General features: G+C 37.1%; 3 protein-coding genes, 8 long non-coding RNA genes and 7 pseudogenes across 30 annotated transcripts, besides 34 other annotated features; 10 read left to right on the top strand and 8 right to left on the bottom strand.

The window, feature by feature from the left end:
• RNU6-475P (RNA, U6 small nuclear 475, pseudogene) lies at positions 93,585 to 93,688 on the top strand (annotated as a pseudogene).
• Positions 233,754 to 234,272: an enhancer, noted in NCBI's record as "H3K4me1 hESC enhancer chr6:115047453-115047971 (GRCh37/hg19 assembly coordinates)". NCBI's record gives its function as "activates a minimal SCP1, AML or CMV promoter by ChIP-STARR-seq in primed H9 embryonic stem cells {active_cell/tissue: H9 hESC(primed)}" and the evidence as "EXISTENCE:reporter gene assay evidence [ECO:0000049][PMID:30033119]".
• Positions 234,273 to 234,793: an enhancer, noted in NCBI's record as "H3K4me1 hESC enhancer chr6:115046932-115047452 (GRCh37/hg19 assembly coordinates)". NCBI's record gives its function as "activates a minimal SCP1, AML or CMV promoter by ChIP-STARR-seq in primed H9 embryonic stem cells {active_cell/tissue: H9 hESC(primed)}" and the evidence as "EXISTENCE:reporter gene assay evidence [ECO:0000049][PMID:30033119]".
• Positions 395,654 to 396,176: an enhancer, noted in NCBI's record as "NANOG hESC enhancer chr6:114885549-114886071 (GRCh37/hg19 assembly coordinates)". NCBI's record gives its function as "activates a minimal SCP1, AML or CMV promoter by ChIP-STARR-seq in naive H9 embryonic stem cells {active_cell/tissue: H9 hESC(naive)}" and the evidence as "EXISTENCE:reporter gene assay evidence [ECO:0000049][PMID:30033119]".
• On the top strand, positions 415,241 to 483,636 carry LNCPOIR (lncRNA periodontal mesenchymal stem cell osteogenesis related). 3 transcript variants are annotated; one of them, NR_183487.1, is made up of 4 exons: positions 415,241 to 415,317; positions 416,640 to 416,768; positions 471,812 to 471,973; positions 483,055 to 483,636. It is a non-coding gene; the product is annotated as a lncRNA periodontal mesenchymal stem cell osteogenesis related (long non-coding RNA). The 3 variants fall into 3 exon arrangements; NR_183488.1 differs by lacking the exons at positions 471,812 to 471,973; positions 483,055 to 483,636 and adding exons at positions 424,495 to 424,845; positions 436,869 to 437,114; NR_183489.1 differs by lacking the exons at positions 471,812 to 471,973; positions 483,055 to 483,636 and adding an exon at positions 436,869 to 437,114.
• Positions 483,637 to 486,361: 2,725 nt separating this feature from the next.
• LOC107986638 (uncharacterized) lies at positions 486,362 to 618,236 on the bottom strand. Of its 4 annotated transcripts, XR_002956366.2 has the most exons (8): positions 618,172 to 618,236; positions 588,869 to 588,969; positions 565,280 to 565,347; positions 553,893 to 553,918; positions 544,949 to 544,989; positions 511,530 to 511,594; positions 491,950 to 492,066; positions 486,362 to 491,415 (listed from the first exon to the last, which is right to left on the bottom strand). It is a non-coding gene; the product is annotated as an uncharacterized LOC107986638 (long non-coding RNA). The 4 variants fall into 4 exon arrangements; XR_002956367.1 differs by lacking the exons at positions 486,362 to 491,415; positions 491,950 to 492,066; positions 511,530 to 511,594 and adding an exon at positions 540,454 to 540,679; XR_001744315.2 differs by lacking the exons at positions 544,949 to 544,989; positions 553,893 to 553,918; positions 565,280 to 565,347; positions 588,869 to 588,969; positions 618,172 to 618,236 and adding an exon at positions 522,495 to 522,650 and having other exon boundaries at positions 491,229 to 491,415.
• Positions 532,147 to 532,816: an enhancer, noted in NCBI's record as "OCT4-NANOG-H3K27ac-H3K4me1 hESC enhancer chr6:114748909-114749578 (GRCh37/hg19 assembly coordinates)". NCBI's record gives its function as "activates a minimal SCP1, AML or CMV promoter by ChIP-STARR-seq in naive H9 embryonic stem cells {active_cell/tissue: H9 hESC(naive)}" and the evidence as "EXISTENCE:reporter gene assay evidence [ECO:0000049][PMID:30033119]".
• Positions 533,487 to 534,157: an enhancer, noted in NCBI's record as "NANOG-H3K27ac-H3K4me1 hESC enhancer chr6:114747568-114748238 (GRCh37/hg19 assembly coordinates)". NCBI's record gives its function as "activates a minimal SCP1, AML or CMV promoter by ChIP-STARR-seq in primed H9 embryonic stem cells {active_cell/tissue: H9 hESC(primed)}" and the evidence as "EXISTENCE:reporter gene assay evidence [ECO:0000049][PMID:30033119]".
• Positions 534,158 to 534,826: an enhancer, noted in NCBI's record as "NANOG-H3K27ac-H3K4me1 hESC enhancer chr6:114746899-114747567 (GRCh37/hg19 assembly coordinates)". NCBI's record gives its function as "activates a minimal SCP1, AML or CMV promoter by ChIP-STARR-seq in primed H9 embryonic stem cells {active_cell/tissue: H9 hESC(primed)}" and the evidence as "EXISTENCE:reporter gene assay evidence [ECO:0000049][PMID:30033119]".
• Positions 534,827 to 535,497: an enhancer, noted in NCBI's record as "NANOG-H3K27ac-H3K4me1 hESC enhancer chr6:114746228-114746898 (GRCh37/hg19 assembly coordinates)". NCBI's record gives its function as "activates a minimal SCP1, AML or CMV promoter by ChIP-STARR-seq in naive and primed H9 embryonic stem cells {active_cell/tissue: H9 hESC(naive and primed)}" and the evidence as "EXISTENCE:reporter gene assay evidence [ECO:0000049][PMID:30033119]".
• Positions 535,498 to 536,167: an enhancer, noted in NCBI's record as "NANOG-H3K27ac-H3K4me1 hESC enhancer chr6:114745558-114746227 (GRCh37/hg19 assembly coordinates)". NCBI's record gives its function as "activates a minimal SCP1, AML or CMV promoter by ChIP-STARR-seq in naive H9 embryonic stem cells {active_cell/tissue: H9 hESC(naive)}" and the evidence as "EXISTENCE:reporter gene assay evidence [ECO:0000049][PMID:30033119]".
• Positions 537,644 to 538,308: an enhancer, noted in NCBI's record as "OCT4-NANOG-H3K27ac hESC enhancer chr6:114743417-114744081 (GRCh37/hg19 assembly coordinates)". NCBI's record gives its function as "activates a minimal SCP1, AML or CMV promoter by ChIP-STARR-seq in naive and primed H9 embryonic stem cells {active_cell/tissue: H9 hESC(naive and primed)}" and the evidence as "EXISTENCE:reporter gene assay evidence [ECO:0000049][PMID:30033119]".
• Positions 538,974 to 539,639: an enhancer, noted in NCBI's record as "OCT4-NANOG-H3K27ac hESC enhancer chr6:114742086-114742751 (GRCh37/hg19 assembly coordinates)". NCBI's record gives its function as "activates a minimal SCP1, AML or CMV promoter by ChIP-STARR-seq in naive H9 embryonic stem cells {active_cell/tissue: H9 hESC(naive)}" and the evidence as "EXISTENCE:reporter gene assay evidence [ECO:0000049][PMID:30033119]".
• Positions 561,722 to 562,016: a silencer, noted in NCBI's record as "tiled region #3090; K562 Repressive non-DNase unmatched - State 24:Quies". NCBI's record gives its function as "represses a minimal TATA promoter and a strong SV40 promoter by Sharpr-MPRA in K562 cells {active_cell/tissue: K562}" and the evidence as "EXISTENCE:reporter gene assay evidence [ECO:0000049][PMID:27701403]".
• Positions 597,173 to 597,762: an enhancer, noted in NCBI's record as "OCT4-NANOG hESC enhancer chr6:114683963-114684552 (GRCh37/hg19 assembly coordinates)". NCBI's record gives its function as "activates a minimal SCP1, AML or CMV promoter by ChIP-STARR-seq in primed H9 embryonic stem cells {active_cell/tissue: H9 hESC(primed)}" and the evidence as "EXISTENCE:reporter gene assay evidence [ECO:0000049][PMID:30033119]".
• Positions 597,763 to 598,354: an enhancer, noted in NCBI's record as "NANOG-H3K27ac hESC enhancer chr6:114683371-114683962 (GRCh37/hg19 assembly coordinates)". NCBI's record gives its function as "activates a minimal SCP1, AML or CMV promoter by ChIP-STARR-seq in primed H9 embryonic stem cells {active_cell/tissue: H9 hESC(primed)}" and the evidence as "EXISTENCE:reporter gene assay evidence [ECO:0000049][PMID:30033119]".
• DNAJA1P4 (DnaJ heat shock protein family (Hsp40) member A1 pseudogene 4) lies at positions 609,904 to 611,075 on the top strand (annotated as a pseudogene).
• HS3ST5 (heparan sulfate-glucosamine 3-sulfotransferase 5) lies at positions 617,538 to 904,965 on the top strand. Of its 12 annotated transcripts, NM_001387044.1 has the most exons (7): positions 617,538 to 618,366; positions 731,783 to 731,976; positions 792,099 to 792,210; positions 862,186 to 862,224; positions 864,458 to 864,508; positions 897,684 to 897,822; positions 902,371 to 904,965. In NM_001387044.1, exons 6-7 carry the CDS (start codon positions 897,716 to 897,718, stop codon positions 903,302 to 903,304), a joined length of 1,041 nt encoding a protein of 346 aa, NP_001373973.1. In that variant the 5' UTR covers positions 617,538 to 618,366; positions 731,783 to 731,976; positions 792,099 to 792,210; positions 862,186 to 862,224; positions 864,458 to 864,508; positions 897,684 to 897,715; the 3' UTR covers positions 903,305 to 904,965. The 12 variants fall into 12 exon arrangements, with proteins under 12 accessions (NP_001373973.1, NP_001373974.1, NP_001373976.1 ...); NM_001387045.1 differs by lacking the exons at positions 862,186 to 862,224; positions 864,458 to 864,508 and adding an exon at positions 812,687 to 812,781; NM_001387047.1 differs by lacking the exons at positions 862,186 to 862,224; positions 864,458 to 864,508 and adding an exon at positions 812,687 to 812,781 and having other exon boundaries at positions 617,538 to 619,189.
• Positions 619,832 to 990,860, bottom strand: HDAC2-AS2 (HDAC2 and HS3ST5 antisense RNA 2). The gene is made up of 10 exons (NR_125845.1): positions 990,283 to 990,860; positions 968,543 to 968,668; positions 967,074 to 967,218; positions 964,501 to 964,961; positions 871,542 to 871,624; positions 844,381 to 844,443; positions 781,841 to 781,908; positions 781,404 to 781,536; positions 724,790 to 724,931; positions 619,832 to 620,039 (listed from the first exon to the last, which is right to left on the bottom strand). It is a non-coding gene; the product is annotated as an HDAC2 and HS3ST5 antisense RNA 2 (long non-coding RNA).
• Positions 640,248 to 640,987: an enhancer, noted in NCBI's record as "OCT4-NANOG hESC enhancer chr6:114640738-114641477 (GRCh37/hg19 assembly coordinates)". NCBI's record gives its function as "activates a minimal SCP1, AML or CMV promoter by ChIP-STARR-seq in naive H9 embryonic stem cells {active_cell/tissue: H9 hESC(naive)}" and the evidence as "EXISTENCE:reporter gene assay evidence [ECO:0000049][PMID:30033119]".
• Positions 677,920 to 678,421: an enhancer, noted in NCBI's record as "NANOG hESC enhancer chr6:114603304-114603805 (GRCh37/hg19 assembly coordinates)". NCBI's record gives its function as "activates a minimal SCP1, AML or CMV promoter by ChIP-STARR-seq in naive H9 embryonic stem cells {active_cell/tissue: H9 hESC(naive)}" and the evidence as "EXISTENCE:reporter gene assay evidence [ECO:0000049][PMID:30033119]".
• RNA5SP213 (RNA, 5S ribosomal pseudogene 213) lies at positions 739,775 to 739,880 on the top strand (annotated as a pseudogene).
• Positions 756,271 to 756,770: an enhancer, noted in NCBI's record as "H3K4me1 hESC enhancer chr6:114524955-114525454 (GRCh37/hg19 assembly coordinates)". NCBI's record gives its function as "activates a minimal SCP1, AML or CMV promoter by ChIP-STARR-seq in primed H9 embryonic stem cells {active_cell/tissue: H9 hESC(primed)}" and the evidence as "EXISTENCE:reporter gene assay evidence [ECO:0000049][PMID:30033119]".
• Positions 756,771 to 757,272: an enhancer, noted in NCBI's record as "H3K4me1 hESC enhancer chr6:114524453-114524954 (GRCh37/hg19 assembly coordinates)". NCBI's record gives its function as "activates a minimal SCP1, AML or CMV promoter by ChIP-STARR-seq in primed H9 embryonic stem cells {active_cell/tissue: H9 hESC(primed)}" and the evidence as "EXISTENCE:reporter gene assay evidence [ECO:0000049][PMID:30033119]".
• Positions 816,541 to 817,613, bottom strand: LOC124901383 (uncharacterized). Its single transcript, XR_007059718.1, has 2 exons — positions 817,540 to 817,613; positions 816,541 to 816,942 (listed from the first exon to the last, which is right to left on the bottom strand). It is a non-coding gene; the product is annotated as an uncharacterized LOC124901383 (long non-coding RNA).
• Positions 875,768 to 876,463, top strand: RPSAP43 (ribosomal protein SA pseudogene 43; annotated as a pseudogene).
• On the top strand, positions 939,921 to 940,512 carry NUDT19P3 (NUDT19 pseudogene 3; annotated as a pseudogene).
• Positions 963,054 to 964,253: an enhancer, noted in NCBI's record as "CDK7 strongly-dependent group 2 enhancer chr6:114317472-114318671 (GRCh37/hg19 assembly coordinates)". NCBI's record gives its function as "activates an origin of replication core promoter dependent on BRD2, BRD4, P300/CBP, MED14 and CDK7 cofactors, with strong dependence on CDK7, by STARR-seq in HCT116 cells {active_cell/tissue: HCT116}" and the evidence as "EXISTENCE:reporter gene assay evidence [ECO:0000049][PMID:35650434]".
• Positions 964,522 to 964,816: a silencer, noted in NCBI's record as "tiled region #9060; HepG2 Repressive non-DNase unmatched - State 4:PromP". NCBI's record gives its function as "represses a minimal TATA promoter and a strong SV40 promoter by Sharpr-MPRA in HepG2 cells {active_cell/tissue: HepG2}" and the evidence as "EXISTENCE:reporter gene assay evidence [ECO:0000049][PMID:27701403]".
• LOC124901384 (uncharacterized) lies at positions 969,379 to 973,139 on the top strand. Its single transcript, XR_007059719.1, has 2 exons — positions 969,379 to 971,238; positions 971,885 to 973,139. It is a non-coding gene; the product is annotated as an uncharacterized LOC124901384 (long non-coding RNA).
• Positions 988,903 to 989,082: a silencer, noted in NCBI's record as "silent region_17490". NCBI's record gives its function as "represses an Ori minimal core promoter by ATAC-STARR-seq in GM12878 lymphoblastoid cells {active_cell/tissue: GM12878}" and the evidence as "EXISTENCE:reporter gene assay evidence [ECO:0000049][PMID:35858748]".
• Positions 988,903 to 989,896: a biological region, named in NCBI's record as "NANOG-H3K27ac-H3K4me1 hESC enhancer GRCh37_chr6:114291829-114292807".
• Positions 988,918 to 989,896: an enhancer, noted in NCBI's record as "NANOG-H3K27ac-H3K4me1 hESC enhancer chr6:114291829-114292807 (GRCh37/hg19 assembly coordinates)". NCBI's record gives its function as "activates a minimal SCP1, AML or CMV promoter by ChIP-STARR-seq in naive H9 embryonic stem cells {active_cell/tissue: H9 hESC(naive)}" and the evidence as "EXISTENCE:reporter gene assay evidence [ECO:0000049][PMID:30033119]".
• Positions 989,058 to 989,501: a silencer, noted in NCBI's record as "fragment chr6:114292224-114292667 (GRCh37/hg19 assembly coordinates)". NCBI's record gives its function as "represses an EF-1alpha promoter that drives an FKBP-Casp9 reporter gene in an ReSE screen in phorbol 12-myristate 13-acetate-treated (for megakaryocytic differentiation) K562 erythroleukemia cells {active_cell/tissue: K562(+PMA)}" and the evidence as "EXISTENCE:reporter gene assay evidence [ECO:0000049][PMID:32094911]".
• HDAC2 (histone deacetylase 2) lies at positions 989,413 to 1,027,533 on the top strand. Of its 4 annotated transcripts, NR_033441.2 has the most exons (15): positions 989,413 to 989,704; positions 998,167 to 998,194; positions 1,000,543 to 1,000,655; positions 1,001,795 to 1,001,912; positions 1,003,868 to 1,003,942; positions 1,004,410 to 1,004,548; positions 1,007,143 to 1,007,284; positions 1,011,301 to 1,011,393; positions 1,011,474 to 1,011,582; positions 1,014,413 to 1,014,553; positions 1,015,091 to 1,015,199; positions 1,016,151 to 1,016,281; positions 1,017,055 to 1,017,210; positions 1,018,796 to 1,018,853; positions 1,019,473 to 1,027,533. NR_033441.2 is itself a non-coding variant. In NM_001527.4 (14 exons), the coding sequence occupies exons 1-14, from the start codon at positions 989,653 to 989,655 to the stop codon at positions 1,019,501 to 1,019,503; spliced, it is 1,467 nt and encodes a 488-aa protein (NP_001518.3). In that variant the 5' UTR covers positions 989,413 to 989,652; the 3' UTR covers positions 1,019,504 to 1,027,533. The 4 variants fall into 4 exon arrangements, 2 of the variants coding, with proteins under 2 accessions (NP_001518.3, XP_047274648.1); NM_001527.4 differs by lacking the exon at positions 998,167 to 998,194; NR_073443.2 differs by lacking the exons at positions 989,413 to 989,704; positions 998,167 to 998,194 and adding an exon at positions 989,832 to 990,081.
• Positions 989,443 to 989,742: a silencer, noted in NCBI's record as "silent region_17489". NCBI's record gives its function as "represses an Ori minimal core promoter by ATAC-STARR-seq in GM12878 lymphoblastoid cells {active_cell/tissue: GM12878}" and the evidence as "EXISTENCE:reporter gene assay evidence [ECO:0000049][PMID:35858748]".
• Positions 989,953 to 990,272: a silencer, noted in NCBI's record as "silent region_17488". NCBI's record gives its function as "represses an Ori minimal core promoter by ATAC-STARR-seq in GM12878 lymphoblastoid cells {active_cell/tissue: GM12878}" and the evidence as "EXISTENCE:reporter gene assay evidence [ECO:0000049][PMID:35858748]".
• Positions 1,027,534 to 1,038,918: 11,385 nt separating the features above from the next.
• Positions 1,038,919 to 1,056,174, bottom strand: LINC02880 (long intergenic non-protein coding RNA 2880). The gene is made up of 4 exons (NR_027060.1): positions 1,055,817 to 1,056,174; positions 1,043,509 to 1,043,618; positions 1,041,104 to 1,041,454; positions 1,038,919 to 1,040,105 (listed from the first exon to the last, which is right to left on the bottom strand). It is a non-coding gene; the product is annotated as a long intergenic non-protein coding RNA 2880 (long non-coding RNA).
• An 18,600-nt stretch (positions 1,056,175 to 1,074,774) lies between these two features.
• Positions 1,074,775 to 1,087,156, bottom strand: LOC124901382 (uncharacterized). Its single transcript, XR_007059716.1, has 3 exons — positions 1,086,738 to 1,087,156; positions 1,075,349 to 1,079,787; positions 1,074,775 to 1,075,238 (listed from the first exon to the last, which is right to left on the bottom strand). It is a non-coding gene; the product is annotated as an uncharacterized LOC124901382 (long non-coding RNA).
• Positions 1,087,157 to 1,087,213: 57 nt separating this feature from the next.
• MROCKI (MARCKS cis regulating lncRNA promoter of cytokines and inflammation) lies at positions 1,087,214 to 1,092,548 on the top strand. Its single transcript, NR_038863.2, is given in 3 exon segments — positions 1,087,214 to 1,087,567; positions 1,089,827 to 1,089,892; positions 1,090,218 to 1,092,548. It is a non-coding gene; the product is annotated as an MARCKS cis regulating lncRNA promoter of cytokines and inflammation (long non-coding RNA).
• Positions 1,092,549 to 1,097,085: 4,537 nt separating this feature from the next.
• MARCKS (myristoylated alanine rich protein kinase C substrate) lies at positions 1,097,086 to 1,103,216 on the bottom strand. The gene is made up of 2 exons (NM_002356.7): positions 1,102,714 to 1,103,216; positions 1,097,086 to 1,100,878 (listed from the first exon to the last, which is right to left on the bottom strand). The coding sequence occupies exons 1-2, from the start codon at positions 1,102,813 to 1,102,815 to the stop codon at positions 1,099,982 to 1,099,984; spliced, it is 999 nt and encodes a 332-aa protein (NP_002347.5). The 5' UTR covers positions 1,102,816 to 1,103,216; the 3' UTR covers positions 1,097,086 to 1,099,981.
• Positions 1,100,793 to 1,101,336: an enhancer, noted in NCBI's record as "H3K27ac-H3K4me1 hESC enhancer chr6:114180401-114180944 (GRCh37/hg19 assembly coordinates)". NCBI's record gives its function as "activates a minimal SCP1, AML or CMV promoter by ChIP-STARR-seq in naive H9 embryonic stem cells {active_cell/tissue: H9 hESC(naive)}" and the evidence as "EXISTENCE:reporter gene assay evidence [ECO:0000049][PMID:30033119]".
• Positions 1,101,340 to 1,101,669: a silencer, noted in NCBI's record as "silent region_17487". NCBI's record gives its function as "represses an Ori minimal core promoter by ATAC-STARR-seq in GM12878 lymphoblastoid cells {active_cell/tissue: GM12878}" and the evidence as "EXISTENCE:reporter gene assay evidence [ECO:0000049][PMID:35858748]".
• Positions 1,102,972 to 1,103,515: an enhancer, noted in NCBI's record as "OCT4-NANOG-H3K27ac-H3K4me1 hESC enhancer chr6:114178225-114178768 (GRCh37/hg19 assembly coordinates)". NCBI's record gives its function as "activates a minimal SCP1, AML or CMV promoter by ChIP-STARR-seq in primed H9 embryonic stem cells {active_cell/tissue: H9 hESC(primed)}" and the evidence as "EXISTENCE:reporter gene assay evidence [ECO:0000049][PMID:30033119]".
• Positions 1,103,135 to 1,103,184: an enhancer, noted in NCBI's record as "active region_24973". NCBI's record gives its function as "activates an Ori minimal core promoter by ATAC-STARR-seq in GM12878 lymphoblastoid cells {active_cell/tissue: GM12878}" and the evidence as "EXISTENCE:reporter gene assay evidence [ECO:0000049][PMID:35858748]".
• Positions 1,103,516 to 1,104,061: an enhancer, noted in NCBI's record as "OCT4-NANOG-H3K27ac hESC enhancer chr6:114177679-114178224 (GRCh37/hg19 assembly coordinates)". NCBI's record gives its function as "activates a minimal SCP1, AML or CMV promoter by ChIP-STARR-seq in primed H9 embryonic stem cells {active_cell/tissue: H9 hESC(primed)}" and the evidence as "EXISTENCE:reporter gene assay evidence [ECO:0000049][PMID:30033119]".
• Positions 1,104,332 to 1,104,381: an enhancer, noted in NCBI's record as "active region_24972". NCBI's record gives its function as "activates an Ori minimal core promoter by ATAC-STARR-seq in GM12878 lymphoblastoid cells {active_cell/tissue: GM12878}" and the evidence as "EXISTENCE:reporter gene assay evidence [ECO:0000049][PMID:35858748]".
• Positions 1,104,402 to 1,104,461: an enhancer, noted in NCBI's record as "active region_24971". NCBI's record gives its function as "activates an Ori minimal core promoter by ATAC-STARR-seq in GM12878 lymphoblastoid cells {active_cell/tissue: GM12878}" and the evidence as "EXISTENCE:reporter gene assay evidence [ECO:0000049][PMID:35858748]".
• Positions 1,105,252 to 1,105,461: a silencer, noted in NCBI's record as "silent region_17486". NCBI's record gives its function as "represses an Ori minimal core promoter by ATAC-STARR-seq in GM12878 lymphoblastoid cells {active_cell/tissue: GM12878}" and the evidence as "EXISTENCE:reporter gene assay evidence [ECO:0000049][PMID:35858748]".
• Positions 1,114,165 to 1,114,459: an enhancer, noted in NCBI's record as "tiled region #13716; HepG2 Activating non-DNase unmatched - State 24:Quies, and K562 Activating DNase matched - State 24:Quies". NCBI's record gives its function as "activates a minimal TATA promoter and a strong SV40 promoter by Sharpr-MPRA in HepG2 and K562 cells {active_cell/tissue: HepG2 | K562}" and the evidence as "EXISTENCE:reporter gene assay evidence [ECO:0000049][PMID:27701403]".
• On the bottom strand, positions 1,119,659 to 1,119,747 carry LOC124901547 (uncharacterized; annotated as a pseudogene).
• Positions 1,119,748 to 1,125,795: 6,048 nt separating this feature from the next.
• RPL30P8 (ribosomal protein L30 pseudogene 8) lies at positions 1,125,796 to 1,130,739 on the bottom strand (annotated as a pseudogene).

The following is a 1,153,433-nucleotide window of genomic DNA, read 5'->3' as shown; positions in this document are numbered from 1 at the left end:
TATAGTAGTAATTGATAACATTATCAATTCAAGTAATAGATCCTATTAGAAAGTAATTTATCAAAAAGCTCATGTATTTGTGTTGAAAATTTTGTAATCATATGTTTATGATTTTAATGTCAAAGAAATGTCAATAAAAAAAGCTATTATTCAGATACTGTACATTACTTGGTAATTATATCTGGCCATAATTTTTTTCTTTTTTTTAACTTTTAAGTTCAGGGGTACATGTGCAGGTTCATTAGACAGGTAAACTTGTGTCATAGGGCTTTGTTGTACAGATTATTTCATCATCCAGGTATTAAGCCTAGTACCCATTAGTTATTTTTCCTGATTCTTTCCCTCCTCCTACCCTACATTCTCTGAAAGGCCCCAGTGTATGTTGTTCCCCTCTATGTGTCCATGTGTTCTCATCATTTAGCTCCCATTTATAAATGAAGACATGTGGAATTGGTTTTCTGTTCTTGTGTTAGTTTGCTAAGGATAATGGTCTACAGCTCCATCCATGTCTCTGCAAAGGACATGATGTCATTCTTTCCTATGGCTGCATAGTATTCCATGGTATACATGTACCACATTTTCTTTATCCAGGTTATCATTGATGGGCATTTACAATGATTCCATGTCTTTTCTAGACAACTGAATTTTTTTTAATAAATGAAATAAAGGAGAAATCACCTGGATATCAGTAAAGAAAACAAAATGGGTAAATTCTGTAATTACATTGCTCTACTGCACAGTCTCATTTGCTCATGCACTATCAGACACACTGAGTACTGAATTCCATCATCCTGAATTTTAATCTTGATGCTGCTACCAGAATACTATGTGAGCTCAAATAAATCATTTAATTTTTATGTAAAATTGGGATAATTTTTAACTTGCAGGATTGTTGTGGGAATGAAATCAGATTGTGTTTCTAAAGTGCTTAGCAAGTTCCCAGAGCCATATAAAGAAAGCTATAATTAATAGTTATCATCTTTGACTAATTTTCTCTTCCCCGCATAAAAACATCTACTAATGCCCTACCTAGCTCCTCTCCCATAGGTTACTCTTACTAATTCGTAAAAACCCATATTCAACCCAATGAAAATTATCCTGTTTGAGACATACTGTATTAGTCTGTTTTCACACTGCTATAAAGATACTACCTGAGACTAGATAATTTACAAACAAAAGAGGTTTATTTGACTCACAGTTCTGCATGGCTGGAGAGGCCTCAGGAAACTTACAATAATGGCAGAAAGTGAAGAGGAAGCAAGACACGTTTTACATGGCAGAGAGAGAGAGACAGAGAGAAAGAGAGAGAGAGAGAGAGAGAGAAGGGGGAAGTGCCAAACACTTATTAAACAATCAGATCTTATGCTAACTCACTCACTATCATGAGAACAGCATGGAAGAAGCCACCCCCATGATGCAATCACCTCCCACTGAGTCCCTCCCTTGACATGCAGGGATTAAAATTTGAGATGAGGGCCAGGCGTGGTGGCTCATGTCTGTAATCCCAGCACTTTGGGAGGCTGAGGTAGGTGGACCACCTGAGGTCAGGAATACAAAACCAGCCTGGCCAACATAGCAAAACCCCATCTCTACTAAAAATACAAAAATTAGCCAGGCGTGGTGGCATGAGCCTGTAATCCCAGCTACTCAGGAGGCTGAGAGAGGATAATCGCTTGAACCTGCAGGCAGAGGTTGCAGCAAGCCAAGTTCGTGCCACTGCACTCCAGCCTGGGCGACAGAGCAGAACTCTTTCTCAAAAACATAAAAAAATAAATAAATAAATAAAAATAAAAAATAATAAAATAAAATTTGAGGTGAGATTTGGTTGGGAGCACAGAGCCAAATAATATCACCTATCTACCTTAATACTGACCTATATCACCTATATTGAGTCACAGTAATTAATAATCACATCACACACACACATACCTCTACATAAATCTAATGTATTCCTTTAAATGATATGTATAAATAATAGTTTATTCAAAAATTTCCATTTACCTGATAATTACTCACCAGCTATAATGTGACCATGGATTAAATTGGAAAAGTTTTTTGTTTGTTTTTTGTTTTTTTTTTTTTTTTTTTTTTTTTTTTTTGAGACGGAGTCTTGCTCTGTCACCCAGGCTGAAGTGCAGTGGCGCAATCTTGATGCAACCTCCACCTCCTCGGTTCAAGCTATTTTCCTACCTCAGCCTCCTGAGTAGTAGCTGGGACTACAGATGTGCACCACCATGCACGGCTAAATTTTGTATTTTTAGTAGAGACGGGGTTTCACCATGTTAGCCAGGCTGGTCTCAAACTCCTGACCTCAGGCAATCTGCCCACCTCAGCCTCCCAAAGTGCTGAGATTACAGGCGTGAGCCACTGTGCTTGGCCTAAATTGGACAAGTTTTTAAAGGTCTAATATTTTGAATATTTTTTCCATATGCTGGAGGCATAGTGATTTCACTTGTGAAGTAGCTTGTGGAATCATTAGCACTTTTCTGCATTGGTGAAAGCATGCTTGATTTCTTCCATGCAAAGAGAATTACAGTTGGAAAGTCACCTATTATGTACGAGTATGCCTTGACACTGCAGCCTTTTTTCCTTATTTTGCCCATGAGCCTATTGATCTGAACATTTTGATTGTAATCTGTGATTAAAATAGTGACATTATCAATAAGCATGAAACCAAACTTAAAAAAGCAAAGAAATTAATGGTAAAAGTCATCAAGGCAAATAAATGACTAAAGGATTATATCTTGTGCTAATATGAAAATTATAAAAAGTGACAAGCTTATTTTAATAGAAATAATATTTTCTTTTTGGAAATTGAATGAGAGGCTAACTACAGCACCAACAGTAGAAAAGAGTTGAGTACAGAAAAATGCTTGTATCCCCATGGCCTAATGTATGGTGATTATACAACTATATTGGCTTCCCCAATATAGTTCTTGTTTATTTTTTCAGCTCAATTACTAATACATAGAACTCATTTTAACTGTTAAAATGGTATCAATTTGAGTTAAATTCTTTGTTTGTATTACCAAAACAAAGGGCTCTTTAGTTCATTAAAAATATTGTCCTACCAGGTCATAGTTAATACACATGAATGAGAGTGAGAGAGAGAGAGAGAGAGAGAGAGAGAGAGAGAGAGATTTTATTCTAATAACATTATACTTGGCTTTCATATAGTGCACTTTTAAAAACTTATATTTCTTGCTAATTTTAATACATAAAAGATCAAACGCGTTCATTTATCAGCCTGGTCAACATGGCAAATCCCATCTCTACTAATAATACCAAAAAAAAAAAAAAAAATTAGCTGGGCGTAGTGGCATGCACCTGTACTCCTAGCTACTCAGGAGGCTGAGGCAAGAGAATTGCTTGAACCCAGGAAGCAGAGGTTGCAGTGAGCAGTAATCGCATCACTGCATTCTAGCCTGAGTGACAGAGTGAGACCCCGTCAAAAAAAATAAAAATAAATAAAAAATAAAAGAAGAAAGAAAGGAAGAAGAAAGGAAGGAAGGAAGGACGGAAGGGTAGTAGATATATTTAAAGAAATAATGGCTGAGAATATTCCAAAATTAATGGCGGAGATCAAACCACAGATTCAAGAATTTCTGAGAACACCAACCAGGATATGTATGATAAAAATCTATACCTAGAAAAATTAATTTAAAACTGTCAAAAACCAAAAGAAAAGAGAAGATCTTGAACCAAAAGAAAAAGTTGGGAGTGGAGGGAGAAACCTTACTTATAGAGAAACAAGGATAAAAACTATAACAAATTTCAGAAACCAAAATGTAATAAAAGTATTAAGTATTAAAATACCCACTTGCCTAGACTTCTATATCCAGTAAAATTATCCCTCAAAAGTGAAGAAATAAATTAAAATTTTTTTAGACAAAAGCTGGGGAAATTCATCATCAGAAAATCTTTCCTTTGAGAAATGCCAAAAACCGATTCTTTAGAGAGAAATGATATATGTCAGAAACTTGGAACTACATAAAGAAAGAAAGAGGGTTTGAGAAGGAATAAATGAAAACAAACTAAAATATTTTATTTTTTATTCTTAATTGAAAACTGTTCAAAATAATAATAGTAACAATGCATTGTATAATTATATGGATAACTAAAATAAATGATATCAATGTTATAATAGATGAGGTGGAAGAAATAGGAATACTGTATCATAAGATATTGTAGTATCTGGAAAGCAGTGTAATGTTTTCTGTAAGTGTAATTAGATTAGTTGTAGATGCATATTGTAAACTCTAGGATAATTTTTTTAAGGAAGCATAATTGATATGCTAATAGAGGAGATAAAATGAAATTATATAAAATTCTCTATTAAAACCAGAAAAGGCAGAAAAAGACAAAAAATGCATTAAATTAAAAACTGTTACATGCATGGTAGGTATTAATTGAACTATGTCAATAACCACTTTTAATGTAAATGGAAAAAATAAAATAATTAAAATACAGAGATTGTCAAAAAGATTTAAAAATTTTAAGACCAAATTATGGCACCTCCAAAAACCTATTTTAAATATAAAGATGTGTCTTTATATTATGATAATTAATGGTAAAAGTCACCAAGGCAAATAAATGACTAAAGGATTATATCTTGTGCTAATATGAAAATTATAAAAAGTGACAAGCTTATTTTAATAGAAATAATATTTTCTTTTTGGAAATTGAATGAGAGGCTAACTATAGCACCAACAGTAGAAAAGAGTTGAGTACAGAAAAATGCTTGTATCCCCATGGCCTAATGTATGGTGATTATACAGCTTGGCTTCCCCAATATAGTTCTTGTTTAAATATAAAGATATATCTTTATATTTAAAATAGGTTTTTGGAGGTACCATAATACCATAACACAGATAGATTAAAAAGAAAATGATGGTCATGGAAAAAGCTATAACATAATAACACAAGACCCAAATATAAGCTACCTATAAAAGCCTGACTTCACCTATAAAGGCATGCATAGACTGAAAGTGAAAGGATGAACAGAAACATTCCACACAAGTAGAAACCAAAAACATGCAGGAGGGCTACACTTATATTAAGCAAAACAGACTTCATGGCAAAAATCATAAAAAGAGACAACGAATGTCCTTATATAATGATAAAAGATAATCAAGAGAATATAATTGTAAATATATATGTACCCAACATGGGAGCATCCATATATGTAAAGCAAACATTATCAGAGTTATAGAGTGCATTAAACTCCAATACAATAATATCTGGTTACTTCAGGGCCACACTTTCAGCATTAGACATGTCATCTAGATGGAAAAAATCAACAAAGGAACATCACACTTAATCTGCACTATAGGCTGAATGGACTTAGACATTTACAGAACATTTCACACCACAGCTGTGAATACACAACCTTCTCATTAGCACACAAACATTCTGTAGCATAGACCAGACATCAGAACACAAAACAACGCTCAACAAACTCAAAAGAATTGAAATTACATCAAGTATTTTCTAAAATGGCAGTGGAAGAAAACTAGAAGACAATCACAACAGGAACTTTGGAAACTTTGTAAATATATGGAAATCAAACAACATGTTTTCTTTCAATGAAGAAATTAAGAAATAAATAAAAATATTTCTTGAAACAAATGAAAATAAAAACACAACATACCAAAACGTATGAGATATAGCAAAAGTAGTTCTAAGAGGGCAGGTTACAGCAATACATGACTTCATCAAAAAAATAGAGAGACTCAAATAAATAATCTCATCATGGACCTTAAGAAACTAGAAAAGTAGGAACAAACCAAACCCTGAACAAGCAGAAGAAAATAAGTAATAAAAATGAAAGCAGACCTAATGAAAATACAGACAAAAAAAACCCACAAAGGATCAGTGAAATGAAAAGTTTATTTTTTTGAAAAGATAAAGAATATTGACAAACTTCCAGCTAAATTAACCAAGAAAAAAAAGAGAGGGCCCAAATAAATAAAATTAGAAATGAAGAAGAAGACATTACAAATCTGTTTTACATTCTGTGGAAACACAGAAATACAAACGATCATTAGAGATTGTTATGAACTATACTCTAACAAATTGGGAAACCTAGAAGACATAAATAAATTTCTAGATACATATTATTCATTAAGATTGAGCCATGAAGAAATAGAAAACCTGAAAAGATCAAAAATGAGTAATACAATTGAATCAATAACAAAGAAAAGCCCAAGACTTGTTCCACTGCTGAATTCTACCAACCTTCTAAAGAAAAACGAACACCAATTCTTCTTAAACTATTCCCAAAAAATTAAAGAGAAGGGAATTTTTTTCAACTCATTCTAAGAGGCCAGTATTACCCTGATATTAAAACCAGACAAGGACACAAGAACAACAACAACAAAGAAAAAAAAAAAAACCTTATAGGCCAATATCCCTGAAGAACATAAATGCAAAAATCCTCAACAAAATATAAGCAAACAAAATCCAACAACAAATCAAAAAAACAACACACCATGAACAGGTTGGATTCATCTCAGGGATGCAACGATTGTTCAGCATATACAAATAAATAAATGTTATACATTACATGAACAGAATAAATAACAAAAACTTTATGATCATCTCAATAGATGCAGAAAAATATTTGATAAAGTTCAATAGCCCTTTCTAAAGAAAATTCAACAAATTAGGCATAGAAGGAACATATCTCAAAATAGCAAAAGCTATATATTGCAAACTCACAGATAACATTGTAATGAATGGGGGAAAAGCTTTTCCTCTAAGAACTGGAATAAGACAAGAATGCTCACTATCACCATTCATTTTCAGCACAGTATTAAACGTCCTAGCCAGAGAAATTTTGAAAGAGAAAGAAATAAAAGTCATCCAAATTGGAAAAGAGGAAGTAAAATTGTCCTTCTTTGCAGACAGCATGAACTTATATATAGATAAGACTACAGACTCCTCCACAAAAATACCTCTTAGAAGTGCTAAACAAATTCAGTAAAGTTGCAGGATACAACATAAACATACAAAAATCAGTAGCATTTTATGCACCAATAATAAACTAGTTGAAAAAGAAATAAAAAGAAAAAAGAGTAAAAGAAAAGCAATACCATTTACAATAGCTATGAAAAATACCAAGGAATAATTTTAACCAGAAAGTGAAAGAACTCTATAATAAAAACTACAAACACTAATGAAATAAGTTAAAGAGAACACGGACACATTTTCATGGACTACTGGAAGAATTAATTAAAGTAGTTAAAATGACCATACTACCCAAAGCAATCTACAGATTCAAGGCAATTCCTATCAAAATACCAATGACATTCTTCACATGAATCGAAAATAAATCCTAAAATTTGTACGGAACCACAGAATAATTTGAATAGCCAAAGCAATACTGAGCAAAAAGAACGAAGCTAGAGGAATCACACTATCTAACTTCAAATATACAAAAATCTATAGTAACCAAAACAGCATGACAGTGGTATAAAAACAGACACATAGTCCAAGGAATAGAATAGAAAACAGAAACAAATCCATGTATTACAACCAACTTATTTTTGACAAAGGTATGAAGAACATGCTCTTCAATAAATGAAGCTAGTGTAAGAATTAAAGAAAGAGGAAAGAAACATGAAAAGTGGCTTGGCAGTCAAGGACAGGTTTATTTTAGAGAAAACAAACCTAAAAGGGGCTTCTGGCTGAGTTAAGTCAGAGGTACACTCTCGTACAGAATAAGAGATTTTAAGGATTCAGGGTGGGAGAGTTTATCAGAGGCTTGGACTGCTTCTGTGTCTCTTTGTTGTGCTTAACTGGGAGGGAGAGTTGTGTGTCTGTTTCCATACAACTTTCTGCAGCTGCAGGCATACTCCCCAAGTCTGCATTTAGCCTCCCTACCTTAGTGCACCTGAAGGGAAAGGAATGTGCTTATTAAGGCCCACCGTATTACTAGGGCCCATTGTATGAAATTATGTATGAAACTAGGGCCCACCGTATTACTAGGGCCCATGAGGGTGAAATTTGGCAGTTACCCAAGACTTTTCCCCTACCTCCCTCTGTGCCCGAGCTGTCTTATCTGTGTTTTACTATGTGTGCTTTCTGGCTGCTTGTAGTTAGAAGTGATTTCCTTGAAATGCATGAGGCTAGAAAGGGAACTGGAACTTTGAGTGGTGGTGTTTGTCCAAGATGATGGTGTGCCTGCTCTGTCACCTAGTATATTCACATGCAGAAAAATAAAATGTAACTCCTATCTCTCACCATATACAAAAATAAACTCAAAATAGATTAAGGACTTAAACATAAGTCTTGAAACGTTAAAACTACTAGAAGAAAACATAGAAGTAATGTTCAAGACATTGGTTTAGGAAAAAATTTTATGACTTAAGACTTTAAAAACACGGGCAAAAAAAAAAAAACAGACAATGAGGGTATATTAAACTGAAAAGCTTCTGCACAGCACAATAAATAATCAGCAGTCTACAGCCATACCACCCTGAACCTGCCTGATCTCATCTGATCTCAGAAGAAATGATCAACAGAGTTAAGAGACAAAAAGTAGAAAGAGAAAATGTTTATCTGACAAAGGACCCATATCCAGAATATGAAAAGAATTCAACAGCATAAAAAGCAAATAATCCAATTAAAAAGTGGGTAAAGGAACTAAATAGACATTTCTCAAAAAGAAGACATACACATGGCCAAAAAACATTAAAAAAATGCTCAACATCACTAATCAGAGAAATAAAAATCGAAATGACAATGAGATATCACCTCATGTCAATTAGAGTGGCTATTGTCAAAAAGACAAAAAAAAAACAACAACAAATGCTGGCAAGGATGTAGAGAAAAGAAAATTCTTATACACTGCTGGTGGGAATGTAATTTAGTACAGCCATTATTAAAAACAGTATTAAGGTTTTTTGAAAAAGTAAAAACAGAACTATCATATCATCCAGTAATCCTGCTACTGGGTATTTATCCAAAGGAAAGGAAATCAGTATATCAAAGAGATAACTGCACCCTCATGTTTATTGCAACTCTATTCATAATAGCTAAGATATGGAATCAACCTAAATGTCCATAAACAGATGAATACATGAAGAAAATGTGTTACAGACACAATATAATACAATTCAGCCATAAAAAAGAAGAGGGTTATATACATCATTAATTAACTTAAAAATAGTCATTATGATTAGATTATAGTGGATGAGGAAGTCATGGTTAGAGGTGTGTGCAAGGTGATAAAGAAAGACCACATCATACAAAGCCTTCTAGGTTAAAATTAAGCATAATAAATTGTGTTAATATATTGAGCACTAATGAATCAGCCTTATTTTCTTGATATAAACCTTTCTTTGCTATGGTGAATTATTCAGTTAGTGCTCTCCTGGATTCTATTTACTAATGTTTATTTATATATTTTGATCCACATTAATGTGATATTGAGCTATAGGACAAAAAAATCTATTTTTCTGCTTCCCTTATCAGTTATTGATGTTAAAGTACTCAGCTTCTTAAAATGAATTAGTGATAATTCTATTATTTTTGTGGTTGCACAAGTTAAAAATGTTTTTTCCAAAGATAGCCCTCAACTAAAAATGTATTAGGATTTGCCAATAGACCTGTGCCTTTTTAAATATGTAGAATGATATTTACTTTTATAACCTTTTTCTTCTTAATTTGCCTGCTCAGTTATTTTATATTTTTTTCTAGCGTGATTAATTTTGTTTTGGAAATGATTCAATAAGCATAGACTTAAATTTTTTGAAAAAAATGTAGCATTGTACCTGATAATCTTTTATATCAGTTTTAATCTCTCCTATGACTATGAATACATTTACTTGTTAATTCTTAATAAACTGTCTCTCTCTTTTATTTTTTAGATTAAAAAATTATGGAAAGACTGAAAAACGTAATTCTAGGAATAAATTACAGGAAGACTGAGAGTAGTCCTTTGAAAGTGCAGGCATTGCATTTTAAATACTTTTTACTGTATTTTGTTTTTAATTAATTCATTTTAGGTTTGGGTTTAATTTATTCTTAATAAATTTTACTCTAAATTAATTTTCTAATTTATTAGTATGAGAAGTTATTTTTTTTCTTTCTTTTTAAATATAAGCACATTTAAATTATATAATTTGCTTTGAGTACAGTTTTAATTGCATCCCCAAATTTTTCTATGGAGTATTCTTTATTTCACTGCATTCATGATGATCTGTCATTTTGTTTTTAAAAGCCTCAGTTATACAGGGTGCTTTGCCAGTACCTTTCTTAACATCAAAAGAGCTTTTGTTTGATGTCATTTTATGCTTAAAGCATTTCATACTTGTAAATATTAAAATATTTAATTTTTGAACTTTATAAAGGAGTTCCTGCCTGTGCTGATTTCTCCTTGTGGGTGCTAGGGCCTCTACTAAATTGGACTTTTTGTATTTGTGATGCATTTAATAAAAACCCTATGATCATTTTTTAAATAAATAATAAAATTATAGTTTAGTATATGTTAGTTCAGGTAAGAATTTAGTATCTAATAAAACAATGTGCTCCTGAATGTAAATATGCAAACAAAAGGATGAAACTAGTATGACAATTAGGAATAGAATAAATAATCTAATAAATGTAGTAAAATGGAAACCATTTCTTAAATGTCTATCTGATTACCATAATGTCCTAATTTTCTTCTAGAAGTTTACAATTTTATGTTTTTAAGAACAATAGCTAATGTCTAAGGTCTATTGAAGTAGAAATGTATTTAGAGTAGGAACTGCAAGGAAATGATTAAATAGTTATCAATATTAAGTTCTACTTTAACTGTCATTTTTGGAAAATTGGCCAAAAAATCAGACATTTAATATCCATAATGAATAAAATTACTTAATTCTTTTATTGCAATTCTTACTTATTACCAAAGAACCCCAAACATAAAACCTTGCCTCAGTTGCTAAATAAAACATAAAACCAAACATACTTATTATGTTTGGTAAAATTATTACCAAAGAACCCCAAACATAAAACCTTGCCTCAGTTGCTAAATAGTAACACAAATTTTAGGAAAATCAAGCAATAATAAAGTGAGCTGGCCAGATAATTAATATATAAATAAGCAGAATAAATCTGCACAAATAATAACTATATTATCAGTATAGATAATAAATGCTTATTCACATATGCCAGATGATAGACATGCTAAATCATTTAATTCTAAAATAACCTTGCACGGTAATGATAAATACTTGTGTTTAGCAAGGAGAAAAATGAAGTGCAGAGAAATATTTTGCTGAGGTTAATTTTTTTTCACCAAGCCAGGCTGTTCCCAATGATGCCTCTTAAAATAAAAACAGCAATGCCAAGATAAAACTCCACAGAGAGGACAATTTATAACTTTTGTAATTGATGATAACTCAAGGAAGTAAAAGAGGCTTATTTTAATGATTGCAAGTTATTTCATGAAACCCAATGGCAAGAGTAATAATATCAGCTAACATTTATCAAGTATTTATTATGTGCCAGGGTCTGCTATAAATACATTAGCTTGTTTAATCTTCTTACCAACCTTATAGTATTATTATGAGGGCTTAATGTACTATAACTCTTATAATAACATACATTATTATGGCATTATATACTATTATTATCTCCTTTTTATAGAGGAGGAATTCAAGGTACAAAAAGGTAAGTTTTTTGCCTATGTTCACAGGGCAGGATGAGAAGGCCTACAGTCTGGTACCAGAATCTTACTGTGTTTTGAAGAGTGGAATTAAACAGTGGAACCGAAAAATCTACCAGAATGTTCTTTCTCAGCTCTTCTCTTTTGAGTGTTACTGAATGCTTCTAAGTTTAGGTGATATTGGCCTATTGTAAGCAGCCCCTCGCAACCACTTCCGAATCTTGCAGGTCTAATGATTTTCAATTGATGATCTATTTGAGTCAGCCGTCCAAGCTTGGTCTAAGACAGATGAGATCCCATATTACAAATTTGGTTACTGGGATCTTTCTACTGTAGATAAAGGGAAGAGAAAAATTCCTCCCAAAGAAAGTCACTCTGAATAGACAAAACAAAAACTAGCACTGTGGTAAAAGTAAGAATCAAGGTAAACAAAAAAGTACCATTAGCCATAACACAGTATGATCATTATTTGATCTGATACAAGTTTCTCTTTTGAACAGCCTATTCCTTCAAATTATGAACTGTGTCTTATTCAACTTTGTTTTTCCATGTTGTGGGCATTGTCTGATGTAACAGGCTGACTTCGAATGTTTTAGACGTGAACTGAATGACATACTAATTTACATTTTCCCCAAGATGTGTACAGTTCATTAAATATTCTCCCAAGGAGGTGTATTTATTAGAAAAAAATACTGCAGATTCTACATAAGTTTTAAAAATGCATTTCTATAAGTGAATTAGCTGTATATTATCTTAATCACATTAATAAGAAGTGGGAATAAAGAAATAATAGGAAGTAATATATTCACAAAAAAGTAAACATTAAGGGAGCCAGAAACTCTGAACTGATACGGTGCAAACCTCATCCTATGCACCCATGACCCCTGGAGCACAATGAAGAATTTCATAATTTCCCTTGGGTCAGCAGGAGCCCACAGTGCTATAAAGGGACCAATAGCAAGCCAATCTTTAATAGGACTCAGAAGGAAACAGAAATTGTTTGGCTTAATTTAGATAAATAGCAGAGGTTCACCCAAGAACTTTCATGTTGTAATTAAAAACATTTATTATGTTAAACTAAACACAGAAACATTATGGAATAGAAGCAAAAAAATACATAATTCTGAGGAAAAAAACAGGAATTTTTGAGGAAATTATGTCTAGAGAGGGCTGCATCCTTCATTTTTTCCAGGTGTGTTAGTTCACTTCTTCCTGCCAAAATGTGGTTCATCACCTTATTTTGTATCATATGCAGTTTCTTGGAATTAATAAAGGCTGTTTCTAAATTATTATATAATACATTAATATAAGAACAAAATCACATTTTTACATTCAATTTCAGAGGGTTCAGCCTCATCCATATATTCTCCAGAGGTCATGGTGCTCCAAAATAAGAGGGCTTGCTGGATTAGAGTATATCAATTTCTAGAAAACTCTGAGAAGTCCTGTTCAAAGGCATTGGCCAAGGGTAAGAAGGAAAATGTGGTTAAGCCATTATTAATAATTAGCATTTTGTTGCAGTTATCATAACTCTTCTCTATTTGATAGCTGGATAAATCATATACACAGAGTGGGAAGTTTGACTGGATACACAGATCTTAGAATTATCTGAGATTGGCAAAATACTAGAGAAATCAGAGGGAATTTAAGGATATAGTCAAGGACAAAGGCTTTGCCATGGTTAGCAATTTTTACCAATTTTTGTTCATCTTAATTCTGAATAGAATTATTTTAGATGTATAGCAGTAGTGCATTCTCTAAACAATAGAGAAAATTCCACTGAGATAATATTAAAAGTGATTAAAAAATAAAATTTAAAGCTTCTGTATGAGCATTTAAAATATGTATTAAATTTGTGTTTGTGTAGCATGTGTGTTTCTGTGTGCATGGGAGAGAGAGGATGATATGGTTTGGTTGTGTCCCCACTGAAAACTCATCTTGAATTCCCACATGTGGGTTGGACCCAGTAGGAGGGAATTGAATCATGGTGGTGGGTCTTTCCCATACTGCTCTTGTGATAGTAAATAAGTCTCATGAGATCTGATGAGTTTAAAAATGGGAATTTCCCTGAACAAACTCTCTCTCTTTGCCTGCTGCCATCCATGTAAGATGCGACTTGCTCCCTGCCATCCATGTAAGATGCGACTTGCTCCTCCTCACCATCTGCCATGCTTGCGAGGCCTCCCCTGCCACGTAGAACTGTAAGTCCAATAAACCTCTTTCTCTTGTAAATTTCCTAGTCTCAGGTGTGTCTTTATCAGCATTGTGAAAACAGACTAACACAGTAAATTGGTACCAGGAGTGGGGCACTGCTGAAAAGATACGTGAAAATGTGGAAGCAGCTTTGGAAATGGATAATAGTCAGAGGTTGGAACAGTTTGGAGGGCTCAGAAGAAGAAGGCAGAAAAATGTGAGAAAGTTTGGAACTCCCTAGAGACTTGTTGAATGGCTTTGACCAAAATGCTTATAAGGATACTGACAATGAAATCCAGGCTGAGGTGGTCTCAGACCGAGATGAGGAACTTGTTTGGAACTGGGAGAAAAGGTGACTTTTGTAATGTTTTAGCAAAGAGACTGGTGGCATTTTGCCCCTGCCCTACAGAATTGTGGAAATTTGAACTTGAGAGAGATGATTTAGGGTATCTGGAGGAAGGAATTTCTAAGCAGCAAAGCATTCAAGGGATGACTTGGGTGCCATTAAAGGCATTCAGTTTTACAAGGGAAGCAGAACATAAAAGTTTGGAAAATTTGCAGGTTGACAATGCAATAGAAAAGAGGATCCCATTTTCTGAGGAGAAATTCAAGCTGGCTGCAGCAATTCCCATAAGTAATGAGCAGCCAAATGTTAATCCCCAAGACAATTGGGAAAAATGTCTCTACAGCATGTCAGAGGTCTTCATGGCAGCCCTTTCCATCACAGGCTCAGAAGCCTAGGAGGAAACTATGGTTTTGTGGGCCAGGCCCAGGTTCCTCATGCTGTGTGCAGTTTAGGGTTCTGGTGCCCTGTATCCCAGCTGCTTCAGCCATGGCTGAAAGGGGCCAATGTAGAGCTCAGGCCGTGGCTTCAGAGGGTCCAAGTCCCAAGCCTTGGCAGCTTCCATGTGATGTTGAGCCTGTGAGTGCGCAGAAGTCAAGAATTTAGGTATGGGAACCTCCACCTAGATTTCAGAAGATGTATGGAAACCCCTGGATGCCCAGGTAGAAGTTTGCTGTAGGGGCGGGGCCTTCATGGAGAACCTCTGCTAGGGCTGTGTGCAAGGAAAATGTAGGGTTGGAACCCCCACACGGAGTCCCTACTGGGGCACCGCCTAGTGGAGCTGTGAGGAGAGGGCCACCGTCCTCCAGATCCCAGAATGGTATATCCACTGACAGCTTGTAATTTGTGCCTGGAAAAGCTGCAGGCACTCAATGTTGGCCTATGAAAGCAGCTGGGAGAGAGGCTATACCCTGTAAAGCCACAGCATCAGAGCTGCCCAAGGCCATGGGAACCCACCCATCAGCATGACCTGGATGTGAGACATGGAGTCAAAGGAGATCATTTTGGAGCTTTAAGATTTGATTTCCCCACTGGATTTTGGACTTTCATGGGGCCTCTAGCCCCTTTGTTTTGGCCAATTTATCCCATTTGGAATGGCTGTATTTACCCAATGCCTGTACCCACATTGCAGCTAGGAAGTAACTAACTTGCTTTTTATTTAACAGGTTCATAGGCATGAGGGACTTGCCTTGTCTCAGATGAAACTTTGGACTGTGGACTTTTGAGTTAATGCTGAAATGAGTTAAGACTTTGGGGGACTGTTGGGAGGGCATGATTGGTTCTGAAATGTGAGGACATGAGATTTTGGAGAGACCAGGCATGGAATGATATGGTTTGGCTGTGTCCCCACCCAAATCTCATCTTGAATTCCCACATGTGAGAAAGACCTGGGGGGAGGTAATTGAATCATGGGGGTGGGTCTTTCCTGTGCTGTTCTCATGATAGTGAATAAGTCTCATGAGATCTGATGGTTTTAAAAATGGGAATTTTCCCGAACAAACTCTCCCTCTTTGCCGGCCACCATCTATGTAATATGTGACTTGCTCCTCCTCATCTTCTGCCATAATTCTGGCCACCCCAGCTATGTGGAACTGTAAGTGCAATAAACCTCTTTCTTTTGTAAATTGTCCAGTCTCAGGTATGTCTTTATCAGCAGTGTGAAAACAGACTAATGCAGAGGGTGAGTGAAAGACAGACATGAGGAGACACAAAAGACAAACCAGTAGATAAAAGTCTAAATACAGATCTAAATATTCATGTGATATCACATTATAATAATTCTCATTAAATATATACATAAAATACATTTATTGAAAAGACTTAGAATCTTAGGTATTAAAAATTTTTTTTACAAACATTAAAATTTAGAAGAATTAATGATGGCTTTTGACAAAATTATCAATTTTTTCTGGATACATAATTTTGATTTAAAGGTGTCAATGAAATAATTATTTGCAGGTTAAACTGTTTCACCATTATCAATATCCAATGCCTCAAAAATGACCTCTTTTTCTTTGTGTCAGAATCTATAGAACTAATTTGTGGAAAACAGCTTACCAGTTTGTTCATGTTGAAGGCACGCAATTTTCTTGTAAATATATGATTCCTAAGTTGTAAGTTTTAATTTAAAAAGTTCATTAACTTTTCTGAAAATAATAGTACCACTCAGTTCATTACATAAGTATTATTAGGATAAAGGATGATTAATGAGCTCAAATAACTCAATCGAAACCATGTAAGTTTTTTAAAAATTATAGTTTTTTTAGTATAAATAATTTTGGTTAAGTACATTTCACTATAGGTTAATTAATCCTGAAATATTTATAGTTATCAGTTTTTTAAGCATTTAAATTATATACTTTTTGTTCTTCACATTTTTTATGGAAGCGCCTAATAATATTCTGATCATTCTGTTATAAGGCAAGTTATTTCATTGTTCTTGAAGTAATGACCTACTGATAAATATTTTCAAATAATTGAGATGTACTAATAAAAGGGATTTTTAATGTATTACACTACAATTTCTGAGAACTCCACCATGACAAGACTGTATCAATGCATATGCAATATATAAATTCTTAACATAGAGTCTGTTTCTTTCATAAAGCTGTATATCACTTTAGTAAAATGTTTTTATATACAACTTATTAAGACAGTATTAGATTGAAATGAATTAGCTTAATTGTAATTATATATAATCATTCTAGTAGTAAAATCCATGTTATTTTGTGAGATATATATACAAAGAGGGAATATTAACTAAGAAAGATTATTGCCTACATGCATGTCTTCCTGTTTCCAATCCATCCAATTTCTTACAGCAGAAATATTTTTTGAATCATTTTTAATTTATCTTACTTCGCTTTCAGCTAGTCATGGTGACTTGCAATTGTCTACTGCATCAGATTCAAATCGTTTATTTTGCTTTCATAAGTCTTCATATCTGATCTTTCTGCTCAATCTCAGTTATCAACTGCATTCAATAATCACCTTTGCCTTCAGTTCAGGCCAAGTCCATTATTCATGCAGCCACACATCATGATTGAATGAATTATCCAATCATTCATTTATATGTTCAACATTTTTTTCTTAAGAAAATATTTATTCAGTCAGCATTACTATGCCACATACCAAAAAAGAGCAAAAAAAATAACCTCAAAGAGGTTAAAATCTGCAAAGGAAGATCATGTTCATTCACATATTTAAATAAAAGGTATCATCCTCCTCAATATCACCATTAAAATAGTATCATTTATTGAGCACTAGCTATGTGGCAGACACTATTCTACATGCTTTCTATGTATCATCTCTTCTAATTTTCAACATCATCCTGTAACATAGCACTTATTAAAATCCACATTGTACTAATAAAGAAACTGAGGCCTGGAAATATTAAGTAGTTTCTCCAAGTCAGAACTTGGAGGTGGTAGAGCTGAAATCAGCAACCAGGCAGATGGATTCTTGGCACAAAAGAGATCTAATCTGATTTTCCCAATTGTTCTATGAAGTAGACCAAGTACATGTTATTTATTCATTTCATGGACCATGGAAAAAAATGGTGAGAAATAAAATGACTTGTTCAGCATTGGATGGCAAGCCAGAATTTAAATTCAGATCTTCCACTTTTTAGTCCCATATTTTTTTTTTCAGCTATGCCACATTCTAAAATTTAGTGTTAAACTATTTCAGAGAAGTACTTTGCTTTTGGTTGAGGCTTGCTGGATAGAACTTGTGCAGAAAATATTACTTAACACTATGTTTTGAATAGATGGTATTTTATATTTGATGAGAAATAAAGGACAAAAGGAAATATGTGGAAACTTCCTGGAGATGCTTTAGGTGACGGCAAGTCTTTCTGTTTGAGAGAAGCACAGAGTTTGTGTTAAGATGACTATTCCTTATCAATGAGCTGAAATCAGATTATGGAGTGTCTTAAAATGCTGTCTTCATTAGCTCACAAGGAGAAAGGCACTAAAATCCTGTTTAGAATAGAGTGAGAGATTTAGGATGACTCATCTTACAATGATTTGTGAAGTACAGTTCACTAATATTGTATAATCACCAGTATGTGTGCCGTTGCATCTGAGTTACCTAGAGAGCTTGTTTGAAACCCACTTGCTCTTGAGTGTAGGTAGGTCTAGGTAGATCTGGCAAAGTCCTTAGAACCTGCAGTATTTATATGAACAATGATGTTTGGGTTTAGATTGGAGGATAAATATATAGGAAAAGTGGACCCAATAAGGATATTGCGGTACTGAATATAAGAAAAAAAGAAAAGAAAACTTGAACTTGTGTATTTTCAGAAAGAAAGGGAGAGAAAAGGCAAATATGCCCTACAAAATATTCCATATATATTTGCAAGTAACAAAATCTGAATGAAGAAGAGATCTGAGGTATTTCTAAGGCATTAAGACTGTGAGGCTTTGAGACCATAATTTAAAGAATAAATAAGAGCATGAATCAAGACAGGAAGCAAGCAAGAAAGAAGGATTTGAAGATCATTAGGGAATTTACTTTGAACCTGGAGTAGAGATGATTGTGATTGTTTGACGGCTTGTAGTCTCCTGTGAAACCAGAGTCAAACCTCCCCTTTAACTCCTAATTGAGAGGTGGATCTAAGTAGCCTTGTTTATTCCAGATTAAACCATATCCTTGGTCACAGCTTTTAAGATCAGGGATGGCATCAGATTCAACCTACACTAGAGTCTTGCAGAAGTGCGTCTAGCTACTCTGCTTACAATGTTAGGGATTAGCCTCAGCTTTGAGGCTTCAATTTAGATTAATAGGAGATTTTTCCATATTCTGGTTATCTAGCTACTCCTGTAATTTCTTGTATAACTACCTATCACTAAATTCAGATGTCAGCTGTCACCTCATTCTCCTCTTCAAGCTCCTTCTAAAGAAAAAAAAAGTTACTCATATATTTATGTTTTTGAGCAACATTGTATTTATTAAATATTTCATAGAGGAAATGCAGGAGAGGGTACAGACTTCATGCCATACAGCAATCAGTTTAGTAAAATCTTCAGTACACACAGAGCAGCAGGGTGTAATTGGGCAGGAGTGCACTGCACAAAGGCTCCCTGCTGAGGTGGTAAATGAGATCAAAACATTGTTCCACTCACCAAGTCATGAGCCCTGGTGAGAGACTACATCAGTCTAGACAAGGAAAAGAGCTTCTTTGTACCCTCCTCTCTGGGAGAGCTGCCTTCCTGAAAATCATCCTCTTGAAGGAGTGACTTTATGTAATTCATGGAAGAGTGCCATATATGCTAAGAGGCACACAGGATTAGATATTACGGTTTAGCTCAAAGTCCATCTTTGGCCATACCACCACTTAGAGGTCCTTTTCCCTCCTCCATCTCTGTCATATCACATCCTCTCTGTATTCAGCATTTAATCTTGCTCCATTGTTCTTCCAGCACCAGTAATTGTAGGGGGATCTAGCCAACACCAGAAAATGCAGCCAAAAGTAGGGAAAGAGCAGGAAAACCAATAACTTTCTCTACCCTGGGATCTCCTGCCAGTGCTTTCTCTCAACTGTCACCAGTAAGAAACCAGAAAGCAAGATAACCCTGGTGAAGCAACTCATATATATCAGCCTTCTGCTTGATACAGAAAGGTAAAGGAGGGTAGAGAATGGATTGGAGTGGACAGAGCAGCAAAATAATTTTCATTCCAGCCTCTGCAGTCTAAATACATTAACAATCTCCTTTAAGGTTGTCATTTTCAGGTGCAAAATAGTGGCTTTCATACTTTTTTTTTTCGTAACTCTGAATCTCAAAAATATTAATTTGAAGCACATGCTTGATTTGTCTGTTCATCTTTTCCACATTTATGTAAATATCAGTTTTAAATCATGTGTTAAAAGGAAAAATTCTTAAACTTTTAAATTTAGCAGAGTGCATTTGAGTAAAATACATAAAACAATGAATGAATCCAGCAGTTCCCAGAACCAAAACAAATTCATAGGACTCTGGCCAACAACATATAAATAGGACTCTAGCCAACAACATATAAGGAAAGTGAAGTATAGAGACAACTTACTTGGTTACAATGTAATTGGTTAATTGGTTACAGAACCTCCTGCTGTTAACCGATCCTTGGCTACTGTGATCAGACTCTATACTGTATTGGTTTGGTCCACTGAGGCTAGGGCAGGAACTCAGCACAAATCAATGGCCTCTTACAATTTTATTTAACAATGAAAACATTAATTCCAAAATCTTTAAGAGTTTGAAAATTCAAAGACATATACTATATTTGACTTAAGAAACTAGAGAAGTAAACTTTATACTTGAAATACTTCTCAATGTATATAAAGCCCTTTCTTTCTATAAACATTTTTATTTTATTAACATAACATCCTACAGGATCCCCCAAAACATATTTTGTTGTTATCTAAAAGAGAAGTGTGTCAAATGTGACAGCAGATCATTTCCAGATTCAATTTGGTTACTCACTTTTGGCAGAAGAATCATGCATTAGATGGGACAAATTCCCTGGGATACCTGAGGCTACTAACTGTATTTAGCCTAGTCAGCTGTTTTGAGTAAATTGAAAAGGCTTGATCTCACATACGAAGACAAATGGTAGAGTGAATGTGAAAAAGCTTCAAGATCCAATTTCGGGCAGATAAGAGTTCTGCTTTTACTTGGCAATTGAAAATGCTTTTCAACTTCACCAGATGGGAATTTAAGTACTTTCTCTGTTGTCATTCTTAAACAAGAAATGAATTGTCAGAAAAGGGGAAAAGTAGAGTTTATTTTAAAGTGAAGACATACAGTGGAAGAGTTAGTAATAAGCAATTCTCAATCACAATTCTATACAAGAAGTTACCAGAACATGTTACAATAATAAACAAGGCACGAAGTAGAGTGATGTTGAGAAAACAAGGTTCAAAAAAGTGTATTTAAAAAAGATAAAAAAAATTCTGGGAAAAAAACTTCAAAAAAGGTGTCCTGTAATTTGTTTTGAATGTAGGTTCTCCTGTTACAAGAAAATGCCCCATCGTAGTCAAAATGAAATATTCAGTGAAGCTTAAGGTAGATCAATGACCCAGTTATGTGATGCATATGTCATTTTTGTATAAAGAAAAATTGTTGGCCAGGAATGGCGGTGCATACCTGTAATCCTAGCACTGGGTGGATGGCTTGAGTCCAAGAGTTTGAGACCAGCCTGGGCAACATGGAAAAACCCCATCTCTACTAAAAAATACAAAAACTAGGCAAGCATGGTTGCTCACTCCTGTAGTACCAGCTACTCCTGAGGCTGAGGTGGGATATTACTTAAGCCCAGGAGGTTGAGGCTGCAACAAACTATGGATGTGCCACTGAACTCCTGCCTGGGTGACAGAATGAGACCCTATCTCAAAAAAAAAATAATAATAATAAAGAAAAAAAGAGAAACATTGTTAACTAGAATAATATTAGAAGTCCCATCGTTAAGTTGAATGGAGAAGAAATGAAATTAACTGAAGTTAGAAGATCACTTTGAACCTCACATAGACATGGAGATAAACGGAATGGTGTCAACACATGCAACTGACTGTATGGTTCCAGATATAACTTTTATAGCTCTTTCTCTTTTAACTGTTACTTTTGCTGACTGTGATACATATTCTGCCTGAAAAAAAATTAGGATAACTTCACACTGGGATCCTAAACAGATGGGAAAGAGAATATAAGTCATTTTGACAAAGCTATACCAAGATTAGACTGAAAGTTGATTACACTGACAGAGAGAAAGCTCTAATACAGAGGCTGGGCAAGCACAGAAAGTAGAATGGATGAGAGGGTAGTCCTAAGATCTTAACCACAGGTAAGAGGAGGTGGTCAGCAACTCTCTGAACCATATTTCAAGGGGCAGAATAAGACTTGGGGCAAATGATTCCTTTTTACACTGGTAACTTAATCTTTCATTTGGCAGTCCCTCCAGGCCCCCCTTCTGTATTGTCTGAGACAAGGGGATTACAAGGATTTTGTGGCCTCTTTACACTGAGGCAAAGGGTACACATCCTTTACTCCTGAGTATGTCTTTCAAAGCAGCACTATGCATTCAAAACGAAAAGGCCACGTTCTCTTCCCTAGATTTCCAGTGCATGATTCCTCCCAAATGCTTCTCTACATAGAGCATCTGATTGTTGAAGTTCCAACCATATGTTTCTGCTTTATTCAAAGAAATCACAGTCAACATACCAGAGTCCTCTAAAACCTCTAAGTCAAGGCAATACTTAAGAAAATACATTTTATGTCCTGCTTAATATAGTCAGGAGAATATAATCCCCAAATACTTCCAAGAGTAGAAGAAATGCTATGGTTATCCCGAAAGATTTCTCCTTATTTTACTTAATAAAATGAGAACCAAAATAAGTGATCTGATCTTTATCTTCACCTCTAAACTTGATAAACACCTTAGCATCTTTGTCACATCATAGAAGTATTTTAATGTGCTAGAAAATAATCATTTGAGACTACATTTCATGCCTTTTGAATATTGGTTATGGGGCACGATTTGGCTCAACTCTTAGCATTTTGAAAACCAACTGGGTAGATAGAAATTGGAAAGAAAAATTACTTAATAGTCAATATTAGGAAAATTCATACAAATAATATGGTGCTTGCCAATTAGAAAAATATAACAGTGTTTAAATAAAACATTACACACCGAAGAAAATGGACTATAGCTACATACATTAATGTGAGAGATGCAAATCTCAGGAGGTTTATAAAAGAGTATGGCCCAAAAATAATCAAGCCTATCTAGAAAAAGAACAAAGTAGTGTGATTTGCTTTACTAGACATAAAAAATAACACTGTTAAATAATATAAGGTATTAGCAGTGTAAAGATATTGGAACCTAGAAATAGACCACTTTTAAGACTAATGTTTCATTATTTAGTTAGTATTGAAGATTGGTAGAAAAACAATAGGCTTTTTAATGGTGCTGAGACAATTTTTACATGGAAAAATGAATATGGAAACCTACCTGATACTAGATACAGAAATTCATTCCATATTTATTGAGTTCACAATTTGTTTAAGTTATAAATCATTTAGAAGAGAATACACAGAAATGTCTTAGGATATGGAAGGATTTCTTAAGCAAGAAACAAAATTTACAAAACATAAGGGACAAGAGCATCTTTGGATTGTTTACAACACCAATGATAAATGCTTGAGGGACTGGATACCCCATATTACATGATGTGATTATTACGCTTTGCATGCCTGTATCCAAACATTTCATGTACCCCATAAATATATACACATGCTATATACCCACAAAAATTAAAATAAAAACAATTTAAAGTATGTATTTTAAAGCCCAAAATAACATCTCACAAAGAATGAACATGGTAAATCACAATCAGGAAGAAATTGCATTACTATGAATATTCAACTTGTGAGAAGAATAACTCCCAATCAAAAAGAAAAAAAAAAACAAGTAAAATGAGAGCAAAAGAGCTTAAAAGGCACTTCATAGGATATTTAATACAAATTCAATAAACAAATATATAAATGCAAATTACAACTATAATTAAATGATATTTTATACTTTCCCACCCTCTAAACCACACAATTTCACTAGGCATCTTAATTTTCACATTCTGGTGGATGTAAAATGACTAATTGCCATTGGTCACTTGTTTTTCTACATAGAAAATTTGCCTAATTAATTATTTGTACCTTGTTAACACCATAAGTAATGGATTTATGTTAAGTGCTACATCTTGTTTGTGAATGTCACTCTCCCCTATGCTGGAACAAAAATCAAAAGGCCCACAGGTCTTCATGAAGAAACCTAAACTTTACTTGAACGTCCTAAGCTGAGGACCATAGCTCACTTGTTCTACAATGGGATGTAGAAGAGAGAAAAGTAGGACATTTCAAATGGAATATATCTGTGTGTTAACACACTTTTCTTTTTCTGACATCTATTCAATCGGAACAAACAGCAATGTAAACTGCTTCTTTGGGCAGCAAGCTGTGTTCTAACTGTATTAAAGTCTGTGGTCTCTAGAAGAACCAAGTAGTGTCCAGATGCACTGATTTTGCTCACTGCAGGAGTTCATGAGTCCAGCAGAGCTGCTTTAGAACTGCAAGCTGGGGCTTTTCAGTAGAACAGGACATGCCCATTGGAAAACAGATGAAGGAGACAAAAACTCAGAAACAATAGGAACAGGAACCTATGGATCACACAAGGACTAACAGTGGAGTGATTTAATTACTGAAAAGGAGGTATGGAGAAAAAAGACAATCATGTGAAGGAAGTACATAAATTAAGACAGAGAAGGAGATGAAAAAAATGAGCATAAGCAGGGTCTCACATACTCATACAATGGAGAAATATAAGTTTAAAGAAAAATGTGTTGTTCATTGAACCTCAGTAAGCTGTGTCTTTTTTCAACCACACTAGGATACCTATTTTTTTAGAATTTAAATATTTTAAAAAAAGATTGTTTATTTTTTTCCTGTTTCCCCTTGAATTGCATTTTGAATTTTTTTCCAAAAGCAGTATAAGCTGTGTATAATTCTCCAATATTGCTACTGAATTTCTATATTGATATTTCTAGTAGGCATCTTATCTAAATTTTGTCAGTCCCATGTTCTCTCTTCTCCAAAAAACTAATTTTAGTGTCATATTTAATTTTTTCTCTAATGTCATATCCCAAATAAAGATATCTTTTAACAGGATACACTTTAGATGATGAAGCAATGAACTGAATGCTTTGATCTTTTGGGATAGATATGTATTTATCAATAGAGAAATTTTTGGTAAGAGTTTTGTTTTCTCAAAAATGACGTGAGTTTTTGTTTATTTGTGTGTACGGGAGGCTTTTTGGGGGGTTTGTTGCTTTTAAAATGATCCCTTTTTCCTTCCTTTTTTGTGTTTGAAGGTTGTGATATGTCTTTAGTCAGTTTTCTTGATTATAAGCAACAGTAATCAACCAGATAACTGAAGCAGAGACCAATGGGTTGAAATGATATTTCAAGGCTCACAATCTTGACAAGAAGGCTAGAAAACCAAACTTACATAATGGGTGGAAACAAAAGAAGTTAATCAACAAAGAACTCATCCAATATCAAGCCAAGAATATTGTGTATGCATACCACAGCGTTGATGATAACCAACATCAGGCACTCAGTGCTGCCCTCCTTGGATTCCCACTGACACTATCGCCTCTACGGATAATGTATCAAATGGCCTTGGATATTTGGACTGTTCTCTCAAGATTCAAAGCCCAAATAGGGCATACAAGCTTGAATTATGTACCTGTGTCCTATCTCCCAAGAGCCATTGGGAAAAATACTCATTGTTGAGTTTCTAATAATGGGAAATTCTGCCTCTAATCATATCTCACACAATGATGGATGCCTTTAAATTCAGAATGATGTTTTGATGTGAAGCTTAAAAAGTAACAATTGTGCACATATATAACTATTAAAATCACTTTTAACATATCTCATTGAGTTTTCTATAGTCTATCCTACTTTTTGTACAGCTAAGGCCTCTTCTCCAATGTACAAACAATAAGTTTTTAAATTTACTGCATATATCAGAAACCACTTCAATCTTTGTAGTCAATAATTTCATCTGTCTTCTTCAAAACCTTTAAAAATATCAGGTCTTTCTGTTTCAATATTGTTTATGCCATATTGCAAGATGAAAATTCATCATGTTTTGACTCCTTTGGTGTGAGATTCAGCATCTACATTAAAAACAAATTATCAAGAGAGGACAAGATGATGGCCAACTAGATGCATCCAGTAAGCACCACTTCCACTGAGAAAGACCAAATTTTCACGGAAACCAACATAATTTGGACAGACCTTTAGAGAGAAATTAGCAAGAGCATATGGAGATGCAATGCAGATGCTGAGGCTGAGGAGGGAGGAGGCTGGGAATCCTGTGCAGGATAAACAAACACTGGGGCTAGTTCTTGGCCCAAAACAGCTCCTGTGGAACAAGTGAGTAAAGGGGCTGCGGGACTGCCCATGCTTGCTGCAGACCTCTGGGATCCTGGCTACAGGAGGCCCCATGTGCCCCATGAATGTTTGAGCTGACAGGGGAATCTGTCCAGAGACTAGACAGAGATCAAAGTTCAGCTGGCATAGAAACAGAGGCCATTGTGCCTAGTGCAGTTCTGGCAGAGTGTGGCCACCCATTCCCCAAGACCTCCCATCTCCCTCCAAGAAGCTCTAGCTCCAGCTGCCCACCAGCTAGAAGAAAGTGGGGCTGGCTTTCCCATGGGACTGGAGCACACCTGTTCTATAGGCCCTCTTTCCCACCAGCAAGGGCCCCTACCTGGCCACCCTGAGGAGTGTGTGCATAGTACAGCCTCTGCTGCCCAGCCTGGGTGCTTTGCTCCACATAAATATGCTTCTGGCACACTGGGAGCACCTTGGGTCCCCCAGCACACCTGAACCTAATTCAGAGGGTCCAGAGGATAGAGCTGCAAGCCAATCCCAGAGCCCCGGGGCTGCAGTGCACAGGTAAGGAATACTAAGCCAAGATCTGTGTCCAGCACTTGGTTGGGAGAGGAGCCCACACTCTCAGAGAACTGAGTGGGTGAGTCATGTGGGTTCGTGAACTGGTGTGGGAGTAGAACATGCTACTCTCCACAGGGCTGGCCCAGAAAATGTGTAGCTTATCTCTCTGCTCTGGTCTCTGCCCAAGGGAGCTCCATGGCATGAAACTCCTAACAAAAGAAATGCAGGTGCAGTGCCAGTTTGCGAAGGGGTCTCCCCCAAGGTCCAGGAGCAGACCTAGTGAGGTGGGGGCGGGGGCACCCTTCTTCTTTCCACATCACAGAACATGGCTGCAAATGTGAGGAAATATACAGGAGCCAGAGAGCTAAGAGCCTATCTACTGCCCATTACTTATAACCACCATCTACTGGATTGCAGACCAAACTACAACAATAAAAATGCTTTACTCATATACCCTGCTGTGAAACCAAAGGTAAGAATTCAGCCACAAAAAAATACCCTTTAATGAGCTTCGGCCCTCTGAAAACATCCCAAAATGGAGCCAGCTGACTATAGTCAACTAATACCACAGTTAAAGGAACATCAACCCTCCCAAATGAGAAAGAGTCAGTGCAAGAACTCTGGAAATTCAAAAACCCAACATATCCCCTTGCTTCCAAAACAGTCCACCAGTTCCCCAGCAATGCTTCTTAACCAGGCTGAAATGGCTGAAATGACAGACAGAATTCAGAATCTGGATGGCAAGGAAGCTCAGTGAGATTCAGGAGAAAGGCGAAACCCAATCAAAGGAATCCAAGGAATCCAATAAAATGATATGAGAGCTGAAAGATGAAATAGCTGTTTTAAGAAAGAATGAAACTGAACTTCTAGAGATATAAAATTCACTAAAGAAACTTCATAATACAATCAGAAGTATTAAGAGGAGAGTAGATCAAGCTCAGAAAAGAATCTCAGAGCTCAAAGACCAGTTCTTTGAGTCAACTCAGATTTTAAAAAAAGAAAAAAAAAAGAAATGCAAATCAAAACCACAAAGAGATAGCATCTCATGCCAGTCAGAATGGCAATTATTAAAAAGTCAACAAACAACAGATGCTGGTGAGGTTGTAGATAAAAAGGAATGCTTTTACACTGTTGGTGGGAGTACAAATTAGTTCCACCATTGCAGTGATTCCTCAAAGACATAGAAGCAGAAATACCATTTGAGCCAGCAATCTCATTACTGGGTATATACCCAAAGGAATATAAATCATTCTATTATAAAGATACATGCATGCATATGTTAATTGCAGCACTAATCACAATAGCAAAGACAGGGAATCAACACAAATGCCCAACAATGATAGACTGGATAAAGAAAATGTGGTACATTTACACCATGGAAAACTATGCAGCCATAAATAGGAAAGAGATCATGTCCATTGCAGGGACATGGATGGAGCTGGAAGCTGTTATCCTTAGCAAACTAACACAGAAACAGAAAACCAAACACTGCTTGTTCTCACTTATAAGTGGGAGCTAAATGATGAGAACACATGGACACATAGTGGGGAACAACACACACGGGGGTCTTTTGGGGGTGGGGGAGGGAGAGCCTCAGGAAGAATAGCTAATGGATGCTGGGTGTAATACCTGGGTGATGCGTTAATCTGTGCAGCAAACCACCGTGGCTCACATTTACCTATGTAACAAACCTGCACCTTCTTCACATGCACCCTGGAACTTAAAGTTGAAGAAAAAGAAAGAATTTTAAAAACGGAACATAACCTCCAAGAAATATGAGATTATGCAGACACCAAATCTAAGACTCATTGGTATTCCTGAGAGAGAACAAGAGAGAATAAGCAACTTGGAAAATATATTTGAGATGTAGTCCATAAAAATTTTCTTTATCTTGCTAGAGAGGTTGACATGCAAATTCAAGAAATACAGAGAACCTCAGATACATACCATACAAGACAACCTTCCCAAGACAAATAGACATCACATTCACTAAGGTCAATGTAAAAGAAAAAATTGCAAAGGCAGCCAGAGAAGAGTCAAGTCATGTACAGAGGGAATCCCGTTAGGCTAGTGGCAGATCTGTCAGCAAAAAACTTACAAGCCAGGAGAGATTAGAGGCCTATTTTCAGCATTCCTAAAGAAGAGGAATTCCAACCAAGAATTTCATGTCCTTTCAAACTAAGCTTCATAGTTAAAGAAGAATTAAATCCTTCTCAAACAAGTAAACACCAAGGGAATTTGTTTCAACTAGACCAGCGTTACAAGAGGTCCTTAAGAGAATGCTAAACATGGGATTTCAATAATGACAACTGCTACCACAAAAACACACTTAAGCACATAGTCCATGGCACTATAAAGCAACTACACAGTCAAGTCTACATAACAACCAGCTAACAACACCATGACAGTATCAAAATCTCACATGTAAATACTAACCCTAAATATAAATGTGCTCACATGTAAATACTAACCCTAAATATAAATGTGCTAAATTCCCCATTTTAAATATGCAGAATGCCAAGCAGGATAAAGAGACAAAAACAACGATCTGCTATCTTCAAGAGACCTATCTCACATATAATGACACCCATAGGCTCAAAGAAAAGGGATGGAGAAAGATCTACCACACAAAGAGAAAACAGAAAAAAAAGAGCTGGAGTTGCTATTCTTACATCACATAAAACAGATTTTGAACTGATAAAAATTAAGATGCATATAGAAGTGTATTACATAATGACAACAGGTACGATTTAAAAGAAGAATTAACTATTGTAAATACATATACATCCAACATTGGAGCACCCATTTATATAACAAGCTCTTCTTGGCCTACAAAAAGAATGAGACAACCACACAATAATAGTGGGAGACTTCAACAACTTACTGACAGTGTCAGATAGATCATCAAGGCAGAAAACTAACAAAGAAATTCTCGACTTAAACTTGACATTTGACAAATTGGAACTAATAGGCATCTAAAGAACACTCCACCCAATAACCACAAAATATAAATTATTATCTTCTGCACATGGAACATATCTAAGATTGACCAAATTCTCCATCATAAATCAAGTCTCAATAAATTCAAAAAAATTAAAATCATACCAAGGATATATTCATACCACAGTGCAATAAAAATAAAAATCAGTATAAAGAAGACCTCTCAAAACTACACAAATACATGGAAATTAAAGAACTTGCTCATGAATAACACGTGAGTGAACAGTGAAATTAAAGGCAGAATCAAAAAATTATTTGAAATTAGTAAAAATTGGGACACAATTTAACAAATATCTTGGATGCAGACAAACCTGTGTTAGGAGGAAAGTTTATAGTGCTACATGCCTTCATCAAGAAATTAGAAAGGTCTCAAATTAACAATCTTAAATTTGTACCTGATGGAACTGAGAAAAAATAATAAACCAACCCCAAAGCTAGCAGAAGAAAAGAAATAACTAATGCCAGATAACAACTGAGTGAAATTGAGATGCAAAAATCCATACAAAAGATCAGTGAAACTAAAAGTTGGTTCTTGGGAAAAATAAACAAGATCAGTAGACTGCTAGCTAGATTAACAAAGGAAAAAAGAGAGATAATTCAAATAAGTACAATCAGAAATGATAAAGATGAAATTACAACTGATTGCACAGAAATACAAAAGATCCTCAGAGAATAATATGAACCACTCTAGGCATAGAAATTAGAAAATCTAGAGGAAATGAATAAATTCCTGAAAACTCACATTCTCCCAAGATTTATTCAGAAGACATTGAAATCCTGAATAGACCGATATCCAGCTCTGAAATTGAATAAGTAAAACAAAACCTACCAACCAAAAAAAAAAAAAAAAGCCAAAGACCAGATAGATTCACAACTGAATTCTGCCAGATGTACAAAGATAAACTGGTACTAATTCTACAGAAACTATCCCAAATTATAAAAGAGGAGGAACTACTGATTAACACATTCTATGAATCCAGCATCTGCCTAATACCAAAATCTGGCAGAGGCATAATGAAAAAATGAAAACTTTAGGCCAATATCCCTGATGAGCATGGATGTAAAATTACTCAACAAAATATAACAAACCAAATTCAGTAACACATCAAAAAGTTAATACACCATGATGAAGTAGGCTTTATTCCTGAGATGCAAGGTTGTTTAAACATGTGCAAATCAATAAATGGGATTCACTACATAAACAGAATTAAAAGTAAAAATCTTATGACCATCTCAATAGATGCAGGAAAAACTTTTGATAAAATCCAACATCCTTTCATAATAACACCCTAAAACAGAATAGGCATCAAAGGAACATATCTCGAATTAGTAAAAGCCATCTATGACAAACCCAGAGCCAATATCATACTAAATGAGTAAAAGCTAGAACTATCTTTTCTTGAGAATTGGAAGAAGACAAGAATGCCTACTTTCACCTCTCCTATTCAATACAGTGTTGGAAGTCCTTGCCAGAGAATCTAAGCAAGAGAAAAAAATAAAAGGCATCCAAATAGGAAAAGAAGAATTCAGTGGGTTCCAAGATGGCCAAATAGTAGCAGCTCCAGTCTACAGCTCCCAGCGTGAGTGACGCAGAAGACAGGTGATTTCTGCATTTCCAACTGAGGTACTGGGTTCAACTCACTGGGGCTTGTTGGACAGTGGGTGCAGCCCATGGAGTGTGAGCTGAAGCAGGGCAGGGCATCGCCTCACCCAGGAAGTGCAAGTGGTCTGGGAATTCCCTTTCCTATCCAAGGGAAGCCGTGACAGATGGTACGTGGAAAGTCGGGACACTCCCACCCTAATACTGTGCTTTTCCAATGGTCTTAGCAAACAGCGCACCAGGAGATTATATCCCACGCATGGCTCAGTGGGTCCCATGCCCATGGAGCCTCACTCACTGCTAGTGCAGCAGTCTGTGATCGAACTGTAAGGCAGCAGTGAGGCTGAGGGAGGGGCGTCTGCCATTGTTCAGGCTTGAGTAGGTAAACAAAGTGGCCGGGAAGCTTGAACTGGGTGGAGCCCACTGCAGCTTAAGGAGGCCTGCCTGCCTCTGTAGACTCCACCTCTGGGGACAGGGCATAGCTGAACAAAAGGCAGCAGAAACTTCTGCAGACTTAAATGTCCCTGTCTGACAGCTTTGAAGAGAGTAGTGGTTCTCCCAGCACAGAGTTTGAGATCTGAGAATGGACAGACAGCATCCTCAATGGGTCCTTGACCCCCGAATAGCCTAACTGGGAGACACCTCCCAGTAGGGGCTGACTGACACCACATACAGCCAGGTGCCCCTCTGAGATGAAGATTCCAGAGGAAGGATCAGGCAGCAACATTTGCCGTTCTGCAATATTTGCTTTTCTGCAGCCTCTGCTGGTGATGACCAGGCAAACAGGGTCTGGAGTGGACCTCCAGCAAACTCCAACTGACCTGCAGCTGAGGGTCTTGACTGTTAGAAGGAAAATTGGCAAACAGAAAGAACCTTCACACCAAAACCCCATCTGTACATCACCATCATCAAAGACCAAAGGTAGATAAAACCACAAAGATGGGGAGAAATGAGAGCAGAAAAGCTGAAAATTCTAAAAATCAGAGAGCCTCTTCTCCTCCAAAGGAACACAGCTCCTCGCCAGCAACGGAACAAAGCTGGATGGAGAATGACTTTGATGAATTGACAGAAGTAGCCTTCAGATGATCGGTGATAAAAAACTTCTCTGAGCTAAAGGAAGAAGTTCGAATCCATCACAAAGAAACCAAAAACCTTGAAAAAAGATTAGACAAATGGCTAACTAGAATAAACAGTGTAGAGAAGAGCTTAAATGACCAGATGGAGCTGAAAACCATGACAGGAGAACTATTTGACACATGCACAAGCTTCAGTAGCTGATTCGATCAACTGGAAGAAAGGGTATCAGTGATTGAAGATCAAATGAATGAAATGAAGCAAGAAGAGAAGTTTAGAGAAAAAAGAGTAAAAAGAAACAAACAAATTCTCCAAGAAATATGGGACTATGTGAAAAGACCAAATCTATGTCTGATTGGTGTACCTGGAAGTGACAGGGAGAATGGAACCAAGTTGGAAAACACTCTGCAGGATATTATCCAGGAGAACTTCCCCAACCTAGCAAGGCAGGCCAACATTCAAATTCAGGAAATACAGAGAATGCCACAAAGATACTCCTCCAGAAGAGCAACTCCAAGACACATAATTGTCAGATTCACCAAAGTTGAAATGAAGGAAAAATTGTTAAGGGCAGCCAGAGAGAAAGGTGAGGTTACCCACAAAGGGAAGCCCATCAGACTGTCAGCGGATCTCTCGGCAGACACTCTACAAGCCAGAAAAGAGTGGGAGCCAATATTCAACATTCTTAAAGAAAGAATTCTCAACCCAGAATTTCATATCCAGCCAAACTAAGCTTTGTAAGTGAAGGAGAAATAAAATACTTTACAAACAAGCAAATGCTGAGAGATTTTGTCAACACCAGGCCTGCCTTACAAGAGCTCCTGAAGGAAGTACTAAACATGGAAAGGAACAACCAGTACCAGCCAATGCAAAAACATGCCAAATTGGAAAGACCATCGATGCTAGGAAGAAACTGCAGCTAACAAGCAAAATAACCAGCTAACATCATAATGACAGCATCAAATTCACACATAACAATATTAACCTTAAATGTAAATGGGCTAAATGCTCCAATTAAAAGACACAGACTGGCAAATTGGATAAAGAATCAAGACCCATCAGTGTGCTGTACTCAGGAGACATATCTCACATGCAGAGAGACATATAGGCTCAAAACAAAGGAATGGAGGAAGATCTACCAAGCAAATGGAAAACAAAACAAAACAAAAAAGCAGGGTTTGCAATCCTAGTCTCTGATGATAAAACAGACTTTAAACCAACAAAGATCAAAAGGGAAAAAGAAGGCCATTACATAATGGTAAAGTGATCAATTCAACAAGAAGAGCTAACTATGCTACATATATATGCACCCAATACAGGAGCACCCAGATTCATAAAGCAACTCCTTAGAGACCTACAAAGAGACTTAGACTCCCACACAATAATAATAGGAGACTTTAACACCCCATTGTCAACATTAGACAGATCAATGAAACAGAAAGTTAACAAGGATATCCAAAAATTGAACTCAGCTCTGCACCAAGCAGACCTAATAGGCATCTACAGAACTCTCCACCGCAAATCAACAGAATATGCATTCTTCTCAGCACCGCATCACACTTATTCCAAAACTAACCACATAGTTGGAAGTAAAGCACTCCTCAGCAAATGTAAAAGAACAGATATTATAACAAACTATCTCTCAGACAACAGTGCAATCAAACTAGAACTCAGGATTAAGGAACTCACTCAAAACCACTCAACTACATGGAAACTGAACAACCTGCTCCTGAATGACTACTGAGTACATAACAAAATGAAGGCAGAAATGAAGATGTTCTTTGAAACCAATGAGAACAATGACACAACATACCAGAATCTCTGGGAAACATTTAAAGCAGTGTGTAGAGGGAAATTTATAGCACTAAATGCCCACAAGAGAAAGCAGGAAAGATCTAACATTGACACCCTAACATCACAATTAAAAGAACTAGAGAAGCAAGAGCAAACACTTTCAAAAGCTAGCAGAAGGCAAGAAATAACTAAGATCAGAGAAGAACTGAAGGAGATAGAGACACAAAAAACCCTTCAAAAAATCAATGAATCCAGGAGACATTTTTTTGAAAAGATCAACAAAATTGATAGACCACTAGCAAGATTAATAAACAAGAAAAGACAGAAGAATCAAATAGACACAACAAAAGATGATAAAGGGGATATTACCACCAATTCCACAGAAATACAAACTACCATCAGAGAATACTATAAACACTTCTACCCAAATAAACTAGAAAATCTAGAAGAAATGAATAAATTCCTGCACAAATACACCCTCCCAAGACTAAACCAGGAAGAATTTGAATCCCTGAATAGACCAATAGCAGGCTCTGAAATTGAGGCAGTAATTAATAGCCTACCAACCAAAAAATTCCAGGACCAGATGGAATCACAGCCGAATTCTACCAGAGGTACAAAGAGGAGTGGGGACCGTTCCTTCTGAAACTATTACAATCAATAGAAAAAGAGGGAATTCTCCCTAACTCATTTTATGAGGCTGGCATCATCCTGATACCAAAGTCTGGCAGAGACACAACAAAAAAGAGAATTTTAGACCAATATCCCTGATGAACATTGATGCAAAAATCCTCAATAAAATACTGGCAAACCAAATCCAGCAGCACATCAAAAAGCTTATCCACCATGATCAAGTTGGCTTCATGTCTGGGATGCAAGGCTGGTTCGACATACACAAATCAATAAACTCAATACATCATATAAACAGAGTCAGAGACAAAAACCACATGATTATCTCAATAGATGCAGAAAAGGCCTTCAACAAAATCCAACAGCCCTTCATGCTAAAAACTCTCAATAAATTAGGTATTGATGGGATGTATCTCAAAATAATAAGAGCTATTTATGACAAACTCACAGCCAATATCATACTGAATGGACAAAAACTGGAATAATTCCCTTTGAAAACTGGCACAAGACAGGGATGCCCTCTCTCACCACTCCTATTCAACATAGTGTTGGAAGTTCTGGCCAGGGCAATCAGGCAGGAGAAAGAAATAAAGGGTATTCAGTTAGGTAAAGAGGAAGTCAAATTGTCCCTGTTTGCAGATGACATGATTGTATATTTAGAAATCCCCATCGTCTCAGCCCAAAATCTTCTTAAGCTGATAAACAACTTCAGCAAAGTCTCAGGATACAAAATCAATGTGCAAAAATCACAAGCATTCTTATACACCAATAACAGATAAACAGAGAGCCAAATCATGAATGAACTCCCATCAACAATTGCTTCAAAGAGAATAAAATACCTAGGAATCCAACTCACAAGGGGTGTGAAGGACTTCTTCAAGGAGAACTACAAACCACTACTCACCAAAATAAAAGAGGACACAAACAAATGGAAGAACATTCCATGCTCATGGGTAAGAGGAATCAATATCGTGAAAATGTCCATACTGCCCAAGGTAATTTATAGATTCAATGCCATCCCCATCTAGCTACCAATGACTTCCTTCACAGAATTGGAAAAAGCTACTTAAAGTTCATATGGAATCAAAAAAGAGCCCACATTGCCAAGAAAATCCTAAGCCAAAAGAGCAAAGCTGGAGGCATCACACAATCTGACTTCAAACTATACTACAAGGCTACAGTAACCAAAACAGCATAGCACTGGTACCAAAACAGAGATATAAACCAATGGAACAGAACAGAGCCCTCAGAAATAATACCACACATCTACAACCATCTGATCTTTGACAAACCTGACAAAAACAAGGAATGGGGAAAGGATTCCCTATTTAATTAATGGTGCTGGGAAAACTGGCTAGCCATATGTGGAAAGCTGAAACTGGATCCCTTCCTTACACCTTATATAAAAATGAATTCAAGATGGATTAAAGACTCCAATGTTAGACCTAAAACCATAAAAACCCTAGAAGAAAACATAGGCAATACCATTCAGGACATAGGCATGGGTAAGGACTTCATGTTTAAAACAACAAAAGCAATGGCAACAAAAGCCAAGATAGACAAATGAGATCTAATTATACTAAAGAGCTTCCGCACAGCAAAAGAAACTACCATCAAAGTGAACAGGCAACCTACAGAATGGGAGACAATTTGCACAATCTACTCATCTGACAAAGGGCTAATATCCATAATCTACAAAGAACTTAAACAAATTTACAAGAAAAAATCAAACAAACCCATCAAAATGTGGGCAAAGGATATGAACAGACACTTCTCAAAAGAAGATGTTTATGCAGCCAACAGACACATGAAAAAATTCTCATCATCACTGGCCATCAGAGAAATGCAAATCAAAACCACAATGGGATACCATCTCACATCAGTTAGAATGGTGATTGTTAAAAACTCAGGAAATAAGAGGTGCTGGAGAGGATGTGGAGAAATAGGAACACTTTTACACTGTTGGTGGGACTGTAAACTGAGTTGAATGGGTTGAACTCAACCATTGTGGAATATAGTGTGGTGATTCCTCAAGGATCTAGAACTAGAAATACCATTTGACCCAGCCATCCCATTATTGGGTATATAACCAAAGGATTATAAATCACGCTGCTTTAAAGACATATGCACACATATATTTATTGCACCACTATTCACAATAGCAAAGACTTGGAACCAACCCAAATATCCATCAGTGATAGACTGGAGTAAGAAAATGTGGCACATATACACCATGTAATACTATGCAGCCATAAAAAAGGATGAGTTAATGTCCTTTGTAGGGACATGAATGAAGCTGGAAATCATCATTCTGAGCAAACTACTGCAAGGACAGAAAATGAAACACCACATGTTCTTACTCATTGGTGGGAATAGAACAATGAGAACACTTGGACACAGCGTGGGGAAACATCACACACTGGGGCCTGTCATGGGGTGCGGGGATTGGGGAGGGATAGCGTTAGGAGACATACCTAATGTAAATGATGAGTTAATGTGTGCAGCACACCAACATGGCATATGTATACATATGTAACAAACCTGCATGTTGTGCACATGTACCCTAGAACTTAAAGTATAATAAAAAATAAAAAATAATAAAAAAAGAAGAATTCAAACTATGTCTCTTCATTGATGATATGTTTCTATACCTTGAAAACTCTACAGACTCCACCAAAAGGCACCTGGAACCAATAAACAACTTCAGTAAAATTTCAGGATACAAAATTAATTTATGAAAAACAGTAGCATTTCTATACACCAATAATATTCAAGCTGCGAGCTAAATCAAGAGTGTAATCCAATTTACAATAGCTGCAACAACAATGAAAATAACTAGCAATACATCTGCATCTACCAAGGAGGTGAAAATGTCATATAAGGAGAACCACAAAATAGTGCTGAAAGAAATCATAATTGACACACAATAAAATGAAATAACATTCAGCAATCATGAATTGGAAGAATCAATATCACAAAAATGGACAAACTATCCAGAGTAATCTACAGATTTAACACATTCCTATCAAGCTCCCAAGTTATTTTTCACGGAAGTAGAAAACACTATTGTAAAACTCCTATGGAATCAAAAAACAGCCCAAATAGCCAAAGCAATCCTAAGCAAAAAGAACAAAACAGGATGCATCATAGTATTCTACTTCAAACTATACTATAAAGCTACAGTGACCAAAACAGTATGGTACTGATACAAAACCACATAGAACAATGGAACAGAATATAGAAGCCAGAAATCCACATACCTACAGCCTTCTGACCTTTAACAAAGTCTACAAAAGCAAGCAATTGAGAAAGGAGTCCCTATTCAATAAATCATGCTGGGATAGCTGGCTAGCCACATGTGGAAGAATAAAACTATACCTTTGCCTTTTACTGTATACAAAAATTAACTCAAGGTGGATTCCAGATTTCAATGCAATACCTCAAACTAAAGAATCCTAAAACAAAACCTAGGAAATACTTTTCTCGACACTGGCCTTGGCTAAGACTTTTTGGCAAGTTAAACTAAAGAGCTTCTGCACAGCTCTTTAGAAAAAAACTATCAACAGAGTAAATAGACAACCTACAGAATGGAAGAAAATATTCATAAACTATACATCTGACAGATTTATTCAGAATTTATAAGGAATGTAAATTAAAAAGCAAGAAACAAGCCCATTAAAATTAACAAAAGACATGAACAGCACTTCTCAAAAGCTGACATACATGCAACTAACAAACATGAAAAAGTGCTCCATATCACTAATCATCAGAGAAATGCAAATCAAAATCACAAGGAGATACCATCTCACACCAGTCGGAACGGCTATTATTAAAAAGTCAACAAAATTTGCTGGTGAGGCTGCAGAGAAAAGGGAATGTTTACTCCCACCAGAACCAGCTATCCCATTACTGGGTATATACCCAAAGGAAAATAAATCTATCAAAAAGACACATGCACACATATGTTCATAGCTGTGCTAGTCACAATAGCAAAGAAAGGGAATCAACCTAGGTGCCCGTTAGTGGTGGATTAGATAAAGGAAATGTGGTTCATATATATAATAGCATACTATATAGCCATAAACAGAATGAAATTATAACCTTTGAAGCAACATAGATGAAGCCGGAGGCCATAATCCTAAGCAAATTAATGCAGGAACAGAAAACTAAATACCGTGTGTTCTCACTTATAAGTGTGAGCTAAACACTGAGCAAATATTGACATAAATATGAGAACAATCGACACTGTGCACTACTTGTGGGGAGGGAAGGATAGGGGCATGGGTTGAAAAACTGCCTGTGTGCAATATACCCATGTAACAAACCTGCATATATACCTCCTGTATCAAAAATAAAAGTCAAATTTAAAATAAATAAATAAATAAAATTTAAAAATAAAAAATTTTACAGTTCTGTCTTCTTAAGATAATAGAAAACAGAATACACTTTTTTTCAGAGCTGTGGATTGTTATAAAGAAAATATCTTTAAGAGAACAGGTGGAATTTTGCATACTATCTTCTATTTAGGAAACATATGTGAGGAAAATAAATAGGCCCTGTGTATCTAGGGATGAAAAATATAAGTGCGATTCCTGTGCTCATGAAGTTTGGGTTGTTGTGCAGCCTCCGTTGTAATTCCTTCTCTAGATTGTCAATTTATATAAGTAAGGAATAATGGATTTTATTCTTCTCTATTGCTACATCTATGATAAGAACACAATACTCACATGACTAAATATGATTTTAGAATTTCAATTAAATTTGACTATGTCATTATTATTTCATTGAGTTTTTATTTCCTTTTTATACCTAAAGTGTCTTTGAAAGTTAATAATAAACTTTTGCTTTGAAAATGGCACTAAAGCATGATCTTCTTGAACTAGAATTTTTGATGTTATTGTTAATTGGTTGACTTAAAGGAATACACACTCATGGTGACAACATAAAACATTGCAAAACTATATAGAATTAAGACTATTTTTCCCATTACAAATCTCAGCAAGTTATTTTGTGGATATTGACAAACTAACACACGAGTTTGTATGGAAGGCAAAAGATCCAGAGCTTCCAACACAATATTCAAATTGCGAGAGAAGGGGAAGATGCTCACCTATTAACTTTGGAAGTGAGTGGTGTCTATAACTCTAAAAGCAAAAAGAATTGTACATAAAATCTGACCTCTAGTTGATAAAATTGTTTGCCATGTGGATATGGGTTAGCAATATTGATACTGATATACATGTATATTGAAACTGATGGTAGGTTGTAGGAATAATATTTCTTATTGTTGTCCTAGGAAGTTAGAGTTAAGCAGGGGGAAGAAACTAGAATGATTCATATTGTAATGGATAAAATTTGAAGAGATCCATAAGATTTCACACTTAGCTTAATATGGGTACAGATGTGTAGATATAGAAACATTTATAGATATGAGAGACCCTAGAAGCAAAACTATCCCAGTAGTAAGGAGCACTTATTCACATATTGGTTTCTAACTGTATTCTCCAGCAAAAGGATTTAGTGATCTTTGGAAAAATAACTAATTCTAGGACTGGGGTAGAAAATACACAAGATAAGCTTGCAGCATTTTGTAGAGACAGAAAGTAAGGAAGTGCTAAACAAACAAACCATTTTGGAGTGAAATGGACTGAATGCTTGTGTCCCCATAAAATTTATATTTTGAAATCTTAATCCCCATTGTGATGATATTAGGTGGGGCCTTTGGGAAGTAGTTTGGTCATGACAATGAAACCCTCATGAATGAGGATTAGGACCCTTATAAAATGTATCTCAGAGAGCTGTCACCCTCTTTCTGCCATGTAAGGATACAGTGAGAAGGCAGAAGTCTGCAACCTGAAACAAGTTCCTCTTTTGAAGCTGATTATGTGAGCACCCTAATCTTGGACTTCCAGACTCTAGAACTGTGAGAAATGAATTACAGTTGTTTACAAGCCACCCAGTCTATAGTACATTGTTACAGGAGCCTGAACTAAGATATTGGGCATTTTAAAAGACCACGGAAGCCAACTAATAGAATTTCCAATGCCCAAAGCTGAAACAATTTGAGCAGCAAAGAAATAAGATAGTATTAAATTTTAACCCAAAGTGTAATTAAATATCAATAAGTCTATACTGACATAAATAGATGACTGAACAAATAACTGAATAAATAAGTAACAAATCTCTCATGCATAAGAATTCCAAATAATTTATGCATATACTTTACCCTAAAGAAAGTGGTGCATAATTTCCCATTCCTTAAGTATATGTCAAATATAGTAACTTACTTCCAAACAAATCAGTGTGAAAAGAGGGTGAGGTAGTGGGAGGGAGAGTAAAGGTACATTAGTGAAACATGACAAACGCTACCTCAGCAAAGTGATAAGGGTTAATGTCAATGGTGGCAGTCACATTGATAGCATATATCCTTGAAATGATGTGATGGCATTGGAAATATACATGTGTGGTCTTCCTCCCTAATACCCAATGTCCCAGCCTACTCATGAGAAAATGATCAGACAAGCTGAAATACAGTGGCATCCTATAATATACTCGACCAGTACTCCTGAAAACTCTGGAAGTCAAGGAGAGTCTGAAAAAGTGTCACAGCCTGCTGTGAATGTGTCCCAGAGATTCTGGTATGTTGTGTCTTTGTTCTTGTTGGTTTCAAAGAACATCTTTATTTATGCCTTCATTTCATTATTTACCCAGTAGTCATTCAGGAGCAGGTTGTTCAGTCTCCATGTAGTTGAGCGGTTTTGAGTGAGTTTCTTAATCCTGAGTTCTAGTTTGATTGCACTGTGGTTTGAGAGACAGTTTGTTATAATTTCTGTTCTTTTACATTTGCTGAGGAGTGCTTTACTTCCAACTATGTGGTCAATTTTGGAGTAGGTGTGGTGTGGTGCTGAAAAGAATGTATATTCTGTTGATCTGGGGTGGAGAGTTCTGTAGATGTCTATTAGGTCTGCTTGGTGCAGAGCTGAGTTCAATTCCTGGGTATCCTTGTTAACTTTCTGTCTTGTTGATCTGTCTAATGTTGACAGTGGGGTGTTAAAGTCTCCCATTATTATTGTGTGGGAGTCTAAGTCTCTTTGTAGGTCACTAAGGACTTGCTTTATGAATCTGGGTGCTCCTGTATTGGGTGCATATATATTTAGGATAGTTAGCTCTTCTTGTTGAATTGATCCCTTTACCATTATGTAATGGCCTTCGTTGTCTCTTTTGATCTTTGTTGGTTTAAAGTCTGTTTTATCAGAGACTAGGATTGCAACCACTGCCTTTTTTTGTTTTCCATTTGCTTGGTAGATCTTCCTCCATCCCTTTATTTTGAGCCTATGTGTGTCTCTGCACGTGAGATGGGTTTCCTGAATACAGCACACTGATGGGTCTTAACTCTTTATCCAATTTGCCAGTTTGTGTCTTTTAATTGGAGAATTTAGTCCATTTACATTTAAAGTTAATATTGTTATGTGTGAATTTGATCCTGTCATTATGATGTTAGCTGGTTATTTTGCTCGTTAGTTGATGCAGTTTCTTCCTAGCCTTGATGATCTTTACAATTTGGCATGTTTTTGCACTGACTAGTACCGGTTGTTCCTTTCCATGTTTAGTGCTTCCTTGAGGAGCTCTTTTAGGGCAGGCCTGGTGTTGACAAAATCTCTCAGTATTTGCTTAGCTGTAAAGTATTTTATTTCTCCTTCACTTATGAAGCTTAGTTTGGCCGGATATGAGATTCCGGGTTGAAAATTCTTTTCTTTAAGAATGTTGAATATTGGTACCCACTCTCTTCTGGCTTGTAGAGTTTCTGCCAAGACATCAGCTGTTGGTGTGATGGGCTTCCCTTTGTGGGTAACCCGACCTTTCTCTCTGGCTGCCCTTAACATTTTTTCCTTCATTTCAACTTTGGTGAATCTGACAATTATGTGTCTTGGAGTTGCTCTTCTTGAGCAGTATCTTTGTGGCGTTCTCTGTATTTCTGTGTGTAGAGGGAAATTTAGAGCACTAAATGTCCACAAGAGAAAGCAGGAAAGATCTAAAATTGACACCCTAACATCACAATTAAAAGAACTAGAGAAGCAAGAGCAAACACATTCAAAAGCTAGCAGAAGGCAAGAAATAACTAAGATCAGAGAAGAACTGAGGGAAATAGAGACACAAAAAACCCTTCAAAAAATCAATGAATCCAGTAGCTGGTTTTTTGAAAAGATAAACAAAATTGATAGAACACTAGCAAGACTAATAAAGAAGAAAAGAGAGAAGAATCAAATAGACACAATAAAAAATGATAAAGGGGATATCACCACTGATCCCAGAGAAATACAAACTACCATCAGAGAATACTATAAACACCTCTACACAAATAAACCGGAAAATCTAGAAGAAATGGATAAATTCCTTGACACATACATCCTCCCAAGACTAAACCAGGAAGAAGTTGAATCTGTGAATAGGCCAATAACAGGCTCTGAAATTGAGGCAATAATCAATAGCTTACCAATAAAAAAAAGTCCAGGACCAGAAGGAATCACAGCCGAATTCTACCAGAGGTACAAAGAGGAGCTGGTACCTTTCCTTCTGAAAGTATTCCAATCAATAGAAAAAGAAGGAATCTTCCCCAACTCTTTTTATGAGGCCAGCATCATCCTGATACCAAAGCCAGGCCGAGACACAACCAAAAAAGAGAATTTTAGACCAATAACCTTGATGAACATCGATGCAAAAATCCTCAATAAAATACTGGCAAACCGAATCCAGCAGCACATCAAAAAGCTTATCCACCATGATCAAGTGGGCTTCATCCCTGGGATGCAAGGCTGGTTCAACATACACAAATCAATAAATGTAATCCAACATATAAACAGAAACAAAGACAAAAACCACATGATTATCTCAGTAGATGCAAAAAAGGCCTTTGACAATATTCAACAACCCTTCATGCTAAAAATTCTCAATAAATTAGGTATTGATGGGACGTATTTCAAAATAATAAGAGCTATCTATGACAAACCCACAGCCAATATCATACTGAATGGGCAAAAACTGGAAGCATTCCCTTTGAAAACTGGCACAAGACATGGATGCCCTCTCTCACCGCTCCTATTCAACATAGTGTTGGAAGTTCTGGCCAGGGCAATCAGGCAGGAGAAGGAAATAAAGGGTATTCAATTAGGAAAAGAGGAGGTCAAATTTTCCCTGTTTGCAGATGACATGATTGTATATCTAGAAAACCCCATTGTCTCAGCCCAAAATCTCCTCAAGTGGATAAGCAACTTCAGCAAAGTCTCAGGATACAAAATCAATGTACAAAAATCACAAGCATTCTTATACACCAATAACAGACAAACAGAGAGCCAAATCATGAGTGAACTCCCATTCACAATTACTTCAAAGAGAATAAAATACCTAGGAATCCAACTTACAAGGGATGTGAAGGACTTCTTCAAGGAGAACTACAAACCACTACTCAATGAAATAAAAGAGGATACAAACAAATGGAAGAACATTCCATGCTCATGGGTAGGAAGAATCAATATCGTGAAAATGACCATACTGCCCAAGGTAATTTATAGATTCAATGCCATCCCCATCTAGCTACCAATGCCTTTCTTCACAGAATTGGAAAAAACTACTTTAAAGTTCATATGGAACCAAAAAAGAGCCCACATCGCCAAGTCAATCCTAAGCCAAAAGAACAAAGCTAGAAGCATCATGCTACCTGACTTCAAACTATACTACAAGGCTACAGTAACCAAAACAGCATGGTACTGGTACCAAAACAGAGATAAAGACCAATGGAACAGAACAGAGCCCTCAGAAATAATGCCACATATCTACAACTATCTGATCTTTGACAAACCTGACAAAAGCAAGCAATGGGGAAAGGATTCCCTATTTAATAAATGGTGCTGAGAAAACTGGCTAGCCATATGTAGAAAGCTGAAACTGGATCCCTTCCTTACACCTTATACAAAAATTAATTCAAGATGGATTAAAGACTTAAATGTTAGACCTGAAACCATAAAAACCCTAGAAGAAAACCTAGGCAATACCATTCAGGACATAGGCATGGGCAAGGACTTCATGTCTAAAACACCAAAAGCAATGGCAACAAAAGACAAAATTGACAAATGGGATCTAATTAAACTAAAGAGCTTCTGCAATGCAAAAGAAACTGCCATCAGAGTGAACAGGCAGCCTACAGAATGGGAGAAAATTTTTGCAACCTACTCATCTGACAAAGGGCTAATATTCAGAATCTACAATGAACTCAAACAAATTTACAAGAAAAAAACAAACAACCCCATCAAAAAGTGGGTGAAGGATATGAACAGACACTTCTCAAAAGAAGACATTTATGCAACCAGAAAACACATGAAAAAATGCTCATCATCACTGGCCATCAGAGAAATGCAGATCAAAACCACAGTGAGATACCATCTCACACCAGTTAGAATGGCGATCATTAAAAAGTCAGGAAACAACAGGTGCTGGAGAGGATGTGGAGAAATAGGAACACTTTTACACTGTTGGTGGGACTGTAAACTAGTTCAACCATTGTGGAAGTTAGTGTGGCGATTCCTCAGGGATCTAGAACTAGAAATACCATTTGACCCAGCCATCCCATTACTGGGTATATACCCAAAGGATTATAAATCATGCTGCTATAAAGACACATGCACACGTATGTTTATTGCGGCACTATTCACAATAGCAAAGATTTGGAACCAACCTAAATGTCCAACAACGATAGACTGGATTAAGAAAATGTGGCACATATACATCATGGAATACTATGCAGCCATAAAAAATGATACGTTCATATCCTTTGTAGGGACATGGATGAAACTGGAAACCATCATTCTCAGCAAACTATCGCAAGGACAAAAAACCAAACACCGCATGTTCTCACTCATAGGTGGAAATTGAACAATTAGAACACATGGACACAGGAAGGGGAATAACACACACAGGGGACTGTTGTGGTGTGGGGGGAGGGGGGAGAGATAGCATTAGGAGATATACCTAATGCTAAATGACAAGTTAATGGGTGCAGCACACCAACATGGCACTTGTATACATATGTAACAAACCTGCACGTTGTGCACATGCACCCTAAAACTTAAAGTGTAATAATAAGAAAACTAAAAAAAAAAGTGTCACAGCCAAGAGGAGCCCATAAATATACATACCTACTATGTATCCACCAAAATTTTTAAAAGACAGAACATTAGAGAAAACTGATGAAATCTGAATATAGACTTTAGTTAACCATAATGTATCAATAGTGGTACCATACTAATGCAAGATGCAAATAGTAGAGAAAATTGATTGTGGGTTATACAGGACTTATCTGTACTATCTTTGCAATTTTTCTGTGAATTTAAAATTTTTCAAGTAAAAAATGTATGAATCAGAGTAAAAGGTTTTCTTCTGTCTTACGCAAATTCTAATTCTGAACTCTTCTTCACAGAGGTAAGTACCAGACCCAGTTTGTCAATTTTCATAATCTACATATTTACGGCAATATGTATAATATATATATATGTGGTAATTTGTAGAGTATTAGATGTATAATTATGTACAGGGGTGTATATGTGCAGTAGATAGATACATGGTTAATTATATTTATGTTTGTAATACTACACATTTTATATATTTAAGAGCTTATATATTTGTAAACATACTCTTCACTTACATAAATTTTAGCATTTAATATATAGACATTCTATTCTGAAGATGTATTAATATTTCTTAGAACTTATTATATGTTGGTGCATATATGCTCACTTCATTCATGTTCCAACAACTAGCAGTGAAACATTGAATTAATTAACTGATTTAATGAATTTCTTGTTAATGGTAATGTATGTTGTTTTTGCATATAAACATGATGTATTTATTCTGCAAATGGCATTGCTGCATCAAAGTATATATGCATATGAATTGTTTGATAGATACTGCCAAAATACTCTCCAACAAGGTTGTACCATTTTGCCTTTCATCAACTATGTATGCAAGTTCCTGTTATCTCTCATAATCAGTAATATCATCCAGTACCACAATTTTTTATACAAAAGTATATGATGTTGTTGTTTTAATATATATTTGTATGATCAAGATTGCATATCAATTTACTATTTAAAAGTCCTTTGTACCTCAAATCAGTGGTGATAACTGTGAATGTATTCATCAACAGTGTTTGTTAGACAAATTGCTAGCCATTTAAAAGAGGATAACATTGGCTTCATATCTTCTACCAAACCACAGGATAAACCACAAGATTGTCAACACTTGAAATGTTTGAAAAAATGAAACCTGCAAATAGTTGAAGAAAATCGGGAATTTTTTATGGCTTTGGAACTGGAACATTCTTTTGATCTATGCCTCAGGAGCTACTTTAAAAATGTCCAGATACCATGAAAAAAAAAATTGAGTCTTTAACTTTATCAAAACTAAAATTATCTGCACGTTCAGGAAAGAATCAGAAGCAAAAACAAACAAAACAAACAAAAAATATATTCATATGTACACAAAGACATAAGAAAACAAAATGACACTGGAACATATGAAAAGACATTCAGTCTCATTCATATTAAGTGGAATTACACAAAGATATATGTGTGTTATCTATCCAGACTGTCAAAAAGCTAAATGTTAACACTATTTGCAGGGCTTTGAGAAAGGAAGCACTCTTACACATTGCTGGCAGGAGTGTAAAATACTTCAACCTCTAATGAAGGGAAATTTGACAATATCTTTCAAAATTGCAATTACATTTACTCTTTGACTCAGGAATTCCATTTTGGAAAATATATCTTACAGACATACCAAAAAACATAGAAAATGACCTATATATGTCATTTTTCATAGCTTTCTTGTTTATAAGAGCAAAATGTTGAACACAAGCCAAAGGCCCATCTATATGGGAGTTGTTAAAATAAACTATAATATATCCATATAGCGGAACATGTACAGCTTTTAAAGAATGAGAATGCCCTCTATGTACAAAAAGGAAAAACTCCACATTATGTTTTTACATCAAAAAACGTGTGGTTAGAAGAGTAGATAATATATGCTATGTTCTGTGTAAGGTAAGAGTAAATAAAACTATGTATTTTCATTTTTTTATGTCTGTATGAATAAATGCTAAATAGATACATTTAAAAAATAATAGAAATTGTTTCCCTCAGGGGATGGGGGTTTGGTGTGGACATGGCACAAGGATAGGAATGACATTTCAATGTTTATCATCTATTATTTTTATTTTGATCCATGTGAATATATTTACCTATTGAAAAAAACTAAAAAAAAAAAAAATTAAAGGCAGAAAACTGCTTTTTATATTCTTTATTTTTATATTGAGTTGTGTGTTTCTTTCTTACTGAGTATAAGCTTTCTTTTCAAAATACAGAGATTAATCCTTTGTAATATATTTTGTAAATATATTTTTCACATCTGATATTTCTCTTTTTGTTTTGTTTGTGGTATTTTTCCTATTGGAGAAATGCCTCTTTAGTCAATGATCAAATTCATTTTTATTTTATAACTTTTGTGTTTTGTAGGTTAGTTAAAATGAGTATTTGCCTATTATTAAAGAAAAATTTACCAATTAGTTTTGTCTAGTATTCTATGATTTCCTTTTATTCAACAATAATCTTTGATCTATATGTTATTTCTGTGTTTCAAAAAAAGTAGATAGCAATTTTTCTAACCTTGAACAATTCTAGCCAATTATTATATTTATTGAGTGATGCACTTTTCCTCCACTACTTTAAATAACACTTTAATTACATACTCAAATAAACTACCTTCTATCATCTTTCTTTATACACTTATTTTGATCATTTAACCTATTTTCTGCTGTTATAAATAGAACATTTACCCTTATTATATTCTGTTATTATTTTCTTGGCTTTGTTTATAGAAAATATATAAGCTTTTATTCCTTAGTCATTTAATCAACCACTTACTAAGTTTTCTTATAGCCTCATAGTTTATGGTTAATGTTTTGGGATTCACAAGTATAAAATCATATCAGTTCAAAAACTTAATTAATTCACTGCATAAATTTAGAGTAATAACGTGTGCTTTAATTAGTTTGAACTTGTCTAAATGAAATCACTTCTTGGTAAACCACACACAATAGTGACATATTAACGTTGCCTATGTTGTCTCTGGGTGCTTATTTTAATAATTTGTTTTGCTCCCGATAGCATAGCACTGGTGAAAATAAAAAAAAGAGAAAAGTATAAATGCCATATTTTTTCCTAGTTCCTCTGAAGTCAGTTTTGTATAGGTAAGAATAAGAATTGGAGTTTTTTTTTACAAACAGTTGCAAAGATTATTTTCAACTTTGTGATGGAGGAGGTTCAAGATTTAGAAGAGAATGCATTACCTGGAAAAGAAGAGTATAAATAATGATAGAAGTCAGATTACTTAGTAATGTATAGCTTTATTTTCATCTCAGACTATTACATCCATAATTCTCAGCTAGTATTTTTGCTCTAGAATAATCAATACTCAGTACAATGTAATAATGTTGGCTAACACTGCAAACCGTTTTCATAAATGCTCTGCAAAATTCTACAGGACAAATTATCCCTTTTACAATTTACATTCGTTTACTTCATCTTTTGTTAGTTATTCCTTGTTTCTTAGCAAAATTATTAGACATTTGAGCTCAGTTGCTGTATAATTTATGTAATTATCACTGTGTTCTGTCTTAATTTTTCTCTTCAGAATATGTTAAATCCTTTTCACTATCTTTTCAATTTTCAAAAACTGAAAACATGGCAAGCATCAGGTTCAGTTTTTTTATATGTCAACACTTAGAGATACATACTCAACATTTAAAAAATTATGTAATATCTTGACATATCTGTTACAATAAGAACTATTTCAATATAATATTTCTAAGATCTGTATTGAGAAAGCTTTAATTCACATCCCCATGTATTCAGTGTGTCCATGTGCTGGCTGCCTTCTTTTGGTGACCTATTCTATTCTAGGAGCGAAAGCGTATTTTCATGTGCATACATAATAGATAGAAACTATCAGTTCTTTCCTTCGTGTGTGGGTAAATTTAATTCAGAGGACAATACATTATCATAAATTTAAGTGAAGATAATTAGGGAGTGCAGTGATTCTGGGCAATTTTAAAAGTAACTCAGAAGTATGTAAATTAATTTGTCAATAATCAATTAATTATCTGAAACAGTACATCATCAGGATTAGTTTATAAATGTAGAAGTATGTGTTTCAATATATAAGTATTAATGGTGCTTATGATGTGAAACATTGGATATTTAGAAAATGTTGCCAGGTAATGGTCAGAAAATCATGGTTTTAAAGATTTTTATCATTTCAAAGGACATTTCTAAATTTGTGCATCTTTATTAGACTGAATTACAAAGTACTTCAGTCGTTCTAAGGAGATGCAAGGACAAAAGAAATTTTAAATAGTAAAATTTGAATGTAAACTTTCCGTTGCAATTAAAACTAAACTTGCAGAGTATAGTAGACTATGCAACTTCCTTTATTAGTTAGAACAACACCGTAAGAGACTCTAATTTCATTAACATTAATAGTAAAATATCACTACATTTGAGTTTTAGTTTTGAGGATAGATTTTGTATTTTGACATTTTTAAGAATGAGTAATGGAGATCCTTTTAAAAATTATATCACTTACAACATAACACAATTTATGCTTTTATCACTTATAATTAAATGTGAAGGTTTTTTTTTTCAGTTTCTATCTTTTGAAACATATTTGAAATACTATTTTACATGTCTGTGGTTTTTTTTCTGAATGCTAATTGGGACATACTCCCTCATACTAACTTCTAATAATTTAGTATTTCCTCCTTTAACATATTTTTTCTTTAGAAAAAATGTATAAAATATATGCAACATTTATCCATTTTTTTCTAAAAAATTGCATAAATCATTTGAAACTGTAGAATTCCAAAATAAGATTGGAAAATGCTTGAGTGATGTGTGTACTATTTGCATTGCAGTTGGGTGCCACATTGGAGAAAGCCTGTGCCTATAATCTTAATTCTCTTCCTAGTGAAATCAAAGCATGGTCCCTTGTGACTTTTACCTATTACTTTCAGTATTAATTTCTGGGAAAATAAAAATGTTTGGCATTTTTTCTACACTATTCCTTAAACTATTAGAAAAACTATTCTGTTTCTTACGGGATTCATGTCCATACCCAGTAAGTAATCCCATCCTCTTTATTTGCATGAATTTTAAATGGCATTCGTGATACTTTAATCTTAGAATTTTTAAAAGACTTGGTATTAAATAAATAACTGTTTTAATGATTTATGAAGAGCTAGGATTTTGGGCTAGGTAACTTTTTAAGATTATCTTACTTAGTACAAAAACTGTGTAATATAATAAATAACTCCCAAACCTCAGTGACTTGATACACTAAAAGTTTTTGCTTGCTACGTTACAGTTCATTGAGATCAGCAAAGATGGGAAGTAGATAATTTCATGTGGGGAACTTTTACGGGTAAGGTGAAGAGATTGTGCAACTTTCATTCAGGTTGCATTGGCCAGAGCTCAGCCACATGGCCCAAATCTAACTATGAAGGATTGGAAAACGTGGTTGTGTTGTGTACACAGGAAGAAAATGAGATTCAATTGCTAAATACCTAACATTATTGCTGCCTCAGTCCACTTTTATCAACAAACATTTGTCCCTCTTAGTTTTCCAAATGAAGACAATCCTCCCTGGGTCAATGGTCCAGTTAATACATCCAGCTCGAAGATAAGGTCCTCTGTTTTACGTACAACCCCCTGTCTGGTCTGAGTGTGGCTCTTGGGTTCAAACAGCCTACGAACTAAAATGGCAAAGCTGAGAAAACAATTATTCCTTTTAACAAAGGGGAAGAGTAAGAGTCCCATGACAGTCACTGGCCAATAGCAATTCTGAAACTCCTCTGGATAAACAACATAAAATCCTTCTGTTCTGAGGATTAAACAGTTCCTTGAAGAGGCCATGATTCTGCTCTCTGTGTGGTTTTCTTCATCCATTTTTCTCTAGCAATATTCTATGGAAATTTTCTTTCATCTGTTGATGGGGAAGGTGTTGTTTTGTAGCCTTCTCCGTGACCTAGGGTCGTTTTAATGTTCAACTAACAGTATCAGGCATTTTGAAATCAGGCTTTAATTTTCTCGAAACCAATACAAATCTCTCCCAGAATTAGTAAGCTTCTGATCCATTTGCTTCCAGCAGGCCCTGTATCAGTACTTGCCATTGAAATATTATTTTCCTAGACATGGTTCTGCAATCTTTGCTCTGTATTTTTTCTTCTTCCAACTTGTTGCTGCAACTTGGTGGCTAATAAGCTTGCGTGAAAATGACACATCTTTTATCCATTCATTGTCACAGAGTCATTATTTTCAAGGGAGAAGGCATATTGGGACTTTGTCACTGAGAGTCTATTAGAATCACATCTATTACTATTTATGTCTAGATGTTGTCTTTCCTAAATCTTCAAGAATCCAAGTTTCTGAACACTAGTTTTTTCCTTTCTATTTTCTATTTGGCCAATTTTTTTTGTATTCATTTTTTTCTTATAATTATTTGCTAAGTACTGTCAATGAAAACCAATGTAGATGATTACTAACCATTTTCCTCTAGAGCTATAAGCTCAGTAAGCATAATGGTTTCTTTGAATTTTCGCAGGTAATGGTTTTAGCAAAGGTGTTGCCATTATACTGCATTAACACACTTAATTTAGGTATTTTTTAAAAGGTTAATGTCATATTAATTTACATTTTAATAAAAATAAAATTTCAATTATAAAAATATTTACCATTTAATTTATGGTTACCAATTGGTCTAAGTGGAAGTGTAACCTTGAAACATTAGTAATGTATTTATGATAAATTCCTAACTTCAATATCAATTAACCTGTCTTTAAAGGTTACAAAAGCAGAGATTAGTGTTAAGTAATAAACTCAAGAATAAGGCAATGCAGATATTTGAATACTGGTGATTTAGTACATGAATAGTAAAATATTTAACCCTGACTCAAAGTGAAAAGACATTAATATTCACTGATTATACTTTATAGCTAACATGCATAGTAAGATTTGTATAAAAAACATTTGTATAGGCCTTCAACCTTGTTCAGAATTTTGTATGGGCCAGGCACAGTGGTTCACGCCTGTAATCTAGCACTTTGGGAGGTCAAAGCAGGCAGATTGCTTGAGGTCAGGAGTTTGAGACCAGCCTGGCCAACATGGTGAAACCCCATCTCTACTAATAGTGCAAAAAATATTAGCTGGGCGTGGTGGTGCACACCTGTACCACCCAGCCACTTGAGAGGCTGAGGCAGGAGAATTGCTTGAACCCAGGAAGCAGAGGTTGCAGTGAGCCAAGATGGTGCCACTGCACTACAGCCTGGGCAACAGAGTAAAACTGTGTCTCGAAAAAATATATAAAATAAAATAAAGAATTTTGTATAAACACATTAAGAGCATTTAACTCAGCAATGTCAGTTCAAAAGTAAAATTATTAAAAAATTACCACCTTTGGTCATGTCTTCTAGAATGTGCAATAGAAAAGAGATTTCTTTCCAGAAATACGAATCACGAAAGTCCAACAACTGATTTCCTTCCAGTCCAATACATTAGACAACTTTCAAAATAAACACACTTGCCACAAAAAAGGAGACTAAATTAAATGCTGTGATTTCAACCACTTTCCTCCAATGTTACATTTATGAAAACATTTACAATAACTTGCATTTTGATCACATAATATACGCCAGGTGCTGTAATATGTAATTTATACATTTTATCTCTACTAATTGCTATAATTTCATGGAGGAAGAAATTTTCAAAAGATGAAACTAGAACTTAAAGAGGTGAATAAATCTCCCAGTCAAAAAATGCGTAACTCAGGATCCAACAGTTCATGTCTGGGTCATTGCAAAGCTCATACCCTTAACAACTATGCTAAACTGCCTAAAATTAATTAATGAAAAGCCTTTAATATTTAAACATTACTCTTGCAGTCAAAGCTTTTTTCATACTTATTTTAAGGAACTCTTCTTTTCGTTAATAAGTAGTACATTCTTACTTACCTAGAACACGAATGTTATTATACTTTCTCATCTCCTTTAGCCTGAGACTGCATGAGATAACTAAGGCATGATATTCCTGAGACTGTAATGATGTCTATCTAATATGCTCTTGTCCTTTAGCAAAGATGTTAAGGGATAACTATGTTAATAGCTATACCTTATATTTAAATGGGTTTATGCTTCTCAAATTGTCTGTAAGCTTCCTTATTTTATATTTATTTTAGGCAAGCAAGGAAATAAGTATTATTCTATATTTTTGTAGAGAATTAAACACAGCATATATAAAAATCCTTCCGTTAAGGATAACCTAAAAAAAAAAGACAATTGTGAATAAAACATAGAGAGCCAGAATGTGTGGGCGGAGTGAAGATGAAGAGGTGGGTAGGGATCTGTGAGGGAAATGTGTGATGTTTCTGGAGCCACAGCACTTTTTATATTCCTTTTGGTGCTGGGAAAATTTCCTGTCTTAAGCATCCCACATACTCCTAACTCAAGCAGAAGCAAGAATTCCACTTTGCTAACCTCCATTTGTACCCAGGTTGCTGGCCTGTCATGTTGGCTCTGCCAATCAGACTCAACTACATAAGACTTTAATTCAGACATGGACAATGTGACATGTCTTCAGCAGACATATTAGATAGACATCATTATAGTCAATAGTCATTATAGTCTCTGAAAAATCACTCCTCAGATTTATCATGTAGTCGTCTAAAAAAGATGAAAGTCTAATAACATTCTTTTTCTAGGTAAGCAAGGGTGTACTACTTATGTATACCTTATGTATATTTAAAGGGAAAATATTTTCCAAATGATAGTGTGAGTATAGGATGCTAACATATTCTTTGGAGGTTAATAAAGAAAGAATAAACCAAGAGGAATTTATTTGAGAATGATGGTGTGATGAAGCTTCTAGGGCAGTGGGATGGAGATTCTGCCACTTATGTCAGCAACAACTAGTATGGCATTTGTGTCGTATCTACAGTGGCTAAAATAGACACAGTAAATGTGATTTGAATATTATCTTTGAATGTGTGGTCTTTGGCTTGACCATCTGACTTTCCTATTTGGAAAGCTCTTTAATATTCTTAAATATTTTTTTAAAAACTACTTCAAGAGGTTTTTATTACTCGCATCTAAGATCACTGACTGACAGAGGACATGGCTTCCTAAGTCTTTAGGTGTTAAAGTTTACCGTTTAGTATATATTTAGTAATGATCAGAATACTAATTTGAAGATTGTATTTTGTTAGGGAAAAGAAACTTGCCCATTTTGACTACTTAAATTTAGCTTTTTAGAAATAAGCACCTGACAAGTCCTAGCATCACTAAGAAGAAGTCATCATTTCACGTAGCAGTAATTACCTCAAGAGAATACATAAATTTCACAACTCTTAATTCACAACTATGTATTTAACAATATTATGTTGAATATTTGGACTACAGTAAGTTAGTGCACTCTCTATCCATGAAGAACCTATAATCCAGGGAGACCATGTTTTTAATACAATCAGTTTCAACAATTTCTCACAGGATTCTTAAATTAGATATTAATGTAAGTAGCATCAACCATCAATAGTTTACTTTAAAAATGTATAAATTTATGAGGTACAAGAGAAATTCTCTTACATGCATAGATTGCCTAGCAGTCAAATCAGAGCTTTTAGGATATCTATCACCCCAATAACATATGTTGTATCCTTTAAGCAGTTTCTTGTATTCCACCTCCCTCCTAACCCTTTAACTTCCCAAGTCTCTGTTGTCTATCATTCTACTCTCTATGTCCATGTGTACATATTTTTATTTCCTACTTATGAGTGAAAACCTGTGATATTTGACTTCCTGTGTCTGAGTGTTTCATTTAACATATTGACCTCCAGTTTCATCCATGTTAGTGCGAAAGATAGGATTTCATTCATTTTTATGGATACATAGTATTGTATTGTGTATATACTACATTTTCTTTATCTAATCATCCATTAATAGATGCTTAGGCTGATTTCTATCTTTGCTATTGTGAATAGTCCTGTGATAAACATATGAGTGCAGGTATCTTTCTGATATATTGATTTCTTTATTTTATTTTGAGTAGATATCCAGTAGTGGGATTGCTGGATGGAATAGCAATACTATTTTAAGTTCTTTGAGAAATCTTCATAATGTTTTCCAAAGAGGTTGCACTAATTTAAATTCCCACCAACAGTGTATAAGAGTTCTCTTTTACCTCACCCTCACTAACATCTGTTTTTTAGTAATAGCCATTCTGACTGGTATAAGATGATATCTCATTGTGGTTTTAATTTGCATTTCAGGTAATTAGTGATGTTGAGCATTTTTTTCATATATCTGTTGGCCATTTGCATATCTTCTTTTGAAAAATGTCCATTCATGTCATTTGACATCGTTTTAATGGAATTATTTGTTTTCCTGTTGTTGTTAAGTTCATTGTATATTGTCTGTCAGACGAATCATTTGCAAATATTTTCTCCTATACTGCAGGTTGTCTGTTCACTCTGTTGATTATTACTTTTGCTGTGCAGAAGCTTTTCAGTTTAACTAAGTCCATTTGTCTATTTTTCATTTTGTTGCATTGGCCTAAAGATTTTGTTGTTGTTGTTGTTGTTGTTGTATCTCTGCCAGCTTTTTGTATCAGGATGACGCTTGCCTCACAGAATCAGTTAGGGAGGAGTACCTCCTTTTCAATTTCAGTTTCAGTAGGAATGGTACCAGCTCTTCTTTGTACCTCTGGTAAAATTCAGCTGTAAACCTGTCTGGTCCTGGGCTTTTTTGGGTTGGTAGGCTATTTATTACTGACTCAATTTTAGAACTCATTATTGATCTGTTCGGAAATTCAATTTCTTCCTGATTCAGTCTTAAGAGGGTGTGTTTGTCCAGAAATTAATCTGTTTCTTCTAGATTTTCTTTTCTTTCTTTTTTCTGCCTTTTTTTTTTTTTTGGAGTCTCATTCTGTTGCTCAGGCTGGAGTGTAATGGCATGATCTCAGCTCACTGCAACCTCTGCCTCCTGGGTTCAAGCGATTCTTCTGCCTCAGCCTCCCAAGTAGCTGAGATTACAGGTGCCCACCATCATGCCTGGCCAATTTTTGTATTTTTAGTACAGACAGGGTTTTACCATGTTGGCCAGGTTGGTCTTGAACTCCTGACCTCAGGTGATTTGCCCACCTCGGCCTCCCAAAGTGCTGGGATTACAGGCATGAGCCACCCCGCCCGGATTTCTTCTAGATTTTCTAGTTTATGTGCATAGACATATTTATAATATTCTCTAATGGTTGTTTGTATTTCTGTGTGGTTATGGTAATATCCCCCTTATTATTTCTGATTGTGTTTATCTGATCTCTTTTCTTCTTTATTAGTCTAGCTAGCAGTCTATCTATTTATTTTGTTTTTTTCAAAAAACCAGCACCTGGATTCATTAATCGTTTGAATGATGGTTTGTATCTCTATCTCCTTGAATTCAGCTTTGATTTTGGCTATTTCTTGTCTTCTGCTAGCTTTGGGATTTGTTTGCTCTTGGTTTTCTAGTTCTTTTAGTTGTGATGTTAGGTTGTTAACTTGAGATCTTTATAACTTTTTATATGGGCATTTAGTGCTATAAATTCCCTCTTACCACTGCTTTAGCTGTGTCCCAGAGATTCTGGTATGTTGTATCTTTGTTCTCATTAGTTTTAAAGAACTCCTTGACTTCTGCCTTAATTTCATTATTTATTTAAAAGTCATTTGGGAACAGGTTATTCAATTTCCATATAATCATATGGTTTTAAGTGAATTTCTTCGTCTCGAGTTCTAATTTGATTTTCCTGGGTCTGAGACTCAGGAAAATCAATGTTTGTTATTATTTCAGTTATTTTGTATTTGCTGAGGAGTGCGTTCTTCACAGAACTGGAAAAAACTATTTTAAATGTATCTGGAGTAAAAGCTGGAGGCATCACCCTACCTGACTTCCAACTATACTACATGGCTGCAGTAACCAAAACATCATGGTACTGATCTAAAAATAGACACATAGACCAATGGAACAGAATAGAGGACCCAGATATAAGACCACACACCTACAACTATATGATCTTCAACAAACCTTACAAAAACAAGCAATGAGGAATGGATTCCCTCTTCAATAAATGGTGTTTACATAACTGGCTAGCCATATGCAGAAGATTGAAACTGGAACCCTTACTTACACCATATACAAAACTTAACTCAAGATGAATGAAACACTTAAATGTAAAAACCAAAATTATAAAAACCCTGGAAGACAACCTAGGCAATACCATTCAGGACAGGCATGGGCAAAAATGTCATGATGAAGATGCCAAAAGCAATTGCAACAAAAGCAATAGTTCACAAATGGGATCTAATTAAACCTAAGAGCTTCTGCACAGCAAAAGAAACTATCAGTGGAGTAAACAGACAACCTACAGAATGGGAGAAAATTTTTGCTAACTATGCATCCAACAAAGAAGCATCTATAAGGAACTCAAACACATTTACAAGAAAACAAAAACAACCCCATAAAAAAGTGGGCAAAGGACATGAACCAACACTTTTCAGAAGAAGACATACTTGCAGCCAAAAATTATATGAAAAAAGGCTCAACATCACTGATCATTAGACGAATCCACATCAAAACTACAATGAAATACCATCTCACATCAGTGAGAATGACTACTATAAAAAGTCAAAAAATAACATGCTGGCGAGATTGTAGAGAAAAAAGGGAATTCTTATAAACTGTTGGTGGGAATGTAAATTAGTTCAGCCATTGTGGAAGACAGTATGACGATTCCTCAAAGACCTAAAGATAGAAATACCATTCAACCCAGCAATCCCATGACTGGGTATTTACCTAAAGGAATATAAATTGTTCTATCATAAAAAGTTCATTGTAGCACTATTCATAATAGCAAAGACATGGAATCAACTTAAATGTCCATCAATGAGAGACTGGATAAAGAAAATGTGGTACATATACACCATGGAATACTCGGCAGTCATAAAAAATGAGATTATGTCCTTTGCAGGGACATGGACAGAGCTGGAGGCCATTATCCTTAGCAAACTAACACAGGAACAGAAAACCAAATACTGCGTATTCTCCCTTAAAAGTGGGAGCTAAATGATGAGAACACGTGGACACACAGAGGGGAACAATACACACTGGGGCCGTTCAAAGGTTGGAGAGTGGGAGGAGGGAGAGAATCAGGAAAAGTAACTAACGGGTACTAGGCTTAATACCTGGGTGATGAAATAATCTGTACAACAAACCAACACAAATTTACCTGTGTAACAAACCTGCACTTGTATCCCTGAACCTAAAAGTTTAAAAAAAAAAGAAATGCTGGAGTGGCTCTCATAATTCAAAAACTCTAGCCAGTGATCTACCTTTAGAAAGTCAACTTGCTTCTGTGTATAAGAGAAGATATATGTGCTCTGTGTCCATCTCCTCACAGAGCTGTTCAAATTGATGTGAGTTAAAGACATGTACTTCAATGTGGTTGATAATTTTAATCACATCCTGCAAAATGTTCTTAAGTTCAGATGACATTTTTCAGCTAGCAGCATTTCTCTATGGAGGACACAGTACATAGACTCACATTCAGAAGCAACCTCTTTGACCCAATTAGTGAAACCAGAAAGCTATCCACTCATGTAGCCACTCCGTCCATGCATATACTGACACAAAATTACCAATTCAGTTTTCCTGATATGTAATCATTCAAAGACTTGACTAGTTCGGCAGCTGTGATGCTGGTTGGCCACAAAAGTTCACATAACATATCTTCATGCACATCCTCCTGAATAATATATCGCACAAAAACAAGTATTGTTGCCTTATTGTCAACATTGGTAGACTTATCAACCTGAATTTCATACCATGGTGACTCATTAATCCTTTCTAACATTTGGGCCTCATATCCTCTGCTATTTCACAAATTCATCTAGTTATGATAACAGCCAAAAGAGGAACACATGCCACCTTTGGAACAAATGTCCTTAGCAATAGGGTGGATCAACTCTTCACCAATAGTAAAGGGCTCCTTGGCTTTAGCAAAGTGGTAAGCCACTAAAATGATGCTCTCAGTGCAAACACATTTGATGAAGTGATGGTCTTCAATAATTGCTTCTGTTCTTTGTGTTCACATTTTTTTTCTTATGAAAAATTCCAAAGGCTTCTCTTTTAATGCAGGGTGCTTGGTCTCCATGTGGCAAAGCAGTTTGAAGGTTTCATGGCTTTGTTGGGTAGCCAGTTGCCACATATTATACAAAGCAAGCTTGGAGAATATGAATCACCTGTTGCAATGAACTTGTAATTTAAGTAGGACTCTTGCTATTTTATTTTAAATGTAGCTTTTTTGTTGTTGGCAGCCTTAGTGTCTTCTGCTGTCTCATCATTGGGTTCTTCCCCATTTTCAAAGAAGCTCTCTAGTGAGGTTTGTTTTATATTTATTTTAGATGAGGTTAGCTTGTGGGCTTGCCAAAATTGTGACTGAGACAAGTGTGCAGTGAAGGAAAGAGGCGTGGATGAAAGTGGTAAATGAAACAATGGATGGGTCAAACGCAGACTAAAATAAGTGTAAGATTCTGACTTAAAGCCTGCCACCAAATGCAGCTGTACAGTTGTACGTCAACTCACTTGCCACTATAAAGCAAGCCACCAGATGCAGCTTAATTGTCACTGACAGTCACTGATAGGGTTATGAGTCTGTGAGCAACTGATTTATCATGGTCTCTGTACAGTCAAACCTCTCTGCTCATGTTAATCTGTATTTTCAGCCACTCCCCATTGCTAGCATCACGACCTCAGCTCCACCTCAGATCATCAGGCATTGGATTCTCATAAGGAGAACACAACCTAGATCCCTCACATGCACAGTTCACAATAACATTCGCAATCTTATGAGAATCTAATGCCACCACTGATGTGACAGGAGGCAGAGCTCAGGCAGTAATGCAAATAATGGGGAGTGGCTGTAAATATAGATGAAGTTTAGCTCCCTTACCAGTCACTCACCTCCAGCTGTGCAGCCCAGTTCCTAATTTCCTGGGGGCTTGGGACCCCTGCTCTATAGATCCCTGTCCTGTTGATGTATGTGTCTATTTTTATACCAGTGCATGCTGTTTTGGTTACTACAGCTTTGTGGTATAATTTGAAATCAGGTAATGTGTCACCTCCCACATTGTGCTTGTTGCTTAGGATTGCTTTGGCTATTCAGGTCTTTTTTTTTTTTTTTTTTTTTTTTTGGTTCCATATACATTTTAGGATTACTTTTTTTAATTCTGTAAAAAAAAAGATATTTGTATTTTGACAGGAATACCAGTGAATCTGTAGATAGCTTTGTGTATTATGGTCATTTTAGTGATATTAATTCTTCTGATAATGAGCATGGAATTTTTTTCAATTTGTTTGTGTCCTCTACAGTTTCTTCCATCAGTGTTTTGTAGTTTTCCATGTAGAGATCTTTCAACCCCTTGATTAAATTTATTCCTAGGGTTTTTTAAAGCTATTATACATACACTTGTCTCTTTTATTTCCTTCTTACTTACATCGTTATTGTTGTATAGAGATGCTACTCATTTTTGTGCTTTGATTTTGTATCCTGTAACTTTACTAAATTTATTTATCAAATCTAAGAATTTTTTGGTAGACTCTCTAGGTTTTACTAGATATAAGATCACATCACCAGCAGACAGGGACAGTTTGACTTACTCTTTTCCAATTTGGATGCCTTTTATTTCTTTTTCTTGCCTGATTGCTTTGGCTATGATTTCCAGTACTATGTTGAATAGACATGGTAAAAGTAGGCATCATTGTCTTATTCCAGTTCTTAGAGAAAATGCTCTCAACTTTTCCCCATTCAGTATGATGTTGACTGTGAGTTTGTTGCATATGCCCTTTATTATTTTGAGTATATTCTTTCTATGCCTAGCTTGCTGAGTTTTTATCATGAAGGGATGCTGAACTTTATCAAATGCTTTCTCTGCATCTATTGAGATGATCATGATTTTTTTCCTTAATTCTGTTTATGTGATGTATCACATTTGTTGATTTGCATATGTGGAACCATTCTTGCATGTCTGATATAAAGCCCACTTGATCATGGTGTATTTTTTTTTTTATGTGCTGCTGGATTCAGTTGGCTAGTATTTTGTTAAAGATTTTTGTGTCTGTGTTCATCAGGAATATTGGTTTTAAGCTTCTTTTTTAAAAATGTCATTGCTTGGTTTTGATATCAGAGTGATATTGGCCTTCTAGAATGAGTTGGGGAGGAGTCCCTCCCTTGAATTTGAAACAGTTTCAGAAGAATTGGTATTACTTTTTATTTGTATGTTTGGTAGAATTTGACTGTGAACCCATCTGATCCTGGGCTTTTCCTTGTGGGAGGTTATTTTTTATTACTGAGTCAATCTTGTTACTCCTTATTGGTATGTTTACATTTTGAAATGATGCAACTTTCTGATAAATAAAACAGAAGAAATTTTAAAATTTTCTGTACACAAATATAAATTTATTTAATTAATGGATCTGAATATTTAAAGGGAAAATGTTTTCCAGATGATATTTTAAATATAGGATGCTAACATACTCTTCGTAGGTTAATAAAAAAAAAATTAACTGTTCTTTATCTTATCCTGTTCATCTCTAAAATCTGAGAGTTAAAATAAGATCCAAAGGAAATATAGTCATACTAAAATAAACTTAGGTAAGCATAGCTAGTCTAATCTTACACATTACAGATTGTTGGTCAGTATTACAGGTTCTATTGTTTCTAGGTAATTTATATTTTCTATTTAGATTTTATTGCCCCTAAACTTAACTGTATAAATTTCCATGTATAGTGGTGTCAAGAAGAGAATTTGATGAGATGTTTTCCTTCATGATTTACAGAGTTATTTCTGGAGGGATGACTAATGGGCAAACAATTGTTCTAGCCCTGATTTCTGATACTTCCTGGTTTGGAATACTTTTGCCAATCATGCCTTCTAAATATTTATACTTCTTATATTGATGAATCATCAAGAAAAATGATGTCCAGATTTCTTAGTTACAGACAACCAAAAAACCACATGCAAATTAGCATAAGTGGTTGTATTTTGAATAGCATTAAATTATATTCATTTGCCTTCATGTATTTATGTTTAACAGAGATAAGACAGGTATAGTTATCCTTGCTTATTTATCTTGAAACCTGTAATTTATACAAAATTTACTCATGTAATTTAGCTTGTAAGATATCATGTAGACAGCATTTCAGAATCTCTAACTTCTGGGGCAATAGTCTCTCTATTATACAGTATTTCACCTTAAATTAGCCATGCAATTATAAGCAACATTAGTAATGTACAACTAATTGAAATTAAAAATTATATTCCACATTTTGTACCAAGTACTCTAGATATGTTGATTCATTTAATCCATACAACTACCTTAACTTCATTTCATACATGAAGAAACCATAGCTTAGGAATAATTGAAAGGCATAAAAAGAATTTAATCATTTTGGTTCCAAAAATATCATAGATATGGTATCACAAATACCAAGATATAATCTCCAAGAAGCTGATTCTTAAGGAGACAGAAAATACTAGCTTTGGGCATAGAAGCCATGGTTTCGTGTGTTCTTTTTGAGGCTTTCCAACTGTACGAAGGCCACAAATTATCTGAAACTTGGAGTCCAAGTGTTTTGTATTATTGGTGGTAGATGTTTGTTTTTTGTTTTGTTTTGAAACTCCAAATTTGAAAGAAAAATAACGACTCCTTGGCTAGTTGTTGGATATCAATGAGATGACATAGTTTGTGACGTTTTGTAATCTATAAAGAGCCACACCTGTGTGGTAAATACCATAATCGCTGTTTATATATGGCTAATTCTCTGATACTACTAGAAAAATTATTTTATAAAACAGGATGCGCTGAAAGAATATTGATATTGATTGCAAGCTAACTCCAGTTTCTAATAAAAATTAAATGAATATATTTCTATATTGATTATGTACAAAGAAGAAAGGGGCTTATAAGTTTTAAGCTAGTAGGCTAAACCAATTATAGTTCATGTTCCTCATTCCAAAATATAAAATTATTTTATATATATAATCAGAATGTATTTCAATATATTCTGTAAATGCGAGTTAATGGATCTAATAAATTTAGAATAGATTCTAAACTCCTCTTTAGTAAAAAAAAGTGTGCCATCTTAAATTTTAATTAATTCATTCACTTAAATTATCATCAAGACTCTTGTTTCAGAAATAGGCTTACATAAACAAAAGCTTGAATAAGGAACAATATAAATGTGATTGGTAAAAATATTCTTTATATTTTTAAAAGATATTTTGGCACATACCCCTGTGCCAAAGATGGTTAAAATAGAGTGTACTTATGGTGCCCTACAGATAGTGACACTTGTGACCATGTAATAAAATGCTTCATGGCTGGGTTCTGTTCTATAATTCCATTTTGCTCCAAAAGCACAGTGCCACAAGTTATTTTATCTCCTGCCATTAGAGTATGTATTGCCTTTCTAGTCCACATGCTAGGAATAAAACCAGACAACCCTGGTGCTCTAAGGGCAAGAACATTTTCACCCTACTTAGCCCCGACAGTTGGTTTTACTCTTGTTATTCAGTGTATAAGTGAGTATTAATGTATAGGAAATGTAGGGCAATATACCAGGATCTGGAGTTAGAGGATGAAGACTCAACATTTTGTATCATTGCTTATATTCTATTTGACAGTGGGAACATTGATAAAATTCTCTAATCTCTTCTTTTTATATCTGTTAAATAGGGTTAATAATAACCTCCACTTGGCCAGGCGCAGAGGCTCACGCCTGTAATCCCAGCACTTTGGGAGGCTGAGGCGGGCAGATCACAAGGTCAGGAAATCGAGACCATCTTGGCTAACACGGTGAAACCCCGTCTCTACTAAAATTACAAACAAATTAGCCAGGTGTGGTGGAGGGTGCCTGTAATCCTAGCTACTCGGGAGGCTGAGGCAGCAGAATGGCATGAACCTGGGAGGTGGAGCTTGCAGTTAGCCGAGATTGCGCCACTAAATTCCAGCCTGAGTGACAGAGACTTTGTCTCAAAAAAATAAAAATAAAAATAAAAAAATAATAATAACCTCCACTCAGTGTTATAGTGATGAAGGAGTTGTAGATGGCCAAACACTAAATGCAGGTAATCATTGTCTCTGGTTGAATTATAGATCTTACACAATGAAGCCGTGTGACCACAGCTGTCCTTGATGTGACATTAAGGCCAACTCTAATTGGAAGAGAAGAAGTGTTAATTGCTTCCATCATTCTTTGTATTATTTTTGGTACTGAATAAACCAAGTTCCATTTTTCAAACCACGTTTGTTTCTTTTTAAAGTTTTGGGACAGTATTTGTGTAGACTCCAGTATTTTTTTGCTCTTAAATTCTAGATTGAAAACAACAATCTAGCCATCCTTTGAGATATCCCTGTAAAAAAGTTTCACAGAACAAGGCAGCTGTCTTACTTTTCCTCCCAAACATGGTTTAAAACATATTTTTACTCATGATTGTATTTGGTTATATTTTGAGGAAAAAAAAAAACTGTATGCTTACCTATCTAGCACCAGTTTTTTTTTTTAACTGTTCCAAGCATCTGATGGGAGCCAGTGACCTAAAAATAATTAATTTGCTTCCAAGTCCTCTTCAATGCATAAAATTGCAGAAGAGAAAACCTGAATTTGAGAGCAAGGGATCTTAGATACTTTCCAATTCAGTCTCTTCTTTGTGGAGGTGAGAAACCTAAGGACCAGTGATTTCAAGTGATATTTGTTAATATCACTAGTGAATAAAGGACTCAAGGCTGGGTCAGAACTATTCCCATGGCTCCATGCAGTGTCTATATATATTCTTTAGTGTTCTCAATTGCTAATTTCTTCTATTCTGAAACAGTTGTTTCCTAACCATAAACCACAGCTTCTTGTGATGAATTCAGGACCATTTTTAAAAATACATCTCAAATTTTGGGGATTTTGCAGTGTCTCATGAATTTTCTGCTTTGAGATGATTTATAGTAGGGTGTTTCCATTAAGAAATAGCCTCAAGTACTGGCTGTAGCAGACATGTGCATAAAAGAAACAAAAAAGACCTCAAAATAGTGATGTCTCTGTATAGAGAAACAAACAGTCTGCCTCTGAGATAATATTGAAAGAGGAGTTTTTAAAACAAAAGAGAATGCTATTGACCAATTGCTTATGTCCTCCCAAAATTTGTATGTTGCAATTCTAACTCACAATTTGATGATATTAGGAGGTGGGGCCTTTGTGAGATCATGAGGGTAGAGCCCTTATGAATGGGATTGGTGCTCTTATAAAAAGATACAGGGAGCATGTTTTCTCTCATTCTGCTCTCTGCCATGTAAGGATAAAGGAAGAAGATGGCAAGCCAGGACATGGACCCTCACCAGGCACTGGATCTGTCAGCACCTTCATCGCACCATATTCTTGGACCTCCCAACTTCCACAACTCTGAGAAATAAATTTCTGTTGTTTAAGCCACCTCGTCCATGGTATTTTTGTTATAGTAGCCCAAATGATTAAGACAGAGAATTAAACAAAAAAGAAGAAACAAAACCCTGGATACTTCACAGGGCCAGAATAAATTCTATTTCTCCCCAACTACAGCAAAGCTTCCTAATTGAGTACAATGTGGTTCTAATTAAACTTTTGTAATTGTCAATATAAATATTGAAAATCCATCAAGAAGAAATAATACTGGTCTAACTTGATCACTGATGATTTCGTCTTTCTGCATTTGTTTCCAAACCTGTAAACTGAGAGGGGTTAAAACTAAATTTCTTCTAAATTACCTTCTGTTAAAACTTTTATAAATTTTAAGGCATTTAACCCATTATCCTCACCTTTCATCCTTCCTTTGTTGACTAACACCAGCATATAAAGTTTCATTACCTAGAAAGTTTATGTTAAAAATTGCAGCATCTCATCCATATTCTGTACTCATTGGTCAAAGTAGCACAATATTCTTTGAACCAGAACATCTTTGAATTGATCATAATATAATGCTGGATTAATGTGTTGCATTTCTAATTTAATTATTGCCAAGTCTGAGTAATGTATATAAAACATATTGAATGCTGTGTAATGTTTTCTTCCCTACAAGAGAAAGCAGTGTGGAAGAAAAATAAAGTGAGTTATATGTAAAAATAGACCTTAGTGATAGTTATACATGCTATTGTGAGGCAGCAATTGTATTGTATGACCAGAATCAAGGTCATACAAAACGATTGTGTTTCAGACTGCCTCAGCTTCCGATTACACCTCTGACCAGGGCTGTTGCTGAGAGTGGAATTGGTCCATTATAGAAATTAGTCCAATTCTTGGGTCTGGGTGAAGGTGTTCATGAGCCAGGCCACTAAGGAAAGAGCAGCAATGGAAGAGCTGCCTATATAACCCTCACTAGAGAGCACCTCTTCTCAAATGATATCAGAATATAAGTTACAATAATTCAAACCAGTTCTCATCTTAAAGATATCAGAAGCCTATTTCATCCCAATGTTAAGGCAGAAATATTTTGTGTGGGATCTGTTAATAACTTTTGTGTAATTTTTGGCTGAAAGCATGCATATTTAGTCAAATAGCTCCCTCCCAAATTGTTTATTATCGCCCCAAATTCTGTTTTTACATATTTCTCCTCTCTAGGGAACTATTTTTGGCAATAACATTATTATAAAAGCTCAAGATAAGATTTTTATTGCTTTGAATAATAAATTGTAGTGTTTATCCACAAAATTAATGGACCATCATCTCTCCACCACACACCCTCCCTCTCTCCCACCCCCACCAAATCAGTGGTTTTATTTCTGCCTAAGAAGTTCCCTGCAATCAGCTGCATTACAGTGACAATAACTAAAATGAGCACAGAGTCTGTACTGAAAGAATTGATGTGGCAAAATTCTGCTGACTTTCTTGTTAACACTTGAGATTTTTAGGAACAATACGACATAAATGTTTTATCTGAATGTCTCTTCTTTGGAAAGATTATATTGAGGCAACAGGAAAGGCAAAAGTTTTAGGCTCTCAAGCCAGTTAGAATTTTGATTAAAATGTAGGATCCATAACTTTCTAGTTGTGTGACTTTGGGTAAATTGTTTAACCTAAACTTCAGGCTGCTTATGTATAAAATGGATGGGTGAATTAAATCTAGTCTTAAAGAATTGTGAGGTTCAAATGACATAATATGTAAAAGTATATAGCACAGTGAATACTTGGCATATGGAAACACTTCATGGATGGATGGTGTGTTATGTTTAATGTTATTTATGTTTCTTTTATTTATTATATTATTCATTATTTGTGAGTTTATTTTGTCAGATGATTATTCTTTTTCATATTTAGTCACACTTAACTATGAAGGAAAGAAAGATAACTAAATGTAGTACACAAATACATGAAATGGCTTGGCACTTTAAAATATGATTTTAATTCTTTTGTCTCAGACTGCTGTGCTAGGAATCAGCGAGACTCTGTGGGCGTAGGACCCTCCGAGCCATGTGCGGGATATAATCTCCTGGTGCACCATTTTTTAAGCCCGTCAGAAACCAAACACCGCATGCTCTCGCTCATAGGTGGGAATTGAACAATGAGAACACATGGACACAGGAAGAGGAACATCACACTCTGGGGACTATTGTGGGGAGGGGGGAGGGATAGCATTAGGAGATATACCTAATGCTAAATGATGAGTTAATGGGTGCAGCACACCAGCATGGCACATGTATACATAAGTAATTAACCTGCACATTGTGCACATGTACCCTACAACTTAAAGTATAATAATAATAAAATTTAAAAAATACTTCTGTCAATTAATTTCTCTAGAAATTTATTTTTATGCTATTTCGCAAAAATATCAGTTGCTAATCGTTGGGTCAGGGTCTCATGGAGAAAGCAAACTGGTCATTCAGCAAGAATAATTAGAGAAGCCCTACCTAGAACAGAGCATCTTCAACTTTTAACGCTCACACAAATCACCTATACTAGGGTGAAAATGAGATTATACATTTTCAACAAACTCCAGGTGAGGCTGATGCTGCACAGAGGACGTAATTTAAGAGGTAAAATATTAGAGGATTCAGACTAACCTGCAGAACTTGTGACTCATTTATATTTAGTAGACAGCCATATTGGTTGCCACAAATAAACTGAATTGGTCACCTTAAATTAACTGAGTGCACTGATGAAGTATATATAATGCTCAATTAAGACAAGTCAAAATGTCATCTAAATTGGCATTATTATGTAATAATATTTTTCAAGCATTTATAGTATAAATATACTGAGATACCTTTATTCTTGATATGGAGAAGATCTTGGCCCCCTGTTGAATATAAAGGTCTTCCTCAAAAGGCAAGGGACAGAATTTTGGTATTCTAATCTATTCTGGGCCGGAGACTGACTACTGTGTCACAGTGGAGGTCACCAGGTATACTAGACTGCTTGTAAAGCTGCTTCCTGAATATGGGAGACTGGAAATTTCTGGGCTGTTTGCCTCCTGTACACTGAGGAGAGAGGAAGAGGAGAAATTTTTACTGAACTCTTAGATTTGGTAAAAAATGCCTGGAGTAAATTCCAAGTGAAGAGAGGAATGAATTGTTGGTGAGGAAAGTAAATACTGGAAGAGACTCCTTAGCCAACAATGTAATGAACAGAGAACCACTGCCGTCTGATTTTTCGGAGCTCCCATTTGCCTCTCATCAAATTAAGACTCTGCAGTAAAGAGATGGTAAGGATTTTTACCTGGGTGTAGCTGTCTCAAATACGCTCCCTCATAAATGTTCCTGCTCTCAGCATCTAGCTGAAGATCATTGCTTTTAAAATAAATAAATAAGTGATTCCTATTTATGCATACATATTTAAAATTTATCTTGGAGTCAGATATTAATATGTCCGTCTTTCACCTAGAATAGTCATCACTCAAAGATCATTTTTTCTTCTATCAAATCTCTGTTGAAAAATAAAACTTTTACATGAAGACTTTTTTTCACAGCACATTAGACTCTAATAAATTCTATGAAATTCCTTCTTCCTACTTCCTTGAATCCTCAAGATATTGTGGGTGTATCAGTAAAATTATGGTTCTTATGTAGTTGTCATATATCCATATTTTTTAACCAATTTGAGTAACAAGTAAGTCAAAACACCATCAGAATCTATGATCTTTCAATTTATTAAAATCGTTCATAACATTGAATTCACTGCATTAAATGAATATCGATCATCTGAGTTATATTTCTGTTCTAGAACTAACGGGGTTTTTATAGAATTTTGTTTTATTTTTCTTTTGAGTGAACATGCTAAAATTATAAGGCCAATTTTTAGAAAATGGGAAACATATAGAAAGCTAATTGTGCTCCTCAGTTTTTCATTATGATTAGTTATCACTATTCAGAAAAATTTATTTTATTTAAATCTTTGTGAAACATACCTATAATGTTTTCTGATTTCTATTAATTGAATGTAGCCTTAAATAATGAACTAATTAATTTATCAAAAAAGATAGCTATTTCTTATCATGAACTAGGTGTTGTATCAAAAGTTATACTGTGATGACTATAATTTGCAGAGAAAGATAAATGATAACTAACAAACTTACGTTATAATTGCTAGTAGAGTTACAAAATGTTTCCGTAGTGCAAATTAAAGTATTAGAGAAGGGTCCACAGAAGAGGAAATTACAGTTTTGTACCACTGGATAAGAGTGTGTGCTCTAGGGTCAAACAGACCTAAATTGAGTCCCTATTCTGTCATTTATTAGTCTAGGGAAGCAGGGCATAAACTGGTCAATAAAAAGTGAAATACAAAGAAAAATATGGATTTGAGGAATGCTTTGTAGACAGAAATATAAAAAAAATAATAATTATATATGGTGAGATCCAATGGGGCAGCATTCACATGGCAAATACTTTCAGTGTATATTTAAAATAAAAGATACCAAACTGTCATGAGAAGAGTATGGATAGAATATAAAGTTAAACATTATTGTAACATTTTTCAAAGAGAAAATAAAATTATTTGAGGACTCATAGTATATACTATGATCGAGCATATTTTTTCTTTTAATAGTACCTGAGTGTTATTGGATAAGAGTTTGCTTGATTCTTCAGTAAACCTGGGCTTTTTCTTGTCACAGTAATTTATTTTGTCTGTTAGATGTATCATCACCTTGAAAATAAAAATATATTTTTTAAAAAACTAATTGTATAAAGTCTGACAAATCTACATGGGAACTAATTAGCTGTGTCAAGTCAACTACCACTTGGAGATCTGTACTGTGCAGGAGTATCCAGGTGGGCTGACTTAAAGGTGGCCCAGGTTTGTTGAGCACCTACTGTGGCCAGATTTTGTGGTAACTGTAGGTTTACAGCGAGAAGCAAACCTTTATAGACCTTAAATACTAGATCATTTATGTATAAAAGAGATCTTTATTGTGTAACTTCTATGTGCCAGGGATTGTTCTGGATACTGTAGATAACAGCAATGAATACATTAGACAAAACCCCTGACTTCATGGAACAACAAGAAAAAATTATTCACTAAATTTAAGTGATATAATATTGCATGTACTTTGGACATATGCAAATTACATATAATTGAATTTGTTAATTTAAATATTTGATTAAACAACTTTAACCCCTTATATACGAATAGATGACTTCAAGCAATTATATAGTATATTCCTGGATCAATTATTTTGCTCATTGTTACAGATGAGGACTGAGAGTGACAATCACATTTTTAAATTAAATTTTAGAGTACTTCTCTCATAAGTGAATATCACAGATATTAACCTGTGGTTGGTTTGTTGGTTGTTTTGCCATTTTTTGATTCTTTTTCATAGATATATCAGCATATCCCTCAAGATGATTGTTAATGGATTTTAAAATTATGACCTAAGTGGAGCTACGAGAGAAAATAAACTATAATTTCCAAGCACCTCTAATGAATTCCTTCAGAAAATCCACTTGGAACCTCATATTTTTCTTAACTTCTTGGTGATTTGAAAAGAAATGCCTTAAATGCTTTCTACTGTGCTCCAATGCAGATATGAGAATATGACCAAATAAAATAAGTCCCCTGGATAGTAATGTACATTTCAGTAGCAATTCATAGAGTGCTTTATTACAGTACCCTCTAGAACTGCATAAAGCAAACATTAAACTGTAGAGCAATCAGCTAAAAGCCTGATTAAGCAAGTAAGGTTTAAGCAAACATTTCAAACAATCAAGATTGATCCCTGAAGTTTCTAAGCAAGGGAGCTGCCTTCTTTTTACCACAAACAATAAGCCCATGGAGACAGAATCAAATCTCAAATGCAAAAGCAGAGCTATCAATATGACCAAAAAGCAAGAGCAAGGCACAATTCCAGCAATCTAAACAATGAATGCATGATTTAGAAGTTTTGCCTCTAGCATAGAGGTAACCAGGGCCTATTAAATGCCGTATGTCCACTGCAGGGCTGTCCTGAGTGAGTGAGATATGAAAAGATGTCCAAGTATACCAAGGAAGTAGGAAGTGCACTCTCCTTTTATTGGATCACTAGCTTTGATAAACAATGTATCAGCTAAATAATTAGGTACCTCTGGTTTTAGAAGCTATATTTTGCATAAAAATAATAATACAGATATCTTATCTTACTACCAAAGTTAATACACTTTTCTTACTCTACTACATTCAGAATGGCACACACACACACACACACACACACACACACAGAAAGACTTATGTCTCATTTGTGTCCATTTATTGTTGTCTCTTAGAGGTATGATTTGAATTGCTTTAGTAATTTTCTTAAGCAGATAAATTACTTGAAATAGTTGCTATTCAAATTGTGAAGAAGGTGACAAAGTGACAGTATACTACCTCTACAAAAGCAAGACAGTAACTACCTCAAAGACTATATATTAATAAATGGATGCTACCAAGCCAGTGACTAACCAGCCTACAAATGGCTTGATAGCATTCTCATTATTTACCATCAGAATTGTTATCACAACTATAATGAGAGTTAACATTTAGTTTCCTACAATTGTGTTAAAGGCTTAAGGTGAAAGAACTTACTTAATTTTTATAACAGCCATTGAGCCAAGTATTTTACTTTTCCTCACTTTACAGATGAGGAAGTGTATGTTTTAGAGATATTGACCAAATTGTCCAATACCACACAGCTTGGAAAAGGAAGTATGTGAATGCAAATTTAGGCACTGCCTAGAGAACCTTTCATCAGTGTCCAATACTTGTGATTTTATTATTTTTAATCATAGAGTTTACATGTAGTACCAGGTTCTTTTTCTTCTTCTTTTTTATGCTCCTCTTCTAGCCAATTCAAAAAGAAAACCATTTATATATTTTTTTTTATTTTTGCTGACTAGTTACTTTTTCACATTCAAAATGAACTTTTCAGCTGGAGCATTACAGGAGTCCTTCAAAAACCAATTCTTCATTATTGTTAAAAATGTATATTTTTTGCCTCTAGAAGAATATTTTAGATAAAGGATCACATAGGGCTGTTTAAGTATCCATTCTATATCCCTTCTTCTTCTAGGAGGGGAATTTGTAATAAGGATATTTGCTTGATAGTGGAGGTAGTCATATAGCCTAAATGGAGACTTATTTTTAAATAGCAAGGGTTAAACTTCTGTACCAGCTGAAGTTTCCAGATGGTGTGTAAAACAGTAAGCCAAAGACAGGCTGGCTCCAGAATATGTCCTTGAAATAGCTGCATGGCAACAGAATTGTAGGAAAATGGTAGTGTCATCATTGATGATAAACAAAATATGTCTGGACCCATGGGGCCAATAACTTAAACAGGAAGGCTATGAATAATAGGTTCAACCATCTGATGAAGATGTCTCCAAAGCTCTTGACTCAAAATAATTTGCAAATGTTCAAAATTACATGTCAAGTTTAAGAGGCCTTAAATCCAAATAAATTAAACAACATAAATCAGTGTAACCTCTTCCAATAGCATTCACATGTAATGTTTCGCAGATGGTTAAAGACTGAAGTCACCACAGAGTTTATCTAATCCCACTCTCTCATTTTACAGATGAGCAAACTGATTCAACACACAACCTAAATTCAGCACATAGTAATATAAATCTGACTAACTTAATTACATTAAAAATTAGTAAATGAGCAACTGTAGCTGTCTTTTTCCTCTTTTTTAAATACCCTTATAACCTTGGTTAGAAAAATGTATCCATCAAGTGCCACAGGTTCCAAGTATAGCACTAGAAAAAATATACAGTAATACAAAATTTTAAAAATAGAATAAATACAATACATAATGATAAGAATAATTTTGTTTGATTTACCTACAACTGGATTTTTTTCAGAGATTATAAACTGATGAGAAATAAAAGAAATATTAGAAAGAGAAAGGTATGGCCAACTTGAGAATAACTTGCCCTTTCATCTATAGATGAGAACTTTTGTCACATGGATAAACCTCTAGCTCTTAAACATGTCACAAAATTGTAAAGACACAAAAAATGACAGGATCTAAGAAGGCTTTTGAAAACATTTTTTATTTCTAAATAATTTTAGATTTACAGAAGAGTTGCAAAGATGGTATAGAGAGTTTACGTAAAACCTTATCCAGGTTTCCTGCAATGTTAACACCTTATGTAACTATCATAAAATTATGAAAACCAAGAACTTAATATTGGTATCATCCTATTAACTATTACCAACTTTATTTGAATTTTATGAGACTTTTCACTAGTGTCTGTTTTCTGTTAAGGATCTAACCCAGAATGTCATTGCACTTAGTTGTCATGTTTCCTTTGTCTCCTTTAATCTGTGATGATTCCCTGAGTACTTCCTTGTCTTTCATGTTCTTGGCACTTTTGGAAGAATACAGGTCAGGTATTTTGCAGAATGTCCCCCAGTTTGGGTTTGTGTGAGGCTATCTCACGATGTGATTGAATTTATGGATTTTTGGCAAGCATGTCACAGAGGTCATGTACCCTTTGCACTGTATCTTACCAGGGGCACATGATGTTCATATGTCTTACTCCTGGGATGTTAACTTTGATCACTTGGTTAAGGTGATATCTACTTGATCACTCTACTGTAAGCTAACTTTTTTGTATTTAATAAATATTGGCAGAGGGGAAGATACTTTGAGATTATGAAAATATCCAGTTTCTCATTAAACTTTGTCCACTAATTTTATCATACATCTTTGAAACTTGCTTGAATCAGTTATTACAATAATGTTTTAATGGTGATTTTTCTATTTCCTTTATTCCCTCTACATTTATATTGTACAATGATATTAAAGAGTCGTATCTTCACCCCAGTCCATTTATTTAATCAATATTCATTTATCTCAACAGGGACTCATAGATGTTTATCTGGGTAATAATTTAAGAATTGGGTTATTTATTTAATTTTTCTAATTGTTTTAGCTTTGGCCAATGGGAGCTCTTTCATATCTACTCCTATATCCCTTTGACATGCCCTCATATTTTTGGTTTTGCAGCACTTTCTTACTAACTAGAATTATAAGATACTCCAGGAGCATCTGGTAATTTGTCTGCCACAGTCTTAAAATCAACTATTTCTCCAAGGGGCCCACTTTATAAAAAATTGGAAAATGGATTATAGAAACCAAGATCTAAATAGATTAATGCATTCATTGCTACTGAAATATTATTGCTTCTAGACCCTTTTAGTAAATAGAACTAGGAGATATATTTATACACATGTGTGTGCTTGTACTAACCATGTATATACGTCTATCTCTTCCTTTGTGCATACACAAACGTTGTATATATATGGTAATCACGCACGCACAAGCATATATTTTTTCTATATCTGTGTGTATTTCTATGCAAATATATGTGTATATAAGCATATGTATGAACATATATGCATATATAAAATAAGTTCACATAGTATTTCTTGTCTGTTTATTTTTCTTTATAATTTCAACCTTTATTTTAGATTTATGGGCTACATGTGCATGCTGGTTACATGGATATATTGCGTGATGCTGAGGTTGGAGTATGATTCATTCTGCTACCCAGATAGTAAGCAAAGTACCCAACAGTTCATTTTTCAACCCTTCCCCACCGCTCCTATCTAGTAGTCCCTAGTGTTTATTGTTGCCATCGTTATGTCTGTATTTACCCAATGTTTAGCTCACACTTATGAGAACATGCAGTATTTGGTTTTCTGTTTCTGCATTAAGTTTGCCTGGGATAATGGCCTCCAGCTCCATCCAAGTTCCTGCAAAGACATAGTTTCATTCTTTATAATGCTACATAGTATTTCATGGTGCATATGGACCACACTTTCTTTATCCAATCACCACTGATGGGCACCTAAGTGGATTCCATGTCTTTACTATTGTGAATAGTGCCGTGATGAATGTATGAGTGCATGTGTCATTTTAGTATAATGATTTATTTTCTTTTGGATAGGTACCCAGTAATGAAGTTGCTGGGTTGAATGACCATTCTGTTTTAGGTTTGAGAAATTTCCAAACTGTTTTCCACAGTGGGTGAAATGATTTACATTTCCACCAATAGTGTATAAGCATTCCCTGTTCTCTGCAGCCTGGCCCAGCATTAGTTTTTTTTTTTTTCAAATAATAGCTATTCTGACTGATGTGAGATGGTATTTCATTGCATGTCTCTGATGATAAGTGACATGGAACATTTTTTCATTTGTTTGTTGACTGCTTGTATATCTTCTTTTGGGAAGTATCTGCTTGTGTCATTTGTCCCTTTTTAATAGGGTTATTTGCTTTTTGCTGGTTGAATTGTTTAAATTCCTTATGGGTTCCAGATATTAGACCTTTGTCAGATGCATAGTTTGCAAGTATTTTCTTCCATTCTGTAGGGTTTCTGTTTACTCTGTTGATAGTTTATTTTGCTGTGCAGAAGCTTTTTAGTTTAATTAGGTCCAACTTGTCAATTTTTGTTTTTGTTGCAATTCGTTTTGGGGACTTAGCCAAAAATTATCTGCCAAGGCCAATATTGAGAAGGCAATTTCCTAGGTTTTCTCATAGGATTCTTATAGTTTGAAATCTTACATTTAAATCTTTAATTCATTTAGAGTTAATTTTTGTATACGGTGCTAGGTAGCAGTCCAGTTTCATTCTTTCGCATATGGCTAGCTAGCTCTCCCAGCACCACTTATTGAATAGAGAGTTCTTTCCTCACTGCTTATTTTTATCAACTTTGGGGAAGATCAGAAAGCTGTAGGTGTGAAGCTTTATTTCTGCATTCTGTATTCTGTTCCACTGGTCTATGTGTCTGTTTTTGGACCTCTACTAGGTTGTTTCAGTTACTGTAGCCTTTTAGTATAGTTTGAAGTCAGGTAATGTGATGCCTCCAGCTTTATTCCTTTAGCTTAGAATTTGCTTTGACTATTCAGGCTCTTTTTTGGTTTCATATGAATTTTAGAATAATTTTTTCTCTATTCAGGGTCTTTTTTGGTTCCATATGAATTTTAGAATAATTTTTTCTCTATTCAGGCTCTTTTTTGGTTTCATATGAATTTTAGAATAATTTTTTCTAAGTCTTTGAAAAATGACATATGTAGTTTAATAGGAATAGCATTGAATCTGTAAATTGCTTTAGGCAGTTTGACCATTATAATAATATTGACCCTTCCAATCCATAAGCATGGAATGATTAATTTTTTTGTGTCACCTATGATTTCCTTCAGCAGTGTTTTGTAGTTTTCCTTGTAGAATGTTCCACCTTCTTAGGTAGCTGTATTCCTAGGTATTCTATTTTTTGTTGCTATTGTAAATGGGATTATGTTCTTCATTTAACTCTCAGCTTTAATGCCTTTCCTGTGCAAAGGTCTCTCCTTATTTGTAACTTATTTTCCCAACAGTGGTACACCTGTTTCTCATTATAGGTGTCTACATTTGTTATGGTGTGGTAAAGTAGTTTCAGAACTTACCACCTAGACTTCAGTTTTTTTAGATTATTCTCTTCATCATTAGCCTTATAGTATTCAGTGAAAACAGTTTTCCAAAGTTTCTAGATCCACTCCTTTTCTTTCCCACCTTCTTCAATGTGTTATGTCATTTATTTATAATGCAGTTAGAATCATTGTTGCAATCTGCATTTCATCTTTGATTTTCCCCAAATCCTGGTTAACTTTCTAAAATTTGCAGACATTAAAATTTACTCTCCTTTATGTCCAGATTTATGAGGTTTTACACCACTTATGGTTCTATAATTACCCTCACAGTACCACATAGAACTATTTTATCACCTCAAATTTTTTTTGTGCTGCCCTTTTATAGTAAAGTCTTCTACCATTACAACCAGTGGCAACAACTAATATCTCCTGTTTTTACAATTTTGCCTTTTCCAAAATGACAAAAAATTGAATCATATAATGTAGCCTGTTAGGTCTGATTTATTTCACTTAGAAAAATACATTCAACATGCATCCATGTTATTGTGCAAATTGACAGTATATTTATTTTTACTGCTACAGTGTCTTTCAGTGTGTAGGTGTTTCATAGTTTATTATCCCTTCACCTGTTAAAGAATATATTGGCTGTTTGTAGCTTTTGGTGACAACAAATAATGCTGCTCTAAAAATTCATGTATGAATATTTTTGAGAATGCAGACTTTTTATTTAGGGTCAAGCTCCAGAAATAGAATTTTTGTGTTGTATAGTAAAGTTTTGTTTAACTTCATGATAAACTCCTCACCGTATTTTACAAAGTAGCTGTATCATTTTTTATTCTTGCCACAAATGAATAAGAGTTCTGGTTGTTTGGAATTCTTGCCAGAATTTGATAATGTCAGAGTTTTGTTTGCTTATTTAATTGATTGTTTTGTTTTGGTTTTGCCATTCCAATAGTTGTGTTGTGGTAGCTTATTGTGGGTTTGATTTCCATTTCCCTAAGGCAAATAAAATTGAGCATTTCCTGTATGCTTATTGTCCATCCACATACCTTCTTTGGTAATGTTTCTGCTCAGAACGCTATCCTATTTATTTTTAGCTGTGTTGTTTGTTTTCTATGTTTTCTAATTGTTGATTTTTAAGAGTTCTTTAGATATTTTGGTTATAATCCTTTCTCAGATATATCACTTGAAAATATTTTCTCCAGTCTGTGCCTAACCTTTTCATTCTCTGAACAGTGTCTTTCACCTGGCAGAATTTCTGTATTCAGATGAAGTCTCGGTTACCATTTTTGAAAATGAATCCTGCTTTGGATGTTATATTTTAAAACATCTGCCTTATGCAAACTTACACAGATTTTCACCCACCTTTGATCCTAGAAGTTTTATATTTTTATGATTTATATTTAGACATATAATCTATTTGAACTTTAATTTTGTACAGGTGTGACATGTTGAAGTTCAATTTTTGATAAATGGTTATCCAATATTTTCAGTACCATTTTTTAAATATACTACTTTTTCTTGTACTACTGTTGCACTTTTGTCCAAATCACAATTGGATTTATTTGTGCGGGTCTATTTATGAGCCCTCTATTCCATTTCATTGATGTATGTAACCATACTTTCACCAATGCTACAGTATCTTAAATAGAACAGCTTTATAGTAAGCCATCAGTATTGAATAATGTGAGTCCTTCAAATTCTTTTTCTTTGTCTAAGTTGTTCTGGCTATTTTAGTCACTTGTTTTCCTGTATAAATTTTAGGATAAGCTTGTTTATTTTTCAAAAAGAATAAATCTGCTCTAATTTTCATTGGAATTATATTGATTCCATAGAACACATTGAGGTAAATTGACACCTTGAATATACTGAGTCTTCTAATTCAGTAACATGATATAAATCTTGGTTTATTTTGGTCCTTTAATATTTATTTCTTCAATATTTTGCAGTATTCAGCATATAGATACCACATTGTTAAAGATTCCATTGTGCTAAATTCCCATTGTGCTAAATTCCCATTTATATAGAAATAAAATAGATTTGTGTTTATGAACTTTGTGTCCTTCAACTAGGAGTACTGACATCTTCAACAATAATTATAAATGTATCTATTTATCTGCTTAAATTATAAATTTATCTATTTATCTACTTAAGTCAGCTTTTACTTTACTTATTTTTAAACTCAGATGTTAGGTATGCACATAACATACGTCTTCTTAAATAATTATCCCTTGTTAATTATATAATCCTGTTGCACCTCTAATAAAGTCATTGTTCTGGAGTTTATTTTGATACTATATGGCAAATCCAACCTTCTTTTTGTTAGAGTTTAGACAGTGTGTTAAGGGTACACAAGACATCCCTCAGCCACAATGATTCATTAGAAAGACCCACAGGTCTCAGAAGTTCTTATAATCATAGTTACAGTTTATTACAATTAAAATATTCAGAGTAAAATCAGTGAAGTGAAAAGGCACACAAGTTGAAATTCAAAGGAAACCAGGTAAAACTTCTAATTGCCCTTTATCAGTAGATTCACACAGAACACATTTAATTCCTTCAGAAATGGTATCTGACAACAGGTTTAAAGAGATGTCAACCAGAAAAGCTAACCCAAACTTGGTAGTCCAGGTTTCATTGGAAAGTCTTTTTTTTTTTTTTTTTTTTTTTTTTTTTTTTGTGGGCATACAGCACCTGTGTAACTAGCCTCAGTTTCTCAAGATCCAGATCCTCAGAGGAAAAGCAGGTGTTCACCATATGTCACATTGTTTGCATAAACTATCTTGAAAACTGATACAGCATAGCCCAAGGTCTCAGTCTTGCAAAAATATCCATATTAGACATATCATTCCAAGAACTTGGTTTCTAGGAATTGACCAAGGGCCAGTCATAAATGCAAATTTCTTGGAAATATGTAGGGTTTGAATAACCCAGGCCTGCTGAGTTAAGCCATTTCCATACACATGGTATAACTTTTTCAACCTTTTTATTTTAATTAGTATGTGTTTAGATTTCTTAAAGTGGGTTTCTTGTAGATGACATTTAATTGGACCTTGCTTTTTATATGATATGGTAATCTCTGTCTTCTAACTGCTATGGTTATACCATTCACATTTAATATGGTTGTTGATATGTTTGGGTTAAAATTTGCCATCTTAAGCAAGACTTTTTAATAAGGGATATATGGACACTTGGTGATCCAGGAGGAAGCTTCAGGGGCCTCTGCATATCTGTGGAAATTGTATATAAAATATTGTGTGAGTGTTTGAATGAAATTATTTGCGGGGAAAAACCACAGGTTTTTTCAAACTCTCATAGGCATTTGTGACATGTTTCCCTTAGGAAAAGAAGAAAGGGTCATTGATATAATAAAAAATATCATTTTCTGAGCACATAACTGTGTAAGCCAGCACACTTGTAAGAGTATTGCATTTGTTAACTCCCTCCTAATATTCCTAAAGATCCTATGAGGAATTTACTATTATCATCTCTATTTAACAGACAAGGAAAGTGAGAGTTAAAACTACTTCTATGGACTCCACAGCTCATACATAGCCAAGAGGATGCAAATACAGGTGTGTGGCCCTAGAAAGTACACTCAGCAATACATTGTAATGTCAGTCATAAAGCTCTCATAAACATTGAGACTGTAAATCTGTCCATATCAACATCAACAATGAAACGATATTATTTGTAGATATAGATTTTCATTTGCAAAACTTCAGAAACAGTTTTTAACTTCTACTTTTTGGCAGCCAATTGTCCAATAATTGATTTTAAAAATAGAAAACTAACCCAAAGGATCTAGTGTATTCTTTTACAAGGTAGCAGAGAGAGATGCTTTAAATGTGAGAAACACAGGTCCAGTGAGTAATGCTAAATCAATACAGATTTCCCTTACAGTCGGTTTATTTTATAAATGACATATCTGGCCCTTTTAGCCTTTTCCAGCGTAATTACTTACAGCCTAATTACTAGTGTAATTTTAGGATCTGAATAATATCTAACCTAACATCCGTGTATATTATTTCTGCAAGACTATGAAAAATAAAGGAAATATCTGTTTCATTTTGTAAATAAAAAGACTGTATTTCTAAAAGCCACAGGTAAAATTTTATTTTAAATCTATTTGCTTTTAGAAGAAATCCCCTGCAAAAATTTGGAGAAAGAGCTTTCCATGTCAATATGTAAAAACAACAAAATAGCCCTGTAATAAGTATGTTTGGTAAGATCCCAAAATAGTAGAGTCCAATATAGCTGGGAGCGGAGTAAGTGAGTAGTTAAGCAGTTTAAGATAAAATGAGGTGACGGAGCTTGCAAATCTTTGTAAGGGCCTGGGTTTTGTTCTGAATGAAATGCATTCATTTCACAGCTTAATTTGTCCAGGGAAAAGGGTGGAAGCAGGGAGGCCAGTTAATGTTTTGCAACAATCCAGGCAGGAGAAGATGCTGGCCTTCATTATGATAGCATTGGAGGTGATGACAGTTGTTTAAAATCTGGAAATATTTTGAGAATAGCATTGCTTTGGGAAGGGATATATAATTATGAGAGAAGAAAGAAATCAAGAATGGCTCCAGGGTTTCTGATCTAAGCAACAGGAAAAATAGTTTGACATTAGCTCAGATGGGAAGATGTGAATGAATAAATTTCAGAGGAAACATTGAGTTCAGTTTGGGGCATGTTGAATTTGAGGTACCAATAACACACCAAGTAGTAAGTGTTGAGTGAATGAATGAATAGTACTCTTAGATGAGTCAAAGAAAGTGTAAAGTCTTTGTAAAAAATAAACTGGTATTTGTGTTATTAATTTTTAGAAGCATTTCTAACTTCATATACCCATTAGGTGCCAAACACTTTCATAAGTTCTGAGAATAAACTAGTTAGGAAAGCAGTCAAAAGTCATTGTCTTCATGAAGATTGAGTAAGAGAAGGAAGAGATAGAAATTTTAGAAATCAAATAAGTTAAATATATAATGTGATAAAGGGTAGAGAATATTGGGAGTATCAGCAAGGTGGGGATGGGTGCTATTATGAAAACAGTATGCCCCACAAATGAAGCTTGCCATACAATACTCAGATAAGCTGTCTTAGAAGTTGCAATATTTGTAAGGTGCCTATTTATCTGCCAAACTCTTTATGAGGTAGAGATCTGTGAACATCACCTGTAATCTTTAATTCAACCTAGAAAGACATTTCAAATGGAAGGACTCTACAAACATCTGTCAAACACCACAGCTAACAATGAAATACCCTGAAGTTTGCTCATGCTCCTTCAGTTCCATCATTCATATTTAAACAATTCAGCTCCCACTGGTGACCCGGTGACGTGAGGGAGTCATGTTTTTCAGCTACTATAGTCAAGATATTATCTGTTTCCAGCGGTGGAAGAGATGAAGACAGGATAATAAAGGGATAATAGCGTTGGGTAGGAAAGAGGCAAAAGGACAGAAAATCTGGCAAAGAGAGTCTTATATTCTAAAGCATTATTGAAGATCTATGCTGAAAATTGTGAGAATGGTAATAAGTAACATGACCATTTACTGCTTGACAGAGATTGTTCTAAATGCTGTACATTTATTATCTTATTCAATCTATATAAGAATTCTAAGAAATAGATACTATTTTTATCCCCATTCTACAGATGCAGAAACTGGGACTCATAAAGTTTCAATCACTTGTCAAATTCACACAACTAGTAACTGATAGAGCTTGTGGCAATCTGACACCTCACCTGGGGAATACAGCCCCTTACTAACTTTCAGATGAAAATTGCCTGCCCTATTTCCACATAAGATTTGTTGTAAATTCAATTTAGTCACCTATGTGCATTTACTAAAATAGATCACAGCACCAAAGAAAAGAAGCTCAAAGCAGAATGCCACATTACAGAAACTTTTATTTTGGAAACATCTCTTTTTCTATCTGAAATGATTATAGTTGAACACAGTTATAAACCAATATATACATATATATATATATATGTCAATATATATAGACAGATATACATGTAGGTATACACACACATATATACAATTTGCCAACAGCATTAAACTTGTAATCACTAATACACAAGCTTTCTCATTATATCATCTGGCTATTTACAAATTAATAAACAAATATCCAATTAATTCCCTTCCTCTCTGCTGATGCTCCACCTTTGCCTTAATCACTTATGAGTGATGATAATTGCTAGTATTAGAATATGTCCCCTCCAAAATTCAGGTGTTACTAATGTATTAAGAGGTGGTTAGGCCATGGCAGCTTCTCCAGCTTCTCTCTTGTGAAAGAGATTAAGGCCCTTACTAAAGGGGCTTCACATAGCTTTCAGAAAGATTGCTCTTTTGCTCTTTGACCACGTGAGGACACAATATTCCTCCCTTCCTGAGGCTGCAGCTCACACCAGACAACTGAACCTCCTAGCACCTTGATCTTGGAAATACCAGGCTCCAGAACTGTGAGAAAAAGTATATTTCTGTTCTTGTAAGTTACCCAATCTCAGGTACTCTGCTTTAGAAGCACAAATGGACTAACATAATAATAATAACAGTTTTAAAAAATTTTTCATGTAATAATCCCTTTGTTATTTCAAGCAAATCCAATGAAATAGGGATTATCTCTGCCTTAGAAGACATGAAAAGGTATTTCATAGACTCAGATATTTTTACTCAGCTAAATAACATCAGAGACTGGATCAAAGCCAGTTCACTCAGTATTGTGCTTCTCCACATTTTGTTCTGACACCATGAACAAATAGATTGCCTGCAAAAACTCATCTATGAAGGGAAGTGGTTTATTATGCCTAGAATTTTTATCTCTGCCACATAATCATGGGAAGTGAATTTGTGCCAACTTTGATAAACAATCTAATTGATCTAACTAGAGTAGAGGAGAAGAGAAAATAAGAAAGGAAAGCAGAAAAAGAAGAGGAGACTGGGAAAGAAACAGGGAATGAAATAGAGGCCTTCCTTTAAAGAATTGCAAATACTTTTGCTACAATATTAATAGGCAGAAAAGCAGTGATAAGCATTACCGTAACAGAGTTTAAAGGTAATGCTTGACCTTGAAATTAAGCACTATTACGTGAATGAAGCCAAATTCTCTCCATGTTCTGGTAAGACCAAGGTTTGAATTTTCTCAGTACTTTTTTAGTGATACACATTCATTTTTGAAAGGGAAACCTAAAGGCTGTTCTTTACTTAAGTAAGGTAGCATTCATCCTTTAACACCAAAGAAACCAGCAGCTGTCATGGCTGAGTCCTGATTTAATTATCCACATTTAAAAAAGCCAATATACTTAATAGAAATACCCTAAGGAATGCACCTTCACATTGTGAATCATGATGATCTGGAAAGCCCTCCAATGCTTAGTATTTGGGATATGGTTGCAAGCATGGAAAGGAGATGTCACCAAGAATGAAACTGTGAGCCTTTCGTATCATATTCTATGCATTCTCACAGCATTATTTTGATTTTTTTAAAGAAAAATATCTGGAGCTTGATTTTATATCTTACACCAGGGTTTTAGTTGACTATTATTTGCCTTATCTTAAATTCAATTATAAGGCCAAATAATAAACTTCAAACCAAAAGGCATTTAAAATATCATCAATTTCATGAATATGAAGCATTGTTAAAACTCAAATAAACACAATAAAGAGAATCCAAAGAGATGAGAATGAAGCAAGTTGGAAAGTGATGTCTTTAAAAATTTCATTAAATTCTTATTCATTTTAGAGTGTCTCATCTTTCCAGTGTTTGTCATCACTGATTGTTCCAAATAGAATCTAGTTTACTCTCCATTGAACATTAGATGTGATGGGTTTCATTAAAATGGCATAACTTGTGAAATACCCTGGGAAATCTTACAGACACCTGAATGAATAAGCAATCTATTAAATTATAGATATATAGCTTGGATGATAAGTTCACTTTCACAAACTCTAGCTTTTTTGGTCCCATGGTACAAAAACTCAGCTTAAGGCGCTTGAAGTTAACACAGTGGAAAAATAATGGAATTCATATAATGTAGCAATAGATTATAGTTGACTGTGGGGTGGCAGGAGAGGGGCTTCCATAGGGAAACAGAAGCATGCTTCATTTCACTGAGTAACAAAGAAAAGGAAAAGTGTCAGATATGTGAGAGGGTAATGTGGCAAGAAGGAAAATAAGTTAGGGGAAAAAAAGAGGCCAGCAAACAATGGCATAATCAGTCATGACACATTCAGAATTGTCAAGTGAAAGTGATCACATGAGACTTCTGAGCTACCGACACGTGCAGAACACTTAACAGAAAATAACGGAAAACTCTAAAATCATTACTGATGTGATTTTAGAACTTAGCCATGAATCAAGTAGAGAAAAGCAAGGTGACGTTTCTACAATGAGGAGCTGACAATGTTTATTTCCACTTTTCTGTGCAATTCCATAAACAAAGGGTAAATATGTACACTTCTTTCTCAACTCTGTACTCCATCATCTAGATTTGTGCATCATAAAAAGTGACAGTAAAATTGAAGGTAGATTTTTAGTTTTTACTTTATTAATTTCTATTTTTGTTCTATCTTTTAAGAATGACACTTTTGGATTTATTCTCAAAATAGTATGTTCTAAAAGAAGTCCAAACTATGACCCTATTTTCTCAGATCTAACACTAGCTTGGCAAATGATGTTAAGATTTGTACTAAATTACTAGAAAAAAGATATTAGGATGTAGAAGAAATAATTTATTCTAAGAAATTGAACGATAACCTTATATTTTAAAAAGGTAGTTTTTGAATAAATATTACCTTTTTAACATTCGACTTCATATAACTAAAGCAAGAACATAAATTATTTTCATAAAATAGTGCCCCATAGAATCCTGTTTGAAAATAAACATGTCATTATCCATAAAGCAACTTATAAAACTTTAATTAAAATACTATACCCAACAAATGAAAGAATTCATATACATTTCAGACTCAAAATTTAACAAAATGTTAGCTCAAGACACAAATCTAACAAATTTCAAAAACTGAAATATTTTGAGTATGTTCTCCAACCACATGGAATTAATTTGAATACCAACTGAAACTTAATTAATAAGTACAAACTGCTTAAACAGTAATATATTTTTAGAAAATCAATTGAACAATGAAGAAATCAAAATTGGAACTAAAAATATTTTAAATTTAATGATAATATAAGCAACATATCTAAATGCATGGGATGTAGCTAAAATAGGACTTAGAGGGTAATATATAGCTTTAAAGATATATTTAATCAGAAAAGTCAAAAATCAGTATCTAACCTTGCTGCACAAATAAACTACAGCAAATCTAACCCAAAAACATAAGTCGACTAAAATAATAAAGTTAAGCTCAGAAACAAATGAAATAGAAAACGAATGTACAATAAAGAGAATCTAAAAGTTCAAGACTGAGTAAGAAAATCTAAAGGCTCAAGACTGAATATGAAAGAGAAAAGAGAGAGATGCTGCCAATATCAGGTTTGAAAAGGATGACAACTCTACAGATATTAAAAGCATTAATTCAGCAACTTAAGTGAAATGAACAAATTCTTTAGAAACACAATATATCAAAACTGATACAAGGAGAAAAAATGTATATTCCTGTATATGTTAGAAATTATATATTTCATAAAAATTATTCCTACAAAAATGCTCTTCTATCAATTAAGAAAAAAACACTAATTCTATAAATTCTACACAATTTCCTTTAAAAAACAGAGAAAAAGGCTGTTTCATAACTTATTTCATGAGACCAGGATAATGTTGACACCAAAATCTGACAAAAACATTACAAGCAAGGAAAACCACAGTCCATTTTCTCTCAAAAACATGGATGTAACAAATTATAAATGTCAGCAAATTGATTCCAGTGATCTTAAAAATGATTATACATCATAGTGTTGATTACAATTTAAAGTGGTCTCAACTTTTGTAAATCAATGTAGATATAGTGTCACATTGACTGCAAAAGGTATAAAAATCAAATGATTATCTCAATAGATGCCGAAAAAGTAGTTGATAAAATTCTACAACCAGCCAGGTACGGTGGCTCGCACGTGTAGTCTCGGCACTTTGGGAGGCTGAGGTGGGAGGATCTCTTGAAGTCAGAAGTTTGAGGCCAGCATGGGCAAGATATTGAGATCCCATCTTTACAAAAAGAAAAAAAGAAGAAGGAGGAGGAGGAGAAGAGGAAGAGGAAGAACAGGAAGAAGAGGAAGAGGAAGAGGAAGAAGAAGAAGGAGGAAGAAGAAAGAAGAAAGAAGAAAGAAGAAAGAAAGGATTATAATTCTGAGCATGGTAGCACACGCCTACAGACCTAGCTACTTGGAAGACTGAGACAGGAGGATTGCTGGTGCCTGGGAGGCCCAGGCTGGTCCAGGCTGCAGTGAGCCAAGGTCATGCCACTGTGCCCCAGGCTGGGTGACACAGCAATACCTGGTTTCAAAATAAAATAATAACAATCTACAACCATCTGCCATTACAAACTTTTAGCAAACTCCAAATAAAAGAAAATCTCTTTAATCTTAAAAAGAATATCCAACAAAAAACACCAGAAACACCATACATATCATATTCATGGAATATGAACACTTTCCCCCAAGGCTAGGAATGAGACAATATTGCCTGAAATCTTTTTTTTATTTCAACATTGTATTTGTGGTCATAGCCTGTTAAGAAAAGATATAAGGACAGGAAAGAAAAATTAAAACTGTTATTATGCACAGATGACATGACTGTTAAAGTATAAAGCCTGAAAAAAATTACTTCAAATAATAATTAAGAAGCATTTAACATAGTTGCTGAATACAAAAATAATATGAAAATTATATTTCCATATGTCTTCAACAAACAGAAGAAAACATAACAAATAATAAATTGTAAAAGCACAAAAACTCAAATACCTAGAAACAAATCTAATTTTAAAATGGGAAGGATTTATATATTAAAAACTAAAATATTTTTAAGAACAGTTAAGGCATACCTAAGTAAATAGGGGTATATATCGTGTTAGTCATTTGAAACCTCAAAGTTGTAATTAAGCTAATCTCTCCAAATTTATCTACAGATTTAATCCAATCCAAGTCAAAATCTCCCATCTTTGGTAGAAATTGACAAGTTGATTCTAAAATGTATAAATAAGCCAATCTTGAAGAAGAAAACAAAGTTGGAGGATTTAAACCACAAAATGGGAAGACTGATTTTAACACAGTAGTAATGAGGGTAGTGTAATACTGGCACAAAGACAGAGATCAATGAAATTGTAGAGTCTAGAAATAAACCAACACTCTTATGCTCTCCTGATTTAAGACTATGTTGGGAGAAAATGGTCAATTGAATAACCACATGATAAAAAATTAAATTTTGGTTCTTACTCAATTTCATATAAAAATAAGACAATTTTAGATGGATTGTAAATCTAAAGATGAAAGATGAAATGATCTACTCATCAAAATCCCAAATGTCCAAATAAATTCAAAAATAAGTTAATGGCTAAATAAATCATTACCATTAAATTTATTTTTGAAAAATATTTAAAGGCTTACAAAATGTCAAAACTTAAAACATGGAAGAAAATAGTGTGCTAAATTGTATATAGAGCATGATTCCAACTCATGTATAATATGGATGTAAAACTGGGAATAAACCAAAATAACATTAAGGGCAGTTATCTTTGGGTGGTAGAAATATTGATAATGTTTGCCTTCTCAATCTTTTTTGTATGTGTTTTTAAACTTTATACAATGTGTATACATTTTTTTAACCTGGAAAAAAGTTGTTGTTTTTTTAAATTGCCCCAAATAGTTCATAACTCAACTGATGTTTTTCATCTCATGTACATCTACATAAAATCATTTATACCATCCAGTCATGGCAAAGTGTGCTTCCCAAATGATAAGCATGATAAGTATGACTTGCCTGACACAAGTTGGTTATTTTGCAGTATTTTAATAGATCTGTACATTATTTATTTGCTGGTTTTTACTTCTAATATTTGATTTTTCCAGACATGTTGAGAGTGGCTCAAAAATTCATAGATTTAAATTTCAAACCTCTGACTGTGCTCTTAAACTTAATGATTAAAAAAAGCAAACAACCCAACTGGGTCATGAGCAAAATATATAAAGAGACATTTATCTAAAAATGATGTACAGATGGAAAATAAGCATGTGAATAAAATGATCAACATAACTAGCCTTTAGGGAAATGCAAATAAGTACAATAACCTATCACCACCAACTTAGCAGAATGGCTAAAATAAAAAATAGTGACAATTACAAGTGCTGGTAAGGGTTTGGATAAATGGAATCATTCATACAATGCTGGTGAGAATAAAAAGTGATACAGACACCATGAAAAACTGGTTGGCTGCTGACTTAAAGTCCAAACATGCAACTACCATAAAACCCACTGACTGCATTCCTGGGCATTTATACCGGAGAAATGAAGACTTATATTCATACAAAGAAACCTGTACATAAATATTTATAACAGCTTTATCTGTAATAGGCCCAAACTGGAAACAACCCTGATGCCCTTTAATGGGTGAATAGTTAAACAAATTGTGATACATCCATACCATGGAATACTACTCAGCAATAAAAAAGGGAATACAGTATTAATACACACAACTTGGATGAAACTCCAGGAAATTATACTTAATGAAAAAAGGCAATCCCCAAAGGTTATATTTTTATATTATTTCACATATATAACATTATTGAAATGACAAATTTGTAGAACTGAAGAATAGATTAGTGGTTTTCTAGGGATTAAGAAGGAGGTGGGAGCCAGAGGAAAGTGGGTGTTGCTGTAAAAGAAAACATGAGGGATCCTTGTGGTGATAGAAATCTTGACTGTGGAGTTGTATAATAGTATTGCAAGATGTTACTATAGGGGCAGAAGGAACTGGGTAAAGGATACACAGATCTCCTCTTATTACTTCTTACAATTACATGTGAATCTATGATGATCTTAATATTAAAATTTAATTTAAAAACATAAGCTATAATTATAAACCTCCAAATATATTAGTTTTAAAAAAGTAAAAAAAAATGGATTAGGCGATCATTAGACAAAGAACAGAAAACATTCCATGAAATCAGGTAATCGGTTTTTTTCTGCCACTACATAGACATAGTTCAGTGTAACTTCATATACTCCAGAGATACTAATTTGGGAGACAACCATTGTCATCTGTTCATTTCTACTGTTGGTTTATTTACTTCTATATATGATGCATCAATGAGCCTTATGTACTGTCATCTTTAAATTAGTGTAGTAATAATACTAACTTCTTACAAGTAAAAAGAAAACCTGCAAAACTGGATTTCAACTTTTTAATGAATTCTACTGTAAGTCTACTGAGCCTGAGCAAGACCTCAGTAGGAAGAATATAATTATGTGCGTTGCAGCATTCTGTGCAAAAAAGATTAATATCTGGACAAGTCAAGTACCCTTAAGGGAAGCAGTTCTCTTCATAATTGAAAAGAGCTGGGTTACATACATCTTAGGAAAAAAAATCATTTATCTCTGAATAGAACATTGGTAATAATGAAAACAACCTACAATTGTATCTGGTGACCCAATGAAGTGCAACAAATACCTAAGTTAGGTAGTTGTTTAATGTTAACTCAGCACAGTAATAGGAAGACCAATTTATCTTTGAGTTTTATCATTTAGAACTTAGGTACTTGAGGCTTTGACAACCACTGTTGTCAGGAAACAACACACAAAAAGTAGTTGTCATGAGATTTACAAAACAAATCCAAGAAATGATGGTAAAACTGCAGAATTGTTTTAATCTATTTTAACAAACAGCTTCTGAAGGTGTTGACTTCCTTATAAACAATGCAAATCAGAAGTCTGAAGTTTCATTAAGTACATCATTGTCAGAGTACCTAGAAAATATTCCTAACAGCATGTATGTCTAATCTTTACTCTCTCTTTGTTCTGTTTTCACCAAATATTGCCATAGGCAGGATCCATATATATTTTTAATAGTGGAAGGTTTCTCATCCTCAGTACAGTGTTTTCCTTCATGTTCTAACCTTATAAAAATAGTTCTTTTAAAAAAGCCACTGCCCATTGTTTTAGTGGGTAAGGTTCTAAAAACCATGGCATATATTTGGGTTATCCTGGTCCTTATTTCTTCATAGTCAAGCATGAAATGAGGCAGGAACAATAAGGATCTGATGAACATAAATCTCATGATCCAATTATCGTCCACCTGGGACCATACTTCACAGCTGCAAATCTGCTCACTGTCCCTACATGGAGCTTGAAAATACTTGTCTTCAGTTCTTTCTTCCACAGGAGAGGTACTATATTGCTATTGCCCACTCTTGAAAAATATTTTCTAATTGCCTCTTCAAACCTAGTTGAAATTTGAATTAAATATGCATCTCCCTATCATTGCTTGACTCAAGGCGGCATCAAATACTTCCTGTTTTAGTTGTGTTGTGTTATCTTGGTCCTTTAAAATCACCTTCGGACACAGATCTTCAAATCTGACTCAGGACCAGGGTCATATCTAGTGAGGTATGTGGAGAAAGTCAGCTAAGATGAGCTAAAGAGTGAAGTGTGACTTTCTCCTCTTGAGGACGGTTCCCGGTTTCTGAGTTCTCTATGGTGGCTCCATCCCGTTTCTCAGCCAAGTGATAACATTACAAAACAGAGGAAGCAATTGAAGTCTTGCCCTAACCATTCAGCTGGCTTAAAGTTTTCAAGTAATTTGAAGAACTAATTAAAAGTTTGCCTGAGTTATTGTGCTTTAGATAATAAACCTGATCGTTGCATCCAGAGTCAAATTATTCACTGGAAGCATAGACTTTAATATAGAAGCTTGGAGTAAGTTTGGTCTAGTTAATGTTAACACAGAGACAATTTACATTTTGCGTAAAATTGTGAAAAGCTGGTGAAACGAGGGATAACTTTAACTCTGATATGGTAAGCTAACTTTCTCAACAAATGTCAAAGGAATGGAATAATTACTTTAGTCTGAATCTAGTTACTCTGTTTTTATGGGCAGCTGCATTTTAACAGATTAAAAGAATGTAACTGGCAACACTAATCAGGGAATTAGTTTGAATGACTGGAAAATATAGTGTTCATAAATCCAAGAAAATAAACATTTTCACATGGGACCTATTTATTGCATTTTTTCTAGCCATACATCTATATTCATAATACACAAATTTATTTTTTAGTTTTAGACAGGGTCTCGCTCTGTCGCCCAGGCTGGAGGGCAGTGGTGCAATCACAGCTCACTGCAGCCTCGACCTCCTGGGCTCAATCGATCCGCCCGTCTCAGCCTCCAAAAGTGCTGGGATTGCAGGGCATGAGCTGTCACACCAGGCCATAAATTTGTCTCTATATAAAACAACATTCTATACATACTGGGGAGAAAATAGTTTTGAGCAACCTTGATATGAGTTTTAGAAAACAAAGATATTAGCAATGGAAATAACTGTTAAAATGTTAATAATTTTTGCTTTTCAGTAAACTTATGAATCTGCACTACATATTAATCATCTGATAACAATTAAAATGTCACTTTCCAGAGAATCAGAGAATTTCAGATATAAAAGCCCATGTAATCCAGGCTCTAAGTCCAAGTTGCACAAATGTAATAACCAATGTTGGTCCTTCAAAGTAGGTCCATGGTAGTGCTTATGTATTATTACTAAAGAGATGGTAAGACACTTGTTCATCCAAAATGTTCCTAAAGTAGTGCTTGCTTTGGCACCACATATGCTAAAATTGGAATGATACAGAGAAGATTAGCATAACCCCTGTGCAAAATGTTCCTAAAATCTATAATACACCTGATTTTCCCAGTAAAAGTCACCACTTTAGATCAAGGTGCAAACACTCATATTTAAATGTGTTTTTTTGCCTTTAGTGATTTTATCAGATTGCCCTTAAATTCTTTAGCAAGGCTCATAAAAAGCAGCCATAGATATAAGATTTAGAAGGACTAAATAAAGCCTAAGACTATAGGCTCCTACCAAGCCTACAAGTAAGGATTTGGACCTGTATTAATATTCTGCTGCTGCTATAACAAGTTATCACAAATTAAGAGGCTTTAAAAAAACATTCATTATATTTCTGTAGGCCAAAAGTCTGAGTATAACTGGGTTCTCTGCTTAGGGTCTTACAATGCCAAAGTCCAGCTATCAAGCAGCCTGGCTTTTGTCTGGATGCTCTGGGGGACAACCTCTTTCCAGATTCAAACAAGTTGTTTTGTGAAAATCAGTTTTGAGCAGCTGTAGGACTGGGGTCCCTGTTTTCTTTCTGATTGTAAGCCAGGGGTTGTCCTCATGTTGTAGAGACCACCTATAATCCCCAGCTTTTGGACTACTGGAGTTTGAGTCTCCTCCATCTTAAAGGCAAAAGATGTATAGAATCTTCATCTGCTTCTCCTGCTTCTTCCTGCTTTGAATCAATTTTTCCTTCCTCTTCTGCCACTCTCTTCTGTTCTTAAAGGACTCAAGTGATTAAATTGGGCCTACCCAGATAATCCATAAAACCTCCCTCTTTTAAAGTCAATTGATCAGTAGTCTTGCTTATATCTTTGAAATCCCTTCTCAGAAGTAGCTAGGCTAATATTTGAATAACTATATATAAGAAACTTGAAGCATCATCTTTAGATTATTGCCTGCCACAGAACTTCAGAAGCATATCTATTTCACTGGGTGAAAACTGGGGACAGGAAAACCAGCTTTATCAGAATTATTTATGGAAGCAGCCTTAACCCCAAACTACTTTTTAAAAGAATTTTGGACTTTTTGAGTTTGGATGTTTTGTAGTTTTTTTTTCTTTTCAATCTGAGATTTGTTTTATAATTTAAACTTCATCATTATAGAAAATTTGAAAAATTGAGGCAGGCAGGCCTCCTTGAGCTGCGGTGGGCTCCACCCAGTTCGAGCTTCCCAGCCGCTCTGTTTACCTACTCAAGCCTCGACAATGGCGGGCGCCCCTCCACCAGCCTCGCTGCCGCCTTGCAGTTTGATCTCAGGCTGCTGTGCTAGCAATGAGCGAGGCTCCGTGGGTGTAGGACTCTCCCAGCCATGCGTGGGATATAATCTCCTGGTGTGCCATTTGCTAAGGCCATTGGAAAAGCGCAGTATTAGGGTGGGAGTGACCCGATTTTCCAGGTGCCGTCTGTCACCCCTTTCTTTGACTAGGAAAGGGAATTCCCTGACCCCTTGCGCTTCCCGGCTGAGACAATGCCTCACCCTGCTTCGGCTCACGCTCAGTGCATTGCACCCACTGTCCTGCACCCAATTTCCGATGCTCCCCAGTGAGATGAACCCGGTTCCTCAGTTGAAAATGCAGAAATCACCTGTCTTTTGCGTCGCTCACGCTGGGAGCTATAGACGAGCTGTTCCTATTTGGCCATCTTGGCTCCAAATGTCCAACAATGATCAACTGGATTAAGAAAATGTGGCACATATACACCATGGAATACTATGCAGCCATAAAAAATGATGAGTTCATGTCCTTTGTAGGGACATGGATGAAGCTGGAAACCATCATTCTCAGCAAACTATCGCAAGGACAAAAAACCAAACACTGCACATTCTCACTCATAGGTGGGAATTGAACAATGAGAACACATAAACACAGGAAGGGGAACATCACACACCGGGGCCTGTTGTGGGGTAGCGGGAGGGGGTGGGATAGCATTAGGAGATACACCTAATGTTAAATGACGAGTTAATGGGTGCAGCACACCAACATGGCACATGTATACATATGTAACTAACCTGCACGTTGTGCACATGTACCCTAAAACTTAAAAGTATAATAAAAAAATTAAAAAAAGAAAGAAAATTTGAAAAAATAGAATAAAAATATGAAAATGTCACCGATGGTCTCAACATTCAAAGATAATAATAGCCTTGACATTTAGTGTGCTTCTTTTCACACACTTAGAAAGTTTTGTGTGCCTGCTTCATAATATCGTATGCCTAAGCAAAATTGTAATCACATGTGTTTGTATTTCTAAATGGTGGAAAACTATCTCTGGGAGAGTTGTTCCCTGGAGAATTTTTGGGAATTCAAAATAGGATGTTTATACCTATCATTAGTGATAATAATTCACTGGCTTTCCTGTTGAAAATTGTATGCATGGGTAGAAGAGAAAGCAAGTCAATCTTCTTACAGGTTTAATCAAATGGCCAGTTCAAACAGATGTGGTGCAGTAAGATGGTGATTTCTTCAAATCTTGTGATGCAAGTCAGCGATATGTTTGTTATTATGAAAGATCAATTCAGCTCTTTAATCTCCAAATGTCCAAAGTCTTGAATTGTTAATTTGGAGTTTTCACTGTCAACTGGAATATGATTCCAAATAACTTTATGAAGTATGCAAAGGCATTTAATCTGAATCTTAATGTAAGTGAAAGTAGTTTATTATTGCCTTCACATTTAAAATACATCTTAGCTGGATATAAAACTTATTGAATTACAAACTTTTCTCTGTCAAAACTCTGAATCTTAGCCTATCCAATTTTGGCATTTGTTGTAAAGAAGACTGAATTCAGAATAATTTGTGTTCTTCTGGAGATGAGCAGAATTTTCTACCTGGATGCATATAAAAGTTTGCTTTAATATATCATTAAAATTGAAAATGGTTTGTTTTCTAGATGTAGGTATCTTTTTATGCTTTTTTTCTTGCAACAACAGTATTTTTATCTATATCTCGAGTTTTACAATAAATCACAAATCAGTTTTATATTACTGCTTCTGATTATTTTGGTATTATCTTCATTGACACTGACAGTGACAACTGATAGATTAAATCTTTACTTTTCAGCTCCATATGTGTTGCATTCCCTGTCACTGTTTTAATCTTTTTTCCCCTTGTACATTGTGGAAGAGTGACTCTGAAGGAGTGATTCAGGTATTCCACAACATTGATCCAATTTCTCAGTGTCAATTCAGCTGTTGCACTTTCACTTTCCCTGAAAACATTATTATCTCTCTTTTTTTTTTCTTTTTCAAAATTCTGTGGGGTTTGTTTCTGTTTCATAGACTCTATTTCTTATTAAAGATGTCAAACGGGGTTCTATAATTTCCTTCCAGTTCTTAGAGGAAATGATTTTCAGAATGTCTGAATCTTCAAGATGTTCTCTTACCATTGTTTCACAACATTAATTCATAACCCCAGCTTATCTATATGAATCTCCTAGGAAGGTGAGAGCTATATCCAGTCTGTATTTGCCAACAGGCAATGTGTAAGAATATCTTTGATCTTGCTATCTGTTCATTCCAGTGCCAGTCAACTCTTTTAAATGACAAACTGAAAACATAATTGAGGATCTAGATTTTAAAACAGATTTGCTTTGTTAAAAAATACTTTTCTATCAGGCAGCTCTTTCAGAAGAGCTTGCCTCCTACCTCTAGCTTAATATTTCTCTGATTAGGTAGAAAAACCTAATCTTGACTGCCCTAACTACAGTTAGCATGGTCTAATGAGAATTCAGAAAGACCTAGTTTTGAATCTCCACTCAATCACTTTCTAGTTTTATAGCTTTTAACAAATTTCCCAATCTCATTAAATTAGTTTTATAATCACCTACTTCTCAAGATGGTCATGTGAATTATATGAAGTGGCACATGTAAAGCTCATGACACTGCCTAGACCACATAGAAGAAAATAAGCTTAGTTATTATTACATTCCCAGGAGTGATGAGTCACCGCCAGTTAATCTTTCTTTTTGTCTAGGTTCTCCTCTTTGATGTGGCAGATTTCAGCTAAATATAAAAATCAAATTTATACTGATGGATGTAATGGGGAGGGGCTAAGGTCGGTATGTTGCCTCAGTAAGTGTCATATTCCCAGGAGAGAGACAGTCAATTGCCTTTCCTGTGGATATAGATCTTGAATTTAGGAACCAAAAGCAGAATATGTCTCCTAATGAATTGCAAACATAAGGCTGTTTAGTCTATGACTTTTATTTTTCAATCCCATTTCCTCAGGCTCTTTGGCCATAGTAAATCCCTCAAGTTTATCATAATACTTTGACAGTCATCTCTTATTGTTAGTGTGAATTTGTAGTACGTGTATACCCATTCCTTAATAAGTATATTTGTGGATACCTGTTCTACTTCACAGGGTGGCTGTTAGATACTATTTTGAAACAAAAAGCTATATTTTAATGAAATTTTCTTCTTTAAAAATTCTTGATGTCATATTGCCGCATTTCCAGTGGGTTTTTTTTCCATATGGTAGTTATGAGATAAATTAGTCAAATTTATTTGAGTAATACTGGATTGGAGCAAAAATGAATAATTTATTTATTCTGTTACTACATAAGACCTATAATATGCTATTGTGCATTATCAATCTCAGAAGAAGGTGTAGCATATAACACTTCTCATGTTAGTTGGACCACAAAAACTGTGAGAGGTGAGTGAGTAGCTGCAGTGAGCACTCTGAGTTCTGCTGAGAAACCTTCACATCCCCTTTTTGGACACTGTGCTCTGTCTCCCAGCTTCCGCTCATTTTTCTGCTAAAAGTTCTCACCTGAAAATGACTTCTGGGGATCTCTCTGAAGCATTAGAACTATCTTTTCAGTTGGAAGAGCTAGAAATGCATGGAAATTTACATCCCCATTCAATCCCACTTCTACCCACTTCCAACTGTTGACCCACAGCCAGTGACTGGTGTCAGGGTACAAAAGCCCAGCCCTTTTGCTGAGAAAACTCTCGTCCATAATCTAGAACTCCTAATGGATCAGGGCGAGTGCAGGACATCACTTGAAGTTATTAATACAATCTTCCCTGGAGATCGCCTTCCCTGCTCTGCTTCCCCACATTTGCACTTCTCAGCAGTTTCTTCTTAGTAAGTCACTTGTTCCTAAATCTTTGCCTCAGGATCTCTTTCTGGGAGAACACAGTCTAAAGCAGTGTAATATTTTGGACCTTTCACTTGAGAAAAATAATTGGAAATATTGCTATACAGCATGATAATTGCCTTCAGGACACCTGAAAGTGGGTTTTAGAATCTGCTTCAACAAGCAGCTGAAGTAATTTGATGCAATTTCAAGTTTAAGAATAAAGTAACAAGAAGTATATATTAATTAATATTAAACATGCATTTATAAAGAAAGCCTTTCATAGTTGCTCATTGGTTTCAGTCTCTATTATGCTTTCTTCAGACACATTTCTGTGCTTTCTTTTGAAGACTTTTACCCTTTTTTTCTCAATTATTTTAAGCAATCACTTCAGGAAAGTTTCACTACCAAGAGTAAAATTTGTATTAACCTATTTGAATTTCAAATAATAGTCTATTAGAGCTGGGTGAGACCTTAATGATCATATATTTTAACCCTGTCATTTCAAAGATGAGGAAACTTAAATTTAGATAAGAAAAGTTATGGCCCAAGGTCACACAGAGCCATCCCTTGTCTTTTGAATCTTAGTCAGATATTTAATCTTTACACAAGGGTGCCTTTCTAATTTTACAGATAATAAGTGAGCTGGAATGCATTACATTTCTGGACTCTTCATTTTAGCTATAATTCTATTCACAAAAATGTGATCATTGCTTTACATAGAGCTCTTATTTAACGTTCTAAGCTCCACAAACTGAAAATTGATTTTTCTGTTTATCTTCAGAGGAAGAAAGAAAATATTTAAAAATTCATATATGCAGCAAACTGCAGTGAAAATTACTAACACTTGCCATGATTCCATTTAAAAATTTTTAGCTATTGTAATAAATAATATTGGCCCCAAAACAGAAAGGAAACTCTTCTTTGTTCAAAAAACACAGTTTAAACATGGAGAAGGAATAATTAAAACTTCTCTATTGCTTGTGTAAATTTTTTGGTGCAAACAAGGATAGTTTTGAGAGGCAAAGAGGGTGCTATTCGTAAGTATGCTGAATCTGTGCCAGCAAATTGGGATGTGTGGTCCTTCTTTCCATAACCCCAGAAATTTTGCCTCCTCCAAGAAGAGTTCCTCACTGATCTTAGACAAGCTCTTTTTCTCACATGACCATTTGTCCTAGACATTTCTCTTTCCTTTCTGATAAGTTATTCCCCCTCTCCCACTCACCCCCTACCCTCCACACCCCCACCACACACACACACGCATTTTCAGTCCATTTTGTATCCTCCACACTGGCTAGACTAGGGCATTGCTCCTCATTGACGCCTTAGAAAATAATGTTTCCATTTGATTACTTAAGATTCATTCATATACAAACTACTAGACTTAACCTGAAAATAACACAACTGCATCCAGTTAAGCGAAACTCAGTCCTCTTTCTATATTTTGTTTCCAAACATAGAGATAATTAAGATGCTGCTAAGAAGTGGCAACACTCATTTGCTACACACATATGAAAGGGCTGCCAAAAAAAACTTTCTTAAAAAACAAAATATATGTGTGTTTGGCTTATTTCTTTCTTACATTTTGGATTTTGTGTTAAAGAATTCAGAAGCATTATAGGTGTTTAGTGACAAGTCAGATCATTCATTAGTCTCCTATTCCTTTTTTGTAACTAAAGCTAATTCTAATACCTAATGATTCTTCTAATTACAAGCTCTGTGAATATTGATCTCAATGCAAATAGTGTGGAAAATTAATGAATAGAAGCCAAAGAAAAAGGTAATGTAAAATCTCTTCTTTATGATACCCTTGCATGTAGTATAATTCTTTTTGATACTTACTGTAATCGGCATCTCTGCTCCCTTGTTCTACTATAATAAGACTGATTAAAACATTAGTCCATAGAAATAAAAGCAATATGCAATTATTGGCACTGAGGCATTAATATTACAATACCATTTTACACTCTTCCTCATGGAGTCTGAGTGAGTCGCAACTGTTACATCAGCCACTTTAGGAAACAATTTCTGTTCCACGGACTTCAAAAAATTCTCTAATTTAGTTTTTAAATTTATCTATATTTCCAAATACCAGCATCATAATTTGGATTCCATTGGCCTTGAAAGTACTTGTTCCATCTTCAAGAAAAGAGAAAATGGCTCTAGGGTGTTAAAAACTCAATAACCAGGATCAATTTTGCTAACTATCCTTGTCCATAATTAGCCTAATTTGATAATTTGTAAAGCCTACCACACATAAGTCTTCAGTAAGCAATTTTGCAAATATTTGCAATGAGAAAGGACATATAAGATATTTAATAAGTATTGAGCAGGTTTTTAAAGGCTTTTTCATGTATTATCTCATTTTATCTTCAAAATAACTCTAAAAACCAGGAATTATTGCTTGTTACTGAGATAAGAAAACCTGGCTGATAGAGGTTAAGGTACTTGTTCAATGTCTACAAGGCCACAAAATGGCAGACCTATGCTTTGAACACAGATTATTTTCTAACTACAATCCCATGCTTTCAAATATAACAAAGGCCTGTGAACTCTAGCCATAACTGAAGCACATTTTGAAATTACTCATATCTCATTTCCTTGTTTTTAACAATATCAATTTTATTATCAGTTAACTCTTGATGTGAAAACATGTGTTACAGTCATTGGGAGTAGCTAAAAAAATAACCTTGAAAATTCAAGCCTACGTGATTTGGGGTAAGTCACTTGATGTCACTATCTATTATCTTCATCTCTAAAATAGAATCCACGTATCTGTTTCTCAGAGTTTTGAAGACTACATGATAAAGTAGCTGGTATAGGATTTTCTTCCCTATAAAATAATGTTCACATGTAAGATATTCATTGTTGTTTTAAGACTAGATTGAAAATGTACTGCAAATTCTCAGCTAGGAAATTTTGTTTTCACAAAGTAGCAATGAAGCGAGTGTTTACAAATCAGCCAATATTTTATATTGTTATGTTCTGCATGTCAAATTTCATAACTCCAAATCTGCACATGAAATCCTAGATTCCTAAGAGAAGTAAAGGTATCAGAAATTTTTTTTAAAGTCTCAAAAATTATTTTTGTCTAAATACTTTCTATATGCTGATTATGTTTCTTTACAATAGGGCAGACTTATCAGCATGAGTGGCTCACTGAAGGTCATATATGTTAGGTTACAATATAAATGTACAGCTTCTATCAACTTGAACATGTGTAGGACTAGGTGGTTATTACTCAACAATTTTGTGAGAAATGGGACATTATTAATTGAAAAATATACATTTGTGAACATTGATTTTAAACTTGGCAGAGACCAAACCATTTATTTCCCACCCCCTTCTTCCTCTGTAGAACTTAAGAATTTGCATCTGACAAAGCATCTAACATGGATGAGCCAGAAATATTAAGCACTTTGAATAGAGGGCAAGACTCAGAGAGGCAGAGGGGATATTATTTTTGCACATTGCCGTGCAAATAGGCTCCATCCTAACAATGACAACTTCAAGTGTAGGGAGAAAAGATGGTGGCCAGTTGCCATGAAAGTGTATTCAGTATATTTCTGCTCTTCTGGGACAACAGGCACAGGAAAATGCCATTTTTATACTACTGGTAAAATAATTTTTGTCTACATGTATAGCACTTTTCCTATTATATGATGTGCAAGACCAAAGGCAAATCATGTTCCATGCTCATCCCCATTCTGAAATATTTTGCACACCCCCATCAGTACTTCTGTATATGTTTTCAAAAACATTCTGTAGCCATGATTGTATTTAAAATATTAGTGTGGTTACTTTGCAACTTAACTATAAATTGCTTAAAGTCATGAAATTGCTTTCCATTCACAGTAACTAAAACCATTTTCAATACGCTAGGAAAAAAGTGAGTATTTAGTTGGTGTTTTGTAGATACTTCTTTCCTTGCACACTGGTTTATCCTATGACCCTTTACCCATTTCTATTTCTTGTGATCTCTGAGCCACAGGAAACTGATTTATATGAGCTGCATCACCCAGGCCCTTTTGCCATATAGCTTCCCACAGGGTTCAGCCAATGCTAGGTGCCAGAGAAGAGCAGAAGGCAGAGAAATGGAGAGATCAAAATATTTCTTCACACTAACCCCACCCCCAGATTTCCCTGTGGCACCTCCCTGGCTGAAAACCTGGTAGACTCTGTGTTCCTTTATAGGCACAGCTCCTATTGAGCAGTCCCTCCTCCGAGGCTTCAGCCATTGCCCCTTCTGCCTTAGAGTAGCAATGGTTTTCCTGTTGTTCTGAGTATGTATATATATATAAAACAGTTTCTTTATCCACTCGTTGACTGATGGGCACTTGGGTTGATTCTATGATTTTGCAATTGTGAACTGTACTGCTATAAACATGTGTGTGCAAGTATCTTTTTCGAATAATGACTTATTTTCTTCTGGGTAGATACCCAGTAGTGGGACTGCTGGATCAAATGGTAGTTCTAGTTCTTTAAGGAGTCTCCACACTCTTTTCCATAGTGGCTGTATTAGTTAACATTCCTATCAGCAGTTAGAAGTGCTCCCTGATCACCGCATCCATGCCAACATCTTCTGTTTTTTGATTTTTCGATTATGGCCATTCTTGTAGGAGTAAGGTGGTATCGCATTGTGGTTTTGATTTGGACTTCCCTGATCATTAGTGATGTTGAGCATGTTTTCATGTTTGTTGGTCATTTGTATATCATCTTTTGAGAACTGTCTATTCATGTCCTTACCTGACTTTTTGATGCGATTGTTTTTTTTTCTTCCTGATTTGTTTGAGTTCATTGTAGATTCTGGATATTAGTCTTTTGTCAGATGTATAGATTGTGAAGATTTTGTCCTACTCTGTGGGTTGTCTGTTTACTCTGCTGACTGTTCTTTTTTCCATGCAGAAGCTCTTTAGTTTAATTAAGTCCCAACTGTTTATCTTTGTTTTTATTGGATTTGCTGTTGGGTTTATGGTCATGAAATTCTTGCTACGCCAATGTCTAGAAGGGTTTTTCCAATCTTATTTTCTAGAATTTTTATAGTTTCAGGTCTTAGATTTAAGTCCTTAATCCATCTCGAGTTGATTTTTGTATAAGGTAAGAGATGAGGATCCAGTTTTGTTCTCCTACATGTGGCTAGCCAATTATACCAGCACCATTTGTTGAAAAGGGTGTCCGTTCTCCACTTTAGATTTTTGTTTGCTTTGTGGAAGATTAGTTGGCTGTAAGTATTTAGGTTTATTTCTAGGTTCTCTATTCTGTTCTGTTGATCTATGTGCCTATTTTTATACAAGTACCACACTGTTTGGGTCACTATGGCCTTATAGTATAATTTGAAATCAGGTAGTGTGATGCCTCCAGATTTTTCCTTTTTGCTTAGTCTTGGTTTGGGCATGTGGGCTCTTTTTTGGTTCCATATGAGTTTTATAATTGCTTTTCTAATTATTTGAAGAATGATGGTGGCATTTCAATGGGAATTGCATTGAATTTGTAGATTGCTTTTGGCAGTATGGTCATTTTCACAATATTGATTCTACCCATTCATGAGCATGGGATGTGGTTCTGTTTGTGTTGTCTGATTTCTTTCAGCAGTGTTTTTTAGTTTTCCTTGTAGTGGTCTTTTGCCCCCTTGGTTAGATATATTCCTAAGTATTTTATGCTTTATTTTATTTATTTATTTATTTATTGAGATGGAGTTTCACTCTTGTTGCCCAGGCTGGAGTGCAATGGCACAATATCGGCTCGCTGCAACCTCCGCCTCCTAGGTTCAAGCCATTCTCCTGCTTCAGCCTCCCTAGTAGCTGGGATTACAGGTGCCTGCCACCATGCTCAGCTAATTTTTTTTTTTTTTTTTTGCATTTTTTTAGTAGAGATGGGGTTTCATCATCTCGGCCAGGCTGGTGTCAAGCTCCTGACCTCAGGCGATCCACCTGCCTCCGCCTCCCAAAGTGCTGGGATTACGAGCATGAGCCACCGTGCCCAGCCAGTATTTTATTTTTTCTTTAAAGCTATTGTAGAAAGGGTTGAGTTCTTGATTTGATTCTCTGTTTTGTCGCTGTTGGTGTATAGTGGAGCTACTGATTTGTGTACATTAATCTTGTGGGCGAGCTGGGCTTGAGAACTTGCTCCAGGCTACCTGCCTCCCAGCTGCGAAAGAAAAGGGTTTTGGTTCTCCCACCTGTGGAGTCTGCACGCCCGATTCACGACCTCTCCTGAGTTCATGCCCTCCCCCGAGTTCTGGCCAGGAGGCTTCTCGCCGAATTCAAATTGGTACAAAGTTCAGCTGAAGACTTCCTTCTCTCTTTCTGTGGTGATTTCCCCCCAGCATCTGGCCACCCTGCCAAAGGATCCCTGTGGTGCCTGGCAGGAACGGCCTGCTTAGGGACCCAGCAAGGTCCCAAGGGCCTTTCCAGCTGCTTCCTCTACCCCTGTATTTCGCTCGGCTCTCTAAATTGACTCAGCTCCAGGTAAGATCAGAAACTTCTCCCGCAAAGTAGACCTTCAGTTTCCCCAGTGGTGGTGTATGTTCTGGTGAAGAGGGTCTCCCATTCCCACTTCCACAGTTTGGGCACTCACAGTATTTGAGGTGTCTCCCTGGTCCTGCAGGAGCAGGCCGCTTCCTTTAGAGGGTCTGTGAGTCCTCTTAGGATGCTTGTTTTGTTCTTGCAGTTGTTCTGGAGCTAAAATTCACAATGTGAGCCTCCACACACTGCTCTGCCTGTCCAAGTCAGAGCTGCAATCTAGTCCTGCCTCCCATCCACAATGATGTGTATACTCTCAATAAATTATTTTTAAAGGAAAAAGAAAATATTCTTGTGTATCCGCCACTATCACTTAAACATATTCAAACATTAAATAAGCTACAAATAACTTAAAAATACAACAAAATGATCTACTAATTAAACAATATTGGTAGTTTTTTACCAACCAATTAAAAAATTCAAATCAATAGCATTTGCTATGACAAATGTTTTGCAGAAATTAAAAAGCTACTTCAAATATGGTGCCACAAATACACTTATGAACTTTATGCAAATTTATGGTCTTATCTCCTTTGAGAATTTTATGTGAAAGACATCACTACCTCTGCAAGACATCAGGTGGAAAACGTGGGTACCATCTTGAATTATTCTTATTCACCTTCCCCAGAATTCAATTGATCCACTTCTCTCTAATTTTAATGCCACAACAACATTGTGAGTTACCATTATTTCTATACTGTATTATTAAATCAATGTAATTTTTTCATCTAATATTGTCTCCTTCCAAACTATTCTCCAATTTGAATCCTGTGTCATTGTTATTGCATGCAAACCTCTATGTCATGTCACCTCTTTTCGAGACCTCTGATGGTCATTTATTACTTCTTTGATAAAGTCAACACCCTTTGCACAGGGGTCTCATATGATCTGGCCCCTCTTTGGAATTCCACTACAACAATAAGAACCAACATCTTACACTCAGTGTTCCAGTCATTCTACACATCTTAACATTCCTCTCCAGGCAATTCTTTGTTGTTTGGGTTTCCACACTTGAAGTTCTCTCCCTAACACATGTTTTCCGTTGCTCTTTTTGTTTGCCTGGCATACTACTCCAACTCATCTTAAGAATCTCATTCTCTAGGACTCCTTCTCTTAATCTTACTTGGATCTGGTTTAAAAGATCCCACCCTTCTCTCTCACACACTGTTAAAGTGTTCAGTTCGCACATCTGTATGCCTTCTCTTAGGCTCTGTCTAGACAGAAAATATGTCTATCTTGTTGACAGGTTTATTTCCAGCTTTTGGCATGTTATGGGGATATTCGTAATTGTTGCTTAATAAATGAATCAATGTACAATAAAGGAAGCATTGCATTTGAACCCACTGCCACATTTTACAGTGTTTTTTTTAATTTAAGATTTCTCCATTTTATTTCAACATATTCGAAACTGAAATGATAAAGGCTCAGTACCCATTTCAAAGATCCTATTTGTATTTTCAGATACTATATTGAAAAGAAGCTTTGGATATTTTCATTCTCTTAAAATTCCAGATAGTGGTAGGATCATTAAAAAGCCTTTAAAAAATCTAAAAATTGGAAAAAAAAAACAATAGGCAAATCCAAAGAAATATTCTCTTATCAATTACCTTTAAAAGACACATGCTGGTGTCTTATATATTACTAACTATTAAAATAACATTTTACTTGTGATTTTGTAATCTGTGAAAAGCTACAGATAACTATAAATAAATTTAATTTAGGTTCTATACATAAAATACAAAATGGTGGCTAAAATAACACTAATCTTAAATTTTCCACAAAACAGAAATAAAAAATGGTCATACAGTGAAATATCTGTTATATTAAATTATATTATTGAAGAGGTAATTTCTATACATAAGAATTTCAAAATATTTTAATGAGATGCCTTCAATATGATGCTAACTCAAATTATAAATAATGTGTATAGTATACCTACATTTTTGGTTGAAAAAATGATAAACTTATTTGAAAATAATCTAGAATGATATGCAAAACAATCTTAATAGATACATCTTTAGATGACAAGATAGCAAATATCCTTTCTTCTGTATTATCTGTAATTCCTAATTTTGCAGAATAATTATGAATTATTTTTAAATAAAATTTTAAAATATTTTAAATTAGAAAAACAGTTGCTTCTGTGTCACTACAAATCTATATAATTCTGTGAATGAAAGCAAAACCATTAACATAATGAACAGTTGAAAAGTGCAAGCAAAATCATCATTGTTAAAATCAGTTTACTATAAATCAAGAGAAAATAAAACATTATCTAACATATATTATTTAAAACACAATGTATCTGCTCTTTTTCTTTTTTATAGCACCACAAAAGGTAAATTCACTGTCGTCTTGAACACTAATTAAGTCTATTTTAACCATCCTGATATTATTAATGCATGAACAGATTACTATAAATGCAAGTATAGATACTTTAAATTTTCTGCTAAGTAAACATGCTGTTCTTCCTATATATACAGTGATGATATGTGCTTTTATTTCTTTCAAATCGTATATAGACAGACAGGGAGAATTATCTTCTCTAAAGAAAATCTATTCTTAACTTATTTTTTACTTAGGCTTTCACATACCTTTGGGATTGACTACTGTAGAAGAAAATTTATTATTGTTGCTATCATTATTATTGATTATTAATTAAAGCCATATATTTGCTAAGCTTTCCTACTCTCGTCATTGATCTTACACAGTAAATTATGTCTACGAAACAATATTTTATGTAACCGTGTCTAATATGCAGTTATGATGACATATGGGTTTGCCAACTTCTTTTATTTTATAATTATATTAAGTACATAAAAATATGAACCTGACTTCTTAATTAAATTGATTTGTAGATAATTACTAAATTGGTACTAACTTGTAAAACCTGAATAAAACATCCTGGACTTAAAATTAAATGCTTAGCATTGAAAATAATGATCTATTTTTGCTAAAATCTCAATATTTATATCATATTGGACATTGGCTACTAAAATCCAATCCCAAGATTATTTTAATTATTAATACTACTAATAAAATTGAAAACAAAGAGAATTTGTTCTACCTTTATAGCGTATGCAAAAACAACTGAAGTCTAGTGCTAAATTATTAAATACTAAATAAATCCTCCCAGAAATAACAATGTATAATGACACTCAAGTTCATAAGATTCCTGGGAATAACAGAATATTCCATCTTCAAAAAAATTTCTCAAATTATATTTAGTTTTCAATTCTAAATTTGCAATGAAACAGAAGTCTTTTAAAGACTGACACTAAAAATTATTTAGATCCTATGGAGCAAAACTGGCAAGAATATATAGGACTCAACAAACTGAGCCTGTAATACTGCTGTCCCTGACACAAAGTCTCACCATATGTCTGGACCTGAATGTTTAGAACATGATTCATGTATCAAGCAGATATTTTATCACTTTCTTAGAAGTCACTGTAATTCCATCCTTGTAACATGCACACATAGGAAACACATGGGAATCCATGTATGCCATTTTTTCTTTTTCGCTAGTCCTACATAAATTTACTACTGTGATTTTAAAGTACAATTCCAGCAGCATTAAGATAAACTTGGAAATGTGAAAAGGTTGTATTGGCAATTTAACAATTAAGGGACAGATTTCTAATTTGATAATCACAAGTCCCTGGACACACAAATATGCACTAATTGTTGACTCTGGTCATTTTCCCTTATTGTCGCATGTGGTAGCAGGCAAAGCTTGGAGCTCTAGTGGGCTGCTTGTGGTGCTAAAGAAGCCAATCTAAAATTTAAAAACAGTGGAGTTTATTAGAAATTGAAAACATAAATGACCTCCCCTGGTTGCTCCTTATAGTTTTCGGCTTTTTCATTGTCATCCCTAAGGTCTACCGAGAAGCCTACGCTCTCAGCAGACACAACACTGCACATCACTGAGTCAGAGCATTTGTTAATATCTTTATGGTGAAAATATTTAAGCTCTATATTTGATTAGACCCAGAACACAGTATCATCAAGAAGAAATAGCTCAACCCAGAGAACTAAACATTTGTCTCATTTGGCCAACTACCATCTAGCAGCCAGAAAAAGGATGCTGCTGGACTCCACATACGGAAAATGCCACAGGTTTAACTTTTTCCTCTAGACATTTTACTCAGTTGTTTTACCTTTGATTCACATTTAATGCAGTAAATTTATTATTTTCTCCAAGATCTTTGAGCTAAATGAAACTAGGATATTTTGAAAATACTGAGAAATGGATTATTCATAATTATACCTGACATGATAAATGAGCACACTGACCAAAGTTCTGAGACGCTATGGTTCTTAATAAGTCCAATTTGTATGTAGAAAGTCAGAGACATGAAGAAAGAATATGGTAATACACAGAACAATAGTATACCTCCAAAGCAAAAGAGTGATCCCTCATGTGTATTTGCAGCGTAGAGAACATTGTTCAAATAAGAGAACAAACAAATATTTCATAGAGAAACAGATGAGATTGATACCAGAAGGAAAGACGGGCTGAAAGAAACAGTAACCAAGTTCTTTAAAACAGCAATATTCAACACAAGTCAAACTTGCCTTAATAGTTTATATAACTAGGCATATGCTATGGAAAGACCATAAAGGCTAAACCCCAACCCCCTAGGTTTTAGACATGTCTAGATTTAGTTAGAAGATAGATGGAGGCTGGGCTTCCAGAGGTCCACTGAAATGTAAGCAGATATTGATTGCCAGGTCTCATCACTTCAAATGAATTTTCTTTTACTATCACCCATAACAATAACAGCAGGGAACATGCCATAATATTACCCAACCTACTGGACTTATGACACTGGAATCTGACCTAGGAAGGGGCAATTAGGGTCCCTTTCAAGGAATTTTAATTTGGACTGAGAGAGCATGTAAACAGTGAGATCAAGTTCATTTTCTTCTTTGTGCTTTGTGGGACAGAGCAAATCAGACTACAGGAAGAAAATAATGAAGCAGATGCACAGAACAGAACATGGATTAAGTGTCCAGGATCCTGATTGTTTTCCAGCATTAGGAATTCTTCCAGTGGCCTGACCGCATTCTTGTAAGGGAGAAAACATTTTCCCACCTTGTAACATTAGTGCCTGAAATCAAAATCACTTCCATAACTATTATAATTTTTATGTGTCTATTAACTTCTAGTTAGTCTTGTCCATATATACCATACCATCGTCAGAGTGTGTTATGGTAGATTTTTACTTTTATCAGTTGTCTTATTTTTAGTGATTTGCTTTGGTGAGAAGCGGCTTAGTAAAGAATATGACATATGCTACCATGTCAACTAAATGGTGCTCAGCACATTTCTAAGTAAAACTTGGTTTGAGGGAGTGATGTAATAGTGATTTACATATTTCCTTTTTTAAAAAAAAGTTTTCTGAATTTTGAATACTTTTAAACTAAAAGTATATCACATAAATAATCAAAGAAAAACAACACAAAGTAAGTTATCACAGTCCTGTCCCTCCAAATGAAGAAATGGACTTTATTCAATAAGTACTGGAAATTCTGAAAAGGAAAAAGGCTCACTTTAGTCAACATATCTGTGAACCTTAAGGAGTTAGAATTCTTTAGTAAATAACATAATATATACTTATAACACCATAAACCGTTATACATAAACTGCCAGAGAGGAAGAACAAAAATATGAAAATCAAAACTGTGGTAGGATAAATAATGATCACCAAAGGTATCTAATATCGAATTGCTGGAACCTATAATGTTACTTTATGTGGCAAAAAGGAACTTTGAAGATGTGGTAAAGTTAAGGATTTTGAGACTAATAGATTATTCTGGATTATCAGGGTGGGTCCTAAATGCAACTACATGGGTACTTATAAGGGAGGCAGAGGAAAATTTGAAACAGACAGAAGAGGAGAAGGCAATATGAGCGTGAGGCAAAGATCAGAGCAATGGAAACACAAGCCACAAAAAGCTGGAAGAGGCAAGGCATTAATTTTTTCCTAGATCCTCTGTAGGGAGCACAGCCCTGTACACACTGATTTTATCCTAGTAAAACTGATCTGGATTTCTAACTTCCATACCTGTCAGAGAGTAGATTTCTGTTGTTTGTTTTAAGCCTTCTGGTTTGTGGTAATTTGTACCAGCAGATCTAGGAAACAAACGCAATAACCAAATATAACCAATAATGAATTACATTCTTTTCTGAGACTTACTGAGCACCTGTTATGAACTGGATGTTATGTTATGCCCAGGGCTACAATGTTGTACCAAATATAAACCACTCCTTTCCTGCCAGAACTTGCAGTCCAGTGAGAATCAGTTAATGATGCTGGGGAAGAAGCCTACACCTTATTTGTGTGAAACATGGACCGCATCATTCAAGAGTAACCAGGAGGGCTCAAAGCCTGATTGCTTATGCCATTCCCTAGGTCTGAAATGCTTGACCTGCCTTACTGATAATAATATAGCAACGGGTACTTTTTGGTTGCTTACTTTGCCACGGGCTTTTTGCATGCATTATGTTCTAATTCTAATCCAAACCTTCAATCTAGATACTATTATCCCTATTTTACAGATGACAAACTATTTACATTTACTTAATTTAACTAGATATCTCTGTGTTTATTGATATTCAAATTATTACCATTATAAAATGCCACAGACTGCAATTAGAATACAAATACAATGTAAACAAAACATAAAATATAATAGTTATTAAAATTCTAGAAATACTATGGTTCGACTTCCATAAAAAAATATCAAACCCGTTTTCAAGACTTGGATAGATTCAGTCATCAAAGTGGTGGGTCTAATATTAAGTTACAGAATAGCCATAGGTATTTGTGTTGGTTCAGTGGGAAAATAGCTTTGTTGTAATAAATTATCATTGGACAATTTCAGGATAATTACTAAATAATTATTCTGGTAATAAGCAAATATAAGGCTGAAAATTAAAGTTCATTATTGGTCTTCAGAATCATAATCTAAATTATTTGGGTTTAGTATGGTAAGTTAAGGCAATAACACAAAGGTTTATTTTTCTTAATATAATTTCTAAGGAACAAAATACTATTTAATTGTGTATCATAATGTGATGTATTCTACGTGCTCCATGACTTCAAAAATAGAGCAAATGAATACCAAATCCTGATAAAATATTTGGGAAAATATACACAACACTGCAGTGTATTTCTGTGTGTGTGTGTGTGTGTGTGTGTATGTGCACGTGTTTGTGTGTCTGGGGTGTTCACAGAAACAGATGTCAGTTTTTATGTTTGGAATAACACTATGAGATTAAGGTAACATCTCTAAAATGCAAGTGCTTAGCAAGGTAATTCATCATAGATTTATGGTGATGACTAAGTGATCTAGTACATGTAAAGTACCCTTGAATAATGCCTGGAGCATGTTTAGGTCACAAGAAATGTTAGAAAGTATTACAATATATGAAATTATAATTTAATGTTCATTATGAAAAAATACATTATCTAATATCAATAACCAATGTATGTATTCTCTGCTGTAATTACACATAAATGTTTAGTGTGGTTTAGATTGTTTTCTAATGGACTATTTGGCTTCTCAACAAGCACCATGAGTTTTGAAATTCAGTTGAGTTTATTAGCTGCATTTATTAGCTGAATAAACTTGGGCAACTTAAATAAAATTTCTGATTATTAATATGTTCATTCTAAAATAGAGATTATACAGCAACACTGTGAGCATTAAGTAACAGTAGGGTACAGTGTTGATGACATGCCTTGGGGATTCAATAAGTAAAAACTATTAATACTACTACTAACAATGGCAAATCATCCAGTCTCCAGTGAAAATACAATATACTTATTTGTTAAATGCATATGGGTATTTTTCAACACAAATACAATAAAATTTTAAGCTAGTGAATATTGTGATCTATGCATTTTACGTTAAAAAACATTCCCCTCAGCAAAGACCACAGGGAGACATCCATAAAAGGTTTTGACAAACACTTGTTAAAATACTGTTTACCTAAATCTTTTCTCTAAGATCTGACAAATATGCACAACACCTCATAATCTACCCCTTAGGGATTGAAGTCTTCTTGTCTTGAATTTCAGCCAGTACAGGAAACCAACCTCCAATGTATCTAACTTATGATTAGCAAACCTCTGGTTGAATGTTTTGATAAGTGTAAACTATTACTTTTCCATCTGTTCCTTTTTCAGGAATACAGTTCCATTTCTGAAAGATTATTAATATATTTGGCAATATTATAACTCTTCATATCTACTTCCCTTTCACCAAAATATATCACGATTTGCATTTTTCTATTATGGGATTTACCACATTGCATCTTGCATCTTCTTTTTGCATGTATTTCTTATGCAGTAGACTTGGAGCATTTTGAAGGCAAGAACCAAATGATAGCTTCAATTTTGTTCACAAACCACATAAGATTTCTGACATGCAATAGCTGTTTAATAATGTTATTGAATAGCTGAACAAAGGATTCTTTGTTCTAAAGCCACATATAAGAGTTTACACCTTGTTTTGCATGACGGACATCAAAAATCTAATACCAATTCCACTGTTTCTCTCTTAAAATATTAATTTTCAACTGCTTTTAATGTATGACTCCAAAGCCTATGTCAACTATTATTCATCTCATATGACTTACTTTTATTATCCAAACTTCTTTTTTTGAGTGACAACAGAAAGCCTTAATTGAAATAAAGAACATACGCATGGGCAAGGACTTCATGTCTAAAACACCAAAAGCAATGGCAACAAAAGACAAAATTGACAAATGGGATCTAATTAAACTAAAGAGCTTCTGCACAGCAAAAGAAACTACCATCAGAGTGAACAGGCAACCTACAAAATGGGAGAAAATTTTCGCAACCTACTCATGTGACAAAGGGCTAATATTCAGAATCTACAATGAACTCAAACAAATTTACAAGATAAAAACAAACAACCCCATCAAAAAGTGGGCGAAGGACATGAACAGACACTTCTCAAAAGAAGACATCTATGCAGCCAAAAAACACATGAAAAAATGCTCATCATCACTGGCCATCAGAGAAATGCAAATCAAAACCACAATGAGATACCATCTCACACCAGTTAGAATGGCAATCATTAAAGAGTCAGGAAACAACAGGTGCTGGAGAGGATGTGGAGAAATAGGAACACTTTTACACTGTTGGTGGGACTGTAAACTAGTTCAACCATTGTGGAAGTTAGTGTGGCGATTCCTCAGGGATCTAGAACTGGAAATACCATTTGACCCAGCCATCCCATTACTAGGTATATACCCAAAGGACTATAAATCATGCTGCTATAAAGACACATGCACACGTATGTTTATTGCGGCATTATTCACAATAGCAAAGACTTGGAACCAACCCAAATGTCCAACAATGATAGACTGGATTAAGAAAATGTGGCACATATACACCATGGAATACTATGCAGCCATAAAAAATGATGAGTTCATGTCCTTTGTAGGGACATGGATGAAATTGGAAATCATCATTCTCAGTAAACTATCACAAGAACAAAAACCAAACACCGCATATTCTCACTCATAGGTGGGAATTGAACAGTGAGATCACATGGACACAGGAAGGGGAATATCACACTCTGGGGACTGTTGTGGGGTGGGGGGAGGGGGGAGGGATAGCATCGGGAGATATAACTAATGCTAGACGACGAGTTAGTGGGTGCAGCACACCAGCATGGCACATGTATACATATGTAACTAACCTGCACAATGTGCACAGGTACCCTAAAACTTAAAGTATAACAAAAAAAAAAGAAATAAATATTTGTTTTATTTACTTATTTTCAACTTTTATTTTTGATTCAGGGGGTAAATGTGCAGGTTTGTAACCTGGGTATATTGCATAATGCTGAGGCTTGAGGTACGAATGATCCTCTCACCCAGGTACTGAGCATAGTGCTCAAAAGTTAGTTTTTCAGTCTTTTATCCCTTCTCCACCTCCGCTTTTAATAGTCCCCAGTTTCTATTGTTGCCATCTTTATGTCCCTGTGTACCCAATGTTGACATCTTTATGTCCCTGAGTACCCATTTATGAGTGACAACATGTGGTATTTGGTTTTCTGTTCCTGCATTAATTCGCTTAGTATAATGGCCTTCAGATACATCCACATTCCTGCAAAAGACATAATTTCATTTTCTTTATGGCTCTATAGTATTCTATGATATATATGTACCACATTTTCTTTATCCAATCCACTGTTGCTGGGCATTTAGGTTGATCCCATGTCTCTGTTATTGTGAACAGTGCTGCAATAAACATACAGATGTGCATGTCTTTTGGTAGAATGATTTATATAACTTTGGGTATATACTCAGTGGTGGGATTGCTGGGTCGAATAGTAGTTCTTTTTCAAGTTCTTTGAGAAATCTTCAGACTGCTTTCCACAATGGCTGAACTATTAAATAATTTACATTTCCACTAATAGTGTATAAGCATTCCCTTTCTCTGCAAATTTGCCAGCATCTGTTCTTTTTTGACTGTTTAATAATAGTCATCTGACAGGTGTGAGAAGGCATCTCATTGTAGTTTTGATTTGCATTTCTCTATTAGTGATGTGAAGCATTTTTTCATATACTTGTTCACTGCTTGCATGTCTTTTTTCATAATTTATTATGTTTATTGCTTATTGTTTGTCTTTCCCATTAGACTGTAAGCTCCATGAGAACAGGAATTTGTTTTTTTTTTCTTGCAGTATTATGAGTACCTAGAACAGTACCTGTGCTATAGTAGGTACTCTAAATATTTGCTGAATCAGCAATTGGGCGATGTCCAAAGTGAAGTTTTTTTTTTTTTAATTTTATTTTTTATTATACTTTAAGTTTTAGGGTACATGTGCACAACATGCAGGTTTGTTACATATGTATACTGTTCATGTCTTTTGCCCATTTCTTAATGGGATTGTTTAATTTTTGCTTGTTCATTTGTTTAAGTTACTTCTAGATTCTGGGTATTAGACCTTTGACAGATGCATAGTTTGCAAATTTTTTCTCCCATTCTGTAGGTTTTCTGTTTATTCTATTGACAGTTTCTTTTGCTGTGCAGAAGCTCTTTCATTTAATTAGGTCACACTTGTCAGTTGTTGTTTTCGTTGCAATTGCTTTTGAGTCCTTAGCCATAAATTATTTCCCAAGGCCAATGCCCAGAATGGTGTTTCCTAGGCTTTCTTCTAGGATTCCAGGATTTCTTTCTTTCTTTTTTTTTTTTCTTTTTCTTTTTTTTTTTTTTTTGAGACAGGGTCTCACTCTATCACCCAGGCTGGAGTGCTGTGGCACAATCACAGCTCACTACAACCTCTGCCTTCTGGGTTCAAGCAATTCTTATGCCTCAGCCTCCTGAGCAGCTGAGATTACAGGTGCACACGACCACGCCTGGCTCATGTTTTTATATTTTTCGTAGAGACAGGGTTTCACCATGTTGGCCAGGCCAGTCCTGAATTCCTGACCTCAAATGATCCAGCCGCCTCCACCTCCTAAAGTGCTGGGATTAAGGCGTGTGCCACCACGCCCAGCTTTCTTCTAGGATTCTTATAGTTATATGTCATACATTTAAATCTTTAATCCATCTTGAGTTAATTTTGGTACATGGTGAAAGATATGCATATAGTTTCATTCTTTTGCACATGGCTATCCAGCTATTCAAGCACCATTTATTGAATAAGGACTCCTTTCCTCATTGCTTGTTTTTGTAAAAGATCAGGTGGTTGGAGGTGTGTAGCTTTATTTATGGGTTATTCTGTTCTGTTCTGTTCTGTTCTGTTCTGTTCTGTTCTGTTCTGTTCTGTTCTGTTCTGTTCTCTTCTATTGCTCTATGTGTCTGCTTTTATACCTGTGTCATGCTCTTTTAGTTACTTTAGCCTTACAATATAGTTTGAAGTCAAATAATGTGATGCATCCAGCTTTGCTCTTTTTGCTGAGGATTGCTTTGGCTATTCAGGCTCTCTTTTGGTTCCATATGAATTTCAGAATAATTTTTTCCAACTCTATGAAAATGACATTGGTAGTTTGATAGAAATAGCACTGAATCTGTAGATTGCTTAGGGCAGTATTGCCATTTTAACAATATTGATTATTCCAAATCCATCAGCATGGAATGTTTTTCCACTTGTTTCTGTCATCTATGATTTCCTTCAGCAGTGTTTTGTAGTTCTCCTTTTAGTGATCTGTCACCTCCTTAATTAGATGTATTCCTATGTATTTTACTTTTTTGCAGCTATTATAAATGAGATTACATTGTTGATCTGGCTCTCAGCTTGAATGTTATTTGTATGCAGAAATGCTACTGATTTTTGTGCATTGATTTTGTATTCTGAAACTTCACTGGCGTTGTTTATCAGTTCTAGGAGCCTTTTGGTGGACTGTTTAGGGTTTTCTAGGTATCAAATTAGACAGTGTGCCTTCTTCTCCTATTTGGAAACGTTTTATTTCTTTATTCTAACCGATTGCTTTGGCAAGCACTTCTATTACTCCGTTGAATAGGACTGGCAGAAGTTGGCATACTTGTCTTCTTCCAGTTCTCAAGGGGAATGCTTCTAGTTTTTGCCCATTCAGTATGATGTTGATTGTGGGTTTGACATAGACGGCTCTTATTATTTTAAGGTATGTTCCTTCAATGCCTAATTTCTTGAGGGTTTTTATCATGAAGGGATGTTAGATTTGATTAAGAGCTTTTTTTTTGCATCTATTGTGATGATTTTTGTTGTTGTTGTTTCCAGTCCTGTTTATGTGGTGAATCATTTTTTATTTGTATTTGTTGGACAAACCTTGTATCTCAGGAATGCAGCCTACTTAATCTTGGTGAATTAACTTTTTGATGTGTTGTTGTATTCAGTTTGCTAGTATTTTCTTGAGGGCTTTTGTGTCTATGTTCATCCAGGATATTGATCTGTAGTTTTCCTTTTGTTGTGTCTTTGACTTTGATATCAGGGTGATGTTGACTTTGTAGAATGAGTTAGGGAAAAGTCCTTCCTCCTCAATTTTTTGAAATAGTTTTGTAGAATTAATGCCAGCTCTTCTTTGTACATCTGGTAAAATCTATCTGATCCAGAGCTTTGTTTTTTTTGTTGGTAGTTTTTTTTTTATTATTGATTCAATTTCAGAACTTGATACTGGTCTGTTCAGTGTTTCAGTTTCTTCCTGATTCAATCTTGGGAGACTGTGTGTTTCCAGAAATTAATCCATTTCCTCTAGATTTCCTAGTTTATGTGCATAATAGTTTCTGAGGAACTTTTGTATATCTGCAGAATCAGTAATGTCATCTTTGTTGTTTCTAACTGTGTTTATTTGGGTCTTCTCTTTTTCCTGGTTGATCTAGCTAGCAATCTATTGATTTTTGTTTATCCTTTAAAAAAACAACTTTTGGTTTCATTGATTTTTTGTATGGGTTTTGGGGTCTCAATTTTGTTCAGTTTCACTCTGATTTCAGTTATTTCTTTTCTTCTGCCAGCTTTGGGGTTAGTTTGTTCATGTTTTACTAGTTCTGCTGGTTTAATGTTAGATCATTAATTTGAGATATTTCTACCTTTTAGAGGTAGGTGTTTAGCACTATAAAATTTCCTCTTAACACTGCTTTTGCTGTATCCAAAATATTTTGGTGTGTTGTTTCTCTATTTTCTTTTATTTCAAAGTTTTTTTTTTAAATTTCTGGATGAATTTCATTGTTTAACCTAAAGTTATTCAGCAGCAAGTTAATTTCCATATAGTTGTGTGGTTTTGAGAGATCTTCTTGGTATTGATTTCTATTTTTACTCCATTGTCACCAAAGACTAAGGTTGGCATGATTTCTATGTTTTAGAATGTATTAAAACTTGCTTTATGACAAAGCATGTGGACAATCTTGGAGTATGTTCCATGTGCAGATAAGATCAATGTATGTACTGCAGGTGATGGGTGTATTCTGTAGATGTCTATTAGGTCCAATTCTTCAAATGTGAAGTGTAAGTACGGAATTTTTTTGTAAGTTTTCTATCTCAATGATGTGTCTAATGCTGTCAGTGGTCTGTTGAAGTCCCCCACTATCATTGTGGGGCTAAGTCTCTTTGTATATCTACAAGTACTTGTTTTATGAATTGGATCCTCCAATGTTAGGAGCATATATATTTATGATAGTTGTCTTCTTGTCAGATTGAACCTTTTATAATTATGTAAAAAGTCCTTGTTTGTGCTTTTTTATTGTTTTTGGCTTAAAGTCTATTTTATGTGATAGAAGAATAGTGACCTCTGCTCTTCTTTGTATTCCGTTTGCGTGGTAGATCTTTCTCCAGCACTTTACTTTGAACCTGTGTGTGTCAATACATGTGAGATGGGTCTCCTAAAGACAGCAGATGGATGGGTCTTATTTTTTTATACATCCTGCCACTCTATGCCTTTTAAATGGGGGTGTTTAGACCATTTATATTCAAGGTTAACATTGATGTATGAGGTTTTATCCTATCTTGAAGTTGTTAACTGGTTACTTTGTAATTTTTGTTACGTGATTGTTTTATAGCATCTTCAGGCTACATACTTAAGTGTGTGTTTGTGGTAGCAGGTATTGTCCTTTTGTTTCCATGCTTACAACTCCCCTAAAGATCTCTTGTAAGGCTAATCTAGTGTTAATTAATTCCCTTTGTGCTTTATTGTCTGGTAAAGATTTTATTTCTCCTTCATTTATGAGGCTTACATTGGCAGGATATAAAATTCTTGGTTGGAATTTCTTTTCTTTTGGGAGGCAGAGGTGGGCAAATCACTTGAGTCAGGAGTTCAAGACCAGCCTGGCCAACATGGTGAAACCCCGTCTCTATTCAAAATACAAAAATTAGCCAGGCGTGGTGGTGCACTCTTGTAACCCCAGCTACTAGGGAGGCTGAGGCAGGAGAATCACTTGAACCTAAGAGGCGGAGGTTGCAGTGAGCCGAGATCATGCCACTGCACTCCAGCCTGGGCAAAAGACTGAGACTCCATCTCAAAAAAAAAAAAAAAAAAAATATATATATATATATATATGCTGTAAAAGACCCCCAATCTCTACTAACTTGTAAGGTTTCTGCTGAGATGTCCACCATTAGCCTGGTGGGCTTCCCTTTGTAAGTGATCCGACCTTTTTCTCTAGCTTTCTTTAAGATTTTTTCTTTAGCATTGACCTTGGACAGTCTAATGACTATATCCCTTGATGACGTTCATTTTGTACAATATCTCACAGGTGTTCTCTAGATTTTTTTGTATCTGGATATCTACTCCTCTAACAAGATTAGGAAAGTTTACTTGAATTAGTCCCTCAAATATATTTTCCAGGTTGTTAACTTTCTCCTTATCTTTCAGGAATGGTAATAATTCATAGGTTTGGTCACCTTACACAATCCTGTATTGCTCAAATACTTTCTTCATTTTTCTAAATTATATATTTTTAAATTTTTGTCTGACTGGGTTAGTTCAAAAGACTTGTCTTCAAGCTCTGAAATTCTTTCTTCTGCTTCCTCTATTGATAAGGTTTTTGATCATATGTTGAAATTCCTTAAGTGAGTTTTTCAAGTCCAGAAGTTCTGATTGATTTAAAGATGTTTATCTCTTCATTTTCTGAAGTACTTTAGAAGTTTCTTTGTGTTGCTTTCGAACCTTTTCTTGGATCTCATTAAGCTTCCTAGCAATTCATGCTTTGAATTCTTTATCTGTCATTTTTGAGTTTTCATTTTGGTTAGGAATCATTGGAGAACTAGTGCAGGAGGTGTCACTACATTCAAATTTTTCATGATGATAGAATTCTTGTGCTGATTCCTTCTTATCTGGAGATGTTGGTATTGATGTTTTGAGTGACTCTGAGACAGTTTCAGATCATGGATGAGGTCTTCACAAATTTTGGTGAGATACAATTTCTCTGGCACCTTTTAACAAGGCATTCAGCCTATTTCATGTTCTATCAAGTTCTGATCCTTCTCTCCATGTTGAGTTTATTTTTTTTCACATACCACACCATCTTTGTAATACATGGGGCAGAATAATGAATTGATCATCCTTGGCCAGGTGTAGTGGCTCATGCTTGCAATCCCAGCACTTTGGGAGGCCACGGCAGGAGGATTACTTGATCCCAGAAGTTTGAGGCTGTAGTAAACTATGATCACACCACTGCAATCCCGCCTAGGGGACAAAGTGAGACCAGTTCTGCAGCCCTTGAAGTTGAAGATCAAAGCACTGGGAGATTCAGTATCTGGTGAAGGTCCACTTCTGTGTTTGTAGACAGCTTTTCCTCAGTGTCTTCACATGACAGAAGGGGCAATAAATATTTATTTAATGAACTAAGCATGCCTTTCTTCATATAGCTCTTTTATTGTCAGAAAATCCAAGTTTATTTGAAATTTTTTCTTGGCTATAACATTAACAACATGATGTTTTTGAAAATAATAAAACTTTACTTGTAACCAATAAAGGACAACATTTTGGTTATCTATTAGCATAAATATGTAAATATGTTTCTGGCCGCAAAGAAAAAAGATGAGTTGACAGTTAGTGTTCAATTTTTTTCTTCTCTATTTACTGATTTGCTTAGTAACATACAATGCAGGGATAATACTACTACCTTATGGACTATAAGTCTAATTAAATAAATTAATATTTACAAATAGTACTCTGTGTATTATAAGCACTATATGTTATAAATAATAAAATTAAACAAAAATAGCATACACACATAAGCATGCCATATACATACAATTGAGGTTTTTCTACCTATCAAGTAATTTGGGAAAATTGTTTTCATTCATATATTCATAACTAATATTTACCTACTAATGGATAGCTTTCCTATAAATCCATACTTATTTTACCACACTTGCTTTAACATTGATATAAGAAGAATAAAGAACTAAAATACTTTGTATTCCAAAATATACTCCTAAAATAGAATATAATGTTTCCCTTCAAACAGAATTTTGATTAACATGGACACAAAAATCCTTCGCAGAATATTTTTAAAAATAGAATATGACAATTTATAAAAATATTATACACCAAGGAGTTTTTTGAAGGTTCAATATTGAAAAATGTATTATAATTCTTTATGGAGCTGGCTAAAAAGAAAAATTGCATTATTATATTTATTGATCAGAAAAAACAAATGACAAAATTCGACACCCATTCACAAAAACTCCCAGAAAAATAGGAATACAGGGGAACTTCATCAATCAATAAAATGATCTATGAAAAACCTGCTGCTAACATTATTTTTAATTGAGGGGGAGTGAATGGTGACCCACTAAGATTAGGAATAAGGCAAGTATGTTCATTCTCACCACTCTCATTCAATGTAGGGCTGGAAATTCTAGTTAGGGCAATAAAGCAAGAAGAGGAAATAAAAGGCATACAGATCAGAAAGAAGTAAAACTCTTACTATTTGCAGATGACCTGATAACACAGAAAATTCATGGTGGTTGCTAAAGGCTGTGGGCTGGGAAAAATGGGGAGATGCTGGTCAAAAGGTTCAACATTTCAATTATGCAGAATAAATAAGTTCTGGAAATCTAATGTATAGCATGGTAACTAAAGTTAATAATTATATATTGTATATTTGAAAATTGCTAAGAGAGTAGATCTTATAAATTCTAACTGAACACACAAAATATAAATGTGAGTTGATGGACTTGTTAATTAGCCTGATTGTGATAATCACCTCATAGTGTATACAAATATCAAAACATCATGTTGTTCACCTTAAATATATATATATATGTCAATTATACTTCAATAAAGCTGAAGACACATAAAAGTTAGCTACATTTTTATATATTGGCAATGAGTACACGGACACTAAAATAAAAAATACAATGCCATTCACAATCATTCAAAAGTGAAACACTTAGGTATAAATCTAACAATACATTTAAAGGACTTGTATGCTGAAAATTGCAAAACAGTGACAAAGAAATCAAAGAGCTAAATAGGGATACATGTTCATGATTGAAAGACTCAACATAGTAAAGATGTCATTTTCTCAAATCGATGGGTAGGTTTATGGAATTCCTATCAAAGTTTTAGCAAGATTTTTTATAGATATAGACAAGATTATTCTAAAATATAAACAGTTAAGAAATTGGAGAAAATCCGATGGTGTATATGTGCCACATTTTCTTAATCCAGTCTATCAGTGTTGGACATTTGGGTTGGTTCCAAGTCTTTGCTATTGTGAATAGTGCCACAGTAAACATACGTGTGCATATGCCTTTATAGTAGCATGATTTATAATCCTTTGGGTATATACCCAGTAATGGGATCGCTGGGTCAAATGGTATTTCTAATTCTAGATCCTTGAGGAGTCACCACACTGTCTTCCACAATGGTTGAACTAATTTACACTCCCACCAACAGTGTAAAAGCATTCCTATTTCTCCACATCCTCTCCAGCATCTGTTGTTTCCTGACTTTTTAATGATCACCATTCTAACTGGTGTGAGATGCTATCTCATTATGGTTTTGATTTGCATTTCTCTGATCATGGATGAAGCTGGAAACCATCATTCTAAGCAAATTATCACAAGGACAGAAAACCAAACACCGCATGTTCTCACTCATAGGTGGGAACTGAACAATGAGAACACTTGGACACAGGTTGGGAAACATCACACACCGGAGCCTGTTGGGGGGTGGGGGGCTGGAGGAGGGATAGCATCAGGAGAAATACATAATGTAAATGACGAGTTGATGGGTGCAGCAAACCAACATGGCACATGTATACCCGTGTAACAAATCTGCATGTTGTGCACATGTACCCTAGAACTTAAAGTATAATTAAAACAAGAAAGAAATTGGAAAAAATCTAGATGAGAGAATTTGGTGAAAATTTATATTTTCCAAATATTTGTAGGATTATTGTCTGGAAGAGGGGCCAAATATGTTCTCCATGTTTCTAAGATATGAAACTAGGTTCTGTAAGAGAAAGAATTATGTGAAATTATATGTTAGATTAAAATAAAGAAGTTCTTCGCATGTCAGTCATAAAGTCAAAGATAGGACAGACCTCCCCACCAGTAGACAAAATTCAGTTGTGAGTCGCCTTCCTAAGATCATAATAAAGAGAATATTAGCATCAGATCAAGAAATAAACTGACTACAAAAAGTCACTTCTTATCCAGATACAACTCTAATGTCATGATTCCAAGTCAGAAGAGAAGTAGGGTAGTGTTATCTCTACTTTAGAGTTGGACAGTATGAGATCTAGAAGATATAAATACATAAATAAGTGTTGCTTATAGTACTAATGAAAGCATCATAAAATAATCATGATTTATCTGTATGATTGAGTCCTCAGCAAATTATCATACATGAAAGGAATTCTTAACATTTTTTCCCAAGCTGTATTTTCTTTATCTTATTTGAACTAGCAAAAAGATTTTGTATATACTTGCCTTTCATGGCCAGATGGACACCTAGCTTTGAGAAGAATAATGGTGTTATGTGCTCATTCCATGACTAGCTTTTCACATATTGTATGCAGTAATATACTTTTCTTGTCTTTTTCATTTGTATTATCCTTTACAGCTATCTAATCAATTGTTCTTCATGAACATTATTATATTATTGAGTTTTCTCAGGAAACATATTTATAAAGTAAATGTGCTGTTTGATGAATAAAAATGTAATAATTACTATAATTACTGTCCATGTATCCACTAGGTTAATAATTGAGTATCAATTTGAAAAGTTTAATCTTCTAATTTATATTTTCCTCCATGGACCTTATTTTTGGACATTCTACTAAATTACCCTACATTTTAACTCTCTAATATCATCTTCTAAAAATTTGGTTTTACAAAAAGTATTTTTCAAAGCTCTATACACATTATTAAATTGTAATAGGAACGATAGAGATTAAAAAGTAATCTCAGTTCCATGACTGCAGTGAATTAGAAGGCATAAAAAATCAGTAGGCACATGGGAGAAATAAAGATAAGTATCTTTATTTGACACAGTTACAGTAAAGAACTGTAGGATTCTAGGATTATTAACCTCAATCCTCCATTATAATAGAGTCATCCATAACATTTTGAGGAAAGAATCTTCACACTACAAAATGTATTTGTTGAATTTATTTTTCTCTTTTTGTTTTTAAATTGTTTTATCATTCCCCCCAAAATACCTCAATTTCACTTAATATTTATAAAACATAAAAGTAATTCACTGTAATTTTTCTAATATTCCCAATCAAACAATAAATCCTCTTATAACTTCACAATACTGAATATAGATGACAATTTCAACTTTTACTTTCCATAAATGTTCTCCCCACTTGCTCTGCACTCCTGCACACCTCTCCACATGACTCTTAGGGAGAAAAAAAGAAAACCTACGTGGAGTTTATTATTTGTTTAGATGCCTAGCAAAATGCCAACTATATTCTTTTGTTCAGATATTAATCCACTCAAGTAAATTTACAAGCGTAACATTTTAGTTCTCTTTTTTCTCCATAACTCACCCTACCTTCATGTAATGAAATCGTACTCAAACCCCAAACCATAAGTCCAAAATTAATAAGCATTCTCATCTAATTTAGTCTTAAAAATGTCTCCATACACCTGACCCAATTGTTTTTGAAAAGCTCAGGCTTTGTGTTTTGGAATCTTCAATTATATTTAAAAAGTAAAGAGGAGATTTTAAAGGGCTTGATCAGCTTGTCTTATCCTCTTCGATTTGCCTTAAAATTTCTATAGGCAAAAGGAAAACTATTAGATGAACCATGACACTCCCATCTTTTTGCAATTTATAAGGGAGAGATGAAAGTGATGTAAAAAATTACTTCCATCCTAGAAAGTACTGAATGACTAACCTAGTTTTTGTCAAGACAGAGGACTATGTTTATACACGTTAGAGCTGCTACGTTCCATCTTTCTGAAGAGTTAATTATCTTATCAGTCCTTCTCGGTTATCTACTTACTCTAATGTTCACATATTACCAAACAGGATGATTCTCAGGAAAAAAGTACACTCAGAAATTCACAGGCAAGTGTAACCAGATCCACGATGCTGTATCTCCTAGTAATCAGTGAGTTTACCCAAAGGAGTTGGCTCCATCTTTCACATATTTTAAAAATAATCCTAAATAACACCAAATACAGAGATTAATTGCCAGAAAATCATGAATTCAAACCTGAATTTCATGCATGGTTAGGACAAAGGAAAGAACAGTTTAAAAAAAATAAGATAGAATAAACAAATTTGGATAATGATGAAAGGGAGAAGAACAGGAAGGGAGAGGAGAGAGAAGACAGGGGGAGGGTCATGGGGGAGAGAAAATGTAGAGATAGCAGTGAAAGGAATACACAGAAAAAAAAAGCAAGGCATAGTGTACTTCCTTCTCTAAGCCAGATGTAGCTACCTAGGGTCAGTCAGAAATCAGACCTCATATCTTCAACCTCACTAGAGCTAAGATAGGATATTTAAACAACTAAGAAACATTTACACAAACACATCCTGTGGTTCACAATCTTAAGTGACCAGCCCACTTGGTAGGAGCTTGGTAATTTGTTGATTTGATTCATTCAAACTAATATCTAATCTCCTTAAATGTTCTTTAAATACAGACTAAACTTTCTACTTTGGAGTATATTCATGCCGTCTCCCTACCCTCAATCAGAAAGCAACAATGGAAGTGTGCTTCACACTTGGCAAAGACTGCTGAATGAAACAATATGTGATGGATGTTCTCAAGGACTTGCAGATAACCCATCTCTGCATTGTTTTGGTTTCCATTGCTTGGTTTTTATTGATTGTGCTTATTAGGCATATAATAGCTTAATAGCAGTTTAATGACATCAAACACTTAAGAGGGTTACAAAAAAATTCCTAGATAACTCAATGTATAAAGAAACATTGTTGGGGAAAGAGTTCAATGACTTAATATAAATTCTTTACTCTTTATTATGGCCCATGAAGGGGAGCGGGGGGAAGTGTTCTCTGGTATGTGCAACAGGAATAGTTTCACTTTTCCAAAATAATGATTTTTGTTTTCATCTTCTGGATTCCAAGAATCATGTAGCACTTTGTATTTCCCAATTTATTTTGGCTGCTACAAACACTGGACCAAATTTATATCATCCAAAGAGCAAATATTTGGGATAACAATCTTACTTCTGGCTTCAATGATAATTCAATATGGAATTAATTTTCATGGTTGCCAAATCTGTTATACAACTTAGTGGAATGTAAATGGGAGGCAAGGAAGGTATCGTTTGGTGAAAGCAGAGGGTGTAGGTGAGAAATAAGTATTTTAGCTAAATGATACTGGCCTAATCATGTTCTCAGTGTTTAAGCCTTATCTTTATTCTAATCAATTTTAAACTGATTTTACAGAATTAGAATATAATTTTACATCAGAGATGTGATAAGCTGAAAGTAACAAAAAGCCATAAAAACATAGTCTTTCAAAAAGTAAACGGTTTATTTTCTTATGCAATATCATGTCCAGGGTTTAGTAACCCAGAGCTGGTGTAGGCTCTGTCTGTCTTCGTAAGCAATGTTTTTTATGTGGTCTATTTTTCAGACACATGTAAGAGAAAAGACAAAGATAAAAGGGTAGTTTTCTATAGGGACTTCTTTCTATACCTCATTGGCCCAAACTGTATCACTAGGCCGCCCCTAACTGCAGAGGAGGCTGGGAAATCAAGTCATTTTAAATGTCTACTCTCCATTAAATGAAGATAAATAGAAAGGGGGTTAGACAGGGTAGAAAATGGGCCCCAAAATTATGCACCAAATTTTGTTACTATGTTGTTTACCTGAGGAAAATCTCACAGGGACTATCTAAAAATGCAGTACACACGAAAAAAGTCAACAAGGAAGAAAAATTGAAAACATAAGAATGTATATTATATTCCTGCAAGCAATCGGATTTTATTTATATATATCTTTATCCAAATAATTTATTTCTAGTTTAAGTTTGCATATTTTCTAAAACATTGGCAGTGGCTTGGAGATGACTGTTTAGTATGACATATTATGACATCTGAAGTGAAAACTGGTCTTTGAGTTTAAAGTACTGGGTTTCATTTGATTACATTACTTATTACTTGGATGATTCATTATACATAACATTTCTGAGTCTCATTTTTCTCATCTAGAAAAGCGTAAAAATTTCTGCTTCAAAAAATTCTTGTGACCATTATATGAAATGTAATATTTGAAAGTGCCTGGCATATAATATATGCTCAACAAATGTTAATTTCTTTCCAAGTAAGATTTGAAACAGAGGCCATGAGACTATTCATGCAAAATAATCAATTTTAAAGAACAATTCCTAAGTTGTCTTCTGTGTAGCAAAGAAATCTAGCATAAAAGGAAAAAATCTAATCTATAATGTAAGCAACATTCTACGCTAGGTACAAAGCTAAGTATTTTATACATTTTATTATGTTATCTGTAAGTTAAAAATTTAATACATCATAGTATTCTTTTCTTCGTAGTATGTAAATGCATAAGATAAAATGTTTACTTTATACCCCTTAAACAACCAAGGAAAACACAAATTCATATTTGTGCATTTACAATGACACCATATTCCTTTTTTTCATTGTGGTACCTTCATTGCAGCTGATGAAAGCTATACCATGTCCCTCTGGGAAGAGAAGAAATTCTAAATAGCACATCATGACACAGAGTTTCAGAAAAGAAAAATAGGTTCCTGAAAATATATCATGAAATCAATATATTTCCACAAGTGACCAGCTTAATCACCCAACCCTCCAGTCAAAAGAATTCCAATTGAAATGCTGTACTGCCTCTCTCTCTTCAAAACTGAATCTACTCAACAGTACATTGACCATTTTATAGGAGAAAGTAGATCTGGAGAGTTATGTATTGACTTGAAAGGAGGGCATTGCAAGTCTAGCCAGAAGGCTGCAATGCCTGTGCTTAGAAGTAATCAATAATTTTTAAAAATCACACTCATAGTTCTAGCCATGTATTTCTGTCAAATATATTATGGTGATCCTTTACATCCTATGAACTACACAAATATAACAAAAATAATTTTTCTACTGGATAAAGGCACTACTTGTTTTTGTTTTCTTTTTGAGGTTTACAAGCCACAAAAGTTACAATTTCATGTTCTTCCAAAAGTAAAAAAGAAATCTTTTTCTACTATAATAGGGTCTAGGAAAACATCATGAATTCTAGTGGAATATTATATGTATATGAAATATGGAAAGTTCTTTTACAAGTATCTTTTGCTCAGGATTTCTTTCACTGTACTCTACAAAACTACTTAATAGAAATAAAAAAACACCATTTTGCCACTTTTCTTTCTCAAAAGGAAAGGTGAAATGACAACCAGTACAACTGAGGCAAAAGTGAACTCTCACGATTTCATTATTTGCTTGGCAAAACATAAGTGCTGCCTGCCACAGCATCATTCTTTCTATAAAAGACAGACTATTACCTTTTCCATATGACAAAAGAACTCTTCTCATTTCTGAAATTGTTCCAGAAATACCATGTGGCTATTTTAGTTGGAGACTCCCCTCTAGGAGAGTGATGTATGGTCTGCAATATCCTCTGTTTGGAGCTTATGTTCTGATAAAGAAGATGATTGAGACAATAACTCTTCATTGTTTCCTTATCAGAGTTGTGTCTCTGCACTCTGTCAAATACTTCTGTGTTATGTACTGCTAATCTGACAAAGTCTATTACTTTACTTATTTTAAATTAAGCCACGAGGTTGTTTTTGAGTCTGTAAGTCTAGAGTTAAGACCCAAACAACCACATAAACAATAACAAACATTTCTTTCAGTAATTCCTTGCATTTGACTTGTATTCACTTTATTAATTTCATTGGGGGTTAAGCTGTTCATTTTAAATTCTTCACATCTTTGCACCAAATTAATGTAGACAAGCCTTTCAGCAATAACAGTTACATTGCTTTTATTACAGATATCAGCTCTGACACACTCCCAGCCTTTGACCTTGGACAGGTTGCTTAACCTCTCTATGCCTTAGTCTTTAGTAGTAAAAATGAAGATCATTATAATCTTTATATGAGATAATATAATGATTATATTGACATATTGTGCTATAGCTCTAATTAGGAGAGCAAAAATCTTTAAAATGTTTATTTCTATCATCAGAAGGAAAAAAAGCAAGAACTCTCTTCAGAAAAAAAAAAAGAGATAGACCAGTTTTATCAACAGCGGAGAAGATTTCAGTGTCTACATATGTCAGAACGATTTGGATCCAGTATACTTGGAGTGGGGGTTATAAACCATGTCAAAAAAACAGGCAAGGATGGAGAGATATTTGAGGATGAAAATGTGGTGTCCTTAAAGCAATTTGGATTTTAAGCTGCATGAGAACACTGACCAAGGGACTTAAGGAAACACCAATAAGATCATTTTTGTGTTGGTAAAAGATTTTTCAATGTATATAGGGTGATGCAGGGGAATACAAGACTGGAGAGTTGGACAGCAGCTGGTGAACCGCTGCCATAGTACAGACACGATAATCAAGTCATTTACTGAAGCACAGGGAATGAGGTTGAAGATGAGAATGAGGGGAGAGATTTTAAGAAGACAGAATGTACAGGACTACATGGCTGATTTGGTGTGAGACATAAGGAAGCCCAGGAGCACTGGGATACGTGCATCTACAACCAAGGAGAAATTTGTGCTGAAGTTCAGATTTGGGAAAAATTTGGATCAAATCATGGGAGCTGCTAAGCTTCACCAGAGAGTGTATAGTGAGAGGAGTTTAAAAATGATGTCTAGAGGACAGAAATATATTTACCCTGTCCTCTTTACCCCAGAAAAGAGGCAAATGAACTGGAAGAAAACTTCAGATAAAGTATGAGAATTCAGAAAAACTGGTGTGGTGAAAGTTCTGAAACTCAGCCTGAGGAACTTACCTCATCAGGAACTAAGGAAAATGGTGTTAGATTAGGATATAAAGGTTTCAGCAGTGGTAAATTAACAAAAAAGATAGATGGGCCATCACGGCTGAGGCTTCATATGTATAAGAAAACGGGGAGGACTAAAAGAAATTGAGATGATAATTAATCTGAGAGAAGTCAAGCTAAACAAACATGATTTTATAACAATTATCATATATGCACATGCAGATCTATATACTTGATATAATTATGATTAAATATTAAGAATATTTAAGAATTATTAAAATTGCCTACAGTTCTTGACAAAAATATTTGAAGCCTACTACAGAGAGCTTATGAATTAATTTTCTTTTTATTAGTGGTTACTTAGTGTTCTCTGTTTCTCTTCTATTATGCTAACATTTTGCTTTTGATGTTTAGAAATATTGCAATGAATTTGATACAAAATATCTCAAAAGAATAGGGAACAAATAAAATATTGATGTTAGGCTTGTTAAGTATCTCAAAGAGAAAACGCAAAGCTATTTCATAAAAGAATAACTAATGGAATTCTACTCAGATGCTTACAGTGAATAGATAATGTATTATTTCTCAGACATCAGATGTAGAAGCTATAAGATTTTTTTCACAATTCTTCATGGAAGGAATACTTAATATTTGTAGCATAAGCACCCCCAAACCCTCTATGAGTCCAGCATATATCTAATCAAGAGAAATGCCAGTAATCAAACTGAATTTAATATGCTGCACTTCCAGGTTTACTCTCTTGAACTTTCAGTGTCTCTTTACAGAAATATTGCAACATTTACATGGGTGTTAGAAGTTACATTTACCAGAGAAATTGTTTAAAAAGTGAATGGATACCATCCATTTGATCTGTTTGGCTTGTTGGGAGTAAGTGTAAATTATATATGAAAATAATTCACCAGAAAGCAGTTGAGAATGGGTCAAGTGCTGGAGAGAGGTCAAAGGGGAGGAACTCCACAGTGGTAATAAACCTTGTAATAATATGTGTGTCCTAAAGAGAGACACTGTATTGGGAATGCAAAGAAGGTGGGGAAGATGGAGAGAAAATATGAATCTTCAGATGCAAGACATCAACTGAAATTTATTCTGGATATTTTTACATCCTATACTTGACAAATAAGTGCCTCAAAAAACAAAAGTTGAGAGGGAGAAGAGAAATATATGTCATGATATATCTTTCATACTCTAAAGTGAACTAATACTTTATAAATAATTTAAAAACAAATAAAAATTATTATCTTCCATGAAAAATCAATCAGGGATATAAAATACTTATGTGAGTTGTACACTAGACACTCCAGGAGTAACCAGTCACATAGACCACACTGTTAATCCTGCTCCAAGTAGTCAGCAATGAGGTGGTCCTAAAAACTCTGTTGTTTTCATTCTTATTCTAGAATCCCTAGTACCTTGTGTTTAATGTTAGAATGATGAAAGACCATTAGGAAACACATAAAAACCACCCCCTTGGGTAATAAATACATGAAAGGTATACCTTTGTAAAAGAAAAGCTTAATATACCTAACAACTCAAATAATTTTTCTTGTTAAAAGTCTAAGAATAACAAGACTTTTCAATTATATGATTGTGAATTTTAAGAATACACTTCCTAATTCAATGATACCAGAATACATTGTTTAAAAGTTAGAAACAAAATATGAGTAAACCTTTAAACAATTAAGATGCTTGCTCTCTATGCAAAATAATTCATCTCCACTGATTTTTTGCCTTAAAACTCTCTAAACCAATTTCCAAACCCACTAAAGCACAACTTTCATATTATGAAGTATTCAGAACTTCACTTGGCCTAATATATTTTGTATCCTTATATTTAAACACACATACACACACGTTAGACACAGACTATCATTCTTACCATGTATCTTCTCCAGAATTTTCAATACATAAAATTGCACTGACCACTAAACTTAGTGATTTAAGTACTTTTAGTAGTAATTTGTGGGAATTTAATATAATTATTGTAGCAATATCTAAAGGAAACAAAGCTGTCAGTACATATACATCATTCTAATATGGCACCACTGAAAAAAGAAGGTGAGTTAGCTTGTTTTGTCCTGGGAAGTTAAAAGGGTACATTAATTTATGCTGACAAAGAAAAATCAATAGCACATTGTGCACAAAAGAAGAATCAATCATTATTTCTATGGCCTCGATATTCATAATGACATGAATTTATTGAGGAAAACATTGCCTTCAAATATGAATTGAGTATGCCACAAAAGTCACTAAGCTCATCAAAGGCATAATCAAGGCTACTGCATTAGAATCTTTTAGTGAGCCCCAACCTAGGCATAACAACCTGAACTCAGTGAACCAGCATATTCAGCCGGCTTCAGCAGCATTGGAGACCTATAAATCTTATATTTCAAATGCCATGATAATGGACACTTCCATCTTGTGTGTCTTCATACACTGGTTTTACTTTTATCGGTTTTTCGGTAAAATAGCTCTAGTATAATAACAGGCTCCCAAGATTATTTCAGGTACTTGCAGGGAAATACATGTATAGTCATTTGTGCCCATTCTTCATTTTTTTATGTGGTTTTTTGTTGTTGTTTATTTATTTGTTTCCAGTCATTCTTACTCTGAAATAACTTTCTACCACTCTGGCAACACTGGCAGAACAAGTAAAATGTTTCACTTTCTTAAAGTATATTTTAAGTATTTTCTCCAAGATGTAATTAACTTATTAATGACTAAATTTAAAAGTGTAATAATACAAAATTCTTCAAGTGAACAAAGCTTTTCCAAAATGAAATATATCTAGAATAAAAGCTCTTTGAAGAAAAGGAATATGTTTTTGGTGTGCTTTTTATGGCTTATTTATGTAACTTTTATTTCCTGGGTCATATATAAAGCAGAAAAATCAAGATTCTAGTTATAATCAAGATTCCAAAATTTATTGGCTCAAATTGAAGCTTATAATTTCTTGGTCCTGGCAAGTTAGACTATGTCTTTATGGAGTGAATATCTATTTGAATATTAAATAAGTATATAAGAAACCCCTACAGGTTCTTCCTTCTTTACTAGTCCTGTGATAACAAATTGAAATGAGCCAATGAGCCATCCCCACTGCAACAACATGTTTCTGAGTCTGTCTTGTAGTGACTAAAAATGTTGTTTAGAACTGCTGTCAACCCACCATCACTTCCAGTCTCATTCTGGCTCTGAGAGCAATGCAATTACTATCAGGCCAGTCTAGTTTTCACAAAGGTAAATTGAGTTCTTGTTTCCATGATTTGAAGAATGCTGTGCTGCCATAGAGGGAACTGTCTTCAGCTCAGGACAAATCCTTTCACACAAAATGCTTTGTAAAAAATTGTTTTCATGGTTATAACCGTTTACAAAGAAATAGTAGAGTAAGCCCTCAGTTTAGATGAGGGCATGCAGTATTGGCCATGCATACATGCACGTGTGTGGGTGCACACACACACCCAGTGTTACTAAGCAGAAGAAATTCTTTTAATTAACAGCATGGACCATAAAGTAAGAAACAGATATACCAGCACAAGTGACATAGGGCCAGATCAACTTGAGACACACAAAAGAAAACCCCAGGCTGAAACCACTCACCTTCTTTAGTTGTAAAGACTAGACCCTTAGAAAGAACTGGATACCCCAACATATAATTCTAGCTGGTGATTTCTGTTTATATTCTGGTGCCCAGAATAGACAAAATGAGAAAAGGGTTTTCCTTTACATTTTTCTTTTTTCTAAGGAGACTTCTGCCTCAAGGAGAAGCTGGTGCCATTTTGCAGCTGGGAGGTCCTCCTCAGCTCTGTGCTCACATGCTACTCCCACCACAGCTCTGTGGCTGCAGTGTGACTACTGACTACCAGTGCCCTGCAAGACTCCAGTGTCCTTTCCAACCCACTGGCTGGCTGTTTCTACTCCAAGCCTGCTAGCAATGTGTCTTAAAACTGTGATTCCCTTCATCATCCCAGTTCATCAACAAGTAACTTTTTAATAATATAATATAATGATTGAAATGAGAGAAGTATCTTTGAAACCAAGGAAGCCACTTATTACATATGCTATTTGGGCAAAATAACTTTACATCACTGACAGTCTATCATTATAAAAGAGGATTATTATAAGGATTAATGCAATAATATATGTAAACCACTTAAGTCATTGAAATTATGCAATATTTGGTACTTCTTATAATTAGTATTATTGTGAAAGGCCAAGGTAATTAATTTTGTATTTCTATCTAGGTTTCTTGGACAGCAAACTCTTCCCACTCTACCAGTGGTTCTTAGTCTTGGCTATGCACCCACATAAAAACAATACAGCTGTTTAGTATATATCCCAGACCTACTAGTAAAATCTCTTAGGGCAGAGCTCTATCATATTAATTTTGGAAAGTTTCAGAGGTAATTTTGAAAGGCAGCCAGGGTTGGGAGCTTCTCTTTCTAGCTATCATATTATACTAAAGCTTAACTCTGTATTTACTAAGCTAAATAATTAAACACAGAATTCAATGCAGCTTATTCAATGCAGCTGTCCAGATGTGACACAAGAATATCCCCTTCTGACATCAAAATATTCTACTTATGTTAATGCAGCATATTTTTCTGGATAATTAACAATGTCTTTTCTTTGATGAATATGATTTTTAAGTGAAGTTTCTATAATTCTGGGTTTGTCCTGTTGATTTTATTGTTTTGCCAAAATGCAGGCTTTGACATTTTCTTTCCTATTGTATATCCCATTGTTAGTTCCTGGAGGTGCTCTGGAGATGAATCACAATTCTCAAACATATTGTTTCTGCCCTCTCATCCAGCATATCATGGGAAAATTTGATGAGCACATCATTTATTTCTTCATCAAAATTGCTGGTAATCATGTTTAGTCAAAATAAAGGACAGAGTACATAGAAAGAGAAGACGCAGTATCTGACAACTCCTTCCAGCATCTCTGAGGGCCTAAAACAACCAAAAAATGTCTTCTTCAGAATTTAAGTATAGTTTATTTACAGAGGTGAATGTAAAAGTCCAAATGGATATTTGTTCAAATATAGCCAGAAATTCTTGTAAAGTTTGACAAAGGCTGCTATTCTTCAAATAGAGTTAAAAGATATTGATATGGAAATGAACAAAGACCTATATTCTGGTATAAAGAGCATTTCAAGCCATAAATAATAATATTAAATATGTTCTGGTATGATAGATTGAAATAAGAAGGCTAGAGCATGTCACTTGCCTGAGTTACTAGAAATGTCAGTATAAGGGAAAGGTAATGAGAAGAAGAAACTTCAATTCATGGAATTTTAGAGGTGCAAATTGCCTTAGAGATTAGAGATCAATTACATAATTTTACAGATGGGAGAAGTGAAGAAATGACTTGCCAAAGGTTGCATAGCTAAATAGTGGCAGAATTAATAATAGAATCTAGGTCTTCTGACTCCTAGTCAATATCCTCTTACTGCACTAAGTTGCCAAGCATATCTTATTGGGTCTATGACTATAACTAACCTCAGTGATAAATTTAAATTTATAAACAAGCATTTATTTGTTAATGTTTAGAAATGTCCTAATATATAGTATACCTATATCATTTATAATCCAGTTTTATTTAAATTACTACTCTAGATATAGCCAGAATCATGGAGAAAATCTTGTATGTTATTACATTTTCAAATTCTATAACAAGAAAGCATGATAGGATAAGAACACTCCTCTTAATCTTTCACATGAATAAAATATAAACACCTACCTTCCTGACTTGCTTTCTAAGCAGACGCAATTTAGAGATTTTTTTTTGAAAATCCTCTTTGCAGTAAGATTACTAAATACTTTTGTGTGAGAACATGTATATGGTATAACACTGAAATATAAATCAATTATTTTCGACCTTACACTAGCCAGAAGCTGTACTGCTAATTAACAAGCTGAACTCCAGGATCCCTTTGCTACTGCTCATTAAAGAGTTCATCACAAATGATAAAAAAAAAAAAAAAAAAAAAAAAAAAACAAACAAAAAAACCTCAAGACAGGCAAACTCTAGAGCATTGCTATTTAGAGAAGGAGGCAGATGTCCCTCTGGTTGGAATTATTAAGAATTCAAGTATGAAAAGAAATGGAGAAAATGTTCCTGAGAAGACAAATTGTCACATGCATTCATAGAAGGGCTGCACTGACTTTTAGCAGAAGGATATCTCAGTGTCATTTAAAAAAGCTACTGCAGTAAGCTAATGGTTACTAAGGCAGAGCAGCTCCGATTCCCCAAATACATAACAGAGTGGTGCAACTATGAATGCTGCTATGTATCTTAACACAAGTGAGATTGTTAGTTAAAGCAAGGACAAATTAAAGTTCACAGTCTTCTCCTAGTGCCTTGAACAACATCCTCTAATAGGTTAAATTTAAACTACTGTACTTACCTCCAATTTTCACAGATGATTATGCGCCATTTTGTCGGATACAGAGAGCTACACTGAAAACAAGCAAATGAACAATGAAAAGAACTCATTATCTGTAAAAGTAAGATTACTTTTAGATCTGGTCTAGAATCTAAGCTACTCTGGCTAAGCTATTCTTTCAGACAAAACCATTCTCAGCTCCCAATAATACCATATAAATGAATTTAGGGAGCATAGTGAATATGTAGATTAGGAATTGTATGTATTTTCTCCATTCATAAAAACACGTTTTGAATCTAAAACTCAAATGCTTATTTTTAAAGTTAAAATTAAATAGGAAGTCGGTTTTCTGGTTCATTATAGTCCCACTTATCCTGCAAATATGCAGTTAGCACTCTGATCAAGAATTCTAAAAATTTATTTTTATCAACTCCCTAGACAAAGCAACCCTAGGTTATCCCAACACACATAATATGTGTGATCCTACCTCTCCTAGAAAAAAATACAATATGCAATTTGCAGCTTTTCACTCAAGGGAAAAATGAGTATGTGAACAACATGAATATCATAATATTTTTAAAATACTCAACCTAAGTACAGGTCCAATATAAACTATTAGAGCTTTGATTTTAACCTGTGACATTTTTTAGCTCTGTATCTACTTTCCTCTAAAAAAAAATGATTTTTCTTTGTCTACTATATTACCTACATTCCAATTTTGTTATATTAAGCCACATATTAATATAAGAACAAGCTACCTATTGTCACCCCAATTTAAGCAATGTTTTCACTATTCCAAAGATGTATATTATTCAACAAAAATTATTAAAATTAAGAAAACTGTGGTGGCTTGCATAGTGCTACAGTAGTGGGGCAAGTTTACTGTAATTTTGGAGCATTGTGGAAGATTATGGATTGGTTGAGTATACATCAAATGCTACTTGGCAATCTAACATTACATGTTACCGTTAAGCAAAGGAAGTTTTAAACACCTTAGCAGTAATCTGAAGTTCCTCACAGAGAAAATGCTATACAGAACACTGAAATTATCTAAAACATGGATACACCACTATTAGATGCTGAGTGTTTATAAATGTAAATCTGTTAAGTCTGTCTTAATAATCATGGACTATTTAATAAATGTGAATAAATTACTAAGTTTAGAGAAATATGATTAATTTGATCATAATTTTTGCAACACCCTAAAGACTATCTAGTGAAATGTGAGCAAATCCTAACCTTCTTTATCTGGAAAGCCTCCAAAATTCTGTGGATGTTATGGTAAACATTTAATGGATCTCCTTTTTAAAAAGGGGTCCCTACATTTTTCATTTGTCCTTTCTCAATAGTAAAGTAAATCTGAAAATTTCCTAAATGATATTTTAGGCAGGATGGTCAGACCACTTGCCGGAAATTGGAGATGCTGCTTTCAACAATTCTTTAGTTTTTAATAAAGATTTAAGGCCTGGTGTGGTGGCTCGCGCCTGTAATCCCAGCACTTTGGGAGGTTGAGGTGAGCAGATCACCCGAGGTCAGGAGTTCGAGACCAGCCTGGCCAACATGGTGAAACTCTGTCTCTACTAAAAATACAAAAAAGTAGCCGGGTGTGGCGGTGTGCACCTGTAGTCCCATCTACTCAGGAGGCTGAGGCATGAGACTCACTTGAACCTGGGAGGCAGAGGTTGCAGTGAGCCGAGATCATGCCATTGTACTCCAGCCTGGGTGGTGGAGTGAGACTCCATCTCAAAAAAAAAAAAAATTAAATGTCTGCACTCTGTCTCTGATCCTCACCGCTTATTCACTCCACGCCTGCTCACTCTGACGTCCCCACCAGTATGACCAATAGAGTATTCTCAGAGCACGAACAATCTCTGTATTGCCAAGCTGGTGGACTCATTCTTGTGTTTAGCTTGCTTGACTACTTAGCAATACTCCCCACGGTTAAACAATTTCCTTTTTCTTAAAAGCCCCCTCTTTTAGATCACTCTTGGATTTTCTTAGTCTACTATTCTGGGTACTCTTCCTCACCCAGACTTCTACATCTATATATTCAGAATTCATTTTCTGGCCTTTCTCTACAATGTTATCTACCTCCCACTCTAATAAAGTCTCCACAAATCTATCATATTCACTAGGATATACCCCATACCTATAATAATATTTATTCCATAAAAGATGCTCACTGTATATGTGAGTATCATTGTACAGTGATATTAATCTATTCCCACGGATTTAAATATTGCCTTTATTTTGATGTTCACCAAATGTATTTTTCAAAATCTGATCTCTGTCTGCACTCTAGGCTTAAAAATGGCTTATTCCTTAAAAGTTACAGACTTTTATACTTAACAAGTATAAAATATAAATTATTGATTCAGTTCAGTTACCCCCAATTTTCTCCTATCTCAGAAAATGGTATGAGTATCCTTCATGTTACTAGATCTAGAAATTATGTACCATTCTTGAACTATTTCATTTGCTGAACCTCACACATAACACCTCATATATAATACATCAGAAAATCCCGTCAATTTTTTCTTCAAAATAAAACTAAAATTTATCTGTTCATCTCCATCTTCATTGTTACTATTCAAAACCTGGCTATTAGCAACCCTTGCTTACACCATTGCCTAGTCTCCTAATTTGTCAATGCAAAGAATACTGGAAGGAAGTCTACATAAGTTGATTGGACTGAAAACCCCAAAGAGATTCCGCACTGAAATACAAATCCTAAATACAGAATTAAGCCAATCTGGATCAAACTCGCTCTCATGAACCTGTCAATCTGTTTCCACATAACAACTTTTAAAAATGTATATCAAACTATATCATTTCCACATGAGATTTTTACTGGATTTTTATCGCACATAGAATAAAACCGCTATTTCTTACTGTAAAAGGCACATTCCCTTTCTTCCTTGTTTCCACTCTTCCTACCATATACTAGGTCCTGGAAACTCTGTTCTTTTCAAGTGCTGATCTCTTTCCCATCTCTGGAATTTGTATGTCTGTCCCCTATATTTACAACCCTCCACACTTGCTTGACTGCTACTTCTCAGTATTTTGAGGTCTTAGTTCATGTAGCACCTGCTCCTCACAGAGGCCATTTCTAATCAAGGTGCTTAAATAGGTCCTCTTTTGAGATGGGTAGGAGAAGAATGCAGGGAAACAGAGCAAATGCCATATTTTCAAGGGGGGAATCTGGATGATGGAAATAAAGGAATTTTTTTGCACTGTTTGGCAGTTTTTCTGTGAGATTGAAATTATTTCAAAGTATATTATTATTATTATTATTATTATTTTTTTTTTTTTTTTTTTTTTTTTTGAGATGGAGTTTCGCTGTTGTTGCCCAGGCTGGAGTGCAATGGCGCGATCTCTGCTCACCACAACCTCCGCCTCCCGGGTTCAAGCAATTATCCTGCCTCAGCCTCCTGAGTAGCTGGGATTACAGGCATGCGCCACCACGCCCAGCTAATTTTGTATTTTTGGGAGAGATGGGGTTTCTCCATGTTAGTCAGGCTGGTCTAAAACTCCTGATCTCAGGTGATCCGCCCGCCTCGGCCTCCCAAAGTGCTGGGATTACAGGCATGAGTCACCGTGCCTAGCTATTTTTCTTAGAAAAATAAAAAAAAATAAATTTTTTTTGTTATTCTCTTTAGCTCTGTCCCTCAGATGTTTCCTCAAGAATGTACACCAGATTAAAAACTCATTTGTAGCAATTTCAATTACTTTATTTATTTATGTTTGGGTGTTTTTTCCCACCAAACTGCATACTCATGAGGTAACATTAGCTTTTCAGTACCGTGGGGTGTCTAACACACAGTTACATGATTGAGAAATATTTTTTTGGAATGAATATATAGTGTATATATTTAAGTATAACATAATGTATATGTTATTCATGTAAAGTTAATTATTTTTAAGCAATAATTATATATTCTTTACCAATAACAACAATAGTAAACATTTTATACATTTCTAAGAAGAGAGAGATTCACCAATATTTCCAGTCACCATCCTGAAAATCAGACTGAGAATTGCAGAGCATAAACCTCTTCAGAATGATGCTTGAATGCAGTTTATTAATGTGTATGTATAACAGTCTTTTATTAGCAATAGCAAATACTCAATAGCATGTGTTTGTTCAATTAAGAAAAATATTAGCCCAACATATTATGTTTTTTTCTCTATTTCATTTATTGCTCCATTATTGGCTCCCAGAGTGCAGAAGCTTCACTCCTGGCAGGCCTCCATTCTCTGAGGATAGTTCCTAATTTGAACTTGAGAAAATTCATACTTTGGCATGCAGATGTTTTAGATAGGTCCAGCATTACTGTTGGTACAGTTGTTGCATGTCAGTTCAAAGTTAGAAAACCAAAGCAAAAAAAAACTATGCCACACTGTAATTTTTTCAGTCTTATAGATTCAAACTGTTCATTTTTGACATATCACATTAACACAAGATAAAGTATTAACTAATTTACATTCTAATATACTTTTGGCAGAATAAATTATATTTCAAATAGCCAAAAAATTGCTAAGTATAGAATACTGGAGATTATAAAAATGCAAAGATTTCCAGTAATGTTAACTCAGCCATGTTAAACATATTGTAGATTTTATACCTCTCATTTAAGTACTACTTAATGTCTATATTGACAAGTTACTATAGAAATGGTTGTAGAAATGTAGGAAACATAGATGCTTAAACTTCAGAACAAATAAAGTAGATAAATTACATAAGTATATTAATGTTTCACATTTTTAAGATAAGAAGAAATTGTAATATTTTTAAGGATAAATTAGAATGATAAAATTAAGAATAGTAATACTCAAAGGGATTCTCATTCTTAATAGAATACCTAGAATTGTAAATTTTTTTAACCAGAAGTCTAAACCAAAAATTTATAAACAAATGCTAGGAAGATTTACTTTTCTCAGTAGTTATAAATTTCCAAATTCAAAATGTGACATTATAACCAGGAAGTGTTTTCTTACCTCAATACCTTCTGTTCTTAGAAACTGAACAAATTTTAAATTGCAATTGTAATTCGTTTAAGCTAAAATAGACTCAGTTTTCTATTGTTAAATATAAGAATTTTGTTCACTGACATTTCTGTCAGCCTTGTCCCTTTTGAGTTCCTAAAGCTAAATGCTGTGGTTATTTCCATTATTCTTTTTTTCAAAAACCTTCATTAAGTGCACCATTCAGAGCAGATTTAGCTCCAGCAAAAAATAAAACATACAAGATAAATGACTGGAGCCTTTCTCTCCCCTCCCCCGCTTTTTTTTCACCTCTTTCATAATTAACTCAACACAATAAAGGCCACAGAGAAAATTTTTCTGCACATAAAATAAAGTGCACTGGTAAGAAAGTTTTTAAAGTTGATGGTTTTAAAATGATAATGTGTAGATTTTGAGAAAATGGCTTTCTTTAGTGAAATATTCTCAGATAACATGTCTGTTTCTTTCCTTATTAAAAATCATGCATAATAAGGTACAGATGATGTGAGGACTTATAAAAGTCGCAAATTAAGTTGTAACTAATTCCACTACTCAGAGATAACCACTAACAGTATTTTGGCATATATAATTAATTATTCATCCATTCGTGAATATAGAGAAGAGGAGGAGAAGGGGAAGAATGGAGAAGAAATAGCTCTTTCAAACATTTTTATATAAATAGGATGCTACACCCACAACAAACATTTTCATGATTATACAGTATAATGTCTTAAGATCAATTAACAACCTATTTAACAATCATCTGTTAAACTTCTTGGTTGTTGCTTTAATATCTATCATTAGAAACAATGCTGAAATGAGCATTATATACAATATATAAACCATCTCAAAATTTCAATTATTTCCTTAGTGTATGTCCTGATAATAGAACTACTGGTCAGTACTATGCTTATATATTAGTCTTTTGGAAAGTTTTATTAATTTACATTCTTCATAGCTCCACATTCTCCACATTTACAGTACTCTTGACCAGTATTTGCTTGTTATATGTCTTTGCAATGTCACACAAGCCTTACTTAGGTTCTGGAAGATGAAAAGTGTCTCCCAGTACCTAAGTAAATGTTGTGTTACATTTCTCACAAATATCTCATGAGAAAGAGTGAATCATCTTCTACTTATTAAAAAGAAATACATTCAAAATAGAAATAAGGAAGTAAAACTCTCTTTCACAGATTACATAATCCTTGGTACAGAAAGTCCCAAATAATCTACACAAAAAAACCTACTAGAGTTAATAAACTAATTCAACAAAACTTCAAGGTAAAAGGTAAACATACTAATATCAGTCATGTTCCTACATACCAGCAATGAACAATCCAAAAAGTAAGTAAAAAAATCTCCATTTATAATAGCATTCAAAAAATAAAATACCTAGGAGTGAATTTAACCAAAGAGTTAAAAGACTTGAATGCTGAAAACTACAAATCATTGTTAGAAATAAATTAAGTAAATAGACCTAAGTAAATAGAAAGATATTCATGGATGTGTCTATGGGTTAGAGACATAATATTGTTTCAATGACAAAGCAATTTACAGATTCAACACAATCCTTATCAAAATTCCAATGATCTTTTTATGTAAAAATTGAAATGTTAATCCTCACATTCTCATAGAATTACAAAGGGTCCTGTATAGCAAATTACAGTCTTGATAAGGAAGAGAAAAATTGGATGTTTTAGCTCAGGCTGCCACAACAAGATACAGTAATTTATTTTCTCATAGTTCCAGAAGTTGGAAGTCCAACTTCAAGGTGCAGTATCGTCAAGTTTTGATGAGGGCTCTCTTCTTGCTGCCATCTCACTGTATCCTCACATTGCAGGTGAAGGGGAAGAGCAAGTCCTCTAGCATCTCTTCTTGTAAGGGCACTATGCCCATCATGAGGAACCTACCCTCATGATCTTATCCTAATTTAATTACCTTACAAAAGCCCCATTTCCAAATACTATCACATCGTGGGTTAGGGCTTCAACATATGAATTTGGCAGGAACATAATTTATCCCAAAGTATTGGAGGATTAACACTTCCCAATTTCAAAACTTACTACAAAGCTACCATGATCAAAATAGTACAGTACTGTCATGAAGACTGACACATAGACCAACAGAATATTATTTAGTCTGGAAATAAACCCATATGGCTACGGTCACTTAATTCTCAATAAGGGTGCCAAGATCATTCAATGGGGAAAGGACAGTCTTCTCAAGAAATGGTGCTGCCATAACTGGATAGCCAAATAAAAAATAAAAATAACGTTGGACCATGTATTAGTTCATTTTTGTTGCTATAAAGTAATAGCTAAGTAGCTAAAACTGGGTTGTTGTTTTTTTTAAAGAGAATTGGCTCACAGTTCTGCAAGCTGTATAGGAAGGACAGAATCAGCATTTGCTCATCTTCTGGTGAGGCTCAAGGAGCTTACAATTATGGCAAAATGCAAAGGGGGAGCTGATATATCACATGGAGAGAGGGAGAGAAAGAGAAAGAGGGAGAATGTGCTAGGCTCTTTCAAACAACCAGATCTCACATGAACTCACAGAGTGAGAACTCACTCATTACCATGAGGGCAACACCAAGCCATTCATGAGGGATCTACCACCATGACCCAAACATATCCCACTAGGGTCACCTCCAACATCAGAGGTCACATTTCAATGTGAGATTTGTAGAAGACAAAACATCCAAATCATATCAGACCACTACTCACACCCTATATATGAAAATTAAGTCACAATGAATCAATGAGCTATACATAAGAGATAAAAATACAAAACTCAGAAGAGACAAATCTTCATGACAGTGAGTTTGTCGATGAATTCTTAGATATGACACCAAAAGCACAAGAAAAATACATTGGACTTCACCAGAATTTAAAAATATTGTTCACTAAAGGATATTATCAAGAAGGTGAAAAGGCAATCTATACTAGAAAAAAAGAATATTTGCAAATCATATATCTGATATAGTTCTAATATCCAGAATACAAAAGGAACAACTATATCCCAACGACAAAGATAAAACAATCTAAGTTTAAAATGGCACAAGACTTAAATGTACAAATTTCTCCAAAGATATACAAATAGCCAATAAGCAAATTAAAAGAGCCACAACACCATTATTTATCAGAGAAATACAAATCAGAACCACAATGAGATACCACTTTAAACTCTCTGAGATGGTTAACATAAAAATAAAAGTGGAAAATAAAAAGTGTTGGTGAGGAAATGGAAAAATTGGAAACTTCATACATTGCGGTGCTAATGTAAAGTGGTTCAGCCAACTGTAGAAAACATTTTGGCAGTTCTTCAAAAAGCTGAACATAGAATTACCATATGTCCACCAATTCCATTTCTAGGTATATGTCCAGAAGAATTAAAAACAGGTATTCAATAACTACATGTACATGCGTGGTCAAAACAGAATTATTCATAGTAACCAAAGGGTGGAAACAGCACAAATGTTCATCAATGGATAAATGGAGAAACAAATTTTGATATATACATATAATGAAATATTATTCATCCATAAAAAATAATAAAGAGCTGACATGTACTATAATATGGATAAATCTGGAGAACATTATTCTGAGTGAAAGAAGGCAGACACAAAACATCACATATTATATGATTCCATTTGTATAAAATATTCACTATAGGGTAATGGAAAATAACTGCTTAAAGGGCCCAGGACTTTCTTTTGGGGTGATAAAAATGTTTTAGAATGAGATAAATGTGATGGCTACACAACATTGTGAAGATACTAAATTCCACATCACTGTTCACTTTAAAATAATTAATTTTATGTTACGTCAATTTCACCTAATTTTGTGAAAAGGAAGGAGGGAATTAAGCTTTGAGAAATTATTCCTTATGCAAAAGTATAAGAGGTAAGTGAGGGATTTGGGTTCCATTATTGCTCCCTTTGCTCACTATGGTCTAATGAAATTGGTTTTCCTTCAGTTTCTTGAACACAAATACTTCTTTTCATAGGTAAGGCCCTTGTAGATGCTATTCCCTATACATGAGAACACTTCATGATATTCTACACATAACTGGCATCTTCTCATCTTTTAGGTCTCAACACAAAAATCATTCTCACAGAGAGGACTTCAGTGACAAGGCAATATAAAGTAGACCCAGCTCATCTCAAAGCATCCTTCCCAATATTTTACATGTTTACTTATTTGCCTATTTATTGTTTTCTCAACCAAATTATAAACTCTGTGATGAGAAGCATGATAGTACATAAAGATACTTAATAAGCATTTGTTATATTAATGATAAATGGTGTATATATATTTATACATACATACACACATGCCCCAAGTGAAATAGAATTGATACTAAGAGGTAGAATTGAGGGTTTAATAGTTGAAAATCTTCATTTCTCTCTGAATTAAAAATAAAATTCAATTACTTATGGTAGAGACCTTTAAAAATCATTTTGAGTTTTGTTAGGGACCAAATTAATGTCCTAAAGTCTTTTCACAGGAAGGTAAGATCTGAAGAATGAGTAAGTTTGAGCTGCTACATGAAGTTTGGTGGGGAGGTACTTGTTTATAAATATAGACAAAGGGTAGTCAGAAGGGCTAAAAAGGGAAAACAGGTATAAGAATTCTTGGTAGCACCCACAGTAGTGATTATCTCTCGTTGGGATAGCTGCACTGTTATTTTATTTTTATTGTTCCTGTTGATTTTGTATTTGTTTGATTTTTATTTAATATTTTTAGTCTATCACAAGAATCAATACCAAGGGCATATGTAATATTTTATATACATATAAAGGACAATATAAATATCCTTTTTTAAAAAAAATTAAAAATACAGAAGAGATAAGTTCAATAATTCGTTACCCCATCTCTTAACTCCCCAGAAAGCAACCACTTAAAAAAATTTAAGGCCGGGCGCGGTGGCTCACGCCTGTAATCCCAGCACTTTGGGAGGCCGAGGCGGGTGGATCACGAGGTCAGGAGATCGAGACCATCCTGGCTAACACGGTGAAACCCCGTCTCTACTAAAAATACAAAAAAAATTAGCCGGGCGTGGTGGCGGGCGCCTGTAGTCCCAGCTACTCGGGAGGCTGAGGCAGGAGAATGGCGTGAACCTGGGAGGCGGAGCTTGCAGTGAGCCGAGATCGCGCCACTGCTCTCCAGCCTGGGCAACAGAGCGAGACTCCGTCTCAAAAAAAAAAAAAAAAAAAAAAAAAAAATTTAAAAGAAAATTTTAGTCCTTTTAGTGATCTTCCATTACTCTAACATGATTTAACCCCTAATTCATGACCTACCAGCTTTAGAAGTTATCGCTTAATTTCTGTCTACTCATCCATTCCTTCTTCAAATAAAACTATATCAATATTCTAGTTTTCCCACTGATCTGTGCAATTATAAATGATCAACTTAAATCTTCATTCCTTGTTCCATTTAACAAAGGTAGAATCTTTGACTCCAACTTTATGAAAGGAAAACGTTAACCTACACCATTCCTGCCTCCTCTAGCTAACTAACATCTATCCACCACACTTTTATCTTTATACGCTCAAAGTTAATAATTTACATTTTGTCCAGTAATCACAATAAAGTGTTTCTCACCTTTTCAATAGCTTGACCCTAAAAGTTGAAAAACAATGTAATAGGGATATGTTTTATAAATAACTCAGCATCTAGTCTGCCCTTTTAGAAATCTAGAGATTTTTAGTTATTTTTCCCAGCAGTCCTTCCAAGCAGAAAGGTAAAATTTAAGTGAAATTGTCACCCCTTCTAAAGAAGAAGAAATGACAATTGAGAAGTTCCCATTAAGAATGAAAATAAAATATACATTCTTTCCAATTAGGGGGAGCAGAAAGAGAGAATGAGAAATGTTCAGGTAGTGTATTAGTCCATTTTCACACTTCTATAAAGAACTACCTGAAACTGGGTAATTTATTAAGAAAAGAGGTTTAACTGACTCATGGTTGCAATGCCTTAACAGGAAGCATGACTGCGAGGCTGCAGGAAACTTATAATCATGGGAGAAGGCCAAGGAGAAACAAGCATGTCTTACCATGGCAGAGCAGGAGGAAGAGAGAGCAAGGGGGGAAGTGCCACACACTTTTAAACCATTAGATCTCTTGAGAACTCACTCACTATCAGAACAACAAGGGAAAATCTGCCCCCATGATTCAAACACCTACTACCAGGCCCCTCCTCAACATGAGATTTGGGTGGGGATGCAAATCCAAACCATATCAGGTAGTAAGCCACAGGGTCTGAGTTATCACCCCTTACCCATCTCCATACTCTCACCTGCATTTTTCACTGTGTCAAAATCCCAGATTGAGGAGTGTATAAAAGCAGACAGGTTGAATAGGAATGTTTCACCTGAAATGTACATTGCCAATCCTGTTTTTTTTTCTTTCATTTGTATACTAATTTATGAAAAATTAATATTTCTCTCACTTCCAAAGATGCAGCTATGGACAATTTCAGCTCATTAGAGAAGTCTTGGATTCCAGTTGGTGCTGTTGATGCTAGTTAGTATCACAGTACAATGTCTAAGCAGAAAGTCTGAAGAGAGGCCCACAGAGCTCTGCCCTCATTCTCCTTAGTGTCTCAGGCTGGGAAGACATGTTTGTTCATTAAATGTTTGATAGGAACAAGTGGTAAGTGATAAAGATAAAGATAAAGATAAAAACAGCAAGATGAAAATAAAAGCATCATGAAAGAGATAAATAAAAAAATTTAAGACACAGAAAGCATTATTGATATTTTTAACAAGTTAAATTCAAAGTTTTGCATTGTTTTGTTCCCTAATAAAAGTAAATATACTTTCTGTATAAGCTCCCATTGACTGCTAACATTTTTTGTAGCAGTCAATAATACATAAGTTTTCAGACAATACATAAAACGTCAGTGAACACCAAAAAACTCAGTTTTGTACCATCAATGAATAAATGGATAAAGAATTTGCAGTACACACACATAGAATACGATTCAGTGATAAAAATGAAAATTCTACCATTTGTGACAATATGGATGAAACCTGAAGGCATTATGCTAAGTGAAATGTCAGATGTACAAAGGGAAATTCTGTACTTTCTCACTTACATGTTGAAGCTATAAAGGTCAAACTCCAGAAGCTAAGAGTATAATGGTAGCAGGGATTGAGGTGTGGAGAAAATGGAGAAATGTTTGTCAAAGGACATCAACTTTAGTAAGACAAGTTTTGGAAAGGTAATATACTGCATGAGGACTATATTCAACACTACCCTATTGGATATGTTTTCACCAGAAAAAAAGGGAAACAAAACAAAACAAAAGTGGTATCTAAGCGAGGAGATAGATGTTAATTGACTTGATTGTGGTAGTCATTTCAAAATATATGTGTATATCAAATCACCATATATGACGTAATTTGTCAATTAAAGGTGTAAAATAAAATTTTGAAGAACAAATAAATCAATTTTGCTGGCCACATTACTTTAATGCAAAATATTTAAATTGGAATTTTACGATAGAATTTTATATTTTTATTGTTGAATGATAAGAGGTGAAATCATATTCCTTTAAACCACAAAATTGCCATACACAAAGTTTTTAGGGAAGATGATTTTTAAAACAGTAGTCATCATTATTTATGAGATATGGCCAAAGAAAATTTGAAGTTTTGAATATTTTAATAGAAAAGAGTAAAAATAAATCAACTGAACATTCAATTTAAATTAGAAAGGAAAAAATAAAACAAATAAACAGAAATAATTAGGATACAAAAGCAGTAATCAATAAATTAGAATATATCTTATCAATGATTAAATCTGAGGTCAGATTTTATTAAAATTATAAAATATACCAATTTGGGGGAAATCTAGTTAAAAAAGACATAAAAATACAAATAAATGATACTAAGAACATATAAATAACTACATATACAGACATTGCATATATTTTCAAAACTATGAGAATTTAATATGTGACAAATGTTAATAACATTGACAAATCTCTATGAAATGGTTAAAGAGTCCAAACTGACTCAAGAAAAAAATAGAAAACATGAATAGTTGTAGGGTAATGAGCATGTTTTTAAATGCTTTTTAAATCTTCTGCATCCAAAAACAGCATCTGACCCTGATACTGGCATAATTTCTAAGAATGAAATTATAAATTACTATTTAGGTGCTAATACTGTTCCAAAGCATAGTGTTCTACATCATAAATATATACAACTTTTACTTGCCAAATACATAAGTAAAATCTATGTTTTAAATACTACCCAAAACTTAAAAGCTTGACAAAGTTAATAAACACACAGATTAATTATAATGTAACCTTAATTATACTTGGTTAAGCTCTATGAAATTGCTAATGCATTTCTTTTACCTACAATTATGAAAATAATAGTGTTTGAGATAATTAAATATAAATTCAGATATCCTAATTAAATGTTAGCAAATAAAACCTACAGCATATTCATATTCAAAGAATAATATAATTTTTATAATGGTACTTTTTGATTTTACCAGTTTACAAAGAACATTAAGCTCTTTGTAAACTGATAAAATAAAAACAAAAATTTTTAATGCTAAACATTTCAATACATAGCAACATATTAATAAAAAAGTAAAAATATTTTTATTAAATTAAGAAATAAGTTGAGAGGTTCACTATGAACCCTATTCTTTAAAATTGTTTTGAAATTGCTAGTCATTGAAATGAGAAACAATAACAAATGTGGCATAAATTTTTTAATGAGACAATTTTTTATTATTTTAGATAAAATGGTTAACCTAAAATGAAAAAATACATTAAATTATATTTAATAAATTTAACAAAGTGAATGAATATTGCTCTCTCACACTGTATAAAAATAACAGCATTTATATTTACCTCTAATTTTTCTAATATTCACTTAGAATATGTAAATCAAAACATCTTGGCTGGGCATGGTGGCTCATGCCTGTGATCCCAGCACTTTGGGAGGGTGAGGCAGGCAGATCACTAGGTCAGGAGATGGAGACTATCCTGGCCAACATGATGAAACCCCATCTCTACTAAAAATACAAAAATTAGCTGGGCTTGGTGGTGTGCACTTGTAAATCCAGCTACTTGGGAAGCTGAGGCAGGAGAATTGCTTGAAACCCGGAGGCAGAGGTTGCAGAGAGCTGATATCATGCCACTGCACTCCAGCCTGGCGACGAGTGAGACTCCAACTCAAAAAACAAAGCAAAACAACATCAACAATAAAATCTTTTTCACATCATCAAAAAACTCAATACTAAAAATTAACTTAATAAATATGTTAATTATAGGAAGATAGCTGTACAAGTATAAGCTCCAAAATGAATAAAGAGGAAGATATAGTTAGGAAATGGGCAAACTATCCAGAATTGAATTCACTTAAGAGACAGGCAGACAAAATAAATAGAGGTGGATATATCACAATGACTCCAGCCAAAAAAAGTATCAGGAGCATGGATAGTTAGCCTTTAAATCTCAGTAATGTACTTTTTTACTCAAGATAATTTAATAATGTTTTAAGGTTTATAAGTTCTAATAACAGTTAAATAATTATGAAAGTGATCATCTTTCATAATCATTTTTCTTTCTTTAATTAGGAATTTTATGATTTTAAAATTAGGAATTTTAAAATATACTACATTAATTGGAGATGTGCTAGGACTCACATATGTTCTGCTTTTATAGTGTTCCATGAGCACTTACTTTAGAAATAAACTATAGTCCCTTTTGTGGGGGCATAGTGTTTAGTGTAATCAATTGTAGTTATTCTAGTTACTTATATTTTTGTTTCTCAAACTCTTACCTACTCTTGGGCCATTTGAAATGTCAAGGTCTGAGTGAGTTGAAATAAAGCCTCTATCTCCAATGTGTTTCTATTTTTCTTATATTTTTGTAGCCCTTTGCTTAGTAAGTGTTGGTACTATGATAAACTCATGATATTATCCCTGTTTATTGCATTCACTATCATTTTATGTGGTACTCTTCATCTCATTTGTTGTCTTCTTGCTGAATCAGATTTTGTCTTATGTAATTTTACAACTACTCCTTTTTGTTCAGTTGCATTTACCTGATATTCATTTGTCTGTAGATGTGCTTTCAAATTTTCCAAAAATTTTTAGGTATATCTTGAATATAATATAAAATTTTATTTGGCTTTGAAAACCACGCATTTTTCATTTTATAGGTGCACTTAACACATTAGAATTTATTAATATGACAGATGTGTCTAGCCCTAATTCTATCATATTGTCTACAATCTTTAAATGTATGGTCCATATATTTTTTTACTTTGTTTCATTTTGGTATTTCATATGGTGATTTTATGGTATTTACTTTTTATTCTGGTGCCTAACCTCACAAAAGCAGCATTATATAAAGCACAAGATTTAGTTATTGAGTGTCCATTGAAACCTTAATGTTGGTAATGATGAGATTGAACATTTTCATTTCCAACTTCTCATAATATTTAGTAGCCAATTTTCTTTGATTGGTCTCTCTGTTTATTTAAGTATTCTATTTTTCTTATTTTTTCTTTGTTTAAGTATTCTTAAGTATTATTTTTGTTTAAGTATTCTTATATTTCTTTACAATAGTTTTTATTTTGATCATATCTTTTAAACCCCAAGTATGAAAGCTGAAAGCAGTATATTTATACTCCTTCCACACTCTTTCCTTTTTCCCTCCTAACTATAAATATATATGTAATATAGTTATAGTTTATGTAGCATATATACATATACTTACATTCATATTATCAGACTGTATAACATATATTCTATCCCATAGCAAAATTTGTCAGATTTATTTTAGTTTTAATAATTAAATGGGTTCACTGCTTAGCACTATTTCTTTAGCAAAAGGTTTTGTTTTGTTTTGTCATTTCCTATTTAAATGTCATTCCCTCACAGACTTCAGTGTGGTTTTTCAGTTTATTTATTTATTTTTTGAGACAGAGTCTTGTTCTATTACCCAAGCTAGAGTGTAGTGGCACAATCACAGCTCACTGCAGCCTCAACTTCCCAGGCTCAAGAGATCCTCCCACCTCAGCCTTCAGCCTCCAGAATAGCTGGGACTACAGGCATGAGCCACCACATTGGGCTAATTTTTAAAATTTTTTGTAGAGACAGGGTCTCAGTATGTTGTCTAGGCTGGTCTCGAACTCCTGACCTCACATGATTCTCCTGCCTTGGCCTCCCAAAGTGCTGGGATTACAGGCATGAACCACTGCTCCCGGCCCCTCACAGTTTTATCAACAAAAACAAAATGTTATTCAACATTTGTATAACTGCTTACATTCAATGAGCAAAAATTAGATTCTATTTTCATGTATTCACTAAAATTAATTTTAGGCTTATTGTATTAGAGATAAACATAAAACGAAATAAGTTTTACATCTTAAAAATATATAACTCAATATTTATTGAACCCGTGTATTTCACAGATTTCATAAAATATATCACGATATCACAATGTTAAATCTTGATAGCTATTATATAAAAATAAAAATGTTTCTGTGTTAGAAACCCCTTAAATATAGCTTAGACATTTCAGGTGGAAGAAATAATTTGAACAAAGATATGAAACTATTAATGGTAAGAATATTGCAGTTGGAAACTTCAAAACAGATTTTTCAGATGTTATGTACTCTAAAAGCTCTAAAATGCAGAAGTGAGCAGCCATCAATAAAGTGGGTTGAATATCTTGAAAATAAAAAAAGAAGAAGGAAGGAAAGAATGGAGGTGTGGGAGGAGGGGAGGAGGGGCTTTCATATCTGGGTTTTAAAAGATATGATCTAAATAAAAAATATTGTATAGAAATATAAGAATACTTAAATAACCTGTGTAGAAAAATAAGAATACTTAAATAAACAGACTAATCAAAGAAAATTGGCTACTAAAACTTATGAGATGTTGGAAATGGAAACGTTCAATCTCATCATTACCAACAGTAAGGTTTCAATGGACACTCTCAATAATTCAAAACTTGTGCTTTCAGGTCAAGCCAAGATGGCCAAATAGGAACAGCTTCAGTCTACAGCTCCCAGTGTGAGTGATGCAGAAGACAAGTGATTTCTGCATTTCCAACTGAGGTACCAGGTTCATCTCACTGGGGAGTGTCAGACACTGGGTGCAGGACAGTGGGTGCAGCGCACCAAGTGTGAGCCGAAGCAGGGTGAGGCATCGCCTCACCCGGGAAGTGCAAGGGGTCAGGGAATTCCCTTTCCTAGTCAAAGAAAGGGGTGACAGATGGCACCTGGAAAATCGGGTCACTCTCACCCTAATACTGCGCTTTTCCAACGGACTTAGCAAATAGCACACCAGGAGATTATATGCCATGCCTAGCTCGGAGGGTCATGTGACCACGGAGCCTCGCTCCTTGCTAGAACAGTAGTCTGAGATCAAACTGCAAGGTGGCAGTGAGCCTGGGGGAGGGGCGTCTGCCATTGCCGAGGCTTGAGTAGGTAAACAAAGCGGCCTGGAAGCTCGAACTGGGTGGAGCCCGCCGCAGCTCAAGGAGGCCTGCCTGCCTCTGTAGACTCCACCTCTGGGGGCAGGGCATAGCCAAATAAAAGGGAGCAGAAACCTCTGAAGACTTGAATGTCCCTGTCTGACAGCTTTGAAGAGAGTACTGGTTCTCCCAGCACGCAGCTTGAGATCTGAGAATGGACAGACTGTCTCCTCAAGTGGGTCCCTGACCCCCGAGTAGCCTAACTGGGAGGCAACCCTCAGTAGGGACGGACTGACACCTTACACGGCCGGGTACTCGTCTGAGACAAAACTTCCAGAGGAACGATCTGACAGCAACATTTGCTGTTCACCAATATCCGCTGTTCTGCAGCCTCCACTGCTGATACCCAGGCAAACAGGGTCTGGAGTGGACCTCTGGCAAACTCCAACAGACCTGCAGCTGAGGGTCCTGACTGTTAGAAGGAAAACTAACAAACAGAAAGGACATCCACACCAAAACCCCATCTGTAGGTCACCATCACCAAAGACCAAAGGTAGATAAAACCACAAAGATGGGAAAAAAACAGAGCAGAAAAATTGGAAACTCTAAAAATCAGAGCGCCTCTCCTCCTCCAAAGGAACACAGCTCCTCACCAGTAATGGAACAAAGGTGGATGGAAAATGACTTTGACGAGTTGAGAGAAGAAGGCTTCAGATGATCAAACTACTCTGAGCTAAAGGAGGAAGTTCAAACCCATGGCAAAGAAGTTAAAAACCTTGAAAAAAAATTAGACAAATGGCTAACTAGAATAACCAATGCAGAAAAGTCATTAAAGGACCTGATGGAGCTGAAAACCACAGCACAAGAACTAGGTGACGAATGCACAAGCCTCAGTAGCTGATTCGATCAGCTGGAAGAAAGGATATCAGTGATGGAAGATCAAATTAATGAAATGAAGCGAGAAGAGAAGTTTAGAGAAAAAAGAACAAAAAGATACAAACAAAGCCTACAAGAAATATGGGACTATGTGAAAAGACCAAATCTACATCTGATTGGTGTACCTGAAAGTGACAGGGAGAATGGAACCAAGTTGGAAAATACTCTGCAAGATATTATCCAGGACAACTTCCCCAAACTAGCAAGGCAGGCCAACATTCACATTCAGGAAATACAGAGAACGCCACAAAGATACTCCTCGAGAAGAGCAACTCCAAGACATGTAATTGTCAGATTGACCAAAGTTGAAATGAAGGAAAAAATGTTAAGGGCAGCCAGAGAGAAAGGTCAGGTTACCCACAAAGGGAAGCCCATCAGACTAACAGCAGATCTCTCGGCAGAAACTCTACAAGCCAGAAGAGAGTGGGGGCCAATATTCAACATTCTTCAAGAAAAGAATTTTCAACCCAGAATTTCATATCCAGCCAAACTAAGCTTCATAAGTGAAGGAGAAACAAAATACTTTACAGACAAGCAAATGCTGAGAGATTTTGTCACCACCAGGCCTGTCCTAAAAGAGCTCCTGAAGGAAGCACTAAACATGGAAAGGAACAACGGGTACCAGCCACTGCAAAAACATGCCAAATTGGAAAGACCATCGAGGTTAGGAAGAAACTGCATCAACTAACGAGCAAAATAACCAGCTAACATCATAATGACAGGATCAAATTCACACACAACAATATTAACCTTAAATGTAAATGGGCTAAATGCTCCAATTAAAAGACACAGACTGGCAAATTGGATAAAGAGTCAAGACCCATCAGTGTGCTGTATTCAGGAAACCCATCTCACCTGCAGACACACACATAGGCTCAAAATAAAGGGATGGAGGAAGATCTACCAAGCAAATGGAAGAAAAAAAGGCAGGGGTTGCAATCCTAGTCTCTGATAAAACAGAGTTTAAACCAACAAAGATCAAAAGAGGCAAAGAAAGCCATTACATAATGGTAAAGGGATCAATTCAACAAGAAGAGCTAACTATCCTAAATATATATGCACCCAATAAAGGAGCACCCAGATTCATAAAGCAAGTCATTAGAGACCTACAAAGAGACTTAGACTCCCACACATTAATAATGGGAGACTTTAACACCCCACTGTCAACATTAGACAGATCAACGAGACAGAAAGCTGACAAGGATACCCAGGAATTGAATTCAGCTCTGCACCAAGCAGACTTAATAGACATCTACAGAACTTTGCACCCCAAATCAACAGAACATACATTCTTTTCAGCACCCCATGACACCTATTCCAAAACTGACCACATAGTTGGAAGTAAAGCTCTCCTCAACAAATGTAAAAGAACAGAAATTATAACAAACTGTCTCTCAGACCACAGTGCAAACAAACTAGAACTCAGGATTAAGAAACTCACTCAAAACCGCTCAACTACATGGAAACTGAACAACCTGCTCCTGAATGACTACTGAGTACATAACGAAATGAAGGCAGAAATAAAGATGTTCTTTGAAACCAACGAGAACAAAGATACAATATACCAGAATCTCTGGGACACATTCAAAGCAGTGTGTAGAGGGAAATTTATAGCACTAAATGCCCACAAGAGAAAGCAGGAAAGATCTAAAATTGACACCCTAACATCACAATTAAAAGAACTAGAGAAGCAAGAGCAAACACATTCAAAAGCTAGCAGAAGGCAAGAAATAACTAAGGTCAGAGCAGAACTGAAGGAAATAGAGACACAAAAAACCCTTCAAAAAATTAATGAATCCAGGACGTGGTTTTTTGAAAAGATCAACAAAATTGATAGACCGCTAACAAGACTAATAAAGAAGAAAACAGAGAAGAATCAAATAGACGCAATAAAAAATGATAAAGGGGATATCACCACCGATCCCACAGAAATACAAACTACCATCAGAGAATACTATAAACACCTCTACTCAAATAAACTACAAAATCTAGAAGAAATGGATAAATTCCTCGACACATACACCCTCCCAAGACTAAACCAGGAAGAAGTTGAATCTCTGAATAGACCAATAACAGGATCTGAAATTGAGGCAATAATTAACAGCTTACCAACCAAAAAAAGCCAAGGACCAGATGGATTCACAGCCGAATTCTACCAGAGGTACAGGAGGAGCTGGTATCATTCCTTCTGAAACTATTCCAATCAAAAGAAAAACAGGGAATCCTCCCTAACTCATTTTATGAGGCTGGCATCATCCTGATACCAAAGCCTGGCAGAGACACAATGAAAAAAAGAGAATTTTGGACCAATATCCCTGAAGAACATCGATGCAAAAATCCTCAATAAAATACTGGCAAACCGAATCCAGCAGCACATCAAAAAGCTTATCCACCATGATCAAGTGGGCTTCATCCCTGGGATGCAAGGCTGGTTCAACATACACAAATCAATAAACGTAATCCGGCACATAAAGAGAACCAATGACAAAAACCACATGATTATCTCAATAGATGCAGAAAAGGCCTTTGACAAAATTCAACAACGCTTCATGCTAAAAACTCAATAAATTAGGTATTGATGGGACGTATCTCAAAATAATAAGAGCTATCTATGACAAACCCACAGCCAATATCATACTGAATGGGCAAAAACTGGAAGCATTCCCTTTGAAAACTGGCACAAGACAGGGATGCCCTCTCTCACCATTCCCATTCAACATAGTGTTGGAAGTTCTGGCCAGGGCAATCAGGCAGGAGAAGGAAATAAAGGGTATCCAATTAGGAAAAGAGGAAGTCAAATTGTCCCTGTTTGCAGATGACATGATTGTATATCTAGAAAACACCATCATCTCAGCCCAAAATCTCCTTAAGCTGATAGGCAACTTCAGCAAAGTCTCAGGATACAAAATCAATGTACAAAAATCACAGGCATTCTTATACACCAATAACAGACAAACAGAGAGTCAAATCATGAGTGAACTTCCATTCACAATCGCTTCAAAGAGAAAAAAATACCTAGGAATCCAACTTACAAGGGACGTGAAGGACCTCTTCAAGGAGAACTACAAACCACTGCTCAAGGAAATAAAAGAGGATACAAACAAATGGAAGAACATTCCATGCTCATGGATAGGAAGAATCAATATCGTGAAAATGGCCATACTGCCCAAGGTAATTTATAGATTCAATGCCACCCCCATCAAGCTACCAATGACTTTCTTCACAGAATTGGAAAAAAACTACTTTAAAGTTCATATGGAACAAAAATGAGCCCGCATTGTCAAGTCAATCCTAAGCCAAAAGAACAAAGCTGGAGACATCATGCTACCTGACTTCAAACTATACTACAAGGCTACAGTAACCAAAACAGCATGGTACTGGTACCAAAACAGAGATATAGACCAAAGGAACAGAACAGAGCCCTCAGAAATAATGCCACATATCTACAACTATCTGATCTTTGACAAACCTGACAAAAGCAAGCAATGGGGAAAGGATTCCCTATTTCATAAATGGTTCTGTGAAAACTGGCTAGCCATATGTAGAAAGCTGAAACTGGATCCCTTCCTTACAACCTTATACAAAAATTAATTCAAGATGGATTAAAGACTTAAACGTTAGACCTAAAACCATAAAAACCCTAGAAGAAAACCTAGGCAATACCATTCAGGACATAGGCATGGGCAAGGTCTTCATGTCTAAAACACCAAAAGCAATGGCAACAAAAGCCAAAATTGATAAATGCGATCTAATTTAAACTAAAGAGCTTCTGTACAGCAAAAGAAACTACCATCAGAGTGAACAGGCAACCTACAGAATGGGAGAAAATTTTTGCAATCTACTTATCTGATAAAGGTCTAATATCCAGAATCTACAATGAACTCAAAGAAATTTACAAGAAAAAAACAAACAACCCCATCAAAAAGTGGGTGAAGGATATGAACAGACACTTCTCAAAAGAAGACATTTATGCTGCCAAAAGACACATGAAAAAATGCTCGTCATCACTGGCCATCAAAGAAATTGAAATCAAAACCACAATGAGATACCATCTCACCCCATTTAGAATGGCGATCATTAAAAAGTCAGGAAACAACAGGTGCTGGAGAGGATGTGGAGAAATAGGAACACTTCTACACTGTTGTTGGGACTGTAAACTAGTTCAACCATTGTGGAAGTCAGTGTGGCGATTCCTCAGGGATCTAGAACTAGAAATACCATTTGACCCAGCCATCCCATTACTAGGTATATACCCAAAGGATTATAAATCATGCTGCTATAAAGACACATGCACACGTATGTTTATTGTGGCACTATTCACAATAGCAAAGACTTGGAACCAACCCAAATGTCCAACAGTGATAGACTGGATTAAGAAAATGTGGCACATATACACCATGGAATACTATGCAGCCATAAAAAATGATGAGTTCATGTCCTTTGTAGGGACATGGATGAAGCTGGAAACCATCATTCTCAGCAAAGTATCGCAAGGATAAAAAACCAAACACCACATGTTCTCACTCATAGGTGGGAACTGAACAATGAGAACACATGGACACAGGAAGGGGAACATCACACAACAGGGCCTGTTGTGGGTTGGGGGGAGGGTGGAGGGATAGCATTAGGAGGTATACCTAATGTTAAATGATGAGTTAATGGGTGCAGCACACCAACATGGCGCATGTATACATATGTAACAAACCTGCATGTTTTGCACATGTACCCTAAAACTTAAAGTATAATTTAAAAAAAAAGAAAAAGAAACCAAAAAAAAAAAAAAAACTTGTGCTTTTTACAATGCTACTTTTGTGAGGTTAGGCACCAGAATAAAAAGTAAATACCAAAAGATCACCATATGAGGGAGGGAGGGAGGGAGGGAGAGAGGGAGGGAGGGAGGGAGGAAGGAAGGAAGGAAGGAAGGAAGGAAGGAAGGAAGGAAGGAAGGAAGGAAGGAAGGCAATTGTAGAATATTTGGAGGAATTTGGATAGAGATAAAAGGCAGTTCTTAAGAATGGGATAATTTAGAAGTAAATATGAACATACTATTAACCAGCTGATTAAAGGATCATTAGAATGTTGGATCTTAGCATGTTTTGATTTCCAAAACTTACCTAGGTATCCAAGATTTTTATTTTTTCCATACTCAAGATTTGAACATTGTCTTGTAAATCTGTCTAATTCCAAAAACCATTCCCATCAGTTTCTTACAGACCTCCTCGTAAGAGATGCTCATAACCCAGAATAACATCCTTTTTTACTAAACAACTAAGCCCAAAGAAAAAATACACATAGGAGATTTCTCCCTGAAACTTTTCTCCTGTAAGAAAACTGAAGGAGAGATTTTCCAAATAATTATATTGATGAGGTAAGTAATAATGACAAATATTTTCATATATTCTATTTTTAAAAAAAGATGCCATTTTTGGCTCAGAATCCACCACCCCAACCATGAAGACACAAGGCAGTTTTCACCCAAACAAAAGAAAAGTGTGAAAGGAAACAGAGCTTGAAAAGTTACAATACAAAGATGCTGATTGCTCAAAAGTGCCCAGGGTCAACAGAACCCACTGGCCTGCAACCGCTGAAGACAAAGTAGTTTAATTTGTAGAAAACCATTACACTGTCCACATTGCAAAGGCAAAACAACTGCCAACAGTGGAAAATTCTCCAGGCCTTGGCCCTAGCTACTGTTCAGAATACAGGCTGTCACCTAATCAATGTGTATGACTGCGGGTCACCAATCTGTCTTCCTAACCAGGCAAGCAGCTGCACTATGAAAAGCAACGTCGTAAAAATAAACATGGATGATATAGTTTATCTGTAGGATGAAATTGGCACCAAATATCTAACTCAAACTTTTCACCATCTTTAACATCTACATCTAGGGATGCCATACTCTTCCAGTTACATCAGGGGCCAAGAGGCCATTTTGCCTTCCCATGTTATAATAATAGAATATTATCTCAAAATTGCAAAATATTTTAAAGCTTATCTTATTCTGGGAAGAAACCACTCTTATTTCCTCACAATGAACTTAGCGTTCATGATACAGAACATTTAATTATAGCAGCAGTAACCCATTTGAAATAGAAGTTTACTGTCTGCTTTTTTTTAATGTTATGACAAGGTAGATCTTCTTGAAGATGTATTTTTTTTCCAGAATATTCAAACAATTCCTCAAATGAGTTTGAGTCTTCAATTAGGAGAAAGGCATTTATATAGGCTTGGGGGAAAAGGTACTTAAACAGTGGCTTCAATTTTATTTTGCCAGATAATGATATAAACCACAACATATCAGAGAGGATAATGAGCTTCTAGAGCTTTCACCAAAACCTCATGATCTTAAATCAGATCTTAGTGTCTCTAACCTACATCTGAATAATCTACTGGACATGCAGAAAATTGCTGAAAGACAAAGATATATAGTTGTGAGGCTTTAAAGTCCTTATAACACGACACATATCATGCAGATTTTGACATACTTCCCAGGATATGAAAGATGAACTGCGATGAAATATACAGCGCCCATAGAAATAAGCTCCAATTAGCAATTTCATGAAGAATATACCCGGCTTAGAAAAACATATTAACCCAATTGTTTGCATAGAAGTTTAATTTTATTTTCCCCTCGGGGACTAACATCTCCCAGGAATGAAAGTTCCACATAAAAAGCAAATTAATAATTTTCTATAGTATGTTGTTTTTAAAAATGTTAAATTTTAAGTGTTTTTTTAAGCAATCTCAAATAATTGTTCACTTGTTTTCCATCCAGATCAAAAATATTTTTAACTATATTAGCTTCTAAAACAAAAGTTTTATAGCAAAACAAGCAAACAAGAAGAAAGCAAAACTAATCAAACAAGCACATTAAAAAATAGCCATTATCTTAAGTGAAACACCCAGAAACAGAAAGTCATTTGATTTTCTCACTTATAAGTCGGAGCTAACCAGTGTGTACACATGTACACAGAGTGTGGAATGATAGACCTTGGAGACTTGGAAGGGCAGTGGGGTGAGAGGCCAGTGAGTGATGAGAAATTACTTTATGGGTATGATGCACATTATTCAGGTGACAGATACACTAAAAGCCCAGCCTTCACCACTACACAGTATATCCATGTAACAACATTGCCCTTGTACCTCTTACATTTATACAAATAAAAATGTAGGAAGATCACTAACATTAAATCATGACTATTATACACTTTGCATCTTTCTGATCAATTCACTTAAAAAAGGCTAATGTTGAGTTTTTTTAGTTACTTTGAAATATTGGTTTTTCTTTTCCATGCTTTTTGACTTCAAAATGAGAAATAAAAGATAATAACATTCACTTTAAAAGCGTACTCTGCTTTAAAAAAATAAGTAACCCAAAACTCAATTACTGACTTTTGTATGAGGAGAAGGTGTTAACATGAACCAAACTTTTGATATTAAAAAAATACTGTATAATAAAACAAGACACTGCTAACAGGTTACTAAATAGGAGCCAGATATGAGATTTTCAAAGACTGTCTTAAAGAACACAACTAGGACCATCTAGGATCTCCAAAAGAAGTACCAGACTCAAGGGATAATCCTTTCACAAGGAGAACTTGCTTAAAAATCAAAAACTTTAAAATAGTTTGTGCCTAGCCAGGCCAGCTACATAATTTGTGGGACTCAGTGTAAAACAAAAGTTTGAAGACCTCTGTTCAAACATCGGGGGGAAAAAAGGCTTTATCTTTTCTGCTATTTCTCTACCTGTCTTGGGTCTCTTTTATTTGCTTTTTAAAGTTGCATTCCCTCAAGCATGATGGTATTCCTGGTGCAAGTGCAGACCCTCACAGGCACCCAGGACCCCTCCCAGTGACTCAGTACTCAGTGTACACGGGCACAATCACTGCCCTCTCTATGCCTGTGCCCAGGCCCCTCAAGGGTTGGAGAGTGGCAGAAGTCTCTGGGCAGGGGCAGAGAGCAGGCGGCTGAGAACTCATCTCAGGGAGAGGGAGTGGGAGGCAAGGGACTCTGTATGAGCTGAGATTCCAGGTCTCGATTGTCCCATGGGACTTCAAGTACAAAACATAATTCCAAAGATAAAATGTTTCAACATGTTGAGATAGTGACAACCAACATTAAACCCCAAGCCCTTCTGAGTGTGTGTGCCTCATTGGCCCTGTGTGACTGCACTGTTCACACTGCTAAGGAATATACTACGTTGCCCATACTTATAAGAGGTCAGCCCTGTACTTGTGACTAGGGTTTCTCAATCTCAGTGATATTAGCATTTTGGACCAGAGAATTTTTTTTCGGGGGGTACGGGATGCTGTCCTGTGCAATGCAGGACGTTTAGTGGCATCCTTAGTCTTTACTCACTAGATACCTGCCCTGTGTGACAGCCATGTCTAGGAACATTGCCCAGAGTCCCCGGCGGAGAAATTGTCCCTAGTTCAGAACCAGTGCCCTAGATTAATGTCCATCTACACAAACACAGGCTAATACCCATGCACTTCAAATAGTCCCTTACTGACTAGATAGAAGACAAAGATTCCAAGATGTAAAATTAACTTTATGATAATCATTCGGCAGTTACCAGTTAAAGAAATGAAAGGCATCAAAAGATGAGTCTTTTTGTGCTCAGGCTAACTCCTTACCAAGCCGTCTCCCACCTGAAGCCAGAAACAGGGGTCTCATTCAAGCAGGAGTGTTTAGGAGACAGGCTCAAAGGATATACTTAATGTTCTTCAAAGATATAGAGGCCAGTTACTACTTTATTCATCTTTTATTTACTCTGGGACAGAACTACATCTAGTAATTTTTTCCAACATTGTAAGTGTCTTGGGAGCTATCACTTGGACTTTGAAGGTTTTGTGGAGATGGCAGTAAAGGAAGATCAGATGGCATTAGGAGCTCCACTTAGAAAGCCTTGCTGGAAACATATAGGATCAGATGAAAAATATTTTCACCCATCACCTTCTGTGGGTGCCATACTGATTTTTAATATGTTATATCTTTATATATTTAGGCCCATTGCATCTTCCTAATTTTAAGAATCCAAATTTCAGTATAATGGCTTGATATGGTCAGCAGCTTATCATCTTCACTTTCTCTCCGATGCCTTCCCAGTCCCCCTTCCTCACCATTCTACCTTTTCCTCTACCATCCACCCCATTCTAGACTCTCTATTCTTCAGTTACAGCCACTCTTCCTTCTTCAGGGCCAAATGAGGTCCTATTTCCTGATGAAAGGGTAATATGTACTGGAGGGCAAAAAGAACAAAGTCTATTATACCATTCCAGTCTGATGTCTCCTATTTCCTTACACGAGCCCATGGGCTGACCAGGCTGCACTTAGTTGCACCTATTTGCACCATCTTATCCTTCTTCGTGATGTTCCCATGTCAACAGCTTACCTCTACGCCTGTTTAAAATCTTATTCTTTAAGATCCAGATCAAATGCATCTTCCTCTAGAAACCTTCTCTGACCATTCCATTCCACAATAACCACAGGCTTTCTCAATTTCATGAACAGGTGTTATGGGGCATGCTGCCTAGCACATGGCAGTCAGTCAATTATCATCTATAGAAAAAAATACAGCTCACATTTTAAGTCAGTATTATATGTTATAATGTTATTTTTTGTCATCCTTTCAAACTCTGTTATTAAACTCTTGAGAGCAGAAGCTTTCCCCCCATGCTAAATGAAGAATGAATGAATTAATGCATAATTAGTCACTACTTTAATTCTATTCTTCTACTCTGTTCCCTTCTCATTCTGAAGCAGACATTAGCAAGGAGCATTTATTCTTTTCCTCATAAGCTGTATCAATCCTTAAATTCAGCTCTTCCAATGCCCTCTAGATAGTTTCCCCAGTCAAAGAAGACATTGAGAACATTGACATTTTTCTCACTGCTTCCTGCCGAAATATTGACTATCTGTCAGCTCTTGGATCGTGTTATATTGGCTGAATAATCATCCCACAGGGGGCTATTTCTCTATGTTTTATAGTACAAATAACACACGGTAGGCACTGAATATTGTGATCATTATTGTAACAAAAGGAGCACAGTGCCCTATATTCTTATGACAAAATTAAGAAGCATAAAAGATTTGTTTGTGTCAAGCCAGGATCAAACTGAGAATAATTTTTTTGTTGTAGGTATCCAGGTGAATCTGATTTGCACAAATTATTATTAACAAATGTTTTGTTATTTCATTTTATCCTTTATTGTAAGAAGATACAATATTTGGTATAAACATGTCTAAAAATTATTCATAGGGAATTTATGATGTAATGGTGAGTATAAAACAGAATGTTCAAAAATACACATACAAGTGATTTAAACTGCATAAACATGAAAGAAAGATGAAAAAGAATTCAATTAATGTAGAAGAATGATTGTCTCTGGCTAAAGAGAGGTGTAACAGTAAGGGATTTTTCCTGTTTATATATACTTTCTTGTATTTTCTAAAGTTTTCTTCAAGAATCATGTGTTTTGCTATCAGAAGAAAAATGACTATATGTAACAAGTTTGAAAAATCATGACTAATAAGAGGTGGAATAGGACTTTTTTGGTTTTGGCCTCAAAATTATTCTTGCATCCCCAAAGCTAAAGACCACAGATGCTGGGACCATACATGCTCTTCCAAATAAAGAGATTACCAGGCGTTTCTTAAGGACTTGCTCAGAACCAGCAGAACAGCTCTGTTACCCAAAACATCGCCATCATACAGCACCACCACCACCCTAACCCAGATTATAAAGTTCACTAGAACAATCGTTCAGCATTTTAGATTTGTCCACTCAGGGGCTTACTGCTGTGACTTTCTCCTTTTGTCTAAATCAAGCAAATCGTTCTGCAAAATAATCCCTCACAGAAAACACAGATGTTTACAAGAAGGGGAAAAGAGAATCTCATTTTTTCAGTTGGATATATATTTACACAATGGCTTTGCTTCTTTCTCCCCTTGCCCATACAAACAGGAACAAAGGAACTGCAGAGATGACAAGAAGGAGAAAGAAAGTAGCTGCTGATCTGTCTGGGTTCCTCCTCTTTGGCATGGTAACAGTGGATGAGTCCCCATTGTTCAAGTGAACTCTATGAAAAACCAGAGAAGCTTGAGCTGCTTCCCAGGCAAAGATCCCAATATCAAAGCATGTTACATGGTGTATTATCAGGATTTCTTACTGAAAGATGAGGACATGCTGAAACTCAGAAGACATTCCCAGGTGAGGACTTCTGAGGGACTCATGTTAATTAGCTGGAAGAGGATTACCACAGTAGCAGTTCAGTGAGGGAATTTTGCTTTTTTTCCTATCCATCATCCCAGGCTCTAATACTGTGAAGGAGAAATGGAGATACAGAATGGTCTGTTGAATAAATGGCTATCAATGCTGAGAAACAAGCCATTATAAACTTGTGAGGCTTAAAAGAATAACTGTTTTACTCTCTCTCTCTTGTTTTTCTGTGAGTTTACTGGGCTAATCCGGGCAGTCCTTCTGGTCTCACTTGGGGCCTCCTTTGAGATTACAGTCTGGGATTTGGAGCTGGAGTCTCTTGGAGGCTCAACTGGGACACTGAACCTCTCTCCTTTTCTTATAGTCTCAGGACCTCACCTCTCCACATGGTCTATCCAGCATGAGCAAATGTTCCCTGAGGAAGAAATCAGAAACCTCAGTCCTCTTGAAGACCAGGCCCAGAACTGGTGTAGAGTTACTTCTCCCACAGCATAATGGTTAAAGCAGTTACATGGCCTTCCCTGATTCAAAGAAGGAGGAAATAAGCCCCTTCTCATGATTCAGGGGTGACAAATGCTTTATGATCATCTTTAATCCATCAAAGATGAGAAAGAAACTAGGAGAGAAATGAAAAACTCAGTGGAAAAGCATCCCTTCTCAAGACTGATTCCTAGGGCCAAGTGCAAGACAAAGCTAGGGAGAGATAAAGAGCTCTACATTGGATGTGAAATTGAATTTAACTTGAATCAACTTGGACTGCACAAGATTTGTATACTTGAACACACTTAGAGAGCTATGGGATCAGTCCTTCTTATCATTTACAAATAAAAGGAACATGATTGGACCCAGGGATAGAATGATAAAATTACCTTATACTTGTACCAAAAGAATAGTGCTTATTCTATTCAATAGAATTGTTACTTTCAAATGCTAATTGAGCCTAGACAATAGAAAAGGGAATTTTTCACACAGAAAGTAGCCTGAATGATTTAACTTATATGCACTTGTAACTTGTCTTTATAAGCTATTCATTTGTTGCATACTAATTAGTGCTTTCCAAATGCCAGATGCTGTGCCAGGTTAGACTTTGAGCTTACTTTATAGTGTGAAAGCCTTGTCCACCTGGGTTTACAGCTACCAGAAACAAACTTTTTTCTTATCTTCAAAGCTGATGATAATCCCAGGATTGTGAAATAACATAGCATGGGCTTGTGATTGGCCAAACGTAGTCTCTCTGGCATTTGAGTTGCTGGCTAGTTCAGGGTGCCAAATCCCTTCTTTGGGTCTTGACTCAACTATATATGAAACCTTCTTGGAATGTAATAATATATAGGAAAATACCAGATACTGTCTTCATGATTCAGAAGTCATTAATAGCAGGCCCCCCAAAGTTTTCCCAAAGCTCATGCAGTTTTCTTGGAATCTCCTGGATTCAGACAGCACCATCAGGGATAAGGGAGGGAAGTGATGAGTCTTACACACTGCAAGCTATACTTGAAATAATCTCTCTATTCCCTCAAGGAGATACTCCTTTTTGACAAATCTTTAAGATGCAAGAAAAGAGATACTTCTTTCAAAATATCTTTGTATGGAGCAGAAGAAATCAATATAAAAAGGTATACTACTCCTTAGATATCAACCAAAGGGAATTAATTTGTATAAGAGGGCTTCACTGAAATAAGTCACATGGAGTGTTAGTCTCAGTGATATTTCATTGCACATGTACCATAAAAATTCTCATATTGCACTGAATTGTTGAACTCACCCTAGATTTAATTATGCAATTTCCCAAAGTTTTGGGAATGATATTCACATACCAATAAATTCAAAATCAATCTTCTTCCAGCATGAATCAGATAACTTTGGATATAAATGTAGAAAGAAGAACAATATCTTTATGAAATAAACTACAAGGCAGGCAATTTACACATTACTGCAATGAGACAGAAAGACCTAATTGTGCATGTCGTTTTATTATAACACAGATCCATATAGTTTATTTATAATTACAAAATCTTTTTTAAAAAATCTTAAACACTGAAAGGTTATTGTTTCTTGTAACATTTTGTTTTGTTTTGCTTGATAAATCACTTGGAGGCAAAACTTAACCTGAATTAATGAAGGCAATTTACAATTCTTAGTCATCATATGTAGACAAAATACTTTCACCATAAAGATATTAATATGTTTGATTACAGGCCCTCAACTTCACTTAGGGTATTACAGTATATAAGATATATATTCCCTACTATCTTCCTAAAATCCAAAATATGCTGAATTTCAAAATCCATCTGACCTCAAAGGTTATGAATAAAAAATTATGGACCAGTATGGGATCTTTAAATCCCTTATATTAAAATATATGTTCCATTTCTAGTATAGGTAATAAAGCACTGGAGAAAACTCTTATTTTCCCATTCTCTTAGTGAATACTTTTCTATTAATTATTTCTCATATCTCATGTTTTTTAGAGTCAGTTCTACATTTTTGCTGGCATAAAGGCAAACAAAAAGTGTTCTATTATTGGTAAGTTCACTAGTCATTGGCTAAAACACAAAATCTTCAAAGAACAATGTCACCTCAAAAGCCCTAGGTAAGAAAGCATAGTTTTTACTTGATAGCAGAGTATTTGTAATCTGAAACACTTATGATCTTACAAAAGCATAATAAATTGGACTTTATTGTGACCTGATAGAATCAGTTGTCTGTCTCTTCACGCTGAGGATAGAACAACATTTTAAGATTTATGATCTGAGTTAGTAAAAATAAAATTACAGAGAATAAACAAAAATTATAAGCATTTAGGGGTTCAGACTGAAAAAAATAGCGAGAAAGCAGTCAACCCTATGCAGTGCTAACTAAACCTCTATTTATTAGAATATTTATAATCTCTACAAATCAAAGAATAATTTGGGTCTCAAAGGAAAGGTTCAACAGAAATAGGCAAACTTGACCAGAAGGAAAAGAAAGTTATAACAGTTAATATAGACCATAATTATAATTATGAATATATTTTATTTCTTGGAACACTTGACCTACCTTTGATCACTGTAGGAGAATTATAAGATATGCAAGATATGCAATTATAAGATATGTAAAGTACATGGCATGGTTCTGCCTATTTTAGCTTTGTGTTATCATTCCAGTAATTAATATTATAATAGCATCCAGCCTCTTAAAAGTAAAACTGAATGTTCAAAGAACTTTCAAATGATTGTATATAATTTAGACATATTAACGAAACCAAAAAAACTTGGAGGAAAGGATTTTTTATACTAGTTTGTTTTTCTTTTAACAGGAATAATTCATTTAAAATTGATTATGGGGTTTTTCTTTAAAAATTAAATTAAATACTGTTAAGGAAAGTAGATGTATCAATTAAGGAAAAATGGAGAAAAAAATGAAAATGAAACAAGCAGAAACGGTGACCAAAGAGCAGAAATCTTTACGTGTCCTGAAAGACAAGAGGATGGACTGGAAGAAGAGCAGTCATGACATTTTCCATTCAGAACAGATGGACCAGGAAGACTCCACCTGCACAGGCAGCATCAAAGGAAACAAATACCACACCAGGATGGGCACTGAATTTTGAAGAGACTGTGTATTGCATGCTTTCAATCTCAAAGGCACTCAAGCAGGAGAGAATTGCCATCAATTCACTCCAATCAGTGTCACATTTTGGCACAGCAGAAATCCACGCAACATGGAGTTCCAAAATTTGTACATAAGCTGTTTTAAGATTGTATCGGGTACTATGCAGCATGAGAACCAGAGAATGTTGGAAACCCATTAAACAAATGAATTAGGTTTGAAAAAGCTAAATATCATCTTGAGGTACCAGAGATCAGAACACATTTTTCAAACCTAAAATGAGTTTTCTACTTCTTGCTCTGTCTTCCAAGTCCAGGAAAAAGAATGTGCTTAAAGGTGCTTTTCCAAGTTTACACCTTAATTAATACAGACCACTGAGGCTTGAAAACCATTTTCTGAATGTATTCCTGGAAACTTATTGTGTCATTTTAATAATATGAGTGACAGCCAGAAACTTTGGGTTTGTCTTCCCTTTTGACAAGAACTTACCTTTTTGCCTTTATTTCTACCTGTAAAAAATACCATAATAGAAACTAGTTAGATAAAAATTACCACTGTGCATAATGAGTGCATAAGGTGACATCCAAGACACTAAAGAAAAGAAAACAAAACACTTTTTGGCCTGCAAACACTTCTATTATATCTTGGAGACAAACTACAAATTCAAAGATGTGACCTCTTATGAGACACTTGGAATGATACGCAGTTTGTGTCTAATCTTTCCTCTTGAAGCCTGCCAGAATGCAGTGAGAACCAAACTGCACCCAACAGTGATTAAGGCAAGTGGCATTCATTAACTCACCCAAACAAAGCTCCTTGACAAATGACAGACTCAAGTTTATTCTAACATTGGCAAAATATGGAGAAGTGTTTAAAATGATCAATAGTAAATTCGCTTTCTCTCTCTAGCTCTCTCACTGTTTCACAGCAAGCAATCAGCATTTTCTATATTGTAAAAACACCAGAATCACTCATTCTTCATGTACATAACATTTTCTATTCTTTTTTAAGTTTGATTTTATTTTTAATTTGCACATGATAATTGTACATATTTATGCAGTGCAATGTAATATTTCCATACGTACATGCATATATTCTGTAATGATCAAAACAGAGTAATTGGCAAAATACTAACTCAAAATGGATTAAAGATTTAAATGTAAGAATGGAAACTATAAAATTACTAAAAGAAATCATAGGGGAAACACTTCCTGACATTGGTGTGGGCAAAAATTTTCTGTTTCTTTCCATACATATACCAATGTGATCTTCTCAAAACATCATGTGGATCATGTCACTTTACAGCACAAAACCCTTCCAGGCCTCATGTATCCTGATTAATATGTAAAATCCTTAACGTGACCTATAAGGCCTTTGTAGACTCATCTGTGCCTCTTAAACACATCCTTAACCCAGAGATTCCAATAAGGGAATTCCTACCACCTGGTCCTTGAGTGACATGGATGATCCCCGACTAAGCCATTTCCCAGCAGCCTTAGCAGCTCCTCAGTAGCCCCATCCTCTTTGTTTGATGTCACAAATCTGAAAGAAAGTTGCTTTACAAATACCATTGATGCTAGATTATACAGCTTAGACCAGAGCAAATGAAACCTGTTCTCATGTGTTCTTACCACCTCATCATCTAAGACAACCAACACCGAAGACTCAGGCATTGTCAGGATTCTGGTTTTCTAAAAGTAAAAAATGCACACAAGCATCACACTCACAGGAAGCAATAATCATGGCAGTCACTGTTCATACAGAAAATTTTGTTTAAAACATTAGTAACTATTCTAATTGTATATATAAATATTTGGTAGCTCAAAGAACATTTATATGTTGTAAATAAATGTAAGTATAAAATAAATGCATGCTCACTTAGTATAATTATGGCCCTAGGCATCAGTAGATATAAATCTTCCTTCTCTATATAAATTTTCCCAGGTTACATGAATTAGAAACTTTCATTTTTCAAAATGTTTTAATGACTATTCTTCTGATAATGAAAGTCACCAAAAATATAGGTTAAATGAAAAAATTCTAGGGTCATGGAGCTTTGAACTCAAATCCTATTATTTGGTTTCATTCTAATTGTCCACATCAGGATTCTGGCAGTAAGCATATGAAACACATATATAGGTTAAATGAATAATGTTTAATAAGGAGAGGTTTATATGTGTAGGCAAGTTTCAGGGAAACTGACAGGCAGAGCTAGCTTCATGGGCTTCTGATCTCTACAGCTGCACGATTTTTGTGTTTAAGTGCCCTGCACTTGGTTTAATGCTCTACTGTTGCCATCTTGAAATTCTAAATAATATTTTTAATAAGGATCCCCACATTTTTATTTACACTAGGCCCCACAAATTATTCAGCCAGCCCTGTCAATAGGAAGTGTCGGAGCACCAGAAGGAATTCTGCTTCATACAGACTGCCTTTCAATTCAAGACTGCAAGGTTAACTCTTCCCTGGGTCTCCAGCCTGCCTATGTACTCTGCAGATTTTAGACATGGCAGTACTTAAAATCTTGTGAATAAATTTCTTAAAATAAAACCAAAAATTGACTTCTAAAAAATAAAAATAAATCTCTCTCTGTTCTCTCTCTCTCTCCATATATATACATATATATATATACACATACATATGTATTATGCATATATATACTTAATTCTATCTACAGCTATACTTATATATCTATATATAGATATCTATATATATTTATATAAGTATTCATATATATATACATACATACACACATATGTACATACTACATATATAATACACATTTATATACACACACACACACAGAGAAAGAGATAGGGTGTAGGGGGAGAGAAATGACTTTATCATTCCTGAACTGAAAGGGGAAAGAAAAAAGAAACTAAAGAAATAACCTGTAAGAGAGAGAGATCCAGAAAAATAAATACCCCAGATCTTTCTCTGCTCCATCTGGCAATTTCCCTCCTGGATCCTTTCTTTGTATAAAGAAAATTGGAAGCCAGAGGGCAACAGAATTCATTCATGTAACCCACAAATGTCAGCTTCTTGAGGCCAAGCACCAAATGGAGAAAGGTGGTAATATATCTAGAAGGCAAAACAACAGTACTAAGCATCCTAATACGATTTTCTAAATGTAAAGTTATAAAGAGTTTCTAGCACATGCAGTGCATATCTATGAGCATAACGGTTGCTTCCTCATATGACCTTCTTTCAGCTCCATGAGATACAGTTGCTATTTCCTTCACACAGATATAGAAAAGGAGACTTAAAAAGTTGAAGTAAAATACCCCAAATCTTACAGCTAATAAAATGGCAGAGCTAAGGTTCATGTTAGTCTGATTCCCAGAGACAGTGGTCCTGGCTACTTCCTAAACTGATGTAGGTGTTTTTCTTTGTTGTACACTTATATTTAATACACTCCCTCACATAAATTATTCAAAATATTTCCAATGTCTTCCTTTATATCTCATGGTCAACTTATATCTAACCCAAACAATCTTGTTCTTCCAGATCATTCTCTTTGTAGGAAATAATCTCTGCTGAAATGAACCTAACAGCATCATCCTGAAAAGTAGGAAGAGCTTTTCGCAGATTCCACATATCCATAGTCTGCAGCAGACTCCATGAAATATTTTTCATATTTTTTGTATTTAGTTTGTTTAATCTACCATCTCTTTTGAATATTTTTAGAAGTATGTAAGAATAATAGGTTTTTTTTTCACCATCTTTTGCAAGTCTGACAGCATAAGTAGTTGACAAATCAACATGTAGTGAATAAACTTTCCCATAGTTCAATAATCTGGTATATTTGATTATTTTCAATAGGAGACCTGAACATGAAGAGAATATTAATCTGGTTTTACACCTACTCACCAGGTCAGAAAAAGTACCAGATGCTGACTCAGCTGCAAGTTCTGACAGGAGATTAAATAGGACAGGCAAGCAGAGTCTAATCTCTGATCATAGTCTATGCAAATCTCCAGCAAGTGGGGCTCTAAGACCAAAGGCAATTCAAGATCAAATGTAGAAGCTGGACATGGCAGGATCACTGAAGTTCCAGAAGACACAGTCAACAGCAAAGGTAGCTATCAGGGGTGGCAGAGTTCCATCTAATGGCCAGAGTTCAGGGTCAGAACACTCAAGTCAGGTGTGAAAATAATAAGAACAGGTCAGAGTCCATAAATAGAAATTGTCCTGCATACTAAGCAGGTTACCACAAGAGAAGTACAAATGTAACAACTAGGTCATAGAAAAAAGGAACAAGGTAGAAGGAGATTTACCCAACTAAGGCCTCATACAAAATTCTCACAGCAAGGATTAACAATGAGCACAGGCATGGCATTCTCTGATGATGCCTGATTCAAGATGAATCAGACCGGAACAGTTGATAGAGGCAGAGAGTCAGGACCAGACTGAATTCCACAAATGCAGGCAGCCTGTATTTCAAATGTCAGACAGTATTTATTTTTAAATTTAGGTGCAAAGCAGATTCCAATTTGGAGCAGTGATATGCTCTAGGCTATAAACTCATTGACTCATTCAGAGCATATATTATCTTTTGTTTTTGAGCTCTAAAGCCCCAATCAATTCAAATCCTCTTAGTCAAAGTAAAAAGGAACTTGACGAGGCTAGATGGAATGTAACTTTGAACCAAGGGACTTCTATCCACTTTTGTTCTTAAATTTTTCAGAAAGTATGAGTTTTATACAATTTATAAAATTTCATATAATTATGAAGTTTCATGTACAAACTTTCTACAAGTTTTATGTAATCCATTATGTTTACTATATGGACAGGGTTCTATACATACACATAGTCTTACAAGTGAATATGTGAGTTACTTTCTCAGTCAGGTAGCAGTTTGGTCATTGGCCTGCTACACTTATGCAGGAGCACTTATATATCAAGACTCTAAGTTACAACTAGATAAGCTATTGTTCATCTATTTATGCATCTTTTATTTAAGCAGCAATTTATACATCCATAGAAACTGATGAAAATGGCATAAGTGACAAAAGAAAGAAAGAGATAAAATTTTGTGACAATTCAAAGAGGATGAGAATGTCCCTTGTGCAGAGCATAGACTACTGAGCTGGATAAAATTTTTTAATTCACTGCTAATTTTTTTTTAAATTTTTGAATACCTCATGTAAGGCTTTTACCATTACTTTGCTTATTGCCATTTTTAATCTTTATAATTTTGACAAAAGCTGGGTGTATTACCAAATGAGGCAGACTACTTAACAGAATGATTAGGAAATAAGGCAGTCAAAGAAAACTCTGCTATAACCAATGCTATCCAATGTGTGCATGCCCAAGGCTGCATTCTTAATAAGCAACACCAAAGGCTTCACACTATAGGGAAAACAGATTTTATGAAAATAGTCTAGCCAAATTAATACACAAGCAAACAACAACAACAACAAAATCTAAGCCCCTGAGAGCAGGAAGAAACTCAGTATTCAAGTTGCTAAAATACATTAACTATAATAAAGCGTCAAGTTTTTTAACAACAACAAAAATATAATACATGCAAAAAAACCAGAAAAAAATGTAACCCATGAATAGGAAAAAAACAAAAGCAAGCAATACAAATGATCTGTGAGAGGGCCCAGATGTCTGATTTAACAGCCAAAGACTTCAAAACAGCTACTACAGAAATCTTTAAAGAACTAAAGAAATCTATGCTTAAAGAATTAAAGTAATTTTGGCAATATCTTATCAAATATAAACAAATAATAAATAAAAATTACTTTTAACTTCTAGAGTGACAAGTATAATAACTAAAATGAAAATTCACTAGAAGGACTCAACAGGAAATCTGAAATGGAAGAAGAAAGAAAGAGCAAACTTGACGATAGATCAATAGATATTGTGCAATCGGAAGCACAGAGAAAAAAAGAATGAAGAAAGGTGAACAAAGAAGCAGAAAAAAAATGTGGGACATCATAAATGCAGCGATATACATGTACTTTAAAGTACCAGGAGGAGAGGTAAGAAAGAAGCATAAAATATATTTTAAATTATAATACCTAATAATTTTCCAAATGTGACAAAATTATTAATTTATCATGAACTAGCACATTCCTTTATACATCCAAAGCTCAGGGCCAGGCACAGTGGCTCACACCTGTAATCTCAACACTCTGATAGGCTGAGGTGGGAGGATTGCTTGAGTCCAGGAGTTGGAGACCAGCCTGAGCAACACAGTGAGACCCCCATCTCTAACAAAAATTAAAAAAAAAAATTAGCACAGCATGGTAGCACACACCTGTAGTCTCAGCTACTTTGGAATCTGAGGCCAGAGGATTGCTTGACTTTGGAAGGTCAAAGCTGCAGTAAGCCATGATTGTACTACTGCACTCCAGCCTGGGTGACAAAGTGAGACCCTGTCTCAAAAACAAACAAACAAACAAAGTAAAGTTCAACAAACTCCAAGTAGGATTAACACAGAGATCCACACCCAGAAGCATTACAGTCAAAATGTTGAAAGCTAAATGCAAAGATAAAATTTTGAAAGCAGTAAGAGAAAAATGACTCATCACAATGCAATTCCTATGAGGTTAATGGCTGACTTCTCATCAGAAACAATAAAGGCCAGAATGCAATGGAATGACATACCTGAAGTGCTGAAAGAAAAGGGTGTGTCATCTGGCAACTCTATATCTAGCAAAACTATCTCAATGAAGCCAAAATGTAAACATTCACAGGTTAAAAACTGAAAGAATTTGTTGCTGGAAGAAACAAGAAATTCTAAGAAACAAGAAATGCAGAAATACTAAGAAATTTCTTTAAGCTAAAAGCAAGTGACCCCAGATAGTAATGTGAACCCACACATACACACAAAAAGAACAGTTAAAATAATTACATGATTACAAAAGACAATTTAAATGCATATTTTCACCTTTGTTGCTTAATTGCTATTTAAAAGTTAAAATAATATATAAATAATTATGTTTTTGAACCTCTAACATATAAAAATCTAATACATTTGACAATAACATTATTAAAAAAGTGAAAGGAAGCTAAGTTTGCTTGAAGTAAAAAATGATGCCATATAGTAACTAGAATCCAGAGGAACAAATAAACAGAACATAACAAACTCTATAAACATACAATTGCTCTTTATTCTTTCCTTAATTTCTTTAGTAGTCATGGAAATATCTAAACTAATAATCATAACATGTATTTGGGGGTTTTTAATCTACAGTATCCCCCTGATCCATGAAGGATATACTCCAGGACCCCTAGTGGACGCCTGAAACTGTGGATAATATCGAACCCTATACATACCACGTCTTTTCCTATATGTATACACTTATGATAAAGCTTAGCTTATAAATTAGACATAGTAAGAGGTTAACAACAATAACTAATAATAAAACAATTATAACTGTGACAGCTTCACTACCTATTTTTAAGTCAAATAAGTGTTACTTGAACACAAGCACTGCAACATCACAACAGTCAGTCTCATAACCCAGGCAACTACTAAGTGACTAATGGGCAGGTAGCATAGACAGCTTGTGCAAAAAGGAATGCTTCATGTTCCACTCAGGAAGGAGAAGGATGGAGCAAGATTCTATCATACTACTCAGAACCCAATGCAATGTAAAATTTATGAATTGTTTGTTTCTAGAATTTTTCATTTACTGTTTCAAGCCACAGTAGAATGCAAGTAAGTGAAACCATGAAAAACAAACTACAAATAAGTGGGGACCATTTCACATATGTAATATTCATAATAATGATAACGATAACAAAGATGGCACAATAATAGCAGGAAAAAGAGGGAATAGAACTACAGTTGACTCTTGAACAATGGGAGAGTTAGGGGTGCCAACTCCAGCACAGTCAAAAATGTGTGTATAACTTTTGACTCCCCAAAAACTTAACAACTAATAGCATATTGTTGACCAGAAGCCTTATTAATGATATAGAAAATGTATTAACACATATCTTGTAAATCACATATATTATATACCACATATATTATATACTGTATTCTTACAATAAAGTAAGTTAGAAAAGAAAAAAATGTTATTAAGAAAATCACAAGGAAGAGGAAATACATTTACAATTCAATAAGTGGAATTGGATCATCATAAAAGTCCTCATTCTCATCATCCCCAAGTTGACTAGGCTGAGGAGGAGGAAGAGGAGAAAGTGTTGGTTCTGCTGTCTCAGAGGTAGCAGAGGTGGAAGAAACTGTGTCAGTAGACATGCAGTTCAAATTTGTGATGTTCAGGAGTCAACTGTATATAGGAATAATATTTTATATCCCATTGAAATTAATTTTGTATAAATCTAAAGTAAATTTGGATAAGATGTGAATGGCACACTATAGGGAAACTCTTAAAAATTTTAAGTGAAAAATAAACAGTTAAAGTGTTACACAGAAAATATTTACTTAATGAGAAAGAAAGTAGCAGAGGAATAGAGGGAGGAAAAAGATGTGAGACACAGAAAATAAAAAGTGGCAGATGCAAATCTAACTATATCTATGATAACAGTAAATGTGACTAGAATAATCAATCCAATTAAAAGGTAGAGCTTTGAAGAATGGATATGAAATAAGGTCCAATTATGTTCTGCCTAAAGGAACATACCTTGATCTGTTATTGCAGGATGTCCGACAATACAATTGTTGCAAGCACAGACTCAGGAGACTGATGTCTATGCAGGACTCCAGAACTACTACTTTCTAGCTGTGCAACTTTTGGTCAGTTAAAACTCTGAGTCAGTTTCCTCACTTGCAAATAAGATGAAAATAAATGTATCAATCTCATAAGATAGTTGAAAGGATTAAATGAATTATTACACTTGGGCACGGCACAGAGTAAGTGCCATAAATGTTAGATATTTTTATAACATTACTATCTTTTGGTGGCCTGGCATACAGGTAGAGGGCTTAGGATTAGAAGAGAATCTTGCCTTCATATCTCAGCAGATGAGGTCACTAAAGAGAGATCAGGAAAAGGTTACAGGTCTAGGATACAACCTATTCCCAAGTCTTACCAGAAAACACATATGACAGGTTCCTCCTGCCATAGGAAGTGGTAGTTAAGTTAAATTTTGAGTTGATAGGCCCTGTCAGTGAGTTGCACATGATCATAATTATCTCATGAAAATATCTGGACTACCTCTTACAACAAAGGTTAAGTGGTTCTAATATTACGTGCCTGAATAAAGAAGCCTACCCTTACTTTGACCGTGTGATTGATGATTTATTGTAACCTAAGGCAAAGACTGGTCAGACAGCAATTCAGTCTGACCGACTTGTTACATATGCAGAAAATAGAGGCTATAATTTCAACAAACTGCATATTTTAAAAATTGCTGGCTGTGTTTATTCAATAGCATGTAGATTCAAATTAGTAGAGCCCATTCATATCCCACTCCATATGAGAGAGCCTACAGAAAGAGAGAACTGACAGAATCCAATTCCACTTTCTCCTGTTGTTGGGTTCCCCAGCATCCTTCAGAATAAATCTTAAGAACTTTGGACTTACAGACTTTCTAATATCTAAATCGTGGAAGAAGACATTGAAAATGAATTCCCAAGGCAAGGTTAATATTTCCATTGGCTTTGATGTGAGAGGTATTAAGACCCTTCAAAATAAAAGGTATATAAACTCAACTCTGTAAAAAATGCTTAGAAAGAAATTACATTTTCTCAAATCAAAGACAGAATATTAGAGAGTTCTTATTAACAAAATAATTGTCATCATCCTCTGTCACTTCACAATGGTGTGTACAAAATCAGGAAAAATACACATACAGGCTCTGTTTTACACTGAATAACTGCCCTAAAATGGATCAGAAAACTATATTCGGGACAAATTAAACCATCTGCTGGAGAGTCATTATTTTTAATATTAAACTTGAATGAGCATGATTGTCACTTACTGATGCAAAGTAAACACTACCTTCACATACTCTTTAGAGCTTAACTAATTTGAAATGATTCTCCCCTAATTTCAGGTGATTAAAGATACAACATGTAAAGGATTTCAATAATTCGACAGTATAATTGTTTTCACCAGGGTTATGGACAAACTTGACCATCAACTCATTATGATACTGATCTAGAAATTTTGAGAAATGTGAGCTTGAAGTAATTATTTGATAAAAATAGAATATACTAGACTTTCTTGAAGAATGCCAGATATATATGGTAAACACCAACTCTGAAAACATATCAGCTAGCGTCCATTGGCATTTATTAACAATCACTCAGACTCAAAACTTTCTTAGTATTAAATGTTTATTTTAGAAGTCTTATGACTCAAGTTCACCATGTTAATCCAGGGACACCATAAGCAAACAAAAGAAAGTCTCAGGACAACATGATGATTACTGCTTTTGTGGACAAGAGTTTATCTGAGGATCACCCCAAAATTTGTGAATACTGATAAGTTTTAGGAATATGTATATTGGATGTTTGGGATTTTGTTAACTATGGATAACAATGCACTTAATTTTTGGTTGATCATATTCTAGACGCACTAGGACAAGGAAAATGGTCCAAGCCACTGCTATAATTTTCTTATTAGTTATTGGTACACACATGCAGTTCATTAAAGGCAGATCAAGGGCTCTTTGGATTGTTCAAGAGGTAGGATATATTATTTAGGGAAATGTGGCCAAGAGATTTTAGGCAGTTAGTTATGTAATAGTCATATATGCATCATAGAGGAAGATACAAGAGAAGGTTGCATAAAGCTGACCTAAACTAAGGAGATAGATTTTTTTAAGTATATAACTAGGAGAAGAATCAGGACTTTCTCCAAGGATAAATTAAAATTTTGTTGCTAAAATGAATGAATTTACCAATAGAGAAGAGCAGACTAATAAACCATGAGGTGGTTCTTTGCAGAGAAATTACCTGCTGGATAAATCATTAGCTAACCTACTCAAAAATAAAAATGAAAACTCCAACACAATATATAAAAATGAGAATGTGTGAATGACCAAAGGCATAGGACATTAAAATAATTGTGAGATTAATTTGTTTGTATATTTAGAAGTGTATTTGGAAATCTGAGTAAAATAGGTTTTTTCCCCTTGTGAAAATGTTAAATATGCTCATTACCTTCATAAAGTTTCAAGGAACTATTACCTTCAAACATATACCAATCAATTTACAGAATAAGTCTGCCAAATTAATGTGGAAAGGAAGAGGAAAATCTCTGTTGTTGTTATTGCTTCATTTGTGAACTGCCTGGATTCAAAACCTGTCTTCAACTAGCTTTTTACTGGAGTTATTAGATTGGTGCAAAAGTAATTGAGGTTTCTGCCATTAAAAGTAATGGCAATACTTGGCCAGTCATGGTGGCTCAATCCTCTAATCCCAGGACTTTGGGAGGCTGAGGCCAGCAGATCACCGGAGGTCAGGAGTTTGAGACCAGCCTGGCCAACATGGTGAAACCCTGTCTCTACTAAAAATACAAAAATTAGCTGTGATTGGTGGTGCACACCTGTAATCCCAGCTACTTGGGAGGCTGCTGCAGGAAAATTGCTTGAACCCAGGAGGTGGAGGTTGCAGTGAGTAGAGATCATGCCACTGCACTCCAGCCTGGGAGACACAGCAACACTCCATCTCAAAAAACAAAACAAAACAAAACAAAAAAGGTAATGGCAATATTTAATCTCCCTCTGCTTCTATCTTACAATTTGCAAAATGAGAATGGTAATAGTATTTTCTTCATAGGTCTATCATGAGGATTAAAGCAGTTAATATTGATGAAGCTTTTAGAACAGTGCCAGATACATAATGCTATATATGTTTTTATTAAATAATAAAATATTTAACAAGCACATATATTTTAAAACCACAGATAAATCTAACTTATAAATATTAATGGAAACATTACAAATAAACAGTCACAGAACTATTTCATCAATGCAATGAACAAATAATACACAGTAAAAAAACAGGTCATATGCCAAGAATGTCATAATAGTCTAGTAATATTAAATTTAAATATTAAATCATATAGTAATTTCCATGGATATTGAAAAAGCAGTTAATAAAAATATGATATTTATTCCAACTGAAAACGTCAAATAAAATATGAAGACTATACACTGCTTTGGATATGTATTTATGAATCTTGCACTACTTTTAATTGCCAAACAATAAAAGTAAAGTTGGAAACAAAAGAAAGATATTGTTCTGGAGATACCAGTTGATGGAATCAGAATTGAAAAAAAATAATAAGTATACAATTTTAAAATGGATATACATAATTATTTTTTAGAAATGATGCAACTGTATAACCCAAAAAAAAGAACTTAAAAAATACTACCAAAAAAATAAAAACAGTCATAAACATAGGACAGAAGACGACATGTACTTGTCTTAACTTTTGCATAAGCCTTTGATTGAAGGACCTGACTTGGGTGGGGTGCTTAGGCAACTGTAGCAAAGTGACCTCAATGATGTTTATCTCTGTTTCTAAGGATACTTTCTCCTGGGGAAGTTTTCTAAAACTAGTGACCAGAGCAAACATGAAATAAAAAATGAGAGGGCAGGAAATAGAGACTTTCCTTCCAACTTTGAAAACCATTTATTTGACCATAGGTAAGTTAGAAATTGAACCTCTCCAGGATTCTCTATCCTCACATGAAGGTAAGAGGATTAAGGAATGATGCTATCAGTCCTCACATTCCATTTTATACAGTCATAGGACAGACAAGATTAGTATTTTTAAAATTCTATAACTCTGAAAACCATTTGGATCTATAATAGAAGTTCATTGTAGGAATAATCAGTGTCTTTAATGTGTAGGGAGCATATGAAGATGAAACAAGTTTACCAAAATGTTGATAACTGTTGAATCTGGGTTATGGGTAAATGGAAGCTCGTTATATTCTTCTCATCATTTTTGTTTATTTTTGAAATGTTTCATTATAAAAAGTAATTTAAAACCAATATTATTTCAAAAAAGTGGTATTTCTCTATAATAACCACTTACATAGAGGAAGGAGATTTAAGCAATTTGAAAAGGAATAAGTAAAAATGTAAAATACAGTATTTAATATAACTTATTTTCTAAGAAATAGCACTACAGGCAACAAATACTTTCAAAGATTTTCTCAAAAAGCCTCTAGAGAAATAGACATTTTGCACAGAACTCCCTTTTGAACTAAGACAAAACTGTGATCTATGTAAAATTTATGCCTTTTAGGAATCAAATCATTCTATATTTCAGTGTCCAGAGGAAATAGAAATAATATATTCCTTATTTTCTTTATGTTAACCATAGTTTTAAGAACAATGAGAACAGAAAAGTTATATTGTTTCAATCACAAGCAAGATAAATTTTAATTTTATAAATTTCATGCTTGGGAATATAGTTTTTTTCTACCATGAGTTATTTTCCAATATTAATCTGCATCTGGAATCACAAGACAACCTTTAGCTAGACAGCTTGAATTTCCATATTAAACGAAGAAATAAAAGAAATACAGCTGGGTGCAGTGGCTCAGGCCTGTAATCCCAGCACTTTGGGAGGCTGAGGCAGGCAGATCATCTGAGGTCAGGAGTTCAAGACCAGACTGGCCAACATGGTAAAAGACGGTCTCTACTAAAAATATAAAAATTAGCTGGGCATGGTGGCATGCGCCTGTAATCCCAGCTACTCAGGAGGCTGCAGCAGGAGAATCACTTGAACCTGGGAGGCGGAGGCTGCAGTGAGCTGAGATAGCACCATGGCACTCCAGCCTGGCTGACAGAGCAAGGCTCTATCTTAAAAAATAGACAGACAGACAGACAGACAGACAGACAGACAGACAGACAGACAGACAGATAGATGGATACATAGATAGATACATAGATAGATACATAGATAGATAGATAGATAGATAGATAGATAGATAGATAGATAGATAGAGATTAGATATAGATGTGGAAAACGGTAGTTTTTTTTTTTATTCTTACGTTTTTAAGTGAACAAATGGTATCAAAAGCATTCCTCAATCTTACATTCAAGAGAAATAAAACAGCGAAAATTTGTTCAGTACCTCCTCTATTTCCTAAAATGTGTAAGCATCTATGGAAACTAAAATGATAAAAAATGACTTCTGTCTCCACCTGGAAGGAATAACACAATTGTAAGTGAAACAATTTGAGAGCAAATCTGTGCTAGAAAAAAAATGGCACTTGTGCTAACTGCAATGTGAATTCAGAGAAGAGAGGTAATGAATGAGGTCAGGGAGAGAATGGTAAATATGGTCTTATGGAGGATATGACTTGAGCTAGTCCTGGAAGAACAGGAAGATTTCTGTGAGTAAAAGGGAAAGGAAGTCGGGGTGTGGTTTTAAGACAAAAGGCAAGGAGTCTGATTTTTGCAGTGCCCTGTGGAAATGTCTTATCTGAATTGCAGAATCTTTTAACGTAAAATGGGATTTTATAACAAGAATCAATTCATGCTATAATTTAGCCTTTATACTTTAGATTATGGGCAACACTGGAAATTAGACACTGGCATCAACTTGATGCAACAGCTACAGGAAATTTTTGTTCAGTTTTTAAGCAGAAAAGCAATATTTAAAAAGAGAATTATTAGAAGATAATTTTGTTACTCTGTGCCAAGTGGATTTTAAAATGAAAAGCTTAGGGTCAGAGAGACCTATGAGGAATTTGTTTTAGCATTCTAAGTTTTAAGGTTGTAGTGGTTTTAAAATACGCTCCCAAATTCTTTAATACTCCTTCCTTCATGAAGTAGAGCTTAATTTCCCTCTCTGTAACTCATTTGCCCTGGAGATAGCTGTCATGTCATGAGGAGCACTTTGGAGGAGCTTACATAGGAAGGAGTTGAGGCCGGCCAACAGGCAGCTAGAAAGTTAAGCCTCTACGCAACAGTCATGTGAGTGAGCACTCTTGAAGAATTTTCTTCCCTCCCCAGTTAAGCTTTCAGATGACTACACCCTCTGCCAGTATCCTGACTGCAACTTCATAAATGATTCTGAAACAGAACCAACTAACTGAGCCACTCCAGGGTTCCTGACACTGGAAATTGTGTGAGACAAACGTTTGTTCTCTTAGGCTACTCTGTTTTAGGGTAATTTCTTACACAATAATAGAAACCAAAAAGAGAATGAAGAGCTAAAAAAGCTAACAATAAATTGATTGGTTTTTGATGTTATCTGGTTTGGTTTCTAATTTCTTTATTATTTTTTACTTTTAAAGGAAAATGTAAATATATGCACTATATGACAGTTTGACTATTTTGAGCTAAGAAAAAAAAAGAAACTCAAATTATTGCTGTAGCATTGGTAAGGCTAGAAGGCTGTCTTCATAGACAGCATTGAATAAACATATATAATCTTGCTTGTGAATTTCCTAGTTGACATACCCCACAACATACAGTTTATTTACATCAGTTTCCTTTTATATTGGTTGTTTCTTGATGATATACTGTATGTCTTCATCCTAGTAATCAATCTCAAACACTAATAATGGGTAATTTTGCCCCTAGAATTAGCACCATGTAGTGTGTGTGATACGCATTCTTCTCTTACTGAAAAAAAAAAGGCTTTATGACTTTTTGTATGTGTGTATTAAGTGACTCACAAGAATTGGTAAATGTAGTAAATGGACAATTCTATGGGAAGAACTAGTCTTTTGGCCTAATAAGTACAATAACATTAAGATTCTACTTTGAGAAAATGGAAGAATTGTGGTATTACTAACATAAATAAAATAGTTAATATTACAACCAATTTTAAATTGAAGAAAAAATTGGATTAGATTCAGGTTCCCCAAACAGCGTTCCTTAATATAGTAGTTCAAAAATATATTAATAGTCATTGCTCATAAATAGATTTCTTGGTCAAAATATGTAAGTAGCAGAACTCAGGCAAACACATTTTGATATGTGATAGACTTGATAATCCCTGTATCAATTTTCATTATTTCAAACCTATAATAAATTTAGTTTCTGTCATGTAGATGGAAATAATATATGAAGAACACAAATTAAACCATGAATCTCCAACAACAGTTTAAATGATATAATGATGCTCTAAAAAGTTATAATTATCTTTACCACCCAACTTAAAATGTGTAAAAAACATAAGACACTTGCTTTGTGAAATGGATTCGTACATCTCTCCCTATATTCCCTTAATAAAATTAAATCCCAAAGTGAAAATAGCTGAAAGCCATTATTTTATTATTAATTCAATAATGTTCAAACAGCTTCCCTTTTGCCTAGGTAAATACAAATTATTTGGATTGTGAGTAATTTTTAAGTAGGAAAAAATCAGAGGGTATAGAGTCAATAGGCAAATGTGAACCTTACTATAATCGTCATTTCCCAGTATTCCCAAGATACAGCCAAAAAATATAATTTTACATTGTCCATGGTAAATAATTCTATTACTGAGTAAGGCAGTACCTATCATTGTATACAATGAGCTAAAAGAAAGATGAGACATTTGCAATTATAGAAAATGTTTCAAAAAAGGTCTTGGGATGAGAAGTATTGTCCAACATGCATTGGTGTTGCATATAATGGAAAAATATATCTATAAATTTTTCTACCCCTAAATGTCCAACTATATGCATTTTATTCAAAATTGTATTTAAAAAATTCTGGAAGATTTGAAGGGAGGATTGAAGACATATTTTCTATCACTGGTGTAGATCACGTAAGAGTAAAAAAATGGGTTTCATTTAAAACTTTGCTCTGTTCCCATTATATTCTTGTATGTTTAGGTCATGATAGAAATAGGCATTTGAAAATTCACAGTATGGTATTTCTCTTCTTTTGTGAATTGAAATTTATCTTATAAATACCTGTAATTTGTATTTTTTTTTCAAAAATTATGGTAACAGAGATCTCTTAAAAGTTAGTTGCAAAGCAATGATTTGACATATACCATGCCAGCACACAACTTTTTACAACTGGTTGTCAAGCTTTCTTTTATCATCATATAACAATAGGTAGTGTTTTCAGATAAAATATGGGACATCCAGAAAAAGTTTAGTATTGAATCAACAACAAATCCTTTTTTGGGTATAAGTATGTCCCAAATAATATATAGAACATACTCCTCCTACGCTACAAAAAATTGTTGATCCATTGACCATAAATATAAGGGTTTATTTCTGGAAGCCGATTCTATTCCATTGATCCATATGTGTAGCCTATGCCAGAAGCATACTATCTTCTTTGCTGCAGCTTTGTAGTAAATTTCAAAATTGAGAACTCTGTCCTCCAACTTTGTTCTTTCTTTTCAAGATTGTTTTGGCTAGTCTATGTCGCTTTTATTTCCATACAAATTTTAGGATTCACTTGTCAATTTCTTCAAAAAGTCCTCTGAGAACTTGGTAGGAATTAAGTTCATATAAGAATAGGGATTAATTTGTATTAAAAAATTTGAGAAATATTGCCATTTTAGCAATATTAAGTCTTCTAATCCCTTAAAATGGTAGGCAGAGAATAACACTTCAAAATTACTAGTATTCTAATTCCTGGAACCTGTGACTATGTTACCTTTCAGGACAATAGAAACTCTGCAGATATGATTAAATTAAGAATATTGAAATGGGCATATTATTCTGGACTATGCAGGTAGACCCATTATAATCACAAGGGTATTTATAAAGGAAAGAAGGCAAGAGACTCAAAGAAGAGATGAAAAAGATGCAGGAAAAAGCAAAAACAAAAAAGCCTCCAAACGGAATACAAATTTGCAGACCTATTTTAGACATCTAACTTCCAGAACAGTAAAATACTAAATTTGTGTTGTTTTAAGCCACTAAGTTTATGGTAATTCGTTATTGCAGTACTAGGAATCTAATTACAACATTGTATACCTTCTTACTTATTTAGAACTTCCTTTTATTTTGAAATTTGTAGTTTTCAATGTGACAAGGTTTGAACTTCCTTTTATAAATTTATTCCTAGGTTTTTTTTGAAGTTTTAAAATAAAATTTTCTGTTTTATTTTCATTGCTTCTATAGTATAAATACAATTGATATTTATATATTGGTCTTGTATCTTGCAACCTTGCTGAACTTATTAATTAGTTATAATTTTTTGTTGATTCCTTAAGATTTTCAGTATACAATACCATGCTGTCTGTGAATAGGATAATTTTATTTCTTCCATTCCAATCTGAAAAGGAAGTCTTTTTCTTTCAGCACTTGTTTCATGGCCTAACATAAATATTCTGTTATTATGATCTAACATTCTCCTCCATCCTGAAGAATATTCCATGTGTAATTGAGAAGAATGTATATTCTGCTCTGGTTGCATAGAGTGTTTTATAGACATCTGTCTGGTCTGGTTGATTAGTCTTCTACTAAGTTATTGATATTTTTGCCTAGTTGTCTTTACCTATTCTTAAAAGGAGAATATTGAAGTCTCCAGCTACAATTCTGTCAGCTTCATATATTTTGCTGCTCTGTTGTTAGGTACATATATGTTTATAATTACTGTATGCCTGATCGATTGTTTATCATTACAAAATGTCCTTCTTTGTCACTAGTAACAATTTTGTCTTAAAGCCTATTTTGTTTGATAATATAGCCATACTAGCTGTCCTCTGGGCACTGTTTGAATGGTATATTATTTTCTTTCTTTTTAATTTAAACCTATTATTTGTTTTCAATCTAAGGTTTGTCACTTATAGATAGCAAGTAGTTGGATTACTTTTTAATAGTCTGCAAATCCCTGACATTTGACTGAAGGACTTTTACATTTGATATATTTACTGATAAAGTATAATTTTTGTTTATCATTTTGCTGTTCGTTTCCTCTATGTTTTATGTCTTTTTTCTGTAATCATCTATTAGTTTTGTATTTAAATATTTTCTATTATACCATTTTAAAGTATAGCTATTTCTTTTACTTTATTTTTAGTTATTCTCTTAATAGTTGCACTTGGGTTACAATAGCTTAATTTTTAAAAAATCTATTTGAAATAAATACTAACTTAATTTCAAAATGTACAAAACTTTGCTTTAACAAAAGTTTTTCTTTCCTCCCCTTTTAAGTGTTATTATCATACAAATTATATCTTTAGGTAGTGTAAGATAATCAACACAGTTTTATAATTATTGCTTTATGTACTTTTCCTTTAAAAATAGGATAACAAAAGAGTTACAAACAAAAATGGATTTATACTATCTTTTATATTTCCCTATGTAGTTACCCTCCTGGAGCTCTTTACTTTGTCATATAAGTTTGTGTTACTATCGAGTGTCCTTTCATTTCAGCCTGAAGGACTCACTTTAGTATTTCTTGTAAGGCAGGTTTAGTAGCAAAAAATTCTCTGTTTTAGGGATGGGAGGTAGTTTGTTTCCTGAAGCTACTTTTGCCGCATATAAAATTATTAGGTGATAATCCTTTTCTTCCAGTACCTTGAATTTCTGGCTGTTTAGCTCACTGAAGAAAGCTTGTATGTAATGATTTGCTTTTCCCCCACTGCTTTCAAGATTCTTTGTCCTATTCTTTCAGTAGTTTGCCTATGATGTACCTAGGTGTGGATCTCTTTAATATAATCCTACTTTGAGGTTATTGAGCTTCTCGAATATGCAAATAAATTATTAAAATAAAATTTGGAAATTTTTCAGCCATGATTTCTTCCAGTATTCTTTCTACTTCCTCTCTTTCTCTTCTGCTTCTGAGGTTTCCATCATGCTTATATTGCATAGTTGGTAGTATCCAGAGGTCCCACCTATATAAAATAAGTGAGCCATCATTTATTTTTATTTCTGTTTCTCAGATTAAATAATCTCTATTACTCTATATTCATATTTGTTTATTCTTTTTTCTTTCCGTTAAATCTACTGTTGTGCCCTCTAGTCAATTTTTTGTCTAAGTAATTTACTTTAAAACTCCAGAATTTCTATTTGATTATTTTTAAATAATTTAAATTTGCTATTGTTCAAATTTATTTGGTGAGAATATTCTAACAGCTTCTTTGAGTCCTTTAGATATGTTGTTCTTTGGTTATTTAAGCATATTTAAAATAGTCAAGTAAAATCTAGTAAGTCAAATGTCTGGGCCTCCTCAGAAATAGTTTCTATTGACGGTAAGTTTTTCTTTATGTATGGTTAATACTTTCCTGGTTTCATTTTTTGGTTTTCTTTTTCACACCTTAAATTTTTTTGTTGTAACCTGGACATCTCAAACAATGTAATTAGAGCTCCTTTCCTGGGGTTTGTTGTTATTATTTGCTATTGTTGTCATTACTGGTGAGGATTTCTTCTTTAGGAATTTTTCTGGCTTACTTCTGCATAGTTTGTATTCATTTCCATGTACGTTCAGTAAATTATTTCTATTATGTTAGCTCTGTTGTCTGCTAATGATTAGACACAGATTTTTTAAAGTGATGTGCATCATTAAGTCTCCCAGCCTTGCTGAGGGTCTTCCTGTGTATGTGAATTCTCTAGCAAGCAGTTTACAACTTTAAAACAGTCACTTACTGCTGGCACAGAGCCTCAAGACCAGCCCCGACGAGAGATTAGAGCCTTCACAGGTCTTTCCAGGGCATGCACACAGCCCTGCACATAGACATGACTAGATTCTCAGAGAGATATTGAAGACTTCCAAAGCCCATATGGACATTATATTCCTTCATTTTTCTTTTGACATTTTTGTCAGCCTCATGTTAGTCTCAAAAGGTAATGGGACTGTGGGCAGCTCTTAAACAATGACCACTGATTTTTTGACAATGTTTTTGGTATAGGGCTTTTTTCATAGAACAAGTTCTGAATCAAATTAAATAAAGACAAGCCTTGAGAATGGAGCTTTTTAACCAACTGTCAGATGGGTAAATATGGACAATTCTATGAGAATGGGAATTCTGAGGCGGTTCAAACCTGCTCTGCACCCTCCAGCAACTACCATTATGCTGGTTTTCACAGCTATTATAGTTGTGAACAGATTGGAAGTCTTTACTATACCACTTCAAAAGTGATTACTCAATCACTTTTTAAATATTAAGTTAAAAATTTCTTTAAAAATTAGATGCACCTGGGCCAGGTGTGGTGGCTCATGCCTGTAATACCAGCACTTTGGGAGGCCGAGGCGGGCAGATCATGAGGTCAAGAGATTGAGACCATCCTAGCCAACATGGTGAAACCCCATCTCTGCTAAAAATACAAAAATTAGCTCGGTGTACTGGTGTGACAGAGTGAGACTCTGTCACAAAAGAAAAAAAAAAAAAAAAAGAGAGATACATCTGTTTGCTCTCTTCAAGAGACCCATCTCATACATAAACACATCCATATGCTCAAAGTAAAGGGTTGGAGAAAGATCTACCATGCAAACAAAATGCAAAAAAGAGTAGGAGTAACTATTATTATATCAAATGAAAAAGACTTTAAGCCAGCAGTGGTTAAAAAACGAACAAAGAAGAGCATTACATAATGATGAAAGTTTTAATTCAACAAGAAGACTTAACTGTGCTAAACATACATGCACACAACATTGGAGCACCAAAATTCATAAAACAAGTACTTCTAGACCTACAAAAAGACTCAGACAGCCAATAATAATAGTGGGGAACTTTAACACCCCACTGACAGCATTAGACAGATCATTGAGGTAGAAAACTAACAACAAAACTCTGGACTTAAATTTTACACTTGGTTCATTGGACCTAATAGAAATGTACAGAAAACTCTACCCATCAACCACATAACATACATTCTTCTCATCTGCACATGGAACAAACTCCAATATTGACCATATCGTCAGCCATAAAGCAAGTCTGAATAAATTCAAAAAAATCAAAATTATACCAACCATATTACAGACCACAGTAAAATAAAAACAGAAATCAATACCAAAAAGACCTCTGAAAACCACAAATTACATAGAAACTAAACAACTTGCTCCTGAATGACTTTTAGGTAAAATATAACATTAAGAAAGAAATTTTTTAAAAATTGCAATTAATTGAAACAGAGACACAACATACCAGAATCTCTTGGATGCCACAAAAGCAATGTTAAAAGGAAAGCTTATAGCACTAAACAGCTACCTCAAAAAGAAAGACCTCAAAATAATGATCTAACAGCACATTTAGAAAAACTAGAAAAACAAGAACAACCTAACCCAAAAGCTATAAGAAGAAAATAAATAACTAAAATTGGGGCAGAATTGAACAAAATTGATACTCAAAAATCCATACAAAGATTTAATAAAAACAAAAGTTGGATTTTTGAAAGGATAAACAAGATCAATAGACTGCTAGCTATATTCAAAAGGAAAAAAGGGAGAATATCCAAATAAGGACAATCAGAAACAACAATGGTGATATGACAACTTATCCTACATAAATATAAAAGATTATCAGAAAGTATTATGAACACCTTTATGCACACAAACTAGAAAATCTAGAGGAAACAGATACTTTCCTGGAAACACACAATCTCTCAAGATTGAATGAGGAGAAATAAACCATGATCAGACCAATATCAAGTTCTGAAATTGAATCAGTAGTAAAAACTCTACTAATCAAGTAAAGTTCTGTACCACATGGATTCACAGCCAAATTCTCCCAGAGGTACAGAAAGTACTGGTACCAATTTTACTGAAACTATTCCAAAAATTGAGGAGTGACTCTTCCCTAACCCATTCTATGAAGCCAGCATCACCCTGATACCAAAACTTGGCAAAACCACAATGAAAGAAGAAAAGTACAGACCAATATTTCTGATTAACATAGATGTAAATATCCTCAACAAAATACTAGCAAACTGAATCTAATGGCACATCAAAAAGGTTATTTATTGTGGTCAAGTAGGCTTCCTTCCTGAGATACAAGGTTGTTCAACATGTAAATCAATAAATGTAATTCACCACATAAGCAGAATGTTTTTGAAATATGATCATTTCAATAATTGCAGAACATACTTTCAATAAAATCCAACATCCCTTCATGATAAAAACGCTCAAGAAATTAGACATGGAAGAAACATATCTCAAAATAATAAGCCATCTGTGACAAACCCACAACGAACCTCATACTGAATGGGCAAAAACTGGAAGGATTACCCTTGCAGAAAGAAAATAAATCTCAGATCCCCAAACTCACTAAGCCAAAGGGAAAAGTCAAGCTAGGAACTGGGTCACACAAATCTGCTTCCCATTTGGTTCCTAAATAAGATAGCTCCAAAGACAAAAAGCTAAATACCTTCCTCATGATTTGCCCCTAAGGAAACTCCTTGTGGGACCCAAGATCTTTAACCTAAAATAATTCTGCTGAATTTCACTCTGGCAATGTAAATTGAAGTTTATCTTCACAGGTGCAGAACAAAGGACAGAACTCCATCATCCCTCTGCTCACCTGAGACAAATGCATATCTGATTGCTTCCTCTGCCTTATTGTTCATGTTATCTAATGTAAATATGCAGATTCACTGAGACACACAAAGGCGTAAGTGACTATTTTTTCTACCATCCTTCTCACACAAAAATTATATATTCAGTGAAAGACTGATCAAAGACCCAAAATGATAAAACTTTTGTCTCTTATCTACTGATACATTTTTAAAAAAACATTTCTTCCTCTTTTGCCAATATCTGCCCCTTTCCCTTTAAATACTGAAGCCCTCAAAATCATCTTTTGAGAAAGGCATAGACCTGCCATCCAAGCACATGATCTTAACTTTGGCAAATAAACCTCTTAAAATAATTGAGACTAGCCTTGCATATTTTCATCAATTTAAATGCTTGAGAGCTAGAACAAGACAAGGATGCCCACTCTCACCACTCCTATTCAACATATAATAGTACTGGAAGTCCTAGCCAGAGCAATTAGGCAAGATAAATAAATAAAAGCCATTCAAATAGGAAAAGAAGAAGGCAAGCTGTCTATTCATTGACAGTATGATTCTATACCTTGAAAATCCGAAAGAGTCTGTCAAGAGGCTCTTAGAACTGATAAACAACTTCAGTAAAGTTTTAGGCTACAAAATCAATGTAAAAAATTAGTAGCATTTCTATACACCAATAGCACTCAAGCTGAGAGCCAAATAAAAACATCAAATTTCTTTTTCAATAGCCAAACAAAAAACAATACCTAGGAATACATCTAACCAAGGAGGTTAAAAATCTTTACAAGGAAAACTGCAAAACATTGCTAAAAGAAATCATAGCTGACATAAACAAACAGAAAACATTTCATGCTCAATAATTGGAAGAATCAGTATCATTAAATAGTCATACAACCCAAAGCAATCTACAGGTTCAATGCTATTTCTATCAAGCTCCCTATGTCGTTTTTCACATAACTTGAAAAAACTATTTTAAAATTTATATGGAACCAATAAAGGGCCCAAATAGCCAAAGGAATTCCAAATAAAAAGAACAAAGCTAAAAGCATCATATTACCCTACTTCAGACTACACAATAAGCCCACAGTAACCAAAAAAACATGGTAATGGTACAAAAACAGACACATAGACCAATGAAACAGAATAGAGAACTCAGAATTAAAGCCACAAACCTACAGCCATCTAATCTTCAACAAAGTTTACAAAAACAAGCAATGGAGAAAGGACTCCCTATTCAATAAATGTTGCTTGATAGTTGGATAGCCATACACAGAAGAATAAAACTAGACCCCTACCTTTCACCACATACAAAAGTTAACTGAAGATAAGCTAAAAATATAAATGCAAGACCTTAAACTATAAGAATCCCAGAAAAAAACTTAGGCAACACCATTCTACATATCAGCCTTGGCAAAGAATTTATGACTAAGTCCTCAAAAGCAATTGCAACAAAAACAAACATTGACAAGTGGAACCTAATTAAACTAATGAGTTTCTGCACAGCAAAATAAACTTGATATGGTTTGGCTCTGTGTCCACACCCAGATCACATCTGGAACCGTAATCCCTACATGTTGAGGGAGGGACCCGGTGGGAGGTGATTGGATCATGGGGGTGGTTTTTCTCAGGAGATCTGATGATTTTATGAATAGTAGTTTCTGCTGCTCTCTCTCCCTTTCCTGCTGCCTTATGAAGAAAGTACTTGCTTCTCCTTCGACTTCCACCATGATTGTAAGTTTCCTGAGGCCTCCCCAGCCATGCAGAACTAGGAGTCAGTTAAACCTCTTTTACCTAGTCTCAGGTATTCTGTATAGCACTGTGAAAATGGACTAATACAAAACACAACAGTGTAAACAGAAAACCTATACAGAATCAGAAAAAAATATTTGCAAACTATACATCTGACAATGGTCTAATACTCAAAATCTATAAGGAAATTAAACAATTTAATAAGCAAGAAATAAATAACTTCATTAAAAATGGACAAAAGACATGAACATACACTTCTCAAAAAATGACATACAAGCAGACAACAAACAAATGAAAAAATGCTCCACAATGTTAATCATCAGAGAAATGCAAACCAAATCCACAATGAGATACTGTGTCACACCAGTCAAAATGGCTATTATTAAAAAGTCAAAAACCAACAGGTTGTGGTGAGGCTGCAGAGAAAAGGGAATGCTTATAAACTGTTGGTGCGAATGTAAATTAGTTCAGTTACTGTGGAAAACAGTTTAGAGATTTCTCAAAGATCTAAAAACAGAGCTACCATTTGACCCAGCAATCCCATTACTGAATGTATACTCCAAGAAAAATAAATTGTTCTACCAAAAAGATACATGCACGCATATGTTCATCACAGCACTATTCACAATAGCAAAGACATGAAATCACTGTAGGTGCCCATCAATGGTGGATTGGATAAAAAAAATCATGGTATGTATAAAACATAGAAGACTACACAGCCATAAAAAAGAATAAAATTATATTCTTTGTACAATACGAGTGCAGACAGAGGCCATTATCCTAAAGGAATTAATGCAGGAACAGAAAATCAAATACCACATGTTCCCAGTTATAAGTGGGAGCTAAACAATCGGTACTCATGGACATAAAGATGGTAATATTAGAAACTGGGGACTAATAGAGGAGAAGGGGAAAGAGGCAGACAAGTGTTGGAAAACTACTGTGTACTATGTTCAGTACTGGTGTGATGGGATCAATCATACCCCAAACCTCAGCGTCATGCAATATACCCATGTAAAAAACCTACACAGGTACCCCAGAATCTAAAATAAAAGCTAAAATTATTTTTTAAAGGGGGAAAAAAATCCCTGAAACTGACAAGTATTATGGTTCACTTTTAAATTATAAATAAGTAGAAATAAGGGCTTAAATATTTATGCAAAATATCCCAGAATTTTGATTATAGATTTTTTATTTACTTATTTTTTAATTGACAGATAAAATTATATGTATTAATTGTGTTTTGAAGTACACATGCAGTATAGAATTACTAAATATAGCTAATTAGTATATGCACTTCCTCACATAATCATTTTTGTCATGAGAACATTTAACATCCACTCTCAGGATTTTTCAAAAATACAGTATATTGTTATTACCTATCACCACTATTTTATACAATACATCTCTCGAACAGATATTTATTTTTATTTGTGGGTATTCATAGATTTTCTCAGGATTTAGCACAACGAAATCTCAGTGGAAATGGGCTCTGCTTCAATAAGATTGAAGAAACCACAAAAATATTTTTGGAGAGAATCCTTGTGTACTATTTTCAATTCTTATTATACTTTGATAACAATAAGTTGTACTGATGTGAAAACACGTGAACAATTAGAAAGTAACGACAATAATTTTATAAAGTACAATAACTAGCGGAATTTTTCTGTAAGAGAAGCACTGTCATTTTTTTCTAAGTTTCCCATGCATGGTTTCCAACACCTTTTACTCTGTGAAAACTGAGAATATATTGTAGCATGCAATAGTTTTAGAGTTTATTTTACTCTTGGTAACATGGTCAGTGCTACTGTAACATGAAGTAGTACATTTTTAAATAGGTTAATCATTAAAAAGTACATAAATACTACAATAAATATGTCACTTTACCATGAAAGTGACCTGAATTTTACTTGTAGGAATGAGCATAAGACAGTTTTTAGCTAGTGAGTTATTATGAAATGGTGGAAGCAGCGTTATCTGAAATAGGAGGGAAAATCGTAAGAACAGATGTAGATGAGTGTCTCACAGATAAGCGGTGAATAGAGGTAACTGATACATATTTGAGATGTGCATATATGTGTTTAGTTTACACCCACATAGCTTCATTCAACTGGGTGCATTTTTTTGCATACACCTTGTGTTTCTAGTGGAGAAAATTGCATATAGTCAAATGCAAAATTAATGTTATGCTTCAATTATCTCTTACCTATCACTTTGCAACAAATCTGAGTTATCATAGCAGAGCTGACTGTATCTTAAAAGTTGTACGTTTAACAAAAAAAAAAAAAAAGGTCTGACTGCATACCCATCTAAGATACATGCTTCAGGAAGGAGACTGAGCAAATAAATCCATCTTTTACAGTTGGCGTTCCAGAGGCTGTTTGGGAAGTCATTTGAACTGACACAGCTGAAGTGGCAGGGAAACTGATGGATCTGTATGGTAAACAGAAAATAGGCCGCATGACAGAGCAGCTCCAGCATTCATAAGCCTCAGAGAAAAAGACACTTACGCAGTCAGCTTTACAATACATCTGTTCTTGTACCATGCTAAACCCTGGATCACAAATACAATGCAGTTCTCTTAAACAGCCTTTATTCATTGTGTTAGGGGAAAACATATGGCTATTTCTTAAGCTTTCTTGGAGAATAATTTAAGAAAGCTGATTTTATTTTATATCACCATTATAAATGACATACTAGTTAATATGCTTCTCTGTATATAAGGAACATAACAATAGAACCAAAACTTTAAGGATATTTAACTTCAGAATGGCCAGGATCTCTTCATTTGTATAATTTTGTACTCTAAACATTTTATTTACAGAAGGAAATAGTACAAAGATTTATATAAGGTTCAAAGTCTTTCAATTCTTTCTGTTTCATAAATACTTATTTTTAAGGATTTGGCATAAAATCATTCAGTTTTTTGTTTCTGTCCTATATTTTACATGGTTTCATGTGTTAGTGATATTCTACTTCAGTATCTTTTCATCTTATTTACTGTATTTGAATACAGGTGTGAAATATTTCTTACTTTCAATTATACCTATAGTCTTTTGACTAAAATAATTTTCAAACCTTATTTAAGCCTAAGTGTTTTAATATTTTATCCTTTTAAGTGACATTTAAAGCAGAGCTATAGTTTTGATTATTATATGGGTGATCTATATTTGATTACTATGTAGCATAGTAATCAAAAGTAGAAAACATTGTTTTTATATTTAATTATAATAAATTAGTTATAATTATATTTGTTTTATTATAATTATATATATTTAATTTGGAATAGTTAAACTACTAATATTTTTCAATGTTTTTATATTGACATCTGTACAATTAAAGATATAACAGAAAAATCAGAGATCTATCATTCTCAAATTATCTAAGCAGACAGGAAGAATGTTAAAAAAAAAAACTCCGCAATTTTATGTTTAGATCTTAGTGTTTTCTAACCTAAGAATTATGTTATTTTCTCCCATAGTTCCTTGATATTTGGAGTGAAAGAAGTAATTGCATGGTACTTGGTGTGAGAGGCTGCCAGATGTACCTTCCATTTAGTCTTTCTTTTCTTTACCAAACATCAAGCAAAGAGAATTATTCTCATTCTCTTCTCCAGTCATTACTGGGAGATTTTCAACGCACGTATTAGGTGTGTAGGTAACATTGCAGGTGCAGGCATTCTCTGGGTGTTTTGTTCCCCTCTATAGCCCATGATTATAGCTGGCTTGGACTTTTACTCCCTCATATTAGAGTAGGTTAAATTATACTATCAAATAGCCTAATAATAAACTCATGGCTGTAGCATAGTAACACTATAATTTTTTATGCGTCCTTAATGTAAATTGTATTTCCAACAGAAATTTTCTTCTTAAAAACAATATTTTACCTTGCCAGCCTCCTAAGTTTTATTTAATTTATATCTACTAAGTTTAGGATCTTATTTCACATTTTTACTTTTCAAATTATCTCCATATTCTACTTTGGTCATATTCAAATATTTGCCTAAAGAACTTCAAAGAACTTTTTTATTGATAATTTTAGAATTTTTAAATAATTTCAGAATTCAGAATTTTACATTAATTTTCTTGGCTTACGGTAAATCATTTTATTTTACTAACATTATTATTTTCAGTCAATTAATTCAAGGATTATCATAGTGCTATGCTCATCAGTTTAGGTTGAATGCAGAGATTTTGGTTTGAAAGCAGTCAATGTCTCTATTTCTGTGTTAAGACTTTTATTAATATAGGCCGGGCATGGTGGCTCACCCCTGTAATCCCAGCACTTTGGGAGGCTGAGGCAGGTGGATCACGAGGTCAGGAGATTGAGACCATCCTGGCTAACACAGTGAAACCCCGTCTCTACTGAAAATACAAAAAAATTAGCCTGGCGTGGTGGCACACACCTGCAGTCCCAGCTACTCGGGAGGCTGAGGCAGGAGAATGGCATGAACCCAGGAGGCAGAGCTTGAAGTGAGCCGAGATCACACCATTGCACTCCAGCCTGGGCGTCAAAGCGAGACTCTGTCTCAAAAAAAAAAAAAAAAAAAAAAGACTTGTACTAATATGACAAACCTAAGAGATATATGAAATCACATTCAATTAAATTAAAAACAATAGAATGCCATTATAATGCAGTTTGTCATAATTCATTTGATTAAATCATCCCATTAAAAATAGTTAACTATTAAACCTGGCATGACATGAAAAACAGAAAAAAGAAATCGATATAACATTCCAGTGCTGGCAATATTAAAGTGTTCAGTGATTCTTCATATGATATACAGCAAATTTTGGCAGCTCCTCACACCAATAGAGACTTTTATCTTAAACTTATTAATTTTATAACAAAATATTGAGTGTACTATTCATTAGAAAATGTGTGCCCACAAAAATTAGACTTTTTTCTGAAATAAAGCTTAGGTTTGATTTAATTTTATTCTAGTATTTGGACAAAAATTAAAAATATATTATTTCTATACATATTTCAAGCTATATTACTCATGTAGTTTATTTACTAAAATTCAGATTTTATTTGGGTTTTTCTGGAGCATTATTTTTACTATTTCATATTTCTTTATATTGAATGTGTCTGATATTTCTTTTGTTAAATAATCATGAAAACTTGGCACTCGCAATGTTACCCTTCTTCCCAAATCATGCTTGCATTCTCAAGTTCTAGGTTACTGCCTATTCTACCCAGTCACTCATTCATTTATTCATCCATATATTTAAACAATCATATATTTAATATCTCCTCTGTAACAGATATATATTGTAGATGTAAAAAATAAGCAAAATTGAGTCACTATTTCAAGATGCACTGGGGGTAATGAAGAGAGAAACAAAAAGATTAAAGAGCATATTATACATGTTAAAGTGGGTATAAAAACAAGAAACGCTGAATTTCCTGGAATAATTACACTGTGTTGAGCCCTGAAGTGTTTTATAATAAAGGTTAGCTTCGTGGAATGTGATGAGGGAGGTGGGGGAAATTATCATGAAATAGAATGAATACCATGAGCAAAGATTTTGAAGTGCACACCACATTTCAGGCAGGCTAATGAACATGGCTAGAGAAGGTAGAATACGAAGATGGGACAATGGAAGTGATGAGAAAGGAAGCTGAAAAGATGTAGAGATAAGACCAAGAGCCATGTGTGCCTGAAGTCCAGTGAGCCACTGACGCTTTGAAGCAGAGAAATGTCTCCAATAAACTTTTATTAAAGAAAGATTATGAAGGTTAAAGTAGTTTTAAACAAGCTAAAATGTGACACGAGAAAGTTGGGGACATAATTAAGCTGTTGCAATCATCTAGAACAAAAATAGTATGAAAAGCCAAACTAAGAGAGTGAAGTGGGAATAGGGATAACACATAGACGTCAGCAAAATCATGGAGGCGATTTGTGTTTGACTTGCTGTTCATTTGGAGGTAAAGAGCAGAGTAGACAGTCATGGTTGTTTTCCAAGATTCTGGCTTTAGCACTGAAAGTAAATGTGACATAAATGAAGAGGAGGAAGTTTAGAACATGAGTTTAGTTTATATATATATTTATCTGGTGTATATCTGATGTGTACTTGGAAATGTTCCTTACAGGATTGGACATGTTGATCTAAAACTAAGAAGAGAAAACTGAATTAATGATATAGACTGATATCGTTTGGCTCTGTATCCCACCTAAATCTCATCTTGAATTGTAATTTCCATGTGTCAAGGTAGGAACCTGATGGGAGGTGACTGTATTATGGGAGCAGTTTCCCCCATGCTGTTCTGATAGTGAGTGAGTCCCACAAGATCTGATGGTTTTAAAAGTGGAAGCTTTTCCTGGGGTCTCACTCCCTCCTGCCGCCTAATGAAGGTGCCTGCTTCCCCTTTGCCCCTCGCCTTGATTGGAGGTTTCCTGAGGCCTCCCCAGTCATGCGGAACTGTGAGTCAATTACACCTCATTTGTTTATAAACTACCCAGTCTCAGGTATTTCTTGATAGCAGTGTGAAAACAGGCTAATACATAGACTTAGGAGTAATTATCACATTAAACAATAAGTTCAGGCATGGAACAGGTGCCCAGGAGAGTCAAGGATCAAAGGTTGCCAGGTAGATTTTTTGAACCAGTAAGGCATTTATTAAATGTTTGAATATGAACATCATTTAATAGGGCATGCCCCTTCTGGTTTGTCTCAGTTCTCACCAGGCACTATCCTATTAAATCCTGCTCCACTCCTTTTGTTACTGGCCTTCTCCTAAAGGCACTTGATTCTAAGATCTATAAGGAGATATAAGGAGGAAAGGATTAAACTCTGGAAAACATCAGCGTGTAAGTCTCAGGCAGAGGAAGGTAATCATGTGAATCACACTAGTAAAGAGGAAGAAAAGGAAATTCAGAATACATCTGCTTGTATTGGATTCTTCAATTGATTTCCTTCCCAATCACTGTTTCTAATTCTCTTCAGAAAGATACATAAGATATATGGGGGTGGGGGGGTGAGATTTAGGTATAGATAAAGATTTAATTGACTAAGCAAAAATAGTACCACATTTTTTCACTGAAGACTCGATGTTGTTTGGGGAAGTCATAGGATAAAAATATTTGACATACCAAGAATTTAGAGTAGCTCTCCTTGATTTTGCTTGTTCCCTACTTCCTTCTTTTATTTTGAGAATCTCTACAGTTAAGATGCCTGACATATAGAAGTTCGCAGAAACATGTTTGGTCTTCTCTTCATATACCATAATTTATTTTGCACAAAATTGGTAATGCAAATGTGTGTAATGACACCCTGTATCCCATTAGCAGCAAATTTTTCTAAAAAGAAGAGGAAATAAAAATGAGAAAGGCCTGGAATCGAGAGATAATCATTTGTTTATTCTTGAACAGCAATGTTGACTGTTTTTATACTAGCCAGGAAAAACCTGTGAAGGAGAACTAGCTTTATAATAAATATATTTTGAAATGGCAGTAATTGAAACTATTTGTACTAGAGAAGAAACAGAAGGACATAATGAAGAGCCTAGAAATGAAGCTAGGTGTGTGTGTGTGTGTGTGTGTGTGTGTGTGTGTGTGTAGTAATATAGTTTTAGAAAATTATTAAATATCTCTCAGTAGAAAAAAAGGGTAATTAATAAATGCCATTGGGATTAACATGTATCTATTTAGAAAAGTTATATCCTCAACTAATATACAAAGGCTGACAAATATAATTACATAAACATTTTAAATTAGGATAATAAAAGAAACCATAAGCTAGTGAAAATGCATATAACACACTATAAGCATTAGTTCTTAAAAGAAACGGGATTAGTTTACCACAACAAATAAAGTTTATAGAAATAAATAAGAAAACGATATATATCTTCAAAAGACAATGGGCAAAAAAAAAAACAATAAGTTTGAAGAATGAAGAAAATTAAAATGAAGAAAAATATGGAAAGTATGCTTATCCAAAGAAATACAAATTGAAATAATGAATAATGTTTTTCTGCCCAATACATGGGTAACATGAAAAAGACTGATAGCCTTTATTAATCATTCATCTAGAGGAAATGGCCATTCTTACTCCATATTGGTGGAGAGTAAATTGGGGGCTTTTTTGAAGATTATTTTAAAGGATTTATTAAAATTGTAAATGTTCATACAGTTATATTAAATTTCCACCTCTACATGCTTATTCTGAACAAATACTTGCACATGTACATAGAAGCAAGAATTAAAATTGCAATTGCAACATTGTAATACTGAAAAAAATCTTTATCACAATCAATATAGTGAAAAGGTGCCAGAATACTTTGGGATATTTATTACCTAGCAATTAAAGTGTAGAGCTACATGCACTGACACTGGAATTCTTCAAGGCATATGAAGAAGAGAAGAGTGGTTCAAGTGATGGTTGGGGTGGGTTTTGGTTTTAGGTTGTTACTATTTACTTTGTATCACTGTTCCTCAGTTGGAGGTCCACAAACTAAATGAAATAACATGGGATCTAAGATAGGACTCGGCAATCTGCATTTTGGCAAACATATACTTTTTCTAACTTTGTTGAGACATATTTTACATATTATATATATCATCTATTTCAAGTATACAATTCAGTTATTTTACAGATTTTACCAACCTGTGCTATAATCATCATAAATCAGTTTTAAAGCATTTCCATTGCCCCAATAAAATCCCTCATGTATTTTTACTGTTAATCTCCATTCTCCACCCACAGGGCATCATTAATCTATTATCTATCTCTATTGATTTGCCTTTTCTGTACATTTCATACAAATGAAATCATACCACATGTCGTGAACTTTAACATTCATAGGAATCACCTGGGCATTTTGTTAAAATGCAGATTCAGTGGGTCCAGGATAAGACCTTAAAATCTGCAGTTCTAACATGCTCTAAGACGATACTGATGCCACTGGTCCATAGACCACCTTTCCAGGAGCTTCCCCAGGATGCTTCTGATTCTTATACATGGAAAATCTTGAGAACCATTGCTGCATGCCTTTCTTTACTTTTTCAGTTTTTAACAATGAACATATTAGCTAGGCATAGTGGCACATGCCTATAGTCCCAGCTACTCAGGGGCCTGAGGCAGAAGGATCGCTTGAGCCTGGAAGGTCAAACGCTGCAGTGAGCCGAGATGACACCACTGCACTCTAGCTTGGGTGACAGGCGAGCCTCTGTCTCAGAAAAGAAAAAAAAAAAAAGAACTTTTGTTCTTGTGTTCCTATCTTACATTTATCACTTGTTTATTAGAAGATAACAGAAAACGTACAGCATTATCAAATAACAATAACTGAAAACTTTAGTAAGTACGTGAAACCTTTGCAACTACCCTGAACTTAATTGTTGTATTTATACTGTCTTTTATTGTCTAGAAAGAGGTTAGTCATAAAACATGAGGATTATCTTGGTTCACAGGAAAATAAAGAGCCAGCATCATGAAGATAAGACTCTCAGGAAATAGAGAAGAAAAACATATAACAGGAAAATAAAGCCAAATAATTTCCTGGGGCCTATGGAAAAAAATATACAGGTGGCTTAGCATGGACTGAGGTAGGACCCAGCTGTTTCTTACTCTTGATAGAAAAAACAAGTGACAAAAGGTATTTTACTTATAGGCATCCTCTCTTGACAAGTTTATTTTTAGTGCCTGCGCTTAAAATGCTTCTCCAGCTGATATGGTTTGGCCGTGTCCCCACCCAAATTTCATCTTGAATTGTAGTTCCCATAATCCCCACACATCAAGGGAGGAAACAGGTAAAGATAATTGAATCATGCGGACAGCCTCCCCCATCCTGTTTTTGTGATGGTGAGTTAGTTCTCACGAGATCTGATGGTTTTATAAGGGGCTTTCCCCGTCACTGGGCACTCATTCTCTCTCCTGCCACCATGTGAAAAAGAATGGGTTTCCTTCCTCTCCTGCCATGATTGTAAGTTTCCTGAGGCCTCCCCAGCCATGCGAAACATGAGTCAATTAAACCTCTTTTCTTTATAAATTAATTACCCAATCTCAGGTATGTCTTTATTAGCAGTGTGAGAATGGACTAATACACTGACCTTATTAGTGGTTGGACTAGCTCATGCTTTCAGAAGATATTTTCCACGTGTCATATAACATAAAATCTTTAAACAGCACTTTTCTAGTATTATGTGTATCTATTTCGGGTTGGAAGAAAGCATTACTAGTTTATATTAGCATTTAGTTTCTCCTGACCAATATTCTGTTGTGAATATAGATAAAGAAAAAAAATATATAGATGTCCAGAACACTGTTATCTTTATTGTGAACTCTTGGTGAAGTCAATTCACATTATGTATCATTTTAATCCAAGCCAATCAATTTTATTAAACATGTACTTAGCACACTCCCTTATTCATCTCCTTCTATTTTTCAATACTACCAACTACTGAATTTCCATTTGTATGAAATAAAGCTGTGGTTTGGTTAATCCAAAACAATAGTTAAATGTGGGATATTTGGTTTTGAAATGCTTTATAAAATTCTGTCATTTTTGTTCACTTGGGCTTTGAAACCCCAGAAGTTTAGTCCAGAGAATGATCATGGGTCTATCAGAGGTTTCTGAGAAATATCAGAAAGAAAGGCATATTAGTATTTCTATTTTTTCATACTTTTTGCATCCCTGCAAGTATATATTTTCTCATAAAAATCATAGCCCATTTTATAGAACAATAAAACATTTTTGATCTGAAAACCTAAAATTTTACAATACAAGGAATTTTCTATTTCTCTGTCTAATTACCTTAACAGGTATATTTTAGGTTTTTTTCTAGGAAAAAGTTTATATCTTTGACCTAGTGTTATCACTTCTACAAATATATCTGAGAGTTTCAGAAGCAGAAAACACTTCACATTTGAAGATGTTCATCATATAATTACCTATTTTTTTAAAAAAAACTGAAAACAACCTAAGTGTCAGATAATATGGGAATGGTTACATAATTATGGCAAATTTGCTTGTTAAATAAGCCAAAACTTAAAAATAGTGCTTATGGAGAATTTCAACAAGCATGGTCTACAACAACTGTATTCACTAAATAATTCATGCATTAAACAAACGTCTGTAGCATATGCCAGGTACTGTATAATTTAAAAAATATTTATATAAAAATAGGTTTTAAAAAGCAGCATGCAAAATTATAAATAACATATCATTGAAACTGTTTTAGTACTACAACAACAAAAACTATAGATATAAAAAGATCAGAGGGAAAATTGGCAACTATGTCAAACTAATGTTTATGTTCCACTTTTCAGTATGTTTATAATTTATATACTGATTTTTACAAAGGCAATTTTAAAATGTAAGAAATAGGTAAAGTTTGAAAAACATGGCTTAGCAAAATTAGTGATAAAAGAATTAAAACACCTTTTGAAGCTTTTCTACATACTGAAAAAATACAATGTCTTCTTCAGTTCTCTATTCTCTTTATGCATAACAGTTTGTCTACTCTGGTTATTTTCCATTTCAATATCAATGATACCCAGGCCAGAGGGCTCCTAGTCTTTGAAATTGTACTGTATAACAGATGATTAAGAGGGTATTAGTAAATTGGATCTAAACCCAAGGCATTTCTCACAATGCATCTCAATGTTGTTTTTTGGATTCTTGCTTGTAATGTCAGTGGCAGCGCAAGTAGAAAGCTAGTTTAGCCTACAGAAAAACCTTTTCAACTGATATTAATTTTTATGTCCAAAATAAAAAAAAAAATAGAGGTTGACTTATTGGCTGGCTGCACTGATACTAAACCAAGTGAAATTCCCATCTAGTTAAATAAATCCCTCTCAGGAGGACTCTAAACATTTTATAGAATATATCTGAATTTTCTGGCCACAAGACAATGATAAGAGAAAGGATACTGATGTAATCAAAAAGGTATGTTTTCTGCTAAAGATTTTCCTTGTGTCTTAGAAGCTATGGAGACCATCTATGATGGTTAATTTCATTTGTCAACTTGGCTAGACCACAGCGCCCAGATATTTGGTCAAATACTATTCTACATGTTTCTGTGAGGCTATTTTTTTAGATGGAATTAACCTTAAATCAGTAGACTTTTAGTAAAGCAGATTGCTCTCCAAAATCTGTGTGGGCTTCATCCAATCAGTTGAAAGTCTAAGAAAAAGACTAACCTCCCTGGAGAGAGAGGGAATAGAGGGAATTCTTCCAGCAGATTGTCTGTGCACTTGAACTGCAACTCTTCCTTAGGTCTCTCTCCTGCTGGCCTTCCTGGCTTATTTTGGGCTTGTCAACCTCCATCATTTCATAAGCCAATTCCTTTAAAAATCTGTGTCTCTCTCTTTCTCTCCACACACTGTTTCTCTCTTTATTTCTCTGGAGTAACTTGACTAGCACATCATCTTATTTTGACAATTCAATACATTGGCTCTTCTCAATACCAAATGGACTGGCCTTCTCTAAGTATATCATAGTTATGTAGAGTTGCTTATGGAATGTAAAATAATTAGCCATATTATAACATTCATAGGAAATTCTCTTGTAACTCAGATAGTGAGCGAGGTCTGGACTCCTCATCCAGGTGTCTTACCCATCCACCCTTTTCAGATACTTGGCCAATAATAAGACATCTTGGATATTATGGCCTAGGAATGATTGTCATAGCAATAAAACCATAAGTAACCAAGGTTTTACAGAGAAATTTTTAAGAAAACAAGTCATTATAATATTTGGAAGTTTAATTACAGTCTAGGTATATTATAGAAGTGGATGCTTATTTTGTTAACAATATTTTCAAGGTGAAGGAATTATCCTTCAATCTACTTTTTTAAGACACATTGGTCAATCCAAATGGCTATGTTAAGACCAGCATAACATTGTTTTCCTATTGGTTTGTCTGATGGAAAATCTGGCCTCTTAAATAATTTTACATTTAATCAAAAAAACTTGCACCAATCCAAGAAAATGTTTTTACAAAAAGTCTTTATTTATACCTCTTATCTGCATCATAAAAGGTACTACTTTAAAATGGAAAAATCCAATCAAAATCACCATGTCTATCTGATATACCAAAATGAGATCAAGATTTAACTGCACATTTACTAATAATTTTATTAGTTGAGTCAAATTTGGACTTATCCGCTATTAATTTGAAACAAAATATTAGATTGATAATGCTTGCCAGTTCTGTTGTTTTCACTTGCAGCTGCAGTTCACCATGATGCAGTGTTAAGAACAAAGAACACAAACAGTAAACATGCCACATTAAAAGAGATTTGTGATCTACTCACTACATTGTAGAGCTTATTCTGAGACATGTGATGGAATTGTTTGCATGTATCTGTTCTGAACTTCATGTCTTAAGACTGTACACCAGACTCCCCCAAGCTACTAGGTAAAAATACAGAAAAAACTTTGGGGAAGAAATTTGTGCCCTGAGAAACAGAGATTAAGGTAGCCAACTGAAAAGGAGAAAAAAAATGATGTGAGTTTGAAAGTTAGGTGGATGGATATAGAAACCTTATGAAAGAGTGTGATATGCCTAAGCAGGGACGTATCAGCTGAAGTAAACAGTGTTCTAGAGTGTAACAGGGAAAGTCATTTCAAATGTCTTAAGATCTAACTTCTATGAAACTTGCTTCACAGAAGGAATTTGTGGGAAGTTGGAGGAATTACCCAAACTCAAGAGTGCTTGTAAATGAAGTCAAGAATCTGCTCTTAACTAAAGTAGTATACAAAGTGAAAACTGGAACATCATATAAACAATAGGAAGAAATGTCTATGGCTGACTATGTGAGAGTATGAACCACAAATGAGCCGTGATAAAAGGAACTGCTGGTACCTTGCACTTCCAACATTTACATTAAAAAGTTGCACTGGAGGCTGGGCACAGTGGCTCACACCTGTAATCCCAGCACTTTGGGAGGCTGAAGTGGGTGGATTACCTGAGGTCAAGAGATCAAGACCATCCTGGCCAACATGGTGAAACCCCGTCACTACTAAAAATACAAAAATTAGCTGGGCATGATGGCATGTGCCTATAGTCCCAGCTACTCGGGAGGCTGAGGCAGAAGAATTGCTTGAACCCAGGAGGTGGAGATTGCAGTGAGCCGAGATGGCGCCACTGCACTCCAGCCTGTCAACAGAGCGAGACTCCGTCAAAAAAAAAAAAAAAAAAAGTTGCACAAGTCATGAGTGCACATGTAGCCCTGAACCTAAAATTAGAAGTAAAATATTTAAATAAATAAAAAGAAAAATTATCTTTTCTAGTTCTAATGAACAGTGATGCTATGATTCTAAGTGCTTGCCAATAAAGTAGAAGACCTGGAAAAAAAAAAAAAAGTTGCACAGGACTCAAAGCCATTATAGCTCTTCAAATCTTTACTGTTCTTCAAGAAGTATGAAACCAAAAAACATTAATCTAAGGTACATGTATTTAATTTATTTTCTAACTAGCAAAATGATGAGTATTAGAATGTTGGCTTTGAGTATCTGTATAGTCCACATTTTCATCATTGATCAATGAACAATACTGATAAAATTCTTATTTCCCAGAGAAAATACACAACCAATATCCTTGATTGGAAAGAATAAATCTAAATAAAGTCACTGTGGTCTACCATAATTTTCAACCCTCTTGGATACAGTTTTCTCATTAAAAACAAAACATCCCAAAACATGCAACAAAAGTTTAACATTTAAGAAATAATTTTGCTTAGCTGTGAAATAATCACAGTTCTAGCTTTCCCCTTTTCTTGATGTCTCCTCCTTTTCAACTTCTGTAGCCAGCTTCTTACTTATTCTAAATATTTAATAGTCAAGTTTCTCAACATTGGGTAATAGGCCCTCTTCTCACTCTACATTCTATCCTTGATTAGTCTTGTCATTGTCAACTCTCTTGCCTTTAATGACCATTTCATGGCCAATAACTCCCATGTATGCAGTCCAATTACATTGCCTATTTCTTGCATATGCATGTATATAAGAGCAGAGGCCATAATATATGAGTAACTTGGCATCTTGGATGTCAATGTGGATGACTTACAACTATTACAAACTTTTCAACATTCACATATTTAGAAACATGAATTGTTAATCTTTTTCTGCAAAACTTGCTTTTTCCCAGTCTTTGTTTTAACCAAAAAGGGCATGTCTTAGCCTTGTCATTTCCCTCTCCATCATTCTATAGATTCATCAACAAGTCCTCTTGACTCTACTTCGTGTGTGTGTGTGTGTGTGTGTGTGTGTGTGTGTGTGTGTGTGTTATTTTCTTCTCTAGTGTCACCACCACAATTTCATCCACCATTATCTCTTACCAGGATGGCCACAAAGGCCTTCTAATAAGTTTACCTGTATCCCTTCTATTTCCACTCTAATTTTTTTCACACATATGCCAATATAACCTTCTCAAAACATAATGTAGATCATGTCACTTTCCAGTACAAAACTCTTCCAAGCCCCATTACATTCTGATTAATATCTAAAATTTTAAATGTGTATCTTATAAGGCTCCTATAGAATTGTAAGTTGCCTTAGTTCTCCTGCTTTCACCTACCCTGACCTGCATCCCTTTGATCACTCAACTCCAGACTCAATAGGAATCTCTCAGTTCCTCAAATATGTCAAGATCTCCTGTCTGTACAGTTCCCAAAGATACAGTTCTAACTGGACTATTCTTTCTTCTTCCCAGTTTCCCTTCTCATGATTCACTTAGATAATTCTTAGTATCCACCACATTAAAACTTCCTCTGAGAAGACTTCCCTAAATACTTAACCAAAGTTATAATTCCATCATACTTTCCCATTGCAAACAGTGCTTTCTCATAACACTTTATGTTATGTAATCCTATATTAGAATAATTATGTGTTGAATGCTCTCCTTTCTTCTTAGACATGGGATAATGTGGTCATATTTGTTTTGTTTAGAATTGTTTACCCAGATGTAATCAATAAATAGATCATGTTAAATAAAATATGGGTTTTATTCTGTTTGATATCAATGTAAAATATTCATAATGACACTGACACAAGTTGTTTCCTTCAAAAGGTTTTCTTTTCAAGTTATATAGCTTAACATGACTTGTGAATTTGTAAACAGTTGCTAAACTTCTTTATGAATAATCTTTCTTACATCACAAAGGATTTCTCAAATAATTTCCGTCATGGGATTTAAAAGTACTTGCTCACAGCTTGCTTAGAAGACACTCTATTTGTTTCCTTTAGTAAGTTAGTTTCCCTTAATTCAGATGTAAAATATTTGAAGACTGTGTCTTAAAAAATGTATGAATTAACCCTCCCACATGTAAAATATATTGCATATACTGCCTGTCAAGCAGGCAGACCCTCTCAACTTCCAGATTTTTTCTATCCATAATTACATGAACCTGATATGTATTACGTCATTAAATTTGTAAGGTCATTTGCATTTTACAAAGTGCTGTCAGCACGTAGGTCATAACGGCTGTAGAAGATAGGATACTTCACTGGGAAAAACACATTACAAAGAAAACATAACTGTGGTAGTGTCACAGCAACTCACTCCAGAAACTAAAGTGAAGCAATGTTATTTTAATAAGATACTAGAGAGTTAGCAGTTCATGTGACTTTGAGTCATCTTGTTTTTCTTTTATTCTTACCAATTGTGCTATCATTTTGTTCTTAAAAGCCGGATTTTCTATTAAAATTCTGAAACTGTACATCACTTCCTTTGTCCAGTAACTTGCTCCCCCTGGTGGTGGTCTTGCCAAGCTCAAACAGTCATCAGATATAGATATTTAATTTTATGATTCGGATTTTTCTTTTTCTTAATTTGAAGACTGACATCTCGATACCATATTTCTAGGGGGATATAAATTGTCATGAGTTGTCACTGAACTTATGGTTAAAAAGTACTGTCCATTGATTTGGAGAGATCATCCCAGTGATATCTCTATTTCAAAAAATTCATTATTATATTTTCTAAATCAAACCATTTTATATGCTAATATAAGGGTTACTATTAAGAAGCACAGTGACAGATAATAATTGAGTGTTCTGCTTTTTGTAAAGTAAAAGCAAGTTTCTTGGGAAAGTAAAGGAATAAAAGAATGGCTACTCCATAGTCAGAGCAGCCAATAATTAAATGTTTATCATAAAAGTCTGAGAAAATGGACTAATATTCAAGAATGTGGCTGTGGGGAGGCCAAAATGTCCTGTTTGGGAAAAATCTTGCATCTTGACAGCAACATTGTTTCCCATTTTACTGACTATTACTATAACTTAAGGAGTTCCTTTTGAAATCACTGAGTGCTTCTGGCATAAAAGAGATACAGGTTGAAAAAGAATTAGATTAAGGGAAATAGCACTTACTTGAACCTAGTCATCTGAAGTAAGGTGGAATATTAAAAATAAATGGCCACATCTCTGAAGATCATTAAAAATAAATGATCTTTTCTAATTTGACATCAAGTAAATACTTCATATATTTAATGCTGGCAGTATACAAGCTTAATTCTAAGTCAAATGCTAAAATCATATATTTGTGTCAGAACATCATACTGGCATCCAACTTAAGAAGACTTTAGTGAAATGCTCTCAGAGCAAAGGGGAGGGAAGCTGTCTTCAGCTGAATGTATATATGCTCCCAATGCGTACTTGAAATGTTTTACTTGGGACTCTTCATACTGAAGAAGGCATTCAGAAGGAAATCTACAATATATTTTCCTCAGATGTCCTATCATGAGGACTTTGCATTTTTTAAGCCTTTCTATCTGTCAGAGCCCAGTGAAAAGATGGATTCACTCCAGTAAGTTTTAAAAAAGTGACTGGCTTTTAAGACTAATGAATAAAAAGAGAAAATGGAAAGAGAACTGGGAACAAGGGAGAGAGTTGAACATTTACATCAGAAATAAAAAGACTTTCAGAATGTTTTTGGCTTAAAAATATTGTTTACATAATAAATGCTTAATAAGATTTGGAATGGTTTGGAATCTAAGGAGTTAGGAGATTTTAGGGACATTTCACTCAACCATTCAGCACAGATTTATAATAATGCTACTGGATTTATCCCATCGACATTAACTATTTATGGTCTAGCAGGTACCGTAACTATGCCCAAACAGTAACTAGTAATTGCAGTGCATTAAAAACACTCTGGAGAAATCATCTATGACATTCTCTTGTAAGATCAGGGCATCTGTGAAGGTCTTCTTTACTGATTTTGAGATATTGGAGATTCAGGAAGGGAGTTAAACCTTTTCCACTTATGGGACCCCTAATCTTAACAGAGAGCCAGCAAGTCCCTGCAAAGCACTCTGTTCCATTTGCCATGAGACTTCGTTGCACATAATTCTCTTCAGCCAATTAAAACTTAACATTTTGGACCCTTCTGTAATTAAAATGTAAATGAAGCAATAAATTTTGTCTCTAACAACAGTTTATACAGGTTAATTAAGACAAAAACTTACCTAGACTCAGTTTTTCAGTCAAGTATGGTTTTCAAAGAGCCTACTTATGTGGTAGAATATGAATTCTGGACCTGAGTTCTACATAATAGAAAGATCCATTATCTACTTGTCAAAGCAAGGAAAGAAAGTCCCAGAGAGTAAAAAACAAAATACGATTATTAAATGTACTTTTTAAAGTGATGATAAGGAGGAAGAGATTCACTAGTTTCTTTTTGAAATTAATTTTTTATTGTTCAATTTTGCTTCTAACTTAGAAATTGCTAGCTTTAAAAGCAAATAGCCTTCAAATGGTATGGATAATAATGAAAATTGCTACAATGAATGCATTTATGGAAACCATAAGTTTTGTGCATTTACTTTATTTTTATCTATCTACCTGAGTAATTAAAGGGGAACTTCTAGACACATTGGAGACATTGGGGCCACATAACCTCCCTCCCTAAGAGGAGAGGTGAACAAAGCACAGAAAAGCAAACACTTTAGAAATGACCTTGCATTATTCTTGATGCTACTGCAGGAAGATGCAATTCTAAGGGTGATGATGGAAGGGAATAAAATACAACATTTATTTTTCGCACTGAAAAGGCAAATAATGATTTCTTAGTGGTTTTTGCAAGGGAGAATTTTCTAGTTGTTGCCACTTAATCATAGCTGAACTCCTTGCACAATGTCACATTTAATTTTTAGCCATTAGAAAGATGGATACTGTGTAGATGTTAAAAGCAGCAAAGATAAAGAAACAATTACATGATATTTATGACATGAGAAATAAAATATTTCTAGATATCACAGATCACATATAATAATTATTTTAAGAACTGAAACATAACACCAAATTGAAAATTTGGGGCATGGGATATAATTAACATTGGGGTTAGAAAAGGTCATCATAGCTACCTTGAAAGTAAAACTATTGCCACAATATAAATTAGGTCATTAGAAATTGAGAGTAGGAGTTGAACCAGCATCCATAACATGATATAGCACCCTGGAACATCTCATTAAATACTTCAAATTGATGAAGTGTTTTAACATCCTTATGTTTTTATTTACTGATTTAAATTCAGTCCTACAAAGAAGAAAAAGAGACAGACTACAGGCTAAGGCCTAAAACAGAGCTAAGAGGTAAAAAGCATTTTTCGTGGATGTTTCAGAATATATTTGTTTCTCATGCAAGTTGCTTCAGTAGACTTTTAGGGCACAGCTTTTCTCAAGAGAAAACTAAGACAATAGATTTTTTCCCTCATCTAGACATTTACCGCTTCATCCTCATTCGAAGAAAACCAAACCAAAATTAAAAAAAAAAGTATTTAATTTCCTGTAACTTTATTCTACAATTTGAATTAGATATTTTAAATCCCAACCTAATGAAATGTGTATGCTTTTCACTTAGAAATTAACAAATGAATTTCCCAAAGATGTTGCTTTCTTAACATTTTTATTATACACTCTGCATGTTAGTCATTTTCTTGGTTTTTTTGTTATCTGTTTTGCATACACACACACACACACACACACACACACACATTTCTTCATGTTTTACTTTCTGAAAAAAGATTCTCCTGAGCCTTATAAACATTTTTAAGCATCCCAAGAGTCTTTACTCTCAAGTATGTGGTTATTGGTTTTCTGTTTTTGTAAAGCTCCTTAAAACCTTGCTTTGAATCTTTTTCCTCATAATTTTAGTCATGAGGTTCCAGAAGGCATTTGCTACAGAACTTCCAGATACGGCCAAATGTCTTACTCTAGGCCTTCTAGCATGGTGAACTGATAGAAGGGCAATGACTCTGAGTATCTAGGAAATTCAGCCCTTTATCCATTCAGAGACACAACAAGAACTCACAAGCCAAATTCAGAGCACTCTTAAACTGCAGCAGAGACAGTAATTGTGCCCCTGGGGCTACCACACACCCTTTCATTCCCCAGCTGTTGGTCAAACCCTTTAAAGAAGACCATGGTTTTAGGTCTAATATTTAAGTCTTTAATCCATCTTGAATTAATTTTTGTATAAGGTGTAAGGAGGGGATCCAGTTTCAGCTTTCTACATATGGCTAGCCAGTTTTCACAGAACCATTTATTAAATAGGAATCCTTTCCCCATTGCTTGTTTTTGTCAGGTTTCTCAAAGATCAGATGGTTGTAGATGTGTGGTATTATTTCTGAGGGCTCTGTTCTGTTCTATTGCTCTATATCTCTGTTTTGGTACCAGTACCATGCTGTTTTGGTTACTGTAGCCTTGTAGTATAGTTTGAAGTCAGGTAGCATGATGCCTCCAGCTTTGTTCTTTTGGCTTAGGATTGACTTGGCAATGCGGGCTCTTTTTTGGTTCCATATGAACTTTAAAGTAGTTTTTTCCAATTCTGTGAAGAAAGTCATTGGTAGCTTGATAGGGATGGCCTTGAATCTATAAATTACCTTGGGCAGTATGGCCATTTTCACGATATTGATTCTTCCTATCCATGAGCATGGAATGTTCTTCCATTTGTTTGTGTCCTCTTTTATTTTGTTGAGCAGTGGTTTGTAGTTCTCCTTGAAGAAGTCCTTCACATCCCTTGTAAGTTGGATTCCTAGGTATTTTATTCTCTTTGAAGCAATTGTGAATGGGAGTTCACTCTTGATTTGCCTCTCTGTTTGTCTGTAATTGGTGTATAAGAATGCTTGTGATTTTTGCACATTGATTTTGTATCCTGAGACTTTGCTGAAGTTGTTTATCAGCTTAAGGAGATTTTGGGCTGAGACGATGGGGTTTTCTAAATATGCAATCATGTCATCTGCTAGTTCAACCATCGTGGAAGTCAGTGTGGCGATTCCTTAAGGATCTAGAACTAGAAATACCATTTGACCCAGCCATCCCATTACTGGGTATATACCCAAAGGATTATAAGTCATGCTGCTATAAAGACACATGCACACGTATGTTTATTGTGGCACTATTCACAATAGTAAAGACTTGGAACCAACACAAATGTCCATCAGTGATAGACTGGATTAAGAAAATGTGGCACATATACACCATGGAATACTATGCAGCCATAAAAAATGATGAGTTCATGTCCTTTGTAGGGACATGGATGAAGCTGGAAACCATCATTCTCAGCAAACTATCACAAGGACAAAAAACCAAACACCGCATGTTCTCACTCATAGGTGGGAACTGAACAATGAGAACACTTGGACACAGGGAGGGGGACATCACACACCGGGGCCTGTTGTGTGGAGGGGGAGTGGGGAGGGATAGCATTAGGAGATATACCTAATGTAAATGACGAGTTAATGGATGTAGCACATCAACATGGCATATGTATACATATATAACAAACCTGCACGTTGTGCACACGTACCCTAGAACTTAAAGTATAATAATAAAAAAAGACTTAGTAATACTTAATTCGAAAAAAAAAAAAAGAAGACCATGAGCAGCAACACATGAGTGTTGCCAAGGGAAATTCCACCAGCCCAGGAAACAAGCAAACCACCCCTTTGGGAAAAATAGAGAAGCGACTGTCACCACAGAGCTAGCCTGGCTTCTACCTCATTTATTTTCTTCTTCATTACTGCATAGCCTATCCTCAAAAATCGTTTATTTCTCTTTCTTAGACCTTCTTTCAGCCTCACCTCAGGGAAGAGTCCCATTTACATTTTGCTCCAGCCTTAAGGAAGTTTATTTTCCTTGGTTAGCCATCAACATCTCATTTGGAAATGAAGAATCAATACCATGGATCATTATGCTAAGAACTAGTTTAGTATTCTATGGTTCCTTCTGGAGAAGTCCAAGTTTTCCCAACCACCAGAAACTGCTACAATTTACAAAGAAGACATATGTCCTAGGAACTGCATTATCGTCCTCTCTAACCTTAGCCTGGAATTTCTGCAGAGGCATTGTACATGTTGATGTAGCATTCTGCATCAGTAACATTCTGTCGGAACCCTAAAGACAGCCCATCTACCTACATCATAGTTTATCTGACTCCACCTGGACCCCAGCCCTGTATAAATACTGAAGTAACTAAACCAAGTGTCCCCAACCTCTGGGCCACAGACTGGTCCATGGCCCGAAAGGAACTGGACTGACTACACAGCAGGAAGTGAGCGGAGGGTGAGTAAGTGAAGCTTCATCTGTATTTACAGCTACTCCCCTTCGCTCGCATTACCACCTGCGTTCTGCCTCCTCTCAGATCAGCGGTGACATTAGAGTCTCATAGAAGCACAAACCCTATTGTGAAACGCGCATGCGAGGGATCTAGGTTGCAGGCTTCTTATGAGAATCCAAAGCCTGATGTTCTGTCACTGTCTCCCATCATCCCCAGATGCGACCATCTAGTTGCAGGAAAACAAGCTCAGGGCTCCCACTGATTCTACATTATGGCGAGTCGTATAATTATTTTATTATATATTATAATGTAATAATAACAGAAATAAAGAGCACAATAAATGCCATGTGCTTGAATCATCCCAAAACCATCCCCACTCCAATCCATGGAAAAACTGTCTTCCATAAAACCAGTCCCTGGTGCCAAGGTTGGGGACTGTTGAACTAAACAATAGAAATACTTGAAACTCAGCAATATCACCATGCGTAACATTCTTTTCACCCTTAATCAGAACATAGAATGTATCTCATCACTCTCATTTCAGCATAGCTATGTGACTTACTTACCCCACTTAGCTTTTACTGATATTCTCCTCCAAAATCTTAATATTGATTCCTTCTAAAATGACTGTTTCATAATAAAGCAAACAAAGCAAAACAAAACAACCCTCTTTTACATACGCATTTCTTTATCAGTTATTTTTCCCAGTCCTTGTTTTTGCTGAAAATTGTTTCTTTCTCCTCCACTAACTTCCCAGCTGTCTGAATTGGAGAATGCTAGTCACCAGAACAGGGAATTCATGCCCCAGGAAAGGTGTCAGCTGCTAGTCCCCAACTCTAGCCCATCCTCAGATCTAGCTCCTTACAACTTTTACTCTTCCACCTCATTGTGTGCATCTGACCTCCTTTCAAAAGATGCCATTTGGCTCTACAATCAGAGACATGCATGAGCCTCCAAGTCCTTTCTTCACATTTATCAAATAATTCAATACCATGTGCACGACTTTCCCCTCCACTCAAAATCTTTTCAATATTCTGATTAGTTCAATGCCTATGCGGAAGACCAATTCACTTGTTTGCTTTATAGTTTATTGAGCTTTTCAACGCTGATGACCTTCATATCCACTTTTCCCCAGCCCCTCAAACCCATAACTCTGCATTGGACCTTGTAATTACCTAGAACTGTTCCATTTCTGAAGTTTTCAGCTGTAAACTCCCATTTGTACTACCACTTACCCTTTCATTTTCTCACTTATTTACTCCTACTACAATTAAAAGCCATAAAATTTCTAGTTCTGTATCTCCCTACCTTTCCTCAATGTGCAAATAAACTCATTTTTCCTTCTTATCCAGTCTAGACTCACTAACATAAATGCATCCCTTGTTAACATGAATGCATCCCTTGTTAACAACATGAACTTACTTTCTCCTTTAACCTTCTGCCACCTCTACCCTGAAAAAACTTCAACCTAGATCTGTAACAGTCTACCTTCTCTACACTAATACAACTGCCGAAATGAGATTGGAGGTCATTGCATAGCTATGTACAATAGATTCCAAGCCTCTGACCTCAGCCTGGCACCATACACTGCTTGGCAAGCCCTCTAGTTAGTTCCCTTAAATATCAACTACTTCAGGTATGCTCAATCCTTATATCCTGCCACAACTACATAAGCTTTAAGGTTATTTTTTATTAAAGTACAACATGACATAATGAAAAGCGCATAAAGGTATATATAGCTTTATGGGTTCTCAAAAACTTAATATGCTGTGTAAGCCTGCACCCTAACCAGAAAACCAAACATTATCAGCAACCCAGAGCTCTGCCGTGCTCCCAAGCTGCTGCTTCAAAGAGTACAGGTTATTTTGCATTTTCTCTTTTTCCTTTTCTCCTCTTCTTTTTTAATCATATAGTGTGTACTCTTTTGTCTATGGCTTTTTTAGTTCAACATTATGTTCCTGAGGTTCTTCAATGTTGTTGAGTATAGTTTGAAATTATCAAAGCTATGTAGAATTCCATTTTATGAATACACCATAGTATATTCATCTATTATACTATAGACAGACATTTGGTATGTGTCCAGTTTGGAGGTATTAAAAATAGTGCTGCTATAAAAATTTTAGTACATGTCTTTTGTTGCAATACTTGTACATTTCTGACAGATGTATACTTAGGAGTAAAATTATACTTAGGTATCTAATTGTTAGATCATATTTCCTGCATATGCTCAGCTATACTAGTTGTTAAAAAAACACCCACCTTCCAGAGCAGGTGTAACATTTTACAGTTTTGCACAAAGTACTAGGCCATTCTTGGGTTGGTATAAAGAAATATATAAGACTGGCTAATTTATAAAGAAGAGAGGTTTAATTGGCTCACAGTTATGTAGGTTGTACAGGAAGCATGGTGCCAGCATCTGCTCACCTTCTGGAGGGGTGCCAGGGAGCTTTTACTCATTGCAGCAGGCAAAACAGAAGCAGGCACTTCACATGGTGAAAGCAAGAAAGCAAGAGAGAGAGTGTGGGAGGGAAGTGCCATACGCTTCAAATAATCAGATCTCATGAAAACTCACTCACTACCATGAGGATGGCACCAAGTCCTGAGGGGTCCACCCCCATGATCCACACACCTTCCATAAGGCCCCACTTCCAACACTGGGGATTACATTTCAACATGAGCTTTGGGTGGGGACAAATATCCAAACTATATCACATAGTGTCTCAATCCATTTTGTGCTGCTGTAACAACATATCTGATGCTGGGTAATTTATAAAAAATGGAAATTTATTTCTCACAGTTCTAGAGGCTGAGAAGTCCAAAATCATGGCACCAGCATCTGGTGAGGGCCTTATTGCTTTGTCCTCAAAGGCAGGAGAGCCAAACAGGGCAAACCCACTCCTACAAGCCCTTTTAATAACAGCATTAATCCATTCATGAGGGCAGAGCCCTAATGACCTACACACCTCCCAAAAGGCCCCACCTTCCAATACTATTCCATTGTAGATTAAGTTTCCAACACATGAATTTGGGAAAACACATTCAGACCACAGCACACAGTGTGTAAGGGTTCTGGTTGCTCCACTCTTGGCATTTTTTGTCTTTTTCATTTTAGCTATGCTGGAGAATGTGTAGTATCATCACATTTAATTTTTACTTTGTGTTAAAAACTCAGAATATTTTACTTGGTTTCTTGAATGATGGTAATTGAGCACCTTTTCCTGGTTTTATTAGGATATCTTCTTTTGTGATGAGTCTATTCAAGACACTTTCTTTCTATTACTACTTAATCATCTTTTTCTTATTGATCTTAGGGACTTCTACATATGATTTGGACTTACATATAGTGAATACTTTTCCATTTTATTAATGTAATCTTTTGAGGTACACAAGTTCTTAATTTTAATATAGTCCAAGTTATAATTTTTATGTGACTATATCTCAAATTTGTGCCTTCTTCAAGGTCATGAAGACGTTATCATACATTTTCCTCTAATAGCTATATTTTTCCCTTCAAATTTATGTCTTCAATCCATCTGATACTGATTTTGTATGTGTTGTGAAGTAGAGGTCTAGATGTAGTTTTTCATATGGATATAATTGACCCAGCATAATTTAGCAAAAGGATCATTCTTCCCCCAACCCCACTATACAGTAGTGTTACTTTTATCACTTAATAAATACATACATATGTAATGTGTACATATATGTGTACATATGTAATGTGTACATGTAATAGATATGTACATATGTAATGTGTACATATCTATTTTTGAAATCTAGTCTATTCTTGAACTACGCTTCATGTTTTTTTGTAGATTAATTTTTCTTTTACCTTTCAGAAAAAGTAGAGGCCATTAGCTAAGAATTCTTTCACTGATTTCCCCATTGCTAATATAATTATTTGTTACCCATATATTCACTCAAAAAAGTGTTTTTGAGGGGTGGTTACTATATACAGACACTGACTAGAGCATAATAATGACTGAGATAGACATGGACTTCGACCTCATGGAATTACCTATCAGTGAAAGAAAACAAATAACACAGAAGTAAACAAAAAATACATAATAATTATAGGTTGTGACAAACTCTATGAAGAATATAAACACGTAGTAGGGTAGATAGTGTCTGGGAGGTTAGAAGTGTGCTACTTGTGTGGTGAGGAAGGAATGTTCTGAGGTGATGACATTTGAACTTGGACTTAACTCTTCAGAAACAGCCACCCATAGGATGAGTCAGGAAAAGTGCACCCTAGCTGAAAGAAGAACAAATGAAAAAGCCCTGAGGTATGACAGAATTTGTTTTTTGTTGTTGTTGTTTGTTTGTTTGTTTTTTAGCTATATAAAGTAGGCAAGAGAACTATTTGGCTGATGGATTCTAAAAAAGAAAGATGGGCAGTGGGCCTAGGATCTGAAACAAGTTGGAAAAGGTGATCAGGCCTCAGCTCATGCAAGGCCTTGCAGATTATTGAGGGGAGTTGCTTTTAACTGTATGTCTAATAGAAGTCTCCAAAAAGTTTGAAGGTGGGAATAGGTGAGGAGGAATGCTGGCACCATTTGATTACCCTTTACTCTTGCAGTCATATGAAGAACAGACTGCACAGGAACAAGAATGGAAACAGGGGAATTCATTAGTGGGATGATCATTCCTCTTAGGCCCTTTGGGTCTTTTCTAATACTCCTTTTAAGTATAAATATCTTTTTAATCCATTTCAAAGAAAATGCTCTCTTTAGGTTAGGAAGTTGTCTACGGTCAACCTACCCATTAAGGAACTTTAGCAGAAGTACAGTAGATAGATAGTGATGGTTTGAGTTGGTTGTTGGTGGTAGAGAGAGTAAGGAATGATTACATTCAAAACGTATCTTGAAAGTTGCACTGAAGGATATATTGACGGATTGCATATACAAGGTAGAGGAAAGGCACAAATTGAGGATGACTTTTAGATTGTTGTCCTGAATTGATGGTGGTACCATTTACTAAGAACATCTAAAAAAAGAGAGAGAAAAGAAAGAGAGAAAGAAAGAAAAAAAATAGAGAAAGAGAGAGAGAGAGAAAGAGACAGAGAGAGAGAAAGAAAGAGAAGGAGATTTGGGTAGAAAAACAGAAGCCTAGCCAATTGACTTAGAAGTCAGAACAAAAGAGATATAAGAAAAATCAAAAGATAAAATTGCCCAAAATAGATATTCACCTCTTTTCTTCATCATTTGTTAGAAGAAGGACCCTTCTAACTTAACCTGAACAATTATTTCACTTGTTATCTGGGTCTTCTTTCTTTTCTTTTTCATTTGCTCACACTCTTAATTATCCCTGTTTCTATTTTATCTTCACCATCTTCTTACTTAATCTCTCTGAAAGTCAATAGATGTAAACAACTATTAACCATTAACAAAAATAGAAAACAGACCAAACAAGCGAACCCTTAACCCTCCAGGGACCCTACATTCTTTCTCACTACCATAATTCCCTGGAACTTTAGAGCCATGTTTCTGAAAAGGGTAGTCTATATTCAAGGTTACCATCTCCTCACCTCCCATTGCCACAAAATCACTGGCACTACGATTTTTACCCTCATCATTTTGATTAAAATCTCTCCCACAATTGCTTTCCTGTGCCAAACTGGTGGATATTTACCATTTTCATTCACTTGATTTTATTACTTTTATACCCTGTGCCTTTTAAAACCTGTCCTCATCATTTGTTTCTTCCTACTGTTATTCCTCCTACCTTTCTTTTGACTTCTATTTTCTCATCTCTTACACTTTTTCTATCCCTTATATAAGTTAATATTCCTCAAAAATCTATTATCAGCATAATGTTCTTCTCATTATAAAAAGTCTTCCCCCTGGGTCTTATACTTACCTCAAAGGAGTGACAACTATGTTCCCTCTCTTATGGTGATGTTTACATGGATGTATACACCAAACTAAAGCTTATCAAATTATAACTTTAAATATGAGAAATTTATTAGAAATAAGCTCTTTTAAAAAATACACTCCTTAATTTGAATGAATCTTACCAGAAAATCTATAAAAAGAGAAAACTTGGCTGGGCGCGGTGGCTCATGTCTGTAATCCCAGCACTTTGGGAGGCCGAGGCAGGCGGATCACCTAAGGTCGGGAGTTCGAGACCAGTCCAACCAACATGGAGAAACACCATCTCTACTAAAAATACAAAATTAGCCAGGTATGGTGGCACATGCTTCTAATCCCAGCTACTCGGGAGGCTGAGGCAGGAGAATCACTTGAACCCAGGAGGCAAAGATTGCGGTGAGCCGAGATCGTGCTATTGCACTCCAGCCTGGGCAACAAGAACCAAACTCCCTCTCAAAAAAAAAAAAAAAAAAGAAAGAAAACTTGTTCCCATGACACTCTAGTTATGGTGGACTCTTGCTACTTTCTTTTCTCCTGTGAGACACACTAACCATGATGAGTTAAATCATCTATCACCAGGTATTTATTGCCCAGATGTGCACAATTTGTTCCTAGAGACAAAATTCAATAAAAGTAACTTCAATAACTTTTCAGGTATGAATCTAGTTATGACTTTTCAGATATAAGCCTGGTATGAATCTGCTTTAGTGTTTTTCGTTTGTTTATATCTGGTGAATGCATCAGGCATAGGCTTCACGTTTTGTCTGATCACTTTTTCCCAGCTTATGTGAGAAGAACAAAGACGGAATTAGCTCTGTGTCTATTTTCTTTCTGGCATTCCAAAGTTACCACAACTTATTTCAGAGTGCTGTAGTATGCTAGGGAGTGCCTTCATTAAGTAGTGACATCATTCCTACAGCAGCAATTTCCTGTCTTTGGAGAACGTCTAAGGTCTCCCACAAGAAGGACCCAGTTTCTCCCTCTTAGGATGGATTTCTAAAACTCCAAATCTCTAAAGTTCATCATTACTGCAGTAGGGAGTCCAGAGATAGCCCCAGACATTAGCTTTGCCTAACATTTTGGAATAAAACAGCCTGTTTGCTGCCCCTAGAGGTTCTGCTCCTCCTGTTAAATAGTGTATTTGTATTCTGAGAGTACAACCTATGGGACAGAGCAAATGCATCTTTTTTGCTTTACTCTGATCTAAAATAAAACTTGGAATACAGACTCCTACAGTAGCCATTCTGAAATACTTTGCAACATCCAGCATAGCACTAGTCAGGGCTAAAGGAAAGGAGATGGTATTAATTTACAGTTAGAAGGGTAGTCTACACATGCTCTTGATTATATTCTTGGATGATCCGCCTCAACAGGAAAAAACTTACATTTAGAAAGTGAGCATGGAACTTAGCTGTCAGATAGGTTCCTAATCAAAAGTGTCCTAGGGAATCTTGCCTTGAACAGTGTATAACACCACTCCTACGCTTTCCAAATGGGATTCAGTAACATTATGAAAATTTTGGTCAGTACTGGAGTATTGATTAGTCATTAATTGAAGATCACTGTCAGGCTTTTCCTAACTCTCATCTAATGCTTAGATTTACTTTTCGATGTGCATATTGATAAATATTCACTTTATATTAGCTCCTACCATTTTGCCTAACCCAGTCCTGGTCCACCTTGTCCAGGATAATGTTAAACTCACAATCTCTAACAGTGGTCTTCAAACTTCTTTGAGAAGTACCCGTATCAGCAATTATTAATTAATTAATTTTAAAAAAAGAAAATATAAATAATGAAATAAACAGTTACACATGATCATAACCTGTATATTTACTTGATTTCTTTAAAAATTATACAGATGTATAAATATACTATTATTAGCCAATATTTCAAGATATGATATGTTTATCATTTACAAAATGTATAGGGTGTTTATTGTTAAAAATAGAGTATTGAAGTATATCATTCATATTGTTCAAATCTTTTTTTTTTTTTTTTTTTCTGAGATGGAGTCTCACTCTGTCACCCAGGCTGGAGTTCAGTGGCACAATCTCGGCTTGCTACAACCTCCCCTTCCCGGGTTCAAGCAATTCTCCTGCCTCAGCCTCTGGAGTAGCTGGGATTATGGGCGCACATCACCAAGCCTGGCTAATTTTTGTATATTTAGTAAAGACAGGGTTTCATCATGTTGGTCAGGCTGGTCTCAAACTCCTGACCTCAACTGATCCACCCCGCTGGGCCCCCCAAAGTGCTGGGAATACAGGCATGAGCCACCACACTCAGCCAAGTTTCTTAATAATTTCATAATTGCAAAGAATTTAGCTGACCTTTTTACCTGACCTGATTGGATCTTCATTAATCTTGCTTTGGAATGTAGCTAGTGAAAAACCTATACATGAAGCAGAATTTCAGCTCTTTTTTTTATGGAGTAGGGAGGAGAGTTGTTTTTTTGCTTGTACTTACAAATATTATCTACAATCCAGAGTTATTCACGAAATTCATTTTGATCATTTATCCATTTGCAGAAGTTTAGTGTAGTTAAAATTAGATAATATAATCCATAAACCACCTAATGAGATGCCTGCACATTATAATGCATTGCAAAATGCTGAAAGCAAACATTTTCTTAAGGTTGTGCAACCTCCACTCTTCCCTCAGGGTTCTTCACAAAATAAGAAATATGACATAATGAACTAGTGAAGACTCCAGTACCAATTCATATTTAAAATATAGGCAAAGCTTAACTTTAATTTTTTTTCAGCAAATTTGTAAATGCTAGTGCTACTATTTTCTTCCCATGCTTCAGTGGACTATCATTTGTATCTGATGTTGCAGTTGCACCAGTTCAGAAACCACTGATTTATACAATGAGTTCTTCAGTCATCATTCCTGCTGCTTCTATTTTCTCCTATTTTAGCAGAACATGCAAGATTTCATCCACCCTGGTAATACATATTTATTTTTAACACAATTAAGCTAAATTATATATCTCTACTTTTTCTTAGTCCACATATTTCTTGACACTTCATTAATACCTTCGTAGATTCCACAACTCTTTCATTAATAAGAAAAAATAATTTATAATTTTAACTTTATCCTATAACAGCCTCTAATTACTTCAGTAAGTAAATGAAGGTAAGTTATCTAATTTAGGAAATCCAGCAAACAACTATTAATATACAAATGGTACTGACATCTCACACCCAATAATTCAGGCCTCTGGCTATCTCTATATGATGGACATTTACTTAGTTTTGTGCTCTATAGCAAACTATATGCTCAAGAGATGCAATGATTATTGTTTCACTACCATTATCTAAGGGAATAAAATATGAATCCCATTTTTATATATTCCTGCCCTCCAAGAACATGAATATTTAAGCATTATTAAATATTCAATAGTTTAATTTCATAGCTAGATATTTAGAGAAAGTCACTGAGTCTTAGGCATGCAGGGTATTAAATGGACAATACCTGTAAAGGCATTATCCATTAGTAGAGAAAAATAATCTAAAATTGAACATGCAAGCTTAGCAATAATTTTGCATGTGCATGAAACATGGAATTAAATCCATTTATTTAATGAGTGCTTACTATGTTTAGAACAGGTTAGTGGATCCTGTAGGGAACTATCAAGTTGACTGAAAGACTAATGCTCAAAGGAAATGATGATGAGGCGAGGCACTAATACAAAAATGAGGGGAAATAAATATATAAAAGTAATGGGGATAGGAAGTTTCACTGAAAATATTGCAGTGAATAAATAAGATTTGTTCCCTTTATCAGTTAAGTTCTGGAGTTTAGAACTTAGGTAGTCCCAGAAAAACTATCATCTTGATTATTTTTCTAATATTTTAATTTATAACTCCTGACAATGTAATCTTTTTCAGAATGTAAGTTTTACTTAATGCTTAATATTTATTAAATAAAAAATATATAAATTAGAAAAAGATGGATACCTGACACAAAGTGCATAATTCCACTGTTTTCCAGTGCCCAGAATAAATTTACATTATCTGTTTTATTATCTGATGCATTAAGATTATACTATACATAATTTTTCATAATCTCAGAACAATGGGAAATTTTTTTAATTTTGAAAACATGTGGCTTGCTTTGCTACTTATGAAGCAGAATGGCTAGTATTAGGGTTATAGTTGGGCTGAGTTTAGAGAAAAATTATTCATAATCTATATAATATCTACCCAATGTTTTTGGGATGTTTGCAATTGTTGGAATAATGTGACAACAAACATTTTATAAACAAACCATGAGCAGTCCTCAATACATTTATGTTTTGCTAGCACTTTTTTCTGACTACTTAATAGTAACTTTTGAAAATTAGTACACTTTAGGGTAAAAAGAATGAAAGTTTACCCACAATTGAAGATTAGTATTTCAGTGGATTTCAGGCATGTCTTTGCTTATGCATTTACATATGTAACATATGAAATTGTATTCCTACCATATGTAATTTCATTCTAATTGTTTTGTTTGTTCAGTTCCCTTTTATAAACATTCCTCCATTCATTAAAACTCTCTAAAAACATAACTAAACATTTTTATAATATTCTATTCTATGGGTGTACTGTGATTTATACAGTCTTTCTCATATCTGTGGATATTTAGATTATATCTAATCTAAATGTACTTATTTTGAAAAATTCCTATTTATGAAATTTCTAGTCCAAAGGTTATTTAAAACTCCTAATTCAATTTGCCAACTAAGCTTCCAGAAAGGCTGTAGGTTCTTATATCCAAGCTAATAGTGTACAAGAGAAACTCCCATTTTACGACTGTCTAGCACTAGATGTTATGTTGCTTACTTGTCATAATGTGGAAGATGAAAGAGTATTTTGTTTTAATTTTATTACTTTCCTTATAAACCACTAAGAAACCTATTTTTACATGTTAGCTTTTATAGATAATTTTTTAGTTTACTCTATTTTCTGAATTTTATACTGATGTGATAATTTTCAAACTGATTTTAGTAATATATCTCTTTACATAGAAAAATAATACTTCTACATTTAATATATATGTTCTGAATATATCCCTTAGTTTATTATTTCTAATTCTTTGACTTTTAAAATATTAGTAGTCTTTATTCAGTCAAAGCAATCACTTTTTCCATATCATTTCTTCTGCCAAGTTTATGCTAGAAAGATCTCCATTCTGAAATTGTATTTACCTATATTTCCATGTGGTTGTCATGTTTTCTTGTTTTTAGTTATTTAAAATAAGTTGGCTGCATAGTGAAATAAGTCGGTGAAATAAGTTGGGGGCATGGTGTATGAAAAGACTCTAAGTTTATTTTTGTTCTGAATCCATTGTTCCAGCACCATATAATGAATCCACTCTGATTCAATCAGCACTCTGCTCACAGAGAGCCAGACACTCCCCTAAGCCTAACAAATTCAGTCATCTTCCTTTTACCACATTGGTCATAGTCAATCTTTTTAAACTGCGCTGTATCACTTCTTGGCCAGTAATATATTACTTTAAGAACTGTCTACTTATAGCACATGTAACATGCAATGGGGTGGCTTCTTCAGATATCTCAAGCTACTCTGTACATTTGGACGCTTTGGGAAAATGTGTGGGGCTAGAAAGGAGAAAGAAAGGAGAAAATCTTTAAAAATTTTCTTCATTCAGTTGTGTATGGTTATATTTTTAATAACATAGATGTATTTTATAATTTTATGACTGCTTTATTACTTTGTAAGTACTTTTTCAAGTTCAATATTCTCTTCATTCTGTTTAGAATCACATTACCTTGATGAATTAATATGAAAATAATTAATGTATTTATTTTTGTAATATTTAGTTTCTCATTTAAGAACACATTATGTCTCTTTGTTTAGTCATTTAATTTCATCCTCATTACCGATTTGTAGTTATTTTCACAAAGTCTCTCTGTGCTTCTTTTTATAATTCAATTGTTAGGTCATTTGGAATATGACATTTTAAAATTATTTTTGCTACTTTTTTTGGCTACAATATAAAACTATATTGTTTATACATTTATTTATAATAAGTTTCTTTAATAAGCTTTTAATATTTCTAATTTATCTTCAGCAGAATCTCTAATTTACACTTATTTGTTCAAGAATTCTGTGAGTCATATTTTCCCTCTTTTTTTAATGGTACGATCTCTTATAACTGCTGATTGTTTCAGTTGATTGGTTCCTACTCCCAGAACAATGCTAATAGTAGTGTTAGTGCCTCTAAGTCTTGTTTCTGATTTTAATGGAAATGCCTCTGATGCTTCAAGGTTAAATATGAAGTTCTGTTGACTTCAATAGATAGCCTTTCATTATAAAGGTAACTGTCCATTCCTATTTCTTCATAATTTAAAAATAAGAACTGGTTGTTATATATTATAAAATTACCTTTCTGAATCTTTTGAAAATAGTATTTTTCTCTGACCTATTAATTATATTAGTAGGTTCCCTAACATAAACCCATTTGTTTTCTAAAATAAACCCCATTTGGGCATGTTGTAGTAATCTCTTAATAGAGAAATCTGAAATATGAAAATGTTTTCTCTTTTATACTATTTTTAAAAGTTTTGGTATGCTAATTATGATGGTTTAATGAAATAAAGCAATACATTTCCAAATGAAAATTTTGGGGGGAGATGGTTTATATAAAAAGAGAATTTCTAGTTAGTTGAAAACTAAAAACAGTATATTTTTAAACTGACTAGGTTTAGAACCTTTTGACAATTAATAATTCTATATTGCATTTATTTGCTGCTGTACTACTTAAATGGGGTTCCAGGTGAAGAGGAAAATATTATTGAATTTGCTATTCATAACACTATGAATTAGGTAGAGCAGACAATCATTTCTCCATCAAAAATAAAAACAGTAGCTCAAACACACTGTTACTCATCCAATATCACACACTGTTATAACAAGCAACAAACAACAGTCAGGCTTAAAACCTCAAAATCTTTTGACCATACCACCTTGCCTCTTAACTTTTAAATGGCACTGTGAATCATCTTAACTTATACTGCCTATATAACTGAACTATTATCTTCCTGTATGTTCCTTGAGATAAATATTCCAACATTCCATTGATTACTCTGTACTAATCAAGACAGCCTTCATGTTCCTTTCCATCAGCTTGAATACATTTTGAACAGGCAGGTTTCTTCCTGCCTATTGGCCCCTGACTTCCCTTTTCTTGGAGCATTTATTTGAGAATACTTGAAATTGTCATTCTTTCTCTGCCCCCTGGAGATATGAATTTTCTCCCAGCCTCTTGCCAGTTTACAACCCAGAAATGTATTTTTAAGGAGCTGGGAGCCACCCTTTGAATGTACTCACCAAGAAAGATAGCACTCCATTGCTATCTCTGTGGGAGGGGAGGAGCCTAATTTCCCTGAGCACCAATTCCAAACACCCACCACCTAATTACATTGACCAACTTTGCCACTAATATCCTCCAGTACTTTTTCACTGGTTTGTCCCAGAGCTTAGAAACTCTCCTGCCTGTTTCAGTAGAATTAAGTTCAATCTCTCTTCCCTATGGCAATAGTCTTAAATAAAGTCTTCTTTGTCAAACTCTATCAGGTGCAATTTTTCTTTTCTACCCTTAAAATGTTTCTATTTATTTAGCAGCCTTCCTCTCTGCTTTCTGAAGTTCTTAAGGGCTACGCTAGATTTTACTGTACTAGATTTTAGTTCTGTGTTGAATCCCCAAGGCTTAACAAAAGTGCCTAAACATATGAGGTATAAATGTTGATTGAATATATGAGATATATCTGAATGAATGAATGAATGGGCTGCAGGTAAGTAACTCTGGGTCTAGAGTCCTTGTTCTTGGTATAGATGCAGCTCACCTAATTTTTCAAAAAATGTTATAACATTTGGAAGTGCTAACCCTTTACCAATGCAGAGATGGAAAATTAAAAAGTGACTGGTACCTCAGAGGTACCCCCTCTAAAGGGCCCAGATATTGTTGAGGGGAAGATGGCATCCTTCTAATTTAAATCCATCCTCCATTTTTTCATGGATTGCTACTTGGAATAGTACTAACAGGCCTGGGTCTCAAGAATAATAAATGAGTGTGTCATTGGTAGATGGCCCAGAAATACAGTAGCCTTTGTTTCAATGAGAGAGTTTTTTCCCACCTACCAACATTCACCTTTCCTCAGACATCAGAAGACCACAAAGACGTTTTTGCTATTAGTTGAAGAGGCAAGCACATAGTTTAGAAAAAGAATCAATTAAAAAAATATCAATGCTTTCTCCAGACTCTTCCTTTTAAAAGCTGTCTTCTGCTAATGGCAATGTAACTGGACTCTTTATTAATGAAAGATGGATCATTAGAGTACTCACTATGACACACCATGATAATGCAGCTTTCCTTTATCATCACTAGTTACAAGGTCTCGGAATTTGCTTTTGCTTTTGTATCATACTTGCTTTATTTCCTCAGTTTTTCACCATTGTATATAGCCAGCCAATATGTAGAGTGTGTGTAATTATGTCTGGCTTCCAAGACATATTCGTTCTTTCAGACCGAACCAACCCTATTTTTGTCAAAGTTCAACTTCTCTCTGTAGGATATGTGCATTCTCACGACCTTCCTTCATGAAATACAGGTCCCTTAACTTGAAGGTTAATAGGCCTAACATAAGCCAGCCAAGGGACCCTTCTCTTCTGCCCACCTCATCTGGAACTTAGCCTTCTGATGCTTCTTTACCACTTGCTGTTTTAGTGTTTCCTTTATAACACTTAGCACAATTTGCAATTGTGTCTTTATTCATGTTTATTTGCTCAATGTCTGTCTTTGCCACTAGACTAAAAAAATCTGTGATCATAGACCATGCCTTTTGCACACTTCTACATTATAAAACATGATAGATATTTGAAAAAACACCTGACCGAAAAAAAAAAAAAAAAAGGCAATCTCTAAGGAGCCAAGCCACAACTGAGAGAGGCAGCTCACAGCCTCGGGTGGAGAGTTCATATAAGGTTAGCTGTCCGTATCAGTTCATTAAAATACTTGAAAAATGTATAGTTGAAATTTAGGATTGTAGTACATTTTTAAATGGGAATCTATGAGGCATCTATAATATCTTGATAACTTTACAAAGCGAAACATTTGAGCAACAGTTTTTACAATTGTTCTAAAATAATTTTCAGAAAATTTACCTTCTAATAATCAACAAACATTTACTCAGAAACTATCTGGGTCTAGACACAGGGGAGCAGATTTCGCAGGAGGCCAGCTGAAGGTTCATTTTCCATACTGGGATCCTTCTCCTCTGCTCACCCTACCCATAATTACCTCCGGGTTCTCCTCTGCCACTCACCACTTTGCATCTTCTTGACACATGATACACATTTTGCATGAGGTATTGCAAGGGGAGTTGGGAAAATACGAGGTATTCTGGAATGCTACCTGATAATAAAATCTTTCCATGATGGTATAAAAGACAAATTATGTCATTCTGTTAATATTTGTATTTTAACAGTGGTGAGCTGTGGGCTGATGTAAATAGTCATTAGAACACAGGTTTAGAGACCAAAGATGCCTGGATTTGTAGCTTAGCTCCATTATTTAGTAATTGTATACCACTTAAGCAAGTTTCTTATGCTTTTTAAGAACAGTTTTTGTTAAAATAATGCATATTTCTTTTTTTAAGAACCAAGGAGGGGAGGAGCCAAGATGGCCGAATAGGAACAGCTCCTGTCTACAGCTTCCAGCGTGAGCGACGCAGAAGACGGGTGATTTCTGCATTTCCATCTGAGGTACCGGGTTCATTTCACTAGGGAGTCCCAGACAGTGGGCGCAGGTCAGTGGGTGCGTGCACCCTGCGCGAGCCGAAGCAGGGAGAGGCATTGCCTCACTTGGGAAGTACAAGGGGTCAGGGAGTTCCCTTTCTGAGTCAAAGAAAGGGGTGACCAACGGCACCTGGAAAATCGGGTCACTCCCACCCGAATACTGTGCTTTTCCGACAGGCTTAAAAAACGGCGCACCACGAGATTATATCCCGCACCTGGCTCGGAGGGTCCTACGCCCACGGAGTCTCACTGATTGCTAGCACAGCAGTCTGAGATCAAACTGCAAGGCAGCAGCGAGGTTGGGGGAAGGGAGCCCGCCATTGCCCAGGCTTGATTAGGTAAACAAAGCAGCCCGGAAGCTCGAACTGGGTGGAGCCCACCACAGCTCAAGGAGGCCTGCCTGCCTCTGTAGGCTCCACCTCTGGGGGCAGGGCACAGACAAACAAAAAGACAGCAGTAACCTCTGCAGACTTAAATGTCCCTGTCTGACAGCTTTGAAGAGAGCAGTGGTTCTCCCAGCACGCAGCTGGAGATCTGAGAACGGGCAGACTGCCTCCTCAAGTGGGTCCCTGACCCCTGACCCCTGGGCAGCCTAACTGGGAGGCACCCACCAGCAGGGGCACACTGACACCTCACACGGCAGGGTATTCCAACAGACCTGCAGCTGAGGGTCCTCTATGTTAGAAGGAAAACTAACAAACAGAAAGGACATCCACACCAAAAACCCATCTGTACATCACCATCATCAAAGACCAAAAGTAGATAAAACCACAAAGATGGGGAAAAAACAGAACAGAAAAACTGGAAACTCTAAAAAGCAGAGTGCCTCTCCTCCTCCAAAGGAACGCAGTTCCTCACCAGCAACGGAACAAAGCTGGATGGAGAATGACTTTGACGAGCTGAGAGAAGAAGGCTTCAGATGATCAAATTACTCTGAGCTACGGGAGGACATTCAAACCAAAGGCAAAGAAGTTGAAAACTTTGAAAAAAAATTAGAAGAATGTATAACTAGAATAACCAATACAGAGAAGTGCTTAAAGGAGCTGATGGAGCTGAAAACCAAGGCTCGAGAACTACGTGAAGAATGCAGAAGCCTCAGGAGCCAATGCAATCAACTGGAAGAAAGGGTATCAGCAATGGAAGATGAAATGAATGAAATGAAGTGAGAAGGGAAGTTTAGAGAAAAAAGAATAAAAAGAAATGAGCAAAGCCTCCAAGAAATATGGGACTATGTGAAAAGACCAAATCTACATCTGATTGGTGTACCTGAAAGTGATGGGGAGAATGGAACCAAGTTGGAAAACACTCTGCAGGATATTATCCAGGAGAACTTCCCCAATCTACCAAGGTAGGCCAACGTTCAGATTCAGGAAATACAGAGAACACCACAAAGATACTCCTCGAGAAGAGCAACTCCAAGACACATAATTCTCAGATTCACCAAAGTTGAAATGAAGGAAAAAATGTTAAGGGCAGCCAGAGAGAAAGGTCGGGTTACCCTCAAAGGGAAGCCCATCAGACTAACAGCGGATCTCTTGGCAGAAACCCTACAAGCCAGAAGAGAGTGGGGGCCAATATTCAACATTCTTAAAGAAAAGAATTTTCAACCTAGAATTTCATATCCAGCCAAACTAAGCTTCATAAGTGAAGGAGAAATAAAATCCTTTACACACAAGCAAATGCTGAGAGATTTTGTCACCACCATGCCTGCCTTACAAGAGCTCCTGAAGGAAGCACTAAACATGGAAAGGAACAACCAGTACCAGCTGCTGCAAAATCATGCCAAAATGTAAAGACCATCGAGACTAGGAAGAAACTGCATCAACTAACGAGTAAAATAACCAGCTAACAGCATAATGACAGGATCAAATTCACACACAACAATATTAACTTTAAATGTAAATGGACTAAATGCTCCAATTAAAAGACACAGACTGGCAAATTGGATAAAGAGTCAAGACCCATCAGTGTGCTGTATTCAGGAAACCCATCTCACATGCAGAGACACACATAGGCTCAAAATAAAAGGATGGAGGAAGATCTACCAAGCAAATGGAAAACAAAAAAAGGCAGGGGTTGCAATCCTAGTCTCTGATAAAACAGACTTTAAACCAACAAAGATCAAAAGAGACAAAGAAGGCCATTACATAATGGTAAAGGGATCAATTCAACAAGAAGAGCTAACTATCCTAAATAAATATGCACCCAATACAGAAGCACCAAGATTCATAAAGCAAGTCCTGAGTGACCTACAAAGAGACTTAGACTCCCACACATTAATAATGGGAGACTTTAACACCCCACTGTCAACATTAGACAGATCAACGAGACAGAAAGTCAACAAGGATACCCAGGAATTGAACTCAGCTCTGCACCAAGCGGACCTAATTGACATCTACAGAACTCTCCACCCCAAATCAACAGAATATACATTTTTTTCAGCACCACACCACACCTATTCCAAAATTGACCACATACTTGGAAGTAAAGCTCTCCTCAGCAAATGTAAAAGAACAGAAATTATAACAAACTGTCTCTCAGACCACAGTGCAATCAAACTAGAACTCAGGATTAAGAATCTCACTCAAAACTGCTCAACTACATGGAAACTGAACAACCTGCTCCTGAATGACTACTGGGTACATAACAAAATGAAGGCAGAAATAAAGATGTTCTTTGAAACCAACGAGAACAAAGATACAATATACCAGAATCTCTGGGACACATTCAAAGCAGTGTGTAGAGGGAAATTTATAGCACTAAATGCCCACAAGAGAAAGCAGGAAAGATCTAAAATTGACACCCTAACATCACAATTAAAAGAACTAGAGAAGCAAGAGCAAACACATTCAAAAGCTAGCAGAAGGCAAGAAATAACTAAGGTCAGAGCAGAACTGAAGGAAATAGAGACACAAAAAACCCTTCAAAAAATTAATGAATCCAGGATGTGGTTTTTTGAAAAGATCAACAAAATTGATAGACCGCTAACAAGACTAATAAAGAAGAAAACAGAGAAGAATCAAATAGACGCAATAAAAAATGATAAAGGGGATATCACCACCGATCCCACAGAAATACAAACTACCATCAGAGAATACTATAAACACCTCTACTCAAATAAACTACAAAATCTAGAAGAAATGGATAAATTCCTCGACACATACACCCTCCCAAGACTAAACCAGGAAGAAGTTGAATCTCTGAATAGACCAATAACAGGATCTGAAATTGAGGCAATAATTAACAGCTTACCAACCAAAAAAAGTCGAGGACCAGATGGATTCACAGCCGAATTCTACCAGAGGTACAGGAGGAGCTGGTATCATTCCTTCTGAAACTATTCCAATCAATAGAAAAACAGGGAATCCTCCCTAACTCATTTTATGAGGCTGGCATCATCCTGATACCAAAGCCTGGCAGAGACACAACGAAAAAAAGAGAATTTTGGACCAATATCCCTGAAGAACATCGATGCAAAAATCCTCAATAAAATACTGGCAAACCAAATCCAGCAGCACATCAAAAAGCTTATCCACCATGATCAAGTGGGCTTCATCTCTGGGATGCAAGGCTGGTTCAACATACACAAATCAATAAACGTAATCCGGCACATAAAGAGAACCAATGACAAAAACCACATGATTATCTCAATAGATGCAGAAAAGGCCTTTGACAAAATTCAACAACGCTTCATGCTAAAAACTCAATAAATTAGGTATTGATGGGACGTATCTCAAAATAATAAGAGCTATCTATGACAAACCCACAGCCAATATCATACTGAATGGGCAAAAACTGGAAGCATTCCCTTTGAAAACTGGCACAAGACAGGGATGCCCTCTCTCACCATTCCCATTCAACATAGTGTTGGAAGTTCTGGCCAGGGCAATCAGGCAGGAGAAGGAAATAAAGGGTATCCAATTAGGAAAAGAGGAAGTCAAATTGTCCCTGTTTGCAGATGACATGATTGTATATCTAGAAAACACCATCATCTCAGCCCAAAATCTCCTTAAGCTGATAGGCAACTTCAGCAAAGTCTCAGGATACAAAATCAATGTACAAAAATCACAGGCATTCTTATACACCAATAACAGACAAACAGAGAGTCAAATCATGAGTGAACTTCCATTCACAATCGCTTCAAAGAGAAAAAAATACCTAGGAATCCAACTTACAAGGGACGTGAAGGACCTCTTCAAGGAGAACTACAAACCACTGCTCAAGGAAATAAAAGAGGATACAAACAAATGGAAGAACATTCCATGCTCATGGATAGGAAGAATCAATATCGTGAAAATGGCCATACTGCCCAAGGTAATTTATAGATTCAATGCCACCCCCATCAAGCTACCAATGACTTTCTTCACAGAATTGGAAAAAAAACTTTAAAGTTCATATGGAACAAAAATGAGCCCGCATTGTCAAGTCAATCCTAAGCCAAAAGAACAAAGCTGGAGGCATCACGCTACCTGACTTCAAACTATACTACAAGGCTACAGTAACCAAAACAGCATGGTACTGGTACCAAAACAGAGATATAGACCAAAGGAACAGAACAGAGCCCTCAGAAATAATGCCACATATCTACAACTATCTGATCTTTGACAAACCTGACAAAAACAAGCAATGGGGAAAGGATTCCCTATTTCATAAATGGTTCTGTGAAAACTGGCTAGCCATATGTAGAAAGCTGAAACTGGATCCCTTCCTTACAACCTTATACAAAAATTAATTCAAGATGGATTAAAGACTTAAACGTTAGAACTAAAACCATAAAAACCCTAGAAGAAAACCTAGGCAATACCATTCAGGACATAGGCATGGGCAAGGTCTTCATGTCTAAAACACCAAAAGCAATGGCAACAAAAGCCAAAATTGATAAATGCGATCTAATTTAAACTAAAGAGCTTCTGTACAGCAAAAGAAACTACCATCAGAGTGAACAGGCAACCTACAGAATGGGAGAAAATTTTTGCAATCTACTCATCTGATAAAGGTCTAATATCCAGAATCTACAATGAACTCAAACAAATTTACAAGAAAAAAACAAACAACCCCATCAAAAAGTGGGTGAAGGATATGAACAGACACTTCTCAAAAGAAGACATTTATGCTGCCAAAAGACACATGAAAAAATGCTCATCATCACTGGCCATCAAAGAAATTGAAATCAAAACCACAATGAGATACCATCTCACCCCATTTAGAATGGCGATCATTAAAAAGTCAGGAAACAACAGGTGCTGGAGAGGATGTGGAGAAATAGGAACACTTCTACACTGTTGGTGGGACTGTAAACTAGTTCAACCATTGTGGAAGTCAGTGTGGCAATTCCTCAGGGATCTAGAACTAGAAATACCATTTGACCCAGCCATCCCATTACTAGGTATATACCCAAAGGATTATAAATCATGCTGCTATAAAGACACATGCACATGTATGTTTATTGCGGCACTATTCACAATAGCAAAGACTTGGAACCAACCCAAATGTCCAACAGTGATAGACTGGATTAAGAAAATGTGGCACATATACACCATGGAATACTATGCAGCCATAAAAAATGATGAGTTCATGTCCTTTGTAGGGACATGGATGAAGCTGGAAACCATCATTCTCAGCAAAGTATCGCAAGGACAAAAAACCAAACACCGCATATTCTCACTCATAAGTGGGAATTGAACAATGAGATCACATGGACACAGGAAGGGGAATATCACACTCTGGGGACTGTTGTGGGGTGGGGGGCGGGGGGAGGGATAGCATCGGGAGATATACCTAATGATAGATGATGAGTTAGTGGGTGCAGTGCACCAGCATGGCACATGTATACATATGTAACTAACCTGCACAATGTGCACATGTACCCTAAAACTTAAAGTATAATAAAAAATAAAAAAATAAAAAAAAAAAGAACCAAGGATATAATGTTTGTAAAATATCTAAAAGTGTCGGGCACATTATTAGTTCTCAAGTAATGATAATGGCATGACGATGGTGATACTGGTGATAATAACAAGTATTTAAGTCACCTCCATATTCTGTATATCTTAAAGAAATCTTGTATCTTGAAGAAATGTGTTATGAGGCTGGGCGCAGGGGCTCATGCCTGTAATCCCAGCACTCTGGGAGGCCAAGGCCAGCAGATTACGAGGGCAGGAGTTCAAGACCAGCCTGGTCAACATGGTGAAACCCTGTCTCTACCAAAAATACAGAAATTAGCTGGGCATGGTGGCAGGCACCTGTAATCCCAGCTACTAGGGAGGCTGAGGCAGGAGAATTGCTTGAATCCGGGAGGTGGGGGTTGCAGTGAGCCGAGATCGTACCACCACACTCCAGCCTGGGCGACAGAGCAAGACTCCATCTCAAAAAAAAAAAAGGAAAAGAAATGTGTTATAAACACACCCCTCAGTCTTTAATATTAAATTTGGTAGGAAAACATATACATATACTACCCTCTAATAGCTTTTGAAATTATCATTCTCTTGCACCTGTTTTTCTCTCATCAGTAGCCTCTTTTGTTGTTGTTGTTTCTTTGGAAGAGTCTACATTATTCTTGATTCAGGGTAGGATAGGGCAAGGTGATATCCAGGAAAGATGCCCAATGTCAGAACTGTCAATCCAAGATTTCTCTGGAGATTGGTATTCCAGTCCTAGCTCTACTACCAGTTAATGATATGACCTTGGGCAAGCGACAACCTATCTGGCCTTAGCTCCCTTATTTATAAAATGAAAGGATTGGCAAAGATCCTTTTCTAAAGCTCCTTCCAGTTCTACAAGGACTATGATTAGTGCCTGTCACTCTCAGCAGCATCTTACTGCCATAGCTAATAAGGTCACCTATGGTCAAAGTTTATAAATGCATCATTTTGCAGAGGTGTTACAGTTCTTTATTGATGTTCTTCAGATCATTTTGGACAAATGCTGTTAGTAGAAATGCTCTCCTTAAAAATGTACCAGGTAATAAACTTGTAGTTTAACCCACACATTCATTAACGAGTGATTCCCAGGAGTTCAATAACAATATTTCTTTAGGCATACTCCCTAGCTTTGCAGATACCACACAGTTAATCCTGACATCAATGGCCATCACAAGCCTCATCAACTACTATTATTGGTGATCACAACAGACTCACATGTTTTTTAGGATATCCAGATATCATGTATCTTTCAAAAAAATAAAAACAAGACAAATAAAGTAGCTCTTTATATAATTTCTATGCTTTATTTATTTTTATTAAGAGTATTTAAAAGTGGGGTGCCTTAATCTTTGCATTTAATTTTGCTGGTTGCATTTTAAAATGTTATGTCATTTGTTCAATTAGTTTTTACTCAGAATTTTTTGTTGTTCATTTATCTTCCAGAATTATCTTTCTAACCCTTTATTAACTTAATCTCAGTTGGTCTCAACAAGATTTTTAAAAAATTAAAACCATTCAGTAACCTTCTTTATAAGGCAGATCTTTTCACAAGACTTGACTTCCTTCATCAGAGCCTTTAGAAATGCTTACTACACATGACATAATAGCCCCCTTGTTAAATATCCTGAATAGACAGCATAATTAAATTAAAAGTTGGAGGCCTATTCCTCCATTTTGTGGTTCTGGTAGCTGGATTAGAGTATTTACATTAGTACTTTAATCCTTTAATCTAGGAATCAATGTATGACCCGAGGCAATAAGTTAACAGCTTGCCAAAACTAAGCCTGGGCAGATGGCAACATTGATCCAGATTTCCATTTTTCAAGACCCCTGGAACTATCTAGTGCAAAAGCTGGACCAACAGTCACAAAAGCATCAGGGGCTGCCCACAGCAGATCACTGACCCTGTGGCATCCCATTTACTTTCTCTCTCACCTCAAGGCACAGAGTTTCTTGCCTTTTCTGTAATAATTATACGTTTAATTAAAAATTCTGTTTTATCTGGGATACTATGAATCAAGACAAATTATATTTCTATTTAATTCACTCATCATTACAAATCTGCCTTCTTCCTTCTCGATGCCAGTAACATATCCCTGTAACTCTTTGCAAGATTTTTCTTTCTTTCTTTTTAAATTCTGCCTTGTTTACTTGTCATTATGCATTCTTTGGAGCTCTTGAGAAAATTTTGTGGGTTTTTTTTTCTTTTTTTTGAGAAAAATTTCCAAAACATCTTAAGAATTTAAGTTTTTCTTTGTAGGTAAAACCTTCAGGGCCTTGCTTTCACAGCAGATGGCAACAGAATGCAAACAACACAACGTTTCATTCAGTTACAGTTTCCACGTTCAAAGCAGCAATATGGTTTCTGGGAGGCACTCAGACGAATGAGTTGAATCACTCTGCTATTTTGAATTTTTGTACTCCTTAGCCAAGAGCACACTTCCTCATGTGTTTGCCTTGTTCATTTATGTTCTTTACCTCTTTTTCCTGTAACTCACAACCTAAAAGGCTTATTCTTTTTATTCTGCCCAATTTATTTTTTTTTTCTTGTAAAGACAGGGTCTTGTTATGTTGCCCAGGCTGGTTTTGAACTCCTGGCCTGAAGTTATCTTCCTACCTTGGCCTTCCAAAGTGCTGAGATTACAGGCAAAAGCCTGGCCTTACCTCCCCCATTTTTATCTTGCAGATTGTGTTTTCTCCCAACAACCATTTGATGGTGACTATTTATAGCTTCTGTATCATCAATTGCGTAGATCCCACTCAGTCTAGTTCTTTCATTTCCCCTAGTCCTTTAAAAATTGCAACAACTGACTTAGTTGCTTTACTTATTTCATTCTTACATTGAACACACATAGCCCTATCAGTTCTCTTGCCAATTCATAACCCTGCTCAAAATCCAACTTCCCCCAAATTATCTAAGTTTATTTTCCACTATTCCCCAACATGCAATCTCCATTCAGATTTGCCTTGTCTTTTTTTCATAGCTCACTCAGTGTTTGTTTCTACTTCTACCACTTGCCCTGCCTGTAACACCTTGTTCTTTAGGGACAACTTGAAATTTCATCAGCCTCAATACTCTTGAAGTCATTCTGCCTACAGCAGCTCGTATACCTCAATCTACTCTGTCCCTCCCCAGTACTTCAATCAGGCCTTTCAATTTAGCATACATTAAATGGACTTTTGTACTATTTCAACCAGATAGCTAGCTCTCTGCCCCCAGACACCTTCTGAAGAAACTTCAATACCATCTACAACCATATGCAGTGCTTACCACATGGTAAATACTCTTTGATTGAACCATATCAGAGGAATCTTTGTACAGTATCTTTATCTACAATCTCAAGATATAAAAAAGCTTCCTAAAATTAATATCTCTGGTTTTTTTCAAATAAAAAAGTAACACAAAACTTATTGTACAAGATGTAGACAATAACAATCTATTACCCAAATACCCAGATATCTACCGTCAACATGGTGATATATTTCTTTTTAGTCTTTTGTAGACAGACAGAAAAGTCACTTATTTCTTTAATTATAAGAAAAATGTGTATATACATTTATTTTTCCCACTTAGTAGAAAATGCGGGTTTTTATAATATACAGCCTTCAGAAACATAATATGCAATCATCTAATTATTTTCACATTATTGAACATTTCGATTTAATCCAATATTGTAATGTTTTAATATTATGAATAATGCTTTTATGAAGATACTTCACATAAATTTGCATTTTTTATATCCTTAGAACAGATTCCTAAGGTATAATTGCTAGATCAAAGGGTAGGAATTAATTGAAGACATTTGATTGATATTACCAATGTGGCAGGGTTAAAGTGCCTTCTTGATTTCTTTTTATCTCATTATTCATTCTCTTATATAATTATATATATTCTTATACATAATTCATGTATTCTACAAACATTTGTTGAATAAGAGTAACTGCTGCTCACTGAGGAGATACAGAAGCTGATTTCACTCTGGGTCTGCTGTTGTTAAAATTAGAAATTCCTCCAGGATAAGGGTGGCAGGGTATCTGTCTGTGTTAGTTTTCAATGTTGAGTTTCTGCCTCAGGCCCTGCTAACCAGATACCATTTGAGAGAGAACATAATCTTTCATCTGATTTTCTTTTAGGATGTGTGCTTTTTTTCAAATAAGGTAGTTTTCTCGGCTTCACTCAAGTGACTTCCCAGAGCTTCATCACGGGTTCTTGGTTATTCCTTTTACCAGGTACAATTCTATAACCCTAATAAAAAGCAACTGGGTGGTATTTGCTCTTTTTCAAATCACTACTCCTCCATGCCATTTTATCAGAACCATTAAAATCCAAGTGAGAATGCCTCATACCTACGTTTTCATTCCTGAAGGCTCCAAAGAGTGTTACTTGGAATAACCTTTTTACTAAAAGTCACTGTACTTCTCTACATCCACTCCTAGACATTTCTCACTGGACTTAATAAGTTATAAAGAATAAGTTTAATTTCTCCACTGACCTAACGATCACACTTGAACTCTTATTTCTGGAAATTAAATTACCTACAAATATTTCCCTTCAGCTTATCCTAATGAAATATGATGAACCCCACCATTTTACTCTGTGACGGTATCTCATCCAGAGTATTCTAAAATTTTACCTCATCAAAACTGCAAATGCCCATATATGACTTTTTTATAGGCAGCAGAAGTCAGAAGGCTAGGCAAGTAAGCCAACAGGAGCAGGAAATTAACAGATGAGTTGTCTCTAACCCTCACGTAGAAAACTTTTTATCTTTTATCCTAGTTTTACATTTTTGGCAACAAGAAAAGAAACACTTTTCTGAGGATGTTATTTGCCCTAGTTTATATCCAACAAGAAATATAGGGTATAGATTCTAACACTTTGAATAAAGCTGCAAAGGTTTTATTCACACTCACCTTCTTTTTCTTTTCTTTCAGAGACTGTTGAGAAAATAACAAAAAATGGGATGCATTTTTTTCTTTCTTCCATGCTGTCCTTGTACCCTGTCTACCCCAACTTGTCTTCCACTGACAGAGTTGCAAAGGAAGCTGAAATAGGAAAGCCAGGGTTGAGTGAACTGACCTAATACAGATCTCCTGATAGTGGTTACCAGAATCTAAATTTCTACAGAAATGGTGAGCTTAAGTAAACCTGGTCCTTATTCAGCGACACCTGAGAGAATCTATTTCAATTAGATGGGCAGAGCAACTAACAGAGGCAATGATTCTCAGCTGTGGCAATACATGAGGATCACCTGGGGAGCTTTCGAAACTACCTATATCCAAGTGATTCTGATTAACTTTCCTGGACTGGGGGCTGAGGTATCTGCATTGGTTTTTAAATGCCCCAGGTGTTTTTAATGTGAAGCCAGAGTGGAGAACCACTGAGCTGGAATTTCCCCACAGTGGTAATTCTCACTTTCACGCAGCAGGCTACAAAGGGGTTTTTGGTAAAGTGTTCATTTCTTACAGAGCCTCAAAAAGCATGTCAGGGAATAATGTCTTGTGTATTCTCCTAAGAGGAAGGACCCACAAAAGACGAGAGATAGGCTGAAAGTCAGAGCCTCTGTAAGCTTGCTGAACTTCTCAACAATGTGTCAACCTTATCAGAGAAAAGTAAAGTTCTCATCAGAAACCAAAACAGAAGTATAGGCAAGAGGACTTGACTAATACAGTGTCAAGAAGGGTGGCATGTGAGATGCACACATAGAGCTTCCCCAAGACACAGAAGACCCTACACCATTTATTCTAGCTTCTCCACAGTTGAGGATGAGTATGCTATATAGCCCTCACTCTGGTCAGAATGAGTAAGGTATTTTAGTGAAGGAGACTTTTTAAGGGCAGTGTATTGCAGACCTCAATTTATCAAAGCTGAGGAAATCTAAGCTTGAAGTTCTGTAGCTTCTTTATAATGGCTCTCTATTACAATAGTGCCATTTGATTGGAAGTGTGAAATTGAATCAACTTCAAAGTTTACTTTAAAATATAGCATATCTTATACATATGAAACTATCCTAGATTTTATTCTGATGACCCAATTGTCTGTCAGTCTAAGCTGTATCTTCTCTATGAACACTCCAGGAAAAGGAAAATCAAAATTGATCAGGATAACCAGAAAATAAAAACTAGAAGCAGAAGAAAACTGGATGAAGAGAGAGGAAATCAGCATTTTAGGTGAAATGGATAAACAGAAACATCAAATTTATCTGGCTTCTAGATCAGCTTCTTGCCCCTACCCTAGAAGACAGACCAGGAGGACATACCTGAGTTAAGTGCAAAGTGAAGATGGCCTTTGTTCTGCCTCTTTCTGTGATTTTCTTTTGCCTTTTATTTCCCTACTCTTGCTTCTTTTCTCTGACCTTTTCCTCTTTCATATGATTTTCATCCTTAATTTCACCTCAGAATCGCCTGATCTGCAATATGATTATGTTAAGTTTGTTCAACTTCTTTAAATCATTCAGCGACAGTTTCAGATTTGCATTTCTATTTCTGGAGTTCAGAGGGAGTATTTTCAAATTTCCTCCATTGTTCCTGAGAACTACCTTTATCTTATCACATTTCTAATCAAACTTTAGTCTTAAAATACCTGTCATTTCTCTCAGATTTTGGAAGTTTTTCTTGCTCTAGGAGAAGTTTTTGAAGAGTTTTTTTTTTCACTTCAAAAAAAAAAAAAACCATAGTCTGAGAAGATGATTTGACTTATCCTATGAGTTTATTCTGTTAATTTTAGTCATCAAAGACAATTTTTGCATGGTTTTCTCTCTCACACACACAGTCTCTCTCTCTCTCTCTCTCTCTCTCTCTGTCTCTCTCTCTCTCACTCTCGTTGGTAAGGTTTAAGTCTATTAATCACAGGAAGGTTTTAAATAACTGACCAGGACCTTTGAATGAATTCAGCGACACACATTTATGAGTCTTTAGATTAGTGTTTGGTATCAATTTGACTGGTATCAGCAACTTTTGGAAGGTCACATTTGACTATCCTACAGCTTCTCAGATTTTTCAGGGGTATCATCCAAGAAGGGAAGCTGAATGCATGCTGGGGACACTCCCTTGATCTGGATATTTTTATCCCTCCATAATTGCCAGGTAGGCTCTTACCTGCTACTCACCCTCCCACCCTGTCTCCACTGACTGAGAGACTAAGTTGCTGGCCCCTCAACTCCTAAAGGGAAATTCTCCCTATCCCCAGCCATAGAAAGGGCCCATACAAAGGTCTGGCCTATTACCCAGGTGTCCGACCTCAGTATCCATCTTATTGCCCTCTCAGCACTGCAGCTTCTTTGTAGGACTGACACTCTGCCCTCCTGATTGTCTTGTACCCCACATCTGTCTACCAGCAAGGGCTCTGCCATAAAGGAACAGTGAAAACTAAAGGGAGGAAATATAATTTGGCTTTTGTCACCTCCTTAGCAAGCCTCCCTTGACTACCCTAAAAGAGCCCCTTCAGTACTGATATACTAGCCCAGAATTGTGTGTGTGTGTGTGTGTGAGTGTGTGTGTGTATATGAGATATGGTTTAGATGTGTCCCTACTCAAATCTCATCTTGAATTGTAGCTCCCATAATCCCCACTTGTCATGAGAGGGACCTGATAGGAGGTAATTGAATCACGGGGGTGGGTTTTTCCCATGCTTTTCTCGTGGTGAATACGTCTCATGAGATCTAATGGTTTTATAAAGGGTAGTTCCCCTGCACATGCTCTCTTGCCTGCTGCCATGTTAGACATGCCTTTGCTCCTCTTTTGCCTTCTTCCATGATTGTGAGGCCTCCCAAACCATGTGTAACTGTGAGTCCATTAAACCTCTTTTTCTTTATAAATTACCCAGTCTCAGGTATTTGTTCATAGCAGTATGAGAATGGACTAATACTGTATGTGAGTGTGTGTGTATGTATGTTTTTCCTTATAACACTTGTAACACTTAGAGTCATGATATTTGTTTGTCCTGAAATGTGGATTTTGTCTTGTCTTCATGGACTGCCTGTCCCTTTATCTGACTGAAATTTAGATATTTCATTATCAAAATCTAAGACAGTGTTGTGAACATATACTGAAGCACTGAATAAATGTTAATTAAATGAAAAAAGGGACTATAACTGATAGGCTAAATATTTTCATGCCATGATCTGTGCTGCCCTCCTCAAAACTAGCAAATCATCCTCATTCTTACTGAGAGTCTCAATAGGAACCTAGTCTAACATGAACCCAGACATTGCAAATGATTCTCACTTCTCTGATTCTAGCACCTGTCCTGAGCACCTGCTATAAAATCTCACTATCTCTTCTCAAGTGAACACATGATTACAGAATCAGAAGTCAATTTTACGCATTACAGATTCTGTAATTGTTACCAAGATACAACTCAAATAGAGAATGTGCTTAGGTAGCATCATGTTCCTATCACACACCAGCAGCTGTCCTGTCCTTGGTCTGACTAAATGCATGCACTGAAGCTCTTCAGCCAGCATATACTCAATACTAATTAATACTTCAACTCATTACTAACTAAGGCTGGCCATATATCAGCAGCTCTAGTTCCTCAGTGCTTGAGGTCTAGATTTACCCACTGCTACCCTCATTGTGGCATCTAGTAGATCTAGGACAAGCCAATATTAATTTGTATGCTTACTTGGCTGTAGCCTTTCTTTCTGACTTCCTGTGTATAAAATATATATAACCAGATATTCATCTTGATTTCTGATGTATCCTCGAGTTTTCTCAGTTGAAACTAAAGCATTTCACTAAACCTTGGGTCATTTGACTTGACTAGAACCCTGACAAGCCATCCAGTTCTTTCCAGAACTCATCTGCAGGAGCAAGACCATACTTCTCCCTATAGCTGCAGGCTCCGAACATAACCCACAATGCCACTGCCACCTGACAATCCTGGCACTGCCTGTTGCTGCTCACCCTTCACCTCAGCAGAGCCCATGTGCATGCATTGGCTCAGGTCAGGCCAAGGATGCCAGAGACATTCAGCTTTGTGGTTTGGATTGTAAGCTTTCAGTCCTCAGAAATGAGACCTGGAACCAGGAGAGGGCCCTGGCTCTTGTCGCACCTGTCCTCTGATTATGGTGTCTCTCAAAAATTCCATCAGGTTCTGGTAGGCTGTGAGGGCTTTGGATTATAAATGTGCCCCTCAAACACCACTGGTATTCTGAGCACTTCTTGCCAATTCCATGTAGGCATTTTGGGTCTCAGTGGAAGAAAACTCCTATTAAGAAATTCTTAATTTAAAACCTTTCTTAAATCCTTGTCTTCCCAAGTTATAAGCCCGTCTCTCTCACTTCTGAGGCCTTAAAGAAGCCCACTTTTATCTAGTCTAGCTCCCAGGTTCCTGAATACACCCCTACTGTCTCATTGATGTGATAGGGCTAAGTCTCAGCTAGCCTTCATAGCCCAGTGGGACTAGATCTAGCAGATCTTATGAGAACAAATTACTGACTAAACTCCTAGATTTGTTGTTTGTATATCCCACTGAATCTGTCCAAAGCAACTTTAGCGAAGTGACTTCTAGGTCTCTATTTAGAAAACTATACATAAGTCGGTAAAGGCAGCTGACCGCAGCTCAAAACAGCTCCAAGAGATGTGTATTTAAATGACTGAAAATAGAATACCAGAAGCTCCACTCATGAATCAGGCAGAGGAGGAACATCATGAAAAACAGTTGAAAAATATGACCCCTCTTCCATGAAAAACCATTAAGCTTACAGACACACAAAAGTATGTCTACAATTTGAGGGACTCGCAGACACCTAAAACTCATTCATGGACCTCAGGTTAACAACTGCTAAAATAAGATCCACCAGAGATTGTTAATCAGCTCATGTAAAGATTTGAGTGAGTAATGACAGTTCTGCATTATTTTCTTTTATGCTTTAAGGATACACGTTTTTTTATAAAATAAGTTAACAGTATCTAAAGACAATGTTAAGACAAGACTACATTTGACTCTTGGACAACACAGGTTTGAACTGTGTGGGTCCACTTACACATGGACTTTTTCGACAAATTGAAAATAAAGTATTCATAGGATGTAAAACCCAATTAGATGATGGGTCAAGTTTTTCCATTTGTGGGTTTCACAGAACTGACTGTGGGACTTAAGTATGCTCAGATTTTGGTATATGCGGAGGTCCCCATATAATTGGGGGGGTATATGGTACCAAGGGAAGATTTTATAATAATCTAGTGTCTTCATACTCAGAGCCTGAGAAGTACAAAATATTAGGTCCTGATTCAGACCTACTAAATCAGAATCTGAAACTTTAACAAGGTCTTCAGGTGATGTAGGTACACATTAAAATAGAAACATTTATCTAGCAAATATGAGGGAAATACTGGCTGTCTCTAAACACAGAGTAATGTTATTTGGCCGGCATTGAAAGTTAATCTTGTCTTTGTCTACTTAGCAAGCTTCTATCTATCCTTGAAAACCCTACTCAAACATTACCTCACATGAAGGCTTTCCGGCACTTGCCTCCAACCCAAGAAAAAATAATTTACTCCCATTCTCTTGTTAGCTGATTTTATTGTATTTTATACATGTTATTTATATTAAAAGTTATTTAATAAATATATCAATTATGTAAGTTCCTCTGTAGTTAACATTATGAGCACACAGGTCATAAAATTGCAACAGGTCATACTTTTGAACACTCTGTGACAATGTTCTGAGCGATTATAAATGTATTAACTTATTAAATCCTCAAAAGCCTTACGAGGTGGATGCTAGTAAACTGTGAGACAGAGAATGAATTAGTATTTGGAAAATGCCGTGGTTCACAACTAATCTGGTTTGAATTTTTTTAAGTTTTGAAATTATATGTAGAATAGAAACAGGCCATCTATTCAATAGTTTCCAAAGTTTCATGTTTCTATGGAGCATTAAGCATACAGTTTCTTTGAAACCTCATTTCTACATTTAACAAGGGGTTATTTTCTATTTTATAGTAAATAAAGGGGTTGATCTTTAAATTGTTAGCAGGAATAATACCAGAATCTCCAAGATCATCTCTAAAATGTTGCTTCTCTAAGGTACAGTACTCTACGGTAAGCGGCTACATGTAGGACACATCTCCAAGTAAGAGGTTGACTATGGTCTCTCCAGCCTATCTGGTGTGCTGAAACGCACTTGGCTGTTTTATTAATTCTCTTCTCTTCACTAGTTAGAGTTCCATACAGAAGAAAAATAAACAATAAGCAAGTCCAATGTTGAAACAGCTCTCTCAGGTTTCTGCAAAGCATTGGATGGTGCTGCACTATTTGGTCTGATTGAAGCCAGGTAAGGGCCGTTTGGCTGTTACCTAGCAAGTGCCCGGCAGGGCTCTGCCGGAAGAGCATTATCAAGGTGGGGTCTCTAGGATCACCAAAGTATGCTTCTGGGTTCTGATACCCAGTAATTCTCTTGGAGAGGTTTTATGCAACTGGAATCTGATCCTTTAAATCGTCTTCACTACACACTTTATTTCAGAAGAATTAAAACACACATGCAAGTACATGGAGAAAGAATCAGGGGATGAAGGCAAGGTGAATTAAACAATAGAAGATAGAAGGTAAAGAAGAGACAAAAGTTAAAAAAAGTGAAAAGAAATTGTAATAGTCAATAGTCTAAGACTTGATTTCCAATATTTTCCAGTATTATTTTATGTAATTCTGCTTATCAAAATCATTATTTTGCAGAAGATTGTATGCTCCTATTTCTCAATGCCTGTCTAAATAAATACTTTAAAATAATAGGTGTCATAGTACTAAAAAAAGAAGCTACCTAATACAAGGCATACAATGGTCAATCTAGTGATCTAATAATAAGTGATTTAATACCAGGGGGAAAAATACTTTAAGTGGCCAGGAACTATGTTGCATTCAACTGTATTATGTAAGATAATAGAGTAACTGTATCAAATTTTTAAGCATTTGATCCATCAGCACTTTTTTACACTTAAAGAATTTGTCTGTCATTTATGAATTTTATACGACTTCTAGCATGACTTTGCTATCAGCAGCAAATCCAATGGGTCTGCAGCAAACTTGATCCTTGCCTCCTCAGAGGAAAGAATTTGGCTGAGGAGCAGGAGGAGATTTAAGGCAGAGGAAGAAATCAAGGCAAGTTTTAGACCAGGAATGAGTTTGTTAAAAAGTTTTAGAGCAGGAATGAAAGGATGTAAAGTACACTTGGAAGAAGCCAAGCTGGCAACTTGAAAGATCCAATTGTGCCATTCGGCCCTTGACTTGCAGTTTTGTACATTGGCCTGGTCCTGGGGTTTGCATTTTTTCTCCCTTGATTCTTCTCTTGGAGTGGGCTATCTGCACGTGCAGTGGCCTGGGAGGGGCCACATGCCCAGTGTGTTTACTGAAGTTGTGCACATGTTCACTTGAGGTGTTTTTCCCTTACCAGTCGAGTGTTCTAGAGGAAGGTCATAGGCCAGTTAAACTCGGCCACTTTGCCTCTTAGTGTGCATGCTTGGGACTGCTCATCCTGAGATTCTATCAGGAACTGCTAATCACCAGCTTCAGGTGTTTTCTTTGTATTGGGAGACTATTTTTCCCTAGCACTGGCTGTGACCAATTATTATTTTACAGAGACAGTTTAACAACCGCCTGACCATCAACTAACTGATCATTGCCTGACATTCTTGGTAGGGGGCCCTCTCCTGTTCTGCACACTTGTGCCTAGCTACCTACTCCAACAATTTTATAAATATTAAAAGAAAGCATACACAAATCATAGGTTGCTGAAATTTAGACACAACTGAAACACATATATGCTAGGTATAGTAGCAAAACAAAAAAGCAGAGATCAAAGTTCAGTAAAATATTCTACTGCAGTCTAGCACAAGTTAATTCACTGTTTCTAATTTGTCATTGACTATAGAATTACCCATTTAAGGTATTTTAATAAAATTTATGCCTTCTGTGTCTTTTACTCATTTCTACTACATGTTGAAGTATGAATTTTGGGGGGATTTGGGACCCTCAAATTTCCTTAATTTTCCACATCTGCAGTCTGCTGTTCATGCTGCTACTAACATGAACAGCAATGCTCATTCTGTCACTAAAAACAGCATCAATGCTAAGAAGCATTTTAGAACATTGATCCCTAGCAGTCTCATATAATCTAAAGCCACTATTTATTATCCATTATCAGCCATTGCTAGAAAAACATTTCCCGATCTCAAATTTCAGGCCATTATCTAACGGCTGAGGCTGCTGTTGCTGTTATTATAGAGTCAAATGCTTTCAGAATGAGACTCTATAATTGTACTGCAGGGGGAAATTCCACAGAAACTGCACTTGAGTTTTAAAAAACAGGGCGGATAAGGAGAGAAGGATTTTCTCTGAGAAAGCAGCCTTTCTAGAGTTCCTGGAACAGCATGGCTTCAATAGACCCTCCGAGCTTCTGTCTGAACAACCTCCATTGATTCCAGCTGCTGCCTAATTGGCCCATGACTGCGTATCACCCCTAAATGTATTGCATTTGTATCACCAGAGTAAACAAGCAATTCACTCTGCATAATCCCAATGCTAACTAAGGCTGCCTGGAAAGAAAATGCTCTTATCTAGTGTTTTATTCTTAGATTTCTGGATGCCTGTGGCCTGTTATACAATCTCTATCACTGAAGTCTCTGACAAGTGAAATCTTAACAGGCCTTGGTGGGATACCATACATTGCAGTTAGAAAATTTAATAATATTAAATAAATAATAATAGTTGAGCAGTAGCAATAAATACTTATAGCAAAGTCCATTGCACGGTGTGTAAAATCTTCAAAGAAATACTCATCTATCTGTATATATACATACACATATTCCTAAAGTTAGAATTTATCTTTTTTTAATCAAGAAAGTATGATTAAAAGCAAATTTTTCAGTTTATCTTGCTCTCTTGATAAACAAGATAAATTCTAATTTCAGGGACATGCCAATAATCTTTCTCTTTTCCACGTTTCTGGGGTGAATTTGCTCTAAATATTTAATTTTAGAAATAAAAGTTGTCGGCCTTTTAGGCTGAATTTCTTTTTCCCAGAAGAAAAAGAGAGGAAAATGAATTTATTTTATAATTGATCTGGGAGGGCTTTTTGCCATCCTTTTTGTTTGGATGGATGACTAGGATAACAGCTGCCATCTGCAATGCCAATGGTGAAGTAGAACTTAATTATCACCAGCTGGTTGATCAGGTTAGACTTGCTTAGTGAAGACCCAAAACAAGATCTAAATAAGGCAAACAAATTAAGTGAATAAGATTTAATAGTTTACCTTCCAGCAGCCATTTTCAAAGGATGTGTTAATTTTAGTAGAACTTTCCAAATCATACTTGGGTTAATTCATATAATCTTATTTAAAGGGAAAAAATGTGTGTCCGTATAATGTCTATATCATATGCATGACACTATAATACAGTTTAAACCTCTTTCTGATATAGCAATATTGGGAATAGATAACAGTGATCTATTACTTTATGAAAGCCACATTTTTGGGATTCATGAATCTCCTTTTCTTTTCCTAAATGCCCAGATGATGCTTTGGCTTGTTATTGTTGTTGTTTTTAAAGTTATTTTTTAATTAAGTAATTTTTGCCCTTCACCCCAAGATGTTTAACTCCAAGGAAACCATTGAAAAATACAATTTTTTTTTTTTACAAGTAAGGCTCCTAGAAAAATTTGGTGATCATGTTCTAATCATTTTCTGATGTGTACACAGAGAATCAGGTCATATAATGACCAGAGAACCTGGTCATAATCATCAGACTGATGACTGAGATGGACCCAGTCCTTCAGATTGCCTTTTGATTTTTATAAAGCTGAGCTAGATTTAAGATGTTGGCCTTGGAGGCCCAGAGTCCATGATGCTGCTTGTATGTTGAAGGTAGTACTGTTACACTGAGGGACAGAGTTTCATGGAAAGAAACAAAGGACCCCAACACTAATGGAAGGCAAGTTTATGAATTGAGAATCCTCAAAATGCAAGACACTGCTCTACCTAGCTAGGAGTTTTGAAGTTCAACAGTCAAGGATATCTTGGTTCCCACATCTCTAAAAGAGTATATGGTATTAAATAATAAGATCCATCCCACATCCCTCATCCTATAATTCAGACAATTATTATTTTATCTGAAATAACTTTATTCTACTAATTTATATTTGAATTTTTATTACCCTTATTGCTTCAACCTTCTTTTTTATCAGCAGCCATTCTTGTGTATCTTTTAAATGTTTAACAGAACCTTCATTTCTATTTTAAAAGACAAAGAGGAGATTTATGGTATTTTATGAGCAATAATATTTAATCTTAAACTGAAGAAGTTTATCTTTTGAATAAAAGATTAGACCCTCCCAGCATGCTTACAGCAAAATATAAGTCCCATTAGTGAAACCAGGTACAAGAACTCAGCTTTGTGACCTGAACACTTGTGTCTGCTGGATGCTCTGTGTAGCACTGAAGGATGATGGGTTACCACTAAGACAAGCAAGGGAAGACAGTAAGCATTATAAGTATTAGAGGATGCCTCGCCAAGCTCCAGAACCCACGGTTACAGAACTTAGGAATCAAAAATGATTGTGTTCTTATGTAGAGATTTTCCAATTGCCAGAGATTTATTTCATTATCTTTCTCTATCTTCAAAACTATTTAACTGAAGTGAAAAGCATGCAAATTAAAATCTCAAACATAATTAACCAGAAGATCTAGTGGAAAGCAGACAAGTCTTTAAATAATAAACCAAAATAAATAACAAGCATTTCATCAAAAAGTTGTAAGTTTCTTTGATGAAATGGGTTTGGTCTCTTTGTTGTAAAGACAAACAGAAAAAAAAAGTGCATAAATAAAGAAGACAAAGGCGATTAAACAAATTTTAATAAACACATTAAATTGTAAATAATATTAGTCAGCTTATAGTTTTCAAAGAAAGTACATAACATTATGAATTTTATTCTATTTTGTTGATGAGGCTACTTTAAGTAAAAACGACTGTTTTCATTATTCGGCTAAAAGTACCATTATAAAAAGCTGCTGTTAATTATGGAAGCTCTGAAATGGAGTAGATAAGTATGTAGAGAAGCTTTAATAATTGAAAGAATATTAATGAAGGGACCCAGCTGCTTCAAAAATTGGTAGTTCTGATCATAGGGATAAATGATGTTCAGGGTGAACAAAAAGATCTGAAGAATTAACATGGAATGTATAAGCCATTCTCTGAATTCTACTAAAGACTCAAGGAAGTCATATGCAAGGTTGTGGGCCCATGATAAGCATACTCTCTAGAATATATTCTTTTTGTTTCTCTTATGTTTTATACTTACATCCCAGGGTGGCTTTGCTCATTTAAAATACAGGAATATGTCAACAAATATTCAAACTCTTGTCATGGGTCCTTTGAAAAAGTTATGGATGTAATATGCTGTCTCCTGTGTTTTCTGAAAGCTGAAATGGTTTCATTATGACTCTATTTATGGCATAACAAAAGTAAGAGTTTCCATTGTTATTTAAAGCTTGACTAGGAGAGACAACATCATGGAAGAGATGTATCACACATTCACATCTTGGGAAGCTGATTTTAATGTTCTTTAGAAGTGTGATTTATTACACATTTTTGCTGGTCTGGTGAATTTAAGCTAAAAAAATCACTATATTTTTATACTATGAGAAAAGAAACAACAATAGGAAAAAAATAGGAAATGATGATTGAGAATTTCACCTTCAATTATAACAAGGAAGAAAAAATGAAAAAATGAAACACAAGTTCTTCATGAAGTATACAAAATCTACCAAGTGTGACTTAGAGTCTAAAATATGATATGACTCAGCAAACACATGTACACACAAAACATCTCCTGTAAATATTACAATTTGTTACATATTTTTGTCTATCGGGTTTAATCAGAATATAAAATTTCATAAAAGCTATAGCTCAACAGAACAAAATTACCATACTCCTAATTTTGCCAAACATAATTAACTTTGAATTGTGTGAATTAACAGTGCCTAACAAATTATCTTTCAGCTCTGAAATTAAATTCTTTCGTACCATTAGATTTGTTTGTTAAGCTCAAGTAGACAAAAGTAGTATTTAATAAAGTAATAATGGTGCTTTGCTGAGAGTGCTGTTGAGAAACATATAGATGTACTCAAAATAAATCAAAGAATTTCTATTAATAGCTAATCTGTGAATATCACAGCATCTACATAATATAATTAAGGGGAAAGTATGATGCTGTGACAGGGTACTATATTTTTATTACAGGAAGCCTTTATCTAATTGCCTCTTTAATTAGGTATATTATAGAGTTATTTTGTGGTTGTATACACGTAATATAAATATCTTTAATAGTATTTTAGATTCGCAGGTCTTTTTCTTTTAAAATCATACTATCACCTCCATTTAGAAAAAATAAATTTAAAAATCAAGATCATCTAAACTTCAGTTTACATAATCCATCTCAATAAATCTCTCCATTCTTTCCCAAAATATATTTAAAGTTAACGAACAAGAAAATGAGGAATATAATATTCAAACATTTTGTATAATAACAAGACTTGGAATTTGAAATACCCACCTATGCTGCAGAGCCTATCCATGTAAATTCTAATGTTTCATTAGACTGAAAGTTTAATACATCAAGAGTAGGGATGAGGACGTGCTTTTACTTCTTTCTGTAAAGAAAGAAACTTAGCTCATCTGTTTGATTAACTTTTCCTGCAGGGTATCATCTGAACACTATAAACCCAAATGAAGACTTCAAAGAGTCCTGTGGAATAACTTTGATTGACAGAAAAGACAAATGATTTAAAAACGAAGTCAAACAAAATTCTAGCAGATTCACTTTACTTGAATGCTAGCCTAATGCCGCTGCTTTCTCATTCCAAAGTGACTCCAAGATAATTTCCCAAGATCCAGGTACCCTGGCAAGCTTAAATATCTTAGGTTCTTCAGTGATATTTGAGTGTGGTTTGAGACTAAGTGTTTCATTAGGGAAAACAGAAAATGTTTAAATGGATGGTGTTTGGAACCTGATTTTAATCTTACGGGTTATGTTTCAATGCTACCTTACATTAAAACTTTCTGCAAATTCTGGTTATAAAATTGAACTGAAGAGATGACAAGAAGAACCTTTATCAGGAATTCTATCCTGCAGTAATGACTGTTACTACTGTGAGGCACATAGGTCTTCTTTCAAAAGTCATCTTACCTACCCTTACCTTTAGGAGGACTCAGGATATATGAATAATTTTTCTACTAAAAGAGATGGGTTTGTCCTTCTTCATTCCATACCATAGCCCCTTTCTGAATCCCTCTTGCAACGAGTGGTTCAAACACTCAAGGTAAATGGTCAGGGTTAGCTGTTAGTGGCTGTGAGGAAATAAATAAAAGAGACAGATAATAGAGATGTAGAGTAGGAGAGAGGGAGGGAGGGAGGAAAGGCAGGAGGGAGATAGATTAGAGAGAGAGAGACAGAGAGAGAGAGAGAAAGCTATGGTTCCAGAAAGATAAAAGGTCGGTCTTAAAATAATTAGAACAGACCATCTAACTTCAAGCCTACTTTCAGCTGAAAAATATTTTGTATTATTTTAATGAAATAAATTGTACCTATTTTCCCCAAACAGTAAAATAAAAAGTTTGTGCTATTCAAATTATGTATTAAAATGCTGGTTCTTAAAATATTTAGTAAAATAATTTTCCAATAGAAGATAAAATTTACTCTTTGAGATAGTTGTGTAGTTTTAGAGAGAAAAGTCCATATGAAAGCTATGGGACAGCAGAGGAAAGCTGGCTTGCTGGCCATCAAGACGTGGCCCTTTTTAGGAAGGCTTTATCTTGAATATACATCCTAGTCCCATATCTGTCCCTCATGGCAATAATTTTTGTCAAAACCCCATCAGCAACCTTATGTCTTAGGAAGGCAGATTTACATTAACCAAACTCAGAAAGATCCATATATAAAATCTAGAATGTCAACTTATCTAACAAGTAGCCAAAGTCTCTAGGAAACAGACCTCTACATGTTTGTGGGACAGAACAACTCCTGTGCTGAAACCTAGTAAATTAGTAGAATCTATATGCATATATTCTCTTGGAACTCTTACGGATGCCTGGCTAAGATTAATCCATCTTTGAACACATTAATACACTCCTTCTTCAGAAGAAGAACAAGCTGACTATAAAGACATTCTTAGTAACACCCTTTGTGTGTCTCAGTAAGTTTGCATTCTCTAAGAACTTGGTTGCATGTAGGTTACTCTCAGACATCTCTTGGATTGTTCCCACACACAGCGGATTATATTCCTCACTGATTTACTTATCCTGAGATTCTTCCTAATTTTCTCAGAGGATATGTCCCAGTGATTTATTTATTTAAGCCAAATTACTACTTTTAAGAAATATCCATTTAGTATTTCATATGTAAATATTTATTTTGAAAATACTGGTCAGAGAAGAAAATGCCTACATTTGATCATTACTAAGCTAGTTTGAACCACATGCCAAAGATTATACTAGGAAAATCCTGGTCATCTATCATTCATCCCATAAAATTGGAGAGTATTATTATTCAACTATATTCAATTAATCTTTAAATTCTAATGAATAGATCTCATGAAATTCTAAAAGTTTGTATATCCCCTTTACCACTGCTCTTGTGCTAGTCACCAAGACCTCCCTCCTGTATTACTACTAACAGTCTCTTAACTGGCTTTAGGATCTCCATCACTGCCTCCATTGCAGTTCACTCTCTACATTGTGAAAGGAGTGTCTTCCTAAGGTGTATCTTATTTCTCTGTTTACAATATTAACTTCCTTTCCCCCCAGAAAAATACTACTTAATATTAGGCTTAACATATCGTAAAATAATCTCCTAGTTATTTGACCAGTCTTCCTAAAGATAGTCACTGTACTTTGTTCACCATTTTACCCTACTACTGAGCAGCATCTGACAAATGACAATAGCTCAATAAATATTTATCTAGTGAATCAATGAAACAATACAAACGTTGATAAAAGGAATACCTCCAAACAGAAAATAATGCACTCATAACATTAGGAACATGTTAAGGGTTAAGGATATGAAAAGACATAACAATATCATAAAAATTGCCATGTGTGTAAGACAGTAGTATGCATACCAAGAAACAGGAAGGAGGAATGATTTCATGTGCATTCCCTTTATTGAACCTCAAAACCAAGTAGTGAATTAAAATATTCAAGGGAAACAAAAGAAGATAAAAGTAAACATTGTAGGTGATTACAGAGCTCTAATTTTGCAGTACCTGTTTTAGACATAACATTATAAATATTTTTATTCCAATAACTTACTACTCTTACTTGATATTAAATGTTTTGACTAGCAGTATTTATATATAATTAACCTTTAACATTATTTTCTTAATGGGTACATATGTGTATCTATACCTAGAGAAAATAGACCATGGGTGGGCTTGTGAGCTTTGGCAAAAGGTGACTTTATGCCTCAATTGCCTCTACTATTAAATAAAAATTATAATAGTACCTACCTCATAAGTTTGTGTGAGGATTAAATAACTTTACTTATAAAGTAATAAGAACAGATTCTGGGACATAATAAACACCTATTATTAGCCCCTATAATTATTTTGCATACATGATGTTACTAATTTGAATTCTATCATTTTATCTGGAACCCAATATCAATCTATGTGTGGAGGTCACTGTCAGAAATTTGTACTAAGCTTAGTAGAAGGCAATTAATTAATTAATTTTTAATTTATCATTTATTTTCATTTAAATTGTGTTTATGCCATTTTTCTAATTATAAAATAACTCTCCTCGGTTTTTATTTTTTAATATTATTTTTCTTAATTGGTAGGGAAATTTGCAATTAAAATACACAAATCTCTTCTAGAATCAATTCACTTTTAGCAAATTCTATACTCAGATGTCCTTAGTGTTTTGAGTGTTTTCCCTCCTCACTGACATTTATATTGATAGCATTTTTATTATTTAACTTCTAAGAGCAAATGACTGTTACTAAAATCAAATTTTTATGGGCTGTTAGTTTGTAGCAGATCACTGCCTCTAGGTGTTGCAGAATCAAAATCAAAACTACTAAATAATTTAGAGGTAAATTAGCAATAAACTGAAAATGACTTATCACAAACCATGGTGGCTTATATGTGGGAACTGATCTGATAGAATTGTTACCATCTGCCAGACCCACGGTCACACCCTCTCTTTTTCCCAAAGAGATAAGAATCTACAGAGGATGTAAAAGTGTATTTATACAGTAAAAATAATTAATACATTTTTACTTCTCTTCTCTTGCAAAACTAGTTGTGCCTGAAAACTCTATAATGTGCTAGCATATAATGGCTGCTCTCTTCTTATCATTTAAAACAATCCTATACTTAGAAACAACTTGGGGGTAGGGAAGAGGCATTTGATATTGAGGTAGAAGATTATAATTTCATATCATTTTCTATCCAGCTATATTCTATATCACTAAATCACTTTAAGGAAATTTAAAAATATCCATTTATTTGGGACTAATCTAACATTTTATTTTTGTAGTGCTTCACATTTGAAAGGAAAAAATAAACAATAACAAATACTACCTTTTGTCTTCAGACACCATCATGAAAGGGATTGCAATTACAGAATTGGAAAGGATCTCATAGATTTCTCCCAGATTTTACAGTTGAGAGAAGTGAGACAAAGAGGGGAATAAATGTCATTGCCAAATGCAATACACAGGTTTGTACCATTCCTGGAATGAGAACCTTTGTCGACTAATGCCAACTCCCATGTTCTTTCTATGTCTCAATTCAAAACAAATTATTGTGGATCACTGGCTCCTGTTAATAAATTAGTTTTTAAGACAAAATATTTTTGTCTGTCACACAAGATCACCCATACTTTAGAGCACAGAGAATGTGGTTTGACTCTAAGCCCAATAAATATAAGCAAAATCCACAGGGTTGCAGCAATACACACAATTTCTCACCTTGCCTACTTTTCCTAGAAATGATATGAGATCTAAAGGCCAATATTAAGGTCCTTCTTAATGTTAATGCATGTCTTCATTAATAAACAATCCAATATAACTGAGATTGATTAAAGTATTATTATAATGATCAAGGCCCTATCTAAGCCAAGTTTTGCTTTTCCAGTCTAGGAACAATAGATCTTGTAAGAGCTTTCTCTTCAAACAGTGATTACACCCTGATTCTTCATTTTTTTCCACAGCTGACTTTGCTCAGTGGCCTTCTGCATTCTGGCCACTCTCCTTCAGGGAAATAGAGAAATAGAAAGAGTTGAGCCAACAGGAAGTCTTTTATCAGCCATTTCCTTTTTGCTCTTGTCCTTCTTTCCCCAAAGTCGAAAACCCCCTGGCTAATAGCTTTTAGCTTAATTTTTAGTTCCAGCTACCTATCTGACCTCCTGATTCTACATTTATCAGACTCTCATCTGTCTATTTGGCTTTCTTTCCTGCCTTACCCTGACCTCAACGCTTACGTGTGTCTTTCATTAGATTGGCCAGTCTACTGTTGCCCTCCAGTCTGACACCAATTTCTATTATTAGCTCATCTCAACAGGCCTCTTCTTGGTTTTCACTCTTTAATGTGTCTTTACGGCCTACATATAGATCCCAGTCCTAAAGGAGAAAAGGGGATCATACTCATAATCCTGGTTGAAAGCTTAAACAATAGTATTCGTGTATATTGAAATGCAAAGAAAATACACATTTGTAGATTAGGCATTTTATTTTTTTCACTAATTGGGGACAAGCTCATTTAGAAAGATAATTATCTTTCTGTCTTGGGATGTTATTATAATGGATGACTGCCTAAGTGCTAATACAGGAGAAATAGACCCTGGCAGGGAAGGGGAGGGTTTGAGAATGGATATTAGGCTGATCCTGAGTCAGCAGTAAAACATTATTTTCTTTAAGGAAACATGGTATTTAAAACTAAAAGCTTTCTCACAATTTGAAATTATAAAGTAATCTTTCCATTTAATACTGAATGTTTGTGCTCTTAGTAGAGCATGATGCCCAGTCTTGTACTTCTTTACTATTGAAAAATTGGGAGGAAAATTTTAAAGAGTAAATAAGCTTTACAAAAAACAATAAAAACGGCCGGGTGCGGTGGCTCACGCCTGTAATCCCAGCACTTTGGGAGGCCGAGGCAGGCGGATCATGAGGTCAGGAGATCGAGACCATCCTGGCTAACACGGTGAAACCATGTCTCTAGTAAAAATACAAAAAAATTAGCCAGGCGTGGTGGCAGGCACCTGTAGTCCCAACTACTCAGGAGGCTGAGGCAGGAGAATGGCGTGAACCCGGGAGGTGGAACTTGCAGTAAGCTGAGATCATGTCACTGCACTCCAGCCTGGGCGACAGAGTGAGATTCTGTCTCAAAAGAAAAAAAAAAAAACAATAAAAACTAAACTGTAAAAAGTTAAAGGAAATTTTCAACATGAAGAAAATAGTCCTCAAGCTCATAAGTGACTGATTGAATAAATAGTTTATTTATTCTAAATTGTATTTGGCACCTATTTGGTGCTGGGCACACATGTGGGCGGTGGAATTAAATCAGAATTAACTATTGCTGTCAAGAAAGTTAGACTTAGCAAACTGTTGAATGAACTTCTAAGTAGGGAAAGCACTGAGAATGTTGATCCAGGCTTCATTTTCTTACTGAGAGTGAAATAATATGAAGGAGACCCTCATATATCTAGACGAGAAAGGAGAGAACTGAGATCTATCACTGGATTAGTAGATGTTAAATTGTAGAAGAAGATAGTAGGGCCTTGCTTCTATGAAGGTTAAATTAAGCATAATCAGTTACTCTTTTTCCTGTGTGGTTCTGTATTACCTTTTCCATATTGTCTTCTACTAGAGAATCACTCTGCATTGGAAGTCAAAGCAGAAAAAGGACAGAGAGCTGGCCAAACTCTGGATGACACTCTGGAAGCTTCTCAGGGTTCCCAGTAGACCTGGCTTTCCTTTCCACTTTGTCAAATACTCACTGAGCCCCTACTATGAGACCAATGGTTCATCATAGAACATGACTGCAATGTAGAGATGGACTCTAGGAGATGAAAAGATCAAGGAATGCCCCCACCCAATCCTCCTGATTTCTAGCACACTGCCCTGAGATTTCATATTATAACTCTGGTTTAAAACTTCATGTTCACTAAACAAAATCAAATATATTACCCACTCATATATTTTGAGAATTTTTAGGATTGTTCCAGTTATTCAAAAATCAATGTTAAAAAGATATAGTTCTTGATTTAGATATTCCATGGTCTGTAAAGGGAACATACAGAAATCTTGAATACCATCTCCTCTTGCCAGAAAAGTATAAGCAAATAAATGTTTCATTTATCCTATAAGAATTGAAGAGAATTTTGATTCTGGAATTAGAAAAAAAACAGTCAATCATTCTTATTGAAAAAACAATAAAAGGAGATAACTGTGAATTAGAATTTGAAAAGTACAAAACAAGAATAGCAGAGAAGAGGTGTACATATGTATTTTTCACACATTAATTTCATATATTATACACACACACGAGAGTATATATATATATATATACATATATATATATATATACATATATATATATATATACATATATATATATATATATATGTATATACTCATCCTCCAAGTTGGAATCAGTCTAAAAGCCTCTTTTGAGTCTGAGTACATTTCCCCATGGATGAAAATAGCTTGTGATAAATTCCAGATGATGGCTTCTACTGGCCCATGGCTGAGCTCTAAATGTCCCCAACCTTACCAGTCTTGGATAAACCGAGTGCTTTGAATCTGGGGCAATGATAATGATGGTCTAGATACAGCACTCACTCTATCAAGCCCCAGAAGAAGGCTTAGAATTTTTATACTGTCAGTTTCTCCACCCTATACACCTATCCTTTAGACCTGACAATCAGACTAAAACTCTCTTTTCCTGATTGCATTTCTTCCAAAGTTATTTAGAGTTGAGCAGCAGAAATGGAGACCAGTAATCTCTCACTGACTTCTTTATTTTTAGGCACATTGATAGGCAAAGAGTCCTGCTTTGTTTTATCTCAGGAGATAAATTAACTACCTCAGATATTTTTGTGGTTAGGTCTTCTTGATCATTATATATTTATCTTTTGACCCATTGGATTAGTCAGTTCACACTGCTATAACAGAATACCACAGACTGGGTAGCTAAACAACAGAATTTTTTTTCTTGTAGTTCTGGAGGCTGAGAATTCTAAGATCACGATGCCAACAGATCTAGTGTCTGGTAAGGGCACCTTTCCGGGGTACAGATGGTATTTTCTCCTAGTATCCTCATATGGTGTATAAGAGAGAGGAAAAAAGCTGTATCTTATCTTTTTATAAGGGCACTAATATCATTCATGAAAGCTCCACCCTCATGATCTAATTACACCCCAAAGGTCCCACCTCCTAAAACCATTACATTGAGGGTTAGGATTTCACCATATGAATTTGGAGGCAGTGACAAAAATGTTCAGTTTATAGCATTCTGATTCTGGCCTTCCAAACTTCACATCCTACTCACAAACTAAATACATTTATTTCATCCCAACAGCCCCAAAACTCTTAACTCATTCTAGCATCAACTTGAAAGCCTAAAGTACAAAGCCTCTTCTAAATGTCATATGAATCATATATGGGTGAGACTCAAGGTATCATTTATCCCGAGGCAAAATTCCTCCCCACCTGTGAACCTTTGAAACAAAACAAGTTATATGCTCCCAAAATATGAGTGGAACACTCATAGAATATTTTCACTCCAAAAGGGAGAGATGGGAAAGAAACAGAGTGCCGGGTCCCAAGCAAGTCTAAAACTTAGCAAGCAAAATTGTATTACACCTTAAGGCTTAATAATAATCCTCTCTGGCTTGATTTTCTGCCTTCCAGACCCACTGGGGCAGTGGTCCTGCCTACAGGACCCACTGGGGCTGCAGCTTTTCCTCTGCAGTTCTGCCTGGTAGAGGTCTGAAGCCAATGGCTCTGTGCAGTGTCACCCTCATGGCTCCATTGAGTGTTGGTCCATGTCACTCTCATGGCTCCACTGAGTGATGGTCCCACCCCTTGAAATTGAGGTAGCAACAGCCCTATCCCTACACCTATTTACTCTGGTTCTGTGGTGGGAGTGGCAGGCTTGATAGCCTCTGCATCACCTTCTAGGTCCTTCTTTCCTTGTCTTAAACAATAGCATGTTCAGAGATAAATAGTTGTATGGTATGTTCCTATAAAGTCTAAGAAGTTCAACAGTCTTTCCTCATTTGGGCCCATTTTCCCTGCTTAATTATGTCCCAGGTAGCAGTGTTTCTGCTACCATAATCCCATATCTATTCCTGGCTTCTGTTGTGATGGTCATTTAAGCCTGTGGTTCACAGCCACACTAATCTTCTTACCAAATATGCCATCTACCATATCCTTAGCATTATCTTCCTAACACTCTTTCACATATTTTAAAATATAAAAAGCCTGATGAGAATTTTCTAAATCTTTAAGTTCTGACTCCTTTTTGTTTAACAATTCCATCTTCAATTCATTTCCTTCTTCACATTTTACCCTAAGCAATCAGGAGGAACCAAGCTACTCTTTCAACACTTTGCTTAGAAATCTCCTCAGTTAAATATTCAATTTCATTGTTCCACAATTTCTAATTTCCACAAAACACTAGAATATGAAGATAATTCAGCTAAGTTCTTTGACAAAATATAACAAAATTTGCCTTTCCTCCAATTTTCAATAGCATGTTCATTTCTATCCGACGTCTCATCAGAATGGCACTGTTATGGTCTGAATGTTTGTGTCCCACCAAATGTATGTAAGCCTAATCCCCATTTTGATGATATTCAGGTAGGACTTTTGGGAGAAGATTAAGTCATGAGGGCTTAACCCTTATGAATGAAGTTTGTGTCCTTATAAAAGAGGCTTGAAAGAGCCTGTGTCCCCATTCTGCCATGTCAGAATGCATCAACAAGGCAACATCTATGAAGCACAGACCTCTTACCACAAACAAAATCTTCTGGTTTCTTAATCTTGGGCTTGCCAGCTTCCAGAACTGTGAGCAATAAATGCATGTTATTTATAAGTTATCCAGTTTAAGGTATGTTGTTATAGCAGCAGGAACAGACTGAGTTTTTTACTGTCCATATTTCTAGCAACATACTATTCCTGATTAATTTTGTTCCCTCTAAGAAAATGACCTCTAAAAGTCCCTTCATGCCAATATCAGCATTTTTCTAACATGCCCCTCAAAATTCTTCCAACCTATACCCATTACCCAGTTCCAAAGCCATATATTTTTATGTATTTGTTATAGCAGCACCCTTACTTCTTAGCATGGTAGCCCCTGTCCCCTGCTATTATCCATGGTTTTGCTTTCCATGGTTTCAGGTACTCACAGTCAACCATGGTCAAAACTTGTTAAATGGAAAATTCCAGAAATAAACAATCCATAAATTTTAAATTGCACATTATTTGAGTAGTGTGATAAAATTTCGCACCAACCCAGCTTATCCTGGTTGGGACATAAATCATCTATTTCTCTAGCATATTCATGCTGTAGATGCTTCCAACCCTTAGTCACTTAGTAATCTCAGTTCTCAAATCAACTGTCATGGTAGCACAGTGCTTGTGTTCAGGTGACTCTTATTTAACTTAATAATGGCCCCAAAGTGCAAAAGTAGTGATGCAGACATAATGTTGTAATCATTCTATTTTATTGTTAGTTGTTAATTTTTTACTATGCTTAATTTATAAATTAAACATACATATATGGTTTGGAACTCTCCATAGTTTTAGGCATCGACTGGGTGTCTTAGAACATGTCCCCCACAGATAAAGGGGTACTTCTATACAAATTGCTGTCTTAGTTAGTTCAGGCTTCTACAAAAAAATACCATAGACTGGCTGACTTAAACAACAGAAATTTATTTCTCACAGTTCTGGAAGCTAGAAAGTCCAAGATCAAGGTGTTAAGAAACCCACTCTCTGGTAAGGGCTCACGACCTAGATTGCAGACAGCCATCTCACTGTATCTATACATGGCATAGAGCAGAGAGAGAGAACACATTTTACCAATTGCTCCAGTGATTTTTTACTTAATGATTTTAATGCTGTTGATTTTTTGACATAAATCATGTCTTTTTATAATGGCACTAATTTCAATCATGATGGCTCCAACCTCATGACCTAATTACCTTCTACAGGCCTTACCTCCTAATAACATCACATGGGGCCTTGGGTTTCCACATGAATATTGGGGTCTCATAAACATTCAGCCCATAGCACTCATGATTTAATTCCAAAACAAACTTATTAATGAAATATGGACGTGTATACTTTAAATCCTCTTATTTTTAAAAGGGAATAAACCATAAAGTTCCTATTCACAGGCTGAAATATCTCACTTTTTAAAATCCAATTACAAAGGTTATATAAGCTTGATGTTATAGAGCAGAATGGCTTTTCTTGTTCTTACTCTTTTTCCCTGCTTTGTGACATTTAATAAGAAATTGTAAATCTTCAGAATAATTTCTAATAGGCTGTAAGCAAACAAATAATTTCTGATTGATAGGCTGAAAACAAAATTATGAAGAAAAGGAAGAATGACCCAGCTGAGAATGTGAGACTAAAGGCTGTATAAATGAAGTTGATTAAGTAAAAAATGAAATTTCTATCAAAAAATTAACAGCATTAAAAGCATTAAATAGAAAATCACTTGAGCAATTGGTAAAAGTAGGTATCTACAGTCTTCCACTATTTCTGAACAGATGTAGATCACTAAAACCAGGAGTTATTTCTTTAAATAAAAAAGCAGTGGCTCACCAGACTGTAACAAGATTTCAGCCTGAACTGGGGGTTTTGTAGGAAAAGAGAATAAAATAGTTTGAGATAAATCAAAAGAACAGTAGTACTGTGGAAAAGAGGGCTGCAGGGAAACCCAACTTTTTCTCCTAGAACCAGATTGTGCAAGGGCTCATGCCAATGCTACTCCATATTTTTTTTAATTCTTGTGGGTACATAGATGCATATATTTATGGAGCACAACATGTTTTCATACAGGCATGCATTGTGAATTAATCACATCACGAAAAATGGGTTATCTATCACCTCAAGCAGTTATCCTTTGGGTTATAAATAATCCAAAAGCTATTTGGAGGGCTGAGAAGAAGAAAGGAAAATGTGGGAAAGTTTGGAACTTCGTAGAAACTTGAATGGCTTTGCCCAAAATGCGAATAGCGATATGGACAATAAGGTCTAGGCCGAGGTGGTCTCAGATGGAAATGAGGAATTTGTTGGGAATTGGAGCAAAGGTGACTGTTGTTATGTTTTAGCAATGAGACTGGCAGCATTTTGCCCCTGCCCTAGAGATTTGTGGAACTTTGAGAGAGAGATGATTTAGGGTAACTGGCAGAAGAAATTTCTAAGCAGCAAAGCATTCAAGATGTGGCTTAGGTGCTGTTAAAGGCATTCAGTTTTATAAAGGAAGCAGAACATAAAAGTTCAGAAAATTTGAAGCCTGACAATGTAATAAAAAAGAAAATCCCATTTTCTGAGGAGAAATCCAAGCCAGCTGCAGGAATTTGCATAAGTAATGAAGAGCTTGGGCCATGGCATCAGGGGGTGCAAGCCTCAAGCCTTGGCAGCTTCCTTGTGGTGTTGAGCCTGCAGGTGCAGAGAAGCCAAGAATTGGAGTTTGGAAACTTCTGCCTAGATTTCAGAAGATGTATGGAAATGTCTGGATGCCTACGTAGAAGTTTGCTGCAGGAGCGGGGCCCTCATGGATAACCTCTGTTAAGGCAGTGCAGAAGGGAAATGTAGGGTTGGAGCCCCCCAACAGAGTCCCTATTAGGGCACCACCTAGTGGAGCTGTGAGAAGAGGGCCATCATCCTCCAGACATCAGAATGATAGCAATCCACTGGCAGCTTGTACTTTGCACCTGGAAGAGACACAGACGCTTAATGCTAGCCCATGAAAGCAGTGATAGTGAATAAATTTCACGAGATCAGATGGTTCTATAATGGGGAGTTTCCCTGCACTAACTCTCTCTTTGCCTGCTGCCATCCATGTAAGATGTGACTTTTTCCTCCTTGCCTTCTGCCATGATTGTGAGGCCTCCCCAACCACATGGAACTGTAAATCCATTAAACCCTTTTTCCTGTATAAGTCACTCAGTCTCAGGTATGTCTTTACCAGCAGCATGAAAACTGACTACATTAGATGTATAACCTCAAGCATATTAATTAGCCTCTTTAAGCCTTAGTTTTCTTCTTCTTATAACCAAAGTAATAATTGCATGTATCATATGGAGCTATTGTGATAAATGAGATAATACATTAATGCCCACTAAACATTAACCATTATTATTAGAAACTATTATGTTGAAGTCCTAATCCCCAGTACCTCAGGATGTCAGACTATTTTGAGATAGGGTCTTTACAGAGATAAAGAGAGAAAACCATATGAAGACATAGGAAGAAGATGGCCATCTGCAAGCCAAGGAGAGAGGGCCCCAGAAGAAACAAACATGCCAAAACCTTGATCTTAAACCTTGGGGCTTCAAAATTGTGAGGAAAAATAGCTCTGTTGTTTAAAACACCCAGTCTATGGTACTTTGTTATGGCAGCCATGGTAAACTAGCACATAAACTAAACAATTAAATTTTAACAGTTGCTTCATTAAAAGTCTACTTGACCCTCAGAAACCAGTTTGACTTTTGTTTTTAATTTTCAAAAGTTTAGTGTATACGCAGTTGTATTGGTTACCTATTTCTGTATAACAAGTTACTCTAAAACTTACCCAGTTAAAAAAAAAACAAGCATCATCAACTCATGGTTTCTGGGTATTGGGCATTCTGTTGAAGTTTGTCTGACTATCTCTATTTCAAGACATCCCATAAGGTTGCAGTTAAGCCACCAATTAGGGCTACAGTCTTATCTGAAGACTCAACTGGGAGGATCCTATTCCAAGCTCCCTCATGTGGTTTTTGGCAGGATTCATTTCCTTACACGTTGTCAGACTGTAGGCCACAGTTCCTCACAGGTTGTTGGCCAGAACCTTCTCTCAGTTTCTTGCCATGTGGACTTCTCCACAAGGTAGCTCATGGAAGCTGTCTTCCCTCAGATCAAGCAAGCAGGAGAAGGAGAGAAAACATTCAAGAGAGAAACCACAATCTTCTAAAACATAATCTCAGACACTTGTGAAAGTACCACGTTCCCTCACATCTATATATCACTATCAAGAGCATTAGCACAAGTTCTGAATCTCCCTCACCTCTGCCTCATTCAATTCACTAAAAATACATTGTTGTGGGAAGTCAGGGACCCTGAACGGGGGGACCAGCTGAAGCCATGGCAGAAGAACATAAATTGTGAAGATTTCATGGAAATTTATTAGTTCCCCAAATTAATACTTTTATAATTTCTTATACCTGTCTTTACTGCAATCTCTGAACATAAATTGTGAAGATTTCATGGACACTTATCACTTCCCCAATCAATACCCTTGTGATTTCCTATGCCTGTCTTTACTTTAATCTCTTAAACCTGTCATCTTCATAAGCTGAGGAGGATGTGTGTCACCTCAGGACCCTGTGATGATTGTGTTAACTGCACAAATTGTTTGTAGAGCATGTGTGTTTGAACAATATGAAATCTGGGCACCTTGGAAAAAGAACAGGATAACAGCAATGTTCAGGGAACAAGAGAGATAACCTTAAACTCTGACCGCCGGTGAGCCGGGCAGAACAGAGCCATATTTCTCTTCTTTCAAAAGCAAATGGGAGAAATATCGCCGAATTCTTTTTCTCAGCAAGGAACATCCCTGAGAAAGAGAATGCGTCCCTGAGAGTAGGCCTCTGAAATGGCCGCTTTAGGGGTGGCTGTCTTTTACGGTCGCCGCTGTAGGGATGAAATAAGCCCTAGTCTCCCATAGCGCTCCTAGGCTTATTAGGATGAGGAAATCCCCGCCTAATAAATTTTGGTCAGACCAGTTGTCTGCTCTCAAACCCCCTTTCCTGATAAGATGTTGTCAATGACAATGCATGCCCAAAACTTCATTAGCAATTTTAATTTAGCCCTGGTCCTGTGGTCCTGTGATCTCGCCCTGCCTCCATTTGCCTTGTGATATCTTATTACCTTGTGAAGCATGTGATCTCTGTGACCCACACCCTATTCATACACTCCCACTCCTTTTGAAAGTCACTAATAAAAACTTGCTGGTTTTATGGCTCAGGGGCATCACAGAACCTGCCAACATGTGATGTCTCCCCCGGACACCCAGCTTTAAAATTTCTCTCTTTTGTACTCTTTCCCTTTATTTCTCAGACTGGCTGACACTTAGGGAAAATAGAAAAGAACCTACGTGAAATATCAGGGGTGAATTTTGCCTGATAATACATCATTAAATTCAGTTAACTCAAGGGTAAGGGATCACACAAAGGCATAAATACCAATATATTGGTATTGTTAAAGGCCATCTTTGGAGTTAATATAAAAGTATATTTAAATCAGAATTCTAATCAAAGAGATTCTACAGATTTAGAATTGTATTTGCAAAATGTTTAGAAAAGGGAAATAAATTCTCAAAACAATAAGATAATCTTTTGATGAAAACACTTAATCTCATTGATCCCACGCTAAAATGTTATATGCATAGTTTAAGATGAATTATCCTGATTCTAGTAAGTGTCTCAATTATGGCAAATTAAGCAGCACCTGGAGAAGAATTCTAAAAATTTCTTCTTACTTCTTCAGAAATCACACACCCATGGTCAACATGGGTCACGATACCACAAGGATTATGGACTACAGTCTCCTCTTAACTTTTGGGCTTACTTCATGAAAAGTTCAACTGTCATTATACTAACGACTTGAGAGAATAAAATTAAGGCAATAATGCTTATACAGTAACATAAGATTAAGACAAACCTGAAGCAAATACTCTGTAACCATATCACACAACCAGTCTGAGCTAAAATTGAGCCATTAGGTAGTTGATGAATCCTCAGAGTGAAAGAAAATTCATTAACATAAATTACCATATAATAATTGAGTTGCAGAAGTGTTTGGAAACAAAAAGAACTTTTTCTACTGGTGTGTGTATAGGCTATAAGTACCATGTTCCCTCACATCTATGTATCACTATCAAGAGCATTAGGAAAAGTTCTGAAAACCCAAGCAGTCATAAATTCTCATCTGTGTTTAATTACCTGAAATAGCTAGACAAGTTTGAATCATCCAAGTCATTGGTGTTTTACATGACCAATTGTTTCTAACAAACATACATGATCAGAAGCAGTTCTGTTTCCTTAACCATTAGCAAACTGAAATACCCATACAGAGAAAAGCAATACTAGAGAGCACATAAAATGTACCCTGTGGAATGTTACAAGGCAATGTATTCATTAAATACTTCTTATGACACTTTACTCATAAATGCCATGTAAAATTACAGCCTTTCTAATATTGCAGTTAGGAAGACTTTACTTACACGTCTATTTCCCCATTCCCATGATTTTTACCTTTGATTCTTCCCAAAAAGGACCACAAGCTTCTATTCTATAAATTTAGATTGGTTTTACCAATTCTAGGATAACCCCACATACAGATATTTATCACTTTGAAATGATCCTTTGTAATATTTAAATAATCATGTATCACTGCTATCACCTTTAAAAAGTCATCTGATGATGACATAATTGAATAACGGTTGAAAAATTCTTAACTGTAAACAGGTACTGATGAGACCTACAAACACCTAGGTAACGTGAACTATTTGTAATCTATAAGGGAGAAAAAAAACATGACATGAGGGAAATTTTTGTATAAATTCACTCTAATAGAAAATTATGTAGTAAAACCTCACAAGTCTGAAATAATTTAGGAAAGTTTGCTTGAATCATTGAATACCTCACGGAAATATATCACTAGTACTTTCAAACAAATGAATGAATGAATAAGATATCCATTTAAGGGCCTATCTATCTCATTTAAAGTATTGTAAGAATAAAAGAGCTACTTTTGGACTGGCCACTTCGATTTTTAAAAAATACTTTGAGGCTTAATTTAGACAAATCTTTTGATCTGGTCACATAACAGTAGTCCCTGTCTTCCCCAGCCCCACATATTTGTGGATACCAAAGACACAGCATTTTTACAACCCCACTCAGTTTATCTGCTCTTGAGGATCTTATAGACCAGTGAAGGAGATAGATAAATAAATAATTGCAATATGATGAGATAATATAATGTTAGACAAATATACAAAAATTCAGCAACAGCACAGGTAAGAAACAAATTGTGCTACAGTATATTACTCTCTTATTGCTTTGTTTCAATCAGATTTAATAGGTAATAAATAACAACTAAAGCTGGCATGTTAAGCCAATATGAGAGATGAAGTGCTATTTTCAAATGCTGATTATGAATAACCTTTAAAAAACTGCTACCCTACAATCTTTTAAAAGTTCAGATAATATGGCTTTTTTAGTTTGGGGTACATAAAGAAGAACAGTGTGACAGGGAAATAAATCAAAGATCCATTTGTCTAAGAGTCTCAACTAAATTTGTTTCTATAATTAAGTTGGACCCTGAAGTATTTTTGATAGTGAGGATAATTCTCACTATAAATGCATAGGATTACTCATCACTGACTGCTACATGTTGAGATATTGGCTGGTAAAACACTATTCTAGGTAATTATTCATTTTTTAATACATGTGTTTTATGTCAAGTATGACTTACATGAAAAGTGAAGAACACATCACTTTTTTTGTTTGTGATTTCGATCATTTCCAGGAGTCCCAAGTTACATTTCTATTTTGTTTAAAACCACGAAGTGTGAATTATTAGCCTTCTACTTGATTCACAGGCCACACGCCACATTAAGCCACATCCCCCTCTCACTTTGGATGTGTGAATACTGTTCATTTGTGCTTTGCAAAGATTTTATTCAAATTACATATTTTAGTCATAGTAAAGCTATAAAACTTCATGAAATTCCATTCAGAAATCACTTATCATGAGAAATGTGCTTTCAGATATGCATAACTAATGTATCCTGCTATGTATTGATAAAGCATAAGCAAATAAATTCTCACCCCTTCCCACCATTTAATTGCATATGTTTAAGAATTGATGATAAAATTTCAGCCTAAGATAAAATGATTGCAATTTTCCAAATATATCACTTGAGCAATCTTTAAAGATAGAATTATTCACAAATAAATGTATTTTACTGTATTGGCTTCTCATTGGTTGTTTTTAGCTTTTATTTAAAGGATAACAATTATTAAAAGTCTATCATGAATTTATAATGCTCCAATATAAGATGACAACCTCTGAGTTTCTGTTGCATCTAACAAATGTATAAAATTACACACAAGGAGCAGGCATCCTTGTGTACAAATGTAATTATAGAAGTTAAAGAAGTGGTTGAAAGATAGTCACTGTATTTTACTAAGTCACAAATGGCTCTCTAGATCTGCATTTTTCTGATTGTTAGAACTTCATGTTATTCCTCATGGATCTGACTTTGTGCATCTTTGAGTTTTTCAAGGTTGGCAAAAGTGCCAAAGCAAAATAGCTTTATTTTAGGTATATTAATAGCTATACATGCCAAATAAAATTCATCAGCTGCACAATTTAGGACCAGTGAAAGCATATAAGGGTGACTGAGGCTATATCCTCATCCAGTTGCAATACTTCTCTTGGTGCCCCAAGTCAGTAGTTCATGTAGTCACTTTCGCTTCAAAATCCTTAAGGCTGATCACACAATGCTGCTGGTCTCTTTTTGTGTACTCTAGAGATGGCCAACTCAGTGTTATGACAAATTATCTTGATATGCATTTCTGCGATTTGCATGTGTCCCCCAAAAAGCATGCATTGGAAATAACCCCCAGTGCAAGAGTGTTGGGAAGTAGGGCCTAATGTAAGGTGTGTAGGTTGTAAGGGCTCTGCCCTTATAAAAAGGCTAAAGGCTGCAAGTTTAATCTGATGCTCTCTCCCACAAGTGGTCTTTTACCTTTCCGCTTTCCATCATAGGATGACAAAATAAGAAAGCCCTCTTCACATACCAACCCCATGCTCTTGGACTTTGCAGCCTCCAGAACCAAGTAAATTTCTGTTTATTATAAATTACCCAGTCTAAACTATTCTGTTATAGCAGCATAAAAACAGACTAAGAAAACATCTATATGGTATGTGTGTGCTGTGTTGGCATTAAGGATAATAGTGGGTGTTAATGGAGGTGGAAGAGGAATCCAGTGAGAAAAATGTCTTTGCGTGAGGATTCTTAATTCATTCGGTAAGAGTTTATAACGCGTCTCCATTTGGCTTGTACCATGATGTATCCTGTGTAATAATAACATCAAGCATCCATTCAATTGCTTTTTAATTCTTTCATGCCCCATTACATGTCTGTTACTTTTGCAGGATATATTTTAAAGATTTATAAAATCAGAAGAGTACTGGGATGAAGGAGTCATAATTAAAATTACAGGCTCCATAATTAACCACATGGTTTAATCTCAAAGCCACCATTTACCAACTGTGTGACCCCAAAAAAGTTTTTGGTTTCCCATGTCTTAAATCTACAGCACTTAACTCTTTTTAGTGAGGATTAACTCAAATATTACAAAGCACGTCAAATGGTATCAGACATGAAGTAAACACTATAAAATTAGCTTTTATTATTATGATAAATCTTATTAGCAAAAAAGCACATGAAGTTTCTGCTTATTTCCTTTCCTTAGAGACTGACAAATGTTAAGTGATGGAATGTGCACTGGAGAATGAAACAGAAATTTCTGATATCCCAGGTCAAGTGCTCCTTCAGCTTTATCATTTCATTACTTTATTATATAAAGTCCTATAATGTTCTCTAATTACAATCTTTGTGTTGAAGTTGATTCATCAACCCCAAAGTCTGTTAGACTAATTTACTATTAGTAAATAGTATTGACCTAATACTATTTACTAATAAACAATTTATGGTTTATATTTACTGTTTATTTAATAAACAATGTAGCACAATGTTGAGCACATAGCAGGTTCTCAATAAATAATTGTATGCAATTGTGACCTTTGACAATAGAATGAATAAGGCACTTTTCTCTATGGCTTCCATCCATCCATTTATTTAAGATTTTTTTTCTAGTTAGTCTTAATGTCTATCTTGGTAATTCATTTCTGTCATGCTAGCATGCTTTGTATAATTTTATTTCCCTTCTGTACTCTAAGCCAAAAATTGTTTGATTCAAAGAATATACTAAATGTAAAGGTACATTCTATTTCTAAACTATTTCTTCTTCACCTACTTCTCAAATTTAAATTTTAAAATGCCAAAATCCTAGATAATAGTTAGTGTGAATATGTCTCCCAAAAAAAGATACGTTATTCAATTTTATCATGTAAAAATTATTCTATCCTTCATCAGGTACTCTCATATGGGTGTCATATAATCAAATGACTTCTGGACATCCTATTTGGCTACAGTCTAGTTCAAGGTACATAAATATTGTCTTTCTTCATAGTAATTCAAAGGTTCTGCTCAGTGACATTTAAGTTCTATTAGCCAACATAATATTATCATAGAGTATATTTAAACAATTACATGAATATTAATACCTGAATTTTAATATACTTAACTATTATTATATTATCAATTAAATCATTAAAAACCTGAGATACCAGAAAGATGGCGGGCGGGAGGCAGGACTAGACAGCAGCAGCTCCGGACAGAGCAGCGGGCAGTGGCTCGCGTTGTGAATTTTAGCTCCAGATCTACTGCAACAACAAACCAGCAATCCTGAGAGGACCCACAGACCCTCTAACGGAAGCGGACTACTCCTGCAGGACTCAGCAGTCCCCCCAAAACTGTGAGTGCCCCAACTGGGGAAGTGGGAAAAGGAGAACCTTCTCTCCCTAACACACACCCCCCTATGGCGAAGCTGAAGGTCTGTTTGCCAGAGAAGTTTCCGGCGTTACCTGGAGCTGAGTCAATTTGGAGAGTTGAGCGAAATACAGGAGTAGAGAAAACAGCAGAAAGGCCCTGAGAGCTTGCTGGTTCCACCACAGGGATCCAACAGGAGAGAAGCAGGGGGTAAAACTGCACAGGGAGAAAAATAAATAAGGAAGGAACTTACTCATGTAACCAAATACCACCTGTACCCCAATAACTTAAGGGAAAAAAATTCATCAAATACTTTTTACTGTATATTTTCTCTGGACATCTTCCTTTCCTTAGATTTAAAAACTGTATTTCAGGAGCTCAAATAGTCATAAAGAAAGAAAGAAATAAGTCAACTTTTCATTTATTTTTAATTATTGGAAAGAACCTCATTGATACGAATTTTCTAGAGATTATAGCTGTCAGATGTTATTATATTGCTTATGGAGAGCCAAATGTCACAATATGCCATATCCCAAACTTAAATTCTTCACTGTTAATCACCTTTATTTACTAAACTTGTTTGCTCTCCATCCATGAGCTCCTGCTTGTGTTCCTTATTTATTTTATATCACACATTGGACTTTAGTTTTTGCTGTCTCTTTCAACCCATTTTTGATGCATTTCTTCCATCTCTGGTTTACCTGTACCTTATTCTTTAGAAATCTCATTGTTCATAGCTCACAAAATTAGAGACTGTAACCACTTCTATAACATCCTCTAACTAAAAATACCACACCCATCATTATTTATTTTTTACTAAATATAGCTGAACTGTGGGGTTAAGTCAGGGCTTAAATGAAAAAAAAATGGCATTCCAATCTAACATTTGACAATACACTGCAGGTAATTATTCATGCTTAAAGCATTTTTTCTATAAGTTCCAAATAGGGTTTTATAATGTTAGCATTGTCCTCAATCTTTTCACTAACACCTTCATTCAACAGTTGGAGAAACAATAACTGATTAACTGACTTATTCAAGTTATCTCTGCTAGTCAATGACAGATTTTGAATTTGGTTTAAGTAGGATTTAATAGTTATAGATGGTAATTACTTTTGTATAAATATTCACTTGGGATTTGTAAAAAATTACGATTATAAACTCATCCTCCAAAAATTTGAGATAGTAATAATACATAGTTAGAGTGACAAAGATACCAATTTGGCCAAGAACTCACATCTAGTTACTATTTTTATGAAACAAATAATATCCAATTTATATATTTTATTTCTACTTCAGTAGTCTGCCTTTGTAAGAAAATTCCAAAACTAGATCAGAATTATTAATGTCATTTACTTGATTGTTTAGCAAAAGGGAAAATGTACAATGAGAGAAAAGAACAGGTATATGGACAGTTTGAGTGGAAGTGCTGAAAGAAGACTCTCTCAAAATTTATCTCAGAATATTGAGCTGTCAGGCTACACAAAAGAAGAATATTTATTCTTGTAACTGCAATGAGAGTCATGAAGTTTCTGCTATTTGTAAATATTCCTTGTATTTGGATAGTCCGTAACCAAAATCCTTTTCCTCACCACTTCCCATACCCTAGCAGCTGACCCCTTACCCACTTCTAAGAGAATAGCATGTACAACCAATTGCCAACCATGTTGAAGACTTAAACAAAAAATTGTCATGTGCAAATAAAAATTATGAAAAGTGATTTTCATATAATATAGAACAGTGGAATTTGATAAATAAAAAGAAGAAAAGAGAGCCAGAAATAGAGAGAGAGAGAGAAACCAAGAAAAAGAGAGAAGAGAACTAGTTTAGAAAAGCATTTGATTAAAACTTAGCTCTACTATGATTTATCTTGACCTCTAGACAAATGCATCACATAATGTTTCATTCTGTAGAACAGTTAAGACAAATGCCTATCTCACAAAGACATTATACAAACTAAAGAAATAAGAAGAAAGCCTTTTAATGTATAATGAATAAGGCCTTGTAAAAGTGTAAGTATTGCTGAAATTTCTAAAAACTGAGGAGGTTAGTAAAAATGAAGCAGAGATTTGTGTGGACAAATAAATAACATGGAAAAAAAGGAAAGTAAGCCAGGTTCCAATTAGGTTTTCTATTTTAATAATGGTTATTCCTTCACATTTTAAAACCATTACTAAAGTTCAGCAATTTTACCTGTAGAGGCTGACTTTGATTTTGATACCTGTTTTTACAGCATACAAGTTTAACAAAAATACAGATCAGTCATCTGGGATAACAGCAATTCACAAAATGTATTGCTAGTAACAGGAGATAGACAAATTCCTAGGTAGACAGGGATGGATCCCTAGTGAAACTTGACCTTCAAGCCACGGACAGTCTAAAGCCTGAAAACTGAGCTACCATTTCCAGATAAGATCCATGGACCAGAGAGACAAGTTCCATCCCTGTCTTACCCACTCTCTCTCAATTGGTCCTTTCTGAATGGTGCCTTTTAACCAATTGCAGAGTGCCTTTTCCAAGCCCACCCATAAACCAATCAGCATGCATTCCCCCATTCTAAGCCCATAAAAACCCTGGACTCAGCCTCACAAAAGGCTACCCACTTTTGGGTCCCTGCTCACTGTCGAGAGCTTTACTTTTACTCAATAAATTCTACTCTGCCTTACCCTCTCTCAGGAGTCCATGTACATTATTTTGCTTGGTCGTGGGACAAGAACCCAGAACTCACCAAGCTGTGGAAGTGAAAAAGCTGTAATGCTCTCTGAGCTGTAGGCAGCAGTGGTAAAATAGCTGTAACATTCCTGCCCATGTACCAACAACAGGAGTTAAAAAGCTGCAACAGTATGTCTACAATTTATTTCACCAAGTAAGAGTTATGAATAGCAAAAAGAAGCAGAGTGATTGAATGCATATATCATATAAAGCTGTGAGATGAAAGATGTTTAATCACACTAGCCACCATGAAAAGAAATGTTGGCATAATTTCATCAAACATTGGCTAGCATCACCACCAGTAGGGTTGTGTACTCTGTCAAGAGGGTTTTCTACAGAACTGAACATTACTTTAAACATTAAAACTTTATGCCAGACCCAGTGGCTCATGCCTGTAATCACAGCAGTTTGGGAGGCTGAGGTGGGTGGATTGCCTGAAGTCAGGAGTCTAAGACCAGCCTGGCCAATATGGTGAAACACCATTTCTACTAAAAATACAAAAATTAGCCAGGTGTCATGGCACATGCCTGGAGTCCCAGCTACTTGGGAGGCTGAGGCAGGAGAATCAGTTGAACCCAGGAGGTGAAGCTTGCAGTGAGCTCAGATCATGCCACTGCATTCCAGCCTGGGCAACAGAGTGAGACTCCATCAAAAAAAAAAAAAAAAACTTTAAAAGCTAATTTATAACTAATGGTATGCTCTTTAACATGTTTACTCTTTACTTTTATTCCATCCTTAAATGGGGACATAACAAATCACACACACACACACACACACACTCATGCATGCATGTACAAACACAGAAATAATCAAATACCTGTGCTTTCTAAGGAGACTTAGGTAGAGGTTTCTATATGCCAAGGGTTCTGGTTGATGGGTGGGGGTGTCCCACTTATTATCTCTTTATCATGAGCTCTCCCAACTATCCATGTGCCTTCTCACTTACCCAAATCCAGCCTTTAACCTCCATTGTTAATGCAAAAGGTTCTCACCATGCAGATGCTTTTTACCCTCCATTGTTAATGCAAAAGGTTCTCACCATGCAGATGCTGCCCTGTGGGCTACTGTCACTTCTCAATTCCACTTTTATCTTCTCCCCTTGTTTTGATTTTTAATCTTTTATCTCTCTAATTGCTCCCCTTTTCTTGAATTTCTCTTGAAAAGCATTCAGAAAACTTTTTGAAGAAACTCTTCTTTTCGAACCTTTCCTGCAACCCATATACTGAGAAAGTACAAATATCTTATTATATAGATATATCTGCTATAGCATACACCCTACTCTAATTGTATTCATATTCTGAATTTGTGTAATTTGTGTCACAAATTATATGGAATATAATTGCCTTTGTGGTATTTATATGTGGTGTTATTTTCTATTGTAACATTTAATATATTTTATTTTTTTGTTTGGTATTTTCTTCCTTTTGGTTTTAATTTTTCTTTTTTTAAGTTTTAGGTTTAGGGGTACAAGTGAAGGTTTGTTACGTAGGTAAACACATGTCATGTCACAGGGGTTTATTATACACATTATTTTATCACCCAGGTATTAAGCCCAGTACCCAATAGTTATCTTTTCTACTCCTCTCCCTCCTCCCACCCTCCCCCATCAAGTAGACCCCAGTGTATGTTGTTTCCTTCTTTGTGTTCATAAGTTCTTATCATCTGGCTCCCACTTATAAGTGAAAACATGTGGTATTTAGTTTTCTGTTCCTGCATCAGTTTCCTAAAGATAATCACCTCCAGCTCCATCCATGTTCCTGCAAAAGACATGATCTCATTCTTTCTTATGGCTGCATAGTATATAATTATATATTTACCTATATATAATGTATATTTGTATATGTGTATATACTGTACATCTATACACATACACATACAGACATATTTTTATAGTAGTTTCTGACTTGATTATGAACTCTAAGAAAAAGACTGAATTTTATCCAATTTGTAGGCACATGCTAGGCAATCAGTAAGTATTTGAAGGATGAATGGGTGATGAACATTGAACTCTTTCTTCTCTTATTGACCTCAAACCAAGAACTCACAGTGAAGCAGACATCATATTTAAAACTTTGAGTTGGCATGTGTGTTTAATTACAACTTCCTGCTGAAGAGTTATTGCCTTCCAGTCAAAGATGTTCTATTTTTTTTTCCTATGTCTGTTTTTTGTTTCTCTTCTTAGTTTTTAAAATTATTCTGGGTAATTGAAAAGCTAGTAGTGGTTCACAGAAACCCAGTTTTTACTCCAGAAAAAAAAGGTACACAACTGCATTATCTACATTGACATATAAAGTTAAATATACCTTTTGCCGTATGAGTTCATGGCACTATTTTTAGGGATATGTATCTACTTTGAAATAAACACAGTAAAGGGCTACCAATAGTTGAAAACAATCAGTATTCATGAATTTTAACAAAGTATCCCTTCCCTGTTTTTGAATGAAAAAAAAAGGCATTAAGAAATCAAGTATTCACTGGATGAAACTATCTAGTATAAATTAACTTAATTTCAGTTATTTAGCTCCCTGGAGCTTAGACTTTTTGTTATCTTATTGACTGAGGGTTGAGACTGAAAACTGGGCAAGTCAAGCCCACCAGGTCAACACTTTATAAATATAATTAATTATCTTGCCAATATAATAGTTTTATTAACTAGCTGAGTTTGGCAATAAAAACCTAAACTAGGCAACCCCAGAGGGGTCCTTTCAAGTGCCACAATTCAGTCACCCCTGAATGACAATAGAACCACCAAATAAATTAATGCAAAATGGTCAACCTACAGACTTTTGCCCCAAAGTATGTTTTAGCATTCAAATTTATAGCAAACTCTGATGTAGAGACTCCAATAGACAGACTCTCTGGATTCGTTCCCATGAAGAAGGAGGCATAATTATCTGTTCCTTGAGAGGCCACAGTTGTTTTATAGAAATTAGAAAATTCCATGGTCTGTATACTTCAATTGGTGATTACAAAATAATTAATTATTGATGTTATCAAATATAACATGCTAATTTAAATTTTTCTGGTCATTTATAGCACATGAATATCTGTGATGCAAGACCAGATCTGTTTTCTTACCTTTGTCATCCACTCAAGAGGATCAATAGTCAAAACAATTCAGGAAAAGCAATTGTTCTATTTTACAGTAACTGTGCAAATATCAATATCTACTAAATTTAATAAGATAAACATCTAGCTTAAGTGCCAAGAAGTATTTGGAGTGCCTTTCGTACTCAAAAAGGACACTTTTATAATCTGTAAGAATGGTATTATTATAGTATCGCATTGCTGAAAAACAAAAGATGCTAGCTTTTGCTTTCAAAATAATGTATTTGTCAGTGATTTATGGAGTGTGTAGAAAAACCAAGAGTTACTGATGTAAGACTTACTCACCTCTCTGATAGATAAATTCCATGCAGCTATAACAGAATGTTTAAATAAGTTATTTTTGAATAAGGGCTTTTATGTTCAATGCAATTCAGTGCCTCAGGCTGCAAGCTCCTATAACTTGGCTTGAAGGATGTCTAGTTTCTGTTGAAACAAAAGTACGAGACGAATTGTGTCAAGAGAAACCCTGGTTTATGTGCTGTGCTCCAGCTCCCTTATGGAGGTTTCTTTGTAACATACAGTGCCTGAGGCTGCAGGCAAGGTGCAGATTCCAGTATTTCTCTGGTCAATTCCAAGCAAACAAATGAAAATGAAATAAAATGTCAGTAATATAGTCTTACAAGCATATAGAAGCTTGATTCTTCTGTCAGCCTCTTTAGCTTTTTCCAACTGTGTTTAGTGTTCTTCCTTTATTATTTATTTATTAAGAGGCAAAGCTTTCCTTTGCACATGTCTACTGGCTCTACGAAAAGTAAATCTCCAGAATAATAGCCAGCTGGAATTTCTGATATCTAAAGCATTTTATTTTATGTGTTTGCTTCTAAATTTTACCTTGTTGGTGAGATCTTTATGAGCATGCAATACTCTTATTTCCTACCCTCTCCCCTGACTTTATTTTTCTCGAAAGCATTTACAACTGTCTAATGTACTGTCAACTGCCAGTTTGGCTTTACGGATTGCCTGTCTCTCTCTCACTCCAGATTATAATCTCCATGTGGGAAGGACTTTGTGTCTGTTTTGCTCACGTTTAAATTCCCAGAGGCTTAAACTGACTGGTACATGAGCTACTAACCTTGGATCAGCATCCTAACAGCTAGGATTCATGGAATGAATAAGAGAGCAGGAAAGTAGGCTAGAAACACAATAGATATGTACATGTGCTCTCTATAGAAGGTTTCCTTACTGATTCTGGGGGGATTATTGATCAAAGGAAATTTTTCAAAACAGTCTAGGTTTATTTTTTACTTTAATTCTTTCTATGTCTTTTCTAAGCCCTTGCTTGTTCGCCCCCCAAACTCTGAGTGATTTTCCCCACCCCATTCCTCTATAGAGCTCCCATACTTCTACTTTAGAAAGGTAAGTAAGGAAAGTCTCCTCTCTCTTAAAATATAAAGTTCCCCATGATCCCAATTATTTCTATTTTGATCCTTCCCCACATCTTACCCAAAACTACCATTTCTTTTGAGCTTATAGTAGATAACTTTTAAGAATAGAGCCATAATTTTAAGCAAAGTTATTTTAACCCCTTAATTTCCTCAGGTTCTGTTAGCCTATTTATTTTTCTTAACTCAAACTAACCTTGAATTTTTGAAATATTAGGAGTGTAACACAGTCAAATGAAATATTCTGGACACTTTTAGAGATCTACCTTTGGGGACAGAACCTAGGATAACCAACTTATCACAGTTTGCCTAAGAATGTCTTCATTTTAGCCCCGAAAGTCCCACATATGGGGAAACTTCTCAGTCCCAGGCAAACTGAGACAGTTGTTCACTGTGAAATTACCTCAACATATAGGCAAAGTTTCCAGCCTGGGAATATGTCCCTGGGCTCAGGTCTCTTAAGTTGTCCCAGCTTATCTCCTCCCTCTACTTCCATTCTTTTAAAGCTGCAGAGCTTTGCACAGCAGCTGTCAAGGTAGTGGAAATGCTGGCTCTGATGGTGGGGACGTGGGCCGTAAGTATAGCTCCAGCTCCCCTGGAAATTGGGAACTTTGATTACCTACCTTGGATGCTCACTTGGGATAATTCACTCAAATTAACAATGCAACCTAAACTGTAAGATAATGAGTCTCTGAAAATCAACACATATGTATATGTCATCCTATAATAAATAAGCACATTTTATTGAAAATACATTCTAATTTATAAGAAGTGGTATGCTGTTCTGCAAAGAATAATTTGATACTTGATGTTTGAAGGCCACAGCAAAAGCTATTTGCTTGTTTTTCAGTTTACATCACAGATGAGTGAATACCTTTTATTCATTGAGAAGGTACCATAACTGTGTAAGAGAAGCATCAGCTATACTATAGCACCAGTTAGGAGAGATTCACTGTAATATAGAACTGAGCTCCAAGCTTCTCACTCTGCTATTCTGCTGTGTTTTATCTATATTATGGAAAGAGCACTATTTTAGAACTTAGAAGTCCTGTTTCAGTCTATGTTCTGTTGTTTATTAGATATGAGAATTTGGATAATGACAAAACATTTCAAAGGTAACCAGTAAACAAAGAGCAATAAGAACTAACCTGCACAGTTTACATGACTTGTTCAATCAATGAGACAATGACCTTGAAAAGTTTTCTCACACATATAAAATATTCTATTTGATAACAACAGTAGTTCTTCCTATCAAATTTAATGATGGGGCATCAATCTATTGATACAAAAAAATGAATTATAGCAACCAAAGATGTTAGTGCAGCAGATGCCTTGAATTCATAGCACTTTATGTAGTTAGCAAAAGCATAAACTATGGCATCATAAAACTTAGAACCACTAAATAAAGTAGTCATCGGTGGTTGAAGCACTGAAAAGTGGGTGTGTGGAAACCTGTAAAGTAGGAAGCAGGTTAAATAATTTGTTCAAGGCCATACAGAATTATCTTTATAAAAATCTGTGCTCTTGCTTACTTGCAGTAAAAATGTAAGATATCTTACAAAACTGAATGTAGAAGAGCCAGCCCTGAACCTGGTAGTTAAAAATTTAACCCTGGGTTCTTTTCCTTGAATCATAATAGAAAATATTCTGTCTTGGGCGCTCAGAGATCTGCAAGTAGCAGCCTGCTTGTCCTTGGGAAAATCACACAACCTGTCTGGGAAAGTGTCCTCATTTGTAAAAAAAAAAAAAAAAAAAAAAAAAAAAAAAAAAAAAAAAAAGAGTGTTATTTTGTGTTTTTTAAACTATTAGGTGAAGTAGAATAAATTAAAAAAAAAATAGGCCAGTCCAATACATAAGGAACTTAGATGTCACCACTCCATGGCAACAACTAAAGAGCTAAACAGACTGAAAACCAAGTCCTCCTCTAAGATCTATCAGAGAAGGAAGATCACAGGGCAAATTACTGCCCCTAAAATTGGAGTGACAGACAGATACAGAGATTCACAACTTAGTGGAGCAGAAAGTCCTAAGCATAAACCACTTTAGGAATCAGTGCTGAGGCAGAAAAACTTGAACTGGAGGCTCAATGTGCACAAGTCTGAGGGATAAAAACTCCGGGAAAACCCAGTCATAGGGAGACCCGCACACTTTTGTGAGTTTTGTCTCCAGGGGCTCTACCAGGTATTCACAGTAAATATTTGAGGAAAGTCCCCCCATGCTTCCAGCAATGTGAGGGGAAAATAAACCATTTGAAATACATCAAAGCATTCTGTTCTTAACATGGCCTGTCTGCAAGAGAAACTATTTTATCAGTTTCCTTATCAGGGTAAGGAAATTTCCAACTTCTAAGCAGCTGTAACCTTCCTCCTGGAGGAAGGGAAAACCTAGCTCCAGCCCCTTCTAGCCTTCCACTTGAAGGAAAGGATATAAACAACTCCAGCCCCCTCCAACCATCTAAAAAGGGACAAATTGAGAAGCACTGGGGAAATTCAAAGTCCAGGGGCAAAGACTCACCAAAAGACCTAATTATAGGCCTATAGGATGCTTCCTCTTCCCTCTGAAATTCAACCACTACATTATTAAGGGCCTATTTACTGCCATTTGTTTTACCCAGTATATCATGCCTACTCAATAAAAAAATTATAAGGTATATTAAAAGGCAAAAAAATACAGTTTGAAGAGATTAAATAAACATCTAATCAGGGTCAGATATGGCAGGAATGTTGGAATTATCAGACAAGGAATTTGTAATAACTATGATTGATATGCTATGAACTTTAACAGAGAATGTAGTCTCTGCAAGAGCAGATAGGTAATGGAAGCAGAGAGTAGACAGGTGAATATTCTAAGAAAGAATAAAAAAGAAATGCTAGCAATCAAAGACACTGTAACACAGATGAAGAATGCTTTTGATGCCCTCATTAGTAGATTGAACAAAGCCAAACAAAGAATCTCTGAGCTTGAGGATATGACAATAGAAACTTCCAAAACTGAAAAGCAAGGAGAAAAAATACTTTTAAAAAAAAACAGAGTATCCAAGAACTGCAGAACAACTATAAATGGTGTAACATACATGTAATAGACACCAGAATAAGATGAAAGAGAAAAAGAAACAGAAGCAATATTTAAAGCAAAAATGAATGAGAATTTATCCAAATTAATATCAAACATGCCACAGATCCAGGAAGCTCGGCGAACACCAAGTTGGATAAATACCAAAAAACAAAAAAATAACCATACACTTAAGCATATCATATTCAAACTTCATAAAACTAATGATAAAGAAAAATATTGAAAGAAGCTGGGCATGAAGAAGGGGAACAAAGATAAGAATTATATCGTAATTCTCAGAAACCATGCAAGCAAGAAAAGAGACAAGTGAAATATGTAAAGATTTGAGAAAAAAAATCCCACTGAACTGGGATTCTGTATCCTGCAAAATTATTCTTCAAAAGTAAAAGAGAAATAAATACTTTTCAGATGAACAAAAAATAGAGGGAATTTGTTGCCAGTAGACTTGCCTTGCAAGAAGTTTTAAAACAAGTTCAGAGGGAAGTAAAATGATATGGGTCAGAAACTTGTAAGTACATAAAGAATAGCCTCAGAGAATTAATAAACAACGATAAAATAAAAATTGTTATTTTTCTCATTCTTAATTGATCTACTTGAAGACATTTTGTTCAAAAAATAATAGTAAAAATGTATTTGCTTATGTGTGCTTATATGTATAGATGTGACTATGTATATTTATGTGTCAGTGAAATGAATATCAGCAATGATACTCGGGACAGAAGGAAGGAATTAGAAATATATTGTTATTGTAAGGTACCTTGCATGACCCATTAAGTAGTATAATGTTGTTTAAAAATGGACTTGGATTAGTCATAACTATATATTGCAAACGCTAGGGTAATCACTACTAAAGTAAAAAATATATATGTATGTGTGTGTGTATTATATATATGTATATGTGTATATAGATGTATATGTATATATGTATAGGTGTGTATATATATGTATACATGTATATATATGGTTTTTAAAACCATAAAAGATAGTAAAAGTGTGGAAGACAAAAATAGGAATAAAGAACAAGAGCAACAAATAGAAAATGGTAACAAATACAGTGGATATTCATCCACTCATTTCAGTAATCTTAAATGTCAAATGGAAATTTGTAGCGCTAAAAGCATATATTAGAAAAGAAGAAAGGTAAAATAACCAGTGTTCTAAGTTTCAACCTTAGGATACTAGAAAAGGAAAAGCCTATTAAATACAAAGTAAGCAGAAAAAAAGAAAAAGTAAAAATTAGAAGGAAAACTAAGAGAATTGAAAACAGGAAACCAACAAAGAAAACAAAACCAAAAGCTGACTTTTTGAGAACATCAATAAAAGTAATAAGTCTTTGGTCAGGCTAACTAAAAAAAAAGTGAGACACCAATTATTAACATTAAAAGTGAAAGAGGGAATAGGTCCTCAGATCTCATGGACATTAAAAGATAGTAAAGGATTATGAACATCTCTATGCCCACAAATTTGATAACCTATATGAAAATTCACACAAGAAGAAATAGTTTGAATAAACCTAGTTGAATCAATATTGAGTAACCTTCAAAAACAGAAAGCAGCAGGCCCATCTGGCTTCACTGGTGAATTCTACCAAGCATTAAAGAAATAAATTATACTAATTCTCTAGTCTCTTTCAGAAGACAGAAACAGTGACTTCTTCCTAATTAATCCTATGAGGCTAGCATTACCCTAAAGCCCAAACCAAAGACATTACCAAAAAAAACATAGCTACAGACATACATATCTGATAGACATAGATGCAAAAATTCTCAACAAAATATTAGCAAATCAAATCTGACAATGTATAAGGAGAATTTTATACCATGACCAGGTGGGATATGCAAGGCTGGTTAAACTTTGAAAACCAATTAATGTAATTCCAACAGGCTAAAGAAAAAATTCACATGATTCTAACAATAGATGCAGAAAAAGCATTTGACAAAATCCCACACTTATTAATACTAAGAACTCTAAGCAAATTAGAAATAGAGGGGAACTTCCTTAATTTAAAAAAAAAATGCCTACCAAAAAACCCTACAATTAACATCGTACTTAGTGATGAGAAAATAAGAACTTTTCTGTTAAGATCAAGAGCAAGGCAAGGATGTTTCTTCTCACTGTTCATTTTCAACATTATTCATGAAGTCCCAGCTAATGCAATAAGACAAGAAAATGAAATAAAAAATATACAGATTGGGAAGGAAGAAATGAAAGTGCCTTTTTCAAAGATGACATGATTATCTATGTTGAAAGTTTAAAAGAATAAACAAAAAGATTCCTGAAACTAACAAATGATTAGAGTAAGGTTGTGGGATAGAAGGTTAAATACAAAAATCAATCACTTTTTGATATATCAGCAATGTATAATTAAGAACACATTACCATTTACTTTTGAAAATGAAATATTTAGATATAAATCTAACAAAATATGTATAAGATCTATATGAGAAAACTATAAAACTGACAAAAGATATCAAAGAAGTACTAAATAAATGGAGAGACAGATAGGAAGATTCAATATTGTCAAGATGTCAGTTCCTCCAATTCAATCTATATATTCAACTTAATCCCATTGTCGGAGGAGGGGCCTTGTGGGAAGTGATTGGATCACAGAGATGGACTTCCCCTTGCTTTTCTCGTAATAGTGACTGAGTTCTCATGAGATCTGGTTGTCTATAAAAGTGTATAGCACTTCTCCCTTCACTCTCTCTTTGTCCTGCTTCAGCCATGTAGGATGTGTCTGCTTTCCCTTCACCTCCAACATGATTGCAAGTTTCCTGAGGCTTCTTCAGTCTTGCTTTCTGTGTGTCCTGCAGAAACATGAGCCAGTTAAATGCCTTTTCTTTATAAATTACTTAGTCTCAGGTAGTTCTTTATAGCACTCCAAGAATGTACTAATGCATATGATAATGACCTTTGAGATACAATACCAAAGGCAGAGTTGGTGAAAGACAGAATAGATAAGCTGGACTTTATTAAAATTAAAAACTTCTGCTCTGTGAAAGATAATGTCAAGTGAATGAGAAGACAGGCCACAGACTAGGAGGAAATGCCTGCAATAGAAATATCTGATAAAGGACTGTAGTCCCAAATATACAAAGAACTCTTGAAATTCAAAAATAGCAAAGTGAACAACCCAATTAAAAAATGGAAAAAAGACCCGAGCAGACACCTCACCAAAGAAGATACACAGATGGCAAATAAGTATATTAAAATATGTTCAATATCATATGTATTTAGGGAATTCCGTGTTACAACAGCAATCAGATACTACTACATATCTATTAGAATGACAAAAATTCTAAATGTTGACACCACCGAATTCTGGTAAGGATATAGAGCAACAGGAACTCTGATTCATTGATGATGGGAATGCAAAATGGTGTAGCCACTTTGGAAGATATTTTGACAGTTTCTTACAAAGCTAAAGATATTTTTTTCCATATGATCTAGCAACTGTGCTCCTTAGTATTTACCCAAATAAATTGAAAACTTTTGTCCACACAAAAACCTGCATACAGATATTTGTAGCAGCTTTCTTCATAATTGCCAGTTCCTAGAGGTAACCAAGATGTGCTTTAGTAGGTGAGTGGATAAACTATAGTACTTCCAGAAAATTGAATATTATTTACTGCTAAAAAGAAATGAGCCATCAAGTCACAAGAAGACACGGAGGAAACTTAAATGCATTTTACTAAGAAAAAGAAGCCAATCAAAAAATATTGCGTTCTGTGTGATTTCTACTATATAACATTCCAGCAAAGGCAAAAACTGAAGTAAATATATTAGTGCTTGTCAGGAGTTAGTGGTGAAGGAGGGATGTATAGGCAGAGCACTGAGGATTTTTAGGTCAATGAAACTATTCTGTGCAATACTACAATGGTGGATTCATGTCATTTGTATGTTTACCAAAACCTATAGAATGTACAACACCAAGAGCGAATGCTAATGGAAATTGTGTACTTCGTGTGATAATGATATGTCAATGTGAGTTCATCAGTTGTAAGAAATGTGCAGAATGTTGATAGTGGGAGAGGTTGTGCCTGTGTGAAGGGAGAGAGTATGTAGAAACTCTCTATTCTTTCTGTTCAATTTGTCTGGAACCTGAAACTGCTATAAAAATAAACTTTACTAATTACAAAATAGGTAAGATAACATAGCATATAGTAAGTATAATTTTCCCTTCTTGAAATGTTCAGTACTATATGTGTATGTTTACATGCACACATTGGGTCACAATGTAAAATGTACTTCTTACATTTCATAGTCATAATTCATAGTCAAAGCCACTTTCTTTTGCCTTCCCTTTTGCTTCCCTTATCCTTCCCTTTCCCTTCCCTTCCCTTTCTTTTTTCTTTCTTTTTTCGGTGTCTTCTAAGATTTTTCCTAACTCTTCTTCTCCATTGATTTTATTAAACCTTCTCTGGTTTTAGAATTAAAAAAGCATCACCTAGATTTCAATTATTTCCATACTTTGTCTATTAGCTTAAACATTTCCATGAGATCTTGATACATATTCTATTTCCTTATTTTTTTCTTTTTCATTCTTACTCCCCCACTCATCCCTGCTCATAAATACTTCAACATTCTGTGATTTTAAAGGATCACCATGTTATAATAATATTCCTTCTCTGACCACAGATTAATTGTAATTTTTTTTACTTGAATGTAGATTAACTTGCATGTATTATACTATAAATATAATATTTTAAAAGTTAACATATTTGATGTCAACTTTATTGTGTTTAACGAATGTCCAGCAACAGCTCTAGAGTGGCTGCTTTTGGAGATTTTAATGTCCTTTTTAATGAAATTTGTCCTGGAAGGAATAAATAGACAAAGAAAAATAAAAGTGATTTGAAGAGCTAAACAGTCATCACAAGCTGGATCAGCAAAATGGAAATCCTCTCTCCTACACTCACACATATGATCAAACTGAGATAAACATGCACATGCTTCAGTTACAAGCAAAACTTTCTTGAGAGACAAGTGGCAGGGAGCACTGAAGCTGAAAGCAGTGTGACAACACGGTGGCACACAATGGTGAGAAACAACTCAACCCTGTAATGAATTTATATCATTAAAGTCCCATCAATATCACTTAGCTAGATGGCTCTGACAGGATGGGAATATTACCTAGAGATAAATTTCCTACTTCAAAGGTTATAGTACTGTTTTCATAGGTACCTTAGAATAAATTATAAAAAGGTGAAAATATGCAAGCCATTCTGTATAACCTGAGAATAAGTTTGCAGAGCATACATGTATACGCTTGATGTTGTCTATGATTAATACAATGCATTGCATCTTTTTCCCCTCTAAATGGAAATGCAGAGGTTCAATTCCCAAAATTGGATTGAGAAAATAATGTATATTTAGAATCATTGTATAAAAAATCCTAGGACTTTCTATTTATACTACATAATGATTAATACCTATAAAGTATACAAAATTTTCTCAAACTAAGCCCATTGTTAGAGAAAACAGAAAGGAAGGAAAAAATGGATTTTTTAGCCCATTGCTTAGAAGACGCTTGGTTAAATGGATATAGAATGGAAAAAATAATAAGAAAAATTTTCCTCTGTAACTGTACCAGTTTGGCTAAAGGAAAATTATATAATAGTGGACATCATGAAAAGAATTATATGAAAAGCCATAAAAGTTTCCCTTAGGCTCAAAATATAGTTTCTCTCACCCTACCAAAGATTGTCAAGTGAGTTATCTGAAAGGCTATTCTGAACTCCCCCAATTGAGAAATACCACATCATTTAATCCTTCCTGTCCAAGATATATTATTGCATGACACTTATTGTATAATTAAAGCATGAGTACATCACTTAAAATGATTTCTAATCCTCCATCTATGCACCCATTTCACTCTCTTTTTTTCTTTGAAATTCTGAGTAGATGATGATACTAATGAAATGTATCTAATGAAATGATGATAACTGCACTCTATTTTGTGACATAAGACAGGCTTTGGACTTAAAATTTGAACTTAAATTTTACCTTCAATTTGAACTTAAATTAATATGGAAAATAAACTTTTACATTCTTTCTTCAGATTAAATCTATAAAAACAACAAAATGACTCTCTTGGCTATTTCTGACTTTTAAATTAAATTTACACCTTGAAAAAACATGTTTCAGTCATATGTATGAATAACATGGTGATATTTTCTTCATCATTTGAAAAAATCAGAAAATATTTAAAAAGGGATGAGTTACTTGAAGAAGAGGTTCGTATTTCTTCTTAACTTTGCCTCAGGGACACTATCTTCATTGCACTATTTCTAAGTTTTTAAAAATGCTTTTGAATTATCTCATTGTGAGCCTCAAGATCAGTTGAAGGTAAGCTGATGGAATGCAAATACCATATTCTGTATAAGTAGATAAAGTTCAGAACTCAGATTCTATAGTTTATATACCAGATATTGTAACTCTATTGTTGGTTAATTCATTCAACAAATATTTTTTAGTGTCTAAAAGACACCAAATATTGTGTCAGGCAGTATGGTAGGCACTAGGAGTATAATAATTAATAGACAGCTGTGATCCCCGGAAGAAAAAATTGAAAAAGCAAACATTCCTAAACAATCAGTAAAGATGAATGCAATAAACAAACAGGATTCTGTAAAAGAAGTTAACAACAGAGACCAAGGCAGGCAGAAAATTCAAGGAGCGTCCTGGAGGAGATGTCATTCAGGTTGAGATATCAAGGATGAAGCCGGCAAGAAAGACCAGGGGTAGAGCTTTACCAGAATGGGAGACTGGCTTATATACAGTCTTGAGCCAGGAGACAGCTTGCAATGTTTTAAGAACCGAAAAAAAAAAAGGCATACAAGGCTGGGGCAAAGGTGTTTTCACAAATGGTAAGCAAAGGAAAGGAGGATATGAGATGATAATAGAGATATCAATCAAGGTCAGCTCATAGTATTTTCTGTTAAGCCATAGTAGCAAGTTGATATTTGATTCTAAAGGGACTGGAAACCATTGATGAATTTTTAAGAAGAAATATTAAAGCTGATGACCTACTAGCTATAATTATTTCTCTGCTTAATAAATAGCTGTTGCAAATTAATACTAGTAAAGGAATGGACATTTAACTGAGGGCCAAAAGCAGATGGGAGGGTGCAGTAAAAATATAGAGAGTTATACTAAAAAGAAACAACTTAGCATTGTGTTTTCCATAGAAAATGTAAAAGGCTAATTGAAAAGAATAGTTCAAACATGTTCTAAAATTAGGCTTGCTTTTCTACCACCATCCCACTCTTATCTCCTTCTAGGCAATAAAACATATTATAAATGTGTGAATAATGAAGCAAAGGTAGTGGCTACTACATAACCACAGTTATGACCACTGCAGATATTTCCATAGTATTCTATGGATCTGACTCTCTACTAGAGGATTATAGGTTTTGTAATAATAAATAGCCAAAAGCCCTTGCCTTTTTTTCTTATGGTTGAGAAAACTAAAGTTCAGTGAACCAAAGCCATGTCATCTTGTCTAAATTCACCCCAAAGTCAGAGGCAGTGTGAGACTGGAATCCAGATCTTCAACTAAATAGCCTTTAATAGTATGATTTATTTAATGATTTAGACTAAATGGCAATTTCTAGGTTAGTTTGGTTTATGTCTAGTTTGTGTTTGTTTGTGTGTTTGTGTTAGGATTTTTCTTTCAAGTGACTTTTCTATATGCATGTATGTATGATGTGATACATTGGGGATGGGGTAAGTTTGTCACATGTCCATATTTTTCTTGTAACTATTACACAAGTAGCTAAAAATAGATAAGATTTATTGAGCTTCTACTAAGTGTCAGGAAATGAGAAGGCCATCCACTAGGTTTCTCAAGTCAAACATCTCTGAGTTATCTTTAATAGCGCTCTCATTTACACTGAATATCTAAACAAGTACCAAGTCCTGTGAATTCTACCAATAATACTAAACATATCTCCAGTCCACTTACTTCTCAACATTGTCATTGCTGCCACCCTACATGAAGCCTTCCAACTTTTGGCCTAAATCACTATAATAACAGAGCTTCCCACATCTTCTCTTAGCTTCCATCACTCTCAGCACAGCAGCCAAATTAATCTTAAAATATTTCTCTACTTAGACACTTCAGTGGCCACCCTATCTTGAGAAAAGGATACATGCTTCACACGATCTACAAGATCCTGCAGAGTCTCTAGGAATCTCCTTTTCTGCAATTCTTCCCTTTGTTTTTTGTGTTATACTCTTTCTGTGTTTTGTTTGTTTGTTTTCTATTTTACTTTATTTTCTCCGTGCTCCAGCTTGGAGGTCCAGACTTCTGTTCTTCTCCATTACAATTTCCTTTCTCTGAAATGCTCGACCCATCTATCTTACATTATTGAAATTCTTATTCTAAGAGAGTCAACTTATATATCACTTCCTAAGAGTGAACCTTCTTAGTTCACAAGTTACTCATATATTTCTCCATTCTAGCAGCTATTACAATGGTAAATCAAACATTTCTTTATTTATAAATTTGTTTATATGATCATATGCTATCTCTTCTTCCGCTTTGAAAGCCTCGGGTGGGTAGAGACCCTGTTGCTAGGTTTACAACTATATTTTCAGGACAGAGCACAGAGGCAAGTTTACATTAGCATTCAATAATTATTTCTTGAATAAGTGAAAAGAATGTTGCTATGCTCATTTTTTTTCAACTTTAATTTTGGATTCAGGGGATACATGTGCAGCTTTCTTACCTGGTTATATTGCTTGACACTGAGGTTTGGGGTACAAACAATCTCAACACCCATGTACTGAGCAAAGCACAAACAGTTAGTTTTCATTCCTTTTTATGGCTGCATAGTATTCCATGGTGTATATGTACCACATTTTCTTTATCCAATCCACCACTGATGGGCACCTAGGTTGATTCCATATCTTTGCTGTTATGAACAGTACTGTGATGAACTTGCGAGTGCACATGTCTTTTTGATAGAATAGTTGGTTTTCTTTTGAACTAGTCTCATTTTTAAGAGTGTTTGCTTATGTAGGAAAACTCACCTTAAAGAGGCCCAGTCTGCCTAGATCAGCAAGTTCTCCTTATAACCTAAATGAAAACATTAGTGTAGCTAAGGAGATCACAAGTCAATAACAGTGCATTCCTCAGTCCTGAATGCCCAAGCACTGAGCTAAAGCTGCTGGTAGTGCCCTTCAAGAGGAGTAGGAAACTCAACCAGAGATCACCAGAATATCCCATTCTTACTAGAAAGAACCTCCTGCTGCTATATTTTTGCATTGATCTTATCCTTGTACCCAAGATATTTAATCTATTTAACTCACTCTATTTGTTCAAAGAGCTAACTTCTGAAGTTGATTAATACCTCTTATAGGTGTTCCTTTGGAAAGAATGAAGTGGTCACTAATATGGGAGTTTTCCCACAACAGATATGTTTCTTATTAGTTCACATCTTGGGTGTCTGGTTTTGTTAACAAAATATCCTAATGAGTTTAATGTGGATTCACATCTTAGACATGAATGCACACTTGAGTATAAAACTTAAAATATATTTTCTCTCTGTGAGGTTGATGACCAAAACATGGACCATGGTAAGTGGTCAATGTAATGATTATCACTCACTTAGATAACTGGAAATCAGCTTCCTAAACTGTCTCCTGATACTGATTTTCTGTCACATTTTTAAAAAAATTCTACACTTGGAAATTTAAAAATACTTTTCTTTAGTAATGATTTTTCAAAGTGAAAAGCAAATGTGCAATAATAAATTATTTAACAAAAACAAATCAAAATGTATAAGATACAGCAAGAGCTGTACATAGAGAAAAAAATCACTTGAAGGCAATGTATTTCCTTCTTATTAAATAAGAGAAAATAAACATTTCAAAGGCAAACAAAATGAAGTTAGAAAAAAAAGTGGAAGAAAGAAAATGATGAAATTATACAGTGGGGAAATCTCTAAAAATGATAAAACCCAGGCATACCTTTTTGAATTTCAATAAAATTGAAGTGATAAATTGTGTTATGGCTTGGATTGTGTCTACTTTCCCCCAGCAGATTTTTTATATGGATGCCCTATTTCCCAGGACCTCAGAATGTGACCTTATTTGAAAATAGGGTTGTAGCAGATGTAATTAGTTAAGTTGAAGTCACACTGGAGTAGGGTAGGCCCTGATACAACATGGCTGGTGTGCTTATACAAAGTGAAAATTTGGATACAGATATGTATATAGAAAGAACATTATAGGAACATGAATATGGCCATCTCCAAATCAAGGAGAAAGGTATGGAACAAATCCTTCCCTCACAGCCTTCAGAAGGAGTCAGCACTTTCCCTTCAGATTCTTTCCCTACAAAACTGTGAGACAATATATTTATTTTGCTTAAACCACCTAGTTTGTGCTATCTATATTATGGCACCCCTAGCAAATCAATACAAATCGAATCAAGAAAAATGAGAGAAAAACACAAATGCAAAATTAGACTAAGGGGGAAAAAGTAAATATACTTTTTCTACAGTACACGCTATATTTCTGTGTTAATAAATTTGGTGATTAAAAATTGATAACTTCTGTAAAAATATTTAGAAATAGGCAAAATTAAAAGACAAATAGTTACTACAGATCTTTAAAATAATCAAAATACTTCCTGTTTAAGAGGCTTCAGAGCTAGATTGTTTTAACCATAAATTGCATTAATCTCTCAAGAAACATGTAATTCCGTTTATAAAAAAATCAGCTGCCAATCAAGTAATTACTAGGTTTATTGTATAACATTGATACTAAAATCTGTTAATATATTTATTAAGTACTCCTATAAATATGCATGTAAAACTCAACCTTCACAAAAAACATATAGAATTTATGTGGGAAAAATATCTATAAATTTTTTGAATGATACGGGAGAATTGTATTACTCCATTTTCACACTACTGACAAAGACATACCCGACACTGGGAAGAAAAAGAGCTTTAATTGGACTTACAGTTCCACATGGCTGGGGAGGCTTCAGAATCATGGCAGGGGGTGAAAGGAACTTTTTACATCGTGGCAGCAAGAGAAAATGAGGAAGAAGCAAAAGCAGAAACCCCTGATAAACCCATCAGATCTCACGAGACTTATTCACTATCACGAGAATAGCGCAGGAAAGACTTGACCCCATGATTCAATTATCTCCTCCTCGGTCCCTTCCAGGAGATAGAATTCTGGGAGATAGAATTCAAGTTGAGATTTGAATGGGGACACAGCCAAACCATATCATTCCACCCCGGCCCCTCCAAATCTCATGTCCTCACATTTCAAAACCAATCATGCCTTCCCAACAGTCCCCCACAGTTTTAACTCACTTCAGCATTAACCCAAAAGTCCACAGTGCAAAGTCTCATCTGAGACAAGGTAAGTCCCTTCTGCCTATGAGCCTGTAAAATCAAAAGCAAGTTAGTTACTTTCCAGACACAATGGGGATACAGGCATTGGGTAAATACAGTCATTACAAATGGGAGAAATTGGCCAAAACAAAGGGTTTACAGGGTGCATGCAAGTCCGAAATCCAGAGGGCAGTCAAATTTTAAACTCTAAAATTATCTCCTTTGACTCCAGGTCTCACATCCGGGTAACACTGATGCAAGAAGTGGGTTCTCATGGTCTTGGGGAGCTCCACCCCTGTGGCTTCATAGGGTACAACCTCCCTCTCAGCTGCTTTCACCAGCTGGCATTGAGTGTCTGTGGCTGTTCCAGGTGCAGGGTGCAAGCTGTCAGTGGATCTACCATTCTGGGGTCTGGAGGACGGTGGTCCTGTTCTCACAGCTCCACTAGGCAGTGCCCCAATAGGGACTCTGTGTGGGGGCTCCCATCCCACATTTCCCTTCCACACTGCCCTAGCAGAGGTTCTCCATGAGGGCCCTGCCCCTGCAGCAAACTTTTGCCTGGGCATTCAGGCATTTCTATACATCTTCTGAAATGTAGGCGGAGGTTCCCAAACCTCAGTTCTTGACTTCTGTGTACCTACAGGCTCAACACCACATGGAAGCTGCCAAGGCTTGAGGCTTGCACCCTCTGAAGCCATGGCCTGAGGTCTACATTGGCTCCTTTCAGCCACTGCTGGAGCATCTGAGATGCAGGGCACCAAGTCCCTAGGTTGCACACAACACGGGGACCCTGGGCCTGGCCCCTGAAACCACTTTTTCCTTCTGGGCCTTTGGGCCTGTGATGGGAGACACTGCCGTGAAGGTCTCTGACATAGCCTAAGACATTTTCCCCATGGTTTTAGGGAATAACATTAGGCTTCTTGCTACTTTTGCAAATTTCTGCCGCTGGCTTGAATTTCCCCTCAAAAAAATGGGGTTTTCTTTTTCACTGCATCATCAGGCTGCAAATTTTCTGAAATTTTATGCTTTGTTTCCCTTTTAAAACAGCATGTTTTTAACGGTATCCAAGTCACCTCTTGAATGCTTTTCTGCTTAGAAATTTCTTCCGCTAGATACACTAAAGCATCTCTCTCATGTTCAAAGTTCCACAAATCTCTAGGACAGGGGCAAAATGCCACTAGTCTCTTTGCTAAAACATAATGAAAGCAAGACTCTGTCTCAAAAAAAAAAAAAAAGAGTAACCTTTGCTCTACTTCCCAAGTTCCTCATCTCCATCTGAGAGCACCTCAGCCTAGACCTTATTGTTCATATCGTTATCAGCATTTTTGTTAAAGCCATTCAACAAATCTCTAGGAAGTTCCAAACTTTCCCACATTTTCCTGTCTTCCTCTGAGCCCTCTAACTGTTCCAACCTCTGCTTGTTACCCTGTTCCAAAGTCACTTCCACATTTTCAGGTATCTTTTCAGCAAGACCCCACTCCTGGTACCAATTTAATGTATTAGTCTGTTTTCATGCTGCTGATAAAGATGTACATGAGACTGGGAAGAAAAAGAGGTTTCATTGGACTTACAGATCCACATGGCTGGGGAGGCCTCAGAATCATGGCAGAAGGCAAAAGGCACTTCTTACATTGGAGCCGCAAGAGAAAATGAGGAAGAAGCAAAAGTGGAAACTCCTAATGAACCCATCAGATCTCATGAGACTTATTCACTATTATGAGAATAGCATGCAAAAGACCAGCCTCCATGATTCAGTTACCTCCCTCTGGCTCCCTCCCACAACATGTGAGAATTCTGGGAGATACAATTCAAGTTGAGGTTTGAATGGGGACACAGCCAAACCATATCAGATATTTATTTTATTTTATTTTATTTTATTATTTTTATTTTTATTTTATTTTCAGTTCCAGGATACATGTGCAGAATATGCAGGTTTGTTACCTAGATATACATGTGCCATGGTGGTTTGCTGCACCTATCAACCTGTCATCTAAGTTTTAAGCCATGCATACATTAGGTATTTGTCCTAATGCTCTCCCTCCCCTTGTCTCCAACCCCCAACAGGCCCTGGTATGTGTTTTCCCCACACAGTGTCCATGTCTTCTCATTGTTCAGCTCCCACTTATGAGTGATAACATGTGGTGTTTGGTTTTCTGTTCCTGTGTTAGTTTGCTGGTTATGATGACTTCCAGCTTCATCCATGTCCCTGCAAAGGACATGATCTCATTCCTTTTTTTGGCTGTATAGTATTCCATGGTGTATCCATGGTGTATATGTACCACATTTTCTTTATCCAGTCTATTATTGATGGGCATTTGGGTTGATTCCATGTCTTTGCTACTGTAAAGAGTGTTGCATAAACATACATGTGCATGTGTCTTTACAGTAGAATGATTTAGAGTTCTTTGGGTATATGCCCAGTAATGGGATTACTGGGTCAAATGTTATCTCTGGTTGTAGATTTTTTTACATTCCCACCAACAGTGTAAAATCATGCCTATTTCTCCACAGTCTTGCCAGTATCTATTGTTTCTTGACTTTTTAATAATCGCCATTCTTACTGGAGTGAGGTGCTATCTCATTGTGGTTTTGATTTGCATTTCCCTAATGGTCAGTGATGTTGAGATTTTTTTCACGTTTGTTGGCCACATAAATGTCTTCTTTTGAGAAGTATCTGTTCATATCCTTTGCCCACTTTTTGATGGGGTTATTTGTCTTTTTCTTGTAAATTTGTTTAAGTTCCTTGTAGATTCTGGATATTAGACCTTTGTCAGATGGGTAGATTGCAAAACTTTTCTTCCATTTAAATGACTGAATGTTTCCAGGTGGGAATAATAAGATGTCAATACTCCTTTAGTTAACCTACAGGTGTGAAAAAAATCTAAATATTTTAAATCCCCAAAGAATTATTTTAGGATATCTTAGACATTCTAAAGCAGATCTGAAAGAATAATTGTAGAATAATAATAAAAGGTATTTTCCTACCAAATTGTAACTTTTTTGGCTTACTATTGCTGCCAAGCTAATCTATTACAAATGCTATCTTACTTAATTTTTCAAACAATTCTGTAAGGTTGGAATTTTTATTTCTCCTTTTACAGCTGAGGAAGCTTCAGGTCTTAAAGGGGCTGTGTATCTTGCCCAAGATTACACATTTAGTAAGTGACAGTATAGACGTTTGGACCCAAGTCTGTCAGCCCTCAAATACCTCTAGCAGTAATCCATGCTACATACACTCCCCAAGCATTCAAATGCTGCAGGAATTAAAACATTAGCCCCAAATACACATGTAGAGAATTGATTCAAAATCTGAGAAATGGATTGTAGAAATAGTCCATGAGGCAATCTCTAGGGAAATTACCTCTGCCCTTACTGGGGTGCCTTTTTCCCCCCTTAAACCTCAGTGCTTCTGGCCCTTCTTTTTCTGTTCTTCAAATATATCAATCTGGTTCTACCTCAGCGCCTTTATATTTACTCCTCCCTCTGCTTGGAACTACTTTACCCAAATTTTCCATAGCTGATGCCTCTTCCTCTACATCTTAAGTTAAATGTCGCCTCCTCAGAAAGATTTTTTAATCACCTATATAAAATAAGAAGTAAAATGCAAGAGATGAGAAATGAAATTTTCCCTCAGTGCCCCTCCACATTGCTCTTTATACCATTAATGTGTTTTCCCCCTCTTCATAACATTGATCACTCTCTGAAATTATTGCATTTATTCGTGTATTTAACTCTTAATCTTCTCTGCTTCACTCTGTTACAAGGAGGGTTCTGTGAAGGCAGTTCACCTTTATCTCTGGTATTTGCAATAGTGGCTGATACATAGTAGGACCTCTAAAATCTTTGCCAAATGGATGAGTAATCTAAAATGAATACATGAAATAGTAAATGAATAAATATATATTAAGGTTACTTCTTTGCATGGAAACTGGAGGCAGGAAGTAGTGAAAAGGGAGATTAAACTTTTCATTTCTTATTTTAATTTTTTTAAAATTGTATTTTTTAACTAAAAGTTTCTTTCTCGATCCAAACACTGAAATAAACTCCAGAAAGTTGGACTAAGTTTAGAGAGAGAAATCATAAAGGAAAAGCAAGGAGAAATTAGAAGATACTAGGTTAGTAAAATAATTATCTCATCTCTGAACTAGAAAACATTTCCTAATTATTAAAAATAAACCTTCTAAAAAAGAGAGAAAAGCACATAAATACGTAAAAACTACAATACACACACATAAAATGTTTAAAAGCTAATTAAAAAACTAAGAAAAATATTTTCAATTAATACAACAGATAGTTAATATTTTTAATTTACAAAGAAAAACAATACAATATACAAAAAATGGAGAAAGAACATTAGTGTAAAACTCACTGAAAAAGAAATGATTTAATGAATACATTTGTTTTAAACTTAAGCTAACTAGTAATTACATAAATGTAATTTAAAACAAGAAGTTGCAATTTTTCACCTATAGAATTTTTAATGAATACTCAAAAGACCAAGTGCAATGGTCTCAAGTCTAAATTGATCATTGCTTTTTATTGTTATTTGGAATGTGAATTGGTCCATCATTCCTAGAAAACAGTTTACCAATGTATGTTAAATCTGGAAAATATTTAATCCTCTTTACTCAGCAGTTCAACTTCTAGAAAAGTATATGAATAAATTAATGATGAATACATGAAAAGTTTCAAATTGATGATGTTCATTTCAATGTTTATATTAATAACAAAAATGTGAAGCAAGACAATAGAAATGCTGTAAGCACAGGAATGAGGGGAAAATACTATTTTGTATTTTGTTTATGCTTCACAATAACATGCAATTAATAAAAACATTTTGGAAGAATTCTTAATGATATTGGAAAATGTTAATGGCATATAATGTTAAGTAAAAAACGGCTGATTAGTAACTATATTTCGAGTACTGAGAAAAATAGAAATATATCCTGGAGAAAACACAACAAAATGTTTGCAGTTTTCATATATGGAAATATATATAAGTAAATTTGTTATGTATTATTTATTCTCTCTCTCTCTCTCTCTCTCTCTCTCTCTCTCTCTCTCTCTATATATATATATATATATATATATATATATATATATATATTCTTTTTTTTTTTTTTGAGACAGTCTCGCTCTGTCACCCAGGATGGAGTGCAGTGGTACAATCTCGGCTCACTGCAAGCTCTGCCTCCCGGGTTCACGCCATTCTCCTACCTCAGCCTCCCAAGTAACTGGGACTACAGTCACCTGCCACCAAGCCCGGCTAATTTTTTTGTATTTTTAGTAGAGACGGAGTTTCACCGTGTTAGCCAGGATGGTCTCAACCTCCTGACCGCGTGATCTGCCCGTCTCGGCCTCCCAAAGTGCTGGGATTACAGGCATGAGCACTGCGCCTGGCCTATACTTTTCTATATTATGTAATTTGCTTTAATATTACTTTTAATGCCCCCAAAAATATTCCACATCACAACATGAATGTTTTTATGAATAATTAGAAATATGAGTCACCTAAGATCTTTAAATACCATTACATGCATGGCCTCTCACTTTACAAGTCATTACTATTTTAAAGCTGACATTTCTCTTTGACAGTGAGAGTTTATTATATTTCAAACTTCAGGTGGCTCATAGTCATAAATATTATTTATTGTTATTTTATTGTAATTTTTAGGCAAATTAATGGAAGAACTCAGTGAATATTTTTTAGAACAATTTGAAAAAAAATGTTCCTGAACATTTTTAAACATTATTATGGAAATGTTCATTTAAACTCTTTTCCAACTTTGTTTATAAAACAATTATACTGCATGAAGACCAGAAAATAAATAGGCTTAAAACAAAAAAGAAAAACCAGCCTTCATTCAGTTCCCAACCTGAGAAGAATACAAAAAAATAAAATGACCTTAAAGAATGAAAATAAATTGGATTTCTAAAAGTATTTTAGTTTTAATAATCTACAATGTTAACGGTATCAGGGAAAATTAAAATACAAACTTTAATTTGTCAGTGCAACATTATTTTAATGGGTTTTCTTTGTTTTAGTGTAATGAACATAGAAATCACATTTTCGGGATTTTGCAAAGACTGAAAATCTGACCTGAAGCAGAGTTTTGCTCAGTGAATTACTTGCATCCTTTTAAATTATTTGATTCATGTAAGAATCAGTTTTAATTTATTAATAAGATAGATACCACAAATAAAACACTTACATTATGACCCCAGAATGTATTTATTTTGAATATTCTGTTTTCTATTGCTCTGAACCTTCTAAACCTTCATCAGATTAGTATTTGAATAAAAAATGACTTGCTGCCTTTATCATTTTGGATAATAATAACCTAACAATGTCTTTTCCCTGAGGAAAAGTGTCTGTATACTAAAACAACAATCTGATTAAAACATTTTATTTAAATTTTTTTTAATTTTGAATATAACAGAATAAATGATACATGCTTTAAAAAGTCATGCACTTTGAAAGTAGGAAGAATTCATGTAGTCCAATGTTCTGCTAAAATAAAAGTTGTGTCTAAAATATTCTCAAAAACTGTTTCTCCAACCCCAATGAGGTGATAAGTAATGAACCTTTAGGTGGCATGTTATGTCTTTCCAATCACGGGATTCATTTCACAAATTACTCCCCTTCCCAGCCTCTAAATATCATCCTAATGACCTTACAAAATAAGCCCCTCCAAAATGTGAACAAGACAACCTAATATTGTCTTGGCATGGCAACAGTGCTGTGCCAAGACATGCTAGAGTTAAATGCTAAACAAAAAAGCATGAGTAGTGATCTTTTAAAAAAATTTTTGATATTTCATTTATCATGGTTGTTTTGCATTGTTTTTAATTTTCAACTTATTTTTGACACATTTTATATTTATTATGTATAACATGAGGAATAATATATACATATTTCAAATATAGTAAAATATGTATACATTGTATAATAGCTAAATTTACCTAATCAACATATGCATACTTATTTTCTGTTGTGAAGACACTTAGAATCTACTCTTAGTGAAATTGCATTAAATATTACCCACCTTGAGTTTTCTGAGATTCTCTTGAATCTTACACCTGAGGGAAGTGCCTCACTCACCTCACCCTAGTTTCAGCTCTCAATGATAATTTCTGTTATGTTTCTAGCTAATTGTATTTGCTAAGTGAATCCCTAACATTATTCTGTTATTTCCTTTTATTAAAACAATCATGCCTATGGAAACACAATTCATTTCAGAAGATGAATGTAGCTCAAATAAGCTCAAGAGATGTAATTTACCAGGTGTTGGTGGCTGGCAGAGTTCCACCAAACTTGAGGATGAGGCAAAGCAGTGCGAATAATACAGCTTTTTGTTGCACTTTTCCCCTTTTTCATTATAGGAGAAGTAACTATGGGCAAAGCAGCTTCCTTTGGCCAAACCAAGTTCCTAAGGAAGACCTCAGCTCCCAGCCCTCAGCAGTCAAAACTCTTAGAAGCTGGGCTAGGGGAATATATGGTTCTAACACACTACAATACGCAATACAGTTCACCATTTGACCTGCTTGGAACGATGTGTTATTAAGTTAAACAATGTGATATCAAATTTGCTTCATCTAGAACACAGCTGTTCTGGGATTCTGATTGATCTCTTTTCATGGGGAAAATTAGAAGTGGAAGGTTAATAAAAAGAAACATTGCTGTAGCTAGTCTCGAGGTCACAACTAATGCTTATCATCTCTTCAATTTTCCACCCATTCCAGATTACAGTCACCCTCAGCCAGCATCTCTACTGGTCTAGGCATCGTGATTATGATGCACTGGAGTAAGATGATATAGACCTTTATCCCTGGTCATCTTGCCATTCTCATGCACTGGCTGCTGCACTTGTTCATTGATTATCAATATCGGACAAAGAAGTACCCAGAAAAGCTCCAAGAGATCACCTGGATACCAAGCATATTCCTCCCTGCCCAAATTGTGTAATAGCATCCCTAGCATATCTTGATGATCAGAATCAATTACCCCTGCCAGGTTAACTCCTTTCCTTGCCTGATTGTCTATTGGAAGAAGAAATCTGAAGGAGCAGGAGTCATCGCTTAAAGTTTAATGGGAGTCTCACTATGTCCCAAATTAGATGCATTTCCCCTCTATAAACAAGAATTTATAGACTAGAGAGTCTAGAATTATGGGAAGAAGAAGCACAAATTACCTAAGTGGGTCACTAAGGTGATGATAAGCAAGGTTATGCCAACTTCTGTCCCCTTTTTGGAGACCCATTTATTCTATTATTAGAGACACAGAACGATATACTGATATTTCTACATCCCAAAAAGTGTTACCCCAGTTTTGCAGAATCTAATGTCCAAGCTGGTTCTTCATCTGCACCTCCAACAGACTAATCAATTTCTCTCTTATTCCAGCAGCTTCTGAATGATGCACTATCATCTGGCCCAGTGACCCTCATGATTATGTACATATTGACATAGCAACTTTGCTGTAATGTGGGTCCCTTGATTCAGGGAGATGCTATGTGGGATCACATATTGGTGAATCAAGCACTATGAAATCCCTTGAATATTGGCACTGGCTAAGTCCTTGCAGGCAGGAAAGCCAAATCCGTATTGAAAATGTGAATCAATTCCAGTCAAGATGAATCACTGCATCTTCGAAGACAGAAGATGGCTAACATAATCAACTTCAGACCAAATGGCTGCTTGATCTCCACAAGGGATAGAACTATATCCAGTGTTGAATATTGATTTCTGTGGCTGTCAGATTGAATGCTCAACTGTGGTAATAACTGGGGTAGGGAGTTTGTGTCACTTGGGTGTTCTGGGAAGCAGAGGCTGAGGCAATGATAGGAGTACAAGAAGATTATTGTGTGGAAGGAAGGGGATAATGACTATGAAATATAAATTGAGGAAGGGATAATGACTGAAATGTAAACTGAGGGAGAAGCAGAATTGGGCAGGGAAAGGCCACAGAAAATAATACAGATTTGATACCTATGGAAGGAAAAAGAAGAGGAAGCAGGATTTTTCAAGGAGAGCTTCAGACCACAGTAGAAATTTGACAAAGTCTGGCCAATCTAATGGAGCTCCAGAATAAAGATCACCCAGAGAGGAGTCTATTCTTTTGATATTTATCCATACCCTAGTATCTTTTCACAGTCAATAACTGGCTGGGGGCATTGTGAAGGAGAAGCCTAACTTCAGCTTAAAAACTAAAGTAGATCTTTAAAGCACTCACAGCTAAAAGTTGTCAGCTAACTGCAGTCCTTGGAGCTAAATAGTAAATTCTTTCTGGATAGAAGATCCTAGCAGAGCATCTTTCTGGCAGCCACAGTCCTCTTTGCATCATGCAGACCCACTTCCCCATATTCATGAGCTCTTCGTTCAGACTTTGGAGGCCTTTACTCCTAAGGGGATATTCAGAAAAGGGATGTTAGGACAAACTACAGTTGTTTTCAAAATCACAACTGGTATTCATCATTTTTTTCCTCTAATAACAATTCCAAATTCCCTTCTTCCTCGTGTATTATCTCTATTTCTTGGTGGTTTAGTTAGTGTTATGACCCAGATATTCATTCAGGAAGTGTCAGAGATTTTTTTTGGAAACAGGCACATAAATATTCATATCCTTTCTGTGACACCTATTAGGTGTGAGATCATGAACAAGTGACATAAGTGCTGTGTAACTGCTTTGCCATCAATAAAATGTGAGAAAACTTGAAGGTAATTATGAGGATTACCTAAAATACCATTAAAAATGGATTAATACTGTTTCTGCCACAGAACAAGCACCCAATAAAATGCTTTGATTATGATTATTATGTCAGCCTTCTCAAAATATCTAGAAATTTAGGAGTTTTGCTCACTCATCAAAACAAAACAAAAATTAAAAGAAACAAAGCACTCTTCCCTAAAATCAGCATTAACAGAACACAAAAGTATTCCAAAAATTCCTCCCCCTAAAATGTAATACCCTTTTGGTAAATAGTTACTTTAAAAAATTATAGGAAGGAGGGAGGTGAAGCCATCTAGAAAGGAAAAAATTTTGCTTCATCATCCCCTTGGAATTCCTTTCATGCATTATCTGATCAGATTATGATTGCAAATCAGCTGTAAGAATTCACAGTTCTTTCTCCTCTGGCCTTGAGAGCAGAGCTCTACTTAGAACTCTATTTCTGAGCATTGAGAGGCTTCATTAATTTTCCATCCTCACACTCTTTGTCCTAAGACCCCGTAAGGGCGCCCACCTGTCTGTCTACTTAAACAGCTTTTATTCAGCAGAATTGGCAATTGCTGATTCCCTAATGGCCTCACTAAGTCATTGATCTGGTAAGTTTTCTTTTATATTTTTCAGAATAGCAAATAAAAGCCTCTTGTAGAGCAATCTCTTAAAATCTATCTACTTACTGACTCCCATAGATTACTCTGTCTTTCCTTGTACACCTACTGCTGAGGCACACCTGACTCTTAACTTCTTGTTTCTTCTGCCTGAAAAAAGGTAAAATTCCCCTTAATATAACTTGGTTTTCTATTCTAATATTGAAGTACAAATGTCTGTAATATAGAAAAGTCTTTATGCCATGAAAAATTCAGAAACTAATGGAATGTAGTACATCCTACAGTTTTTTTCTAGATTTTCCAGAGTCCACAGGCTTTTTTAATCTCTTGAGGTATGCTAGTTTCTTTAACAGCCTCAAGAAGGAAGGTGTTAAGAAAGGTAATGAAGGTGTTAAGAGTCCAGAAGATCATGAAGACCTTAAGGATGTCCTGAATGCTATTGTATTCTAAAACAGGATCATCCCCATTTCCTATACTATTACCCTTCCAACCCCAAGGTCCTTATACAAGTAATTTTGAACAGCATTCACAGGAAACAACAGCCAGAATTGTAAGGTGGCCCACTGCTACTGTTTGAATGTGTCCCTCACAATTTGTGTGTTGGAAATTAATCTTCAGAGGGCTCTGCCCTCACTAATAGATTAATGACTTTATCGTGGAAGTAGATTAGTTACCACAAAAGCAGATTCCCGATAAATGGATAAGTTTGGCTCTCTTCCACACACTCTCTCTTGTGTGCCCTCTTGCCCTTCTGCCTTCTGCCATGGGATGATGCAGCAAGAATGCCCTTGCCAGATGTGCGCTCCTCAACCTTAGACTTCCCAGTCTCCAGGACTGTAAGAAATAAATCTCAGTTCTTTATACAATTTCAGATATTCTGTTATAGCAATGCAAAATGGACTAAGACACCCAGCATGGTGGTTTCCCTAAATCTGTTCCAGTTTTAGCACTAAAAGTCTCACATCCTGGGAAAACCTTTGGTCCCAAGCAAACTAGAGCAGTCAGTCTCTCTGCATGAAGTCATTAGAAATATGGACCCTGGAGTCAAGAAGACCAGGAAGAAATTCTTAGCTCTATTTCTTACAAATTGTATCACCCTGGGTGTCTTAGTCCATTTTTTGCTGGTATAACAGAATACTAGAGGCTGGGTAATTTATAAAGAAGAAAAATTTATTTCTCACAATACTGGAGGCTGGAACATCCAAAGGCATAATGCTGGTGTCTGGAAAGAATCATCTCAAGGCAGAAGATGTAAGGTAGAAGCAGGTGCACCAGTCAGAGAGGCACCAGAGGCCAAGTTTGCTTTATATCAACCCAGTCTGTCAATAACTAACCTGCTCCCAAGATAAGAACATCAATTCATTCACGAGGACTCCACCATCATGATTTAATCACCTCTTATTAGGCCCCACCTTCCTGTTGCTTTGGGGATTAAGTTTCCAACACATGCAAACCATAACACCGGACAAGTAATTAAACCTCAATTAAGCCTCAGTGTCCTCAGCTGTAGTTAAGGGCACAAATACCTTTTTTACAACAGAATTTTTCCAAATAGTGACTGAGACGATAAATTTAAATTATTTAGCGTAGTTTTTTTAGGCACATTGTAAGTTATCAATAAATATCAGCTATTGTGATTGTTAGGGTTGAGTTACTTGGCATTGAGCATGTCTCTGGTATGTTCCTATAGCCTTTGATGGTGTTGATTAAAAGGGAACATTGTAAGCTTACTGATAACCATAGTGATATGTGGTCTTAGAATCAAGAACTTCTGCATTCCTTTGCAATTATTCTACTGAGAAATTAAATCCTTGGAACATTTTATGCAAGTGAATGCTGGAAAAATTTTCATGGGAAATGCCACTGGAAATGAAAGTTATCAAGGTAGTGGTTAAGACCGTGGCTCTGGAATCAAACAGAACTGGGTTTGTCTCTGGTTTTACCTTATAAATCGTGCCACCTGAGTCTGAGCTTCCTCATCAGCATAGTGGCTGTGTTCATACTGGTCTCCCAGGATTTTAGGGATTCTTAGTGAGATGGTGCTTGCAAATTGCTTTCCACACCACCTAGCCATTGAAATTGTTCTTTAAACACTATGAAATAATATAAGCTAACATTTATTAAGTACTCATTATGTGCTGTACACTATTTTAAAGGTTTTTATGTATCAACCAATTTAATATTAAAAATTACTATGTGAGATAGATAGTGCTACTTTCTGCATGTGATAAATTTGAAAACTGAAGACTAGAGAGATTAAGTACCATGACCTAGTTGCCCAACAGATGGACTGTGATTAAGGTACCAATCAAAACCATCAAAAATATAGTTAGATAGAATGAATATGATCTAGTACTTGATAGCACAGCAGGGGGACTACAGTCAACAATAATTTATTGTATTTTTAAATAACTAAAATAGTATAATTGGATTGCTTGTATCACAAAGAAAAGATAAATGCATGAGTTGATGGATACCCATTTACCCTCAATGTGACTATTATGCGTTACATGCCTGTATCAAAATAGCTTGCATATCCTATAAATATATACACCTACTATATTCCCACAAAAAGTAAAAATAAAAAATAAAAACCATCAGGCTCCTGAGCCCAAGCTATTAACCACCACACTGTTGTTAGAGTGTCCAGATAGTAGAGCACAGAAAGGTAAGAAGGTAAGGGAAAGACTCTTAAATATCTACCCTTGAGAAGTAGGAAGTAGGGACCTCAAAGGATGGAAATGTACTCATAATCACACCAGCCTTCCTAATCAAAAGACAAGTTTCCACTCACACAAAAATGTGAACCCATAGAAATTATTATTATATAGAAACACTAAGTTATGGCTTAATGTACATCTCTGAAAGACATAGCTTACTGGGAATATTAGTCTGTTTTCCTGCTGCTGATAAAGACATACCCAAAACTGTGTAACTTATAAGAAAAACAGGCTTAATTGACTCAGTTCTATGTGGGTGGGGAGGCCTCACAATCATGGCAGAAGGTAAAAGGCATGTCTTACATGGTGGCAGACAAGAGAGAAAAGGAGAGCCAAGTGAAAAGGGAAACCCCTTATAAAACCATCAGATCTCCTGAGACTTATTCACTACCCTGAGAACAGTATGGGGGAAACCAACTCCATGGTTCAATTATCTCCCACAGAATTGCTCTCACAACACATGAGAATTATGGGAGCTATAATTCAACATGAGATTTGGGTGGGGACACAGCCAAACCATATCGTTGGACTAGCAAAGGCAGAGCCATCTGATTTTAAAAAACTTCACATTTCTTTTATTCAGGCATATGAAATAGCAAACATTTTTTCTTGACTTAAAAGTTTATGTTGGGTTCCCAAAGAATTCGTCTTTTCAAAATTAGGTGACTTTATCATCACCATAAATCAATGACAGATAAATCAAAAACAGAAGAAAAATATAAAATTAAAGAAGTTGCTTTCAGATGTAAGAACAATTCCAGACCATTGGCTCTTGGCAACACCATCGACTTCAAAGGAACACATTGATTTTGGACTTCTGATTCTCATACAAAACAGTAATGAGAACAAGCCAGAAAAACTTCATTATACTATTTTTTACACCCACCAGATAGCCGAGGTCAAAGAGAACCTGAATGAATTAAACTCCAGAAAATGATGAACTCTTCTAGAAGAGAAGAAACTTGCACTGCTATCATCAAAATCACCTGCACTGGGGCAAGGAGCAACCAGCTAAATTTTAATGAACTTTCAATGGCTATATGTGGCCTGTATCGATTAATGGAAATCCTAAGGAGCCCAAGCCATTTGGAGTTTACACTCACTTATTAACTTTTTTTGAGTCTTTAGTGAATGCATGAATAGTTTTAATGCAACGAAATCTGAGAGAGTTGAGAGCGTGCCCCCATCCCCTAAGGCAAATAGGCCTTCTTCCACAAGTAAGGCTACATCTTGCTGAAGACTGAGGGTAGTAATGCAGGATTGCTAGAAGTCATGAAGCACTCCAAGCTGTCATGCAACACACTTGTAAAGGCCTTCAGAAAGCCGAGGAAATGTCAGTAGGACAGAAGATCTTCTAATGTTTGGAAAGTCAGAGATGGAGATGGAGGACAAGAATGCCCTAGCCTCTATAAAGTGGGCTTACAGACTTTAAAGAAGAAAGAGAGAGGGAGAGAGAGAAAGAGAGAGAGGGAGAGAGAGAGAGAGAGAGAGAAAATTTCACATCATTCAGAAAACTGGCACCTAAGTCGTAAAGCATAAAGAGTCTTGACATGCTAGAATCTCAATCCCTGATTAAGGAAAAGTCCTGATTCTCCAAAGTCTGAAACCAATTGTAAACTAAAACTAACTGGAGCTGCATCAAAGTCTACCCAAATCAAATACCTTTTAGATGAACTCAGCTCCCCACGCTTAACAGCCTGACAAAAGAAGAAACTGTCAACCTAAGGAAAGAAACTGCGACAAAATTAGTATAAGCAGAGAGTTTCTTTAGGCCAAGTTTGAAGACCATAAACCCAGAAGCTATGGGTTCAACTTGCCCTGAATGTATGCTTTGATTAGCAGCAGTTACAAGTCAGTTTTTAAAGGAAAAAAGAAAGGGCAGTTCTTAAGTTGACATAAGTTATTGGTTGGCTATACATCATTTTTTGTATCACAAATTCCAGGAACGTGAAGATAATGTGTGAAGGTCACATTGTGCAACTTGTGGTAACATTTTAGGTAATTTATCAGCTAGTCTGGAAACTACTTAGAAGGAAAGAAAAAACAAAATGCCTTTCTACAATTAAACCAGAACATGATGGGTGTGTTGGGGTAGGAGTGGTTTAGGAGAGCGACCAAAGTCTCTGCTCTTGTCTTTTTGGACCTGATAAATTTCCATGCCTAATATTCTTAAAACTACACTGAGCTGCCTTTTTTTCTCAGAACATAAGCTTTTCTAGGTATAAATATTTATTTCAGCCTCTATTTTATACATAATATCCAGCATATAATAAAAAGTATGTAACTCACAATAAGTATAAAAATCTGATTCACAGTAAAGAGAGGAGATACTCAAGAAGAGCAGACATAGAAATGGTCCCAGACGCAGAAGTTATAGAGTTTTCTTAAAAATATATATATTTCTTTTTATTATAAATTATCTATAATACCTAATTTATATTCAGAGAAGATCAAAATTAAGAAACAATAACATTAGAAAATACCAAATACCTAGAAGCAAATCTAACAGAAGGTGTGAAAAATGTTTATATTAAAAACTTAAAATATTGTGAGGAGTAATTAATGAAAACTTAAATAGATATTACATGCAAATGAAGTATAAGATTCAATAATGCTAATATGTTTATTTCACATCTTCAGGCTCAATGCAATACCCAAAATGTTCCAGACATTTTTTGGAGGGTACTGACACATTCATTTTGGAATTTATATGGAAATACAAATATCAAAACAATCTTGAACAAATTTGGAGGACCTTCTATATCTAATTACAAGCCTTACTGTAAAGTTACAATATTTAAGACACTATGGTAATAGCACCTGGAAAAATAAACATTAGGAAAATATAGAGTACAGAAATATTTGCGCATCTATATGGACAACTGATTTTTGATCAATTTACAAAGTCATTTCAATGGGGAAAGAAAAGCTTTTAAAGAAATTATGCTGGAACAATGGAAAATATTCAGGGAGGAATAAAAAATCATCTCAACTCCTACTTTGCTCCGTACTCAAAAATTCATTTAAGACAATGGCCCAGCATGGTAGCTCACACCTATAATCCCAGCACTTCGGGAGGCTGAGGCAGGAGGATCACTTAATCCCCAGAGTTTGAGACCAGCCTGGGCAACATGGCAATACCCTATCTCTACAAAAAATTAAGAAATTAACGACCAGGCACGGTGGCTCACGCCTGTAATCCCAGCACTTTGGGAGGCCGAGGTGGGCGGATCGCGAGGTCAGGAGATTGAGACCATCCTGGTAACACAGTGAAACCCCGTCTCTACTAAAAATACAAAAAATTAGCCGGGTGTGGTGGTGGCTGCCTGTAGTCCCAGCTACTAGGGAGGCTGAGGCGGGAGAATAGTGTGAACCCGGGAGGTGGAGCTTGCAGTGAGCCAAGATCTCACCACGGCACTCCAGCCTGGGCGACAGAGTGAGACTCTGTCTCAAAAAATATATAAATAAATAAATAAACAAATAAATTAGCTAGGCATGCTGGCATGCTCCTGTTGTCCCAGCTACTCAGGAAGCTGATGCAGGAGGATCACTGGAGCCTAGGGAGTCCAGGCTGCAGTAAATTGTGTTCATGCCACTGCACTCCAGCCTGAGTGACAGAGTAAAACCCTTTCTCAAAAAAAAAAAAAAAAAAAAAAAAAAAAAAAGCTAGAATTCTAAAGCTTATACAAGGAAACAAGAGAAGACCTTCATGACCTTAGACTAGGTATGTTACAGTTCTCCAGAAAGAACCAATTGTGTGTGTGTGTGTGTGTGTGTGTGTGTGTGTGTGTGTGTGTGTGTAAAGATTTATTATGAGAAATTGGCTTACATGATTATGGAGGCTCTCAGGTTCCAAGATCTTCAGGGTGAGTCAGCAAGCTGGAGATCCTGGAAGGCCAATGGTTTAGTTCCAGTGTGGAGGCAGGAAGCATTCTCTCTCACTTAGGAGAAGGTCAGCCTTTTGCTTTTATGGGAACTTTTGACTAATGGGATGAGGCCCAACCACATTAGGAAGGGTAATCTGTTCTACTCAGTCAGCCAATTTCAGCATCCAGAATAGTGTTACCCTTTGGACCTGTCAAGTTGACATATAAAATTAACCTTTTATTAGACATGACCTAAAAAGCCCTAACCACAAAAGAAACAAAATAATAATTTAGACTTCATCAAAATAAAAATATCCACTCATCAACAGACATTCTTAATGAGATAAATAAGTGGACCACAGAAAGGAAAAAAATTTGTCACACATATGTCTAACAAAGGAATTATATTCAGCATATATTTAAAAAATTCCTAAAACTGCAGCAAAAAACCCATATAAAAATGGCTCCCAAAAGTACATCACAAATAAAGATACACAAACATTTAATAAGCACATAAAAAGGTAGCTAACATCATTTGTCATGTAAAAATACAAGTCAAAACCACAATAATATGCTATTTAACATAAATTGTATAAAATAAAAACAATTGACAGTGCAAATGGGGCCCAAAATTATGAAACAACTAGAACCTTGTATTACATTATACTCTAACTGACAATGCATGATCACTTTGGAGAACTGTTTGGCAGTTTCTTCCCCCATGTAACCCAGTAGTTCTACTCCTAGGTTTGAGGGCATATGTTAACAAAAATATTACATAAGAAGGTTCACAGTAGCCTTATCTATCGTAGCCAAAGCCTAAAAGCAGCAGAAATGTCCATCAACAGGGCAATGGGCAAATGAATTGTGATATAGTCATATAAGTAATACGGTTCAGTTCATACATGTTATAGTTAATGTGACAGTTAATTTTATGTATTAATTTGAATGGACCAAGGGATACTCAGGTAGCTGGTAAAACATTCTTTCTGGGTGTGTCTGTGAGGGTGTTTCCAACAGTGATTAGCACTTAAATCAATAGATCTAGTGAAGAAGATCTACCCTCACCAACATGAGCAGGCATCATCTAATTCTCTGAGGGCCCAAATAGAACAAAAATGTGGAGGAAAGACAAATTTGTTCTCTGTCTCCTTGAGCTGAAACATCCACCTTCTGCCCTTGGACACTGGAGCTTCTGGTTCTGGAGTCTGCAGACTCCAGGGCTTAGAACTTTGGCTCCCCTGATTCTTTACACATGAATTATGTCACTGGCTTTTCTGGGTCTCCAGCTCACAGACAGCAGATGGTAGAACTCAGCCTCCATAATTGCATGAGTCAATTCCCATAATAAGTTTCTCTCTCTCTCTCTCTCTCCCCATATCTATCTATCTATCTATCTATCTATCTATAATTTTCCTTTGGTATCCTCCCACATACACCAAAATTTATAGATGGTCAGTCCCTGATATAAAATGGTATATATTTGTCTATAATCCATACACATTCTCCCGTATACTTTAAGTCATCTTACTTATAATATCTAATATAATAGAAATGTTATATAAGTAGTTGTCTTACTATATTGTTTGGAAATAAGGACAAGGAAAAAATTCTGTACATGTTCAGGCACATTATTTTTTGAATATTTCTACCCAAGATTGAGTGAATCCATGGATGTGATTGTATTCCTCAGGGTTCTCCAGAGACACAGAATCATGAGAGATATACACACACATGCACACACACATACACACATGTTAAGTGATTATACAATTGTGTTAAATGACATAGAGACACAAAAGAGAGTGTACTGTACAATTCGTAGTTTAAAATCAGACACAAGAAATCTATGGTGATAGAAATCAGAAAGCCCTTGCCTCTAGGGCATGGGAAGTGACTGGAAAGGGAACTGATATGGTTTTGCTGTGTCCCTACCCAAATCTCAGCTTGAATTGTAACTGGTACAATTCTCATGTGTCATGGGAGGAACCCAGTAGGAGGTAATTGAATCATGGGGGCAGGTCTTTCGTGTGCTGTTCTCATGATGGTGAATAAGTCTCAAGATATTCTTTTTTTTGAGATGGAGTCTCTCTCTGTCACCCAGGCAGGAGTGCAGTGACACGATCTTGGCTCACTGCCAGCTCTGCCTCCCAGGTTCACACCATTCTCCTGCCTCAGCCTCCCAGGTAGCCAGAACTACAGGCGCCCGCCATCATGCCTGGCTAATTTTTTGTATTTTTAGTAGAGACAGGGTTTCACTGTGTTCACAGGATGGTCTTGATCTCCTGACCTCGTGATCCACCCACCTCGGCCTCCCAAAGTTCTGGGATTACAGGTGTGAGCCACCATGCCCAGCTGAGATTTGATATTTTTATAAAGAGAGGTCCCCTGCACAACTTCTCTTTCTTTGCCTGACCATCCATGTAAGATGTGACTTGTTCCACCTTGCCTTCTGCCATCATCGTGAGGCCTTCCTAGCCATGTGGAACTGTAAGTCTATTAAACCTCTTTTTCTTCCCAGTCTCAGGTATGTCTTTAACTGCATCATGAAAATGGACTGATACAAGAACAAAGACACTTCCTGGGTTGATGAGAGGATTCTATGGTTGGTGGAAACATTAGGGACATAGTTTACAAAACTCATAGACATAAACCTTTAAGATATGTGAATTTCATCATATATGAATTATACTCCAACTAAATAAAAAGAAGAAAAAAATATTCTCTGACTCTAGAGATACTGGTCTTAAATCAAGATGCAATTAAGTTGATAGTGAATTATTTTGAGGATCTACATTTGTATTTTTGACATTATTTAAAGAAGAAAACCATAATTCTCATGTTTTTGTAAGGGTATTTTTTTCTGAAGAAAATTACTGAGGTTTTGTTGTTGTTGTTGTTTGAAAAAAAAATCTCTGAAGAAGCATCATCTATTTTACTAATGATGTTTATTTGAGAGAAGGTTGTTTTAGTGGACAAGACCAGGACAATTTTAGGAGGCTATCTATATGGGAATATAATGGTTTCTTTGAAAGTTCCTAGTTTTTATTTCACCATTAGGATTATTGCCAAATGATGTTTGCTGCATAAATTAGAGAAGAAGGAGAGCAGAGATAATTGTGTAATACCTACTAGCAATGGAAATTTTTCCATTATTTGTTCTTCTGGTTGCTGATGCAGGAAAAGCTAAAAGGGATATAGGAAGGGGAAAATAAAACCTGAAATGAACAAAAGTTACTGAGTTCCAAATGAAATAAATGCATTTTTTATATTGGGTCAAATGAAGTTAAATTACTTTAAAATTAAAAGCATATATGGAGGCTTATTAAAGTTTTAGAAGTACATAGTTCATATGATATGGTTGAGGCTATTTGGCATAAGTTATGTTCTTGTTGAAATCTGAAAAATTGAGTACTAATAAGAACTATCACATATGAAACCAGAGGAAGCAGTAAAAGATGAGATACTGTAAGATGTTAGACTGAATACATTCTGAGGTCAAATGGATAACTGGATAATTAAGAAAACAACCATGGGTTGTTTTGCTTCTCTAACAAGTTGACCCAAATTTAGAGGCTAGTTAGTTTTGTTTTGCTTCTCTAACAAGTTGACCCAAATTTAGAGGCTCAAAATATCATGAATTTATTATTTTATACTTCTGTAAGTCAAAGGTTCAATACTGGGTTAAAAATCAAGGTGTCAGTAGGGCTGCATTTCTTTTATTAGGCTAAAGGGAAAAATCTGTTTTCTTTCTTGCTCTATCTTCAAAAGGCTGCCCACATTCTTTGATTTGTGGTCCCTCCTCCATCTTCAAAACTACTAACGTTACATCTGTCCAACTATCCTTCCACGGTTACATGCCCCTCTGACAATAGCCCAGAGGGGGTTTGATGGTTCTAAACTTTTTAAGAACCCATGTGATTACATTAGTCCTACTTGGCCAATCCAGGAAAACCAATTCATCTCAAAGTCTTAATTAATTGCACCTGCAAAGTACATTTTGCCATGTAAACTAACGTATTCACAAGTTCCTGCAGTTAGACTGTGGACATCTTTTTCCCTACTGCACATTATAGCAGTAGGGAAAAAATTAAAGAAAACAACAATCTAGGAGACAAAATGATTATTTTTTCAACATTATTTTCTAATATGTTTATAGAGATTCTTCTATTGCTTAACACAAAATATTTAGAGTGCTCATGTCCATTTTACCTTTATAGAGCTGAAGAAAAGAAAATGCCTCATAACCTCAAAATTACTTTACTGTATCTTTAAGAAAAAAATCTTACTCTCAATAACATACTATAGAGGTCCTTAATAGCATGACCTTACAGTTATTGTATCTGTTAGCAAACACAGTCTCTGGTAATAAACAAGGAGTTCTAAAAGATCAGCAGATACATTTCTTTCTTAGCTGAATTAATTAATTTACAATGTGTGCAAAAAATAATGGTATCAGAATGAGATATTTATTTTTAGTTACCCATTTGATTTTGCTATAACTTGGGATTGCTATGAATGAATAGGAAGAAAGTAATTTTAATGGAAATTTTGGTAACATGAGGTTAGCTGCCTATTGGGATTGATATTGTGTGGTTTAAATCAAGATGCAGAAGTTATGAAGGTAGAGACCATAGGAAGTGATCTGCCTCGAACTTTTAACATAATGAAAAGTCATGTAGCTTTTCTCTTTAGGAAAAAAAATATTGGTTAAAAGAACTTGGATCATGACGGCTTATATGAAAATCCTTGTGAATATATAACTTCAAATTGGCTTTATTAAACATGATAACATATAGAAGGTAAAAAAAATAAAAATCACCAAGTGCATATTTCAGTTTTATAAAATGATAACTTAAGGTGTAAAAAATACTCAATAATATAGTCCTGAATTTCCAATACTTGGAAATTTTATTTCCTTTTATCAGTGTACATAAGCTTTTGCAGGCTACTGTCATTAATGTGCACTAAAATTGAGGATACATGATCTTGTTCTGTTTTTATCTTCATGGTTTATGAAATAATATTAAAAGCTTAGAATCTCTGCCACTACCATTTATAAACTCTTCATTGAGCATATATTGAGTTTTCTTAATGTGCTTGATGACCTTTAATATCCTGACTATATATTAACGGGTTCTCTGGTCCTTCAATGAAAAATTGCAAGGGCTGTGAGAGGGCACATAACAAACAAAATTATTATGTCCTTTTAGTTTGGTTATTTTAAACATCTGAAATCATTATTGTTATTAATTCAATTCTAAAAGAAGGACTTGAACATCTTTAAGAGCCTTTCTATCTCAAAAATGTGATTCTGCAGTTCAATCACTTTAAATTATTTTCTTTTGGAGGAAAGCAGAAACAGGAATCTCACAACACAGCCCTTCATCTTACTGATCTATTTTTTTTCTATACAACAAAATAAGGAAGAGAGTCAATTATCTAGGAACAAGTAGTCCCCTTCCTAGCAATAGGTTGTATTCCCAAAGTTCATTCACTGGTCAGTTGCATGCATTAGACTCAAGGAAGCTCAAAAGCAAAATTCATGACCCAGACAGTGACTCTCAGTCAGGAGGAGGAACATTTAGTCTTTTGGGGAAAAAGTCAAGTTCCCTTGCCAAAGGAATGTGGCATTTTAACAGGCAGGACTTTAGCAAACTGGGAAAAAGACAAGGCCAAAGTCGACCACTGCTGCCCCTGCCTGTTTCTGCAGGAATCACTGAGGTCTGACTCCTCGTCTCCTCCCACAATGTGATGCCTTGAGCATGACAGGAATGCCCGAGCAGCCTTTTCCTCATGACAGTGGTAGCTGGGGTCTAGCCAACTCATGGGAATTTCTCCAATAACGTATACATCAACTTGATACCTCCTCTCTTTCACTCCCAACTGGCTCAGTCAAATTTGGGACTTTTGCCTTGAACTGTCCTACAGTTTTTTGCATTATGCTAAGCACATGGGAGCAGCAATGTAGATACTTGTAGATCATTTTATTACCATCACCATGGATCATGGTGATGATTGTTAATAATTCCAGATGAAATATACCAATCAGATTATCATACATATATAATGTAAAGCCTTTAGGGGGATGTGAAAATATTTTCTATATAGTTCCATCAGAACATTTTAGTTCTGATGGAGCTACATAGAAAAAGGACTGGGATGGGCACGGTGACTCACACCTGTAATCCCAGCACTTTGGGAGGACAAGGTGGATCACCTGAGGTCAGGAGTTCAAGACCAGCCTGACCAACATGGTGAAACCCTGTCTCTACTGAAAAATTACAAAAATAATTAGCCGGGCATGGTGGCACACACCCGTAATCCCAGATATATGGGAGGCTGAGGCAGGAGAATCGCTTCAACCTGGGAGCCAGAGGTTGCAGTGAGCCAAGATCATGCCACTACACTCCAGCCTGGGCGAAAGAGTGAGACTCTGTCTCAAAAAGGATTGTGGTATATTACATACACTAGAAAGGGAGTGCATTTTAAAAATTCTAAATAATATCACTGTGTCAGGTTTTGCTTTCCACTCTCTGTGGTGTCTCTCGGCAGGTCCTCAGAGGTTAAGTGTGTCATTCAACCTGCTGTAGCCTCCCTAGACTGACCACTGTATTGCACCTCCACTGGCCAACTCCTGCAGTTCTGTTGGCCTTAGAGAGAGGATAATGCATTGGAGTGAGAGTCAAGTGTTTTTTATCACTTTATCTGAAGCACAGAACCAGCTTTTATGTTAAACCAGGGAATGACAAACTATAGCCTTCTAGCCCAACCACCTATTTTTATAGTTTTATTGGAACATAGACACACATGTTCATTTGCAAATTGTTTCTGGTTGCATTCATGCTACAATGGCAAAATTGAAGACTTGAGCCAGAGACCATGTTACCCAGAATGGTGAAAATATTTACTATCTTGCCTCGTATAGAAAACATTTGCCAACTTTTACCCTGAATCCACACAGCCACAGCACAGCCTACATAGTACCATAGTACCATACAAAGGTATGGAGAATGCAGTATGAGAGAGAAAGTTACTTATTACTGCTGTTTGATGAGACCACTCTCAGGGTACCCAGGCCAAATTTGGTCACGATTTCCCTATCCAAGAAGCTCTACTTATTTCCTCATTAATCTATTTGGAGCAGAGGGAAGCTTATGTACATTAATGTAGTATGCCTCAGAGTCCAGATCCAGATATTAAGTTGCCCATATTAAAGAAAAGTTTTCTCTCTTTCTCCTCTGTAGATCCTGAACCCTCAGTCCCTTGTTTCTGCTCAGGATCTATCCTTTTTCAGGATGATAAATTGGTAGTGGGAATATCCACATCCTAAAGGGAAATCTCCTGCCCAGAGGGATAAAGCCCTGCCCTATAACCCTAAAGAGTTATTGTACTCATTGTAGACTGTATCATTGTTCTCAATTATTTGCTGTCTTAGCTTCAGTGTCTTCCCATGGGAATAAGTTTTCCCAAGCAATTGACTTCAGGCTTGACCATATGACTTGCGCTGGCATAGTAGATCTGAAGTATTCTATATCCTAGCAGAAACTTTATGAGCCATCACATGGTTAAGTATTTCCACTTTTCCTTTTGCTTTGAGAAGATCATATTCCAAATGATGACTACTAATAAAGTCTTCATCTTGGCATGAAGAAGACACATGACAAACAGCCAAGTCACAGCTGCCTCAGCTAACACATAACATGAGTGATAAATAAACTTAGGTGTTACAAGCAACTGTGACTTTTCATTTCTGTGCTATTTGTTACTCAGCATAATAGTGATAGATGACTAATACTGAAATTGCTATCAGGAGTGTGGTGCTGACATATTTAAAAACTAAAATATGTAACATTAGAGATTCAATGCCAGAGATAGCAAGACTACGATCCCTCATGATAATTTAGCAAGCATTAAAGGAATGAAAGGAATGAAATGGTGGCTTTAGACCAGTATGGTTCTCTGCCAGAAACAATTTTGGCTCTCAAGCAAAATTTGATAATGTCTGGAGACATATTTGGTTGTCACAACTTGGAGAGGGAGTATTACCAACATCTAATAGGTAGAGGCCAAGGTACTGTTAAACATCTTACAAAGCATAAGATAGATTCCCACAAGAAAGAATTACTGATCCTAAAATGTAAGTAGTGTAAAAATTCAAAAATCTTGCCTTAGAGAAACAGATTAAAAATAGAATTATTAGTATATCATAGTCCCCCCTTATCCTCAGAGGATTTATTCAAAGTCCTCCAGAGGATGCTTGAAACTGTGGATAGTACTGGACTCTATATATACTGTTGTCTCCTTTACACACATACTGATGATAAGTTTTATAATTTAGGCACAGTAAGAGATTAACAACAATAATAATAACATCAAACAATTATAACAATATGCCAGCATCACTACTCTTGAACTTCAGGGCCATTTTTAAGTGAAATAAGGATTACTTGAACACAAACGCGGTGAAGCCATGACAGTGGATCTGATCATGGAGACAGCTAGGAAGTGACTAAGGGCAGGTGGCTTCTACAGCATGGATATGCTGGAGAAAAGGATGATTCACATCCCAGGAAGGATGGAGCAGGAAGTGAGATTTCATCTCGCTACTCACAACAACACAAAGGTCAAAACTTATTAATTGTTTATTTCTGTAATTTTCCCATTTCATATTTTTGGACCATGGTTGACCATGGGTAACTGAAGCTGCAGAAAGAAAAACCACAGATAAGGGTGGGTAGGGGGACTATTGTATTTGATTTCATTTGACATACAAAAAAAATGAATAAACCCCAAAGTGTTGGGAAATTTGCAAGCAGGTATGATGCTGAATATGTTAAATCTCAAATCAAGACTTCATGAGTTTTACCATTAATATCACAATATGATATCAGGAAAATCATCTAAACTGAGGTACACAAAGAACAGCTCACCATCTTTTTTAAATCCCTCTTACTGTCAAGGTCAAAATTCTTTTTGCAGTTCTCTTCATCTTAAGTCACCATCTCCTGTAAGCTACTGCTCTGCCAAAATACAATTATACAAGTACAAACTATGTTTTACCATACAAAGAACAATCCAAATCCACCCAGAGGAGGAAAACACAAAAAACAACATAGCTTGAACTGAACACACATAACAAGTTGCAGCACTATTCACAGTAACAAAGATATGGAATTAACCTAAACATCCATTGATACATGACTGGATAAAGAAAATATGGTATATGCATGCAACATAATACTATTTAGCCATAAAAATGAAATTGTTTCTTTTACAGTAACATGAATAGAATTGGAGGCAATTATCTTAAGTGAACAAACTCCAAAATAGAAAGACAAATACCACATGTCACTTACAACTGGGAGCTAAATAATGTGCACCCATGGGCATAGAGTGTGGACAGATAGAAACTTGAGACTCAAAAGGGTGATGAGAGTGGGAGAGGGGTGGGTGATGAGAAATTACTTCATGGGTACAACATACATTACTTGGGTGATGAGTATATTAAAAGCCTAGACTTTACCACTCCATGGTATATCTAACAAAATTCACTTGTACCTCTTAAATTTATACAAATAAAAATTGAATTATTCAAGAGAACTCTTAGCTGCTCTGTCTAAAAATGACCATATTTCTACAGTTTTCCTTAAGACCATATTTGTGATATTAAAGAAACAATCCAGATGGTCTTTCCAAAAGAAGCAAATAAACAAAAACAGTCTGCGCCGATGATGAATCGAAATATCTACCTTTATATAGGCATACATATGAAGAGAACTACTTTTATTTTTTCCAGTTTCTATCAAATTTTCAAAAATCAATTGTCTGGTCTTTGAAGCCTTATGCTGCAGCCAAAATAGCAGGGTTGAGAGTAGCAGTGGGGCAGTGGAGAGGGTGAGGATCAAAAAGTGTTCTATATCATGACTCATATTAAAGGATTATAAGCATAATCACTGGTGAGAGGAGCTGCTCCCAGGAGTGTGTTCTTTTCTGGAGAGGTGAGGGAACCCCACTGCAACAGCTTCAGTACTGAGACACTTTATTAATAATCATCTGAACTTCTGAGTCATAAACTTCTGAATCATAAACTTCCTTTCCAGTGAATTAGTTTTAAAAAAATACAGCCACAAGATCCCTTCCAAGATGGCTGAATAGGAGCAGGTCCAGTTGGCAGCTCCTAGAGTGATCAATGCAGAAGATGGGTGATTTCTGCATTTCCAACTGAGGTACCTGGTTCATCTCAGTGGGACTGGTTGGACAGTGGGTGCAGCCCATGGAGGATGAGCTGAAGCAGGGCAGGGTGTTGCCTCACCCGGGAAGTGCAAGGGGTTGGGCGATTTCCCTTTCCTAGCCAAGGGAAGCTGAGACAGACTGTACCTGGAAAAAATGGGACACTTCTGCCTGAATACTGCACTTTTCCCAAGGTTTTAGCAACTGGCAGACAAGGAGATTCTCTCCTGTGCCTGGCCCCACAGTCCCATGACCATGGAGGCTTGCTCACTGCTAGCACAGCAGTCTGAGATCAAACTGTGAGGCGGCAGCCTGGCTGGGGGAGGAATGTCCGCCATTGCTGAGGCTTGAGTAGGTTCAGGAAGCTCGAACTGGGCAGAGCCCACCACAGCTCAGCATGGCCTACTGCCTCTATAGACTCCATCTCAGTGGGCAGGGCATTGATGAACAAAAGGCAGCAGACAGCTTCTGCAGACTTAAACGTCCCTGTCTGATAGCTCTGAAGAGAGCAGTGATTCTCCCAGCACGGCGGTTGAGCTCTGAGAATGGACAGACTTCCTCCTCAAGTGGGTCCCTGACCCCCGTGTAGCCTAATCAGGAGACACCTCCCAGTAGGGGCTGACTGACACCTCATATAGGCGGATCCCCCTCTGGGACAAAGTTTCCAGAGGAAGCATCAGGCAGCAATGTTTGCTGTTCTGCAGCCTCTACTGGTGATACCCAAGAAAACAGGGTCTGGAGTGGACCTCCAGCAAACTCCAACAGACCTGCAGCTAAGAGAACTGACTGTTAGAAGGAAAACTAACAAACAGAAAGGAATAACAACAACTTCAACAAAAAGGACATCTACACCAAAACCCCATCTATAGGTCACCAACATCAAAGACCAAAGGTAGATAAAACCACAAACATGGGGAGAAACAAGAGCAGAAAAGCTGTAAATTCTAAAAACCAGAGCATATCTTCTCCTCCAAAAGATCGCAGATCCTCGCCAGCAATAGAACAAAGCTGGATGGATAATGACTTTGATTAGTTGACAGAAGGAGGCTTCAGAAGGTCAGTAATAACAAACTTTCTCAAACGCATTGCAAGGAAGCTAAAAACCTCGAAAAAATGTTAGATGAATGACTAACTAGAATAAACAGTGTAGAGAAGACCTTAAATGACGTGATGGAGCTGAAAACCATGGCACAAGAACTTCGTGATGCATGCAAAAGCTTCAATACTTTATTCGATCAAGTGGAAGAAAGGGTATCAGTGATTGAAGATCAAATTAATGAAATGAAGCAAGAAAACAAGGTTAGAGAAGAAAGAGTAAAAAGAAATGAACAAAGCCTCCATGAAATATGGGAGTATATGAAAAGACCAAATCTACGTTTGATAGATGTACCTGAAAGTGATGGGGAGAATGGAACCAAGTTAGAAAACACTCTTCAGGATATTAACCAGGAGAACTTCCCCAATCTAGCAAGGCAGGCCACCATTCAAGTTCAGGAAATACAGAGAACACCACAAAGAGTCTCCCTGAGAAGAGCAACTCCAAGAAAAATAATTGTCAGATTCACCAACATTGAAATGAAAGAAAAAATGTTAAGGGCAGTTAGAAAGAAAGGTCGGCTTACCCACAAAGGGAAGCCCATCAGACTAACAGCAGATCTCTCAGCAAGAACCCTACAAGCCAGAAGAGAGTGGGGACCAATATTCAACATTCTTAAAGAAAAGAATTTTCAATCCAGAATTTCATATTCTGCCAAGCTAAGCTTCATAAGTGAAGGAGAAATAAAATCCTTTACAGACAAGCAAATGCTGAGAGATTTTGTCACCACCAGGCCTGCCTTTCAAGAGCTTCTGAAGGAAGCACTAAACATGGAAAGAAATGACCAGTACCAGCCACTGCAAAAACATGCCAAATTGGAATGACCATCAATGCTATGAAGAAATTGCATCAATTAACGGGCAAAATAATCAGCGAACATCAAAATGAGCAGGATCAAATTCACACATAACAATATTAACCTTAAATGTAAACAGGCTAAATGCCCCAATTGAAAGACAAAGACTGGCAAATTGGATAAAGAGTCAAGATCCATGAGTGTGCTGTATTCAGAGGACCCATATCATGTGCAGAGAAACACATAGGCTCAAAATAAAGGGATGGAGGAAGATCTACCAAGCAAATGGAAAGCACAAAAAAGCAGGGGTTGCAATCCTAGTCTCTGATAAAATAGACTTTAAACCAACGAAGATCAAAAGAGACAATGAAGGCCATTACATAATGGTAAAGAGATCAATTCAACAAGAAGAGCTAACTATCCTAAATATATATGCACCCAATACAGGAGCACCCAGACTCATAAAACAAGTCCTTAGAGACCTACAAAGAGACTTAGACTCCCACACAATAATGGGAGACTTTAACACACTACTGTCAATATTAGACAGATTAATGACACAGAAGATTAACAAGGTTATCCAGGAATTGAACTCAGCTCTGCAACAAGCAGACCTAATAGACATCTACAGAATTCTCCACCCCAAATCAACAGAATATACATTCTTCTCAGCACCACATCACACTTATTCTAAAATTGACCACATAATTGGAAGTAAAACACTCCTCAGCAAATGTAAAAAAAACAGAAATCACAACAAACTGTCTCTCAGACCACAGTGCAATCAAATTAGAACTCAGGATTAAGAAACTCACTCAAAACTGCACAACTACATGGAAACTGAACAACCTGCTCCTGAATGACTACTGGGTAAATAACAAAATGAAGGCAGAAATAATGATGTTCTTTGAAACCAATGAGAACAAAGACACAACATACCAGAATCTCTGGGACACATTTAAAGCAGTGTGTAGAGGGAAATTTATAGCACTAAATGCCCACAAGAGAAAGCAGGAAAGATCTAAAATTGACACCCTAACATCACAATTGAAAGAACTAGAGAAGCAAGAGCAAACACATTCAAAAGCTAGCAGAAGGCAAGAAATAACTAAGATCAGAGCAGAACTGAAAGAGATAGAGACACAAAAAACCCTTCAAAAAATCAATGAATCCAGGAGGTGGTTTTTTGAAAAGATAAACAAAATTGATAGACTGCTAGAAAGACTAATAAAGAAGAAAAGAGAGAAGAATCAAATAGACAATAAAAATGATAAAGGGGATATCACCAACGATCCAACAGAAATACAAACTACCATCAGAGAATACTACAAACACCTCTACGCAAATAAACTAGAAAACCTAGAAGAAATGGAAAAATTCCTGGACACATGCACCCTCCCAAGACTAAACCAGGAAGAAGTTGAATCTCTGAATAGACCAATAACAGGCTCTGAAATTGCGGCGATAATGAACAGCCCACCAACCAAAAAAAGTCCAGGACCAGACAGATTCACAGCCGAATTCTACCAGAGGTACAAAAAGGAGTTGGTACCATTCCTTCTGAAACTATTCCCATCAATAGAAAAAGAGGGACTCTTCCCTAACTCATTTTATGAGGCCAGCATCATCCTGACACCAAAGCCTGGCAGAGACACAACAAAAAAAAGAGAATTTTAGACCAATATCCCTGATGAACATTGATGTGGAAATCCTCAATAAAATACTGGCAAACTGAATCCAGCAGCACATCAAAAAGCTTATCCACCACGATCAATTCAGCTTCATACCTGGGATGCAAGGCTGGTTCAACATATGCAAATCAATAAATGTAATCCATCACATAAACAGAACCAACAACAAAAACCACATGATTATCTCAATATATGCAGAAAAGGCCTTTGACAAAATTCAACAGCCCTTTATGCTAAAAACTCACAATAAGCTAGATATTGGTGGAACGTATCTCAAAATAATAAGAGCTATTTATGACAATCCCACAGCCAATATCATACTGAATGGGCAAAAACTGGAAGCATTCCCTTTGAAAACCAGCAGAAGACAAGGAAGCCCTCTCTCACCATTCCTATTCAACATAGTGTTGGAAGTTCTGGCCAAGGCAATCAGGCAAGAGAAAGAAATAAAGGGTATTTGATTAGGAAAAGAGGAAGTCAAATTATCCCTGTTTGCAGATGACATGATTGTGTATTTAGAAAACCCCATCATCTCAGCCCAAAATCTCCTTAAGCTGATAAGCAACTTCAGCAAAGTCTCAGGATAAAAAGTCAATGTGCAAAAATCACAAGCACTCCTATACACCAATAATAAACAGAGAGCCTAATCATGAGTGAACTCCCATTCACAATTGCTACAAAGAGAATAGAATACCTAAGAATCCAACTTAAAAGTGATGTGAAGGACCTCTTCAAGGAGAACTATGAACCACTGCTCAATAAAATAAAAGACGACACAAACAAATGGAAGAACATTCCATGCTCATGGACAGGAAGAATAAATATTGTGAAAATGGCCATACTGCCCAAGGTAATTTATAGATTCAATGCCATCCCCATGAAGCTACCAATGACTTTCTTCACAGAATTGGAAAAAACTACTTTAAAGTTCATATGGAACCAAAAAAGAGCCCTCATTGCCAAGTCAATCCTAAGCCAAAAGAACAAAGCTGGAGGCATCATGCTACCTGACTTCAAACTATACTACAAGGCTACAGTAACCAAAACAAGCATGATACTGGTACCAAAACAGAGATATAGACCATTGGAACAGAACAGAGTCCTCAGAAATAACACCACACATCTACAACCATCTGATCTTCAACAAACCTGACAAAAACAAGAAATGGGAAGGATTCCCTATTTAATAAATGGTTCTGGGAAAACTGGCTAGCCATATGTAGAAAGCTGAAACTGGATCCCTTCCTTACACCTTATACAAAAATTAATTCAAGATGGATTAAAGACTTAGATGTTACACCTAAAACCATAAAAACAATAGAAGAAAACCTAGGCGGTACCATTCAGGACATAGGCATCAGCAAGGACTTCATGACTAAAACACCAAAAGCAATGGCAACAAAAGCCAAAATAGACAAATGGGATCTAATTAAACTAAAGAGCTTCTGCACAGCAAAAGGAACTACCATCAGAGTGAACAGGCAACCTACAGAATGGGAGAAAATTTTTGCAGTCTACCCATCTGACAAAGGGCTAATATCCAGATCTACAAAGAATTCAAACAAATTTACAATAAAAAATAAACAACCCCATCAAAAAGTGGGCAAAGGATACAAAGAGACACTTCTCAAAACAAGACATTTATGCAGCCAAGAGACACATGAAACAATGCTCATCATCACTGGTCATCAGAGAAATGCAAATCAAAACCACAATGAGATACTATCTCACATCAATTTGAATGGCAAACATTAAAAAGTGAGGAAACAACAGATGCTGGAGAGGATGTGGAGAAATAGGAACACTTTTACACTGTTAGTGGGAGTGTAAATTAGTTCAACCATTGTGGAAGACAGTGTGGCAATTCCTAAAGGATCTAGAACAAGAAATACCATTTGACCCAGCAATCCCATTACTGGTTATATACCCAGAGGATTATAAATCATGCTACTATAAAGACACATGCACACATATGTTTATTGCAGCACTATTCGCAATAGCAAAGACCTGGAACCAACCAAATGTCCGTCAGTGATAGACTGGATTAAGAAAATGTGGCACATATACACCATGGAATACTATGCAGCCATAAAAAGGATGAGTTCATGTCCTTTGCAGGGACATGGATGAAGCTGGAAACCATCATTCTCAGCAAACTATCACAAAGACAAAAGCAAGCATCGCATGTTCTCACTCATAGGTGGGAAGTGAACAATGAGAACACTTGCATGGGGCAGGGAACATCACACACCGGGGCATATTGGGGGGTGGGGGGCTGCGGGAGGGATAGCATTAGGAGAAATACCTAATTTAAATGACTAGTTGATGGGTGCAGCAAACCAACATGGCACATGTATACCTATGTATCAAACCTGCACACTGTGCACTTGCACCCTAGAACTTAAAGATAAAAAAAAATACAGCCACATTTCATTGTGTGAAATTATTCAGAACTTCAAAACAAATATTTGTTTCCACAGTTCTACTGGTGCTTTGCAAGAGGCACCAGGAGCCTGTCTGTTTGGCCAGTTTTTCTTTTTTCTTTTTTTTTTTAAACTAGCCTGCCAAAATTGTAAGAACCACGACAGTGAGCCCAAGACACATGAGGCTAATGTGCTTAAGTGCTGCTATAATAAAAATTCTGTTCTCAAATAGCACCCCCTTTTATTCTAATGAAGAACACTTTCAAAATTAAGCACAACAAAACTTTTATTCCTATTATTGTTCTGAGCATTGGAAGTCTTCATTGAAGTCAAGTGACCCCAAAGAAGTAGAAAGTTCACAAGCATATGAATGTGAATGGAAAAGCAGAGGATAGACTTGGATATTTGGGGCAAGTTTTTACCCTCAGCTTTATGCAAATGTTAGAAATAACAAGAGCATATAGCACTAATTCCAGTCAAAATAGTTGAACCAACCAGTTTTAGCAATTTAACTTTACAAATATAAATAACCCATTACTTTTTTTTCTATACAATGGCAGCAATTAAAATTTTTAAATACAATAAAAATTAGTTTCTCATTGAAGGCAAACATAACTAGTAATAGTTTCATTGGGTTTTACTCAAGTATAGCACAATGTAGACTGGGAAATATATAATCAGAACTCTGTGAGTGGGGGGCATCCCTTAGAAAGACAAGGGACAATATGCAGAAAGTTGAAACTGGACCCCTTCCTTACATCGTATACAAAAATTAAGATGGATTAAAGACTTAAATGTAAAACCCAAAACTATTAAAACCCGAGAAGAAAATCTAGGCAATATCACTCAGGACATAGGAACAGCCAAAAATTTCAAAAACATCAAAAGCAATTGCAACAAAAGAAAAAATTGACAAATGGGATATAATTAAACTAAAGAGCTTCTGCACAGCAAAAGAAACTATCATCAGAGTGAACAGACAACCTACAGAATGGGAGAATATTTTGCAATCTCTCCATCTGACAAAGATCTAACATCCAGAATCTACAAGGAACTTAAACAAATTTACAAGTAAAACAATTTTACAAGTACAAACAACCCCATTAAAAAGCAGGCAAAGGACCTAAACAGACACTTTTCAACAGAAAACATTTATGCAGCCAACAAACATGAAAAAGAGCTTAGCATCACTGATTATTACAGAAATGCAATGAGATACCATCTCAGGCCAATCAGAATGGTGATTATTAAAAAGTCAAGAAACAACAGATGCTGGTAAGGCTGTGGAGAAATAGGCATGCTTTTACACTGTTGGTGGGAAAGTAAATTAGCTCAATCATTATGAAAGACAGTGTTGCCATTCCTCAAAGATTTAGAACGAGAAATACCATTTGACCCAGCAATCCCATTATTGGATATATACCCAAAGCAATATACATCATTGTATTATAAAGATTCATGCATACGTATGTTCATTGCAGCACTATTCACAATAGCAAAGACATGGAATCAACCCAAATGCCCATCAATGATAGACTAGATAAAGAAAATGTGGAACATAGACACCATGGAATACTATGCAGCCATGAAAAGGAATAAGATCACATCCTTTGCAGAGACATGGATGGAGTTGGAAGCCATTATCCTCAGCAAACTAACACAGGAAGAGAAAACCAAACACCACATGTTCTCACTTATAAGTGGGAGCTGAACAAGGAGAAGACATGGACAGAGGGAGGGGAACAACATAAAATGGGGCCTGTCAGTGGGGTGGAACAGAGAGAAGAGCATCTGGATAAATAGCTAATGCATGTGGGACTTACTATCTAGTTGATGTGTTGATGGGTGCAACAAACCACCATGGCACACGTTTACCTGTGTAACAAACCTGCACATCCTACATATATATCCCAGAACTTACTATTAAATTAAATTTAATTATATTTAAAGAAATTCAAGGGCAAGGTAAAAACAGAGGGTCCCCACTAGGAGACTCCATGACCACATGAAAGGCAAAAGCATGGTAGATCTAGGTCAGAGGCACTGGACACAGAACACTGATTGACCCAGAGTTCTTGGGCTGTGCATGCACCAGGGTAAAGGCTGAGGTTTAAAATGACAAGAACACATTTTACCATTGAACCAATAGTGGCTATAGGTACTAGGATAGCAGTATCCCTGAAAGTGATGAGACTTCAGGGCAGAGGGGCTCTTAGTCAACTGGCAAGGTTTGCAGCGTTGGAGATCAGGCTGCAGAAGCCCAGTGCTGCATGGCTCTGTGGCTCAGCTTGTGTGAGGCAGCTCAGAAATGCTGGACATCTGAGTCTACCCAGTAGTAGAAGGTGACCAGATGGCTGGAGGACTCAGGGCAGTGAACATTCTCCAAAGGAAAATACAGGCTTTAGGCAGTCATGGGTGTTTCAGCCTGGAATACTGAAGTATGGGCCAGATGCTCTGCTTGGTGGCTTCCAATATGCTTGATTGCAGTATTCCATAGAAATACTTCAGAAGATGGAGAATCCTTGGTAACCACAGTATCCTGGAGGGCTCACAGACTCCCAAGTCTCAATGTGGTACAAGGTCAAAAAACATTCTTGTTTATAACCTCAGCCCCCATCCTGGTGCATGCACAGCCCAAGAACTCTGAGTCAAGACATATTCTGTGCCCACTGCCTGTAACTCAGATCCACCACCCTTTTGCCTTTTTTTTTGTGGTTATGGAGTCTCCTAGTGGGGGCCGTCTATTCTCACCAGGCACCTGCCTTCCTAAGCGATGCCAACCTCAGAGAGTTCTGATGATTCATCTCTAAACCTACTTTATGCTATACTTGAGCAAAACTCAGTGTAGATATTAATAGTCATTTTTACCTTCAATGAGAAATTGATTTTTACTGTATTAGAAAATTTTAATTGCTGCCATCATATATAAAAATGTAATGGATTGTTTATACTGGAGAAGTTGAATTGCTAAAACTTGTTGATTAAATTGGGGGATTTGCCTAGTTTTCATATTCCAAACATGGCTTGTCTGAGGCCAGCTTCTGTTTCTGACAGTGTATCAGTATAGCATGAGCCACCCTCTAGATTCTCATGTCTTTAGAATACCTGAACACACAAGTGATACAGCCTTGAAGAGAGAAACAGTGTTGCATTTATATTTGCTGTGTGGAAATGCACCAGTTCATAGTAGTTAAGCCATAGCTACATAGTTACATCCTGAGATAATGCTTTGAGAATATTAACAATTTTTCCTGTTACTCTCTGACTTTGTTCTTTTGCCCCACTGTGCCTGCATCTCTCTCTCTCTCTCTGTCTCTCTCTCTCTCTCACACACACACACACACACACACACACACACACACACACACACACACACACCAAACAGCCCAACCTATAACTCAGAAGAGTAATGTGACAGAGTAGAAAACAGGAAAAATGAGTATGTTTCTGGCCTTGTTTTCAAAAGCATAAAACTCTTAGAAAAAAAAAATCAACTCAGAGGAATCTTAGTATAGACAGAGTATTTGACAGAAGATGATTAAGAAAAGCATGTATGCCTAGCCCCAGCCTCCTTTCCCAAATCAGGCTGATGGCAGAGAAGAGGAAAGCCACAAAAAAGATTGACACAGGGAGGTGCTGCCTGGTCAAGAATGCCAGTGCTTACAAAAATCCCGGTTTTCCCTCCTAAGCCTTGATCCCTGCTAGCTGACATTGCTCAGCTCTCTTTCAGTTTAAGTGGGTAGAAGTGATGTACACCACTTTTAAGATTAATTTCTATAAACCCCATGCTCTGTCTCTTCTCTAGAAGAGACCTTAGAAGATGGAGGAGCCACAAGATGGAAAGAGCCTGGACCATGAATCATACTGTGACTGAAAAGGTGCCCACCAAACACTCGATTGGAGCAGGAGGTAACCAGGACAAAAGCCAGTGGGGTTTGAGTTTATTTGTTGCATCTTTTCACCTCCCTTATTACTATATTGATGCCCACAATAGATTTGTGGACTCTGAGAATGGAAGAGACCTTCCCCATAGACAGCCTGGGAAAGATGGCAAGAAACCAGCAAATGAAGACATTCCTGTGGGCTGAAACAGACAGAGACATGGACAGTCTCACAGAGACTCCCAGAGCTTGATGTAGTCCCAATTCAGGCAATACAGGACACAAAGGCTGAATAAGGACAAATAGCACACAGAGTCAAGGCACCGGGTTTCTGTCCTTATGGCACACAGCTGCAGCCATGTTATGCTTTGCCTTGCCTCTGTAGACTGACTCTTGGCAACATGTGCTCCCTTTACACATACTTCCTTGTGGACCTGGGCTTGGTACAAAATTACTGAAGAGGGTTGCCAGACCAGAAGAGACCCAGCAGAAAGAAATATGCATAGGAACCACACATCTGGTTTGCCTGAGGTAGTCATGCCTTGTATTCATTGTCTTGGCATAGTTATTTCCAGTATCTCCTTTTATTCTGGAAAGTGTCTGCTTGAGATAATAAATCATATGATCTCCATAAAAACAAGAGTTGTTTACATGAATACATTTAGGGATATACAATATTAAGGATGAAGTGTCCCTCTCTGGCTGTATTCCAAGGCAAGCTTCCTGGAACTTAGATGCAGCCTAAGAAAAGGGGTACAAACCAACTAAAACTATATTTCTGCCACTGAGTGAAATGTAGGCTCAAAATAGAGATTGAATTTATTTATACAAAATTGTTGTATTTTTTTACATTTCTGAGTCTTAGCGAGATTTTTATCTGCTACCCACAAGTCTCTCTCACACACACACATACACACACACATAGTGTAGAATAGATCAGGCTTCAAATCCAAGTTCTTTTATTTACTATTAGGTTTCAGGTTTGTTTCTCAATCTCTCTGAGCCTAGGTTTCCCATCCTCATCTGTAAAATTAGGATCATAATCCCTGGTTTACATATATTATAAGCATTCAGTAAATTAACATGTTTAATATGTTTGAAAATATAGTTTTCTACTGCAATTTATACTTATCTGCATGTGCTTATATATGACAAAATACTTCAATATTAAGAGAAATTTGCCCAGGCTTATCCACCTTCCTATGCTGGTAATATTGAGTATGTAGATTACATGACAGATGTTCCTTTGCTCCCTTCCCACTCATATGTACCCTCTTTGTTGACACCTATATTCAAACTTTAAAATATATCTGAAACACAGCCAGCAGCCATACCCATGCCAAAGCTAAGATTTCCGAATATTCATAGAGAAACAAAAGACAAAGTCACCTGGAGACCACTGGTGTCAGCCAGGCTGGCTGCAGGACCACCCCTACATGAATACTGCTTGCACCAATCTCAGGACTCTCAATTATCACTGTTTCTTCTGCCCAGCATGCATGTCCCTATGCAGCACAGCAAGCCCCATTCACAGACCTGCTCCAGAAAGTGGGGCTGTTTCTTGAGGCTCCAGCCTTTTCCAAATCTCACCCAAATGGCTTAACTTAGCCCTCCCCATCTCTCTGTATCATTTCTAATGCCCATTTCTTAACAAAATAACACAATCACATAACAGTAGACATGCTGTTGTGAATCTGCAGCTGTGAACAGACACCAGGGCAATCATGTCCAGGAGTGCAAAGTAGAAATACAGGAGGGTGACACTGGATTTATGCCAGGCTCTGTACAAAACACTTTCCATTCACCATATCTTATAAGCCTCGCAACAACTCTACAAGGCAGCAGTTATTACCATGATCATGTCATGGGTGATGAAGTTGAGGCTTTAAAGGGTAAGCACCTTGCTCAAGCACCCATAGTATTAGAATAGATAATATTCATCAAGGATGTACCAAAAGCCAGAAACCATTTAAAATTTTGTGCATATATTATCTCATTTAATTCTCATAACAAGTTGTGAGATAATTCTAATGTGTTACACATTTTACAAATGAGAAAAGTGAGTTACACAAAGTGAATTGAATTTTTCCAAGGTCATCAGTAACTAGTAGTGAGGCTGGAGTTTGAACTCAAGCAATCTGGCTCCAGAATGTGCACTCTTAACCACTTTATTATGACTAACAACTAGTTAAATCTTCTGGATTCCAAAAGCCAACCTCTTAATCTTATGCTCACATCAGATATTCAAGGGTCATTAACTCTTGTGGATAACAAATGGATCATTTTATGTAAGAAATCCGAGATCAGAAGGGATAATTGGTTCAGGATTCTTGAGCAAGGTCTTAGGAGAACTTCTTACAGTACTGTTCATTGTGAGGGAAACTTCCAGTGAAGTGATAGCAATGTGCACATCTCTAAGGACTTATGTAAGCCTTCTGAAATAACTTGACACTTTGGGCTCAACTGAAATTTCCAATCCAGAATGTGCTAGGTTTCCTTCAGCATGGATACACAGGAATGCATTCAAATTCAATCTGTTACTCTCCTGGTCTTCTAGCATAGATACAAAGTAGGATAAAGATTAAATAACTGAAAAAATTCCCCAATTATCCAAGCACACAGCATATTTTATTGGGAAAAAAGGATATAGAAAGGTAATATAGCATTATTATGTAATGTTAAAGACCACAATCCCAAATAAAACTTCCAAGGTTTAAAGCTCAGCTCTGCCATTTACTAGCTTGGTGGTTTTGGGCAAAAAATTTAACATCTATATTGCCTTCTTTTTTTCATCTTTATAGTGGGATGGTAATAGAATTTACTACCCAAGATTGTTTTGAACATTAAATGAGTTAATATATGAATAGCACATGGTAAATTATATTTTAAGTGTTTGTTACTATAATTACCAGAGCTTTTATGTGTTAGGGAGCTGAGAAGCTATCACTCAGTTTGCTAATTCTTTACTCCTTTTATCCAATTGGTTTCCCAGTTTTGTAGAATAGACCTTCAAAATATCTACTGTCTCTTCCATTCAATTCCCCCTATCAATCTTCTGTATTTCATTACTTCTGTATCCTTAAACTCACCTAAAACTATACTTTTAAAGTCAAAAGTGTAGGCTGTGAGCTCAGTGGTATTATCAGCCTCATTAAAATGTTAAGTTATCTTCTCACTTCCAGGTCAATTAATTTTGGTAATCTAAGGAAATGAGTAACTTGTGGGAAATTTTAGAGTGAACAATAATTTGAAAATTAGACAGCTAATATGTTGGTATATTTTTTCAGACTAGTGAAGGGCAAAAACTGGAAAGATATAAAATTTGCAAATTAGAATTAACATTGTCCATATTTGACATATTTTAGAGTCTTCATTCATCACCACATTTTTAGTTTTATGCTAGAAGATGTTCATACTGTACAGTTTTCTAAATTTCAGTTCCTAGGCACTTTGTAGTAACATAGTTAATATAGCTTAATAATTTGGTAAACCTAACCAATAATATTATAATTGTGAAAACATAAAATTCAGACTCAAATCTTTTATATTTATTGCTTTTTAATTAATAATATGTCTAAACTTTTATATAAGAAAATTAATATCTTGTATTCAACCATGTAGTTATATATTTTATTTAAAAATATTTACATATATAAAACATTCAAAGGACAACATATTTATAGAAAAATCAAGTTTTTACTTATATTATTAATTATATAAGTAGCTAATTATTTTTCAAATGGCTAAGATAACTCTCTCCAATAAAAGCCTATGCGAGAATAAGTAATCTTCTATTTATAACATTTTTTATCAAAATCATTGTTACTAATAATGATAGCATACAAGTGCAAATTGTTTTATAATTAACAATGTTTTTTAATTTTAACTTTCTACTAGAAAATGTCCCATTAGTTCAGCATTTCATTTATCTGTTAATATGCCAACTGTTATGAAATTTTCAGTAATTCACAATCCAATGACTCAATAGCTCTTCAATAACAGTCTTGTATAACAAGCTGGTAAAATTATGCTTATTATAGAAATAATAGAGTTGTATCTAAAACCTTCCATATTGCTTCAGCTTTTCAGTTCTTAAGGGAATTAGAATGATTAGACTCTATTTCTAGCAGAATTCCATTTGGGAATAAGGATGATTTAAAAGAAGGGAATAAACCTGGTTATTAAAAGAAACTCAAATAGATTTGAATACAGTAATATGCTTTCATGTCCCTTTCCAACTCTAGTGAAATTTTATCGTAAAATATATGAGTCATTAGCCAGTTGGAAAGCCAGTAGAAATATAAACATAAGATATGAGTATGCTTAAGGTAAATTCAACATTGCAGAAATATGTGGAGAATAAAATCAAACTTGAATCCAGATAGCGTAGACTTTTTGTTGTGAGATCAGGAAATAACAATATTCTTATGGCTTGATTCACTTCTCTCTTTTTTTTTCTTTTAAGACAGAGTCTCACTCTGTTGCCCAGGCTGGAGTGCAGTGACCTGATCTTAGCTCACTGCAACCTCCGCCTCCCAGGTTCAAGCAATTCTGGTGTCTCAGCCTCCTGAGGTAGCTGGGGTTACAGGCATGTGTCACTATGCCTGGCTAATTTTTTTTTTTTTCTTGAGGTGGAGTCTCGCTCTGTCATGCAGGCTGAGTGCAGTGGTGCAATCTCAGCTCACTGCACCCTCTGCCTCCCTGGTTCAAACAATTCTCTGCCTCAGCCTTCCGAGTAGCGGGATTACAGGTGCCCACCACCACACCTGGCTAATTTTTGAATTTTTAGTAGAGTCAGGGTTTCACCATGTTGGCAAAGCTGGCCTTGAACTCCTGACCTCAACTGATCCGCCCACCTTGGCCTCCCAAAGTTCTGGGATTACAGGGGTGAGCCACCGCAACTGGCCTGATTCCTTTCTTTATTTCAGGTTGTTGCATTACCATGCCTTTTTGTGTCAACTTTTGAGAACAAAAAAATGTTCAAATCTACCTGAAAATTTGTGAAGAACTTGATACTGGTAATCTTCCAGTTTCTGATTTTTCTATCTACAGCCAAAGGAGCAGACAGTGGATAGGACAGACATTATCTGAAAACCTGTTCTCTGTCATACTGTTTCAGGCAATGCAGTTAGGAGATCCTTTCCTGTACACGCAAGTATACAAGGGAAGCAAAAGGGGCAGATTCTGGTGAATGTGATCTGATTTGGATCACCAACATCAAACCATTGGGCCAAGTATCAGTGGCTGGCCAGCCAGCCACTGTTGACCACTTCAGAGCTTTGCAGGGATCACAGGGTAAGCCACAAGCAACAGAGCAAAACAATGGTTCACCAAACTGTAGAGGGCATGGAGTTTTGCCCAGCCCCATATTCAGCAATACCCCATTTAGAGTTCAGCATCTTAGAATATGCTCAGTTATACATGAAATATGAGCAACAATTTTTTAAAGTGTGATTTTAAAATAATCAGTATAAATAAGACTGTATTTATATTCTCAAAGTGTCAGGTTTAGTTGAGTTATTATTGTCTACCATAAATTAATATTAAGATCAGTTAAAAATCCCTTGTATAATGAGGTAGAGCAAAGATAAAATAAAAGTAGGACCAAAGATGGAGGACAGGAAGATGGAGGGAAGAAAGAAGAAATTATAAATTAAATTACATTTATTGGATTATTTGCTTCTTTATGTTTTGTTTTGTCTTTAAAAATACAACTAAATAGTAGCAAGGCAACTCATTAATTCAGCTAATCAATATGTTGAATATAGGCCAGGAGCGGTGGCTCATGCCTGAATACCAGCATGGGAGGCCGAGGTAGGCAGATTACTTGAGGTCAGGAGTTAACCAGCCTGGCCAACACGGTGGAACCCCATCTCTACTAAAAATACAAAAATCAACTGGGTGTAGTGGCAGGTACCTGTAATCCCAGCTACTTGGGAGGCTGAGGCAGGAAAATCACTTCAACCTGGGAGGGGGAGCTTGCAGTGAGCTGAGATAGTGCCACTGCACTCCAGCCTGGGTAACAGATCGAGACTCCATCTCAGAATATGTGTGTGTGTGTGTGTGTGTGTGTGTGTGTGTGTGTGTGTGTAATATAGAGAACAATATATCTATATCAAGCAAAAGGGTGTTGTCAGAATATTATATTTTTAGTGTCTGTCAGTACCAGGCGTATCAGGCGTATGGAACCAAAATGCCTTTTTATGTCTCTCAAACTCCTTTAATTGCAGCGTTTGTTGTTGTTGTTGGGCTTTTGTATTTGTTTATCTCCTCTATTTAAGGTTTTAAGAATATGTGTTTTTAGTGTAAGAGTAAAACTCTTCAGTAATATATCATCTCAAATTTAAGTGAAAAATGCTCTCCTGTTCTCCATTATTTATACAAGCTTATCTTATAATTTAATCCGAATACAAATGTATGCTAATACATAGATGCAGCATGAATCCATTCATTAATGTGTGTTTTATGGACATTGATGGAATCTTACTAACATTATTTTACCTCTTGGTATAAACATTGCACCCAAGGAAGTACATTTTCCAATTATCTGTACAATTATCTTGTTAGCTGGTATGTACATCCTTATTATTTTTGTTACTGTGAAGACTTTGCTAAGCCCTTTAAAATTATCTTTCAGTTTTCAGTTACTCCTAACAAAACTCTTGTGGCAGAATTTTGTTATGTCTAATGCAGATGAAGAAAGTGATGCATAAATTGTTTTCCTGAGATTTAATCATTTATATCATACCAAATCTTATCCACTATAGTATCAGCTAATTTCTGATTAATAACAGTTTGAGGGTGACCACATGTCATTTCTGTTTATGACAACTTTGAGTTGGTTATCTCAGTCCTTTTCTTAGCAGACTTGTATCTAGCAGCCAGTACAGCATAACACTTGATCCTAATTGATAGCCAAGTGAATAGCCTCAACAAAGAGGCCTATAATTAAGAAGCCACAAGACTGAAAATGATGAATTCCTTCCTTACCTCCCACTATGCTTCATCTAGAACAGGACTGAAATATATATTGTGACAGGAAGCCTGAAATCCTATGACAGTAACACAGAAGCCATCTATTTCTGTTCCAGCCAACCAAGACTTTTAGCCAGTATTACATCCACTTACAGTGGACAAATTAATAATTATTGAAAATGTCTTAAAGTGTGGAGAACATAATAGGTACTTATTAATGGACTAGAAGTTCTATTTAAGTATCATATGTGGACTCTTCTTACATATCAAATGAGTTTCCAACAAGCTTGTATAAAAGATTACGTAGCCTTATGTACAAAAAGCAGCAAAAACAAAATCTTCACATATATAATCTTCTAAGTAACATAATAGGAATACCACAAGGCGAGAACTGGTCAGAACTGCTCACAAATAACTGAACAACTGGTGCCTTTAAATCTCTCAAGGACAAAAATTAAACTTTCCTGAATGGGATGATAAAGGCAGTGTGATTTATCTAAGGTGCATATGTGGTCTATCAAATCTTCTCAATGGAGAAATACTGTTTTAATTTCTTATAAAGTCACTGTCATCCAGAACCTTACTACTTGAAGTTTAACATGGTTTTTCTTTTTTGTTTTCAAATTCCAAATTGGATAAATATGTTATTCTCTCCCCCTCATAGAATCCTTGGTAAGGGATACATGGTCAAAGTTAGAAAACTTACAGGAAACGAAGACAAAGTGTTTGAAATAAGCATCTAACAAATGCAGCCCTTAGGAAGGAAGTGTGAGAAAGATAAAATTCAATCTTTCTGGATTGAGCTGTCAGGAAGAAGTCACTGAAAAATAGAGAATTCTAATTGAAAGAGACATCCAGGTGATATTTCTTTTCAAATGCATACATTCCTCAGTCTATGTGGTAATTAGAACACTTGAAAGTCTTTACTATAAAAGTATCTCATATGGCCTGGCCATGATTTCCCTCTCTAAGATAATGCATTACATTTCTTTGTATTTTACTTTTCATTTTTTTATCTGCTACTCTTCAAGGATGATTATAGGTATATTTTTCCCCTAATTGTTCACCTAAAGTGAAGGATTAGTGAAACCCCGTCTCTACTAAAAAATACAAAAAATTGGCCTGGCGTGGTGGTGGGCCCCTGTAGTCCCAGCTACTCAGGAGGCTGAGGTAGGAGAATGGCATGATCCCGGGAAGCGGAGCTTGCAGTGAGCTGAAATCACACCACTGCACTCCAGCGTGGGCAACAGAGTGAGACTCCATCTCAAAAAAAATAAATAAATAAAATAAAATAAAATGATGTGTTCTGATCATAGTCTTATTAAAATCTACTGACCATAAACTATAAATTGTGTAGTCTTATAAATGTTATTTATATCTATACAATTCCTACCATCACTCTTTAAAAATAGCATTTGTCAAAAAACATTTTATTAAATGAACAATGGGGCCATATGGATACCATATAGGAAAACGCAATTAAGAATAATTAATTTTAAGCAGTTTTCATAATAGATGTCTGAAAACATACTACACATGTTCCCTGGTATTTAGCATTGTTTTAGAAAAATGCTTTGCATCTTCTCACTAATGCTTTTGTTTTAGAGCATCTTGTAGTCTCCCCATTAATCTGAATGACCTCAACAAAAACAGAGCAAGGCTGTTTTGGCAGAAAGACAAAGGACACTTTCCCCTCAGCTTATAACAAATTGCTTTCATTAAGTACAAATGGTCTTGGAGTATTATTCTACTTGAGTCTCCGCCTAGTGACAAGCCTAAAGGGGAGACCCAATGTTGATTGTAAACAATTAGAATGCATCTCAGAAAGTAGAATGTCCTCCTATAGTTTAAAAACATCCTATTCTAGGAGCATGAGGTGGGCCACATCCAACCATAAAACACCAATTTGTCACGACTTTGAATAGTTATGTCATTTCAGGCTTTATTTATGATTAAGAAAATCAAATTAAGATGGACTATATAGTAGCAGAAATTTATTGGATATACTATGTTTATTATTAGAAATATTGAGTTTCTGGTGTTGCAGTTAGGAATTAATTCTTTATAGATATCTTAAAAGAAGCCTCTAGTTCACTTATTTCAAGGTCTTTCTACACCATCTAGAACTGGATCTTTAGGGAAATAGTCATTTCAAATATCTTTTTTAAAATTCTTGCAAATATTAAAGTATGTAACAGAAAACAAAAATAAAACAAATTTTAGGTTAAGTACAAAATAATGTAGAGGGGAGTCATAACATAATAGAAAAATAATATTCTGTGTTTATGGTTTCAGCTGATTTTTTGGAATCACTATTTTTTTTTCTTATAAACTTCTGGTCAGTGAGGCTTTTAAAAAGACTACAATTTATAGACATTTCATAATATGACCTTTAGTTCTTTTCTATTTTTAAAGCATGTTTGATTTTGACATTATTTAGAGTTAGTATTTAATACTTGAAAAATAGGTTCTAAGCATGCATGTCAACTACTCTTCATAATGCTATTTTATTACTTCGATTACTGCATTTCATCTTCACTATGCATTTATAAATCTCAGTTTTCAGTTTACTAAAACTCAGCATTTTAAACTGAATCAGATTTCTAGCTGCAAATGATGTTTTTAAAAGGAAGATTAAAAACCAGCTAAGCTGGAGCACTTCAAAATCTCATTGGTCTTGCCCTAAGCAAGAAGTTGAGGAGAGAAGAGGGAGCCATAAGATGTACATTTCATGTTTGAATAAGGGATTGATTTAGAGAAGAACTCCAGGCTAACTGAGACAGAAGATTGTAATTTTCTATTCTTCCAATGCTCTGTCAATAAAAGAACATTAGAGATTCTCTCCTCTAAAGAAGCAGTTTATATTTGGGGTTCATCATTGCCATCAAAAAACATTTTTTGCTATTCACACAGCAGTTTCTCCACAGGAAGCAGTATGGATTGCATTGAGTATGAGAAGGAATCATGGAAAAGTCACCATTATTTAATAAATTCTTACAGCATTAGGAGGTAGGTGATAAATAGTATCTTTTCCTTCACCTCTGCAGCTTCATCCACACATGTCAAGAGGAAACAAATAGATACATACATAAACCCTTTTAAAAATCAAGTAAAACCGAAGCAAAAAAAAAAAAAAACCCATAGGTGACTCTATTAAAATGCTATAGATAAATTAATACTCTTCATTTATATTGCCTATGCATATGATCACCCTTTTATTCCTTAAGTTATTTACTTTAGTCTTACAAATATTTTAGGAGTGCCTATTATGTGCAATCATTGAGATGCAAAAATCAAAGTTTTAATTGAAAAAAAGAATCAGGATTTATCTTCAATGGCCAATACATTTTAGGTTTAAGCAAAGCATAGACCTCAGTGTCCTGAAAGCAAGACAGCTGTTCCTCCTGGGGCTGTAATTCTTGGTTCACATTTGACAGCTCATGATCCAAGCTGGCTTTGTCCGTGGAAGCAGGGCCCCTCATTTGGAAAGGAAGTCCTTTTCTCTGAAACTTGTTTTTTTTTTTTTTTTTAATTATACTTTAAGTTTTAGGGTACATGTGCACAATGTGCAGGTTAGTTACATATGTATACATGTGTCATGCTGGTGTGCTGCACACATTAACTCGTCATTTAGCATTAGGTATATCTCCTAATGCTATCCCTTCCCCCTCCCCCCACCCCACAACAGTCCCCAGAGTGTGATGCTCCCCTTCCTGTGTCCACGTGTTCTCATTGTTCAATTCCCACCTATGAGTGAGAACATGCGGTGTTTGGTTTTTTGTCCTTGCGATAGTTTACTGAGAATGATGATTTCCAATTTCATCCATGTCCCTACAAAGGACATGAACTCATCATTTTTTATGGCTGCATAGTATTCCATGGTGTACATGTGCCACATTTTTGGAACCAACCCAAATGTCTGAAATTTGTTTAATGACATTTTCGTATTTCTCTCTCTGATTTGCAGTGATTGATTCTGACTATATGGTAAGCTCTGAAAAATCTACATATATTCTGATTCTGCTTGATTCTATATTGAACCTTGACATAGTACCCCATTCTCTTTCTCTGCCTTGGTTCTTTGGATGTGGTCAAAACGTGTTCAAGCTGAAGCAGACATTTTATCTTGCTTCTTTTTCCACCTGTCAGAGTATTTACAATGGTTAATAAAATGGACTATTATGTCACATATTATCAGAAGTTACCAACCATGTCACCGAATGTATTAACCAATGTTATCATGCATTTCAAAATATTAATCACAAGGGATGCTTCTAGATGTAACATAGAAAAAGTTTTATAAGTCAAAGGAATTTGTTAAAAAAAAAGTGAAGTAAGCATTTTTCATTAATGGTTATCTCATAGCTTTATAATATGCTAATAAGCACATGAATTTCCAAAAGGAGATGGGGCTAGAGGCTATTCACTATCTCTAGACCTGTTTGATCAAGATGTTTCCACTTTTTATTTATAAAAATATTAAAAATATTTAAGGCCTTCTGCAGAACCCACTTTGGAGAATGCTGTTGCTCAGATAAATAATACAAGCTGAAAAGTCTTCAAGTATAAATTTTCATGATATTTGGATAAAGAAATTGCCAACATTTAATTTTTATATGAATAAATTTTTAAAACTTAAATTATTGAAATGCCTAAGATTGACCAAACATATCTACTCTCATTTAAAGTTTTTCATAATCAGCAAACTATTTCTCCTTGTTCCTGGTCAAATAAATAATGATTGCAACACTGTCATGTCCAAATGCTATCAGATCTAGAATGACAAGAACCTAAAATAATTATGTGACACAACCTCTTATAAATCTATGTAACTAGGCCATAGCTAAAAAAAACTGAAGATTTTAGAAGATATGTATATCTATAAAGAGATATACATCTATTATAAGACATATTATACATATATTGTTTCTAATATGTATTGTACATTATATAATATTATAATGTATATTTCAGCCAGGACCCAACTTACAATGGCCAATGATAGTTAATACCAGGCTAAAAATTCATGGAGCTCAAAAACTATGTCTTAATCATTTTTGTTTCCTCTGTAGCAGGAAACATAGTGGTCAGTACAAAGTTGTCATGAATGTATAATGTAAAAAAATATGTGGTGGTAGGAGGAAGAAAGAGAAAGAAGAAGGAAGAAAAATGAAGGTCATACTATATGTGCATTTACTTAGTCATTCTGTAAGTATTTATTGGATATTTTTAGTATTTTTAGATCCTATGCTAACCACAAACACAAATATAAGATAGGCTAGACTCAGGAACACCTGACCTAGTAGAAGAGACAAATATATTAATAAATAATACATTAACAAGGTGATAGGTCTGCAACAGAGGCATGTAAAATTATAATGACTAAGGAGACAAAAATTACCCCTGAGCAGGAAATGAGGCTTTCAGGAGCAAGTAATGTCTAGATTGAGGTTTTAAGAATTTCATCAAATAGACAGTAGAAAGTGCATTACAGACAGAGAAAATATCATCAGCAAGTACACAGAGAATTCAAAAGGTATACTGTATTCAGAAAAGAGCAGACCCCAGAAGTACTATCAAAAAGATAATGGGGCTCAGAGATCAGTGGGGAAGTGATTAGATGCTATGCTGAGAATTTGGACATTAGTCCTATAGATTCATATTTCTCGTACTTATTTGAGTAAGAGATTTTTTAAAGTATTGATGAAAAATCAATAATGATTTATGACATGGATAAAATAGAGAATATAAAGCCCCTTCAGAAACTAATTAATTATAGCAAAATGTATGAATAAAGACCAAAATAATATCACAAGTACATAATGAATTTGCAGAACAAATACATAATGCGTAATTAATTTATACCAATTTAATACAATAGACATTGTACAACTTAAAGGGAAAGGTGATAAATGATGCCTATTCATTAATGGCAATTTATTAAAGACAATGCATAATGTGATCACATTTGTGGCTTCCTGGAATGCTTAGCTGTTGCATATCATTCAAAACAACTATTTAAAGGTGTTTACATATATATAATTCAAAGTTAGTTACTGAAGAAAAACTCTTACCATCATGTATTTACATTTTTCTCCATAGAACATAATTTGGGAACCACTGCAGTAGACAATGGCAAAAGAAATAAGAACAAGCAAAGAGGCTCACCTTGGCAAGAAGATACATTTTGTATATGAAACCTAACTCTATTAGTCCATTCTCATGCTGCTATCTGCCCAAGAGTGGGTAATTTATAAAGGAAAGAGGTTTAATTGACTCATAGTTCTGCAGGGCTGGGGAGGCATCAGGAAACTTACAATCATGGTGGAAGGGGAAACAAACATGTCCCTCTTCATATGGAGGCAGGAAGGAAAAGTGCTAAGCAAAGGGGGAAAAGCCCCTTATAAAGCCATCAGATCTCATGAGAACTCACTCACTATCACAAGAACAGCATGGGAGTAACCACCCCCATTATTCAATTACCTCCCACCGATTACCTCCCATGACACATGGGGATTATGGGAACTATAATTCAAGATGAGATTTGGGTGGGGACACAGCCAAATCGTATCACCAACTAAAAAGCAACAATATCCAGAAAATCTCTTAAAAAGTGTTGTTACTGATAAAAATTTCAAGCACCATGGCAGAAAAATGTGGTCATCTTTATTAGAAGAGCCCTATCGTGAAAAAAGTATGCCAAAAATGTGTCTGCCTTCCTGTTTATGGAGGCTTACAAACTTGGGAAGGAAACCAACTAAACTTTGAATCAGTGTCAATAAGAGATATTTTTTAAACATATGAAAACAGGCAAAACTAAATTATCTTTGAAAGCAGATGAAAATGACCAATTTAAATGAATGACTACAGATTTTAATTTTTATTTCTAATTCTTCAGATTTTCTATTGTTATCATTGCTACTTATTAAGTTTACAATGAAGATAACAAAAAAACCAAAACAAAAAAAAAAAAAAAAGAAAATTTTAAAACCAGTAAGCTCTGGAGCCAGATATACCTAGAATAAAATAGCAGATGTGCCACCATCTATTATATTGCCCTTGAGTTACTTTCTTTACCACTGTGAGACAGTATTTTGCTTTTGCTTTTTGTTTTAATCTTCAAAATTAAGAAAGTCATTTCATTGTGCTGTGTCAAAGATTAAATAAATTAATATTGACTTACTAGAATTATATCTGATACATACTACCTTAGTTTGAGTTCCCACAAAAAGATACCCATAGACAAGATCAGAATTTAAATACTTTATTTGGAAAGCCATCTAGGAAATGTAGATAAGTGGAGAAGGGAGAAGGGAAAGGGAATAAAACCAATGACCTGTGCATTGTCAGGTCTGCTACCCCTAGGGACCACTGCCCTAGTTGAAAACTGAGGCTTAAAGACTTAAATTACTTTTCCAAGCTCATGCAGCCAAGGAATGGCAGAGCTAGATTTTGAAGTGTGCTACCTCTTACCATGGCCTAAGTAGTTAACCAGTGCCCAGGACTGATGCTTACAGTCTGACATGGAGCAATTACTCAATACATTGTTGTGTATTCTGTGAGATAATGTAAAATGCACTTTATAGTTCTCCCAACCAAGGGTGAGGAAAATGGAGGCTTTATCCACTCAGTCTCCACCTATGATTGGCCAATGGCTGGATTCCTACAGGCTAGGGTCAGGGGTGGTGAGAGGTAACATGTACCCTCAGAGTATCACAAGTGTTAAATATTAAAAGCCATAGCCATCGATTTGAATTGGCCGTTTTCCATTAACTACCCTTCTGTAAGTGGAGAATATGGTGGGATAATGACAGCATCTTCTACACAGAATAAACTCCTAATCCTATGAGTAGGAGTTAGATGTTGCCCGGATTTGTATCCTCAGTACATGGCTGCCAGATAGGTACTGAACAAATGGATGAATAAATGAATGAACAATAGTTTGGAAACAAATATCTTTCCCCAGAACTACAAGTTTCTCAAAAGTCATCAAGAATTTATTTGAATAATAATATCGTTATTAGGCTGTTTATATTTGTCATCACTAACTACTCTCATTTATATGTAGTATTTTATGTGCTCTTCACAAGAACTTTATGAGGTAGGTCTATTATTGCCCTTTTGCCTAGTTCAAAACTGAGGCTTAAAGACTTAAATTACTTTTCCAAGCTCATGCAGCCTAGGAATGGCAGAGCTAGATTTTGAAGTGTGCTACCTCTTACCATAGCCTAAATAGTTACCCAGTGCCCAGGACTGATGCTTACAGCCTGACATGGAGCAAAAATCAGCTGTGTTGCTGAGCAAGTGGAGGTTGATAATTCTGGGTTTTTGTTTAAGGCACTAAAGACCTAGTGGAAGATGTGAGTGTCTAGACAGTTCAGAGCAGCAAGAGGGCTCTGGCCTGGGAGCCTGGCGATAGGAATACCCAGTAAGGGAGGAGAGCCAGGCCAAAGATTACCATAGCCTGTTTTAAGTTTCAATTCAGGATCACCTCTAAGACATAGGCCAATATAAAATGCATCCTTTTTCTTTTGTCATCGTCCTCTTGCCTCCTTCTACCTCCTATTTCACACTCCCAGGTGAGCACCATGCCATCTATGTGTAGTAAGTGGCTACAATCAAGGAAAAGAATTTCAAAAACTCTAATGATTTACTTTTTGCATGAGGTACATTAGAAGCAAATTTTAGCCTGTGTCATCTAATTCCTCCCTCAGTGCAAACAGAGAAACTACTGTAGACATCAAAAGGAAACTCTCCAAAACGTATATAAAATGGCATCCCAAATTCTGGCATTGCAAAACAATGTGCAGCACTGAGTTCAATATGGTAGTAGCTAGAGACTAATTACTGCTTAGGACAACTGTGGTCTCAAATCAAATTCTGCCAGGAATTGCCTTCTTGGGCATTTATCCCAGAGAAATGAAAACGTATGTTCATCCAAAATCCTGTACATGAATGCTCATGGTAGATTTATTTCATGAACACTGGAATCATACAATAGAATCAAAGAAATTCAGGCAATTTTTATTAAAATGTGATTTGGGAACTACATTTAATTTTTTTTATTGAAAGTGCTTTTTTTGAACACAGAATCACCAGGTAAAACAGCCAGCAATGCTGTAGAGTGGACGAATGGTAAAATAAACTGTGGTGCATCCATACCATGGAAACTACTCAACAATAAAAAGAAACAAACCATTGATACATACAACAACTTAGACACAGCTAAAGGGAATTATGCTGAGGGAGATGTCAATCACCCAAGATTATATGCTGTACAATTGCATGTATGTAACATTGAAATGACCAAAAATATAGCACTAGAAAACAGATTAGTTTTGCCAGAGCTCAGGACCACGAGGGGGAGATTTAGGTGTGGTTACAAAAGGGCAGCATCAGGATCATTGTGGTGATAGAAATGTTCTGTATGCTGACTACATAAGTGTCAATCCCTCTTTGTAAGATTGTACTATATTTTTGCATGCTGTTGCCATCAGAGAAAACTGAGTAAAAGTTCCATTGAATCTCTCTGAATTATATTTTGCAATGGAAATTACAACTCTAATTAGCTCCAAATAAAAAGTTTAATCTAAAAATATCTGAATAAGTGCTTAAAATAAATGTTCAATATGGTAGTAGCTAGAGATTGATAAATGCTTGATGTATTGTAAACATAATACATCCATTATCAGTCCTGATTCAGGGAAGTGACCAGATGGATATGGATTAGTGTGGGATTCTTGAAAAGGTCAGTCAATGACAGAAAAAAAAAGTCAAAGAAAAAGAAAATTTGGAGAGGATTCCATTGGAGAAATACTTCTTTTGTAATGTAAGAGTTAAGTGCACAATTTTTGATCAATATTTGTATTTATGGGGCTGGCATCTCAACATTTACTGGCAGAAGATATGACATCTCTCTGATATTTGATTTCTTTATTTGTAAAATGCTAATAACATATACACCTTAGTACTGCGAAGCAGTTTGAATTAATAAGAGCTCAAAACAAATGTATGAATGAATAAGAATCGTTTCAGGTAGCCTCCCTGATTAAGAGATTTATTAGCTTCATATGGATAATGAAGGAATTGAAGCAATGACAATCACTTGAAACAATGTCGAGCACTGCAAATATTATTTGTAGTTTCAAACTAGCCAACATACAGAAAAAATAGCATGTATGTACGTTGATTGCTTTCTAAGTAGCTTATTTGAAAAAAGAATTCCCAACTAATTATTTGACTTTATAAAAATTCTCAGGAATCAAGCAGCTGAGTTTTGAACACAGTTCTGCCACTCAATAGTTGTGTTACCTTTGGGAAGTTATTTGATTTCTGTTAAGGCCCCAATTTATTGTCTGTTAAGTTGTAACAATATTACTGCATCACAGGGCTGGTATGAGGAGTAAATGAGATAGCACATAGTAGATAGTAATACAATCCTAGGCACAGAGTAAGACCTCATTAAATGTTAGCCACCTCAATTATTTTTTATTTTAATGATAATAATGATGATGGGTACAACATTCAAAGTTGAAATAATATTTCCTGATATTCCAAAGGTAAATGAATACCTGCAGTTGATATACTCCAAAGCCCAATGAAAATTCTGCTGATATTAATGAGAAGATACTGCCAGCAGTATCCATTAGTGCTTCCTGAAAAGGAACAAGTTCTTCTTTATTTTGTCACAGGTTACACCTATGTTTGTTTGTTATTAACCAGATGTTTTGAGGAGTGTGTGTGTGTGCGTGTATATGTGTGTAGCAATAGCCCATAGCTTTCATCATATTTTCTAATGGATCTCTGCCCCTCAAAATGTTAAGAAACCAGCAATTTTCATTATTGTTCTTGTTTGGTATCACATTGGTTAAATGGTTTTTGAAATTTGCCCAAACTTGGTCCATTTGTGCTACTATGACATAGAACCTGAGACTGATTAATTTATAATGGACATGAATTTATTGAATCATGGTTTTGGAGGCTGGGGAGTCCATGATCAAGGGGCCAGCATATTGCAAGGGTCTTCTTGCCACATCATCCAGTGGTGGAAGGCAGAAAGGCAAGAGAAGGCAAGACAGAGAGCAAGAGCTTGAACTGGCAGCCTCAAGCCGTTCTGTGAATGGGCATAAATCCATTCACAAAGGTGGAGCCCTTGTGACCTAAACACCTTCTGTTAGGCACCACTTCCCAAAATTGTGGCATTGGGGTTTACATTTCCAACACATGCTTTTTGGGAACACATTCAAACCATAGCAACTATTTACTATTTAAAGAATTGTTTCTGTGAGAAAATGTGTTCCATCTGTCAGGCAACTGGCTTCCCAAGAGAAATGGTGAAAAACTTCCCATTTGTAAGAAACCAGGGATTGCTATTCTGTCAGGGATGCCCATGAATGTGAACAGAGTATGAGTTTCACGCTACCCAATCTTATACTCCCCATGCCTGCGCTCCATGTTCCACATCTGATTTCAACTTTCAAGGATTCAGCTCCCATAGTCACCATCCTGGCATATAAGGATTCTCAAATGCAAGCAGTATAACTTGTTTTAAAGGAAAGTTATTTTCATGAACTGCCAAGAGTATGCTTTCAGCTTGAAAAGCTATGTCTAATTCAATAAAAATGCCTACTATCATCATAACAAAGGAGGAGTTTGCCTCTAAAACTAGTTTTTTCTAAAAGTTTATTATAGTGGAATTTTAGTGCTAATTAGTTTTTAAACTTTTTATTACATTCTCCTTGTTGCATACAAAAGGATATCTGTAAAATATGTAACTTATGAGACCCAATAATCAATCCAGTTTAAGACAGAACATTCTAATTTCCTTTCTCTAACAATGACCCACTCAGTTCACAGGGAAGGAACACATTATCTGACATTAATGCTTTCCAAAAATTAGCCCCAAAATGACTCTTCAAGGAACACTGTAAATTTTTATTTTTATTTTTTTAAGATAGGGTCCTGCTCTGTCACCCAGGCTAGAGTGCAGTGGCATGATCATGGATCATGGCTCACTACAGCCTCCACCTCCCTGGCTCAAGCCATCCTCCCACCTTCACCTCCCGAGTAGCTGGGACTACAGGTGCACACACCCACACTCGGCTAATTTTTGTATATTTTGTAGAGATGGGGTTTTGCCATGTTGCCCAGGCTTGCCTCAAATTCCTGAGGTAAGCCACCCACTTCAGCCTCCCAGAGTGCTAAGATTACAGGCATAAGCCACCATGCCCAGCCAATTTTTAATCTGTATGTACATATTTTCTTATCAGGCATCCAAACTGAATTGATTAGCTTTTTCCTCAGATGACGTCTCTGTATGCTCACATTGGGGTTACCTGCTACACATGCCTACTGAGAGGTTGCAGCAGACTTTCTGTCATTCCAGCCTGGGGTCTCTGTTGTTTGCCAGTTACCATTTTATTGTACCTACTTGTTGCAAAACACATTTAGGTGTCTCTGATCACCATGCCAAACTCACCTCCACCCCAAACAGGAACACATGCCTAGAAACAAAAACTTTTACTATACCCATCACCCAAATAGTGCACGTTGTATTTGATAGGTAATTTTTCATCCCTCACCCCTCTTTCCATCCTCCCCACTTCTGAGACTCCAATGTCCATTATACCGCTCAGTATGCCCCTGCATACCATAGCTTAGCTCCCACATATAGGTGAGAACATGTGGTATTTGGTTTCCCTTTCCTGAATAACTTAACTTTGGATAATAGCCTCCAGTTACCACCAAGTTGCTGCAAAAGACATTATTTCATTATTTTTCATGGCTGAGTACTATCCCATGTTGTGTGTATATATATATATACACTACATTTTCTTTATCCAGTCATTGGTTGGCAGGCACTTAGGTTGATTCCATCCTCTTTGCAATTGTGAATTGTGTATTGTTTCCCATTATTCCACTGAAATAAGTATGCAGAAAAATATTTGGAATACTGCATATGTGATTAGGCTGGGCAACTCTTTTTCACTTTTTTTTTTAAAAAAAAGGAATAGACTTTAGTATACATGGAACTAGGGTAGAAAAACTGGTTATTAGTGAGAACGTAGACACAATATTTAACCCTTTCCTTAGGTCTTTAATTTATCATTTAAAGTTGCATACCAGGCTAAAGTTATGAAAAACTTTGAAAATATAAAAATGCATGGTTATATTATATAGTCATGCACTGCACAAACATTTCAGTCAACAGATGGCATATACAACTGTGGTCCCAAAAGATTATAATGGAGCTGAAAAAATCCTATTGCCTAGTGACATTGTAGCTGTCATAACATCAGCTTACAGAGCACAACACATTACTCAGGTGTTTGTGATGATGATGGCATAAACAAACCTACTGCACTGCCAGTCATATAAAATACAGCACATACAATTTTGTGCATTAAATAATACATGGTAATAACAATAAATGACTATATAATTAGTTTATGTTTTTACTATAAATACTTTTTATTGTTCCATTAGCATATACTTTTTTACTTATTCAAAAAGTTAACTATAAAATAGCCTCTGGCAGGTCCTTCAAGAGAGATTCCAGAAGAAGGCATTGTTATCATAGCAGACGACAGCTCCGTGCATATTACTGCCCCTGAAGACCTTCTGGTCGGACAAGACATAGAGGTGGAAGACAGTGATATTGATGATTCTGATGTAGGCCTCAGCTAATGTGTGTGTTTGTGTTGGTTTTTAACAAAAATTTAAACTTTTAAAAGTAAAAAAAAAAAACAATAAAAAATTTTAAAAACAAAATAGCTGAGAGGATAAGAATATAAAAAAGGAAATATTTTTTGCACAACGGCTGTATGATGTGTTTGTTTTAAGCTCAGTGTTATTACAAGAGTCAAAACATTTTTTAAAAAAAGGTTATAAAGTAAAAAAGTTAGAGTAAGCTAAAACTAGTATATTATTGAAGAAAAATTTTTTATAAATGTAATGTAGCCTAAGTGTACAGTGTTTATAAGGCCTATAGCCATGTACAGTAATGTCCTAGGCCTTTGTATTCACTCTCCACTCACTCATTCACTCACCCAGGGCAACTACCAGTCCCGTAAACTTCATTCATGGCAAATGCCCTATGCAGGTCTACCATTTTTTAAATCTTTTATACCATATTTGTACTGTACCTTTTATAAGTTTAGATACATAAACATTTAGCATTGTGTTACAGTTGGCTATAGTATTCAGTACATTAACATGTTTTACAGGTTCATAGCCTAGAAGCAATAGGCTATACCATATAGCCTAGGGGTATAGTTGGCTATACCCTCTATGTTTGTGTAAGTACACTGTACAATGTTCACACAATGAAGAAATCACCTAACGACGCATTTCTCAAAATGTATCCCCATTGTTAAAGTGACACATGACTATATTATTACGGCATTCTTCCTGAAGTATGTCGGAAAGTTAATTGCATCCTCTGCTATGCTTGTTAAAAATGAACAGTCCACAGCATCCTTCAGATGCTCAAGGTGAATAAGAAACTGAGCGTACTGCCAGGAATCTGCATTTTAACAAGCACTGAAGGTGACTCTTATGCACAGTATATTTGACTACCACTTCTTCCACGCTGATGTTCAGATTACATTCTCTTATTCATGGCTACCAGAGAATAGACTACAAGGTTGCTTTGCCACCTGCCATTGCACTCAGTCTCACCCTAAGGTGTTTCAATGTCCTTGTCTTTCTGAACAGCATGACTCCACCCCTCCGTTCTTACCACTGATTTGCCTCTTAACTAACAGCCCCTCTTAAGGGGCAAGCACTGAATAGCTTGACTTCTCCTTCCTTGACTAAGTAACTTCAACTTATTCAAAAGTTGGCGTGAGGCCATGGGTAAGGGTTCAGGCTGCAGCACCATACTCCCTGGCTTCAAAATTCTACCCTGCCATTGACTGGGGGTCTTGCTTTGCACAAGTTTTGCTACCTCTGTTTTTCTTTTCCATAAAATGTAAATGATAGTAGGCTCTACCTATCAGAATAATTTTGAGGATTTAGTGAGTTAATACATGCAAAATGCTCAGTACCGGGCCCAGTACACAGGCAACCCTTGGGGAATATGAGAATCACTATGACCTTACCCTGGTTCTCCTAAAGAGCATGAATTAAGCCAAAGGAATGGGTCTTTCTAGAGGCATGTTGGAGAGAACTACTCCCCAGCATGCAGGACTGGTGCCTCTCAAGTCATGCGCCATAAGCAAAGACTCCTCTACTTATAAAGTGAAGTAATTGCTACAGCTTCTTCTTTCAATCAAAGAATTTGCAGCAGTATGATAATGTAACTTGACACTGAATCAGAATTTTAGTATCTGGAAAGCAATATAATTGTGTAGATGAAACATAATGTCTCAATGTAGTAGACTACAATCTAGGAATGGTTAAGGGAAGAAAAGGAGGGCATTAAGGGAGAATAATAAGATGAAAGTATCACCCCCAGGAAAAGCTATGTGTGTGTCATGCACGTGTGTGTTTATTCTTTTTTTTTCTATCTGACTGCAATGAGGCCATTGTTATCCAGAACATGGAATTCCTGCCTCCCTCAATTTACCTTGTCCTTAGTAGTCACATCTGTATTCCCTAGCATAGCAGCTAGCAGAGGGTGTAAATCTTTTGTCAAACTTTAGAAGAATTTGCAGTTACCCATATCACATTCTAGTTCTGCAATGTAGGTGTAGTTTAGATTTATGAAATAATTGATTCTGTTGGCAATTTGCACTTGGACGTGATTGGATACATTCACATCCAAAGCCATGGGCTCTGCAATGAATTTAGTACCACTTTACATCAGGCTTAATATGTTACATTTCTGCCAATCAGATTAAAACAACACCGGAACTTGAATAATTGATTTGTTCATTATCAACCCTGTTTCTATCTTTTAGAAAATCCTTAATATTATTTCTGTAATGATTGATGAATGAGTGTAATGAGTGACAAACATCTCAAATAGAGAGGACAATTTTTAATAAAAAGAAAGACAACCAAAGTTACATATAAAAGTGATTAGCATATTATTTTGAGATTGCCTGTACGGGAAGCATTTGTTACCCCTATGCTACATGTATATGCTAATCTGCTTAAGAATGCATACTGTACAGTAGGTCTGGTTCCTGAGAGTATTTTTTGAAACACAGAAGCATAGAATCAGAATTATAATGCGTGATGGTGATTGCAAAAATTTAAAAAATTCATAGAATATGATGAAGAAAAAAATAAAGATAGTAACTTCATGCAATGCAGAAAATTAGCGGAGCCCTGCTGGATAATTTGATGCTAATATGAATCCCAAAAAGGGAGGAGAGGTGCTTCTACTTCTGGGTAGAATTATTAGGCCATCACAGCTCAATGCTCTTGCTGTTACAGCTAGATAAAATCTGGAAAATTACAAAATCATATTTTAAAAAATTAGAGAGCTTTAGAAACAATGTGGACTGCATAAATTGGAATTTTGCTTTGAAGGGCAGAACCACATTTTCTGTATTTTTTAGAGCACCAGAGACAGAAATCTGACATGTTCTCAGTGGTCTCAGCCTTTGCACATTGAACAGATGGATTGAGTCTTTCTAAAACTGAAACTTAGCCCTGACTCAACTCATTTTCTAATTTAATTGAGGTTCTCATCCTTCCATCTGTCTGCCTGACTGAAGGAAAGGAAAAACGAAAAAGAATTTGGGGAGCACTTTACTGCTATAAGAAATCATCTTTTATACTATGCTGGGTATGCAAATAAAAAAATGATAGAAACATGAAGCAATGGGGAAATGCAACTACAAAAAAAAATAGAGAGCGAAGCAGACCTACAAATGATCCATTTGGGCTTAGTATATAGGGATTTTTAAACAACTGTAAATATATTTTTTAGAAAACATAGTAAAGCTGAGCAAGATGAATAAAAAGGTGGAGGATTTCAATAAAGAATTGGACTCTATATAACAAATCAAGTGTATATTCTAGAACTGAAATATATATCCAAAGTTAGCTCATTATGGGAAATTAATAGCATACTGGACATGGGAGAAGAGAGGATTAGCAAACACAGAGGCAGGTTAATAGAAAATATATACATATATATTTACACATAAAATATTTACATATATATGTAAAGAGAAAAAAAGACAAAATAAAACAAAAGAATAAAATGGATAAATGAGACATAGTCAAAAGGGCAAGTGTATATTAAATTCTCTATATATATTAAAGTCTCTCTATATATAGACATATATAACTATATATTATATATTTAATGTATAACTACATATACTTTTATATAACTTATATATAAGTATATGTATAACTATGTATATGTTACACACATGTATAACTATGTATGTTATACCTATGTATAACTACATATACTTATATATAACTATATAAGTATATATAGTTATATATATATATCTATATATATATAACACAGAAAGAGAGAAGTACAATAAAGATAACAAACAAGGCAGAAGGAATATTTGAAAAGAGAACTGGTGAAAATTTTTCAAAACTGGAAAAGACTTTAATCCACACTTACAAAAAGCTCTGCAAACCCCATGAAAGAAAAGTATAAAGAACACACACACACAGGTATAGCATAATTAAAATGCTAGCAAAAAAGACAATCAGAGGGAAAATAAGTCATATTACATCTAAAGGAGCAAGAGTACACAAAGACAGCTGACTTCTCAGCAGACATGGTCAAACCAGAAGGCAGTGAAATGACATCATTAAAGTATGAAAAGAAAAAACCTGCTAATGTAGCATTCTATGCTGATTCTGAATATATCCCTTAGAAATAAAGGCAAAATAGGAGATTTTTTGACAAACAAAAGCTACCTTAGTAGGAATAGTAAATGGAAATTTTTTCCCAAACTTTTATTTTAGGTTCAGCGGTACATGTGCAGGTTTGGTATATAAGTAAACTTGTGTCACCGGGGGTTGTTGTACAGATTATTTCATCACCGAGGTACTAAGCCTAGTATCCAATAGTTACTAAATGGAGATTTTAAGTAGAGGGAAAAGCTTTCCTAGCGGTAACCACAAAATATCAGAAAAAAAAAAAACGGAAGGCAAAACAAAGAGTAAATTAGCATGTAAATATGTTTAAAATAAAATGTATAAATAAATGTTTAAAATAAATTTCAAAATTACTACAGAAAAATAGGATATTTAAAATGCATGATTAATCCAAAAAAGATGAGAAGAATAAAAGAACAAAAAACAGATAGAAATAAAATAAAATAAAAGATAACAATCAAACAAGAAAATGATAGGTATAGGCCAAAGCATATTAAATATAAACCAGCCAAAGACTTCAATTAAAAGAAAAATAATTTCAGACTGGATTAATAAACATCCAACAGACAGCCTAGAAGTTATATTTGACTACAAAGGCCTAAACTGTGTCTTTTATGTCCACTAAAAACCTGATTAAAAGTGTGATTAATTTTTTACTTGTGTCTGTATCATATAAGCATAAATACTAATTTTTGCCCTATGTATCCCTAAATGTCATTTTTGATATTAACTTATTTAATATCAAAAATTTTCTTTAACCATGAATTCCTCAAATTCAGTCATTTCCATGAGGGCAAATAACTCTAAATCTTACTATACAAACATTCACATTATAACCAGAACACAATGGCTAAATATCTATTCCATGTACTTTAAAGTTCATTATAAAATATAAATGAGTCCATAAAGATGTCAACTCATCTATGGTTTTTGCATGCCCAGACTCAGTGTCAGGTGCCGAATGGACTCTCATGGCTGTCTTGCCTCTACTGAATATTTTGGCAAGTTACGTAATATGCAGAATGTTTAACAAAGGTATATATAAAGTTCGTTTGTCTTTTTTCTGGTAATGTAATTATATTGTAGCATACAGAAAACAGAACTGCTACCTCCTCATCCAAATGGTCTGTAGAATTCATGTCCCTTACAGTGGTCAACTGAAGTCAATATTTATTTATGCATTTAATAAAAAGTTTGATTTTTGTGAATGCCTGTCATGTTAGAGAGAATTAATCTTGCAAAAAATGTTTTATAAAATACAAAAAAGTATTGTAAGTAGTCTGATATTCTGTAGCTTATTTTCATGTTAGAGTTTGTACATATTGGTTCAGTAATAAAGTATCTTTAAACCTAAAACAAAGTCCCAAGTATATGCTGTTTACATGAGATTACATCTGAATATTAAGAACATAGAAAGTTTGAAAGTGGCTGGGCGTGGTGGCTTATGCCTGTAATCCCAGCACTTTGGGAGGCCGAGGTGGGTGGATCGCCTGAGGTCAGGAGTTCAAGACCAGCCTGGCCAACATAGTGAAACCCCGTCTTTAATAAAAATACAAAAAATTAGCTGGGCATGGTGTCAGGCACCTGCAACCCCAGCTACATGGGAGGCTGAGGCAGGAGAATCACTTGAACCCGGGAGGCAGAGGTTGCAGTGAGCAGAGATCGCGCCATTGCACTCCAGCCTGGGAACAAGAGCGAAGAGAAACTCCGTCTCAAAAAAAAAAAAAAAAGAAAGAAAGGCTATTATATTAACATCAGACACATTAAACTTTAAAGGCAAAAAATATTACTTAAGATAGAGAATAGCATTTTATAATAAAAGAGCTAATTCAATAGAAATATTAAAATCCCAGAAAAAAAATCCCTAAATGCATTTTATTTAATAACTAGGAGGTACATGTTGATTTTATGAGATATGATGGCTACAGGAACCAGGTTGCTAAGTATTTAGAAATGAATGAAGGTGAATAGGAACAGGGAGTGTGGGCTCTGTGTTGAACTTAGATAAGAAAGAAAAAAGATAAATCAAGAGTCGCGCAGAGCGCAGTGGCTCATGCCTGTAATCCCAGCAATTTCGGAGGCTGGGGGGATCACCTGAGGTCAGGAGTTTGAAACCAGCCTGGCCAACATGGCAAAACCCTGTCTCTATTAACAATACAAAAATTAGCCAGGCGTGGTGGCGTGTGCCTGTAATCTCAGCTACTCAGGGAGGCTGAGGCATGAGAATCGCTTGAATGCGAGATGCAGAGGTTGCAGTCAGCTGAGATCACACCACTGCACTCCAGCCTGGGAGACAGAACAAGACTCCGTCTCAAAAAAAAAAAAAAAAAGGATAAGTCAAGAGTCACTGAATGTGAAGGTTTTAAGAGAGAGACTTGAGTGTGAGTTAAATTCACATGAAAGTCTTTAATATTTTTTTAAAAAGAATATTGCCAGTGAATAGCATATTGTTCATCTGTTTTGTGCTATGTGTAGGAGTAGGTTCATAACATTGCAAAAAACATTTGAGGGACCCACCTTGTCCACTCACACTGTGTGATTTTGGACAACTCATTGATCTTTTGAGCCTCTATTTCTCCTATTTGAAAATGAAAATATTAATATTGACCTTATAGGGTTGTTATAAAAAGTAAATATAATTTTTACAGGAAAGTGCTTTGTAAATAAAACACTTTATAAAATTACAAGATAAATGCAGCTTACCAAACTAAAGAGACACAGTGAAGTACAGTGAAGAAAGTATTTGAAATTCTACTCTCTTTAGAACTTTAGAAAACTTTAAGTTTTTCATACACACTTAAGACAATGTCTATATTTTCTTGCTGTCCTGGCACTTTGTCTATGAAACATAAATTTGACTTGATGCTGGAATATTCCCAAGAATTCTTCCTGCACCACTATTTGCATTTTGCATTTTTAGGTGTGCTTAGGACGTCAGAGTGTGCTCCACCATGCAAACACCATCTCCCATCACTCTGATTTGACTGCCAGTTAAGAGACATTTTAGTCTGGAAATCCCATGAGTTCTAATAAGGTAGTTATTTGGCTTGTGCAGGAAGATTGCAGAACAAAACAATGTAGAAATAGATTCCTGTTTAGTATTACCTTGTCATAGAAAATAACAGTAAATACCACAACAATACTTCAGCTGATGACAGGAGCTAAGCAAGCACTGCAGTAGAGAAGTTACTTGGCAGATACAGGACTCAAGACATAAAACATTAATATTTCTGCTCTATAAAATATAAAACTCTGGATCACATCTTCCTGACATTTTCAGCAAATGCAGAGACACTTGATGAGAAGAGGACAGAGCATGAAGTTATAAATTAAAAAGCAAGGGACAATCCTGGCTGATGGAAAAGTCATTTCTCCTCTATGTTCTTGTCTTACAGAGCTCAGGAAATGCTTGCTGTGGTTAATGATGGCAGTGGCAGCACCATAACTTCCTCAGTGAATGGTTATCCTCAATTTAAGTTGGCTGCTCCAATTCTTCAACATCCCATGCTGTGTAATTTCTATGAAAGTTCAGACATTTCCACTGGACAAATATCCTTCTTTGTCCAAATATGGTCCCAAATTCAAAGGAAAAACACAGAGTAGAGTAGGAAATAAGCACATCAGCCAGCAAGACGCTGAGCAAACTGATCTAAGAAGCAGACGACAAAAGTTCTTAAAAAACCACATAGCTTTTGCATGATGTACTTGATAAAAATCACATAATCTTTCTGCACCTCAGTGTTCCCAATTCTAATTTTTTAACCCACCCTATAGGGTGATAGACTAGAATGTGTTACCCTAACTAAACAAACTAAATAGCCTAGAGTTTCTTTACCTGAAAAATTTGGGTTAAGATCAGCCACACACAAAAATTTGCATGTGATATGGGAAGCAGATGTAAAAAAGCAGCCACTGCACTATAAGAGATGACATGGTTTCAGATTGCTTGGCAGATGAGAGCATGTCTTCACTTCGTTTCTCCATGTGCATCTCTCCTTCCTGACTGTCAATCCTACTGAATATACACATAAGCACACTCAGGCCAACAAAAGTTGCTTTACTGAGTTGTGCAGAGCCAGCAACTCTCATGGACTTCTGCACCAGTTCTACTCCAGCACCCAGACAGCCTAGCTTCCTAGCTTCCTGCAAGCTGCAAGTCATTCATCAACAATAGGATTAGAGATTTTCCTTCTGATTCTTTTCAGACCTTTATTTTTTAGATCCTTCAACAATGGTATAGGGCTTATTTTGTATAATAATTTTTTAATTCCATAGTATTCATAGTGAACTTGCTCCTATGATTGAACCCTAACTGACACAGAGGATACAGTGAAATAACAGTAAATTTTGACAAAAAAGATAAAATAACATTTCAAAATAGCGGGCGTGACTCCATTATTTTCATGACCTGGAGCAAGAATAAAAATGAAGGTCTGCATACATACCATATTACTAAATATACACAAATTAGAAATTGAACTAATGCCTCCAGGTAAGTTATACTTTATTTTCCTACTTAGCTCAGGCTGCTGTAACAAAATACCAAAGACTAGGTGACTTAAATTACAGACATTTACTTCTCACAGTTCTGGAGGCTGGGAAGTCCAAAATCAAGGTGCCTACAGATACCATTCTTGGTGAGAGCCCTCTTCCCAACTTTTGCTGTCTTCCTGATGTATTGTCACATGGCAGAGAGAAAAAGCTCTGGTGTCTCTTCTTCTTCTTTTTTCTTTTTTCTTTTTTTTTTTTTTGAGGCAGACTCTTGCTCTGTCACCCAGGCTGGGGTGCAGTGGTGCAATCTCAGCTCACTGCAACTTCTGCCTCTGCGGTTCAAGCAATTATCCTGTCTCAGCCTCCTGAGTACTTGGGATTACAGGCATGCACTACCACGCCCGGCTAATTTTTGTATTTTTAGTAAAGAAGGGATTTCACCATGTTGGCCAGGATGGTCTTGAACTCCTGACGTCATGATCCGCCCGCCTCAGCCTCCCAAAGTGCTGGTATTACAGGCATGAGCCACCGCTCCTACCCTCTTCCTCTTCTTATAAGAGCACTAGTCCCATCGACGGACTTCACCCTCATGACCTCCTCTGAACCCAATTACTTCTCAAAGGCTCCATATCTTAATACCATCACATTGGGGTTAGGGCTTCAACATGTAAACTAAACTCTGAGGGGTACACCAATACTCACCCCCATAACACCTGCCTTGAATAAACTGTATCTTCAAATTTACAAAACTGAAAAATACACACAAGGTTATGATTTTAATGTGGCTTAAATGACAAATTAAACAACTTTTTTGAGTCATTCTAGTTATTGGACAGATTTTTATTAATTTCATTTTTAAGAAATTCTGTGGAGGCAATAGTAACTGAAATTGCAATTAAACTCTTAAAGTTATAGTTAGATTAAAAAATATATCATGAATTTTACATATCACTTTCAAACTTCATAATGGGGACACACAATATATTGTCCTTATGCAGAAAACATTGCAAAACATTTTAATTTCTTCACATAATTTACTGTTACTAATATCATAATGTTCAGTCTCTAAAAGCATGAATTAGTTTCTACTATAATGTGAAGAGTAATGCAATTGTAGCAATCTAGTTAATGCTTTAAGAGAGTTGCACATATGCAAATTTAATTGCAATATGAATTTTTTGATTATGCAAAATATTCCTTAGTTTTTGTGTGCAACTATTACAAATATCAGACTAAATCACTTAAGTTTCTGAGAAGGATGGTATAGTTTGTGTCAGATAGATCAAAGCTCTAATTAAGAAAAATAGACAAGCCAGATAAACACACAGGGCTTCTATTTAAAGGTATCAGACAGCTATGGAAGCAACGAGGACTAGAGAGGCTAAAATTCCAGAAGGGAAGGAATCCTGGAGAGGCAGCTAACATATGTTTAGCCGCTTTTTCCCTAGAGCACTTACTGGTTTGATACAGGGAAAGCTGGCAATGGAAGTTTGGTTTAGACAGAGGGTCCCACTGGGGTATAGCAAAATTGGGAGACTTTTTGATGGTCTTCTGGTTTTGCAGTGCTGAGAGAGAGAGAGAGAACGAAAGAAGAGAATTGAAGCACTTCAAACGCACAGACTCTATCTCCCTCAAGAGGTTTGTTGAATGCTAAAGGTGCTTTGAAGCCTCATACCTAAAGGAGATTTATTGTAAACTCTCCCTCCTGAGATTAGGAATGAGACAAAGATTACCATATTTCTTCAATGTTGTACCAGAGAGTCAAGCAACTACAATAAAATAAGAAAAATAAAAGATTCAAGTATTGAAAATAAGTAAAGCTGTCATTATTCATACATAAAATTTTGGTGATTATAGTAAATCAAAAGAACCTACAGACAAATTACGATAATAATTATTAATCATTATATTGTATATAAGGTCAATAAACAAAAATCAATCATATTTCTCTATACCAATGTATCAGTTAATGTTTGCTGTACAAAAACCTTCCTAAAACTTAGTGATCAAGAAACAATAACCATCTGTTTAGTTCACAATTCTTAACATTTACGATTTGGTCTGGGATCATCTCAGCAGTTCTTGCCTTGGCTTAGCTCTCCAGAAGTGGGCAGCTTCCGGGCAACTGAGGGTTGGCTGGCTTGGGATGACCCTAACAGAGATGATTCACTTCCGTTCAAGCTGGCTGCTCGTCCTCCAGCAGGCCATCCTAGACTTGTTCACACAGAAGTCAGGAAGTATTATGAGAAGATCATCTTTTTGTGCATTTTATCATTGTCATGGAGTCATCTTTCATTTCAGTGTCATGGGGCAAAAGATATAGGAGAGGCATCTATTTTCTTGGGCCTAAATGATGTTCGTCAAAAGAGTAGACATTTAGGATCACAGGTCACAAGTGCCAGATCCCAAGTGACAGACAGTTAATGTGTTTTCTATTCTATGAATTTCTGTGTTTGTGAAATGCTGGGCTCTCTGAAATGCAGGGGCCAGGGTGGGGACTGCCTTTTCCCAGGTTTGGGTTCTGTTAGAACTTAACTGAAACATTTGACCATGGACTAAGATATTTGTTTGTTTAATTGTCACTACTACTTTTATCTATTGCTTCTAAATATTTCTTCTCATTTTTAGGGGATTTTTCTCATAAAATTCTATTTCTTTGACATATTAGCATCAGACTGTAACTTAGCAAGTTTAAATTCTATTAAAAGAAAGAGAAAAAATGATTCTAAATAACTATTGATCTGGTTTAAATTCATTGATTTGCAAAAATCTATTTTGATTAACTGTACCCCATTTCCGTACCCCCTAAATACATTTTTTTTTTTTGAGATGGAGTCTCACTCTGTCGCCCAGGCTGGAGTGCAGTGGCACGATCTCGGCTCAGTGCAAGCTCTGCCTCCCAGGTTCATGCCATTCTCCTGCCTCAGCCCCCTGAGTAGCTGGGACTACAGGCGCCTGCCACCATGCCCGGCTAATTTTTTGTATTTTTAGTACAGACGGGGTTTCACCGTATTAGCCAGGATGGTCTCGATCTCCTGACCTCGTGATCCACCTTGGCCTCCCAAAGTGCTGGGATTACCGGCGTGAGCCACCACACCCAGCTACAATACAGTTTTTAAAAAGCTCTAACCTGAGGTCTTTTAGTAACCTATGCTGATTATTAAGTGTCACATTTAGGACCCCAACAGAGAACAAACACTATCCATGGCAAATTCACTCTTAACTAAATGTGTTTGCAAATTGGAAATCTGTATATCAAGGGAGTAAATTCACTGCGGGCTTCAGCATAAAAAGGTAACCTCTAGAAGAGAGCTAGATTCAGAGAAGAGTGTCACAAATTACTGCTCCCACAGGCTGGTGCTCACCCAGATCACCACAGAAAAGCATCTGAGGTTTTACTTTATATTTATCTGTCAGCCGGGTGATACAACCCTGCTCCAGCTCCCCCAGCCCAAGGGAGGAGGCAGGCCTTTTAAAATAACCTAGCAGCAGTTCTGTGTGCTTGGTTGTAGCATGCTCTGAGGAGTCTCCTGGGTGCCCCAGGGAGACCTAGCAAAACAACTGCCAACTCAGAAACACATGCCTTAGCGTGGGGTGGATGGAGAAACAGAGAGAAAGCAAATAGGTGGAGACGGAAATTTCAGTTATCCCTATGTTAGAGCAAGATGCTCTCTGGGAAACTATACAGTTATTTCTAAGTAAAAGAGGAAAAGAACAACTCTATGAACCATGTAATTTTGTACCGGCTATATTAAACATCTTTTAAAAATCAATTTGCTAGTGCCTCAAAGATCTCTGGGAATTGAGAAAAATCCAAAAATAAACCTGTCCACCTAATCGAATTTCCTTCTGTAACACTATAGCAGGGATGAGGAATCCATAATTATAATTAGCCTGATTGTCCAAAGGGGACTGAACATAGGAAACATTCAAAATATATCATCTTTGTTAAATTTCTAGCCCTGTGCCACTTAGCAAATGTCTCTGAAATGGAGAGGACAGGAACAAGACAAGGTTAAGCTTGTCTTGAATGTACAAGAGGATTTTTGTGGGAAAGGTCTGTGTCATCCTAGAGGGAAAACGCACCGGTAGGCATTGATGTATCCAACTGAATTTCTCAAGCATGTCATGTCTTCCCCTCTAGCATCTTTATTAATTACTTAGGTACGGGTCAACTGTCACGCTCTTGTGCATGAAAGGGAGAGTATTTCCATCAAATTTATTACTCGTGATGTTAGAAAATATGTCTTCTCTCTTCCTCATACCTTTTACTCCCTCAAACACCATATATTTATTTGGTTAACTTTCAGTGAAGTATTACGCTTTAGTAAAACTCCTTGATTGAGATGGGGCAAGGAAAAATATGAAGAGATGGAATGAAATTATCAAAACTAAATTTTGAATCGATCTCTTCCTTTCTATCTTCTCTACCACTGCTTCTACGACCGCCTCTTTTTGTTATTTCTTGCTAGAATCATTGTAAAAGCCTCACATTACCTAGATGGTCTGCTAATATTCTTCTAGACATGCTTCCAGAGATGTTTCGTGAATGTAAACTTGACTGCTACTCTGCTGCTCAAAACCATTCATTGCTTCCAGTCTTCTCCCCAAACCGCACAGGCCCTTCAAAATCAAGATTCAATCTTTCTTGTCAGCATGACTTCTCATCACCCTTTCTTCTACCCAGCACCACATAGCACCTTTGATTTCAGAGCTACGTCAACCTTCTGGTTTCTGTGGCTTTTCTCCAATATTAGAATGCCTATTTCTGTGTCATCCTGTACCAAGGGAATTATAGACGGCAGATGATTAAAAGTATTTGTTTCACTGAATATTAGCTATGTTTTAGAAAAGCTTTATAAAAGGCTCAACACAGTAGCTCCTAAAGGATATAATTTATTTATTATGAGTTTAACTCCATTATGACTGCTAAGTGAATATAAAAAGTAGCAACAGAATATTTTCTAGAATACTACTATCATACTAATAATAAGTAAATTTTTTGTTTACCTGACCAAGCAAAGCTAATATGGTGAGGAAAGTTATGAAAGAAATTGTTACCATGATAATCTTTTCATAGATATTTTCATAGGCAAAAAAAATACCCCTTATAAAGTTTTATTGTAAATTTATAGACAAAAATTCCAATATAACTAGTTTTATTTTTATCCCTTTAGTAGCAAACTTATAGAGAGGTAAAAAAATTAAACCTGCTTTTGAGAAATTGGACCATAATTCTCTCTTAATATTAGGTTAGCAGTTAATCTGTTTACCATATGCGACCAACAGTTTACATGTGTTGTACATGTACTTACTGTCTCATAAAAAAATATTTTATAGCTTCCGTATTGGGGGAAATGTTTTCTTAGAATTCTTTTGCATCACACACAAAAAAAACACATAGTTGAAAAAATACAGAAAACTTAAGTAACTGATCTTCCTCTTACCTCCAAACAAATTGACCCTATTCCAGCTTTCATATTTTACTGGATAAAAAGCAGTTTGGTAATGATAAAATAGTCATTAATTTGACTCAACATTAGATAAATGTGCACGTTACTCTAAAAACAACAAACCAATCCCAATATATGTGATAAATGGAAGTGAACCTGAATTTATATTCTTTAATAATAATTGAACCTGCTTATGAAAGCGACTGTAAATTTAGGGGTGAAGACCGTATTTTCAATCCCTGTGGATAGTAGGATTTTAACAAGGGAAGTGATTGTGTATTTTTATATTTCTGATCCATAGCGAGATGATTAAAAAAAAGACAAGCTTCTTTCAGAACTCTCAAGCAGCTGTGCTCAATGAGAGTTCATTGTTGGCATAATAATAGAAACGGTGAAAAAATTGAAAAGAATAGCAGAAGTAGATCAAGGGATACATTTGACCTTTGGCTTTTTTCCAATTTAAAATTTGTAGTTTTGATTTTTCTCTAGAGGCCAGAATGTCCAAGTCACATCAGAATTGAGCCAGCTGCAAGGGGTGGGCCTGTAGAGAGTCACTGAGAGATCCTCGCCCCAGCCAAGCCCAGGGCCTCTGCAAAGCTGTGGAGTTCACTTTTAAAGGGGAAAAAGAAACATTTTTGGCTACTTGCAAATCGGAAGTTGGCGTTGTGAATATTGAATCTACTGAGCAAAACAAACACTAATTTAGGCTGTAATATAAATTCTTATTAAGCTATAATTTTTCCGGTAGACATTCATTTTCTATATGGGGATTGTTTTAAACCTATTTGAAAAGCCAATTCAATCATATATCATATCTAATTATGTACCCTGTTTTTATTGCCTAACATTGTATACTATGTAATTTATTAATGTTTTGTATAACATTTAAAATTTTTATTTCAAAAAGTAAAAGCTTATACTTTCATCATATGTCAGTTACCATTTGAAACATTTTACATATATTAACAGTTAATGTTCACAGCCATGCTATTATCTCAATTTTCCAGATTAAAAAGACAAACAGGCACATAGAAGTTAGTTAATTGACCTGCCCATTTTTACACAGGGAGTAAGGGACAGAGCAGGCACACAAACCCAAGCAGTCTGGTTCCAGAGTCTGTATTTTTACCTCTAAGCTGCTCTGTCCCTCATAGCTATGTCCCTGCATGCCATAAAATATACCTACCAGAGTTTTTCTAAATAGTACTCTGTGATTAGACATTTAGGTTCAAAACTGTTGTTTTCTTTGTTTGCTATCTATGCTGAAATCACCTCACCACAAAACTCTTTTTTATTTGGTAAGATATAATGTAATCTGAACTTTTTGAATATAAGAAAAACAATTTTCTATTAACTATTGAATGATCTATTATTGTTAATAATAAAAGATTTGTAGAACATAGTAAAATTTTTGAACTTCAGAATGTCGCTTTTTTTCCTCAAGTTTGTTTTGACTTTATACATGCTATACCAAAAGCAAATAATAAAAAATCACATATCCCTGTGGTCACCCAGGCACAAAATTTCTTTCATGATTATTTTGAATTCTTATTCTGGCTTAAATAAAATCTATTTTTTAAAAGTTCTGTATGACTTAACCCTTAATCTAAGCTAATTCTGTGATTATAGGTATATTCTGTAAAAATATTTAGTAGATCTTTTTGCTAGAAGTCTACATAGATATCTAAACAACCAAGGGAAAAAAATTACTCAGAAAGACTTTTTGAAATACTGTAGGAGATTGCCCCTTCATAGGATCTGCCTATGACATTTTGCCCTTCTAAGTATTAGATCCATCACCAATATGACAGTAAACACATGGTCAAAAAGGAAACATCGGGTTTCCATGTAAAGAAAACAGATGATTTTTAAAGTTAGTTACCGAAGAATAATTTTTCTACTACTCACCTAGAGGACTTATATGAAATATAACAACAAATTATATTGAAGCCATATAAATTTTTGATATGATGTTTTTACCAGAACATAGTGAAATGAAAAACAAAACAAAATTTGGTTCATGTTTTTAGATACATTGATTACATTATATACATTATATATATGGCTTTAATATAATTTGTAAAATATTGTATTGTAATCAATGTATCTGAAAACATTGAGCCAAATTTTCCTAGCATAAATGGGCATAAATGGATTTTTATCAGTATCTGAATGGAACAGAACTGCTCCTCTCTTCGCTTGTTCTATGTATTTCTAAGCCCCTTCATACTCTGCTCTTCATGAGATCATACGTGGACTAAATATTTGGTTCACAGTCTTTTGTATATGATGGACCAGCTACATTTTTAAAATAAATTAAAGGACTAGAGTTTTCTAATTCTTTTGAAAATTAAACATGGCATAAATTATAAAGGAAGTATTATGTATGGTTGCTGTAAAAATTGGAAAGAACTTAACTCTTAGAATTATTTCCTAAGAGCGTCCCAAGAAAGGACAGTTGGCAACTTTACAATGCCATTGTTTTTCTGTTTATTTTGTTTGGTTTTCATTTTGGTAAAAATATCATCACAGACAGCCAATTGCATTCATCAACTGGCATTTAAAGGCCATTGGACTACTCTATGTTAGAAAGTTATTGAAGGCATAATACTATAACAGTGTCTTTAAGTTTTAGTTGTTGAAGGAATATTTAATGATTATACAAAAATTGTCAGCACTACCAGAAAAAGATAAATTTTTAGTCCAAAAAGACACTGAATTTTTTTTCAAGAAAATAAATGTGAAACAACCCTTTCTTCACTACGTTTCTCAGAGAAGACTGTTCTTGGAGAAGGCTCATTATACCATAGAAAATGTAGCTTAGAGGGATTATGGCCACAAAGCAAAATATTTTACTTAGTAGTAGAAGCAGGGAGCTACAGCATCACAGTCTCTTTCACACCTCCAAAGCAGGCTGTCTGCATTTTTCAGAGCTTGAGCTTGTTTGAGGAAAGAAAACTACTACTCAGTAGAAATTAATAAATTAGAGCTCTATACTTAAAGACCACTTCACTAAGTGCAAAACATGCTTGGAATAAAACTAACGTATATTTGTGCAATTTCCATTGAGATTCCAGTAAGAAATTCAGAATTCATCTCAGAATGCCACTTAAGGACACAAAAGAGGGAGTATACTTCATTGGACAGTGATTTCTTAACACTGGTTAAAAATTACTACTACAGTTGACCCTTGAACAACATAGGTTTAAACTGCACAGGAACACTTATATGTGGATTTTTTTTTTAATGAAAATCACATTGATTGTGCCTGCCTTTCCTGCTTTCCATTCCACTTCCTCCACTTCTGCCTCTGCCATCCCTAAGACAGCAAGACCAACCCATCCTCTTCTTCCTCTTCCTCAGCCTACTTAACGTGAAGACAATGACAGTGAAGACTTTTATGATGATCCACTTCCATGCAATGAATAGTAAATATTTTCTCTTCCTTATGATTGTCTTTTCTCTAGTTTACTTTATTATAAAATTACAGTATAAAATACATATACAAAATATGTGTTCTTTAAATTTTTTTTTATTTTAATAGGTTTTTGGGGAACAGATGGTGTTTGGTTACATGAATTAAGTTCTTTAGTGGTGATTTCTGAGATTTTGGTTCACCCATCACTCAAGCAGTGTACACTGTACCCAGTGTATAGTCTTTTATTTCTCACCCCTTCCCACACTTTCCCTCAAGTCCCCAAAGTCCACTGTATTATTCTTATGCTTTTGCATTCTCATAGCTTAGCTCCCACTTATGAGTGAGAACATATGATGTTTGGTTTTCCGTTCCTAAGTATTTTATTTTTTTACAGCTACTGTAAAAGGGGTTGAGTTTTTTATTTGTTTTCAGCTTGGCTGCTGTTGTTGTATAGTACAGCAACTGACTTGTGTACATTAATTTTGTATCCTGAAACTTTACTGAATTCATTTATCAGTTCTAGGGGCTTTCTGAAGGAGTCTTAGGGTTTTCTACATATACAATCGTATCATCAGCAAACAGAGAGAGTTTGACTTCCTCCTTACTGATTTGGATGCCCTTTATTTCTTCCTCTTGTCTGAACAGTCTAGCTAGGACTTCCAATACTGTATTGAATAGAAGTGGTGACAGTGGGCATCCTTGTCTTGTTCCAGTTCTCAGGGGGAATGCTTTAAACTTTTCCCTTTCAGTGTAATATTGGCTGTGGCTTTGTCATAGATGGCTTTTATTACATTATGTCCCTTCTGTGCCAGTTTTGTGGAGGGTTTTAATCACAAGGGATGCTGAATTTTGTCAAATGCTTTTTCTCCATCTATTGAAATGATAGTATAATTTTTGTTTATAATTCTGTTTGTGTGGTGTATTACATTTATTAAATTGTATATGTTAAATCACCCCTGCATACTTGGTATGAAACCCACTTGATCATGGTAAATTATCTTTTTGCTATGCCGTTGGGTTCAGTTAGCTAGTATTTTGTTAAGGAATTTTCCATCTACATTCATCAGAGATATTGGTCTGTAATTTTCTTTTATTGTTATGTCCCTAGCTGATTTTGGTATTAGGGTGATACTGGCTTCATAGGATGATTTAGGCAGGATTCCTTCTTTCTCTACCTTGTGGAATAATGTCAATAGAATTGGTACCAATTCTTTCTTTGAATGTCTGATAGGATTCAGCTGTGAATCCATCTGGTCCTGGACTTTTTTTGTTGGAAATTTTTTTATTATCATTTCAAACTTGCTGTTTGTTATTTGTCTGTTCAGTTTCTATTTCTTCCTGGTTTAATCTAGGAGGGTTGTATATTTCCAGAAATCTACCCATCTCCTCTAGGTTTTCTACTTTATGCATGTAAAGATGTTCATAGTAGTCTTGAATGATCTTTTGTATTTCTGTAGTATTGGTTGTAATAACTCCGGTTTCATTTCTAATTGAGCTTATTTGGATCTTCTCTCTTCTCTTCTTGGTTAATCTTGCTAATGATCTAGCAATTTTATTTATCTTTTCAAAGAACTAGCTTTTTGTTTTATTCATCTTTTGTTTTTTTTGTTTCAATTTCATTTAGTTCTGCTCTATTCTTTTTCTTTTCTTCTGATGGGTTTAGGTTTGGTTTATTCTTGTTTCTCTAGTTCTCTGAGGTGTGACCTTAGATTGTCTGTTTGTGCTCTTTCAGACTTTTTGATGAAGGCATTTAAGGCTATGAACTTTCCTCTTAGCACTGCCTTTACTGTATCCCAGATGTTTTAATGGGTTGTGTCACTATTATCATTCAGTTCAAATTATTTTTAATTTCCTTCTTGATTTCATTGTTGATCCAATGATCATTCAGGTACAGGTTATTTAATTTCCATGTATTTTCATGGTTTTGAGGGTTCATTTTGGAGATATTTTGAGTTTTATTCCACTGTGGTCTGAGAGATCACTTGATATAATTTCAGTTTTCTTAAATCTATCAAGACTTGTCTTGTGGCCCATCATTTGGTCTATCTTGGAGAATGTTCTATGTACTGATGAATAGAATGTACATTGGGTAGAATATTCTGTAAATATCTGTTAAATCCATTTGTTCTAGGGTATGGTTTAAATCTATTGTTTCTTTGCTGACTTTCTCTTAATGACATACCTAGTGCTGTCAGTGGAGTACTAAAGTCCCCTGCTAATATTATGTTGCTGTCTATCTCATTTCTTAGGCCTAGTAGTAATTGTTTTATAAATTTGGGAGCTCTAATGTTAGATGCATATATATTTAGGATTGTGATATTTTCCTGTTGGACAAGTCCTTTTATCATTATATAATGTCCCTATTTGTCTTTTTTAACTGCTGTTGCTTTAAAGTTTGTTTTGTCTGATATAAGAATAGTCACTCCTGCTTACATTTGCATGGACCATCCTTTTCCACCCCTTTACCCTAAGTTTTGTGACTCCTTATGTGTTAGGTGAGTCTCTTGAAGGCAGCAGATACTTGGTTGGTGCATTCTTATCCATTCTGCCTGTGATTGTTAATACTGAGTGTCAACTTGATTGGATTGAAGGATGCAAAGTATTGATCCTGGGTGTGTCTGTGAGGGTGTTGCCAAAAGAGATTAACATTTGAGCCAGTGGGCTGGGGAAGGCAGATCCACCCTTAATCTGGTGGGCACAATCTAATCAGCTGCCAGCAGATACAAAGCAGGCAGAAAAGTGTGAAATGGAGAGACTGGCCTAGCCTCCCAGCCTACATCTTTCTCCTGTGAACACTGGACTCCAAGTTCTTCAGCGCTGGGAGTCAGAGTGGCACTCCCTTTCTCCTCAGCTTGCAGATAACCTATTGTGGGACCTTGTGATCTTGTAAGTTAATACTTAATAAACTCATATATATAACAGGATATACATATCCTGTTAGTTCTGTCCCCCTAGAGAACCCTGCCTAATACACTGCCATCCTGTATCTTTTCAGTGGATCATTGAGGACATTTACATTTAACATTAGTATCGAGATGTGAGGTACTATTCTATTCATCATGCTATTTGTTGCTTGATAACCTTGGCTTTTTAAAAAAGTTTATTGTTTTTTTGTTTTATTGATCCTGTGGGATTTATGCTTTAAGGAGGTTCTATGTTGGTGTATTTCAAGGATTTGTTTCAAGATTTAGATCTCCTTTTAGCAGTTCTTGTAGTGCTGGCTTGGTAGTGGCAAATTCTCTCGGCATCTGTTTGTCTGAAAAAGACTGTATCTTTCCTTAATTTATGAAGCTTACTTTTGCTGGATACAAAATTCTTGGCTGATAATTTTTCCATTTAAAGAGGCTGATGATAGGGCCCCAATCCCTTCTAGCTTATAGGATTTCTGCTGAGAAATCTGCTGTTAATCTGATAGGTTTTCCTTTATAGGTTATCAGGTGCTTTTACCTGACAGCTCTTAAGATTCTTTCCTTTGCCTTGACTTTAGATAATCTGATAACTATGTGCCTAGGTGATGATCTTTTTGTAATAAATTTAATAGGTTTTCCTTAAGCTTGTTGTCTAGAATTCTAACAAGGTTGGGAAAGGTTTCCTTGATTGTTCTCTCAAATATGTTATCCAAACTTTTAGGTTTATCTTCTTTAGGAACACGAATTATTCTTAGGTTTAATCATGTAACATAATCCGAAACTTCTTGGAGGACTTTTTTAAAATTCTTTTTTTTTGTCTTTGTTGGATTGTGTTCATTCGAAAACCTTGTCTTAGAGCTCTGAAATTCTCTCTTCTGCTTGTTCTACTCTATTGCTGAGACTTTCCAGTGCATTTTGCATTTCTCTAAGTGTGTCCTTCATTTCCAGAAAGCATTATTTTTTATTTATGCTATCTATTTCAATTAAGATTTTTCCCATCATATCTTGTATCCTTTTTTTATTTCATTAAACTGGACTTCACCTCTCTCTAGTGCCTCTTTGATTAGCTTAATAATTGATGTTCTGAATTCTTTTTCTGGCAATTCAGGGATTTCTTATGGGTTTGGATTCATTGCTGGTGAGCTAGTGTGATCTTCTGGGAGTGTTAAAGAACCTTATTTTGTCATATTCCCAGAATTGTTTTTTCTGGTTCTTTCTCATTTGGGTAGACTATGTCAGAGAAAAAATCTGGGGCTCAAGGGCTGCTATTCAGATTCTTTTGTCCCACAGGGTGCTCCCTTGATGTAGCACTCTTCCCCTTCTCGTAGGAATGTGGCTTCCTTAGACCTGAACTACAGTGATTAGTTATTTCTCTTCTGGATCTAGCCACACAGTGGAGTTACTAGGCTCTGGGCTGGTACTGCAAGGTGTCTTCACAGAGTCCTGTGATGTGAATAATCTTCAGGTCTCTCAGTCATAGATAGCAGCACCTGCTCCAGTGGATGTGGCAGGGGAGTGAAATGGACTCTGTGAGGGTCCTTGTTTGTAGTTTTGTTTATTGCAATAGTTTCGTGTTTGTTGGCCACATGCCAGGAGGTGGTGCTTTCAAGAGAGCATCAGCTGCTGTAGCATAGGGAGGATCAGGCAGTGGGTGGGTCCCCAGAGCTCCCAAGAGATTATGACCTTTGTCTTCAGCTACCAGGGCAGGAAGAGAAAAAATATCTGGTGGGGGTAAGGTTAGGCATGCCTGAATTCAGACTGTCCTCGGGCAGGGCTTGCTGCAGCTGCTGTAGGGGATGGGGGTGTGGTTCTCAGGCCAATGGAGTTATGTTCCTAGGGGTTATGGCTGCCTCTGCTGTGTCATGCAGGTCACCAGGGAAGTGGGGGAAACCTGGCACCCAGAGGCCTCACCCCACTCCCACACAGCCCACAGCCTGAAAGGCCAGTCTCACTCCCACCATCCCCCTCAACAACGCCAAGTTTATTTCCAGGCAAAAGGTGAGCAGGGCTGAGGACTTGCCCCAGGCTACCAGCGTCCTGGCTGAGAAAGCAAGCAGGGCTTTCAGGTTTCTCACGTCCCCTTCTGCTGTGGCTTCTGTGCTGAATCTGCACTCCCAATTCCCCTGCTCCCCTGAGTTCTGTCCAGGAAACTTTGCATTCAGTCAAAATTGTTACAAAGTTCAGCTGGAAGTTTCCTCCTCCCTCTGGTCTTTCCTCAGTTCCTCTGGCAGCCTTCCCCTAAGGACCTCTGCAAGACAAAGTCAGAAATGGCTTTCCCGAGGATTTAGAGAGCCCACAGGGCTCTTCCTACTGCTTCTTCTACCCCTGTTTTTCATTCAGCTCTCTAAACTTGTCTCAGCTCCAGGTAAGTTCAAAATCCTCCTCCCATGATCGCTACCTTCTGGTTCCCCAGTGAGAGTGTGTGTTCAGGGGCATAGGATCTTCCTCACACTGTCACACTTTGGGCACTCAGTTTTCTGGCTGTCTCCTGGGACTTACAGGAGCAATCAGCTTCCTTCAAAGGGTCTGTGGATTCTCTTGGCTTTCCTTGTATGTTCCAGTGGTAGTTCTTAGAGCAAAAGTTCATGATGTGAGTCTGTCCACATGCTGCTCTGTCCATTCAAGAGGGAGCTGCAATTTAGTCCTCCCTCCTATCTGCCATTTTTCTTGTATCCCCAGCAATTGTTTATATTTTCAATAAGGCTTCCAGTCAACAGTAGGCTGTTAGCAGTTAAGTTTTAGGAAAACTAATCCAAAAGTTATTCCTGGATTTTTGACTGTGGAGATGGTCAACACCCCTAACCCCTACATTGTTCAAGGGTCAACTTTATTTCCTTGTGAAAAGGTGGAAATTACTCTCTGAAGCACTTTATGATTTTTACATGGTAAGGTGTACAAAGCTCTCTTAGTTGGGGCTCAGTCAAAGCTTTATTCATCTCTAATTAGAAGATTTACTCTGAGAATTCTTATGGATTGATGCCTGTAAATGGTGGACTGTCTATTATATTTAAGAATTTCTCACCCAAATTAGGTAAAACCAGGTAGGTAACACTTACTAAAGAATCCTAACTTTAATTTTCACATACCCTAATTTGGTGTGGATGTCCTACAAATAACACAAAACTATACTAAGTAAGTTTCAATTTCAATTCATGCCCACAATTAAGAAGACCTTTACTGATGCCCAGTAACCACACAATGCTTGGCCAGTCCAGTTAAAATCCTGACCTGGACACATGTCTTATGCTTCTCCTTTTTCTTCAAACCCCAAATAGTTTCTTATCTATCCTGAATTACAACTATGGTTTTGCTTCCTAATTCACTGAAAAAATTGAAACAAACAGAAGAGAACTTCTACAGACTCTGCCACCTCATCTGCCCACCTGCTAGCATTTGCCACTGTATTTTCTGCCTTTCTGCCTATTAGTCTAGATGCTGAGTTTCATTTCTACTTGTGTTTAGTTAAGCCTATTACTTCTCATCTTGTAAAGGACATTGCTGCAGCAATTAGTCTCTCTCTCTATTGCATTATCAATATTTTCCTCTATATTGGACTGTTCCTATCAGGATACTTCACAATGGATCACCACCTTTTCCTTGAAATGCTTTCTTCCATTGGCTGCGAGCATCCTACAGTCTCTTGGTTTTCTTGGTGCTACTCTTGTTTTTCTTTCTTCATCTTCATTGTTGTCCGTCTTCTTCTTCGCAACCTTGATAAAAGTTAAGATGCCCCAAGCCTCACTGTAGCAAGGAGAAAAAACTTCTGTCCTTTTCTATGTATGCTGACATCTTTTATTGTATCATCTGGTCTCATGGTTTCAAATTCCATCTACATGTTAACTCACAAACTTAAAATTTCAGTTCATAGCTGTACCCCAAACTCCAGACCCTGAATTGCAAATATCTTTGCATCTCCATTCAGATATCCAATAGACATTTAAAAATCAACATATTAGGATTACCATATTAAATACACATATTAATACAAATTTAATTAGGTGTCCTCTATTTTTATTTGCTAAATCTGGCAACCCTACCACATGTTCAAAGCTGAACTCTTATTCCACTCCACAATCTTTCCCAATTCAGGTGATGTCAATTCATCTTTCCAGTCATTTATTTCAGAAATCTTGCAGCTGGCCTTGATTTTTCTGTCTTTCACATCTTCCATTTCACATCCAATCCAAATCTTGGTTCTTTCTTCAAAATATAACCAGAATCAGACCACTTTTCACTGCTTCTGGTGTTCTGCTAATCCCCTCCCTTAAACCAAGCCACTCTTATCTTCCTCCAGGATCGCTGCCATGCAACTCCTAATCGGGACCCCTTTAGTGGGCCCTTGCCTTCTTATGGTCTAGTCTTAATAGACTCATTCATAAACTAATCCTAGGGCTGTGATGAAGATTAAAAGTAGCGCTATAGTGAGTATCCATTTTAAGTTGTAGCAGCCTCAGTTATCCTCTTAAAACATAAGTGAAATTGTGCTTAGAGTAAAACCCACAATTCCTACAATGGAATGACTATAAAGCCCTCCCTGCTTTTTCCTTTCTCACTTTATTTCCCAAAAATCCCCTGTCCTCAAGCCTTCTTTACTCTGCTCCTTGAACACATGATGTAAGTTCCTGCGTTAGATCCTTTGCACTAGTGGTTTCTTCTGCATAGTGTTCTTTCTTCTAATAACTGAAAGACAAACCCCTTTACCTCCTCTTAAATCTTTGCAGTAGTATCATAATACTGTAAAGGGCAACCAAATTATTATTTAAAATGCTACTTGTTTCCCCTCCTCACCGTTTCTATCTCTTTACTTAGACTTATTTCTGTTGTGTGTATTCCCCCAGTAGAATGTAAGATTCACAAGTACAGGGATTTTTCTCTCTCTTGGGTTCATTAAGAGTCCTTAGTGCCTAGAAGAGTGCTTGGCATGTGGTGGTGATCAATAAATATTGAATTAATCAAAATTCAGGCACAGAAAGAGGCAATGAAATCACATTTCTAAGGCAATATACAGAGAGTCTGTTGGAAGTGTCATTTTATCCATTCCTTTCTGGAAGGCACAGACTAGGGAAATGCACAGATTTTAAAAGTTCTATTTATTTGCTGATGGACTAACAGAAACAAAACAACTTCAAAAACGTGGGCATTTGAATCACAGAATAAATCAAGTTGATGCAAAGAGCTTCTTAGCACCTCTGTATGTCACTGCTAGGTCTACTGTTCTAGACATAAAAACAATAGGAAGCTAAATGTAGCAGAAGTAGTAAAGAATCAACACGAGGATTTTGAACATTTAACTATATTTCAAGTACTATTTAAAATACTTCTACCTGATTCTTCTTTACCTTGACATACATTACATGAAACACATTAGAAACTAACTTCATTTTAAGACAATTTCCTCCACATCTGCTTGCAATATGCATTTTCCTTATTCACAACAATGATAGTTGATTGAAAAAAAATCCAATACAATATGGAATTTTAGATGAGTCTATATTTAGCTCAGATAATATCTAAAAATTAGCTGATATATATCAACAGCTAGAAGTTCAATAGATCATAAATTTCCTGATTCTTTTGTTTTTAACTCAATAGAATATTCAACAGATGACAACTGGCATCGTTAGAAGGCAGTAATACATTGAAACCATGTTTGCTTAGCCTAGCAAAATAATAAATTGTGCTGTGTTTATCCTTTTGTTTCTAAGGCCAACTGTTGGCTTTATTTAATACCCTCTTAACATGCTAATAGCTCCTAATGGTCACATCAGCCATCAGTTAAACAAACCATTATGTTGGGAAAAGAAATTTCAATAAAGGCCATTCACTAATTTGTTGATTGTTAATGGACATTAGCCCATTCAGGACCTTAGCCTAGACATATAGTTTAACTCAGAATCTATTATAGCACTTTCTCCAAACAGAGCAAAGAGGCTAATTCAGCATTCTAAGTACTTCTGTTTCCTGAAGACATGCTACTTAGATTTCAATACGCAAATTAGATGTTTTCAGTCAGCAACATAAAGAACCTGACAAAAATTTAACTTTCAAATTATATAATTTTCACACAGTTTATGATTAAAGATAAATTTACTAGGGTCGTTTTAATCTCTTTCTCAAATTAATAAAGAACCGTTAGTTATTTTAGTCTTAGAACCAGTCATTTCTCTCTTAGATTCAAAGTATCCTTTATACAATCAAAACACCACATCATTATGCCAGAAAATGGAAGTCAAAAACATTTTATAAATAAGATTTTGCTGTTCACTTCATGCTTGCCTTCACTGACAAGAGTTTACATTTCTGCATTTTCAACTAATCTATTTATTAAGTTTTTAAATAGAAACAGGATTTGATGACTGTTTTCGAAAAATTTACTCAAAATCTGATATTGGAAGAGGCAAAGTAATTAATTCATAGTCTCTCAGTCTTTCAAGATAAGTTCCTTTTCTGTTTCTTTTCACTGTTGAATTATTTTTTCTGCAATAATTCCAGGACACGTATAAAGCTACCCAGAGCCGCTTTACTTCAGTGTTAACTCAATTACACATTGACAGACACCAAAGCACACACATGACTGTGGAAAAGCATTTAATTGTACTCATATTTTACACAGATGTCATTCACATTGTCCTAGAATGGGGTAAATAGTGCACAATTAGATTTGTCATGTAATATGAAAGCCAAGCAATGAATCCATTCAAGATTTCACTTTTATCCCCGTCTTCAAAAACAAGCTGCTGCTTCTTGAACTGTAGCTGAGGTGAGTCTGAAGACTTCTGGCATTCTGACGGTATTATCAATACATGTTAAAATAGTTTATTTTTTATATACATTTTCATGGTGAGAGGTTTCAGGTCGTAAAATAACCAAAGATTTAGAAATCAAGTTTATCAGCTTTGAAATTTGAAGAAATACATTACGGACAGTGTTCTCACAACAAAGAAACATGAGCTCCAAAAAGATTCTCTTTCAGGAATGCCATTTAATTACCTCAAAATGTAGAAACGACATGTCCTGGTCATACAATACCTTAATTATTATGATTGGCCTAGAAAGCAGCTTATATGTGCTCATCTTTAAATGATAATAAAATGTAGTGAAAAATACATTAATGCATTTTATATACATATCCACATTTATTACATAAACCAAATGATGTGTTGATACTTTTATAGTATTCTTTTTATCTCTAAAAAATTACAAAAAATATATACTATTCAGTAACAACACCTACATTTAGTTATTAAACTTGCAAAACTTTCCCTAAAAATTTCTTAGGAGGGTAATTAACGTGCTTATTTGTTTATTTCAATCTATATGCTATACTTTCATTGTACATTATTATTTCACATGCCATATTGAACTTTTATATAATATAAATATATGTTTTTAATGTTAATATATAAAAGTTCAACATATGATTTATTGAAAAAATATCAAAATTTCTCAGTCTTGAAGTGTAATAAATACCTGCCACTTTCAATAACTTCCAGCTACTTGGGAGGCTGAGGTGGGAGGATCACTTGATCCCAGGAGTCCGAGGCTGCGATTTGCTATAATTGAACTTGTGAATAGCCACTGCACTCCAGCATGGGCAACATAGTGAGACTCTGTCCGTTAAAAAAAAAATAAAGAATTCAGTTCAATAAACATTGATTAAAATGCAGGTCTTACAGGGTTGCTGTGAGAATTAAATATGATGCATAATACAGCAATGTTCATGCTCGCTAAATTTTTGGTAGCTCTCTGGAGGTAAAGATAGAACCTAGCTGGTACAAAGTTTAGAGTAAGACAGGATGATTATGCCATGTCTTTAAAACGGAATTAGGAATTTTCCAATAATTAATAAAAGTAACTCAGTTTTCCAAATCCTGGGGCCGCATTTTCCTCTCATGCCATTATGTCCCATCTGTCGTTATGTCCCAACCTAACTCTTGGCTGAGGAGTGACAGAATCCCATATCCATCTTTTAGTATAACTATATTTATTTTTAATTGGCCACAGTATTCAGCTCAGCTACTGCTATATTCCTTAATCCATGGTTCCTTTGAGGGAAGAGTCATCTATATCCACTTTCACAGTTATGTTAAGTCTGTCATCATCCCTCTCAGACACGCCTGGTATAGCCATTTCTCATTCCAGTCTTTCCTGCCTTGTCCTCCTTCCTGGGAATGCCATCCAACTGCATAGTGGCCCTAGAGTAACAGAGGGTTACATGATGGTGACAAAGATGTGCGCAGGGCTGGGTATTCACTTTACCACAAAAACACAACTCGGTAAAAGTTAGAGGAAATTATAGTCATTACTGAAATAAAACAAAATATTACACAAAATGAGAACCAGAACCAATTTCATTATAGGAAAACAGAACCAATGTCTATATACAAAATCACAACCAGATTCAGTGTCTGTACACTAACGAGAACCAATGTCTGATGATATGCATTCACTGGAAAATAATCCAAGTATATTAATGTTCTGTATGAATCACTTGAAGCATAAGCACCCCCTGTAGATGGTCATGCTTTTGCAATACAGTCAAATAACAGAGAAACTCCTTTACTTATGGTTATCTAATGCTGACTCTCATTCTACCTAAGAGTCATAGTCAAGTTTGACCTGTTAATCTGCTCACGAGGAAACCAGCTGGGTACGTAGAGTCCATTTTTCATTCCACCATTGATAGTGAAATGATAAGCTGGCAACCACATATGTTTCTCCTCCATAGGCTCATTACAAAGTCACTATGTTGATCTATCAAATCGTGGAATAATTCCGTTGATTGATTGGAAACCATTAATGGATTCATTGGCCTTAAATTGAATTCTTTTACACGAAGAAAATATTTTTAGCTAAGAGACGTTTTATTTGAGCCCTTTATAAGCTTAATCTGATTAATAAATTAGAGGCTGAGTTCTATTGTACTGTGAAATCCACCCCAGCCATCATTGTAAGTGGTAAATACAACCACTGGGGGGAAAAGTCAATGACTTGGAACATGTTATAGTCCAGAACTTGTTACCTAAACAGCCCTACAATCTTATCAGTTAATTTTGTATTTACCATAATTATAATCATGGCACCATTTTCCCAAACTATGAGAGATACCCATAATCAAATCTTTTTAAAGGAAGAATTACATATTGATCATTTTCTTAATTGTGTCTCATTTCAACTTATGTACTTTGGAGCTCACTTATGTGATAGCCTCGCATTCAAATTGAAACTGGCTGATGCCTGGCACATCTTTGTTTATTATTTGCATAAATTTAAGGGGTACAAGTGCAGTTTTATTACATGGTTATATTTTATAGTGAAGTCTGGGCTTTTAGTGTAAGCATCACTGGAATAATGTATATTGTGCTCATAAGTACTTTCTCATCCCTCATCCCCATCCTACTCTCTCACTCTCTCAAGTCTCCAATGTCTACAATTCCACACTATGTCCATGTGTACACTTTATTTAGCCCCCACCTATAAGTGAGAATGTGCAGTATTTGACTTCCCGTTTCTGAGTTATTTCACTTAAGATAATTGGCACATATTTTCATATTTGCCCCTAGGTGCACAAGCAGTTCTCTTTTTTTAAATTCCTTATGACTATTCTCATTATTTGCTAACTGTTTCTAAATTCTCCTCTCATTTTATTCACTCATTTATTCACCCAACAAATGTAATTATATTGGATTAACTGTTATATGCCAGCACTGCTCAAGGTCTTAGTATATCAGCAGTGAATTCAAACATTGGAATAGCAGGAAAAGCAGAGATTATAGTTTTGAACAATTTCTGGTGTAGAGAAATGGATCTAGCTCTTTTGAATTCTCTTACTTTTCATACATTAAGTTCCTTCACTGATAATTTGATATGCTATTACTTATTTCATAAAGAGCTTTCAGGGAACATTTCACTCAGAATATTTCCTAATTTGGTTAAAGAACTCTGATTTCAAAATATTGAAAGGTGATTCTCTTAGAAACCGTATAATGATTGATGGAAAGAAAATGGCATTATAATATTAGTTCTTCCTTTTGCATGTATAAGAAATAGCTAGAAATTACTAAAGTATAATCAGTCTTTTTATTTTTAGACTTGATTATAAAGCCAGTTTTGCCTATAACAGTAAAATGAAAAAATATTTCACATTGCAAAATATAACCATAAATAGACATTATAATTTAAAATACCAAAATCTAGTAGGATAGAATGTGGATCATTTTCAGCTGTGGACATACAGGAGAGATCACAAAATGGCAACTCAGGAACAACAACAACAAAAAATCCCTTCTGGTCTGTATTAGTTCATTATCACACTGCTACAAAGAACTACCTGAGATTGGGTAATTTATGAAGAAAATAGTTTTAATTGACTCACAGTTCTGTTGGCTACACAGGAAGCATGGCTGGGAGGCCTTGGGAAACTTACAATCACGTTGGAAGGCGAAAGGGAAACAAGCACATCTTTACCATGGCAGAGCAGGAGAAAGAGAGTGAAGGAGGAAGTGACACACACTTTTAAACCATCAGATCTTGTGAGAACTCACTCGCTATCACAAGAAGAGCAAGGAGGAAATCTGTCCCCATGATCTGATCACCTCCCACCAGGCCCCTCCTCCAATTTGACATGAGATTTGGGCAGGGACACATCCAAACCATATAATGGCCAGATGATATATTTTTAATTGTACTTATAAGTTTAATTGAAAATTGTATATAACATTCCAGAATTCTGTCTTTGCTTACAGATGAGAAGATCTGGTCTAACAATAGTAGGCCAGATTTCCCATATGGGAACATTCAGTGATCATGAGTGATGCCCAGTCCTTTAGGCAGAGTATGCACTTTTCAGATGACCACATTCTTCTCATTCATCATTGCTATGCCACGATTTGCTTCATTCATGTTTATTACTTGTTCAATCCCATTGGCATTTGATTTTGTGGACCATGGTCCACATTAGATGTTGTGAAATAGGAAGAAGCCAGTGAGTATTGTAATTTCAATTACTAGAATTAGTTCAGGTGAAGAATGGGAGGCTCTCCCAGGTAGCATCCAGTCTGAAAGCTACTCTATTCCTACCCAAACACAAATAATGGTTTTCATATTTCCCAGCATATCTGAGCTGAGACATTTCTGTAAGGAAGTATTAATTACAAAAGCAGTAAACTATAGGAAAGCATGTCACAAAGTCACCGGACTGTCCTAAACGTTCTGTGGGCAATGGTAGAATTTATTTATTCTCAGAAGGGATTCTTTGAAAATCTGTTTTCAGTTCAGACACAAGTGAACAGGATAAAATGGTTTGGTGTGGTCATGCAACCAGCAATGGATAACATGTAACCAGCAAGGGATACAGAAGATAGTCAGCTCAAAGACAGCTTTTATAAAGGTGTGGAATGTATGCCAAGCACACTGCCTTTCACATAATAGATTCTCAATAAATATTTTTTGGATAAATGGATAAATGGTTAGATTAGCTAACTAATCAAAAAAAAAAAAAAAACCCCAGAATTCTGAATATGTTTGCAATTCCTTTCAATGATAATGCTTATCCCCAAGACACTATTAACTTTCCTTTTTTTATTTTTTTGAGACAGGGTCTCACTCTATCCAGGCTGGAGTGCAGTGGCATGATCTCGGCCCACCGTGACCTCCGCCTCCCAGGTTCAAGCAATTCTAGTGCCTCAACCCCCTGAGTAGTTGGGATTACAGGCATGTGCCACCATGCCTGGCTAATTCTTGTTTTTTTTTTTTTTAGTAGAGATGGGATTTCACCATGTTGCCCAGTCTGGTCTCGTACTCCTAGCCTCAAGTGATCCACCCACCTTAGCCTCCCTAAGTGTTGCATGAGCCACTGTGCCTGGCCCTAACTTTCAGTTACCATTAAAATCACATTGATGTCTTAGTTGAAATCTGGAAGTTCATGCTTTACTTATTTATTAACCTCTTTATGGTTTATTTTATACCAACAATTAAATTCTTTTCAGTCAATCCTTCCTTACTGTCTTTAGAAATTTCTGACCTAGAAAAAGCCATTTGAAAAAAACCTATTAACAAGAAAACCCACCTTTGATGTTTACAGGCATTATTCTGGAGTACTGGTTGTCAGACCACATAAGCAGCATATCTTATTATATGATATCTAATCTGGACATATTCCCATTAGAGTATAAGTACTAAGAAATTTGATTATACTATAGCCAATCACATTGTGACACTATGAATAGAAGAAGCAAATAAAATTGAATAGACTTTTTTGTAGATAGTCGAATGTCAATGTTAAAAGGACTCGTTGTCAGCCTTTGTCTTTCTCAACACTTCTCGGCTGGAGGAGCAGAAATCTCCCACCACGAATCCACCCTCATTCCATTTCTTGGCTGGTATAGGAAGGAAAGGTGAATCTGGAGGAGTGATTCTGAGGAGATGGAAACCTGAAATGTCACTTTTCTATTGTGTTGGAAGTCCTCTCAAGTGATTTTATAGGCCGCCCAAGTAAGATCCTGAAATTTCCTCTCCTTTCCCCAACGCTTTGTCATTTGGGGTTTGAAATGATTATCCAAACCACATTATGGTCTCTGACCTGATGCCAAATACAGTTTGCAGTTAACTGAGACCCCTTCTGCTGTGGTTAATCTGTAGATACTAAATTTATTTGATACTGGTGTGTCCTTGAATAATTCTGAGTTTGTGTAGTCGCCTTGGGCAGTGCACTGTCTTCTTCTGTTGGAGTTAGCGATAGATATTAAGACATTTCTTTTCACCCCATTTCATGTTGCACTGAGCCTAGCTGCCTAGCTGATTTGTGACACCTTAGAACCTAATCCAAGGAGTTCTTTCTAATCAAGAGGGATCTGTGTGGTCCCACTTCAAAGCATCCCTGATGCTGTAAACACACAGCATTGAGGGATAAATAAGAAGAGAAGAAAAAAAAGTGTCATCAAGAAGCAAGCACAAAATAAAAGGGAACAAAATCGAAAACACAAATAGTAAGTGGTAAGAAGGGCTGAAGTTACTACCTACTGAGTGTTGAGTAATAAGCAGAGCAGACCTGGTATTTGGCTTCTTCAGGGAAGCAGAAACTGCAATTGGTCACCCTAAATCATATTCCAATTATTGAAGCCCGGAGCGGGAGTGGAATTACTCACACAAGAAAGAGAATAGAAAATGCATCTGCCTGCCACAGCAGAGACTGTGGCCAACATAAAGCTTCAGCCTAAGGAGGTGGGAAGCGGCAGACAAGGCTATGAGACCAGGAAGTGACTTAAGCCACCTGCTGGTGTAGTCATTAGTTTAGAGATATATAGCTATAGATCTGCCAGGCACTAATGCTGAAAAGAAACCTACTCTGAAAGGATAAAATATTATTTTAGTAAAATCAAGGTTTGTAAATCCATTCAGATCTGTACCAAAAATTAATCAGAATATATGAATTTTTTAAGACACTACTTTACACTCATTAAAATGACTCTTTTTTTATTTTACTTTAAGTTCTGGTATACAGAAATAACAAGTGTTAATAAGGGTGTGGAGAAATCCTTGTGCACTGTGGGTAGAAATGTAAAATGGTGCAGCCACTACAGAAAACAGTATGGCAGATTCTCCAAAAATTAAAAATGGAACTACTATATGATCTATCAATCTCACTTCTGGGTATATACCCAAAAGAATTGAAAGCAGGGATTCAAACAGATATTTATACACCTATGTTCATAGTAGCATTATTCATAATATTCAAAAAATAAAAGTAACTCAAGTCTCTACTGATGGATGAATACGTAAACAAATGTGATATATACATACAATGAAATATCATTCAACCTTAGAAAGGAAGGGAATTCTGACACATGCTTCATAGGAGAACCTTGACAACATTAAGCCAAGTGAAATAAGACAGTCAAAAAAAGATGAGTACCATATGAGTCCATGTATGTAAGGTACCTAGAGTAACCAAATTCATAGAGACAGAAAGTCAAATGGTAGTTGCCAGGAACTTGGAGAGGAGAAAATGAGAAGTTATTGTTTAATGGATATGAAGTTGGGAAGATTTCTAAAATTCTGTAAATGGATACTGGTAACGGTTTAACAACATTTTAAATGCCTGAACTTAATACCATTGAATTGTACACTTAAAATTTGTTAAAATGTTGAATTTTAAGCTGGGCATGGTGGCTCATGCCTGTAATCCCAGAACTTTGGGAGGCGGAGGTGGGCGGATCACCTGAAGTCAGGAGTTCGAGACCAGCCTGACTAGCACGGAGAAACCCAGTCTCCACTAAAAATACAAAATTAGCCGGGCGCAGTGGTGCATGCCTGTAATCCCAGCTACTCAGGAGGCTGAGGCAGGAGAATCGCTTGAATCTGGGAGGCAGGGATTGCAGTGAGCCAAGATCACGCCATTGCTCTCCAGCCTGGGCAACAAGAGCGAAACTGCGTCTCAAAAAAAAAAAAAAGGTTAAATTTTATACTACACATATTTCACCATAATAAAAAAGATGGTAAAACAGTGAACTCAGAGGGGTTCAACAGAATCATAGAATTTCTTCATCCTTTTTCTCCCAGCAATTTTATTTATTGTTGCTGCTTAGGTTTTGTTTCAATGAGCTTGCATTTCTTTCTTATTAAAATTGGAAATTACATTCTAGGCAGAATTAAACAGTTAATAAAAGGTATGCCCAGTGTATTTTCCAATAATCTGGCTTTCTGGATGAGTTTTCTATGTCAATTTTCAGGACTGCCTGGTGATGTATGAATTTTAGGGAAGAATGAAAATGAAAGTTCACATTAACATCTGATCTCTATAGTGAAAATCAACCATGGATTAAAGAAACACTATTTTGAATATTTTCCTACAAATAAGACACATACAGGTACAGTTGCAAATGGGAATGCAAATAATTACCTTGTATTATAAAGTATAGCAGGCTAATTGTTCCAAAGGAGTCACACATATGCACAGTCATATTAAATTTTTGTTTTAAATGTTCTTTTCGGTGAATTCCTATGCACGGTGAGCAATTTAGGTGGTGCCGGCAGGGAGCGTACAGCCATTTAAGGCTTCTCTGTTAGGGAGATATTTTCTGGTGTTTGTATTACATTCATTTATCCCATCTGAGAGCTTGTTCCTCACACCCATTTCCTTTTTTGAGGCAAATCTATTACACTGTACTATTTTTCCCCCAGGCAGAAAGACAGGAGATTTGTGCTTTTCCCATGGTTTTTATGCTCCAAGAACCACTCAACAATTAAGTAGTTAGACTATATTGGACTCTTCGTTACATTTTCTTCCCTAATTGCTCAGCCTGACACTGTAGAGACTCATTTTCTTGGAATTTGTATCTTCATTGATTGCCAACATTCTCTTTTATGACCTGTAATTAATCTGCTTTGAGCCTCAATTTTTCTTTCAGCATTCCTTCATTACCTCTTCTCAGTTTTGAGGACCCATGTAAACCATGTGGAAGCCAAGGGCATCTGTCCATCCAGCAGAAAAAGGAAGTGTCCTGCCCCGTAATAGTCATCATAAATGATGCAGGGGCTGAAACTATGTCTTTTTCATGGTGAATGATGTCAATAACAAAGAATTTCTGTAGGAAATCATGTTCCTTAGTTTTCATCTGGCAATACAAATTGACCTGCTTTTATTTATTTAATTAATGGATCCTCTTTCACATCTCAAGTATTACTGGAATACTCCTTGGCATTAGTCCTATTTCCAGAATTCCCTTTGCTAATAATGCACAAAAATCATGGGCAAAGAGAAGTGGTGGAAAGAGGGAGTGAAGGAAAAGCATTAGACGAGGGGTGGAGGAGACGGGAAAGGAGGAAGAAGGAATAGATGTGTGGTAACCACCTTGGGAAAATGACAGGAAGAACTGGATACAGCATCCTAGGTGACAGGATATTCACAACGAAGAGCCAGTAAACCACATCAATGCCAGGCTAACTTAGACTTCTCTGCTTTAGTGTCTTGACAAAGGGAGGTATTATGCATTAGTTGCCACTAAAAATATTTAATAGTATTGAATTTTGTGAATTATATTCTTTATAAATTAAAGCTTATTTGAGTGATCACTGCAGTGACATCCCTCTCACTTACTTCCTGGTGTGCTCTTATGGAAGCAAAAGGAGTGGAATTATAGCTAGCTTGCAGGGAATTGTGCTTAAACTGCTAAATATGGTGTCTCCACTTCTCTCAAGCCTGAAGAGAATGAATATTTAGATGGATTACTTCATGACATACATGCTTAAAACATGCTTTTAAAAGTACCACGCCCTGGCCGGGCACGGTGGCTCATGCCTGTAATCCCAGCACTTTGGGAGGCTGAGGCAGGCAGATCACGAGGTCAGGAGATCAAGACCATCCTGGCTAACATGGTGAAACTCCATCTCTACTAAACATACAAAAAATTAACCAGGCGTGGTGGTGGGCACCTGTGGTCCCAGCTACTCAGGAGGCTGAGGCATGAGAATGGCGTGAACCTAGGAGGTGGAGCTTGCAGTGAGCCGAGATCGCACCACTGCACTCCAGCCTAGGCAACAGAGTGAGACTCCATCTGAAAAAAAAAAAAAAAAAAAAAAAGTACCAAGCCCTTCCATCACCACACATCCAAAGGTCTACAGGTCTATATTTCTGGTTTTCTGGAAACATTCTTAAAATATAGATTTTTAAAAATAAACGGGTTTATGGCACATATGTGAATATCATCTTCTACATTTACAGAGAAGGGAAAAGAGATGGAGACAAGCTGCTTAGTGCCAACATAATGCTTTACACCACCTTATAGTTCAATTCTCCTGTCTGAGGTGGGCAATTGTTACTCTATTTTGTAGATCAAAAAAAAGTCCTCTGACAGTATTCTAAATGTGATTCCATTTATGAGCTACTTTTCACTTGCAAGACAGTTTCCAAAAGCACAGCTTCTCTTTGGCTCAAAAGCATGTATTTCTCCCATATTTCTTTATCAAATCCAAGCACTTTGTCTGGTTTTTAATCCCTCCCCCTCCTCAAATTTGTGGCTGCAACCTATTTATCCAACCTTATCTTCCAACAGTTTTTCTTAATGAAGAGTCAGGCATGTCCCTGGAGAAGAAAGATCTTAATGTAAAATTTTAACACCTATGCCCACTTAAGTGTACTGAAGCTACCTCCATGGGGTAGATACTAGAGGGATTACACATTAGACACATGATGAGGCCACATGTCTAACAAGAGAGAGAAATGGATTTGAATTGAAGTCATTTATTTCTTGTCCACTATGACAGGAAGCTGTGAGCCACACGCATGCCTTTTGGATGTGTCCTCCAAAAGGGATCATCTAATATTCCCTTGAGTTCACCAGCCCATCACTAACATGAAAAAAAGCAGATGAAACTATGTGTTTGCAGTTATGACTGAGAAGATGGTTTCAGATGTGCCCTGTGGTAACCAAGTGTCAGTGACCCCTATCCAGAAAAAATATTTCCAATTATACTTTTTAAAGAAATGAAATGAAGGTCAGTGAAGTGGCTGCACCTTTCTAAGACTAAACTGAGCTTTCAATTGGATTTATAAAATTGAGAGTATTTATGGCTTTAAAAAAAAAGCCTGCAGAGAATAAGAGGTGGGGGATTTGTTACACTGCTATTACTTTGCAGCTTTTTATTATTATATTTCCTATTAATTTTATTGAAAAATCTATACTTTGTTTGAAAACAGATTTTTTATTAGGTTTTCAATTTATGTTAATACTGTCTACCACATTTAAAATATCACAGCATTATGTTTCAACTTTTTTGATTGAGGATAAAAGAGAAAAATGTATTCTCTTATGGCTTAAGCATCCATCACATGAAAATTGGTGAACAGTAGAGTAAGCAAACATGTAGAAAGTATGTGTTATTCTCACTTTTATAAAAATGTAGTTTTCTTAATACAAAAAAGTATTATGTAAATGAAAGAGTAAATTGATTGAACATGGGTTTTACTAACAATCTATCTCCATCATCTCTGAACACTAACATTTTAAAATATAGCCCCATAGTGAAGTTGATTAGTACCAGAAAGACAGCCAAGAATATAAAGATAATCAAATATTGGGGGAACCAGCCCCCAATATTTCAACTTAGGTTCTTTTCTATTTTCCCTAAGTGTCGGCCAGTCTGAGAAATAAACAGAGAGACTACAAAGAGAGAAATTTTACAGCTGGGCCTCCGGGGGTGACATCACATATTGGCAGGATCCATGATGCCCGCTGAGCTGCAAAACCAGCAAGTTTTTATTAGGGATTTTAAAAAGGGAAGGGGGTACGAACAGGGAGTGAGTCACAAAGATCACATGCTTGAAAGGGCAATAAAAGATCACAAGGGCAGAAAGGCAGAGCAAGATCACAAGGCCAGGGCGAAATTAGAATTACTGATGAGGTTCCATGTCTTGCTGGGCACACATTGTCATTGATAAACATCTTAACAGGAAACAGGGATCGAGAGCAGACAACTGGTCTGACTATAATTCGCCAGGCTGGAATTTCCTAATCCTAGCAAGCCTGAGGGTGCTGCAGGAGACCAGGGCGTATTTCATCCCTTATATTCAACAGCATAAGACAGACACTCCCAGAGCGTCCATTTTAGAGATCTCCCCCTGGGAATGCATTCCTTTCCCAGGGTTATTCCTTGCTGGCAAAATAATTCAGGGGTATTTCTCCTATTCGCTTTATGCAAGAAGAGAAATATGACTCTGTTCTGCCCAGCCCCAGAGGTAGTCAGACCTTATGGTTATCTCCCTTGTCCCCTGAAAATTGCTGTCATCCTGTTCCTTTTTAGAATGCCCAGATTTCATATTGTTCAAACACTCATGTTTTACAAACAATATGTGCAGTTAATGCAATCATCACAGGGTCCTGAGGCAACATACATCCTCAGCTTATGAAGATGACGGGATTAAGGATTAAAGTAAAGAAGCATAGGAGATTATAAGAGTATTGATTGGGGAAGTGATAAATGTCCATGAAATCTTCACAATTTACGTTCAGGGACTGCAGTAAAGACAGGCATAAGAAATTATAAAAGTATTGATTTGGGGAACTAATAAATGTCCATGAAATCTTCACAATTTATGTTCTTCTGCCATGGCTTCAGCTGGTCCCTCTGTTCAGGGTCCCTGACTTCCCGCAACAATCAAATAAGTAGAGAATAAAGTAGAACGCAGATTCTTAGATACAGTTTCAAGAGGTTAAGTAGATATACAAGAAAAAGAGAAAAATTTAATTCTGGACTACAAAGACAGAACATTAAATTAGGTCAATATGGATATGGGAAAAGGAATGAAAGATAAAACATGATATAGAAACAAGATCACTCAATGTTCATCTACAAAATGAACCTTGGCATTAGTAGAATAATAAATAGAAGAGATAGAAGAGGAGACAATTCCAGGTCAGTCTAACCAATACTTGTGTGGCATATAATATGGGAAAATTGTGTATGACCCAAATTTGAATTTAAATTTGTCCTTCTTAAGAAGATCACTACCTAACAGAAGGAATATCAGAAATACATAAGTTTATAAGATTCAAAGAAGGGAATCTTAGTAGCTCAGTGCTACTAGGAATAGAACAAATACATGTGATGTGGGAAGAGTTGATATAGGATTAGAAAGTCATATCATAAAGTTCCAGTAGAAAAAGGAAAAGAAGATTGGTCAAAACTCTTTCATTCTAAAATTGTGGAAACTAAGAACCAACAATGTTGGGGCCAACATTTTTTGAAGGACATACAGCATTTGGTAGCAATACTGGCTGGCCCAGGAACCTAAGTCTTGACACCCCCAATACATTATGTTGTCACTAACCCCAATAGTAAAAATCATACATAATAAAACATACCCAACTACTTTATGGTGAATACTCACATTGTTATTTTTGTATTGATAGCACATCAGTAGATTTCGGGATTGTCTCCCCAGCACCAAAGAAAAGATTTAACCATTGCTTTGCTTTTTATAAATATGGTATGAATTCAGATGCAGGGTCAAATCAGTCAGAAATTTGACAAGAGTATTGCCCCCTCACTCACTCAAAAACCTTGCACTAAATGGGTAGCTAACAATCCAAAGTACTATGAAGCAAAGTGTTGGACTTGGGTGTGTAAAGGAAATAAAAAGTTTTAATAATGAAGAGCTGAATATAATTTAATAAACAGAAAAAAGATTCATTCCTGAAAATAAAGGAGACAAAGATTGACTGTTTTTTCTTTCATTAAATTGTGTTTGCCTGATTCCTTCCTTAGAGATGGTTCTCCTGAGGTGGTGTGGGAGTTAAGGCCCGGAGTTCCCAGGGTCATCTCCTTCCCTGCACCTTCTCAAACCACAGCAGAAGGTGTGTGATCACACTCAGGGAGAGCCCTCTTAAGAGCCAAAGCCACAGCCAGGAAAATCAAGGTACAGGATATTTGCCTCTGGCTGTATCCCCTTCTCAACCCTTTCCTCTTTTTTTTGGCCCAGCTCCCTTACTTTCAGTCCCCAATACCATCCCAAAGTCTGCGGCATCTCTCTGAGGAGTCAGTGATTTTTACTGTGAATGTTCTCAGTTTCTGACCTATCCTGGGAGGCTATTTTCAGAGGACCCCAAGAAAAGAAACCCAAAAAACCATAATTTTTCATAATGCATGATACTGAGATGGGAAAGAAAATTCTGCCCTCTGTGTACTTCAGAGAAGAGGTCTTCAAATTTTTTGTTCATATATCCTTTTTTAAAAAATTAAAATCTGTGACTCTCATATGTATTTTTAAACTGAGAGTAAAACATTTACACAAGTCTAAATACTTGTGAAATATGTAATCTCTAACATATTGTAAATACTGAAATTTTAAATTATAAATTTGAAATATAACATTTCCAAACTTGTCAATAGTAATTTGATACCCACCATCATTCATTGAAAAATAAATGAGAAGGGTCTTCTTAATGGTCAGAAATGTAACATTATTCATTTTTCTCCTTATACTCTAATTATTATTCTGCTTTTCCCAAAGAATTTTTCCTAGTATAATACATTTTTTGCTTTAATATTTATTGTTATTCAAGCTATCACACTTTCCTGCATACACACACACACACACACACACATCAAAGTGTTTCTAACAATTTTATTTTTATTTATTTTTATTTTTGGAGACTCAAGAGCTCTAAATGTTAAAGAGAAAAAGACTTTCCACAGTATTGTAAGTATTACTAATGCATTATTGGCTAAAACATAATAAATATACTTAATAGATAATAAACATAAGACAAATTTTATTGGAAATGTATTTCTTAATGAGGCATATAAAGCTTTCATTCTTCAATCAGTATGTGTAACCATGGTTAAATACTACTCATTGATAAAAGAAAATGAGAGGATTTAGCATCAATTCAACTCTTATTTTTATACATATAAGCACTTGGTTACATAAACAATTTAATGGGGAGGGAAGAAGAAGGAATTTTGCTGTAATAATGGCTCTCAGTTGATTGAAAGTTACCTAACAAAGTCACACGGCTAACAATTCATTTGGATCCTCCTTCAATTCTGTTGAAAGCAAAGAATTGGAATGAAATTCACTTGCATATTAGTTTGTGACTAAGCAATTAAAATTATTTGTATATTTCCATCTACATCAGTATTTTCAATGATACTTTTATATGATGTCCCAACAGTTTTTGCATAGCAGAGCAATGCACCACAGTATGATCCTAGACAGGTAAGAGATTTCCCTTTCTTTTGCATAGTGGGAGAAAGATGGGAAAGGACCATCGGCATGACCTCATGCTTATTTGCAGGCAGTTAGTTTCAGGAGGGAATATACAGAGAACTTGAGTATCTGCAAATTAATTCCCTCAAAAGCCTCAGTATCTCTGTACCTCTTAGAAGATGTTTGTGATCCTCCAGAGGTACTTACATCCCAGCATGAAAACCGCTGCCATTTAGTATCATTTAACAAAATGGAAAGGATATAAAATTTGACTTTCATTTTTCTAAATTCCTCATTTTTTTCTTGTAGTAGTGCTTTTATTTTCCTTAGGATGCCAGGAGCCATAAAATCCCTTCTCCTGCCCTTTCTTTCTACTGGGAAAATACATAAAACTCATTTTTTTAAAGGATGATAATGGATTATATTCTGAAGTGGTAGATTTTACACTAGAATTTACGGATTTGTGTATTAACAGGAATCAACAACTTAATATTAGGGGAATGAGGCTGGGTGCAGTGGCTCACGCCTGTAATCCCAGCAGGTTGGGAGGCTGAGTGGGGTGGATCACGAGGTCAGGAAATCGAGGCCATCCTGGCCAACATGGTAAAACCCCGTCTCTACTAAAAATACAAAAATTAGCTGGGCATGGTGGCACATGCCTGTAATCCCAGCTACTCAGAAGCCTAAGGCAGGAGAATTGCTTGAACCCAGGAGGCAAAGGTTGCAGTGAGCCGAGATCTCACCACTGCACTCCAGCCTGGCGACATAGCAAGACTCCGTCAAAAAAAAAAAAGAAAGGAAAGAAAGAAAGAAAAAAAAAAGAAAGAAAGAAGGAAGGAAGGAAGGAAGGAAGGAAGGAAGGAAGGAAGGAAGGAAGGAAGGGAAGGAAGGAAAGAAGAAAGAAAGAAAGAAAGAGAGAGAAAGAAAGAAAGAAAGAAAGAAAGAAAGAAAGAAAGAAAGAAAGAAAGAAAGAAAGAAAGAGAGAAAGAAAGAGAAAGAAAGAAAAGAAAAATTAGGGGAGTGGATTTTGATCATGCATTTTCAAGGCATTCATCAAATGGGGCTGTGCTTGAGCACTAGATTCTTCTCTGAACCCACTTCATACAGGAGTTAGCCTGCTTAGAATCCCACTTTGACCCATTGATTTCCTGCTGAAAGCAACAGTTATCTTGCCTGCTTAAAAATATTAAAGAAAATGTTATATGTTACATGATATTCAATGGCTAAGAGCATCACTAAAAAGTGAAGACTTTACAATGGAAAGGGTGGTTACACTGAGTCCAAAATAGTGGTCCCTAATATTTTGAGGGTCATAGCATACTCAGAAAAAAAATGCATGTACCTAAAAGTTGATCCCTTGAAATGTATATATGTGTAGATCCTTCTACATGTCTGTAGGTTTTAAGGCTGGAACCTCTACATACTCCAAAAAGGCAGATAGAAACTTGCCAGGTATTTCATGGAGAAAAAACAGCACACACAGAAACCCAAGCATGACATATTTTGGTTAACAGCCAAGAGGTCACTGTAGAAGGAGCACAGAATGCATTGGTGCAGGAGGAGTGTGGAAGATAATAGAAAGATAATATAGACTATGAAGGATCCTAACTGACTGTGAATATCTTTTGTGCTGCAGTCAACGGCAAAATTATTGGAATGTTTGAAGAGGAGCAGTAAACTGTTCAGATGTCACTTTGAAAGATGACTTTGGTTATAGTGTGGAGGAGGCTGGATTGAAGGGAAAAATACTGGAAGCAAGGGGAGTAGTTAAATACTACTGAAATGACATATAGCATAAGGGACAATGGCACAGATGACAGAGCAGTCATGGAGACTATAAAGGCATGGAAATAGAATTCCTATGACTTCATAACCAATTAGATGAAATATATGAGATTGGAGCAAGATAAGTAAAAATGAATGTATTTTTTGCTTCAATGACTAGATGATAATAGTTACTATTTACTGAACGCTTACTGTTTGTGAAACAGCATGCTGAGACACTGCAATCATTATCTTTAATCATCACCATTATCCCTCAAGGTCAATTATATTATCCGAGTTTTCAAAAAGAAAATTGTGGCTCAAAGATGTCAAGAGACTTGTTAAAGCCCACACAATTATGCAGTACCAAAGTCATAATTCAAACCAGATTTTCCTGGTTCTACAATGCACTACTAAGGAACAGGCAAAGATTTGGGGAAGGAGAAATTACCATATACAGTATTTGTATATTATTCAGATTTTTCAAATAATTTACATACTCATTTTCTCTTCTCCTCAAAAATCCCCGGGAGACAGACGGACAGAAGATATATTACTATCAACGTTTATTTTTCAGTGCAAATTGACTTCCTCAAAGTCACACAGTTCATAAATGCCAGGATTGACAGTGGTCTTTCCAGTCCCTATAATGTCTCTCTGCTACATCATCTCCCATTTTTCTTCTATCTCACAGCTACAGACTACACACCTAATCCTAAACTAGCTTGTGAATGTGAATTAGTCATCAAGGGAGAACTGGTGGAGATGTAGAATTAGTTCAGCCTAGCCCCTCACCAACTAGTTTGATCTATGAATCAATTTTATACTGATGACGGGCCTCTAAAAGAAATCCACTTGAAGAGACCCTTAGTTTCTCACTCTCTCTTTCTCCCTTTCACACACACACACACACACACACACACACACATATCATTATGCCAACTTTTGTGGTAGGAATGTAAAAGAAACAGTAGAACTCAATTTTCTCAAGTCTTTTCAGAAGTCCAATTTTATTTTCAAATCTCATTAGGGATTGAGTTCATGGGCTTAAGTTTTTGCATAAGAAATTTAAGATAAATCTAAAGAAGAATTTTCTGACACTGGGAATTATAAAACATAAAAAAGTCTTGCCACCAGAGATGGTAGCATTTCTGTCTTTGAAAGGCTGTAAAAAAGCAGAGGCTGCCCTTTGCCTGCAGTGGTTTAGATAAGGCTCTAAATGGAAGTGGCCTCTTTGGGAAAGTGGTGGACCAGGTGACCTTTCACAGTCTCTTTTAGTCTCTAAATTTCATTACTCTGTAATCCTATTAAAGAGATCAAATTCATGCAATAATGCCCACTCATTCAGAGGTCAAGCTTCTGGAAACCTCAGGAGTTGATATACAGCCTTAAACTTAAAAGGAATAAAAGAAAGAAGAAAAAGGAAGCTCTCAAGAATGAAGAAATATTAACTATTATATTCAGACTGTTATACTTTCCTGAAAATTTAGAGCCACCCTCAGACCTCTTCTAGACAACTCTGTGTAAAATAAGACATTGGATAAGAGTAATAGTGCAAGAAAAAAAATCTAAAAGAAAAAACGAAACAATTAACTCATTTTAAAGAATCTAAAATCTGAATCTCTGTATTCAATAGTCGCTGAAAGCATTTCTATAATTCACTATAACTAAATCTTTGTTTCATAATAATTACCATAAATTAGCACGAAAATCTTACATTATTTTTATTATTGACTGCTTAAGAAGGCAGAGATATATAATTTTTATTTGTAAAATGTTTTTTTCTTTATAGAAATTTATGAAAATAAAATTTAAAAATCAAGCCATTTACATGAGTAAGCCTAAGATAAATAGAAAATGTGCTTGTATGAAAGAGTAGTTTTTAATTATGCTAGGTAAATATGTATGCTTTATTGTCTATAATTTTTAATGACATTCTTTGAGAACCTATTTGTAACAGAAAAAAATGTAAACAATGAAGAGGAATATATCTAAGATGATGGGTATTGCTTTGTAGAGTGATATGGCAATCGCTTGGGTACTCTTTCCATCTGTTTTAGATCTCTAGTCATATTTAATGTGTGTTACGTTGTTTTAGATATGCATTTATTATAAGCTCATTCTCCTTCCCTTGTTTTTCAAACTAATTATTTATATATCATTTTTCCCCAAAAGAATTGAGGCGGCTTACAGAAATAAACAATTACAACACAATAGGATAAATGAAGGGAGGAAGGAAGGAAGGGAGGGAGGGAGGGAGGGAGGGAGGGAGGGAGTAATTAAGATGGAAAAATAGGGGTATTAAAGTAAGTTGAAGCCAGGCACAAAATTAGAACACAAACTGCATACTATTTTATCTTGTGCTATTGCAAGAGGTGAGCAAAATTTCTTATGCTTTTTGCGGTAGTTAATTATCTATTATCAATTCAGCCATCAGCTCCTGCATAGGAGAAGCTGAAAATATATTTCTCCAAATCCCTTTCCCATATTGTTCAGATTAGTTTGCCAAAGAGAAGCAGTCACATAGGTTTGGAAAGCAAAGGCAAAAATGAAGCCAAAGTCTATGGAATCTGGGGCAGACATGGGGTTGATGAGAGCTTTCTACTGAGTTTTTGAAAATCACACACTCTGCTGCTTCAAGTTGGAAGCTTCTGTAGTGGCAACTTTCACAACCCACAGATTTTCCAGCAGTATATAAACGTCTAATTCTCCCAATTATAATCCTTCAAACTTAAAAAGCATAGAATGGCTTCTGTTATGCTGCCCAACTCCTGACTGATACAGTTCCTTAGAGGCCAAAGCAGAAGAAAAACCTACTAATCATTCAATTCACAGTATTTATAAGATGAATACAAACCATTTGCCCAAAAGAAACCTAGTTTTTCCTGCTGTAGAACATTGAAAGAAATTTCTCATGGGAGTTCTCATAGGAATGTATTGAACAAGTTTTTAACAAGAGTTTTACAATATGTATGATTGTGTCTTTTCTATGGCTGTTTCTTATAATGTCCCTCAGCACAGGCTAATGGCATAAATCTAAAATGCAATTCTGTACAAGCAACTCTACATTGGGCCAAAACAATGCAAAACAAGTGTGCAGTTCTCCAATGGTGTGGTTGAGTCCAAATTTAAAAATTAGAAAAACTGAGGGAATAGGATTATAGTATGACCTTCGGGAATTATATATATATATATATATATACTTAAAGTTGTGGGATACATGTGCAGAACGTGCAAGTTTCTTACATAGGTATACATGTGCCATGGTGGTTTGCTACACCAATAAACCTGTCATCTACATTAGGTTTTTCTCCTAATGCTATCTCTCCCTTAGCTCCCTACCTGCCAAAAGGCCCCAATGTGTGATGTTCCCCTCCCTGTGTCCATGTGTTCTCAGTGTTCAACTCCCACTTATGAGTGAGAACATGCTGTGTTTGGTTTTCTGTTCCTGTGTTATTTTGCAGAAAATTATGGTCTCCAGCTTCATCCATGTCCCTGCAAAGGACATGAACTCATCCTTTTTTAGGGCTGCATAGTATTCTATCATGTATATATGCCACATTTTCTTTATCCAGTCTATCATTGATGGACATTTGGGTTGCTTCCAAGTCTTTGCTATTGTAAATAGTGCTGCAATAAACATATGTGTGCATGTGTCTTTATAATAGAATGATTTATAATCCTTTGGGTATATACCCAGTAATGGGATTGCTGGCTCAAATGGTATTCCTGGTTCTAGATCCTTGAGGAATCACCACACTGTCTTCCACATGGTTGAACTAATTCACACTGCCACCAACAGTGTAAAAGCATTCCTATTTCTCCACATCCTCTCCAGCATCTGTTGTTTCCTGACTTTTTAATGATCGCCATTCTAACTGGTGTGAGATGGTATCTCATTGTGGCTTTGATATGCATTTCTCTGAGGACCAGTGATGATGAGCTTTTTTTCATGTTTGTTGGCCACATAAATGTCTTCTTTTGAGAAGTGTCTGTTCATATCCTTCGCCCACTTTTTGATGGGGTTGTCTGTTTTTTTCTTGTAAATTTGTTTAAGTTCCTTGTAGATTCTGGATATTAGCCCTTTGTCAGATGGATACATTGCAAAAATTTTCTCCCATTCTGTAGGTTGCCTGTTCACTCTGATGATAGTTTCTTTTGCTGTGCAGAAACTCTTTAGTTTAATTAGATCCCATTTCTCAATTTTGGCTTTGTTGCCATTGCTTTTGGTATTTTAATCATGAAGACTTTGCCCATGCCTATGTCTTGAGTGTTATTGCCTAGGTTTTCTTCTAGGGTTTTTATGGTTTTAGGTCTAACATTTAAGTCTTTAATCCATCTTGGGTTAATTTTTGTATAAGGTGTAAGGAAGGGGTGTAGTTTCCGTTTTCTGCATATGGCTAGCCAATTTTCACAACACCATTTATTAAATAGGGAATCCTTTCCCTATTGCTTGTTTTTGTCAGGTGTGTCAAAGATCAGATTGTTGTAGATGTGTGGCATTATTTCTGAGGCCTCTGTTCTGTTTCATTGGTCTATACATCTGTTTTGGTACCAGTACCATGCTGTATTGGTTACTGTAGCCTTGTAGTATAGTTTGAAGTTAGGTAGCATGATCCCTCCAGCTTCATTCTTTTTACTTAGGATTGTCTTGGATATGCGGGCTCTTTTTTGGTTCCATATGAAATTTAAAGTAATTTTTTCTAAATCTGTGAAGAAAATCAATCGTAGCTTGATGGGTAGAGTATTGAATCTATAAATTATTTTGGGCAGTATGGCCATTTTCATGATATTGATTCTTCCTATTCATGAGCATGGAATATTTTGCCATTTGTTTGTGTCCTCTCTTATTTCCTTGAGCAGTGGTTTGCAGCTCTCCTTGAAGAGGTCCTTCACATCCCTTTTAAGTTGTATTCCCATGTATTTTATTCTCTTTGTAGCAATTGTAAATGGGAGTTCACTCATGATTTGGCTCTCTGATTGTCTGTTATTGGTGTATAGGAATGCTTGTGATTTTTGCACACTTTTGTATCCTGAGACTTTGCTGAAGTTGCTTATCACCTTAAGGAGATTTTGGGCTGAGAAGATGGGGTCTTCTAAATATATAATCTAGAAATACTAGAAAAAGTCAGCTTTAAAATCTTTCTTGGTTTCCTCAACCTAAGCCATGAAATTCATCCTTCAGGTACTTATCAATATCTCTGAATCTTTCCTTATTATCAGTTTGAATGAACAACTCAATAATGCAAAGTTTATACTAAGATTTCAACTTGAAAAAAATTCCCATATACTCTCTTCAGTAGCTTTGCCAAGATTTTTTTTTCTACCTAACAATCCTTGTCAAATTAGGCATTAAAAAAAATAAACCTAACCATTGAACTAATAAAAGTTAATTTATTCACTGGCAATTTTTGACAAGAATGAAATAGGCAATATTCTCAGATAGGAGACAATCAGCACCAAATTGAAAGTATTACAGCCTACTTATATTTTCTGTCTCTTTTATCACTCTCACCAGTTCCACCATAACAGCAAACAAGTCCCAGAATACCTCTGCCAAATGTTCCAGATTAAACTGAAGAGGAAAATGGTTACTTTCCACACAGTCCAAAATGTTCAAGTTAGGACAATAGTGTACAAAAAGAGACTATCTATTAACAGGTTGTATGCACTCTACATGAAAACAGAAAAAGAAATAAAATATCCTAAGTAATTTCATGTGTCTCACCAAGTTGTTTGTTTTTAACGAACAAGTTTAGTAAGAAAATTTACATGTTGCTATACCATCTATCCCTAAGGAAATGACCTACAAGACCTCAATTCCCCTAAGTAACCTTAGTCATCAAACTCAATGTCACCCTTTGCATTTAAATAATCAAAAATCATAATGCCTTAAGCAATTATCTGTTTAGTATACACTATACGCTCAACATTGTTTAAGACTCTGAAGTTAAAAGTGATCAGCAAAACTAACAAAAATCTCTTATTCTCAAATTATATTGAAAGAAGAAAGGCAAAAATTAAAGTAAGAAAAATTTGTGTAAGTAAAATGATTATAGGTGCTATGAATAAAAGTTGAACAACAAAGGGAAGGGACCAACATGTAGAAATTAGAGAGGGAGAATGCAAGTTTGCAATTTTAAATAGGATGGTCAGGAAATATCTCACCTAGCACGTAACAAAAGACCTAAGGGAGGTTAGAGGGAAAGTCATGCAAATTTCTAGAAAAAGAGACAGGGAGGCTGGGCGTGGTGGCTCAGGCCTGTAATCTCAGCACTTTGGGAGGCCGAGGCGGGCGGATCACAAGGTCAGGAGATCAAGACCATCCTGGCTAACAGGGTGAAACCCCATCTCTACTAAAAATACAAAAATTAGCCAGGCGTGGTGGTGGGCACCTGTAGTCCCAGCTATTTGGGAGGCTGAGGCAGGAGAACGGTGTGAACCCTGGAGGTGGAGCTTGCATTGACCCGAGATCACTCCACTGCACTCCAGCCTGGGTGACAGAGTGAGACTCCGTCTCAAAAAAAAAAAAAAAAAAGAGAGAGACAGGGAATAGCTCCTTGGAGTGATCCTAGACAGCTTGGTGACTAGTGACGTTTTGACACAAATCGTGAGAAGGAAGAGTAGAGGGGATAAAGACAAAGAGGTTGCGAACTGTGGAGTGTGGAGATCAGGTACAACCTTTTAATGATACAGATTTTAATCAGAGTTAGTTAGAAAATCAGATACAGATTGTAATGATACAGATTTCAATCAGAGTAAGTTAGAAAACCACTGTTTGATCTGGAGCAGAGAATATCGTGAACTGGCTTACATTTTAACAGGATCACTTTGGCTGCTGAGATAAGAATTAATTGAAGGGAATAAGGATGGAAACAGGGAGATTGGTCTATACTCTGAGGAGGAGGGAATTGTGAATGAGAGGAGTCTAGAAGTGCTGTTTTGGATGTAGATATCTACTTATCATGAAGATAGAAACATCACCTAGGAAGTGGGTATACCCTGGTGTTCAAAAAAGATATAGGCAATGGATACTCATCTGGGAGTAATTCATATACAGATAGTATTAAAGGCAGCAAGATTGAATGGTATCCCTAATCGAGTGAGCAGATAGTAAAAGAAAGGGCAACTAGAATAGAACAGGCAATAGAAGGGCAATAGGATAGAAAAGGTGGGGTAGTGTGTGTAGCATGTTTAGTCAGTGACAGATTGAAATAGATCCCTTCACTCCATCCAAGTTTTGCTCATCCCCAGCATGGCCTAGAAGAGATCTATTGCACAGAAATGATCAACAAGGTGCCTGCCAGGGAGTTGTTCAGCCTCAGGTTTAGGAAAGAAAAAAAAAAAAAAAACTATTCTTGGCCAAGGTTTTAGGGCCGAAAGCTCAAGCCTGGACCAACAGGAGGGTAGGCTGTTTCAGAGTACTGGCAGGACCAGCAAGAGCTAACTTGGGGCCAAGTCAGGAAGGACAGATTGGCCCTTCCTCAAAAGCAATCACCACCGAGAGACTGGACCAGAGCTTATCTTTTGCTGGATCTTTTATTTCAGTTGTGAAAAGTCAGTCCTTCCAATCCACCCCATCAAACTATTGCCTTTCACATCCATTCAACACAGGCCTGGTGTGTAAAAGAATGACTAAGAAAAGAGGAAGACAGAGAGTTCATAAGCCTTGAAATTGGTAAAAATGGAGAGAAGAAAAGAGATAGGACTCAAGCCCCAGTCCTGAGCAAAATGGACAGCCTAGGGGATAATTCTAGAAGCAGGGGTGGCATGGAAACTTTTAAGCAGATTGATATCTAGTATTGTTTTTTACTTTTGCTGTATGCGTACAGTAGCCAGTGTCCTTACACATTCTGCGATCTTTCGGGATAATTGTTATCTTCAAATTTTTGTAATTATTTTGTAATATTGGTGCTTTGGAAGAATGAAGAAATAAGGAAGGTGATCACATGGAGGACAAAAATCATGCACGGGAAGAAAGCAGCCACAGGACTGGAGGTAAAGAATAGGAATGGAGAGCTGCCATGATACTAGGGAGAAGCAAGCTGCAGTGTGGATCCACCCAGGAGCAGAAATGCATACCCCCAAATAGACTTGGAAAAGCTCTTTTACTCCTGAAATGAAGCATAACTAGGTTTTGCTATTAGGTGAATAGAAGTCAGTCAGATGCAGACAATAGGGTTATGGTGTTGTTGAAAAAAGTAAAAAAAAAAAACTTCCTCTCTAATTATTTCATCACACTACCAATTACTGTGGTTTAAGCAAAACACAGGCCAAGGCAAGAGAGTCTTCAAGGTATAGCAAAGGTTAGAATTATAGAACTCTAAATTCAAATTCCTAGGTATGGATATCTATGATTGGGTAGACTGGGTAAATAACATTTCTGGGTTTCAATTTCCTCATCTGCAATATCGACATAGTATCAAAATTGTAAAGGTTTATGAATATTATAAACAATATTGACACAATGTTATTATTCCAATTGATATTATAAACTCCATACTTGTAAAATATTACCATATCAATATTGATAAACTGTGTGGCACAGGGAAAATACCCTCTAAAGGATCCATATTATAATAAGGCAGCTCTAAGAAAAATTGTGAAATTAGCAAAGCTTGCTTGGTACTCAAGAGTTCCATTGACCATTCCATATCCTCCCTTCTGAAACATCATCATATTAAGAAAAAGTACTTCCATGTAATATAGTCAACAAAACTTTTATTGTCTTCACTCAAAAGGAGGACTAAAAAGTAGTGATTTTTGACAATGTGGCAGGCAGATGGAAGGTGGCATTTTTGGAATGAGTATTTTGATATATGTCAAGTCATACCATGGAAGTAACCACCCAATCTGTCTACTCAGTCTCAGCTTCAAAGGCAATTTCTTATTATTATTTCTCCTTCATTTTATTGCAGCTAACTGCTTCCCACTCCACTCCAGTCTTAACTGGCAATTCTACAAAACTACAAATCACTTTCAAGGGTTAAGTGAGAGAAAGAGAAGAGTTACTAAGCAGGGATTTAGCCAATCAATGGTTATTTAATAACCACTGACTACTCAGTTCAATTCAACTAACATGAGTTATGACAGGCCCTATGGATGGGTGTAATTATAAGAATGTTCTTGTGCTCTAGGGACATACTATCTGGCTGCAGATATTAGAGTTAACCACATCAATCAGTTAGGGAATAATAGTAATAACAATAGGTACTTTGAGCCCTTGCTATGCTTAAAGATCTAAATGTACTACGTTCAATATCTACAACAAACTTACGAAGTAGGTATTTTTATACTAATGTTACAGAAGAAGAAATGAGTTCAGACCGGTTAAGTAGATTTTTCAGTATATGATGGTGTATAATGTTGAAAGAGATTATATTAACTATGAACATGATGCTATATATGAATGCAGGTACCATTGATATTCTGAAAGGCTACAATGCAATGAATAATAGCTAGATGACAGCACAGCATCTGAAAAGGATAAATGTCATGGTATAGAAAATGGAAAAGGACCAATTAAAATAATTGATACATTAGTCAAAGGATGCATCCATTTTGATTATATCAAATATACAAGTATTTATGGAGTACCTATTGTGGTCAAGACACCATGTTAAATACTATGGAGGGAAATAAAGATTCTAAGGGGCATTTGCAACCTAGGTAGGATGGGAAGAAGGGAAGAGGAAAATTAAGTAATCAAAGATTCAAAGTACCATTTAATTATTGGAGACAAGAATGTTCATAGCAGTGTTGTTAATATAACCAAAAAAAACTGGAGAAAACCAAAATATATTCCAGTAGGAAATCAGATCAATTGTAGAGTATTCATAAAATAAAAAATTTTACAGCAGCAAAATACATTAGCTACTGCTGTATATAACAACATGTATGACCTTCACAAACAAAGTGTTGAGGAACAAAAACCAATTGTTTTTAAAAAACGGAGGATACATATAGTAAGGTACCATTTATATAAACTTTGAAAATGTTAAGCTTTAAAAATATATAGTTTTTAGGGATACATATGTAATGAATGTATTATGAAAACCAAAATTTCTGGCAGAAAGTAAGAGGAATGCACTAGGAAAAGGATACATTGTAGTTTCAATTATGTTGGGAATTTTCTATATACTAAGTGTATACTTAATAGTCTACATAGTATACAAAACATATATAGATCAATTATTTGAATGCATGTATTTAAAAATAAAATTTAAAATCAATTTAAGGTAGTTGTAGATAATAATATACAACAGCATGAATTGCCAAAAAAAAAAACTGCTAATAACTTAATTCTCAATCTTCAACTCAGTTCTTGAGGTAGATGCTATTATCTTCATATTATAGATGAGAACTATAAGCCACAGGGGCATTTAGGCTGTCTGATTCCAGAGCCCAGATAGTAATTGCTGCAGAAATTCAGACAGACATATCTGGGGTGGAGAGGCCAGGATGACCTTTACAGAAAGGTGTGCTTTATGGAAAGTTGGGTTTACATAGAGTGAATCAGTGATTCACTTCAACCTCTAAAACAAAATTTGTTTTCTAATCCATGGAAATCTTTGTTTAGTTAGATATTCTGGGGAGAGGATATTATAAAACCCATGAAAGAAGAACAGCTCTGAGAACAAGGTGAAAATCCTCTCTCAACCTTCACCCTCAGCACTGCCACACTCCAAATGCTCATCAGATAAGATAAGCTCGATCTTCTCCTTTTTTGCCCATGACTTCCTTGACAGATGTTAAGGTTCATCATCAGATATTACTGACCAAGGTGCTTGGGATGCCATTTCTGGTAGATGCTGTATGAATGTGTTTATTTTCCTATATGTTGCAAGATCTAGAGCGCCAAGAGTTGTGAGTAAAAGGAACAATGCCCAGGTCGAAAAGCAAGAGGCAGCCTGGAAGGCCCTGTGGGATCTGATGTAGTTCACCAGGAGTGTGGCTTCCTCACAGGAGCTTGGGACCACAGCCTCCAAGAAGCTAGTAATGATTTCCCTCAAAAGTCCACTCTGCATATTTCTGTCTTAATTATGTAGCAGAATCAAGCAATTAGTCCTGGATTTGGGGCCGAGGGTGGGGGCAGAGGGCTATTTTTATGTAAATATCCTTTCATCTGGACTCACAAAGAAAAATCAAAGGAAGATGTCATTTTGGATCAAACAATATAATCAAACAAAATAAACACAAAACAGAGATAGTACAATATGTACCTAAGAAACATCTAGTAAGCCATTTTGTCTAGTGTGAAGAGTTTAATAAAGCTGGAAATGCTAGCTGATTAAAAAGAAAGCTAATTAGTTTAAATTTTTATCCACAAAGCAATGGGAAGATACCGAGATATTTTCAGCAAGGGAGCTTCCTGTGGTCAGAGTAACATAGCTTGGTTTCTTCTCCACCAGTAATTTTCCATTCTTTCCAAGAGTAAAAACTGTTACCTATAACCGATACCATATTTAGGGTGAGGAAAAAGTAGAAAACATAAAATAGAGAAATAGTAATCATAAAACCTAATGAAAAATAAATCTCAAAAACAGTTTCATTTGCACCTTAAAGTTCAAAGCCAAGCTGAAATTGTAAGGAATGTATCCACTGACAAACATTCTTCTTTGCCAAGTGTTTGGGGTGTGAGAGAATTATTGCAAAGGGGAATAAAGGTCGTTCCAGATGCAATCCAAGAAAACTGCTGTCTATTGGTGTCTATCTATAAATGCCTTCTCAACATTTAATTAAATAGCAAATGTTATTTTCAGTGTCAAATTCTGCAGATTATGAGAATATTTTTACAGCAGTGCACTTTTCTAACATGTATATAAACAATTCAGCATTTGATCTATTTGATGCCAAGCAACTTTGACCTTCACAATGCTGACATCTTGTTTTGTTAAGGCATAGGCACAGTTTATACCATAAAAGAGATTTAATTGCAGGTCTTATTAATTCACAATTTCTGCTGTGTTTGAAGATTTTTACATTTCCTTTGAATTGAAATTTAAAAGGGAGAAGTGTGCACATAGCATGTTATTGCAAAAGTGGCCCATTCCCTTCTCTGAGCTATAACACTTAAAGAAGAGAGTATTTGAAAAACATCAGAGTGCTTAAAGAATATTATTTCTGAAATTTTAATTATACTGGATAATAATGGAAAATTAAAATCACTTTCAATGTGATTTTATTATTCATTTTGCTATTGTAGGAGACAATTGTAGTTTGGTTTACCAGAACAGAAAAATAAAAATCCACATCTGTAACTGGAAAAGAGCTCCTTTGAATTCTTCCTTCTTTTTAATAACCATTATTAACAATATTTTAGCAAGACACTCCTTGTCACAGGTGCTCTTAAAATCCTGAATTCTATGGGAAAACAAAATATAATTCCTATTATTTTAAGGTAGACAATTTTAGCATTGTTAGATAAGGCATGAGAATACACATGACTCCTTAACATCTGACACTCTAAACTATCAATGAAAAACAATAACTTATTTTGAAGTAAGATAACATTATATCACTGTATATTAGTTTTGGGTGAGAAGAAATAGTTTATTAATTATTTATTCTGAATGTATCAAGAAAAGCAATTTTAAAACATGCTGTAAATAGGGTTCACATAATTCTTAATTTATTCTTCATACTCTGAGATGAAATAAATGTTATGAGTTCATTGTATATTTACCAGTGAGTAGATTTACTAGCATAGTTACTGAATTGTATAATGCACAGTTTAAGTTTATATTTCTTCTTATATGATTTTATTTATTTATTTATTTATTTATTTATTTTAGAGAGAGGATCTCTGTCTGTCACCCAGGCTGGAATGCAGTTATACAATCATAGCTCACTGCAGTCTCAAACTCCAAGCTCAAGCTATGCTCTTTCCTCAGCCTTCTGAGTAGCTAGGATTACAGGCATAGCCCATTATTCCTGGCTAATTTCGAATTCTTGTAGAGACAGGATCTCGCTATGTTGCCCAAGTTATGCTCAAACTCCTGTCTCAAATGATCCTCCTCCCTCAGCCTCCAAAACCTGGGATAACAGGTATGAGCCATGGCACCCAGCCTTAGTATATAATTTCTTATTAACAACTTAATCTAATTTAAAAATATCTATTTTCCAATCTTAGGTGTTAGAAATTATAGTATCCCATCCTTTACTTAATGGCTATTTCTGCATATATATATATATATTTAGTTAGGATATACTTATTATTCAGCCAACTGGCTTGACAAAACAGTGGTAGAATTGTTGGGTTGACACCTCTAAAATGCTGCCAGAGGAACTGTTTGCATGACTCTAGATAAAAGCAGAAAAAAAAAAACAAAATATAAGTTTTTGTTCAGTTATCCCACTAGTATTCATCAGAAATGTGCCCTAATATAGTAACATTTGGATACCTAAAAATGGAGAATGTGGCAATCCCTGAGTAGAACATATTATGAGCAGTCATCACACACCTTTATGCTCACTGTAATCAATGTAGGCCTTTATGTGCAATAGCCAATAGACCTCATCTTTCCCACAAACTTTGGGATGTCCTCCATCAGTCAGCAGCATCATCATTAACCCAACTTTCTAAACCAAAGAGATAGGAAGAAGCACTCTTGATGCCTCATTCTCCCTCACCTCTCATATATAAATATCACAAAGTTGTGTCCATTTTACCACCTAATTATTTTCAAAATCTCCTCATTCTTCTCATCAAGAGTCTGTTACTCTTGCTCAGACCACAGGGTTTACAGCACACTCCCTTAACTGGGCTCATTGCCTCCACCTTTATTCTTCTCTAAGATGTTCTCCACACTGCAGCCAGAAACATCTTTCTGACATGGAACTCTGATCAAGTTACTCCACCACTTATGCATCCTAGTGATTCCCCAATACCCACAAGATAAAGTTCCCAAGGCACTATGACCCCTGATTCCTTCTCTATCTTCAGCAATTCCATTGACCTCTTTCATTCTCTAATTCCTGTCATACTGAACCATCCACATTTCTCCCTATACCCGTGGTCTATCTCAACGCTGAACACTTCGATCATACTGTACTCTCTGCCTGAAATGTCCTCCTGCTCTCTCACACCACATTTGCCTAGGCAACTACAGCTCATCTTTCAGAATCCAGCTTAGAATTCCACTAACTTGACCTTCTCAGAAACTTCCCAAGACTTGGTTAAGTACTCCCTTCTTTGACCCTCCATTGCATCCCCATGGTTACCTCTGCCATAGAACTTATGACATTATGTCATTGTTACCTGTTTACTTGTGTCTCTGTATCCTGCTGGACTATATGCCCTTTAAAGCAAGTAGAGCACATTACTCATCACTCAATCTCCAGGACCAAGTTAATGTTCTGTATATAGTAGTAAGTCAACAAATATAGACAAATAGATTAAAGATTAATTTGTAGCCCAAGGTGACATTCTAGAGAAAACACTTTAAAATAAGTTTGAAAAAAAGAAATGAATGTAAGAAAAATACAACTCCTTGTTCAGTATTAAGGCATATGCTACTAAATATTTGTATGTTTATGCCTTGCCTTACCTTCTTTCAAAAATAGTTTGAAGTGGTTTACAATAAACATGTATTTACATACTTTATCTCAGACTGATATTTTTTAGGCATGATTTTTTTTCATATGGCTTCCCTGTGTTGTTATGCATGACTAGGTAAAGCTAATATTAGGATGCAAGAATTACCTGGTTTGTCTATTCCTTCTTTCAGTTACCATAATCCAGTGAATTTGAAATTTTAAAGAAAGACAGCATTCCCAATGGCCCTAGTACTTAGATTATTTTTACAAAGTGTTCTAGTAAATCTTACCTAAGCACAATATAGTAATATTTCACATCAACTTTCAAATTACTAAATATTAAATTTTACTAATCTTTTAAACCTTTTTGCTGTTCCCATTTCCTTTACCCTGGTTCTACTGTCATAAATAATCTACTTCAAATCCTAACAAAATGCATCCAATAATGTGACATTTGTATCTGAAATAAGCAATTTCACATCCTTATTTTGTCTGAGATTTTGTTAATTATTAATGATATTTTGGATGTGACCATATAATTTTAAAACTTATGAAACTGCATCTTTATTACTTTCATTTGAACTAAGATGTGTGTTAAGTATCAAAGTGTATGATTTTCAAGAATGGCGCTATAATATGTTTGTTTTCCCCAATAACTAATTCATCACTAAACCCCATTTTAATGTTCACAGCTGACCCAGCATACCTGGAGACATTTGTTTCTCATAGAACTTGTTTAGATAGATTAGTGTGGTTGGCTGGAATCTGGGAGAGCCACTTCAACACAAATTGTATTTATGGTGACCACTGAACAACACAGATGAGCCGAAGGTTACAGACTTTTAGATAGAATTCTCTGCAGTGTGTTGCAATGTGTCACATGACCATGCATCTTCTACACGTTAAGACATCAGTGCTCTGGCTTTGATGCTAGTTTTTTCTTCTTCCCCCTGTCTTTGGCTGTAAGGGGCAAACAAAATCAACTATACCATTAATAACTACAGCAGATTTCAGTAGAGGTCAGGGAAACTCTTTCCTGTCACTGTTTTTCAATATTTGTACTATTTACACTTTAGGCTAGTTAATTGTTTGTGTTGGGGGCTGACTTTTGCATTATAGAATGTTTAGCAGCATTCCTGTTCTCTACCCACTAGATGTCGACAGCAACATCTCCCCCAGGTGTAACAACTAAACGTGTCTCCAGACATTGGCAAATATCCTTGGGCCATGGAGAAAACATCACCTTCAATTGAAAACCACTGGGCCACTCTAATGCCTTCAAGGTAAGGAGTCCTAGTCAAGCTTATGTTTCATAACTGGCATGTCTTCTGGCTCAAATGTAGTTTTCTAAATATTTAATGTTTATGTTTATATAATTCTAATGCTCAAACCATGCTATGTTCTGTTTGCTTGCATTTTTGATCCTAACATAAAATCTATCCAAGAGAGTGTTTCTCTTGTTATTTCCAGCTAAAGCCAATCTCTGTACCACTCCTATTCCCTTTCACTCATTCAGGAACATTGTTTCAATGATTTGTTCCCTCTCTCTCTCTCTCTTTTTTTTTTTTTTAAGACATAGTTGTTGCCCAGGCTGGAGTGCAGTGGCACAATCTTGGCTCACTGCAACCTCTGCCTCCCAGGTTCAAGCGATTCTCCTGCCTCAGCCTCCCGAGTATCTGGGACTACAGGTGCCCACCACTACGCCCAGCTAATTTTTGTATTTTTAGTAGAGATGAGTTTCACTATGTTGGTCAGGCTGGTCTCCAACTCGTGACCTCAAGCAATCCACCCGCCTTGGCCGCCAAAAGTGCTGGGATTACAGGCGTGAGCCACCGCGCCCAGCCCTCTCTCTCTTACATGGAAATTTTTCCCCTCTCTATTGAATCATTACCAGAATATAATATGCTGATCTCACATATATGTGAAATTTTAAAAAGTTACATTCACAGAGGCAGAGAGTACAATGGTGGTTACCAGGGGCTGGAGAAGGGGGATGGACAGATGTTGGTCAAAGGATCCAAAATTTTGGTTAGATACAAGAAATACATTCAAGAGTTCTATTATACAACACGGTGACTATAGTTAATAACAATGCATTATATTTTTGAAAATTGCTGAGAGAGTAGATTTTAATTGTTCTCACCACCAAAAAAAAGTAAGATAATGCACATGTTAATTATCTGGATTTAGCATTCCACAATGTATAAATATTTCTGAATATCAGGTTGAACAAAATAAATATATGCAATTTTCATTTGTCAATTTAAATAAATGTTTTTAAAAAAGAATATATCATGCTGTTATTCATGTCATCTTCAAAAATAAATTAAAAATATATGATTTTAAAACTATCTATTGCCCCTACATCTCCCAGATACTGGGCCATATCTTCCTCGCATTTGAGAAAACCCTTCAAAAGTTCTGAAGATTCACTCTTACTAATTCTTTCTTCTCATATGCTATCGAATCTACTCCAATTAGGCACATACAGTGTCCAAAACAGTACAAACCACAGGAAATAAATTACAGTGCTATGGTTGTGCAGGACCCTCTTTCACATTCCTCAAACTGTCAGGACCTCTATTTTCTTCACCAACAAGAACTCTGGCCCAGGTAGCAAAGTGACTAGACCATAGACTGTACTAACATCTCCATGTGTTGCTTTCATCTCCAGGTCCTCTATAAGTTTCTCACTTCTGGGCAGGAAGTGTTTTAATATCTTCCCTTCTATGTAAAAAAATGCTCCATGTCATAACCTGCATCCTCCCACTAAGTGGTTCCACAAAGCACTGCCAATATAAGTCAAATCTAAAGCCATTTTTCTCTCAGTGAGAGGTGACAGCACGCTGACAGCCCTCGCAGCCCTCACTCACTCTCAATGCCTCCTTGGCCTCGGCGCCCATTCTGGCCGCACTTGAGGAGCCCTTCAGCCCACCACTGCACCGTGTGAGCCCTTCTCTGGGCTGGCCGAGGCCCGAGCTGGCTCCGTCCGCTTGCAGGGAGGTGTGGAGGGAGAGGCACAGGCAGGAACTGGGGCTGCCTGCGGCGCTTGCGGGCCTGCACGAGTTCCAGGTGGGTGTGGGCTCCGCAGGCCCCTCACTTGGAGCAGCCAGCCGGCCCGCCGGCCCCACCTGCCAAAGGGAATGAGGGGCTTAGCACCCGGGCCAGCAGCTGCGGAGGGTGAGCCGGGTCCCCCAGTAGTGCTGGCCCACTGGGGCTGAGGAGTGCAGGTGAAAGGTGCGGGACTGGCAGGCAGCTCCACCTGCGGCCCTGGTGCAGGATCCACTGGGTGAAGCCAGCTGGGCTCCTGAGTCTAGTGGGGACTTGGAGAACCTTTATGTCTAGCTAAGGGATTGTGAATGCACCAATCGGCACTCTGTATCTAGCTCAAGGTTTGTAAACATACCAATCAGCACCCTGTGTCTAGGTCAGGGTTTGTGAATGCACCAATTGGCACTCTGTATCTAGTTAATTGGGTTGGGACTTGGAGAACCTTTATGTCTAGCTAAGAGATTGTAAATACACCAATCAGCACTCTGTATCTAGCTCAAGGTTTGTAAACACACCAATCAGCACTCTTTATCTAGCTCAAGGTTTGTAAACACACCAATCAGCACCCTGTGTCTAGCTCAGGGTTTGTGGATGCACCAATTGGCACTCTGTATCTAGTTAATCTGGTGGAGACTTGCAGAATCTTTATGTCTAGCTAAGGGATTGTGGATGCACCAGTCGGCACTCTGTATCTAGATCAAGGTTTGTAAATGCACAAATCAGCACTCTGTGTCTAGCTCAGGGTTTGTAAATACACCAGTCGACATCTGTATCTAGCTAATCTAGCAGGGAGGTGGAGAACTTTTGTGTCTAGCGCAGGGATTGTAAACGCACCAATCAGCACCCTGTCAAAACAGACCAATCAGCTCTCTGTAAAACAGACCAATCAACTCTCTGTAAAATGGACAAATCAGCAGGATGTGGGCGGGGGCCAGATAAGAGAATAAAAGCAGGCTGCCCCAGACAGCAGTGGCAACCCACTCGGGTCCCCTTCCACACTAGTGGAAGGTTTGTTCTTTCACTCTTTGGGTCCACGCTGCCTTTATGAGTTGTAACACTCGCGGCGAAGGTCTGCAGCTTCACTCCTGAAGCCAGTGAAACCAGAAACCCACCAGGAGGAGCGAACAACTCCACACGCGCCACCTTAAGAGGTGTAACACTCACCACAGAGGTCTGCAGCTTCACTCCTGAGCCAGCGAGACCACGAACCCACCAGAAGGAAGAAACTGAACACAGCTGAACATCAGAAGGAAAAAACTCCGGACACGCCACCCTTAAGAACTGTAACACTCACCGCAAGAGCCCGTGGCTTCATTTTTGAAGTCAGTGAGACCAAGAAGCTACCAATTCCAGACACATCAAGTGTTTGGTTCTTGCCAATCAAATGCAACTTGTCTTACAGCCATTCTGTTTGTTGGAGGTTTAAATTGAATCCTTCTGTTGACTCAATTAAAGTGTTTGGTCTCAGCTGTCTCTACTAGTCTCTTCTTCTCATTTTCAATGGCAGTAAGTCTTAGCTTCACAGCCTGAGAGGTGGAATGTTTCTTGAAAGACAGAAAGAAAAAAATAATAATTACCAGGAAAGAATCTCTAGGTGGTATTTCAAAGCATCATTATCCTGCTGTGCATTAGCATCCTCCAATATTTATTACCCTGTAGCTCCAAGGAAAAGATATAAGACATGAAGACACGGAAAGGATGGTAGGTGGAAATGTTTCTTAGCTATTGGGTATGAGGGGAAGTATAGAACTCTTCAGGGCTTCTGTTCATTCTCTTTGTAGTTCTGGTTAGTAACTGGAACTTACTATCCAAGACAATGCCCAAACTGGCGTTCTCTAATATATATAGTGCATATGGAACCAAGTTCTGTGCTTCCTTCTTCCCTAGTAATCCATGGTCGTTATACTTCATTTGACTTGTGGCATCCTGCCCCATAAACAAACAAGAAAAGTAGATCAGCCCCCGCCCTCTGACTCCCATCACAAACAGAAGTACTTCAGAGACTTCTCTTTTTTCAGACTATATATAGGTGAAATGCCAAACTCTAGCTACAGTGAAACTCAACTATGAAATGTCTGTGTCTAACTAGAATTTTTGCCTTGGAGTTTGCGTATTGTTGTTAGTATGGAGAGAGTTATCATTATGAGTGTCACACAGCTTCAACGTATGGTCCAGTTCCTGAGAAGTTGAGCATCTGGAAATGATACCTAAACATATTAGGATGATGGAAATTTTCATTCCTAACAATAGGTGGTACATTCCATGGAGATAGGCAGTGTGTGTTTTTGTGACAGCACTTCAGCACATCTAGAAATGAAACACTGGGCTAAATTTGATTTTGCTTCACTTTAAATTCTCATCTGAAAGAGATCTGCCATTTTCATCACATTAAAATAAATCACAGATTTACTATTTTCTTTGTTGCTATCACTTGTTAATTGAATCACAATGTGGTTGTATTTATTAGGTTACAAACTATACCTTTTGGGGAAGAACAAGTTCTGCATTCGAACATGTTTACTTGATGTTTTCCCTCCCATCTTCCTTAAGGGGGGATATAATTAAATGTAACAAAGCAAAAGGCAAGTCAACGTGAGGAGAAAACATTGTAAGAAAATTTCTTCCAGCTGAATAAAGCTGTAACATTCTAAAGGCAGACAAATTGCTACAGATGAAACACTAACTTGAATATAAAATAAGATCTAAAACTAGGAGATTTTACTTTTCAACCTCTTTCCTTGGACTTTCAAAATTGTCTAAAACATAATGAAACGTTAAGAGAATTACATTCTCTTCCTAATCTACCCAACCATTTCCCTACCACCAACCTAAAAGCGCTCAGATTTTATTTATGAGCCAATGTCAAAGTAGCAGGACTCCAATAATTGAAAATGTGTCATAGCCTAGATCTGTGCTACCCAATGTATGTACCACTAGGCACATCTATTTTATCTATTTAAAATTTTAAATCATTAATTTATAATTAAAATTAAATTAAGAATTTAATCCCTCACTAGCCACATTTCCAGTGCTTTGATAGCGACCTGTAGCTAATGCTTACCATATAGGGCAGCATAGATATAGATTTCATCATCAGAGAATGTTCCATTGCGTAAAACTGTTGTAGCTGCACATTAGATGATAGTCTACCTTTTTAATGATCTTCTATGAAGCACTGTCCAACAAGACTTTTTGTGGTGACAGAATTATTCTTTCATTACAATTAGCCACAGCAGAAACCAGAAACAATAGCAGGAGACTTCCTGAGGCTGCTCTATGAGTAGACTAAAAAATACCACCTCTGTGGTGTGACTGAACACATATCAAAATACTATTTAAAAATTTTCCCCTCTTGCCTGCCTGCACAGTCTAAAATTTTCATTTTTAGTCTGCTGAGTTAATACAATAAAATTATGTTACATAGAAGTGGTAATCCATACAAATTGTTATCACTTTAGTCCCAAACACAACTTCCTGTGAAGGTTGATAATCTATAATTGCATTGTGCAGCATGACAGCCGCTAGTCTCATTGACTGTTCAGTACTTGAACCATGCCTAGTACAGCTAGGAAAATGAATTTTAAATTTTATTTAATTTCAATGGAAATAGACACGTGGCTCCTATCATGTTAGACAGCAAAGTCTATAGGAAAGAGCTGAAAAAATTAATAGGCACGTTAGAGAGTGTGCTAGACTAAAAGATGGCTCCCAAGATTTCCAAACTCTGGTATGATTCAGGAATCACACCCTGTCTGATTCCTTTTCCTTGATTGTGGGCAGGACTTGTGAATGTGATGGGATTTCACACTAATGAGTAGGTTACTAGTCAGCCAGTTTTGACTTAATTGAAAGAGATTATCCTGGATGGGCCTGACCTCATCAGGTGAGTGCTTATAAAAGACTATGAAGATATTTGAACCTGAGAGAGTTTCTCTAGCTGGCCTTGGTGAAACAAACTTCTGTGTTATGGAGAGGGCAAGGGACAACAGGTAAGCTCGAAGAGCTGAGAGTAGTTCCCAAGTAGCCAACAAGAAAATGCGGCCTCAGGCTGGGCGCGGTGGCTCACACCTGTAATCCCAGCACTTTGGGAGGCCAAGGCGGGCGGATCACGAGGTCAGGAGATTGAGACCGTCCTGGCTAACATGGTGAAACCCCGTCTCTACTAAAAAGACAAAAAATTAGCCAGGCGTGGTGGTGGGTGCCTGTAGTCCCAGCTACTCGGGAGGCAGAGGCAGGAGAATGGCGTGAACTGGGGAGGAGGAGCTTGCAGTGAGCCGAGATAGCATCACTGCACTCCAGCCTGGGCGACAGAGCGAGACTCCATCTCAAACAAACAAAAAAAAAAAAAAAGAAAGAAAATGCGGCCTCAGTTCTATAGTTGCAAGGACCTGGATTCTGCCAACAACCTGAACAAGCTTGGAAAAGGATCCCTGGCCTTTGATGATATCATGGCCCACCAACACCTTGATTACAATTTCATACGACCCAAAAAAAAAAGGGCTCAGGTAACCAGCACTTGGACTCCTAATTCACAGAAACTGTGAGACAATAGGTATATGTTGTTTTAAGCCACAGAGTTTGTGGTACTAACAGCAACAGAAAACTAGTACAGAGAGTTTATGCATTAGCTATTTAAGGGAACATGTCTTTTAAAATTTTTCAGCAGAACACATCAATTTATAAAACAATGTTTTCTGTTACTAACTGCTTCTTAAAGTAGATATTAAGGATTTTTTTGGCAAAACTTGATAGCATGATTTTTGTGACCTGGAGGAGGAAGATGAGAAAAAAGAAAAGGAAAACTTCTTGGCAATGACAACAGTGGTAATTATGACAATAACGGTGTACAAAGTGATGGCGCTGATGATGCTGATGACAAAATACACGTTTACTAATTCATGTCATGCTTTAAATAATTCGTGTGACCAGTGAAATTATACCCTACATATTTATCTCAATGGACAATATAAGATTACTGAGAAGATTTTTCTTGTCATCAATAAGGGAGAGACCATCTTAGAATCAGACATCATTGTTTTTATTCATTAGGTAATAACCAGTGTGTAAAACACATGATCTGGATCCAAAACATTATATGTTTAAGACTTGAACGAAAACAAAGCATAAGCATTTTAACAAGAGTTAATATTTAAAATCACATCAAACATTAGTCATTTTTTAATTTAAAAAAGACCATTTCTAACTTATTGGATTGGAGAACTAAAGTCCTGAAGATAACCTTGTCTCTAACTTCAAACAGAAGGAATTATAATGCTAAAAATGATTTTCCCTCTCTTTATTGATTTAGTTTATTCATTTTATAAAATTAAGCTGTATCTGAACTGAAATATATAAAAGGATGTTCACCATGAAAATATATTTCATTACATGTCGATCCAATAAAAACTGACGTTCATATAGCACATAGAGACATAATCTCCCCTCAAAATAAACCTGAAGTAGAATAAAATGTTCTACTTCATAACAAAAAGATAAAATGTAGGTCAGATGTTCAGAGACATAAAAAAAGAAAACATATCTTTATCACTTTATTCAAAAGAACTAAGTATACCAACTCAGTCCCAGTTCTTTGGAACAGAAAGCTGATGTGCTGATGATAAACAGTAAAGCAGATCAGTCTACTAGCCGTCAGACTATTATGATGCTAGTTAGGTTAGTCTGTCTGTCAGTGTCCATAAGACTGTACTTGCCTCAAGACAGAAGTGCACAGATTAGACAATTTCTTGAGGTCCTGAGTTTTTCGTTGCATCAAAACCCTAAACTTACATGGTCCTTGGTACTCATAGGATCTTCCTATTTAAGATCAATTGAAAGGTGTACAACATTTAGGAACCACTTTTTTCTACCTAGCTCATACTTCAAAAAGAGATGTTTTGCTATTCTAATCCTAAACTTTGGGAAAGAGTTGCCTTGCTTCTTTTCTCCTTCCTATTTCAGAGAGAAGCAGCACCTTTCATTGGAGGTAGCTGTATCACAAGACAGCAGCAACAGCCTTAAGTCCTACAGCACACAGCACTGAATAAATGCTTTTGGACAGTTGTCTATCTTCTGCCTCAGAGAAAAGATGGAGTCCCGTTAAGAACATATGTACCTTGTACCTGACATAGAAACTTCCTGTCCTAGATGCTGTAGTATATTGTGGGTATATACTTGGGGATTGAGAGAACAGAAAAAAGGCCGAGGCATCATCCTCTTCTATGACTCTGAGGATCAAAGGCATTTTCTTGTATTTCTTGAACAAAGATTTGTGGAGGACCTACTCTGTGCAGACATTATTAGACAATAAAGGTAAGCACTGCAATAATCATCATCAGAATAAGTTCTTGAGGTCTGTTGTTCAACACTGTTTATGGCTAAGAATATTGTACTATACACTTAAAAATATGTGGAGAGGATGGATCTTATATTATCTGTTCTTACCACAATATAACACAATAGAAAATAAATATCTTACACTTGTTGCCCCAATAAATATATAGGAACAAATTAGGTAATACATACTTTTTGGTAAGTTTTAAAAAGTATTTTACACTTTGGATTAGAGGAGAGATCATGGCGGTGGCAGACGGAGGCAGGGCTAGATTGAAGCTCCGGACAGAGCAGCAGGCAGCTCGCATTGTGAATTTTAACTCCATATCAACAGCAAGAAAAAACCAGCAATCCTGAGAGGACCCACAGACCCTCTGAAGGAAGCAGACTGCTCCTGCAGGACACAGGAGACACCCCCGCAAAACTGTAAGTGCGCCAACTGCGGAAGTGGGAAAGGGAGACCCTCCTCTCAAACACACACCCCCACTGGAGAAGCTGAAAGTCTGTTTGCAGGAGAAGTTTCTGACTTTACCTGGAGCTGAGTACATTTGGAAGCCATGCGAAATACAGTGGTAGAGGAAGCAGCAGAAAGACCCGGGGATCTCGCTGGGTCCCCTAGCAGGCCATTCCTGCCTGGCACCACAGGGATCCAATGGGAGAGAAGCAGGGGGTAAAACCACACAGGAAGAAGCAAATCTCTAGCTGAGTTTTGTAACCATTTGAATAGAGTGAGAAGCCTTCTGGCAGTAACTCAGAGGAAGGCGCAAATCCAGAGTGCAGACTCCACAGGCATGGGAAGAACCAAGCCCCTTTTCTTTCCCAGCTGGGAGGCAGATAGCCTGGGGCAGGTTTTCAAGCCCCTGTGGCTCTCCACCTGGAAAAGGTCTAGGGGCTGTTGGGTGGGCACCGGGAAGTGAGACCAGCCCTTCGGTTTGCATGGAAGCTGGATGAGGCCTGTGACTGCTGGCTTTCCCCTACTTCCCTGACAACCTGCATGAATCAGCAGAGGCAGCCATAATCCTCCTAGGTACACAACTCCAGTGACCTGGGAATCTCACCCCCATCCCCTAAAGCAGCTGCAGCAAGACCAGCCAAGGAAAGTCTGAGCTCAGATACACCTAGCCCTGCCCCCACCTGATGGTCCTTCCCTACCCACCTTGGTAGTGAAAGACAAAAGGCATATAATCTTGGGAGTTCTAGGGTCCCGCCCACCACTGGTTCTTCCCCATAATACCACAGCTGATGCTCTCTTGAAAGTGCCACTGCCTGGCAGGAGGCCAACCAGAACAAAAATAGAACATTAAACCACCAAAGCTAAGAACCCTCATGGAGTCCATTGCACCTCCTGCCACTTCCATGGGAGCAAGCACTGGTATCCATGGCTGAGAGACCCATAGATGGTTCACATCACAGGACTCTGTGCAGACAGCCCCCAGCCTAGAGCGAGGTAGACTCACTGGGTGGCTAGACCCAGAAGTGAGACAACAATCACTGCAGTTTGGCTCACAGGAAGCCACATTTGTAGGAAAAGGAGGAGAGTACTACATCAAGGGAACACTCTGTGGGATAAAAGAATCTGAACAACAGCCTTCAGCTCCAGACCTTCCCTCTGACATAGCCTACCCAAATGAGAAGGAACCAGAAAAGCAACCCTGATAATATGACAAATTGAGGCTCTTCTACCCCCAAAAAAATCACACTAGTTCACCAGCAATGGATCCAAACCAAGAAGAAATCCCCAATCTACCTGAAAAATAATTCAAGAGGTTAGTTATTAAGCTAATCAGGGAGGGACCAGAGAAAGGTGAAGTCCAATGCAAGGAAATCCAAACTATGATACAATAAGTGACAGGAGACATATTCAAGGCAATAGATAGCTTAAATAAAAAACAATCAAAAATTCAGGAAACTTTGGACACACCTGTAGAAGTGTGAAATGTTCTGGAAAGTCTCAGCAATAGAATTGAACAAGTAGAAGAAAGAAATTCAGAGCTCAAAGACAAGGTCTTCAAATTAACCCAATCTAACAAAGACAAAGAAAAAAGAACAAGAAAATATGAACAAACCCTCCAAGAAGTCTTGGATTTCGGTTAAGCAACCAAACCTAAGAATAATCAGTGTTCCTGAGAAATGAAATTTCTAAAAACTTGGAAAATATATTTGGGGGAATAACCGACTACAACTTCCCCGGCCTTGCTAGAGACCTAGACATCAAAACACAAGAAGCACAAAAACACCTGGGAAATTCATCACAAAAAGATGTTTGCATAGGCACATTGTCATCAGGTTATCCAAAGTTAAGATGAAGGAAAGAATCTTAAGAGCTGTGAGACAGAAGCACCAGGTAACCTATAAAGGAAAACCTATCAGATTAACAGTAGATTTCTCAGCAGAAACTCTACAAGCTAGAATGTATTAGGGACCTATCTTCAGTCTCCTCAAACAAAACAATTATCAGCCAAGAATTTTGTATCCAGAGAAACTAATCATCATATGTGAAGGGAAGATTTTCAGACAAACAAATGTTGAGATTATTTGCCACTACCAAGCCACCACTACAAGAACTACTAAAAGGAGCCCTGAATCTTGAAACAAATCCTAGAAACACATCAAAACAGAAATTCTTTAAAGCATAAATCACACAGGACCTATAAAACAAAAATACAAGTTAAAAAACAAAAAACAAAAAACAAAAAAACAAAGTACAGAGGCAACAAAGAGCATGATGAATGCAATGGTACCTAACATGTCAATACTAACATTGAATGTAAATGGCCTAAATGCTCCACTTAATAGATATAGAACCACAGAATGGATAAGAACTCACCAAACAACTATCTGCTGCCTTCAGGAAACTTGCCTAGCACATAAGTACTCACATAAACTTAAAGTAAAGGGGTGGAAAAAATATTTCATGCATATGAACACCAAAAGTGAGCAGGCATAGCTATTCTTATATGAGACCAAACAAACTTTAAAGCAACAGCAGTTAAAAGAGACAAAGAGGGACATTATATAATTGTAAAAGGCCTTGTTCAACAGGAAAATATCACAATCCTAGACATATATGCACCTGACACTAGAGCTCCCAAATGTATAAAACAATTACTAATAGACCTAAGCAATGAGATAGACAGCAACACAATAATAGTGGGGGACTTCAATACTCCCCTGACAGCACTAGACAGGTCATCAGGACAGAAAGTCAACAAAGAATGGATTTAAATTATACCTTGGAACAAATGGATTTAACAGATATATATAAAACATTTCATCCTACAGCCACAAAATACACATTCTATTCAACAGTGCATGGAACTTTCTCAAAGATAGACCATATGATAGGCCATATACAAGCCTCAATAAGTTTAAGAAAATTGAAATTATATCAAGCACTCTCTCAGACCACAGTGGAACAAAACTGGAAACCAACTCCAAAAGGAACCTTCAAAACCATGAAAATACATGGAAATTAAATAACCTGCTCCTGAATGAGCATTGGGTCAAAAGTGAAATCAAGATGGAAATTTAAAAATCCTTTGAACTGAACGACAATAATGACACAACTTATCAAAACCTCTGGATACAGCAAAGGCAGTGCTAAGAGGAAAGTTTTTACCCATAAACACTTACATCAAAAAGACTGAAAGAGTATAAACTGACACTCTAAGGTCACAACTCAAGGAACTAGAGAAACAGGAACAAACCAAACTGAAACCCAGCAGAAGAAAGGAAATAATCAAGATCAGAGCAGAACTAAATGAAATTTGAATAAAAAAATACAAAAGATAAATGAAACAAAAGCTGGTTCGTTGAAAAGATAAATAAAATTGATAGACAATTGGCAAGATTAACCAAGAAAAGAAGAGAGAATATCCAAATAACCTTACTAAGAAACAAAACAGGAGATATTACAACAGACACCACTGAAATACAAAAGATCATTCAACGCTACTATGAACACCTTTATGCACATAAACTAGAAAACCTAGAAGAAATGGATAAATTCATGGAAAAATACAACCCTCCTGGCTTACGTCAGGAAGAATTAGATACCCTGAACAAGCAGCGAGATTGAAATGGTAATTTAAAAATTACCAACAAAAAAATCCAGGACCAGATGGATTCACAGCAGAATCCTACCAGACATTCAAAGAAGAATTGGTACCAATCCTTTTGACACTATTCCACAATATAGAGAAAGAAGGAACCCTCCCTATTCATTTTATGAAGCAAGCATCACCCTAATACCAAAATCAGGAAAGGACATAACCAAAAAAGAGAATTACAGACTGATATCCTTGATGAACACAGATGCTAAAATCCTTAACAAAATACTAGCTAAACGAATCCAACAACATATCAAAACAATAATCCACCATAATCAAGTGGGTTTTATACCAGGGATGCAGGGACAGTTTAACATATGCAAGTCAATAAATGATATACCACATAAACAGAATTAAAAACAAAAATCACATGATCATCTCAATAGATGCAGAAAAAGCATTCGACAAAATCCAGCATCGCTTTATGATAAAAGTCTCTGCAAAATTGGCATATGAGGGACATACATTAATGTAATAAAAGCCATCTGTGACAAACCCATAGCCAACATAATACTGAATGGGGAAAAGTTGAAAGCATTCCCTATGAGAACTGGAAAAAGGCAAGGATGCCCAATCTCACCACTCCTCTTCAACATAGTACTGGGTAAAGGGTAAGTCAAACTGTTACTGTTTGCTGATGATATGACGTTTACCTTGAAAACCCTAAGGGCTCCTCCAGAAAGCTCCTAGAACTGATAAAAGAATTCAGCAAATCTTCCAGATATAAGATTAATGTACACAAATCGGTAGCTCTTCTATAGACCAACAGTGACCAAGCAGAGAATCAAATCAAGAACTCAACCCCTGTTACAGTAAGTGCAAAAACTAAAATAAAATACTTAGGAATACACTGAACCAAGGAGTCAAAAGACCTCTACAAGGAAAACTACAAAACACTTCCGAGAAATCATCGATGACACAAACAAATGGAAACACATCCCATGCTCATGGATGCGTAGAATCAATATTGTGAAAATAACCATACTGCCAAAAGCAATCTACAAATTCAATGCAATCGCCATCGAAATACCACGATCATTTTTCACAGAATTAGAAAAAACAATTCTAAAATTCACATGGAACCAAAAAAGAGCCTGTATAGCCAAAGCAAGACTAAGCAAAAAGAACAAATCTGGAGGCATTACACTACCTGATTTCAAAGTACACTATAAGGCCATAGTCACCAAAACAGCATGGTATTCGTACAAAAATAGGCACATAGACCAATGGAACAGAAGAGAGAATCAAGAAATAAACCCAAATACTTAGAGCCATCTGATCTTCGACAAAACAAACAAAAACATAAAGTGGGGAAAGGGCACCCCTTTCAACAAATGCTGCTGGGATAATTGGCTAGCTACATGTAGGAGAATGAAACTGGACGCTCATCTCTCACCTTATATAAAAATCAACTCAAGATGGATTAAATACTTAAACCTAAGACCTGAAACTATAAAAATTCTAGAAGATAACACTGGAAAAACTCTTCCAGACATTGGCTTAGACAAGGATTTCATGACCTAGAACCCAAAAGCAAATACAATAAAACAAAGATAAATAGCTGGGACCTAATTAAACCAAAGAACTTTTGCACAGCAAAAGGAACAGTTAGCAGAGTAAATAGACAACCCACAGAGTGGAAGAATCTTCGCAATCTATACATCTGACAAAGGACTAATATCCAGAATCAACAACCAACTCAAACAAATCAGTAAGAGGAAACAAAAATCCCATCAAAAAGTGAGCTAAGGACATGAACAGACAATTCTCAAAAGAAGATACATAAATGGCCAACAAACATCTGAAAAAATGCTAAACATCACTAATGACCAGGGAAATGTAAATCAAAACCACAATGCAATACCACCTTACTCTCGTAAGAATGGCCATAATAAAAGAATCAAAAAACAGTAGATGCTGGTGTGGATTTGGTGAACAGGGACAACTTCTACAGTGCTGGTGGAAATGTAAACTAGTACAGCCACTATGGATAGCAGTGTGGAGATTCCTTAAAGAACTAAAAGTAGAATTACCATTTGATCCAACAATCCCATTTCTGGGTATCTACCCAGAGGAAAATAAGTCATTATTCGAAAAAGATACTTGCACATGCATGTCTATAGCAGCACAATTCACCACTGCAAAATCGTGGAACCAACCCAAATGCCCATCAATCAATGAGTGGACAAAGAGTAAAGAAAGTTATATATATATATATATATATATATATATATATATATACACACACACACACACACACATATACACACACACACACATATATGTAATAAAAGCCATATATATTATATATGTAATGGAATTTATATATATATATATATATATATATATATATATAAAATGGAATACTACACTTCCATAAAAAGGAATGAATTAATAGCATTTGCAGTGACCTGGATGAGATTGGAGACTATTATTCTAAGTGAAGTAACTCGGGAATGGAAAACAAAACATAATATGTTCTTGATGTGTGGGAGCTAAGTATGGGGATGCAAAGGCATAAGAATGATGCAACGGACTTTGGGCACTTTGGGGGATGAGTGGGAGGGTGGCAAGATATAGAAGACAACAAATACGGTGCAGTGTATGCTGCTTAGGTGATGTATGCACCAAAATCTCACAAATCACCACTAAGGAGCTTACTCATGTAACCAAATACCACCTGTACTGGAATAACTTATGGAAAAATTAAAAATTAAAAAATTTTTAAAAAGTATTGTACACTTTGTCTCCTCATGGGTCATAAAACCAGAGAGGGAACCAAACATGAACACATAAACACACAAAAAGACATGATTAGAAATGTGATGAGTATTATAAAATGCAGAAAACAAAGCAAAGGTTCTAATTTGGATTAGGGTAGAGCTTCAGTAAAACATTTGCAAAGATGCCAACATTTGAGCTAAGGACAAGTCGGTGCAGGGATAGATCCTGTGGCTGAGAAAAAATGTTCTAAGCAGAGGGACGAAGGGAAGACTGTGGGTAGAGGCCAGAGCAGGAAAGAGCTTTGTGCATTTAAGCAGTTGACAGGCTAGAGTGGCGGGAGAACAGCAAACATGGAGTCCTGAGAGAAGGCTGCCGAGGAAGTCAGGACCAGGTCATGCAGAGCTTTGTGGGCCACTTAAGGAGTCTGCATCTTTCCTGAGAGCAATCCATTAAAGTTTTCTAACCAGATGAGGTTCATAACTCAATTTATATTTTTAAAATAAAGTTTTTGGAGAGATATTTATGAAGGTAGTAGGGCTCATTAAACCTAAATTATCTTGCTAGTTTAAAAAGCTTCTTAGCAATATATTTTCTAAGCTCATTCAGTTGTCATTACACAGGTTTCTGACTTTAAAAAATGAGATTGCATGTGGACCAAAGTAAGGGTACACATGTCATTATCTTTCCCATGCACTGTCTAGTCTAGGCTTTCTCAACCATGACACTATTGACATCTGGGACTGGATATTTCTTTATTCTGGAGGTTATCCTGTGCATTTTAGGGTGCAGTGTTCAGCAGCAACCCGGGCCCCTACACTCTAGATGCCAGTAGCACACTGTTTCTCCACCCCACTCCCAGATGTGACAACCAAAAATGCCTCCAGATATTGCCAAATATCCCCCAGAGCCAAAATTGACCCCAGTTAGGAAACACTGATCTAATTTTAGTTAAAGAGGCAATGTTACCCATTTAAAGGCACATAATATCTGCAGGAGCCATCACACAGAAAGGACCCTAAAAGCCATTCTAGAAATTACCTTACCTGAGCCCTGGTCGTTCTTACAAACATATAGAAGAGTTAGTGCTCAATTGTTGCAGAAGTAACTTAATATTCTTTGTACCTAAAATACACATGTCAACCAAATCCTTAAAATTAGGAGACATTTGGGTTTGCTGAAGTCATTCGGCTTTGTGAAGAAAGGGAGCTATTCTCACTTTCTCCAAGATTCTTCAAAAGAAGATGGAGGTCCAAGAAGACACAGCCACTGTAGGCTGACTTGTTTCTCTCTCTAACTGCTCTAATCATTTTTACTTGACACCTTCATTTCAGAGGCTTTCACAACTGAAAATCACAGAATGCCTAATTTTTGTGTATTTTTTTTTAGTAGAGACAGGGTTTCTCCATGTTGGCCAGACTGGTCTCGAATGCCTGACTTCAGGCGATCCACCCGCCTCAGCCTCCCAAAGTGCTGGGATTACAGGTGTGAGCCACTGCGCCCAGCCAGAATGTCTAATTTTAAAAGGTGCTAGGGATCTTCCATCTAAGCTTCTCACTTTAAAAGAGATACTGGATTGTAAGAGGTATGTTTTGTCCAGGATTATACCCAGTGTGCATTAATTGGTGGTTAGCAAAAAGGAAGACCCTTTCCAAGTGTTTGATTCATCATCCTGCAATCAAACCTACCCAGCAAACAGACTGCTCTGTGTGATTTTGTTTAAGGCTGAACATTATGAAAACATAGCTGTATATATTTGGAGTCACTAATGTGGGGTATTATATCTATGGTCTCATTAACTAGGACAGTTTTTAAGTGTCTTTTTACTTTGAGAGTATTAGTGGTATTTCCTGGACAGATTTACACGGTCTTAAAATGTGCTGAGGGAATCCCTAATGCAGGCAGAAAGAGCAGCTGCCTCTCTGGTGGGATCTAAGGAAAAGCCTTTTTAAATTGTTTTCTCTCCCCTCACCACAGTGCTTGAAGTTCCTGCCACTTGAGGTCCTATTTCGTCAGGTGTCTGTAATAATGCAAACACGTTGAATCAGAAGAGCTCGCTAAGTCCATAAAATGTCACCAGTTAAGTTGGCAAGCAATTTGTATATAAATAAGTGCATAGATTTGGAGCCAGATCACAAAGGCGGGAATCCTAGTGTATAGAGGAGGAGACGGGGCCTCACAGACACTATGACCATGCTCTACAGGCAGTCAAGGAAAGGGTTGAGCAGCGACACAAACAAACAAAACTAACAGAGCTGCAGAGTGTATAGAGACTAAGTGTTCACTCATAAGACTTTTAGAAATGCCTCTTCAAGACAGAGAATGCCTTGCTTCTTAGACACAAATTGTTTGGCTTCAAGGACCAGAAAGCTATCCAAACTGCTTTAAGTAAAGAGTAATGTGTGTGAAAATAGGAACATCTCCCGGAATCCAAGGCAGGCAAGCTCACTGAGCAGCTGGAAAGTACAGAGCTCTCAGGACCCAAGCAGCGTGTGTGTGTGTGTGTGTGTGTGTGTGTGTGTGTGCACACGTGTGTGTATGAGTGCATGCACACGCGCAAGGTGGGGAATGAGGGGAACAGGAGGTAAATGCCATCCACAGGCTCCTCCATGTCTGCTTATTCCCTCTATCTTCTCTCAACTTTCATTGCTCTGTTTGCTGTGGCTGTCATACAACATGACTCAACCACTGAGTCTGAAAGACTTGCTAAATGCGGAATCCATAGCTAATTAATCCAATATATATATATGTTCTCTACATGTTTAGTAGAGTCTCAAATTAGGCCAATTTGTATAAAGTGTATATGCTGTACCTGATTCAATGACCATTGGCTGGAAAAGGAGGGACGGAATGATGGGTACAAAAATTTTACTCTTTGACACTATTCTAGAACAGTAGTGCTTTCATGGGAATGCATGTGTGTTTGTGTTTGTGTGTGTGTAAAGAGAGACAGAAAGAATGAATGAATCACTCTATTCAAATTATCAAGTGAGTAGTAAAAACAATATGCCAAAAATAAGAGCACCCAGAGCAGGACATGGTTAGGAGAGACTTCTTCAGTGTGGTGTAATCTGAGCTGAGCTCCCACAAGTGGGCAGGATTATATTTAGAATGGGAAAAAGAAATTAGGAGGACATTTCTCTCCAAAATGACACAAGATAGAAATGTCAAGTTTCAGGCTTTGTGATCATAAAATGTTTGGAGCTGATTGGAATGCAAGACTGGCATGTGAATTGTGTGTGCTGAGACTGAAAGTGTAGATTCCTTCCAATCATTGACTATGTCTGAGGCAAAGAAAACTAACTTGAGAGGGACATTTACACACCACAACTGAACTGGGTTTGTTAAAACTGCATGTCTTCTCAGGATAAGGCCTATTTGCCAAGAATTCACTGTTAGAAGTTGTGGCTGTGAATTTCAACTGCACCTGGGCTATTGTGGCTATTCAGTGAAGATAAGTTAGAAAGTTTACTCAATATTTTATGTACCAGTACTAGAAACTATGCAAACTGGCTAAAATGCCAAGCACAGGCCACACTACTGCATGACCAAGATGCTGGAGCAGGGCTTCTGCATCCACTAAAACTAAGCCACAAGTGAGGTGTCCATTGAAGATGAGAGTCCTTGTGTTGGCTCCAGCAGCTGTGGCAGACTGTCCCAATCATCAAACTTGGGAGACAGTCATGTATTCTTTCCCATTAAGCCACTCACACAACCCAGGCGAAATGCCCTGGTCCTAGGAAGATGACTGACTAAGGCAGCCCCAACAGGACACTGAAGGGCAACTTCTGGCAGAAAGCAGTCCCAAAAATCAGACTAGGAAAGACTTTCTATGAGCCAATCCTTTAACTAAATATCTTCTGGGGGGGAAAAAAAAGTTATTGAATTAAACCAATCCTTTTTTTCTTTTAATTTCAGTAGACTTGCAAACTGAGCTACTATGTAATCAGTGCAAATGTGTACACATCCAAAAACATTACCACATAGTTGATAATAGTGAAAAATTGGAACACAACCTAAATACTCATCAATAGGTGCCTAGATAAATCATGGTATATATAGCCATTAAAAATGATAATGTGGTTTTCTTTCTTTTTTTGAAACAGAGAGATGCTCATGCCGTGGCATATTGTCATGGGAAACTTCAGGTTATAGAGCAGAATGTATGCTATGAGCTGAGTTATGTAAATGTGTGTATGTGTGTGTGTGTCTGTACACATTTCTTATAAATATCCAGAATTATGGAAACATCGAGATATATATCAAGGTTTTAGTTATTATTCATTACTAAATAATTACTAAATTATTTACTATGGGAGCTCTTTTAGTAGGTTTACTATACTTTTAATATCTACTGTTTATGTTTTTTCTTACAGTAAGCACTACAACTCTTTGTTAGAAGAGAAATTGGGGGGAAAATTGAAAAAGTTAAAAGAAAATTGTTTTTCCTAACTCTAACAGGGAATACTGAAGAGCTGACATGGTGTGCATTTTATTTTGTAGATCTCTCAGAATTCATTATAGAGACACTCAATGCACTCTTTATGTAATGATTAGCTTATATTATGCAATTCTTGAGTAGAATTTGGGTCAGCTCTGCATGCTCATTATTTGTGCAAGTAGCCAGGACAGCCAACTTTCACAGCTTGAAAAGTATTGATACCACTGATGGATGAAATGTTTTCCAAGCATGGAAATGGCACTTTAAAAGGGTAGGGAACAAACTGCAGGTTTCTTGGTCACTGGAATAGATCTAAGGGTCATTCAGAGAGTAAGAGTTCCAAATGCTAACTTGCTAATCAGAGAACGCAGCTGGAGAAGGAGAAAAGACTGAGAAAACACTTTCAACTTTATTCCCTGAGTCTTGTATTTAGTTCCGAAACCCTGCCGCAGAGGAAGTTTGTTGCTTGAGAAACTCATACAAAAGCAAAAGAACTTCCTGGGCTGGTTAGCTTATCTCTTTTGAAATAGATAATATACCAAGTTAAAGATTGTCAATACTTGTTGTTTGGGAGGAAATGGTTTAAAACCTGAGTAGAGTTTATGCCAAACTACTCTTTTCCTCTACATGTTCACAGGCCAGTGGCAGGCAACAAAACTGAAAAGGAGGTGAAATTCCTCCTCCGTCTTTGCCTTCCACCTTCTCCCATTCCATCCCTTCTGTCTCTGCAGGAAGCCAAGAGTCTCAGGCCCTTCGCCCTTGCTTCTCAGAAAAGAACAGCTAACCATTGCCAACCAGAATGCATAGAAACTGAACTACTTCTGTGTCTGCAATTGTCATCTTGGACAAATTACCTAAACTGCTTGGGCTGAGATATGTGAATTCAGATATTGAAGCTTATTTATACCTTCATAATTCTATGCTTCCATAATGATTAAATCCACCATAGTAATAAATAAAGGCCTTAACCACATGAAGAAATATTTGGATTTTAAATAAGTCAGCAAGGATTGGAAAATGCTTGCTTGGTTTCCCTCCCTCTCCCGGCAAAAATGAGTTCCTCAGGATACAATTTCAAGCATTGATAACCTTAGCAAGAGAGAGAATTTGGAACCTTTCTAGATTCTTCAGACCACACAACAAATGGAATTACCCGCTGCCCCCTCCCACCCACATCCGCTGTGCTTAGACATTGTAGTATTCACAATGCCTTTGGAAGGCTCAGAGAATTCTTAACTCAATTGTATCAAAAGACATTGACAGTCTCATTAAAAATTGTTATCTTTATGTTTCTAATGAAAGGGCTAAACAATTTAGTTTCAGATGAGTTTTAAACTTATAGCTGCCCACCAGAACTAAGTCCTTTAATGATTCTACCCATTACTAAGTGTCACACAACAAAGTACATGTAAATCCTTTTGAAAAAACTTAATATTTTGTAGTACATTTAACTTACTAAAGGAACCATTTTGTTTGTAAGAAAATAACACTGTAACAAACATGTTTATTCTAACTAGATTACTTCATGTTACAGAATGTTTGAAAAGACAAATGAAAAACTGAGATTCCTTATGAATTGACAAAGTGCTTTTTTACCCTTTCTTTTTTTTATTCAATTAAGGGTGGGTTTTACACTTCAGGATCATCCAATTTCTGCTTCATGTCCATCTTTCAGTAAAACATCTTTTTGCTTTAGGCTTTTATTCTGTTTTCTGTACTTTTCTTATTCCAATGTTTCATTTTCTTTAGAGCTCTCTATTAATTTCCCCCAAGCCTATTTTTTTTACAACCCTGTGTTCTTTTCCTTTAAGCACCCAAGAATGACATTTTCTCTGTTCTCCAGATGGTTTTGGTCTCATTATTAGTCTTTTCCCCCTTAGTTTCATTATGTACTTCTTTTACGGCTAGTTAGCAAGGATAGACACAGCCTGTACATATACTTTCTACTTTACATTCTCACTAATTTGAATTGTTATCCCTTCCACAGGCAGCAAGTAAACTAAGCAATCACTATAAAATCAAGGTGCTTTCACACAGGTCTGATCTGTCATTGTGGGCTTTCTAAATCTAGTCAGATCATATTCCTTCTCTGTCCTGGTAAGAATAAAATTTTCAATGAATCTGTATCCTCTTCAGGTTGGCACAGAAAATCCTTTCATAAAGCATCAGTACCTACAATATCTGGTTCCTGCTGACTCCTTTGATTTCTCCTCTCAACTTTCCTATTGTACTTTCTGCTCAACTTGTTCAAATCCTTTCAGTTTCCCCCAAACACCATGTTCTCACATCTCATCATGCCTCTAGCTCTTCCCTCCCCCTCATGAAATAGCCACCCCTTTCTTTGACTCACTCCTGTAGAAAATCTTCTTACATTTTTCGTTTCCTCACGTCCAAATCTGGGTTTGAATGTGTCTCTAAATTTCCCTATGCTTGCCTCTCTTACAGGACGTACCTCCAGGTTTTATTAGTGGTGATGGTTTATTTGGCAGTCTTCCCCCAGTGGATTCTAAGCTTTTCTGAGCAAAGTACCCATTTTCTTTCTTTATTTATACCACGAGGACTGAACTGCCATGAAGTAGTGTTTGTGAGAGAAATGTATTTGTATATGAAATACCAAATGAGAAAAGGCACTAGAAATCTTAAGTGACACGCATGATGATTGCCAAAACAAGGTAATCATATTCTAATTATAAGCAGTTAAAGGGGAAGAAGATGGAGGATGTAGTTTTGCTTCAACTTCTGAAAAGCTTGAAGGCATCAGACACCTCTACTTTTGCTTTGAACTTTCAAGAGAAGAAAGCTGCTGGAGCAAAAGTCGACTATGATAAAGGTTACTTACTGTTCCTCTTGCTCAGGCAGCCTTTTACTCTCTAGTCAATTGTGCAATAGTCCTGAATCCAGGAACCTGGGCCATTGTTCTAATCAGTCAATTCTAACAAGGCGTCTAGACCCCTGTCACTTCCCGCATCTCTTTCCTGGATGTCTCTTCCAAAGGGCTCTGAATATTTTAGTCAATGCCCCACCTTGCTCTCTTCATGCTATAGAGATGCTCTGCTGTACAGCTTACAGTTAGTGTCTCATTAAATTCTTGTACTAGTCCTATGAAATAGGCTTTATTATTTTATCCCGTTTTATATTTGAATATTTGAGGGAACCAAGGCTTGAATTAATCAACTTGTCCCAAAGTGAAACACTGAAAAGAAGTAGAACTAGGATGTGAATCAGGCTATGACTAACCTTAAGTCCTGAGTTCTTAATCACCCATCAACCCTGCTTTGTCGTCTGACCAGGGCCTCGTCAAACTTTTCACTGGTAGTCTCCACCCCTCTTTGACACCTTTCATGTAAATAGTCTAGAAATAAACTTTTTTGATTAATATATCTTTATTTTTTCCCCATTCACTTTCTCTTTACTCATTATATCACAGAGTAAAATATTTTGTATTGACCCTGGACATAGAGAATATTGATAGGGATGGATGGAGACTGAAGCTACTTACAGCTTTATTTTTCCAGTTTAGATTGTCTCGGGAACTGAGATGGAACCAAACCTTTTTTAGGTTTTATATTAACCAATACTTATTAGGCAGTTGTTATGTTCCAATCACTTTGCTCTTAACTTTGTATAGACTGTCTCATTTTATCCTCATGTCAACTCCATAAAGTAGGTATTTTAGTATCCTCCTAATACAAATGAGAAAATGGAGGCAAAGAGTTTATACAACTTATCCAAATTTCTAGGTTTATAAATGAAATAAAAGCAATTGTCAAAATCAAGCAGACTGACTTCAAATCCCAAGCTCCTAACCACTGAGCTGTGTTGACTCTTAGGAGGTTGGCTTCTGCTGACTCAGTAAGTTCTTAAAGAAAAGGGAGGTAAAGCAGAAGAATAACAGGAGCTGATAGTATCGGCTCCCCCAAGGAGTGGTGCATTTCCCACTAGTGGAGGTAAATGTCAGAATGACACTTTGCAATGTTTAATTGTATGTGTCAACTTGTTTGTATCAAGGGTACCCAAATATTTGGCTAAACATTATTTCTAGGTGAGTCTGTGAGGGTATTTTCAGGAGAAACTGGCATTTGAATTGGAGTGCTGAGAAAAGTAGATGCCTCCTCTAATGCGGGTGGGCTTCATCCATTTCTTTGAGGGCCTGAATAGAACAAAAAGGCAGAGGAAGAGAGAATTCTCTCTCTCTCTCTCTCTTCCCCCCCTCCCCCCGATGGTTAATTTTGAGTGTCAACTTGATTGGATTGAAGGATGCAAAGTATTGATCCTGGGTATGTCTGTGAGGGTGTTGCCAAAGGAAATTAACATTAAGTCAGTGAACTGGGAAAGGCAGACCCACCCTCAATGTGGTTAGGCACCATCTAATCAGCTGCCAGCACCGCCAGAATAAAACAAAAGGCAGAAGAACCTGGAAAGACTAGACTGGCTGAGTTTTCTGGCCTCCATCTTTCTCCCATGCTGGATGCTTCCTTCCCTCAAATATTGAACTCCAAGTTCTTCAGTTTTGGGATTCTTGGGCCTTCAACCACAGACTGAAGGCTGCACTGTTGGCTTCCCTACTTTTGAGATTCAGGGACCAGACTGGCTTCCTTGTTCCTCAGCCAAGCAGATAGCCTACTGTGGGACCTCACCTTGTGATCATGTGAGTCAGTACTCCTTAATGAACTCCCCTTTATATATACATCTATCCTATTAGTTCTGTCTCTCTAGAGAACCCTAATTCTCTCTCTCTCTCTCTCTCTCTCTCTCTCTCCCCCTCTCTCTCTCTCTCTTCCTCTTTCTCTCTCTGCCTGACTGCTTGAGCTGAAGCATTGGTGGCCTTCTCCTGCCCTTGGACAGAGACTGGCTTCATTGGTGTTCTTCCTTGTTCTCAGGCCTTGGGACTTGGACTAGAATTTACACCACTCGTTTTCCTGGGTCTGAAACTTGCAGACAGCAGATTGTGAGACTGTTCTGCCTGCACAATCATGTGAGTCAATTCCTTATAATAAATCTTTCTCTCCCTATCTCTATGGATATGCATATACATATATAAAAATAAGATATCTTTATATATGTATCTATATACATATATAGAGAGATTTATTATAGGGAATTGACTCACATATAAAATAACTATATAGTTTTGCTAAATGTTAATCATTGCACATTTCTTTTGCTGCCATGATGGGTGATAGACTGTGTGTGCTTGGTGTCCATAACTAAATTGAAAACTGCCCTACATACAGAAACTGGATACTTTTGGATACTTTGGATACAAATAATCATGTTCAGAACGTGATTATTGGTTAAGCTAAGTAGATTTCTCCAACATTAGTAAGGATATAAAAATAATTTTTCCATAAAGGTTATCAAAAAATAATAAAACAGACATGAGAAAATTTGATGCATTCTGATAATAGGTACAGGAGCAAAATAACCCAGACAAACTAAAAAATTATGTGTGTGTGTGCATGCCTCTCATTCACCCTAGAAAAGGAAAAGGTTTCAACAGAGATTTCCAAAGGGATAACAGTCTTACTGTTTTCTGTTCAGTAGGCCAGACAGGAAAAACATTAAAAAAAGAACAGTTGATGATTAACTTTGGCCAATTCTAGGGTTTTAACTAGGTGAAGGGAATTGTGGTTTTTCAAGTGACATTCAGAATCCATTTTTCTGCCATCATTTATCTCTATTGCATATGGAGTGCTCTATCTTTCCAGCCAGCCACCCTAATAAAATGTAAGTAAAGAACCACCAGTGATGTTACAAATGAAGTACTTAGAAGCTTGCAGTAATAGGAGATATTAATAACAACCTTAATGAAAATCTGTAGCAACCCAATTTATCATTTGAAAAAGTAGCAACAAATGGTATTTTGTGCTGTTGTCAAGATTTCAGAAAGAAAATCTATTAATTAACAATGTGTAAATGCAAAGTTGCAATATTACAATTTCCACTGAGATGTGTGAATACATGGCAAGTTACCTACCAGTGTTCCTAATTATTAATATTTTCTCAGAGTTTTTTCCTGTAGAAAGACTTAGAATCCCCCAAAACAATGCATTTACTCAAAACCCTTCCCAACCTGCCAGTAGCTATAACAATAACCATGGCAGTTTGTTTTTTCCCAAATATCTTTTGTGTTCTACAATGTGACCTCGTCTCCCCCATAAAGCCATGGAATACATTGTGCTTCAATGAATAGATTATGTAGAATATAAAAAATGGGACCTGATGTGGCTTCCATGGCAAGGTCATAAATAGTCATGCAGCTTCTACCTTGGTATCTTGGAATATCTGCCTTATAAATACTCTCTCTTCTGATCTTCATGTTGGCAACCCAGCTCCCATGCATCGAGAAGCCCAACTCAAGATGAGGCTGCTTTTTGTGCTCTCACTGACACACCCAGATGAGTTGAGTCTTCAAGTCAGCCCATCTTGGGTACCAGACATATCAATGAAAAAACCTGCAGATGATTCCATCTTCCAGAAGATCGAGTCAGGTTCTGCTATTTGAGTCTTCCCAGCTAAGGTTTGAGACATGGAGCAGTAACAAACCCTCTCTCATGTCCCCTGCCTGAGGAGAGGTTTTGGTAGACCTGTTTTGACACGAAAGCTAGACTGAGTCTTACTCCAGATTTCCTTTGAAGAAAACAGTTATGCAGCATCATGAAGAAGAAGATGATGATGAGAGGAAGAAAGAAATTCCCAAGAACTTCATAGGGAAGAGTGTCTGGGGAGAGAAAAACTGGAGAATCTGGGAGAAGGCTGTGGAATGTCTAATGGTGATTTTTACACACACACACACACACACACACACAAATCCGGTATGCTCTGCAATGTAAATGCTATCATCCAATTGTTCTGTGAATTTGTTGGTGTTGTCTATATTTTTTAAGTTTGCTGCAAAAAAATATATATACATTAGGAGGACCTGGAACCACATTGTCAAGAAGTTAAAAGAGAGATTACACTGTAGGAAAAGTATGACAGCTGTGTTATAAATAAATAGTGTTCATGAAGCCCCTAATGGGTGCCAGCTATCATTAGAGGCATGGAAGGTACAATGGTGAATAAAGTAATGGTAGAAAGAAGGGCGTTAAAACATTGCACTGAATGACATATCATTGGGAGATGAATAATTTCATAAAACACTACAGAGGGTAAGTTTTCCATTTTCTAATGATAATGATAGATATTATTATTTCAAAGAGTAGGTAAAATGTGAGGAATAAACACAAATAGTTAAAAGATTTTTCCCCTTACAATAAGAGCTATGTGCTGAATTTTGTCCCTCATACCAAATCCATATGTTGAAGTCCTAAGTGCAATACTTCAAAATTTGACTGTATTTGGAGATAGAGCCTCTAAAGAGGTAATTAAGGTAAAATGAGGTCATATGTGTGGACTCTGATCCAATATGCCTGGTGTCCATCTAAGAGAGGAGATTAGGACACAGACACACACAGAAAGAAGATCATGTAAAGATATCAGAGGAAGACAGACATCTACAAGCCAAGAAGAATTGCCCTTAGAAGAAACCAATTCTGCTGACATCTTGATCTAGAACTTCTCACTTCCAGAACTATAAGGAAATACATTTCTGTTGTTTAAGCCACACAGTCTATGGTACATTTTTGTGGTAGGCCTAGCAAAGTAACACAATAAAGTAGTCCATTATACTCATCAAAGATTTTTTTCAAATTATTGACTGTTGTGAATTGTATTGTTTGGTTCCTTACAAAATTGCCAGAATAATTGTCATATTGTCATTCATAACTAAGAAGATAAAATATGCATTTATGATATTGTTTCTACAACTTGGAAGGGAAAAATTATGTAAAAATATTTTATAACACTGATTTACTAATATAAAAGTGAGGAAATATTTTTTAAAAATTCTTTAGAAAATTACAATCAATCAACAAAAATTTGGAGTTTTATTAATACTTTTATGCAAGTGGCATGAAAAGAAAATTCTCAAATTTTAATTCTCTTCTTGTATAAAATGTAGTAATTTGCATTGTTATGATCATTGATTTTAAGATATAGCATTTTTAATCGAAAGTTTGTAGTGTAAATGTGGATACGAACATGAAAATCAGACTCTATAACTGCCATGCATTATCAAGAAGGAAAAACACTCAAGAAAAGCATGTGATGCAAATCTAATCTTTCACTCTAATAGAACACATTTTCTTAAACCTTGAACATATTTTAAATAACAAATACAGATTTCTGGTTGTGGTTGTGTGTTTGATTGTCTTAAAACTTTCTATGCTTAATTACAAATTATTATGATGTTAAAATATAGAAACACACATAAAGTAGAAACAACCATTCCAATGAACTGAGATTGTTTTTAAGAACTGATATTTCAGATACTCAGATACTTGCCCACAACCTTGATAAAATTCACTGAATCCTGTTTAATTATTGCAATATCATGCAACATCATGGGTTTCAAAATGTATACATGGATTCGTTTCCTAAGTTATTAAGTTTAACTGCCTGGGTTTAAGTGTGTGTGTGTGTGTGTGTGTGTGTGTGTGTGTGTGTGTGTGTGTGTTTCTATTGACAGAGGTCTGCAACTCCTTGTTGACCACTTGATAGAAGTGGTTGATTTAAAGTGCTTTTGTTCTTCAGATACAGAAATATATTTTTCTATAAACCTATTATCTTTGAACTTGATGGAATCTTGTATTGTTTCATATTCTTAAGACCATACAACTCTTAACAGTTGTAAAAAATCACATACAACTGAATTTTTGAATACTTTAAATCATATGCAATTGCGTTATGGATATCTCACACGGCTTTGTCTGGCTTCTCTGATCTCATAATTTGGGCTGAGGATCAAGCTGTGAACAACAAAGTTCCCACTCTCATGGAACTAAATTCTGAAGGGGTAAGAAAGAGAAAATAAACAGACAAATAAATAAATACACACTGTAATAGCAGTTAGTGAAAAGTGCTGTGCACACAAATAAAACAAGCTAAGGGAATAGCACATTATAAGAGATATTACTTCAGAAAGAGAGATCAAGGAAGTCCTCTTTCGTCCTGCAGGCTTCAGGGAATATTTGAACAGGAACCTGCCTGAGGTGAGAGAGCAAGCCATGGAAATATCTTAGGGCAGAGCATTCCAGGTAGAAGGAACAGCAAGTCTGAGGACCCTGAGGCAGTAACCTACCTGAAGTGTTCAAAGAACCACAAAGAAGCCACTGCCACCGGATGGAGACAGTAAAGAGTGAAAGGCCGGGTGCGGTGGCTCACGCCTGTAATCCCAGCACTTTGGGAGGCCGAGGCGGGTGGATCACGAGGTCAGGAGATCGAGACCATCCTGGCTAACAAGGTGAAACCCCGTCTCTACTAAAAATACAAAAAATTAGCCGGGCGCGGTGGCGGGCGCCTGTAGTCCCAGCTACTCGGGAGGCTGAGGCAGGAGAATGGCGTGAACCCAGGAAGCGGAGCTTGCAGTGAGCCGAGATTGCGCCATTGCAGTCCGCAGTCCGGCCTGGGCAACAGAGCGAGACTCCGTCTCAAAAAAAAAAAAAAAAAAAAAAAGAGTGAAACATAAATGCATAATGTCACTTATTCATTCTGAAAATGTTTGTGTGCCTACTGAGTGCTAAGATCTTGAATACAATCATGGAAAAGGCAGACGTAAATTTGCCCTGTGAAGCTCACCCTGAAATAGGGGAAACAGACCAAAAGAATTCACTGAGAAACACATTTAAAAATTGCAGTTACCAAAAGCAATACGCAAACAAAGTAAAGGATGTTGGGAGATGATTTAAGAAAAAACAACAGTATTTATTTTGAATGCATTAGGAAATGCCTTTATTAAGAAGTGGATTTTAAGTTAAGCTTTAAGGAAGAAAGGAGGTAGTAATGTCAAGGCAAAGGGCCAATGTTTCAGCCAAGGAAATAGCACAAGTTATGTCCCTGAACAAGATGGAACCTGGCACAAAGGACGACCTGACAGAAAAGCAGGGTAGCTGGAACTATCTCTTGGCAATATGAGTGTTTTGGTTAAACAGGGAGAGAAGCAACCACTTGTGAATTCAATATTAACTTAAGTGTTAATGATTCTCAAATACAGTACAGACCTTTCTTTGGAGTTTCAGACACATGTATCAGCCATTTACCAAGCATTTGCCCTTTGATGTTTCACAGATTCCTTTAAGTCCACATGTTTAAAATCTTTTTATCTTTAAATCTCTCCATTACTCCAGGGCAAATGTACTTTCTATTCCTTTCATTCACAGTTTGTCAGAAGGTACCACTATCCACCCAATTTTTCAAGAACTGTACATGCTAGTTCTCATATCTGCTTCTTTTTCTCCCTTACCGTCATCTAGTTACAGATTCTATTTATGTTCAAATAGGCTTTTCTTCTTCCTCCTGACTGGCAGTTTCTAATGCGACGTCCTTTTTCTTGCTCATACTCTTGCAGTAGGCTTATTGGTCTCCTCATCTTTAATGTTACCCTCATGCTTCAATTTATTCTCAACAGTATTGTTTAGACTTATCTTTGTGAAAGTAAATATGGCTACACCAGTCCCTATTTTAAAAATGTAAATGACTCTCAACAATTTTATCACAAAGTCTCAAATTCCTAAGAAAGGTATACCATGTTCATGATTTGTTCAGCCTTGTTTCCCACCTCTTTCCAATTGCACTTCATGCTCTAATAACACTGACTCTCATGTAGATCCCAAATGGAAGTTACTTTCTGTCACCTCTATCCACAACTTTGTACAATATGTTGCCTCTGTCACAAATGTTCTATTTACACTTTTCCAGCTGTCAAACTGTATCCTTCAAGTGGCCTTTCTCCAATTCTCTTAAGACAAATTGTGCTCATATTCACACTTTATCTGATTTATGTCTTTATAACTAATAGTCTACCACAATGTCCAAGGTTCCATGAATATGTGTGGTGTTATTAGATAAATAAATGGATGGATGGATGGATGGAATGGATGGTCAGAAGGACAGATGAATGGACATTGGAGGGAGGATGATCAAAAAGACTTTCTGAGGAGACACGTTTTAGTCTCAATGTTAAATACTGGCTAAGCTTAGAAAGATTGTGGTGAAGAAAGAAATATTCTATCCATGTGGATAGAATAATGAAAGCAAGGGTGAGGAGGAAGGTGAGAGAAAGCTTTGTGGAAACAGTGAGTTCATCTGGGGTAAAATCTTTATATAGAAAATTAGTAAAAGCCAGAATATTAAGGTTGTCGGTAAAACAAAGAGGGAAAAGCAAGGACATCATATTTTAAAGGCATTCAAGCAAGGGTGATAGAAGTCACCGGACAACAAACAATTACATTTGCATGCAGAGAATGTTGCTAAGAGGCATGAAGTGGGTTTTATTTGCTGTTAAAATTCTGCAGATTGATTTATAGTTAACTATGTTGACAGCATGGAAAAGTACTCCTTTTATTTTTAAATACCTATGTAAAACCTTAGGTTAAAGATTAAATTTTCTTATAAAAAATCGTCAGATCTAAAATCATGTCTATGTCAAATTCTAATATGTATATACTTATATATTTAGACAGGATTGTGGATATGTTCTACAAAAATTCTTTTGGCAGAATATTATTTATAATTCATCAAACTAGCACATTATTTTGAAACATAATGTAAGAAAATAAAGTTTCCAATAAGAAAGGTCCAAGGAGTTACTTGCAAACATAACTAGAAGAGCAACCAAATAAATAGAATTATGAGAATCCTTCACTTTCACCTTTCACTCAGAGAATGAATCTATTAAATTATGAAGGCTGAATAGTTTTAATTTCCTTTGAACACTTTGGTATTTTTTTTAACTTAAGTGACAGGAAAGCTGTTAAAATGACAGGCACAAGAATGGCAAATTCTAAATCTTACAGAACCATAAAGAAAAAAATGAGAACAGAATTGTTTCTACATGTTCAAGGAGTAGAGAATAAGTATAAGTAGAAGAAAATAAATTTAATAAATTCAAGACATTCAGAGGCAAAGTACTTGTGGAAAGAACCTGAAAATTTTAAAAATATTTTAAAATTGTGGCAGATTATCATGTTTTAGTATAATAGCAGTAGCCTAATTTAGAGAAAGTCTGTAGAGAAGACAAAAGTCTTAGTGGAAAAAGTAAAAGCACTGAGATGAAAAAGATTTCTGAGCCTCAGTTTTCTCATATGTAAAATGGATATAATAAAATATAAGATGCAAAAACAATTGTGAGGACTAGAGATACATTATATAACGTATTTGGTGCAAGGTAAGCAGTTAATAAGTAATCATTATTGTTATTATTATCATAGAGTTTGACACACAAATTAGAGAAATTTAAAATTATAAAATAAAGAAAATGATAAAAATTATGAAGAGTTATAAAGAAAACATCAGCAGATCAATTTTTATGCTGGCAGACTAGGGAGGAAATAGTTTTAAAGAAATATTTCTCAAATGGCTGAGCATATATGTTTTCTCTGTCCCCTTGTCAGAGAGAAGTGAGTTAACAGCTAGTTAGCAACAGGTGGCATTATTGACCTCCTAAACATTGCAAAGTGCAGGAAGGTGACATTGAAAGTGGGATAGCCTCATTTGTTGACAAGGGTGTCTTTTCCCCACTTTATGTTTTTGTTTGCTTTGTCAAAGATCAGTTGGTGGTAAGTATTTGGGTTTACTTCTCGGTTCTCTATTCTGTTCCATTGGTCTATTACCTATTTTTATATCAGTACCATACTGTTTTGGTGACTGTGGCCTTTATAGTATAGTTTGAAATCTGGTAGTGTGATGCCTCTAGATTTGTTCTTTTTGCTCAGTCTTGCTTTAGCTAGGCAGGCTCTCTTTTGGTTCCGTATGAATTTTAGAATTGTTTTTTCTAATTCTGTGAAGAATGATGGTGGTATTTTGAAGGGGATTGCATTGAATTTGTAGATCACTTTTGGCAGTATGGTCATTTTTACAATATTGATTCTAACCATCCATGAGCATGGGATGTGTTTGCATTTGTTTGTGTCATCTGTGATTTCTTTCAGCAGTGTTTTGTAGTTTTCCTTGTAGAGGTCTTTCAACTCCTTTGTTAGGTATATTCCTAAGGTTTTTTTTTTTTTTTTTTGCAGCTATTGTAAAAGGGTTGCGTTCTTTATTTGATTCTCTGCTTGGTCGCTGTCGGTGTATAGAAGAGCTGCTGATTTGCGTACATTAATCTTGTATCCAGAAACCTTGCTGAATTCTTTTATCAGTTCTAGGAGCTTTCTGGAGGAGTCCTAAGGGTTTTCAAAGTAAACAGTCCTATCATCAGCAAACACTGACAGTTTGACTTCCTCTTTACCGATTTGGATGACCTTTATTTCTTTCTCTTGTCTGATTGCTCTGGCTAGGACTTCCAGTACTATGTTGAAGAGGAGTGGTGAGAGTGGACATCCTTGTTTTGTTCCAGTTCTCAGAGGGAATGCTTTCAACTTTTCCCCATTCAGGATTATGTTAGCTGTGGGTTTGTCATAGATGGCTTTTATTACATTAAGGTATGTCCCTTGTAGGCCAATTTTGCTTAGAGTTTTAATCATAAAGCGATACTGGATTTTGTCAAATGCTTTTTCTGAATCTATTGAGATGATCATGTGATTTTTGTTTTTAATTCTGTTTATGCAGTGTATCACATTTATTGACTTGCATATGTTAAACCATCCCTGCATCCCTGGTATGAAACACACTTGATCATGGCAGATTATCATTTTGATATGTTGTTGTATTCAGTTACCTAGTATCTTGTTACGGATTTTAGCATCTATGTTCATCAGGGATATGAGTCTGTAATTCTCTTTTTGGTTATGTCCTTTCCTAGTTTTGGTATTAGGGTGATGCTGGATTCAACGAATGAAGTAGGGAGGGGTCTTTCTTTCTCTATCTTGTGGAATAGTGTCAAAAGCATTGGTACCAATTCTTTGAATGTCTAGTAGAATTCTGTTATGAATCCATCTAGTCCTGGACTTTTTTTGTTGGTAATTTTTAAATTACCATTTCAATTTCGCTGCTTGTTATTGGTCTGTTCAGGGTATCTAATTCTTCGTGATGTAAGCTAGGAGGGTTGTATTTTTCCAGGAATTTATTCATTTCTTCTAGTTTATATGCATAAAGTTGTTCATAGTAGCTTTGAATGATCTTTTGTATTTCAGTAGTGTCAGTTGCAATATCTCCTGTTTTGTTTCTAAATTAGGTTTTCTCTCTTCTTTTCTTGGTTAATCTTGCTAATGGTGTATCAATTTCATTTATCTTTTCAAAGAATCAGCTTTTTGTTTCATTTACAAGTTACAGACTGGGATAACATATTTGTAATCCACATATCTAGCAAAGGACTAGTATATAGAATATAAGAAGAACTCTCAAAACTCACACAGTGAAAAACAAAAACAAAAAAATTAATCCAATCAGAAAATGGGCACAAGACATGAACAGATATTTTGCCAAAGAGGCTATACAGATGTCAAATAAGCACATGAAAAGATACTCAGCATTATTAGTTAATAGACAAACACAAATTAACGTCCCAATATAGTATCGCTTCACATGTATCAGAATGGCTAAAATAATAACAATACCAAATTCTGGTGAGAATGCTGACAAATTGAATCACTCCTATGTTGTATGTGGAAATGTAAAATAGTACAGCCATTCTGAAAAATAGTTTGGCAGTTCTTTATAAAACTGACATGCAATTTCTATACTATTCAGCAATTAATAATTGGGCATTTATCCCAGAGAAAAGTAAATTTATGTTAATGCAAAAAAACTGTACATGAATGTTCAAAGCAGCTTTATTCATAATAGCCAAAACCTGGAACCAACTCAGATGTCCTTCAATAAGTGATTGGCTAAACAAACTGTGGTACATGCATACCATGGAATATTACACAGCAATAAAAAGAAATGGGCTGTTGATACACACATCAACTTAGATGAAGCTCCAGGAAATTATATTGAGGGAGGAAAAAAAAGACAATTCCAAAAGATTGCATACCATATAATTTCATTTCTATAACATTCTTGAGATACATACTTTTTTTCAGGAGCGAGAGATTACCAGGGTTTAGGAAAGGGGAAGAGGGGGATATGGTTACAAAATTACACCACTAGAACCACTAGAGAGCCTTGTGGTGATGGAATTGTTTTGTATCTTGATGATAATGAATACAGACACCCACACACATGATAAAATTGCATAGAGCTAAACACACACACACACACACAGACACACACACACACAGAAGTACAAGTAAAATTGGAGAAATGTTAATAAGGTTGGTACATTATACTTTTGAAGGATATTACCATTGGAGGAAACTAGACAAAGAATGCATGGTATCGTTCTACGTTTCTTAAAACTACATGTAAATGCAAAATTATCTCAAAATAAAAAGTTTAATTTAAAAAATACCTATGACCTATGAATTTAATTAATGTGTATTGTTATTAGTTTGCAAGATATTAAAAAATTACTTTAAAGCAACTAAAAACTTTTAATATCTGGTATATCATTGTATAAGAAAAAAAGTAATGTAGTATTCTTCTTCAAGATAATTCTGGACAAATCAGACCGATTTTATAACTTTGGTTTAAGAGCAACTCTGTATTTCCTCCCTGGCTTTACCATCATGTAAAAATAATGCCAGCAAAATACTTCAGTTTATGCAAGTGTTGCATATATTTCCTCATGAATAGTCTATTTCAAATGTCCCAAACTTCCTCTACTAGTTTGGTGCATTAAAAAACCTAGCATCACTTAGAAAACTGCAAGATATCAAGTTCAACTAAATTAAATAATAATAAATAATGTATTAATTAAAAGAGATCAATGCATGAAATGCTACAAGTCATAGAAATTGTAAGTGCCAGCCAAAAATTATAACTTCCAGATTTTTAGTTAATTTTAAAATCTTGAACTATTATAATATTAATTTGAGTTGTTTAATAAATGAGCTCATGTATTTGGACAGCTTAATTTTAAAATGCCTGTTTTCTTATTTACTACATTATAGAGTAGCCCTCAGTTAACAAATCAAAAAGTACAAATGAATCTGGATTATGTTCAAGTGCATGTTCATTTTTTAAGAAATGAAAAATACAGTATGGTAAGGGGATATGTATACAGCATAACAAATATATATATTGGTTTATCGTGGGATTAAAAAGAATACTTCTATTCTAAAGTAAAAGTATGCCACAATGTAAAGGAAGATAATGAAATGCAAATCTAATGATTTGTACAATAAATGTAAAAGATCTGAGAAGAAATTAACCTCACATGCCTGGGTTTATAGTACTTAGAAATAAGAGGTTGAAAGGAACTACAAAATGTGTTGAAATTTTTGACAAAGTTAAGTAAATGTGATGAGTTTATTTATTAGGAAAACAGACTCATGAATATTTCATTGTATATTGTCATATAGGTAAGATTCAACAAGGTGAAACTAAAATGTGTTCTCTTCGTTAAAAGGGCTGAGTAATGCTGCTCAAATAACAAAAATTCCTTCTTATCACCACAATAACTCTATGGGTTTTGGGATACTCTTTAATCATTTTAGCTAAAGTTCCTTATTTCTTGAAAATATTTAATTTAATAATAAAAATTGTTATTTATTGCTATTTTTAAATACTGGCTGGTAACTATTGTCATTAGAACCTGTGATGTATATTCACAACTTCTCTCTTCCCTTGTGTCTTCTTGTTTTTGCTTTTTGCAAATTCAGTTTCCAAATTCAAAATAATAAAACTATTAAGACTTCTTTTACATACAAATTATGCTTGAGTCACCCTATAGTTATGAACTACCTAGTGGCCACCAGGTAACACAGAAATTTATTCCTTCATTAAAATAATTAGGCATGTTTGACATTCTTCAGATGTTTGATTAGCTCAGTATTGTTAAGAGAACTGTCCTGGTTAGTTTTATTTTCAAAACAAAAAAATATCATCCTTCTTAGGTAAATTTCATACAGGTAAAGGCTACTAATATAAATTTGTTTCCGGCCAGGCACAGTGGCTCACGCCTGTAATCCCAGCACTTTGGGAGGCCGAGGCGGGCGGATCATGAGGTCAGGAGATTGAGACTATCCTTGCTAACACGGTGAAACCCCGTTTCTACTAAAAAAAATATTAAAAAATTAGCCAGGCGCGGTGGCGGGAGCCTGTAGTCCCAGCTACTCGGGAGGCTGAGGAAGGAGAATGGCATGAACCTGGGAGGCGGAGTTTGCAGTGAGCCGAGATAGCGTCACTGCACTCCAGCCTGGGCTGACTCTGTCTCAGAAAAAAAAAAAAAAAAAATTCGTTTCCATTTTGAGAGTTTTAACAGTTAAAAAGAAACATAATCATGTTTATATTTAAAGACTATTGTCAACAAATTACTTTTTAATATATTTTTTAGATTTAAATATCCATTTAATTTATTATAATATATTGATATTAATGACATTCATAATGCATTTAATGGTATAAATTAAAGACTCTGGAAATTTATGAATGCCCTCACTATCAGGATCATAATTTATTATATCTTTATAAATTTATTATGTATTATGCCTCAACAGAACAAACTATTCTCTTTCTTTCTATTATTTTTGGCTACTATAATAAAATAACTCCAGGCATTTAGTCTTATCAACTACAAAAAGCTTTCCTCTTTTTTGCTTACATTTGTCTAAAGGCCTTGTGATATGACTTTTAAAATCAAATATTCTATAAAAAACATCAAAAGAACCTCAGGAAAGGACTGTATCAGGTAGACCTGACTGTTGTTGTTACAAGGAATATACTCATGGTTCAAGATTTCCAGGTTATCACCAGGGACTGATTTGCAGACTGAGTCAGAACCTCAGGATCATTTTAATCTAAAAGCAGATGACTCCATGGAAATGGACTGCGTAACTCAAATGCAAGCAAACAAGAATCGATCACCTAGGACACTGTATTCCTATGTTTGTGCTGCTGTAACAAATACTTGAACAACTGGAAGCAGCCTTGGAACTGGGTAATGAGTAAAGACTGGAAGAATTTTGAAGTGCATGCCAGAAAAACTTTGTCTTGCTGTGAATGGAGCCTTAGTGGGAGATTCTGGTGAGGACTCAGAAGAAAAGAAAATCTATAGAGAAAGCCTGAATCTTCTTAGTGATTACCTAAGTGATGGTGACCAGAATGTTGGTAGAAATATAGACAGTAAAGGCTATTCTGATGAGGTCTTAGACACAATTAGATATATATTATTGAAACTGAAGGAAAGGCCATCCTTGTTATACAATGGCAAAAAAAGAAAAGCCAGATGCGGTGGCTCACACCTGTAATCTCAACACTTTGGGAGGCTGAGGTGGGGGGGATCACCTGAGGTCAGGAGTTTGAGACCAGCCTGACCAATGTGGTGAAACCCCGTCTCTACTGAAAATACAAAAATTAGCTGGGCGTGGTGGCGGGCGCCCGTAATCCCTGCTACTCAGGAGGCTGAGGCAGGAGAATCGCTTGAACCCAGGAGGTGGAGGTTGCAGTGAGGCAAGATTGCGGCATTGCACTCCAGCCTGGGCAACAGAGTGAGACTCCGTGCCAAAAAATAAAATAAAATAAAATAAAATAGAAAATAAATTTGAAAAATAAAATGGCAAAAAAAAAAACAAACCCACAAAACACTTGGCTGAATTATGTTCATGTTTTGGGACTTTGTAAAGGTAGAATTTAAGAGCAATCAACTAGGATACCTAACACAAGAAATCTCTAAGTAGCAAAATGTTGAAGGAGCTACATGACTTCTCTTACCTGCTTATAGTAAAATGAGGGATGAAAAAATGGTTTAAGTATGAAAAGTATAATTAAAAGAAAAGCAGAACCTAAAGATTTAGAAAATTCTCACACTGGCCACGTAAAGAATAAAAAAGTGTGTTCAGGAGAGAAAACTAAGGGTGAGGCCAAGCAACCGTTTCATAAGGAAATTAGTATAGATAGAAGAAACACAGGTGTTATTATCAAGACAATGAAAGAATGACCCTAAGGGCATTTCAGAGGTCTTCCAGGCTGCTATGTCCATCCAAGGCTCAGAGTCCCATGGCTGAAAGACAGTACAGTCTCAAAGGAAGAGCCAGGGATACCCATGGGACCTCAAAGCTTGCTGTGCAGAGATGCCTCAACTCTGCTTCCTGAGTTCTGGAGCAGTGTGCCTTCACCCACCCAGCTATGGCTCAAGCATGCCCAGGTGCGGCTTGGGCCAATTCTCTGGAAGGTACAAGTTGGAAAACTTGGCCACATCTTGCGGTGCTAATTTTGCGGGTTCGCAGGGTGTAAGAACTGTGGAGGCATGGTTCTCTCCACTTAGAATTCAGAGAATGTCTGATAGCCTTGGACCCCCCGGCAGTAACTCGCCACAGGGGCAAGGCCACTACAGAGAGCCTCCACTAAGGCAATGCTTAATGCAGCCATGCAGGCAGAGCTGCCACCAACACCCCAGACCTTTAGGGCACTGACATGCAACACCAGCTTGGTAGAACTGCAGCCACCCAACTTCCACCAGTGAGAGCTATGGTGTGGGCTGCACCAGCAAATCCATGGGGCATAGTCCCTGGGGGCTTTGAAGGCCCAACCCCCTCCCCCAGCATGTCCAGAAGTAGGACATGGAGTGAAGCCTCAAGATTTAAGTTATTTATCCTGTAGGATTTGGGACTTACTTGAGACCTGTTGCTTTTACCTTCTTTCCTATTGCTATTGCTCCCTTTTGGAATGGCAGTGTCCAGCCTATACCTGCCTCACCATTGTATTTTGAAAGCATATAATTTCTTTGATTTCACAGGTTCACAGCTAGAGGGAAAGACTTGCCTCTGGGCAAGTCATGCATTGAGTCTCACTTATATTTTATTTAGATGAGACTCTCCTTCAAAATTCAAGTGCTGTAAATATGAGAGTATTAAGAGGTGGGACGTTTAAGAAGTGATTAGGCTATGAGGGCTTCTCCTTCATTAATAGCATTAAGGCTCTTATATAGGAATATTTTACACTGTTGGTGGGACTGTAAACTAGTTCAACCATTGTGGAAGACAGTATGGTGATTCCTCAAGGATCTAGAACTAGAAATACCATTTGACCCAGCCATCCCATTACTGGGTATATACCCAAAGGATTATAAATCACCCCCGTCGTGGGGTGGGGGGAGGGGGGAGGGATAGCATTAGGAGATATACCTGATGTAAATGACCAGTTAATGGGTGCAGCACACCAACGTGGCACATGTATACATATGTAACAAACCTGCATGTTGTGCACATGTACCCTAGAACTTAAAGTATAATAATAATAAAAAAAAAACTTCACATAGCATTTTGTTTCTTGCCCTTCCAACTTCTGCCATGTGAGGACACAGTGTCCTTCCCCTCCAGAGGAAGAGCCCTCAAAAGAAAACCAAATATGCCAGCACCTTGATCTTGGACTTCCCACCCTCCAGAACTATGAGAAAATAAATTTCTATTTTTTATAAATTACCCAATCTCAGGTATTTTGTTGCAACAGCACAAGACACCACAAAAATAGATACATGGAGCTAATGTAACTGATTTAATTAGTATAATATTCTATTTTTGATGCATATGTGAAAAACCTATTTTTTTTCTTAATCTATATATAATCCTCAACATAACCAGTTTTATCTATAGAAATTGGAATAAAACACTCTGTAAGTGGTATCTTCATCCAATATAACCCTAAGGATTTAAAAGCAAATGTCTAAACTAAGAAATGCTAAGGAAATTTAAAAATAGTTCTCAGAAAATAATGGCATATTATGATTGACCTTGTCATCAAAACAATTATAAGTTCAGTTGTATGAACAGTGGCTTTATTAGATTATTTTATGTTTTATGACCGTTTAATTACTTTATAGGTTCAATAAAATTGGATTCTCTTTCCTACCAGAATATAATTGAACAAATCAAATTTGTATCTATGACCAAGCTGAAAATCTTGTTTACCTAGATCAGATAAGTCCACTATTAAGAAGCAAGGACTATGTTTCTCATGTGGAAATGATGCCTACACATTCCTCCTAGGAAAAGTTTCCTGATATCTGTTCTATGGCATATGAAATCTCAGCCTTATAGATAGTAAAGAATATCATTTCCACACAAAGAAGGAAACAATAGGTAGCCACCGGGGCCTACTTGATGGTGAACAGTGAAGGAAAGTGAGAATCAAAAAACTACCCAGCAGGAACTATGTTTATCACCTGGGTGACAGAGTAATCTGTACACCAAGCCCCTGTGACACACAATTTACCCATGTCACAAACCTACACACGTATCCCAAACATAAAATAAAAGTTGGAAGGAAAAATTCAAAAAGAATGCTACTCCCAGTAGGCCAGGAACACCAACCAAAGAAGGGATGGATCTCAGACAAAGATGACCCTTTACACTTATAGGTTATATAGGAGAAAATAGTAGTAGTATACAGTCCCACCAACAGTGTAAAAGTGTTCCTGTTTCTCCACATCCTCTCCAGCACCTGTTTTTTCCTAACTTTTTAATGATTGCCATTCTAACTGGTGTGAGATGGTATCTCATTGTGGTTTTGATTTGCATTTCTCTGATGGCCAGTGATGATGAGCATTTTTTCATGTGTCTGTTAGCTGCATAAATGTCTTCTTTTGAGAAGTGTCTGTTCATATCCTTCGCCCCCTTTTTGATGGGTTTTTTTTTTTTCTTGTAAATTTGTTTGAGTTCATTGTAGATTCTGGATACTAGCCCTTTGTCAGATGAGTAGATTGCAAAATTTTTCTCCCATTCTGTAGGTTGCCTGTTCACTCTGATGGTAGTTTCTTTTGCTGTGCAGAAGCTCTTTAGTTTAATTAGATCCCCTTTGTCAATTTTGGCTTTTGTTGCCATTGCTTTTGGTGTTTTAGCCATGAAGTCCTTGCCCATGTCTATGTCCTGAATGGTATTGCCTATGTTTTCTCCTAGGGTTTTTATGGTTTTAGGTCTAACATTTAAGTCTTTAATCCATGTTGAATTAATTTTAGTATAAGGTGTAAGGAAGGGATCCAGTTTCAGCTTTCTACATATGGCTAGCCAGTTTTCCCAGCACCATTTATTAAACAGGGAATCCTTTCCCCATTTCTTGTTTTTGTCAGGTTTATCAAAGACCAGATAGTTGTAGATGTGTGGTATTATTTCTGAGCGCTCTGTTCTGTTCCATTGGTCTGTATCTCTGTTTTGGTACCAGTACTATGCTGTTTTGGTTACTGTAGCCTTATAGTATAGTTTGAAGTCAGGTAGCGTGATGCCTCCAACTTTGTTCTTTTGGCTTAGGATTGACTTGGCAACCATTGTGGAAGACAGTGTGGTGATTCCTCAAGGATATAGAACTAGAAATACGATTTGACCCAGCCATCCCATTACTGGGTATATAACCAAAGGATTATAAATCATTCTGCTATAAAGACACATGCACACGTATGTTTATTGCGGCACTATTCACAATAGCAAAGACTTGGAACCAACCCAAATGTCCAACAATGATAGACTGGATTAAGAAAATGTGGCACATATACACCATGGAATACTATGCATCCATAAAAAATGATAAGTTCGTGTCCTTTGTAGGGACATGGATGAAGTTGGAAACCATCATTCTCAGCAAACTATCGCAAGGACAAAAAACCAAACACCGCATGTTCTCACTCATAGGTGGGAATTGAACAATGAGAACACTTGGACACAGGAAGGGGAACATCACACACTGGGGCCAGTTGTGGGGTGGGGGGAGTAGGGAGGGATAGAATTAAGAGATATACCTAATGTAAATGACGGGTTAATGGGTGCAGCACACCAATGTGGCACATGTATACATATGTAACAAACCTGCACGTTGTGCATATTTACCCTAGAACTTAAAGTATAATAAAAATAAATATGTAAAAAAGAAAACTACTACTAGTAAATGGGATGGTTCTTAGTTCTTAATCCCAATAGAATTGTTAAGAACAATAAAATTCTTCAGTGACATAAAAGCAAATTACAGCCCCAGGTCTTTTAAATACTTTAAGATAAAAGTTAACTTTTAAGGCTTTAATATTTTGTGGCCCCAAATGTTTTCACTGTACTAAAAAGAGGTCAAAATCTCTGAAATAAGTGGTCTCATGGAACCAAATATCACTAAAAGAAAAAATCACTGAAACAGAATCACCAAATATCACTGAAACAGAAAAATCACTAAGTATATTATATGGTCAGATTGACACCTTATTGGCAAGCACATTACCATATGGAGGGAAAGCAAAACTTCGAAAGCTTAGAAGAAAAGCTAAACTTGGCACTGCTTTTAATAAGCGTAAACACTTCATAAACTGTGGTCAAAAAGAATACTGTATCCTCTGAGGAAAAAAATAATAATAGAAATTCTAACTGGTTCTGATCCCCTAAATAATAAAAATGTGAACATTTCCCACAAAATGTGATTTTCTGACATAAACAATGTTGTCCCTGATCTTTTCTATGCAGGTGTGGAATCTGTGTTGTAGCCTTTGTTAATGTAATAATCATGCCACAGAGTTTCTGTTTTTCACTTTGATCAGACAGATGTAAACTCAAAAACTTGTCTAATTTTGCAGCATATTTTCTTTGAAAATACCTGGCATTGTGTTATTTGGTGAAACAGCCCTTCTTCTTTACAGTCAACGTATTCTTTCTTTTTCCAAATGTTTATAACTGAGTCCTGTTTTTTGACAAGCCTTATGTTGGTAGAAAGCTGGGCAAACAAATACACACATTTAGTGCCACAAATTGATCCACTATTGGTGAAGGACAATGTGAAATTATACAATAAGTGATAAAACTAGTAAAAAAAAAATAAAGCACACATGGGATTAAGTGTCAAATGAGTGATTAGGAATTAAATGCCAAAGGACATCAAGAAGGCATAAATCACTCCTGCTGGATGGTTGGACACCTCTTCTGAGAAGCAGTAGTTTTATTGCTAGAGAGACTCAAGGTGGGTAGAGAAGAGGTCTCAAAGGGGGATGAAGAACATGAGTTAAAGCACAAAAAATTAAAGCACTAACTTTTCTTTTTGTGAAATTGTTAATATTTTACTTGACTGCTCTGGCTTATATCTTTTTATAATATTTAAGTACTTCACATAAAAAGGGATCATTCTTATTATGAGAAAAATTTTAGAGGTTAAAAGGAAGGTCATACCATGTCTCGGAATTCAAAGTTACAGGATCTTCAAGGAACTTGAAAAAGCTCTTCATTTATTATGAGACAAAGTAAAGTTAAACTCATTATTGTCTGGCTAGAGAATACTAAAAATGTTACAATATTTTTCTAAAAAAAATTACATGTTCTCCAAACATGAACAGAATTTTACAATGAGAGAAAAAAAAAATCAGCCTTTTTTCCTCTGCTAAGACCAAAGACATTCAGTACATGCTCACTGCAGATTCCCATTTGACCTTTATCCTATTATTGATATTTGTAGGTGAGATTTTTGCTTTGGATGCTCTGCTGCCAAGGGATTGGTAGTGGCAGTTGAGTTCATGTTGTTTCCCTTTATGCTTAATTTTTAATGACAAGTCTCTGAATTACCAGATTGTGTCAATTACCCTCCAAGAAATCTAATTTTTTTAATGAAATTAGTTGCTTGGAAGAGAAACATAAGCATTAATTTCAGTTTAGCAGTTTCTCTTTGAGCTGCAGCAGGTGCTATTTGATGGAATTGCCAGCACTTGATAAGACTTTATTGGTCCTCACACTCAAATCAGATCAGTGCTGTCCCGACAACTGAGGCCAATGACATGGCACGTGGCAGTAGATCTGAAAAAACAAACTTTCCAAACTTCAATAAAGCACATGGTAATTTCTCTGAAAAGAATTAATGTGACTTTTTAAAAATTATCCCAAGTCTAAAACTCATAAGTAACAAAGTAAGTGAAATATTAAAGAAATTATCCATGATAGTTCAAGATCAAAGCACATTTTTGCAGAATGCTTCTCTAGATCAGCCTAAAAAGTAATTTTTATTTGAATTATCAAGATTGTTCCCTATTTATTTTACTTTATTAATAGAAAACTCTTGGTGTGGTCTATATTCTGACTTGTTATGGCTTTGAACAGATCATGGCAGTCACAGTGTATAATGGTCATCTACTGCAGCAAAGTCACAGGACAAATTTTTATTCACCCATTTATTTGCCCATTTTTATTCCCAATAAGTTTGAATATTATTTCCTTGCCATAAAAACACAGAAAGTCACCATTGTTCTGAAATGTAACATATTTATATTTACCACTATATGGTAGTGCACTGAATTCTTAAAATGCAAAATAGCAAATTTTCATATCAGTTAAGAATTGCAACTATCAACCTCTTCCTATGACCTACTACATAATCAATATTTATTGAGCACCTACAATATACCAGGCATTGCTGTTCCCAGGATACAGCAATAAATAAAAACCAAGTCCTCCCTTTCCTGGTGCTGATGTTCTGGTAAAGAGACGAGTTAATGGGTGCAGCACACCAACATTGCACATGTATACATATGTAACAAACCTTCATGTTGTGTACATGTACCCTAGAACTTAAAGTGTAATAAAAATATATATAAAAAAATAAAATAAAATAAAAGCAAAGCAAAACAAAACAAACAAGCAAACAAAAAAGCATTTAGGTGCAATTTCTGTCCCTGAGGAGCTCTGGCCCAGACCCTAAAGAGAGCCAGAAAAGCATCCCAGAGGAGACTCCATTTTTCTCAGACAGAAAAATTGAGCATAAGTGAAGTCATTATAGGTAATAGGAAAATACAACGGTGATGAGGAAAGGCTTTGCAGAGGAGGTGATGCCTGAGCAGGTCTTCGAGAATGAATACAAATCCAGAGAGAAGCACTCAAGGCAAAAAGAAAGCGAATGCTAAGGCATGGGGGCAGGAAAAAGGATACTGAATTGTGAGGGAAAGGGGTATAAGTCCCCAGCTGATTATCAGCTGAAGGGCTCCTAGGAGTGGGAGGAGACAAGGATGAAAGTATGGGTAGCCCCTGGGTCTGGTGGGCCTGTGGGTCAGTTCCAGGAATTTGGGGATCCTCCTTTCACTAGCCTCTCCTCTCATAAAGGGATAAAGATTAATAAAATAACATGTTTGGATAATTGATTTTTCTTTTGAAGTGGAGTCTTGCTCTGTTGCCTAGGCTGAAGTGCAGTGGTGCGATCTCCGCTCACTACAACCTCCGTCTCCCAGGTTCAAGCAATTCTCGTACCTCAGCCTCTCGAGTTGCTGGGAGTACAGGCATGCATCACCATGCCCAACTAATTTTTCTTTTTTATATTTTTAGAAGAGACGGGGTTTCACTTTGTTGGCTAGGCTAGTCTCAAACTCCTAACCTCAAATGATCTGCCCGCCTTGGCCTCCCAAAGTGCTGGGACTACAGGCGTGAACCGCTGCACCTGGCCTGGATAATTGATTTATAAATAGTTATCTGTTATTCACACATATATACATACACACGTACACTTTTTCTTACATTTCATTTTTAAGGCAGTTAGAAAAGTTTTAAAATTGCAACTTCAAAAATAATTATAATTAATATTTGTATAACACTTGGTACAATAGACTTTATACACTATACAATGAACTCTATAACACTACAAAAATATTGTCTCATATATTCTTATTCGATTAACGATCATCAAAGTAATGCTACAAGGTAGAAAATGTATAATTTCTTCATTTTACAGATCAGGAAAATAGTCCAAAAATCTGTTTTCACTGGGTCGGTATTCAAACAGTGCCCTTCTCCCTCCAAATATTGAGCTCTTTCTACCATACTAGATTAATTTGTATGTAAAGTCCAGTTGTTTTATTCCAATAAAAAATCCTTTTTAATGGAAACCTTTGAGATCTGTAACCCCATGCTCTCTTGGGTCTGAACCATAAGTGTGCTAATACCCTGCCCATTGGGCCATCTCTCCATTCTGCAGGGAGTACTACCTAAGGGAGACTCTCCACCATGAATATTCCTCCAAAACTTTGCAAACCTTTTGCAAACTTCCCTACTGCATTGCTCTCCTGTTCCAAACTTTCCTCCCATCTTTAAAGCCATTCATGTTTTCCTTTTGTCAGTGTTAACTTGGGCAAACTTGGGGGTTTCAGCATCTCCTATTCAAGCTCCCCTTGAATGCAGTTATTTTGTTTACTTAGACTGCTGTGTAGGACCCAAACTTTCCCCTGGACAAAGCACAGTTCTCTTGGGAAATAAAATAATTACCCACGTGAACAGTTTCAAAAAACAATAAAAAATGGTAGGTGATAAAAGATTCTGTTAAGTACACCCTCCCTCTATCTTGATTACAATTGATTTTTAAGTAAAGCCCTTAGAAGAACTTTATACAGTTTTCACTTATTGATTAAAAATACACTAGTTCATCTATGTATCTGAGTATTTTTCTACACTGTTTAAGACATTGTATGGCAAATAACAGTATGTTAGGAACTCGTTTGCTAACAAGGTATTATAATGTTGTTGAATTTCAAGGTAGCACTAGACATTTGAGTTAAAATGAAATATAAATTCTTACCAAATCAAATTCTTATGAAAATTATAAATTTGTTGTTATTGTGTGAGTTACTCATAAGCGAGTATGTTACTGTGTGTATATTCACCAATATTCACAAGGGGAGTGGTGGCTGAGCCATTCAGTTAGTACTAAACTATCGGAGGAAGGAAGGTAGGCACTTCTGTCCAGACTCATTGTTTATTCATGCCAGAATCATCCCTTGTGTTCAGTCTTCTTCAGGACTGGTTCTCTCCCTCTTGTTTAACTCCTGCAATTCCTCTCTGGCTGAGACCGTGGGAAACTCAGTTGAGTCTCCCATGAACATTTCCCTTTTCTGTGCAGCTTTCCTGCATGCAGGAATCACTCTACTTTTCTCACACCCCAGAGGAGTGCAAGAAACTAACTCTAAGTCAATTGTAGGTTGATCTGTCTAGATACACTGTTCAGATATCTATTTCTGTGTCTGTGTATACTAAGCCTGAATTTCCTCTCCAAAAAATGAAGGTCCATGAAAAGTGTCCTCTGCTCTTTGATCTTCAGACCTCTGTGGGTTTGTTCCCATTACATCCACAGATCCTAGTTTCTTAGGGACCACAGCATCTACTCACTCCTGATTCCTCTTTCGTCCCTCCTCCTCTACCTGTGTCAAAGAAATGGTCACCTAATCTGGCAGGTAACCCTGGTGGCAGACAGGTGGGGCAAAATGTTACTATTCTTTACATCACTTTGAGCATTTTGTATTATCCAAATTTTATATTCACTTTTTGAGTCCTAAACTTTTGAAACCTCAAAAATTAAGAATTAACCTCTTGTTTTCCCTGCTTTTGGCTGGCTTTTTCTTCCCTTAGGCAATGATGCAAAATGCCCAGCTGACTAAGTAGGGTTCTCAGGTAAAAGGAAGTATAAAAAAGGCAGCAATTATCATAGTATCCCTTCATACCACTGGTAATTTATGATAAGCCATGTATACAACGATTTACCAACTTCAAATTTTAATAGGCCTGATCATTTACTCTATCAATATTTATAACTTTTACATTGCATGCCTTTCTTATGGATTTCAAATTCTTTCTGAAGATATAAAACAAAGCTTTGTTTATTAAAAGAAAAACTTCACATGTAACAATGTTAAATTGAGCCTAATGGGTGGTGAAAGGTGGTGAAAGCTATGCATATATATTCAAAAATGTTTCTATTTTCTTAAGTCTGAGAAATCCTGCCTCTTGTGTTCTGAAGAGTGGGCTCTGATGAGCAAATTAAGGCTCTCCCATCTGTACTTTTCGATTTCCTCCTCCATTTCAACGTTTTCCCCACCTTTATTTTCTCCCTTCCTTTGTGCTGGATTTGAGAAAGAATTCTCCTTCCCCTTTGCCAAAGTGAATCTCTCTCTTCGCTGGTACTTCTGACCCCCTCACCTTCCTATATTCCAGGAGCTTGCATTGCAGTACAGCAGGGAGTATAGAGTTTGTTATCATCCATGGACTCATCTCCTGGCCCTGTCACTTTTTAGCTGTGCAATGCTGTGCAAGCTACTTAACATCCCACAATTCAGGCTTTACCTTTGAAAAATGGATTCATAAAAGTAAGATGTTTTATCATTGCCTCTCTTACTTTCTTATATTTTCACTTTTTCTCATACTGATTGTGCTTCTTCTCCAACAAATATTCTCAGTTCTTTCTGAATCTGAATGAAAACAAGAGTCTCTCACCCTTGCTGCATGATCTCCTTACCACCCTATGCCTCTCCCTTTACCACCAAATTTTTGAAAGAATAGCTATTCCTGCAGTCTTTTCTTAATAACCCCAAATTTGTTTACTTTGACTACTGATGTTATTGAACTGTTACGTGACCTTCTAATCACAAAGCTCTGTGTCTTTTCTCTATTTTTAAGCTCCTTGAAACATCTGCACCACTTAACACTGTTGGATCCCTTATTTGCTTAAAATAATTTATTCCACAGCCACTATCATTGTGCTATATCTGTGTATCTTTGACTGATCCCTCTTTCTCTTCTACCTACAAATTTAGCTGCTTTTAAAGTTTCTTTTTTTGACTGTCTCCTATTTGACATACACAATCCTTCCTAAAATTTCACCAAATCTAACACCTCTATCTGAATGACCCAAAAGGTACAGTGTCTCCATGCTGAATTAAGAATCTTATGATTTACATGCCTGAGTATTCCACCACACCCTTGAATTCAAAACATCCCACAAACCAAAGACATCCCACTCCTCCCAAACCAGCCCTTCTCAACTCTGCATTAAAGATATTGACATTCTCCCTGGCAACGTGATCCGAATCTTAGAGGTACTTCCTCTCCTACCACCTCCTACCGCCAATCAGTCAACAGTCCTTATAAATTCTAGCTCCATAATATTTTCACATTTATCACTGTCTTCCAGTTTAATTGTTACCACTGTGGCTCAGGGGTTTATTACTTCTTATCTGAACTATTATAATAACCTCTTAATTTGCTCTAACTTATCCTCTCTTCTTCTAGCTTCGTGCCCCCCTCATTTTCTTGACTAACCCATCACCAGCGCCAGATAAATCCTCAGTTTAATTTTAAAAAGTATTTATCAATCAGGAACTTGCAACAGAGAGAAAAGAGGAATTAGCATTTTGGTGCAACAGCTGGATACCATGCTATATATTTTACTGCATTATCTCATTTAATATTCAAAACAAATTGTGGTGGACATACTTGGATGACCATGCAATATTCATTTCCTCCTTCCTCTTTCCAAATAGAGCCCTGATTTTATTCAGGTTACCCCAACCCCTCCCCGTGCCGCCACAAAGGACAATTCTAATTAGTCTGTGCTGGTCAGCTTCAGATTTGTCTGGCTATTGTTATTGGTGTAAGGGTAATTGTAAATCCTAAAATGATTCATAAGAGTAAAGGGAAGAACTGGTATTTCACCATTAGCTAAGATTCTCTCTTAGAGAGCATCTTGCCCGGGTAGCCCCAGCCACCAATTTGGCACCATAAGCAGAGCCAAATTAAGTAGAAAGTAGACAAAAAAAAGGGCTGAATGAGAGTCAGAGTGATATGCTGTACCTCCATCCCTCTGGGCTGTTCATTAAATGAGGTAATATCTTTCCTAACTTGTGATTTACAATTGTGTGGTCTATTACTTGAAGCCAAAATGTGCCTATGAGCAACCTTATGATATGGAGACAGGCTCAGAGAAGCCTAAGTTTACCTGACTGGTATCAGCAGAACCAAAATTTGAAACCACATTTGATTGATTACAAGACCTTGTTTTTTTCACATTATCTGACTAGGACTTTAATCAGCCCAAAACCTATAGAAATATTTTACAAATGTATTGAGTATTACTTTTTATTATGCACTATTGAAGTGTTTTATGAGTAATAACTTACTGACTTCTTAAAATAACTCTATGGGGCCCACATATTATCCTCCTTTTACAAAGACTGAGAGAGTTCAAATAATTTTCTCAAGGTCACACAGCAAGTAATTATCAGAATATGAAATTGAACCAAAGCATTCGGACTTTAGAACTCCTGCTCCTAAGCACTGGGCTTACACATTTCTTCATGTACATTTTGCACATACACAATATTTAAAAAGTAGGTATGTTGCTTTGGTATATTATATTTATGAGAAAAATTATGAGAGCCTCTGCATGAGAAAGCTGGCTTACAGTAGCAATTTCTGTATGTACCAGAGAGAGGTTGGCAGGAGGATGGAAGGAGGGGCTATTTGAATGAAAACATGGGATATGAAATGAAGTAATCTTCTGGCTGAATTGGAGGAAACTCCAACTCTCACATCAGGGGTGAGGCCTTGTAATGTTGCTGGCAGTGGGGTTCTCAAAGAAACCTTCACTTATGGCTTAAGTGTCAATTTGCAATGATACATAGAGACCCAGGCCAACTGCTCTATGGAGTCCTCCACAGTATTGGAATTGATTCCAAATTCCTTAGCCTAGAATTTATATTCTGCTTCCAATCTACGTTTCTAGCCTTCCCTTAGTGCCCTTCCCATCCTTCTCTTTTATACCTCCCATTTCTTCTACTTAAATTTAGGTAACGAAAGGCTGTTTTAAATTAGTACTGATAATTGCATCATTGAAAAATTTAACTTGCTTATAGATAATTTTTAAAACACAACTAGCATCTATTTGCTAGAAACATAAATAACCTCAACAGTTGGATATCTTTGTCATAATGCAATGGAACATATGGTGAGGGCAATGCTAGAACTCTAGAAAATGAGGTTAGCTCAGTGGGAAACTCTGTTTTATATTTCCAAAAAACTCCGTTTAAGTTCTACTCAACTAACAAATGAAATAAGGTCCTGTTCATGCTACATCATGGAAAAGTGCACTATCTGTCCTCACTCCTAAAGAGAAGCCAGGGGCACAAATTAAATAGGCCTGGTAGAGCTTCAAGCATCTGTAATTTAATAAAGTAACTAGAGAATAACAGCTACAGGGTTTATACCTAATCCTTGATTTGTTTTTCACTGTGGATATAAAATAACCCTCCCTCCAAAGCTTCTGTTTAGTATGATATCTTGAGAATAAGTGAAATGTAATTTATTATCTTCATTTAGTAATAGTACATTGTTAAGGTACTGTTTGTCACTTGAATAGTAGGTCTCATCAAAAGGTAATATTCTACTTTTTTCTTAGCATTAGAAATGTTATGTCTGAACAAGATGAATATTGAGCATCCATCTTTCTTTTTTAACTGTCACTGAGACACTGGGGAGACCATAAACAGTAAAGAGAATGATTAACCGTATCACACAGTCAGTAATTTAAGGAGCAGGGAAATATTTTCAGATCATCATCAATCTGAATGTTTTCCTTTTACAACAGAAAACCAGGTGATTTAAAATCTCTCCACATATACAAGGCATACCAGAGATAGAATTCAGGGAAAAAAAAAAAAAGAACAAAATCTGGTGCTATTTGGGAGTTTTGCATGTTATGCTAAGCTTTCCGGGTTCCCGACAGGAAGGTAATTCACATTGCATATGACATTGCAGCACAGTAAATTTTATTAATGGAAACCTATTATCTATCCAGTTGGAGAAATGGGGAGGGCAAATAGGTTAAAATTTTTCTCTTAACTATTAGTTAATGTGCCTCAGGTGGTCTCCTTCCCATTAATTTCATTGTACTACAAGAAAATATGGTAAGAGCAGCTGTACATGTTAATCAGTGCTGCTTGCAAAATACTACAAGATACAGACCTGAATGTCTCCCTGAAAAATCAATAACAATAACAGCACCACCGTCAGAGGAGAAACTATTAAACACTGCCCATGCCAGCACATATACTATGGCAAATTCTAACAACATCTATGTTTCTAACTAGATTGGTGTTTATGTTAGAATAATCAAGTCAAGAAAATGCCTTATACTCAGCCATGGTCCACATCACATATTGTAGCAAGAAGAACATAAATTAATGTATGCAAATAAAATTCAGATTACATTGATTTTATTTTGGTTTGGGAATATGTGACTATTACCAGATTTTTTTAGAGAAAGAACATTTATCAACTTGCTTTAAAGTAGCCGTAACAAGGAGAAACCAGGATCTTAAAAAGTCTTTTAAACAAATTAAAAACATGATGTATTAGGACTTTTTATTTTGAAAGTGACAAGGACATATTCTATCCAGCTTAAGAAAGGAAGAGAATGTATTGCTCAAGTAATTGGAAAGGGAAGAGCTAGTGCCAGCTTCAGAGATGACTGAGATACAAAGATCATCATGTCTCTCTTTTTCTTGTTTTCATTTTTATTCGTTTCTCTCTTCCTTTACTTCCTTGTTTCAAATTTCTTTTTATGTGATGGCTTCATCCTCTTCTACGCCAATGTTTTCTCCATGTGTAGTCGCACATGAATACATATATGCAGACAAACAAGAACAGAATGGTTGGAGTAAGAGAGGAGGAATTTCCCAAAGAAAGTTGGGGGATTGGAAAGGAAACTGTTACAAGAAGAGCAAGAATTGGACAGAAACCCAAAAGAATAGAAATCTGCATTATTGCTTCTCAGTGTGATCAGCAGCATCCACATCACCTGGGAAATTGTTAGAAATGCATATTCTTCAGACTGACTGAATGAAACTGTGGGGGTGGGTCCCAGCAATCTGTTTTCACAAGCTCTCTAAATGATTATGATGGATACTAAGGTTTGAGAACCACTGTTCTACATGAAGATTCCAGATTATCATCGTAAACATATACCCTGTATATCCAACTGTCCCATGTGTACTTTAAGTTGTACCAGTTTGATAGAGCTTATCATAAACTCCCAAAGTTGTTCCTCCTCCGGTATTTGTATTATCAGTTAATCCCTCCACAGTCCATCTGGAAACTTTGAGCTCCATCCTAGAGTTCTCCTACCCTAACCCTCACTTCCAATAAACTGTAAATCTTGCCTATTTGACCTCCTATACATTAATATCAATCTCTTTACTGATCTCTCTGGTACCTTCCCTTCCCATAACTCCAAATTCATTTCTCCTCTATAAACAAAATTATTTCATTAAAGTACAAATTTGACGATGCCTCGCCTCTGTTAAAATATTCACAAGCCTCGCAGAATAAATCCTGCAGAAGAAACTGCACAATCTTTAGCTAAGGCACTGACTATCTGAGCCTCTACTTTGCTCTCCTCCAATTATAAGCTTCAGAGATCTATAAGCTCCCCAGGATTCTATTTTTAAAATCATGCTATGTTTATATATGCTGGGGAGTAGGTCCCCAGCTTTCATCAAAGTCTTATTGACCCAAAAAGTTTAAAAACTATCAATACAGTAGACAGAAGAGAAAAGTAATTTTGGTTGTCAGGTACATGTTTATGATTGAGAGTACCCTGAAAAAAAAAGTTCAGACTAATTTAACACATCTTTAAATATAAAACGATTCCTGTGCTTTTAAGAGAGTGATGCTATGGGTAAATATAGATAATCTGTATAGAATTAAGCATGGTGAAAAAGATTTTTCACAAAGGCAAAAATATCATTGTTCTACTTGTGTTCTGTTGATTAGACTCATGCTAATTATTTCATGGTTAAAAACTTACTGGAGAAGTTGGAATACAAACTAAAAACAAAGAACGATTTGAAAAAAAGAATGCATTTAATGTGAATATAGATTTGATAGGAAGATTGGATAAGGATTGCAATAGCTATTTTGGGGAGTCATGTAGCATATTTTTCATTAAATTTCATTATTTTTTAACGTCCTACAATTCCTACCTTTCCCATCCTTGTGATGGATGTGTAATGCAAGTGTGACCAATTACCATGATCAATTTTCCTATCACGGTGATTAACTCTAGAGTAAGTGTTTAACAAACAAACAGAGACAAACAGAGCCCTTCCCCTAAATTGATAAATGGAAATTGGAAACAAGTTCTCTTTCAACTGAGTGTGCTAAAACAGGGCCATGTAAATCTAAGCCTGCCAGTGGCAATAGAGAGAACTTGTCAGTAGGAAAAAATTGAGCCAAAAGATGAGGAAAACTGAAACAAGTAAAGCTGAGAAAGAGGGAGGAAAAAGAAGCTTTGAAGGTATGGGATGAACTCTTGAACAGTCAGATTGATCTTTTAAAAGCTAGATTTACTTTGGACTTTCTAGCCATATTGGTTAGCACATTCTTTGTTGCTTGAACTATGTTAAGTAGGATTTGAATTATAGTCGTTCTTTGACTTACAATAGGATTACATCCTGATCAACTTATTATAAATCGATCACATTTAATATACCCAGCCTACTGGACATCATAGCTTAGCCTAGCCTACATTAACCATGTTCAGAGCACTTACATTAGCCTACATTTGGACAAAATTATCTAACACAAAGCCTATTTTATATTACAGTGTTGAATATCTCATGTAATTTATTAAATATTGTACTAAAAGAGAAAAACAGAATGGTTGGTGGGAACTTTAAATATAGTTTCAACTGAATGTGTGTGCTTTTGCACCATCACACAGTTGAAAAATCATAAGTCAGGGACCATCTGCACTTTGAATAGAATTACTGGCAACAGAAACATACCTGTCTAATATACTAGAACTCTGACTCCATGCTTTGCTGTCATTCTGTTTTTTACAGGGACAGATCCCAGGTCTAAACCCTAGCCAAAACCCCTTGTGTTAGAGGAGCTCACCCTTTACTGCTGATGAAATCTCCATGATGAAGTGCTTTCCTGGTGACACCCAGAGATCGTTTGCTATGTGAATGCTTTTCTTGCTCAAATTTCAACAAACATGATTGGTAGGTGCTCTATTTAGGCTGTATAGAAAGCACCAGAACATAGCGTGATGGAGGCAGCATGAACTCCTCAAAATTGCCAATACCAGCTCTAAAATGAAAACATACATTATCTTCATACATCAGAAGAATGAATACTGTTAAAATTACCTTACTACTCAAAGTGATCCACAGATTTAATGCAATCTCCATCAAATGACATTCTTCACAGAAATAGAAAAAGTGATCCTAAAATCTGTGTAGAACCGTAACACTTTGAATAGACAAAGTAATCTAAGGAAAAAGAACAAAGCTGGAGACATCACATAACCTGACTTCAAAATATACTACAAGGCTACAATAACAGAAACAACATGATATTTGTATGAAAGCAGACACATAGACCAATGAAACAGAATAGAGAACCCAGAAAAAAATCCACATATTTATAGCCAAAATATCTTTTGACAAAGTGCCAAAAACATACATTAGGGAAAAGACACCATCATTGATAAATGATACTAGAGAAATTGGATATCCATATGCAGAAAAATGAAGCTAGACCCCTATCTCTCACCATATACATATAAAAATCAACTCAAAATGGATTCAAGACTTAGATGTAGACCAGAAAATTTTTACTATAAAAAAGACCAGAAACTATAAAACTACTGGAAGAAAATATAGGGGGAAAATGTTAGGATACTGGCCTACGTAAAGATATTATGACTAAGACTTCAAAAGCACAGGCAACAAAAACAAAAATTGACAAGTGGGACTACATGAAACTAAAAGGTTCTTGCACAGCAAAGGAAACAGTCAACAGAGTGAAGAGACAACCTGTAGAACAGAAGAAAGTATTTGCAAACTAGTCATCCAACAATGAACTAATATCTATATTATACAAGGATCTCAAACGATTCAATAAAGAAGTTTTGAAGGTATGAAACTTTGAAGCTAATAATCCATTAAAAAATGGACAAAGGATCGGAATTGACATTTCTCAAAAGAAGACATAAAAATAACCAATAGTATATGAAAAAATGCTCAACATCACGAATCATGAGGGAAACGCAAATTAAAATCACAATGAGTTATCAACTCACACCAGTTCAAATGGTTATTATCAAAAAGACAAAATATAAAAAATGCTGGTGAGGATTCAGAGAAAAGGGAACTCTTTTACACTGTTGGTAGCAGTGTAAATTAGTACAGCCATTATGGGAAATATTACGGAGGCTTCTTTAAATACTAAAAGTAAAACTACCATAAAATTGAGCAATCCCACTATTATTACTCCAAAGAAAAGGAAAGGATTATATCAAAGAGATAACTACATCCCCATGTTTATTGCAGCACTATTCACAGTAGCCAAGATATGGAATCAACCTAAGTGTCTGCTAACAGATGAATGTATGAAGAAAATTGGGTATATATACATAATAGAATACTATTTGGCCATAAAAAAGAAAGAAATTCTGCCATTTGCAGCTACATGGATGGAATTGGAGGTCATTGCTTTAAGTGAATTAAGCCAGGCACAGAAAGACAAATATTGCATGTTCTCACTGATATGTGAGAGGTAAATAGATGATTTCATGGAGATAGAGAGTAAAATGATAGCTACTAGGGGCTGGGAAGAATGTGTGTGTTTGGAAGTGGGGAGGATGAGGAGAGGTAGGTTAATGGGTACAAATAGACAGAATGAATTCTAGCTTTTTATATCATAGTAGGGTGATTATAGTTAACAATAATTTATTGTATATTTTTAAATAAATAAAAGAGAAGGTTTGAAATGTTCTCAACACAAAGAAATGATAAATGTTTGACATGATAAATATCCGAAATACCTAAATTTAATTATTACACATTGTGTGCATGTACCAAAATTTCACATGTATCCCATAAATATCTACAACTGTTATGTATCAATTTTTAGAAAGGTAAAAATAATTGCCAATACCAGCTCTGTAAGTTTGGACTAATTACTTAACCTGCTAAGTCTAGCTTTCTTCACTTGTTAAAATGGGTATACTATCTAGTTTACAATATTATATGAAAAAATGAAGTTAATAATGCAGGCTATTACTGTGTCTATCACATATTTGTACTCAATAAATATTCTTTGTCACAGGCACATATATGCAAATAGAAGAAAGACAATGGTCTTTGCTTGGAAGCACTGTGAATCCACATAGGTTACTCATGAACTGAGCCTTGGAGGGTGATCAGGATTTTGCCAGATAGAAAAAGGAAGGAAGGACATTATATTTAGAGAATGACATATGATGCTAGTTATTCTTCATTCACCTCTATAGATTCCTCATCTGCCCACCTCTTTATAACCTGGAAGAATGGCCTGTAGGAACTGCATTACCCAGGCTCCCTTATCCACCAGCTTCTGCTGGGATCAGCCAATGGTAGGCACATGCAGGATAATGGAAGGTGAAAAGAAAGACAGTTTAAGGTATTTATCTTTTCAGGTCACCTAATTCTCATGGCTACTACTCTCGCTGGTTTCCAGTAACAAATTCAGGTCTAGAGGCAGTAACAGCTTTCCTGTATTGCTGGCTAATATGCGCCTCAATGCTCTTTGTTGGTTTCCCTCTCCTCTCCCCACACCTTTCTAAATAGTCCCTACATTTAGCCTTCTCCAGATTTAAGACTATAAGTCTGTGTTTCTTTCATGCCAGTACCCAGACCTTTACAACATGTAGATCATAGGGAGCAAAAATACATGGTTTATTTAGGGAATGATAAATAGTTCAATTTCCCCCCATTTCCAAAATAACAAAAATGAATAAAATATAAAAAACATCCCTCCTAATATTCTTCTGGAACTATCACCCTTTTTCTCCTTTCCCATCATCAAGCCTTGCTGTCGAAAAAGAAGGGGGGAGTTTATACTGAGTCACCCAACTCTTCACTCCTTTTCAGTCAGGCTTCAAGGCCACCCTTCCCCAACATTTCTTGAAAATACTATCCAAGTGCCTGTAACAACAGCTTCTGAACTATAGATATCCCTTGTCAGATTTAGAAAATTCCCTTCAATCTCTAATTTGCTGAGAGTTTTTATCATAAATGAGTGTTGAATTTTATCAAATATTTCTTTACAGCTATTGAGATGATCATATGGGTTTTTACCTTTATTCTGTTAGGGGGTAAATTACATTGATTAATTTTCAGATATTAAATCACCCTCGCATTCCAGGAATAAACCTTACTTGGTCATTTTTCATGTTATACATAACTGGGTTCCATTTACTATTTTCTTTTTTAGAATGTTTTAGTCCATGTTCACTAGGAACATTGGCCTATAATTTTCTTTTTTACTGTCTTTTTCAGGTTTTGGTATCAGAATTATACAGGCCAAAAACTAAATTGAGAAATATTCCTTACACAATTATCTCTCAGTTTACTCCCTAAGGCTTTTTCTCATAGAGTTGTTTCTTTCCAGCCATTTTATTTTTCCACTTCTAATTCTGTGTCCATTGTTCAAATTCTAGAGTTTGCTAAGATTTTACTAATTGTCTTAGTATATAGTAAGACGCATCAGGGTAAATAAGTAGGTTGGTAGCTTGGGTCCAGAGAGAGAGAGAGAGAGAGATCTTTTTATATGTATAAGAGATATATATGCACACACACATATATGTATATATATATATATATTCTTAAGCTTTTATTTTGGGTTCAGGAGTACATGTGCAGGTTTGTTACATAGGTAAACTTGTGTCACAGGGGTTTGCTGTCCAGATTATTTCATCACCCAGATACTAAGCCTAGTAGCAAATAGTTATTTTTTCTGCTCCTCTCCCTCCTCTCACCCTCCACCCTCTGGTAGGCCCCAATGTCTGTTGTTCCTCTCTTTGTGTTCATAAGTTCTCATTATTTAGCTCCCACTTATAAGTGAGAACATGCAGTATTTAGTTTCCCATTCCTGTGTTAGTTTGCTAGGGATAATGGCCTTCAACTCCATCCATGTTCCTGCAAAAGACATGATATTGCTTTTTTGTTATGGCTGCATAGTATTCCATGGTGTGTGTCTGCCACATTTTCTTTATTCAATCTGTCATTGATGGGCATTTAGTTTGATTCCATGTCTTTGCTATTGTGAATAGTGCTGCAGTGAACATATACATGCATGTGTGTTTATGATAGAATGATTTATATTTCTTTGGGTATATATTTAGTAACAGGAGTGCTGGGTCAAATGGTAGTTCTATTTTTAGCTCTTTGAAGATTTGCCACACTGCTTTCCACAATGGTTGAATTAATTTACACTCCCACAAACAGTGTATAAGCATTTCATTGTCTTCACAACCTTGCCAGCATCTGTTATTTTTTTGACTTTTTAATAATAGCCACTCTGACTGGTGTGAAATGATATCTCATTGTGGTTTTAATTTGAATGTCTCTAATGATTAGTGATGTTGAGTGTTTTTTCATATGCTTGTTGGCCACATGTATGTCTTATTTTGAAAAGTTCATGTCCTTTGCCCACTTTTTAATGGCGTTGATTTTTTTCTTGTAAATGTGTTTCCATATACATGCTGGATATTAGACCTTTGTTGAATGCATAGTTTGCAAAAATTTTCTCCCATTCTGTAGGTTGTCTCTTTACACTGTTGATGGCTTCTTTTGCTATGCAGTTGTTCTTAGATTCCATTTGTGAACTTTTGCTTCTGTTGCAATTGCTTTTGACAACTTTGTCATGAAATCTTTGGCTGTTCTTATGTGCAAAAGGGTATTACCTAAGTTTTCTTCCAGTGTTTTCCTAGTTTGGGGTTTTATATTTAAGTCTTTAATCCATCTTGAGTTTATTTTTGTATATGGTGTAAGGAAGCGGTCCAGTTTCATTCTTCTGCATATGGCTAGCCAGTTATCTCAGCACCATTTATTGAATAAGGAATCCTTTCCCCATTGCTTGTTTTTGTCAGATTTGTTGCAGATGAGATAGTTGCAGGTTTGTGGCCTTATTTCTGGGCTCTCTTGTGTTCCATTGGTCTATGTGTCTCTTTTTGTACCAGTACCATGCTGTTGTAGTTACTAATAATCCTGTAGAATAGTTTGAAGTTGGGTAATTTGATGCCTTCAGTTTTGTTCTTTTTGCTTAGGATTGCCTTGGCTATTTGGGCTCTTTTTTGTTTCCATATGAATTTTCAAATAGTTTTTTCTAGTTCTGTGAAGGATGTCATTGGTAGTTTGATATGAATAGCATTGAATCTGTAAATTGCTTTGGGCAGCATGGCCATCTTAATGATACTTATTTTTCCTATCCATGAGCATGAACATAGAATGTTTTTCCATTTGTTTGTGTCATCTCTGTTTTCTTTGGGCAGTGGCTTTGTAATTCTCATTGTACATACCTTCCACCTCCCTGGTTAGCTGTATTCCTAAGTATTTTATTCTTTTTGTGGCAATTGTGAATGGGATTACATTCCTGATTTGTCTTTCAGCTTGGCTGATGTTGTAGTATAGGAATTGTTGTTGTACAGGAATGCTAGTGATTTTTTTACATTGATTTTGTATCCTGTAACTTAGCTGAAGTTGTTTATCAGATCAAGGAGCTTTGGGACAGAGACTGTGGGGTTTTCTAGATATAGAATCATGTCGCCTACAAACAGGGATACTTTGACTTTCTCTCTTCCTATTTCTTTATTTCTTTCTCTTGTCTCATTGCTCTGACCAGGACTTACAGTACTACATTGGCTAGGAATCAGAGAGAGGGCATGCTTGTCTTGTGCCAGTTTTCAAGGGGAATGCTTCCAGCTTTCGACCATTGAGTATAATATTGGCTGTGAGTTTGTCATAGATGGCTGTTATTCTTTTGAGGTATTTTCTTTCAATACCTACTTAGTTCAGGGTTTTTAACATGAAGAGATGTTGAATTTCATCAAAAGCCTTTTCTGCATCTATTGAGGTAGTCCTGTGGTTTTTGTTTTTAGTTCTGTTTGTGTAATGAATCACATTTATTCATTTTCATATGTTGAGCCAACCTTGTATCCCAGGAATGAAGCCTACTTGATCGTGGTGGATTAACTTTTTAATGTGCTGCTGGATTTGGTTTGCAAGCACTTTGTTGAGTATTTTTGTATCAATGGTCATCAAGGATATTGGCCTGAAGTTTTCTTTTTTTGTTGTGTCTCTGCCAGCTTTTGGTATCAGGATGATGCTGGCCTCATAGAATGTGTGGAGAAGAGGGCCTCCTCAAGTTTTTGGAATAGTTTCCATAGAAATGTTACCAGCTCTTCTTTGTACTTCTGGTAAAATTCAGATGTGAATCCATCTGGTTCTGGGCTTTTATTTGATTCGTAGGCTATTTATTAATGACTCAATTTCAGATCTTGTCATTGGTCTGTTCAGGGAATCAATTTCTTCCTGGTTACGTCTTGGGAGGCTGTATGTGTCCAGAAATTTCTCCATTTCTTCTAGATTTTCTAGTTTGTGTGCATAGAGTTGTTCATAGTAGTTTCTGATGGTTGTTTTTATTTCTGTGGGATCAGTGGTAACTTCCCTTTTGTTGTTTAAAGAGATTTATATTAAGCCTTTGTTATATTTCACCTAAGCCAAAAAAGAAAAAAAAAAGAAGAGAAAAGAGAACAGAAAAGAAGAAAAGAAAAGAAAGAAAGGAGAAGAGAGAGAAAGAGAGAAGAGAAGAGAAGAGAAAAGAAGAAAAGAAAAGAAAAGACCAGACCAGACCCATAGAATCCTATGGGATCTGCTGACATGTTTGTCTGAACTTCGTCTTCCATATCACTGTCAAGATAGTTTTTCTAACTCACCACTCCAAAATCTATGAAAAGCCTCCATAAGCCCCTAGTTGCCCTCCAAATTATAACTGCATTTGGTTCACACTTTTCCCTCCTCCTGAAGTGACTTTCCTTCTTATTCCGCTTTTAAAAACTTTATCACCTGCAAAATTCACTTCAAAAAGAGCTCCCTCCATGAAGGTTTAATTACTCTCTTGGCCCTAAAGGAATGACATCTCCTGTTTGGCCTGTTCACATTGCTGCACTGCACTGGTAACTCTTCAACGAAACCCATTTTTACTCTTACCTCTTATTGTTACTTATGTACAGGTCTTATTGCCTCTCTCAACCTCAACTAAACTATTTAAGAGAAGTGTACTCATCTGTTTATTTCCTGCTGAGTCTAGTCCAATCTCTTATAATTTTTAGACCATTAAAAAGCTATTTGCTGAAGTGAATTGAGTTGAAATTGGTATAGACAAGCCAGTATGTCTGGTCATCTTAATCTATATGTTATTGAACAATGTGCCAGCTGGAATCTCCTTTTATGTAGTGTCCTTCTCAGTATTCTTTTTCCTTTCCCATGGCATTTTGAGTCCTACTGCTAAAGTAGAAAATTTAAGAAAGCATGTTTTCCATAGTGAAAGAAACATAGGTAAAATTCTGATAAAAATAAAGCATTAGAACTGAACATTCAATTAGTAAATGCTAATAAATCCATGGACTAAAACAAAAGTTATCATAAAAGTAGCTAGCAATGCACAAGGACATGTTTAGATAATATTATACAATTTATGCTTATTTTCTTTCTCCAGTGCTCATTCTTTCCAAATGTTTGTTATCTATGCTGGATCTTGATGAGAGGAAGAAAAAAAGAAAAATGAATAAACCATATCTTACAAAATGATTTCCAGACTGTAATTTGTAACCTGAAATAAAATATATGTATCTATTTATATTGACTTCCTAGTCAGGAAAAAATGATAAGCAAACAGCAGCAACAAAAGAGCTGCAACCCTTTGACCACCGAGAGTGTTATGAAGGCTTAGTGCTGCCATCCAGCACCCAGCAGTCAGACTGTCAAAGCATAGCATGTAAAGTCTGAGACAGCATAGCATTTCTAAATCAATAAAACATCAACTTGGTCCTACTTTTGATGCAAAAAAATTCTAGTGGTTTAACCCAGAAATAGAGTGAAATACAGAAATAACAGAAGATAGAAGATCAAAATTGTACTCAAGTTTACTTGCTTTTTAGGTTTTTTTTTCAAATACCATTTGAACACCCAAAACAAAGTTAAATATGAGAATGTATGTCAGAATTAGAGATGAATAACAGGGACTTGGATGTGGGCTAAAGCTAATGTGGGCATCGTAGCTACGGATGAAAGCTGTTGCCAGAATGAGTTAAAGGCCCTGAATGCTTGCTGATCTTTCTTCCACATAATTAAGTTTCTTCAGTATTTTTCTAGACCCTGCCTCTTTTGGACCACACTGTATGTTTTCTTCTCTCCCTCACTTCTTCTGGAATACTATCTGGGAACATATCAGTCCAGCCAATGTATATATAAAAATAAAATAAGAAAAGCGTTTCAAATATGATTCAAATCATATCCAATCATCTACATATTCAAAAATATCTAAGGAAAAAATACACACAGTGATCCCATTCTTATGTGACTTGCTTTGTGTTTCTGCTTCTGCACTTAAGACAAGAGCTATCTTACATAAATGAATTAATCTGTAAATTTAAAGTTAGGTGGAGTGAGGAATTACTTTGATGACATTGATCAAGGAGAAAAGAGTAAGGGAATATGAGACGATCCTCAGTCTGGAGGAAGGGAAAGATATAGAGCTATGTGAAACAAGCTACCAGTGGAAAGGCAATGAGTAGGCCACAAGGGATAGTGAGAAAAGAATATCAAAAAGGAAGAAATCTGAAGAGATTTGGAGGGTACAATAGAATGAAAAAATGATTGTAGAAATAATTTGTGAATATTGGCGTTAGATACCTAGGAAAAGAAACAAGTTCGAAAGAGTATGGATGTAATATTTTTTTTCAAATGTAAGGTAATGATTCTGCTGATTGTATTGTAGTGTCATAGAATATGCAAAAAGTGCCTCCTGAAATTGTGCTCTACACAATGCGTGTGGCCAGATGTGAGGGCTGTAATGGAAATGTTCAAATTAAACAGAGGACATGCCACTGAAGAACCTTCCAGAAAGTACTTTGCTTTCTATCGCAAGCAAAAAGCATGGTCTACTAGGAAATATCTTCCCTAGAAATATGAAGATCAGGCTTCTCACCATCATGCCGTTATTATTTTGGACCACATGAAATTATCAATATCAGACAAATTTTTTACCTGTAAAAGTTTTAATTTCACAGAGTTCAACCTAATAGTTGAATAATCTTGGTAAAGATATTTTACTTTTGTGGGTCTTACTTTACTTATCTATAAAATGAGAATTTTAGTCTAGATCAGTGAGTTTCAATATATATTTTTCCATGTTCCCTCTCCCATAACCATATCAGCAATACCTCTCTTGACGCACAGTGATAGCAGATATGGATAGGGGTAGGAGCACCACATTTTCTCTCTCCAGGAGACAGAAATTCTGATATGCTCCTTTACTGAGCCATTCCTTTTTCCTGCCCTATTGAAAACACTGGGTGAGATGCCAGAATTTTTCTAATGAACAGAATGGTTCTCTCAGTGTCAGGTACTAAAGTTGCAGTACAGTTGGTGTCAAAAGTCTGGAATAATACACCCCATAATCATAATTTTAAGCTATGTATCTTGATTCTTCTCCTGTGGCAAACGCAAGTCATAAGCTGAGTAAAAACAAGTCAATGGGCTGAGGATGTGACCATTTTGACATTCCACCTCCTAGGGAAAATAGCAACCAGGAATAACGGACAAGGCTAAGGCCCAAGGCAACGTGCTAAAGTGGAGAATCCTCTGCTCTCCTTTGGGAGGTCAGATGAATGCAGAGAATGCAGCCTTGCTTAGGAAAAGGCAGAGTAGAGCTACTTAGGCTATAGCACTTGTGACTCCATTTTGTAATTTCTGTTTAATTTGCTGTTTTGACACAAGACTCACAGCTTCTTGAAATCATCCATCTTTGTATCCCAAATATCTATCATAATGCCTTCTTGTCATTTAGTAGACACAAATACTTGTCCCTTTCTGAGCCTTCATTGCCATTAGGAGATAGTTTTAAAATTTGGACAAAAAGTTTACAAAAATATTACAAATAAGTCCTTTATACCCTCTACCTAGTTTCGTGTGTTTTTAACATTTTGCCATATTTGCCTTACCCTTCTCACTCTAAACAATTTTAGAGTGGGTCACAAACATCACAGCCCTTTACCCCTACTGAAACGGTTTGGATATGTGTTCCCACCAAAATCTCATGTCGAATTGTTATTCCCAGTGTTGGAGGAGGGGCCTCGTGGAAGGTGATTGGATCATGGGGGTGGATTTTGCCCTTGCTGTTGTCGTGATAGTGAATGAGCTCTCACGTGATCTGGTTGTTTAAAAGTGTGTAGCACCTCCCCATTTGTTCTCTCTTCTTCCTGCTCTGGCCATGTAAGATGTGCCTGCTCCCTCTTTTCCTTTTGCCATGATTGTAAGTTTCCTGAAGCTTCCCCAGCCGTGCTTCCAGTATTGTCTGCAGAACTGCAAATCAATTAAACCTCTTTTCTTTATTAATTACGCTGTCTCAGGGGTTTCTCTATAGCAGTGCAAGAATGGACTAATACACCTACGTACTTCACTGTGTATTTCCTAAAAACAAAGAAATTATATTTGATAACCACAATACACTATCAAAATCCAATTATAATCCATATATTTGAACCATAGTTATACTTTGTCAATTATGCCAATGTATTTATTTATTTATTTATTTTTGAGAGGGAGTCTCACTCTGGTGCCCAGGCTGGAGTGCAGTGGCATGATCTCAGCATACTGCAACCTCTGCCTCCTGGGTTCAAACGATTCTCCTACCTCAGCCTCTCGAGTAAGTGAGATTACAGGTTCGTGTCACCAGGCCTGGCTAATTTTTGTATTTTAGTAGAGATGGGATTTCACCTTCTTGGCCAGGCTGATCTCGAACTCCTGACCTCAAGTGATCCACCCGCCTCAGCCCCGCAAAGTGCTGGGATTACAGGCATGAGCCACTGCAGCCTGCCGCCAACTTTATAGCAAACTTTTCCAGTCAACAATACAGACATTGCAGTTAATTTTTATTTCATTTTACTCTCTTTTGATTTGGAACAGGATAATAATTTCTGAATGGAAACTAAGGTGTATTCTGTCATCTTAACTCTTTTTTTAATTTCTTTGTACAGTACTAAATCGCTAACACCTGGAATTTCAAAGACAACAGTGGAAAGGAAATGAGACTTGGAATCAAAAGACTTCAGTTTCAATCTAAAGTCCCTGAATGTGTAAACTATTGTGATTTTTCTTAGCTACAGTCCTCTCACTTATAAAATGTTTACTGTCCTCAGTAGTACATTGTGAAATATCTTGTGAGAAGGCTTTATATATAGTGAGGAACTATCCAAGCATTAATAATTTTTTTCATCTCTAGCTACATATCCCTTGATCATAAAGAAGATACTACAAAATATTCAAAGATAAAATATTAACACTCACCAGCAAAACAAAATATAGAATGATCTAGAGAGGTTTGGGGCATATACAGAAGAAAAATAATCAGAAAATCCCAACAAACTGTCTAAATGACATACAGTTTCTCATTCTTAATGCTATTGATATTTTAGACATGATAATTTATTGTCATAGGGGAAGGGGGAGATTGTCCTGTGCATTGTATGATGTTTAGTCATATTCCTTTTTAAGTGGCCCAACAGATTTCCACTTGCTTCAAAGTTAGTCATTTCCACTGTGATTAGAATATATATATATACATATACATCTGTTTTACAATATTAATTTATGGTATAATTGTATATTTACATATCTACTTTGCTCATTTATCTTGAGTTCCTCATTGGTAGGAACCACATATTTCTAATCTTCCCAGTATTGCAGTATATCTCTTGATAAATATTTGGTGGAGGAAGGAAGGAATGAGAGAGGAAGTAAAGAAGGAGGGAGGGAGGGAGGGAGGAAGGGACGGAGGGAGTGAAGAAAGAAGGAAGGAAGGAAGGAACTTTAGGTTATAGTTGGTACAGAAGTTCTAGTGGAATAATTTGCAGAACTGAAAGAGAATGACCTGGATCCAAGTGCCTCATGAGAATCCATCTGAAAAACATTTCTTGATATTGGACACTTTTTGACTGAAGGTTATAAAATAAAAACTCTCATTAAAAAACCAGATACGTGCTATTTGAAGCTCCAATTTAAGTTTTTCATCAAGAAAGGTGTATGTGGGTGAGTGTATATACCGTCATATGACATTTCTGCTCCCAAAATGATAAAGTAAATATTATGCTATTGTTGATTCTTCCTTTTCTTCTTCCAAGTGGTACCAGATGCATGTGTAATTAAAGGGAACAATTTTCTCTTAAATCTTATTGGAGAAAGATTTGTTTGCTTTGTTTTGTTTTTTAGTAAATATACCAGAGCAGAGTTGTCAAGATAATTATTATTTATTTTGTTTGGCTTTGACTGGATGAAATGGGGAGCCATCATAGCATTTTTTTTTTTTTTTTTTTTTTTTTTTTTTTACTTTGAGTTCTGGGATACATGTGCAGAACTTGCAGGTTTGCTACACAGGTATACATGTGCCATGGTGGTTTGCTGCAAGATCATGGCATTTTTAACAGAAGATTGATGTTAGTTTTTTCTTTGTTTATTAAATCAAGGGAAATGTTAAGCAGATGAATTTTTGCTATTGTTTATTAAATTAAGGTAAATATTATGCAGCTAAATGCAAGTTGAAATATACAATTTAATAATTGTTCACAAATGCAAATATTCAAATAAAAACTTTCCCAAATATGATATAAAACACTTCTGGCCAGGGCAGTGGCTCCTGCCTGTAATCCCAGCACTTTGGGAGGCCAAGGCAGGCAGATTGCCTGAGGTCAGGAGTTCAAGACCAGCCTGGCCAACATGATGAAACCCCGTCTCTACTAAAAATATAAACATTAGCCGGGCCTGGTGGCAGGCACCTGTAATCCCAGCTACTCAGGGAGGCTGAGGCAGAATAGCTCAAATCTGGGAGGTGGAGATTGCAGTGAGCCGAGATTGTGCCACTGCACTCCAGCCTGGGTGACAAGAGTGAGACTTCATCTCAAAAAAAAAGAAAAAAAAATTCCATCACTCAGAACGTCATCCTTTGTTCAGTCCATCTCCACCTCTCTAAGCAACTATTTTTCTGATGTCTTTCAACATAGATTCTTGTGTAATTATTCATGTAAATAAAATCAAACAGTATATGAATTTTAGCTAGCTTTATTCACTTAATATAATCTTTTTCAGATTCATCTATATTGTTGTCTGTATCCAAAACTGACTTTCTTTTAGCGCTAAGTGGTATTTCATTGTACTAATACACCATAATTTGTTATTTGTATTCCCATTGATGAACATAAGAGTTATTTCTGGTTTTTGGTGATTAAAAGTAAAGCTGCTATGAACATTCTTGTACAAGACATTTTAAAGACACATGTTTCCATTTCTCTTGAGTAAATATCTAGGAGTGGAATTGCTAAGTGATTATTATATGTTTAACTTTTTAAGAAACCACAAATAAATTTTCTAAAGTAGTTGTACTACATTACCCTGCCACCAGCAGTATATGAGTTCCACTTACTTCATACGCTTGCCAGCACTGGATATTATCTATGTTGTGGGAAAAAAATTCTGATTTATGTATATGGTATATCATTTTGGTTTTAATTTTCATTTCCCAGATAATGTGATATTCAGTATCTTCTCACATACTTCTGGGCCATCCTATATCTTCTTTTGTGAGATCTATTCAATTCATTTACCCACCTTAATGGACTATTTGTCTTCTTCTTATGGATTTGGAGGAATTCTTTAAATATTCTGAATACAGTTCTGTCGTTGAACATATGTATTTTTAATATCTTTTCTTCTGCCCATAGTCTGGCTTTCCCTCTTTTATTGGTGCAAAAAAAAAAGAATTCTTAAATATTTTAATGAAGTCTAATTTATGATTACTTCTTTCAAGTTTAGTGCATTTGTGTTCTCTAAGCAGCTTTTGCCTATACCTAGGTCACAAAAATATTCTTTATATATTTTTCTAAGAGATTTATTGTTTTAATCTTATAATTTAGGGCTATAATCCTTCTTGAATTTGTTTCTGTGTGTAGTGTAAGGTGAAGCTAAGATTCATTTTTTCCCATGTATTTATCCGATTAGTTGCTCTATTATCATTTATTGAAAGGGTAAAGTGTCTTCATTGTCCTCTGGTCTTCAATGTTCTGATGATAATTCAGCCATTATTTGTATAATTGTTCCCTTATATGTGATGACCTCTTTCCTCTGACAGCTTTCAGTATTTTGCCTTTATCTTTTATTTTCTAAAGTTTTACCATGATGTGCTTAGGTGTAGTTTACTTTGTGTTTATCTTGCTGGGAGTTATCTAGGCTTCTTGGATCTATAAATGTATGTTGTTCACCAAACTTGAAAAATTTGGGGCCAATATATTTTAAAGTAATTTTTGTTTGCTTCTTTCTCTTTATATTTATCTATTTTGATGTTTACTGACTCCTTTGTATTAGTTTTCAATTGATGCCATAACAAATTGCCACAAATTTAGAGGCTTAAATCCACAAAAGTTTGTTATAGTTTTGTAGAACAGAAATCTGACACAGTTTCTACTGAGCTAAACCAAGGAATTGGGAAGGCAGTACTTCTTTCTGAGAGCTCCAGGTAAGAATCTGTTTTCTTGCACATTCAGGTTGTTGGTGGACTCCAGATTTTGTGAAACTGACATTCCTGTTTCTTTGCTGACTGTAGCTGAGGGCCAGCTTTGGCATGTGACTTCCTCAGCTTCTAAACAAGCAACAGAAGGTCATGTCTCTCTCAGCACTTCAAATCTCTCCTGCCCTTTTCCATTATCTCAAATCTTTGACCTACTTCCACTTTTCAGGGTCCATGTGATAATCCAGGATAATGTCTCTACTTTAAAGTTGACAACCTGAATTCCTTCTGCAAAATTCCATTTTCCATGTAAAGTAACATATGCACAGGTTCCAGAGATTACGGTGTAGACATCTTTGGCAGAGGGAAGGGGCCGGCATTATTCTGCCTACCACAGCTTTTTATCTGCTGGCTTCAATCTGCTGCTAAATTCATCCATGGAACTTTTTTATTTTGGATGCTAAATTTTTTATTTCTAGAATTTCTATTTGATTTTCTTATAGTTTTCATTTCTCTACAGAGACTCACCATCTGTTCACTTATTATAGTCATCTTTTAAATTAAGTCCTTATGATAGATGCTTTAAAGTCCTTTACTGTTAATTGTCTACTAATTTTCATGGTATGTTAATTTCTTCTGTTCTTGAGGATGGCTCACATTTTCCTATATTTTCATATATCTAATGAATCCTTCTTGCACACTTGATATTATGGAGAGAGACTCTGGTTTCTATTAACTTCCTGTCAGAAGTGGTGCTTTTGTTAGTTTGTCTGTTTGCTTGTTCATTTGTTTGCTTTTTCTGGCAGCCAGTTAAATTGTTGACTAATCACATTGAATTTTTGAAGACTTTATTTTATATTTTGTTAGAGTCAATCTGCTTCACCTTTATTCCTACACTTAAACTATAGCCCTTAATCAACAAACACAGTATTTACATCTAATATGGAGTATTTCATGGGTTTTACTGAAAGTCTGAGGTGTTTATCAATCAGGATTCAAACTCCAAACACTGTCATCCCACCAAGAGGCAATGGCTGAAATCTATGCTTAGCTTTTTTATCCTTTAAGTTTGTATTTCCCCTGGACTCCTTAGAGTATGCCCTATATATAAATTTCAGAAAATGACACAAAGGATTGAGGGCAGTTAAATTAAAGATTTTTGGTATCCTGTTTCTGTGGCTCCTTCATTTCTGGACTTTCTCTCATTAATTTCTACTCACTCTGTTAGCCTCTAACTCTGTCCTCTAACATCACAGGTTGATAAAACTGTGCCTTCTGCTTAGTTGTATCCAATTGCACCACTCATTGATTGGGTATTTCCCCTCATTGTAAATGTGGCTGTCACCCAGCATGGTTTCCTTTTTTCAGTGTCAAATATTGTTCAGTGTCTGCCTAGTTTTGATTGCCCTCCAGTGCCTTCAAATAGCTTTACAAAAAATATTTTGTCTAGGATTTATAATTGCTATCTGCAGGAAGGCTAGTCCAATACAAGAAACTTCATCATTACTATAACTAGAAAGCTGACTCGTTTTTCAAAGGATAAGAATAAGCTTTTAAAGGATAACTTTGCCTTCTGTGTTGAAAATATACAGTAAGACAAGCAGTCAAGGATAGAATCTGAGAGGCAATTAGGAATTTCTTACAATAATCCAGGAAAGAGGTCAGGTTGGCTTGTAATAGAATGGCAGAGGTAAGGTGGTTAAAAAGTTATCAATTCAGTAAATAGTTTGTAAGTAGAGCCAAAAAGCTTCCCAACAGATGGAGAAAGAAGATAAAAGAGAGAAGTCAAGGATTTCTTCAAGACTTAGTAACTTAGCAGTTTTCAGTAACTGGCATGAAAAAGTTATACTGGGGCCTTGGGGGTGATGGGGAAAGGGCAAATAATATGAGTTTAGTTGTAAGCCATTGTATTAGGGTTCTGCAGAGAGACAGAACTAATAGCATATATGTATATATAAAAGGGAGTTTATTAGGGAGAATTGGCTCACACAGTTACAAGGTGAAGTCCCACAGTAACCTGCCTGAAAGCTGGAGAGACAGAAGCTGGTAGGGGCTCAGTCCAAGTCCAAAAGCCTCAAAAGCAGGGAAGCCCACAGTGTAGTCTTCAGTCTGAGGCCAAAGGCCCAAGAGCCGCTGGGAGGCTGCTGGTGCAAATCCCAGAGTACAAAAGGTCAGAGAACCTGAAGTCTGATGTCCAAGGGCGGGAGGAGAGAAAGTAAGCATCTGGCATGGGAAGGGAGAGACAGTAAGAGACTCCACAGCTGCTTATCCCCATTCTTTTGGCTCTTTTGTTCTAGCTGTGCTGGCAGCTGATTGGATGGTGCCCACACACATTGAGGGTGGATCTTCCTTCTCTCAGTCCGCTGACTCAAATGTCAATTTCCTCTCGAAACATCCTCACAGACATACCCAGGAACAATGATTCACCAGCCTTTTAGGCATTCCTCAATCCAGTCAAGTTGATACCTAATGTTAACCATCAGGAATGTATTGAAATCAAGATGTTTATTAGACATCTAAGTAGAGGTGAGAGTAGGCAGTTGGATATACAAGTCTGGAGCTCAGTGGAGATGTCTGGCTGGAGATATAAATTCAGAGGTTGCATTGGTTACCTATTGCTGTGTAACAAATTATCCCCAAACTTAGCATCTTTAAACAAAACAAAAGTATTTATTATCTCATGCAGTTTCTGAATGTCAGAAAGTCAGACGTGGCTTAGCTGGGTGGCTCTGGCTTCGAGTTTTTCATGAAGTTATAATCAACTTGTCTTTAGGATGTGGTCTCAGAAGACTTAACTGGGGCTGGAGAATCTACTGCTAAACTCACTCATGTGTACTGTGGCTGGAGGCTTCAGTTCCTCACTTCTGTGGACTTTTCTATAGGGCTTTTCGCAACATGTCTTCACAATCTATAGGTTGACCCACACTAAAGAGAAGTAGAATTGAGCCCAACTGCTTGAAAAAAGGTGTATCAAAAAATTTGAGAATATATCTTTAAAAGTATCACAGAAGTTATCCGCACATAGATGATAATTAATCATCCATGGAGATAAAATATCTGAGTGGGATCACCAAGGAAATGTGTAAAATAGAGAAATCTGAGAGCTAATCCCCAAATCATACCAACAGAAAGCAGTCAAAGAGAAAAGAAGAAACAAATAAATGATGTTTTAATGGAGATATCAGTGAGATGATAGAAAAATAAAAAAAAATTACAAGGTCCTTGAACCTAGAAAAATGAAGTATATTGTGTTCCAGGCACACAAAACACAGACATTGTAATGGACTTTACAATGATATCAGCTTTCTATTTTTCTACGCTTAGTTTTCTGACGTTAATTGCATCTCACATTTACTACATAATTATTACATGCTGTATGTATGCTTGGGCATTTAAAATATATTATATCTTTATAATAAGGTTATGAGAAAAGTTTTATCAGCATTTTACAGATGAGAAATATGCAGTTTAGAGAGTTAGATACCTTTTCCAAATTTACATGAGTAAGTTGCAAAGCCCGTAACTGAATCGTGGTTGGCCTAATCCAAAGCACAAATATTAGCACCAACTTTCAAAATATGCACCAAATTATAAGCACTTTATAATTACTGTCTCTTTCATTTTTCATTAGTTAATTTAGCCATAGAAACAAAATTCGTGTTTATAAAAAATTGACCATAATTCTTAAGAACTCTGAAATAATTTTTGTAAATGAAAGAAATTAATATGCAAAGTATACAAAACATAGTATCTCATCAACACAATAGAGCATGATCATTCTTCTTTGACAATGTCCATTACATTCATCTTTCCTTTCCATTTCTACTGCTATCTATTTTCCTATTTCCCTGTTAGCCATCTTATTAGCCTCTAGTCTCTCCCTAAAATCCTTTCTGTGTATAACTGCCACATTAATCTCCTGAAACACAAATATCATCCTGGCTTATCCCTGCTCGGAAAATTTCAACGACTAAATGGAATCAAGTCCAGACCTCTGATTCTGGCATTTCTTTCTAATCTCATCTTCTTAGCCTGGCCTCCAGTACAGCCAGCCTATAAATATTTTATGTAGTTCTATCTTCATTTCTTTTTCTTTTCCTTCCTGAAATGTTTGCCATCCCTTCCAAAATCTCCCTTCAATATAACTGACCGATCTATGTCCTGCATGGAGCCACAAGGATCTCTCTATTCTCTCAACTCCTGATGTCCCCATATACTTACTGTACTGCTTTATATTCTTAATTTTCTTTTTTATGAATTTCTTTACCATTAATATGCAAACTTCTTGAATAAAAATACTATGCATATTTCATTTCATTACACATTCTATGCATGTAACAAGATATCACATGTACCCCATAAATATGTGCAAATATTATCTATCAATAAAAATTTTTTAAAGTGAATCATATAGTTTATAGTATAGCCTTTTACATGTAATAGATGCTTAATATTTACTTAACGTTAACTAAGTCAACAGTGACTATTATACATACCATAATAATAAATGCAGAGAACTTTGAGCTATATGTACTTTCTAAGAGCTGTACATATATTAACTCATAAATCCTCTTTCTTAATTTCCTAAGACTTTACAAAAATGTCTAAAATTTACTTTTCAGAAAAAGAACTCTTGAATAGGCTAAAATGTGCATTTTAAATAACATGTGTGACATAGGTCATACATACCATGCTCATAACTTAAGCAAAGGATTGGCCCTGTGCTTTTGGCTTCTCTATCAGAACAGAGATGGTGCATAATGATGTGAATGTGTCTGGTTATCACTTCTTTCCCAGTAACACTTTTTTTGCCTCCAAAGACCATCATCTTTATCCTATTCACCTTAAATAAACATAAAGACCAATTTATGTTTCAATACACATTAAGTGCTATTAAATAGCTCCATTAAAAAGCAATTAATTACATTGTGAATATAGGCCTAGTTTGGCCAAATTGTATCTCCCATAGTGCATCCTGATGTTAGGTGTCTAAATCAGTATAACAAAAAGGGAAGTACTCTAGGTTGTTGGTTGCAGTATCTGAACTTGGAATGATGCTACATGTAGACACAGAAATAAATAACATAAAGTAGCTATATCTACACTACCAAATTTAATCTTCTGAGGCCTCTTTTTTTTACACAGACTTAGAATAGAAAGCTAACATTCATTTTTTACAACATAAAAAAAAAGTCAACCTTGATAATGGAGAAAAAAATAAGCGTATTTATTTTTTACAATCAACAGTTTGTAATCTACGGTCTTCTTCTTATAGAGTACACAAAAAATTCCTGATTTCTGTGGAATCTAGCAGTTTCAGAAATGTAACATTTTATGAGTGACATTAAAGTAATACAAAAGTTCCAAAGTAAGATACCTGGAATTGGAAATCCTGATAAAGTAGAAACTATTTTGCAATTTCCTAGAGATGGTTGGTTAATATTTTTTTCCTAAGGCTTGGAAGATTGTCTTTTTCATCTCTGTCTCACAGCACCTGAACAAAAAGACAAATGTACCCATAACATACCCATCTCAAAAACAAAAGAAAGAAATGGTATTTCTGGGTCCAGCAAAGAATCATGGCAGAAGGGTTTGGTGGGCTTCCTAAAACTCAGTCACGATGTTTATTCTGGTTTGGATTTAATCAAAAATTAAATGCTATATGGAGTTTTAACTTTTTTAAAAAACTGTTACTTTCTTGGACTATTACAAAGCAATGATTATCTGGTAGCATATTGTTCTCACCAAACCAGATGAAACTTCAGTACATCCTTCCAAATCCCCTCATGACTTAATCTTGAATTGAGCAACACAGAACAAAAGAATCAATTCTCTTTTTAAGGAACAAATGTTTAATCATCACGCTGGACACAAGCCAACCTGCAAAATCCCTACATCTGCCAAAAAAGACACTTAAATTTTTTTCAAAGACATTACTAGCACTATCCAGAATTGTTAATTCATTCAAGTTTGTCTTTGGCAAATCCCGGTACCCTATTTCCCTGAGGTTTTGTTGGTGATGTTGGTGGTGGTTTTGTTTGTTTCTTTGTTTGTTTGTTTTGTAGAAATAGGGTCTCATTGTGTTGTCCAGATTGATCTTAAACTCCTGGCCTCAAGTGATCCTCCTGCCTCAGCCTCCCAAAGTGTTAGGCTTCAGCCACCATGCCCAGCCTCTGTGCTTTTTTTACAATTTTTATTTTTTCTTTTTTTTTTTTGAGATGGAGTCTCTCTCTGTCACCCAGGCTGGAGTGCAGTGGCGCAGTCTTGGCTCACTGCAAGCTCCACCTCCTGGATTCATGCCATTCTCCTGCCTCAGCCTCCCAGAGTAGCTGGGACTACAGGTGCCTGCCACCACGCCCGGCTAATTTTTTGTATTTTTAGTAGAGACGGGGTTTCACCGTGTTAGCCAGAATGGTCTCGATCTCCTGACCTCGTGATCCACCTGCCTTGGCCTCCCATAGTGCTCTTCTTCAACATCTAACATTAGGTTCCTAGAGTTGTCAAATGTATCCTCCAACCCCAATTTAAGTATGTGGAGAAATAAGCTAAAAAACATTTTCTAAAAAAATGTCAGTGGCATTATTTTTGCCCAGTGTTTGTACTTTAAAGAAAACATCTTCTGAGCACCCATTTTGTTCCAAATTCTGGGGAGAAAAGTGAAGAAGAAACCCAGACACTGTATCTGAATTCTCACAGTCTAGCAGGAAAGACAGAATTACAACAGATACTAACTTACACTGAAGTATGGTTTTGACAGAACAGTGTTAAAGATATAAAGAGAGATATTATACTCTATTTTGGGGGTCAGGAATGCCTTGGAATTCTTTGCCTTGGAAGAAGTTCTGAGTTTGAGATATTTGTGGAACTTCAATCTGGAGATATACAGGAGGAATTAATATTAGGGTCTGGGGTTCTGTGGAATATCAGGGCTAAAGATATTAATCTGAAAAGATCAGTATCATCCATCCTTAGATAATAAAGAAATGCATAAATGGAATATTTCCCAAAGCCTATACCCTGGACTAATTATCTCATAAGATGTTTTGAAGAAAATAGAGCCCCATGATAAAATAAGATAAAGGAACACCACACTTTATCCCCCTCCTCTGGAAATGTGTAAATGACATGAACATTTTAAAGGTACTGACAAGTCCTACATTAAGACAAGATGTAGAAAAGTATCAGGAGATTATTTATTAAGAAAGACAAAAGGTAAGAAATTTGAAGAAGTTAAATATGATAATTTATATAAATCCTAGAATAATTTCCAAAGATGAGAATTTGCAAAGAGAAAGTCTTACTCAATTTCCTGTTCCATGACCAAGCAGAAAACATGGAATATATTATGTGCTCAGTGATTATTTGGCAGATGAAAAAATAAACAAAAAAATACAATTCCTCATATAAGCCTTTTATACATTCTACTAAATGCCAATGAAGATAGAAAAAAAAAAAAGACTGGCAACAGTACAATCAAATTTAGACAAATTGACAAAAAGAATAGAATTTGATTTTGGAGAAAGTTTCATGAAATTTAGAAATGTGTTCTTAGTCTCTAGAGCAGTGGTTCTTAACGAGAGAAAGCGATGATAATTTTGCTCCCCAGGGGACATTAGACAACATCTGGACATATTTTTGCTTATCACAACTGGGAGTGGGGTGTATCTACTGAGTAGAAACCAGGGAGGTTGTGCCCTACTCAGGAAACACAACTCCTACCACATCCTACAATGCACAAGACAGCCTCCATGGCGAAGAATTATCTGACCCAAAATATCAATAGTGCCACTGTTGAGAAATACTGCTCCACGACAAACAATACAACTGCAAATGCAGAGCAGAGCAAGAAGGCTGAGTCCAAATCAGTGGTCTTTGATTTACCCTCCCTTTGCTGCTCTAAACTCTAGCAAATAAATAAATGAATACACAAATAAATACATAAAATACATGCACAAACCACAAAAACATGCAATTTTTTCTCCTAAACCCTAAGGAATCACTTTTTAAGCCAGCCAGAGCCTGCCCCATACATCCCTTCAGGGTCCCCAAGGCCATGAGAACCATATGTTGGGAAACATTGATTGAGATGCCACTCCTCTCAAGAAAAGAATTCCATGGTCAATCTTTTCTGGACTAACTACTGTTAGAAACAGACATATCTGTGCAAGACGTGCAGATCTGTGCAAATAAATCTGCCTTTGGTTCCAGAGCCAAAGAAGGAAGCTGCCTGAACCTAGGTGAAGAGCAGACCAAGCTAATGAAACTAAGAAACTGTCTTTCGAAAAATGCCAGGTCTAGATAGATCTCTATCTGCTAAGGGTGAACAAACAGAAAAATAATCAGTAGGGAAAGGAAAAGGCAAAGCTTAGCAGACTATGCTTGATGTCTTCAAAAACATGAAAGATGAAAGTGGCCTCTGGAAAAAGGGGGTGAAGAGCATAGAGTGTAAGATCGACGCAGAGATACAAAGAACTCTGACTAAAGTAGAAAAAGAATACAATGAAACACCAGAGCAAGAGCAGGGCTAAAACTCCCATTAGAGACAATAAAAATAGAAGTGATCAAATCAAATCTGTAATAAGGATGGCAAGTTTGAGAAGCCTTGAATCCAAAGGGAAAGAACAGAAGTGAAAGTGACAAGAAAACTCATAGATATGAATAAAAGGAAAAAATAATCAACTTTAGAAAGCTGGTTCTGACATCACTCAAGGAAACCTCATAATACATATAAATCTACCTACAGTGAAGAAAAACAAATTTATAGATTTAGAAACTTCACCAAATATATCAAGCTAAAATAGTAAGACTCATTATTGAAAATAATAGAAATTTGGGATTATGAAGCATTAAAGAAAAAGGGAATAGTTTGCCAATAAATGGCTAAAAATCAGGTTGATGTTAGACTTCCTGAACCATACCAAATGCTGGAAGAAAACGTAACAGCTTACTAGATGCCTATATACATACATACAAATCTGTGAAGAATAATTAGAGAAAATGACCAAAAGATGATTGCGGTATGAAACTTGCTTACCCTATAAGTATGTGATAAATATAAAAGAAAAACAATGTATGTGGTTTTCACATTTTAATGAATAAGATTAATACTTATGCATCAAAGAGAATAACCCTTTTCAAATGTCAAAAGTTACTGATATTTTAATATACTGTATTACATTTTAATCATAATGTCTGTCCCCTCTGCTTACAATAAATTTACCCCTCACTCCCTCCTTTTTCCAGTTCAAATCCAGTGCTACTTTGGCAAATAGGCTCTCTGTACAAAAGTAAGTCCCAATTTGCAGTTTTTGCCAATTTCCATGGTGGAGATATTCCCACCACAGCCCATTTCAAGCTACCAGTGATTTAACAACTCAGCTGTTGATTCCTAAATACTTAACAATGGAGCTGGTAAGAGCCAGCTCTTTTACACCACTGAGAAATGTTACCTTCTCTGTGAAGCAATTTCTCACTTACTACATGTCATTATAGTTAGCTCTTGGCATTTATGTTTTTATCATTAGACTAGGAATCACTTGAGGGTAGAAACTGTCACAACAATAAGAGTTGTTGCTAGTTTAGTAGAGAAAGGGAAATTTGGCTGGGAATCTTGAATCCTGGATGAAGAAGCACTGGTACCACAAATTTCCACTGGAAAAGACCAACAAACACACATACTTTATTACTGCAGGTTGGCCTCAATATGCGGGATGTGATTCTAAACTCCAGTGAGCTAGAATGGACCCCAGATGAACCAAACTCTTGTGTGTCTTGGCCCACATGAAAATGTGTCAGATATTCACTGTTGCCCCTTTTCACTAAACATGCACACCTGTAATCCCAGCACTTTGGGAGGCTAAGGAGGGCAGATCACGAGGCCAGGAGATCAAGATCATCCTGGCCAACATGGTGAAACCCCGTCTCTGCTAAGATACAAAAAAAAAAAAATTAGCCAGGTGTCGTGGTGTGCGCCTGTAGTCCCAGCTACTCAGGAGGCTGAGGCAGGGGAATCGCTTGAACCTGGGAGGCAGAGGTTGCAGTGAGCCAAGATTGTGCCACTGCACTCCAGCCTGGCAACAGAGTGAGACTCCATCTCAAAAAAAAAAAAAAAAAAAAAAAATCCAACCTAAGTTTATGATCTTTCCACATTAATGGCATAGTGAAGAAAAACAATGAGAGATAATTTTAGGGCTCAGAGCAACAAATTAGCACATCCACCCCCCACCCATACTCTAGGGCCCTGGACTCTATCCTGATTACTAACTGGCTTTCAGATGGATACAGCAATGAACTTAATCGAGTCTTCTATAATGTGTACACAGATAAAAACATCACATTGTACCACATACATATACAAAATTATTATGTGTTAAATGTAATGTTTTAAAAGGTAACATTTTCCCAAGGGAGGGAAGACTTTGGATCCCTGTATGATGCTGTCATAAAAGAAAAGCAAAACAAAAACAAACAAAAAGTTCAGAAGTCTGTACTTTGGATTTTAACTCCTTTGTTCATTTCACCCAAAGCTCTAACCCCTAGACCCCTGGCCCAATGGTGCCTCAGAATTTCTGTTGTCCCTGATCTGAAGTAGAGTGGGACACCTTAGGATCCAGGGATGGAGAGACAACTGTTGTTGAAGTAAAAAGAGACTTGGACTCTCACTATAGGGCAGTAGTAACCCTAGCAGCGGGTCAGCAAACTTTTCCCAAAGAGCCAGATAGTAAATTAGACTTGCAAGCAGTATAGTCACTGTCAGTAGAGATTAAAACTGCATAATTCCCATTTCATAACAATTAAATTATCTTTAATTTTCAATAGGACTAATTCAGAAAAGATGAAATATTATTAATGATATAAAATAAAACATAATTTGCTCATTTCACCAAAATCAACAAAGAGCCTAAGAACATAATTGCAAGAGCCAACATCCTCTTCAGCACTGAAGGACAGCAATATTTGCTAATATGCCTCATTGTTAATCTAGCAGTTGTGTCCACCTGTTTGACACAGAAGAACGTTCAGCAACCATTTCCCTATTGTATCAGAACACTTTAAATTATGTTCCACACTGAATTCTATTTTAACGTGTAGTCTCTGAAAATAAAAGTTATTCAAATTAAACTTTATTTTGGCTGCAGGTTTAATATTTTCATGACCATTTGAGAATGTAAGGCATTTTATATATATTTCTGAAGGTCTTTTCTGACACCTTGTCTGTACAGCTAAATTAACAACTGTAACAGAGTCAATCTGGTATTTACATCTGTTCTTAACAACCAAATAAAATTGCTATATGGTCAATCAGTTGATCAATGCATAATCGGTTGTGAAGATAACCAGAAATATTAGCCAACTTGTTAACTGTGTGAACATATAGACAAAGACAATGAACAATTTTGGAGGATGGAAATAAAAAAATGTAATCAAAATTGCTCTGATGAAAAAAACAATTTAGATGAATGAGGCCAAAATTTTATTCTATTTTTTTGTCTTGTAAAGTCCTGAATGTTTCATGCTTAGGATTTTTGACATTTATTAACTACCTCCAGCAATATCTTATATGAGACTTGCTTGAAATATCCTCTCCCCAACCTTCCATCAATACCACCACTTTACATTTACTAAAATAAAAAGTATGGAACTCTGTGTTTTCTGAAGTAGACACAGATAACAAGTTAATTTAAGCAGTTATTTTACATAAACAATATTGACTGTAACAAACTACATACAAAAGACGATACAATAAAACCAAGGAGGGAAGCAGCTACAGAAGACAGTGAATAATAAAACCAGCTTTTAAGAAAGAACATAAAAAAAAGTAGATGAAAGCTTGAGAACACAACCTCAAACATAACTGAACAGTTAAATTTTAGGCTGGGTGCAGTGGCTCCTGTCTGTAAGCTTAGCACTTTGGGAGGCGGGGTGACTGAATCACCTGAGCTCCGGAGTTTGAGACCACCCTGGGCAACATGGTGAAACCCCATCTTTACCAAAAATAGAAAAAATTAGCCGGGTGTGGTGGCATGCACCTGTGGTCTCAGCTACTCAGGAGGCTGTTGTGGGAGGATTGCTTGAGCCTGGGAGGCGGAGGTTGCAGTGAGCTGAGACAGCACCACCGCACTACAACCTGGGTGAAAAAGTGAGACGCCCCCATCTTAAAAAAAAAAGTTAAAAGTTTAAAAATCAATTTTGTATATAATGTATATCATATGTATATACAATGTATATACAAAATTCAATAACATTAAAATTGTATATTTTATATAAATTTTATATATGTATATATAATTTTAAACAAGTAGATTATTACCTCTTGCAAATGGAGCATATAGATACCTTGACTGATTTTTTTTTACACTTCCATCCAAAATATTTTTGGTCATGTGTATGCAAACAGATACTACAAACTTTTATGGATTTAGTATTAAAATATTAAAGGAAAATGAGCCTTATATGGCATTTTTACACCTTATTCATAATTTCACTTGTGTCTAAGAGCTCTGACAGGTGGGTCGATTAAGAATTATCATCAGACATATTTTATAGATGACATACCTGTAGGTCAGATAGACAAAGTGACCTTCCTGAGGTCACACTATTAGCTAAAGGGTGAAACTGACATATGATCAAGGTGTTCTGACCTTTTCCGTGGTACAATTCGGCTTTCCACCATATCATTACTGAGATGTGAAAAATAAGTTCTTTATTTTATAAATAATCCATCTATTCTCCTAAAACTTGCTGAAAAATGCATAAACATCAAGGATAACATGCATGTTTATCCAGAAGAGTCAGAATAAGTTAAGCCTCCCTGGTGAGTTACACATCTTTGGCTGTAGAAGAATATGAAAACACACCCAGTCTCAGTCTCATTTGGGTTCATATTTTAAGAACTTAATTGCCTGTTTGTCCAGACACACTGCGCTAACCATAGGGGAAGGAAAACAGACTTGCTTCTGTTTTGGACCAGTTGATGTGGGAACAATAATTCATTATTGTTTTGGAACTGTAATGTAAAATTATCAATATTTAATGGGTGAGATGGCTTGATACAAATACTTTTTTTAAACTAGGCTTTTCTCTTCTCTAGCTGTGCCCTGTCAAAAGTCAATAAAATAAAAATTTCAAAACAAAAACACAGCAGCAAGTCTCGATTTTGACCACCAATTGAATCGATAGTTAATCAGCACTGAGAAAGAAATAACTGACGGAGACTTTCTAGTGATTTGAGAGAGTATGGAGAGTTCAGTTTATTTCCTAAAACCTAAAATTTTATGTTTTCATATGAATAATGTTGAAAACATGATTACTAGAAAACAAGCTGCCTGATTTTGACTGCACTGAGAAAGAAAGATGCCCTCTAATTATTCACACAGTAGTCTAACCTTTACCAGTAGCCTTAAACTTCAGCTTGTTTTCTATTTACTATCTTCACGATGTTCAGATTCTGCAGCATTTATTGGGTGTCTGTGATGAATGCCTTCAATCCTACTCATAGTTTTAACATTACTGCTTCTTCCCTCATATTGTTTTAAAGTTTTTGTTTTGTCTTGCTTCGTATCAATATCATGGCTCCTGTTACTTTCTTTTTTACAATTTTTATCATTATTTCTTGAGTATTTTTTATGCATCAGACCTAAAACGAGTACTTTTAGATATTATCATATTTCATCTTACTTGACCTTCAAAACCCACGAGGTGGGCCGGGAGCGGTAGCTCATGCCTGTAATCCCAGCAGTTTGGGAGGTCGAGGCGGGTGGATCATGAGATCAGGAAGGAGATCGAGACCATCCTGGCTAACACGGTGAAACCCCCTCTCTACTAAAAATACAAAAAATTAGCCAGGCGTGGTGGTGGGCGCCTGTAGTCCCAGCTACTCGGGAGGCTGAGGCAGGAGAATGGCGTGAACCCAGGAGGCGGAGCTTGCAGTGAGCTGAGATCGCCCTACTGCACTCCAGCCTGGGCGACAAAGCGAGACTCCGTCAAAAAAAAAAAAAAAAAAACCCACGAGGTGGGCATCATTATGCCTATTGTGCAGATGGGAGAAATGAGGACTCAAGACTCATTTATCAGCAGTCTCATATTCATGCAGTAGTGAGGCTGGAGCACAAAACCAAATCTATCTGATTTCAGATCTCATGTTCTTAATTTCTAACCAACTCAGCTTCTGCTTTGTTATGTTATATCATATATAATTTCAAATTGTACACCTATGGTGACTACTTCTTTAAAAGTTTATACAGAAAAGGAATAATGTATCCATCCTTCTTCCACACATTATCATCCCCATCAAATCTTCTGCCCAACCATGGCCCATGGGGACTTCTTAATTTCTTTCTATAGAAAATATAAAAAGGCATCAGGCTGATTAACACATTCAGAGAGTGTTAACTCTGCACTCTCCTAAAGAGGTATGAAAAAAATATTTCACCCTGTCGATTAGTCTGTGTGGTAGGTTAGAGATGGACAAAAATTCTTCCATACTTTTCCCATCTCCTTCCTCTCATTTTACCACCTAAGCTGGACTACTCCTTTGACCAATAGAGTATGGAGAAGGTGATGCTTATGTCATTTTGGGGGCCAGCCTTTAAGAGGACTGGCTGTTTCTGCCTTGGCCTCGCAAAGCCCTGAATCACAATGAAAGAAGTTTGACCAGCCTGCTGAAAAACCTCATGGAAATATCTTGAGATTACATGAAAAGAAACATGGGCTCATCAGAGCCTGGCCTCCCAACCACGCCTACCAAGGTTTTAGGCATGGAGTATGGTAAGTCATGTTCCCAAGAGACAGAATGTGAGACTTGAACTTTGTGTGCAGTATGTTACTGAGAAATTCTTTCCCAAGGACAATACCTGTGAGTGAGGAGCAAAGTACACTAGGGAGAGAGAGGAGTTGAGCTGTGATACCATTTCAACAGGTAAGTTTTGGAGCTATGGTGGCCATTGAGAGTTGTTTTGTATTGAAACAAAAAGTCAGTTCTTATGCTATGCTCCAGCATAGGAGAATCACTGGATGCGGGCCCATGTCCACCCATGCATTAGGGGGTTTGCAACTTTTATTTAAATGGCTCTTATTTAGGAGTCTATGCAAATAAGTTTCATTGTTTTTTTCTTTTCTACAAATCATAGTCCCTTTAAATATGTATTGTTAGTATGTTAAGTTTTTACATGAACATTTTGTAAAATGTTCTAAGTTAAAATTGACAAGATTCTTCTTGTAAAACCTATTCCAAGAGTCCTCTCCTGACACCTACCATCTTCAAACTAATTTTAGTAGAGAATCAGGAAAGTCAAATTAATATCAGTCTACTAGGAATATCTTGCCCAAAATCCTTTCCAATCCCAGAGCTCTTTTGTTAGATTCTTTTTTTGTTCTAATTAGTTGTATAGAGAATCAATCAAAGGAGTATATAGATAAAAAGTTTCAAGTCTTACTGTATTAAACCAATAAGAATCAATAAGAAAATCTTCATTTTTATCTACTTCTGATTTCCTAGACAAAGAACTTATAAAGTAGGGATCACAAACTAGGCTGCACATAATATTACTGCCAAAATTAGAGGGGAAAGAATTGCTTTTTTGACAAATTAATTTTATATTTCAAATGGCCTAAAGCAGCTCTGTCCCTTGTTATATTTTAAATTTATATTAAGTTGATAGGTGCAGCTCTTGATGAAGTGGCATCTTTCTCTTCGGTCATAGCAAGAAGGAAACAATCACGTTTCTCTGGGTCAGTGTTCCCATTTGCTCTTATGAAATGGCCTTAGAAAGCAACTGAGCCTGTTTTCTCTCATTGCCATCACTCCATAAACACGTAGTTTTACAACTGCTTAAATTAAAATGACTTGACTCTACCCAAGAGCTCTACTCATTCCACTATTTAGAAAACCTTTTAACCTATTTAGTTAAGTAATAAGATTTTACTCTTATTCAAAATCTCACATTTTAATTAAGGTAATCGGATTGATAGAGTTGTTTCTAAGACAGAGGTAGATTATCAGGCCAAAATCGCCTCTTCTTAATATGTGGCATAGAACCTAAACATCTCAACTAAATAAGTGGCCATGTACTTACAAAACTAACAATTTTTTAAAAGAAATTTATATTCTCAGCATCTCTACAGCTCACCTCCATTTGATTGGAAAACCCTGAAACTGAGCAGAAACTTAAATCAGGCTCCTACATGTTCACAATGGAATGTCAGATCTGTGGTCTCTGCAGCTCATATCTAAAGCATATGGTTTTCCTTGATTCAAGAACACAAAATCGTGGCCCACAGGGCACTCATCAGAGAATTTTCCTCAGAACTGACTGCCTTTCAGAATTTAACAAAGACTCACTTACCACAATGAACATTTGATTCAAATGGGATAAGAGACATTTTAATTATCTGTGACCCTGGCTACTGGAAACATAATACCTCTATCACTAGCTACCCCAAAGCTTATCAAGAGCTTACAGAAATGAACACTTTTATGTTCTCTTGCTGGAAGTAAAAACATATTTCCAATTTTCTGTTGGACACCTGACAATATGAACTAAAATTGAGAATGCACATGTTATATGACCTAGAAACTGCAGGGGCAAGTATTTATTCTAAGGAAATTATTGCATTTTTTACAAAGTTGCATGGACGTTGACTGAAACTTTCTTTTCTTAAGAGAGATAGTGTCTTGCTCTGTTGCCCATGCTGGAGTGCAGTGACATGATCATGGCTCACTGCAGCCTCCACCTCCTGGACTCAAGCAATCCTCCTACCTCAGCCTCCAAAGTAGCTGTGACTATAAGAGCACAGCACCACACTTGGCTAATTTTTTTTTTCCTAGAGATGAAGTCTCATTTTGTTGCCCAAGCTGGTCTCAAACTCCTGGGCTCAAGAGAGCCTCCCACCTCAGACTCCCAAAGTATTGGGGTTACAGGCATGATCCACTATGCCAGGCTTGAAACTTTTTACAGTGCAGATAAATTGGAAATAACCTTAATACTCATTGAGAGAAGGCTAAGTCTGGCATAGTAATACAAAGGAATACCATGTAGCCATTAAAAAGACTAAAGTAGTTTTTTCTATATATGAATCTGTAAAGATTAATTGCTAAGTTAAAAATGTGAAAAAAGAAAGTATAATTTCATCTTGTTTTTAAGTGTATATAAGTATACATATGCATATAAGAAGGTATAGAAAAATAGACACAGAACTGTAAATAGTCACTATGCAGTGGTGGAGACTCACTGATTTTAGACTTTATACATTTCTGTATTCTTAACTTTTTACAATGAGCCTACAGTACCTTTTTATTTTAGGAAAATTAATTTATTCATTAAAAATGCTTCAAAAAGAACAGGCTGCACAATATTATTTTAGCTCCCATTTAACTTGTAGAGTTAAAATTTCATGTTAAATTCTCATATCTATAGAGGAGATGATATAAGAAAACTTGAACAAATGTTTTTAAGCAAAATTATAGTTAGATCACAATAACGATTGTTAGTATCCAGCACTGTGCTAAGTGCTTTACATGGTTTACTTCTTTTAATATTCAGAACTCCCTAAAATAGGCACTATTATTATCCATACTTTATAAATGAGCTAAAAAATAGTACTATTATTAGCCATATTTTACAAATGAGCAAATTAAAATTTAGATACATTCAGTAACTTTGCCAGTTTGGGGTAGAATCAAAATGCTAAACTAAATATGTCTAATTCTACAGCCAATGTTCTTAATCACTATGCTAGACGGTTTCACTATTGTATTACATTAAGGCCATGATCAGAAAAAGAAAAGCTGCTCTTTGCATTCCATATTTGTCATTTTTAAGATAGGGTTTGGGGCTTTAGAAAGGTCAAAAGAGCTGTGGGAAAGAAGGTCAAAGCAGCCTCCAGCTATATCTCAGTCTGAAGGTCAAAGTCACGTTGTTCTTCATAGCTCACAGAAGCTTCTGCAATTCTCAAATCTCTGGGAAGCTTCCATCAGTGGTCTCAGTCTATAGTGGGAAAGCAGGTGCTTCTCAGCTTACTGGGGGAGCCTCCAGGACATTTCATATCTGCTCATGCAACTGCCTCTGCAGAATACTGGTTCCTTCTGTCCCATCTTCCAATATCATGCAGCACCTCTCATCGGCCAGCTGTAAACTGAAGCAACACGGAAAAGAGGATTCTGGGAAATATGATACCTGGCTTCTTCTCTACAGTGCAGAAATAATCTTGGAAAGGGGTTGTGGGATGCTAAGTTGACAACAGATGATCCAAGATTATTGGTTTATTAGATATTTCATGTGTATATCTATATAGAGAGACATATACAGATACACACATTTATATACATACGCTATACATTTTAGATGTATACATAGGCAGTGTAGCATAATAGTTAAGAACACTGACTAAAGTGAGATGGTTTGTACTCAAATCCTGGTTCCCCCTTTTTAATTGGGTGGCTTTGGGCAAATTGCTTAATTCCTCTATGCTTCAATACTTTCATCTTTAAAGTGGGTTAGTAATATTACTTACCTCATAGGATTGTTGTGAAGGTTATATATAAATATATATATGTATGTAAATAACAAAAAGTGCAAATTTAGCATGCTTAAGGCAATAAGTGAGACACAACAGCAAAAGATGTGTTCAGGAATGTTAGTAATGGTATTAAGTATGAAGTTCATTCTAAGTGTGGTTTAGAAAGAGAACTCAGAATTATTAACTGAATTATAAACAGAATTAATGGAAGTATTAACATAATAGATGTTGTGTAATGTTTTAATTATTGTTGTATTTGTGGTTATTGGACATCGCATAATAAAATATTTTAGTATGCAGTGCCAGGAAAAAGTTTTTTCTTTTGACACAATATGAATCAAAACCTCATCATACTTTATTTTGTTTGTGTTGAAATTCAGAAGTAGATTTAGCACTTGTTTAAAATGACTAACATACCAGCTTCAGATAAATCTATTCATTAACTACACTTGTTAGATCTTTATTCTGAATTTTATCCTCCATTGTCCAATTTATATATTCAGTTTGTAAGGTAGTGGAATATAAAGATAAGGAGGAATTTTAGAAAAGAGAAAAGAAGGAGGAGGACTTGCCCTTATACTCTATATTGCTTATTTTCATCTCTTTCATGCCCTCCTTTAATATTTGGTTCTTCATTAGACTGATCTTCTTAAAAACTAATTTCAATTATTATTTCTGATTATTGGATGCTTCATTTCTAAGAGGTTTTTATGTTACCTCTTAGCTGGACTTCCTAACTTACATTAGGAAATTCACTAACCCTGATTCCATTTTAAAAACAGATACATATTTTAAAACTCCTTGCTATAATTCTACAATTCACTTGAGTAAGAAACAGAGTTACTCATGTAAGAAGCAGCTCAAGTCAAACCAGTGCCTGGAATTCTGAGCATCTCTCCCATCATTTGTTAAAAGCACTGATTGGTTTCACCACCCAGCGTGACCTCAAACATAGGATGGTTCTTTTCCACTGAGCAGCAGCAATTGGGCCTTGATTTGAACCCTGTTTTCAACCTCTGAAAGTTGAATTTCTCTCTCTCTCTTAAGTGTCCTCAGGTTCCCTCAAAAAGAATTTCAAGTATGTCACAGTTGATTTTTTAAAGTCAGATGGTATCCCACATATCTTTCATATTTAGTGAAAAATATCCATCCTCATTTTCAGCTTCTCTGGAGGGTGGCTACCTCTTTCTTTGACATAGTCTTCAGAGCCCTCCTAGTGAATCTTGTAGATGATACCTACACAGCTTACATTTTTACATCAGGCCATTCCAAACTTACAATACAAATTTGGTGACAATCCACATATCCTTTTTCACATGACACATTAGTAAACCAGCAGACAGGTTTCACTTTTATATAGATTTGAAAGATTAGGTAAGTGGAGGTAATGTCTCCCACACACACAGAATATTTAAATATGATTACTTCTAACTCAAGCTGTCAGTTTATTCTTAAAACTCAAAAAGAATCAGGAGATTAATACTGTAGCTTGTCATGTTCTTTGATTTCCTTTGAAATCATGATGGATTCTTCTCCTTTGACAACCTTCATAATGGATCTAGGAATGCATGGGGAAAAATTGCTGGCATTTAAAAAATCTATACACTAACTCTTACAAATACAGTTTTCAAATATGCAATACTCGTATCTGCCACAACACCATTTAACATTAATAAAATTTAAAACACTAGAAAAAAACTTCCTTTTTTTTTCAACAGCCCAACTTAATAGTCACATACATACACACAGATTAATTATTCATGTAAGTTGGCATTGTTGAGAGAACAATAATGGTGATCATGCTAAAGAGGGAATCTGGGGTTTTCATATAATTTCCATTTAGGTCATGTTTCAATTTCATATATAACCTAACCTACTCCTAACTCCTCTTTATGATTATGAAAAAGACTTCCTTCTACATTGGACTCATTCTACAAATGTAGAAGACAACCTTCTACATTTCCATAATAAATAATGTTCCTGCGTTTAGGCTTCTTTGATGTATTTACTCTGAGGATAATCTAACGCTGAAAATCATATCAACAGGTCAGATTACATTTGATAATGGAGGAGGTGGGACTTGTACAGGATCCTTACGGCCCAGGCCTTTGCCCAGCTCTTAGACAGGAGAACAGTGCACATGAGTCCAGACTCCAGTATCCAGTGCTTAGGTACCACCTTTTCTTAGAGCTCTACAGGCAGTACTGTGGAGGCCTGAGAGCTTGAGAGGTCTGACGAGACAAAAGTGAGTATCCTGAGAGCAGGTCTTATAGAGAGCCATTACAAAGTAAACAGAAACCACCAGCTGCAGTCTCAGTGACCACTGCCACAGAGCTCCATCTTGACCTGAGGATTCTAGTGCCAGTCAGCTCTCCTACAGTAATTCTGTGTTCCTTACTGACGATCTTCAGTAAACTTGCTTTGCCACTGCCCTGCTTCCTGGATCCCTGGGACTCATCTATCCTGAGTGGCATATAAGTGCCAAGCCTGTGTCATTTAAACCTTCCTGACCTAGATTGACACTGTTGTGACTGTAACTCTGACCCAATGCCACCACCAGCTGATGCCAAAACATCTTTTTCCTGCTTGCTCATCTCGATGCAAACAACTGTGGATTAATCCAAGCACAGGTGTGCAGCCTGCATAGTACAAAGCAGGGGTTCTGCTTGAGCTTCTCAAGCATTATCTCAACTACTCCTCACAAGCTCACTAGGAAGCGGGCACTGAGCGTCCTTACCCTACACATGAAGAAACTGAACTCGAGGATTAGGTAACTTCCCAAGTCATAGAGCTGGTGGAAGGAAGTCATAGAGCAGGGAGAGAACCTGGCTTTGTGCTAAGCTGAGTATAGACTGTGAGTACTTAATCACTTCACTAGAGCACTTCTCACTGGAAAGAGAAGGTGGGCTCCAACTCAGAAGCAAAGCCAGGCCGAAGTAAAGCTTGTGCTATCAATAAAAATAATCTATTAAAACAAGAAAATTTCTGCATACTACTTCAAAATAATAGTCAATCTCACACTTCTGGGTCTTTCCGTGACCCTGCACGTCTCAGTCAGTATTCCAAATTCACTCCCACTAGTCTGCATATTTTGTTTTATTCTGCAGGTGCCTAGTTTCTGGAGTCAAAAAGCCCACTTCACTTCAGTGCACACAGATCCATGCCTTCATCTTGAGCTACAGAGTAATCAAGAAAGGAATGTCCAGCCTAGCCACCCACAGATGGGTGGCAGAGGCTTGGAAAAATAATAAATCTACCCTAGCATGTTTCATCTTTTTCTAGGCTATGGCCACAGCCTCCTGTCTGAATCTGTGCATGCATTCTGCCTTTCCGCAGTTTGTTCTCCACAATGCAGTCAAGGTATTCTTTTCAAAATGCAAATCTGATCCTGTTTCTTGTCCTAGAACAGTGTTCCCTTCCTCTCATTTCCTGATTAATTCACCCCTATCCTTCAGATTTCAGGAACTCAACCATCACCTCCTTGGGAAACCTACTCTGGTCTTCCTGACATGGTTAGATAATTATATTATATGCCTTTATAGTATCATGAACCTCGTCTTCAGAGGTTTTGATACATTTACAACAGGTAAGCAATCATTTTACAGCATTTGCTTTTGTTTTTCATCATCTCTGTAGCTCTCACTACAGTGCACAGCACAGTGTAGAGGCTCATAAGTATTTGCTGAATGGTAAGTGATCTGGAGAAGTGAATGATATTGGCAATTTGCATTCACACCTGGGCACGATTGAAATTGACCCAAGTGACTGGCACACTTACAAACTGACTAAAGTAAAAGGTCAGTAAAACCTTTACAAAGAATGACCTTTCTACAATATTATAAAAACCATAGTTCATACACAGCCCTGGAAAAACTTTTGTGAGATAAATTATGATAAAAAATGTTGTATGTCTCATGGTTATGATATATTGATATCATGGCCCCTGTTTTAACTTTTAAAAAAATCAAACTAACTAGCTAGTTATACTATGCTTAGGGAAACTATTCCTTCTTGATTATAAGCTGCTGTGTTACTTTTCTCTTCCAAGGAAATACGAACAGTTATCCTGCCTCAAAGGCATATAACTAAAATATCATATGGAGGAATAACCTGGCTATTCGATTACTTAATTTCCAAGTAGCGATGTATTACCAAACACCATTCTTTTGTTCAGTTTTTGTATTACAGAGTGACATCCTAGCATCAAATCATGGTGCTAGTGTGTATGCTACAGTCAAGACACACATTTGAGTGATTCTTTTGTTTTTATCCTTTTTTCCCCTTTAACATGGTGATAATCAGAACAAATTGATTTTGTTTCTCAGATTGCTGAAATCCTCCCAACACTTTCTTCAACACCAAGGCTGAATAAATCATTGTAATGTTCCCCTGAAGTGAATTGAAAATTAATTTACACAACCAAGATGATCCTTCTAATAACAGGGTACATGGAATGGGGAAATTGGAAATCATTACCCAGCAAACATTATCTGCATTATTTTTGTAGCTGCTTTAGATTGCATTGTAATAGAAAATTAGGAGACCGGCTGTGAAGAAGTTTAAGAGGGTCCCCTGAAGAGCTTCTGCTTTAAAATTGATTCTTTAAGAAAGCATTAAAAAGCTATTGGAATTGATTGCCTGCTAATATAAAGGAAAAACTCTTTGCCACCATTTGAGTTAAAAAAGAGCATCTTCATTCATGCATGTTATTAAAACTACTGGCCTGAAAGCCCCTGTAGAAAGATAAAGGATATAGATGGGATATTAAAACGGCAATCTTTACCTTATCTGGGATTTAGACTTAATATGTTGCTTTTATTAATTTAGCAAGAACCATTAGTTAGGATGTCAAAGAGTGACTATACAATTAAAATGCTATAGAATGGTGAGATCTTTAATAAACAGTAGACCAGGAATTCCTCATTAATCTTCCAAGCATAAGCCACATCCTTACAAAAAATAAATCCTGAATTTACAGCTTTTGCTTTATTGCTAAGTTTCCTGTGCAGCAGCGGTAGAAGTCATAGCTGATAACACCTCTGATTAGCTTTTGAAGCTTCCCCTGAAATAAGGTAATGACCAATCGGATCCCAGCAGTTGGCCAGATAGAAAATGACAATTACTATCTTTAAAATATGTCTATGGAGCTTTGAAAGGTTTCCATGTACCTGGTACAGTAGGCTATTTTTTAAGCAATGATATTATAGACAGATTTACAAACACATAAGCAAACACAGTAGGATGTCTTGACACTAAATTGTTTTCTTTTTATAGCCTTTTTATTTTTACCACATTCAGTGGGAAATTGCCTTGTCTTTTTAAATACATGATAAGTAGGATTACTTAGCAGAATAATGAGTAAAAAATGCCTTTTCAAATACAATAGATTATCTTTTTCTTTAAGAGTTATCTCAGACTTAAACAGCACCCTTGCCCCAATCCCTCCCTTTGTCTCTCTCCCTCTGTTTAAATGGATTGCAAATAATTTCTACACAGATGAACTATATCAACAAAGTTCTGATAGACAAATAGTAGATCACTGTAGGAGGTAAGCTAAAAGTGCATTCCTAGATGAAAAATTATACCCACTATCACATTGGAGCATTGTTTTCAGTGGTATCAGGTCCTTGGTGAGGTAATAGAAAACAGCCTCATAATGAGGCCCTTTGGGTAGCTCAATTATGCACCCCCTGGAGATCATTGAAATGGCCACCCACAATATACTAGACTAATAACACATTTCTCATGTATCCCTTGAAATATTAACATGAAACCTAAAAAAGTGTTCTGAACTTAACATCAGAACAATTCTATATTAAACTATATTCATCAAAATAGATTTTAAATAAGCTTTTCTATATCTGTTTTATTAGTATTTTATTTTCAGTTGATTAATAGAGTCATAATTTCTATATGTTCTGGTTTGCCTGGGACAGTCCCATTTGAGGCCTGTTGCCTAGAGTAACTATTAATAGCAATCCCCTTCACTCCAAAACTGTCCTGATTTGAGGGTAAACTACATAGCCACCCTACTTATAAGTGATTTCTGATATATTTAACTTTTAGGTCATTTGTAACAGAACTCAGAGCCATTTGTTATCAAAATAGTCAAGCTTAAAGCTAAAATAGCTAAGTTTTTATGTTTTCAAAATGAATTTCAATTTTTCTACCACCCATAAAACTTCTTAAAAGCCAGGACAACAGTTAATCCAAAAGGCACTGTTACAAATATTTAATGTTTGTTAGTGTTGGTTATAAAGATAATTATAATGATCATATTGTTAAAATGTTAATAAGAAATAAAAAACATTAATAAAAATAACAAAAATTATTATCTTTATTACTAATTTGTAACACTTTTAGATTACAAAAATCATATATAATCCTGTTAAAAAAATTTTAATGACTAAAATAGTAAGTGAAAGTTCTTCATAAACTTACCTCACAAAGCCAACCATTCTGAACAGATCTTTGTCTACAGATGCAAACAGAGGTGTTTTTTTTTTCTGAAAATAGAATCACAATATTTTTAAACTGGTATTTTCACTCTGTTGCAGAAACCAGAAAGAAAAGAAATATCTTAAATAACGAACATAATTATAACTCTTTATTATGTCCCTCAATTCTGTTGATAAAAAGTGAAGAACAAAAATAGTATTTGTTGACAGGGAGTAAAAGAAACCTGTAGAGCATATGGCAAGCCCAGCAGTATGTATCTCTGTCTGCCATCAGCCTCTTTCATGTTTAAGTTTCTGGGCTTCTGTAGCTTCTTCTAACTTAAATTTTTTACTAACATTCCTAGTGCTAAACACCATGATAAAATTAAAACTAAAAGAGACAAAAAAGGAATACAATTAACATGAATGTTTTAATTAAAAATAAACTTCCAAAATCAACAATCTGGATTCCTGTTTAAATTAAAAGTATGTTCATTACATGAATATTATGGGCCAATGCATATTATAAGGATTTAATAGAGATTTGTTAATGCTTGTGATAAAGATAACAATGTTTATGATAAAGTATAAACAAGCACAACAAACATGTCCTTCAATAGGTAAATGGATAAACTGTGATACCTCCAGACTCAGTGCTAAAAAGAAATGAGCCAACAAGCAACGAAAAGACATGGAGGAAACCTAAACCCATACTGCTAAGTGAAAAAAGCTAATCTGAAAAAGCTACATACTATATGATTTGAATTACATGATATTCTGGAAAAGGCAAAACTATGGAGACAGCAAAAACATCATTGGTTGCCAGGGGTTAGTGGGAAGACAGGATGAATAGGCAGAGGATAGTGGATTTATAGGGCAGTGAAAATACTCTGTATGATAATATAATGATGGATACATTTAATTATACTTTTGACCAAACCCATAGATAAAATTTTCAAAATCAAGAGTGGGCCCTAATGTAAACTATAGTCTCTGGGTGTCATGTATCAATGAAGATTTGATATGGTTTGGCTCTGTGTCCCCACTCAAATCTCCTGTCAAATTGTAATCCCCACATGGCAGGGGCAGAACCTGGTGGGAAGTGTTTGGATCATGGAGGTGGATTTCCCCCATGCTGTTCTCATGATAGTGAGTGAATTTTCATGAGATCTGATAGTTTAAAAGTGCGGCACTTCCCGCCTCACTCTCTCACTCCTGCCACCTTGTGAAGAGGGTGCTTGCTTCCCCTTCGTCTTCTGCCATGATTGTAAGTTTTCTGAGGCCTCTTTGGCCATGTGGAACTGTGAGTCAATTAAACCTCTTTTCTTTATAAATTACCCAGTCTCAGGTAGTTCTTTACAGCAGTGTGAAAATGGCTAATGCAAGCTTCATCAATTGTAATAGATGTATTACACTGGTAAGGAATGTTGATAATGGGGGAGGATATGCTTGTGTGGAGACAAGGATATATGGGAAGTCTCTTTCCACTCCCCTCAATTTTGCTATGCACCTAAAACTGCTCTATCTTAAAACATGAAAACAAAAGAAATTAACAAAAACAATAAAATTAATATGATATTTTAAAATATTATTTTATTATAGATTTGTAACTTTTCAGATTACAGAAGCCATGTACAATATAAAAAAAGCTATATGAAATTTTTCCTTGTGTGAGCTTTGGAATTTTCTTCTTTCATAAAAGTTCTCACTACTTAAAAATTAGAATTTTCTATATTCTAACTAAACTCTTACACAAATAATAACGTGAAACACCACATGTATTGGTTATAAAAATAACTTTAACATTAAATTAGACAATAAAATGTTTTCCACATTCGCTGATAATAGAGATAGAATTAAAATGGAAAAGCAAACATTTTTAAAAAGCTTTTCCCCCTGAGAAATTATATTTTGTTAGTTATTTTTCAAGACTCAGTGTCTCTCACTTTTGAAAGAAGTACAAAGCTAGAAACTTACCTATGATTCTAATGGATAGGAATGTCATTAAACAAAAGACATATTCGTCAATCAAAAATTAGTTGAAAATGACTCTAAAACCATCTCCACATGTCAAAAATCAGAGAGAAAGAAAAAAAATGGAAGTGAGTTCATCTGTATATCATATATCTGACTGAGAGATATAGTCCTCCAAATGGGTAAGAAATTGGTTGGAAAAGAGTGTTCAAAACCTCAAATTGGTAGAGATTATGTTCTCTTTTCTCATTCATTTCTTAACAAGTGCAAGTTGCTACTTCTCTACACACATACACAAAAGGAAAGCCCAACAACAGCTTATTGGAAAACCGAGAAAATGTGTATCTCTTACATAGGCCTACATTAGTAGAAAGAACTTAGGAAATGTAAAGAACAGAAAGTTAGTTTTACCTTTGTAGTTTCAAAGGAGTTATAAAAGACTAAATAGCTTTATTTGCATACGTTTCTGCACTCCTCAATCTTTACAAAGTAGATGAAAGTCCACTGAAAAGGTAAATACTCTCACCTTTATTACCTGTTAAATTGGTTTCAAATAAACAGTGGGCATAACAGCTAAATTGCATGTCTCTTGGGAATGAGAGTATAGAAAGACACACACATACACACATACACACACACATGAGAAGAAAGCCAAAGCTGATAGAATATCAAGTCATTCCTTTTTATACTGAAAACTCCAGGTCAGTGTCAAGCTTTGTTAGAGATGCTTAAAATAAAAAATGCAGAAGTTCAAAATCTCACATGTATCATCATTTTAAGAAGCATTTCTCCCACTTTTCCTCCCTTAATTAACATGTTAAAGGAAACTGAACAAATGGAAGCGCTATCAATTGAAGGACATTCTTTTTAATAGACCAGACATCATACTTCGACTACCTTCACCAGATCTGGAAATTGCCTGTTGCCATGTCACTGAGGGCAACTATAGAAAAAGAGCCCCTATCCTGAATTGCAGCTCAGCCATGCTCATCATTCTCCCTGTTGTTGTGGCAGCTGTCAGGAAAAATTATTTGAACAGCAGCATCTTGAACAGATGGCTTAGAGACAAGTTAGAAATGGAAACACCTATGAGAAGAAAATTGCAAAAGTCAAGCCTAGACTTCAAAGCACAGGGAATGGACTGCTCACCAGCCCTGTTCTCTAGCTATGGGATGGAAAGGTATATTTTTCCTACACATGTTAAACACACTTCTTTTACCCCTTTGGTCCATGCCAGACTCTTGCTGGCTGCCTTACATGGCTACCCCAACTCCGTAAGTGTTGAGGGACAATGCAACTCCATTCTTTCTTTCTCAGCAGTCAGTTCTTCTGGGAGAATCAATCCAAGGTAGTAGCAGACGGGAGACACATTGTCTACCAGTTTCCTTCTCTTATTCCTCATTTCTTTCTCTGTGACCAGGGCCTGCTTTCCTTCCCAGCCTTTAGCTGTATGTCCTGTTTTGTCCTTATCATTCAATATGGCTGTGGTAGACAGGAGAATGTGCCTTGCAGTACTGCAACTGAGAGGAGCATAATTGACCAAGGGACCCATTGCTGTATTCTGAATCCAGCACTGAGTTGGCTGAGGCCATGCTTCCCATGTGCTGCTCCCAGGCAGTGATTGAGCGCAGCAGGGATACTGAGGCAGCTACATTTTTGAGAGACTCAAACTCCTCTGCCATGTGACTTTGGCTCAGGGACTACACATAGGCTTTGCCAAAAGTTTCTTAAAACTACTCTGATCCCTTTGACTTTTCCTGCTCAATCTTCCTCCCTTCCCTCTCTACTTTACAGGGGTCAGGCCTGCATCATGATGTGAGAGCTCTCCTACCTTCCCCAATTTTCCCTCTAATACATCCTTTTGTGTCTGCTTATTGAAGAATGCAAACCAACACAGTGGCTCTGCCCCTTTACATCTCCTAATCTGTATATATCCTCTGAAGATCTGCTGAGTAATAAGCTGGCAAAAGGGGCCTGGTATGTAGATTTGAGGAAGTCCACGGTCAGTCAAAAGCCCACACTGTCAGTGCCAGTCCACATGATCAGTGATAAGGAGCAGAGAATAAAAGGATAAAATTCAGTCGGAACTCTAATGGAGATGCTAATCATCAGATCCTAGGAGAGAGAAGGCATGCATAAAGCTATCTGAAGGTATTGGAGAAAAAAACATGTTAGTGGTAAAATTAACAAGATGTGCAGAAAGTACACCCGGGGCAAAATTCCTTGTTCCCATTCAGAGGCATTCTTTTGAATCAACTGTCTGGAACAGCACAGGGGACATACACTGAGCTGCTCATCAAGAATGGAACAGGAACTGCAAAAAAAAAGTGTGGGAGGGCGGGTGGTTGATAAAATTCTAAAGAAAAAGCTCAACTTGAAAAAGGAGTCATTCAACTTTTCCTGAAAACGGCCAGATAAAATGTAAAAATCATTCTTAGAGTAGGAACTAAGCAGGAGGAGAATTAAATTCAAAAACAGGAAAAAAATTTAAATTTGTTCTATAGGCCATGGGCTGCAACACCTGGCCTTGAACAGTGAAGAGAATTCTACCTAAGAGCCAATTCAGTAAACATAAAAATGTCACATTTGTATTGTATTCAAAATGAAAATAATTTGATATCATTCTAGAAGGGGAGTGTATATTTAAATTTACTGCTTCATTTAAATTATCAGCTTAATTGAATAAGAATATTACTAAGAGAATCTGCATTTTTTTAAACTCACCAAAATGTTAATTATCTTAGTATATTTAAAAAGTAGCAATAAGAGGGCAGCTTTTACATATTTTTAGGTTGAAATTCCATTCAGAGCTACATCTTGCAACTAAGTGGTTTCTTGTGTCCAAAGGAGACAGATTTCCACTCCCTGTTTGGGAACCACTCAAGCAGATTACACAGGCATCAAGACTAGCTGGCTCTGTCATTTCATTTTATTTGCAAGGGAAGAGTCCACCCTTTATCTTTTTTTTTTTGAGACGGAGTTTCACTCTTGTTGCCCAGGCTGGAGTGCAATGGCACAATCTCGGCTCACGGTAACCTCCACCTCCCAGATTCAAGCGATTCTCCTGCTTCAGCCTCCTGAGTAGCTGGGATTACAGGCGCCCACGACCACACCTGACGAATTTTGGTCAGGCTGGTCTCGAACTCCCGACCTCAGGTGATCTGCCTGGTGCTGGGATTACAGGCGTGAGCCACCATGCCCGGCCCCTTCATCTTTTTTAATACTTTAGTTCCCAGTACCTGAAATCTGATGCAAACCATATTTGTTTATCAGTAGTAACATTGCTGATATAGTTATTCATTAGGCATTTTTCTCTATATGTTTAACCTTGGCACACAACCTTCCTTATATAATTTAACACTATGAGGTTGGCAAGTAATGGGTGGTGAAACCGAGACTCTTGGTCAAGTGACATGACTTGACCAAGGTCACAGAATGAATCTGTCTGTAGCAAAATTTGTTTGGCTTTGCCAACACTGTACTCTTTCCCTTTCTTCCGGTAGTAGAACTATTTTCCTACTGTCTACTCTACCCTGTGCAGGATTCTGGTAGATATGTCATTTATGTGGATGGCCCTGTGTTTTATTTGCTGACTTAAGCCCACCACCAGAATGGATAATCACGGTAGATTCAGTGATTGATCTAGGAGGAAACTGTGATTCTTGCAGGAACAGAGGTCAGGCAACAGATGTGGATGCTGGGAGAGAATAATCTTTCTGCTTTTATGATAGTGAGTGCTACATGTTGCCCATATTTAGGGTGCCAAAGGCCTTCTTTGTCACAACACAAACATAGCCTGCTGGTGAATAAAGCCAATATTGAGAAAGGCAGAGCAGAGAAATGGAAAGAGAGCGAATCCCATGACATCCTCTAAAACCACCTGTAGCTGAAGCTCGTGCAAAATCCTTGGAATTGCCAGTAGCAAAAGCTAATAAATACCCCTTTTGTTTAAACTAGAGTTGGGTTTCTATTAATGCAAGAGAACAAGTCCTGTCTAATACAGTATTAGAGCCAGAGAGCCAGAATTGGACTCAATTCCCCTGATTATGTAACCACATTAATTGAAAGTATAATTTTTCATCAAAACAAATTAGAGTTGGGGGCCCTATCCTTGTTAATAGTGTAATCAATACAAAATGTAGGAATTACACCTAAGTGTCCTATGCATTATAGCTCCATCATGGTAATTAGCATTTCTTATTATAATTACCTTTTTATGTGTTTCTTCATGAATCTCTTGATGACAGGGATTGTATCTTATTCATCTTTGAAATCCTTCTGCTAAGCACAGTCCTTAGGACTTAGTATGTGCTCAATAAATATCTTCTGAATAGGGAAATATTTATAGCAATTTACCAATACATGAATTCCACTTCTTATTTCAAATTAACTTGGAAATATCTTGTCTAAGATAAGTACATATCCCAATCTTCAAGGACAGTCTTCAATCTTATCTTTGTTTAAAATGTCTGATCTTATCCAAGAGGTTTCCCAATCACTCCATCTAATACAGTATTCTTGTCACTTTTGTCCTCTCCTTAGTTTTCTTAATAATATTTACCGAAATTTTTATAGTTTATTCTTTGCCTTGTTTCACTAGAATGTAAGCATCTTAGAGCAATCTGTGGCATAGAGAGGGCTCTCAAAAACAATTGAATATTTATAAGTAAACAAAGTAACTGGTGGTACATTCGATTCTGCATTTGTGATACCTTCCAACACATTTTAGATATTCATTTTATATTTTATAATGAAAAGCATAACAGTTAAATCTAATATATGTACATTCTAATATAATGAATATATGTTTTAAAAAATAAGAAATGCTGTCCTCAGTAAAATATCTCACCAATGTATGAACACTGAATCCAAAAATCTTCTACTAAATCTATACTGGTAATCTTATTGATTAACATAGTATTGCCTTAAGACAATCTGCTAACAGCCATCTGTTTGCTCGTGTTGTTATAGTAATGCTATCTTAGCCTAGATTAACTGTATAAACATATTGAGGTTTTAGTGAAATCTAGGTGTATATCATGGTTGATCCATACAAAGTAGTCAAATGTTATTTTAAAATATTTTATTTGACTTTGACTTTTTGTATAGCCTAATACAATTATCTATAGTCATCAACTTTTAAATATATACATGTATAAACATAAAGCAATTATAATTTAGTAGTAAAATTATATTTTATAAAACTATAAGTTAAAAATATATTTAAGTGGAAAAATAGCAGATAAAAATCTCTCATGATAAAAAGTGATGATGGGAAGGATGGCATCATGGTGGATTAACTAGAGAAAGTATTTTATTTTTACTTCTTGTTTCATTAACCTCTCTATTAAACTGATGGCTTCAGAAACTGTGACAATCATCTTTGCTCCCTCTCTCTTGGTTTATGTGCCAAAGCTTAGCTCTTCTTGGTGATCTTTGGGGCTATGAAAAATGACATGCTAGTTATTTTTCCTCAAATAACATTAACTTTTAAAAATATTGTATTGCAATTATAATACAAATCACTAGCCCTGTGTGATTGAAATGATAACAGTATATTGTCCTTTGTTGACTTCGAATACCCAGCTCCTTCTTGCTCTTTATTTCTCCAGTTACCAGAAAGAACAGCTGTGGTTCTACATGGGGTCCACCTGGCAGCTTGAAGCATCCAGATGTCAACTCCTACTTAAAAAAAGAAAAAGCAAGCACTCTTTTGCCATGGTAATGTTGCCTTCAGAGGCAACTGGTGTGGGAGTGGAGATTAAAGGAAAGAAAAATTAGAGGCGAAAGGGCCACGCTTCCATTTGATTCTCACCTGTAACAAATGCAGATGACATGCAGTGAAAAATACCAGTTCCCTGATCAATGAATTACTCTTTTCTATTTGACAGGTGTAAGTCAAGTCTCCGCTTACACTTTTCTGTGCAAATGGGTGACTTGACTATAGTTGTCATCTTATTATTTTTTAATGGAGTTTGGTTAAAGCTTTACTCCCTGTTGCAGAGAAGAGATAAGTACGTGACATTTACACCAAGAGCATGGAGCCATGACAAATACATAAAGTGAAACCCTGGGGGAGGGGAGATAGGCAAGGTTTTATGTGTATTTTATTAAAACTCAAGATCGCTTGCTTTGAAGTTTTAATAAAAAGTTAAGTATAACCTAAAAGTTTTAGACTGCAGATTGATCAAATGCTCTTCATATAAAGTTTATATATAATTGTTATTAAATACTTGAACACGATAAATAACTAGAGAAGACTTAGACTTATGTGTTTTATAAAGATCACACTAAAATATGATTCAAAAAAATTCAAAAATATTGGATTACCTAAAAGAAGTGTATCCATTTCTGATTACTTATTCTCACTTTCCCACGAAGGAAAATTTCCAAATAATATTCACTTTTGAATTGAGACCCAAAAGAGAAAAATAAGCCATCACAATTATTGCTGTGTTTGGAAAGACAAATTTCTTTTTTGAAGTTTTAGTTTCTTTGGAAAAAGATGGGCTGGGCACAGTGGCTCACACCTGTAATCCCAGCACTTTGGGAGGCCAAGGTGGTTGGATCACCTGAGGTCAGGAGTTCGAGAGCAGTCTGGCCAACATAGTGAAACCCCATCACTACTAAAAATACAAAAATTAGCCATGGTAGCACAAGCCTGTAATCCCAGCTACTCGGGAGGCTGAGATGAAGGGATTGCTTGAACCCAGGAGGTGGAGGTTACCTTGAGCCGAGATTGCACCACTGCATTCCAAACTGGGTGACAGAGCGAGACTCCATCGCAATAAAAATAATAATAATAAAATAGAAATTTTTTTTTTAAAAATCCTATCTTTGCAATTCTAATCATGAGTCATAACTCAACTAGACTCAGTCATTTTTACATGAATGAATTTACCCACTTGTATCAAAATTTTAAGTTCACTATTGTCACATTCTGGTACTCAATCTATGTTGATAGAAAGACATTAGAATTACAGTATTTTTCTTCATAAGGTTTCCTAGAAACATTTTGCAGCTCTTCTTCTTCCAGTATAACTATATTATATTCATATGACACTGTTTTTTTGACTGTATGTATGTCCCCAGATAATGCCTTTTCTTCTACTCTAGTTGAATAACTATAAAGAAACAATTCTATCTTCTTTTACTATTTCATACTTAAATCATAGCCCCAACTTGCCATTCACAATTTGCACTAGGACAGTCTTACAAATGCTATCATCTTAAAATAATCCTGTAGCCCAAAAATTACTATGTAAACCATCCTAACACTGAACTTAGGATAGATATTTAGTCTTTGCCCCCATTCTCAAATAAGTTTGTTTAGTTTACCATAAGATAGCTATCCCTCTTTATAATTACTGACTCCAACAATTCTTGTTTTTTATATATTAACATAGAGCCATCATAGTTCTTACTCTAGTTAAAATCTGCTGACTTAGCCAATATCTTCCATGTATCCTACAATTCTGAGAGCCACATCTCTCAAAAAGTTAAGAGACAACTGTAATCTACAAGATGGTCTTGTTAGGGATTCATAACGGCTTCCATTTTTAGACAAAGCATCAAGAAATGAAAGGCAAAGCAATGTTTGGGGAAACTCAGAAAAAGACCTTTTGAAATTAAAACCCCCCAAAGAAAAACATTTATTTAAACTCCTAAAATTGGTCATTGCAATTAGAATACTAGTTTTTTAATCAAAAAACAGCATTTTAAAAAGCAGATTACTATATAAAGAATGTTTAATAAAATAGTCAGAATAGGGGCCTATTTAATGTCCACTGGCAGTTGTAAATTCTCTCTTATCATCAATTTTAGAATAAGCTCAGGTTCTTATTCTAAGAACCTGAATAAGATGGATATAGTGTACCTGCCCCCTCACGGCACCTGAAATTCCCCCACCAGTCTTGGCAGTAATGACCACAACCCTCTTTCACAATGCCCTGGGGAAGAAATAAACCTTTGCTGATGCACAGCTTTCAAGCTCATCACATCCTCTCAATTTTCATGCTTCTGTCTAGTGAGTTACTTCCCTTTCTTTTGCTTGATATTGCTCAAACCGCTGTAGGACACCACTATTTTTAAAAAATTGCTTCATTCTGAACTCATTATCCCATTATTTTCTTCTTTCCAGTTCAATCTCTATAATGCAAAGAGTATTATTTGAGCAACTCCTTTTTACCCAGCACCATTACTTGGGGAAATACACATGCTCAAAAATATGACCCTTGTGGAAACTCTATTCAAATCGTAGGTTAAAAACCAAATAGGACACACAGAATAGAAGAAGCCACTGTATTTAATTGCTAAATGTTGTATTTCAAATATCAAAAGGTAGAGTTGTATTTTTTATACCCTTCAGATATGGTCTAGGCATAGATGTTTTTAGAAAGCTTTCGAGGTTATTCTAATATGTAGCCAGTAATGAGATCCACTGTGCTAGAAAGTCTCCACCCTGACTGACAAATAACTTTCAGTTCTGGTTTAGGAAATCAAGGTGAAGATACAGATGTGAATCCTTTGTTTCTCAAACTTTAGTGTGCACAAGAATTATCTGGACTTCTGTTAAACACACATGGCTGGCCGGGCACGGTGGCTTACACCTGTAATCCCAGCACTTTGAGAGGTGGGAGGATCACGAGGTCAGGAGATCGAGACCATCCTGGCTAACACAGTGAAACCCTGTCTCTACTAAAAATACAAAAAATTACCCAGGCGTGGTGACAGGTACGTGTAGTCCCAGCTACTCAGGAGGCTGAGGCAGGAGAATCACTTGAACCCGGGAGGTGGAGGTTGCAGTGAGCCGAGATCACACCACTGCACTCCAGCCTGGGCAACAGAGCGAGACTCTGTCTCAAATACATACATACATACATACATACATACATACATACATACATACACACACACACACACACACACACAGCTCTGGGGCTCAGACTCCAGAGAATCAGATTTCACAGGTCATATATAGAAACCCAGAACTTACATTTTCAACAAGAGGCTCTGGTGATCCTGATGCAGTGGTCTTCAGACCATGCTTTGAGGAAGGCCACTCAAAAGTCAATCACTATCCAGTCCCATGAACTAATATTTAAGAGATGATGATATTTTAGATCATAATAAAGTAACCCAGAATCAACACGTCAACATGAATATCTTGTAAGTGAATTATTTTATAAATTTATTTTCGTATCCTTTTAGTGTACAGTATTTGATTCATATTATTGCTGTTTTATCATCACTAGACAGACTTTCAGAGAAATTTGAAAATTATCCTCCTCTTGCCACCCTTGGACTTATTTAGAAGACTAAAACAGTTGAGATTCACTATTTTAGAAAATAAAAAGGAAATATGAAAAAATACAGAAAAAAAGGGAAAAGAGCTTTCTTTAGTTTGTACATGCATGTTTCTATATCTGTGTGTTTTTTTTTAAGAGGGAGAGGGGATGACAAAAGTTAAAGTTCTTATTTTAAAATTATTAAAGGATTTAACTAATGTTATATACACCCAAGAAAATTATGTGACTTGCTTATTTTAGCTCATTGTAATTAAGTTGTTTATTAAAATGACAAACTGAAAATATTTTTTAAAACATGTTTATTCCTCCAGAGAAAAAATGTCACATAAGCAAAAATAGGACAGAAACAGAAAAATGCACAAAATAGGCACTTTTTCTGCCAGTAAGTACTTGGAAATTAAATGTCAATGTAAATGCAGAACGTAACACATAAGAAAAACCTTGATATGCTTTATTTATTTATGTTTTGTGTTTTAGACAAAAATTTCCAGAACAATGTTAATAAAACTTTATATTTGTACTTTTAAATTCATTTAACATTAAAATTGAGAGCATGCATATTATTCCTTAGTTAGTTCTATTGTCTCCTTCTCTCATGTAGTTAAATCCATTCTTTCTCCTTGATTTAAGGCTTGAAATTCAGCTAGTTTAAACCATCTAAATCCTACCTTTCTGAGAACAGGCGCACCTGCAGAAGAGCAAAGTTCTCATTGACCTTGGGAACACAGCAGTTTCAATGAAATAATCTCATTTAGTAAAAAGAAAACCATATGCGAATCAACATTAACCGCTCTTAGCCCACATCAGGGATGATAGCTCCCTTGGCACCAGTCTGAATTTTGAGCTAAGGAATTTGGCCTGATCTTCCCTATGCTCAGCCAGGACAGATTGATAAAGAGGTACAACATTAGCTTAATCAGTTGCTCCATATTTCTGAATTTTTCTAAATATGTTCCTCATTAGTTTGCTTTCAATGGAAATATAGAGAATGCTTTCACACACATTTTTTCTTCTGAAATCAGTTCTCTGTGCATTAGAGCATTAAGCTTAGCAAATATGAGTTACGATACTACTAACACATTTATTGAGTGCCTACTTTGTGCCAGGAACTGGACTAGGAGTTATATATATATATATATATATAAAATATATACATAATATATAAAATATATATATAATATATATATTTATTTATATATATATTTATATATATATATATTTTTTGTTTCTGATATTCACAAAAATCCTTCTAAAATAACTATCATTATCCCCATTACACAGATGAAAAATCTAAGGGTCAGAGAGGCTAAGTGATTTGCCCAATGGCAGAGAATTACAGGGCCAGCAAAACACTTATAATACAATGTTTCATGTGCATTGATTTACATTTTTCTAGTCTATACTGTATTTTAAAAACAAATGTCTAACTTTTAAGAAGTGTTCACTATATTCTGGGCATTGTTCTGAGTGCTTTATATGTATTAATTCATTCAATATTTTGAATAACTCTTTGAGAGAAGTGTTTTGTTTCCATTCTACAGGTGACAAAACTGAGGCACAAAGAGCTCAAGCAACTTGTTTGTGGTCAAAAAACTGATAAATGAAGGAACCATGATTTAACCCAGCCATTGACTCCAGACCATGCTATACAAATACTAAGTAGGTTCCAATAGCCATTTTTTTTACACTTAGTTATTAAAATGTACCACTACATGCTGCTTGTACACCAGGATTTACTATAACAAGACAGAATGTCAATGTGAGTAATTCTAGTTGATAAAAAGGACTACTTCAATCCTCTACCTCCAAAAGATGGGCAGGGGTGATCGACCAGACATCAGAGGAATCATGCTATATAGGACAAATCCTGCGTCTTTTCCAGCAGTCAAGAAATTTCAGAGTAATAGTCACATCATCCTAAGTGAAGGTGTTTTTTGCAAACCCCTTAGCATATCTAAAGGGTACAACAAACAGTAAATAGGAAGAGGTGTAGATAAATAGCCTTGCAGTACTGAGAGAGGTGACACCTGACATGTAATTTCCATTAAGTTGCCTTTTCTGGCCTTTGACAAAATTCAACAACCCTTCATGCTAAAAACTCTCAACAAATTAGGTATTGATGGGACGTATCTCAAAATAATAAGAGCTATCTATGACAAATCCACAGCCAATATCATACTGAATGGGCAAAAACTGGAAGCATTCCCTTTGAAAACAGGCACAAGACAGGGATGCCCTCTCTCACCACTCCTATTCAACATAGTGTTGGAAGTTCTGGCCAGGGCAATTAGGCAGGAGAAGGAAATAAAGGGTATTCAATTAGGAAAAGAGGAAGTCAAATTGTCCCTGTTTGGAGATGACATGATTGTATATCTAGAAAACCCCACTGTCTCAGCCCAAAATCTCCTCAAGCTGATAAGCAACTTCAGCAAAGTCTCAGGATACAAAATCAATGTGCAAAAATCACAAGCATTCTTATACACCAATAACAGACAAACAGAGAGCCAAATCATGAGTGAACTCCCATTCACAATTGCTTCAAAGAGAATAAAATACCTAGGAATCCAACTTACAAGGGATGTGAAGGACCTCTTCAAGGAGAACTACAAACCACTGCTCAAGGAAATAAAAGAGGATACAAACAAATGGAAGAACATTCCATGCTCATGGGTAGGAAGAATCAATATTGTGAAAATGGCCATACTGCCCAAGGTAATTTATAGATTCAATGCCATCCCCATCAAGGTACCAATGACTTTCTTCACAGAATTGGCAAAAACTACTTTAAAGTTCATATGGAACCAAAAAAGAGCCCACATCGCCAAGTCAATCCTAAGCCAAAAGAACAAAGCTGGAGGCATCACGCTACCTGACTTCAAACTATACTACCAGGCTATAGTAACCAAAACAGCATGGTACTGGTACCAAAACAGAGATATAGACCAATGGAACAGAACAGAGCCCTCAGAAATAATGCCTCATATCTACAACTATCTGATCTTTGACAAACCTGACAAAAACAAGCAATGGGGAAAGGATTCCCTATTTAATAAATGGTGCTGGGAAAACTGGCTAGCCATATGTAGAAAGCTGAAACTGGGGCTGGGCATGGTGGCTCAACCCTGTAATTCCAGCACTTTGGGAGGCCGAGGTGGGCGGATCACAAGGTCAGGAGATCGAGACCATCCTGGCTAACACGGTGAAACCCCATCTCTACTAAAAATACAAAAAAAATTAGCCGGGCACGGTGGCAGACACCTGTAGTCCCAGCTATTCGGGAGACTGAGGCAGGAGAATGGTGTGAACCCGGTAGGCGGAGCTTGCAGTGAGCCGAGATCGCGCCACTGCACTCCAGCCTGGGCAACAGAGCAAGACTCCTTCTCAAAAAAAAAAAAAAAAAAAAAAAAGAAAGCTGAAACTGGATCCCTTCCTTATACCTTATACAAAAATTAATTCAACATGGATTAAAGACTTAAATGTTAGACCTAAAACCATAAAAACCCTAGAAGAAAACCTAGGCAATACCATTCAGGACATAGGCATGGGCAAGGACTTCATGTCTAAAACAGCAAAAGCAATGGCAACAAAAGCCAAAATTGACAAATGGGATCTAATTAAACTAAAGAGCTTCTGCACAGCAAAAGAAACTACCATCAGAGTGAACAGACAACCTACAGAATGGGAGAAAATTTGTGCAACCTACTCATCTGACAAAGGGCTAATATCCAGAATCTACAATGAACTCAAACAAATTTACAAGAAAAAAACAACCCCATCAAAAAGTGGGTGACTCAAAAGAAGACATTTATGCAGCCAAAAAAAACACATGAAAAAATGCTCATCATCACTGGCCATCAGAGAAATGCAAATCAAAACCATAATGAGATACCATCTCACACCAGTTAGAATGGCGATCATTAAAGTCAGGAAACAACAGGTGCTGGAGAGGATGTGGAGAAATAGGAACACTTTGACACTGTTGGTGGGACTGTAAACTAGTTCAACCATTGTGGAAGTCAGTGTGGTGATTCCTCAGGGATCTAGAACTAGAAATACCATTTGACCCAGCCATCCCATTACTGGGTATATACCCAAAGGATTATAAATCATGCTGCTATAAAGACACATGCACACATATGTTTATAGTGGCACTATTCACAATAGCAAAGACTTGGAACCAACCCAAATGTCCAACAACGATAGACTGGATTAAGAAAATGTGGCACATATATACCATGGAATACTAGGCAGCCATAAAAAATGATGAGTTCATGTCCTTTGTAGGGACATGGATGAAACTGGAAACCATCATTCTCAGCAAACTATCGCAAGGACAAAAAACCAAACACCGCATGTTCTCACTCATAGGTGGGAATTGAACAATGAGAACACATGGACACAGGAAGGGGAACATCACACACTGGGGACTGTTGTGGGGTGGGTGGAGTGGGGAGGGATAGCATTAGGAGATATACCTAATGCTAAATGACGAGTTAATGGGTGCAGCACACCAACATGGCAGATGTATACATATGTAACAAACCTGCACATTGTGCACATGTACCCTAAAACTTAAAGTATAATAATAATAAAATTTTTTAAAAAGTTGCCTTTTCTGAATGATAGCACCACAATTTTGATGCATAAATATAAATATAGTGTATCTGATAGGAAAGAAATGCATATAAGGTGGCATGGCACTTCATAAAAATAGGAGAACGCTAAGAGAATAGTAAAATTCTCTTAGAAATCTAAGGAAGAGAAGGGATAGTGTTTATAATATCTAGTAGTTTTTAGTGGGTTTGTCAAATTTGAAGGAAAGCAAAAAGGGTGATTATCAACTTGTCTTATGGGAACTGGCCATGATGTAACAGCTTGAGCTAAGAGATTTGTTCTGCAAAAGCCCTAAGACTTGTTAGCAAATAATAATTTCATTAAAAGACAGAAAAAAAAAAAAACATGTATCTGCAGAGAAAATAAAACTCTATCTTTTTTCACTTAATAAAATAGCAAATATCACCACTGAACTCAGACATATAAACTGCCAGGATTTTAAGTGTTGAGATACTCATAAAATATGGACTCTCTCTCAGTATTGGTGGTGTTTCTTCCCTCCACCCCTCCTTTCTTACTCCCCTGGGAGTCCAGCCCCAACAATTACAGGGTTGCTATCACGGCAGCTGTCCCTGTTGCATAGTGCTGATTTTCTACATGCAAAAAATTTGGACTCTAGAGAGCTATGACAATGTGAGTTAACAATATGCCTGAATCTAGTTTGGGAAGACATGAGTTCATTGTGTTATAAGAAAAAATACTGAATATAAGTTATTTTCTTAAGATTTTTAATTGTTGCCATTGTCATTCTGGTTTTAATTAACAACTAATACTCTGAAATGAATTATTTGAATAGAATTAATGAAGTGTACAAGTAACTTAAGGAAGTTTCAACCCCTGGCTTCTGACCTGTATATAATTTAATGAACAAACAGAAAAGAGAATGGAAAATGGTAAAATGAATGTATTATTTTCTTAACCTAAATAGACAATATTGTTTTAAAAATTGAATATCCTCTCTCAGGCTATAGAACCTATTAAGATGACTTTTCTTTTTCTAACAAACAAAAAAATGATCCTTTTTGGTCTCTTTCTTAGATTTGTCTGATCCATCTAAAAGCCAGTTTCTACATTTCTGAACTTGACTGCTCACTATGATTAAAAGAGGATTTCCACACAATCATTTAGAAATTTCAAAATGTATGGTGTTTGGGAAATATATATTCATTATGACTACATCCAAAGCTTGGTATCAGAAGCTAAATTATTTTTTCCTTGAAATATAAATACTGCAACTTAGGTGGCATGGCACTATTGAAAACAGCTTGCCATATGCCTTTGATTTCACTGAGAGACGTGCCATCTGCCACCACACTCAAAAATGATTCAAAAAAATTAAAAAGAATGGTAGAAGATTGTCATCAAATGTGAGAATGTTACCCATCATGTGTGGTCTAAGACTGGGCCTGGGTACTAGTTCAGATTACCTCTAGTCATGAAGTCAAAGCTGGACAGAAACAAATAAATTCTCATTTTTTCTGTGGGTAATGAACTGAGTACGGTGTAGTTCCCTCAGCATGATTATTGATACAGCTTTAGAAAGAAGTCTTTGATATGAAAGTAAAAAAAAACAAAGATCCTAGGGCAATGCTTATTTTAAAGGAGTTTTGGCCCAAGGACTGGGATTAAAACAGGGAGAACTTGCTTATGCACAGTTAATTTATTTGTAAAAATTCAATACCTTCATGGGACTTTGGAGAAAGAAGAAAATGGCAAGATATCAGAGACTTTTGGAGGGGATATATGTATATCAAAGAAATGTATAAATCTATTTAGGTACTATATTTTATCAAGTGCTAAATCAGCCAAGTGTGTATTTTAACTCTACATAATAAAATCACTGAGATAAATCCCTTCAGATGATTCCCAAAGAACAGAGGTAATTTTTCTAAGAAGCTTAAAAATAGAAATCTCTCTTAAATGCATCCAGACAGTGCCCCTTACAATCACTACTTTGTCCCAAAAGAAAAAGAGAGCAGAACAAAATGTAAATTTTATAGGAAAAATTTTACAAGTAACTATTAGTTTATTTGGTTTGTTTATTTGAAGAAGGAAAAGATTCAAAACCTACAGACCAAATTTTGGCTAAGAGAATACTATCTTAGTCTGTTTTTTTTTGTTGCTATGCCTGACTGAGGCTGGGCAGTTTATAAAGAAAAGAGGTTTGTTTAGCTTATGGTTCTGCAGGCTAGGAAGTTCAAAGACCATGACACTAGCATCTGCTCAGCTTTTGGTGACAGCATTTCGTGCTGTGTCAAGACATGGCAGAAGGTCAAAGGGGAAGCAGACACGTGTGAAGAGACAAATTCTGAGGGGTATCCTGACTTCATCACAACCCACTCTGGGAGGAACTAATCCAGTATTCCCATAGCAGAAACTCACTCATTACTATGAGAACTGAAGCAAGTCATTCAGGAGAGCTCTGCCCCCGTGACCCAAGTACTTCCCACTAGGCCTCACCTCCCAGCACTACCACATTGGGGATCAAATTTCAACACGAGTTTTGGTGAGGACAAATTAAACCATACCCACATAGGAAGTACCATATGAACAAAGCAGCTGGATTTCTTTATAAAAGAAAAAGAGAGAACATGTTATTAAACTGTAAAATTGGTTTTGAGAATGAAATGCAATCCTGTTTCAGAAATTTGTAGCCAGTATTACAGGGTAGTCTTGTGCCTGGCTTGTGAGGTTTATTTGAAATGTTTCATTCCAGATAATCAAGGGAAAAATAGTTTCCAAATAATAGCATTTCCAGGACTCTTCTAAAAAATAAAATTAAAGATACGCAGCTCCCCCAAAATATCTAATTATTACAAATAACTATATTATAACTGCTCTAGAAAGTTTATGCCACCATTTATTGAAAAGTATTTAATGTGCATCTAAAAAGGCATTATAGGAAAAGAAGTAAAGAAATAATAATAATACATGGCATTTGTATATCACTTTTTTATTTATTTGTATTATATTTATAAAATAAGTGTTCCTATTTTATAGATAAGAAAATTAAGGCTTATCAGGGTTCACCTATCTAATGTCAAATAGCTAATAAATGTTGAAATCAGAAGTGAACATAGTCTTATGACATCATATCAGAGTTCCTTATATTCCAGCACCATTCCTCTTAGCCTAAGACACAGTGGTTTCCACTTTCAGGGTCTGATATACAATTCCATACAGTTGCCCTCAATATTTTCCATCTTAAACGTGGAAGTACTCCAGAAGCAGTAACATTTTAGCTCTTCTCAACAATAGACCCCTCTGTATAGACTGAGGAATTAAGGGTTTAAAAGGGAAAGTGAGAAGTATATTTATGTCACAATTTGACACAATCTACTTGTATGACAAGTTATACATGCATGAAATAAATACTATAGTAAACAATATGTCCTTGCTAATAGTATCAAATATGAACATATGAGAGTGATAATTTGATCAGTACAATAGATCAGACATTATATAACAGGGTTCATGTAGAATAAATATCTCACAATTTGCCTATCCAGATCAAATTTGTATATATAGTGTACAAATGACTATATATGAAATATATATATACACAAATGACTATATATATATATAGTTGGCATAGCACAGTGGTATTAGGCAGAGAATTTTGAATTGTAAAATAAATAATCTCTGCAAATTATCTAATAACTTATTTGTGAAGAAGGTCTAATTTTGAAACTGTTTCGTTGCTGTAAAATCAACTTCAAATAAAAGAGACACCACAAAATAGGGTGTCTCCAAAGGAAATCTTCAAAGACAGGAGAGTGGGGTAATCAAAGAAAAGTTTAAAGTTTGCTGAATTTCTTGGGCAAAAAAGTTGAAGTCTTTGAATAATATTTCTCTGAGTCATATTGCATCTACCATTTCTAGAAATATGTACAGCTATTAATAGAGAAAAGCAAAAGGAGCATCAGAAGCTGAGAAAAGGCAAGAAGACAAAGCAGGAAAGAAAACAAATGTCTTTGCAGTGCAGCCCTCAGAGTTTAGTCAAAATATTCTAGGACCATGAGACTGGGATCCTGTCCAGTCGGGAGGAGAGAGCTAGATATGGATGAAGGGACTTAGACAGTCCAGTTAAGAACTCTGATCCATTCTTTGTCTACACTCTGAAATCTGCAGAGTCCTTCATTCACAGGGGAGTTTACCCTTCACTTTGTGGAGCTAAGTATGTTAATAAAACATTACCCAGAGCTGTTCCTACAAAAAGCACATATCAAATAAGAAGGTAGAATGAGATGATCTCCAAGGTCTCTTCCCACTTTAACATGAGAATTTGCTAAGTGAAAAGCCTAATTATATTTTCAATTTTTAAAAAACGGAAATTTTCATTTAAAAAAAATTCATACTTCAGGAGCTCTTTTATCAAGAGGTTGGGAGATTAGGTGGCTAATGTTATACAACCTATTTTCTATTAGGTTTGGGATGCAGTTTTTGTCCCTAGATAATGGAAGAAATTCTCTTAATTGATACTTGTTATTAATTCTTTTGTTTCCCCATTTTCTAGTTGCGCTTTTTTTCACTTGCCAGTTTAGGAATTTGCTTGGCTCTTTTCCTATATTTAATGACTATATTTAAAAAAAGGACTTGGCCATGTGCCTAGAGGCTCTTGGGTGTTGGGTGCCATATAAACAAAATTAATTACTAACTTCAGTGCCAATATCACATCATTGGAAATGAGAGGTTAGTCGACCAAAAAAAAAAAAAAAAGACAAGTAAAAATTTCAACAAATAATAGTATGCATAGGATGCATAAAATAAAAAATTAATCAAGCATAAATTTGTATATATTTGTATAGTGTTCAGTTTTTCCTAATATACTCATATACATTATGTCAGGCCTTTGAGCCCAAGTCAAGCCATCGCATCCCCTGTGACTTGCATGTATACACCCAGATGGCCTGAAGTAACTGAAGAAACACAAAAGAAGTGAATATGCCCTGCCCCACCTTAACTGATGACATTCCACCACAAAAGAAGTGTAAATGGCCGGTCCTTGCCTTAACTGATGACATTACCTTGTAAAAGTCCTTTTCCTGGCTCATCCTGGCTCAAAAAGCACCCCCACTGAGCATCTTGCGACCCCCACTCCTGCCGGCCAGAGAACAAACCCCCTTTGACTGTAATTTTCCTTTACCTACCCAAATCCTATAAAATGTCCCCACCCTTATCTCCCTTTGCTGACTCTCTTTTTGGACTCAGCCCGCCTGCACCCAGGTGAAATAAACAGCCATGTTGCTCACACAAAACCTGTTTGGTGGTCTCTTCACACGGACGCGCATGAAATTTGGTGCTGTGACTCGGATCGGGGGACCTCCCTTGGGAGATCAATCCCCTGTACTCCTGTTCTTTGCTCCGTGAGAAAGATCCACCTATGACCTTAGGTCCTCAGACCGACCAGCCCAAGGAACATCTTACCAATTTTAAATCAGGTAAGCGGCCTCTTCTTACTCTCTTCTCCAACCTCTCTCACTGTCCCTCAACCACTTTCTCCTTTCCACTCTTCAACCTCTCCCTTCTCTTAATTTCAATTCCTTTCATTTTCTGGGAGAGACAAAGGAGACACGTTTTATCCATGGACCCAAAACTCCGGCGCCAGTCACGGACTGGGAAGGCAGCCTTCCCTTGGTGTTTAATCATTGCAGGGACGCCTCTCTGATTAAACACCCAAAAGGGCAAGTACCTCAACCCCTTCTCTCCTTGTCTCTACCCCTTCTCTGCTTTTCTGGGAGAGGGGCAAGTACCCCTCAACCCCTTCTCCTTCACCCTTAGCGGCAAGTCCCGCTTTTCTACGGGGCAAGAACCCCCAATCCCTTATTTTCACGCCCCAACCTCTTATCTCTGTGCCCCAATCTCTTATTTCCATGCCCCAACCTCTTATCTCTGTGCCCCAATCCCTTATTTCTGTGCCCCAACCTCTTATCTCTGTGCCCCAATCCCTTATTTCTGTGCCCCAACCTCTTATCTCTGCACCCCAATCCCCTATTTCCACACCTCGACCTCTTACCTCTGTGCCCCCATCCCTTATTTCCGCACCCCAACCTCTTATCTCTGTGCCCCAATCCCTTATTTCTGTGCCCCTACCTCTTATCTCTGTGCCCCAATCCCTTATTTCCGTGCCCCTACCTCATATCTCTGTGTCCCAATCCCTTATTTCCATGCCCCAACCTCTTATATCTCTGCACCCCAATCCCTTATTTCCATGCCCTGACCTCTTATCTCTGCGCCCCAACCCCTTTTCCCACTTTTCTGGAAGGTAAGAACCCCCGAACGCCTTCCCTCCGTTTCTCTACTCTCTCTTTTCTCTAGGCTTGCTTCCTTCACTATGGGCAAACTTCCACCCTCCATTCCTCCTTCTACTCCCTTGGCCTGTGTTCTCAAAAACTTAAAACCTCTTCAACTCACACCTGACCTAAAACCTAAATGCCTTATTTTCTTCTGCAATGCCTCTTGACCCCAATACAAACTCGACAGTAGTTCCAAATAGCCAGAAAATGGCACTTTGAATTTTTCCATCCTGCGAAATCTAAATAATTCTTGTCATAAAATAGGCAAACGGTCTGAGGTGCCTGACGTCCAGGCATTCTTTTACACATCAGTCCCTTCCTAGTCTCTGTGCCCAGTGCAACTCGTCCCAAATCTTCCTTCTTTCCCTCCCGCCTGTCCCCTCAGTACCAACCCCAAGTGTCGCTGAGTCTTTCTAATCTTCCTTTTCTACAGACCCATCTGACCTCTCCCTTCCTCCCCAGGCTGCTCCTCGCCAGGCCGAGCTAGGTCCCAATTCTTCCTCAGCCTCCGCTTCTCCACCCTATAATCTTTTTATCGCCTCCCCTCCTCACACCTGGTCTAGCTTACAGTTTCGTTCCGTGACTAGCCCTCCCCCACCTGCCCAGCAATTTACTCTTAAAAAGGTGGCTGGAGCCAAAGGCATAGTCAAGGTTAATGCTCCTTTTTCTTTATCCCAAATCAGAAGCATTTAGGCTCTTTCTCATCAAACATAAAAACCCAGCCCAGTTCATGGCTCTTTTGGCAGCAACCCTGAAACGCTTTACAGCCCTAGACCCTAAAAGGTCAAAAGGCCGTCTTATTCTCAATATACATTATATTACCCAATCTGCTCCCAACATTAAATAAAACTCCAAAAATTGGAATCTGGCCCTCAAACCACACAACAGGACTTAATTAACCTCACCTACAAGGTGTACAATAACAGAAAAAAAGTTGCAATTCCTTGCCTCCACTGTGAGACAAACCCCAGCCACATCTCCAGCACACAAGAACTTCCAAACACCTGAACTGCAGTGGCCAGGCGTTCCTCCAGAACCTCCTCCCCCAGGAGCTTGCTACACATGCCGGAAATCTGGCCACTGGGCCAAGGAATGCCCGCAGCCTGGGATTCCTCCTAAGCTGCATCCCATCTGTGTGGGACCCCACGGAAAATCAGACTGTTCAACTCACCTGGCAGCCACTCCCAGAGCCCCGGGAACGCTCTCTGACTCCTTCCCAGATCTTCTCGGCTTAGCGGCTGAAGACTGACACTGCCCGATCGCCTCGGAAGCCCCCTAGACCATCACGGACACCGAGCTTCAGGTAACTCTCACAGTGGAAGGTGAGCCCGTCCCCTTCTTAATCAATACGGAGGCTACCCACTCCACATTACCTTCTTTTCAAGGGCCTGTTTCCCTTGCCTCCATAACTGTTGTGGGTGTTGACGGCCAGGCTTCTAAACCTCTTAAAACTCCCCAACTCTGGTGCCAACTTAGACAATACTCTTTTAAGCACTCCTTTTTAGTTATCCCCACCTGCCCAGTTCCCTTATTAGGCTGAGACACTTTAACTAAATAATCTGCTTCCCTGACTATTCCTGGATCTCATTAAAACCTAATCACCCTTACCCCACTCAACGCCAATATCCCATCCCGCAGCACGCTTTAAAAAGATTAAAGCCTGTTATCACTCGCCTGCTACAGCATGGCCTTTTAAACCCTATAAACTCTCCTTACAATTCCCCCATTTTACCTGTCCTAAAACCAGACAAGCCTTACAAGTTAGTTCAGGGTCTACGCCTTATCAACCAAATTGTTTTGCCTATCCACCCTGTGGTGCCCAACCCATACACTCTTTTGTCCTCAATACCTTCCTTCACAACTCACTATTCCGTGCTTGATCTTAAAGATGCTTTTTTCACTATTCCCCTGCATCCCTCATCCCAGCCTCTCCTTGCTTTCACTTAGACTGACCCTGACACCCATTAGGCTCAGCAAATTACCAAGGCTGTACTGCCGCAAGGCTTCATAGACAGCCCCCATTACTTCAGTCAAGCCCAAATTTCATCCTCATCTGTTACCTATCTCGGCATAATTCTCATAAAAACATACGTGCTTTCCCTGCTGATCGTGTCCAATTAATCTCCCAAACCTCAATCCCTTACAAAACAACAACTGCTTTCCTTCCTAGGCATAGTTAGTGCGGTCAGAATTCTTACACAAGAGCCAGGACCGCACCCTGTAGCCTTTCTCTGCAAACAACTTGACCTTACTGTTTTAGCCTAGCCCTCATGTCTGTGTGCGGCGGCTGCCGCTGCTTTAATACTTTTAGAGGCCCTCAAAATCACAAACTATGCTCAACTCACTCTCTACAGTTCTCATAACTTCCAAAATCTGTTTTCTTCCTCATACCTGACGCATGTACTTTCTGCTTCCCCGCTCCTTCAGCTATACTCACTCTTTGTTGAGTCTCCCACAATTACCATTGTTCCTGGCCCGGACTTCAATCCGGCCTCCCACATTATACCTGATACCACACCTGACCCTCATGACTGTATCTCTCGGATCCACCTGACATTCACCCCATTTCCCCAAATTTCCTTCTTTCCTGTTCCTCACCCTGATCACGCTTGATTTATTGATGGCGGTTCCACCAGGCCTAATCGCCACACACCGGCAAAGGCAGGTTATGCTATAGTACAAGCCACTAGCCTGCCTCTTAGAACCTCTCATTTCCTTTCCATCATGGAAATCTATCCTCAAGGAAATAACTTCTCAGTGTTCCATCTGCTATTCTACTACTCCAGGGATTATTCAGGCCCCCTCCCTTCCCTACACATCAAGCTCGAGGATTTGCCCCACCCAGGACTGGCAAATTAGCTTTACTCAACATGCCCGAGTCAGGAAACTAAAATACCTCTTAGTCTAAATAGACACTTTCACTGAATAAGTAAAGGCCTTTCCTACAGGGTCTGAGAAGGCCACCGCAGTCATTTCTTCCCTTCTGTCAGACATAATTCCTCAGTTTAGCCTTCCCACCTCAATACAGTCTGATAACAGACGAGCCTTTATTAGTCAAATCAGCCAGCAGTTTTTCAGACTCTTAGTATTCAGTGAAACCTTTATATCCCTTATGGTCCTCCGCCTTCAAGAAAAGTAGAATAGACTAAAGGTCTTTTAAAAACACACCTCACCAAGCTCAGCCACCAACTGAAAAAGGACTGGACAATACTTTTACCACTTTCCCTTCTCAGAATTCAGGCCTGTTCTCGGAATGCTACAGGGTACGGCCGATTTAAGCTCCTGTATAGACGCTCTTTTTTATTAGGCCCCAGTCTCATTCCAGACACAAGACCAACTTAGACTGTGCCTCAAAAAAAAAAAAAAAAAAAAAAAAAAAAAACTTGTCATCCCTACTATTTTCTGTCTAGTCATACTCCTATTCACCGTTCTCAACTACTCAAACATGCCCTGCTCTTGTTTACACTGCCAGTTTACACTGTTTTTCCAAGCCATCACAGCTGATATCTCCTGGTGCTATCCCCAAACTGCCACTCTTAACTCTTGAAGTAAATAAATAATCTTTGCTGGCAGGACTATGCTGAATCTCCTTAGGCACTCTCTAATCAGATATCCTGAGTCGTCCCAATTCTTAGACCTTTTATACCTGTTTTTCTCCTTCTGTTATTCCATTTAGTTTTTCAATTCATACAAAACTGTATCCAGGCCATCACCAATCATTCTATAAGACAAATGTTTCTTCTAACATCCCCACAATATCACCCCTTACCACAAGACCTCCCTTCAGCTTAATCTCTCCCACTCTAGGTTCCCACGCTGCCCCTAATCCCGCTTGAAGCAGCCCTGAGAAACATCGCCCATTCTCTCTCCATACCACCCCCCAAAAGTTTTCGCCGCCCCAACACTTCAACACTATTTTGTTTTATTTTTCTTATTAATATAAGAAGGCAGGAATGTCAGGCCTCTGAGCCCAAGCCAAGCCATCGCATCCCCTGTGACTTGCACATATAAGCCCAGATGGCTTGAAGTAACTGAAGAATCACAAAAGAAGTGAATATGCCCTGCCCCACCTTAACTGATGACATTCCACCACAAAAGAAGTGTAAATGGCCGGTCCTTGCCTTAACTGATGACATTACCTTGTAAAAGTCCTTTTCCTGGCTCATCCTGGCTCAAAAAGCACCCCCACTGAGCATCTTGCGACCCCCACTCCTGCCCACCAGAGAACAAACCCCCTTCGACTGTAATTTTCCTTTACCTACCCAAATCCTATAAAACGGCCCCACCCTTATCTCCCTTTGCTGACTCTCTTTTCGGACTCAGCCCGCCTGCACCCAGGTGAAATAAACAGCCATGTTGCTCACACAAAGCCTGTTTGGTGTTCTCTTCACACGGACGTGCATGAAATTTGGTGCCGTTTTTTGTTGCTCACACAAAGCCTGTTTGGTGGTCTCTTCACACGGACGCGCATGAAATTTGGTGCCGTTTTTTGTTGCTCACACAAAGCCTGTTTGGTGGTCTCTTCACACGGACGCGCATGAAACATTATTTCATCTGGTTGTCAAAATAACCTCATGTGCTGGCTATTACAGATATTTCTAACCTCATTTTACAAACTTAAGGAACTTAGCCCCAGAGAGGTTAATCTGTCTCTGTTTTTTTTTTCTTTTTTTCATTCACTCAACAAATACTTACTGAAAACCTACTAAGCGCCGTATGTTGCCCTAAGAATTGTAGGGTGACAAACCATCCCAGCTTGCCCAGAACTAGGGAGATTCCTGGGATGCAGATTTTTCGTGCTAAAACGGGACTGTCCCGGGCAAACTGGGATGGTTGGTCAGCTTAACTCAATCTGGCCACCCTAAGAGCACATCACAGTTCAAGTCACAAAATCAACCACACCAGATGGAGAGCTCAGTCTCTCTCTCTCTCTCATTATTTTTGCCTCACCTGGGACTTTTATTTCTGGACCCTACTCCCAGCATTAGACTAAAAGTTCTCCTTAATGTTGCCAGTGATCACCCAAGCACCCAAAACTAGCTTTGTTGCCCACTTGTCTGCAAAATTTGATATTCTGACAACCTGATACTCTCTTTGGCCTTTACTCTTTCCCTTGCTTTTCTCTTTCATAATGCCCAACATCTTCCCATCTAAACTTCCATCATTAAGCGCATGGCACCCAAATGTATACCCACAGCTGCAATGTGATGGCTTTGACATGTGGATGTGTATGACTAAAAGGTATCTCCTTAACTCCTGGCTATCCCAAGTATTCAAATAAACTAAATCTCAACAAAAATGTTGGTTTCTTCACCCCCAATTCTTCCTCTTGACTTTCCTATCTCTGTCTTCAGGCAACACCACTCTGTTAGTACTAGGCTCATTCTCAGCCACCAGTGGTCTCTTTCTCTCCCTATTCACCACATCTAAGGTGTTAACAGTTCCCAGCAAGCAGTCCTTCAGAAAGTTTTTCATATTCATCCCTTCTTTTCTTTCCCCACTATTACCACCTTAGCTAAATTCCTCTTTACCTCCCTAGGGTTATTGTTCTGGTCTCTTCCCTGAACCAGCTCCACCCTCCACCTTCACATTCATTTCTTTCTTCACTCCAATTTAGTCTACACTGCTCCCAGGTTAAAGTGCATTCTGGCTTTAATGCCCGATGTTCTTTCGTATGAGCCCCATTCTCCAGCCAAAAAATAACCATTTGCTATGCAGTCTTTTCCTCTCTGTGCCTTTGTTATATTATTCCTTATGTGCATAATATTTTATTCTGTCAAATTCAACTCATCTTTCAAGGCAATCTTAAATTTCAAAGTTCCATAGAAATACTTTGTAGTTTCAAATGGATGAGAACCCCTTCCTATGAACTCACTTCACTTTGTACTCCTAAACGCTCATCCTCACCTGCTTTATATTGTAATTATTTGTATTCTTTTCTCAGTCCTCCAACTAGAATGTATACTTCTCAAGACCGAGGCTGTGTCCTATTCATTCTAGTTCCCCTGCTTAACGCAGCAGGTGTTCATTATGTTTTTATGAAAGATTGAATTTAACTCCTCACCCAATTCTGGCTTCAGAAATGAATTTTGTAAATTAGTCATTTCAGATATTTAAAATTTAGTGTGTGCCTTAAACAAATATATAATGAATTCATGAACAATGTAATTAAAAAAAAAACCCTCAAACACCCAAGGATTATCCAACATCAACACAAAGTTCCTGAGTACAGAGGTATCCCTAGGATCATTACTCTAGTGTGCAAGTTTGTACACATACATGTTGTCAGCCCAGCCAGCCCCTTATCAGCTACTCTGCAGAAAAGGCCGCAGACAAGGAGAGCTATTCCAGGATGGGCAATCACTTGCATTCAGAAAATAGACTTTAATTGAGTAATTTTTCAGATGGTTGAAATTGAATTGGTATTGCACTGGAAAAAGAATGCCTGTTTGGGGCCTAAATTGTTCCTCCCCATTTAGAGGGGACACAATGTAAGCATAAGACTCATGCAGTTTGGGAATTATAAAGATTTGGATTTTAGGACAGTCCCAAAATAAACCCATCAATTCAGGCCTTAGAGGGTTTCACTTAATCTGGAATCAATTGAAACACTGTAACTAAAAGGTTCATCACAATATTTAGTCTTTATAGACCCAATTTCCAAAATATCAAAGTTGAAGGGAAGTAGAGTCATTTTTCATCATATTTGCAAAAAAATTCTCCCACAGGCTTTGGACCTGCATCTGGAGGGAAAAATAAGAGATTAATGGGGAAAAAAATCATATTATATCTTACCTTATCCACTGCCCCCTGCCTTCAAATCTTTCCCCATCATAAGGTTTCTTCAGTCATGCACAAATACTTCAGAGACTGCTACCTCAGACACTGCCGTCAGCGCCCAGAGGATTGAGATTTAGTCTTTGCATCTTAATTACAGCTGACTCTTTTTCCCTTGTTCTGAGCTGAGTTATAGCAAGGAAAGGGGGAGATGAATGAATGACCCATGCATCTGACATCTAATATCTGCTACTTCAGATTTGGGGTTTGATTTAGTGTCTCTATCAGAGAGTTTGAGGAAACAAAGTCTTTTATCTTCTTTAAATAAATTCATGCACTGAAGCACAATTTACCTTCTCTGGCAGTTTTATTATTCAGAACAATGGGCTTTTTTAGTTGTGCAATATTTTGGCTTTTCCCTTTCCTCTCACGTTTATAAACAAAAACATTCAGTTTAGTAATTTAAACAAGGATAAAACAGAAGTGGTGCATGGCACTAAGACTACAAAAGTGCCATGTTGTCATTTTCATTTTTTTTTTTTACAAAGGACATATAATTGAAAGCAAAAGACTCCTTATCTTTGTATTTAAATAATGACCTAAATTCAGTACACGAAAATGACCTTTTCTGTGGATGCATTGTGGCTGTTACCTCATCACCCTTTCATCTATATGAAACTTTGTATGAGTCAGTTTCTGAAGCATGAGGGCCTCCACTCTGCCCACAGGCTCCAGCCACAGTGATAAATGGGGCCCAAGTCCCACCTCTGTTCCACTAACTAACCATAGCTACCCTGCCTGGCAGTTGCTCTTTCCCAAAAGAGCACCTCTTTTTCGACACAAATGTACCACCTGTTCTTCCAAATGTTTCCTGGTGCTGCATTGGCTCACAGGAATATGCTTTTGTTTTCCCTAATTGACCTGCTTAGAAGAGGCATTGTTTTGTTATTTGCACGAAGGCATTATATAACCTAGCTGCAACTTGGCCCTTGGATCTGATGTATGTGTTCTGGATGAATGGTGAAAACACTATGCAATGAGGATTAAGCAGGCTTCATTAAGAGAAACAAAAAATCATACAACAGTTTTGCTAATCCAGCATTTACTTGCATTGAAAGTCATTTACTTGCATTGAAAGTCAACAAATGGGTGAGGTGCGGTGCTCACACCTTTAACCCCAGCACTTGGGGAGGCTGAGATGGGAGGATCACTTGAGCCCAGGAGTTTGAGACCAGCCTGGACAACATGGTGAGACCCCGTCTCTGCAAAAATAAATAAATAAATAAATAAATAAATAAATAAATAAATAAAAGTTTAAAAAATTAAATCAATTGATGACAAGAAGGGAAGTTGGAAAGACACTTGGGATTCTGACAGAACGTGTTCAGATGGTATGTCCCACTGGGGAAGCTGTTATGGAGAAAATGGGGTCTCAGGGATACCAGAACTAGGTTTATGTCACCCAGAACAGTGTCATGACCAAAAGGACAGGTGGAATGGAATAAGCCCGTGATTATCAGGAAGTAGAACACACCTTGGTGAGGTGTGTCTCTAGGTGGAATATTCATTACAAGCTCAAGACAGTACTGCAGGAGAGGGCGCATCTTGAGTTTAATGGAGAAATCTCTCAGGCAGCAGAAGATAACAAAGACCTATCCTAACTGTAAACTAGGTCCTTGGAAAAAATGGACAAACCTAATTGCTTTCTTCATCTTCTGTGGATGCTGATGGAGAAAATCAACCTCTGTGCAACAGATGCTACTGAGATTCCATGGTCTCCTGCAACTTTTTTGTCTCATTTTTTCCCTACAGAAACTGTTCCAATGCTTCTTCACTCTGATCAGTCTCTGACCCCATCACCCTCTCCTTTACTTATCATAGATTTTTAACTAATATTTTACAGAGAAATTGAAGATGAACTACTGACCGCTTCCCTAATCATTCATTCATTTAATAAGTATTGATTAAGGGTATGCTGTCTGCCAGGCACAATAACAGGTACTGTTTATAAAGAGATGAAGAGAGACAGGTGCCTGCACTCTTCAAGATTACTCTTCTCTTCCAAACAGAACCACATCCTTTCTTCCTTTCTTACTGCCTGTTTTATTAGATCTTACTAAATCTTATTAGATCTATATTAGACCCTGTGTTCTTTATCTTATCCCACAAGACTTTCTTTGAAATTTTTTTAAAACACTCTCCTCTCACTGTTTTTTCTTCAGTTTCTTTTTCCTATCAGAATGTCATATTCAGTTCTCTTTTTTAAACAATTATCCCTCAAACTCCCTTGAGATTCTGGTTACTACTCTCTCTTGACCCTTTTCCTCCCAGGTTTCTTGGATGCATTGCTAGCTCTTGGTATGGTATTTGCTTCCTCACCTACCACTTCAAAATTGCTCACCTTGCTCTCACTAGAGTGACAAAATTCAGTGAGTATATTTTAGATCTCATCTTAGTGACTCTTTGGTAGCAGTTTTAATGTTAAACAAACTTTCCTACATTAACGGTTCCTTTCTCTAGTCTTCCAACACAACACAAACTCTAGTTTTCTTCTTAAATGTTGGGCCATCAATTCTCAGTGTCTTTTATAAACTGCTCTTCCTCTGGGCTTCTGATAAACACTGGTGGTGTGTTCCTTCTCTTCACTTCGTTTTAGTGATGTCACAAGTGAAAGGTTTCAGTTATATAAATTAGTGGATTTCAAATCTTACTGTAAGAATCAACTGGAAAATTCGATCTAGTAGACAAAGGTGGGGACAAATTTAGTGTTTTAACAAGCACTCCTGATAATTCTGAGAAAAGTAGTCATCACATTCAAATTTCTCTTAAGCTCTGAGATAAACCATAAATCCTGCAATAACATGAATTGTGTCTTTCTTACTTATCGTGGTCTTCTCAGAGTCTAGCAGGGTATCTAATTAACACAAGTGTTCATTTGCTAGTTGTAGAACAATTGAATGTATATGTAACTGATAGACAATCTCCAGCCCAGACTTCAGTTTTCATTCCCCACCAACCACCAATCTCAGTGAATGGCTCTATCATCCACTGATATCAGATCAGAAACCCCGATTCTTCTATCCACTTCAACCCTGCCAACCAATCAATTGACAAGCACATCTACTTTAATCTTCTTATATCTTGCAAAGCCTTCCACTTCTTTCCATCACCATTGCCAATGTCCTAGTCCAGGCCACCACCATTTTTCAACTGGATTACTTCCATGCTCTTTTAACTAGTCATACTGTATCTATTCTTACTCCAAGTTTTCTTAAACAAAACTTGCATCATTAGAGTTCAAACACAGTGATATGGCTTGCATTGTCCTTTATGACATGGCCTCTGCTCACCTCTACCAAATTCATTTTCAACTTGCTTACTTCTGTTCACCCCACTTTATGCCCTACTCAAATTTTGGAAAGTATTTTTCTTACCTTTTATTCTAATGGTATTTCTTTTTACAAAAGCTTTTAAAGATGTATTTATTTAAATGCCAGTTCCAAATGAAAAATTTTATTTTAGGTCTCATTTATATAAGTTACTTACTTTTTCATATTTTGATTCCTTTACTATACAGTTTCCAACTCCATTTTTCAGCCTTTGTTAATTTAGTTTGATATATTTGATATAAATTATTATTGTTGCATTATTATTAAATTATTAATTTTGCATGATATACATTTTCAAGAATAAATTTTTGAAACTTTAATTGTAACAATGAAAGTATTTTCAATTTTTCTCTAACAGATTTCAATAAAATTTTTTTAATACTTCTGTGCTTTATCCCTCATTCTGTTGAATGGTATCACTAATAATTTTTCAAAAAAGTAGACAATATTTTCTTAATAAAATCTGAAATTACCATTCTATTATCTGAATGATAGGATGATAAAATTCTTAGGTTACAGAACTTTTTATACCCTTTTGTTTTTTGGAGATAGGGTCTCACTCCATTACCCAGGCTAGAGTTCAGTGGTACAATCATGGCTTGCTCAGCCTCCTGGGCTTAAGCAATCCTCTTGCCTCAGCCTCCAAGTTGCTGGGACCACCTGCTTTTTTTTTTTTTTAGAGAGAGAGGCTAGACTTGAACTCCTGTGCTCAAGTGATCCTCCCACCTTAGCCTCTCAAAGTGCTGGGATTACAGGCGTGAGCCACCATGCCCAGCTTTCAATATTTTTTTGGCATTCATTTTGCATTGGACAACATGTGACAAAACTGAATTTTTCTCCTTGAAAGGCCAATTACTTTTGTCAACTTAGATACTTATAAAGCATTTTAATCTATGTAGTTCAATATTTTTTATTCTGTGATCAGATGGAGATATGTTTTCATTGTATTTTCATTGTATTCTTCCTGGAATACAGTGACGTTTTTCAACCCACTGTTGAATACTAGCTTTCTAAAATATCACCAAATCAACCTGTTAATAAGACAGAGCTGAGTTTATTGCTTACCTCAATAAGAGAAAGCACTACTCCCAGTGTTAACAGCACCTCTGAAGAAGAAGCACAAAGATATTTATGAGATTCTGAAGTCTGGCTTAACATAGGTCTTTTAACGGGAAGGAGGAAAGGAAGAGGTTTGATTAGGATTGGGTAAGGATCATGATAGAATAATATAGCATTGGTAGGCATAGGAAGGAGAGGATTTTGAAGAGAAAGGTTCAAAATGTTTTGGGAAAAAAATGAGCCACAATAGCATTATCATTCCTAAAAGATAATATTTTTAATATCATTAAATATAAGTATTCAAATTTCCCCACATTATCAAATAAATTGGAGGATGAAAGAAATATCTCGGGATATAACATTTGCTTCCTGTTGAAGAGTTGGTGGGTCTCTCAGGAAGTTTCTGGAGTAATCAATAAAATTATTTGCAGACAATAAAAGTCATTTGCAATTTTTACCTTCCAGAGCAGGAGTTTCTGGGAATAATAAAGCCATGTTAATGTAAACAGGAATGGTGTGGGTGTAGATATTAATAGTTTCGGCTTTTAGTGCATGCACATGTCTTTCTTCAGCTCAGGAGAACATTATTGATTTGGATGTTTAGTTGTTGTTGTTCTGAGCTCTTCTTCAGAATTAGTGATGTAAAACATGGCCACTTGCTTTCTGAGCTTTTCATTATCTTCCTGGGTTGCAGAAACTGACTCACCAAGTGTCGCCTGAGATGTAAAGAGGGTGCCCAGATATATATTTTGTTCATACCTTAGGTCTAAAGTCACCAAATGGGTATGGGAGAAGAGAGGTATAAAGTATAGTTCATTTTTGTTAGATAATATGGTTTGTGATATGGAACCAAGGCTTGAAATGAGCTGAAGCCTGAAGATTTTATATCAAGCCATTTCTATTTGCCTAATAATTATTGACAGTCTTTTCCAAATGATTGGCATTTGTCCTTATGCCTGTTTATAGACAGACAGATAGGCATATAGATACATAGAAATACAAAGATAGAGACATAGAGACAGATAGATGTAATTTTTCATGTACATGAAAAACTTTTTTGGCTAGGCCCAAAAAACTTTGGGATGCTGAGGCAGAAGGACTGCCTGAGCCCAGGAGTTTGATACCAGCCTGGGCAACATGGTGAGACCCCATCTCTACAATTGTTTTTTTAATTAGCTGAACACAATGACACACACCTGTGGTCCCACCTACTCAGGAGGCTTAGGTGAGAGGATCACTTGAGCCCAGGAGGCTGAGGCTTCACTGAGCCATGTTGGTATCACTGCCTTCCAGCCTGGGCGACAGAGTGAGACGCTCTCTTAAAAAAAAAAAAAAAAATCACAAAAAACAATCAAACAAAACCTTTTCCTTTTGGAAAAATTTTATATTTGCTAAAATGTTTCAAAGACAGTACAAAGAGTTCTCATATATCACTTACCCAGTTTTATCCATTTTTATCATCTTATTTTATCATGGTATATGAAATAAATGTTAGTATATTACTAAACCCTAAACTTAATTCGTGTTCCACCGTTTTTTTTCCCATTAATGCTCTGTTTCTGTTCCAGAATTCAATCCAGGGTACCATAGTATGTTTGAAAGTCACACCTCCTAAGTCTCCTGGACTTCTACACTTTCTGTCTTCCTTTGTTTCTTATGTCTTTGAAAGTCTTGAGGGGGACTGGCAAGTAGTCTGTAGAATGTTTTCCAATCTGGGTTCATATTCACCAGAGAAAAAGAGCTAGAATGGATAGATCGATCAATACATAGATGGATAGATGGCAAGAACTTGGCTTATGGGACATGCTCAGTAAGACCAAAATCTGCTGGACAGGCCATCAGAAAAGGTAGGCTGGAAACTTTCAGGCAGGCATTGAATCTGCAGTCCAGAATTTCTGCTTCCTCAGGAAAATCTCACTTCTTTTCATTCAGATTTTTTAGGATAATCTCTTTTGCTTAAACTGATTATACAGGCTAAACACATCTGCAAAGTCTCTGCACAGCAACACCTAAATTCATGTTTGATTGAGTAACTGAGTATTGTTGCTGAGCCTAAGTTGGCACATAAACCTGACCATCACACTAAGGTTATGAATTTTTGAAATCATGCAACAAAGGTGCATCCCATTATATCAGGGTGTATGTGACATCTAGATGACATTACAGTGACATTAACCTTTATCAGTTTGGTAAGGGGGCTTTCGCCAGGATTCTTCTTAGTAAACCTATCACTTTTCCTGCTTTTTTCTCTATTCTTTGGAAATAAGCTACAAAGCCTAGAATGCCCTAGCAGGTAGAAGGAATTAAACTTCACTTCTTGTACTGGGGAGTATCTACATATGTTATTTGAAATTCTTCTGTAAGAAACAGTTGTTTCTTTTCCTCATTTATTTCTTTATTCTGTCATTTATCCATGTCAGGATAGATTCATGTATATACTTTGGATTACAATCTAATACTATATCCCTTTGTTGTTCAAATTGTTCCATTGCGGGCCACTGAGCGCTCTATCAGGTTGCTTCCTATGTCTCTTTGACATGCCCCCATCCTTTTGCTTTTTAATCACTTTTTTTACTTTCTGGTACTAAAAGATATTCCAGGCTCATCTTGTATTTTTCCTGTCCTGGTCCCAGAATCAGCCATTTCTCCAAGAAACCTGTTGCTTTTATTAGAAAACAATATTTAGAAACCAAGAAAGATCTGAATGTGCAGTGTGCTCATTGCTAGTGGGTGTCATGGTTTCTAGAACCTCTCAGAAGATAGCGCTAGGTAAAATATACTAATCTGTATATCTATAATTGTTTCTATATTTATCCAATATTTGGATATATTTATTGGATATATTTATCCAATAAATTGGATATATTTATATTGGATATATTTATCCAATATTTAGCTTTAGTAAGCTAAACATTAGTTTATACCAATGTGTCCAATTTTACTCCAGCAGTGTGGAGCTCATTATGGACCTTTTTTCTTATTTATCAGTGACTTCCTTCTCTAACAGTGAGAAACCTGGCCCCCACACCCAAAAGCCATTTACATATTTGTTCAACCTCAGTATACATGTAAAGCACTTTTAGAATTGTTAACCCATAAGCCTGTGCAAAAAAAAAAATACCAACTAGAGTACGGTGTTTATGTCTAGTTCTTTTTCTGCAGTCTTACAATTTCTAGTAAAAATTTCATTTACCAAAGTTACTTGTTAGGATTTTTCTTTTAGGTTGCATACATTAAACTTTACTTTCTATGTATAATTCTAGGAATTTTGATATGTATAGTAGTGTATCATCCCCCCAGGACCACACAGAATGTTTCCTTTATCCTAAAATTTCCTCTGTGCAACCTCTTTGCAGACAACCACTGCCACTTCCTTAAATTTTCCTAGATTTTTAATATTATTTTTGTTTTTTAGTCTTTTTCTTTATATGTTTTGTTGGATAATTATAGAGGAAGCTCAACCAAAGTAGGCTAACCATATAGCATCTTTCTGTTCATTCTATTTTGAACAACTGTTTTCCAAGCTCTTCATTCTATTTTGAACTACTGTTTTCCAAGCTCTTCACATTGCCATGCATTTGGATGGGTAGAGAATATATACAGAAGGATACTTTTTATTAAAGGTCATGTTTACTGTAGTAGTATATTTGGACTTTCAATTATTTTATTTCTTTATAGTTTACACTTTAAGATACAGTAAAAATCAACAGAAGCTTTATTTTTACAAACCAATTAGAGTCACAAAAAATGTTTTATGTCATACTAATGATGGTATATTACGGAAGAAAGTACAATGACCTGTATGAACTATACTTGCTGTTAGTTATAGTAATTATATATCTAATTCTGTGTTTTAAAATAATTGTATACTAAATGTAGCAATGTAAAACATATGAACCCTGAGGCTCAGTGGTTCATGCCTATAATCCTAGCACTTTGGGAGGCCAAAGCAGAGGAATAACTTGAGGCCAGGAATTGGAGACCAGGCTGGGCAACATAATGAGACCCTATCTCTAAAAAAAAATATAGAAATAAAAAATTTGCTGAGTGTGGTGGCACATGTTTGTAGTCCTAGCTACTGGGGAGGCTAAGGTGGGAGGATCACTTGATTCCAGAAATTTTAAACTGCAGTGAGCTATGATTGTGCCACTGCACTATAGCCTGGGTGACAGAGTGACTCTCAAAGAAATAAACAAAATCAACTCTGTAACTTTAGAATATATACGAATTTCATTGTCATATTTATTTTAGAATTTACAAATATTAAACCAGTAGGTTGTTAAGTTTTATTTCTCCTATACTGGAGAAATCTCTGGAGGCCACTTTGCTTTCTGATAAACTGATATCTCAGGCCAGGTGTGCATGGGTATGTGTGTGGTTATTGGTGGAAGAAACTGAGGTTCATCTTTGAATAAATTTATAATCTTATCTTCCCTGACTCCATAGAATTCAGCCTGCTTAAGTACCAAACAATACTGAAGAAAATATGTTCAGAGAATTTTTAAATAAAGTCTAATTATCTTTAAAATAGACAAACAGAATTAGATCATGTTTTCCATTATAATAATTATCTCTTGTGGAAAACAGCAGTTGGATGAATTTAGAAAATGAATGAATTATGTTATATAATGTGTATACCCATTTCATGATACCATTTTTTAAGACACAGAATTTCTGTAATAGCAAATCACTTACCATAAGATTTTTTTTTCATTAATTTGCATTCTTCACAACAACTAACAGAAAAGTATTGTGATTGTGTCTCACCTGCAATTTGGTGGGCAAACTGGTACACCTACTTTAACCTCTATGATCAAATGACACTGCTTCAGGAGTATTTTAGGAAAGTCTGCTGCCTTGACAAATATGATTCTCAACTGAATTTAAATAATGCATTTTGAACAATATTTGCAGTTGAGGAGAACACAAAGCATTTGTAACTTTGGTAAATAGCATTGAAGGCCACAAGGGATAGGAATGTGTTTTTGTTGTCATTGTTGTTTTGTATATACCTGAGAAAGCCTTTCCTTTTATTATCATCCTAGGGTCTGAGAGATAGAGGGGACTACAGAGGTCATCTAGATAGCAGGCTTTGTAACTCATGCTTGTGTTTACAGTTGAATGTTCCTTGTAGTTCCATTATCTCTTTACTAAAAATAAATGTGGTGAATACTAATGGAATGTGTTCTCTTTGGGAAACTATTCAACAGAATGATTAATTAATCGAGAGAAAGGTTAGGTGATAGCTGAAATAAAAATTAGTGTTTTTTAATTCAACATTCAAAAACACATTTGACATTTTGTTGTAAACTATGTTTCTAGCAGCTGTTAGGGTAATTGTTTTGCTAGTTTCTAATTGCAGATGTTGGCAGCTGGAAATTAGAAGCAAGTAGTAGTTTCTTTAGAGCATGGAATTAAATGTGTGAAAACATGAGATTATGCTTTTTCAGTTATCTTCAACACTGCTATGAAGATCGGAGTTTTAGAATCTCTACTAATTATTTTAAGGGTCAGATAACCTTAAATATTAAAAAGTTTTAAGCCTTTACTAGATATATAAAGGCCTGTCACTTTTCAAATGTAAGTTAGATGACAAAGAAGTCTCTATGGCCAGAGAAAGGAAGGAAAAATAAAGATTTATTTGAATAATTAAATAAAAGAAGGGGTTTATTACATTATTCAGAAAATTGCTTCAATTTTCCCACTTGGCCTTGCCTGTGCAGACCTGAGAAAATGCTCTTTTCTCCTATATTTAATCTCCAGAGCAACCTAAAAGGATACTGACAAACATTAATTTTGCATTATAAAATAGTCTCGGTAAGTGACAGCAATTTCAAGATTAATGTGTTGGCCTCCTGAGATTTCAGTAAGGAAAAAAGTTTCTCTTAAATCTTGTATTTAAGTCTTATATAATATTGGTCACTGTCTTGCAATGGTATTTTCCAATCAAACAGACTTCTGAAGACTATGAGTTCTCCAGCAGCTAGGAATGAAGAGTGCCTGTTCCTAGAGGTATGGTTTCCATTGCGCAGTTCACTGAGCTAGTCACTCACACTAAGTCTCTGGCATGCTTCTTTAAGATTTATATTCAGGTATAGGATAGAAAATAAAGTCAATAAAGATAGGGAATTTAAAACATACCCAAACTTTTGCTCCATAAAAGTTACTGTTAAGAGAATGAAAAGATAATCCATAGACTGGGAGAAAATTTGCAAGTCACCAGTCTGATAACTTGTATCCAGAATTTTTTTAAAAGCCCTCAAAATTCAACAAAATAAGAAAAAAATTACTCAATAAAAAAATGGGACAAAGATTTGAACAGCTTCACCAAAGAAGATGTATGAGTGGCAAATAAGAACATGAAAATATGCTCAATATTATTCACCATTAGGGAAATACAAATTAAAACCATGATAAGATACCACTATGAACTTATGAGAATGGTTAAAAGTTAAAGAAATCTTACAATACCAAGTGATGGCAAGAATGTAAAACTACTATAAATCTCATACATTGCTGGTGAACATGCAAAAATGTACAGCTACTCTGGAAAACAGGCAATATTTTATATTTAAGTGAATGCTTAGCCATATGACCCAGCAATTCCACTCCTAGCTATTTAACTAGCAAAACAAAAATTTCCGCGTGTGCAAAAACCTGTATGTGAATGTTTCATAGAAGCTCTGTTTATAATCACCCAAACATGAAAATAACTGTATGTCTTTCAATGGGTGAGTAAAAAAACTATAGTTCAAAAATAGAATGGAATATATTCCGCAATATAAAGGAATGGGGAATTGATATACACAACAACGTGGACGAATTTTGAAAACTTTATGTTAAGTTTAAAATCCAATTTTCAAAAGTCTTTAATAAATGAACTAATTTATATGACATTCTGGAAATAGGAAAAACCATAGCAATGGGAGCAGATCAGTGACTACCAGGGTGGTGATAGGAGGAATCAGGTTGGTGATTCTAATTCCATATTCTGATTGTGGGAGTGGTTATTTAAATCTATTTGTTGAAATTAATTAACTATACACCAAAAAGTTGATATTAATGCATATTAAATTTTAAAATTTTTAAATTAAAATTGGCTTCCTAAGTACCCAAATTGTGATGTAATAATCCATCTTTTTCTAGTTTTACCTGTTTCTCTTACTTTTTTTGCTGCAAATTGTTCATTGACATTTTCAAATTAGTAATAATCACCTATGCTGTGGAGAGATTGGCGGGAGAAAGGCTTGAAAAATTTCTCACCATTAATCAAGTCTCCTTGGTCTTTAAAAATAAGTTTTTGATATAATGTACATTTTATCTCACAGCCTGCCCTCAGGATATTGCCAAACACTCCTTTGAAGAAAATAAGGAAGCAGGGTCTGGGACATTACCAGTATTTGGGACAGGAAATTTTGGAGTCTACCATGCTAGAACTCATAGGCAAAATTTGAAACTGTGGGGCTTCTGCCTCCTAAATTCTGCTGTGATGACTCCAGAGTTATCAAGGCATCGGAAATAGAAAAGCCCTGCAAATCAGGCGCTCTGTTACTGAGAGGTCCTAAATAGCAATCCTGGCCAAAGTATCAAGCTCTGTCTCCCTCTGTGGCAGTCACAGTGCTATCAGTAGGCTAAATCCATCCTCTCTTCACAGTTGAGCCTCTCTCCCACACTCACATGGCAATAATTGAAACTTTGGGTACATTTGCCTCGCCTTTCCATATATGATCCTACACTGCATAAATCCTGCAGCTTTTATGCCATCTGCTTTATCTCCCCTTTCTTCTCAACTTAAAGTCCCACTTTTCTGAATACTCTCAGAAAGGGGAGGCATAAATCCGAAACTATGCATCAGATTAGACTAGAAATCCCTATAGAGCTCTCTAGTCCCTGTAGCTCATTCTTCAGATCAGGTGTGGAGTCAGGATAAAACGGCATGATTATCCAGAATAAATGGCCTTGGCTCGTTCCATAGAGAGCAGCGTAAAACTTGGAGGGAAGACTTATCTTGTTAATTCTCAGCAGCTGTCTTTAGGTTTTAGCAGCTGTTTGGGGGTTTAATGAGAATAGAGGAGAATAGCTCTCTATTTGGAAATGCAAGAGGGTTTTGGACTAATTTTTTTCCAAAGAATTGGTGCTGAATGTATAAATGTACTCCTAATATTTTTCACGTCTTGCATTTTAACATGTTGAATTGTAAAGAGTTAAAAAGATTTAAAGAGTTTTTAAGTTCCTCCGGGAAAGGTGAAATATTGGCCAACTGGTAGACCACTTAGAAATTGCCCATCATAATTTCTACATGAGGGTTTATGAGGTCAAACAGGAAAAAAGGAGATGAATAATTTTAAACAAAGCTGTCAGAGACCCAGGTGGGAGTTAAGTTAATAACTGCACTGTTCAAAATGGAGAGGCTACCAGTATCCTGAAGCAGATATACTTGTATCCTAAGTCTTGTAAGTGCCTTTCCTTGCCTCCGTTCCTCAGAGTGTGACTACAGGGCCATATATGATGCTTTTTGACTCTGCCATCACCCACAAGCATGTCCTTTATATATTGTATATTCTATAATGTGCCAATGTTTTTTGTCATAAAATATTACTTATCATATTTATGCCCATCAATCAACGAGAGGATAAAGAAACGATGGAATACTACTCAGCCACAAAAAGGAATGAATTAACGGCATTCACAGCAACCTGGATGGGATTGGAGACTAGTATTGTAAGTGAAGTAACTCAGGAATGGAAACCAAACATCATATGTTCTCACGCATAAGTAGGAGCTAAGCTATGAGGATGCAAAGCCATAAGAATGATACAATGAACTTTGGGGACTCGAGGGGAAAGGGTGAGAAGCGGGTGAGGGATAAAAGGCTACAAATGGGGTTCAGTGTATACTGTTCAGCTTATGAGTACACCAGAATCTCACAAATCACCACTAAAGTACTTACTCATGTAACACCGGTTCCCCAAAAACCTATGGAAATAAAAAAATTAAAAAATATATTACTTATCATATTTAATTTTAAAGGGACACAATAATTTATTTTGTCAAAAGCAAAACCAAAATTTCCTGATTAAGTTTATGAGGAACTTATTTAACTTGATGAGTGACAATTTAGGATAAGATGTTCCGTAAGTTTTTTGCTACAATAGGTACATTTAAAGAAAAAAACTGCACCCACCTCTATGTATTCAAAAGCTTTCTCTTAAATTCTAAAAAATGCTCACTGATTGACATCAGAGTGAGTGAGATTTCTTAATACAGAGGCCTATTTTTTTAAAAATTTCACTCAGATGCTTTAGAACCTCTTGTTCACTGACAATATATCACAATGCTGGTCTCTTTAGATATCAAAGCCACAACTTTCTGACAATCCTGCCTCCTATCTCTTCTTTTTTATTGATCCTTATTTTCACAACCTTTCCAAATTGTTTAAATCATTGTAATACTGCAATGTGTTTGTAGTTATGAAAAATCATTATTTACATTTTAAAAATAGTTTTGACAATGCTCTGGTTATTCTTACTGATGTGATAGAATCATTCTCTCAGTACTTCCTTCACTCCTTCCAACAAAATCGTAAATTTACTTAGAAATATGCTAATCTATAATTAATACAGTTATACAATCTGCCTTCCTGATGGGCAGGGACCATTGCTTGCCCTTGTATCTCAGATTTAGCACAGAGCAGAAAACAGTCAACAGTAACACTTGCTACATGTTTAGTAACACTTGCTACATGTTTGCTGAATGAATAAATAATTCTCATCATACTTCCTCACAGCTTCAGGAGGAAATATAGAACTTCCAATACTGGGCCTCATGTCTCCCTTTATGTATGAAAATTTTCTGTTTCTCTGTCTCTGTTTCTCTGACTGCCTTTCACACCTTCCCCGAAACTGTCCTCCAATGTTAAACTTGGCTTGTGGCTTTTGAGCTATCCTCTTTCTTCTAGAATGTTCCAGTCCAAGAGCAGGCGGCTTCTAAATTGATTCTAGAATGAATTACTGGCTCATGCATCTTCATCTACTTTACCTCCACTATACTAGAAATCAGTCAAACATTTTTGTTTTTTCTTTTAATTAATGTCAATTCATACCAAATGATGAAGCATGCTTCTCTCATAATAAAGGAAAATAATGAAAAAAATTAAGTTCCAAACAATGATAGTGAAGTTGCCCAATAAAATAATTAAGAAATAGAAAACATTTTTGGTTAATCATCTATTGAGAACTTACTATGTGTCAGGCTCTGTGCTAGCCACTTAAAATATTTCATTTAATTATCGCAACACTATAAGGTAGATGTAATTTTGAGTCCCCAGTTCCACGTGAGGGCACTAAGGCTTAAAGAAGTTAAATGGACCTAAAACGGAGAGGTAGAGCTGGCATCAGAACCCAGGTGATTTTGCTTCTAGGATCAGGGTCCTTGAGTGCAATGTTATTATGTCCTCCCAAATTCACCTACACAAATCAACATTTACACCAAGGTTGGAGATGTCGTTAAACATTATTTTATACCAGAATCACAGTTACAACTGCATTTCAACAGGCACCATTCAGAGCATTAACTCCTGGCTCCTTTCAATGGAGATAATGGCTGAACAAACTCTCTAAGCTCTAGGTAGAGTCATCCTTTGATATTCTACTGGTGATGTTCAAGGATATTTTAACCAAGGGAAGTGAAAAAAGGGTGAGAACAATTTTTTTAAAAAGTAAAACAAAGAGAAAGCAGATGTATTTCTGAAGCAACTAGCTTTACACAGAGCGCCCTGGACTTAGAAGCATTGAGAAAAAAAATTGCCTGTTGTCATAGACCCAAACTGGCTGTAAAGCAGGACAGTCTCTGTGCTGGTGAGAGGGCAGCAGGTTGTAACAGCTTGTATTTGCAGTATGTCTTCATCCACCTCTGTGCATCCTCTAGAGTTCCCCCTATCTGCCCATTTAATACTAAATACCTAAAGTGCATTTTAAAGTCTTGTATCAGATTTGTCCTCTTGAGAAGCTATTAAGCTAGTTACCCTGCAGCCCAGAGGGCTCTTTTTCAGTAAAACTGATTGTACCACAGCATCACCATTAGAACAGCCCTCCATGGCTGCCTGCATAATTCCTGTGAAAGGTCACCAGTACTTCAACTACAAAGGCCTTTTTGCTTTTACAAAAAAAAAAAAAAAAAGGAAGAAAATTGTAAATCAGTATTTTCAATTTTTCAAGAACAAAAACCAGCAAAAAAGCCCAGACACATTTTTTTTCCTTCTTCTCACCATACTCATAATAACTGCATTCAATTGCAAACCTTGGAAGGAAAGCTACCTCATTATGTTATGATCTAAGCCAAAATCCATTTTAATGTCTATTCCTGTATCTAGATATTGATTCCATTCTTCAGATATCCCACCTGGAAGTGTGGAAATTTCTACTATTGGATGACATAAAGCAGAATCTGGGCACTATTTTAGGCTGATTTTGTAATGATAAGCCAATCTGCCCCACAGTGGAGTAATAAACAAGCTCCCTGCAAGGTGTCCATGGGGAACCGCAGTGAGAAATAGCTGATCTCCTGTGTGACATCAGTTCAAAGCAGTTGTCCTGCAGCCAACCTTGAGACTGGGGTAAGACTGTGTGTGATGGATTCATACATGGTAGAATAGAATAGAATATAATGGGATTGTGAGTTGCATCAAAGCAGTACATTAACAGATTATCAGATTATCAATTTTTCCTTCATAAATACCCTATCTTCTCACATCCAAGCTACCTGTAAGTATTCATCTTTTAAAATCACTCTCTCTCTCTCTCCTGTTTTCTGTGAGCACACTCTCAATGAAAAGCATACTCAGAGGCAGAGAAAGCAAAAGCTGAAGGAATTTTCAGTGAAACTTGGCCTTACTATAAACAAAAATTAGATTCTTTAAATAGTTTATGAATGAAATATAGTTTGATAGGCACTATTTCTTCTGATTTCCTATAAATGGACAACTCTTTCTCTGGATTTTCCCCTGAATCATTTAAAGACAAATTTTCTATTGTTTTGGCATTAAAAATAGTTTTTCTTTCCAAGATAAAGGACTAGAAAGTTCTAGCATTGTCATGAGGATAAGGACACTGAAGGACAAGGATTTACTAATGCCTCCTCAATCCAAAACACATAGGAGCAAAGAAAATTCATTTTAAAATTTGAGCATCTTGCCCATCATGGTTGAGATGAAATTGTTTCTATAAGTAATTCAGAAATATAGTTTACTGGACTCCTGGACAATTTTACTCTCTTAGAGGGTGAATAAAAGGTCAGTGAACTCTGGGATAACCCGTCTATTTGGTGATTTAGGGTAGAATAAAGGAGGTAGACAAGAAGGTTTAAAAAAATCACAGTAGTGAGTCAGTCCTAAAAATTCAACTTAAAAACTAAATATTGTTAGAATTTTCCAGCAAGATTCTTGAAGCTAATAGCCTTGTGATAGAGACTACAATAAAGATAGAAAAATTGAGGCATAAGAAATTCAGTTATTTACATAACATCTGATTCAACTCCCCACAGCTTTTTCATGTCACTTAACTCATCCATTTGTTCAACTGTGCCACCTCCTCAATATTCTTATTTAGGAAAAAATAAAATATTACCTGAAGTTTTCACACTTGGTTATCTCGAACCTTCCTATAGTCCTAGGTTTTATTCAGTGTTTAAGAGGTAAATCCTTCTACTCCTTAATTATCATTTAAAAGACTTTAGGCATTGTGCCAGACAAGAAAGATACAGATAGACAGTGGTTCCACCTTTTAAAGGGAGAGAAGACAAGATATGCACATATAAAATAGCTGGACAATTATCCCTAGACACATAGACAAGGGTCTCAAACAATAACTAAAGAGCTAAAATTATTAAAACATGGAATAAAGATTCTCTTGGGAAAGAGTTAAAGAACTTTCATTAAGGATGTCATTTGAGTTCAGTCTGAAAGTAATCATAGGACTTGGTTGAGAAAATAAATATAGTGTGGAGAGAATAAAATATTGTCATTCAAGAAAAAGAAGCAAAATCAAGCAGGGCATGGTTTCTCTTAATAATTAAATATGTTTTTTTCCTAACCTACATCTTCTGCAAATGCTGATAAACATCAATAAAATAGAAAAGGCTGAAATGCTCTAGGCACAATAGAAAAATAAGGAGAGTTAAGATATAAGAAGCATTCAATAAATATTAGAAGAATGAATTAATTAATGAGTGGTGTTGGTGAGATGATAAAATAAAAATATATCTTACTGTACTATTTCATATTCAGCTGCTCCCTTACAAAAAAATTTAAAAAAAAATAATTAGAAATGGTCTGAACTTCTTTCTCTTAGCTTTATGAACCCTGCCATGCTGCCTCCTCTGCAGACAACACTGAACAACAAAAATTGAGGAAATCAATTTCAACATTTGCTTTGGAGACAATGAAGAATGTGATCCCTGTTTGCTAAAATTCGGTTCGAGATGTCAGCATTCAGCTTCATCTTCTACCGCAGAGCCAAAAGAGGCTACTGTGGTTGTGTGAATATGCCTTTTCTCTCTTCCACACCATGCATATCCTAAGGGAGAATCTGACTTTTGTGGAAAATGACGCTTGCACAATTTGGAAGGGGGTGCTTTTAAAAAATACAAAATGAGAAATGCAAACAGCTATAGAGCCTCGGAAGGAGTCCATGCAAGTGAGAGACATGCAAGTTTAAGAGTCAGGAGATTAACGGTAAATCCCATGTGTTCTCTGCATTTTGTGACTGGTCGTGTCCTTCTACTCCCTTTCTGGGTACACAATTCCTTGTCTCTCTTCATATGAATACTGAAATGTTACAATCTTTATGCAATTTTCTGACACTTGACACCCAAAGAAGAAGCACAATCACTCCAGAACTGCTCATTTTCCTGTCATTAATACCACTTATTTAGTTGTTTTGCAATTAGTTATGTGGATATTTATTTATTTATTTATTTATTTATTTATTTATTTTGAGAGGGAGTCTCACTCTGTCACCAGGCTTGAGTGCAATGGCGTCATCTTAGCCCCCTGCAACCTCCACCTCCCGGGTTCAAGCGATTCTCCTGCCTCAGCCTCCCGAGTAGCTGGGATTACAGGCGCTGCCACCACAACTGGCTAATTTTTGCATTTTTAGTAGAGATGGGGTTTCACCATGTTGGCCCGGATGGTCTCCATCTCCTGACCTCGTGATCCGCCCACTTTGGCCTCCCAAAGTTCTGGGATTACAGGCCTGAGACCCCACACCCAGCCAGTTATGTGTATTTTTGAGACCTCTGCCAGACTGTGAGCTCCTTGAGGGCAGAATCCTTGGCCTTTGCATCCACAGCACAGAGATTTCAATACAAGATTAATTGCATGATTGGCTAAATTATGTTTTTTGTTACACAAATTACTCATGCTTAAAATGACAAAAGTATTATTATATTTATATAAACTTAGCAAGTTTTTTACCAGACTATTTCTGTTGATTAAAGAACAGCACCTGAACAGCAGGTTAGTTTTCTCACATATATATATATATTTTTTTTTGTACCAAGGAGGTGATTTTAAAGAAGTGTAGAAAGTTACAAAAACTTACACATACAGTCACATGCTGTACACATCTCCAAGCAGCCTAGAAGTACTTTATTCTTAGTCATGATGATCATTTTCAAATGAATAATCTAAGTTGGAGTTTTTCAAGCAAAACAATTAAAGATTATTTTACAAAAATATAACCAACATAATCTTTGATTAACAAATTATATTGTGGAAATAACAATGGAACATTAAATATACCATTTTGTGAATGTACCGTAATGAGTTTCAGAAGAAAAAGAAAATCATTTTGTACTATTTTCTGGGCTGTGACTTGGATTTACACAGAGGGAGAATAAAAAGAAATTAGAACAAGCCTGAAGTTTTGCTTTTTAAGTTTATTTTTCTGCAGCAAAGCCTATAGGAGCAATTAAGTTGGAAAATAAAAAACACATCAGCTGTTTTTTTAAAATAAAGTCACAAAAAAATAAACATAAAACTACATTAAAGCAAGAAGATATAAGAAGAGAAAAAAAATTAAAACACACCATATTTTGTGTACCTTTTAACCCCATCCCCTCCCTAAAAGGTATTTTCTGTTTCTGAGATTTGCTTGTCTTTACTTCAGTCATATACAGCTTATACGCACCACTTAAGATTTATTATTTTCAATATCTAAATATGATAAGAGAAGTATTTATTATAGCAACAAAATAAAGATAAATAATACAGACTACTACATTATAAATGGCTCAAGGACTAAAGTACTTAACTGATTTACACAGATATTGATAATGAAAATAATACAGATGTCATAACTTGGTTTTTGTTTCTGGCTTGGTTTCAATCAGAGTTTCATGTTAACAGTCAAATCTACCTTTTTCTTCGAATTCATCAGCAGATATTAGCACATGGACAAAGTATAGGACTGGCAATGCTGTCTTGTTACTTTTTTCTCCCTCTTTTGTGTGCAATTCTTGTATAACAAAGGGGAGAGCAAGTTCAAAAAAGGATCTAAAACACATAAGCTTATTACTATTATTTCTTACAACGAGTGGCTTTTTTCTAGTTTAAAAAGTAACTTATTGGGAGCTATGGCAATTCTGATATAATCTGAAGTCACCTATGTTAATTAATTTGATTTGCAAAATAGGACTTTCCAAAAATCAGATTTTTTCAATTTTAGTTTCCCACTCTGCTTCTTTTTCACTATCAGCAAAATAAGATATGAAGAAAAGGTATAGAGAATAGAAAAATCTGATCTCTTCTGTCTCATAAAATACATCCTTAGACTACGCTTTTTAGTTGTTATTTGATATAAAGATTACTATTTTGAATTGTGGATACAATTAATGATTTTAAAAAATCATTATTAACATTATTCTGGTTTTATTAAACAAGAGAATTTGGTAGCCATTATCAGTTTCCCACAACATAATCACCATAGTTGGAGGAATAGCATAATTTTGGAAATTATAATGTAATTATATTAAGTTTCATAAGTGTTTTCTGTATTTATACTTCGAAAAATTTTTTAAATGTGCTCTTTCTCTACTGTGTGCACACAAAGATCTGCGGTTCTATTTGCTTTTTATTTCTCATAAAAATAAAACTGAATTATAGAAGCTACTATGTTAACTATAGCTTTTAGCACCTCTGTTTATCATTGTAATCAAATTATATTGAAAGCCAATGAAAACTTAATAGTTACACTTATTTTGTTGACCCTTACTATATGTCAAGAAAATGGGACAATGCAATCTTTATTTGCAGGCTAAAATCATTTTAAAATTTTCATGAAGAAAATAAAATAAAAAGTACAAAATGCCAAATTATCCAAATAGAACATAGTTCACCTCATTCAGTTAAATAGTTTCTTTTAACGCAAAAGATTAAAAGATATGGAAGACAAAGAAAAGTGAATGGAGGCAAAAGAAAAAGAGAGGGAGAAGAAGGAGGAAGAAGGAAAAGGAGAAGGAGAAAGACAGCACTCTCTCTTCAGGCCATTTTCAAACTGAGTCACTTGGTTTGCTTTTAGCCAGAAAAAGATTCTGTATTTTCCTGTCAAACTTTGAAAATCAATCTGTATTTTCAATATTTATCAATATTGGTTCATATAACTTTTTCGTAAAACTTGTAACGAAAAAGAAAATGAGACCCCATTGTTTTTTTTTTTAAGGTTTTCTTTTCTTTTTTTTTAAATTATACTTTAAGTTTTAGGGTACATGTGCACAATGTGCATGTTTGTTACATATGTATACATGTGCCATGTTGGTGTGCTGCACCCATTAACTCGTCATTTAACATTAGGTATTCTTGATTCAATTCCTAAATGACCAAAGAGCAAGTGCTGCTTTGATGTTGCTGGGCTCTGTTGATTTTCCTGTCTGTATCAGCTTGCATCATCAGTAATGTCCTTAGAGCTCTGAATCTTGTTTTCATGTGTCTCTGCCTCCCAGGTGAGATGTTAATACAAACAGTAAACTAAGCACATGCAATTCGTAAGAAGAGCCACAACTCACAGCCTTCTAGTCTCTTTTGGTCAAGCAAAAAAAAAAAAAAAAAAAAAAATGAACAGACTCTAAAACCCAAGAAGCAAATGATTGAAATAACGAGAGAACAGCAAATGAACGTCAGCTGTGATGATTAGAGAATGGGTGTGGGCTCAACTTCTAAATGTGTAAGAAAGAGATGTGTGAGAAAGAATTGAGAATTATACCACTTGGTAGGAAGTCAACGCAATTATATTCGGTGAAAAAACAAAAATCTCTACGCACAAAATAATGATGAACCAAAAGACGCAGTGGACTCTGCAAGACAAGTTAAGTATATTAGTTTATTGTAATTCCATTTGCTGTTTTTAGAGTAGGAACTGGCTATTGAGTGGACTGAAGATGGTGGGGGGCAGAAGAGCAAAATAAAGAAAAAAGACATATGGAAGAATGAAAAGAAGGAAGGAAGGAATTATGAAGTCAGTTTTTTAACTCACAGCCAAGAAAGGCCAGAAGCTCTTACTAGAATTTATAAAGCAAAAAATTAAAATTGTAAATATCTTCTGACAAAGAGAATCTATATGACTTGCTGATATAAGGGAATCAGTTTGTATCTTTATTCAACGAAAAGTTGTATACTCATGTCACAACCTTATTTAAATATATACAGACTTATGAGAATGTGTGTTAAATGAGTTTGCCCAAAGGGGGTTTGGATTATAATCCCAAAAGACACAATCCTAAATGCCATAATCCCAAATGTTGAAATCTCAAAAGATCAAAATTTCTAAAGTCTAAAATCCCCAATGTCTAAAATCTTGAAATTCACAGTCACAGAATAGTTGCATTATGTTAGGTAGAGCTATTAACTTGTTATTGTCTTTATTTGGAAATTAAGTATGGTTTAAGGCAAGGGTGTCCAATCTTTTGGCTTCCCTGGGCCACATTAAAAGAAGAAGAACTGCCTTGGGCCACATATAAAATACACTAACACTAACGACAGCTGATGAGATTTTTTTAAAAATCACAAAAATTCTCATAATGTTTTAAGAAAGCTTATCAATTTGCATTGGGCTACATTCAAAGCCATCCTGGGCCTCATGTGGCCCATGGGCCATAGGTTGGACAAGCTTGGTTTAAGGGGTTATATATGAGTGCTAAATTGACAGTGCGCCAACCTGTGGACTTAATTTTAGGTGTCAAGTTGACTGGATTAAAGAATGCCTAGAAACCTGGTAAAGCATTATTTTGCATGTGTCTGTGAAGGTATTTCCAGAAGAGATTAGGGTGTGAATCTGAGTGGACTAGGCAGGGAAGACCTGCCCTCAAAGTTGGTAGGCATTATTCAATCAGACAGGGACCTGGAGAGAACAAATGCTGAGGGTAAATTGGTCTCTCTCTGATAACTGAAAATACTTTTTACTATTATTATTATTATTATTATTATTATTTTTGAGACAGAGTCCAACTGTGTCACCCACAGGCTGGAGTGCAGTGGCGTGATCTCAGCTCACTGCAACCTCTGCCTCCCAGGTTCAAGTGATTCTCCTGCCTCAGCCTCCCAAGTAGCTGGGACTACAGGCACGTGTCCCCACACCTGGCTAATTTTTGTATTTTTAGTAGAGATGGGGTTTTGCCATGTTGGCTAGGCTGGTCTCAAACTTCTGACCTCAGGTGATCCACCCACCTCAGCCTCCCAAACTGAAAAGACTTTTATTCTGCCGCCTTGGACATCAGAATTCTAGGTTTGCTGACTTTTGGACTCCAGGACCTCCACCAGCTGTTTCTTGGGTCCTGAAGCTTTTGACCTCAGATTGAAACTTACACCAGCTTCCTGGGTTCTGAGGTTACTAGACTTAGACTGAGCCACACTACCAGCATCTCAGGGTCTCCAACTTGTAGACGACCTGTGCTATGACTTCTCAGCCACCATAAAGATGTTAGCCAATTCTTCTAAAAATCCCCTCTTGTGTATCTATATACATATCCTATTGATTGAGTCTCTCTGAAGATCCGTTACTAATACACACTTGGCGTTGAGGAAGCCAAGTATCATTCCTGCTACTGTATTCCTTACAACACAGTGGAAGAGATCTGTGAAATTGTTCCCTCACAAAAAGGCTGTGATAAGTTAAGTGTATGAGGCTTCTTAATAGTGAAAGATAAAAGTTTAAAAGCTAATTATTATTGGTGCTGCAAAAGCTGAAAATCCCTTAATTGCAAAGGCCAAGCAATAATCAGACTTTCAGATGGACTGCATATACTTACAAAATTTGTAGACCACAACCACTGTCCAAATACAGATCACAGAAGTAAAAACACAGATGAAAAATACAAGAAGTCCTCCAAGCCAAATTATCCAATCACATATAACTTCTACCTCTTCACACATAGCGCCAATTTGTTATGCTATGTATTTCATCTTCACATCATATCCCATATTAGAGATCTAAATTGTGTGGAGACTTTTAGAGAGTTCTAATTTGTTTTATGCTGCAAATTTGATTCCATTGAAGTGCATTATCACAATGTTGACTTTATGTATAAGCACTGCACATTTATATAGAAATGTTGAAATTTCCTCACTAAATGAAGAAATGTCCTTTTTGTAGATCTGCATTTGTGAAAGATACAATTTCTTGAGATCTTGACTCTTTGGGTGATTACATTTGTGACAGTATCTCATCATGGTTTTCCAACAGTCTCGCCAAGACAAGATTTATGTTGTCTGTCATTATGTTTCATATGACCAAAGTTATAAAGCTAGACACACGTAATTACCAACTATAGTATATATTTCACTTTTGACCTATTTATATGAATACAACTTGACTGCTTATAACTGTTATACCCATGCAACTGTCATTAGTATGCCAAAGTGTTAATGCTTGCAAAAATATGCATGTTATTATTGCCTATTTTCTTATGTAAAATGGCCTAGGAAGTGTTTTGTTGTGTTTTTATGTTTCTCAAATAAATCTCCTTTTAAAAGTGTAAATACAATTTTTTAAACTTTTTTAGAATTATATTTTCAGTATTTTGATCTTTTGGAATTTCAACACTTGGGACTATGGCATTTGTGTTTGTTTGTTTTGGAATTATGATTAGCTCCCACCTGAAGGACATACTGAGAATCCTCAAATATATGAAGTCTTTTGTTTTTTCGGTAAATTTAAAATTCTTTGTTCACTGAGTAAGTACTTTGTGAAGAACAAATGCTAGATTATTAATTCCTTATGAATATTTTAAATCTCATTATTTAGAAGTTCGGCTAAAATCTTTAATTAGGGTATAAGGTAAAAATGGTACCTGGTAGTAATGTGCGGACTCTAATTTCTAGGATTTGATGGATGCAAAAATTCTTGAGCACAGAATTCCTATAACAGAATAAGAGATTAAATTTTTACTAAAATATTAACTATATTCAAAGTAGAATTGAATAAGGCTTACATGCCTAAAACATACAGCTCCAACTGTTTAGTTCCAGTTGGAAGAATCCTCAAATATATGCAGTATTTTGTTGTTTTGGTAAGTTGAAATTTCTTTGTTCACTGGGTAAGTACTTTGTGAAGAAGAAATGCTAGAATATTAATTCCTTATGAATGTTTTAAATCTCATTATTTAGAAGTTTGGCTAAAATCTTTAATTAGTTTATAAGGTAAAAATGGTATCTGATAGTAATGTTTGGACTCTAATTTCTAGGATTTGATGGTTGCAAAAATTCTTGAGCACAGAATTCCTATAATAGGATAAGAGATTAAATTTTTACTAAAATATTAATTATATTCAAAGTAGAATTGAATAAGGCTTACATGCCTAAAACATGCAGCTCCAACTATATAGCTCTAACTGGAGTCTGTTATATATTTAACTAAAATTTGCTCAAATGAAATTTTAGTTAAATATACAACAAGATTACAATTCATTTATGTAACAATTATTGAGTCACTACTACGTGCCAGGTACAGGTGCTCTAAGCCCTTAAAGCACAGCAGAGAACCCTGCCCTCATGGGACTAGTAGTCTAGTGAGAGAAGACAGGCAGTAAGCAATCACTGTAATAAATGAGGATGCCATCCACGATTCTGGAGATGAAAAATGCTATGGAACAATAAGAGAGCTGGGTAACCAATATTGAAATTGTTGAGAGTGGGAAGGGGAGATATTCAGTTTGCAATTTTAAATTAGTAGTGGTGAGTAGTCAAAGTGCAGACATATCTTGAAGGCCAAGAAAACAGAATTTCCTGATGAATTAGATATAGATCTTGTGAGAGAGGTTGGTAAGTCAAGGATGGCACCAAGGTTTTTGACTGAGCAACCTGATGGGGTTGCCACCAACTGAGAGGAAGAAGACTGGAAATGACTAAGTGCCAAAGCCAATGAGCTTTTTCCCTGTGATGCTAAACTTTACCAGATAGGGATGCTACATGTTAAATATCCTAAAACTTTCGTGAAATCTCCTGCCCCTGCAGTTTTTGTGACACCAGTCTCCTGAATCTTCTGTTTCCCTTTTCCAGCAGCACCTCTTCATTTACTGGCTCTTACACGTCTGTGCACAATCAAGGTTCCTTGATCTCCAACTCGCCACTCCTTCCCCATCCTTCTGCCATCATCCTTTGGTACTTATCTCAGATCTCCAAATTGTCTTACACTCTTATCCAAAAAAAATCTAATTCTAGTTCTAGTAATTTAGCAATTTAAACAAATAGGCCCTCTTTTTCCCCCTTCTTAGTCCTCAGCAACAAAAATGCAGAAATTATAAAGCATACCAAAAGATTGACAATGTTGTCAAGCTTTAATTAAATAACAGAAGTCTCTGCAAATGAAGAAAGAAAGGAGTCAAGGCCAGAATACAGAATACACTAACTAATCCTTCAGCAGGCCAAAGGGACTTAGATATTGGCCCAAGGAAGTTGACCACTCACATGGGAACAGAGTAAACTTGGACTTGTGCACGATAGAAAGCAAGATGTAAGACCATGCATAAAAAGAAATCTGAAAGGCTGCATCTGAGTGTAATGATATTGAAAATAGCTATTCATTTAGGCAATCCAGTGTCAGGCAAGAGGAGGAGGAGATGGGTACTGTGTGGATTGAGTCTAATTGGAAAAATTCAACCTCTGAGCCTGTGCCATCCTAGCTGTAAAATTTGAATGTATTAGTGTAATTTGAATCTATTAATGTTGTGTGGAAATTTCAAGTTGAAAAATTAACATGAAAACTGAGTAAACTCATAAAGTTCCAAGAAACTGCTATCTAGGGACATTTTTACAACCCACAGCAAAATTACCACAATACCAAAAGAAAAAAGCCAGAAAAAAAAAAAAAATCAAGGGAGAAAGTCAAACACATAGAAGTAGAGAGTAGAATAATGGTTTTCACTGGCTAGTTTTATGGGAGGGGTGAATGGGTGAAAGGGAGACGTTGGTTAGCGAGTACAAAGTTTCAGTTAGGAGAAGTATGAGCTGGTGTTTCATTGTACAGCATGGTGACTATAATTATTAATGCATTTCAAAATAGCTGAAAATTTTAAGAAAGAGGATTTTAGCTGTTCTTACCACAAAAAGAAATGATAAATATTTAAGATGTGGATATTCTAGCCTGACTTGATCGTTCTACAATGTATAAATGTTTCAAAATATCACACTGAATCCCATAAATATACAAATTATTATTTGTCAATTAAAAACAAAACTTAAAAAAGAATAAACATCTTTGATAATTACAGTGAACAAAATTTCTAGCATATATTGGCCTATCCTAAATTATAAGGAAGCATTCAATTTAATTCTTATATTAGAAACTGAACTATGTAATCCTTTAAAAGTAGTAAAATGTCTCATGAAATTTTTTTTTTTTTTTTTTTTTTTTGAGACAGAGTCTTGCTCTGTCAGCCAGGCTGGAGTGCAGTGTCACGATCTCGGCTCACTGCAACCTCCGCCTCCTGAGCTCAATCAATTCTCCTGCCTCAGCCTCCCGAGTAGCTGGGATAATAGGCATGTGCCACCGTGCCCGCTAATTTTTGGATTTTTAGTAGAGATTACCTGACCTCAGGTAATCTGCCCATCTCGGACTCCCAAAGTGCTGGAAATACAGGCATGAGCCAGTGGTCCCAGCCATAAATTTTTTAAAGAAATAATTTGCAGTTGATAATGTGCAGTATCAGGAACTTTGAATCTGGAAATAAATGCGTGTAATAGTGAGCATGTCAACTGAATCATATTCGCCAGTGACATGTTTTGTTAACTAAATTATAATCTATCAATAAGTATATGAAGTTGATAACTTTCCAAGATTAATTAAAAGCTGGCACAAACGTAATATAATACATATCTAGAGATAAATATTATTGAGATTTATTTCCTGACATTAAAAACAAATTTGATACAGGCCAAACACTTTGCCCTTATTTGACCTTGGGATTCTCTGTCTGCAAACTCCCGCCCTTCAATACTCAACAATGGCTTTATATATGCCATGTCCCATGGGAACAAATCTGTTTCTCTCCAGGTAGAATTCATCACTTTCTTTTTACTTTTTCCTTTTTTTTTTTTTTAATTGAGATGGGGTCTCACTCCATCACCTGGCTGTAATGCAGTGGAGCAATCTCAGCTCACTGCAGCTTCCTCCTCCTGGGCACAAACAATCCTCCCACCTTAGCCTCCTGAGTAGCTGGGACTACAGGTGTGCACCATCATGCCTGGCTAATTTTTGTATTTTTTATAGAGGCAGGATTTTGCTATATTGCCCAGGCATGTCTCGAACCTGTGAGCTCAAGCAATCCACTGGCCTTGGCCTCCCAAAGTGCTGGGATTACAGGCATGAGCCACTGCACCTGGTCTCATCACTTTCATATTTGAGCTAGATCCACTTCAAGTTTTCCTGGACTACAGAATGCATCATATTATATTATATTATAGTCATTAGCCAACCCATTCTTTTCTTCTGGGAACCATAAGCTTTTTGAAAAGCAGGAGACACTTGTGTTCCAGTGTCTTCTAAAACATCTGACAGACTCCTATTCACAAGCATTTTACTACCAAACAAAAAACTCATTTGAATCCCTTTACCTCCTTATATCTAACACTTTGTAATAGTTAAACATGTGTTATATTAAGCAGTCTATAAAATCAAAAAAAGACTTGTATATTTTCTATTAACAGTAAATACATGGAAATTCCAAGAAGAATTAATATGCATAGACTGGGCAAATTCAGTAACTAAGCAAATCTAGATAATCTAATAACTTAATGAAAATTAAAATGTGTAGCACCTCTAAAACTATGCTCTTATGTTTATATGAATAAATGAAGTTAATCTATAAATTGGTAAAATTCATCATATTAATCAATTGTTCTATAATACAATCTTATTAAATCACACAAACTCTTGTGTGTGTGCATAAGTAACAAGTAAGTATGATTTTCAGATAATTTAATTTTGCTTTAAATTATATATTTTGTTAAAGTGGAATTATTGACATTACTTTTAATCTCTTATCTGGAAAATGCCTGAAAAATAAAGTTTGCCCAGTATGTCCCCAGTTAATAATAAGTCTTCAATGAGTGAATCAACTGAATGAATATGCTTATTCAAAATATAATTTTACAGAGTGTAGTTTCAATTTATATTTATCAGTAAGTAACGTGTGAATTTGCCTAAGCAAAGCTCTAAAATGCATTTTCATCAGCTTGGTTCATCCAAATATCTTCTCCTTTAAAGATTTATCAGCGGGAAAATTAAACCATATTGGTTATAGTATAATTGCATAGGTGATATAACTATAAAGAAAAGCTGCTAAAGGATTATCAGGCAGTGGGGGAAAGAAGTAGGCTATGATAAGAAAGGGGTATATAAGAGAACCTTCCAAGGATTCAGAAATATCATTCTTGTTTATTGACCTGGAGGGTGATCAGAAGGATATTTGCTTTATAATTTTAAAACTGTACATATATTCTATCCATAGTATCTATGCTTTTTAATATTAGAAAGCAAAAAGAACAGATTAGCATATAGCATCTATGTAACCAAGTGGCACAAACTGGGTGTCTTTCAACAGAAATTTATTCTCTCACATGCCTGGAAGTTAGAAGTCTGAAATCAAGGTGTCACTGGGGCTGCACTTTTTCTGAAAGCTCTAGGAAAGAATCTAATCTATGCCTTTCTCTTGGCTTCTGCTGTTGCCCAAAATCCTTGACATTCCTTGACTCATAGATGCATCACTCCAGTCTTTGTCTACATTGTCACATGGCATTTTTTTCTCTGCGTCTCTGTGTGGCTTTTCTCCTCTTCTCATAAGGGCACCAGCATATTGGATTAGGGCTCCCCCTAATTCAGCATGACCTCATCTTTATTTGATTACATCTGCAAAGACCCAATTTCGAAATAAGGTCATATTCACAGGTATAGGGGGCTAGACTTCAATATGTCTTTTTGGAGTACACAATTCAATTCATAATAGCATCTTTCTCAGAAGCCTTGTTAATATAATAAGAAAGGAAAGTTTGAGCTATTCCCTCATTATTTTAATTACATGCAGGCTATTTTGCATATTCCTGTATTTATTATTTTAGTAACTTGTTCAGTATTAATGGTAAAGAGTGTGCACCATGTGTGGCAATGTGTGTGAAAGAAAGAGGAAGAGAAAAAGTGAATTATCAAAAATTAAGTGCTATCATCAGGCCTGAGTTAAATTTGGCCATGTCCATTTATTCCATTAGTTAAATGTGCAGTAAATGAGATTCACATTGTAAAACAGGCAATGACAGAAGTCTGGCCTCCTTGTTCTTTTAGTTTCTGCTTTTTTACTTCTCAGGGTTTTCTTTTTTTTTTTTTTATCATGTTTGTCTTGTTTTTTGTTGCTTTTGCAAGCATTGGTTCTCGAACTTGCAATTAAAAGTTAAGTAGAAGTTTTTGTTTATTTTGCAGCAGTATTCTTAAATATTTATGAAGGATCTTAAGTCTGACTCGCTTTGAGGAAATATAGATGAATTAATAATTGATGTGGCTGCTTTGCAGAAAATTAAAGGGTGGAAGCACGTGTTAAAAAATTAAATCATCCATGGCTAAGACAGCAGATGTTATTTATTTAAAATCTTGCAAAAATGTACAATTAGGTTTTTTCTTCAGTCCAAGTCAACTGAAAACCTAATGACTCATTTCAACTTTTCAGATTCTAAAACCTGAGGCTAGTCAAATACTAGACAATAAAGGAGAAAGAGAAATTTCAATTCTTTATCCTAGGAATTTTAAGAATGCTGTTTATTCACACAGAAAAGAAGTAGGAAAGAAGGATCTGTGTGTTCTGTATGGGCCTAGAGGCAGGACCCATTTATAGTCTCAGTATTTGTTTATACTTATCATATTGCCTATTAGCCACTTTGGCACAAAAAAATCTCTACAGAGGTCTAACATATGGACATTCACTTGTGTAAAGTAAATAAAATAATGAAATACAAAGATGTGGAAAAATGTTGGGTTAAAAAAGCTTGCTATGATGGAGCAAAGGTAATTCCAGTAGCTGGAGAAGAAATTCACACTTTTCCACAAGATTTATATAACTTACAATCTTGGCTGGAAGTACTTAGAGGGCAACTTCTCTATAAAAGAACAGCGATTTTATTTCTGCCTATGGAGAATGACAGAGAGTCTACCTGAACACTCACACTGTTCTAGAGGGAGAAGAATGGAAAGCACAACCTCTACAAATCCTCACCAAAAGCCTCATTTTCTTATCTGAAACAAACAAACAAAAAAAGAAATTGCAAGTTTAGTGAGAAACAAACTATGCTACTGTTGTATCTTGAAGTTCCTACTTAAAGCTGTCTAGTTGTTTTGAAGGTGTCGTTTTTAAAAGACATATTCATCTAGCCAGATTTAGAGCCTCTTTTTTTTGCAATGAAATACTCCATAACTTGATGGATCATTTTTTATAATTCTGGTTTACCCATCTCTGCTACTGGAAGATTCCCATAAAACAACTGTCCTAAGAATGGCTGCTGTCATCAAGTTGTAATGCACAGGGTAATACTTTATGTATTTTTTAAACATATGAATCAGGAAGAACTTTCCTGAGTTCCTTAAAAACTGAAAATTGTAATATTTCTAATATGAGCAGATTTTTGAAGAACATGCGTATCCTTAGTGTGTCCAAGGTGGCCTAAAATCTGAAATATCCTTCCCCAATTCACCAGCATTAGTTATTTTTCTAAAGACTTCATTAACCCAAACCTTATACTTTTTTTGTTGATCCTATCAAATTCCTTATATTTACTGTTGGTTCTATCTTATATTTCCTGGAAATATAAGATTGGTTCCATCAAATTCCTTATATTTCCTGTTGGTTTTAACACAACAAAAAGAAAGTTATGTCTCTATCACAGTATTGACTGGAAATCCTCTTTATTTGATTCCCCCAGTGGCTCAGAGAAACATTATGGGGTTGAAGTAGTGGTTTCTCAATAGTCTCACGACTGGAGGGTCAACAAAATGCCCTAGCTTCATTTAGCTCCCATTAAGTGTCCTTTAGTCACTTGACGGAGGTCACTGAGCTTGCGTGGCCCCACAGAGAACTGATGTACTCAACATCTCATTGCTTCTTACATCATCAAATATTTTCTTATTCAATCCAAGAAAGATAAATTTTTCTATTCTCTCCTAAATATCTACTACCTCTGTTTCTAAATTAAATAAGCCCAAGATCCTATTGTATGATCCCAAAATGTGCTTATACATATCTTTGCCCACAGTTCACTATGAAATGAAAATATTGTGTTACTAAATAGCTAGCCTTCTCCAGGTAGTTAAAATTATAACCGTGTCCTCCAAGCATTGTTATGTGGTATGTCTTATTCTTACAATCTTTGCAACAATGGTATAAAAAATTAATAAATGTTCAAGATTTAGCCAGTGCATTCAAGAAAACACAAGAGCAATGCATTCAAGAAAACATAAGAGCAATGCTTTTAAAGCTTAGAAAGGAGTGGACTGGGCTTGTTCATCCAGCTTTCAGTTACATTAGTAGACTCACTCCATCATGATTGAAATGTGTAGCTTATACAAGGAAAAGCAGCTACTCAGTACTTTCAAAGAAGGTAGAATTTAAAAATCTAGACTTAATAGGAGTAATTTAGGTTAGAAATTAAAATAATCTTCCTCATTTTAATGCTATAGTGAATGTGTGACAAGCTGTATAAATCCCCCTTTGAGACTTTGGGACTTGTTTCTCCAGATGCTAGAAGAGCTGTCCTCAGCTGTTAGCCTTCTCAAGAAACTGTCCTGGACTACAGAGAGCAGTCTTGCCTAGCTGTAAGCCTCCTTCCTGGGGCAGCAGCACCCACTGACTGGTGTAATTTCTAAAGTATAGTATATAGCATAAACTCTATATCACTGTACAGTATAAATTATGCAGTATATTATGCAGTAAATTATGCAGCATATTGAATAGGATGTAAGGATCCAGCACCCTCACTGAAGTATGGGATAACTCTTTGTTATTGAGACACCGTGACAGCTACAATTTTTCCTTCGGCTTGTGTCTTAGGTTAGGCTATTACAACAAAGTACCGTAGGCTTGTTGATGTATAAAACACAGAAATTTGCTTCTCATAGTTCTGGAGACATGAAGTCTGAAATCATGCTTGCGGTCAGGCTCTGTTAATGACACTCTTCTGGACTGCATACTGCCAACTTCTCCTTGTATTCTCACGTTGTACAAGGAGGGCTAGCTAATGCCCTGGCCTCTTGATAAAGGCACTAATCCCATTCTGAGGGCTCCACTTTCCTAACCTAATTACCTCCCATGGCCCCAGCTCCAAATACCATCACATTGAGCATTAGGTTTCAGCATATGAATTTTGGGGGTACACAAAACATTTAGCCTATTGTGCTGCCCAATCCTGCTGCCTCCCCCACTTCTCCCTTTCATCCCCTCCCTCCTTTTCCTCTCTTTGCTCTCACATCCAATTCATTCCCTTCTTTCTCCTCCCTCTTCTCCCTTTCCCTTTCTCCATCTTCCCTTCCCTTCTCTTCTCTGAGAGCAATCTTGCATGTAATCTCAGTCTCAGAGTTCGCTTCCCAGGGAGCACAGCTGCAACCAGTGCTTAAGAAAGATGGGAATTTAACCCAAATTAGTTTGTAATATTTCTTTCTAGACAAGGTTTTAAAAGAATAAAATAAGTGATTATCTTTCTGGAATCATTTAGGACTGAATCAACCCAGAATTATTCAGATTAAATGATGTTGAGAATTATGAGATGCATTGAAAGAGTTAAAAAATCAATTAGTACACACGTAAGAATGATTCAACGACAGAGAATAACAGATTCCATTAAAAACAAAAGTGATTTCACCAGCCACCCATCTGTGTACACTTCCAACATTCTTTTACTTTTCCACTAACAGTTGCCTTTTCTTGTTAACTTCTCTTATCTTTATATAAATATTAATTTTCACTGTAATATAAATCAAATATGCAGTCTATCTGCTTTGCAAAATACCTGTGTTATATTCTCTTTTGAGAGGTAAACTGCAGTTACTTTAATAGAGGTCTAGAAGCCCACATATCCACTATTGTCAAAAGAATCACATGGTACAGTATTAGAAAGCATCAGCAATCCCAAAATTGGGGTGCTTACATCAACAAGGGGCCATGGGCACTAACACTAATGTTGGTAGAAAAACATCAGGTGCTAAGTGGCTACGCATTGCCAACACAGTCTTTTATCTCTGTTTAAAATAGCAAAGTATCACTCATGCACCTTTTGTGTTGTTTTGAAAAGTTTTCAAACTTGTTAAACTTTCATATTATAAATTCACAAGCAGCTGATTTGCATTTAACAAAAATTCTTCTATCATTTCAGAATGGCTACCCATGTCTAAAAGGATGGCATGTATCTAAGCTGAAAAAGTGTGTTCTCCTTTACATTTTAGTATCCTTGTCTCATTACACAGTTAACATTCTGTTTCACCATCTAATGTAACATAATATGACAAGTAAAATTTGAGGAAAGAAATCATTTTTTATGTTTTGTAGCTACTTTCTATTTGAAAAGCTGATATCCATCTACACATTCTTAAGCACACAAAAGAGCACCACAGCTTAAGCCAACATCTGCTTGCAGACACTGGTTAATGAGTTGATGGCTGACTTTTAAAAAATCCAAGTAGCTTGGCACATCACATTCCACCAAAAAAATTGTGACATATGATGTTTTATAGCTTCCAATTTGCTTGAAAAGGCTGTGTTTTTTTTGTGTGTACCATCTTTTCTTGTCTTGTTTATATATTTTACCACCTACATGGATTCACACAAAAATATTGAATTCTTTTCATTTTCTTAATTAAGAAAAACTATATAATTCTATAAATGCCAATGGAAAAAAAATTGCTAAATTATGTTCCTTCTAAGATAAAAGCACAGAAAAAGATGGTCTAAGACTGTCTTTGCTTCCCATATGTTCCAGTCTTGAAAAGAATGTACTTATTTGCCCCAGTTGATATAGTGCGCAAGAATTTCTGGGTGCAAATTTATCATTCTCCTTCCAATAGCTCATATCTCAATATTTAGATAGTCTTCATGTACTTTTTCCACATTAAATATTAAATGTTTATTCCCTTTTCTGAAACTTTTTAAAATTATATCAACTATTAATTTAACAATAAAGCTATCTTGTTATCAGAGGATCAAAGTATTGACATTGAATCCAATTCTCTGACCACCCACTACTTAACCTTTCTTATTGCTGTTTACATTGCCACTATTATCAGTTCGGTGTTCATCTTTTGACTTGTACCTCATTGACTCTGAATTAAAACAATGTAAGTTTCCTGTGGGGAAAATTTCTTGGAATTTAAGACTGAATATCCTTTTCTCATTTAAAGTGGTAACTTTATTGTCAAGAAGCAATGATATTGAGGGGAAAAAAATAACATTTAAATTTTTTAAAAGACTGCGCTAACCTATTTAATTTTTATAAAACTTCAATTGTATAATTGATATAAAGAATTTTGAAATTCCAATTCCTTAATAAAGGATGAATCTCTCCTGCCACCTGTTTTTGTATGGCCCACAAGGTAAAAATGCTTTTGCCATTTTAAATGGCTACATTTTAAATGGTTATATAAGTACCTATACAATATCCTTGATTTGTCTCTTGACTCAAAAAGCCTAAAATATTTACCACACATACCTTTAAGAAAACATTTGCGAGCTCCTGATCTGGAGGAGAAGATCCCTGTGCCTTTGTTACTAGTATGCTAGTATATAGTTTTCTTTCTTTCTTTTTTTTTTTTTTTTTTTTTTAAGACAGTCCTGCACTGTGGCCCAGGCTGGAGTGCGGTGGCGTGATCTCAGCTCACTGCAACCTTCGCCTCCCCAGTTCAAGCGATTCCCTGCCACAGCCTCCCGTGTAGCTGGGATTACAAATGCGCGCCACCACACCTAGCTAATTTTTGTATTTTTAGTAGGGACAGGATTTCACCATTTTGGCCAGGCTGGTCTCAAACTCCTGACCTCAAGTGAAACCGCCCACCTCAACCTCCCAAAGTGCTGGGATTATAGGTATGAGCCACTGTGTGGGGCCTGTTACTAGTATGTAGTTTTCTATGACAACTGTGGTCACTGGAGTCAGAAATTACTTCCCTCAGAAAACATAAGCAGATTAGATGGATGTTGGAAGGAAAATGCTTTGGTTTATTTTCCCCCTGCTTTCTGTTTTTATGTATTTCATCATATTTTACTTGTCAATCCAGCACTGTTTTCCCCCATTTCTTCAATAGGTTTTTCTTCCAGACAGAAATATCATATTTCTTACAGAATATAAATGCAACATATATTTCATGTATTTGTGGCAAGTGGGGACCATGATGTCGTTATCTGCCTACCTCATAAAATCTGACAAAGTGATTACTAATAAATACACATAAATCAAATTAAAAATAAATCAATAATACAAATGTAAAATAAATTTTTGAAAAGACAGAAAGTGTTTTAAAAAAAGAAAGTGTTTTTTTCCCTCATAAGTAAGCTTTGGGTAACTGAAAAATCTGTATAAACTGAAAACATGCTAATAATTGATATGAATTACCAACTTAAATAATGTGTTCATTTAATAAAATTTCAGTTTTGTTAAAGATTTTACACTTTAATTTTTTATTGGAGTATTTTGACATGAATATTCTTGATTATGTCAACAATTCAGTGATGCTTGCAGACACTGGATTTGTAGGAAGTTTTCTCAATTTTCTAGGTGTCATCTTTTATAAAAGAACAATTATTCTGTCTATAAGCATGACCTTTTTGATGTTCTATTTGTATGACTCTAAATAAGCAATATTTTAGACCTAGATAAGTTAAGTGTCTTCTGAAGTGTCAGGGATTCTGTATTCTGTCTTTGTAAGTTATTACAGAACAATGAGTTTATAATAATGCTCCAAGAGAGTTGGACACCATACTAGATATTTCATTTTCAGATCAGAACAAATAACACATTCCATGCCATGCAGGTCTGGCTTCCCAGGCTGCTCAAAATGAAAAAAGCAAAAAAGCAAACATAATCCCTAAATTTCTATTTTTTGGGAATAGCAAACAAGATGAATGATATCTAAAAAAACAACTTCAAGCTCTCATTTTAGAAAAGAGAGAAACTGAGGTCGAGGGCAATAAAGGAGCGGGGGCTTTGCAGGCTCTTCCAACGCTTGGCTTCTGTGATTTTTTTTATCTTTAAATGAGTAAACATGAGCTTTTATATTGGATTCACACTTGGAATGGAATAAAATAGTATCTAATGCAATTCAAAACAGCTTTAGTAAGTCATTGTGCTAGTATCATAACATTTCTTTTTTCGGTACATCTTTCTTCCAAAGTCAGTTTTTCATTTAACACCAAAAGAGCCCACATTGCAGCACTCAGAAAAGAAATAAAGGTTTTATTTTTAAAGAGTGTTAAGTCTACAAGTGACTAAAGAGTCTTTGATACTAAAAATACCCTAGGTAAAGGGGGAAATTTTTCAGTTTGAACAGTATGTAGTCATAAATGTGGCAGACTTTCTATTAGCTCAGACTCTGGGAAGAACAGTTGGTGAGGCTGCAGCTCTTTGCTAAGGAGCATAATACATATCACAGGGAGTTATGAAATAAGAATCCTCCATTCTACCATAGGTACAACTACACAAGTACACACACACACAAATACACATATACACACATCCACATCTAAATATTACCACATGCAGAAATGCCACATCCATACACAGACTCAGAGATATACACAGCCAGTATCATGGACACACATACACACATGGACACACACACACACACCAATGAGTAGGTACCACAAGTAACTATAGTAATAGCAACTGTCATTTAAACTATATCACTTATATTAGTTATTGGTCTTCTTTAGTCTAATGAAATGACTTCCTTATTACAAAACATCTTGTCACCATATTGAAAACAGCATGTTACAAAGATGGCAGAATCTTGATCGACTGAAGAATGAGTCAACATAATTACAATAGCAAAAGGAACAAACGCAAAAATTGTATGTCTACGAAAACATGGCTTATTGACGGTTCTTGGGAAAAGATAACAGGTCACTCTGGTTCCTCATCTGTGAAATATAGGAGCTGGACTGGGTGTTCTGTGAGGCTTCTTACAGCTTTCATACCCTCAGAACATACATTTCTATTTGCATATGAATGAGAGTGATAAATTCTTATTGGCTAACCCCAAATGCTTTGCCAAAACATTTGATTAAAACATTTACTGCACACCTGAATATTCTGCAGAGATAAATTACAATGTTTTCCATATAAAATATTTAATTTGCCTGGGCATGGTGGCTCATGCCTGTAATTCAAGCACTTTGGGAGGCCGAGGTGGGCAGATCACCTGAGGTCAGGAGTTCAAGAACAGCCTGGCCAAAATGGCGAAACCCCATCTCTACTAAAACTACAAAAATTAGCCGGGCATGGTGGGTGCCTGTAATCCCAGCTACTCGGGAGACTGAGGCAGGAGAATCACTTGAACCCAGGAGGCGGAGGTTGCAGTGAGCTGAGATTGTGCCACTGCTACACAGCCCTGGTGACAAGAGCAAAACTCCATCTCAAGAAAAAAAAAAGAAAAAGAAGAAGAAAAACATTTAATTTGTGCCTAAACTAAGCAGAGAAATTGTTGGTCGACACTTACCTTTAACCTTGACCACACAAGTGTTTCAAGAGACTAATAATCACTCCTTAGGGTTATCAATAGTAAACTATCGATAGCATCATGAAATACATAATTTACTAAGGGCATCACTGCCTTGGGTGCTGAATAGACACTGTCCATGTTGAGCAGACTTCAAATAATGATGGCAAAGTGATAGCTCTATATTAAAACAAAAACTTCCTGTTTGTGCTTCTTCCGAAATTGTTTTAATTTGGATATTCTTTCAAATTTTTTCATATTAGAGAAATTAATAATGTGATTTAAGTATTCTTTTATTTCCTCTCTCACATGGAAAAGAAAACCAGTGAACTACCCACACATATCATAAGCTATCACATATTGAGTCTCCTTTTTAAATTTGCATCACCAATGTCAATTTTTAATTCAAGGCCATAATCTGTTGTTAAAAAGAGGAGTCTTAAAAGATCCCTCGCAGTAGTAATAAATGAGAGAACACAAAATTTCCTCTATAGCACATAAAATGCACCAAATGAGACAGGAACTAAAGGGTTCCAAATCCAGTTCTGGATAATAATAAACAAGTCTCATGACTTCTTTGTGTCTACTTTTCTTCCTTTTTAAAATAAAGAATTTAGAGTAGATTTTTTAAAGTCTTTTTTAGCTCAGAATTATTTGTGTATTGCTATGGTTAGAACATTTGTGTCACCCCCCAAATTCATATGTTGACACCCTCTCAAGTTGATGTCATTAGGAGGTGGAACTTTGGGAAGTTAATTATGTACCGAGGGCAAAGCCCTCATGAATGGAATTAGTGCCCTTATAAAAGAGGCCTTCATGGCCAACATGGTGAAACCCCATCTCCACTAAAAGTACAAAAATTAGCTAAGTATAAATTAATACAGGTGGCCAGCGCCTGGAATCCCAGCTACTCAGGAGACAGAGGCAGGAGAATCGCTTGAACCGGGGAGGCGGAGGAGGTTGCAGTGAGCCAAGATTGCACCACTGTGCTCCAGCCTGGTCAGCAGAGTGAGACTCCGTCTCAAAAAAAAAAAAAAATGCTTCAGAGAGTGAGCTTGTCCTTCCACCATGTAAGGACACTACTAGAAGATGCCATCTGTGAGGAAGCTCAACCATGCTGACACCCTAATCTCAGACTCCCAGTCTCCAGAATGTGATAAATAAATGTCTGCTTTCCTGTTTTACCCAGTCTATGGCATTTTGTTATAACAACCCAAACAATCTAAGACATGTGTGTAATTAACTTTGAATTAGTCTCTACTGAGCACTCAGTGTATTTTCATACTCTGCTTGCAATATGCTGTTGAATGCAGGAACTGTGACTTGTAAATCTTTAAGCCTCTACAGCATTCTCATCATGCTCTGCTCATAGTAGGTTCTTCCATCTGTTTGTTGGAAGCACTAGAAACAAATTATAAACTATTTTCTCAGGATACCTTTTAATGTTTAAAACAACAGCCAGATTTTCACTTCTGTTCTTTGCAGAGATTGTCTTTCTTTGCACTAATGAGAAAGATGCATACCCTGAAAAATGCTTTTAAGTAACTATGAAAAAAGACTTGCACAAAGCATCTGCCCTATTGCATCGCTAATGGGGTAACCTCTTTATGTTTATGCAATCCATAAATAGTGGGCACAAAATGCCAAAGGTTTTTAAAGTGCTGAAAATAACTTATCTCTTGGAATAGTAGCATTTTTATTTTAAGCTGCAATTTACAGATATTAAAGATTGTCATTTTGCCCCTTCTTCTGTAGTTGTAGTTTAAAAGCAAAATAGACAACTACTTTTTGAAAGGGCAAAAGCAAAATGATGAAAGAAAATAAAATATATTATTTTACAGAGTTCAGTACTTTTAATAACACTGGCTTTGAACTCTTGCTTTTCATTTCCAAAACCATGGGGGCAAGATAATTCCTCCAAAGGCTAAAACCAAGACAGGGTATTGGTGGACACCTGGGGCTCAGCAGGCCTGGGGAGATAGTGAAACCTGAGAGTTAGAGTTTACCAGGAAGGTGTGATAATTATAATTTGGCTGGAAAAAATAGTAAAACTAAATTGGTTGGGTTGACAAATAGCCAAATTACTCAGCAAGTTCTAACATGGAGTTGAGACCCATAGAGAACATGGAGATCTGTCTTAAGAAACAGAAGGCTAATGACAAGGTGTAGCCTTGAGAACCAGGAAGGGAACAAAGACTAGTGTAATCTATTCATTAGCGTTGTTCTGAAAAATTGATCTGGGTACAAAAAGTAGTCCAAATGATAAAAATAATGCATTTTCTGCCTACAAAAGGAAAGTACCCTTTTTTTTTTCAGCCAGATAATACACAGATACAAAAAAAATAAGAGACAGAGATGGATGAAAAATGTTTAAGTAACAGAAGCAGAATACTAGCATCACAGTTAAGACATATGACACTGGTCTTTAGCATAAGGAAGCAGAAATATGAATTGCCCCTGATACCAGCATAAGTGAAATCTCTATGCTTAGTATTGGGGATGCAGTAACTAGCAAAAACAGACATAGGACCTTCCTATATGATCCTATTATTCAATATGGAAGATGTCCATAAAATAGTCACCCGAGCAAATGTAAAACTGTGACTGGCACTAGGAAAGAGAAGTGCATGGTATTCTGATAGCATAAGAGGGGGATTTGACTTGACCAGGATGGTGCAAAACAGCACTCTTAAGGAAGTGATGATTTTGCTGAGATCTGAACAACGAGTAGGAGTTAACAGGATGATATGTGTTTGGTGGTGGGGAGGAGGTGTTAATGAAGAAGGGATAGGATTTTCCAGGAAGTGGGAAGAGCAAGAGCAAAGTCCCGTATTCAAGGGAATGGAAGAAGGCCAATGGCTGAAAAGTCAAAAGGAAGGAACATGCAGTGACAGGTGACACTGGAGAAGAGGTGGAAGGAAGACCAGGCACAGTAAAGGCCATGTTAAGTATTTTGGTGTTTATTCTAAGATGAGTGAGAAACAATTTAATTGTTTAAACAAGAGACTGACATGGGACGTTAAGTTTTATTTAAAAGAAAATAAAAAAAGATTATTCCAGCAATGGCATAGTGATGCAGTACAGCCCAGATTTGAAAGAAATAAAGTGGAAGGTTTTTGGTGGCTTTCATTATTTTCCAGGTGAAGATGACAGCAGCTTGAGCTAGGGTCATAGCAATGAAAATAGAAACAAGTCGGTTTGTGAAATGTTTAAGAAGTAAAATCAGCGGGCCTGGAGATGGTTTAATTGGATATCGTATATGAAAAGAGAAAGCCTTTAAGGATGACTCAGGGTTTTGGCTTGTATATCTTTGAAATAGCAATGCTAGGAAAAGATCTTATTTTGTTTTGTTTGCAGTGGGAAGGTGGTAATGATATTAAGTTCAGTTTGGGATAAGTAGAATTTAAAATGTCTTTAAGATGTCCATGTGGAGATACCAAATAGGCAATTGAACATACCAGTCTGGAGCTTAGAGGACAGTGCTGGGCTGGAGATAAAAACTGACAAAGCATGAACATGGTCAGAGCCACAGGCCTGGGTGAGATTGCCTGGGAAGAGAGGATAAACTGAGAAAAGAGATCTTAGGATGAGCCTTGTTAAAGCTAAAATGTAACGGAGAAGGATACATCTGCCATACCTTCCTCACTCTGACCAGACTTTACCCTAATGTAAAAATGTGCTATCAGTAAAATGAAAAGTAACAAATAAACAGAGAATACACTAACAGTCGGCCGTGGTGGCTCATGCCTGTAGTCCCAACACTTTAGGAAGTGGAGGCAGGAGGATGGTTTGAGCTCAGGAGTTTGAGACCAGCCAGGGCAACATCAAAAGACCGTGTCTCTACAAAAAAAAAAAATAGAAAAATTAGCCAGGTATGGTAGTGCATACCTGTAGTCTCAGATACTTGGGAGGCTGAGGTGGGAGGATCACTAAGGCCCAGGAGGTCGAGGCTGCAATGAATGGAGATAATGCCACTGCACTTCAGTCTGGGCAACAGAGTGAGGCCCTGTCTCAAATAATAATAATAAATAATAATTAGAAGAAGAAGAAGAATACACTAACATTATTATTGCAAAAGTCAGGGAACTTACCAGAGAAAGATAGCTTAGAGTGGTCAATGATTTAAGTAAACTATGTTAAAAAAAAAAAAAAAAACCTCAAATAATGAAAACATACACTAAGGTCTGATTTTCACCTTACCAAACGATGTTTTTATTTATCAACCTAATTCTTTGTCCCATGTCTATTAAAAACACATTTTTTTCAACAATTTAAAATGAGATTTGCTTTGGCATTTGGACCAAGTGAGTTGTCTGTGCCCTTATTGATTAACACTGGGGCTGAATCTGAAGACAGCAGCCATGTGCCTCAGACAGGAAGCTGAGACCCAACACAGCAGTGCGGGAGAGGGGCTCAACTACAAACCTTAACAAAGCAGGCTGGGTTTCCAGATAGAGGAGAGGGTTTACAATAAAACAGAACAGGAATAGTATCTCCTCTTTGAGTACAACATATATATATTCATGTACATATCTCCTTAGAAGCTCCCTCCTCAGTGACAATCAGAAAATATTGATTCTGAGGGAAAAACCTGGACGTTGTTTGTGAATCACTAACCAAGCATTTAAGGCTTTGGACTGAGGTTAACCTGTAAGTACAAAGGTGAATTTTAGTAAGGTATTTCTAGGAAGAAAATAATGCATGTAGGTCTTCATTTTGTAATGGTTGATTCTATATTTTATTACAAAATAAAAGAAAAGCACATCTGCTAGAAGTATCATCACACTAAAAGATAAAATATCTGTAGTTTTTACATCTGAGTTTATGCAAGTGTTAATTTCTTTCTATTTTAAAAACAATAGCTGTTATGGGAGCCATAATGGTCTGCAGTGAGGCAGATGAACAAACTGAAGAATTAGTAAAATACTCCCAGTTGGTAACTTCATCATGAGAAAGAAATATTCTGTCAGGGCTTTCAATGAGATTTTTAAATCTTGTGTTGAGTGATTTATTGTTTTATATCTACAATTTTAAATTGTTCTGAGAAATGTTTTTGTACTCTGGAGAGAATTGATGAAAACATAACTGAAAATATATGCAGTGCCTTTTAAAAATCTTTGTAATCTTTATTTTAAAATTCCTTTTTATGTTTTCTTTCAAAAAGATAGTTTTCTTCTGACAATGTTATTCTATTATAAATTTTAATTTTCTTATTCTGCTTTGTCTAACTTTATAGATTTAAATACCTCAGCAAATCTAAAGTATAAGGATGAAAAAAAAATTCTGATGTGATGACAATGTGCCAACTGAATGGTATTTATACTTTGTAGTCAGAAATGTTACAATGAAATTGTCTCTGCTTGTGATCTCACATTATGGAGAGTTCTGAGGGTCTGACAACTCCTGACATTATGATATACTCCTATTACATGGTTAAAGCAGACAGTCAGAGCAGAGTTCTCAGCAGAGCACAAGGAAAGATTTATAGACATGGCAAAAGAACACTTTGCCTGTTCCCTTCTTTAAATAATTATGACTTTCCATGAATCTCTTTCTAAATCAACTACAGAATGACAAATATCTGGGCAAAGAAAAGGCCACAAAAATATCACTTACTGTAAGCACTATTGAGGTTTTAGAAGCACAGTATTGAATTCTCTGTTGTACATTCTGCATATGATTCATTATGTGGGATGCTCCCCACCTCTCCACACACCATATATTTCTCCCATTCTCATTCAAAAAGGACTTTTAAAACTCCCTCTCTCTGTCAAGTTCTTTCGTTTCTCAATACAAGGAGTCAAGAAGAAAATATTTCAGTGTATTTTTCATTGAACAAGTTAAGGAGATGTGATAAAAAGATTTGTCTAATTGATTAAATGGTATGTGCACTCTGGAAGGACTTTCCAGGATTTTGGAAAAGGAAAAATAACATTTGCAGGTATATGTTTTATTTAATTGTGAAGGTTTATATAAAGTAACATTTTGAAATACTGGGCTGGGTGCAGTAGCTCACGCCTATGATCCCAGCATTTTGGGAGGCGGAGGCAAGTGGGTAGCTTGAGCTCAGGAGTTTGAGACCAGCCTCGGCAACATGGTGAAACCTCATCACTACAAACAATACAAAAATTAGTCAGGCATGGTGGTGTGTGCCTATAGTCCCAGGTACTCGGGAAGCTGAGATGGAAGGATCGTTTGAGCCCAGGAACCAGAGTTGCAGTGAGCTGAGATCAGGCCACTGCACTCCAGTCTGAGCAACAGAGTGAGACCCTATCTCAAAAAAATAAAATAAAACCTGTATTTTTTTTCAATACTGAAATACTGAATTTTGAAAAATGCTTCCTTGTTCTGAAAAGGGAAAGACAATATTTATAGAGTGTCTGCTCTGCAAGGGCCTTTCCATAGATTATATCTGTCAATCTTTACAACAGCCCAAGGAGGGAAGAAATATCAGTGCCATTTTACAGATAAGCACACTAAATTATAGACAAGTTATGTGCCCAAGATCACACAGCAAATAACAGACCCACACTCTAAAGCTTTGTCTGGCCCTCAACTCATGTTCTTTCCGAAGGCCTGACTATTGCCTACTCCTAAGTTTTGCATACAAAAATGGATAAACACACAAAGTGAAAACAAAAATAATCTAGCCCTCTTGCTTTGCTATTATAATCTAAATGCACAACGGGGAAAAAAGAGGTGACTGCTGATTTCATAGTTTATATAATTCCACCTATTTGAAGAGTCTAACAATAAAATACTTAAGGGATGTAGCATTTATAAATTTGCAGACTTGCTGAGCTCTGAGCTATGCATATTATCTGCATTATATTCTGTAACTATTTTAATCCTCACAATAATAACACAAGGTAGGCACCATTACTATCTCCATTTTAATGATGAGGAAACTAAGGCTGAGAGGTAAAAAAGTTATCCAGGATCACACAAGTGATTCTATAAGTGGTAGAGCTGGTCTTGAATCTATGATTATAGGGTGCTGAAGCGCTCTTATCCATGATGCTAAATTGCCTCCTTTAATTACATAATTACTACAAAATGAAACTAAAACAAGCCACTGATTATGTTTATATTTCTATGTATTTTACAAGCAATATATTGCATTATCTATGAAAACTGTATGATTCTTATTTTTAATTCCCAAAAAATGCATTAATTCTGTTAAAAAATACAGAATCAATGCAAAAAAATGCATTAATTCTGTAAAAAGAAAACTGCAGAAAACCAATATAGAAGTTAACTTGAAAAGTAACATGTGAATCTAACCTGTCACATTCCTCATTAAACCTACCTTTCTTATCAAAGGTAACTACTGTTCACAGACATATAACCTTCCAGACTTACTAAATGTGTATGTGTGTTTGTATATATATGTGTGTATATATATATAAATGTATTTATATATACCAATGTATTTATATATATACACACATATACATACATATATATCATATTATATATTATATCACATTATATATGTATGTATATATATGCATGTATACATATGTATGTATATGCGTGTGTATATATGTACATATGTGTGTATATATATAATACAAATATAATTTTAAGTCATATTACATACCCTAACTTTTTTTTGGCTCAATAACATATCTTGGAGTTCTTTCTATATTGGAACACTTAATTTTAATGCTTTCATTCTTCACTTCTGAATAGCTTACCATAATACAAATATGTCATATTTTAATTTTCCATTTTACAGCATTATTTTGTGGGTTCTTTAACCTTTCTCTAAAGCATCTGTCATGTTATTTACCCAATTACTTATTGAATGCTTCTGTTTGGATGCCCATCAGGTGGGCTTAAATTTCCCCATGTCCAAAATGAAATTTATCACCATCCTCCACATTGCTAGCTCCTATATGTTCTTTAAGTCAGGGCTACTGAAAATGTGAGCAATGGACAAGTGATGGTCAGGGATTACTTGAACTAGTCCATGGTTAAATAAGTACAGAAACTAAGAGAAGGCATTTAGAAACCTTCATAGCACTTTGGCAATGCTGCAACATCTTCCTGCACTAACACGCTTCTACTAATTTATTTTTACTGCATTTTACAAAGTATGCAATGAAAAAGAAATTTAAAAACTAAAACCAGAAAGCTTATCCTTTACCACAGATACTCTGAGAAACAGTTACCACTGCAATTCAGTGAAGGGCCCTGCTATCCAACCAGTCTAAGCCAGAAATGTGAGACTTACTCTTCCTATCTCTCTGACCAAGAATATACATCGGTAGAGAATCTAGAGAAAAACCATGAGAATGTTTTTAGAGCAAAGGAATTGCTTTCAAACTTTTGTCTTTACTGGTCCCTTTTCCATTAGGATAAAAACATGCTGATTTTCTCTGACCTTTTGAATACCCTCCACCACTAGTGGCATTGAAGTGGCCCTCCAACTATTACCTTAGCTCTTTCCTTCTCTCTGTAATAAGATTTTTATTAAACATTTTTAGGAATGCAAAGTTCCCTTTCATATTCCCCATTAGTTTTGTTAAACCACTGCAGTGTGATTTTCCACAACTCCTCTGCTGAAAATCTTAAAGTAACCAATCATAGCCTTATTTCTATGAGGTTGGTGGAAAAGTAATTGAGGTTTTTGCTATTTCTTTTAATTGCAAAAACTAGAATTAGTTTTGCACCAAGCTAATAAATCCCGTCTTTTTTTCCTTGACTTCTGTGCAACATCTAATACCACTGACCATTCACCTCTTCTTGATAAACTGTCTAATAGTTTCTATTTCAAATCATTCAATAAAATGTGAAGTTATCTGTCAATAGGTGTAGGAGAAGCTATAAAATTGCCCCTGTAGAGATTAAGAGAGGGCTATGTCTGTAGAAAATATAAAGATGGCCAGGCAGTGTTGAGGGCCTAGCTCAGCCTGGAGACCATCACTGTGGAGTAGCACCAACTGCTTCTTTCTCTTATTTTCTTCAGTGAATGTAGCCCTGGTGTAGATACGGAGAAAGTGGGTGGTTGGATTGACCCAGAGTTTGTCATTTTAAAGAGTTTGGGTGGTAGCTGAATGTTACTAGAATAGATAAGATTACCTAAGGAAAACATGTCGAAGGAGAAGAAAGCAAAACCAAGGATAAAGTTTCAGACAATGTTAGTATTTAAAGAGTTGGCAGAAAAGGTGTTTACTGATGATGTTAAGGAAATATAATAGCCAGATGAAGGGACAAACATGAAAAGATAGGGGCTAAAAATTAGAGGAGAGAGTTTTAAAAGGCAGGTGTGGTCAATAGTAGCCACTGTAAGCAAATTACGCTGTATGGGGCAGGGAAATACATAATTGGTTATAAAAATTAAGAAGCCCTGAGTGATTTTTTCAAGGGTGGTTTCAGAAACACCCTGAGAAGTCCATGCAGCTACAGCTTTTGCTGAACCAGACCTGAACACTGCTTCTGCTGCTCTGGGACTTACACTAGTGGCCATGGTATTCCCAAGGCCATAAAATACATGACCACAATTAGTGGGCAGAAGCAAATCTCCCTGGAAAAATCTTTGTACGCACAATGCCTTCCCAAAGGCTTTGACCAGAGTGTGTTATCTGTCATCATCTACTCTATTGCATAAACCACCTAGGCCCCTCTGTGGAAGCCATTCAATCAAGATAAAGTCCCTTTACTTTGATAAAGAGAAATAGCAAAGTACAAAGCTGATATTTCCTACCTAATGCCCCTTCCAAGCCCTGTCTTAATTGACTTCTAAGCTCTCGTGTCTGACTTTTTATGGTGATTTTCTTCTGTCTCTCTCTTCTTCAACACTTCTTTCTGCCAAAAAAAAAAAAAAACAAAAATTACATAGGACATGAAAACCTTCTAAATCAACAACAACAACAAAAAAGACTAATCTTTTTTTGTTCTTCTCATTTTCCATTTATATTTTTCATTCCAAAAAATATCCCAAGAGCCCTCCTTGTTTTGGCACACGTGTCATGAAAACCCCAGTCACTTCCTCCCACTCCCAAAGTGCCTGATGAAGGGAACACAAATTTCTCACCATCCAACTTGAGGGAAAGGAGTGGGAGTCATATTACATACCCTAACTTATTAGGGTATGTAATACAAGATTTCCTAATGTGTCAAAAGTGCAAGAAAAGTCTCAGGACCACCCTGCAACTTGAAGTGTCCCTCAGTAAAGAGGAAAATTCTCCTGCTTTTTCAGAAAGCACTGGACAACAAGCATGTTCTAAATGCCATGATGTTAAACATGGGACAGGAGAAACTATTTCACTGGATGTATTCCCCGCTCTAATTTAGCACTATGGCAGAATCAATATGTGGCCACCCAATTTCATTTTATAGTTGTGATGGTTAGTATTGAGTGTCAACTCGGTTGGATTGAAGGATGCAAAGTATTGTTCCTGGGTGTAAAGGAGATTAACATTTGAGTCAGTGGACTGAGAGAGACAGATCCATCCTCAATCTGGGTGGGCACCATCTAATCAGCTGTCAGCATGGCTAGGATAAAGCAGGCAGAAGCAAGCAGAATAAGCAGATTTGCCTCCATCATTCTCCAGTGATGGATGCTTCCTGCCCTCAAACATCAGACTCCAAGTTCTTCAGCTTGTGGACTCTTGGACTTATATCAGTGATTTGTCAAGAACTCTTGGGTCTTCAGCCACAAACTGAAAGCTGCACTGTCTTCTTCCCTATTTTTGAGGTTTTGGGACTCAGACTGGCTTCCTAGCTACTTAGCTTGGAGACAGCTTATTATGGGATTTCACCTTGTGATCATGTGAGTCAATTCTCCTAATAAACTCCCCTTCATATATACATCTATCCTATTAGTTCTGTCCCTTTAGAGAATCCTGACTAATACAATAGTTGTTTTCCAAGTATATATCAAGCTAGCTACCATGCAGTTAAGGAGGGTTATGATTCTGTTCCAGCCAATGAAATGTGAGAAGAGCCAATGTGGCTTGAGATGGACTCCCTGTAATGGTGAAGGTGGAGTTCGTGTATACAGTGGTAGATACACAATATTCAAGCAGACTGGTTTGCATCAGCTGAGACATCACATGGAGAACAGTCATTACCAAGTATCTCTCTACTTGTAATCAGGCTTTTCATGAGTGACAAACTTTTGTTGTTTTAAGCCACAAGATTTGAAGTTTAATTTGTTACTACACAGTGTACATAGTCTTTCCTATCTCGATTAATAGAAGCTTCACACAATTGTAGATCTAAAAGAGATTATTTTCTCCAATTTCTTCCGAGGCCCAGTGAGTATGCGTGACACGTCCAGTATTACAAAATTACTGAGTGGCGCAGAGGAGCCTAGAATGCCAGTCTTCTAACATTTGGTTCACTGTTCTCTCTTTTTTAACAAAGTTTACAATCTACGATATTGGAACAATAGTGTCAAATATTTTCATAGCATGCATTTATCAACATTTTAGAAAAATAGGCACATTTATATACATATGTGTAATAAATAAATATTATTTTAAATGTATGTGTATAAATGCAGAAATGTATATCTTCAATGTCTTTTACATAACGTGTTGGAACTTGGTGCCACCCATCTTGATAAAGATTTGTAGACTCATATTGTTGTTTTAACTAGAAACTGCCTTAAATATTATATATTGTTTAGTTTTTCCTTTGTTGTTGGTAAATGACGAAAAAGAGGCCCAGAAAGTAAAACCATATTTCATGAGTTCATACAATCTGTAGGAGGGTAAGATTTGAGAGGGAATACATTGATAGTCTTTAGGAATTATTTATTATTATTATCTGCTAGGGACTAGGAACAAAGCAAAATAGTGTGAAGAAAATTGCTGTCCATTACATAAGACTGTGGTAATCTCTTGGATTCCTCAGGGGAAGGAGGTGAGGAAAACAATGTCACTCCAACTTGTTTTCCCTTGTGGTTAAATAAGCCATTATGATAAATTACCTCCCACCTTGTGTGCCTATGTGATGTCTCTGCACAAGCTTTCCTTTTTGTGGTGTTTTAGTGTCCTTTCTTGGTAAAGTACTCATGCCCTAGATTCAAATGATCCTCTGTTAGACTGTAGTCTCTGTGAGGCCCTGAGATCCTGAGGTCCAACAGGTCTCTACTAGCGATCTATTTAATTGTCAAAGAGCAATGCAATTCCTTCAGAAAGCTCTGCTAGAAAGATAATATTTCAAATCCCCTCCTGTTTATGAAGTATTTTCTCCATTAGAATTGTGAATATTATATGTACACATCATATACGTAAGCTCAACAGCCATCTTCCATGATATGAGCTGAACATAATCAAAAATCTATGATCTGGCTCTCAGTAACCCAACAATAGAGCTCATAATTCCTCTCTGTTGGTTAACTTTTACCTTGCCTTCACTGGTCAACAAGTAGAAGCTTTTCTTCTTTTTTTTTGGAAAAAAAAAGGTATTTGACACATAGTAACTGTACACATTTATGGGGTACATAACGATGTTTTGATACATATATAGTGATAAGATCAGACAATTAGCATATCTATGAACTCAAACACTTATCCTTTCTTTGTATTGGGAACTTTTAAAAAACTGTTACACCTCAGCATTAAAGGGTCCCAAGCAGGTTGAAAAAGGAAGAAATGCTGGTTATTCCTCCATTGGCAAAATTATGCATATAGCATTGCCTCTTACCAGTTAGCAATAACCATATCTCCCCTATGCCATCATAGTACTTGGGACATATGTTCATTACAGATTATTTCATTGTGACTTAGTATGATTCATTTGTATAAGTCCCTCCTATTAAATTATAAGTGATTTAAGGTAAGGGATTGCTTCGTATATGCCTACATCCCGGCACCAATACTAAAAGTTAAATTTGTTTGTTTCAATAAATAAAAGGATAAATTGCTATGGAAGTAATGATTTGAAAGTGATGGAAAGGATCCCACAAATATAAATAAATTACATGTACAGAAGGTAAGAAAGCGAAATTCAAAGTTGATTCTGACTTCACTGCTTATGAGTTTTACATTCATTTATTTTTCAAGAGGGTCAGGCTCACAAGCCGGCCTTCCTCTTTCTAGGAGAAATGCTTTTTCAGATGCACAGAAATACCCATTCTTGGCTTAAGACATAAAAAGAAAAAACAAGACTCTATGTAGAAATCAGAAAGTAGGGCAGGGCCCAGAAACATGGTATCTGATAAACTCTGTTCTCTGAGAAGGAAGAAGAAAATGCCTTCTCCAACTAACCCAGCCAGCTTCAGCTTCAGCTCACTACATTTTTCAATAGGTGGAAGTATATCAAGCACAGAGTAAGAAGAGGGTCCTTCTAGAGTATAGGATTTGTCTAAATCCTGCACAGAGAGCAAATATAAAGGCACAGGAAATGAAAATTATGGTGCTGGAACCACCCAGACAGCATCCAATGGGACTCTCTCTCCCTTGAATGCCAGTTAAGTGTTAATGAGAAACCTGGGAGTACCCCCAAGATACCATGGCCAAGACTTCTATTCTCCCCATTTTTTTAATCCTCAAGCTGAATATCATCACAACAGGCACTTATTCACAGGGACAGTTAAAAGGATGTTTGTAATATGGCTTGAAACCCCTCAGGTGAAATTGGCTTTCTGAAGACAAAGCTGCGGTGATGGATCTAACTTCCTCTCACTTCCTGTAACTTGCTCTGCTTCCTAAAGCTCTATTCTCTGAGTTGACCTTGCTTAGCTGGTATTATATTTTAGATAAACCTATCTATTAATAATTTACTCATTTCTCATTTACATTATGTTATGTTTGTTTTTTAAGGAAGTAAGAGTATTGATTTTAATTCCTATATCATGAAGCAAATTATTTCTGACCTCTGTATGTACAGAAGATATGCACTTAAGCTGCAACTCTTACTGGCCATAAAATACCCTGCTGAATCATGAATAGTAAAGCAAATAACTTTCCATCTTGAGGCCAAGGGTGCATACTTCCATGGGAAAACAAAATAAGGTGATTTAATTTTAAGAAAAAAAAATCATGTAGAAATTGGGGAAAATTTAAGGAGGACTATAAGAGTTTAATATAAGAAAATCTAAATATTATTGCCATAATTGTAATGCTACAGGGGAAAATATATTCAGAATTGTATCATCCCTTTATAATTGAAAGACAACTATATTTTCCTCAGGAAGTTCTTACTTTAGTGAACACCAATCCTTACCTTAACTTCCCAGGATATAATTTTTTCTTATTTGTCTAGCCACTCTATTGAGGCATATAAGGTCATGGCCTTGGAAATGCTCTATACACACACACACACACACACATACATACACACATCTATGACATCATCAAAAATTTTTAAGGCTAATTTATAATTATCCTTTAAGATTTCTTATATGTACATGGTATTACTACTGTTTCCTTCCAAAATCATGAGTGTTCTGAATTTTGTGAAATTGATCCTTCTAAAATGTTTAAGCTAGAAGGGAAAGAAATATGGATGCACCACTGGGAAAAGAGAAGGAAAGGTGATGTAGTAGGGGGTGAGTTCTCTCTGCTAGGACCTCTGCAAAAGCAAAAGTTAAAAAGGGATTAATAACAGGGTTGATTTGCAATAGAGTCCAAACTCACATTGCTTTGACTCTTTGTTCTTATTCTGATAACACAAACCAAAACATATTCAAAATTGTAGGATACAAACATATATAGATTTTAGGCTGATGAAACGCTTCTCTTTGGGACCATTATCATCCTTACCCTCATCAGTGCTTCCCTAAATGTTTCAGTACACACTGGCTTCTCCCTTTCTGCCTTCTGTGTTCTGCCTTCTTTGTTAACTATCCTTATACTCAATCCCAAACAATTTACCAGGTTGCTTGCATATGATCATCTTTTCTAACATTTTCTTATCGTCCCAACGATACTGTGAACTCCAGGAAGACACGGTTTGTTTTTTCATGCACCAAAAAAAAAAAAAAAGAAAAGAAAAGAAAAAATCCAGCACTATGTATGACTCTTTATATTTCCAGCTTCTACACAGTGCCTGGCCCATAGCAAATGTTAATTCTGTGTTTAATTAGTTAGTTGCAATAGCTGAAGAATGATTTATATTATTTATCTAGAAGCTAACAATGGTATTTCCATTTTAATAAACAGATAGTAAGAATATAATTTTGCTCTTAGTCTTCTTTAAAGTTGTCACAATAGAACTCTGGAAGGGAAATGTATCTATCCCATGCCATTTTACATTTTAAAACCCACAAAAAGCCATCTAAACCTCTAGGACAAGTGTAGGTTTAAGTGGCTTCCCGCCTGTTCCAATTAAAAAAAAACACTACTAAGCACTGTAAAGTATAAAAGAACATTAAAATATCATCATTTGTGATTTTGTGACACAATTCTCTAATGTGCAGTTTTACACATTCATCCAGTTGGTCATTAAGGCAATTTTTGTGATAGTTGTTTTTATCTTTATTTAGATCTGAGTAATAGTTATACCAGATAGTTTTCAAATTTGTGTATTCTTAAAGAAAATTGAGATAAAGCACTGATGAGCATACTTTTACGCATTATTATAGTTATTCTTTTTTTTTTAAAAAAAAAAACTTCATTTCCGTTGGGTGCCATGGCTCACACCTGTAATCCCAGCACTTTGGGAGGCTGAGGCGGGTGGATAGCTTGAGCCTGAGCCCAGGAGTTCAAAACTAGCCTGGGAAACATGGCAAAACCCCATCTCTACAAAAAATATACAGAAATTAGATGTGTGTGGTGGTGGGCACCTGTAGTCCCAGCTACTGGGAAAGCTGAGGTGAGAAGATCACTTGAGCTTGAGAGGTTGAGGCTACAGTGAGCTGTGTTTATGCCACTGCATTCTAGCCTATTCAACAGAGGTAGACTCTTTTTCAAAAATAATAAAATAAACTTCGTCTCACAAGTATGTAAGTAAAAATCAATATGTACTTAAAATAAGGCATGCCATTAATATTTAGATGCAACAAATTGCATTTTCTCAATATCAAAGTGCTTGGCAAGATAGCTCATTTTGTATTATCAATTTTTTTTTTATTTTCCAGAGGTGAAAATTTACAGAGAATTATGTCATAATCAATCACGATAAGGAAAATACATTAACTGTGGGCTATTAAAGAAAATCTTTTATGTGCTTGTGATCCACCTCCAGGTAGATTTATTGACATATAATAGATGTCAAATAACTCTAAATGGTTGTCTAGTGGTAATAATTACATTTTGGGGCCACACTTTATCAAGTCGATTTTATATATAAGAATTTTACTACCCAACTGACAATGTTATGATGGGCTCTTCTCTCCTAACTGATGATATTTTGTTAAATACCATGATCAAACCTTCAGCACTTCTTGAAATTAGGTTGAAGACATCTTGCAAAATTAACATTTCACATACAGTTTGAATTCAGAGGTGTGTTTAACTCTTGAGACAGAAGGAAATCAAGGAATCATATTTAGCAGTTGTTTTTGCTCTCAATCTGTCACGTTTTCTAGATAAATACAACACTGATGTGAAGAAGTAAATTTTCATATGACTTCTGTAATCTCTAACAGCTCATTCCATGTGTATATTTATATAGTTTTATCTCCCTATGCAGGATCAAAGTTGATGTCCAGCAGCCTCTCTCTGGTTCCTCCCATTAAATTCACACCACATGCCTCCACCAGCTTTTGTGTAATTAAACTTGCTATTTTTAACACACAAGCAGAAACCATTGAAAGGTAATGGTAACTGTTGTGTAGATGAAAAAGGCCTATTTGTCACCATTCATTATACCAATTCAGCCATGATAAATGAACAGAAATGGAGTATTCTCCTTATTTCTAGTGCAACTCCCCTAAGCTCATGGTCTGAATGCTGAGAGAGGGTGCTCTGTAGGGAGATGGCATGCATAATGCGGAAATACTTAACAGCACTTTGCAGTCTGGAGCCAGAATGGCCCAGATCTGACTCATCTCCATGTCAAGCTTGTTTGGCATTTAGCTAATGTGTAATTTTATTTTGACATGAATCATTGAAACTTAAACATGTTAAACTAAATATTTGAACTCTACATAAAACTCTTTTTAAAAAAAACTAAAGTATATATTTAAAGCCTTTTAAAAAGTGCCTTAGCTAAACATAAAATAATTATACATAATAGTCTCAAAGATTCCTGACTTTTCTCTTTTGAAGGGGTAGACTATTCTTGGCATATTGATATTTTGCTTTGAATAAAAGGAAAATTATTTCAGTATGAACTTGGCTCTTCAGAATGAGGTGATGTGAAAGCTCAGCATTTATCAGATAAGCTAGAAATTCAGGTCATCAGTGACTGAGGACTTGGGGTCCATAAACACCAGAGGGCAAATCTTTGTATTATCTGGGTAAGTACTGCCTTTTCTTTCTAGGCCATTTAAACTTGAATGGAGAAATAGAAAAGTTAAAAGATAGAGTAGGAAATTTAGAAAAAGTCACTTTTAACATAACTAAACATGGTCTTTCTGATGTTGTTAACATTTTAAACTGATGATCTGAAGAGAAGAGTTGTGATATTAAACCTTAGATTTAGCATATAGGCATCCACTGGAAAATACAGGATAGAAACCAACTCTGACTGGAGACATTCTGGATCTAGTTAAGGGACAGTCTTCCAATCTAATCCAACGAGTACTTCACCCAGAATTCAGGCATCTCAAAACTTACAAACTTTATGAAAGGCCCAACCTTACTTCCTACGTTTTAGAAAAGCATATTGTGGGTACTAGTGGAGCATCACAGTACTGAGATCAAAAATGGTATTCTTTATAACCTGACTCCAACTTGCCTCTCTGCCAAATGGTTTTCCTAGAACCTAGAACTTTTCTAGGAAAAGTTTCAAATTTGAAAACAGCAAAAAAAGAAAATTTTTTCATGACAACCAGTTGTTGAAGAAAGCTCAACTTACCAAATAAAATGAATATGAAATACAAAACACAATATTAGAATATTTGTAAAGGCAATGGAACCCAGTCCTAAAACAAGTTGTAATAAAATAAAGTGATTGAGTTTTTATTTGGATCATGAATCAATTCAGAAAATATAGAAATAATTGAATTTCCAATTTTGCACTAGTGACAAAAAGGCTAAGGGTAGCTTGCTATAGCGGTATCAAATGCAGAGTCATGGCCCTCCCAGCCATAGTTGAAGGAACCAACTCAGTGAGTGGAATGGTATGAAAGGATGAAAACCTCCCCTGACCGCTGCTCAATTCCCTCCAGCAGAGCTGATTTAAATTAAAAAAAAAAAAAATGCCCTTTTGCACTACATTGGCCTTTTCTGTGAATAGGTCAGCCAGGTGCAAGCTACCAGATGTGACTTTCCATGGTCTCTAAGCCCCAGGAGGCCATTTATCTCTTTTATTAGATAGGACTCAGTGCTAAAAAGAGGTGTGGCAGAACCAGCATCTTACTATTAGGGTATCTGAATTTGTCAAAATTTTAGCTTTTTCAATAGGAAAAGCACTCTGAATGTGTTGTTTCTCTTCATTACATCATGATTTTATCATAAAACAGACTTCTCAGTAGTTTGGGAATAGTTTAGACGCGCTTATAAAGCCATCTCCGACAGCCTAGATTATTTTATACTTCTACAAAATGCCCTTTTCACCCACTTTACCTAGATTTCTTAATGATTCAAAACATGTTGAATAACTTATGTAAAGATTTTAAGAAACTTGAAGAGACAGTTTACAAAGCTCAAATATCTAGTGGGGCTTTACTGGAGAACCTCATAACATTGAAAGAATGCTTTTGTACTGTCAGCGCTCCCCTTGGGAAGCCCTCACCAAAGCTCAGGCCCCATCTCGTGCTTTGTGGCTTTTCCCCTAGAAAACTGCAGATGCTTCTTTCTCCTTGAGGAAACTTGAGGGTCTCCAATCCCATATTTCCACGTCTCAGTCACCAACCTAACCAGATAAACTAATCTCAGCTGACATTTAAAAGACCTTTCCAAAGATAACACGTACTCAATTTAACATTCCCCTACCTGCTTCTTCTTCTCTAAGTCAATGAGACCTAAAACTGGCTGCCTTTAGAATAATCTAGACAGCTCCTTAAAAATGCAAATTCTTGGGGCTGGTTGCGGTGGCTCACACCTGTAATCCCAGCACTTCGGGAGGCTGAGGCAGGTGAATCACCTGAGGTCAGGAGCTCGAGACCAGCCTGACCTACATAAAGAAACCCTGTCTCTACTAAAAATACAGAAATCAGCTGTGTCTAGTGGTGGGCACCTGTAATCCCAGCTACTAGGGAGACTGAGGCATTAGAATTGCTTGAACCCAGGAGGTAGAGGTTGCAGTGAGCCGAGATTGTGCCACTGTACTCCAGCCTGGGTGACAGAGCAAGACTCTGAGAAGGAAGGAAGGAGGGAAGGTAGGAAGGAAGGAAGGAAGGAAGGAAGGAAGGAAGGAAGGAAGGAAGGAAGGAGAAAGAAAGAAAGAAAAGAAAGAAAGAAGGAAAGAAAGAAGGAAGGAAGGAAAGAAAAGAAAGAAAGAAAGGAAGGAAGGAAGGAAGAGAAAGAAAGACAGGCAGAAAGAAAGAAAGAAAGAAAAAGAAAGAAAGGAAAGAAAGAAAGAAAAGAAAGGGAGAAAGAAAATTCTTGAGCTATACTCCAGACTTTTATTCTGCAAGTCTAAGGGGACTCAGGAATCCCCAAGTAAGTTTGGGAATAATTTGGTCAACACATCAATGGCTATTGTGGAAAATTTGTGATCACAATAATTGGTAAGACACTATCTCCAGGCAATAAACAAATTCATGATCTCAATATTGACAGATCTCGGTTCAAATCTTTATCACTTGTGAGTTGCTTGGCCTCTCTGAGCCTCAACTTTGTCCGTTAGGGAAAAAAAAGATGTAATAATACTTGCCCAGGTTGTTATGTGAATTGAATAAGAGAATTTTGTCAAAGATGTTAATATGAGGTAAGAAAAAGAAAATTGGGAAAAGGGAGGCAAAACAAATCTTAGTACAGAAATAATGGTTATGCAAGGCAGTGCTGAAAGAAGTAGTCAGCTATACTGCTTTCCTGGGGAGGAATTAAAGTCATTACACTCTTCTGGGCTCTGGGTGGAATAATTCTGGATGGAAATTAAGAATTGAGGAGATTAAGAGGTGGTCTTGCTTAGGACACAGGGAGCTTCCTGTGAATTCCTGAGAATTCCATTCACTGAGTTAACATAATTGCTGAATGCTTACTGTCTTCCAAACACTGTTCTAACGCAAACTATGCCATATAAGAATGTAAGAATGACATTGTTCCCAATCTGTTGGAATTTATATTCTAGTTGGAGCAAGGCTGGTAATATACAAATAGACAAATTAGAAGTAAATAGATGAGCAAGAAAGATCAGAATCAGAAAAGAATGACTTTTAAAAGTCACCTTCTTGGTGAGATATTTTAATATTATAATACACAAAACTATGAAATGACATGGTAAAGTGCAGGTAAATTGATAATCTAAGTTAGGGCTTGATTTTCTTGTTGCCATGAGGTTAAAGGTGGACAAATATCCTTTAATATCAGGTCAGCTATAGAGACAGCAGAAATGACTGAGCGCTCACAGTGTGTCAGGCACTGTTTGAAATGTTACTCTTTCAGGAACCTTGTGAGATTCCACGATCATCCCATTTTACAGAGAAGGAACCTGAAGTAGCTTCCCCATTGTCACTGAGTTTGCCAGGGGAAGTAGAGCTTGAATTTAGGCAGTCTGACTCCAGAGCCCAGACACTGAAATCACGCTTGCACCCCCTGAGAAGGACGTTGCTGTGACCTCCGGCTTCCCTGGTTTCTTCTCTTCAGTGTTGTTTCCATGGAAAGAGTTAAAAACTCCACATCCCTGGCATTCCTTTGACAGAGTTTTGTCCATATACAACTAAAGATAAATGAGCCCCAAGCCCTAGGTGTTTGGAAGCTATGATATGAGAAAAAATAATTGGGTTATTTTATTCGTATATTGCTTTAACTTGCACTATGCAATAAAACTCCATTAATCCACACTTCACTGATCTCATGTGAAGATAACCAACTAAACTATATGTAATTAAGAAATGTTACTTTTTCTTCAGATAGTTCTTTAGAGTCTTATTTGTAAAGTAGGCAAATCCAGTTTTTTAAAAAAGAGTCATTTATTTTTGGTTCTAGTAATTAAATTTATTATGTTATCAAAGTAGCTTATTCTTAGGATATAGTATAAAACCAGGGATTTTGTGAAGTGTAGTTTTTACAAACTTAGCTTTATTACTTATTAAAATCCATTTATATCTTAGTTAATAATACTAACTTTCCTTGACATTACTAAAACTCCACTTGTTCCCAAATATTTTCTCAGGCAGATTTCTCACATTTTTCTTTCATTATTCCAAATGAATGAGGTTTTAAAGTGTTCACATTTATGGGACTACATATAAAAATAATAATAAACACCAACTTTTAAAATTATGTTCTTTTTCATTTTGCAGAGATTGCTTAGAGAAATAAAAATGTAAATGGTACAAATTTACAGCCCTTGATTCATGGAGCAATCCTTCCCAAGTGGATAGAAGAAGCCCACAAATATCCAGCCACATAAAACTTTTAATGCAGACATTTCAAACACCACCAGATTTTTGTCACTTCTTTAAAGGAGGGAAATTTTTGTGTTGAACAATAGGAAACCATGAACAGCTGGTTTCGACTGAAGCCTAGTTTTCATATTTTAAACATGATCATTTAAGGTCAGAGAAACCAAAACTTGATAAATTAGTGTTAATTTTTGAAAAGAAGAAAGACAGCTTGTTTTGAGAACTTACCATGAGCCAATACCTCTATTAAGTACTTTCCATGAACATTCACAATGTCCTGTGAGATGTGCCCTCTGATTATGCCCAAGCAGAGGAGAAACTGGCCTGCCAATTGGTGGAGTGCCTGCTGGGTCACAGTAAAGGATGATGCTGGTGTTAGAATCTCACCCACCTGCTTCAGCAGGGTGGGCTCCAGATGAGCTTTTCTTTCCTGAGAAGTGCCCAGGGAACATGATCAGCATTGGTCTTTTTTACATCCCTATATCAGCATCAGGCTTTGGGTGGTAATTTACAGTGACTTGGAGAAGAAGAAGTGTACTGGCCAGTTGATGCCCTTGAGTAATAGAGAGTACCAGTCTACGGGGCTATGCCAGCTCGGGGACCTCAGGGAAGGCTTTTGATTCTGTCCAAACAGCCTATTCATTATGGGACTACATATAAAAATGATAATAAACACCAACTTTTAAAATTATGTTCTTTTTCATTTTGCAGAGATTGCTTAGAGTAATAAAAATGTAAATGGTACAAATTTACAGCCCTTGATTCGTGGGGCAATCCTTGAATTAAATGTGGCCAAGACAGCATACACATCTCTTGACACATTTACCCCTTCCCAGACCTCAATTGTTTTGGGGAGAAACTTCAAAACAAGGATTTTCATATGTGGTATAAAAATAAATATGTTCTTATTTACAAATTTTAAATCTACCAGAAACATATTACATGTTCACGAGTAAGACTTCCCTACACATTTATCTCCTATTGTTTTCCCTTCTCTTTTCCCATAACCTTCTATTTTCTCCCTCCTATTCTCTTCCTTTCTGGCATTTCTCTCTTGCCTTCATCTATTTGAAGGAGGAAGGAGGTGAGAAAGGAAAACATGGGAAAAAAGAGAAGTTATGGCAAAGCAATTATGCTTAGCACTTCTTTTATATGTAGAATATGCTTGTGCCATACACTTCTTGGATATTTGCTTCCTGGTTTTAAACTTTATTTCTTTAGATGAAATTCTTTAGAACTACTGAGGGTGACTTTTTTTCCTTACATTTTTTGTGCCTCAAGCAGAGAACTTGAGTTCTACTTTCTGGATGCATGTCTTGGTAAATGTGTGACTTTGGACAAGCAATAGCCCCTTGCATTTTTCACTTCATCATCAATTATACAGAGAATAATACATGTTTTACCAATCAGACAGGGCAGCTGTGAAGATGAAAAGAAACAGCAAGGAAGCCACACTGACAAAAGACTGATTTTATGAGCAATTCTGGTCGCACCATAACATTTCTGTTCCTTTCCCCTTCCTTTCTCCATAGTCTTATTTCCTCTTTTCTGCCTTTCTCATCTGCCATTTTAGCAATGTCTCATTTATTTGACATATCAATAAATAAGGTGTTCCATTAGAAATTAATGGATTTTTTTGCCAAAGTAAACCATGGAAGTTAATTTTTTTAGATTTCATCATTTTAAATGGTATATTTTAAATCCAAGATTTACTTATATTCTGCCTCTTTAGACATAGTTTATCAACACAATTTACATTTCCTGATGGTTCAGGATTATCTTCACTATAAACACATGATGCTCTCCCTCAAATTTTTGACACCCACCCCATGCTGCCATTAGTACATACTGCCTCAATTACTGGAACCTACTTCTATTGTTTCACCTTAACCTACAGTCTAACTTATGTTTTACAATCTTTCTTCCCAAATAACTCTAAGTTCCTTGATGATACAGACTGTCGTTCATTTAATTCCATGTCCCAGTGCTTTGCATGGTGTCCACATTCCAGTATGAGTTTAGTAAGTACTACCTGAAGTTATAAAAGTCACTGATAACCTGAAAACCTATTCATTTTTAGGAGAGAAGGAACTATTTGCAACACCCATGTTGGTTTACACAGATTTAATCTTCACAACTGAATAAGGAAGGTAATATTACTATCTCCATTTTAGAAATGAGAAAACTGAGGCTCAGATAACTTAAATACCTGCCCAAGGTCACACAGCTACCAGCAGAAGAGCTATAACTTGAGTCTGGACCTGTCTTATTTCAAAGTCTATTCTTTTCCTGCCACAACACATACCACATACACTAACTCTGACATTGAATGGGCTTTGTGGTTTGAGATGAAGTTTAGGGCTTTTATAATTTTTCTGCCCCACCCTCAATATTGCCTGCCACCTCTTTGGCTATCATTTATCTAATGCCCTCTTTTACTGTCCTAATCTGCAACTGACTTAGAAAATACTAACTATGTTTGTTAGACTTGTTTAAAAGTAAGAATAAAACATTCTCAGCAACAATAAAAGGAAAGAATGACAAATGGTTTTAAAGCTGCACATTGACGCGGGCTTAGTAGTAGCACCTAGAGTTGATGTTTCTGCAGCAATAACCATGGCTCTTCAGGAACGCCCATAGGGAGTGACGGTTTCTGGCGTGGTTAAGTAAAGGGAAAGTGAGGCCACACTTCTGGGACCTGGAGAGTTTTCAATAAGTAAATTGCAATGAAAAATACCATGTAGTCTTGGCATCATCTATCTAGATTTTCAGATGTGTCTTTTGCTATTCCTTGTTCTTAGCTGGAGGATATATTGTTAAGGGGGCTAGATAAATGACGTCTGGATAACCAAAGTGTTCATAATGGTCTTTTTCTTTCTTGTTCTTCTTACTTTATTTTTCTTGGCCCATGTTCTGTGTTTCAGGTCTTAGGTTTGACAGCATCACCCATAGCACCTAGGCTTTGGTCACTGAGAGCACATAGGCCAAAGAGAGTGCAAACCTCTGGTAGAAATCAGATAACTGCAAATGAGTAAGTAAAGCATCAAACAAACAAACAACTCTAGTTGGCATAAGTAGTTTTTCCCAGAAATATTGTGCCTGTGAAGATGTAATTGTGGGATGTTGTACCCAAACATCCACTGGGTTGCTGATAATGTCTCTGCACTTCATGTCTGCCTCATTCTTTCTGCTTCCACAGAGCTGATGATATTTCTTGGGCTCTTTTGCTACTACTTCTGTCTTTGTCACCACCACTTTTGTTCCATATATAATCTCCTTTGCTTGCTTTCCTCTTCTCTCTGCTTTTTTTATTTCTTATTTTGTTGGGTCCCTATCATGTCATCTGAGCTTCTTGGCTACATCTATATGAAAAGACTGACGTATTTTGTAAATCTCTATTAAACCAGAAGATTTCTTCCCTCTTGTTGGAGAATTAATCAATCCCGGCTCATCCACCATAATTTTCATATTTTTGGTTCCTCTTAATCATGTACAAAATACTCAAAGCTCATGGCTTATTTCGTTTTTTACAAGATGCACGTTATTCTTCCTTTTGTAACTGACACCATTCCTGGTGCTTGAACACTAGACTCCAGATAACTGAAGTTATGCTGTACTCCATAAAGCCTAGCTGCCAGAAATCACTTCTCCATTGTCGCACACATGGTAATTGATGTATACATTCACAACTCCTCCCAGGAGGTATGAAGGTTAGGCTCAACTTCCAAGTGCCAGCTCCAACAATTCCCTTTTGGTCACTCTTCACCATATATCTCGAAGTAAAGGAAATTAGCATCACCAGAGGGGTAACCTGATTCTCGAAGTGATTTTCTTAAATCATTATAGATAGAGGAGGTAGATCGATAAATAGACCAATTATTTGTGGCAACTCATAGCAAAACATAGTGAGTTTCGGTCCTGGTATTAAAAACTTCTAATACATAGGCTTTAATTTGCTAGAAGATCATCCTAAAAATATGATTCCTGATGGTTTCACATCACCCAGGCACCAGTTTATCAAGTGGCATCCTAAAGGACCCTGTTCTGCCATTAGCCTAAGACCAGAGTTACCTGCTACTGCAAACTCAATTAAATAGAGATGTGAAGGAAAGAAAAACACTAGAAAAATATCTTTGAGGAAGAATGAGAAGGGGTTTATTGTTGTTATTTTGTTGTTGTTGTGTAAGATATAGAGTTTTATCTATGTTTACCTGTTGAAGAGAAACAAGAAGAGAGAGAGATAGAAAATACATGAGTGGGTGGGTGAAAGGAGGTATTTGTGGTTTAAAATTGTGCTGTCCAATATGATAGCCAGTAACCACATGTGGCTGTTGAGCACTTGCAATGTGGTTAGTCTAAACTGAGATGTGCTGTGAGCACAAAATGCACATAGAATTGTGAAGGCTTAGCATGAAACAACCATGTAACTATCACATTAATATTTTTCATGTTGATTACAGGTTGAAAAGATAATATTTTGGCTACAATAGTTTAAATAAAATACACTGTTTAAATTAATTTCACTTTTTTTGTTTTTTAAAATGACTAGAAAATTTTAAATTACACATATGGTTCACATTTGTGACCCACATTATGGTTTTTGACAGCACTGTTATAAGGTCTTATCTACCCAGATTAGGTTCAATGAGGAGTAACAGAAAACGATAAAATGACCCACAATGATTACTAAATATAAATACTTATTGATTCCTCACACAATAAGCCAAAGGTAGACTGGACTAAAAGGGCTTATGATCATCAGAGGCTCAGGCTTCTTTAATCTTTCTGTTCCACCATCTTAAGCACACTGCCTTGTGATCCAAGATTGCTGCTAAACCTCTAACCAGAAAAACCACATGCCGGACAGTAGGAAGAAGAAAGGAACCCATTAAGACTCTATCTCTGTGAGGCCTTCTACAACCATCTTCTACCGTCTTCCTTGATTGGTAAGAACTAGCTTTGGTCAAGACATGAGCTGAGAATCTCTGTAAACTTTGGGGAAGAGGGGAACTAACTACTGTGATCTGGTACTTGGCCCCCTGAAAATACAAGAGAGATCGAACAGTGCAGACTTTATTCCTAATAGTCACGCACACAGCTAAACATCAGGAGTTATATTTAGGATGACCATTTGTCCCAGTTTGCCTGGGAGTCTGTTCTGTATGTGTTGACCTGGCATAATTATTAATAGCTCCCCCTTTTTCTCTCTCAAGTGTCCCAGTTTGGATGATAAATTATATGGTCACCCTTGTTATGTTTCCAAGAAAAAAGAGAGAAACAGATGATAGGGTGGCAATTCTCTCTGCTAGGGGTTCTTGAGAAATCACTCAAGAAATCCTTAGCAAACAGATGTGTCATCCAACCCACCCCACCAGAATTCTGAAGCTGGTTGGAGGTGAGTTGAAGGAGACACTTATTTGCTAAGGACTTCTTGTGATCTTCATACAGAAAATTAAAGGACTTTCCTCGCTCTTTATTATTATTATTTATTCACTTAAATATATATGGTGCAACTCCATTTGCCAAGTGCTGTGCATTTGGGAGACATATATGTAAAACAGAATTTAATACTATTAATCCCATACTATTAAACTCATTTTCTATTTTAATGGAGTAATAGGAGTTTGAATTATCTGAATAGTCTCAATCCTGGTACTACTATTTCTCCCCCTAAATACTTTTCTAAGTCTCTTTCTTTTACTGGTTCCAGAAAATTCTAGCCCACTGTTTTCCAAAATGTCTTCAAATATATTGCTAATTCTTTAAGAGAGTTCCTAGCCAAATAATATTTGGAAACGCAGCATTATTAAAGCATTATAATGCAAGTTAGTATATTAATAGCTCTGAGAAGTACCACAACAGAAATTCCTATTTAACTCTTCTAACCTGAATAGGTTTGGGGTTTAATACCTGCTAACATCTAATACAGCATCCCTTTGTACTACTCCTAGAGTCCCAGAAGTATGAAGATATTATCAGACTCTCAGTCCTCGGTTCCTCCCTCTACATTCTGCTTCCTCATGCTCACATTTGTTCTCTATTTTTACCTCTAAAGAGGTGATGCCTAAGCTACCTTCTCTGGCCTTTACTTCTTTCTCAAAACTAACTAACTGGACATCTCTGCTTAAGTTAAACATTGTAATCTCAAACTTAACAACCTAAAATTTAATTTGACTTTTTGTCCATAATCAAGTCTCCCCTGATGCATGCCTATTTTTGGAATTGTACTACCTGCAGTAGACATTTTGTTTATCTGTTTGTTTTTGGTTTTGTTTGAGTTTGGGGATTTTTTTTTTTTTGGTGAGGGTGGAGTGAGGGGTTAGGGAGCAAGCCTAGCAGTATTGTACTTCACTCCTATTTTCGTTTGAGTGAGAAGTGCATTGCCAATGGCTCTTGGCCAGACCGGGCTTGAGCATGTGGTCTGGGCTTAGCCAATCAGCCTCCCACTGGGCACTTTGAATTTTGAGTTATTAATATTAGAACAGAGATGTAAGAATGGTTAAAATGCATTCACAGTGTGGTGGGGTGACATTAGCAGTGTTCTGTGACAACAGTTTTCTCGACCTGGTTACTTTAGATGATTGTGATGCAACCTAAAGTTTGAGAACCACAGTATTAGGTCTTATATATCAGCTCTTCCAAGAATAATTATTCCACCCAAAATTGACTCTGCCTTTTCTTCAGTCCTATAACCCTTAATATCTACACCACTCATGCTGAACCTATCCCATATTGCTTTGCAGTTATTTATCTTATATCTTGACTAGCTTCTTAGCTTCCAGAAGGCAGGGTGATATAAATCACCATGACTGACATAGAGTAATAACTCACTTAATGAATCAATGAATATTCACTAGTGACAAATTAATTGCTCCTGATATATGAACTTCCCCATTTTCTATAAAATAAACTTTAAATTAGTTCACTTCTATTCAAGAGCTTCTAAAGCAGGGATCCTCAAATTTGCTAGATGTTTAACTAACCTAGAGAGTTATAACAAATATTGATACTCATGTCAGAGCTCTAGAGATTCTTAAGTAATGGATTTGGGGTGCAGCAATCTGGTCACTGTGACTTTAAAAGTTCCTGAATAGTTACATATTGCAGGCAAGATAGTGTGTAGTCCAAAGACTGAATTGCAGGAGCAGTTTACCCGGGAGTTTCTGAATGTGCATTTCAACAAGATTACCAGATGATTCCTTATATACTTTAAAGTATGAGAAGCACTTGGTTTAGAGCAATGATGTTCAACAGAAACATAATACAAGCCACATATGTAATTTAAAATCTTCTAGGAGCCATATTAAAAAAGCTTTTTAAAAGGTAAAAATAATTTTAATAATATATTTTATTTAACCCAATGTATCCAAAATATTATCATTTTAACAATATAAAATTATTAGTGAAATGTTTTATAATATTTTTGTACTGAGTCTTTTAAATCCAGTGTGTATTTTATACTTACAGCATATCTCAAATCAGACTAACCACATTTCTAGTGTTTCATAGCTACATGGGGTTAGGGGTCACTGTACTGGATAGTGCATATCTAGAGTGTTCTGACCTTTCCTTCTCCAGCACCAACTATAGCTTTCCTTACAAAAGCTTTTTGCTTTAGTCAAAAGAAACTTTTCATCAAACAATCAACCCACCATTCACTTTCCTCTCTTCCACTGTTACCTTCACTGCTCCTCGAACCCTGGAAAGACCTCCGTCTGCTCTCTCCTGGTCTAGGTTCCATTTTTTTCCTTTAAACCCAGTCTAATTTTATAGCTCTTTGGTGAAACCTTCCTACTATGGTTCTAGATTACAATGATTAGTTGTTGCTCTAAATTTTGCAGGATAAACATATATTTTCATCTATTAGGGGAGATGGTAAAAGATGGTTTTAGAAGGCTAAACATGGAATGTAATTAGAATGATAAAACATGCTGCCCTTCTTAATAAAAATGAAACCTAGACCTCAGAAGGTTGATATTGAAAGGCCAACTCTCTGGTGAGGAGTAACAGCCTTCCTAGGAAAGCTAAATCAATCTGCATAATTCTACTCCTGGAGATCTTCCATGGCTACCCTTGCCTACCTTGCCCTGACCCCATAATGCTAGAACTAAATAACTAATGCTCCATCTCAAGCATAAATTCAGGTGTGAGCAACAACTCTTGTCTTGATTGCTCCAAAATTTAACTGAGATAAAAATGAAATATTCAAAAAATACTTTTTCAATAGCCAGAAGGCAATTAAACAGAAATTTCAGAGTCTAATGAACTTAGACAATCTAGAAAGTTTGTAAAATTTAGCCTGTTTTCTGTATGAGCAAGATTATCCAATTCACAGATTACAGGAAGGGGAATCAAAAAAGAACTTGCCAAGTCCCCCCGTTCCTTGATCATCTTCTCTTTCCACATGGTGACATTATGTTTAGGCTACAAACCTAGCACTTCCTAGACATCTTGACTCCTGTTAGTCTACATTTGCACTGTCCAATACTGTAGCCACTAGCCACATGCGTGACTGCTGAATACTTGAAATGTGGTTAGTACAAATTGAGATGTGCCATACATGTAAAATACATACTAGGTCTCAAGATTTGTACATATATGAATTTTCCATTGCTGCCATAAAAAATTACCTCAAATTTAGTGGCTTGAAACACCCCTTTATCACATTTGCTATCTGACAGTTCTGTAGACCAGAAGTCCCATATCGAGTGGCTCAGCTGAACCCTCTGCTTATTAGAGACTCCTAAGGCCAAAATCAATGTGTACATGGGGTATCATTCTTTTCTGGAAGCTCTACAGGTAAATCTGTTCCAAACTAATTTGGATTGTTGGATGAATTCTGTTTCTGTGGTTGTAGGGCAGGAGTCTTGTTCCCTTCATGGTTGTCAGCCAGAAGCCACTCAGCTCCTTAAGACCACATGCATTCCTTATCACACTGTCCCCTCCATCTTCAAATCAGCAAGGACATGTTGAATCCTTCTCATGCTTTGACTCTTTCTGAATTCTCCTGTCATATCTCTTCTTCTTCCAGCCTGAACAAACTCTCTGCTTTTAAGAACTCATGTGAGGGAGCTTTCCAAAACACTTGGTGAGAGGTGGAGGAGTGGTAGCTGCCCAAACTCCTTCTTGCTCCCACACACCAGCCTTAGCCCCCTTGCCAGCTGTAGAAAGTGGTGAAAGAAACCACTTACTGTAATGGTTTGTGGGTGATACCCAATGCCATCCAGGAAGAGTTAAGAGAGTCTTACAGGAAACTGGTCTTGAATTACTACCCTGGTGAGAATCCAAATAACAAACAGAAGTGTAAACAGATTTCTCAAGCTTATGAAGTGCTCTCTGAAGCAAAGAAAATTGAATTATTTGAGAAAAGAGGAGAGTGGGCAATTAAAAAGGGTGAAGTGAGTGGCAGTTTTGGCTCCCTCATGGACATCGTTGATATGTTATTTGAAGGAAGAGGAAGGATGCAGAGAGAAAAAGAGGTAAAAATATTGTGCATCAGCTCTCAGTAACCACAGAAGATGTATTTAATGGTGCAACAAGAAAATTAGCTCCATAAAATAATGTGATTTGTGGCAAGTATGTAGGCCAAGGTGGTAAGAAAGGGGCAGTAGAGTGCTGTCCCAATCACTGAAGTACTAGAATGCAAATAAGAATTCATCAGATACGACCTAGAATGGCTCAAGAATTTCAGTCTGTGTGCATGGAATGCCAGAGCCATGGGGAGGAGATCAGTCCTAAAGATAGATGTAAAAGTTGCAATGGAAGGAGGATAGTTTGAGAGAAGAAGATTCTACAAGTTCATGACAAAGGCGTGAAAGACGAACAGTAGATATCTTTCATGGTGAAGGAGATCAGGAGCCAGGAGATATTATCATTGTTTTAGATCAGAAGGACCATACTTTCTTATTCGACCAGAAGACCTTTTCATGTGTATGAACATAAAACTGATTGAAGCACTGCATGTCTTCCAAAAGCCAATATCCACCCTTGACAACCAAACCCCAGTCAACACCTCTCATCCCCCAACTCAGATTGTCAAGCATAGAGATATTAAGTGTGCGCTAAATGAAGGCATGCCAGTTTATTGTAGATCCTATGAAAAGGATCACCTAATCATCAAATTTAAGGCCTACTTCCGTGAGAATGCCTTTCTGTCTCCTGATAAACTCTCTTTGCTGGAATAACTCCTGCCTAAGAGGTAGGAAGTAAAAGACGCTGATGAAATGGATCAAGTACATCTGGTGGACATTGACCGGTATCAGCAAAGATGGGCAATTACAATGGAGAAGCTTAGGAGGATGATGAACATCATACCAGTGGTGGTGTTCAGTGTCAAACCTCTTAATGGTGCCAGTGAGTAACACTCACTGCTGGTATTATATGTGCAGTAGTGAACAAGTGAAGGACTATAACCATAATATGCTCACTTCTTGCTATTGTTTTTGTTTTAATACTCAATTATAGTAGTGTTTTAAAAGTTAAATGAATAATAAATGAAAATATAAAAGCTCTGACTTTGCCCTAAATATATGTTGACATCAGTGAGCAAGATGACATTTAATATCTGTAAAAATTACTTTTTTTTTTTTTTGAGACGGAGTCTTGCTTTGTCGCCCATGCTGGAGTGCAGTGGCACGATCTCGGCTCACCGCAAGCTCCGCCTCCCGGGTTCACACCATTCTCCTGCCTCAGCCTCCCGAGTAGCTGGGACTACAGGCGCCCGCCACCACGCCCGGCTAATTTTTTAATTTTTAGTAGAGACGGGGTTTCACCGTGTTAGCCAGGATGGTCTCAGTCTCCTGACCTCATGATCCACCCACCTCGGCCTCCCAAAGTGCTGGGATTACAGGCATGAGCCACCACACCTGGCCTAATATCTGTAAAAATTACTTTTAAGAAAAGTTCCGCTAGCATTTGTTAGGTCATGTCTTGTAATTAATTTCAGATGTGTCTATGAGCAAGCTTAGCTTGAAATGCTAAGCATATGTATCGACCTCCACTTATGGCCATTCATTGTTAAACTTTGAAATTAAAACTCTGTATGGTTCGCCCTCCATATCAGCAAATTCAACCAGCCCTAGATTTAAAATATTAAAAAAAAAAAAACAATAAAAAAGATAAAAATTTTTAAAGTACAGTGTAACTATATAGCATTTACATTATATTAGGTATTATAAGTAATCTAAAGATGATTTAAAGTATATAGCAGGTTGGCCAGGCATGGTGGCTCACGCCTGTAATCCCAGCACTTTGGGAAGCTGAGGAGGGCGGATCATCTGAAGTCGTGAGTTTGAGACCAGCCTGACCAATATGGAGAAACCCTGTCTCTACTAAAAAAATACAAAATTAGCCGGGCATGGTGGTACATGCCTGTAATCCCAGCTACTCGGGAGGCTGAGGCAGGAGAATCACTTGAACCCAGGAGGTGGAGGTTTCGGTGAGCTGAGAACATGCCATTACATTCCAGCCAGGGCAACAAGAGCAAAACTCCATCTCAAAAAAAAAAAAAAAAAAAGTATATAGCAGGTTGTGGATGTGTTATAGGCAAATAGCACACTATTTGAACATCTGGATTTTGGTACCCAGGAGGGTCATGGAACCAATCCCCCATGGATACTAAGGGACCACTATATTTAACTGGTAATCAGAAGATAAAATGAAATAGCAAGAAGTGAGCATATTATGGTTATAGTTCTTCACTTATTCACTACTGCATATATAATACCAGCAGTGAGTGTTATTCACTGGCACTATTAAGAGGTTTGACGCTAAACACCACCTCTGGCATGATGTTCATCATCCTCCTAAGCTTCTCCATTGTAATGGCCCATCTTTGCTGATACCTGTCAATGTCCACTAGATGTACTTGATCCATTTCAAGTACCAACAGAAATCTTGGTCTGTATAGTTATGTGTATTAAGTGGAACTCATTGTGATGCTTCTGCATTTACCCTATTGCTTCGACTTTTATTTGAAGATGCATAATACATAATTTAGCTATGGCATCAGTAACATAAATGATCATATTTATAGTTTATATATCATATAACTAATGTTATACAATATAGTACATATATAACATATGTAGATCATATATAGTTACATATATATAGAAAACTTGTCGATCAGTCCTCGTTACATTCTTTTTTCCTTCTTTTTAGGCCATCCTGAGCCCCTAAGTAGTGACTTACAGAGCTGGGTTAAACTTAACTTAGAACTTAAAGTGATGAGATCTTTACATGGAGGAGAAGTAATCTGCATGTACAATATGGGAAGGTATTCCTTAGGTATGTTACAGGTTCACTTTAAACCATTTGATTTATGCTCCAAAGTATCTGTACTTAATGCTGGGAGTATAGCAAACTGTGATAAATACCTTTAATTGTATATTTTAAAGTCAGCATATGGTCACATGCTTACATTTAAATATCAGCATTTAAGCAATTCTTGAAATATATGAATGTCTCCTTAGTATACTGATTACAAAGCATTTTCAACATTTGTCACTACAGGCATTTTCTCCCTAGGTCAAAGAATTGGCTTTTCACTAATTAAAATATGTAACTTTTCATTTTAAATAGTTAAAATTAGTAATACAAAAATATTATTTGGCTGTTTAAAAAAAGAACTCGTGTGATTAGATTGAACCCATGCAGACAATCCAGGATAATCCCCCTATTTTAAGGTCTTTAACCTTAATTACATCTGCAAAATCCCTTTGCCAGGTAAGGTAACACATGTACAGGTTCCAGAGACTCGGGTGCAAACATCTTTAGGAAGTCATTCTTTCTACCACAGTATGAAAAAAAAAGTAAAGTATTTCATTAATGATAACTATATTGATTACATGTTGAAATAATATTTTTGATATATTAAGTTGAATGAAATATATCATTAAAATTAATTTCATCTGTTTCTTAAGTTTTTGAATAAGCTCCTAGAACATTTTAGATTATATATGTGGCTTACATTTGTGTCTTACATTGCATTTCTATTGGCCAGCACTTGTCTAGACCTAGAGAGAGGTCAAATCCTCTTTACCACCCTCGGAGTTTTTGATATTTGGTCTGTGGACCCACTCCTTCCATGAGAAATGCTTCCCTTACAATCAGTCGTGGCCTTACACTTTTAGGTCTCTCATGACTAAACACAGCATTGCACAATACAGAAACCACAATTTTCATACAAGAGATACCCAAATACAGTGATGGAGCATGGAGATGTGGGTACAGGGGCATATTTCCTTATAATAAAATGAACCTTGTTCAACTTGATAGCCCTAGCGATTACTGACCTCGCTCAATGAGAGCAGAGACTTCTTCTATTCATCTTCTGGTTTCCAGTGGTAGCACATAGAAGGACCCTTTTCTTTCCTTTTTTAAATTTTTTGAGATGGCATCCTGTTCTGTTGCCCAGGCTGGAGTGTGGTACAATCATAGCACACTGCAGCCTTGACCTCCTGGGCTCAAGCAACCCTCCCACCTCAGCCTCCTGAGTAGCTGGGACTACAGGCATGTGACACCAAGCCCATATATATTTTTTAATTTTTTTGAAGAGATGGGATCTCTCCATGCTGCCCAGGCTGGCCTCAAACTCGTGGACTCAAGCAGTCCTTCTGCCTCAGCCTCCGAAAGTGCTGGGATTACAAGTGTGAGCCACTGTGCCTGGACTGAAGGGCCCTTTCAATGAATATTTACTAAACCAATTGAAAGTCAGCAATTGGCTGGTTAAAAGAAAAAAAGATAGATTTTGGAAAGTAAGTCAGCTGCCCTCAATTTCTTCATAATGACAAACATTTCTATATTTTACTGAGAGGGCAGTCTCCATTTGAAGCTGTAAAGTAAATAATATTTCTTATATTTTGGAGACAGAGCCTTGCTCTGCTGCTCAGGCTGCAGTGCAGTGGTGTGATCATGGATGACTGTAACCTCAAACTCCTGGGCTCAAGGGATCCTCCTGGCTCAGCCTCCAGAGTGGGTGAGACTACAGGCATACACTACCCTGCCCAGCTAATTTTTTTTTTTTTTCTAATTTTTTGTGGAGAAGGGGTCTCGTTATGTTGCCCAGGCTGATCTCAAACTCTTGGCCTCAAGTGATCCTTCCACCTTCTCCTCCCAAATTGCTGGGATTATAGACATAAGCTAGCATCACTGGCCCAAATAATATTTAATGGTTACATCTTTATGAGACAAGAGAGTATGCTGATGTTCAGGAAAAAAAATATATTCTTTACCAAATGAACACTCTAATTAACCAAATGTTTTCATTGCTGTGTACTTTATTTGGCATAGATGACTAAGCTAAACCAATAAATCTGTGACTGTTTTCAAAACTGTATTTCAAATAGATTTTTTGGGTGTACCATTATGTCTAGTGTTTAGTTTTATTTGTTTAATTTACCACAATACCAAAATGTTTCTTAAAATGTTAGACCACACCCACCCACCTCCACACTTCACCTAGCAGAAAATCCAGGTCATCTGTAGAAGTTGAAAAGCAACACAAAAAAGCTCATGCACCTTCATCTAATCCTCCAACCCTGGGCAAGGTAAAAGCTCTTTCCAGAGCATTGCATCCCAGTTTTTGGAACCGTACCTGCTCCCAACCCCAGGTGTGACCCTGTAGCAGGTAGGCAAAATTACTGTGACAATCTCACAATCCATCAGCTACAGAGCAAAGGATCCTCTGAGGAGAAGTTAGGATTGCTGAGAAAGCACAGGCTGCTGAGCATTCCTCTCCTGCCAGACATAAACCTGATGCAAGACAGAATTATGAGAAACCAGATTCAGCTCACCCATCCTCCTTCTCAGTCATCTTCCAGGCACAAAAGAAAGACTGAATACCAATCAAAAGATAATATAAATAAACCTTTTAAATAAAGTTTACTAATTGAAAGGACTAATAGATGGAGTGATGCATTCTTCAAAATCTATTGTCATGCTTTTGTGGACTTTATTGCTTATCAGCATTTTTCCCCTCAAGAAAAAAAAACAGAACAGCAACATTTGTTCAGAAAAAAAACAAACCATGTTTCTTCCTTTCTTATTACTTTTATTGTTTGAGGTTTCTTTTAGACTATAATGTGGCATTGTGATTTTAAGATGGGAAAAAAAAATCTCTTGTCTTTCAAACATAGGAATGTGATTGTATGCTATTGTTGCCAACAATGAGCTAAAGAGGTTAATGGATCACATATCTGGCAAACAGCCATCTTTCCTCCTGCTCAATATATTACACAGTATACATTTTATTGTTGCTGCTGAGCATATGATTTTGTCTGAGTAGTTGGTAAATAAGTTTAGACTTAACTGGTCTCTTTCTAAAACTCAACAGCTTTGTCATTCAGGCTATATCCTGAGATTTAAAAAGTGCAGTTTCGGTTCTTAGCTCATGACCTTTTGAGGTGATGGTAAGAGTGGTGGGAGGAAGGAGGTGGGGCGGGCTGTTGAATGAGAATCTAGAAATATTGTGCCTTGTAAATTGCATCCGACCTTTCATTTTCAGATTGCCTAAATTAACAGAGTGAAATTACCATAATAAAAAGGAATGGGTACTGGAGAAAGTACAGCAATTCTTTCTAGTGTTGTTTCCCAGATTCCTTCCAAAATACCTCTAATTAAATGGACCAACTCTCTCCACTGACCTCAGGTTGACACAAATTTGCATTCTGCGACTGTCATTTGAAAACAGACAAGCCGTCATAAGCAATAATGCTGTGATTTCTTGCCTAAAGGACTTTTCTGTGTACTGCATTTGTACTATGAAATGTAAGCAAGAGACTTAATGCCTCTACAGATAAAAAGGGAGGAAAGATTTTCATTTTTAGGGAACCCCAGAGGGAAAAAGTTTATCAATGAGAAATACAATGTTCTGGATAATTTTGGTTGGGTAGGAATGTATGTTGAGGGAGGGGACTAGAGTTGGGAGAGAGGAAGCAACACATCAGTCTCCTTGGAGCAGTAGAGTCCTTTCAGTCCGGTAAAGAGCACAGTAAGTAGCAGGTAGAATCAGCTCCTGGCCTGTTGTTTTGCTGGGGGCAAAGGGTTGGAGGAACACAGACTAAATTGGGAAGGCTAGTGTGCCTCTCGGCTTTTGGACTTGGGACCTGAAAGAAGGCTGAGTCCTGAGCTCCGCTTCCCAGCTAGGCGGTGATCGCCCCCTGTGACTCCGGATGCACACAGCAGCCCCAAGCACGCCGCGGCCGCCGCCCGACCCTTCACCGCCTCCGGCTCTCCCGCCTGGCACTCTGGAGCCACACACACCAGCTTCCTGGACACCTGTGTGCCCCAAGCTCTGGGTCTAGGCATCCCCCTCACCCCAGAGAGACCGGTCTCAGCGCCTCAGCAATTGGGTCCCTCCGACCTCTGTGTCCCCGAGTTCTGCCACCCTGGTCACCTCCGCAGGTTCCCCAAGCTGCGACCTCAGTCCAACTGGGAGCCCTGCGCGCCCACCCGGCAGCCCCACTGCGCTGCTCGCCCGCGGTTCCAGCGCCTGGGTGGGACGCGCAGTGGCTCAGCTGCGGGACCTCCGCCTCCGGGTAAATCCTCCTCCTCCCCTTTCTCCGCCTAAGGCCCTGCCCTCCCCCTGCAGCAAGCCGCTCCGGTGCGTGCGCCCGTCTCTCCGCCGAAGACACCTGCGCTTCCTTCCCCACCCTCCTCCTCCTCCCTTTCGCTGCGGTTTCTCCGCTGCCTTTGGGAGCTCGGGAGCGGCAGCTGGAGGAGGAGCACGGGGAGGAGGGGAAGGCGAGGAGGAGTAGGGGCGGGGTGGGTGGGGAGAGAGCCGGGAGGGTGTGGACTGGCAGCCACTCTGCAGCTGGTCGCCAGGGACCCGGTCCCTCCTGCGCGCCCAAGTGATGGAGGGGAAGAGATTCGCTTAGACACACACACGCGCACACAGCTGGGCACGTCTCCGGGAGGCAGCTGCCGGCTCGGGCGCTCTGGGGGCCGGGCGGCGGCCGTGACAGCGCCAGCCGCGGGGAGCGGGGCGCCCGCACAGCTTGGCACCGGAGGCTCGAGGACGCAGGAAGGGAAGATCCCAGTCACACTGAGTGTTGCTCTTTTGGGCGGATTGGGAGGGAGCGGGCTGCCCGAGGAGCTGTCACCGAGGACGCCCGAAGTCTCGCCCTCTGCGCGCAGGGTCCGGGGCTGCGCCGGTGCCCTCGTGGGGCAAGGAGGATGCGCACCTCCCCCCGCAGAGCGGCTGCGGTCTCCGGCACTGCGCGGACTCCGGCTCCTGCGGCCGCCCGTGCCGTGCCCGCGCCACGGGAGCGCGCCCTGCCGCACCTGGTTCCAGCCTCTCGGGGAAGTGCAGGAAACGCGCCCTAAACTCCACTACTTCTCGCCCGCCTGCCCCCCCGCCCGGCTCCCCGCCTCAGACCTCGCCGCCGCCGCCGCCGCCGCCGCCGCCTGCGTGTGGGGCCCGCTCGCGTCTTACTCACACGCGCCACGCACAGCCCTGTTGGTTTGCTCTCATTCACGCCGACTCGCTCTCCGCCGAGCCTAGCCCGGGCATCCGAAACTACTGGACCAACTGCCGTCCGGACCGCAGCAGCGGCCGGGTGACCCCCACGCGACCCGCCGCCGACCCCCGCGCCCTGAGGCTCCCGCCCGCGCCGCCACCGCCGGGGACCACGGTGAGCAAGGCGCGCTGCCCGCCTCGCGCGGGGGAGGGGCTTTGAGACCTCTAGATTTGGGGGGAAATGAGAAGGGGCAAATCGCCAAAGGGAAGCATCCGGGTGATGCCAGCAAAAAAGCACTTTGTGGGGTTCGGTTCTCCTGGGCGCTGCCTGGGGAAGACTTTTGAGAGGTTTGCTTAGGACCAGAGGTTAAACTAGTGCGAGATGAGAAACGGCGGGGGCAATTCCTGGGGTAAAATTAGACAGAAGGTGTCAGTCAGCCTGCCTGTCTGTTTCTCTCTCAGTCTCTCCCAGAGCGCTGGGTAGCGCTCTCTTTGAGGGAGAAAGGGAACACGCGTTTACTGCGCTCGCCAGAGTTTAGGGGTTCGCGTTCGGTCACTTCTGGGGTGGCTGTGGAGCTGTTTGGAGCGCGAGGGCAGCTTTGGGACAGTGGGGGCCTGCGAGGCCCCAGCAGAGGACAGGCAGAGGGCAGGCAAAGAACAGGCAAAGGCTAAGTTAACATGTGGGTGGGGTTTTCTCTTCCCAGCTGGCCCCCCCCACACCCCTCACAGCCCCACTTTATGCATCTCTTCCCACCCAACACACACGCGCGCGCGCGCGCGGGATGGATGCAGTCGAAGGGTGGTCATACTGTTACTACAAACAAGTCTGAGAGGTCGCTGTCGCTACTCACTGGAGCGCTGAGACTCCTGCTCCTGTTACTTGGGCGACCACCTTGGTTTAGGGCAACCTGCAAGGAGCGTCCAGCTTAAGGTGGATGTCTTTACCTGGAGGTTCCAAGCGCCCAGCAAACAAACAACTCCGGAGTCACTTCACCTTGGTGGGTTTCCTCTACTCTTCCGCTTCCCTACTTCAGTGCTTCAGGGCACCCACCCAAGGGAGCTGATGCTCACATTCGTGGTCTACCCTGTCTTCACCCGGTGGGACTCACTCTCTCTCTCTCTCTCTCTCTCTCTCTCTCTCTCTCTCCCCCTCTCTCCCTATTCCCTCTCCCTCTCCCTCTCCCTCTCCCTCTCCCTCCCTCCCTCCCCTCTCTCCCCCTCTCCTCTCTGTCTCCGAATACGAATACCAGTTTCTTCTTAGAAAACACTGGGGAGAGATTTAATATTTGCAAAGTGCTTTATGTCATATTACTTCGTGGATACATTTAATAGCACTGTAACTCTTCTCTGATTTATGTAAACTTGGTCTGATAAATAGCATGCAGGGTCGGGTTGGGTGGGGGCGAAAGTGGGTGGGTGGGCCTTCTTTCTGTGCTAATGCTCCTTTCTAAACTGATTTGCTAGAAGTAATAAACAGCTGGTGCTTCTCAAAGGTTTTACTTAGTAGTTTCTACATATTTCAGAGCTTTAGACAAATTACACATTATAATTTATTTCAAATATATTAAGGTCTTTTCAAGAAAAAGTTGAAGATAATAAAAGGGGATTACAAATATGAATATCAAAAATGATTATTTTTTAAAAAAGGTTTTATTGCTATCAATTATGTTGCAATAGATTTTTGTTGTTGTCATTGTTACCTTGGGGTTTCCTCCTAGTGAAGTTTTTAAAGAAATGAAAACAATACTACTTACCTTCCTCTCTCTGTTTGGTCATTGCTCAAAGTAACTGCATGAGCATCAGGGCAGGCTTCTTAACTTCAGGAATATGAAGTTATTCACCAGTGAACTGATGGAGACACAAGAAGATATTACAAGACACATAGCAATGGGAAGGAAACTGTTGCTTAAATTTAACCGCCTCCAGTGTTTTAACAGTGAAAAAGAAAACTGCTTTGGCCTCTCCCAAGCTACTCTGGCCTTTTAGAAACACTCTTTTTTCAATTAATAAAACATATAGAAACATCATTACTTGAGAAAAATATTTTCAAATAGGTATGTAAGCAAATTACATGGGAAATTATGAGCACAATATTCAATGGAGTATTACAGCAAGTACTGGGATCCTGGTTTCTAGGTTGAGCCAGAGCTCATGCTTAAATTTTAACATTTGAAGTTGCTCCCTTTGACATCTTTGTGAGGAGGTGTTGCCCAGTGTTTTCATTATGCTTTTATCATTGTCCTCACCATTTTTGCCGGCATACACAGATGTTTTTGAATGAATAACCTTCTTACTCACTGAATTTTCACTCATTCAAAAAGTATTTATTGAGCACATGAACACACACAATATGCAAAGTTGAGCTGGGTTGTTATTTTAAACAAAAAGGGAGGATTTCTGGTAGAAGCAGGAAGCTTACTCCTACACAGTGTAAATAGAACTGTAGAGCAGTGGCTTACTTAGGGAAGCAGCATCTTGCCCAGAGTAGGTGGTCAACAAAGAGCTGTTGACTCAGAAATCACATAAGATATTAACCAGCCAACTTTGTTTCCCTCCTAAATTCTACAATTATCCTTATCCCACCATGTCGTTAAGATGTGACTCAACTTCAGAGAATTGATGTTGACTCTAATCTCCTTGCTCTTTGTCTGAATACTTTAGAGTAATATAACTATCTGTGCACTGTATGATTTCTAGCTCTGGCTTTCTGTGTGTGATTTCTATGGAGTAATGCCAGCTCTGAATTTGTCATTAGTATTCATTTATGAGTAAATGCAAATATTCTTGTTGCACTGAAAAAGTGAATTCGCATTCATAGAACACAAGAAATATTTTGCTCCTAAATCTTACCGTCTCTTTATTTTTACAATCTCAGAAACAGTAACGTTTTTTAAAAAAGCAATTATATATAAATGAACAAGTTAACAAAAGTAGTTATTTAGGATTTTTTAGAAAAGGGGAAATGTCTTATGGAAATTTTAGTTGAAGTGAATTTTATTTGATGCTCTTGACATGTCTAGCAGGATGGTCTATTTATTGTAGGCACCCTCATTTCATGAATAAAATAATTCTCAAGGTAACTTCCTAGTAAAAGGGGCTAGTGGAGGAGAGAATGCTTACTAAAAATGATTCCAATTTGGGAATAGAGTATGAGCAGTAACACTAGAGTTGTGTTTGAACATTGAAATTATGTGAATATTTCTATATTTCATTGGTTTTTATATGGATGAATTTTTTGGATTTCTAAATACTTTATCCCAATATTTTCATATTCTGAGATGATTGCAATTAAGTGAAGACTTATTATTTGGTAATGGAATAATAGTTTATTTTAAGTACAGGTGAATAGCTTAAAAGAGAGAACAAGTCAAGTTAAGGAAATTGTTTAAGCCATAGATTTCAAATCATTTAAATCCTTTCCATTTTTTGGTGAGGGGAGCTCAAAACAAAAATACCTAGTTAAACTTTTCATTATAAATTAAACTGTTACCATTCAGAAAAATCCTGTATTTTAGGCTTTCTGTGAATTCAACATTAATTGTTTCAAGTTAGCAAAAATGTAACCTTTTGTATATATTTTCTGGTATCTAATTTAATTGTTGACAAATTTTGCTGCCTCTGGAATCAATGTTTGTTTCTGAGTTTTAATGTTATCTTAACCTTTAAGCAGAAGTGCAATTAAAGCAAGATATTAGTAACTTCATTTAAAAGTCACCAATCTAAGTAAAAAACATTTCATAGTAGCTAACCCTTATCAAAAGTAGAGTAAAAGATTACATATGGAAATTCATATAATGTAGATAGGATAAATGAACCTCTCTAAATCTCATATGGAAGTTCCATTATGGTGTCTTACTATTAATTGGCATTGGTCCAGTAGATTATTTTTCTTCTTCTTGAAGTTTTATGAAGGAAAGCTATGTCCATATTAAGAAATGGTTGAAGAGTTTATTTGACTTTAGACCACTTTGCCTAACTTGACTCTGCATGGGGGAGGTAAATTTTATTTATATTTATTTACATATACATATATTTATGTATATGTATGTATATATATACACAATGTGTATGTATATATACATTGTACATATGTAAATAGTATATATTTATGTTTCTGTTTATGTATATATCTGTTTTTTAATAACCTTGTACAACAGGAATAGAATCCCTTTGTGCCATACATGGTTTGTGAAGTCAGCATCACTTTGAGAATGATACTCATAAATGCTCTACTAGTTTGATATTGAAAATATGGAGTATGATACTTTTTTTAAATAATTTATTTAAGAAACACTTGCAATAAATTTTATTATGTGCCTGACAATGTCCAAAGAGCTCTACTCATATTAACTCATTTAATTCTGGTAGCTCTCCTGTCATTTCCCATTTTACAGAGGGAAAATAAGTAGGTACAGCTGCTATTATTTTATTTTTCATTGATGTTATCATTTTTACTGCCATTTAGGAGTTGAGGAAGGTGAGGGTTTATGAACCTAAATAAATGACTCAAGCTCTGCAGCTACTATATGGCAGAATTGGCATTTGAGTCCAGGTAGTCTACTCTGCTCTTGAATAGATTTTTTTTTTAAGTTTACTTAAATAGAGGGCCCAGTGGGGAGCAAGTTAGATGTAAAGCAAATAGATTCTAGCAACTGAGATTTATGATAATTTTCAACTTCTAGTGAATTCTTCTGAAATTCATAAGGAAGGCAATTGTAATGAAGCCGTGACATAACCTGAACCACAGCGGTCCTTGAGCATAGTGCTGTAACTTAATGTAGTTTTTAATGGACTCAATAATTTCCAAAGGTTCAGCTACTTTTAAATTAGGTAACTTTAAGAACCGATGCCATATTTAAGTAGTTTTAATAGCTCAGAGAATCTGATACTGAATGTTTTATGCTTCCCATGATATCCTTATAATGTGAACCTCTTGCACAGAGGTCAATGTTGTGTTACTACGGTGTATAGTACTTGCCAAAGGAATCTGAGTTTTATAGAAGGTGTGAAGTGAGAAGACTTATTCTGCTCAGACTTGGATACACACAGTTGGCATCCCATTAATATTTACTGCATGTACTGAAGCAGAGCATTCCACATGTTGCTTCTCCAGAGGTTAAAAAAAAGGCTTCAAGTGTCTTTATAATTGCACAGTTTTAAGATGTGATTTAATACTGAATAGACATTTTATTTTGTCATGATGATCTCAGGACATTACTATCTATGAAACCTTGTGGAATAATAACTTTTATGAGATGGAATGGCCTGAGATAGAAAGGAGAAGGATGGTGTAAGAAGTGTGAAATAATAAACAGGTTTAAATGTTTAAGTTTAGGAGTAGACAAAAGGAAGAATGCCTGTAATTGTACTTTTTATTTTAAAAAGGCATACAAGGCATAATTAACATGAAGTAACAGAATCTTTAAACTGCTAATGAGGTACCACAACTGTTCTATCATAAATATTAACAATCTTACTATTTGAGTATAGTTTGGGGAACTATTCAAGAACATATTAAAATGTCACTGTAATGCTCTCTGCCATAGCTAACTAACTCAAGTCAATGAAAAAAATCACAATAATTCTGAACATGCCTCAACATAAATGAAGTATTCATTGGAGTGTAAGTACTATAGTCAGACAGAGTTGGCTGAATTAAAATCCCTGCTTTACTGCTTATTAACTATGGTGTCTTGGGCAAGTTACTTCATTCTTATAGTTCTTAGTAATTTAATTAATTAATTATTATTATTATTATTATTTGAGTTGGACTCACGCTCTGTCACCCAGGCTGCAGTGCAGCGGCACAATCTTGGCTCACTGCAGCCTCCTCCTCTTGGGTTCAAGTGATTTCGTGCCTCAGCCTCCTGAGCAGCTGGGACTACAGGCATGTGCCACCATGCCCACCTGATTTTTGTATTTTTAGTAGAGACAGGGTTTTGCCATGTTGGCCAGACTGGTCTGAACTCCTGGCCTCAAGTGATCTGCTCACCTCGGCCTCCCAAAGTGGTGGGATTACCGGCGTGAGCCACTGCACCAGGCCAAATTCTTAGTAATTTTATCTATTATATGGTAATGGAAATACCACTTCATTGATATCCATATGATAATCTATGTAAAATACTTAGCATTGAGTGTCATACATAGTAAAAATTCAGAAAGTAGTAATTGATACTGCTGTCATCACCACCATCTTTAACATCAACATACCATCATCATAGATGATTAAACATAATGGGCACAACATGCTCATTATGTGTATTTGAATACATGGTTCTCCATTTTAAAACATGGGTTCTCTTACTCTTGATGGAAGTGTATGAAGAAAGAATTATGTGTTTTAAGACTTAAGCTTGATTAAAGTAATACCAGATTTAAAGGCCTATGCTGAACACAGAAATTAAAAGGAGGCTTTTGGGGCCGGGCGCGGTGGCTCACGCCTGTAATCCCAGCACTTTGGGAGGCCGAAGCGGGTAGATCACAAGGTCAAGAGATCAAGACCATCCTGGCCAACATGGTGAAACCCTGTCTCTACTAAAAATACAAAAATTAGCTGGGCATGGTGGTGCATGCCTGTATCCCAGCTACTCAGGAGGCTGATGCAGGAGAATCTCTTGAACCCGGGAAATGGAGGTTGCAGTGAGCCGAGATTGCACCACTGCACTCCAGCCTGGCAACAGAGTGAGATTCCGTCTAATTTAAAAAAAGAAAAAAAAAAAAGAGGAGGCTTTTGGGACAGCTAATTCATTGTTCTTATTTGCAAGGCCTCGCTTTATAAGTTCACTTGATTCTTTGGAATGTGTATCCTCTTATCCAGATGTAGTAAATGGAAAAGAATGAAAGTTTTTGCTATGGAATTGAAATATTTATATTTGTCTTTATATCTGATATGAGTTGAAAACTTTAGGTTACACAAATTTCTTCTGACATCTTTATATTTCATACCTTATAGAACTCAGTGTATAAAGGGAAAAGCTATTTCCTAACTCTGGTCACTAAATGTGAATAACTTGACTTAAGAGATCAAGTTTAATTCTATTCTTAGATTTTTTTTTTTTTTTTGCCACTCATTTAATTCTGGTAGTTGATATTTACTATGTATCAAGCAGTATAGGTCTTTATACATTTTGCCCTTACAAAGCATTCATTGGGACATATGCCGTTAGTATTTCCATTTCACAGATGAGGTAATTGAGGCCCAGGAAGGACCCAGAGCTAAAGGGGTGGAGCCATGATCCTCACCCACACCATCTGTCTCTGAAGCCCATATTTAACCCTCACACTAATGGGCTTCTTAGTTACAGTTAGCCCCCAAGTATTTTCTGTGGATTTCTGGGCCTTAAAACCCATGCCTCCCTACTTTCCTGTATCTTCCTTGCAATGAACAAAAGAGTAATTTAATTTCAATAAGGCTCAATTTCTTGACTTTGTGTACATACTTTTCATATGTATATGCAATGGCCACTAGAACAAAGAATTAGATAACATTAATTTTTAGCAAACAATTGAATCGATTTTAAAATAGACTTAAATAAGTCTGCCAAAATCCTTCTAAATACAGTAATTTGTCACTTGACAATGGAGATACATTCTGGGATATGCATTGTTAGCTGATTTTGTCATTGTGTGAACATCATAAAGTGTACTTATACAAACCTGGATGGTATAGCCTGGTACACACTTAGGATATATGATATAGCCTATCATCTCTAGGCTTCAAACCTGTATAGCATGTGACTATACTGAATACTGTAAGCAGTCGTAATACAATGTTAAGGATTTGTGTATCTAAACATAGAAAAGGTACAGTAAAGACATAATAGTGTAATCTAACAAGACCACTGTTGTTTATGTGGTGTGTCATTGGCCGAAACGATGTTATGCAGTACATGACTGCAGTTGCACTCACACTCTGTAGGCAGTAGTGGGAACTGACATTTTATGCAAATGGAATGTCCTCATCTGGTGAGCTAGCTGTCTGTGACCTAAAGTTTCTATTTGGCTCACTTTTTCTGAGCTGAATGCAACAATATAGGATGAGAGGGCACTGGAAAAGAGCCTTTTTCCCAGGGATGCAGCATGGAGAATTGGAAAAGCTTGCCACGGGGAACTCTAGGGTTCCTGCAGATCTGAAAGGTCCCCTCGCACCCTTGAAAACATCCAGAAAAGGCTCAAGGACTGTTGTCTTGCTCACCTGACTTGAGTGCTTCTCAGGGACAGGGATTGTATTCTTTTCATCCCTATTTCCGTGGTACTTGGCACATGGTTTAATGGTGCAGACACAGAGCTCCTTAGTGTGGGCACTCAGAACTTCAGAAGCAGAGAGCTGAGGCACCCAGACAGGAGGACCTGGGGAAACTGGGCAGAGGCAGAGCACAAGACGGGTACAAGGTTGTATGTGGGACTGATGGGCTTGCAGATGCTTGGGTAGCTGGGAGATACTTCTTTCCATTTTATTTTTACTTAACTATGGTTCAATTCCTCTGTTTCCAAATCTAGACTAGATGTGTGATACCAACTTAGCTCTGATATCTGACTCTTTAAAGTGAAGAACATTATTCCCATTGTCTTGATAGATGTGCCTGGCACATCATAAAATCTTTAAAAATATTAGCCGTAATACGTAAACCCGGGAGACGGAGCTTGCAGTGATCCGAGATCGTGTCACTGCACTCCAGCCTGGGAGACAGAGCAAGACTCTGTATCAAAAAAAAATTTTAAAAAAATATATATATTAGCCATAATATTTTCAGATTTTCTCTGAATATAATTATTTTTTCTTAATCGGTTGTTTATCTTATCTTCATACCCTGTCCATTCTGAAATGGATTGCCAGTGAGTTAAGGGTTATTTATAGCAGCATTTACTTTGGGAGTTTCTGAATTCCACAAATATTAGCATTCTTTAAATAAGGGCTTCCAACTGTATACTACCAACAAAAAGATCAAGTGCTTGAAAATTTTTATACACCATTACTTTTTTAAGGTTACCTCTTCTCAAATACTTTATGTTATTTTGCTCTTCTGTATTGGCAGTATCATCTGCGCAGACATCCAAGAAAAGTGAGAAACTAAGAATAGTTTGTCATAAAGATCATAGCAGGAACATAGGTACCTCAAGATCATCTCCTCCCACTTGTAGTCTGTCACCAAGATGTGACAATCCTGCTTCCTGAACACTACCTATCTCACCAGCCCCAGTGCTATTCCTTAAGTTCAGGCCATTGGAACTTCTCACCTGAATCATAGTAGCCTCCTAATAAGCCTTGGATCTCCATCCTCTTCAATGCTTGATTTTTTTTCTGACTACAAATCTGATCATGCAGTTCACTTGCTTACTAACCTGCAGCATCCCTTACCTTCAGGGTAGAGTTCAAACTAGCTCAACCTACAAAGCCCTTACTATTCCAGTGGACCAGCCTGGGACTCAACTTCTGTCACTCCTCTGCAAGGTCCTTACAATTGGGTGACTCCAGGGAAGGAATGGACCATGCTCCCTCATACTTCATTCCTTTCTATATGCTGATCCCTCTCCCTAAGGGTTCTCTGCTTGTCTAACCTCTTATCTTCCACACTACCTCTCTTTGTTTTCTTGCCCCTTTTCTATGTAGCTCACCCACCTCCACCCAAGCCAGGATGGGCTATCTTTCTGCTTCTCTGTTTGGTAGTACAGATCATACTCTATTGAGTTAATGTTATTCCCCTGTCACGCACACACATAGACACACACTCTCTCGCCACCCCCAACAGTACCTATATCTCCAGTGCCTAGCATAGTGTCTGGATTATATAGGAAGCACTAAATACATTTTGATAGGAGAAATAATCATCTTAACTCTCCCTGTGTCTGACTTTTTTATGCCTTTCTTACTCGCTGAACTTATTTCAGTATACATTGAACAGGTACTGTGTGTCAGGCAGTGTGCTGGATCTGAGAATATGATTACTTTATTAGTCTTTATATTACAAGTTATCAAAGAACTTGTAAGCCCAAGGGCAACCCAACTTTCAACGAAACAAACAGTATCGAGTGTGCTAGATGATGGAGAAAACGCATAGTGAGGGCACGATATAAGAAAATGGGGACAATGTGCCTGGTGGAGCAGGGAAAACTCCACCCCTTTGTCCTGCCCTAACCCCCTACTACCTATTTTTCTCTAGTATTCTAACTGCCTAGAAGTAAGCATCCATCTGTCAATATGATTATAATAATTTTTAAGAGATGATTTAGGTCTCCATTTCTGTAATAATAGTCTATAGAGAATTAGGCCATTTTTATTTTCATTTTCTACTTGCAGACCAAGAAACCTTCAAAAAGTTCTGTAATAGTCCATGAGCTCATTTCTGAGGTTTTCTTTTATTTAAATTTTTTAAATTATATCTAATAATCATATTATTTAAGTTCATTTTTCTCTACAAAGCAGAGGACTTATATTTAACCAATTATTAGTAGCCACTTAATGAGATTTAAAAGTCTGAGTTCTCTTTTAAGAATGGAAATAAGTATGAAATTAAATTCTTTTACCATGACCAAAATGGAAAACTTAATAAGATCAGAAGATTAGCGAACAACGTATGGTAATCACACTACAGATGTGTCTCTAGTACTAAATAAATAGAAATGACCTGTAGATTAATACATTTAATGGCAAACATTTGGAAGCAACTCTTTTTTTAGATGTGCATGGTCATCCCCTGGTAAGTAATTATATATGCAAGTAAAATAAGAAATTAGTTTCAAAAATATAACATGTAAAATGTAATATTACCTTCAAAATATATAAAATATAATACACTATTCTCTAAAGACATTGACATATTTAATTTACTGAATAAACTAGACCATTTTAGGTGACTTCTTGTATATGATTCCTGAAGTTAAAAACAAAGTAGTAATTAAATATTATGTTCTTTGCTTTCCTCTAAAGTACATAAAAATATTTTAATTAATATTCCCTAATTATGTGTATATTATATTCCCATTTCCTGTCTTAAAGTGAGAGAAAATCTTGAGCAATAAAAAAGTAGAACCAAATTAATTCTCTGTACTTTTAGTTATAAATTTACTTTGAAATTCTTAAACTATTTTGAAGATGTAACTATATCCTGTTTTAAAAGACACCTTAACTTCTTTCTCTGACTTTAGTAGCTTTCTGATTACCAATAATTCCATTGCCCTAAGAAAGGGCCTAGTTTTATTATCTTGCAACCATGCGGTTTACTGTGACTTAATTCTATCACAATAACAATCAGCCATTCTTGGTCTACAGGTAGTTCCCTACATACTTTTAATATTCCAAAATATTGAAATGTTGGAAAGCTGAACAAGTCTTACACGTGTTATAAGTAGCTGAAAGTAGGACTTACAATCCATACTGAGAGACTTTTGAAATTGAAAGGGGATATATTAATAATGATGCTGAGAAAAATGTTATGAAGTCCTAAATATGGTTAATGTGGTGCTTGCTGCCTTCCTGTGCCAGTGGTTTACTGTTTGGGAAGACCCCTTCTATCAGCCTGTCTTTTTTTACCCAACACAAGGCTGGGGAAGACATTCTGGTAATGACGCATGTTGCAGTCTTTGTTTTACCCAGGACTCCCTAGATACCTACAGTAGGCTTGAGGAGAAAGACTTCATTGTTTCAGAAGAGAACCAAGTGGGGTCTTGGCTCTCCAAGGTAGAAAAAAGGGAGACTGATGTATAAAGGGAGTACAGTGCAGAAAAGGAAAATAGGGACCTCTGTGAGCGTGGAGCTGGGTGGAACCTGTGGATGCTCATGTGAGGAAATAGGGTCCATGTTCTCCCCATTGTAACCATCACTAAACCAGAAGGTTGGACGCATACCTTTGGCCCTGCTGCCTAAACATTTGCTGTGAAGCATCCCCCACTCACTTCATCTAGCTGGAGTGGGTAGCAGGAAACATGACAGTAACTCAATATCATGATAATAGCTCAGAATCATTGCTCCTACATTCAGCAGCTATTTACCGAGCAACTACTGTACTCTAAGAACTTCATTCATTGATACAAAAGACAGTTCAGCATATTACAGGCCATTTAGGAATGCATTGGAGGAGGTGGTAGGACCCATAAAAGTAAAAAAAATTCAGAATTCCAACCATTATCCATGTTTATTTTCTTGGTTTTTCTTTCAATAAACCCTACTTTTTAAAGGTGTCTATTTAATGTGTTCTTTCTTCTTTTGAGATGCTGATCACTTGGAATTTTAAACATTTAAAAAAAAATCTGGAATAATCTAAATTTTCTCAGCAAAGGAAGTGAGAATTTATGTCATGGAAATGGGGACATTTATACCACTCCCACCGGACTGTGCATCTCTTACCCAAGAGGGAGTAGCAGGAAGAAGAATGCAAGTGTGTGTCTTTTGCCGACTGTATTTCAAACATACATTTAAGTAGTTCTACTTTTTGTCATTATTTCCATCTGAAAAACTTTTTTCTTTCTTCCTGGGACAAAAAACTCAAATTACTAATTCTATTTAAATAATGTACTGTATTCAGAAGAGTAGCTGCCAAATTTGTTGAGACCTACAACAAGATAATTAATTATCTAGCACACAAGGACTATTGGAGTGTTGGATATAAAACAGATGGTGGAAGAAGAAGGATGAGGCAGTCAGGATGCTCTGAGGGTGTGATAAGTCTTTCAGCCTCAGTGGGGTAAAAGCTACTTGTGCGCCAAACCTCCTTCATACTTCCTGCTGTGCTTACTTTGTTTTTGTTGATCCTTCCATCACCCCATCACTTTACTCCTTGAGATTCCAGTTTCCCTTTCCACTGCCACCACATTCATTTTAAATGTCAAGAGAAGTTAGAGAAGTTAGGGGAGGTGAGGGCAAAGGTCTATTCCCCTTGGACACAGAAATCAGTGCCAGCCTCTGTGGCAGTCCCAATGCCAATCCCGTGGAGCAAAGCAGACTGCATTATGCTTGTCCTGACATTGCTTTTAGTCATGCAGATGTAGGCTATTACAGAGTTTTAGGTTCATACCAGAATCAGTTAGATAAATTAATATTACATGCAAACACCATGAATTTCTTTTGATTTGCAAATTTCAAAGTCTTAAACTGAAATCTAAACATTTTCCCAGAGAAAACCTGGTTGAATATCAGTGAAAAAGGTTATACAAGGAATGGTTACTACTCCCCACTTCAAAGTGATGCTCCTCTATGTGTAATCAAATTTGCCAGCAATTAGAAGGTACATTCATACTGAACTAAATATTTGATGGTAGAGATTATAGTGACTTCACTATTGGTGCTTTTCTTATAGATTTATCATCTATTACAAATTACCATCATGACGCATTTACAACTCTGCGACAGTCTTAGTACTTGGCATTACAAAGAGGGGCGACAGTTAGATTTTAGATATTAAAAAAAACTATTTAACTTCAAACTTTATGACTCATGCACTAAAGAAATACAGAATAATTCAGATAAGACATCATCACAATAAAGGTACTCATTCATCATAAGAAAGAGTGAGTTTCTGATCTGGGGAAGTAAGCAGTCACCTTGCCTATCCCACCCTCTCAATATCAAGCCCATCTTTTATCATTCAAAGTAGAGTTCCCTAAAATAGATTACACTGACAAGTAGTAATTACTGACAGCTGCATTTAATTAGCAAAGCAGATTCCTGCTCATGACAATAAAGTATTATTACATGTTTAGCGTTAGCACTGCCAGTGAGAGGTGACTTTGCTAACACAGAGCTAGAAGACCTGTTTTCTTTATTTAAAAGCACACCCAGCTTGGCTGGAATTGAGCTTGTGCTACGTGGGAGTGTCTATGGTTTTACAAAAAGAAAGAAAGACAGTAGCTGTAAAGTGTTTTTCTTTTTCTTTTTCTTTTTTTAGGAAAACAGGCAGATTGTACAAGGATGAGAAGTAGTCTAGTGCCAGCCATTGGTTCCCATTCTGGGATTGTGTGTCAGTGTTTTTGTGTTTGTGAGTCTGTGTGTGTGATGGGTAGGAAGGAATGGAGGTGTTTGGGTGGCACAGATGGAAAGAAATTAATTAATCCCTGTAAATAAGTAATTTCTGATTATATTAAAGACACTATCGCTACCCTTCCTTCCTTCCTTCTTTCCTTCCTTCCTTCTTTCCTTCCTTCTTTCCTTCTTTCCTTCCTTTTTTCACTTCTTCTTTACCTTCTGTACTTAACCCTATACACATCTCTAGTTTATGGAATATCATAAAAAGTATATGTGATCAAATTTAGGATTTTATATAAACTCTAAATTTTACAATTGATTGCAATTTCCATCCATTCTTTTTTACAATAAGAAGGCTTGACTTATCTGCTCCTACCTCTATTATTTCATTTCCACTGCCCTATCTCTCTCACCTGGCAGTTCTTACTAAGTGTGAGCCTATACTGATGGAATTCCAAGCATCACGTAGACATTCAATATCTTGAGCAATATCACCTTTCCAACATCATCAATCCATAATGCATAGGTAGATGGTGCTAACTTTAAGGATTGTGAAGATGACTAAAACTAGCAATTCTTGACTTGAATGACATTTGCTATTTTTATTATTTAAATATATTACTCAAGATATATAAACAGCCTATTGTGACATTATCAGTAGAACCAGTCCTATAACTTAATGTAGTTTCTCACATTCATGGAACTCAATTCCAAAAATATTTACTGGTAGTCTAAAAGTCTGAAAAAAAAAATGATGTTGCATGTCTGGACCTTATGTTTGTTGGGATAATATAGCGTGTTTTCACAATGCTGTTTTAAGTTATCTGGATGTTGGCATTTATTTTTCAAGGTGTAAAAATAGACTCTGTATAATATACTGCCATCTTGTAATTTGCCATTATAAATGCTATATTCATAAAAATCAACTTATGTATCCATGGCAATAAGAGGCAAGATGAATATGAATAGAGAAATCCTAAATTGATCCTCAAACTAATTTGCATCATCAAACTGTTCAGCAGATCTGCCAAACTTCTTCTTTTGTCTTTTCTTCCTCCCTCCCACTCACCCTCTAGTGGACATAGCTAAAGAACAAGGAAGATGCATAGTGAAAGCCCACAGCCAGGTAAACAATGGGGAATCCACAAAGGATATGGCCAACCCACTAGTTTAATACTTATCACTATCTACAAGTACATTATGACCACCAACTGTATTCACAACCCCAGACAGGGCACTAAATAAATGTATTTAAGGTAAAGAATGTGTCATCATTGTTTGCAGACACTAATCATTCTAACAAGGATATTTAAAGAAAAAAATGTCAGGAGCTTATCTGTATTCTAGGAGATTTTACTCAAAGAAAATTCCAAGAAACAGCAGTTGTGTGGATACTAAATGTAAGTATCCAAATGGGCATTCAGTTAAGACCATTTAAGAGTTATTTTGAATATTAAACCACAAAGCTTCACTAACACCCTAAATTTAAAGCCCTACTGAGTCTTATAATATTCTGATGTTTAAATCCTATTAAGAATAGAGGTTTATTTTTATTTTGTGCTTTAGAATAGAAGATTCTTCACTGAAAAAGAAGTTTACAGGATTCAAGGGCATTGACAAATTTAAAGCCTTACTGAGTCTCATAATATTCTGAAGTTTAAATCCTATTAAGAATAGAGATTTATTTTTATTTTGTGCTTGAATAGAAGATTCTTCACTGAAAAAAAATCTAAAGACTTCAAGGGCATTGACTAAAAAGAAGTATTATGATCACTGAAATTGAGTATGTTTGACAACTCAATATTTCAACTAGAAAACTTTCCAAAATTACATCTATAAAGTTGGAAACTCTACTATGCAACTGCTCTAATTACTGTGCTAGTTCATAAATTGGTACTGAGGAATAAAGGTTCAAATATTGTCTTTTAGGAATATCTTTCACTTGTAATATTGTCATTCCTGTTTCAGTCATTAGGCAAATACTTATTGAGGGCCTACTGGTTTGTTTTGTTTTGTTTTGTTTGAGACAGAGTCTCACTCTGTCACCCAGGCTGGAGTGCAGTGGCGTGATCTCCGTTCACTGCAAACTCCATCTCCCAGGTTCAAGCAATTATTGTACTTCAGCCACCCAAGTAGCTGGGATTACAGGCATGCACCACCATGCCCCGCTAATTTTTTATATTTTTAGTAGAGATGGGGTTTTGCCATGTTGCCCAGGCTGGTCTGGAACTCCTGAGCTCAGGTGACCCACCCAGTTCACCCTCCCAAAGGATTATAGGCATGAGCCACCAGGCCCAGTGGGCCTACTTTTTTAATAGAGATAAAACACAGTCCTCTGGCTTCAAGGAGTCAGGTGAGAAAGTAAATTATTGCATTGCAATTTAAATAAGGGGTAGTTCCTTGTAATTTCTCCCCTCTCATCAACAAGAATGTAAACTCCACTGAAGGCAAGAATTTTTGTTCACCAACATAGCCTAAGCATGCTAAAATATTGCCTGGCACAGAGTAAGTGCTCAATAAATACTTGTTGAATGAAATCATAGGTATATGAGGTGGCATGGGAGAAGAGCAGTGGAACAGAAAAGAGGTTGTGAGGGAAAAGGGTCTGAAAATGCTTCCAGGAGGGGGTAAACCTTGAGATCCATCTAGTAACTCTAAATAGAAAATAATTTAGCAAAACTTGCCAGGATCATGTATGCCTGCATAAAACTGAGTGGGTTTGTTTTTCCCTTTTTGTTTTGTTTTGTTTTGTTTTTGTGTGTGTGTTTATCTTAAAACCTGCGTTAACAGTGAGTTGGAGAAACACTAGTTTAGCAGGGAAAAGTAATATACAAGTAATTTGAATATTAGGATGCAAGAAAACTCCTTGAGACACCTCTCTTCATCTCTATGTATGTTTCACATGTTCAACAGTTATATCCCAAATCTATCTTTCTCTCCAGACACCTAACAATACTATCTGCCAAATCCAACCCACCTTAACAAAGAAATAACACTTTCATCATGTTCTGTCCTAACATGTTTTTGAAAGTTATCTAATTTTGATCAATATTGGGCTAGAATACCTTTTTCCATATTTTAAACTGGAACAGCCTTTTCCATAAAGCCTAGACCTCTTTTGTGGTCTAAATAGGTTATTATTTTAACCCTTCATCAATTGTGACTGAGTAACTAACCCCAACAAGTTGATGGAGTCTTGGTCTTAAGACCAAGTTGATGAGGTTTGGGTCTCAGCCTCAAGCCAAATTTCTTACTGAAGATGATAAACAAATCCTCTGCTCATGCTAAACCTAGCAATTCATTCATTCAGAAACTGGGAGATTCAACTGATGCAGTCAATGTTCACTTTCTACACCAAGCCAATCCTAAGGATTTTTTAGAATCTTTGTTTAAATGTTTCTTTCTCCTGATTATTGGCCTGGAACTAACTGTAGACATTTCCTGCAAGTATAATCATTTCCTAGTTTGACAGTACTTTATTAACCAGTCACAGGACTAAAGTTGTCTTAGGCTGTAATATCCCTTAAGTGGAGTGAGACACGTTATCCGCAATTGGAATCACTAGAAACCTTAAGAGCAGTGATTCTACAGATGTATAAGTGATAGTTCAGACCTGTGGAGCCCATCCCTGGTCCATCTGAATGCACCTGAATATGTTGGTTGAATGTCTGCTTTCAGAACACCACTATACAGTGATGGTACCGATAGACTTTGTGCATCTAGACCAGTTGTCTTATAAATTGAAATAGGCTTTGGCTTGAAGAGGCAAAGAACATAAAAACAAGTCAATAACTGACAAGTGACACTTCATATGCACAAGGGAATTTATGTTGATGGACACTGATCTGCAAGAAAACAGAGAATACATCCCACCCTATATAATGATTAAATAATTCGGGGAGAAGGTCATTCATTTTTTAAAACTGAGAGTCAGAGTCATCAAGCTAATGTTGCATCAAAATGTTTTAGGTCCAAGGATTTTGTTCTATGGTACCATGTTTGAAAGTCAAAAGCCATGTGTAAATGATGAAGAAAAGTGATGAGCTGAAACTAGAAACCTGCTCACGTAAGAAACTACTTGTCCCTCTAAGGCCAAGTTAGAGATGACAGTTTTTGGAAAAGATATTAAAGGGAACACAGTTTTAATTCTCTCACATTATCTAGAATTTAGAAGCTTTCTGATTTTTCTTATCCAGTCACTAAATTGGGTGCCAATGGCACCTGGCAGCCCTGTTGTCTAAAAGGGAACCACAGTGGGTAAGCATTTTTATGTAGTTACATTATATGTGCAAAAATAACTATAGCAATACATAGCAGTTTTTCTGTTAGGTTGTATTTACCTTCACCTTCCTCCTCTTGAATCTTATACTCTCAGAATCTAAGAAAGGACAGGAAGAAGCCAGTGTCCCCCAGCAGGGGGAAGAAGACCCTGCAGGGGTCTTCTCAAAATGTCTTTGTTAACAGAAGGAAACAGCACAGCTACTCACCCTCTGACTCAGTGTTCCTTTAAAACAGCCTCCCAGGCCTCTTTGGCCCTAAAGGTAAAACTGTGTTTGCCTTTTGAGAATCTTCGAAACACCCTGTCTCAAATTAAGATCCAAAACCTGAAACCAATACTCTATAGCTTTATACCCCGGATAACTCTGTATACTTTATTTTTCCATTTACTGAGTGGGAAAGTATAAACTAAATGTGCATAATGAGATTTGTACTGGTTGAATACACATTGTATGCCACATCATATACCATATTAAACCCGTAACATGCATTATATGTTATCTTCATAATAATGCTATGAGGTAGCCTCCACATTATACTTTTACAGATGAGGAAATTGCGGCTTAAATTAAATTATTCAAAGTTGAACATTTAAAAAGAGGAAGAGATAGGACTTGAACTCCTTATCTTTCTGATTCCTGCCAAAATTTCATGATCCCTGCCACCAATCATACTGTCAACTAAGGGTTACAATGATTTTTGAGGATAAAATGTAAGCACCCTTGTACTATTGGTATGAACAGATTAATTATTTTACCTGTATCACCCCCAACACATAAAAATCATCCCAAAATGAGTCCTCCTTAATCCTTTAATAATTTTACATATCATTAAATATGCACTAGGCAGTTTTACATATGCTATCTTTCTCTAATCTGAATACTAATCCTGCTTTATGTTTTCTTCCTTCCTACCTTCTAGGTAAAAGAGTCTCCCTTCATTCTGGGGCATGGCTCCTTATCACATTTGTTAGTTGGCAATAGGCTACATTATGTTGAGGTAACAAATGACCAGTCTCAATGGCTTAAGACTTTAAAGATTCATTTCTCCCTCCCACTATGTGTGTATTGCAAGTTGGAAACTCCACTCCAAGTCTGCACTTTAAGTCCCCGACCAGCAGAGCAGCATTTATCAGGAATGAAAAGAGATCATTGCTAAGGACACACTGGCTCTAAATGCTTTCCTCTGAAAGTGACACAAGTCACTGTGTTCATTTTATTAGCCAAATCAATGCCTATGGTCAAATCTGACATCCATGAAGCAAGGAAATATAATTTTCCTACCCCCGGGTGGAGATGCAAATATTTGTGAAGTTTAATACTGTCTATACTATTAGGTATGCATGCATTGCCATATCGCAGTAATATAGCTAGTCTTTTATGTGGGTAAGTGAAATAAACCTTCAGAGAGATTGGGAATTATAGATGGCAAGAAAGGAAATAAGCTCTTAGGAATTTTCTCAAGTGCTACCTTAGCAGCTTCTACAGAAATGACCTCCAGGATTCTTGTCCTTTCACAAACAGGTTTCTTCACATTTATTACTTTTGCTTAAATGGATTTTGGTCATTATCAACAGGGAATTTATAGGCTTCACTGTTACCTTTTTTAATTTAGAATATATATTTAGAATTTGGAATCACTTTCTCTGATGTCAGTTCTGCAGCTGATTTTTTTTAATATGTTATGTGAGCAAATGTAGATTATAACCATAAACACAGTACAAGGAAAAAGCAGGCCCACCTGTCTCTTTCAAACCTGATTAGGAAAGGTTGTGCAGACAATATTTTTAGTATGGTCTTAAAACTAAGGTTAAGCTACTTTGAAGCCAGTTGGCTACCACAGACTTATTCATTTTGAGAGTTAGGATAAAACAAATTGAAAATATAAACACATTCTGAAAGACGCATTATATTGCTACTTTAAAACCACATTTATATTTCAGTTGCGCAGGAAATACATTTGCAGGCATGTAGAATTTTTCTTCTCTGACTTTGTGACAGAAATTCTGAAAGGCTAAAAATTCTATTACTTGTAGTTAATGCTACTAACAAGAATTATCATGCCAAGGAAAAGTCTGTATGCTATCAAGAACTGTGTAAATGAAAAAAGCCACATACTATGGTAATCTAAATGGTGTGGAGAAAAGTAAATTCAGTAGTGATTGTAAGAAAATAAGTGGCTTTTCCACTTCTTATAAGTATGATCTTAATAATTAATTGGAAAGATCAAGTCACCAAGTTATTAAATTATTAAGTGAGCAAAAAGTGTCAGACTAGCCTGTTTTTTCTTTACCTTCCTTTATCACGGGATATAGACAAATGCCAAAAATCAGATAAACAGTCAAATGCCAGACACAGATATATGTGTGTGTCTATGTGTAAAAAGATACATTGACATGCATATTTTGCTAGAACATTGTATATTGTACCAAATCTAATACTTTGAAGTAGACTTTATGTTATGTTGATATTAACATTTTTATGTGGGTAAGTGAAAAAAACCTTCATTTATTATTGTGTTGTGCTACATGTATTTTAAAAGATCTTTATCATTATCGAACTTGCACTGTTAACAACTATTGAGAGATGGCAATGGATTGGAGTCCCCAGCTTCTTCAGCTTACAGTCTTACAGAGAATGTGGAACACAGAGCAATAACTCAAGCCAGAAAGTGCTAAGCCCAAGCAGGATAATAAAGAGTTTTATAATGAATGAGAGGCAGAGCCAGAGCTGTTCACCAGGCTAATTGAGAAAGACCTTGAGAACACCTCTAATGGCATTAATGAAGAAAAAATTAAAAGGGAAAGAGGACAGGAAATTTCAGCTAAAGGTAGGTTTATGAAACAGCAAATCGTTTTTGATATAGATGGAGCAATAAACCCAAATGCCAGAATGTTTCAGGCACTGTGCTAGGTATTTTTATATTTTTAATCTCTACAATGCTATTAGGCGGAAGTGGAGCATTCTATATGAGGGAAAAATATAAAGAGGCTTATAGTAGTTGGGTGAATTGCCCAAAGTTTCAGTTAGATGAAGCCAAAATTAATTAAATCCATTCATTTATTTGTTCATCCAGAAATATGCCTGTTCATGCCTGTAATCCCAGAAATTTGGGAAGTTAAGACAGCATGACTGCCTGAGGCCAGGAGTTCGAGACTAGCCTTGGCAACCTAGTGAGACCCTGGCTTTATATATTATATATGTATATATATATATATATAGAGAGAGAGAGAGAGAGAGAGCACTTCCTATGTACTGCCATTATAGGTGCTGAGAATACTGGAGTGAACAAAAGAGAAAAAATACTCCTGTCCTTATGGAGCTAATATTTCATGGTTTTCTGTTTAGTTTTTAGCTGTGCAAATTTTTCTCAAATAAAACATTAATAACTCCCCTACACATAAAGCAGATACAAATAAAGCTGTTTGGTTAAGGTGATGTAAGGGACTGGGACCTCTACCTGGCCAGAGCTTCCTTCACCCTTTCTCATTACATTTATACCTAGTTAGAAAGCCCCTACACCCCGATACTGCTACCAAAATGGTAGACATATCAATGAGGGACAAGAGAAGTGGGTGCAGATAGTGAAATAGGAATAGAGAGATCACAAGAGCTATCTTATGATGCAATCGAATTAATATGGGAGTGAGGTTATTTGGACAGTGAGAGGAATCATAGAAGGGAAGAAGACTTTGGGAGGTTTTTCAGTAGCTCCCCTGAACTAGTGGACACTGAGTAGATACAGAAGGATTTGGAAGACATAATGAATCAGCATATAAAGACTGTCATGCATTAGAGAGACATTATAAATTTGAAGATAGAGTCTAAGTTTAGAAATTAGAGCGTTGAGGCACCTAGCGTGGCTTTAATACTTAAACTTTGTAACTTTGGTGAAATTACTAATTCGACCTGAGTCTCAGTTTCATTAGAAAAATGGATGTAATAAATACACCCTGTCTAATTGTAAGAATTAAAGATAATGTATGTAGAGTCCCAATAACAGTGCAGTCACCTACAGAGTACTCATGCCACCACCAATATTTCTAAGATTTTTCTAGGGAATGTCTTGTATGCATTCAATAACAAGTTCTAATAGTTATTATTATTATTATTATCCTTATTTCTTCCTCTCCAGTGAAAGATTACAAAAGAAAAGGATGCAAATGAAAAACTAACAACTTGATGTGCCGTCCATTGTTATGAAAAAGGATGAGAGAGGCAATGAGGCTCTACGCCCAATTGGGATAATAGTAGAGCCACTAACAACAACAACAAAAAAATAGTATCAGATACTTAAAGACGTACTCATACATGTATGCAAAGGAATAAAGTATGTTTATTACAATCTTGTTTGTAGTAGCAAAAGACTGGGAAAAACTTAAATGTCCTTCTGTAAGGACAGAAGAAATAAATTAAGGCATAGTCATACAATGGAATATTATTCAATCACAAGAAAAAATAAAATAGAACTTTAAAATATGAAATGGTTTCCAAAATAACTGTCAAGTATAAAAGCAAGATATTTATACTCTCTGGAAAAGTAACATTTTAATTTGCTCACCTGTGCTACTTATGATATATGTACCCAGGGTACCAAAAAAGAGAAAAAAAGTAGAATTAAAAGATGAGAAATTGATGTTGCCCCTTAACAAAGACTTCCAAAATGGCCTTCACAAGGCATCAGCAAGACATAGCCATAGACTTTGAAAATAGCAGTGACAGCTGGTAACCAGAAGCTGTACTATATAAGAGTCAAGTTTACCAAAAACTTCAAGATAAAAATTATTCTCCTAGGCAGTATTTGTCTGTAGAATCATTCCCAGGAGTAATATCTTTGAATCCAAAAGAGGGGAGTTATCTAAATCATAAAGTTGTGTAATGGTGCATGTAAATTGGATAATGCAAAAGAAATGTATTAATTAAGAAAATTAAACATTCTGAATTCTTATATTTTCTGTGAGATTGGAATATATAACATCATCAGAAACATGTAAGTAAACTTGTATCATGTTTAATAGAAACCACATAAATAAAAATTGGATGCATATTTAATTTATATATCTAGATAAATATATCCACTTTGTCTTATATATCCACTGTTTGTTTTTGTTTTGTTTTGTTTTGTTTTTTGCAAACAAATAACAAAGCAAAACAAAAAACTGCTAAGATGATAGAAATACCTACATTTTGTGTCTCCTTGGGCTGATAGGAGCTAATAAAAGGGATGTTTTAATCATTCTTAGAAAAAAGATTATGGAATTATAAAATCTTAATAGGCATTGAGCACTTGCTAGGTCCAAGCATAGTGCTGAGTGATTGATATTTTAGTTAGTCTTCATAACAACTTGACAAGGTAACTGCTTCTATTTCCCCAAGAGGTTCATTTACTTGCCCATGATCTTGTAGGTAGTGAGAGGTCAAGTGGGCATTTGAACCCAAGTCTGCTGACACCTTATTTGTAATCACGATGCTGGTTGCTCTAGGCTTAGGGTATAACCTGCAAGAGGGAGATGGGGTAGGACTCAGTTAATTATAAAGAGCTAGAGGAAAAGCAATTTAAGAGAACAGATTTGTACATAGAAATAGGAAATAATGCTGTGAAGAGCCTTAGTGGGCAGAATCAATGACCTATATTTTACTATTATAATTTTGCCCAGGGCAACCTTTTGTTGTCAGACAGTTATTAAAAAAAATCTACTTAAAGAGTCTGATATTAGATCCCTGAGAATAGGGGAGAGGAGGAGAAAAAAATAGCAATTTGAACAATCCAGTGAGGAGTAGATACATAAGTTAGGAAGATAATCCACATGGATTTTGAAATCAATGAAGGGATTGAAGTTGAGTTAAAGCATTGTTAAGAACTTGTTAAAAAAATATATGTCCTATGCTTCTGGCTGGTGCAGACATTACAGCTTTTTCTAATTAGTCACCCTATATTATGGGCTGGACATGAAGTGGACAGAATATAGTTTACTCTCCAGGACAGAGAGCCATGAATAGCAAGGTGTTAAATGGTGGAGATTAATAAGCCTTGGCAGGTCAGGGTAGGGGACTTTGGGTGGCATCTGCTCACACTACAGTGGGCTTAACTCTCGCCAGTTGTATGCGTAAGAGCTAAGAGTTCCAACTTTCAAGTGGAGAAAAGCTCATTTTATTTACTAAAGTACCCTAATTTGAGTATTTGAATTAACAGTGATGTTAAGGAGGACATCCCATTTTCTCTTGTTGATGTGTGTGTTTTAATGTAATTTTGATGATGGGGTAGTCAGATCGCTAGCCACCCTGTCTAAAATAAGCCTCATAACTTTTTCCCGCCCTCCAGCCTACCCCCCCGCCCCCCGCCTCCCATCATTACTCTTATGGTTCCTTCATGGCCCTTAGGACCATTTGTGGAATAATTTAGTTTACCTGATGTTGGTGTCACTCCCCAAAGTAAAGCATAAGCATGACGAGGGCAGGCACCATGTTACTTTTGTTCACAGCTAGGTAGGTGCCTAACCTACCACTATAGGTACTCAATAAATATCTACTAAATAAACAGATGGATGTATGAAATGTATTTTTCATTAAATGTCAAAGAATAAAAAAATTACAATATACTATTTAAATATTATATCCATAGATATGGCTCCAAACCCAGAAGAAAGAGTATTTTCCTTATTGTGATTTTAAGACTGTTATAGAATTCCTTCACATTTCAGTTAGCACCTCATTCTTAAGGGACATCTGGATACTGGAACTACATGCATCCGTTTACTCCAAGTGTGTTAACGATTACCCTTGTTAGTAATGCAGGAAGCGGAGATCATTTGGGGAGGAAAAGGGCACTTCTACATGAGAATGTGAGAAATCCTATGGGTATTTCCTCCAAGATTGACCTATATATTTTACCTAAACTGAAAATAAAATTATTTATGTTTTCACAGTGACTTAGCTTTTAGGGGGACGTTGGACATAAATTCCACATTTGATATTTTTACATCTTAAGGAAACCAGGAATCAGGGAAATTAAATTACTTGCACAAAGTTTCCTCACTGATAATTGGAAAATCTAAGATATTAAATCAGAGCTTTGAATCAAACTTCAGTGAGTTTCCCATTAAAACATAGAAGAATAATTTGCTTTTAAAAGGAAAATCTCATTTTATTTTTCTAACTAACTGTGTAACTGCTATGCAACAATTTCATTGCCTCAGAACCTGAAAATAACAACCACTACCTACCAAACAAAAAACATTCATGATTCACAGCTCACCTCTTTCAGAGAAGCTAATCTAAAACATTGGCATGTTCAATAATCTAAAACATTTTAATCTTATCTAAAATATAGAAAAATTGTTGTTGCCCTTAAAATCTTTAAAATAATTTGTGCTGTTGATTCAATTGACTTGTTCATCTAGGAAGGTTTTGGTTTTTTCTAGCAGCATTAACTGTAGAACATAAAAGTAATATTGAAATGCTTTTTTGTTAGCCCAAGAGTGTAAATATCTGGCAAGTATAATGTGAGTTACTCTTCCTTTGCTTTTATTAATTTTTTTTCACTTTTTGGATCATGTTGTCACTTGAACACTTTTGCGTATATCTGGAATCATCTCCTCTGTTCTCCATTTCTTGTCCCCTTGGAATTAAAAAATCATCAATTTGATTTCAGTGCTCATCTGATATGTGACAGAATAAACAATACTGGATGTGTTCCAGGCACACATTACATTGAATGCCATCCCTCCTCCAACAGATGGCCAATGTGGTGTTTGTTTTATGAGTGTCCTTAGATCGGGACAGCTTCCTGCATCATTGGTTTATTGCAACCGGTAGTGATATGGTTGGAAGAGTAACTTCCAAAAGCAGATGACATTTTGGTATAATTTGTACAAATAATTATCTATACACAGACAGACTACTAAAATACAAAAAATAATTTCTACAGTCTTGAACAAAGGTGGCATTATGGAGGATCCTTGCTCACTGATGGCCTAATTCACTTTATATTACAATAAATTCAATAATTGTTGATAGAAAAAGTCACATGCCTGCTTCCGCTTCTCTTAATGGCACTGCAGGGTTAGATTGCAGCATGAATGAAAAGATGGTATGTTTTCAAAGCCTTGGCAGCTTGTGGTGACCTTCAGAAGAAATGAAATGCTCTGCTGGCTAGAGAAACAATTGAGCTGAAACCAGTGAGGCGCAGTAAACTCAGAGATACACTTCCCAAATTAAAAGCTGTTAGCAACAACTCAGACAAGAAGAGAGAGAGTAAAGAATATCACTCTGCAAGGTGATTTTATGCAAAGATTTTAAAGTGGGAGAGAAAACAAAGTGCAGATAAGAAAAAAAATTTTTTCTCTTCCTGAAGAACTTAGTGTACATATGGTATCTAGACTGTGAACATATATGTCTATAACCTGTTGAAAAGCATACAGAAAAAAGAAAGTCCAATCTTTTCATAAAACAGAGCATGAAAGAATTAGTAGGGGTCATAATATTTTATAATCAAATTGTTTTCTGTGCATCTCTAAGTCACAAAACATCAGTCAGTGGACTACATATTTGAAGAATCCTTTTAACATATTTGTAATAAAATATGTGTGCTATTGTTTCTCAGATGAAATGATTAAAATATGTATACTAAATCTGCTTACTAAATCTGTTGATCATTAAGCTCTATGATTGTTTGCAATTTTTTCTATTTTATTAAAATACATTTAACAAAGTTTCTAGTAGTTTGTTGAAAGACTAAAACCACCCCTTAAATATGTGTTTAGGATACAGATCAGACAAAGGCAGAAGACTGAAAATATATCTTTTTTATATTTGCACGGAATAAAAAGAAATGTGATGGACAACAAATAGATGTGCCATGTTCTAATATGTGCAGCAGTTCTGTTAAAATGCTTATAAATAATGCTAAAATAGGTATAAAATAATCCTAACCATTCATGTTTACATATTCCACACATGAAAATTTATTTGCACAAATAAAAATGCTCTTATATCCACAAAGGCTCTATTTTTCCTGTGTTACCCAAGCCACATACTATAGTTATTAATTCTACATTAATACTTGTTGCTTTAATTACATTGGAACTAGAAATGGTGGAGGATGATGGAGGTACAATAACATAAAATTAAGACTATGTTAATTTTAATCTTACTTTAAAAAAATTGTACTTCTAGAATGTCTTGCAACTCTCAGAAGCCCTCTCTTTACTTGTTACTATTTTAATGGTGCACCCTTATTCATTCCTCTTCACAGTTAGTGACCTACATAATATTTATGCCAAGTCTTAAATCTAAAACTTCTGAGTGCTCAGCATAAATAAAAAATGAAGTTGTAAGCTTTCATGTGTACCTACTGTTTATCTATGAAGAAAACAGATGTAAATGAAAATTTAAAGCTGAAAGGATACTCCTAAAGTTATTTTAGTGTTTCTTAATCTTTTTTGATCATTTTCACTTGAAAATTTGATGAAAGCCTGGCCATATCTCCAGAGAGGAAAAAAAGAGCATACACACAAAAGAACTGTGTTTTATTTTTGAGGATTTGCCAGCTCTTTCTATGAACTTCAGGGACTTCTTGGGCCTATGAAAGCAACTATAAAGCTCATTTTTGTTTTTTCAAAAAATTACTCCAAACGTTAAACTTCATTAACCATTAAATTGAGAGGCATATATATGGATTTCAACTTCAACATTTGCTCCATATTGAACTGCAGCAAGGCTATCTTGGCTGCAACTGAAATTCTTCTGTATAATGTCTTAGCTTAGGAATCATTTGTGTCTATGTCTAAAGTAGTGGTTGTTAAAGTATGATGTCTAGACCAGTAACTTCAGTGTCACCTGATAATTTGTTAGAAATGTAAATTCCTGAGACATCACTCCAGACCTATTGAATCAGAAATGGGGATTGGGGCTTGGCATAGTGGCTCACACCTGTAATCCCAGCACTTTGAGAGGCCGAGGCGGGTGGATCACTTGAGGCCAGGAGTTCAAGACCAGCCTGGCCAACATGGCGAAACCCCATCTCTACAAAGAAATACAAAATATTAGCCAGGCGTGGTGGGGCATGCCTGTAATCCCAGCTACTCTGGAGACTGAGGCATGAGAATCACGCGAGCCTGGGGGGCAGAGGCTGCAGTGAGCTGACATTGCACAACTGCCCTCCAGCCAGGGCAACAGAGTGAGACTCTGTCTTAAACAAACAAACAAACAAAATGGGGGTTAGATCCAACAATCTAGTTAAAGAAGCACTCCAGATGATCCTGATGCAAGGAATTTCCTTATTTCTAATTCTCATATCCAAGCATCTGATTTTAATTACTCGATCGATACATAATTTACATACAATAAATGCACCTATTTTAAGTATACATTGAGTTATGACAAATCTATGTACTCATTTAACAGCCACCACAATCAAGATATTGAACATTTTTTTCCATCTCTCCAGAAAGTTCTCCTGTATATTTGCAGGCAATTCCCACCACCTCCTCCCCAATAAACTACTGATCTGATTTTCATTACTATCGATTAGTGTTGCCTGTTCTAGAACGTCATTTCTAAATGAAATTATACAGTATTTATTTTTAAATCCAGCCAGCTCATTGTGTATATCATTACTTCATTTCTTTTTATTGCTGGATAGTATTCAGTTGTATGGACATACCACAACTCTTTATCCCTTCACCTGTTGTTGGACATTTGGGTTGATTACAGTTTAGGGCTATTATAAACAAAGCTGCTGTGAATATTCTTGTACAGATCTTTTTGTGAACACGTTTTTCTTTATTGTAAGCAAGTGCCTAGGACTGGAATTACTGGGTTGCATGTACGGTATATCTCCATAAGGCTATCAAACTGTTTTCCAGTGTGATATACTCCCACCAGAAACGTAAGTTCCAGTCGTTCCATCCACATCATCTCCAATATCTTGGTATTGTTGGTATGTTGTTGTTATTTTTAACAATTACCCTGCTAATGAGTGTAAACTGATCTCTCACTGTGGTTTTAAGTTTCATTTCTCTGATGACTAATATTGAGCATGTTTTCATGCATTTATTGGCCGTGAGTGTATCTAGTGTATCTTTTTTTTTTTTTTTTTTTTTTTTTTTTTCTGATGCAGGGTCTCTTTCTCTCACCCAAGCTGGAGTGCAGTGGCATGATCATGGCTCATTGCAGCCTCAACCTCCTGGGCTGAAGTGATCTTCCCACCTCAGCCTCCCTAGTAACTATAGGCATGTACCACCATGCTCGGCTGATTTTTGTATTTTTTAATAGAAATGGGGTTTCAGCGTTGTTGCAGGCTGGTCTTGATCTCCTGGCCTCGAGTGATCTGCCTACCTGGGCCTCCCAAAGTGCTGGGATTATAGGTATGAGCCACCACGGCCGGCTGAGTATATATTCTTTGATGATGAATTATATGTTCAATTCTTTTTAACTGGGTTTATTTTCATTTTATCATTCAACTTTAAGAATTTTTTTTCCACTTCTGGATATAGGTCTTTTGTCATTACATGTATCAGAAATATTTTCTCTCAGTCTGTAACAAGTCTTCTTTATTTTCTAATATCTTTTGAAGACCAGAAATTATAACTTTAATGAAGTTCAATTTCTCAGTTTTATTTTTTAAGTTTTTAATTTATTATTTCTGATCTAAGAAACCCTTGTCTACCTCAAGGATCTTCTCTTGTGTCTTGTTGTAAAAGTGTTATAATTTTGGCTTTTATATTTACAAGTATTTTACATTTCTATTTAGATATAAATATATTTGGTATATGGTGTGAGGTATAAGCCAATGGTTTTTGTTTTTTGATTTTCCATTTGTATATCCAGTTGTTCCAGCACATTTGTTGAAATTTCAGACAAGCATCAGTTTTTAATTTTCTAAAATAATTTACACTAGTTTTGTTTTAAAAGTTTAAGACTCTTCTCCATTATTCTTAGATTTTGACCAGAGCTTCTATTAGATAATGTTCACTTGGAAACATAGTAACATGAAATCCAAATATTCCTGGAGAATTTAGTATTAGTCTAAATATATGTATTAGTTTTGCCTAAATTCAGCTAGAGGAAAGAAAAGACAAGAATGCTCTAGGTAGAACTCTACTTCATTGGAAAGGTGAATCTGCTAATGGAGAACATTTCATAGTTAAAATACTTAGTTGGTAGTTAAAATACTACCAACTTTCAAAGCAGAATGCTAAATTGAAAGTAAAATGACTGAAATAATGAAATGCATAGTAAATTATGAAATTATGCATTGATTTAGTTATGACCATTGAAAATATCTTCCTTGCAGCTGGGCACGGTGGCTCACGCCTGTAATCTCATTACTTTGGGAGGCCGAGGCAGGCAGATCACTTGAGGTCAGGAGTTCAAGAACCGCTTAGCCAACATGGTGAAACCCTGTGTCTATTAAAAATATAAAAATTGGCCGGGTGTGGTGTTGCGTGCCTGTAGTCTCAGCTACTCAGGAAACTGAGGCACGAGAATTGCTTGAACCTGGGAGGCGGAGGTTGCAGTGAGCTGAGATTGTGCCATAGCACTCCAGCCTGTGTGACAGAGTGAGACTGTCTCAAAAAAAAAAAAAAAAAAAAAAAGAGAGAGAGAAAGAAAGAAAATATGTTGCTTTAAATTTCATTTTAAGTGGTAACAATTTAAAAATAGCTTTATATTTAATATTGTGATGGAAATATGTTTGTTTGTAAAAGTTGAGAAGTTATAGGAAAACATAAAGAGTAATTTAAATCAACCATAACCGTTCTACTCAGAATAAGCATTCTTAACATATTGGTATATATTCTTCCAAATATACAATCACAAGGACCAAAATGGAAACATATTCTAAATATCATTCTTTTCCTTAAAACATTGTAGATCTCTATATCTTAGTAAATGAAGGTCGAATAGCATCAGATTTTATTATTTGAAAGTAATACATCTTGTTTAACCACTTCCCAGTAATGTTCATTACAAATATTTTTGTTGTTGTTTTGTTTTGTTTTTATTTTTGTCATTATTAACAGTGCTATGATTAAGAGCCTGGTAGGTATAATTTTGCATTCTTATCTGATTGTTAGACTGTTTGTTTCAATGAATAAAATTGGTAGTTACGTTTCTTTGTTTATTTAATGTATTTATTCTTGAGCCTGAACTTAATCTTGATGACATTGGCTATATTAGCATATTCAACCTATTGGAACATTTATAATCTGGAAGTAAACCAGAAAGTTGCCAAACTCTATTTGCTTTTCCAGGGGATTTTGAGGCCTTAAGTGAGTTTACATATGTGAAAGTAGATGGAATATTCTGTTACACATTTCTATCATTGAAAATCGTCGGGGAATATAATCATATCATTAATTAAACATATACAGACAGTTCTCTACTTATCAAGGTTCAACTTAATGATTTTTCAACTCTACGATGGTGTGAAAATGAGCAACATAAGATATTTTTAACTTCCCATGAGTTTTTGGGGACATAACCACTATTGCAAGTCAAAGAGCATCTATATACAACAAACATCCATTGTGCACAGGTCTCTACCTAGATGCAAAAGGCCTGAAAAAAATAAAAGACTTCCTAGGTTCCTAGCAGGAAAAAAAAAAAGCTATTTGGTGAGTAAATAAAGTCTTTTCCACAAAAAAACGTTTTTGAAGTTTTTGCCGTTTATAATACAATTGAATTTGAGAACTTAAGATGCCATTTTAATAGGAATTTCTTGCTCTGGAGTCCTTAATAAGTTACAGATAAGCATAATTATTTGTTTTCATATCTCTCTGAAAAAAAATCTAGAATCCCAAACCTTTTCTTACACAACTACCTCTCCCTGACCATTGGCATATAGTAAAGGCACGTTTTCATTCATTTATTGAGTAGCTATTGTGCAATAAATGTACTGAGCATCCTGGAGGAGCTTGCCACCTACTCGGGACTATAACATTTGAAAGATATTTCAGATAGGAGAATTTTAGTTTGGATTTAAATCTAAGTCTTCTGTGAGGACTATGAGTTTAATTTTTTCCCCCATCATTCCATCATGGACTCATCATTTCCTTGTCCAGTACAATATATTGGAGAGAGCAAGTTTACTGCTCACTTCCATTGAATCATAGGTCTTTTTCTCTGCACATTACCCTGAAGACCTTAATGAAAGGCATGTTTGAAAGTATACGTAAATATAGATACTTTTTCTTTAGATGTACTTTATATTTATGAAATCAAAGTTGGAAAAGAGCCCTGGCAGGCAATATTTAGTGCAAACTTAATTCTCTGTTTAGAATGTGAAACAATCTTGGCCCAAAGACAAATGTAGTACTATATTTTTCAGTGTTTTATTTCTCATATTTAAAAAATTTAACACAAAAGGATATTTAATGTTTTCTTTTTTGTTGTTTTTGAGACAAAGCAGCATCTCACTCTGTCGCCCAGGCTGGAGTGCAGTGGTGCAACCTTGGCTCACTGCAACCTCCGCCTTCTGGGTTCAAGCATTTCTCCTGTCTCAGCCTACTGAGTAGCAGTGATTACAGATGCACACCACCAAGCCCGGTTAATTTTTGTATTTTTAATAGAGATAGGGTTTCTCCATATTGGCCATGCTGGTTTCGAACTCCTGACCTCAAGTGCTCTGCCTGCCTCAAAAGTGCTCTGCCTGCCTTGGCATCCCAAAGTGCTGGCATTATAGGTGTGAGCCACCACACCTGGCCAGGATATTTAATATTTTCAACCTGTGGTTACTACTGAATTCATTATATTGGGTAACATTTTAGAAATAGGTGGATGTGTTTTATTGACAAGTCCCTCACATAGTAAGAGGTTTTTACCTATTACTGCTTAAATCTCTTCTGGACAACTCTATTTGTACTTTAAGTATTTTACAAATTTCGGTTATTTAAGCCTACCACCCTTTTAGAGACTTTATGTCCCTGAGTGCTCATATGTATTCTGTGAAAAGATTTCTTAGAGTGTGGTCAAAGAAATCACTTTCAACAGCATCCCCTAGGTTACTTGTTAAAGGGCTTTCCTGGCCCTATCTCTTCTAAATCTGGATCTCTGTAAGTGTGACTCTGTATTTTATATTATTGACGTCCCAGATGAGTATGATGTTCACTACAGTTTAAGTACCAATGACTTACGGGATCAGTTCTCATTTTTGCCTCCTAGTTGCCGGTTAACATGATGCCTAGTCTGAAGGGAACATCATCCTTCTCTTGTTTCATACCTGCTTGGCTCTGAGAGCACCTGCCATCAAGGACAACTGTGTCTCACCAACTTGGGAGGAGAAATGTTTCTATGGGCATTTCAGGGTTTTGTTGGCATGCAGGGAGCTGTCAAGAGAATCACCTTACTGATCTATTTGTTCACTCATTTCTCCTTACCTGGTCTGGTTTTCACCTCCTCCTGGGACTGGGTGCTGGGGCAGTTCAGGGGGTCAGAGGCATTTCATGAGCTACAGGTCTATGTCAACAGTGAAAGAGCTATTCTTTCTTGTACTCTACTCAAATGTTCAGTGAGCCATCTAGTTAGTTTTTGTTTTTGTTTTTGTTTTTTGAGACAGAGTCTTGCTCTGTCACCCAGGCTGGAGTGCAGTGGTGTGATCTCGGCTCACTGCAAGCTCCGCCTCCTGGGTTCATGCCATTCTCCTGCCTCAGCCTCCCGAGTAGCTGGGACTACAGGCGCCTGCCACCACGCCCGGCTAATTTTCCTGTATTTCTTAGTAGAGACGGGGTTTCACTGTGTTAGCCATGACGGTCTCGATCTCCTGACCTCGTGATCTGCCCGCCTCGGCCTCCCAAAGTGCTGGGATTGCAGGCATGAGCCACCGCGCCCTGCCACCATCTAGTTAGTTTTAAACTACACTGTTTTCTGCTATGTAGGAGGGTCAAATAAGTACAAGAATATTAAGTTTAAGAGACTTATGCTCCAGAGATAATTTTTTAAAATTCAATTTATGCTTAAGATATTCCTAAACTTACTAGTATATAGATGTTCAACTTAAATATTTTAATAGTCATTTACAATGATCATTTTTCTCTGTTTTTCTTGAAGAGTAGTCTATTAATTACTTATTTTCTCTCTGTGAACAATGTCAATGTATAAAAATTTTATTTCCAAATTAATATATTGTTATCTGCTTCCTAAAGCAATTTCTAAGCATTCATTATATGACACAACTCATTAGGTATTTTACTAATCAGTCTTAATATTGCACATTGAGTAATTATCTTATAAATTTGAGCAGCATTATATATACAGACTAATCAAAACTCCCAAATCATTTCAATCAAAAAACAATATGAAACTGGTAAATAATAATATATTGATAAGAAATTTTAATTCACCTCACATTGATATTAATTAAAACGGTCATATTCCAAATTTTCTTGGTTATATTGCTATCAATATTTTATTATCTATTAAAGGAAAGCAAATCACATCTCACTAGTAAACGCCAATTCATCTACTTTTTAAATTTAAATGCAAATTCTTTCCACCCCTTACCTTTACAAAGAGATAAGTCAAAATAGGAATTGCGTATGTTATGCATTACTTTATACACACTTCAATATCAAAATTATTTTTTATCATGATTCTCCAGAAACTTATTTTAGACCGACATCAAGGAATTCAATTTTTATCCTAGTTTCTATATGAAATTGCAATACAACAATAAAATTCTTAGACATTTCTTATTAAAGAAAAAAAAAACTAGGTTTTATCCTAGTTCTCACAAATCCCTGTGTAATTTTCAATAGATTACTAGATGGAAAAAAAAAAACAGTAAGGATATTTGTGCTATACATACTTCAAAGGTGGCATCCTATGCTCTTCTCATGAAGGACAGAGAAATGCCTTTTATATTATGAACTACTAGTAAAGTGAGTAATGACTAAGAGGATGTCCTAGCAAACCTGCCCTAGGTAATCTCATACAGGTTTCAGAATCAAAGTTGTAAATTTCCTCTTAGTGCCTACAAAGTTTGGAAACTGCAGTTTTACAACATAAGGCTTTGGGCCTTCTGTATCAACAATAAAGGAATCCAAATCCACATTTTCTCTAATTATGATTTGGAAGTCCTTGCTTGAAGTGAATATAGTAAGATGTTCATGCTGCCCTTGCTACTGTCGTTAATTGTGCACAGTTCTCCCATGATCCTTCACCCGCTGCTGCTACTGCCTATACTGAGGTGGTCAGAACAAAGTTCAGGAGAAATAGATGTTGAAATGGACAAAAATAAGTGATCGTATGTCCTATATGTATTTCTTAAGAAGGAAATAAATATTTAGCATTTGGGGAGTCTCTTGGTTATTCAGATTTCTAGCTAGATCAGAAATAGGTAAGATTTACTAGATTTCTTAATCCTTTTATTAAACTTATTGGATTCTGGATTGTAAAGCACTTGATACACTTTCATTTAACTTGGGTACTCAAATAGTATCTTTCACATATAGCTATTTTTATAGCAACCACACCTGTGTCTTATAGAGCAATCCATAGGTGTCTTTTTTATTTAACCTGTAGAATATTGAGAATGTTTTTAGTCTAGAATTGCATTGATGTATAACACTTCACAGCTAAAATATAGAAACACTTTAGAAAAATTACTATAAATATAATATCGAGCACTAAAAAACAATGTTTTAGTAATGTTATAATTCAAAATTGGCTCTGAGATATATTCTAGGTCAAAATTATATACTATTTGTAATCCAGTGAAAAAATTATTTGCTTATAGATTATATATATGTAATAATTTATATGTAAATGATTTTACTAAGAGATAAAGGATGAGAAGACCAAAGATGTCCCCTAAGGATGCTGTAGGAATGAAGAATATATATTTTATATATATATATATGTGTGTGTGTGTGTGTGTGTGTATATATATATATATATATGTATATTTCATTTACAGAAGCTTTGCCTTAAATAGTCCCTGAATAAATGAGAAAAAAAACTAAACTGAAATTTGGACCCTTATGAGAATAGAAGGATATGTTGAACATTTTTTAATAGTCATAATTATTTAAAAAATTACATTCAGGCAAAGACTCCCAGAATTTAAAGCACTTTCTTAGAGGCAGAATGCAATGGTAATTGTACAGGAATGCGACTTTGGACTTTCTGAACTTAAGTGTTTATGTCTGTTAATTCAAGATGCCAACCAGTTGGTCTCTCAGTTCAACATTATGTAGTCCAGTGTATTATGTCAATCCTGCTTCTCAAATTGTGGTCCATGGACCCCTGAAATCTTCTAGTCACTGTCAAGAGAGTCCCATAATAATATTAAGGTGCTCTTTGTCTGTTTCATTGTGTTGAGATTTGTATTGATGGTGCAAAAATCAGTGGTGAGTAAGATGCTGGTGCCTTAGCATGAATCAAATCTAAGTGGCACTAGACTGATTGTATTATTTACTGCCACATATTCACGTGAAGAGAAGGAGAAGAGACAGGAGAAGGAGAAGGCAACTTTTCTTAAGAGTGTCCTTGATGAAGCAGTAAAAATCTCAACTTTTGAGCATGGTCTTTTTAATAATCTGTGTGATGAAATGAAAAGTACACATAAGATACTTTTACTGCATACCCAAGCACAAGGGCAGTCTTGAGGAAAAGTTCATGTGGGTCCTTTGAGTTGCTAGCTGAACTAGCCACTTTTTCATGGAACATCATGTTTACTTGAAAGAACAACTGTCAAGCTGCTATTATTCATAGTTGGGTATTTCACATGCATTTTCTGAAAAATAACATAGTGAGTCTGTCACTTCAAAAGAACAACTGACAATATTTGTTTTCAAATTTGAACTTTTACTTGAAAGCTTGAATTTTAGAATTAGAAAAAAGTATTAGAAAATTGTATATGCCACTCTGAGTATGACTGCTTCTGAATATGTAAAGACTTTCCTGATGAGGTGGGTGGTGATATTAATGAATATGATTTTTAAATAATGACATATGTCAACATTTAGGAGAACTGCAGAACTCAGTGCAATATTTTCAAAATGACCAGTACATGATGGTAAAATTTATGCTTAGTAAGAGATCCATTCAAAGTGAAAGATAGGCCAGTGAATTTTAATGTAATAGAGTACATTGATATGGTTTCAGATTTCACATTGCAACTAATCTTTAAGAAATGATTACTTGTCAAGTTTTGGTGTAGTATTAAAGAAAAATACCCACAGCTATTTTAAAAAGCTATTCAATTACTCCTTTCTTTTTCAACTCTATGTCTATGTGAGAGCTAACTTTTAAAAATATACATCAACCAAAACATCTTGCAAAAGATTGACTACTGAAGCATTTATGAAAATCCAGCTGTCATTTATTATGTCAGACACTAGAACTTTTCAAACATATAAAACAATCTATCTCTTCTTGCAGTTTTTGTTTGCTTGGAAAGGACAGTTATTTTTCATAACAATGTTATGTGTTAACATGGAATGAGTTCATTTTTGCTATTTTTAAATGAATGATTTTTTAAAAATCTGTTTTAATTTCTAATATGGTTAATAGTAATAAATAAAACCTACATGAAACAAAAGCTTCTAAGACCAAAAAGTTTGAGAATCGCTGATATAATCAGGGTGGTTTGGAAGCAGCTATTCAAATCCAAAATAAAGCTTCTTTTGCCACTAGAGGGAGCTTCCATTTTACATAAATGTATTGTATAGAGGCATTAAAAATTTATATGAAAAATAAATGTGAGAGTTCTAGAATCACAGCACTTACTATGCAGCACAAAGCTTTGTGAGAACACTACTGCTTTATTTCTGTGGTAGCCCTTTAAACAAAATGGAAGGATTTTTTTCCTACATTCATAATTGTGTTTGTGCCTAGTATGCTTGAGAAAATGATGTCAACATTAGATATTTAAGAAAACATCACAAATTCTTAATATATGATACCATATAGAAAGAATTCATTATCTTTTTCATCTTTCTAACTGCTTCCTTATAAGTAGCAGGTGTTGATGTAGTTCTTTCTTTTCTGACTGACCTTTGAGTAATTGCTAATTGAGTGTAGGTCAGTCAGAAATACTTCTGACATCTTGTATTTCTCCCAGAGACATTTGTATCAGTTACAGAGAAATGACTGTGCATATGGAAGCAATGGGGAAGTCCTGAATGATTTAGTTCTCTTCTCTGAGGTCCACATGGAATCACACCACTACTGCAGCCAGTCATTACTGTGGTTTTATAAACTCTCCCTCAGTGACATGCATTTTTTAAATAATAAAATTTATCTTTCTTTGTCTTCCTGAAGGCTTGATATGGAAAATCACATTCTGATTTATGGGCACAGGCTCAATAGATAAAGCTGCTAGATTAATTTTGTAGATATTTTAGAAATAATTGCATGCATTATATTTCATAAATAATCTTAAGTAGACAGTGTTATAGTAGAATTTAAGTTAAGCACATCCAAATTTGCAGCACCAATGTTGGTCCAAATTCTTTAGGATGTTTGTCTTCTTAGTATGATGTAATGTGCCCTGATAAGTACCAACGTGAGAAAACCCCTGTAAGAAAAATCATTTTCCTTGAGTACTTTCTTCTTCCTGCAGAGCCTTTTCTTATATTCTCTTAAACTAGTGGTTCTTAACATATTGAAGTAAAAAAAAATTGTTTTTAAATCAGGTGGAAGCCATAGTCACTCTGCCCAGAAAAAAAAAAATGCAAACACAGTATGATATATTTTGCTTACAAATTTTCAGGTTTTTGGACCTCCTAAGTCCATGAGAGTTCTAGGTTAAGAATCCAGACTTTAAATCAATAGGAAACCAGTGAAGCTAAAATGTGGCAGGTTTCTTTTGAGGTGGGGGTGGGGGGACTGAGGAAGGAGAGTATAAATATCTGGGACAAACATGCGTTAATCACCTTATTTATTTGAAATCACAAAAAAATCTTTGGGAATCCTGAAATACTTTTAGTAAAGGCTCCAAAATCCATTTCTACTAAAATATTATATATATAAAAGCTAGAGCTGAAAGCTTAGGTAGAGTTGAGGCCGGACTTGGTGAAACCTGGTTACACCCCAGTGCAGAAATCCATCCAACCTGCCAGTCTCCGTCATGGATTTTAAAAAGTGATGTATTTAGAAAAGCAGTATTCAGTCCATCTTAGTTTAAACAAATTAAACTTTTTTGAGTTTCCAGGAGCCAAATTAGTCTCAAGAATTCATTAAGAATAACTACACAAGTTTAAGTTATATAAAAGAAGCTAAGAGCATTTTAAATGTGGGCAAACAACTCACAATAGTAACATTAAAGTTGTTCATCCATATTCAGTTTGTAACATTTTCACTCTTAATTGAGAAAGGATTGTCATAATATATTTCAACTATGAATAATGAAGACATAAAATGATTTTACTAAGAGATAAAGGATTGGAGGACCAAAGATGTCCCGTAAGGATGCTATAGGAATGAAGACGAGAAAGGAGAGTAGAAAGACAGTCCTTTGCTCACAAATTCTTGGCAAATGTTGACAGTTGAAGCTTACCCAGAAAATGAAATAATTTTTTCTTTCTTTCAAAATAATTGTACCCCGCATCTCTGCTCCCTAAAATGTTTGTGAAGAATTTTCATTATTACACATTGCTCTCCAGATGTCCTTCTTTTAATCTCACATTTACATACCTGAATTATTGTCCTAGGTTTTACTTAAGTAGCAGGTGATTGATAGTTTAATTTTGCATATGTGCTTGGATATAGCCATGGTGGTGAAATGAAACTAGACAAACTTTATTATTAATAAACTTAACTATGACTTTCTCTTACCATTTCATGTCTACTGCCATATTCTAGTGATCATGAAATAATAATTTGCAATGGCTTTCAGCAAGGATAGATTACTGGTACCTTGATTCTACTTTTTTGAGGGTTATGTTGATTGAAACGATTAATTTTTCTGTCTTTCTCATTACCTAGTTGAGCCTAACAAATATATTAAGGGTGTCTAGGGTCATCACACATAAAATGAATGTGTGACTCCTGCAAAACTGAAAAATTGAGTTTGTAGGCTGCCAGTTTGGCAAGAATACATTCAATACCTTTCTGGGTAACTTCAAATATTTGCAAAACTTGGAGACAACAGCAGACAGTATGATTTGCAGCTTGGAGAGTAAACTTTGTGAGTCAACAATGATGTTGAAAGCCAGCGAAGATCTAATAAATACACGTTACAGTTTTAACACTGAAAATCAACTTGCAGTTATTCATGAGGCTATTTTTTCTTCTTAAAAAGCCCTTGGTTGCCCTTCCATTCCTCTAAATTTGGCAGACACACTTAAGTGGTGATGATGAGTGGATGGTGGCATGTGGCAGGCTGTGTCATGGTCCTGGGAGACCTGTCCCATTCTGAAGAGAACCCCATGAAGCAGCTGAGGGCTCAGCCATATGTCCAGATTTTTCAGGAGATGGATGATGAGAGCTAAGGAGAGTGTCAGTGTCCCTGAAATGGAGATCAGGTCAAGGATTCAGCCCCAGGTAGAGAAGTGAACCAAAGCTTTACCATATTTAGGAAAGAGTGTGGGGTAAGGAGCTCTGGTGCTGATGCAATAGGGAGAATATTATGGCTTCTTCCAGATGTAGATCCCTTAAATTTACACAATTGCCTAGGATACCAAGGCTCACTCTTAGACCTTACTTGCTACTGGGAATGAGGCTTCTCAAATTAAATATGCCTTGTTCAGGATTGACTCAGGTGAGCTAAGACAACAAGTGTTTGACAGTGGATCCACAACTGAGAAAATGAGGACATCTTTTCTCCAGTGCAACACTTTCATTTCCCAGGGGACCCTAGTGTGTCCTATGAATGACCTTTAGAAATAAATTAACTTTTCCTAGAAAAATAACAAAGATGAACTAAAAATGAACTTATTATTAATAACATACATTTTGCACAGAATTGACCTTTGATGAAACCTGCTTATTATTTTTTAAACAGCTTTACTGAGATGTGATTCTCATACCATAAAATTCACCTATTTAAAGCATACAGTTCAGCAGTTTTTAGTACATTCACAGAGTTCTGTGACCATTACCACAATCTCTGGAACATTTTATTCTAGAACATTTTCTTCATCCCCTCAGTAATCCCTGCACCCGTTAGAGTCACTTTTCAGACTCCCCCACTCCAACGTACTAGCTCTAGGCAACTACTAATCTACTTTCTGTCTCTATAGATTTTCCTATTCTGAGCATTTTATACAAATCTAAGCATACAATATGTGGTCTTTTGTGACTGGCTTTTTTCACTCAGCATAATGTTTCAAGGTTCACCCTTGTTATAGCATGCATCAGTACTTTATTCCTTTTTACTGTACAGTAATATTCTATTGTATGAATATACCATCTTTTATTCATTCATCAGTTTGTAAGTATTTGTGTTTCTACTTTCTAGCTATCATGAGTAATGCTGCTGTGAGCATTCATGTACACGTTTGTGTGTGTGGACATAAGTTTTTATTTTTCTTGGATATGTATCTAGGAATGGAATTGCTGGGTCATATGGCAACCCTATGTTTTGTGTGTTGAGGAATTCACAAATTGTTTTCCAAAGTGGTTGTGCCGTTTTATAATCCCACCAGCAATGTATGAGGGTTCAAATTTCTCTACATTCTTACCAGCACTTATTATTGTCTGTCTTTTTTGTTTTAGCTTTTCTGATGGTGGTGAAGTGATATCTCATTGTAGTTTGAGATTGCATTTCCCTAATTACTAATGATGTTGAGCATCATCTCATGTGCTTGTTGACCATTTGAATATCTTCTTTGGAGAAAATGTCTATTCAAATCTTTAGCCCATTTTTGAATTGGATTTTTTTGTATATTTAAAGTATTCTTTATATGTTATATATACAAAACTCTTTTCAGATAGATGGCTTGTAAATATTTTCTCCTATTCTCTGGGTTGTCTTTTCATTTTCTTGATGATGTCCTTTGAAATACTATAGCACAATAGTTTTAATTTTGATGAAATCCGGTTTTTTTCTTTTCTCATCCATACTTTTGGTGTCATATCTAAAAAAAAAAAGACTGCCTAAAATACTAGGCATATTAAGCCATTTTACATTTTAACCCTTAGTCTTTTAGACTTGCATAATTTTTCCTTTGCTGTATTATCAGGCTGTCTTCACCAGCACTTAAGGACCATTTCTCTGGTGTTAGAACATGAGAGAGGGAACAGTTTTCAGGAAGTCCTTTTTTTATAGAAATCATTTAGCTCCTAGCAGCCACTAGCAGTGAACATAGGAAAGAGCAGATAAGAACACAAAACTTACATTTTCTTCTTAACCTCATGTAGAAATTTCACTGAGGTATAGTATATTTCTAGTTATTTTTATGTATTTTAATTAATGCCCAACACTTTGAATGCTCACAAAGAATATCATCACTAGAAAACTCAGTCTTATCTCTTCCAAAATAAATTATTGGATAGTGTTACTTAGTACAGGACTATCGGGGAACCTGCCCCCAATAGTCACGTAGGTTCTTTTCTATTTTCCCTAAGTGTCAGCCGGGTTGAGAAATAAAGGGACAGAATACAAAAGAGAGAAATTTCGAAGCTGGGCATCCGGGGGAGACATCACATGTCGGTAGGTTCCGTGATGCCCCAGGAGCCGTAAAACCAGCAAGTTTTTATTAGGGATTTTCAAAAGGGGAGGGAGTGTAAGAATAGGGTGTGGGTCACAGAGATCACATACTTCACAAGGTAATAGAATATCACAAGGCAAATGGAGGCAGTGCGAGATCACAGGACCAGGGCGAAATTAAAATTGCTAATGAAGTTTCGGGCACCATTGTCATTGATAACATCTTATCAGCAGACAGGGTTTGAGAGCAACCGGTCTGACCAAAATTTATTAGGCAGGAATTTCCTTGTCCTAATAAGCCTGGGAACACTATGGGAGACTGGGGCTTATTTCATCCCTACAGTTTCAACCATAGAAGATGGCTACACCCAAGGGGGCCATTTTAGAGGCCCACCCTCAGGGGTGCATTCTCTTTCTCAGGGATGTTGCTTGCTGAGAAAAAGAATTCAGCAATATTTCTCCCATTTGCTTTTGAAAGAAGAGAAATATGGCTCTGTTCCGCCCGGCTCACCAGCGGTCAGAATTTAAGGTTATCTCTCTTGTTCCCTGAACATTGCTGTTATCCTGTTCTTTTTTTAAGGTGCCCAGATTTCATATTGTTCAAACACGCATGCTCTACAATTTGTGCAGTTAACGCAATCATCACAGGGTCCTGAGGTGACATACATACTCCTCAGCTTGTGAGATGACAGGATAAGACGGGCATAGGAAATCACAAGGGTATTGATTGGGGAAGTGATAAGTGTCCACGAAATCTTCACAATTTATGTTTAGAGATTGCAGTAAAGACAGGCATAAGAAATTGTAAAAGTATTAATTTGGGGAACTAATAAATGTCCATGAAATCTTCACAATCCACGTTCTTCTTCCATGGCTTCAGCCGGTCCCCCCATTCGGGGTCCCTGCCTTCCCGCAACATAGGACAAGAGTGTATACTCTGGAGTCGTGCTGCCAGGTTGAATCCTGACTCTAACACTTGGCCGTATGAGTTTGGGCAAGTTATATGATGTTTTGTGTGTGTTTTAATTCTCATCTATGACATTGGAATAATGACAGGACCTACCTCATAGAATTGTGAAGATTAAATGAGATATTATAGGTAAACTAATTAGAACAATGTCTGACACATAATAAGTGCCCTTAAGTGTTAAATGAGAATGATGTTATTGTTTTGTGTTACAGAATTAGTGTATCTGTGGAAAATTGGCCAAAACAAATTCTGATGGATCTTCTTTATTGCTGTTTAAATATTTCAGACAAAATGAAATATAACCTAGAATATGAACAGTGCTAGATATGCATACTTGAAACAAAAATCATCATGGTCATTTATATATTTCTATTTTACTAAGATTTTTTTCTCTTATAAAAATAAATTATACCTTCTAATAGTAAGGAAATTGCCTCTGCCAGTTTTTATTGTTTAATTTGTTTTAATTTCAAACATTAAAATAGCACATTAATTGATCAAGGAATCTCAATTACTTTCAAATGCTGCAAATATACTAATATTTATTCATGGCAGTCACAGCAGGGGTAGAGGGACAGGAGACAACCATCTTCTAGAGGAAGAACTTTTAAAACAATTATATTAATTCCATTTATAGGAAAAAGAATAATTCATAGAAAAATTAATGTTGCAGTTCCTAAAAGCATGTTCCAGTTACTATTCCCAAAACAATGTGTCAGATTCTATTGTATTCATTGGCTATTAGTCATTTTGGCAGCTTGGGCTATGCTGCCACTAACAGTTTCATGAGACTAGCATACTATCTTCTAGTTTACACAAAATTGTGTAGATACCTTGTCTCTCTATCAGACTGTTGCTCCTTGAAGGAAAGCGTTAACCAAGCCTGTTCTGTATTCCCCATATCCAGTATGGTACTTTGTCCATAGAAAGCACTCAGTAGATTCCAAAGGGATCATACAATTTTAGAGCCACAGGAGAAAGGCCTTCATTAGATATGGGTAAATTCATTGTGTAATGTATGAAAAAAATATATACTAACTCTACAGTAAAGGAATGAAAAAAGTCTGGAAAGATGCTTTTCCCCATGAAGCCTGCTTTCCCTTTGCTCCTTTGCAGTTTCCCAATCTTGTTCCTCTTCCTGTCACTCATGGTGCTAACACAGATGCCTCAGGACACCGCTTGGCTGGGTGCATCTACAGGTGTTCCCTGCGTATCCGAAATGGCCTTATTCAGCAGATTCTCTTGCTTGTGTACGTCCCTGTCTCTCCCTCTAAACCGGAGCCCTGTGAAGGCAGAAATCATTCTTGTCTTGTGTTGCATTATTTTTGTCTAGTGTGTAGTGGTCCGGTGTATATCTAAAAAAAAAACACTCATATATAGTAATGATTGAAGTAAATGTCTAGCTCTGCTGTGGGCTAGCTGTGTGATTTGGGGGAAGTCCGTTAGCCTCTCTGGGCCTCTGTCCATCTCTCTATAAAGAGATGAGGCTGGACCTGATCAGTGTTTGAAATGAGGTGATCCATTTGCTGATTCTGATCCAGAACGGTGTTTTTATTTTTATTTTTTCTTGTTTGTTTTTACAGAGAAGCGTGTACTCCCATTTTGCTGCAAGACCCCCTTTCAACTTTCACCTTTGTGTTCAGTGTTATCCTCCAAGCTCCTGAAGGCACTCTGGCATAGGCTGAAGCTTTGTGTTACCTTTCTGTTCTAAAATTTGGAGTCTGTGGTTTTAAGACATGCATGATTTCGTGCTTCACCTCCATTTACTTACAAGCAGGAGCTTTCATTTACATTGTCTTGTCGTCTTGAGTATCATTTGTTTTGACTCTTTCTACCTGGCAAAGCTTTTGGATTTCAAAGCTCACAAATTCCTGCTGTTGGCTGTGCCCTTTACTTTAACAGGGGTGATTATATCTTCTCTCTAGATATTTTTATTAGCATCCTACAGGGTGTGAATTTTTAGCATTATGTTGAAGATAAAATGAATAGTGGGAAAACAACATCTTTCGGAATATATATCCACACATGAATTTTAGAAATCCTATTACTAATTTGAAATTATTTATTTTCCTTTCTATGGATTATACTTATGAGTCTATGTTGGTTATGGAGATGGATGAATACATTTTGATTCTGAACTTACCAGCAAAATTCATAAGTAAGTATACATATGTACTATAGACATGTTAATAACTTTATTTAATTAGTTATACCCCAGGATTTTTTTTTCCAGGGCAAAACCAATATAAAAATGGGTATAATCCTCAGTGAATCTGTTGTGTGAGGTCTGATTACTTCTATGACGTGGCATTCTATAAATATTGCTGCTTATTAGATTGAAGTATAGTTGACATGGACCCATATTTAGAGTGGGCCATAACATGCCTTTGTTGAGTAAAAATGTTAATATAGCTAGTAGTTATGAACAGTGAGATGAACTTCTGCTATTTTTGCACTCAAAAAAAGTAAGAAATGTAAATTTTGTGAGTGTGTTTTCTGTGCTGAGTAGAATAGCAGCCATTACATTGAGAGATAGGTGACCGTTTGGCTGATTATTGCTGCCTATTTTAGAACATTCTGTATGGTTAGCTACTTGAAGCATAGATTCACAATAGGAGCAACTTTCAAATCTAGTAGAAACCCGTGGGACATACACATGGGCCTGTTCAAATAATTGAACTCCCTTCCACTTATGACTATCTTATTTGCCACTTGGTGCAGCCCTGAAGATTGTACAAGCTGTGAAGAAGCCACTTGGATATGGTCTGGCAGTCTCAAAGCAATCATTTCAGCTTCCGTCACAGTAGACCTACTTTATGGAGCACCAAGGGGCACTGTCATTAAGAATACTAAGGAAGTAATTGCTTGTACATGGCCCTGAGTAGTTCCTTCCCTTCTATATAGTTTGCATGCTTTTACACAGTTATTCTCCACGTTGTTATTTCAGATATTAGGAGATTTGTGGTCACAGGCTAAAGATGACCTTATTATACAACAATCTGACGTTTGAAGCAGCAGTATCTAGATATGTCAGTTTCTTATATATAGCTTTGAATAAGTGTTTCTGCTTTGGAAGAAGCTCTACCTATCTGATACATCTGTAAATGTGGCAAGTTAAAGATTACCATGGTCAATACAGTCTTTCTCCATCTTTGGTCTTATTACCCTCACCCTATGTCAAGTGCTTTATCTCTTTTGGAGAAGGGAGCCTGAGTTTACTGAGGACTCAATGTGCTTGCTATCAATGCCTACTCACTTAAAAGACATTTATTATTACTTCATAGACAAAATTTATTGATTAATAAAATATCTGAAATGAATAAGGGGCATTAGAGAAGACAGTTCTGATTCAAATTTATTTTTCCCCTTATTTTCTGTAAATATATTTTACCTTATTAAATGTGTGTGAGTACATAACAATGAGAAAGAGAATGAATGAGAAAATGTAGGCACACACTCTCTCAGAATAAAATCTTGCTCTTGTGTGTGATTTTGTTCTGATGCCAGCTATCTGGGTTTGAAAAAAAAGTTTTTAGTGCCTTGTTAATTATGTGTTCACCATTATTACATAAGTAATTACCTTATGTAATAATATTAATGATATTAAGCTCCATTCAATAAGAGAACTGTAATCCTCAATTGCACAGACATCCTCGCCTTTAGATATTTATTCAAAATTTAGAGAAAAAGAAAGATACATAGAAGAATTAGATATTTGATCTTTGTAAGGATTTCCAAAAAACTTTTTGACCAATTTCAGCCAACATTAGTGAAACAAAATCAGTGATATAACATTGCATGGTATTAACATTGTTTCAGGATCATGAGAAAGCTCTTTCTGTATCAGAAATGCATACCTTTAAATGGAATCCCAGCACTTTGGGAGGCCGAGGTGGGCAGATCACGAGGTCAGGAGATGGAGACCACGGTGAAACCCCGTCTCTACTAAAAATACAGAAAATTAGCTGGGCGCAGTGGCGGGCGCCTGTAGTCCCAGCTACTCGGGAGGCTGAGGCAGGAGAATGGCCTGAACCCGGGAGGCGGAGCTTGCAGTGAGCGGAGATCACGCCACAGCACTCCAGCCTGGGCGACAGAGTGAGACTCCGTCTCAAAAAAAAAAAAAAAAAAAAAAGTTTCTAACCTTGACCTTAGCCATATTAATTTTAGGAGTTCAAGAGGACACACCAAAAACCATCTAATCCAAGTTTTTACCAAAAGCTGGAATGTCTCCTGAGATCTTCATCAGACATTTGTCCAGGCTCTGCCTGAATACCTCAGAAACAAAAAGTTCATCATCTAGTAAAGTGTAAGCATTGTGGTGTTGGTGAACACTAATTCCGCAGGTTTTTTTTCTGCTTCCAATGCATCAGCTCTCTTTTCCCAATGGCATCTCCTGGAGACAAGCAAAGTGATCACATCTTCAATCATCTGAAACATTCCAAATTTCCTGCAGCTGCTTCTCCTTAAGTGTTTCTCCTTAACACGTTATTGAGATTAGGTGCCCTCCTGGTTGCCCTTCTGGGTGGATATTCTCATCCAGCTCTTTCCATAGTTTAAAATATCTCCATAACTTTGTGTCATGCCAATGCTTCCTCACTTGCAAGGCACTCCAGAAAGTACCACAGTTTGGTTTCTCCTTTGACCTAAATTCTCCTGAAGTGTGTCTCCATGGGGATATTGATGGTCTCCTGGGCACCAAGCCCTGAATATATTAGTCTCTCTGCAGCATTTGACCTGGTTGGCTGTTTGAGGCTCTTTCTTCTTTTGGGGTCCTGAAACCTCTTTCTGCTTCTTCTCAGGCTCTTCTTTGAGTTCACTATTTAAAGCCCAGAGTTGGCATTTTCCAAGGTAGTATCTGTCAGCTTTTCATACAGTGCACATACTTACTGAGTGATTTTATATGCTCTTATGTATTATTATCCATATTTAGATAATTCACAAATACATAATCACCAATCCAGGTCTCTCCTAACTTTTACAATTAAGTTGCCCCATGAACTTCCCTAGCTTAGGACCTTGTCACTTCCTACTCATTTTACTACAACAGTCTCAGGACTGGTCTTAGGTGCAATTCATGTATTCCCAGCAGCTAGGCTAAGCTTTCTGAAACAAATATTAATAATTATCCTGAATCAAAGACTTCAGTGACTCCCCTTTGCCCACCAAATCCTTTTCAACCTCCTTAGTTGTTTAGTCCATAGACTTTTTATGACTTATTTCAGGTTATGTCTCCAATATCATGTAAAACCACTTTCCATCTTAAACTCTAAAGTTATAGTCATAGAGAACCAGCCTCTGTGTCCTGAACACTTGGTGCTCTTTCTCCTGCTCTGAGCCCTAGGCTGCTGCTTCTGCCTGAAACTCCTGACATTCCCTCTCTCCCCTCTCTTCACTTGACTACCTCCTGTACAGCTCAGAGACACCACTCCTCTATCCCATGGCTTACTCTTCCAAAGAGTTGAGTTAAGTGCATCTCCTGTGGACTTGTGGAGCTCCTGTGCACGGTGCACCTCTCTACCTTAGCACTTCTTACACTGTATTATGATCATTAATGTACAGTCAGCCCTCTGTATCCATGGATTCCACATCCGTGGATTCAACCAAACTTGATCAAAAATATTTGGGAAAAAAAAAAACAAAAAATAGCAATACAATACTAAAATATGATACAAATTTCAAAACAATATAAAGCGATTTATATAGCATTTACATTATGTTGGGTCTTATAAGTAATCTAGAGATGATTTAAAGTATACAGGAGGATATTGGTAGGTTATATGCAAATATTGTGCAATTTTATATCAGAGATTTGAGCATCCTCAGGTATCTTCGGGAAGCCCTGGAACAAATCCCCTGTGGATACTGAAGGATGACTGTACATGTCTGTCCACCACCAAACCATGAGTAACTTGAGGGAAGGGCTATCTTTTCTCATAACCCCAGTACTTATGAAAATGACTCTGGCACTTGAATGTATGCCTTAATATTCATTTATTCATTCAGTGAACACTTTTTGAATATCCATCTGCTGTGGTTTTAGTATGTCCCACAGAATTTGTGTGTTGGAAACTTAATTCCCTATGTAATGGTGTTGGGAAGTGGGGACTTTTGGGAGGTGTTTGGGTCATTAAGAGAAGCTGAATGGATTAATGCCACTATGAAAAGGGCTTGCAGGAGTGGATTCTCTCATTCTTCTGCTATGTGAGAACACAACATTTTGTCCTCTCTTGCCCTTCCACCTTCTGCCACGTGAGAACGCAGCAAGAAGGCCCACACCAGACGCCACAGTCTTGATCCTAAAATTCCCAGTTTCCAAAACTGTAAGAAATAAATTTCCATTCATTATAAATTACCCAGTCTGAGATTCTCTGTTATAGCACCACAAAATGGACAAAAATACTATTGTCTACAAAGGGCTACAATAGATGTTACTGATTACATGAAAATGAACTGGCTCTTATGAAACTTACTAACAATTAAACAATGTCTTTATTCCCTTTAAATGTTATTTCATTTTTTATTTTAAAATGTGGGATCATTTTAAATTTTCATCTTGCTATAAACCATATTAGCTAGTTTTCCTGTCTATGTCCTATGGAGATTTGCTCTTTAGAACATACTTTGGGTTGCAAAGTGTGCACTTAGTGCCAACATTTATCTCCTTTCATCCTCAGAGTAACTCTATAATGTCCGTGTTGTTATTCTCTTACGTGTGAAAAAACAGAAATGTGCAGACTGTGTCAAAGCAGAGTTTCAAATTCAAGGCCCTAGAGCTTTACATTAAGCTGATCTAGAAGCTCTTTTTGCCTTTATTTAAGGAACTGATAACAAATGCTGAATGAAGAGGAGCTGAACTCTGAGCCCCCAGGACTGACATTTCAGATCTTTTTCCTGGTGGCACCATCCATTTATCAGACATTCTTATCAATCTTCCCAGTAGGCAGCCCACCTTTCTTCATCCTGTCTAGACATTACAAAGAGCTCACTAATGCCTTGCAGAAATCACTCTCTGCCATCTCCATGGCATTGCCTGTATCTACAAATCGAATACCCCATCAAATGGGGGAAATGGAACTAGATGACCCGAGGTTCAGTCCCTGCTTAATACTGAGCCTCATAAATATGTGTCAGACTAATGACTGACTTGACTTTCTTCCCTATTCTTTCCATTACAGCCACTAATAACTTGCGGGTGCATAAATACTGAGTGTAATTACCCTTTAAGTCCTTAGGTGTGCTACATTACTGTTAGTATGAATACAAAACAAAAACTCTCTTCAGAGATTGGATGGCTTCCTTGCATGAAATGCACATAGTTGTGTGTCTGTTTTTATCAGCCTTCTGCTTGCTCCAAAGAAAAGATTTCTGAAATCATGCACTCCCCAACTAGTAGTTGTACTAAGTGGCTGGGCAAGCGGGACTGAACCCAACTGTGATGAGACTTCTTTCATCTCCAGAGAAAAGGAGCATCAGGCAGCCCTACCCTGGATAGGGCCTGAGAATGAGAGCCCATTTGACAGGGGACAGAAAGAGTACCTGGTGTACCTAGAAAGAGACTGAGTAGGGTCGACTCCCCGGAATTGGGCACTGTTAGGTTCCCAGCCCCAGTTTTCCACTGCTGCTTGATAGTGCAATCAGGAGTAACAGTGGGAAACAAATTAAATAATAGATTGTTTACAACATATTTTTAGCAGTTTTCCCCCACAAGGGTTAATGGCTGATTGCTTAAAAAAAAAATAGTAACACAACTCTTGTACATAAAACCATCTCCTTTTTATTTTTTAAAACTTTCTTAGGAGGATATGACAGTACCAATACAAGTGGCACCTAGTAATTGTCAAGTTGTAATTTTAGAAATAAAAAATGTGTTCCCAATGAGCCTGTGTTTTGAAAGAAAAATTTAGCATCAACTCTGATATACCATCTGGCATTCAAATCACATTAAAAAAAATTCATAGTAGTGTGAATTCTCCTAGGACAAGGCTGGTGAGGAACAGGAGACTGAATTGAACAACCTTGAAGAAAATAAAACCCCTTTTGGCATTACCGGTTTCTGTGTGATCTTCTCTGTTAGTACTCCAATTTTAGTATGATCTTGATCAGAAAGGCATAATTTATAGACAAAATTTCAGGATGGGACTTTAGTTAGTGTCTGTACCATGACATCTTTAAAGAAGTTCTGAATTCTCCATTTAAACCTAATGGTTTATTGATTATTCTGAAATTCCAAAAAAGAGCAATAGATTGAACCTTTTGTCTTCCTCAGCCTGCACTAGTAAAAGCAGTAGCCACTGCATTTGGTCCACTTCACACTTTTCAAAGCTGATTCATACTGTGTTTAGTGTGTCTTCGAAAAGACCACTTTTGGCATGGTAATTAGATTCTAAAAATGTAATTACAATAGAAACAACAACAACCACAAAAAACCTTGTGGTTTAATCTCTCCATATTTATGTAATCATTTTAAGATAGTACATAAGTATGGAACTTATAGAAACATACCATTTATAATTGTGCTGCATTTCAGTGACTACTGAGGACAAAGAATTCTTATATAATAAGTTGTTGTGGCTTTTTGGAACCCCAGAGCTTATGTAATCATTATTATAAAAGAAATCTATCATTTTTGTTTTTCATTTGAAGTACAATACTATTATATAACCCATTGGATATTTGTGCTAAATTTAAAACTGTGGTAAATGAAAAATATTTAACTTTGATTTCAAAGCCCATAGGAAGATAGTTTGGAAAATTCAAAATTTATTTCCTTTAACTTTCCTGAGTTCAGCTCTATCTGTCCCTTAGGTAATGATTATGAAGTATGAGCTTTGTACTTGTAGAGCTCACATTAGTGAGCAAGTGGGTTCTGGAAATTACTTTTCTTTACAGTCTTCCTGAGGAGATAGATAACAAGTATTAATGTCCTTTAGCTGAAACAAACTAAAACACAAGTTATGATTGACTGAAGGTTTTATCATCTGTGATTTACAAGGAAACCAACCTCTTGGAATGACTTCTCCTCAGCCTCCCAGATACGCTGGAAGAAGTTGAGAATATTTGGTGAATTAATTCTATAAATGCTTGCTCACTGACTGGGGCCATTTAAAAATAATGAGGAGGAAGATAATTGGTGGGATGTCTTTAAATTTTATGTCTTGAATTTTTTTAAAATCCAGTTATTTGTTCTTGTAGAACATATAATATTTTCATGTTTCTTGGATGAACCAACTGTACACGTTGCTGATTTGGAAGCAGTTGCAGCATCATTTTTCCTACCCAAGGAAAAATTTATAAATAGTACTGATCAGTATCCAATGTGTATTATTTTTTTAGCTGTGACTGAATTGTCTTTAGTGGGTGTATTTTTGGTGTAAAACTACAATGTTGTATTATGATATCTTCTATGAAATAGATTTTAAAATATGTATATTCTAGATGGAAATGTAAAGGATAACATTAGAAAAATGCAGTAAATGGTTAAATATATTCACTCATCCATTCAAATATTCCATCAGTCAGCATTCATCAAGGGCCTACTATGTGTCAGGCACTGTTCCAATAAGAATGTGTTGAAAATGTTCTCTGTCCCAGGAACCATGTGAGGCTTTCCAAATACAAAGTTCATAAAGCACAGCTGTGTTCTTCGGGAGCTACAGATCTGTGCTATTGTGGGAAGCAGAGATGAGTACTTAGCAGCTGATTAGGTCAGGAAAAAGTCCCAAGGTTATGAGGCAATGGTCCTCATAACTATTGGACTGAATTACTTTTATTCGATTCTTAGGCACAGACTATATCTAACATCTAATCATTTCTGGGAATGGCAACAAAGGCAAGCAGGTGAGAAATTTTGGAAAAGAGTCAGTATAGAGATAGCATAAATGCCTTCTTCATGAAACCTTTAGTAGTCAGATTGGTCAAGTACCTCACAAAGCTCATGGATCTGGTATCATACATCTATATCTACATGACTCTCTGTCTGCTGCCTATGCACAGCAGCTCAGAGCTCCAAGAGCAAGGATTCCAAGAGACAGTAAGTGGAAGGTACAAGTCTCTTATGTTCTTATGTCCTTTTTCATTAGAAAAAGGAAAGATAGCAAATAATTTATTTTTTGGAGCCCTCTTTAAAATGTTGCTGTCTGCCTGGCTAGCATGCCAATATACTAGTGATATTTTTAGAACCACATGAAAATCCAAATATAATATAATCGCAGTTCATAAAATAAAATGTACCATTGCATTGATTTTCTGATTTGCACTGTGTAGAAACTTACCCAGTGAATTTTGCCATTCAATAATTGCCCTTTGGTTATCTCTCCTAAAGAGTGTATTTTATGATACACTATTAATGGAGGAAAAGATTACTCTATCAAATGCTGTTTACCTGTTGATCACACTGCTGCTTTACATTACTTAACAAATATTTTTGCATAGTCCTAATGGATTAATTATGCATGTATATTCTATGTATTATACATTGATAGAGATAGCTATAGTAATTCCTGACTTTCTTAAGCTACACAGGAATAAAACTCATTTCTTTACACTTTTAGCGTATATGCGAGTGGATATGTGTGTGGTAAAATAACATCTTCACACATTGCTAGTTTCAGTAAGATAAAATTTCAAGGACGATTCCCTCTTAAGTTTCTAGGTGGTAGAAGATAAGATGCTGGACAAAGGGGACATTCTCATCTTACTACAGTGTATCACACAATTAGGCACTTTATGGGGGATTTTATGTCTTCTGCTAAAATAGCCAGCATTGGACAATTTCAGAAATAGGATATTGGAATGATCAGACCATTGGTCGGTTCTGCTATGGTAACTTGTTTGCCTAAAGAGGGTGATGTTTGTTTGATTTGAATACATGTCAGAAAATAGAGAGTGTTCTTTGTTTCAGGCTTCTTGAATCATCCCGTGCCAGAAACAGCCATACCACAAGATTTCTAGCAAGTCAAAATGCTTCTTTTTCACCTTCTGTGATAAGAGATTATTTAACAATGTCAGAAGATATTTGTAATATGTTACATGGATTAAACAACAGGTTATAAAACAGTATGTACATTATAAATTATAGCCCTTTTATGTTTTACACACAGAAAAAGACTTCATGTGGTACAGTTGTGGTTATGTCTCCAGCACAATCTCTGGTGTAGTTCAAAGAGCCCAGTTTTAAATCCCAGTTTTTCCACTTACTGGAGATGTGATCCTTGACCCTAAGCAAGCTACTAAACATTTCTGGGCCCTAATTTCCTCATTTGCGAAATGGAGACAATGATAGGGTTTGTAAACTAATGATTAAATATATATAAATAATTAGGAGAGTGACTGGTACAGAGTAAGTGCTCAATGTTATTAAAATTATATTACTGCCATGAATGCATAATATTAATAGTACTTATCTTTGGATAATTACCTTAAAAGTGATTTTTATTTTCTTATTTATAATTGTCTGTATTTTCTAAATTGTCTAAAATGCACTTGAATAAAGGTTATGTTATTCAAATAAGAAGAAAAAAGGCGAGTACACTAATTTATACAAGACACCTTCAAGCACAACTTCAGTTATCTTTAACATCTAAAGAGAAACTACTCTGTACCATTCTAATTTTTATTTCATTTTTACCTTTCTTCTTAATGCATTAAAATTGGAATGTTACTAAGTTACTAACATCTGAACAGCTCCACAAAAGTAAGATTAGCAGACAAAAATGCGAGTTGTTTTTTTCTTAAAATATTATTCATGATAAATATTAAGACAGACTTTTATCATTTGTTGTAACTTCATAGGTTTCTTTTTAAAATTAATTACTTATTTCGTTCTAATGTAAAATGAACCACAAGAAAATGAGAAAAGCAAAATTGTATGCTTGAGGGAAAAAAATTTAATAAGTCACTGGTAATTCAATGCTAGTTTGTAAAAGGGAAGGATAGATTTTAACAATTTTCTTATACATTTAATTGGAAAGAAAAACAAGGTTCTTTGTGGTACAACATAAACATACTTACTTTCTCTTTTTAATTTGTTAAGCAAATTAATCAATATAATATGATATATGTGGCTAATAACCATTTAAATCGTTTTTAAATTTTATATTGGCAAGAACACTTAACATGAGATCTACCCTTTTAACAAATTTTTAAATGTACAATGCATTATTGTTGACTAAGCATAATGCTGAAAGCACATCTCTACAACTTATTGATCTTGCTGGACTAAAACTTTATGCCCATTGATTAGCAATTTCCCATTTTTTCCTCCCCTCAGCCGCTGATAATCACCATTCCAGAGTATATGAATTTGACCATTTTATTAAATTTATTAATTTTTTGATAAAATGGATAATTTTTTGATAATCACCATTCCAGAGTATATGAATTTGACCATTTTATTAATTTTTTTCTTAAAAATACTTTTCTTATTTTCTTATCAAAAACAGCATTACATGTTAATTATGGAAATTTTATTGAAAAGTAGACACCGGGAAAGGAGTAAGTATCACTTGTTATCCAACCTCTAGAGATTATGGCATTAGACAGTTTTTGCATATATCTTTTCATTATCTTTCCATACGTGTATATTTCGATTTTTTTTAATAAATGGGATCAGACTGCATGTGGCATTTTGGAACCTATTTTGTTCATTTAGTGATGTCTTTCCAAGTCATTAGCAATTGACTTCACCACTATTTGCGATGGCTTCATGAAGGTTCATAATTAAATGTACTATAATTTTTTTAAATTTTATTTTATTTTAAGTTCCAGGATACATGTGCAGGATGTGCAAGTTTGTTACATAGGTAAACATGTGGTTTGCTGCACCTATCAACCCATCACCTAGGTATTAAGCCCTCCATGCATAGCTATTTATCCTGATGCTCTTCCTCCCACCGCCCTCCCCACCCTGACAGGCCCAAGTGTGTGTTGTTCCCCTCGCTGTGGAATTTGACCATTTTATATACCTCATATGAGTGGAATCATGCAGTATTTATCTTTCTGTGATTGGCTAATTTCACTTAGCACAATGTCTTCAAGGTTCATTCATGTTGACACATATGGCAGAAATTTTCTTCATTTTTAAGGCTGCATAGTATTTCACTGGACGTATACACCACATTTATTTAAATTTAACTTTTAAGTTCAAGGGTACATGTGCAGATTTGTTATATAGGTAAACTTGTTTCATAGGGGTGTGTTGTATAGATTATTTTGTCACCCAGGTAGCAAGCTTACTGCCCATTAGTTATTTTTCTGATCCTCTCCCTCCTCCCACCCTCCATCCTCCAATAGGCCCCAGTGTATGTTGCTCCCTTCTGTGTGTCCATGTGTTCTCATCATTCAGCTCCCACTTATAAGTGAAAACATGCATATACCACATTTTTAATACATTCATTTGTTGACGACAGTTTAGGTAATTTCCACATTTTGGCTATTGTGATAATGCTGCAGTGAACATCCAATGCTAATATTCTTCAAGATCCTGATTTCAATTCTTTTGGATAAATGCCTAGCAGTAAGATTCAGCATTCAGATATTTACTAGCTAATCTATTTTAGTTTGTAAAAATGGCATTTGCTTGAAAATAGCGTACAAATAGAATATCCTAGCCCCTTAGATAATGGGTCATATTATATAGACAAATGAGCTGAAGATCAATCCAGATTTTAGTGTGATGGATATTTTCTCAGTCTTTTTTCTCCTGATTTAATTTTATTAAGTTTAATAATTTTCTTCTCAGATTTAGTACTGTTCTACTCTGATCTATATGTATATATTCACATATATATGAGTGTGTGTGGTGTGCATGTGTGTGTTATAAGGAGCAGCTTGGAGATTCACTTTTTACCTCTACAATATAACTATTATGACTGTAAACTCATGTTGTAATTTTACTTTATGCCGCTTATTATGGAAAACAATATAAATATTTGTAACACTAATATTAAAGAAGGATTTAGCTCTTCTTTTCCCTGGGTTCCATGGTCATAGATCCAAATTTTAGGAGGTGGAAGATTCCATTCCCCTTGGGTTGTGGTTGAGGCAATGCATAGTAGAGAGTGGTCATAAGGTTTTCTGTGCCAAGTTGTGACTAAGGCTAGATCTTGTGGCTGAGACAAGCTTCTCAACCTTCAGCACAATTACTTGAGAATAAAAGATTTCATAACTAGTTTCTCACCATGAAAAGGAACTCACACAAAAAAAGTTTAAAAAAATAGATGACTGTAACAACTCTCCAACTAGCACAAAAATACATTCTTGGTAAAATAATGTCTCGATATGAAAGCCTTTGGGTTTGTACATTGTGAATGGGTTTGTGAATGAAGAATGGATTTTTAATGTGAAAAATGAAGCCAAAATAGACTTAGTATTAAACTTTAAAATACTTTAATGGCTTTTAAGTTCCCCTATAAGGTGGGCCAAGCATTTTCTGAGTAAGGGCATATGAGTATATAATCATTTTATCATCTTTAAAGGAAGGTGTATTTCCTTTTTTCCTTAATGTTGAACATTTAAGATTAGATTCCTGATCAATTACAAGGCACACATATAATTAACATCCAGTGACTAGACCTACGTGGAATGGAGATAAACTCTGTCTGATAAAATTGGGTGACTCCCTCATCAGTTTTTCCTGCCTCAGATATATGCAATGTTATTTCTAATAAGTTCTTCCTCTCTGTATTTCCTGCCTAAATAATCCACCTGCTTCTGAAAAAGATTTGGGGTTCTTTTTGCAAATGTATCATTTTTTTGATATCCTGAATCAGTTTCTAATAGTATTTCTCAGCACAGGCAATAAATTTCACAAATGCTCTGTTTATTAACTAGAAGAATTGCACATCTCATTAGGAATTTTCAAGGAACATATTTTTCTTCCCTGTCGTTTTCTTTTTTCCTAAAAGAACAGATTCACTGTGTAGGAATGGAAGATAATTTGACTGTCTGCATTGTGAACTTGGTAACTTATTTTTGTAAGCAAACATTGGAGAAAAACTTCCAAAACATTTTTATTTAACTGAGTGAATTGGAATGTAAACTAAAGATGATGTTTATTTTATGACATGAAAAAATAATAATAGCAAAAATATGTTAATTTATATTACTTTATAATTTTGAAAATAAACTTTGCTGAATATAATCCTATGTGATTTTTGTAGTCTTGATAGCATTTATATTGTTACTAAGCTGCCAAGAGGTCTTACAGGTTATTAATGACAAACCAAGCTTAGAAGTTATGATTACTGTCAGTGCAATGATATATATCATCTTGATGGTGATTTTGGTTATAAATAAATCATAATGACAGCTCAAAACCTAAAAAATTAGAATAAAGGAAAACCAAGGTTGGTATTTTAAGCAAATGATGAAAAACCTAATCAAAGACTGAAATCTAGACTTTGGTATTTAAACAGCATTCATTCAACTAAAAATTTAAAAATAATTTTAAAATTAAAAAATGGTATTCTTTTATTTTTTCCTGCCCTCTCTACTGTCTTTCTCTCCCTGTAGCTTCAACAAAAAATATCAAGAATTCTCTTATTGATTCTATATTAGGAGTCAAACCAAATTTATAGCTTGGATTTGAAAGAAAAATGTTTAGAAGTCCTGGAACTCTGACTACCAAAGTATATAAATTATGTCACTTCTAGTAAAAAAACTGTTTAGGGAAAAAAGCTTTTTTCTACGTGAGAAACTTTAGTTGAGAGATTATTTTGCATGTGACTTCACATACTTTCTGTAAGAAATTAGCTACACTAAAATCCATGATTTATTGTTGTCTAGCTATGTAAAAGCTTACCAAAGTGGTCCTTGGTTCCTGCCTTTAATAATGGAAGAAAGGGGAGGGAGAAAGGATAGGAGGAGGAAAAAGGGAGACAGAGAAATCAAATTTGTGGAAAAAGAACAGTTCCAAGTGCACCTCAGTGGGCCAAACAGAGCATTCAATACAGTGTATTAACATGGGCTTGAATAATTCAAACTTTCAAACCACAGGAAGAGGCTTTCCAGGGGGAGGAAAAGTCACCGTAATTAAAGCTTCGCTGGCACATGGAGGCAGCTGTATCCTCCGACAGACCGAGAAAATTGGACATGGCCTAATAGCCTAAGAGAACGGGGATGCTGTGGGGTAGCATTGTTTGAGAAGTGTTAGGTTTATTTTGGCGTTCTCCAATTATAAAGTCAATTCTCTGGATACCAGCTTCTTTTACATATTAATGGTCTAACCCTTGGCATATGGCAAGAATGCAGGATTCAACTCAGACTGCTTGAAAAAGGAATAGTGAGTTCAAAGATGCAAAGATGCCAGCGGCTGCATGTTACATTTTTGAGAGGTAGCCTTCAAAGTAAACAAGAAAAATGGGATTTTTTATGTTAATATGTGATTCATTTTAGAAAGAATGTTTCTTCGCTTAGTCTCTCCACATAAGATACTTACAGGTTTCCAAATATTATATACATTTATTATACATACCCATAAACTCATACATACACATACAGTTTCTGAGTTTTATTTAAAGATTATTTCAGTATATACTTTCTTTTCCATAGCAAATTGAAACGCCTACCTCAACTCGCTGCTTTAAAGTGTTCAAAAATCCCAGTTGTTTTTGATTCATCCAAATGCCAAGACTCATCAGCACCTTGCTTTTTTTGTAAAAGGTGCTTATTTTTCCCCTCGAGTGCACTTCCTACTTGAAATTTCCTGCCGTCTCCCAATGTCTTCTGCAAGGATGTTAATTGTCATGCGTGTTTTCTGGGGATTGAATACAGCAAAGGGTTTATCTGAAATAAACAATGCAGTGTGTTCCTGGGGCCCTTGCCAGACTGAGAAAAGCTAAAACATATTGCGGTGTTCCCTTGGGGATTTCACACCATGCCTGGACTAAGGAAGGTGGAAAAAAGAGGGTAGCAGCAATATGTCCTACTTCCTCTTTTTCTTCTTGACAGCAGAGTTTAAAAGCTTACCTCTCTCTCCAAGTTTGATTTCCCACTTCCTCACTATCCCTAACATCAGTGTAGTGGTGAGCTGTTTTCCATGTGGCCACAGGTGATTGGAAAATAGGCTTGGAAAACAAGGAATCCGAAGTCTACATCTCCAGGGAGAAAAGAATTTTATTGTTGTCAAGCTATGTAAAAGCTTACCAAAAAGCATTTGTAACCTTTTAAAGAAACTTTTCACTACATTTAGGACAACCTTTAAAACTATCAGGACAAAAGTGTGTTATACAGAACCATCATTCCAAGAATTAGATCTGACACTATACAACTACACTGGCATACTTTGTAAAGTACAGCTCATTTAAAATCAGTTATTTTAATTGAAGATTCTTGTTACATGTTATTATGTAAGTTATACTACGGACTAAGGATGCGGTAACATGAAGTAAGTGAAACACTGAGATACATTGGAAGGGATCAGAGATGGAGATATGGTACGTTATTTGGGGAAATGGTCTACCATATCCTAGAATATATCTTCTTATTCTGAATTCCAAAATTAAATGGTATCGAAACTCTTACTTTCATGCTCAAAATCTGCTTCTAATAAGAACTTGGCCAAACTTATAAGGCTTATCTTTCTTATAAGCCTTACTTACAAGGCTACTATCTTATGTTAAAGAAGCAGAAGTGTGTGCCCTCAAAAGGTACCACAAACCCATTGACGTGAAGCTTACATTTACAGATTGCAATGTTAGTTCGATGATGATTTGAGGTTTTATGAATTTATTACTTATTTATTACTTCAGCTCTGTCTACAGCTGAAGGCGCCCTACTTTGGTTTTAATGCTGAATCGTGAATAAGCAGGTCAGATTACCTTCAAAGGCATACAAATTGAAATCAGATCTCTGAAGGCTCATCCAAAGGAGAAGAGATGAAGTCTCTTATTTACTGCCTTTAGAAATATCTTACTTTTGAATGGGGAAAATAATTGTACTGAAATCAACTTTAAATACACCATTTATGATGTGTAAGGCAGCAAAATGTAGTCAGAAGTAACTTAATAGTTTAACATTCAGTAACCATCGTTATGCCACTGGAATGAGTCTTTGACGAACTGGATTTGGAATAACTCCTGCTGGCCCAGATTCTCTTTCCCAGCAATGTGTCCCTCTGCCTGTTGGAAGAGGGCGTACCTCCTGAATCTTAGCCTGGGGCCAGAGCCCTCATCTTACCTGTTGAAAGGCTATGTGATGCTGACCCACAGTCTCCTTTCAGGCTCAGCTCACTAGGCCCCTGTTAAATCTTTCTTAACTTTCATGGCTGCCATCTCCTGCCCTGTATCACCCCCTGTATCCTGGGGTAGAGTATCCCATTGTGCTCAGGAGCAAGTGAAATCACCCTGAACAATTTTACCTTTTCCACATTCTTTGTGTTTTCTTTCCCTCTGCCTGGAATACCTTTTTTCCAACATCTTCCCCCACACCTCATCCCCCACTCTCTCACACATCTTTATCCTGGAAAACTCTCACTTTTTTCAGGTATCACTTAGATATCACTTCTTTGGGAAGCCCTCCCAGGCTGGCTTGGCCTCCCTTCCTGTATCCTTTCCTAGTTCCAGTACCATGTAATTTAGCTTTGGTCCCATTTATCATTCTGAATTAGAATTACCTGCCCATTTCTGATCTGTATGGGAACCTTCCTAGCTACTCCATAATATTGGAGGTCAGGGAGCAGGATTCACCATGATGTTTCTACCACTTGTCTTAGTGCTTCTACATAGTAATATCTCAGTAAATATTTGTTGAATGAATGAGCACACTGTTTGGAGCCAGCTTGTCCAAAATCTCCCAACTTCTGGAAGGTAGCCCTTCCTCTCCCACCAGACCACTGCCCTGCTGCAAGAGACATGTCCTATATCTGGTACTCCTACTTCTGCTCCTTCCTTTCAAGGTAAATCCAGCCATACCGGGGCCATGTCCTGACCATAATGAGGAGGTTTTCAGGAAGCAATAAAATGGGGACAGCCTTCAGGAGCTAATAGAAATGTGGGGACTGTCCAGAATAGAGAACACCCCCATTTGGCATTTTTATCATTTAGATCTCACTGCAATTGCAACAAAAATCTGGGACAGCTTTGTTAGATGCCATCACCGCATGGTCTAGATTTAGAACTGTGTATAACACATAAAGCACAGATTCCACCTATTTTTCTCTAAATAGAAAGAACAGGTTATAAAGTTGAAATTTTGCTTCTGTGGCAGAACCCCATGGTGCAATTTACTGCTCCTTATTTCTCTTGTACTATATTAAGAACAAACACGATTTATAGGGCATTTCCTGAAGCAGCACTTTTACATTTTAGTAACATTGCATATACTTGCTTTTGCTTGTACAGACAGAAATACATTCCTGCTTTCAATTCAATGCTGATAAACACACAAGCACACACATCTAAATATTGGCATAGATGCTGATTTTTTTTAAAAAATACGAACTTGGAATATTCCTGAAGTTTTAACATACTTAAGTAGCTCCAGATTTCTTTGTCTAATTGCCAACTAAAGAAATTGACTACTTGTTGCCATTAAAGGTTGATTAGCAATCCTATAGTTTACTGCCTATTTATCTAAGTGGAATTGATGCAGTAAAGTAGAAAAAGAGTGAATAAAAGGAGTTTTCTTCTTGAAGTGCTTGATTCTTTACCAAGCTTGGGAGCTTTTCCTGAGTGGTGACTTACTGATAAACTGATTGTTAGCTGCATTCTGTCGTTTGCTGTGGAGAACACATTTCCATCTGGTTTTCGAAAGGAATCCTTTGAGATCTACATGTGTGCATGAAATTATATGCAGAGAAAAAGGTATGTTCCCCTAGCCTTCGTCTTTTTTAATATAAATTCACTCAGAGGTTCTTATCACTCCCTGTCTGTTTAATTTCTACTTCAGCAGTGTGCTTCCTCTCACCCAACCTGCCCTCAGCCTTTGGCTTTCTGGAAATTAGTATGCAGTAATCAGAATGCAGCTGACCAAAAATTAAAACCCTGGAGATTTATTATGAGTTCATGGTCCCTCACTTTACTGGACTTTTAAAGAATACTGAAGTATCAGTATTTTAGAAATAAATATGAAAAGACCTCACATTTCTCTTAATTTCTAAATTCTCCTCCACTTTCATTTTATTTTGTTGGACTTCACTATTTATTTGGGAGAAATTTTTCTGTTCTTTTTGACTCTAACCTTCTAAGAATTGTTAAATTTGCAAGCAAAATTATGCAGAAAATGTAACCTTAAGGCAGAAAAATTAATAATAATGACAAGAAAAAGAATAATGCTTTAAATTGCCTACATTCAAATTCAAGAAGTAGAAGAATTGAACAGCAAGGATTTCTATTGATTTTGACATTTATTTTTTATTACAGCATGGTGTTCATTTATGGAGCTATATAAATCGCATAAGAATAATTGAAGAGCACATGTAAACCTGCTCCTTTGCCCCTTTTGGGTTTCCTCCCTCATGACTTAACCCGAATGTCAGGAAGCAGCTGTCAGTCATGAGTGGCAGTGTTTAATCACCTATTGTTTCTCCCACTAACCTGCCCCCTCAAAGCCCATCGCAGGTGGCCTTCATCAAAGGTAAGTAATGAGAACCACAGAGCTTTGTCATCAGTGATAATTAGGGTGACCATTTCATGTTTGGAAAATTTTAACATACATTTTAAAATGACAGAGTAAAAAAAATAGTCATCTTTTTGTTCCTTTGTAATTACAACTATAACCTCGACAAGGCAACCTGCAATGAGAGCATTCTTGCTCAAGAAGGGATATAAGAATAACTCTCTGGAGCTAACTCTTTTAAAACGACCTTGAATAATATCTGCATATGGCTTTTCCCGAAGTTAGTGAAATTTCCACATGTGTACTCAAGTACGGAGCAGTTTAGAATACATTCCCTTATCGGGAACTATTTCCCCTTCCCTTTGCCTATGAAATAAATGTTTTGTGCAAGAAGCATTATAACCCATGAATGTATCCATTAACTCCAGAGATACAAATGGAATGGGAAAAAGGAATGGGGAAAAAGTTAATATTTGCATTTATACAAAAAAATTTATGACTGTTATAATTACTGTTACTGTCTGTATAACTTCTGTTGTAAGCAGCAGTGTATTAGGTTGGTGCAAAAGTAATTGCGGTTTTTGCCATTAAAAGTAATGTCAAAAACCGCAATTACTTTTGCACCAACCTAATATTTCCTCTTGTAAAGAAGCAAAAGAAATATAATTTATTTTTTCCTTTTCCTAGTTCTGCTTATTACTTATCCACCATGGGCAGACAATACCATATTGATACTCTAACTCAGAAGAGCCACTCTTGGGTTACAGAATTTAAACAAGAATTAAATCAAGAATTAAAAAAAAAAACAGCTTTAATAATGTATCATCCTTATAGAGGAGGAAGTGATTCTGCAAATATTTGAAACGTTAACCTGAAAAACCATGAATCTTGTGGTATGTGGTCTTATAAACAAAACAAACAAAAACCCCAAAATACTCTGACTATAGAATTTCCATTGAGGTGAGAGAAAGTCAGACTGGGGAAAGGGTAAAGCTGAAAAGTCATATTGATGTTCATTCTTTGCCAAATGCACCACTCCCTTCCTGTTGTAGCTTCCTAATGCAGCCAGATGATCATAATATCTTCCAACAAGATCTAAACTAATCCCATGCTGACCATCGTTCCATTATTTCCTTACATAAATACAAGGATATAGGAAAGAGCAAATATTTTATGCAAGGTAGGTTATGTGGATCAAGTAGGAAAAAAGGAACAAATGCATATGCTTGAAAAATAGGCCTTTTGTGCCAATTAGACCCCAATTGTTGCTGTAGAAACTGTCCTATATTTTATAAAATATGAGTTAAAGAGTAGAAAATTGAAAATGGAGTGCTGAGTCATTTAATATATTTCATCTGGAAACTTTCACCAAAATTTGAGAGTTTTTTTGTTTTTTTGTTTTTTTTTTTCCCACACTCTCATAGCTTTTGGAGATTTAGCTGTAGCAGGTCATGGGCTAATTTATGTAAATGGAATTTGTACTCATACAAAAAAATGCTTTTTGCTTTTTAATAGCTGATCAGAAGATTACTCTTATTATGTGTAAAAGCATGAGTTACCCATTGATTACAAAGATACTGAATACTTATTCACTTACGATGCCAATATTTAAATGTTAATTCATTTAACCAATAAATATATAAATAACATTTTATGTGCATGGCATATGAAGTATTATAAGCACATTCAGAGCAAGGTATTAATTATTAGCATGTCTTTTACAGCGTAGTACTCTAGGATGTCCAATGAACTGAGAACCCCATAGGTCAATGATTCTAATCCCAGCTCTCTCACCTTGAGAGTCACTTAATTTATTTAAACTTTGGTGTTATTAAAGAACTAACATAAGCATAGTAAAGGGTTTCCAATTTCCCCCCTTGCCTTCTATGTGCCTTTTATTTGGGGTGGGGTGGGAGGGCAGCTAGCCACCTCTCCAGCCCCATAAATTTTGACCAGCCTATAAACAGCTGTCAGAAAATAATTTTCGGGTGGTGTTTGAGATTGTGCTAATAACCTCAGGCAAGGGGCATGGAAATGGGAAAGGGGCCCAACCTAAATTTCCATTAAAGTTGAAAACTGATGCCTAAGCCCAAACTACGAGGACTTTTTCCTATCACAGAAGTCAGCAAACTATATAGCCTGTGGGCCAAAGACCTGCACCAGGTTTTGTACATCTCAGAATTGAGAATGGTTTTTATACTTTTAAATGGATGGGGAAAAAATTAAAAAGAATAATATATTGTGATGTGTGAATATTATATAACATTTAAATTTCAGTACCTGTAAATAACGTTTTGTCAGAACACAGCCATACCTATTCATGTGCTGTGGATGGCTGCTTTCATGCTATAATGGCAGAGTTGAAGAGTTGCTGCAGAGTCCAAATGGTCAAATAACCTAAAACATTTGCTATCTGGCCTTTTACAGAAAGTTTCCTGATCCCTACCCTATGCTATAAAAACCCTAACCTTGTTTTAGTTGGGAGCCACCTGGTCATCATGTACTCCCTGATGCACATGTGCTGACAAAATCCTCCATGTGAGTCACTTAAATCATTCCCTTTTTCACAGTTTCTGTATGTATTGTAAGCATAAAATATATACAAGAAGGTGTTAATGTAAAGTTTAGTAACACTGTGTGAAGCACTAAAGAGAATGCTTGGCACAAAGGGACAATGTTAGCTACTACTGGTATTTAGTTGTATAATTAGTTATATGTTTATTGACTTAATAAACATATATTATGTTCTTTTTATTTATAGTTTATAGTCAGGGAACTAGTAGGTGCTAAGGAGCATGAAGATGACTCTGACACATTCTCAGACTCCAAGGTACTTAAACTCTGGAACATACCTAGATAACAACAAATGCAAAGTAGAATATTGAGTCATAAAGAATTGTAGATAAAGTATTATGAAACTTAGAAAGCAAGAGAGGGGGAGAAGGGAAGTCAGGGAAGGCCTCTAATCCCAGCTCTGTCACCGTGTATAGTCAGGTGTATAGTTGTGTAGTTGTATACATAGTTGTATAGTCAGGGAACTAGTAGAAGGGAAATCAGGGAAGGCCTCTAATCCCAGCTCTGTCACCTTGTATAGTCAGGTGTATAGTTGTATACATAGTTGTATAGTCAGGGAACTAGTAGGTGCTAACGAGCACAAAGATGACTCTGACACATTCTCAGACTCCGACACATTCTCAGACTCCAAGGTACTTAAACTCTAGAACATACCCAGATAAATATTTGAGCTGATCTTGTCCTTCACCTTGCTGCAACCACTCTTAAAGCCATAAAGTCTTCAAGCTTTCTCATGTCCAATACCTGAATATCCTTTATAATCTCAATTTCAAGTACTGCATCCTTAACTGCCACTTGTCTTTCCATATGGCTCCCTTTATTATTCCAATTTCAGAAATTTCTAGAGGCCTGTGATCCATTGATTCTTTATCTTTTCACTGTCACTTACTCTTTTATCTTTACTTTACTCCTACCAGCTTAAGAGTGTCATTCAAATTAGTTTCTTCCTTATAACCTCAGTTCCATCCATAACTAAACACAACTCCTAGTTTATGTGAGGCCTGCTCCCTTGCAGACCAACCTTTCTAGAGAAAAACACACAACCGTGCTGACTATTATCACTTTACATTGGTGATCACTAACTTCAAGGGATCCTTAGTGCTGCCCAGAAGCCATGGTATATTTCCTGAGTCCGTCATCAGCCTCTCTTCTCAAAACTCCACATATCTTCTCTATTGTCTCTCTCCGCTGATCTCCTTTCCTCTTATTTCATTAAAAATAGAAGCATCAGAAGAGAACTTCCAAAGATTTCACCAGCAGAACCATTTGGCCCCAAGCCTTTGTGCCTGCATTCTCTGTCTTCTCCTCATTACTCTGGGTGAACCACCCATGCTTCTACCTGAGGCCACCATGTTGTCACTAGATCCCATTCCCTTGTACTTACCCATGAGAACTACTCCACCAGTTCTCCCCTCTTCATGTTACACCATCAAAATGTCCCTCTCTACTAGATCTTTCCCACATATGTAAACATGGTTATTTCTTCCATCTATAATTTCTTTCTTCTTTGCCCTACTTCTCCCTTCAGCTACACCCCAATTTTTCTTTTGCCTTTTAGAGTAGAACTTTTCTAAACAGCTGTGAGGACTCTATCTCCAGTGCCTCTTCTCCCCTCTCTTGGACCACCCTCCCCAGTCAGGCTTTCACCCCACAACTCCCCTGAAACTGCTCTTTCAGCATCACCCATAACTACATCTTGCACATACAGAGGTCAGTTCTCATTCCTCATCCAATTTGACCTATTGGCATTTGACACAATCAGTTACTCCATTTTTCTTGAAACACTTTTTGTTTGCACTTGACTTTCAGGAGGCCATACCCCTCTAGGTTTTCACTTTCCTAACGGGCTGCTCTTTCTCTGCATCTTGTTTATTTCTCCTCATGTCCCTAACCTCTTAGAGTGTCATAAGGCTCAGACGCTGGATGTCTTTTCTTTCCTCTTCTCACTCCTTTAATGATTTAATCAGTCTTATGGCCTTAAATACCATCAATAGGCTGATAATTTTCACCTGGACCTCACCCTAGCGCTCCAGGCTCAGATGCAACAGATTATATCACTTAGATTCTAATAAGCATCTCAAATTTAAAGATCCAAAACAAATCCCAATTTTTCAGTTAATTCTCTTCCAGCACCTTTTCCCATCTCAGTAGATGGTAATAGTGTCCTTACAATTGCTTAGGACAAAAGGGTTTTTCTCTCATACTTTACATCTAATTCATCAGGATTACCTTGTTGGCTCCATATTCAAATTTGACCACTTACCCCCTTCTCCACCATTATCACTCTTTCTTTTGCCACAATAATCTCTCAATGGCATTATTTCATATCTTTCTTTGTCCTTTCCTCTGCCCTTGTTCCCTAAAGTTAATTTTCAACACAGCCAGCATGATCCTTTTAAAATTAAATTTAATCGTGTCACTCCTTAAAATCCTCCAATGGCTGGCCATTTTACTCAGAGTAAAAGTAGAATCCTGGCTGTGACTTGCAAGGCTGCTGTCATTCCTTCCCCCTCTCTCGTATGTCTCTGAATGTATCTTCTGCTACTCTTACTTCACTCCACTCTAGTCAGACACTGTCCACTTTGTGTCCTCAAATATTTACACTTTAAGGCCTTTGCACCGGCTGATGCCTGGCATTTTCTTCCCTCTGTTATCTGCATGCCTTGTTCCTTCACCTCATTGATCAAATGTCATCTCAGTAATTGCCCTGCCCTGCATGTGTTGGTAGAGAGAAAGGAATTTGTAGAGGAATCCCAGGGGTCTTTGTGGAGGTCCCACGTGGATCCTGGGCTGAAGGCTGGGCTCAGGGAGAACTCTCCTGTGGCTTAGCAGTAAGTGACTATGTACTATGGAGTTGAAAATGGAACAGCAGCACTGGAAGACTTTGGTGTTCCATCTTAGGCAGGTTAACATCTTCGCACCTTGTAATCACCTCCAACATCTAATGCAACATTAGAAAGGCTATGCCTTAGGTTTAGTACCATACCCTTCTCTGCAAAGCTTAAAAACATGTGTGTCAAGATTCCTTAGAAGGGGAGATAATCTTTCAAAGTTAAGTCTTGCCCTGTTAGAGGGGATTGAGAGACACCTTGACCTTTTTACACATCTGTCCTAGACAATGTCAAGGTGATCATCCAGTAATTAACTGCCTACTAGAATAAAATGAACACTCCTCAAAGGGAGAACACAGACTCCAGAACCTTTACAACATATCGTCTACCAAATCTAGGATTCAATCCAAAATTCTGTACATGTAAAGACATAGGAAAATGTGGCTAACAATAATGGAAAAGAGTTAATAGAAGGTGACTCTTAGGTGACCCAGAAGTAGGATTTAGCAGACAGACTTTAAAGAGCCTATGATAAATATGTTCAAAAAATTAAATAAATATATGTTCAAAGAAGTGTAGCATTAGGATATGGTTGATACAGTGGCTCACCAGTGTCATCCACTATCCATCCAACACTGTCATTTTTCTGCTTTGCTAATATATTGAGAACATATTTATAGCATGCCAGGAAAGATGGAAGATTTGAGAAAAAGAAGGAGGACTTAGTGGGCCACGGTCCTCCTGCAGACAGGTGGCAATCATAGAGTGGAAAATGTAGAATTTGTTTTGGAAAGGAGAGGAGAGAATTCTTCCTCTGAAGTGAAAGAGAAGGAGAAAATGAAAATATTTATCTTAATACAAAGGCTTATCTTAAATATATAGCTTAAGGCAGAAAGAATACTAATTGGGATGTCATATTGAATGAATTCAATCATGTGGGAGGCAATGAGGGGATAAAATTGAGGAAAATTTTTAAAAAATAGGATACAATTGTAAGGGAAGAGATACTGAGTCAGCAATAAATAAACTAGATTTTTGCTTTAATTTGAAGTTGTAACTTTCTTCTTAGGTATAGAATATATATTTCTGAAACATAAGCCTCCCCAGAGCCTGGATTAATTATATTTCTAATTTATTAGAAATATAATTTCTGTTCATCCAGGGCTAGATTATATTTCTTAAGAGCTGTTTGATTTCTACTCTAAATGAATTTGTCAATTCATTTATTTCATATATACATAATCTCACTTACTGTGTTTAAGAATCTCCAAAAATTATAAAAGAGAAACAGGAATTGGTAGAGATTAGTAAGAAGAAAGAAAAGAAACCAGGGAGTGGGCCTGATGAGATGGCAAAATTTGGTCTCCATGATCAATTGAGAAACAACATACACCAGAACTGAGCAGCAGAAATCAGCAAAGGCAACTGGAAGCCAGGTTTTAACTACTACAAAGAACTTTGTAACAATTAGACCTGTCCAAGTGGACTTTCTCCTATTATTAGTTAATGGAAATACTCAAGCAACAGATAGACATCATGTCTCTGTGTTACTTTAGAGGAAATTTATATTGTGAATGGTATTTAATAGACAGCCTCTAAGATCCCCTCTGATTCTACGATTCTATGATAACCTATTATAATAAGTCTACTTGGGGCATTTTTAAAAAAAAAACATGGAACCTAAACAAAATTATATTGATTTAATTTCTTTTTTCTCCACTTTTCTGTGATAATTGTTAATCTGCACCACCCATTTTTGGTAATATTGCTTTTTATATGGCTAATCCCAACCCTTTTTATTTTTTGTAATGAGAACAAGCTTTCTGAATTCATATTCAGTGATAAAAATGTTATGACAGAATCATAGGCTTATCAACTTAGAGCTGGACAAAGCCTTAAAACTCACACAGGCAGACCTCCACATTTTTCAGGATGAAAAAGTAAGTCCTAGAGAGGCTAAGTGTGCTACCCAAGTTCACGCTGCATAGAACCTCCCTGCATCCCATTCCAGAGCTGTCTCTACAGCATATGCTGCCTCCTGCCCATTTAAGTCAATTTAAATGAAGCTTTCTGCAGTGTTTTTATTTAAAATATGTAATTTATTTCAGTACTTTAGGATCATGTCAGATGACTAGGAGCATGCATCAATTTGTACCAAAATGAAATTTTATAATGCAGTCTAAAAATGCAATTTATTTTAGCAGTTTCCTCTTATACCCGGTTTAAAGATTTTTTAATGGATTTTTTTTAAAAGTTCCTTCTTATATTTTCACTGAAATGGAAATCAATGAAATCATAATACTTTGAAATAATGGTGTGGATGGAATGTTTTCATTTGCAATAGACTAATTAAATTACTTATTTTGTCATTATAACTTGCCTTTATATTAGCAAAATTGGCAGTCTGCCTCATTAAGCTGCATTTGAGAAGGGCATCTTCTTTTTTCTCATTTACTAATTCAGAATACAAGAATTCTCAGCATCATATCAACTTTTCCTGACATCGTCCACAGACCACTCTGGTGCCAGACGACGTGGTGCCACCGCAGCTAATCTGATTAAAGCTCAAAAGCTAAATAGTATCTGGTAATGCTAGATCAATACTAGCACTGGAAGGGTCAATTTGAGCATAAGCCCAATGTTTTCTCCTCCCATTGACTGATCATGGAGGCATAGATGATGGCCAAAAGTGACTGATTACTGGATAAATATTAAATCCATTATCAAGCCAGTGAAAGGCTGTGTGAAAATGTGAGTCACTCTAGCCCTGAGGGTCTTGGTTTTGTCATCTATAAACTGAGGGGATTGGACTATATGATCTCCAAGGATCTTCTAGTCTAAAATTATATTAATGAACCTACAATAGCCCCTGGGGTGTGCTGATAACCAGAAATTGTATGGGCAGCCGCCAAACAGCACACATAGCCAAATGGACTCTTGTATATTTCATTATTATTTAATCTCCTTTCTAAGGTTTCTACCCTTGCTTCAATCACCAGAGAAAATTGAGTATGTTGGGAATGAGCTTATGATGCCATATGGTGGAACTGAAGGGGGAAATGGCTGTTGTTTTCTAAATACACTGAGTGCAGTGGTTCTTCAAATTTTATGGTTAACCCTTTGAGAATATGATGAGAACTATAAATTGTCCCTTCCCAGAAAATTACACAACTATTCAAATTTTGCTTTAGCTTCTAGAGCTACCTGAATCTGTCTCCCTTTAAATATCCCTGGTTTCATGCATGGTCTTACATATGGTGGGGTTTTCATAGAGGTACCATAATATGATAGAAACAGGATGAGCACTGAATCAGATCTCCACTCTCTGTTACATAAAGCTGTGTGATATTAGGTAAGATGGTTAATCACTGTGAGTCTGTTTTCTTACCCACAAAATGGAAAGATAACTCCTTCATCACAGGATTGTGGGGTTATATGAGATAATATGTGTACATTGCCTAATACCGTGCTTGACACATAGGCATTCAACAAGTTTGTTTCTTACTTCTTTTCAAAAATGTGACTAGCTTATACTTTAGGTGAGGTTTTAGAAAGCAACTAATGAACTGTTTTAGAATCATAAAATGTTAAGTGTTGGAAGGTAGCAGTCTAATAGCCCATAACATCCTTAACCCTTATCATAACTTTCGCAACTTGAGATATTGGAGAGCTAGCATGAGGAATGGGCAGCATCTTCAGAGTCCCACCACCTCCTCTCTGGCATTCAGTGACCTTCTGTGGTCAGCTCTGCCTCCAATGCAGGGCTCCATCCAGACCAGGAATGACCTCAAGCACCAGCCTCCTCTCTTGCACTTGTCAAAGCCCATCTATCCTGTGTTTCCATCCCTCTATGCCTCACTCTCTCACCTACTTTGAGTTAAAGTGCTAACAATGAATAATAAAACACTCCTTACTGCATCTCCCTTTTAACTGCTGCCTTCAGTTCTTGTTATACAAAGAAATGACGAGCTGCAAGAAATGGCCTAACTGTTCATTTCTGAATTGTTGCTAATCTATCAGCTAGCTATGAGTATTCCTTCTTTCATATTTTGGGAAAAGAAGAATGATAATTGGTCAGCGCTCATACTGTATTACACATGTCTCTTCTTGTTGCTGTGTTAGGATGAAAATTAAAAAGGAAACAGGTTTAAAGTATTGATTATAAGAAATACTAGGTAAGGGCCCTCTTAGGAAATATATACTGTTTCCATCCTTTGTAGTTATTTTCTATTCCTCAAAGTCAGGAGGAAGAGCAACAATGGCAGAGTTAAACTGGGCAGATCTGAGCTGGCTACCCTTTTAGCTTTAGTGCTTCTTATTCCAAGAATAAGAATACCTTCTATACCAAATCTCTAAGAGAACTGAGTAAACCCGTATACCTGATACATCTACACTGCATTGTGGAGGAGTGGAAACTGCACAAATGGTGGCAATGAAAGCCATCCAAGAACTTGGGGTGTAGTATGAGTGCCTGAGCCACAGACAGACAAAGCCACAAGGCCAGTGAACCAGAGGAGGGAAGTCCCCTGCCCAATCATAGGTTGAGGAAGTGGGCATTCATGGTTGTTTGGCAGAAAGCTCACGATGTATATGTGGTGCACAAACTTAATGTTGCGAATGCATATCTGTACACAGGGAAAGATGATAAATTTTGTAAATAGATTTTTTTTGTAATCATTAAGTGTGTCCATAGATACTTGGATCATGAGAACTAGAACAGGGGAGGTTAATAATAAAAGTTTTTCTAGGAAAGATATCCAAGAAAGAAGTCTATATTTTCTGAAACTAGTGACCCGGAATTCGAGAAAGAGTATACTGATGTAGATACTGTACAAAAACCAGATTGCTTGTTCTACCTGGCTTCTGGATGCCATGGCCCACTCTCTCAGGCCCTCTGGAATTCTAAAGACCAACTGCAACTTGGCCAAATTGGCTGTTTGGTTGGTTCTACTTGTTCCCTGGATTCAGCAAATTGTTCCTCTGTTCAAAATCCCTACCTTATAAATAAAGAAGTAAGTACTCCAACTCTAGACGCTAGATTTATGCTACCCCGATTCTAGGAAGGGTGCTTGTGCCTTGTGTTCTCCATATCTGATTCTCTGCTCAGTTCTCTGGGATCTGTCATCTGCTTCACCCTTCCTCACCTCCAGGCCCAGAGCACTTGGGACACCCTATTCTTAACATCCTGCATAATGGTGGGAAGTGGTAGGTGCTAAGCACCTCTTATTTTTAGCTGTACATTAGCCCTTTTATTGGTGCTTCTTGTCATGGCAAGTTACAAACAACCCCACCTGAAGATTTTCATCTAACAGATTCCGGCTTCAGTGGAAATTGATCCCCTTTAAAATGGGTACCTTTTCTTATTGAAGCAAGTAGCTAGATTATTAATGCAAAAATAATTTTATCACATAGACTCATTTTTATCACTTCCATTCTTATCATTATTAAATTAGCCTTTAATAAATCTTTAGTTATTTGATTTTTTTCCCATACCTCCTGATAGTCCAATGTGTTTTGTGTCACGATTGCCATTTCTGAGATTCCCTGTCAAGTCAGAAGTGACTATGTTTTGGGCAAAGGCTGGCATTTTTGTATGTGTGTGCAGAGGCAAGACAATAATAAGATGCAATAAAATGTGAGAGCCAAGTGTTCTCTGCAGACATGAAAACAACAGGTACCAAAAAGTGTATCTTGAGGGCAACCAAACATATTTTTTGCAATCGAAACTGAATTTTCCCCCAAATATATTTGAACTTTGAACTAATATTTGAGTACTGAGTATGAACCAGAAGCTTAGCTTGGCCAACCACTTTAATAATATCAGAAATAGGTGTTCTGTAAACTTTTTAGTGCCTCTTGATCAATAAAAGTTAGAGCAAACATATTATTTGCAAAAAGCTGGTACTTGTCACTTACCACAAGTTCTTGGTGATATATATGTCTATGATGAAGAAAAATAGTGGCAAATTATTGTTCTTGAACCTGCATAAGTATTAATGTTGTTTTCTGTTCTTCGTAATTTGATGTACTTCTGATAATTTTTGAAAAATAAACCCACACATTGCATTTTAAAATAAAAAGTGACAATCAGCAATTGTTTTTTCTTGCTTCTCTCATGAACAGACAACTGATACAGAGAGTTAGCTAATGCCTCACTATTTAACTTAGCAAGTTTGAAGTGAAAAGAGAGAAGTTTTGACTCCATTTACTTCTCAAAACTAACTTTATATAATTTTATCTTAAATTTTTTGCCAAATGTTTCCTAATTTGTTAACCTTATCTCTGAATTCAAGCATTTTTCTCTTAGTCAAATTCAGGGCATCAACAAGCCTAAGAGAAGAGATACAAATACGTGATATATAGACAAGTTTTTCATCATTGAGTTTATGATAGCAAAGGTCTACAGGCAATCTAAATGTCATCAATAAAGAATGAGTTAAATAAATTTTTGGATATGGCATCGGTAGTTGACAGTATCATTAACTGAGAGAACAGAATATAGGAAGCAAATCTTAAAGCAGAGTGTGTGATGAATTCAGTTTGGGATCCTTGAGTTTTAGGTTCCTGTGGGATATTTGGGTGAAACTGTCTATCAAGCCATTGGCTATAAGATCAATTTCTGAGGTTGGAATTAGGTTTCAATGTGGGAGTCATGGACATATAAATGAGAGTTTATTCATAAGTCCAAAAGAGATCACCCAGGGACAGCATGCAGCAAGAGAAGAAAAATGAACCAGAGATAGGGTGCTGAAACACACCAAGAATGGATTGGCAGGGAAGAGATGCCCCAAAAGAAGTTTAGAAAATGCATTCAGAAAGGACAGAAAAGAACCAGGAAAGAGAGATGTCATGGAAGTCAAGGAGTAGAGGGAATAAGTAGCCAAATGTGTTAGGTATATTAGTAAGATGAAAATTAACAAATCTTCATTAGATTTGGTATGAAGGTCATTGGTAATCTTGGCCAGGGATTTTCACAGGAGTCCATCCTTTTGCTAGAACCCGTGTCCTCTTGCTTGCTTAAAAACTTGCCTCCTTCGGTTTTCCCATCATTCTCCTGCAACACAGCCTTTCTTTGACTGGATTATTGCCATCATAGTGAGCTTCTATCTTCAAACTTGACCCAGGCTCTCCCTCCAGCCACTACGTTCTATCTCTGCTTTCACAGTGAAGCTACTTGAAAGAAGTGTTTGTGTATGCTCTCCCTGCCATCTAGGATCCAATTCACTCATTAACCCACTGAAGGTTAAGATCTGCACCATTACCTCCCCCAGCTTTCTGCCAGTAGCCTTCAAGCAGCCAAACCCCACACACGTGTTTTAGACCTCTCAGCAGAGTTACACATCATCAACCACTTTCTCCATTTTGATACATTCTCTTCTCTTGTGACACCATAATCTTTTGGCACCCTTTCTGCCTTACTAACAATTCTTCCTGGCCGGGAGGTGGCTTAAACCTGTAATTCCAGCACTTTGGGAGGCTGAGGCCAGAAGATCTCTTGAGGCCAGGAGTTTGAGAACAACCTGGACAACACAGCAAGACCCCATCTCTACCAAAAAATAAAAATAAAAATTAGTTGGGTGTGGTGGCATGCACCTGTAGTCCCAGCTACTCAGGAGGCTGAGGCAACAGGATCACTTGAGCCCAGGAGTTCAAAGCTGCAGTGAGCTATGATCGTGTCACCGCATTCCAGCCTGGGTGACAGGGTGAGACCCTGTCTCAAAAAACAAAACAAACCCCAACTCTTGCTCTGTATTCTTTGCTGACTTCTTATCCTTTCTTCAACTTTCAAATATCAGTTTTCCTGGATTTTTCCCTGGAAACTCTTCTCCTTACTTTGTAAACTTTCCTCATAGGTGATCACATATGATACTGGACTTTCAAGGCATCCCATAGACTCTTAGGTTTACAACACTAGTCCAAGCTTTTCACTGAACATCTGATAGGCACATCCCTACTTAATGGAATGAACATGAAAAACTCTTACAAATAAGTATAAGAAGAAAAAAGAAAAAGAGACACCACATTAGGAAACTGAGAGAGCAGGAAAAGGTGAAAATGTCCAATAAGCACATGAACATCTATTCAACCTCACTCATAATCAAAAATCAAAACTAAATTTCACTGGGCAAGATGAAGATGAAATATAATACATATTATAATGAGGAATGTTGAAGAAATTTGCTCTTCTATGCAATATTGGGGGCAATAACTCTGCATTTAGAAGTACAGTTTGTAAATATGTATCAAAACGTAGATTATACGTGTCCTTTTCCACAATGTTACGACTTTCAGAAATGCATCCTGAAATAATTTCATAAATGCATGCTATGCAGACATGTTTTTCATCATTGAGCTTATAAGAACAAAGGTCTAGAGGCAATCTAAATGTCAATCAATAAAGAATGAGTTAAATAAATTATGTATTATCTGCATATAAGGATATCATACACATAGTAATGTGGCTCTACATTTATTTTTAGAAATAAGAGCAATACTATATTAAGTTTAAAAGGTAGTTTTTAAAATAATATTCATATTACAATCCTTTTAAAAAGTATTTGTTTAGACACACCTAGAAAAGCATCTGGAAAGAGACACGATATAAAGCTGATAGTGAGTCTTTTGGGGTAGTGTTATTGTGGGGACTCTTTATGTTCTTTATGCTTTATGTGATTGAGATACCATGGCTGTGTTATTAGATTTTACTCCCTTAATTATAAAAAAAAAAACTATCTCCTTGCAAATGAATATGGGTGTTACTTTTCAGTCCTTAATTACTATGATTGACATTTGACAATATGGGGTGGAGAGATCTCTCTTCATAATACATTTTCTCTTCTGACTCATTTTGAAAGGAGACCAGAGATGCTTTGTCACCCACTCCTTAGCTTTTCCCACTGCTGACTACATACCTTGTGGTTCCTAAATACCTTTATGGAACAACTTAATGCCCTTAATGCTATTTCACTTGGGGACTTTCGCTATCAGCAAGCTTCGTGTTTTGTTTTTCAGTTAGAAATCAATGATAGAAACTTTAAAAGAAATGAGCTTCCATCTAAAATAAGGTTGGCAGAAAAGTAGCCGAAAATAACACATTTCAAGGCTTTGAAGATTAGGAGATATGTGAGAAGTTCAAATAGCTTTTCTCTTATCTGGAGAACTGGATAATTCACTGCTTCACAAGCTAACAAGGGTTTTGTTTTTTTATTTTAACTGGATTTAATGAGAAATGATAACATATAAGAGTTCAGAGCATAGTGAAGATCTTTTTCTTATAAGTTTTTTTCCATTTTTGAATATTAAGATGGAGGCTATAATTTTCTGAACAAAAGTATATAATAAGTTAATAAAAATCTTGAAACATTTTACTTAAAAATATACCTGACAGGCCCAGAGTCCCAAAATAAAATGCTAATTTTAATAATTATTAAATGCTTATCTACTAAAAATAAAACAAAATTTTATTGTTTGAATATTTTGTAAACATGGGAGTCACTTAGAGTGCATGGGAGATATTGATTTCCCTATCCCTTATTTTCAGAACTAAATTGGCAATACTTAAAAGAAATCAAACTTAAATAAAGAACTTAAGGGAAACAGCAACTGAATGCCATTATATATTTATTTCAATCTCCTAGACTTTCTACATTTTCAAGCATATTACTAATAATATTCTGGTTATATTCATAAGCATAGAAAAATCTTCAAATGTCAAAGAAGATTGATTTGTATTCAATATATTTCCAAAGGAGAAAGGTGGTTTTTGATACCACATCTCCAATAAAAACTCATTCAACAAAGAGATTTCTGAATCAAAAATTTCATAGTTCATAGTCTCCCATGCATTCCAAATAATTGAGTTTTTAAGTTCCTTTTGCTTTTATCTTTATTGTTAAATATTATTGCTGTTTTATTAATACATTTTTAAAGGTAAATATATGTATAATATGAAAAAAATAAATATATTTGCAATATTCTAAGACATTTTCATTTCATTTTAAAGTGAGAGGAAGTACATCAGTACAACTTAATCAAAAGTATGTGCTATGAATTTTTTTTTTTTTCTTTTGAGACAGAGTCTCGCACTGTTAACCAGGCTGGAGTGCAATGGCACAGTCTCAGCTCACTGCAAGCTCCACCTCCTGGGTTCACGCCATTCTCCTGCCTCAGCCTCCCAAGTAGCTGGGACTACAGGTGCCTGCCACCACGCCTGGCTAATTTTTTGTATTTTTAGTAGAGATGGGATTTCACCATGTTAGCCAGGATGGTCTTGATCTCCTGAACTTGTGATCAGCCCTCCTCGACCTCCCAAAGTGCTGGGATTGCAGGCGTGAGCCACCGCGCCCAGCCGCTATGAAATATTTTTATAAGATGTTATAATAGTCTTTTCCTGAGACGAGATACAAAGTTGTCATTTCTTAGAGCAGAATTCCAGTTCAATTCATAGATTCAATATTATGAAAAGATTCTTTAGGTGATCTGTGGCCTCATTATTCAGATGAATAATCTGCAAAGTAGGATGTGCAAAATAGAGAAATTTCAATGCTTTGTCTTACTACACAAATTAATGATGCACGAACCTCACTTAATGAAATTGCATTGAAAACAATACTCATTATTTTCTGCTGCTGGTAGAGAAATTGTGTGAGAAGAGGGCTTGCTGAAAAGAGAGGGTCCAGTAGACAGTAAGTTCCACGAGGACACAGACTGTCTTCCTCATTCAGCATCATGCCTGTACTGAGGCCCTCCATAACTACTTGACAAATGAATAAATATGGAGGCAGAAACACTCTCCTGCAGATTTTTAACATGGAAGAAGCACATGGGGCCTGGAGGAGGCTTTGTCCTTCTGAAGCACTGCAAAAAGCAAAAATGTTGGAGGACATATCTAATGTAAGAATATTAATCAATAGTTAAGAATTTACACTCATTTAGCAATAAACTATACTGTAAATGGATTTGGGGAAAATGCTTATTGTTAAGTAAGACATGGGTGTATTTCCTCTGTGTTTGTAGTATACAAATTATTAAACCCTACTTCTCTCTTCTCCTCTCTCTGTGAAAAATAGTATAAATATCAACTTCAGTTCGTTCATATGACTAATTGTCACCACTCTCTTTAATATTCAGACCATACTTACAGAAAAAAATAGAAACCATCAAGTATATACTCAGCCAGCTTCCCTCTCATGCATCTAAAATTACCTTCCTGCTTACCCCTTAAACAAGAGATTCTTAGTCTCTTGCCCAGTTAACTCTTCTATTTGTGTGATTGTACCCAATCCCTCAACTTCCCATGATAGCATCTCATTAGTTAATTCTCATCTTTTCTTCAATTGTTTTTTCTTAAAAATCTCCTGTCTTTTACCAAAACCCTGAACTTTTCCCATTCTAAAGAACAGCCTTCTCTCAGTCCTATCTTTCATACCTACTGCTCTAACCCCTCATTTTTTTTCCTACCCAAATTCTTGAATAAGAGTCTGCACTGTTGCGCACTCCTCATCTTAGGCATTATTCAAGCCACTGAACTTGGTTTCTGCCCCTGTCATACTCGATGAGTTGCTCAGATAGCTGCTGTCACTATTGTCATCGTCACAGCCATCATCATTAGACTGATGTCACTGCAGCCATTGTTGTCTCCCTCAAATCAGTCTCACATATTGCATCTAGAGTGGAGATGCACTAATGTCATCATGCCATCATGCCTATTTTTAAACAGTTTAGGACCTACCTAATGTTGCACTCCTCTCCAGCTTCCTTTTTTGCCATTTTATATTCCAGCCAAAAAACAAAAACAAAAAACCACTTTAGGCTTCTTGAACAGATCATGCTTTCTCAACTCTGTCCCTTTGCAGGTGCTGGCCCTTTTGCCTAGAACACCTGCCTTCTCAGGTCAACCTAGCATTTAGCGTAGAGGATGGCTTCAAGTATTTGTTTTTATCTTTTAGATTAAAATAATCTGGGGTCTGATCACTTAGATTATTTAAAATTCTGGAAATGACAATGATAGCTATGGTTACTAGGACCCTATGACCTTTGTCTACAACTGCCAAAGAAAACTGTGCGTTCTAGTTAATACCCTGACTTCTCTCTTAAAAATCGATTGCTACCTTTTTATATTGATTATAAATATCACATCTTTAAACTAGTATCTTACTGTTAAAAGAGCAAAGTGAAAGAGTTGTTTACGAAGTCTTATAATTATTTTAAGCATTATTTATAGTTAAACTCATTGAAGAATTTTAGCGATTTTGTAATTTTTATACAGTAATTTTTATAGTCCATATCTCTGAGGAAAATGTGTGTTAAAAATTAGTTTCAAAAAATCCAAAACATTCCTAAAGTTTTTATAACTGTTGTTATGTTCATCAAAGCGATATATAGTTTGCCATATTAGAATAGATGATATAAGATTTATGACCAAATAATACTCAATTTTGCAGTTTTTATTCAATAAGAGAAACATTATGATATTGAATTTATTAAGATTCTTAGCATCAAAATATATGTCAACAAAATATAATTTTGTTACATGAACTATCATAATTTATCTGTATGTGGCATTTTGGATTATTAATTAGGCTGAATTCTTATGTGTAAAAACCATAATACACATTGGAATAACTCAACTTGATAACTTATTTTTGCATTTTTATTGTGACATAGCATAAGTTAAATAGAAATAAAAAATTCCATTTTAAAAATATAAAAACAATTTATTAGTGGAATTTTTTGCCATTAGTTGCTCTTGGTTAGTTATAATATTAGCTTCCTTTTTCAGATGTTTCATGAAACCTGTGCATTGTGGATTGATGCACGTGTTCCTCAGACATATTTCTATGTCTACATCTATATCTCTTCTGTATCTGTATATATGTATTTAGGGACTTCATCAAAAGCATCTAAAAATCTTAGCACTACACTTTCCAATAAACAAAAATGAATACATTGACGTACCACATTGATTTTAACTTGAGTGTTTAACAGCATAACCACCAAAGTGTTATCTCTATAAAACAACTGCTTAGTTTCAAAAGAGAACCCATTTCACCCTGTGTGGGGTACACGTGTCCTCTCGTTTGCTTAAAAGGATCAGTCAATAGATTTTAATTGAATTCCTACCATGTGTAAAACAGGATGATCTGTGGAGACACCAAACAGCGAGAGATAGCCCTGTGTTATGTATTTACAGTCTAGGAAGGGAAACATGATGTATATTTATAAAAAATCAACATTACAATGATGCCACATGAGTATTAAAAGAATTTAATTTAATTTATTATATAGAGGAAGAGATTGTTGGAAAGGCAACAGTGTCATCAATTATGAACACAAAAACTCATTCTGAGAAATCCTATGTGAAATGATTAATTGCTCATGTTTTTACTGGCTACAGGAAATGATTCCCATGTTACCTAGAACTGATGGCTAATTGGTCAATAACATGTAATAGTCTCTAGTTTATAAAGGGTATTGAGGAGAATCTGGGGAAACTGAAGCTAATCTGAAGGTACAAATCAATAACAACAATATTAATAGCTAACATTAACCATTACTACTGGTCAGACACTGTGATATGGCCCATGCATGTCTTATACAAGGAGAAAAAACTTTTTAGTGTCTCAAAATGAGAATCTGAGCCAAGGAATCATAAAGTTCCTTGCCCAAAGCCTCTGTATTAATGTTTGTTTTCCATATCATCTCCTCTTCAAACTCCATGTCTTTATTTCCTTTATTGTCTCTATAATTTCAAATAACCTGGAGCTAGCAATTCAGTTGGAAACAAAGAGCCTTATCAAATAGAAATCAACATGAGTAGGAGAGATCAGACCTTAGAAGATCAAAACCAGGGACTCCAGGTAGTTAAAAGAATATAGCAAGAGGTCAGAATACCCAACAGTTTTTAAATTGGGAGAAAATTACCTGGAGGCAAAGATCAAGAGCAGGACAAGGAGAAGGGGCAAAAAGAGCTTCAATTAAAGGGAGAGGGACACATTCCTAAGAGGTGCTCTGGCCCCAAGTGGCCGGCAAATGCTGAAGCCTGAGGACAAGACACTGTCACTCACCCCCAGGCCCATGGCTGCAAACACCTCTGTCATTTCTTTGCCTTCCTTGGGTCTCACTCCTACCCCAAACGTGTTGCACAGCATTGGGCTGGCCCTGCTAGTGTTTGTCACTATGCTGCTGTTTGTCATCACACTGCTGCTGATGGCTGTGAAGTTGATACTCTGAATGGAATCTGGGTTTTCTTTTTTTCAATCTAAATGTAGATTTATGTGAGAACTGGTAGAGACATAGGATCCCAGCAGGGAAATCCTGAGTCTTCAAGACCTGAAACAAGAAGGGAATCGTCACGCACTCCCCACAGAGTCAGATCAGCTCTCCAGAGGAGGGCATATGTGGGTAACAACAATCACCCCAGACACCATCTTTTATTTGTGAATAAGGAAAGGCAGTTGGGAGTCTCTGCATTTAGTGACTCATTTGATAAATTTACTGAAAGACAGACCATTTATATTTGGATTTCAGGTTCTTAATAACTTATTAAATAGAAACAAGCTGGGCATGGTGGGACACACCTGTAGTCCCAGCACTTTGGGAGGCCAAGGCAGGAGGATCCCTTGGGGTCAAGAGTTTGAGACCAGCCTGGGCAACATAGCGAGAGACCTCACCTTTACAATCAATCAATCTATCTATCTATCAATCAATAAGTAAGCCAAGTGTGGTAGCACATGCCTGTAGTCTCAGCTATTCAGGAGGATGAGGCAAGAGAATGACTTGTGCCCAGGAGCTTGAGGCCACAGTGAGCTATGTTCATGCCACTGCACTCCAGCCTGGGTGACAGAGTGAGACCCTTTTTATTAAAAAAAAAGAACAACAAGAAGAAGAAGAACTAATATACGTGACATATACAAATAAAGGGATTAAAGACAGATGTGGAGTGTGGACAAAAGTTATTGAATGTCCAGGACCATGATAACAAAAATACAGGGTTGCCTCAACCAGGGTATTCTTAGTATAAGTTTCTTGTTAGTTTTAATCAATTCTTGAGTTTCATTTAGCCTGTTATCTAACAGGAGTAGAGATGTACAAGCCAAATGGTGAACCCAGATTTTCTAGGTTCAAATGCTGGTTCTACTTCTAACTTTGTATAAGTTATTTAACCTCCCTGAACCTTAGTGTTCTTCTCTGTAAAATAGGGAGGAAAATAATAGTACCTACATCATAGGGTTATCATATGGATTAATGAGTTGCTATTTGTCAAGAGCTTAGAATAGTATCTACTATTTGGAAAGTGCCTCAGAAGTGTAAATTTTTTTCAAAATTTTTCTTATTTTTCTACGTTAAAAACCTGGGCTATGCCCTGCATCCCCTCTTTCCTTAGCCTACTGCCTCCATTTAACAAACACTGCTGATATACTTTGGCAGTGTCCCCATCCAAATCTTATCTTGAACTGTAGTTTCCATAATTCCCACATGTTGTGGGAGGGACCCGGTGGGAGATAATTGAATCATAGGGGCAGTTTCTCTCAAACTGTTCTTGTGGTAGTGAATAAGTCTCATGAGATCTGATGGTTTTATAAGGGGGAAACCCCTTTACCTGGTTCTCATTCTCTCTTGCTTGCCACCATATAAGAGGTGTCTTTTGCCTTCTGCCATGATTGCGAGGCCTCCCCAGCCATGTGAAACTATAAGTCCATTAAACCTTTTTTTTCTTTAATAATTTAACCAGCCTCAGGTATGTCTTTATAAGCAGTGTGAAAACAGATTAATACAGTAAATTGGTACTGGTAGAGTGGGACACTACTGTAAAGATACCTGAAAATGTGGAAGCAACTTTGCAACTGGGTAACAGGCAGAGGTTGGAACAGTTTGGAGGGCTCAGAAGAAGACAGGAAAATGTAGGAAAGTCTTCCTCGAGACTTGTTAAATGGCTTTGACCAAAATACTGATAATGATATGGACAATGAAATCCAGGCTGAGGTGGTCTCAGATGGAGATGAGAAACTTGTTGGCAACTGGAGTAAATGTGACTCTTGCTATGTTTTAGCAAAGAGATGGTGATATTTTGCCCCTGCCCTAGAGATGTGTGGAACTTTGAATTTGAAGGAGATGATTTAGGGTATCTGTCAGAAGAAATTTCTAAGCAGCAAAGCCTTTAAGAAGTGACTTGGGTGCTGGGTGCTGTTAAAAGCATTCAGTTTGTTTTTTTTTGTTTTTTTTTTTTGAGAGGGAGTCTTGCTCTGTCCTCCAGGCTGGAGTGCAGTGGCGCAATCTCGGCTCACTGCAAGCTCTGCCTCCCGGGTTCACGCCATTCTCCTGCCTCAGCCTCCCGGGTAGCTGGGACTACAGGCGCCCACCACCACGCCCAGCTAATTTTTTGTGTTTTTAGTAGAGACGAGGTTTCACTGTGTTAGCCAAGATGGTCTTGATGTCCTGACCTTGTGATCTGCCCACCTTGGCCTCCCAAAGTGCTGGGATTACAGGCGTGAGCCACTGCACCTGGCCACTGTGAAATATTTTTATAAGACATTATAAAAAGCATTCAGTTTTAAAAGGGAAACAGAGCATAAAAGTTTAGAAAAATTGCAGCCTGACGATGTGATAGAAAAGAAAAACCCATTTTCTGAGGAGAAATTTAAGCCAGCTGCATAAATTTGCATAAGTAATGAGGAGTCAAATGTTAATCACCAAGACAATGGGGAAAATGTCTCCTGGCATGTCAGAGACCTTTGCAGCAGCCCCTCCCAGCACAGGCCTGGAGGCTAGGAGGAAAAAATGATTTTGTGCTATGTGCAGCCTAGAGACTTGGTGCCCTGCATCCCAGCCACTCTAGTCATGGCTAAAAGAGGCCAAGGTACAGCTTGGGCTGTGGCTTCAGAGGGTGTAAGCCCCAAGCCTTGGCAGCTTCCACATGGTGTTGGGCCTGCATGTACACAGAAGTCAAGAATTGAGGTTTGGGAATCTCTGCCTAGATTTCAGAGGACGTATGTAAATGCCTGGATGTCTAGGCAGAAGTTTGCTGCAGGTAGGGGGTGGGCCTCACAGAGAACCTCTGTTAGGGCAGTGCATAAGGAAAATGGGTAGAGGCTCCCACACAGAGTTCCCACTGGGGCACTGCCTAGTGGAGCTGTGAGAAGAGGGCCACCATCCTCCAGACCCCAGCATGGTAGATCCACCAACAGCTGACCGTGCACCTGGAAAAGCCGCAGACACTCAGCGGTGTCTGTGGAAAAGCTGCAGGCCATGAAAGCAGCCTGGAGGGAGGCTGCACCCTGCAAAGCCACAGGGGTGGAGCTTCCCAAGACCATAGGAAGCCACCTCTTACATCAGTGTGACCTGGATGTGAAACATGGAGTCAATGGAGATCATTTTGGAGCTTTAAGATTTGACTGCCCTATTGGATTTCAGACTTGCATAGGGCCTTTAGCTCCTTTGTTTTAGCCAATTTCTCCCATTTAAAATGGGTATATTATTCAATGCCTGTACCCCCACTGTATCTAGCAGGTAACTAGCTTGCTTTTGATTTTACAGGCTCATATGTGGAAGTCACTAGCATTGTCTCAGATGAGACTTTGGATTGTGGACTTTTGAGTCAATGCTGAAATGAGTTAAGACCTTGGGGGACTGTTGGGAAGGCATGATTGGTTTTAAAATGTCAGGATGTAAGATTTGGGGAGGGGCCAGAGGTGGAATAATATGGTTTGGCTGTGTCCCTACCCAAATCTCATCTTGAATTTTAGCTCCCCTAATTCCAATGTTTTGTGGGAGGGATCCAGTGGGAGATAATTGAATCATGGCAGCAATTTCCCTCATACTGTTCTCGTGGTAGTGAGTAAGTCTCATGAGATCTGATGGTTTTATAAGGGGAAACCCCTTTCACTTGGTTCTCATGTTCTCTTGCCCATTGCCATGTAAGACATGCCTTTACCTTCCACCGTGATTGTGAGGCCTCCCCAGCCATGTGGAACTGTGAGTCCATTAAATTGAGTCCATTAAACCTCTTTTTCTTTGTAATTTTCCCACTCTCGGGTACGTCTTTATCAGCAGTGTGAAAAAGGACTAATACAACTGCCAATTCTGCCTCCTAAGCAGAACTTGACACCATCTATTTCTCTCTCTGGAAGGTCTGCTACCCTACTCAAGAGACTCAACTCTCTTTCTTGACTTGCAATAGCCTTTTCATTGGACTTTATAGCCTCAGCCTAGCACCCCTACGGGTATGAATCCCAATCCACAACTCAAGTGTCCAGAACAGATTATATTAATACTATTTTCCATAGCCCCAGCTATTTACTATTTTGAAGCCATGTTGAACCTGCCAGGATGGCCAGAAATTTAAACACATTCATTTGGGAGGTTCAGGGTCTTCCACAGTGCCAAATCTCAGGTGGGGCAGGGACAATAGAAAATCTGATCCTTGATGAACACTGGCTGCCAGGAGGCTCCACCACTGCAGTGCGCTTCATCCTGTTTTCCAGGACACAGAGCTCAGAGAGCCTCTGCACCATAATTCAGAACCCTCTCTCCTTTCTCTTATTTTTCTCTTCTCTCTCTTTTCTCCTCTCCTTTTAGGCCTCTCTCTTTTCTGCCTGGAGGACTGCCCTTCCTGCCTTGCATTTTCTCACACCTCCACATTCTCTTCCTGTTACCCATTGCACACAATCTCTAAATTGCTCTAAGGCAATTTTGGATCAAAAGAGCCAGAGAGAACATTTCTGTTTTTCACCTTGCCATATTCCTTACCTGAGGCAATGAGCAGAGGGCCTGTTGTCTGCTTAAATAGAGAATAGGGGAGAAAAACGAAACACAGGGAGAAAAAAATAGATGAATATCTGAAATACTATCTCACCATGCATTCAATATACAGAAGCCAAGCAGACTGGCTGCAAGACCTAAAACACTAATTGAATCTCGTTATTCCCTTGTGTGAACATTTTCGGTGGCTTCTAATTGTGCTGAGTGTCATGTCTGAACTTGGAGACCTAGTGTACAAGTTGAGGCAAGTCATTGCAAGCCCACAGCCTCCTCTGCTCTCCTGTCATTCTCTTTCTTTTTCCCAGTGTTGGGCCATATTAAAACTTACAGCCCTTCTGAGAAGGAATATGGTAGCTCTTCAGATTTAAATTACAGTGTTTGATAGTATTTGCATTCTTAAGATTCTCCCTACCCCACTCCAAACAAAACAAAACTAAGCAAAACTCAGTAGGAAACAGCGATTCTTTGGATCTTTGTTGACCAATACAAAGTACCTGTGTCTACTAAACACCTGAAATGTGCCGTAACTTCAGATTTTGAAGACTTACTATCCAAATACGCAAAATATCTTATTAATATTTTTATGATTACATGTTGAAATAATGTGTTTCATATATTGGGTTAAAGCAAGTAAATTAACATTAATTTCATGTGTTTCTTTTGAGATAGGGTCTCATTGTCTTGCCTAAGCTAAGGTACACTGGCACCACAATAGCTCACTGCAGCCTTGAACTCCAAACTCCTAGGCTCAGGAGGTCCTCCTGCCTCAGCTTCAGAGTAGCTGGGACTACAGACATACACTACAATACCCACCCACCTAAGTTTTAATTTTTTGTGGAGATGGGGTCTCATCTCCTGTGTTGCCCAGGCTGGTCTTGAATTCCTGGGCTCAAGCAATTCCCAAAGTGCTAGGATTACAGGCATGAGCCATCATGCCCAGCTACCTGTTTCTTTTAACTTAAAAAAAAAAATGTGGTTACCAGGAAATTTAAAATTGTGTATGTGGCTCACTTGCATTATAATTCTCTTGCATAGCATTGCTCCAAATTGCGACTACGCAGGAAGACAACCTGATCTATGAAAATACATAAAGGGCAGAACTTCTGTTCCCATCCTGTCCTCTGAAGACCCAAAGATGATGGTGCTTTGACATAAGCCTCAGATAGGATCAGCCTTAAATTGGAGTGACTTTATAGGTAGATGACTTTTTTTTTTTTCAAAAGAAGGCATTGCTTTTCATTTTTAAACACATTCTGTTCAGAGGCCCTTAAACATCTTGAAAGTTTGATTAAGAATTCTAGGTACCCCCACAATAATCCTCAAATAACATAAGTTTCTCTTGCAACCATCTAGAACTTTTGCTCATTCCCCCTCCACAGATGTTCAGGATATTCTTAAACAAATAGTGATAATCCTGCTTTTATTCCTGTGAATTATACATTCCCAGTCCTCCAATGTATAGCTTCTCTTTTGAGGGTCACCATAATTTCACAGTCAGGCAGTCAGCTGAGGGAGGAACAGAGCCACCTTAACCTTCAGCTAATGAAAAATTCTCAGTGGGCTAAATTCGTACAGAATTGAATCAGTACATTAACTCTAAAACCTCTGCAGGTTGTCTGAGACACAAACACCTAAGCAATAATCTGCATGAAGGCATAGAGACACTTACAGTGTTAGAGTACTAATGGATTTTTTTTTTTTAGATGAGCCTGAACAACTTTCTGGTTTTAAAAGATAGAGGAAATAAGACCTGGAGTAGTTAAGTGAATTGCCAGTTAGGGCTAAGGAAATAATTATAATTTATGGCTCTTAACTCTTTCAGTCAACAAATGCTGAGCTACCCACTGTGTGTGAGGTACCCTCCTAGGTGCTGGGATACAATAGATACCAGTTACAGTGCTTTCCTGTTATAACAGAAGACACAAGGAAAAGTTGACTTGAAGAGTAAAGACAATTTATTGTCATGTAACTGAGAAGTTAGGCTAGCATCAGACTACTCTTGATACAGTGGCTCAAATGATGGGATGACTGCCTTCGGTTCTCATTGCCACTTCTTCAGTGCTGGCTCCATTTCTGTGGGTCTCCTCCATTATTGTCACAATATAACCATCAGCAGCTCCTGGGGTTATGTGTTTTCAGATACCAGTCAAGCACAAAACAATTTGAAATTTATTCTTGCAGCTCTAATTTGCCCAAATTGGGTTGTGTGTTCAACCCTGAACCAATTGGTGTGGCCTGGAGATTAGATATGCCTACTGGCTTAAGCCAATCAGGGCCCACTACCAAAGACAAGAACGGAGTGAATTCCATCCAAACCACATGCTTGGAATTTTGAATACTGTAAGGAAGGGGGAAAGGGAATGTAAATGCTGAGAAGCAACAAAAAAATAAAATATAATTCTTTCCCTCAAGTGCTCACACTTGAGAGCTTTCCAATTCTCCTGTTGGTTTTTACACTCTGTGTCATGGAGCCCTAGATGTTCTCTAGTGGCATCTCAGGATTTGAGGGGATATGCATCACTATAGCCTCCAGCCCATTACCTCCAACTTTAACAGAGCTAGCCCTCTTTCATCTGTTCGACATATTGGGCTTCCATATGAGATTTTATTTGAAGAAAGTGCCTCACTGCTGAAGTACAGTGGAAAGCTGCTCTCCTACACATAATACTGTTGCAACACCAAAGTCACCTACATTTCTTTTTATACGTTACTTTTTCTTTGATTCAAGAATTTACCCCTATTTCTGTATTGGCTTTTCCCATGCTAATTTAATGGAATCAGAATGTCATGGAGGCATTTCCTGGAACTTAGGTTTTAGTGCTGAAAATTTCATTTCAGGGGTTTTCTCATGCTTCTGATATTTTGCTGATAGTAGTCATTTTGTAGATAGACTTTCTTCCCATTTTCTCCTTCATTTACTTACTCAAAACACTTGAGAATGATTTCTGTATCTGTAAGACTTCTAAACACTCAACTTTTTAGTCATGAGTAAGCAAGTGAAATTTTTTAATAAGCAAGTGACTATGTACCAGTGAGGTGCATTAGTGTAGACACTAAGCAAGTATAGTATGACTGTCCTTCCAATAATCTCACTGTTTATCTGGAATACAGTTATAGCTGATAGTATGAATATTAACACTTAACAAAAAAAGCAAACTTTTATTCAAGAGAAGACAAAATGTCTCTTCCTTCAGGTCAAAGTTTGCAGTATATTTGTTATGGTCATATACTTGGTGAATTCTTCACTTTCTCTGATAAATTTTTTTTTTTTTTTTTGAGACGGAGTCTCGCTCTGTCACCCAGGCTGGAGTGCAGTGGCGTGATCTTGGCTCACTGCAAGCTCTGCCTCCCAGGTTCACGCCATTCTCCTGCCTCAGCCTCCCGAGTAGCTGGGACTACAGGCGCCTGCCACCACGCCCGACTAATTTTTTGTATTTTTAGTAGAGACGGGGTTTCACCGTGTTAGCCAGGATGGTCTCGATCTTCTGACCTTGTGATCTGCCCGTCTCGACCTCCCAAAGTGCTGGGATTACAGGCCTGAGCCATCGTGCCCAGCCTCTGATAATTTTTTTAAAATCTCTTTCATATTCTAGTCAATGAAAATATAAATTTTTAAATCTATCACATTTGTCATTAGCTCTCAAAGAATTCAGATCTCTATTTGTATTCAATTTCCTCCCATCCCATTTCACCATCATGGGATAATTGGTTTATAAAAAATTTTTAATCCCTCTAAGTACTTTCAGAGAAGTACTTAGAGAATTCAGACTGTCCCCTAAAATTCAGTCTTAAGCAATGCATATCATAACTTTGTGTAGTGAGTCTATTATATCAATAGTTATTTACCCACTTAAAAAGCAAATGATTAAAAAGCATGAAAATAGATACAAATGCACAAATATTTCAGATCGGTATGGATTTATTTTTACATTAGTTATCTTTGTTTTTCATTTGGTGCAATATCCCCATTTAAGTTCCTTGGAAATAGACTCCATGAGAAATTTGTGTGTCTGGAATTTTGGGAAGTGTTTTGATAACAACAGCTGAAAGGAAATGAAAAAAAAATTTTGGACAGATGGAGAGGCTCATCTGTAACACTGTCATGACAGAGGCCCCAGGTTATCATGGGAACTCTTGACTTAGCTGGCTCCCCAGAGCTGTCCCAAATGGAGGCAAAGGGGCTTGGCCTTTGTATCCCACACTGACCAATCACTGGATGCACAACACCCCTGGGGAGGGGTCGTACCCTGAGCAAGGCAGTTTCCTTCAGCCAAGGGCAACACTCTTGTCTGCAACCAGCACTCTTAGCACTTGAGGAAATTAGCTCCTCAGTTCTAAAGAGGAGGGGCATCCATTACAGTGCAGGGTCCCCATCTTCATACCCAGAGAGGAGCCTTGAGGTGTAGAATGATAGTTATGTATCCCAGGATTTCCAAGGGGTTCTATTCTCTCTCATGCCTTGTTTGCCATTCACACAAGTTATTTCTAGTAACTTTAAATGCATGATTGAGTAAGGTAAAAGACATTTGTTGACACAATTAAAGTACAAGTAATAAATGGTAAATCGAATAAGAAAAACATGTAAGGGCCTAAAAGATTAATTATTAATTAGTGCATATGTGCTGAATCTCTATTAATAAAAGAAACATGGACAGGCCATGAATTTCTGGAGGTTGACTTTTTTAGGTATGTAGTCTCTTTCTTAAGTAGGGGAGAAAAGAGGAAATCACAAGGAAATTATTTCAAGTATTTCATTGGTTAAATTGCCTAGTCTTGGCAAAACTCTGAGAAACTGGGTAGCACTTTTGTTATCAGCAGAAACAACCAAAAGTATCACGGATATCTTCAAATAGCATATAAACAGAAAAGCATTAAAAATCAAATAGGGATAGATAGTTGGTATAAACAATGTCTTCCACCTAAAGTGTCTGCTACCAGACTGAAACAGCCAGTAATAATATGATACTATAGGCAATCCTTGCTTTTGCTCACTGCTGTGTTAACTGAAACTGGTATATATTGAAACCACAGAATGTAAGGACCATCTTGTTAACTTTTATTTCAATTATTGTAACTTTTATTTTCCTAAAATTATGCTTCTATCTTGAAAATAATTAAGTTGTCTGAATCATTAGACTGTAACTTCATGAAAGAAGAGACCTTGTCTGTTTTGACTGATTAATTTTATCCCTATAGCCTAATACAGTGACTGGTCCCACAGCAGACATGCAATAAATATTTGATGAATGAACGGCAGAACCATCAACCAAAGGAAGTAATTGTATAGCAGCAGCCTGGTGCCCATGACTGTCTGGTAAATATCTGAATTATTGCCAGATGAAATTTTTTTATTTTAATTTTATTTTTTATTTTTTTCTATTACTTATCAATTATACAACCTGGGTAAATTTAGCAAAACTAACATAACTTTATGTAAGAAACTGTTAGTGTTTGCTTCTTATTTAGAGATGCATAATTTTATAGCAATCTTTCATAATATTGTATTCTAAACAAAGATTAGTTGTTCTCTTATTTCCAACTAATTACTATAGATCTAGTTCCCAAAAGGATTCACATTCATATGTATGTATAATTAGTGGAGCCCATAGTGAATATTTTATATATATATATATATATATTTTTTTTTTCATTTTTTGAGATGGAATCTCGCTCTGTCACCCAGGCTGGAGTGCAGTGGCACCATCTCAGCTCACTGCAACTTCCGTCTCCTAGGTTCAAGTGAGTCTCCTGCCTCAGCCTCCTGAGTAGCAGGGACTTACAGGCATGCACCACCATGCCTGGCTAATTTTTGTATTTTTAGTAAAGACAGGGTTTTGCCATGTTGGCTGGGCTGGTCTCGAACTCCTGACCTCAGGTGACCCACCTGCCTCAGCCTCCCAAAGTGCTGGGATTATAGGTGTGAGCCACTGCGCCTGGCTTATATATTATTATTTTTAATAAAATAAGTTTAGGCTTTTAAATTTCATTAGAAAAATAATTTTCTGTTGACTTAAAAAAAATTCAAGTTTCTAACCCTACTCAATATTATTCATGCTTACATAGACTGGGATATCTAGTATGTAGAACAGAAAAAATATGGATATTAAATAAGGACTAGAAATGCAAATATGAGATGCAGCAATGCTCAGAGGCATGGAGAAAGCTGAATGATGACTAGAAAACAGAATGCTTAACCCCATGGAGTCTCTTAAATTTGTGTTTAACAGCAGACTTTTAAACATGAAGGAATAGCTTTTTATATTTATAAGAAATGCCCTGGTACCTTGAAACAGACAAATTTGTGATTTATAAATTGATTGTAGAAGATCTAGTGCTTTCTGCCAAATAACATTTCTGCCAATCACTCTTGTTTCTTGGACTAGTCTCAAACCTCAAATTCATGCATTTTCTGCTTTTTGGAGTTTATCTTATTCTTGGTTTCTCTCTCATTTCTCATAAAGATGCAATTTTCCGGTTTTCATCACTAAGGTACAAGTAAAGACCAGCCTAATATGTTGACAGCCATTGGGTTAACTCTTTCATTGCTTGAGTGGCTGGTATTCCCAATTCAAATTGACACCTCTACACAATTACTGAGCACCTCCCTCATGATTCCTTGTGTTAAATTCATGAAAGCTGAAGAACCACCGTGTTGCAACAAGATTAACAACAGTGTAAGCTTAACCTCAGAAGGATAGTTAGAAAGATAAGAAACAATAACCCACAGTTGAGTGAATTACCAGTTCCACCATGATGGCAAAATAAACAACATTAAGTGGCATTACAAAAATGACTTCATTTGGGTTGGGAACTTTCATTGAAAAGAAAAGAATATTAGAAAAGAAGTAAGTTTTGTTTAATCTCTTCTTTTCATTCTTTTTCCTGTTACCGTAATAAATGAAACCAGGAGTGGTGGAAGAATAGAGTTTACTTTCTCACTCAAAGTTGGTTTTTTCTGTTTGTTTCTTTGTTTTGTCTGTGTAGATAAAGTAACAGTTTGGCTAAAGGAGAAATCTTTTCTCTTTGAAGATTCTCCTTATTATGTTGGTAAAGCAGAACGAAACCCATATTCTTTTCGGTGACTACAAGTTGGTAAACAGTGCTCACCCTTACATTCAGAAGTTGTGTAAGGTCTAAACAAACGCGCCAATATAAAACTTGATTTTGAGTAGAAGACGGATTTCCTATAACTATTAAGAAGAGGAGGAGATTTTGTTCTTTTCTTCTCTTAATAGGAACACTGCTGTATAAGCGTTGCCTAAGGTATCATTAAAGCCACTTTTTATTTGCCTTAGCTTAAACGACTGGCAGACAAGCTTATTGTCTTTTAAAGCTGAACCGAGTACAAGAGCCAGTTGTAATAGGTCTGCTTTGAACATTGTTGTTGAAGCCCTCTTGATTATACGTTAAAGCTTGCAAAATGTATGTATAGTGCTTGATGGATTACAAAACCACATCTATATCTATTATCACTTTCGATCCTCAAAAAAACACTGTGACTTAAGCAAGGATGCTATCTGACAAATTACAAAACTCATGTGCCTCAGCAATGCCTGCAAGTTTCCAGTAATTTCCCTGGGTAATTTGGTTCATGGAACATTGCTCTGTGTCACATTTCCCTTTGTTAGTAATCATGGAAATAGTTGAATGCTGGACAAGCACTGTTCCTACAATGTTATATTAAGATGTTTTATTCACAGAGAATATAATATAGCTCATATACAAGCATTATGTGTGTAGAGTGCTGTATCCTGGGTTATAGCTGCTGAGAATTTCCAGGCTAGGTCCAGTGTATGAAAAATCTTATTCAGTTTGCCTGCATTCAAAGCCTGAAGATGTATCCTGCTCCACCATTTAAGCTTCAGTTTCAGTGGCGTCATGAGATTTGATTGAAACATCTTGCCTGAACCCTTTCCACGAAAATTTTTACCTTTATGTCAGTATAAAGCATAGTGTTTTTCCAGAAGATTTGGCACTAGTTTTACTAACCGGGTTTGGGTCCCACATGTATGCAGCTTTTCTTTCCCACCTGTATGCATAACGCCTGTCTAGTTTGTTGGTGGCTTCTGCTGGTGTGGGCAAAGCCTAGGACTCTGGGAGTCTGCTGTTTGTATGAGGTTTGCTTGATATTTTGCCTTGAAAACAAGTCACTGTCCCTGATTTCTATGTGTCAGAGCAATCTATCAGGCTTTCTAGCTTCTCAGCAGTCTACTGCTCTCCACAGTGTCCGTTGAAATTATGCTTCAATGTCCTTGTAGGACTGTATCTGTCCTCACAGCTTGTGGCTGTCCCCACACCAGCTCCCCAAACCACTTCTGCTTGGTTGTCCTGTTGTTGTCTATTCTTCTCACCTCTGGTGTTCCAGTGTGACAATCCATGCAAGTAGGCTGGCCACATACCAAGACATTATTCTTGATGATGATCCTGACTTTCCATTTAATGCTAAGCATTAACATCACAAGTACATAGGAAAACCAGATGTTTTTCTAACCTGTTTCTGTCTCATAACTGTGGGTTAGGATGTGCATTACCGTCCTATCTCTCTAAACCTTCATTTTATGTCAGAAGCATGATGCTGTATGGGGACTTTCCAATTTCCAGAAAAGCATATTTATCTTTTTAATCTACTTTCTTCTTGTATTTGTTCTGTGCAGTCTTAGGCAAGATGCTGCCTACATAGCATCAGCTATTCATTTCATGTTGTAATTGCAAACTGTAGATATGTAATTACTGATGCTTTTTCAATATAGATCTTCTACACTGAATAGTATCTAAAACCTAGATGCCACCTTGTGATTCACTGGTTGTATTGCTAATTAAAACTGGAATTCTGTAAGTTCCTAGTCAATTTCCATACAGTAACAATGTATGTTTTCAAATTTTACTACTGAAGGTAATATGTTATCATGAGATCAAATACTGTTTTGATTGTGGGTATACATCTGCTGTCTCCTCCTTGAAGTAAACTTAAGATAATAATGGAAGCAAATGTAAGGTGATCTTTCAGCCTTTTAATTTAAAAGCCCTCATAAGTGGTCACTTCTTTATTGGCCGAGTTTCCCAGCATTTGAGTTCTCTCTACCTGGGGAAGCTCCTTATCAGTTATAGATGGTAAGGAACAGATTTTTTTCTTTTTTTGGTCTTCCACAAAAATAACTATAAGGGAAACAGAGATGTCTTTGTCAATTAGCAACTGCTTAAGTAGTCAGCTGCAGCTACTAACTTTGGAGCACAGCTTGAAGGTACAGATACAGGGACAGTGACTTTAGGCCAAACCTTGAATTTTCATAAAGAAAACATCGTGCTCAAATATTTCACCTAACATTTATGTCTAAAAATGAGCTAGATATTTTAACATCCACCGTATTATTTAATCCTGAGAAGAACCTATGAAATACATTATTTTCTCCATGGTATAAATGAAGAAAATGAGCCTCAGAATGGTTTAGTTAACTGTCCAATTACACAGCTAGTAAGTGATATGGGCAGTGAATAACCTTATAGGTCCTGAACATTCTGTCCACTCTAGCCACCATGCCATCACTTCATTCCATATTAAATTTATTTGTACAAAATCATTACCATAAAGCTGCGATCCACAAACACCAATCTAAGAGAGATGGTATTGCTAAAAAATAATAGTGAATTAAATTAACTCAAGTTTTCTACCTACAGTTTCCAGTCTTGTAAAGGGAATTCAGATAGCAAAACCTGCAGAAACGTTTGTTAAAACCTTCTTTCCTTCTCTATCCCTGCTCTCTATAACCTCACTTTATCTGAGTCCTCTCACTTAAAACTCTTTCACAGACTCCTCTGTCCCTGTTGGAGCTTTTCTGTCTTCTACAAAAGGATAGTATTCTCCTCATCTTACCCTCTACTATTCTACCTATAATTCCACTTCTATCGCATTCTCACTATTCTAATTTGGCATCACAAAAGCCCAAAGAATCAGGCAGTAGAAGGACCCTCCTAGGAGTGTATTGGGGACAGCATAGGGGGATGACCCAAGTGGGCAAAGCCAGTACCCTCTTCAGTAGTCAGTGTAATAAGACAAACCTGGGAGTTGAACAACACAAGTCACATGGTCAAATACAAAGAAAAGGGGTAGAGAAAGACATCCCACCTTCTTATTGGGTCAAACTAAAAGGCACATAGCAGTGGACATGGATACTGGAAGAGGTAAAGAATTGGGGACATATGTCAACAGCTTTCCCTCAACAACAACAACAACAAAAACAAAATCTAGGAACACCTACATCTGGATTTAACAAATCCAGCACTTGCTTGGAAAATTAAGAACTGTGCTGTGCTATTCAATTCCACTTAAGTCCTAGAATCCCTGCTGCTGCTTACTTTAAAAACCCCCATGATAACCAATGAGTTATACTTGTAGGTTGAATTTGTCCAGCTCTTGCTAGAGTATCTTCCCTAGTTCTCATATGTGTCATGGTGGCCAAAAATATTTTATTTAAGAAGTCAGAGAAAGGGAGAATTTTAAGTATGATGCTGAGATCTCCTATACTGTCCACTCAGTTCAGTTCTGATGATTTCACTTCTGCATCATTTAGGTATTTTGAATAAAGCCAGGATAATAAACACAAAATCTCCGCAACATACAATAATATGCATTTATCTAGCTCATGGGTCTGTGGGCCACTTGGAGTGGGCTAATCTAGGCTGGGATAGGCTGAGGAGTTATGATGATCTTAGCTGGTTTGCTTCTGTGGATGAGGTCAGCTGGGGATTAGGCTGGACTCCACTGGGGCAGTTTAGTTTTGCTCTACATATCTCTCATCCTCCTCCTTGGATAAGCCAGTTAACCCAGAGAGGTTCTCACAATAGTGAAAGTGCTAGAGGGCAAATTCAATAGTGCAAGCGTTGCCCAAGCCTTTGGTTACATCATGCTCACTAATGTGAGCAACACAAGTCACATGGTCAAATCCAAAGAAAAGGGGTAAAGAAAGACATCCCACCTTCTTCTTTTTTTTTTTTTTTTTGAGACGGAGTCTCGCTCTGTCGCCCAGGCCGGACTGCGGACTGCAGTGGCGCAATCTCGGCTCACTGCAAGCTCCGCTTCCCGGGTTCACGCCATTCTCCTGCCTCAGCCTCCCGAGTAGCTGGGACTACAGGCGCCCGCCACCGCGCCCGGCTAATTTTTTGTATTTTTAGTAGAGATGGGGTTTCACCTTGTTAGCCAGGATGGTCTCGATCTCCTGACCTCATGATCCACCCGCCTCGGCCTAGACATCCCACCTTCTTATTGGGTCAAACTAAAAGGCACATAGCAGTGGGCATGGATAATGGAAGAGGTAAAGAATTGAAGACATCAATAAAATCTACCAGCATTGACTTATTTTTCTTGAGTATCCTCCTCTAAAAGTTATATAGTATACATTTAGGTAGTGTCAGCTCTAGATGCAGGTACCATCCATTCATTTACTCATTATTCATTTAACATATAATAATAATTTTTTACACAAGTGCTGTTTAATGGAAATACATCATGAGTCACATGAAATTTTAATATTTCTAATAGCCACATTTAGAAAAGGTAAAAAGAAACTGATAAAATTAAATTTAATAATATGCTTAATTAAATAAATCCAAAATATTATTATTTCAATATGTAATCAATATAAAAGTCATTAATCAGACTTTACATTATTTTTCCCTACTGTCCTAAAAATTCAATCAGATCCAACACCTCTCAGTTTGGACTAGTCACATTTCAAGTGCTGAACCAAAAACAGCTAGTAACTATTGTATTAGTGAAATTATAGACTACGAATTGAATTTGGTGCTGAAGATACCCGACACTTGCCCTATGGATAGTACAGTCTAGACATAAAGACAGAAAAAAATGACCCAAAGCTGTAAACAATTGTTGCTGATGTTATGATGGAACCAAACAGGATGGTACTATGGAGAATGACAGAAGGAGAATTAATTTAAATTGCATAGTCATTATATATCTTTCTGAGAAGTTCACATCTTAATGAAGATCTTTGGGAAGATTTTTGTGTTTACATCTCTTAGATCTTGTCATGCCACTGTACAGCATCACTTCTCCTTATTCTAACAGTTCTCTATTATACACCCCCACCACAAAACTCATCAAATTTTCCAATCTCCTAGCCGGGTTTAGTTGGAGACATTTCAACATACCTTTTCAAAATCTCTTATAAAAAGTCATCACTATGCTCCTAAGTCTGGAAACGAAGATGCAGTTTGTTGCAAAACCAATATAGCAAAGGGATATTACCTGAGATCTTATTACCAAGTGGATAAATTTCCTCATTATGACTTTGCCTGATAAGAGCCCAACATTTTATGATAAAAAAGTTGAATGGAAAAGTTGTTTTTCTCTGTGTTTATCTCCTTTATAAAAAACGTGAGTGGTAATAGAGAAAATACATAATGAATGTAGATAAAAGGGAGAACATTGCTTCAGAAGTAATACAAGGACTAACAGAAGCAGAGAATGGAAAAGGTGTGAGAAAAAAAGGAAACATTAACCGTATTAATCTGTTCTTAACCTGATTAAACTTGGAACTGCCCAAGAGAAAGTTTTGACTTTTCCATGCTAAACTATCCAAGCAAGTTTTATCAAAGAGGGTAATTTTACTAAAGCAATTATTGTCTATTGAATTTGAAAGCGTCCTGGCAAGAATAGGGAGATAAGGTATTTCTTTGTATTATAGTAAAAAAAAAAAAAAAAAAAAAACTGATTTTTCTTTAAATATATAAACATAGCTTAAAGAACTGAAAGAGCTTTCTTTTAAAAGGTATGAATCACCTTGTGATTTCATTTTTTAATCCTGTTCAGTTTATTACATGCCTTTTCATTAGTGAGTCATTGCTTTCGTTGTGTAACCCATTGATATCAAAACTACCTTGCTCGGTGTCCTCATGCTTCATTGTTCCTTGGGCAAAATGGCAGGTCCCAGGGATGGCACTTGGAATAACACTGTCAGCGAACCCAGAGCCCCTTTGACTTTTATTTCTGGTGTGATCAGTACTCACATCTAAATAGCAAACAGTTTAAATAGTTTTGGGGTGATATGGTACAAAAAGCAGCATACTGAATTTTAAGCTCCGAGATGCTGTTTTCACAAGATATTGCTGAAAACTACAGTTACGGCTCTGTGTTTTCATACTAGACACTTTAGAAAATGACTTTAATTACATAGAGAAGAGAGTCCAGATTACATGGCGAGCTTTTTTACACTTTAAATTACAAAAATATATTTGTGCATCTACTGCAGTTTTTCATGAAGGATTTACATCAGAACAGCAACACCAGCTTCGTGTTTAGCAACAAAGGACCCCTTCGAGTTAACTTTTCCAAATAATATTTTTTTTCCACCAGTGGATAAATACCAGATAGCTCCTCTCCTCTCCTTTCACATACTACATCTGACATTCTGGATTTTAACATTGAGATGTTTTGGGTCATTTCATTTCATTGAGATATTTTTAGATGGGATTAAAAACAAATTGAAAAGAGTCAAGCAGTAGTACAGCTAATGCCAAACCAGTGCTTTATGAATTGGTGCTTTATGAATGAAAAGCAGCTGTAATAGGGAGGCCATGATGAAGGCTGAAAACTACCACCACTACTACCACCACCCTTTGCCCCAGGTCAGGAAGCGTGCAGGGGACTTTGATTAAAGTTATAGAATGGGAAGTTTGGCAACAGAGACATCATCATTAACTCAGAGACAGAGAATGGTCCTGTGAAAAGGGAGAGCCTTCGTTAAATAGTAGTTAAAGTCATTTAGTAAAGACTAAAAAGATTGCCAGTGTAATAGAGAGTAAGCGGTGTGTGTGTGTGTGTGTGTGTGTGTATGTGTGTGCTGAAGCTCAAGAATTGATGTAAAACAATTTAAGCTGAATTCAGTGATGAGCTTTGTGCTGGCAAAGTATCTAAGAATCTTTATATCCCCCATGGCTTAGAACAAGGAAGTTATGCTATACGTTTTTGTTGGATGAACAAATGCATGAATGTTCCTAATTAAACAAATTTTAATTGATGCTGACCCAGAGAATATGGTTCACCTATTTCTGGATATTAAGCCCCTCCAAACAGAAAGGGGGATCTCAGAGTTAGGCAGTCTTTCAGATACAGCTCTCAGCATCCTGTCTGTGGGGATTTCACCTGTGCCTGCTGCAGTGTCTCATAGACCAGATGGAGGCCAACTGCATCCAACTGCAGAAAACGAGGCTAGAGTTAAGTATAGATGGCAAAACAGGTCTGTAGTTCTCATCTCCTAGTTTCAAACGCAACTCCTGTCTCCTAACTGTGGCTGAACAGAAAAGTGCAAAAGAGAGGAGACAGAGGTCTAACCCTTGTATGCTTATTGTTTACCTCATACATCTTTCCCTCCCCAAGGAAACCCCATCACAATTTCAAGATTAGGGGCAGGGCCACTTTTAGCCCCATTTGGCGCTTTTATGCAAATTGTTAAAATGTATCTCTCCCTCCTGGTGGATGCAGCTCATATCAGGGTGATGGATGGCAAGCAAAACGCATGTTTGATTCGAGCTGCTGAAAAATCATCCTCTCCACTAGGTACCCTGGTACATGAGCAGGCCTGTTTCTATGCCTTTTGCTAACTGAAAATTAATGATAACAGAATCCAAATCAAGGAGGATATTTTTATGTGTATAATGAGATTAAACAACTTTGCAAATTGAAGTCACTCAAGAAAGTGTAAAAGCTCACAAATTTGAAGTTTATAGTTGAAAGCTTGCCTGTGAGTTTTAAAAATAATCTTAATTTAATCTCTGATTACCTTCAGCATTTCTTTATGTCCAATATACGGAGTGCTTAGAAAAGTATGATCTGTCTTTGGAGAGCTCTCAAGCCTAACAGTGGAGAAAGTAAAAAATATTTAGAAACAGAAATGCACAAGGGATAATTACTAATTTGAAACTGACAACAAACCTAGATTTTATATATTATTCAGCCAAACAGTGGTACAGAGGAGCACTGGCAGAGCATGGAGTTGAAAAACAACATTATGTAGAATAACCTATTAATATGGTGGCGGGGGCTGTGGGGAACAAACTTGGTCCTCTCTCTTTTCTTCAGGGTACAGGTCTATAATATTCAACCTTGTCTATTATCCATCTCGCAAAATGAGTAGTTGGTGACATCTCAGGATATTTAGTCAGAAAATGCAAAGTATTAGACCAGCCCTCTCCCAATGATTCCTTTACACTTTCTTAAACCTTCTTTCTTCTATTACATATTGGGTACAATGTTTACTATTCAGGTGATGGGTATACTAGAAGCCCACACCCTACCATTATGCAATATATCCATGTAGCAAATCTGTACGTGTACATCCTGAAACTATAACAAAAAAAAATCTTTTTAAAGACACACAAAAAATATTTTTTTCCTATTCTTCTTTTTAACTTATCACATACTGGTAAAGTGATCCTCTAGCCAAGTAAGCAAACTATGCCACAGCCAATCTTCTACACTGATGCTCTTTCCTTTGGCCAAACCACCAGAAGTTCTGCTGGGCTGAGTTTGTGTGGTCCATAGAGACACTATTGAGCAATTTCTGGACCTTTCTGTAGAAAAGCAAGAGCCACCAACTGTTTCCTAGGAAAGCTCTTTTCCAATAATTCGATAGACATAGGTCTACATTTACTCATGGGAGAGTTTTAGTCATCTAATAAATAATCATCAAGCAGCGTCTTCAGTAAAATAAATCTTTGTCTCCTTTAAGCAGACTAAGTCTCAACATTTCTGTAGCAGTGAACTTTGTGTTCCCACTATCATGATTATCTTTTTGTATTTTGTATGTTTAAAGTAGATGAATTTTTAAAAGCTTAGGATTCTAAATTGCTATGTGTAAATAAGCACCTAATAACATTGTAATTAAATATTGATGAGAAGATACAAAATTGCTTTTAGAAAGTGTATATTCTGACAGTGCTTATATTTTATTTCTCTGCTTCTCTTTCCTCTACCAATCTTCTTTATTAATACTTTATCTAATTTGCACAAAAGGTATCGTGGTTTTCATTAAAAATATAGACCTGACTTACGTAGAAAACTACTATTAGATTCTAAATGAGAATCCAGATTAATGAACAAACTTTGCCTGTTTCTGTGTGTGTCTGTTAAGGAACTTTTCCCAGAAATTCCAGAATCATACACTCTTAGGCACTGAAGGTGCTTGGAGGACATGTATTCAGTGACTCTCAGCTCAGGTTCCATATTAAAATCACATGGGGAACTTCGGAGGCTCAGTTTCTCCACCCCAGACCAGTGGAACCAGAATCTGTGAGGATGGGGACTGGGCATTGGTATTTCTTTACACCCAGGTATAGTCTAAAGTGCAGCCAAACTTTAAAAACCTCTGGTTTAATCCAACCGCTTTTTATATGAATAGACAAAATAAAAATTGAGGAGGAAGAAATAACTTATCTCAGGCCATAGTAGAGCCTAGATTAGAAGCCACATCACCTAGCCCCAGTTAAGAGCTATTTTCATTAAAAAAAAAAAAAGTACTCGTATCTTGTTTTATTTTTGACTTATTTGAACTTTCCCTTGGTATTAACATTAACAGAAGAATTCTGTTTCTTAACTTTTCTGTGAAATGGATATTTTTGTCAACTAGAGAAATGATGCTGTACAATAGCATAAATTAACACATGGATGTTCTACATTTCCCAGTATTGTTTACCTCCTTGCCTTTCATCAAAAATACATTAGTCTTTGATTGTTGTAAAGAGTTTCAAAACATATTTTTAACTTTCATTTTATGTAAGTCAAGAAGATGTCGCAAATCATTTTAGCATATGTAGACTCATTTTTAAAGTCATCATAAAAAGTATGGGTAGCTCACTTTCAGTGTAACATTCTGAGAAAGTGGAACTGATAACATGGGCCCGGCGTCGGCAGTACTGAAGATGTAGATAGTTCAACATTTTCCAGTTCTTTGACATCTATCTTTTCTGTATGTTTATATCTATTGAGCCTATCAAAGTCTAAAATATTTCAATAGAGTATACAATTGCAGTACCGATTGTTACATGGCATAGGTTTTATCTTGTGGAGAGATGGAAAAGTGTATCTAAATGCATCATGCCTATGCTCAGAAGTAATGCAAATCTTCTGTCATGCTGGTACCAGAAATAAATGAAAACGATAGTAGATAAAGACTAGAAGTATTTTTCTCTTTTGCGCACACACAAAATATTGTGTATAGTGATCATCATCATGCTTTAAGCATCCACTATAAGCCAAACATTCTATTATCAGCAGAGAAATGTACCTGCAACAGACTCCTCCCCACCAAAAACAGCACAGAAAAATTCACCTGTTATTAATCAAAAACAAAATAAACAAGTGTACTTTAAAGGAGTTGGGAGTAAAGAAGAAACATTTAAATGAGAAAAAACATATAAGTATGAGGATATTCTGTGAATTATGAGTAAAGCTATATCCATTCACTCAATTTTTCAGCCTATTACAATTATTCAATAACGATATATTTACCTAATTGGATAGTTGACCTGAGTGTACCTATGTATAAGTTGATGTTATCTTATGTGAGTTGCATATGATTTGTACTAATTATCACTATAGTACAAAACATAGAGAAATTCATAAATGGCAGATGTCTTAATGAGCACTTTTTTAGAAGACCTGAAAAAAATGCCCATAGTAGGACCACAGAGTGAGGAAGATCAGGGTGTTGAACAAAGTAGACCAGGTGGCTCTCTATAATGAACCCCATAATAAATCTGCCCTTGTGGAAGGTACCACAGTTTAGGGTACAGATGTCTGAATTACCAACCTGAGAGTCTGGCTCAAGGAGGCACTCTCATTCTGGTCAGACTCATTAGGAGCTGAAGTTTCTGAACTGCAAGGTTGATTCATGAATGGGGACCACTCCTGACCACTACTGTTGCCAAAACATTGATATTCTTTGTGTCCCCTACCTGGACCACCTTTTCTGTCCTGTGAACTGATCAGTAAACATGGATGATTGCAAGGGATACACCATCCAGACAAAGGGAAATTTGTGGAATCATCTGAATAAGTGACTTCTGCCATTACCTGGAAGGTGTAGGATCCTGATCAACATGGTCCACTTCTGACTTCTGGATTTTCTCTTCCTTCTCAAAGCTGGTGGTGTTCAAACCACGTTCCAAAGACTCTAGGATTCCATGTAAGAATTGTTTTGTTGGAGGTGCATCCTCTTAAGAAGAAAAAAAATCCAAAATTTTAAGTGCTACTCTCATCTAGCCCTCCCCTTCCTGTATTAACAATTTTAGCTTCTCTAATCATATTCTAGTTCTGTATCCTTGTAATGACATTCTTTTTAGATCTCTTTAATGGAGTATTGGGAGTTCTCAGACTCTTCTGTCACTCATTTGTTGAGAAAATCACAGAAAGCTGATCATCTAGGGGTTACAATGTACGTGTATTTTTTTTTTTTACTTGTTTAGTTCTTATCATACAATATTATTTCTTTTGTTTCCTTGGGAAATTTTTTAAATTATGAGGAATAATTTTACTTTGTATTAATAGGAGCTATCATAGCGTATTCTAAATCTTTGAACTAGAGATTAATTTAAAAAGCTTTTTACCATTTTATGCAGTATTGGAGGAATACCTGTGTAAAGTATATATAAATGAGCAATCTCATACTCTTAGAAGAATTTTTGTTTCTTTTGGGGGCTTTTGTTGTTTGTTTTGTTTTGTTGAGACAGAGCTTTGCTCTGTCGCCCAGGCTGGAGTGCAGTGGCACAGTCTCAGCTCACTGCAACCTCCGTCTCCCAGGTTCAAGCGATTCTCCTGCCTCAGCCTCTGGAGTAGCTGGGACTACAGGTGCGTGCCACCACACCCGGCTAATTTTTATATTTTTAGTAGAGACAGGGTTTCACCATGTTGACCAGGCTAGTCTTGAATTCCTGACCTCAGGTGATCTGCCCACCTCAGTTTAGCCACCCCACCTGGCCCCAGAAAAAGAATTTTAAAAGAAATATAAAAGGTTTGTGCTATAATTTTAGAACATATATCAATTTTCATGCATGGAATAAACACAATTTTGTCAAAAGATCCAGAAATTATTAAATAAAACAAAAAAAGTTTAGCAAATAAAATATCCTACACATGAAAATTTGCTTTTTCCCCCAAGTACAGAAAAGAAGCATGTCAGAAAAGGCACAGCATAAGAAGTTATTCTTCCATCATTCCGTTAATCTTATTTTTTATTTATATACAGAAGAGCAAAATAAACAGTGCAGCTTCAACCTACCCGTTGGAGTTTATGTTTCAGGAAAAATGAAATCATGACTGACACTTTGGTGGAATTTCTTATTTTGCTTGAAAAGCAATTGAATATTAAATCATGATTCACTAGTTTCCTAAAATATCTTTTAGTACTCTAGGGGAAAAGTGTAAAATAGCTCACTCTCAGATTTTTAAGAGAACTATGTGTAGTCATTCTCAAAATGCATTTCATGCAAGAGGGCTCTTTTTCTTTTCTTTTTCATATATATATATATTATATATATTAATTTTACTAATATCCTAACAGATTTAATACCCTGTGAAAACTAGAAAGTATTTATAACTGAATAACAGGTATATAGAAACCCAAAGGCAATTACTTCTTGTATAACTATGCCTTAGGCAAGCTTCAAGTTGTTTTTTAGAGCCCGAAGATTAAGCCTACTCAGGAATTTTATTCAGGCACAAAATTTGCATCGTCTACCCTTACATTTCCTGCCTCTCTTCCTTTTGTATCTCTTCAATCCCAATTCTGCCTACCGTTCTCCAACTTGGAAAACATTATCTGGCTACAGCTAACACTGTTAGAAGCCCTGGAGAAGCAGGTATCCCTGTGTCTTCCTGTTTAACAAAATACATTCCCAGCCCAACTGTTTTCATTGCTTTTATGTTCCCTATGCATGTTTTCAATTTAGGCTACTCTGGGAAATATTTCTCTTATTTGGAATGATATTAGTATATAAAATAGGCTAGAATTTCATACCTACTTTTGAATCTCTGAAGATCCTTTTGTTCTTTTCAGGTAAATGTCCACTAACTAGGAATTAATTTGAACTTGGGGTAACTGTTTTCCAAAATAATCAGTCTCTAACTCAAAAGACTTCAGCTCTTAGTTATTAAATGTATTTTTTTCTATTTTTCAAGGATAAATGATGTCTAAAGAGAAATATAAAATATTTGAAAATATGACCATGAAAATAGCAAACATGCTTGAGTGTTTGTCCACAGAACTCAAGGTTTAGCTGAGGGTTTTTCTTGTCATGTAGAAAAGCAGCTTCTTTATAGTTAATCTGTGTAAATTCTGTAGAATTCTGATCAGACACAAATGTTCTATTTTTTACTACCTTTTTTTGGCAGAGTAATAATATATTTCTTCTGGGTCATTTCTAATCTTATAGAAAAGTGGTAAACTAGCCATTGTGAGAGAGAGAGAATCAACTTCAAGCTTTTGAAAAATATTCAGAGTTGAATTATTAGTATTGATAAAATCAAATACCTTCTGAACCCATACTATTTGCATGGCATTCTATTATAGGGTATGAAGTAATGTAAGACATATCCTTATCTTCAATATACTTATAAGTAATTCAGACAATAATATATAAAGGAAACATTTTTAACACAAGGTGCTTCATGATTTAAGAGTTACTGCAAAGTAATTGTTCATTCATTCAACAAATATTTGTTGAGTGCCTACTATGTATTAAAGACTCTGCTGAATGTTGGGTATCTAAAAATGAAAAAAAAAAAAAAGAGTGTCTGTCATCTAGGGAGATGAGGCTAGAGAGTTAGACAGGGATCAGATGATATGAGGTCACAGTAAAGTGTTATCTTTCTTTAGCCTGAGAACTGTGGAAAGGTATTAAAAGTTTTTACACAAGGGATTGGCACAATTAATTGTGTTTTTTTAAAAGATCACTCTAGATAGATGCCATGTGGAAAATATACTGGAGGGAAACAGACAAGGTTATGATGGTGGTAGAGGAGGAGAAAAAGAAGAGGAGGATACACAGAGAAAAGTAGTGAAGTAGGTTTGAAAATTATTTAGGAAGTAAAATCAAAAGGATCTGATGATTAGATAATGAACCTAAAGAAGAAAAGAAGGAACAAATCTGCTCTGATTCCTTTTTAAAGGGTTGAAGACTTGGGATTTTGGCTCATTCAACTGATGACTGATGGGGCTGTTTACAAAAAGAGAACACTGGATGAAGGCTGATTTAAGAGGAAGGTTTTTATGGATTTAGTTATAAACACATTCAGTTTGGAGAGTCTTCAAAACGTTGAAGTTCACATGTCAACTATTCAATTAGAAATAAAATATGGGTCAAGCATGGTGGCTTATGTCTGTAATCCTGGCACTGTGAGAGGCTGAGGTGGGTGGATTGCTTTTGTCCAGGAGTTTGAGACCAGCCTGGGCAACATAGAGAAACCTCATCTCTGCTAAAACTGCAATAAATAAATAAATATGGAAATAAGGGAAAAAGTGTTAAGCTAAAGATAAAATTTGAGAATCATCACCAAATGATTGGTCATAGACCTTCATGAGCTTTCTTATTAGTATATACAGTGGATAATAAAGTGGTTTCGATTTAGGATTCTCTCATTATGAATTAGAAGAATCTGGAAAGGTTTAATGGGGGAGGTGAGCTGAATCATGAAAAACTATAGAATATGGATAATACGAGAGATGAGTAAAATGAATGAAATTGGTAGGCACACGATAAAAATAGAAATAAATAGAAAAGATATTTTTAATTGAAAGTAATGTAAATACTAAGCCAAAGTGGCTTAATCAAAAAAGGAATCCCTAGATTCACATATAACTGAAATGTTTAGGGTATTCCTACTGCAAGCAAATCTCTCTCCAGGAGTGAAACAATAACAGAACCCAGTTCTTCTTTTTCTGTTTCTCAGCTCTGTTTCCTTGTTGTTCACCTAATTTCATGCAGGTTTTCCTCTCATGATCCCAAGATGGCTGCCAGTAGTTCCAGAGGCTGCATTTTACATGCTTATGTCCAGTAAGAAAAACAGAGCTTTTTTTTTTTTTTTTTTAAATAGAATAGGGCAACCAAAGCCTCAGAGTGGAGACCAATTGACCTAATAAGGTTATGTGCTCATTCCTATCATTGCAGGAAGAGGTTGAGATACACTGATTATCTTAAGAAAATTAGAGTGCAACTTTGGAGTGGGGATAAATCCACCCAGCAAACCACCTAGAGCGTTCAGAAAGGGATAGGAAATCTGGAAGCTTTCATATTATGGGGAGAATTAAATGCCAGGTTAAGGACCTTGGACTTTGTATTAGACCATTCTTGCATTGCTATAAAGAAATGCCTGAGACTGGGTAACTTATAAAGAAGAGAGGCTTAACTGGTTCATAGTTCTTCAGGCTTTTCCATAAGCATGGTGCTGGCATCTGCTGGGCTTCTAGGGAGGCCTCAGGAAGCTTACAGTCATGGCAGAAGGCAAAGGGGAGCAGGCACATCACATGGTGAAAGCAGGAGCAACCTTTTTCAAAGCTCGAAGATCTTGGTTTTTGGCTTATTCAGCTGATGACTGATAGTGCTATTTACAAAATGAGAGCACTGGAAGAAGGCTGTGTTTAAGAGGAAGGTTTTTATGGGTTTAGTTATGAACCCATAAAAGATGCCACACACTTTTAAATGACCATACCTCATGAGAACTATCACAAGAACAGTACCAAGGGGATGGTGCTAAAACCATTTATGAGAAACCCACCCCCATGATCCAGTCACCTCCCACCAGGCCCCACCTCCAACATTGGGGATTACAGTTCACCATAGGATTTGGGCAGGAACAAATATACAAACTACATCAAACTTAATTCAATAGACAAAGAGAGCTCTTTGTTTTGAAAAGAATAGGGATCCAATGAGATCAGTGCTTTAAGAAGTACGTCTTAGGGGCCGGGCGCGGTGGCTCGAGCCTGTAATCCCAGCACTTTGGGAGGCTGAGGCGGGCGGATCATGAGGTCAGGAGTTTGAAACCAGCCTGGCCAACATGGTGAAACCCTGTCTCTATTAAAAATACAAAAAAAAATAGCAGGGTGTGGTGGTGTATGCCTGTAATCCCAGCTACTTGGGAGGATGAGGCAGGAGAACACTTGAACCCAGAAGATGGGGGGTTGCAGTGAGCCGAGATCATGCCATTGCACTCCAGCCTGGGGTGGGACTCTGTCTCAAAAAAAAAAAAAAAGAGTCTTAAGGCAATTACAGAACATACTATAGCATCTAAGAAAAAAGAAATAGAGAAATCTATTAAAGAGTCTCTGCCAATACTTTAGGAAAAAGATGGTGAAAGCCTGAACTGTAGTTAAGGAAGAAATATTTATGAAGGGAAGATAGTAGTGAAGTGCTAAATGTGAAAAATAGTTCAGTAAAAAAGAATCCACAAGACTTTGTGAGATAAGAATAATGAACTTTGAGGTGAAACTTAAGTCTCTTACTGAGATTTTGAGTAATGTCATACATAGCTTTGTCACCGAGGCAAAGATGAGAGTCTTCCTTTTTCCTGCTATAATACTGGACCGTCTCCTTCCAAACCAAGCCCTGCGCTAGGCTTTCCATTCCATTCCATTCTGTTTTAATTCATTACCGTCATCTCCTGTCCCATTATTCTCCACATGCCCAAATCTCCTAGGAGTCAAAAAAAAAAAAAAAAAAAAAAAAGGCAAGTTCCAACCTCTGTCAGAATGAAGGCTGTTTTTGACTCTGCATCATGAAACCTTCTCCTTATTGGAGTTAAACAGTAGCTATCATTGCAACCGTTTCAGTGGCACTTACTTTTTAACACATTTTTTGTACATTTTGTCAACCAGAAATGCCTCTATCAGCAAGAAACGACAACTGAATGGTTTACACAGGTAGAATTTCAGGGAAAGCCATTAGTGCTATTTGTTAAGTTGCTCATCCTTCACAGGCCCTATATCTTTGTGTTTCTCTGGACTTCCATTGTCTTTTACATCATGGGGACAAGACAGCTGCTCTATCCCGAAAGCATCATGTCGTCATTCAAGGCAAGCAAATGTGTGAAAGAGAGAAGAGAAGCAGGAATCTGTTTATCAATAAAGCAATATTCTGGCAGGATTTCTTACCCAGCATACTTCTTATAGCTTATGAGCCCAAATGGGGAGCCAAAGTGGGGTCACATGACCACTCTTAGCAGTAAGGAAGAATCAGAAAGTGAACACTTGATTTTCTGTTCTCTATTTGTGAGAGGTGTAGCAAGAAAGAAGAGAGCTGGGCGCGGTGGTTGGCCAAGCAATAGAACCTTCTCTGAGAACTATTGTTATGCAGTGTACTCTGGGTTTGCATGTGTGTATGCTCTTGTCATCTTAGTTTTGACCATGTATTTATCTGTACATTTCATTTCCTCTGTTCTTTAGGAGAGTACTTGCATGGTTGATTACCAATTTTAAAAATAGATGTTTTCTTCTCTTTTTCTATCAGCCACTACCAACTTCTGCTTAACTCATCCAACAAAGATTCTAGAATTTTGGTTTTCCCGAATAGGCAACACATTTTGACTAAAAAGAATATTTTCTTGTTTATACCTAATTATCTTGGCAAGTACTACCCATGTGAAAGGAAATATAGCAAAATTACCAGATGATTCCATGGGGATTTAAAGTATCCCATTTTATCTTTTACGGGGGTGATAGAGCCTCATGTAAAGAAATATTTCCAAGAGACCTCATCAACCTGACTTAGAAATTCAGCTGCAAAATGTAGCACCTGCATATCAAAAATAAAATTAGTAATGATATCACCTGATGCAATGTGTAGAAAAAAATAGTCAATTAAAGCAATAGGAATTCAACCAGAATGCCCTGCAGGCAGCATCATGTAATTCTGACTTCACAATGACATGAAATTTTAAATGACAACTCTGCTAAATCAGGGAGCAGCAAACCCTGGCCAAGTTTAAATTTAGTAACACTGAAAATAACTTTCTCCATAGCAGATTCTCTATGAATTACAGGTGACCGACCACTTCTTTTTCTGTTCTGTTTAGAGATAATCAGATACTCACTGTCTTCAGCATTGGTGTCTTCTATTCTCAACGGCATTTCTGGTGGCCACCCCAGGAGTCTCCCTGACCTGTTTTAAAACCCTTGGAAATTAAGGAGAGAATCCACTACATATATTCCTTTGAAAGTTTCCACCATATATGTTCAAAAATTGCTGAATGAGCACAAGGATTTGAAGGTAAGCAAATTTAGGGGGTACCACCACACATATTTGCATAACTCTTAATGGCATCAAAAGTAATTATATATTTTAATAAAATATAAGAAAGGAAAAGAAACTATTAAATGTAAGAAAACTATCCATGTATGTGTAGTTCCACAGCAAAAAGGGGAAATAAATAAAACATAATGTTTAAAAATTGTTATCTGTCATGTAAATGTAAATACAAGAAGGGCAGAGTAGAAACCTTGATATTTGATAATCAGTATCACATTACAAAGCATTAACATACTGTGGTTCTCAAAGTTTAATGTGCATAGGAGTCACATGAAATTGGGAGGAGGGATCCTTAAAATGCTAATCCCTGGGGATATTTCACAGAAACGTAGATCCACTAGGAATGGGATGTGTCGTAAGAATGTGTATTTTTACATTTACCCACTCACAAGTTATCCTGATGCCTGTGAGTCTGAGGCCTTTGAGAAACACTGAAAGTGACATTCAATACAATCTAGTTCCCATTTTCAAACCTTATGCTAAACCTGAGCTTTTATGTTGGTTGTTTCCTATAGTCATAAGAATAAATAAGGAAGGGGTAATTTTGTTACAGAAGTGCTAAATTGATGCTCCCTTTTTGACTCCCCTAATTTGAGTTATTCCTTTTTAAAGTTCAGTATGATGGGCTAATTCCCAGGTGTCACTATCTCTCTTTCAGAGTGATAGCCCTGTCATTGTTCTCTGTAGCTATTGCTCTGTTTCGTGTAATGTTTCAATTATTTAGATATTTAGGGTTATTGTATCTAATTATAAGAAATTTCTAAAAGATGAAAATAATGAGTTGTTACTAGGTTTGGTGAAGTATTTCTAAATTTTGAGGATTGTGTCTTTTTCTCTTCATTTTGAAAGCTCAGACTTAGATTTTAAAAGAACAAATCTGCTTAATACCTCTTTCCATTACTTTTTTTCTTAGCAAATAAGAACTTATAAATCATGTGATACATTTACGGAAGTTTACATGTACATTTGGTGAATATCACTTTATTGTATTTCTGTTTCCTATATGTCATTTAGCAACTTCATTTTTATAATTTGTAATTTTAAGTTTACAAAAGGTTTTTTTTATTTCAGTGAAAGTGTTTAGTAGGGGCATATTCAGATCTTAAATTGTGATGTTAAAGGTTCAATAAGATATTATTTTTATAGTGAAGGCTGAAGTTTTTAATCAAAATCCTTTTATTGGATTTCAGGCTTATAGACATTTTTTGTCTCTATTAGTCTTTGTGTACACTTGTTCACATTATGTAGAATTTTTTATCCATAACGTATCAAAAGGCAACAATAAACCTTTCATCAAAAAGAAGTATATCTTAATAGTGCCAATTAGCACATATTAGCTATTAGTTTTACATGTAGAGAATTGAATATAGTCATTTGCATAAAATAATAGAGTACTTTTTTCAAGTAATCAAAATTAAAAATTTGCAGTATTGGATTAACTATAATAATGAAGTTTCACATGCACTTGTTATTAGAATTGTGCTCACTAGTAAGATTGTCATACCTGAACATAGCCTAAAATTTGTAGTTCACAAGTTTATCATTGGATAAAATCTCCAAATAAAATTTCATAAAGCTTTTAGTGTAAATCATCTGCAATATTTCAATTTCAGAGAAGCATACCTTTACTCATCTCTCTCTTTCTTTCTTTTTTTCTTATTACTTATTTTTTCTGGAAAAAGGAACAGGTAGAGAAAGAATGAATTGTGTCTTGAAGTGAATCATGTTCATTATCATTGGTGTATTTATCAGACTATGTTTTTAAGTTGCAGTTTCTTAAAGAAAACTTACAATGTAGTTTCAGGGAACCTGAGCAAGACAGTCTCAATACGCAGGAAGCAAAACATGCAACAGAAGAATAAATTACAGAAACTTTATAGAATCATAGAAACATAAAGTTTTAGAGCAGAAATGGACCATTTTGATCTTCTAGTCTGTCCCCTCATGTATAATCACATTTTCTCTTCATATAAAAGTCTCTTCATATAAAAGTTTCTCATATAAAAGTCTAACACAATGAGTAGTAAACAACAATCTGGTTAGGGATGACATCAACAAGGGGAAGTTAAGTGGGTGTTTTTCAATAATGATTTCTTCAATAAGAAAACTAAGGGGAAATTTTTCCTCCAAGATGAACATTGAAGATTTATAGATACCTAAGTACTTAAAATTGAATTTAAAATAATTTGTGTCCAATTAGATCGAAATAATTTTTAGGTATAATTCTTCATTTGTGGAATATTGTAGTGGTATGAAATTCTCCATGTTTTCTTCTTCATTAAACACTGATAATTTCAAATTATGACAATTAATTCCTTGGAAAGATTCTTTATTTCTTGTATCAAATAAGACAATGTACTTTCAAGAATTCTCTAACTATAATAGTTCCATTTGGAGGATAATGTTATATGTTTGGTTCCATTAGTGTTAATATGTCTTAATTCTCTGGTGTAACATACGTTTAGTTTCACCATTATTACAACCAGCTGCGGTTGGCCTACGATTTTGTTCATTCTGTCTGAATCCAAAGTAATTAGCTCTTTAGTTTAATGACAATATTTGTTAATGGGTTTTTAGGGCCAAATTCTGCTGTTCGAGAGTGGGTGGTATATTTGAAGATAAAACCTGGCCCTTATGTTGTAAGCATAAGCTGTGTAATTTTACTTCAAGATGATGGTTTACAGAGTTTGGGGTAGGAAAACTAAATGTGCATTTGTCTGAAGTTTCTCATTTTCAAGAAGCAGAAAATAAAAGTGACAGTTTATGTAGATGAACAGCAAACCCACTGAAAGTTCCCTGATACAGCTATCCTGCATGTGTTATTCTATAGCTAGAATATGGAACACAATGACAATTATCAAACAGGCTTTAGATACATTCTTTTATGTGACAGGACACACACTGAGTTTTTAAAGTGCAGTGCAACAGTTTTGATCATTGTATTTTTGAAGGATTTAGTGAAGTGGAAAGAATCCTTGCCTGGGAGTCACTAGGGTTCAAAGTCTGACTCAGCTTCCTAGTAGCGGCATGACCCTAAGAAAATATTTTCACCTTTGCCTGAACCTGTTTCTTCATCCTAAAATAAGACTTTTACACCAGATGATCCCAGAGGGTCTTACTGGCCCTAAAATGATAAGTCTAACTTGCTTTAAAAGAGCACTATAAAAGGATGGTAGGGAAGATGCAATGACTTGAGCTGACTGAACAAACAAAACAGCAAGTCTACTACTAGAAGGTACATGGGGATATTTTGGCCTTACAAACTTTCCTTCAATGCCTTGTTACTTTTATCCTAGAGTAGAGAAATATTTGAAGGGTTTTATGTAGAAGAGACTATAAGTCATGCTATTGGAAGTTTCAAGGAGATGAATTTTGGCAAAATTTGAAAAAACTTACAAAACTAGTAACAGTTGAGATACCCAACAATGAATAGGATGCCATGGTAGATAATGAATTCACCATCCCTTATGGTACCAAAGGTTTTATGACCTGCCCAACTGCCCTTCAAGGTGTAAAGGCTAGAGGCAAATTTTCTGAACATACTGGAACTTAGGAAATATTGTTATCAAGAGTCCATCTTGAAACAACCATTAGCAACTATTAGAGCCCTTCTTGAAGCAACTATTATCTATCCAGCCAATAAGTGACTATAGAAATTACTGCAAAAAAACTGATTGCAAGCATTGAATATTTAACTCTAGCACTAAATCTAAGATAAATATAGAGATTAGGGTGATGTAATAGAACATAAAAGTATAATGTCCTGACAATGTAAAACTAAAACAACTAACAAAAATTAGGAAAGACACAACAGAAAGAAGTCGGTGTGTGTGTGTGTGTGTGTGTATATATATATATGTATATATATATGTATAAAATAAGTTATTTGATTACTTTATTCTCAATATCAAGGAATCAATGAATATTTTTCAAACTCACAATCAAACTATAGAAGTATAAGCAGATTTAAGAGTACAAAAAAAGATATAAAGGAGCTATTGTTATTGCCCAGAAATAGCTGGTAAAAAATGGAAACAGAGAGAGAACTTTTCCTCTCACACATAATAGGAAAATAGTAAACATTCTAAAGAGATAAATTATCAAGGTTATGAGATTATAGAAATGATATAATTTATTATGTGAGCCTATAAACATTATGAATTAGAAGAAAATTTATATTTTGAAGTTACCCAAAATAGACCATATCATGAAAGATTTTCTCAAATCCTTTGTGACAGTATGTTTCTGTCATATCTTTCACATCAATAAATATAAAAAATACACTTATTTCTTTAAAATATTTTCAAATTGTATCGTAGCATAAAACCCAATTCTAAGTTATACAAGTATACAACCAATAGAAGCTAATTCAAAACTTTGAAAATGAAAGGATAGGCAAAGGTGTACTGGGAAAATGCTATCTAAAGAAATTAGGAATTAAAAATCTTAGTATCAGAAAACATAAAATTTCAGGGCCCAAAAGCATTTACTAACACAAAAGAGGGACTCTATAATAAATGCTGATGGGTATAATACATAATGAAGGTATATGATCTTGAATAAGTAATAGCTTTAAGAGCTACCATAGAAGTTTGTTCAGCAAATAAACTTCTGAAAACATCCCAAGAAATAGAAATAACCCATTTTTTAGGTGGTAGACTAAGTTTAAAAATTCAGCTCCTGTATTATGAAGCCAAATATTTATATTGAAATTTATTTTCAAGACAAAATATTTCTATATCAAAGATAATTAAAACTACTCATTAACCAAAAATTAGGTACTTAACCAGTCACTAAATTTTTTTCATTATCAACAAAAAGAGGTTCCACGTAGCTTCTCTTTTTGAAAAGAAAGCAAGCAAGCTTCCAATAAGGCTGTAAACGTATGCATAAAACTTTTTTGATTTGAAGAAAAATGGAATGTTTGGACTCCCCCTACCCTAAACAGCTATTCTAAACAGCAGGATATAATTCCAGAGTTTCTGCAGTCAAGAGGTTTCTGCTGAGCAGAAATTCTTCTTCAATTTAGGAATGCAGATGATAATAATTTTCCTATCCTTCTCGCAGCAGGTTTCCTGCCTTCATTTTGCAGACTCCTAAGCTCAGTTAAAAACAAATAGGGAATTTCAGTTCCAGGTAACACATTCTTCAAACATAGTCCCATTAACCCAACTTAGTTATCATGCAAAGCCGCTTAGCTTCACTAGTGAAATGGAATACAGTTGAATTGCCTTTCTAATGTAATACCCATTTGTGATAAATGCAAAGTGGTTTATGATGGCAAATTTTGTAGAGCATGAAAACTTATGAGAAAAGAAGCTTATATTTTCTAACCTAAAATTATGAAGAAATGTCATATATGTTGGCATGGGATACTCCTATTAAAATGAAAAAAATATTCAAAAATGAAAATTTAACACTTGGCCTTTATTATATATACCTCAGCAAAAAAAAAATTAAATCGAACTATTATATTTCACAGTAACATTTTTCCTACCTTGCACATTCTTTCTAATTTAAATGAAGTTTCTCTAGTTTAATTTCTTTCCTTCTACTAGATCTCAACCACGTGGCCCAAAATTTCCTTGTTTAGGAAAGTAAAGATTGCTCAAATACATCTTTTGTCTGCTGATACAAGAATAATCTTTTCTGTATAAATGCAACTTAAACTATCTAAACCACACATTACTACAGAGTAGGTCACTAAGACATTGGACTTATCCTTCAAATGAGTAAATTCTAGATGGTAGTTTCCTCAGGTTAGCTAAAATCATATTTGATAAGATGAGTGTCTTAGCTAACATTTTACAGCCACAAACCATTCTATCTTCATTCCTTGCTCAGGTAACTCACTTTGTTCTTCCATTCCTTGCTCTTCCTTCACGAGCAGGGTATATATACACTGTGCCATAGCAACCACATTTCTATCATGCGTCATCAACATAGCCAAATTTAATGACTGATTTTAATAATAGAAAAAGTAAGTTTCCAGCCAAGCTCAATATGAACTTTATAAATGATAGTGGCTTGATGTGAGTGTTCTGATGCAGGAGAGTTGTGCATTGTACAGTGATTTCAGCTGAGAATCAAGACCCATTCCTATATACATTGTAATTCAATGCATTCTTCATTTCTTCATTCATTCAACAAGCATTTGGTTAATAACTACTTTGTGGTAGGCTGTTCTAAGACTTGAGATACATCATTGAATGAAGCAGACGACAAGCTCTATTTTCATGGCCTTGTTGAGGCATGGCAGGCAATAAAAAACAATTATAACAAGTAAATGAATTATGTGGCATTATGGACTACAATAAGGTATAAAAGAAAGAAAACCTAAATAAAACATAAAATGGATAAGAAACAATATGACAAGATATGAGACGTGAGATCGGATCCTATACTTTGTTCCAGTTCTTCTGGCTGATGTTTTTCAATGTTCATTCTTGTTGTCTTAAAATCAGAATATGTGAATTAGATTTGGAGAGTGGAGTCTTTATTAAATGAGTGTTGCGCAAATTTTCTTTGTTTAATAATCAGCTTCTCTACATTTGATATTCATACTTGAGATACTTACAAGCTCTCCCCAAGCAATACTGTGGGATTTCCAAAAGGGTCAAACAATGAAGAATATTAAATTTAAATTTATTTTCTTTTTCCCGATAGTTTACAACCCATGGAGTAATTTTAAATTATTATAGTATCACTATAACTGTAATTCTTGTCAGTGATGTTAAGCAAAGCCTAATTAGTTTAAAAAGATGCAAACATCAGCTAAGAGTATGTTAACTTTTAGAATCTACCCGGATTTTAAAGGTATGTCATTATGGAACCATTAGATAAAATTCTTACTTGATTATCAGAAAAATGAGGACTGAACTTTACATTTGAATATATATTTTTAAATATTTTATGTATCTTTTTAAAATTATCCATTTTATAAGTACTTTTCAGTAAAATTTAGTAAATTTAGAACCCATGGAATAATTTTAAACTATTATAGTATCACTATAACTGTAATCCTGGTCAGTGATGTTAAGCAAAGCCTAATTAGTTCAAAAAGATTCAAATGTCAGGTAAGAGTATGTTAACTTTTAGAATTTACCTTGATTTTGAAGGTATGTCATTATGGAACCATTAGATAAAATTGTTACTTGATTATCAGAAAAATGAGGACTGAACTTTAAATTCGAATACATATTTTTATGTACTATATGTATTTTTTAATCACCTATAGTAATTTTTATAGGTAATTTTATTAAAAATGTAGGTAATTATAGTAAAATGATGCCACTTTTAGACTTATTTTTATGTTAATTACCATGTAAATTCTTACCTACCAGTCCTGTAGCATCACAGACTGATTGAGCTGGAAGTAATTTCAGAATTTCTAGTCCAACTGCCTTTGTTTGACAGGTGTGTGAAAACTGAGTTCCAGAGAGGGAAAGTAATTTGTCCAGGTTAGATGGTGTGTGCAAGTCCCTGTGCCAGTTAATAATAGAACTGAGTTGGAAAGGAAACCTATTCTTTTAAATCCCAACCTAGTATGTTTTTTTGTAATTGACTCTACTTGAGATTTTTCATTGCCTATTATCAAAATAATGTTTCCCTTAAAATTAAGGAGAATTGACCATATCTTTGCATTTCTTAAAGTTATCTAATTATTGAGTGTGCCTAAGCTCCCTGAAATAGCCTCAGTTGTTTAAAAACCTCTTCAGCACAACTGGAATTAGACTTTTAAAAAAATGAGAATGATCTTATCTACAGCCACACCACCCTGAACGTGTCCAATCTCATCAGATCTCAGAAGCTAAGCAGGGTCGGAGCTGTTTAGTATTTGGACAGAAGAATGATCTCTGGAGATTTTTTTTTCTTTGAAAAATAAATGAAATTATTTATGAAGCCATGAAATGACTTACCATATATTTATCAATATATGGCACAAATAAAATACAACTGTATTATTTTTCAATGAATTATGAAAGAAGAAAATACTAAGTAGTAAAGTGCTGAGCTTGGAAAATAACTTAAGTAACGTCTGTGCCCTGGGTTCCTCCGAGTCCTTAGGAAGTGATACAGAGTCATTTGAAAACTCTTTGAAACCTCATATGGGAAAATTACATAACTCACTGGAAAATTTCAGTAGATTTAATAGAGCAGAAAGTTAATATATTCAAAACACAAAGAAAAGTATAAAAGACTGTCTGCTAAGCCTAGGGAGTTTCATATGCAAAAAATTAAATAATTAAAGCAACATCAGTTATTTTCAAAGACAGTTCTGAGTTTAAGCATTATAATACATCATAAAAAATTATGCATTTGGTGCTTATAAATGGATTCTAAATTTCCTTGAAATGAAAGATAAAACCATGGCTTTATATAATGGCAAAATGAGGCTTTCTCATTGCACAGAATAGAATTTTCGTATGTATTTCCAGGCATACCATTTATTAAACCAATATAATTTAAATTGTAAGAAAATTTAAAAATATGTATAACTTTAGAGACAGGGCTCTAAATGGTTTGATAAAGAATGATTATGGAAGAAGCTGTAAACAACTAAAGTCCTGAAGACTTAATAAGTACTTTATGAACTTTTCAAGGTTTTCATGGTTTTTCTGGTAGTGAATGAAATAGAAAAATAAATAATTCAACCAGCTTTTACTTTGATTGTTGTACATTTTTGAATCATATAAAATTAAGAAGCTAAAAACTGGATCTTCTACCTGTTCCAGTACACATGGTACCATTCAATTAAAGTCTTCTATTGATAAGTAAAGCTCATTGAAAATCACAGTTTAAAACTACATCTGATTCTTATTAATGTGATGCCCAATTATTAGCATTCTCGCATTAGGCATTTTAGACTAATTGTTTATTATTTTCAATAATAACAAAAAATGCTTAAAAAATACAAAGCTAATATATTTCACCTTACCAATGAAAGAAAAACTGTGAAAATAACTAATTTACGCTTATTTTTGATGGCCTGAATTCATTTTGTCTGAAGCCCTTAGTGATGTCCTTGGAAATGTTTATCCCTCTCCTTTCCCTCTACCCCTTCCCCCATGAATATGTATGTGATTTAGAAGGCAACATTTTTTTTGCATATGCTTTTCCCAAAGGAACTTTATTTTTCATTTTTAATCACTTCATAGTTGAATTGTCCTCTGATCAACAAGGGGATTAGTGGGCCACACGTCCCCTCTACGTAAACCTATATGGTCCAAGAGTGTTGTATTTTGCCTCTTGGGCTGAGTAAAATCGAACCTACCTTTGCCTTTCGTTGTTTTTTCACACATTATGTAAATTGGTAAGAATAAAAATAATGTGATTGGAAGTACAGCTTGACAGACAATATAGTGTAATATAATATCCAAATACTTATGAGGTAGCAATAGTGCCTTGGGGCACCACATTTATTGTGAATGAGGATTTGCATTTACACATTTTTCTCTATGGTTTAGATTGCATACTAAATTGCTGTGGGAAAGTAGAACTGTTTTTAAAACATTCTGCTTAACCACTTTACGGGTAACAAAGAAATGCCAAATCCAGTTTCAATCTAATTTGGGAAGTAAAGTACAGAGGCACAAGAAGTCACATTACACAAGAGTTAATAATAAATAGAAATTTCTGTATGGATTGACATGACCGTTATAAATTATCCTTCTATATTTCATATCTAAATAAATTCAGTGTGTGCAGAAGTTTAAGCAAAAAAAAATAGATTTAAAAAGTTTTATTCATGATTTAACAGCAAGAGTATATTTCCTAATGATTTAGACTTTGGACATAAAAAAGTTACGTGTTTGATTCTGAACAGGGACCAAGTAATACAACTCTGATTCTAGGCCTACTCAGGGAATGGCATTTTTCATTTCTTTAGGCTATGCTGTTTAAATACCAGCTGTTTAAATACCAGTTCACTCCCAGCTCATCATAAAACCACATCATTCCTTCGAAACCTCGCACCTACTGATGAGCTTAGTAACCTTTCAACTAAGTTTTTCAGTTTTCCAAAAGAAGCAAAATTTTTAACATTGAGGTTTTGAGTGTTGTTTAGTTTCTGAAGAGAATTATTCATACCAATATATGTTTGTGTAAATATCAAAGACCTTTGTCATTGAAACCGGAACTGCTTAGTTGTTCAGGTAACAAAATGAAAACATTCTTTTCCATTTTGTTTTGCACCTTAGCACTGAGAGTCATCACTTACAGGAAACAATATATTTAAATTTGTATGTAGACCGGGCACGGCGGCTCACTCCTGTAATCCCAGCACTTTGGGAGGCCAAGGTGGACAGATCATCTGAGGTCAGGGGTTTGAGACCAGCCTGGCCGACATGACGAAACGCTGTCTCTTCTAAAAATACAAAACTTAACTGGGCATGGTAGCAGGCACCTGTAATCCCAGCTACTCAGGAGGCTGAGGCAGGAAAATCACTTGAACCTGGGAGGCGGAGGTTGCGGTGAGCCGAGATCATGCCACTGCCCTCCAGCCTGGGTGACAGAGCGACACTCTGTCTCAAAAAAAAGAAGAAAAGAAAAGAAGAAATACGTATGTAGTTTAGTGTTTGTTAGAATCATACAAGATGGTAACTTAAATATTTAGGCTAACACTAAACTCATTTTAATGCAAGGAGAGTGAGGGAAGTGAGTCCTACTTTTTCCAGGTTAGTGGTAGAGCCATCTGTGGCTGAGTTTTCTGATAACATACAAGGCAGTATAGAATAGTGATTATGAATGTGAGCTCTGGAATTGGATGGCCTAAATTCAAGTCCCCACTTCTGCTACTTACTAGCTGCGTGACCTTGGACACCTTCAGTTTGCTAAGTCTCAATTTCCTCATCTGTAAAATGCAGATGATAACATTGCCAACATCTTAGGACTATTGGAATTAAAAGAGATGTACTTTACATTGTAAACTACATTGTAAGGCTCAGTAGATATAGACTGTTCTCATTTGTGCTATTCCAAATGGTCTCTCTTGTTGTTCCAAAACGGAAATCTTGCCATGAACACTTTGAACTCCGATTGCTGCTTCATTTTCATTGTTTTCATTGACTTGAAAATGAAGAAACTGTTAATATACAACTTTATATAATTATATAACTATATATGAATAGTATATACATATGCATATGCATATATTGAGTTGTGAAAATATTCAAGTGAGATTGTTTAATAGAATACTTTTATTCTCAGGATAGTGGTTGCTTTAAACCTGCAGCTTTGGAAAAGGATTTAAATGGCAACCTAATGACTTTGTCATCATAACCACATAAAAGATCTGGCAAGATGTGTAAATTTGGCCATATGGGCATGGTTGGCAAGACCTTTGAGTTGAAATTGAACTCACCCAACAAGTTGTTTCATCAAAACATTGCCTGGAAATGTTTTTATCTTACTACATGGTGGTTGGCTTTCTAGCTAAATCCGTTAGTAAATGGAGAATGTGGCCAGTTAGAATAGTATGAAGCAGGAGATTCGGTTCATCCAAATTGTTGAGCAGCTGGAGCAAGTGAGTCATGTTCAACTGACACTGGACAGCTGTCCGTCAGCTCATAATCATGAGAAGAGCTTTATGAAAAAGCAGCTGGCTTCAGCACTGCAGCATCATCAGAGAAATGCAACTGCCTGAAATAACCCAAACTTTCCTCCCATCCTTGCCTACCCTGAGAGAGCTTTAACCTACTGTGGGCAGCCATGAAGTCCTTCCCCAACTAAAACCATGCAACCTTCCATCAAGGAAGGTATTCTTTAGGTGTCCTGCACTTTCAGTTTTCTTTTCCTTTTTTTTTTTTTTTTTTTTTTAAGGAGGACGATTCTGTTCTCTATCTCTGGGTTTTTTTCCTGAAGGTTTTCTGAGTCAGAATAAGAAGTTCATCAGAAACCATTTTGATGGAATAAACTAGCATGCCTTCACACATTAGCTCATTCTCTAGTTCACTTTTTTCAACTTCCTGTAGATAGTAAAGCAATGAATATGCAATGAGAGGATATGTGTGTCTATATGTATGTCTACTGTAGTGTAAACATGTTGATGAGTGGAATTGTTCTTTTAGCAAAGATTAAAAGTATCACTAGAATGCCTCCTGATTGCCAGCAATGAAGCTTTGTTTACTATTTTGGGACCACAGAGTATAAAAAAATTAACAGCCTGTATCATAACTGAAGTTGCATGCATTTATGATATGCTGGTTTTATTTGTGCATTGTTGCAATGGGCTTTGCCAGATTGCTGAGAAGAGACTGCTGCAAGTTAACAAGTCACAGGGCTGCCTGAATGATTTGATTTACTCCAGGGTCTAGCCAGTGCATTCAGCTTTATTTGTTAACCTAGCAGAACATTATTTATTAATGAGTTCTTCATGCTTTATTAAACCTAATGTCAAAACACCTCTCTGGGACCCTACTAGGCATGTTTCCTCTTTGTGGTAAGGTCTTCCAAAGAAAATGAAAAATTATGCAGCAGAGCCGCAGTTAAAACCCAATAGATACCAGTTCAATTGTCCTTGATCCTGTCAGATGGTATTTCTGAATCTTTGTGAAAGATCAGAATATGATGCAGTATGGAACTGAAATTAAAGAGTCCGCTCCTTTAGATGTCAGTAATTAGATCCCACCAAAATGAAACAAAGCTTCTGTGGCCCCAGAAGATGAGTGGACTCATCAGCGGTCACAGCTAACAAATTCAACAGGAGGTGAAAAGTACAGATGCAGTCTGTACAACAGTAATGAGGAGGTATAGGCTTATGCAGATATCATAGTGATTTGAGATTAATAACAATGTGAAATAACTAAACACAGCTGTGGCATAGGGGCAATAGACTCTATTCTGAATATACCACCGAGTCTGCTGGCATATAGCAGCAGGGGCCTGTGGGAAAGGAGAGGAAGCCTTGATGGCCAGGAGGACAACCAGTGGGTATGACAACATACAAAAGGCAAAAGGCATGGAACTGTCAGCTGAGGATTCTCCTGGCTTCCTGGGGGAGGGGTGGGACTCAATAAGGGCAGAAGGGTCATATCCATGGGGAAATCCAGGCAGCAGGGGGATATAAAAGGGTAGGTGAGTGTTGACACCCTGGTTTAAGGCATCATGACACACTCATCAATCACTTGTAGGGAGAACCAGAAATGGAACCAGCCAGGGTTCGGGGTCCCATGCAAGAAGACTCGATTTCTCTGTCCTGAGTTTTTTGTTGCTGTTGTTTCTTGTTTGTTTGTTTGTTTTTGAGACAGAGTCTCGCTCTGTCACCCAGGCTGGAGTGCAGTGGCGTGACCTCGGCTCACTGGAAGCTCCGCCTCCCGGATTCATGCCATTCTCCTGCCTCAGCCTCCCGAGAAGCTGAGACTACAGGGGCCCGCCACGACGCCTGGCTAATTTTTTGTATTTTTTAGTAGAGACGGGGTTTCACCATGTTAGCCAGGATGGTCTCGATCTCCTGACCTCGTGATCTGCCCGCCTCGGCCTCCCAAACTGCTGGGATTACAGGCATGAGCCACCGCGCCTGGCCCTGAGTTTTTATCAGGAAACTACAGGACAGAAACTAAGGTTTAGAAATAATAGGGAGTAATTACTCTATCTCAGCAGTCTGTGCAAGTGTCCAGGACCTATCCCTGTCACAGGATACATGAGGTCTATTGGTAGTGAGGTCCAACAGCAAGTCATGCTAGATGCTGGGACTGAGGCTGTATCTGCCCTTTCTATTGGCCACCAGGTTTCCGTGTGCCATGATTAGCTTAAGAGTTGGAAGCATCAGTGATTCTTGTTCTGGGGCCTAGAGAAATTGGGCTCAGAAATAGTGTCTGAAAAGAGAGCTGTCTATTTTATAATTTCTCAGTCTTGCTCTCTACCTTTTGTAACAGCTAAAATTCTGTGTGGCATACAACTCAGTATTTAATTATGCAGATTTTGTTACTGTCCTTTCTAATTGTTTCTGACGTGCAGTTAAGGAGTAATTATGAGCTCCTATCATGTGCTGGACACATTGGGAATTAAAAACGTGTCTCAGTTACAAATCTTACGGGAAACTTACAACAGAGTGAGGAAATATACATGTCCAAATGTAAGGCTATTATAAGTTAAAAAGTTGTCAAGGTCATGAAAGAGTAAAAAAGGCTGGGGAACTGATACAGTTTGAAGGAGACTAAGGAGATGTGACAATTAAATGCAATGTGGGATCCTGAATTGGCTCCTGGACGAGAAAAAGTACGTTGCTGGAAAAACTGGGGAAATTCAAATAAACTGGAATGTTTAGTTAAAAGTTATGCAAGATACTAACATTGGGAGAAGCTAGTTAAAGGGTATAACAGGAACTCTGCAACTTGTCTGTAAGTCTACATTTATTTCAGATTAAAAGTTTGAAAAGTGATAAATGCTATAGGGAAGATGCAGATGACTATCTTTGGATGTTTGAGAAAGAAAGCTTTACTTCAGTTGGCGAAATAAAGCTTCATAAAGAGGCAGTTAGATATCCAAAGGTAAGATAAGAGACATTTCCTGGGACAGAAAACAGAGTGAATGAAGGCTTAAAATCAGGAAAAGGGAGAACTTCTCTAGGAAAGAAAAACAGAATAAGTAAAATGAAGAGCATTGTAGGCCTTGAGGAAGAACTTAAGATACAATTTATAGGTATAGAGAGAGGCGAGAACATGTAGAAAGATTAGTAAGCAATTTGATTTGCTAGAGTTCACCATATGTGAACTGAGACTGAGTGGGGATCAAAGATGGACTGGGGATCGTAGAGATAAAATAGTGAAAGATTTTGAATACCAAGTTAGGAGTTTTTCATGCCTCTCCTATGCAGCAAGATATCCCTGCACGTGTTTTACCTTGTCCTCTAGGAGACTATGGATGAGTATGATAAAACTGGGATTGTACCTTATCTTGAGATACCTGGGGACAGGTATACAGGAGGAAATATCTTAAATTGGAATGTTACAAAGAAAAGGGAGGAAGCTGCAGAGAATGCTTTAATCTGAAAGCCAGAAGACAATACTGTACCTGGGAGAAAGGTTAAAAGTGATAACAGACAGGAGGAAGGGAAATACTAGACCGAGAAAGGCAGAGTCCCTGGTGAAGCCCACCCTCAAGTCTGGACCCACAGCCCAGAGTGAGAACATGCCTTCCTGTTTTCCTGCCCAATGTTGCCCTTTCCAAAACTAGCTTTGCCTGCCCTGCCCACCCCCCCACCCCCGCCGCCATCCTGTACCCATAAAAACCCCAGGCTCTACTGGCAGCAGAGCAGCAAAGAAGGAGAGAAGAGGAGAGGAGAGGAAAGGAGAGGAGAGGAGAAGAGAAGCAGCCGGATGTCAGAAAGAAGAAACAGCTTGACTTCAGAAGGATGGCTTGACGGCAGGACTTCGAAGAAGAGTTCAACCAGGGATGGCCGAACTCCAGGGGAAGGCCACATTCCCAATCCATCCCCTTTCTAGCTCTCCATCCCGCTGAGAGCCACTTTCATCGGCAATAAAATCCTCTGCATTTACCATCTTCAATTCATTCGTGTGACCTGATTCTTCCTGTATGCTGAACGAGAGCTCAGGATACAGAAGGCTGTCACATTGAGCTGTTAAACACTTAAGCCATTTGCAGACAGCAAAGCTAAAAGTCCTGTCAGCACCCAGAAGCACTCGACCTAGCCCCTGCATCCACTCACCTGCATTCTCCCCCTCCCATGAGGGGTTGAGGGTTGCAGGCTGAGTACACAAACCACCCCTTTCTCGAGTCCCTTGAAGGGGTCAAGGGAGCTATCCCATTTCAAAAGAACTTACTAACTAGAGTGAAGGCTCTTACTAACCTACTGAAACAGGCAAGTTAAGAGTGTTGTAAACACAGGCAATATATTTAGAGTTAACTGCTTTAAATGTTTTCAAGAGATAAAATGGAGAGAGCTTTCTTTGATAGAATTGCAAAAGTAAATATGTCTAAGTTAAAAAGAGGACTATTAAAATGCTAAATAATACTGGGAATTATCTAAATATATAAAAGCATTTATGGTCTAATTAATGCTTTTTTTAGTAGGGAATAGTAAACTGCAACTGATGTTTTGTTTTCTCCACCAGGATCTATAGAATATGAATGTTGGCATCATGGTGTTAGGGTTCAAAAGGAGGAATGATAAATTGGAGGAGTGCTCATTACTCTGGGGCAGCAAGTGAGAAAAGAGCAATGAAACATCAACATCACCATGTATCCATACATCTCCCAACTGAATGGTAGAAGCTCTCTGTAGAGAAAATATATTAGGAATTTGGAATATCCATCATCACTATGACTACAACTTTGCAGAAGGCCAGCCTGCCCTTGTTGAAGAAAGCTCTGTGTATCCTAGAGAGGAGACTCCCTGTGGTGATAATGATCCTATTAACTCCCAGTCAGTGTCTACTAAGGAGCCTGGTTATAAGTGAACAGCATTATCTGTTAGCAAGCAGGGACTCCATTAACACAAACCCCTTTAATCGGGGATCCAGGAGAGGCCGTTATAGACCACACCCACAGCCATGCTTGAAATATTGGACTCTGGTTGCCAGTTCTCACAAAATCATTCCAAAGTGTGACAATATGTCTTTCTATCATATTTCCCACGCTGTTGCAGAACAATGTGGGGCACATAACATGTGCACATGTTATGTTACTTGAGGATATTTTTCCCATTCATTATGTTTTAGGCATTAGCAATTACCTTACATGATCTTTCAATAATTCCAAAGCTTCTGAGTATTCAGAGTCTATTTTGAATTCTATTTGATTCTTCTTGCTTAGTCTGTTATGCCAAGTATTTTCTGTTCCACTATAGTATCATAAGTGGAAACAATTTTCTGGTCCTTCTGTGTAATTCAGGAATATATTAATGAAAGCTGGTTTTAATACATTTTTCCCTGATATTTATAAAGTTAAATGCTTGTCTTAGTAAATGGAGTCTTTATATTAATAGAATATGGCATAATTTTAGGAAATATATTCATGAGTCTCATAAAAAATTCCTAAAGTTACTAAAAAGAAAAATCATTTATATAGCCATCATATAAAATGTTTGTATAATTTCATCTTTAATTTTATTATTTTGAAATGGCTTTTAGAATGAGTCATAGGAACCAGTGGCTCTCTGGAAATAAAACTTACAGATGTCATGAAACTGAGGAATAACTCACACAATGGAAGTTAGGATCAAGACTGAGAAAGATCTGTATTGTCTACAAAACTGGGCTAAATCCGAGGAAATAAGATGAAGTGGAAATAAATGTAAAGTCCCATTCTCCAATTAAAAATTTAAAAAGTAAATTGGGAGGAACTTAGAAAGAAAAACATATATGAAAGATTCTGGGCATTCATTTAATAATTAACTCAGTATGAGTTAGAGATGTGATGTAATTGCCTAAAAGCTCATATGATATTAGATTATATTTGTAATAAGAATGTGTCCAGCATGACAACCTGTCTTACTCTAGGTTGGTCACATCTGCAGCCATGCCTAAAATAGTACATTATGTTTTGAAAGCTGCACTTTACTAAAGCAGAGACAAAATGTGTTCAGAGTACGACACCTAGGATTATAAAAGGGTTGAGGAGTAACCTGAAGGAATGGGAACCTTTGGCCTGGAGGAGGTAAGATATAGTGCGGGACTGAAAACTGTCTTCAATATTTGAAGGCTGACTTGGAGAATATGGAATTTAGACATAGGATAAAAGAGGGAGGAAAGTGTGGAATGGTATGTAAATCTTGTCTCAATTTACGTAGAAATTTTATAACTATGACCAAGATGTCTGGCAAGTAGCAGTTGTCCCTGAATTGGGCAAAGGCCAATCACTGCTCATTGCAAATGCTGAGCGAGCTATATCTAAATGCAGTTGGTCTGAGGGAACAGAGCGCCTTGTCCTTGGTACCTTCTAAACCTAGATGTGAATGACACAGAAGTGTCCCAGACCTTAACTGGGTATAGTACATGCTCTTATGGACTATAATGCTGTTATGGTCCATTTGTCTCTTGGAATTGTAACAAAATATCAGTTTTGCGTTCATAGTAAGCCATTTAATGCAGCCCCTGTTAATCCAGTTCATATTAGTTGATGTTCACATTGCCGCTGCTTAAGCTGGAGAATTGCTAACAGTTTTCTTGTCCATTTTTTTCAGAAACCAGAGCAGCTGCTACAATAGCTAAAATAAGCTAAAATCCCTTAAGACATGAATTGTGATCACAGATTTTTTAATGCATTTTTTGTTCATATAATTGAGGTGCAAGTCTACAAGAGGCTTTTGCTTTCAAATTATGTAATGAAAATGTAGAATATACCTAGAGGGGCACACAGATGAATGGAGCTACAAAATCACTACTGCTCATATGGAATTTTTATTTCCTAATTTCAGTTTGTAATTACTACTAATAATGAATATTTTGTCTAAGTGTTTTTGCAACATTTCCATTTTATTTCATCTGGTTGATTTACAATAGAGTATTTACATTTTTTGCCTTGGATGACATATCAATTTTGTTACTTTGGCCTTTGACAGAAAAATCAAAGGCTATGAACAACCTGGTATGGTGTCAAAATTCTATTTGAGTAATAATTTTAATAGATTTTTTTAAAAAGCCCAAGATACATTGAAAGTTCACCTTATGCTATTGCCTGAGAATTTTCTCTTTCTATATTACCCTGAAAGGAGAACAAACTTGAAGTTTATGCTACTGTGCAGCAACATACACAAGCATTCATATGTGTGTGTTTGTATTTTCACTCCCTTTCTTCCCTCTCCTCCTTCTCCCATTTCTTTTTTCCCCCTTCTGACTTCCAGTCATTCACCCAAGATATTTGAGGTTGTATTCTTTAACTGATATGGGCTATTTATTTCTAACCAACTTAAATTAATAATTGCATGCCAGTTTCTACTATAAGGGATAGCAAAATAAAAATTGGAACAGTTACAAGTAATTTTCATCTTCTGCTTAATGGCTTTCTTTTTATTAAAATAAGCATCCAGAATTTGAATACCAAATCATTTATTCTAACACTGCTTAATGAGTTGGTGAGAAGATAAGCAATACTCAATAGAAAAGCTGAAAGAATACAGGAAGCAAAAATGTAGGAAGAAGAAACTTTAAAAAAAAGAGAAAATTGGGTCAGAGGAAAATAATCTTGAAAATTATGCACAGGAACATTGTTAAAAAAAGAAGGTATAAAAAATACACAAGTTTTTTTTTCAGTAATAAAAAAGGAATTCAAAATGCACATTTTTTAAAAATTTAAAATATATAATTAGTAATTTCCAAAACAAAAACAGTGCCAAAATTTAGCATATACTTAATGAAACTTTGCTTAATTGAATTGAATTGACTGTAGAGAATGTACAGTCTCACTGGCAATGCAGAATGTAAAAAAGAACATTATACCCATTTTAGTTTGGCAATGATGAAGTGATTCTGAAAACCTGTACAGCCCAGATTCCACAGCCCCCACACCTCATAATTCCAATTTAACTAAACTAAAATCTGTTCTTTACATGCCAGCAATTGTTATGATCCCTTGTGGATTTAATTCCTATCCTTCTTGTTTGGCTTTGGCTACATTCATTGTATTCATTGTCCAGGAGTATTTAGTGAGCTTATAGTATAGCCCTATAAGCACTATATTTGGGAATAAACACATAACCCAAGACAAACCCTAAACTTTAAAATAGCTGCATCATGATTTACAATGAACAAAACACCTTGCATAAAATTGTATAAAGACTAGTTAAAGCAGGCATTATCATCGCCTTCTCAAAATTGAGAGAGCTAAAGCTTAGAGACATCAAAAGACTCATCCAGGGTCACTGAGTAAGTAAAGGAGACAAGAATGTTTCTTTCCTACAATGCAATACCAACAAACGTATCTATAGCTTTTATTAGTCTATGGACCAGTCAGATTCAGAGTCAACACGGCAATTTGAAAGGATGGGGTCTCCTGGTGGGTTGCACACTCGCCCCTGCAATGATCCTCTCTTCAGTTCTCATAAGCAATATGATTCTTTGTACTATTCTCCCCCAGCTAGGAAGCATTTGGCCTTGATCTTATTGGTGGTCATGAAGATTAAATGATACCATTGGCATTTAGTACTCAGGGTCAAGGGACAATAATTGTCTGGGTGAATGACCAGTGCCCACAATGAAGAGTTCTTCAACCCCAAATGTGGACAGTGCCTATGTTGAAAGCATGTTAGAGGTGAATTACAAATAGTGAATTATGATGTGTTTTTAAAAATTAGGCCCTCATAAACTAAAATTGATGATTATCAGAATTTATTGAGAATGTGCCTAAGAATGGGCCACCAACACTCAGAAGCTCCCGCACATCCACACAAAACATTGGGGTGTCCCCAGTTTTTAGAAGAAGCATTATCAGTGTCTCAATGATTAAGTTTTCAGTTGGCTAGGGTTTTTAATTGCTACTATTTCTAGTTTTAATTCATCATTATCTACTTAGGTTATTATGAATTATTTGGTTAACCGTGAAGTATTTAGTGATCCCTACTTTTGTGAGTGATATTTTTGGCCTAACTTAGAGTAACTATACTGTAGTAAGACATGGGATGTATTGTGGTTCAAAGAGGGATCCCTCATACTTCCATCACTAGAGTAGATATATGCACAAACTTCCCTCAGAATTACACAGCATAGTATGATATAGAGTAGTATAGTACAGCACAGTATAAGACATATGGTATAGAATGGTATAATTGTATTACATAGTAGTAAGGTATGTTAATAGTATAATAGTACTATAGATAGTACAATATAATACAGCAACAGTATAATATAGTTAGTAAGGTATTATGTATCACCAAGATTTTTTTTCATTGGAAAGGTGTAAAAGACAAATGGGTGGTGGAGGCAGGGGAGTCTTTTGTCCAACCAAAGTCAGTTAAAGGAGAGAGAGTGAGAGAGAGAGCCTGAGTTATAGAGCAGGATAATCTGAGTTTGGACTTCTCGCTGAGAATGCTTGGCATGAAACAGTAGGGATGAGCCTTCTTCACCATGACTGTCTTTAGGGGAATCCACTAGGCTGCTTTAATGCTGCTCTTTATGCTTCTCTATTTATAATGAAGTGCTGTGAGACCCTGTAGCAGAGATAGTATTGTTTTTTGTTTCAATATCAACTGGTACTTTTTCTCTACAATGAAAAATGTTTTGTCCATAATATATATCACCTCGTCTCTGGTTTTATTGTTGAAAACCACCTGACTTGCGCTCCTTTTCTTTTCAACATTTTTTATTAAGAAAATATTTGGAAGGAAGCAATAATACTAAATTGCAGAATTACAAAAGGGCAGCTTATACAGCTAAATTTTAAGATACTCTGAGGGACAAAGAAATAAAGCCACTGATGCTGGGTAAGAAAAATGTGTGACAATGGAAGTATGCAATGTGATTTACTTGGCTGGCTACCATGTAGGAGGAATAAATTCTATAATCTTGCCAAAACCTAAGGGAAATGTGAATTGAATAGCAATAAATAACCTTATTGGAAACAGTTGAATGTGATATACTGTATCCTCTAGCCTTAATACATGAAAATTTCTCATTGATTGCAGCATCAGACTCAAGTAGACTGAAGATGGGGCAATTTTTAATGTACTCCACAATGTCCCTTCTGTTCCCTGCCACAACCTTCTCAAACTTGATGAGTTAGAAGGTCAGGTTAATCTATGTATGCAACTCCAGGCTTTTTGGCCTCTTTCAGGATTAAATAAAACTTATAGAAAATGTTTTTCTCTGTTCCTTTCATTTTGTTGTTCAGAAGCCATTCTATGTTTATAAATACTGTATGTTTAGTAACATTTTAATTTCTCTTATTCGACTAATGTTTTAAAGGTATGACCACTTTAGAACATTTTCTTATTCAACCCTCACAGTATTGCTGTGAGCTAAAAGAGAGTATTATTTTTCTTGCATGTTTACAGTTGAGAACATTCAGGCTTAGAGTGTTATGTGACTTGCTCAATCATATGTAGCAAGTAAGTGGCCAATCTGGGGCCAGATATCTGGTTTCTGCATCCCAAAACTGAGTTAATAAGAATTTTTTCATGTGAATGATTATAATTTATGATAGTTTTATTTCTGCTGAAATGTCTAGTTATACCATATTTTTATTACTGAGCAATGTTATAGATGAATAAGATGCAATTTGCTAGCTTCATTCAGACAGTTTCTCACTTATTTTAAAAATGTGAGTATCTATCTGTTTTGTGCATCAGGAGGAAAAAAGAAAAAGAGATACAAAAACTGCCCTCAAGGAGTTTACAGTCTAGAGGGGAAGCAAATAAATAAATGTGTTCACTGCAATACCATAACAATTTGTGTAGTACAATAAAAAATACATTTGGTCTTTGTCCTTCCTCCACCCCCAATAAAGCTCCTAAAAACTGTTCGAATTTCCTGAGTGATAAGGGTGTCTTTTCGTCTGTTAATTAGATGACTCAAGAGTGAAGAGGGAGCAGGAAGGTCTAGAAAAATGGAATAGAAATAGAGAACCCAGAAATAAATGCAGGAATTAGAGCAGGGGTCCCCAACCCCCTGGTACTGGTCCATAGCCTGTTACAAACCAGGCCACACAGCAGGAGGTGAATCGTAGGGTTGGGGGTTTGGGGTGGGAAAGTGAACATTACCTCCTGAGCTCCACCTCCTGTCAGATCAGTGGCAGCATTAGATTCTTATAGAAGCATGAACACTATTGTGAACTGCACGTGTGAGGGATCTAAGTTGCCTGTTCTGTATGAGAATCTAATGCCTGATGATCTGAAGTAGAACAGTTTCATCCCAAAACCATCCCCAACCACTACCCCGAGTCCATAAAAAAATTGGTCCTTTTCACAAAAGAGGTCCCTGCTGCCAAAAAGGTTGAGGACTACCAAACTAGAGAGTTAACCCTTTCAGCCCCACCAGTTGATGTCCAGGGAGCGGGGAAGGGCTGGTGATTGAGTTAAATCATCAATGACCAATGATCTCATCAATCATGCCTATGAAATGTAACTTCAATTAAAAACTTTGAGACTTCAAGACTAAGAGTCCTTCCAGAATGGTGGACATGTTGATACATTGGGAGGGCAGAGTAACTGGAGAGGGAATGGAAGCTCTGTGCTCCCTAACTCCCTATATCTTCCCCTATGCCTCTCTTCCATTTGGTGTCTCCTGAGTTGCATCCTTAATAATAGGCTGGTTATTGTAAGTACAGTGTAGTGTTTTCCTGAGTTCCATGAGTCATTCTAGCAAATAATTATACCTAATAGGCTGGTTATTGGAACCTCTAAATTTGTAACCAAGTCAGACAGAAATCTAGGTAGCCAGAGGACCCAGGACTTGAAACTGCATCTGAAGTGGGACATCCTTGTGGAACTGAGCCCTTAACGTGTGGGATCTGCACGAATTCTACGTAGTTAGTATCAAAATTGAATTAAATTGTTGGAAACCTAGTTTGTGTTAGAAAACTGTAGAATTGGGTGTTGTTTGGAAAAAACAAACGGCAGTGTTCACTATGCCCTCAAGAAAAGGCCGTGAGCATGGTTCAAGGCATATGGAGTGTGCATGGCCAGTATGATACCCTTTTGATTACCATGTATTCATGTTTCTACCAGGCATGTTGTGTACTTATCAAGAGCTGGTAGAATTTGGTCCCAAACTATTTGTGCCAATAGTATTCTCGGGATAGCTGTATATTTTAGTTAAATGTTTAACAGGTTTTAGAAATATAAGTACAAAATGAAAGGGTAGTTTCTATGAAAATCAAGTAAATTCTTTGGAAAGACTCAATAAAGGCAAGTTACAAAAAAATTCTATCAAAGTGGACAAGACAACTCAAATATTAAAGAAAAAATAATTCTGGAAAGTTTAAAAATAAAGTGTGTGTTTTATACTATAAAAGTAAATCTTATAGTGTAAAATTACCCAAAAAAATACTTTAAAACATACTTAGAGCTTTTTAAAAATATATGTAAATATGAATTACCAGTACAGAAGTTTTAGATTTAAAAAATGCATCAACCCTAAAAATTCGTCAGAGATGTCTATAGTATTATTTTGAAGATATGAAACTGGAATTTGTAGATGGTAAAATATAGGTTGTGACTTAGTAAGGAAGAAAATAAAAGAGTACCAATCACCAGTCCTACATTCAAAGAAAAGGCCTTGATTTTCCTTTAAAAGATGATTTCATAATGCATGTTGGGACCTAGAAACTGATACCTCAAAGTGTGGCATTTTGACATGCTGAACTGAAGAAGCCTCAAGGTCATTCTGACCTTCTATCCCACCACTGTCTCTCCCAAAGCCCTTATCTGCCTCAGATCCAGACCTATGAAAAGGAACAATTGTTATTTTTCCCTTCCCTGTAAGACCAAGAATGTAACCACACCTGAACAAAGCTTTTCACAGGAAAATGTACAAGCTAATCTCTGTTCCCTGATGCATTCATTCTCCCTAGTAATTCCTTCCACAGAATTCCTCTTCTCTCCATGGCCATAACCTATTTTGCCAGGATGGTATACACGCTTCCGAACCCTGTTGGAGGGTAGGGAATCACTCTGTGGTTCTCCCTATGTATACATTAATAAATTTGTATGCCTTTTCTTTAATTGTAACTGCCCAATGGGTTCCTCTTGCCTGCTGCACAGAAAATCCAATCACACTAAGACAGTGGTGTTGTGGTAGAGAAAACATTTAATTATTGCTAAGCCAGCCATGCAGGACAGGAGACATTTCTCAAATCTGCCTCCCAAAAGCTCGGAGCCTAGGATTTGTAAGGATAATTTGGCAGAGAGAGGCTAGGGAATGGGTGCAGTTGATGGTTGGGGATGAAATCAGAAGAGTGTTTAAACTGTCTTTGTGTGCTGAGTCAGTTTCAGGGGAGGGGGAGTAGTCACAGGACCAGTTGACTTCATTCCTTGGTATGACTTAGTTCCTTGCTGTGCATTTGGGCTGTCATCAGAATGCAAAAGTCTGAAAAATATCTCAAAGACCAATCTTAGACACTATTTGACAATAATGATGTTATCTATAGGAGCGACTGGGGAAGTTACAAATCTTGTGACCTCCCGAAGATGGCCATCATCATCTAATTATGCCTACATCTTAGTAGAATTCAGGGTTCCCACATAATCCTAACCTTGTGGCCTTTCATCAGTCTTACAAAGGCGGTTCAGTCTCCAAGCAAGGAGGGAGTTAATTTCAGGAAGGAACTGTTACCATCTTTGTGTTAAAGCTAACCAAGGCAGATAGCTTGTGAGGTTAGAAGCCAGATGGAGTCCCTTAGGTTAGATTTCTGTCACTGTTATAATTTTTAAAACTACAAAGGCAGTTTCACAGTTAATCTGTCTTTTGTGAGTTCAGCAAGCCTTCAGAGGGAAAAGGGGAGGTTTCCCTTGGCCCCTACATCTTTTAAGTTAACGTGAAATGTACATGTTTTAAGTTAACGTGAAATGTACAAATGTACAAAGTATTAATTGTCAATTTCCCACTTTAGCCACTTTCGCAGTTAACTAACCACCAGTTCTGATTACAAAACAAGAGAGTTGGCCATGCCTCAACTATTCTGTTTTTGGTTAAAATTTTTGAAGTTATCGCCTGAAAGCCTAGAAGATAATGTTCAAAATTTAAATTATTTGCAACACCATTTTGTCAGAAGGGAATTATGACTTCAGTTTTCATTTGAGGAGAGTTAATCAAATTTTAGTGAGTATATTACTCTCATATTTATTTTGAAATAAAAAGCATAGCCCTCAAATTTTTCTCTTTTCTTCTAAATTATTTATAGAACAATAGAGCTCTCTGAATCTACCAAATGTCTGCTTCATTACTCTTCCTCCAGGCTGGCTTCCCCTAACTATTCTAGACTATGTAGGAATGTGCTCTAGGCTCATGATTTCCTAAGAGAGGATTTTGTGACTTTGCTCATTTACCTGTAAATGAACCTGACAGCCAACCTATTGAGATTTTAATTTTCCATGCATCAAACCCTAGTCTCACCTGCTGCTAGTTTCAAACTCCACTTGTTTAATTTGTTCAAATATTCATTGACTATTTCTATGTAACAGGAACTCTCTGGGCACTTGAGATACAAAGATTCCTGCCTTCATGGTACTTATATTTTAGAGGGGAGGGGAGAAGATAATCAGAAAATAGCAATAAATACAACAGGAAAATTAATGAGTATATTAGAAAACAGTACAATGGGAGGAAGGCAGCAGGATAAGTGGGGTCAGGAGGACCAAGGATTGGAGAATGGGGTTGCAGGATTTTTAAAAATTTTTTATAGAGACGAGGTCTTGGCTGTGTTGCCCAGGCTAGTGTCAAACGCCTGGTCTCAAGCAACCCTGCTCCTCAACCTCTCAAAGTGCTAGGATTACAGGTGTGACTCATTTTCCCCGGCCTTTTGAAATTTTTTTTTAAACTTTTTTGTAGAGGTTGCAGTTTTAAATAGGGTGGTCAAGATAGCCTCTGATGTGATTTGGCTGTGTCCCCACCCAAATCTCATCTTGAATTGTAGTTCTCATACTCCCCATGTGTCATGGGAGAGACCCGGTGGGAGGTAATTGAATCATGGGGGCAGCTGCCCCCATGCTGCTATTCTTGTGATAGTGAGTGATTTCTCACAGATCTGATGGTTTTATAAGGGGCTTTTCTCCCTTTTGCTCAGCACCTCTTGCTGCCACCATGTAAAGAAGGACATGTTTGCTTCCCCTTCTGCCTGATTGTAAGTTTCCTGAGGTCTCCCCAGCCATGCTGAACTGTGAGTCTTTCCTTTATAAATTACCTCTTTCCTTTATAAATTACCTTTATAAATAAACCTCTTTCCTTTATAAATTATCCAGTCTCAGGTATGTCTTTATTAGCAGCCTGAGAACGGACCAATACAGCCTCATTGAGAAGCTGACGTTTAGGCAAAGTCTTGAAGAACGTGAGGAATGCAGCCATGTGGGGGAATATCACAGAGGGAGCAGTGACCCTAAGGTGAAAGGTGCCTAGCATATATGAACAGCAAGGAAGAGAGTGTGCCTGGATGAGGTCAGAGAGAGAACTATTAAAAGAACAGTTTGACTGCCCTTCTAAAGATGGCAGGACAAGAGAGGGACCAATGGTAAAAGCAGGGAGACTAGTAAACGACTATTGGAATAACAAGTAGGAGATTATGATTTCCCACTCCTGAGTGATAGCAGACGAGATGAGGAGTGGCCAGTTCTAGACATGTTTAGAAGATAGACCCAGCAAGATTTCTTTACTATAGGTAAAAAAGAGAGGTCAAGGATGACTCCAAGGTTTTTGTACCTGACAACTAGAAGAATTGAGTTGCCGTCAAGTGAAATAGAGGAGATAGTTTGAGGAGCAGGTTTATGGAGAAAGATCAAATTTAGTACTGGACATATCAAGCTGGGATTTTTATTAGACATCCAAGTAGAAATGTCAAGTCAGCAATTGCACGTATGAGTCCAAAGTTCAGAAGAATTGTTATCAGCTTATAGACTGCTCTGTTCGTAGAGGAGCTGATGATCAGCCAGTCTTCTCAACTGGAGTTTCACAATAGAGTTAAGCCTGCTTGCCTTAAAACATCTCTTGTATCTAATAAATTAAGTTATATCTTATATGTACAAAATAGTACTGGTTATGGAGCATCCTTGAGAGAATTGATGAATCATTTTTTGTGCGTTCTCTGAGGTGCTGATGAGGAAGTGCAAATGAGAAATGTTGCTTGCATGCCTAAAGAAACTTGTTATTTTGTCTCTTTTTCAGTCAAATTTTCTTAATTCTCATTCTTAAGATAATTAGAATCTTAAAAATATTTGAAACCATCTTATAAAACCTTAAATAGAATACTATAAATCATTGTTTCTCAAAATGTGCACAGTTTTAATTGGTGTTTGCAAAAAGGCATGTGTTTGGGGGTTGGGGGCTGGGGGAGCTCAAACATGTATAGTATTTTGAAAGAAAAATTAAAATTAAATCTTTTCCCAACCCAGAAATCCCCTCCACAAAGGTATAGAACAAGAAAGTACTTTTATTATTGAATATGCATTAAACCAAAATGTGATGCTCGTTACAGGCAATTCACTGTGATATCCACTAAGATTTTTCAAAGACAAAAAGGAATCTCACCACCTTGTATAACCGAGCATTTACAAACCCATTATATACATGTTTTCAAAATAAACAATAACTAGTTCTCAAATGAGAGGACTTGCTAACACCTTTTGTCACACATAGTGTGACACTATGGGGTGATCATCTGTGTTTGCTTATTGTCTTTAACCAGAGGAAAAACAAACCTCATTTTGTTTTTGTTTTTGTTTTTGTTTTTAGTTGAAGTTTCACTCTTGTTTTCCAAGCTGGAGTTCAATGGTGCAATCTTAGCTCACTGCAACCTCCACCTCCAGGGTTCAAGGGATTCTCCTGCCTCAGCCTCCCAAGTAGCTGGGATTACAGGCACGTGCTACCACGCCCAGCTAATTTTGTTTTAGTAGAGATGGGGTTTCACTATGTTGGTCAGGCTGGTTTCGAACTCCTGACCTCAGGTGATCTGCCCCTCCACCCCCTTAGCCTCCCAAAGTGCTGGGAACACAGGCGTGAGCCACCGTGCCCTGCCCAAACCTCATATCTTTACAACAGGAGGTAGCTTTGCAAATTGGAGCAAGGTGCCCATTGAAGTTAAGCTACTTGCCACAAAACTGGAAGATAGAGGTGCTATCTTTTTTGGTGTTTGCATTTCAAAAAGATGACTCTCATGTCCTTAAGAAAAACATTTTTGAGACATAAAGCTGACAAAAGGCCTATCTAGCTCTCAAAAGGTTTATAGACATTTTTTAAAAAGAAGTATTTATTATTTATTAATACAATGGTAAATTTTCTAAAGTAGATGTTCTTTAAAAAATAAAAGAGGGGAGAAAAGTATCTGTTCCCTTATTTTCAACAGGAGGATTCTCTTATTTTTAATTTTTATTTGTCCTTACAATAGTTAACTCTGGTTGTAAAATAAGATAAACATTTTTTTACTGTAGGACTTCTCAGAGCTCTTAATGTGCTTGTGTGCATTATCAAATACCAAAGGAGAAATATGTTTTGCAACATTTCTCAAACTTATTTGGGCATAGAATATTTTTTTTAATGGAGCATTTCATAGGAACAATATTCCACAAATTCACACACTGGAAAAAGCCACATTGACCAAACAGGGACCTAATTCCAGAAAGAGCAGAGTATTTATTTTGTTCCAGTACATTATCCTGTGCTGGCATCCTTTACGGCCATAAAAACTTAAGTCATTTTTGCAGTCAAATTTGTAGTTTCTTATTGTTTTCCCTGTTTATTTTGGTACATGGTATGCTATTTTAATGTCTCTAGTTTTATATTTGGTTAAAACATAAACATTATATATTTCTATTTTATCACTTTCATAATAATGGCATCAATATTTTATGACTTTCATATTTTTACCCCTACCACTATTCCCTCAGTTCTACTTCTAGACAGTTGCCCTATGTCTTGGAAGTGCCTTGGTATCTATTTGAAAATCATATGTGATATTTTAAGTTTGTAAAATGTTTGTGATTCTAAAAGTAACCTTTTATAGGCCAATTCACTGCTCGAGGGCACTGAGTCTCTAGGTAGCTACACCTGGGAATAGAGGTGTGTGTGTGTATATGTCATAAACAGATGTTTGGTCATCATGAGAATTAGGCATACAACCTGTGATTATCTAATGCATTTATTAAAAAAAAAACTTGTACTAAGTAGCAGATATTTCCATTAATCTCTCATTTCTACTTATAACCACATGATTTACAAAGTAAAGTCCACAATCAGTATAGAATGCTTCCAACTATGCACAATTATTTCTTTAGTTTATTTAATTGTACATTGAATTTTGTGAATTTACAGAGTTTTCTCAGAATTTCTTCATACAACCTGGTGAATCACTTTCTGTGTCAGCTCTGCCGATGTGTAGAACAGAAGGTGCTAATTGCACCTTAAACCTATTCCCTATTTTTCTGCATTAACTCTGATTGTTCCTTTGGGTTGATCTTGGAAATTCTGATGACTATGTGCCTGGGGAATGATCGAATTGTATAATATCTTGCAGGGGTTCTCTGTTTCTTGTATTTCTATGTTGACCTCTCTAGCAAAATTGGGAACATTTTCATTGATTATATTCTCAAATATGTTTTCCAAGTTGCTTACTCTGTCTTCTCTCTCCAGAATGCCAGAGTCATAGATTTGGTTACTTTGTATAATCCCATATATCTCAAAGGCTTCGTTCATTTTTTAAAGATTCCTTTTTCTTTATTTTTGTCTGACTGGGTTGATTTGAAGGATCAGTCTTTGAGCTCTGAAATTTTTTCTTCTGCTTGGCCTAGTCTGTTGGTAAGGCTTCCAACTGTATTTTGAAATTCCTCTAGTGAACTTTTCAATTCCAAAAGTTCAATTTGCTTCTTTCTTAATATGGCTATGTTATCTTTCAAATCTTGGATCACTTTTCTGGCTTCCTTGGATTGGATTTCAACTTTCTCTTGGATCTCCTTGAGCTTCCTTGCCATCCAGATTCTGAATTCCATGTCCATCAACTCAGACATTTCAATCTGGTTAGGATCCATTGCTAGGGAGCTAGTGTGATCCTTTGGAGGTAACAAAACACTCTGACTTTTTGAATTGCTGGAGTTCTTGTGCTGATTTTTTCTCATCTAAGGGAGCTGGCATTTCTACCTTTTTGAAATAATGTCCTTTGCAGCAACATAGATACAGCTGGAGGCCATTATCCCAAGCAAATTAGCACAGAAACATAAAACCAAATATGACATATTCTCATTTATAAGTGGAAGCTAAATCTTGAGTACACACAAACAAAGATGGGAACAGTAGATGCTGAGGACTCCAAAAGGAGGGAGGGAGGGAGTGGGCAAAGGCTGAAAAACTTCCTGTTGGGTACTATATTCACTGTCTAAGTGTTGGGATCAATAGAAGCCCAAACCTCAGCATTATACAATATACCCTTGTAACAAACCTGCATATCTACCCCAGAATCTAAATAAAAATGGAAATTAAAATAAATATATATACAATGAGATTTTTTAAATTTGACAAATGATTATAAAATTCAACTGGAGGATAAATATGTAAGAATAGTTGGAAAACGTTTTAGACTACAATGAATTATTGTAGAGTATATGGGAAGTCATCAAAACCTAAGAGATATTAAAATGTTTTTAAGGTGCAGTTATTAAATTTGTATGGGACTGACAACAAAACAAACAAATATCAATAATACAGAATATATAGTCTTGAACAGGACCAAATATGTGCAAGAACTTGGTAAGTGATTTTGTGGCAGTTCATTCATTTATTTGTCTATTCAAAAAATAAAGTACTCATTAAAAACAACAAAAAAAAAAAAAGAAAGAAAGAAAGAAAAAACACTGTTCCATGGAATAGAGAGGTCTCTTCTCATTTTAACAAAAATGGCTGGTTCTTGACCAACTGGTTGGAGCCCTGGGGCCTTGGGCTGTCTCCATCCTGAAGCTAAACCTATCTTGTCTTTTCAAGGCAACAGCTACCAAAAAGACAGCACTGCATCTTTACTTCTTTACCCTTCAATAGCATTCTTTCCTCAATCATTGCTCTTTTCACCCAATGTTTATTTTTTTTTCCATTTACAAACTTGCCTGGACTTTAGTTTCTCCTTCCTAATAACACCAAATCCCCTCCTTTAAAAACAAAATCTTTCAAAACTACATTAAACGAAACAGTAACTTCAAAAAATAATCATATAGCTTATTATCATCACACATTGTAAATTCCATATCAAGTGACTCTTACTTCCTAGGCTAAGACTCTACTTCTATGGAATTTTAGGTCTTTTTTTTTTTTTTGTGGAGCTCCAGCCTGGCTAAGAGGTGCTTACAATGATGCTAATAATTGAGTTTTAGGCAAGTAATGAAGGAGACTTCACGAGGGCCGCTCCCTGTTTATTTGGTTTTGTCATTAGAATTTGGGCAGTACATTATCTGTTTGCCCTTTCAAAGAGTAAACACAAAGAAATTAAGTAAGCTAAAAGAACCTACTATAAGGTTGTAATATCTCATTCTTTTACAAAAGCCCCACTCAGCGGAAGGACGGGTATGGAAAGATCTTTTTGCTTTTTTGCTCAACTCCGTCTCCCTGCACCCCAATTCATAGGCAAAACAGAAAATCCTAAGAACAAACTGGCAAAGCTACAGAATATAGACCCCCATACTAATTTCCCTGATTTAATGTAGATCTTACTGTTACAGTCTCGCCAATGCATCACAATGTAGCAGTGTCTCATTGTGAAGTACCACCCGGAGTTCTTCATCTCACAACCAAGAGAATTAAGAAGTGTGGACACAAAGGGTGAGGTTGGAGCGAAAGTTTAATAAGTGAAAGAAGAAAGCTCTCTGTCATGGAGAGGGGGCCCAGAAGAGGGTTGCTGTTTTTACAGTTGAACGCAAAGGCTTTTATAAGAAACTGAAGAGGGCTGGGCGTCTCATTTGCATAAGCCACGAATTTCTGGTAGCTCCACTCCTGTTCTCCTAGTGTGCATACAGGCCCTTAGCTTGAGTTACTCCATATTGCTTTGCTCCCCTTACTGTGCATGTATTAGAGGATGGAATTTTCCATTGAGGGCATGTCTTAGACAAGGCCTTCTGTACAAGTTCCCTTATCTGTGCCTGCAGGCTGATTTTTCAGGCTATTCTTTTGTTTGAAAGAATTCAACCAAGGACCCACCCTAACTGCCTGCTTGACCACTTTCCCTCTTTCTCCTCTCTCCAACTGAAGTTCACTCTTATCCTTCCTGAGGACATACACCTATAAATTCTATTTCTTCCATTTATCTACCTAATTGCATATTTATTAACAAATGATATTATCAGTTCTGCCCCACAGTGTGATTTCTCCCCTCTCAGCATAGGCCAGAGGCCATGAGCCCACAGGATTATAAAACAGATAGAATCCTGGTCCTGGACACAGGTGTATTTAGTGTGGCTTGTGCAATGCTTTAACAATTTTTTTTTTTAATTTGCATTCCTTTACTGTGGAAGGCACACTCCAAGCCTGACCTCACCACTCTTTATTGGCTTACAACAGCTGAATGCACACATTTACCTGCTTAGTGACATGGGCAGTGGGTCTGGTCTCTCTATAGCTCCTCAGTTTGACTCATATTCATATATCTCATTTTCTCCAGCATACAGGATTTATTTGCCTCTAGCTGCAACTTCCCTTCACCAAAATGATCATTTTTCCCTTTCTCAGATGGCCTGACCTAGAAAACTAGAAAAGATCTCTTGACTGTGGAACTTGGTCATCTCTGGGGAACTAGCTCCCTCTAAATCTGCTGACATCATCCAAACAGCAGTTCCTTAGTGGCTCTCTGGATTTAATAATGACTTGAAACTCTCGGGTAAAGTGGTGGAATGTGTAATCTAAATATCAAGGTTATGTGTCCTGCCCACTTTCTTTGTATCTTTCAGTGGTATCTATTGAAGCAGGTCAGCTGAAGAATGACAAGGTTCATACAAGTGGAAAGGAGAGCTTTATTTCTCATAAAGAGTTGCAGCCTGCAAGGTGGCTATTCTGATAGGCTGGGAGGCACGGCCTCTGGCCAGATGCCAGAAACAGACTGCTTTGAGGGTGGGACAAATAGGACAGGGTTTTATGCTGAATGAGATGGCCAAATATACATATTCAATAAACTATAGGAGGAGTCATAAATATTCATGAAAGGAGAGACCTGCCCATGTGCAACTGAGCTTCATGCCTCTCCATGGGACCCATGTTCTAAAATTGGCAGCATTAGCATGATCCAGGGGTAGAATTTTCCACACTCTGATGTCAAAGGGTAAAGCAGGGGACACGAAAACCCTCACTGTGTATCCTCCACAGACTAGCCTGAACCACTCCATGGTGAGTGCTCCTTTATCAAGAAGAAATGCTGGTTGGCTGTTGTGCCAAAACCACAAAAGGGAGGGCCAGCAATCAGGCAGTTGGTTGAAATAGCAGTGGAGTCTTTTGAAAGGGCTGGTTTCTGTTTAGCCCTTACATAAGAAAGCCTAAAGGCAGTTAACAAAGAGACTACAACGTGACAAAGTGTGTCCGACCTCCCATCCTGTCATGGCCAGGAACTCAGTTTCCAGAGTTTCTCTGATGTCCCTTTGGCCAACAGTTCGTTCATCCAGTTGGAGGGGGGCTTAGAATTTTATTTTTATTTACGAAGTGATCATAATTATTTAATATTATTCAGCTAAAGGGAGCTAGCTTTTAGGAAATTAATTTCTTCAGGTCTTTCTTGCATCCAAATGCCCAGATTTAGTCAATGCAAAAGATATCTGTGTTCAAATCAGTTGAAATTAGAGGATTGATTTCTGAGTTTTCCAGCACGAATGATAACTTGTTTCTTTCAATATGATTCTCTTCTCTTCAAAAGATAAACTTCATGTATCTTGATGAATACATGTCTCCTCCTAAAGTATGTACATAAGGTACCTAGTGACAGTATGTTCCTTGCACTTATTTTTATAGGCCCATTTATCAACTTACTTCATAATTTAGGAGACCTGAATGCTTAGATGGGCTGTGAAACAGCTATTCAGACATCATTCAGAATATATGACTTGGAAGCTGCCCCCAGGAATAGATTTCTGATTTGTAGAAGAGAGTACCTGTCCAAAGGAATGTATAACCATAATCTAATATTGCTTATTGTTAGTGTGAAGACACATGTGGAGGAAATTTCACTCATAATAGTAATATTGATTACTCAAGAAGTAGTTGTCTTTGGGGGATAATAATACTGATAGTTAACATTTTTAAGTGTTTATTATGTGCCAGGCATTACAGTACTATTTCATTTAACCCTTAAAAACCCTACAGTTTAGGTACTGTTTCTTTTCCTATTATATAGATAAGGAAATTAAGGCACAAAGAAATTAATAACGAATTTGTTCAAGGTCAGTGCCAGGGTTCATACCAGGGAGAATGATGCCAAAGTTTAGTGTCTTAACCTTCATGTGACACTGCTGCATATACATGCTTCTACCACAGCCATTGTAGTCCCCAAACACACCAAACTCTGTGTTCTGCGAGGTTTTCTCTTTATCAATAATAAACTTTACTCACCAGGTCCATCTTTTGGCTTGCTACATATCCTTCAAAATATGGTTCCTATATCACCTCATGTATGAGGACTTCCCTGACTTTTCTAAGCAGAATTATAGCTCTTCTTTTCTTCAGCTCCCATAACACTGTGTGTGTGTCTGTCTGTCTGTGTGTTTGTTCATATGTTTGTCTTCCACCAGTGCTGCTTATGAAGCAGGTAGCTTTCATCTCCAGGGTTCCACCCATTAGTGATTAATAGAAGTTTGCTAATTGAAAGTGCTCCATGAATGAGTTAACAAGATATTAACCACTTAGTCCTGGTTTGATAAAGACTGCTGTGATGATAGCATGACAGAACCTGAAGAAGAAGAAAAAAATCCCACAGATATACACCCATGCTCTGATTAAGTTAAACTTTTAAAAAGGTGGGGGCAGGTGGGAGAAATGAAAAAAACACTTAGATTATAATAACCTTCTATGAAATGCATGGATATAGCAGTTGGAGAAAATAGTAAAATCACTTTCTGTTGCATAGAAGCTCGTAATATGACATCTTTCAGAGAAACTGTGGTAGTCTATATATATTTTGACTGACGTTACAGTATCTTATTTCTTTTTACTTTATACCCCTAGGGTAGAAGCTATGACTCTGGGACCAATTTTCCCCAAATTGTATAGTTCTGAGGTCTCTAGCTGAATAATCTGTGGCTCTCCCTCTGAGTCTTCTAAATTTTCCAAAATGGAGTGCCACCCTTTTTCCTGGGTCTTGCCTTTTTAATTGACACTTTAGAATTACAGGACAGTTGGCTCTTGTCTTGTAATTTTGACAAGACAAAGCCTTGTTTTGTAAAGTTTGAATGTATCATTATTCAAATTCCTTCAAAAAAACCTGGGTGGAAGAGGTGATTAAAATAAAATTTAAAAAAGCTAGGCAAAACAAAGTTGAATGCACCTTAAATAGACAGGTTTGGCCTTGTACTCTTGCCTCTTAACAGCTTTGTAATGTTGAGAAAGATACCTCTCTGTGAGAGAGTTCTCTAATCTGTGAAATGGGATGATAGGTATCTATATCTTATAGTTATTAAGAAGATTAAATGAGTTCTGTTTGCAAAGTGCTTAGAACACTCAACCATCATCAAGTTACTTAGAAATCTATATGCATACATTAAATCTCAACAAAAATGCTTTCAAAAATTATTATAATTCCATGCCCTCCACTTAATGAAAGTGATAGAAAACCCTGTGAAAAACATTTCTCCATGTTTTAAAACCCTGGTTCAAAATAACATCCATTTTGTTGCTTAATTTCATTATGTTGTTTCTTATATAAGGATTGCATGACACATTCAATTTTAAAGTTAGTAACAGAAAAATATTTTCTCTCTTGAAGAACAGATAACTGTTTCTATAAAATATTAAAATTTATATGTTACCTTTGGCTTTGGGGAATAATTTGCCAACAGAATTCAAGGTAACAACCTTTGGAGGAAACTGAAATTTAAATGCCGTGTTGGGGAGATACATATGTCTTCATGATCAATTAAATGAAAATAGGGTTAAATTTTGATTGCAGAAACTAAGGAATCTAATCAAGCGGTCTGCCTCAAAGATGGTCAATAGAATCTAGAGTGGAGGTGGGCCAGGAGGACCACGGTGGACAGGGCCAAACATTTCCTCAGAAAATAGTTCCCTCCACACACAGCCCAGAGTAACTGTCAAGCCCCAGCTTCGGACACTGCAAGGCACCGATGATATGGATATTTGACTTTGCCTGAGGATTATCCTCACTCAACTTAATGCTGAAACAGAAATGAAGATAAAGTCTCTGCCACTTAGCCAGCATCCATTGTTTCGTTTTCAAAGCCTAGGAATTACCTGCCTCACCACTGCTTCTCATAGAATTTGATTCTCATGTCATCTTTCCCTGGCCCTAACGTGACATTTATTTCAGAACAAATAAGTATAGTTTGTAGTTACCTGTTCAACTATTTCTCTAATAAAGCAAGCGGCCTATTTTCATGTGTTTTTTCTTCAAGCTGAGTTAAAAGTCTACTTGTATATATTGTGTTAATAGCCAATAAGGCAGAATTGAGTGACAATAATTATACATTTAAGTATATTTTCATTTTATAGTAATTACTCTGTAATTGAAAATAAGGAGAGAGATCAAAAGAGAGAGAGAGAGCACACACATACGTGGAATACACATTGTGAAGAACTTCCCATAAGAGGAAAAACTGTCAGGATATATGCAGTGGGATCCTTTTGTGAGTCTATGTTTTTCTTTGTCCCATATTTTCTATGCTTAATATTATTAGACCACCATTAAGTCTGTACCAAGGACACATGTCAACAGTTGAAGTCATTTTCTCTTTGGCCACAGCTGCAGTTTCAGGTTATTCATGATGACCCTGTATTCAAAGGGCTGCAATAAAGTGACCTTCACCCCCCAATAATCTATTCAAATAACTAATATACATGTTAAGTGGAAACCAGGACAGATGGCAATATCAGCCAGAGAAGCTCTTGTCATTGTTGGAGTCTGGTATTCTGTTTCAGTCTACATGGTGCATTCATGCCAAAAAGTTATCTTCACAATAGCGAAGTTCTAAAAGACCAAGAACTCCATGCAGAGCTTTATGTTAAGATAGCAAAGAATATGTAATATCTTAATATTGGGAGAAATATACATAGGACCCATACAGAGACTTTGCTTAATTGTTGAAACTTATTCACATAAGGAGAATGAAAAGAATTATATATGGTGATGATTCTTTCACTCAGTTGACAAATACGTATCAGGGACCTTCTAAATCCTTGGCACTGCACTCTGTTCTGAGGATGTCATCATAAGCAAGGTAGTCATGGTGCCTTAACTACCTTCCAACCCCCAGTGAAATGACTTTTAAAGGGTTTATTTTTTTAAAAGGCACACACATGTAAAGCCAAAATGCATGCACTAGGAGACAATAACAACAAATCATTTAAGCTGGAAAGCAGATGTAATCATGGAAATGAATTTTTGGAAACCCCAGAATGTTGAATTCTAAAACCAGAAGTGGAGAAAGTCCAGGTGCAATCCAGTTTCCACCAAAGGACTTCCAGAAAGCTCAGGAAATGGCCTCACTGTGTGTCTCTGGAACTGTGAAGCAAGGGTAAGCTTAGTAACAGGAAGATTGATTAAGAGCAACTAGACACCCCCCATCTCCCACTCCTCCATGTAGCTGGGAAACTGAAGTTTTGTTCCATGACTAGAGAAAAACAGAGTCAATGAACTTGGAATAATTAGGCAGAAGAGTAAACAAAGTACCAAACTGAAAATAGTGCATTTAACTAAGAGTTTAGCTACAGAATGTTGAGACTCACAGCTTTCTTCCTCACTGGACTTAGAGAATCCTGGCAATCACATTTCTTGAGGAAGGATACTCAATCAGTTTTCTTTGGGGAATTTGGTCAGTTCAAAATGAAAAACCTAAGGATACTAAGATCAGGGATTCCCTAAGGAAACAGCCCAGCCAGATCACCCTGGAATGAGAGCACAATTGACCCATTTCTTGCACACTCACAAGTTCTTTATTCAAAAATGAGGAGATAACAGTGGATCAACACATGCTTCAGGAAGGCATCTAATTTGACAAACAAAACCAGACCGAAACACCTTGCAGGAAACAGAGACTATGTGAAGAGATAAGATACTGCCTCAGTGGAAAAAGAGTATGGTATAAAAGAGGCACATTCAGAAAACAAAAGAAAAATATGCATGGAAATTAAAATTATAATAGAGGAAATGGAAAACTAAATATAAGATAAAAGTAAAGATATAGTTGAGGCATTTTTCCAGCAAATATAGCAAAATAATAAAGAGATGGAAAATAGCAGAGATTTTTAAAAATTAGTCCAAGGATCCTATTTCTGAATAATAAGAATTCTCCAGTATGAGATTTTTTTTAATGGAGGAGAAAAATCATCAAAGGAATATTCTCAGAATTAGAGAACAAGAGCTTCCCAACTGAGAGGACCATGAAGTGCCCAGCACACTGAATAAAAATAGACCACATTTATTAGGAAATTTTACAACACTGAGGACAAAGAAAAATCTTAACGAATTCTAGAGCAAAAATTCAGATTTCATAAAGTGGATAAAGTATCAAATCATGTCAGACTTCTCAATAGCAATACAAGGTAAATTCAGAAGAAAAAATATTTCTAACCTAAATCTATACTAAATGGTATTATTGATCATTTCAGAAGGTAGACATATCTCACAATATCATGTTTTTATATACATAAGATTCAGAAAATTTTGCCTTATATACACCCTTTCTCAAGAAGCCCTTACAGGATGTACTTCACCAAGCAGGAGAGAAACAGCAACAAAACAAATAGAATATATATGATTTAAGGAATCAAGAAACATGAGATTTAATCCAAGAGAAAGCATGGAGAATCCTAGGATGATGTCTGTGCACCAGCTAGTTTTGAATGGAAACAGGCAGAAGGCTCTAAGAGATTTCTCCAAAAGAGGGAAATTAACAGAAAACCTAATGCTATGTGACTCAGATGAGAATGGTACTACATGGCAATAATACTGTAATAATAATAGTTATAATAATCACTACTGACCCAATTATACTGAGAGAATAGGATGACAGAAAGTGCTTCCGTGGTAAGTGTAGGGAGAGTGTGAAAAAGAACGAAAGCCTTTTCCTCCAAGAGTGACACCAATAATCAATGCCTAAAGCCAAAATTTCAAGACCTACTTGAAAGTAATAAAAGCATGATATTAATAAAGATAATAAAAAAATGCCACAATATTCAGCTAGAAGAATTTAAGTAGTTGCTTCTGGGGAGCTGAAAATGGTGTTGGAGGAGACAGGGAGCTCCTGTTTTCCATAATAAGCCCTGTAGCTCTGTCTCTTTAAGATACGTTCATTTGTTACCTTGAAAAAATAGAGACCAAATGTTTTTAAAACCTTGCTTAGACTTAGTTGTCTGGGAGTTTACACCCCAACAGTGAGACAGATATGATACAGTTATATAAACATGTAACTATCAATTGTGCTAAATGCTATGGCAGAAATTTTTTGTTCAAAATTGTATGATCCCCTATAAAAAGAGATGTGGCTTAGTGTAGAGGGAGGCCAAAAAAATTTTCCCTGAGAGAGTGACATCCTGGTACCTTATGGGATAAGTGTCGACTTACCCCATCTGAGCCTTCAGCTTCTATGGCATCTGCTATGCTGTGTTAGTTAGCTCGGGCTGCCATAACAAAGTACAGGCGTACCTCGGAGATATTGCAGGTTCTGTTGCAGACCACCATGATAAAGTGAGTCACATGAATTTTTTTGGCTTTCCAGTACATATAAAAGTTAAGTTTACACAATGCCATGGTCTATTGAATGTGTAATAGCAGTATGTCTAAAAAATGTACATACTTTAATTAAAGGTAATCTATTGCTAACGATCATCTGCACCTTCAGTGAGTCCTAATCTTTTTGCTGGTGGAGGGTCTTGCCTTGAGGTTGATGATGGCTGACTGGTCAGGTCTGTGGTCGCTGAAGGTTGGGTGGCTGTGGCAATTTCTTAAAATAAGACAACAGTAAACTTGGCCACATCGATCGACTCTTCCTTTCATGAAAGATTTATCTGTAGCATGTGATGCTATTTGATACACCTTTTAACCAGGGTAGAACTTCTTTCAAAACTCAAGTCAGTCTTCTCAACCCCTGCTGCTGCTTTGTCAACTAGGTTTATGTAATGTTCTAAAACCTTTATTGTCATCTCAACAATGTTCACAGCATCTTCAGCAAGAGCAAATTTCATCTCAAAAATCCACTTTCTTTGCTCATTCATAAGAAGCAACTCCTCATCCGTTCAAGTTTGATCATGAAATTGCATCAATTAAGTCACATCTTCAGGCTCCACTTCTGTTTCTAGTGCTTCTGCTAATTTCCACCATAACTGCAGTTACTTCCTCTGCTGAAGTCTTGAACCCCTCAAAGTCATCCATGAGGGTTGGAATCAACTTCTTGCAAACTCTCATTAATGTTGATATTTTGAACTCCTCCCATGTATCATGAATGTTCTCAATGGCATTTGTAATGGTGACTACTTTCCAGAAGATTTCTAATTTATTTTGCCCAGATTCATCAGAGGAATCACTGTCTATGGCAGCTATAGCCTTATGAAATGTATTTCTTAGTTAATAAGACTGGAAAGTCAAAATAACACCTTGATCTATGGACTGCAGAATGAATGTTGTGTTAGCAGGCATGAAAACAAGATTAACCTCCTTGTATATCACCATCAGAACTCTTGGGTGACTAGGTGTATTATCAATGAGCAGTGATCTTTTGGAAGGAATCTTTTTTTCTGAGCAGTAAATCTCAACAGTGGTCTTAAAACACTTAGTGAACAATGCTATAAACAGATGTGCTGTCATCCAGGCTTTGTTGTTCCATTTATAGAGCTCAGGCAGAGTAGATTTGGCATAATTCTCAAGGGCTCTAATATGTTCAGAATAGTAAATGGACATTGGCTTCAGTATAAAGTCATCAGCTACTATGGCTTCAAAATAAAGTCATTAGCCCCTAATACGAGAGGCAGTCTAGTCTTTGAAGTTTTGAAGCCAGGCATTGTTTTCTCTCTAACTATGAAAATCCTAGATGGCATCTTTTTCCAATAGAAGGTTGTCTTGTCTACATTTAAAATTTATTGTTTAGCATAGCTACCTTCGTTAATTATCTTAGCTAGGTCTTCTGGATAATTTGCTGCCGCCTCTATATCAACATTTGCTGCTTCACCTTGAATTTTATGTTATGGAGAGACCTTCTGTTTTTAAACCTAATGAACCAACCTCTGCTAGCTTTAAACTCCTCTCCTGCAGCTTCTTCACGTCTCTCAGCCTTCATAGAATTAAACAGTTAGGACCTTTCTCTAGATTAGTCTTTAACTTAGGGGAAGGTTGTGGCTGGTTTGATCTTCTCTCCTGACTAAATCAAACTTTCTCCATATTGGCAATAAGGCTGTTTCACTTTCTTATTATTCATGAGTTCACCAGAGTAGCAATTTTTAATTTCCTTGAAGAACTTTTTGCTTTGCTTGCACAACTTGGCTAATTGTTTGGTGGAAGAGGCCTAGTTGTTGACCTCTCTTGGCTTTTGACATGTCTTTCTCGTTAAGTTTAATCATTTTTAGCTTTTGATTTAAAGTGAAAGATATGACTCTTTCACTTGAATACTTAGAGGCCACTGTAGGGTTATTAAGTGGTCTAATTTTAATACTAATGTGTCTCGCAGAATAGGGAGGCCCAAGGAGAGGAAGCGAGATAGGGGGAATGGCCAGTGATTGGAGCAGTCAGAATACCCAACATTTATTGATTAAGTTCTCTGCCTTATATCAGTATGGTTCATGGTTCCCCAAAATAATTACAGTAGTAACATCAAAGATCACAGATCACAGCTTGGGGCAAAATAGGGAGACCCTGTCTCTACTAATAAAAATTAGTTTGGCAAAGTAATGTGTGCCTTTAGCCCCAGCTGCTCAGGAGGCTGAAGCAGAAGAATCTCTTGAGCCTTGGAGTTTGAGGCTGCGTGAGCTGGGATTGCACTACTGCATTCCAGCCTCAGTGACAGATCAAGACCCTTTCTCAAAAAAAAAAAAAAAAGAAAGAAAGAAAAAGACACTGATTATTATAACAGATATATTAATAATGAAAAAGCTTGAAATATTATGAGAATTACCAAATTATGACACAGAGACATGAAGTGAGCACCTGCTGTTAGAAAAATGGCACAGTAAACTTGCTTGATGGAGGGTTGCCATGAACCTTCAATTTGTAAAAAATGCACTATCTGTGGAGTGCAATAAAGTGAAGCAGAATAAAGCAAGGTATGACTGTACCATAAACTGGGTGGCTTAGACAACAAACATTTATTTCTCACATTTCTGGAAGCTGAAAGTCCAAGATCAGGGTGCCAGCAGGGTCAGGTTCTTAGTGAGGTCCGTCATCCTGGTTTTTGGACTTCTTGCTGTGTCTTCACATGGCAGAAGGAGGGAGAGAAAGCTCTCTGGGGGAATTTTTATGAGGGTACTAATTCTATTCATGAGGGCTCCACTCTCGTGACCTAATTATTTTCCCCAAAGCTCAACGCATTTTATCAGGGGCTAGGATTTCAACATATGAGTTTGGGGGAGGGGCACATTCAGTCCATGACATTCTACCCTTTTCCCCTCAAAACTCATGCCTATTTCATATACAAAATACATTCATTTCATCCCAGCAGCCCCAGAACTCTTAACTTTTTCCAGCTTCAACTCCTAAGTCTAAAGTCCAGGACATCATCTAAATATCATCTAAGTCTGATTTGGGTGAGTCTCAAGGAATGATTCATCTTGAGGCAAAATTCTTCTCCAGCTATGAACCCGTAAAACCAAATATGTTATGTGCTTCCAAAATACAATAATGGGACAGGCACAGGATACACATTCCCATTTCAAAAGACAGAAATGGGGAAGAAAGGGATGATGAGTCCCAAGCAAGTCCAAAACCTATTAAGGCAAACTCCATAAGACTTTAAGGCTGGAGAATAATCATCTTTAGCTCTATACTCTGCCCTCCAGACCCACTGGGTCAGCAGTCCCACCTTTCGGCCCCACCGGGGTAGCAATCCTGTCCCCATGGTTCTACCTGGCAGGGAGTGAGCCTCCACAGCTTCGGACAGAGATCTTATTGCCTATTGAAAACAAGGCAATGGCCCCTCATTTTGAAACCAGGGAAGCAGCCCTGATAATTTCTAAATCGCTTTTGGCCTCATTCTTCCCTTGAAAAATAGACCCTGTTCATAGTGAAAAATCTCTATGGTCACATCCTGTGAAATCCCAGAAGTCTGATGCCTTCCTTCATTTTTTTCCATCTCTTTCTCTTTTAGTTCAGATTGGCAGTTGCTTTGCTGGGGTAGTTAATTAAGTCCATGGTTCATACCCATACTAATCTCCTTACTGAACAGTCTCTTGGCCATATCTACAGTACTGTCTTCTGAACATGGTTTCTCATTTTTTGCCATATGGATGAGCTGAGAATTTTCCAAATCACTTAGTTCTAGTTCCTTTTTGCTTAATAATTCTGTCTTCAAGTCATTTTTCTCTATTACATTTTACTATAAGCAGTCAGGAGCAACCAAACCACTGCTTAAACACTTTGCTTAGAAATCTTCTCAGCTAGATAGAGGCGGGAGAATGGCATGAACCCAGGAGGCGGAGCTTGCAGTGAGCCGAGACTGTGCCCCACTGCACTCTAGCCTGGGCGACAGAGCGAGACTCCGTCTCAAAAAAAAAAAAAAAAAAAAAAAAAAGAAAGGAAAAAGAAAAGAAATCTTCTCAGCTAAATATCCTATAAATATCCTATTTCATTACTTGCAAATTCTACCTTCCACAAGGCACTAGAACATGAACACAATTTAGGCAAGTTCTTTGCTGCTTTACAACAAAGCTCACTTATTTTCCATTGTTTAATAAGATATTCCTCATTTTCAGTTGAGACCTCATCAGAATGGCCATTTTTACTATCTGTGTTTCTACTAACACTCTGTACATGATTATCTGTGTATTCTCTAATAAGATGGAAACTTCCTCTACATCTCTCCTTTTTCCTTCCTGAGCACTCATCAGAATCTCCTTTAAAAATCCCTTTATGATCATCTCAGTTTCTTAGAGCAAGCACTTCAGAATTCTTCCTACCTCTACTTATTACCCAATGCCCACTTCACTTCCACATTTGTAGGTGTTTGTTACAATAGCACTTCACTTCTTGGTACCAGTTTCTGTGTTAGTCAGGACTCTCCAGAGACACAGAACCAATAGGAGATTATATATGTATATAAAATGAGGAATTGGCTGTATTAGTCCATTTTCATGCTGCTAATAAAGACATACCTGAGACTGGGCAATTTACAAAAGAAAGAGGTTTAATAGATTCCTAGTTCCACATGGCTGGAGAGGCCTCACAATCATGGTAGAAGGCAAAGGCACATCTCACATGGCAGCAGACAAGAGAAGAAAATGAGAGCCAGGCAAAAGGGGTTTCCCTTTATACAACTATTAGATCTCATGAGACTTATTCACTACCATAAGAATAGTGTGATGGAGACTGCCCCTGTGGTTCAATTAGCTCCCACTGTGTCCCTTTCACAACTCGAGAGAATTATGGGAGCTACAATTCAAGATGAGATTTAGGTGGGAACACAGCTAAAGCATATCATTGGCTTATGAGATTATGGAGGTTGAGAAGTCCCATGATCTGCCATTTGCAACCACAGACCCAGGAAAGCCAGTGATGTAATCCCAGTTTGAGTCCAAAGGCCTGAGAACTAGAGGAGCCAATGGTGTAAATCTCAGTCCAAGGGTAGAAGATGAACAATATCCTAGCTCAAGCAGGCAGGCAAGAAGGGGACAAATCCTCTCCTACTCAATTTTTGTTCTATTCAGACCCTTAACTAATTGGATAATGTTAACCCACACTGAGTAGGGCCATCCGTTTTACTGAGTTCACCAATTCAAATGTGAGTCTCATCTGGGAAGACCCTCACACACATACCTAGAAATTATATTTCACCTGGGTATCATTTGGCTTAGTCAAGGTGACAGTAAATCACAGGCTGGTATAACTGGAGGATGCCACCTGGAATGTGCTGTTTAATAATAATGACAAGCTTAGCCCCTGTAACCACATGTAGGATAATATTCACCTGGGATAACCTTTACTGTCTTTGTTCATGGAGACTAATTCCACTGATTCTACTGCAGGAATAACCACCTAGAATTACAGACTGGGAGAACCTAAAGGTCTTCAGTGCTCTAATCTTCCTATACGCTCCTTTTGCAGACAGGAAAACTTAGCCTCCAGGAGGTTTAGTAATCTGCTTAACGTATCAGAGCTATTTAATTCTAGGGCCAAAGCAAGAACTCGAATCTTCAGGTTTATTTTCTATGACTATTCTCTAGAATTTTTTCCTCTTAACCTGACCTTTTAAAGAAAGTAATTATCTCAGCATTGCCCAACAACAGAAAACTTTAAATTTCTTTTTTCAATGATGAAAGAAAACATTGCAAAAAATGATTACTTTTTCTACTTGAGTATTCCGTTATTGTCTAAATGTGGAACCTGATAGCAGCTTAGGGATGATCAATCTCTTCTTTACAAAATAAGTAGTTTATATTTTATATTCATAAATAATTATGTGAAACACTAACAGTAATAACTTGTTACAATATTTCCAAGAATTCCTATAAATATGGCAATATATATGACTTGCATACATTCTCAATCTGTTTTAAATAGTGGCTTTGCATTTACTATGAATGCTTATATTTTAATAGTTTTAATCTTATGTTAAAAAACACATTATCATATCTTAAAATATAAAGCTAAGGAAACATATAAGGAAATATCTCTCCTTCAGAAAACTTTGCAATTCAAGATAGTCTACGTGTGTGTGCGTGCGTACACACACACACACACACACATACTCACATACACACACTTCCCTAAGTTCCCTGAAAAAAGAATATTCATGAGTCAGGAAGTCTATTTTTGCCAGAAAACAAAGCACTCTTTTAAAAGGTTCATACTGCTGCAGCAGAACTCCTTGACATTTTAGTAATGTCTAAAATGGCCAAATCTACAACATTTTGAAATCTTGGCATAGGTCATGATACCATGTACTCTGGTGTTCTTCAGGATTTCCTACCACACCAATAGCAGCTTAATACAAGGTTAGAGAACAAGGCTGTTGTTACTAACAAGAGCATGTAACAGGCGTTATTTTTTTCTTTGTGATAAGGAAGCTTTATAATAACTAGGTCAGACTATATTTCTGATTTTGAGATTCAATTTGGAAAATTCCAAGAAATACTTATAATATCCCAAAGAATAATTTAGAGTTGTGTAAACTTAGTGGTTCATTGTCTCTTCAGAACAGGAATTCTCAGTTATATGTAAGAAAATAACATATAGATGTAATGACCATTGGAAAATATATTAAGCCACATTGTATCTATGAAATTTCATTATGGGCAACATCAGATATCCATGGTTTGGGTGATTCAGGAAAACAATAACTTAAAAATATATATTTTGTGATTGTCACAATGTTCCCCGGGTCACACAGATAGAAAGAGGGATCGGATTCAAGTTTGTCACCTTGAGTCTGTGTTCTCCTCTGCAATGCTAACTCTGATAATGTGATGGCCAGGATGAAGATCTGGAAAGATCAAGAAATCCCTGAGGAACTACTTTTGGAAAAGTGCATCAGAAGAATAACTTGACTACAGGGAGAGTTTTAACAGTTCTTCAAATCCAATACACATTTAACCTAGATATGCACATTGAATCTCTAAATTACTGAGGTCAAAATATTGCAAGAACCCTGCTAAGGTGGCAAAAGTTACTGCAGCAAGTGTGACAGTGAATCATGCAATTAAAGCACAGAAACTGAACGTGTTTGGTTGTTATTGTCCTTGATAGGTTAGCTCTGAGGGATACCTGCTATGAACTGAATTGTGTACCCCAAAATTCATATGTTAAAACCATACCTCAGCAATGTATTTGGAGATAGAGCTTTTAGGAAGTAATTAAGGTTCAATGAAGTCATGAGGATGTGGTCCTAATCTGATAGATTGGCAGCTGTATTGGAATAAAGATAGAAATGTCTCCACAATCATACACCAAGGTAAGGCCATGGAAGCACACAGTGAAAAAGCACACAAGTTCAAGTCCCACGATAGGCCGTCTGCAGGCTGAGAAGCCGGGAAGCCAGCAGTGGCTCAGTCCAAGTCCCAAAACCTCAAAAGCAGGGAAGCTGACAGTGCAGCCTTCAGTCTGTGGCTGAAGGCCTGAGAGCCCCTAGCTACCACTGGTGTAAGCCCAAGAACTTGTGGGTATTAGGAAGAGGGCCCTCATCAGAACCAAACCATGCTGGCACCTTGATCTTGGACTTTCAAGCCTCCAGAATGATGAGAAAATAAATGCCTATTGTTTAAGCCACCCAATCTATGGCATTTTGTTATGGCAGCCCAAGCAGAGAAAGACCTCACCAGCGTGACATACATTGGGAGATAGGAGTGTTGAAGCAATATTTGCCTTATGTGCAGTATAGGATCCCCATGTCCAGAGTTAGAGAGCAGTATTGTGATGGTTAATATTAAGTGTCAACTTGATTGGATTGAAGGATGCAAAGTATTGTTTCTGGATATATCTGGGTGTTTCTGGGTGTTGCCAGAGGAGATTAATATTTGAGTCAGTGGACTGAGAGAGGAAGACCCACCTTCAGGAAGCCCCATCCTCAATGTGGGTGGGCACCATCCGATCGGCTGCCAGCACAACTAGAAAAAGCAGGCAGAAGAAGGTGGAAGAAGATGACTTGCTGAGTCTTCTGGCCTTCATCTTTCTCTTCTGCTGGATGCTTCCTGCCCTCAAACATCAGACTCCACGTTCTTCAGCTTTTGGACTCTTGGACTTACACCAGTGGTATGCTAGGGGCTCTCCGGCCTTCAGCCACAGACTGAAGGCTGCACTGTCAGTTTCCCTGCTTTTGAGGTTTTGGGACTTGGACTGAGCCACTACTGGCTTCCTGGCTTCTCAGCCTGCAGATGGTCTATCGTGGGACTTGAACTTGTGTTTGTGTGAGTCAATTCTCCTTAATAAACTCCCTTTCCTATTAGTTCCATTCCTCTAAAAAAAAAAAAAAAAAAAAAACCCTGACTAATACAAGGGTTTACAAGAGACCAAGGTTCAAAATCCAAGGAAATTTTGAGGCTGTGGAACAGAGTCATTGACTAAGCAGTATTGAACCAGTATTTAGCATAGTAAGTAAATTTGGAATTAAACTAGGTTAACTTCCTTCTACAAGTTGCAAGATTTTAATTAAGCTGCTTAACTCCCTCATTGTAACTTGGGTACTTTATGAATCCTACCACAGAGATAATAATGCCTTTGTCACATAGTTGTTGTGAGGATTAAATGATTAAATATTAAATGATTAGTATTTAGCACAGTGTCTGGCATATGCTCACATCTCAGTGAATTGGTAACTACATACAGCTGCCAAAGTTAGAGAATGTGAGGTCTGAATTGCATTTGTTTATTCATACCCCAAATAATTATTGCTTGCTTACTATCTGCCAGGCAAGATTTTAGGTGCTAAAGATACAGCAGTGAGCAAAACAGAAAAACAAAACTGTTTAAAAACCTACCTTCATGGAGCTTACATTCTGGAGTTCTGAGGGTAATGACAAAATCAGGAGTTGGCAGGCTCCCAGCTATGTACCATATCCTAAAAGGTCTTGCTCTGGGCAACTCATACAGTCCTTGACTGGGAGTGGCTACCTATATGGAAAAAGAGACAAAGAAAATGTATGCTGTCAAATAGCTTGTCACATATATGGTATTACTGTTTTCCTTTTTTTTCAAAAATGCATGAAGGACTCTTGACATGGCATTTTGTTAAAAGCTACTTGTCACCCTTCTTTTTTTTTTTAACCCCCTCAAGCCAACTTTTCCCAACTCCAGGAAGAACCAGGAAGAGAAGCTATCACCCTTATTTTCTAAAGGCTTCCTTCTCCCTCATCTCTCCCCTTTGAAAAGAAAGCTTTATATAAAGCCAGCTTCCTTAGCCTAAACAGAAGTATACCTTGATCTGTTCATTGTCGTGCAATGTTTTGCTTGCTCTCTTGAACCTTGTCTCTGAAAGATTTCAGCCTAACACAAAAGAAAACAGGTGTTAAAACACTTTGGGGAATTAAAACTTCACAATGACACATTTCTGAGAGGGCCCCTGCCCAGTTGCACACTCGTTTTCTTAACTTTCATGGAAGCCTGTCTAGGGCAGCTCTGGGAACCTTTTAGTGTTCCTATGTGTGTATTCTCCCTTGTCACCATTCATCTTTCCTTTGGATTAAGAAGGCAAGTTAAAGTAGTGAACTTTTGCTGCATAAATAATTAGAGACTAGATTTTGCTTTGTTTTGTGGCCATTTACTATGTACTTTGTGATGTTTGTCATTCTTTTCTAACCCATGTGCAGGGCTGATAGGTAAATGGATTTGGTTGTGAATAATAAACCAGTTTTCACATCTAAAACCCATTCACCAAGAGATGTCTCTGTGGTGAGAGTGTGGCAAAACAGGTTGTTCTTTTGTTGCTTTAGAAATATGCCTGATTTTCCTGTATTATTTTGGGGTAACCTTTGTTCATATATATAGAATCCAATCAGAGCAGCTAAGGGAAGCATTGGTATCAGTTGCCTATCCTTGTATGCTTAAAGAAAAGAAAGCCAAAAACTGTTAAGAGCAAGTCTTTTAGCAAAATATCAATGAATAAGCAATTTTGATAAATAAATAATCAGTAGAAACAATGCTGAATGCTGAAAGCAAACTGCACTTATTCCAAAAAATTTTCATGTTTAAACACAGTTTTGAATTCCTTTTCCTCTTCTCATATAAATGCATAAACATACTACTTTTTCTCAGCTATGAAAAAACATTCTTATTTCAGTAAATTTCCTTCTCTTAGGTTTACTATATGGATCATGGAAAAGGTATAATTTTACAGAGTTTGTTGCTTTTCATGTACATTTATAAGTTTATAGTACCAAATAAATATAGCCTTTCAAATAACAAACAAACTCTTACAAAAGGAAATTCTTCCTTCATAACTAGAACACCTCTCACAGGACTAAGTCTTTTGTTAGTAAGATAAATTCCAGAAATGGATTTCAGAATAAAGACCTCAGTGTTTGTTTTTATTCTTGTGAAACCAATAAAGTGCTGACAAAGAGTGCTATAATATGCCATCATACTTTAGAAATAAGGCACATTTAAGAAGGTTCTTTATTGCCTTCTGAGAGTTGGATATTGCTAACCTTAGCCACACTACCACAGAAGATGCTTTGCTTTGCATTAGCAAAAGCAGGGTGGTTGATCCATTTGAGCGCCACTTGATTACATACACACTTAAAAAATGTCAAGACTTTAGGAACACTAGAGTGATTATCATTCTGTGGCATTATGTTCCCATAGGTTTAAGTCTGAAATATACTGAATTTAAAGGAGGAAAAGGTATGGCTATCGTAATGTATGTTTCCATTGTTCTTCATATCATTTATTTCCTAACAAATTGCAACCCATCTCAAAAGGCCTAACTATTTCAAGGGTTATTCTTGTGGATAAAAAAAATGCAAGATTATTTTGATACATACTTGCCTTCTTGAATCTGGATGTCAAAATGTATGATACTACCCATTCAAACTACGGTAGAACTGCATTGCAATTCTGAGGACAGGAGAGGGAAATGGGATAGGGAAATACAAACTAATTTTCAAGCCCTGGTGAAAGGACTAAGAATGTGAAGGAAATGCAGGTTGCACAGATGACTGAAAACAGGAAATGGGTAGGGAGTTTGTTGCTAAAATGCTCTGCTTAAGAGCTCTTAGGGCTTAAGAGCAGGATTCCCAACTCTGGCTGCAGAATCACCTGGGGAACAGACCAGTCTTGGGAGTGACTCTCATCTAAGCTAAGGCCACATAAAAGAACGGGTATATAGGACATAAAAATAGATTTATACCCCAGAGCCTTTCTCTATGCTTTTTAGAACACCTATACTGTATGTGTTCAACAATTATACCTTGCCTTGTTTTTGGGGGATAGCGTGGGGTGAAGAGGTAGTTTTTTTTAGAATCATTTACCCTGAGTAGGCATTCAGTAAATGCTTTGTTGCCAATCTGACTCCACTTCCAGCCGCAACCCCATGGAGTTGAGTTGAATGACATCTAAACCTGTAGGTAAGCATGCATGTATACATAACCCTTGTTGTGAATGAAAAGCAAAATTAGTTCTTTCAAAAATGTTAGCTTGGCTCTGATTAGAGATAAAAATAAAAACTATAGGTTTCTGCCAATGATACAAGTGGCTTTTTCCTACAAGGTACCCATTTTTATTTTCGACAGCATTTGTCTTTCTTGAGAAAGTCCTTCATTCAAGGACCACATTGCAACCGTGGATCATTTATGTATAACTTAGTAGATGATAGACATTGGAAATTACCGTGACAGGTGTTTTCACATTGTTTCTGATGATCTGAGAAAAAGCACATTGCCAGAAAAGAGTGTGGAGAACTCAAATTCCTCAGAATCAATTTGAAACAGTCTTTTGAAATAAGAACTGCTTTAAAGAAGCATTTTGGAAAGGGGTGGGGGTGGGGAGAACAGTTCTTGAGATGAAAATACAGTTCAGTAAAACAAATTTATTTATTGATGGAGACTATACACTGTGCTTTAATTTATTCATCATTATTATTGCCTTGAAATTGTTTTTTGTTACCATTCATATAATGGCCTCAGGAGGCCCAGAAGAGAGCCAATGAAAACAATTCTGTGGGTGTTACTAGTGAAATATTTCATTATACTTCAAGATAAGACATAAGAATATACTAAAGAGACAAAGGAATACCAAAAGCTGAAGACTAAAAAATACAGAGAAAGAATGTCTTTTTTATACAATGGCCCATCAGTGCTAGCACTAATCTGTAAAACCAGTAGCAGTTGTATTAAGTAATTTATGTGGGAATAACAATTGTTTTTATATTACTTTTGCTGTGGACGATAACATTCTGTAAGCTCGTCATATTTTTAATCTTGACTTAAGAAAAATACTGCTGTGGCAATTATTAAAATAAGAGTTCCATTTATCTTTGTGCAAGTAGCTTCTTCTCTTCCTCCTGTGTCCTCCTCCCTCACGTGCCCTCCCCTACCTGACTCCATTCCTCCTCCCCCTTAGCCAAAGGCATTTGTGAAATATAGAAGCAGTTATGTCATGCTGTTATTTTGGGTATTCTTAATAAATGCTTACTGTATTTCAGAGGTGGTCTGAGGAGGTCAGCTAATGCAATTTCACTTTGATTACTTATTTGAATTTTGGATGCAAAGAACCCTGAACCAATTCCCTGAATCTGTCATAATCATAATTTAGTTATCTACAGCTGCTTCATTAGATTTAAGTCTCTTTCAAGAGGATATTGATTATTCCAGTTCTTTATTATATAATAACAATATTCATAAGATGCCCTGTTCTCCATCTTCATTTGCTTGACCCACTAATGGGTACTGGTTTCAAATTTTCTTTTCCAGTCACAACATCCCCTTTAAAGTTCGGTGATTATAGTGACACAGCCATATCAAGTAACACCTTTAGCTACTTCAGGTGTTATACATTGGATTTTATAAATTCTGCCCCTTTCAATACATCAATACACCTTTGCTGTTACCATTAGAAGTCTGTATCTTAAACTCAAATCTTAGCATGGCATTCCAGAGCTTAACATCCTTCAATGCTCCTATTATCTACCTTGCACTTTTCTTTTTTCTTTTTTTGACAGTCTCGCTCTGTCACCAGGCTGGAGTGCAGTGGCATGATCTTGGATCACTGCAACCTCCACCTCCCGGGTTCAAGCAATCCTCCTGCCTCTGCCTCTTGAGTAGCTGGGACTACAGATGCAAGCCACCATGCCCAGCTAATTTTTGTATTTTTAGTAGAGATGGGGTTTCACCATGTTAGGCAGGATGGTCTCCATCTCTTGACCTCGTGATCTGCCTGCCTCGGCCTCCCAAAGTGCTGGGATTACAGGAGTGAGCCACCGTGCCCGGCCTGCATTTTGCTTTATAGAGATAGGTGGTATGAGAAAAGTCTTAAACCAAAACGAGAAACTTGTTCCAGCTAAATGAAATAACCAAATGGGAACATTAGTGTTAACCCATATCGACTTTGGTAAGTAATTTTTTAAAATGTGGTTATATTTGACAGTTTGTATTATTGCCAAAAAGAAAAAAGAAACACATTCATCATGTATGAACTTCTCACTTAAATGATTCATTAATCTTTTTAAAGGAGTTTTTTTGAGAGCATCTAGAATATTCCAAGCAGTGGTCTAAGCTGTGGAGATTAACAGTAAAAAAAATAGACATTGTCTTAGCCCTTATGCTGCTTACACTCTGGTGGGGGTACAGGCCAGTAAAGAGATAATTGCATCACTCTGTGATAGGGACTTTGATTGGAGAGAACAGGGTTGTAAGGATCTAGAGAAAGGGCACCTGGAAAAAGAACTGCCAGAAAAATCTTCCTGAGGAAAGTGACATCCAAGCTGAGACTGAAGAGGAGAAATTAGCCAGGCTGATTAGGATAGTGATCTAGGCAGAGGAGCAAAGCCCAGAGTATTCAAGGCATTGAAAGCAGCTCTGGATGAATGAATGGGCCAGGCAGGGTAGAGTGGGAACAGATGAAGCTGGGGAGCAATTAGGACCCCAGTCACGCAAGGTCACAATCAGGGGGAGGGGCAGTTTGGGGGAGCCAGAGAGGTCTTTGAAGTGTTGACTTGAGGTGCCTATAGGTATCCAAGCAAGATTTCCAATAGGCAGAGTCTGCATTGCCAATAAACAAAGCATTTGATTTTGTTTTTGGGTTTTTTGTTGGTTTGCTTGTTTTTGTTTTTGTTTTGTTTTGTTTGAGATGGAGTCTTGCTCTGTTGCCCAGGCTGGAATGCAGTGGTGTGATCTTGGCTCACTGCCACCTCTGCCTCCCGGGTTCAAGTGATTCTCCTGCCTCAGCCTCCTAAAGAGCTGGGACTACAGGTACCCGCGACTACGTCCAAGTAATTTTTATATTTTTAGTAGAGACAGGGTTTCACCATGTTGGCCAGGCTGGTCTTGAACTCCTGACCTCAGATGATCCACCTGCCTCAGCCTCCCAAAGTGCTGGGATTACAGGCATGAGCCACCGTGCCCAGCCAGCACTTGATTTTGAAATTTACAATTTAGTAGCTAAATTTAATTAAGAAGTAGCTCAATTTCTTGAGATTCCTTGGCGAGTTCATTAGAAATTTCTTTGACTTATCTCTTATTACTAATTTATAATTCACTTAGTTCTATATCTGTAGCTCCCTTTCTCAACAAATTTCAGAATTATGTGCTTAAAAATATTTTATTGATGAGTTAAGTAATTACTCATTTTTAATTTCTTTGTACTTTTTTCAACTATAAGTTGACATAATTTAAAATGTTGTGGCCTGCCATAAGAAGTGCAAAATCGAGAATATAAAATAGATTGTAGCATTACATTAAAAGAGTGGATTCTGTGGAAGTTTAATTCCCCATGCTTGTCAAAAGTTGTTAAAACATTGCTAGCCCTTTTTGAATGTAAAATGTGGGCAGACATGTACTAATATATCAAAAAATGACACTTTGTCAAAGAAGGCTTTCATGGAAGAATGTTCTGAATAAAATGTTTTCTTTTAAAAAGAACCCGACCTGTTTAACATTCCAAAGCAAACACAAAAGAACACAAAATACCTGAACTCACTGCCAGTCACAACAGTTAGTTTCATTTACCCTTTAATACTTTTTTTTATATTCCAAAAATTGTTCCCCAAAAGAATTATCAGTTTTATTTCATGATAACCCTGGCTTGAAGTAAAATAAAAGTAGCTCTGACCCTCCTCAAAATGGATTCTTTTCAGACTTACTAGCACTTCTAATAGTATGATGATGATATAGGTGGCTATGTCTACTGTTAGACTCAATGTAATTATATGTGAAGCAACAATTCCCTTATCTATTAGGAACACTTGCTGCAGTTAACTGCATTTCACTGTCTGACAGATGAAATGCAGAATTAAAATCTCAAACTAGTTTCTCAAAGTTTTCTTTTCCCCCCAGTCATTTAAAAATCTTTTAGCCTAGGGGAAGATGGTAGCTGGAAAAGAATGGGAAACCAGATGGCATTTAAAGGCCTTAGCAAGATTTACAAAGCAGATGTGCCTGTATTTTTACCTATTCTAGCTCCTCAAACGGGTCTTCTCTGCTATAATTGCTTTGCAATGGTTCCAATCCTTTGAACCTTCTGAGGATGTCCAGAGTTACGATAATGTTTGATAGTTGAAATGTTAAACTGAAAATCAATAGATAATTGGCTTTGATTACTACCTAATACTGTCTAATCTAAATAGGAGGAATATTTGTATGTGTTACTCATATTCTTTGCAGAAAACACACTGAAGCCTAGCTCTTGAGCGGGGATATCGTTCATTGGAAGAAACAGAAACAGATGGCAGTTGTGGTAATTGAGATACAGTGTAGCTTAAAGGCATCCTGGAATGCCACCTAATAATGGTAGTGTGAAAAGGAAAGAAATATTCTGCACAACTTACTTGATGTGTAAGCTGAGTCTGATTTTACAGCTTTATAGCCTGCTCACAATTAAAATGCCCCAAGGGTTATTGGTGGTGTTGGGGGTAGAGATTGTGCAAAGTTTTGAGCTAATGTTAGAGAATGATGGGAACAAATCTCCCCAACCATAGAGGTTTGTTGGAGAATAGAAAGCCCTGGTTTTAATAAAATATTAGAGAATTCTGCATATATTAATATTTGTATAAAAGGACACTAAGATTGGGGGCAACAGGTTTTAATTACTAATAGTCAAGCCAAATGTGTTACCTTTACCTTTTCTTTAATTTACACTATTACTGCAAGGGAGAACTATTTTGTTGTTGTTTGTGGTGGTGGTGGAAGTGGGGGTTACAAGCATCTCACAGTTGAGAATGCCTTCCTAGCCCTCTGAGATGGGAGCTGAAGACAGTAAGGGGCAGCACTGTGGATTTAGGCTTTGAGTCTTGCCTCCGTAACTTACGAATTATAAGTATGAATTACGTATTCCTTAGTCTTTCCAAGCCTCACTTCATTCATCTGTAAAATGGGCTGAATACAACTTTATTAAGCATTTAGTTCAGTGCCGAACACATATTCAGTACCTAATAAATTATAGCAATCATCATCAATAGACAAATGTGCACAGCTTAGAAGTTTTTCCCACCAAGCACACTAAGGATTGTAGGACATTCATGGATATAGTTTTTTACTGCACCAGGAAACCCCATCCAAATGGATGCAGGAGTGTTTCAGAATATCCTCAGAATCTATAGACCAGGAAACATTGTTGTACATCACTACCCACTATTTAAACTGTTTGTTTAAATACAAGTTAAAAGCAGAACTTTTGCTTGAAAACACCTTCTGGCCACATTTATTGGACTGACTCATAAGAAATTTTATCACACTGATTGTTACACACTTATAAATCATTTGCTAAAAGCAGTGGTTTCTCCTAAATGTATTAAGGCCAAAATTAATTTCTTAAACTTACATCGCTTTAAAGTTTAAACAATCATATCCTTAGCTATGAACTATTATTTCCTGGAAGGTTAAAGTATATATCCTATGTGCAAAGGAAATGTCAAGGACATATCAATATTTGATTTCATTACACATTAGCTATGCCAGAGACCCTGCAGTCCTACCTAATGTAAACAGCTCACTAGGAGTCCACAATAGAAACCAACAAAAGATGCAAATCGATCCTGCTATATTTTAATATTAAAATTTTACAGCACTTTTTGAACTATTTTATAAATTAATTAATTTCAAAATGGATGAGGCAGTAACATTGAACTTTAGCTAATTATGTTTAAATTAAATATAAGCATTTAAAATAACCATTTTAATTAAATACAAGGTGCAGGCAGCTAATCATTAAAAGTGGAATTGGTAACTTGAGATTTATCATCCTGAAACCACTTGTACCACATTTCTAATGAGTTCTTTCCTCTACTTAAATGAAGGACTAAATTTATTTCCCCAACGTGGCAGCTAGTAAAAGATAACTCTTTCTCAGGTCATGGTTGTCAGTTTGATGTTGAATCAGAGTAAAGAAATCTGTTTTGGTATACTCGCTTTGATCCGAAACAGTATTTACTATTTGCTAATCCATTTCCAACTGACAGTACTGTAGTTCTACAGACACCTAAGAAAAGCCCTAGTAACTGAAACAGCATTTACTACTGCAACAGAAAATAGTTACATTTTGTAAAGGAAATTGATCCTTTTTATAGAGGAGACTCCAAGGAATAAAATCTAAATAATTTTGTGATTAAATTTTTAAAAAATTACATTACAACTTCAAGATTGAGGAATAACACTCAAAAAATCATTTTATAAATTATGGATATATATACTCTATATTTACATTTGTAACAATATACATATGTACATACATATATAAATTTGTATTTTTTAAAAAAAATCATCAGCTAGTTTTTCTAGTGCAATGTAATTATCATTTAGCATAAACTCTGACACTTAATAAATGTTTGTAAAGTAAGTGAATAAATAACTGATAAATTTTATAAAATGTCTTTTAAAGGGCTCTCTCTTAAAATCATTTTTTGTTAGCTCTTACCTTCTACTTTAACCTTCTCCATTGAAAGAGCTGATAAAGCTGAAGTGTATCTACTCACAGCTTTGAAGATTGTGTGTTTTTCCCTTATCTGTTGCTTTCCTGTATTCTAGAATTAGTACAAATGTTAAGAATCTAAAAGAGAGCATAACCTCTGGTGACTGAAAGGGCAATTTAAAGGCAAGTTTGCATGTTTTGTTCCTTGAACTAAATACCTGCAATTACTGATTGTCACATTTTTCTTCTGTTGTAAAAACTGAACTAATTGAAGGTATTACCCTTAGGGGACAAGCTCTACAGTATAATGAATGTTGAGTGCCCTCTTGAGTTTAGCATTTTAATTATTTATAATTATAATGATTTCTGTTTATTTGAGAACTTTGGAAATAATTCTAGTTTATCAAACAAATTGAGAAACAGAGTAGTTGAGGCTTTATTTTGTTATGTTTCATACTGAGGTCAGCAGGCTTATGGATATGCCAAGAAGTTCTCACAAGCAAAGGAGCCAGTTTTCTGGGCATGACTGATATGTGCCATGTTCTAAAATAGCTGGATGTGTTTTTTTCTACTCTCTCTCTGATTTCTCTAGAACGATGTGGGCAATATTGGGGTTGTGAGGTGAAGAGTTGACAAGAACTCAACTGGAAGAAATTGGAAATAATTTATGAAAGTATGTTAATCAGAGAGGAGACACAGTAGACTCAGTAGCTGGCTATTAGCCAAGTGTATACATTTTTAACACCTTTTTCTTTACTTGAAAGAGATTGTCTGTGTGTGTGTGTGTGTTGTACCCTAAATATATTTGCATATAATAGATCCAAGTAAAAGATGGGTTTCTAGGCCATTATGGACCAAAATAATCTTTTTGTCAACTGCAATTGAATATATATTAGTGAAATGATGTATTAGGGTCCTACAATCTGTTTAGATGTCATATACACTCTTAACAGCAGCCTGAAAGAGTAATTAAATATTACTTTTAAAAAAGAGCTTGGCATTGCAGTCTGTTTCATTTTTCTCATCTCTTTCTTTTTTTTCATCCCACTAATACAACACTTTAGTTTTAGAGCCAAACATGTACTCTGCAGCTAGAGAATTAGAATTACTGGTAGCTTACATTCAATTTAGGAAGAAGCAGCAACTGCATAATACATCCAAATAGTAGCAAAGGTAAGAATGATTGATATAAATAATCATATAGCTATCAACAGGTCTGGAGATACACAATACATAACATTTTAAAGGAGAATAACTTTAACCATTCTCACCTAAAATTCTCAGCAGCCAGATCAGAAACAAGGTTCTGCTATACAAATGTTATTTAAAAGTCTATGTGGGTAGCTCCCCATTTCCTAGCCCATCTCTGATCAAGGGAAATTAACAATTACATATTCCAGGGTTAAGCTCAAATGTGATTTCTGCTCTTCCCCTGCAAATTGTTCAATAAAGGACTGGAAGTACTGTGAAAAAAGAAAGAGAGAAAGAAATGTTCTTATCATCCACAATATACTTCTCCTTCCAACAGCAAATCTAACCACAGCTGGGAAAAAGCAGCAAAAACAAACAAACAAAAAGACTTAATTGGAAAATCACTTTGCCTCCTTGTCCACCCCCAGGTGCTAAAGCAAGGGATAAACCAAAAGGACAGCCAGTAGGTGAGGAGAGGCCATGGAATACCCGCCAACAAGATAATCATCGCTGGAATAATAGGGACCTGTCTGAATGTAGGTATGTGTGCCGAAGACTTCTACGTGCTCTCGCAGTCCATTATCTGGCATTCCCTACTTTCATCCGTGTTATATACCTGCCATCTCATCACTCACAGCCACTCGGAATCCCCTGGTGGCCCTCCAGCAGGAGGTCTTTCTCCTCTCTTGAGCTTCTAAAACACTGTACAAAATCACTTTAAACTGCTTCCTGCCTCAGTATTGCCCACATAGAAACCTTCCCCGTCAATGAAATGGATTCTTTTTTAAAAATTTTTTTTATTGATTTTCTTTTGCGTGTGTTGTTTTTTGTTTGTGTGTGTGTTTGTTTTTGTCAAGCTGAAGTTATCATGAAACTGATTCTTATTTCCTAAACACAGAGATCCTTTGTCTTTGCTGTTCCTATTATCTGAAATATCTTTCCCAACTACTCTTTGATAGTTTTAGGTCTGTTTACTCTCGAACGCCAAACAAACTCAAAGGTCACCCACATCACAACAATCTTGCCGATTTCCTCATCCCCATTATTTCCTTTCTTCCAGACTTCTGTAGAACTTGTTGTATACCTCCTCTGACATTTGTTTGACAAGTTCTATCGTGCTTTTTATCCATATGTGCATATATCCTGTGTCCTTGCTATAACAACTGTTTCTTTCTGGAAAAGACAGGATCTGTTGTGTTTTTGTATACCAGAACCCAAGAAGAGGGGAAACCAGCATGTCACCAGCTGCTGTGATGGAGTCAGGTAGCACAGGGAAGTGGCTCAGAGCAGGGACTCTGGAGCTAGACTGCCTGCGTTTGAGATCCTGCTCAGCCAATTACTAGCTGGGTGATCTTGGCAAGGTTTTTTGTTAAAACTGTTATGCCTTAATATCTTTAAAATAGGGATAATAATACTATGCATCTCATTGAGTTGTTGTGATTAAATGAGTTGATTAGAACAGTATCTGACACACATTAAACACTCAAAATTATTGCCTACTTACTACTGTGTCTACAGTAATATCCCATCTTAATTTTCTCCATAATGCTATAAAACATATGCATTGTTCCCATCCTCAAAACAGGAACACTGTGTCCCTGGATAAAAATACTAAAGGAAGCAGAATCAGAACTAAAGTTTCTGGTCTTAAACCCTAGGCTGTATCATTCTGAATATTGTCTCACACACATGTGCGCAGTGACCAGTTGCTATTGATAACAATAACATTTATTCCTCTCCAGCCACACACAGTGGCATGTGCCTGTAGTCCCAGCTGCTCAGGAGACTGAGGCAGGAGAATGGCTTGAGCCCAGGAATTTAAGGCCGCAATGAGCTATGATCGCACCACTGCACTTCAGTGTGGGTGACAAAGTGAGACCCTGTCTCAAGAAGAAAACAAATTATTCTTTTCTGTTCTTATAGTTTTAAACTAAAGTATGCTGAGATTTCACTGTTTTATATTAAAAAATAATCAGAAGATGAAATGTTTCCACTTAACTGTAAATACCTTTTTTTAGTGAGCTAATTCAAATTGGATGGAGTCAAACTACTTTTTTTCAGTCTGACTCAGAGGCTAAAATGCAACTCAACAAGTATTTTATGTTCTGGGGCACTGAAGGAAAAGGAGGGAGAAAAACAAAATGGTTATTCCTACCCTAGGGTATTTTAAATCTAGGTGACTCAGTAATGGAAACACAGCAGAAACATCGAACACAATTTAACCTCTCATTCCTAGGTTCACTGTGAGATTGGTCCTTTTACGGTCCCTCCCTCACCCTGTGTAATAGTGCAGGTTGGATACAGTATCATTATCTATAAAAAAATAACATTTTAGGATTTGGTGGAATATGCCATTTAAAAGTAAGCTATACAATTTATATGAAGTAGTTTTAAAATTATTTTATTCTATTTGAAATTGTTTTGGAGAATTTACAAAGACCTTGGCTAAATGGAGCATGCCAGCCACTCTTGGAATCTCTTTATTGTCTAGAAAATCATTAAGTCTTGTTCTTGTCACTTGCAAAGTTCCTTGGCTGCTGCTATTTCTTTGTGCATGTGAAGTACTGAGCACTGTGCTGGGATGTGGCAGATGACTGATAAATCCTTAGATTATTGGTAAATATTTTACCACCCTACTGATGATACATTAAGTTTACTGTGCCTCCCAGCCCAACACCGAAGTCCAGAGTAGCTTCATAGACTCTCAGTAGACCTAAGGAAACTACCTTTAGGTGAAGATGACCAAGAGTAGGGATTAGAAGGATGAAAGATGACCAAGAGTAGGGATTAGAAGGATGAGCAGTTTTGAACACTTAACCTTATTCTAGGTATTTTTACTTTATTATTTTTATTTATTTATTTTTTAAAGTTTTTTAGAGATGGGGTCTTGCTGTGTTACCCAGGATGGTCTTGAACTCCTGTCCTCAAGGGATCCTCCCGCGTCAGCCTCCCAAGTAGCTGGATTATAGGCAGGAGCCAGCGTGCCTGGCTTAGGTTTTTAACTTTACATACATCATTTCATGTAATCCTCAAATAACTCTATGAAGTAGGCATTGTTGTCCCCATTTACCAACAAGGAAGCTAAAATCCAGAGAGTTTAACTAATATGTTTAAAAATCACAGAGCTGGTGAGAAAGAATTTCCGGCGCAAGTCTAATCCAAAGACCAAACCAATGATGTAGCAGTCATGGGGGTGAAGTGAGCGCGAGGTTCAGTGTCCTGAGGTAGGTACTCTGACACTGACGTCAAGTTGCCTCAGGCATATTATAGAATTTCTTCATGCTTCAATTTTCTCATCTCACATGACATTACTATGAAGATCAAGATATTTTATTTGTGAAATAGCTTTGAAATGATTAGAGGTGCTATAAATATTAATTATAGTTGTGAGTTTGGTAAATATAAACATTGAAACCAAACATCCCCAAAGGATTTGAAAACCCTGGCAGGCGATGGGGAAGAAGTGGAAGTAATAAAATGAAACAAAGACCAAAGATGTAGAAAGCCCATGCTCATGCAGGGATTCTGGGAGCAAATCTAGACAAGATTGCCCCTAGTGACCTAGCGCTGATGCTGACCCGATGCTGTGCAGTTCTCAGTTACTAAGTGGCAGTTACCCTTACATGTTAGATCATGTTTTAAAATGTAGGTATAATGGCCATAATCACTAAACCAAGGATTGGACATAGGACAAAACATTAAATATCAGAACTGTTGCATATGGAGCCCTGTACCTTGTATAAGGAACAGTTGTATGGCAAGCTCTTCATCTGGAGCATTAAGAATAATACTATCCATCCATACATCATTTTAAAAGTACATCCCAGCATCCCTGAAACACCCCAGGAACCTCAATGGGATACAGCCCAGTGCTTCTTGGAACAATCTCTTTAACAGTTTTTCAGAGGAATTAATGGTACTTTAAGTTATGGCTGATGACTGGTTTTGACCTTGTAGATGTTGAAGGGAAGTAAATGTATTTGATGAGTTATTAAGCACATGCTTCAGTTATTATGATAGTAAAAATGGCTCAGTCTTATAAAACTGTGAGGTGCTTTCTGTTTCTTAGCACTTAATTGCATTCCTACCGAGTTTAGATAATGTCATTAATCTCAGCATGTGACATAGTATATTTATTTAAATTTAAGAAAATTACCCAAATTTCTTTCTATTCTTTTGTTTAGACTTATATACGTTTATTTCAGAATTACTTACTCCAGATGTTTTAAGAATTGTATTTTAACCCAAATGAGAACAGGCAACTTAACCAATACTTTAGACGGTATTTTAGAAGTCAAAAAGAAGTTAAGAAACCAGTTTTAGATGTCCTTTGTCAAAGCCTGCCTAGAGGAGGCCTCTGCTTCCAAGATATACTGCTGAGATGGAGAATCTATGATCAATTGCTGAATTTCATCTGGCCAATTTCAACTGTCAAGTATTTCTAAAAATATAGGCCTGTGACAATAACACATTGGACTTTGTTCATAGCCTCCTTAGTATTTGCAGTTTATCATTATTGTTAATTATTAAGCATTTTGATGGCAGAATGGGTTGCAAGAATAATGATCACAGTCACACAGCAACAAATGGCTAATTTGGGGGTATAGTCCTCAGTTTCAAAGGTATTTTGTAAACTGTAAGGTATTTTGTAAAGGTATTTTCTAAACTATACAAATATTATTTATAGGAATAATTTTTATAATACCAAATTATGTTTTTATGCAAGATAGTGAAATAGCAAAAAAAATCCTACATATTTTACTTTAAAAGTATTCATCAGCATGTGTTCTTTGACATATAACAGGATGTCTGTGAGAAGACTCATGAGAATTATAATAATATCTGCTCTTAATAAAGTACCAGCTGTATGCCAGACACTTTAAAATGGATCATTCTTAGTCTTCAGAACATTAGTTCAAGGAGATTTTGTTGTCTTCTTATACAGCTGAGAAAACTGCAGCTAAGATAGGTTCATAAGTAGATTAGTAAACTAATAAATGGTAGAACCACAATTCAAACCCAGATCTTTTAGACCCCTCTGCCCATGCTCTTTAACTATAAGAGAGGCTAGGAGTGAAAAAGAAAAACTCTCAAATAGAAACAATGATCGACAGATACATTAATTAATTAGTTAAGTAATAGTAGCTACCATTTATTAACAGGCCAGGTACTGGGTTAGCTGCCTTAGAGACCTTAAGTTCATTATCCTAGTAAACAGCTCAAAAGAGTTCATTCATCTCAGATTTTTCAAATAAATTAGAAATTAATATTCTCATTTGCCTTATGAGAGGTTTAACGTTCAAAGACATTGAGTAACTGACACAAAATGGCACACCTAGAGAAGAGCAGATCTAAGTTACCAATTCAGGTCTTGTCAAGTTCTAAAAATCCATATTCTTTCCACTAAATAATATTATATGCTAAAACATATGTCTTATTTATACAATAAAGACTCTGGACTACTGCGTACTTACCTTTTTTTCTTTTAACTTATTCTTGGGACGATTTCAGTTTTATTTAAAACTTACCGAGCTTTATGATATTCAGGAACTTTCAGATAGTTAGTATTAGCCCGACGAATATGGACTAGTTTGTGTTTATTCTAATGCTGCCCATGATTTCTGAGTCAGATTTTTACATTATAAATCTCATGTGCTCAATTTGTATTTCATAGTCTACAATTTCACTAAGAACTTTAAAAACGAAAGAGAATTTATTAAACTCAGGAAAACTGCCTCACATATGTAAATTGCTGCTCTGAAATACCACAAGTCACAAATACAACTGAATAGCTTTCATCCTAATCATATAAGAAGCCTAGAACAGCATTTTGCATTCATTCATTAAACAAGTGTCCATTGATGGCCAACTATTTTTATAGCGTTGTGCTGGGGACATTGGCAGATAATAATTCAAAACCCCCCGCCCTCAAAGAACTTTACAAATTAATTAAGGAGAAAAGGCAGGGTAACCATTAAGTAACAAAAGCCAAAGTTACGTAATATTGCAACTGTGAAATAAATCATGCTTAAAAAAAAGAGTGCTCCAACTTCATGGCTGGAGGTGCTGACTATGGGTTGAAGTGGTCAGAAGGACTCCAGAAAGGAAGGTAACTGGGTCAGCAGAGAGGATGGACAGCACTGGTCAGGCAGGTGCATGTGGTGCAAGTGGCCAGGAAGCAGATTCATTTATTGTTCTGAAGGTTTGTGCAAGGGAACTGGAAAAGACTGGAAAAGGAGGTGAGGCCAGACAGCCAAAGGCTTTGATTTTAGCTAAAGACTCTGGCCTGTGGCCTCCAAGTGATAGGGAGTCATTGTACACTTTTGAGCAGGGGAGTGACATCATTAAAGTAGTCCTTTAAAAAAGATTAATCTGGCAGGACTAGGCAGGATGGATTGGTGGAAAAAGAACAGGAGCAAAGAAACTACTGCAATAATTCAGGTATAAGGTGATGAGGTTCTGGGCAGAAGTGATAACAGGAACAGAAGGAAAGAAATTAATGTAAGAGATAGTTCAAAGGAAGACGTGACAGAAGGTGATGACTAGATGTGGGAGGAGAACAGACAAAATACACTAATTTTAAATCCTATTTGGAAACTTTTATAGTTTATAAAATGTATGGAGTTCACGAGACATTATATATAATATTCCTGGCCTGAGATGCCACTGGATCCAAGGAAGATGTTGCTTTTACTCGACGTAGCACTTCTTTTAGCAAAATCTAAAGGACACTGCTGCATTTTAAGAGATAATAAATTCTATTATAAAAATTACTGAGAGAATAATTTTATCTTTATGTCACAATAATAATAACTGCAGATACAGAATGGCAGCACAATTAGATGAAAATTCAACTAAAAAATGATGTTTCATTTACCTCCAAAATTCTATTTTATTAATTTAGATTTCTAAATTAATTTTCTACCAAATTGGCTTTTTAAAATGTGAATTGATTAAGTCTAGATTTGATTATTTTCACAAATATGTTAATATGATTTTCCAGTAACTTGGGGGTTTTTGTGTCTTCATTTTAGGAATAATTCCATTGTCTTCAAAATATATTTGTATAATAATTACGTTACTTTCCAAGTGGAAAAATGCAGCCATAGAGAAAGTGATTTTATGATTTATCCAAAGTAGGGTGAGAGGTCAAGAATCTCTTCCTATGGGTCCAGTGGACTGTATATTAATAGATAAAAAAGATTAGAAAACAAGTAATATCATTTTTGATTGCTTATACTTAGTGAAAATATTGAGTGCCAGGCAAATGCAACCTTCTTCCCTAACACATACACACATACACGCCATTGCATTTTATATATATATATATATATATATATATATATATATATATATATATATATATATAAAACTTCAGGAAGCAACTGTCGTTTTAGAATTACTTAGATGCTGTTTTTAATGCATCAGGTAAAACATATCATGGCTTCTAATATTAATTCATTCTCCACTTAGCATTGTTAAAAATATTTATGATCTAGTATAGAGCAAAACATATTGTTATCCATTTTCCCCAGCTTTGATATAAAAGCATTCTTCAGTTGTTTCCTAAGGAGGAATGTTGTCAAAGTTTGATGGTAATTTATGTTGTCAGTCCATTAAGTTGATTTTATGGCAGCCAACACAACTATTGTCCATTTATGAGAAACCCGAGGACCAATCTAGGTCTCCACGAAGGCCGTTTGATATCTGCCCTCTCATATCGCTGACCTTGAGGGGAGTTGGGTTTGGTAATTTATGGCAAACACCATCTAGGAAGACCCATTTGCAAGATTCACTGTCATTTAGTTCTAAATGATCATTGCTGAGTCCAGAGACAATCTGAGCTCCTGACAGAGCAATCCCATAAAAAATATTGCCTACCCACCCAGGTGTCCTTTCCAATTATCTGGAGTAGAAATTAATACTTTTAAAAGCTGCTAGTTTTTGAAAGGTTATTACAATTTATTCCAGTGGTTTCTTTTGCACATTATGATGAATTAGTTTATTACACCATTATTTTCCATGTCAGCTTTTTAGAAGATTGAACCATAATGTTGAAACATTAGTGTGAATGGCAAACATACTATTTTATAGCTGAGTAACATATTTCTTTGAGAAAAATGTGTTCAGTTTTTAATAACAGGTAATTTTATGTTTATGTTCCCTAATGCTGTTGTCAGATATTATTTATTTCTTTTTGGTAAGAACTAGAGAACTTTCTTTTAAAATGTTAATGGTGCATTAGACAGATTTTAGAGTCATAGTAAGGATATATTACTGAAAAATAGAAAATATAAATTGTAAGTGTTTTTCCCTGAAAGCTAATACTTTCTAAGGTTTTCTTGACACTGATTTAATATATAGTTACTTCCAGGGAGAATCATACTTCTGTCTCAATATTTTCTCTAAATGTAGTTGGGGGAGGGGGAATTTCTAATTCATTTTTCTGAGATCTCAAGTTTTTCTTTAATGAAACTTCCTTATCTTAAATGACTGGCTTCATATGTCATTTGGAAGTATTTTGTAAAATAATATGAATTAGCACTTTGATAGAGATTTTTTTTTAGTCGTTCTCCATTCAATGTCTACTAGGATACTGAGAAAGTATTAGTAATTTCCTATTTAACCAGGTATTAAAAATAATCATGGTGTCAACAAAGATTGATAAGAAGTATTCTAAAGAGTACCCTGTATACTATCTTCATTCATACAGCAAATGCACGCCTATTGCTGCCAGGCATCATACAACTATGTGGAGTTGAGACACATCCATAACAACATTCTAGAAATGCAATCTTTTTATTCCTGTCACAATTATTTTTATTCCTACAGTTTTTAAAAATGCAATGCAGCTTTACAAAATTCTGAATCTTGTGTAAATTGAGCATGTAAACAAATGCAGTCACACTTTACAAGTTTTACATTTGCTACCTCCAATACAGCAAGTACTTGCCAAAGGAAATACTGATTTTTGTTTTCTCATCAAACATATTTGTTTCTTTAGCAAATGTTTGCAATACTGAAGTATTTGTTTTTATTGATCTATGACTGGAACAAATGTTAGTTTTAGCAGAATTAAGATTCAAGGCATTTCACAAATTTTTCCCATTGTGCCAGAAAATTTTTTGATAATGTCTTAGGCTTAAATGAGTTCCAAGGTTTCTTTTCAAATTTATATTGAAATCTAACATACACACAGAAAAATGTATACATTGTAAGTGTATAGCTCACTGGATTTTCACAAGGTGAGCCCGCCTGTGTAACTAGCACTTGGATCAAGAAACAGAAATCACCAGCATCCAACAAACACTTCTGTGTCCCCTTCCAGTTGTCACCTCCCAGCCCTTAATAACCATTCTCCTGACTCATGACACTGTAGATTAGATTTTCCTGTTTTTATGAACACAGTATAAACATAGTCATAACTTGGCATAATGTTTTTGACATTTATTTTCTTGGCTGTTTGTAGTTATACTTTGTTCTCATTGTCGCACAGTACATTCCATTGTTTAAATATATTTTACTTACCCAGCCTACTATTGATGATCACTGCTTTGATTCTAGTTTGGGGTTATTGAAAAAAATGCTACTATGAGCATTATTATACATGGCCTTTGGCAAAATATGAAAGCACCTCTGTTGGGTCTATTCCAAGGAGTGGAATGGCTGGGCCACAGAATAAATAGAAGTTCAGCTTTCATAGATATGGCCAACAAGTTTTCATGAGTTACTGGTAGTCTCACAGTTACTAGTTATGTTCTTTGGACTTCAGGATTAGACATAACTGGGAAGAATTGGGTAAATAATTTCTAGGTTTCTCTCAGGCCTAAAATTCTGTAATTCAGCCCTTCTTTACAATGGAGAGCATTGGCATAGATTTCAACAAAAGGCAGATAATGAGAATCTGCTATTTGGTTTTCTACTATATTTCTCTATTTGCATTTGCATCTGGATTTGACTGTTAATAAACCTGTGAAGTCACATTTTATGATAAATAAATGAAATTACAGCATTGAATGCAGAAAAGCTGAAAAGATTTTTGGTTTGCCCAATTATATGCTTCCCTGTAATACAGAACATTTTTTGCCAGGCTGATGGTAATAACTAGCTTAATGCAATGCCTTCTCTTCAGGGTTCCTGGTTATTCTCACTGGAGCAGAGCAGGAATTGTGTGTATGCATGGTATTTTGCAAAGAACAAGTCCTCAATACATTTTGGTTGAACATATTTATCCATTTTGTCAAATGGTTTTTTATGAGCTTTGGGGATTGCATAGAATCCTAGCTCTGCCAACTGACTTTTGCCAAATGCTTCATCTCCCTCAGCCTCATTTTCTTTGTCTGCTATGTGGAAAAAATAATAGTCCCTGCCTCCCAGATCACTGTGAGAACAAAATGACATAACACACATGAAGCACTTCACACATGTTAATAATAATAAATAAAGTCTACCCGTGATAAATACTCAGTAACTATTGGGTGGTGTTATAGATGTTTTTTCAATTTTAAGATGAGTATTCTTCCAACCTCTGCCTAAGATACTAAAGATTCTGCTGCTCATAATTTATGCATAGACAGACATGTTATATAATCAACTAGAATCTGACAATTAGATTTTATTCTTTCTTTTATTAATATTTCCACAAATATTTATTGAGTACCTTCTACATGCTATGCACTATGTAAGACACAGGGATTCCACCAGAAATAGTTCAGACACTGTCCACAGGCATACAAAGCTGTCGAGGCTTGCAAGTCCACAGACAGTTACAGTGCCATGGGACCAGGCATGAAGGGAGGATCCAGACACAATGAGTTTGCACAGTGGAGGCGCTGCTTCACTTCAGGAAGGTTTCCTGAAAGAAGTGACAGCTCCATTGACAGCTGATGGATGCAAAGGAGTTAATCAGGTTAGGGAGGAGTGGGGTTGTACAGGAACAAGAATGCAATAGGCAGAGGAGGCAGCATTAGAGAACAGAAAGATTTCAAGAAAGCCTGAAGCTTAGAAGCCTAAGTATGGGAGGTGAGGGGAGAAGGAAAAGTGTCAGAAAGGAAGGGGTAATGCTAAAAAAGCAAGCATTAAGGTTGTATAGACTGGACTCTTGGACTTTGGACTTTATCCTGAGGGTAATTAGAAGCCACTGATGGTTTCATTACTTTTTAATTTATAAATTAAAGTATGATTGGCAAATAAAAATTTTATATATTTGTGGTCTGTGTAATATTTTGATATATGTATACATTGTGAAATGATTAAATCAAGCTAATTAACTTATCACCTCACATACTTATCATTTATTGTTATAAGAACATTTAAGGTCTACTTTCTTAGCAATTTTTGAGTGTACAGTACACTATTATTAACCATAGTCACCACACTGTGTAATAAATCTCCCAAACTTATTTCTCCTATCTAACTGAAACTTTGTACCATTTGACCAACATCTTTCCATCCCCCTGCAACTCCCAGCCCCTGGCAACAATGATTATACTCTCAGAATAAGCCATTAAATGGATTTAAATGTGAATGTCTTGATCAGATTTGTATATTAGGAACAAAGTAAAGAATGAATTGGATGGGAATGAGACAGGAGGCAGGAAGACCAGTTAAGAGGCTGGGGCAGTAAACAGAGTAGAAGGTTACACTGGTCTGAATTCAGGTCTCAGCAGTGGGAACAGGGAGAAGAGGATGGGTAGAAAGTAGAAAGTATCACACTCGGAAATCTAGGATGGTACCTGTAATTCCATCCTGGACAATGGGGTGGATAGTCATGGAAGGAAAAGATGCAGAAGGAAGAGAAGGTGAGGGGTGGAAGACAGTGCATTTCACTGGGCATGTTAAGGTTGAAGTGCCTGTTATTATCTAACTGCAGAAGACATGTAAGTGTTGAATAAATAGCGTTGAGTTCAGGTGAGAAACCTTTTATGAAGATGTAAATAACATGGTAATTACAGCATCCTTGGACACAGGACAGGTTGCTTAAGCAGAGCTTGGAGTGAGAGGAGAAAGGCCTAGAACAGAGCCCTGAGGAAAAGCCATATTTAAGATAATAAGTGGAAGAAGAGAAACCTCAAAGAACACCGAGAAGGAATAGCTACAGAGATGGTAGGGAAATGTGAAGAGGGGGTTATCATGATGACCACTGAGATGAAATGTTTCTAGAAGAAGGGAATGAAAGGTCAATAGTGCCAGAGGCTGCCAAGATGTGAAATAAACTGGATATCGAGAAGTGTTAACACCAGATTTGTCAAAAAGGAGATCTGTGGCAACTCTGCTTAGAAGAGGCTGGCTTTGAGCAAACCAGGGTACAAATAATAAGTGGAACCACAACTAAAAGTTGATGAAATTCCAGGTAAATGTGATTCTTCAATAGCACACTACATAACTGTATATTTAAGAGAGTTACACTATCCGTTGTCTGTTAAATACATATTTTTAAACTTAAGCACAACTACAAAATACATACCAGTTTTGATCACAACAGGTTTTCCATCACTGTTTTGACATTTACCTTTGAATCATGCAAACGTTCTTTAGAAGAATATGAATTTTATGCCCTAATCCAATTGTTAGAAATTTGCCTCATGGTGAACCTCAGCTGAGGAGTCTGAAGAACCAGGAATGGGATGAGGGAGAAAATCCTCTTTGGAGAAATTCCTTTTGGAGATTTTTTGTTAATTTGGGAAAGAATAGGATGTGGAAGCTTAGTGTAGAGGGATTCCACATGGAAGGAAAGGTCCTGTCCTTGCGTGTACAGAGTCAAACTCAGAGAATAGACTCCTTGGAAGAAAAGTCGGTGATTCATTATTGTGAGTTAAGAGAAGACATGCTATAAATCACAAGCAGGAGAAACACCGGTTCTGGTTTCTCTGCCCTGTTTCACTGTTGAAAATTAATTTTCCTCAGGATTTGTTTTTTTCCTGGTGGCTGTTACTTACAGTATGGTCCACCCAGACTAGCTTATTCATTTCTACAGGCAGTTCCTGTTGGTGCACTAAGGTAGAAGCCTAGCAAATTAGTTTAGGGGGTTGTAGGAACTCTATGTGAAAGCACTGCTTCCATTTCAATCTATAAATACAGGGTGTGTTTATTACCACATTTCACACCAAGCCCAAGCCAGGTCAGTACGTGACGTTTGTGTTTAGAAGAGATTCGAAGGGATAGTGTTTGGGTAATTTTCCATTAAAAAATATACATTATGTCACTTAGGTGTATGATATAATGGGTTCCTTCTTGAACTCTGCATCTTCACAGAGTGGTTTTGTTGCTTAAAGGGTAGATGAGGTCGACACTCTAATTATATCTGTTTTATAGAAAGGTAAAGTCAGAATCTGAGAAATTAAGTCATTTGCCTAAGTAGGCATCTGGTAAGTAACAAGACCTGGATTCAAAACCAGATTTTTTTCACAGCAGCCTGGTGGAACTAGAGTAGCATGCTTGTCTTTTTTTCTTTTTTTCTCTTTTTTCCAAGTTTTGAATAGAATCCATTGGCTTGATTAACAGAAGACTAATATTTTGTTTTCTAATTCTACCACGGACTTCACTTTACTCTCTATTCTTTTTCTTCTTTCTTCTTTATATTTATTCGTGTCCTATTATTTATATCTCTACAGGCCACTTAAAACTGGCATGGGGATGAATAAGAGGACACTTTATTAAGTCACAAGATAATATTGTCATTAACAAAATTTGTATCATAATAAAATACAATATGTAAGAAGTAGAGTTAAACACATTAGCATTAAGCCTGAGAGATATTGTTCTACAAGATAATTAGCATAAATTTGTTCAACAAATACGTCTCAAGCACCTCCTACTCTAAGGGTGCCTCTCCGTGCTGGGTCAATGGCAGTGCACAGAATGCATGGCCTGCCCTCCCAGAGCGGACATTCCAGCTGGGGGTGGGGTGGTGGAGGGGAGACAGGCAGTAAATGCATATGTAACCAGAGCAATCGGGAAAGATAAGGCAAAGTCAAATGGATAGAAGATGCCCAGATGATGGGAGGAGAGAGGCTGCCTTCTTATGTATGGCAGTCAGGGAAGACTTATCAGTGAGATGACATTTGACAAAGGCCACAGGAAGCAAACCCTGCCCACATCTGCGTGAAGCACATCCCAGGAAGGAGCAACATGACCAGAAAATGCCAGAGGCAGGAACTTGCTACATGTTTATGTGCCCCTCCTCCTGCCTTCCCCCAAGCAAAGTAAGCAGATGAAGTGGGTGAGGGGAAGGGAGAATGGCAAGAGACTAAATAAGATGTGATGGGGTGCAGTAGTCTGACTTGTACAGGCTGGTACAAGCCCCTCAAGGATTTATTCAAATATGTCACAGTTACAATGAATATTGTTTTGATACATCTAATCTAAGTCTTTTTTTTAAACTGATTTCAAAAACAACAGACATGGAGTCTTGCTATGTTGCCCAGGTTGGTTTCAAACCCCTGGGCTAAAGCAACTTGCCTGCCTCAGCCTTCCAAAGTGCTGGGATTACAGGTGTGAGCCACCACACTCAGTCTCAATCCAAATTTTACCACCTTGCTTCTCTTTTGGGTTCCCTTTTCAGCTCTAAATAGTGCCAGCTGGAATATTGAGCAGGATCAGAAAATAAGCATGCTTTCACTCACCTCGCCTTCCCACTGAGGCAGGCAGCAATAATTGATCACAGACTTCTCTAGTCACACTGCAAAAAGTCAGAGCTGGCCAAGAAATGAACCATTCCAGACATAACCTTGAATACTCAGACATCTCCTTTCCCTTCTTACCTCTCCTTCGTTAATAGACTGCAGTCCCAAGAGCCAAACCTTCAGCATCTGGATTTGCCTTTGCTTCTGCCCACTTGTCTGAGACCCAGGAACTAAAACTTCCTGTGATCCTCTCTGCTCCCCACGAAACCCTCTCCTGCTCCTGTGCACATTCAGTCCCCCTGAGCCCCCTTGATAACCCTTCCCTGCTCACCACTGTGCAGTTGAAGGGACGTGAACAGCGAAGAGCTAAAAGCAAAATAATCTTGACCTTTCTGCATCTTAGTTTCCTCATCTGCAAAATGGGCCTCACCATGCCCAGCCTGCAGGATTGTTGTGAGTACTAAGATAGTAGTTATTAATAAGGTGACTATAGCTGACACCACTGAGTCCTTGATCTCATCAGAGGAAAAGAGAGGAGAAAAGAGGGCCCCAGGAACTTGAAACAGAAAAAACCAAGGTGAAAATTACTTACGTTTTTTACTGGCCTCCTAGTTTCACCACACTGCCACTTCTATCATACCTCACTGAGCACAGAAGAGCAAATGAATGAGATAAGACAGAATATGATAATCCAGGACAGAAATTTCATCTCTCCACCAATATGGTGCAACGGGAGTCTGCCCCATTGAGAAAATGAATACGAAGATGAGCATGAAGCAAATATTGCCATGGAGAGAGGATATGATTTTTCAGCAGGTAGGTGGGAAAAAGGAGTGGATCAGTGCAAATATAGAAACAGGCCACTTATAAAATTAGGAAATATAACGAAATCCCAATAGAACATGTAAATATTTCCACCTATACCTATTGTTATTTAATGGGGATTACTGGACATTATTCAATTAGCTATCCTGGAGCAGGGCTGACCTGGGTTTAGGACCTGGCACTCCCGCACCAGCATGGAACATACAAAAGGAGATATCCCAGCTGTTGGTACTGTGAGGAAGTCTAAACCAGGAGACAGAGCCCAGGATCCAAACGGCAGCTCTGCCCCCATTAACAGTACCGTGGGCATCAGGCAGTAAAAGGGTGTTTCAGTGAACAAGTTAAATACTGCAACTGGGAATATTCAAGCTGATAGGTAAAGTCTCAACCATTGGGTGGGGATCAGTGGCAAGACTTCAACTCCTTGTAGAGTCAAGAGGGGTGTGAGGGCTGAGAGAAAGACTAGGACTAGCCCAAAGCAAAATAAAGAGCATGAAAATTATTAGGCAGATCCCCAGGCAGATTCAGTTAACAAAACTGGGAGCCAATCATTCAAGATAAGGAAGATTTGGAATCACAGCTCAAAGCACAGGCCAAAGCCTCTAGCAGCAAAGGCTTCATGGGTGCTGAACTTTTACATCCCTCGCAGTAGAGACAGGGCCTGACTGCTCAAGGGGCAGGCCACTTGGGATCGCACTTACACTGGGAGGTTGGACCACAGGAAGAGAAAATGTGTCCAGGCGGAGAACTGAGCCAGCGCTGGCCCCTCTAACTTGACAAACTCTCAGCAAAATCCACTTTAGCCTCGACTTTCCTGAGCTGTAAGATGAAATTCTGAGAAGAAAGATGAGAAAAGCAAATCTGTAGAGTTGCCGGGAGCTTTCACACTCCTCCTTCTTTATAAAAACCAGTTTCTGCTTAGCTCAGGTAGTAACAGAATTATTTCTAATTACCTAAAATTTCTCCTCTAACTGGATTTCAGCAGGAAATGATATCCTCAAAAGCTTAAATTTCTGGAGTGAAAAATGTAAAAAGTTAAGAAGGTAGGAGTGTTAACAGTTAATGGATTATCAGAGTGGTATGTGCAGCATAGATGTGTACACTGAAACAAAGAAGTGTGAATTTGCAAGGAATAATTCTTTTTCTTTAAAAATAGAAAATGCATGCTAATATTGAGAATAGAAACTGAAATTTATTTTGCATAAGAAACATAAATTTATGGCCTGGCACGGTGGCTCATGGCTTTAATCCCAGCACTTTGGGAGGCCGAAGTGCGTCGATCACGAGGTCAGGAGTTCGAGACCATCCTGGCTAACAAGATGAAACCCCGTCTCTACTAAAAAATTCGCCGGGCATGGTGGCACGCGCCTGTAGTCCCAGCTACCCAGGAGGCTGAGGCAAAAGAATCGCTTGAAGCCGGGAGGCAGAGTTTGCAGTGAACCGAGATCACGCCACCGTACTCCAGCCTAGGCGACAGACCCTCCGTCTCAAAAATTAAAAAAAATAAAATAAAATAAACATAATTTTGAAATTGTCACCATATAATTAACCTAGCCACAAAGAATAGGCAATAAGAGCATAGCTGAATGTATTGAATTGAAAAATAATGACCTTGAAAACACTGGCACAGGAATTTATATTTTTCTATTTTAATTTATAGCTTGTGAAGTGTTGATATAATTTTCTACATTTTACATAATTTGGGAGTGTCTTCTTTCAAAGGAGCTTTAAATATATTGGAATTTATTGGGCAACTGCTAACTCAGAAGCAAGTGGTTGTCCATCTATTGGCTTCCAGAGAGAGGTTGCACTGGTTCATTTAGGCAACTGGAATCCCATTTACCAGAAAGCTAATCAACAAGATGGCTAGTTACATTTATGAGTATTTCTTTTAGAGGCATTTAGTTTCAATCCCACAGATGGTAGCTGCAGACCATTAGTTTCTGAGCCAAGCTTTTCAGTGTCCTATTGTACTTAGCAAGATTGCTATGCAGCAACACAATTATTCCAAATTCAGCAAGAGTCAGCGGGCCTAAAACAAAGCTATGCCATAACAATTTAATCCCAGCTCACCTTCCCCTTTGCTGGATAAATAATCAAACACCTGCTGAATTCTGTTCCATATAATGAGAACATCTTAGCAACAAAGATCAAAGAACACTGACATTTGATCTCTAAGTAGAACCCCATTATAAAAAAGGATTTTTATTACGTGGTGTCGGATAGCTATTTTGTGGGTCAGATAATGCTGGGACAAATAAACAATACCAAAAAATCCTAACTCAACATGATTAATTTGTAAGGCATGGGTCATTCCTTTGCCTCAGCATCAACATTTTTGAGTGCTTCATTCTATCAGAGTCAGCCATCTTTTGAATGACTTGTAAAACAGTCATTTAAAATGTACAGGGGCAAGCGAATATGTGCTTTCTGGTTTTTTATTCATGCTTTAAAAAAAGCAGTAAAAATGCAAGGTGAAAGGATATTAAGGATGTTTATCTTTCTAGTTGCACTAGAATTCCCACTTTCAAGAACAAGCAAAATAGTTTGAGCTTTGAAAATGTCCAAAACACACGTTTTCCAATGTAATTCACATAAGACAATTTGACGATTCCTTCTGGGGTTTCTTTTCATGCTTGCAGTGAATAAATAAATATGAGTACAAATGATAAGGCTTTCTTTCAGGATTTTATTATAATTGCTGAATACATCTCCTACACTCAGGCATTAACTCCTTCTCTGAATCTTTTTTAAAAAATATTGCATGTATGCTATAGAATGCAAATCCTCCTTTCCTTCTCCCATCACACCCAGACAGCTTGTGAAACCCCATATTCTTCATAAAACCTCTCTTGAATGAAAATGACATAGGGCTTTCACCTCCAGTCCTTCATATAAAGGTCTAATTGAAGCAGCTTTCCCCAGATTCTCTTCTCTGTAAAGGGCACTTGTACTATTTCTCATATATGAAGTAAATACTTATTTTGATGTATTTAGTCAAAAGGGCAGCTGGGCCTCTATACGTTTGCTTATGAGATTGCCTGTCTTAGGAAACTTTAATAAGTCAAACATTGAACAACAATCCTTTGGCACTGTGTGCCACTGGAACTTAATAGAGCTCAATGGTGTTTTTTATATTAGCGGTTGTGTGAACGTAGGCTATGTGACATCTAGATCTGTGTGAATACCACAGTGTGCACAAATAACAGTACAGATTAAAAACAAACTTAACAGGACATCCAAAGCCATTAATTGTATTGAAAGTATTCTTAAATTAAAACCATTTATGTGACAATATTGAGCAGAAGACTAGTTTTCAGTAAGAATATTTAATGGTCATCAAGAAAAACATAGTCATTTCCTACTCCCTATAGAATACAAATTCTTGTATTTAAAATTAACACTAGCCAAAAGTACCAGAGCATCCTCCTAACATGAATAGCCTCACTTATCTTTTGGCTAAATGTTAATCTAACCAACAAAGGGAAACTCTTTTAAGCCTGTCTCTTCTTGATATGACAGGATGCAGAATTACCACAATTTTGGACAGTATTTTAAATCATTCAGGACTACTTTTGAATAGTTGATAAAAACTAAACTTTTGTATATGTGTATTACACTTTTTTCCATGTAATATCAAAGTGGTGATATACCTCAGATTTAAAATTTGTGCTGACCTAAGAAATTTTTTTTTAATTTTTAAAATTTTACTTGAAGTTCCAGGACACATGTGCAGAATGTGCAGGCTTGTTACATGTGCCATGGTGGTTTGCTGCACCTATCAACCCACCATCTAAGTTTTAAGCCCCACATGCATTAGGTATTTGTCCTAATGCTCTCCCTCCCCTGCCCCCCACCTGCCAACAGGCCCCAGTGTGTGATGTTCCCCTCCCTGTGTCTATGTGTTCTCATTGTTCAACTCCCACTTATGAGTGAGAACATGTGGTGTTTGGTTTTCTGTTCCTGTGTTAGTTTGCTGAAAATGATGGCTTCCAGCTTCATCCATGTCCCTGCAAAGGACATGAACTCATCCTTTTTTATGGCTGCATAGTATTCCATGGTGTACATTTGCCACATTTTCTTTATCCAGTCTATCATTGATGGGCATTTGGGTTGGTTTCAAGTCTTTGCTATTGTAAATAGTGCTTCAATAAACATGTGTGTGCATGTGTCTTTATAGTAGAATGATTTGTAACCCTTTGGGTATATACCCAGTAATGGGATTGCTGAGTCAAATGGTATTTCTGGTTCTAGATCCTTGAGGAATCGCCACACTGTCTTCCACAATGGTTGAACTAATTTACACTCCCACCAACAGTGTAAAAATGTTTCTATTTCTCCACAGCCTCACCAGCATCTGTTGTTTCCTGACTTTTTAATAATCACCATTTTAACTGGTGTGAGATGGTATCTCACTGTGGTTTTGATTTGCATTTCTCTAATGATCAGTGATGATGAGCTTTCTTTCATGTTTGTTTGCCACATAAATGTCTTCTTTTGAGAAATGTCTGTTCATATCCTTTGCCCACTTTTTGATGGGGTTGTTTTTCTTGTAAATTTTTTAAGTTCCTTGTAGATTCTGGATATTACGACTGTCAGATGGGTAGATTGCAAAAATTTTCTCCCATTCTATAGGTTGCCTTTTCACTCTAATGCTAGTTTCTTTTGCCATGCAGAAGCTCTTTAGTTTAATTAGATCTTATTTGTCAATTATGGCTTTTGTTTCAATTGCTTTTGGTGTTTTAGTCATGAAGTCGGCATCCCTATGTCCTGAATGGTATTGCCTACGTTTTCTTCTAGGGTTTTATTATTTATTTTTTGAGACAGAGTTTCACTCTCATTGCCCAGGATGGAGTACAGTGGCGCGATCTTGGCTCTCTGCAACCTCCACCTCCTGGGTTCAAGCGATTCTCCTGCCCCAGCCTCCTGAGTAGCTGGGATTACAGGTGTCCGCCACCACACCCAGTTAATTTTTTTGTATTTTTAATAGAGACAGGGTTTCACCATGTTGGCCAGGCTGGTCTCGAACTCCTGACCTCAGGTGATCCACCCGCCTTGGCTTCCCAAAGTGCTGGGATTACAGGCATAAGCCACTGTGCCTGGCCTCTTCTAGGGTTTTTATGGTTTGGGGTTTTACATTAAGTCTTTAATCCATGTTGAGTTAATTTTTGTATAAGGTGTAAGGAAGGGGTCCAGTTTCACTTTTCTGCATATGGCTAGCCAGTTTTCCCAGTACCATTTATTAAATAGGGAATTCTTTTCCCATTGCTTGTTTTTGTCAGGTTTGTCAAAGATCAGATGGTTGTAGATGTGTGGTGTTATTTCTGAGGTCTCTGTTCTGTTCCATTGGCTGCAGACCTAAGAATTTATAATGTCTAGAAAAATGATCTTATGGTACCTAGAAATGAAATTTCCAATTCAAATTATTCTAGAAGTAATGATTTTCTTATATCAAATCATTCTGAAATTATAATTTTATGCATTCGGATGAAGGAGGATATATATGCTGCAACAGAGATCAAAAGTGACAGAAGCTTACCTCTAAGAGAAGTTTATTTCTCTGCCAGGTGCGGTGGCTCATGGCTGTAATCCCAGCACTTTGGGAGGCCAAGGTGGGAGAATCACTTGAGGTCAGGAGTTCAAGACCAGCCTGGCCAACATGGTAAAACCCTGTCTCTACTAAAAATACAAAAATTAGCGAAGTGTGGTGGTGCCTGCTTGTAGTCCCAGCTACTCGGGAGGCTGAGGCAGGAGGATCACTTGAGCCTAGGAGGCAGAGGTTGCAGTGAGCTGAGATTGTGCCACTGTACTCCAGCCTGGGTGACAGAGCGAGACTCCAAAACATCTCCGCCACCCCTCAAAAAAGGAAGTTTATTTCTCATGACCTAACAATTCAGAATGAGTAGTCCAGATTGGTAGGTTGGTTCTGCTGCACTAGGTTATTCCAAGACCCTATTCTTCTGTGTTTCAATCAACTTCATCTTCATGGTTGAAGTGAGGTCACTGCCATGCCAGTGTCCCTATGCATGGAGGAGCAGAAATGAAGGGCAAACAACCCTCTTAAGTGATGTGGAAGTTGCACACATCACTTCAGCTCACGTTCTATCAGTGAGAATTCAGTCACATGGCCACATTTAGCTGCAAGGGAGGCTGGAAAATAGTCTGTGGCATCCTCATCTGAGTTCGTACCCCAAATAGCCAAATAACTATGTGTTTTCAAAATCCCACTCAGTCTTTGCATCCAGCACAAAGTCATGTGCTGGCTTTTCCAACAAGAGCTGAGATAGCTCTTTTGTGCTGGTAATGTGTAAACAGTTAAGATTCTTGACTTTGCCCACAGAGTCCCCCTATATAGTGTTAGTGTAGTAATAGGATAATGCAGTATAATCTCCCATTCAGAAAAGAAAGAAAGGGAAACACATAGTAGTCCCTGATCCATACCAGTGATGAAAGCCTGCTGCTCAGTGTATTCAGCTGTTCTTGCATGCCATAAAGAAATACCTGCAACTGGGTAATTTATAAAGAAAAGAGGTTTAATGGCTCATAGTTCTGCAGGCACAAGCATGGCAGCTTCCCAGGAGGCCTCGGAGCTGTTACTCATGGCAGAGGGTAAAGCGGGAGCAGGAATATCACATGGCAGAAGCAGGAGTGAGGGAATGGGGGAAGGTGCCATACACTTTTAAATGACCAAATCACATGAGACCTCATCAAATATTGCAAAGACGCACCAAGCCATGAGGGATCCACCCCCATGATGCAAACATATCCCACCAGTCCCCACTTCCACTGTTGGGAATTTCAGTTCAACATGAGATTTGGGCAGGAGTGAATATACAAACCGTATCACTTAGGAACAGCCTCCCTGCCCTTCTAGGGGTTGATGCCCTCTGCTTAGACCCTGGTGGACATTCTTGGCCATTGGCCTCCATGGCTTCTAACTTTCCTCTCTGGAGGTTCTTCCTTGCCCATATTCTCCTTAGCCACATGTGAGGTGAGACAGAGAGAAACACTCCTTTGGGGACCTCGTTTAGGGATTGAACAATCACAGGACTTTATGGGCCAGACTTCTACTTTCTTTAACGATATGATTCTCTCAGAACTTAGTCAATTTAGGTCAGCCAACTGTATCTTCTGTAAGGGAGGAACAAAGTTGACTACCTTTAAAAAACAAAAAGTACTCTTTCACAGTGCTCGCAGATTTCTATTTCAAATATTCTATTTAGCTGTCTTTATGGTTGGCCGTTAGGATAAAGCTCTCTACTCTCAAAGATTGCTTCTTGTAGAACTGTGGTTTACAGAGAAGAGACATATCTAGAAGCAACTGGACTCTGTAATTTTTTTTAATTTTAGTAGAAATGCTAAAGGTGATTTTATTTCTAAATCAGACTATTTTTTTCTATTGAAAATTATGAGAGTTTGGACCCATTTAGTTAGCCAGTCTCCAGTAGCAATCCATTCCATCACAACATTAGGAAAATGTACTTTCCTTTCAGATGTCCATTGGTTTAAAGGTGATGCGACATCTCAAGGGTATCAGTTCAATTAAGATCACTTACCACAAATTCTTTAAATTCAGCTATGATAGATACAGCACTGCTGTGAGAAATTATCCTCCCAAAGCTGAGGGCTGTGGCTTAGGGGCAGACAGCTGTGTTCCTGATGAGTGAGGAAGGCCCCTGCTTCCCACAGCACCCCCACACGAGCCCTGCCTCCCACTGCAGTTCGCAGCAGCTCAAGACTCAACTCTCACTTCTGCATCTGCTGTCTTTGTTTGCTTTGGTGTCCTTGACCCTGCCTGCTCCACGTACCTGGCCACTCTCATTGAACCTTTATGGTTTTGACATCTGTCATTTTCTGCCCATGTAAACTACCCTGGCCACTCTCTCCAGACTCCCTCCTTCTAATCAGGCAGGCTTTGTGTCCCCATGTGAACATTCCTGTCATTCCTCTGGTTTGGGGACCTGTCTCTCCCAAACCCGACATTCTCATTTCATTTCAGGCTTGCCATAAACCAGGGCTCAGATAAGCCAGGCTTACTGCTGGGACCACTGCAAATAATACCTGAGATGAAACTCGAAGCACACTAAACCATTTTGAGAAAGAATCTTTCACAATAAAGAAACTCTATTCCTGGAGAGATGATGAAATTTCAGTGTGAGGTGTTTTGTTTTTTGTTTTGTTTTAGCAAGGCAGTCTTTGAGCTGTGTGAGATAGGACTGGAATGTGCTATCAGGACCAACCTAGAAGTACAAAGCTAAGCCCTGCCTCCGGGGCTTGTAGGAATGTGGACAGAATACCAGAACCTAGTTGGTATACAGGGTATGAAGTCAGGTTCAAATGCCAAGAAGTAAGGGTCAGGTCAGCAGCAAAAATCAACAGAGAGTGGAGGAACTGGAGTGAAGTTGGAGCACAAGTGAGAGTAATTTCCGTGAGCATCAGCTGAGATGTTTGAATGGCCCAGGCTCTGCAGACACAGGTATGTCACTACCCGGCCAAGGCTCCCACTGTTCAGGTCCCAACTAACAGCAGAGCAACAAGTTAGGCAGACATAAACGTTTACTGAATAGCTGTTATATATCAGGCACTGCCACAGGAGCTATACAAACGTTACTCATTTAATTCTAACAACTGTACTTTGAAGTAGGTATCAACTCAGCCTTTTACAGATGAGGAAACTGTAACATGGTTCAGATGACCTAGCTAGTAAGTGTCAGAGCTAAGATTAGTGCCCAGTTCTACCTAATGCCAATGGCTTTGCCTTTCCTGTCCAGCAGGGGTTAAAATATGTTTAAAACAATCTATGGATTTTTGGGACCTGCTACCTCCAGTTTCCATGTTTCTGCTTATGTCCTGTAGATGCATTTATTTGAGAACTAACTTCTGGATAGAAGTTTCAAGATTAAATGCTCATGTTTGGTCATATGGTAGGAACTTTTGGAGAGTTTAATTTTAGGCTGTGTGGGACCATTATGCAACTTATCAAAGACCGTCCCAAAGCTGAAAGAGTTTTCTTTCTTTGTGATGTAACTAAAAATGTCTTTATCGGGCTCTGATTTTATTTGTGAAATTTCAATCTTTGAACAATGACTGGTGGGAAATCCAGTTAATAATGTGAACTCTTCGCTAAATGTATCGGTCATAGGTCATCCAAAGGTGATGAGAAGTCTGCCAATGTTTGGGAATGCTGCATGCTTGTCTCTGTACAGTCCAAAACAGAGTGAAGTTTTTCAGCCTAAAAACACAGGAAAGCAGCTCTCCTATATTCATCAATCTGGTCAGGGGCAGTTCTGTGACAGTCTGCTCAGGCTACAGAGTAGAGTGGTGAACACAGTTGCCACTGGGAACTCTGGGACTGCATTTACACTGCCTGCTGGTTTCCCACTCACTTAAAACCTCAACATAAAAAATAGAGATGAGTCTCTTAAGTAAAAATTGTTTTATTTGAGAATAATATACAAGAAGTAGGACTGCAATCTGGGACATATATACAGACCAGATTGGCCTCTGGAGTGTCCACAGAATAAAGGAAAAGGTTAGAGTTTATTGGGAAAGGCGGAGGCTATGCGTTGGTTTTGGAAGAAAGCTTATTGGTGCTGGCAGCAACAAAAGAGCTGGTGAGTTCTGACTGGCGAGTGTCAATAGTTATTAGGTAGGACTTGTAATCCTGGAGTTACAGTTAGGCCCTTGTAGTTTTGGACTGGGCTTGTGAGACTGTGTCAGGCACATGTTCTTGTATAAGCAGCTAGCTGTCCTTATGCTGCAAACTGTCCTTGTGTGACCCATGTAATAAGCTGCAGTTTGGAAAAATTTCTTCTGATGGCTCCTGTTATCAAGAAAATCATGTGTGAGATCCCTCCGTTCATGATCCTCCTTGGCGCCATTTGCCCGGGTTTGACACAAGTGACTCTATTTTGAATCTTACAACTTTCACACCCCAAATGCTAGTATTGGAATAGTAATGATACTACATATCTAATCACCTCCTATTCTGCAATGGACATGCACAACTTCCTAAAAAGAACACAAATCCAGAAGAGGAATTAGACAATGGTTATATATAGTGATCTCCCACTGAACACGACATATGTGTTATTAACAATGATAATCATTATTATGCTAGACATTTTGCAGTACTTATTATGTGCCAGGCATTATTCTCATACTTTATGGATATTAACTCATTTAACCTTTACAACAGTCTCATGAAGTAGATATTATTATTCTTCCAATATTACATCTTCCAAGATGAGAAAACCAAGGCATAGAACAGTTAAGTAATTTGCCCAAGGCCACATGTCCAGTGAAAAGCAACCACTGAAATTATGCTTCCTGTTTGAAAGAACTGACGATAAGGCAGATTTAATGAGTGACAAGTACTTTGGAGTCAGTAAAGGGAAAAGAGAGAGCGTGATAAACTTACCTATAGTGTTTAGTCTAAGTTACCCCACTCTTCACTGTGGCCACCGTCCACCACTTGTAGCTCTTCTCCAAAAGCCTGAACATTTTTCCCCGTTAATGTGTTTAGGCAAAGATAATTGCTGTGGTACTAAGGCAGGAATTGGTGAGTGAGGTGAGAAGATAACTTTTACTTAGTAGCAGTCCAGAAGAAATGACAACATTCTTCACAGCACTCCTCCCTTAAGCTTCCCTATCCCCTATAAATGGATAGACATACAGGAAAACCTTGGTATGGGACTATTTGTGTAGAGCTCATGAAGACTAGATTGATTAAGGGAAGTTATGTTAGCTTCTCTTATGAGACTTTGAAATCGTTTTATTATGCAGAATGCTTTCTGTAAATGGCATTTACCTGTAAGAGGAAAAAGATGATTATATCTATTGATTATATAATTATTCATCTTTACAAACATTTTGCAAAGATTATCACATTTAAATTCTGTCTGGCTCACAAGGCTTGTGTTATCCTCACCCACCCTCGCAGTAACTGCTCCCTCCTTTCTCCCAGCCACGCTTACCTCCCATGACTCACTCGTGAGCCTGCCACGTGACCGTATTCAGAGCTTCCACATGGAACAGGTTAAAATGAAAAGGAAGATTGTTGACATCACTTTCTGATGTTACTTTATTTTACTCGTTCCTTTCATTGGTTTACCAATCCCAAACTGTAAACCTTATTTGACCCAGGACTTTTTCCATGTTTTAAACGTTCATTACAATTGCACAGCTCCTATAAATGCATGCTCCTCATATCCCTGTCTAAAGAATTCTATACAGAGATGGGAAGTTGTTATCCTTGAAATAATCAGACAGTGATGCTCCAAGCAGGAAAGCTTAAGAAATAGGGATGATAAAGGAGACAGTACACAAATGGAAAAATTTAAAGGCAGGGCATTATTTTGTGAGAGAGAGAAGAGAGACAAACTGGAAACCAAGAAATATCATGAATATTACAAACAACCAGCTGTAGGAAATGAGGAAAAAAAAATGAGATGGAACATGAAGCAGGGAAGCATTTGTTTTATTCAAATAGATAAGGATCTGAGAGCCATTCGCATGGCAGGCTTGTATGCAAAATACACACACACACACACACACACACACACACACACACACACACACACAAACTATCATCTTAGATAGAGCAGAAAGCTGACAAAGTGGCAAGATGCTGAGAACACTGGCAGTCCCAAGCCCATGTCTGTAGGACAGGAGCCAATGGGCAGGAAGGGCACGCTCACCTTCTCAGCCTCGCCTTCCAAACAGCCCCTACTGCCTTGTCACATTCCAACTGAGTTTCATGCATTTGGTATTGTACATATTGTTAAAATGAAAATTAAAACTGTCATACTTGGGTGACTCAGGCACATTTATAATTTATCACCTTTCTTTATAGTTAAAAAGAACAACCAGGGAAATGCAGCTTAGCTCTCACTCACAAACTCTCAGCACTACATAAAGCATGCTTGAGCCTCATAAGACAGATATACTGCACACATTTAGCATATTTCTTTCTCCCCTTATGGAACTTTTTCTTACCCCTCGTATGCTTAGCTTTAAATATATTCAGAAGCTATAAATATTACATGGAATTTTGAGATCTGAAAAATGACTTCTTCATTGCTGATATACTGATATGCTGAAGAACAAATTTAGTATCCATATTTACATGATAAAAGTTTTCAGTTAATACACTGGACTGTTTTTAGCCATCCATGGCAATGCTGTGATTACATTTCAATCGTTGAGTGAAGGAGAGAAAAGGATCCAATTTAGAATGAACCCAGGTTTCTGGGTAAGTGGAGATTTGCTGAATTTGTAGGGGCAGGAAGAGACACAGGTCTCCAGTGGTAAAGTTAAGTATATTTTAATGAGGCACTGTAGCCAGAGGTGTCCTCTTGATATTTAAAGTATGTATAATGCACTCATTTGGAAAATGCCATTTTATTTCCCTCTGAATAAAAATAATAGTTACTACTTATTGAGTACTTGATTTGTTACAGGCATTGTTTCTCACTCTATCTTATTTAATCCTTATAACAACCTTGTGGGTATATTTCTTCAATTTACAGATGAGGAAACTGAAGCAGAAAGAAATAAAATAACTTGCTAAAAAAAAATTACATAACTAGTAAATGCAAAGAACTGCCAGGCTCCAAGATCTTGCCTTTGCCTCTGCCCTGTACTGCTTCCAACTTGAAAAATAACAAACTAGCCATTTTTGACAGAACAGTCACGTTTCTCCCTTGTGGCTCAATCTCAGAGCAGCCCTCTCTGCATTCCTCGTGCTCCTCTGCCCAGCGTGCTCTTCTGTGTACCGTTGGAGCAGATCTGAACATGACACTAATGCCCTGTGTTGGATTCACAGCCAAGGTGAGGGTAGAAAAGAGTCAGCAAGGTCCAGTGCTTTCTAAGCCTTTATTTATTATACAAATGATCTTAGAACACTATAACAAGCAAGGAAGGGGTGGACCTTAGAGAACTTCTGATTCATCTCAAACATGTAATGCATCTCAAATTTCAGCCAGTCACACAACATCTTCGTGATTTTGGCCAGATCTACCAACCACTTTTACAATTATTTAATACACCGTTTAAATAAACTTTTTAACACTTTTTAAATGCATTTATGTTAAAAAAAATTTATATCACTATTATAAATGGCAAGCCAGTATCACTTTTCATAAATTAAAGATAACCATAAAAATGTACAAAAATAACATTATGAAATTCTAGTCTAATATTGCCAAACTCTTTGAAATTGATAGCCAGTATAGATTAGACATTATTTAAGAGGTGTGAAAGATACTGTAGCATCAAACTGAGACTTTTCCCCTTGAATAAATAGAAGGATTGAAAAAGAAGTAGAAGAAAATCACTCTTTCCTCAGGTAGTTCAGTGTTATTTAATGCCATGTCTGTGCATTACTGATAGTCATCTCTAGTGTAGCCAGTGGTTTGTATCCATCACTCAGGAAAGTCTAGGGAATAGCTATTTCCCTCATTGAAAAGAACAAAGACTAAGGGCCAGAAAGGTGAAATGTTTACATGTCTGATACCCGACATCTAGCATTTAGTAGATGCATTAACATCTTAAATGAGTGAATAAATGAGGTATTTGGAAATATTTGCACTTTAAAATCAAATATGGCTTCTAATTTTGTAACTGCCATTTCCTGCCAGTATGACCAGAACCCAGGTGGTCTCTTGACTCCCAACAATGTTCTTGTTCATGCCACATACTGCTCCACAAGTTGAAGATGATGCATAAATGGTAGTTGAGAGCTAGATGCAGATTCTATGACAGGTCCAAGTTCTACAAGGCAAAACCTAGCACAGAGTTGGGAATCTAGCATGTATTAAATAAGTAATAGGGGATAAATCTTTAAATAGATAGACAGGAATCTTGTTGTCTCCTTCCTTCTGAATTTAGCAATTAAGTTCAACTTCTGTTTACTGAGAATACCTATGTTTCCAGCGCTATTCATATAGAGTAGAATCAGATAAATGGGTCTACTCATGCTGAATTACCCGGATGAAGTGATCAACAAACGCACACTCTGCCTCCTCCCTCATCTTTTTTTTTTTTGAACTTTTGTCCCTAATGTCATTTGCGAGAGTGTAAAATTCTGAGTTCTTCAGACTTTTCCAACCGCTCTTCCCACCTACTTCAATCTCTTCAACCACAGTAGCCCAAGAGTGGCCACCATTAGGCTATGATGTTAATCATCCCAGATGGCCTGACTGTTCAACACCAAAGATCAGGGTTAGCTGGAAACCAAACACTCCTTCAGTCACTGCAGTGAGAACAATATAAGCACATCTGAAAGGAGAGTGGGGAGAAGATCAAGGCAACAGGGCAAAGATATTCCTGTGGGACTGAATGGTGCTGCTGTTGGCAAAGTGCACTCCTGCTATAGATTGAATATTTTTGTCCCTTCAGCATTTTTATGTTGAAATCCTAACTCCAAGGTGAGGACATTAGGGGGTGGGGCATTCTGAAGCCCTAATGAATGGGATCTGTAGCTTTACAAAAAGAGATCTGGGAGAGCTCCCTTGCCCCTTCCAAGTGAGGATGAAGCAAGAAGATGCCTTCTGTGAACTAGGAAGCAAGCGCTCACCAGACACTGAATCTACCAAGCCTCCAAAACTAAGAAATACATTTCTGTTGTTTATAAGCTACCCAGTCCACATTATTTTGTTATAGCAGCTTGCAGGGACTAAGACAACTCACCATTACTATCTTTGGTGGAATTCACATTCATGTATTCCATTCCAAGAGCAGGAGCTTGAAGAAATGTTTGCCATAAATTACAACTCAGGATTTTTTACCAGGGGAGCCACGTAGATGGGTCCGGTACAAAGGACTGTCAAGTGTCATATTTTCAGCCATTCCGAGAGATGCTAGGAAGGAAACTAAAGTGTATATATAAGATATTCCTGCATGGTTACCTGCTCATTCCAACTCAGCTTCTCCTAACGCTGGGTTCTGTTTTTATGTGGCCTCTTCAGACATCAAGACCTTTTGCCCACATTTCCACCATTCCATCATTTAAGTAGCAACTGCTCTAACAGTAATAACAGGAAAAATCTTACTAACCCAAATATATTTTGCTTTTAATTATGCTAGTACCATAGTAGACATCTTTTTTAGAGAACAAAATTAATCCAAAAGCCGTTTTGTGAAGATAATGATTTTTTCAAGTCAACAGATGAAGGCAATATCCATCACTTTATGAGATCAGTGACTGTCCTTTTCCCAGCACCTAGAACTATCATGGCATATAGATGTTCAATAAGTACTTGTTCAATGAATGAATGTAAATTTGGACATATAATGGACTAAGGAATCAGAAATGGGTGCTAATTTAATTACTACTACTTCTCCATCTGACCAATGTGACTTCAGACAAGGTACCCAACTCTCAGAGCCTCCTTTTTTTTTTAATCTATAAAATGCTAGTGCTATTTTTAAGATTAGGATTAAGTATTTAGAGTACCTAGCTCATAACAGGGATTTAATAAGTGGTAGCTCTTTTTATTATACTTATAAGTGGATCTATTTGGGGATATTGAAGAAGTCTGAAAACTCCTTTAATTTCAAAGACCTAACAATCAGTGCCACCAATTAGTCATCAGTGCCACCAACAAGGCACAGCGTTGGATGCCAGAGGAGACATCAGAAGCAGGAAATGGGAAGAGTGGAAGAGATGAAGTAGGAATAAATGAATGGATAGGAAAGGCAGGCAAAGAAGGGGAGCTCAGTGGAGGAGCAGTGACTTGCCATGAATCCCTGCCTTGTTAGCACTTGGCACAGTGGGACCTATCCACATAAGAAATCGCATTTCCTTTCCTCAAGAGTCCACTGAGACTTCAGGAGAGACACAACTTGACAACTTTTGAATGGACACCTGAAAAAGGTCCTCTTATTTTCTGCCACTGTTTTGTGTTTCATTCTTTTGTTTGGCCAACTTAATATTAACTATTTCAATTTAGCAGATATTTCAGGAGCAACACCAAGTTCAAAACCCAGTTCTTGGCACCCAAGCAATGATATACTAAATATTTTTCACCTGAGACTACAGAAGATCTTACATCCCTGTGATGTCTATAGGTGTGTATTTCTCTTACCACCTTGACAAAATTAAGTGGCTTTCTCATATGCAAGGAGAATTATGCTTTCTAGTATCCAAGTGTTAAAGCCAGCATACTGTTACTTTTGTACTTTGAAACTATAAATGGGATATGGTTTGCGGGGGGGAGAAGAAATTGGAATTGGTCTCATTAAGGGAGAAAAATCTTTTCCTGATAACCTATTCAAGAAGAGATAATTCTCAGGTTTCCACTTTGGATACTGCCATTATCCAGAAAGTCATCGAAACAAGATTGCTATGATACATTATATTGTCATATCCACATATCCATTTAGGAAAAAAACACATTGGCAATAGTTCTTCAGCAGAATTCATTATATTCTCTGAATGAATCAGATTGGGAGGGCAAAATATCAAAAAATGATATTCTCTCCAAAAGTAATTTTTCATAAAAACACCAGGACTTTTGGCACTCTGTAAATATTGTTTTTGTAACAATTATAATTAAAAGAGCCAAAAGGAGGTCAGAAAAATGTAGAGCCCAGTGAAAAATGTCCCAATGCCTTACTCCATGAAAATGTCTAGAATGATTTAAAGTATTGGGAATATGCAAATGAATGAATATTCCACAACAGCCTCCACTTGAACAAAACAAGGCTTTTGAATTGGCATAAGTTCCTTGAATAGTATTCTGAAGTGAGTCTATGCCAAAAATATAAAATAAGAGCAGCACATTAAAGTAGCCAACAGTCAAACAGACAAACTGGCCCTTCGGGGGAGACTGAAGGATTTCAAGTTAATGCCCAATTCACTTCAATACAACAAAAACATGTTAACTTCTAAGGTGCTATGAGAGATACAGGGTGTATTAGTCTGTTCTCATGCTGCTAATAAAGATATATCCGAGACTGGGTAATTTATAAAGGAAAGAGGTTTAATTGACTCACAGCTCCACATGGCTGGGGAGGCCTCACAATCATGGCTGAAGACAAATGAAGAGCAAAGTCACATCCTACATGGCAGCAGCCAACAGAGTGTGTGCAGGGGAACTGCTCTTTATAAAACCATTAGATCTCATGAGACTTATTCACTATCACAAGAACAGCATGGGAAAGACCTGCCCCCATGATTTAATTACTCCCACTGGGTCCGTCCCATGACACGTGGGACTTACTGAAGCTACAATTCAAGATGAGATTTAGGTGGGGACACAGCCAAACCATATCAAAGGGGGATGTAGCCTGATTCCTGTTTTGTGAGGTTTGTAATCTAATGAGTTAGACAGCTACCCTTGCAATTACAACACAAGGCAGGATTTATTCATTCATTCAACCAGTATGCACTGAGCACCCACTGTGTGTCCGTCTGTGTTCTGAGTGCTAGACATAAAGCAGAACACAAGGATCTCTGCCTTCCTGGTATGGGATTCTAACATGTGGATTGTTGAAATGACCATGAGTGATATGGAGGAAAACAAAGCAGACAAGGGGGATGCAACCTGGGCTCCAGTGATAAAGCCCAGGGGAGTAGGAGTCCTCACTGAGAAGGTGGCATTTGAATAAAGACCTGAAGGAGGTGAGTGAGTCATTAGGGTGGCTGGGGAAGAGCCTTCCAGGCAGAGTTGAAAGAGCAAGGACAGAATAAACACTATGCCTGGCATGTGCAAGAAACAGCAATAAATAAACGTCACGGGAAGAAGAAATTAATCTTGACTGTGGAATAGGAGAAAACATCACAGAAAAAGATGACATCTGACCTAAATCTTGAAACCGTGCCCTGGGTGGAGAGGGAGGATGGTGACATGCAGAGTGAGCAGATGAGCCAGGAGCAGAGTGAGAACAAGACACAGGTCAGCTGTGCTGGCACCCGCCTGTCTGTTCCAGCTCCGGTTCTGTGGGTTACTGGTGTTCATTACTTCATCAACAGCTCCCTGCTGTTTCTTTTTGCCATTCACATCCTCATCTACCTCTTGGTTTTTTCCCTGCCTGGGGAGTGCTAAGGTCATCACCCCTTCTTCCTCCTGTCTCTGGGCATAGTCCCTGCCCCCAGAAAACCCTGTTTTCTCACCTGACTTAACGTATATATCAGTTACCCCCAGGTCAGTATCTCAGTCACAATCTAATCAATAGTGCTGTGAATTATGGAAGGAATGATCAGGGTGTAGGAAACATTTGCAACCACCTATAGGAAGAGCAACTGTCAACAGTGGGACCTCTGCAGCCTGCAGGTATCTGCAGTGGCTCTGAAGAAAGAGCTCATGGTGTCCTCTCCACATTATCTATTTGCCAGTTTAGGCCTCTGTATGTCTCATGCCCCTTCCACCCTGGTTCACCAATCTAGAAGTCATTTATAGAGAAAACCAGCGTCACCAAGTTCACCCATGTCTCTCTCCACCTGCTCCCCTGGTGTTTCTGAGCCTCCTTACCCTGTGCAACCCTTGTGCCGTGGCACCCGCATGGTAAGCATGGATGGCAGACTTGGAAGCTGTGGCAGTAACGTGGGCTTAAGATCACTTTAGAGGATTCCACACTGAAATGCACACAAAATTTCAGGACACTGGAGGAAAAGAGAGAAATTCACAGAGGCTGGGGTCAAAGAGGAATGCATACAGGGTAGGGGCTAAGGCATCTCCCCTCAGCCCTGGCAGTCCCAGCATAGAAGGAGCTAGATAGGAATGATGCTTTCCAGCAGCCCTTGTTGCACACTAGAATCACCTGAGGAGCTTTTAAAAAACTGATTCTCCATCCCTAATTAAATGGGAATCTCTGGGGTAAGGCCCGAGCAGGTATTTCCTTGACAATTCCACGTGCGGCTTAGGCTGAGAACAACTGAGCTAGAATCAAAGCTGCCTTCTTCTCACTGCAGGTCCTGCTTCCTGTGCAGCTCTATGCAAAAAATTCTGCCTACCTGGGAAGGACTCCCCCTTTAGCCTCTCTGCCACTCCTGTATCTCCAAAATGGGGTTTCAACCAGACAGTTCTTTAGAGGAGAGGAAAATAGATGGCTAAGTGTTAGAACCTTGGGTCAGACCTTGGATCCAAGCCAGCAGTGCAACCTTGGGCAAATTATTTAACCTCCCCTGACCTCATTTTCTTCACCTGTAACCAGATGGCAATAATCATACGCTCCTCATGGGGTTGTGATGACTCCATGATATCATAAGTGCAGAGCCCCTCACATAGTGCCTGGCACACAGTAGGAGGCTGCTATTTGCTGTCAGTGTTGTGTGTCTTAACCTGGCTTATGCAAGTCCTTACCCTGCCCTCCAGACACAAGGCTTGCCAGTTTCTTGACTCAATGTACTCTCAAACTTGAATTGTTTTAAATTTCTCTCTCCTCCTCCTCCTCCTTTTTCTCTCCAGCCACCGCCTCCCACTACCGCTCCCCGCCGCCCTCTCTTTCTGTCTCTCTCTCTCTCTCATGCTCCCACATACACTCTGTGGTGTCTATCACATCCCAGTCTTGCTCCCTCTGCCTGGCCTGGCCTCTCTCTGTCCTTCCAGGCATGGACCCCTATGCATGCTCAAGATTCATCTTATAATCACCTCCCTGGAAACTGTCCTGAACAAGCCCCTGCACCCTATCTCAACCAGAATCCTCTCCTCTGTGCTACTGAAATGTCCTGCACATATTTCTAACTCTGCATTTACCACATTATATTCTATCTGTGCATGTAGCTCTTGCCCCCACTACAAATGAGCATCTTAAAATGCATTATTTTTCTTATATTTTTGGTGCTTAAAACAATGTCTGGTACACAATAAGCACTCAATAAATGCTGACTGACTGAATAAATGCTCTAAAATATCTTTCCCAGTGGCATATTAAGACATCTAGTCCCCTCCTCTTAGCCTAAAATTTATACCATTGGCATCATTTCCATGGGTTAAACAAGGAAAACACCACCACTGTATAGATTCTCTATGCAAATCTAGCTAAAGTGCAACTGTGTATATACGTGCACACACAAACACATGATACTACAGAGGAGCAAGGACTATCTACTGCAGCCATTCTCATCACCTCCCTATCCATTGGTGTCCTCTGAGGAACAGTGGGGTCATGGGCTAGAGAAACTCTCAGGTTCTCTCCAATCCTGGAACTTCGTGGAGGCAGGCTCAGGTCTTTGGGAAGTTCAAAGAAGCTGACTCTGAGGGAGGAAAACGGAGAACTGGACAGGGCAGTGAGGAACCAGGCCCATTGTCATCCCTTGATGGGCAGAAGACAAGATGGGAATGATGAGATCTGTGCAAGAACATCATTCAGGAAGGGCAGATCTAGATGCAGGATCTAGAGGAAATGGAGAGGGAGGTGACAAATAGGGGGTAAGAGGAGGATGAGATCTTCTCACAGCAAGCACCATGGAAGGGTTTGGAGTGGGGGAAAGATGAAATCAGAGGGTTGGTTGGGGATCAAGTTGACAAAAATAGAATGCGGATAAGAGAACAAGGAGGACAGAACAATGAAAATGTTGTGTAAGACACATTAACATTAGCCCTGAAAATCTCCCGGAAGAAAGTCAAAACTCAAGTCCTCTGAATTCAGACCGGCTTGAAAGAGCCTGGGCTTCTGGTGGTGAATGGGACAGGAGCCTCAAGGTCCAGCCGTTAGCCTCCCCTTCAGACCTACTAAAACCCAGCCTTCGTTCACAGTAGGTACATGCACGTTGTTTGGTGAAGACCTTATTCAATACTCACAGAGATGGTAACTATTTATAAGCCTGCCCTTTCCCCCCTTATATCTGGCCAAAACCTTTGTTTCACTTGGACCAGGCAATCTCCATCACTTCAGGCCATAACGCTGTTCTGTTTGCTGTTGCTCTTAGATTATAGGTAAACAGTACGGAAAATGCTATTTGTGACCAGGAGCACATTTCTGGAAAATGCCTGCCCTGCTGGTATTTGGCTGAATTTTGAATAGCTCTCTTTCTGACTACCTTGGCCAGCCAAATGGTATGCAAACAAGAGGGTGAGCTTTACTCATTCCCAACATTTATATGGCGTGATAAGACATGACAAACTTTATAGGAAATTATGCATAAATTTATATCAAAAATTGATGCATTGGTTGTCTGAAAACAAAATCGCATTTGCTGATAAGCTCTAATTTATTGTGGGAACAAGCAATAAAATGAAGGTTTCCTTTGGCAAAGTTTTACTGGAAATTCATAAAATCATGCAAGTGTACTGATTACAAATCAGCTGTCTATACCATACCATGCACAGATATGATCATTGCACAATACTTATCTTTCTCATTTTGTCACTTTTGGCACCAGTTTGTGTTTGAGAACCTCTCAACTATGATATAAGCTATGAGAATATTGAAAAAGGGAATCATTAATATGCAAAAAACAAATTAAAATTTAGGGTGCAAATAAGATAACAATTCAAAAGATTTATAAGGTAAAATATTGAAAAATTAAATTGAAGGAAAAACATATTAAATGATAATGAGAGAGGAATTTCCAAATGGAAGCATATACCACAATCACTCCCTTGGCACCAGTGAAAGGGCACATTGGAATATTAAACGCCCACATGGTTACAAGCAAGGCTTATTGTGACCACTGATAATGAATGTTACTAATCAGACAGAGAGGTACAGAAACAATAGTAAATAATGATTTCACAGAAGTAAAATTTGTGGATTTTTTATTTTTACATAAAAAGAAACGTAATCAGATAAAGATACCAAGTAGGTCTCTGACTTCTTAGGCCCAAGAGCAAAGTCTACAATAGATAGTTTCAAAATTCAGTTTCCTGAAAGAAGTATTTTAAGAAATTTTTTTAAATTTCAAATTGTCCCCCTTCTCCAACTTTTTAATCATGATATAACACCATGTTCCCTAAGAAGTTTAAGGACACTTTTTTCTCTATATGGCATATTCTTTTACAAGACATCTTTTAAGATCTAATATTCTATGTATTTTTACACTGTGAAAAACTATTGTCAAAAGGAGGAAATACTTTGCAGTTTTTTACTTCCTAAATTTATAGGAAAAGTCACTTTTTAAAAGTTTACTTTTATAACATTTTAAGAAAGCAATAAAACCCACATTTCCTCCCTTGTATTCTACTTTATGAATTCTCTCCTGAAATATGATCTACTTAAATTTCACTTACCTCCTTTTTTTTTCCTTTTGATAATCTGTAGTAGATATTTGCATTAGATTGCTCCTGAAATGTATGACAATTGGAACATTAAAATGGTTCCACCTCCATTTCCAAAAATTACTCATGCAACTTTGATGCATCTGCAAAGTTAGGCATTCAGTGATGATGCTTGCCTGACTTTTAATGTGAAACATTTGAGTGCAAAGTTAGATTTTTCTATTTATTTATTTTTTAGAGACAGGATCTTGCTTTGTTGCCCAGGCTGGAGTGCAGTGGCATGATCATAGTTCACTGCAGCCTTGAGTTCCTGGATTTAAGCAAACCTCCCTGCCTCAACCTCCTGAGTAGCTAGGACTACAAGGGTGCACCACCATGCTCAGCTAATTTTAAAATTTTTTTTGTAATATGGCTGGGCACGGTGGCTCACACCTGTAATCCCAGCACTTTGGGAGGCCAAGGTGGGCGGATCACATGGTCAGGAGATCGAGACTATCCTGGCTAACACGGTGAAACCCCGTCTCTACTAAGAATACAAAAAATTAGCCAGGTGTGGTGGCAGGCGCCTGTAGTCCCAGCTACTCAGGAGGCTGAGGCAGGAGAATGGTGTGAACCCAGGAGGCGGAGCTTGCAGTGAGCCGAGATTGCGCCACTGTACTCCAGCCTGGGCAACAGAGCAAGACTCCGTCTCAAAAAGAAAAAAAAATTGTAACAACAGGGTCTGTATTTCCCAGGCTGATCTCAAACTCCTGGCCTCAAGCAATACTCCTGCCTTGGCCTCCCAAAGCACTGGGATTACAGGCATGAGCCACCATCTCCCACCCCAGATTTTTCTATAAACTAGCAATTGCATAGGTAACTTTAGAAGTACATTTGAAAAATTCGATAACAACATTAAACAAGCTTTTTATTCATTGTGAAATGCTTTCAGTAGTGACTGAAAGTTACTTTTCTCTCTCATTGTGTAAAACTAACACAGTGCAACTCAATAGAATGTTTTAGGATGATGAAAATGTGCTATATATGTGGTGCTTGATAAGGGAGGTGCTGGTCACATTGAACAGTTGAAGGTTGTTAGTTTAACCACGGAATTAATTTTAAAATTCTTATTTAATTGTGATTACTTTAAATTTAAATAGCCAAATATGGCTAGTGGCTACCATACTGGACAACACAGAACCAATAGATGTGGCTTGTTATCTATATACTTCGTTTCATTGAGATGGAACCTTTGTTTGTATTTTCATTTACCCCATGTGCGCCTCAATTTTCTTACCTAGATGAAGGTGTAGACTACGTGATTTCTAATATTGTTTACAGCTGAAACTTGTCTGACTCTCCTCTTTATCCCAAAATATCACATTCTTTAAAACCAGCTTTATCACAGATCTAAACATCAAATCTAATAATATGAACCTTTAATATCTGTAAGAATTATCCTATATGTTTGAGTTTTATACAAAATCTTTGAAGTCAACATTATCATACTACTTTTCACAAAGGTGGCAGAAAACATTTTCTCTGAAGGTATCTTTGCACGATTGCAATTACATAAAAAATACTAGCAAAACCTTCTACTTAATAGCTCACCTAACCTTCCTTTCTCTCTTCTCTCCACCCCAGAGAATTTTCGGTGATGTTACTGAGCTCTCCTAACAATAGCAAGCATAATGCTTCATTTGTTTGGCATCCCACCCTCTGCTAGATGTTATATTAAGATTCTTGGCTGGGCGCGGTGGCTCACACCTGTAATCCCAGCACTTTGGGAGGCCAAGGCAGGCGGATCACGAGGTCAGGAGATCGAGACCATCCTGGCTAACACGATGAAACCCTGTCTCTACTAAAAATACAAAAAATTAGCTGGGTGTGGTGGTGGGCACCTGTAGTCCCAGCTACTCTGGAGGCCCAGGCAGGAGAATGGTGTGAACCCAGGAGGCGGAGCTTGCAGTGAGCCAAGATTGTGCCACTGCACTGCAGCCTGGGCAACAGAGCAAGACTCCGTCTCAAAAAAAAAAAAAAAAAAAAAAGGTTCTTGTTGCAGGTGTGTGTCTCAATTGTCTTTGCATCTCCAGCTCCTGGGAAGGAAGATGCCTGGCCAGTGATGAGACCAATATACCAATGATGTTAATTAACATTTACTAAGAGCTCATTATGTACCAAGCATTGTGCTAAAGGATTTATATTCTCACTTCTCACTCACAACATCTATGAGGTAGATACTATTACAGTCTCTGTTTAATAAATGTATGATAAATGGACAAATAAACAATCCAGAAACTTGGCTTTTTCTTTTCCTGGAGTTTGACTTGTGCATTACAGAAAGATGAAGAGAATTTATCAGCAGCTTTTTCTACAATGACAAGCCTTAGCAGCAGTTTTTCTTCACTGCAAAATATGTGTGTCTACCTAATATTTTTAACAACTAAGGGTTCAAAGAGCAACACTGAGAGCTATAAGGAACCAGATTTATTCATTGACATTCACACTGGACTGGAGCTCATTGCTTACTCTCTTTTTCTGTACCTTTTACTCTCAGCAGTTGTCTTAATCACTTGGCATGCTCCTAAGCTGGTTCAGTACTCTCAATTAAATTACAAGATGAAAATACAAGTTGTAAAATCTACAGGTTTATTTTGTTTTGATTTGTTTTACTTTTTTAAATCTCTTAGACTAATGTGTGCCTATTGAGTAGTGTTTATTTTTTAATGAAAACCTGCTTACACATCATTAATTTTTCTCTGAGATCGTTTCTACTAGTGTGTAAGATTCGTGAAGGCAGGAACTTTGGCTTGCTCATCCCTGCGTATATCCCCAGGCCTTGGAAAAGTGCCTGACATGTAGACAGGCAATCAACATTAGTTACATAAATAATGACCGAAGTTCTAAATATTTACATGGCTGCACTATGTTCCTCTGCCTCACTTTTTTTTGGTGCAATTTTGCCACCTTTAAAAAAGGTTATTATTTACACAAAGTAATTGTATTTACATAAAATAATCAGAACATGGAACAAAAACGCAGCATACAAAATTGAAAGTTAAAAATTCTTAAAATGTCAGTTATTTAAGTAGATTCAGATGTGATCACAGAAACTTTTCAGTGGTTAACCAGAGGTGTATATCAGAATTATCTGGAGGAGTTCTTTAAAACTATAGAGGCTCAGGTCTTTGTTCAAGAGATGCTGATTTAGTGAGTTCAGGGTATAGTCTGAAAATCCACGTTTTCATAGAGAATCTCAAGTGATTGTCTTTTACTTTTTCCTTTTTCAGGCAGCTGTATGGTTGTATTAGAGGAAGCAGGCTATAAATATGCACACATATATATTTATTTTATATATATATAAATTTCTCCATATATATGAATAAGTTTCTCTATACATATGTCTCTCTCTCTCTATATATAAGTCTCTCTCTCTCTCTCTCTATATATATATATATATTTGTCCTTTTTGACTGAATGATTTCACTTAGCATAATGTATTCAAGATTCATCCATGTTGTAGCATGTGTCAGAATTTCCTTCTTTTTTAAGGCTGAGTGAATATTTCATTTGTATGTATAGATTACATTTTGTTGATTAATTCATCTCTTGATGGACACTTGTATGCCTGGCTTCTTTCAGTAGGCATAGTGCTTTAAGATTCACCCCTTTTATGGCTTGTATCTGTGGTTATTTGCCCAGGTAATTTTGATAGTTCTCAAACTCTGCTAGCCATATGAATGCTGAAATGCCCAAACTTGGAATCAAAATTGTTTTGGGTTAAATATGTGTGTATTCTTTCCTTCTCTGGTTGATTCTTGACCAGTTAGGTTACTATTTGTTTCTCAGTGGTAAGAAATTTGTATCACTCTTGAGGCATGTTCCATGACAAGGGCAAGGAATGGATCATGGTAATAACTTACAGTTGTATAGCACTGACCATTGACAGTACTCAAGTACTCATTTTCATGCCTATTTCCAGCATCATCTACATCAAAGGCAATTCCTAAGAAATTGGTAATTAAGTAGAATTTTCTTCCAATAACGGAGGAATTTGTTTTTTGTTTTTGTTTTTAATAGAGATGGGGTTTCACCATGTTGGCCAGGCTAGTCTCGAACTCCTGACCTCAAATGATCAGCCCACCTCGGCTTCCCAAAATGCTGGGGTTACAGGCATGAGGGTATTTCTATTTTAAAGAGGTTTCTAGAGGATTGGAGAACTCGCAGGACTAAAAGATGTCATTTTATGCTTTGTGTCATATAACCCTCTTATCAACATCTTATAATGACCTCTTATATATCATTATCCCCACCTTACCTATGAGAAAGCCTAGACCATGAAGGATTAAGTAGTAATGTGCTTAAGGGTCGCACAGTTGGCAAGTGGTAAAACCATCATTTGAACCTAATTCTTCTGATCCAGTTTCACTGCTCATGGCTTCCTGTGCATCTGTTTGAAAGGTACAAGGATGGCTCCCATGACAGAAATTAACTCACCCACCAGCCCAGCAGGGTGCCTGAAATGCCTGAAGTAAATTGACATCTTTTGGTCCTGAGAGTTCTCCAATCCTCTAGAAACCCCTTTAAAATGGAAATACTCTACAGATGAGTTGCAGTGACAGCAAATTCACCCAGGGGGAATCAGTTTATAGCAATAAAAACAACAGCCACTTATTGAACCTGCTCTTACATACATTAGATACCTCACTTCATTCTCAAAATAATCTTTTGAGGTCAGCATTATTATCCCCATGTAACAAATGAATAAACAGTCCCAAGAATGCTTAAGTAATTTCTTCAAAATTACACTGCACATAGCTGGAGGATCCTGTTTCTTAATCTCAAATCTGCATATGTGTATAGATAGTGCTTTTCATACCACCTCTTACCAGACTTTTTTCCAATAAGATGCTGAACAGGGGAGATGAAAGGTTGGGACACCTTGAGGCAAATGGCTGGGAAAAGGAGTCAAGTTGGACTTCGTGTATAAGTGTGTCTGGAGCTGGCTTGAATTACTATTTATGAATGACTAGCTATAAAAAAAAGTTATAAAGTCCTCTCTGTTTTTTTATTTTCACTCTTTTTAAAAACATCTCCCTCTACAATGAATTCTTTGCTTGCGTAGAATGTGTATTTGGCACTTTTTTCTTGGTCTATCCAGGGAGTATTTTTGAAATGTTGTTTCTTACTGAGCGCCCTAAGGAACTGATGATATTAATCGTGGTGAAGAAAGAACAAGAATATAAGATTCACGCTGCTCTTTGATTAAAGCTTCTTAGATAGAATTTTACCTCAAGAGCTTTGTTGTCTCAATGGCCTCCTATAGGTATTTTTCTGAGCGGTCTCTGAGGGTTTTGTTTCCTAGTTCCCTGTAATACTGCCTGTCAGCTTCCATGCTGCATGTATTTCACTTCAAAAGAGAGCCTGGATAATTTGCCTATTTCTGCATTTTAGAGCAGAGTCAAACAATGCCAAATGGGCTATCACGTGTTGACAAGAAGTCAGCAGGAAAGGCTAGTCAGGTAATCATCAAGTTGATATATTTGAGACACTGTGCGATGATTTCAGCTTTGCATCAACTAAGTACTCTCCCTGCACAGTGGGTATCTATTAATCAGGTGGAGTTCAACTCAGGGTCCCAGTTATGCTGTTTGTTGTCTTAGTGCCTTAAATAGGAATATGTGATATAAGGCTCCATTATAGGAGTAAAACTCTACCTAACTACCAATTTCTTAAGAATTGCTTTTGATGTAGATGATGCCGGAAATAGAGTGCCTTTTGATCCTTCTGAATATTTAAGAACCTTCATAAAAAAGATAAAAATTTAGAAAACTAGTTTACTAGAATTCAATGACTCTTTTGCTGAACCAAAATAGTTTTATATATTTACAACTATTTTTGATATATTGCCCTACATTTTGCAAATAATTTTCTCAGAATATTCAAACATTTTTAAGTGACCTTTACTATGTACCTTTTGAATTTTAAGCCTTGGTAAGGAAATTTCTACTGAAAAACATAAAAGTTTTTAAGTTGTATATGCTTTTCCTAATTGAAAGGCATATGTTAGATTGCTCTTGATATGTGATGCTAGAAAGCTCAAATTGTAATTCTTTCTAAAAATATTTCTACTTCAGAAGTGTTTTGTATTTAAAAAAAATCATTTAATTTATTGAACATATTTTATTTTACATATTTCAGTGGAAAATCACATCTTCCAGAGAAAAAATCAATGATATTTTATTTGCTTTCCCCAGACTGAGTTTAATGACAACCCAAGATATATAAACTTATATCCTGGCTGCTTTTCTTAAGAGATTTCCAGCAAAAGTAGCCACCTAGGCAAATTGCTTATGCCACACAACTAGACTCACCCCATGGATCAAGCTTTGAAACATTGCATCTTACTGCTCATTTTATAGAATATTTTCTTTATTACCATCAAGCAGTTTTCTGGAGAGAAATATAACAAATGACCCAAAACAATGTAAACCTGAAAATCGATAGCTGATTGTTAATAATACGATCTAAAAGAGAGATTTCAGTTACTTTGTCTCATGGACCAAGAAAGCAGGATAATAATGTTAAATCCTTTGTGTATTTTTTTTCCTCTGGTTATCAAGGTTTATTTTCATTAGCTGGTCCCATTTGATTAAAAAAAAAAAAAAAGAGCTAATCCTGGACAGAGCTGCTTACCAAAAAACTGAACCATAGTAATGGAAAAGTATTAATATAAACTAGGATATTTCCAAAATGTATTCACCTAAATGTCTGTTTGATATAGGCAAAAATAAAAACAAAACACAAAAACCTCACGTATTATTTTAGTCACATATGTGGTTGGGCGCCAGGGAATGGGTGTGGTTAGTTGAAGCCCCTGTAGAATAAGAAGCTATAGACTGAGAGAAATGAAAGAAATTGATAAGCTGCCTTGGGAGTTTCAGTCTGGCCAAAATGCATCCTTGGCACACCCTGCATTCCAGGGTTCCATATTCCCTCTGAGGTCCAGGGCAGGTCTGACCTGGGTTGGGACTCAGGAGCTGGGATTGTATGGGGTTGTCAGCCCAGTCATTTAGTGCAACATCAGGAAGAACAGGGGTCTAAGGTATCAGGTCCATGGTGGTTGTCAGTCACAGCAAGAGCTGGACAGAAAGGCAGGGACTGCAATGGGAAAAATCAAAGCTAGGGAGTTCAGAAGCATTCCAGAGGCAACTTGAAACCACGGGAGGAAGATCTTTATGGCAAGATACCTCTTGGTGGAAGGGAGATGTTAAGGGCACTGCCAGCTTTGACCTCAGCCTTAGAAAGTGGATGTGATAATGATCATGGTAAAGATCAGTGAAAGAGCTGGTATCCTTATATAATTCTTGAAAAAAGAAATACATGGAGCAACAGTGAATTCTCCTCCGTAGTACATCCTGAGAAGTTCACAGGGTTGTAAAATCTTGGAAGAAAAAAAAATTATCTTGGAGTTACCAAATACCCCAACATATGCAAAGAATTATTAAATTTCCAAAGTAACATTTATACTTGCAAGTGAGTATGTGTTCCATACAGAGTACATGTTAGCCAAAGATTCATAGCTATAGGACCCACTTGTCTGGAAGGCAGGCTGAATTTCTGAACTAGGCATGAAGCAGGTCAAGTCATGGATTAGCATGCTGAATGGGATTGTGGATCTATATGCTTGCATTCAAAAAGTGACTTGATTGGAAAGGAGACCTTATGTTAGGAAAGACAAAAAATGGACCTTGAATGTGTGGCTTAAAAGTTGGGATTTTATTTAATTGGACAATTATTCATTTTTATTTTCATTTTCTTGATACTTTTTAAAGAATTATCCTCTTGGGTATATACTTTGTTCAGTTTTTAGTCAGACATCTCTTAATTGCTTTTGGACATTCAAATTCTGAAGTGGGAAAACCTCAAGCGATTTAGTGTTGGCTTAGTTTTCTCATTTCTACAATGAATGTCTTGGGCTAGAAGATATTTGAGGTCTCTTCCAACTTTGAGTGTTGAGCCTGGGCAGTGTAAAAACAATCTGTATGGCTGGGCGCGATGGCTCACGCCTGTAATCCCAGCACTTTGGGAGGTCAAGGTGGGCAGATCACCTGAGGTTGGGAGTTTTAGACCAGCCTGACCAACATGGAGAAACCCCGTCTCTACTAAAAATACAAAATTAGCCCGGTGCGGTGGCGCATGCCTGTAATCCCAGCTACTCGGAAAGGCTGAGGCAGGAGAATCGCTTGAACCCAGGAGGTGGAGTTTGCGGTGAGCTGAGATTGCACCATTGCACTCCAGCCTAGGCAACAAGAGTGAAACTCCGTCTCAAACAAACAAACAAACAAACAAACAAAAACTATCTGTATATACACTTGACATTGAAATAAGAGAAAAGTTTTCACTGGCTTAATGATTCAGTATCCAACAATAAATATCACTGCAGATTGGAAGTTCAGAGTATCAAATGTTACAATCTTGTTTAAAACAATAATGTTATGACCTACAAGTCATCCCTGTGTTCCTTGCTTCTGTCCTCACACTTTACCTATAACACACACACTCCTCCAAGGTAGGGAAGGTGGACGTGGTGGAGGCATAGTTGGTTCTTCACACTGCAGTGTATTTGTAACATATGTTAACAGAAGGGTAGGTTTCACATCCTAGGTGAATTATTCTCTTCCAATCTTGAATTAACAAGGATTGCTATGAATGTAAGAGGGAAAATCATTGAAATAAAAATACCTAATGCCACAATTGTTCCAAACTAAATGTAATCTACCACCCTGTTGAAAATTTAGAATTCCAGAGATTTTCTAACTGGATGCCATAAATACCTTCTCTCTTGGCTCAGAATTCCCTGGGAGTTCTGAAACTTAGCCCCACCCCATGAGGGTAGAGTTTATGTTATTCACACTTGTGTCTCCAGACCCAGACAAAATCTACTGAAAAGTAGGATCTCACTAAATTGTGTGATAGGTGAATTAATGAATGCTTATGTGAATGATGAAATGTTTACGCACAGCCCCCAAAGGTCAGCCTCAAAGGATGATATGGGTATCCTGCAGAGTGGCTCCTGAGGGCTCCAGGTACCAAAGCATGACTCTAAGGGCTCATCACACATTCTGGAAACTGTCAGCTTAGCAAGGCTGGCTAAGCAGAGTGACAGACAATCCCAGCTGGACCTTCCCTTCAAGTATTATGCAAGACAGGTTCATCCCCAGGGACAGGGGGTGATGTCTGGACTGGGTCAGGGAAGAGCCCCAGTCTCGACAAGGAGCGAAGCAAGGGCATAGAAGGTAGCAGCGCCTGGCATCTAGCACCCAGGTGGGGCCTGGGACAGGACTTCCAGCAGGAAGAAGGTAGGACACGCTGTCAGAACTAAGATCTAATATTCATTAACTCCTTATCACCCAAAATTGTATTCCCACCTCCAAAATGTTATTTTTAACTTTTGCTAAAAATAAACAAATATACAGATAAATAAATAAAAATAAACATTCAATTTGTTTTATGGCAGATATGCTAAGGAATGATGTGATAATAACAAAATATTGGAGACAACTTAAATATTCAAATACAGTGGTTGTTTTTTTAAAAATATGGGAAGCCATGCACTAATACTATACAACTATGTTAAATTATTTGTAAATATTCTTTTAACATGTGATTAAGTGAAAAAATAAGGTAATAAATACTAGTATTGTATTTTTTATAAAAAGAAAATTTTATTTATCTACAAAGAAAAGGGTTTGGAAAGTCACAAACCAAGATATTACCAATTTTTTTGTTAGGTAATTAGATTATACATTTTTCCTTTTTTTGCTTATTAAGAAATTTAAATTTTTCTTTAATGCAAAAAATATGTAAAAGAATTAACAGGCAGTAAATTTGTCCTTGATGCACTGCATTACAGAAAGAACTCTGAGTGGAATAAATATCACCTGTCTTTTGGACGTCCTAGGAGTTGAGTTGACACTGTGGTGGTTGCTTGTGTTAGGTGGAGTGAGCAATATCACAGAAACCTCCCACGTGGAGATTTCTATTGTATTTGAAAAGCTTAGAACACTGTTATGTGATGTATAAACTGTGGGTCAGAACAGTGATACAAAAATAATAAGAGTACTTTTGCTTCAAGAAATCCAACTTAATTTAAAGTGACTGGATTCCGATTTATAAGCCTGAGGTACATTAGAGTTTGAAAGTTTTTTGTTTCCTTTCAAATGTACATTAATATTTGGCTCAATGCTCATAGGGAAGCAATTCAGCACCAAAGGTGCAATTATTCTTCCAGAATGCTAAAATCAATTTAGCTGTTTGGCTTATAATAAATGCTGAGTTATATTCTCAGATGCCAAAATTCCTCCAATTATAGGTGTACATTACTGGGACTTCTGAAAAAAGAAATATGTAAGACCTCCCTTTTTAATTCGTGGAATTCAAGCCCTAAAGAAAAAGAACAAAATCCTCTTAAAAATAAGAAATTTCTACCCTCACCTATACATTTGTAAAACCAATTTGATCGCTGCTTGTATTTTTAGAGAGGATTTTGTTATTTTTCTCTAAGAGTATCCTTTTTTTCTCTGTTAAGTATTTTTAGACTCTGCTGAAAAGCAACTTTATATCTTCCATGTGACTTACTAGAAAGGTTCTCAAATCATAGCCTATAAATCATTAATGTCCCCTGATTTTCTATAACTATTTTCCAATTGAACTGAAAAAAATGACCAAAATAATCACATAAAGAAGTATTTTTTGTGTGTGAGATAAATCTGTTGTTCATTTTACACACACACACACAAACATTTTTAAAATGTAAAAACAGTATATGTAATCTCAAAGTTAGATATGAAAGGCATCAAAGTATGGTTGAAAGAATACAGACATTGAAATCATAGAAGATTGACTTTCTGTCATAGTTTGGACAATTACTGTATAAATGTAGGGCTAAATTACTTCATTTCTCTGTACCTCAGTTTCTCCTGTTTACTCCTATCTAGAGGCTTATAGTTAGGGGAAAAAAATCAGGTAAAGGTACAGTCATAATCACTAATGAATACTAAATATTTAATAAATGCTACTGGGGGCTTGTCTGTTCATTGTTTATTTGGGGTTTTTTTTGTTGTTTTTTGTTTTGTTTTGTTTTGTTTTGTTTGAGACAGCATCTCGCTCTATCACCCAGGCTAGAGTGCAATGGCACGATCTCGGCTCACTACAACCTCTGCCTCCCAGGTTCAAGTGATTCTCCTGCCTCAGCCTCCTGAGTAGCTGGGATTACAGGCACATGTCACCACACCTGGGTAATTTTTGTATTTTTGGTAGAGACGGGGTTTCATCACGTTGGCCAGGCCGGTCTCGAACTCCTGACCTTGAGATCCACCCACCTTGGCCTCCCAAAGTGCTGGGATTACTTCTTTATTGTTTATCTCTCTTGCTTTACTGTAAATTTCCTGAGGGCAGGACCGATGTCCTCTTTGAACCCCAACATTTTGACATAATTTCTAACTCCCAGTAGTTACTCGATAAACATTTGTTGAATGAATTGGTGAAGCATGTAGTATCCAGCAAAGATTGAGGGCTCCTAATCAGGATTATTTGTGACATTATTGTAATTGAATATGCTAAATCTTCCCATCCTGCCAGAGTTCCAAACCCTTTTAAAATTTATAATTAGGATATCACAAATATCTCTTCTCTAAATCTTTCATATTCGCTTCTCTAAAAGCTAGAGTGCAATTCTGTGTGCAGTGCTCTCCCTATGTTGGTTGCTACTTAATCTCCTAGGTTTTTCATGTTGTCCTTAACATTACACAGTTCTTCCTTATTGAGGCAGTTTAATTTCAATTTGCAGTTCCCCTCACTGCCTCCCCAACTTTTGAAAGACCACATTGTTGGTTTTAAAAGAAAGGTCACATTATTTTCTGGAAGTCAAGAATTTATCAGATTCTGCCATTTTATCAGAACAAAAGTTCTGTCATCTATCAAATGGATGAGTCTCCCAATGGTGGTCCAACCACCATGCCAGTGTTGCCATCTGTGTAAGGAAAGACTTTGGCTGACTCACCCCTATGAAATAACTTCTCTACTGTCTTGTTTATCGTCCCTCAGGCACTTTGCATTCTACTTTTCCCTTTAGGTTTGTGGGCATCCATTCACTGTGTGCCTCTTCTTATGCTTTGCTATTCTTACTCCTTTAGTGCCTTCGTTCTTTTTGAATCAGGTGAATTGTCTCATAGGGACAGTACATGTTATGCTTTGATTACAAACAACCCTGCAATCTAAGTGGTTTATAATATATGTTTTTCTCTTTCTCATGCTACATATCCATCATGGCTTGGGTACTCCTGTGTTCCTCTTGGTCTTAGTCCAGGACCAGACAAACAGAACAGCCACTATCTGGAGCATTCCCAGACACCAGACATGGTGGCAGAGAGAAAGAGACCCACATTTCACACCAACTGTTAAAGCTCTCACCTAGAGGTAACATGTGCCATTTCTGCTCATGTTTTATTGGTCAGAATAGTCCTATTCTACTCCTGTCTTCTAAAGGGGATGGAGAAATACTCTCCTACCACCTGTCAGAAAGAAGAACTGTAAACATCTTGTGAAGAGATTAATGACTGAGACATATACCTTTCTATCAATTCATTTTGGTCATGAGGCCTGTCCCACCTGTGGGAGCTCATATTTACTTCCATGTTTTAAACTTTCAAATTTACTTTATTTGTTCACTATATATTCTTGAGTAGAGAAATGAGAATAGGTAGTCAAGATAATGGTAAATAATGGTAATAACCCCATATAATTGCTTTCTTATATATAGATTGTTTATAATGCAGTTAACTCCCATCCTTAAGAAATACATAAAGTGTTTGAGAATCACTGGTCTCCAAGAAAGAACATCAGACTCTTAAAGACAAAACACAGATTTGCCCTTGTGTCTCTTCTTTGTATTACCTGCCTGACTATATATAGATCAGTGGCTCCTTTCTATATGCCATTTTTTTTCCGCTGAAAATTATACCTAGCTGTGACTTATGTGGAAGTGGCTAAGCTGGCAATAATTGTATAGATGTCCATACATGCCCCCTCAGAATCTCAATGGTACCTCAAGGTCATCTGCCTTGAGGACTGGTAAATCTGGTCATAATGTGGATAATTTACAACTGGAGAAATAAAGGAGTTCTCCTTGCTATGCAAAGAAGGCCTCTTTGAATGTTGGTGTCGGCATTAATTCCCTTTATGATGTGAGGCAAATCACTTAATTGCTAGGTGTCTTCTTTTTCTGATCCAAGGATAATATTAACATACCTCTCTAGGTCCTTGTGAAGCATAATATATAGAATTGATTGCAAAGGCATTTTCAGAATATGAGACACTATAGAGACATTTGTTGCACTCTGAATTCCCTACGTTGCCCACAGTGCCACTCCTAGAGGTAGATGTCTGGATAGGGAGTGAATATTTGAGGGAAGGGGTAGTTATACAGGGCAGAGATGTCTATTTCTGAATTCCCAATTAGCCTAAGTCAGTAATCTACGTTGTGGATTATATCTGGCCTGCTTGATGCACTGATCTTCCTCCTTTAGGCATTTTTCTGGTTTCTTTTTACTTGGCAGAGGAGATAAAATTCAAATTGGTCTTTTTTGCCTGGTATAGTATCTCTAGGAAGAAGTTAGATTGGATGGCCAATTTATAAACAATACTGACAGTTTGGGTTTAGGGTTAGAGTAATAGCATACTTGTTTAGCATTTAACTCTTTTGAAGTGCTTTCACATCATGGATCATTTTACCTGAGACTTGCCATAACTTTGTAAGCTGGGTATTACCCTAATTTACAGAAGAGAAGACTGAGGTTCAAAAGATTCCATATGTTGCCCAATGTCACCACACTAAGAAATGACAAATTCAAACCCATATTTTCTGATTTTGCGTGGAGAAATATTTTGTTCCATTATTCCAGGCTACCTCTGTGTTTTCTAGCAGAGATAAGTGATGCCCAGATATAAACCATGATCACATGGAGCCAAGACAGGGTTGAATGAAAAATTAGCCCAAAGGAACTTATTATTTGCAGTCAAATTCAAGATATTTTGCCTAGAAAGTAAAAGGAATGAGCTATTTCTTCAACATTAATTTTAGTATTCTAATGAATTAAAATTAATTCAGTTAATTAATTAGTTATTTTCCACCAGAGGATTCAGCCGGAATGGGGAGGGGGAGGAATTTTGAATTCCTGGTAAAAATGATGACTTGATTTCTTGATGATGATATTAGCCAATGACTCAACTTCCATCTCCCCTTCCCCTATAATAATAGGAATAAGGAGAGTTGATTTTCATGCATTCATTATTCAGTTACTACCCTTTGCCAAGAAGCGTTAGTCTAATGGATGAAGGGAGGGGGAGAACAAATAAGTAAACAGATTATTATAATACAGTAAGTGCTAAAATGTAACAAAGGATGGCACCAAACCCAAAAGGAAGGGCAGCAATTAAGGTGAAGTAAGCCATTACTTAAACTCATTAAGTAAGAGTTAGGTCAGTGGTGGGGGAAAATGGAGATCTAGCTGTTAGGGCAGAAGTTCCATTAGTTCTGGATGGCAAGAGGATGGGGAAGGAGGTGGGAAGTGGAAGGCGAAGGGCAAAGTAAAAGGTAAGCAAGGGTTAAACCTTGAAAGATATCTATGGCCTGCTAAGAAATTTAACTTTATTCTTAATGCTCTTGGAGATACTGCTGAAACTTATAAAAATAGAAAGGTCTGTGGGGTAAATGGATTTGGAGACCTAGTAAGTTTGTCAGCTGACTCAAAAACACTTCAGGCTGTTAGTAAAATCCAAGCAAGAAAAGACCAGGTAAAGAGAGGTTATGGTCTTTGCTGCACATCATTTAGCCCATAACCTAGGCAAACTAGAACTGGGGTCTCCTAATTCTTAGGCTGGCATTTCTTTCTCCCATCCCACATTGCCTTCCCATCTCTTTGGCATTTTTTTCCTTTAGAGAATTGTATTCCTTTTGGAATATATGCTGAGATGCTAGAATATCTTTAAAGGTAATCTCATTCTCCATTAAAAACAGATATTTATCATGGTGATGTTAACATTTAGACAGTTCTTACCAGCAGTCTCATTCGTGTGATCTCATTTGGTTTTCTTCTGAGAACGCCAAAGTCTTTTTACTCCTGTGGGTAAAAATAAAGATACCCTAAATTTCTCTGGTGGAATACTTTAAACTTCAAGCAGTGCCTTTTCTTTATATTGTAGTTTGGAGAATAGAGCAAAAAAAATTGTTTTATTTTATGCTTTAGTATCAAAAAATAACTGCTCATTGTTAATGAGAATTATAGGGCCAGTTCAACTGCAGTGATAAGTTCAGGGCATAAAAGATCATATATCAACATGACCTCACTAACCTTCTCTGTACTAAATGACAAACTGCTAGGAATAGCCTTTGGATCAGGCCACAGAGACACTAAAATACTTACCCTTCACCACAGAACTGTATTGAACTCTATCTGTCATTTACCACCGTCAATCATAGAAGCCTGCTTGGATGCTAAACAGGATTTCAAACAAAAAATAAAAAGAAAGAGAACTTCCTTCAAATAGTTCAACTTCTGATTTTATTTAGTGTCTTTCTGGACATTTGAAATAATGTGGGGAAGGATCACAGCAAGTTAGCCATGTTTTTTGCATTTGTGGAGGGATTGTGTATAAGGGAAAGAGCAAGATTTTCGGGCCAGTGGGATTCAATCTGGCATCTATGCTTCTTTCCCCTTCCATAAGAGGTTAACACTATGTCATTGTTATAATGATAGGACAGATATGTGACATTATTCTTTTCTTTATAGCAGGACTAGACCAAGCTAACAGAGACTTGGTTAGCTTTTTAAGAGAAAGAGACTCATGTAATTTAGCCAAAAGGTTCTGAGACTGCTAACTTCATGCTAGACATACTTGCTGCAAAAACTTATTCCCCAAAATTCAACTAAATGCCATTGTTTCTTGTTTGTAAATGTGTCTATGAGAGACTTTTATAGTTTTCTTAGAAAATCAGAATTAAAAAAAATTATCTTCAGGAAAATGAACATACCCTTCAACCACCATCAACCACTCTAAAATTCATGTGTTACTTTCATGCCTTTTTCATGTGAGACAGAAATATATGGGATGGCATAAAAAATAAAATATATCCTCATATAGGTTTTATTATTATCCTCATAATTTGCCAACTGGGAATTACTGAGATTCCACATTGTACATAGCATTTATGCACTTGATTTCGGGACCAGGACTCTGGTCGCTGCAGAAAAAATACTGAACCATATGAACACTGTCCTTGCATTTATAAAGCTTATGAAGATAATATCAAAGGTGATTTGCTGAGTGAATTAATGAAATCACATAACCTTTGTGTTCACATAACCTTTTAACACAAAAAGAGTGCATTTTCCTATGACTGAGTCTAAATTACAGCAAAGCAACTGATCAATACGATTTTTTTAAAAAGTAACTTGCAGTTTCAACTGCAGCATTTTCTTTAAATATTTTTGTCCTCTAAGTAATATATATTGCTTCATTTAGATATTATACTATGATTAATTTAGTCAAGAAAGGAAAAATCAAAACATAAATATTGTGCCAATCATAAAAACATATGTGTAATAATAACAAAATAGACCTAATATCTGCACATAATCAGATTTTAAAGAGCAGTTTTGTAAGTAGGAAAAATGTGTGACTCTATATTGCCAATGACTGAGGCCTCCCAGCATTCCTGTTTTTGCAAATCATGCTGTAAGAGATCACATAATTATATGATCCTATTGGATCTTCAGTAGCTAAGACTCTGTTGAAAAGTTCTGAGAGTTCTTATGTCATTACCATCAAGAAAACTTTAGTAACATCCTATTCTGTAAATCAGAAATGGGAGGGATTATTCCTCCACTTACTGCTAACACTTAAAAGTAACAGCACAATGGATAAAGTAGAAGGTGAGTGCATTGCTAGGCATGGAGGAAAGGAAGGCCTCAGTGAGGCAAGAAATATTTGTGACTCCATAGAAAATACATCAGTGAGTCAAACTAGTCATAGAGAACCTGCTACATGTTTGGCACTATAGTGGTTTAAAGAACTATAAATTGTTTCCACCACCCAGGTTATTCCATTTTAGTCTCAGAAACCAAAGCAATGCATGTGTAACAAATGCAGAGAAAGCCCACAACTTGTCATTGTAATGGCAGAACAAAAATTAAAATATAAGCACTCTCAGTTAGGTATAAACTATTCATTTGAGGTAATTATCACTGTCACTAATCCTGTCACAGAATCAAAGTAGAAACAAAGAAAGATGGGTAGGTACTGCAGCTGGCCAGCCTGATTTCTAATGATAACAATGTAATGATACACAGGCATCCTACTTTCATACTACTTCCAAGGACAAGTAAATGATCACATAAAAAAAAAAGACTTTGACAGTTATCTTGCCCAAATCTTTCTTCAACCAAGTTAACTCTGGAGTGTTAACTTATAGACTAGCGTAAGAGTAGTCATTAAAAAAATTATTGAAACACTATATGCCAGGCATTCTGGTGGGGGCAGGCAGATAATAAATGGATGGTGTTTTAGCTAATGGATCAGTGAGAGTTTGGATACTGATATACGCTATGAGTAATTTAATAGATCAACTTTAGGCTTGCTTGGCTAGCATTAATGAAGTCTTCTTAGAAGAGGTGACACTCGAATTGAAACATCAATGGAAAGAAGGCAGCCATCCATTGAAGGAGAGGAAGATCATTCCAAGCAGAAGGAATAGCAAATACAACTCTCCTGGGTGGAAACAAGCCTGTTTAATGTGAGGGAGAGAAAGGGGGCCAGTGTGACTGGAGTAAATGAAGGGAAAAGTTGTAATAAGGCTGGAGTAAACAGGTGTCCAGTTACATATATTTTCGTAGCGCATGCTAGAGTTTAGATTTTTTACTGGTTGCAGTGGAGATAATTTTGAAGATTATGGGTGAAGAAATAGTTTAATCTACACTTTAGAAAAAATTACTAAGGCCATAGAACAGTGGAGAGTGAAGATAGAAAGGTTATTGCATCCATCCAGGTGAGAGATGAAGAAGAACTGGACCAAGCTGTAGCAGTCTCATCTCTAGATGACAGAAGTAACTGGACTCAGGGCATCTATGGTGTAGAGACAACAGGAATTACCAGTGCCTTTGGATATGGCATTTGAGGGGGAAAGTGGAATTAAGACTTCAGCATATTTTGCCTGAGCTACTAAGTGTTACTGCCATTAGGGAGGCCCCTGAGATGTCAAGAGGGGTGGGATCCAGGACTCAATGGAAGAGATGGGCTTTCAATTGGCTCATGGACAGTTCATCTACTACTATAACATGTGGAAGACAGAACACCTGTGCACCAATAGAAACATTAGGAAAATGGCAGGAACATGTGGTATTTTCCAATTATTTATCATTGTTTTTTCGGTAAAGTAAGAAGCATAAGCTAAGAGTTAATTGAGGAAAGGCAGTGATGGAGATTTGAGGAAAGAAAAGTTGTAAAATAATTATCTTGGAGGAGAAGGAGAAGTGTGGTAAGATAGTCTGGAAAAGTCAAGAGGCCAATTTTGACATGTAGCCATATTTAAAGTGAGGTCAACTAGCATGGTGGTATGCTTTTTGCAATAATCAACTCTGTAGATGCTGGCAGAGAGTAAGTAGATAGTTGAATTTAACCGTGGGCATTAGTTTTCTATTGCTTTTATAACATACTCAGACTTAGTGGCTTAGGGAACACAAATTGATTACCTTGCTACAGGTCAGAAGTCCAAACTGGATATTACTGGGCTAAATTCAAGAAGTCAGCAGGGCTGCATTCCTTCTGGAGGCACTAAGGAAGAATCCATTTCTTTGCCTTTTCCAGCTTCTGGAGCTCATCTCTTGGCTTTGTTGATCCCTTGCATCTTCAATGCCAGCAATGGCTGCCATACCTCTGCTTCTCCCTCCTCTGCCTCCCATGAGATTACACTGGGCCCACCTGGATAATGCAGGACAATCTCTCCATCTCAATGCCAGCTATTACCAACCTTCATTCCATCTGCAACTTTAATTCCCCTTCGCCATATAATCTGACATATTCACACATCCAGGGATTAGCTCGTGGCATCTTTAGGTAGCCATTATTCTGCCCAGCTCACCATGGTTGAGGTTTTGCCAAATGAAGAGAATGGAAAAGAGTGACAGTGTTTATGAGGGATAATTATACAGCGGAACCATGGACTCCAAGCCAAGGAGAAAGTGAGGTTATGAGAAGGACGGCAAGGAGGAAACACACTAGTCATGTAAAGGAGTGATGGGTCTCAAGGAGGTCAGAAAATTTCTGGAGTGGAGTACTGGAATCAGTGAACTGGATGAATAGGACGTGACGGTTGAGGCAGGAGGTTTCAAAATAGGATTTCAGAGATGTAAAGTTGTTGGAGATGGCAAGGTTTTATGAGTTTTGAAACTGAAAAACCCAAGAAAATGAGTAACAAGTCATTTTCCTCTAAAATAAGTCAAATACCTAGCATTGGCCCCAAGGTTATGGTAAGGTTCTAGGGTGCTTATTTTTTAATAGAATATGCACAGTTTATTGATTCCTGAAAAGTAAACCCAGCTTCACATTCTGTTTCTGGCCCCTAGACCTCTATGGAGAGGAAGTTATTCCCCAGCACTAGTTATGTGAGAAGTAGGGAGTGCAGTGCATAGAGAGGGAGTTCTGTCACCCAGGGAGGCAGAGGCCAAAAGACCTAGGCAGGAGACCCATGCTCTGTGTGAGGAAGATAGGACATTCTGTTTGGGGACTACTAAATGGCTTAGAAAATGATATGCAAATGTTTCCACTAAAGTGTGGTAGAGTTATCTGTGATGTCTTTATGGCACCTAGGGAACATTTAGCATTTAATTTGCTAAGGATGTTCCTATTTTGAACTTAAAACTGTTTCAAGATGTATTTTGCAATACAAATATGTGCCATCTCATTGCACTGTTCATTGAAAGATTTCTCTCTAGTGTACTATGCCCAGAAAGCATTGAATTAGTTATGCTCCATTGAAACCAGTACAAAATGGACTGAGAAGTTTATAGTTTCTATGTCAGATTATTAAAATAACATTTTCTTCCAGGCCCATGCATATACTTTTTTCCAAAGCAGTAAAAAACGATAGTTTACTAAAAATAAGAGGTCAGGTTTGCATATTCTCTATACTTTGGGGGTGAATATGAGTTGGATATGAAATCCAAATAAAACTAGAGGATAGATTAAATGGTGCATGATGTATTCCAAGGTCAAGAATTAATTAAATGTAATTTTCACAGTGATATTCTTAGAAAATAGGAAATTGCCCTATGCTTTTTGAAGAGAATGAAATTTGGTTGTTTAATTGTTAGAAAATAGTACACTATACATATTTTAAATATTTTGTCAAACTAATTGAAGCCACTACATTATAGAATATGCAAAAACAAGTTGCAGTTTTTAAAAATTCATGTGATTAATTCCATGACACTTTTAATAGCCTCACCTGTCTCATCCCACATCATGCCCTTCATTTACTCTCTTATATCCACTCTCCCCAAACCCTTCTTTCAACTTTTCAATTTTCTAAATATCCTATAAAGCCTAGCTCTTCCACAGAAAGTCCTTTGACTGTAAGACCCAAACACTATTCATTTCTGATTTCTTTTGGCCTTGGGTTTAGTACCACCATTCCAAAGCAAATGGCCTCTACTGGCTAGTTTTCACATTTAACAATTTGAGGTTTGTAAGGACAAAACTGAATTCTTACATGGCTCTTCTCATCCCTACAGAACCAGCCTGGTCCTGGGCACAGAGTCATGCTCAAAAGCATGTTTCATTGATTGATTTAATGGATAATTAATGCATGTCTCAACTCACCACCCAACCTCCAGCACACTCTAGCTGCCTTTTAATAAACATCTAGTATGAAATTCATTTTGTGATGGCAGTGGTGACAGTGGCAGGGAAATAAAATAATGTATAGACTCTAGGCCACAGTTACATATTTCATCAACAACAACAATTTTAATTACTTTTTGACAGATTAATTTGAAGTAGGCTAAGGGAAAATCAAACCAATTCTCTAATAAGCCCTCATCTATCAAAAAGTCATCCCAAGAGGTGAATATTTTGTATGTAAATGTGTGTATATGTAAATGGCATCACTGTAGTCCATCGTTTCTGGGTCCCTGCCCTTGAGGAGCTTACAGTAATTCTGGTTTGAAGAATGACATGGCATGTTGAGAGAGAAATCATTATATTATGTCCATTTGACCATTATATAAGTCCAGCTAAGTTGGGATTTTTGTTTATGTTTTCTGCAGTTTCTCCTAAAAGGTAAGCACCATGAAGGCAAAGACTATGTCTGCACTGTCCCTTGTTGTAGCCTTCATAGCTAACACAATGCTTGCATATAGTAGGCAATAAATAAATATTAAATTAAGGCAGAATTGCTATTTGACATAAAGAAGACTGGGGAGTGAGAAAGGGAAGGCAGTCAGTACGCTCTAAGACTGCAAAGGTAGCACACACTGTGGTAACATGGTGTATTATCTACACCTCTCATGAACAGCAGCCATGGACCAGGTCCTCCCAGAAAGGAGAGCGATGAGGGTCCAGGGATATCCATTACCCAGGAAGCAAGACATGGCCAGAGAGGAAGGGAAGGAGTGCTGTGCTGCAGCCAGACAGCTGGAGCTCATGAACACCAAGTATCTGTTAAGACTGGCCCCGGGGAAGTCCAGCCTTGGCTCCAGAGCTACTGGATTTTGGCAAGGAAGGTTTTTAAATTCTTGGTCCCACTGAACAGGCAGATGGAGGTGAGCTTCCCCAGCCAAACTGGGCTCCTGAGCTGTGGATCTGAAGGTAGAGCCCCTAGGGGATTTCACCCTGAGGAAGAGTCCTCAATGGTCAGCAATTTTGCTCTTGGTATGAAAAAATAATACATAAATGCATATATATATATATACACACACACATATAGATACAAACACCTTCCGCTTAAACCTTTAATCAGTGCAAGGGTTGCTTCTGTTAGGAGAGTAGTGGAAGACTTTCAGATACATTTTTTTTTTTCTTGAGACAGGGTTTCACTTTGTCACCCAGGCTGGAGTGCAGTGGCACAAACACAGGTCACTGCAGCCTTGACCTCCCAGGCTTAAGCAGTCCTCCTGGCTCAGCCTCCTGAGTAGCTTGGACTACAAGCGCCTGCCACCACATCTGGCTAACTTTTGTATTTTTGGTAGAGATGGGGTTTTGCCATGTTGCCCAGGCTGGTCTCCAACTCCTGAGCTCAAGCCATCCACCAGCCTCAGTCTCCCAAAGTGCTGAGATTACAGGAGTGAGCCACTGTGCTTGACCAGTTACATTTTTAACAGCTTTATTAAGGTAGACTTGACATATAATAAATGGCACATATTTTAATTGTACAATTTGATAAGTTTTGACATATGTATATACCTGTCACTACAGTCAAGATAATGAACATATCCATCACCCTTTCCCCCTAAAATGTCCTTATGCCTCTTTGTTATCTATTTGTGCCAGTTAATGTTTTATTACTTCTCAGCTCCAAATGCATTTTTTGCCTGCTCCATGAAAATGGACCTAGGTCCTTTAAATATTTTCCCTTTGGAGCTGTCAGCATGTTGAGCTTTGTCGGTAGAGGGCGCCGGAGAGATATTACCAGAGGAAAGGGTTTCCCTTCTGGGTTCCAGTGTGTGCACTGGACAGGCTCTTCTAGGGGCCGGCATCACCAGGTGGCCACAAGCTCCCTGCAATACGTCCTCGGGCATTTTCATAGGTGAGTGCCTCTGATGAGACACGTTCTATGAACAGCTCCTCTGGCACCCTAGAAAGTGGATTTCAAGCAACTTACACCAGTGCTGCAGCCAGTTCCTTTGCTGTCTAGTTCTGTATTTCAACCTTATTGAGGCGGTGGCAGAGGGGCGAGGAGTGGGACTTTTTCTCGGGTGCTCTGCCTCAGCATTCAAAAGCGTAGCTGCTCCTTATAGCTGCTATTCCTGTAGAGTTCTCTTTACCCCTGGTTGCTCCAATCCCTTGTTATAGTTAGTAATTCTTTATATTTTCTCTGTTTTAATTACTGTACAGATTCCCTCTCTTGACTGGACCCAGACTGTATCTACCTTCTCATATATCTATATTTACATGCACACACGCACACACATCTGTTTATATCTGTATACCTATATCTGCCTTCCCATGTGAATTTCCCTATGAATTTTAGAACTCCTATCAATTTCTACCCAAAAAAGCCTACTGGAATATTGAGTAGAATTACACTGAATCTATAAATTAATATAAGGAGAAATGACAGCTTGGCAATATTGTGTTTTCTAACCCATAAACAAGTTATACTGCTCCATTTATACATGCATCTTTAATTTCTCTCGATAATGCTTTTTAATTATCAGTGTACAGGTTTTGCATATTCTTTGTCAAATTTATTTCCTAAATACTTCACACATTTATGTTACTGCAATGACATTGAAATTCATATTGATCACTGCTAGTATATAGAAATACAGCTGAGTTTATATGCTCAACTTGTATTCTGCAACCTCACTAACTTATTCTAGTAGCATTTTTATAAATTCCATCAGTCTTTCTATGTAATCATGTCATCTGCAAACAAAGACAGTTTTACCACTCCCTATCCAATCTGTCTTTTCTTTTTCTTGCCCATCGCACTGGCTGGAACTTTCAAAACAATGTTGAGTAGAAGTGGTAAGAACAGACGTTGTCTTCTTCCTGATTTTAGGAGGAAAGCATTAAGTCTTATTAAGTATGATGTTAGCTGCAGGTTTTTTGGTGATGATCTCTATCAGATCAAGGAAATTCCCTTCAATTTCTCATTTGCTGAGAGTTTTCATCAGAAATGGACGTTGGATTTTCTCAGATGCTTTTTTAGCATCTACTAAGGTGATCATATGGTTTTTCTTTTTTAGTCTGTTACTCTGATAAGTTACACTATTTGATTTTCAAATGTAAAACCATCCTTGGGATAAACTCCACTTGTTCATGATGAATTATTTTTTAAATGTTTTTCTATTTTTCTTCTCAAAAAGTTAGAATATAAAACTTTTGGGAAGGGGAAAAAACAGCGAGGAAAATATGCTGATGCCTTCTTAATCTCTTACTCAATTTTAGTAAGTAATTTGAGCTTTGGGGAAGAATAGAATCTATGTTTGCTTCCCATTACTTCTCAGTATCATTTCCAACCCAAGTCTTTTTGTTCAGTTTCTGAGATGGGCTTAATGAATTTTTTTAAATATACCATTTGTTGGTCTTCTAATTTTAGCATCAGAAACAAAGTCTGAGATGTGATAAAATACATAACAATCTTATAGAACTTATATCTTACCTGGTAACTTTTCTCCAATAGAACTAATATTCAGGTAGTTTTTCCTTGTTAATTATTTTCTAGGAATAGATGATTGTATGTGTTCTCAGAACCTTGTCTTGATTTTCAACTTTTATACATTGTACCTTGCATTTCATAATTACCTTGAATAAGTGATTTCAGTAATGGTATAAGCTTCAGCTCTAAACCAGCAAGGAAGTTTTTTCAAAAGGAAAGTTTTAACTTCATGTTAAATATTCTCCCAACTTCTAGACAGTCATTTTACTATAGTTGCCACAAATCAATACCTTATTTTCATGTACTGCATAAAAGTTGTTATAGATGTATTTTTTAAAGTATGGATATGTGCCCATTATATGTAGTTTTTACTCTGTACTGTTATTTACAGAAAAGTACAAATAGAATATATTGTAAGTGGGAAAGGCAGAATTTCTTTTTTGTAGGTCTTTTTTGTTCAATTCAAATCAAGGAACATTTATGGAATGCTAACTCTACACAGCGTTCTTTTGTTAATAGTATTTCTTAATTTGTTATCCTTTTCCTAAGTGACAGTATTTTATCATTTTATTCGATAGGTCTATTTTAACAGAGAGATGGCTACTCTTAGATTAGTCATATGATGGATGATAATGTAATTTATTTCATTCAAGTAGGGATAGTTCGTGCATTTCTGGGAATCTCATTATCTTGAAAACTTTGCCCTATTATCTTCTTCTTTTCATGAAATTACCTCCTTAGCTTAATTACAAGTGTAGTGTTTTCCCACAGGCAATATAATATCTACTTACCCTAAATACCCCAAAGTAAAGAACACTTGGAGCATTAAGTAAAACTGATTTGTTGAGCCCAAATCGAAAACAACATTACAGCTTACTGGTTAATCAATGTAAATTTCACTAATGCCACAAGGAGTCAAATCCATTTGTAAAAGAACATGTGTGCAATCTATTTCATAAACTTGTATCATATGCAATGTTAATTTGATCTAAGGTAGTTCTGTGAGACAAAAAGAATATTACCCCAAAATGCTCTATTTAATCATTGTATAACAAGAGTTATGCCCAGTTATGGCAGGAGATGTGCACAGAGCTATGTAGAAACGTTTATTGACACAGAAAACAGCAGTTTATAAATTTGATCAGTTAGTTATTATAGCAAATTTATAGTGCACTTATCCTAAGGAAAATCTACTCATTAGTGACCACAAGAATAAGAAGTCCCCACTTTTTACCAAATTTAATTCTTGAAAATTGTTTCTAAGGTGACAACAATATTTCTCCACAGGCAGAAAATGTTACTGTGGTTACATTTCCCGATCAAATAAATATTTGGTATCAAATAAATAAAAAATATAATCAATATTATATCACAGTAGCAAAGATACAACAAATATAAACTTCTTCCTTGAGATAAAATGGTAAAATTATCCTGCCAATCATATAAAACAGCACCGATTAACTAATTACTTGCTCCTTAAGAGGTCAAAAATCCCACTCCCTGTACACATAATTCCTAACAGTGCTACTCTACTGTGTGGTTACCTAAAGTAGCATACTAGCTGAAACATGCTTTGGCTAAAATTTTACTGACATTTCTTTGGCTTAGAATTTAGGAGGATTTGGAGGGATTATATATCACTTTTCAGCGCTCCTGAAGCTGTCCATAGACATTTGAGCTGCTGCCTTCTTTTTCCTAATGTATTTTTCCTCTAGCAAGCAAAAGTGTTCATTCATAATTATTCCTTTGACCTTAAAACCGCCTCAAATAAGGTAGGCACTGGTTACTCAGTGGTTCTATTGACAGCTATGAGAGTAGTTTACACTTTACTGGGAGATCATAGGAAAAAAAAAATCACCAGGTCATTAGCACAAACTTTTTTTTTTCCTTTTTCTGTGGATGTTTGAAAGTGCTCTTGTAAACCGCAAAGATGACTGGTATCCCAGAGCACAGGTACCTGCTTCAAAATCTGTCAAAGTTTTAAGTGGATGGACAAAGGTGGTAAAAATTGAGGTTTGGGTGTTCACTGAGCCTGAACTGAGGAAAATGATACACAACGCTACAAAAAATGAGTCTCGTGACATAACCCTTAATCCATGGGTAACTTGAACCAAAAGTATTCTCCTTCTTCTGTATATTTGTTCTCAACCCCCAATTCCTCATAACTTTCTAAGTAAGTAGGGTGAAAAGAAAGTCAGGGCTGCCTAGGGAAGCTACATTTGCTTCTCAAGGCTTGCACCTGCATATTTCATGCCCGACATGTTGCTGAACACAACCGAGTAAAGTGCCAGAATAAAATCAGCTCTGTCCACGTGGTACCAGGAATGCTGCTGAAATGAAGGTAAGTATAGGATTCCACAGGATCTAAGACAGTCCAGGGAACTGGGACCAATTGTGGGAAACCTCAAAGCTGAGCATATTTGAAGAAAATGCAGAGTAAAATGGCTATGGGCTGCCGGGAGGCCTGGATTTGAGATACCAAGCACCACTGATATAAACACTGATGCTCAGAAAAAGAAATGATGAGTGTGTATTTGTGTCCCTTGAGACCTAATTTAATTTATAATTATTCACCAGAGATAAGAGGCAAGGTATGTCTACTTGCTGGATATCTGAATTTACACAGTTCTCTAGTCATTAGTATTTTTTACAAATATACCACTCAGACTAGGGGTCAGAGGATCTGGGTTTAATTCCAAGACCTGTCACTTATCTGTCATGATTTTTGTAGCTTATAAAGATCTCTACAGTTTAAACATTTTTTTTAAAAGTCTAGCACTCCCCCTCCCTGGATAACAGAATTGTTTTAAATACCAAAAGGAATGAAATACTTAAGAGTGCTTTGAAAATTAGAACAATAGGCCGGGCACAGTGGCTCACGCCTGTAATTCCAGCACTTTGGGAGGCCGAGATGGGCGGATCACGAGGTCAGGAGATCGAGACCATCCTGGCTAACAAGGTGAAACCCTGTCTCTACTAAAAATACAAAAAAAAAAAAAAAAATTAGCCAGGTGTGGTGGCAGGTGCTTGTAGTCCCAGCTACTCGGGAGGCCGAAGCAGGAGGATGGCGTGAACCTGGGAGGTGGAGCTTGCAGTGAGCCGCCACTGCACTCCAGCCTGGGAGACAGACACTCCGTCTCAAAAAAAAAAAAAAAAAGAAGAAGAAAAAGAAAGAAAGAAAATTAGAACAATAAAGAATACAGTTAGGCTTGAGGCCAGGAGTTTCAGACAGGCAACAGAGTCAGACCCTGTCTCTATAAAAAAAAAATTAATTTAAAAAAAGAAAGAGAAAGAAAGGAATATAGTCAATCAACAAGAAATGTATTGCTGACTATGTTCTCTGAAGTCAACTAGCTGATGTTCATGAGCTTTTCCATCATGTCTTGTAATCATCTATACAATTATTTAGTTAATATTTTTTCTTAAATCAACTCATTTTTCCCCTTTTGCACCCACATTACTCTTATCATAAAACATAATATTCATAAAATCAGAGGTTGATGTGTTTATCATTTTTTTTAAGCTTTTAAGAGTCAAGGTCTTGCTCTGTTGCCCAGGCTGGAGTGCAGTGGTGCGATAATAATCTCTAATTCCTGAGCTCAAACGATCTTCCTGCCTCAGCCTCCCAATAATTTAATACGTACTAAAATGAATTCATACTTATTAAAAGTTTTTAAAAGTTCTGTATATCATGCCTCAATAAACACTGCTAGGGAAGAAGAAGGCCTTAAAATGCAGGCAAGTAGCTGAGACTGAACAGGGTAAGAAACAGAAGCCATAAAAGGGTTGAACAATTGTTATTTGATCCTTTTTCAGATAGCATCACTCTCCTCTTTAAAAGTACAGTATTGATTTTTAACTTAAGGTGAGTTAGAAATTTATTTTGAAAATTCTCTTTTTCAAAAAAAAATTCTTTACAGTCACTAAAGTCATCTGGAAGTGTAGAATCTGAAGAAAAATTTTTATTTGAGGTTTAAAATTTTATCTTGGTCTGGAAACTTCTGTTTTGTCAAAGGAAGGGGTGATATTGGCACATTCTGGAGTTCAGAATTTTTCTGTAATGCGTGCTTAAAAAGCCAGATTTTAAACTTTTTACACAGCCCTACCTGTGGCTCAGCATGTTAGCATTATGATGTATTTTAAGGATGGAGTTTGAACTAAGATTATAGTGTGTGATTTTTGGCATAGGCAAACAATCCAATAAACTGAGCGTTCAAAAAAGGAAAACAAAGACCATGTAAATCTCTTCAAGCCAGAATGTCTACCTCTTGCTTCCTTGGGTAGAGCTACTGTGGTCCAAGTTTATTACCTTTAAGTTATCCCTGTCTGTACCCTCCTCAATCATGGCACAATTCTCCCTGGGCATCTAAGGCATTGGGGACCCATCATGGTAATGTTCAAAAGGTCTAGAACACCAGTCCTCCTGCTCCAGATGGGGGAAAGTAGACAAACAACAGTGAGCTCCTCCAGATCCACAAATCAGCTCCCATTTCAGTGCCGAATGACAGAGATTCCGGAACCAGCTTACGTTCTGGGAATGGCAAAGACCTCAGGTAGAAAGAACTATGTGCAACCATTTCCAAGCCAGGAGTGCAGTAACATATTGAATGGTTAGGCAGTAGAGGCAACTCTGCAGTTAATACACATTCTTTAAACTTTTATTTTAGGTTCATGAGTACATGTACAGGTTTGTAATATAGGTAAATTGTGTGTCACAGAGGTTTGGTATACAGATTTCACCACCCAGATAACTAAGTATAGTACCTGATAGGTAGTTTTTAGATCCTCACCCTTCTCCCATCCTTCACCCTCAAGTAGGCCCCAGTGTCTCTTGTTCTCATCTTTGTGTCCAAGTGCACTCAATGTTTAGCTACTACTTATAAGTGAGAACATGTGGTATTTGGTTTTCTGTTCCTGAGTTGGTTTGCTTAGGATAATGACCTCCATGTCCATCCATGTTGCCACAAAGGACATGATCTCATTATTTTTTATAGCTGCATAGCATTCCATGGTGTACATGTACCACATTTTCTTTACCCAGTCTACCGTTGATGGGAATTTAGGTTGATTCCATGCCTTTACTATTGTGAATACTGCTGTGATGAACACACGTGTGCATGTGTCTTTATGGCAGAATAATTTCTATTCCTTTGGATATGTACCCAATAATGGGATTGCTGGGTCAAATGATAATTCTGTTTTAAGTTGTTTGAGAAATTGCCAAACTACTTTCCACAATGGCAGAACTGATTTACATTCCCATCAGCAGTATATAAGCACTCCCTTTTCTCTGCAGCCTCACTAGCATCATACACAGTTTTCTTTATTGAAAATATTTTTGGAGCTTTTGATATACCCACAGGCACTGTAAATCAACAAAAGGGGCACTCTGTCCTCAATTACATCATTCTTCAAAATTTTTTAACCACGTGGTGCTTTTTTAGGAGCATGTGAGGAGAATAACATCCCAGGAGAGTCCTACTCTAAAAAGATACTGCTGTTTGGGACAATATAGATATAATGCAATATCATATAGGAAGTTGTCTTTTTGTATATTTTTAAAACATGTTACTTTTGTGCTTTGGAGTTGCCCTAAATAAATATGTTGTAAACCTTTGTGAGTATCTGCTTATTCGGCTTAATAACCCTTTTGTGGCTTTTGAATAATGTAAGAATTTGATTCATTATTTAGAAATCTGAGTTGCTGCAGCAATGAACCAGATATTACATTTAATCGAGACTGCCAATACTGCACAGATTGCCAGCCTCACAGGACATCAGACCTAACTGAACTTTCCTGCTAGTTTTAGAAAAAAAGACAGAAAAATAATTCACTTCCAAAAGTTAGAGAAAACACTTTGCCAATTACTAGTGACCCTTGATGTGACTTTTAATTTATAGAAAGGCCCAGATTAATTGTTTTCAAACCAAAAGCTATGACTCTTAGCTAGCACTTTAATTTTACACAAATCTTCTCCTCCATCTTGACTGTGAGATCGTACCTATAGAGTGATAAGCCTTCTAATGATGCCTGGCATAGTGTCAGCTTTTGAAGCCATATACTGTGTATGTTTTGGAACTAAATATTTCTTCTTTCCATTGACTCTTGACCCCCTTAGAACAACTGTCACCTTCTTCAAATGCTTTCACTAAGTAAAAAGTCAATTGGCTGTAAGTGGTGATGAAGAAAATGTCGTGTGATTAATGCTACAGTTTAGGCTGTTGTGATTAGTCACAGGAAAAACAGTTAAACTTCCTCCCCCAAGAAACATGGTATGTTAACGGCAAATGGCCTGCCTCAAGCCCAATAGGAAGAAATAGTTGGGCAGTGTTAAAAGCTGCCTATTGATTTGTGCCCCGACTGAAAGCCATGTGCTGATGTAAATGAAAATGTGTCAAGAGTTGATATCGATTTTTTTTTTAAATCAGACCATCTCTGGGGAAATACTGCTAGCCATACTACTGCTCGTCTATGAGTGAAATAAGGTTCCTTTCCACAAGACTACACATGTCCAGACATCAAATTTTTCTCTTTAACCGAGGTGTGGTAGGATGCCTCTCTATCGTCTGCAATCTCTGCGTGGAGAACGTGACCCAGAGACTATAAAGATTGTCTTGATGAAAGACATGTATGTGGGGAAGGGTGTGAGCTCATGCCACCTATCTACACATTGGTCTGTTTGTGTATGGTTCGTAACACACATGTAGGCTTCAGCTAGGAATTGTCATCCTATGTCTCCTAGAATAAATCATTGTAGAAGAATAAATTTATTTTTAGAAAATTCTATCCAGAGAGAACCACAATATAGGATAAAAGGTAAAACATATTAGAATATGAACCATGAAGTTGGGGTCTTTCTTTTCCTTCAGACTGTAGGAAAACTAGCCACATTTTTTTCCATTTCTTAGGAGTTATTCCCTGAGCTGTACCTTATTCATAGACTGCAGTGCTTGTAAATATTGACTAACTATATATGAAAAGGCCAAGAGTCATAATAATCATGCAGCTTTGGGTCATATCTGTGGGGATTTCAGCTGCCTAGGTAAGGCTGCACTCCTGATTCAGCTGGGATAAAGCATGGACGCTAATATTAGGCTATTAGAATGGAAAATTAGTGTGGAAGAGGAGAGGGGTCATCACCTAGCAATATATGTGGATTATTTGGAATCAACTACTGGGATTAGAGAAAATCCTAATAAACTAATAAGGGATATGGTCTTTCCCTCCATGCTAGCTTAGAGAGCTGAATCCACTTAGTTTGATTTATTGGCCTTAGGTACAGACACATGATGAAAACTTCACTTTGCAAATTGATTAACTTTTTGTTGATTACTCAATGACTTTTGCAGTACTCTAAATTTTATGATCTGTGTGCCTTGTGCTCCAGATTAAAGGAAAAACAATGATCTGAAATAGACCTTAGGGAATAGGAATTACTATGATGAGACAATTTTATACTGAAAGTTCTGCATTAAAATTTAGGAATCTGTAACAAAAACTTTCAGAAGACAGTTTGTTACTAGTAACTGGGAAGACAAATGAGGTCTTACAAATGATCTAAGTAGATGGAACTTTTCAATTAGGGCTGCTGCCTTAAAATCCTTAAAATTAACTTGTACTTCTTAAAACAGGTGTAGCTTGCTGGCCCTGTAATTTGACTAACAAGCTAAGGCTTATGGCTGACCCTCTAGTGTATTCCTAAGGTGGCTATTTTCTGCAGCATGGAAGAGCAGCCCTTTCTGCAACATGGAAGACTAGCGCTGACTCAGAGATCTTTGCCTATCTATCAGGAGTTCTAGACCAGCTCTTGACTGCTCCACCTCACATCATTTCTTGTATTGTTATTTAACTTCGGGTATATATTTATTATCTCCAACAGGACATTAAACTCAATAAAAACATGCATTATAGTTCATTGTGTTGGCACCAGTGCATAAATTCATAACTGCTCAAGGAAAAAATACACAAATATATGTACATACATGTACACATATATGTGTGTATGTACATATTTTTAATGCAAGATGAGCTAGCCTTCCTATGACATTAAATTATTTAATCACTTTTTACACTGAAATCAAAAAAATACACACCAATGGCTTTACACAGTTATTTATTCTAAGATGAATGCAAATTACCTCAGAAGATATTATCCAGAATAACAATAAATGTTTATTCTTTCTTCTTACGGTTTATATAGCTGCTTAATATGCCCATTCATCAAGTATTTCCTAGTTGTCTTTCACGCTCAAGCATATAAATATATAATTTCAAATATATAATCATTTTCAAATATATAATTTAATATTATATATTAAAATATATATTTGATAGTGATAAATATATACATATCATACATATATATGTACTTGAGGAAAAATAATTTGAGAGTGGCCATAAAGTCTGAAAATATAGACAATATTAATTTATCATCTATATTTAATATAATATTAATACATTATTTGTTATATGTTTTGTTTCCAGGTTTGGTGACCACTCAGTGTTTGCAAATATATTGTAAAGGTATATACATTTAACAAATTAACTGATCTTCTGATTTTAACTTCAGTTACCAGGTTGAAGGTTTTTCTTTACTTGCTTTTTTTGTTTTAAATAAAAGAAAGCAAATGATTTTAGGAAGAGAATTGTCACAGCCAAAAACTTCCAGGTTAAGCAAAAGATCATAATAACTTTATCTTACCAACTACCTTGAATGTTCTAAAGTATGTTCTTCACTCGCTTAGTAAAACGTCTGAATTAGAAAGCTTATATTACCATTTAATTCCCAGCCTTTCCTTTCTGGGGCCACCCTCACTTTTCCAAGTACTATACTAGTGAAAGAAGTAGAGAAGTAAATGTCTGTACATGAGTCATGCATTTGTCTTTTGATTGTAGAGAAGAAAAAGAAAATACATATCTACACATATAAACCTAAAAATAAGAATGAATTATTTGCCAGCCCACAAAATTTTTCACTACTCCATTTTTGTCCTTTAGGGGTAGAGTTAGTTAAAAATCTGTTTTTTAAATTTTGGTTTGGAATTAATAGGCTGAGATGGGAAACCAGAAAATAATGAGAATATATACTATACTTTGATTTTTTTTAAAAAAGGAAAGAATAAGGAAGTAGAGCTCAGGAAAATTACCTTCTTTTCTCATTCCCTAAATCTTCTATCCCCAAAATAATTTTGATTACTTCAATTCAAAGTGCTCATATTTTCCAGAGCACAAAATAGACTCCAAATATAGTTCTATACAGAATTTTATATATTTATGCCACAACATTTGACAATCATAGAAAAATATAAGAAATATGCAACACGGAATTCTTATAATTGGAACATATTTGAAAGCATGGAAACAAACATAAATTACAATATACAATATAAAGGATGCTAAATACCCAATATTTCCTTCCCTGGTAATAATGCTTTTGTTTTAATATGTTTTAATGTTCCTAGGAAAAGTTGTTAAACAAGTTTTGCATTTTGCATATCTTAGAACAGTAAATGAAATATACCCTAATAAGTTACCTTTTTTCATAAGTATATCCACATAGGACCAAGCCTTTTAATGAATTCCTTTAACTGGTAATATATTAGTATTTACAATTTAAAAGCTTTATTCTGTATATTCTGTTGAATAAGGTTAAACAACCTAATATCCAATTATATATATGTATAGAGATACATATTTCATATCTATAAATAATTATCTATTAATTGATGGAATAATTCAGGTGGCAAAAATTTTAAACATTTTGTTTTGTATTACTCAGGAAGAAAAGTAATCAGGAAACTAGAGGAAGCTCTTTTTTTCCCCTTTTTATTACACCAAAGAAATTGAGTGCAATGAAGCACATTATTCCTTTCTTTATCAGGTGCATATTTACATTTGCATTTCTAAATTATTTACCATAAATACATTTTTAACACTAGAAAACCTTAAAATAATAAAGTTCCATTTTTCAGGCTTTGTACAAACATGCAAATGTTAATATGACTAAGGAATATACTTTAAATTACAGAGCATTTTTATTCATTATTCTATTACCCCTGCTGTGATAGTCAGGCCTCCCACCTATGGAATATTAGAGAGCCCCCTAGTGGCACTTATATGCCTATTAAATTTCCAAACGAAGAATAAAGTTAGTTACTTTCCTTACTAACTGCTAGGACCAGTTTTGATACCTAAACATATTTGGTTGACTTTTTTCCCCAATTTTTAAACCCAAGTTGACTTCCCTTTATGTACCACACAAATTGTGCACGTTTATGGCATCAAAAATGTAATAATAACATCATCTCTGGTTATTCAAATGCTCAGTTGCTAAACATCTCTCTTCATTTTTTCTCACCTGGTAACCTTTCCAGTCATCTCAGAAATCATTTGGAGATTCACTGTGAAAAACATTTTTATGGGGAAAAAAAGTCCTACGTTAACTGGTAAAAGCGTACACTTACCCAAATAGATGTTATTTTAATGTTATTGCAGTAAAGAGGCATGTCTTCATTATACTTTCATGTAGCCGGATGAAAAGATATACAAAATGATACCTAAGATGCATTATCACTGAGGCAGCCATCTAACATGTTTGGAACTTTTTAACATTACACTAGTTTATGGTCAAGATTTGATGACGGGCTCAAGGGTGATGTTCCCTTGGACTAGTGAACAATTTGCAGTATTTTTGATGCTTTTTCCACTGGATACCCACAAAGCCTCTGCCCTTGCCTAAAATTATCCTTCTTAATAGGTGAGTGAACGCTTCCTGAAGGTTTAAAATACATCCATGGAATCTTAAAAGGTAAGGTGAAGGTAGTCTTACAAATGCTGGAAAAGAATGTTCTGCACAGTGAAAATAACTTCAACAGGAATATGGAGATGAAACTAGCATGAATATGCCCCAGGAACTATACTGTAAATGATTAGTATCATTGAAATACAGAGTGAGAGGTAGGAGCATAGGACAGGAGACGTATCCAGAGATGTAACAGGGACCAACTACACTATGGAAGGCTTTGGGGACTACAGTAAGGGTTTTAATTTATCCTAAATACTAGTAGAAAATATTGTAAGATAAACCAGGTTTCTGCTTTAGGAAATCAGTCTGGGAATAGACGTGAGGATAAATTAGAGGGGGAATAAGATTCCAAGTCAGAGTGAACATTTGGTCCAAGCAGGAAATGATGAGAGCTGGTAGAGAAAGTTGTCAAAAGTGCCTCTACAGTAAAGTGAGGTCATTTTTGGGCTACTGATGCCCTGGACAACAGTAGAATTAACTGGAGTCTCAGCAAAGGCCTTAGCACCACCCTGCTTCAGTTAAATCGCCTATCAGTGTTGTCTTCTTTGGTTATTTGCCCCTTATCCTTGGTAATTCTGCTGCCTCCCTCCCTCTCCCATATTCATGTGAGCATCTTGTAGCCATCAGCCCTGAAGAAAGGCATGGGTTGTGTAGTTTGAACTTCACTAGTTTGACGGGTATGAAGCAAAGAAAAGAATAACTGGTTGAAAGGTAGGATTTTGGAACATGCAGAGTGGTTAGATGCTAGATGTTGGGCATAAGGGACAGGAAGAAGGCCAGAATGGCTCCAGGGTCTCTGTCATTGCAACTGGGAAGATGGAAGCACTAATCACTGTTTATACAGCCAATGAAAGAGGAGGGCCAAAAGTGAAGTGTATTTGCTTTCTATGCTGTGTTACAAATTCTCACGAAGTTAGCAGCTTAAAACAACATGCATTTATTACCTCATCAATCCTATGGGGCATGAGTTTGGGCATGGCTTAGCTGAGTTCCCTGCTTCAGAGTCTCACAAGACTGCCATCAAGGTGTCACCTACGGCTTGGTTCTCATCTGGAGACTAAACTAAGGGAAGGAGATGTGCTTCCCTGCATGTGGTTGTTGACAGCATTCAGTTTCTAGCAGCTGAAGGTTCATGACAGCTTCCTCCTTCAAAGCCAGCAACAGAGATAGAGAGTCCACAGTAAGCCTACTAGAAGGACCATCTTATGTCATGTATAAAAATCACAACGGTGACATTGCATCACCTTTGCTATGTGGGCTAGACACAAGTCACAGGTTCTGCCCATACTCACGGGGAGGAGATTATACAAAAGCATGAATATCAGGGACCAGGGATCATGACAGCCACCCTGTCTATCATAGGAGTACTTTTATAATGTTTACAAAATGTGAAATTACTGAGTGTTTTTACCTCCAACTATTGCTGTAAGGAAATTATATTATACCATAACTTGGATCGTTATTATATAGGCTTAGGATTATTAGAATAAATGTCCCAAGAATAGCTACCATATAGGAGGAAAAAAAGGAATAACTCCATTCTTTCTGATCTTTACCCCCCATTCAGAAGGGTTCCTACATTTCTAACAGGAATTTGTTCTTCAGTGTCTCACATACCTCTGAGAAATCTCAGTTTATGGTTTGGAAACTATCAAAGAGCAAACTCCAAGAATACCTAAAACTAAATAACACTATAACATTGGATTGTTGCTGGTTGCTTTCCTATCCACTGTGAAGTTTGACTTGTTGTAAATATTTAGGGAAGTATCAAAACTAACTTTAAATTATTTCCTTGTGCACCTCTTCTTGAACTCCCCCAAATAAGTCAAGATTTTTTAAAAACTAGGGCAGTCCTAAAATGGCATATATTATATCCAGTCGTCTTCTAAGTCCTAACAACTTTTTCTTTAAAATATTAATACTGGCTCTACCTCATCCCCTTTTTTCTATTTACACAACTTCTCAACACTGGTGCAAGCTGTTACTGTCTTATGTCTGGATAAATCAGCATCACCATCCTATTTGGTATCCTTACTCTACTTTTCCCTTCCCTCTTCTGTCAGAGCTATTCAAGATTGAATTTTTATTATATATAAACAGCTTTGAACATGCAGTTTCTTTTTTCAGTCCTGCATGCTGGTGCTCTATTTGCTATACTACCATCTACATGCCCATGTCTGCTTTTTTAGAAGGTCTATTATCTAATGTACCTGCCTATTCAATTATATTCCCATTCTTAACACAAATCATATTTTCTCTTCCAAATAATTTCCTCTTGGCCTCTATACAAAGCAGGCTTGTTTTCGTTTTTTTTGTCTGCTCAGATTTTAGTTCCAGCTTGGGTTGTCCATGCATCTGTCATCATGTCTGCCCTAAGTCATGATGAATAGATACTGCACAATGGGGAGCCCAGGTAAAGAGTAAGAGGAAACCAGATGTATAGAAAAGAAAAGGAGAAAGATGAGATGAACCCATAACAGAACTCAGAAGGCAAAGCCCATGGCAGAGCCAGAAGGTTGGAAGAAGGTAGGCGAAATGAACAGTAATATCATCAGATTCTAGAAGTCAAAACCAATCCAAGCCTGGTAGGTAAGCCAGGACAAATGTAAATATCAAGGGTGGAGACAAGCAAAGAGGGGCAGACAGAAAACATCCAGACACACACACACACACACACACACACACACACACACACACACACAAACAAACAAACAAAAAAGATACAAGGTCATTCTCAGGCCTTATAGGGATGAATGAGCAAAGAGAACAGGCAGGTGCATATTCATCAGGAGCAGCTTGATTAGAGAGGCCACATTCATCCTGAAAGCCAGGTTCTTTAACAACCCAGTGTACTTCCTGTTCAGGCAGACTGGTGCATGTGGAGGATTACGGTCTTTGAAGCCAGTCAGACATGGGTTCAAATTCCTCTTCCACCATTTGTTAACTGTGTGGCCTTGGACTTGTTATTGAACTTCCACAATCCTGACTTCACTAATCTGTAACATGTGGATCATTCTACCAGTCTCATGGAGTTATAAGAATTAAATGTGATTACATATACTATATGAAATGCCTGACATCGGCCAGGTGCAGTGACTCACACCTATAATCCCAGCACTTTGAGAGGCCAAGGTGGGTGGATCACCTGAGGTCAGGAGTTCGAGACCAGCCTGGCCAACATGGTGAAACCCCATCTCTACTGAAAATACAAAATTAGCAGGGTATAGTGGTATGTGCCTGTAATCCTACTACTTGGGAGGCTGAGGCAGTTGAATCGCTTGAACCCCAGGAGGCAGAGGTTGCAGTAAGCCGAGATCGCACCATTGCACTCCAGCCTGGGCAAAAAGAGTGAAACTCCTTCTCAAAAAAAAAAAAACAAAATAAATAAATAAATAAATAAATAAGCCTGACATCTGGCAAGTATACAACATATATGTTGATTTTTATCATTTTATTTTTATTTCTATTTTTCTGTCTGCCAAAACCAAAATGGCTGCCAACTTGTAGCTATCCTTTTATAAGGTCTGCATGACTTTCTCTAACCTCTTGTGATCCATAAAACCTGCCTCATACATTGTGCCACTTACCACAGAGTGTTCTTTAGGTGTGCTAAGTTTCAGGTTATTCAAGCTAATTTCTTCAATGATATTAAAAGCTCCTTGGGGAGAGATTTCCCAGTGCTGAGCTCATCATATTCAGCCTACACTTGAGATTACAATGCATTTCAAGGCCCCGCTTCATTCACCCATTCAGCAGCTATGTATTCAACACCATGTGTGATGTACTGGGGATGAGACAACAAAGAAGACAAGCTCAGCTTCCTAGAGGTAGGCATGGGTTATGTCACTAAAGTAAGGGCACTGTCATCTTAAAAATGGAAGGACCCTAAGAGATTATCTAGCCCAGCTCTTTACTTTTACAAAGATGCAACTGAGAATCACAGAAATGACAGTGGCATATAATTTCTTCTCCACTGACCTCTTTTTGGCCTGTTGAATCACTGTCATTTGGAAAAACGAAGAGATAAAAGTCTAGGATGTTTTAACTGAGTGAGAGTTTGAGAGTGGTTTTGCCTTCTGCCATGTCACTGTAAAAGAGGCCACTTATCTCAGACAGCATTGCCAGCAAATGTCCATGGCATAGCCTCCTGCAAGTCTCTACCAGAAAACATAAGAGTTCTCTGTGGCTGCTATGCTCTGACCTCTTTGCTTGTTCCCCAGTGTGAGAAAAATAAAAAAATCATCATAGGAAGAAACACAGGTAATTCAGGAAACATGCAAAGATACTTTCGCTTTCTTTGTTGGGAAAGGCCAAAACATGGTGGCTTCTTCCAGCAATCATTCCAGACCACTGCTTAGTACATTTTTTTTTTTGAGATGGAGTCTCGCTCTGTCACCCAGGCTGGGTGCAGTGGCGCAATCTCGGCTCACAGCAAGCTCTGCCTCCCGGGTTCATGCCATTCTCCTGCCTCAGCCTCCGGAGTAGCTGGGACTACAGGTGCCCACCACGATGCCCAGCTAATTTTCTGTATTTTTTTTTTTTAGTAGAGATGGGGTTTCACCATGTTAGCCAGGATGGTCTCGCTCTCCTGACCTGGTGATCTGCCCGCCTCGGCTTCCCAAAGTGCTGGGATTACAGGCATGAGCCACTGCACCCAGCCACTGCTTAGTACATTTAAAATGACACATCTAAGCATTTGTATGTAGGGATGCATTTGAATCAATAATATGAGACTGGCATCTGAAGACTCAGTGGCTTTAATCAAACTGTTTGCTCAACATCCTTCAATACTTGATCCACAAACTTATTTCAAAATTAGAATGTCAAGGTGAAGATTAACACCTCCAGTTCAGTGGGGCTAATGAGACATGACTTATTAATCCTACAAGAAAATCTTAATTAGGCACTGGGGCACTGCTTGTTTCATTGTTAAATACTACCCAATCCCCAAAGAATTGGAAAATAAATAGGGACTAAAATAGAAAGGAGTGTTATAATTAGGCCCCCTGAAATGAAAGAAATAGTTTTTTTCTCCCCACAGAAAGTATTTGTCACTTTTTTCCCTAAATTACCCAGTATTAGCATTTGTAATAAAAGTTTGATACAAACATTCTTGAAATAGCTAGACATGTGAACACCAGAGAACAGTGAGAGTCTGATGCACCAGAACTCTGCTAAGAGGGCAATTGTACTGCTGAGTTTCAGCTGCAGCAAAATTCACGTCACCGTCCAGGTTAATTAGCAAGATAACTTCATTATTATTTACTTCTTGTTCATTTAATAGGCTCTTCCATTAAGATACACTCATTTTTAACACTAAGGATTTCGTGATGCAAGTTGAAAAGGAATTGCTTCACTTTATTTCGTTGGCATTTTTTTGCAAACTATCCATAGTACCCAAAAAGGAAATGGGAGAAGGGAGGGCTGCAGCACAAGGGAATAGCAGACATTTACCCAAGCTTCCTAAAACTGAAAAGCTGGAACATAGCATACCCATAGTAACACTCATGACCAACAAGTTTTCCATAACATTTGGTGTTCTAAAATTTGTTTTCATCAGTGGATTAAAGATAAGTGCAGAAAAGAAGAAAGAAGGACAGAGAAGAGGGAGGAGGGAGGAGGGGGTAGGGAAAGTGGGAGAGAATCTTTGTGACATTCATTTACTACTTCAGAATAAGTCACCTTGTTAAGTTACAGCCAGAAAAAAATATCACTGGCATTCGAGACACAATTTGTTACAAAGTATACTAATAAACCAGATTGCCAAATTATGTCAGTCACATCTAAATAACAACAAGCAAATTGCCTTACACAGACGGAGAATGTGTAAGGTGCATAGATTTCCTGTGAGGCAACCTCAACTAAGACTTATTGATTAATGTTATCCTACTTGTTTATTCTGTTTAAAAGCACGGACTGCATTATTTTCGCCTTCCATTAAAGCCTAAGCCCCACATTTCAAAATCTTCAAGCTTTAAATAAAGTTTCCTTATCTTTGGCAGAGGGTTCATGGCCACATGTACAGGGTTCTCAAAGAAATGTCAGTGACTACCTCCCCAACGCCAGAGCTTCAGAAATGCAAGAGTACCCCCAACTAAAGTTTTGGGAAGCCAGTTTAACAATTATTCCGATTATTGTTATATTAGATAAAGCTATTAAAAGAAACGTTTTCTTTCCATGTGTACTAAACCATCAAAATTGTGTTTGAAGAGAATAAAGAATAAGAAATTATCTGGGGAGACTGAGATCATGAGATTGCCCAACGGCTTCTCCGTTCAGTGGCCACAAATTATACCCCTTGCCTCAGCATAATGAATCTGTGCTCTTATCCAATACAATTAATAATGAGAAGCAATCAGAGAAGCAATCATAATATTTGAAAATAATATAGAAGACACATACAGCTCCAACATTTCTTAGCTATGTGACGTTTGATCAGTTTAAGTTAACTTCTTTGAGTCTTTGGCTCCACATTTCAAAGTGGAAGCGCTAATAAAAACTAATAAGTTTGCTTTGAAAATTTGATGATATAGAATACATAAGACAGGTGCTCTGTAAAATATCAAGCAACAAATAAATGTATGAAAGGGACCAGGACACGAAAGGATAGGGGATCAATGAAAATCCATCACTGATAATTAGGAAAATTATTGAAAACACATATATACTCTTTTCTGCACAGAAAAATGCCAGCAAGATCAGCACTGACCAACTTGGAGAGGGTCATTCAAAAAGGAAGGAAAGGTGTAATTAACTATTGTGAATCCACATATGCCTAGATGCCATTGCCAGAAAAACTGTTAAATGGCTAATTTAATGGTTGGCTGAAATTCTGTTTTAAATATAGCTCCCCATTGCTTCCCAACTGTCCTTCCCCTCTCTACATGGTAGAATGAAAATACTACTATTCTGAGAATCAGGGGCTATGTAGCCTAGTTTGAGTTCACCAGATGTGTTTACTTTGCACTGATCATTTATTCATTCATTCATTCAGCCAATGTTTACTGACCTCTTAAGTATCAGGTCCTGTACTTACCACAGGAGACAGAGCAGTATACTTCTCACGTGCCTTCCTATCTAGCAGGGGTCTCTTAACTTCTCCAGCCTCAGCTCCTTCATCTGTAAGAAGAGGGAAATGAGCGCAGTGCTCTCTGCAGTATCTTCCAGCCCTAATGTTCTTAGTGTTGATTCTCTCTGAAGATTTTTGTTCTTTATCCTTCTCTAAGGACCTACAAAATCTTGCTGAGTCTTTCCCTATTCATTAAATTATGAAATGTTGAGTCTGTATATATATTTACATACATGAATATGTATATATATACACACATATCTGTATATAGCCTATAACCTATTTTCTAAATAGAATTCTTCCCTTCAATTTATGTATTGCACATTTTTGAGAGTTATTGAGGGAAGTCACTGTGCTATTTGTGAAGGCATATGCAGATAGGTGTATCAAATAGTCCCTATCTTCTAAGTACTTATAACGTAATAGATGAGACAAGATAAATATACAATAAATACACATCAGAATCCTTCCTTTAGAAGAAATCCCTTTCCATTAGTGGGATCAGAGGAGGTTTCTTCCAGTCAGTGAAGCTAAAGTGAGCTTGGAGGAGAGGATAAGATATTGATAAGAAAAATTAAAAAAAAAAAAAAAGAGAAGATCATCCAGGAAATAGTATAGGCAGAAGAAAAGAATAAGAAAGCACAGAATCTCTGAAAAAATACTGGCCATGGTGGACATTTCATATGTGGGATGTGAGAGTTGAGACAAGTAGAGGAGATTACAGCCAGATGTGAATTACAGCACAAAATTCAGGTGCTGGGATTTTATGCTGTAGGCTAGCACATCCCAGTAGAGTATAATACAAGCCACAAATGCAAACCACGTAGGTAATTTACAATTTTAGAGGCCTCATTAGAAAAAGTAAAAAGAAACGGGAAATTAATTTCAGTGATAAATTTTCTTTACCCAATATAGGCATCACAACATAAAATCAATATATTTGACATTCTTTTTTTCATACTATGTCTTTGAAATCCAGTGGACATTTAACACTTTTGGTACATCTCAAGCTGTGCTCATGGCTAGGGGCTAGTGACTACCATATTAGACCATGCAGTTCTAGGCTATGGAAAGTTATTACGGGGTTTTAGAGGGAGAGTTGTTTAGTAAAAGCAACTTTTAGGCAGCTGAATGAGGCTTTTGTATGTAGATGTGTATCAGATTGTAAGGATGTTATAGCACAGGACAGAGAGATGAACCTGTTGAAATCATCTGGTTTTGAAGCATGGTGGTCGACTCACAGGTTATGAAAACTTGGGAGAAACATTGAGGCTACACAATCCAATTAAAGAGAAAGTAGTGAGCAATATGCTGACTCATACATTTAAAAAAATAGAACTATTCTTTTGCATAGAACTCTTTTTTGCACCTGATTATTTTGTTTATCTCACTGGGCCTGAGCCACATTAGGTTCACTCAATTCCACAAACAAGGATCAAACATCTAATAATGAACTGCACCAGGCTTTGGGGATTCATAGACGTACAGGCCATTGTTCTTAATGTCAGTAACTTAATGTCATGGCAATTACACAACAGAGGGCAAAAGCTATTTTGAAGCCTTTGGAAACACAAAATAGGAACTATCCAATTCTGCCTGGAAAAATCAAGAAATGGGGCAAGTGACACCTGAGCTGAATATTGAATGATAACTACAATTTCTACAGGTGGAAATGGAAGAACGGGCATCATGCAGGGAAGGAAGAACAATGCTGGAAATTTGGAAAGTACCTGGCATGTCTGGGCAACAATAAATATCTTCCAAATTTAGGGTCTGTGTGGACATTTATCAGAAATGAAGCCAGAAAGGCAATTAAGGGTGAATTGGAGGAAGAGGGAGGTCAACATGTAGCTAAATGCAAAGTGGCTCCACTTTGCCGCAGAGACCTAGAGCCTCATCAAGGAAAGAGGGCACTTCCAGAGCCCACAGGTGAGCACTGAAGAACATGGCTTTAACCTGAGAAAAGACAGAGAGGAGTCAGCTTCTGTGAGAGTTATGTGAAGACAATAGTTTACAGATTACAACCCAGAACACTGACTTGGTGTCAGATATAATGATCTGCCTTTTCACCGAAAAGTATTTGACATTTCACTAAATTGACCTTTGCTTGCCAATAGCAAACTCAATTGCATTATCTTCTCTGTTCAAAGTTTAATAGTATAGTCATAGGCACAATGTATCTCTTGAAGGTGAGCTTTTGTTGTTTGGCATTCTGTGTTCCCCGAACAAAAAGCTTCAAGAAAAAATCACTAGTTTTGTTTTTTCTTAAAGCTACAGGTGATAGGGAAATATGCCTGCATTAGTTTTCTATTGCTGCATAACAAATGCCCACCACCATGGAAACTTAACATCCATTTATTAGCAGATAGTTCTTTAGGTCAGAAATCCAGGTAGGCTCAACTGGATTCTCTGCTGAGCATCTCACAAGGCTGAAATCAAGCTGTCAGGTGGATTGTGCTCTCGTCTGGAGATGACTCTCGGGAAGAATCTGCTTCCAAGTTCATTCTTGTGGTTGGCAGAATCCAATTCCTTGTGGTTGTAGGAATGAGGTCCCGGTTTTCTTGCTGGCTATTGACTAGGGGTCACAGCTCCTAGAGGCTGCTTTCCAAATCCTTGCATCTTCAAACTAGCAACACTATGTTAATCCTTCTCTTGCTTGGAATCTAATCACTCCTTCTGCTACTTGCTAGAGAAAATACTCTGCTGTTAAAGGGCTTATCTGATTAAATTAGACCCACCTGAGTGATCTCCCTATCTTAAGTTCAGCTGATTAGTAACATTAATTACAATCTGCAAAATCTTTTGCCTTGTAAATGTACTGCAATAATAGTAGTAACACCAAGACAAAGGTTATGGGAGCCATGTACAATTCCACACTGCCTTTAATAGCATGTCAGAGTAACTTTCAAATAGAACCGTTTTTTTTCCTGTAAACTGAAAGAAGCATTTGTTGCTAAAAATGAAACAAAAACAAAATAAAATCTTTGAATGTCCATAAAAGAACAGATATAGAAGTTTTTCCTCTAAGTGGCTGATTAAATGGGGGGGGGGGCAATGAATTTATATGAATTTAAGAGAAAATGAATAAAATAAAAGCAATTTTTATTTCTGATAGTATGGTAGAATAGGTACCCTATATCATTTATATCACCCTCACTGTTGAAATAACTAAAATATATGATGAAATATTTAAAATATATGTCTAAATCTATAAATATAAAACTATATCTATGAGGCTGCTGGAAAGTAAGGAGTGAACAGATCCCTAACATAAAATAAAATCAGAACACCCAATTGGTAAGCAAGTTATCAAGTGGCTATTGCTGTGAGAATTTTTGCTAAACCCTAGAATTCTTTGGCTTCCATTCTGATGGTTTTGTGGGACCAGCTGTGAGATACAGCCTAGGTCTTGGTCAGTGCAGGGAATCTAACAGGAGGCATTCATAAAAACAGTATTCTAGAGAGCTATACTGCCAATGTAAGAATGAATTTGCAATGAACTCTGATATTTCACAAGCAAATTGATTTTGGCATAGTGTGAGAGAATGGAATTCTCTGAGGATTCATAATCCCAAATTGGTCTTTGCTTGAGTTTGGGTTCTGATTCATCCTGCATGTGTGGTCCATAAAACCTCAAGCATGATCCCAGACGACCATGTCCTTAGGTGACTAGTAGAAAAAAATGTATAACTTCTTCGAAAGAACTCAACTTCAGCCCAGGATTCAAGATACCACAAATAAAGTTTCTTATAAAATGAACAGTCAAGAGTGAAGTATCACAAAACAGTAAAAGAAGTAAGGCACTGTGAGTAAAATGACAGACCACAAAATCCTCATATAATAGAATTTTTGACATGGAATATAAAACAGTTATGTTTAAAGAAATTTTCTCACTTTGGGAGGCGGAGGCAGGCAAATCACGAGGTCAGGAGATTGAGGCCATCCTGGCCAACATGGTGAAACCCTGTCTCTACTAAAATACAAAAAATTAGCCAGGGGTGGTGGTGCGCACCTGTAGTCCCAGCTACTTAGGAGGTTGAGGCAGGGGAATCGCTTGAACCCGGGAGGCAGAGGTTGCAGTGAGCCGAGATCACACCACTGAACTCCAGCCTGGCAGCAGAGGGAGACTCCGTCTCAAAAAAAAAAAAAAAAAGAAAAGAAAAGAAAAAAGAAATTTTCTAAGAGTTTGAAAATATGCTTAAGTTTGCTGCTGCCACTGGAGCCACTCCAATTGCTGGCCTCTTCACGCCTGGAACCTTCACTAACCAAATCCAGGCAGCCTTCCAGGAGCCACGGCTTCTTGTGGTTACTGACCCCAGGGCTGACCATCAGCCTCTCATTAAGGCATCTTATGTTAACCTACCTAGCATTGCTCTGTAACAATTCTCCTCTGCACTATGTGGACTTTGCCATCCCGTGCAACAACGAGGGAGCTCACTCAGCGGGTGTGATGCGGTGGACGCCGGCTCGGGAAGTTCTGCGCATGCGTGGCACCATTTCCCGTGAATACCCGCGGGAGGTCATGCCTGATCTCTACTTCTACAGAGATCCTGAAGAGACTGAAAAAGAAGAGCAGGCTGCTGCTGAAAATGCTGTGACCGAGGAGGAATTTCAGGGTGAATGGACTGATTCAGCTCCTGAGTTCACTGCTACTCAGCCTGAGATTGCAGACTGGTCTGAAGGTGTGCAGGTGCCCTCTGTGACTATTCAGCAGTTCCCTACTGAATATTGGAGTGCTCAGCCTGCCACGGAAGACTGGTCTGCAGCTCCCATTGCTCAGGCCACTGAATGGATAGGAGCAACCACTTAATGGTCTTAAGCTGTTCTTGCATGTGTTCTTAAGCAACATGGCAATAAGGTTGATGGGAAATAAACATCAGTTTCTAAAAAAAAAAAAAAAAGAAAAGAAAATATGATCAGGGAACCTGAGACCATAAAAAAAGACCAAGTGTTTGTACAATATAAGATTCTGCAAAGTAATATATAATAATTAAAAATTAAAATGAAATGGATAATACCATTCAACATATTAGATGTAATGAAGATAGTGAACTGGCAGATCAATCCTAAGAAACAAACTAGAATGCAGTCCAGAGAGATGAAAATATAGAAAACATGAAACATAGGTTATTACAGAGGCTAGTGTAAGAAGGTTTAGCATACATCTAATCAGAGTTTCAGGCGGAGATAATAGAGATAATGGAGAAGAGGAATACTCAATGGGGTGACAAGAATTTCCCCAAATTTTTAAAAGATCCAGTCTTAGAAATGGGAAACCTAGTGGATCCCAAACAAGATAAATGAAAAGATTTCTACACGAAGACATATTAAAGAAAAGCTATAGAACACCAAAGTAAAAGAGAAGATCTTAAAAGTGGAAAAAGTGAAAAGAGAGATTGCTTTCAAAGTATGAATAGTTAGCCTGATTATAAACTGCCTGTTTGAGATGTAAATCTTCTACCACCCAGAACTGTCTCCTTAATGACCTGGAGCTGTCTCTTTGACCTCAAAGGAGGTAGTGTGAGTTCCACCGATCCCCAACCCCCACTCCCCCACTCCCATCCCGTCTCCTGTCTTCTTACCTCCCTCTTGTTCTTTTGCCTCCCAGGCTCCTTGGGAGGGTAAGGGAAGAATTTTGTTAGGTGCCTTACCTAATTTGTAAAACTGCCTCCTGTCCTGGAGGTACGAAGTTTGTTTCTTCTCCATATAAGTGCCAATTAATAAACCAGATGGCCTGATTACATTGACCAAGCCCCTTCTTGTTTTTGTAATTTTCCATTTCCCTCACTCTGTTGGACCTGCCACTGGTTTCTCCTTCCCTGTTTCATCAGTCTCTCTTTAAACCACCATCACCTCTACACAGTTGGAGTCGAGCTCAGTTTTATACTTGTTATAAATAAAGTTTCCGTGCTGCAAAAGAAATAGCACTTGAATGTAAAATTTTCTTTTTAATTCTCAGCAAGGCAATGTACTTCTATAGAAGGGTGTGCCCTTACAGATGGAGCAATGGTGAGTGCACCCTTGGACAAGGGAGGGGAAGGGGTTCTTATCCCTGACACATGTGGCCCCTGCTGCTGTGTTGTTCCCCTGTTGGCTAGGGTTAGACCACACAGGCTAAACTAATTCCAGTTGGCTAATTTAAAGAGAATGACGGGGTGAGTAAGGTTTGGCAGGAAAAATGGTTATGACAGAGCAGGTAATTGGAATGAGTCAGGGTGGAGCAGGTAATCGAAAAAGGTTGCTTTCCGAGGAAGTTAAGTTTAAAAGTAGAAGGCAAAGAATTGAACATACTGACATATTGATTATTTGAAGAGAAATTTAGAACTCATAGCTAACATACTGAAGTCTCTCTCTACTACTGCAGTAGTATTACTGAATAGAAGCTGTCTTTATCACCTTTAACTAGTGTCTAGCTTTGTTTTTCTTTAACACCGCTCAATAAATGCGAACTTTATTCTGATATCTCAATACATTTCCCTGGTCCCCGTGAAGGTGTTTTGCCTCCTGGATGCTGACTCTTCTTTACAAGTTTGTGTCTTATATATTTTGGAGGCAATTACTAACCTAAGAGGTCTTTACTGAACACTAAATGACTTAAAATCCAGTTAAGAAAAAGAAAGTCAGATTAATTTTTTGAGGAGAAAATTTTAGTAACTTAACTCTTTTAAAACCAGCTTCAACTCACCGCTAGTCTCAACAGCTGATCATTAGGATGATATTTCAAGAATTAGTTCATCCTAATGAAGAAAACAGCTCAAAGAAAGAAGTCCTACATATTTTTGCCTTTGGGAATGAGAAGAAATTAAGGAAAATATTTCTGCATTTGGTTTGAAACGTCACAATTTTTGTTTGCTGAATGGAAGGAAATTCTACTTCTGGCAGAAGGAAAATGAAAGAGCTGAGATGCAAGAAGGAATAGTGCGACAGAAATTAGATTAGTGGTTGCCAAGGGCTGGGAGGGAAAAATGGAGAAATGGGGTAGACTGCTAAAGGGTACAGTGTTTTTTTGGGGGATGATGAAAACGTAAATGTAAAGTTAATTATGGTGATGATTGCACAATACTGTGAATATATTAAAATGTAGGTACACTTTTAAATAGGTGAGTTGCATGTGAATTATATCTCAATAAAGCTGAGACCAATAAAAAAGGAATAGTGAGCGATGGTATTGATAAATGTGGATAAATCTAAAACAAATATTATCTAAAACAGCAATAAAAATAATGTCCCATATAGGGAGATTTGGAGAATCAGTCTATAATGAAATTTCTGACTAAAAAATGTACCTATTAGTGTGGAGGAGATATTGGAACTGGTGTACTAATTCTACTGTTGTCATTCTCAGAAATTATTCAAGCAACTAGTTTATCTCCTCTTTTGCTAGCCTTGATGAATCTACTATAATCCTTCTCATCCCAGCATGATATTTTATGAGAGGAACCGTTGCTCCATCCAGAGAGAGTAAGACTATTAACAACTGTAAGTTTCAAATTATTTGACACCTCTTTCATTTCTTCTAAGTTCTGTACTTTTACAAAAATTACTTCAGCTCTCTTTTAAAATTTGTGCGTACCTTGTTTTACTGTGCCTCACTTTATTCTGCTTCACAGATACTGCTTTTTTTTTTTAATTAAAGATGTGTTGCAACCCTGCATTGAGCAAGTCTGCCAGCAGCATTTCTCCAAAGGCATGTGCTCATTTCGTGTCTCTGTGCCACATTTGGGTAATTCCCTCAGTATTTTAAACTTTTTCATTATTATATCTGTTGTGGTGATCTGTGATCAGTGATCTTTGATGTTACTACTGTAATTATTTCGGGCACCATAAACTACACCCACATAAGACAGCAGACTTGATCAATAAGTGTGTGTGCTGTCTGCTCCACCAACCAGCTGTTCTTGTCTTTCTTCCTCTCCTCAGGCCTCCCTATTCCCTGAGACACAACAATATTGCAAGCAGACCAGTTAATAGTCCTACAATGGCCTCTAAGTGTTCAAGATAGAGTCACACATCTCTCATTTTATTTTTTATTACTTTTGTTGTAATTTCAACTTTTATTTTAGATTCAGGGGGTACATGTGCAAGTTTGTTACCTGGGTACATTGTACCCTGAGGTCTAGGGTACAAATGGTACCATCACCCAGGTACTGACCATAATACCCAATAGTTAGTTTTTCAATCCTTGCCCCTTCTCTCCCTCCTACCTCTAGTAGTCTGCAGTGTCTATTGTTCCTATGTTTTTGTCCATGGGTGCTCAATGTTTAGCTCCCACTTATAAGTGAGACATGCGGTATTTGGTTTTCTATTCCTGCATTAAGTCAGTTAGGATAATGGCCTCCAGCTGCACCCAAATTGCTGCAAAGAACATGGTTTCATTTTTTATGGCTGCATACTATTCCATAGTGTATATGCACCACATTTTCTTTATCCAGTCCACCACTGATGGGCACCTAGGTTGATTCCATGTCTTTGCTATTGTGAATAGTGCTGCAATAAACATGTGAGTACACATTTCTTTTGGTAGAACAATTTAATTTCTTTTGGATATGTACTCAGTAATGGGATTGCTGGGTCAAATGGTAGTTCTGTTTTATGTTCTGTGATGTCTCTCACTTTAAATAAAAAGCGTTTTAAACATATGTGTAAATATCACATCTGTTCACAGCATCGTTTATTGAATGTGTTTAAGCTTACTGTTGAGACCTACTGTTTATTTAAAAAGGCTCCTTTCAAAAGATTACTGTTCACTGACAGTAATCTTGGGTGACCTAATCACCCAAGAGTCCTGATGGAGATGTACAAGGAGATTAATGTTGCTTTCATGCCTTCTATTACAATATCCATTCTACAGTACATGGATCAAGGAGTAATTTCAACTTTCAAGTCTTATTATTTAAGAAGTACATTGCAGGCCGAGCGTGGTGGCTCACGCCTATAATCCCAGCACTTTGGAAGGCTGGGGCGGGCGGATCACCTAAGGTCGGAAGTTCAAGACCAGCCTGACCAACATGGAGAAACCCTATCTCTACTAAAAAAAAACAAAATTAGCCAGGCATGGTGGCACATGCCTGTAATCCCAGGAATTTGGGAGGCTAAGGCAGGAGAATCGCTTGAACCCAGGAGGTAGGTGGAGGTTGCGGTGAGCTGAGATCGCACCATTGCACTCCAGCCTGGGCAACAAGAGCCAAAACTCCGTCTCAAAAAAGAAAAGAAAAGAAAAGAAATATATTTCATAAGGCTATAGCTCCCATTGTGATTCCTCTCATAGATCTGAGCAAAGCAAATTGAACACCTTCTGGAAAAGATTCACCATTCTAGCTGCTATTAAGAACTTCTGTGATTCATGAAAGGTGTTCAAATTATTGACCTTAACAGATGTTTGGCAGATATGGATATCAACCCTCATGAATGACTTTGGGAACTTCAAGACTTCAGTGGAGGAAGTAACTGCAGACATGGTAGAAATAGCAAGAGAATTAGTGGAATCTGAAGATGTGACTGAATTGCTGCAATCTCATGATCAAACTTGAAAGGATGAGGAGTTGCTTCTTATGGCTGAGCAAAGAAAATGGTTTCTTGAAATGGAATTTACTCCTGGTGAGGATGCTGTGAACATTGTTGAGATGACAACAGTGGGTTTAGAATATTACATAAACTTCATTGATAAAGTAGAGACACATTTTGAGAGGACACACTCCAATTTTGAAATAAATTCTACTGTGGTTAAAATGCTGTCAAACAATATTGCATCCCACTGAAAACTCTTTCATAAAAAGAAGAGTCAATCAATGTGGCAAATCACTGTTGTCTTAATTTAAGAAATTGCCACAGCTACCCCAATTTTGATCAACCACCACCCTGGTTAGCAGCCATCAACATCGAAGCAAGACCCTCCATCAACAAAAAGATTACAACTCACCGAAGGCCCAGCTGATCATTAGCATTTTTTTAGCAATACAATATTTTAAAATTAAGGCACGTACATTGTTTTTTAAAACATAATGCTATTACACACTTAATAGACTACAATATAGTGTAAACATAACTTTTATATGCTTGGGAAACCAAATGATCTGTGTGACTCACTTTACTGCAATTTTCGCTTTATTGAAGTGCTCTGAAACCAAATCCACGACATCTCCAAGGTGTGCCTATACTACTCAAGGATTAGATTTGCACTAATGAATGCATATCCAGTCCTAGAACCAAATAATGACAAATCTTCATAGAAAGGGGATGAATTTACCCAGCACAAACACTGAAGGTCAATACAGCTAGACTGTATTTTGAACTCTGCTAGTTATAGGTGCTAGGTAGACTGGGGCACCACACTTTAATGAGGTCTTGGCTTCCTCATCTATAGAATGGAGAATAAAATATCTTGTGTCTCTTATATTTTTGTTGTGAAAGTCCAATAAAATGTTTAAACTTGTGCTTTAAAAACTGAAAAAGCACTATACAAATGGATAGTATTTTGAAAACTGTGTGTTTGCCGGGCATGGTGGCTCACGCCTGTAATCCCAGCACTTTGGGAGGCCAAGGGGAGGTCAGGAGTTCGAGACCAGCCTGGCCAACATGGTGAAAACCCGTCTCTACTAAAAAAAATACCAAAATTAGCTGGGCTTGGTGGTGCATGCCTGTAGTTCCAGCTACTCATGAGGCTGAGGCAGGAGAATTGCTTGAACCTGGGAGGCAGAGGTTGCAGTGAGCAGATATCGCACCAATGTACTCCAGCCTGGATGACAGAGCAAGACCCCGTCTCAGAAAAAAAAAGAAAAAGAAAAAGAAAACTGTATGTTTATGTTTCTTAAGTGAACAGTGGGTTATCTGTCTCTAAAGTTTTCAGGAGGTTATACTTACACGAATTTGCTAAAATTTTATATCAAACATGTTAAATTTTTGGATCTAACTTGGTAATTTGAATATGATACATTCATATTTCTGCACAGTCTGCTAATGGTTTAATTCTTCACATAAAATATTTAATGTTAAAAATCAGCATTCATCATCAGTCATTATGAAAGAAATACATGGCATAGTGTTATGGAAATTAAAAAGGAGAAAAAAGTCACTGCAGAGAGAGGATAATGAAAACTACAATGAAATGAAGCTTGATGATAAAAATACCATTATACTTTTAATGTATCTATGGCATTAAAAGCCATTTATATACACATTTCTTTGGTCTTCATTAAAAACAAAAACAAAACTTGAGGTAAATAAAATTTAAAAGTTGGCTTTCTGTCTGGTAGTGAATACTACCTTTGATTTTAAAATAGATACCTTCAACTGTTAACAGATATGACAAATAGAACTAATATTACTATAAAACTGATATTTGCTACATGGAACAGAGGGAGGAGCTTAATCCAGTTAACTGGAACTCTTTAACTGCAGGAGCCTATATCACTAGAATGATGTTTGGACCATGTATATTAACTTAATTAACTATAATTGTTACCTCTCCAACTCACACTTTTCTATATAAATGCAAGATTAAAGAAGGAAGGATTCTGCTTCTGAGCTCCCTAGCAGGTCAAATTTACTAAACTAACAATTGTTTAATGCAGTGAAAAGAAATTTGGGGGAAGAGTGGATAAACATTAGTTTATCCCTTCTATAAACATTAGTTACCTATACCAGTGAGATACTGGGATTAAGAGTAATTGGGATTCCAGGCCCAAACAAAATTCAGTTCCCATATTTTTTCTTAAGACATCATTCTACTAAATGAGACCCCTGAGCAGAAGCAGAATTAACTGGCTCCTTTTAAGTTTGGTAATTACAAATGCAAAATGAGTATCCTCCTGCAGACAGAGCCAGAGGACTACTCAAGCTGATGCAATAACGGGAGCTGTGATAAATAATCTATGCCTGTTATGGAAAGCTGAATGGAGGACAGAAATGAAGAACCCATATGAAAATTTGGAATTTGCTCAAAGCTATTCTCACCATAACTCCAGGGAAGATAAGCAGTATTCCACCCTGCAGTTCTGTATAATTTATCAACCTTTTTCCTTTTCATTTCTAACATTCACCCTTCATGGTTAACTGAAGAAACAAAGAGCTAAATAGCTTCCTTAGCCATTTGATAGAGCAATTATGAGCATCCTGACTGATACACTTTCTGCTTAATCTACTAACAAATGGTGTCCATTTTCCTCTTAATCTCTACCCCATCTCCCATTCGACTTGACACGTGCACAACACTGCTTTTTGTGCCCTGTTCCTGTGCCCCTCTTCATTTGTTTCTTTCTCATTACAGTGCTCTTACGTAATTATTATTACAGAAGGAAAACGAGTTCTTTATGACAATTTTCCTCAGCTGCCCTTGGTTAATTTTTTCAAAATGTGATCTCTATGGGCTCCCTGACAACAGAGCAAATTGAAAGCTCATCAGTAGAATCTTTCTTAAGATCGGTATCTTTTCTAAGAAATGTTATGTCTTAGGACAAGAGGATTGTTTCTCCCAGTAATAGGCAGTATGATGTGGTGCAGCCATCTTTAAAGAGGTCAGGACTATTTAAAACTGGGGGCTATTAAGACATTAAAAATTAAAATGTACCTCAGGCATAAATTTCCCACCACAATGCAGTTGTCTTTACTTCCTTCTGCATTAATCTCTCATTATAAGAACATTCATTTTTTCCTAGAATAAGAGAATTTGGGGCCCAGAGGGATTGCTGAACTCATCCCTTCTCAGGCCTTTGTTTCTAGGAAAAAACAGAAGATCAGGGGGTTAAGTGGTTTACACAAAGTCACATAGCAGCAGGGTAACCTAGTTTGAGCTTCCTGTTTTGTTTTTCCCTTGAAGGGAACATGAAATGGAGAAATAATTTCCTGCCCCACAGAAGGAGCAGATGTCCTCAAGTCTCTGCCTTTTCTTACCTGTTTGATAGAGATACTGTCCTCTTCACCTCACAGGATTTCCCTCAGTAATCTATTGTGATGAAACCCTTTCTTCTGGGGGCATGTGTGTGTGTGTATCTCACAGCACTACCTTGTGTGGCACATACTCTGCTATGGTTATTGTTCTTAGGACTCTAAGGCTTTGTGGAGAGCTACCACGTTCTTGAAGGCAGACACCATTTTCAGTGTTGGTTACCCAAGGAAAAGACGAGCCTCAAGGACGACCACAGAACTGAGAGGGAGAAATAAAAGGGAGTGAAAATCCCAGCTCTGTAAGAAGATGTGAAGGGTTGTGTTCCTGTGTGATGGAGTTAAGACAGTGTCTGTCTCTTAAAGTTCAGTATCTGAAGAAGAAAGGAGGTACCACTGTGAAGAGCCATAGTCCCCACACAAGTAATCTATCCTCAAAGACCAAAAAGTCTGGCTGCAGAATCAGGCACATAATTTATGGGGCCCAGGGCAAAATAAAAATGCAGAGAATTCTAAGACAGCGACAATAGAGCATTAAACCAAGCACAGGGCCTTTCTGAGCACACAGCCCCACGTAAACGCACAGCTACCAGCTCATGTCTCACCACAAGTAGTTACTTTAGTAATGTCTGGTCTAAACATACCCAGTGAAGACTTCACTTTGCATGTGGTTTTTGAAGAAAAGAGTCTTGTTGAAGGAAGAGTTGTGCTTTTTGGAGAGTAGTTTGTGGCTACTTGGGCAGGAGGCAAGGACTCTTCAAGGTGGATTTTAGGGCCAGGAGGTGAGATTCTGAAGTGCAGCGGATCCTGCCTTTGTAGCGATTCTTCCTTCACTGCCAATCTAAGAGAATCAGAGGCTACAGCCACATCACCCTGAATGCGCCTGAACTCTCATGAGAGGATCTAAGCTCTATGTTTAACAGATGATGCGGATCTTATATGTATATCAAGAGTTGAACACTAGAAAACTACAAAAGTAATGAGGCAGAATCTGTGTCTGTTGTCCATATTATTTCCTGCATCTGCAGTTCCTGATGCATGGCAGGTCCTCAGTAACTATTTGTTGATGACTGGTAACAGGTGGTTATCTTAGTGTTGAAATTTGGTGGAGTCCTTCTGGCCCTAAAAGGAAGATCAGAGATTTAGAGAAGAAAGGTGCCTCTGGCAATAAAAAGAAAAAAAGTTTTGAAGCATGTTAAGAATGCTAATTTTAATACTGCAATTTAAGAAAATGTTAGCATGCCTAAGAAGGGGAGACTTTTAGTATCATTTTGCATATAAGCTTATTATATATTATTTTATAGGTTTATTAAATATTTATAAAGTTTCCTAAGATTTTTAGCTGTACTTTTGCTATCAATGTTACTTAAGAATAATATCTCAGTACTCTTTTCGTTTTAGGTTATTTTATTTAGAGAACATAGTCAGTGGCAGGGTATAGGGAGAAGCAAAAAAGCTGGGAAGAAAGACTTAGAAAAGTCAAAAAGAGAAAGAAAAGGATCACAGGGGTCTCAGAATTGAAAACAGGCCTCTGTAAAAAGGCAGAATAGAGAGGGAGGCTAAAAACAGAAGATGAGGGGTAGGCCCCCTTCTTTTTTAGAAGAGTTATTGGCAACATACTGCACACTTGATGGGAACTTGGGAAAGGCCTGATTATTGAATGTGCAAAAGAAAAATAAATGGGGCATAATTAGTGATGTCCTGGTAAATACTTAACAACTAGCTCTTGGGGAGTGGGGTGTGGTTTGTAGTATTTGTCAATTTCTATTGCATAAATTCTTCATGGCCTTTTTTTTTTTGCTCTTTTTTTAATTATTATACTTTAAGTTCTAGGTCACATGTGCATAACGTGCAGGTTTGTTACATAGGTATACATGTGCCATGTTGGTTTGCTGTACCCATCAAATCATCATTTACACTAGGTATTTCTCCTAATGCTATCCCTCCCCCAGCCTCCTACCCCCAAACAGGCCATGGTGTGTGATGTTCCCCTCCCTGTGTCCATGTGTTCTCATTGTTCAGCTCCCACTTATGAGTGAGAACATGCGGTGTTGGTTCTCTGACCTTGTGCTATTTTGCTGAGAATGATGGATTCCACCCTCATCCATCTCTCTGCAAAGGACATGAACTCATCCTTTTTATGGCTGCATGATATTCCATGGTGTATATGTGCCACTTTTTCTTTATCCAGTCTACCATTGATGGACATTTGGGTTGGTTCCAAGTCTTTGCTATTGTGAATAGTGCCACAATAAACATATGTGTGCATGGCTCTTTATAGTAGCATGATTTATAATCCTTTGGGTATATACCCAGTAATGGGATTGCTGGGTCAAGTGGTATTTCTGGTTCTAGATCCTTGAGGAATTGCCACACTGTCTTCCACAATGATTGAACTAGTAGGTAGTTTACACTCCCATCAACAGTGTAAAAGTGTTCCTATTTCTCCACATCCTCTCCAGCATCTGTTGTTTCCTGCCTTTTTAATGATCGCCATTCTAACTGGTGTGAGATGGTATCTCATTGTAGTTTTGATCTGCATTTCTCTGATAACCAGTGATGACGAGCATTTTTTCATATGTCTGTTGGCTGCATAAATGTCTTCTTTTGAGAAGTGTCTGTTCTTATCCTTTGCCCACTTTTTGATGGGGTTTGTTTTTTTCTTGTGAATGTGTTTAAGCTCTTTGTAGATTCTGGATATTAGCCGTTTGTCAGGTGGATACATTGCAAAAATTTTCTCCCATTCTGTAGGTTGCCTGTTCACTCTGATGATAGTTTCTTTTGCTGTGCAGAAGCTCTTTAGTTTAATTAGATCCCATTTGTCTATTTTGGCTTTGGTGGCCATTGCTTTTGGTGTTTTAGTCATGAAGTCTTTGCCCATGCCTATGTCCTGAATGGTATCGCCTAGGTTTTCTTCTAGGGTTTTTATGGTTTTAGGTCTTACAATAAGTCTTTTCCATCTTGAGTTAATTTTTGTATAAGGTGTAAGGAAGGGATCCAGTTTCAGCTTTCTACATATGGCTAGCCAGTTTTCCCAGCACCATTTATTAAATAAGGAATCCTTTCCCCATTTCTTGTTTTTGTCAGGTTTGTCAAAGATCAGATGGTTGTAGATGTGTGGCATTATTTCTGAGGCCTCTGTTCTGTCCCATTGGTCTATATATCTGTTTTGGTACCAGTACCATGCTGTTTTGGTTACTGTAGCCTTGTAGTATAGTTTGAAGTCAGGCAGCGTGATGCCTCCAGCTTTGTTCTTTTTGCTTAGGATTGTCTTGGCTATGTGGGCTCTTTTTTGATTCCATATGAAATTTACAGTAGTTTTTTTCCAATTCTGTGAAGAAAGTTATTGGTAGCTTGATGGGGATAGCACTGAATCTATAAATCACCTTGGGCAGTATGGCCATTTTCACGATATTGATTCTTCCTATCCTCTTCATGGCCAATTTTAAGCTACCACCATGAATTGACTGAATATGAAATCTTAAGCTACCAAGATGAATTCACTAAATGTGAAATTGGGAAGAGATGTGTAGTATTCCATTGTACAGATGCAACAGACTTAACCTCAAGACCATAGGTAATAGTAAAATGGAGTAAGATAATTAGGAAATAAGGAGTTTTTCAAATTTATTACCTTTGCTTTACTCTACTTAATTATAAATTTATATAATACAATTTTAATTTTTAATAATGACTTTAACAACTGGCTTCCAAAGTAGGAGCCAGCTGTAGCATGCCAGTGGATGGGCATCACCACATGACTCTACCATCTGTGTTAAAATATAAAAAGAGCTTTTTCAATTTTTTTTTTCTTTCTTAAAAGGAATTCAGAAAAGTGTATGAGGAGACAAGAATCTCTTAAGAGTATTTTTTGTCACCACTTTGCCAAAGGTTTTTTTCTTTTTAAACACTCAACTCAGAATTTGCAGATTGAAAGTTTAGACAAAGATGAGAGATACATCTTTTTCTACCAATAAAATCTGCAATATTTTCAGCTTTGCATGAACTTCATAGGGAGGCAGAGTGGTGCAATGTAGAAAGCCCTAATATAATTATTTACAACCCCAGACTAAGCAGTCTGCAGCTTTGAGCAGGACATTTCACCTCCCTAGGCTTTGAGACAAGAATGCCCACTGCCCCACTTCTATCACAGGGCAACATGTGCATGTCAGGTGGGGGCTTCTCACATGCTGCAATGTTGAGATCTGCCACTTATTTTTAATGGTTCCATAAAAGTAATATGTGCTTCTATAGAGACAAATAAAACAAATATGGAAAAACATTAACAATCAGCGAATCTAGGCAAAGGATATATGAGTATTCGATTTTTTTCAAAATAAAAAGATAGAAACACTAAAGTCATTTATACACAGACAGCATTTGGCAAACCTGCTAAGTAGTATACAAAGACAAAGTACCACATCTAAAGAGATGTGGTATCCAGATGCCATAATCTTAGGATAGTCAAAGTTCATTTCATCTAACTGATTGAATTATTCAGCAATCATTTACTGAGTATCAATGACCCTAAATGCTGGAGATAACTCAATAATGCACAACACATACTTCTTAATCTCACAGAATTTAATGTAGTTAGAGTTACACACAAATAAACAGAGAATTACAATATGGCTTAAATAGAATTAAGTAGAGACTGCTGTGGTGCCATATAGGAAGAACATCTAAACCAGCCCTAAATGATCAAGAAAGACTTTCCCAAGGAATCTGAGAGCAGTGAGAACCTAAGATCTAAAACATAGGAATTAAACCAAGGCCTGGGAGGGAGAGCAAGCATCCATCTACGTGTCTAGCATTTATACTATAAGCCAAGCAACACATGCCCATTTACTCCTCACAGCAGTGCTGTGGGGCAGGTTATTGGTATCCCATTTGACAGATCTGATTACAGACTTGGTATTTTCAAGCAAGGGAAATCTTAAGAAGAAAGGCCCTGAAGCAAAACTGATCATGGCTTATTCAAAAGAACTGCAAGTTGTTCTGTGTATTGCAGTTTGCATATGTAGGCCTTGGGTAGGGTATGTGGAGTTACAGTGGAAAGGAGTACAGGGTCTTGTGGATAATAGGCATCTATTAAAGGGTATTAAGCCTGGAGATGATGTGATCCAGTTTCCACTGGGAAAGATTACTCTGGCATCAGTAGGGAGAATAAATTGAGGAAGGAACAAAACTAATAGTGGGGATACCACCTGGGAGCTCATAAGTTAGTCTAAAACACACAGTGGCCTGAACTAAGGCAGTCACAAGTGATGGCAGAAACTGGGTGGATTCTGACAGGACTGGAGGTAGCATCTTACTGGCTGATTGGACATGGGGACAGGGTGGAGCCAAGAATGACAACTTCCAAGGTTTTTGGCAAGGGTGAGGGGCAGATGGGGAGCCAGTCACTGAGATATTGAGAGGCAGTGTTGTGGGAAGGGGTGGGTAGGGATTGGGTGATAATGAGAGGGCAAAGACAGATTTAATCAAGATCTTACAAAGACCAGCACATAAGAATCTGAGTCTGTGACAAGTGGCAGCTAATCCCAATGGTATTTTGATCATCTACTATAAATCTTTCTAAGAGATAGTTCTTGAGTTATGGAGAGAAAAAGTGGGGTATCCATGATTCTGGTCAGTTTTAATTATAAGTGGCTTGGTGAATATGAAAAAAACCCTTGGTAAATTATGGAAACATGACCTTTCATTATAATTGCTACTATCATTACTTATTAGTATTTTCTCCCTGCTTTCATCAGGTTCAAACCACCTAAATGGTCCCTTTTACCTGCCCTTTTATGGAAACATTTCTCCTCTTTTTTTTTTTTTTTCATCTCCCCATCCTCTAACTCAAGGTTCAGTGGCAGGTAATTTGGGTGGAGTTAAGTGGTTTTTGTCTGCTCTCAATCAATGAACGAATATTTATTAAGAATCTCCCAGAAGCTAAGCTGTGAGGGCACAAAGGCATGAGAGTGATAGAATGGACTTTGGGGACTGGGTCGGGGTAAGGTTGGGAGGGGATGAGGGATAAAAGACTGCATATTGGGTACAGTGTACACTGCTTGCGTACCAAGTGCACTAAAATCTCAGAAATCTCCACTAGAGGATTTATCCATATAACAAGATAACATATAACCACCTGTACCCCCAAAACTATTGAAATTATTTTTTAAAAACTCTCCCATGTAAGTGTAAACCACCACTAGAGGACTTATCCATATAACAAGATAACATATAACCATCTGTATCCCCAAAACAATTGAAATTATTTTTTAAAAAGTCTCCCATGGGCCGGGTGTGGTGACTCACGCCTGTAATCCTAGAACTTTGGGAGGCCAAGGCTGGTGGATTGCCTGAACTCAGGAGTTTGAGACCAGCCTGGGCAACATGGTGAAACACCATCTCTACTAAAATACAAAAAAAAAATTAACTGGGCATGGCGGTGTGTGCCTGTAGTCCAGCTACTCGAGAGGCTGAGGCAGGAGAATTGCTTGAACCCGGAAGGCAGAGGTTGCAGCGAGCCAAGATCGTGCCACTGCAATCCAGCCTGGCGACAGAGCGAGACTCCGTCTCAAAAAAAAAAAAAAAAAAAAATTCTCCCATGTAAGTATCCAAAGCTCTATGACTGGTGCTGCAATCATGGGGTCATGTTCTTTGGGGTCAGATAATTCTGAATTTAAATCCTCCTTCTGCATTTATTTACCAACCACAGCCCTTGGGTAAAAAATCTACTTATGTCTGCTCAGTTTCCATTAAAAAAAAAAAGATAATATTACAGAGGTTTGTTGTATCATATGAACATATGAACATATGAACACAGAGCCTAGTGTTCAATAAATGTAGTTCCTGTCCACCTCATAAGGCTGTTGCCCAGGATAAATGAGCTAATACTCAAAAGAGGGTTATGATTTCCTTGGAATAATTCTGCTATATAAGTTCAGTCGTTTTTAATGAATTTTGCTGCTATTGTTCCTCTTATTGTTTTTACTGGTACCAAGGGCTTGTGGTAACCATGTCTACAAGCCTTTGAGCAGCACTTGAACACATCTTTATTATTATTATTTTTGAATCTCCTTATTTCTTTGTTTCATCTGGGGACTCATTTCTTTCTTTGCTTAGTGCTGCTATAGAGAAACAGCCAGATGTCTCTACAATTTGTCGTTTCTGGCCACATACTCTGTTATTTAGATACTCTGCTTTGTTCAGCCAAGATACCGTGTCTGTTAAAGCTTTAAGAGTCTGAAGAAACTAATTGTGCTGTTATTGGCAGGCAAAATGAAAGACACTGAGAGATTAAAACTGTGGATGGGGGGAGCTTAAATGTCACTGTAGGTCTTCAAGCATTTTTTATATAAAAAGAAATAATAAACTTTCTAAAAAAAAACTTTAGTTTTATATAAATTTCCCATTACCAGTATAACTGCTCTGATGAAAGATTATTAAAATATCTGTTAAAGCTGGCATAGCTAAAGGGATGGGATTTGGGGGTTGGAGAAGCAGTTAACACTCTACCCGATTTAACAGCATTGTCCGTAAGGATCAAATGGTGTGCCTTCTCTTTGTCTTATATTCCTAGACCAAAAGCAACAATCTCCAGCTTTTAAGACACCATCCTGGCAGATTCAAATGCTTTATAATGTTATAGAAAACCAAAGAGGCATTTTCAAAGTTAAATTAACCGGATATCTTTGGTTTTCCCTGGGGAAGTTTTATTCAGAGCTGCTATGATATTGTATCTTAGCACATAGTCTGAGACTGGTTACAAAACAGAATGAGATTTCACTTTCTGTCTGCTAGAGAGCCTCATTAGAAACTTCTGGCTTGGCATCCTCATTTCTCAAAAATTCCAAGAGATTTCAGCTCAAGAAGAGAAATATTGACTGTGTGTGTATGCATGCGCCATCTTGCTTTGAACAAAAAAATAGCATTAGCATTCTAATTCTTAATAAGAATTTCCATTAAAAGTTATTTATACTTTAAAATACTATTTTTCATAATTCCGTATACTGTTTATGAAAACTGCATTTTTTAATTCTTTTTCTCTGTAAAATAATTAATCTACCTCCCGAAGCTATTAATTATGTTTCATTTTTGCACAATGCACAAATGTTCCCAAAGTTCTATCCTACTGTTTTACTCAGTGCTCACATCATAAGAACCCTGTGAGATAGACATTATTATCATAATTTTATGGATGAGAAAAACAAAACTCAGAAAATTTCCATTACAAAACCAAACCAAAATGTGACCCAAGGTCTTTTGACTCCCAATCCAGTTGTCTTTCCACTTCACCATGAGTGGTTCACTCATGTTAGTTGAGATCTTCAATAAAAATATTAGTTTTTCTCAGTGTCACAGTAGATAGGAAGGTACCTTGGAATGCGTACCGGGCCTGCCATAACCAGACGGGGCAGTGTAAGGAGCCAGGCCAGCCTTGCAAACAAAATGCTGGAGAAATCAGGTCTCCTGAAGAGAGAAAAACCTCAGTAGGCACATTTAAGGCATCTCAGGCACAGAGAAGCTAGGCTGGCAGTAGTATCTAATCCCAGGGAGCAAAACCTCTATAGTAATAACTGGGTTTATCATAAAGCGAGAGTTAGGTTTAATAGCCTAGTATATACCAGATGACCTGTGCATTGCAATTGGATGCTGACAGTTTTTTCGTCATAGTTTCCTAAATCTTGCACTACTTCTTCAGCAGGCTTCACATTCTGTCATGTTTTTCTTCTTTTTCCTGTCTGCTAAACTTAAACAGTTTAACCATGAGGTCATTTTATAACTTCACTCACCCCTACATGCAAAAGCCTTGCAAGTTTTATTCCCAAGCCCAGCTATTATCCTTTGGTCCTGTAATTATTTATACAATGGACATGACCCATTCCTACCCACCAGTGGAATGCATATTGGGATTTTTCCCCTAAACTCCACATCCACCGAGATCAAGATCACTTCCTAGGAAGACACCAGTAGGATCTGGAAGTCTCGAAGGAGGAGACATAGGAAAGATATCCCAGGCCAGCAAGGAAGCTGATGATTGCACAGAGATAAGAGAAAAGGCATATGGAGAACAGTGCAGGGGCTGACCTGACAGGCTCAGAGGCTGGAGTGAGTGACTTAAGAGGGTGAGAAGCTGACTGTCCACACTGGGACCTCAGAAGGAAGGGCATAGACTTTCAAGAGGAAGTGATTGAACTTGATCCAGTGAACAACCAAAAATAGATGAGGGACAAAATAACTTATATTAGGAAGATTAATAGTACTATACAGGGCCATAGAAAATGAACAAGGGGAGCATACCCAAATGTTAAGGAACAAGGGAGGCACAAAATGCCTGCACAGCACAAAGCAAGAAGAAATTAAGGAGAAATCATTTGTACTGACCTTGGTGACTGAAGATACAAAAGGTGGTAGAAAACGATAAGCTTTATAACTTTATTCTAATTTTTTTGTTGTTTTTTTTATTTTTGTTTTTGTTTTTGAGACGGAGCCTTGCTCTGTCACCCAGGCTGGAGTGCAGTGGCACAATCTTGGTTCACTACAACCTCCGCCTCCCGGGTTCAAGTGATTCTCCCACCTCAGCCTCCAGAGTAGCTGGGATTACAGGCACCTGCCATCATGCCCGGCTAATTTTTGTATTTTTGTAGAGATGGGGTTTCACCATGTTGTCCAAGCTGGTGATCCATCTGCCTTGGACTCCCAAACTGCTGAGATTACAGGCGTGAGCCACCATGCCCAGCCTGTTCTAGTTTTATAAATACAAGATTAATGCATACCCATTGAATCAGAATATCTGAGGGTGGTAGCAAGTGTGTGTGTTTTAAAGGCTCTGCAAACTTGCCATAGAGAATCACTGGCCTGTGCAGCAAAGCAGATTCTGGGCTTAGTACCTTTCTGTAAGCTTTCTAGTGCTTCTGAGTCAGTCAGTCGGTTTAGCCCATTGCCCCATTGCTAGGAGATGATGATAATACACACCAAAGAAGCAGCTAACACAAATCAAATGCTTATGCACAATGAAATGTCTAACTGTGGTTTTGACTGAAAGAACAAGAGTTAGTGGAGGTGGGTGATTGGATCCTGGACTGGAAGCTGGAGAAGCCTTCCCAGAGGAACTGTGATATAGCCCAGACCTTAAAGAATGGGTGGACTGGAGCTAAAAACAGACAGGTGGACCAAGGAGCTGGTGAAAGTGGACGAAGCATTGTGCAGTACAGTTTTAAGCAGGAGGGTGTGGGCACTATGTTTAAATAGCAGAGGAGGTCGATAACTTCCCTAGCCTTCCTCTGAATTGGTCCCCTGTATGAGGCTGGAGACCCTTGCAAAGGCCATGGGGCAAGAACATTTTTCCTTTATTTTTCCCATCCATTCCCTTTGCAGCTCAGCCACAGACAAGCTTTATTCCCTCACACTACTCATCTGTGAATGCACACTAAATTCAGTCATGCTAAGAAACAAATGACACATAATCCTTTGCATTAGTCTGGCAAGCTAATAAACCTTTATATAGTAATATCACCTGTAGAAAACTCATTTCATTCTTACTACAGCACTATGGAATGGGGAAGCCAGAAGTGGTCCTCATATTGTAGATAAGAAAAGGAAACCCCAGAGAATCCAACCTCAAAACCATAGAGCTACTAAGGGGAGTATTTAATTGGGGGACTTGAACACAGTTTTCTTTCTGCCACCCTGTTCTGCAACTTGCTGCAGTATTTGCATTTCAACAAGGATCAGAGCCCAAAGCACGCAGGTCTAACTGAGGACTTCAGACATCAACCTGTAGACAGGAGATTGGTTCTTTCAGTGAAGCTCTGAATCACATTACATAGGTAACTGTCTTTGTCTTCACATTATCTGTCAGTTGTGTGATCACAGGCAAGTTGGAGAAAATTGTGAGCTTCACTTGACCTATGAAATGGAAATAACTCCATCTACTTTATAGGGTTTTTGAGAATTTCCTGAAATACCACCTGGACAATGTCCTTGCTACACAGTAAGCCTCAAGAAACCTCACTCTCTTTCTCTTCCCCATTTTATTTACACACAAGGCAAGCCCTGCTATGTTAAAACCACAGGCTCATCCAGCCTACCTGTTTTTGCTCTCTCTTTGCTTATGCTCTTAATCCTTTCTCTCTTTCCCTCTACCTTTGTCCAACCACACCTGCCTGCCTTCACTTCTTAAACAAGCCGAGCCTTTTCCCTCCTCAGTCCCTCATGTGAGCTGGTTCCTCTGCTCGCTCATGCCTCCTTGCTCCTCCTCCTCCAGGTGTCACCCCAAGTGTTACTTCTTCAGGAAGGACTGAAGTAGGTTCCTCCTATTACTCTTTCTCACTAGATCCTGTAACTTTCCTTTGTCATATTGAATACAATTTGTAAGTATGCATTAATCCTGTATGTAGGCTTAATGCCTGTCTTCTCCACTAGACTGTGGACTCCCACAGGGCAAGAACATGTCTATTTAATTGGCCACTATTCTCCATAGTACCCAATACAGAATCTAGCACATAAGACATGTTCCATAAGTATTTGTCAACTGTGTGTTGGATGACTGCTGGTCTTATCTCTCCCTCTTAGGATGCCCTCCTACCGTCTCCTCAGCAATTCACATAGTACATTCCACACACACAAAAAAATTTTACCATGCCCACATTCTCTGACCTTTTCCTTAATTTTCTTTTCCCAACACTTATTCATACATTATCATAATTGGGTAATGTTCTCTGGTTATTTCATGATTCCCTAATCACATTATCAGTTTTCTAAGGAATAAAACTCTTTGGGGATCTGTTTTGAAATCTCTGATAAACCTAGTATAATAGTTGAAAATGCTTTGGGAATTCAGTGATTTCTTGAATAATGAATGAATAGATCAATCACTCAATCCTAGTATATCCCTTTTGCACAAAGAAAAACTTCACATAGCAATACAGAGATATCATTGCAGCAAAACAATTTCTAACCATGACTCATTGCTATCTATATAGCTTCCTTCTTGGGTTACTATTTTGAGTTTCAATAAGAGGCAAACAATCTTATCTTGAAAGAGGGATTGGATTTATTTTTAATAAGAAAGGCTGAATTGGGAACTTGCATTTTTCCCCAAAATTTAATAACAGCACTAGTAAAGCCCTACGCTCCTCAGCTGGCCTTATTTCAGGTATATGAGAACAGAGCTTCCAGGTAAGCTTCTTTCATGATCTAAGAGTGAGACCAATATCACCAAACCTGTCTAAATTCATTGACAGCCAGGGGAGGTCACATAGCAAAAGCATCTAGTCCGAACATGTTTCAGAACCCAGGACTGAGCAGAGGACATGGAGGGAAACATCAGGTTCCCCAAGGCCATTGTCCTCAAACATGTGACATCCTGATAGTCACCACTGATAACTTCAGTAAGTATCACTTCGATTTCACCCCCTTCTTCTACTCACAACTAAAACAAAACAAAAACATATGTAATTAAAATATGTCATTGCTATGCTCAAAATGATAACTTATGAACTGGGATTTCAAATTCACCTTGTTATTCTGAAGCAGAGCCTTCAGTTTATGGTTGCCCTGCTGTTAAGCCTCAAGTTGCTCTTTTTTTTTTTTTTTTTCTGAGACAGGTCTTCTCTGTCACCCAGGCCAGAGTGGAGTGGCATGATCGCAGCTCACTGCAACCTCCACCTCTTGGGTTCAAGTGATTCTCCTGACTCAGCCTCCCTAGCAGCTGGGATTACAGGGGCCCACCACTGTGCCCAGCTAATTTTTGCATTTTTAGTAGAGACGAGGTTTCACCATCTTGGCCAGGGTGGTCTTGAACTCCTGACCTCAGGTGATCCACCCGCCTTGGCCTCCCAAAGTAATGGGATTACAGGCTTGAGCCACCGTACCCGGCCAAGTTGCTCATTCTATCCATATTCTTTGAATCATTTTATATATACACACACACACACAAACACACTATATGTTACATGCATTTTAATTTACTTTGACAATTATCTCACAGGTTCTGTCTAGTTAGTACTAGTTAGTATCCTTCCCCATTGAGTTAGTATTTGATCTTATAACATGGTCCAGGAAAAGAAAGGTAAGTTTTGCTAAGTACCTGTTACATCATGACACTTGTGAGAGTTGGTATGGGATCTGCTCTTTGTGCAGTGTCACTTATCACCTGTCTTCCACCTCTGCTTAGCTCTGTGACAACCAACAGAGCCTCTAAGAGATGGCTGCTGATGAGTCCTTCTATCGCAGGCTGCAGCAGTCCTGAAGGTTGATGGAGGGCCATGCTATTCAAACAGCAGGCGTGGCTGAGACAGAAGCTCCTGGTGCTGGGAAGCCTTGCCGTTGGGAGTCTCCTGTATCTAGTCGCCAGAGTTGGGAGCTTGGATAGGTGGGTGCTTAAAACACATGCTTATACCCCTGTGACATTAAGGCTTGATTTAAACTTCCTTAGGACATAATTTTAAGTCTATCCACTTGTTTTTCTCCTTCGAAATTCCCAGGAAACATGCTTTTCTGCAGTATTGATTTTGATTTACTGAGCCTTTAAAAGAGAGAGATCCAAGTTCCTCAAACCAAGATGTTTTGTCAAGATCCATTTGTATTCCGTGTGCATTGACACTTGTTTTCAGGAAAGGGATAAAGCTGTGTACAGTAAAAATGTCATTTAATAGAGCTCAGTTGGTCCGTGTGCATCTGGTGTTGACCTCTAGCTGTAGCAAAACAGTGATGATGTATCTATGTATCTTTCTTTTGAAATTTATGAGTGGACACTTAATGTGCTATCAGGAGCATTAAAATTATGTATGAGCCTCTAAAGGAGCTCATCGAGTTTGCAATCCATTGCTCTGGAAAGATGGCTGCAGGCGTGGGGAGTTTTAACTATGTTAATTAGCTCTGGTTTTCAGGGGCTGAACGCACCAGACAAGGAGGCTGTTGCTCAGAATAATTGCCCAGAAAGCAATGGGAAATCCATGGAGAGAAAATTACAGTGCTAGGGTTTAGCTCTAAATAGGTGTACAGTTGAGAGGTATTGGACTTGCAGAAGTCCCAGCAACATCAGCTGGCTTCACAGTAAATGTTTCTGGTGTGTTCTATGTCTAGTCTAATGGGCAAAGACAGAGAAGTTAATTTCTGAAATGTGAAGCTTCCCTTTTTGCCCTTAAAAAAAAATTTTTTTTTTGAGATGGAGTTTCGCTCATTGCCCAAGCTAGAGTGCAATGGCGTAATCTCGGCTCACTGCAACCTCCTCCTCCCATGTTCAAACTATTCTCCTGCCTCAGCCTCCCAAGTAGCTGTGATTGCAGGCATGTGCCACACACCCAGCTAATTTTGTATTGTTAGTAGAGACAGGGTTTCACTGTGTTGGCCAGGCTGGTTTCGAACTCCTGACCTTAGGAGATCCACCTGCCTTGGCCTCCCAAAGTGCTGGGATTACAGGTGTGAACCACTGTGCCTGGCTGGCCCTTTAAAATTAATTCTTGCACTGGAAAGACTGAAGTGTGTTCTCCATGAGTTCAGTTCTCACAGTCAGTGAAAACACATACAAAATTAAAAATGAAAATCTTTTCCTTTCAGTTTTCTTTTCCTTCCAAAATTTAAGCTAATCTGTAGACCTTATCACTTAGATTATTTAGAAATAACATAGCAGTGGTCCTTGTTTTCCTTCAGTTGGTGTCATTTTGACTGGTAAAGTGAACTCCTTTGATGCTTCTCAATTCAAAATTCCTGAGTAATTGTCTCACTCACTAGTTGTTACCTACCCTGAAAGTGTAATCAGAGCTTCTCACCGACTTCCAGTAGTTTCCTAAAGTAGCACTTGATGGTTATTGAGAAGCCTTGAGGTGGTGCCATTGGCCTACCTCTGTAATGGAACTCTTATATCCAGCCCTCCCCAACTGACCTTTAATTAGCTTCCAATCATTTACCTTTTACTTAGTAATTGATCTAATGATCACTAATGCATTATTATTTAGTTGATGATTCTTTTCATTTTTTTAACTCTGTCTCTAGTCTCTAAGGGGATAGCTTTTATTTGGAATTGAATTGTTTGGTGGGCTTTCTAAAAGCCTCTCACTTCAGACTTTGAGATTATGTCTGAAGGTAACAGGCTTATTTAGGCCCACTCTCCAGTAACTGAAGACCCTGCTTTCTGGGAGGGAGACAGAGGTTACTTCTACCATCCCTTCCAATCCTAAACCTGTATGATTTTTCAGTCTGGGACCCATACTCAGAATCCATGCTTTCAGAAGTGGGAAAGAATATGATATTTTCTCATATTTTCACATTCTATCTTGAGTTAGGGAGTCCAAAAAGCGACTATTCTGCAGGATGTGATCTCCCAGGGTAGAAGATAGAAAGAGGAAGGAAGTAAAGAAGGAAAATGACCCTTTCTACAAGTGGGGAAATTCCATTTGACCTCAAACAAAGCAGAGACTGTCTATATCAGCCACTCTCAGCCAGGGTACTATGAAAGAATTAAATCCTACAAAAAAGAATTTGAGTGACTGTTTCCTCAATTCTTCCAAGGATGGTACTAGCATCATTCTAGGTGCTTAGGACAGAAATCCATCAATGGATGCCTTATGGAATTAGAGCTTAATTCTCAACCAGAACCCAAGAAGAACTGAAAGATGAACTTGTATTATTCCAATCAGTGTCACAATTAAAAGCATCTTTGCCTATGTATCTATTGATAATTTTACATCCTCCATTTAAAGCCCTAGTACATTAATCTCATTAACAAATTTATAAAAACAAAATTCATGTTTCTCTAAACTATTAACCGGGTTAAATCCTGTTTTTTAAAAGCTGTCTAGGCCAGGCACAGTAGCTCACGCCTGTAATCCCAGCACTTTGGGAGGCTGAGGCAGGCGAATCACGAGATCAGGAGTTCAAGACCAGCCAGGCCAACATGGTGAAACCTTGTCTCTACTAAAAATACAAAAATTAGCTGGGTATGGTGGCGCACGCCTGTAATCCCAGCTACTCGGGAGGCTGAGGCAGGAGAATCTCTTGAACCCAGGAGACAGAGATTGCAGTGAGCCAAGATCGTGCCACTGCACTGCAGCCTAGGCAACAGACCAAGACTCCGTCTCAAAAAAAAAAGAAAAAAAAGTTGTCTATATTTTCACACTTTCCACAATGAGCATGAGTTGTTTTAAAAATCATAAAAAAGAAACATCGTGAAAAGTAGTATACATTGATATTTTTCCTTAAGCATTATGATAGATAGCTGTTTAAACAGAACAAAGACCAAGACCATGCTCCTCAATTCTGCAGAACAGGCTGAGTGTATTAGTCCGTTTTCACAGTGCTATAAAGACATACCTGAGACTGAGTAATTTATAAAGAAAAAAGGTTTAATTGACACACAGTTCTGCATGGCTGGGGAAGCCTCAGAAAACTTACAATCATGGCAGAAGGCAAAGAAGAAGCAAGGCACGTCTTACTTGGTGGCAGGAGAGAGAGGGAGCTTGCAGGGGGCGGTGCCACACAGTTTTAAACCATCAAATCTCATGAGAACTCACTATCATGAAAACAAGGGGTAAATACACCCCCATAATCCAGTCACCTCCCACCAAGCCCCTCCTCCGACATGTGGGGATTACAATTCGGGATGAGATTTGGGTGGGGGCACAGAGCCAAACCATATCACTGGGCATGACCTTGAGGTTGTTTCTCATCTCAGAAAACAAGAAAGATGCAATACAGTCTCTTGGGAAAAGCAAGCAACAGCCTCATTGCCACAGAGGGGGAGACACAGATTCCAAATTATTAGAATAACTGGAAGCTTTCAAGTGTAAGAATTGGTTTAACAGCCTTTTTGACTGATATTATTTAATTTTACCAAGAAGGCTAAAATGCCCTCACAGATCAACTTAGGGGAATTATAATGAACTTCAGTTCAATTCAGACTATACCTAAAAGGAAACTCAATTTGCTAACCATATATGTTAGCCATGACAAATTAAACAGTCACCATCGTCTACTATCATTGTGACTGTTACCACATCTTTCTCCCTGAGAAAAGCAGAGATGGTTGTTCACTATTCAGGATAATACTGAAGTGGAAATCCTCCTGTCTGGCTATATCCATTGCACTCCTTCCTTAATGAGATTGAGTTCCTGATTTTAATGGGCTTGGCAATGAGGGCTTGAGGCTTCTGGCCCTGTCAAGGTCTTGTTGATGCCTGGTCCCAGGTGTGGTAGGTGATATACAGCACTTGCTGATGGCAATTGGGTTTGATTCTATATTCAGCAAAGTGGATATATAATCCTGACCTCTTTAGATAGAAAGAGAAAGAGAGGCAGAAGAAATATAGTATTCTTCTGGCTATCCTCAAGGCCCAGGGCAGAGAGTCTCAGAATGAAAATCTCAGCAAGTTCCAAGATTGGAATTTTGCAGGTTGATGATGCAAACAGCCCGGGGCAGAAACTGGGACCTCCTTTCAGATTATATCTCAAAGATTTTCAAGAGCCATCTGAGTGCTGCCGAGCTGCAAGAAAATAATACCACACAAAATGTGAAACACATGGCCTCCCTGCTACCCTTCCACCTCCCAGCTGAAGATTATAATCTCCTGCCTTTCACTTTTTCTTAATGATTTTAACTGGTGAGCTGTTAAAAAGCTATTAGTATGGCTGGTGCCACTTGTCTATCCTGTACTGCAAACAGAAGTACACGCCGTAGTCAATTAAGTGCTTGGAGAATAAAAAATTTTAAGGAGCACTAATAAAAAAATTCATCAATTATGTGTGCTCCATTTAATACATGGTTGCTTAAAATAAAATTTCCCAAACATATGTTCATTATGGATTGCAGCAGGCTGGGAACCAGTGGCTTTATTTATGCATTTAAAGTCTTGGTCTGACTGGGGAACCAGAAAAATGAAAAGTTAGTTGCAATGAGCTTAAAGTGTCTCTGTCTTGCTTGCAGGCTACAACCCATTTGCCCCATTGAAGGTCGACTGGGTGGAGCCCGCACTCAGGCTGAATTCCCACTTCGCGCCCTGCAGTTTAAGCGTGGCCTGCTGCACGAGTTCCGGAAGGGCAACGCTTCCAAGGAGCAGGTTCGCCTCCATGACCTGGTCCAGCAGCTCCCCAAGGCCATTATCATTGGGGTGAGGAAAGGAGGCACAAGGGCCCTGCTTGAAATGCTGAACCTACATCCGGCAGTAGTCAAAGCCTCTCAAGAAATCCACTTTTTTGATAATGATGAGAATTATGGTAAGGGCATTGAGTGGTATAGGAAAAAGATGCCTTTTTCCTACCCTCAGCAAATCACAATTGAAAAGAGCCCAGCATATTTTATCACAGAGGAGGTTCCAGAAAGGATTTACAAAATGAACTCATCCATCAAGTTGTTGATCATTGTCAGGGAGCCAACCACAAGAGCTATTTCTGATTATACTCAGGTGCTAGAGGGGAAGGAGAGGAAGAACAAAACTTATTACAAGTTTGAGAAGCTGGCCATAGACCCTAATACATGCGAAGTGAACACAAAATACAAAGCAGTAAGAACCAGCATCTACACCAAACATCTGGAAAGGTGGTTGAAATACTTTCCAATTGAGCAATTTCATGTCGTCGATGGAGATCGCCTCATCACGGAACCTCTGCCAGAACTTCAGCTCGTGGAGAAGTTCCTAAATCTGCCTCCAAGGATAAGTCAATACAATTTATACTTCAATGCTACCAGAGGGTTTTACTGCTTGCGGTTTAATATTATCTTTAATAAGTGCCTGGCGGGCAGCAAGGGGCGCATTCATCCAGAGGTGGACCCCTCTGTCATTACTAAATTGCGCAAATTCTTTCATCCTTTTAATCAAAAATTTTACCAGATCACTGGGAGGACATTGAACTGGCCCTAAAATAATATGTCATACAACACTATGTGTTGTGCCTGGAGACACACAATGTCTCCTGTAGATTAAAATATGCACTTTTCCTAGGCAGAGCTATCCAAGTCATTTTTCCATGTATATTTGTACATACGCAGTGTGTGACCAAATATAAGATCAGTTCTTTTTCTACTGAAAATTTACGAAAAAAAAAAAATTGCTGTCTGCATAGTCGCATCTTTTAAGCTATTTACAAAAGAGAAGAGGTGGTGGTATTGGGGGAAAGTGACTTCAGCTATTCTCAAAGAGTTAGTCTTCCTTTGATTCAGAATTTGTCACCCGCCATTTTCATAGATTTAAGCCAAAAGATAAATGTGTGAAAATGTACCAATGGCTGCGAAGCTTCAGGAAGTAGAGGATCCAGTGATGCATTTTTTTTTTCCTAAGGGAAAGCTGGCTCTTTAATTCAGATGCTGAATTGGTGCCATGAAAACAGAAAATGCTATTTTCTTATTATTTAAAAGAACGTCTTATCTCATAAAATTGACATTGTTCCAAAGTTCTTGTGGTGATTTTGCACTATTGTTTTCTCGTATGGACCATGGTGTCACTTGTAGCATGTCAATCACACATTGGAAAGTCAAGTCCTTTTACTTCCATGTTGTATGTCAACAGAGAGAAATGTCATGTACATAATGTATATTGTTGTAAATACTGGTTTCACACTAAGTAATTCTATTTTGTAAACTGAATATGGCTATTTAATTTATTGTGAAAATTAAATTTATTGTGGTATTTAAAAATGGAATGGATTAAAATTACTCTATGTGCAATTTTTTTTTTTTTTACTCATTTTGTTTTACGTGCCCCCTGCTGGCTTCCAAAATGGAAGCTGTTTACGTGCATATGAGAGCACTTGGAAAGATGTGCTTCCCTGCTGGATTTCTGTACCCCAGTGAAAATGTATTTATGAAGTGAGGTTGAGTATATTAAAAAAGAAAAACCTCAACCATCTGGAAATCAAGTATAATAGCCACCTCAAAGAACCCTAGTGCTGCTCTGCTACAACTTTGTAACAATTAATTTACTCGCAGTTGCTGCTGCTCAGGAAGAGAGACAAGGAATATTTTAACAGAATCAAGGCATAGAAGAATCACCATTTTATTTGAACCTCTAATCAGAGTCAGACCAGTAGAGAAATTAAATAAGATTAGAAAACTCTGTACTGAAAGCTGCTGATGCTTCAAAAATGAAAACAAGATCTCACAACTCTCCCTGTTAGTTGAAAATATATCAATTTGCTCTGAAAGGATTCAGCTGCCTAGTGTTGCCATTACTAACATAAACATATGGCTCATATTTCCATCCAGAGAAATTAATGCTAAATTGGTGCCTCGCTAACATCAGATACACTGTATTATGCTTAAATATATTCAGTAAAATGTGGAAAGGGGTATTAACAACGACAACAAAAAGATGGATTTTTTTTTTCTCACAATCACAGTTGCTAATCCAGTGGGAGATGTTTGAGAGAGTTTTGTTCAACATCACAGTGAGAGTGCCTAGGGAAATCAGAAAATTACAATGGATTCCCCTTTGATTGTAATAAGTGTTGATTTTCTCCATGAGTTGTTTATCCTGTCTAGTGATTTGATGGTGAACTTTTCTAAATAAATAGCCCTTTCCCCTCCGGTGTCGGTATATATTGCTTCTCAAGCCAGCGCCTTGGTAATCATCTCTATTGTCTGAATGAGCAGTGATGCTGTACTCTCAGCTTGAAACAGGCATGACACCAATACATGCTGGCAGGCCAGCTCCTCCCTTACTGTGGGATGACACTAGAATGAGAGCCTCAGGTCTAAATGTCAGCCACTTCTCCCCTAAGCCATGAATGAAGTCAATATAAGGATCCTGCAGTCAGATTTCTCTGGGCCTCAACTCTCTGCTAACCATCAGTATAAACTATTTGAATACAATGTTCAAGGACACAATCACTGTATTATCATTAATTTCATAGAAGTATTCCTAGAGCGCTATACAGCCAATATGATTTTGTGCCAGTAACTGTCAAATTATGCTCCATTGGAACACGGATGTTTCAAAAACTCAGACCAGGTATTCAATCAGTAAAATAAAAAAATGGTAATCTTTTCCCAGATTCACAGAGGAATAAAAAAAAGTTAATAAATTGAAATTTCTCCGTAATCATCTTTTATGTTACCAATTTTTCTTAGACTTTGCTACTGCTACCAATAGTGTATATCAGACTTTATTCTAAGATTCTATTTGACTTATGCCAACTTTTATCTCAATAAGCCAGTATTTCTTCAAATTCAGGGGCAGGAGGGGGGAAGCACTGTGATTTCAGTTGTTCTACTTCCTAAGTAAATTTGAGAATTGTTTTAAATCTTTAAGCCTCCCCACGGAGATCTAAAGCAAGGGCCTATGTTGGGAGAATTTTTTGGGTGGCAGGTTCTATTTCACTGAAAAAAACAGTCACAGCCACTGCTGATTGAGCTAGGTAGGGAGAAATAAAAATGCTATGATTTAATAGCATAACACTCGTGGAGATTTTAAACCTACTTGTTTAGAAAAATGTTTCCTGTTATCAGACAGACAACAGAACTCTAGAGAAATCTTCACCTCATTACAATAGCTCCACGAGGGCTCTCTTTAATAAGTTACTTCTTTTATGTCATAAACACCTTGCATGTTTTCAAGAGGCACAGTGGAACCATACAGCTTTGTGGAACAGTTCTAGCTGCAAAGAGAAAAATTGTTTAAGCAATGGCGGGGTTTCTGCTGGACCATAAAGCTAAAATTACACCATTTCTGGAAGCCAAGGAATTCCAGTTACAATTAAACAAATAGCCCAAGGGATGGAGAGAGACTAAGGATCAGAGAGATTTTAGATTTTAGAATAGTAAAATAAACCCATAGATACACATCCTGAAATTCCAAGTCTATCTCCTACCCACCTGAAACCACTGCATATAAACCCTTAATTAATTAAGGCACTAAACTTTTCTTAATAATTGCAATGTAGAATAACAGAAGCCCAAGACATTTTGGTTCTGAGTTAATATATGATCAAGCAAAGGCTTGTAAACTCTTATGAGGTTTATAATCCCATCTGATCTTAGATGTGGTACCTTTTATGTTGATGGAGCAGTGACAAGTCATAATTGGCAGCCCAGTTCCTCCTCATGAGTGTTTCATGGGCGTGCTTCCTGGAATGCTGCCCCTGAAATGAAGGCTCTTCTGGAAGACAAGCTTCAAGGCCTGTGGGGGGCATCACCTGGGACACTGCAGATGCACTGCTTCTCAGGGAAGGTGAGAACCAGGGACAAGTGCAGTTCAAATTCCATCCCTGCTGAGAAGATTTGCTTGGTCCAGAGAGCTGTTTGCTAAATCAAATTGCCTTCATAAGCCTAATTTGAGAATTTTCCAGCAATGGAGAATCTCAAATGATTGTAGAATCTTCCCACTGAAATCTTTTATACTCTTTCCACACACTCAGCAGCCATTTTCCACTAAAAATAGTCTACAGTCTAGGAAAGAAAGAAAAACATTCCCCCTCAAAATTACTAAATACAGAAAAATCCTAGCAATTTGGGATAACGAGGTGAAAATATAAAATATTTTCAAACAAATTCATTGCAATTATTGCCAAGTAGACAAAGCACCAAACCGGGAGGCCGAGTAGGCAGATCACGAGTTCAGGAGTTCGAGACCAGCTTGACTAACATGGGGAAATCCTGTCTCTACTAAAAATACAGAAATTAGCTGGGTGTGGTGGCACGTGCCTGTAATCCCAGCTACTCAGCAGGCTGAGGCAGGAGAATCGCTTGAACTCGGGAGGTGGAGGTTGCAGTGAGCCGAGATTGCGCCACTGCACTCCAGCCTGGGTGACAGAGCGAGACTCCATCTCAAAAAAAAAAAAAGAAAGAAAAGAAAAATATCCAATTGTGCCTGCTTTGCCAAATCAAAGCCTCTTAATTGGCATATTGGATTTTTTTTCCAAACTGGTATTATTCAAGTATTTCAAAATAGTCTGTTCTCTTAAGTAGGTTATTCAAGCCCCCTAGCATCTGTCAATTTTTACAGCACACCTTTCTTTTATAGCTCGTGTAAGAGTGAAATTTAGTCCAAAATATGATCATTTGGTAAGGTTCTAATTAACGATGCCTTACTATACATCTTATAAAAACAATTTCTTTACATTTGAGCTTTCAAAAAATTCTTTTCAGTTACATTTTATTGCACCTTTTAGGAATAAGAGTGCTATTTCATAATGATTAGAAACAGATTGAGGAGTTGAAAGGCAGAACTGAACTGATAGCAATACGCAGCTCCCATAGAAAGTGCCTGACTGGTATTTCAAAAACAAGTGTCTGTTATTTAAAGATAGTTCAGTTGAAAAGCAGTACCCTTTCAGTCATATCAAGTACCATGGCTGGTACTTGATCAGGCTAGATCTATTGATGAATTTATGAACCACATCAGTCTACCAGGTTTGCGGGAGGTGTTGGTAAAAGGCTTTATTGTTTCTAAAGATATGTGTCACCCCCTCTCAAAAACAGTCTGTCAAGAAGGTGAGTGTCTCCTAATAGATGGGTAGCACCATTTCAAAAAGGTAGCTTACCTTACACATATCTAAATGCACATGTCTCTGCTTTGCATTTCCATTTCTTTGATGACACCAGAGAACATCCTTAAGGCCAACTCTAAAACTGCCTGTTTCCTTGGTAAAGCCTCAAGAAGACTCACCTAAAGGTTTGGGCGTAAATTATAAAAGAAGTTGTAATTGCTACGTGATCAGGTAATCCAACACTAGGTCCTGTAAATAAACTTAATATGACTCTTTAAAGGTGAGACTCTCTAGCAACGCCAGATGATCATGTTGCCATACCAAGTAGAACTAGTGAGTCACAGTTCAGAAACTGTAGGAGAAATAAATAAATAACTCAGCCTGGAAGAATCAGAGAAGGCTTCCATGAGGCACATTTGAAGATCATAATATCTCACCAGGCAGACAAACAGGAAAAGCATACTCTAGGATGAGGGAAACAATACAGCAAAAGCACAAAGTGTGAAAAAGACTAGCATATCCAGTATAGCTGGAGAGTAGGTCATAAGAGAAGGTGGAATGTAAGAATGGAAACTGCAACAGAGCTTCCTAGGCCCTGAGCGAGTCCTTCCACCATAGCCTTGAGGGGACCCTGCTAGATAGCAGGCCAGGCCATCATGCTGAGTCTACACCCGGCTGATCCTTAGAGGCTGAGGGTTCAATATTGGAAAAGAGATGATAAAATTAATAAGCCGAAGGTTATCTTTCAAAGAGAAAAAAAAAAAATCACATGATTGGTGCCCATAGAATCATCATTTTCCTTCCCATTCTGCTTCACTCTTCTCTTTGCTTCTCTCACTTCCCTTCATGGCCAGTAGCTTTGCTGCAGCTGATGGGATCCTCCATATTTGGCTCATTTTTCTCCTGAGATTGAGGAAAAAGTGTTTCTGTGGGTATACTGACCATGGAAGAGTCATATTGTCTCCTTGCCACTGAGCTTCTCACTAAAACTTCACCCATCCTGAGACTATAACAGGAGACATAGGAATGAAAAGAAAAACAAACACAATATTCTCCTGCAAGATAGGTGTTGAGTGTTCTCAAAAAAAAAAAAAAAAAAAAAGCCAGGAAACATATTCATTTCATTACAAATAAAGCAAATAAAGTCATGCATCACTTAATGACAGGCATATGTTCTAAGAAATGCATCATTAGGTAATTTTGTAATTGTGTGAACAATATAAGAGTGTACTTACACAAACCTGGATGGTATAGCCTGCTAGACACCTAGGCTATATGGTATAGCCTATCACTCCTAGGCTACAAGCCTGTACAGCATGTTACTATATTGAATTCTGCAGGCAATTGTAACACAATGATAAAGATCTGTCTATCTAAACACATCTAAACATAGAAAAGGAACAGTGCAAATATATAAAAAATTGTTAAATGCTACACCTGTACAGTTAGGGCACTTATCATGAATAGAACTTGCAGAACTGGAAATTGCTGTAGGCATCAGTGAGTAAGTGGCGAGTAAATGTGAAGGCCTAGGACATTGCTCTACACTACTGTAGATTTTATATATAAACACTGTACACTTAGGCTACACTAAACTTATAAAAGAATATTTTTCTTTCTTCAATAATAAATTAACATTAGCTTACTGTAATTTTTTATAAAATTTTTAATTTTTTCTTTTTGACTCTTTTGTAATAACACCCACCTTAAAACACAAACAACACATTGTACAGCTGTACAAAAATATTTTCTTTCTTTATATCCTTATTCTATAAGCTTTTTTCTACTTCTAAATTTTCTCATTCTTTCACTTTTTAAGCTTTTTTTGTTAAAAACTAAGACATAAATATATACATTAGCCTAGGCCTACACAGAATAAGGATCATCAATATCACTGTCTTCCACCTCCAGATCTTGTTCCACGGGAAGGTCTTCAGGGGCAATAACAGGCATGGAGCTGTCATCTCTTATGATAACAATGCTTTCTTCTGGAATACTCCTGAAGGACCTGCCTAAGGCTGTTTTCCAGTTATTTTTTTTTAATAAGTAGAAGGAGAACACTCTAAAATAATGATAAAAAGTAAATACACAAACCAGCAACATAGTCATTTATTATCATTGTCAAGTATTATATACTGTACATAATTGCATGTTCTATACTTTGATACACCTGGCAGCACAGTTGGTTTGTTTCTATCAGCATCACCACAAATGTAATGCATTGTGCTACAACATTATGATGGCTACGAGGTCACAAGGCAATAGGAATTTTTCAGCTCCATTACAATCTTATGGGACCACCTGTCATATATGAGGTCCATTGTAGACCCAAAAATATCATTATGTGGCATATCACTGTATAAGCTAAACTTTCAGGATGAAATGGGCAAGCCATTTTGTCTTTTTGAGCTTCCCATTAAATAGGAAAATCAGAACAGGGAATTTTTATGCTCCTTCTTATGACATTATATCATTCCATGAAAGGGATTATTGGAGCATTTCTTGTGACACTGAACGTCCACAGAGTCAGGGCATGAAGGTGGAGGAGGAAGGAGGGGCCTCTACTGTACTTGTGCAAATGATCTCTCCAAAAAACGTTGTCTATGATTTTGCCTTTAAGGGCTCTTCTTTGTCACCACTCCCTTGCAACTAAACTTTCGTTTATTCAACCTTATTCTCAACTTTGGTTTCTAGTTTACCTATCCCTTCCCACATTAATTAACCTTTGCCACACAGCCAACCATCCCCCCAAAATTTAATTTAGTTCACAATTCTGTTGTTCAGCTGGACAATTCTTCTGTTCTGGCCCAGCTTGTCTTCCCTCTGCTGGCCTCTTTCACATACCTGTGGTTTCTGCCGGGTCAGCTGCTGCCTGGATGATCTCAGGTGGCCTCATCTAAATGTCTGGTGGCTTGTGCTGCTTAGTGATTGGTGCTACCTCCCAGTGTTAGCTGTTGGCTTGATGACAAAGGTGCCTAGGTCACATGTATCTTCTCACTTAGTATATGCACCAGGCCTCTTCACATGGTAGTCAGAAAGGGCTTAAGAGTAGCAAGAGAAGGCAAGTCCCAGTGTGCAAGTACTTTTTAAGTATCCGCTTCCATCATGTTTGCAGTAGTCTCACTGGCCAAAGTATGTCATATGGCCAAGCTCAAAGTCCACATGAGAGGGGATTTCATAAGGGTGTGGATACAGGAAAGGAAAGGAAATCATTTTTTTAAAAATGTTTTGGCCAGGCATGGTGGCTCATGCCTGTAATCCCAGCACTGTGGGAGGCTGAGGCAGGCAGATCACAGGAGCTCAGGAGTTCAAGACCAGCCTGGGCAAAAGAATTTTTAAAAAATTAGCCAGGTGTGGTGGCATGTACCTGTAGCTACTCAGGAGGCTGAGGTGGGAGGATCACCTGAGACTAGGAGGCAGAGGTTGCAGAAGGCCAAGCTCATGCCTCTGCACTCCAGCCTGGGCAACAGATTAAGATCCTGTCTCAGAAAAAAAAAAAAAAAAAAAATTGAAGAGATGGAATCTCTCTTAGTTGCCTAGGCTGGTCTTGAATTCCTTACTTCAAGCAATCCTTCCCCCAACCTCAGCATGAGCTGCCATGCCCAATAAGACAGGAAATTATTGTGACCATTTTTACAAATAATCTATTGCACTTCAACCTTGACTTTATCATGATGAAAATTATAATATAGCAATAAACTTTATGTTTCTTAATTTTTAAAGAAATACATAATCTTAATAAGAAGAGTGGTAGGTAGAATAATGCCCTCCCTCAAAGATACCTACATCCTAATCTCGGGAACATGTGACTATGTTAGCTTACATTGCAAGAGGGACTTTGCAGATATGATGAAGTTAAGGGCCTTGAGATGAGGAGAGTATCAAGGATTATCTGGGTGGTCCTGATGTAATCATAAGGGTCCTTAAAGGTAGAAAAGTGAGGCAGTAAGGGGCAGTTAGTGGAATGATAAGAACTGAAGAATGGGTTTACACTTCAAGGACCTTCAGGGAGATGCAACAATGCTGGCTTTGATGATGTAAAGAAGGGGCTAGAAGCCAAGGAATGTGTGCAGCCTTTAGAAGCTGGAAAAGGCAAGGGGACAGCTTTCCCCCAGGGCCTCCAGAAGGGAACGTAGCCCTGCTAACAACTTGATTTCAGCCTGGTGAGACCTGTGTTGGATTTCTAAACCTACAGAAATGCAAGATAACAAGTTCATGTTGTTCTAAGCCACTAAATTTGTGTTGATTTATTACAGTAGCCATAGAAAACTAATACAAGAAGCAAGAGGAAATGGAGGGCTCACAAAATGTCGTGTTTAATCAGCTTATTCCCCTTCATCATGAATGGGTGATGAGGCAAGAGCCATCAATCACAAAGGACATTTCCGAACAATCCAAACAGAAGTCCTGAAGGATAGGAGAACCTTTGCAAATCCCTAAGACTGAACAGGCCTAGTGAATGCAGGCAGAGTGACCCTGCAGGACACAATCCCCTGGTGATGGAAACATGGAGTGAGCAAGCCTCATTTCTTCTGGGACACCTTCCCTGTAGCTCAGAGTAAAAAACAATTTTCATGCTAAATTTCAGATAAGTTTATGCAAAGTGCACATTACATGATATTTTTTAATATCCTTAACATTATGGCTTTTATGCTGAAAAGAGAAAACATTTCTTTTCTTCTTACAAATTTGTAGTATCTCACCTTGATCCAGAAAATCTGAAGTCCCCAAAGATCAGAGCCAGGAGCCTCCGTCTTTTCCCAAGTTGATCCCAAGATTTCCTCTAAATGGCATTGAAAATCATTCTATAGGAAAATAAAGACCTGAAATGCTTTTTCTTGGACTTAATGAAATTCAGAGGTATTTATTGATCATCTAATCATCTAATACATTCCTAGCTCCTGAAGAATTCATCAATTACTAAAAGTCACTAGGAAAACCAGTTAGGCGTGTGACCAGAATACAGCTCTCCAGAATTCCAGCCCAGGGCCACTTGTCAAGAAAAGTACGTAAGTAGTTCTATTTATTATTTATACCTGCAGACTTCCTAAATGGATTTGAGGTGGCAATTTTCTAATTAAAATGTGTTTCTAATCCCTTCCTAATCTCGTTTTATTGGGTACATTTTAATCCCTTGTACTTAACCTTGAATAGAAGCATGTACTGAATCTGTATAAAAATATGAATTAGCTGAGTGCAGTGGCACATGCCTATAATCCCAGCTACTTGGGAGGCTAAGGTGGGGGAACTGCTTGAACCCTAGAGTTCAAGATAAGCCTGAGCAACATAGCGAGACCTCATCTAAAAAATATATATATGTGTATAAATTAGCATTAAAATTAAGATGTACATCCATTTAATATACATGTAATATATATGAACACATATATTTTTATTTGTAAGCCTGTTGAAAGAAGCTAATAATAATGGTTCATCCTTGGACCAATTCAAACATTCTTTTGCTAACAATTACCCATCAAATTTACAGCTGCCTTTAAAAAATTATATTCCAAAGGTGTCACAGTCTAGCCAAACAAAGTAAGAATATATAAGAGAAAAAAAGAAAAACTCAATAAATTGATATTTCAAAAGCACATCAACCAATCTGGAAACAAATACTTTGACAAAAGAGGATAGCTTGTCTAAAGTGTCACTATATAGTATAAGAAGTTTCAACGGTAAAAGGCAGATGTCTTCTAATCCGAGGATACTGAAAGTGCTATTAGGAAGTATTATACATCCAACTATTGTGTGTGTGTGCATGTGATTTTCAGCAATTCTTTAACTGGTTCATCCCATTGTGATGATCACGTTACCTTTCATCTTGACCATCACTGCAAGTATTCCACCTTGAAATTGTATCAGGTTTCTCTGAAAGCACAATTAAATTTAAAGATAAATTTAAGAATAAAGTGTTTACTTAGTATTATTGCCTGCATCTATTGTGTTTGAGGTCTCCTTCATTAATATAAAGTGATAAATTAATAAGCATACAAACCCAAGCCTGAACCTCTGAGAACAGAGTCTTGATAACTTTCTCTGAGATCCTGAAACGTCCTTAGGAACTCTGAGCTAAAGATCCAAGCAATTACTGAAAACAAAAGGTGTTCGCGGTGAGGGGTCAGAATCATAGGGACAAAAGAACCCCAACACAGACACTCACTGACACCCATTATCAACTATGTTTATACTCACAGACGAACCAGCCAAATCCAGCCACGCAAACCATTATTTTGGATGAAGTTTGTTAAGTTGGTCAAATTATTGGTTACTACATGATCATCCTCAAAAAGTTACTCCAACCTTTCCAATATCTGTCTCAAATAATGTCTTTGAAATATCTGGAGAAAGAACTTAAGAATTCATCGTGTGAAATTAATTCTTTGTCAATCTCTTTGGCTGCCTCATGCCCCCAGCCACTGTAAATGTACTCCCAGAGCATTTCCAGGAGTCCTTGGGAACTTCTAAGCTCTGCTGACATACAAGCCAGTCAGCACTACACATCACCTGTCAAACATGGCTGCCCTCCTGCTGTGTGCCTCAATGTTTGTTCAGTACTACAGCCAATTCTGTTCAGGCAGTGTGGCTTCCCTAGTCAGGCATTGCGGCTTCCCTAGTCAGGCATTGCCACAGTCTCCAAATAACCAAAGACCAAAGACCAATGACAATGGGTGTGTGTGTGTGTGTGTGTGTGTGTGCACGCGCATATGTGTGTGCATGTGTGTGTTTATGGGGGCAGGTAATTCTTTCTCTCCTATGTAATATTCCCTTTGAAAAAGTACCAAAGCTACACTATAGTGATATATCAATAAAGCCACTCTTTCAGTTCCTATGTTCAGAATCTACCCCTGACCTTAATAGGGTCAGGCTGGAGTGGAAGACAAATCTGTGTAACAGACACCATGTTAAACTCGGAAGCTTATGATAGATGTTTAATAGACATTAATGGAGTGGGTGAATGAATCACTCTTTCATTATAATGACAAAGGCATTACTAGAGGGATAAACTTATCTGCTCTTTCTTCCCTTCGATTGGGTTCTCTGCCAAGAGAACCTAAAATTCTTTATGCAAATAGATTTCTGGTGACCAGTCCACCAAAGAGTCAGACATATCCCCTAGCAGTGAACACAGTGCAGGATTTTGCTGAGCTCCTGAATGCCCATTACACTTTTCATGCATTGTAAGACACAAACACAAAGAACCAAGGGCTAACTTGAAACTCTGCTCTTCAAAAGACTTCTCGTGCCAGGTACCAGCATGACATTTCAAGTCACTTTGTTCCTTTATGCCTTGTAATATACTACAGTGAGGTGGTAGATGTCGACTCCTATTTATGTAAGAGTCCTTTTCCCTTAATAACATGGATCCCTAAATTTTCTCTATTAAGCTGTTAAATTTTACATTTAATTAAGCATGAGTTAAAATTGTAAGTTTCCAAAACCATAACTCAAATAATAAATGAAGTGCCACCTTCATCATATTAAACCAATGTTCTGAATATTCATTGTTCAGGGTTTTATGATATTAAAAGTGAACATCTTAGTTCACTAGTGGTATGGAAGCTAGAGCTAGTTTTTGTTGTTGTTTTGACACGGAGTCTCGCTCTGTTGCTAGGCTGGAGTTCAGTGGCGCGATCTCAGCTCACTGCAACCTCCGCCTCCTGGGTCCAAGTGATGCTCCTGCCTCAACCTCCCAGGTAGCTAGGACTACAGGCATATGCCACCACGTCCAGCTAATATTTGTATTTTTAGTAGAGACAGTGTTTCATCATGTTGGCCAGGATGGTCTCGATCTCTTGACCTCGTGATCCGCCCGCCTCAGCCTCCCAAAGTGCTGGGACTGCAGGCGTGAGCCACTGTGCCCAGCCATTGTTGTTTTTAATTACACTTGAATTCTATCTTTTTTTGCATGTTAATGAATCTTAGCCTGGCAAAGTGCCAGACACAGTCCAGTGGACTCAAAGAGAAGCAGGCAGTTCATAGGACACAATGCCTCTGGAGAGTAATAGGGGTCTACATATACACAACTTCCCAGTCATAGATTAGGAGAAACACTCACTTTTATTTACTTTGACATATTTAGGAAATCACTATTAGACATTAATTAAAGAATGATTGAGACTAATTATTTGCACAAGGCTCTGTGTGTACAAATGAAATAATCAGACCATGGATGATCCACTTATTTCTACTCTCTAATGGCGGAAATAGCTGCAAACTGAAATTGTCATTCTCTGAGTCTAGTTATTATTGCACCTCAGTTGATTGGTTACATCATATAGACACAGGCAAATCTTTTAGGAACATACTTTAATGCATGAATAACTTTGGAAAATTCACCAAATGAAGAGGCAGCAGCTGTGAATAGATGAAAAATTCTTGGCCTGGATATCCACTTAAGTCAATAGCGATAGTTCTGTCTAGGTACGATGGATAATAAGGTTAACATCTACCCTCCAAACTGATTATTTCAGCATCTCACAGGTAATTCTGGCAGAGACTCAAAATAAATGTTTATGTCACTTCCCACCCTCATATGGCAGAGGAGAAAACTGGGATGCAGAAAGGTTCAATGACCTGCCTAAGCTCATACAACAGGTAATTACAAAGCTGGGAGCAGATCCCAGGGATTCAGATTCCCACCAGTCTAGGAACCCAGCTGTTCTTATCATATTTAGTCCATTGTTATTATTACACTTGGGAAGAGTGGCTGTTTGTGGCAATTCATGAGTTTAAAAAACAAGGTAGAGAGTAGGAAGGAGAGCTATGTCCACATCCTGAAAGTACCAGGTAGAACCCTTCAAAATCTGGGATTACAGCACACAGGCAGGGAACGGGGCTTCTCAAACCTTTTCATGCCACAGCACACATACTTATATGTGATAATATTTGTTTGCAACCTAAAGTACATACAAAGCTATTATTCCTGACCCTGGAGACTCTTTAGCTATCCAGACCCTGTCCAGATGCTCAGAGGGCATCAATTTATCCTCTGAGGACAACAATTTATCTTGGCACATTTCTAACCCATTCACAACTCACCCAGATACCTTGGACCATAAATAGGAAACCCTACCAGATCGTAATTATTCTTTTAATTATTAGAATTAAATGTAACAACTGAAATTACTGTGGCTTCTTGGCTTCCATTATTCTTCACTAAAGATCATATCAAGTAAAAAAAAAAAAAGTTTACAGAAGCTAAAAATATAAGGCTGTACCTGGTTTACAAAAAATTATCAAGAATCTCTGAAGTTCATTATTTGCTGAAAAATAGCTTCTGATGCAAAATAACTCCCAGAGAACACCATGGATGGTCTTACATATAGGCATTTAGTTCAGAGCCCATCATGAGAATGCAAGAAGGCCCATTTGTTCCAAGCCTCACATTGACAGAGTCCCAACTTTACAGCCGTGACATTATACCTCCAAATGAGATTATACTGTTCTCTTTGAAAAGCTCTGACACATACCACGTATTTTGACTTTTTTTAAAAATGTGCCTGGAATCTCAGAAAATATTGGTGGCCCTGGGCCTCTGAGCATCAACAATCCTCATACATATGGGACTAAACTCATTCATAACAGGATTGTTAATAGAGAAGTTGCCCTTTAGGTATTCATTTTGCTCTTCCTTGTCAATTCGATAGAGAAACAAAAGCATGGGATCCACAGGTCTGCAGGAGAATGTGCTTTTGAATAGAGCAAGTGCAAACGGGAGAAAAGGTACAGGAACACTAATCCACATTCCCATAGAAATGCTCAGGTTTCAATATTCCTTTTGAAAAAATGTAGCTTCTCTAGTAAGTTGGTCACACTCCAAGAGGAATTAAGCTTGAAAGATAACAGAACTTCAAAAGCCAAGTTGAAAAGACCAGACCTGAGGCAGTGAAGGGCATTCAGAAGAAAGAAGAGTTTTAACTCAGCTTTCAAAGCATGTTCTCCTTCCTCTTTGAAAGTTTCTGACACTTTCAGGGTTGCTGGAGATGTTCCCACCCATGACATCTTTCATCAGAAAAGCATGAAATAACAAAAATCTCTCTCCAGGTAGAATAGGGAGAAAAATGTGAAAGTAAGTTAAAGTAAGTTGCTTCTTGTTCCGCTTCTTCTTGAGCCTAACAAGTCATCTCCAAGAAAATTACTTGAGCCTTATCTCACTGCAAATTAGCAAGATGCAAATTCTACTATGTAGTGGAACTGAGGCCCCAAACGAGCGGTCCCCGAAAGGAAGCAGAGGCTGGTTGCCAGCCATGTGTTTCCATGACTCATTTTTCAGGACTGGCCAAAAAACGAAAAACAAAACAGCAACAAAACAGTCGGGAAAAACTAGAAGGTAAGAGTAAAATGTGTACTTAAGACTCAGTAATTACATCTGTGCCTTTTAAAGGCTAATTCCATTATCAGTAATCCCCTGTTGTTCTGCATTTACCTGGGTAACTCTGCTGATCCTTCACAGCTCAACTGAGAATCATTCCAATTACTACTGGGTGCCAGGCCAAGAGCTGAGCACAAGGAACATGATAATGATATGCACAGTGCAAGGTACCTACCTTCAAGGAGCTTTTGCCAGACTCAGTGCTGGGTGCATGGGACATGACGGTATGCAAGATGAGCCCCAATAAGCTGAGAATGGGTTGACTGCTAGGCATAAGAAATGTGACACAGGGAGACCCCATCTCTACAAAAAATAAAAAATAAATTAGCTGGCCGGGCGTGATGGCTCAGGCCTGTAATCCCAGCACTTTGGGAGGCCGAGGCAGGCGGATCACGAGGTCAGGAGTTCGAGACCATCCTGGCCAACATGGTGAAACCCCATCTCTACTAAAAACACCAAAATTATCTGGGCTTGGTGGTGCATGCCTGTAATCCCAGCTACTTGGGAGGCTGAGGCAGAAGAATCACTTGAACCAGGGAGTCGGAGGTTGCAGTGAGCCGAGATTGTGCCACAGCACTCCAGCCTGGTGACAGAGCAAAACTCCATCTCAAAAATAAATAAATAAATAAACAAATTAGCTGGGTATGGTGCTTCATGCCTGTAGTTCCAGCTCCTCGGGAGGCTGAGGCAGGGGGATTCCTCGAGCCCAAGAGTCCAAGGCTGCAGTGAGCTAGGATCACACCACTGTACTCCAGCCTGGGTGACAGAGCAAGACCCTGTCTCTTAAAAAAAGAGAGAAATGTGACAATGTGCACAATACAAGATTGCTGCTCATAAAGAAATGTGTGCCAGGCTCAATATGGGCAAAATTATGGTACACGATGCAAGAGGCCACACCTCCAGGGGCTGCTTTCCTTGAACCCTGGCCTAATCATTGCTTTCAGAACCCCCATTTATACCCTGATAAACACCAACATTTTTGAATGAAATATTTTCAGTGCCTATTTCCCCCAATGACTATAAGCACATTGAGGGCATTAATTATAACTTGTTTATGCTTGTATCCCTGGCACCACACACAGTGACTGCAAAAAAACAAAACAACCGCCACCAATTTCAACACAGATGTGTGTAGCACTGAGCCAAATTACTCAATTTCTGCTCAAGAAAGGTCAATGAGGTTTTAAAGGAACAGCTTATCTGCTAACATCTACGTAGTATTTTTACATCAATATTCATGAGTGATATTGGTCTGTCTTTATCTGGCTTATACAGCAGTGTTATACTTGCTTCACAGAAGGAGTTGGAGAGGTTTCTTTCCTTTTCAGTGCTCTAGATCAGGAATCAGCACATTTTTCTGTATAATAGGTCAGACAGTAAATATTTTAGGCTTTGTGGTCCATATAGTCTCTGTTGAAAGTTTCAACTTTGCCCCAAAGCAGCCATGTACAATGAGGAAACAAGTAGGGTGGCTGTGTTCCAATTAAACTTTATAAAAAATAAAACAGGTTGCTGGGGCTGAATTTGGTCAGTGGCTGATATCTACTCTGGAATAATTTATACACCACTTGAACCATGTGGTCTTCAAAGGGTTGAAAAATGCTATAGACTAAATGTTTATGTCCATGTAAAATTCATATGTTAAAGCCTAATCCCCAATGTGATTCTGTTACAAGGTGGGGCCTTTGGGACATGATTAGTTCGTGGGGGCAGAACCCTCATGAATGGAATTAGTGCCTTTGTAAAAGAGACTCCAGAGAGCTGCTGTGCTCCATTTGCATGTAAGGGCCCAAGAAGAAGGTGCCATTTATGAACCAGGATGTAGGCCCTCACCTGACACAAATGTTCTAGGACCTTGATCTTGGACTTCCCAGCCACCAAATCTATGAGAAATAAATCTGTGTTTTTCATAAGCCACCCAGTGTGGTATTCTGTTATAGCAGCCTGAATGGACTAAGACACTAGAGGAATGCCTGATCTTAATGGAAAAGCCTCTAGTGTTTTCCCATTAAAAAAGATCACGAAATGTTGCAGGTTCATCTTGTATTTTCGTTACCTTAGTTCTGGAATAAACCATGTCTCCAAGGAGGCAGTGGCATACTGTTTTAGTTACAGAGTGTTTATAGTGTATTTTTGATATCTAGTAGAAGTAGTTCCCCTTGTGGTTTTACTGTTTTCCTATTTTGTGACAGAATCTTTCTTGGCTGAGCCAACCACAGAAGAACAGAGAAGACTAAAAGGGTGTGTGACCCAAAGTCAGACTTGCCACAGGGACAGTGGGTGCAAGGAGGAAGCGCAGCTTATCAGGCCAAATGTGGAAGCTAGTAGCTTGAGCATGGCAATATTGTGACCATGGGTTCCAGCATGTGCTCATGTCTGTGGGTCCTGGCATGTGGTCAGGGAGGCTGAGAGTTTAACACTAGTGACATAAGGCTCCAGCAGCAGTGAATCCAGGTGCAAGAGAAATCTTGAGACCGACACATGCTGGGTAGCAACTGGTTAACAACGGTCCCTACAGAGGAAGGTTAGCCTGGTAAGGACAAGGCAAAGCCCTCACTGCAGAGGCTCAGGGTCCCAAGACAGCGACCCAGTAGAAGGATCAAGGCAGATCTGTTTGGTAGAGCTGCCAGGCATCTGGGGAAGAGACTGAGATGCCAAAATAAGCCCTAAGATGAGTTACCAGAACTGGAGCTCAGGGCACAGCTGGACATGCACCAAATGGGGTTTAGGGTGAACTCAAATATCAGGCTAGAGCTCCTAAGTCCCTCCTGACTAATGTCCCAATTAGTCCCAGAGTGTCCAAGTAGAGCCGATTACTCTGGCTTTGAAGTAAGGAAGGAGAGCAATCTTGGAAATAATCAAGGTCAGACAGTGGACTGAGTTTTGGGGGTTGTCCTCGATTAGCCAAATGACCTTGGGCAGACCACTTTACCTCTCTGGGCCACCAACGGAATTGAATGAAATTATGTCTAAAGTTCTGTTTACTTCTAAAAGGCTAATTAATTAAACCATTTGAGAGCAAAAGGAACTTGTATTTCACCAGCGCATTCCGTGTGCCATGCACTCTGCCAGTCATTTTACATACATTAAAGGGAGGGAAACTAGTGTTTTATGTTACCAGTGGCATGTTGGTAAATGTTTAACCAACATTTTTGGTTAGCCAAATGCAAACCAGCTCTCTTGTGGGTGGAGAGGGCCCTGATTTGTAGCATTTGCTAATGTCTGTGGTATAAATACTCCCATCATAGTTTCAAGCTACCACCATGTAGTTACTGAATGCAGGGCTGGGAAGAAATATGCCATGGAACACCATAATATGCCATTTCTATCACACAGAAACAATCCATGTAAAAAACCTTAGAGCGGCTGGGCGCGGTGGTTCACTCCTGTAATCCCAGCACTTTGGGATGCCAAGGCAGGTGGATCATGAGGTCAGGAGTTTGAGACCAGTCTGGCCAACATAGTGAAACCCCGTCTCCACTAAAAATACAAAAAATTAGCAGGGTGTGGTGGTGTGCGCCTGTAACCCCAGCTGCTCAGGAGGCTGAGGCAGGAGAATCACGTAAACCAGGAGGCAGAGGTTGCAGTGAGCCGAGATCACACCATTGCACTCCAGCCCAGGTGACAGTGCGAGACTCCATCTCAAAAAAAAAAAAATCCTTAAGGTATAGATATTAGTAAAATGCAATAAAATTATTAGTAAGTGATAAGCTTTAAGTATTCATTACATTTATTTTTAATATAATTTATTTAACTACAAATATATATAATTTAATTTTGCATAATGCCCGTGTTTAACAACTGGCTCTCAAAATTTCCAATTTATCAATCGGTTTTTGAGAGCTTGTATACATCACCTATAACATACCACTGACTGTTACCTATTGTCTGCCAGTCACCATGATTGGCATTTTAGATACATTCTTTCATTAACCCTCACTGTACCCTTCTGGAATAGCTATTATTTTACAGATGAATAAAATATCTCAGAAAGATTAAATAAATTGCCTGGATTCACATAGCTAAAGTCTGGTTGTATGACCTCCACCCCCTAAATCTCCATATTCAATTATACTGCACAGCCATTCATATAACAGAAATTTGCTTTTAAACTGTTTTATCCTTTATCCAAGATAATAGATTGTGTTCCACATAAGCTGGGGTCCTTTAAATTCAGTGAGTCTGAACATCGATGTATGTGCTTGAGTTCATTGACACTGAGTAGTCTAGTTACAGAAAATACCATTAAGCTGGATAAGAAACCCAATGTTAGGCAGGACTTAAACCATATGGAGGATGATCATGGGGAGCTGATTACGCCATATTAAGTCTTCCACCCAGAGGCACTAGAATCACTTCAACCTCTTATCTCATTTTCCTTAAGTTAATTTCAACTCAACAAAACTAATTCCTTTTTAAGCAAGTTTCTTTTTTTGCACAATGAACCTAAAGGTAGAATATCCAATAACATTTCAACCACTATTTTCAACTAACTCATAATAATTGTTACTGTTGTAATTTTTGTGCCAAAACAATTTGTTAATGTTTTGTAAGTTTTGTTTCTTCTTACAACATAACAGGATGGTATTTTTTTCATTATTAAGAGAATATTAGTCACTGTAATCAAACCCACATAGATAAGACCTTACATATTTAATACAAGGGTTACTCCTGTACAAATGGAAATAAATTAAGTTTAATGTTACTACACAAATATGGTTGTTAATTTATGTACAATGTCAACTCAACATGGTAAACTGGGATACTTTTTCCAAAGTTTACAGTACAGCTAAAGTTTCCAAAAATTCAAATTATATGTATATATATAATTATATGTATAATTGTACAAACATAATTATATATAATTATAATTATATATATTTATATAAAAAGACCAATAATAGCAGCATGTTATGCATCAATAGCAGCAACAACTTGTCCAGGTTCTGCAGTCATCTGAACAAAATATAGAGACACCCAGCACACTCCATTTAAAGAAAAGGGGAAAAAAAAGTAAAAACCAAAATCCCAGAAAATTGCAAAGTTCTGTTACTATTGTGGTACCTGGCACCATTTTTTTAAATTAGCTTCAGAATCATTATCTGGAAGGAAAACATTCTAGAATAACATTATTTAAAACAACTTTGATAAAGCATGGTCACTACTATGTACCATAAAGCTGGTACAAGATATTCTGCATTCACAGAGGTATGATACAGTACTGTCCTACATCTATATTACTAGAAGATACAATTAAAAAGGCATTATTTCAGACTTGATTCTACTTTCCTAGGAGAGGGCCCAAAGGATGGTATGACACAGCTCTGTAAAGAAATGCTCCTTCTTAGGATTTCCTTTCATTAGCAGCACAGTTCTAGGTACTCACTGTTCCTCATGAACATCAACTAAGAACTGTTTTTTAAAAAAACAGGCCACATTTTCTTTATCCAGTCTATCATTAATGGAAATTTAGGTGGATTCCATCTATTTATTTATTGTGAATAGTGCTGCAATGAACATAGGCATGCACGTGTCTTTATAAAAGAATAATTTATATTCTTTTGGGTATATACCCAGTAATGGGATTGCTAGGTCAAATGGTATTTCTGTCTTTAGGTATTTGAGGAATTGCCAAACTATCTTCCACAATGGCTGAACTAATTTATACTCCCACCAAGGGTGTATAAGTATTCCTTTTTCTCGACAACCTTGTCAGCATCTGTTGTTTTTTGGACTTTTTAATATTAGTTATTCTGACTGGTGTGAGATGGCATCTCATTGTGGTTTTGATTTGCATTTTTCTAAGATCAGAGATATTGAACTTTTTTTCATATGATTGTTGACTGCATGTATGTCTTCTTTTGAAACTGTCTGTTCATGTCCTTTGCCCACTTTTTTATGGGGTTGATTTTTTCTTGTAAATTTGTTTAAGTTCCGTATCGATGGGGGATACTAGACTTTTGTTGGAGGCATAGTTCGCAAAAATTTACTCCCACTCTGTAAGTTGTCTGTTTACTCTGTTGATAGTTTCTTTTGCTGTGCAGAAGCTTTTTAGTTTAATTAGATTCCATTTGTCAACTTTTTATTTTTCTTACAATTGCTTTTGGTGCCTTCATCATGAAATCTTTGCCCATGCCTGTGTCCTGAATGGTATTGCCTAGGTTGTCTTCCACGGTTTTTATAGTTTTGGGTTTTGTGTTTATGCCTTTAATTGATCTTGAGTTAATTTTTGTTTATGGTGTAAGGAAGGGGTCTAGTTTCAATCTTCGATGTATGGCTGGCCAGTTATCCCAGCACCATTTATTGAATAGGGAATCCTTTGCCCATTGCTTGTTTTTGTGAGGTTTGTTGAAGTTCAGATAGTTGTAGGTGTGTGTTTTTATTTCTGAGTTCTCTATTCTGTTTCATTGGTCTATGTGTCTGTTTTTTTTATTTATTTATTTTTGATCTTAACATTTTAATATGTGTATTTTGATTTTATTAAGAAGCACATTCAAACTTCTCAGCCAGGAATAAGAGAATCAAAGATAATTCAAAGTTTTTTTAAAAGCAGTACCACCCCAGAAAAATAGACTTTAGCTTTCATAACTGCATCCAAGCCATTCAATAATAAGCTAAAGTGTACATATGTGACTCTTCAGGATCTGAAAGCTGCCAGTTTGCCTTCCTACGTATCAGACACTTTTCTCTAATTAATCTTTTTTTAAATTATTATACTTTAAGTTCTAGGGCACTTGTGCACAACGTGCTGGTTTGTTACATAGGTATACATGTGCCATGTTGGTTTGCTACACTCATTAACTTGTCATTTACATTAGGTATTTCTCCTAATGCTATTCCTCCCCCTGCCCCCACCCCACGACAGGCCCTGGGGTGGGATGTTCCCCGCCTTGTGTCCAAGCATTCTCATTGTTCAATTCCCACCTATGAGTGAGAACATGTAGTGTTTGGTTTTCTGTCCTTGTGATAGTTTGCTGAGAATGATGGTTTGAAGCTTCAGCCATGTCCCTACAAAGGACATGAACTCATCCTTTTTTATGGCTGCATAGTATTTTACTCTTTTCTCAATAGCCCCAATAACATCAACTATTTTACCCTATTTTATATCTTTCCTCACTCCATCCCTCCATTATGTCCTCTATTTCAATGCAAAAAAAAAAACCTCCTATATATATAAAAGTGCATCATGAAAGATACAGAACAGAATAACAGTTCTCTAGCCCTTGCTCAATGCGCTCTCTATCCCTTCAGTCACTCATTTCTTGGCCTCCCCTGAAGTGGTAGGCACTGTGCCAGGCTCTGGGCACATTGAGATCAAAGACACATATCCACGCTCCTTTTCTGTTTTCCATGTACTCCCTTACTGAATGCCAGAAGAGAAATGGAGAAGAGCAAGGAGGAAATGAGAGAATCAGAGAGAGAATAAAAGAAGGGTATAACTGAAGGTAGGGGACAGAGAAGCAGGAACAGTGAAGATAAGAGGAAACACATTCAATATTAGGTTAGGCTTCTAGGCTGCACACATTCTGTAGAGCTTCCTGTGTGGTCCCTGAAGCAAACAAAAAGGGAAAAATAACATTATGAATTGATGCCATCATAACTCAGGACAAAAGGGGCTGATGATGAATGATGGAAGAGAATCTTCCACTTTATTTCATATATTTGTTTTATTTAAAAGATCTATAAAGAAGAATTTAGCAATTTGAAGATGAAGTTTAGGAATGATTACCCAAGAAACCTTTCCTGTATACTGCTGAAGAGATTGGTTTCAGCATCTTCATAATGTTCCTTCCTACTAAGTAATACAAATAATACAAATAATAATTTAAAATAATAGTCACTGACATTGAGGGCTTATTATGTGACAAACCCTGTTCTAAAGACTTTATATGCATTGTTTCTCCCAACAAGCCTATGAAACAGGAACTATTTTATTACCCTAACTTTATAGTTAACTGAAGAACAAAGAGATTACTAATTCGTGTAATAGTTTTGTATTATTCTAAAGATAAACTCCAGGTCCCTTAGGATTTCAATCAGGGCCCTCCACAATCTGGTTCTAAATACCTTTCAAAATTAGGTCCTACTCCTAACTGACAAAAATAGCACTATAAGGTTCCTAGCATGTCTTCTTGCTTTCTTGACTGTAAGCTTCACTCCAACCACTGTTTCCATCCAAAATGCCTTCTGCCTATCCTTTGCCTATTTGAATCTTTCCCATCATTCAAAACTCAGCTGTAGTGTCAACTCTTTTATGGAGACATCTCTGACCAATCTCACCCAATGACCTTGCCCTCCTCTGAATTCACAACTCACTCTTACAAATACTATCTTTTAACTTCTCTTGACTTATTGTCTTATATTATCATTTAAATGACCATAATTGGATTTTTGTTTCTCCAACTAGCATGTTAACTTGGTATAAATCATGTCTCCATAATGTATCCACAGTGCCTAGCTAAGTTCTCAGTATGCATAGTTATCATCAATGACTTTTTTGTTAAAGTAATGTATTGTGTAGCATATACAGAGATTATTCATGTCATTAGAATGTATTCTATTCTTCTTGGAGCCACACTTCACATACCTTCAGCATGAAAAATGTTCATATGCCCAAAGATTACATCCATTCTGGTAAGAAGAATTGATACAATTTATCTATTAATCAGAATATTTACTACTCCAACCCATATTTTATTGTATTTTCATATTCTATAAAAAACAGAATACTAAAAAAAAATCCCACTTTAAACAAACTGGTTATTTGAGAAATAATACTGAGAAAACTTGCAACTTAGACAAGAAATAAGAAATTAAATTGATTTTCTTTTAATAATGTACAAAACCAAAGGTCAGGCAATTGTAAGACAGGTAGAATGTCCTACTCTATTGGACTCATATTTTTGTGGTTGTTTTTGTTTTTGAGAAGGAGTCTCGATCTGTTGCCCAGGCTGGATTGCAATGGCATAATCTTGGCTCACTGCAACCTCTGCCTCCCTGGTTCAAGTGATTCTCCTGCGTCAGCCTCCTGAGCGAGCAGCTGGGACTACAGGAACCCACTACCATGCCTAACTAATTTTTGTATTTTTAGTATAGATGGGGTTTCACCATGTTGCCCAGGCTGGTCTCGAACTCCTGACCTCAAGTGATCTGCCCACCTCAGCCTCCCAAAGTGCTGGGATTACAGGCATGAGCCACCACTCCCAGCTTACTGCACTCATTTTTAATAACCTTAAAGATCCCTGGAAAAGGAGAGGTTACAAACATCTAAATTTAAATAAATATATATATATATATTTTAATGGTTAGTGAATTAGGAAGTTTGGAAAACTTTCAGGACAGTAGTTCACAGCTTTCTGAACGTACTTAAATGAGGTGGAAACTGACAAAATTGAATTGTTTTGGAAAACTTGCCCAAGGCAGACAAGGAACAGATGGAAGGATTATGCCAAGGAACATATCACATGCTACTTAACTCGTTTGGGGACGGACTGTTAGGCTAAAGATGAGAAGAAAAAACAAACAAACATTTAACTCCAAATGAAAGAAACAACCTAGCTGCTTTCAATGCACTCTGCCTGACTTTATTTCAAACCTCTCTTTAGGAATCAGTACATCAGTTTTTTCGAAAAGGCAGTGAAAACCATCTCCATGTCCCTCACAGGCTGATTTGCTCATAAAACAAGAGAATGAACAAGACTGCAGTGTCAACATTTACTGTCACCTTATCGAAATTAGTGTTGTCATTTTATTATTTATTTATTTATTTATTTATTTTTGAGACGGAGTTTCACACTGTTGCCTGGGCTGGAGTGCAATGGCACGATCTCGGCTCACTGCAACCTCCGCCTCCCCGGTTCAAGTGATTCTCCTGCCTCAATCTTCCAAGTAACTGAGATTACAGGCACCTGCCACCATGCCCGGCTAATTTTTTGCATTTTTAGTAGAAACGGGGTTTCACTATGTTGGCCAGGCTCGTCTCAAATGCCTGGCCTCATAATCCACTCGCCTCCGCCTCGCAAAGTGCTGGGATTACAGGTGTGAGCCACTGTGCCCGGCCAGTCATTTTTAAAAGTCCTGATTAAGCCAGGCGCGGTAGCTCATGCCTGTAATCCCAACACTTTGGGAGGCCAAGGTGGGCAGACCACTTGATCCCAGGAGTTCATTGAGACCAGCCTGGGCAACCTATTGAAATCCCATCTCTACCAAAAAAGATACAAAAATCAGTTGGGCCTGGTGTTGCACACCTATGATCTCAGCCTCTCTGGAGGCTGAGGTGGGAGAACTGCTTGAGCCCAGGAGGCAAAGGTTGCAGTGAGCCAAGATTGCAGCATTGCACTCCAGCCTGGGTGAGAGAGTGAAAGCCTGTCTCAGATAAAAAATAAAAAGTCCTGATTAGAAAAATTCTTAGCACAACACTTAAACACCAAGGTGATTTAATTGGAATAACATTAGCCAAGAATTCAGGAAAAATTCTTGAGGAATTGAAATTAGATAACAATAACAACGGATCAAGAATGCTCTAGATTCAGAAAGTTGTGGACTGGCTAGTTTAACTTCTATCCTAAAGAAATTATTAGGCTTTATTTTTAGAAACCAATTGGGAATACTAATGGACAAAGATTCCCTTCATTAAACAGAACTATCCTGGTTGCAGGAAACTACGGTCACTTTCACTAACAGGGGTAATAAGAGATGCCATTTAAAGATATTAGAGCAGCGGCACACACACACACACAAAAGCCAACATCATAATTAGATTGCCATGAAGAGTATGACAGCATTTCACACTCGGAGTAAAACATATAAAGGCCAGAGTCAGGGAAATGCTACTAATGACACACCAAGCACTCAACGTTAAAGCTCAGATGCAAGAAAGAAAGATGCTGTAACCTTGGAATCTTAGAAAGTCTGCATGGCAGTACCCTGTAGGTGAAATTGTTATGTACTGAGGATCAATTTTTATTAAATATAAATAGTAGATTACAACTTGCCTAAAAAAAGTTCTAATATGATAGACAATATGATATGAAGAATCATAACTTAATAAGGAAAAGTCAATCCAACACAAAACTTGGTAAATCAGGGCTATTTCTCATCTGCACTGCTTTCTGAAGAAGGTGTAAGCAGACGGAAACATATCTAGAAACTTCTGAGCAAAAATAAATGTCCTACATTTCTTGTCGCAGACTTTCGCTCTAAAAATACAAATTGGCTTTGAACAGAACAGCTGGCCGATTCAGTCCAAAGTTCCATCAATCATCAGAGTGCTCCCAGGCAGCTGGATTAATGACCTTTTTCATGTATTGACTCTCCACTTTGGTGTCCTGAGATTATTCAAGGACATAAGTGACTTCTTAAGAAAGTTGGTCCTTTGATGGGCATGTTAACTCTTTTATCTCCTGGACTTTGAAACAGCATATATAACTCTAGATTTTTCACCATCACCAAACATTTACTGAGACAAAAACCAACATACATAAGAATATGTATTGAAAAGACCGGGAGCAGTGGCTCACGCCTGTAATCCCAGCACTCTAGGAGGCCGAGGTGGGCGGATCACCTGAAGTCAGGAGTTCGAGACCAGTCTGGCCGATGTGGTGAAACCCCATCACTACTAAAAATACAAAAATTAGCCAGGCATGGTGGTGCACGCCTGTAATCCCAGCTACTCGGGAGGCTGAGGCAGGAGAATTGCTTGAACCCTAGAGGCAGAGGTTGCAGTGAGCCAAGATCACACCATTGCACTCCAGCATGGGCGACAGCCTGGAGACAAAACTCTGTCTCAAAAAAAAAAAAAAAAAAGGAAGAAAGAAAAAGAAAAGAAAAGAAAAAGAATATGTACTGAAAATAGCTACGTGTACAAACTACCAACCAAAGGAATGCTAAGGAAAACAAATGCTACAGAAAGAGGTAACATCTTGCTCTAGAGAGGTGTCAATGAAGAATTCACAGAGATTGCAGACACAAAGTGAGTTTGAAAGTACTGGAAGCACTGGACAAATGAAGAAGAGGAACATGGGCATCGAGGGTAAGGAAAGCATGTCAGCAAAGGGCTAGAGATTGGAATTCATCTGGCTTGTCTAATTTGAATACAGTCAGTATTCCTGTAGCAGACGTAATGGAAAATAAAAGTGAAAAGGTAATTAAGAGCAAAATGATGTAGTGTCTTGAATGTCAGGCTTAGCAATTTGTACTTTATTCTGCAGATAAATGGACTGTGATTTAGGAAGATTAAGGCAATACCTGTGAACAAGATAGGTTAAAAGCATGAAGATGGGAAAACCAGCATGAAAACTATTTCGATAATTCAAACCAATGAAACCAGATTCATACACAATTTGCCCATGGGCCCAGTCTGGCCCACAGCTGATTTTATTTGGCCGACATACTTTTTTGAAAAAATCAAAATAAGTTTCCAATATTTAATATATAATATTGCACATTATAACCTGCATTTGCAACTTCTCCAGAAAGGCTTGTTTCAAGACCCTCAAAGTCTTCCAAGGCCGAGACACTGAGTTTGGAGGCCCAACCCCAGGGAAACCCCATGTTTCAATCAAACATCTCAAAGTGAATGCAAATACCAGACTAAATGTGATTTATATGTAATGGTATAGATCTTGACTTTCACTTAATCAGTTGATATTTTAGGTCTCGCAGAAAACCTCACTCTACCTCCTTTTGTAGTTTACTCAAAACACTTATTAGGAAAATAGAGTTCAGTAGTTATAATTAGTTTTAACAGCTCAACTCTATTTCTTCAAATGTTGCACAATCCCTAGACCAGACCACATGGACCCTGAACTTATTTCACGTAGAAAAAAAAATGATGCATTTCACTTAAGTAGAAAAATCAGAAAGAAAAAGAGAATAGAATAAATAATTTTAGACATGTTGAATTTCAGGTGTTAGCAGAAACATCTATGTTAAAATATTCAACAGGGCACTGTGGATACACAATTGGAATTTGAAAGAGATTAGGTCTGGAGATTTAAATTTTACAATCATTTACACAAAAGTAATGATTGGGCCAGGCACGGTGGCTCACGCCTGTAATCCTACAGCTTTGGGAGGCTGTGGCAGGTTGATCCCCTGAGATCAAGAGTTTGAGACCAGCTTGACCAACATGGTGAAACTCCATTTCTACTAAAAATACAAAAAATTAGCCGGGCATGGTGGCAGGCACCTGTAATCCCAGCTACTCAGGAGGCTGAGGCCGGAGAATCGTTTGAATCCGGGAAGCGGAGGTTGTAGTGAGCTGAGATCGCACCACTGCGTTCCAGCCTAGTCAACAAGTGCATAATTTTGTCTCAAAAAAAAAAAAAAAAAAAGGAACAATTGAAGTTATTCAAAATAAGCCTTGGAGAATATGAAGATTAGCAGACTGGAGGAAGTAGAGGAGTCAATGAAAAAGAGGTAAAAGCAAAAGAAACAATATATTCTAGGGGTTGGAAGCCAGGAGAATAATGAGTTTTAAGATGAGTCAAACTCTGAGTCCAAATCAGCTTGCACTCCCATATACATCCGCTTATTTAATCCATACAACGACCCTTCAAGATGTGTCATTACACCCATTTGACAGATAAAAATACCAAAATACAGAGAGATTCCCTGAGTAATCTGATGGCACACAGCTAAGAAGTGATAAATCTAACAGTGTGTCTCAACTACAGGTGATTTTGCTTCACACAAGACATTTGGCAACATCTGGAGGTATTTATGGTTGTTAGAACTGGGAGTGGAAGGGAGGAAAGGAGAGAGGAGATTGGAGGGGGAGAGAATTGCTATTAGCAACTAGTGGATAGAGGCCAGAGATGCTGTTAAATATCCTACATTGCCCAGGACAAAGGAATTAAACAAAGAATTATCTAACCCAAAATATCAATGTTACTGATCTAGCACATAGTCTTTCAAATGTGATGTTTAGTCTTTCCATAAGACCACTCTATCTAAGATGCAACCAGGTTCCTGCACTAAGGCCAACATTAGGCTAAGGGAGCCTTGATAGAAGTTTATAATTTTTTTTAAGAGACAGGATCTCACTATGTTGCCCCAGCTAGACCTGAGCTCCTGGGCTCATGTGATCCTCCCACCTCAGCCTCCTGATTAGCTAGTATTATTGGTGCACGCCACCATGCCCAGCTCTGGAATATGTATTTTTGGGTAGCACACAAAACTGAATAAGAAAATCTGGAAGTGGGGCCCAGCAGTCTGTGTTTTTAAAAGGCTTCAAGGTGATTCTGGCATATTCCAAAGTTTGATAACGAGTAAACTTTAAAAAACTAAGTCTGAAGAATTTGGCAATTTGAAAGCCATCATGGCTTATGGAGTATGTACTTTTTGAGAAGGTGCTGGGGAAAGAAGTAAATGCTTCAGCTAGGCATGGTGGCTCACGCCTTTAATCTCAGCACTTTGGGAGGCTGAGACAGGAGGATGGCTTGAGGCCAGGAGTTTGAGACCAGCCTGGGCAACATTACAAGACCCCCATCTCGAAGAAGAAGGAAAGGAAGAAGAGGAAGAGGAAGAAGAACAGGAAGAAGAAGAAGGAGGAGGAGGAGGAGAAGGAGGAGGAGGAAGAGAAGGAGGAGGAGGAGGAAGAAGAAGAAAAAAGAAAATGCTGGGGGCAAAGGAATGAATGTTAATAAGGAAACATAATTTTATCTAGTTAGGCTCTAGTGGATAGAATCCTGCCTTGCGTTTACATAATAATAATAATATCCCTTATGTTTCCTCATATAGTACTGTAGCCTGATTGCTCAAATAGGAAACATGTCTTACACATTTACAGATTTCCCTTGGTACTAAGCACAAAATACCATGTAGTCATTATTTAATAAATGTTTGATGAGTGAAATTAATCAAACTTTAAAAAGTCCTGCTTTGTGTTTTGGGCAAGCTGATATTTACCTTTACCTTCACAAGGCCTAGAACATACTCATTCTCTCAGCCTGATTCTCTGACATATGGGTCAGAAGTAAATCAATCAAGGAAATTCCTAAATAAATTTATTAGGATAGGAGAATTTATAGATAAGGGAAAAAATTCTTTCTATGCATTCATTGGGTCAACTTTTAGCCCATACAGAATTATGCAAAATAATTTGGTTATTTCAGTATCATCGCTATTCATTCTTAAGGAATTGCATGTTTGCCTGGTTCTAGGTACTGTGCTAAGATCTGGCAATATAAAGACCAATACTTTATGGACCTTGCTCTCAAACAACCCACAGTCAGTTAGATTGAAAACAAACATAAAAACAAGAGTGTATAGTTGTTTGAAGATCTAGATGGAGTTCACTGGGGCACTAAGGGTACAACTAGGTATGAGAAAGGGGATTGTTGGTACTCTAAAATGAAACAAATAAAAATCCAGTGAAGTTAGCTTAAGAAAAAGTTAAGGATTTAGGGGTGTCTGATGAATCCCAAATCCAGTGATGCTGCTGGACTTCAAGGACAGGAACCAGAAAGTAGGAAGTAGGGCAGGAGTTGAGAACAAAGGCTTTTTCTTTTGTTTGAGACAGAGTCTTGCTCTTGTCACCCAGGCTGGAGTGCAACAGCATGATCTCGGCTCACTGCAACCTCCACCTCCCGAGTTCAAGCAATTCTCCGGCCTCAGCCTCCCAAGTAGCTGGGATTACAGGCCCCCGCCACCATGCCCAGCTAATTTTTGTATTTTTAGTAGAGATGGGGTTTCGCCATGTTGGCCAGGCTGGTCTCGAACCCCTGACCTCAGGTGATCCACTGGCCTCAGCCTCCCAAAGTAGTGGGATGACAGGCATGAGCCACCGCGCCTGGCTGAGGAAAAAGGCTTCTTACACAACATGGTTACTAAAATCCCACCACTGAAAAGAAAAACTTCATCAAAACGATTATTCATAAGACTAGTTGCAAAGAGGAGAAAGCATTTGCCCCGCAGAAGAGCTACAAGAGGGCCTTCTAGGCAAGAAAGCGAAATGAGCAAAGGTACGGGGACGTGTATCAGTGTGGACCATGTTAGGGTAACAACAAGCAGCTTAGGGTGACTAGAGAACAGCCAGGGAAATGCTGGCAGGGGAGGGGTCAGTTTGGAGGGCAGAAATCAATGAATTGGCAGTGTAGGCAGGAGGTGGATCACAGAGCTATCAAAACAGGTCGGGATGCAAAAGAGTTTCAAACATGAAAATACCAGAATTAGATATACATTGAAAAAGTTGACTTGGGCAGCTATCTGTAGGGTAGACTCAAGTAGGATATGAGGCTAGAAAAATGTTAGGAGGATGTTATTGTATGCATGTCATCAGTGGTGTCCAAGGTGGGAAGAGTGTACCCTAGGAGAGGGGTGAGCCTATCCATTTTAGTGGAAATCAGAACTTCTTTTTTCTTCTTTTCTTTTGAGACAGTCTTGCTCTGTCACCCAGGCTGGAGTGCAGTGGTATGATCATAATTCACTGCAGCCTCAAACTCCTGGGCTCAAGCGGTCCTCCCACCTCAGCCTCCCTAGTAGCTGGGACTACGGGCTCCATACACCATCATGCCTGGCTAATTTTTAAATTCAGAACTTCTTTTGATATGTTATTTGTTATATTTATTGTTATCTAAAACATTAAGCTTTACTAGTAGTACATGAATTAATACTGAGACCTTTCCTTGGTCCATGTGCTATTTATCCTGATGGTAGAGTGAGGAGAGTTCTATGATGTAGAACCATTGATAGTGACACTCTTCATCTCACATATTTTAGAGTGTCTATTTCAGCTAAGATGTTCCCAGTGAAGTGGATTTATGGCTTATATTATCTAATTTAAGCTAAACTAGCCCTCAAAAAAATGAGCACATGATCTTTAAAAGATTCCTGCAAAGAGACATTAGATTGTAGATAATATGAATAATTCAAGCACAAGGAAATGGCAGAGCTGAAGCCTCTTCTGCTAGCTGAGCCTCTTTCTCAACCACATTGTTAAAAGCAATGGCCACATAGATCTAACAAGAAATTGGCCAAAACAGTCTAAATTATCCATAAGTCTATTTAAAATATTGTTTTACATCCTTAAAGATAAACCTTACCCAAATTGTGTATTGTGCTTTGAGATGTCAGCTATTAGTTATTGGTAGTACAAAGTCACCAGAATTAGGAAGATGTTTAAACAGCGAGGATGAAAATATATACTGCTACTTACAGCAAAATGAATGAATCTCAGAAACTTCACATTGAGCGAAAGAGGCCAGACACAAAGGAGGATTTGCTATTGATGAAATTTGTGTATAAAGTTCAAAACAATTAAAACATAGCTGTGGCGTCAGAGGTCAGGCCAGTGATTATCCTTGATGATGGGGGAGGAGAATGATTCACTGGGAGAGGTCATGAGGGGAGCTTGTAGGTACTGGCAATGTTCCATATCCTGGTCCTAATTTAAACTACATGCTCACGTGCTGTGTCCACTTTATGAAAATTCATCCAGCTGCACACTCACAGTGTATCATCTTTTCTACATATATGCTGCCATTGAATAAAAGGTTATTTGAAATCGATTTTTTTTTTTTGAGACGGAGTCTCACCCTGTCTCCCAGGTTGGAGTGCAGTGGTGCGAACTCAGCTCACTGCAACCTCTGCCTCCTAGGTTCAAGAGATTCTCCTGTCTCAGCCTCCCAAGTAGCTGGGATTACAGGCGTGCGCCACCACACCCAGCTAATTTTTTTTTTTTTTTTTTATCTTTAGTAGAGACAGGGTTTCACCATGTTGGCCAGCCTGGTCTTGAACTCCTGACCTCATGATCCACCCACCTCGGCCTCCCAAAGTGCTGAGATTACGGGTGTGAGCCACTGTGCCCAGCCTGAAATAGATTTTAAAAAGTAAGATGCTTAACTATTTTAGGTAGCACATATAAAAAGAATTACACAATATTTGTCCTTTTCTTACTAGCTTATTCACTTAGCATAATGTCCTCCAGGTTAATCCATGTTGTCAAAAATAACAGGATTTCTTTCTTTTTAAAGACTGAATAAAATTCCACTTTGCATTTTGCATATGTGTGTGTGTATAAATACCACACTTTGTTAATTCACCTATTGATTCCACTGATATGAGGCCATCTAAAATAGTCAAACTCATAGAAGCAGAGAAAAGAATGGTTGTTTACCAGAACCTGGGGAGAGGGGAAAGAAAGAGCTGTTGTTCAATAGGTATAAAGTCACAGTTATACAAGCTGAATTAGTTGTAGAGATCTACCATACGGCATAATACCTATAAGTCAATACAGTCAACAATACTGTGTTATGCACTTAAAAATCCATTAAGAGGATAGATCTCATATTAAATGTGCTTATCACCACACACACACACACACACACAAAAGATGCAAAGAAACTTTTGGAGGTGATGGATATGTCTGTTACCTTGATTATGGTGATGGTTTCACAGGTGGATGCACATGTCCACATTTCAAACTGTACATACTTAATATGCTTAGTTTTTTGTATATCAATTATATCTTAATAAGGCTAAAAAATAAATTTAAAAATTAAAATTTGTTTTCTCTTTTTAAAAAATTAAGATGTTTAATAATTATCAAGAGCATTGACAAATTTCTGTAATTCATGGGAAACTGTTTTTGTGCTGTTAATAAATACAGTTTCTAAAACACTATTGTTTCATTATCTCATCTTCTAAAATTTATATTTGAAATGTATAAAATATTAGACAAATAGCACATGTACTTAATCTCATAATTTCATCAAATATAATTTATTGGAGCGTTTGAACACATCAGTTTGCTGAAGGGGACGTGCCATAAAAAGCCTACCTGTCCAGGCACTTTGGGAGGCCGAGACGGGCAGATCACGAGGTCAGGAGATCGAGACCATCCTGGCTAACACGGTGAAACCCCTTATCTACTAAAAATACAAAAAATTAGCCGGGCGTGGTGGCGGGTGCCTATAGTCCCAGCTACTCGGGAGGCTGAGGCAGGAGAATGGCGTGAACCCGGGAGGCGGAGCTTGCAGTGAGCCGAGATCACGCCATTTGCACTCCAGCCTGGGCGACAGAGCGAGACTCTGTCTAAAACAAAACAAAACAAAAAAGAGCCTACCCGTCCAAACAAGAGCTGATAAGAGTCTGAACTATGTCAATAGTACTGGGAATGAGAAGAGGGGATGGAGAGAAGAGATGACAAGAAGAAAGAATCTGCAGGACCTGATAACTGATGTTTGGGACGAGTAAAAGGAAAGAATCTCTGGTGGCTCCAGGTTTCCATGAAGGCTGGTAATGCCCTTCACCAAGAGAGGAAACCCAGGAAGATAATGGGTATGAGGAATATACAGACATTTAGAATATGGAAACCACACCTCTTTATTGAAATCCACAACAATAACCCCTTGTTATATAGTCAGCCCTTAAAAATGATTAATTCATTATTTTCTAAAGCCACACAAAGAAGTGTCACTCCTAAGAGGAAATCTTAACTAATTAATGTTGTATACTTATGATTACACTGTAAGTGTAAGGTATAACTAGCAATGAAAGTACATTTGCTTTTGAAAGAAGGTCTAGGAAAAATTATTCTAAAATCGAGTGCTGTAATTATTTTCATAAGTATGGGGGAAAGTACAGTGTTTTATTATCAGGTCTATGAAAAAGGGCAGTGTAATTAATCATCAACTATATTCTTAAAATTAGGCTTTTTTTAAAACATAAAAGTCAAATAAATGCATTTATTTTTAATTGAGGCTCTAAGAATATTTTTTAAATTAGCATCATGAAATTGTTATTAGGACAAAAATCATTTGCACTGCCCACAAATGACCCCATTTTCAGTAATGTGCATCAAGTGTATCATCCATAATAAGACTTCGTCCTGGCTTGGCTTTTTTTTTTTTTAATCTAAAAAGCTTTAATTTCTTTACATATATTTATCCAGTGTCCCTGTGCCTCATGAGGATAATTCTCTGGGACATTAAACCACAAAAAGATGCCTGACTTTCCCCCAAGTCACAAGAGGCATAGGAATAAGGGACACCCCCAGGCGAGACTCCTTGGCATTCCATGTTGCTCTCTTTACTACAGTAAAATGATTCCACAAAGTTATGAAATTCAGATGGGAGGCCCTAACATGCGTTGGAGGCCAGAAAAAAAATATCCCTAAGAAGACAGGGGCCGGGCATGGTGGCTCACACCTGTAATCCCAGCACTTTGGAGGCCAAGGTGGGTGGATCACCTGAGGTCAGGAGTTCAAGACCAGCCTGGTCAACATGGTGAAACCCTGTTTCTATTAAAAATACAAAAACTAGCCGGGCATGGTGGTGGGTGCCTGTAATTCCAGCTACTCAGGAGGCTGAGGCAGGAGAATCACTTGAGCCTGGGAAGCAGAGGTTGCAGTGAGCTGAGATTGTGCCACTGCACTCCAGCCTGAGTGACAGAGTGAGACTCCGTCTCAAAAAAAAAAAAAAAAAAAAAAAAGGAACATATTGAAGGAAAAAAGAGAAAAGTGGCTCCAGCATTTAAAGGATCACTCTCTGCCATCATCTCTCACTGTTGTTTGAAGTGTTTCCTTTCTATTACATTAATTCTTCATAAATGACAGAAGTTTCCTTTCCTTCCTCTTCCTTTCTTCTGCAGTCAGTACCTGCGAGGTATCAGGGATGTCAGCATAACTAGGACACATTCCTACCCTCAAGGAGCTCAGAGCTGAGTAAGAAACTTAAGATTTAGTCAGAGAAATATATGCCTTTTATACATTTTTTTAATTGACAAAATGGTACGTATTTATCACGTACAGCATGAGTTTTAAAGTATATATACACTGTGGAATAACTAAATCTATTTAATTGACATACACGTTACCTTACAGTTATCATTTTTGTGGTGAGAACATATAATATCCACTGTCTTAGCATTTTTCAAAAATGTAATGTATCATTAACTATAGTCATGATGTTGTACGATAGATCCCTTGAACGTATTCCTCCCGTGTAACTGAAATTTCGGTTTTGTCCAACATCACCTCCTTGCCACGTCCAATAGCTCCAGCCTCAGATAAATACCATTCTACTCTTTTCTTCTATGAGTTCAACTTGCTTAGATTCCACACACGAGTGAGATTATACAGTATTGTCTTTCCGTGCCTTATTTTACCTAACATAACATCCTCCAGGTTAATCCACGTTGTAACATATAACAGAATTTCTTTGTTTTTTTCATGGCCGAATAGTATTCCATTGTGTATACGTACATTTTCTTTATCCATTCATCTGTTGATGGCCACTCAGGTCAATTTCATAGCTTGCTACTGTGAGTAATGCTGCAACAAACATGGGGGTGCGGATATCTCTTCAACACATGAGTTTCGTCTCCTTTGGATACATATCTAGTAGTGGAATTGAGGACCATATGGTAGTTCTATTTTAATTTTCTTAAGGAACATCCATATTGTTTTCTGTAATGACTGCACTAATTTACATTCCTACCAACAGTGTGCAAGGGTTCCCTTTTTTCCACGTTTTCAATGAACACTTATCTTTTGTCTTTTTTATAATAGCCATTCTAACAAATGTGAGATGATATCTCATTGTGCTTTTAATTTGCATTTGTACATTTTTTTGGCCCAGGGAACATTTGGAATTTTTATTTTGACCAGAAAGCTATGAATATTTTCACTTTGAAATCTTAAAGTACTGACAGATTGACATCTTAAAAGCAAATGCCGCTTGGAGGAGGTGGTCATGCTGCTGCTTTGGCCCAGGGCCTCCCCAACTGGCCTACACCAGGGCCTGACCTCGCCCTCAAGCTGCCTAGGGGTGTCGCAGCCTGGCACCCCCAGCCTGCCTGCACCGGGACCCGCGCCCCTTCCTGCGGCTGTGCCTGCACCTTGACTGCACGCCCGACATCTGGGCGCTGCAGGAGGGGAGTGCCTGGCTCACACCTTTCATGCACGCTGCCACTCATCACTCCCACACGGCCTCCTTACTGCGTTGCCTCCTGGAGCCGCTGTCGGTTTACCCTGACTTGGCCAAGGTGGTGGGCTGCCAGTGCTCATCTCTGTCAGTTGCAGCTGAGAGTTTCTTATCAAAAGAAATGTGGTTGGCACCCCCACAGTTCTACGAAATAAGAAGGCTTGAAAACTTGGCCTCTCTCCCTGACTTGCACAAATTGTGTTTGGATGGTACATTAGAAAGATAGAAAAGATGGCTGCCCATCACCTTGTTAACCGCTGATGGGAAGCTCCAGCTTTTTGCAGTTGATGAGCTACACTTGGAAGATTCAGACTTTTTAGAAAAACTTTTTTCTACTGCAAAGAAAGACTGGGTCGGGCGTGCTGGCTCACGCCTGTAATCCCTGCACTTTGGGAGGCCGAAGCAGGTTAATCACCTGAGGTCAGAAGTTCGAGACCAGCCTGGCCAACGTGGTGAAACCCTGTCTCTACTAAAAATACAAAAATTAGCCGGGCGTGGTGGCAGGAGCCTGTAGTCCCAGCTACTCGGGAGGCTGAGACAGGAGAATTGCTCAAACCTGGGAGGTGGAGCTTTCAGTGAGCCGAGATGGCACCATGGCACTCTAGCCTGGGCGACAGAGCAAGACTCCGTCTCAAACAAACAAACAAACAAAAGGCTGAAGAAATCATGAAGGAAGGCAAGCAGTTTCACAGAATAGTGATATCCAATCACAATCTTTATGATATCTACGTGAGTGTTCAAAGTGTAAACACGTTTATCCCAAGAACTCCTTAGTAAGAAAGAGCCATCTGTAGGGTGCCCGTGCTTGTTTATAAACTGGCTTACTTGGAGTCCTTGTGAATAATGAGGGTTGAATTTCAACTTGCTTGAAACGTAAGGAACTTTGTGTCAATAAAAGTTATTATAATGCACTATTTCTTATTTCAAGTGTTTTAGGGAGCTATCTTGCTTATTTTATTCTTTAAACCTTCAGTGTGCCACATGTATAAAGTTTATAAAGTATTAATGATCTTGTTAACCAAAATAAGAAAAAAATTTCACAAGGGTTCCCACTCTTGTATTGTTTTATTATCTCAAAAGTTTAAATAAGGCCGGGCACGGTGGCTCATGCCTGTAATCCCAGCTATTTGGGAGGCTGAGGCGGCAGATCACGAGGTCAAGAGATCGAGATTATCCTGGCCAACACGGTGAAACCCCATCTCTACTAAAAATACAAAAATTAGCTGGGCGTGGTGGAGTGCGCCTGTAGTCCCTACTCCACCTACTCGGGAGGCTGAGGCAGGAGAATCGCTTGAACCCATCCACTATATTGGCACTTTTCCTGATGTGCTTTGGAGGATGATCCATGAATTTCTTAGACACTTTGCTGGAATTACTTCAAGGGTGTCTGATTAGATGGTGAACAGGAGACTGAGACAAACTAAAAGTGACCATGTCATTGTTTTCTTGCTATGTCTTTAGCTTGATGATTAAGATACAATTCCTTTTAAAACGAAATGACATTAGTTATTATGTTTCCCAAATTAGAAATCTATTTTAGTTGATATTTTAAAGGAACGTGAAGCCATAACCAAAACCATCATTGTTTTTACGCCAGAGTGTTAATGAATGTAAAGAGGTTACAGAGGTGTGGTGTTTAATTAGTGATGTTTATTTTTACTATATTTAGTGAGTAATTTTTCATTGTCTTTAAAGACAAATAATATTTATTGATTAAAGGTGAGAAGCCGAGTGCAGTGGCTCACACCTTTGGGAGGACGAGGCTTGAACCTGGGAGGCGGAGGTTGCAGTGAGCCAAGATCGTGCCACTGCACTCCAGCCTGGGCAACAAGAGCAAAATTCCATCTCAAAAAAAAAAAAAAAATGGGTGAGAAATGATAGTTAAGACACCCATTGTGTCAAGATCTTTGACTATATTATGCATTGGACAAATGATTTCATTTTGAGGCAGGAAAATAGGGTCTGGAGGCAAGGGAACATAAGGCTGATTCACACTTAAGCTATGACAGGAAATATCCTCTCCATAGGGTGTTGGGGACCAGCCTCAACACCACTCGTAGGGTACCCGAAGTCCGGTGGCAACAAAGGAATGAGAAGAGACAGGTTAAGAGTTCATAAAAGTGGGAGCCAGGGTGCCAGAGCAAATCAGAGGCTGCAAAGGCCCAGAGTTCTGGTCTCCACACTATTTATTGAGTACAGTCACTTAGATCTAAGAAGCAGATGTTCAGGGCGAAACAGTGAAAGGGAGGTGTCAGGCCTCTGAGCCCAAGCTAAGCCATCATATCCTCTATGACCTGCACGTATACATCCAGAGGGCCTGAAGCAACTGAAGATCCACAAAAGACGTGAAAATAGCCTTAACTGATGACATTCCACCATTGTGATTTGTTTCTGCCCCACCCTAACTGATCAATGTACTTTGTAACCTCCCCCACCCTTAAGAAGGTTCTTTGTAATTCTCTCCACCCTTGAGAATGTACTTTGTGAGATCCACCCACTGCCTGCAAAACATTGCTCCTAACTCCACCGCCTATCCCAAAACCTGTAAGAACTAACGATAATCCCACCACCCTTTGCTGACTCTCTTTTTGGACTCAGCCCGCCTGCACCCAGGTGAAATAAACAGCCTTGTTTCTCACACAAAGCCTGTTTGGTGGTCTCTTCACATGGACACGCATGACATTTGGTGCCAAAGACCCATGACAGAGGGACTCCTTCGGGAGACCAGTCCCCAGTCCTCACCCTCACTCTGTAAAGAGATCCACCTATGACTTCGGGTCCTCAGACCAACCAGCCCAAGGAACATCTCACCAATTTCAAATCAGGTAAGTGGTCTTTTCACTCTCTTCTCCAGCCTCTCTCGCTACCCTTCAATCTCCCTGTCCTTCCAATTCCAGTTTTTTCCTCTAGTAGAGACAAAGGAGACACATTTTATCTGTGGACCCAAAACTCTGGCGCCGGTCACGGACTCAGGAAGACAGTCTTCCCTTGGCATTTAATCACTGCGGGGATGCCTGCCTGATTATTCACCCACATTCCATTGGTGTCTGATCACCGCAGGGACACCTGCCTTGGTCATTCACCCACATTCCCTTGGTGGCAAGTCAATTGTGGAGATGCCTGTTTTGGCTGCTCACCCATATTGCAGCCCAGGGCTGCTCCCCACCCCTCTTCTCCATGTCTCTACCCTTCTTTTAAACTTGCCTCCTTCACTGTGGGCAGCCTTCCACCCTCCATTCCTACTTCTCCCTTAGCCTGTGTTCTCAACAACTTAAAACATATTCAACTCTCACCTGAACTAAAATCTGAGCATCTTATTTTCTTCTGCAATACTGCTTGACCCCAATACAAACTCGACAATGGTTCTAAATGGCCAGAAAACGGCACTTTTGATTTCTCCATCCTACGATACCTAGATAATTTCTGTCGAAAAATGGGCAAATGGTCTGAGGTGGCTTACGTCCTGGCATTTTTCACACTTCGTTCCCTCCCTAGTCTCTGTTCCCAATGTGACTCGTCCCAAATCCTCCTTCTTTCCCTCCCGCCTGTCCCTTCAGTCCCAACCCCAAGCGTCGCTGAGTCTTGTGAATCTTCCTTTTCTACTGACCATCTGACCTCTCACCTCCTCCCCAGGCTGCTCCTCCTCAGGTCACTCCCCGCCAGGCTGAATCAGGCTCCAACTCTTCTTCAGCCTCTGCTCCCCCACCCTATAACCCTTCTATTACCTCCCCTCCCCACACTTGGTCTGGTTTACAGTTTCATTCTGCAACTAGCTCTCCCCCACCTGCCCAACAATTTCCTCTTAGAGAGGTGGCTGGAGCTGAAGTCATAGTCAGGGTACATGTGCCTTTTTCTCTATCAGACCTTTCACAAATCAGCCAGCATTTAGGCTCTTTCTCTTCAGACCCCACTAAATATATACAGGAATTCTGATATCTCACTCTGTCCTACAATTTAACCTGGACTGACTTTAATGTTATCCTAACTTCTACCCTCTCCCCAGATGAATGGGAAAGTGTTTTTTATCTAGCCCAATCTCACGCTGATAACCACCGGCTTCATGAGCCAGACCTCCAGGAAGGCATTAGAGCAGTCCCCCGAGAAGATCCTCAGTGGAACTATCAGGCAGATTCCCTAGATATAGCTAGGCGAGATTACATGGTTTCCTGCCTAGTTGAAGGGCTTAAAAAGGCAGCTTACAAAGCTGTTAATTATGACAAACTTAAAGAAACTACCCGAGGTAAAGATGAAAACCCAGCCCAGTTCATGGCCCGCTTAGCAGCAACACTTAGACGCTTTACCACCCTAGACCCAGAGGGGCCAGAAGGCCGCCTTATTCTCAATATGCATTTTATTACCCAATCCGCTCCCAACATTAGAAAAAGCTCCAAGAATTAGATTCCAGCCCTCAAACCCCACAACAGGACCTAATTAACCTCACCTTCAAGGTGTACAATAATAGAGTAGAGGCAGCCAAGTAGCAACGTATTTCTGAGTTGCAATTACTTGCCTCCACTGTGAGAGAAACCCTAGCCACATCTCTGGCACACAAGAACTTCAAAATGTCTGAACCGCAGTGGCCAGACATTCCTCCAGGACCGCCTCCCCCAGGTTCTTGCTTCAAGTGCTGGAAATCTGGCCAGTGGGCCAAGGAATGCCTGCAGCCTGGGATTCCTCCTAAGCCACATCCCATCTGTGTGGGACCCCACTGGAAATTGGACTGTCCAACTCGCCCGGCAGCCCCTCTCAGAGCCCCTGGAACTCTGGCCCAGGGCTCTCTGACCGACTCCTTCTCAGATCTTTTCGGCTTAGTGGCTGAAGACTGACACTGCCCGATCACCTCAGAAGCCTCCTGGACCATCACAGACGCTTTGGATAACTCTTACAGTAGAGGGTAAGTCGGTCCCCTTCTTAATTAATACGGAGGCTACCCACTCCACATTACCTTCTTTTCAAGGGCCTGTTTCCCTTGCGTCCATAACCATTGTGGGTATTGACGGCCAGGCTGCTAAACCTCTTAAAACTCCCCAACTCTGGTGCCAATTAAGACAATATCCTTTTATACACTCCTTTTTAGTTATCCCCACCTGCCCAGCTCCCTTATTAGGTTGAAACATTTTAACTAAATTATCTGCTTCCCTGACTATTCCTGGGCTACAGCCACACCTCATTGCTGCCTTTTCCCCCAGTTCAAAGCCTCCTTCACGTCCTCCCCTTGTATCTCCCCACCTTAATCCACAAGTATAGGACACCTCTACTCCCTCCTTGGAGACCAATCATGCACCCCTTACCATCTCATTAAAACCTAATCACCATTACCCCGCCATGCTTTAAAAGGATTAAAGCCCGTTATCACTCGCCTGTTACAGCATGGCCTTTTAAAGACTATAAACTCTCCTTACAATTCCCCCATTTTACCTGTCCAAAAACCAGACAAGCCTTACAGGTTAGTTCAGGATCTGTGCCTTATCAACCAAATTGTCTTGCCTATCCAACCTGTGGTGCCAAAACCATATACTCTCCTATCCTCAATAGCTCCCTCCACAACCCCTCCATAACCCATTATTCTGTTCTGGATTTCAAACATGCTTTCTTTACTATTCCTTTGCACCCTTCATCACAGCCTCTCTTTGCTTTCACTTGGAATGACCCTGACACCCATTAGGCTCAGCAAATAACCTGGGCTGTACTGCCACAAGGCTTCACAGACAGTGTCAATTACTTCAGTCAAGCCCAAATTTCTTCCTCATTCATTACCTATCTTGGCATAATTCTTCGTGAAAACACACGTGCTCTCCCTGCTGATTGTGTCCAGCTAATCTCCCAAACCCCAACCCCTTCTACAAAACAACAACTCCTTTCCTTCCTAGGCATGGTTAGGTACTTCTGTCTTTGGATACCTAGTTTTACCATCCTGACAAAACCATTATATAAACTCACAAAAGGAAACCTAGCTGACCCCATAAATCCTAAATCCTTTCCCCACTCCCCTTTCCACTCCTTAAAAAACAGCCCTAAAAGCAGCTCCCACACTAACTCTCCCTAACTCATCACTCCCTTTTCATTACACACAGCCAAACTGCAGGGCTGTGCGGTCGGAGTTCTTACACAAGAGCCAGGACCACACCCTATAGCCTTTCTGTCCAAACAACTTGACCTTACTGTTTTAGCCTAGCCCTCATGTCTGTGTGCAGTGACTGCCACTGCTTTAATACTTTTAGAGGCCCTCAAAATCACAAACTATGCTCAACTCACTCTCTACAGTTCTCATAACTTCCAAAATCTATTTTCCTCCTCACACCTGACACATATACTTTCTGCTCCCCAGCTCCTTCAGCAATACTCACTCTTTGTTGAGTCTCCCACAATTACCATTGTTCCTGGTCCGGACTTCAATCCAACCTCCCACATTATTCCAGACACCACACCTGACCCCCATGACTGTATCTCTCTGATCCACCTAACATTCACTCCATTTCCCCATATTTCCTTCTTTCCTGTTCCTCACCCTGATCACACTTGGTTTATTGATAGCAGTTCCACCAGGCCTAATCGCCACTAACCAGCAAAGGCAGGCTATGCTATAGTATCTTCCACATCTAACATCGAGGCCACCACACTGCCCCTCTCCACTACCTCTCAGCAAGCTGAACTCATGGCCTTCACATGGGCCCTCCCTCTTGCAAAGGGATTACATGTCAATATTTATACTGACTCTAAATATGCCTTCCATATCCTGCACCACCATGCTGTTAGATGGGCTGAAAGAGGTTTCCTTACTATGCAAGGGTCTTCCATCATTAATGCCTCTTTAATAAAAACTCTTCTCAAGGCCGCTTTACTTCCAAAGGAAGCTGGAGTCATACACTGCAAGGGCCACCAAAAGGCATCAGGTCCCATCGCTCAGGGTAACGCTTATGCTGATAAGGTAGCTTAAGAAGCAGCTAGAATTCCAATTTCTGTTCCTCACAGCCAGTTTTTCTCCTTCTCATCAGTCACTCCCACCTACTCTCCCACTGAAACTTCCACCTATCAATCTCTTCCCACACAAGGCAAATGGTTCTAGGACCAAGGAAAATATCTCCTTCCAGCTTCACAGTCCCATTCTATTCTATCATCATTTCATAATCTCTTCCACATAGGTTTCAAGCTGCTAGCCTGCCTCTTAGAACCTCTCATTTCCTTTCCATCGTGGAAATCTATCCTCAAGGAGATCACTTCTCAGTGTTCCATCTGCTATTCTACTACTCCTCAGGGATTGTTCAGGCCCCCTCCCTTCCCTACACATCAAGCTCAGGGATTTGCCCCCGCCCAGGACTGGCAAATTGACTTTACTCACATGCCTCCAGTCAGGAAACTAAAATACCTCTTGGTCTGAGTAGACACTTTCGCTGGATGGGTAGAGGCCTTTCACACAGGGTCTGAGAAGGCCACCACGGTCATTTATTCCCTTCTGTCAGAAATAATTCCTCAGTTTGGCCTTCATACCTCTATACAGTCTGATAACGGACCAGCCTTTATTAGTCAAATCACCCAAGCAGTTTCTCAGGCTCTTGGTATTCAGTGGAATCTTCATACCCCTTACCGTCCTCAATCTTCAGGAAAGGTAGAACAGACTAATGGTCTTTTAAAAACACACCTCACCAAGCTCAGCCTCCAACTTAAAAAGGAGGACTCTGTCAAGGATAGAGCCCAAAAACTCACCAACCAAGCAAGTAATTATGCTGAACCCCCTTAGGCACTCTCTAATTGGATGTCCTGGGTCCTCCCAATTCTTAGCCCTTTAACACCTGTTTTTCTCCTTCTCTTATTTGGACCTTGTGTCTTCCATTTAGTTTCTCAATTCATACAAAACCGTATCCAGGCCATCACCAATCATTCTATACGACAAATGCTCCTTCTAACAACCCCACAATATCACCCCTTACCCCAAAATATTTCTTCAGTTGAATCTCTCCCACTGTAGGTTCCCACGCTGCCCCTAATCCCACCCAAAGCAGCTTTGAGAAATGTCACCCATTATCTCTCCATACCATCCCCAAAGTTTTTTGCCACTCCAACACTTCACCATTTTGTTTTGTTTTTCTTAATAATATAAGAAGACAGGAATGTCAGGCCTCTGAGCCCAAGCTAAGCCATCATATCCCCTGTATATGTATATGTATATGTATATGTATATGTATATGTATATGTATATGTATACCTGCACGTATACATCCAGATGGCCTGAAGCAACTGAAGATCCACAAAAGAAGTGAAAATAGACTTAACTGATGACATTCCACCATTGTGATTTGTTTCTGCCCCACCCTAACTGATCAATGTACTTCGTAATCTCCCCCACCCTTAAGAAGGTTCTTTGTAATCTCCCCCACCATTAAGAAGGTTCTTTGTAATTCTCCCCACCCTTGAGAATGTACTTTGTGAGATCCACCCCCTGCCCACAAAACATTGCTCCTAACTCCATCGCCTATCCCAAAACCTATAAGAACTAATGATAATCCCACCACCCTTTGCTGACTCTTTTCGGACTCAGCCTGCCTGCACCCAGGTGAAATAAACAGCCTTGTTTCTCACACAAAGCCTGTTTGGTGGTGTCTTCACACGGACGTGCGTGACAGGAAGCAGTGCATCTTACGCATAATCTATAGCAGTGGTGGTTTAAATGAATCTCCTTTGTACTCAAACAGCATATCTTTAACTTATCAGAGAGTAGCTAGCAGAGCAGGCTTAACTAGGAGCCTGCATGTCTGGCCACATTCCAGTGCTTCAAAGGAGTGTCTTTCTCCTTGAACACAGTGTTTATGGATAAGAGAGCAGGTCTCGCTCTGAGCATGGGAACATGATGGCATTTACGGGGCTTTCCTCCTCAGAGGCCTCTTGTGGCTTTCCACAACTTATTGTCCCATATTTTTATGGCCAGCTTATGCAGGCACCCCACAAACCCTTTTCCCAACAATAGGGCATACATTGAGTAAATGATTTTGTAACTTTACTTCATCCTCTTCATTTACATAGGGCGTGCCCCCAAGTAACCAGTGGAATCTTCTAGAGGGTATTTAAATCCCCATCAATTCTGTAACGGCACCCTATGCTCAGGCCCGCTCCCACACTGTGGAGTGTACCTTCATTTTCAATAAATCTCTTCATTCCCTCCTTGCTTTGTGCATTTCGTCCAATTCTTTGTTCAAGATGCCAAGAACCTGGACACCCTCCACTGGTAACGTATTTTGATGAGCCAGTCAGGAGAAATTCCAGGAGAAGGTAGGTCCAAAGTTTGGGATTTATTTTTCTTCTTTCCCCTTTCCTTTCTGCTCTTTACAGGGGAATCTCTCTCTCTGTCTTTTCTTTCCAACTCAGGACACTTTGGTGGGCAGCACCAAAACAAGGAAGCAACTGCAGGTTTCTGGCCGTGGCCAGTGAAACTAAGGGGTTTCCATGTGAAGGTGCCTAACTGCCACCGCCCAGTTTGCTTAAGGGACCAGGGTCTTTTTCATTTTTTCCCCCCTTTCTTTCTTTTTCAGTCTTTCAGTGGCTGTTTCCTAGTACCTGCTTGGAAATTGAGGGCAACTGGCTGGGGTCACTCCCTAGTATTGCCTGAAGGCCCAGGAATGCATGGGAATAACTGCCCTGCCCAGAAGGGGAAATGATTCTTTTTTTTTTTTTTAAATCTTTTCTGGGTGTGGTCCCTGATCCCTGTGTGTAGACAGCTCAGAGCAAACCCGCACAAGTTTCAGGTGACTTAAACCTTCTTTTCTTATGCTATATTCTGCCCTTCCCCTATTCAACTGGCTAAGGGCAAAAGAAACCCACCCAGCCTCCAGTTCCTATCATTAAAGTTTGTGGAAAGGGAAGCATGGGAAAGCGTGGCCTTATCAAATTATAAGGATGCTAAAAGTCAGGGATTACACCCAGGTACCAAAGGAAAGCTCATAGTAGGCTCTGGAGGGAAAGCATGAAAAGTGGCACTGGTGCCCACCTAAGGTCAACAACGTCTGACACTCTAAGATTGCACCCCACAGAAGGACACTCTGGGGGATCCTGTGGACCTCAACCTCCCCAAAGGGGACGCTCTCGGCAAAGGTTCTGAGATCTAGTCATAAGCCCTCCTTAGAATTTTCTCTGAGTTGCAATTTTGCTTGGCCCCAAAATTGTTTAGAATCTGGAGTTTACTATCTAATGGGAGAGTGGGATGGCCATTGCATGTATGCAGGCTTTTGCACTAAGCAGGGGGCCTGGTTAACTAACGTATGATGCTCTCATTTGGTGCTGTTTAGCCCCAGTGTTCTTTGGAGTCGGGAGGTTTGGCCTTTAAAAATCAAACTGCCGTCAAAACTGCTTTACCTGAAATTTTGGTTGACAGCCTTCATTGGATTATCTACTGGGGCAACCAAAGTAAAACTGGTGAGCTCTTATTGCTATTTCATGGCTACGGTTGTAAGCTACTGCATCATTTATGCCTGTGTATACGTGTCTAGATGTGTTTATTTCTATGTATACTTACTGTTATATCTTGTGTCTACCAAACTGGCTTATAAGTAAAAGAGCGCTCATAAATTAAGTAAATAGTCTAAACAATTTTCAAGTTCATGTGACTTAAGTTACTAAACAAGCTGGCTTTAAAATTATTGGTAAAATAAGGATAGAAGTGCCTTCAGAATTTTCAGCATACATTTTTGTCTGGATTTTATATTTGTCTTTGCTAGAGAGTTTGAGATGTTAGTGTTTGGCATAGAAAGTTATAAAACTATAAACCTAGCTGAAACAAAATGACCTTGGTTTGCATGCTTTTTTTTTTTTTTAAATAAATCAGAGTAATTTATGAAAGGAAAATATCTTGGGCCCTCAAAATCACCAAGCTGAAGGGAAAATTCAAGCTAAGAACTCCTTAGGGCAAACCTATCTCCCATTCTATTCAAAGTCTCACCGAGATGAATGCATATATGCATATCTAATTGTTTCCTTTGGAAGGCTAATCAGAAACTCAAAAGAATGCAACCGTTTGTTTCTCACCTACCTGTAACCTGGAAGCCCCCAAACCCCCTCCCTGCTTTGAGTTTTCCCACCTTTCTGGAGCAAACCAATGTTCATTTTACATATGTTGATTGATGTCTCCTGTCTCCCAGGTTAAAAGTGAAAGAACTGAGTACAGTGAATGGAATAAATGTTTTAGGTAAACTTTTTGTGTAAATTAAAATCTTAAAGTTATTTTTGATGCTCATTTAATATCTGGGTCATTTTCAATTAAGAAAGGGTTGTTATATAGGGAAATATGTTTCTAAAATTGTGGAATTGTTCTTATCTAAAAATTCCCATATCTGATAGTTCAAGATTTCTTGCTTTTTAGGGTTTCACTAAAGTTTTAGGTTTCTAAGGATAAAAATTCTAGTTAACCCATAATTCTGTATACAAAATGTGCCAGAAAGGGTTATGCTGTTAGTGAAAAAAAGAATAATTCTGTCTAATTCAGAAGTTACCTAAAAGTTAGTTCAAATTACAGATTTGAAAAGGTTATTTGTGAAACAATGTAGTAAGGAATCATTAAGTAGAGAGGAAAGATCTGGAAAAAGTTTAAATAATAAAATATTATTTAAAACCTGATGGAGAATTGGAGATATTTGGCTAACATTTTCATAAAGCTCTTAGTCTTGATTAAAGTAAAATAAGAACTATTGTAAAGAAATGCCAATTTACGCTCCAGCTATGACAGGGAATATCCTCTCCATAGGGTATACGTCGAGTAAATGACTTTGTAACTTCACTTCATCCTCTTCAATTACATAGGGCATACCCCAAGTAACCAGTGGAATCCTCTAGAGGGTATTTAAACCCCTGTAAATTCTGTAATGGTGCCCTTGAGCCCCTATGCTCGACCTGCTCCCACACTGGAATGTACTTTCATTTTCAATAAATTCCTTCCTTCCTTCCTTGCTTTGTTTGTGCATTTTGTCCAATTCTTTGTTCAAGATGCCAAGAACCTGAACACCCTCCACTGGTAACAATTTTTCATGAAATGACTTAGTTTTCCTACTATAAAATAAAGACAATGATGAATTTTTAAAAATGCCTACTTGTACCCGTCTTTTATTAAATAAATGCCTTTTACAAAGGACTAAAAGGCAAGGAAAGTCTACTTTATCTTTGGATGATGCTTTTCCATGGCTGGAAGGGATTTTTTTAATATAATGATTTTTTAGTGATACTGACGCATACTGCAACATTTCAGAGTGCCACTCTAAAACCCCAGACTTTATGGCTTTAAAAATTCAAGTTTTTTACTTCCCCCTTGCCCACATTTTTTGGCCATTCTAAGACCAACCATTAAGCACAGGCACAGCAAGCATGCTTTCCTTCTAATAGGCTCTGCAATGTTCCTGAACTACAGTTTCCCTCCTTATTCCTCAGCTCACTGTTAAAGTTGAAAGATAGGGGCTTCCCTTACATGGGGCAGGGATATCCTGGAACCTCACATTGGGTTCTGGAGTCAGTAACTGATGCATTTTTAATGCAGCAACCACGCCATTGTTTTCAGGATGTGGCGCTGATGTTGGATACTATGAAATGAATAAATATCAGCCTGTGTACCTAAGTATCCTCCCTCAGGGCTCTGTGGTATAGAAAGTGCTTTGATGTGGTTGGGAGAATGAGACACCCCATGGGCTGCTTCTGCTCCCCAGCACAGAGTAAGTGTCTTCTAGTGACATAGTCAAATGAAAAGGAACCACAATTGTTGTGCAGATGAAGCAGATTTTTGCCTAGTGACCTGTTGTAAAATGTAATCAGAGCTTTCCTTTAATGGACTGAAAATCCAAACTAATTAAAATACTGTCTGACCCAAACCATAGTTCAGATCAGACTGTGAGAGGCTATTGTCTTTAATGTACTTCACCTCTCCTCTGAAACATGCCCTGCTTCTTTTGAAAAGGTTAAAATTATGTCCATGCAGCAAAACTATAAATGGCCTGCCTTAAAAGGAGCAGGCATCCAAAAGAGATCCTGAATCCTCACCCTTAGCAGGATGAAAGAGCAGACACTGGAGAAGAATGTCTGCTTATATTTTCAGGCAAAAGATGTGAAGTAGGGAAAGAAAAATGTTAATAAATTGACATTTATTCAAATCATGATGGGAGGAGTTTTAGATGTTATTCATTGTGTTATTCAGGAAGACAGCACATATCACTGCCCATCCATACACACAGGGAAGAAGTCTCCACTTCCCAACAAGAGATGCATGGATATCATGGGACCATCCATGAATTCAAACTGAAGGGCCTAGAAAATCAAACTGAAGGTCAGTGTGCGTGAACAGCAGGGATAATGGCTCCATGATCCTTTCTTCAAATATATGATAAGACTGAGAAGGAATTCATTTTGGAAAAAAAAATAGAGGTAGACAAAAGAAGCCAAATTTTGCTTTCTCCAGCTGAATCATCTGCCACGCCATCTGGTTCCATGAAAGTCCTGAGCAGACTGGCAAGAAAAAACTTAAAAGAGTTTATAGGCTGGGCGTGGTGGCTCACGCCTGTAATCCCAGCACTTTGGGAGGCCAAGGCAGGCGGATCACGAGCTCTGGAGTTCAGGACCAGCCTGACCAATATGGTGAAACCCCATCCCTACTAAAAATGCAAAAATTAGCCGGGCATGATGGCGGGTGCCTGCAATCCAAGCTACTCAGGAGGCTGAGGCAGGAGAATCGCTTGAACCCAGGAGGTGGAGGTTGCAGTGAGCTGAGATTGGGCCACTGCACTCTAGCCTGGGCAACAAAGCAAGACTCTGTCTCAAAAAAAAAAAACAAAAAACAAAACCCGGCTTATGGACCAGCATGGCCAGAGTAGAATGAATAAGGGAAATAATTCTAAGAAATGAGGTCAAAAAGGAACAAGAAGCACAACCGTGAAACACAGAAAGCCCTTATCCCAGTGCCTGAGACTTGCTCCCTAAATGGTACCTGTAATAGCTGCCTGTGCGACTGTGAGCTCCTAAGAGAGACAGAAGCCACCAGAGCAGGAATCCATCCTCTTCACTGATATTTTCAGCACCTCTGGTAGTTCCCAGCACAAAGAAAGTGCTGAGTGAATGATGAACAAATTATTTACTCTAATTACACTCACGAGACTGTTGTGTGAGGTCAGAACATGAAGTTATTAATTTATAACATGTGATACACCTCTCTAATGTATTAATTATGTCAGGTGGCTATCCAGGGCACTTTCTACCAGTTATCAAAGTAGTTAGGTAGCCTAATTAATCAAAAGGAAACTGCTTAATAAGCATGGAATAAGGTCAAAGAAAGCTGGATAGTCTTAAGGGATGTTACTTGCAATCTTGTCTTCTTTGCCCTGGCAATTTTACATATCAGAAGACATATCCAGCTAATAAATTGGGTCAAAGGCTGAACATGGTGGCTCACGCCTGTAATCCCAACCCTTTAGGAGGCTGAGGCAGGTGGATCACTAGGTCAGGAGTTCAAGACCAGCCTGGCCAAGATGGTAAAACTCCGTCTCTACTGAAAATACAAAAAAATTAGCCAGGTGTGGTGGCAGACCCCTATAATCCCAGCTACTTGGGAGGCTGAGGCAGAGAATTGCTTGGACCAGGGAGGCAGAGGTTGCAGTGAGCTGAGATTGCGCCACTGCACTCCAGCCTGGGTGACAGAGTGAGACTCCATCTCAAAAAAAAAACTTCAGTTACCTCTTAAAAACTGTATCTCCAAATTCCTCAAATGTCCAAATATCTCCTGCCTCCTTAAAGGCCCTATCACATTAAGCATTAGAATTTCAACATGAATTTGAGGGAGACACAATTCAGCCCATAACAGCTTGCCTCTTATTAATAATATACCATTTATTTAGTCATTGTGACAATAATTTCAGAAGGTCAGTGTAAGCCTACTATCACAACATCTAATGCACAACAGTGACTATAGATTGTGCATCAAATTTTTAATTTGGATAACATAAGCAGGGGATTAGACTCGATGACCTTTAAGGTCCCTCCCAACTCTGAGACTCCATGAGTATATTTGTTAACCGCTAATATTTTAAAAATTATGATTGTTTATATGATATCAGTTGAATTACTTTTAGGTGCGAGCTTCAGAAATATCTAGATAAATGCATCAAAAAGTGACTTAAGCTGCATTATGTAAAAAGCATTCCAGGAGTAAAGAAGTTCCAGGTTAGTTAATAAAGTTGCTTAACAAATCATCAGAGCCAAGGTTCTTTCCATCTTTCTAACCTGCCAGTCATCAATGTGCCAGCAGTTTCCCCATGGTCACAAAATGGCTGCATTAGCTCCAGGTATCACATCCTTACAAAGTCTCCACAGGCAATACAAAGGAAAAGTGAAACATCTTTGCTTCTTTCCATTTTTTTTAAGAATAAAGAAAGCATTTCATAAAACTCCCCGTCGGGCTTCTCATTGGTCAGATTTTTGTCACCTATGTACTATGATTGGTTTAAATCAGCAGACATCCCTTCATTTCTCATTGATAGAACTAAGTAACATATTGTACACACCAAATCAATGAAAGGCAAAGCAGGAAAAGGCACAAGTGAATTATAAGTCCTTCCTAGGGGTTGGTGAGGAGTCAGTTTCCCTTGACATGGAATATGTAAGAATTGACCAAATCCAGGTTCTGTTAGCAATGAAGGATAGGAAGATCTGTTGGCCACAGATATAACCATGTTATCAAAACCCCAAATCAGAGCAAGCAGTGAAAATGAGCATTTGATAACAAGATTACCTTGGGAAATCTGAAAAACCACAAAGATGGTGACGACAGTGGTTCCTACACTAGTGTTCCTTAGAAATATCAGAAGGTATTGATGGAATTTCTGAGCTATTTTCAATATCTCAAAAGCCCTAGGAGAAAAGATCTATACAAACTAACTAAAATGTTAAATTTCTTTGATTTTGACTGAAATTCTATAAAGTCAGTATGCTAAGGATTATTCTCTCATCCTAATCAGAAGCTTATATTAGTTTTAAATATATATTGAATCAATGGAATGTTTTCAATAAATCAATAACTAAATAAATATATTTGAAAGGTATATTTCAAATATGAAAGACTCTTTTAAAACAAGAATTCCATGGGAGAAAAAAATTTTTTTTTGTTTTTTGAGACGGAGTTTCACTCTTATTGCTGAGGCTGGAGTGCAATGGTGCAATCTTGGCTCACTGCAACCTCCGCCTCCTGGGTTCAAGAGATTCTCCTGTCTCAGCCTCCTGAGTAGCTGGGATTACAGGCATGTGCCACCATGCCCAGCTAATTTTGTATTTTTAGTAGAGATGGAGTTTCTCCATGTTGGTCAGGTTGGTCTCAAACTCCTGACCTCAGGTGATCCACCTGCCTCGGCCTCCCAAAGTGCTGAGATTACAGGCATGAGCCACCATTCCCAGCCTGAAAATACTCTTTAACGGGTTATTGGTAGAGAAAAATGTGAGAAATCATTGATGTTCAAACTATTTCCTTCTTCAAGGAAATGTAAAGAATTTCAGCTCCTTGGGACTCAGGAGTGCTATCCTGTCTACAGAGACAAGCAGTAAACACCCACAGACATTAAACATTCAACCTCAGTCTATTCTGTGCTTAGGCAGACATCTTTCACACTGACCATATGCTAAAAAGTCATGATCTTTTCATATCATTAACTTAAGACACCACGAGGATTTCTTGAATAAATGCATTAATTAATATAAGTGAATGTAATATGCACTCCTGTTATCTTTTATTTCTACTAGAAAAGGACAAATCAACAATGAGCACTTAAATTAAATTCTATCAGCAAAATATACTTATATGATATCACAGACATTTGCATTTATATCCTGCAATTACTATCTGCTAATAGTAATTTAATTGTTTAATGAATAATATCAAGGAGAGTAAATATTAATGAAAATGTAGAACATTTTATTTTATTTATTTATTTATTTATTTATTTATTTTTGAGACAGAGTCTTGCTCTGTTGCCCAGGTTAGAGTGCAGTGGCGTGATCTCGGCTCACTGCAACTTCCACCTCCTGGGTTCAAGCGATTCTCCTGCCTCAGCCTCCCGAGTAGCTGGGATTACAGGCGCCTGCCACTGTGCCCGGCTAATTTTTGTATTTTTAGTAGAGATGGGGTTTCACCATGTCAGCCAGGGTGGTCTCAAACTCCTGATCTCATGATCCACCCGCCTCAGCCTCCCAAAATGCCGAGATTACAGGCGTGAGCCACCATGCCCGGCCGAAAATATAGAACATTTTAATATGAGACCTTCTGGTTTTATTTGTCAATAGTGACAACTATATTTAGCAATTTTTAAAAGATCATTAATCAAAGCCAGAAAATAGTAAGGAGAGATGATTGCATGGCTCTTGAATATTAGATGGCTAAAGGAAAACAGCTAATTTCTAGAAGTAGTGTTTAGGGAAGAGAATAGAACAAATTGTAGCATAAAGTGTAGCATAAACTGTCAGGTGTTTTGCATATGTATTGTGATACTAATGGAGACAATAATATAAACTGGCTAGAAAGAGAATGCATTGAGATTCCATGAATACCCCTATTTGCATGACTTTTTTATTAGAATAACATCTAATCCTGCTTGGCAGCTGAAAGATATAATTAGTGTGCTAACGAGTAAAACGTCTACAGAGTTAGAGAATGATCTCAAAGGTTGGTGGAAGATGTTCTGGGAAGACATGTTTTTGCTGTTGTTGCTTTATTTGTTATTAAGTTATGGCTTGCATTCATACACTGGTGAAGTGGACACTAAGCAACAAGTATAACCGATACTCCTTGTCATGCTGGAGGGTCCCTGTCTTAAGGAGCTTTTTGGTTTCCAGGAACGAAGACCCAAACTAACTCAATTAAGTCAGGATATTGGGAACATACAAGAGGACAAAAGAAATGTCACAGATACAAAAGCCAGAGTAGGGTCAACACTCACACATCCAGGAGAATAAACTGAAAGCTGGGTCTTACTCCAAGACTTCTCTGGAGAGCTCAGCAGTATGTCTTTGCTGCAGTGCTCCACAATTGACAGGGCACTTACTCTTCCACACATGCCTCTCTGGTTTCTCTTCCTAGGAACTGTCTTATTCACCCTCTAATCTGTGAGTCTTTTCTCCATCTTGAAGTATATGCTCATTTATAACTATAGCTCATGCACAGTTTACCTCACTCATAACTTGGTCCAGCCTATCTCCATCTCGCTCCCTTTCACTTTCTTTTCCCACTGATAACTCCATTCTGGAATATCCCACTTAGATTGTCTAAGACAGATAGTCTGATTGGCTTAGATCATCTTTCATGCATGGGTCACCGACTAGCTCATACATTGACTGCCCTGGGTCAGGTGCCCATTCTTTTCCAACCAGTTGTGTCCGGAGAGATGGGGACACATGGTACTAAATGTGACTACCCAGGGCTCTTCCTTCAGTAGGGAATGGAGAAGGGGCCACTTTCCTTTGGAGCATCTGCAGGTCAGCCAGGCAGTGTGATTGACATCTCTAGTTAAACAACTAAATCAGGGGAACTCAGTCAGAAGACATGCAGTAGATAGCTTCATTATCTGGTTTGGAGATCTTCAGTGAGTCAGTAAATTTATAATTGTTTCATATTTACTTTATATAATATGATTATAGCCTATATTTCTTTTAATTTGTAAGTAAATGTTAGTAATTATGAGAGACACTTTTCAGGTACACTGGAGTTCTGATGCAATTAGCTTCTTGAGACAAAACAACTCCAACAGATAGAAACACCTAGGAACTCACCATCTTCCCTCCCATAAAATAAGCTCCCTTTAGAATCCATGAATCATGACTGTCCAATCCATTTTTAATAGCTTCTGTCAGAGACATTTCAAAATAAAGGGCAGTTATTATTTATTGTTTGTAATGAAACCTACTCAGCCCAGAGGGACATTATGAGGATCACTGTCAGATTTTGTAAAATGCCTTTGGCTTTTCAATGGAAAGGTACTATATATGATAATAAAAGGAATAGCAATAATATTCTTGCACCATCTTGACACTGAGTTCATCTTTGTCTTAAAAAATAAGTTCATCTTTAGACATTATGGGGATTACTGAATTCAATTTGTCCTAAGAATGCTATGGCTGGTGAAAAAAAAGATGCTTATTATAAAAGCGCTTTCTCCATTCCCTGTTCTGTTCTATATGTGTTGTGTTGTTCTTAACTTTTGTGTATATGGGAGAGTTGACTATCTCTTGTAAATGCACAATAAAGTAAAGGCAAAAACTGCCACGGCAAAAAATGGTGCTTTTGCCATTACTTTTGCACTAACCTAATAATTGAAATTTGAACTCTATAAAAATTTTAGGATGGCATAGAAAGAAATTTCTCAAGTGAAACTTTGAAAATGTTTCCCAGACTCACATGCATGCACTCATATGCTCAGGCAGTTCTATGCACACATATTAGAAAGAGAGACAAAAATAAGAAAAGGAGATGTGAAGTGAGAATTTTAAGAAAAACATTATATTCATACCTATATATGGATTGTGTTTATATTGCCTTACAAAGCACTTCTGTACATGTTATTTCATTTGATTCTCACTAGAAACCTTGGAGTTAGGTGGGAAGATGAGGATTGTCTAGCTCTTTTGCCCTGGGCACTATAAAATTCAAAGGCAGATTTTCCAGAGAACAGGGCTGGGGATGGGAGAGCAGATGTGTCCACCGTTTCATGCAGGACACAAAGGGAAAGACTCTGTGGAAGCCCAGAAAGCTAGTGAACCCAGACATTGTTCTCTATCATGTCTTAATGTAGATTTCCAACTGTTTTTCCTTTAACCTTGCCAATACCTATGTTAAGGTGAGGAGAAGGATGCATTGTGAGACAGACAGAGTTGAAGGGGTTAGATCACTTGGATTATTCATTTCTTGTCAATTTTCAGGAAGCAACAGAGACCAAGAGACTTAGTGCAAGCCACAGAGCTAAAAGTAATGATAAAGTAACTATATATGATATGAGGAGGCCAGGAACAAGAGATCTTTCCAAATCTGAGCCTCATGCAGGGGTTGCTGTGGTCAGTTCTCTATGACTTTAAGTCTGACTCACATATTTGATATGCAGTTAATTCTCTATAAACAAACAAGCTGTTTGATATGCTTTGGCTGTGTCCCCACTCTGATTTCATCTTGAATTGAAGCTCCCACAATTCCCAGGTGTCATGGGAGGGACCCGGTGGGAGGTAACTGAATCATGGGAGCAGGTCTTTCCTGTACTGTTTTCATGATAGTGAATAAGTCTCACAAGATCTAACGGTTTTATAAAGGGGAGTTTTCCTGCACAAGTTCTCTCTTGTCTGCCACCATGTAAGATGTGCCTTTCACCTTCGGCCATGATTGTGAGGCCTCTCCAGCCAAGTGGAACGGTAAGTCCATTAAATCTCTTTGTCTTTATAAATTACCCAGTCTCAGGGATGTCTTTATCAGCAGTGTGAAAATGAACTAATACACTGTTTTGACCAAACCACAGCAAAGAATTAAGTAACTGCCCCCAGAGAAGTTGCCCAAGGCTTGCCTCTGCAGGTACCCCTACCATCAACTCCTGCCTCTTGTGAATGATCACACTGCTCTAGTTTTTTTTTTTAATTTCCGCTTTTCAAAAATTCCAGGCTGTCTCAAATGAGGCAACCTAGCAACTTTCTCCCTATAGAAAACTTCACCTTGTCATTCTGCCACTTCTAAATCTAATCCAGAATTGCTTTTCTGGTTTTTACAACTCTTCATTGGTTTGCTCCTCCCTCCTTTTCCAAATTCATTTCTCCTTATCTTCATCAGTCTGCCACCTTCAACACCACCCCGTCACTCTACTTCTTGGCTTTTCAGGCAGTTACTGTTTGAAGGAGAAGATTGAAAATATCATTTCTCACTTTTGAGAACTCTTACAGGAACATATTGCAAAGCCTCCCTCACACCTGAGAGAGAGGAAGAGAGAGAGAGCGTGACACCTCACAAAGAATGTCTAAAGTGGGAGTAGCCCTAAAATAGAGCACAATAATAAACTGATGGGGCTGTGCTTTCTTAAAAAAAAACAAAAAAAAAACAAAAAACAAAAAACAAAGCAAAAAAAAAAAAAACAAAAAAAAAACAAAGCAAAAACTCACAATAGAACTTTCCCTCCATAAATGAGCTATTATCAAAGTACAAAATATTCAATTCTAGAAAAATTGCATAAATTGCTAAATTCTCTTTAAAATAAATAAATAAATAAATAAAAAACCATGCCATTCAAACCACTGCAACAAACCACAAGGGAAAAAAGGCTACAAAGACAAAGCCCCATTCTCACTTGGTACCAGTGCTACCCTGGTATATGTTACACCACTGAGAAGACTTGTCAATTCAAACATCTGTTCTAAGGCACACTTCACTATCAGAACTAGTACTCCATTCATATTCCTTCCTTCCACAGGCTTGACAGATGGATGAATTCCTAATGGCCCCAGATTACATTCAAATAGTTGCAATAACCACCTCCTCCTTAGTGAACACTGCTTTCCCCCAGGCAATAAAACAAAGATAATGGTAGAGGGGTATAAAATAACATAAATTGGGAATCTAGGCTCAAAATCCAACATTTTCCCTGCCGGCAGGAACACCAGACGGTGGTGTCTTGATCCTGCCATGCACATATTCCATGAGTGACAACAGGCAATGAGATGTGAAGGAAAAGAGAAAGATGTGCCCACCAGGTCCCTCCCAAAGGGCAGCCAAGTGTTTTGTTTGAACTGCCTTGTGGCTTATTGGAGTCAGAACTGCATGTTCCGTAGAAAACTGTCTACCACCAAGTTAGGATCTTTACTGATTATCACCAAAGGTCTTTTGTCTTCAGAATGCAATGAAAAATAACTCCCATAAAGGAAGGTGGTATAAGGTGGGAAATGCAGGCTACTATGTCAGAGTCATGTGGATAGATGTGTTCTGCTAGCAGGCTTCCATTTTACTCTATAACAGAAAAGAAAGATAAAATTTCCAGGAAAAAGAAATGAAAGCCGCTGCCAGTGAAAAGAATTTCTACCACCAAGTCAAGTAGGCTGGGGTCTCCACTTACAGATGGTGATTACCATAGACTATGGATTAAATCATGTCTGCATATCCACACCAGAAGTCTCTACAACTCTATTTGATCTTCCCCCTCATGGTCTTCTCTTTTCTTTTCTTTTTTGAGATGGAGTCTCACTCTGTTGCCCAGGCTGGACTGCAGTGGCGCGATCTTGGCTCACTGCAACCTCCGCCTCCTGGGTTCAAGCAATTCTCCTGCCTCAGCCTCCCGAGTAGCTGGGACTACAGGCGCACACCGCCACACTTGGCTTATTTTTTTTTTTGTATTTTACTAGAGATGGGGTTTCACCATGTTGCCCAGGCTGGTCACAAACTCCTGACCTCATGATTTGCCTGCCTTACCTCCCAAAGTGCTGGGATTACAGGCCATGGTCTTTTCTTATACTATAGTCTTCCAATTTTGATTTTTGCTCTAAGTTGGCATAAGATTCACATTTCTAAGGATGTCAGGTTGTAAGTACAAAAATGAATTTCATTCTAATTTGTTTTTGTGTATGAAAGTTAATGTAGAATGAGGATGTATACATGATTAAAAGAGGCTGTGAAGAATATCTTATAGTGAAGAATTTGCTTCCTGTAGTTTTGTGGCCTCTGGTGTTGTAATAGAGGGTAATCCATTTATATATTTTCATTAAAATTTATTCAAGACCTTGTCATGTTTCTTTTCATAATGTGCCAATATTCTTGTCCTATCCACTATCAAAATGAACTTAAATCATTTATTTTTTAAAAGGTTGCATGCTATTGAGTTTACATGTTTTCTATTGGTATATTTGTCCTCTGCACCCTCTTTTCCCCTCTTGTCAACTGCTATTCCTATTCACATTTGGCTTTGCTTTACATTTTCCCCAATTCTAACTTCCCATTTGCTTTCTTTCCGCTCTCATTTCCTTGCTAACTCTCTGGAGAGAATGAAATTCTATTGTTGTTATTGTTATTTTCTTTTTTCTTCTAAAGATTGGAGAGTAGAGCTGAAATATTTGCGAAATGAGCAGTTCCATAAATATCAAGAAGTGAGTAATAAGTGGAAACTGTTCTTGGAATGCTAACTCCTAGGATGTGGTCTATTTTTAGTAGACCACATAATAAATGGGTGGAGACCAACAATCCAAGTGCCTTGAATATTGAGGGTGAGCTGAAATCAAATCAGGTTTCTTTATGGTAATTGATTATAAAGTAATTTCGTCCACAATGACAACGAATTGATAAGTCAATTTGAGAAATATGTTATTAACTCATTTTTATAATTAAGAAGCTCTTAACAGATTTCTGTAAATGCTACAAAAATAAAACTCCAAAAACGAACATAGTTAATTTTGTTGATAAGATATAGCTCTCATTTAAAAAAATTTTTTTTTTTTTTTGAGACGGAGTCCAGCTCTGTTGCCCAGGCTGGAGTACAGTGGTGTGCTCTTGGCTCACTGCAGCCTCCATCTCCTGGGTTCAAGGGAATCTCCTGCCTCAGTCTCCCAAGTAGCTGGGATTACAGGCGCCCGCCACCACACCTGGCTAATTTTTTTGTATTTTTAGTAGACACGGGGTTTCACCATGTTGGCCAGGCTAGTCTCGAACTCCTGACCTCAAGTGATCTGCCCGTCTTGGCCTCCCAAAGTGCTGGGATTACAGGAGTGAGCCACTGCACCCGCCCTCATTTTTAAATTTTTTTTTAAAAAAGGTAAAATTGGCCTCTTAGCTAAGTGATTATTTCTCTTGCAGTGTGAAAGGACAAGAAAGCTCTTCTGGCACAGGACTTAGCTGCTGCTGACCTCCTTTATGTTATCAGTGGACAAAAAGGCTGGTTAAAACCTGCTTTGATGCCAGGCGTGGTGACTTACACCTATAATCCCAGCACTTGGGAGGCTGAGGCAGGCAGATCACTTGAGGTCAGGAGTTTGAGGCCAGCTTGGCCAACATGGTGAAACCCCATCTCTACTAAACATACAAAAATTAGCCAGGCATGGTGGTGGGTGCCTGTAATCCCAGCTACTCAGGAGGCTGAGAGAGGAGAATTGCTTGAACCTGGGAGGCGGAAGTTGCAGTGAGCCAAGATGGCTCCACTGCACTCCATCCTGGGTGACACAGCAAGACTCCATCTCAAAAAAACAAAAAACAAAAAAACAAAAAAAATACCACCAAAAAAACAAAACCAAAACCAAAAACCAAAAACAAACAAAAAAACCTGATTTCATATAGTTTCCTGGTGATTTTTTGTTTTGTTTACCGCTGAGATTTAAAATGGTTGCTTACCTTAAGAGAAAGAGAGTATGCTTGTAAAATTTAAGTGCAGGACCAAAGCATGGAGCAGGACCAAGGGAGCAGAGGGTGAGCACGCAGGAGACCACAGCTACTCTCTGCCGTGTTATAGGAGAGGGTAGAGCCAGCTGGCAGACAGCAGGCTGGAAGCCAGCAGTTAGAAGCAGCAGCTGTGGGTGACCTCAGCTGGGAGAAATGAGAAGGATCCCTTGAGTGGAGAGATGTGACGACAATGCTCATAAAACCATTGTTGCTTTTACTGAAAGAGCAGAGGTCAGATGTCTTCAGACATTAGAGGACAGACAAGTCAGGTGAGCTGCTTAAAAATTCAAATTCCTTGTCCTACTTGAGTCTTGGGGCTCGAAAATCTTTATGTTAAACCATCAACACAGATGACTCTGATCCAGCTCTTCCAGGAACCACACTTTAAAAATCCCTGGACTAAGATGCAGCATCTGTGAAAATAAAACACAAAGATTTATGACAATTTTGCAGGTGATAGGGCTACATATTTCTACTTAGGGATATGCCTTTGTTTAACCCTTTTTAAAAGTCTCACCTACTCATGATATTAAATTACTTCAGGGTTATTTAATTAAGTAAGACACTTCCATTTTCCGATATTCTGACTTCTTGTCAGACAGTGTGTCCCCATTTGGAGTGTTCTAAATATAATCCTCATTTTAGAAGAAATTATGCTCTTTGCTGTTACAGCAGTTGTTTATATTTGTTGCTATTTCATTCTTTAAAAATAAAACCATATGGAGATACATGCACAATTCCTGCTTCTCTCAGTTACCTACCCAGAAATAAAATAATTCTAGCTATAATTGAGTCTAAGCTATGCCAAGCCTGTCTGGTATCCACTGTTTGAAATGTCTGCACAGAGCCTTGAAGGAATTCATTGTTCTTCAAAGTGCCAGCTGTACATACTGCCATTTCCTGCATGGCTTCTGCCACTCAGGAATGCTGCACCCTGGTGGTTCTTTAGTGGTGTCTTTTTTCTCCATTGCTTCATTGTGGGACCCACAGTGTCTGTCTGAAGATACTGCACCACAGCTCAAGAGCACCATCTTGGGATGCACATTTTTGCAACAGATAGAGGATTTGAGTGGCATAGAATTCCATAACTGCTAGAGGCAAGTGCAGTAAACCTAGAACAAAAAAATTAAAAGAAAGAAAGAAAAGGGGCAATGGGGCAGTTACTTTAACCATGTGCATTAGCTTGGCAATACCTCTTAGATTTTTTCTTGGTAGGAGATGCAGACTTTATCCAAGAAAGACAGTGCTACTGCCTTCCACAAAATTTATATTTTGCTATTTTTGTCTGCAGGTCAAGGTCACAGTCAGCTTTGAAAGAATCAGCTATAAATCTAATAAGGGCAAAGAAACTTAGAGGGCTTTATGGAAAAGTAAGTTCTTTTCAGATAGCCTGCAAAAATGTGCTGGCCTTAAATCACCCCATTGTAATATTTGAGATATGCAAGAAAATCATTGAACTTTGGGACCATTTTCAGAAAAACAAAAATATAAAAGTACTTTTATTTTCAAATCTCTAAAGTGAATCATCAGTAAATTATCACATAATCTAAAGGTTTGACAAACTGGGTCATTGCACCTTGGATATATGTGTTAGAAATTCTGTGATGGAGTCTCATTTGGCCTTTGGTGTTTCCAGGCTAGGGTTTTCAGCACTGATGTCTTATGCTGGATCTCCCTCAGCTGCCCACACACCCCATGGAAATGGGACAGATGATGCAGTTGGTGGATGGGGGAAAGAAAAGTGAGACTAATAAGAGGGACCAGACTGGGAAAGAATTCATGTTTTTCCTCATGGTAATTAGAGAGCTTGATGTATACGCAAATTCATATACATTTCTTTAGGTTGCCATAGACACTGATGCCAATATTCCCTTTCATCCTCAAATTCTCTCCCTGAGCATAGGCAGGCTCTATAACAATGTCAATGCCAATCTGTGTGTGGAACACCAACTAGGAAAAAAAGTTGGATGGCATTAATTTCACATGTGAAGTGGTCTGAACAATGCAACTAGGAGTTAAGAAAATGCCAATAACAGCCAGGCGCAGTGGCTCACACCCAGTAGTTTGGGAGGCCAAGATGGATGGATTGCCTGACGTCAGCAGTTAGAGACCAGCCTGGCCAACATGGTGAAACCCCATCTCTACTACAAATACAAAAATTAGCCAGCTGTGGCACACACCTGTAATCCCAGCTACTTGGGAGGCTGAGGCAAGAGAATCGCTTGAGCCTGGGAGGCTGAAGTTGCAGTGAGCCAAGATCGTGCCACTGCACTCCAGCATGGGCGACAGAGCAAGACACCATCTCAAAAAAAAAAAAGAAAATGCCAGTACCATCTCTCAGCCTCCATGGTGTCTAGGCTGTTGTGGAAGAATGAGCAGCCTCTCTTCCAGAAGCTTGAGGGGAACTGAACTCCTGGGGGACAGGCAGGAGATTAAATTTAAGGCAAGAAGTTTGAGGATGTAAGGAAATTAATTAGATATCAGTTAGGGTAATGCTAGACAAATGCTAACGAATAAGCCCTCACATTTCAGTGGTTGTCGTCACCCCCAGGTTAAGAGTCCATTGCAGGTGTTCTTCGTTGGCTGCAGCTTTTCTCCATGGAATAGTTCAGACATCCAAGCTCCTTCCATCTTGTGGCTCTGTCTTCCCCTAAAGCTACAGACTCCTTCCTATTCAGATAGGGGAAGAGAGTAGAGAAAACAATCATGCTTTTAAAAAACCCCATCTGGGAGGTGACATAAATCTCTTTCTCATTTCATTGATGAAAACTAGTCACATGGCATAATCTGGATGCAGGAAGGGCTGGAAGATGCGGTTCCTGGCTGGGCAGCCAAATTCAACTGACATCTCTACACTGTGAAAGGGGATGCTGAATTTTAGGGGACAGCTAGCCATCTCTGCCATGTAAAGTTTTGATAAGGCATAATGGACAAGACTAAGAAGGAAACCAGCAGAAGAAACGGAACATTACGGGAACTGGACAAGACAGTTAACTAAAAGGAATTGCATTTGTCTGGTATCCTGGCGTAACAAAGATGAGATGGATGACTGAATTAATTATCTTTGAAATTTGGGGGTAAGGTAGTCTAAGAATTCAGGCATGATGAGATTAGGAGGCTTTGCTCAGTGCTCAAATCGGATATAATCAAGAACCAGGCCAAGCATGGTGACTCACGCCTGTAATCCCAGCACTTTGGGAGCCTGAGGTGGGTGGATCACCTGAGGGCAGGAGTTCGAGACCAGCCTGGCCAACATGGCAAAACCCCATCCCTACTAAAAACACAAAAATTAGCTGGGCGTGGCGGTGTGTACCTGTAGTCCTAGCTACTCAGGAGGCTGAGGTACGAGAATCCCTTGAATCCAGGAGGCGGAGGTTGCAGTGAGCCTAGATCACGCCACTGCACTCCAGCCTGGGTGACAGAGCAAGACACTGTCTCAAAAACAAAACAAAACAAACAAACAAACAAACAAAAGCAAGAACCAGTTCTGGGGTCTCCAACCAAAAAAAATTCTTTCCAAGTTATTGGAGGACAAGGTGAGATGTTTTCTAGTTGTTCATGTCCCAGAGAAATTTGCTGTTTCTCTAGCTGGAACACCTGGGCTTTTGCTGGTAGAACCACAGATAACTCTAGAGGAGAGGTGTCCACTATGTCTGCAATGAGGGAAATGTCCTATATCTTTACTGCTCAATACAGTAGCCACTGGCAACATGTGGCTATTGAGCACTCGAGATGAGGCTAATGTGTCTAAGGAAATTTTAAGAAATTTACATTTACAATTAAATAAGTACAGGTGGCCAGTGCCTACCATTTTAGACAGCTCACCTCTAGAGGGATGTAATGGGCACCTCTTGCGTCATCTGCCCAGGCCCCCCTTTCTCTGCAAACTGACCCTTCTCCTACAAGCTTCCTCAGGTAGCTCCGCACAGCCAGGTTCATAACGTTTTTCCTTTTCACCAGCCATGGTTGCCTAACCCTGGGGTGATCACTATACCAACACTTTAGCCAGTCAGAGCCTCTTCACAGATGCTGGGGGAATAACAGAGCAGTCAGTCTCCTCCGCAGGTGGATACAGAAGCTGTTGGTAGCCATGTTTTCTGCAGAAGCAGAGGATGCCAATCTGCAAAAAGAGATGAATGAAGCAGGCATGAAGACAACAGTGAGGTGAGAGAGAAAGCCAGAATCCTGGCTGCTGTTCTAGCCCCTGATTCCAAACTATTTCTAAAACAGGGCTGCAGCTGACCCTCAGGGCATGATGGCTTGTGCCTGTAGCCCTAGCTACTTGGGAGGCTAAAGCAGGAGGATCTGTTGAGCCCAGGAGTTTGAGGCTGCAATAAGCCATAATTGTACCACTGCTCTCCAGTGTGGGTGACAGAGTGAGACCCTGTCTCTAAAATTAAAACAAAAACAAAAACACATTAAGTCAGTTTGGAATGTCTGACTGCCATCTCTACCTATCAAAATTCTACGAATATTTCAAGGCCCATTTCAAAGGCCATCTCCTTCTCTATCCTATTTTTCTTTCTATTTTAGTTTTTGACTAGTTTGAGCACATGGCCTTCATTGTTTTATAATTGTTTATAGATGGTTTGTAGGTGCAATACTCCAAAACCTTCTCCAGACACAATTTTTTATTAATGCAGTCTAAAATGGCATTCAATTTTCTGGTAGCTACTTCATATTTTCATCCATATTGAGTTTTGTGGTCAATTAAGACCCTCAATGTCATCTCACTGGCATGAGATGGTATCTCATTGTGGTTTTGATTTGCATTTCTCTAATGACCACTGATGATGAGCTTTTTTTCATATGTTTGTTGATCATATAAATGTCTTCTCTTGGGAAGTGTCTGTTCACATCCTTTGCCCACTTTTTTATGGGGTTATTTTTTTTCTTATAAATTTGTTTAAGTTCCTTGTAGATTCTGGATATTAGATCTTTGTTAGATGGATAGATTGCAAAAATTTCCTCCCATTCTGTAGGCTGCCTGTTCACTCTGATGATAGTTTCTTTTGCTGTGCAGAAGCTTTTTAGTTTAATTAGATCCCATTTGTCAATTTTGGCTTTTGTCACCATTGCTTTTCGTGTTTTAGTCATGAAGTATTTGCCCATGCCTATGTCCTGAATGGTATTGTCTAGGTTTTCTTCTAGGGTTTTTATGATTTTAGGTTTTATGTTTAAGTCTTTAATCCATCTTGAGTTAATTTTTGTATACAGTTTAAGGAAGGGGTCCAGTTTGTTTTCTGCATATGGCTAGCCAGTTTTCCCAGCACCATTTATTAAATAGGGAATCCTTTCCCCATTTCTTGTTTTTGTCAGGTTTGTCAAAGATCAGACAGTTGTAGGTGTGTGGTGTTATTTCTGAGGCCTCTGTTCTGTTCCATTGGTCTATATATCTCTTTGGGTACCAGTACCATGCTGTTTTGGTTACTGTAGCCTTGCAGTATAGTTTGAAGTCAGGTAGTATGATGTCTCCAGCTTTATTCTTTTTACTTAGGATTGTCTTGGCTATATGGCTCTTTTTTGGTTTCATATGAAATTTAAAGTAGTTTTTTCTAATTCTGTGAAGAAAGTCAATGGTAGCTTGATGGGAATAGCATTGAATCTATAAATTACTTTGGGCAGTATGGTCATTTTCACAATAGTGATTCTTCCTATCTGTGAGCATGGAATTTTTGTCTGTTTGTACTGTTCTTGTAATAGGGAAAAAGTCTCATGAGATCTGATGGTTTTATAAAGGGCAGTTCCCCTGCACATACTGTCTTGCCTGCCACCATGTTAAGACATGCCTTTGCTCCTCCTTCGCCTTCCACCATGATTGTGAGTCCTTTCCAGCCATGTGGAACTGAGTCCATTAAAAATCTTTTTCTTTATAAATTACCAAGTCTTGGGTATGTATTTATTAGCAGCATGAGAATAAATTAATATGCTATTGAATCATAAATACTGATCCAACAAACTATTTTCAGCACCTCTGATATGTGATCACTTTGCTGTAGCTGACACCAGCTACATCTCCAAACCTTCTTGGCTTCTGTTGACACCATGCTTCCCTGTGGCCTCCTCCTACTCCAGTTCCACAGTTTCCTCTCCAGCAGGCACTTCTTCACCTCCTCTTATAAACACTGCTATTCCTTGCAGTTCTGTTCTGGGCCTCTTGTCTTCCCACTTCACACATTCTTCCCCAGTGGTCTCATCCACATACCTTTGATTGGTTTTCCACTATTTGCTACTGACTCCCAGCTCTTATATCCAGTTAATTACTCACAACTCAAAACCCTTCAAAGTTCTCTTGGAACCTTGAGATCAGTTTCCTTTGGAACCCAGTTATGCCTTTAATCTTCAGCCTGCCACCTCCGTGTTCTTCCTGAACTAGACCTCTGGCTCAAAAATGACCACTGCTATGGTTTGAAGTTTCTCCCCTAACCCTCCTAATTCATATGTTGAAATCTTAACCCCTAAGGTGATGGTATCAGGAGGTGGGGCCATTGGGAGGTGATTAGGTTATGAGAGTGAAGCCCCCATTAATGGGATCAGTGCTCTTATAAAGGGTATTCCAGAGAGCCTCCTCTCCGTTTTGACCATGTGAGGACACAGAGAGAAGAGGGCTGTCTATGAACCAGGAACAGGTCCTCACCAGACACTGAATCTGCTGGTGCCTTCATTTTGGACTGCCTAGCCTTCAAAACTGTGAGAAAAAATTTCTGTTCTTTATAAGCTATTCAGTTTATGGCATTTTGTTACAGTAGCGCAAACAGACTAAAACAACCATTGAGCATCTAAGTCATCCCCGTAATTGCTGTATTCAATCCTATTATATTACCAGGGCTTTAAAAATTGTTTATCGTGACCCATTACTAGTCCTAGAATTAATTTTGTGGGTCACAGCTGATTTTTTAAAGAATAGAACAGGCCAGACGTGGTGGCTCACGCCTGTAATCCCAGCACTTTGGGAGGCCAAGGCAGGTGGATCACGAGGTCAGGAGATCGAGACCATCCTGGCTAACACAGTGAAACCCCATCTCTACTAAAAATACAAAAAAGCCGGGTGTGGTGACGGGCGCCTGTAGTCCCAGCTGCTTGGGAGGCTGAGGCAGGAGAATGGTGTGAACCTGGGAGGTGGAGCTTGCAGTGAGCTGAGATCAGGACACTGCATGCCAGCCTGGGTGACAGAGCAAGACTCTGTCTCAAAAAAAAAAAAAAAAAGAATAGAACAAAGAAGAGAATGGAATGGAACAGAAATAGCAGAATGCTTGCCTCCATAGTAAGTATTGTTTTAAGATTTTTTAGTGTGTGTGCATTAAGTTATAATAAACATTTTATTTTTTTATTGCAGCTCATAGACAAACATTTAGTACCCACTGGATTAGACCACTGTGTCTTCCAGAGCATCCTGAATCAACTTATAATAAAAACAATTTGGAAACTAAATTTTCTGGGTTCAGTCACAGGTTCTGGTGCTTACTAGCTGTGTTTTATTGGGCAAATTAATTAACCTCTCTATTTCTCAATTTTCTCATCTGCAAAATGGATTTAAAAATTGTATATCATCATGGGCCTATAGTGAAGATTAAATGAATTAATACAGTTCTTGCCTGACATGGATGAATGCTTTCTAAGTATCATCTACTCTTAAACAATAAAATATCTAAATACTCTATTAAAGATATCAAAATCACGAAAGCACATGAGAGATACTGAAACATAAACATATTGTATGTAATATGAAAACAGAAGAATTCATCAGATTGCTTTACCTAAAACAATCACACTTTGAAAGACTTTACATTCATTCAGTGCCCTTTCTTGGCTTGGCAATCTTCTTCACCATTTTAAGGATTTTTCAATCTTTTGAGGAAATTTTGACTTGATTTTTATAGGTCTAATAAATGATTATCAGATTTGGATTTTATTTATATCCTGTGGGCATGGAAGTTTTGTATGCATCATCCATGACCCCTTCTTCCTTCTTACCCTGATATTAGTAAGAGATATACTTCTGTTCTACACATCTCCATGCTTCTGGAAAGGGACTGTATCCATCACCTAAGCCAATGCTTCTAGATTTTTTTGTGATGTGACGAATTAAAAAAAAAAAACAGTGCTTGTATAGCCTGTAGGATAAAAGGAAGAGGCCACTCTGCTTGGAGATGACTGGCGAGATGCGACAGTGGCTTTGGGGCAAGAAAAAATGGCAGCCCTAAGGCCTGAAGGGATCAATATCTCTACATGTGTAACCCATTCTCAGCGTAAGATGGAAACCTCTGGACTCTAAACCAAGAAGTGCATGTCTTTCCCACTGCCACAATTACCAGTTCAGCGTGGGCCTATGATCAAGCCTGGCCAAGGAAACTGACAAGAAGAACTTAGACCCCATCGTATCTTCGTCTGTCTTACTAGATGAGAAGAAGGACGACCATTGCCCTAATTGACACCAACCTTAGGATGACACTAACTCTGTGGATGGTAGAAAATGTCATCTAAGGAACCTGGCTCTGACAAAACTGCAGAGCTGCTGCATCAGCCAACCCTGAAGCCTACCCTATTCTAGATTCCCTGTTAAGGAGATAATAAATGTCTTCATTGCTTAAGCCATTTTGAATTATCATTTCAGTTACATTTAGCCCAAAGCATCTTAGCTAATTCAATGGCTTGTTCTACTTTATAGATTTTTCAACACTGCAATTCACAGAATTATACTGTACTATGAAATATAAAGTATTACACGCAACTTTGATAATTGGTGTTATGGACCACAGAGCACAGATAATCACAAGTGTTTAAATTTGGGGTTTTAGTTTCTTCTCAGACCCCCATTAACCCTTCCTTGGCAAAGGTTACTGCTAACTAGAGGTTTTTTGCCCCATCTATACCTCATTTAGATTCTTCAGCTTTTTGGTGGAATCAAAAAGCACTTCCCTAAATCTGGGTAATTTCAACATGTAAGCTGCTGGAAGCCACAATGACACCTACCTGTGTAACTGCTTTTTTTGGTAGTTCATAGGGAACTCTGGCACCGGAATTTTATATTTACTATAAAAAGATTTAAGTTCATAAAACCAGTAACTGTGGACATGTGTATTAGTCCATTTTCATACTGCTATAAAGAACTGCTCAAGACTGGGTAATGTATAAATGAAAGAGGTTTAGTTAACCCCACAGTTCAGCATGACTGGGGAGGCCTCAGGAAACTTACAATCATGGTAGAAGACAAAGGGGAAGCAAGGCACCTTCTTCACAAGGCAGCAGGAAGGAGAAGTGCTGAGCAAAATGGAGAACAGCCCCTTATAAAACCATCATATCTCATGAGAATTCACTGTATCACGAGAATGGCATGGGGGAACCACCCCCATGATTCAATTACCTCCACCTGGTCTCTCCCTTGACAGGTGGGGATTATGGGGATTATAATTCAAGATGAGGTTTGGGTGGGGACACAAAGCCTAACCATATCAACATGTGAGCCCCAGTACCCTCAAAATGGCCCATAATTAATTGTGCTGGCTTTCATGGTATGGTCATCTTGAATGTGTCAAATCTCTACAACTGCCACAACTAGGAAAAGGCCAGGGCAAGCACCATGGGAGCTTTTTTGTATGTTGGCCATTGGTCTCCCAGCTCTTCTTCAGGCTGCTACCTGGCATCATCCTCCAAATGTATTGGCACCCATGGAGCAGACGGCCTGGAAACTCACAAAAACCCCCTACGTGGCCAGCACTTCAAAGCCCCTCCTAACTGACAGAGGATGAACAATGGATTCCAGCTCCTGCTTGTGTCTCAGCAGGTGAGTGTATGCCAAAGGAGAGGAGTGGACCTAGTTTACACAGCCCTAAACAGTGGTTGGGACAGTAACAAAGCAGTTCTGAAGAGCCCAACCACACAGCTGCCCCTACATTTTTAGGCAGCTTTGGATGACAAATGGTAGCAAACTCACATCTTCGGCCTTGCAATCACTGTACAGGAACTCCCTCCTTCTTCTCTGCCACTGGAATTCATCTAGAAGAAGCACATCTAGCTATGAGTAGGGGTCACTGGATTGGCTAGCCTATTCTTACAAACTCCCAGACTGCTTTTTGTTTGTGTGTCTAATATTAGAAATATTAAGGAGCTGAAGGGCCTTGGCTGCTCTGACCCCTGGACTTCCCTTATGCATTAAGAGCCTCCACTCCTATCTCAGCTGTTTGAATTTAGCATCCACAGAGCACCTTCCCCTGGGGAAGGATGACTGAGATGGCACAGGTTCTGGGGTCCCCTTCATGAGAACCTCTGCATTTTCATCACTTGAAGATACATGGAGGCCAATCCTCTACCTATCCCAAGGCCAGTTCCAAGTTCTTGTCTCCAGGGCGTGTGATGCTTCTTTGAGGAAAACTTAACATACATATTTGTTTCAACCAGGGAATGCCCTTTTGCAGTTAATGGCAGTTTCACTCCCTAGAGAGGAAGACAGCATTTGGACTTGATGCCCTTCATTTGGAAAAAATGTTACGAAATTATTTATAAAAATAAAGCAAGTAACCATCCATTGTTCTCAGAGATTAGTCTGAGTTCACTTAAATCTACGACAGATGCTAAAGCCTAGGATTTTAAGGACTATGGAGAAAAATAAACATTGATTAAATGGAGATTTAGATCCTTCCCTAAAAAAAAAATCAGAAGAAAAGATTTTCAATAGAAGAAAACTTAGGTGGTGGCCCTGTTATGAAATTATTTATTATTGAAGATCTAGATTTTGAGAATTATACTATCATTTACAGCACTGCTTTTCTAGGCCATAATGTCCTTGGTTATCTATATGGAGCAAATAATCTGTGTGCAGTTAAAAGAAGTAGACTATATATATTCTTGGATGTAAATTGAGAAGACAGCACTTGTTCTGGGCAGAGCATGTGGCTGATGCCAGGGCCTCTCCTTATCTGGCACCTTGAAGACTCCTTGATGGGAACAGCAACAGCAGCAGCAAATGGGCTGCTTCAGCAGACCATCAGATTTCCTCATAATGTAACTATGGTCCTTTTAGACAAAGCACCTCAGAATTCTTAAATGTATCACAGTGGAGATCCTGAAGAGATCAAAGAATAGATGGAATGGGAGTCTCTTAAAAAGAAATATGACTTGGCTGGGCACGGTGGCTCACACCTGTAATCCCAGCACTTTGGGAGGCCAAGGCAGGTGGATCACGAGGTCAGGAGTTCAAGACCAGCCTGGCCAACATGGTGAAACCCCATCTCTACTAAAAATAGAAAAATTAGCTGGGTGTGGTGGCGAGCGCCTGTAATCCCAGCTACTCGGGAGGCTGAAGCAGGAGAATCGCTTGAACCTGGGAGGCAGAGGTTGCAGCAAGCTGAGATCGTGCCACTGCACTCCAGCCTGGGCGACAGAGTGAGACTCTGTCTCAAAAAAAAAAAAAAAAAAAAAGAAATATGACTTTACTTCATCCTCTAGCCTGTGAATTGAAATATTCATATTATAAGCAAGTGTAATGGATATATACTTGTTTAATTGATGTATAATTTATGTACAACATGCTGCATTGCACATATTAAAAATAAACAATTTGATGTTTTGACCTGCATATACACTTATGAAATCATCCACACAGTCATGATAATGAATATATCCGTAAATTCCAAAAATTTCCCCTTGCCTCTTTGTAATCCTTCCCTTTCTGCTCCTCCCACTGCTCCTCCCATCTCCAAGCAACCACTGATGTGCTATCACTATAGTTTGCATTTTCTAGAATTTAATATAAATGAAATTATACAGTATGTATTTATTTTTGTCTAGCTTCTTTTACTAAGCACAATAGAAAATCATCTATGTTGCTTCATATATCAATAGTTCATTTTTTAATGCAGAATGGTATCACATTGCATGGCTATATCACAATTTGTTTAGCCATTCACCTGTTAATGGACAGGTTGTTGGATTTTTCAAGTATTTTGCTATTATAAATTAAGCCCCTATGTACATTCATGTACAAATCTTTATATGTTTGTATCCTCTTATTTCTCTTAAATAAATACTTAGGTGTGGAATGGCTGGATCACAAGATAGATGTATGTTTAACTTTAAAAAAAATTAGAGACAGGGTCTTGCTAGATTGCCCTGGCTGGCCTCAAACTCCTGGGCTCAAGCGATCCTCCCATCTAAGGCTCCCAAAAAGCTAAGACTATAGGTACATGCCACTGTGCCTGGTTGACGAATTTTTTTTTTTTTTTTTTGAGACATAGTCTCACTCTTGTCATCCAGGCTCAAGTGCAGTGGCGCCATCTTGTCTCACTACAACCTCCATCTCCCAGGTTCAAGCGATTCTCCTGCCTCAGCCTCCCGAGTCACTGGGATTACAGGCGCCCACCACCACGCCCAGCTAATTTTTTTGTATTTTTAGTAAAGATGGGGTTTCACCATGTTGGCCAGGCTGGCCAACTCCTGACCTCAAGTGATACGCCCACCCTGGCCTCCCAAAGTGCTGGGATTACAGGCTTGAGCCACTGCGCCCTGCCAAATGTTTAACTTTTAAAAGAAACTGTCAAATTGTTTTCCATAGTGGTTGTGCCATTTTACATTCTCAACAGTGGTGTATAAGAGCTCAAATTGCCCCACATCTTTGTTAACACTTGAGGTGATCAGTCTTTCTAACTGTGGCCATTTTAACAGGTGTATAGTGGCATCTCATTGTGGTTTTGATGTGCATTTCCCTAGTGATTGAGGTTGAGTACTTTTTAAAGAACCTGACATCTGCAAATCTTCTTTGGTGAAGTGTCTTTTCAAATCTTTTGCCAATTTGTAGTGTACATATATATACAATATTCTTTCATAAAAACATATATTTTTGGCTACCTCATACTAGATCAATATGATGAGGCAGATTACTACCTAAGAAGTCACCAACTTCTTATTCCCACAGCTGCTAAATACACTTTACAAGTAGAAAATTTGTAAAGTCTCAGCCCATTCATGGAGTAGAACATAGAGTTCTATTCTATGTTTGGAACACAGAGTTCCAAAAGTTTCCACTGTCTCAGGAAGCATATACACAGTGTGGAATTTAGATGGCCTTGGGGCAGAGGGTGGGAAAAGTCAACTGTGAGTTGAGCATAGATCCTAGGACCAGTGTGTACAAGTGGCATCCAAAGATAACTGAAAATAAAGGAGGTTAGAAGGTCAACTGCTGGGCCGGGTGCAGTGGCTCACGCCTGTAATCTCAGCACTTTGGGAGGCCAAGGTGGGTGAATCACGAGGTCAGGAGTTCGAGACCAGTCTGGCCAACATGGTGAAACCTCATCTCTACTAAAAATACAAAAAATTAGCTGAGCATGGTGGTGGACGCCTGTAATCCCAGTTACTTGGGAGGCTGAGGCTAGAGAATCGCTTTAACCCAGGAGGCGTAGCTTGCAATGAGCCGAGATCGCAACACTGCACTCCAGCTGGGGCAACAGTGCAAGACTCCATCTCAAAAAAAAAAAAAAAAGTCAACTGTTGTTTTTAAGTGGCTCTGGGATAAAGGGCAATATTAGGGTCTTTTTTACTTGCCTTTGTTCTCCTCTTTGCTAACATGACTCACAGGCAGATGCCACCCCCATCATCTGCTGCACTGCACAGTGGCAGCAACAGGCACATGAGACAACTGGGCCCCAACAAATTCACTGGATGTTAATCCCAGGCCTCTCTTGAGAATGCCAATCTTAAGAGGGTTCACAGAGGCCTAAAATTAAACAGACTGGACACAGAGTGGGAGGGTGGTACTGCTGGGAGTAAGTGGCTATGATTCAGTAGGCATGGTACTGCCCAGTGTGGCTAACAGAGTATTTCAAAGTTGGCTGCAATAATCCTTTCAATCCACGATGCTTTTCTGAAATGTCACCTTGACATTGGAGTAGTGGGCTCTATGTCCCCCCATCTTAAAATTGGGTGCACCTTTGTGAATGCTTCATCCAAGAAGGGCCGTAAAGTTATGCGACTTCTGAGGCAAGATCATAAAAATGCCATCTTCTTCAACTCTATTGGTACATCCATTCTTAGAACCCATCTAACCATTCTGTGAGAAACACTAAGGAACCACATGGGGAGTCTTGAAGTGTATTCCCACAAATCACTTATTTACAAAGGGGAAAATGAAAACTACACAGTGGAGAAACCTGGTAGACACCACCTTGACCTAGTTATCAAAGTTAACAAGACCAATAGATAAGGAAAATAGATTAATGCATCTCCTGTCATGGTCACTAAGGACACAACATCACTCCTATGGTATTTCTGCAGACATCACAGCTAAGTGTAATATATGATTCTGGATTGGATCTGAAATTAGCAGAAAAATTAGCTGTAAAAAACTATTGGGATAGTTTGCAGGAATTTTAATACAAACCCTGAATTAGATAAGTTTTATATAGATTTCCTAATTTTGATGACTTTATCTGATTATGTAAGGGAATGTCTTAGTTCTTAGGAAATACACACTGAAATGTTTCCAACCTACTTTTAAGTGGTTTAGAAAAAAAAAAAAAAAGTGTGTGTGAACAATTGGCGAATCTGGGGAAATGGTATACAGAAGTTTCTCATACTATTTTTGCAATTATTCTGAAAGTTTAAAATTATATAAAAATTGAAAGCTCTCCCTAACCCTCTAAAAGAAGGTAAGGACTTAAGCGTTCATGGAATAGGGCTGGTTTGGACATGGGCAATACTTGTTTCCCTGGATCCAGCAACGCTCATAGGCTGGCTGTGTTTTAGAAAATAACAGATGATCCTCAGGGAATGGGAATGAACTACAGAGGGATGTCATTGCTATTTAGACAGGGGTTTGGACCAGCAAGGGTCTCCCTACAGCAGAGGGTGGCCAGTCTGTGCAAGCTCTTCCTTCTGTGACACCTTGTGGCAATGAAGAGCTATTGCGGACCTCAGTGCCATCTGTTCACCAGGACTGACCTGCTTTTAATTCCATCATCTCCTAGAGTTCTTTGACAATTTGAGAGTAAAGATGTTTAGGAAGAGACACAATGCTTTCAGTTAATATGGCATGTGAAACTTCAAACTAGAAATGGGAAAAATAAGAGATGTAACAGTGTTTGTGTCTTTAGTTTATAAAGTAATGCCAATCATATTTCTGTAGCTTTATATGCTACGGTACAACAATTGTGTCAAAAACTATACAAGTACTAAGAGATAATGACAAAAGTATGACTGAACAGTTCTCTCAAATGGGAAAAGTGCAACTGCAAAGCAAAGTTATGTAATAGTGTCTTTGCACATTAATGTGTTCTTGAAAAGCTGAGTAAACTGAACTTTTATAACTGCAACCATATTTTCACTGCACCTTGAGAATTTGAAATAATATTATAGGATGAAATTTTGAAATGTGAAGCCATAGAAACTTTTTACTTATCTAAATATTCAGTCTCTGAAAAAAATCATGTTTTGCTAAAGTGCAGTATTCCTACAAAGTTAGATATTTACATAGTTAGAAGCGAGTGATAAATCATGTACTTAAGAGCTTACATGTTTAAAATTGTGGACCACATAATAGGCAATTAGTTTGTATAACTATTAAAATTATTTACTGATAAGAAGGGTGAATTTTTGTATTTTATTTTGAATTTGCATTATGTATTAATAAAAGCTGTTTGGCTTATAAATAAGAGAGATTCATATAAACTAGTTCAAGCAAAAAATGGGAATTTATTGACCCATATAACTGGGGAGTTTAGAGGCAGTGCTAGCTTTCAGGCATGGCTCAATCCAGGGGCTCCAGTGTTTTCTTTCTAGCTAGCTAACTAGCTAGCTCTCCCTCTGCTATCATCTATATCTCTTTACTTCCCTCTGTATTTTTCTCAGTTCCTCTTTGTACAAACGGGCTTCTCCTTAAGGTCAGGGAAGACAGCCAAAAGCAAATAAAATAAGTTTCTCCAGTTTGCTCTATCAGCAATGTCTGGGGAAAATATTCTGGCCCAATCTGGATCACAAGCACATCCTGGAATGGGAGGATGGAGGCTATGTGCTTTACAACCCTACCAGGATCCTGGCCCTGGATGGGTGGCAGAGCAGGATGTTAGGAGTTATAGTTCACCCAAAGAACCAGAAGATGAAAAAAAAAAAAAAAAGGTAGTAAACAGACAAAAACTATAATTACCACTGTCCCCTATGCTTCATTAATGTACACTTTTATAATTCTAATGGACATATAGACAACTATGTATCAAAAGCTTTTTAAGCTAAATATTGGACCAATGCATGAAGACGTATTTTAACAGATTTAAAGAAAGCACTATTTGTAAGAGCCAAAAATTTTTTTAATCTAATAGGGTTTAGTTAAATCTTAATTTATTCATGAAATGTTTTTGCATGTATTTATACAGAAATGTATTATTGAGAGGGGAAAGGCAAATTTAATACATTATGTGTTTATAAGACAGCATTTAAACAGTAAATCCCAATTTTTGTTTTACAACATATATCCTCACCTGCTTACATAGACTTACGTGTATTTCTTTTTTGTTTGTTTGTTTGTTTTGAGATGGAGTTTCACTCTTGTTACCCAGGCTGGAGTGCAATGGTGTGATCTCGGCTCACTGCAACCTCCGTTTTCCGGGTTCAAGTGATTCTCCTGCCTCAGTCTCCCAAGTAACTGGGATTACAGGCAGGTGCCACCATGCCCGGCTAATTTTTTTATTTTTAGTACAGATGGGGTTTCACTATGTTGATGAGGCTGGTCTCGAACTCCTGACCTCATGTGATCCGCCCGCCTTAGCCTCTCAAAGTGCTGGGATTACGGGCATGAGACACTGTGCCCGGCCAATTTATGTGTATTTCAAAAGTAAGGAAGCATGTGCGACAAAATGATATTAAGGGCTGGGAAGAGAGATGCATGATAAATTTTTTTCCTTTTTGTCTGTATTTTCTTATTTTCTATTAAATGACATATAAAACAAAAATCAAATTCTATACAACTCAAAGTTTTATGCATTCAACCCTAGTTACAAATACTAATCCATTCCTGGCCAAGTGCGTTGGCTCACGCCTGTAATCCCAGCACTCTGGGAGGCCGAGGCGGGCAGATCACCTGAGGTCAGGAGCTTGGGACCAGCCTGGGCAACATGGTAAAACCCTGTCTCTACTAAAAATACAAAAATTAGCTGGGTGTGGTGGTGCATGCCTGTAGTCCCAGCTACCCAGAGGCTGAGGCAAGAGAATTGTTTGAACCCAGGAGGCAGATGTTGCAGTGAGCTGAGACCATGCCACTGCACTCCAACCTGGGTGACAGAGCAAAACTCCATCTCAAAAAATAATAAATAAATAAATAAAAAATAAAAATAAACAAATACTAATCCATTCCAAACTATCATGGTGCCTAGTGGCAAAAGGCAGAAGTCAGGCCCCACTAACTTACCCAGTTAACATGAGCTAAATGATTCAATTTATAAGAAAACTTTAGGTAAAAATCTAAGTGTGCTACACTGACGTGCAGAAAATGTTTGGATACCAAGCATTAGTCAAGTTTAGATACTATGCATTAGTCAGTAAGTGGATCTTGGCTCATCTATATCAGAATCACTTTGAGAAGCTTGTTAAAATGCAGACTCCCCGCGTCTCAGTCCAGAACTTCCAATTCAGAAATAATAGAAGGTAGGCCAAGGAACTGGCATTTTCAATCAATTCCCAGGGGATTTTTATATACAATGAAGCATGAAAACTCCTGTTTCAGAAATGATAAGGTAGAAACAGTATAAAAGGGAAGTGATCAGTCTGCCAAGAGAGACTTCCCTACATCATTTATGTTACAATCATTATTAATAGCACAGTTCTTTTGTATAACATTTTGACTATGAACATTAATCAGAAAAGTATAAAGTTGTCATTAAACATTCAAAAAACAGAGTAATTTTATTACATGTAGGGCTCAACATTTTTTTTCCCAGTAAAATTTTTAGCGATTAAAATTCATAAAATTCACAAAATTCTTACTACAGAAACCATCCTAGGATCTCATCTATGTTGTTAACAAAATAATCTTGAAAGTATAGATAGTTCTTGGAAAAAAAAAAAAAAGAAAAGGCATGTAAGGAGGGAGGAAAGAAAGAAAAACTCATCAGAATTTTGCTGGGCACCGAAAAAGAACTTAGGGAAAATACTTCTAAAGTCATAAAATTCCATCAAGGGTAGTCTCTAAATGATTTAAAATATAATTTTAATATACCAAATTTTAATTTACAAATTAACTTATGGGGAATCTACAATTTTAGGGAATACCTATTATCCTAAAATTTTAAGATAATAAAATGAAGAAATAAAAGTAAAATTATCCAATTAACCTTGCTTCAACCCTCTACCTAGCCAATGTGCATTTGCAAGTATATTGTAATGGAAAGCCGTGAGTAGTAATAAAGGAAACAATTAAATGGAAAATTTTTGTTTAATAGAGTAAAATGAGTTAAGCTAAATTCTGGTTTATTATAAACATACTGAATAATTTTCTATTGGGAAGAGCAAAAATCTTTATTGCCTGCTATAAGTACTTTTGAAGTACTTGGAAATATATTGTAAAGGAAAACTCAGCAAAATACAAAAATTAAGTGACCTTTTCAGTTATTTCCTTCTTTAGTTTCTATAGTGTAATAGTTGAAAGAAACTTTTTAAGATGGGAGAGCTGCAGTGTACCAGATTGCAGTTATGCAGCCCTCAGCTTATTCTTAAGTGACATAGTACTGATCCTTTTACTATGGTTGCATTAGTCAGGGTTCTCCAGAGAAACAGGACCACTATCAATCTGATGGAGTTTTCCAATTAAACTATCCAAAACATATGTAAAATTTCCTAGGAATTTTCTGTTTTCCACCTATGATCAGAAAGAATCTAGGAGTCATCCTAATTTGAATATTTCATTCATCCAAATTAGGATGACTCCTAGATTCTGTGGGTTTATAGTATAAAAAAATTCTCATTGCTTACAATGCTTTGGCATTACAGTTGACCCTTGAACAAAACAGGTTTGAACCATGTGGGATTCCATTTCAACCAAATGCAGCATTCCCCGGATGTAAAACCCATGTATATGGAGGGCCAGCTTTTTTTACACTCGGGTTCCACAGGATCAACAGTGGGACTTGAGTATGCATGGATTTTGATATATGCAGCAGGTTCTAGAACCAAGCCTTCATGTTTACTGAGGGAGGGATGACTACCTTTTGTCATGAACTGTAAAGCATTTAAACTTTTACCCTTCTTGTAAGCTAATAAATTAATCTGCTGGTTTCATGGATGCTGGCAGAAGTCACAAAAATCCTAGTTAGGAGACAAAGTACTTTATTGCTTATAGCACAGAAAGCAGCATGAGCATCAGCATATTTGTCAGTTCCTCTTGCCCCCAACTCCCACAGGGAATATGTAATGGACCCAAATGCCACCTGCACACTTAGTGGGTTGCACTGCAAAAGAGAAACCCAGATCCAAGGGTCCAAATTTCTTGAACAAGCAGCAAACAAGCCAATCTCCCTTACCCTGATGGTGAGCAGTTACACGAGAGTCATTGTACAGTTACCCTGACCCACTTAATTGTCTATGTGTCTAGCTGCAAAAATGCTCAGTCTCAGGAGACAGATAAGACTTGCAATCTGGCATACTTAGCAAAATTATGCAGGGACACTCAGGACCAAGACAGATCTTCCTCTTCTAACCATCCACCCTTAAACGTTCTTGGCAGAACTCAAAATTTCACATGAATATGTGACTCCATTGACCACTGTGATTAATCTGATGTATAGAGGCTTAATTCCATTTGTCTTGTATAGCACTTAATTAAGGGACTATCAACAATACAAGCAGCAGGACAAAGTATTGACCTTAATCATGACACCCAGAGTTCTGAATACCACAAACCAACAGGGTCTACCTTGGAAAGTCAGTGGCTTTCTCCTTAAGGCTCTCATTTGACCTTTCTACTTGGTTTGCGGCATTAATCCAGGTATAGCTGGATGTTTTAGGGACGATTTAGAATCTGACATCTGTTGCAATTCTATCATCTATAACAATTCTGGTCAGTGAGTTGAGTTGGAGCTGACTACCTTCTAAGGCCCAGGTGGTATCATTAATCACTTCAGCTGAACTCAGGGACAAATTTCTTTTCTTTTTTCTTTTCTTTTCTTTTCTTTTTTTTTTTTTTTTGAGATGGAGTCTCGCTCTGTCGCCAGGCTGGAGTGCAGTGCTGTGATCACGGCTCACTGCAACCTCCACCTCCCAGGTTCAAGCAATTCCCCTGCCTCAGCCTCCTGAGTAGCCGCAACTACAGGCCTGCATCACCACGCCTGGCTGATTTTTTGTATTTTAGGAGAGACGAGGTTTCAACATGTTGACCAGGATGGTCTCGATCTCCTGACCTCATGATCCATCCGCCTTGGCCTCCCAAAGTGCTGGGATTACAGGCGTGAGCCACTGCGCCCAGCCTCAGGGACAAATTTCTTACCACCTTTTCTAATTATCTGACTCCCATCGTTGGGACAACCAACCACAAAGTGCACACAAATGAGTCTGCCCTCTGGAAAGTTCCACCAAATAACTAAGGGTGGCCTTATTTCAGAGGGCTCCCCACAGTCATCTGAGGGCTATGTAGTCTATTCTGGGTTCCGTAAACAATCTGAAATTTTACCCTATTTGCAAGCTAACAAGCTAGTCAGCCACAGTTTCATCATGCTAGTATTAGACTCAAGACTCCTGTGTTAAGGGATAATTTATTACTCATGGCAATAGCAGTGACCAGAGCAACAGTATTAATTTTTGTGCTGCTGTTCTGAACCCCAATTCCCATATGCCAACATGAAGATGCCACATAATACTTGTACTGGCAATGGACTGCAGCATAGTGTAGTGTAGTGTAGTGTAGTGTAGTGTAGTGTAGTGTAGTGTAGTATAGTATAGTACAGTAAAGTACAGTATAGTACTTAGAGAACCTGATTTTTTTATAATGGGTAGTAATCATGCTTGTTCTTTGCTCCAGAAGGAGTCATTTTCTCTATCTTGGAACGCTGTTCACTACAAAAACATCACTGAAAAGATAGTTTCAGACAAAGCCAGCACCTCTGTTCTCAAGATATTCAGAAACCCAGAAAATTGTCTCCCAAGGGAAGCCTGTAGTTGGGAGAAATTATGAGAAACCACTAACTTCTAATTCAGATTTTGCATGAGTTAGGATTATATTCAGCTACATATAACAAAATCACAACTACAGTGGTTTACCTAAACGTGTTTTTTTGTTTGTTTCATTTTTTTTTCCCTGCATGTCACCAGAGTCCAGAAGTGCACAGTCCAGGTCTGGAACGGCTACATACAAGGTCATCAGGGACCCGGGTCCCTATCCGTCTGCTCCACTATTCTTGTCATGTGGCTTTCCACCCCATGGTCACAACATGCATACGCCACCTCCATCTGTACAGTTCTGGTGGTAGGTGGAGAAGAATGGTGACTAGATTTTAAGGAAGGTTAAAAACACTAGGATAGGAGGCCGGGTGCAGTGGCTCACGCCTGTAATTCCAGCACTTTGGGAGGCCAAGGCAGGCGATCACCACGTCAGGAGTTAGAGACTAGTCTGGTCAACATGGTGAAACCCCATCTCTACTAAAAATACAAAAATTAGCCTGGCGTGGTGGCGGGCGCCTGTAATCCTAGCTACTCCGGAGGCCTCAGCCTACTACTCCAGAGGCCTAGCTACTCCGGAGGCCTCCTGCGGAGGCAGGAGAATCGCTTGAACCCGGGAGGGGGAGGTTGCAGTGAGCCGAGATCGCACCATTGCACTCCAGCCTGGGCAACAAGGTCGAAACTCTGTCTTAAAAAAAAAAAAAAACCCAAAACACTAAGATAGGAAAGAGGAAGAATTAAGATATACATGTAAGGTGATCAGGAGACACTAACAAGTTAATTTTCTCAGATGCAGTGTGAGTATAAAAATTAGAAAATTTGAGCAAGTAGGTGGATTAGATCAAAGTGATACTGTGTTTTGAAGGTCATCAGCAAAGCATTAATCAGTTAATAATGTAACAGGAATGATTTGAAAGGTTTAGTGTAACAGTAATTGAGTAGATAAGCTATAGTTCAAAAATATATTTTTAATGTAAATGGGTAATTTGAAATTTTGTTACACAAATGCACAGTTCAAAAGTACTATAATCTCTCATTGTTAGATGTTGCTATTCAGGTTTATAAGTTATAGCTTGTAGTACTGTGTAAAGATAGGCACCATGCTTACAAGATCAGAATTCAGCTTGAGGCTGTGTGAGTTTACGACAACACTGTAGTGTGCCACTGTACTTCTCTACCTTCTGTATCGCCGTATGGAATTACTACACAAAATTAGCACTAAGAAACCTAAATTTCCTTACAGTAGAAATAAGCTTATATGAATAATTCTCTTATAGAAATTAAACTATCTGCTGCAGTTGTCAGCAGGGTTTAATTTTTAGCATAAGCTGAGGCCATCAGTTTCTTAGCAGTCCTATTCTTAAATAATCATTTCTGTTTAAGAGATCATTTTACTGAACAATTTCAAAGCACTAAATATCTTCGAGATTGAAAAAATAAGCACCTATAGATGGAGCAGAAACTAAAGAAGAACAATTTAAGGAAAAAGACAGTCCTTAACTATGCACGCATCCTATGAATTATCCATGCTTTCAGCTGGTTTCCTTTTACTGCACTGTCTAAAACTCCATATTTAAAAGGGTTTGATACAGCAGAGTTAGAATGTGGTCAATGAAATCTGGAGCTTGTCAATGGGTTTCAATAACTGATGCCACTTTTAGCTCTGCTAACATAGTAGAGATTATAGACAGAATTCTCTTGGCCAACTCCTATCATGGGATAAAACTCCTCCCACACCAGTTTCTAAAGGTAATGTAACTTGCTTCTATTGGTTTAAAATTATTAAATAATAAATACGTTTCTCAGCTAGTCAAAAGATATGTCCAGGCTCTTCTCACAAGTTCAATGTTAGGTGCTGTGGGTGCAAACAGTAATTTAGTAATTGTCACTGTTATTATAGTAATCCTAATAATCCCTTATTCACATAATTCTTCATTTTTTAAAAGTATTCCATATTAATTTTCTTATTTGAGATTCTGAATATTACTCTCCAAGTAATACTGCCCCATTTTACAGATAAGGCAATTCAAAAAACGTTTAAGTGACTTGCCCTAAGTCACAGGCACTAGAGAAACTATTACATGCAAGATAAACCTGGTCCCTTCATTTATGACACTCCATTCATAGTGGGACATTCAGACGAGTTGTGGGCAACTGCAACATGGTTAAGTGTTGAGCTACAGCATACAACGTACATGGCATGGAGAACAGTCTTGGCGGGAGAGGGGTCAGGGAAGTCTTCCCAAAAGAAACAAAGTGTCATTTCAGACTTCATTGTGTTGGCCCTGGGGAAGAACATTCACTTCTACTAAATTCACTTATTCTGTTCTCAGAATCTTCCAAGTTGATTTTGTACTTGATAGAGCACAACTTAGAAGGTCAATTAACTTTACCTCTAGGCCAGTGTTTCACTCACCGTAATTTCTCTAGCAACTTCATCAGTCACCTGGGGTCTTGTTAAAAATACAGAGGAGGGGGCGGAGGGAGGGCAGGGGCCACCCTGGACTTAACTTTTTCTAAATCTCTTGGGGGTGAGGTTGGGGAAAATTGCTGCTTTAAGCATGAACACTTTCGGGATTTTGAAGTCAAACAGCAAATTAAAAGGGGTATTTTTGGTAGTGGCTCTTAAATTCCAGCATCAATACAGCCTTTTTTTTTTTTTAATAGGGGTGTATTTGGGGGGTAGGGATAGCAATTTTATATAACTGGGATTGGGTGCTATAAAACAGGCTGTTAGCCTCCAGCCCTCACCTGCAAGGTGGCTGGCTTAAGGTAGGTACTTGATAAATGTGGATTTATTTAACAGAGGAACACTTGTATTCATAACCTCCAAGAGTTTCGAAAGTCTTTCTGCTCCAATCTTCCAGTGTCTAGCCAGCAGCATTGCTGCAGAGTGGAACAGCTAGGGTGCGTGGAGTTTGCAGAATGAGTTCAAACCTCCAGACTTATCAGTTAGCAGTAAGAACAAGTTCCTTAATCTGCCTCCACCTATAAAGAAGGAGTACAATTGCCACTTACCTCCTAGAGTTGTTGAGAGTCTTAAATGAGATTAAATATTATAAATAGATTATCAATGGAATATATTATAAATGCAAGTGCTTAGAACTGTACCTTATAAATGAGCTCCACAGATGCTTATTAAAACCCGAGCGGTGCCCTCTCCCCTTAACATCCGTAATAGGCCCCCTTACACCTCATACCCATTACGAGTCAAAATAATAATAATAATAATAAATAAGTGAACAAACGACAAACGAGAAAACTAGGCTACCAGGCACTGGGGCGATGGGCCACAGCCCGGCGGGGTAGTGGGCCCGGAAGGGGCGCGGGAGTGGGCTCTCCCCGCCGGGCTCGCGGCACGTGGTCGGCTTGGGCGGGAGCTTCGCGACAGTGGGGGAGGGGAGCAGCGTGGGACGCCGAGGAGGGGTCCAGACCGCCAAGGCTACGAGGCGCCGACTGCGCAGGCTCGGGGACAGGCGCAACCACTGCGCGCAGACCTGAGGGGGAGAACGTCCACCCGGCTGCACGCTCCCTGGATCTACTTGCGCAGCGAAAGCTTGTCTTCTTCCTCATTTTAACACTGTGTATGGCGCCGCCTTGCGCAGGTTGTTCACCCTAACAGGGCCTCTAACCTCGAGCCCGAAACGGCCTCCTTCTCCAGCCGTGCCCCTTCCTCCCCCGTGGAGGCCGCAGTGGATGCGCTCACCTCCCTGCGGCCTCCTGAGGTGGTTTGGTGGCCCCCTCCTCGCGAGTTGGTGCCGCTGCCACCTCCGATTCCGAGCTTTCGGCACCTCTGCCGGGTGGTACCGAGCCTTCCCGGCGCCCCCTCCTCTCCTCCCACCGGCCTGCCCTTCCCCGCGGGACTATCGCCCCCACGTTTCCCTCAGCCCTTTTCTCTCCCGGCCGAGCCGCGGCGGCAGCAGCAGCAGCAGCAGCAGCAGGAGGAGGAGCCCGGTGGCGGCGGTGGCCGGGGAGCCCATGGCGTACAGTCAAGGAGGCGGCAAAAAAAAAGTCTGCTACTACTACGACGGTGAGCGGCCGGGCCGGTGTCGGGGTGGGCGCGCGGGGCCGGGCGCTGGGTTCCGCGGCTGCCGTCGCGAGTGGGCGCCGGGGCTGAGGGGTGGGAAGGAGGAGGGACCGACATTTGGCCGCATCTTAACCCGTTCCCGGCCCGGCACAGTTAGAACGAGACCCTCTTCCTGGCGCAGCCCCCGCGGTTCCTGCGGGCGGGAATCAGGGGGCCCGCCCGTCTTGTCTCCTGCCTCTCCCCCTTCGGCCGTGCAGTCCGCAGCCTCGAAGGTGGCCGCCGCTGGGGACGGCGCCGGCCTACCCCGCCTTGGTGGTGGCGGCGGCGAAGGGGGCGGCCCATTCTCTCCCTTCTCCCGCCCACCATTCGTGGCAACGCAGGTTTGGGGTGCCCCGCGTCGGCCTCCTACCCCCTCGACCCGTCCCCCGCGAGGCAAAATTTCTATCCCGGCCTTGACTCTACACAAAGCCCCGCGGCCGCGAGAGCTCCGCCCCTCCCGTCCCCTTCCCTCCTCCTCGCCTGCTCGCCTCCCCTACCCTGCGTTCGGTCTGGCCGGAGCGTCTTCTCCTTCCTCGGCTTACCCTTTCCCCGGACCCCTCCTCCCGGTGGGCGCTGGAGAGTAGTTACTGAGGGTGGGGGCTCAGGTCGCGTGTGGCTTTATCACACCCATGTTTTGCGTGGGCTCCAACCCTCTCCTTTGTTCGCTGGGTTCTTTGAGCGCGTCTTTCTCAGGATTCAAATGGAAGGGCTTCACTTCCTCAATAATAGTTCGGGTTTTCCAGTTTCAGGCAGAAAGACTTCGTAGGAAATAAGAGGTGGTAGGGAGATGTGGAACTGCTACTGCTTGTGTTGTAGATCAGACTCCATGGGTCCTGGCTTGCCTCAGAGAGGTGGTTACCACCCACTTCTTTGTTGCTCTTTGTTCGATCAGGAAATAGACCCTGCTTTGGGGATTTAGAGAGCATTGGTATCTTGCAAAGGCTGTTCCTAGGTGGTGGGGAATCCTGGTATGGGAAAACTTTGAGAAGTGGGAGAAGTGCAGAAGTACTAAATATTCTAATGAGGTAAATTTGAGGTCACCGTGTAGTGAATTATAAAAGTCAGATAATTTAATTATCTTAAGCATTCTATAATTTGGAGTATGAGCAGTAACATTAAATCTTCGAATCCTGTTTCCTGTGTTTTCTTGCTCAATGGAGTAGTAACCTGTTATACAGATTTCACAAAGGCTTGGTAAATAGTTTATAGTAGGTTACTCTTGAGAGAAGGGATTCCAAAATTTAACAGAGAATCTATCCTAGGCTCCTTCTCCTGAAAGTCCTGTCTGATTTGTAGGAAGCAATACAAATTTTGGAAGCTGTTTCCTACATGTGGTGTATTGTAAATCACAAAATTTTAGAGAAGTAAGACCCCAGAGCACCAGCTCAGAATAAATCTACTTTAACTTGTAAATGACCGTACTGTCTCTTTTTAGTTAAAAAGGATTAATCTTTTAATGACTGATACATATAAAATAACCACCTGTGTCATTTGGGGAAAATCTGAAATCTTACAGAACAAATCTAAATTGATCTGCGATAGCTAGGACAGAATAATAACAGCCCTACTTTTAAAAATGATTTTTCAGAGGACTAGATATGCATTATATAAGTTGATTTGAAATTATGCCATCGTGGAGGGGTGGAGATGGAAATACATTTTAATTTCAACATGATTTACATTGCATATTTTGGGTTATTCTTGCCCTGCATTCCCTGATCAAATTGGAAAGGAAGTAACCCTGCGTATAAGTTAATTTGTAAAATTACATTGTTTCTAAAGTTTAGAGATTTATCCTTGTCAGGGCTTGGAGTAAAGAGGAAAATTTTGGTTAGGGAAAGTGGTACTGAGGTCCTTCTCGAAGCTGTCAGTTGGTGTTGGTAGTGATGGGCTCTGAGGAAGTAAGCTGCTTGTAATTTGTTGTCACCACAATGGAACCCTAGAACCAGGAGGGTACACTTGAGTAGCAGTTTCTGAACAGCGCTCTTGTCCTGGGCCCATTTATGATAACCTTCGTTGTGGGAATGGGAGCAGGCACGGGTACCCGGGAAAGGATGCAAGCTTGATAAGTAGGGTGGAAATATTTGTCTTGTGATTGTGACTTAATATGATACTTTATTGTAGCCCATTCACCTGCTTACGTGATGGCCAGCAACAAGTGAATAGCTGATAGTTTGGAAATCTCTGGTGGGTTATTTTGTCTTTTGTCTGTGACTCGTTTGTTAAAGTGGAGTTCCTAGTTGCTTATGTTTCACATACTCTTTTAATTTTTGTGGGAGGGAATTAAAATATTTTGCAGAGATTATTAATGTTTATATTATGCTAATTATTAATATGTGATAGTGTGCTGACCTCATCCAAAAACTTATATTTTTATTACCAGAGAACATTGTTTTGTCAGCTTACAAAAGTAGCAATACTAATTCTTTTTTTATTGTGAGAAGAGAATGCAAGGAAAGGAGCTTCTGTATCAAAGAATCGTGACTTTAAGGTATATAACATGGATTGGATTGGGAATGGGTTATATCTGTAGTAATAGGGTCTGAATTATCTGCTAGCCTAGGTTAGATGGTTTTAACTTCTTGGTAAAGGAAGTAGAAGGAAGAAAGTGAGTGAAAAAGAAAAGGACGGAAGTAGCAAATTCTATAACCATAGGAATCCTACCTTTAGGCTTCCTGGGGCTGTTAGGCACACGGAGCCTCTTGGCCACACAGAATGTCTGCCACTGAGGCTGTTTGCATCTTAATGAAAGAACTTTTAAATATATACATATTGTTCTCTGCACGTTATGTAATCTTCAGGTAACCCTTTAGGTCACTGAAACGTTGGTCCCAAGGGAACCTTCAGACATTGATGGATTAGGTATCCTTAAACCTTTGAAGAAAAGTAAGAGAAGTTATTACTTCTCTGACTGTAGCTATTGATCCATGCCTCCAAATTCCCAAAAACATACTTCTGAATCATGTTCCTTCTTTATACACTAGAAGATCATCAAGAATCTGTAAAATGATACAGCTAATTAGATAGTCACTAAGATCCCTTCTGGGCCTTAAAACGATGTGATTTTTCTCTACTTAAATATAATTAGCAGCTAAGCTGTGTTAGGCTCTAGTTATACCACTCACATTTTTAATACTGTATCTAGACATGTTTATGCTTTGTTTTGAATTAATCTTGAGGCCAAACATATTTAGTGCTTGTTTTTATGGTGTATACAGTATAATAGGGTTTATATACCTAATTTATGTAACTATACACAAATTTCTCTGTGCTCTATTTTTTCCTCCTCTGAGAGGGATGCATAATCAGTTTTGGAGACAAGTGGTCCAGAAAAAAACACTCAAAGACTGTATACAGATAAAACTATATAAATACAAAAGTTATCAAGATTAGGCCAGGTGTGGTGGCTCATGCCTATAATCTCAGCACTTTGGGAGACTGAGGCAGGCAAATCACCTGAGGTCGGGAGTTTGAGAAGAGCCTGGCCAACATGGCGAAACCCCGTCTCTACTAAAAATACAAAAATTAGCCAGGCGTGGTGGCAGGCACCAGTAGTCCCAGTTACTCGGGAGGCTGAGGCAGGAGAATGGCTTGAACCCAGGAGGTGCAGGTTGCAGTGAGCCAAGATAGTGCCATGGGCAACAAGAGCGAAACTCCGTCTCAAAAAAAAAAGTTACCAAGATGATACCTCCCAACGTACTCCTTCTTCAGCAAATTATAGAAATTCTACTTGGCAGCCAACGATTGTCAGATTTTCTTAGACTTGTATTTATGAGTAGTACCAAAGTCTTTTGCTGAATAACCTTTAATACAACTACATGGGTTCTTAGCTGTGGTATAAATCTTTATTATCCGTGAAATAGGTAATAATTTCTTTGGAGGCAAATAAGTGCTAAATTAATTATAGCAGCAGTTCATAAATACCAGTAATACTAATTGCACAATAAAACATGACTAAATAAGACTGAAATTTTCCTATACTTCTCTTTCCCCAGAAATCTTTTGCCTCTCTTTTCTTTCAAATTTTACCTCATCAGAGATGCTTTCTCCTATTACCTAAGTCCCTGTTATTGCCTTATTTTTCTTCCTTTTGGTTGTACCATATAACTTTTGTCTCTCTCCTCACTATAACATAAGCTTCATTAGGACAGTCTGTCTGTTTTGCTTGTGTTTGTATCTTCGCCAACTACATTTAAAAACGTAGCTTTTTTTTTTAATTAGTGATGAATAAATTATTAATTCCTTATACTTTTTTTTTTTTTTTGAGATGGAATTTTGCTCTTATTGCCCAGGCTGGAGTGCAGTGGCGTGATCCCAGCTCACTGCAACCTCCACTACCCTCCCGGGTTCAAGTGATTCTCTTGCCTCAGCCTCCCAAGTAGTTGAGATTACAGGCACGTGCCACCACCCCTGGCTAATTTTTGTATTTTTTAGTAGAGATGGGGGTTTTACCATGTTGGCCAGGCTGGTCTCGAACTCCTGACCTGGGGTGATCCACCCACCTCAGCCTCCCTAAGTGCTGGGATTACAGGCGTGAGCCACTGTGCCTGGCCAATTCCTTATTCTTATAGATAGAACGCTTTCATATAACGTTCCCTCTAATTCTTGAAACTACTCTGAACTACATTTAGGTAGGATGGGTGGCATTTTGGCATTTTTGGTATTGTTTAGATGAAAACAGATTCACATTTGTTTGGTGCAGTCTACCACTTTTCCTTTTCCACACTGACTGTAGTTTTAATGTTCAAGGAGAGTTCAACATCCGGAATCTTTATTTTTCTTTTTTCCTTTTCAAAGTGTTTCCTCTGCTACCAAACAAACAAAACTCCTTAACAAAAACTTTAAATGCTTCTGTTGACAAGTCCTTAAAGGAAAACACTTGGGATTGGAGAAGGCATCTCTTAGGGAATGTTAATAAATTCAAACTTGGAAGAATTCAAATCAAGTCTAAGGATTTTTTTGTACTGGTTATTAAGCCTTATTCCTCTGTATTTCAGTAGCAGTCTGCTTATTGTTACTTGTTCATTAAGCCAGCTTTGGGTTCAGACATATCAAATAGGCTTAAAGTTCCTACTGTGTGCCAAATAGACAAAAGATTGCTCAAGTCCTAAGAAGGAAATAAAAGACTGCAGGTATAAAGTAAGAGAGGGGGCCGGGTGCAGTGGCTCACGCCTATAATCCCAGCACTTTGGGAAGCCGAGGCGGGCAGATCACAAGGTCAGGAGTTTGAGACCAGCCTGGCCAACATGGCGAAACCCTCTCTCTACTAAAAATACAAAAAAAAGTTAGCTGGGCATGGTGACGGGTGCCTGTAATCCCAGCTACTTGGGAGGCTGAGGCAGGAGAATCGCTTGAACCCGGGAGGCAGAGAGGTTGCAGTGAGCCGAGATCATGCCATTGCACTCCAGCCTGGGTGGGTGGCAAGAGCAAGACTCTGTCTCAAAAAAAAAAACAAAAAAAGTAAAAGAGAGGGGACCTTTGATAGTGTAATCAGAAAAGGGAAGACCTGAAGGAAGAGAATGGGCCAGCCTTAAAAAGAGTTTACTACATAAGATATTACAAATAGCAAAGCCAGATAGTTATTAATAGAACTTGGTGCACTTAATGGGAAGGAAGACAAGGAAAATGTGGAGTCCCATGTTAGGCAGTAAAAAGTGGGACTGCACAAAACTGTGTAGTAAGAAATTTGACTTTACCCAGAGGTGGAAAGCCATTGAAAGTTTCTCAAATAGAATGCATTCTCTCAAAATAATTGGTAAGGAGTTGTGGAATATAGGCTGGAAGCAAGAATTGAACACATATTGGTCCATATAAAATGTAATGGTTGCATTTTAGATAGAAATAGACATATTTAAGAGAGATTTGGGCCTCAAACCAATAGAACTTTTTGATGGATTAGAAATGGAGTTGGAGCTGAGGAATGGTGTTAGAGAATGAAGGATGACTCCTAAGTTTCTGGATTGAGCAGTTAGGTGGTATGTGGTACTACTCACTAAGATTGGGAATACAAATAAAGAGCTCTGTTTTGAACATCTTATATTTGAGATCCTTATTGAATTCAAGTGAAAAGACTGAGAAGAGAGTTAACCTCTGTGAGTTTATAATCCAGAGAGGAGAGTCTAGACATAGAAATTTGGGATTTCTCAGCTTATATCAGGTGAAGTATTGAGACTGAAAAAGATACAGCATAGACAGACGACTGGTCCCAGGACTTAACTCCCGAGAGAAGAGAATTTAGGGCAGAACTATTGTTCACTGATGAACCCAAACCCTTAGAACAGTACCTGCTTGGCACATGGTAGGCTCTTGATTTATTAAATGAATGGCTGAACTGAAAACCCTTGATGTTTAAAGGTTGGTGGAGGAGTGGCCTTGGGGTACAAGTAAAATCCCAAGAAAATGGTATTATGGAAGCCAAGGCTCCGAATGTCTCAAGGAGGAATAACCTCCTTGAAATATGTATTAAAGATGTGTTAATATGTATAAAAAATGGATAGTGGGCTAAGTAGTCTGGAAGATGAAAATAATAAACTTTTTTCTTTTCTCTTGTTTTTTTTTTCCTGAGTCTCTTTTTGCAGTCAACTTATCTTTGTGGCTAAAGGTACATTTCACAGTTCTGAAATCCAAAATGACCTGAAAATTGAAAAAAATTTTGGTAACTCATTTGGAATCAAAATCTTAACCTGAATCAATGTGAGGCTATTTATGATCTTTATTCCTCTGTGAATACCGTGAATATTCACACTTTTTTGCTGTAGAAATATTAATGTTTGATTATATCATGCCACCCAAACTCTAGGCTATTACATAATATATGGCAGGTGTACCATATTATCTCTACAAAATCTGAAAAAGTGTAAAATTTGAAACATATCTAATTTGAAGGAATATGGATAAGAGATTGTGGACCTTAGTAGACACTTCCATTCTGTTAGTTTCTTGAAGAGTGAGCAATTTGTAAAATTTTGCAGATAAATAATTCTTTACAGTAATTTCTTTGCATTGACAATTAAAGTTTGTTGTGTTCAAGGAACCACCTTGAGCTGATTTTTCTGAATGTTTATTTCATTGGTAAAGTATTTTTATGTACAGGTTGAATATCCTTTATCTGAATTCTTGGGACCAGAAGTATTTCAGATTTGGGGAGGTTTTGCAATATTTGTAATTATTTACCAGTTAGCATCCCTAATTCGAAAATCAAAAATTTGACATGCTCCAGTTAGCATTTCCTTGACTATTAAGTTGGTGCTCAAAACAGTTCAGATTTTGGAACATTTTGGATATCAAATTTTTGGATTAGGGATAATCTGTATTTTGATGCAAATCAGTAACATTTAAAATGCCCAAATTATTAATACATTACTGACCATTTAAATGATGAATAAAAATTGTAGGGTCTTAAAACTTCTTAGCCTTTTTATACTTTATGAAAAAGTGGGCTGGGCACAGTGGCTCACATCTGTAATCCCAGCACTTTGGGAGGCTGAGGCGGGCAGATCATCTGAGGTCAGGAGTTTGAGACAAGCCTGGCAAATATGGAGATACCCCGTCACTACTAAAAATACAAAAATTAGCCGGGTATGGTGGTGGGCGCTTGTAATCCCAGCTACTTGGGAGGCTGAGGCAGGAGAATTGCTTGAACCCCAGAGGTGGAGGTTGCAGTGAGCCAAGATCACATCACCGCACTCCAGCCTGGGTGACAAGAGCGAAACTCCATCTCAAAAAGAAAACAAAGTGGATGCCTACAAAGTAGCCATCTAGAGAATTGTGAGATACAGAATTAGTGGGAAAAAGTTGGAGATGGTTATTTTATAACGCCTTTATATTTTAGAAGAATTCTTTTTTTTTTTTTTTTTTGATACAGAGTCTCGCTCTGTCACCCAGGCTGGAGTGCAGTGGCACGATCTCGGCTCACTGCAACCTCCGCCTCCTGGGTTCAAGTGATTCTCCTGCCTCAGCCTCCTGAGCAGCTGGGACTACAGGCGCATGCCACCACACCTGGCTTTTTTTTTTGTATTTTTAGTAGAGACGGGGTTTCACAATGTTTGTCAGGAAGGTCTCGATCTCTTGACTTCGTGATCTGCCCGCCTCGGCCTCCCGAAGTACTGGGATTACGGGTGTGAGCCTCCACGCCCAGCTAGAAGAATTCTTGGTAAACCAAAAAATTATCTGTAGCTTGGCTGCCCTGTATACATGTATCATTTAGGTTCTTTGTGTATTCTTTGTGGGACTGGGGTCCCTAAATTTCAACAGAGAAACTTGTTGAAAGCTATGCGTATTCGTATACGATTTGAGGACCCTATTAGTAAAAAGTAAATTACTCTGATATATTAGGTACAGTTTCTTGTGTTCATTTTCTTTAAATTAACCAAGACCCTAAGCCTTTATTTAAAATATTTATATTTCATATTATGTCTTTTTTTCAGCCTTCACCCTGCCATTTCTAGTGAATCTGTAAGTGTCCTTGACATTCCCTGTTGTTATTACTTAAGAACATTAGCTGTGAGCTGCCCTGCCAGAGTTTGAATCTAGCTCCTCCACTTGCTGGCTATGTGACTTAGGCAATAATACCTGACTTGTCTGTTTCTCATCCTTCTTTACTATTATACAATAGGAATAATGTAATAATACCCACATCATAAGGTTATTGACAAGATTAAAAGATATGTGAAGTACTTAATAGTGCCTTCTAGTAAGCACTCAACAAGTGTTAATTACTGCTTTTTTTTTTTTTCAAACACACTTGCTCAGAAATTGCTACTGTAGTCTCCAATTATTGGGGCCTGGGGCTTTTCACTGGATTTTCAGTGTGCATCAAATAACTAGAGTATTTGATGTTATGATGTGGTAGATGTTAGAGACATTTCATTTGGGTAATTGTTACACAGAGGCAGATAGATGGAAGTTATTGTTTAGTTTGTGTCTTTTCTGTTTTAGGTGATATTGGAAATTATTATGGGCAGGGTCATCCCACGAAACCTCATAGAATCTGCATTTCTAGTGAAGACTAGACTTTCATTATTTTTACTTTAATGATTTCTTTAGTAGTGATAACTAAGAAATGCCTTCCCTTGTATTAATTTAATTACATGATGCTTTGTAATAACACTAGTGGGTTTTCCATATCTAAGAAATGATGAGACCAGGCTGCTTTCAAGGAACTATATATCCCTTGTATTGTCACCATGTAAGGTAGAGCTTTATGGTAGATTCTTTCTTAATAGGTAGTTTATTTTCTGCAATCATAGCCTCTTAATTATAATTGCAGAGGAATGTTGCAAAGGGCCATGGCCCTGCTTTGCTAAACTCTATATTGTTTCTTAGCCTTGTTGGCACCTGCATTAAAAAGGTGGCTTTCCCTTTAAAAGACTTTGTATATGAATTGTTTTCAGAAGAGAGCTGTGCTGAAAATGAAGTTAACTAAAATTAGAGGTGTGATACCAACAAAATCAAGTATTTATGTTATTAGAAGCATGGATTTTGTAAAAGCTGATTGTTTATCCCGTACTGTTATCAAATATGTAGGAGAGAGGACAAAAAAGTTTTTGGGGTTGTTTCCATTAAACAAACAAAAGGTGTATTTAGGGAGGACTTTGAAAGATTTAGTGGATAAATTGCATTTTTTATTCTAGCTTTTATTGTAATATATAAACCCGTGTTGAAATGATAGACTTCAAACCATTAAAATAGCTTGACTGTCCTGACCCTGTGGGGAATTAGTTCCAAGACTTCCACAGATAGCAAAATTCATGGGTGTTTAAGTTCCTTCAATAAACTGGTATAGTATTTGCATATAACCTATGTATATCTCCCCTTACACTTTAAGTCATCTCTAGATTACTCATAATACCTAATACAATGCAAATGCAGTGTAAATAGTTGTTACACTGTATGATTTAGGGGAAGATTACAAGGAAAAAAAGTCTCTACGTGTTTCCAGCAGACACCACCATCTATTTTTTAAAAATATTTTCAGTCTGCAGTTGATTGAATCCACAGATACAGAGGGTTGACTTTATATATTTGAGAGGCTTCTTGTTATTTACTATTATAGGAAACACTGGAGCTTTACCTAAAAGTATTAATTTTATTGAAATTTAGTTGATGAAAATCTGTGATTTTGTTATTTTCTCTTTTTTAAATCTTATGCATAAGTTTAAAGACATTGTGATATAAGATGCCGTTTAAAAAGACAGGCTAGGAATTACAACTTTTTAGTCATGAAGAATGAGACAGTATTTTTATTACCTTGAAAAATGTAATGCTGTGTCTTAGTGGAGCAAAACCTCATTTAGGACCTAAATTTCAGTTACCAAAACTTCCCTGATGGGCTTTAATATGGACACGGTATGTTTTAACATGCAAAACGCCAATTATGAGATTTCTGAAATGCCAGCAAATCATCCAAAAAGCAGTATTTGCTGAAAAAATTTTAAATCATACCAATAAAACTCAGAGAACTTAAAAGCATGTGAATTTGCCAGAGAATACAGAAAGCAGGCATCATTTCAAGGAACAGAAATTTTAAAAATTGGGGGTAGCTAAAAATCAGAAAAGCTTGCTTTCCTTAATCTACAAATAAATATAATGTGTAATAATGGAGTCTTCAGCTGGTAAAAGTGTGCGTAGCGTCTTAGTCATCTGATACAGTTTGAAAGTTGCAAAATAAATCTAAGTTGCTAAGGTTTTAAATAAATTTTGTTAAGTAGTAAATGCCTTCTAATGATAGACATACATAAATTCAAATAGTTCATGGAGGGTCTCTTGTCTGTATTGTTTAGTTTGTGTCTTTTCTATTTTAGGTGATATTGGAAATTATTATTATGGACAGGGTCATCCCATGAAGCCTCATAGAATCCGCATGACCCATAACTTGCTGTTAAATTATGGCTTATACAGAAAAATGGAAATATATGTGAGTATTCCTTTTAATACATATTCAGCACTGATCTTTTTTATTTTTTTTTAGCTACTGTGAAACTTTGTCTATTATTCCCCTTTTGAGGGCATTTAGCAGATGAAAAGATCTGGAAGAAAACAAACTTCTTTTTTCGTTTATTCTTAGGAGATGAATAAGAATGAGAGCTATACCCTCTTTTTCCTTTTCCTTTAACCATTTAAAAAAGTTCCCCCTACCCTAGGCTTTCATGGTTCTGGAGAACAACTCAGTATAGCAACAACTCAGTGTAGCATATTAAGTATTTTTTTTTTTTTTTTTTTTTTTACAATAATTGTTAATCTGCCTGTGCTGCTGAAAAGAGTTGACCTGGGACTGTTACAAAATAATAACACATAAAATTAATCCCACAAATATTTGCAGGGCATATAATACATATGGAATACTGTGTTAGTGTGGCCAAGCATAGTACAGATAACACAAGTGCAACAGCTGCCTTAATGTTTTTGTAGATAAAGATGAGGGTATGTATAAACAAATACAGACACGACAATTAGCTATTTGGGGAGAAAAGAAATATTTAAAACAATTAATGCTAGGCAATATATGTGAATATGTGAATTATTTTCAGTTACATGTAGACATTTAGAGAAGAGGGGAAGTTAGAATAAGACTCAGTCTGGAAGTCTTGTGGAAGAATTGTGTCATACGTGAAATTGAGCTCTTCGGAACAAGGAAGATTAGGATAGAAAAAAGGACGAGAGGTCGTGAACAAAGATTTAGAATTGAAAACTCTTGTAGTGAGTGATTTCATTGATGAAATCACTGGATGTTTTATCATGGAAAAGGAGAGAAAGTAGAGTTTATGAACATATGGATTTGACTTTTTACTCGAACTGTTTCCACTAAAATAAGGAGTGATTAAATCATAGTTGATATGCCTGTGTAATGCTTTTAAAGGAGTTTGAATTAGTTTTGAGATTGATTACTGTTTTCTAAAACACATATAAGTTTGGGTTAGTTTTGGAATTTATATATTTTGTTCTGGTAGACTTGGTTCTTTTGAGGGGACCGATAGGGGAATTTGTATATTTGTTTGATAATACTGATATAACCGGTTGTAATTCCACAGTTCTGACATTTATTTCTCTTCACAGAGGCCCCATAAAGCCACTGCCGAAGAAATGACAAAATATCACAGTGATGAGTATATCAAATTTCTACGGTCAATAAGACCAGATAACATGTCTGAGTATAGTAAGCAGATGCAGAGATGTACGTTTCTAAGTAAAAAGTAGTTTTGCTTTGATAAATGTAAATTAGTATTTTTAGGAGCTTAGAATGATCTAAATCTGAATATTTTTCCTGTTGGTCTAATATGTTACAGTTATTTACTGATTTGAAAAGTCATTTTAACACTACTAAAGCTACTTAAGAAAAAAGTAAACCTATCTGAAGCTTATTGGTTTGCAAAACTGCTGTTTGGGTATTCTTCTACTCCTAGTTTGCTCCCCTGATAACTTTGGGTTAATACATATTGGTAGGGAGACCTCACTCCCTTACTCCCTCGCTTCAAAAAAACAAAAACAAGATTACACTTTGATTAGCCTTAGCTTGGCATGTACATATCTCTTGTCTTGTCTTTGTGTACTTCAGTTAACCTGGACTATAATACACATCTCTTTTTCTTTGTTAAGATATTAGTGAAGCTTTTGATTCTACGTAATGTTCTCTTGTACAGGTTAAAAGTATTTTATTTTTAGAGATTAGTAACAAATTGGCTTGAAGGTAGAATGCAAAAGTCAACCTAAAATTATTGGAACAGTATCTTTTAAAGCTTGATACCAAAGTTCATTCTCATTAGTGTTTGTATTGACTGACTTCAGTGATGATTATACTAAATTAGTGTAGGTGCTAGACATCTCATATTTACAACCTCATACACATTTCTGCCATATCTTGTTTGATTTGTTATAATGCTACAATGTAACTAGAACATGTAGTATTTAATTTTTTTTTTTTCAATGAAGATTCCAACTTAGATGCAAAAGAGGCATGAGTAGCCCTTGGGCAAACAACATAACAGGATTGATTTAAAACCCACATAATAATGAGTTCTATTAAGCTTATGATCCTGGCCAGGTGTGGTGGCTCACGCCTGTAATCCCAGCACTTTGGGAGGCGGAGGTGAGTGGATTACCTGAGGTCAGGAGTTCGAAACCAGCCTGGCCAACATGGCAAAACCCTGTCTCTATTAAAAAAGTACAGAAAATTAGCTGGGTGTGGTGGTGCGCGCCTGTAATCCCACTACTCTGTAGGCTGAGACAGGAGAATTGCTTGCTTGAGCCCCAGAGGTGGAGGTTGCAGTGAGCCAAGCTCACGCCATTGCACTCCAGCCTGGGCGACAGAGTGAGACTCTGTCTCCAAAAAAAAAAAAAGATTATGATCTCTCTGTGCAGTAAGAAACTAAAATTCATTTCTTATAGTGCTTGTGACTTAAGGGTATACAAAGATATTAATATACAAAACAAGGACCCTTATTCTTGAAGAGGTTACAATTCAAGGGCATAGGGAAAGACTAAGAAAGGGTTACATACATCTGCCATATCCTTTCATTCTCTCAGTGCTAAGGAACTAAATGTGTGATCGTTTATCTGTAAATGTTTTCCTTGTTGTCTTTAGTATCCTATGTTTTGGCTCCCATGAACCTAGTTAATTCTTAGCAACTTTCAAGATCAAGATTAGCCATGGGAATAGGCAACCAGCTGTTACATCTTTTTGGTTTAGTAACTTACTGACATGCATTTCAAAGTTACAGATATTATAGGTATTTAAGGAGTTTCAAAGAAAGTAAATTATAAAGCAATTGAAGTTGCTTTTAGAATGTTAACTTATTGTAATATTAAGGGGAAAGGCCTAGAAAATTTAAGCCTGTGTTTTAATTAAATAAGAATTGTTGTACTTAGACAACTATTGAGTTCTTGTTAATAGACAGAAATATTCCACAGATAATCCTGATAAGATTTGATGATCTTTCACAGATAACACTTTAATTACCTTGGATAAAACAATAAATATATTTTAAAGTTGGAAACTTTATATTATACTGTGAAGTGTATGTTTGATGATTGCATCAAGCAAAAAAGTATTTGTGGGAAATAGTTTTTGTAAGAAAAGGCTTTCATTAATTTGCAGAATGTGTTGAAATTAATGAAATCCATCTTCCACAGTTAATGTTGGAGAAGATTGTCCAGTGTTTGATGGACTCTTTGAGTTTTGTCAGCTCTCAACTGGCGGTTCAGTTGGTAAGTGCTAATGCAATCAGATTTAAAAGTTGATCTGAACTTGGTGTGTTATCTTTCGGGTTATTTGTGTAAAACAGAAGTTTTAATGATTGTGAATTTTGATAACAAAAGGAAATCAGTATGTTTATAGTAAAGTACAATTTACTTTCAAACCTCTATGTTTTATGATTATGACTTAAACGCTTTTTAAACTTATTTTCACTTGGAGACTTCATTCATTCCCTTTGTCTTCTAGGTATCATTGTTACTACCACTTTCCACATAAACCATTATTTAATCTCAGGTTGCAGCTCTAGGAGAATATTTTTCTAAGGAGTAACTCCTATTTGTGTTATAGATGATTTCTGTTAACTTTCATGATTTTAAGCTCTTGCTTATGCATGGCATACACTTGTAGTGTTTTTGTCTCATTCTACTACTTTTTTATGATAAATGTTTAAAAGGTCTATCTTGTTTCTACTTCTTAGCTGGAGCTGTGAAGTTAAACCGACAACAGACTGATATGGCTGTTAATTGGGCTGGAGGATTACATCATGCTAAGAAATCAGAAGCATCAGGATTCTGTTACGTTAATGATATTGTGCTTGCCATCCTTGAATTACTAAAGTATGTTAATTTATATTGATACTCTTTTCAGTGATAAAGTGTTTTCATTAAAACACAATAAATAAAGTCTATGGCTTTAAAAAATATTAGGTAAACCATAGGTTGAAATAGTTAATGGTGAATTTTCTATGAATTCATTACAAAACAATGAAGAAATGCAGGAAATTTGCCCAATTCTTCAATTATTAAGACTTAGAAGTGTGGCCAGGCACTATGGCCCAGGCCTGTAATCCCTCCACTTTGGGAGGCTGAGGTGGGCGGATCTCTTGAGCCCAGGAGTTTGAGACCAGGCTAGGCAACATGGCAAAACCCCATCTCTACAGAAAAAAAATTAGCCAGATGTGGTGGCATGCATCTGTAGTCCCAACTACCCAGGAGGCTGAGGTGGGAGTACCTGAGCCCAGGAAGTTGAGTCTGCAGGAAGCCATGTTCCTGCCACTACACTCTAGCCTGGGCAACAGTGTGAGACCCTGCCTTAAAAAAAGAATTAGAAGTGTATAAAAGGCCAGTGCCGTGGCTCATGCCTGTAATCCCAGCACTTTGGGAGGACGAGGTGGGTGGATTATGAGGTCAGGGGTTTGAGACCAGCCTGACCAACATGGTGAAACCCCATCCTACTAAAAATAGAAAAATTAGCCGGGCGTGGTGGCGTGCGCCTGTAATCCCAGCTACTCAGGAGGCTGAGGTGGGAGAATTGCTTGAACCTGGGAGGTGGAGGTTGCAGTGAGCCGAGATGGCACCACTGCAGTCCAGCCTGGGCTACAGAGTGAGACTCCATCTCAAAAAAAAAAAAGAATTAGAAGTGTATATAAATGTCAAAACTCCCATTAAATACCCTTTTTTAAAAGTAGTTTGGCAATTTTCATTTTAGTTAGTTTCAACTAGTAAAAAATGACAATGACCTTGGAAGTTTATATTCTAGTATTTTGGATGTTTTAAACTGAAGACAAAAATTTGAAGCCAGTGTTAAAGGAAATTTTTTTACCTATTGAGTTAGTCTAACTGCCTAACTTCCATATCTGAATGAGGCTTTGTTCTCTACTGATGGATATAAAATTATCTCTGAGTTGTTGAAGGAGTTATTTTTCCTTATCTGTGGCTGCAGTTTGAGAGAGAGATCTATAGAGGTACTTAGGAATTTGGATGTTCGCAATGTTAGTTATTTTTTGCCATCAGTTATGACACATCTTAGCAGATTCTACTTTGTATTATACTGAGCTAGTGTTTTTTGCTTGTAGTTATTCCATGCATGCTATCCATAGAGGCTGACTTTTCAGTCAACTTAAAATTGATACTGACTCCTCAAATAAACAGTGATTGAGCAGTATCAGTGTAACATCTTGCCTGCTCATCAGGAGCAAAGGAAAATCATTTGCAATCATTTGCCTTGTTTTTTAATTGACTGTTGATGTTGGTTCCAGTGTCTTCAACTCTTTGAGCAAGTTCTTGCCCACTCAGCTAATAGTTTTAAACAACTTTAATTTGTCTGGACACATTTTTTTGGGTGGTGTAATCAAACATGATTTAATTAATTGACTTGGTGCACAGCTTTCCTTGCTTATCTAACACGTGAGCCGCTCAGAAACTTTATTTTGATCACAGCCTCATTTCTGTTTTTTTAATTTTGTGAAGAAATTTTGCTGTACTATGGTATGCTGTTTATAGTGTTATGAGAATATTCTTATGAGTGCTTAGTCTGGAAATATCAATTTACATTGTATTGTTTTATTTAGCACAGTTATGGCACCATTATATAATAAATACAATGCTTTGCCATCTAATAATATCTCACTTCACTATACTTCAAAAGGATGACATGAGAAGTCCATTTTCCCCTTATTTTGACATGAGTATACACTGGTAACAAAATGTCATGACATGGTGATTCATGTGACTCCTAAACTGCGTTTGAGTTACAACTGTGTCACTAATCTGTGGTGCTCCAAGCACCAGTTTGAAGTCATGAGAGTACCACATGTAGCCTCTGTCACAGCTAATCGATTCTGCAGTTCAAATGAAGCCATAGGTAATAAACAATTGAGCATGGCTGTCTTTCAGTAAAACTTTTTTTATGGACACTGAAATTTGAATTTTGTATAATTATCACACGTCAGAAAATACTCTTGTTTTGGTTTTGTTTTTAAACCATTTAAAAAATAATAAAAACTTCTTAGTTCAAAGCTGAAAAAAGAGGCAATTGGCCAAATTTGGGCCATGGGCCATAGTTAGCCAATCCCTATTTTATACTATTGAAGATTTACTACAGAGGTGTTTTAATTAACAATCTTGAGTATGGTATAATCTTCAGTTTTTAATATATTAGAAATATGTGCTATGTTTTTGAAGCATGTAGAATAGAACAGATTTCACAAAGAGTAAATATATATTTTTTAACCTACATTGGGCCACAAGTGGGTATTTAAAGGCCTGAGGCTCAAACCTCAGATATTTGAATAACCTCTTAGGCTGAATGTAAAAGGTGATTAAACATTCTGGAATGCAAGAGCTCAAAAATGGGTTTCCTGAATTTGTGGTGCTTCTTCCCATCTTAGAACCTTTAAAGGAAAAACCAAAACTTATGGATTTGTTTTCAGGTATCATCAGAGAGTCTTATATATTGATATAGATATTCATCATGGTGATGGTGTTGAAGAAGCTTTTTATACAACAGATCGTGTAATGACGGTATCATTCCATAAATATGGGGAATACTTTCCTGGCACAGGAGACTTGAGGGTAAGACTAAATTCTGTCTGAAAAAATATTGTGAGATGAACCTAGGAGATCAGTAATCCTATACTTGAAGTAGTATTTTTCTCCTGAGTTAATAATTTGAAACTTGTATGCAGAATTGAATTACTACGTATGCAGTAACATTTGCTAGAATTCACTGTTGCTGACTATAAGCAAAAATTTAGTGAAAACTTAAGGACAGTTTTTTTCTCAGCTGTTTTCTTTGGTTGAATAAATGTTTTTGAATATCCACAAAGCATGAAGCCCTTCTCTTGATGTTCAGTTTGAATCTTCAAAACTACCTGATGGTAGCCTACGTTGCTATTGATTGTAAAGAATGGTGGAATAAAATAGACTAGGTCTTTTTAGGTTCTTCTGCTCCTCTCTTTTGTGATTGGTCTTGATTTTTAGTAGATCTAATTTTAATCTTTTTTTTTCTTTAAGCTTCTAAAATTGGTAATGTATTTAGGTAGAGAAAGGATACCATAGTGTAACCTTGCCTGCCTGTTAACATTAAGTGTATTTCTATTTTATTTGTTATCTTTTTCCATTTGATGCTCTTGTCTTTTATGACTCTGAAAACCACTGGTCAAATCCTATTTCTATAAGTTCATTGAAGGTTTTTTGCCTCACTACACTTTTTTTGAACCTAACTATACAAATGTCGAAATTTATTCAATAATTTAAACAGCTGTTTTTAGTTCAGCCTGGATTATATGGGAGATTTATATGGCATTGAACAAAGTTTTAAACTATTTTATTAAGATTATTTTTCACATCTGTGGTATATCATTACAGTTTAGCAACCAAAGTTTAAAGAGTTGCCATAAAGTATTCTTAAGCTGTATGGCTTTTCTTTATTAGATCACAGTGTGATACTTTCTCAGTAAACTCTTTGAGTAAAAGAGTTACCTTACTGAAACTTTTCCATACTTACAAATGGGTGGGAGGTCAAATGTTTGGTTTGAGTTTAAATTATTTAGCTTTTAAAATTGCAGATTTGTAATTTCAATTCCTTGCCAGTAAACTCCTTCAATTTCTCCCTTTCCCCACCTGGTCTTATCTTACAGACCAGTGCTTCTCAAACAGTGGCGCCTAAACTGAGGAAAGCAGATCAGCATCACCTGGGAACTTGTTAGAAATACACATTCTTAGGGCCCAGAAACTCTGGGTGATTCTTCACCTTAAAGTTTGAGAACCACTGCTGTAAACTGATAGAATACATTTGTCAACAACCATTACATCCTAGTGGAAGTCAAGCAAAAGTCTTCTCTGTTTTAAGCTTAAAGAATAAGACAGTATCTTTGCAGTGTGATGCTAGTTTATCTCAGAAGTGGAAAATGGAAGCTTCATTTAATTTCTGACAGGTGGATGTCACTATGGTCTCATCTCAGTTATTATTCAAAATTCTTACAGTTTGAAGTTTTTGAAAATATTAGAGAATGCTGTTTTAGAAGGATTTGAGAATGGCTTTCAACATCTCTTTTTCTCACTTAAGATTTTACAATCGCTGGGCCGGGCGCGGTGTCTCACGCCTGTAATCCCAGCACTTTGGGAGGCCGAGGTGGGAGGATCACGAGGTCAGGAGATCGAGACCATCCTGGCTAACACAGTGACACCCCGTCTCCACTAAAAATACAAAAAATTAGCCGGGCGTGGTGGTGGGCGCTTGTAGTCCCAGCTACTGGGGAGGCTGAGGCAGGAGAATGGCGTGAACCCGGGAGGCGGAGCTTGCTGTGAGCCGAGATCGCTCCACTGCACTCCAGCCTGGGCGACACAGCAAGACTCAGCCAAAAAAAAAAAAAAAAAGATTTTACAGTTGCTGATGTTTTCAGGATAACATTTGAATATTTTAAGCATGTCCCCATAACTTCGTAAGAGAATTAAAATCAGTCATTACATTATATGTACAGCTGTTTTTGGACTTTCTGTGTAATTCACGTGTATCTTTGGATGTTAATTTAATAAACACTCCTTTTTCTGCCTGCTAATTCATTCTCATGCTGAAAAGAAGGCTACTCTGAGTTTAGCTCATTGTTGAAACTGTTTGCTTTAATTCAAGTAGTCTAGTGGAAGAAAGAAAGGTGGCATAGTAGCAGTTGCAGAATGAAACCTGGAAGAGAGAAAGCTATGTCTAACAAGGGCAGCAGCTCTGAGTTGCCAGCTAGTTAGTAGCAGTTAGGATGAGAAGTGCTGACCAACTTTTCTGTATTCTGAAATCTTAGGGTCAAAATATATTTCATCTGTGTTTTAACTGTGCAGTAGGACTGTAAAGTTTTCACAATACTTTGGCTTTTCCATATTTGTATGGTTTGTATTTAGTTAATCTTAATAAAAACTTAGACTTCAAGAAAAATTGGGAGAGGAGGTGTGTAATTTTGCTTGCTTTCTCCTCGTTGGATGTTGGGTCTCATAACTCTAATATTGAGGGTAAATTTTGCTTTTGTAAAATTGGACTGAAGCTAAGATCATTCCATGAGAGGTTCAGAAGAACTTGCACAAGTGCTAGTAATCCTGAAAATTCATGGATCTTCAGACATTATCATTCAACGCACATAAGAATTAGGCACCCCCCCCCCACCCCACTCAGGCGCAGTGGCTCATGCCTGTAATCCCAGCACTTTGGGAGGCTGAGGCGAGTGGATTACCTGAGGTCGAGAGTTCGAGACCAGCCTGACCAATATGGTGAAACCCCGTCTCTACTTAAAATGCAAAAAAAATTAGCTGGGTGTGGTGGCGTGCACCTGTAGTCCCAGCAACTCAGGAGGCCGAGACAGGAGAATTGTTTGAACCTAGGAGGCTGTCTTGGCTCACTGGAGTGCAGTGAGCCGAGATCATGCCACTGCACTCCATCCTGGGCGACAGAGCAGGACTTGATCTCAAAAAACAAAAAAAAACAACAAAGAGGCACACCCCAATCCTTTGGTATTGCAGTTAAAATACTATTTTGTAGTAATGTCTGTACTATACAGTATCTTCTAGGAATACGTATACACACACAGAAATGCATATGCACACCTACAAATGCATAACATATACAAATAAGTAAGTATATATAATATATGTATATATCATTTAAGAGTATATGTAGCTGGAACCTTTGCGTCTTTTGAGAGAGATTAATGCCTGGAGTGGTACTCATTCAACAAGTAGGAACAAAATTTGTTTGAAGTCCAAGTCCAATTAAGAACAAATCTGAGGCTGGGCACCATAGCTCACGCCTGTAATCCCAGCACCTTGGGGGGCCGAGGTGGGTGGATCACCTAGGTTGGGAGTTTGAGACCAGCCTGTTGAACATGGAGGAAACCCTGTCTCTACTAAAGATACAAAATTAGCCTGGCATGGTGGCACATGCCTGTAATCCCAGCCACTCGGTAGGCTGAGGCAGGAGAATTGCTTGAACCTGGGAGGCGGAGGTTGCAGTGAGCTGAGATCACGCCATTGCGCCTCCAGCCTGGGCAACGAGCAAAACTCTGTCTCAAAAAAAAAAAAAGAACAAATCTGGTGCTTTAGTCGGTAGCTGTTAAATCTTCGAGAAAGTGTGGGTCGTTCTTTCATCATAAGTAAACTCATACCAACAGATTGTGAACCACAAGAAGGATTCTGCAGATGATTGTCCGGCAGGGCTTTTTGGCTTAATTTATTTTCCACAGGTTTACTCATAAAGTTGCCTTGTCATCTTAAATATTCTATTTATGATGGATTTTCTGGTTTAATGTAATGTAATTTCATTGCCTTTAACTTGTGTTAAATTTCTTTTCTGTCAAAAATAATCACTACAGATTAATTGAAAATGGTTCTTGTATGCTTTACAAGCAGTCTATAAATATTGGAGCATATACTTATTTGTTGTTTATTATTTCCTTTCTCAGTTTGATTGTTCCGGTCTCAACTTCTAAGATGAATTCAAAATTGGATCCTTAATACTTAGTCTTTCAGTCTTTTCAAAATGTAGTAAACAAATGCCAAACTTTTTATTATAGAATATTCTCTAAGATCAGTTTAATTATGTATTTTAGGATATTGGTGCTGGAAAAGGCAAATACTATGCTGTCAATTTTCCAATGAGAGATGGTATAGATGATGAGTCATATGGGCAGATATTTAAGCCTGTAAGTATTATTGTTTTCACAATTGGAATGGAATTTCAGAATGTTATTGGAGATGCTAACATTTGTTATCTTGTGTGTAGATTATCTCAAAGGTGATGGAGATGTATCAACCTAGTGCTGTGGTATTACAGTGTGGTGCAGACTCATTATCTGGTGATAGACTGGGTTGTTTCAATCTAACAGTCAAAGGTAAGCAATTCAAAGGGTGGTATTTCCAGAAAAAAATGGTTTTTCTTCCACCCAAGAACTCCCCGTAAAAGTTCTCATTGTAGTTTCTTGCCTGCTGTTTTAACACTGTACTCTGCATTTTTCATGGGGTTTTGTCTGTTGTATGTATGACTAGAGTTATTCTTGTTTCATTATGGCAGATTTATATATACATTTATACAAGACTAGTTTTTTAAGGTTTATTGTAGTTTGAACCCAAGGCAGCTATTTTTGAATGGTTGTTGACTCAGTGTAAATAAAACATGCATACTTTTTTACTTAATTGGATTATTTATTTCTCATTAAGGAAGAAGAGGGTTTAGCTCTCCTCACCATTTTGCCCACAACATACTTGTACCCTTCCCATACCTCTATTTTTACAAATCAGAATTTGATTGTGATACTTAGTGTTTACGGCAGCATCTTTAAACACTTTTCAGCTTATCCAGTTGTTCTTTGCTGCATAATTGTTCCTAAGTTTCTCATTTGCTTAGTTTTCTCTCCACTTATTGCTGAACTACTGGTGTCTCAGTATCTTCATGTGTTCAGATTCATTGAATATTCTGTCACTTTCACCTTCTTGAAAAACAGCCTTCTCATCTGTTCATGTTTGGATGACTATCTTTGGTAGACCTGGCAGGACACATAGCTGTTCTCTGCTTTTTTTCTGTTGTATTGGTTCTCCCTGGTGGCTCTGTTCTCTGTCCTTAATTTTTTTCTCATGTTTTGGTGGAGTGCCTTCTGAAGTAGCTTCCTGATAAAAAGTGTGTGGGGGATTAGGAGTGCTGCAGTACATACTAAATTTTGATCATGTGTTGAAATCAGCATATGATTGAAGGCTAGGCCAAAGCAAAATATCACCATTCTGGAATGAACTTCTAGGGTGTAAGAATAAATCTGAAATTTTATTTAATAAGATATTATAATGTATATGTAGATTAGAAATGATTTTTATCATGAGTGTTTGTGTATGATTTTAGAGGTTTTTTTCCACGTGAACTTTTAGGTAGCAAGTTGACAGTGTGCTTTGTATTCTCTAAGATGTGGAGAATTCTCAAATAGAACTTTCTCCAGAACAATTGCTGGTCTTAATGGAATTGGATAACTAAATACAGATATTAAAAGCTTCTTTATTTAATGTTATGATTGCTACTATACCAGCTATATTAGAATTATGGTATAATCTGTTATTCTATGTTAAGTGGAATGATATTAAATTAATTGTCCCTTTGTAGGTCAACAGTGGTTGAACCGCAGTTTCATATTGTAACTTAATGTGTTAATAACCATCTTTTGCCTCAAAATGTTTATAAACTTTCTAAAATGATCTACCTAATGTACTCTTAAAAGTGTATATTAACTATCAGTTTTCCTCTTTGACTTGAAAGTCCTTAATGTTTTTGTACTTAATATTTTTTATAATCATAAACTGCAGCAGTTCACTCTTAGAAAAAAATTTACTTTGTATTTCAGCTAATAGAGTTTCAGTTGCATAAAGCGTGTAAGGATATTTGTAATTCCAAGTCTTAAACTTCATTCTGAGTTTCTCTGCTGCCAGCTTTGATTCAGCTTTTTCAGATCTGCTGAAGTTAGTTATCTCTTTTCCATCTCCTTGCTGCCATCAGCTATGTTCTTCCTCTTGTATTGTCTCCCATTCTTCATTTTTACAAATTTTGGCCTTTAAAAAAATCCCTTTCGAGTCATTTTTGTCAAGTTTTGGGATGAAGGAAAAGTAAACATCTTTGTTTAGCCAGCTATCTTTACTTGGAAGCCTGTAAGTTAACTTTTAGTATGTTTGTTTTTTCTTTAAAAATATCCAAATGGTTTTTATCTGTTAAAAGAAACTTTTCTAGTAGCAATAATAAAAATTGAGTGCTAGAATTATGTAAATCACATGTTGCAACTATTGAAGAATGCTTAATGAAAATTCCCACAGTATACAGTTACATGAAGAGAACAGATAAACTTTGTAAAATTAACTCTGAAATGGAAGGAAATATAGAAAAACGATTTTTGAATAATGTCATTTTTAGGTGGTTAGTTTTTTCATTGTCCCTTTTTAATTTTTTCCCAAATACTCTTCAGTATGCACAAATGTCTTTTGTAATTGAAGGATTTTCTTTTCTTCTTTAAAGATTGAGTTATGTGCCTAACTGGTAATATTCCGAGAAGGGAACTTACTGGAAACTTATAAATGTTTATTGAATTATGACATTTATCCACATAAAATATTTACTTTTATGTTAGGTTTACTATTAATATTAAATTTCTACACGTAGAAGTTGAAGTTTTTGAAAATTAATAGATGTTTTTAACTCTTAAGTTAGGAAAACTACTCAGTACCACTACCTAAAGTTAACTCAGGGTTAAACTATGTTGTTTAGCTTTCCATAATTATTTTACACATGTCCATAGGGAAAGAAAAGTCAATAAAAATTAATTTAGATGATACATAATGTTTTATTGTAACATGATGAATTTCACCATGTAACCCTACATGAACATCTTTCTGTGTTAATAAAATAGGTGTATATTCATATTATAATCTTAATATAGTTGTGTACTTGACTTTTCCATCAGGGACACCTGCTAAAATAGCTAGTTATATCTTAATTTTTTAATATGTATTATTGTATAACGTGTTTGGAAAGGAGTTTTAGACTTGACATTTTTTACATTTTTATTTGTTTTTAAAATATTTAGAAAACCCATTTTGGTTGAGTAACATTTGCACTTATTATCTTTTTAAAATTTATTTTTCGAACTGTTGCAGTATGCAGATTTTGTTGTTACCCAAATCTTCTTGTCTTAGGTCATGCTAAATGTGTAGAAGTTGTAAAAACTTTTAACTTACCATTACTGATGCTTGGAGGAGGTGGCTACACAATCCGTAATGTTGCTCGATGTTGGACATATGAGACTGCAGTTGCCCTTGATTGTGAGATTCCCAATGGTAAGTGTTCTCATTACAATATCTTTATTGTATGAACTGTCAATACAGATGCTCCTCTAATTATGTTGCAATTAGGTCCTGATAAACCCATCATAAGTTGAAAGTATGATAAGTAGAAAATGGATATAATACACTTAACCTACCAAACATGACTTAGCCCAGCCTACTTTAAACGTGCTCAGAACAGTTAGGTTAGGCTTCAGTTGGACAAAATAATCTAATACTGAGCCTGTTTTATAAAAATAAAACGTTGAATATTTCATGTAATGTACTGAATACAAGACATTGAAGTTGGTACAAAAAAGCCAGAAAACTGTAAGTCAAGCCATTGAAAGTCAGAGACTGTCTGTATATAGAAATAGATGGATGAATGATTAGAGTAAGTGCCATTCTTTATAAATAGGAGAACATTCACTTTGTGTTCACTTTTAAACATTTTCTTAGGAAATATTTCACCACCTAAATCTGGATTCTGTGCATGGTTTTTTGTGAAAACTGAGCTTGTAATATGTAACTTTATTTTATTGTTTTCATTAGAGTTGCCATATAATGATTACTTTGAGTATTTTGGACCAGACTTCAAACTGCATATTAGTCCTTCAAACATGACAAACCAGAACACTCCAGAATATATGGAAAAGATAAAGTAAGAAATCATTGAATTGTTTTGATAAACATTTTATCTTGACAAAGATTTAGTATGCTTTAAAGGGCCAAGTATGATGGGTCTTTTTAACTTTATTAGATATTTTGTTTTTTTCTAAAGGATTTGAAACATTAAGTTACTGATTATTCTTTTTTTTTTTTTTTAATTTTTAATTTTTTTGTCAGGATGGGATATTGCTTGGTTGCCCAGGCTGGTCTCGAACTCCTGGCTTCAAGTGATCCTGTCACCTCTGCCTCTCAGAAGTGCTGAGCTTACAGGCATGAGCCACCGTATTCAGCCATTTAATTTCTTCAGTTAATGGAAATAATTTTTTTTATTAGTTGAAATGTATTTTAAAATTGCAAGGTGCACTATAAGTTATTTTCATTGTCTGGAACATTTTGTTAAGGCTTTGTCTCCACAAGCAAAGTAGAGACATTATAGTACATAGCATGGGTTTGAGTCACCTCTGTACCACAAACAAGCTGTATGATGTTTGATAAGTTCACTTGCCTTTGTGCTTATGTTTTCTCATCATTGAAATGGCAGGCTAAAATAATGCCTCCTTGGCCAGTCAAGGTGGCTTATGCTTGTAATCCTAATGCTTTGGAAGTCCGAGGTGGGAGGATAGCTTTAGACCAGTAGTTTGTGACCAGCCTGGGCCATATAGTGAGACCTTGTCTGCAAAAAATTTAAAAATTAGCCGGGCATGGTGGCATACACTTGTAGTCCTAACGCGCAGAGGCTGAGGCAGGAGGATTGCCAGGAGTTTGAGGCTGCAGTGAGCTATGATCTTGCCACTGCACTCTAGTCTGGGCAACAAAGAGAGACCTTTTAATATATAGGTTTAGCTAGACCAAAGATGAAATTTTTTGCTAAATATTTTCTCTTGCATGTAAGAACTGCAAAGAAATTTAATTTTGTCTAATAAACTTTGCATGTGTAATTTAGACAGCGTTTGTTTGAAAATTTGCGCATGTTACCTCATGCACCTGGTGTCCAGATGCAAGCTATTCCAGAAGATGCTGTTCATGAAGACAGTGGAGATGAAGATGGAGAAGATCCAGACAAGAGAATTTCTAGTAAGATAATGCCTTTATTTTTCCAATTTGTCAAAATGATAATTGAAATGGAAGGTTTTAGTGGCCTAAGAACTTCACTATAAAGTCATGTTCACGAGCACACTGTTAATATTGTCATTTTTGCCACTTTCAGAGATTTAGCTTCCTGATGTCTCAGAACCTGATTTGGGTGTCAGCAGTTTCAGTTTGTATGGCTGGATATACATATATGATTGAAAGTTTTCAAAAATTAGCAACTTTAGTATATTTGGAAATTAATAAGACATCTCATTTATCTAAAGTAGGGTGAACTAAATAACTAAACATCTGTTTGATTTTACAACTTCTCATTACACTTAATGTGATGGTTAGATTGTAGCATAACAGTATGTGTAATGGTATAGACTGTCTAACATATTTGGTATTGGTACTTTTTTTTTGGTCTACTTCACCTCTCAGCTCTGAAATAAAATGCTACTTTTTAAGTAATGACATTATTCCCATCCCCTATTAGAAAAACACACTTTTTTCCTTTAGAGTTTCAGCATTTTTAAAGAAAAAGAGATTCCCCCAATTTTTATTATGTGTTTTTGAGCCATTTCTTCATACATGAAAGCAAAGTTTTCAATATTAAATAAACCATTCATTCCATTCAAATTTTAAAATCATTAGGCATGTTACCCTTTACGTTTAAATGTGGTAACTAACTGCTTAGTGCATTTGTATGAGTATGCTGTAATGATTATAAAACCTGTGACTGTTTTTGTCAAAATTTATTAAAATATTCTGTGCAGTTCGAGCATCAGACAAGCGGATAGCTTGTGATGAAGAATTCTCAGATTCTGAGGATGAAGGAGAAGGAGGTCGAAGAAATGTGGCTGATCATAAGAAAGGAGCAAAGAAAGCTAGAATTGAAGAAGATAAGAAAGAAACAGAGGACAAAAAAACAGGTCAGATTTGTTTCTTGGTAATTGTGTTTTAATTGTAAATTTTAAAAATTGGGCTGCATTATAATGTTTATGCTATCGAGAAGTCAGTTGCACAGGTATCAGGAGGAAGTATGCTAGGTAGGTGACTCTTTTTTCTTACATATAAGTGGTACTTAGCTCTTAAAGCTTTTATATAAATGTTATTGTTCCTATTTGCTTTAGTAATACAGGAAACCTTATTTTCTTGATAACATAGGTTTAAAATAGTGAACATTGCATTGTGATATAGATTGGTTAAGAAAGAGGACAAAGTAATTATGAATCTATTGGTAGTGCATGGTCAGAACTGAACTTCTAAGGTAATTTTTAGCTACCTAAAGCTTATTTAATGGGAGAAAACACAAAGAAGAGTTACATATCCTTAGACCAGTTTTGCCATTTTGAAAAAGGTCAAATAATGGATTTTGTTCAGAAATTGAAGAAAACATTAAAAACTCTGAGGAAAGCTAGGAGGGGATTTGGGACCTGGGTTAGGGAGGAAAAAATACTTTGATACATTGCCTTACTTTAAAACGCTGTGTTAGCTTTAGGCAATTGAATTTGCTACCGGAATCTGTTACCTTTCATCTGACTTCCCAGAACACTTACACATGCCTCTGCCATTTTATTTAACACATCATATTATAGCACCTCACAGGATTTTGTCTCCCTACTAGACTGAGCTGCTCATGGCTAGGGAACACAGTATCTTAAATATTTGTATTCTCAGCACTTGATGCATTTCCTAATGCAAGTAATGGTGATGAGCACACGTTTTAGTTAACCTGTTAATTTTGATCCTGTAGTATGTGAAAAACTGATTTAGAGATAATGATCCAATTTTTCCTATGTCTATCAAATTGAAGTTATGTGAATAAGCCAGCTTTTTTTTTTTTTTTTAAACTAGAGAGTTAGTAATCTATAACATCTGACACATTTAGTTCTGTTCTTTTACTTGTGGATTCACTCCTCAATAGGCTACATACAGAAATTTATAATTTTAACTTCCCAATGTATTACAATGATGGCTTCAGTCTATATTTGTAACTGATTGACATCCAAAAATTCAAGCCATGACTGAATTAAGGACGACTTAACTTTAGCTGTAGGATTTTCCTAACTTTTTTTCTTTTCTTTCATTTTCACTATGTTTTCTTGTCTGTCTGTTTTTGGTGTTCTCATTTTTAAAAGCTTTATCTTTTCTGTGCTTAAAAAATAAACTCTCTATTTGGTGATGAGGCTCTTTCGATAGGGCCTTGCAGTTGTTAAAATTCTTCAGCCTACTGAAAAATGAAATACTACCACAGAAAGCTTTTTTTAAATCTATAGGTCAAAACCTAGAGTTAGGGCCACCTTTTCTCCCTCTGCACCCCAATCCAGTGACTATTCATAGCTTGTACTGCCATCGTTTAGGAAACACCCAACACAAAGCTTATTTAGACCGAATTCATTAATAATAAGATTGCATAACTTTTTATATTTTAAAAATAAAGTATATTTTGAAATAATATATATACATTTTATATTTCAAAATAGGTTTTAATCTTTTCCCAATCTTTATTTTTAGACGTTAAGGAAGAAGATAAATCCAAGGACAACAGTGGTGAAAAAACAGATACCAAAGGGTAAATGATGTTCCTTATCAAGTACTTTTTACATACTATAAAAATACTAAACATGTTTATTGGTGTGTGTTTGTGTACACACTTCAGAAATACTAGACTGAACCTTAGAACATCATTATGAGGTGCTCTGAATTTTAGTTTGTATTGGTACATAAGACAACATATGCCATCTTACCTATTGGTTTATCAGTATAACTATATCAGTCAGTTTGTATTCTTGTACGTAGTTTATCTGAGACCCTTTTTTGCTGTTATCTTTTATATATGCACTTAATGGTTTTCATGGTGTTCTTATTTCTGTGTACATGATTTTTTTAGTGTTGTGAGATAGGTAAATTTAAGAAACAATTTTAAGTAAAAACAGTTGAGGATTTTAGTGTCAGAAAGCATGTAAATGTTTGGGCACACATAATTTTGTGCCAGCCTTTACAGGATAACTTGGAATAGTTTATTAAATCACTAGAAAAATTAAGGCATTAATTACTCCAGAAACACTTAAGACATTATCAATTAATGTGTTTCTTAGCATGAGCCTACAGGACCTGATCAATATAATAGGTCAGTGCATTTAAACCAAGATTGTGCCATTTTTAATATTTCACATTGCCTCTTTTAACAGAACCAAATCAGAACAGCTCAGCAACCCCTGAATTTGACAGTCTCACCAATTTCAGAAAATCATTAAAAAGAAAATATTGAAAGGAAAATGTTTTCTTTTTGAAGACTTCTGGCTTCATTTTATACTACTTTGGCATGGACTGTATTTATTTTCAAATGGCTTTTTCGTTTTTGTTTTTCTTGGCAAGTTTTATTGTGAGTTTTTCTAATTATGAAGCAAAATTTCTTTTCTCCACCATGCTTTATGTGATAGTATTTAAAATTGATGTGAGTTATTATGTCAAAAAAACTGATCTATTAAAGAAGTAATTGGCCTTTCTGAGCTGATTTTTCCATCTTTTGTAATTATCTTTATTAAAAAATTGTACTTGGATTATCTTTTGTCTGTTTATTACTACAATATGAAGTCTTGTTTCAGTGGCTAATGACATCATTTCTGTAGACTTACAATACACTCTAGGTGAAAGATAATGATTACAGCTTGAAAGATAACTATTTGCTGTTTCTTTGGGAAGAGTATTTATAGTAATTATTACTTATCTTTGCAATAGAAATTCTACCACCTTGCCCTCTATAGCTTAGCCAGTTAGTATCAGTGAAGATTAACATCCCATTACAATTTATGAAATAATACAGACTCTGCAATTGAGATGTAGGAGTTCTTTGAGTTGACCCAAAGATTCTCAAAATTGAAATGGAAATTCTGAATTGAAAGAAGAAACTGACCAGAACTTGTATTGACCAGACTTGCCTATAGTATATTGCTGGTTTAAAATGGAACCTGCAGACAAAACCTGTTTCTTTTACTGCATTTACATGGCATCCAGGTTCCATTATTATTTACGTGACATCCAGGTTTCTAACTCAAGGAAATAAACACAACTGATTTATCATTCAGCAACTACTTATTGTGTGTCTGCCCATTTTAAGACTGTAGGAGTGTAACTGAATATAATGGAAAAATGCTTTCACTCAGAGCTTACACTCAGAGCTTACATTCTAGTAGCAGGAAGCAGACAAATGGGGGTAACTCCTGCTACTAAGATGTGCAAAGAAGACAAAACATTTTAGGAACTTGCCAAAATCAGTGAAATCTCCCTTTTTGTCAGGCCCACATTGATTCTTTTGAGATTAAAAATTACAGAATGCCAGAAGATAATTCAGTCAAAAGTATTTCTCTTCAGTGCAGTAAAATATTAAAAGAAAAAATATTTCTCTACAAGCCTCTTAAATGTTTCAGACATTCACAATAGCACCTAGACTTTTGTAATGAACAGCTGTGCACCCACCCCGACTTAACAAATATTTTACTTTTGCTATATTTGCTTCGGTGTTTTTTTCTTAAAATACACCGAAATTGAAGCTCTCTTTGTGTACTTTGTCGTTTGTAATCCTCCCTCCCTCCCAGCCTTAAGAAGTAATCACCATTGTGATTATTTTATCCATGTTTTTGTGAATATTTTACCCATGTTTTTGTACTTTTGCTACATATTTGTTATCAATCTGTAAACCTTTATGACATTAGGAACTAAGAAACTTAGTCCCTTCGTTAGGGGGATAATGAAATGTATTTAGTGTTTGTGAAACATAGATGGTATGTATTTGGACAATTCTGTAACTTTGCTTTTTTTATTTTTATTTTTCCATAGCTTATTGGGGAACAGGTGGTGTTTGGTTACATGATTAAGTTCTTTAGTGGTGATTTGTGGGATTTTGGTGGACCCATCACCCAAGCAGTGTACACTGCACCCTATTTGTAATCTTTTATCCCTCGCCCCCCTCCCACCATGCCTCCCGTCTACCATGATGATCCTGTTTTAAATAAGAAAATACCATTTCGCAGGCTCCAGATGTTCTGGCATCCTCCCTGTGGATTTCCCAGTGCCTGCAGCTCACAGGACAACAGGGGCTGTGGTAGAGTCACCTATGAGATCCTGGAGTAGTGGATGGAGGAGATGGAACAGTGAAGACGGAAACTGAGCTCAGTATCCGGGTGCCAGGAGACAAAGGCCCTTTGCTTTTTTTCATTTAATATTCTGATCTACCCCTGTTGACACATGTTAAGTATAGTTCATTTTGACTGCTATGTATTATGTTCCATTGTGTGAACATACTGAAATTGTACACTTCAATACTATACTGGATCTCCTTGGGTGTATTTAAGAGGTTTTGTTTTTCTAAGTAGTTGGTTATATACAACTAAAACCTCAAGAGAACTATCTAAAGCAATTTCAGCAAGGTGATTTGGTACAGCATTAATAAACAGAAATCAGTAACACTTAGTGACCAAGTCTGTTGGAAGAACAAAGACCCCCATTTGTAATAACAAAATTTTTAGAAATAATATGTAAAGAAGCTATGGTTCTTGTGTCTAGTAAGGTCAATGTAACATAGTAAGATGTCAGAATACCCTAATACTTTAAAAAATTCATATAGGATAAAAATGATATTTGAAATTGGCAAGGAAAGACATTATTTTGTAAGTGGAATTGGGACAACAACTGGTAACCAAATGGAAAACCCAGTTTTCTGCCCTCCACTAGAAGATTTAAATAGGAAAAGATAAAACTACCAAAAACCTAAACTCTTAAAGCAAATGGATTGAAGAAGGCCTAAGTGTGACACCAAACTCAACTATAAAAGATATATTTGATAACAAAAAAAAAATTAGTTCAGTGGACCAACAAAAACTTAGAAGACAAGTCAAGAAAAATGACAAAAGACAGAGTGGGAGGCAGATTTGTAACTCATCCAGGTCAAAAGGCTCATATCTAAAGATAGTAGAGGAACAAAATGTATAAGGATGTGAACTGGGAAACAAATACATATAAATAGTTTGTAAATATGAAAAGATCTTTAACCTCAGTAAATAAAAAGCTATAGAGAGACTTATTTTTTAACTTAGTTTTTTAAACCTATTATGTTTATTTATTTTTTCTTTTTTTGAGACGGAGTCTCGCTGTTGCCCAGGCTGGTGTGCAATGGCGCAATCTCGGCTCACTGCAACCTCCGCCTCCCAGGTTGAAGCCATTCTCCTGCCTCAGCCTCCTGAGTAGCTGGGATTACAGGCGCCTGTCACCACGCCCAGCTAATTGTTCGCATTTTTAGTAGAGACGGGGTTTCACTATGTTGGCCAGGCTGGCCTCGAACTCCTGACCTCATGATCCACCCACCTTGGCCTTCCAAAGTGCTGGGATTACAGGTGTGAGCTGCCGCACCTGGCTGTTTATCTCTTTTTTTTAGAGAAAGGATCTCGGTCACCCAGGATGGAGTGTGGTAGCCTGATCATATCTCACTACATCTTAGAACTTCTAGGCTTAGGGTATTCTCCCACCTCAGCCTCCCAAGTAGCTGGGACTACAAGTGTGCACCATCACACCTAGCTGATTTTTACATTTTTATTTTGGAGAGATGGTGTCTCCCTGTGTTGCCCAGGCTGGTCACAAACTCCTAGGCTCAAGCGATTCTCCTGACTCAGGCATGAGCCACCGTACCCGGCCTAAACCTATCATGTTACAGACTTAGAAAGCAACTATTGTCAAGTGTTTGAGGAAACTCAGGTCAGGTTTGGTAAACTAAGATATTAACTCAAGTAAAGCTCTTTAATTCATTTAATGAAGGTGCCACATTGTCTCAGTTCTCTATGGCATGGGTGAATGCTGTTCTAAGTCAGCATTGGTACTCTAAGCTAGTTACATCATATCTAAGCTTTGCCCTTCTACCAGAGCTGCTAGCATTCTGTCAATGGGCAATTATTTGAAGTTCTTACATTGAAGTTAGTCACCTACATCTTCTGTTTTTTATGGTTTTGATGTAGTAATACTGCTGAAGTTTTTTTGATAACTGCGATTCATAATATTTGTTATTCATATTGTGATATAAATGATAAGGGCTTTTGAAAACAAGTAGTAATCATTTCAATAGCTTAGGATCTCCACCATAATCTTAGGAAAATTACTAACCTCTGTGCCTCAGTTGCTTCATCATTTAAAATGAGGAAAATAATAGTCCCTACTTAATAGGTTTGTTGTGAGGATTGAGTTAATAACATAGTTAATGCTCAGTAAGGGTTAGCTGCTATTTTTTTTTCTTTTTTTTTTGAAAGAGTCTCACTCTGTTGCCCAGGTTGGAGTGCAGTGGCATGATCTTGGCTCACTGCATCCTCTGCTTCCTAGGTTCAGGTGATTCTCATGCTTCAGCCTCCCAAGCAGCTGGGAGTACAGGTGTGCACCACCACACCTGGCTAATTTTTGTATATTTAGTAGAGACGGGTTCTCACCATATTGTCCAGGCTGGTCTTGAACTCCTTACCTCAAATGATCCACCCGCCTGGGCCTCCCAAAGTGCTGGGATTACAAGCATGAGCCACCGCGCCTGGCTTGCTATTGTTATGAGGTAAAGGTAGATAGATGGGTGAGAGTGGTGCCAGGGGAAGTGTTAAATTTTTGAGTGTTCCTTTAGATGCCAGATGGGTTGTATCTGAGCCTTTTATTGCAGTTTGATGCCTACTAGTGTGAAGACTACTAGGTCATAGTGGATAGAGAAGCAATCTTTTGGAGACCTGATTTTAGCAAGGATACGAATAATATTTGACAACTTTGGGGGGATCTTGATGCCTCTGTAATTTACTCAAGGATAATCTCAAGAAAAATGGCATTAAGTAGATTACAGAAAAAATAGAACTATCATATTGTTATTATTGGCTATTTACATGAGCAATGCGGAGAAATGTTTAGGATTACAGCATTTAGAAGCTTCTCAATTGCTGCATTTCCTCACTGTACCACAAGATGGCAGATACTGCATTTAAAATTTTTTTTTCTGTGTGTTTTCTCTTATAGTCACTTGGTGGCCATGTAACAAGCAGAGCAACATGTATTAACAGATTCTTTTTGAATGCAATATTGGATTAAAAACTTTGAATTAAACTACAATTAAGTTTACTGATTTAGGTTTTCCTATAAGAATTATAACACTAATTTCTAAGTTTTACATCTGCAAAACACAGTAGAGTGTATCTGGTAGTCATTGACTAATTGTGACTTTGCTAGTCAGACAAAATGGAACTGAATATTAGAGCCAGAATAATTTTCTGTTTTGACTGGTGGTAAGAATCAGTTAGTATACAGAATGGGAAAGAATTGAAATTTATTTCTAGGAATTATAGTTATAGTGAAGTTAATATTCAGGGGCATTGGGTGCTTGTTCCACGACTTTTGTTTACTGAACTAAGTACCTAACCCCTTTGGTCTTTGAACACTGCAGAGTTATGATTAGGATTATTAATGAAAAATTCTTTTTTAGTAGAACAAACAGTTAAGGACAGAAGACACCTTGATTAGATTCTGTTATTTGCTCTTTTTATTAAGATTGTTTTTACTCTAAATGTTAAAGAAATGTATAATTATTTCTAAGGTAAAATGAGTAGCAGGATTCTGAATAGGAGATTTTTTTTGGCCAGACCCATTTTGCAGCCAGTGGTTTGTATTTAGGAGTGAGTTGAACAAAGAAGACTCTAATCTGTTTTTGTGTTGTGGATTTTTTATTCTATTGATAAATCAGTAGCTTCCAGCTTCTCTTGTATCCTCTACTAGTCATCTTTTTTGTTTCTTCAGAAATAAACATCCAGGGTCACTTCCCTGCCCTTGCCATATACTTACTAGGATGATGTACAGGTAAAACTTTTAAAGGAAAGTACGGACAGGCAATTCCTAAAGTAAAAGAGAGCACATTATCAAAACTGGCTGTACTTAACAAATACCAACAAAAAGTCATTACACTTCTGGCAACAAATAATGTTTGATTTAAAAAGACAAGAATTTCCCCTTTTGCTCTTATTTTTTAAATATGCTATGTCCTTAAGTGAGAAATGCACTTCAAAAATTTTCTTATTCTGAAGTCTAGCCGGAAAGTTTGAACTTGTGTTGCCTTTGGCTAGACTAGGTGAAATTAAGGGGCTTAAGAGGGCACTGTTGTGTGGCCCTGTGGTAGATAATAGCCCTCCAAGCATGAGGATGGGAGATCTACCATTCACCAGTATTTCCAAAGTTATATTCTTAAAAAGGCTAGATTTCTAATTTCCGTAGAATCTAGGTATGTTCTTTTCAACTCAGCATCTGATAAGAAAGTTTGGGCAAGTAGGTGCGAAAAATTTACTCTAGATACCATTTTCCAGGAAAAAATATAATTCAAGTCCAACGTATTACTAGCTGTCACCTTCCCCAACAATCAAATAAGCATTGTTATTGTCAAACACATTTACTTGTATAGTTCAGTGTTATATGTAATGGACTTAGGTATAATTCCTGTGCTATTCCCTTTTGATGCCAAACACCCTTTTGTAAGCTGTTTTGTTTGAAATCCAAATTTATATGTCTTAAAGTAAATGGCAGCATTGGGCTTTCTTAATGTAATGACTCTTCTGCCATCCTATTTCTAGAGTTAGGCAGAAAATTCTGTAAATCTATCTTATTTCCAGTCTGTTTGTGACTATGGTGGGCAATAAATCTGATTTCCCAGAAAAACACATCTGGACCCCTATAGGTAAGGTAAACAAGCCTCATCTTAAATTGTTTGTACTTCCGACCTGACCTCAAAACACCATCATCATCTAGAGCAGCAACAAGTAAAGAACAATGCACTGGAAATCACATATATGGGTCTAGCACCAGCCTTTACATTACACAACTTTGCTTTGGGCAAGTCATTTAAATTTCTGTGCTTCAGTTTACTAAATCTATGAAACTGACTAGGTAACAGCTGACATGCTTTTCCAGCACTCCGTCTTTTACCTGTCTGATGTCACAAATTGATCATTCCTTTCTGGCCTTGAGATGCGTATCAACCCAGATAGTCATTAACCCAGATAGTTGGCATTCAGGATAAAATGTTTTTGCCTTTCCTGTCCTGCAAGCTCTTTAAAGTCCAAAATATGCCTTTATATCTTTATGTGTAATAGGTATGAAATCTATTTCTTGGTTGTTGAATAGGATAGGCTTATTAGACATTCTAAAGTCAACTTTTTTCTCATATTTAAACATTTACCCGTAGAAATTCAGTTTTTTAAAGTTTTAAGTCAGTTGATTGTACCAAACATTACTATTAAAAAAAAATCAAAGTCAGAGACCAGAGTTTCCCTGCATCAGCGTTCAGTCAGGAGACAGGAACTATACTAATTTGAACATGTAAAGTTAAATATAATCCTTAATAATAACAGGATTGGAATAAGGGATAAAAGAAAGAGAATTCCTTCTATATATATGTATACACACACATATATATATATACATGTGTATATATGTGTGTGTATGTATATTATATAATATACATACACACACACAAAGAATGTCAGACAAGGAGCAGCCACCATTCTGCTTACTTTCACTGGATTAAGAGTTTCATAAGGGCAAGGGTTTTGTTTGTCTTACACTCCACTGGGGATTAATCTCCAGTGTCTAGAACAGTGCCTAACACATAAATAAAGCCTCAATTATTATTTGTGGAATGGAATGGAATTTGAGTGAAATGGAATGGGAATAGAATGGACTGGAATGGAAATAGAAGTGGGAAGGGGAATGGAAGGGGATAGAAGAGGATTGAAGAGGACAGAAGGAGATGGGATAAGATGGGATGGGATAGGATCGAATCTCAGGTCCAGGAGTCAGAATAACTGAATCCTATTCCAGTTCTGCCATCAACAAGTCCTGTGAAATTTGGAAAGTCACTTAACCCTCTGGCCTTGTAGAATATCTCAGTGGGCATGTCTGATGTTTCTTCATGGTTAGATATAGGTTGCATGTTTTGGGCAAGAATATCACAGGAATGATGCTGTGTTCTCAGTGCACCCAGTCAGGTAATGCATGATTTCAATTTCTCTCATTACTGATGATGTTAACTTTAATCACTTAGTGAATGAGAACATGAGCATCATTTTGAAAGCAAACTGCAAAGTTTTGATGTCAACATTTTAGCAATTACGTATAATTTCCCCCAAGGATACTGGCTTTGAGATAATGTAAATATACATGGGAAAGACAAAGCTCAAATAAAGGAAAAAGACCCATCTCTTTTCTTGCTGATCACATGTGTGAAGATAGACTATTGCTTCTCTCTTCTCCGTGCTTCCTCAGAGAAAAGAAAGGGTGTTTGTAAATATGGAGGATGTATGGAACTGTAAATTTTATAAGCATATTTAAGCCTAAGCCTAACTTTAAAAATTGTTGACACACACACAAAGTTAGTTTCAAGATATTTATTTATTTATTTATTTATTTATTTTATTTTTAAATTTTTTTAGTATTTTTTGATCATTCTTGGGTGTTTCTTGGAGACGGGGATTTGGCAGGGTCATAGGACAATAGTGGAGGGAAGGTCAGCAGATAAACATGTGAACAAAGGTCTCTGGTTTTCCTAGGCAGAGGGCCCTGCCGCCTTCCGCCGTGTTTGTGTCCCTGGGTACTTGAGATTAGGGAGTGGTGATGACTCTTAACAAGTATGCTGCCTTCAAGCATCTGTTTAACAAAGCACATCTTGCACCGCCCTTAATCCATTTAACCCTTAGTGGACACAGCACATGTTTCAGAGAGTACGGGGTTGGGGGTAAGGTTATAGACTAACAGCATCCCAAGGCAGAAGAATTTTTCTTAGTACAGAACAAAATGGAGTCTCCTATGTCTACTTCTTTCTACAGAGACAGTAACAATCTGATCTCTCTTTCTTTTCCCCACATTTCCCCCTTTTCTATTCGACAAAACCGCCATCGTTATCATGGCCCGTTCTCAATAGCTGTTGGGTACACCTCCCAGATGGGGTGGCGGCTGGGCAGAGGCGCCCCCCACCTCCCGGACAGGGAGGCTGCCCGGCGGAGACGCTCCTCACTTCCCAGACGGGGCGGCCAGTTAGAGATGCTCCTCACCTCCCAGATGGGGTGGCGGCGGGGCAGAGACACTCCTCAGTTCCCAGACGGGATCGCGGCCAGGCAGAGGTGCTCTTCACATCTCAGACGGGGCAGCGGGGCAGAGGCTCTCCCTACATCCCAGACGATGGGCGGCCAGGCAGAGACGCCCCTCACTTCCTAGACGGGGTGGCGGCCGGTCAGAGGCTGCAATCTCGGCACTTTGGGAGGCCAAGGCAGGCGGCTGGGAGGTGGAGGTTGTAGTGAGCCAAGATCATGCCACTGCACTCCAGCCTGGGCAACATTGAGCACTGAGTGAGCGAGACTCCGTCTGCAATCCCGGCACTTCGGGAGGCCGAGGCTGGCAGATCACTTGCAGTCAGGAGCTGGAGACCAGCCCGGCCAACACGGCGAAACCCCGTCTCCACCAAAAAATATGAAAAGCAGTCAGGTGTGGCGGCGTGCGCCTGCAATCCCAGGCACTCGGCAGGCTGAGGCAGGAGAATCAGGCAGGGAGGTTGCAGTCAGTCGAGATGGCGGCAGTACAGTCCAGCCTCGGCTCGGCATCAGAGGGACACCGTGCAAAGAGGCAGAGGCAGGGGCAGGGGCAGGGGCAGGGTCAGAGGCAGAGGCCAAGGTATTTATTTTAGTGTTGTTTACAATAATAGCCTAGATATTTACCTTCAAAAATTTCTTTAACCAAAATGGTAGGGTAGAAGCAAGCTGGCTTTACTCCCCCTGGCCCACAGAAAAACAAGGACAAATACACAGTGCTTTGATTATCACCAGCAATGTCCCACTACTCATATGTGAGGATAAGCCAGTTCTTGAGGCCATAGAGAGGTGAAAAATTCTGAGCAGATGGTGATACAATTAGACGTCCATATCTACAATGCCCCTCCCCTCCTTTTGCTTGTCACCAAGCACAGGGAAAATTTTCTCCAAACTCAGAATTTCTACTCTTGAAAAAGTGAGATTGAGGTGGACAACCAGCTTCCCCCAACCCCATAGTGATTTTCTTGGCAGGAGACCTGTCCCTGCCTCAACCCATAGAAAGCATTAGGAGTGCCTGAAAAGAAAAATATCCCCAAGGACAGCCAGAAACAAAGAGGAGAGGCAGGACTACCATCACCAGCCCTGAAAACTCTGCTGTGTTACTCAGCCGAAGGAGATGCTAAATCAGGGTGTCTCAGCACCACACTGTAGGAGGTTCATTCCACAGGTGTCTTAGGTACAAATTCTAAGCCAGCCTTTCCACACTATCAGGATATCCCCTTTGGGACCGCCTCCATTTGGGACAGGTGGCACTCTGATTGTTTAGTAAAACCAAGGCAAACCTGGGCTTAAGGTCCTATCTAGTGCCAAAAAGGAGGTAGCAACCTAGAAGAGAGAGAGAGAGAGAGAGGGGGAGAGAGAGAGAGAGAGAGAGAGAGAGAGAGAGAGGGAGAGAGGGAGAGAGAGAGAGAGAGAGAGAGAGAGGAGAGAGAGAGAGAAAGAAAGAAAAAAAAAGAAAGAAAGGAAAGAAAAAAGAATGAAAGAAAGAAAGAGAGAGAGAGAAGAAGAAAGACATGGTTTGGCTCTGTGTCCCCACCCAAATCTCATCTTGAATTGTAATAATCCCCATGTGTCAAGGGTGGGACCAGGTGGAAGTAATTTGATCATGGGGGGTGGTTTCCTCCATGCTGTTCTTGTGATAATGAGTGAGTCTCAAGAGGTCTATAAGTTTTTATAAGTGTCTGACATTTCCCCTGCTGGCACTCATTTTCTTTCCTGCTACCCTGTGAAGAGGTTCCTTCTCCCATGAGTGTAAGTTTTCTGAAGACTCCCCAGCCATGCAGACCTGTGAGTTCTCTTTTCTTTATAAATTACCCAGTCTTAGGTATTTCTTCATAGCAGCATGAGAATGGACTAATACAGAAATGAAATAGGAAAGGAAAGAAAGGAAAGGAAAGGAAGAAAGAAAGAAAATCAACAGGTAAATTAGAAAGAATCTCTAAGTAAACATATCCAATAAAAAAAAAAAAAGCCAGACAATGAAGACTGAAATAAATAATAAACCCTTCAATGCAAAGACATAGATGTACATCCACAACAAACAACAGCAAACAGGGAACTATGACCTTTCCATACAGAAAAAGCGAGGAACCAGTGACTGACCCTAAGGAGATGGTGACATGTGAGCTCTCTAACCAAAAATTTAAAGTAGTGGTTTTAAGGAAACTCAGTGATCTCCAAGATAACACAGACAAGCATTTGAGAAATTTATGAGAGAAATTTAACAAAGAGATTAAAATGATTTTAAAAAATCAGAAATTTTGGAACTGAAAAATATATTTGCTGAACTGAAAAATTTATTAGAGACTCTCAAGAGCAGAATGGATCAAGCAGAGGAAAGAATCAATAAGCTTAATGACAGGCTATTTGAAAATCCACAGTCAGAGAAAAAATAACATAAAAAGGAAAAAAGATCACCTACAAGATATAGAAAATTATCTCAAAAGACCAAATCTAAGATGTATTAGTGTTCAAGAGGGAATTGAGCAAGAACAAGAGGTGTAAATCTTATTCAAAGAAATAATAACAGAAAACTTCCCAAAACCTAACTTACATGATCACAAGGTCCCACAACAGACTGTCTGCAAACTTGAGGAGCAAGAAGAGCCAGTCTGAGTCTCAAAACTGAAGAACTTGGAGTCCGATGCTTGAAGCAGGAAGCATCCCGCACAGGAGAATGATGTAGGCTGGGAGGCTAGGCCAGTCAAGCATCCCAGCTACTAGGGAGGCTGAGGCAGGAGAATCATTTGAACCCAAGAGGCAGAGTTTGCAGAGAGTTGAGATCATGCCGTTGCACTCTAGCCTGGGCAACAAGAGTGAAACTCCATCTCAAAAAAATAAAAAAATCAATCAGTCAATCTAAGATCTGAAATTATGAAACTACTAAAAGAAAACACTGGGATAACACCCCAAAACATTGGTGTGGGTAAAGCATTTTTATGTAAGACCTCAAAAGCACAAGCAACAAAAGAAAAAACAGACAAATGAGATTACAGCAAGCTAAAAAGCTTCTGCAGAGTACAGGAAAAGTCTTCAATAGTATGAGGAGACTATCCACAGAATGGGCAAAAATACTTGCTAACTATCCATCTGGCAAATGAATAATAAGCAGAATGTATAAGGAGCTCAAACAACTCAATTGCAACAAAAAAAATTGGATTGAAACATGGGCAAAAGATCTGAACAGATATTTCTCAAAAGAAGACATACAAATGGCCAACATGTATATTAAAAATGCTCAGCATCACTAATCATCAGAGAAATGCAAACCAAATCCACACTAAGATATTATCTCACCTCAGTCAAAATGGTTTGTATCAAAAAGACAATAATACATGCTGAGAGGATGTGAAGAAAGGGGAACCCTTGTGCACTGTTGGTAGGAATGTAAATTAGTATAGCCACTATGGTGAACAGTATGGAAGTTCCTCAAAAAACTAAAAATAGAATTACCATGTGATCCAGCAATTCCATTACTGGGTATATATCCAAAAGAAAGGAAATCAATTTATCAAAGGGATATCTGCACTCCCATGTTTATTGCAGCATTATTCACAATAACCAAAGTATGATCAACCTAAGTGCCCATCAACAGATGACTAGATAAAGAGAATGTGGTATATATACACAGTGGTATAATATTCAGCCATAAAAAAGAATGAAATCCTGTCATTTGCAGCAACGTGGATGGAACTGGAGGTTATTATGTTAAGTGAAATAAGTCAAGCATAGAAAGACAAATATTGCATGTTCTCAGTCATATGGGGGAAGTAAAAAAGTGTATCTCATGAAGATAGAGAGTAGATTGGTGGTTACCAGAGGCTGGAAAAAATTGAAGGGAAGAGGGAATAAAGAGAGGTTCATTGACGGGCACAAATATATAGTTGCATAGAATAAATAAGACCTAGTGTTTGATAGATCAGTGTCAAACTGATCTATGACTATGGTTTACAATAACCTATTGTATATTTCAAAATAACTAGAAGAGAATAATTTGAATGTTTCTAGCATAAAGAAAAGACAAATATTTAAAGTGATGAGTATCCTAAACACACTGATTTGATCTTGACAAATTATATAAATGTATTAAATTAAAACATGTACCATGAAAATATGTGTATTATCAATTTTTAAAACATTAAAAATCTCTTTAAGAAAGTATAGTTTATTAATTCAATTAAATACTTATTCCATAAAAGTTATAATGTAAATCTATATTCTTGACAAGGAAATATATTATTTATATATATATTAATTAGTGAGGGAAAGCAGATTATATAACAAACGTATAATGTGACTACATTGTTGTTCAGATGATAACAAAAAAACAAATGCATACACTGAAAATAAACTTGACAATATTTAATCTATTAATAATACTTCCCCAAATTCTTTGAGAATAGAACTCTTTCTTGTTTTAGCAACTGCTAATAAAATTGGGACCTATTATCTGCAGAGCAGATTATGGAAGATTTGAGCTTAAGTGGTGATTCAGACTCTATATATGTGTATCAACATAAATAGAGTCTAGAGGTTTAAAAATCAAAATATTAACTGATTTTTTTCTGTATGATGTGATTAATATGTTTTTAAATTTCTTCTATTTATTTCTCAATTTATCTTCAATGAAAACATACATTACTTTGATATTTTCTTAAAACAACTCATTGGCTGCAAAATGTGATTAACTTTCTACCACTGGAATATTGTTAACATTTTCTAACTTCCAGATAAGAGGAAAGCTGGAGATGAAAAATTTACACAAAGAAGCAAACTTTGGGATTCTCTGTATTTTTGTCCTTTTTTTCCAACTAGAATCTTGAAGAGATCCAAAACTATAACTCTAAAGTACTTGCTGACAGTGTACGACCTGTCATTAAATAAGCCTGATGGAGACCTACCACAGAACAAAGGGAAATATTAGGTTACTGACCTGTCTCTTGGAGAGATTCCAAGGGAGTCTAGGAACTGCACGTATTAGCTGGTCAAACTGAATTTCACTCAAGAAAAGCTGAAAAATCCATAACAAAGCACTAGATCACCATTTAAGCTCATGTCTCTCATAATCTGCTTTGCAGATACTAGTTCCATGGTATGTTAGCAGTTGATAAAACAAGAAAATAGCTCCCTCCATGCTCAAAGAATTTGGAGAAGTATTAGATTAAATGTTGACAAGTTCATTTTCAGGAGCACCTTCACAGATACTTGAATGTGCAAGTGTGATTGGTGATCTCTTAAAGTGAGGTATCACATTCACAGTTCTCTAACCTATTGACCATACAACGCTTTTTCTCCACAAAGCACCTCAAAGGACAACACCAGTGACTTCAGCTAATGCTAACTAAAGAGCTAGGTAGGTCCAATCAGTGAGACAACCTCCAGAAAAACACCCTGAGGCTGAGTAAATGGCCTGCAAGTGGCAGAAAGGATTCAGTGTGGACCAACAGATAATATAAGAATATAAAGTCACAATACCAACTTCAGTAGTATTCGTTCTTTTCTAAAAATACTTTGTTTTTGAAGTGATACATGATTATCATAAAAAAAAAAAAAAAAGCAATGTAGAAATGTACAAAGAAAAAGTAAAACTCGCCTTGGATGCCATCATAGGTAATTGTTAGTAGAACTCAGAAAACAATCTTAAGGACTTTCTCTACCTACTCCATATGTATTTATGTATTCATTTTTATAGGATTACATTCTACACGTGGTGTTCTTTAACCTATGGTTTTTTAATCCATTTGTTTTAAAATATTTTCCATGTCTATAAATATAGATCTACCATTCTCTAAATGTTGCATAGTTTTCCTTTATGTGGATGTGCTATAATTTGCTGAGCAAATCCCCCTTGATGGGCATCCATGGTCTTTCCAATGTATTGACAATGTAATAGTATCAGTTATCCATTCATTGAGAATTTCCCATTGGTTTCCATGGATGAAGGCTTACCTAGATCTCCTCCTAAGTTTTTAAAAATTGATCTTCTAACTTCTTTTGCTTTTCTCTAAATTGTGGATGTTCTCCAAGGTTCTGCTATTTGCCTCTAGCAAGTTTGTCTGTTCTCATAGATTCAAATATTATTTCTCAGTCCATGATTTTAAAATTCGTATCTCTAACCCCAATACATAGCCCCCCTGTAACCTCTCACATGTGTTCCAGTACTGTATTTCCAACTACATTCTGCACACATTTACTCAGATATCCTGCCATTGCTTCAAGCTCAATGTGTTCAATGTTAAATTCATTAGCTTTTACTCCAAATTGACTCTCTTTCCCAACTACAACATGTGTGTCAATAACCTAGTTACCTCCCCGTCTTTGAGTATCTTTCTCCCTGGTTTCCTATATTCAGTCCATTATTCATTTGTTTCTTCCTTTATAATATCTCTCAAATATGTCCATTTAAAATCATATATTAACATTGAACATCTATTATATACTAGGTGTTATAAACTGAACATTTTTTTTCCTCCCATAAAATTCGTAAGTTGAAATTCTAACCTCCAACGTGATAGTATTAGGAGAAGCCTTTGGGAGATAATTATGTAATGAGGGTGGAGCCCTCATGAATGAGATTAGTGCCTGTATGAAAGGGACTGCAGATTGCTCTCTTGCTCTTTTTCTGTTAGGTGAAGATACAGTGAGAAGATGGCCATCTATAAACCAAGTAGTGGGCCCTCATCTAACACCAAATCTCTTGATGTCTTTATCTTAGACTCCCTTGCCTTTAGAAGTGTGAAAAATAATGTTTGTTGTTTAACACAGTCTATGGTGTTCTGTTGTAGCAATTTAAACTGATCAAAACACTAAGCATTTAAAAACCTTTATAATTTAGTCTTTATAACAATTATGTATGCTGATTTCACATCCATTTTATAAGTTGAGAAAATGAGGTTTAAGGAAGTTGGGTACCTTGCTTGAAGTCACAGAGTTTATGAGTTGTTGGGCTGGGATTCAACTCCAATTTTTCTGATTTTGAAGTCCATGCTTTTCCTAGTAGCACATGGATTTTTTTCACTGAATTTTACAGCAGTAATCTTCCTCATTTCCTCCATGCATGGTGGCCAGAGCCTCTGAGTTTGTCTTTCCCCCTTCCAATCTCTTACTGCTTCAATCAACCCTTCTCAATGTATCTCCCCTGCCAGGTTAATTTTGCTTAAACATGTATATCCCAAAGATATAGGTCCTCAAAAAAAAAAAAAAAGCTTTTTATTGAAACTGGCAGGAGAGGGAGCAGTGAGTTTCCAGTGGCTTCACAGAACTTCAATTATTCTGCTCCCAGTAACATTTTCAAAAAGAAAAAAAGGAAGTTATAAATAATCAGAAGAGGACAAAACAGTTAAAATCTTCAAGAGTACTTGAATGAGACCTCAAGTCAGGTGAAATCTAGAGAGGAACAAGATGTGGAGAAGGGACAAGCCCATGGTCCAGATGTTGTTTCCTTTCCCCTCTGTTCCTTCCTATGCACCAAGAGGAGGAGGGTCCCTCTGCACAGCACAAGAGAGCTGGTCTGGGAAACCTACCAACAATCCACAATGGAAACTGGAAAAGGAAACTGATGTTTTGATTAAGTGAATATTTGAAATTATTTCATTCCAAAGAAAAATATCCCAATGAAAGTGCCAAACATTCAATATTCACAAACAGAAAACAGATGCAACATGTGTTCAGTTTGAAACTGAGTTGGGAATAACTCTCATGAAGCTGAGTGAGGACATATTTAAACAATATAATTCATAATAGCTTTGGAGAGGTTTCATAGAGGATACAAAAGAGTACTATACACACATTTAGCTATCCCTAGAGTATGTGCATGAACCAAATATAATAAATATATGTCTGCTATTTAGCTTTGCAATTTCCACATGCTTTTTAAATGATGGAATTACTTACCATATAAGACACTAAAATATTTTTTTAGCAATATATATACTGGTAATGTTTTTAGAACCAAATTATCAAAATAATTAACCAGTGGAAAATTTTTTTTTTCTGCTTCCCTAGTTCAATCCTTTCCTGAAAAAATTTTCTACTTCCTGATTTGGAAAATGAATTTGGAGCCAAGATTTACTTTCTCTTAGAAGGAAACCTTCAACAAAGCTTTCTCATCCTTTGATCCTCTTAGAAAAATGAGGCTATCTCTCTTCAGAAAACAAAATTCTTTGATTATTCATTTTTCAGTAACTTAAAAGTGTTTGGAGTGCAAAAATAAAATCATAGTTTTAAAGTGGTAACAGAATGGCTAAATTTTAGCTAATCTTTCATCCAAGTAGATCAAAAAGTTTTAACAGGCCTGTAAAATGCTTCCACATGTTTCTAAGCAGAAAGCTGAGGATGGATACTAAATTGTGACATTTTACAGTTTATACTGTCATCAGTATTTTGTATGTATTTTTTATTGTTGCTGTTGTTCTTTATTTCAAAAAATGAGGTTTTCCACATTTTGAATGTGTTGTTTTAGCAACAGTTCCCACATTCAAAACAAATTCACATAGAGTCTAGTCAACAAACATGATTGAGTGCTTGCTATGTGCAAAACACTATACTGTGCTGTTATGAAATTTTCCATTTGAATTAAACTTTTATATTGGTTTATTTATGTGCTAATTTTACTGACTAATTTTTTGGAACAAATTTTCAATGTGATTTTCCTTATTCTAGTTCCTCACTATCCTACTGTGCAATTGACCATGTACCTCTGAAGTCTCAATTAATATATATATTATGCATTCGATAAAATAAAAAATGAATTATGTTAAAAATGTGATATAAGATTAAATATTGAGTGAAATTGGAAATATATAGTTACAGTATGTGGACTAAGAATGCTGCAATATAAACAGATATGTGAACACTAAGGTATCATGGTAGATTATATCATTGGCCCTGATTGCTCTGCCCTACTCTCCCTCCCCGGCATCTACACTCTTTACCATGCCACTTTGCAATGCTTTCCCATAGTAGACACAGCATAATTCTCTATCTTAGGCTTAGTCATGTGAATTGCTTAAACCAACAGAATGAGACAGAAGTGACAGTGTGCTAGCTCCAAGATTAGGTCTCAAGAAATTTTGCATGTTTCCACTTTCTCTCTTGTGTTCTTGCCATCCATGAGAAGGATATGCCAGAGCTTGAAGTTCACAGGTGCTTGAAGAAGAAATTTAGACATTTGGAGATGAGTTCCCCCAGCTAAAGTACCCTACACAGATCTAGCTTAGAGCAGGTCTCCTAGTCAACCTATAATGTGACCCCAGTTGATAGCAGCTTGTGAGTTTGCTAGGGCTGCCATAACAAAGTATCAGAGACTATGTAAATTAAAACAACAGACATTTATTTCCTAACAGTTCTGCAGGCTGGAGATCTAAGATCAAGGTGTCAGCAGGTCTGATTTCTTCTGAGGCCTCTCTCTGTGCCTTGTAGATGGCTGTCTTTATGTTCACATGGTGTTTTCTCTATGCTCAGGTTTGTGTCCAAATCTCCTCTTTTTATAAGGATACCAATCTTATTGGATTAGAACCCACCCTTATGACCTCACTTTACCTTAATTACCTCTTTAAAGACCCCATCTCTGAATACAATCACATTCTGAGGTACTGGGGATTTGGATTTCAACATATGAATTTTGAAGGCCATAATTCAGTCTATAATGTCAGTGAAGCTCAACCTAAGTCAGTCAATACTTAGTCCTCAGGTGTCCCACAGATTCATGGGCCATAATAATAAATTACTACTTCAAGGCTTTGTTATAAAACATTAGCTAACTTATACAGATAGTATGAAAAGGTATTTAAATAATTATTGGATGATGAGATTTTTAGTAAATAAAAATTTTTTAAGATTGCTGCTACATATTATTTTAAGCTAGTTACATTTATTTCAGAATGTAAACTAATACTTTTTCATTACTATAAAAACAGAAAATGTAGTAATACATACAATATAGAAACAAATATCACTTATCATCTGCCTCCCATCTCATCCATGGAAACTTGTGTTGAATATCTTCCAATTATTTCCTATTTACAAACACACACACACCCATACACATTTTTACACATATACCCATACATTTTTTTTTACGAAAGGCATTATATTAAACATATTTTAAACTGTTTCTATTTTTTAAATAAGTTTTTTTCCCAAGGATAATGTTCTATGTAAATAAGTATAGAGCAACATCGTCTCTTTAATGACTGCATAGTATGCCATTTTACCATAATTTACTTTTTAATGACTATTATTTAGATTGCATTAATTTTTCAGAAGTTTCTTTTTTCTATTTTTTTTTAAAGATGAAATAGTATTTCTTCCTAAAATGCTTTGAGGTTTGGAGTTGAAAGAAATAACACATGCAGAGACTATTACCATCTCTTGTTTACTGTACAGTTCGACTTCAGCCAGCTTTACATAGATGGCTTTAACAAAGCCTAAAGTATAATGTATTTGGCCTTGGTGCAGAGTTCAGCGAATCGAAATGAGGATGATGATAACAGCAGAGCTGGTGTTCTCATTTTATTAAACATTAATTCAATCAATATCTATGAGTTACCTATAATATCTTTGAGTTACCTACAAAGTATATGACACTGTCCTACCCGTGACAGAAATGAAGTAGACACATGTGGTTTCAAATCTCCTCCTGCCTAGCAGGGGGAGCAGACAGGGATGTTCCTGGGTAATCCTAAGGACTCTCCACCTTCAATCCACAAGGTTGCATATGAGATAATGAAAGAAGCTCAGTGTAAATGGTCAGAAGAAACATTTGCCTTTCAAGGTTTTCTAATTTTATAATGGATAACATTAAAATAGCTTTTCTTAAGAGCACTAATTTTCTTTTTGTTTTTTCTTTCTGAGTAAGAGAAAGATAAAACTCTCGTTTTCCTAATAACAGGATATGTTTAACAACCCTGAATATCTTTCCAAGTGAGAGCCTCCTAGGCAAGTATTTTCTGAGAAGTCTTTGGTGTAGTCTCTGACCCTTCAACTTTGGCCAGCCATCTGTCAATTGCAGCTCTGGTCTCTTTCCTGCTTTCTGCCATCTCATCTCTGTCAGTGTGGCCACAACAGGAAGTCAGTGCTGATAACACGAGGACAACCTCTGCTTTTACAGCCCACCCGAACCAAGGCTGGCTGCATGGCTGCTGCCATTTGTTCTATAGTTTTGGAACCCCACCTTGGTTGTGATTTTGTGCCAGAGAATCTTTACCTCTGGAGAATGCAGTGGAGACATTCTTGTGTCATTTCACTTCCAGAATGCAAGGCCACCCAGCTACCCATTGTGTTAAGTAATGAGCTAAACAGAGGTATTCTTCTCTGCAAAATTGGAAACCTCATGGGAGGAAACAATATTTTTATCTGAGCACACACTGTCTGAATTCAGATCAGTGTGATCCATAAATTGTATAAACTCCATGCCAACCTACTTTCTTCACGTCCATCAGTAAATTTAGAAAGCACAGATTAGTGCAGCTATATTGAGTCTTTATTTCATTTAATGCTTTTAGCAATGCTAAGTGTTTTCAATATTAGGTTTCTAGGAAACCAATACTCATGCTGACAGATAATGTAAATGACAAGCATACTTACCACATACTTACCTCTGGATACACACTCAGTGGATCTGAGGTTCAGAAGAGTGAGGCTGGGGACCAACAGGTAAACATCTTTTCAATCAAAATGACAAAGGTCTGAGTCAAGGAGCAGGATCAGATTTGATATTGAAATATTTGTTGACAGATGAAATACAGAAAGTTGTAGATGTTAGTGTCATAATAACAACAATAGCAACAACAATAATGATAACCCAACCACAACTAATTATTGAATGCTTCCTCTTGCTATGATCCTATGTTGGCCTGATACTATGTTAAGTACTTTATCTATATTAACTTGTTTCTTCTCCACAACAACATCACGAAGGCAAACATTATTACTGTTATTATTATCAGTATTTTAGATTGAGGCACAAAGCTATTAAGTGATTTAGGTTATTAAGTGACAGAGTTGAGATTTTTACCAGGCTCTTAATTACTGCATTATACTACTTATGTGCATTTATCTTTCACTGTCCTTTGCCGTACTGTCAAGCTATTATGACTTTTATAATAAAATAATGAGTATGAACACTTATTTAACAGGAAGGGTGGATTTTTGGCTCAAGATTCCTTATTTGAAGAGGATCACCACTGGAGGCAGCTAAGACCCAGCACTGCCAGTGGGGGCTTTTAATACCCATTACAGCTGTTGCCACATTTCCTATTTGAATCCTTCTAAATTAATAATGAAACAGGATTTCTAAAGAGTTGCTTTAAGACTTTTACACAGAGCTTTCTGTTGACAAAATGCATTGCATGTGCAGAGTGCACCCTCTATAATGTAGGCCCTGGGTTGTCCGGTATGGTGTGCTCACCACAGGTAAAAAGAGATCCAGCTTCACCATCCATACCTTCTACATAGGTAACCCCCCACGCTTTTTCCTAGGCCCATGACTAAGTCTCCCTTTCCTCCTTACCTCATCTTCTCTTGGCTCACTCTAGGGGTGTTACTGGTACTAGCTGTGCATACACCTCTGCCTTCACCCTCCTTGAGAGTGGTGTCACCTTCAATCCACAGATAACAAACACAGCAATGCAGGCAGCCAGGGAACTGGAGGCAGATGACAAAAGACACATTGCTATTCTCTTACCTGATCTATCAGGTCAGCAGAAAATACCTTCTTGGGAGCACAGCAAGATAACCAACAAGTCGGGAGGGAGGGTGCAGTTTCCGTTGCAGCTGAAGAAACTTCAGAGTGATGAACAAACTCGACATTTCCTACTGAAGCCATGTCCACACTCATCTGTATCCACATTTGCTTTTCCAAGTCGTGAATCGAACAGAGTTTGGTGTAAGCGTTGCATGTCCCAGTAATTAAATCCCTCTCAGCCTCCTCATTAAGGCCAGTGAAGTCTGTGATAACTGGTATTTTAGTTGACTGTAGACGAGTCTTTCAAAATGCATTGTAATTTGTCCTTCTGTGAATCCAGGCAGCGATCAACTACAAGTAGAAACTATGTCAATAATCCCATGTTTTCAACAGTAACCAATGCCTCACCTGCTAAGGGCCAAGAGTGCACAGTAAGATGGGCTTGGCTGCCAGACACCAGAGCTACTACACAATTCACTGAATGAAGATGTGAATTCTAAAGTCACAGCCACTGCTCCTGGCCTGGATCTGTGCACGTGTCTAAAGCCACGTGTTGGGCCTTGGAATCTTAAAATTCCCTAAAGGAAATTCTCTACAGAAATCAACCTTTCTCTTATTCTGAGAGTTGCTTTTATTTTGCTTTTTTTTTTGAGTTCTGTTGACCAGGCTGGAGTGCAGTGGCGCAATCTTGGCTTACTGCAGCCTCAACCTCCTGCACTCAAGTGATCCTCCCACCTCAGCCTCCCAAGTAGCTGGGACTACAGGCATGTGCCACCACACCCGGCTAATGTTTGTATTTTTTGTCAAGATGGATTTCACCATCTTGCCCAGGCTAGCCTTGAACTCCTGAGCTCAAAAGATCTAGCCATCTCGGCTTCTCAAAGTGTTGGGATTATAGGCATAAGCCGCTGTGCCCAGCCTAAGAACTGTTAACAATTGCTTCCTCAATTAAATATGCAAATTGTTTTTCTATTGATTTGTAATACAAGCCATTATTTTAATATAGGACTTTATTGTTTTTACTGAATACTTTGAATGTAGTACATAATACATTCACATTGTCTAAAAATTTTAAAAAAAGAAATATATAAACTTTCCTTCCTATTTTGCTTTCCCAACTCTTCCTTACCACCATGGCTAACCATGTTTTTCAGTTGCTTGTATTGTTGCAGAGAGTTTTAATGTGTAGAAAAGTAAATAAAAATACATAAGCACATAAGCACATAATCTTTAAGAACAAATAAGGTAGAATTCATTCATTCATTCACTTGTTAGTCAACAAAAGTGGCATCATCATGTGGCTAAGAGCATGGACTTTAAAGTCAAGTAGACCCAGGTTTGGAGTCTGGCCCTATCCCTTACCAGTTGTGCCTTACAAAGTATTTATAGCACATATATCCAAAAAAGCCCTGGTCTTCAAAATATATAAATACTAGTATAAATCAATAAGCAATAAGCAATAAGCCATCAAGCTACGAAGCCTGTGGCTTCATTTACTCAACAGCAAAATGAGGATAAGAATATCTACTTACAGGTATGTGAGGATAGAATGCAAACAAAAATTTGAAGCACTAATCACAGTGACTACCACATAATTGGTCTCAGAAAGTTACTAATTATTGTTACCAGGTGCCTATTATATGCTACATACTTTAAACATGTCAGTCACAATTTCCAACCTTAAGGAGCTTGCAAAAATAACAAGGAAGATGGATGTCATTTCAAAATTTTAAAAAATTCTTAGAAAAGCACAGTTAAGAAACAAAAAGGTAAGCCATAGAGTTGTAGAAAATGTTTGCAAAACATCTGACAAAGGACTTGTAACCAGATATATAATAAATCCTTATATATATAACCAGGTATATAATATAAATATATAAATATTTATATATTTATATATAATATTATATATTTATAAGTATATAAATATATAAATAATAAATATATAATATACAATATATAACATATTAATATATTCATATTAATATAATATATCAATATAAATATTAATATAAACATATCAATATAAATATTTATATATAAATATAAATATTAATATAAATATATGTCAATATAAATAAATATATTATATATTAATATATAAAATAAATAAATATATATATAATAAATATAAATATATAAATAATAAATCCTTATATATAACCAGATATATAACCTTATATATATAACCAGATATATAATAAATCCTTATAACTTACTAAGACAAACAACACAATTAAAAAGAAGGCAAAACACTTAAACAGGTATTTCACCAAAGAAGATACAGTAATAGTTAATAGACACTGTGAAAAGAAGCTCAACACAATTAGTAGAGAAATGCAAATTAAGACCAAACAATACACCACTACACACCCCTAAGTATGGCTAAAATTAAAAAGACTGACCAATATTAAGTGCTAGTGAGGGTGTAGAGCAACTGGAACTCTCCGATGTTGCTGATGAAATATAGTCTGGCATTTTCATATGATCCAGCAATCCCACTGCTAGGTATTTACTGAAGAAAAATGAAAACATAAGTTTATACAAAGACTTGTATGCAAATGTTCATAGCAACACTGTTCACAGAAGCAAAAGAGAAGCAATGCAAATGTCCATTGACTGGAAATTCAATATATTGTAATAAATTTTTATAAAATGAATACACAGCTGATATAGACAACAACTTGGATGATCCTGAGAAACGTTATGCTAATTGAAAGAAACCACATAAAAAGACTCCCTACTGTAATTGATTTTGCCTATATAAAATTCCAGAAAGGACAAAACTATAGCAATAAAAAGAAAATCAGTGGTTGTCTTTGGCCAGAATTTAGATGGAGTTGATTGCAAAGGGGCATCAGGAAAGTTTTTGAGATGATGAAAATGTCCTACATCTTGATTGTGGTGTTGATGATATGAGTGTATGATATAACAGATATAATCAAGCTATGAAGAAGTCATATTGGATTAGGGAGTGTCCTAAATCCATTGACTACTGTCCTCATAAGGAGAAAATGATTTGGAACAGAGAAGACACACCCAGAGGGGAATATGGCCATGTAGAGACAGAGGCAGAGATTGAAATGATGCAGCTAGCTACATTGCCACCAACCACAAAAGCTAGAAGAAACAAGGAAGAATTTGTCCTTAGAGACCTTGGAGGGAGTATGGTCTTACCAATACTTTGATGGTAGGCTTTTAGCCTCCAGAACTGTAAGACAATAACTTTCTATTGTTTTAAGCCACTTGGTTTATGATAATTTGTTATAGCAGCCCTAGTACACTAATACAGTAGTTGTACTGAATTCTATTCTCAGTAACATTGTATATTTCTTTTCATTTGCAACTCTTCAATAATTGGTATTATCAACCTTTTTACTTTCTGTAATTAAGACCATACACAACTGGTAAGGAATAAAATATTAGACCAAGAGAACAGAAAAGGAGACTCAAAAATAAACTGTCACATTTATGAACACTTGACTTATTATAAGAATATACTTCATAGCAAAGGGAAAGGCAGATGGACTTTTCATCAAATGTTGCTGAAACAATTATATATCCTTATGGGAAAAAAATGTAATTGGACCTCAATCTTACTCTATGCTCAAAAATCAATTCCACATGAATGGAAAACTTAAGCAAGAAAGGCAAAACTATAAATCTTTGAAAAAAAGCATAAAAGAATATCTTCATATCTTAGGGTAAGCAAGAAAAGGGTTAACTAATTTTAGTAGTTCAAAATTAATTGTTTCAGTCTTCTGCTTCCAACCAAGATGGTATAATATAGTGCCAGATTTACCCTCTCCCCCAGACCAACTAAAAACTAGGCAAACATATGAAACAATAGTTATCAGACATTGGGCTGTGCCGAAGAGTGATCCATGGGAGATAGCAAAAACAGAATGAGGGCAGCACTACTATTGTGGACTGAATTGTATTCCTCTATAATTAGTATGTTGAAGCCTTAACCCCCAGTACCTCAGAATGTGATGGTATTTGGAGATAGGGCCTTTAAAAAGATGATTAAGTTAAAATGAGGCCACTAGGCTGGGCCCTAGTCCAGCCTGACTAATGTCCTTATAAGAAGAGAAATTTGGACAAATAAGGAGATTCCAGGGGTGCACACCCACATACAGATAAATGATCATGTGAGGACACAGTAAGAAGGTGGCCATCTGCAAGCCGAGAAAGGAGACCTTAGTGGAAACAAAACCTTACATCTTAATCTTGGGCATCTAGCCTTCAGAACTGTGAGAAAATACATTTCTGTTATTAAAGCTGTGGTTTTAGTACCCAATCTGTGGGTATCATGTTATGGCCACCCCAGAAAATGAATACACCTATGATTGCTCCAGCTTACTTTCTGGAGAGAGTTTGCAGGCCACAGTACGTGGAAGGAGGAATCCAGATGGAACCCAGTGGTCTTTCTGAGCTGAGGAGATGGAGCTGGGAGTCTGAGAAGATCAAAATGGCTTGACTTCATAGAACAGAGTACTGGAGAGGATAGAGCTATACAGACAGAGTTTCAGATATCTGTAGCTAAGTCTTCGACTATATACTGATCAGCATAGACATGTAACCTAATGGCTGAGGTTGGAGAAAGAACCATCCAAAAGTATCAGAGGGAACAGTACTTGGATCTCAAGTAGGGCTGGAAGTAGTTTGTGTTTTTATCAGTCAGATTACAAAACCACATAATTAATGTAGCAACAGGTAGAGTTCTCAGCAGGGCATTGCCTATAGTTGGAAAAAATCAGCTCTAGACTAATGGCTGCTTTGATCTCATATAACAAAACTTAAAAGGAGGTCTAGAGAAGGTCAAGCTGTTTCTATAAATTAACTGGCTTTTGGAAAAAAGCTTAAGATTTTTTATAGATATAGAAAAATCTAGCCTCTAACAAGATAAAATTCACAATGTCTGGCAAATAAAACAATGAAAAAATAGACAATTTTATTCTTATTTTGCATCCAAAATAAGGAGAAAAAAATCCAGTCAGTAGAGACAGAATTCATAAATTATACGAGTGGTAAATTAGATGTGTAAATAGGCACATTAAAATAGTTATCGTAACTATATTCCACATGTTTAAGAAGATAGAAAATGGATTTTTCAATTCAATAAGTGAAAAAAAAGTAGAGAAAAGATTGAACACGTTATATGATGACACTAAAGACATAAAAAAGATCCAAACAAACTTCAACAGATGAAAAATACAATGTCTAAGATAAAATAATAATGGATAGGACTAAAATCAGATTAAATACTGCAGAAGAAAAGATTAGTGAACTTGAAGACACAGCAATCAAAACTATTCAAAATGTGACAAAGAGAGAAAGATTGAAAAAAAATAAAGAGAGCATTATTGAACTGTGGGATAGCATTAAGTAGCCTAATACTGTGGTTTGGCTTTGTGTCCCCAACCAAATCTAATCTTGAATTGTAATCCCCATGTGTCAAGGGAGAGACCTAGTGGGAGGTGATTGGATCATGGGGGTGGTTTTCCCCATGCTGTTCTTGTGATACTGAGTGAATTCTCATGAGATCTGATGGTTTTATAAATGGTAGTTATTCCTGAGCTCTCACAAGCTCCTTTTTCCTGTCACCATGTGAAAAACGTCTTTGCTTCCCCTTCGCCTTCTGCCATAATTGTAAGTTTCCTGAGGCCTCCGCATCCATGCAGAACAGTGAAAAGAACCTTTTCTTTACAAATTATCCAGTCTCAGGCAGTTCTTTATAGCAGTGTGAAAATGGACTAATACACCTAATAAACCTGTAATAATAGCTCCTGAAGGAGGAGAGTGAGTGTAGAAAAAATAATGAACAAAATATAATAACAACAGAAAAAATTTAAAAGTTGATGAAAACTGTGGGCCTACAGATTCAGGAAGCTCAAAGAATCTCTAGCACAAGAAACCTGAAGAAAATGTTACAAGAAATATAAAGATCAAATTGCTTGAAACCAGTGAGAAAGATAAAAATCTTAAGAGCAGCTAGAAAGAATATACATCATGTACAGAGAAAGAAATATTATATAAAAATGACACCAGATACCTCATTAGAAGCAATGGAAACCAAGAGACAGTGAGGCAGCATCTTTAAAATATTGAAAGAAAAAGACTATCAAGCCAAAATTCTACACCCAGTAAAACTAGCTTTCAAAAGCAAAAGGCTACATACTTTTTTAGATGGTAAATTTAAAATGTCTGTTTCTTTAAAAACTAAAAACAAAAACAAAAACAAACAGAACAGAGAAAGTATTTATAGCACATATATCCAAAAAAGCCCTGGTCTTCAAAATATATAAATAGTAGTATAAATCAATAAGCAAAATGGCCAGAAGACCTAATATGTACGGTACAAAAGAAGAAATCAAATGGCTAATAAATACATAAAAGATATAAAAATCTTTTAGTAGCCAAATTACAAATTACAAACCACACCGTTAAATACCTATCTTATTGGCTAAACAATGAAAAGGTCACATCTTACCTTTTCTTTTATGATTTATAAGGAGAGAGTGACAGCGATATTATTTTAAATACGTTTCTATTCAGTAAAAATAGATTTTTATTTATCTCCCTCATACGGGATAACAATGTATTGAAATGATTGAGGCAGTTTGTATAAAAACAGTTACAAATTGGTTTTCTTATTAATGAGTTTTCAGATGTCTTAAATTAGAACCAATGAGTCAGAATATTATATAAATTAAATTATGTTAACTTTTATTAATAATGTTAGCAATCATGGAACTAGAATATCCAAAGGAATATTCTTAATCTGGTAATTAAATTTGAAAGAATTGTTATAGAAAGGCTTTTGTATTTTTTTAGCTAATTAATTTTATGAGACTAGAGAAGATTGTGGTTTCATTGTGTGAGTTTATCTTATCAAAAATAACTGTCACTGTTTGAATGAAAAAAAATTTCTCATTTAGAGTAAGAACTGTATATTACTTATTTCTTTGTCCCCTGTGCTTCTGGGAGTGCCTGGGAAATAGAAGGTTGCTCACAAATGTTTTTTTGGATAGAATTTTGATGTTCTAAGATTTTTTTTGTAACCTTTAGGATAGGTTAAACTAAACTCTTATTAGAGAATTTGATTCTCTCCTCTTACCCTTACATTATCCAGTATGTTTATCAATATTGATCAACATATATCATTAAATGCTTGTCTTCAAAATTCAAATAAGTGAAGCTATAATTAAAGTCTAGCATGTGTTCATTTAAGCTGAGATTCACTTTAGAAACCCCAAGTAAGAACAATTCTACTCAGCAAGATGGAAAACTAATGATCAATGTCATAGGATATGAAGTTATATTAGACCATTCTTGCATTGCTATAAAGAAATACCTGAGACTGGGTAATTTATAAGAAAAGAGTTTTAATTGGCTCATGGTTCTGCAGGCTGTACAGGAAGCATAGCACCAGCACCTGCTTCTGGGGAGGCCTCAGGAAGCTTCCAATCATGGTGGAAGGTGAAGGGGAGCCGTTGTCTTACATGGCAGGAGCATGGGCTAGAGAGAGAGTGAGGGGGTAGGTGCCATACACTTTTTTTTTTTTTTTTTTTTTTTTTTTTGAGACGGAGGCTTGCTCTGTCACCCAGGCTGGAGTGCAGTGGCGAGATCTCAGCTCACTGCAAGCTCTGCCTCCCGGGTTCACACCATTCTCCTGCCTCAGCCTCCCGAAGAGCTGGGACTACAGGCGCCCGCACGAACGGCTAATTTTTTGTATTTTTAGTAGAAACGGGGTTTCACCGTGTTAGCCAGGGTGGTCTCCATCTCCTGACCTCGTGATTCGCCCTCCTCGGCCTCCCAAAGTGCTGGGATTACAGGCGTGAGCCACCGCACCCGGCCGGTGCCATACACTTTTAAATGACCATATCTCATGAAAACTCACTCACTATCATGAGGACAGCACCAAAGGGATTATGCTAAATCCTTCATAAGAAATCTGCCCTCATGACCCAAAATCATCTTTCACCAGACCCACCTCTAACACTGGGGATTACATTTCAACATGAGATTTGGAGGGGACACATATTCAAACCATATCAAAGTTGATTGTTATTCAGTGGAACCACCCATGAAATGCCAACTAGAAAGATGGAAAGAAAGGTGGCCAAATTATTTTCTACAACTTTAAAAAAATGTGAATAAGGGCTTATGAAACAAGATTCAAATCAAGTACAGTAAGTATTTATTGAACATCTACCATGTGACAGAAGCTGTGCAAGTTATAGCTCTTGTTTGATTCTTACAATAGCAACAGTGTATCTGTCCTAAATTAGTGATATGGTTTGGCTGTGTCCCCAACCAAATCTCATCTTGAATTGTACGCCTATAATTTCCACGTGTTGTGGGAGGGACCTAGTGGGAGATAATTTGAATCATGGGGGAGGTTTCCCGCATGCTGTTCTTATGGTAGTGAATAAGTCTCATGAGATTTGATGGTTTTATCAAGGGTTTCCACTTTTGCATCTTCATTTTCTCTGGCTGCTGCCATGTAAGAAGTGTCTTTAGCCTCCTGCCTTGATTCTGAGGCCTTCCCAGCCATGTGGAACTGTAAGTCCAATTAAACCTGTTTTTCTTCCAAGTCTCAGGTATGTCTTTATCAGCAGTGTGAAAACAGATTAATACAGTAAATTGGTACCAGTAGAGTGGGGCGTTGCTGAAAAAATACCCGAAAATGTGAAAGCGACTTTGGAAGTGGGTAACAGGCAGAGGTTGGAACAGTTTGGAGGGCTTAGAAGAAGACAGGAAAATGTGGGAAAGTTTGGAACTTCCTGGAGACTTGTTGAATGGCTTTGACCAAAAGCCTGATGGCGATATGGACAATAGGGTCTAGGCTGAGATGATCTCAGATGGAGATCAGGAACTTGTTGGGAACTGGAGCAAAGGTGACTCTTGTTATGTTTTAGCAAAGAGACTGGCAGCATTTTGCTGCTGCCCTAGAGATTTGTGAAACTTTGAACTTGAGAGAGATGGTTCAAAGGGCATCTGGCAGAAGAAATTTCTAAACAGCAGAGCATTCAAGAGGTGACTTGGATGCTATTGAAGGCATTCAGTTTTACAAGGGAAGCAGAGCATAAAAGTTTGGAAAATTTGCAGCCTGACAATGTGATAGAAAAGAAAAACCCATTTTCTGAGGAGAAATTCAAGCTGGCTGCAGAAACTTGCATAAGTAGTGAGGAGTAAGAGAGGATGTGAATGCCCAAGACAATAGGAAAAATGTCTGATGAGGGTGACCCCTTTCTTTAAGAAATGATGGGATCTGGATGGGAAATGTGCATCTTTGGAGTTGTTTCAACTTGAACTAATTTCGAGAGAATATGCATTTATCAACGAGGACTTTTTAAAGTGTTTATTTATTTAGAGACAGAGTCTCACTCTGTTGCCCAGGCTGGAGTGCAGTGGCATTATCATAGCTGACTGTAACCTCAAAATACTTGGCTCAAGTGATCCTCTCTCCTCAGCCTTCCAAGTAGTCAGGGCTACAGGTGCACTAACATGCTCAGCTATTTTTTTTCTTTTTCTTTTTTTTGTAGAGATGGGGGTCTCAGTATGTTGCCCAGGCTGATCTTGAACTCCTGGCCTTAAGTGATGTTCCCGTGTTGGTCTTCCAAAGTGTTGGGATTATTGGCATGAGCCAAGGATCATGGACCAATGAGTACTTTTTATAGTGATGAATAATAATATTACTTCCTTTGAACATTTATAGTAAATTAGCTGATACATTAATCAGGTGATAATTGCATTTTGGTACAGTCAGAAACTCAATAAACATTATTGAAAACTGATAATTACTAATTATAACAATAATACTAGATCCTAGATGTTGAGATTCATCATGAATATTATGGAGCCTATTTGGTAACAAGCAAGAAAAAAATTGAAAGTGTAAGTTCAGTTGTAGCGGAAGATAAACTACTCATTAAAATAAATATAAATGTGTGGCAGATTTGATAAAGCAGTAAAGATGATTTTTGGCCACTAGAGGGAGCTCATACTTTAAAAACTGTTTGGAGCATCCATCGTGTTTCAAGGACCACCGCAGGTTTTAAAGATCAGTCATGATTTGCCCTCAATTGTTTTTGGAGGCTTCTTACACGCTAACATACCACAGGGATGGGTAAATAACAAAAATTGTAAGTCAATGTGACTATTTCAGAACGGGCTATAAATGTTCAAAAAAATAATCTCTGATCATACTTATTTAAAGTTAGGGATTTAATTTACTCTTCTCCCCCTAAAGTATTTCTTTGAAAAGGTATTTTCTTTGAAAAGCCACATTTCTCCCAAAAGTAAAATCTGTGGAATTATTTGTTTTCACTTATTCAGGGAATAGGAGAATTTGGGTTATAATTTTGTCCTTATGTGTATTTCACACTCTTATCTACCTCTGGAATGTCTCTTATGCCTCCTCCCTTTAACCTCAGTCCCATGGCCAGCCTTATTCACGGGCTCATTGCTTCTCCCCTGGCCTGTCATGATAGTTTCTTCACTGGTCTCCCCATCCTTCCTGACCACCCCGTCTAGTGTCTCCCAAATGCAATTGCCTTTTACGTCCATTATTTTCAGAACAATATTTTCATGAAACATATTTTTGATCACATTCTTTTCTGCTCAAAACTTCTTAGTAGCTCCCTACTTCTACAAAACAAAAAAACAAGCCCACAAACTTCTACTTGGCATTTAAGGTCCAATTCATTTATTTTATTTTATTTTATTTTATTTTATTTTATTTTATTTTTTGAGACAGAGTCTCGCTCTGTCGCCCAGGCTGGAGTGCAGTGGTGCGATGTCGGCTCACTGCAAACTCTGCCTCCCGGGTTCACGCCATTCTCCTCCCTCAGCCTCCCGAGTAGCTGGGACTACAGGCGCCCACCACTACACCCAGCTAATTATTTTTCTTTCTTTTTTTTTTTTTTTTGTATTTTTAGTAGAGACAGGGTTTCACTGCGTTAGCCAGGATGGTCTCGATCTCCTGACCTCATGATCCACCCGTCTTGGCCTCCCAAAGTGCTGGGATTACAGGCGTGAGCCACCGCGCCCGGCCTCAAGGTCCAATTCAATGCTACCTCCTTTTCAGGCCCACTGGCTTCAGGCTGGAATAATTCTGTCCCTCTCTTTTCTGAGTTCTCATGGTAGCTATTTTCTGTACAGACCTTGTGGCATACCTCCTTACTGCTTTATTTTATAGTTGCTTATGAGCATGTCTTATATCACCTCTATGGCCAACTTCCTTAAAGCATGCCTACTTGCTTGGAAACCAGAGAGGAAGCTTTGCTTCAGCAAGGAAATGATGTTGAAGGCCAATTTAAGAGATCCAGATTTGGGAGAAATTCTGATGCGGAATTGATAGAACTGGATGTTCTGGCTGCATAACAAGCCACCGCAAAATTTAGGAGCTTCAGATGAAAGCTTATTATTATCTCTGAAGCTTCTAAGGGTTGACTAGACTCAGGTGGTTCTCACTTTGAGTTTCAAGTGTGATTGCAGTCGGATGGTGGTTGGACTGGGGTCCTGTGAATGCTCAACCAAGCTCAACATCCAACACGGTTTCTTCACTTACATGTCTGGACCCCTGGGCTGGGATGGCCAAAATCTCTACAGTTTGGCCAAATATCTTGCTTTCTCCACATGTTCCCTCCATGTGGCTAGCTTGGGCTTCCTCAGTGCATGGTGGTCTCAGGTTAGATGTCTTATATGGTGGCTGACTTTCCCTAGAATAAGGAGGGAAAGAGCCCTATTCCCTAGAATAAGGGCCTTTCAAAAGGCCCGGGTAGAAGCGGCAAGGTTTCCTATGCCTTAACCTTGGAAATCCCACAGCATCACTTCCTCCAAGTGCAGCCCAGACCCAGTGTGGGAGGAGACTGCACAGGAGCATGGGTGCTAGAAAGGGTGGTTCCTCAGGAGGCCATCTCTGAAGCATGGCTACCTCGCATGCTAACATTTTCAATGGGAAAAACATCCTGCTCTGAGGAACGGAAGGGATAAGCTGAAGACACACCAATCAGAAGAATGGGAGAAGATCAGGGTGATACAAACTTAGTTTCAAGAGAAAAAAAGGTGGTCAGTCACTACTATTTAACATGTCTGCAGACCTTTTTACACTATTCTCACCGAGAGATGGGGCTATGTTTCCTCCCCTTGAAACTGGGCAGGCTTTTCTGAACGTTTTATCCAGTAGAGTATAACAGAATTCATGCTATGCAGCTTCTAAGATAAGGTCAAAACAGGGGATGCAGTTTCTACCATGCTTTCTGGAATATTTGTTCTTGAAACCTTCAGCTACTATGTGAGCAATCTGATTTTTCTGAGGCTGCCATGTTGTGAGAAGCCCAAATTAGTCCATGTAAAGACCACATGGAGAGGTTTTGAGACTACATGGAGAGATGCACAGCCAACCCTTTCCCAAAACCCTGACCCACAGAGGCTGTGAGAGATAGCATGACTGTAGCTGTTTTAAGCTGCTATGTTTTGGGGTGGTTTTGTTGTTGTATTTTGTTTTTAAAAGTCAGGGTCTCCTCTCCCTCTGTTACCCAGGTTTGAGTGCAGTGGTGCAATCATAGCTCACTGCAGCCTCAAACTCCTGGACTCAATTAATCCTCAGGCCTCAGTCTCCCAGGTTGCTAGGACTACATGTATGCACCACCACAGTTGGCTAATTTTTTTAGTTTTTAATTTTTTTGTAGAGAGGGGTTCTCGCTATTTTGCCCAAGCTGGTCTCAAACTCCTGGGCTCCAGTAAGCCTCTCACCTCGGCCTCCCAAAGTGTAAGCTACTATGTTTTGGAATGACTTTTCAGGCTGCAAAGTATAACTGGAACAGGTGAAGACTGAAAAAACCTTATATACAATGACTACGTGATTGTCTTCCTGTCCTTCTTTCTGTCTTTGCTTTTAACAAGACAGAAGCTTCTTATGATGCAGGTGTCATTCCCCACCTGCCTCCTTCTAGACAGGGGCTGGGGCCCTCCACATGAGGCCTGCTGTCCGTAGCCCCTCCACGTGAGGCCTGCTGTCCCTGGGCCCTCCACATGAGGCCTGCTGTCCCTGGGTCCTCCATGTGAGACCTGCTGTCCCTGGGTCCTCCACGTGAGGCCTGCTGTCCTTGGGTCCTCCACGTGAGACCTGCTGTCCCTGGGTCCTCCGTGAGGCCTGCTGTCCTTGGGCCCTCCATGTGAGGCCTTCTGTCCCTGGTCCTGTGGCTGCATCTTCCGGTGGATGCAACCACGGCCACATATCCATCTCATCTCTACCACATCTGAGTCACAGTTTCTAGACCAGAAAACTCTTGCTAACGTTTAGGATTTAGACAGCATCTCTTTGCTTCTCTTTTCCCAATTTTAGACTTCCCTTGTAAGGAATGAAAACCATTATAATTCTGAGAAACCTAGGCCAGACAAAGCCTCATGGCCATTTTCCTCAGCTCATAGTGCCCTACTAGGCCAGGGGCAAGGTCACTCTCCCCGCAATCCACCCATCCTGCTCCAAGTCAGGAGCCCTCACAGAGTTTCTCAGCTTCCCACTAGTAGGTCTTTGTTCATCGCATTCTCCCACATTGAAGCAAATTGGAGCTACCTTCTTTTTTCCCTCCTCTTGGGAGTTGCTTTATTTTGGGTTTCTTTGTACAAATTGTTGCCATAGCCCTTGATGGGAAGGATCAAGATGGATCCTCTCATCCTTCCCCTTACTGAGCAGAAGTGTCTGACCCTCTGGCCTTCTATGAACCATTGGGACCCACACACAACATGTCAGATCCAAAGAGCACTGGCCTCCGAACATGGAAGTAGGTGGGCAACTGAAGGAAAGGTGAATAGTGAGAACAGGGGAGGGGAGGACAAACGGAAGAAGGGAAGGGCCGGGAGATAAGACATTGACATGTGCAGTGAGCTTAGCTGGGCATGGTGGTGTGAGACTGTAGTCACAACTCCTTGGGAGGCTGAGAGGAGAGGGTCGCTTGAGCCCAGGAGTTCACATCTATCCTGGGCAACATAACGAGACCCTATCTTTTAGAGAGAGAGAGAGAGAGAGACCAGAAGTCCTGGACATAGCCAGGCTGTGGGCAGCCCACGGATGAGGTGAGATGTCAATGTGATCACCCCTGGAAGTGAGAAGGAAGGTACGGTGGGGTTATTGAATACACTGTGTCATTCAATTACTGTCATCGTTTGGATTTTATATGGGATGGGGGCTGGGAATTCCTGGTCTACTTGTGCTGGAGAGATGTTTAGGCTTTCTCAGATGGTTAATAGAGGGCACCAGCAGTTGTTTGGTGGCATTGGAGGAGCAGCTTTTTGTATCCCAAATGACCCTTTTCAGATAAAATTGAAGCTGGATTGAGACTTCGGGAGGATAAGTATAAAGTTGTAAGTGGGTGGGATAGAGAACAGCCATGCGAATGTCAAATCTCCTGTCTTTTCACTCCTGTCTTAGGCCGAATGTGAGGTGCCCCGTTCTTTCCTTTGGTGGAGCCTTTGAAGATTTTTCTTTTCTTTAAAGCTCACTTAGCAGTTAAAGACTTGAGATGGGCTGTAAAGCTGTGAAAAGCCTGGGAGGAAATGGTGTTGACATGAAGGGGTAAAGCCAAGCTTGGAGGGGTGCCAGTGGCAGGGACCCACACTAATTCCTCTTGTTCTTATGCCCTTCTAAATATGTCTCTGAAGCACAGGAGAACATTCCTAGGGAAAAACAACGTCCACTCACCTCATTCCAAGAAAATCTGTAACAACGTCCAATTGTCTTTGAGAGGAAAGAAGATGACATTGGGAGACACAGCATCTAGAGGAAAAGCGAGAACCACTGGTCTTCCTTTCAGACTTCACAGTGGGATCTTGGCGCCTCGGATAAACAAAGGCACTGGCAGGAAGGAAAGCGAAAATCAGAGGAGAGGTCTGGCAGGCCACAGCCAGAGCAGAGGCAGTGGGTGAGAAAACCCTGGGTTTGAGGACCCTGGTTCTCTTCCCTAACAGCCTTTGGGTCCCTCTTTCTGAAACAAGGCTTGAGAGCATGTCCTCTGGCCTGGGGGACTTGGGTGAGTCTGAGGCACCCCAGGTAGCAACGATGGCAGGTTTTGCACTTGAGCTGGGGAGAAAGCCAGTGGTGCTGAAAGCAATGGAGATTGAGGTACAGAGATCTTCCTGCCGAACCCATTCCCAGGCTTTCTGCCTTTCTAGGAATGGAGAGAGAGAGAGAATGCCTTGGCTGGTTTCCTGAAATCCAGTTCATGGAGCCACAGCCCCAGTGAGTGCTCACTCAAGAAACAAAGGCTCAAGAGAGGACAGGCACCAGCTAGGAAACTCCACTCCGAAAGGGATCAGCTGTTGCACTCACAGGCACACTGCTTTGGTCCAGGAAGTCAGTAAAAGGCAAACAGGATCCCAGCGAGGTCATTTGTTTTGGAGAAGACAGAGGGAGGAGGAGGGAGGGGCAGCCGTGTGAACGTGCAGTTATGTCAGGGCCTCCCCAGATCCCTGGAACGTCCTGCCTGAGCACAACAGGGAAAACCTCCCCCTGCTCACTAGCCCTCGGGAAGTACAGTTCTCACTGAATGTCTGTCAGCATAATTAAAAAATGAACACCCTTCCAATCGCAAGATCAACGCCAAGGGTTACCTTCCTGGGGAGCTGTCCAGGGGGAGCATGGTTTCCTAAGAAAACTTTTGTGATCTGTGTAGAATATTTTTGCCCCTATTTTTTTTTTTTTCTTCTGAGACAAGATCTGGCTTTGTTTCTATCAGGACATGTTTGGATGTTCTTCCAGAAAGTCTACTGGTAAGAGAGCTCAGTTGGTCTTCTAGGAGAGATAATTGTTGACATATCAGGGGCCAAAGGCTCATCTCTTCATTCCCTGCACTTGGGGAAGAGGTGGCATCATTTCACCCTTAGAGCACAGGATAAATATTATGATTATTCAAGCAAAAAGACATTCTACTGGCTACTTTTGATTTAGCATTACAGTTTCTAATTTATCCCAAAGATGCACTGACAGAAATGGAAAGATGTATTCACAAGGCCACCTATCACAGCACAATTTGTGTATTAGAAAAAACTCAAATGTCCATCAATAGGGGACCCTCAACTATGGTACATTCACACAATGCAGTAGTACACAGCTGTAAAAAAAAGAAGAAGAATATCTCTACATGCAAGTATGAAAAGATTTCCAAAATATATAGTTGATAAATATTAAGATATAATCGTTAAAACTCAAAACAAAATGAAAAAAGTCAAACCTAACTAGATATTGAGTTGGTGGCACATCCTCTTGGGAGAAAGTATTTCAAGTGACATTAAAACCTGGGAATTGACTGTAGACCTCAAGTGGGATATACCCTTAGAACAAAAGGAACTGCAAAAACACACACACACACACACACACAGACACAAACTTCAAATGTTTCCAGTAATTACATCGTCATGGAAAGTTTTCCTATTATTATTCTGAGACTATTGTATATGTTTCCCAGTATAAAACAAGTGAGTAATATGTAGGTGTTGTTGGGAACCAGAAATTTAGGTTGAAAAGAGATGTAAATTTAAGTGGGGTCAAATAAAAGCCCTATAGTCCTGAATCAGACTTTGAATTGGAAACATTCAATTATAAATATGATGTTTTATCTACATTATCTATCTATCTATCTATCTATCTATCTATCTATCTATCTATCTATCTATCTACAGATCCATTCATTAACCTACCCCTAATCTCCTAGCTTTGTTCCCTGAAAAGGCCTAGAAACAAAGAACAACCTGTTAGCAATGATCATCCCTAACACACAGATAATGCTCCCCTACGAGTCGGGGCTCCTTAGAGAAATACCGAGCTGCAGGTCTTAGTGAAAGATGTGCAAGATGCACCTTTAACACGTGGTCCTACCTGAAAACAAGTATACTGTTGAAGACTACCATGGTTGTGTCACAAAGAGTCAAGAGCCAATTTTCAGGGATTCCCATTTGAATATCGGAAATAATAACTGCAATAAGTTAAAGCACATCAATTAAATGTAAATTTATGGGTTTATAATGAGTTTATAAAAAAAGAAGTTCCCTGGGACATGATATCCGTGTGTCAGTGACAAATCGCAATGATAAGTCCAGAGTAATAGTGTGACCACAGCAATACCAGCAGTAAGGCAGCAGAGCAGGATTCAGGGATTGACACTGGTGTAGCTGTGGCAACAGGAGCCTGAAGGCCTTGAGGAGAATGGGTGCATGATGCTGGGGCCTGGCCAGTGGACAGGAAGGCCGAGAAGGGCACAAGTGGGACTGAGGTCCAGGGAAGACCGATGGAGACTGCAATCTACAGGGAGGTCTCACTATTACATTCACCTCCACGTTGTTGCCTTCCTGGTGCTATGACCCAGGAAATTTTATGTTAGCATTAAGGAAATTGAAGTCTGTCACCCCGAGAATCTCATATTACTGTAGAAAAATCTAAACTCAGAGTTTTATTATTAAAATCAATCAATTTTATTAGAAACCAAAATGTTTTTCTGCTCTTTTATTTCAAGTAGGAAATTTGTTTGAAAACTAAGATCCTCTGCAGCCATCTCACTGGGATTCGTATCTGCAAGAGGGTTTTCTCTTGTAATTTAAACTCTCCACAGTCCACCAATAATTCCTCTTGCTCCTGCTCTCCAAGAGCTAAGTAAGTGACTCATTTCAGTTTGGCTTTAAATTTTCTGTATCAGGTCCTTCTGTGGGGGTGTGCCTGAGCAATGATTGAGGCTAAGCTTGCTTGGCTCAGGAGGCCTGATGTTTTTCCTGACTGAGGTGCCGTGATTGAATTTATGTATTTTTATGACTGTAGGCTTATTTCCTGGTTTTTCAGGTTTAAAAAGTACATTTGAAATAATAAGCTTCCTTGTTTTCTTTTGATTGAATCTATGGTGGTAATAAAAAAGTAAAGAACAGCTGTGCGGAGAGGTAACAATGACTCCATAACTTCTAGCCAACTTTGGATAACAACAAAGGCCTACAATGCAAGAGAATGGAGATATTCCTTGGGATAAACATTCTGGAAAAACCTAACCCTAACCTTTATGGTTTCCGTAATGTTCTTATTTGTAAGAGAGAAGTGATCCACAGAGTTTAAAGCCTGGAGACCCAGGAGCCGGGGGAAGCAATTTGGTAGATTTTCCTCTTACTACCCGGTCTGATGTACTGGTAAATCTAAAACCCATCATTTCTCTCTTATCTTCCTCTGTCCACGTTACACTGCTTTGATCCCCCAATGCAAGTGAACCTTTCAACTGCTGGCCTCCCCTCAGACCCAAAGCAGAAAGGGGTTGAACATTGACTAAAGGATTTAGATTCCTTATCTTAGGTTGGGAGATGCAAAGTGCATAAAAACGGACAGTTTTGTTATTTGATATAAATACCCAATTTGACCTATATCTAGTGGTGGGCTTTATGTTATACTGCCACGTGAGTCTTAAAAACAAGGTTCTGGAATGTCATTCTGGCTTGCATGTTTGATTCTATGAAAGGTGTTTGGGAACTGAAATTCTACCTCATTTTCCCCACTAAATTTGCATAGTTATACATAATTTTCTAAAATTGTGCAGGGCCAATTTCTGATGCCTGCACATGGTTCATATTTATACAAGGACTCAGGAGATTGCTGAAACGGCTGTACCCTGGGAAAGCTTTATAGGATAGATGATTTATGAGAATTGGTTGAAGAAGGAAAAGGGTAGGCTGGTGGAAAGGAGAGGCCAGGGAAACGTTTGGAGGGGAGTAAAAGGCTTGGAATCACCAGAATAATGTCAAGCGATGTGGAGGGATAAGAGGAATTTACTGGCTGGAACAGAGAAATCCAACTTATGTAGGTGGGCAAAGGGATGCTGTGGAAATAGCCATTGGTAACTAGCTTTATTTAACTAAGCATAATTAGAAACTTAAATTTAAAGTAGTGGAAAACTGGTAACTTGGATTTGTTGAATGATTGAGTGGTAGCCGTTGGTAAGTTTCTGAGTGGGGATATATGTTTCAGAGTGGTGAATTATGTCATTAAAAAATATATGAGGGCTAGGTGCACTGACCCATGACTGTAACCCCCAAATTTTGGGTAGCCAAGGCAGGAGGATTCTTGAGGCCAAGAGTTTGAGACCAGCCTGGGCAACATAGGGAGACTGCATCTCTACAAAAGATTAAAAATGAGCAGGGTGTGGTGGTACACACCCTGTAGCCCCAGCTACTGGGGAGGCTGAAGTGGGAGGATGGCTTGAACCTGGGAAGTCAAGGCTGCAGTGAGCTGTGATCATGCCACTGTACTCCAGCCTGGGTGACAGAGCGAGACCCTGCCTCCAAACAAACAAACAAACAAACAAACAAACAAACAAAGAGAAAAGAAAAGAAAAAAGGGATATGAGAAAGTTCTTTCTTAGTCTCGATAAGGGAATCTGGAAGAAAGGCATCTAGAGAAGGCTGAGGAATCTACAATGAAGTCCAAAGGGCCTTGAGTCAGGTCAGTAGTTAAGTCAAGGGCTCAAAGTGTATGTAGGAAAAAGAAGTATTGTGAGAGGGCAGCTCCAGGGCTAGGTTTGAGGCAGAAGAAAGTTTTTGGTTGAGGGGAAACCCAAGATAAAAAGTTAGGAAAATGTGAAGAACATAATGCCACTTCTAACAATGAAGCAAATGAGAAGAAAGAGGGATTGCTGCAGTAGAAAGAGTGATTGCTGTGAGTAGAACATGGCATGCAACAGCTTTTTGAAAGGTAAAAATTAGCAGAGAGTTCTGGTGCATAAAACATTTTGCAGATGCCTGAAGATTATTTTTAAGTTTTATTGGGATGGTGTAAAAGAGTTTTCAGAAGGATATTTATTTTGGTCTTTGCCTTACCGATGGCAGTTTGGGTTCTTCCAGTGGCGTTGGGGAGGCACAGTAGGAGACCTGCAAGGAGTGCACCATGCGGGCACTGAGGCACATCCACCAAAGTAGAAGAAACTGGGAAAGCAGGCCAGGTAGAACAGAGGGAATAAACCACACCAGGAGGTTTAGATTTTACTCAACAACTAATGGAGGAATTGCTGCAGAAATTGCTAAGATGAAGACAATTGATGCTTTTTTAATCCAGAGAATGAATGGCATGGTCAACTGTACATGTTAGAAAAATCCAACTGGCAGCAGTAAGGACGACAGACTCAAGGCGAGGAGACCCTACAAGTGAGACCGTCACCTAGAAAGGAGTTATTTAAAGAAGGACCAGAAGTCCCATTTACTAGAAAATGTTAGTTATGAAGATGCCAAGATGAGGACAGTTCAACAACATGGGCTAAATTCCCATGACATTTAGACTTAATGCCATGGCATCTATTGTACAGCTAGAATACTGAGGGTTTTGAAACAGCTAGGGGTTAATTTGCTGCAGAAATTGCCAAGATGAAGGCAGGAAAGCATTTGAGTGAGCAGAACCTTAAATGAGAAAAAGATAAAGAGTATTCTGGTTAAGACATAAATTACAAAAACTGCCTGTATCAGTCAGGGTTCAGCCAGAGAGGCAGAATCAATAAGATACATATGTTTATAGGAATGGATTTGACTTAAACATGCATGAGGGCTGGCTAAGCAAGCCCAGAGTCCATAGAGCAGGCAGCTGGGAAGGGAAGGTCATAAGCTAGCTGGAATCCCATGAGCTTGAGCTGAAGCTTGGAGTCTCTGAACTTTAGGAAGAGTCTAGTTGCTCCTTAAAAGGGCTTTGGCTTGACTAAATCAGGCCCAACCAGTATGATGCCCCTTTTTTATTAGCTCAAAATAAACTGACTTGGGACTTTAATTATGTCTATACAATCTCTGCTCAGCAGCACCTAGATTAGCATTTGGCAAAACAATTGGGATAAGGTGTGGATAGTCCACAAAATGGCCACTGCCCCCATCCATCCTCCAACTCTGAAGAGAGAATATCCTTGTGGTCCACCCTATCCAGAAACATGCTAGAGAGGGAATTCTGGGGGGTACAGTCCAAGCCATAACACTGTCATTCTAAGACAAATTTTCAGGTGGAGGATACAATTCTTAAGATTCTGAAAGTTGAAAATACAAATTATATTCTGTCTTTAATAGTCATAAGGTATAAGTTTCTCCATGAAGTATTGCAGGACTTTATTACTATTAAATGAGAATGTCTTATTTCAGAAACCATTCACATTTTAGTTATATTTTATTTTGTATTAAGTAATATACACATTTAATTTAACAAAGTAGAATATACATTTATAATTTAAATAAAAGATATTCATAAATAGGACCAAACTTACAATCAGGACACTAATTTTATAAGGAAAAGTCAAAGGACCTCTGTTTTCATCCATGGCTTAGCTTCTAATTAGCTTAGTCTCCTTGGCCAAATCAGATCTGAGTTTTCTCATGAGTAATATGAGGTAGCTGACTAGACTCACTCCAAGATCTTTCAAGATCTAGAAGTCTGTTGGCAGCATTCGCAAAACAAATGATAAATTATTTCTTAAAATTTGTCTCTTCTTAAAAACTGTCTATATGACATTATTGACTACTTACATGCAAATTCACTCAAATGATTCAATATCTCCTGCAAAATTAGCAAAAGTTTCTATTGTTTTTTATATTCATTACTTTCTAGAAATCTGTATTTTATCATGGACCATTGACCTCCTTCAAGCAAATCCTCTTAGGCAAGCTTCAGAATGCGTCAGCCTTCACTGGATGGAAAATTTGAACTGCAGTGGGCTCCCTATACCAAGGTTGAACTGACAGGCTGGTTGTGGTGGCTGACGCCAGTAATCCCAACACTTTATTTGGGAGGCCAAGGTGGGCAGATTGCTTGAGCCCAGAAGTTCAAGACCAGCCTGGGCACATGCAAAACCTCATCTGTACAAAAAAAAAAAAAAAAAAAAAAAAAAAGAAAGAAAAATTAGCCAGATGTGGTGGCACACACTTGTAGGTGGAATTAAAGCTGTAAAACTACATTCTTCAAATGGAGCCCCAGATGCAGTCCATGACTAAGATCTACCACAGACCACTGGACCGGCCTGCTAGCCCATGCTCCAATGTTAATGACATCGAAGGCACCCCTCCCGAGGAAATCTCAACTGCAAAACCCCTACTACACCCCAATTCAGCAGGAAGCAGTTAGAGCAGTCGTCGGCCAACCTCCCCAACAGCACTTGGGTTTTCCTGTTGAGATGGGGGACTGAGAGACAGGATGAGCTGGATTTCCTAGGCTGACTAGGAATCCCTAAGCCTAGCTGGGAAGGTGACTGCTTCCACCTTTAAACATGGGGCTTGCAACTTAGCTCACATCTGACCAATCAGGTAGTAAAGAGAGCTCACTAAAATGCTAATTAGACAAAAACAGGAGGTAAAGAAATAGCCAATAATCTATTGCCTGAGAGCATAGTGGGAGGGACAATGATGGGGATATAAACCCAGGCATTCAAGCTGGCAATGGCTACCCTCTTTGAGTCCCCTCCCTTTGTATGGGAGCTCTGTCTTCACCCTATTAAATCTTGCAACTGCAAAAAAAAAAAAAAAAAGAAAGAAAATGAGGCTTCTGAGTGATGGTGGAGAACAGTGGCTGGAAGAATAGAACATCTACATGTATCAGTGATTTCTTCTGCATTCTCTATATCTCCCTGGAGCCCTTCTGATATGAATTAATCTCTCTCCCTCCCTCTCTCTCTCTCTCTCCCTCACTCTCTCTCCTCTCTGGCACAGTTTTTTTGTTCCAAGAATTTAAGTTACTATTCCCTCATCTTTTAGAAATGTAAAGTGGTACCTGGTGAGGCCTGTTCTGCATCCTAGAAGGAAGCAAGCAGCACACTGCATCTTAGAAGGAAGCAAGCAGCACACTGCTTCCCACTGTGACCCACAGCAGGTCATTTAGGCCATGCTCCCCATCTGACATTTGTACCTGGAGTAGTTGTTGTGTCTTCATGTGACAGGCAGGGCCAAACCAGGCCACTATCTTTGCTGAGAGCTTCTTCTTGGCAGACTACAGTATAAACACTTGGGGAAAAGGCAGTTGTAAAAGAGGAGAGGAAAGGAGGGGAAGGTGTGTGGAGCAGTCACAGTTCTGAGTTGGAATCCTCCAGGGAGGATCACCCTTAAATCATAGTGCATCAGCCTACAAGTGTGAGACCTAACAGAGCCAAGGTGGGGGGTACATGGAAAAAACAGGGATGGAAGGAGGTAGAGACAGTGCCCAGCATGATGCAGGAGGGCTGGGGTCCTTGAAGGCAGCCAGCCAGCTTGCTTTGCTCACCTGTTTTTCTGCATGGACCTTTGGATTATTTTAACACCAGATAGTACAACACATCCTCTTTTCCTGCTCCCTGAGCTTCCAGGGCAGCTCAATAGTTCAAACAGAGATTGGGAGCTTTGGCTTTGGAAGCCAAAGCAGTCATTTCTCTGAATGTCATTGTCTCTAGATTCCCTTTTCTACTTGAAGAGAGCTTGGCTGGTGTCTCTACCCTGAAGAGTTCTCTACCTGGATTATAGGCTCTCTTGCCATGGTTAGAAGCCCCCAAATTACAGAGGGGTTCATTATTAGTGAAATTGAGGCCCAGAGGGAGGCCAGGAGGACACTTACCAGGATGAGCTCTGTGATCATGGGAAATAGGGATTACATTGTCACTTTTACAGAAGAGGAGAGGGAGGCTTGCAGCTTAAGTGGCTCGCCCAGAACAAAGCTAGTAGGAGCTGCAGCCAGAATTTAAAACCAGGGCTGAGTTCAAGACAACACACTTTGCCTCCAACTCCAAACGTCTGCTTGTTCACTGTTACCTGTCACTTTGCCTTGTCCTTCCCCCCAGTGCACATGCATGAGCACAGATGCACACACCCCTACAGGGAAAGACTCGGCCTTCAACTTCCCTGATAAAGTTAAATGACCCTTCAGTTCGTCTCCACACCTCCAAATTTCTGAATGTCCTCATTCTTTTATTCTTCCTTTCTTTCTATTTAAAAGATGAAGTGTATTTCAGTCTTATTACATCATCCTTTTTAAGGTTAGACCTGTTCCCTTGGTGCCCCACAACTTCTCCAAGATCTGGCTTTACTTATTAATCTTCTTTCTGGCACCTTCATTTCTCCCCTGTCCACTCATCCTTCCTCTTAGAACTCTAAATATGATAAAAAATATCTTCTTAAACACCAAGATAGCATTCCTATAACCACACTGCCCCCTCAAGCATCTGCCCTGTCCTTCCTATCACCAAACATCTTGAAAGAATAGTTTGTACTGACTTCCTGTCACCCACTCTGGCCTTTCCAATGAGGTCTCTGCCTCTGTGCTGTAGGTTTTTTTCCTAACAGCTGGGTTAATTCCATCTGTTATATTCAGTGGCTTCTTGCCTTCCTCTGACCAAAAGTTTTATGTTAAACTCTGTTTTCATTTTGCATTGTCTTCCTCGACAATTTCACCCTTTCCTAAGGCTTCTAACATTATCTCTATTTCTATAATTGCCAAATCATATCATCATCCCTGAATTCTCTTCATAGAACATAGGCATGACTCACGGACTGCCAAAATGAAAAAATGTATAAAACCCTGAAATGAAAGTGGAGGCAGATGGTCCTAGATGATAGATGGCAGGTATGATTAAAGCTGCCGGGGATGACAGAAGTATGGAGGGATCCCAAGCCCTTCCTCCCCAGGTCAGCTTTTCCCAGCTTTATATTATCTGCCAAGACACTCATGCTGCGCTCACATATTCTTTTCTCATCAAGACTATCCTTTCCTCTATTCCATCATGTTCTTCCTCAATTCTGAGTTCAGATAACTCTTAGACACAATTCTCAATATTCTTGGCCTTGCCTCTTGTTCTAGCACTGTTTATAACATCCATTTCCACAAAGGCTTGGACTGACTTCAGGTAAGAGCAGGAAAACCCAGTGCCACTACCTGGGATGACTGTGGGGGAATGGCCAGCACAGTGCTAGGGCAAAGTGTGAATGACAGAATGCCCTGTGGGACAGTTGTTGACCCACGGAGGATGGAAGGTGATGGATAAATTCTTCCCTTGTCTTCTTATTTAGTAAGTCTTCTCAGAAGATTCCTGTAGAATTGAGCCTCCACAATGGTGGCTACCTGATAAAGCATCTTTGTCCTGGCTTCCTGCTTATTCCCTTTTGCATTTTCTCATTCCTCATTCCTACTCCCTGCAATCACATTACCAAATAAACTACTGTCAAATGACAAAATTACAACAAATTTACTTATAAATCATATGGGCTTTCATTTGTGATTCATGAATCCAGTCAGCTTCCATTCTAAAAAATAGGATGAGAGTTCCCACTGGGCAATGACAAAATACTCGGTTAGGCAGAAACAAGGAAACAGAATAATGAGGGGAAAAAAAGCTGATTGGTTAACATCGGGTTACTTCAGGCTACTTTTTTTGGTGAAGGTTAAAGCATAGGGAACTTCCCAATTACACTGACTCAGCAAGACTGGAATCTCCTGTTTTCAGGAAAAACTGATCTGTTTGGGGATCTGTCTGCTTCCTTAAAGTTTCCGTTCAACTGTGTGGCATTTGGTTTGTTCTGTACAACTGGGGCCTCATGGAGGAGCTCAGTAGAAAACAGTGGCTTCCCACAATTTTTGTTTGACATCGCCCACATGTAAGTCTTTCTTTCAGGCTCCACTTTGGGGAAATCCAAGCTAAGATTTGGAAAAACAGTTAATTATATTATGTAGCCTGTAAGATATGTTATGATAAATATGTATTACAGTGAAAACACAAAGGAAAGCACCAAAACTATACATAGGAATTGGGGAACTCTTCCCAGAGGAAGTGATGTCCACTTGACAGTAAAGGGTAAATAGCCAGAGGGAGTGGGAGGAAAATATTGGGGGCTGGGAGAGCAAACTTACAAGACAGAAAAGGATGTGTAAAGGCCTGGAGGTGATAAAGAATATGACACACTTTTATTAATGGTGGGTGTCACAATAGTCCCAGTAACCCAGGCTCAAAATCCCCTTGTGACCCTTGATTTTTCCTCCACCCAGGACCTTGACTCCTGATAATCACAAGGTTCCACTGGTGCTGCCTCCTCCACATTCGTTCCACTACGTTTCCTTCTTAGGGTGAAATCCTCGGTTCAGGCCCTCCTCCCTCCCTGTTGGCCATTGCTACAGCCTCCTAACTAGGATCTCATGCTCCTCCACCAATTCATACTGCACTCTGCAGTCAGAACAATGTTCTCAAAACTCTGAACCACCTCTTTCCTATTTGAACACCTCCAGTAGTTCACCCAGTTATGACTGCTTTCCCCTCAAGTTTACTTTATTGCTAAAAAATGCTAATAATTATCTGAGCCTTTGGCAAGTTGTAACCTTTTTCTAGTGGAGAGTCTTGTCTTGATGTTGCTGGCTGCTGATCAGCGTGGCAGTGGCTGAAAGTTGGAGTGGCTGTGGCAATTTCTTAAAACAAGAAAATGAGGCTTGCCTCATCAATTGACTCTTCCTTCCACAAAAGAGTTCTCTGTAGCATGCAATGCTGTTTGATAGCATTTGCCCACAATAGATTTTTTTCAGAATTGGAGTCAGTCCTCTCAAACCTTGCTGCTGCTTAATAACTAAATTTATGTAGTATTCTAAATCCTTGGTTATCATTTCAACAGTGTTCATAGCATCTTCACCAGGAGTAGATTCCACCTCAATAAATAATGTTATTTGCTCACCCATAAGAAACAACTTCTCCTCCATTTAAGTTTGATCATAAGATTGCAGCAATTCAGTTACATCTTCACATCTTCATCTTCACTTCTAATTTTAATTTTCCAGCTATTTCCAACTCAATCTGTAGTTACTTCCTCCACTGAAGTCTTGAACCCCTCAACATCATCCACGAGGACTGAAATCAACTTCTTTCAAACTTCTGTTAATGTCAATATTTTAATCTGAATCTAATGGCATCTAGAATGGTGAATCATTTCCAGAAGGTTTTCAGTTTAATTTGTTTATCAGAAGAATCACTATCTATGACAGCTATAGACTTATGAAATGAATTCTTAAATAATAAAATTTGAAAGTCAAAATTACTCCTCAATCTATGGGTTTCAGAATGAATGTTGTGTTAGCAGGAATGAAAACAACATTCATCCCCTTGTATATCTCCATCAAAGCTCTTGGGTGACTAGGTGCATTGTCAATGAACAGTAATCTTTTGAAAGGAATTTTTTTTTTCTTCTGAGCAGTAGATCTCAAAAATGGACTTAAAACATTCAGTAGACAATGCTGTAAACTGATGTGCTGTCATCTAGGCTTTGTTGTTCACTTACAGAGCACAAGCAGAGTAGATTTAGCATACTTTTTAAAGACCCTAGAATTTTTGGAATGATAAATGAGCACTAGCTTCAACTGAAAGTCACCAGCTGCATTTAGCCCCACCAGGAAAGTCAGCCTGTCCTTTGAATCTTTGAAGCCAGGCATTGACTTCCTCTCTCTAGTTATTAAGTCCTAGATGGCATCTTCTTACAATACAGTATAAGGTTGTTTTGTCTTCATTGAAAATCTGTTGTGTTCAACCTGAGAAAGCTGATTGAGTAAAAAAGAAGGAAATGTATTGTTTAGTGTAGTCACCTTCATCAGTGACCCTTGGATAACTTGCTGAAGCTTCTTTATCAGCACTTGCTGTTTCACCTTCTACTTTTATGTTATGGAAATGGCCTCTTTCCTTACACGTCACAAATCAACCTCTGCTAGCTTCAAATTTTTCTTCTGCAGCTTCCTCACCTTTTTTAACCTTTATAGCATTAAAGAGAGTTGGATTCTTCCTCTGGATTAGGCTTTGGCTTATGGGAGTGTTGTGTCTAGTTTGAACTTCCATCCAGACCACTAAACCTTTCTCTATATCAGCAATAAGGCTGTTTGGCTTTCTTTCTTTCTTTTTTTTCTTTTTTTGACAGAGTCTTGCTCTGTGACTCAGGCCGGAGTGCAGTGGCACAATGTTGGCTCACTGCAACCTCTGCCTCCCAGGTTCAAGTGATTCTCCTGCCACAGCCTCCCGAGTAGCTTGGACTACAGGTGTGCATCACCATGCCTGGCTAATTTTTATATTTTCAGTAGAGACAGGGTTTCACTGTCTCTACTAAAAATATGGAGTTTCACCATGTTGTCTAGGCTGGTCTCGAACTCCCGACCTCAAGTGTTCTCCCGCCTCGGCCTCCCAAAATGCTGGGATTACTGGTGTGAGCCACTGTGCCCAGCCTTTCTTTTCATTCTTGTGTTCATTTGAGTAACACTTGTAATTTCCTTCAAGAACTTGCCCTTTGAATTCACGGCTTTGCTATTTGGCGGAAGAGGCCTAGCTTTGGCCTATCTTAGCTTTGGACATGTCTTCCTCAATAAGCTTAATCATTTCTAGCTTTTGATTTAAAATGAGACACATAGAACTCTTCCTTTCACTTGAATACTTAGGGGCCACTATAGGGTTATTAACTAGCCTACTTTCAACAGTGTTGCATCTCAGGGAATGGGAAGTCTTGAGGAGAGGGAGAAAAATGGGGAACAAATGATCAGTGGAGCAGTCAGAACACAAAACATATATCGATTAAGTTAGCTGTCTTCTATGGGTGTGGTTTTTGGCACCCCAAAACAGTTACACTATAACAGCAAAGATCACTGATCACAGATCGCAGTAACATATATAATAATAATGAAAAATGTTTAAAAGATTGAGAGAATAATCAAAATGTGACACAGAGAAATAAAATGAGAACATGCTGTTGGAAAAATGGCTGTGATAGACTTACTCAATGCAGGGTTACCACAAACCTTGAATTAGTAAAAAACGCAGTATCTGAAAAGTGCAGTGAAACAAGATATGCCTGTATATATATGTGTGTACACAAAGACACACACACCCCACTTTTCTGCAGCTTGGATTTTCTCTAACAGTGTACCTTGGACATTGTTGTGTTTATTCTATTTTATTTTTATTTATTTACTTTTAGCGACAGGGTCTCACTCTGTCACCCAGGCTGGAGTGCAATGGTGTGATCAAGCTCATCTCCTAGGTTCAAGCGATCCTCTTGACTCAGCCTCCCGAGTAGCCAGGACTACAGGCATGTGTCACCATACCCACTAACTAAAACAATTTTTTTTGTGGAGACAGGGTCCTGCTACGTTGCTCAGGCTAGTCTCAAAACTCCTGGCCTCAAGGGATCCTCCCACCTCAGCCTCCCAAAGTGCTGGGATTATAGGCATGAGCCATGGTACCCAGCCTGTTTTTTCTTTTAAGCTATCTAAACAGCTTAATTTTATTGATATGCCATAGTTCGTAAACAATTACCTCAAGATGGTTAAGTTTTTCTGATCTCGTGCTACAAAAATGGTACTGCAATGACTATTATTGAATCTACATCACTTTGCTCATGAATTAATTTTTTTTTTTTTGACCGAGTTTTACTTTGCTGCCCAGCTGGAGTGGGAGTGCAGTGGTACGATCTCGGCTCACTGCAACCTCTGCTTCTTGGTTTCAAGCAATTCTCATGCTACGGCTAATTTTTGTGTTTTTAGTAGAGATGGGGTTTTGCCATGTTGTCCAGGCTGGTCTCAAACTCCTGGGCTCAAGCAATCCACCTGCCTCTGCCTCCCAAAGTCCTGGGATTACAGGCATGAGCCACCGCACCAGGCTGAATTGAATATTTGATCAACAATTTAGTGACATGGAAGAATTGCATTTAAGATGCTGTTCAAGCTTTATGTTTTGCTGAGATATCGAAAGCTATGAAATTCTCACTGTATAACGCTACTTTTTTCATCTTTTGCATATGCCTGACTCATACAACTAATTGTTTAGATCCTAATATAGCTTTGACAGATACAAACATGTTGAACATCCCCAGCATCTTTCTCCTTATCCAGTTTTTTTGATGAGGACACACTACAAAGTTCAGCTTAAAATCAGTGAAATAAAGGAGAGGAGAAATCACAAAGTCCCATGACTCCATGACTCCAGGGTGCTTCCTACTGAGTGGCCCTTCTGGAACACAGCAACCACATGTGGTTTTCAAAGTGTTACTTTTCAGATGTAAGAAAATAGAAACACATGAAAACAATTACACAGGGAAAAAAATCAAGAAAAGTTGGAAGTATTTTTAGGATAACATAATGCAGCAAAAACACAAGTTTAGAAACATCTTTGAAATTCAAACTAGAATTCTTAGGTTATTTTTGAGTAGCTGAAGGCAGTTGAGAAGAAACAAACGTAAGACACCTACAAATCCCATAATTCTGTCACTGTGTGGTAACGGATAGGTGTGTGTGTGTGTGTGTGTGTGTGTGTGTGTGTTGCGTTTAAGAATATAGTGTTCAAGAAAAAATGTCAGGCCAACCATGTGTAAACAAATCTCTCCAAGTTCCAAAAATTTCCTGATGGAATATCTTACATCATCTCAGAATTTCAAAGTCCCTGAAAATAAGCTAATTAGTTGAAGGCTGACCTAAGAGGTTACTCTCTAGGCCAAGTGTTTCAAATGCCCATTGCAAAGTGATGGCAGTGCATGTCTGAAGGCCATTTCTGCACTTGTCAGGGTATTCATCCCTTGGTAGCCTCTTTAAAAATGCAATCTTAGAAGAGGAAGATTCACCTTTGAAGGTTACTTACTGATCTTTCTCCAGGCTTGGTCCATGCAGGAGAAAAAAGTCAGATGCACTTCTGGGTTTCACTTGGAAGAAAAACTGAAGCTCTACCTGCTCTCCTGCCTCTCAGATGAATGAATGTGGCCCTATGGGCTCAGTCTACCCTGCTACCTTTGATCTTAATCATGACTCATAGTGACTTACTAGGAAAAGCCTCTGAGCTCCTAGATTGCAAGGCATATAGTTCCCCAGTTTGAGGTGAGGCTGGGCACCTGTCTGCAGTTGAGCACACATCATTTGTGGCTCACCTCCTGATGTTCCTGGACTGGGACCCTTTCTCTGGGTAGAGCCAAATATGCAATGCCTGCCTTCTTCCTGCTCCCCTTATCACTCACCTCCTCCCCTCACTTAATTTTTCTTTGACCTCTAACTCCATACCTCTTCAGTCTGACACAATGGACCAGATACCAGCTTTGGAAACAAACAGATTTAGTTCAAATCTGGCTCTACCACTGAACCAGTGTGTGGACTCGTTGTTGCCTAGAAGAGTTAGCTCCCGCCTCCCCTCCCAATACCCTAAGCCTAAAGGAACCCATGTTACTGCAAAACAGATCTTAATCTTACATGTGCACATAAAACCAGTCCAAAATTATATTTAAGACACTCAAATACAGATTATCTACTGGAGAGGGCATAGGACCTAGGCTATTGTGGGGCAAAGACGGGAAGTATACTTTCTGTTGCATATTTTTTAAATTTTAAGTATTTGAATCATTTGAATATATTATCCACGCAACAAAAGTATAAGAAGAGAAATGAATAAAAATACATCTTAGAAAATTTTTATGCAAATCAAATGACTTTCCCATAGATAAAATATAATAAATTTATTTTATTTAATATAGAGTTTGACAAATAAATTTACTGAAATAGCCACAACTATGAAATGTAATGAACTGTATTATATCTGAATTATAATCTAAGGCAATGAAGAAAAACTGTATTATTTCAATTCTCTTTCCTTATTCCATCGAATGTGTGATAAAAATTTATTGAGTAAAATGCTAACGTTTATAGAGCACTTAACAGTTTACAAAGTCTTTCATGCACTCCAATTATGATCTTCCACTCACAGAAGCAGCCAGGGCAGGCATGATTATTTCACTTCCCAGCTGAGGAAATAAATTCCCATTTGTCCAAAGTCACAGAGCAAACAAGTGGCAGAATTGGAATGTGAATCCAGTTCTCCTGGCTCTGAATGAGGCCATAATGTTTCCCCTAATTTCAGGCAGAATTCATACATTAACTGTTTAAATTTAACTTAAGAGACTGGAAAAAGAAAAGTAAAATTTAAATAACTATCCTATTGACATCACCACCATACTCAAACATACTATGTTTTACACCTCACTAGTTCAACTTTTCTATTCTGAGACCACCAGTGTATTGCTCAGGAACACCTGACACCTTCTCAGACCGCAAAGTGGACATATTTATGGTGCATCCCTACTTTGAATGGAGTCAAGAGTAGAGAGTTGAAAACAGATGGTCTAGGTAAGAAATGAAAATCAAGGCCAGGAGCAGTGGCTCACGCCTATAATCCTAGCTCTTCGGGAGGATGAAGTGGGTGGATCGATCATGAGGTCATGAGATCGAGACCATCCTGGCTAACATGGTGAAACCCTGTCTCTACTAAAAATACAAAAAATTAGCTGGGCGTGGTGGCACATGCCTGTAGTCCCAGCTACTTGGGATGCTGAGGCAGGAGAATCACTTGAACCCAGGAGGTGGATGTTGCAGTGAGCCGAGATTGCACCACTGCACTCCAGCCTGGGTGACAGAGCGAGACACGGTCTCAAAAAAAAAAAAAAAAAAAAAAAAAATCAAGACTTTTCTTACCCTGAAGAGCATGATGAACTAATACTGATACTATACGATGACAAGATATGCTATGTTGCACATTGGAAAAAGAGTATTTTTACATATTTAGTTTATTTAAGGGAAAATGGTAAATTGAATTATGTGTGCACCATGGTATGAAAAAATGTGAAAAAGGAGAATTTCACTGTTTTGTTTTTTTCTCCCACTCCCACAAGCAATTCTCTTTTTAGCAGTAACTAAAGAAAGCTAAACATTTATTTTTATCTTTTAACTGTTCCATTTTGTCTTGTCATCATCTTTTGATTGCATATAACTGAGTGTTTTTTTTTATTTAATCAGTAAGTTTAGGGCGATCTAACTGCAGGCAATCTAAATGCATGCATGTGCACACACACACACAGACACACACACACACACACACACACACACAAGAACTATTATTTCATAGCATAGTTGTTGAAGGGCTTTGGAATCAGAAGGCCTGGATCATGCCCTGATATTTAATACCTGTGAGACTTTGGGCAAGTAACTCAGTCATTCTAAAGATGACTTCCTACCTTAGAATGATGTGACAATCCGCTAAAAAACATAGGTAAGTAAAACTGTAGTTCTTGGAACATGACATTCATTTGCTCACGTATTCACTCATCATTTGTTCATGAATTCATTCGATGACTAGTTACTAGCACCTATTTCATGCAGGCCCTGAGCCAGGTCCTGGAGATACAGCAGGGAACAAAACAGAGCAACTCTGGCCCCAGACAGTTTATATTTTCTGAAAGGAGACCAACAACAATATGTAAGGTAAAATTTTAGAGTGGCAATTAGTCTATTAAAAAAGTAATAGGTATAGGGGACAGTGTTAGGGGTGCAGTTTTAATTTGATTGGAGAAGGCTATGCTAAGAAATAATGGGTTTAATTCAAGTTAGTTGTTAAAATTATTATAATTGTTGCTGGGCACAGTGGCTTCCACCTGTAATCCCAGCATTCTGGGAGGCTGAGGCGGGCAGATCACTTGAAGCCAGGAGTTCGAGACCAGCCTGGACAACATGGTGAAACCTTGTCTCTATGAAAAATGCAAAAAAATTAGCCAGGTGTGGTGGTGCATGCCTATAATCCCAGCTACTTGGGAAGCTGAGGCAGGAGAATCCGTTGAACCTGGGAGGCAGAGAATGCTGTGAGCTGAGATCGTGCAACTGCACTCCAGCCTGGGTGACAAAGCAGTACTTTGTCTCAAGAAAAAATTATTATAATAGTAATATATTCTATATTCATATATCGTATTTGCAAGTCTTTGTGAGTAAACTAATGACTGTGATATAATTATAATAGCAAGCACAGAAGATCATTAAACACACATGTACAATGGCCACGCTTAGCTTTCCTCTCTGAAAAGAATTTAACATCCTAGAATTGTTCTGTGGGTCCCTATTATTAAACACTTAGTTTACATAAAATTTTATAGCAGATCTTGTATAAAAGTTATAATAATATTATGGTGAAAACTAGCCTGAATTTACCAGGCAAATGAAGAAAATAGATCTAATTCTTCAAAATAAATGCTTTCTGTAGTGTGGAGTGTCCATTTTGCAGTTCCTTGACTTGGCAAAGTTACTTGCTCCTGGTCTGAAGCTTCCTTTGAAGCAGTTATTACATCTGGAGAAAACAGGCCCCTGTACCTGGGGTCAGGACATAGTGAAAGGTATTTTATTACTCTTCAGAAAATAGAATCTTTATTCAGATTCCTTTTATTCTCTTGGCCCCACTAGTTCTTCCCTTTATTTCTTACCTTTTAGTTTATTTTCTTTCTACCTTTTCCTTTCTTCTTTACTTTCTTCTCTCAGATTCCTCCTCTTCTTCCTCTCTTCCTTCCTTCTTTTTGGTAGCTCTCTTCTCAGTGCAAGCTATGTAAAGAATAGGAAGCATTTTACCGTCAAGTGAGAACATTTCAGACTACACAGAATGAGAATCTTCATAGTCGATAGGCTCCCTTCACTCAGGAGAGCTTGAATCATCTGAAAGCTTTGCCCAAATCTCCAGTAAGAGGAGGGGTGCCATGCAGCAGCTGTGTGTCTCCAAGAATTCAACCTCTCTGAATCTCAGTTTCCTCAACAACCGCAATTACACATTCTGGTGGAAGTTTGTTTTATCTATTAGAAATACTAGATGAAAGTGCTTGGCCCTTTGGCATTGCAATGCGGCAACTGCTGAGTGATGTCAATGCATGAAATTTGAAAGGATGGTGATCGATTCATTACATGTTCCAATAAAAATATTAATGAGTTATTTTTAAAAAGTGCTTGGCATTCTATAGGCACTAATGAGTTATTGTTTCCGCACTTGGAGGTGTTCTCTGCAGTTTTCTCTTCGAGCCCAATCCTTCCTTTCTGTCCTCTCAGATGTGTCTGTTCTTCTTCTCAGTCTAATATAAGCTTTTCCTCAGTTTCTTTGGGTTACCACAGCAGCAGGTCCTTTCTCTCTGATTCTAAAGATCTTTGCCTAGGTCTGTGCATGCATGAGCTGATCACTGTCTTTCTCAGTTAGTTGTTGGCAATGCCAGGGCAGGAACCAGGGCTCCTTGACTATGGGTGTGCGGCTTTTCCTTCATGACACCATATGGCCTCTGAGAGCTGGCATTTGATTTTCATTTAATTGAAATTCTCGTAGAAGATCATCAACAATACTATTAGCAGGAACCAGCTTTTTAAATGGTCAGAATAATCCTTGTCTGTTTTTGGAGATGTTGTCTTGCTCCTAGAACAGCTGTGAGTGTGTGAACTCATCAGTGATGTGGACACTGCCCAAATAGTAATCAGCAAAGAAATCTTATAAAATTACCAACAGATTACTGCTTCAGCCTGCCAGCACTTTCAGTGCCAGCCAGCCTGTTTTTGTTTTTCTTTGTTTGTTTTCCACTGCAATAGGTTGCAATTTAGAGTAAGTCTTTGTGGACTATGAATGAAAATAGAGTTTCACACTCAATTGATAAGCTTTGACAAATGAAAAAACACATACATGGTATATTTGGGACAATAAACAGGAACCTAGAAAACTAGGGATTCATCTCTCCCTTTCCTTTACCTTAATAATATGAGACAAATGTAATAAAACTCTGTCCTACCCCCATCATAATGCTGTACATGTAAGGAATGCCAAAGAAGTATATGATATTTCTTGCCCTTCATGGTGGATAAATGTCAGAAATTGTATCACAATGACCATGGTACAAATAATTCACCAGGACAGAAAAGAAAAAGAGGTTAAAAGTTTCTATTTGCATATATTTCAATGCATTTTGAAGTCCAAAGGATACAAGTTACATAACATATAAGTTAGATGCATTTCCGCAAATGCAAAAATAAATATCTTAGTGCTACCTCTGCTTGCTGTTGCTCACATTCTCAATTTTCCCCAGTGTCTCCTTCAGCTATCGCTCAATGACTTCTCTAAGTTACATTTTATAGATTCCTCAAAGAATCGTTGCTTCTGTGAGGTTACCTAAACCAGGATCCCATAAAATTAAGACAATGAGACAGGAACTGCTGAGAGCACCGCAGGTGGCAGAGCAGCTCTCAAATCACCAGAGGTTGATGCCACCAAATGGCTCCAGGCCTGAGCTTCTTCCACGTGCTCCTACCTACTTTCTACCTCAAGGGAACTGTTCATTTTTTAAAAAAACAGGTTTACTGCTATTGCTATCCAAACAGCTATGCACTATTTTTTCTACTCTATTCTATGTCCTTCCTCTGGATGCATTTTGAAATTCTGTTTTGAAAGCATTTAGATATTTGGAGAGCATAAAGTTTTTAAGATTTAAATCAGTTTTGTCTTCACTAGTGATTATTTCCTTTTATTTTTAATTGACATAATAATTGTACATACTTATGGGGTACCATGTGATATTTTGACACACCTACACACTGTGTAGGGATCGAATCAGGGTAAATAGCAAATTCATCACCTCAAAACTTTATTTCTTTGTGTTGGGAGCATTCAAAATCCACTCTTGTAGGTTTTGAATATAAATTATTCACAAAAATTGAAAGTAAATTTTTGTTAGTTATAGTCATTCTATAGTGCCATAGAACACTAAGATTTATTCCTCCTATCTAGCAGTAACTTAGTATTTGCTAATCAACCTCTGGCTAGCTCCCTACCACCCCACCCCTAACACACACAACTTTCCCAGCCTCTAGGAGCCACTATTCTACTCTCTACTTCCATGAGGTCAACTTTTTTGCCTTCCATAAATGAGTGAGAACATGCAGTATTTGTCTCTCTATGCCTGGATTATTTCACTTAATATAATATCCTCCAAGGTTCTCATTTTAACCAGACAACATGTCCTGGTATAGAATGTGAATTTAGATTTAGCAGGTCAACTTTTATTTCAACACTGTGGAGTTTGGAAAGCACCCAAGAAGTCAACAAGAAATCAAACATTTTAAGAAGCCTGGGGCAAGTGCATTTAAGTCCATTTTCCCATCTATCACCAGGGCACTGGGCGAGGCCACACAGGCTCTGTCCTGCACAACTTCAAGGAACATGCAAAGAGGCAGCCTGTGTATAACATGACGAAGGATGGACAAATTAACTGATCTTCAAATCCCTTTGAACTGAAATTAAATCATTCTGACAATGGATACTCCAGTATTTCTCTGTATCTTCTTCACATTTGCTTTTTAAAATGTCATTTTTTAACATATATTGTTTTAATAACTGTTCTGGATTAAATTTGGTTTAGAAATAATTTTCAGTTTGTTTGTGTGCTGCTTTATGTAATAAAATGAGATAGTAAATATTTAAAATGTTAATGAGTTTTAAAACATTATAAACCTCAGGAAAATCAAAATCTAGTAACTCATCTGTCAGGCCATAGGCACGGTGATTTAAATTGAGATCACTAACAAATGTAAATGGATTATTAGATGTCAAATACTTTTACTTTCCATTGTAATTCAAATTGAATGTGGGTAAGGCTTAAACATCACCATAAACACTATTTGCTCTAGAGTGAACCTCCTTATAAGAATTACTGGTCTTGGAACTCAACCAAGGGAACTTAGTTACTGAATTGCTATCAGGAGACCCAGGGTGAAGTGATTCTCCCTGTTAAGTGACTCTAATAGTGGTAGAATCCAGCTCTTTTGTTTTAGGCAGTAGTATATTTATGTCAAATCATTATACTTCATATCCAAAAAAGATGCAGGGAAGCTTCCAAGTTTACTAATGCCATCTTGACTGACATTGAGTAAGTTCTCCTTTCTTTGCAATTTTCAGCTCAATAGTATCTTACAGCGCAATGTGCCAGGAAGTCTACCAACTTGAAACTAAGCCTTTCCTGCTATAAATTAAACGTGTTTCCTCCTTGGTACAAACCAAATGCTTAATTATCTCTCTCCTCTTTCACAATCCCTTCATAGAGGCCAGGGCTCTTTGATCTTGCTATTTTTTTCCACCTCTAGAAATGGGCATTATTTTAAAACTTCCACCAGTTTTATGGTTCATCTGGAGTCTACACCAACTTAAAAACTGGGCAGAGTATTCACGTTGATGTCTGAGTGTTTACTATGTGCCAGGATTAATGTTCACAATATCGTGTGATACATATATTATTACCTCATGAATCCTCACAGCAATCTTAAGAGGTAGTTCTGTTATCCTCCTTTTACAGGTGAGGAACTTGAGGCAGAGAGAGGCTAGGTAAATTGCCCAAGGTCACGTTGCGCAAATTCCCCAAAGCAGAATGTGTGCTCATAACCATTGCTCTGCACTCCTTGTCCGTTACTTTAAGCTTGCTGGTTTGGTTACCCAATTCCTAAACACTGATGACCAACATATACTAAATTGCCTCTGGAACATTATTCTGGTAAGTAGTATTATTGAAGTCTAAAAGCAGGTTTACCCATGAAACACATTCAAGTAATCTGAGAATTTATGCTCTAGGCCTGGCGTAGCAGCTCACATCTGTAATCCCAACAATTTGGGAGGCTAAGGCGGGAAGATCACTTGTGCCTAGGAGTTTGAGACCATCTGGGGAACACAGCAACACCTCATCTATACCAGAAAAAACAAAGAAAGCCAGGAATGGGGGTGTGCACCTGTAATCCCAGTTACTTGGCAGGCTGAGGTGGTAGGACTGCTTCAGCTTGGGAGGTCGAGGCTGCAGTTATCCACGATCGTGCCACTGCCCTCCAAACTGGGTGACAGAGCAAGCAGAGACTCTGTCTGAAAAAAAAAAAATGAAAGAAAGAGAAAGAGAGACAAAGAAACAAAGAAAGAAAGAAAGTAAGTTATGCTCTAAACACATCTCCTCATCCAGCACAATCTCCTCCCAGACCACTCCCACCCAGTTTTGTGGATTTCTTTTTTCAAATGATGATTTTGATATTCCACCCCTTTTTCATGTTGAAAATATGGTATATATACACCAAGGAATACTATATGGCCATAAAAAAGAAGGAGTTTGTATCCTTTTGCAGAGACAGAGATGGAGCTAAAGGCCATTATTCACAGCAAACTAATGCAGGAACAGAAAACCAAATACCACATATTCTCACTTATAAGTGGGAGCTAAATGATGAGAACACATGGACACACAGAGGGCAACAAGACACATGGGCCTTTGAAAGGGTGGAGAGAGGGAGGAGGAAAAGGATCAGGAAAAATAACTAATGGGTACTATGCTTAATACCTGGGTGATGAAATAATCTCAACAACAAAACCCCCAGGATACAAGTTTACCTATGTAACAAAGCTGCACTTGTACCCCAGAAGTTAAAAGTTAAAAAAAAAGAAAACATTGAATTCTACTTTAACTATCAGATATTGTCTGTGCAGCATTTAAAAATGTACTAAAGCAGCCAAGCCAAGTGGGAGATAAAAATAATAATAATAAAGGTAAAAAAATGTAATGTACTAAAAATATGGAGATTATATAGAGATTATATAGAAAACCATAGAAAATTTAGAGTAGCATTGGTAACTGAAAAGTAAAATAACAATCAATAAAATGATAAATATAAAAATAATATATTATTCTGAATTGTTCATAAGATAGACTAAAAAGATTTCCTAAGGAACAATTTTCTACACATTATACTCAGCCACTGCATAGTATAAATGTGTGTTTTCAGATAATTGGGACAAACCTAATAACTTTGAGATAATAGAAATCAAAACAAACTGAAATCCTAGTTTGAAGGCTAAGACTATAATTTCAGTAAGTCTAAATTTAGTGCTTAATCCACTAAGGAGTGTCCTTGGCAGTGAAATTGAGATACAGTACACACCAGTGACCTCTTCGTGTCACTGGTGAGCTTTCCTTGGCTCCCTTCTACCTATCTCTTCAACGGGTTCCCACTCCAGTGCTATCGGTGTGCTTGCAAAGGCAAGAGCTAAAGAGAACAGGTTTTTTAAAAAAATTTTAAATCACAGCTAATCTTTTCCCAAGACAAACAGTATTCAGTGTGAAAAGAAAGCTCCTGGTTAATTTATGTCGCTTAGAAAACTGAAACAGATAAAGGAATATCCTTTAAAAATCACCACCTGACTGTAATATAATCAGGAACTGGGTAAATTCAACAATAGAAGGAAGTCAAATAGACTGACCTTTCCCAAGTTGTTTTAAAACTGACATGTGAGTGGAAGTTACTGGTGTGGTTTTGTTGTCGCTTCTTGTTTTCCTAAGGAATTTGGAATCTGAGCAGGGAAGTCGCCTGTTCTTTAAACTAGCAGTAGAACAAGAAAGAATACACCCATCCTTCTGGGGGATAAAAAAATTAAGTTATTCTAGCTGGAATGCACCTCCCCAAAAGAGATAGATAAAATCACCAACCAAGAATTTAAACAAGAAGTATTATTTATCTCTTACTGTTGGCCCATACTGTCCTAAATATTGGTAGTGATGAAGGGAACAATTGTGCAAAAGGAGTATTGAAACACAGGAGTTCATAAATGGTCTCTTCTCTCAAGAAGTTTACAGTCTAACTCAAAATTGTTGTATTTTAAGCATGTTTGGAAGTATTTAATTTTTTGCCTCATTGTTATTTGTCATTCTAAAAGTTACTGCTATAATGGCTACAGAAACTGTGGTTCCTGAGTTTTCTGACATAGAACCAATATATTGTTATATGTTACATATTATTTTGTCTTTTCATATAAATACATCAACAAATTACCAAAATGTAGGGGCTATTGCTAAGCCATCTGCTTTAATTTGGGTTTATAAAATATGATCACTAGAACTATGCCCCAGGTTTTTAAGGGTGCCTATCCAATTTATATTTTTCAGTCAAAAAGTAATGTCTCCAAATAAAACAGCATCAATAGCTTTCCAACAGCCAGTATTAGAAGCAGAACTCCATGGTCAGTCATTCTAGTCTAGGTTGTATCTTCACCCAGAATTGTTTCATGTTTGAAATCTTCAACTTCAAACCAATAATCAAATTATTTTCTGTTCATCTAACTTCACTACCTCCTCTCCCATTACCATCTCTGAGTCTGTATGGGTGCTGCTGAGTTTCCATTGTCTCCTGTTTCTTCTGGGTTTCCATGCAGGACTGCATGGTCAATGGCTTTTAACATCTCTCACATCAGTGTCCTTTCACATTCCTTCATCCTCCTCCCACACCTGTGCTGTTCATCCTCAACCCTGTGTCAGTTCACGATCTGTTTCCTCTGTAACTGAGTAGGCAGACAAAAATCTCATCGCTGTGTTGATGACAGTGTGGCAAATTCATGTATTTTTTGACCTGGCTATTCTACTTGTTCTTACTTTTTAAATTCATTTCCTATGGAAATGCTGTTAACCTTTTTCATTCTCTTCAAGTCTTCCTCTTTATTCTCAAAAAATCATATTTCAGAGATAACTTTGCCTCTTCTTTCACATAAAAAATAGAGGCTACATGCAATGGCTCATGCCTATAATTTTAGCACTTTGGGAGGCTGAGGCAGGTGGATCACCTGAGGTCAGGAGTTCAAGACCAGCCTGGCCAACATGGTGAAACCCCATCTATACTAAAAATACAAAAATTAGCCTGGGGTGGTGGCACTCTCCTGTAGTCCCAGTTACTCAGGAGGCTGAGGCAGGAGAATTGCTTGAACCTGGGAGGCAGAGGTTGTAGTGAGCTGAGATCACACCACTGTACTCCAGCCTGGGCGACACAGCAAGACTCTCTCTCAAAGAAAAAAAAAAGAAAAGAAAAAAAAGAAAACCATCAGGTTCGATCCTTTTCAGTCTTCTTACTGCAACTTGCCAATATTTATAGGTCATCATTTCACTCTTCAAGACCTAGCTCAAAAGCCATCCCTTTGTTGTGGCCACCCTGGATCATTCTCTTCCTCTGTCAGTCACATTGTGAATATAATCACTATCAAAATGATAGATATTTTAGGAATGTATTTCAAATTTCCTGCTTTCTACCAAATATCTCTTAATTTTTAGTTCAGGAAATGTAGCCTATAATACTTGTTATAATTTTTAGAGTTTAACTTTTAAAATAAGGTAATACATTCATATTATTCAAACTTCACCAGGCACAAAGATAAATTAGTGACCATTCTTACACTCTTGTGCTTAACTACACAGTTTCTTGTGTATTTTCTAAAGATATTAATGTAATATGTAAGTAATTAATCTTGCATCTTCCCCTGTGCCCATACTTTTTGCATACATACATAGTATATTATATTATGTACGTATCACTATACTGTACTGATATACACCCATCACTTAACAATAGGTACTAGAAATGATTCCAAATCCATACATAAAGTATTACCTCTTTCTATTTTATAGATACATAGTATAGATTAGAGACTGCCACAAATTCCTGGCCACTTCTCTAATTAAGAGGTAGAGTCCACTTTTCTCCCGTTGTATCTGGGCTGGCTCTGAAACTTATTTTTCTCTATAGAATGAGGTAGCAGTGATGCTGTATAATTTCTGAGATCTACAGCTTTTGAGATCTTAAGATATCTACAACTTTATGTCCTGAGAAAACTCTCTGTTGGAAGCTAGCCACCATGCTGGAAGAAGCCCAAGCTATGAAGAGAGGCCACATGGAAGAAAGCTAATGCTAAAACCCTCCAGTTCAACAATCCATGCTGATTTCCCGTCCAACAGCCAGCACCAACTAACAGGCATGTGAGGGAGCCATCTTGGATATTCCAGCTGATTTAACTCTCCAGATGACCCTGTGATGACCCTAGTGGACATCACACAGAACAGAACTTCTCAACTAAGCCCAGTCACCCATGGAATTGTGAGAGAAAATAAATAATTGTTATTGTTTTAAGCCACTATGTTTTGGGTAGTTTGTGACTATCAATAGATAACCAAAACACATAGTAATCCGTCATGTGGGTATATGTTGTTTTATTTGACCCAACCTCTACTGATGGACATTCAGGTTGTTTCTCCTCTTTTGCTATTATAAACAATGTTGTAATTAATAATGATGTAAATATGTCACTTTTCATGTGTGATTGTATCTGTGGGATGAGTTCCTAAAATTAGAATTTCCGGATATAAGAGAATATGCACTTACAGTTTTGATAGATATTACAAAATGGTTATCTGGGAGATTTCACTAACCTACACACTTCCAGCAGTAATATATGAAGTCACTATTCTCCTACACCTTGACTAATACTATGTTATTAAACTTTCTGATTTTTGCTAATCTAATTGGTAGAAAATGGTATAATTTTAATTTGTATTTCCATTTTTAAAATAACATTGATCATATTTTAATATATTTAAGAGCCATTTGTATTTTCTTTTTTCTAAATAGTCTATGTTCTTTGCTTGGGTTCTACTGGGATGTTGGTTTTTTAAAAAATTGATTTATAAAAACTCTTTAGGGAGTTTAATCATTGATTTATGAGTGGCAAACATTTTTTCTCAGTTTGTCATTTTTCTTTTGGCTTTACTTAGAGTATTATTTGCCATGCATAACTTTTTACTTTTATGTTGTCAAATTTATCAAAATTTTAACTACTTTGATAGTTAGAAATTCTGCCTTGGATTCTTCTAACACTTTTTCTTCACATTTAAATTTTGTTGTATCTTTTAACACTTAAATCTTCTCTGAGATATGAATTTCCTTTTTTAGGTCATTTTCTGTTATATTTAATTATGTTTAAAATCTTGCCTATTGCCTGTGTGCTTCTCAAGGGCAGGAAACCTGTCTTTTTCATGGCTGTGTCCTGAAAACCTAGCACAATGGATCATATATAAAACACTCTCAGTAAGTATTGATACCATATGAAATAAACTTTAGGCCTGCACTGGGTTCCAAAGATAAAGGCACTCTTTCTGACATCATCTGGGAGGAATTTGTTGACCACGAACAAAGAAGCTACATTTTGAACAAGCATGTTTGAAACTCTAGAACTTAAGGCTCAGCAATACAGAAATATTTTTGAGTCTTTTTTCTCCAGCTATATTTACTGTCTACCATGTGTGACTTCTCTCTCTTCTGATGCTAATTAATTAATACCCCACACGCCAAACCCTTATTTACCACCCTGCACACACAGATCTCCATTAGAAGTCTGGAATGTTGATGGTTGGGTAGGTATTTTAACCTAGCTTAACCTCTATCACAATAATTAATTTTAATTGCTTTTCACCTTGGTTACGTGATCCCCCAACTCCATGGAAATGATATAACCTTGTAAAAAATAAAAAATAATAATAAAAATCTTGACATGAGCTTCTTAAAGAAACAGACGTGAGATTTGACTTTAGCATTCAGTAACCAAAGGTATAAGATACCCAAAACAAAGGAAATGTGGTGCTTTCACTGCTTGTTTTTAGTGCTGCCACTTCTCTCCCAAGGAATGTCGCTGCCTTAAACTCTGTTCTGTGGCAGATACTTCCTGCCCCTATACATCACCTTCAGATGTACTATATGATCAAGATCTTTACCATCTGGCCACTCCTCTAGCTCTAGTGTTCCAAATGGCTTACATTTTTAATGGTTCTTTGTGATCTCCCTGATATAGAAATACAGGTATGCAAGGACATGTGCACTCATAAAGAGTCTATCTTCCTTCTTTGCATTCCTGTGTGCTTTAGCCAGAAGAGATGTTTTAGGATGGTGGTACAGTGAGAAATTTATGAAACAAGGGCCACTGGGCCACCAAGATGACTATTTATGGTTAAGTGGAATCCAAAAGGATGATATGGGGTATCTCTTTCTTTACAAGTAGTAGCCACTGCCATTGAACAAATATTTAAATAATACAAACAATTGTTAATAATTATTTAGCTCCTCTTAAATGAGTCACGTGTCCCCTTTCCATGTATAAAAACCGTATTTATACTTTGTGTTTCCCTTGTGCTACTCAAAAGATCACAATAAAAACATTCTCTTGAAAAATTTACTTAGTTTATTTCACTGACTTAAAAAAAATTTTTTTTTACTGCATTTTATGCTAGATTCACACATTTCACATGGTGGTTGAACATATAAGGAAAGATATATTTTTACCACGGCTTGATAACATTTCTTCAAGATGCTATCCTCACAACAGATTATATTTATTCAGAAAATTTGAAGTGATCTATTTGAAATTACCTCTAGTAGTTTGTTAAAATGTAACAGATCCATTTATAGACTTTTAAAAGATGGAATTTTTATAAAGGTACAGTTGTTTGTTTGTTTTTTAGACAAAGTCTTGTTCTGTCACCAGGCTGGAGTGCAATGGCACGATCTTGGCTCACTGTAATCTCCACCTCCTGGGTTCAAGCGATTCTCCTGCTTCAGCCTTCCGAGTAGCTGGGATTACAGGCGTGTGCCACCACACCCAGCTAATTTTTGTAAAGATGGGATTTCACCATGTTGGCCAGGATGGTCTTGATCTCCTGACCCATTGATCCACCCACCTCAGCCTCTCAAAGTGCTGGGATTACAGGCGTGAGCCAACACGCCTGGCCAAAGGTACAGTTATATGTGAGTTATACAATAGATTCCCAATAGGGTAAGACCCTGGGGGAGTAACATCACTAGAATCCGATGTGTCCATCTCAAATAGTTTTTTACTGAATTGATTATGTCTCAATAATATTTTGGAATCTTGATAAAAACTTACTTGGCTAAAGTATACCATTAATATAAATAAACAATATAAATATAATATAAATAATATAAATAAACAATGGTATTTACCATATTACCTTTACCATGTGTATTTGTATCCAAAACACACTCATTTATACCATATCAAGGCATAGCAACTCCAGTTTGTTTGAAGAACATTACTTGATAAACAGCAACGAAGACAGAAGAGTTGATGGAAATTCTGATATTACTACCACCTCCTTTCCCTACTATTGCCCTTGTAAAACACAGAAATAGTTTGTTCATGTGACCAAATTGAAGTCTTCTTTCACTCAGGAATATAGAATATCCAACATGCGTTGTGGTGCTTTAAAGATGGTCAAAATTCTTTGACATTATCTCATCAAGAGGTGGTGTCAATGTCCTTCTTTCCCAGAATCTGGGTGGGCTCAGAGACTGCTTTGACCAATAAAGCATAGTGGAAGTAAAACTGTGCCAGTGTCTCGGGCTCAGGCTGAAAGAGACTGGCAGCTTTCACTTCCTGTCTTTTGAAAGTCTCTTGAACTTCGGACCTGGGGGAAGCCAGCTGCCGAGTGAGAAGTCTGACTATCCGGAGATGGCGGTGAGTATAGAGAATTTCTGCTAGGTCTCCTGTGTTTCAGCCATCCCAGCCCAGGCACCACGACACATTATCAAAGGACTATCTTGGACCTTCTCATCCCAGCAAACATCCAATGGAGAAGAATGAAGACTCCAGGCATATGATCCCACTCTAGCCATCCCAGGAGCCCCCAGCTATCCAAACAACTACAGCTGTGGCCAAAAACATCGTGTATCAGGGACAAACTCTCTGCTTATGGCTGCTCTAATCCTTGACCTACAGAATCATGAAATTTGTGGATACGGTCATGATCTTGATTTTGGCGATGGTTTCACAGGTGTGTACCTATGTATGCTTATCAAAGTGTGCACTTTAAAATGTGCAGTTTATTATATGTCAATTATATATAAAGCTGTTCAAAAATTTAAAAATAATTGTTGTTTTATACGACTGAGTTTTCAGGTGGTTTGTAATATGACAATAGATAACCTGAACATGCACTTCCTATGTTTTATGTTTATTTCTTCCTGATATTTATTAAAATAAAAATATTATTAAAATACAAACTTGGCATATAAAACTTTACTAGGTATATTAAGTACTTTTTTTACAAAATTCAATTTGTTTTTATTAAATGTCTATAATCTAGACTATAGATTATACAGTCTAGATTATAATCTAATCTATTATATAGATATAATAGATTAAATGAGTTGGCTTTAAAAAATCACATTATGGATTATTATTGATAATATTAGTATTGTTTTTTACTGAAGTGAATTTCTTACCAGAACAGATTCTAGGCATTTGCACATTCACTCTTAAGTTTCTAGATCCAAGTCCATTCCCTAGAACATATTAGATATTCAATAGGTGTTTGGTAAAAATATAAATGAAATATGGAATAAAATCTAAACCTTTTCTTTTGTTTTAATATCTTTATCTAGTATATCTTAGTTTAAATGTATTGCAAATGATTTCAGGACACCAGTGTCTACCTGAGCTAGATTGCTCTCAAGTTTTAGTTTAATATTCAACCAAAAACGCACATTATAAAACAATGTACCTTCTTTTACAAAAAGTTTGCATGTGATGGAGCCAGGTCCCTTTGAGTCCAGCACCTAAGTGTCTAATCACTAATTCATCCTCGTGACCCCAACAGGAAATAGCATGACCTCAAGTCTAACTGACAGGAATGAGACCTACAGAAGAACAAAAAAGGAAGAAAAGTTAATAATCTTTTTTCTGTCCATTTTCTTCTTTATTGTAGGTCAGATGTACGTGATGGTTACCATTATAACTACATACTATGAAAGATTAATCAGTGGAAAAAAACAAGTTAAAGACACACAAAAAACTTCAGAGAATCAACTTCTGGTCAAAAAAGCCCTCCTTTAGCCAACTCTAAACCTCATTCAACCAATATTCTCTATAGTCTTAGAAAGCATTCAGAAGACATAATATTTTTTAAGGACTTCAAGCAGCAAATGGCAGAAGTGACAAGAATTGAAAATAGAGGAAAATTTTGTTTTGTTTAAAGAATTCTAATTTTAATAATGGGAAGTATGCATCCATATTTATGCCAGATTCATATATATGAAATATATATATATATATATATATATATATTTCATGTAAATGTACTTTTGCTAATGAAATAGGAATTCAGGACAATAAGAAGGTCTAGAGGAAGCACCCTTTATGAGTAATTGGTTTCAATGTTCGTATTCTTGATCTAAACAATAAAAAATCAAAACTGCATTTTCTCAATGAATATGTTTTTCTCTGTTTTAAGTCTCAAGAAGTTATGGTAGAAATGCTTTACAGAAAATATTTTTCAAGCCCGGCATGGTGGCTCATGCCTGTAATCCCAGCACTTTGGGAGACTGAGGCAGGCAGATCACTTGAGGTCAGGAGTTCAAGACCAGCCTTTCCAACATGGTGAGAACTTGTCTCTACTAAAAATAAAAAAAAAAATTAGCCTGGCATGGTGATGCACACCTGTAATCCCAGCTACTTGGGAGGCCGAGGCACGAGAATCACTTGAACCCAGGAGGTGGAGGTTGCAGTGGGCTGAGATGGCACCACTGCACTACAGCCTGGGTGACAGAGCAAGTAAGACTCTGTCTCAAGGAAAAAAAAATCTTTTTCATATGATAATACTACAGCTAGAAAGCTAGAATTCTTTCTTACTGATTGTTATATTAAGTCCTTCCTGTTCACTAAACATTACTAAGCATGAAAAAAATCTTTGTGCTGTGGTAAGAATGCTGAAAAATGTATAATTCAAATCCAGATATATGAATAACAACTTCTCACTATAGTTTGGAAAATAAACTAGTATTGGTATATTTTTTGTTTGTTTTAAATAAACTCATCACTGGAGTTCTAGTAAATTTTGCTTCTAGACCATGTGAAAATTTTAAATTAGAAGCTATATAGCAACTAATTTTTTAAATTAACATAAAAATTCTCATTTAAAATGTTCTGAAAATTTTTAAACATATGCAGTTGCTGTAATTTAATACATTCCTCTGTCTTCTACTGTCACTTAATACATTTCTCTGTCTTTTCTGTATCCCTTGTTTCCCGGCAGTAACTCATGCTTTCAAAATATCAGGAAGCAAATGAGAAAAGGAAAAAAAGACATTCATTGTATATGGTAAGCCAAGTAATGAACTAGCTAGATAGTACCTCAGACACTGGAGGAAAATGGCATTGTTAACATAATTGTTTTTCCAGTTAATAATTAATATTGTATAATCTGACCTTAATCTATAGGCTTCTTTTTCATTATAATCTCACCAGAAGTCCTTAATTCTATTCAAATGTTACCTATTTTAGATGATCTATTGCCTCATCCAATGGCTCCCAGTTTCTCAAATACACTAAAATAAATAGCTCTAGTTGGTGATTTACTTAGAAAGAAATGTTACCCCGTGGTCACTTAAATCTAACATCCTCAAAAATTCTTTTTTTATATAAAGCTGTGAAGTAATCCTGCCAAAGGACACTTTGGGCTCCGCAGTGAGTATATTTTTTCCTTAAAAATTGCCAATTTCTTGATCTATATTCTATGATAAAAGTTTTAATATTTTGCTAAGTTAATTAGTATTGCCTATTGACCAACATGTTCTATTTAGTGTACTGCTTCACCAAGTGCCAACATATACGTCTCCAGTGACTGCTGATGGCTGAGTCTCCTTATGTTAGTAAATTTCTAAACATTTTTCTTAGTACATGGAGTAACGTGTTATGTTGATCAATGTTTGATGACACTTAAATGTAACTACAATGCAGTAATTCGAAGGTAAGAAAAAGTTGCCATGACTCTCATTTCTTTGAAATTGTGTACAATGAAAGGCTTCTCAGCATGATACCCCAACTAAAATTTAGGCGTATGACAGCACTTATAAGTAAATCCATTTTATTTGAGTAAATATTGAGTTTCATTTACCTTTTAGCAAATTCCGAAGTAGCATCTCCATAAATTTAAACTGATTTTACTTATTGAGTCCTATTACTAACTTTAAAAGACAATCTACTTTGGATCATTTTGAGCATCACATATTGCTTACGTAAAATAAGTTTAAATCTGAGTCAATAATGATACTAAGCAAACAAATAAAATCATTGGTCACTGTATTAAGTCTGTTTTCATGCTGTTGATAAAGACATACCCATGACTGGGCAATTTACAAAAGAAATGTTTAATTGGACTTACAGTTCCACGTGTGGCTGGGGAAGCCTCACAATCATGGTGGAAGGCGAAAGGCACATCTCACATGATAGCAGACAAGGGAAAAGAGCTTGTGCTGGGGAACTCCTTTTTTAAAACCATCAGATCTCGTGACACTTATCTACTATCAGCACGGGAAAGACCTTCCCCCATGATTCAATTACCTTCCACCAGTCCCTCACATAATATATGAGAATTCAAGATGAGATTTGGGTGGGGACACAGCAAAACCATATCAGTCACCTTTGGAGAATACTAGAGAATTAACTAACTATTCTGAAAATCAGTAATTAAAGGGAAAGAAGCAAACATTTTTTCTGTCTTTCCATAAAAAATTGTACTTTGAACAACCAAATGGGTGATAATGAAAGAAAGTTCCTCTTTATAAAAGTAACTGAAGAGGCCAGGCGTGGTGGCTCATGCCTGTAATCCCAGCACTTTGGGAGGCCGTGATGGGCAGATCACTTGAGCCCAGAAGTTTGAGACCAGCCTGTGCAACATATCTAGACCCTGTCTTTAAAAAGAAAGAAAAAATTTAAAACAGTAACTGAGCATCAGCTATTGTGGGCACACTGCCTATGGGTAGCCCTGCTCCACAAGGAGCAGTTAAAAAAAAAAGTAACTCAGTAGATAAATGAGAAAGGAATGATAATTACAATAACAAGATGTGGCAATCCTGATTTAATTAATGAATCTAAGCAAAAAGCAATGGCTTTGAATAGAACACAGAAAAGAAACAACTAAATATTATGTGCCTCCTGGTTGAAATATACACAATTATCTATGATTTCATCTTTTGAACCTGAATCTGATCAAGCCTCTAGATCTATTCATCAATTTATATAAAACACAAGAGACACAGAAAAGACAAAGGAATGTACTAAACTACAGCATGAGGTACAATCAAGCAAAATTCATACCATGGAAACTATAGAACAAACAATTTAGTTTCTTGCAGAAATAAATTGCAAGGGAAAAATAAAGACATGGTTAAAGACACTTCGGAGATATGCTTACCAGATGCAATTTATGGATGTGTATTAGCGTTCTCCAGAGAAACAGAACCAAGAGGATATATATGGGTATATAAGAGGGAATTTGTTATGGAAGCCAGCTCACATGATTATGGAGGGTGAGAAGTTCCACAACATCCCATCTGCAAGCTGTACAACCAAGGAAGCCAATGTTGTAATTCAGTCTGAGTCCGAAGGCCAGAGAAACTGGGGCCATTGGTGTAATCTTGGAGTCTGAAAGCTCAATGAAGTCAGGAGAAGATGGATGTCCCAGCCCCAAGAGGGAGAGAATTTGCCCTTCTCTTTTTATTCTATTGGAACCCTTAACAGATTGGATGATGCCTGTCCATATTGATGAGGGTGGTTCTTCTGTACTCAGTTTACTGCTTCAAATGCTAGTCTCTTCTGAAAATTCTCTCACAGACCCACCCAGAAATGTTTTACCAGCTATCTGGCTATCCCTTAACCCAGTCAAGTTGACACATAAAATTAACCATCACAGAATGTTATTTGGATTCAGATTTTAATCAACAAAGTGTGAAAAAGTAATAAGATTATTGGAGAAATTTGTGTGTTGGCTGGATATTTAATGATGACAAGAAAGTTTTCATTTTTGCAGGTGTGCTAATGGTATTGTGGGTTTTGTTGAGTCTTTATCTTCTAAAAATACTTCCTAAAATAGTTACAGAAGAAAAGATTTATAATCTGAAATTTGCTTCCAAATTATCCAAGAGTCTGGTGTTGGGGTTGGGGACTGAGTGGAAGTACAGACAAGGCAATCTTGGCCATGGGTTCATGCCCAAATTTCTTATTCTTATTATAAGGACACCAATCAGATTAGATCATGGACCACTCTAATGGCCTGATTTTAACTTAATCACCTTTAAAGTTCTCTTTCCAAATACAGTCACATTCTGAGGTACTGGGGGTTAAGGCATTAGTGGGAATTTGCAGGGACATAATTCAGTTCATAACAAGTCCATTCAGAATCTTGCTCTGTTTATTTGTGATATCAATGCCATATAAACTGCTTAAAATGGTTACCTTCAATATTGGCTCAAAAGCTAAACTTTGTAAGCTCCTGGCATTAATCACCATGCTATACTTTGCAAAGTCCACAGCCAAACAATCCTAACCACTCCTTCACTTTCAGACTAATTCTATAGTTCTATTTTCTCCAATATGGTAGTCACACATGAACTAGTAAACACTTGAAATGTGGCTGATCCAAACTGAGATGTGTTGTAAGTATACATTACACTGGATTTCAAAGACTTAGCAAGAAAAAAAGAAAGATATCTCGTTACTAGTTTTTGTATTGATTACATGTTGAAATGATAGTTTGGATATACTAAATTAGATTATTAAAGTTAATTTCAGCTGTTCCTTCTTCCTTAAAAAATATGGCTAGTAAATAACTTTAAAATTATGTGCTCACTTTATATTTCTATTGGATGGCACTTTTCAAAAGTACAGGTACCTGTCATTTGACCTAAGATTCGCTTCAAAGACTTTCTTTGACTTCCAATTTATAACTCTCCCCAATAATCCCTTTCCTTTTTGCACCACACATTTAATAACCTAGGTGCAGAATTCTAGCGCTATATGCAGTCCTTAATTCACATTTCAAACCTGAAGAACATGTGCCTACTTCTCAGGCAGACAACATGTAATGCTAACTGAAAAAATGTCACTGAAATTTGTTATATTTATTGAAATCCTAAGTGATGGATAGTTCTGTTGCCTTTTACCATTTCCAAGGAAAAAGAGAAGCTATAATAATAGCAATTGACAAAGATACTCTCATTTTTCCTTTACCAGTGGTACTAGATATTCTCAGGCTGCCGCAGTGGCTTACACCTGTAATCTCAACACTTTGGGAGGCCAGTGTGGGAGGATCACTTGAGTCCAGGAGTTCAAGACCCCATCTCTACAAAAAAATAAAAAAAATTGGCTGGGTATGGTGGTACACGCCTGTAATCGCAGCTACTTTGGAGGCTGAGGTGGGAGGATCACTTGAGTCTCAGAGGTCGAGGCAGCAGTGAGCCATGATTGCACCACTGCACTCCGGCCTGGGCGATAGAGTGAGACTCTATTTCAAAAATAAATAAATAAATAATGTAAAAAAGATACTCTCATATTTCATTTATAAACAACACTAGAAAAAGTCTTATGCCCCAATTTTACCAAAACACTAGAACTGGGCTTAATACAGATTTCTAGAAATTTTTGCAATACTTACATATTTGCAGCTGCTAAATTTTGTGACAAAGATAAATACTTCATTTTGCTTAAAAGTTGATGCTGAGAGGAGGAATTGTAGTTAGGAGTATTTCAGCATCAGTAATTTTTTACTTTTTCAGGAACATAAAATATGATTAACATCCACTGCTTGTATTTCTTGGCAGGCTCAGTTGTATCTTACCCAGATTTTCATTTTAGTACAATTAATCCATACAGGTTTAATTAGGTAGATTTAAATGCTTATCAAATGAGTATACTTATTTGGCAGCACAACAGTGGCTCGAAACCTACAGGATTAAAAACTTTGCATTTTGGCTTATCATCTATATCCCTGAATGATAGTTTCCACAATCATCAAAGTAATCTTTAAGAATTGCCAAGAAATCAAATAATGAAAATGTCTGTTTTTAAAATAATTTTAAGGCACTGAAATAGGAAAAAAAAGGTTTTTGGAGAGTCAAGTTTTTATCAAGACTCCTTGTAATTAGATCTCTTTTTCACATCCTTAATTTTGATTGTCTCCTGTAAAATTATCCTTATTAAGTCAACATAGAATCTCAGAATAATTATTTTTATAGTTGAAGTATCCTTCCAAACATTTCCTCAAGCAGTACTTTTGCAGCATTTTGGGGTAATTGGATTACCCATTTGGAGGATTGAGATGGAGGAAAAAGGGGAGAGGGAGAGTACCCTGTTACAGAGAAAGCAAAATACTATAGAAGTGGATTGCTGAATATCTTGTTCCTTGAATGCACTTCAACACTGCACATTAGTAAGCATTATAAAGAATCAATGCAAACATTAATTTAGCTTTCTCAACATTACAGTCTGTAAATGAAATTCTTTAGATTTAAATTGATTACTATAAAAGGTTTACTTTTTTTCCCTTCTTGTATTTCCAAGGGCATACTATGCCACTTAGCTGTGTATTTAACTTCATTTAGCCTCTATCAAGGACCTGAAACAAAATGCTTATAAAGAATGCTATTTTGTCTTGGCGCGGTGGCTCACGCCTCTAATCCCAGAATTTTGGGAGGCAGAGGTAGGCCTGCTTAGGCTGGAAGTTCGAGACCAGCCTGGCCAACATGGCAAAACCCCGTCTCTACGTAGAACACAAAAATTAGCTGGGAATGGTGGTGCATGCCTGTAATCCCAGCTATTTGGGAGGCTGAGGCACAAGAATTGCTTGAACCCAGGAGGTTGCAGTGAACTGCACTCCAGCCTGGGCAAGAGTGAGACCCTGTCTCAAAAAAAAAAAAAAAAAAAGCTCCTATTTTGATACTGGATGGTTGTTAACTTTGTAATGTGGAGTTTGAGACCATAATTACCCCAGAATTCTATAAAGAGTTACACAGTTTATTTTTGAACATTCAAATTTCAAGTCTCATAAGCAAAAATTTAAAAAAATGTTTCATTTACATTTTCAACACCAATCTATAAAGAATTTTCTTTCTTAAGAATGAAATACAACTTATATATCTAAATATGGGGCTTCCCTTACAGTGGTCTTGAAAGGTTTATTCATTAATTTAGTTGATGCTTTTAAGATTCAAAGTATTTTTAGAATTTAACAAGAAATGCCTATTATCCAGAAGACAGTTTTTCTAAATGATGCCAAATCCTCATCTTTTGAGAAAAGGTATGGCTTACAGTAAGTCATTATCACTCAAAGTATTAGGCAAGAGATCAAACTATGTATTATCATTTTTTCTTAAATATGAGCCATAACTATAAATAAGGAGTGATTTCCATATGTCTCTGAAAGAGAAATTTCAGAGAACCTTTTGGGTTGAATAAATTCCAGACAAAAAATTGATCTGTTTCACCTACCTACAACTTAAATGAAGAACATATGTAAACAAGTAACACTGAAAAGATTGCTTTTTATAATTCATTAGTGATTGGCATGTTACTAAAGGTAAAATAGAAAAAAAGATAATCTCATCAGTTTTAGTCAACTACACCCAAGTATATCTATTGAATACTTTTAAAATATTGAAAACATATAGGAAATCCTAAAGTTGTTGAAATTGACACCTAATCTTTTAAAAGTATTTATTTTCCATTTTCAGAATAGCATTCTTGAGTATAATTTAAAAAGAGTGCTGGAACTTGAATCCCCAACAGGGGGGACTGGAACATTTACAGATTAAAAGCATTTTAAAATTCCTGTGTGGCACACTCTACTTTCATAGGATGTGGAGAGGGGAAAAAAATGCTCAATATGCAGTGAATGATTAAAGGGAAGTTAAAATCTAATAGATCTCTTACTTACTTTTAAAAATTTTCAAACTTGACTGAGGCTACATTAAACTATACTCCCCTACCAACTGCTAGTCAAGGATCTATCTAAAAAATATGACTGCATGTCCAGGGATGTGTGGTGGCTCATGCCTGTAATCCTAGAACTTTGGGAGGCCGAGGCAGGAGGATCGTTTGAGCCCAGAGTTCAAGACCAGCCTGAGCAACATAGTAAGACACCTGCCTATAAGTAAATAAATAAACATATATATATATATATATATATATATATATATATATATATGGCTGTGAAAAGTACCTTACCCCAAATCCTTAACTTTAATTGAAAAGATATATTGTTTATATTCATATGATAAAAAAATTGCATTGTTTCTCAAATATGTTATCAAGTTCTATCGTTAAAATTTTTAATTGGCTTGGGGGCATACAACTCACCTTCAATGGATATAATTTTATTTGTTAAATATAATGCCAAGCATATCATTTAAATCTCTTAAACTGAATGCTTACCTTTAACACTTAAGATTTAAAAATTTTCTCTAAAAATATTTGCATTTTAAAATAAAATTTGTAAAAAAAAATCCTATTTTAGCAGGCTTGATTATATCAACTGGTAAAACTTTATTTTACAAGCAATAGGAATTGGATCAAATGATTATTATAACCCAGAGGAAGTATTTTGTAACCACAGCAAATGCCATTATACATACTGCCAATACAGATTTAATAGACAATACTGAACTGTACAAGAGTTATTTATTTTTCCTTAATCTCAAAGCTATTTTTAGTAATACAAAAAAGCCATATTAACATTTTTTTCCGTTAGAAAACATGATGTACAAAACTTTGGATGAAAAGATACGTCAAATTTCATTTAATCACTTGGAGGAAAATCCACCAACTCCATCAATACCACCCAAAGTGTTTTAGGCAGTGAATAAAATCAAAATAATGCATCTTAATAAATTCCAGCTGTTAAAAGAACAAACTTAGCAATATATAACAGTTTGCTAACAGGATTTTTGACTATTCACTTTGGGAGTTATTTTTAAAAATCCACTTTTTTACTGAGTCTTACTACATACCAGGCACTGTACTTGGCCATCTAGGTAACTAAGAAAACGTTGGTTAAGATAGGAAAGACCCATAAATCAGTCCTTTGGTTACCAAATTCAATTTTTAACTTTCAAACATCCTCCAAGATCAAGAAACCCTAACTAAAAATACATACCCTTCTAAGTGTTATTTGATTTTATTAGTAGCAAGGGTGTTTGGTAAGGTCATGAACCACTATTTTTGATCCATTATTCCAATTAAGAATGCGTGTCAAAACCTAATTTGTTATTTTTCTAATGAGTTTAAGATTTGGCATTCAGTTGTTACACATGTGGTTCAATGATTTATCATGAACCCTAAACTGCACACTGCTCAAAAACAGCAAAACAGATGTGCATTAAATGAAATAATGTTTTTGATACATATCTTAAATTTCAATCAGTTTAGGGTCCTTTGAAGGAAAAGATATCCAGTTATCGGGTGGCAAAGAGCAGAGGAGGTAAACTAGTAAAGATTATTAAGATTCAGTGAAGTATTATTGTCTGTCTTATCCTTTGAGTAACAAGATGCTAACACACTTTCAAAAAAAAAAAAAAAAAAGGATGCTTAAAACTATGCTAAAGGCCCATGAACTGACATCATCCATTCAACACCATTACTTTGTTACATAAACCTGTTTTCTTAAGGTAGAACATATTATGCAATAATTTGGAAATTAGCCAAGCACTAAGCAATTACAATAGCAGGTAATACACCATCAATTTTTGAAACACATTTGGTCACATTTCATGACCCATCTGCAGTATGGATTCTATAGACTCTCACTCAGTTTAAAATTTGTTTCTGGACCTGAATGACAAGAGAATGGCTTTATGAAATTTTCTCATAAGACATTTAAATAGTCTTAGGTTCACACCCCTTTTGTTGTAAATGATTTAATCTGACATGCTATATAGCTACAATAAAAATAATTATGTTCAATTCTTAAATGAAAACTAAATGCCAATAAATGGTAACAGATTTGACATGGAAATGTTGTAAGATCTTCCTCTACGTAATCTGACACTGCGGATTATGAATTTCAGAGCTTGAAAACTTCAGATTAAGAACCACAATAAAATTTACTCCTGATGGCATGCAAGATCTTCCTAAAAATTAACCTAAGACCTAGAAGTCTCAGTATTATTAGAACATAAAAAAACACAACAAATTTGTACATTTTATTCACATTTATTTTTCGCTTTTAGTGTGCTCACAGAAAATTAGAACACCTTAAGCAGGAGTTTAATAGCAATTTTTGTAAGCAAAGTTACATTCCATCTCTAAGTCAAATTGGTCAAAGCTTCTCCAGTATTTACAAAACATGATAGACAAGATGCTACACAAAACCATTGCATCTGAAGATTTTTTTTCCTTTATTCTCAAAGACGACTGGAAAAGAAAGCATTATCTGCTGTAATCAAAAACATACCACAGTATAAACAGTAACCATTCCACTTATCACAGCTTGGTTGAGTTTAAAATTTGTGTTTTAAAAGGTCCAAGATGACTGCAGTTTTACAAAAATGGGCAGGGTGGAAAGTTGCAAACTTCATGTGCTTCTGGATATCAAGATTTGTTTTTATACAATAGTCACAGTTAAAAACACCCTGCTGGTAATACATAATTACACTTTATTAAGGTCATAAACCAGCAATAAACAATAAAGCCTATACAACTTGTAGTTCTACTTAATCACTGACTGGTACAGCTAACATGAGATAAGTGAAAAGTTCCTATGGTTTAAATGAACTCCTAAGACTATGATCGTTTTTTTTTTTTTAAATCTGGGTATTGGTGTTTTTTCTTTTTTCCTCTTTCCTTCTTAACTCAAGACTTGTAGTGTTGTAAACCTGCCTCACAAAATACATGGTAATAACTTTTCTTTTAAAAAAAAAAAAAAGACAGCCTTTACACCATTTCTAGTGGCACACTATTTTGGCAATGTTATGCACCACTTCAATTTCCCCATTGTGACCCCATCACTTCATTTGATATCCCTTTTTGACCCACCCATCTCCTTCATATATGGGCATGTCCATAGATTGACAAAGAAAGTTTACACTTTTGAATAAAGATGCAAAGTATGCAAAAACATTAATACTGATGCGAAAAAATAAAAAATAAAAGAGAAACAAGGCAGAGGAAGAAGGTGTTTAAGCTCTCCTCGACCTGTTGGAATGGTGGTTAACAGAATGATTTGAGATGGGATCTGTGGGGAGGGGAGAAAAAAAAAAAACAACAAAATTTGGTGCTTAAAAAAAAGTAAAATAAAAAAAGACATCTTTAAAATCAATCCCTGGTTGTAGACAAGTTCTCCAAAACCAGTACCTGGCACCACTCCAACAAACAAACGGGGGAGAAAAGTTCTTCGATTATCTCACAAAAGCTTGCTCTTTTACTCTGCCGCCTCCGCTGGGGGGGCTTCTGGACTGCACTCGGGCTGGGCCTCCTGTGAGGGGGCTGCGCAGGCTGACGAGGCTGCGGCGGCCGCGGGCTCCTCCGCGGGGGCTGCCTCCTGCTCCGGGGGCGCGCCGGGCCCGGCGGCGGAGGGGGCCTCGCAGGCGGCGGCGCTGGCCCCGGCCTCCTCGGCCTTTTTCTCCTCCACCTTGCTGGGCTCCTCGGCGGCCTTGGTCTCGTCGCTGGCGGGCGGCTTCTCTGGCGCGACAGCGGCCTCCTGGGGCTTGGCCTCCTGCGGGTCGCCACCCGCCGCCCCCTCCTCGCCCGCTGCCGCCTCCTCGCCCGGCGCCGCTGCCTGCTCCCCGGAGGCCGCGCCCGCCTCGGCGGCGGCCGCAGCTGCGCCCCCGGCGGCCTCGTCCTTGCCGCCTTCGGCAGCGGGCGCCTCAGCCTCACCGCCTTCTCCAGCCTCCTTCTTGTTCTTCTTGAAGGAGAAGCCGCTCAGCTTGAAAGACTTCTTGAAGGAAAAGCGCTTCTTTTTTTTTTTCGGGGTCTCGTTGCTGGGCGAGGGCGTGGCCCCGTCCTCGGCCTTGGGCGAAGAAGTCGAGGAGGCGGCCGACGCGGCCTCTCCCTCCGCGGCCGTGGGCGAGCCGGGCTCGGCAGCCTCGCCTTCCGCGGGGGCCTCCTTCTCTACCGGGCTGGCCCCGGCCTCGGGGGCAGCGGCGGCGGCCGGCTCACCTTTCTCGGCCGCGGAGGGCGACGCCGCCCCGCTCCCGGCGGCCGCGGGCTCCTCCTTGTCGGCGGCCGGGGCGCTGCCGTTGGCCTGCAGCTCCTCCTTGGCGCCCGACTCGGCGGCCGCGGGCGAAGCGTCGCCGTTTACCTTCACGTGGCCATTCTCCTAAGGGGCAGAGAAAGCGGGAGCGTCACTGAAGCGGCCGGGGCGCCGCCATTCCCGCCCCCAGCCCTGGACCGGGAGTGCCCCGCTTCCCCCTAAGGCCCCTGTGGCCATCGAGACCCCACCCCCGCCGTTGTGGGGAGGGAGGCGCGGGTGGATGCCCAGAAGAGAGCCCCACGAACGAGGAAATGGGCACCGCTGCCTGGAGACCCCCCGAAAACACAACTGTAGCCCCCAAGTACGGCAATGGCCTCCCAGCCATTCAGCAAGTGCCCTAAAGACGAAGTCCGAAACGTAGCAAGCAAAGGCTAACCATGCCAGCCCTCGCTTTATCGGGGGCTTGGGGGAAAAAAGGTGCCAGGGACTAGTTGACACAGCAAACGCCCTTTGGAAGAAGGCACAGAGCCAGAGCTGGTGGTTCGCGCCTACGTTTCACATCCCTCTTTCGCCCTAAATACATAAAGGCCTCTTCAAAATACCAGGAATTCCCAGGGGGATCACAGCACTCGAGCCAGGAGCGCCCGCGCGGGGCCCTCCGAGCTCCTGCGCCCACCCAGGCCTTTGGCACCGGCAGGGGGCGCTGTGCCTCCACCGCGCCGCGTTGGGCGCAGGCAGGCGAGGAGGGGCGGAGTCGCCGGGCCACCCCGCCCTGCCCAGCCGGGCCCTGCCCGCAGGCCGAGGCGCCCCCGAGCCCGGATCGCGCAGCCCAACAGTCCGCAAACAAAGCTCAGGTGGTTTCCTGGCCTGCCGGTCGGGCTGAAACCAACAAGGCAGGGGGAAACCCATTATTTCTGAGGTCTCGCCTCTGCTTCCACGCCCACCTTCCCCTGCGATTCTGCGAAGCCTGGGCGCGCCTCGGCGGCTCATTTTGCATTTTTAACGGGTTTAAAGCCTCTTGGCAGACCTCGCTTTCCCCAGTAGGTTAGAGCAGGCGAAGCGACACGATCTCTTCTCTAGGAAAAGAGGCGTGGTGGGTGCCCAGTGTTTGCGAAGCAGCCACCCATGGCCGACCTCTCGGGTCCACCCAATCGTGGCTATCTGCCTGGGTCCGGGCAGCGCCGGGCGGCCCCTCGCGGGTGGTCGAGGCGCCACGCACAAGAACAATCCCGACCGAAAGGCACGAACCGCCTCTTTTTGACCATCTGGAAAGGTTCTTAAAGGACCCACCGAGTGTTCCCACCCCACAGATACCATTTAAAAATCAAATGGATGTGTAATTCCACAGACAGCTACGAATAAAGATTTAGGACAGTGGGAAAGCCTCATCAAAAGGTACCGAAGCCCTCTGTCTGGCCCCAGCCAGCCACCTTTCCAAGAACCCAGGGCACGCCGCCGCGGCATACAATAAGACAGCCTTTCCCTCCTCGCCTTTCTCCACCACCATCCCCATTGCGCCCCCCTTTCCCGACTCCCCCCCCCGCCACACACAATCACACCACCAGTTCAGAAATCTCGAAGACAATCCAGCTTCGACAACAAACCCGAGAGACACCCAAACACCATTGTGCCCCCAAACACAAATGAAACCTGGCTGGGGGCGGGGGAAGGAGGGCACCTAGCTAGTCACGTTCTGCCAATCTCCAAACCACGCCATTTTAGACGATTTATCACTCCTTTCCTCCCGTCTACTCAAGAATTCTCCAGGATTCTAAGGAACCACTCCTTTGGTGTGGGGGGACCCCGGCTATGAAAAATCCACAATTTAGGCTATCCATTTCCATTCAACTTTCAGACTAGAATCCAGCCACACTCCTCTCCACGAATGAGCCTTGGGAGCCACCAGGAGGGAAGGAGAGAAAGACACGAAATAAATGACCACAACCACAGGTAGAATTTACCTGTCCGTTCGCTTTGGAAGGCGACGAGGCCACAGCCGCCTCCCCAGGCCTCTCCGCGGCGGCTTCTCCCTTCGCTGCGGTCTTGGAGAACTGGGCACCCATGCTGGCTTCTTCAACAAAGAAACTCAACAGATCCAAGAGGGGAAACAAAGAGCCTCGGGTTGGTGTAACGACGGGGCGAGCAGCAGCAGCAGCGGCGGCGGCAACAGCGGCAGCGGCACACACACCGGAGGGAGGGGGGTGGGGGTGGTGGAGAGGACAGAACAGAACCGATTAAATACACTCCGGATAAAAAAATTTTAGTCGAAGAGATCAAAAAGCAGCAGCACAGGAGGGAGGGAAAAAGGGTGGAAAAGTCGAGCACAAAAAAAGGAGCCCAAGTGTAGTTCGAAAAAAAAAGAAGTAATAAAAAAATCCCAGATTTGTAGCCGCACTGTAGACAAGAGGAAAATGGAGAAATCTCCCTGGTTGCTAATAAGATGCGGGGTCCAACGCCCAAGTGCACAGATGAATGGGCTCGCGGGCGCTGACGCGGCCCCCGCGCGCGTCGGCCAATCCGCGCGCCGCACACAAAGCAGGGGGCGGGGTCTGCGCGCCTGGCGAACAATGGAGCCGCGCTTTGCAAACGGTTTGAAAATCAGCCTCAGACCGAGAATTAATGTCCTCCAAATAAATAAATCAATTAAAAAATACATGGCACTCGTCTCTCTCTGCTTGAAAATAATAATGCATTTCTTGATTGGCTTGCTTTGTTTGGAATTAATTAACACGGGAGGGGGGTACTTGTGCATCGGGGCGGAGAAAGCGTTAACTTGACTCGCATTGACTCTCGTCGGTCTATATCCGTGTGTCTCTCTCTCTCCACTCGCTCCCCTCCCCCATCTTTCCGTGTGTTTATGTGTATGTGTGTGTATGCGAGTGTTAAAGACAATGGTTGCGATTTGTGTGTTTGCAGCATGTTTTCTTTCTTTTTTCCATATTGGTTTTACAGATAATGCTCAGGGTTTGTTTTTTGAACTGCTGCAATGGTTAAATCGTCCCAAATTGAAAGGTATTTAAACCACGAAGATCGAATTTCATCAAGCGAGATCGCAAGTTAGAATTAGGTCTGTAGGCCAGATGTGGAAAATGCAAAAGCGGCAAACAGCGAAGCCACACTCCCTTCCCTCTCCCACATTGGCATGAAATAAAATATTTTGAGATTGGCCTTGGGCGCTCAACAAATTCCCCCTTCTCTGGCTATTCCCAATTAGTGATTTTTTTCCCCCACAATTCAAAGTGAGAGCCATTTACAGAAGATCGAAACTCTTCGCGTTTTATCACTGTTTTAAATGACATAATTTTCCTCTATGGTGAAATGAGACACAGCCTCGAGTAGACGAATCCATATTTACAGTTGGGATGTTATTCGCGTCAATATGGATCGTTTTCAGCCTACTGCCAGAATCGAATGGACTCTTTTTGAACGTGTGTGTGAGTGCGCACGCAGGCGAATGTGCTCCTGAAAGGAAGGGAGGCAGCAGCAACGATGACATTCTAAACCGGATTGCAGTTCTAAGGAGAAATGTTCTGTATGTTGAGAGATAGCAAGATCCCTGAGCTCTCCAAGTCTAACTTGGGTTAGAGGAAAACCTTCTATAATGGTACACAGGATACCTCCATCTGTCACTGCACTCCTTGCCACCGAAGTACCAGACGCTTTTTGTGCGTGAGAGACAAGGCACTGACTTAAAGTATGAGGGGTGAGGGGAACCAAGGAAACAGCTTAATAAGCATTTTCTTCCCAAAGTTTTCACTCGTGGCAAAATCAGACCACCTTTTCTCGTTTACATTTGGTGATCTTGCAAGGAATAATCTTTCGCTTATGAAGGTGAGAAGCAGTCGAGGGAATGGTTCATTTCTCCTGGTGCTGGCTCTGAATTCTCAAACAGTTTTATTTTCTGCTCATTGTAGGGAAATAGGTCACACTCTGAGTGAAAAAGACGGTTGGTTCAAGCCAGTAACTCTTTGTTCAAGCGTTGCTTTAAAAATCACCAAGCTGAACATTGTTACGTGAAGCTTCGTCTTCTCACTGTCCAGTTCCTTCAGATGCATTATTCGACCATGGTCATATTCCCCAGAGCTGATGTAAAGACGTTTCCGTAGAAATGCATCTTGCCAGCAAACGTGTTATTACCCTTAAGAGAGCCCGCTGGCCTGGCCCACGACCCCAGCCGCCAGGATGGACGCAAATCCCTTGTATTAGCAGTTCCAACTTGAAAAGCCAACTGGGCTGATCCGACACCACCATCCAGGCGATTCCCAAAAGCCCATTTAAGGCTCTTGATTTCCCCCCACCCCCAACGTGAATCATGCCCCTTCCTCCGCATCCCCCTCCTATTTTAAATTGGGGTGACTGCTAGCTCGCTTTCAGATTTTCTCCCAGACGCGTCCTTAGCCCTCCATTTGGGGGCTGCTTTTATTGCTCCTTTGTTACCAGGCTGCCGTGTAGCTTTCCCCCCTTTTCTTTCTGGTACGCCTATTTGCCTGGTATCGGCTGGTCTCCCTGGCAACGGCCGGGGAAGATTCGGAGCACTGGGCCGGGGAGGGGGAAGAGGCGGAGCCGGCGCTGGGGGGTGACGGTGGGGGAGACGGGGGCTGGGAGTGGTGGAGGGGAGAGGGGCCGAGTGAGAGACTGGGAGACAGACTGCGAAGCAGATGGCCGCGCGAGGGGGCGGGGTGCGGGCGGGGTGCGGGCGGGGCGCGGCGGGGGGACAGTCCCAGCGTCAGGGGCGCAAGGGAGCCAATCAATTCCCGCAGCAGCTCCGGGGCAAAAAAAAAAAAAAAAAAAAAAAAAAGTGTAAACACATAGATTCCCTCCCCACGAGCGGTCTCGGTCTCTAGTTTACAGTAGAAAGATGATTTCTTTTTGATACGCAAGCGCATTCTACGGTAGCTGGAAAGCCGACAGTCCCCAGCAAGTGGCAGGCGGAGGCTCCTTGGGGGCGCTGCCGGCGGCCGCTGAGGGCTGGGCCACCCTTTCCCCAACCTCCCCCAGCGACTAGCGTCGTCCAAGCAAGGGATTTCTTCAGCTTATAGGGAAGGGGGTCCCGGCGGAGGATGGGTGAGGAAGAACGGGCTGGGAAATGGGAAACGGTTGTGGTTCTTCTTGAAAACCTGCATAATGACAGGGAAGGAAGGCCAAGAACGTGGAACTAGTAGGGAAGCAGTACAGTGCAAGTGTGGCTCGCTCCTCAGGAGTTTGGTGTTCTCACACGCAGAGTTAAAGGTTTCAAATAAAGCGCCAAAAGTGTTTATATAAATATGACTAAAGAACCCAAGAGTTCATAGTGAAAATGTAAAACCGGTGTCTGTAACCAAATCAGCAGGAAGAAACGGTCATTTATTTTTTATTTGTACTCCACTTTCACCCTGCCCTAACATATTTGCAAGATAATAATAATCGGTGTATAGGTTTCTTTTTAGAAAAAAAGCAATTTATTTAAGAGACCTGTTATTTTTCTGCAAAATGTTAGCGTTGGAAAGAATTTTAGAGACCATTCCACAAAATCTTGAGGGCCCAGTGTGCCAAACACAATAATCTAGATCTTGTTTTCATATCATTGAACAATATAAACTCAGTCTCTGACCTTCAGGGGCTTCCAATTTAGAAGATCATCTAGTGAAGTTGAACTGGAGCACCTGGCTTCCCCCTCTCAACGATGAAGAAATAGGCACCAGAGCGTTGCCAGATTTCTCAGATGGTAGAGCCACGAATAGAGCTCAGCCCCCTTGATGATTCTGAGTCCTGGCTTTTTCCACCACTGCCAGTGCTGCCATCTTCCCTTGATGGCACAGATTCACTCAGTAGGTCAGTCATTCATTCTTAAAGTATTTATTAAGGTCCTCCTAAGTGCGAGGAAAAAGGCTTTAGACATCAGCTTACACCAGGGACAAATATAGACATGGTCTTTCCTCTCATGCAGCTTACATTTGTATTATTATTTCTTAAAACTTCTTAATATGTGAAGAAAGAAAGAAAAACAAGATTAACTGTGTGCTTAAAAAACAATACAAAAGATGACAGCCACTTTGTAGATTCCAAATTAAATACGCCTTTTTCACCTGGAAGCATTCATGCATTCACAACATATGCAATCCCACTGTGCAGGCAGTGTTCTGCTCCATCCTTCATCTTAGATTTTATGCTACTTGAAATTTAATTCCACAGAAATTGATTAGCTTGCAATGTGGTGGGGAGGAAAACAGACATAGCCCCTCAGTTCACTCGGCAAGCATTTATTGAACTCCTATCATGTAGTAGGCATTTGGGATATGTCAGTGAACAAAACAGACAAGAAGTCTTTATAAAGCATACATTCTTGGGTGGGGAGAAAAGCACAAGTTAAAAAAATGTAAGTCAGCAAATTATATGAAATGTTAGAAGTCTGTAAGTGTTGTGGGAGAGGTGGAGTGGTGGGGGAAACTAAAGCAAAATAAGGGAGATGGGAGTTCAGGGGAGAGTTGAGATGTAATTCCATATAGGCCGGGAAAGGCCTCATTGAGAAGACAAACTTCGAGCAGATTTGAAGAGGTGAGGGAATTAATAATGCAGATGGCTCACTCAAATGCTTCTAGCCTAACAAGAGAGGGGAGAAGCCAGCATTTAACAATGAGATCACAGACTGAAATATAACTTTAAACCGTCACATGTACTTTTAACGAAAATAGGGAGTACATGTGACCATTTGAAGTTCTATTTTGTGCTATAAGATAGTATAATTTCATTAGGAGGGTTAAAGAAGGCCTTTTGAAATAAGTAACATTTAAGTGGGAACCTAAGGGAAGAGTAGGCATTAGTCAGGTAAAGAGGTGAAGAGCTGTGTTCAGATGGAGGAAATAGCAAAGCCCATGAGGAGGAAGAGTTCAGCATGGATTTGGGAGGAAGGTAGAGAGATGAGTTAGAACATATTTTCAGATTCCTGTAAAACGTCTCAGTAGAAGAGTGAAGTTCACAGATGTAAGTCTGAAGTTCAAACTACAGTTTTGAATGTAAATACTGATTTGTGATCATTCCACATGAAAATATTTTTAGAAGCCAAGTCACAGGAAAATGCAAAAGATAAGAGATTACAGAATGATGCCCTGAGTAATTTCTGCTCTCAGAGGATCCGTAGAAAAGGAGCCAAGATGGCAAAGAAGACTGAGAAGGAATTCTCAAAGAGTAGACAGAAAGCCAGGAGAGTGTGGGGTCAGGAAAGTCAATAAAGACAGTGTTTCAAGGAGGAGTAGTGAGTTTTGTCAAATGCTGTTGAGTGTTCAAATGAAATACTGAGATGTTTCCATTGCATGTTGTAGGACAGAAACTACTGGATACAGGCTCCAGAGCAGTTTTTGTAGTATGTTGAGAGTGGAAGCTGGATTTCGTGTGTTGAGGATAAAATGGAAGATGAAGAAGATGATGGCATAGTCACCTCTTTATAAAGCTGGACTCAGTAAAGGTTTAGGGAGACAAGGCAGTAGCTGGAGAGGGCTGGGACGGGTTGAGCATCCCTGATGGGAACATCTGAAATCCAAAATCTGAAATTTTTGAGTGTTAATATGACACCACAAGTGGAAAATTCCACATCTAGCCTCATGTGAGGGGTCATGGTAAAAACACACATACATGACACACAGTTTATTCAGTGTCTCCAAGGAGAAAAAACATCCCCCCAGCCCCTGTCAGCTGCAATATATGTTTTCTTTGCACGTCCAGATTCCCCCATGCAAGCACACCACAAAGGGTACTAAAGTAGTTCAATGTACACAAATTTTTTTCACAATGTACATAAATTTCAATGTACACAAATTTTGTTTCATGCACAATATTATTTAAAATATTGTATGAAATTATATTCAGGCTATGTTTATAAGTATATTTGAAACATAAATAAATGTCGTGTTTAGACTTGGGTTCTCATCCCCAAGATATCTCATTATGTATATGAAAACATTCCAAAATTCAAAAAAATCTGAAATCTGAAACACTTCCGGTCCCAAGAATTTCAGATAAGGAATGCTCAACCCACTTAATGTTTTTTTGGCTTGTGTTATGCTGTCTTGGATGGAAGGCATCAGAGCACATTTAACTGATCTGGAAACTAATACAGTAGAAAGGAAAATGAAGATACAAGAGGAAAAGGAATAAAGAATGGAAAAACATTTCTGAGAAGGCAGGAAGGGATGGGGATATAGGGCACATGCTGAAAAATTGGGTTTTAAAAGACATTCTGCTTTTTAAAATATTCTGTAATGAGAGAACAAGAGGATGGCTATAGATTTGCTGGTGGGAAGATGAGAAAGTTTCCCTCTGATGGTTTCTATTCAGCTAAGAGGAAAGAAGAAAAGGGAGAGTTGCAGTTTGATGACCTTATAGAAGGTGTGGAATAATGACTGGGAGGCATAGGATTGAGACTTTTGGGCATGGTAAGACTTTAGAGCAGTAATGAGGGCCCATTTGAGGTTGATAAATCTCAAGGATGCTTAATCAATATATCAAATATATCTTTCTACATCCTCTTTAATATTACCAGCCATTCACTCTTTTAACCTATGCCCAATTTTGTTATATCTATAAGTCAATATTTGCACAAAAATAGAATATAGATTAAAAGACAGTGCTATTACAAAGCACAATGTCAGTTAATCCTATATTATTTCATACAGATATACATAAAGAGGAGGAGGGAGGGAAGATAACCTACTCTGTACCAGGGACAGCACTGTGTGAGTCCGCTAGGCTTGTGTTTCACCCTTCCAACAGAACCTGAACTTGTATCATTTTCCCATTTTACAGATTTGGAAATTGATGCTCAGGAAGGTTTGGAAAATAAAGTTCAATAGTGTGTTAGCCGTTGTTCATTGAAGTCTATCTGCCATCTAGGAATCCAATAAGAGCTCAAATGGTTGTAATAGGCACAGAACCTTATATGTAGTTGGAGTTTTTTTTTTAAATTAAAAAATAGAGACAGGGTCTCACTATGTTGCCCAGACTGGTCCCGAACTCCTGGGATCAAGTGATTCTCCCACCTTAACCTCTCAAAATGCTGGGATTACAGACATGAGCCACTGCCCCCAGCCTGTAGTAGGAGCTTTATTAGTTTTTAAAATTGATACTAAAACTGCAAGCTTCTTTACTTTTAGACTTTGCTTTAGTGCTCTTTATTAACTATCCAGTAGTACTCAAATAGAAAGATTCTTTCATAATTAGGAAACATCAGAGTCACTGCTTATCTGTCTGAAGAATCAAGAACTAACACATCTACAACAGGAGTGATGTTTCTGGCATGTTAGATCTCCACATGGTCGGAATAGGTGATCACTACAAAACCACTATAAAGAAGAGTGTATTTTTTGGTTATTGCTATTCAGGCACACCAATTGAAATAACCATACATATATATATATACACACACACACATGCACATGTATATACATATATGTATACACACACATATATACATATATACACACATACACATATATATATACATATACACACATACACATATATATATACATATACAAACACACACACACACTCAGATATATATATATTCTTTTTTTTTTTGAGACAGGGTCTTGCTCTGTTGCCCAGGCTGATCTAACTCCTGGGCCCAAATGATCCTCTCACCCCCTCCCCAGCCTCCCCAGTAGCTGGAACTATAGGCATATACCACCATGTCTGGCTAATTTTTGTATTTGTTGTAGAAACAGGGTCTCCCTATGTTACCCAGACTGGTCTCTAACTCCTGGGCTCAAGCAAATCTTTCATCTCAGCTTCCCAAAGTGCTGGGATTACAGATGTGAGCCATTATGCCTGGCCAAGATTTTTTAATATTTGAAAGAGTAATCAAAAAGTAGGACTTAATATTAGAGACAAATAAACAAAAAGTAGGAAAATCTTTAAAGAAAAAGTTTTCTCCAGAAATTTTGAATCAAAGCTTAACCATAGTAGCATTTCTCAAAATTTGCAATATTTATCCTCCAGGGACAGGCTGAAAACTTTCCATATAAGCTTTTGGAAGAATGGAATGAAGGTGGAAGATTGGGGAGGGCACGGGGATAATTCCCTTTCCAACTTTGTTCTCAGAGATAAGAGGCAAGTAAATAAAGAAAAGCAATCAAAGTTTTCATTAAAAGGATCAGGCGATCAGGTTCCTGGTCTTATAGAGTTACCTAGTCACTTTTCTCATTGTTCTTAACTGGCGGACCAGAAGTGGAGGTAAAACATTCACATAGAAAAAGTTGAATCTTCAGCATGATGAGTATAGGGACCATACAAGGGGCAATTTTTCATTGCTTCCTTAGTCATAAATACTTTCTGATATTAAAAAGGAGACTTAAACAGTGGCTGAAATGAGCTATTTGAACTAATCTATGGTTCTAGAAATTAAAGCATAAAATCAAACACTTATCTTTATTCCAAATAACAATGCACTTTTAGAAAAAGATGTATTAAACTCTTAGAAATAACTTGTTGCAATCAATAAATAGAAAGTTTTTATTAAGCTACTGCTAAAGTAGAACTTTAGTAAGGGCCCCTCCAGTCTGACGGACTTTTCAGTGCCTTCAACACTCTATTAGGTTTTGTGATGAGATGACTGGGAAGGATTTCATTTGCTCAGCAGATATTTATTAAGTACCTACTTTATACCAGGCACTGGCATACAGTGATTTGCCTCCATTACATATTTGAATCCCTACAGTAATCTTATAAAATAGAAACCATTACTCCCATTTTCTTTGTAAATCAAATCCCTGAGGCATAACATAACATGCTCAAGTTTATGCTGCTCATGAGAGTGGTCTGGACTGGGTTCTCAGTCCAGCTCTTGATAATTCCAAAGCTGTGACGCTGTTTCCCTGACTATATCATACTGCCTCAGATAAAGTTAAGAATTTTATGGGATGTTTCTAGTTTTTGTGAAGGTTACAAAAATGATCAAGATACACTAAAAATTGTCTGAAATATATTAAATATTAAACTTTATCTGTTGTAAGAGAAGTATTTAGGGCTACATCTGCAAGGTGGGAATTAGCATTCAAAGAAACACACACACACACAAACAGAATCTGACAGGTCAGATTCTTGAATCTGGAAACATCCTTAGTAACTTTATCCAGAATATTGTCATCACAAAACATATTTTTGGACAACTGAATAAAAACATAAATGGTTAAGTTGTGCCAAAAACTTACCTCTACCTTTCCTGGGGCAAAAGTGTGAGTGTTGCTTAGAGCAGAGTGAAGCTTTTTGGAATGTAGGTAAAGTAGGGTGTAGAGAAAGGGAGAGAATGTTACAGTTGGAAAGAGAATCCAGATGTGAGATGTGGCTGAGAGATGAGATCAGAGATAAGAAGGTACAGCCCTTCACAGTGCCACTGTGAGAAAACTGTAAGGATTCCTGGGATGGAGGGGACTCATGGCTGAGAATGTAGGGAGTGATGAAAATGTGACATTCTTCCATTAAGGCTACAGTTGGAATTTGATTTACATTTTGATTGTAGGTGTAAATACTTGACAGTTTTAAAATTTCAATCACTATTGTATATATTATTTCATTTAATAGCCACAGTAAATTCAGAGATCAATTAGATCAATTAGGTGAATTCCCAGTTATAAGGCTGTTAAATAATTTGCTTAAAATCCCAACTACAGGCCGGGCTCGGTGACTCACGCCTGTAGTCCCAGCACTTTGGGAGGCCGAGGCAGGCAGATCATGAGGTAAGGAGTTTGAGACCAGCCTGACCAACATGGTGAAACTCTGTCTGTACTAAAAATAAAAAAATTAGCCAGGTGTGGTGGCACGCGCCTATAATCCCAGCTATTCAGGAGGCTGAGGCAGGAGAATCGCTTGAACCTCGGAGGCGGAGGTTGCAATGAGCGGAGATCACGCCACTGCGCTCCAGCCTGGGCAACAGAGAGAGACCTCATCTAAAAACAAAAAAATTCCCAATCTCAACTGTAGCTACCCAGACCAGCCAGTATCTTGTGGTCTGCTGGGACAGACAGGGACTTTGTCACTGCCCTATGCTGAGGTCTCTGTCTCTTTTACATGTCTTCCACTCCCCTTCCTCTCCAGTGTGTGTGCGCGTGTGTATTTTTTTTAGATGGCTTTTTGCTATGTTGCCTAGCTGGAGTGCAGTGGCTATTCACAGGCCTAATCATAGCTCGCTGCAGCCTCAAACTCCGGGGCTCAAGCTACTCATCTTCTTGAGTAGCTGAGTCAACAGGCATGCATCACCACACTCATCTCGTCTCCAATATTGAGGAAAAGATACTTAAGGCAAGTTTTCAATTGACTTTGGATTTTTTCTCATTGCTTTAAATATTGCTTTTATGCCAATGACACAACAATCAGAATTTCCTATCCTAATGGCTAACTGAAATTCCAGCTCTGTATTTTCCATTGTCTCCGTACTGATCTGGTAATTGCTGCTCGTATATTTCTCACCACTTTCTTAAAGTCAGGTTATTGTTTTCCCATCTAAACCAGCTCATCTTCTGAGTGATCTAGTGTACCATGTCTTACACTTTCCACTCAAGATACTTTACAATGAGTCCAAAATGTCTCCAGGAAAGCTAATGATTTCCTTCCCTTCCTTTCCTTCCCTTCCTTCTCTTCCTTTCTCCCCTGATGATTTCTTCAGCTTTCTTGGAGACATTTTAGACTCATTTCTCTCCATTTTTCAGGCTAAGAATAGAACCAGATATAAGGCCTCCTTAGGTTTCAGTATGGTTAAACACTCCACTACCAATTAGAATGTAAAACAAAAAATAAAATAAAACAAACCCTGAAGTTTTTGCCCATTTGTTTAGTTTATAAACCTCTTTTCACCTCCATTATCTTTCACGTCTCAGGCACATATTACATTATGTTGCTTTTTTCTCTAAAATTCCTATTGATTAGACTTTACTAAATATAAAAATAATTGAGTATCAAGGAGAAGACTGGAATTCTCACTGTATAATTTGTTATCAGCTCAGAACACCTCATGGATTATCCTTGTCAAGTTGTGTTGATTTATTTTCCTTTCAAACATCTCTGGTATTTTCTCCCTTCCAAGGACTAAAACTCAAGTCAATGTTCTTGATATTTTCTGCCTGAATTACCTACTAGGTCATCATTCCCCTCTCCAGGGCATTCAATGCCACAAATATCTCTCTTGTCACATCTCTGATCAAAAATTGGCTTCTAGTTGCCTGGGATCTAACCCTCCCTGCCTGACTTCCAAGGCTGTTTATAATCTGTCACCATAATCTCTAGACAGAGGACCAGTTTGGATCACTGAATGATGATTTATTAAACTCTTCCTTATAATTGTTTTAATTTGCCTCCCAATAAAGAACTAGTAGTTACAAGTTTTTAATATAGACCCAATAAATATACTTTATAGAGAAAAGACTGAAGAATTCCAAGATATTTTATAATTTAAAAAAATTTAGGAAGCCAGTTTTTCACCAGTGTCTCTCCCTCTCTCCTTTCTTCCCTAAAAACTAAGCAGATTTCAAGGAGGTTATCAACTGATCTCCCTTTTTACTGAGAAGAGAGCCTTGTCTTTGAACTTCTCAGGGTCCTGTCACAGTCTTTTATGTTTGTCTGACTCAACCACAGCAACAGTTGCATCAGTAGGGGCAAAATGTCCTCCTAAGAAGCAGAGAAGAGAAAATGACAATTGATAAATAATAGATATTTCCTCCTGATTATGTTGACAAGACCAGTTTTCCTTCTTGATCAAAATACTTTTTTTCATGTCCTTAACATTTTATTTTCTAACACTAACACTTAATTTCTTTATCTCCTGCTTTTTCCTACTGTAACTTTTTTTTTTTTTTGAGAAGGAGTCTTGTCTCAGTCACCCACGCTGGAGTGCAGCAGCGCAATCTTGGCTCACTGCAACCTCTGCCTCCCAGGCTCAAGTGATTCTTCTGTCTCAGCCTCCCGAGTAGCTGAGATTACAGGCATGCACCACCACGCCTGGCTAATTTTTGTATTTTTAGTAGAGACAGGGCTTCACCATGTTGGCCAGGCTGGTCTCAAACTCCTGACCTCAGGTGATCCTCCCACCCCGACCTTCCAAAGTGCTAGGATTACAGACGTGAGCCACTGTGCCCAGCCTCTACTGTGGCTTTAAATGTCCTGAATACTTAAACTATAGAATGGCCATTAATTGAATAAAATGGGTAGTAATTTTCCCTGCATCTACTTTTATATTCTTTTCACCAAATGACCAATAAAAAAAATTTTTTTTTACAACTTTTCATTTAAAAAATCCGTATTATTGTAATTGTGGTGTTTTGAAAATATTCAATAACAAGCAGGATAAAGAACTATTATAGTCTAGGCATCATCACTACTTTTTGAAAATAATTTGATTTTCATTTTAACTTCATTTTATTAATACAATCAAAAGATTCATTCAATTTACTGGGGGAGAATTGTAAAAAAATTTATTGGATATCAAGTAGGCAAATATCTAGTTAAATTGTTTGGTCCATATCTTTTTATTTAATGCTTTATTAAAAACTTTTAAAATTCTTAATGAGCTCCTCAGGACTATTTCATGAAACATATTAAAATGCAGCTTATGTCATTTTATACATAAATACATATATATATAATTCCTTATCACAGTGTATATATATGTGTATATATATATATATGCATGAACATGGCAAGAATATAAAGTTGAGAATGTTGATTTCCATTGTCATTGTATCAGAACTCATGGGAACAAGCAACTATCCTTTGTAATTATCACTTTATCAGAACACCCATCAGACCCATGCCAATCTCCAAATCAATTTAGGGGGGCATTCCTCTTTGGGACTGGCCCCAGAAGCCATATAAGAAACTGTTTCAATACTTTATGATTATATTTTATGACCACTTTTCTTACTGGAAACTGTGTTACCCACTTTGATCACTCTTTAATAATACTAACACCGCCCAGGTGCATTAAACATTTCAGTGTTCAAACAGCTTTCAAAATACAATTTTATTCACTGTGCTTTTGGCTGTTGCTAAAATAATATGGTACTTGTCTTTGGGGAATTTGCTCCCCTGGGGTGAAGGAGCTACACTGTAGTAGGACTACACTATGTGAAGACATGGGTTCAATTTCAGGTTCAAACATCTGGTGGCTACGTTGTGAACTAATGCAGTTGACTTCGGTTCTCTAAGCTCAAGTTTCTTCCTTTGTAAAATGTAGATAAAAGTTTCCATCTTAAAGAAAGAGTTCTAGTTCTAAGATTTAATAGAGATATCTAAAGGTAAGGTATGGTGATGTTGTTGTTTTAGGTGTTCTTTTAAAAAAAAATTATTTATTTATTTTTGAGACAGAGTCTTGCTCTGTCGCCCAGGCTGGAGTGCAGTGGGGAGATCTCACTGTAACCTCCGCTTCCCAGGTTCAAGTGATTCTTCTGCCTCAGCCTCCCAAGTAGCTGGGATTACAGGCGACACCACCATACCTGGCTAATTTTGTATTTTTTTTTTTTTTTTTTTTTAGTAGAGATGGGTTTTTGCCATGTTGGCCAGGCTGGTCTTAAACTCTTGGCCTCAAGTAATCTGCCAGCCTTGGCTTCCCAATGTGCTGGGATTACAGGCATGAGCCACTGCTTTAAGCGTTCTTTGTAAGAAGTTTTCTGGTGCGATTTGGATGAAAATGGGCAGAAGCTGTAATGAAAGTTTTGAGCTTTAGTAACCCCAGGCCCCCGCAATTAGCGGGTCCTCAATAAAAGCTGGTTTGCCTTTCTATCTTATCATCCGGGAATAAGATGGGTTTGGTGAAACCCTCTGACTAGATTTGGAAGCGAAAGGAAAATAAGAAAAACCTGTAACAGCAGAGCTGTAATAAATTACTCACTTGTAAAGTAAGCATTTGCAATGAACCCATTTTTTGACTCCTCCCTTGGGAAGAATTCCCAAAGGAATTCTGAGACACTGACCAGGGATTACTGAAGGCGCTAGACGGCCTGTAGAATTGGTGATTCCAAGTTGTCCTTTCTTTCCAGTAAGCCAGCCTCTCTCTTGAGGGAGGTGGGATTATAGTTCTTAATTAATGTCAATTTTAATTAACGTTTAGACTTTTACGTGATTAAGCAAATGCTGTGTCCCCACATTTTGCATTTCTTAAGCTATCTTTTCTTAGTCCCTGCTTTTCCTCAAATATTTTACAAGCCAGAGCTGTTTAATGTAATTGGACATTTCATCTGCACTTAGCTAGGAGAGCCAGCCTTGCTGTTTATCTGGGGGTAAGCAGCACTTTGAAAAAATTTACATTAGATTAAAAAAAAAAATCTCATCCAGCCTGGTGCAGTGGCTCATGCCTGTAATCCCAGCACTTTGGGAGGCCGAGGCAGGAGGGTCACTTGAGGTCGTGAGTTTGAGACCAGTCTGACCAACATGGCGAAACTCTGTCTCTACTAAAAATACAAAAATTATCCAGGCATGGTGGCGCATGCCTGTAATCCCAGCTACTTGGGGGGCTGAAACACAAAAATCGCTTGCAGAGGTTGCAGTGAGCCGAGATTGCACCACTGCACACCAGCCTGGGCAACAGAGTCAGACTCTATTTTAAAACAACAACAACAACAACAACAAAACAAAAGAAACCTCATCCTTCTCACAGAAAGTCTAGATAGATAAATGAGCTTTCTTCGGGTTCTCTTGTTCTCTCTCTTTTTTTTCTTAAGTGCTAATTACCAATCTTGTTAGCAGTAGCATATTAATAATTTATTTACACCCTGAATTTCTTTGGGCAATATTTTGTTAATACCTATGCAAATTTTATTTTTGTAGGCTTGCTTTTCTCCCAATTTTGAAAAAAAATTGTTGAAAAGAGATAATTTACAGCAATTATAATTCTCATAATAGTTATTATCCTCATTGGTATTAAAAGATATGAAACATCAATATACTGGGAGGCAGTGCTCTGTTAGGAGCAGCAGTTAATAATTTTGGAATCAAATAAATAGCTTTGAATTTAGGCTTTACTATTTCCTGGCTTTGTGACTTGGGGTTAGGTACCTAATCTTCTTCCTCATCTGAGAAATGGGGGTAATAGGAGCATTGCCTTCCAGAACTGTTTGAGACTTTTCCTAAGGACCTGAATATAGGAAGTTCTCATTAAATGATAACAAATCTGAGTCCAGACCATACAAGGGTAAGGGTGGGGGTAGGAATATCAAATTGATTTGTGGAAGATCAACTGTTCATATATTGGTAAAAACAATGTTTTACAGCAACTTCATAACTTCCAAAGCATTTTTGGATCCATTGTTTTACTTAATCTTTATAATAAATGGCAGGTGAGAATTAGTTTCATTTGAATGATGAAATAGATACCAAGGCCTGGAAATTTTTCTCTAGATTATACTGCAGATAAGTTGCAGAAAGTGATTTCAGATGCCTGATAACTGCATTTAAAAGAACCCTCAAGAATCTTAGAACTTCATAGATCAGTCATCAAATTTGAATGGAATTCTCATTATGTGGTCACCAGTATCATGTGTTTCAAGGTTGATGTCCTGCCCAGTGCATGGCTGCACCGCATCATTTTGACACAGCATCTTTTCCACAGTGGTAGGTCCTCTGGAGGCATTCAGTCCTCTGGGAAAAATTATGGACTTTTAGATCATGCTTATATTAAAAAGCCAGCTTTAAAAGTTGGCTTCGTGTATATTTAAAAGGGGTACAGAAAAAAACTTTGATAAAATTTTTAGTACCTTTGTAGCTGAGCTTTATAAAAGCTATAGTTATTTACATAAATACAAAAATTAAGGAGGCAAAATGAACATGTAACAAAAGAAAGTTCTGGACTTTGTAATTCTGCTGTTTTTTATATTACCAAGTAGTTCTGGATAAGGCAGGAACAACATTAATAGTACAGTTTGCTAACTCCTATTTTTTCCATTAAAAATTTTAATGAGAAAAAAATGCATTCTTGTAACGTTTTCAAATAGAACAGGAGTATATAAAATAACTGAAGTAAATTCCTTTTCATTGATCCTTTTTAAGAATTCTACCTCCTGTTAGCAAGTTGTAGTGTATTTTTTCAGGCTTTATTTTATTCCCATGCTTGCTCATGCACAGATATATACATGAGTTTTACAAATGGGATGAATGACATTATTGTATGCAATCTAGATGCAATCTATCTAGATTGCTTTCTGACTTCTTTTTTGCACTTTATATCTTGAAGAATTTCCCTAGGAGTATATATAAAACAACCTAATTCTTTTAAACAGCCATATAGTGTTTCATTGTTCATATGGAAATATTAAAACTTACTTAGTCATTTCTTTCATTGATGAATGTTCAGGTTGTTTAAAATTTTTCTCTATTCTATCATTAATATTCATATATATATTTGTCCACATGTGTAAGTATTTTTGTAGAATGGATTGTTAGAAGTAACATTGTTCCATCAAAGGGCATAATCTTTAACATATTGATGAATGTTGCCACACTGACCCACAGAAATGCTATGGTTGTTTATATTCAGATGCATAGTGATGAAAATGCCCTTTTCCTTATACCCTTACCAAAACTACATACTATCAATTGTTCAATTTTCTTTAATCGGTGGGAAATCATGAAAAAATTATTGATCTTTATATTCATTGATCACTTTTTTCTTTTTATTTTGTTCATTTTTATTCTTTTACCTTATTATATTGGATTGTCTTTTCATTATTTAATTGAAGGAACTCTTCAGTTTTTACATATTATAGCAGTTAATCCCTTTCTGTTGTATGTTACACCTATCTCCTTTCAGTCTGTTTTGTCTTTTATTAAACATGGTTTATGTGATCTTTTCCTGGGCAGAAAAATTGAAAGCATCATGTAGTTATATCTGTCCGTTGTTTCCTTGTGTTCCTTGTGGCTTCTGAGTTGTTTTTTTTTTCCTCCCCAAGTTCAGGTCAGATGGGTAATGTGACAAGATTGTAGTGCATTTCACAGATGCATGTGAACACCCAATCATCATCGCTCATGAGCTACAAAAGGAGCAGGCTTCTAAGTTTTCTATCTTGTTTAGGAATGATATTTCCTTAAGAGTACATATATATTCGGGTTGGGCGAGGTGGCACATTCCTGTAGTCCCAGCACGTTGGGAGGCCAAGGAGGGAAGATCACTTGAGGTCAGGAGTTAGAGACCAGCCTGGCCAACATGGTGAAACCCCATCACTACTGAAAATACAAAAAATAGCCGGGAGTGGTGGTGCACACCTATAATCCCAGTTACTCGGAAGGTTGAGGTGGGAGGATTGCTTGAACCCGGGGATGCAGAGGTTGCAGTGAGCATAGATTGCACCTGGGTGACAGAGCAAGACTGTCTCCAAAAAAAAAGTACATACATATTCTTATGGTTTCCTCATATTTGTCAAAATTTTTAATCTTATGATTTAATTCAATTGGAATTTATGGCCGGGCGCAGTGGCTCACGCCTATAATCTTAGCACTTTGGAAAATCGAGGCAGGTGGATCACCTGAGGTCAGGAGTTCGAGACCAGCCTGGGGCAACATGGTGATACCCTATCTCTACTAAAAGTAAAAAAATTAGCCAGGCATGCTGGCATGCACCTGTAATCCCAGCTACTCGAGGGGCTGAGACAGGAGAACCGCTTGAACTCCGGAGGCGGAGGATGCAGTGAGCCAAGATTGCACCACTGCACTCTAGCCTGGATGACAGAGCAAGACTCTGTCTCAAAAAAAAATAAAATAAAATAAAATAAAATTGGGAATTTATTTTGCAGTATAGTGTGAGGTAGGAATCTCATTTGATTATTTTTCCCTTATGTTCTACCAGAATTGATTTGAAATTCTTTCATCAGTATGCACTACAGTTCCCATGAAAACATGGGTCTATTGCTGGATTCTCTCTTCTGTTTAGTGAACTATCTTTTTAGTCCTATGCCAATACATTTTTGTTTAATTACTATAATTTTGTAATGTATTTTGATATCTGGCATGGAAAATCATCTTTATTTTTCTTTTGCTTTAAAAGTCAGCATTCTTACTTATTTACTCTTCCAGAAAAAATTAGGATCAGCCTTTCAATTCTAAACATATTTTTTCTCTGAGTACTTGATGCGATTATACTTAGATAATAAATTGGCATACAATTGATATCTTTATAATGTATTTTTTTTTTAGAAAAAACAAGCTTGGCAAGTTTTATTAAAGGAAAATTTTGCATAGTTTACTTTCCACCAGTCTGTTCTGGCATGCTTCTAATGATAGCAGAATCACCTGGATCAGTGAGCGCCAGTGTGCATACTCTGTAGTATTTTCCGCATGCTGTTCCCAGTTCAATATTATTGCCACTGTAGTGATGGACACCAATTTTGGCCAACATTGCATAGTACTCTACTTCTGATTTCCGCAAAGCTGGGCAGTTGTAAGCAAGGATGACCAATTTTGCTGTGCCTTGTCTGATCATCTTTAAAGTCTGCTTGTACCCCAGCATGTACTTTCCACTTTTCATGAGTTGGAGCCGATAATTAATTGACTCCAGTGAATTTTTCATCTCCTTGGTTGGGATGGCCCCAGTCAAGAGCAGCTGCCAAGATGGCTGGGGAGTAAGAAAGGTGATATCTGTATAATATTATATATACAGGTATTCAGGTCTTTTTTTCATCCTTACATATAGGTTTACAGTTGTCTTCATTATATGTTATGCAAATTATTCCTAGATAATCTATAATTTTATCTTCTTCCTGTTGTTTTTAAATGAGTTACCCACATATGTGCCACATGCAGGAGGAGATGGCAGAAATAGTAAGTGATTTGCCTAAGTGCAACTAGTTAATAACAGAATTTAGATTAGAGACCAAGTCTTCTGACTGGGACTCCCCCCACAATAAGGCAGATTCTTTTACCACTGCCCCATTCTTGTTGCTATCTTTCTCTCTCTCTTTTATTTTTTATTTTATTTTATTTTATTTTGAGATAGGGTCTTGCTCTGTCGCCCAGGATGGAGTGCAATAACGCCATCTAAGCTCACTGCAACCTCTGCCTCTGGAGTTCAAGCAATTCTCCTCCCTCAGCCTCCCTAGTAGCTGGGATTCCAGGCACCTGCCACCATACCTGGCTGTTTTTTGCATATTTAGTAGAGACGAGGTTTTACCATGTTGGCCAGGCTGGTCTCGAACTCCTGACCTCAGGAAATCCACTCGCCTTGGCCTCCCAAATTACTGGGATTACAGGCGTGAGCCACCGCGCCTGGCCTCTCTCTCTCTCTTTGAATGTAGCTTATGTTGAATAATGAATCTGAGTCAAGAAAAATATAGCCTAATCCCATAAATTTGACTCATAAGAAATTAGAATAAATGTGTAAGGTTCATTTCTCAAATTCTATTCATGTTCGAAGTAAGTAATATTTATGTTGATGGAATTTAGGGAGTCTGTTTTTAACCTAACATTTCTTTAAAGGCTTCACACAAATGAAACCTAAGCAAAATTTCTTAAATAGTAATCTCAAATTTTATCTATGAAATAAAGCTCTAAAAGGTCATCTTATTCATAAGTTTTATATCTCATTAAAGACTGAAAAAACTTAATCTCATTATAATTAAACTTTGCATTTTGTCTTTTATTTAGTGCAGTTGCAAAACAGAATTGTTTGATCACTGTCAACAGTTGAAAACATGATGGTAGTTTCAGCAATTATTGGTACATTGTGAGTCTATCATCAAATATTTTAATATCAGTGCAAATCAGTGATTTCAATAAATAAATTTTGAAATAAATAAAACCAGAGTGTTTAAACAAAACTTAAACTAAAGGCACAAAATGTATAGATGTGGGCTTAATGGTATACCCTAACAAACGTTTCTGCAGGTGGCTTATCAGGAGGAAGCTTGATGCATTCTGTCCCTTGAATAGGCAAAGGTCTCCAGCCACTTTCTTTAAAGTTAGTAGGTGTGCCGACTAATTCCATTTCACAAGGAGAATCCTGAAAGATTTAACAAACTGCATCTTTCCCCCCTATTCTTAAGCACAGTGCCTCAAACAAGATTCTAGTTATGCCTGTGAGATCAGATCAAATACATAACAGTGAGAAATTGAAATTCATAGTCAGTCCACTTAAATGCTCATCCAGTCAAAAATAGATTTGGTAAAGTATAAAAACATGGCTTGTTTTAAATAGAAAACATTTAGAAAAGGAACTGACTGAGAGGATCAAAGATAAGTGGAACCAAGTTTCATGGTATGGAGGCCAGTTAAACAAGTAAAGAACACAAAATAAAATACAGACAGTTTTCTTCTTGATTCAGGAGGTAGCTGAATTTCCTGCACTTGTGGAGAAAATCATCCATGCTTGAAAAGGTCTAGGTGTCCTGGTTGAAGCAGTATAAAAGCTGAGGATTCTGACACTCTTGTTTTCGTGGTAGGCTCCTGACTTGATAATGAGCCAGTTGGATATGAACCCTTTTTGACATCCATTGGTATGCAGATGCCAGCTGTGGAGTCTCCCACAAGTGAAGAGAAGGACTTGAGTAGGTCTTACATGTTAGTAAAATCTTTATGTTACTATTTATAGAGGTCTCACAGAATATATTTGCCTTCTACTTTTAGTATTTGTTCCTTCCTTCTGGTGAAGAGTCCTGGGAAGACATAGTGCTGATAGTGATCCGGTACATCAAATACCATGACTGTTCTTTGTTTGTTGTCCTCAATCCGGGTCCTCTTAACAGAAAATTTATTATTTTTTAAAATAAAATGTCTTCATTTTAAAAATGAAAATATTTTCCACCATTACATGTAAACTTCAATATATTTACCATTTGTGTCTCATTCTTATTGTTGCCCATATGAAACCTGCAAGTTCTATCAGACAGGCCTCCTGTCTTCGTTCTTGCACAAGGCAGCCACACCTGGAATGAGAGCCACTGGGATCCAGTGCTCAGCCACAGGGGCTGGAGGTAGCTGTGTTAGGAAGATGGTGCCCCAGCTTTTCACCGAGGCATTATGCTTCTTTGGCTGACACAAATCTGCTCTACTGAAAAACATTTGTAAAGGAGCTTTGCAGAATGTAACTTGCCTGGTTTGCAGTCTTGTTTCTTTCTTAGCCAAGAAGAAGCAAGGGGCTCATCAAACCAAATTTCAACCTTCAGCTTCACTTGAAAAATCATGGTGGTTGACATAGGGATCAGCAAAGTCTTTGAAGTTCTTTGGCATGCAAGGCAAATTATAATTTGGTTCTTAAGAGAAATGTTTTTCCTTTTGTGCTGTTTGGTATCCTGGGCACAGAATTCCTTCCCAGTTTTCCATAACCAGCATCCTGGGTATTTTTGTATTAAAATTATACCTTATGTTTTATCCTTCTCTTACTGGATATGTTTCATCCTTTTTACTTGAATAATTAGGCCGAGAGAATAAAAATCTAGTCTTGAGTCAAATAAATTAAAATTAAGTGGTTATTGAGAAAGGGGCATTTCAATTTCTTCGTTTGTGTTTTTATTTCCAGTGGAGCACCATCAATAAAGACTCTTACAATCAAATATGATAGAAATTCAGGACCAGGCAAGGTGGCTCATGCCATTAATCCCAGCACTTTGGGATGCCAAGGTGGGCAGATCACTTGAGGTCAGGAGTTCAAGACCAGCCTGGGCAACATGGCAAAACCCCATCTCTACTAAAAATACAAAAATCAGCTGGGTGAGGTGGAGCACACCTATAATCCCAGTTACTCTGGGGGCTGTGGCATGAGAATTGCTTGAATCTGGGAGGCGGAGGTTACAGTGAGCTGAGATTGAGATCGTGCCACTGTACTCCAGCCTGAGAGACAGAGGGAGACTCTATCTCTCAAAAAAAAAATATATATATGTTTTGGTGAATTTCTATTTTATATATAAATATATATATGTTATTTTCTTTATTTATCATGTACATATAACAGAAATTCACCAAAAACCTGACTCTTCTTTAAATCTTACCAATTAATGGAAATAAATGTTTAATTGATCAATAAGCATGTATTTTTGAGCGCCTCTGAGTTTAAAGATATTTAAAGTACTGCTGTTAGACTGTAGTGGTGGTAACAGTTCTTCCTAGAGCCTGGAAAGAGGTGGCATTCTTCTTGCACCAGGTTCAGACTTAGCTATTTTGAATCATTCCTTACTGAGAGTCAGCTAATCCCTCCTCAGTTCCCTCTTTATCACTAGTCTCGAATACAGTGACTGTCTATTGCACTTATGGAAAATAGATCAGTGGGGTGCTCCTGAACTTCTTTATAAGTTGAAGTGCCATTGCTGAAATTCATGCAATGCAACATAATAATGTGTGATTGGCACTAAAATAGGTGTTCAGCATTTTGCATTTCTGTAAGTTTCAGAAAAACTGTAAGGTTTTTGTTGTTGTTGTTGTTGTTTTGTTTTGTTTTGTTTTAGAGACAGGGTCTTGCTCTGTCACCCAGGCTGGAGTCCAGTGGCATGATCACAGCTCACTGCAGCCTTGATCCACCTGGGCTCAAGCAATCCTCCCATCTCAGCCTCCTGAGTAGCTGGATTTATAGGACCATGCCATTAGGCCTGGTATATATGTGTGTGTGTGTGTGTGTGTGTGTGTGTGTGTGTGTGTGTGTGTGCGCGTGCATACATACATATGCAGTGAGACAGGGTTTCACTATATTGCCCAAGCTGGCTGGTCTTGAACTCTTGGGCTTAAATGATTCTTCTGTCTTGGACTCCCAAAGTGCTGGGATTACAGGAGTGAGCCACCATGCCTGGCCTAGAAAAACTGTAAGTTAAATGAGAGCATGTGTGATAAGAACTGCCCTCTCCTATAATTCCCCTATAGTCTCTTAATGCTTTTATGCCTTACCAGGCCCCGCACTGCCCTGGTTTAGTTGACCTAGGGTAACTTAACTCTGTGTGAGTTTTCTTCCGGAATACAATCCTTTATACCAGGGCTCTATACCAGGGGTCACCAACAGTTTTGGGTAAAGTGTCAGGTATTTCAGACTTGGGGAATGAATTAGTTTTCTAGGCTGCTGTAACAAAATGCCACAAACTATGTAGCTTACAATAACAGAAATGTATACCCTTGCAGGTCTGGAGGCTCTGAGAGAGAACACATTCCATGCCTTTTTTGTTGTTGTTGTTGAGACAGAGTCTCATGCTGTCACTTAGGCTGGAGTGCAGTGGCATGATCATGGCTCACTGCAAGGCCTGACCTCCTGAGTCCAGGTGATCCTCAGGCCTTAGCCTCTTAAGTAGCTAGCACTATAGGTGTGCACCACCGTGCCTGGTTAATTTTTGTTTTATTTTTTGTAGAGACAGGGTCTTGCTAAGTTGCCCAGGCTGGCCATGCCTCTTTTCTAGCTTCTGCTGGTTGCTGGCAATCCTTGATTAGTAGATGCCTCACTCCAATTTCAGCCTCATTACAGCATGGCTTTCTTCCCACTGTATATCTGTGTTTTTATATAAGGACACCAGTGATTGGATTTAGGACCCACTCTAATCCAGTATGGCTTCATCGAAACTTAATTACATCTGCAAAGATCCTATTTCCCAATAAGGTCACATTCTGAGGTTCTGGGTGGACTTGGGAGACATTATTACTAGTACTCCTGCAGAAAGTCATCCAGTCTCTAGTGTAGCAGCAAGGCAGCCATGGGCAATGCATAAATGAATGAGTAGGCTCTGTTCCCATTAAAATTTTATTTATGAACATTGAAATTCGAATTTTATGCAGCAATTTAAAAGATCATTCTTAGTTTGTGGGTCTTACCAAAAGAGGGATGGAGTGCAGGGGGAAGATTCAACCCAATGCCTGTAGTTTGCTAACAGATATGATATAGTGATGGTGAGGAGGTAGATGTAACTTTAGGGTAATTTTTCTTCTTTCTGCTCATAAACAACCACATTCTGAGGAAACCTGTTTGTGATTTGCATCAAGAAACTTTCAATGGCCTCATGTTTTAGCAGAGAGGAAACCAGACTGATGCCTGTTTGGCAGCATCATTCCTGGTGTGCTTGCCAAAATTTTGGTGAGGATTTTGCTGTCAAGATTAAGAGGTGATGCAGGCTTAAATGAAGAACATGACCCGGAGTCCTTGTGTTGAAGGATTAGGACATTTCCCTCATGGGATCATAGCATTCTCTGTGCCAAAGGTTTGAGTATACTTTTGAGGTGATTTTAAATTAAAGGCATTTTATGACTCAATACTACGTGGCATTCTGGTAAGATGTTGTCATTCCCTAGGTACTCATTGAAGACTAGATATTAGATAATATTCTGCACATCTGAACAGACTTCATCTTCTAATGCTAAGAGCTGCTATTTTATCTTGAGGCAAAATAAATCTAAATTTTCTGATTTATTATGCATATGCTTCTAATGAGATTTATGTAATGTAAAATTTGAAGTTATTGTTAAAGGTTGTGATTTACTTGTTTTTTCTAATTACAAAACCAAAACTGGCTCATTGTAGAAAATTTAAATAATGCCAAAACAGATAATATAAAAATAGGAAAATTTCCCATAATCTCAATTCTCAGAGATAATTTCTGAGATTTTGGTATGTATTTTTTCTTTTTTTTTGAGATGAAGTCTCTCTCTGTTGCCCAGGCTGGAGTGCAGTGGTGCAATCTCTGCTCAATGCAGCTTCTGCCTCCCAGGTTCCAGCAATTCTCCTGCCTCAGCCTCCCCGGTAGATGGGATTACAGGCACGTGCCACCATACCCGGCTAATTTTTGTATTTTTAGTAGAGACGGGGTTTCACCATGTTGGCCAGGCTGGTCTTGAACTCCTGACCTCAGGTGATCTGCTTGCTTTGGCCTCCCAAAGTGCTAGGATTATAGGCGTGAACCATCGGGTATGTATTTTTTCAAACATTCCTCCTACCAAGTAATTATAAAAGCAAGTGAAAAGATAAACACTGAACAGACATTTTCCATGTTTTTAAGAGATTTTAGGACAAAGTATATGAGCAAAGTATCATTAGTTATTATACCTAATTATGCATTAGACTCATAGCATGCTAATAATAGAATATGAAATAGTTGTACCTCCTAATGTTAAGGGATATGTCTTTGTTTTGTTTTTGTTTTGTTGTCAACAAGCAGAGACTGACCTCGTAGAAACAATAACATCCATATACATATATAGTAAAGTCCTATTATTCAGAAACTCACTAAGCCGTGGGTTGAACAATGAGTCTTTTCTCCTTACTAGAGAGACTTGAAACAGGTATCCACCTTCTTCAGTAATAACATCAATAATTTTATAGGGTTTACCATCCACAGCATTCTGGAAGCCTGTTTCATTTAGGTAGGAGTTCACCATCAGGATCTCCAGTGGATATCGTAATGACTGCTGTGGTTTATGCCCTTAGCAGCCCAGAACAGAATGGTTGAATTACTACCCTCCTTAGACAACACGGAAATCTTGTGTATAAAAGTGGATAATCCTCCACATGTATACAAAAGTGGCTAGATAATCTCAACACTTGGGTTATGCCTACAAGATGCCAGCTTACTTTAGTGTCTTGGGAGGTAATACGGGCTTTGGAAAGACACAGACCTGGACATGAATCTTACCTCTATTTCTATAATCCATGGGGCCTTAAACAAGTTACTTAAACTGCGTTTTGGTTTTCTCATCTACAAAATGGAAATAAATAGTAATATGTCCGGAGTTGGTTCCTTCTGGTGGGTTCATGGTCTCGCTGACTTCAAGAACGAAGCTGTGGACCTTTGGGTGAGTGTTACAGCTCTTAAAGATGGCACAGACCCAAAGAGTGAGAGGTAGCAAGGTTTATTGTGAGGAGCGAAAGAACAAAGCTTCCACAGTATGGAAGGAGACCCAAGTTGGTTGACGCTGCTGGCTGGGGTGGCCAGCTTTTATTCCCTTATTTGTGCCCTCCCATGTTCCATTTCTGTCCTATCAGAGTGCCTTTTTTTCAGTCCTCCCCACGATTGGCTACTTTTAGACTCCTGCTGATTGGTGTTTTACAGAGCACTGATTGGTGCATTTTATAATCCTCTGGCTATCTACAGAGCACTGATTACTGCATTTTTACAGAGCACTGATTGGTGCATTTTGCAATCCTCTTGCTAGCTACAGAGCGCTGACTGGTGAGTTTTACAGTCCCAGCTACAGAGTGCTGATTGGTGCGTTTTACAATCGTCTTGTAAGACAGAAAAGTTCTCCAAGTCCCCATTCCACCCAGGAAGTCCAGCTGGCTTCACCTCTCAGTAACACTTTGCAGGAGTGTTAAGGATTAGTGTTGATGTGTGTGTAAAGCACTGAACCAGTATCTCATATTTAGGAGGAGCTCAAAAATACTATTTTTTATTGTTATTACTTGAGTTTTTTTTGTCTTTTTTTTTTCCTTTTTGTAGAGAACAGGGTCTTGCTATATTGCCCAGGCAGGTGTCAAACTCCTGGGCTCAAGTGTCAAACTCCTGGGCTCAAGCTCTTCTCCTGCCTCTGCCTCCCTAAGAGCTGGGATTACAGATATGAGCCACTGTGCCTGGCTACAGAGAGATCTTTTGATGACCCAATCTGACTCTCTTATTTAACAAACGAAAAAAACTGGGTTCAGAAGGCTTACTGCTCTTAGGTTATTCACGTAGTTGGTGGTAGACCAGAAAGGACAATTTTGACACTATGTTTCTTACTCCAGTCTTCCCTTCCATCATTCATTCTTTCTTTTAAAATTTTTATTTAATAGTCCCAGACACTGATAAATTCATTCATGTCTGTAATTTCTTTAGCCATACTGCTTATTACAAAACATACTGCTTATTACATAACTTGTTATTACATAACGAGTTCTCATTCAATAAAAAGTCTGAAGATCTATACATTGCTTTTAAAGAAAAATGTGTATATAAATGATGTCCTCATTAAAGACTCAGTGAATTCTCATTTTTTCTGTCTGTCTTCCATTTCTGGTGTTTGCTGAGATTTATATTCAGTTTTTTCCACATTATACTTACAGGTTTACTGAATTTCATAAGACTGGCTCAATTTCACAAATTTGTCTGGACTCGAAATATTAGCAACTGCTGTGTTCATTGTTACTGCAAGAAACACTTTTATCGTATATTTTCATATAATTTCAGTATACTACATATATATGCATATATATCCATGTGTACATACACATCTGTGTATATATGAAAGCTTTATGTTTTATTTTACACTGCATGAGCATGATTCTCCAACAGAACACGTAGATTTTTCGAGCACCCTAGGCATTAAATTGACACATAGGGTCCCAAAGACTTCTTTAACAAGAGATCAATATTCTTTAAGCCTATACTTTTTACACAATAATTGGAGAATAATGGTCTGTTCTTATCTGGTTTTCACTGAGATCTTCTCATACAATGACTGGTGAGATGTGCAGTCCTGGGCAGAGGCACAATGTGCAGCCAGCAGCTAATATGTTCCTTGGCATAATAACTCACCTTGCCAGAATGACCCAAAGAAGCTCTGCCTGGTGAATTCCCCTGAGCCATATGGGCTGTTAGTTGACCTTGTACTGGCTGCTTACATTTTCTTAGCTTCATTAACTTTGCTTACATAGTTGGGGAAGGTTCAAATGAGGTAATCCAGGTAAAAACCATTTGTAAACTACTAAAAGCTACAGAAACACGAGCTATTAATATAAACACACTCTAATAACGTACCAATAGGAGAAACCAACATAATTATTTAAAATTTTTAATAATTAGGTTCATAAAAATTCAAGGATTTTGGAATCACTCTCTGTACCTTTTCTGTATCTTTAGGTTTAGCAATACTCAAGAAATATCCCAATTATGGGAAAAATCACAAATGCTACTGACTGCACAAAGCCAGGAATTCAGTCTAGTGGTGAAATTCTTATGGTTAACCTTTTGTCCCCATTACTAAACCTCACCCCAAAAGAGAATGGAGTGTGTGGAATCTCTTCGGGAGTCTATTCAAGAGGAAGTAACATTCCTACTTGTCCATTCTCTGCCTGCTTCCCCACACTGCACAGTACTTAGGCTCCTCCTCATCCTTGGTCTGGATTCTTTTAGTGATTCTAATTATATGCATGACCTTGGCTTTCAGGCTAAGGTAAGCTTTATGGCCAATTTGTGGGCTATTTTCAAAGAAATTTCCTGGTGTTTTACAGGGACTTTATTTACTTTCACAAGACCTCATCCATGTATTCATTATAAAGAACCGTATTGGTTTGCTTTTCTACTCTTTCCTGCTCTGCCACCTCTACAGGAAATTACATTGCAGGCAGAGGCATCACGCAGAGAAAAGACACCTCCTTATTCAGTGGAAGCAATTTCTGTCTTATGTGTTACTTCAACTGTCATAACATTCTCAGGCATGAACTTCACTCTCTTGATTAATATTTATAACCTCCTCTTTAGACACCTGTAATGTCAGTGCCTGTTGGGGTAGGAAGCTCAGTACATGGCAGGCAGGAGAGTTAATACAGTCTGTTAATACTTAAAGAGACGAGGGTTGTCTAAAGGTTCCATTGTCAAAGGAAGCCCGGGGATGGATTCTGGCTACAAACCAGGGAGGGACATTTCTATCCAGCCTTGCACTAGTCCTAATTGGAAGTGGCATGACCCACTGGACTCAGAGCAGGAGTATCTACTTGCTGCTGGCTTGTTCTGTGAGTTGAGGCAATTCCCTGATGTCTGATACCTTTATTTCCCCAACTGTAACATGAACTAACTGAGTGATTGCCTACATAGGCTTGTTATAAATAGGACAAATGGCATGTCTGTGCAGCTGCTTTCATTCTCCTACTCTCAGAATGGTTAAAACCAGGGTATTTAATTTCCCTTAGAAAGAAAGATTTTCAGGAGCAGCTTGGAGTTATAGGCACTGAAAAGGAGGATCGGTGCCCATCACTCTATTGGCTCTCAGACACTGCCCACCTCTAGAGCAACACAATATCACACAACTCTGGTAGATCATGATACAGGATCTGAGAAGACTTGAAGATTGCAGGAAAAATTAAAGCTGGGAATGTCTATTTGGATTGAAAATGGTTCATGGGGACTCCTATCAGGACTAAGCTCCAGTTCTGAACATTTAACAAACTGTTTTCTGCCTGCATCTTCTGCATCCAAACATTCAATTGTATTTTCAACCTGAAAATGCCTAAAATGGAATGCATTATTCTATAAACTTCTGTAATCTTTGTCATTAAGTTAGTGAATGACTTTTGATAACTTACATTGTTTCTTTGTGTCCATTTTTATCATTCATTAATTCATTTATTGTGATTTAGCCAATCAATTTGTATTCCTGGAGAATCTAATACGTCTAAGACATAGAATGTTATCCAAACATAAGGTTGCAAATGCTGCCTTTTCCACAATTTTTTTCTCTGGTACTCAGTTGCAGGTAATCTTCTTTCCTTGGCTTCACTGCTTTCTAACTTTCTTACAATACTTATCATGTGCTGATACATATAATGTTATTTGTGTACATGTTTTATTTCCCATACTATAAGTTTTATTATCTTAAAACCTTTAAACTGTCTACACCATCCCCTTGTATTTTACAGATAATAAATATAGAATGGAAGACAGATACAAAAATAACAATAATGTAACACAATATATAATGACATATGGGCATATGGGTGGTAGACATTAAAAAGTGCTCTGGGAATGAAGAGATGAATTGATCAGGGAAAAGCACTTGGAAGTAGGGTGGTTGATATGGTTTGGCTCTGTGTCTCCACCCAAATTTCACCTCAAATTATAATCCCCATAATCCCCACGTGTCAAGGGATGGAACAGGTGGGAGGTGATTGGATCATGGGGGTGTTTTACCCCATGCTGTTCTCATGATAGTGAGTGAGTTCTCACAACATCTGATGGTTTTATATGGCAGTTTTTCCTGCTCTTGCTTGCTCTCTCTCACCTGCCATCATGTAAGATGTGCCTCTTCCCCTTCCTCCATGACTGTAAGTTTCCTGAAGCCTCCCCAGCCATGCGGAACTATGAGTCAATTAAACCCCTTTCCTTTATAAATTACCCAGTCTTGGGTGTTTCTTTATAGCAGTGTGAAAATGGGCTAATCCAGTGGTCATGGGAGAGGTGGGGTGAAGTCATTCCAGGTAGAGAAAAAATATTAGCAACTGGTGCCCATAGGAAAGAATATATCTTTGGGAAACCAGGAGTGATGATGATGGACAGTAAACTAGAGGAAGGGATGTTGCAAATACCAAACTAAGATGATTAGGCTCTTCTATAAGCAAAGATTAGATACAAAAATTTTTTGAGCAGTTGAGTGCCATATCAAAGAGACATTTTCAAGAGATTTCTCAGGTGATGGCATGTGAGTTGGTGAGAGAGCTTGGAGGCAGAAAAAATCAGAAGAATTAGTTACTTGTGCAAGAGTATGTGAATATCTTGGAACAGATATAAAGGTGTAAGGCAGAGAAACTAGAGCAGGAGAGTGGAATCCTCAGATTATAAAGAGATGACCAATAAGACATTGCAATTGAGTTTGAGGATAAGGAAAGGGGTAAATAAAAACCCATTTCTAGGTCTTGTGTTTAGATTATGTTAAAAATTGTGATACCATTGATAAATGGTGGAAAATCAATTTTGGAGGAAAAATAATGCATTCAGTTTTAGGCATTTTCAGGTTGAAAATGCAATGATGGAATGTTTGGGTGCAGAGGAGGCAGGCGCTAACCAGTTTGTTGAATGTTCAAGACTGGAGCTTAGAAGGGAGATCAGAGGTTAGAAAGTAAATACAAGGCCTACATGTTAGCTCACACTTGTAATACCAGCATTTTGGGAGGCCAAGGCAGGAGGATCGCTTGAGGCCAGGAGTTTGACACCAGCCTGGACAACATAGTAAAGACCTATCTCTACAAAAATATAATCAAAAAGTTAGCCAGGCATGTGGTGCATGCCTGTAGCTCTAGTTACTCAGGGGGCTGAGGCAGGAGGATTGCTTGAGCCCAAGAGTTTGAGGTTGCAGTGAGCTATGATCATGCCACTGTACTCTACCCTGGATGACAGAGTGAGACTCTGTGTCTAAATAAATAAATAAAAAGGAAAAACATATAGATGAAATGATGAAAACATATAGATGAAAGTAAAAACATATAGATGAAATGATGAAAAAGAGTTGTCCACTTACTTCCTTTGTTGTAATTTCTCTGTTATAAGCTCCTTGAAGGTAGGACGAAGTCCTATTTGTTTTTGTTATCTGGCTTTGCATGTGAAGCACCTGGTACATAATCTGCATTTTATGAGTCATTTTTCTGGAAAGCTACTTAGACCCATATGCAACCCTATGTTACTTGTGCTAACGAGATACAAAGAGAACACTTAGGTGTAAAATTCACAGACAAGTGAAATTTTTAGGTAATAGCCTCAATCTTCCCTTTCTCCTAGAAAATAATTTATTACTACAAGTTACCAAACTAAAATTTATATATATTTTTTCATCTGATGATAGGTTGAAAGGCTTTAAGCCCATTACAGATAGGAAGTCTTAGTTAATTGCTATTTTGTGCTTGCTGATTTCTCAGGTCCCTTAAAATTTTAAGAAATCTAAGTTTAAGTTGGGTGAGAAGGAACTAGATAAAGCTACAAATCCTTGACATATTAGGAGTGCACATTACTCCAAAACCTCTATTTATCTTTTTCTCCATGTTTCTCTGTAAATTAGCCCAGCACTGAGAAATGATGGCTGAGCCTTGTAAAAGAGTACCTTCTGGTTCAACTTCTGTAGCTTAATCTGCTTCTCCCCTCCCAGCATGGGAGAGCTCAAGTAATGCATGTTTCCAAGTGTGGAGGGAAAAAGTCAGGGCCCTGTCTCTGCCAGCCCAGCAGTTCTCAGAGGAGCTGGAGCGTTGCCCGGTTGCTCCTGGGAATTGTGCGGTCGCCAGTGCAGCTGCACTCCTCATTACATGGTGGCCAAGAAGAGTCTCTTTCTATGCGCTGATTTTTCAGCTCATAGACATTGAGGCACCAGGATGTTGTAGGGGATTGGGGAGGCACTCTGCCCTATAAATATGACTTTCCCAAAGTTGCCCCTCCTTCTCCTCACTCTGGCCACAGTTTACACAGGAACACAGCAGAAAGATTGCATATTTAAGTCTTTTCTTCCTTCAAGGGAGAGACAGTCACCCCTGCTTAGGTGCAGAGAAAGAGAGGAGAGTGGAGAGCAGAAAATAGGCCTCCTTTAGTCTCCCTTCAGTGGCTGGAGGAGGTGTGGCACAGTGGGAGAGCCCCAGACTCAGAGGCAGTCAGAGATCTGCTACTGGGACTCTATCACCCTGGACCTTCATTTCCTCTTTGCAAAATGAGGGGCTCTAACTAGATCTCTAAAATCTCTTTCCTGGCTGGGCGTGGTGGCTCACACTTGCAACCCTAGCAATTTGGGAGGCGGAGGTGGGTGGATCACATGAGGCCAGGAGTTCGAGACCAGCGTGACCAACATGGCAAAATCCCATCTACTAAAACTACAAAAATTAGCCGGGCGTGCTAGTGCACACCTGTAGTCCCAGCTACTCGGGAGGCTGAGGCACGAGAATTGCTTGAACCCGGGAGGGGGAGGTTGCAGTGAGCTGAGATCGCACCACTGCACTCTAGCCTGGGCCACAGAGTGAGACTCTGTCTCAAACAAAAACAACAACAACTCAAAACAAACCAACAAAGAAACAAAAAGAAAAGTATCCTTCCTGTCCTAATATCCTATTTTTTTTTTTATTTCATGAGATGAAAAACAATACACACTCCAAGTTATTCTTGACGTAATTCCACTAGAGTACTGGGCAACATCTAGCTCATGTATAAACACTTCTCCATGCCTTTTGAAATACTTTGGAGGAGAATACGGAAAAGGTAAATCTGAGAGAACACAATTAATTCTGACATTTCTGTTAAATTTGGAAAACTACAATCTTGAACTAGAGTTTGTAGGTTGGCCAGAACCTAAGTTTTGAGGAGGTATCTTCTAGGCTGGACTGATTTATGCTGGCCTTGAGCATGCAAGGACTCCCAGCCTGAAGGACTGCGATACAGTTTGGAGGCAAACTGTCTTTGATTAAACTGTTCCATCTAGTCCTGCTCCTGGTTACTGAGGGTGTGCTGTTAGTTACCACTGTGAGTGAGAAGTGGAGTCCACGTAGATACTTGGCAACGGTTGGCATCTATGTGGTCATGTGTGTTGTTTGTGCTGAAATCCCATAATACCTCCAGGCAGTTTAATTCTGTGGTGGAACCAACTTGAATAATTAAACAAAGCTAAGATTTGACAACACTGCACTTGTGGTACAACACAGCTGTGATTCCATGGGCTCAGCAGGGAGAAGGAGTTGGAGGAATCTGTCATAGCAAAAGCATGCTTTGTAACAAATAACAATTTAGCAGACATCCAAAGTGCTATGGAACAGAGGCTATAAAGAGTATGGTCTGTCAGGAGTGAATGGGTCATGGTGTCTGTTCTTGGGGGGTGATTGATCACGTCTGCTTGAATCATGGGTGTCTTATGAAATGAAACTTCTTGCCAGAGATGGATCGCCCCGTGATGCTCTCTCCTCCTATAAACACTTTTGCCATCTGATTTATAAATTGTCAGTAAGTAAACATTTTTGGGGAGAAAAGATCACTTTTGGGAACAACTAAAAATTTGATACTTTTTGTGTGTGTGTGTGTGTCTGGGATAGCCCTAGGGATTAAGGAAGACTAAAGACTCTTTGTTTATTAGATACAATAGAAGTTTGTATATTTGAAAGGATTTGTTTCCTGCTGCCTTCTCTTGTTGGGTAAAGCTTAAAAAAATAAAAATACTTTTGAGAAGTAACCAATTTTCTGATGCTAGACTTTGGGATCTCTATTTTATCCTGAGTGTGATGGCTTTTTGTGTTCCCAAGTCATTCAGGGGATGCTTTTCAATGGCTGTTTCCTCGCCAGTCACATTTAGTCCTGCAGAAGCCATTTGTATAGCTAACATGATCCACTCAGCAAGTGAGAGCTGGAGCATATTAAGCACTGGAATCATTTTACTGCAGAGCAGAAAAGATCTTGGATTTTAATGTTTAAGACTTTTGAATTGTGGGGCTCAGCTACCCAAATAGATTAGTATGTGATTCTGAAGAGCAGTAAAATTGGTATGTGATTTGCATGCTTCGACTTCAGAAGTCTTCAACATAAGTTAAATTACTATTATGCTTTTGTTTTGTGATTAATGTAACTGCAATTGCAGATGTTTTCTCAAAAGATCAATTTACCTCAGAATTCTCTTTTCTCTCTCTCTCTCTTTTTTTTTGAGATGGAGTGTCACTCTGTTGCCAGGCTGGAGTGCAGTGGCACGATCTTGGCTCACTGCAACATCCACCTGCCAGGTTCAAGTGATTCTCTTGCCTCAGCCTCCCAAGTAGCTAAGACTACAGGTGCGCACCACCATGCCCAGCTAATTTTTGTATTTTTAGTAGAGACGGGGTTTCACCATGTTGGCCAGGATGGTCTCGATCTCTTGACCTCAGGTGATCCACCCACCTCGGCCTCCCAAAGTGCCGGGACTACAAGCGTGAGGCACCGTGCCTGGCTTCTTTTCTCATTTTTAACATGGGCAATTCATTAGCTTAAAATCATAATAAACTTCTAGAATGATATATTTCAGATTTTATAGAAGATGTGTGAAAACAAATATTAAACATTGATTTATAAAAAACTGTTTAAAATCTTTCTTTTAATCTGATCTGTCTTGGCATTTTTTTTTTTCCTGCTTCTGTTTCCATTAATTTTTCCTGTCTCATCTCCGGATTCTTCTTCTTTTTTGTTTTTTAAATACAGAGACAGGGTCTTGCCATCTTGCTGAGGCTGGTCTTGAACCCCTGGGCTCAAGCAGTCCTCCTGCCTTGGCCTCCCAAACTGCTGGGATTACAGGTGTGAGCCACCATGCCCAGCCTGATTCTTCTTTTGGAGACATTTCCTTTTTGTCTTCTGAAAGAGATTCCACTGAGAATCCACCCCACTTTCCTGTTATAGTTTCTTCACTGTCCAGTGTCTTTATACTCTTTTTTTTTTTTGAGATAGAGTCTTACTCTGTGGCCCAGGCTGGAGTGCAGTGGCGTGATTTCGGCTCCCGCAACCTCTGCCTTCTGGGTTCAAGCTATTCTTCTGCCTCAGCCTCCGGGGTAGTTGGGACTACAGGGGTGCACTGCCACGCCCCCTCTAATTTTTGTATTTTTAGTAGAAACGGGGTTCCACCACGTTGGCCAGGCTGGTCTTTAACTCCTGACCTCAGGCAATCTGCCCACCTAGGCCTCCCAAAGTGCTGAGATTCAGGCATGAGCCACAGTGCCTGGCCCTTCATACTCTTCTGATGACCACTGCACAACCCAAATGTCTGTCCATCGCTCCAGTTCCTTCCTTCGTCAGACTTCTAGTGTCCCTGCTACACAATAGCTGCCTGAGAGGTCAGCCTACACAGAGCCTAAGTCATTTTCTTCATAAAGTACTTATCTTCACTCAGTTCCTCCTGTTAGTCTCCCTTCTCAAAACTCTACTCTGTATTCTAATTCAGTCACTTAGAGAACTCTGGTATTTATTCTGATGGCTCACCCTCCCATTCTCAGGAATCTCTTGCCTGTATATCAAGCTTGTCGAACTCACAGCCTGCGGGCTGCATGTGGCCCAGAATGGCTTTGAGTGTGGCCCAACACAAATTTGTAAACTTTCTTAAAACATTATGGGATTTTTTTTGGCTTTTTTTTTTTTTTTTTTTTTTTTTTAGCTCATCAGCTATCATTAGCATTAGCATATTGTATGTGTGGCCCAAGACAATTCTTATTCCAGTGTGGCCCAGGGAAGCCAAAAGACTGGACACCCCTGCATATTTTTGCTTGATTTTCCTGTCTGAAGTTTCTGGATTTTGGTCACCATAAAATGCTTCAGTGCAAAAATTTCTTTGCTTTCTGGTGTATTTTTAACTCACTTTGCTTCAAATTCTTTCATCAGGTTTCTTTTATCTTTACCTGTAATTTATCCATTGGTAATTTTTAGGATGAAGCTTTCAGCCTCCTGTTACTTGTACCCTTTCTATAAAGTCTTGTCCATTGTCAGCCACATTCTTCCCACAGGCTTATTTCCAAATATGCTTAACATCTTTTCCTGTGTTCTGGAATACACTCCTGTCTCTTCTTTGCCAAACCACCTCCTGTATGGGGTGGTGGTTTAGAGTATGACCACTGGCACCAGAGTGCCTGGTTTCAAATTCTAGCTCTGCCACTCACTAACTGATTCACGGTTGTGTGGGACACTTAAGCTCTCCAAGTCTCAATTTCTTCATTTGTTACGTGGGGATGTTAATGATAGACCTGATCATCATTGATAGACCTTAGTAAGGCTGTTGTTAGGATTAAACGAATCAATACCAATGGTCCCCAACTTATATGGTTTGACTTATATGATTTTTTGACTTTATGATAGTATGAAAGCAATACACATTCCAGTAGAAACCATGCCTTGAGTATTCATACAATCATTTCATTTTTCCCTTTCAATCCAGTATTCAATAAATTACATGAGATATTGTACACTTTGTTGTAAAATAGGCTTTGTGTTAGATGATTTTGCCCAACTTAAGCTAATGTTAAGTCTACAGAGCACGATTAAGGTGGCTAGGCTAAGCTATGACGTTTGATAGGTTAGGTGTATTAAATGGATTTTCAACTTATAATATTTTTAGCTTATGGTGGGTTTATTGGGATGTAACTCCATCATAAGTTGGTGAGAAGCTATACACATAGAGTGATTAGAATAGGTTCTGACACAGAGTAAGCACTATTTAAGTGTCAGCTCTTAGTCATTTACTCATATTCAGTGTTTCCAGTCCAGTCATCTCTCTCTGCAGCCCCTTTTCATTCCTCTAAGGACCTACCCCAAGAATCTGCACACAAAAGTTGCCCAATAAATCTTTGTTGAAATCATCTAGACAGCGTTATGAGAGAACTGAATTCCATGGATCTCGAATGTGACTCAGTTGCCTTAGCACAGTCCGAGGCACTGTCATTTGTCATATTAGCTTATGCTGTATCCAAGTCCCCTAGAAGAGCGCCTAAATACGGTAAGTGCTCAAAAATTGTCAAAAGAATGAATGAATTATCAAACTGCTCAAAGCTTAACTTATAAGCCTCTTGGGTCACAATGAAATAAAAAATATAGTTTATTTAAAAAAATAACTTTTTAAGTTAGTAAAACTATATATCTACATACAAAATACACTTAAATAAAATATAGATTATATCTGATGTGTGTGTATTGTACAACTATATGCATATAATTTATATATGCTTTTGAAAGTTAGCAAAACTAAAATATAAACAATCACATCATCAAAAATACTCATTTGGTGTATAAGTGTTTTCACATTTTTTCTGTGCAGTATGTGTATAAATTAAAAAAAATTTGAATCATATCATACCTAACATTTAATAAACTCTACCATTTTGTTTACTTAAAATTATAGTATGAATTAAATGTCTACTTTATAATAAACACCAAAAGTAGGTTTAAAAGGCCATCTATTTTTGTTATTTTCTGCTTTCTACGTATCTATTCTTTTGGTCTCACGTTCTTATCCTTATGATAAGGTTTGCAATATTACAATTTAAAATGCTGTTTCTGAAGGAAGAAGGTCTAACTCATACTAGAACATGTTAGCATTCCAGAAAATAAGCTGAATAACTTTGCTTTATACTTTATTACTTTGGTTTTCCTTTTAGATTGATTTTTTAAAAAATATTTTATTTTACATCAACTCACAGGTGAAATTCCCCACTAGTTTTTAGAACAAACACTGAAATTAAGGATTTTATAATAAAGTATAAATGTGATGCACATTTAGGTTAGGAGGTCAAAAACATTGTTTTTTGATTCAGGGACTCCACAGTTCACCAATATTACAGGACCTCACCACTGGCTCTCTCCTCCTGATAGGTGTTGAGAGAGAGTAAGGACACTGCTGTTTTTCCAGATTCCATTTTTATTTAGAAACAACAATCAATTTTAAAGGTCAGAATAGTGGCAAAATAGGTTGGCAAAAAGGGAACAACAATTGACCAAAAAGAAAAATGACAATAATTTAAACCAAGTAAATTATTGGGACAAAAGTAATAGAAAATGTGCTGAATCAAAATAAATCTGATTAGATCCTTAAGTGGTAACTCCTTTCTGGAGCATACACTTTCCTCCAGCGTAGCCCTGTCCAGGGGCAAGGCCACGTCTGTACTATGAACCAGGAAGTCTCAGGTTGTCAGTAAACTGTCTTTGCTTTCACAAATATTTACAAACCACCACCTTCTTCTCCTCATTGCTATAGAAATAAAAAAACAAGGGGAAAAACAGATAGGATCATGAATTTCAGTTTGAGACTTATGAAATATTACAAATAAGAAAATATAAAGAACTATTTTATTTTAAAAAAACAACCAGGATTTTTGACTCTTGATTCTCTAGCACAGCATAGCAAGTAAATGTTTAACCAGAACTCAAGATATAAGAAATGAATTTCATGTGGAACTTATAAATGAAATTTATCTAAATATCCAATCTATTTTATAAATTTTGCTGAGTCTGGAGGTGAGAGGATAACAGGGGAATACTTATTCCCCTGTTAGATAACAGGGGAACAATAATATTGTTATCTTATTAAGAATTATTAGGGTGCTTAATTATATCTACAGAGAAAAACATTATTTAATGAAATGACAAAGGTAACTAAAAGTTTCTGCACAATCACTATACTAAACAATACCTTAAACCAAAAATTACAACATATATACCAGTCAGAGTGTCCATGTAAGCATTTTGAATAATTATATGTGGCGTATTTTCTTAGTTCAATGGTTAACATCATGCACAAGCCAGAGATACTTCATTATTCCAAAGGTTCTCTAAAAGGATTTTTCAGCTGAAGTGAATCTGTCACTATTAGCGCTCTAGTCATGTCCCTATTGCTATTAGTAGAAAAGTACATTTTTGTGACATTAAATTTTATTTGCTTGGAGTTTGTCTTCCAAATGAGTAATGTGTAAAGAGAATCACAATCTGAAAAGACAGTGAAGCTTCAGCTGGTCAGTTTCATTTCTCCCTCCCTTTAAATCTGTCTCTGGCTTATGCAATACCAACAGGATGGAGTAATTTTTGAAGTATATTTACTTTGTAAAGATAGTAATTTTTTAAACAAACTTTTTATATATCAGAGGGTGTATGAAAAATGAAGCCCTATCTATCTTTCTCTTTCTTTCTGCCCTCCAATACCCCGTTTAGTAAAACTTGTAGAGCAAATTGTTTCCTTGACCTTGAACATTTTAATCACATCCTCTGAAGAAAGGCAGGAATACAGAATGATTTTTTATAAGGTACTGTATTACAAAAGAAAAAGAGTGCCTGATACTCAATGTTCCAGGTAATAATACTTCTCAGGCTTCCAATTTGGGAATGCACAGATAACTAGAATATTACAGCTAGGAGGAAAGACTCTTAATGATAACATCAAACCCTTTTGATTTAATATAACTAGAAGAGATTTAAGAAATTCCTTGTTTCTGCTCCAAACTCAAAATACTATCCATTTTTTTCTTTTATTATTGTTACTATTATTATTTTGAGACAGGATTTGGCTCTGTCACTCAGGCTGGAGTGCAGTGGCATGAGCTCAGTTCACTACAACCTCCAACTCCCAGGCTCAAGCAATCTTCCTGCCTCAGCCTCCTGAGTAGCTGGGACTCACAGGCGGGAGCCACCAGACCCAGCCGATTTTTTCTTAATAAAAAATAATATGGAAGTTTAATGTAAAAATTAGGAAAAAACAACAATTACAAATACTTCTGTGCATTCTATCCAGCTTAAAATACAGAACATTACCCTAATCAGTATAATGTTGAGTTTTGTATGTTTTTAAAACTTGATATAGATGGGAATCACAATGTATAATAATTATATGACTTGCTTCTTTGGATCAATATTGTTTTCATGAAGTTGACCCATGTTGATACACGTGGCTGCCCATAGCTTATTTATTTTCATATCTGTATGACAGTCCATTGTGAAAGTGTACCACAATTTATCTATTTTCTTGTGACTGAATGTTACTTCCAAATTTTGCATAAACATTGCTGCCATGAACACATGACTACTGGTGAACATGTGCAAGAGATTTGGATATCTAGAAAGAGAATTGCTGATCATGTATAATATGCATTCTTCATTTACTAAATATTACCAAATTGTTTCCCAAAGTGCTTGTACCAGTTTATACATACATACAAAGTGCTATCAACAGGGTTCAAGTTCTGATTATTCCACAACCATGCCAACACTGGATAAGGATAAACTTTAAAATTTTTGCTTCCCTGGTGGTTGTGAAGTGGTATCTTTTGATCTTAATTAGGATTTCTGTGATTACCAACAACATTGAACATCTTTTTATGTGTTTTCTGGCGGGGGGTCCATTCTTGTTTTCTTTTGATTGCTTTCCTGTTTAAGTCCTTGCCCATTTTTTTCTCTTGGGTTGTTTATAGTCTTCTTAAAATTTATAGAGATTTTAAAGTGTATTTTGGGGCTGGGTGCGGTCGCTTACGCCTGTGATCCTAGCACTTTGGGCGGCTGAAATGGATGGATGACCTGAGGTTAGGAGTTCGAGACCAGCCTGACCAACTTGGTGAAACCCCATCTCTACTAAAATTACAAAAATTAGCTGGGTGTGGTGGCACATGCCTGTAATCCCAGCTACTCGGGAGGCTGAGCTGGGAGAATTGCTTGAATCCTGGAGGTGAAGGTTGCAGTGAGCTGAGATCCCACCACTGCACTCCAGCCTGGGTGACAGAGTGAGCCTCCATCTCAAAAATAAATAAATAAATAAACAAATAAATAAATAAATAAATAGTTTGGATACCAATCTTTGTTAATTATGTTTTGCAAATATATTTTCTCACATTTATATTTTTACATCATTTGCCTTTAACTTTTTTTTTTATTATGGAGGTCTTACCTACAATCAGCAAAGTGAATAAAGCTGTGTACAGAATTATTATATATGTGTATATCCACATAGTCATCCCCTAGATCAGTGTATAAAACACTTCCAAGACCACAGTAGGCTCTCTCATGCCTCCGTTCCAGGTAATGTCTCTGAATCTCCCACACCTCCAGTATTTTCTTCACTCCCACTCAGGATTACTTTTGCCTTTTTTGAACTCTTAATGAATAGAATCATAAAGTAGGTACTATATCATATTTGGTTTCTTTCACCCAATATTTTATGTGAGGGATGTTGTGCATAAAACTATTGTGTTCTTTTCATTGCCGTGTAGTATTCCAATGTGTTAACATTTTATGATTTCCCATTCTACAATTGATGTGTGTGTAGGTTGTTTCATAGATTAGACTCTTATACATCTCTGTACTCATCCTTTATTGTACAGTAGCCCTCAATTTCCTTCAGCATGTATCCAGGAGCAGAATTTCTGGGCATAGCATGTATGTATGTTTGGGTTTAGTAGGTATAGCCAGAAAGTTTGCCAAAGGGGTTGTGCCAATATATACTCACATCCATGGTATATGACAGTCCAGTTGCTTCATGTCCTCATCAGTATGTGGTATGGTTAGTCCTTGAATTTTAGCCACATTGTATTAGGTTGGCACATCTAAAATAATCTTTTTGTAGGTGATTTTATTTTCATTTAGTTAGTTAGTTTTCAGAGACAGAGTCTCGCTCTGTCACCCAGGCTGGAGTGCAGTGGTGTGATCTGGGCTTTCTGCAACCTCCGCCTCCTGAGTTCAAGAGATTCTCCTGCCTCAGCCTCCTGAGTAGCTGGGACTACAGGCACATGCCACCATGCCTGGCTAATTTTTGTAGTTTTAGTAGGACGTGGTTTCACCATGTTGGCCAGGCAGGTCTCGAATTCCTGACCTCAGGTGATCTACCTGCCTCAGCCCCCCGAAGTGCTGGGATTACAGGTGTGAGCCACCGTGCCTGGCCTTTGTAGGTGATTTTATGTGTTTTAACCTAATATTCTCATTTTCTCTTTGATTTACATTTTTCTCATGACTAATGATGTCAAACAAGTTTTCATAGGTCGTTCTTAAATTTTTTATCTATTCTTTTTTTTTTTTTTTTTGAGACGGAGTTTCGCTCTGTCGCCCAGGCTGGAGTGCAGTGGCGGGATCTCGGCTCACTGCAAGCTCCGCCTCCCGGGTTCACGCCATTCTCCTGCCTCAGCCTCCCAAGTAGCTGGGACTACAGGCGCCCGCCACTATGCCCGGCTAATTTTTTGTATTTTTAGTAGAGACGGGGTTTCACCGTTTTAGCCGGGATGGTCTCGATCTCCTGACCTCGTGATCCGCCCGCCTCGGCCTCCCAAAGTGCTGGGATTACAGGCGTGAGCCACCGCGCCCGGCAGAGCTCAGGAGTTTGAGGCTCCAGTAAGCGATGATTGAGTCACTGCACTCTAGCCTGAGTAACAGAGTGAGACCCTGTCTCTTAAAAAAATTAAAAAAAAAAAAACCGAAAAATTTATGTTAGAAACATTTTCCCCTCAAAAAATTGAAGCTATTTCTTCTTTAATTACTTCCTAAAAGTGTAACTATTTGAAATCCAATGTCATTTGTATGTAAACTGTTTTTCTTTCTGGAAGCAATGATGGCCTTGGTGTGCTTTTTTGCTTTGTAATTAAATGTGGAAACTCATGTTCATTAGTTCTGGAAGCTTTTTATATTATTTCTTCAACAATGTCATCCTTGCCATTTTTTTCTGAGCTTTCTCTTTAGTATTCCTATTATTCAGATTTCTTGGATTGATTCTCATTATCTTTTCACTATTATGTTTAGTCTGTTTATCATTTTGTTCTATTTCCTGGGAGATTTTCTCAACTTTATCTTCCAATTTTTCTCTTGCTTTTGTGTTTTGTTTTTATCATACATTTTTATTTTTGATTTTTATTTGCTTTATTTTATTTTATTTTATTTGAGGCGGAGTCTCACTGTGTCACCCAGGCTGGAGTGCAGTGGCGTGATCTCTGATCACTGCAACCTCCACCTCCCGGGTTCAAACGATTTTCTTGTGTACCTCAGTCTCCAGAGTAGCTGGGATTATAGGCATGTGCCACCACGCCCGGTGGTGTATTTTTGTATTTTTAGTGAAGATAGGGTTTTGCCATGTTGGCCAGGCTAGTCTCGAACTCCTGACCTCAAGCGATCCACCCGCCTCGGCCTCCCAAAGTGCTGGGATTACAGGTGTGAGCCACCGTGCCTGGCCTTCTTTTACGTTTTTAAATTCCCAAAGTTCTTTATGTTCTCTGAATGTTTTCTTTTATTCTTTCCTTTCTTTTTCTTTCTGTCTTTCTCTCTCATTCTCCTTCCCTTCCCTTTTTCTTTGCTGTCTTTTTTTGTAATCTTTTAAAACTTTTTTTATTCTGCTCCCTGCATTTTCCCCTATATACTTGTTTATTTTGATCTTATTTGAGGTTTAAACCAAATGTCTGTGGATCCTTGGCTAGTCATTCATATGATGAGTGAGGCACTAAAAACCGGATTGACATCTCCAAGAACATGGATTTTTAGCCAGGCGTGGTGGCAGGCCCCTATAATCCCAGCTACTCAGAAGTCCGAGGCAGGAGAATCACTTGAATTCGGGAGGCAGAGGTTGCAGTCAGCTGAGACTGTGCCACTGCACACCAGCCTGGGCAGCAGAGTGAGACTCCGTCTCAAAAAACAAACAAACAACAACAAAAAACATAAAAACATGGGTTTCAACATTATGATTTTGTTTTAAGATTCTAGAAGGTCCTCTACAACAAGTTTATTTAAGAACATTTTCTTCCATTACTGCTTTGCTAAGAAATGTTTCAAAAACAAAACCAAAAATAACAGGAATGAATTTTATATTTCAATAAATGCTTTCTTGGCATATTCTGAAATCATCATATACTTTTTAACCTTTACTTTGTTAATGTAGTTTCCTAATGGTAGGGGTTTTCTAACAGTAGTCTTTCAGGATGGCTTTACTACTCTTCTCCGAGGAGACACTGAAATATTTTTTAGGAAAGGGGAAAATTTGAGGTGGAAGGCTAACCAGGCTGTTTCTGCTTCCTGTATCTAGGGTTGGTGCTGTACTCTCTTTGTTCTGGGCCATGCAGAGGTTAAGATTTTCCTTTGCAAAACAAGGATTTGACCTAGAATCTCTAAAACATATTTTAATAATTCAACTAAATTTGTTGCTATTCTTACATTTTTGTTTTAATGGAATTTTTGCTTCATAAACACTCCATAAGAAATTAATCTCCTTATTAGCACTACACCTAACACATTGCCTTTGACACATCTTAAGGGTAAGAAATGGAATTTACAAAATGTTTTTTCAATGAACGCCTCATCTGTGGTTCAGCTACTTTCCTTACCACAGCATAGTTTTCCTCCTACTCTTTATCCTCACATGGCAGTCAAGAGACAAGACTTTTTTTTTTTTCCCTCCTGCAGTATCTTTCTCCTCCATGTACTTCCCCTAAGAGGAGGAAAGAGGTAGAGATCTGCTCTAATCATTAGTATTAACTGTGGACCCAGAGTCTGAGTTGCCGGGTACGCCAAAGAATGTTTGGCTAAGACTCTTCCTTAACTGTTAAGCTAAGAAACTTTGCACAGAGGCCTCAGAATGATTGGTAGAGTGACAAAATGAGAGGCAGCTGAAGGTTTAGTAATGGAAGAATTCTAGATGTGGGAATCAAGCCATGAGGTCTCAGCCTAGCTTCTGTCCCTCTTGAGCCTCTCTGAGTCTTAGTTTCCTCATATATAAAATAAGGAGGCTTGACTTTACTAGATTGTCTTCATGGTCGTTTTGGGCTGTAACATTCTTTTGCATTTAAAATAATACCGGCTGGACATGGTGGCTCACGCCTGTAATCCCAGCACTTTGGGAGGCTGAGGTGGGCAGATCACCTGAGGTCGGGAGTTCTAGACCAGCCTGGCCGACATGGAGAAACCCCGTCTCTACTAAAAATGCAAAATTAGCCAGGCGTGATGGCGCATGCCTATAATCCCAGCTGCTCAGGAGGCTGAGGAAGGAGAATCACTTGAATCTGGGAGGCGGAGGTTGCGGTGAGCCGAGATTGTGCCATTGCACTCCATCCTGGGCAACAAGAGTGAAACTCCATCTCAATAAAATAAAATAAAATGAAATAAAATAAACTGAGGCCCAACGTGGTGGCTCACACCTGTATTAGTACATTTTGGGAGGCTGAGGTGGGCGGATCACTTGAGGCCAGAAATTCTGAGACCAGCCTGGACAACATAATGAATCCTCACCTCTATTAAAAATACAAAAAATTAGCCGGATGTGGTGGCACACGCCTGTAATCCCAGCTACTGGGGTGGCTGAGACAGGAGAATCGCTTGAACCTAGGAGGCGGAGGTTGCAGTGAGCCGAGATCACGCACTGTACACCAGCCGGGGTGACAGAGACCCCTGTCTCAAAAAAGTAAATAAATAATAAGAAAGTATCAACTCTAGAAAATCTTCAATAAATGTGTAGGTTCCATTTAATGTGAACTTCACTTTTTAAATTGAAAGAGATCTTACAATGTTTCAGAATTGAATCATTTTCCTTTCTGTTATGAATACTGTTTTGTTTTTTAGATATATGATATAGAAAGTTTCCTGGAAATCCCTAAAATATCCCCATGGTAGGCAAAATAAGTGGCCCCCAAAAAGAAGTTCATGTCTTAATCCCTGAAACCTGTTACGGTGTTATCTCACATGGCCAAAGGACTTTGCAGATGTGGTTAAACTAAGGATATTGAGAAGGAAAGACTATCCTGGATTATGTGGGTGGGCCTAATTTAATCACAAGGCAAAGCCGTGATTACTTTTGCACCAACCTAATAGAAGAGGTCAGAATGATGTCATATGAGATGGACTTAACCTGTCATTGCCAGCTTTGAAAGTAGGGGAAAGGAGCCATGAGCCAAGGAATGTAGGCCACCTGCAGAAGCTGGAGAAGGCCAGGAAAATGGACTCTGCCCTAGGCCTCCAGAAGGAACACAGCCCTACTGATGCTTGATTATGGCCTTGTGAGACACAGTTTAGATTTCTGATCTCCAGAACTATAAGATAAATTTGTGGGCTTTTTTAAAGCCACTAAATTGTGATAATTTGTTAAAGCAACAGTAGGAAATTAACACTATCCCTCACCTCTGGCCTTTATCATGTTGAGCAAACGTACTTTAGTTTTTGTTTTTATTTCTCTGCATGTTGTTCACATAGTAGCAAACACTTCTGTTCTGCCTTAATAACCAAGAATTATGCCATGTTGAATTATTTGTTTATATTATAGCTAAAGGAATAATTAGAAAATTGATTAATTATGCTTCTGTGTACCGTTATGTTCCCAAGTCTAATTATTTCCTAGGACTATGTTTCATTCTTCGAATTCACAGAATGTTGGATCTGGAAAGAACCATTAATATGATCTAATGGAGTCTAACACTCCCCTTTTGTAAGAGAAGAAATTGTGACCTATTAAGGGTAAACCCATGAGCGTCCCCATATGCATCTAGTTAGTTGCTTATAATACTAGGATAAAATTTGAGGACCTCTGGCTCCCAGGCAGGCATTTGCCCCACAGTACCATGCTGTTTCCACAAAAGTGTGAGAATGTGAAAATATGTAATGAACCTGGTCTCTTAATGCAAAAGGTGAAGAAACGTGAAATTCAAATATGTCTTGTATAATTCAACCCATTCTCACTTGAGAAGCAGTGTAATGCAGTAGTTACAATCTAGGACCCCAAAGCTCGATTGCCTATATGCAAATCCCATGTCTACTACTTCCCAGCAAAATGACTCTAGACAAGTTACTTAACCTTACCATTCCTCTATTTCCTCATCTGTAAAATGGAGATGATAATAATAGTATTGAACTCATAGGGTTATGGGGAGGTTTGAATACATAGTAGGTCAGGTGCCGTGGCTCATGCCTGTAATCCCAGCACTCTGAGAGGCCGAGATGGTGGGTTGCTTGTGGTCAGGAGTTCAAGACCAGTCTGGGCAACATGGCGGAAACCCATCTCTACTAAAAATACAAAAATGAGCTGGGCGTGGTGGCGGGTGCCTGTAGTCCAAGCTACTTGAGGGGCTGAGGTGGAAGGATTGCTTGAGCCCAGGAGGCAGAGATTGCAGTGAGCCGAGATCACGCCACTGCACTCCAGCCTGGGCAGCAGAGCAAGACTCTGTCTTAAAATAAATAAATACATACGTATAGTAATATTAAGTTGGTGCAAAAGTAATTGCGGTTTTTGTTATTACTTTTAATGGCAAAACTGCAGTTACTTTTGCACCAACCTGTTAACTGTAAGGCTCATAGAAAAGGCTTTGGACTAAATTTAGTAATAAATAATTATAAGCAATGATCATTATTAGTGGTAGACTGTATAATAAAGACAAATTATTTCAGTTAAACAAAGTAACACTTTTATTAATATTATTATTAATATTTGTTCCTACTGTACCTATTAGCCACCTCTTATGGTGAAGTCATGAACATTTAATCCTAATACAGGGCCCAAATGTTCTGGTGAACTGCCTGTAGATTGAAAATCATGTACTTTTCTATGCCAGCAGACATTTTGTGGACAGTTAGCACATGACAGTCATGAGTGTTCTTGCTAAAGTCACATTAATACCAAAGAACTGTACAGTGACTCGTTCTATACTGTCATTTCTTTAAGTTGCATTGTTTCAAGAACTAAGTGGCTGATGTACTGTTTCGTTTCTTTCATAATGCTGAGCATGGGTATCTAATAGACTTGCTTAGGCTGGCACATTTTTGCGTAGAAGTGCTAGATTTGTATGCATCTTTGAGAATGGGGCAGTTCAAAGCTAAAGTGAGCTAGGAACAAAACAGGAAGTGAAAAAGTAGAACGGAAAGACATAGGTAGATAGAGGAAGAAAAAAGGGGAAGGAGGAAAGGACCCACAAAAGGATTTTAAAGATAAATGAAAATATTTCAGCCGAGAAGAGAGTTTCAGAGGCAGTTAAGGCAAAGAAGAGACAATGCAGGCAGAGGTGTTTTATATGAAGCGTCTCTGAGGCCTAAACCAAATTTTACCATGCACGAGAATCACCTGGATTGCTAGACAATTTCCTGTATCCCGGCCCCAGGGATACTGATCTAGTTGGTCACAGCAGAGCCCAATCATTTGCATTTCTAACAAGCCAATCAGTGGTGCCAATGCTGCTGGTCTGAGGACATTTTGAGAATCTTTGGGCTAAACTATATTTACACAAAGTAAATATAATTGTTCTCAGTTTTTTTATGGAGCTCTATTTTACAAACAGTAAATTGCACAGATCTTAATGTTTTTGGTTTCCTAACAAGCAATTCCCCACTAAGGTTATGTAAAGATCTATCTGTTTCCATATACTGTCTCTGTCAAGAATACCAAGATACTTTTTTGAATAAAGTCCTAATGGCCTGATATTATTTTCCACCAGAATAATATAATGAACCCCAGTAGGTTTTCTATCTTTTTGAGGAAAAACATGTATTTCTGTAACCTAGAATTGAAATGCCAAAAACTACAAAGCACCTACATTACTTTGACTGCACATGCAATGTTTCTGGTCTCATGTAAGCTATAAATAGCCCATTTGTTATTCCTTATTATCCCACTTGAGAGGAGGAAATATGTTATGTTATATTGAATTCTCCCCCCTTCCTTGAATTAGCAACTTAGCAGATTTATGTAAAAGGTAATCTCAGACACTGGGCAAGAAAGCTATTGAGATTGAAACCCTTCAACAGTGCTTCTCTAACTTCACTGTGTAACTGAATCACGTGAGATCTTATTACAATGCAGATTCTGATTCAATGGGTCAGGTGTGGGGTCCAACAAGCTCCCAGGTGATATTGATGCTGCCAGTCCATGAATTACCTTTTCAGCAGTAAAGTCCTGTCTAGTGTATATAGACGGTTCTCAGACTTCTGCATCAAAATCGTTGTTAGAACCTAGATTGTGGACCCCTAACCCAGTGTATCTGATTTAGGGGGAGTGGGGCCTGAGAATTTGCATTTCTAAGTTCCAAGATGATGCTGGGATAGTGTGGGGAATATATTTTGATGACTACTGATCTATGGACCAATCTTTGTTTTGCTGATGCTAATTGACTTGCCAGCAATTTACATGGCTAATAGATAACATCTCCCCTCAAACTTTTCTGCCAAAGTCACCAGTGGCCTCTTCATTGGCAAATCCAGTGGAGTCCTCTTCACATCACTTGGCTTCTGACTGTTGTTACTTCCTTCTTGATCCCCTCTTCTCTCTTGGTTACTGCAATAGAATTTGCTCTGTTTGCTTCTCACTTTCTAACTCAAACTCTATTCTTTCTCAGATTCCTTTGTCAATTTCTCTTTCTTGCCATTCCTCTGCTCCGCCTCATGATTGTGCCTTAGTTTAGCCTTAGTTCTGCTCCTTTGACCACATCAGTACTCTTCTAATGAATCTCCCTGCCTTGATCTTGAGTCCCCAAGGCACCCAGCCCACCTCTACCACAGCAAACTTTCTGAAACACAAGTGTGACATGTTGCCACCCTGCTTAAAAACCTTAAGTTTTAAGGGTTTCCCATTTGCCATAGGACTCATTCCAAACTCTTCAGCTTGACTAATGTGGCTGTCAATAATCTGGCCCTTCCTTATCTACCCTTTAGCACTGCCTTTCACCAGGCCTACTGTAGAATCTTACCAGATATACTTAAAAGCATCCAATATTTGTAGAGGTTATGTGATTGCATACCTCCATACCTCTGTTTATGATACTTTCTCTTCCAAGAATTCCCTCCCTCCCATTCTTAACCCTCTTGGCCAGCAAACACTTCTTCAGCTTTTCTGTGTCTCTCTTCTTTGAACCCTTTTGTGACCATCCCAGGAAGCAGTGGTCACTTCCTTCTCATGCCTATACATAATAATGACATTGTAATACTTCATTGTACTTACATGTCTGATTCTCCCTATCAGTTTATAAAGCTCTTGAGAATAGATTTATTTTTCAACTCTGTATCTCTCGTGCATTGTCCAATGCCTGACACATTCATTGCCTGTTTGTTTACTGAACAAATGAATGAATAATAGAAATTGTGGAATTAGAAACTGAAAACAAAAACAAAAACAAACACCTTAGTTTACTGTATTAGTTTCCTGAGGCTGCTGTAACAAATTACCACAAATTTAGTACTTTAAAACAACAGAAATTGATTCTTTCATAGTCCTGGAGACCAGAAGTCTGAAATCAAGTTGCTGACAGGGCACGTTACTCTCTCTGGAGGCTGTAGGAGATATTTTTTTCTTTTCTTCTTCCAGACGCTGGTGGTTCCAGTTGTTCTTGGCCTGTGACTTCCTCCCTCTAATCTCTGCTTCCATATTTCCATGGGCTTCTCTTCTGTCTCTCATAAGGACACTTGTCATTGCACTTAGGGCCCACCTGGATAGTCCAAGATTACCTCATCTAAGTTCTTAACTTGATTTCATTTGCAAAGACCTCTTCTCCTAATAAGGCCATGTTCCCAGGCTCTGGTGGTCAGGACATGGACATACCTTGTTGGGAGTCACCATACAATCCACTACAGAGATTGTTAAAAAAAGACTAAAGGGGTTGTCCATCAGTAGAAATAAGGGACAGAAACTCTTTCTCCCTGTAGATCCCATGTAATAGCAA

This window comes from Homo sapiens, chromosome 6 (assembly GCF_000001405.40).
Source record: "Homo sapiens chromosome 6, GRCh38.p14 Primary Assembly".
NCBI classification, from domain to species: Eukaryota; Metazoa; Chordata; class Mammalia; order Primates; family Hominidae; genus Homo; species Homo sapiens.
Note: the sequence above shows the minus strand (reverse complement) of the source record. Positions and strands in the feature narration are given on the sequence as shown.

What these genes read in the sequence shown, in the direction of transcription:
- HS3ST5 (NM_001387040.1), top strand. Translation starts at nt 897,716, where the DNA reads ATGCTATTCAAACAGCAGGCGTGGCTGAGACAGAAGCTCCTGGTGCTG. An exon ending in AGAGTTGGGAGCTTGGATAG is followed by an intron (nt 897,823 to 902,370) that starts GTGGGTGCTTAA and finishes TCTTGCTTGCAG; the next exon opens with GCTACAACCCATTTGCCCCA.
- HDAC2 (NM_001527.4), top strand. Translation starts at nt 989,653, where the DNA reads ATGGCGTACAGTCAAGGAGGCGGCAAAAAAAAAGTCTGCTACTACTAC. An exon ending in TAGTAAGCAGATGCAGAGAT is followed by an intron (nt 1,001,913 to 1,003,867) that starts GTACGTTTCTAA and finishes CATCTTCCACAG; the next exon opens with TTAATGTTGGAGAAGATTGT. An exon ending in GAATATATGGAAAAGATAAA is followed by an intron (nt 1,015,200 to 1,016,150) that starts GTAAGAAATCAT and finishes TGTGTAATTTAG; the next exon opens with ACAGCGTTTGTTTGAAAATT.
- MARCKS (NM_002356.7), bottom strand. Translation starts at nt 1,102,815, where the DNA reads ATGGGTGCCCAGTTCTCCAAGACCGCAGCGAAGGGAGAAGCCGCCGCG. An exon ending in CTTCCAAAGCGAACGGACAG is followed by an intron (nt 1,100,879 to 1,102,713) that starts GTAAATTCTACC and finishes TCTGCCCCTTAG; the next exon opens with GAGAATGGCCACGTGAAGGT.